Raw genomic sequence first — 1,153,433 nt, forward strand, 5'->3', positions numbered from 1 at the left:
ACCGATAGTTCCTGAAAGTTTAACTACATAACTACATCGCAATCGACTTGTTTTGTAGTGACAGTAATAATTCATCGGCATTAACGTGTCTCATTTAGTGAAAGGTGTACAAGTAGTTATTGCACTCTTAGGACACGTGCGGCGTGTACCTGTGCGACGATTGATGGGTGTCGCGCGACAACCAAACCCAAATAAGGAAGTGTTACTAAACACTGGATGGAAGACAGAGTTCTTGCAATAGTTAAGTCACACATAACATCATCTGAAATAACTTGAAAGTAAATAACTGTATTTCTCCTTGAACTTGTCCTTTTTTCTGCAGCCTGGTTACAGCGGTAGGCGTACACTGCTCATTTTATGTTCGTGCTTTGGAGGCATTTTGTGCATAAGTATTTGTTGACGCGCATATCGTTACTTTCTTCTGAGTAAAAACAAATAATTTAATTTTAACGACCCCACGCTCCATCAAACTCGCGGATACACGACGTGCGCGTAAAAAACTGATCCCACCAAAGCATAAACTTATTATATTCGAACTTACAATTCCTAAAATGTATACATTTATCTATATCGTCGATCGTTATCATCCTATAGTGTTAGTGGGCCTTAGCTATATCATAATTATATTACATCGACAAACGGACCACGTCACCAAAAATGATATAAATGATGTTAAGATGACAATTATTATCGCATAATGACGGGTTTTTTTACCAACGGCGTCTTACCATTAAGTTACGTTATCAACATTTAACCACGCTTATATCGTTCGATATTATATTGATGAATAATAGATATTGTATTGTAAATCATCTCGATTTGTGTAGAGAATAATTCAAATTATAGCAGCATGGATTTTATAACCGGGATGGTTAAGATATCCGATAGCTAGATATAGAAAGCTAGTTACTAGTACTGACTATTGGTCGAAACTTGCTCCGGATTATGCAGGAGGTGGCCCCTAGTAAGAAATCTGGATTTCGGCTTAATGCGTATTCCAATTAGTTTGCATAAGAAGCTGAAACAGGAGGATATTTTTTGGTTGTAAATTTACAATTACTGTAATTAATTTTTTAAATACATGAATAAAGTTGAAAAAGGCATGTCACAGTCAGTGCACGTTCCGAACTGCAAGAAGAACAAGATACCAACATAGCTACACCCCTCTGAAAACAAAACTTGATCAAAATACAAACATCTTCTCCTTCCAAAGCGGAACAGGTTGCTCTACCACCAGCGAATCATTCAATTATCGAATCATCTTTCTTGTTTTTATAATCACTTTACTCGTACATCCATCTCTCTTTGCAAACAAACTGATCACCCTCATCGCTGTTAGGTCTCAAACCGGGACAAAGACATTCCGATGCTGTCAATGCGAAACTTACTTAAGATGTGCATTTTGAACTAGAGGCTTGCGGCGGCGGGCGGCTCGTGTGGCACGCGCTCATCTTATCTATACCTCAGTAAACCCGCCGAGTCGCGTGGATAATAGACTAGATATCGAATTATCTACATGCTCCCTCCTGCACTCAAGTTTACAGAAAGTTCACCGTGACCCTGTTTTGAGAGGCTAACATAAATTAAAGTACGTCATTGCTATCACTTGTGTTACTTTGATAGTTAACATTAAACTACTGATGACACATTGATTACAACTACCATAAATATGACCCAAAGACAAAATATGAAATTGTAATATTTTATTTTTAATTACGGAACGATGATGGTCGTTAATTGCATAATGTGTTTATTAGCAACCAATACAGAATTAATTTAGACCTAACTATTGTTTTATGATTATTAATTTCTTAGATTAATAAGACTCACTGTCAGATAAAAATTATCTTTGTTAGCTCGACGCAACATTGCCAAAGTAATAAAGAGTAGGCCCTACAAACAAACATTGTATTGATTGGCCTACATACAAGATTTTAAATTAAAATCATACACATTTTGTATATAATTTAAACACACCCATAGAAACGAATACGTTATAGGCCTAGGCCTAGTCTAATTGATGTTACTTCAGTTAAAAAAGTAAACTTTTTGACTTCCACAGATTATTTTATTTTTACAGTGTGCTCTAGGCCTACACTTATTGAAAAAATCGAGATACATGAATATATTAGACTTAACTAAAATTACTTATCTGTAGGCCTACATTACGGTATTTGATATTGAATTTCTATAGGCCTACCAGTAACATTTAATATAATAAAGATTTAAAAAGTAAATATATTTCTTATATAAATCTTGTATCGCATCGTACAAGTGTGTTATTCCACCACTGCAAGATGCGCACACTTGCCTACCATCCCATCGCCTTTTTCGGTATGGTATGCGCCGCTCAGCTGTTAAGTACGACAAATACAGTCGTCTTAAGTACAACAAGTATCTAGCTAAGCAAGCATGATACAACTCATTAAACAGGTGATTCTATATCATTAATCATTAATTTACCCATTATAGATCCATAGCGTTAAGTTACATAAGAGGAAACGTAAAAGTAACGGGTAACTGTGGTATAAGTTTGTTACGGTATAGGCCTACTGAACAATTCCTGTCGTAGGCACTCGGTGCTGTTATGTAGACCCTACCGTTTTGTTTTCACTTTTTGCCAGGCATTAAATACTGCCGATACTCTCGTTTTCTGTAACTAAATGTGTCTGTGATAAAGCATCACATGTGACGCCTGTATCATAGGCCCATAGTCCTTAATATCCTTCTATACAGGTACCACATGTGATACACACAAGATGCTATGTTTGCCCTCATTATGGGCCTACTGTAGGCTACATTGTCGTAATGTGAAGATACAAGATACAGCAGTGAATCGTTGTTAATTTAGTAGGCCTTCAGAAAGTTTTCTTCTGAAAACGTAATTTTTACTAATTCAATTTGGTCAACAGACATAATCAAATTCTTAAATACTGAATTGAAATCATTTAGGCTATTCAAAAATAACATCCCAATTGGGTTGCCTTATGTTAATGTTGAATTCATAGCCATTGAAAGTGAGTGTTACGGACAGGTCTGTAGACATAATGTCCCCGGCCCCAAACAAATTATTTAAGGGGAGGCTCCAACCTTGATAGATGATGAAGGGGGAGGGGGGGGGGGCGGTGTTGTGGATGATCGTATTTCGTATAAAATGTATGCCTAGATACTCCTAATATTAATCGTATAATCGTTTATGGTAGAACAATAAAAGTTGTTACTTTAGTTCTTATTATTTAAGTCGGACATTTCCTAATATGGAAAATGTTTTGGTATGTAACACTATGTTTATTTGAGTCCAGCCTTGTAGGAAGAGGAGGGGGATCGTAATTCGTATAAAATAGAGATAGGCCTATAATATTAATCGATATTTATGGCGGAACAATTGTTCATGCATTTTTACTTTTGTTCTCATTATATAAATCGGGCATTTCCAAATATGGTAAATGTTTTGGTATGTAACACTATGTTTGTTTGTGTGTAGTTTGTTTCCGCAATCACCACCAGACCTTAAAACACTTTCTAACACTTTTACTTCCACCAACTTAGTGAAAGACATCTCACCAATAATAAGCCTACCACATCCTAATTTGTCGAAAAACAACCCGACGGCGACAGGCCTTCGATATCAACAGTTTTAGGCAATTGCAGTGCAGCTAATCAACATTACGCATGTTCAGTGACAACAAATACATCGCGATTTTCTGTATACATTATGTTTAATTTATTTTAAATGTATGTTTTAGTTTTATGTGATAAATGTTATTTTTATATAAAAGTATAGCCTATATCCTTATTTGTCGGGATGACCCAAGAAAAAACTGCTCGTTTATTGGACAAGAGGCATACCGCACATTCTTGCTAATATAACCATGCTTCAGGCAGTGGTACAGGAACATCACACGACGCATGCGCACAGCAAAGTTGTACCACTTGTTGCATTGCACATCAAAAGTGTGTGTGCGAGTTGCGTTGAAGTCATACGCTGTCTGTCACGATAGCTTGCTGGACAACAAACCACTTCTGATTTCAACTTTTGAGACAGTTTTACCTTGATTATAAATAAGCCTAAACTGTTCCCGGATTATTTCTGGATATATTTGGTCAATATGCCTCGCTCTTTCTTAGTTCGTCGATTTAAAAATGCTTCTCCGTCATCTCCGAATGAATCTTGGTCGAATTGCTGTACTGCTGAGGCGTTAAACACCGAACCTGCCGGTAAGTTTTAAATATTTTATTTTAGAAAAGAAAGTAAGTAGAATTAGATATAATAAGTTCCTATTATAAGTAATTTAATTCTAAAGAATCCATTAAAAAAGGCATCAAATGATTTTATTTTTTGATTTAAGTAAGGGTATGGATATTTCCATATATAGACAAAAACAGTGACTTCATATTCAAGACAGTCCTTTTTAATAAATTAGGATAATAATTTAGTAGTACGATATAAAAGTAGTATTTAAGATTATTTAGCGGGAATTAAACAAAAGATTTAAATATTATTTTAATTCCTTTTGTTCGATGAACTTTTAAACTGACCACCCATAGATGTTCCCAAACTGACGACGACTCCATCCCTGTCGTCAGACGCCGGTCACATCTTTACGTACTATACCGCGTTCTACTTATATTATTCTTATTTTGACCTTATAAGGATAATTAATTTGGCTGTAAAAATCAAAATAAACTGTGCGTTCGGTTTTCTGATAAAATATTTTACTTTTAAAATCAAATCTATTGTATCGAACTTTCGGACGTAATTCCTTTGAGATAAGAAATTAAGTATTGCTGATTAAGTTTTGACTTAAGCATCTGGAACCAAAGTCTCAATAAACGCAACAAACGAAGCGTTTCGATGAAATCAACGCACCTTTGAAAACGAATACCACCTGATACCCATGAGAAACTTAGTCCTCACTTAAGTTCCCATGTGAAAAATTAAGAACTTTCTTACATATAAGTACATCTTGTAAAAGTGGATAATATGTTTTTCTTGGTTATTTATAAGTTTACTGTTCTTAAACACATTGAACTCACCGATCAATTTCCAGAATCTAATTGTATTCCTTTCCCCCTTCCCTATCAATTGTTTTACCAATTTGGAAACATCTGTTTATCAAATATATGGAATGCAAAATTCATTCAATTATCTTCGCCATTTAAAATAAATTTACAAGAAGAAAGACATTCTATTTACTATTACTATTTTCTATTATATGTGTTTTTTTATATTTGTTTACCCTGAATGACTGGATGTGAATATCTAAATCTGAGAAATCTTACAATTTTATTTTTTTTTGTCCCAAAGTCATTATTACTGGTGCATCGGAACTTGACCTTACCATCATTAAGATGATAATGTTTCCTATAATATTGTTTTCAACACCGTAGTAACCGCAGGTGCTGTCTCAAATTCGCACCTCATTTTTAACAAGTCGTTGTTAGAACACAACTTTTAGCACGATACTCAGTCCCTGAGCACATTTACTCAACACCAGCGAGCAGGCGTTAATTTAACCCGTGGGATATTGTCTTGGTCTGATAGCTTGAACAAAAAAAAGAATTTTACTAACTTCCAATTCTATGAGATAGTCCAATGGGTGATCTTATTTACCAATTTGCTTGTACCAAACCTGAATAAACAATGTTTAAATCTCCCTTGCGAAGATACAAATCGATTTATTATTACAATATATTACTCATTTTAGTAGTATTTATTTTAAGAATCACATACTGCGAAAAAGGCTTCGAATAAAATGTTTCCACGAAACAGCCTTGAAATATAGCACTCGATCTGGTATTTTCACTAACAATAAGGTTTATAGCGTGCGCGACGCATGGTGGGAAGGAGTTGGGAGCAAACGTCACAACGCGTACGTACGTGATTTCTTGTTTGTAAGTGCGCGTTTTCTCCCTAACTTTTCCCATCATGTATTGTGCAATTGACGTTCGTCGCGAAATAAAGCTATTTGCGATAAACCTATGTATATCGGGTAAACATTTTATTTTTAAAATTCATGAAACAAAGAATTTATTTTAAATTTTTAATGGATGTAGCTTTACTCTGAGTTTGAAATAAATTAAATTTGCTAACACTGAATCCCTGCAGTTGTTACATATTCATTTAATCGTTGACCTGTTTATGTCGAAATCTGACAAAATGTTTTTGATAAGTAATAAATATCAACATTTGAAGAATTAACAGCCTAACTAATGAATGAATACATTTTGAGAATTCATAATAAGTTTATTATCACACTGATTTTTCTTTGTTTCATTTTGTTTAATTTTGTAGGCCTGTCTGGTTTTTTAAGCTATACCGGTTGCACCCACAACCTCTCCGTGCACCGTGTATAGACGGACAAGGCAATTAATATTGGTACGAATAAATTTATATCGGCTAAAACGTGTGTCAACAATTGTTGTTTTTGCGCTATTTTGATTTTAAATCGGACCAAAATACTTGCTTGTTCTCGCGTGAACCATAACATCGTCGCCATTCACTGTCACGCTCCATAAGAGGTTAATAGCTTAGGACCTGTTGCTTTCCATTTTGGCCTTCATATCAATTTCAATATACTCATTTTAAAAGCAAAAAATGGATCATATCAAATTGAATTGCGTCGGCCGCCCGCGGAGTACCTAATTTAGAACACGGCGAAATTCAAATCTCACCAACAACACCATGAGGTGATAATTGAAAACACTTCGTACAAAGTCAAATTTCAAAATCATTAATAAAAAAAACCTCATTTTTAATGGAAAAAAGTGTATTTATATATCTTGGTTTAGACCTCTAGGCAAATGACTACTCTTTCTTTACTTTAGAATGAAGTTTGTTAAATGCGATTTTTTTTTTACCACCGGAAATTTGTTTTTAATTGCCATATTGATAACAATACAAGATGAACGAATCGCAACATGGTTGCAAATTTTGTTACTGTATTGCATAATTTCCGGTAGAGATTTTTTTTTGTTTTAACGAGTTTAAAATTAAGTATACATCCGGTGGGGACTGTATCCGTTATATCGTCGTCATTAAGAAAAAGTGATACATTAATGTTTGATTCTTCTCCTCGTCTGACGAGAACCACTGCTTCTTACAACTTTGCTTTCTCCTAATGGTGGCTATGGGTGCAACACAAAACGTACGCGCAAAAAGCAAGGGACTTGACCAATCACAAGCCTTGGATTATTCGAACCGTCTTGTCATTGCATTGGTCAATTGGTCTCGTCTTTGCGTTGCGTCCTAGAGTGCGCATCTTCTTATGAACTTTGTCAAAATGATATTCATGTTTGTTTCACAACTTATGCGGTTCCAATACAATTCGAATACTCTACAGGTGTCAGCCGGTCCCCTAGGTAGATTTAGCATTAAGAAACTAAACTCGCAGGGTCAATGTAAAGCTACAGTAAGCGGTACTTTTAGGTTCGACAGGTGTGACGATGGAGTCAGAATTCCGTTGTCATTATATCAATGTTTTAGTTTTTACCTTAAAAATATACGGCGAAAATGGTTACAATTAAATGATGATGTTCCTCGATGATCACCTTGTGTGTGGTGTGTATATGTTTTGGGTGTGACTTTAATAGGCCTACAAAAAAAACAGGCCGTTCATTAGGTAGCATGAGTTTGAGTAAATCCCTCCCTTGGATCTTTGGATATTAAGATTCCGATTTCAACGTCCTTGATCAAGAGCACCCTTTGTGGGTTACAAATGAAAGTTTGAAGTCTTTCACCTGTTGAGCATTCCTTCCCATGTTATCACATTTTTTCCCCAATTTTTGTTGTAAAAATAAGTTTGTTAGGTGGCAACCTGAGAAAATGATCATTCTAATTCAATGGCTAGTTTCCAAGACTTTATGATTGCAAACTCAAAGTATAAGTCCTATAGCTTCGATATTAATTTAAGCGTTGTTGTCTGACAAGCCCAGATTTGTAAAATATGTAAAACCACTTGCCGATAGTTGAGTTTTAACTCATTAAATTGAAACACTTGCGTTGGGAGTGACAGATTCGGATTCAAGTTCATCCGTATGTTCAATCTGTAATGGGAATTGGGACAGATTACCAAATATGGTCATTATCAGTTTCAAGTAATTTTCTTTTGTTACATTACTCCATCTAATTTTCCAACAAAGTTCATTAATTGTACTTAATTGGAAAACCTACACCCACTAGGGCACGGTAAGTAGCTCCAGGATCGACCCGTCTCAAATGGCAATATCCTTATTAAAGGCCAATTATTACGTCGGCTGAGTTGTCCAATTTGTTCGTATACCGGTAACAACTAATTAAACTGTATATACGTTTTAATAACGAAGTAATTTGTTTATTTCATTAGTAAAATGCAAACATTGCTATCATTCATAAAGGTATTTTAATTTAAAATTTAATTTAAATTGCTAAAACGTAGTATAAATAGGCCTATATAAAGAAAAAGTTGCTAAACATAAATATGTTTCTCATGATACTATTAAATTCAGATTGATAAGTCAGTTATTGTTACCAACATTTGTTTAATGAAAATACTCCCTGAATAGTTTTAGTTATAACTTTCAAAATATATTCTATATAGTCAAAACTGGATAAAATAATTAATCTTTTTAACGTAAGGAAAATCATCAAATATTCAATTATTTTAAATGTTTGATTTTTGGAAATTCGTATAATTTTTGAGCACACTGGATATTTACCGTAATATGGTAAATGGCCAAAGTATCTTATTAAGAATCCAACCATTAAGTTGCTTAAATGCTTTCTGAACTAAACATTTTAATTAATGTGCAGGCCATATCGATAGTTTAAGTCGAGAACTAAACTTTAGTCGGTGGTCGACTGTGTGAGTACATCCACAGCTGATAAGAGGATGCTTTCATAGGTTGCTACATCTAATGTCCATATATGGTAGTCACATGAACACAGGGCATTGACTCTGATATGTTGACATTATGTTTACGAGTAACGGGAGATGTGGGCATCATCTTTACAATTCTGAATATGTATTTTTGTTTTAACCTTCGGGCTGTTGACGTTTAAAAAAGATTATTACGATTGCACTACATAGGCGTAATAATTTATTTGTAAGCTATATTTGTTAAACTGTGGCACGCTTCGTGTGAAATTTAAAATATTTAACTCAAAATTATAAAGAAAATGAAAGGTGTTGTCTAGTATATAATACTTTTGTGCAGTTGACCTCGTCAGCGAATATGATAATTCCTAATTAACATCGCATAATATTAGATATTCCATTCGTATGTGACCTTGCCTTTGGATCGGACAGGTGACACTACCTCTCCTTAAAATTCAACATTCCAGAGTGTACATCCCAGTTGATATGTTGCCTAGTTCGCATAGCAGCAGGAGCCCCACTATAAAGATGCACAGCCAACTGCTCTATCAACCACTAACATTGTGACCTTATTTGGAAGTGATTCGCACGCGAGTAGATTGCTTGGCACGAGAGTGAAGTGGTATGGATAGATAACTGCTAGGCTAACAGGGTCGTACGTCGACGAATAATTAACAAACAATAGTTGGCCCATACCTTTACATTATATCATTTACGTTTACCTTTTTTTTATTTACGACTGTTTTACTAATGATTTATTTTTAGGATTATAAACAACTCTCAAACAAGAATTGTATAAAACACCATTTTTGGAAATGGAAACAATTTTGTTGTGTTTTTGCAGCTTATGATAACAAGTTTAGTTGATTGAAATGATGTTGTTGAAAAACATCATTGGTAATGACTTATTTAAAATGTTTCATTGAATTAAAAGGCTCTTTACTGTTATTGTAATAAAATGTAGAGATTTATTTACCTATTTTTATTATTTATTATTCAGATGTAGCATGGAGTTAATAATAATTTACTCCATGGATGTAGACATAGTTATACTAATAACTAAGCATTAAACATTATTTCTGTCTGATAATCGTCTTGGGGGTATCCACAATGTGTCCTATTTACTATTCGTCCAACAAGAACAACGGATCCCTCAACAGGTGCAGCGCCGCTGGTTATTTTGGCTTCATCAGTTCTTTTCTATCTTCTTATTTAACTGTCATTATCATCGAATCCCTGCAAACTAATTACCGCATCTGTTGTTAGTTCGGATCTCCCGTGAGCTTTCACTGTTGCAGATCAACATCTTTGGAGCGATCAGCCCTTAGTTTCCTCCATGGTTTCAGATAGAATAATAATTTGCAACCAGTGTTTGAGTCTCAAATGAATCAATCGTTGTAATGTTTCATCATTATATATTTTCTTGTTATTTATTGCAAATTTTAGTAAAAGTTGTCTAAACTTCAGTAACATTAAACTTCTTGACTCTTCATTGTATTGTATGTAAATCAAAATGTACACCAGCCAACCAAATTTAATTTGTACCTAAAATGAATATAATTAATAATATCGTATCGTATCTTAAGTGTTGTTTTATCCTCTCCTTTTAAGGAGACATTTTTCCATGAAACGAATGAGAAGAATTATATGCTGTAACACAGCCAACCACTATTCAGGAGAATAGTCCCAACTAAGGGGACACATTGGGTCCCGAAGTTGTCTCCTCGACTTAAGTTATGGTGGTGACAAACAATGTAGGAAGTCGATGTTTTAAATTGATTTGACAACCCAGAAAAAGTTGGCAACAGTGAATATAAATGTTTACATTATCTTCACCCTCCTCCTCCTATCACTGTGCTCAAAATGTGTTGTCCCAGTATATAGGAATTTCAGGTATTTTGAGTGTCGAAAGTTATGGTATACACACCGAAATATTTACAGAGAGTCGTGTGCGTGTGATTTATGAGAACTTGACAGGGGACACGCGCGCGTTCCTCATTCCCTCGACCTGTTTTATCGCCTGCCGACAAAAAACAGTGGTTATCGTTCAACTGTACACGCGAACACAGTCGGTAACGGGTTGGTGACGCGTTTCTAAACAGGAAGTATTTAAATTAAGTACGAACAACTAAATAAAACACTTCCGTTCGTTACGTTCCCCGTGGGGATAGAACCAAATGTTTAAGCACTATAACAAATCGTGTCCTTTAATTTGTCTGACTAGGTGATAATGATTCCGGAACTCTAAATACAACATGGCGCAAAGTACATAATTTGTTAATTTAAGTAATTATAAGTTTATTTTGTGTTTTCTATTGTGTTATCTTGCGTAGTTAAAAATTAAAATTTTAGATATATTTGAACTGTATCCGTTCAAATGTAAGTTTAAAAACTCTAAAAAATAGGCTATCAAATTAAAAGCACTTTAATAAAATATTTTATTTTTAACCAGACTGTTGCGGTCACACTTTATAGTTGTGATTCAATGTGAAAATAAGCAACATACTGAGTTCCCATGACAACAGATGACGAACATTTGTGGTTAAACTCAGGTGTATATACTTAAGTTTCATCATTAAGTGCGCGTGTCATTTTAAAATGTCCTGTTTTGTAATCGCACTTATTATTTATATCTTACAGGCTATCCATCTGAAGCTACGCAAACTGAGCCACCAGTGATTAACAAGAACATCGTCCAATCAACCATCCGGGTTCCTCATACCAAACAACGTCAACTTCAATTTCATGTCGTTGATCCGAACGAACTTGTTGAATCGAAGAACCCTCGCGGTAGAGGGCGCCCTCGTAGAACACCAAAAAAGTTTTTACCAGACGAACCTGATTCAACTTCTTCTCGCGCCAGAAAGAAACAAGTTGAAACGCAGAAAAACACACAACACTACCAACCGACATCAACATTTGAGATTCTTAACGGACAAAGTCTTAATCATTTTACAAAACAAACTGGAAATCAATTTCGACAACCATCTTCACCCCCTGCTGGCAGCCAGGCAAATGATGTCCCACTTGTACAATTCGGGTTATACGGTGCACGATTTGAAACAGCCGTTGTTTGTGATTTATCTCCAAACAAACCCACAGAAAATGCTGAAATACCGTTTATATTTCCAGATAATAGGACAGAAACAGACGGTCAAACGTCCGAGAAAACATTGACACAGTTACAAAACGTGATCACAACTCACGTGAAAGAACATCCGATCACAGACATTGTATTCAATGATCATCTAGGTCTTGAAACACTAAGTTCAGTAGCTTTAGCTACCAGTTTAACGGACTCCGCTCGAGATTCTAACCATCAAACGTCAGATTTGTACAAAAAGTCAACTGGAAGTAGTTCACACGAATGTCCAGAATGTGGTAAAAGATACAGTACTTCTAGCAATCTTGCAAGGCATCGTCAGACTCACCGTAGCCTGTCAGACCAAAAAGCTAAGAAGTGTCCACATTGTGATAAGGTCTATGTTTCGATGCCTGCACTTAGTATGCACATAAGGTATGTCATTTTGAAATACCATTTCTTAATTGTTTGAAGAAAAAGACAGATTACTATGATTTTTTACTATATAAAACAGAAATTCACTGTGTCTGTCTTCACTATATTTGACAAAAACAGTGATATGCCCAAATTATGGTAGTGATATGATGTCATCGTGTCCATATATGGACACATCACATAGTGTAGACATAGCTTTAGTTTGTTGACGATTTACAATTTCAGCAATATTGTTTGATTTTTTTCTTTCAGAACTCATAAATTGGGTTGCAAGTGTCAAATATGTGGCAAGTGTTTCAGCAGGCCGTGGTTGCTACAGGGTCACATACGAACACATACCGGGGAAAAACCATTTCACTGTCCTGAATGCGGCAAAGCTTTTGCTGACAAATCCAACCTTAGAGCTCATAAACAGGTAAGACTATGAAGTGTAATTTATTCTTGTCAAAGGGGGATAAATTCAACAAGAAATGGAAACATAGTTTCTTTCGATTACAGTTTTATCTTCTGTCTTTCGTGGGGGCAAGCCACTTTTATTTCATTTTGTACGATCTGTCAATTTTACACATAAAAACACAATTTAAGCAGGGAGGTATAAAAATAAGACCGTACAAATAAAGCAGATTCATAAATATAATATACTATTTTCTAGTTTTAATAATGTTTTTTTTTAAATCTTGTAGACGCATTCAAACGTGAAGCCGTATATCTGCAAAAAGTGCAATAAAGCATTTGCCCTCAAGAGCTACCTTTACAAACATGTTGAAACGGCGTGTATTCGAGATGTCGACGCGCGCTTGTACGAGAATGTTGCGATGGCAACAACGCAAGTCAGCTGATTGGATAAAAGTTTCAAGAACAAATTTGTAAAATTTCTACTGAATAAAATGAAAGTATTTATAAAAATTGGAAAATTTAAATGTCTTTCAGTGTCACTTGAAAGCAGTTCTAGTTTTATTATTCTGTAATTATGTATGATAAAGTTTGATACAAAATAATATTTTAAAAAACTATTGTACTTGTATGTGCCTTTCATATTAGAATATACAACATGTTTTATGTTATTAATTTGTCTTAGGCCTTTTAGTATTTGGGTTTGCTGTGATTTTTGTTTCATTGAAGGCAATTGGAGTAAATTTTTTTTTTCAATGACAAATATTGTTATTATTCACATACATCTGTATGATTGTTGCATGGTTTTAACGTTTTTATTTTATTTTATGTCAACAATTTTTAATCGAATTCAGCTTCGTTTTAATTTAAATATTTTAATATTTTTAAGATATGTGTGTATTATTACCTGTTGATTCGTTCATATCCGGTCGTCAGACCATGGACCTATATATTAGTTATTATTAATACAATTTATAGGTCCAATGGTCAGACTATTTATTGAAAGAATTGTTTTGGTTGCCGACGAATTAGTAGATCGGGTCAAGTATCTACAGGTGTATTAAATATAAAATCTTTAATTCATATTTTTAATTGATCGTACAATAACCACCGCTACCGCTTCAAAATAAATCTTAATGACTAAGAATGTACTTCCATGTTACGAAAATGAAAAGTCATTTTTACAAGGAGCATAATTTATGATGCCAATTTTAATACATTTGTTTTATTTATGCAGTTTTTTTATTTAATAAATTGTAATAATGTAATTTTGTGTAAACTAAAATAGATTATACACAAAGTACATATGACCACTGAATTTTGTATTTTATAATGATGATAATTATATTAAAAAGATAAATACTCTTATGTTTGATCAAAGTGTTTATATTATCTTTGGTGTTTTGTTAAACGTAGTAAATTAACTTTTACTAAAAAATAATTGAATTTCGATATAATTATAATTTAAATATATTTACACATAATAAAATATAATTTATATAATTGCAGCCCTACCTGATATTAAATAGCAGTCTCATCTATAGCAAATAATAAATAACATGTATGGGGGCCTACTCGTCTAAATCCCCCCCCCCCCCTCCCCAATTTATATTTCAGCTGCAATGAAAGCAAAACATACCACAGTACCGAAAATCTACAGTAACGAAAGCAACAAAGAAGTTTAAAATCCTCTCAGTTTACACACGGAGAAATAACTCATAACTTATTTCTCTATTAGTTTACTTAGGCCTAATGGTATTTCCTCTAAAACAAAAATTAAAAATGTCATCAAAGAAGTGAGTTGTAAAAAGCACAATAAGTTAAAATGTTTTCTTTCAAGGTAACTCGTTCGTTGTTTCTTTATCCATTCTAAAACCACGGTTTATAATTCCGCCATTTTGTTTATTCCCAGTTCTACTGAGCTCAGATACATTTGTATTGGTTTGTAATGTATTTTCATTGTTTTCAGATATTTCACTACATTCGGTTTGCGTTTGTTCGTCTTCATCAAGGCTGACTTGCAATAAGTTAAAATAGTTTAAACTTTCAACATCTTGATCACTTCTGTCGCTTGCCTCTGACAATATAATACTCGGCTTTACTAGCCTGGGATCTGAAATAAATATAATAAAATGTGTTCTAATTATGGATGTTTGTTATTTACCTGAATAATACAGGTATTAAACGACGAATATTTAAGAGAAAAGATTGTTCTGATTACATCAGTAATAATAGAGATATAGTTGAAAATGAAGTGTTTGTAACAACTTGGCCGAAGACGGTTAAGACAGGATCTTTAGACTAAGTATTTAGCCAAAAAAAGAAATAAATTGATCTAGTATACGAAATAGGAATCGTAATATTATACCGACAGAAAATCAATATCAACCGAAAAACCATCTTGGAATACTATTTGGTAAAAGTTTGACATCTTCAGTTTGACATCTTCATCATGTCTGCGCAACATCGAGTCGTTATCCATCAAATTTAGTAATTTATTTTTGTAGTATAGGCATATATTTGTTTGTTTGTTGTGTAAATACCTTTAAGGAAAGGGCTTCCTCCAGTATTGTAGCGTATCAACCTTGGTGGCGGATGCTTAGGTTCTCTTATTGTACTCCTCTTTTTCCATCTCTTTACTTGTTTAACTTCAGGTGTTTTTCGAGTTTCATTCCGAAGAGAAGAAATGAAGTACAGGAATGATGCGAAGAGAAGTGATAAACCTCCCATTACAACTGGTAGGCAGCACCCACATGGTAAGCTCATCCTGAAAGGAGGAAACAAAACGAAAAATGGTAAACAAAATCTTCAGAATGATTAAACACTTTTAACACGTTTTATGTAGCAAACTTTCCAGTCAACCGTGACAGTCAGTTTGGTTTTTTTTATAAATATTATTATCCTTGAAAAGATTTATTCGGTTGGTAATACAAATAAAATATAACAGTGAACAAAAATATATTTCTTTTTTATATATATTTGTTTTTTAAATTTTTTTACAACCTACGGTTCAGATATAATTAATTTTTATGTTATTATTATTATATTATATTTTTTAATCAGATAAAATGGAACTGTATTTAAATTAAGGTATGTATCACTTTGAAACATACGATGGTGGAAAATATCAATAGGTCTAATAGACGAATTTATAGTGTAAAAATAAGCGTTATTAAGTTGAATATCAAGAAACAAACTTACATAAAATAAAAGGCAGCTCGTTTACCGTAACCATTGAAACAAAATGTTCTACACATGAATGATACAAATGGTTCAACAAAATCCTGACCTCTGAAAGATTCAAGAAATGTTATTGGTCCACTGTTTTTTTATTGTTTTAATTATGCCAAATAAAATGAATTTCCATTTTACTTGGCATAATTAAAACAATAAAAAAACAAAGAAAAATACATCAAATTGCAAAAGGCAATGTTAAAATATTTATTTAAAAAAACAACATAATGTCTATGTGATTACATGCGTCACATTTCTATCACACTTATACTGTGATCAATTTTGGTAATAAACGATCACAACACAGATCGATTTGTGAACATCTAGGCCTAGGCCTCAAGTAATTTACCTTCTTCGCATACAAACACCGTCTTCTCGTTGTCCACGTGGGTACTCATAAGTAATGATAAAAAAACCTATAAATCTACGAAAATCTTAGTTAAAGAAGAATCGAACAAACTGTTTGTATGATTGGTGAAATCATGGAGGTGAAAAATGTGTACAGTAAAGGATACATTGCATAGCCAGCAAATGGCCATCCAGAAAAATTGAAAAGTCCAACAATTCCCCCAATCAGAATAACTGAAAAATAAAAGTTTTTGAACATTGAGAAAATAAACGAAACGACCGGAACCGCACTACTGCCGAACAGACATGGACGTGTGCGTTCAAAATGTCGGACGGCTCGTTACAACGCGTCACATTATGTGTGTGTTGACGGTTGATCAAACACATTCCACATTTTGTTTTATTTTTATTAGTTAAAGTATAGTAAAAAGTATAAGTAAAAATACGTACCTACGCCACTGATCAGCGCATGCTCATTTGCCCACATTGCAATCTCGGTTCTTCTGTACTCAGGCTTGTTCCCATCCTTTTTAAATGTCATTTTTTTGTCACATTAATTCCTAAAAATATTATAAGCGTCAATATCAATATGACAGGACTGACAAGCTGTTGCCGTATTAGCACTGACTATAATCGTGTCCACTTGTTAACCAGAATAGTACATTGCATATCCTGCATAAATATTTTCCTCAATATATCTTTGTTTTTGTATTATTTAAATCCTGTATAATTATTAATAATACAATTGTTGAACGGATAGAGGTGCAGTGTCTACGTGACCAGTGCGTGTCCAAATATACTGGCGAAATACAACCCGTGTACAACTGTTCAGATAAAAAAAAATCCCTTTTTCCGGGTCATTGAGTCTATTGATGTTATTAAACTGTTTCTTTGAATATTGATAATAATTATTATCTACAAAACAATGCATCTTTACAATTTTTTTTTCATTTTAGGCCTAGTTAAGATCAAGGTTTTGGCAGACTGCTTGGACACAATTGAGTAATCTAGGTTTTGTGCAAGTATAGTATAGCTTACGTCATAGAGCAGAACTAAGAACTGAATTAGGAAGGGTATCGAAAATATTAAGCTGCTTTGAACTTTACAAAACACGTAACCTCATTTGTAAATGAAAGTTCGCGAAAAAAAAAGTTTAAATTTTTCGGTAAACATAATACCTGTATGACATATAAATATGGAAAAGTACCACCAACCACAACATTTTGCTTTTCAAATATTATTATAGTGCACAAAAAAAAAATGTTTGACCATCATCGTCCAGCGACGTTATTGTTTACATTTTATTTCATACGCATCCGACAACGAGCATCTCACCAATTACAGGATGGATAAACTATTTTATACTTTATCCTGCTTTTAAACCAGGGAGATGTTATAAACTAAGTCTTCTTTGTGGCTTAGGGAGTGGAGTTGAGAGAGTCGTGAGTTACAACCCTGGCACCAGGTCAGGATAGAACCCTGGACTTTGGGATTGGAAGGCAAGCACATTAACCACCACCGCTACTCAGCTCTCTTTACTAGCGTGTGGTGGAAAGTGTAATTGTGTGGAAGCAGGGAAGGCTCCTCAGTGAGTAACCCCACTTCCCTGGTACACAAGAATGCAAGACCTGGTCTCTTTAGTTTCAGTACAAAGGCATTTATATATCACCATCATCAAGAATGCGAACATTAAATTAAGATTATCAATTATTATCGTCTCTGTAGCGCCTTTACAAACATCAAAATGGAGAATTTTGCAAAGATAACATGAATTTTGAAAACTTCTAAGCAATGGAAAATGATGGGGTAATACAACAAACCATCAGAATTAAAAAGTGTTTTAATAACCGATTTAGACAATAAAAGAAGAAAAAAAATGCAATATACTCACAATACATCTGCTTTTAAGCTCAGTTTTAACTTGAATCCTGCAGAGTTTGTATATGTTAATAGTTGATTGTGACCGATTAGTGTTTGATATAGTTTAATCCACATACAACACTGCATACCTAGCTGACGACGTATGATAATTCCGATCGATAAATCAACCCCGCAAAATGGATGGACAATAAACTCAATTCTATTACTATTGATCGTATTTTGCAAAATTGTCAAGAAATATTATTATAATGATTCAGTAATATTAACATGACTAAGCTGTTTTATTCTAGGGTGAGACTTTTGTTGTTTTATGCAGAGATGTGTACATTGTACACCTCATTGGGTTTGTGAGGTAATCGGATAGGAAGTTAAGTGTCTATATCGGACCACTATGACGTCAAATGTTACATCATATATTAATTTTAGTTTTATCATCTATTCAATCATATAGTACCCCAGTTTCAAATATGCCTAGTAATTATTTTACGTATCACCACTAGCGGGCATTTTCAGCTATAGGTTTAATTGTGGTAATTTCAGCCAAAAACACTTTTTGTCATGTCATAGTTTAATTAATACAGTGACTCTTTTGAGACACATTTCAATGTATTTATATTATTTAATTTCAAAGCATGTTAAATATTTTCATCCATTTTATTGTTCATAAAAAATGAATGTAAAAGAATACAGTACTAAACTCGTGTCTTTTGGTTTGAGTGTGACAAGCGGAATACTTTGAGGGCGTCCTTTGAAGTTTTACAAAGTTGCTTGAGGTAACTAGACTACGATCGCTTCCGCAGACGGCTGTCAGCGAGCCAGGCAAAAAAGGACAATAACAACGTTATTTCATTGATCTTTATCTCGATTTACATCAATATACTGGATTTAATGTGTTTTATGATGTCTTCTTCGTATACTTATTATATTTTGCATGTCAATAAACATCGATGAATTGTCAAAATGTTACTTCAAATGAACAGGCTTCCTCCTTCTCAATTGTGGAACCATTTCTGCGGTGGTGGTACGTCTTTGTTTAGTTTGAGTGAACTTCGCCAGGGCAGAATATAGGAATTCTCGGCTTGAACTGAAGTATTCGACTTACTCATGTTTATGTAACAGGGCCTAGCATGAAGGCTAGCACAAACGAATAACTAAATCAAAATGGTTGAGAAAATTATTCCTTTAACTATGTCAACATATTCATTTCAAAGGCCATTCTTAACTGGTGGATGTTGTTGTCTCGAAATTCGGACAGAAATCTGGAAAAATCGAAGGTTACATTTTTCAAACTTTCAGAAACTAATTTCAATATGTTTTATATTTTTGATAATAAACAGTCATTTTTTTGTGGTTGAAGCCAAGTGCGGTGGGTTTGGTAGAAGTATTTTAACATCTTCTGAGGGAGATATTTCAGATGGATTTGGAAGTTATTCCAGTAACCATCAATGTGAATGGCTTATAAAAGGTAATTTATTTGGTAAAATTTATTTTTAACCAATAAAACATAATAAAAACAATTTGAATTTAAGACGGCGCACACCAAAAAACATTTAAAACAATTTATATCGCATAGACCTAACATCAAAATAGAACAAAATTGCATTTTACAATGTATACAACTAAACTGACTGACAAAAGTATTGTATTTAGAGTTCGTCCTAAGTTTTTGCAATCATTTTACTGTGACATTAAATTTATTTGAGTAATAATAGATTACAATACATGAAAAATGTTACAGTAGCGTCGTGTGATGTGTAAGTACTGTAGGCCTATAAAGTGTAGATAATAATGACTTGCTTTCTTTCTACAGCTCCCAATAACAACAGCAAGATTGTTCTTGAATTTAGTAGTTTTGAAACAGAGTGCAGTTATGATTTTCTGTTTGTTTTTGATGGCGATTCACATTCAAGTCCACTCATTGCAAGTTTGAGTGGCAACTATATTCCTGACGTTGTTGTGGCTCGCTCGGGCAAGGTACGCTACAATTTGACCAGTTGGCTATCAGTGGTCTTATATTATTTGCAATAAGTTAATTATCAATGTAGTATTACTAATACAATTTGTAGATAATTATTATTAAAATAATAATTGTTTTTTGTTTATGCCATTTCATATTCAAAACTCTAGTACATTATATACATTCAAGTCTAGCTTAAAGACTCATTTATTCACCATGTCTTATCCAGAAAACTTGTAGCGTATTTGTAATGTTTGTAGTCTTTAAGATTTGTAACTTTTTTTCATATTGTTTGTTGTCAGTAGCGCAGTGAGCGTCTTTTTAGACGGATGCTTGCGCTTTACAAATTTCCATTATTATTATTATTATTATGTTAAATAATAATGGAAATAAGTAAATTGAAACATACACATTTGCATACTAAGCCATTCAGTGATATACTATACTATACTATTATTTTACAATGGGCATAAAGGAAGGTACAGTATTCCAAATGACGGACAAGATTTCTCAACGATCCTGTTAATATCCAGTTTTTTTGTTTTTTTTCAATTAGCCTATATAGGTAGTACAATATTAATGATAACTGTACATTCAGTATGTAATCATTCCTTTCTTATTAAATATTTATTCTAATCATTATCTACATTGTAATTTAATTTTAGATGTTAGTGATACTGTACAGTGACACCAATTATATATTGCGAGGCTTCCAAGCTAATTATCGCATTCAAGATTGCGTAATGGATTGCTCGAATCACGGTACATGCGTGAATAACATGTGCGCATGTGACAATGGACACACGGGGGAGTGGTGCCAACAGGTAGAATGTCCTAATTCATGTAATGCTCCAAATGGACACTGTCATTTCACCAGTAATGTAAGTTTATATTTACGTAACATTTTGTGGTATTACTAACACTCTTTCAACATTAATCAACATTAGTTGATTTTTGTGTTTTTTTTTAAAATTTCATACTCATCCAACATCGAGCACAAACTCGCCAACCCAGGATAGAAAAACTATTTTATTATAATTTATCATGCTTTTTATAAACTATCTTATAATTATCTTATTATTAACGTTTTATAAGTCTAAGTAAGCTTAGGGAGTGGAGTTTGTTTGTCATGAGTTACAGCCCTGGCACTAGGTCAGGATTGAACCCTGGACCTTGGGATTGGAAGGCAAGCACGTTAACCACCAAGCTAAATGAGCTCCAATTTACTTTTGTGTTGAACCAAAATAACACACTTTTTAAATCTTTACTGTGAGACAACAAACTAAGCAAATTATTAGTTCAATGCTGAACTTGAAAAAATGTTGTGTAAAGTGAAAAATTAACATATATTTGGGACCAGAAACATTTTAATAGCATTATTTGATATTATTCAGAACTTTTATAGAGTTGGAGCGTTTCAGTAAGACATGTTCTTTTGTAGCATGTCTACTTATTATAATTTCTTTTCAAGCCTTTTTCTAATAGGATATCTGGTAACAATATGTTTTTTGTTGAATCTGTTAGAAAGAAAATTATGATTCACAAACAACCACTTCAACAAACAGGTAAAGTGGCTGTAAAGGCAACAATAGAAAATGAACAATAACAAAAAGATTTCTTTTAAAACCACAGATTAATTAAATAAATGGCTCATATTATTGTATAAATAATCAGTGAGTTCAAGGTGCAAATAATATTTTCTTCTTAATTATTTAGAAAATTGTGTAAAAACTTGTTCACAAGTTGGACACCATTCCATAATGCTATTAATAATGTATTTATTTTATCACATGAGGTAGCCCTGTCATCCTGAGTTGATTTTATGGGGGCCTTCAATAAGACAAAGTGGCTTACAGTACTAACTACAATACTAAGAAGCATCTAGGCCTACTGTACATACAATTTAAAACTCAATAACAACTGTAGAAATTGCAAGAACAACACATCTTGTAAACAAACAAAAAATTTTCAAATAAAATGTATATTCCATTCAATTCTATAAAATCAAATGGCTCTATTTTATTTATTACTGTAATAATCGCTACTACAGTAATTTAGGTAAAAAAACAAAGAAATATTATGAAAACAGCAGTTTTGAAAATTACACTAGGAGGTCTAAGTAACTGTAAATATTTTATTGTGTTTTATTCACTTCCGTTTTCATGCATTTTCCCTTCACTTAATCTATTGTTATTGTGCGTTTCTCTCTTCATACGAAAGTAATAAATTGTTACACTTGATTTGCTTCTAATTCTTTTGTTGTTCGTTGCTAAGTTATTGCTTAATTTATTTTAAGCTTTAAAATTGATTTGTTGGTTGTCATGACAAGCATTGATGTCCAAGGACAGTTGTGCAGTTTATTAAGAGAGCTGTTATTATTATGTTTTATTAATTAAAGATAGTCTACTGTACTTGATACAAAAACATGTATGTTTGTGCCTCATATGTAAACAAATATTGAAAGTGAAACCTCCTTAGACACCTATGTATGACGGGAATACTTTCCTGTGAAACGAACAACGGGAAATATGTTTAGCATTACGACCCCTATTCAATGGACACCCCTATTAAGGGGACACTTTCCTGTGAAATGAACGAGGGATATATGTTTTATCACTACTGCCAACAACCACTATTCAATGGACACCCCTATTCAATGGACACCCCTATTAAGGGGACACTTTCCTGTGAAATGAACGAGGGATATATGTTTTATCACTACTGCCCACAACCCCTATTCAATGGACACCCCTATTCAATGGACACCCCTATTCAATGGACACCCCTATTAAGGGGACACTTTCCCATAAAATGAACGAGGGATATATGTTTTATCACTACTGCCAACAACCACTATTCAATGGACACCCCTATTCAATGGACACCCCTATTAAGGGGACACTTTCCCATAAAATGAATGAGGGATATATGTTTTATCACTACTGCCCACAACCCCTATTCAATGGACACCCCTATTCAATGGACACCCCTATTAAGGGGACACTTTGTTGGGTCCTAAAGTACAGTATGTGAATGTCAGACTTTAGTTAGGTAATGTTGGACCTAGGCTAGGCAATCTGCCTTTACATATTAAAAACGTGACATCCTTGAACAGTTTAAGTCACTTTGAAAAACTCATTTGTTCTGATTTTTCTTTTTGACTGCACCATGAGCAATGATCGTTGGAATGGCGCTTTACAATGCAACGATTGATTGAATAATCCTGTCTATTTCAAACTGAAAAGTACTAGTAGCAATTGTTTACACAATTGATTTTAAATTCATATCTTGTGAGCACTAATAACATTGATCAATGTTTGAGTAGGGATGTTGGGTTTATTTTAATATTTTAGTTACACTAACATAACAGATCAATTATTGTGTGTGCTGACTCAATTTACATTGTCATTGATACTCATAGGTAAAACAAATAATATTTTATAAGTATTAAACAAACAATATTTACAATCTTTGCTCTATTGGAGTAAAATACAGTTCTTTGGTTGGTTTAACTTGATAGTGTTCAAATGTATGTGGTATCAATTACATTAGAGGTAACAAGATCAAAGTTATATCGGAACTAACGACACAGATGCATAATTTAGAGAGTTATGATTTGGATTAGGGGGATATTGTATACCTCCCTTTTCAGATCAGCTTAAAACCATTCTATGCTAGATTAACTCTAGTATTTGTGAGAACACAACCAAATTATTTGAATGTCATTGTAAGCCATGAGTTCATTGATAACATAAAGGACATTTGACATTAAAGTTACACATCATATTGAATTGAAGGCTCAGAGTATATATGCCACTAAAAACACCCTGTGGGGTAGATATAGAAGTATTTATTGTCTTTTTCATGTTAGTTCATCAGTCAACGTTTCGATTTGTGTCTGAAAATACGAGCGTATGTATTATACGTATGAAATGCCAAAATATTTATCTTTTTACTAAATTCGATCTAGTACCTAGACTAGGGTAGATACAATGCATGCAGTTTAAAGCTCTGTCTACACTATCAAACTTTAAATAGTGTGACAAAAAAAATGTGATGTGCCCATATGTGGATATAATGATGTCATATCATTATCATATTCAAGCATACTGTATCACTACCATACAGTATTTGGGCACATCACACTTTTTTTTGTCACACTTATAGTTTGATAGTGTAGACAGAGCTTTATACAGTGAATTGAAGTTGTATACATCCACAGAAAGAATAATTAACTATTTCTTTTTATTATTAAGGTATGTGAATGTAGTGAGGGCTTTGTGGGAGAGGACTGTAGTCTAAATGTATCAAGTAATAACAACTTGGCTGGTTACTACACACTCTATTCTTCTTTTCATAATGAGTTCAAAGGTCGAACTGGACATGCTGGACAGTTTCATGAAAACAGTAACTCTCTCTGGGTTTTTGGAGGTAAGAATTTATTTTTATTTATTTGTAAGCTGAAAGAAGTACTCTGAGTCTGAGTTGTGGCCCTACAGTTTCATTTATTTTCTTATTCTGATTATTCAATTTATGTTAGAATTGTCTTAAACTGTTAATGAATAAATGTATATACATGAATGAATACTAGCAGCACAATCATTATTTCCTGTTTCATTGTTAATTATTTTTTAAACACAATAGATCCCCAGACACAAATAAATGTCCTCCTTATGAATTTTGTTTACTTTTTCAGGTTTTAATTTGTATACAACTTTAGATAGTATGGATTATTATAACTTTACAAGCAATAAATGGCAAACGGTTACATTTCAAAGTGATTGCATTCAACCAGTAAGTAGCCATACATAATACAGTGGTATTACAGTCAACATAATACAGTGGTATTACAGTCAACTCTCCCAATACCAGACTTCTCTCAAGGTTCAAAAGGTCTCAAATTCATTTTTTAACATAGTCTGAGTACCACCAGACTTTCCGGAAAACCAGAAATATTTGGTCAGCGCAAAGGTGTATGATATTAGGAGAGTTGACTGTATAACCTTTTGTGCTATATACTATCATTTAATTTTTTTTTTTTTTTGCGAAATCTGAAATTGCCATACAGATCCCAAGTTCAAGTTAAACTGTATTTATTCCCTGAGGCACAAATCAGCACAGAGTTGTTCTTCCCTAAGACTGCAAAATTTAGTATATATTCATTTTGAAATATGTTTTTTCTTTCAGGCTGCAAGATACGGTCATACAATGACTCTATACCAAGACACGCTAATTGTTTTTGGAGGATCATTAGATAATGGTACCCTACTGAATGACCTGTGGCAATTTAGCATTACATCACAACAATGGACACTTCTAGATGATGCAACACAATCACCAGCTCCTTCACCAACCACAGACCACTCAGCAGTACTTGTCTATAACACTACTTTGTATATCTTTGGAGGTTAGTGTCAACAGATTTTGAAATTTAAAAATAAATTTAACATAAAAAAATCAACAAACTGAAACATAACAATAAATTTTAAAAAAAATATGCATGGACTAGTTTTCAATTGCTTGTATTGTTTTTTACAGGAGTCACTTCCACATTTTATTCAGTAAATAAAATGTTCACCTATGACCTTACGGGTCAATCTGGGTGGCAGGAGGTCATTCCAAGAGGAGGACATGAAGTAGGGGTCACAGGTCACACTTGCGTGTTTGATGCTGAATCTAATTCTCTTATTGTATTTGGAGGGCTTCACAAAACTACAGCGAGGTAAATAGATTTAAACTTTTTTAAATAAAATAAACTATAAATTAAAAATAAAATAATAATTTATATTGAATTTTATTGTGATTTTTGTTTTTTACTTTTCTAGGGCAAGCACAAAAAGCAATGATATTTATTTATTTCATGTGGACAAGTTGTACTGGTACAAGTTGGACATAGGTGATGGTGACAAACCAAGAGAAAGAGCCTTCCACACGGCTAATGTCATTGGAAATTATATGCTGGTTTATGGTGAGTTTTGATTATTCAACTGTTATCTTTAATTCAATTTACATTGTGGGTCCAATACAGTAGATTAAAAAAGTATTTATAAAACTACAATACAATGGGCAACAATACCAATATTTGTTAAAGAGACTAGATCTAGAGTTAAGGTACGGTAGTTCCATCTTTTTCCAGAATAGATATTTGCATATTTATTTACATATTTATTTGTATATATTTCAGGTGGCTATGTTCATGATCATGTTGCAGTAAATTCAAGCGTAACAGAGGCTGAGATTTGTTTTTCCAATGAGATATTATTGTTCCACCTTGGTTGCTATCAGTGGGTGGCATGGAATGACATTGTACAAGACTTTCCTCCAGGTAATTTTAAAATCAGAATTGTTGTCATGAACAGATATAACTGAAACTTGATTCTCAAAGTGCATTACTGTATCTACTTTAATAAACGCACCACTATATTGTATTACAACACATTCCAATTTGTAGTAGATTTCATTTATTTTTTTTGATACAATTACTGTATCCAAAAAATAAATGCCTTCCTCGAATAAATGCTCCCTCTAACCCTCCTGAACAATAAACGCCCGCGGTGTTTATTCGGATAAATACGTTATATGTTTTCTTTATAGAATTATTACCATTGCCATTTTTTTTTATTCATAGAGAATCCATTTCCGGTACAATCGGGTCGATTTGGCCACATCGCAGCGGTACGTGATAATGTGTTGCTAGTTACTGGTGGTTACAGAGGGACAGTTCTCAAAGACTTGATTGCAATCAAAATGCCAGGCTCTGTTACCAGTAACATGTCACAGTGCTATAGACATGAAACGTAAGCAAATACTTCCTTAATGATGTAGGATGTAAACTTTAAAGCTCTGTCTACACTATCAAACTTTATGTGACAACAAAAATGCCCATATATGGACATGATGATGTCATATCACTACCATATTTGGGCATATCACACCTTTTTTGTCTAACTAGTTTGATAGTGTAGACAGAGCTTTATACAAATTGAGGCAAAGTGTATTTTCAAAAGCATGTTGAAAGGAAAGATATTAATGATCATACTTCTCATTTCAGACAAGAAACATGTTTAGTTGACCTTGAATGTGGTTGGTGTGCAACTGATCAATTGTGCATTGACAAAAGGGATAAAATGGTAAGTTTATGGGGTTTTCACATCATAACTTTAGTGATAACCTAAATAGACACTGTGGTAAAGGTTAACACTTTGAGTAAGTATTATTATTTTTTCCTCTAGAATTGTATAAACTTTCAAGAAACATGTGCTGGCGTTTGCCCAAAGTTGACCTTATGCGAGAGTTGCATGATATGGGGTCAAAGTTCACACGGAAGGTCTTGTGGCTGGTGTGTCCTTGAAAGAGCTTGCCAATCTATCAATGGTTTGTCTTTTTTTTTTTTTAGAGTTCATTGTGGAAAACTTTTTTGCATTGCACTAAATTTAAATTAAAAAATTATTTACAGTTGCAAAAAGATTTGAATGTGTTATTTTTTTCTTTTTAAATGAAGCAATTTGAATATTTTTTTAGATCCCTCAGGGCAGTGTGATGAAAATTACAGTGAGACGCCACCACCATGGTGGGAGTCACCAGGGTCACTCCTGAATTCATTTGATCAGTGCAGACACCTGGATAAGCCACCCGGAATCACATGGAAAGAGTTCAGATATCCAGTTAATGAAAGTCATCCAGACAAGGTAATGTAAGATTCAATGTTTAAAGATGTATTGTCCCTTGAAACACAAAAAAATGAAGGTCAGAATATTCTAAATTTAAATTGGCCATATCAAAGTAATGTTAAAGTTATTCACTCTAAGTCGAAAATTCGAGCCAAAAACAACAATTTTACGTAATTAACAGCTAAATTAACCTGATTACATTTCTTCTGGAAAATCATCGCGAGCGAAAGTAAACAAAGATTTCAAACCATGATTATACATTATGCATGATGCTAATTAGGATTGTTTACAACTCGTCACGGTTGAGGAGGTGTTTTCACACAGATCGCGAGGAAGTTTTATGAATATGCATACAGAGTAGCCAAATAAGCCCGTTGCATTATGAGATATGTTTTGATCGAAAACTTTGACTGGAAGTCAAAGTTATTTTTTGAACCAAAAAACGTCTGTATTTCAGTTAAATGATTTTTTTTTCGACTAATTTTTGGTGAAAGTTAATAACTATTATGATACTTCAAAATGACCCACTTTTTTTCAAAATCTTTTATTTTTTATTTTTTTGGAATTTGACAAAGGGACAATACATCTTTAAATGATGCAGTTACTTTGTATCTATTCAATGTAAAATGTTCATACAGTAGTGTGACAGCTCTACTGGGTGACATTTTGATTATGATGATGCTTATGATGTGATGGATTGTGGTTTGGTATCAAAGAATGGCTTGTAGCTTATTTTGATCTCCCTCCACACTTCTTTGCATTCTATCCTTATTACTCTGTATTCAATATTTAAATTAAGTGTGGACAAAACCAAATAAACAAACAAACAAACAAATGGCAACTCCATCGTTATAGTGTTGAGAAAGATCAGTCAATTATCAGTTGTTAGGGTAAGATAATTAAGATTTATTAAGAGAATTAATTGAAAAAAGGGTGGGCAGTATTTGAATAACTATTAATTATTCTTGTTGGTAGGTTTCTATCTTATCCAGTACTAGTGTAGGCTTCCAGTTAAATCAAGATGTACCCAATGCCATAACAACAGGGAAGGCTGTGTTTAGTGGATTTATCCATCCTTCTGGTGTGTCTGGTCTTCAGGGCGGTGATGTCAAAGTTTCTTTGAAATCATCATCTGCAACCTCTTCTCTTTCTATCAGCACTGATGCTTCAGAAGAAAATAAGGTAAGAAACTTCAGATCAAATTATTTTCTTTCTTGTATCTATTAATATCGTTCAAACATGTTCACTTTAAAGCTTGTTTGCCACTTGTATGCATTAATAACGATGGATTGATTGGTCAACTCACTTGCAGTGCGCTTACATCCTTGTGTTGCATCCAAGTGGGGACCAGCTTAAACATAAACACAATTTGATAAAATAAATCTTGTATTGATTTTCAGGAACTTGTGGCAAGTGTTAATAATGGACAGAATTCAGATTCTATAGCAACTCGACACAATGGTGATGCTGTGTTACCAACTCTACCTGTAGACGGTGTATACTATGTCTCTCTGGAAGTAGACCAAACAGTAGCATCAACACCTATCGTATCATGGGTGGCTATAAATTGGGATTGCACCAGTTGTATAGGATCTTTACCATATATATCCATTGAGATTCATGATGAATTCTTACAACCGTTTTATAGTAGTTCTTGTGATGGTTACGTTACTTGCCTCGCTTGCCTTAGCGATTCCAGTTGCGCTTGGTGCTCAGATCGTAACCTATGTTTACTAAGAAACGTTACGAGTGATCAGTGTGGCTTAGACTCATCTTATCTAATCACAAACCCTGAATACTGCGAGGCGTGCAGCGTTTATGTAAATTGCTTTGACTGTCTATCAAGTATGTTCTGCGAATGGCTACCAACCGAAGTACAATGTGTACGGCGAGGGAGATTTCAATACAGCCTGCTTGACCGTGGTCAATGTCCAAGTCCATGTCACTCTAGGACCAATTGCTCTTCGTGTGTGACCTCATCCAGAGAATGTGCCTGGTGTGACGATACTCAGCATTGCTTTGCATACGGTGCTTACACGTCCATCTATAAGTATGGTCAATGTAAACATTGGCATGATGATGATAGAGGCCAGTGCCCTGATTGTAGCCTCTTAACAAGTTGTAGTGAGTGCTTAAAATCGTTTAGGTGTGGATGGTGTGGGAATGAGAATAACCCAACACTTGGAAAGTAAGTACATACTTAGTTAATATCGTATATGAATAAGTGTTATCCCGTGATCAAGTATAATCCGACCTAATTCTTAGACTAAATTTGAACTATACACTCCTACAGTACCTCCTAATTTTCGCCAAATTTCAAACCCATGCCCCTAGATTTATACTCAGTAATATATTGTCATTGTTATAAGTATGTAGAAGTGTAGGTTTGTTATTGGTTAGAAATAAAATTAGGCTCAACCCAATGATTACACACAAATTGCAGTCTTTAATTTAGTGTTTTTCTCCTCCAGTTGTCATTCAGGGGATTTCGTTGGTCCATCATCCAAACTCTCTTGTGAATCTCTTGTTGCGATTGATTACAACATCACCACTAACGAGACTGCTGATTGGTCGTACGCAGAATGTCCGCCAGTAGAAGAGTGTCGGTTAGGTTTGGATAATTGCCATGAGAATGCTTTGTGTATCGACACGGATGAATCGTTTTATTGCGAGTGTCTTCAGGGGTTTATAGGCGATGGATCTTTTGAGTGTAACAGAACGTATGTAGGCCTAAACTATAGCTTTTTTATTGTATTATTTACATGTTAGGGTACAGGAATGAGGCGTGTGTTGAAGACAGCAATACCAGGCTCTATTGTCCATGGGTTAATATGTTTCATGGTTTTCACAAGCGCCTTGAGCACTTTTGTAGATATATGTGCTGTATAAATATTATTATTATGGGAAGAGAAGGAATCTCTGCTTTTCACGTTCAGTAGATTTTTCTCTCTGAGATTGGGTATATGAAGTTTATTTATGAGGCAGAATATAAGGAACATTTCAAACTTACTTGTGTATTCACAATGTTTATCTCAACCTTATTTGCATACAGGTGCTACTATGATTGTGAACATGGACATTGTAGTGGGTCACCTGTTTATGATTGCATCTGTGATGTTGGTTGGACTGATGTTAATTGCTCAGTTAGTTGTGGATGTAATTATCACAGTACATGCATCAATGGGACTGGGTCATGTGATAGTTGCCAAGGTAATACATTAATGTTTATTCAAGTTATGATTATTAATATTAATATTATTAGTTTCTGTTTATTAACAGATTAACAAGATTAAAAATCTTTTTATATTCAAACAGATTTGACAATGGGAGAGTTTTGTGAACTCTGTGTACCTGGTAGCTATGGTGATGCTACCACACAATATGGCTGCCATGACTGTGCTTGCAATAACCATGGCGACCCAAACATGGATGATTGTAACAACATTACAGGTGTTTGTTTCTGTATAGATAACACAGGCGGTGATTACTGTCAACTGTGTGAGGATGGATATTATGGTGATCCAAGGTAAGACTAGAAATCCTACAACAGTGGATTCAACCATTATAATAATGAGTTTAAAACAATAAATAAAAAAATTAATTTAAAAAAAAATAAAAAAATAATAATTTACAAATAAAAAAAAAAAGTTTTAAAAAAAATGTATAAAAATAATTTTAAAATAAAAATAATATTAAAAATGTACATTTTTTTTTAAACAGTCATGGTGGTAAATGCTATCTCGAATGCAAAGAGAAACTTGTGATAACTGATGTAACATCATCAACATTGGGATCTCATGAGGGGGATGGTGCTACCAATCCAGAACAAACATTGTGTAATTGGATTCTTACTGTTTTTGATGACCTTAGTCACCCTTCACCTTTGACACCAGTTCCTACTATATCCCTCTCTATTGAGGAGATATCTTTGATGTGTGGAGTAAGTTGAATTATTACTTATCATTCTTGTCATCTGATCCAATAAGGTTTATTGCAAATAGCTTGATTTCACAAGGAACTTCATTGTAGGTACACGTCATGACATTTGCTTCCAAACTTTTCCAACCATGCGCCGCCCATGCTATTTGCGATAAATCTTATTGTCCTGTGATATTTCTTTATTTATTTTTCAGTTTTGTTTAACATGTTTAAGACATTCAAAAAGTTGCAATTTTAAAAGATATTCTTCTAACATAAATCTATTGATCAATATCATGTTTTTTCCTAACTAATAATTCTCACTGTTATTGATGACAGCGTGACTATGTATATGTGTATGACGGACTACCAAGCGCTATTTCAAGTAACTCTACTTTTGGTTCTATTCATCTTGCAAGTTTCTGTGAAGCAAACTCACTTGAAAAACAGACTGTTGTACAGGCAACATCAGGTCAGTATATTGCAGTTGGCACATCCACCATGCTCTGTCTAATACACTTCCAAACTTTATGGGACAAAAAATGTGATGTGGCCATATATGGCCATGATGATGATGTATCACTACCATATTTGAGCATATCACCACCATATTTGGGCACATCACACTAGTTTGATAGTGAAGACAGAACGTTATAGTAAACAGTACCTCTTGTTCATATAGTGAACATAAATGATAGTTTAATTGAATGCTTACTATTATTTATTGATTCATCTTTTCTAGGTGTCATGACCATCATATTTGAGGCTGACACAAGTAGCAGCTCACCTTCCAGTGGTTTTAAAGCAATGGTTACTGTGCATGAATGCCCATCAGGTTGTCATGGTAATAGAGAGTGTATTAATGGGAAATGTGTTTGTCAAACTGGATTTGGTGGTGTGACCTGTGAACTTGAGCTTTGCCCTTTGAACTGCAGCTATAGCAGAAGTCAAGGGATTTGTAATGAGGTAGGTGGAAAGATCTCTTGATTGTGTAAAATACATTCCAGTGATATTTTTTCAAAATGTCTGTCAAGATCGCAAGTTAATCATACGTCCACTGCATTATCAGTAAGAACATTATGACATTAAAACAAATCATAATGAGTGTGTTTAGTTGAGTAACTAATTTATTAAATTTTTTAAGTGTAATCAATGGGGTTAAGTATGAATGGTGTAAACATTTTTATTTTAGAACTTTGGTTTGTGTGTTTGTGTCAATGGATTTGGTGGGGAATCATGTTCAGAAGAACTGAGCACAAGCAATGCCGTCTGGACCATGCTGTTCAACCCAGATATACACAATCACTCTGTTGCTGATTCGTTTCCATTAGGGGTCATGGGTCACACTATGGTGCTGAGAGATGATTCAATGGTTGTTTTTGGAGGCTACTCATTTCAAACAAATTCTAATGTTAACTCACTGTGGCAGTAAGTTCTAATTTGTTTTTCCTTTTTAAATTTCATTATTTTGTTATTGGTATATAGATTTTGCTTGTTTCTGGTAAATATCTTCTCTAACCAGAGTTTCATTCATACAGTAGTAATACCTGCATGGTGAGTGTGGTCCTTTTTCCAAACATAACAGCTCATTTTGTGGCCTGATTACATTGTTTGTTTTCATTTTGTTAAGGTACAACCCAACAACCTCAAGTTGGAGTAAGGTGGTTAGTAATCAGGCCAGTAAGCCTCCTGCTAGGCATTTCCATGCTGCAGCCTACACGTCTGATATCCTCTACATCTCAGGAGGCATTTCTGACTCTGGTGTGTTAAACGATTTCTGGGCCTACGGTTTTAAACAAAACAGCTGGACAGAACTTGAGGTCAGTTCATTCACTTCTTTAAATGTTATATATTCATCTGATTAATTTCAAACTTTGAAAATACTACACATTATAATATACATTATTTATATACTAAGTCATTTTATTATCATTTTCCAATAGGCTGTCAAACCCCTGGCTGGCCATACTTTGACTGTTGTAGATGATGAGCTGTTTTTGATAGGAGGATATTCCCCTGAAAATGGCTTTCTTGAGAAGTTGTTTGTATTTGATATACCAACAGATGAATGGGAAGAAAGAACAATGCAAGGCTCACCACCCACAGGTAAGAAACCATAGCATTGGGTAGGGTTAAGAATTAAGATAATTTAGAAAAACAAAAACTATGATAGGATTACATTTTCCGAATTTGTTTTTCAATAATTATTTTTTAAACACATTATTGTTTATATATTGTATACATTTTTAGTAAAGTTTTCTTTTAATATATAAATTGAAAATGTTTACATTTCGATTTAGGTTTATATGGCCACTCAGCTGTGTATCATGAACAGACAGGCGCCCTCTATGTTTTTGGAGGATATGGATTTCACGTTGATCTAGTGTACGCTTCAAATCAGTTGTACACCCTCCGTCCTAGTGAAGGTGTCTGGAGCATTTTACCAATAGAGTCAAATAGAGCTGTAAGATTCTAAAGCTATTTTTATAAATAGTTTTTCTATTATTAACAGGTTGAATAGATCATGTACTATTCCATCATGAAATTTTCGCACCATTCAACTCCTTAACATTCATTATTTGTATACTATTGCATCATGAGGGTTCTTAAAGAAGATCTATCATTAAGTATATTCTTCTGGTGATAGCAGAGTTTAACCTCAAGTTCCATTTACTGACAATTTGCTTGACCTTACCTGTATAATACTAATCAAATTTACAATGTTTGTTTCAGCCATTCTCACATGTATTTCACTCAGCTGTTAGCACGAATGACTATATGCTGGTAATTGGAGGTGCCACTGAGGAACATAATGTTTCTAGTACATTAATGGCTTACTCCTATCAATGCAATGTTTGGTATGATCTGGGAATTAACAGTAAGTTAGTTTCTTAGTTTCAAACTTAATATTTGAGCACAAACTTAAGTACTTAAGTAAGAAATGTTTCTCAATAGTAGTATACTCCAAAAGACAAACAGCATCAAGTTTTCACCATCACACAACAAACATACAGGTTTTGTTGTTTTTTTCCCCTGATATTTTCATTATTCTCATACCTTAGATTTTACTACTGGTCGTTCACCTCTACCAGCATCATCAGTAGCCGCTGTGGCATTTAATGTAAATACAACGTATGTCTACGGTGGTTATAATGGCGTGACAAGTGGCGCCCTCTATAGATTGCATATACCGGATGACCTGTGTGCTATTTATGATGGCAATACAGATGAATGTGTTAAAGTCCCAGGATGTTCTGCCTGTGTTACTAATACAACATCTAAATGTGCTTCTACAGGCAGGATAAGGTATTTTATTTTGTATATTGATTGATCACTTTCAGAATAATAATTCCATATATGCAAAAAACAATAAAAAAAAACAGAAAATCACACTAAAATAGGATTTTCTCCCATTTAGTGAAGAGATCATAACAAATAGTTTGTAGTAGATCTAACTTTATATAATAGTATATGTCCAATTGTAATGCATTTTATGGAGTAATTCCAAGGCCTACTTTAAATTTAAGATCCACTATTATGAAATGCATAGCTTTGAGGACAACATATCTGTACTGTATAAGTTATTATAAACAATATTGTGTTTGTAGTTGTTCTGGGACCTTTGATGAACTTGTACCGGGTGAGGTGACGTGTTACGACCGTATTGTTAATCGTGTTTGTGAGCACGCTCAGACGTGTAGTGAATGTCTAGCCGTCTTTCCTTCATTTCCCAATGGACAACAGGTTTGCATTTTCAAATTGTTATAAGTCATGCAACCTTGCTACTGAATGACTTCAATACTGTGCTTGTATCTTTTTAGTTTGTTGATTTGTTGATGTAGTGTACAAAAACAAACTTTTCCAATGTAGTGTTTTATATTTGACAATAAATGCTGTAGAAGCAGTGCTTTCATTCAAGATAATAATAAACACATACATCCTTTTTAGCCTTGTAGATGGTGCAGGAACTGCACAGAAACAACGTGTGTGAAAAGGGATAAGAAATGTCCTCTTGTACGGCACTGTGGTCTGAGCAAGCCTAGTGAAGAGATTGTAATATCAACGGCTAGATGTACAATATGTGAAGCATCTAAGTGTGAAACATGTTTGTCAAAGGGATGTATGTGGACAAGACAGTATGAACAAACAGGTGAGAGTTACATACATACATTGCATTATGTAAAGCTATCAAACTAGTTTGACAAAAATAGTGTGATGTGCCCTAATATGGTAGTGATATGACATCGTCATGTCAATATATGGTCACATCACAATTTTTTTGTCACTTTTAAAGTTTGATAGTGTAGACAGAGCTTAAGATAAATATGTATATTTTCTTTGTATGAATATATATTCAATTTCATTCTGAATAATGAACAAATCCTTTTCTGCAGGAGTTTTAACATTCCAGTTGTATACAGAACCTACTGTAGAATGGAGCTGCTTTCTAGAATCTCTTAAGGACTATGTTCCTGCCAGCTATGTCTTCCAAAGTTCCCCACCTGATGCATGCCCCACTAGGTGTCATCAACACAGTGACTGTAACACATGCTTAGATAGTACTGGTGCAGACGGAGGCTGGAAGGAGTGTTACTGGAGTAGGTGGTTGAATGAGGTAAGTCAGACTTATTTTAGACGGACTTTATTATCAAATAATTTCAAACCATGTACTATATTTTACTATGTTTGACCATGAATAAATGAAATGAATTATTTCATCCTTCACAGGAAATTTACATGGTCGTACTTCAAGTTAATGATATTGAAAACTTAACTAACAATCTAAGTAAATGCATCAAAGAAATTATCTCTAGAAATTGTCATGATAACATCATCGTAAACATAAAAGTACTGTAATCTTTGTTTGAATGTTACTGTTCACTATAAAAGCCTTTAGGGCATAAAGCCTTTAGGAACAGACCATTACAGTATGACTACATCTTGTTTATTCAATTACAGTGTTTGTCTCCAAGTTATCTGCTGCTTCGTTGTGCAACAGGAGAGTGTGGTACCATCATATCTGACCAATCAGCTTATTGCCCAACCCCTTGCTACATGCTAACCATCTGTACTGACTGCATCAGTACTCCAGGCTGTGGTTGGTGTTCTGTTGATAATGCTAATGGTATTGGTGTTTGTATGGAAGGGGGACTGTCCAGCCCTACTGGTGGTGTATGCCAAGGGAACGTGGTCAGTTTGTCTTCTGGAGAAATGCCTGGTAACTAATTCTTTATTTATTGGGTTTCTTTCTGTGCTTGAATATAATGATGAGGGGCTGTATTCACCCATCATGAATATTTCACTCAAGCCAGTAAATAATTAAGGTGTTCTCTTCAGTGATATTTGACTTAAGTGTGAATGGTGAATACGTCCACAGCACCATACACAGAACCTTAAGTTGTTATTCCCAGATACTTAGTTTACACCACTTAATATTCATTTGTTTGTACTGTATATCTTTGACTGTAACAGCATATTCTCTCTTCTTAGCATACATGGCAAACTACACAGACATCAGCAGTGTAAGCTGGTCTTTCCTGGCATGCCCTCCTGAAAATGAGTGTCTGAATGGTCATAACATTTGTACAGACACACAGCTATGTAATGACACACAAGAGGGTTACTTATGTACCTGTAGATATGGATATGAGGCTGAAAGGTATTACTATTAAACACAATTCATTACCGATTTTATTCACAAACACAGAAAGTGTTATCACACATGCTCAACCCCGGGGACTCCCAACAGCAAACATAATCACTTTCCATGGGACTTTCCAGCTGGTAGTGACAGAATAATTACAAAAATAATTTGAAATATATAAGTAAAGTGAATTGCTGAAAACCAATGAAACACTTACTATTACAGACTGTAACCTTAATTAGAATTAGTACTTTATACACTGTGTACAGTACAAGAAATTAAATGTTGTCCTTCTTTCCTTGTATTTTAGCATTTTAAGACAACTATCTTCCTTTCTTGTGTACAGTGTAAGTAATGACATTTGCCTTTGAATCTAACTATGAATATCAATTTAAATATATGTGTTTTCTTTTAATCTTCTATTAGCCCTGATAGCTGTGTTCCAGTGTGTAGCCCAGAATGTGTCCATGGCACATGTATAAATCCTGACGTTTGTGACTGTTTATTTGGTTATGTTGGTGTGGACTGTAGCTTGGCTTGTAATTGCAATGGACACAGTCATTGCTCTGGTGATGACGAGGCTGGATTGAATGACTGTATACACTGTTCTGATAACACAATGGTATGTCACCATTTCTATAGTTTTTTTATCCATACCATTAATCTAAATAATGATCTTAAAGTGAAGAAATCACTAAAGCTCTGTCTACACTATCAAACGAGTTTGACAAAAAAGTATGATGTGCCCAAATATGGTGGTATGACATCATCATGTCCATATACTATATGTGCACATCACATATTTTTGTCACATAAAGTTTGATAGTGTAAACAAGGCGTAAGACTTGATTACTTTTTTTCATTTCAGGGAAACAATTGTGAATATTGCCAAGCATTGTTTGTAGGAGATCCGCGTGATGGCGGGACATGCACAAACTGCACCGTGTATTGCCATGGCAACAGTGATATATGTTTAACATCACAAGAATATAATTCAACAGTTACTGCTGGATTGAGTCTAACTCCAGAATTGGTAAGTCAAAGGTCATACATATAACTGTCTGTCATTCTGTAAAACAATTAGTTAAAGCACTGATTTGATATATTTACTGGATGGAAAGCTTTAAAATAAGATTTCTACCTATCTACCTTGATCTACCTTGATATTAAGACTTCTTAAGCTTTAAGCTTGTTTGTCTCTCTGAATACCTCCATCAGTGCGATTATACGGCGAGAACTGCTGTGGATGACAGTGCCAATGTTTCTCCAATTGGTTTTTGAATTTGTTTAATGTCTCTTCCACTAGGACATGACTGGGTAGGGTGGGTGTGGTGTTTCTAAAGTTCGACCAGACTACCTCCTTCTAGCATATTCATGAATGTTGGATATTATATTATTTTCACTGTTGGAATTGTTGCTTTTAACCTAGGTGCAGGAAACGTTCACAAATGGCCCTGTGGAGAATGCATTATGTGTCAATTGCTCAGGGTACAGCAGCGGACAAAGATGTGAAACATGTATTGATGAATACTTTAAACAAAATGGAATATGCAGGCAGTATGTTTTATTTATTTTAAAATCCATTTTGCCAGAGGGAAGTGATATGCATGAACATTAATCTTGTAATTGTTCAACCTATAATGTACATATAAAACACATTTCTAATGAATATTTATTGGACAATTAAATTCTTTGGAAACCACGCATTCATTCATGAACACTTTGCTTTTTCCTTCATCATCGACATTTTTTTTTAGATGTGAATGTAATGGTCATTGGTCAACTTGTAACAAGGAGACTGGTCTTGATTGTAACTGTGCTAACAATACCCGTACGCCTCAATGTCCTGACAGCCTATTACAGGAACCTTGTTATGAACATCAGGTATTTAAATTTAAATGTACTTGGCATCTTAAAGAATATTTTTATTCAAATCGAAAAGCAAAATACAAATATGTGCTTATAAACTAATAACTAATAAGTCTCATTTGAGACTCAGGGAGGGAATTGTTTGACAGGGATGTGAGTTACAACCGTGGCACTAGATAAGGATTGAACCCTGGACCTTGGGATTCTAAGGCAATCACATTAACCACCATTCTCTCCACTACAAGAATTTGCACCTAAAAAGAATATATAATTATAATGCAACACTAATATTTCTTTGTAGTGTTCCAAGTGTACTGAGCGGTATGTGGGTGAACCAACCAATGGGCACCAGTGTTACTTAGAAATGAGAGTGGAACAAGACTACTGCTTCTGGTCCCAGACACGTAAGTTAACCACAGTCTGTTGTCACTAATTGCTGCAGTACTTATTTCACATTACTGCAGTAAGTTATTACTTCACTTATAATTCATAATCTTTTGTTTCATTTTTTTCTCTTTTTTTGCACTTTTGTTTTTCACAATCATTTTATTTTTTTTTTAGTTAACTAACAAAAAACACATAAATAACACTTAAAATCGTTGTTTTTACTAACAGAATGTCCTATTAATTCTGAGCCTCTTCCATATGGCCGATCATCTTTTTTTGCCGTTCAACCAAAGTTTAAAAACTTGGATATCCGAATGACAATTGACGTCACATACGGTAAACTTGATGTTTACGTTGCCTTTAATCACAGTATATTCACCGTTGATGTCAATAAAACCACCGGAATACACACAGTAAATATTGATGGTAACGTCGAGTATGAAAAACAGAGTTACAGACGCAGACGCGACACTGACTCGGATTCTTACAAATATTACGAGATAACTGCAAGTGGGTTGAACACGTTTTTAACGGTGGAAACATCCAAGTTCATAGTTGTCGTATTTGATGTCCAAAATCGCTTAGTGGTGACTTTTCCGTATCTGAACCATCCGTTGGAAACCGGGAAATTTTTTGTTACGCTTCTCGGGAAAAGTCCGGAACGTGATAACACGACGCAAGGAATCATGTATTATTACCAGGATCAGTTGCACATCGATTTGTTTGTGTTTTTCTCGGTGTTTTTGGCGTGTTTTTTCTTGCTTCTTGCGTTGTGCGTCATTGTTTGGCAAGCTAAGACAAGATTTGAGACGCATCGTGATCACCAGGAGAGACTCATACAAATGGAGACGATGGCGAGCAGGCCGTTCGGGAATGTTATGATCTTAATCGATGAAGATGAAGAAATCGCAAAAATGGCTTTGCTTAAAAAACAAAATCAAAAGGACAGTTCTCCTCCGCCCCTAGTAAGACGAGAGGTAAACCAATATTTCTTTTCAATAGTAACTAATACAGTAGTTGATAATCTATTTTTAAGTTAATCCAATTTTATATATATTTTCATCCCGTTATTTTTGTATAGTATGTAACAAAATAAATTCCAAATTGGAAAAGTTTCTAGTACCATGGTTCTATAAAGTCCCATTCTAATCGAGTACAAGTTATTAATAAACATTGAATACAACGGATAATGTAATAATAATAATGTTCAATTTAATATAGAGCAAAATATAGAGCAAAATTGAATAATCAACATAAAAAAGTATATATTATCTATTTCATCCCTTTACAGGAGTATAATTTCCGTCCCGGAGTGATGACATCTGAGATGGTTGATGACGGTATGGCTAACATTGGTACGTTGATTATCACACTGCCTGGTGTTGACATCCCGTCTAGGGCATGTCTAGGATCAGCACTGTTAACTGTTAAGCAGTACACCTCATCATTCCATACAAAAGAGATGCCAGTACCTCAGATACAATCTGTTAATCAGAAAGTGATTGTGCCAGAAGATTCTAGGCGCTGCCACACAAGGCAGATGCCTAGACAGGTTTGGCAGACATAACTAGACACTGCCACACAAGGCAGATGCCTAGACAGGTTTGGCAGACATAGCTAGACACTGCCACACAAGGCAGATGCCTAGACAGGTTTGGCAGACATAGCTAGACACTGCCACACAAGGCAGATGCCTAGACAGGTTTGGCAGACATAGCTAGACACTGCCACACAAGGCAGATGCCTAGACAGGTTTGGCAGACATAGCTAGACACTGCCACACAAGGCAGATGCCTAGACAGGTTTGGCAGACATAGCTAGTCACTGCCACACAAGGCAGATGCCTAGACAGGTTTGGCAGACATAGCTAGACAGCTTTGGCAGGTTTGGCAGACATAGCTAGACACTGCCACACAAGGCAGATGCCTGGACAGGTTTGGCAGGCATAGCTAGACAGGTTTGGCAGACATAGCTAGTCACTGCCACACAAGGCAGATGCCTGGACAGGTTTGGCAGACATAGCTAGACAGCTTTGGCAGACATAACTACACAATTTATGCAAAACTTGCTATAAAGAGAATTAAGACGAGAAGTTCCGTTTCACACCACCTTGATGTAATATAATACATTGTCTCAATTATTGATAGGCCCATTTATATAGACATTTCAAATTTAATAAATAGACCTATTTATATCAACATTTCCAATGTTGATTAATAGGCCTATTTAAGAGGTGGCGCCAAGAATGGACGGGATGTCATTAATTTATGTAATGACAAAACATATTGACATTAATTTATTTAATTTTATTGCCATCACATATTTCATTCCATCCAATTTTACATTGTAATTTATCCAATTAGCTTTTTTGTAAAATTTAAAACAAAAATGTTTGTTTATTTATTTATTCAGGTATTATAGTCAAAAAACATGCAGCCTGAAATTGTTATATTATTTTTTCTTGTTAACAATTAAAATAATTTATTAAATTGGTGGGAAACATTTTGATCCAGCCAAAAGGAATGGTGTTAGTGTTGACTTCAATAAACCTTGTGTATTATATGTATATACGTTTGTGATAATAATAATTAATAACATTAATGTGATTTGTTATTGCGTTAACTAAATGCTTTTCTATTAGATTTCGGTAATTGATTCGTAAAATTGTTCAAATTTCGTTTTAAAGAAAAGACTAAAAACTGATATGTAAATATAAATATGCCATGCAATGAATGCTATTTTTCTATAATGTAATAATCCATATTGCACGTACATTCCACCCAGTGTTGCCGTTTGATACCGCCGATGTCGTACATGTTTTTCATGTGTTATTTTTCGTTTTTGAATGTTTAAAAAAATATAATTCCATGCATTTGAGTTGTTGTTTATGAGTTTACGTTGAAATGTTTTACTTTTTTTTTCTCAAACCATAAATGTTTTAACATTATTTTGATTGTGTGCTGTTTGCCCATTTGCCTTGATTCCTTAATTGCGCAATATATAGAAATCGGAGAACTAATTGATTTGTTTGGTTTTAAACTAAAGCATTATTTATTCCGAGAGCAGTATTCGTTTATTAATAGGCGTTTTTTGTGTACTGGTAGATTCAACCCGGCCTTTAGGTCGGACTAACTAAATTGAAAGCCAATCAACGATAATGTAGTAATTTATTCATTCGTGATGTACAAATAACGGTATCCAAAAAATATATATTTACTCTATCCATATAAAAAACACCATAAATAAGGAACGTAAATTATAGTGTATTAATAATGCTAAATAATGCTAATTGTACATATTTGTACATTATCGACGTATTTGTATTTTTTATCAAATAAATACTTTTCTATAAAACAAACATTTGCTGTTGGAGACTGCCTTCTTTACTTTGAGTGTTTCTAATTTTTAATACTAATAGTTTCAATTTGTAAACATCGTCATTATTGTTGACGAGTGGTGTTGTCTTTGCCGCCGCGCGGTGGTCGTAAATTATGCCGATTTTCCACTAGGCGAAGTTGTTCGCGTGAATCGAAAGCGTCAGCTTGTACAGCAGGTACGCATGCGTCTATCTTCCAAATCCCTCTCGGAGAGCCATCGTAACCGACACGGTATTTATGACGATTTCGGGATGAAGCGTGCTAACGGATACCCGCGCGGCTGTTCTATTCATAGTACGCACGTTTCTTTTGAGATACAATAAATGTATGAAATTGTTCTCACAGAAGGATTGGGTAATCGATCGTTCCTTGCTTCTGTATTAGTATAATATTACATCTAATATAAATAGATAAGCCTAACAATGTATGTATATTGGTTACATTTTAAACTTAATATCGATCATGCATATATCAGGTTTCGAGTTTACCTATAAGGCCTAGAGGTCTAATAATTACAAAACTGTTTTATTGACAAAATATGTGATATATCAAAAAGAAATGTGTGCCTGACAATTTAACCAACTCATATAATAATTAAGGATTAGTGATCACAAATTAGCCAAATTGTGCAATAATTGAAGATTAGTATATTTCCCCAGGCTAGACATATAAGACGTTATAACGTTTGTAGAGATTAATTTCTTGTTAGGGCTTTGGATAAAAGCTATTAATAATTAGTAATCGGCGCTTGATATAATGTGCAACATGTAACAAAAGCTGTTTAAATTAGCCGCATGTTTAGAGTATTATGAGGAAAATAACGCCTCATAGCACGTGAGCACATTACTATGATTAAAAAGTAAACTTGTATGTTAGTGGTTAGGAGGCAGATCTGGGTTAGGTCTATGAATATACCAGCCAGGATTCGTTGTAGGGCGATATAAAAAATAATATCCTGTTAAATCTGACCGTTAGCGCTGGCCACACCCCACCGGATAAGATGAGACGCGCGCGTGCATATTTGTCATGTGAACCGGCGTCACATTTTGGTGAGGCCTTCAGTTTGGCAATAAACCTTGTTCCCACGAGGACGCAACGCAAGGACGTAACGCAACGCAAATTGATATGACCAATCACAAACGATGGATTATTCGAACAGTCGCCTGTGATTGATCAACTCGCTTGCGTTGCGTCCTTGCATAGCGTCGATAGTGGGAACCACGCTTAAGCTATTTTTTAAATTTTTTTTTCATGTTCTCTATTGTCTATTGTTATTTTGATTCGACGTTATGTAATAGGTTTTCAATATTAAATGGTCTACAAGAATGGTTTAGCCTCATTAAGTTTGATCTTAAGAAAATGTATCGACGTTTAATGGAGACTTAAGTTAATTTGTATTCACAACCTCTGTATTGTTAGCATTACAAGTTGATTCGAAAAATAAGCAAGAGATTGAGATGACAATGAGGTAATATTAGCCATTAATGGCAGAGGTAATTGCCAAGAAAAATCGTTGTTATCATAACACACCTTGCCGATCCTTTTGTTTTGCTTTACAACGCGTCCGTGACGTGTTCTTGTTGCCAATTTGGAAAGCACTATGCCATTACGCTCAATTTATTATCTCAATATTGCTACTGTTCTTCACAACACTAATATTAAGTTCATATAGATTTTAAGAACAATACGACGTATTGATTATTATGATATTAAAATTACATTTAGTAGTTTTGAACAAAGCGTATATATACAATACCGTGTAAAACGTGCATATTATTATTATATGATCATTTTTAATATTAATATTTTTTTATCTTTTTGTGTAGATTATCACATTCAACAGAGCGCATCTTGGTTATGTGTGCTCGAATTTCGCACAACTTTCAGTATGTGCTTGCTTAATTAATTATCTTTATCATGAGTTGACACTATCTTCATTTTAATGACGTCATCACGCGTAAAAACTTGAATAACGTAGGCCGTGTAATTTCACCTTCGCAGTAAATTTGAATATCGTACAGCTCTTCAGAATTGAAGGTTACCTTGATGATTATAATTTATTATGAAAGCTGATGAAATGTAGATATTAATTCATATAAAAATTAAGCCTATCGGATGTTGTAACGTTAACATATGGCCAGTTGAAGTGAAAAAGTAGTTTTTTCATATTTTTCGTCAAAGTTATACACAATTCAAAGAGCGCGCACAGCGCTTCTACGTGCCAATTTTTTTTCCAAATCTTATATTTTTTTGCTCAATTAATTATCTTTCGAAATTGTCATCTTAAAGTTTAGTTTGATAACGTCATCATGCCAAAAAATTAGAACATGTGTGTCTCGTAATTTCACCTATGCTACACTGTATATAGATATACAGTATATACTGTACATATTGTATATGGCATATAGGCACAACTCAGCACTATAAGCATATAATAGGATGGCATACATCAACATTTTCCGATCGTATGTTAACGTACGTGCATGTTTAAAAAAAATTAATTTCAGTAAAATGATAAAAATGATCACCTATAATTCGTCAAAGTGACGAATTAAATTCTAGTTAATATTAATATTTTATATTAACAGAAATAATTTAGTTGTTGACATTCATAGTGGGAACCAATCTTAAGCATGTTTCCTATCACTATGGCAAAACGCAAGGATGTACGAGCAACGCTCATAATTTCACGACGCGCGATAAAATATCTGAACGTTTGCTCGTGATTGGACAAGTCACTAGCGTTGACGTACGTTGCGTCCTAGTGTGTTATTCCTTGCTGTTAATTGTGCAAAATGAGTTTATTGAATAATTTTGTAAACATGTTATGATGGTGAAAAGACCTTCAAATATAATAATTTATATGTAAATTTTAACATTTGTTAATAGTGATTGATTAGCACTTTAAAACATTATCAGCAATTATAATTTATTGACAACAATTATATGAGTCAATTTGAGATAATTGGGGAAGGAATGAGTGCCGTCTTAGTCACGGTACAGAATCGACAATTATATTGGACCATTCACAAGCTATGGAATAGAAACTTAAAACATGGTTGTATTGATTTGTCTTTTAGAAATATATGTCCATTTCCGTTTATTAACATTCATCAAAATATATACGTTAAATATGTTCTTTGAAAAAATATCGACGCTAATTTTTCAATTTGTTATTATTTTTTTCTTCGGGTATCAATTTAGAGACGAGTTATGGTACATCAAATGTCAAAAGTAACTGAGAAGCATTTCTTTTTAATCTATAAGCAACCCATATACTGTTACAGACATCTATAAATAGATTATTACATAAATTAAAAATCAAAAGAATTGACATCCATGCGCTTTATGGGGGAGAAATGGGGAAGGTTATTAAACAGTTGGCGGCGGTTCTTCTCACGTAGGTAACCAACTTTACACGCATTACGCGTAGCGCAAAGTGAGTTTACCAATCACAAGCGACAGAGTGATAATGATCCATCGCGTCGTATGTAACCAACTTTACACGCATTACGCGTAGCGCAAAGTGAGTTTACCAATCACAAGCGACAGAGTGATGATGATCCATCGCGTCGTAGGTAACCAACTTTACACGCATTACGCGTAGCGCAAAGTGAGTTTACCAATCACAAGCGACAGAGTGATGATGATCCATCGCGTCGTAGGTAACCAACTTTCGCGTTACGCGTAGCGCAAAGTGAGTTTACCAATCACAAGCGACAGTAGTGATGGTGATCTATCGGGTCGTCGAGGTAACCAACTTTACAACCATTATGTTTTTAAATATAAATGTTTTAATATGTGATCATAAAATGTTCTTCTTCTTCTTCTTGAACATTTACTTTGTTTGAGATCTTGTAAACATGTACACACATTTTATGTTGAACATTATGTTGTTTATTTCATTACACTGTCTACCCACGCATCAAATATTTTGTGGTTGTTTGTATTGAAAACAGGTTATCAAGTTACTGCACCAACATATTTTATATTTCTGATTTCCTCTCCAGATAAAACGATCATATTTTATATTTCTGATTTCCTCTCCAGATAATGATAATGTGCATTCATTGGTTGGTAAAAAACAAAAATGTCTACGTCAATAATATGTATTAAAACCTGAAATCTGCTGAAAGTTCGATTCATTTTTTCAGTACTTTTTTAAATCATCAAGATTTAGAACGGTCGGCAAAGCTCAAAGACATGAGTTCGTCGCCATTTTGTGCCGTATCGTTTATAGCGAAGTTTATGAAGTGTAGACTCTATTACGTCATCAGTCAAATTTATTATTCAATTTGGAAAAAGGTAAGTTATTGATATTATTAAACTGTCTATATCGAGAAATGAACGCGCATATTCAATAGCATCCACATGTATCTCAAAATCATCGCAGAAAAATGATGCAATGATTTGACGTATTTACGTCGTTTTAAAATTATTTTTCCTGGTTCATTCCGTGTCAACATTTATCAGCAATTTTAAAATGGCAGAATATTAATTAATTTTCTAGGAAACCGTGAGTGACTGTGTGTGAGCAATGACTGTGTACCAAAGTAAAGCTCACATATCCATTGTGACAATTTAACCATCATAAAAATGCAAATTTCAGCTGAAAAATAAAGATACGTTGTTGGTCAATGAAAGGATTTTGAGTTAGTCATCCACTTAGGTAAACATATAATATGCAATATAATAAAATACATAAATGACATTTGAAAGTAAATTTAATTAGAAATATTAATGTGTTTCGTGCTCTTAATACAAAACAAATCTAGGCACACTAACGCTTGGTTTCCACTTGAACACAATCATTATGGCGTATGCGCAGTGCAAATTAGTTGACCAATTACAAGCGATAGTTCAGACGTTCCATCAAGCCGGGATTGGTCAAATCAAGTTGCGCTTACGTTGCGTCCTAGGGGAAACCAAGTTTACTAGGCGCAGGCCTACATAAACATTTAAATAAGTTATCGAAGATGTATTGCTTAATTTCTCTCCAATAATTTGCACTTATCTTTATATTTTTACTTTCGCAAACCCATTGATGATTGACTTGTGACATTACCATGGTTACTAAAACCAAGTAAACACACCCATTATGCAAGAAAGGGCGACACTGGTTGGTTCGTTGCATTTGAGCTGGAATCACGAAAGCACGCCCCCTGGGCTAAACTAATATTTGATGTAGAATAAAACATTTATATTTAAAGCAGGGATGCGTCGCCGGAGTTAGAGGGTGGAACTGCATTTGATAGTTACTTGAGAAATAAAGCAGAGATAACATAGTTGTGATTAAGGTTCGCGGCGGCTCAGTGTAGTGTTGTTTAACAATACAACAATAATGCTTGTAATATCACCAACCAAATTAGGACTTGTTTTAGTTCTTAGTTTGCTGCTAACACATATAGGTAAGTTTGTTCTTTGTTATTCTTTATCTTTTTTATTCTGAAATTATTGTTGATGTTGTTTAAGTTTAACATCTCCTGGACGAAGTTCAATGACAATGTTTAATTTGATTAAGTACAATGTTGAAAATAGTTGTTTTTTTGCCGATGGAACCAGTGTAGCTTTCATTTAAAAATTACCAGAACTTAGCATTATTAATTAACTTAAATGCTTTAAGTACTTGAGTACATCAACAACTTGTCTTTTTAATTTACAAAGACAGCTCGGTTAAATGTTTATCTATTAAAATGTAGCGCTAAGAAAACATTGCAAGAAGGTGTTGTTAGCGGGTGTCATTCAAAAGTGTCTGTCCCATGGCTTTATTAATTCGTTGATAGAAATGTCAACAACGCGAAATTAATATAACGAGATATTACTGTAGTATCTGAAAGGCACGCATAGTACATAAATACAGCGTAAGAAGACAGTTACTAACAAACTGATCCGCCTAGTGTGGATCATCTAATGAGGAAATAATACAGCATTAGGACCTATCAATTAGAAATGGTTAAATCAGAGAATGTCACTTCAAAGAATGTCACTTCAGAAAATGTCACTTCCCTAAAGGTGACAATCTGCTCACATGACATTTAAATAAGACAAGATTCATGACTACTGTGAGAAAAAGTAAAAATAGAAAAAAATTCTAGCAGATAATAAAATCGCACCAACCGAGATTCGAACTGCTTAAAAATCGGTCGAACCTGCATTAACTCTGAACATTCTGCCAAGAGTGTGCAAACCGAGATTCGCTAAGATTAAACAATCGGTCGAACCTACATTAACTCGGAACATTCTGTCAAGAGTGTGCAAACTGAGATTCGCTAAGATTAAACAATCGGTCGAACCTACATTAACTCGGAACATTCTGTCAAGAGTGTGCAAACTGAGATTCGCTAAGATTAAACAATCGGTCGAACCTACATTAACTCGGAACATTCTGTCAAGAGTGTGCAAACTGAGATTCGCTAAGATTAAACAATCGGTCGAACCTACATTAACTCGGAACATTCTGCCAAGAGTGTGCAAACTGAGATTCGCTAAGATTAAACAATCGGTCGAACCTACATTAACTCGGAACATTCTGCCAAGAGTGTGCAAACTGAGATTCGCTAAGATTAAACAATCGGTCGAACCTACATTAACTCGGAACATTCTGCCAAGAGTGTGCAAATTGAGATTGTTGAACTCGTTCGAAAAAAAGTTCTAGCGAGTGAAACAAATCGGTCCAACCATAAAGTTATATACAGGTAGTTATCTAAATATAGTCCAACCGAGATTCATACTCTTCAATCTTCTCAGAATGAAGAAAATGTCGACCCAACCAAGATTGAATTTCTAACTCGGAAAGGTCTGCTAAGATTGAAAAAGTAAACACGACTTAATCGAGATTCGAACAAGAAACGTTCTGCTTGATAAAACATGTAAAACGTCATTAACACATAATAAATGTAAACAAGACCGTCTTAAAACAGGTGTGGCAGTGTATTGATTAAGGAATGGAGGCAAGTCTCCATTACAAACCCACTTGGAGCCTACGTATTGATTGCGATCATAGTGTAATTTAATTATTACTATTATTGATTTCGTTAATAATGTAATGAAATAATGACTAAATCATCTGTAAGTTGAACAGAACGATTTGACAGGGTTAACAAATGTAGGTTCATCAAACTAGCCGTTGATATTTCATTTCTTAAGCTCTGTCTATCAAACTCACAAAAAAGTGTGATGTGCCAAAATATGGTAGTGATATGCCCAAATATGGTATTGATATCACATCATCATGTCCATATATGGGCACATCATATTTGTTTGTCACATAAAGTTTGATAGTGTAGACAGAACTTCATACTTCATATTTTTCACGTCGCCTAGCAAAACTCTGGAACTCCAGAGTTTTGCTAGGCGACGTGAAAGTGTAATATTATATTCTGTATTTATCAATTATTTCATGTTGTTGTATTTTTGTTTTTATTTGAGTGTCTAATACAAATATTTTATATCCAAAAAAGAATGGTTTAAAACGATTTTTGCAGACTTCAAAATATGTCATGAATATTTTACCTTGTCGTCACATACGTTTAGGAGGAAATGTCTATGCATCTAATCGAAAATCAATTTACTTTAGTGGTTTTAAGCTATTGTTTCTCTTCGTAGTTTTGTTACAATCTATTATCATTCTCCGTCGTCTACTTCATTTTATGTGATTTATGCCGCTTCATCTGGGAATGACAGACTCTATCAATCTGCTCAAATCTTAAGAGAATCATTACGTCATATACATTATGTGCTTGGTTCTCAGATAGATATGAATTGCGCATATCATTTTAAACATGCAGCAAATGCAGATGTTTAAATGTGTTTAGTATAATAGGTCCCTAATTTATCCGGTTAAAACAAATAAAGTTTTCCTGTTAGTTGATATGAATAGATTATAATTTCGACTTGCATTATGTTTTTCATACCTATTTTGTCTTCGATCTCTTTTGTTTGTGATTTAATCATTAATGAATTAGTTTAGTAATTTCTCCGTCCTTTAAATTTACAACAGCTTTCGTTGAATCTAAGTAAGTAAAAAGTATATATTTCTGAGCATGCGCAGAATGATTATATACTCAGCAGCTGCGTAGACGAGTGGCGCGCCGTCTCCTTGACGCCTTTTAGACGCGTGTGTACCTTTAGCTTTGTTAAGGTTTTGAGTAGGAGAGGGGGACTAAGCAGCGTGGGGTTTAATCATCAACCATTACTTCACAACAGATAAAAAAAATCAACCATTACTTCATTATCCGTGCCACCACCGATAACATAGCGGATTCTAATTACTGCAGTAAGTATTATAAATTACTTTTAGTAGACCAATTCAGTCATATTGAACATTTTAGTTTTATCACGTTTTAATTCAAATTTCTATATTATTGAAATTATAACAGATTATTTGTTTTTATGTTTAATTAAATTTATAGAGTATATTAAATATTATTGTATAAAGCGGATTCATCAGGTAATCGTATTTCAATCTCTCGTGCATACCAACACTATCAATTTGTCCCATTTAAAGATTAAACTATCAATTTGAAACTTAGCATCACATTGAAGCACCATTAAGTGTCTACTTTGGCAGAGAATAAATTATCCATAGTCCCGAAAAATAAGTTGAATAACCACTAGACAACAAATCCATCTTAACGAACATTGTCCAAATTAAAGAACATACTTAAAAATACGAACAGTTGTCTTAACTCCCACACGAAGGATAAGCAGGAACGGACATTTTAAATCCTTAGAAAGAGGAATCAAAATGACGGGGGACAGGTTGGGAGCGTTCTAAAACGTTATTTCCACGTAAATATGAGCCTAGGTATAATTCGGAATACATTAAATCCTATTCATATTCGTCGTCTTAAAGCTTGGTTTCCCACTAGAACGTAACGCAGGGACGTAAACGCATAGCGAGTTGACCAATGACAAAGTGACATATAATCCATTGCTTGTGATTGCTCAATTTACTTGCGTTGCGCTTACAGCGAAAATAATCGTAAATTTTTAATTTAAAATGGTTGAAAACGGGAATTTTGTTTGTCGTTTGACTTTTTCTAGGCATAAGCTTTTTTTAAACTGAATCTGTAATCTGGTAGTAAGTAAAGAGAAATATTCGTCAATTTCCAATTTAAAATAGTTCAATAACCAAACAAACCAAATTTTACAAACAATGTCAAGAAGAGTAAATAAGCTAATTTTTAAATACATAAATACAATTATACGCGCGCGTAAACACCTCATTACAGCCAATTAAATGGTTTTTATTTTGAACGCCATTCTAAAAATAAACATGATTTCCGACAATTTATTTAAAATTTTAGAATAGTCCTATTAGGTAATAATAAGAACACGACCATGAGCAAAACAAGTCATTTCGACCAATGATGACGTCATCAATAAAATGCCTTAAAACACGTATTGAAAGTGGGCACGTTGAAGTGATTGATCGTTCCAGCAAAGTAAAGACTCAGAGTTGAATAGATTGTAGCTTTCTTTCTACCTTAGTAAGTGAAATGTCCACTATGGAAATGATTGATGCAAAAATATGACTTTCATGTCACGTGATGATGTTCAAGATTACGTTCAGAAGCGATCAATCGAATCTCCACTTTTGCGCTTGTTGTTGATTTAACCTTGTATTTTAATCCATGCGTGTAATGTTTTTACCAAAAGTTCATTGTGGTGTCGTCGTCGGCAAATCTTGCGATGTGTAGACGCACAGCGTACTTGAGCTGAAACTCGGCAAGATATAGATAATTGGAAAGGTGTATTTAGCACTTACATACAATCCATCGCATTCATCTTTCAGCTCATCAATATTTCTATTTATCTAAAGATTCGTACAGAAATCCTGTTGCTTTATGTTCAGACTATGTAATGTTATTCAATTGTTATTCGATATACGCTATACACTATTATATACTTTACATAGTTATGATTCCAATCACACTAAAGACGAAAACGATAAGTTATTAGATCAGTTTGTCTGTTATCCACGACCATGCTCTTTCTTTTTTTAGATACCACTAAGGGGTTCGACCAATCACAATCGATGGATTTATTCGACTGTCGCTTGTCATTTGTTAACTCGCTTGCGTTGCGCGTACGTCCTTGCGTTGCATCTCTACTACGCGTAACTGTAGCTAACGTTTTCCCTCGGTGGCTTATGACTTTCTTTTGCGTAGGCCTACTGTACTTATGATAGAAGGGAACATTTTTCTAGGGCCATGATTTTTTTTATCTTGCTGGTATAGTTTTGTTCTTTGCATTTTTCTTGTATATTGTTTAGTTTGACCAAATAAATAAGTAAATGGAGTAGTTAGTCTAGTTGTTACATCATTACTTATTACAATTATAAATTATACTTTTTTGTTTATCTGAATTTTCTGTATCTGATGAGCCTTTCTTGTGTTCTTGTACAAACATCTTGATTGAACGTCAATATTTTGGAATAAACAGATTATTTTTCGACAACTTATTTTTCTTAAGATATAATTAAGCCTATTTATCTCAATTACCCCATAAGCAATGTCTAACAAAGTTTTTGGAATTGGAAAATGTACATTTTTTTAAATGATACGTTTTAATGTCAACATAATTGATAATATCGTTGATGCAGACGGTTACCTTAAGCATAGCTGTTAATAGCTGTTTTTAATATTTAAAATTAAATACGGTAAATTAATGCCATAAGGTGTTTCTTTGGATAAGCATTTCTATTTTTAGTATTTACACCAAAAAAGACTTGTAATCGTGATTACACTTTGATTGTCAGATTTGGAACAATAAAACTAAAATAGTTTGTGGGAGGATAGCCTACTGCGCTCAAACATGAAAGCGAATATTCAACACATTTCCCATCAATGGTTAAGTAAATATAATTTGAACTTGAAAACAGAAATCTTACAAATGGATGACAAACAATTAGATATAGCTATTATACTTACTAGCCATTATCACGAGTACTGCCATACCTCATTCCATCAGCATTAGCTGTTTCTGGTGAAACTCATAGCTATAGTGTCAATGGAATCAAAGCAACCGGTGATTAAAAAGAGAATCCGTAGTAAACAGAAATGCAATTAATTTGAACCTGTATGACCTAGACAAGTAACAGGATTAACCGGAACCAATTCTCATAAGACCGCCATCATCATTTTAATAATACAAATAAAATGAGAAGTTAAAGAGACTATTTCGATATTTATTTGAAAACAGAGGTTACTGTCTTTCACGCATCACTTGATGATGAATAGTTGATAGAAAAAGTATAATGACACTTAAAAAATATTCCTTTTTAATTTCCACATTAATTATCAACGGTTATCTAAAAAAGATTTCGAACTCAGTTATTTTTTCATATAAAATTATATTAAAGCAGATGTAGACATAAACAGTTAGTAGAAATTATTTTCTTTTTAGAATGGAAAAGGGAAGACATTATAAAGTAGTTCTCTTGCAACTTAAGAGATGAAAGGTAATGTCTCGAATCTGTAATGTGGGATTGTGGTTACCTGAACAAGGCCATGAAAATATTAATAGGACTAGAAATTACCCATAATACCTTTCGTTAGGTATCTTGGCAAACCCCAATGCGGTAAACGTGACAACTATTTTAAGTTGCAATCTATTTGTTCATTCACGATTATAGATAGAACATCGAATACTAATTATACTTACGTGGATTTAATTGGCGGTACATCATTTTAATGTACATATTTGACCTAAATAAATCTTTGTCATCTTATGTTTTAAGTAACCTTAGTTACTTCTTTCTACGGATATTAACTCTCGACGACTCGAGTGGTCGACGCTAAAAAAAACCCACAGTATTTGAAAGAATAGTGGTTGCTAATATTAGGTATGACGTAGTAATTAACCAATGGCATTGGATGTCTTCGGCATTGCAGAATTAAGATTTACCAAAATTAGCATCAACTTTTAAATTGTCTAAAGCAATTGCAATATACGTCTTTTACCGTACATTCTGTCAGTAATATGCCATGGTGATATCACAGAAAGTCGACGCGACGCGCACCCTACAAAATGCATGTCATTTTCATCAGCTTTTGAACGCTTCATTTCTCAACATGGTTTCAGTTAGCCATTTGATAACTATATTCAAATTTGCATTAACGATATAACACATAAAGTGATAAATGTTTTTAAAATTAAATTTATGTATTATAAAACAGATAAAATATTGATTTTCTATACAGTATCTTCCACTTTTATTCATCTTTTCTTCTTTGGATTTTGTCTTGATGATACGTGATGTGTGTAAGCTACAATGTAGAAGGATGCTTAGATCTAGGTCTAGTTCATTAACTTACTTAGAGTGTGAGCTCTTGTAATTAATTCTGTTTGCACATTTTGAATAGGTTAATTGGTGGCTTAATGTGCAGTTAGGTGTTCACTTTGTATTACACACACTTGTCTATTCCGTTAACTTAGCACCAGACAAGCATAAAAATACAAATGTGTATCAATTTATACACACTCCCCCTCAAAACCTGCCACATTGCCACAAATTACTGCTCTAAACTACTACTCATTATAAGTCCAGTTTCGGAAATATTCACTGTTTTTAGGATCCTATAGAATTTTGTTTGTCATGAGATATATAGCAATGGTGTTGCATGATTACTTTTATTTTTATAACTCAAGTTTCCACGACGCTTTTCCTTTTCAATTTATCAATATCTTAGAAAATCCTGTATATAAATAACTACGGTTAAAGTAAATGATAAATTAAGTAACAAATGTAAGTGTATGTAAGCAACCAACAATCTTGTATTTAAGCATACATTACTTTACTACACAATTAAATGTAATTGATTCGACTGCTAACCGACATCAAACCTATTTGCTATTGCTGATGCCAAATATGTATGTGATACGACTTTAAATGATAAATGTATATTGAAATTGTTCTCCTTTCGCATTGAAAACTATTTATAACTTCTCATGTCTGTTTGACTGAGTTTCTTGAAAAAAATCGGTAGCATAATAAGAGGAACAAGCAATTCCATTTATCCTTATACGGTATAAATGTTAACATCTCGCACAACGTTGGCTCTCTGTACGCAAACTCAGCAGCGACGGCGCGCAACGCAAGCGAGTTGACCAATGACAAGCGACAATTCGACAAATCCATCGTGTGTGTCTGGAACAGCCCATGGGCTTAATCGAGACTATAAATAAAACAATTAGTAAAATAGTAATAATGAAGCATGATGAATAGTTCATAGATAGATTCATCACGTGATAGTGTCTGAATTAATCAAATCAGCAAACAGATATTTTAAAATATAATAATTTTGATTGTAGAAATCAAAACCTACAATCAGGATACTTCATATAAACAAATCTTATCACGTTAACCTACTAACAATATTTAATTAAGTTTTGAAATACATAATAATATGCATAGATCAATGCCTATCTCATTATCTTATAAGTATGGCGTCACAGATGTAGCTTTTGTAGTAGATGTTCACCCTTTACGAGGACCATCGCGTGACAGTAATATATTACGTTTCACGTCATGAAGCGTTCGTTTTCACGTACTTCTTGAAACACACTCGCCAAGACTAATCACAACTTACTGTCGATCCGTAAGGATCTACTCTTATTGTTTAAATTTGGAAAAAACAATATAATATTTGATTTGTGGCGAACGCCTAACTTTGACCATTTCACTTCGGCAGTCGCTGTAGTACAGTTAAGCTGTCTACACTATCAAACTTTATGTGACAAAAACAATATGATGTGACCATGGACACGATGATGTCATATCACTACCATATTTAAACATATTACTACCGTATTTGGACACATCACACTTTTGTCGCCAGACTAGTTTGATAGTGTAGACAGAACTTAGAAGTATACTTTTTCGAGATGTTTAAAAAAACTATTGAACGCATCACGGGTGACAGTAACAAAAAAAATGTTAGAATCTGCACCAATTGTACTACAAAGGTGTAAAAGTTCTGAAATGAAGAAGTTCAATGCATTGTGGTTATTGTATCCTTCAAAATGAACTTTGAACTTGTTAAATACACACAAATACATACTGATGAATACACAAACTGTTACTGAAGTGAAGTCCCAATACAGGCTGTATTTCAATTCTGTGATTTATGTATAATACATATTCGTAATGGATTTAAAAATCAAAATTTTGTTTTAAAATGCATTGATAACATTTGTAGCGTTTTTTCTATTCAATTCTTATAATATTATGCAATATTATTTACGGCTGATGCATTTAGAAAATTAATGTGAATAATGTGGTACTATATAATAAATTAAAACAGACATTCGATTATTTATAAGGCATTGTTTCAAATGAATATTGGTCGTGATTTCTAAAATAATAAAAAACGTGTTCTAAATTAAGTAATAGTTAATGATGTCGGTAGTAAACCTGCTAAGGAAACAATCACAACTGATACATTTGTTGTTAAGTTTCGTCAATAATATAATAGTATGTGATTTTGTAAAAAAAAAGAAGAAAGAAACGCCAGCAGCATTTGTTCTATTTACCATTACTTGGTTGCCACCGTATGGACGTAAGCGCAACGCAAGTAATTTGACCAATCACGTTGGATTATCCGAACTGTCGCTTGTAATTGCGCGTATGTCCCTGCGTTTACACACAGCGTCAATCGGTATTTATATTTTTTTTTAGCTGCTGCAAGGCACTAACAACGAGTTTAAAGTTTTCTTTTCTTGTCCAAGAATATGTTTGCTTTAATTTGCAATCAACCATTTTTCCCAAATGATGTGTGGGTATTTTATGGCAATTATTCATATTATATCATCTTTGTTATCTAATTTATAATATATTAATATTTTTGAATTAGAAATTAATAAATTTAATTGAATTGAAAAAGAAAAAGATAAAATGCCTTAAGATATTTGATATACGGTATTAAAAAGACAAACATCCGGGCTATCATCGCTGACAACACAGATCACTGTAATCTAATTCGTAAATTTGATTCTAAATGATCAGACTATTATTTCGTATTGAAAAAAACTACTACGCTTCAAGCAAAACTAATATTGTATCAAATATTTACGTAATATGTTTTTCTAATACAAAATAATGAATGATTCCTTTTTGTTAAATAAACAAGTGTTTGAAACTAGATACTTGAGATTGTATTGCAAGTGACAATGTGTTCTTTCCTTTGTGTTGCTGCAATTTTATATTACTTCAGAAATGTAATTCCTTTGATACATTATAACATTTCCTATAGTAATTAGTTTTACTATCATTGCTTCTCAATAAATCATATAAAAGGGTCAGACAATATTATGAGTTTTTAAAGGAATTCGATACAAATGTATCGTTATCATTAAAATAAAAATCATTCATACAATATTTTGAAAAGAATATTCATGTAATGCGCGTACATATCACACTAAATATGCGCGTACATATCACACTAAATATGCGCGTACATATCACACTAAATATGCGCGTACATATCACACTAAATATGCGCGTATGTATCACAACGATAAAATATGTGCGTGCATATCACAATGATAAAATATGCGCGTGCAACAAAATGTTAAAATATTCAACATTTAAAGTTGTTTTGTATCTTCATCCGGAAGTTATGACCATTTACCAGCGAACCCCAACGTCAAAAATTCATAATTAATCTTGTTTTTAATCCAAAAAGAACATTGCAACGAAAATTATTATGACTAAAATGTAGTGACTATCAGGCCCAATTACTTACTAGCTTTATGCTGACGTTTATGTGGCCCTAAATGCAATTTTGATGGCAAAACATCAACTTGATAAATACATTTTTAAACCATGTATTAAAAGATTTGTTTTCATAAGATGATAGTGTGTTATTTGATAGTTATTATATAAGTGTGTTTAAGGCTAAGACCTTGTGAATACAATGTGCGTCAACTAGTGCTTCATCTCTTCATTCTCTTTCAAAGAAAAACCTCTACACATATTTGTATAATAATTTGTTTATTGGGAAATAAATTTATAATTTCACAATCTCTTCTTTTTTTGTCATCAAATTATAATTATTTCATGGTAATTTTGTTTCAATTTTAACCGAATTTTCTAATCTGTGTTTAATATCATTTTATCTTGTTGTATGTATTCCACTTTTCATGATTTGTATTACTTTTGTATATTAGTATTTTTATAATCTTTAATCAACCTTTCTTCTTCAATTGTATTGACATTTTATACCATTTTATCTCTAAAATAACTCTATCTTGTTATTGAGGATCATTTTTGTATTTATATTTCTCTCCTCGTTTCCTTGACTTATCCGTCGCGTTTCCCTTTCTCATTATCTTCAGTATGATGTATGAGCCATTCAAAAGAATAGAATATGTGCAATTGTTTGCTAACGATCGAATGAATTGTAGGTTTCATTAAGAAAGTCAGAGACTATACTATGTCGGAAATATACAGGATTGAGGGATGGTCAAAACCGTTTCAGATTTTCAACACTGTACATTGCATGCAATTTATTTAATCTAAACTTTAAAAGATACTAATTTGTATTATCATTTATTTAAGATTTATCACTTTGTATTATTTAATGATTCTTCTAAGGTACAAAACAAAATTGTAAGATTTTGACAATAAAGTAGACTTGTATCTTGATACTCGAAATATAGTATACTATTTACAATTAAAGTATCAACATCATTAGAAAAATCATAAAAACACATCAGAAAAGAGAACGACTTATCCATTGTCCCGTACCCGTGTGAACACAGAATATTCCTTCATCGAAATGTTTTCAATTATTGTTCATATCTATCTTCTTACAAATACTGGGTCCAATTAGGAGCATTTCATTGAAACTTGTTAATTGATTCGATACACATCTTATTCCTTTTTATACCGTCCACATCGGTCGACAAAACTTCAGTTCAATTATCTCTGTAATGGACACTACGGGGGTTTAATGGTAATGATTAAGATTGCTACGTGAATTCATAATTATGAATTATTCTAACCATTACCGTACCGTCCACCTTAACTTTTAATTTTATCCTTTGGCAATGTATTTATATTAATTACAACTTTGTGTTAAGTAAAACGTATGTTGTAGTTAATTTACTGTTAAAATCTTTAATTTACTTTATGTTTTTGTAAACTTTTAAACCATCGTGAGAGACGGGATAATGCCACAAAATAGCCCGTGGCTGAAATAGGGAATTATTGACATTTAAATTTATTTAATACATTTATTTGATGTTTCTCTGAAATGTAGATTAAAATATAAATTTCATTATTTTGTTTATGACGATATGATGTCTGGTGTTATTATCTCGCGCACGTGGAATAAATTCGTAAAATGTTTCAGTATTGTTCGGAACGTGACTAGATAGCGGTTTTACTGACCAATCACCACACTCGTATGGCTACTCAAACTTATCCAAAGATATAGCATAAATTAACGACATTTATGGTTAGGCCTAAAGCTTGGTTTCCACTAGGACGTAACGCAAGGACGTAAGAAAGTTGACCAATGACAATCGATGGATTATTTTGAACTATCAGTGTGATTGGTCAACTCGCTTGCGTTGCTTCCGTCCTTGCGTTGTGTCCTAATGGGAACCAAGCTTTATAGAACAGAACAAGGAAAGAAAGATTAAAACAACAGTATTTACTTAACTAAACTTGATTAACTTGATCGTATATTATTCTTTGCTTTAAGTTATGATATTAGACCTATGCATTAGCAATGTTTTCTTCCTTTTTTTAGAATCTGCACAACTGGCCTGTTCTCGTTGTAATTCGAGAGCTTGTGTTTGTAGGTGTTTGAACAGAATTGCGTCATTAGACCCAACAATGTTACGTAAGTTTATCTTTCAGTGACGTATCAAGAGGGTTATGGCCTCTTCAGGGAGACCGCTCTTGTTGATTGTCGCAACTTTATCACCCATGTATGTTTTGATTTCTGTAAAAATAAACCATTATGAATTGTAACGATTGCACTGCGCAATAAAGCGGAAAGACAGTGCGCATGTGGACAAACCAATCGACGCTAAATCGTTGAAGTTGAGTTAATCATGACGTCACAGATTAATGTGTGCGCGTGTCTGTCACGCTCTATTGCTTCGTGTCAATCGAAATGAGATTTAGTTTAAGTTTGGTTCCCAGTTGGATGCAACAACAACAAAACAACGTAGGTGTGAGGCAGGTGAGTTGACCAATTGAAAGCGACAGTTCGGATGATCCATCTCTCCGTGTTGATCAAATGACTTGCTCTTATGTGTTGCGTCTGACCAAGTGGGAACCAAGCCTTAGAAAGGAATGCCGAAATTGCCAAATCTCAAAATCAAATTTACTATAAAGCTCTGTCTACACTATCAAACTTTATGTGACAACAAAATGTAATGTGTCCATATATGTCATATCACTACCATATTTGGACATATCAATACCATGTTTGGGCACATCACACTTTTTTGTCAAACTAGTTTGATGGTGTAAACAGAGCTTAAGAATAAAAGCTCTATGAATTTACTATTGGACAATGCGAGTGCAAACGTTAATGATCTTCGTAGTGTACCATCTTCTATGTATTGTTTATCATTTCCGCATTTCATTTACTTACTAATTTCGTTTTTCTTTCTTTTTTAGCAAATTTTTGTAGAAAACGATCGTTTCCTGAAAGTGTCCAGGTAAAGTTTCATCTTTAATTGTGGTTTTTAATTTCAAAGGAAAAACACAAACAATACAATGTTGTAATTATACCATTCCAACGATCACTACAATACAATGTTGTAATTATACCATTGCAACGATCACTACAACAAAACATGATGAAGCACCACTCACATAATTATGATAACATTGATATTAAATGATAATGATGATGATGACGATTGTAAATGATGATGACGATGATAAATGATGATAATGATGATGATGATAAATGATGACGATGATGATAAATGATGATGACGATGATGATAAATGATGATGACGATGATGTATGATGATAATGAAGATGATGATGATGATTATGATGGTGCTGATGATGACGATGAAGATAAATATTTTACTCATACGCTCCTAGACACGCAACACTTTTCTAATAATTCTTGATAAAAACAATAATGGCCAAAGTAATGGCTATAGAAACTCGACTTGTGGTTATTCACCGTCATCAAATGCTTTCTAATAATGTTCTTGAAACTATTTTGCTAATATAGGTATAATTAATTTCAACCTTATTTTTTAGGGTCACCTCGAGCAAGAACCCACGCAAACTGAAAGTTCATCAGATCTATCAAGGTGTAAAAAGGCAAGTTTTTATGTTCAAAATGAATGTTAGAGTCGAGTTAACAATGTTAGTATGACATGTTGTCAAATATCAATACTGCGTACCATATTTGATACTTCTTAACAATAATTGGATCCTATATAATTGTTTTGTTAGATGGGCTGTAAAGTCGATTTTCACGCGAGTTCATTGCTTTAGGGCCTGTTCACACTGGGGAAAATACGTCGTTCTGAGGTCACGAACAGTGCTTGAAATTTTCTAGCCAATCGGTGTTAATGTAACTTGTCTGACGCCTTATCATGTTTTTATTTTAAAACGTACGTAAGACATGTCAAAAAGTAGAATGATCCGTTTCATTTGGGACATTAGCAAATTAAAATTTACAGAGAATGACAAAAATAATATTTTGATGGTTCAGTTATATTTCTACGTTTGTAAAATTGTTTTAAGTGTACATATACCACAGAAAGGCACATAACTTTTACATAAGAATTAAAGTATTTGTACGCGCGCGTGAAAATAATGATACGAGTTTTGCACGCATGCGTATGAATTCAACCGCGTTAATAGTGTACGCGCGCGTTAACTTTGAGGCTCTTCTTTCTAGAAAGAAAAAGAAACTCACACAAATCGTAATAAAAATAATATACAGTGATAGATACCATTATTTCATCATAAAATAAAAATTCAAAGAAATTTGATAGAAATTGAAATAAAATCAAAGATGTCCATATAAACGTCCGTTTTAGCATTATGAAATATAGCATGTAATCCATCGTTGACATCTGGAAATACGTTGTAGGAATAATATTTAGTTCAAACCAGAGTGGTTTTTGACAAGAACATCATCTTTCTGCTCGGACATTCATTTCTAGAGCAGTATCAATGTTTAAAGATAACATTGATGGTTATACAATCTGCCTTGTCTGACGTTTTCTATGAAAATAAAAATGCTGTATAATTTTACCAACTCCGTCAAAGTTGAACCCACAAATATATACATTGACGGAATAACAGGTAAAAATGTAATATTAATAATTAATTATTCTAAATCCAATATGAAAGTTTATATTATTGTTTAATATTGAATTAAAATGGACATGCTCTCCGTAAAGACGCAACTCAGGGACTTAAGCGCAACGTAAGTGATTTGACCAATCACAAGCGATGGATTATTCTAACAGTCGTTTGTGATTGGTCAACTCGCTTCCGTTGTGTCTACGTCCTTGCATTGCGTCACTAGTGGGAACCAAGCTTAATAGACAAAAACATATATATTTCTTAATGGCTTTTTATAGCTTATTGATTTCTATTTTTCCTGATATATCATATTTCTGTTAAGCCGCTTTTAAAATCTACAGTGTTAGTGTACCGTGTCATTTATTTTCATAATATGTCATATTTGTATATCATTCCTGATACTTACTGTGATATATTGTTTTTATTGCTGGCTAATGTCAAATTGAAACTTAAGATAACCAATATAATTCCGTATAACTGAATTGAAAACATACATGTAGTTTTTAATTTTTTTCAAAGAACTCTTAAAATGATGGCGATAATATGTCTCGCAAATCACATGTTTTTTAAGATGTATTGTCGCTCTAAAAGTATTTACCTGAAAAATGTAATTTAAAGCAAAGATACTTCAATTATCTGTCAGACAATGGTTTTTGGTTCAAATTAAACGTTTCTTTTGTCTTTTTATAGGCCTAAGTGAAATAATTTTTTTAACTTTATTAAAACTGAAAAATTGCCTAATTAAAGTCTGATTTTATTAATCTTCATTTTTCATGTTTTTGTGAGACAATACATCTTTAAGCTTTGTTTTCCTTTTAATCCACCTTTGTCTCTGAAAACAAGAGATAACGATGTTCATCCTTTCCAACCATCATTCCATACAAACACACTTGTTTTTGGTTATGATGTTTGAATGTTGGTGTCACATACAGTATTATGTGACGCCTTTACCTAAACACTAACATAATACAGACGTTACATGTGATACGGTATTGAGACTTGTTGATTGTGTGTTTTGTTTATGAGGTGTTACGATTAATTACACGTGATGATCGTGTTTTGTGCGCGCGCGTCATCACGTGGTGTATAGTTGAACTTGTGGTATCGATTTGGTTGTATTCTTCAGCGATTAATAAAATTAATTTTGTTTTAATTATCTTTTCAGCTTATGAGCCTGATGCAAATTCTGTTAACGTCGAGCGCCAAGGAAAGGAGAATTCTTCTGAACACATGCACGGACTATTAAACTTTTTCTTTTGCGTATTTAATAACAAAATATTTAAAAAAAACATTTAAAATGTAATAAAAAAGATACCTTTAAAAGGAGAGAAAGCTGTGGATTGCATACTGATGTTAAATTGAGCAGAGTGTTTTCCTCCTCGTCTTAATTATCGCTTCAGTATCCGTTCCATTCTGACAATCGAGGTCATAATATTTTGAAACGTGGAGAAAACTATACTGTCAAACTTGTAATGATTGGAGATTGTTTCACCGTAGGAAACAGCACACTAATAAGAATGAAATAGCTAGTATACCTACTTATTTTCTAAGTGAAATTGATGTATAGTCTTGAAGAATAATTAAATGACTACAGGCTTTGCGTCGGTAATCTCATAACAATACGACGGAATACATACAGCATCTAAATTGAAAGAAATGTATCTGACGTTTTTAGAACGGTAGAAACGAACATTTAATGTAAACACATATTTTGACAAATAAATGTCAAAAAGATTAATAATACTTAATATAACATATCTTGAAATGTCTGGAAATCGCGAGGTTTATTGATTTATTTTTAAATGGTATGTAATCACTGATGTGACGTCATTTATTCGACAACTGATGTGACGTCATTTATTCGACCACTGATGTGACGTCATTTATTCGACCACTGATGTGACGTCATTTATACCGGAATATAATCAAATAGTCCATTATGTACAAATACATTCAATAAAAGGTTATTTTTCTATTAAAGTATGGATTTATTTGTTTTAAGTATTAAATTACTTTGTACTGATAATTCATCATTATGAATAATATTTATTTGAAAAGTGTGTGTGAGTTATTTTGTTTATTTATAGTTTCAATAAGTTTAGAATCGAAATGAACAATAAATGGTTTTCAAGCTCTTGTTGTAAGTGTACACGTTGTCTGAATGTAAAATAAACCTTTTTATTCGTTATGTCGACAGAAAGGAGGTCAAAATGAATTTGTATTTTACCTCCACAACACACTTGGTCAAGTGTATCTAAAGCTTGGTTCCCACTGGAGACAAAACGTAAGGATGTAACGCAAAGCAAGCGTGTTGACTAGTAACACGCGAAAGTTCGAATAATCCGAAGCTTGTGATTGGTCAACTCGCTTACGTTGCGTTCTAGAGGGAACCAAGCTTAAATGTCCGTATAATATCATAGTACAGCATCATATGTGTTTCATAATGTAAGCCTACACTTAGTGAGTGGCCGAGCGGTTAAGACAGTGGAACCGTAATTACGTAGTCATAACATCGGCACGGGTTCGAGGCTCACTCACTCCATGGTTCTGGTGGTAGAATGAGTCTTCTCGGATAAGGACTATAAACCGTAGGTCCAGTGTACACATCTAGCTCATGTGCACTTTAAAGAACCTAGTACATCTTTCGAGACGAGTCGGGGGTTACCCCGGTGTATTAGTACATCACAGCCACTGATCACCAACTGGGCCCTCTGGGAGACCAGTCTTTGACTGAAGAGGTTACCCAGTATAAATATTTATTTCAATCTATTTCAATTTCATATTTCACCACTTAGTATCATAGACCATAATCTAGCCCTTAACCTACATAATGCAGCGCCACATTGTGATACACATGTGATTCTGTATTACGGAATTAAACTATGATACTGGTGGAGATGTGGAGATACAGCACTGTATTCAAAACATCTTGTGCCAGTGCCCATGTGTTGCTACTATCTTGCTAACACAGAGAATTTTACATTTTACCCAAATGTCCTCATAGGCTATTCATTTGCCTCTTTCTCTCATTAATAAGAGATACATCAACAGTAGTAATTTAAGTACATGTTACTATTTAAGTTCCTTCACACAAACATCGCCACAATGTATTGCTTGCTTTTAAAAGTGTCGCCGAACGTTCGTTCATTTTGCTTACTATCATTAACAAAAGTTATTGTATTGCCAGATAGTTATTGTTTTTTTAATAATACAATTAACATAGTTTACTAATTGCTAAAGAATCCCTTGTGTGTGAATCTTCAATAGAGAAAGTATTGACTATGACGCAACAAGGACGTACGCGCAACGCAAGTAATTTAACCAATCACGACGAACATCCGAATTGTCGTTTGTGATTGGTCAACTCGTCTGCGTTCGTCCTATTGGGAACCAAAGATGACGGACGTAAAACTTCCGCATAATCCAGAAAATGTATAAATACATAATGTATAGCTATCTCTGAGTGGGTTAATATATACTTTATTCAGGTTGAATATTAAAGTGGAATGTTACAAAATGCACACGGCGGCCGTATGCATAGCCGACCACGCGCTTAATAAGATCACACCTAACGATTCAGTTGATAAAACGTTAAATTTAGCTTATTCATTTCAAAAGGACATTTTCGGGTTATTAGTTATAATTTAAATTATACAACGAATAATGGATATTAATTTGAAATCAATTCCCCACTCATTTTCACATAATTAAGCTTCATGATTCCTTAAATTTCGAGGGAAATGTATTCGAGTTCGTCGTTAAAAGCAGAAAAGAATACATTGTCTATGTCTATTCATATTATATATAAATCAAGGCGGTTAAAATGAATTATAATTATTTTGAAATGAGCTTGCAGACACGGTACTTGTTTAAAAGTGTTATTGTACATAAACTGTGTAATCGGTTGCATCCATCATTCCGTACCTGCAGGCAGCATTCACTGTGTTTACAAGTCTAGAAATAAATAGATTATAAACGTAATACTGTTCTATGTGTGCATGTTCAAAGCTTGGTTCCCACTAGCGACGCAACGCAAGGACGTAACGCAATAACGACTTACGCAACGCAACACAATAACGACGTACGCAAGGACATGCCGCAACGCAATAACGACGTACGCAACGCAATAACGACGTACGCAACGCAATAACGACGTACGCAATGACATGCCGCAACGCAATAACGACGTACGCATTGCAACGACGTACGCAACGCAACGACGTACGCAACGCAACGCAACGCAAAGGACGTACGCAACGCAAGGACGTATTTTGACCAAAACATGACAGGCGACTAGAATTCGAATAATCCATCGCTTGGGATTGAGTGAGAACCCCCAGCTTTAGTAAAAATAAAAGTATTAGGCCTATAGAAACTATGAAAAAAAAATGAACCCGAGAAATGTTGTAAACCTTAGAATGATGCTGCTGTCTGTCGTACGTCTCTCTCTTCTTCCCCTCCCAAATGTTTGGGAGGGGTTTTTTTAATCATAAACCAGATGAAATTAAATGTCATTTATAGTAATCAAACCATTTGAAAAATTCGGTCGAGGACAAATAGAAGAAGATGAACCGAACTATTTTCATGATTCTAGTAGGCCTAATGTCTTTCTTTATTTCCATTCATAAACATTACAAAGCATAATAGGTACAAAGAGAAAAAAAGGAAAAAAATGGAAATTAATTTATTAACAAAATCATATAAGATAAGATATAAGATAAATCATGCAAGCAAATTGAATGCTGAATATCTATCCTGAGGCCTATATGCGCGCCTATATTAATTGATGATGATGACTTGGTGATGAAAAATGAATTGTCATTAATATAAAATGACGAAGATGGAAATAACGACACGGATGGTGCTATGTTAATGAGGGGCATGGTAGCGGTGCGTGATAAATTAAAAACTCTGATTTATGATGTGGGCCTATAGTAATGCATTTCATTGACATTCATATACAATTAATTTGTATACAATCAAATCAGTAGGCGAAATTCTGGAGATTACAGTAATTATACAGTAGTTCTCATACATCGAAAAAAACTCTATGTAGAGGGCGCTAGTACAAAATAAATTGTCTAATTCTTATTTGACGCATGCGCTTTGTAGTATTTTGTCCGTAGCAACGATCAAGAGCGAAAAAAAACATGGTAAATTTTCTGCTTTTTCTTATTAAATTTTAAATTGAATATACACTATTTTACGTCAGATAGATATTATAAAATCTAGAGTTGCAAACATATAATTTTCATTGTACTGCTGTAATTATTTTAGATGCAAATATGTATTGGCGCTAGGCCTGTCTGTCTATATTTATTTTGACTTTTGCGGTCGCTAGCCAGACTGCTGCTGTCTTCCGGGTGAGCGAGAGACTGCCTACATATAGGCCTAGCCTTTTTTTAAAAAATATTTTATTTATTGTAAACTATTAAATGCCACCTAGGCCTACATATTATTTGAATATCCGTCATCATTGGCCAACACCCACATTGATTGAGTATTTGTGTGTTCTAAAAAGTAATTAGCCCCCTACCTACACAATTTGCATTAAAAATTAAAGATGACATGGTTTTATATGTTAAATATTTTTTATTGTATTTTATTTAGTCTGAGGTTGAAGAAACTTTGAAGAGAATCCATTCCCACAAGGGAGTGGTTGGTATAATTGTTGTCAATAACGAAGGTACAGTAAACAATATGTGACATTCAATCATAGATAATGATGGCTTCCTAAACTTAAAGAAAGCATTGAAATTACTAATACTATTCATTTTTATATATTTTATTTTTATATCATCTGTCCTTACAGTAAGTATGTCAATAATTAACTGCAAAGTAATGAGAACAGTAATTACAGTATATTGAAATCTGATTACTGTAGATCCTCTCAATTTAAATGTTTTATATTGGCACAGTTGACTGTTCAGATGGGCAATTCCATCAGTAAATCATATAGTAATTAATCAGTATAATAAATATAATATTTTGTTTTTATCCTTCTTTTCTCTACTACAAAAATTATATTGTATTATGGTTTTTCTACTTTTTACAAAGGTATTCCTATCAGATCAACAATGGATAATTCAACTACTGTCCAGTATACTGGGTTGATGCACCAACTTATAGCTAAAACACGTAGTACTGTCCGAGAGATTGACCCCCAGAATGATCTGACCTTTTTAAGGGTTCGCACCAAGAAACATGAAATTATGGCTACTCCTGGTAAATACTGATAATTTAAACTATTACATACATTGGTGAAAACTAGTCTTGTTAGGATCAGAACATTCAGTTCAGAAAGTTTAGTATAGTCCCATGGGCCTACATATGAAATTTGGTGGAAATTAATGAGTGATTATACTCAAATTGCATTAATAAAATACTTGGTTTCAAATTTAGCCTAAATTTTGGGGATGAGATTATATGGCAATATGAAGTAGGCTAACTCTCACAATTATCGTCAATTTTATTACCATTTTGTTTTAAAAGAGATCACCTTTTATTCAGTTAATTAGAAAATGTTAACATACATAAGAAATAGATTAAATTATTTTAATATTTATAAAATAATATGTTATCATATGGTAGTGATGATTTATTAAAAATATGTTTTTTGTTTCTGATGTTTTGTTACAGATAAAGAATACTTTTTGATAGTCATACAAAACCCAAGCGAGGGATAAAGGAATTGTTTCCATGGAAACATTGTAAGAATCGCATGAATCTGTATATAGTACTTGAAGAGTCTTTTATTGATGCTCACATTTCAGTCAACACTAAAATGACAACAATTTAAAATCAACTTTGGACTTATTTTGCATTATTTTGTGCATGTTATTGAGTCACTTGGCTTAGCTGGCCTAGTTTAACTGAGGTACTCGAGACACTTGCTATGAGAACTACCTTTGTGACAACCTTGCATCAAGTGTCTCATGTATTTATCCCAGTTTAAAAGCACATCAAATGAAATGTGTACACGTTGCTGTTACTTGTAGTTTTAATGTAAGTTATTATATATATATATTGAACAAAGTTAGCCATCATATAAAATGTCATTACATTTTGGATTTGTTTATTCTATTGAATCCTATATTTAAGTCATTTTGAATATTATACTGTAACACAACATGTTGTATTTAATATATATACTCTCTACAATAACTCTCTAAAAAATTCAATATTGTTTGTCTTGATTATTTTATTCCTTTCAGTAATTATTTATGAGAAAAATAAATACACTTTGATGGCTAAAGATAGTAATTTAGTTTTCATTATTTTCACGCTTAGATGTTGAGAAAAAACTGTAACTATCATGGTTTATTTCAGAATTCACTTATGTACTGATTATAGCATGTGTGTAATTGACATTTACAAAACTGGAAAACATTAATGTTACTCCTTGTAATTCCTGGACCCCGCCCTAAAATGACATATTGCCTAATATGGAAGGAAATTATTGACACCATATTGAAAAGTTTGCAACGAATATCCACTTTGTTTGTATTAATTATCTGTATCCCGAGTTTCCTCAACAACGTTACAGAATGTTAAATCAATGTATTCTTTATGGATTTTACATCGATGTACAACAGAGATGCTTTCACACGCACCTAGGAAGGTAACAAATTATTTGTAATACTTTGCTTATATTACGTAGTACAGTACAGTAGTGTGAATCCGGTGTTAGATATTCTACAACAGCGCCACCAAGCATTTTGTCTTGTTTTGGTTTTTAGCGCAGCAGCTCTCTCTCCCAGACTTCTATGCCTGGATTTGTCACAATCGATGATTAAAAAACTCCAGTATTTTAATGTAGTCTTTTCAGTATCATTAGTTTTTGGGTACACCAGCAATCTAATATGGCAGTCTTCTTGTTTAATGGTAAGTAATAAAACTATGAATTACAATTCTCCGTAAATGCTGTATCCAATATATTGCTAGGCCTAGGCTGCACGACGTTGAGGTGTAGGCAGGCCTAGAGAGTGAATCATTCATTTTCCAACGTGTACAGATAGTCCAGGGTAGCCTAGTATGTATATTCCTGTATTGTACTGTCTAGGTTAGCAGCCTAGCTAGTTCATGTCAGGTAGGCGGACATTAAGTACCGTTTTAAAGCTAGCTAGGCTTTTCTGCCTCGAAACCAAGTCGCCTATCTATTTTGTTTGTACACAAACATTGACATTTTGATTTGATTGTATTCCTTGCATTGGCATTATTATTGTTATTTACTTGTTTTTAGCTAGGTGGCCTTGACTACTAAGCCTAATTAATATTATAAAGTATTTAATTTTTACTGATAGTATTTTTTTCTTTTTGTTGCATAATTAATTAAAGTCAGAACTTAACTACTTACTGAAATACTACTGACACTGTGGCATCTATCCTCTAAAAAAGTAATGTACACATTTTATTTAACATGCAATTCTAGCCACAAAAAGTAGGACTTTCTCCTTATAAAGTGATGCACAGCATGCATTCAAATTATCTCATGCTAAAAATACCAAATCTAATTTATAAGCGACTTAACCTGGTTCAAATTAGATTTTATATTGTGACACCGAAGATGTTAAGATGCTGGCTAGTTCTCACAACAGGATATTTATCAGCTCCAACTATCAAGAATTTATCCTCCGGGTAGTAAACAGTTAGTCTGGTATATTTTTAGTGTAAAGTTTAGTGGCTAGGGTTAAGGGACCTTTTTTTAAAATATAAATAGTGTGTGTAGTAAAAATAATAATATAAATAAACACAGGCCTGTTCCTTTTTTTCAAATCTGACTAAAGCTCTATCTACACTGTCCAACTATTTTGACAAAAAAGGTGTGATGTGTCCAAATATGGTAGTGATATGCCCAAATATGTTAGTGATATGACATCATCATGTCCATATATGAGCACATCACATTTTTTGTCACATAAAGTTTAATAGTGTAGACAGAGCTTTTGTTTAAGCATCTTCAGTCGGATCACAGTAACTGATTGATAACCTTAAAGCTTTTAAAATAGTCTACAGTTAGTAAAAATAATAAGAAAACAAACTTGGCTATCATCAGCTTATTCCATTGAAGACTATTTTAAAGGTTAATCAGCTTTAGTATATTGTTTGTGTTTTGATTGTGCTATTTTAGTGTATAGTATAAGTTATTTTGGGTATATTCTATTTAAAGTCTTTATTTGTTTTGTGTGATGTATCGAGAAAGATCTTTTGATTTTGTTAAATTATAGTGTACTTTGTGTTTATACTTTCCAAATCTGATGATAATCTTTTGTTTACATTCAATGTGACTTTATTTTGTCAAAATAATTTATTTTTATCCACTCTGCAGACTTTATGTTATTCGTTAGTAAAATAAAATCAATAAATATTCAATTAAACATTTGTTTTGCCCAAAATCAAACATTAACAAATAAAACAACAAAAATGTATCATTTGGTTGAGGGACGACATAGAGACTCATTGACAAATTAATTCTACAAGAAGTTAAATTTCGGGTCAAAACTATGTCACCTTTCCTTTATAAATAAAAGGTACCTATTTTTTCCAAAATTACACCTCGGCAAACATTTGCTAGATTTGAAATTTTCAACTATTAATGTTAGTGCGATGGTACTTTCTATACCATCACCAATTGGTTTAAAATTCCTAACTTCATCTGACTAGCCCTAAAGCCTTTAAAACTCAAATTCTTGGAAAATGTACTGTATTTGCTTCCCAAATATGTATGGTGGGCAAAAGACGACAAAAATAGAGAGGACATGATGAGTATCTCTGTAAACTGTGGATATTACTAGAGAGTACAATGTTTGAGTCTCAATTCCTAGTCAGTTAACAAACTAAAACTGTAAGCTTAGTTCCCACTTAAACCCAACGAATCAATGTAAGTACGACACAAGTGAGTTGACCAATCACAAGTAACAGTTTAAATGATCTTTCGCATCATGATTGGTCAACTCACTTCCAAGCTTACTGTACATCAATTCATCTGAATATCGTATTCCAAGAATTTATAGTGTTCAAATATTAATTCTTACCAAGATGACATCTATAAAATTATCATTTTTGATCAAAGTACAACTGATTAGAGGAAATCATAAAAAAAAAAAACAATATTTTTTCAAGCCATACACATTAATTTGGTTCAAGTACGCAATTCATTATGTATTAAAGTTCTATTATAAGAACTTTTGTTAGAAAAATAGATGAGTTTTTATTCAGTGAGAAATGATTTGCGTCAGATACAGGTTAAATGTCTATGAGGAATTGTGAAGGACTCCTACCATGACAAAATGTAGTAAAAGTACTGCACAAGTCTCTTACTAATTGTTGTTTACAGACTTTACACATACTATATTGTAGTCACATACAATATTACATTAAAAAAAGCATTTTTTCACTTTAAAAAAAAGCATTTTTCACAAAAAAAAAAAGAAGAGCATTAACTCGGACTGTTGGTTAATCTGAATTTCAAGTTTAATAGCACACAAAGTTTTGTATTTGCGTTTTTGGCTATTAATATTATACCATTATATAATGGTGGCGGTAATGTATAGTGGACATTCCCATAACAGAAGGAGACAAGAATTGTATAATAAAAATATGCTTAATATACATATTATTAGTATTACAGTACTGTACATTATTATTAAATAAATTACCCGATTCTAAGTGCTTTATCTCAGTAACTTCATATAAGCTTGTGATTGGTCAAATAACTTGCATACAGTAGTGGAAACCAAGCATTATTCGTTTTACATAAGCCTTAGAAAAAATAACTTGTTTTAATACTTCACCTTTTAGAAATTGCGTCATTTGGATATTTTAAACTCTATGGGTACTGTATGACGTGAAAAATCAGCAAATAAAGATATTATATAACAAAACATGACATTAAATAAATACTGTAGTAAAATCTTGTGAATAAGAAAATAGATAAAAATTGTAGAGATGTTATCATTGATAAAAATCCATTTTGAAGAAGGAACCTCTGTGATAAGTAGATGAGCAGATAAACATTCATGAGAAGTGGGTGTCATTCACACCAACTCATTCCAAATTCTGTATAAAATGTATGTGTAATCAAAAAACATAACACATCCTTAGTTTTCTGAGATTGCCGGACGAAATCTGTGCTCAGCGGACCTTGAATTGAATTGTAGGATCGAAAATTTCCTCAAATTTGATTTCCTCAATGATGTGTACCTGTAACTATGGAAACTGGCGATAATGAATCCATAGATTAACTGTCTTTTTTCTTTAAAGCATGCAATGCTGATTTTCATACATTGTTCAAAATCAAAGCCAAATTGTTTCTTAAGCTCTGACTACCCTATCAAACTAGTTTGACAAAAAAAGTGTGATGTGCCTAAATATGGTAGTAATATGCCTAAATATGGTAGTGATATGATGTCATCATGTCCACATATTATTGGCACATCACATTTTTTTGTCACATAAAGTTTGATAGTGTATACAAGGCTTTAATAAAAAATGTTATTCATTGATACAGTATTTACAGTTTTCACTCGGCAATACAAAATAGTTTAGAGGTTCTTGCATGAAATTTTGCGTGGTCTTTTTAAGAGGGCTTACACACACCTACAGTTAAAAGCATTGAACAATAGTATTGTGAAGCCAACTTGCCCTTAGAAAATTCACCAATTATAAATGCAAAAACTATTTATAGATACTGACATCATCATACAATTGAGAATTTTGATTGTGGCTTGAATGATAAGCGGAAAATTGTCTTTGATGTATCACTGTCATATCTCAACAATACTTATTAGTTGAAATGAATTACGACAGTCATACACCATCAAAACCACTAACAGCAGGCAGCAGGTATAGATCTCCTAAGCGGTATGGTTCAGGTAAATTGTAGTAAAGTACGTACTTGACTGAAGGTGTTAAGTTAGTGTGCGTGTGTGTGTGTGCTAAACATCCTGGACAAAGTCTATATTTTTAAAGCTTAGTGCAAAGTTCATGTTTAACACATGCCGAGTCTATTATGTGTTTGTTCAAAAATTAAAGTGTGCAAACTTTTTATCAAAATCTTTCTTTTATTTGATTGTTGATTTTCAAATTTTCAAAAGAATGTTTTAATTTAGGATGTTCATTTAAGCAGATTATGCGGTCAAATATTTTGACAAAGGAAAATCTTGTCTTTCTTTCAAAATGGTAAGAAAACATGTTCTTGAGTTTTTGTTGGGATTTACACCCAAGTTTAAAGACTGGTAAATTTTAATGAAATTGATATTGTAAAATATGAGCTCTGTGTAGTATGTTGTTATTGAATCAACATTCTAAGTATAGAGTACTAGTATTATTAATAATGATATTAATTATGCATGCAATGTTGTGCCATCGATTAATTGTGATTTTTTAACATGCAATGTACTACCACAAAGTTCTATGACATAGTGCATCTTTAGATTATTTCCATAACATCAGAAATTACGAAAAATTTTACAAAACAGTTTCCTATGATTTCAATATTTGGTTGTTCATATTGATAAATCTCCTACCTATTATTTTATAATAGTAATAAAAAAATATAGAATCTATGTTATTCCTTATGACCATTTACGCACAATGCGCAGTGGACGGGCGGTTCCGCTCAGGATAGAAACAGATTCTACGTGGTACAACTACATGCTATGCGGTTGTCCGCTTACCGTCTGTGTAAATGGCCTTTACAAAGAATATGATTGTGGCAGCAACAACATCATTACTGTACAATAATAATATTTCTTGGAATAAGACTGGCAAATGTTAGCTTACTAATTAACATATTTATTTTCTTTTAGTCTTGAAATCCTTGTGTGACAGCTCATTAGTGAAATGTCAACTCGCGGCATTCTGGATAAAAATTAACCTTTCTTTAAACGAGCTAATTAATTGACTTTTAAGACTGAGATCCATAAATTATTTGTTTTGCAGATTCTTATACAATATGTGGCTGTATTACGGACTAGTAACAAGATTATCAATGACATTTATATTTTATACAACCCACATTTGATAAATACAGAATTGATCACAATCAAAGAATCTCTTTCTCATCTAAAGCTCTGTCTACACTATTTTTTTTTATATAGTTTGAAAAAAAAATGGTGATGTGCCCAAATATGGTAGTGATACTGTATGCCCAAATATGGTAGTGATATGACATTATCATGTCCATATATGGGCACAACACATTCTGTTGTCACAAAAAGTTTGATAGTGTAGACAGAGCTTTAGTATTAGTTTCAGAATCAAGTGGATCGAAGCTAGATGAAAATATTTCATTAGAAAGATATACTGTAGTTAGCATCATGTGAATGTTTTAGCTAAAATAACAGGGGCATATTGAGAAAGATGAAAGGCCTTTAAAATATGGCACCATGCAAAACAGCGTTCTCTTGTTGTTTTTATTTCGTTTATTTATTCGACCAGCATAAAATCAATACAATATATTAATATATAAAAAAGATGAAAAAAGGCTGGGCAGTGGCAGCTTAAGCAAAATACATCGAATGAGTCAGCTACCCCTCTATAGTAATAATAATGTATTCACGTTTTCTAGGAAAACCTGTAGTATATTTTTATGAACCTTCTGCTTCTCTGGAGGAATTATTTATTTTGTTAATACCCTGGGAATTTTTATTTGTACAGAGCAAAATAGAATCGTAACCTAATAATAATACTTAGTCTTCTACTCTTAAAAATTATGTAAGCATGAAAATTTAACTACTTTAGTTTTATATCCCCAGGTGGGCTACCCCCTGCTTGTTGTATTGGAATCAAGCATAACATGGAATTACTTTCTTTAGTGAAAATTTGTTTTGGCTATTGGGGGCTATTACCAAAAACCAACAATAGTGGAGTATAGCAATATGAAAGTATTAATCTTAATGACAAATTTAATTTGATATGATAATAATTTAATTATTTTGTCAGTTATGTCTTAAACAATATTTTTTTAGTGTCAAATACAAACTAAAACTTAAAGATATTTATTTATGAGGTAATGTTAATATTGTGAAGAACACATTTTAAACCCATTTATTCTTTTAAGACCCTGCCGTTTCCTTGTAAAAACCATTTATTTGTTCCTTTTTATTTCAGTCGCCTGGTTAAAGATAATTAATAATAAGTAATCCATTTTGATGGGCTTGTAAAACTTTAATGCATTTACAGAAAACATAATTTTATGAATTTTATGAATTATTCATTACTATTCATAATGTAAACATAGTATACTGTATATATTACATACAGTATTTACATGAATAATTTGTGTTACCATAACAACCTTCTCCCAGGTAATATAATTACTGTACACGCAATATTTATTTAAATTTCTTGATGTTTTTAATCTCTCCTTTTGGTTTTTTTTTTCGTAGAAATGTAGCATATAAAATGATCTGCCTCCTTGCCAGACAATGACCTCTTCACCTAAGAAAGATACTGCTTCATTTGCGGAGGTGACCGTAATCGACTCGCAATACAACCATTTCCGAGACTATGTTGACATCATACGAGTTTACAAATGCAAGCTGTGTCCGTTCTGCAGCCCTCTGGAACATGTCATCACCAGTCACATGTCAAAGGAGCACTTCCCTCGAAGATGCTTTCTGTGCAAGCAGTGTTTGTTCGTTTTCGAGAGTCGTGAGCAGTTGATAGAGCATATCGAAGCCGGGCACGGTACACAGACATTGAATTGTAGTTTTGGTGAACAGACTCCTCTCGGTAGCCCGACTCAAACGTTGCGTCTGAGTGGTGTATATCAAGGAGATGAGAGAACGGGGAAGAGATCGTTGGATGATGGCGGTGTTAACGGACAATCAGTTACCTCTAGTACAAGCAACCTTGCAAACATTCCTGATGAGTCTGCAGCAACATCTAATCAAACAAATCAAAATGTGAGTTTAAGATGAATTTGAATTTATTATTTATTTATACTGGGTGACCTCTTCAGTCAAAGACTGGTCTCCCAGAGGTCCCAGTTAAAAGATGAAATCAGTACTAGCCCTGATTTTGAATTACAATGCAAATGATACTAGCCCTGATTTGATTTAATTCATTTCAATACCAACCATACCATACATAAACAAAAACAGATAAAAACAAAATAAAAAACACATTTTGTATGGTACTGTATGATAGCCCTCTAAAGGGTACAACATGAGGCGTCCCTGATTTTAAATTACAATGCAAATGATACTCAGCATACTATAAGTCTAGGTCCTTATTTGGAAGCAGTGTGACAGTATTTAGATTCTTATTTGGAGGCAAACTAAGTAGCTCTTTATGAGAAGCGTGATTTCATGTTTTTTTTTGCATCCAAACTGTAAAATCCTTTAGATCCCATGAGAGAGCGGCTAAGCATACCGTTTCTATAGTAGTAAATTCAATGCAGGACCATTATAGTAACAGTTTTACTAGCTATTAGCGGTCTAGCGTTTGACTTTAAAAGCTTTACATGCAACATTCGTAATGCTCATGTTATGTTGTCCTTCAGATCTGACATTTTGTTTAAATTTAATTGTAAATTCATTTAATAAAAAATAGATTTAGATTTTTAAAAAGATTGGTTTTTTTTAAAAGTAAATCATACAAGTTAAAGTTCAAAAAATAGTTTCACCCTATTACTAGCTTCAGAAAAACCAGAACATACATTCCACCTATGGAGAAATTATTCAGTTTTTATTTATCACAAATTGTATTTTTCCAAATTTGTTTGTTATAATCCAGATAGCATGATGCAATTCCTAAGAAATACATTTCTTTTCAATTTTCCTTGATATGGTTAATACACCTGAACTATAGCTATAATAGTTTTCTTAGCTAGACAAATCAAATTGCTTTAATTCCAATTAAAGTACACCTACTACTTTCATTCAAAGGTTATGTCCTTAAAAGGGACTTCCCCGTTTATCCCCATACAAGCTATGACATCATTTTCTGATTTGTATTGTGTGAAAAAATCATGACAAACCCTTCTCTTTACATTTCACACTATAGCTTCTAAATCATAATGATTTGTGAAAAAGAGTTTTTACCACATTTTGAGGTTATCCAGAGGTGGGGTTCACTATTTTGGGTTAAATTTAATCTTATTGAAAATCAAATTGAAAAACTTTGAAATGGCTACAGTAGATGAAATCTAAATATTTCCTAAAGTAATTGCATTCATTCATTCATAAGTGGAAAATTACTTCCATTTCTTGTCATTTGCATAAAATATACATATCAATTTCAAGATTTCCTGATTATAAACAGAATAATGTTTATACCTACAATTGTATCATGAACTTTAAATGGCAGTAATGGAAATATATAAAATATTATTTCCACTTTTATTGTCCAAATTCTACAAGAATAGGCAATCACTCAACAATGATAAGTTTTTGCTGAAAAAAGTTTAAGCACATTTATGTATCATGTAACTACGATATAACAAAATATTTTTTAAAAAACTGAATTACTGTCTCTTTTAAAACTTGTTCACATGTTTATTTTTAGGATGGTCCACTTTCAAGTCCGGGTGAAAATGAGATAGTTCTCCGCAGACCACCGTCGCCGCCGCAACCCGTGTCACAAAACTCTCCACCAAACTACTGTACCAGTAGCAGTCAAGAAACTAAAGGTAGGAACACTGATAAATCTAACTCTGGACAACTTATGGGCTTGGGTGTACGAAAGATGTTACAGCGACGACACAGTCTTGGTGGTAGTCATCCTGCTTCTGAGCTGCGAATGGGCTTCTTCGGCAAAGCTGTTAAAACGGAACCAGTCAGCCCAAAAGAATCTTCAACTATTCCTACTCGGGAGGAAGTCAGACCTGGGAATAAGGACATTGCATCAGCAGATAGTTTAACTGACTCCAATGAGAGGGAGTCAACGTCTAGAAGCAGTATGGTATCTTGTCCAGATGATTTAAAAACAAACGAAAGCGAAATTCACATTGCACTACCCGTCCAACGGGATGTCGCTGTTGTTAGAGGAATCCCTTTCCGACCAGAAGCAACGGAAAATGTTAAAAATGATAAATTCCAAGATGGTATGGAAGTTGAAATACGGGAGAGAAGAGGTGCCGCATCACCTTGTGAGGAGCAGCAGCAGCAACCAAGAAATTCAACTGATTTTATATTTAATGATACAGTTTCAAAGTTGCAAACACTCCCTAAGGCCGTGTCAGCTCTGGAACTTGGAACAAGCACAGACCTGATAACAAATACAAAGCTTGATACAAGAAATGACTCAAAATTGTACCAAAGAGATAAACCGCCATCATCATTAAGAGATATAGTTAGTCATGTTATGGAAAAACATCGGCATAATAATGAAACTGCACGGCGACCAGCCCCAATTCCATCTCAACGATCGGTTGATTTCTCAGGACAGTTACCTGGAGTAGATTACCATGGGCCTATAAAGACTAGGCCTAGAAGTTACAGCATCACTGAAGGAGAAATACCCAGCTTCCATAACCAACACATTGAAACGTTAGATAATTCTAAAGAAGGATTAAGGGATGAATTTCACGGACATTCAACCGACTTAAAACAGTATGGTCAAGCTGGACGTCCTCCAACCGGTGCAATGCCACTCTGGTATCCCTACCATCAACAAACACCAGAGCGAGACCAAGAGAAGATACCAAGAATGGTGCCTTGGCCTTTTCCGGGGCACTTTCCCCACGTTAATCCATCTCTGACCTCTGCTAATGTTTCCACACCAAAGCCACCGGAGGAGTCTGTTTTATACCGCTACTTACGTAATAATCCTCACATGAAACGCCGAAGGAATTCTATCGGAGTCATGAATCCAGTAGAAGCAAACAGAATGAGTCTGCCGTGGCCAACTCAGATACCTTCGAATGAGATGGTCGCAAGATTCGGACCTGTAGCACAAACTCACATGCCATGGGGAACAATACCAGGATTTATGCATGGGTATGGACTTGGAGATAAGGTGCATTCACCTAATGCGATAGCTAAACACGGTAGTCAAGTTTCACCAAACAGGTTTGGGGAATATTTAGCAGATATGGAGCGGAAAGAAGGTAATCAGTCAAACAATTCAGACCAGACCAGCAGCGAAGGAACTCAAGATTTAGCTCAGGTTGATGACATCACTAGACAAGTGAATAGTGCCATTCGTAGCACCGGAGGATTTTATACTGAACAAAATGTAGATGATGGCGGCAACGACTACGATGTTGATGATGAGGAAAGCAGATCGGATGACGGTCGGAAACGCAGTAGGAAAAGCACGTTCAATATTTATCGGGAAATTCCGGAGAGGAAACGTAAGCTTGATAGAGTTGAGGAGGAGAAGATAAAAAAGAGTTATAATGCTGATGGTAGCTTTGATTACTTTACACTGACAGGGTGGAAAGCGTATAAATGTGAGCTGTGCAAGAAACGACGATTTAAAACAGCGTCGGAGTTAGAAGATCACAAACGATTAAAACATTCAGGGGACTTGAACCAAAAATCACGTAAACTAGTCTTTCATGCGGTTCACGTTGATGAAAATGAATTTGATGAATCAACCTGATGAAACATTAAAGTGTTTAGTTTTGTTCTTGAAGAAATTTCTGTGAAGAGAATACGTAAAGGAACTATAGGAAGCGGCAGATACAGTAGATGAAGAGTACAGTCAAAATTGTTTAGAATTGGCGAAACTTTTAGAGGAAATATGTCGAAAAGAAGAAAAGTATTTTTTGTAGAAACGTAACGAAATTTGAGATGATTTTATGTATAAAAGATTACATGTAAATTATGTAAAATGTAGATGATAATTTGTGTAGTATGTTTTGAGAGCAGTTTTCTTTTTTCAATGCAGCTGTTTGCCAATGTCTGCCATACCAAATATGTGGATTTTTTTAATCCAAAAAGTTTGTAAACATATTTTGAACTGAATGTAAAATAAGATGCTATGCTTTAATGTTCAAACATTTGGTTTGAGCAAATGTTTTTTTTATGTGAACGAGCGAGTGTGAACAGATAGTAGAAGTTTGGCTTACTGTGTTGTAGTAGGTTGTTGCGTACAAAGTTGTTTACTGTAAAACCAATATAGCACAAGTACTTTTTGTATTAGGTCTTAAATACCTTAAATGCATCCAATCCAATATTGATTTTAAATCATTTTTAAAACTGATTTAATGATATCATTTTTAATAGTGATCCTATACATTTGATATGATAGTATTATACTATAAAATAATAAAGAGGCTGTGTAAAGATTCACAAATGTGGGTTTAGACGATTCTTTTTCAGAATGAAGATATTGTTATTAGTATGTTGCTATTCTATCAGTGAGGTACTTATATTTGTTAAAGTCTTGATAATCTTATATAGGAGGACCCAGTCTCTTTATAAAAGTAAGCACTGTGACTACATATTTGTACAGTAAATTATACTTTAATCTGTTCCTCATATTCCAGTTCAAAATCAATATTAAATAGATTTCATGTCATTTCTTCCATTGTCATATTAATTAAAAATGTCATGATGTAACACCTGGCCTAGAAACTAATTTAACTTGTGATATTCTGATATGTGTATGCTATGAATTTTGATTGTTACCGGAATTCATTATTTTAAAAGTTTACTGAAATATTTGTGTACTGAAGTAAATTCATTTATTAGACTCAAACTCAAGGAATTGAAATATGTGTTTATACCTGCCCTTTTCAACAAATCTAAAAACAAATATTATATTGTAACTCACGAGGTACTGTACTATTTGGAAAACAGACTGATGCTTTCTGATTTTTGAACGAGAATTATTTTAACAAGAGTGACTAAAATCCAAGAAACAGACCGATGTCTTCTGTGCTGAGGATGTACACAAGGCTTAGGCCATGAGGTTGAGAGAAATCCTGGTACTGTGAGGCAGAAGGGGACTTTAAGCAAGTGTCTGTAGAAACTAAGCTTGGTTAAAACCAGCGTAAAGTTTGGGAATATTTGTTTTATTGTTTTAATTGTCGCTGTATTTCAAGTGTAATATTTTAGATTATTTTGTGTCCTGTAATTTGTATATATCAGCTGATTTGTGGGTTGATGGGTACAGGATAAGTACAGGATAAAATGAAGAAGGTGATGTGTCAAAGGTCACTGAATTTATTTTGGTCTTAAAATTTACTGAGTCATCAGCTACAGTATATTGACCAAGAAACGGCTATAGAATTGTAATAAAGTTGTATGTCAGATACCGGCTTAGTAGTTACAGAATTTTATATCTAGATATAAAAAAAAACTCAGTTGTTACATAGAGGTATAATAAAATTATTTTGTACCTCCATACTTGATCCAACATGGGTTTGGTGAAAGTGAAATTGTACCGGTTTATGGTGATACAGACTGACAATTTAGAATGAACTTGTGTTTGTCGAATATTTTGTAGGAATGTAATATTCCGTAAAGATGGCTTCCTAGAAAAGTTATAGCAGAGGTTAAGTGACTGTTGAGCCACAAACAGCAAATGGTGAACATTCCATATAAAACAAGAGAACTCGGAATCACTATCAATATTGGGTTCTTTATGTATTTTAATGTAACACTTAAGTGTCAAAAATATTATTACAAATTTATCATAATACATTTCTGGAAATCGTTTTACAATTTTTAAAGTAATTTGTCAGCTGCCGCTCTTTGATGGATTTCTTTTAAAGTTTTTCCAACTTTAGAAGTCCTTGATTGACTGTTTAAGGTGGTGTCGTAGATAATTATAGTTTATCAAAAAGCTCAAGTCCTAATTCTACTATGTTGTCAGAAGTTCGGTATTAGCAAAATCACCCCTTTAACACTTCGGTGTCAATCAATCTTACGGAAGTTAGAAAAAACTCTCAAAGAAGTCCGTCAAAACCGACAGCTGATGGTTATAAATACATTTTAAAAATGTACCATTATTTTTTTTAACACAGTGCATTTGATTTGTTGTGTATAATCGTCAGATATTTAAAAATATGTATTATATGCAAGTGAAACTTTTTGTGTCACTAAAACATATTCGGTCTTAAATTGGTGTAAAAATATTTAGTATTGAGTACAGTCACCTATACCCAATAAAAGTCAATTTTAATATAATATGTTGATTGTATTTTAAAAAATGAATTCAAATTATAAAAGAATACATATTTTAACCCAAAGAATTGTAAGAAAAGAATATAATTATTTTTATGAAAAGGGTTTTACAGAATGTTTTGGGGTTTACCATAATGTGTAAAATATTTTACAAAAGTTGTATACATTTGTTATGTACAGGTGGATATTATGCAAATAAAGCTTGCTACTTACACAGTATGCAGGTGTTTCATTACTTTGTAAATTTCAGTGTTTACCTAAACTCAAAACCTTGTTCACGTCAAAGCAAATTCTCAATTTTTGGCAAACATACAATTATTAAAAAAAAGATTGCACTTCAAAGAAAGTATTTGATTTCACAAAATTCTCTGTACTATGTCTCCACATATGACATATGTCCAGTATGATAGGCAAGTTCTATAATAGTGTGTCACATATTTGTGTGGGATGCACCTGTAATATGTTAAGGTTAAGTTTGCTTGTGGCCTATTACAGGCATCACATTTGATAACATATGTCACTGTATCATAGAATTTGCCTATGATATAAATTATAGATACAGTAACTAAAATCAGCTACTGTATGCATCTAAAACAATGTATTTGTAGAAACCTTTGATACATACATCCTGTTTTTAATATTTCAAAGTTCACAACAAACACATATGTTATTTTTGCCATATTTTCTATTGTTTATAGAACAATAGTCAAACTCATAACAAATGAATAATTGAATAACATCATTCATGAATTAATCCTTGGGTTTAAAGTTCTTATTGTCTATAAATACTGTAATGGTGCGCCATGGTTTTAAAGTGTAAGTGCTTGAGAAAACAGGTCCATACTTAAGTACAAACCTAGAGAGTGTGTACGTACTGCAGTAGAAGTCTACCTGTTTTAATTCTTTTCAGTTTTTATGATGGTAAGTATCACAATAATTAGTTTTAATACTAGTAATTAACTTTGGTAACATTGTATTATTTCACCCACAGTACCCATCCTTCCCCTTCCTTTTATTTTGTTTCTTTGCACTCCCCAATTGCCCTATTTCATCCCCATTTTTCTTTTGCCACTCCCAGTTTCCCTTCTCTATCCTCCTTTCTCCCTCTCTATCCTTACCCTCTCCTCTCTATCCTCGTTTCCCCTCTCCATCCCCCGTTTCTCCCCCTCTCTTCCCCAAATATTTTTCTTATTTACCCACTGATAACCATCACATATAGCTCATATCAACTTACTAGCATATTGACTTTAATGTCTGATTATAGACATTATACACATCCTCTGTCTGTATTAAATGTTTGAAAATAGGAACCTACTGTTGTATAGATACAAAGTAAACACTTCCTCAAAAGCGGAACAAAGTCCATAAAATGTCGAACAGAATTCAATGGTTTTGTTCACCTACTATATTGGTTTTGACTGTATTAATAATAGATTGCAATCTTTATGTGTTGTTATAGATAAAGATTCAACATATACATTTGATTGCTGTTTTCATACAAATTCTATAGATGAAGTGGGCCGTGTGTGTTGTATTGTACTTCGTTGAGGAATTTGCTATCTATTGAGTTGAGGTAATATTTGATGTTTTTTTTATAGGTAAGGCTTTAGTTATCAATGCAAAGTATTTAGGCAAACTAAGGCTTGGTTGTAGGTTTACAGGTAGGTTTTCATTGCTTGCTTTTTTATTGTTACAATAGGCTGAAATGGTATGCTATACAGATCCTACATACTGTATAGTAAACTATATCTATGGCTATAAAAAGTACTGTGATAGAATTGTACAGTGTTGGTCTATATTGAAGCCCATATGGTGAGACTCAAGAACATCTGTGTACTGTAGATAAGTGCATGTTTATACAGATTCAGTTCGTCATATTGTCATTCAATTCTTTACAATAGTTTATTGTTTAGTTTTCTATCCGGTGTTTGTAGGCTCTACATTGGCTAGATGGTGAGTCCTGTATCATACATAGTGTAGTAAAACAAACTGGAGGAGCCTATCGTACTAAAACCTCTGCATTAGTTCCTTTACAGTCTTATCCTCCACAGTATTTGTCAACCAGGTACTTATTTAAAGCTTAGTTTTAGTCATTTTGTTGTGAATTGAACCCAGGTCTTTCTTGTGTAATCAAGTGTCCTAACCACTCGGCTCTTACAGAGTCTCACAATGACATGAATGTACACATTCATGTGCAAGTACAGATGAATACTAATCCTTTTCAATCTCCATCTTTTACTAATCTGTTTTAAAGTTCATCTGAAATCAGGATATTTACAAAGGAGCATTTAACTGTATTTGCAACTCTATGTTATTTGAAAGGTAATTTGACCACATTTGATAAACATATGTACGGATCTATTTATGATAGGGACTTACTATCATCAACAACATGCGTTTCAATGTCATCTGTATTTTCATCAATTTCTCATTCAAATGAATACTTTTTCGTTAATATCGTCAATTGCTATTATTTTCATTAGTATCAATTTTATTATCATCATTGTTATTATAGTTTTAGCATTTTTAAAGTTTTTTTTATGATAATAAATGACGTATAAATCAACTTTATAATCATTATTAAAATAATAAACGTAATTTGTTCTATTAACATTTTGTAAACTGATGAAATCTTTTTCCTTCTTTTTTAATTGCCCCATGAATTAAGGATGAATTAAATATATTGATTGATAATTTACATGATCATCCAATACTGTATTTTTTCTAGATCATGGGTAACCAGCCTTCCAGTGACAAGAGCAATAATGGGTCTTTAAGTAAAGACTCGCCACTTAGGAGATCAAACTACTTTAGAAAGAGTAATTTCCGCAGTGGCGGTCGAAGAAAGAAGAAGCATGCGTCACCAGGGACCCCCACCAAGACAGGGTCTCTTCGTTCATCTCTCAAATCATCAGGCCCAGAAAAAAAAACTTCACCAGGTGAGTATACTCATCTCTAAGTAAGCCTACCTGTATTATTGTTGGTCAATAGTCGACACACCCATTCCATAAAGGCTTTTGTCAGTACCCCACTTTTTTTAAATAAATCAAATTTGAAAGTAATTTCTTCTTTCCAATGTTAAATCTGAAGATATACAGTATGTAATTTTGAAACCTCTTCCCTCACGTTCCACCCAAATCTAAAAACTTAAAGTTTCATGTAAATTCTGCTTGTTTTCATTATTTTAGAACTGATAAATGGACCTGTTGCTAACCGTTTCCATAGTGACAATGGAAGGATGTCTCCAAGAAAGCTTGAACCATGGAAGCTGGAAGCGCCCCCAGACACAGGTACAGGCTTTTAGGAATTTGTCATGTAGAACCTGAAATACTACATTATGCTCTGTTGCATGTTATGTGCCATAAAATGTTTATTTGATTATAAAATTGTAACTTTTATTTTCAGGTGGGCAGTTGTTTGTGAAAGCAGTTGAGCTCCATTGTCTGACCAACAAAGGGTTCCACAGCACAGAGGAATATCAAACAAAAGATTTGATCATCCGCCGTGGTCAGGATTTCCAGATTAGTGTGCTGTTAGACCGTCCATTTCAAGAGAACACTGACTTTATTACCATACAAATGAGAACAGGTATTGTGTCTCCTCTACTACTTGTTCGTATCATTTAGTTTAAGAGCAAATCCATACTCATACATTTGCCTGAAAATGGGTAACAATTTGGTAAATTTAAACAAATAACTTTGTGGTCATTTAAATGCTGTTAAGCTCTGTCTACACTATCAAACTTTATGTGACAAAAAATGTGATATGCCCATATATGGACACGATGATGTCATATCACTATCACTACCAATAAGGTCTTTTTTCAAAGAACTTTTATATTAAACAATATTCCAATTGAAGAAAGTGATTAAGGATTTTATTAGAAGAAATCACACTTTTTTTTGTCAAACTAATTTGATAGTGTAGACAAAGCTTTATAAAATACAATATTTCTATTTTACAGGAACAGTTCATAAAATTAGTGACGGCACTTTAGTTCAAATACCAATGGTAAAAGAATCAAATAAAAACAGTTGGAATGCTACAATAAAGAGCATTGAGAATTGCTGTTTAACCTTGATGATATGGTGTCCGGTAGCAGCACTAGTTGGACGGTATAGGTTGATGATGAAAACAAGAGTACAACGAGAAGGACTTCCAGAGAGGTCATTTATATATGAACAAGAAGAACCTATCTATATACTGTTTAATCCCTGGTGTGAAGGTAGTGTAATCTCTCTATATATATTTACTGAGATATCAGTATATCTATATATTTGTATTGAGATCTGGATATCAATTAAAAGAAGTATAAATTCGTTTTTCTTGTAATCGATGAAGAAAAATATTCTATAAAGCAACATTTGTTTTTAACCCAAAACTTTTTGATTATTTCAAATTTTTTAAAGTTGTTGGTCAATTTCTGTTCTGTTCTGTTCTGTTGGTCGATTTTTTTTTTTTACGGGGAGGGGTTGCGGTTGTTGGTAACCACCTGGTTGGTATTTCATCACCTTTTATATTTCTGTCTCTTGTATTTGGCAGAAATTAGAATTATGATGAATCCATTTGAACAATACCAATTAAACCGACTATTGTTTTTAAGTAGAATATTATTCATTGTATTGCACATACATACAGATTATTTTCATTATATTCAGAGTAGAGCATTCTGAAATCACTATATTTGATTAGAAAACCCATCATAGAATAATACATTCATTATATTTTAATGTAATAACTATTATTGCTTTGTTAATAAGTAGAGTTCACCAAATCTTAAATGAAACAATTTCGGTAAAACTTGATTACAATTGATCAGCAATATCCTAGTTCAAAGTGCAGCATTAAACCCTTTTATTGTTATTGAGTATATAAACGCTATTATGTAAATGGTATACAGAAAGTAATACATAAAATATTGTAAGTAGGTTAGGGTTACCATGTGGAAAAGTAATACAGATATAATAATATACAATTAAATACGATAAAATTCCTAATGCATAATTCAAAATTAATGAATAGTTCTTGTACCAAAATTTGTCTTACCACAAAACAAAGCCTTCTAACTAACTTTTTAAAATTCAAGGGTTAAAAGCAGAGCTTCTAGTTGATGAAATATTTATTATTTATCTTTCAAAATTGTCTGATTCATAGATGATGCTGTTTATCTCAGCACAGATGTTGAACGCAAAGAATATATTCAATGCGATACTGGTTATATCTGGTTTGGAACTGCCAAGCAACTCAGAAAAAGAGCTTGGGATTTTGCTCAGGTTTGTTTTAACTTGTCTTGTTTTCTTAACTATATTGGACAAAGTTGTCGAAGCTGCTTAAATAATCATGCTGGTAACAACATTATTAATTGCAAATAATCAACAACATTTTAATTAAAATGAAATTAAACTTCTTTTTTTTCAGTTTGATGAAGGAGTTCTGAGGTGTATGATGTTCATGATTGAATCTAGAGTCAAAGTTGCATCACGAAACGATCCAGTTAAAGTCTGTCAAATTCTATGTGATGTGGTAAATATCAATTTATGCACTAATTATTGGTCAGTGATTATCAGTAATTATTCATTTGTGATTTGTTTCACAGGACTTGTCTTTTAACAAATTGACACATTTAGATGTGTTATACAGTATGTATGTATCTTAGTGTGTAAAAGTGTGCTGTAAATAACACACACCTCAAGGGCATTTTATGTGAGTGTATAGTGTTTTGTCAAATAAACTCACAGATTGCCTCTTATTCTATTTTGCCCCTGCAGTTGAATGGTCATAATGAATACGGTGTTATGGAAAGTCGGTACAATAATAAATATTCTTTTGCAACTCCTCCGACAACATGGAACAGTAGCCGTAGGATATTGGAAGAGTATATGCGAACCCAGAGACCGGTCAGATATGGACAATGCTGGACACTGGCTGGATTACTGACCACAAGTAGGGTTCATCATTGTATATCTAATCTTGTACATGTATCAGTTTTGTTTGTGAACCAGATAAAAATGATTTCTGATTTCCAGTAAATTCCAGCATGTACTGACTAGAACAATTGGGATCGCTTCACTGAAGTTAAAAATGAACTATTTTGTTTTTCACTCATAGTTCAGACTATCAACCATTCCTAGTATTTATTTCACATGCTAATTCATCAGACAATATCCACCATTTTGATTTCAGTGTGTCGCTGTGTTGGGATTCCTTCACGATGCGTCACCAGCTTCAACTGTAACCATGACACCGAACAAGACACAACAGTTAACGTCCATTTTGATTCCAATTCAAATCAACCAATAGAAAACCTGAATGATCAATCCCTTTGGTAAGCTCTTCATGCTTTCTTTATCCTTGCAAACAAGTAAATATAAACAAAACAATGAGCTGACATCAGATTCGCCTAATAGACTGGATCAGTTGATTTTTTAGGAATGCTTAAATTAACATTTTATTACTTGGTAGGTTCTTCCATGTTTGGAACGAGGTGTGGATGACAAGAAAGGATCTACCGCACGGTTATGACGGATGGCAAGCACTTGACCCGACCCCTCAAGAAACTAACAAAGGTATTTTTGTTTATCACACCCCCTTCCCCAAATTTTTTGGCGCTGAGCTGTGTGCTATAGCTGCCTTTACATTGCTCCTGGAAATTTTAATTAATTTCCACTTTTTTGACCATATTTTTATTGATTCAATGTAATTGTTTCAACATTGAATCCAGAAGATGACTTATTTTCCTCAATATTTCACTTCTGCTTCTCATTTTAGTGTTTTTAGTAGTGATTTTTGTAGGCTTCAAACTGGTGGAGTACAGCCTACTTGTTCTGAATGGTTCACTGTTGGTAAGCCCTTTTGGCCCCCTCAACCTGATGTAAACATTAGGCCTAGCCCTGTGCTATGCTGGCCTAGGCCTAGCCCCATTAATTCCTTTGGTGTCTATCCATCTCTCTATACTGGGCCTAGCCCTGTATCTACCTTTGACTTGCGTGTGTATAGTAGGGGTACGCTACTACAACTTCGAAATTGTCGTAGACAATGGATTTCCCCCTCTACATATCAGGTGTTGAAAGAATGCGGTATTTTCAGATCATACCGTGGCTGTAGGGCTGGTAAAAGAGTTACTATTCGGAAACCTATACCTGTTCTTTCTACCCAGCATTCTTTACCTAAAGCAGGTCGTGGTGTCAACTTTACCAACTTATGCTACCCCACCACCATCAGCCATCGCCTGCCCAGTCACTCGGGTGCTAAGATTAACTTAGCCACATGGAATGCCAGATCTATTAGGGCCAAGAACAAATCAACTGCGCTCTGTGATTTTATCATTGATAATCATCTTGATACACTGGCTGTTGTGGAGACATGGCTGACGGGTGATAGTAGAGATGATCGCACCATTGCTGATATAAAAACAACACTGCCTAACTACAATGTTGTTCATACCCCTCGGACTCATGGCCGGGGTGGTGGCATTGCAGTCATTGTTCGTGATGGTATTCAGATACATTGTTGCGAGTCTCCTCCTTTCAAATCCATGGAATGCTCAAAGATTACTTTGGCTTCTTTTTCTTCCTCTTTTCAGCTTGTGGTTGTCTATAGGGTTCCTCCAAATGCCAAAAACAAATTAACCTCATCTATGTTCATTAATGAATTTTCTTCTTTACTAGAATCATTAAGTGTGAACTCCTCCAAGTTAGTCATTTTAGGCGATTTTAACTTTCATGTTGATAATTCTAACAACAGGGATGCTGTATTGTTCCTCAACACTCTTGAGACATTCGATTTATATCAGCACATCCATGACCCAACTCACATCGCCAACCATACTTTAGATTTACTTATCTCCCGCAAAGAATCTGACCTGCTTAGCAAAATATCCATCCAACATGGTATGCCTTCGGACCATCATGCCATTAAGTGTCAGGTTAACATTAATCGTCCTGGGCCCAGCATAACACAAGTAGTTTCACGAAATGTCAAAAACATAGACATCGTCAAATTCCAGTCTGATGTTCTTGATTCTCTCTCACAATGTTCCCTGGCCTCTGACATTGATTCTATGGTGAAGGGGTATAATGTGTCGTTACAGAAAATATTAGATTCTCATTCTCCACCTGTGCTTCGCACTCTTGTGCTTCGCCCTCATGCACCCTGGTATACAGGTGAACATCGTTCAATGAAGCAGGAGCGTCGACGTCTGGAGCGCAAGTGGCTGAAATCTGGTCTCATGGTAGACAAACAACTGTACCATAATCAGTGCACTAACTACAATGAACATCTTTATAAGGCCAAGACGGAGTATCACAAAGATGAGGTATTAGGATGTGATCAACGCAAGTTATTCCGTGTTGTTGACAAGTTAACATCTACTGCCATCTCTAGTCCTCTTCCAGCTCATGATGATGCTAAAACTCTTGCAAATCTATTCTCTGACTTTTTTAAGAATAAGATTGAGAGATATTGCAGAACTTTTTCATCAACCTCCCCTCATTATGTTGAATCTCAATCATGTAAAAGTAATTTCAATACCTTTGACCCTGTCTCTGCTGATGATTTACTTAATGTCATTAAGTCAGCCTCCATTACCTCTTGCTCCCTGGATCCGCTTCCTCTTAAATTATTTAAGACTTGTCTTCCTACCCTTCTTCCCTTCTTTACAAAAGTTGTCAACACCTCACTGAGCTCAGGTATCTTTCCATCTTCACTCAAACATGCCTGCATAACACCATTGTTAAAGAAGCCATCTTTGGATGTTGAGGAATTTGCAAGTTACAGACCCATTTCCAATCTTCCATTCCTTGGAAAAATTATTGAGAGGGTTGTGTCCAGTCAGCTGCAATCATATCTGAATAGAAATGGGTTATTTGCCACTAGACAATCCGCCTATCGTCCAAACCATAGTGTAGAATCTGCACTTCTTCTTGTGCATAATGATATTAGCATTGCACTTGACAACCATAATGAGGTTCTTATGGTCCTTTTAGACTTCAGTGCTGCTTTTGACACCATCAACCATAAGCAGTTATTACATCGTCTATCATCACGTTACGGTATCTCTGGAATTGGTCATAATTGGTTTGCATCATATCTAAATGATAGGTCCCAGTCCATTGTCATCAAGGATGTTTTGTCGAACCCGACTCTGCTTACAGTTGGTGTTCCACAAGGGTCTGTGGTTGGTCCTCTTCTGTTTATTTTATTTACCGCCCCACTACTTGACCTTATTGAATCTCACAATGTGAAGTGTATGGCGTACGCTGATGACACTCAGCTTTATGTCACTTTCAACCCTAATCAGCGTAATTCTGCTGTCAGTAAACTTGAATCCTGTATTGCCGAAGTCAGAGCATGGTGTCAATCTAACAACCTGGTTATGAATGATGCTAAAACAGAACTTATTCATTTTTCTTCTCGTTTTAAGCCTGCGTGTTGGACTGCCTCTGTTAAGATTGGTAATTCTTTCATTCAACCATCGTCATCCTGTAGAAACCTTGGAGTTGTCATGGATTCAACGCTTTGTATGTCCAATCAGGTACATAACATCTGCAAAGCTGGGCTTCACGCTATTCGTAAAATTGGAAGCATTCGGAAGTACCTGGATTCAAGATCAACTGAGATTCTTGTTCACGCCTTTGTTACATCAAGGCTAGACTGTTGTAACTCATTACTTTATGGCTTACCAGCAAAGGATATCTCTAAAATTCAGCGAGTCCAGAACACAGCTGCCCGATTGGTCGTTCAAAGCCCCATAAGGCAACATATCACACCTGTGCTGAGACAGCTTCACTGGCTTCCGGTAACACAAAGAATTACATTCAAGATCCTGCTCTTTGTTTTCAAAGCTCTTCATAATTCTTCATCTAAGTTCATTTCTGAACTTATTCAACCTTATGTTCCTAAGCGGTCTCTGAGATCTCGATCTGAGTCTCTTCTTGCCCATATATTTCATCCCTCCACTAAGTTTTATGGAAATCGTTCATTTTCTTCGGCATCCGTTTCTCTATGGAATGCGTTGCCTATTGAAATCCGTCAGGCTACTTCCACCAGTGTCTTCAAATCTCTCCTCAAAACCCACCTTTTTAATTTGTAATTTTTCAAAATTTTCTGTCTTTGTAAAGCGCATTGAGGCTTTCAGCATAATGCGCTATATCAAGTACCAGTTATTATTATTATACCCTCCAGTACTTTACGCAGGCTTCTAGAGTATAAGGGCCTGATAAGATTATATGAGTGCCTTTTGGTGACAGCTGTATGTCAATTAGGCTGTAAGATTTATAACATTTAATATTTAGTTATACTTGATTGAATTGAAACAGGTTCAGTACCATTGAGTGCTATAAAACAAGGTCATCTATATTACCCAAGAGACACCAATCAGGTTATTCTCCCACATTTAAGTTTGGCAAAGATGAAATTTTAACACCTTTTTATAAATTGAAACAGGTCTTCGTAGCATTGGTCCAGTACCATTGAATGCTGTAAAACAAGGTCATCTATATTACCCACATGACACCAATCAGCTGTTTACTTCAGTCAACTCATTCACAACATTTTGGACTTGCTTGGAGGAATTTGGTGTGTACAGAAATATGACTGTTGCACAGCAAGAAGATGTCAAAGGTCAATCCATCTTCACAAAGCAACCAGGAAAGAGTGAACCAGAGGATATCACAAACCTGTACAGGCATCCTAAAGGTACCATTATTCTATTTAACAATTATTAATTGACTATAACCATTAATTAACATTCTTCATCTTGCTTTAAAGTTAAAAATCAAAAAACCTCACAACTTCAAATCCTGCTGTACCTAATCTTAAAATAATTGATGATCATTAGGAAAAACATAAACCTTTAAGATTTCCTTATGACTATTTCCTTTCATTATTGATATATTATGGTGTCTTATTTCGCAGGAAGCAAAGATTACAAGATGACGATGCAGACAGCAAATGAACTAGGTATCCAAGCAGTGGAGGAAAGAAATGGTGAACAAATACATGATGTCATCATCACAATTGAGACCCCTAGTGATGTAGTTGTAGCAGGAGACTTTGATATTACTATTACAATGCATAATACAAGTTCAGAGGAGAGGAATGTAGATGCTAAGCTTTTGGTGTTTGTAAGTTATCCATTTGTAAAATACAGTTGAAAATATTCAAAAAGAAAATTCTATCCTTTTGGTGTTTCTATATGCCAATCGTTTCCAAATGGGATTTGAGTCTAAGGACGTTGATGTTTTGTGTGAAAAAGTTTATCGGAATGATCAAAATGGTCTAAACCGTTTCCAAATGTGATTTGAGGTTATTCTAAGCACTTTGACTTTGTTATACAATAGTTTACTAGTAAATATTATATCATTTTCACAAACACCAGCGTTTTGTGTGTGTATGCTGCAGAGTTTGCTAGGCAATGTAAAAGAGTTTGTTGTGTGACTTTACCGGTGATAGCTAGGCAATCAACAAAACTTGCACAATACTGGATTTTTTTACATTGATCTTCTTAGTCATGCTTCTACACTGGTGTTACCAAGGCACGGTGCAAAGAAGAATTGCTAGCTGTTAAGTTAAAACCAAGTGAAAGTAAGTTTTTAATAATCAAATCTTATTGTTGTAATCATTATCATAGTGATTTATAGTATCATCATAATATGGATAAGGATATTAAATGTCCACAATTATGATAAACATCATCAACTTAAACGCTCTGTACGTCTTTGAGTAAGCATGTATAGGTTCGCATGTGACAAGTTCTGTTTATGATGATAAACATTTCATCAATCTGAATTCAAGAAGTAAGGATCCAGATCTTTCCCAAACCTTCACCTTCTTGATTAAAGTCTTCTTGCAATTGTTTAGTTTTACCTGTGTACCGCTATTTACCTCAATTTTGACACATCTTTAGCATTAATTATGGATCCTGGTATGTACCTACCATACAGTATCAATGCATACTGCTTCTTCCAGGTTGAACCTTTAGTACAGAGTACAGAGGACACACATACATATCAATCTCTGTCCTGATGTATATTTATTTTGTTTTTGTGTAAAGCTAGTTCATCAGTTGTACACATGGCTGCATCAGACTACATGATGCAGCTAGCAGATCACAGTTGTTTAAAGATTTACCTGGTTGGTACAATTGAAGAAACTAAAACCAAGCTCATTGCTCAATCTGATATGTGTCTTGCTCGTCCGGAACTTGAAATAACTGTAAGATAGTTTTTTGATATTTAAAGATATTCTTCTTAAAAAGAAGCCCCTAGATTTGTTAGAAGTCATCTGAAAAATAACCCTTGTAAACTTCTAACACCTGGCCAAAACAAGTAGTGCATTAGTAGGAAAAATAAAATGTTGTTACAAAATAAATCTCCCAAATCGAATTCCCAATGTTTTCATAATTTTAGTTAGCCATCGGCGGTCCACTTAGCATGTTGCTCTCCATCTCTGATAAAAAAACTTTTAAATCTTCTTCTAGCTTAAGAACACAGAAGGATTGAAAGCTGATGAGATATTCTTTGCCGTCTTCCATTTTATGAACCCAGTGAGCATGACACTCACCAATTGTAAACTATCAGTTGATGGTTGTGGGGTAGAGGCTGTGAAATCAGTTGACCTACCGTAAGTACATTCACATGCTGTATATTTCACCTATATTTCAATTACTACATTTGTATTTATATTTCAATTACTACATTTCCTATTATGTTATTATTTTGTGTGTGTTATGTTAATTGTAGAGATATTGAACCGTTCCAAAATCTCAAGACTAAGATGAAGCTAAGATTAATTAAAGGAGGTCATCAAACATTAATTGCTGGTTTTACCTGTGATCAAATCAACAATGTAACTGGCTATATCGAGCTTGATATTGAACGCCTTGTCTAGAGCTCTACTCAACAACACAAGTGATTTCTAAAAAGGGTAAAGGGTAGACAGAGAGGAGTTTAGAGAAACCCTCAAGGTGTAAACCCAGTTTTGCTGATTGAGAGGGCTATCATCCCTGGTACCATACAGTGATGCCATTTGTATGTGTTTTTATCTGTGTTTGTTGTTTGTGTGTGATATCAAAATGAATCAACCAATATGAGAATTCTCTTTCGAGAAAAATCATTTATTCAAATCAAGAAAACATTGCACAACATATAATATCTTAGAATTATTTGTTATTGTACTTTATTTTCCTAATGTTGAGGTCAAGGGTCAAGGTGTTCTCCCCATCACCTCTGGACCCTTTGCAAGTGCTGTCACTCTATGAGAGATTGTGTGCTAATTGAAGAAACAAGAAAGTGCCACTCTGCAATTTCAAGTTTTCTATAAGGTAGTTTTTAGTTATCTTAAAGCTTTTCTTACATTTTCTTACATATCATTTTCTTACATATCATTTTCTTACATATCATTTTCTAACATATCATTTTCTTACATATCATTTTTTAACATATCATTTTCTTGCATATCATTTTCTTACATATCATTTTTTAACATATCATTTTCTTACATATCATTTTCTTACATATCATTTTCTTACATATCATTTTCTAACATATCATTTTCTTACATATCATTTTCTAACATATCATTTTCTTACATATCATTTTTTAACATATCATTTTCTTGCATATCATTTTCTTACATATCATTTTTTTACATATCATTTTCTTACATATCATTTTCTTACATTTTTATTTGGAGTACTTCCGTTAGATTCTGCTAACAATGATGTCATAGGATAGTCAGATAAAGTTCATTCTACTCCTTATATGGTAATTCAAAGCAGTTTAGGAACTTTTAGGTAATTATTTTTTTTATCATGTCTCATTTACTTTATCCTTCCAACCTTAATAGAAATCTTTGAATTTTACTGAATTGTACATTATGCAGAAAATATTTATAATTTTTTTGTTTTGCTTTAACTTTCAAACATATTTTTTTTTAAACACGATACAATACAAATATTTCATTTTAGTTTAATACAATAATAGAGTTTCACATATTTTAAATATTTATACACAATTATAAATAGAATGTTGTTTAATAATAAATAGAAAATCTTATAATTTATTTCAATATTACTAGGCTTTATTGGCCGTAAATAAAGATTAATGTAATTGTACATAATTATAATATAAATTTTAATAAATGTAATACAAATTGTATCTTCATTACAACATTTCCAATTGTTTTGTACTGATATTTTTAGCAAAACGCTGACAAACTTTTATTTACAATCCCAGATTTTGTCAAGAAACGTTTTGCAAAGTCTGTGTAGAAGGCGACAATTGTTTTGTTAACTTAAGAATTATTTGATACCTGTAAATTAGATACATCTGTTTGAAATCCTTTACAGCGGCAGACGATCTTCTTAAAGTTATTTTTAAATATTGGTTTTGTTATCGCATACAGCAACGGGTTGATGGTTGAGTTGCACCAGAGTACATAGTTGACCAACTCCCAAACCGTACTGCTGACACAATCGTCACAAGTTACGGACGTTATCGAAGTGATGTAAAGAGGTAGTCTGCAAATTAAAAACGCGCTCACTAAAATCGATAGATTTTTAGCTGCGCGTCTGTGCTTGTTCAACATTTGAGTGCTGTTTGATTTTTCACTTTTTTCAGAAACGAACGCGACTTGGTTTTTACTAACCAAACCTTGCGATCTTTTACGAATGTTAATATAAATTATTACATTAAAAACAACAATCGCTGTGAATGGAATTACAAATTCGATTACAAACAAAATTGAATTAAACGCTACGCTACCAAGCGCTTCTAATTCGCACTCTTGGGTATAATCCACCCAGTTTTCACCAATCCATATCGTCCACTTGAACACTGTTAACAAGTAAAATGTTATCACCATCGTCCAACTGGATATTATCATGATTAAGACGCGTGTCAGACTCTGGAATTTAAAATATTGTAACTCTTTAGTAACGAGCCAATACCGGTCTAAACTGATGAACACCATTGATATGACAGACATGAAACACGCGATGTAGTCTGCTACAAGAAAGAACTGACATACACTCTTGCCGAATGGCCAATGATCGCTGAGAACCCAGAGCGAGTTGAGCGGTAAGGATATTGCTCCTACGATAAGATCCGCTACAGACAGCATTAAAACAAACCAGTTGTCGTATCGCTTTCTGATATTGACATCTGTGATGAAACTAAGTATCACCAGCAGATTTCCAAATACAGTTACAGCGCACAAAGAAAACAAAATGAACGATAGTACAATTGCTGATGGTAGCGGGAATGCGTAGAATGAATCGTCGCCGCCGCCACTGTCGTCATTGAAGCCGCTTCCATTGCCGTAAGTGACTAACGGAGTATTTATTCCAAATACAACAGTAGAGAAACCAACAGTATCCACATCGCTGGGTAAAATAGTCGAGTTATTGGTGGACATTTTATCGTTTTTGGAGCTGCACGACGCTTACACAAAAACTGACGTATTTTACTGCTGCCGCGTACTTTTCAGCCAGTCAACAAACCGATGACGAATGAAGAAATTGTATTTTAAACCGTCATTTTGCTCGTCTTTTCTACGAAAAAAGTAATTTCATAAATTATATTTCTTCATTAGTGTGCATCCATTAGTGCGCGCTGTCGTCGTTCATAAATCAAACTCTCTAAGAAAGAATTTGATCTCATTACAGAGTTAATATATATATTATTAAACCGATATGAATCCAGCACGGCAAGGTTCGACCAAACTGATAGAAATTGGAATTAAAGGTTTTTAATACCTATCTGAGTTGATGTATAATTATTGCATCAATTTATAGCGTGGCTTCACTTGTAACAAACAAGTTTATGATCCATTTTGCTGTGCGATTATTGTCCTCTCTGTATCATTAGATTAATTTGAGATCGTTTCTGAAAAGAAAGTGCATTTTATTGTAATTAATGTGCACGTAATAAGTCCTTTCATTGGTGGAATCGTATAATAATTTTATTATTGATCTTTAATTATCATGTATCAAATTACATTGTTTAATTTATTTTTTTTTAGAATATTATATTTCTTACTTGTTGATTCGATAGATTTTGTGTAAAAAAGTAATCACTAAAAGTAGCACATCGATTTTCCGGATCTTATTCTAGCATTATTATCCAAATTAGTATTATTTGAATTGAACAAAAATTACTTACGGGAAATCTAAGAACATTCTTAGAAGCGTTTATAGAACGTGACTTTTCTACGGTTTCTTATTTAATATAATAATTATGATGATCTTTTGAAATAATAACTATTATAATAATCATGTCATATCAAATAATCTACCAAAGTATCACATTATTACTTGCTATATTGGTCACATGTAGAGCGTGAGAGATCCAATAAATTATCCATGTTTTCCGTGAACAACGCAGTTAAATACTGTATATCGTTTTTTTCACAGGAAAGTGTAACAATTTTAAATACGGATGTAACGTAATAGCTTGCGGAACGTTGCTAAAACATAGTGTTTCTTTAGTCGCCTGCAACGCGACTCTACAGCTCACTATGTCGGTAGGTCGGTTGGTCGGTAAACACTAACTTAAGGACGCGACTGCAGCCATGTATATGGCCTTGTTATCTCTGATGTCCACCAGACACAAACTCGTGCAATACTACAGATATTTCCAATGTTGTTATTGATATTACATTGTCTTGTATGAATGAATATCCAATAATAAATAATAAAGAGCTGGGAAGACGTCGATATATGTATTATATTGTAGGCCTAGATTAATGTAGAATAATGTTTTATTACGGAATTCTAAATTCAAAAGAGATTTTAAAATGTCGATATGAATTGGTTTTTTTTCTGTAAGCTACCGATCTCGAACCAGTCATAAACATTAAGATACAATAACAAAATTATTGCATGTAAAATATTTGATTTACTCGTAATAATACAATTTCTCATTTAACTAACAAGTTTATCTACTGAGATATTATAGCCCGAATCGTTGTTATGTACAATGATTAAACAATGCTTTAAAGAATATTATTTATACATTTTGTTATTAACACACTCGATCAGAAATATCCTATAACTATCGTAAGTTCAAAGGTTCTGTTTCGTAAAATGTATTATTTTATGATTTATTGTTATTGTTTCAAGATGATAGAATAACTAATCTGAGAAGAAAGCAAAGTAATTATTTAGTAAACAAAAACAAAATTTAAGACAACCGGATGAACATACTTATCTTCCTAATTGTCATTGCCGATGAAGTATTTAACATTAATAATCATCATGATCACACTTAAACTATAGAACATCGTTTTCATACTTACTCATTTATGATCATTGAATCCTTTGTAACTATTGTAGACCTACCTCCGGCCATCATAAACATGAAGCATTTTGACATGGCTTAAGTCGTCATCACTTACCATCACGCATGATACTTATTACAGGCAAACATCTGCAAGCTAAGTTCCTATATCTATAGATCGTGTAAATAGACTTTAACCGCTTATTAATAAGGCGACTGTAATTTAATTACTCTACTACCATCAAATTGATAGCATATTGATAAACATTAAGTTAATTCGTCATCGTTTGCTTGATTTGACCTGAAAATTATGTAAATTATATTTTATGCTTATAAATCGTGAATCCTATACGCCATCCGATAGATTATGACTTGTCGCTTATTTATTTTGTATAATTGAGATACGTTTGGCTGTAATTGTATCTTTTATTTATTTGTTGCTGGTTTAATAACTGTGTTTGTCTTGCGTTTCAGTTTGTTTATAAATGGACTAAAAAAATAGACTATTTCGTAATAGGCGGTGGTTATTAACGGTGGTGGTCTGCACTTGGACGACGCAGCGCAACGCAAGTAAGTTGACCAATCACACGCGACTCTTCTGAGGATCCATTCTAATTGGTCAACCTTTGTTGCGCTTAATCCTTGGTTTCCAATAGAGACGCAACGCAAGGACGCAGCGCAACGCAATTGAGTTGACCAATCACACGCGACAGTTCTGATGATCCATTTTGATTGGTCAACATTCGTTACGCTTAATGCTTGGTTCCCACTTGAGACGCAACGCAAGGACGTAACGCGACGCAAGTGAGTTGACCAATCACACGCGACTGTTCTGATGATCCATTTTGATTTGTCAACTTTCTACTGCACATGTACATTATAATTTAAGTCTAACTATAAGTAGGTCTCCAATCAGATTGTTGAATGCACTCGTATGCCTCAGATAGAACGCGATCACAGTTTGTGTCATTTTTTTTAGACTAGAGGCGCAACGCAAGAACGCAACACAAGTGATTTGACCAACAACCACACGCGACAGTTCAGATGATCCATTTTGATTGGTCGTTGCGCATAAACGTCGTCATTGCGTTGCAAACCACCGAGCTATAATAAATACGAATTTATTCTGATTAGTTTTCGATATTTTAATTATCTTAATCAAATTATCGAACATGTAAGGTCAATTCCAGGGTGAATATGCATACAGATATGTAGTTTCTGTAGGTTTATTGACGCCGCCGCTATGTTTGTATAAGATATGTTATGAATGGATGGTAACCCTGACTTACATCCAACCAGTCAGTGTTAATATGATTGAATGAACCGGAACAAAACTAAGTAATTCATAGTGTGATCGTACTGCGTTCATCAACACGTTTCTAGAAACTCAACCAACGGGGTTGTTTTCTGTCAAAACTTCTCTACTCCAAATTTAGTTAACAGTTCCTCAAGCGAAGAATATCTTTTCAGTTCCACAATCTAAACTGACTGAGTTCGTGACAAAGTGTAACTCAAAACCTCTCTAGAAATCCTAGCAGTTTGTTATTATGCTTATTTTATTATCATATGAGTTTCAATAATAAAATGTGATTCTTTAATATTAAACTAGTTATACAGGATGCAATACATTGGTTGAAAGAGTAACTTATTGCATTGTGTAAGACACACATTGTATGTTATCAAGTTACACAAATGCCCAGGCATTCAAATTTATTATTAGTAATTTCTGTCTATTTCCTTTTTCATAAATTGTTATGTTTCTATACTGCAGTTTAGGTCACTCTGTGTTTAGAATGTGTGTTTTTATTTATTCCTTTATGCGCATTGGTCTAATGTTGTCTTATATGGTATCAGTAACCTCAGTCATTGAAAAGTTTGATGACACGTACCTGCACGCGTCTTTTTACGCATTGTGCGCGGGGTGGAACATAAAGCTAACTAACGTACCAAATAAAAGAATCAGATCGGGTACGTTCTAAACTAAATCCTTACTTATTATTTAATATTATTATTATTATCTAACAATATGAGGTTCTTTAAAAGCATGACAATCTTTCTATTGAGTAGCCTCTATCATCGACCATTGTGAAAGTAAAATCGCCGCCTCTCTGCGTGTGTCATTCCTACATCGTGTTTCGTTATACATTTCGTATCGGCTAATTGGCGTGCAGTAAACACAATGAAATACATAAGATAAAATGAAGCATATAGCTTCTTTTGTTGTCGATCGTTGACAGAAATTCTACCAGGTACGAAGTAGGTGTCTGCATTTGTACAGTCGCTGCAGTCGACTGGTGACCCATCTTTAAAAAAAGAAAAAGAAAATCGATCCACAATGATGTCGTCAATTTCTGTAGTTGTCTTTTTGGCGATTGTTGATGTTGTTATTGGTCAAGGTAAGTAGGAATATAATCTTTGTTTAAAATCTACGCAATGTAACTTTTTACTTTGGATAATACATGTATTGAGTTGTATTGTATCAAAACATTCAGATGCGCGCGTAAAAAAACAGACGGATTATCACAACGTTTTACGCCCAGCTTGGTTGCCACTAGGACGCAACGCAAGAACGTAAACGCAACGCAAGCGTGTTGACAAATGACAAGCGACAGCACGAATAATCCATCGCTTGTGATTGGTCAACTCACTTACGTCGCGCTACACCTTTGCGTTGCGTCCTAGTGAGAACCAAACTTTAGAGTATCATTCGCCAACGACAAGCAACTAGACAACGACAAGCAACTAGACAACGACAAGCAACTAGACAACGACAAGCAACTAGACAACGACAAGCAACTAGACAACGACAAGCAACTAGACAACGACAAGCAACTAGACAACGACAAGCAACTAGACAACGACAAGCAACTAGACAACGACAAGCAACTAGACAACGACAAGCAACTAGACAACGACAAGCAACTAGACAACGACAAGCAACTAGACAACGACAAGCAACTAGACAACGACAAGCAACTAGACAACGACAAGCAACTAGACAACGACAAGCAACTAGACAACGACAAGCAACTAGACAACGACAAGCAACTAGACAACGACAAGCAACTAGACAACGACAAGCAACTAGACAACGACAAGCAACTAGACACATCTGTAAATGTTTTATTGTCTATTTTAATTATTTCATTTCTTTTACAGTATCCGTTTCACCGTGTGCAAGTTCTCCATGTAACACCAATCAAATATGTTCAATTTCCAGTGATTCGTCGTATATTTGCCTTTGTCAAGTCGGTGGTATACTGTTTCAATGTCCAACAGGTAAGCCAATATCAATAGTTATTTGTTATTTTATATAAACTTAAATTTATTATTAGCTTTTATCAAGCTTGGTTTCCACGAGAAACGCAACGCAAGGACGTAACTCAAGGTGATTTGACCAATCACAAGCAATGGATTATTCTTACATTCGCTTGTCAATTCACTTGCGTTGCGTCTCTAGTGAGAACCAATCTTTACTATAATGGTGAAAATATTTCTTTATAGAAAATGTATTTATTATATATCTATATATGATTTATATTTTCACAACAAACAGTTATTGATCGCTGACAAAATACCACCATGAATAGACACGAATGTATCAATTGATTTTTAAGGATGAGTTGAAATCTGGTATTTGAGTAAACCTAAATATAAGTTGTGAAAGTTTACAATTGAAAAGGAGGAACTCAAGTAATTGTCCAATCACAAGCAACGGATTATGACGTGTTAACAAATTACTTGCGTTTCGCGTAGGCCTACACCCGCGCGCGTGTTGTGCGTCCCACTAGGACGCAATGCAATAACGTAAGCGCAACGCAAGCGAAAGCGACAGTTTGTATCCATCGCTTGTGATTTGTCAAATTACTTGCGTTGTGCTTACGGACGACGTCGTTGCGTCCGCGGGTGCGTCCGGGCTTGATAAAAGCACGTTTTAAGTCGTAGTAGTAGTACTGCAGTGAGATAGATAATTACATGCAATTTAGAAAGCTGCTTAGAAAAATGAAGACAAATGAATATATGATGGATTTTTTTTTTAACAAAGAAAAATTAGAAAGAAAATAAAACACTTCTACCAGTGGCTGAATTGCAAACTATATTTACAATACATAATCGTTCAAAATACTTTCTTTCTGATAAATGAACCGAGCGATTTGTTTGTATTTCCACATTGGAAACAGATTGAAATGTTGTGCTTGTCTGGTAATTGTCCACATTCCTATCGTTGCATGCAACCATTCGTAAAGTTTCGCTTTGAATAACCTTATGACGTAATAACAGTATTTAGCAGTGGCAAATTAAGCATAGAGCGAGCTCAGGAGTTTAAGTATACACACACAACACAATGTGCGGAGACAGAGACCACATGTATGGGACTGTAGGCTACTAAATCTGAATTCTACATTTTAGTAGGTTCTAAGTTTTCATGTTCACTGGACAACCAAGAAAACAACAATTAATTTGCATTGAATTATCTTGCAGGTTGCACGGACAACCCGTGTTTGAATGGTGGCGTGTGTACACCTTCTGGTAACCATTATCGCTGTGCTTGTCCCTCTGGCTTTAACGGTCCAGAATGTCAACTCGGTGAGTTTTAATTTCTTGTATTCCATATCTATTATCACAAAATTAATCTACGTTGGTAAACATACATACCAGTAGTGGACATAAATATTCAATTGAATTCGTCAAAATATTAAGCATACCGTAAAATAGGACACGATTATCACAATCTACGCGCGAAATACCTAGATTGCACACACGTGTAAAGTAAATGCATATTTACAATAACGCCCGTTTGTTTACGTGCTATAATACCGTAACAACTTTAAAGACCATAACTTGGTTTGGCTTCTTTTCCCGATTTTGTAAACTAAAGAAAGGGGCTTCTTTTCAATAGGGGCTTCTTTTCGCGGTTTTACGGATATGATTTGATTATTTTGAACCGTTTGATTGAACGGACACTGAATTCCATATTTATGTTTTAACATTACAAATTTACTATTTTAGTTGTGAATCCATGTGAATCAAACCCTTGTTCCAGTGATGGTGTTTGTGTGGCTCAGTCTAATAGTTTCATTTGTTCATGTACCTCACCGTGTGTTTCTGGATCTCGATGTGAAATAGGTTAGTAATCTCACCCGGCCGCACACCTCATTTCAATTACTCCAGTAGTATCTTTCAGTTTCCAGTTTGTAACTACACAGTGGATGATATTGTGAAATTTTATTTGTTATATTCATATTCATTATATAGTAGGCCTATTGGTATATAAATATTAAGTTATATAGTCACAAGTGTATGTAATTCAGGCCAGGTCTCTGTATAAGTATTTGTCAGAAATGGAAAAAAAAGTAACACTATAAACGAATCAATTGATTTCAGAAATAATACCACCGTGTGAAAACCATCAGTGTCAAAATGGTGGCGCATGCGTACCTGATTCCGATTGTTCTGGATATACCTGTGTCTGTCCAAATTGTTTCACTGGTCAATACTGTGCCACTCGTAAGTTATTATTTAAAAAAATTACTTACCTTTAAAGCTCCAGCTTGTAGCTCATCTCCGTGTCAAAATGGTGGACAGTGTTACCATGATGACGTCACCTGCTCGCTGGCAACTTGTATTTGTTCAGGTTGTTACCAGGGCGATTTCTGTGAATTACGTACGCAATCTTTTTCACATTTTTTAGTTAAAACTACCGCTGTAAACTAAATTGATGTGTATATGTTTATTTTACGTGTTTTTTTTACACATAAGTTGGTTTTCATTTTGAATTACAGCTCCTGCTGTTTGCGCAAACAGTGGCTGTGTGAACGGAGGTATATGCCAAACTCTTGCTGGCACATGTTCGAGTTCAACTTGTGTTTGTCCAGCATGCTATACAGGGAGCAACTGTGAAATAGGTAAATCTCGATGTACTGCTACTAGCATTCTTCAACATTTACGTATACAATTATTCCAAAATACTTCAATTTTATTAAAAAGTAGAATGCACTTATGCTGGAGAAACTTAAATAAGCCCAGGGTGCTTTTAAGGCTAGTTCTGCCAGAAAAAAATAAATAAAAAAGTCAAAAATGTAGGGCCTAAATATAAATAAACATTTTAAAGAGAATACAAAATAATATATATTTAAATTATTTTCAGAGGTTAAACCATGTGACGGCAATCTCTGTCAGAATGGTGGCGCATGCGTACCTGCTTCAGATTGCTCTGGTTATACCTGTGTCTGTCCTGCATGTTCCACCGGTCAATACTGTGCCACAAGTACGTATATTCTAGTGTATTTCAAATTTTATTTGTAAAACAATATTTCCTCCTACAAAATAGTCGTGCTTGACACGTTGAATTGTTTACAATAGGATTTTATAAAATGAAGTAAAAAATTGTCCCTATTATTTCTTACAGTTATTACATCTATTTGTTCTACTTCTGGTATGTTGTGTCAAAATGGCGGACAGTGTTTTGATGATCCTATCCTCTGTAACCGTTACACCTGCAGTTGTACCTCATGTTATACAGGATCAAATTGTGAACAGTGTATGAATTCATTTCTTTAATTTTAGAATTATTTTAGTGGATGAATTAACGATTTGGTATACGAGCGCATCATTTAAAAATAATAATTACAATAATCTTATCTTCACCTAATCTCTCTGATTGAACAATTGACGAGAAACACCAGGAAGGGAACGAATAGCAAAAAAATAAAATGAGTAGAAAACTACGGTGAAATTTGTTTGTATTTATCTCATGAATTATTCATGAATCAAAACATTATTCGCGCATGCGCAATAATCATTTGTAAATAAGTCAAATACAAGAGGCAACCGAGAACTACCAATCTTGTTTTGAATATTACTGTTTTACTTAACTGGATGATAGAGTTAAACTATATATATATAAATCCAAAGGCAAATTACTGAAAAAATGACAATGCTGTGGGTATCAGTGGCTGGATCTCAACGGAGATACAAAAAAAAGCGAAAATCTAAATCAAAACGATAAAGTAAAACAGCCAGAAAAATAAATATATGTTATATATATTACTATTGCAGTTGTTAGTCCATGCATAGACCAAGCATGTATGAATGGCGGCGTATGTACACCAATGACTGGATCTTGTACAGAGTATTCATGTGCTTGTCCTCCCTGCTTCCTTGGAATTAAGTGCGAACTACGTAAGTATACATGGTTAAGCCCGTAGCATAGTATAGTATAGCGTAGTATTTTTACAGGGGATTTGGTTCACAAAGGGCCATTTTTACCACATATGGCACTTTTCCACAAAAGGACACTTTTTTCACAAAAGAACATTTTTTTTACAAAACACTTTCCGCAAACGCCATAAGTTAGATTATTTTCATCACTTTCATTTTCAAAATGGAACTAAAGAAAAATGAGTTTGTTGGGCGTACCAGCACTGGCTACGGGCTTGATAATGGTTGAAACTCCTCAATTTACTTCTTTTTATAGCAAATTCAAAACTGTGAATTTGTAATTATACAAACATCTGTCACTTTTAGAGAAGGAATCTTGCTTTAACATGAGTAAACCGAAAACTCCATTAAGCCAAAAACATTATTTTTTATTATTAAATGTCGTAAAGTTATGAGTGAATAATTCATTAAAGGAAATGAATTTATTTATTTGGAGTCGTGAATGAATTGAATGTATTTCTGATTAGCAATACCAACTCCATGTGAAATAAATGAATGTCTAAATGGTGGTACGTGTTTAATTGCGGAGAATAGTTGTACCGAGTTCCAATGCTTATGTCTTGAATGTTACGAAGGAACATTTTGTGAAGACGGTATGTAAATCTGAATGTTATATTTTTAGCTGCTTTCTCTGATAAAAAACTCTGATCCGAAAAAAACTAGACTTGTGTCAGTATTTGTTCCCCGGACCTGACAGTAGTACATGTTGCTGTTACTAGCATAAATATGTCAGTAATAAGTTGGTTATTTCTACTACTAGTGGTCGATCCATGTTTAAATCATGAATGTATGAATGACGGAATTTGTACCAATCTAGTTGGAACTTGTCAAGATTATGAATGCGTTTGTGAGGGCTGTTACACTGGTGATAAATGTGAAATTTGTAAGTAAATAAACAAATTATTACTAAATCAACTTCAGATATGAAAGCATTCTCTATTATATAATGCATGTTTAAAGTATTGCTGTTAAAGCGAGATGGCACAGTCAATTTAATTTTACTTTTATTTGCGTTCAGTCAAAATCGAACTTTTTATTCGTTGATAATTATATAACTTTTTGGGAAAATTTATATACTCATTTATCATGTTTTAACTTAGTGGTCGATCCATGTGTAAATCATGAATGTAAGAATGACGGAGTTTGTACGCCTACCAATCTTGGTGAAACTTGTCAAGATTATGAATGCGTTTGCCAGGGCTGTTACACTGGTGATAAATGTGAAATTTGTAAGTAAATAAAACAAATTATTACTAAATCAACTTCTTATACGAAAGTATTTTCCATTATTATGAGGAAAATGTATGTACTTATGTATCATGTTTTAACTTAGTGGTCGATCCATGTGCAAATCATAAATGTATGAATGAAGGAGTTTGTACGCCTACCAGTCTTGGTGAAACTTGTCAAGATTATGAATGCGTTTGTCCTGGCTGTTACACTGGTGATAAATGTGAAATTTGTAAGTAAATAAACAAACTATTACTAAATCAACTTCCTATACTAAATTATTTTCCATTATTATTGTACTTTTATTTTTAATTAATGACCAATCGTTTCGGGCAATTTGTTATATTTTGAATAAAGTGGTCGACCCATGTGCAAATAACGAATGTATGAATGGAGGAGTTTGTACCAATCTAGCTGGAACTTGTCAAGATTACCAATGCGTTTGTCCCGGCTGTTACACTGGTGAAAAATGTGAAATTTGTAAGTAAATAAACAAATTATTACTAAATCAACTTCAGATATGAAAGCATTCTCTATTATATAATGCATGTTTAAAGTATTGCTGTTAAAGCGAGATGGCACAGTCAATTTAATTTTACTTTTATTTGCGTTCAGTCAAAATCGAACTTTTTATTCGTTGATAATTATATAACTTTTTGGGAAAATTTATATACTCATTTATCATGTTTTAACTTAGTGGTCGATCCATGTGTAAATCATGAATGTAAGAATGACGGAGTTTGTACGCCTACCAATCTTGGTGAAACTTGTCAAGATTATGAATGCGTTTGCCAGGGCTGTTACACTGGTGATAAATGTGAAATTTGTAAGTAAATAAAACAAATTATTACTAAATCAACTTCTTATACGAAAGTATTTTCCATTATTATGAGGAAAATGTATGTACTTATGTATCATGTTTTAACTTAGTGGTCGATCCATGTGCAAATCATAAATGTATGAATGAAGGAGTTTGTACGCCTACCAGTCTTGGTGAAACTTGTCAAGATTATGAATGCGTTTGTCCTGGCTGTTACACTGGTGATAAATGTGAAATTTGTAAGTAAATAAACAAACTATTACTAAATCAACTTCCTATACTAAATTATTTTCCATTATTATTGTACTTTTATTTTTAATTAATGACCAATCGTTTCGGGCAATTTGTTATATTTTGAATAAAGTGGTCGACCCATGTGCAAATAACGAATGTATGAATGGAGGAGTTTGTACCAATCTAGCTGGAACTTGTCAAGATTACCAATGCGTTTGTCCCGGCTGTTACACTGGTGAAAAATGTGAAATTTGTAAGTAAATAAACAAATTATTACTAAATCAACTTCTTATACGAAAGTATTTTCCATTATTATTGTACTTTTTCCAAAGTATTGCTGTTGATCTTTTGGCACAATCTATTATAATTTTAAGCGTTGATAATGAGTTGAAACTTTTCTTTGCGTTCAGTAAAAACTGAACTTTGTAGTTCATGATAATTTCATAACTTTTATTTTTTATTAATGACCAATCGTTTCGGACAATTTGTTGTTATATTTTGAATGAAGTGGTCGATCCATGTGCAAATCATGAATGTAAGAATGACGGAGTTTGTACCAATCTAGCTGGAACTTGTCAAGATTATGCATGCGATTGTCCGGGCTGTTACACTGGTGAAAAATGTGAAATTTGTAAGTAAATAATACCATCGGTATACTATCGAATGATAGATCGACTTTTTGTTTGTGTGTGTACATGATATGCAATGCATAAACTCTTACTCTATGAAGTCTGACAGAGAGGCTGGCGGTGGGAAGTACTACTACTGTACATCAATTACGAAAGATCCTGAAATTCTTGGCAATGCCTTTACAGATGGAAATGGAAACAAAAATCGCACTGGAAACAAAGATTGTTAGATAGCTTTCAACTCACATTCAACATACAGAATGTTTCCTATAGTTTGATTGTAAAGACACACATTGTATTAATTTGTTTGTTTTCAGATACAGAGCCTTGCCAATCTTCACCTTGCCAGAATGGCGGCTTGTGTTTGACAGCTGATAACTGCCAATCGTACCTCTGCCAATGTAACGGATGCTATAACGGGTCAAGCTGTGAAATAGGTAGGCGGCAATACATGTCAATGATTGTGGGATTGTAACTCCCCTTAAACGTTACTCAACTGAAGGGTGTTGAAACAGTTTGGGCAGAAAACAGTTGAGGTTGACCACGAGGTTAAGAAGACACTTTGATCAGCATTATAATCATCAAAATGGTGGTGTTGCCAAACTTTTATTTTACCTTATGCAATACCGTACTTCGTGTAGAAACTCACACTTTTGTGTGTGAAAAGACTTCTCTTGACCAATGAAAATTAAACTATCAATTGAATTAATATCTAAAATAATATTGTTTGTGACAGCTATTGCTGACCCATGCCAAACGCATCAGTGCCAAAATGGTGGAGTTTGTATCCGTATGCAGACTTCAACTCCTGCCTCCTGTTCCACCTACACGTGTGCATGTCCAGCTTGCAATACTGGACGATATTGTGAAACATGTAAGTTGCAAGCGAGGATTAGGTATTCCTCGCCTAATGACATTTAAATTCTGAATTATGTTTAATCAAAATCAAGATCATTATCAGCATCAGTTTTAATATACCAACTTTATGATTATAAATATTAAATTATTATCTTTATGATGCAAGTAAAGTATAACGAAAGTTTAATGTAGAGAATGGTTATGAATACATTCTAGTTTATCTTTAAGCTTGGTTCCCACTAGGAAGCAAGGACGTAGACGCAAAGTATTGACGCAAAGTACCGTAAAAACGTAACGTTACGCGTCACAAATTGAACCGAACACCATTGTCTGCTGATGTGTGTACGTCGCAAAATTGAAAGAGTATTTTATTAGTTACGTGGCGTCGGTTACGTTGCGTCGGTTACGTGGCGTCGGTTACGTTACGTTGCGTTTTTTCTAGTGAGAACCCAAGCTTAATACTCCTTTACATTCTTTAAAGTGGTAACAGGATGTGACAACCACGAATGTCAAAATGGTGGGACATGTCAACCAGTAGCAGGAACATGTAATCAGTATGTTTGCTTATGTGCATCTTGCTACAGTGGATCACTATGCGAGATAGGTAAAGTAGTATCCTATTATGTTATGCTATGTTTTAACATTGTGTTCAGATTCTTTTATCACACTATACTGTAAATTAATGTTAGTCCACACGATGGAACTCCCTGCTTCCGTAATGTTACGTAAAACTCTCTACAGCCTGGTAGTGGGCAAGGTTACAGTATATCGAAAAAATAAAAAACGAACAGGAAAAATAAATACTGAATGAGGACGTCCATAATTATTGTCGTTTTCAGCCCAATCTGATTGTAAAGTGGATAGCTGTAGAAACGGAGGGACATGCGTACCTGGACTGACTCCGTGTGACTTCCCTTCATGCATCTGCCCACCTTGCTATGCTGAAACACAATGCCAGACGTGTAAGTAATGAGGTTAAATTGAATCCAGTAATACCTTCCTGTTATTGACGAATTTCTTTTTGCTGTTGGTTGGGTGTGGAAATAAAATTTTAAAAAAATAATAGATTGTATTGTATAGTTGACAACGCAAAAGACAACCTACTAGAGTAAGTGTCTCAATTGTCCAGGCTTCGTTTAATGTGACGTAAACTCATCTCGTATGGACAGGTGTAGTGTACTAACTGGCTAAAAAGGTAGTCTTTGGCTGCCATCGGGTTTCTAGGTTAATCATAATAATTATAAACGATGACTAAATAAATGTGAATGAATTGAATTGAATCATAATAAGTGTAATGTTATCAACAGATATAAGTCCGTGTGAAGGTATTGAGTGTTTGAATGGCGCTGCGTGTGAATACGAAGACGGATCGTGCAGTTTTAGTTGCTCATGTACTGGATGTTTCACTGGACAACTCTGTCAAACCGGTAAGAAGTCATCAAGTATCCTGCCTTGATGGCAGGACCCTGGTCTGCCTTGATGGCAGGACCTTAGTCTGCCTTGATGGCAGGACCTTAGTCTGCCTTGATGTCAGAACCATGGTGTGCCTTGATGGCATGATCCTGGTCTGCCTTGATGGCACGACCCTGGTCTGCCTTGATGGCAAGATCCTGATCTGCCTTGATGGCAAGATCCTGGTCTGCCTTGATGGCAAGATCCTGGTCTGTCTTGATGGCAGGATCCTGGTCTGCCTTGATGGCAAGATCCTGGTCTGCCTGTCTGATGAGTGTACACGCTACTTCACTACCAGTAGCCTAACTCGAAGGAAGAGACGATCGAACCGTTGAGCAGGACGGTTTTACTCATGAATGATGTCTACTTTTAAAAAATCAGATATTAAAACACCGAATATTTTAAGTAATTTATGTCAGCTGCTGATTTTACGGATTTTTTCGACAGTTTTTCTAATTTTTTTTTCAATCTTTTAGAAATTGGTAAATGTTCCGCTAATTTATGTCTCAATGGAGCCACGTGTGTCGCAGGAAATAACTCTTGTACAGACTACACGTGTACCTGTCCGCCCTGCTACTCAGGACAATTCTGTGAAACAGGTAGGCTACCGGGTATTTTGTGATTTTATATCTACTAATATGATATTTATAATCTACTACATGAAGAAAACATTTTTGTAATGTATTTGTAAATTAAGGGTGTCACAGATCAAAAACTTTGCTCGCTTGCGGATATCCTGTTTTTCACACTTTGTACTTTCTTTTTTTCTTATGAATTTTGTGTGAAAAAAAAGAATATCCAAACAATAAAAAAAAATCGATCAATATCGATAGACACAAACACACAAGATGATATAACATCTAATACTGAAGAAAAAACCAACAAAATGTGATGGCGTGATTTAATCTGACTTAATTGGGTTTTTGTTTTCTTACAGACTTCAACATCGGATGTCAAAATGATCCATGTAAAAATGGTGGAACGTGTGTGCGTGCTCAAAGTAATTGCGCCGCCTATGAATGCAAATGCCCTATGTGTGTCACAGGTCATCTATGTGAGACTAGTAAGTTATACTATTTTTAGAAAGTTTTTAAAGAAACTAAAATGTGTGATAAAACCACAAAAAGCAACAAGAAATTTTCTGATGAGCACCAATAATTAATTAGCATTTATTTTAAACAGTTTAAGAAAAAGAAAAAAGGAAGCATACATTTACAATAACTTAAACGGTTAAAACTTAAACTTTAAACTTAAAAATAAATAGGAACGGTTCAGGGATCGGAAATAGAAGTAAAAGAACTTTTCTCATACCAACCACTAAACAGAAAAAAGACATCGAATCAAATTCTCCAAAATAGTTTGGGCAAAAAAGTTCAAATTTTGAAATCTCCAAAGAACGTCCAGTAACTGTATATTCTCGATAAGTGCATCCGTCATTTTATCCTACACATTTTTTTACGAGCACCATTTTAGCTGTTCATCTTTTTCCTCAGAAATTCATCCATGCAGTACTGGTGACCATTTGTGTGTAAATGGTGCAACATGCCAGCCAGACATGTCAGACATCTCCACATGCTTTCGATATAACTGTACATGCCCTCCGTGCTTTCATGGACAATTTTGTGACGAAATGGGTAAGCTAGATTTGTTGTTGAAAAGATGATAATGCATTTTCCCACTCTAGGCTACGCGTAACGTACGAATTAATGTGACCAATCACACGCGAAAGCTAGGATGTTCATCACTTGTGATTGGTTACATTTCATGCGTTGCGCGCACGTTATGGTGAACCTCATGACAACGGGAATTTTGTTGGGCATCTATAAATTATCTGTATACAATTTTTTGAATTGATGGTCCTTTATAGTTTTTTTATTTACTTTTTCTTCATTTATTTTTATTTATTTTTAAGTATTATTTTTATTTATATATTATTTTGTTTATTTTTTAATTATATATTTTTTTATTTTTTTGTTTGATATTTTTTATTTATTTATTTTTTTTTTTTTCTTCAATATTTTGCTGCCTCTTGAATGAACTTTTATCGTCTAATTATCATACTTTTCATGCTTTAGCGTTTCCTGACCCGTGCTCTAGTAGTCCTTGTGGTAACGATGGCACATGCATAAAAACTGATTGCACGACATTTGAATGCGAGTGCCAGGATTGTTATGAAGGAACAAGATGTGAACTACGTAAGTGTTCAAATTATTAAACATAGTTTGTACTTACTTACTTGACAATAGTGTCACAATTTGAATCAAACCTTTCGTTTATGTTATGTTCGTTGTTTATTTGTTCTATTACCTGTCTCTACTCAAATCATGGCTATTTTTAAATTATTGAATCTTTAGGTAACTCAAAATCATGAATTTTAAATGTTCATGTTAGGGAGCGATGTTAACGATAATGTTAATAATAAACGTTTTACATAATTTTTTCAAAGAACACCCATAATTGATTAATTCACACGAATAGAACCACGGTCCCTGCAGGGATCTGGTTATACTATTACCGTCATACTTGATATGCCACTGAGAATATGTTTATGAAATATATTTGTTTAAAAGATGAAATATTGTTGTTGTTTAAAGGTAAACTGTCACCATGTGATACTAATCCGTGTAAAAATGAAGGAGAATGCCAAAACAATGGCCCGTGTGGAACCAATCTGTACTCATGTGGTTGTCAATTTGGATTCACAGGAACAAACTGTGAACAATGTAAGGCGTTTTTTTGCATTCTTACATATATAGTAGGTACGTCAATCTACATATGATAATGAGTCCGCCGCTAACGTCAAAGTATAGTGAGTCCTCTAATTTCGTACTGCGTAAGATAGGGAGTTCTATGTTGACGTCATAGTGCGTAACAGTACTACGTTAAGATAGGGAGTTATATGTTGACGTCATAGTGCATAACAGTACTACGTTAAGATAGGGAGTTCTATGTTGACGTCATAGTGCGTAAGATAGGGAGTTATGGGTTAAGGTGTAATCACCATAATACGTAACGTAACTTTAAACGTATCATGTCCTGAATGAGTCCGCCGCTGATGTAATTCTGACGTATCAGTGTACAGTACGTCAGAATAGTGAGTCATCTGATCACGTATACGTATACTTCGTCATGACTGGCGTACTAATGATAATTTTAGTAATTAATTTAGATATTTCATAAAATAATATTGATATTTCATAACAATTTATATCCAGCGACAATCGTAAACAGCGACAGTTGCCTGAGTAACCCGTGTATGAATGGAGGGTCCTGCATGACGCTAGAAGACGGTCATTATGTTTGTTTATGTGCTCCAGGGTACTCAGAAAAACACTGTGCAAGTGCTGGTAAGGTTCATACAAAGTTATGTCACCGAATAGTAGTTTACACGTTTTCTATTTTTTGAGCCAATAAGTGAGTCTGTATGGATTAAGCGTGAAAAAATGTGTCTAGAATTTTTGTAACTTTGTACCAAAACAACAAACTCTTGAGAAAGTACGACAGGTTATGGTTGCTATATAAAGTAGTTTTTTTGGGGTAGCGTTAGGTCTGGGGTTATTAGATCAATCGTGAAGTCGTCGTATATTTTATTTCTTTTCCAGAGTTATCCCCTGAGAACAATGCTTGTTCGAGTGATCCATGCGAGAATGAATCCACTTGTCGTAACAGCTACCTGAGTAGTATGGGTAACTCAGGGTTCTATCAGATGCAGTACGCTTGTATCTGCCCTCCAGGTTTCACTGGAGTCAACTGTGCGTCGACAATACGTACGTATACACTATACAACAGCTCCTTAAAGCTCTACATTATCAAACTAGTTTGACCAAAAAAAGTGTGATGTGCCCATATATGTTAGTGATATGGCCAAATATGGTAGTGATATGCCTAAAATGGTAGTGATATGCCTAACTATGGTAGTGATATGCCCAAATATGGTAGTGATAATGACATCATCCTGTCCATATTTGGGCACATCACATTTTTTTGTCACATAAAGTTTGATAGTGTAGACAGAGCTTTACAGTAAAAATAGGACATGAAGTTTGTTGGTCCATTTAGTCAATAGAATATATATAATAGATTATATACTTGTTTCCGTGTTCTTACATGATTTTACAGAAATATTAAACTATATTGGTAATGACTGTATGGCGTCTAAATTATAGTGTAGGCCTATAATATACTAATTAACTTTGACTTTTAGGGCCGGCTTTACCTCTCATCATTTTCAACTATATTTTACATCGTTCGATTCAAAAGATATGAAAAGAATAAATATTGAATGAATTGAATTGAAAAATATCAACGCTTATAAACGATGTATTCAACTCATTTTATTATTTCGGCACACATGGCGTGTCATAATCAATCAAAATCAAAGGCGTACACACAGTACAAAAGACAACTAACTAGGCTTGGGGCAATTAGGTCTAGACTTGTAACATTTGATCCATTTTAAATTGAACATTGCGTTGGCATCATCAGTGTGTTCTTGACTGAATACCTTGTATGCATCCAACAACAAGTCGCTGTAAAATTGACACAACACTATGGCGCGCCAAGCTGTCATTTATTCAAGCAATAGAGATAAAACTAAGATATCTTTATTTCCGAATAAATGACGGCTTGGCGCGCCATACAACACACTGTTGATTGATAACTGTCGTCTGTTCTACCAACGGATTATTTTGGCGCGCATTCTTAGAATCTTTTAATTGATCTTGATAATGACCTCATAAATATTCATTCAATAGTCAATCATAATATTATTATATCATGAAATAAATCAATATTTAACAAGCTGCTCTTAATTTTACTCCTAAATGGGAAAAATAATCAAAATAATTTTGAACCAATTATTATTTGATGGTGCTTTACTTTTCTAAATAATAGTTTTCATCTGCTTTTTAAAAATCTACTATCTGTTTATTTACCATTCCATAATATTTCGATTCATATAGTAATAACAAATTTGAATTTTGCTCATCGTGCGACAATAATTCGTTATAGGCAATTAGGCCTACCACAGTAGTGAAAATGGGCAATAGGCCTACCACAGTAGTGACAATGGACAATTAGGCCTACCACAGTAGTGACAATGGACAATTAGGCCTACCACAGTAGTGAAAATGGACAATTAGGCCTAACACAGTAGTGAAAATGGACAATTAGGCCTACCACAGTAGTGACAATGGACAATTAGGCCTACCACAGTAGTGAAAATGGACACCTTACTACCGTTAAAGTCTGATACAATTTGTATCCCAAACATGTTTTTGAAGAAGAATATGAATATTCTCATTCATCCAGGTAGTATTAGTTGTATAAAAATACTAATCGACTGAAGCTTCGATGTTTACTAAACAAGTAAGTCCAGTGGATTAGATTGATATTTTTATTATTGTTGAAGAAGAAAAAAAGAATTTATTTATATTAATCATTAATATTGATATCACTTAAACGTTCTTTATTTTTAGAAAATGATCCAATTGGGGACGTGTGTAGCGTTCGTGTGTGTGACAATGGAGGCGTTTGTTACAATGTCTATCAGACAGATCTGGATATAAACGTCTACTTCTTTTGTGATTGTCCTGCTGCTTTTATTGGCAAACATTGTGGTGACACTAGTAAGTCTGTATAAGAAGAAATGCCAAACAAAAAATAATAATAATAATAATAATAATAATAATAATCATCATCTATAATCATGTATAAACTATAACATAGTTATTGAAATATAACATAAGAAAATTATGTTTGTATAGATAAAAATATATTAATGAAAATGTTATATTATAAATATTCTATGTAGTATATGTATTAATCATATCATATCTATTATTAATATCGTTTGGTATGCAAAATACCGTTTTTGTCATCACATCGTCAAAATGGCGTCAACATACTTGACACGCGCGCGTTTAACCACTGATGAAAATAATATTAGCATGCGCGCGTCAACATATGCCACTGAAAATATATATGCATGTAATTTGATCGAATTCGGTTTCAAGAGTTTTTTAAAACATCCATTTTAGTTTCAGATCCATGTAGCAGTAATCCATGTGAAAATGGCGGCTTTTGCAGGTCATTTACAACTTCCTTTGAGTGTCAATGTACATCACCGTATGCAGGCACCACGTGTTCTAATGTAGTTGGTAAGTGGAACTTTAATTTACCACTTTTTCCCATGTAAGTTCTATTAATTGATGATATGTCAATATGCACAGTATATTATAATGAATCAATCATACATATTGATTGTTCTTCTCATCTAATTATTGTAGGTAGGAAAAAGAAAAGAGAAATTAACGGTAAGTAACAATATTTGCTATTTTAAATTATATAACAAGATAACTATTCTTAATGTGGATAGTTTGTGGTAAATTTGTAATATTACGGTGATGATAAAGAGCCTGACAACATAGGTGAAATTGTGCGTGTAATGCAATAATGACATAATATGGGAAGTGATGATATTGGCGACAATGGGCTAAGCAGCGATTGATATCCAAGTTCAAGTTTGTTTCACACAATATAATATAATAAAATATACAGAACATTTGATAAATTATTAAATAAAATTGTGTGAGGAGGACACATTAAGCCAAGGCTTTAAGTTTGGTCCTCCAGATAAAAGATGTATGTAATTAATTTACGAAGAAAAAGTGAAACTGATTTTAATTGTGGTCTAAACGTATAACTTTGATAAAATCCGTTTTTACTAGATGTATCGATGGTAGATTTAAACTCGAGAGACGGAATGCATCGTTCATCTGCGATCGGCACAGATCGAGTTATTCTAGCCGTATCGATAACCATGTTTCTTGGAATGTTGGTTGCCGTGGTGATTACATTTAAGAAAAGACATGAAAATGTAATGAACGACCAGGTTTCCTAAATTAAACGTGGTGAAGTTATTACTCTCACAAATATAACTTGCATAATATTATTGACTTTTTTAGTATTAAAAAATGTAAATTGTGTGAAAATAAGGACAAAATGCTCCCTTGAAAACAAAAACAAATGTTTCCAGTAAAATAATGATCCCTTGGCCACAATGATAAATGATCCTTTAGACCCATCCAGAAACTAAAAATAGATATTGTTGTTTACATTTTTACTGTTAAGATTTTAATTTTCTATAGCGCCGTCTCACCGTATTTAATACTTGTTTTCTTTCAAATATAATACATTTATCTCTAGATAAATAATTAGTTCAAATAAGTTTTTTCTAGGCCTAAGTAACTGTGTAATCTTTGTCTATAATAAATAATTATTTAAAATAAATTAATATATATATATATATATATACTGATAATAATGCCGATTTTTGCACTATATAGGTTATTATATTTTAATAGCAAAGTCATAACATATAGTTATAATAGTTCATGCTTTATATGTTTTATATATTTTCTATTATATTATATAGGCCGATATAACACTAACTATTGTGTTTAAATAAAAGATTTTAACGATATTTTACCATGAAGTGATAAGGTCTCCGACATGTATGCCTACTATACAACGAGTTCCAAATACTATTGAGTGTAGAAACAAAATCACTCAATAAACTTTTATGCTTATGCTTTTACTTACGGAATCAAAAGTTCCCAATCGGTATATAATTGTTGCAGAGTCATGCGTTTTTCAGGACTTTTTGACAAGCATGGCATTCAATGAACGGGTTGAACAGTGGTTATGTCATTGTTCGTAAGGCTAGACAGGATACATTCATCAACCTTACCATCGGAAGATTTTCCTACATTGTTCTATATTGTTTATTACCACATCTACGCTATAAAGATTAACTATTTGTATAAAAATCTGTATCTGTGTCAAATCCATAAAATTAAGTTGAAATATGTTAACAATAGGCCAACTTTGTTTTTTTCTTCGGCTCCTTAAAAACACGAGGTGACAAATCGGTCAACTTGAAATGATTCAAATGGCGGATCCGGGGGGTAGCGCTCTGTGTTATCCGGTGGTAGTCTGTCTTCGTCAAACGTGGTCATACCACCAGATAATTTTGCGGGTACAAGGATGGGAGTAGATTTCGAAAATTACAATTTAAAATATAGGACATGGTTATGTTCAGCGCTTAATTTGTAGGCCATCGCCCCCTTTTCAGAATTTTAGATCCGCAGCTGTAGATAGCGATTCAGTCTCGAGAAAGGACAAAAATTCGATCAATCCAGACGACGAATATCGCTAAATTATTTTCTGTACGAGATCGTCCCAAACTGTCTCTAGATTGGTTAAATTGGTACGTTGGTACGTCATAAGATATAAGATATATATTTATTCGTCCAATAAATTTTTTGGAAATTTGCTTTCCCTTGGCATTAACACATCAAAATACCTAAAATACAGAGCTCATAAAAACAGTTACATACACAATACAATAAATATATTTAAAATACAAATGAGTTAATTGAGAACCAGGATTGAGGTTGAAAATAGAGCCAAGATCAAGGTTGAAAACACTGTAGGTCTAGTCGGTAAGTAGTATACCTGTATGGTCTAGTGGTGGTTCACCTGTCAACGTAGACGGGGTAGACACATTAAATGTATTGTAGCCCTCTTATAAATGATGATTTACTACGTACGGGTTACACGGTAAGCACCGGAACTTCTCCAATTGGATGATTAATGGAAACAGTCCTTGACGTATTGCAACTTATCGCTTTATTAAATCGACATGTCAAAACATTTTCAACAAGGTTTCTGTTTAAAATGTAATATATCATTTTTATAAATCGTTTCCTTAATGAGTTTGACGACCTTTTTCGATGCAAAAAGTGCAGGCAGTGTTGATGACGGGTTCAGTGATCTTTTTTTATGACCTGGATGCATCTCATTAATTTCTTAATGAATGCACTGCTTTCTGCTTTCCGTGTGAACGGAACAATGTCATATTTTCAGAAACCCTATTACTTTCTTACATTTCTTTCGTTACCCCTGACTGAGTTCGTTTTGGAAACAATGCCCATGAACCATGGAGTAGACGTTACCCCATGCTATAAACCCAACTGCAAAACATCTGCGCTCATAGGGCAATATAAAAAGTGCTTTTCCACATTGTTGGTAAAAAGAAATATATTTTGGCACACAGAAAACAACATAAAAAAGAATAACTAGAGACTGGAACAAGTGCCCTTGAATCGTTTTTTTCCTAATGCTATGAGAAGAAGAAACTGTGTAGGCTACAACTCATCTTTTTTTTTTGACCGACTTTGTAAACAAAACATAGATGTTTCGGGAAGCACTTCCCATCATCGGGGTGAAGCTACGGTACACCGGTACTATTATTATTAATAATAATATTTATTCAGGCAAAAGATACATTTTACAAAATATAATACAAATCAACAAATTAAACAAACACAACGCAAGACGAAAATATAAAACCATAGTCACTAGCTGCCAGGAAAGCACAAAAGCAGCCTAAGCACAAAAGCAGCCATTAGGTGTGTATATTTGTTGTTGTGATATTACGTGGACGTGTATATTTATACTAATTTGTGCCGGGTAATGAAGTTGATCATTAAATAAATCAATGTTAACTTTTCGGTTAAACCAGTTGACAAGTACTTACTTGCTACGTTTCAGCTACTTTCAGTAGCCTTGATCACGAAAATGACGTTGACATGATGTTCTGTCATTCGTCATAGTTCGGTGAATTGCGCCATCTCTCGTCTGATGTTCAGCTTTCTGCTGGTGTCCCCCTTTGGATGCTCGGGTGTCCCTTTTTATTAAGTCATCGTAGATGTGGCTCAGTTCATGTCCTCCCTGGTCTCTGTTGATGTTCATATCTGTTTTTCTTATCCAAATGGCTTCTTTTATTTTTCTTGATAAGTAGTGTTGTTCTTTGTCTAATATTTTTGTATCTCCATGATGTCCTCCGTTTTCAAATTGGTGTTTAATTTTCTTTGGACTTGTTCCAGGATCTTAGTTTCTTTCAGTAAAGTGTTGTGTGTTATGTTGATTGTTGGTTTTCATTTCATTTCATTTCATTTCAAAAGACATTTATTTTCCTCCATAGCAAAACAATACAAAATAATAAACAAAAATGGTAGGTGTCTTTGTGAATAGACATATAACATCAAAGGATACAAGTGTGTGTTTTTCTATGTCTATATTGTTCAGTGCTTTTATGTCGACTGCTAATTGTTTAGAATTTTCCACATGGAATTCTGTGTTTCCAACCAACGGTGATAATAATTTTGAGAGCAATTTGGAGACTTTGTAGTATATTGTGTTATATTGTCTACGATTGGGCGTAATGGATTGTTCTGTTTGTGGATTTTAGGTGTGCAGTATAATCGTGGGATGATTTCTGCAGCGGGGAAGAGTTTGGTTTTCCATTGATATGTTATTTTCTTTTCTTCTAGTAATCTGTTTAGGAGTATGAATGGAGGGTCCTGTATGACGCTAGAAGACGGTCATTATGTTTGTTTATGTGCTCCAGGGTACTCAGAAAAACACTGTGCAAGTGCTGGTAAGGTTCATACAAAGTTATGTCACCGAATAGTAGTTTACACGTTTTCTATTTTTTGAGCCAATAAGTGAAAGTCTGTATGGATTAAGCGTGAAAAAATGTGTCTAGAATTTTTGTAACTTTGTACCAAAACAACAAACTCTTGAGAAAGTACGACAGGTTATGGTTGCTATATAAAGTAGTTTTTTTGGGGTAGCGTTAGGTCTGGGGTTATTAGATCAATCGTGAAGTCGTCGTATATTTTATTTCTTTTCCAGAGTTATCCCCCGAGAACAATGCTTGTTCGAGTGATCCATGCGAGAATGAATCCACTTGTCGTAACAGCTACCTGAGTAGTATGGGTAACTCAGGGTTCTATCAGATGCAGTACGCTTGTATCTGCCCTCCAGGTTTCACTGGAGTCAACTGTGCGTCGACAATACGTACGTATACACTATACAACAGCTCCTTAAAGCTCTACATTATCAAACTAGTTTGACCAAAAAAAGTGTGATGTGCCCATATATGTTAGTGATATGGCCAAATATGGTAGTGATATGCCTAAAATGGTAGTGATATGCCTAACTATGGTAGTGATATGCCCAAATATGGTAGTGATAATGACATCATCCTGTCCATATTTGGGCACATCACATTTTTTTGTCACATAAAGTTTGATAGTGTAGACAGAGCTTTACAGTAAAAATAGGACATGAAGTTTGTTGGTCCATTTAGTCAATAGAATATATATAATAGATTATATACTTGTTTCCGTGTTCTTACATGATTTTACAGAAATATTAAACTCGATTCCGCGTGTGCTACGAACATATTGGTAATGACTGTATGGCGTCTAAATTATAGTGTAGGCCTATAATATACTAATTAAGTTTGACTTTTAGGGCCGGCTTTACCTCTCATCATTTTCAACTATATTTTACATCGTTCGATTCAAAAGATATGAAAAGAATAAATATTGAATGAATTGAATTGAAAAATATCAACGCTTATAAACGATGTATTCAACTCATTTTATTATTTCGGCACACATGGCGTGTCATAATCAATCAAAATCAAAGGCGTACACACAGTACAAAAGACAACTAACTAGGCTTGGGGCAATTAGGTCTAGACTTGTAACATTTGATCCATTTTAAATTGAACATTGCGTTGGCATCATCAGTGTGTTCTTGACTGAATACCTTGTATGCATCCAACAACAAGTCGCTGTAAAATTGACACAACACTATGGCGCGCCAAGCTGTCATTTATTCAAGCAATAGAGATAAAACTAAGATATCTTTATTTCCGAATAAATGACGGCTTGGCGCGCCATACAACACACTGTTGATTGATAACTGTCGTCTGTTCTACCAACGGATTATTTTGGCGCGTATTCTTAGAATCTTTTAATTGATCTTGATAATGACCTCATAAATATTCATTCAATAGTCAATCATAATATTATTATATCATGAAATAAATCAATATTTAACAAGCTGCTCTTAATTTTACTCCTAAATGGGAAAAATAATCAAAATAATTTTGAACCAATTATTATTTGATGGTGCTTTACTTTTCTAAATAATAGTTTTCATCTGCTTTTTAAAAATCTACTATCTGTTTATTTACCATTCCATAATATTTCGATTCATATAGTAATAACAAATTTGAATTTTGCTCATCGTGCGACAATAATTCGTTATAGGCAATTAGGCCTACCACAGTAGTGAAAATGGGCAATAGGCCTACCACAGTAGTGACAATGGACAATTAGGCCTACCACAGTAGTGACAATGGACAATTAGGCCTACCACAGTAGTGAAAATGGACACCTTACTACCGTTAAAGTCTGATACAATTTGTATCCCAAACATGTTTTTGAAGAAGAATATGAATATTCTCATTCATCCAGGTAGTATTAGTTGTATAAAAATACTAATCGACTGAAGCTTCGATGTTTACTAAACAAGTAAGTCCAGTGGATTAGATTGATATTTTTATTATTGTTGAAGAAGAAAAAAAGAATTTATTTATATTAATCATTAATATTGATATCACTTAAACGTTCTTTAATTTTAGAAAATGATCCAATTGGGGACGTTTGTAGCGTTCGTGTGTGTGACAATGGAGGCGTTTGTTACAATGTCTACCAGACAGATCTGGATATAAACGTCTACTTCTTTTGTGATTGTCCTGCTGCTTTTATTGGCAAACATTGTGGTGACACTAGTAAGTCTGTATAAGAAGAAATGCCAAACACAAAATAATAATAATAAAAATCATCATCTATAATCATGTATAAACTATAACATAGTTATAGAAATATAACATAAGAAAATTATGTTTGTATAGATAAAAATATATTAATGAAAATGTTATATATTATAAATATTCTATGTGGTATATGTATTAATCATATCAATCTATTATTATCATATCTATTATTAATATCGTTTGGTATGCAAAATACCGTTTTTGTCATCACATCGTCAAAATGGCGTCAACATACTTGACACGCGCGCGTTTAACCACTGATGAAAATAATATTAGCATGCGCGCGTCAACATATGCCACTGAAAATATATATGCATGTAATTTGATCGAATTCGGTTTCAAGAGTTTTTTAAAACATCCATTTTAGTTTCAGATCCATGTAGCAGTAATCCATGTGAAAATGGCGGCTTTTGCAGGTCATTTACAACTTCCTTTGAGTGTCAATGTACATCACCGTATGCAGGCACCACGTGTGCTAATGTAGTTGGTAAGTGGAACTTTAATTTACCACTTTTTCCCATGTAAGTTCTATTAATTGATGATATGTCAATATGCACAGTATATTATAATGAATCAATCATACATATTGATTGTTCTTCTCATCTAATTATTGTAGGTAGGAAAAAGAAAAGAGAAATTAACGGTAAGTAACAATATTTGCTATTTTAAATTATATATTAGAAGATAACTATTCTTAATGTGGATAGTTTGTGGTAAATTTGTAATATTACGGTGATGATAAAGAGCCTGACAACATAGGTGAAATTGTGCGTGTAATGCAATAATGACATAATATGGGAAGTGATGATATTGGCGACAATGGGCTAAGCAGCGATTGATATCCAAGTTCAAGTTTGTTTCACACAATATAATATAATAAAATATACAGAACATTTGATAAATTATTAAATATAATTGTGTGAGGAGGACACATTAAGCCAAGGCTTTAAGTTTGGTCCTCCAGATAAAAGATGTATGTAATTAGTTTACGAGAAAAAGTGAAACTGATTTTAATTGTGGTCTAAACGTATAACTTTGATAAAATCCGTTTTTACTAGATGTATCGATGGTAGATTTAAACTCGAGAGACGGAATGCATCGTTCATCTGCGATCGGCACAGATCGAGTTATTCTAGCCGTATCGATAACCATGTTTCTTGGAATGTTGGTTGCCGTGGTGATTACATTTAAGAAAAGACATGAAAATGTAATGAACGACCAGGTTTCCTAAATTAAACGTGGTGAAGTTATTACTCTCACAAATATAACTTGCATAATATTATTGACTTTTTTAGTATTAAAAAATGTAAATTGTGGACAAAATAAGGACAAAATGCTCCCTTGAAAACAAAAACAAATGTTTCCAGTAAAATAATGATCCCTTGGCCACAATGATAAATGATCCTTTAGACCCATCCAGAAACTAAAAATAGATATTGTTGTTTACATTTTTACTGTTAAGATTTTAATTTTCTATAGCGCCGTCTCACCGTATTTAATACTTGTTTTCTTTCAAATATAATACATTTATCTCTAGATAAATAATTAGTTCAAATAAGTTTTTTCTAGGCCTAAGTAACTGTGTAATCTTTGTCTATAATAAATAATTATTTAAAATAAATTAATATATATATATATATATATACTGATAATAATGCCGATTTTTGCACTATATAGGTTATTATATTTTAATAGCAAAGTCATAACATATAGTTATAATAGTTCATGCTTTATATGTTTTATATATTTTCTATTATATTATATAGGCCGATATAACACTAACTATTGTGTTTAAATAAAAGATTTTAACGATATTTTACCATGAAGTGATAAGGTCTCCGACATGTATGCCTACTATACAACGAGTTCCAAATACTATTGAGTGTAGAAACAAAATCACTCAATAAACTTTTATGCTTATGCTTTTACTTACGGAATCAAAAGTTCCCAATCGGTATATAATTGTTGCAGAGTCATGCGTTTTTCAGGACTTTTTGACAAGCATGGCATTCAATGAACGGGTTGAACAGTGGTTATGTCATTGTTCGTAAGGCTAGACAGGATACATTCATCAACCTTACCATCGGAAGATTTTCCTACATTGTTCTATATTGTTTATTACCACATCTACGCTATAAAGATTAACTATTTGTATAAAAATCTGTATCTGTGTCAAATCCATAAAATTAAGTTGAAATATGTTAACAATAGGCCAACTTTGTTTTTTTCTTCGGCTCCTTAAAAACACGAGGTGACAAATCGGTCAACTTGAAATGATTCAAATGGCGGATCCGGGGGGTAGCGCTCTGTGTTATCCGGTGGTAGTCTGTCTTCGTCAAACGTGGTCATACCACCAGATAATTTTGCGGGTACAAGGATGGGAGTAGATTTCGAAAATTACAATTTAAAATATAGGACATGGTTATGTTCAGCGCTTAATTTGTAGGCCATCGCCCCCTTTTCAGAATTTTAGATCCGCAGCTGTAGATAGCGATTCAGTCTCGAGAAAGGACAAAAATTCGATCAATCCAGACGACGAATATCGCTAAATTATTTTCTGTACGAGATCGTCCCAAACTGTCTCTAGATTGGTTAAATTGGTACGTTGGTACGTCATAAGATATAAGATATATATTTATTCGTCCAATAAATTTTTTGGAAATTTGCTTTCCCTTGGCATTAACACATCAAAATACCTAAAATACAGAGCTCATAAAAACAGTTACATACACAATACAATAAATATATTTAAAATACAAATGAGTTAATTGAGAACCAGGATTGAGGTTGAAAATAGAGCCAAGATCAAGGTTGAAAACACTGTAGGTCTAGTCGGTAAGTAGTATACCTGTATGGTCTAGTGGTGGTTCACCTGTCAACGTAGACGGGGTAGACACATTAAATGTATTGTAGCCCTCTTATAAATGATGATTTACTACGTACGGGTTACACGGTAAGCACCGGAACTTCTCCAATTGGATGATTAATGGAAACAGTCCTTGACGTATTGCAACTTATCGCTTTATTAAATCGACATGTCAAAACATTTTCAACAAGGTTTCTGTTTAAAATGTAATATATCATTTTTATAAATCGTTTCCTTAATGAGTTTGACGACCTTTTTCGATGCAAAAAGTGCAGGCAGTGTTGATGACGGGTTCAGTGATCTTTTTTTATGACCTGGATGCATCTCATTAATTTCTTAATGAATGCACTGCTTTCTGCTTTCCGTGTGAACGGAACAATGTCATATTTTCAGAAACCCTATTACTTTCTTACATTTCTTTCGTTACCCCTGACTGAGTTCGTTTTGGAAACAATGCCCATGAACCATGGAGTAGACGTTACCCCATGCTATAAACCCAACTGCAAAACATCTGCGCTCATAGGGCAATATAAAAAGTGCTTTTCCACATTGTTGGTAAAAAGAAATATATTTTGGCACACAGAAAACAACATAAAAAAGAATAACTAGAGACTGGAACAAGTGCCCTTGAATCGTTTTTTTCCTAATGCTATGAGAAGAAGAAACTGTGTAGGCTACAACTCATCTTTTTTTTTTGACCGACTTTGTAAACAAAACATAGATGTTTCGGGAAGCACTTCCCATCATCGGGGTGAAGCTACGGTACACCGGTACTATTATTATTAATAATAATATTTATTCAGGCAAAAGATACATTTTACAAAATATAATACAAATCAACAAATTAAACAAACACAACGCAAGACGAAAATATAAAACCATAGTCACTAGCTGCCAGGAAAGCACAAAAGCAGCCTAAGCACAAAAGCAGCCATTAGGTGTGTATATTTGTTGTTGTGATATTACGTGGACGTGTATATTTATACTAATTTGTGCCGGGTAATGAAGTTGATCATTAAATAAATCAATGTTAACTTTTCGGTTAAACCAGTTGACAAGTACTTACTTGCTACGTTTCAGCTACTTTCAGTAGCCTTGATCACGAAAATGACGTTGACATGATGTTCTGTCATTCGTCATAGTTCGGTGAATTGCGCCATCTCTCGTCTGATGTTCAGCTTTCTGCTGGTGTCCCCCTTTGGATGCTCGGGTGTCCCTTTTTATTAAGTCATCGTAGATGTGGCTCAGTTCATGTCCTCCCTGGTCTCTGTTGATGTTCATATCTGTTTTTCTTATCCAAATGGCTTCTTTTATTTTTCTTGATAAGTAGTGTTGTTCTTTGTCTAATATTTTTGTATCTCCATGATGTCCTCCGTTTTCAAATTGGTGTTTAATTTTCTTTGGACTTGTTCCAGGATCTTAGTTTCTTTCAGTAAAGTGTTGTGTGTTATGTTGATTGTTGGTTTTCATTTCATTTCATTTCATTTCAAAAGACATTTATTTTCCTCCATAGCAAAACAATACAAAATAATAAACAAAAATGGTAGGTGTCTTTGTGAATAGACATATAACATCAAAGGATACAAGTGTGTGTTTTTCTATGTCTATATTGTTCAGTGCTTTTATGTCGACTGCTAATTGTTTAGAATTTTCCACATGGAATTCTGTGTTTCCAACCAACGGTGATAATAATTTTGAGAGCAATTTGGAGACTTTGTAGTATATTGTGTTATATTGTCTACGATTGGGCGTAATGGATTGTTCTGTTTGTGGATTTTAGGTGTGCAGTATAATCGTGGGATGATTTCTGCAGCGGGGAAGAGTTTGGTTTTCCATTGATATGTTATTTTCTTTTCTTCTAGTAATCTGTTTAGGATTTCCACAAGGTTTCTCTTGTATTTCTTTGTAGGGTCCTTTTTAAGTTTTTCGTACACATCCCCATCTTTCATCATGGTGTTTACCTTACGTTTGTAATCAGGGGTGTTCATGATCACCGTAGCTCTGCCTTTATCTGCCGGTAAGATCATGATGTTTTTGTCTTTTTTTAGGCTATGTATGGCTGAATGTTGCTCTTAGTTCAAAGCTTTGAATACCCTTAGCATATAATATTCAAATATATAAATACGTGCTGTATTACTATTAGGCTATATTATCTGCCACCTAGCATCAATATACCAGTTAGCATAAATATACCAATTTCCCCAAAATGGTATAGGCCTAGACCTAGTAGCACTATTCTGGACTGCCACTTCTGCCGCCACCACTCAGAGCCATTCGCTCTCCTGCTTATACGCTGCCTGGACCTGACGTCATCGCGTAATACAGATTTGATGCGCGCGCACAATTGTACGCTCATCATGTTCGAATGTGATAACTTGTTAAAACAAAAAGGTAAAGTATATAATAGTTCGTAGTAAAAGTTCTTAAACAATTGTTTTAATCATTAAAATGCTTTTTGAAATGGTCAAAATGATATGGTTTTTGAAAGATCACTAGCGGGTGATCTTTGTACCGCGCCGCCAGTAAAACTGATTGACATGCTTGAGTGATTTTATCCATAGCTGACAACTGTTGAGGTATTGGATTCTGAACAGAACAGAACTTTTATTTGGTAAACCGACTTTGAAAGATGAACACCTGGTATAGTCTTGTCCTCGCCGCCTCAGCTGTGGTATCAATCGCTACGGCCTCAGCAGGTAACTGATGTTTTTTTTAATTTCTGAATCGAATAATAAGCATATTGTAATAATATTTGTTTCATATGTCTAGTAAATTATTCATGCCGTGAAGTGTATTTATTTTAATACCAATTTGGTGATTTATTATTTGTTGAAATCGAATAACATAATATTGTTAATAAACTTTATTTGTTACTGGCAATTGAATAAACTTGTTAACAAACAATGATCAAATAAAATAGTGTAAGTACAATACTCGTACAAGTTTAAACATCGTTTGAATTTGAAGTGATTTTTACCTACATCGATGTCTAACTTTCAATATTTGGGACCAATTAGAATTATTTTTATTGTCAGAGACTTGAGTGAGTTGGTATTTTAGAAACAGATGTATGTAGGCATCTTTTAAAATAAAATTGTTAGTAACATTATTACGCAGCTCCCTGTGAACAATATTGTCGTCTTCCGATCCAGAATGAGCCGAAAAACGTTACTTAGAAGGAGGTCCAAATCTAAATATAGGCTACAATATTCATTATTATTAATGATAACAAGTTTAGGAACATAAAGACAATTAAAACTAGCCTATTTTAATTTATTTTCCGTTTTATGGCTTCGGCTGGATGAACCTCACTTATATGTTGAAATAAATAAAATAAATGGTTGGTTCGACCTGCTTAATACCAGAGAAGAGTGACATTATTTCACTCTTTTGTGTTGCTTAATTCATAGTTATTTTCATTTTTTTTACACTAATTTGTCCACCTTTCATTTTTCTTTCCTTAGAATAATATTTATTTTGATACCAATGTATTCCACATCATTGGTTTTACTGTGTGTTCCCTTTATCTTCTGATTTGTTCTTTCAATCTTTTATTTTTATATCGGCATGGTGCCAGGTATTTGGAATACCAAGGAAGATTAAAGGTTAAGCATTGCCTACACCACGCCCTATGGGCATTTTGAAACAACGTTAGTTAGGCTAAGTTGAACACCAAGTATGTGATAATCAATGCAATAATATTTATTCTTCTTAGTTACAAAGTGTACTGTATGTAAACACAATTTGTGTAGGCCTACTGTCGCTTACACAATTCATAATAAAAGACAAGAAAAAGATTACAAACAATAGCAATTAGTAGTAAAGAGCTTAAGAACAATGCCATATAGATGGCTGCAGTCGCGTGCTCAAGTTAGTGTTTACCGACCGACCGACATAGTGAGCTGTAAAGTCGCGTTGCACGCGACTAAAAACAAAAAGCAGAGCAGACAAGAAGAAAAAGATTATAATACATTTATTTATATGAAAATATATAGGAAAAGTGTAAAAATGCATTGATTCCTCTGGCTTCCATAACTAAGGTAATAGCATGAGTATACCAAAGATTACCAACGCTCTGATATTCACAATTTATAAATATTGTTGGCATATGAGTATAGTATTGATAGTGACAACTCCCTTGGTATAAAAATAACCACTGAACTTTACCATTGTAAACGTTCGGTAGTACTTCATAATCTATATTCAAACAAAACAATTTGAACAATATAAGATGAGTATATAAGATTGTGATTTATATGAACTTTGTACTGTAGGTCTATTCGCGAGCCAAGGTACAGTGGTGACATATTTCAGTACGACGACCGGACCTAACATTGGACACAGGCGGTCAAACTTACAACACCTGTTGTGTGGTGTTCACGATATTGAGTTTCACTGCAACTTGAGTACTTGACCATGCCAATAATTGAAAGAAATCAATTTGATGAAAAGCTATAAATACAAAATAAAATATTTTGTTTTTCATCAGTCTATCATAATTGTTCCTTATTTTGTAAGGTTTAACCTTCTGACTCTGTTAACCAGATTAAAGAGAATATAGGGATTATAAACGGACACTGCCTGAAAAAGGATTACAGTACTGCCTGAGAGAAAAGACTTATTGATTGATTATTGATTTATTATTTTATTTGCCGATTTTAATCTCGAAATGTTGTCATTTGTTTCACAATTCTGGTATGAGTTTTCAGTTTTTACTTGATCTCGGAAGCTTGTCTGACTGGCTGAAAAGGAAACAAAATAAATAAGATAAACAATAAAAATATATATTCTGTTGCTACATTCGGTTTCTGTTTCCAAAGTCGGTATTCTGTTTATCCAGTCGGTATTCTGTTTATCCAGTCGGTATTCTGTTTCTACAGTCGGTATTCTGTTTATCCAGTCGGTATTCTGTTTCTACAGTCGGTTTCTGTTTCCAAAGTCGGTATTCTGTTTCTACAATCGGTATTCTGTTTCTACAGTCGGTATTCTGTTTCTACAGTCGGTTTCTTTTTCTACAGTCGGTTTCTGTTTCCAAAGTCGGTATTATAAAGTTGGTAAATGTACAAACGTGCGACAATGATGAATTTGCAGTTGTATATTGTTTCACCGAGTACCCTTTGAACAGTCCATACAAGTGTTTATAATATATGTCACCACTTAAAATTAACCACCACTTAAAACATTCTCGGCTCTTCATCAAACTTGAATGACAATTACGAAGCATTTATTCTGTGTTCGTGTCGTCATCGCGTATATTTCTTAGGGGGCCGATCCACTGATAGGATTATCAAAGGCGTAAACTTCGTCGCGTGTATTTCTTAGGGGACTGATCCAAGATATAGGATTATCAAAGGCCTAAACTTCGTTGCGTATATTTCTTAGGGGACTGATCCAAGATATAGGATTATCAAAGGCGTAAACTTCGTCGCGTATATTTCTTAGGGGGCTGATCCAAGATAGGATTATCAAAGAAACTTTGTTTCGGTAAATACATATTCACATTTACTAATAAGTGTCTAATTAGGCCTAACAATGACTATTTTTAGTGATCGAAAAATCCATGAAGTGTACAGTGAATTTTAATTATACAGTATGATCACTGTTTAAAAAAATGGAAAAGCAAAGTGAAATGGAACAAGACGTGAGAATGTAGCTTTTGACGCACATGTGGCCTAACTGTGCTTTTCTACACAGTAGACTCCTCCACTTTATCTGTCTTTTTTTACTGATGACATGAACAGGTACTGATACGTTTTAACGTTCGGTTCCATCCAGTGGACATCAACTTCCTAACAAGTTTAATAGGCCAATAATAATGCAATCCAAAATCTAGACCCAAGGCTATAACAACTGCATAACAAATGTTTTCTTGTACTGGTCCAATTGATAGTACGATAATTATTGGTGTGTAGCGGAAATTATTTTTACTGAATATCGCTAATTAAATCACTTTTTTTTGTAAAGAAACTGATTGTTGTTACACGTGACTAAATATAAATTTATTATGATGATTTCTTTCAAATCTAGAATTCGTTTTTCATTAAATTCAAAATAACTGATGGATTGCTTTTAATTGTTCTGTCCAGTTTCGTTGTAAACTGCTAATAAAGATGCTTCAATCAGTTAACAGTTTAATTTGATGGTTTTTCATTAAATAACGAATAGTAATCCTACCCTCACCATTTGTTATTTTAATCTGTTTGTACTACTTCAGTTAGTTCAATTTAATTTCCTTAGAAAAGGATTTGTTTACAAAGCAATTCACTCGGCAATTCACTTGTCAAATATTAACCAAACATTCCAAGCGTACGCATAAGTAATCATTGGTCAAATGCATGGGAAAATATTTTTTTGCTTTCAAAATGATGGTAGTTGGTTATCCAATACCGACTGTAATACAAGTTCCCCTCCCTAACATTCGAATATAGCCCTAGTGGGGCTTTTCCCTTGCCGCTCAATCAACTGAAATGGAGAAAGTAACTTGGAAAGTTTCATTTCAACGCTACTAGCGTACTACCCAGATCTTGTGTATGTTGTAGTAATGTATAAGAATTCGAATAAAGTAAGTCAACAAAGAACATACCGACGCAACAACCATACCTCATGTTGTCTCTTGCAGTCATTCCCCCTTGTGCCCCTCTCCCTCTCTCCAACTTTTTTTTAACCATCAACTATTTTTTTAAAGTGGACTAATGTAAAACACACACATATACCGTATACAATATTATTAGCAGATTTGGTTATGAAATTAATTTTTTTTTCTTACCTTTTTGTAGGTTGGAGTTACTCAGGCGATGACGGTATGGTATACTTTAAATTATAACCATGTCATACTTATATAAAACCTATCGTGAATATTTGTAGTAAAACATCTGATCGCTTTAGAACACATGAGTTTACTACCTCTGATCACATTAACCACGTGTTCTCTTGGCTCTCAATCGTAACACTTTGTTGTTTTATGTTTCGGTAGGTCCTCCTTACTGGGCTGAATCATACCCACCCTGTGGCGGAGAAAGTCAATCGCCTATTAACATCGACACTTCCAGTACAGAAGAAGGCAATTTGGGAACGTTCACTTTTGTTGGTTTTGGAGATGTCACAAATAAATCCATGACAGTTTCTAACAATGGACATTCATGTAAGCATAACAAATTAAGCACTATATGACATGACTCGCCAAGTACAGGATGATTAAGAGTATTGTATTCATCGTCGTCGTCGTTTTCTCTGGAGCAGTCGACCAAATCTTGATTTCATCTCTACAGGACTTCTTGTCTTGTATTTAAAGTAAAATATGTGTAATGATACCGTGGTAAAAGTTTAAACGAAACGTCTTGACTCGTCGGTGCTGTCTGAGTTGAATCCTGATGAGACGAGTCGAGTCGTCTTAAGATTATAGCGTCTGGCGTAAGTTTTTAGGTCGTCGCGAGAACATTAAACACACAATGCTTTATTTTCTCCCGACGAGACGATTCGCCGGGCCTCGTCGTACGACGCTGTCTGAGTTGGCCTTTAGTAAAATCCACTTAGATTTATGAAATTTTGTTTTTGTTGTAGTGCAAGTAACCCTGACAGGAGATTATTCAGTTTCTGGTGGTGGACTTGGTGGTACCTATAATACTGATCAATTTCATTTCCATTGGGGTAGCAGTGATGCTCGTGGATCTGAACACGAGCTTAACAACGTTCAATATCCTGCAGAGGTGGGTAATAATTACCATAACATATTTATTTTATTTGTCCTAAAAAACACTAAAACCAAATCATTTGGCAAAATATGTGAAGCACGTTGGTTGAGTTATACCTATAATGACATGCGCAGAGAAGTTTGATAGAATCAATTTTGCCAAAGCATTGCGCCCTCAAGTTTACATATTTTTCCATGAGTCTCTCAGTTGTGTTGTTAAGTTATGCATACTTTTGTTTTCTATTTTAGATGCACATGGTGCATTACAATAGCATATATTCAAGTACAACTGACGCTGTTCAACAAGGCGGTAGCACTGGACTTGCTGTACTTGGCTTTTTCTTCCAGGTAGGCCTACGTTTTGAAGAAAGTTTTCATTTTAAATAGTGGGTATAGGCCTAATGGGATGGAGGGGGATCTCTGGATAATTTATGTTGACGTATTACGTGTAGATTTGTTAACATCATTTCAAGTAGGCCTATACAATGAACCGCCCTCACGAGAACGTAACCATATTATTCATTGTAGGTGTCTGACGAAGACAACGCAAATTTCGCAACTCTTTTGAACTCTCTAACGAATGTGCGAGATGAAGGTATGTTACCGGTAGCGATTTGTTTTCGTATGTAAGTTACGTCACACCATGAAGAAATAATTTAACTTATTTCTCCACTTAGTTCGTATTTTATCAATAAAATGTAAACAATTTGCGGTAAGTTTATTTCATCATGAAGCTGATTTGTAACCTGTAACTGTTATATATAAATTATATTATGTTAGATATTGTCCCCATAAAAAACATTTTTGGTTTTTTTTTTTAATGCCATTTTAATTGGTTTTTGTTAAATTAATTTGTCTTTTTATAAGTGAAAACATTCTTTTTCTTTTGTTTTTTTCCACAAAACTATTTTATTTTAAATAATTAAAACTGCAAAATTGCCTGTTTAAATATTGTTAATTATACTATTTATATTATTATATATATATTATATATATTATTACAACAGGCGATACATACAACATTCCTCAAAATGATGTTTTTACCCTGGAGAGTCTTTTACCAGACAATCTTGGTGAATTCTACCGATATAATGGTTCGCTGACAACTCCTGGTTGCGCTGAAGCCATCATCTGGACGATGTTCAAAGAGCCGATATCTCTCTCTAGCAGCCAGGTCAGAATAATATATTTTTGATTGTTGAATTGTTAGCTCCAAAGTCTTCACCTTCGCATCGATGTGAATGATCTGATGTCATATTGTTGTGATCTTGACGTGTGATCGCGATCGATGTGAATGATCTTGACGTCATAATAATAATAATAATTTATTAGGAAATGACACCTTTGCATCGGTGGCACACACAGAAGTGGTGCATCCAAATTAACATAATACATCAAAACAATACATAATATGACGGATACAGGTTCTTAAACTATTTGCAAAATATAAAAGACAAATCATTATCAACATGGTAATACAGGTACTGTATAAATTGTCCTACAGTATCATAGGTTTGAGTTGATAATTTAAAAAGGTATATAAAAATAAACATAAAATATATAGTAAAGAGTTTACATTACAAACCATTGTGTTTCAACATCAGGTACTGAAGACCTATAGTTGTTATCACAGGTGTATAATATTTACAAATCATATATAAAAGCAACAATACAAAAGAAAAACAATCTATATATTGGGAGATTTAAGTTCTGACCGTTTCTCCCATGCAGCTCTTGTGTATTGTTTACAAAACAAATCAAAAAAGGTCTCAGATTCTTTACAAATCGCGATAGAATCTCCACCTAAAATATACTGTAATTTATCATCAGCACTGGCTGTTGTGTAACGATTCCATGTGTCATAATCATTACAGAGCACAAGATTATTTTGTAGAATGGATAATTCTTTCATTCTAATATTATCAAATGCTTTACAGTTTAATAAAAAATGTTTAATGTCTTCAATTTCACCATTCCCACATAAAGTACAAAGACCGGACACATCATTGGACCATTTATAAGTTTTACAATCTAAAGGTAGAGTGTTAGATCTTAATTTAAATTTCAGACTTGTCTCATAAAAATGTGTTTTATCAAGTAAATATTTTTCTAAATTAGGGAAAGGTTTCAATTTTGAGTATAAATTTAATGAGTTTTTTTGCATTATATTATTTGACCACTCTGATTTATATGATTCTGACACACATCGCTCGACATTGCTGACTGAGAAAGGAACAAGAGTTAAACTATCATTATCAAAAACATTGTTGTAAAAGCCTATATCTGTACATTTTTCAAATATGTCAACACAACTACTAAGAAATTTATATTTTAAACGATCAAAGTCACATTTCAATTGTAGCATAGAATTAAGTACAATATTAGGCCACCTGTGGTCATCCATAGATATAAAACGATTAAATAATTTAACTCTGGACAGTTTGTGTAACTTGGATAATGGAACCCACCCAAGGTCACCATAAAGTGCCTCTTTTGGAGTATACCGTGGAGCTTTGAGAAGAAAGCGGGCCATTTTGGATAACATGTTCATAATGTGAATGTTCACTCATGTTTGAGGAAATATAGACCCCTAAATATTTATAACTATTTACTTCTTTTATCGATTTTTCTCCTAATTTCCACTCTTTATCTTTATTTATGCGTTTTCCTACAACCATGACATTTGATTTTTCATGATTAAAACCAAGTTTCCATTCTTTGGCGAATATATTGGCAATTTCTAACATTTCAGTCATTTCCCTTTCATTATTATCAATCAATATAACATCATCAGCCCAAAAGAGCCCTCCCATCCAGACACCATTCATTCTTACCCCGAAATTGCTTTCACGAAGAAGTTTAACAAATTCATTAATAAATATAGAAAATAAAATTGGTGAGAGTACACACCCTTGTTTTACTCCTTTGTGGATATTAAACTCATCAGTCATGCTTTCCCCCACTTTTACTTTTGCTTTAACATATCATATAGTGAGCTTATTATTTTCCAAATTTTCCCTCTAACTCCCGTATCCCAGGCACATTTTTGGAGACCATCACGCCATACACTATCAAATGCTTTTCGGAAGTCCAGGAAAGCTAGATGTGTAGTTTTACCTTCAATTGAACGACAAGATAAAATACTTTTCAATGTAAAGATGTGATCTTCACAACGGTGATAGGCTCTAAAGCCTCCCTGGACTTCCGAAAGTATATTTTCTTTTTCAACAAAACAAGATATATACATTGAGATTACTCTGTTAAATATTTTGGAAACACAAGATGTTAATGAGATGCCTCTATAATTATTTAGGTCTTTACGATCTCCCTTTTTAAATATTGGTACAACGATACTCATATTCCACTCACTTGGGATTGTTTCTAATTTGATAATTCTATTAAATAAACAAACTAGTGATGCCGCTAAAGCGTCTCCACCATTTTTTTAAAAGCTCATTGGTTATTCCATCAACTCCCGGAGCTTTATTATTTTTAGCGATTGCAAGTGCCTCAATGATTATATCAAGGTCTATATTAATGTCACATAGTAAATTTTCGTCATCGTTATCATTACCTAATGTTTTAGAACGCATCTCATCAACCGCCCGCTTTGTTAAATATGTAAAACAATCATAATCGTTATTAGCCTTACCTAAGTTCTCCCAATACTCTTTAACAAAATAAAGTATTTTTCCTTTATCACAAGTAGTTTCATCTGATTCTGGGATTTTTACACAATTAATGCCTGATTTACTACGTTTGTCATTAGACCCTTTTAATATGTTCCAAAAGTCCCTACAGGATGGTCCTCCTTTATTAGCAATCTCTACCGATTTATTTACCCTAGTTTCAGTAATTTTCTTAGATATAAGTTTTTTGGCATGTATCCTTTTTTCTTGATAAGATTGTCACAGATTATCTGTGTGAGCACAATTGGGATCTAATTTAACTGAGCGTCTATGAGCACGAGCAGCCTCTCTTCGTTCTGCTATTGCTTTTTTAACTTCATTAGAAGAAACAACAATAGATTTCCAGGATTCCCACAAGTTATCAACATTATTAAAGCCATCAGCATCCCAGTTGGAAAAGTTGTTTTTAATATTTTCTTGATACTTAACAAAATCCTGAATACCTGCAGTATTCCATACATGATTAGCATAAGAATGATGATTGACAGGAGTGATTAGGGTAGTATCTAGTTCTAACAAAAGGCTATTGTGATCACTTCCTGTGCCTAGCTTTCTGTCTTCATCAACAATGAACTTTACTACATTATTCAACATATTTTTAGAACAAAGTATGTAATCAATGGTGCTTTTCTGATTACCCTTGCACCATTTCTCAGCAAGAAGGTCTCATCATTATCAATTACTTGAACATTTGTTTTCGTTGCAATTTCCTTAATTCTATTGTTCATTCGAACGACTCTCTCCTGGTGTTCCAGTTTATCAGTACGAGGGCATGTGGTGGACAAAATCACATTTGTTGTTGGTGATTTTGATTTGACGTCATTGATCATCTGTTCATAATCGCTTATCCCTTGGTGTAGATCTTCTTCCGTCGTGCAATTGTTGGTACCAATGTGTACAATGATGTCATATTGTGGTGATCTTGACGTCATATTGTTGTGATCTTGACGTGTGATCGCGATCGATGTGAATGATCTTGACGTCATATTGTGGTGATCTTGACGTGTGATCGCGATCGATGTGAATGAGCTTGACGTCATATTGTGGTGATCTTGACGTCATATTGTGATGATCTTGCGTCGTGTGATCGCGATCGATTATTCATCGTTAATTTGCTTTTTGCCATAGCTTTCACGCTTGACGATGGCGAGCATGCGCAATCGATACATGGACAATTGACTGAGTACTGAAGATTTATTGTGGATAGGGCTATTAATTATAGGTTTATAATTTGATATGCATGGGGATGTGTAACGAACAATTTCTAATTAGTATTAATTAATAGTAAAACTAACTTTTATTTACTTTTTTATTTGCAGATTCAAATGTTCAGAACTCTTCAAAACAGCCACAACGAGACGATTGAAGATACCTTTCGACCAGTACAAGCCCTCAACGGCCGCACAGTGATATACTCTGATCCGGACTACGAGCCATCTCATAGCAATATCATTGCGCCCTCAATTATTGTTTCGTTCTTGACTTTCTTGATCTTTTCTGTTATGAAGTAGATCTATCTCATTCTCTTTTGTACATTCTCTTTTGTTTTTGGTTTTTTTTTCTGATCTTGTCGAAAAAATAGAAAAACACCACTATGTTTCACGCAGTTCTTTCTAGCGCCCTCTATTGCTCAAAAACTCGCTTTACACGATTTTTGTGTATGTCCTGTTAACTCTTAAGTGCGCATGTCAAAACATTTTTAATGCTTATGTCAATTAATGATTGAGATCAAACGGCTTTAAATATTAGCAGGGAAGAGTACCGGCTATCTACTTGATTGATGACGTCATTATTCGCTTGGTGGGTTGGGTTTGTGGGTTTTTATATATTTGTAATTGATGTTTTTTTATATTGCTTTTGATTGGTCAATTGTGTTGTGCGTTCGTTCAATCGCGTTGTACGATTTGCCACTTTTTGCGTTGTGTGTACGTTCACAGTACAACCAAAGACTTTACATTCCTACACCGCAAGTACGGTACTGTACCAAAGTTTTTTTATAGCTTATTAGTTAAGCTAGAGGTAAATGTTCTATGAGCTCATAAGATTCGAATGTTCGTAATTCGTTTAAAGCTTTAAAGCTCAGGTACAGGCATGAATTTTAAATATAATATCTGGTTAATTGTACATAAATCAAATATTTGTAACAGAAATCAAGACAAAAAAACATGAATTTCCTTTAATATGGTCAAATACAAATTTCTGCCATAAAAACCAAGAAGACTTTTTTTCAGTAGTTAGGTAGTTTAATCTAATGTAATAACATGTCTGGTGACTCCCTAGAAGGTGAAAAAAGATGGTGGATATACGGTGGATAATTTTTGCTATAGCATGAAAATAAAAATCTGAAGTTGAATAAAAATACCAGAAATGTAAAATTCAAGTTATATTACCTATATTTAGTCATCTAATAACATTTTTTACCACACCGTTTATCTTTCATAGCTTTTTAAAATGCCTCTCTATTTACAAAAATTGTGTACAAAAGAATAGAGATTTTACTGTGTTATTTGAACTATCCCCCCCCCCCCCCCCCCCCCCCACTGATAAGAAAGTGCTTATTTTCAACAAGCTCGTGCAACACAATTAAAATCCCAAAAATTATGAAACATAGGGGAAACTATAGATCGATAATTATTGGAATGTATGATAAATAGAAATTTTTTGCCCGTACCTGGCCTTTAATGTCTGTGTAACTATGGACGAATTAATTCCTTCATAGTTATAACATAATAATATTTTAGGTCGGGTATATTTATGATCAATAGACAATTATATATAAATAAATATATGCTAATTAGTCGAATTGTGCCATCATTTTATACGCGTTTTATTCTAAGTTTCTTGATTTATTTGTATGCAAGTATTATTTGAAGACTTCTAACAGTAATAGCGGCGGTTAATACTAGTTTCTATCTAAAATCACTGTTCCAATAGGCTAAACATGGGCCAAAGCATAAACAACCGCAATACATATTTGTACTGTAACATTGTATGGTGATTTATTATTATAACGTAGTATTGTCATGCTGTCGGTGACACTAAATATTACATTCCGTTCAGTCTGAAAGTAAAGTACGTGATGCGTAATCAACCAATCAAAATAAACAATCACTATTTAAATGCGTCACCAGATTAAAATCATGTCACGTGACATTGTAGAGTGTCTATTGAAATTGTCCTATATTTTTTTATTCACAAACTCCACACTATTATGTTTATCCCTTTATATATAAAGATGTGTTTTCTGTGTCAAATCCATAAAAATACGATCGAACAAAGATCCGGAAACGTAACAATGGTTACGGAAACGTAACAAAGGTTGTGTTTGTTCTCTAGAACTGCAAATACTACTACACGGTACATCATTGCGAAATTCTACACAATACAATGCATAGCCTACAATGTAAAACATTTCTATATTCCAAATATTAATTATATTAGAATGTTAACCTTTTGAATCGTGTTTTCATTCTCAGCAGAAGACTACCAACGCAAACTGTAAGCATCGTATAGGCTACTGACTATTGACTATGTAGATTATATTAAAGATGTATTGTCCCTTGAAACACAAAAAAATGAAGGTTAAAATATTCTAAATTTAAATTGGCCATATCAAAGTAATATTAAAGTTATTCACTTTAAGTCGAAATTCGAGCCAAAAGCAACAAGTTTACGTAATTAACAGGTAAATTAGTTTGATTACATTTCGTCTGGAAAATCGTCGGGAGCGAAAGTAAACAAAGATTTCAAACCACGAGTACGCATTATGCATATGCTAATTAGGATTATTTACAACTCGTCACGGTTGAGAAGGTATTTTCACACAGATCGTGAGGAAGTTTTATGATTATACATACAGTGTAGCCAAACAAGCGCGTTGTTTTGATCGAAAACTTTGACTGGAAGTCAAAGTTATTTTTTTAACAAAAAAACGTCTGTATTTCAGTTAAATATTTTTTTTTTTCGACAAATTTTTGGTGATAGTTAATAACTATTAAGATAATTCAAAATGACCCACCTTTTTTCGAAATCTGTTATTTTTTATTTTTTTTGGAATTAGTCAAAGGGACAATACATCTTTAACATGTAATATTAGTATTAAATACGAATTAGTTAACTACAATACACCTGCAACGTTAGGTTGTATCTGGTTGAAACGCAGGTGGTCAACATTTTGGTTGAGGTTGAAGATGATAATTAAAGACAAAGACCATTAGGATAAAAGGCCTACGATAGTCGTAAGCCATATTACTTTTGTAGGCGCGGCCTATGTAAAGCCGATTTTCCACTCGGCGAAAAAAACTAAGCTTATACGCATTCATGTTTTCATCTTTCAAATCCCTCTCTACGCATGCGTATAAGCTCACTCTTTCGATTCGCGTGAATAAATTCGCTTAGTGGAAAATCGGCTTAAGTGACTCTTTAAAACATTGATTGGTATTTTTTTATCTGTCTATAATAAAATACTAATATTGAGCGGCATTTTGAATGTGAATCAATGATGTTCCAGATATAAATGTACTAAACACTTGTGTATATGAATGTGAATCAACGATGTTCCAGGTATAAATGTACTAAACACTTGTGTATATGAATGTGAATCAACGATGTTCCAGGTATAAATGTACTAAACACTTGTGTATATGAATGTGAATCAATGATGTTCCAGGTATAAATGTACTAAACACTTGTGTATATGAATGTGAATCAACATGTTCCAGGTATAAATGTAAAACACTTGTGTATATGAATGTGAATTAATGATGTTCCAGGTATAAATGTATTGATCATTTGTGTATCAATGATGTTCCAGATATAAATGTAAATCAAATCCTGCAGGTTAAACTATTTCTTTTTAGCTCATAAAAAGATATAGTTTTAATTAGATTTACACAAATAATACATTTTTCATATGTATTTATTATCTAACATGACTATTAATAATTAATAAGGAAGAAGGTTTAATTATCTATAAAATAAATCTATTTTCATCATAATCGGTTAAGTATTTAATGAGTTACAACCGAAAATAGAGTACCTGTCACTTACTTAAATAGCGCCCTCAACAAATTTTACTAAACATTATTAAATCCCTGCTACAAGTACCCAAACTTAATCGTTAATAACTTATGTTTGCCTTTTCACAAACACATGTAGTTTACACATTATTTCTAGTATATAGTGGGTCAGTTTTTGTGCATATCTGAAAAAAAAAATGATTATGGCTTCTTGCCTTAATTAACATAATAAATATGGTATATCACACATTTTTCTGAATTTTTCGCTAAAAAAAGGTTATTTCATTACAGTAAATTTAAAACAAAATTATTTTATTGAATAGATAATGTAAATAGCTATTAATCAACATTATTTTCAACAAAATACATCAAATATTTATTAAGTTATGGACAATAAAGTGCATCACTATAAAATGGCGGCCATTTTTGACGCCATCTTGGATTTCAAGATGACCGCAGTAAATTTGCAACGGTACACCTCGTGATTATTTTGTCTCAGGGTATTAGCTAACAAAAAAAGTTGGTGTGCTGAGTGTGTAGAAACATGGCAATGGGACCTTTCTATACAAGCTATTGGTTAATCGCATTACTGCTTAGTACCCCACATGCGTGAGTGCTTGTATTCAATGCTATTGTTTGGTTGGAAACTAAGTTACCTATTTTTACCTCCATATTACAGGAATAAATAGACGGCTTCCAATTGGAAATATCATTTGTATGCTGATACGTAAGTCGTAACAAAATGACGATCTTGTATAGTGCTATCCTCGCCCTTACTGTAGTGTCAGTTGCTATCGCCGCAGGTAAGAAATTATTTTACAATTTTATATTTTTAAATTTTAGAAGCGAATAAAAGTAGGAGACCATCACTAATAATTTAAGAGGCCCATAGATAAATAAGTGATTCACTATTATACAGTGTATTTTATTTTATTTTATTATAGTTGAAATATAATAGTTTCACTCTTCCCTCTGATAATTATACAGTATTATTATAAAAATACAATCTTATTTCTTAAGAAAATCAATAGGCCTGATTGTCTATATATATTTTTTTCTAATTATGTTTTTTTTAAAATATAATTTAAACAAGTTTAAAGACACTGACTCTTGACTTTGTTGCAATTAAGTTTTTGAAAATTAAGTTTATATTTTTGATGTTTTTTTACTGAAAAGATACCTTGTCAATATTGTATTTTCACAAGTTAAGTGAAGTGTGCCGTAAAGGTGTAGTCAACTTCCACCTTTTATCAAACTTTTGATTCATTCAAAATTATTTTAAAAACTCTAAATCAGCCAATTTTAAGATAAAACACTACGCCTTTTTGGAAATATATCAAGATGTTGATTATCACTATGCTATGAAATGGTGACATTCTTTTTGACGATCAAATGATTCAATCCGACTGGGTTTACGAGGATTAGGTAAGAGCAATGATATAATAATAATATAATAACCTATAGTTATTCAAGATTTAAAGGCATTCATTTGGTATTTTCGTTTTTTTCTATGTAGAATGGAGTTACTCGGGCGATGATGGTATAGTACATTTTATTTTTATAACCATTCCATGTATATCATTATGTAGCTATATACGAGAATATTTTGAGTTTTGAACCTCCTCATCTTTTAATTAACTGTGTTCTGTTTCGATACACTGTCGTAGGTCCTGCTTACTGGGCTGAATCATATCCAAACTGTGGCGGAGAAAATCAATCGCCTATTAACATCGACACTTCCAGTACAGAAGAAGGCAATTTGGGAACATTCACTTTTGTTGGTTTTGGAGATGTTACAGACAAATCCATGACAGTAACTAACAATGGCCATTCATGTAAGCATGAACCTTACAAATTACCGCAGCATTAAGCTACATTCACAAACACTGATCAAACGGCACCGTTCAATTCTTTATTGGGTGAAATTTCACTCTCCCTGGTTTAACTAGCTTATTCCAGTGTCAAGTAGCTTAAGGCATTACCACTGTTTGATATTAAGCCTATATATATATATTTATCTCTTTGGTGGGTGTCTCTTACGTTTTTTCTTTCCATTTATACATAAACTACATAGAATAAGCTTCTTTTTTACACTTTCTTCATACACAAACATAATTCTTATGGTATTATATTTTATACACATTAAATTTAAGTATAAATTTATAATTCCTTTTCAATGTAATTATTTCAACTTTAATCATGTTTTGCTTCTTATATAACATTATCTTATACATAATATCGGTTTTGTAACTATATCATAATTTCATATAATAATTTATAATTTTATTTTTTCAGTCTACCGTATATTTTAAGTCTAGCTATTAAGCCAAACGAAACTGTTTTGACACACCTTTCTAATTGTTTATAACATATGATCTTATTCCTATCTTATTCCTTATAATGTTGTTTTTTATTTAAGTGCAAGTAACCCTGACAGGAGATTATTTAGTTTCTGGTGGTGGACTTGGTGGTACCTATAATACTGCTCAATTTCATTTCCATTGGGGTAGCAGTGATGCTGTTGGATCTGAACACGAGCTTAACAACGTTCAATATCCTGTAGAGGTAACACATGATTGATTTAAAAGAAAACTTGTCAGCAAAATGCCAACCGAATATGGTCGGTAAAGAGAAATGAGTTTTTATTCATTTACCCCACAAATTTTAAACCAAGGCTATATTCATTCATTTATTTGTTAAATCAGTACACGGTATACGGTATATAATAGGATCAAGATATTTACTGGTAACACAATGCAGTTATGCTTCAAGTAATATCATGAAAAGGAAAGTTGTAAAGTGGTGTAACAATATGATCACAAATGCCATAGAGTCATCCATTAATAATAACGCCGTACAATGATAGTTGGGTAGTACTAATTCATCTCCATTCAACTAGTAATGCATTCGTGACCAAAATGAACATAAAAAAATAACTGTTAAGTAATCTTAATGTAACGTACGTTCCAGTACGAAGAATGTGAGTCTTTCATAGAAATATGTCGCATTGTGTAGTGTGGGAAAAGAATGGCGCCTTACCATTGATCATTTTAAAAACAATATCAAATTCAGTATTCATTCCTCAGAAATATTTTCATTTCAAGTCTTTATTTCGGAATTTACAATCAATTAAGGAAAAACACACCAAGGCAATCATTAGTACTTAGAACATTATTTCTCCATCTATCCCTGATTTAAATTAGTTTCGTGACAGTATCGTCTACAATTCTTGCCTAAGTTCGACCTTGAGTCTGCCACTTTACTCTGAATTCGGTCCACTTTGAATGTAGGCTAGATTATTGATGAAGACACAGAAGAGGTTACAATCTATTTCCAGCATGACGCAGCCATTCTGAGCAGTTTCTTCAGTGTTAGTATCCCGCTTTAGTTTAAGCTGTCTTTTAAATTGTGTTTGTTTTCTATTTTAGATGCACATGGTGCATTACAATAGCATATATTCAAGTACAACTGACGCTGTTGACCAAGGCGGAAGCACTGGACTTGCTGTACTTGGCTTTTTCTTCCAGGTACGTGTTGAAGAAAGCTTTAATTTTAAATAATGTGGGGTGTATTAAATCGGCCTACAGTATATCATAATGTGCATATTTTGGGCGGGATTTTTATTTCGTACTGAACTCGTATCTCGCTGCGTACACTCCTCGTATAATTTTTATTGATGTACTTTGTGTAGATTTGTTAACATCATTTAAAGTAGTCCTATACAATGGACCGCCCTCACGAGAACGTAATCATTATTCTTTGTAGGTGTCTGAAGAAGACAACGCAAATTTCGAAACTCTTCTGAGCTCTCTAACGAATGTGCAAGAAGAAGGTATGGTTAGTTATTTCTGTTCATGGTAAAGTAGCCTACCACCAGCTAATAAGGTAATGACACGTTAGGTTAGATTCATGGACTGAAAAAAAATCGATAATTTTTATTTGGTTTCTTACAACAGGTGATACATACAACATTCCTCCAAATGATGTTTTTACTCTGGAGAGTCTTTTACCAGAGAATCTTGGTGAATTCTACCGATATAATGGTTCGCTGACAACTCCTGGTTGCAACGAAGCCGTCATCTGGACAATGTTCAAAGAGCCGATATACTTATCTAGCCCCCAGGTCTGCATACATTGATTGTTGTTGCTCTGACTTTTCTTCCCTCTGATTACACATTCTAATTTCAAAAATATAATTATTGCACATTTTACTGCACGCATGTGTGTTGCACTAGGCCTATAACATCGCAAACAGTAAACGAGGCGAGGATGTATTTGATCATTATAAAGTCTACTGACATTTTACATCAAATATCGCTTTTAAAGTTAGATACAAGATTGATTTTGTATCATTATACTTTGTTAAATTGTGTTTCTTTAATTTGTAACAGATTCAAATGCTAAGAACACTTCGAAGTGGCAACAAAACTATTCAAGACAATTTTCGACCACTGCAAGCATTAAACGGACGTATAGTTACTTACTCCAGTACGTTGTTCACACATATCGTAAGGCTAGCGTGGCTTACGCCGGATTGAAATTGGCGTGTTCGCTCGTTAATGACTAGCGTTAGAGACATTAGTGCAAGTTATTCATAATATTTGACGGTTTTAAATGTAGAAATTAAATGAAAAATCTTATTGCCCGCCAGCGAGTGCTTTCTTATTCTTAAATCATTTCTTTCCCGAAAGTCAGTTTGCCTAGTTCCGGAACAGCTTTCGGATAAAATTTACAAACATGATCTGACCGTGAAGTAATTGGTAAATTTGTAAATAAGGTAAACATTATGGTTAAAACTAAAAGTAGAGTAAATTTCGCACTGTGAGGGCGTATGCTGGTCATGCGCGCGAATGACATTGATTCTTAAATGTGGAAAGCGTTCTTAGGTAGTTATAGTTTCCTCCAAATTTTCTGAAAGTGTGGAAATAAAAGTAGGCCTAAATAAGGTATTACTTTTCAATGAGTGTCAGCTTGTATGTTATAATCTTTTATGATTTGATATTTTGAACCGTTTTATTTAACGGACACTGAATTGTTTCCATATTTATATTTTAACATTACAAATTTACTATTTTTAGGGGATCCATGTAACCCAGACCCTTGCCAATCTTCACCTTGTAAAGAAAGGGAAACGTGTTTGATAGAGGCCCAATGCCGATCGTATTTTTGTTGTGTAACATGTAAGTAAAAATAACACACTTTGATTCCCATTAATTGAATCCAACACAACGACCTAAGCGCGACGTAAAGCGTGGTTCCCACTAGAGACGCAACGCAAGGACGTACGCGAAAAGCAAACGAGTTGACCAATGACAAACCACTGTTCGAATAATCCAACGCGACGACAATGCGTGTAAGCCATAGGCCGCCGAAAAAATGAAATCAAAGCTTCTTAAAGATGTATTGTCCCCCAAAAACATGAAAAATGAAGATTAATTGAATCAGACTTTGAATATGTTATTTTGTAGTTACTTCCATAGAAAAAAAAACGAAAAAAAATTATGTTTTCACTCGTAAAATGACAAAATAAATGGTTAAATTCGACCAAAAATCCATTTTTTTTCGATCCAATTTTTGGTCAAAGTGGATAACTATTATGTTACATTAAAATGGAATATTCAACAAAACATTTTGTAAGAATTATTTTTTCAGGGGGACAATACATCTTTAACTGCAGCAACACCAGGAATACTTTAGCTCTCATTCTTCTTCTATACCATTGTTTTTAGATGACCCATGTGAAGATCAGAATGTGTGTATGAACGGCGGGACATGTTCTGTCGGCCCTAGGGAAACCTGCCTGCTATATGAGTGCACGTGTCCTCCTTGTTATTCGGGAACAAATTGCGAAAACTGTAAGTAATAGATTGATTTGAAGAGTTATAATGTAGGTGTAGGCATAATATTAAATTCGTGTGAGTTTGCATGGAACAAATTTCTCTTCAAAAAGCAGTCGGAGTCGCTTGATGGATATTGGACCGTAACATCATTTCAAATGCCAGGGTTTTCTTTTCATGACAAAAGAAATCATAAACATTTATCTACGTAGAACTACTATGTGTTTTGTGGATTGCGCCACAAATTGCAATAAAATCATGGTATTATTGGCATTCTTGTAGAGATTGAACATAAAAGAAGGTTATACAAAGAAAAATTAGAAACTTTAATTAAAACTGGCTGGAACATTGTTACTTAATTAGTTTTTAAAATACAATTTACAATTTTTAAGTTTGATTTTAAATAAGTTAAGACACAGCTGGTATTATGATCAAAGGATGAATCAATTTGATTGGTTTGATTTCAGATACAAATCCGTGCGAATCTTCACCTTGTCAGAATGGCGGCTTGTGTTTGATAGGTTCCGACTGCCAATACTTCTGCATATAGTAGCCCGTGAGTGAGAGGTTTTTTTCCAGTCACATTGATCTTTGTTAACATTTGTAATCGTGTTCTTTGTTATTTTTTAGGTGAATGTAATCTAATAATTGAAATTTGTAAAAACGTAGTCGTTTAGAATATTTCATGGAGAAATAATTATACCGTAAGACTATAACGTATTTCTGAATGTTTCAATGTATATAATTCGGTTAAACATTAAATAATAATTTTGTTTCAAACAATAATCTTTTTGTAAAGGTACAGTAGACTGACCTAATAGTAATAGAAAGTTAAGGTAAAATACAAATTTACAGAAGTGTATTTTTTAATACTAAATGTGTTACTGTATTTGGATATTGCATACAGAGGCCTATGAATGGAGACGAACAAAAAAACACCATCATGTATAATAAATTACTTCAAGATGATAACATAGAATAAATCAATTGTCATTACTGGAACAGTAGGCCTACATGTTTTTTCATCTCTAGGTTTATTTTATTGTTTGTCTTCCGGTATGATTGTTTTAATAATTAAGAAAGAGGACTCAACCGATTAGATTAGTAGGCTATAATACTAAAAAGTACACCGAAAAAAATGTTATTAAGCCTACATGAAATGTATTTTATAGGAGACAGTAAAAAGAAAAAAATCAATATTATGAATTTAAGTAATTGTTGACTTTCATTTAATAATAGAGAAGGAATTCCGTTAATACACACTCGATGTGATAAAAACCAAAAAGGCCTAATCGTACATAAATATAGGCCTGGGCCTTTAGTAATTCGCTGAATTCAAACCAAAGAAAGAATAATCATAATAAGTGTTTGTCAAACCAGGGAAGAGTTAAATTACTAATTTAACTCTTCCCTGGTCAAACAGCATACATGATTTATAAATGCAAACAATTGAACAATGAAGAAACTTTTCTAACGAGGTCAGTAACGGGGTCACAATTTTCACGTTTTATACGTCGTGTCTGCGCATGTGTACAGCACTGTATGTATAGTATGCATAGTAGCTAGCTAGCTGTCTAGTACGCTGTTCCAGCCAGTCTCATCCCCCGATCCTGCACGCACGCTACACCCGGCAGGCCTAGCCTATAAAGAGGTAGCAGATGGAATGTTTTCCCTTGATTTTTTCGGGACTTTGCAATGAATATCACTTCTTGACGAATTGACGTGTGTAGTATACTTTTAATTTCTAGATTAATTGCTAGAGCCTCCTTTTTTTAAGTTAGGCCTAACTAATAGTAATACGGCCTTCCGTCTAGCTAGCTAAATAACAAGATTTTGTTTATGCTAGCGAGCCCTCTACCTAGTTCAGCCTGCTGGTGGAAAGCAGTAGGGAGAAAGAGATCAGGTCGACTCGTCCCATTGAAATTGAAGTAGCATATTTGTTGTCATCATATTATGGATGCAGCTCAGTGCTGTACACTGAGCAGTTGGTAATACTACTATTTTATTTACTAATAATTTAATAGAATACTGTATTATAGGCCTATTATAGGCCTATTTCAATCTATATTATTAGCCTAGGCCTACATGCATTTTGATGAATGCTGCAGCAGAAGCCAGACTGTCTGTATACTAACTTAGTAACTACTACTAGCTAGGGCTAGTCCTATTGTGCAGTAGTACTAGGCCAGGAGGTGAAATTCAAGCTACTGTAAAACTAGAACTAGGCCTATGTAGTATCTGTTTCAATAATTAAAACTATATAATAAAGCAAAAGTCATTTTATTTTAAATACTGTACAATTTTATAATAGGAATAGCATTATTTATCCCTCAATTTTCTTTTCAGATAAAAATGAACAACTTTATTGGACAGTCTGTACCTCTGCTTGCTGAAGACACTACAACAAGTGATGAGGATGAGCAACTCTACCCTAAATCATCACCTGCTGCTGCAGACGACTCTCCTATTGTACTTAAAAGGCAACTAGGCCTTGGTTCATGTATTTCAATAATAGTTGGTTCTGTCATAGGGTCTGGAATCTTCATCTCACCGAAAGGCATTCTTCAAGAGGTGCCTGACGTCAGTTTATCATTAATGTTATGGGTTATTTGTGGCGTTGCGAACACACTTGGAGCCCTTTGTTACGGAGAACTCGGCACTACTTACTCAAAGTCTGGTGGTGATTATGTCTACCTGCTTGAAAGTTTTGGACCGATGCTCGGTTTCTTGCGGATTTGGACTTCGTTGGTCGCAGTACGCTCTGGAAGCATCATGGTTGTCCTTTTAACAGCTTCTGTTTACATTGTCAAACCGTTGGTTTCACATTGCCAGGAAGTTCCAGATATTGTTACAAGTTTGATTACATTAGTATCAATGTGTAAGTGTATATATTATCTCACACTTATATCTTCTGTGACCCGCAGTATACAGTTTCGTTCATTTTCCACTCTTCAAATGAATTTAAACAGTTTTAACATAAGTATATACAGTGTATATGAGTGGATGGAGGTCACAGTAAGTTCATTGAACTTTAAGTCAGGACCCCAGTGTCATTTATAAAGCTACCATATTTGGGCATATCACTACCATATTTAAGCACACAATTTTTTTTCAAATTAGTTTGATAGTGTAGGCAGAAATGATGCCTTTTCTTCCTTTTTTGGAAACATGTACAACAAAACTACCAAACATTTTAATCGCCATACAAACCTTTACCTGTACAATATTACAATCTTGATTCTGTATATTATGTATGATATATAATTTGTATAATTCTACTCTATTTTTTTTATAGATTGTCTGTTTTACCTGAATTGTGTAAGTGTTAAATGGACGTCAAGGTTACAACAGTTCCTAACATTAGCGAAAGTTCTTGGACTCATCATCATTTTAGTACCAGGAATATTTCTATTTATTAAAGGTGAAATAAGTCCCTATGCACGCATTTGGTTATCAATATAGTAGTACAGATCCTTGTATTGTACACAATATTCGAACACTACTGTAGATTTGTAAATGAAGGTGTATAAACTCTAGTTTTTAACACAGTAACTCTTTTTTTGACACACAAGGAATCTAATTTAATTTAAACTAAAAATAGTTGTAGTAACAAGATAAAAAATAACTAGAGAATATCTTTTTAAACGTGCCTTTATTTAAACATCAACTTAAAACTTTTCTTTTTAATAAATAATGCTAGTATTGTTAGGCGCTTTGTTGGGCGCCATATATGTCTTTGTGCCATCGTGCAGTCCCCTGAACACCCACTTCGTCCATTTCTTCCTCCTGTTCGTACTATGTCAATGGCCCTTCGCCATAATCGACACTCTTCTCATCTTCCCTTTAAAGGACATACTACTCGTTTTCTTCACTCTACTCTACCTCACTCACTCTCTCTCACTCACTCTCTCACTCACTCTCTCTCGCTCAATCTTTTCATCTTAACGTGTCTTCCTCTTCTGTACTTGACTTAAAAACTGCCCTTAAGATGTGACCTATAATAATATAGTAATGATAACAACAATTTTAAATGTAAATATGTATATTTTGTATGATGTAGTATGTTTAAGCGGATATTAGCCCTTGATGGCATTTGCAGCAATAAAGAAATTGAATTGAATATAAAAACTTAGATAGACAGACAGATAGATAACGAGAGAGAGGGCAAGTCTAAATTTAAAATGGCATCTCCACGCACAAATGAACATGCATAGCAGTTTTACATTCTGGAATAAACTGAACCAGGTTTTCATTTAAATTATTTCATTGTTATTATTATTTTTTCAGGTAATAGAGATAATTTCTCGAATGGTATTGAATCAGACATTGAAATCACAAAACTTCCTCTAGCGTTATATTCAGGGATGTATGCATATTCTGGATGGTACGATTTTATTTTTGTCATTTTTTAAAGAATAACTTTTAAGTACAATTTTTTTTTAAAGAAAGTTTTTATCAAATTATTTTCCTTTTGTTTGTAGGCAGTGTCTTCCTCAAATGACTGAAGAAATAAAGAGACCTCATAGGTAAATAAAAAGACATAAGCGCTTAGAAACATTGATATTAGGCGCTATATAAGACTACCATTTTATTATTATTATTATAAAGAAAGGGGGAAGAACAATTTTTATTTTATTTTATACACAACCAACAGCGAGTAACAAACCAATTAATACTAATATAAACTTAATTAAATTAGTAATAAAAATAGCATATTATAATACTAATTGTGGTTTACAGTATATATCATATTTTTTCATTTTTTTTTTCCATCTGCAGAACCATCCCAGTTGCTATTATCATCTCCATGGTGATTATTACATCATTATACCTTCTGGTCAACGTGTCCTACTTCACTGTTCTGTCTGTTGACGATATTCTCAACTCTGAGGCCGTTGCCCTGGTGAGTTGCTTTACACCATTGTACCCAATGTGTACACAAAATGAACCCCATTACATTGTCCATTCTACAACAAAAGAAGTTACAGAACAAAACTATAATATATCACATCACAAACATGTTAAAGTGCTTATTCAAACTAATATGAATTTGTACTGTATACACTCTGCTGTATACAGTATATACTATTTTTCGGAAAGGGTCATTTCAGGTTGGTGGTTTTTCCCCATACTAATCCTAGTATACCCTACATTTGATGATCTATATGATGTATTGATTGTTAAACATTTCACTCTTTTGATAGACCTACTGGCAATCTGCATTTAATAAGATGTCGTGGATCATCGCACTGACCGTGTCAGCATCTTGTATTGGGTCCGCCAATGCCTCAATTCTTAGTACATCAAGGTCAGTTGGATTGACTGTGTTCCTTATACCAGATTCAGCAATAACAAATACAAATTGAAAGTTAGTTTGTAAGGTACTTAAGCATTCGTATTGCGACGACCAACCTAGGTCAGGTCAATTGATGTGTCATCGGTCGTCGCCTGGACCTACTGTAGAAACCATCAAACACACGTCCCAATATAACATGACGTAGTTTGGTTGTCGGTCGGTCGTCACAATCGTCAATCAATGTGTCGTTGGTTGTCGTCTGGACCTAGAAATCATCAAACCTGTGTTGAGATGAGGAGCGAGGACACGCTACCTAATTATCCTGCATGCACACAAAAAACTTACATGACATACTTTTGTCGTCAGTCGTCAAAAAGGGAAAGTTACCTTGTATCTCAAATTGTTTTCTTGTAGAATGTATTTTGTTTCCTCACGTGAGGGACAGTTGCCCTCTTTCTTTTCAATGATTCAAGTTAACTGCAAGACGCCAATACCTGCTATACTTATTATGGTTTGTCATTACATTTTTTTTTTCTAATTTTGATGTATTTACCACAAAACTATAATTATGCTATAATATTTCCAAAAATTTTCAAACGATAAAAAACAACACAAAAGCATCACAAAACACTTAAATAAAAAACAATTGTTATAAGCAAGCGATGCAAATAATAAAAACCAAAAATCATGCTTTTTATGTTTTGTTATTGTTGATAGGTTCCATTTTGCTTGCTATGTTTAACAAGTAGCAGTGTCTACAGCCTAATAAACTACTTAAGTTTTACCAAATGGCTTTTTCTCGGATTATCTGCATCAACCATACTATACAACAGATGGAAGCATCCAGAATGGAACAGACCATTTAAGGTAGGGTGAAGTTTGGGTGAAGTCATTTTTCGTTAACAAAAGATTTGGTTCTAATCTGTTAGAAGAAAAATGGCAAAATCAGCACTGTGGTCATGTTACAAGAGTTGTCAAAACAATATAGATTATCTGATAAAACTCCTAGAAAGTATGAACCCTTTTGCCATTTTTCCCCTGACTGTTATCTGAAGATAGTATTTATATTAATGTATTTTCATTAATTTTGATTTTCAATGTTGAATATTATTATGTATAATATATATCAAATCATTCATTGCACAAGATCATTTGCAATATATTGTTATTATCATTTGTATATTGATTCAGGTTCCTCTGTTTGTACCCATCACGTTTGTGTTGTTTTGTTTATTCCTGGTCACCCTAAGTTTGTACTCTGCTCCTATTGAGTGTGGCATTGGTTTAGGTCTGATGCTTTCTGGGATACCTGTTTACCTGATCAGTAGAAGACAATGCATTGGCAAACAAAGTGAGTACACTCATTTTAATTTTTACTGTAAAGTCTGAAATTGCAATTCACAAAAATAGGAATATTTGAATACATTCCCAATACATATTTGGGCTGGTCTTATGTGTCTAGTATTTGGAATGTGTTTTTAATGGTAACAAAATATTTGAGAACTTTTGGACCAAAAAAAAGTCTGTTTTGGGAGAATTTCCTGTTTTCAGAGTGTCCATTATTGCTTTTGCAATTTGGGAGAGTTGTATATTTACAAATATTTATACAAAAAACTTTATAAACTATAATGACATGACATAACCAACACAAAATATAATCCTTACATGCACAGTTACATTTTATTTAAAACTGCATTGTGTAGATTCATGGTTTAAAAAATTGATAAGACGCTTATATAAATAGTCGCAGAAAACAGTATACAGAGATAAAATATCAACATGTTACAGCGAAGCAGTGAGTCATGAGGACTGTGTTATGCCCGTCACATACATAGTTGTTGCGAATAAGCGGTCACTGGAACCTTAACAATTTTATGCCAACCCACAGCAATAGGTTTTATGGTAAATAACCCAAACTACCTTGCTAAAGGACCCCCTTTAAAAATTAAAATTCTGCAATTTATTTTTTTAGGCTACATAACAACTTGGTTGCAGAAACTTGTACTTATTGTTCAACAAGAAAAGTGTACTTACATAGACTAAAATGTGGTAGTAGTAGAGGAACACATCAGGGAGGTAACAAAATGTTCTTTTCTACCTCCCTGGTTATATCATAGATGAAATTAAAACCGGTGTGCTTCCACCGAATTTATAAACCCACTAAATATATAAATAGTGTGTGCTTTTGAATTTATATTTAAATAGTATGTAGGGCTTTCTATGATATTTAATAGATTAGTAAAAGTTATAATATATATTTATTTTATTGAGCAAATCCACCTGAAGTATAACCACCGTTGAATAATGTAACTAACCCTTAATCTTATAAATCATAATGTGAAACGATTTTGAAGGGGTTGACATTTTTAAATATAACAAAAAAACTTGATGCAATATAATACATTTTATAATACATTTCTGTTTTATTTAATTTAAGAAAACTTATTGTATTATTACAGATTTCATTAATGTTTTAAAGAACTAAATATTTACATAATTTTAAGTCATTATTTTATTAATAGAATATTGCAATTTCATTTAGAAACTGCAATTTATATTTCTTATTTATGAAAGAAGAGAGAGTCATTTTATATATATACATATACGCACCTCTGTTGACATAAGATATGAGACCCCATGAGTCAGAGAGAAGGATGATCAGGGTTAATATTCAGGTCCATTAATGGAAAGTGATGCAGGACTGTAATAGGAAGTTACAAGGTACAAAGTAAAGAATGAATCAGGGTCCATATTTGGAAGGTGATACAGGGTCCATAGCGAACGACTGATACAGGGTCCATAGATGGCGAGTGATACAGAGTCCATAGAGAACGAGTGATACAGAGTCCATAGATGGCGAGTGATACAGGGACCATAGCGAACGAGTGATACAGAGTCCATAGATGGCGAGTGATACAGAGTCCATAGATGGCGAGTGATACAGGGACCATAGAGAACGAGTGATACAGAGTCCATAGATGGCGAGTGATACAGGGACCATAGCGAACGAGTGATACAGAGTCCATAGATGGCGAGTGATACAGAGTCTATAGAGAACGAGTGATACAGAGTCCATAGATGGCGAGTGATACAGAGTCTATAGAGAACGAGTGATACAGAGTCCATAGATGGCGAGTGATACAGAGTCTATAGAGAACGAGTGATACAGAGTCCATAGAGAGCCAGTAATACAGTGTCCATAGATGGCGAGTGATACAGAGTCCATAGATGGCGAGTGATACAGGGACCATAGCGAACGAGTGATACAGAGTCCATAGATGGCGAGTGATACAGAGTCCATAGATGGCGAGTGATACAGGGACCATAGATGGCGAGTGATACAGAGTCCATAGATGGCGAGTGATACAGTGTCCATAGATGGCGAGTGATACAGTGTCCATAGATGGCGAGTGATACAGAGTCCATAGATGGCGAGTGATACAGTGTCCATAGATGGCGAGTGATACAGGGACCATAGAGAGCCAGTAATACAGTGTCCATATGTGGAGGTTTATACCGGGTTCATAAACTTAATATATAAATGTATAGTTCTAGTTTAGGTTCAATCGTCTTTTTTATCGCCTTCAACCACCAACATGAACTTTTGACAAAATAAATTGAAATTATCTGAAGATAAAAGAAAAGTATGAATTAGTGAATGTGTTTAAAGTATTCGTAGCAATTTATTATTATACTTTATATTATACAGTAATTTGTAAAACTTACCCATTCCTTCGTCAAACCAAGATGGTTTGTTTGTCCATCGCACGCCTATGAGATAAAGAGGGATACCAGCAAGCATAATAGCTAGTCCAATCCCACAATCCTTTGGTGCAGAGTAAAGAGATACAACAACGACCAACAACGCAAAGCACGTGAATATGATTGGCACTGCTAAGTTCACCTGAGGAAAAAAACAAAACATAAATTAAACATGAGCGTAGAAAAGTGGGTTTGATGGGGTTACCCATCAAACTGAGCATAACTGGGCCCTATGGGAGACCAGTCTTTGACTGAAGAGGTCACCCAGTATAAATAAATAATACAAAACAACAATGCAAAATTGATAAACTACAGCACAGTCATTTTTGGTCGGTACGTTTTTAGATCGCCATATACTATTTTCAGCCTGTAGGCCTACCTGATTTTTACAATAACAAACCTTAAATGGACGTTCCCAGTCCGGGTATTTTATTCTATAGTAAGGAACAGTTCCAACAGTGAGAGCGATAAACAACCAACGGGTAAAGCTCAAGTAGTTTATAAGACTGTACACACTGTCCCCAACAAGTAATATCAAAGCAATTGGAATCTGAAAAAGAAAAATAAAACTGCTGCATTGTATGCTACTCTGTGATACTAAATTGGATATATTTTTTTAGCCTGCCGGGTGATCAACCAGAAATCCTAGGAATACCACAACGTTATCTAGGTCATTTTTCTATAGTGTGTATTTAACTCGAGTTATAACTATATTCAGTTGTAGAAATTCAGATGTAACTTTAAGTAGTCGTAGAAGCATTTGGACAAATTACGTTGCAAAATACAAGCAGCTAATTACCATAATGACTGCAGACGGCATTGGTGTTTTGAAGTTGATGTGAATCATTGATAAAAGTTTAGGTAATTGACCCTCACGTGACGCTGCAAAGTTCATTCTAAGAGGAGAAACAAATAAGAACATAGGTCTAAGTAAAAGAGAACCTGCAAAAATATTTCTTATAAATGAGAAATTATTTAGAAAAAAAAGATCGAAACGGGAATGTAATGAGGTTGCATCAACTTTCGTACTTCTATGCGACGCGAAAAAAAAAGTTCAGAAAAATGTTCGGTTTGAGCGAAAATGGTTGTCAACATTACCTTGAAGTGGACAAGATCCCGCCATTAATTGCACCTATACAAGAAAACGCTACCACAAGAGATAATATCCAGGCCCAGTCTCCAAACACCTTCTGACCAAAACTCTACAAAAGCAACATACTAAACGATAATGATGACTATAAAATGATGATTATTTGAAGTCTGATGAGAAGGATGGCAGAGGTTATTGCGTCAAGAACAAACATAAATGGTTAATGGTTTTAAATTTATATAGCGCAAAATACAAATAGTCTCTATGCGCTGTTTGGCACAAGTGTGAAAATGAATAAAGAAAAAAAAGAAAAAGAAAGTGATGCAAAGAACAAAGCAATACGGTACTTACCAATGCAACAGCGTCAGAAGCAAGAATCTCAGCTGGTGATAGAACAGTGAAATATGCAATATTTGCCATGATGTATACACTGGTAATCACTGTCATGGCGATGACTGTTGAAACAGGAAGAGTTCTGAAAATTGTAATTATATTTGTTAAATAATGCAAATTAGAAAGTACTTTCAATATACTAAAGAATGTTTAAAGATTGATATACCGTACCTTGATGGGTTGATCACTTCTTCTACCATAGCAGCTGTAATTTGCCTAATGATAAAGACAAAATATATTTGTCATTACCAATCAATAAACAATCAAGTTGTTCCCTATATTGTTGGATAGTAAATCTAATATGAAGTTATTTTGTTTACCAGTAACAACTTACCAACCAGAAAATGCAAAAAGGCCAGAATAAAATGCAAGAGGAAGATCTATCCATTTGAAATTCCCGTCTCCTTTGAATGGGTCTTCAAAGTTTTCCGTGTTTCCTGAAAGAAACAAATAACTTATCTTAACCATTAGGACATGTTACTTGGCGTAAACACGTGCATGCATTCATTCTCTTTCTACCATCCTACAGTTGTGAGTTTAAATTTGCTAGTATCTATTGGGATGAACCCCTTTGACCAGTTTTGTCAACAATCAAAGAAACAAATGAAGTTTGGACCATGTTTTATATGTGCTTTGAGCCGCATGTGAAGACGAAATAGCGTCGATAGTGATGAAGTGTTGGTCAATGTATCTGATGGATTAAATAATTCTTGTTCCTCGCAGATAACATTCTCACCTTGGATAAGTAGCACAATACCAGCTATGACAATCACGATCAAACCAGACACTTTAACAATTGTGAAAAATACATTCAAACGAGAAGTTAATGGAACGCTGACGCAATTCACTAAGAAAACCGCACCTGCAATGAAAACAAACATATCAGCTATATGCTGTTTACATGAAGAGATATGAGCATTAACTGGTTCACGTCATAGACAAGTTAAAGTTCAACAATTCAATAGCATACATAATTTATTTTACCAACTCTTAATATTCTTCAACAAACCTTTTATCTAAGAACCGTGTCATGAAAATCATTTCCACTTTTTTGTATAGAGATTACAGATGGTGAGGACTCATTGTAACTTAATTATTGTATTACATGTTGTTTTGTATAGAGATTACAGATGGTCAGGACTCATTGTAACTTAATTATTGTATTACATGTTGTTTAGTGTTACTTTATTGAAACACCGTCAATGATGTTGATTGGGGAACTTTCGACCTTTTTAATCAATCTATATAAATACTTACACAAAATCGTGGCAGCAAGAAGACGGACAGCCAATCCTGGAACAGGACAACCAGGATAAAAAGGAGTTAAAATATAAGTAGCCGATGTTATAGCAAGAACTGCCCACGTGCCAGTCCTAACAGCTGCAAGACATGTCCAAACTCTCAGAAACGCTGTCATAGGCCCAAACGATTCCAAAAGGTATATAAAATCTCCTCCAGCTTTTGTGAATGTTGTACCTAATTCTCCATAACTTAGAGCACCTAACGTTGAAATTAAACCGCACACCACCCATATTATCATCGATAATCCAACCGTATGTGTGTATTCTAAAATTCCTTTTGGAGAAATGAAAATACCAGAACCAATCACCGTTCCGATAATTAACGATGAAAATGAAAATACCCCAAGTTGGCGGACAAGCCCGACTGCTTCTCCATCTCCTGTGCTTGATGTTGTCGAACCATGGGCTGATATTTTAGATCCAATACTCTGCTTGCGTGTTTCCATATTGATGCACAACTAGGATGTTCCAGGTTTCACCAAACGTTTTGTATGATATATCATAGCAGAGTTCAAAGTATACACGCCTTAGCTATCAATATTCTACGTTTACTTTAGTTGTTTGCATTATGATATTAATTATAGCTTGGTAACTTATCAACTTCAGTTGACCAATAATCAACTTCAGTCGGCAATTATTGTGTAAGGCACGTTTCTAGGTGGGGGCAATAATGACTTGTAATGGTTTGAATGATAACCAAACCATCAAATTGAAATAAATTAAATGCTCGTACGACTTAGTTGACATTTTAGTATATAGATATAGGCCTAGGATACATATTTATCTCGATACGACTGCACTGCCTCCTCGAATAATTACGAAACTACTTTAATTAACTTTTTCATCATCATCTTCCTATACTGTGCAGTACCTCATTTGAGTATAGTCGCACATGGGTTGGTCACATCTATGCAGCTGGGCTTCATAATTTCCTTAAATTGTGTGTTCCACACGTTTTATATTATTATTATATTATTGTTTTGAATCCCTCTAGTGACTTGGTCAATATCAAAACAAAGGACACTCTAATTAAATTTTTTTCCGTAAGCATGTTTATTTAATCTCCTAATTGATACATTAAACAATGTTTGGTAGCTTAATTGAAAATGCTATAATAATATGTCCACTGTATGAGCAATACACTTGTCTACGCTACTGATTTCTGCACATGCGTCATGCGTTGTATTTTATTGAGGTAGAGGCGTTAAACTAGTTTTCATATTTAGAACTAAGCACTATGGTCCATTGCTTTACAGTAAATGTAAACTGTATATATATTTATATTTGTTAGCTTTTTATTAATTAGTCGCATTGGTTGCCTTTCTGTCTGTCCTTATTACCGCCAACCTGTTCCTTACTATAGAATACTATCCACAATGGGAACATCCATTACACCAGTTATAATGTACATTATACAAAACCTATCATTAAAACATGCAAGCAAATAATGACGTCATGCTGTAAACGTAATTGAATTATTTAAATCTCCTTAACCCTTCAGTACGTCTTCGTTTCTTGCTTCACCACAAGAAACAGTTTTTGAAAGAAGATCGTCATTTTCACTGCAAATAAACCAAAATTGCTTGGTTATTGTTTTCAGATGTTTTTAATTATAAATTAAATGATTAATTAATTATTGAAGTAATTTTAATTAATAGTATACAGTCATTTAGCTGTATGAGTGTTATTGATAGTAGAATTTAGACATTTTCCAAAATGTATGATGATTATTGCACTCACTTTATCTAACTTTAATTAATAAGGTTTCTAAATTGATGAGAATGGTATTATACATTTCCCAAATAGAAACTCAATATAATAATTTAATTTATCAATTTAAGAAGTACACGCATGTCAACTATATGACGTCACTGAAGAATTACATGATACGTAATTTGATTGGTGGTACTTTTGTAATTTTGTGGTGTAAAAGGGGTGCACAAGTTGTAAAGAAGTCAATAACTCACCCGTCGCGTTGTTAACCCAGTCGGGTTTATTTTTCCATCGAACTCCCACTAAATAAACTGGTATACCGGAAATGAGAATCAGAAAACCTATCCCACACTGCCTTGGTGAGGAATAGAGTGACATGACAACCAGTAACAATGTGACTGCTGTAAACGTGATTGGCACGAACAAAGGTACCTTAAAAAAACACGTAATTAATACAGTGGTAATGTTTCAAGTTGTTTCCACTCCGACCAGTTGTAATAAAATGTCAGTACACATTACATCATGTAGACCTACTCTAGTCCTCGAATATTACACGCGAATAACTTTGTATTACAAAACACAACATTTGGATACTATACCTTGAATGGTCTTTCCCATTCTGGATGTTTCCATCGGAAGTAAGGAATCGTTGCGACAGAAAGCGAGACAAACAACCAACGAGTAAAACTTAAGTAGGTGATCAAGTCGTACACACTCTCACCACACACCATTATTACGGTTATAGGTAACTGAAAACAAGATTGTTTAAAAAAAATCACTTTATCTTGATTCTAAAATACTATACTGAAATGGAGCGCTTTCGGCAAAAATGAATAATACGTGATTGATATTGTTTGTAACTACTGTGGAGTAGCTTTGCGTTAGGGTGTAGAGTAATTAACAAAACTCAAAATCCCACCCGAGAATTTTCAATGTACTTAGTAAGTACAAATTACGTCAGAGTAGAGTGCAAAACATCAGACCAATTACGTGACTGATAATTATTGACGATTATGAAGTTAATGAATTAGTTTGTTACTATGACTGCGGCTGCCGGTAGTGGTGTCTTCTTGTCTATTTGTATCATCGATAAAATGTGAGGAAGATGACCTTCCCGGGCGGCTACAAACATAATTCTGAAAATTAAAACGATAGCATAATTTATTGCTATTTTGAAATTGGATTATTATTACACAGAGATCTATTTTGATGAACCTTACCTAGAGGTACTGAATATTCCTCCGTTGATGGCTCCAATACATGACAATACTACGGCTAACGAGACGATCCAGCTGAAGCTTCCAAACGCCTGCTGAGCAAAACTCTAAGAAATATAAATAAAATATGAATTAGCTACAATAATTCAATTTTAACTAACATTCTGATAGTTGTTTTGGCTCAGAAGATAAGAAAGAAGATGATGACGTATTAATTCAATTTTACTACCATTCTGATAGTTGTTTTGGCTAAGAAGATAAGAAAGAAAATGATGACGTTTAATTTTAACTACCATTCTGATACAGTAGTTGTTTTGGCTCAGAAGATAAGAAAGAAGATGATGACGTAATAATGATTAAGACAATTATGAATAGTAACAGATTACTAACCAATGCAACAGCATCGGAATCCAGTAACTGCGTTGGTGTCAGAAGTACAAAGTAACCCACGTTTGCTGTTAGATACACAGTAGTGATAATTACCATAGATATGATGATGGAAAGAGGTAACGTTCTGTGGCAAGGATAAAAACAGATTAAATCTTAAGATGATAAAAAGATAAAAATTACGAAAAAATAGAATAATTGTGACTACTATTATTATAATTAGGATGAACATGATTACTAAAGGTGGTAATATCTCACCTTCCTGGTCGGACAATTTCTTCAGCAAAAGTGGGTGTGTATTGCCTGTCAATTGAAAATAGCTAATTAAAAAAATATAAGAAAAAAAATACAACGTACAATTTATTCCTTTATTTTTAAGCACCGTACGATCCAATGTGTTTTTTTAACAATATGTTTGCCGCGTTTGAATTTGCAATTAAATATTTTATTCAATCACCGTCAAAATTGCAGGCGCTAAAATATTGTATAACCTACCAACTGAAATTAAATATTCCCCTCTTTTTTTCCCTGATTGTTTTGTTGTTAAATTAATAGATTACAAAATAAATGTTAAAAGTACCATCCGGAGAAGGCGAACAAACCCGCATAAAATGCAAGTGGTATCTGCTGCCATTTGATTTCAATTGTGTTTTCAAACGAATCTTCAAAATTCTGTATTTGACCTGAAACAAGAAAAATCATAACATCCCTCTAATGAAATGAACTGTTCCAAGATCGGATCATTTGAATTGACAGTTTCAAACACAATCGGAAATAAACTATGTTTTCGTTAATGCACCAGAGGATTTCAATAAAACCTTTATTTTTTAGTTCTTGTAATTTTCCTGATTTCCACACAATCGACCTCCAAAGAGAAATGACTCGTGATTGCCAATTCTAGTGTAAATTATGTAAAACAGAAATTATACATACATAATAAACTGTGGATAAAAACGAATACAACAAAATATAACTTGACTGTACCTTTACAAATAAAAACGAATCCGGTTAATATGATCAGCGCTATCCCAAGAACCTTTGCGACTGTTAGTATCACTTGAAGGTGCGTTGTTAACGGAACGCTGACACAATTCACGTAGAAAATAAACACTAAAACCCCATTTTGGAAAAAAAAAAGATTTCAAACTACGTTATAATAATAAAGATAGAACGATCTATTCTATATTTCACATATAGCCAGCTGGTTTATACGTTAGTTAAAATAAGCTTGGAGTATAGATTACATTTTGAATTTTAGAGATTCCCATAAATGGTCGCAAATTTAGTTTTTATTGCACACGGAAAATAAAAAAAATATTATGCAACACATATTGATTAATTAGTTTTTACTTTTGTAAAATATAAGGGCCTGAGGCCTATTATGTTTGAATAAAATCCATGAAAAGAGAATTGAAAGTGAAATAAACTATTGTTTAGCAAGCCATCCATTGGAAGAAAGAGTTTAATGTGACTCTTTTCTTCCAATTGATGTTACCATGTTTGTTACTCATACCTAAGATAACAACAGCGACGAGTCGTACTGATATATATGGAAGTTCTTCACAATTTGGCAGAAAAACTCGATGAAGGTAAGTTGCAGCCGTTAAAGCTACAACCGCACTGGATCCCGTCCTAACAGACACGAGGTAAGTCCAGATACGAATAAAAGCAACCATAGGCCCAAACGACTCCATCAGGTAGATGTAATCGCCACCTGATTTCGTAAAAGTCGTTCCGAGCTCCCCGTAACTCAGAGCCCCTAATGTTGCCAATACGCCACATAACGCCCATACAATCATAGACGCTCCTAGGCTCCCTGTATTCATCAATATTCCCTTTGGAGATATGAATATTCCGGATCCAATAACAGTACCCACTGTCATGGTGATGCAGGCTACCATGCCTAGCTGACGAACAAGATGTACAGGGCTAACTTCATCTTTATTCGTCTTCTTGTCAGCATCGCTTTTGTTGTCTGCTTGTGAACTGGATGCTACGTTCGCTTCCATGTTTATTCGCTATATGAGACCTTTTCACAACTTTCACTTGTATCCAAAATTACTACATGCACAATTTTGGAATAGCCCATTTATTTTTATGAGTTCACTTTAGCTTGTTGTTATAGCAATGTAAGTAACTATTAATTTCTACCAAAGAAGAAGTATAACTTTAAGGAAAGCAAGGATTTTGGTTAAAAACATACTATATTTGACATGTTTTGAAATGATTCGATTTCAAAGTTTTTTTGTGTATATTTTATTTGAGAGTGCGCTGTTAACAAAACTATGTCAGTCATGTCAAGATGGTAAAACAATCATGAAAACGGAAGTATAGTCACTTTTACCATGTACAGCAGTAGTAGTATCTGTATTAAATAGTAACATTTTCTATGATTGATAAAACATGCTTGTGCTTATTGAAGACAACATTTCGTAATAATTTATTGAAGTTGTAGTGTGAAACGATTGAACAATGGAAGGATCCAACCCCATCCTTCCACCATTATACTTCTAAACCTCAATTTTTCGAAAATGCTGAATCGTAGATTCAATTTAGAACTTCATCTATTTCAATCCTCTTCTTGTATTTCAACTTGGATCCACCAAGCAGTGCTTTTCATGAACTCAAGTTAGAAAAAAAGAACTTGACACCGGGTCACCACAGGAATCGTACCATATGTTAACAGATTGATTATTCTAAGTTCAATTCAAACATCGTTGTTGTTATTATCTACCAAGAGGTCTATCTTCAATGAAACTATCGTAATTAAATCATGTATCTACCACTAATCTTGATGTTCGCAGTCAGTGTACTTGCAAACAACAGTCAGGTTAGTATTATAGAAACTTTTATAATCTTAATTTATTTTCATTCATTCTACAACTCATGACACGCCCATGTGAATCCAAAAGCCGCATCGCATTTCATTTCAAATTGCTATACAGAATTAATACAACCAAATAAGCTCAAGAGAGCTTTAAAGGCCAGGTGCGGGCAAAACATTTCTATTGATCATACATTCCAATATCTATCGATCTATAGTTTCCCCTATGTTTCATAATTTTTGGGATTTTATTTGTGTTACACGAGCTTGTTGAAAATAAGCACTTTCTTGTCAGTGGGGGGATAGTTCAAATTACACAGTAAAATCTCTATTCTTTTGTACACAATTTTTTTTAATAGAGAGGCATTTTAAAAAGCTATGAAAAATAAACGGTGTGGTAAAAAATGTTATCAGATGACTAAATATAGGTAATATAACTTGAATTTTACATTTCTGGTATTTTTATTCAACTTCAGATTTTTATTTTCATGCTATAGCAAAAATTATCCACCGTATCTCCACCATCTTTTTTCACCTTCTAGGGAGTCACCAGACATGTTATTATATTAGGTTAAACTACCTAACTACTGAAAAAAAACTCTTCCTGGTTTTTATGGAAGAATTTTGCCAAATTTTGTATTTGACCATATTAAGGGAAATTCATGTTTTTTCGTCTTGATTTCTGTTACAAATATTTGATTTATGTACAATTAACCAAATATTATATTTAAAATTCATGCCTGTACCTGAGCTTTAAGCTTGGTTTCACCAGAACAAAATAACTATTGTTATAGTAATGGGCGTATCAAATAATAATAAACAATACATACATTTAAGTAAGACAATCAGACAATGATAATGATATAAAAAATAAGAAAACAAAGTTACGTTTAGGACAATACAAACACCAGATGACGGGTATTACGTTGCTTCATAGTTGTCACACGTATCATCAGAAAATAAACCATCACATAATTAATTCATTTTATAGATAAATGATGACGTAGAAGAACCATCAACTGACTTGCCAGAAAGGGATCAGGAAAACCTAACCAAGAATAAAATAGGAACATTTATTTCAGGTAACAAACGTGTTTAAAAAATAAGATTGTGAAAAACTAAGATTACTCTGTGGATGCACCACACGCATTGCAAAAGCTAGTGGAGCAGTTGTAGCCTTCAACAATGAAGTTTGCTCCTAAATGGAGGAAGAAGATGGCAGTCGTCGTCAGTGACAAATTTAGAAAACAAAAATGAATATATATATATATATATATATTTTCTGACAGTGTACATATTTTCCTCCAACTACCTAATTAGAGCCTATCTCGTCTGAAGCTTGATTTATTAGAAATTCTTTATCTTTTTACTGGATTATTTGCCTTAGATTGTAGCTTTCCGGGAACATGGGTCAACAGTCATGGGTCAGAGATCATTTTAGATGTCACTGAAGAAGGTCACGTGACTGGCAAGTATTTGACTGCTGTCGAAGCAACAGAAGGGGCTGCAGGTAGGTAAACTATCTACGCATGCGTAGTAGCTCATATATGTATTAACATAAATAATTATAATTTAAACATTTTTTTTGACCAGGAGAAGGACACGTTCCTCTCTTTGGTCAGGCGTCACCAGGAGGTAAACATCGGACATTTGGCTTTACTGTTAGTTGGAATGAAGGAGCTTCGACCACTAGCTGGACTGGTCAATGTTTCTTCTGTGACGGCAAGGAAGTCTTAAAGACCACCTGGATTCTGACGAGTGAAGTGAACACCTGTAACAAGGATTGGTTGGCTAACAGGTAACGGGAGCAATTGCAAATTTTCCATACATAACAAACTGAGTTTGACTATTCATTATACAACCAGAGTAACTGTTCTATTGACACACCAGGCCCAGTGCAATTTATTTTTTTAGATTACACAGTGCACACCAACTGGTGGTGTACGCTTTAACTATTTATAATTATGTATTACATAAATAGATTTTATTTTTTATATTTCAGAGTTGGCCAAGATGAATTCATAAGGAAAACGATGTAACTAGAAATCTCAACACAAAATGATTTACATTTAATAATAATAGTTTTTATCAATATATAAATTTAGATAATTATTGTTACTGTTAACGATTGGAAATATTAAAATAAACGTTTATGTAGAATATTAGTAATAGCTAGCATTATTTCATTTCTTATTTGCCTAATTTTTAATATACCCGCGTATTAATTATTCGCATAAACGCCTCGCTTTGAAGAAAAAAAATCTCGCCCGTAATATTATTATTAGTATGCCGTCGACGCTTTCTGTATTTTGTGTTTGATTTAGTGTGGATTACATTCAATTTCCAACAAAAAAAATATTTTTAAAATATCGAACACCACTGGGACTTGAACCCACGAACCTCAGGTCGTCGAACTGTGGTACAAACCGTAGCGCCACACAAGTACAGATGTTTAATTTGAATTAGTTCAATTCAAAACTTTCTTTTATTGATCTAAGCTGGTTTCATCACATAAAAATTACCTTCAGTTTTCATCGAGTGCCTGTAGCTCTGTGGGTAAGACCCGTGTCTTTCGGTGTATGACTTTCTTCCACTGTCGTCAGCGGTTCGAGCACTTGTATAACACGGATCAGAAAAACGGGATGTGACAAATATCGGCGAGTGATAAAGGCCCAAGAGGCCCGCGTTGTCCTCTGACACGCACTGTTGGAATCGGCGAGTGATAATGACCCAAGAGGCCCGCGTTTTCACGTGTCACGCACTGATGGAATTGGCGAGTGATAAAGGCCCAAGAGGCCCGCGTTTTCACGTGTCACGCACTGATGGAATTGGCGAGTGATAAAGGCCCAAGAGGCCCGCGTTTTCACGTGTCACGCACTGATGGAATCGGCGAGTGATAAAGGCCCAAGAGGCCCGCGTTGTCATCTGACAATTAATTATAGTTTTTATATTATTTTAAATAATAATATATAATAAATCACTTAAATTGATTATTTTAGCCAAAGGACATAGACATCCTAAAAAACTATGAAATAATCATTTAAAGATGTATTGTCCCTTTGACTAATTCCAAAATTTTTTTTTTTAATATATTTCGAAAAAAAGTGGGTCATGTTGAAGTATCATAATAGTTATTAACTTTCACCAAAAATTAGTCAAAAAAAAAATAATTTAACCGAAATACAGACATTTTTTGGTTCAAAACATATCTCATAATGCAACGCGCTTGTTTGGATACTCTGTATGCATAATCATAAAACTTCCCCGCGATCTGTGTGAGAACACCTTCTCAACCGTGACGAATTGTAAACAATCCTAATTAGCATCATGCATAATGCATACTCGTGGTTTGAAATCTTTGTTTACTTTCGCTCGTGACGATTTTCCAGACGAAATGTAATCAAATTAATTTACCTGTTAATTACGTAAACTTGTTGTTTTTGGCTCGAATTTTCGACTTAAAGTGAATAACTTTAATATTGCTTTGATATATGGCCAATTTAAATTTAGAATATTTTTTTTTCATTTTTTGTGTTTCAAGGGACAATATATCTTTAAAATTGAGTTGACAAGGAGAAGGATACCGTTCTTATACATCAGATATCAGATCACATCAGATATTTGGCTTTTTATTTGTTTGGCGCATCTTCAGAGACTGATCAGATATAATAATGGTATAAGCGGGGGGGGGGGGGGGGGGGGGGTTGTATAAGCCACGGATATTTTTTGGTAAAGCTCTCTAGTCAATCTATAATAATACCTCTATAGGAAATGTCACCGATCGACAGCAGATAGCGCGAGCGACGGAATGGTATGAATTTCTGTTATTATTTTACTGTATTTGTATAACAAAGACTGATTTTAGAACTTTTATTAGGCTACAAATAGTAAATAGTACTTATATACTATTAGGTTAATGACTAATTTTACCATTTTCCTATCCTAGTAAGTATCAGCGTACTACTACTAGCTAGCCCTATCTATAGCCTAGAGTCTGCAAAGGGCAGATCATTGATGTGGACGCGTGCGGGTTAGCTTCTGTTGTAGAGGAGTTAGGCCTAGCTAGCCTAGGTCACCGTCACAGTACCAGTAAAAACAACGACATGCCCTAATTTTGCTCTCATAATATGTAATTTTAAATCTCATTTATTACACCTAGGCCTTTTATATGCCTATAATATTGCTTTGTTACACGATTTTTAGTTTGTAAACTTAGAACTATCAACCACACCGTACACATATCATGTTTTGACGATGTAAACAGTTGTATGGGGCGCCACAAAGGAAAAAATGTGTAAGGCCATCCAAAGATCTTATAGCAGAAGGCTAGAACGTCAACTCCAATGTAATCGCAGTTAGAAAAATGATTCTTCATGTAGGCGGAACCAACAAGATGTCGTTCGTCAGCCTCTAACAGCATATTACATACCAACTCTATTTCTCTATTTCAGGGTAAGCTTCGTTCAGCAGGTTTGATAATCACCGGCGGTTCAGCAATATTTGCCAGTTATGCCGCCCTCTCTGGCAATGAGAAGTTCTACAAGCAGTGTATAATGCCATGTTTTCAGTTGCTAGATGCAGAAACAGCCCATGTGTTGGGAGTGAAAATGCTGTCTTTTGGTATTGTTTCATTTAAAACATATAAAGATCCTCCATCACTGGTAAGTTGGTGTCTTGCATAAACGTCATAAAATACTTACTTTTATTTCATCCAATGTAAAATGAAAAATAACATTTTTAAATTTAAATGGAAGGAGGACCTTTATCTTTAATATTAATTTTACAATGTAAAATAAATATCAATATGAAGAATTTTAACAGCATGAAAATGATATATAGAATTTCCAGAAAGGTTCCATATTGAATATTGAGTAAGGGGCTACCCCGATGTTCTAGTACACACACAGCCACTGATCATAACTGGAGCCTAAGGTTCGATATTGAATATTGAGTAAGGGGATACCCCGATGTACTAGTACACACACAGCCACTGATCATGGACCCTCTGGGACCAGTCTTTGACTGAAGAGGTTACCCAGTATAAATAAATAACAATTAAATTCAAATACAAAAAAATTACATTTTACTGTTTCAATCTTGTGCAGACAACAAGTGTTTGGGGTAGAACCTTCAGTAACCCTATTGGTGTAGCCGCTGGGTTCGACAAGCATGCCGAAGCGATGGAAGGCCTTCGTAAGATTGGCTTTGGATTCATTGAAGTAGGGAGTGTCACACCGCAACCGCAACCTGGTAATCCTAAGCCTAGAGTGTTTAGGCTAACAGAAGATGAAGCTGTTATCAATAGGTATGGATTCAATAGTGTTGGACATCCAGTAGTAGCAGAACGAATGAAAAAGTTCAGGCAAAATAAAGGTAAAAATTCAAAGTTACACTGTCTACCGTATTTAATCAATTTTGGTATAGTGTTTTTTTTTTTGTTTTTTTTAAATAAATATATTTTTTTAGTAATTTATCTCATTTTCACTGTTTATCTCTACTACATACATATTTGATGTTTTATGAAAAATTAGTAGGCCTACTTTGTGAAATTAAATATATATTTTTAGTAATTTATCTTTACTGCGTACTATTTTAGTATAAATTCTTGATATATCTAATTTTCCAACAGAAAAGAGTATTGTTGGTATCAACCTGGGCAAGAATAAGACGTCAACAAGTGCGGTTGATGATTATGTTTTGGGTGTGGAATGTCTTGGTGATTTTGCTGATTATTTAGTTGTGAATGTTTCAAGTCCTAACACGCCTGGGCTGCGAGAACTTCAAGGCAAAAAACAGCTTCAGGAGCTGATTATAAATGTGGGTAGTTATTTCCATATTCCTAATTTCTTTTTTTTATTTATGTATTTTTTTAATCATTAATTTATACTCTATTATAAGTCCTCAGAGCATAAAATATTAATTTTTTTTTCACTAGAAAATACTTTATTCAATGTAATATTGTTGTTCCAGGTGTTGAAGGCAAGAGACTCGTTGCTAAGCAAACCACCAGTGCTCATTAAGATTGCTCCAGATTTAACAAGTAAAGATAAAAAAGATATCGCAGCTGTGGTCTTAGACCCTAAGGTCAGTCGTAAGGTCATTTTGTCCACCAGTTACTGCACCTATAGCCACTACTCGGGAGCCTACCATATAATACCATCCTTACCACTGCCTCTGGCCTATTGTACTCGTTGGCCTATTCTACTCATCCACATTTTTTTTCATTTTTTTATTAAAAAAAACATGAATTCCATCAACAAACTGTCAAGATATTTTGTGGTAATATCATATCTTATTTCATATAGATATTAATTATTTATTTTACATTATTTTCAGAGCAGAGTTGATGGTTTAATTATCAGCAACACAACTATTTCAAGACCATCGTCCTTGAAGAGTCAACTAAAAAGCGAAACTGGCGGTCTGAGTGGTAAACCGGTGACGGATTTATCTACAGATACAATAAGAGAAATGTACAAACTCACTAATGGTATTGAATATTCATTTTGTCTTCTGTTTATACATATAGTTTGAAATTATTAATTATTATTATTATTCACAATCTCAGATAAAATTAAAAGTATACATAAATAATTCTATTTTTAATATTAAATACAAAGTATATACAAATTAGTTGTGAATTAACAATAACAAGAAACTTGTCCAGTCCAATGTGACATTTATTTATTTTATTTTTAAAGGAAGTCTACCAATAATAGGCGTTGGAGGTGTAAGAAGTGGGCGTGATGCGTACGACAAGATAAAGGCTGGTGCCTCATTGGTCCAACTATACACAGCTATGGCATTCATGGGACCCCCTCTTATAACAACTATCAAGAAAGATTTACACAAACTAGTTAGGTAATATACTTTATTTTATTTTTCAATTTAAAGATGTATTGTCCCTTGAAACACAAAAAAATGAAGGTCAGAATATTCTAAATTTAAATTGGCCATATCAAAGTAATATTAAAGTTATTCACTTTAAGTCGAAAATTCGAGCCAAAAACAACAATTTTACGTAATTAACAGGTAAATTAACTTGATTACATTTCTTCTGGAAAATCATCGTGAGCGAAAGTAAACAAAGATTTCAAACCATGATTATACATTATGCATGATGCTAATTAGGATTGTTTACAACTCATCACGGTTGAGAAGGTGTTTTCACACAGATCGCGAGGAAGTTTTATGATTATGCATACAGAGTAGCCAAATAAGCGCGTTGCATTATGAGATATGTTTTGATTGAAAACTTATTTTTTGAACCAAAAAACGTCTGTATTTCAGTTAAATGATTTTTTTTTCAACTAATTTTTTGTGAAAGTTAATAACTATTATGATACTTCAAAATGACCCACTTTTTTTCGAAATCTTTTATTTTTTATTTTTTTGGAATTTGACAAAGGGACAATACATCTTTAAGTTATGGTACAGTACATTTATTTTACAATCAAATTGAAATACTGTACATTAATGAATAATTTAAAAAAAAATTTTTTTTTAATATTCCATATATTTTAATGTAACATAATAGTTACAAAATTGGATCGAAAAAAAATGTATCTACCTGAAAAAAGGGAATTTCAAAGCAAAAAATGGTCAAATTGGCTGCCAGCCAATGGATTTTTGGTTGAATTTAACCATTTATTTTGTCATTTTACAAGTGAAAACATTATTTGTTTTCATTTTTTTTTCTATGGAAGTGATTAAATTTATTAAAACTACAAAATAACATATTCAAAGTCTTATTTAATTATTCTTCATTTTTCATGTTTTTGGGGGACAATACATCTTTAACAGAAAGTGTAAATATTGTTATTAATAATTTTTTTTAATAAATTTAGTTGAACCAGTAAAAATTCACCTTTTATTGCCAGAAATGAAACAAAAAAACATTAGCAACTTTCAATAGGAAGAAGAAGAATTAAGAAGAAATAGATCTCTCTAGTCCAGTCTAACCTCCTTTACAAATTAAAACGAAAAAATATAATGTTATTGATTAATTATTAAGAAAAATTCAATACCACTGTGGCTAAGACTCCTATCTGTGAGTGAGATACAAAAATATAACCGCAAAAAGAAAAATAAATTTTGTCAGATAATCAGACAAGTAAATTAATTTTAATTATTCCATTTGTTTTAGGGAAGATGGATTTAAGAATATTACAGAAGCCATAGGAAATGATCACCGATAGTTATCATTAATCTTTCAATTCACAAGGAGTAAAACAATATAATACTATTTTGTGTCAAAAATATATCGTTTTGTCTATTAAAGATTACTGTATTAAATAAAATAATATTTTTGTGTTTATTTGTCAGCATACTAGCTTTAGGCTTTTCAAGATTTATATTTTTATATTTGTTGCAATAAAAACAATGAATGAAGTCACAACATGGTGTACATCATTTGTACTTTATTATAAATTCCTTCTCTGGATTTCGGATAACTTTCCCCAAAGGTATAATAACAATTGGACCAATTTCACAGCATGTATAAAAAGGGTCAAAATGGGTTTTTAGAAATCTCTTCATAACAATATTAGCACAAAATACGCGCATATAATAATTATCAAATTGTTTAAATATTTATATATTATTTCTCATCCTTAATTAATTTTCAAAACATTAGTGAGGGGGCGGAGAGGTAAGGGTGTGTAATTTCTACTAAATACCTGCGATACGACGATACTACTGTAATATAAATATCTGCCTCTCTATTATAGAAAGCAGGGATATTACATTGAATGGCTAACGTCCGCTAGAGTGCGCTTTTTAATTACAAAGAACCCTCAACTACGGTACATTTGAAGGGCAATTTAAATAACAAAATACGTCAGCATTACAAAGAGCTTTCAAGTCACCCGGGTTCAACGGCTCAACGAGTTAAACGTCAGGCAGCGGAGTGTCAACCTAAAGGTATGTGGTTCAAGTCTTTCACTAACCGTGTAATTAAGTTCTTCTTTCAGCAAAAGTAAAAACGCGAAACCGTCTTCCACGAAATAGCGAAAACAAATAACCTCCAAAAAAAACGCAAACAAAAATATAACGCGAAAACAAATAACACGCGAAAAAAAAAACAAAACAAAACAAAATTTTTTTTTTTTTACCTAGATCGACTTTTAGAAATTCAATTTTTTTTTAAAGAAAATCTAATTATAGGAGGTATGTCAAAAAAGAAGGATCGCAATTTCCCTGTCAACAAATATTGAGGTAACAAGCGCAGAACACATTATGTTGTGCGTCTTCGCATGCCAATATATAATATAACCATTTCGAAAAATGACGAAAATAAAATGGTCGAAATATAGACTTTTCAAAATACTATTATTATGCAATAATATTGCTATATATTATGCGCATATATTGCGTTATTATCATCTTATAGACGTATAGTAACTATTTATGTCCAAAAATAAAAAGGTCGAAATATAGTAATTTTTCCAAAAAAAACTTGTTATTAAAGCACAATTGACAGGCGCAGAACTCATTATTCGACTCTGTGCATGTTTGTTATGCTATAGTAACCATTTATGTCAAAAAATGATATGGTCGAAAATTGGCCATTTTTCGACATTTTTATTACTTATTACTATTAGTACAGGGATAGAAAGCAGGGATATTACATTGAATGGCTAACGTCCGCTAGAGTGCGCTTTTTAATTACAAAGAACCCTCAACTACGGTACATTTGAAGGGCAATATAAATAACAAAATACGTCAGCATTACAAAGAGCTTTCAAGTCACCCGGGTTCAACGGCTCAACGAGTTAAACGTCAGGCAGCGGAGTGTCAACCTAAAGGTATGTGGTTCAAGTCTTTCACAAACCGTACAGGGATTTTTTCCAAAAATGGCCAATTTTCGACCTTTTTATTTTTCGATAAAACTGGTTACTATAGCACAATTGACATGCGCAGAACCCATTATTCGACTCTGCGCATGTTTATTATGCTATCGTAACCATTTATGTCAAAAAATAAAATGGTCGAAAAATTGCCATTTTTCGAAAATTTCCCTAACTATAGTACAGGGATTTTTTCAAAAAATGACCAATTTTCGACCTTTTTATTTTTCGATAAAACTGGTTACTATAGCACAATTGACATGCGCAGAAACCATTATTCGACTCTGCGCATGTTTATTATGCTATAGTAACCATTTATGTCAAAAAATAAAAGGGTCGAAAAATGGCCATTTTTCGAAAATTTCCCTTACTATAGTACAGGGATTTTTTCAAAAAATGACCAATTTTCGACCTTTTTATTTTTCGATAAAACTGGTTACTATAGCACAATTGACATGCGCAGAACCCATTATTCGACTCTGCGCATGTTTATTATGCTATAGTAACCATTTATGTCAAAAAATAAAATGGTCGAAAAATGGCCATTTTTCGAAAATTTCCCTTACTATAGTACAGGGATTTTTTCAAAAAATGACCAATTTTCGACCTTTTTATTTTTCGATAAAACTGGTTACTATAGCACAATTGACATGCGCAGAACCCATTATTCGACTCTGCGCATGTTTATTATGCTATAGTAACCATTTATGTCAAAAAATAAAATGGTCGAAAAATGGCCATTTTTCGAAAATTTCCCTTACTATAGTACAGGGATTTTTTCAAAAAATGACCAATTTTTGACCTTTTTATTTTTCGATAAAACTGGTTACTATAGCACAATTGACATGCGCAGAACCCATTATTCGACTCTGCGCATGTTTATTATGCTATAGTAACCATTTATGTCAAAAAATAAAAGGGTCGAAAAATGGCCATTTTTCGAAAATTTCCCTTACTATAGTACAGGGATTTTTTCAAAAAATGACAAATTTTCGACCTTTTTATTTTTCGATAAAACTGGTTACTATAGCACAATTGACATGCGCAGAACCCATTATTCGACTCTGCGCATGTTTATTATGCTATAGTAACCATTTATGTCAAAAAATAAAAGGGTCGAAAAATGGCCATTTTTCGAAAATTTTCCTTACTATAGTACAGGGATTTTTTCAAAAAATGACCAATTTTTGACCTTTTTATTTTTCGATAAAACTGGTTACTATAGCACAATTGACATGCGCAGAACCCATTATTCGACTCTGCGCATGTTTATTATGCTATAGTAACTATTTATGTCAAAAAATAAAAGGTTTTACTATAGTACAGGGATTTTTTCAAAAAATGACAAATTTTCGACCTTTTTATTTTTCGATAAAACTGGTTACTATAGCACAATTGACATGCGCAGAACCCATTATTCGACTCTGCGCATGTTTATTATGCTATAGTAACCATTTATGTCAAAAAATAAAATGGTCGAAAAATGGCCATTTTTCGAAAATTTCCCTTACTATAGTACAGGGATTTTTTCAAAAAATGACCAATTTTCGACCTTTTTATTTTTCGATAAAACTGGTTACTATAGCACAATTGACATGCGCAGAACCCATTATTCGACTCTGCGCATGTTTATTATGCTATAGTAACCATTTATGTCAAAAAATAAAAGGGTCGAAAAATGGCCATTTTTCGAAAATTTTCCTTACTATAGTACAGGGATTTTTTCAAAAAATGACCAATTTTTGACCTTTTTATTTTTCGATAAAACTGGTTACTATAGCACAATTGACATGCGCAGAACCCATTATTCGACTCTGCGCATGTTTATTATGCTATAGTAACTATTTATGTCAAAAAATAAAAGGGTCGAAAAATGGCCATTTTTCGAAAATTTTCCTTACTATAGTACAGGGATTTTTTCAAAAAATGACCAATTTTCGACCTTTTTATTTTTCGATAAAACTGGTTACTATAGCACAATTGACATGCGCAGAACCCATTATTCGACTCTGCGCATGTTTATTATGCTATAGTAACCATTTATGTCAAAAAATAAAAGGGTCGAAAAATGGCAATTTTTCGAAAATTTCCCTTACTATAGTACAGGGATTTTTTCAAAAAATGACCAATTTTTGACCTTTTTATTTTTCGATAAAACTGGTTACTATAGCACAATTGACATGCGCAGAACCCATTATTCGACTCTGCGCATGTTTATTATGCTATAGTAACTATTTATGTCAAAAAATAAAATGGTCGAAAAATGGCCATTTTTCGAAAATTTCCCTTACTATAGTACAGGGATTTTTTCAAAAAATGACCAATTTTCGACCTTTTTATTTTTCGATAAAACTGGTTACTATAGCACAATTGACATGCGCAGAACCCATTATTCGACTCTGCGCATGTTTATTATGCTATAGTAACCATTTATGTCAAAAAATAAAAGGGTCGAAAAATGGCCATTTTTCGAAAATTTCCCTTACTATAGTACAGGGATTTTTTCAAAAAATGACCAATTTTTGACCTTTTTATTTTTCGATAAAACTGGTTACTATAGCACAATTGACATGCGCAGAACCCATTATTTGACTCTGCGCATGTTTATTATGCTATAGTAACTATTTATGTCAAAAAATAAAATGGTCGAAAAATGGCCATTTTTCGAAAATTTGAAAAAAATGACCAATTTTCGACCGTTTTATTTTTCGATAAAACTGGTTACTATAGCACAATTGACATGCGCAGAACCCATTATTCGACTCTGCGCATGTTTATTATGCTATAGTAACCATTTATGTCAAAAAATAAAAGGGTCGAAAAATGACCATTTTTCGAAAATTTCCCTTACTATAGTACAGGGATTTTTTCAAAAAATGACCAATTTTCGACCTTTTTATTTTTCGATAAAACTGGTTACTATAGCACAATTGACATGCGCAGAACCCATTATTCGACTCTGCGCGTGTTTATTATGCTATAGTAACCATTTATGTCAAAAAATAAAAGGGTCGAAAAATGGCCATTTTTCGAAAATTTCCCTTACTATAGTACAGGGATTTTTTCAAAAAATGACAAATTTTCGACCTTCTTATTTTTCGATAAAACTGGTTACTATAGCACAATTGACATGCGCAGAACCCATTATTCGACTCTGCGCATGTTTATTATGCTATAGTAACCATTTATGTCAAAAAATAAAAGGGTCGAAAAATGGCCATTTTTCGAAAATTTTCCTTACTATAGTACAGGGATTTTTTCAAAAAATGACCAATTTTTGACCTTTTTATTTTTCGATAAAACTGGTTACTATAGCACAATTGACATGCGCAGAACCCATTATTCGACTCTGCGCATGTTTATTATGCTATAGTAACTATTTATGTCAAAAAATAAAATGGTCGAAAAATGGCCATTTTTCGAAAATTTCCCTTACTATAGTACAGGGATTTTTTCAAAAAATGACCAATTTTTGACCTTTTTATTTTTCGATAAAACTGGTTACTATAGCACAATTGACATGCGCAGAACCCATTATTCGACTCTGCGCATGTTTATTATGCTATAGTAACTATTTATGTCAAAAAATAAAAGGGTCGAAAAATGGCCATTTTTCGAAAATTTTCCTTACTATAGTACAGGGATTTTTTCAAAAAATGACAAATTTTCGACCTTTTTATTTTTCGATAAAACTGGTTACTATAGCACAATTGACATGCGCAGAACCCATTATTCGACTCTGCGCATGTTTATTATGCTATAGTAACCATTTATGTCAAAAAATAAAAGGGTCGAAAAATGGCAATTTTTCGAAAATTTCCCTTACTATAGTACAGGGATTTTTTCAAAAAATGACCAATTTTTGACCTTTTTATTTTTCGATAAAACTGGTTACTATAGCACAATTGACATGCGCAGAACCCATTATTCGACTCTGCGCATGTTTATTATGCTATAGTAACTATTTATGTCAAAAAATAAAATGGTCGAAAAATGGCCATTTTTCGAAAATTTCCCTTACTATAGTACAGGGATTTTTTCAAAAAATGACCAATTTTCGACCTTTTTATTTTTCGATAAAACTGGTTACTATAGCACAATTGACATGCGCAGAACCCATTATTCGACTCTGCGCATGTTTATTATGCTATAGTAACCATTTATGTCAAAAAATAAAAGGGTCGAAAAATGGCCATTTTTCGAAAATTTCCCTTACTATAGTACAGGGATTTTTTCAAAAAATGACCAATTTTTGACCTTTTTATTTTTCGATAAAACTGGTTACTATAGCACAATTGACATGCGCAGAACCCATTATTTGACTCTGCGCATGTTTATTATGCTATAGTAACTATTTATGTCAAAAAATAAAATGGTCGAAAAATGGCCATTTTTCGAAAATTTGAAAAAAATGACCAATTTTCGACCGTTTTATTTTTCGATAAAACTGGTTACTATAGCACAATTGACATGCGCAGAACCCATTATTCGACTCTGCGCATGTTTATTATGCTATAGTAACCATTTATGTCAAAAAATAAAAGGGTCGAAAAATGACCATTTTTCGAAAATTTCCCTTACTATAGTACAGGGATTTTTTCAAAAAATGACCAATTTTCGACCTTTTTATTTTTCGATAAAACTGGTTACTATAGCACAATTGACATGCGCAGAACCCATTATTCGACTCTGCGCGTGTTTATTATGCTATAGTAACCATTTATGTCAAAAAATAAAAGGGTCGAAAAATGGCCATTTTTCGAAAATTTCCCTTACTATAGTACAGGGATTTTTTCAAAAAATGACAAATTTTCGACCTTCTTATTTTTCGATAAAACTGGTTACTATAGCACAATTGACATGCGCAGAACCCATTATTCGACTCTGCGCATGTTTATTATGCTATAGTAACCATTTATGTCAAAAAATAAAAGGGTCGAAAAATGGCCATTTTTCGAAAATTTTCCTTACTATAGTACAGGGATTTTTTCAAAAAATGACCAATTTTTGACCTTTTTATTTTTCGATAAAACTGGTTACTATAGCACAATTGACATGCGCAGAACCCATTATTCGACTCTGCGCATGTTTATTATGCTATAGTAACTATTTATGTCAAAAAATAAAATGGTCGAAAAATGGCCATTTTTCGAAAATTTCCCTTACTATAGTACAGGGATTTTTTCAAAAAATGACCAATTTTTGACCTTTTTATTTTTCGATAAAACTGGTTACTATAGCACAATTGACATGCGCAGAACCCATTATTCGACTCTGCGCATGTTTATTATGCTATAGTAACTATTTATGTCAAAAAATAAAAGGGTCGAAAAATGGCCATTTTTCGAAAATTTTCCTTACTATAGTACAGGGATTTTTTCAAAAAATGACAAATTTTCGACCTTTTTATTTTTCGATAAAACTGGTTACTATAGCACAATTGACATGCGCAGAACCCATTATTCGACTCTGCGCATGTTTATTATGCTATAGTAACCATTTATGTCAAAAAATAAAATGGTCGAAAAATGGCCATTTTTCGAAAATTTCCCTTACTATAGTACAGGGATTTTTTCAAAAAATGACCAATTTTCGACCTTTTTATTTTTCGATAAAACTGGTTACTATAGCACAATTGACATGCGCAGAACCCATTATTCGACTCTGCGCATGTTTATTATGCTATAGTAACCATTTATGTCAAAAAATAAAAGGGTCGAAAAATGGCCATTTTTCGAAAATTTTCCTTACTATAGTACAGGGATTTTTTCAAAAAATGACCAATTTTTGACCTTTTTATTTTTCGATAAAACTGGTTACTATAGCACAATTGACATGCGCAGAACCCATTATTCGACTCTGCGCATGTTTATTATGCTATAGTAACTATTTATGTCAAAAAATAAAAGGGTCGAAAAATGGCCATTTTTCGAAAATTTTCCTTACTATAGTACAGGGATTTTTTCAAAAAATGACCAATTTTCGACCTTTTTATTTTTCGATAAAACTGGTTACTATAGCACAATTGACATGCGCAGAACCCATTATTCGACTCTGCGCATGTTTATTATGCTATAGTAACCATTTATGTCAAAAAATAAAAGGGTCGAAAAATGGCCATTTTTCGAAAATTTCCCTTACTATAGTACAGGGATTTTTTCAAAAAATGACCAATTTTTGACCTTTTTATTTTTCGATAAAACTGGTTACTATAGCACAATTGACATGCGCAGAACCCATTATTCGACTCTGCGCATGTTTATTATGCTATAGTAACTATTTATGTCAAAAAATAAAAGGGTCGAAAAATGGCCATTTTTCGAAAATTTTCCTTACTATAGTACAGGGATTTTTTCAAAAAATGACCAATTTTCGACCTTTTTATTTTTCGATAAAACTGGTTACTATAGCACAATTGACATGTGCAGAACCCATTATTCGACTCTGCGCATGTTTATTATGCTATAGTAACCATTTATGTCAAAAAATAAAAGGGTCGAAAAATGGCCATTTTTCGAAAATTTTCCTTACTATAGTACAGGGATTTTTTCAAAAAATGACCAATTTTTGACCTTTTTATTTTTCGATAAAACTGGTTACTATAGCACAATTGACATGCGCAGAACCCATTATTCGACTCTGCGCATGTTTATTATGCTATAGTAACTATTTATGTCAAAAAATAAAAGGTTTTACTATAGTACAGGGATTTTTTCAAAAAATGACAAATTTTCGACCTTTTTATTTTTCGATAAAACTGGTTACTATAGCACAATTGACATGCGCAGAACCCATTATTCGACTCTGCGCATGTTTATTATGCTATAGTAACCATTTATGTCAAAAAATAAAATGGTCGAAAAATGGCCATTTTTCGAAAATTTCCCTTACTATAGTACAGGGATTTTTTCAAAAAATGACCAATTTTTGACCTTTTTATTTTTCGATAAAACTGGTTACTATAGCACAATTGACATGCGCAGAACCCATTATTTGACTCTGCGCATGTTTATTATGCTATAGTAACTATTTATGTCAAAAAATAAAATGGTCGAAAAATGGCCATTTTTCGAAAATTTCCCTTACTATAGTACAGGGATTTTTTCAAAAAATGACCAATTTTCGACCGTTTTATTTTTCGATAAAACTGGTTACTATAGCACAATTGACATGCGCAGAACCCATTATTCGACTCTGCGCATGTTTATTATGCTATAGTAACCATTTATGTCAAAAAATAAAAGGGTCGAAAAATGGCCATTTTTCGAAAATTTCCCTTACTATAGTACAGGGATTTTTTCCAAAAATGGCCAATTTTCGACCTTTTTATTTTTCGATAAAACTGGTTACTATAGCACAATTGACATGCGCAGAACCCATTATTCGACTCTGCGCATGTTTATTATGCTATCGTAACCATTTATGTCAAAAAATAAAATGGTCGAAAAATTGCCATTTTTCGAAAATTTCCCTAACTATAGTACAGGGATTTTTTCAAAAAATGACCAATTTTCGACCTTTTTATTTTTCGATAAAACTGGTTACTATAGCACAATTGACATGCGCAGAAACCATTATTCGACTCTGCGCATGTTTATTATGCTATAGTAACCATTTATGTCAAAAAATAAAAGGGTCGAAAAATGGCCATTTTTCGAAAATTTCCCTTACTATAGTACAGGGATTTTTTCAAAAAATGACCAATTTTCGACCTTTTTATTTTTCGATAAAACTGGTTACTATAGCACAATTGACATGCGCAGAACCCATTATTCGACTCTGCGCATGTTTATTATGCTATAGTAACCATTTATGTCAAAAAATAAAATGGTCGAAAAATGGCCATTTTTCGAAAATTTCCCTTACTATAGTACAGGGATTTTTTCAAAAAATGACCAATTTTCGACCTTTTTATTTTTCGATAAAACTGGTTACTATAGCACAATTGACATGCGCAGAACCCATTATTCGACTCTGCGCGTGTTTATTATGCTATAGTAACCATTTATGTCAAAAAATAAAAGGGTCGAAAAATGGCCATTTTTCGAAAATTTCCCTTACTATAGTACAGGGATTTTTTCAAAAAATGACAAATTTTCGACCTTCTTATTTTTCGATAAAACTGGTTACTATAGCACAATTGACATGCGCAGAACCCATTATTCGACTCTGCGCATGTTTATTATGCTATAGTAACCATTTATGTCAAAAAATAAAATGGTCGAAAAATGGCCATTTTTCGAAAATTTCCCTTACTATAGTACAGGGATTTTTTCAAAAAATGACCAATTTTCGACCGTTTTATTTTTCGATAAAACTGGTTACTATAGCACAATTGACATGCGCAGAACCCATTATTCGACTCTGCGCATGTTTATTATGCTATAGTAACCATTTATGTCAAAAAATAAAAGGGTCGAAAAATGGCCATTTTTCGAAAATTTCCCTTACTATAGTACAGGGATTTTTTCAAAAAATGACAAATTTTCGACCTTCTTATTTTTCGATAAAACTGGTTACTATAGCACAATTGACATGCGCAGAACCCATTATTCGACTCTGCGCGTGTTTATTATGCTATAGTAACCATTTATGTCAAAAAATAAAAGGGTCGAAAAATGGCCATTTTTCGAAAATTTTCCTTACTATAGTACAGGGATTTTTTCAAAAAATGACCAATTTTTGACCTTTTTATTTTTCGATAAAACTGGTTACTATAGCACAATTGACATGCGCAGAACCCATTATTCGACTCTGCGCATGTTTATTATGCTATAGTAACCATTTATGTCAAAAAATAAAAGGGTCGAAAAATGGCCATTTTTCGAAAATTTTCCTTACTATAGTACAGGGATTTTTTCAAAAAATGACCAATTTTTGACCTTTTTATTTTTCGATAAAACTGGTTACTATAGCACAATTGACATGCGCAGAACCCATTATTCGACTCTGCGCATGTTTATTATGCTATAGTAACTATTTATGTCAAAAAATAAAAGGGTCGAAAAATGGCCATTTTTCGAAAATTTTCCTTACTATAGTACAGGGATTTTTTCAAAAAATTACAAATTTTCGACCTTTTTATTTTTCGATAAAACTGGTTACTATAGCACAATTGACATGCGCAGAACCCATTATTCGACTCTGCGCATGTTTATTATGCTATAGTAACCATTTATGTCAAAAAATAAAATGGTCGAAAAATGGCCATTTTTCGAAAATTTCCCTTACTATAGTACAGGGATTTTTTCAAAAAATGACCAATTTTCGACCTTTTTATTTTTCGATAAAACTGGTTACTATAGCACAATTGACATGCGCAGAACCCATTATTCGACTCTGCGCATGTTTATTATGCTATAGTAACCATTTATGTATTTATGTCAAAAAATAAAAGGGTCGAAAAATGGCCATTTTTCGAAAATTTTCCTTACTATAGTACAGGGATTTTTTCAAAAAATGACCAATTTTTGACCTTTTTATTTTTCGATAAAACTGGTTACTATAGCACAATTGACATGCGCAGAACCCATTATTCGACTCTGCGCATGTTTATTATGCTATAGTAACTATTTATGTCAAAAAATAAAAGGGTCGAAAAATGGCCATTTTTCGAAAATTTTCCTTACTATAGTACAGGGATTTTTTCAAAAAATGACCAATTTTCGACCTTTTTATTTTTCGATAAAACTGGTTACTATAGCACAATTGACATGCGCAGAACCCATTATTCGACTCTGCGCATGTTTATTATGCTATAGTAACCATTTATGTCAAAAAATAAAAGGGTCGAAAAAAGGCCATTTTTCGAAAATTTCCCTTACTATAGTACAGGGATTTTTTCAAAAAATGACCAATTTTTGACCTTTTTATTTTTCGATAAAACTGGTTACTATAGCACAATTGACATGCGCAGAACCCATTATTCGACTCTGCGCATGTTTATTATGCTATAGTAACTATTTATGTCAAAAAATAAAATGGTCGAAAAATGGCCATTTTTCGAAAATTTCCCTTACTATAGTACAGGGATTTTTTCAAAAAATGACAAATTTTTGACCTTTTTATTTTTCGATAAAACTGGTTACTATAGCACAATTGACATGCGCAGAACCCATTATTCGACTCTGCGCATGTTTATTATGCTATAGTAACCATTTATGTCAAAAAATAAAAGGGTCGAAAAATGGCCATTTTTCGAAAATTTCCCTTACTATAGTACAGGGATTTTTTCAAAAAATGACCAATTTTCGACCGTTTTATTTTTCGATAAAACTGGTTACTATAGCACAATTGACATGCGCAGAACCCATTATTCGACTCTGCGCATGTTTATTATGCTATAGTAACCATTTATGTAAAAAAATAAAAGGGTCGAAAAATGGCCATTTTTCGAAAATTTCCCTTACTATAGTACAGGGATTTTTTCAAAAAATGACCAATTTTCGACCGTTTTATTTTTCGATAAAACTGGTTACTATAGCACAATTGACATGCGCAGAACCCATTATTCGACTCTGCGCATGTTTATTATGCTATAGTAACCATTTATGTAAAAAAATAAAAGGGTCGAAAAATGGCCATTTTTCGAAAATTTCCCTTACTATAGTACAGGGATTTTTTCAAAAAATGACCAATTTTTGACCTTTTTATTTTTCGATAAAACTGGTTACTATAGCACAATTGACATGCGCAGAACCCATTATTCGACTCTGCGCATGTTTATTATGCTATAGTAACTATTTATGTCAAAAAATAAAATGGTCGAAAAATGGCCATTTTTCGAAAATTTCCCTTACTATAGTACAGGGATTTTTTCAAAAAATGACAAATTTTCGACCTTTTTATTTTTCGATAAAACTGGTTACTATAGCACAATTGACATGCGCAGAACCCATTATTCGACTCTGCGCATGTTTATTATGCTATAGTAACCATTTATGTCAAAAAATAAAAGGGTCGAAAAATGGCCATTTTTCGAAAATTTTCCTTACTATAGTACAGGGATTTTTTCAAAAAATGACCAATTTTTGACCTTTTTATTTTTCGATAAAACTGGTTACTATAGCACAATTGACATGCGCAGAACCCATTATTCGACTCTGCGCATGTTTATTATGCTATAGTAACTATTTATGTTAAAAAATAAAATGGTCGAAAATTGGCCATTTTTCGAAAATTTCCCTTACTATAGTACAGGGATTTTTTCAAAAAATGACCAATTTTCGACCTTTTTATTTTTCGATAAAACTGGTTACTATAGCACAATTGACATGCGCAGAACCCATTATTCGACTCTGCGCATGTTTATTATGCTATAGTAACCATTTATGTCAAAAAATAAAAGGGTCGAAAAATGGCCATTTTTCGAAAATTTCCCTTACTATAGTACAGGGATTTTTTCAAAAAATGACCAATTTTCGACCTTTTTATTTTTCGATAAAACTGGTTACTATAGCACAATTGACATGCGCAGAACCCATTATTCGACTCTGCGCATGTTTATTATGCTATAGTAACCATTTATGTCAAAAAATAAAAGGGTCGAAAAATGGCCATTTTTCGAAAATTTCCCTTACTATAGTACAGGGATTTTTTCAAAAAATGACCAATTTTTGACCTTTTTATTTTTCGATAAAACTGGTTACTATAGCACAATTGACATGCGCAGAACCCATTATTCGACTCTGCGCATGTTTATTATGCTATAGTAACTATTTATGTCAAAAAATAAAATGGTCGAAAATTGGCCATTTTTCGAAAATTTCCCTTACTATAGTACAGGGATTTTTTCAAAAAATGACAAATTTTTGACCTTTTTATTTTTCGATAAAACTGGTTACTATAGCACAATTGACATGCGCAGAACCCATTATTTGACTCTGCGCATGTTTATTATGCTATAGTAACTATTTATGTCAAAAAATAAAATGGTCGAAAAATGGCCATTTTTCGAAAATTTCCCTTACTATAGTACAGGGATTTTTTCAAAAAATGACCAATTTTCGACCGTTTTATTTTTCGATAAAACTGGTTACTATAGCACAATTGACATGCGCAGAACCCATTATTCGACTCTGCGCATGTTTATTATGCTATAGTAACCATTTATGTAACAAAATAAAAGGGTCGAAAAATGGCCATTTTTCGAAAATTTCCCTTACTATAGTACAGGGATTTTTTCAAAAAATGACCAATTTTTGACCTTTTTATTTTTCGATAAAACTGGTTACTATAGCACAATTGACATGCGCAGAACCCATTATTCGACTCTGCGCATGTTTATTATGCTATAGTAACTATTTATGTCAAAAAATAAAATGGTCGAAAAATTGCCATTTTTCGAAAATTTCCCTTACTATAGTACAGGGATTTTTTCAAAAAATGACCAATTTTCGACCTTTTTATTTTTCGATAAAACTGGTTACTATAGCACAATTGACATGCGCAGAACCCATTATTCGACTCTGCGCATGTTTATTATGCTATAGTAACCATTTATGTCAAAAAATAAAAGGGTCGAAAAATGGCCATTTTTCGAAAATTTTCCTTACTATAGTACAGGGATTTTTTCAAAAAATGACCAATTTTTGACCTTTTTATTTTTCGATAAAACTGGTTACTATAGCACAATTGACATGCGCAGAACCCATTATTCGACTCTGCGCATGTTTATTATGCTATAGTAACTATTTATGTCAAAAAATAAAATGGTCGAAAATTGGCCATTTTTCGAAAATTTCCCTTACTATAGTACAGGGATTTTTTCAAAAAATGACCAATTTTCGACCTTTTTATTTTTCGATAAAACTGGTTACTATAGCACAATTGACATGCGCAGAACCCATTATTCGACTCTGCGCATGTTTATTATGCTATAGTAACCATTTATGTCAAAAAATAAAAGGGTCGAAAAATGGCCATTTTTCGAAAATTTCCCTTACTATAGTACAGAGATTTTTTCAAAAAATGACCAATTTTCGACCTTTTTATTTTTCGATAAAACTGGTTACTATAGCACAATTGACATGCGCAGAACCCATTATTCGACTCTGCGCATGTTTATTATGCTATAGTAACCATTTGTGTCAACAAATAAAAGGGTCGAAAATTGGCCATTTTTCGAAAATTTTCCTTACTATAGTACAGGGATTTTTTCAAAAAATGACCAATTTTCGAACTTTTTATTTTCGATAAAACTGGTTACTATAGCACAATTGACATGCGCAGAACCCATTATTCGACTCTGCGCATGTTTATTATGCTATAGTAACCATTTATGTCAAAAAATAAAATGGTCGAAAAATGGTCATTTTTCGAAAATTTCCCTTACTATAGTACAGGGATTTTTTCAAAAAATGACCAATTTTCGACCTTTTTATTTTTCGATAAAACTGGTTACTATAGCACAATTGACATGCGCAGAAACCATTATTCGACTCTCCGCATGTTTATTATGCTATAGTAACCATTTATGTCAAAAAATAAAAGGGTCGAAAAATGGCTATTTTTCGAAAATTTCCCTTACTATAGTACAGGGATTTTTTCAAAAAATGACCAATTTTTGACCTTTTTATTTTTCGATAAAACTGGTTACTATACCACAATTGACATGCGCAGAACCCATTATTCGACTCTGCGCATGTTTATTATGCTATAGTAACTATTTATGTCAAAAAATAAAATGGTCGAAAAATGGCCATTTTTCGAAAATTTCCCTTACTATAATAGTACAGGGATTTTTTCAAAAAATGACCAATTTTCGACCTTTTTATTTTTCGATAAAACTGGTTACTATAGCACAATTGACATGCGCAGAACCCATTATTCGACTCTGCGCATGTTTATTATGCTATAGTAACCATTTATGTCAAAAAATAAAAGGCTCGAAAAATGGCCATTTTTCGAAAATTTTCCTTACTATAGTACAGGGATTTTTTAAAAAAATGACCAATTTTTGACCTTTTTATTTTTCGATAAAACTGGTTACTATAGCACAATTGACATGCGCAGAACCCATTATTCGACTCTGCGCATGTTTATTATGCTATAGTAACTATTTTTGTCAAAAAATAAAAGGGTCGAAAAATGGCCATTTTTCGAAAATTTTCCTGTACTATAGTACAGGAATTTTTTTTAAAAATGACCAATTTTCGACCTTTTTATTTTTCGATAAAACTGGTTACTATAGCACAATTGACATGCGCAGAACCCATTATTCGACTCTGCGCATGTTTATTATGCTATAGTAACCATTTGTGTCAACAAATAAAAGGGTCGAAAATTGGCCATTTTTCGAAAATTTTCCTTACTATAGTACAGGGATTTTTTCAAAAAATGACCAATTTTCTAACTTTTTATTTTCGATTAAACTGGTTACTATAGCACAATTGACATGCGCAGAACCCATTATTCGACTCTGCGCATGTTTATTATGCTATAGTAACCATTTATGTCAAAAAATAAAATGGTCGAAAAATGGTCATTTTTCGAAAATTTCCCTTACTATAGTACAGTGATTTTTTCAAAAAATGACAAATTTTCGACCTTTTTATTTTTCGATAAAACTGGTTACTATAGAACAATTGACATGCGCAGAAACCATTATTCGACTCTGCGCATGTTTATTATGCTATAGTAACCATTTATGTCAAAAAATAAAAGGGTCGAAAAATGGCCATTTTTCGAAAATTTCCCTTACTATAGTACAGGGATTTTTTCAAAAAATGACCAATTTTCGACCTTTTTATTTTTCGATAAAACTGGGTACTATAGCACAATTGACATGCGCAGAACCCATTATTCGACTCTGCGCATGTTTATTATGCTATAGTAACCACTTATGTCAAAAAATAAAAGGGTCGAAAAATGGCCATTTTTCGAAAATTTCCCTTACTATAGTACAGGGATTTTTTCAAAAAATGACCAATTTTCGACCTTTTTATTTTTCGATAAAACTGGTTACTATAGCACAATTGACATGCGCAGAACCCATTATTCGACTCTGCGCATGTTTATTATGCTATAGTAACCATTTATGTCAAAAAATAAAAGGGTCGAAAAATGGCCATTTTTCGAAAATTTTCCTGGACTATAGAACAGGAATTTTTTTAAAAAATGACCAATTTTCGACCTTTTTATTTTTCGATAAAACTGGTTACTATAGCACAATTGACATGCGCAGAAACCATTATTCGACTCTGCGCATGTTTATTATGCTATAGTAACCATTTATGTCAAAAAATAAAAGGGTCGAAAAATGGCCATTTTTCGAAAATTTCCCTTACTATAGTACAGGGATTTTTTCAAAAAATGACCAATTTTCGACCTTTTTATTTTTCGATAAAACTGGTTACTATAGCACAATTGACATGCGCAGAACCCATTATTCGACTCTGCGCATGTTTATTATGCTATAGTAACCATTTATGTCAAAAAATAAAAGGGTCGAAAAATGGCCATTTTTCGAAAATTTCCCTTACTATAGTACAGGGATTTTTTCAAAAAATGACCAATTTTTGACCTTTTTATTTTTCGATAAAACTGGTTACTATAGCACAATTGACATGCGCAGAACCCATTATTCGACTCTGCGCATGTTTATTATGCTATAGTAACTATTTATGTCAAAAAATAAAATGGTCGAAAAATGGCCATTTTTCGAAAATTTCCCTTACTATAGTACAGGGATTTTTTCAAAAAATGACCAATTTTCGACCTTTTTATTTTTCGATAAAACTGGTTACTATAGCACAATTGACATGCGCAGAACCCATTATTCGACTCTGCGCATGTTTATTATGCTATAGTAACCATTTATGTCAAAAAATAAAAGGGTCGAAAAATGGCCATTTTTCGAAAATTTCCCTTACTATAGAAGGGGTTTTTTCAAAAAATGACAAATTTTCGACCTTTTTATTTTTCGATAAAACTGGTTACTATAGCACAATTGACATGCGCAGAACCCATTATTCGACTCTGCGCATGTTTATTATGCTATAGTAACCATTTGTGTCAACAAATAAAAGGGTCGAAAATTGGCCATTTTTCGAAAATTTCCCTTACTATAGTACAGGGATTTTTTCAAAAAATGACCAATTTTCGACCTTTTTATTTTTCGATAAAACTGGTTACTATAGCACAATTAACATGCGCAGATCCCATTATTCGACTCTGCGCATGTTTATTATGCTATAGTAACCATTTATGTCAAAAAATAAAAGGGTCGAAAATTGGCAACTTTTCGAAAATTTCCCTGTACAGGGATTTTTTCCAAAAATGGCCAATTTTCGACCTTTATATTTTCTGATAAAACTGGTTACTATAGCACAATTGACATGCGCAGAACCCATTATTCGACTCTGCGCATGTTTATTATGCTATAGTAACCATTTATGTCAAAAAATAAAAGGGTCAAAAATTTCCCTTAAAAAATCTGTAACTATAGTACAGGGATTTTTTCGAAAAATGGCCGAATTTCGACCTTTTTATTTTTTTACATAAATGGTTACTATAGGTCTATAAGATGATATTAAAGCAATATATAATAAAAAGTGCGTATTTTGGCCATTTTTCGAAAAAATCCCTGAACAGGGATTTTTGCACAGACCACATTACGTGATCACTCATTTCATTTATTATAATGATACTGGAGTGAAAGAGTACTAAAAGAGTCGTCATTGATAAAAATGGACTTCAAATTCAATTATGCAATAATATAGCTTCTATGTTCAAGTTATGTTTAAATAAGTGTCAAGTGTTACCATTTACAGAGAATAATATATAATACTAATCTTAGCATATGAAGCCTTGAGAGAGGGGCCATACTGCACTCAGCGTAGATATAGTAGTCTATTTTTCAAGAAGGTATTGTTGATATAGGTATTTTTGTTGGTTATCGCTGTAATTTGCAACAAAGTTCACATCCAATACTTCCTGAAACCCTTCGCAGACCGTTGGGTAAACAAACTTATTCTTGTAGGAGTGAAATATCATATCCGTCAATGGTGCATGCTGGGATGACGTCTGTGTTAGTTGCCGAAACTATAACAATAAAGTAACTTGTTAATAACAAATTCTTAATAAAAACAATAAGGAAAAGGCATAAGGGGGAGATGGAGACGTGTAATAGTAGAGCACAGCTACATTAACTTAGGGAGCGAAATCAACAAATCATACTACATTATTATTATTTAGCACATAACACATATAGAACAACAAAATAAAACAAATAATGTAAAATATATTGATTGGTTGGGCTTTTTTTTAAATTTATTTTTGTTTCATACACGTCTAACAGCGAGCAACTCGCAAATTACAGAATGGATACTATTTTGTAATTATCATGCTTATATAAAGCCTCATTTGAGACTTGGGGGAATGTACAACTTGACACTAGGTCAGGATTGAACCCTGGACCTTTGGATTGGAAGGCAAGCAGGTAAACACCAATCACACCAGTATATGTACCTTATTACTATAATATGTGCCTTATTCAATGGTAGAATCCTGGTACAGATTGATGATGAACCGGATTTGAACCAAAGCCCTTGAGATTATAAAGCCATCAACTTATAAATTGGTAAATTTACTTACTCTTTCATTATGAAAGCAATGTGTAATTGTTGTTGCAAACACAAAACATCTACAAGCAACAGAGGCTGAATTAGCACACGAAATATAACTAAAGAAACAAGAGTATAATAGAATTAACAATAAGATCACCATTATATTGTCATAAGCAATTTCTAGATTTTAATTCTTTTTAAATTTGAATGTACTATGTCTATTTTATACTGTTATTTCTATTAGCAATTTGAATTTATATTTTGTCATATTATACGAGTATGAGTAGGACACAAGTCATGCAACTATTTATTACACTAATTTATTATGCAAAGCTCTGTCTACACTATCAAACTTATTTAACAAAAAGTGTGTGATGTGCCCAAATATGGTAGTGATATGCCCAAATATAGTAGTGATATGCCCAAATATGGTAGTGATATGCCCAAATATGGTAGCGATATGCCCAAATATGGTAGTGATATGATGTCATCGTGTCATATATATGGGTACATCACATAAAGTTTGATAGTGTAGACAGAGCTTAAGAAGACACTTGTTACCGTTTGCGAGACTCAACATCTGGGTTTGTGTTGTCAATCACTACACTCTTGCCACTCTTCAAGGCTTTGCTACATTCAGCAACGCATTTCTGCCAGCTTCCTAACTTATCCTTTAAATGAAATAAATACAAATTACATTTAGTGAACCGAGTAAAATTAAATTTCTTTAAAATTGTATATACGTTTTTGTACCCAATCCCAGTTTAGCTTTCTTTTGAGCTGCACAATTATTTTTATTTTGTACTGTGATTTTATATTAATTTATTTATTTTTGTAATATGTTATGGTATTTTTAATGTGCAATAAAGATAATAATAATAACTTACTCGATTGACATGAACATAGTTATGTTTGCTAAGATGAGTAGTAACAAATGTACTTTTACCAGCTGTAAACAGAATAAGATACCATTTTTAATCATTATCAACATGAAACCTTTGACCTACGACCTATATGTCATGTTCAATTCATTGTACATGTTGGGACAGGCTTCCTTGCTCCCACCTCGACACAGATGGGTGATTTCAAGGTCCAGGAGACAACCAATGACTGTTGACCAGGAACTAACTTGATCCTAGGTCATAGGTCGTCGCAATCAAAAGCTTCCTCAACTATAATAATCAAATTGAATATGATATTCTAGTATTTTCGTAAAAGTAAAATAAATGTCATCACTTACATGCAGGAGATCCCACAAGAACAATCACCTTTTGTAAAGAAATTAAAGAAAAAACATAATTATGAAAAACACCAGTGTTTATTATTAATTATAAATTTGTTTTATGTGTGGACATACAGGGACAATGAAAGGAAATTGGTAACTAAGACTGTGTGAACAGAACTTAAGAATGTTTTTGTGGTGTTTTTAAAGAAGAGTTCAACCTTACCTCTTTATCCTTTGATACCAACTTTCCATCTGGCTGTTTAAACAGAGGCATTGTAGTGTCAAAAGATTTCTAGAAAATATATAAAAGTTACAATTCCTTAGTTCCACAACGCAAGGACATAAGTACAGCACAAGTTAGTTGACCAATCACAAGCAACAGTTCAGATGATCCATCTGATTGGTCAATTTACTAGGTGCTCATGTCCTTCCTTGCAATGACAATCAGGGATTTACTGAAAATGAGAGATTAGCAAAACATTGTATAACTAACACTGAACATTGATGTATAAAATAACTACATTCCACCAACAATACACACTTACAGGGTCAAAGTCTGGCATGTCAAATCTAGCTTTTGGGTAGCCCAAGAAGTACTCCTCAGGCGTGTGAAATGCAAGACCAATGTTCAAAGCAAACAAGCGATCACTCTTGGAAAAGTCCTTTTTCTTACCAGGACACCATGAAACTGGACGACCAGCTGCATCTAAATAGTAAAACAATTAAAAGATAATGTTAAAATTGTATTGAATAATTAGGTTAAGTTGTTTTCCCCTATTCTAACATGTACTATCTGTATATACCCAGTACATTGAGAAAAAAAAATACCGCAATATGGCAAAACATCTGACCAATTAATAACAATCAATAAAGTTTTGGATTACCTCCAACATAAAAGCTGTCCTGAATATTGATAGAAACACCATCATTGGCCTTCTGTACTAGGTGCTCCCACATACCAATAGCAGGCTTACGATACATACCATATCCTGTTGCTATAAAAATCTGCAAAAAAGAAAGTGTCCCCATTAAACAAGTGAGTACTATTCTTAAACAATTGAGTGCAACTCTTAAACAAGTAAGTGCAACTCTTAAACAAATGAGTGCAACTCCTAAACAAGTTAGTGACCTCTTAAACAAGTTAGTGACTTCTTAAACAAGTGAGTACCCCTCTCACACAAGTTAGTACCCCTCTTAAATGACTCACCTGAATGGGAATACCAATAGCTTCTAAAACCTTTTCAAATTTCTTCTTAGCATCCTCTACTTTAAGTTTTCCTCTGCCAATTCCAAGCTAATAAAGTTTAAAAGAATGTCTATATGAATGACCATTCTCCTACATAAGATTTCTCCGGAAAAATATATATATATATTTTGATGTGTGTGTCTTAATGCTGTGTGTGATTTAGGCTAATTTGACGCGATCGATTACATATATCTCCTTGGCGGAGGTAAATTAAAGTTATGACTTTGTAACCGAGTGATTATGTAACTTACCTGATTGGTGAAAAACACAACCTAAAAAGAAAGAAAAGGATGCATGTCAGTTTCCAACTAACTCATGGATAGCATACACTGCATATAATGTATGTATATTTGCATAAGAGATTCAAACTAGATATAACATATTGTAACATCATTCAGTAGATAGCATACAATGTATGTAAAGCTACTGGATTAAGGGGTTCATAACTAGATAACCAGGCATCTCACCTTAAAATCGTCTTTATGAAGTGATTGTATCTTTTTTGGTATATTTTTAAAGTTGATTCTAAGTTTAAAAAAAAACAATATTTAATTAGATTTACATGACAAGTTAAGTGATACAACGATTAAGTACTTGGTGTGATTGGTGAACACAGCCCCAGAAAACTTACCTCCAATCATCAATATTTTGTGGAAAGACTTTTCCCGACTTAGTGGTGATGATTGTACCATCAATATCAAAACCAGCAATCTAGATACATTTTTTTGGAGAGGAAAAAAAAAGAATTAATTAATTTTTATTTTCATGGGCAACATACATTTTAATTTTACTTATTCCTTTCAGTGAAACATAAAAATGGAGCTGTTAAAGACAACTATCGCCAAAGGGAGCACTGAGGAGAGACAAGAGCTGTCAAAGACAACTATCACCAAAGGGAGCACTGAGGAGAGACAAGAGCTGTCAAAGACAACTATCGCCAAAGGGAGCACCGAGGAGAGACAAGAACTGTCAAAGACAACTATGGTTGATAGTGGCATGGAATGGCATATTAGAAAAATATACCAAAATCTAAATTAGTTTATTTAAGATGAGAGACCAGGTGACATACCTTGCTACTAGCACATACGCCTTTACTTGTGTGGACAATCAATTTCTTCAACTCCTCCCACTTGGCTTCTTGGCATGGTTTAATGTTAGCATCAGTTGTAATGGATTCCTTTTCATCTTTGTTAGCATCATTTGAGCATGGCGAGTCTTTTTTTATATTAGTTTTACTTTTTGCTGCTTGGTCCTGCAACCATTTTAATTTTTCACTAACAGACTCTGGATTACTTTCAACTGAATCATCAATTGTTGATTTGTTTTTGCGAACTCGTTTTAAGTTTGGTTCTCCCTCTGTTTCTTTGATCTTTCTCTTGTTTGTCGAGTGTGCAGAAGAGTCTGTTTCAACATCTTTAGATGTCTTCTTATTTGTTGTTTCAAACACAATACGATATGAGTACAAGTCAGGTAGTAATTGAATCTCACTGCTATCATTTAAAATGGCAGTGTTACCTGCTTTAACTTCTTTATCTCCCACACACGAAGGATTTCCACCTATCTGCAATGGTACAGAGTTATGAATAATCACAATTGTTGGTACTGTATTTCATTTCACAAATTAAAAAGTACATTTATTAAAGGGCAATTTTTAATATATTTTTTTTTCATTGAATTTAAGTTCATTGAAAGAGTTACCTGTCTCAGTTCAACTGTTTGGTTGCTGCAATTGGCTGTAAGTTCAACTACAAAAAAAAAATGTATTCAGTTAGAATGATTAGTTCTTTGCTTTTTAAATCCTGTATTACTTTTGTTATTTTTATATCTTGCACATAATTTAATAATTTCCTTGTAAATAGGCCTATTGTTAAATCTTTTTTCTCTCACTTTCTCTGTTTCAAAAGTATTACTTTTGTTAATGTTTTGTTGAATTTTTTATATCTTGTACATAATTTCCATTCAGTGTGCCACTGTTTCAAAAGTGTAGCTTCCAAATAAATGATTATTATATAAGAATTACATATGCATTTTTTATGCAGAGAATGATGGTATTGTTTTTATCAAAACTTGGGTCAATACTTACTTACATTGTTGTCTTGATAAACGTTTGTCCTTAATTTTCGTAAGTGGACCTCGGCCAATCATAACAGCTTTGAGATGAGGTAGCCGAATTCGTTCATGACTTCCACTGACACATTCAAGGAAAGCTACGTGGCTCATTGTTCTGTATAAAAATAAAGTTATATTGAAATACATTATTTTACAATCCTTCTTGGCATTTTTTTTTTATTCTGTAATTTTTGTTGTGCTACTGAAGGTCGGACAACTTAGGCCCCAAATAAGGGCTAGTATAGGCCTAGAACTAGTTTTATTAGCCGGGTCCTAGCTGGCCTCTGGCTTAAAAAAAAGGACAGAGAGTCAGAGTGACAGGTAGGCCTGGGGGTCGGTCGGCCTGGGAGCCTGGGCTGGGAGTGGGAGTATGTTATGGTCGAAGGCCTAGATTTAGAAGGCTCTACTCATTTGTTTGGTTTGGCTACTCCTATGCTTCTCTAGGCGCAGGCTAGGCCTAGTAGTAGATCAACTTAAGTACTTTATCTGCTTATCACAATAATAATTATTACATAACATACCTTTATTTATAGCTAGCAGTTAGTAGAGGCACACACGTCGTACTCACACACTTGTTGTTGCAGCAGCAGCAAGTTACGCTTCATTGCACAGAAAACAATATATGATAGAGGGCGCTAATGACAGAGGGCGCTAATTATAGAAGGTGCTAATGATAGAGGGCGCTATTTTTATTTATTTTAAAGCGTAGCTCCAGATATAAAATTTGGTAATTTCCTATCTTATAACATTACGAGAAAAGTCCTTTAGTAGTATCACTTTTAAAAATTACTTATTTCACGCGGCGCTCGTTCTGCTTTTCCACTGACGGAAAGTTAGTTTTAGTAATTATTAACGTTGCAAAGATTTATATTTTATAATAAATGATAGAAATTTATTCTTAATGTAATGATCAATCTATAAACCAACAAGATGATAGGCCTACAGTACTAACAAATAATTCTAGATCATTAACACCTGAATTTACTTTAGTAGTATTACAATTATACCAAGACAGACAAAGATAAATGTTTGGTAAAAAAATAATTGTTTTTTAGTAGACGAATTTGGTTTACTACGATCCCCTTCGATTATAATTTCTATTTTATCATCATCAATTTTTATTTTCCTTGTTGGTGGTGCACATTTGTAAGGGATTCGTTGAATCACGTGACCTATTGTATTGCAGTAGCAGGTCCTGTCTATTGGGTTGAATGTCGAGTCTTCAGGACATCCAAGAAATGAGAATCTGATGTTCCGAAGCTGAAAAAGTAATTGAATCAGTAATTCGTAACTTTCAATTTTCTATATAGTAAAACCCCCTCCTTTGGTAGGCCTACACCTCTATTATTCAGGGAACAGCGTTTTATTGTGACACATTTTTGGGTCCCCTTAATAATGAGTTCTACTTCGGTGTACGAATAATTCTAATTATTTTTTTTTTAACAAAAGTACAAATGGGCTAAGCAGCCTGCGTTTTCAGTTAGAGTAAGAGTTTTGTTATCGGTCGGTTGAGTCAAACTTGCGTTACGGATACTCCGTTTGCGTTGCATAACAAAATAAAACAATTCAAAATATGAAATATCTGCAATTAACAGTTAAGGGGTAGAGATGTTGGTAATATACCTGAGGTTCTTTAACAGCCTCGTCCAAACTTCGTCGATGACGGCGATAATCGTCATCATCTTCTTGTGCCTGTCGTTTTCGCCGACGGTCTTGGGGTGTTAAACTATAAACTGCCGTCAACGTGTACTCTGCATTTACTCCTATTGAATCGAATAAAGTAAATTTCTTTGTTCTCACTAAGGACGCAATACAAGGAAGTAAGCCGCAAAGTAAGCCAATAAAAGGCGATGGCTATTCTAATGTGATTTGTCAATTTTGCGTTGCAGCATGTGTCCTTGTGTTGCGTACAGTAGTTTTATATTTGTTTAAGGCTGTGGTTTTTTAAGGGTAGGGGTGTATAGAATGTTTGTATAGAAGCATACAGTTGCAGCTCTAGTGATATAATATTGTAATGTTGAATACTTCCGAACACTGCAAAAAAAATGTACGATGTAGTCTGGGGCGGATCCGGTATTATTGATTAGGGGGGCTACATTTTTCATAAATGATAAAAGGGATATCTGTTAAATTTCAGGGTGGGGTCAAAAGCTTTTTTAGCTCCAGCTTAAATCCGCGCCTGGTAGTAGCTGCTCACCCGACATTGCTTTATTGGTGAACTGAGTTTCATGTAAAGCCCGTTCTCGATCATATTCGGCAAAGTTTAATTGTTGTCCCTCTGTCGGTGGTGTTAACGAATCAGCTCTGTACCTCTCCGCTACTGCACCAATATAGCCTCTCTGACGACCAGCTTCCAAAAAGAATACAAATATTGTTATGTATTTTTTTAAAACTGATGTGATGCATAGTATTGTGATGTGTGATGATGAACATTTCACGATGCCCCTTTATGGCGTCACCTAAACTCGCAATTAAAAAAAACAATACTGTAAATACCTTACCTTCATTTCTGAATTTAAGCGAGATAACAAACATTCGTGCAAAATTTTCATTTTCTATAATAAAAAAATTTAGAAATAGAACATGCCATTTAAAAAAATACAAGTTTATCTTTCATCTTTCTATTTTCCAAAATTCTGTTTTAAACCGCAAGTGTTAATGAATCATAGTCACTCAAGCATCAATAAAACGTTGACTGAATCTTATATTATATAAATAGAATATTATCTACCTGCCCAAACCTCCTGTGTTTTCCCGCCACTAAACATAAATTGTGGCGATGACGTCGCGAAATCTTCCTCCCATGCGCAGTGACCTGGATTATCGAGAACCATAAACCATCCAGAGTCCACGTGACATCCTTGGTAATTGTCATTTATATAGAAGCGTCTTTCAGCTCTTTTATTGCTGTGAAATAGTCACATTTACGAATAATTAGAATATGTTTTAGCGCATGCACATCACGCAGAATGCTTGAGCCACTATTCTCTATAAACAGGAATTTGGGGAAATGGGACAGACATTCTTGAAGATTGGAAAACACCGTCAATTAGACCTCTTCAGCCACAGAAAGACGTCCTGTTTTATGTATCATCAACTAACCCTTGGACACTGAAAAATGTTTTTCTAGAGTCTTCTAAATTGTTGTACTGCGATGTGAGAACATTTTCTTCTGAGAACCAGTCAATCTTATCGGTTAGACTTCCATTAAACGTCATCTTCCAAACAGATTTTAAGTCATCATCAAGTAGCATTATTCTAACCTACGAAAGTTAATATTTGCATGATTTTAATAACATAGAAGAAAAGATGAGTACGGGTGCCCTAAATGTTGCTTAACGAAAGTTGGTGATTACTTGATAAAAAGTTCACCCATAGTTCTAAACTTTCTTTTTTGTTAAGCTAAAACAAAAGATAGTTTGCATTTTCTTAAAAGAAAGGAAAGGAAGTATCTTGTAATTCCCAAACTTCAATTTGTACCATTGTCCGCCCTCGTCTACACAGTTGATTGTGTGTCTTACCTCTTCGATTGATATATCTGTGTTCCATTCTTCAACAAATTGACTTTTAAAAGTTTCTGTTGAGAATATGCTAGAAGCAGTCGTACCTATTTCGTCACTAATGGTATCAGATCCGGTCCAAAGGTCATACACGTTTACTCCAGAGTCAGCTTCAACTTTTAAAACATTTACATAATCTAAGAAGAGAATATATACTCATTGTGTAGTATCTTGCATGGTTCTTTGTTTTACAGATTGGAAAATTTCAAATTCAATAGTATGAATCATACTACAATTCTCAATTCTATTTTAGCATTTTCATCAGCGGTTTAGTTTCACCATTTCCATAAAAAAAATGTACTTTATCTTTAAAACAAAATGCCTTACCACTCTGGCAAAATAGATTGAAAGGTTCTGAACAATCTTCTCCCGTCGTTACATTTCCGTCAAAACTATTTAAAAAAAAAGATTATTTTATTATTTATTTTATTAAAGCTCTGTCTACAATATCAAACCTTATGTGACAAAAACAAATATATATGGACACAATGGTGTCATATCACTACCATATTTGGGCACATCACACTTCAAACTAGGAACATTAATCACTAACTTTATTAAACAAATAATAATTTTATTCAATGATAAAATATTCGTATAAAGAAATTACATTAACAACTTACAATAACAATTTACATTCACTCGATTCAATTAAATCGTCCTCTGAAGATGCAAGTACATACACAGCCTCTAAAGTATATGAAATGCACTATAATGTTTAGTTATACCGTACTTTGTGCTTTCTGTCTATGTTATTAATTATTAGGTAACGTTCATACATCATAAACCAGTGGACAACTTACGTGTCCAAATAGTACCATTTTTGTCTTCAGTAGTGTTAATGATACTGATTTATTTTAAATGGAATACAATATAGTAAACCGAAATCGGCTAATATTGAAACATTAAGCAATTGTTTAAATTGCCAGTTTTTAGTTAAGTCTACATATTTACCAATGTAAGTATCTTTCATATTAGTCATGTAATCTAAAAGAGCATCCATTAAATCAAGATCATCTATATCCGGAAGATGACTACCTACGTCATCACAATATTGCACAGCTTCTGTTGACGTCATAGTTGAATTGATGAAAACCAATTGGGTTCCAAAATCTTATATAAAAGAAACACATTTTCCATTTAGTTACAACATAGAAAATGTCAGAATACAGAATAAAGAAAACCCTAATCATCAAGTTTAATTATAGTAAGTAATAGTTTTATTTTTTTGTTTAAATCAATTATAAGCGAAATAATACAAACACTGTGAAAAATAATATTTAAACTTACTTTGCTTGTTGATGTAAATCTCACAGCGTAGTGGATTACATGCTCTTGTCTGAAGAGATTCACCAAAGCAACCATTAAGATCATCAAGGCATTCGCGTGTTCGTATTTGTACTCCTCCCCCACATTTTACTGAACAACTTTCCCAATCTGCCCAACTATCCCACCCTCCTTTGAAAGCCGGAATGTCCTTATAATACGGAGAATTAAAAGTCCAGAACTGAACGATTGTATCCCAATTGATATGACAAGTTTCAACATACCCCTGCCTAAATTTACTATCAATGTACTCGGGTTCGGTTGTCTCGAATGGAGACGGAACAAGTTTCTGTCCATTAAGAGTAGCATTTCGACCAATAACAATATTAACAAAGGAGCGGTAGAACTCTTCTTCGTAATCGTCTATGAATGGAATGGATAGAGTGCTTCCCGGTGCAAGGAAGTTGTAGAGGTCGGAAATAAAGTCTTTAACAGTGACCTCAGTGTCACTGTATGTCCCGTCCAGAACACCATTTGTTAAAGTTTGAAAGACGGCAGTCGGTAGCAGAACTTCTGTAGTTTCAATTAAATCATAGATAAAATTAATCGCAATGTTTAAATTTAGTAGAGGATCAATGAAATCGATTAACTCCATGTCCTGTGTAATAACAATAACATAAATAATGTTGTACACTATTACTCGTTTGCACCTCTCCTCACCGGCTTCGTCAATTTCTGTCGATAACGTCGCTACATTTAAAACCGCGAACAGGTCATCGTCCAGCAGGCCCATCTCCCGGAAGTAAATCTTACTAGCTAAAAGTTCATAAACAACTACACGATTTTGAAAAATATCTTCAAGTTGACTTATTGATGATCTTCGTAAACTTAGAGCATCAATATCATTGACTAATAAGTGGTTACAAACGCTTAGAAGATATCTATCCAACTCTCAGAAACGTAAGAAATAGTCCAAGAGACCTCGATCAATATCCACCCATACTGGTGTGTATTTAAAGAAAAACTGTGCTGGATCTTCCACATCATCAAACATAAGACACGTCAGTCTCTGAGGATTTCTATTACCGATATAAGAAATTAAATTAGAAGGAAGAAAGGAAACTGCTGAATAAAATCTTTCTAACGAGTTATTACTGATGATTTCTTGATTCACTTCATAAAATATCGAATTCACAGTAAAACTGTCTTCGGTCGCTTCATCGTCTGTTACGATGGCGGGAAACTGTGAAGTTTCGTTGGCAACCATTATGAAATGACGAGTTGATGAATATTCATTATCTGTTGTTAATAAATTAAAGTTTGTTGATTGCGGTGTATCACCCCTTGAACCATTCGAAAAGCCTCGTATAAATGTATATAAGTTGGTCGTCTCCTGCGTATAGATGAAACTTGTCGATACCAAAGAGGGAACTGAAAGTAAAAAGATATACATTTGTCAGTCAGTAAAAGCCAACAAACATCGTTTGACGATCAGGGGTATAAGAAAGTACCTTAACTGAAAGAAAAAAAACAGATACATTACCAGGAAACTTTTGATGTTCAACAAAAATCGCAAAGACATCGGCAAATTGCGAAGTATCTACAAATTTTAAAAAAAGACTATTTCAATTGGATAAATGTTAGTCATGATAAACAAATGTATAGGCCTATGTATTTAATTTTCATAAATATCAGTGAAACCACATTTTTGTTGACGTCACAAACATTATTTGCTTTGTCAATTAGATAATACTAAATTTGTAACAATTAAAATGGTAACCCTGGTTCTGGTGGTAAAACAAGTATTCTCGGATAAGGATTATAAACCGTAGGTCCAGTGTACACTTTAAGCTCATGTGCACTAGTTCATTTTTCGAGACGAGTAGAGTTACCCCCGGTGTACTAGTACATCACAGCAACTGATCATAACTGGGCCCTCTGAGAGACCACTTTACTGAAGAGGTCGCCCATTATAAATAAATAATCACAAACAAACCTTGTCTCCATCGGTTGTAAGTTGTTCCTGGAGCATATAAAAACTGCGGTGGTGAACCTCCTATATTGTTCTCCCAGGGACAAACACCAACGCCATCGATAACGGCGAACCAACCACGATCGTTACCACAGCCTGCATACGATTTATTAATGAACCAACGACGATGAATATTTGCTCTTGAATGACTGAAATGAAAAGTTACTTAATGAAGGAGCGGGTATATTATTGTGATTTTTCATTTAATAATATTTACTTATTATTATTAAATGATCGATTAAGCATTTATACACATTCTGTTCAATTACAACAAAGAGAAATCCAGATTAAACATAGTTTTGAAAGTAACGAAAACTATATTGTTTACCCTGTAATTGAGAAGTAGTTGACATAGATATCTCTGTTTAAATCTGTAAATGTGGTATCAATAAGACGATCTTGAGAAAACCAGGAATCAGCAGTAGATCCAATACCATCAAATATAAAATACACAACTTCTTCTTCGTCAGTATATAACGCAATTTTTACCTACGATAAAGCGCAGTCACAAAAGTATAATACAGGTTATTGCAAAAAATTCAGGATTTAAAGGTTTCCATATATTTTCATGATTCCATATAGCCATGTTTAGCAATTATTGTTGTAAAGAAAATCACTTATTCTAGAAAAATAAACAGTTCATGTAATTAATGCTTCACTAACTTTCCTAACTTGAAGTAAATCCCACTCATCTACAATAGAGTTTTTGTAATGTCCAACAAATTCGTTGTTAAGGATCTGCGAATCTGGTTCTCGTTCGTTCAAGCCACCCGGATTCGTCCAGATGTCATAGAGGCCCTCACCGATTCCTGCCGTGGCCTTCATTACCAAAGTCCATTCTACAAACATGAAGACAACACATTAGTCAGTATGCTCTGCATATATACAAGATAATACTATCATATGTGTCTTATTGGTGTCAACCAAGCAGGAAAATGTGTACACTGAAATTGACACTTCAATCTGTGAGTGTTGGAAACAACTAAAAGCTCTCGGGTACACGGCAGAGAGTGTAATAGACGTTCTTTATTGTGCATAATTGGCGTCTAATTATTGAGGTGTATACTTACGGTAGCCATCTGAATCTGGATTATCTAAGATTTGACCTTTGTCATTTACAACTTCGGTCGCCTCTTCTTCATCCTCCGATTGCTGACTTTCTGAAAATAGTATTTATTTTGCTATGCAATAAATTAGAATAATACAAGGACTACATTAACCAAAAGCAACATAAGTTGATTTGGATACTCAACAGTCGCTTACCTATAAAATCTGCCATAGCAGCCATCTCTACTGGGTCTGTTGCTGGATCGTAATCGAGAACAAAATCATCGGAAACAAATTCTGTGTAACGATCATCTTCATCGGCAGCCAAGCACCCCTTAAACAAGAAAGAGGCTTTGGTTAAAAGTTATCATTTAATCGATACGTTATTATACCATTTTAACTTTAACAAATCAATGAATTGATGGAATGGAAAAGTTGAAAAACATATTGACAAATTGAGCCCTTTAACACAGACAATGACTGAAAGAAACACTTACCCGAGTTGAGTCTACAACTCGGCTCCAAAACACACCATAAACAAAGGACAACTCAAGAACGAAGCTCTTGCGAAGGTACGCCGGTGAAAAGTTTACAGTCATTGTGACATTGTCGTTGTGCCTGACATCCGTTCCTCCTCTTAAATCTTCACCTTTGTCGTTAGATACTTCAATCACATTTACCTGGAAATTGTTCAAAAATATTTTAGATTTGTATTTCATTCTTTTGAGAATATCTTCCACAAATCTCAACATAATACAACAGATATGCCTATAATGGTGTAGAGGGGTAAACATATCTAACTTCAATCAAACCAGAAGTTTGATTTAGATTATGCTAGCTCTTCCTTGTTGATCTAGCTAAGAGACAATCTTTAACTCACTCTAATCGCTTCTTGTTCTTCATCAATGACTGTAACTACTGTCTGCAGTGTGACGTCAGCAGATAGATACCATGGGTCGATATCAAGCAGAGCACAGTCTATTACAACAAATTAAACAATAAACACCATTGTTAATATCAAAATGATGCTGATATTTATTTAATATTTTGGATCAAATTTCTAAGTACATTACTTACCAGATTTATTGTGCAAGTAATCACATTGGTAAGTATAGAATGCAAACACAAAATCTCCAGTAGCATCGACTGGAATATCTTGCGTCATGCCAGTTAAGTTTAGTGATATTTCAAACTCAAAATACCAGGACTGCTCACAAACTTCGTCGAGTTTCCACGGCTTACAACCTGGTGTTTCATCAAAATCAGACGATGGCTGAAAATAAAAGAACAAAGAAGCAACAAACGCCGAATAATAAAGAATGGAAAAGTTAGCTAGTTCGGTTAGTTTTTATGCGACTACGTAAATATTAAGTCTAACAGTCATTCTAATCTACATTATGCTCACATGTTTCTGAGCGTGCGCAGAATTAATTGAAAGGTCACCAATAATGCCTCGAAATGACTTACTTGTTGATGTATAAAATCAATCGCGTTTCCTTTATTTCTTGGTATGTATTGCAGAGAGTCATCTTTGAAAGAGAGCATTGTGGACTGACCGTCGGTGATTCTGGTCGAGATACCCATGGTAAGGTAGGTTTTTGATGGATTCGGAGAACCGTTTTCATACACAACATCAACAACAGCAAAATCAAAGAAAACAGTTATTAAACCAACTTCGTCAATGATCTCTGGTTGTCCAATTATTAAAAAACTGTAGAAAAAAAATCATAATTCTACACTATTTAATTTAATAATGAGAATCATTATTTGGGAAAAATGAAAATAATAAATAAAAGAATACATCGAGTGGGTATTATTTACTGTACAGACAAGTAGACTGTATAGACACCCGAGTATGTATAAACACACTCGGGTGGTCTTGTATAACATTAAAAATATATCCAAAGAATACTTTAATACACTATTTGAAAAAGTAAAAAGACATTTAGAACGATCTTAAAATAATACATGGACAAATTGCAGCTAATTTAGTAAAATTGATTGAGGTATTTATACCTACATAAGTACATTATTTGTGATTTTACCCAGTTTTAAAAGAAGTTAGTGACATTCTTCAAATAATCAGATTTTTTTTTTTTAATTTGATTTTTTTTTTTTTGGCTTGAAGAAGAAGTCCTCCTTGTTTACACTAACCTTGAAAGAAAGGCTGAAGAAAATTCACTTACTGCCTTTTATCACTGGGTTCCTTAGTTCTAATGCTTGTACTGTGAAATCATTTAACACAAATACCTTATTAAATTACAATATTACCTCTGCAGTATTAGTTTTAAAAAAGATAATTATATTATCTGGATTAATTTCAACTTTTACTCTAACCTGTCAATGTATCACATTGGGAGGAAGTGTAATCATACACACTATTTATTACAGTGTCTACATCATAAACGTTTACATTGAAAATCATACGTTTTGCAGTAAACAAAAGTAGTTCCTACAGAAAAATGATTTTTAAATGATTGCTTTTGGTACAAGTATGTTGAAATGAATTATACATACTTTAAAATAGCAAATCTAGACATTCGCCAAATAAGTCTAAAATGCGTTTGCACATAAGCCACTTGAAGGTTAGTTCCTAGCTCTGGTGTCCAGTTGTCTGTGATAGGTCGCACATTACTGGCATACAGCAAGGACTGGTACTGGATTTCTTCATCAAAAATGTCAAATTTTCAAGCTTTTGTTCCATCTTTTTGTTGACAATCAAAGAGAGTGATCAAATCACCATTAAATGCAATCTAAAATAATAACATTTTAATTCAAGATTATTAAAAATATAATTGTTTATGGTAGTGTTTAGATTCCCAACTTATTGTTGAATTTGTGGAAAGGTTTCATCAGATTTCAATTTAGAATATAAACGCACTTCATTTTGGTAAATTCTTACTTTTATGTCTCGAAATAGATAACTTTCTAAAACTAACTTACTTCATTTTGTCGCTGGTTTAATTCAGTAACGTTACCGCGTACAAATGTATTGTAGAAATCCTTTTCTCCTTGTCCATCTGACGTAATAAAATATTCGTCGTCAAAATAGTCGTCTTCCCAGTCGGCATCTCTGTAAATGCTTGAACATGTACCAGTACGTCTGGAGCTGAGACTACCATTTTTTAGGACAATGGGGAATTGGTCGTTATAGTCCAACGGTTGAAAATCGAGTACCCATAATTCATCAATACCTACATTAATGTTGATAGTTATCTTAATGTCATTTTAGTTCAAATACCTAAAATCCTAGTATACATGTTCAATATTCTTGCCCAATTTACCTTTAATACCTAAATACATACTAAAAATAACCATGCATACATTTTCAATAAAAAACTGGTCAACATTCATTTTGTTTGTGTAAAGTTATTGGTAGGCCTGTAAGCATGGACCTATATCTAATGTAAAGGTCGATGGTATAAACAATGCCAGGCTATAATGTAATATTGATATAGACTCATGGCGATTACGGTGACTAACATATACTCCTCATTGTCGACAACCTATAAAAGACACACATAAGATGTAAAATCTTATGTTCTATAATGTTTCTAATGTTGGAAATGGGACCATTAACATAATACGAAGAAGTAACACTTAGAAGAGATACTAGAATATAACAAATGCTAACATAGGCCCAATGATTAGTCCGTCTAAGGCCTTACCTATAGTATCCTCAACCACCACTTCCAGTGTTGTAACATCGTTAACCACCGAGAACTCTTCAATTCTCACTTCTCCCATAATCTCAAACTTTGAGTCTACTATCTTATCATCTAGTTGACTACCAAATCTTGCTAATCCACCATCAATTAAATATGAAATAATAAACAAAAACATCACCATACTGGACATGTTTATTACGGTAGTGGTGATGCAAACGTACACACGAAGAGATTTGTTCCGATTGGACGCGCAAGGCTGACATTCCAATTCCAAGTGTTTTAATTATGCAAATTAGGAACCGTACGCTGGTTAAATATCAACACACATAGACCGAACACCAACTTCAACTTATAGTATCTGTACTGTGGCTTAGTGATTTACACTTTACATATTACATGTTCAAATGCCGTCGGATGGATGGATGGATGGATGAGGTGGGTGTGAGAATAAAATGGCAAAAAAAAAGCAACAATACTTTTAGAATTTTTTTTTGTCGATCAATTTTATCAACTTGTTTCTAAGGGATAATAATAAAGTATCATCAAATGAAACATGAGGCGACAAGTTTTAAATGTGTTTTTAAACTTGCTAAGCTATAATAGATCACCAATTCAACCAATTTGGTGCACGTATTGTATTCTATTCTATACAAAGTAAATGCAATGATATCGTCAGCGCATGCGTACACCAATTAAGACTCGTCTTAAACATTAAATAAAATATATTTTCCTTTATTTTAATTGATAAAAATCACAAAGTAGTAATCAATTATTAATGGTAAGTAACAGTTTGCAAACCTAAATTATGACTTATGAATTCGTAATACTACAATATTAGGCAGGCGCGGATCCAGACGGTGGGTGCGTATCTTTCCCGCGCATCACGCGCACGCCCTCTCAACACCACACCCCCTATACTACACTATCAATCAGGATTTAATTTTTACTGTACAGTATAACATTTCGGTAGACTCTATACCCAAAATTTATGTTATAGTAGAGAGGCCAAATACACAAAAGTCCTCTATAAAAAGTTTGGGGGGCATTTTTTGTTAATAGCAGGCAACCATGTTGAATGTATCCTTTGTGGGGTGACAAAAACGATAGGGGTGGATGCCATCTTCAGTTTTGGGTTTTAAGGTCAGTTTATGTGGTCAAGAGGTCAAACAAGGTCAAAATATAGGATTTTTTTTTATTCATGGAAAATCATCTACATCATCAGATCTATCCAAAAAAGTATATTTGAAGATCAACTGATGCTTCATATTATAGTAATTATGTGATAAACATTTTATTTTACACATAAAAACATAGGAAATTAATTATAAAAGTGTCATTTTCTCAAAATGTTGTTTTTACATATTTCTGTAAAGTACACACAGTTTTTTAATAGGCTTTCCCAGTCTGTTGTAAATTTGTCTTTTTTATGTTGTCCACCAGTCATCGTTTTGATTTTTTTGTCGGAAAAAATAGGTCAAGTGTTATATGTATGAAACGCCATATGTGCCAAAAGATTGGTCTTTTACTATAATATTATTAATATTACCTATAATAATGTAATAATATTTAGAATTTTTTTTTGGAAAAATTAGTAATATTACCTATAATAATGTAATAATATTTAGAAATTTGTTTTTAGAAAAATTTCGAAAACAGAGACTCCCTATATGACCTAATGTCGAGATGTTTTTGTTTGGGTCAGAGACCCCCTATAATGTAATTATTTAAACATTTTTTTCATTCTTTTAATGATACAAGTTTTTGTTGAAGTTTGTTGTTTCCAGAAATCTTGAAAGAGAAACCTGGCTGGTATCAAGTCTTTGTTTTCAAAAACCCTAACTATTGGACTTTATCAAGGTTGGAAGGAGTGGTAAATGGGTTCTCCTTCTTGAGGCCTTCGCATCTATGCTATCTTGGCTGACGGTGATAACAGATATAAAACTCCTTCTGCATGACATGGTCAGACTGATCACGAATCACACATAATACACAATATTCTTTCGACCTGACAGATGATAAGGAAGATCTTATATTTAAAGTAACAACTTATTGATGATAAGGAAGATCTTATATTTAAAGTAACAACTTATTGAAAGAAAAAAAACAGTATAGAACTTAAAACTTCATGAGCCACTGAGAAAGCATCGCTCTAAACCTTTGCGGATTTCTATAAGGCAACTGTTTCAATACAGTATATAAAAACAAAAAAACTGACAGAAAATCTGCTGATCAACCATTGGAGTATGATCATAGCCCAATTTCAATATCTTTAACCAAATATGACTTCACATATCTTAATGGATGGCGTTGAAATACCCACAGATGTTCCAGAAGAAAACTTAAAAACATGATGGTCATGCACTATAGGATTCAGTAAACATGGCTGTAAAACATTTGGTGACTAAACAAGTATTTATGCAAGTTACCTAGACATTTCGTCATTTTTTTGTATTTGATCATTACATTGGAAAGGGGTGAATAAAAGCAGTGACACGATTGAAAGGATAGTCCCAATGTACTAATCTGTACTTCCGTATGTGTTTTGGGCCACATTCATCTGTTTGGAGGAGAACAAATATTACAAAGTTTTCAGACATTCTTCTATGTCAATAACAAAGAGCTTGCAATTATACATGAAAGTTGATGTATAATGATATGCACTTTGTAACTCCAATAGCAACCGTACAAAAGTATGGACGATGTCTGGTATAGTGAACAATAAAGTGGTTCTTTAAGAATAATCTAACCAGCTTCGTTTGCCGTTACCCAGATGGCCAGTAGGCATTATATATCAGTGCTTGAAGAAATAACCACCTCAGAGCGTTTACCTCTTTCCATCCCAGAAAAATTCCGAATATTGGCATGGGCCCATGCCGCCCATTACTCCCAACACACAAACCCTCTGTGACCGTTTTTAAATGAAATTTAAGACATTCCAGTAGGCCTTCAATTTCGGTTATTTTGATACTCTAGGACTCATCCTATACATCCCTTGAACACCTTCCAGGAGTGACTAAAAAGGTTTAAATTCTTCCCAGTACAATTCTGGTCTTTTTGACACCACACTATAACCATCAGCCCCAGGCTATCATGAAAATTATATTTATTTCAATTATTAATACCGATAATTAACAGGTCTGTGCTCTATTTGACCTTATGACCTTGAAAATGACCTTTAAACTTGTAAGTTGAAAAATTGATGAACTTGACCATCTACAGCAATATGTCAATAATGATCCAATAATGGTTACATTTCTTTTAATTAGCTTATACGTTGTTGAAAACAGCTTAAACCTCTATTTTACCATATTTGACCTTATAACCTTGAAAATGACCTTTGAACTGAAATTTGAGAGCGGCATCCACCCCTATCTTTTTTGTCATCCCATAAGGGATATATTCCACATGGTTGCCTGCTATTAACAGAAAATGCCCCCCATGATGAAAAAGCTCACATTGGCCGCCCTACTATTATGTGATGAGTAGTCTTGATTTTATATATTATGTATTACTTTTTCGTTTATGCATCGTCTCCGTCTAGATCCGCACCTTTTAGGTACCAATTTATAACCCACCATGAAACAAAGATTGGCCTAATATTAATAATATATACATTTCAATACAATATTCAATACAATATTCAATACAAAATAATTGTATTTCAATATGGCGCCTAAAATTTACAACACACCATTTTGCATTGACAAATTATATTTCTACAAACATTGACGAAGATTTAGGAACCAATAAGTACCCTTCAACTAAAGTAGTTATTTCAATGTGTATTAAACATTTCTGAGTAATGACTAAACAGAAATTACGGATAGTAAAACTGTGAGTGCAGTAATTGTACTATAAAATGGCAGCATATTTGAGATACCACTTGTTTTCAAATGTAACCATACCATTACAAGTTGCAATACAGAATTATTTTGTGAGCAGAAGTATGATTAAACAATCACTATTTTGAAATGTTGAATCTTAACCAACGAGATTATATAAGCTTATTTATTGACGCGAATTTAAGGGTCCGTGTCAAATGTATAATCAAATAAATGAAAAGATAAAAATACAATGATATTAATGTAAACAACTACCAAACTTTACTAAAGTTTTTGATTTGATTTTTGATAAAATAAAGCAAAAAAATTTTAAAACAGAAAGATTTTTCCATAACAAAAAAAACTTAACTCAACTTAACAAAACCATCGTCCAGCTACTAATGTCTTGGGACCTTTTTTAGTACTTAATATGGTCTATCTTTTAAGACTACTGTATTCCAACAGTCAGGACCATCAACCTTTTAAAGACCTCACTATTTTGCTTATTATTATTATATTTTTATGTATTTTACAATTGGTCACAAATGTTTGACCCTTTTGTTGTGTTTTTTATCCACAATTTTTAAGTGAGCAAATTTACTCAAAACACAAGATGTACCTGTACCAAGCCAGAATTACATCAGGCATTCACTTTTTAAATACAGTTAGGAGAAAAATGGCAAAATCAGAACTGTGGTCATGTTACAAGAGTTGTCTAAACAATATAGATTATCTGATAAAACTCCTAGAAAGTAGGAACCCTTTTGCCATTTTTTTCAAGACTGAATACCGTATTAAACATTTGTCATAAAAATTGGTAAAATATAATGAATTATCAATATTATTATTTTATATTTTGTTTTCCTTATTTGACTTAATTGAGATTATTGACCAATATAACATTGAATATCATGGTGTGTTGTATCTTATCTGCCTACAGTTTATCAAAGTAAATATACATTTTTTAAACATAAATTTTACAAACAAGAAATAAGTGACTGACACATTACATTTTATTCTCCAATAGGGAACTTTGTCTGCAAAATCTGAAAGAGAGAATTAATTAATTAGTTATTAATCATTAATTAAATAAATAATTTTACTAGATTATGCAAGGGGGGATCACCACCTATCTGATAGGACAGTGATTAATTCACTATTGGTAATCCTTGGCCACATTGCCTAAAGACATAAAATAAAAAATAAAATCAAAAATGAAACAAATTGAACTTTTAATAAAATGGGCTTTAATTATTATAAATAATTCTTTTTGTTATTTTACTCACTTGCACAAGACGTTTTTGGTAAACATGCTCGGGTTCGTTGCCTTCTCTTTTAGGTACTTTCATGTCATGGCGTCCGATACATATTTCCAATTCAATAATTGTAAATAATTCAACAGGGTCAATGTGTTTTTCATTAATCAAACTAACAAGATACTCCTTATAATGCACTCTAAAGAAAAGGGGAAAAACATCAACAAAACTTAATATCAAAGTGCACTGGGGCTTGTTGATTAACATTCTTGCTTATCTCAGATTTAAAAACTGGTATACCACAGTATGTATCAAAATTGTATTACACGGAGCCTCATCATGGATATATATATGCAAATATTTATATTTTATACCAAGAAAAAAATACAACTGAAAATTGATTTAAAAAATGACTTGTATTGAGATGGTGATGGAATGACATTTATTTAATTGTTCATGCAGGATGTCTTGAATTACATTTTTTTAAGTTTGCTTGCACTATCAATAAAATGCAATATAACATTTACACATACTCGCATAATCCTGCACTTTGGGCTTCGACCTTCTTTCCGCATGCTTCATCTACAAGACCTTCTGGTCCATCTTTCTGTTCCAGCACAGTGCATTTAGCATTTTGTTCACCACCCCTTTTCTCTGTGTCAAATTCTACATCATGATTCTGAAGGATAAGAATAATAATAATAATAATATGAAGGAAATCGTTCTTCTGCTAATGAGCTTTGATCGTGCACTAATGTCAAACATTCACAATATTTTATTAGCGTATTTATTTATTAAAATTTCTGCCATAAACAAAACCACAAATAAATCAGGCCACTAAAGCCAAACCCAATGCTACAGTAGTTTGTAACAATTATGATCATACCTTCAGTAATTGCTGTAGTTTAGGAATATCTTGATCTCTCAGATAAAACAAGCAATCTCTAGGATGATGGGCATGAAATCCTTTCTGCATGCAAGATCTATATATATTACAAGTCTGAAAAAAAAAGCATTACAATTTAATTTATATATATATAAAAGCAAACTACAACAGCAAGAGTTTCTACAACAAAAGCCATAAAAAAAAACCTCAAGATCAATATACTGAATAGTCATCTTTGAGAATAAGTTGATCTTTGCCTTTGGAAAGGTTAAGAATTACATCTCCCCATAGAGCTGTAATGCTCTGCCTACAGTATCTCAAAATAAGCATCAATTTAACTTACCGAAGACATTTCCTGGTTGCAACCACTGCAGAATTGATGTTTACATTGTGTACATGTGAAGTGCATACAGCCACCTCTAGCAAGATCATATCTCATCTTACACTTAGGACAATCTGAATGTTAAATTATTTAATATTTAATGATTATTTCAACAGTATATTGATGATTGCCCATCCAGTCTACTGATAATTGAAAATCTACCGTAATACAGAACAACATAATATCTAAGATTTTTTGCCTTTCATCATATCTATACCTATCAAGATCAGAAAGTGTGAACTGCAAATATGTATAGGCTTATGTAAATTGTATATCATAGGTTTAGCAGAATAATGAAAAGTAAGATACCTATGCCATGTTCCTCTAGATGTCTGGCAAGTCTTGTAGCCTGCATGTCAGGGTCATTGTCTATCTTCCACTGCTTAAATTGTTCACATGTCAGTCCATCATGTTGTTTTTCCCACTTTTAAATTAGAAAAGAGAAAACAAATATTAGCTTATATAGTAAAACTAACCTGGCTTCTGTTTATTTATGCATGCTTTTAGCACCACCAACACAAAGTCTGGCTGATATTAATGTACTTGAACTTCTTTTGAAAGTATAAAACAGGTCACTGGACAACCATAAACACAAGTGATGTAAGGTAATTGTTTTTGTCACTGGGTTTTCAAGATACCAATAAATTAGTGCTAACAGTGTTAGTTAAACTTACCGTTTTTTTACATTTAAAACATGAGAACTTTTTACATTCCGGACACTGCATTTTAAGTCCTTCTCTTTCATTAATAAAACCGTTACGACACTAGAAGAAAACAAATCATAACTTAATGAGGTTTGGACACACAAACAGTACTTTTTCTTCTGTAAATTAATATATTATACATACCATAAAGAAAGGCCTAAATATGTGTACTGTGTGGGCATCCTGGGGCTGGACCAGAGCCACAACACTATTAATTTAATTTACTTACATCTGAACACCATCTGAATCTTTCATCATCCATTAATATTCTGTCTCTTAATTTTCGATGAAGAAGATCATAAACATCCGGCTTGAGTAAACTTCGTAACTGAAAAAGGAATTTTAAACTTTTAAATTTGTCATAATTTACAAAATATTGCAACATTTAAAATATTGAATTTCAAATGTAAGCATGTCAGATTATTTTATTTAATATTATAGAATAAAACACAATTTATGGTAACTTACCATAGGGTCAATTGTTGCAAAATAATTTGCCAGATCAGCTTTCCCCATTTCTTTAAGTTTTGGGAGATCACATGAAGGACATGAAGCATCAATGATATTCTTGTCTTTGATGCAAATTGTAAAGTGTTTACAAAGACATTCTTTACAAACTAAACACTGCTGGTGTTGGGAACAAAATATAGGTTGCCACATCTGAAAAATGCAAATGTTAAGTGTAGGTGAAAGATTAGTTATACGGTAAGTGTGGATTGTAGTGTACTGCTGTAAAGGTGAGTTTGTAGTGAATTTTTAAGGTGGCATAGTACATTTGTAAGTATGGATGTACAGTAAATACAGTTGTACAGTAAATACAGTTGTACAGTAAATACAGTTGTACAGTATTTGTAGTTAGTTTGTAAGTATTAGTAAGTGTAAGTTTTTAGGTGTGGTTGTAAAGTATGATCATAAAAAAGGTTTATAAGTAGGTATTGATTTCTTATTAATAAGTAAACCAAAATCAACATAAATACAAAGATTGGTGAAGTCCAAGAATTCATGAAAGAACTGAAGTAAACTGCATACCCGTGTCATTGGCAAAAAATCGTAACAAATAGAGCATTCTTTTTCAAGAAAGCTCTTAGCTTCTTCTAGAAAAAGTTGATCTTTTACAGCTTGAATAACATCATCAAAATACTCTGGATCCTTTTTAATCTTTTCTTCATTTTCATTTAATAATATCAAAGCATGCTCAGCTCTGATCCAGCCCTTTAGATCATATTCTGCAAACAAACGTCTCAGTTTTCTCTGCAAAAAAAATCAATATATGTTTCAATTTCACTTTCAGTAAATATAATATCTTGATTACTGATCTAATATTTTTTAAATAAAAGTACTTAAACATACTGTAGCACTAGACTTAACAGCAAGCATGAAAATACATTTTCAATTTACCTCTTTATCTTCATTTGGATCACTAAAGAATGTTTCTTTCATGTCAGGATTCTTTTTCCCAAGTCTACTAACAAATGTTCGCATTTCTTCCCTTTGTACTTCCATAATCATTTTATCAACATCTCCTTTGCATCTAATCAGTTCTGCTTGAATTTCATCTCTTTTTAGAGTTTGCCCATTTCTCTCAAGTTCTAATCCTTCTATCTCTTTCATCTGTGTGAAGAAATTATGTAAAATCTATTTATATTTATCTATTTTCTACACATTTTATGTTTTAATGAATCATTCCAGTATAATTCACTTCAAAATCAGGGCGGAAGGGAGATGGTAAATGGAGTTCATTGGGGCAACGCTTTATCTATCCCCTTTCGACTTTCACTTAACTGTTAATAATTACTTTTGCAACCTTAAATTTAATGATGATTATTAACCCTTAATTTTAACCAAATGAAGAATGCAAACATAAAGAGATTTTGAAGTATTTTATATTGGGCACTTTAGGAGAACAAAAGTTTAATACTGAACATGCTTCCCAGTATAAAGAAGTAAATAAAGTAAACAGAAAGACTTAATCCTTACCTCACGATAGAAGTGTCCAACATATTCTTGTTTCACCTTTTCAATGTCTCCAACATGTTTGTGCAAAAGCTCCAAAAGTAGTTCCTCGGACACTTTAGATCCTGGTATAATTGCATTAATTTCATTCGTTATAATGACTGTAACTGTCTCCATAAAATCAGCATGGTTTTCTTCAAGCCAGACGTCAACTGACTTGTCTTCCTGCTCAGCTAATGCCACACTCATTTCAATTGTGTCAAAATCAAAGTTTTTATTCTGTGCTTTCTACATAGAATAAATTATACAAAGATAAATTAATCCTGAAGATAAATTTTAAAGCAAAATGCTATTAAATGAGACATATGAGTTTGCAGCACTTCTGTATTTCTAGATTAAAAACTATAAATTACAATGTGTACTTACTCTGATAGCTGTCACCAACTGTTGGCCCATTTTACGAAGCTCTTCTTGTTTAGTTTTTATTCTCATGTCAGTCAATGTCATAGTATTTAATCCTGGAAATAAATATAATACAAACAAATCAGGTTAAGTTCAGCACTTAATTAAACCATGTTGAGGCCCTCTCCCCAGCAATATATATAAAAATAGCATTTAAACAACAACATACCTGATATTAAAGATACAGGCACCTCAGATTTTGTTTTGGTTCGAGGCATAGTGTGAGATGCAAAGCTAGTCTTCTTATCAGTACCAGATTTTGCTTTAACAACACTTTCAACTTTTAATTCTTGTACCATCTGAAAGCAAATTTTCAATAAATATCAATTTAATGAAATCATTGAGAAAATCTATACTATAAACTGTAACTTACAAATTAATAGTACAGTATAAAGCTCTGTCTACACTATCAAACTTTATGTGAAAAATGTGATGTCCCCATATATGGACACAATGACATCATATCACTACCATATTTGGGCACACTTTTTTTGTCAATCTAGTTTGCTAGAGTAGACAGAGCTTTGCATTGACATCTAGAATATGATTGTTAAACTTACATCATCTCTTGTTATCAATTCTGATTCAGATGTTGACTGTTGAGCAACTCCTGACGGAACACTATCTCCACCTTGAGAAGGCACTCCAACATCTCTATATGTGGTTTTTGAACACATACCACATATGATAGAACTTGTGTCAGTATTCCAGAAGGTACAATACTGACATCCCCATCCAATTCTGTGAGTGTTGTCAGAAGGAATAACTGGTGTTGCCTGTTGAGGTTGATCTACAACTGATGTTTGTTTAGGAGGTTCCACAGTGATATTTCCCTCTCTTGCTGGATTTGGTAAATTCTGTCGTACAGCTGGAACTGGTACGGCAGATAATATTGGTTCTCGATTTGCAACCTGAGGCGGAGTGTAAATTTCTGGAGGATTTATCAAACGTTTGGCATCAGGGCTACCCTCGCTTTGTATTTCAAGTTTTGCCAACTCATCGACTAATTTTCTTGGTTCAGCATTTTCAGATTCTGGTGTCTTTTTTGGTGTCATACTTAGAATATCTTCAACAGGAGGTTTTTTTATGACTGGATGCAGCAAATCAGAAATACTACTTTCTTTGGTTGTGATCTTTAATTCTCTCTTTCCAGGAGTACATGTATCCAAAGCCTTGATACGCTTCTGTAAGCTTTCATTTCTTGACATATGAACATCTCTTTCTTTTTCAAGCACTATGAATTCATCACTCGTCTCATCTAATATCATATCTTGTTTTTCCTGAATTGATTTTATTTTTTCCAAAATTCCAATACTTTTTCTCAATAACTGATGCTTGAGTTCTTCAGTATCCTCTGGTGTCTTTGATGTAGGTGCTTGTCGCTGCAAAGTATATAAATCCTTGTCTGCCTTAGATCTCATCTGCAAGTTGCTTCCTGTAAAAGGATTTGAAGGAGTTACTGGTTCTTCACTTGAAGGTGTTCTGTCTTTTCTTGGTGTTGCAACTGGTCTCTTTCGTTCACTTTCATGTGGTTCACTATTGAAATACAACATATTTTATTTAAATGTTAATTAACTTGCATTTTAAATCAGTTCAACACATTATAATTATAATACATAAGTAATATATACGCCAAAACAAAGCGTAATACTAAAATTTCTACTTACACGAATGTTAAAGTTTCAGGTCGATCTTTGGGTGTATATTGTAGATTCTCAAATGTATGTTCAAAAACTTCAGATGGTGGTCTCTTGACTTTTGCTGCAATCTTTGTCTGGCTGTAGTCATCATAAGATACAAATGATTTTGATTGTGGCTCTACCTTCAAAGGTACTGCAGCTGTCGCCATCTTATCCTTCTCTTTATTTAAAGGCTCGGTTTTGTGAGACTTTCGTTTTGGATGCGAATGCCAGATGCCATCGCATTCTACACAATTTGCATTTTTACAATCTTTGCAGTATATGGCTGCTTTTTTCTCACCACATAAGTTACAATCAATCTCACTCAAGTTTTCTGAAATTAAGTACAATAAATCTTCTTTATTAAGCTCTTGAAAGTTCTAGCAATTTTAAGATAGAATATGTCATCAAATATCTTCCATCCTTTTTGGTAATGTTTTATAGTTATTTATACTATTCATTTACAATCAGAAATTACTATTAGAAGGGAACAAGCACAAATAGGAAATAACACTATTTTGTATTAAAAAAATATATACTGTACAGTCAACTCTTTTAGTTTCCCGTTTTTAGAGAGTTCGATATTGAGACTGTATAACATTCGAGCAAGTTACTTACCACTTCCATCACTGGGAATACTTTCAGCTTTACCTACTTGACCAACAAGTGTAGAGCTAGAGGCATTTGATGGTTCTGGTTTGTGTACAGATTCTGTAACCTGTGCAAGACCATCAATATGAGAGTGAGTAGGTCCTTTCATTTGGGCTGTCATGTGTTCCTTCTGTAGATTTGTTCCATGCTGACTTTGTGCTTGAATGTTACCAGGCAATGTGTTCGGAGCAGAACCATAGATTGAAGAGCCAAAGCTATAGCCACTATCTTGAAATTTTCTTTCATCAACGGACATTGTCGGTCCATATATGTCGGTGTTTACTGATGTCATCCGATTGTCACCATGAAGAACAAGGTAAATTTCATCAGGATAAGGATGAACTTTATTCAAGTATTTCTCAATCTCTACTTTAGCTATCATAAGGTCTGTAACTATCTTTAGAACACGATCTTCATCAGGATGGTTGACTTCATTGGGGAACGATAACCCATCAGCAATAGATAAAGTATATCCAAGCTGATTAAGTATTGTTTTTGATCCCTAAACAAACAAAAAATAATTATAAAAATTATTAATTGTTTGTGCAGTACAAAACTGAACTGTGCCCAAAAAACATCAATAGAAAATATATATAAATAGTAAAATAAAAAATACATAGAATCTGGCAAAAGCATACAAGCTGTGTATTAGTATTACAAAATGTTGTTTTTTACTTTTATATTATGGTAACAACTATACAGCTTGTAGAATGATGGTAATGAAATACAATAATGATTGACAATAGAGTTTTAAAGGTTCAGTTCACCTCAACTACTCCAACTTTTGTTTTGTAAACGCCATTTGAGAAGAAAATAATCTTCCATTTTGGTGGACGGCTTGCTGTAGGCTTCAGTAGATTGCGTCCATATTTTTCCAAAATTCCAACGGCAGTTTTAATCAACTGAAGAGCTTCACTTTCTCTCTAAATGTACAGAAAATGTACAAAGTATTTTCAGGTTTAGAAAATGTGAGACAGAGACTCAAAAGAAAATGTTGAGGCAACAATAATTATTATTAATCAATATCCCCACCAAGCCCTAGGATTTTTATACAGGTTTTTTTTTTCCACAAAAAATTATCATGGTAAAAGGTACTGTAGATATGCTTATTCTATCATTTCCTCTGCATATCTCTAATGGGAAAAGATAAGAGGAACCCCCCCACCTCTTTAAGACTTCCACACACCCTCAACTCCATGCATTTTAAACGTAAAGATCCTAATCACAAAATACGATATTCCATGTACAGATACGACCTGTTGCTTTATCAAAAATATTTATTTAATTTTATTACAAAGGGTTTATAGTACGTATTGTAACATATTTCCTATGCTGTGTCACAGTCTTATCATATAGAGTACAAGGTTCAAATGACAGCAATATACCGGTTTACAATGGCCACATAATTTGAGAACTAAACTTATTCAATGTATATTGTCCCCCTGAAAAATAATTTGTTGTTGAATATGCCATTTTAATGTAACATATTGTTCACTTTACAAAAATAATTTACCTGTAAAAAATAAAATTGTAATTGAAAGTTTAAAAATAACCATTGGTTGTCAGAAAACAGGGTTTTATTAAAAACCAAGTAAGTACAGTTAACCATTAGTATTTTGGGCCAGAAATTATTCAAGTTAACATAATTTTTTTTTTTAAATATATTGATATTACAAATATATCCATACCTTTCCACTAATGTTATTCCTCAGTAGCGACACAACATCAACCACATCATAATGTCCTCGAAACGAACTGTCGCTTACTAAAATTTCATCAACAATTTCCATCTGATCAACAGTCTGATGTCCTCGAAGACTGTTGATAATTTTCATACGTGCATTTTTCGTGTCATCTCCCATACTCGGAGGGCCATAAATGTCCGATGTTATTGATGTAATATAACCAGAAGGCAATCTGCGGAGGTCAGCCATATTTTTTTCTTTTATTCACCTATATAACAAGTAGAATCCAATTTGCGATTAATGTAAATCTCTTCTATTCTATTGACAATTTCTGTAATCCTAATCACCATAATGTACACACATACATGTAGAGTCGACCTTATTATGAAATAGCTGACGGGTTAAAATAATATTACATCCATATTATGTATCTACTTTCTACTTGGCCTACTTGTACTGATTGATACTAATATTAATAATAATAAGGCTATCGTTTTAATACATTTGTTTTGGCTTATATAAATATATATATTTTATAATTTATTCATTCCAGTAGCCTACCTTATTTGTGCTTATTGTAATTAGAACAAGGAGGCTAACAAGCCGACCAGAATATATATAGAATAAGAAAAATATTCCTACGTACCTTCCTGTTTTTCACCACCCACTACGACTCGACTACTCCCCCGCGACAATTCGTTCTTTTCCGGTTCTCTTCTACTCTGCTGTTAGCTGGGACCAATCTAGGTAGGCCTACCTTTAGTTTAGTTAAATTTAAAGGTTTTTAGAGAAGGAACTAATGTTTTCGTAACATCATCATTAGTAATAATCATACTGGATACTATAAGTATTATCTACGACTCCTAAAACACTAAAATTAGACCTGGCTTTTCTGACGGGAATTTCCCCCAGATATTGAGAATTGCGTCACACCACAGCGCCCTCAAATTAAACAAGGAATGTCAATTATTGATTGGAAGCCTGTGGTCAGGTGGTTTGACTATTTCATAACACTCAAAATAGAAAATGACTGTACTTTTTTTAATGAAGTCTTCTTTAACAATTTTATTATTATTTAAAAGACTTTGTGTAATAATTGTTCGTTTTGATTGATTTGTTTACCTATTTTTCAGTTTTTTTATTTTTTTTTTTATTTTTTTTGTGAAAAGGTTTCAGAAAAACAGAATTTTGAGGACAGAAGATCTTCTCGGTAAACAAAATGATAATATAGGAAGGACTTAAATTAATTAATTTTATTAAATCGAAATATGATATAGAAAAATGTATTCAGAAAAAAATGCTACTCTGGAAACATTTGAAAACAAAAGGAAAATTTAAATTGTTTATTTGCTTTACAGATACTACAATGTGAACATTTATTTTTTTTTTCAATGGTAGCTGGCTTTTTTTTCTTTGATGGTTTATGTCTGTTGTTACCTTTTTGTACTGTATTATGAAAGTTAAAAGTTATAAATAAACAAAAACATTTTTTAATGATTCAATACGGTAATCAATTTACATTCCTTTTATTTACATATATTTTAAAAAAAAACTTAATCTTTATTACATTTTTTAATCAATCACAAATTAGTCATGTATTTAAATCTTTAGAATAAGTTAATAAATTTACAAGATATTGATAAAAGGCTATTTTTTGTCAATGGCCTTGCCAATAGGCCTATTATATAATAATGTAAATCATAATATCCTTCCTTTAACTTATTACTTCCTTAGTCTTCTTTCTTCTCGCCCTCAACCACCAACATTAACTTTTGACAAAATAAAGTGAAATTATCTGATAAAGACAAAAACATCAGATTATTAAACAAACATATTATTCCTTCTGCTTTCAAAATATTGTATAATTTAAATGCATTTTTGTAACAATCGTAGGCCTACATCTATTTTTAAATCCTTACCCATCCCATCTTCAAACCAGACTGGTTTTTCCGTCCACCGCACACCTATGAAATAAAGTGGAATACCCGCAACAGTAATAGCTAGTCCAATCCCACAATCCTTTGGTGCAGAGTAAAGCGATACAGCAACGACAAACAACGCAAAGCAGGTGAATATGATTGGCACTGCTAAGTTCACCTGTTAACAGAAAGACATTGGTTGGGAAATATGTTAGAAAATTCTAAAAAGGTAAAAGATTGAAAATAAAAGTAGAAAAAAACATTTCCATTGTCCTTTCAAACTGCTCTTTCAAGTTCACTCATAGGCGGATTCAAGAGGGGAGGGGTAATATTTGAAAGAAGAACAGGAACATTGGGTTAAGTTAAGTACTTGATTTCACAATGTTTAGACCCTCAGATCAGTCACTGTCAATATTGGGTACGACTCATTATCTACCACTGACACTAACATAGATACACAATAAGTTGGTATGATTCTAAATTAATTTTTTAAATAATAGCCAACCTTAAATGGACGCTCCCAGTCTGGATATTTCATTCTGAAGTACGGAATACTTGCAGTAGTGAGGCCGATAAACAACCAAAATGTAAAGCTCATGTAATTTATAAGACTATACACATTGTCACTAACAAGTAGAAGTAACGTCAGAGGAAGCTGAAAGAAAAAAAACAAATCCGAAATAACTTGGCATGTGGAAGTGTAATCTCTAATTTACCCTTTTCATTTATTATGTCTTTTTATCATTCATTCATTGTTTCTATTTAATTAGCGAGAAAGGATGAAATGGTGTACATTTTTAGAATTTAAAACATTTAAACTTTTTCAAGTTCCATTCCAATGTGTCGATAATTACTGCGCATGATTTTAAACTAATTACCATAATGACTGCAGACGGCATTGGTGTTTTGAAGTTGATGTGAATCATCGATAAAAGTTTAGGTAATTGACCCTCACGTGACGCTGCAAAGTTCATTCTAAGAGAAGAAATAAAAATACGAGAGTAGTAGTACTAATGGATTGTGTATAAAGGTACAGAATCAATGTTTTAACTTTCGAATATCAACATAGAAAACTGAAGAAAACATCTGCGAATGGCCAGTACTACACATTACATACGTAGTATCTGTAATTCGCCAATTCAGAAGTCAGCTGACCTTTGACTAATGGGATTACTGGATTGGTAACCGATAATTATTTACAATTTATTAATCCATATCTGAATTTGCCAACAATGTTATCGAAATAAAAGTTGGATTGACTTACCTTGATGAACTCAAAACTCCGCCATTGATTGCACCTATACACGAACCTGCTACCACAATTGATAATATCCAGGCCCAGTCTCCAAACACCTTCTGACCAAAACTCTATAAAGAAACATACTAAACGATAATGATGATTATAAATCTGTAAAATTATGATTAATGGTGGTCTGATGAGAAGGATGGCAGAGGTTATTGCGTCAAGAAGGAACATAAAGAAAGAAAAGAAAAAGAAAGTGATGCAAAGAACAAAGCAATACGGTACTTACCAATGCAACAGCGTCAGAAGCAAGAATCTCAGCTGGTGATAGAACAGTGAAATATGCAATATTTGCCATGATGTATACACTGGTAATCACTGTCATGGCGATGACTGTTGAAACAGGTATAGTCCTGCAAATTAATATATATTATTGATAAGAATTAGTACATCCAAATACCATAACTTATATTTAAAATGTTCATTCTTTGCCTAATAATATTATAAGATTTGATTCAAATTTAAGATGAGCTGTTGTTTCCTGAAAATCATAATGGCTTGCCTCACTTTTCGGTTGTTTTATGTTCAGTCATAATGTAAAATAAAATAAAATAATACCGTGATGGGTTGATTACTTCTTCAGTTATAGAAGCTGCAATGTGCCTAAAACAAAACGTACAAATGATTATTGTGTAAATACAATAAATGACATATTATTTTTCCAACCTTGTTTCTAAGTTGGGGATGGCATCCCATCGTTATTCTGAATTTTGAAAATTACAATGGAACAATACTGTAGGTTAAGTCACCTCCTTCAACCCTATTTCAAATTCCTGAATTCCATATTATTATTCTACCACTTACCAACCAGAGAATGCAAAAAGTCCAGAATAAAATGCAAGCGACAGCTCAATCCATTTAAACTCTTCGTTTCCTTTGAAGGCGTCTTTAAAATTATCTGTATTACCTGCAAACAAAAAATATCAGCTACTTGATAATGGTTGGTTCTCACTAGATATTTGACCAATCACAAGCGATTGATTAATCGCAGTGTCGCTTGTCATTGGTCAACACGCTTGCGTTGTGTTTATGTCCTTGCGTTGCGTCCTAGTGGGAACCAAGCTTTATGGAAACAATTTCGCCTCCTTACAAGTTTTTCTTTTACAAGCTCCTCACCTTGTCTCATTTATGCAGCATAAGATAACTGATACTTCTTACCTTGGATAAGTAGCACGATACCGGCTACGACAATCACGATCAAACCAGCCAGTTTAACGATTGTGAAAAATACATTCAAACGAGAAGTTAATGGAACGCTGACACAGTTGATTAAGAAAACCACACCTGTAACAATAGTCATAGTATCTTTATTTGTCCATTAAAAAGAATTGCCATATCATAATATATATACATAAAACAGTAAAAATAAACAGAAATTGCACCAACACAGATAAGCACTACGATACACAACACAATTTTCTGATAAAAGTAGCTAAAAGATTAAAACAAGCAAGACTATTGATCAAACAGCTCCTCGATTTGGGACATCCTAGGATCTAGTTACGTCATGTAATTCATTGTGCGCATGCGGGAACATTGTGACGCGCTATTCCACTAGATTAGGCGAATTCTAGGAGACGACCAACGATAATACCTAGTAAGTCCTAGATTGTCAGAAATCGAAAGCTCTCTGTTATTAGGGTCTTGCTTGGTTGAATTTAAACATTACGAATTAATCAATTAATTAAATTTAATTAATTAAATAAAGAATTTATAAAATATTTTATCATACTTACAAAGAATCGTGGCAGCAAGAAGACGAACAGCGGATAATGAAACATTACAATCAGGATAGAAAGGCGTTATGATATACGTAGCCGATGTTATAGCAAGAACTGCCCATGAGGCAGGTCTGACAACAACAATAGTGGTCCACACTCTTAGAAAAGCTGCCATAGGCCCAAACGATTCCAAAAGAAAAATAAAATCACCACCAGTTTTGGAGAATGTTGTGCCTAATTCTCCATAACTGAGAGCACCTAACGTTGAAATTAAACCACACACCACCCATATTACCATGGATAATCCAACCGTATGTGTATATTCTAAAATTCCTTTTGGAGATATGAAAATACCAGATCCAATTACCGTTCCGATAATTAACGATGAAAATGGAATTATTCTGATTTGACGGACAAGAGCCACGCCTTCTCTATCACTTGTGCTTGACGTTGTCGAATTACCACCTGACATTTTGGATCCAGTCTTCTCTTTGTACAATGTCTTTCTGATTGAGCTTAAAGGTTTCTTGTTTGTTTTTGTGTTTTATATACTAGGCTTGTACTGTTTTTATGGTATGAGTTCAAAGGCTACATACCATTCTGCATTGTCCACCATTGTTTGAACGGACGTGTATTATCATCAATTACCTTTTTATCGTACCAGTATCGCATTGAATCACTCTGGACTAGGATATGTTTCCTTAATCAAAGAACGTACAAATATGCGTCTTTATGCTATAAAGAAGTATTGTTCATTATAGATTTACATGCTCCTCCATTCGAGAAGAACTCTAATTCGCAGGCTGCTGTCAGAATAAATGCTTTTTTTAGCATCCGATTCTAAAAATCTGGCATACTTTGATCAAATTTGGCATCCCGGCCCCTTACACTAAATCTGGCATCCAAACAGTGAATTTGGATGTGGTTTTTAAACAGGAAACGTTTGTGATAAAATACCAATGTTTCAAATATTTAGGCATCAAAAACAGCATCTTTTAGAAAAATCTTTTTCTTTAAAATATTTTGAATAAAGTTTTTTCTGCTTGTTAAGTTTATGGTGACTGTAAATGGCAAATATGGCGCCACCTAGCGATCTAGCTTCCGAAGCCTCCGTTTCCTGCGTTTGGCCATAATTTTTTTTTATTCCAGAGCGAAGTGCTTTAGTATTTATTATGGCATGCGTTTATTAACGTCGAAGAGCACGTGTACTTGCTGTTAATACTGACTATCAAGTCCGTCATACCAAGTCAATCTAACAACAGGACACTGAGCTCACCTTGCCACTATAAGTCCTTTGATCTTATGTCTGGCTGCGACAAATACCAACCGTACTAACTACATCTGTAAAGGTGCGTAGCCACAGATAAACCCTTTTATCTCCGGAGCTCAGCATCAGTTGTTTGACTGCCTTGTATGCTAGTACTAGACAAAATGTCGACATGAAAGAGCTAGTAGAATAATGATAGACCATAATGTGCACACATATTTATCTTTTTACTAGTATTAAGTCAAAACTCCACATGGAACCCAGAATAGTAAGCTAACTAGTGTTAAAAACTTGTATTACATTATTTGATCAATCAAATTCCTACACCTTGAATTTACTTGAATAATAGGTAAAGGGACTACGAACATTTTTTTTCTTAATCAATAGGCTGGAATAGTGTCAATAATAGCTAATGTGATTGTAAATCATCATTATAATAATATATTCGTATATAATATAAATATAACTTCCTTTAGTCTTCTTTCTTTTCGGCCTCAACCACCAACATTAACTTTTGACAAAATAAAGTGACATTATCTGATAAAAACAAAAAAACATACAAATTATTAAACAATTAATGATGATTTCAAATTATTTGATATAATTTAAAATGTTTTTTTTTATAACCATGATATTACCGTCATCTATTTTTAAATCCTTACCCATCCCATCTTCAAACCAGACTGGTTTTTCCGTCCACCGCACACCTATGAAATAAAGTGGAATACCGGCAACAGTAATAGCTAGTCCAATCCCACAATCCTTTGGTGCAGAGTAAAGAGATATAGCAACGACAAACAACGCAAAGCACGTGAATATGATTGGCACTGCTAAGTTCACCTGTAATAAGATAAGATAAGATAACATAATACAATTTATAAAGCGCACATATCCACAAAGTGCTCAAGGCGCTTGTGAAAACCATGAAAAATACTAACTAACAGCAAAAAAATGTGAAACTGGAATAAGAAGGCAAAATGATAGACAATTTCAATTTTTTTTTGCCACAATATTATAACATACTGGATATACACAATAAAAATACAATGAAGTAGTTATGTGGGTGGGGGGAGTCTTATAAGTCAGAAATACTTTAAGTTTGACCCACCCCAAGATATAACATTAAATACGAAAAATAAAAGTAGACAAAAACGCTTCAAAATACCCTTATATGCTCTTTCAAGTTCATTAATAGGTGAATTCAAAAGGTGGAGGTGCAAAATAAGAATAGATGGTGATGTTGTTGAGGTGAAGTTCAGTACTTCATTTCACAATGTTTGGATCCGCCACTGTCACTAACAAGATACCTATATATTTTTTTAATTAATTAAAAAAAATAATAGCCAACCTTAAATGGACGCTTCCAGTCTGGATATTTCATTCTGAAGTACGGAATACTTGCAGTAGTGAGGCCGATAAACAGCCAAAATGTAAAACTCATGTAATTTATAAGACTATACACATTGTTGCTAACAAGTAGAAGTAAAGTTAGCGGAAGCTGAAATTAGAAAGAAAATCAATCCAAAATAACTTAGCCTCTGTAAGTGCAAGTAGAAAAGTTAATCTATAATTCATTATTTTTGTGTAGAAAGAGGATGGAGTACTGTTACCATAATGACTGCAGACGGCATTGGTGTTTTGAAGTTGATGTGAATCATCGATAAAAGTTTAGGTAATTGACCCTCACGTGACGCTGCAAAGTTTATTCTAAAATGAGACACAATACGTGAATAAAAACAAAATAAAAAATATCCGAGTTTTCTAACAATTTAGTACCCAATAGTACATTACCTTGATGAACTCAAAACTCCGCCATTAATTGCACCTATACACGAACCTGCTACCACAATTGATAATATCCAGGCCCAGTCTCCAAACACCTTCTGACCAAAACTCTATGAAGAAACATACTAAACGATAATGATGATTATAAATCTGTAAAATTATGATTAATGGTGGTCTGATGAGAAGGATGGCAGAGGTTATTGCGTCAAGAAGGAACATAAAGAAAGAAAAGAAAAATAAAGTGATGCAAAGAACAAAACAATACGGTACTTACCAATGCAACAGCGTCAGAAGCAAGAATCTCAGCTGGTGATAGAACAGTGAAATATGCAATATTTGCCATGATGTATACACTAGTAATCACTGTCATAGCGATTATTATTGATACAGGAATTGTCCTACAATATAAAATATTTTATTGATCATCCAGATACAATTTTTAAAAAAAATTAATCTACAGTAGTATGTATACAAGTCCATTCTTTGCCTAATATATAATGCTGATATTATAGTAGTTGCAATTTGCAACCGAAATGGGGTTGCACACACGTATACATATTATGTCGTCTTCTTTATTCTATAGAAACTTTCTTATGTTATTGTTTTAATCTAGGAAAGCTTCATTCAATTCTGAAAATGAACTAATAGAGTTCAAAATATTGAATAATAATTGCCTGCCTCAATTTTTCGGTTGTTTTATGTTCAGTTATAATGTTTGGAATTTCTCAGTAAGGAATTTTGTAACAAAACATTTTAAAACACAACGTTATACCTTGAAGGGTTAATTACTTCTTCTGTCATAGAAGCTGCAATGTGCCTAAAACAAAAATGTACAAATAATTATTATGATTATAAAAACAATAATTACATACATTACATTTCACAGTAACAACTTAAATTAAAACGATTTGCTTTTTTCCAGCTTTACTTTTCTTTATGTCTAAGCTAGGGATGACACCCACTTACCAACCAGAAAATGCAAAAAATCCAGAATAAAATGCAAGCGACAGCTCAATCCATTTAAACTCTTCGTTTCCTTTAAATGGGTCTTTAAAATTTTCTGTATTACCTGCAAAAAGAAATATTACTTGATTAATGATAATGGAAGCAATTTCGCCTCCTCACATTTGTTGTTTTTTTCTCTATATTTTGCACCATAAAATTAACAATAATAATATTTACCTTGGATAAGTAGCACGATACCGGCTATGACAATCACAATCAAACCAGACAGTTTAACGATTGTAAAAAACACATTCAAACGAGACGATGTTGGAACACTGACGCAGTTCACTAAGAAAATTACACCTAAAAAAGCAAGACTATTGATAAATGTTTACTAAATAACTTATAATTAATTAACTAATAATTTATTGTGCACTCGATCCTAAAAAAAAAACCAGTTTTGGCGAATTCTAGGAGACGACCAATGACACAATAATATGCCCAGTTGTTAGGTCCCGGTCGTCGCAAATCAAAGCTCCCTTAAATACATTTTAACATTACGTTTTGTCAATATTAATGGTAATGGCAACAATCATATAGCAGGGATTTTTAATTAAAATATTTTATCATCATACTTACAAAGAATTGTGGCAGCCAGAAGACGAACAGCTAATAATGAAACATTACAATTAGGATAGAAAGGCGTTATTAAATAAGTAGCCGATGTTATAGCAAGAACCGCCCACGAGGCAGGCCTAACAACAATAATGGCGGTCCACATTCTTAAAAACGCAGCCATAGGCCCAAACGATTCCAAAAGGAAAATGAAATCCCCGCCAGTTTTGGAGAATGTTGTGCCCAGTTCTCCATAACTGAGAGCACCTAACGTTGAAATTAAACCACATACCACCCATATTATCATGGATAATCCAACCGTATGTGTATATTCTAAAATTCCTTTTGGAGAAATGAAAATACCAGATCCAATCACCGTTCCGATAATTAACGATGAAAATGGAATTATTGAGAGTTGACGAACAAGAGCAACGCCTTCTCTATCACTTGTGCTTGACGTTGTCGAATTACAACCTGACATTTTCTGCTTGTACAATGTCTCCATGATTGAGAAAAATAGTTTAAATGTGTCTTCTTTTGTTTTATATACTAGCCCGTATATGCCATCACCGATTAATGAATATTCATGAATTAATGATGGTACCATGGACCAAGTTCATGGTCATGAGTACAAAGGCTACAGATCATCATAGGTACGTTTTGTCCACACCAGTTGTTTAAACGGACATGTATTATCATCAATTACCTTTTTAATTTTAATTTGCAATTAAAAATCTCGCATTATATCTTTAACACACCGTTCTTCTGTTCCTCAGTTAAAACAGTCTGTTTTGCACACGGTTCGCTTGTTCATGAGTTCGTTCATCAACTTTTTCAACCAGCAACGTTCGCCTGTTATCAGTTAAAATAGTTGTATGATAGTCGAACAGTCTATTTTGCACACGGTTCGCTTGTTGACGCGGCTGTATTTCACTCACTTATACTTTTGATTGGTCTGTTTTACACACGGTTCGCTTGTTGGTGATTTCATTTCATAATATTTCATTCGACAACAATGTTTTTATATTTGTACGATGGTATAATGAATTTCATTCGAAAACTTAAAAAGGTCATATTTTTACTGGGACTGTGGCTTAAAAATATAGCATTTTATCTCTTGAAGGTTGTGTTCGGACTTTAAACTCGATTACACGTTTAACATAAATTACTCGGGGGCTGTGCTCGGACTTTAAACTCATTTGAGCTGTGTTCAGATTTTAAAATCAAATACACATTTAACCTAAATTACTCTGGGGAATAAAATTTACATTTACACCTTTTTACGCGTAAGGTCAAATTGTTCTTTATATCTCAAAATTTACACCTCATGCGACCATTACATGTGTAAACTGTAAAGTCCGAACGGGCTCATACACTTTTAAAACATTCAGTAAGAAATATAATCTATCAACCTAGTCAAGCTGAAAATAGTAGCTGAAACCTACCTCAGTCTTCTACAATACAAAAATGTTTTTTGCTGCTACTCTTTTTGTTTTTTTTTGTATGAGATAATTATTGACATCATCCAGGTACACATTATGTTTATTATTTTCTTATTTATTTTACGATTACGTAATGAAATTATGCTCATATTTTTTTATGGAATAGACCTATATTAATAGTTAAGAAACCATTATCGAAATCAATCAATCAATCAATCAATTCATATTTATAATGCGCCGAATTCTTCCCAGAGAGATAAGTTCTAAATAAATAACATTGTTTTCGAAATAGATCATTTTGCAGATAGGCAACTAATAAAATAACTATTTTTAACTACAGCATATCAACTATAAGATGGCTCAGACATAGGCCTAAATATAATTATTATCGATATATATAAGTTTTTTAAAGGTTTTTTTGGCATCGTCGTATCGTATCGTATTTTACCACATGCTGCGATTTTTTCCATTTGCGTTCAGTATTGCCACTTTTCTACTTTCTTAAGCCTAAAGTGTATCTCTCAATTAGTAGTAATTATTACAGTCTTGATTATTGTAAATTCATTTATATGTAATTTTACTTTCTATGGACCAGAGATTCCGAAACAAAGAATTGAATTAATGAATTTCCCTTGAATTTTAAAGTTACTTATCATAGAAGCATTTATGAGTTGTATTAGTAAAGTCACGTTTGCGGTACACCGGGTGAGTCCAAAGGAAATAAAAAGTAGGCCTAGGGACTGTCTTCACGTTTGACTTCGACTGTCTTCTGGAGAAAGATTGTTATTATCATTTTGTCGGATTTGTTCTGTGTTTCGATGCGTAGCGCAGTGTATTCAGTACCCATCTACTGAATTCACTGTCGTCTGTCTTTGTATTCCGCCGATGCGCCTGAATCTTATCAAACAATCTAGATGCTACATCCCAGGTCAGGTCAAACTCCGCCATTATCAAGCGTTTGTGTCTCTGTCAAAACAATATAAAGTAAATAAATGGAAATCTAGCACTTAAAACATACATTAGTATTTGTTGAGCAAACAATAACTTATTATGTTGGATCTCGATTTTTTAAGCTTGGTTTCAACTAGGTCGTACGTAAGGACGTAAGCGCAATGCAAGTAAACTAACCAATCACGACGCAATGGATCAATCTGTCCCTTGTGATTGGTCAATTCACTTGCGTTGCGCGTACGCCATTGCGTGCTTCCAATTGAACCAAGTTTTGATATTTTATCCGCACCTCTTCTTGTTGAAAATCTTCTGGTTTCTTTAATAGTACAGATACAGATTCAATCTCGTCTTCATACTTCCAAATTCTCTCCGCAATGTCAAGCTTGTAGCCGTCTGTTTTAATCATCGCCATCACCTTATCCACATCACCGTTGCATTTGTACAGATACTCTGAAACCTCGTGCATCGTAAGTTTATGACTGTCCTTTCTAAACTCGAATTGAAGGATCTCGCAAATCTACAATAATTAAATACAATTAGTTTACCTGCGACTGCGTAACATTTATAATAGTAACTTTATTGACAAACACTTTTGGATCATTTAATTATTATTATTAGTTACACCCTATTTTTAAAGTAGGCCTACCGTACTAACATCTTATGTACGCGCGTGACCATTTCTATAGCGCGTCTATCAAACCAAAGCTACTTTCTATGGTCAAACTGTCCTGTTTCTTAGTGCTATACTAAAAACATGCTGTGTTCACCAAGTACTGTGCTATTGCAAAAATAATTGAGTCTACATACCTGAGCCTCGAATTTACGAACACACATTGCTTTTGCTTTGTTCACGTCACCGGGGTACTTCACCAGTGACCGGATCACAGAGGCTTCTGCAATTCGGACTCCTGGTATTAACCGATGAAGATCCTTAGTTACGGATTTACATACTTCGGCAATAAACGCCTTATAATTGAATTTTAACCATTGAACAAAATTACAACCAGAGTGTTTACATTGCTCTTTGGCAATTCGTATATCATCTGAATCAAAACCCTGATTTCTCGCCTCCTTAAAATGAAAAATATTTAAATTATTTGGTTTAAAATTTAAGATGTGGTATATTAATATTCTATAATAATCTGTATATTCCATATGTTTGTGTCAAGTCCAACTAACCTGCATCATTACGTCCTCTTGCATCAAAGAGTCATATTGATTTGCTACTAAAATTAAATAATAAATGCTGTACTTGTTACTGATACTAGTGGTCCAGTGTTTTCAGCGTGAGTCGACTATAGTATGCAGAATCTCCCCGATGAACAACGCACAACATTGTGCTATTTTCGGTACTACTGAATAATTGTTAATGAGTTAAAAATGTATTATTTCTTTTGTTCTTACCATTTTCGTGTTCAACGGGACCATCTGTTTCAACGTCGTGAGGATCTATGACATATCGTAGTGATGGCCTTTCAGAAACGACTAGAGGTTTATCAGATTTAGCTCCTTCACTTTTGGTCGTCCAGGTGTTTAGAGAAGTGCTACCAGCATGGCTTGAATGTGATGTGTTCTCAATAGCATCAACAGCCTCTATCCGTACCATAAGTAATTGCCTTTTTCGTAACAATCCCTTATGTTCGCCTTCTATATCTTTGCGTTCTTCATCCCCTTTGTAGTCCATATGTTGTAATCTCAATTCCAATGCGTTGATTTTCTCCGTTACAACTTCATAATCGGATTTTAGTTTTTGGGAAACCTCGTTTATGCCAACTGGCATCGTTTCCGACTGGTTCAGATTATTGTCAACTCTAGGCAATATTTTCTGGTTATTTTCTGTAAGATGTGAATATGACATTAACTGAAAAACGGACTATTTTGCAGCCAACATAGGCCTAAAGTTTTAGCTGTTTGCTCCACACGAGGTGAATTCATTCGCGCGCGAACCCAAAGCCGCTTGAACTATACGCATGCGTATATTCATAAATATATATATATACATACTCATTTTGTCTTATAGATTACGGATACAATTACTGCATAATCAATTATTGTTTTCTTTTATTATAAGAAGTGAAATATAATTACATTTTGTTAACAAATTGTTGTTACCTTTGTGTCTTCTTTCGTGTGTCCTTCTATCTTTATGCTGATGATATTTTCCATCGCAAACTTTACAGAAAATATATACACATTCATTGCAAATAATAGCTCCATCTTCCTTGCCGCAAATTCCACATGGTTCAATCTCTGCAATGAACAAATAACATGCATTGAAGTCTGTTTTGGCCACTGAAGAATTTACTCTCGTGAAACGAAAGCGCGAATATTATATGCGCATGCGTATTCATATTTCAGTTTATAAGTAGGCCTAATACTTCTTGGTATAAGAAACAACTCACCGTCTCCGATTCCAGGATCACTGAACTCCTTTTCTGGCATTATGTTAGGTAGCGTAATAGGTACGCTGTTGTAACCTATTATACATTCGGTATTAGCAGGAGGCTGGTTACGTTTATGTGAATTCCTCTTCTTGTGTCGATGCCATTTTGTGTCACATTTTATACATCTTGCGTCACCACACTCGTCACAGGAGATAATTGCGTCATCGACACCACAAAGAACACATGGTTCTTTAACACATGGTTCTTTAACATAATAATATAATAATTTACTAATACTACTTCTATAGTAAATGGTACGGTAAAATGCATTTCAATCATAAGGAACAATGAAAAATAATATTGTCTTTAGTAAATATTAAAAAATATTTCTTTTTGTTTTGTTTATACAAAGTTATAAATTATTGTACTGTTTACCTTTTATCGGTTTGCCGAAATCATTTTCATTATGTTGGTATTCAGTTTCGTTTTCACCTTTTTGCTTGTTTCCTGGTTCACACACCTCCGCTGAGGCTATATCTTTCTTAGGATTTCCATCAGCAATCTCTGGCAAAACTTGCGTCTTGTTCCTGATATGTTTGTTCCTGTTTTTGTGCCGATGCCATTTTGCGTCACACTGAACGCATCTTGCGTCACCACACTGTTGACACGGAATACTAGCTTTTTTAACACCACAGAGAACACACGGCTCATCTTTTAAAATAATAAAAAAAAACATTTATCATTTGTGAGAAACATATCAATTGTATACTATTATAATAATGTATGTCATTTTTACCTTGACTATTGTCGCCTAACAGTTCTTCGTTATCTGACCTATAACCTGTACTCGTCTGATTTGGTTGCAAGATATCCGATGTATCTCCACCATTTCTGGGAAATAATTCAGGACCCTTTTGGTAGTTTTTAAATTCAGGATTACCGCCAATATTTTCTGAACTCATTTGGTCTAATTGCATTTCAATACTGTTTGACCTATAACCTCTGGGTATCTTGTCCAGTTTGACATCCACATTACCTCTACTGTCGGCAATGTCTTCACATACAATTGGATCACTTTTAAACGATTCACGTTTGATCACAATATTTTCTGAATACATCTGGTTTAAGCTCATTTCAATGTTGTGCAATGTCACACGTTGTTGAATTTCTTTATTGTCCTTCGATCTCAATGACTTTTCTAAACTTTCCGAATTTCCAAAGTTCGCAAAGGCTTCTTTGACGCTGTACTCTTTCATTCCATTCAACTCTGGTTCATTTGCATGTTCTCTCGTATCAGAATTCTCTTCCATTCCTCCAATAGTAGTTTTATTCAATGTTTCCTTTTGGGATCTTCGTTGATGAGTTCTTCTATTGGAATGGTTATGCCATTTTTTATCACAACTATCACATCTGGAATTTCCACATTCATAACAGAACATTGTGCTACTCTTAACTCCACATGTCTCACATAATGTGTCTGTTTTGAAAAAAAAACACGTTATTATAAACCTAATAATTATCTTCATAGATTATATTTGGAGGGACGTATACAGAGGCACATAGCTTTAATAGTCTAGTATAGGTATAAACTCCAAACCTACCATTATCAAATTTTGCTTCTTTACTGGTGACCTCATCTGTTAAATCTTGACGTGTCATGTCTTCTCCGTTTTCTTTCTTCTGCTTCTTCTGAGTTGGGTCAATTCTTATGTTTGTAAGAATTCCTATATTCATGTCAATAGTATGTATTTGTGTATCAACGTGTGAATCCATCCTCGCTTGACGGTCATTCAAAGCTTTTCCTGAAATGGCAAGGCCTCAATTAAGTTGTTGTTTCGACTTTTGTTAAATGTTAATGAATGAAATAATATAGTTATCATATTAAAAAAGTCGTTACTAAATACTCGACTATTAAACCTGCCAAATGTAAATGTCAATTATTGAAATACCTGTTTTGTTTGTTTTGTCGAAATTATTTTCTTGGTTTTCAGTTTCGATGGTTCTTTCATCATTTTTCTTGATTTCTGGTTCACGCTCCGCCGCTGAGGCTGTATCTTTCTTAGGATTTCCATCAGCAATCTCTTGCAAAACTTGCGACTTGTTCCTGATATGTTTGTTCCTGTTTTTGTGTCGATGCCATTTTGCGTCACACTGAACGCATCTTGCGTCACCACACTGTTGACACGGAATACTAGCTTTTTTAACACCACAGAGAACACACGGCTCATCTTTTAAAATAATTTAAAAAAACACTTATCATTTGTGGGAAACATATCAATTGTTGATGTTGTCTATCTTAACTTTAATTAATAAACTATAATCTGTCATATACAATCTAAATGTTATGTATTTCATTTTTACCTTGAATTTTGTCGCCTAAAAGTTCTTCGTTATCTGACCTGTAACCTGTACTCGTCTGATTTGGTTGCAAGACATCCGATTTATCTCTACCATTTTCGTGAGATACTTCAGAAACATTTGCGTAATTTTTAAATTCAAGATAATTACGTCCAATATTTTCTAAATTCTTTTGCTCTGAGGTCATTTCAATGTTGCTCAATGGTACACTTCGTTCTCTTTGTTGAACTTCTTTATTTTCCGGTTTCAATGAATTTTCTAAACTTTTGAAATGTCCAACGTTCGCAAAATTTTCTTTTAGGCTCTCCTTCTTCATTTCATTCAACTCTGGTTCTTCTGCAGTTTCTTCTGTTTTAGAATTTTCTTCCGTTTCCTTAGTAGTTTTATCCAATGTTTCCTTTCGGGGTCTTTGTTGATGAGTTCTTCTATTGGAATGGTTATGCCATTTTTTATCACAACTATCACATCTGGAACTTCCACATTCATCACAGGACATTGTGCCATTCTTGATTCCACATGTCTCACACACGTCTGTTTGGAATAAAACATGACACTTAGTTACTTTAATTAACATGAGATTGGTTATCTTGTAAAATAATGTGAGTGATGTTCACGGAAGAACAATTTTCTGACCTACCTTTATCAACTTCTGCTTTACTGGTGACATCATCTGTTAAAGCTTGACGTGTCATGTCTTCTCCAGTTTGTTTCTTCTGCTTCTGAGTTGGGTCAATTCTGATGATTGGAAGAGGTCCTATATTCATGTCAATAGTATGTTTTTGTGTATCTCTGTGTGAATCCGCTTTCGTTTGACAGTGATTTAAAGATAAAGCTTTTTCTGAAGTAGTAAGGCCTTCAGGTAAGTTGTCTGTTTTGATAAAAACAAATGAATGAAATCATTTTAATCCTATTAAAACAGCTTAAAATACAAAATTACTACTTCTATCAACAGTACCACCACGAAGTTAAATCCATAGATCTGCATCCAAGATACATAAAAATATAACGCATGCGTACAAAAGCTCACTAGTGTATAAAAGCGCGTTTTCTTTTCGTTACTAACGACTCGACACCTACCAAACATGTAAATGTCAAAAATTTAATTACCAAACTCAGTCGGTTTGACGAAATCATTTTCAGTTTCTTGGTATTCAGTTTCGTTGGTTCTTTCATCATTTTTCTTGATTTCTGGCTCACACTCCGCCGCTGAGGCTGTATCTTTCTTAGGATTTCCATCAGCAATCTCTTGCAAAACTTGCGTCTTGTTCCTGATATGTTTGTTCCTGTTTTTGTGCCGATGCCATTTTGCATCGCATTGAACGCATCTTGCGTCACCACACTGTTGACACGGAATACTAGCTTTTTCAACACCACAGAGAACACACAGCTCATCTTTTATATAAAATAAACATTTAGTATTTGTTAAACCTATCCTTGTTGTTTTTGTCTATTTGAATTGAATTAAACATATGTTATATAAACATCTAAATGTTAGGCTTATGTATGTCATTTTTACCTAGAATATTGTCGCCTAACAGTTCTTCGTTATCTGACTTGTAACCTGTACTCGTCTGATCTGGTTGCAAGACATCCGATTTATCTTTACCATTTTCGTGAGATACTTCAGGAACATTTGCGTAATTTTTTAATTCAGGATAATTACGTCCAATATTTTCTAAATTCATTTGCTCTAATCGCATTTCAATGCTGTTCAATTGTACACTTTGTCCTCTTTGTTGAACTTCCTTATCTTCCGATTTCAATGACTTTTCTAAACTTTCATTTTCTTGTATGCTCTCTTTCCTCATTCCATTCAACTCTGGTTCTTTTGCAGCTTCTTCTGTATCAGAATGCTCCTTCATTTCAATGGATTTATTTAAAGTTTCCTTTCGAGGTCTTTGTTGATGAGTTCTCCGTTTGGGATTGTTGTGCCACTTTTTATCACAACTATCACATCTGGAATTCTCACATACATCACAAGTCATTGTACCAACCTTAACCCCACATGTCTCACATAATGTGTCAGTGTTGTCCTTAATTCCATTCAACTCTGGTACATTTTCAGTTTCTCCAATATCAGAATTCTCTTTTAATTCAATAGATTTATTGAAGGATTCTTTTTTAGATCTTCGTTGATGACTTCTTCTTTTCGGATTGTTATGCCACTTTTTATCACAACTATCACATCTGGAATGTTCACATACATCACAGGACATTGTACCACTCTTGATTCCACATGTCTCACACATGTCTGTTTTGAAAAAAACATTATTAGAGAGAGATTGGTTGGTTTAAAATAATCTTTGTAGTTGTTTAGTTTAAAGTAGGCTTAACAGTAGTACACTAAATTCCAACCTACCTGTATCAACGTTTGAGTCATTAGTGACCTCATCTGTTAAAGCTTTACGTGTCATGTCTTCTCTATTCTTTTTCTCTTTCTTCTGCTTCTGAGTTGGGTCAATTCTAATAATTGGAAGAGGTCCTATATTCATGTCAATAGTATGCATTTGTGTATCAACGTGTGACTCCATCATCGCCTGACAGTCATTTGAAGACAAATCTTTTTCTGAAATAATAAGGCCTCAGTTAGGTAATATCTGAAATGTATCACAAACCCTAATTTTTACGAAAATAAGTCTTAATATATACTGCCCTTAATTGTAAGCAGTGAATATAATGTGTAGTTCGTATTCACCTTTGACATCTGGTTTATCTGTCGTCGCCGAATCTTTAGGTGATGACGTTACTCCGCTCTCTGATTCTCGGCATTTAGCAGACGACAAAGATTGTTCTGACGTAGAAGATGCAACATCCGACTCCTCTCGCGCTTTCCATCTGTCCAACGAAATATCTTCCGAACTTTTATTTTCAAATGTGTTTGTTGGTTTTGTTGCTTCTTGTAAAGATTCAGGTTGATCTTTGCTACGTTTCAAAGATTTTTTCATAGATTTTATTGACAATTTTTTCTTCTGTTTCTCACTTGTTTTCCCTTCGTTTTTGTTCTTTGTAGTTTTTCTTTTTTCCTCATCTGAGCTTGGTTGGATAAGGCCCATCTGGTTTCCCATTGTTTCCTTTCCGCCGCCTCGGTCTAAGTTCGTGTTGTCCGTAATGTCAAATTGTAACTCGAATATTGTCGACTTCTCGTCGTTCTTCTAGGCTCTAGGCTTAATTAGTTCCGTAGTTCAATCAAAATAGGAATAAATGACATGCTACCTACCGGAACGATATCCTGTATCATCCGCCAATTTCTCGGACTCTACATTTTAAAATGTGCATATTAAACATTTAAATACAGAATTTATTAATAATTGAAAATAATGACGTAAGCTTACATAAAATATCAATAAATGTCATGCCGGTTCAACAGTCCATTATATTTAATGGTGGATGCATTTTGGTGGGTGTTTGAATTCAGAGGAAATCGATTTTTCTCCTGGTACATTCGCCACTATATATTATATGTTATGTCTGCATACAATAAACGAAAAACATGGAATTTCCCACATGAGTGTTGGCAACAGCAAAAACTCAAGAATAGTGTATTGTCCATTTATTCCCGATTAGCTTAGCTATTTGTTGCTTAGAAGACCATATACTTACAATTTCTCTTTTAGGACATTCAGCATATTTCTGACTATCGGTTTCGCAACAACTATAATTTCGTCATTGACAAAGAACGAGCTACAGTCAAATTTAGCTGCTTATAAAGCCATGCTTAGGATATGATCTACCGGCTGCTATACAGTCTTCTTCAAATTACCTGCCTATATTAATACCAATAAACCTAGTTTGTTTAACAGGGACTACAGAACCTACCATGTATCTTACACACCCAGTACAGCAATTCTTTGCTCGGTTATACTTCCGAGACATGAACAATACGAATCAATGATATTTTTGTCTACGTTGTATTGTTAATTGGAAAACATTCAGCAAAAATAGCAAAGTGGAAATCCCCGGAATAGTCTTGGTATGACGTCATGACAAATCGATCGCGATACGTTTACAAAGTGTTGTAGGCCGCTACTGAAAACACACAGAGGAGGAATTATTAGTTATTCTAGTCTACATTGAATTTATAAAATGATTGTATTTCTTCTATTTAATTTCCTTGTTTATTTCTACAAAAACAAAACATTCAGTTGTTTTTGTGAGTTCATACTACTCGTGCTCAGGCCTAGACATTCGTCTTGATAAAGAACACCTACGTTTTGTGACTATATTTAGGCTTAACAATTATTACATAATAACTGCGGTTCTAGAATTTTCTTTCACATTACCGACACAAAGCACCACCTATACTGGTATTTACATTATATTGTTCAAACAATGGACGTTCAGCGTATAATATGAACGTGTTCTGTGTAACAGGCAGGTTTGTGTGTGTGAACTCGAACTTATTTTGTGAACAGGTTTCCTCCTCCGTGCACAATTAAGTTTTATACAGCCAACAAAAAATTAAGAATATTTACGAACGAATTCAACATAAATCAATTGAGGCTGTACTAACACTGGTTAGTTATTATAATGATATAAACTAAAATAACTAATATAAAACATCAGAGGCTTGATAGGTTTAGAGGGGCGACCTATTGAGCCAGAGTCAACGGTCCAAAGGTTGCCATTTCTCTTTTATAACTGTTCAAATTGTTCAATATATACTTATTCACACCACGGTATTCATTACCTAATCTTCCTAACGACAGAAAATCGCATTTTGAGAGACATTTCACTAAAATGAATTGACGTGTCACATGATTGTTTAAAATTATCTTTATTATAATTTTACAAAATCACTTATAAATATCTAATTTATAAATTTCGTTAAACACGTATATAAATTGTATATTTGATTATTGCACAAATCAAGGAAGAGTCTTGAGCTAATTAAACTTAATTCTCACTTTATCAGCCGCAGCAGCAGTATCACACAAATACTCAAGCACCATGTGGTGATTTGTAAATTTCTTTGCTAAAATAATTATTAATTTTCCACTTAAATTCGCGGCTGCAAACAACCAATCACAATCGAACGCTCCATTAAAAAAAGTAACTTGTGATTGGTCAAATCACTGGCGTTAGCGTAGACGCGTAGTTGAGTACAGTCGGCCGGTGAACCAGCCTGATTAAGATTAGACGGCACGTTTGCATTGAGGAGTGCAGTTGCAGTTACTCTTAACTAGCGCGCATTAAGCTACGGATACGCGCGCGTATATACAGTACGTGTATATTTGGTTGATTAAAGAGAGGTGTGTATTTATAAGTTCAATCACCAATCTTGGTTAATATCTTCTTCATCGTCTTGATTTCGCGACTGTTGTCTTTTGGCGCGCTCTCGCATATCTTGAACATAGTTAGGATGAGGTTCGTGCATAGGTGGCGTCTTTGGTAGTTCATCCCTGGACATTCCCGTCTGTTTACAAACAACTTGTCTGTAATATGGATCTAAGTAATTCCTGACATAGTCTGGGCAGCCGCGTGGGTCGTGTGAATCTGGATCATCTGGTGGTTTCCAGAATGACTTCTGTGAAGGCAGCATCGGTTTATGTTTGTTTAATCGTAGTTCTTGCAAAAACCACCGTGTCAGACTTGGGTCAAAGAATTCCTCGAAACATTTTTCGATTTTGTTGTCACCTCTGGCTAGCCTAGCTTTAGCCAGCGTATTTTTGTGTACGAATATCTTAATGGCCTTCCAAGCACCTTCAAACAACCACCCATGGTTGACAATAATGACGTTTCCAAGACGTTCGGTGTAATGGGTAGCTATCACAGAGTTGACGGCACTACCCAGACGTGGATTACAAGCAGATAGGGTCATTCCTACAAACAATTACATCAATAATGTTAATGTTTTTTCTTTTCTTTTCTTTTCTTTTATTCAATTTTTCACACTTCAAAAATAATACAAGTTATGTGAAACAATGATAACAGGTGTCATAGTAATAAACATTAAGGTAATCAAACTAATTTAAACAAAACATATAGAGATACTTGTACAACAAACAAGTGTGAAAGGAGGTCAATTAAGTATGATACTTTAAGCTTGACCCCCTAACAAGACTGCAGGTTAATACTAACTACCACAATACAAGTAGGTAATTTGACCAATCACGACGAGATGGATTGAAATGTCGCTTTTGATTGGTCAACTCACTTGAGTTGTGCCTGAACAAACTTAAAATCTTACCGTATTGCACGCAATTCACGGGATTGACATGTACGTACCATGAAAAATAAACACACGTTGACTTGCGCGTGCACCCGCTGATAAAAGGACAACTTTGTGAACGCGCGCGTACATTTATGGGTTTCTTTTTCCTACTGATAATTGTTTAACATTGGCCTACCTGTTACATCAAGGACCCACACCCATCTGCAAGCGTCTTGTAACATACTTCTCTTGGCGTTCTCAGCTAAATGTAATAAATGTTGTACATTATCCTCGGCTGTATAGTGCTGAGTTGAGGCTTGTGCAAAGCACGAGTAAATGACAGGTCTACCAGTCTTGTCGTGACCAACTTGACGCTATACAGAAGGTAAAAATATGTATACATAATTAAACATTCAATAATGTTATTGATTATGAAGTTTTATTTATACAATATTGAAATACATTATGTAATTTTATAGAACACATAAATTATAGAGAGATATCAAGCCTACCCAAGCATGAAATCCAGGCTGATCCTCACAATATTTACAGTCTGCCTCGAGAGGACGCCGTTCTTTTCTCCATTGAACAGTGTCTCGTAAGCGGATTTCGGCTTCTTCTAAGTCCCATTCATATCCTACTAAGTACCGCATCCGGCTGTAAGAGAAAAACATAACACCTTAAAAATATATTCCAGCTACTGGATAATACATAAAACGATCTCTAAAAAGTAAAATTTGCTTTGTTACAAACTTCAATGTCAACTCCTGCCCTATGAGACGCAACGCATGAAATGACGTAAGCGCAACGCAAGCAAGTTGGCTAATGACAAGCGATAATTCGGATAATGATCTACTACCGATTATTGTGAATGGTTAAATTACTTGCGTTGCGCTTACGCACTTCCTTGCGCGTTACCACGCGTCTAATAAGTTGTAACAACATATTTCTTACGTATTTTCCATTTTGGCAAATCCTTCTTCATCTTCAACATCTTGCATCCGGTACAGGAGTTCTTTCATCTTCTCTTCCTTCTCTTTATCGCTTGGCTCAGCCGGCATTTTGGATTTCGTGTCTTTTACTTTACTGAAAATACAATATATATTTATATTAAATAATAGAAAAAGATTATTATTATGTTCTGTGACGTTGAATTTGACATATCGGCTCATATCATACAATATGATATATGTATACAGCATACCGTATGAAATACGTTGTCGACGTGTTCCCATCGTTCATTGCTGAGCAGGTCTATCGATGGATCGGTGTATGCACTTAACAGGCCATCTTTGTTGTAATTACGAATGAATTTAACTTTACTGTCGTTATTTGTACTCGTAATAATTTTATGTAGTGTAGTAAAAATTTAAAGAATAACTTGACTGAAAATTGAAAGTTTAAAAGAAGGCCGAAAGGCACGTGACTAGATCCGGGAGATCTCTTTCTTGTTAGATTATTTAGACTTTGGTATTATGGTTCATTTGGACCCGGTCGACACAAAAGCATCATTGTGTACTAGAATTCTTGCCATTGTAGAAAAGATCACAAGGAGGTAAGTCTACGCTTAACCTACTTATCTTTGTGAAAAAGATGAACGTTTTAAAAAATTAAATACAACAATCAACAACAATCCGAGCATTGTGCAGCAACTTAGCCATGGATAATGTTGTTTAGGTGTCGTTTTAGTGTAGCCATGGATACTCATGCCAGGAGTCATTTTAAGTGGGGTGGGTAGGGCGAATGCTGTCCAGGTGTCGTTTTGGTGGAGAAGGGTTACTTGTTTGCTATACAAAGATTGCTTACAAAAACAGCTTGTTTCTCACGTCAGTGTATCTTGGACATTTTGTACGGTCCCGAACGGCTAGAATACTCGTACAGTATTACGTATTATTATTGCGATTTATAAGCACAGCACTATACTTGGCTAATAGCACATTATTACGCGCTCAAAGTCAAAGTTAATTTCATGAATATATATTACCATTATATGAAAATTGAAAACTAAAGAATTTATCTGTTTGTTGAAACCTTTGTTGTATTGACCGCGTGTTCCGCCCGATCGTGCTGATCTTAACACGTAATACCACGCTTAGTAATATCAATTAATTATACATATTATGTTAATGCTACGGTATCGAGATAATACTTACAACATAAATGGCTAAAAGCAGCAACATGTTAACATGGCGACGTTACCATATCTGTCATTGTGTTTTCTGAGCCTCATCATGCCGGTTACTACAAAAATCGCTGAATAATACAGCTTTATTGAAAATCTTTGTTTGACTTATTCTATAAGCAACTATGAATAGAAGATATGACATCGATTGATCCAATAACGTGATGTTATTAGACAAGCACACTCAACGACAGTGAATAAATATTTAATTAGCACAATTATTATGCTGAGTGTTAAAAGAGGAAATCGACGGTGTATTTTATTTTATAAGTTCGTGGTTCTGTTTCTTTTATTACAGACTGGAAGGGTGTCCTCATGGGCCTCTCCGTGAAATAATCAATTAAAATAATTTTTTTACAGTACTGTGCTTATAACGGGTTTACATCTAGTGCTTACCGTCAGCAAATAAAATGCGTCGAGTGCAATATACATGGTATCCTGTCCGTTTGTACTAAATTAAACGCGTTTCGAACGAGTGCTTATGCATACCGTCAGCAAATGCGTTTACGACGAGTGCATTATAACATGCACGGTATATTAAGTCCCATCAGTGATGCCCATCGTCGTAGGATAGTAGTAGTATAGTTTGTGATCAATCAGCTATCGTGTAGGCTAGGCTATAACAATTTTGCGTTCACATGTGCGAGTGCACGACAGCTGACGGAAAGCAATATCATAATCGCATTAAAAAAAAATAATGATATACTAATACAAATTGTTGTTTTTCTATTCTAAAAAAAAGTGGAAAAAATAAGTCTTACCTGGTTTTGGTTGAGAATAATCGGCGTGTAGTCTGTGTAGTCTATATGAAAATAGTGACCACTGGTGATAGTGATGGTAATGCAAATATAAAATATCAATTTGGTTAATCATTAATTATTATCATAACGTTGTTTAATTCAATGCACCTCTAATATAGATCAAAGTCTAACTCATCAATCCTCATCTTTCAGTTTTCCATATTTGTTTAACATTTCGAAATGATAATTCGGCCTCCAATGCTCCTAGGTGAAGATGGAACTTTAATGCTTAATCCCACAGGATAATCACAAGTCTCAATAGTTATTGAGTCCTATTCTACCAATAGGCGCGGTGTATTCAACTTGGTTCCTACTATGACGCGAAAAAACGTAGCGCAACGCAAGCGAGTTAGCAATGCGCGGTTGTGATTGGTTAAATTACTGATTTTGCTTCCGACGTCCTTGCATTGCGTCCAAGTTGGATTGTGTACTACACCAACGCCAAACCACTTTCCCTTCTCATAATCTTCGCTACATTCTGTTTTTGTTTTCGAAATTTGATTTATTTCTTTCTTTTTATCAATATTTAAGTGTATAATTATGTGTTTCATAATTCATGATCACTATTAGGTCTAGTCATCATTGATCTTTCGATTCACGCCCTAGCAGTTTATGTTCCTGGTTGTGTAATAGTTTCATTTTTTCTGTTCAAAAACACAATGTTAAATCATATGCAAACATTGACGGTTAAATACATAACGCTTTGATAAATAGCAGTGACCTTTGACAACATCTTATCAAAAGGGCGTACGCCGCAATTGATGATAAAGACTAAACACTTAAATAATCCACACATTGATGACATGGTGGCGCTATTTCAAATATAAACGAACGGGAATAGTTGTGCGCGTTACTCCTGTTACTAAGATACAGCGAAACGCGTTACTCTTGTTACTAAGATACAATAAAACGCGTTATTCGTGTTACTACGATACAACGCAGTGTTTATGTGTACTGTGCACGGCGGACGTACGTTCATAGTAATTAAAACAAAAGAATGGTTTTATTAGTATTCATTTGGCGTGACGTAAATATTCTGTAAAATGTCCACATTTAACAATAAAGGTGAAAAAAGTAGTGGCTTTGTTTCATCAGACAAATTCAACGAAACAAACGCATTACTACAAGAAGAAAATCGTTCTTTAAAATCTCAACTGGAATTGTTGAAAGAAAATTCTGATCTGAAATCAGCGACTTTGATTAGTGTTCTTGCAAGTTGGATGTCTGGAAAACGATTGAACATTTCTAGCGGTAAGTGATCTTATTATGAAATATTAAATAATATTGAAAATCCATGTACGGTATTATTACAGTAGGCCTATATAATATTAAAGAGCCGAATAAATACTAAGAAATAAAATGTTATAAATATTTTTTTAGAAAATAATGGAGAAACATGTTGCAGTATTCCACAAAAGGAACTTTCCACAATTGTGTATGAAAATAAATCTAAACAATGCGCGCATGCAGTTGATGGAATAACATGTGATTGTAGTATGCCTAGGTTTAAAAACACTCAACCAATCAGAGAAACAAATCACAAATCACGTGATCAAACTGACAGATCTTACACAGAGACATTTCAGCCAAAAATACATTCTACTCCTAAGAAAAATATTGTTGGAGCGAATGAGACGTCGAGAAGCAGACTATCAGATGCATCTGCATTAACTGAAATTGAGTATGTAGACAAGCGCCCTCTGACGAGAACTGATTTAAGTTTAGGTGCTTCGGCGGCGTCTTTGAGTCAAGGTGCAGAAGAAGAAAGAGAATTAACGTTGAGAATAATTGGTGAGATAGCTTTCCAACTCGATCGTCGAATAGTCTCCTACATTTTCAGGATGACCGACCATCAAAATAGTAAAAGACGTTTCTATGGTTACACATTACTTACTATGGCAACGATGATAGATGTTGAAAGTGCTGGTGATTTGTCAATACGTCAACATTTCATAGACAAACTTCGAAAAGTGGTTACATTTTTAAGCCCACTAGGTTTCGACATCGAATACCATCCTTCTCGCTTAGTTGCAATTGTTAACAAATTTGGACGACTGAATATTATGAATAGAACTGCGGAGACGACAGAACCTTACCTAGAGGAGGCGCGCTTCAATGCGTTATTAGATGATCTCCAACTCGAGCAAACCGAACGTTTTGATATGTTAATATTGTTGGCCAGCCTAAAAGCAATGTCGAGGATCGATGGTTTTCAGTTATTTCTATTTTAATGGGTTACATCATTTTAATGGGTTACATCAATTTAATTTACATACTAATGAACGTAACAATAAACGTCTCGCTTAATACACATTTGCGTAGAGATTGTTCTGTTTCTTTTCTCTGTGTCAGTACTGTTAATCACATCAACAATACCTTTAAAACCTTTTTTTTCCTTGTGATAATAATTTTTTCTAAAGGGTCTTACGACTACAGACAATTACTTGTCTCTGTAAAATCCCTGTAATGTAAATGTTTATATTGTTGAATAAATGTGAATTGAAAAAAAAATACAGTAGGTCTATACATCCTTATGTTAATTCCGGGAGTGCATTTGGTCGATTTACAGTTCTTTTACCGAGGCTGCGAATAGCTAGCTATTTAAATATGCAAAAACCATCTTGAAATAACCGTATGGAAGAGAGACTCGCGGTGCAAAAGTTCAATCTATCCAAAACAGCATGAACGCTGAATCTGAAATAAAACTCACACCGGATCTCATTACAATGTACATTTCAACAAAACAAGTACAACACACAAATGATAAATGTATATAAAGTTTATTGCTAATTTTAAATCGCACCGTTTATAATTACAATAAATACGGATAGTTTATTAATATAATTATTTGTTAATTTGAGCACGTTTTGGCCATTAGTGTTGAATGATGTTTGAAATTGATCTCTAAAAACAACAAAATTTTTTTGCAGCGATGTCGCGCACCTACAATTTGCTTTAAAATTATACAAAACAAAACTAAACATTGTTACAATTTGTCACCTAATACAAAATGATCACTTGTGTTCAATTAATAAAATAAGTATACCTTTTATTGATAACACATTGATTACATTAAGTATTGGTCATTTGTTGTTTGGTCTCAAACAATAAAATAAATGAACATTTAGGCCTCATTATCTCTACATGACATTAATCTGTTTAAAAATAAAATACAATGGTCGTCTTTAAAGCTACAAAAAGACTATTAATTTCCACTCATCATAAGGCTTTGCAAAGGTCCGAATTTTGTCCGTGTTTATTCGCGAATCATCTATCTAGCCTACTACGAGAAAAAGATGTAAAGAAAAACATTTCGAATGTAAATGTGAATGATGTGTTGTTGAATGTTTTCTACGTCCATGCATCATATCTGTGTTCTGGATTCAACGCGTACAAGATATATACGCGTTGAAACACCAAACGTATAACGCGCATAGTTAATACACGAGGCACATTCATGGAACTATGAATACGACTGAGCCATAATCAATATTCACATTCGGCTTAGTGTACTTTCCGATTGCCGAAAAAACTTATGACGTAGCGAACACTGGTGCATGCCCACAAAAATATCGATGTCATGATAGCTTCTGCATCTATAACAATTCTGAAATTCCAATCATGGGGCGCATGCGCAAAATGTCCGTGACGCCATTGTAATCACTAGTATTACCCCGCGTCAGGAAATCGAAAAATCAATAATAATGTTTGAGAAACTGAAGAAAAATGATTAAAATACGTAATGATGACGTAACGTTGTTTATTTTATCGGCTGCCAGTGCCATAATTAGCACCTCCTGCCTTTCTTACTTCTTCCTCAATTCTTCCTAAGCTCAAATCATGTTTAGTATCAACTAGGAACTCTTTAGCAAAAATCTGAAACAAATCATTTAAAACAAATTATTAACAAATACCCTTCTAAAAGATTATAACATGGAGCTATAATAGCTCCATGATTATAACGCACTAAACAATTTAAATATCATAGGTAGGCCTGAATCTGCCGGGGCAACTTACCGATACTACTTTCTTGACAGTGGCTTTATCTGTACTGGTCTTAGCCTTCTTCAATGCCCCAACATCGGGTCCTATCCACGTGATAAATGCAAACTTTGCTCGCTTGCTCATCTCGTCTCCAGTTTCTAGTCTAATATATATAAATGCCCTCTCGTCATCTGCAAAAACAAAATTATCAAATGTTTTAATACTAGAATAGACAGTTTCTCTTTATATTACGGTATAGTATTATATTAGAATTTAAAAAATTAAAATGCAAAAACAACAAGCGTCTCATAATAAACACGCGCGCGTACCGTTTTATCAGTTGATTCACGCGCATCAGCTTTTAACGCGCGAGTAAAATTACGCACAACTGCTTGGTAATATGGAACGCGTTGCAGTATATTATCTTTATTATTTGTATGGTCCTGATAAGCCATGACCTACGATTACTCTCCCAATAGGGGTTTTGGGTTCAATTTCAAATAAGAATTTAGGAATTAGGACTTGGGTGGATATATAATGGAAAGAACAGTTCCTTGTATTTTATTAGTGGCTAACATGATTACCATGTAAAAATACCCAGCGCACACAGCATGTATACGTGACATTTGGTTTAATCGAGTACACAGATATACTTTGAATTACATTTAAATCGCCACTGAAAATATTCCTGAAACTTATTGTCTGTAGGCCTATATCTGTAGTAGTACAGCAGATAATAATATCATAAAATACTAATCAAGTAGGCCTACGGTATGAATGTAAGAAATTACGACGAATACCAAAAATGGAATTTAAAACAGCATAATTGAATAATTATTGAAATGTACAGTTGTTTTCCAACAAGAACAAATCACCACATAATAAAAACCACATTAATTAATCAAGACAATGTTGGTTTCTGTCAGCCGTAACCACCTCTATTGCTACAAACCCCGGAAGTAAAGATACCGGAACTAAAGTAAACCGTAGCTCGTATAACGACTTGCATACCATACCCTAATATGGAATATGACAAGGAGTGTTACTAACCAATCAACATCTATTACCACTTAATATTTTATGATTTTATTCTTTCACAGCTCAAGGAAAAATGTCTGAAACATGAACAATCTGAACAAAAGCAAAAATATGTAGACCATTTATGTGCCATGACAGTATGGTCAATTAATTAAATAATTTCACAATTTATTATGCTAAAATGTATCATTAAAAGGCTCATTATATTAAAAAGTAAAAGCTATTATTTTGGTAATTTGGTGATCAATATCTTTCGCTTTTATTTACATGAGTCATTAAGAGTGATCAGGCGATGACAAAGGATATAACCTGCATAATCCTCATCTTATAGTGTTACACAGTTTATCTCTACTCACTCGTAAAACACATAAAAGATTTATAAACTCAGGTTGTTAAATTTTATGTAATATTTAAACCACAAACTAGTGTTGTCCATGTAGTTAAATTCGAATGATTTGCTTTTTGTTGTTTGAGAATTAAAATGAAGCCCATAATCAAGATTCATCAGATTTAATACGCGCGCGTGAACATGTTGTTTGTCCCGCGTCTGGTGACGTCATTCACAAAAAGGAAACTCACGTCATCGATGCAGAGGCTTATTCATACAATACAATTCACAATAAATACCATTTAAATGGGATCTGCATTACCTAACAAAAAACGACTGTTTCACAATTAGAAACTCTTGAATGAACCGTGCCTTTAAACAATGCTGCGCCTAACAAACGGGTGTGAACAATGACTCAAGGTTTGCTGCTCTATAGTCTCTTTCACAATCACACTATAGGCCTACTATTTAAATTGATGCCTTATAGGCCTATATATAGTACATTATATGATCGAATTTGATACTTAATATTGACTTAAATTACAATTTGTAATATATGATAATGATAATGTATTTAACAATATAAAATCTTCACTACAGGTGTATATATAACAAGACGAAAAGGGTAGAAAGACAGATTGATTGTCGACATGACAACGAGGAGATAATTGCTACCTATTGGGAGGGTAACCCTGGTTGCGAGGGGGTTAGCAATGGCAAGAGGCTGAATGAAGGACTTTGAATTATACTTAAAGAAATAAGTAAACAACATTCACACATTTCAATTGTAAAAGATTAATAAGAGCACAGAGCAATAGGCCGTATGATTACTTATGTCTGTAAATGTGTTCAATTCTTGGTACTTATGATATGTTATCAATTTAATTAATAAGGTCATATTTATACAGAGGGTGTTATTTCGAATAGTCAATTTGAAAAATATATTTCAATATTATTATAACATAATAATGGTAATGGTTAAAAACATGCACCATACCTGTTAATTGTTTGAAACATTCATCAATGTCAGTACCAGTTCCGGACACACCAATTTCCTTTTCATTATATCTACATATAAGCCTGAAATAAAACGAAACCCACATTATTGTATGTTCGTACGTTTAAATGTAAACAATGTATATATTATATAAATACTTTAATTATATAGCGATAAGATAGTATTTACAAGCCAGTTGTACCGGGTTCAATAGTACATCCGTCATAAGAGCTTAATTACAGGGCGTAACCACCGGTACATCATAAAACAACACAATCTTCAAAATTGATCATTTTTTAAATCGAATAATTTTGTCAGTTTAAGTCGAATACATTACATTAAATGACAGTACAGTTTGATTTAATGTATTTGAGGTGGGGTTGCTTACTACCGGTACAGGTACTAAAAGAATGATAGCAGGTGCAATATGTCAACTTAAGTACACACCAATCCAATGGTATCTAGTATGTGGTATCTACTTCTATCTACAGACAGTGAATTATAACCCGGAATTTAAAACGTTAAAAGAGCGTTACTTACCATGTTGTTTCTGTATCATCCGCTCTAACATCTTCGTATGCGGTACAAACCTCTTCTTTATTTAAAGTACTCATGTTTGAATGTAATTTCAGCGAACACCGGCGAATTTCTAATACGTCCACGGAACTGAACTGTTGCTTTTGTAAAACCAATAACGATTGTTCATTCGGTCGAATGGAAACGATTGAAGCGAACCATGACCTTTGCCCTGACAACGTTGTAACATCTACCGAAACCTTGTAAAACTGTTACGTCACTCATGTTCCGCGTTATCAAGGTATGAATATTCAACACGTCTATAAGCGATAACCATATTTAGAAGTAAATGACCCAAAGACAGTTTCCGGTTGCGGAAGAGGAGTGAGCCGTCCAAGGAAACCGGGAACAAACCTGTAAACAGCATGTCTTCTCTGACATTCAATATACAGGCCCGAAAATACATGTATTTATTAGCACGGTACGTTTTTAGAAACGTAAATTTATCTTCAAGATAATTATATAGCCTATATGTATAGACATAACAAATGTCAGACTGGCTTCATTTTTATAAGGAGGCGACGTATGTTTCCGAAAGGGGTGTGGGTACAGTACTAGAACCATTTCACAAAATTACCAGATTTTCCAAATAAACTATAAAAAAGCAATGTATCTATCTTTTTATAACAAAATATATATATATATAGGCTAAAATAGATAGATATTACAGTACAAAATCATACATTATTGATAAGACAAGATAAAACATTTTGAGGTAAGCCTAAAGACATTGAAATTTGAAATATGGGTTTCCTCACAAACGAGAAAACATAAATAAAAATGTTTAATTGTGACAAATATGCACACGCTATATATAACGTCTAGATATTAGGTAGGCCTATCATTTATAACACTCGATTAACAATATGACGGTAGTTTTGCAAGTAAAATAAAGAAAATAAGAGGAATATTTCTGTTGTTGGCAATAAACAATTTGAAAATCACGTGAAATAATTGGTTAGGTTAGAATACGAGGTACGCGTAATTTTCGCGTGCCCGCTCTGCACGCGAACGTCCTAGCAACAATCGCGCATGTATTCCAAAGTTTGTTGTGAAAATTTCTAAACTCAATTCTTGGGCACAACGTCTTTCACATTTAGGTAGGCTTAAAATAGGCTTAAAATATTCGATAAATTAGGATAAAATTCAAAATCAAAATGTGTGATAGTGATTCAGCAGCGATTGTTATTGATAATGGAAGTGGACTGATCAAGGCAGGGTTTGCTGGTGATGACAGTCCAAGAGCGATCTTCCCAGCAATCGTAGGTCGACCACGACATCGCAGTGTTATGGTCGGTGTTGGTACCAAGGATGCATACGTAGGTGATGAAGCGCAAAGCAAAAGAGGCATGCTTACAATGAAGGTACAACTTAAGTTATCATCTTATAGTAATCAATATTAATTAAGCTAGGTCTAGGTCTATGCTAGGCTAGGCCTAGATAGGAGCTTTAAAAGGTTGCAAGGCTTTTTCTTAATCCCATAACTGTTTCCACACGTTTGCCTATTTTGATGTCTATTTGCTCAACAGTATCCAATTGAACATGGAATTGTAACGAACTGGGATGATATGCAGCGTGTATGGAAGCACGTGTTCGACAACGAACTGAGAGTTGCGTCTGAAGAGCATAACGTGTTATTAACTGAGGCACCACTCAATCCGAAAGCAAACCGTGAAAAAATGACGCAGGTATCGAAAAGTTTGTAATAATATTTGTGACGGTAGGCCTACCGGTATTGAAATAAAATATAAACAATCCCAGAAATAGCTGACCTTTAAAAGCTAAACCAATTTTCTTTTCATCATATTACAAGAAATGGATTAAACATCATGTATACTTTTCTTGATTTCACGTAACATAGATAATGTTCGAGACATTTAACACACCAAACATGTACGTAGGTATCCAGGCCGTGTTAGCTTTATATGCGTCAGGACGAACGACGGGTATCGTTCTCGACTCCGGTGACGGTGTCTCCCACACCGTACCCATTTACGAGGGATACGCTCTCCCTCATGCTATCATGAGGCTAGATCTTGCAGGCAGAGATCTCACGGAATACATGATGAAAATCTTGACAGAAAGAGGGTATTCATTTACAACAACGGGTAAGAGGACTGTCACCAACTTTCACAAATAAACATAACAAGTTGTCTATTCCTCAGGGCGTAAGGGGCGCTATCACTTCTTTATCAGTGAATTTGTTATTTTCTTACTTTTAGCCGAAAGAGAAATCGTAAAGGATATAAAAGAAAAACTGTGTTACGTTGCAAAGAATTTCGACTCGGAAATGAACGGTAAAGTCAGCAAAATTGAGAAAACGTACGAACTACCCGACGGACAGGTGATAACAGTTGGTAACGAACGATTCAGATGTCCAGAAGTCTTCTTTGATCCGCCGATGCTCGGTAAGTACACCTCATGACTTGGTAGTAAGTAAGTAGGCCTTTTCGTGGTGTAGGCCACGATTTGACCGTTTAAATACATTTTTTTTTTTAGATTAAGCACATTATTTTTTTAAACAAAAATAAGTTACTTGTAATTTGTCATAACTCTTTAGGTCTGGAAGCGGTCGGCTTAGACCAGACAGCTTACAACTCCATAATGAAGTGTGACATCGATATCCGAAAAGATCTTTACGCGAACGTCTGCCAATCAGGAGGAAGTTCTATGTTTGAAGGAATGCCAGAACGTATGGAGAAAGAATTACAAAAGTTGGCGCCCAGTACAATGAAAGTTAAAGTCGTTGCGCCACCCGAGCGAAAGTTCTCGGTTTGGATCGGCGGATCGATCTTGTCGTCGCTGTCGTCATTCGATTCGATGTGGATCACAAAAGGGGAATACGACGAAACGGGTCCGGAAGTCGTTCATAGAAAATGCTTCTAAAATGTAAAAATGTACTAAACACTAACAATCTTGCTGCGAATTGTATCTTAACATTATTTATTAACATTATTTATTATGTCATCATAACAACATTTTGTAATTAATTGAATAAAAGTGTATATCTGTAACGTACGTAAATGATACTGAAATGCGTTTGCTTGAAGCAAAGAACTCTCTATGCTTGAACGTTCTCTTTATCATCATACACAAACAAGGAACGTGGATTGAAATGACCGGCTACATTTGATTTGATCCCCACGCAAGCCCGTTACGGGGGGTTCGTAGGGTTCGAACGAACCCCCTTTTCTGTAGTGCCCTTTTCAAACTACTGGAGACCAACAGCAAACGTGCTAGTAAATAGGCCTAACTTATAGCAAATTATTTTCATCTACTAAGTAGGCCTAAATATATCTTGCCTTCAGTTGCTTATAGGCCTGTACTCCCCTTACGGGCTTGCCACGGTTTACTTTCATCTGACGGTAACAGTCAGTTAACCACAACGAAACCCACGTTCACGTACCACCATAATAATTGGAAAATGTGACCACCATTAGTCTCCGATATTTCCTATTCGTAGAGGCACGTTTCCGCTTTGAAAAAAGGTAGAAAGTTACTTTCTGGAGCCACCGTGTAATAGGTCATCACGACTTACATACAACACAATAACATTAAACATAAATTACATTCTGTACCCTTTATTTCAATAAATTACAGAGGTGCTGTAGAAAATGTGGCATGCCTCTAATTTAATAAAAGATACAATAATGTCCTTCTGAACCATGGAGAAAATATTTACTCCATGGTACTCCGGTCGTTTATGCCGGAATCAGATTATTTTTTAACGGTCATCATATGAAGAACGTGTCAGGATTCCGTACGTGATGACGTCATGTTATGCGCCAGTGTCACGTGGCTGACGATAACAATAAACGTTAATAAACCTATAGACTCAGTACGTTCGTCACCATTTTAGGCTATTACATAATCTTCACACAATATATATATATATTTTTTTCAACTAAATCAATAAATGTTTAACTAGTGTTGCCTTGAATTGCACCGGCGGTACAGACAACTTTATTTCAACTATCTTGCGAACAATAACGGTTTACAAGAATTGGGCGTACCAGAAAGTCGGAACGCAACATAATTATGAAAACAAAATAACTGTATTATCTACATAATAAACATAATTTTTCATGACCCGAAGTTTATCTCTTTTAAAAGCTAGTTCCAACTAGGAGGAAACAAAGCTGTACACGCAAGACGTTGATTGGTCAATTTGCCTGCGCCGTTTGTATTACGCGTTCAACCACGCGCAATTATAATTATAACGATATTATTCTGTGGCAATGAACGAGGGCAATTTTTACACCATACAATTTTAAGGATGGTAGGGAAAGTACACAATGCCAATCAAGTTATATAATAGTCCATACGTTCGGTCATAGGTCAAATATGCACATTTTAAGAGTTAAATTTTCTGATAATAAGCACTATTTTTTGACATATTGCAAAGGGGCTGAGGTCAATTAAGCACGCCATTTTCTACAAAAAAAAAGTTTTAGAACAAATACAAAATACAAACCCCGATCCCGCTCCCACAAACTCCCTGAACTCAGCCCTAGTATACCGAGCTTAATTTGTTTTTGTGGATATCTATTCTAAATTCTTTTATCCAATTAATGAAATTGTACAGTATATAACATGCCGCAGCCAAGAGGAACATTTTGACATACAATATTTACAATCTCATTTACACTTGAGTAAAAAAGCTTTTTTCTTTTCTAATTTTTACGGGGTTTTTTTTAACTTCCAATATTGGGCACAAATGCATGTTTGATTCATAAAATTGTTTATTAAATAATAATAATAATGTACGCTTGGCATATTTGCAATGTTCTAAAGCAAATATTTATATTCAAACATGTTCAATGACATGAAGTAAAAACATCAAAACACATGAGGGTCATGTAATAAACCCACACTGGCATACTTTTATTTGCCGCAAATTTGAGCAAAAACTGATTTTGTCAAGTTTTTCTATAGTCTTTGCTAAAGTGTAGACCAGTTGACAAACATCAGAAAATGGCAGAAAATAAGTTTGTAGAAATCTACACTACCAAATTTTTGTTTGAAAACTTAAGCAAAACTAGGAGTTTGCAAACAAAAATTTGGTGAAGCTTGCTAGGGTAGACTAAGCTATTTTTTCAAATTATGACATTTGGTAACAACAGTGTATGGTCTACTACGCATGTTACCAATAGAGATTAAGGATAAGAGATTAAGGATAAGAGATTAAGGATAAGAGATTAAGGATAAGAGATTAAGGATAAGAGATTGTCAACATCACTGGCCATGCATGTCCTAACGGTTCTTAAATAGATCGTTTCAATTACTTAATCTAATTATTTATAAAACACTTAACATCATTGCAATGCGATAGTGGAACTTTTTTTCTTTTAAACAAAACAGGCTTTGTATATTAAGCCTATTATTGAACTTATGAATTCATTATAAATTCAATACATGAATTTATAATCTGTAAACTCCCTCCCTCCTGCGTATAAACTATGTGTTAAAACACAAGTAACATGTACAAATAGATATATAATTAATATACTGTACATATCTATAAAATGTTTGAGACATATAGACTCTCTAATAAGTTCACAGGAGTGTTGGTATTTAGTACCGACCTTCTGACCAATCATCAGTCTTCACCTTTGACCCTTACAACGTTTACGACTACTGAAATTAAATCAAAGCCACAGTGTTGTTGATTACTTCAGTTAGCAAGCAGAAGAAGACGAGCTATGGTTTCGGGGAAACCACCAGGGTTCAGGGAAATCCGAGACATGCCAGTGGCATCTCGTTTCAGATTCATTCCGATTGGACGTTATTGTAAATACACACATGTACAAAATAAGGAAAACTACTAGAAAGGAGCAGATGCAGATTTAGACCTCCATACAACTTGCATGTATGAAGGGCAACATACCAGATTTTGTCACTTTCTTTCATATTTTTTTACTAAAATGTCAAATATACAACTTTTATCAAAGTATGTCATAATCCGTAGCTTTGTCACACATTCATAGACAAACACAAAAAGAGACACACTCTGCGCAGCATAGAGATTGGAGACATTGTTTTAGAGATCATTGTATAATCAAGGGACATAAGATGATCACAATGCAATGCGCTGGATCCACCTTTGCAAGAGGATCATTATGCAGTGATACCATCCATTTTGCCTTCACAAACAAAAAACTCTGTCCAAACTTGGTTGACAAGAAAAGTGTGACATGCCCAAATATGCTAGTGATATGACATCATCATGTCTATATATGGGCACATCACATTTTTTTGTCACATAATGTTTGATAGTGTAGACAGAGCTTAACATAAACAACTGGACAAACATAAGATGGTGACTATACCTTACCAGTTCTTCATTAGCCTTCAATTCCAAAACTGGAGAGGAATTCCTGGGTAGTTTTAAGGTCTTCTTTCTTTACTGTAGGCCTGGTGTTAGCTAATGATTTCTTTACATCATTCTAAGATATAAAGATGCAAAATATTAACTAGAGGTAGATTGAATGTGATTCAATATTCTTCTTGGGTATTAGTGTATTCATTTTCAAATTATGACTAAAAACATGTTGGGTTGAAGGTGAAACTTCTTTTGTGGAAATACCTTGTTATTTGTATAGTGTTTACACAGTATATTTATTAATTCACATAAAAAACATACTGTAAATCAGTCATCATCAAATCAGTAACAAGTAAATTATAGATAAAGCTCTGTCTACACTATCAAACTAGTTTGACAAAAAAAGTGTGATGTGCCCAAATATGGTAGTGATATGCCCAAATATGGTAGTGATATGACACCATGTTCATATATGGGCACATCATATTTTGTTGTTGCATAAAGTTTGATAGTGTAGACATAGCATAAGACTGTATTTGATAAAACATACCATGGATACTGGAGGCTCAAAAAGCTTGTCTCCTGGAACATCTGTCCATTTCATTTCAAATGCTCCTGGGGATCCGGGAGAACAAGGCTCTAGTAGATCATCTACCATCACATTTGGATCATCATGACTTGGACCACGAACCTACCAAATAAAAACAAAAATATGCTGGCTTTTTGTGGTCATCTTCTCTTATTCTTAAATCTAAAAATACAAGACTGTGGCTATAGTAATATACAGTACTGTAAACTTGTATTTGCAACCATAAGTTGTGTAAACTTAAATATTAGTCGACTCTCCCACAACAAGATTCCCTGGAAACAACAAGCTCTGCCACAACCAGACTTCTCTTGAAAAAATCTTTTTTTACCATTAAAAATACATTCTGAATATCGGAATTTTCCAGAAAACCAAACAGTATATATTACAGCCCAAGTGAGAGTTGATTTTGTATTTGTTAAAGAAGTTGACTTAAGTACTGTTTAAACTAAATATTTGAAACTAACCCTCCTAAAGTGAGTTGCAGTTTGTATCTTTCTAACCGGCTGCATTAGCGCATCTCTTACAACAATACTAATATCAGCTCCAGAGTATCCGTCGCTTTCAATTCCTAATTGTTTGTAGTCATTTTCTATTAAAGTAGTTTTTGTTGCACCCATATGCAGTTTAAACATGTGAGTTCTTGCTGGTGCTTCTGGCAATGGGATGTAAATCCTCTTTTCAAATCTGAAAGTCAAAAAGTAAAGGAAGATTTAACAATTGCATATAAAATGTTTAAAAAAGTGAAAATATATCAGAAATTATATATTTTGAATACTAGGCCTAATACTAAACTAAATTGTATATTATAATTTTTACAGCCTATATTTGTAAATAATGTATTTTATCATAATTTAAGAGGGCCCCTGAATATTAACTGGCATTAATTTGTCCAGCTGGAAGGGTTACCCTCTATAAATAAACTTGAAATAAAAAATAAATAAAGAATAAAATGTTTTTAAAAATTTGGAAATATGGATTGTAGTTATTTTTTTTAATTTTATGATTTGAATCTGAATATTATTAACAGTGACTCAAAATTTAAAAATGTTTACCTTCTTCTGATAGCAGAATCTAAAACCCAGGGAATGTTGGTGGCGCCGAGTACTAATATTCCGTCATTATTATTTCCAACACCTTGCATTTGAACCAAGAACTCCGTCTTGATACGCCTGGCTGACTCGCTCTCGTTACTACCACGTTCACCACACATTGAGTCAACCTCATCAATAAAAATAATTGATGGTTTGTGCTCACGAGCCAGATCAAATAACTGCCTTACTAATCTAAAAAAATATATATTGTCTGAATGATTGTACATAAACAATAAAACTGGTAAACAACATAATAAATAGTACCATGGAGAAATTATTATTTCTCCATGATTGTACCTCGGCACTATCTTTATGTACTTTTCTCTAAAGCTCTGTCTACACTATCAAAGTTTATGAAAAAAAATGTGATATGCCCATATATGAACATAATGTTGTCATATCACTACCCTATCTGAGCTTATCACTACTAGAAAACTAGTTTGATAGTGTAGACAGAGCTTTACTCACAGTAGTTCAAATATTGTTAATTAATATCATATTTCACTAGATGCTAGTAACTGAAACAGTAATTTTTCACAGAGTACTCCTTTAGAATTTGTGCATGCTATAAGTAATTAAAACTGTTTTTTAAAGATGATTTTAAGAGGAAACAAACATTCTACTATAAAAACCATTGAATAAATTTACTTTTCACTTTCTCCTAACCACTTGGATACAAGGTCAGATGATGACACGGAAAAGAATGTGGAATTACCAGCCTCCGTCGCAACAGCTTTTGCCAGGTAGGATTTTCCTGTGCCTGGAGGCTAAACATGAAACAAAATGTTAATTAATACTGTGTATGTACAAAAGTAAAACAAAGAAAAGCTTAAGCTCTGTCTACACTGTCAAACATTATGTGACAAAAAATGTGATGTGCTCATGTATGGACATGATGATGTCATATCACTACCATATTTGGGTATATCACTATCATATTTGGGCACATCACACTTTTTTTTTTGTCAAACTAGTTTGATAGTGCAGACAGAGCTTAAGTTGCAAAAGGCGTTATGTCTATTTAAGAAATTCCTCGAGTGGTGACTTACCCCAAATAATAAAATACCTCTCCATGGTTGCCGCTTGCCAGTGAAAAGGTGGGGAAACTTGATAGGCAGTATGACGGCTTCTTTCAGGGCTTCCTTTGCAGCATCTAAGCCTGCTACATCTGACCATTTCACATCTGGTTTCTCTTGAACAATTGCACCTAGTTAATAAATAAAAGTAGTAGTTGTAGTAGTCTATCATTTTTCAATTTAAAGTCCCTCAAATCACCCATATCACACTAAGCAGCAACATAAGCTGTTAGTCTCTATTGCCACTCTTTGGCGCAATCAAGTTATTTGTTGTTGTTTGTTTATGTTTGTATATTTTTGTTTCTTTTTAAATTAATAAAATTAATATATATATATATATTTAGGTTCCCAAGTTCACATTTATCCCAACATCTCATTTAAAATTTAAATATCAGGTGTAGCTGCACAGCAGTATCCTCCTGTACTTTGGGACCAATTACATGGCTCAGGTAACATTCCAGACTTCTGCAACTTTAACTGCTATGGTTGAGCTGACAGAATCCTAATATTTGATATCCAATACTATAATGGTACCTTCAAGTTGAGTATTTAATTTCTTGGTCTCTTGGTCTTCATCGCTATCACTACCACTGTCATTTTTCTTGCTTTTGTTATTTTTACTACTACTGAAAAATAACAAAAATAATCAATTATTACAGTCTGAGTCTTATTATCTTATTTTAAAGAAGATAAATAAAAAATGTAATGATGACCAAATGATGGATATAGTCTGACGTACCTTCCTTTGCTCTCTGAGTCTTTCACCTTTTTCTTGCCTTGTTTCTTTGCAACATATTTCTTTAATTGCTCTGCTCGTTCTAAATATGAGTTACATTTTGCTCGGATGCTTTCTTTGGCTCGGTCTGAATGCGTTTCATCTGAAAATAATTGTAAAGAAAATAAGCTACATCATTAATGCTCATTTTGTTGTAATGGAATTAGTGTCAATACATTGAGAATTAAATTCCATGTTGTGTTTATGAATTACATTTTGTTGCAGCAACGCACATGACCTCGGGTCACACCTAGGGTTGAACCATTATTATATGAGGGGTGTTTCACTACAATATGTTTGAAGACGGTTTTAACTATTCATTTAGAAATAACATTTTCTTTTTATAATAATTTTTTATTTAATCACACTTACATTTGATGCAATGTATAAAATACTCAACACCATGTTCATAAAGTCTAAGTGCTTCTTCATAATTCTTGTCTTTGTCTTCCTGTGTTGCTTTTGTAATCAGGTCAATCGCTTTCTATATAAGAAAAAATAAAATATGAAAATTAGTCACTGAAATTCATTTTTAATTTATCGCCACACTGTGTATCTCATTTCTTATAATATTTAATTCATTTCATATCCATAGAAAACAAACTTTACTACTAGGCCTAGGCCTATTTTAACACAAAAAAAACAGCTAACTAAAGTCTACACTGGACTGGATCACAAATTTACAGTAGACATGTATAGCAATCAGGCCCTCTACTTGTATTACTAGGGGGTGAGGAGAAATTAAATTTTTCCTCCGCCATGTAAAAACCTGGACATAAGCCTAGGCCGACCTATTTATTTGGTTTTATGAAGCAACTACTAAACGCTCCACCACGAACGAAAGGTGATGTGATGCGGTGCGCGATTATATAAAATAAGTAGGGGCCTAGCCTAGGTAGGAGGGCCAGTAAATAGTTAAATCTAAAGTGATTTATTTACTGTTCTGAAAAAATAAAATATCTGTGAAACAAACAATATACCTGCATGCTATTACTACCGCTAGACATCTTGTTTATAGTTAGGCATAGATTTTACGCCTTACTAATGCAAAATATACTGGATTGTTCTAACTTCCGAAAATTACTTCGGATGATGACGTCATGAGATATGTAAACACATGACCTTTAGTTTCCCCCCACACCACCACCATGAATCGTGATAGATAATATTATTTCCTTAATTATTATATTAATTAAAAAGTTTTAGAAATTCGATAAATATGAATTATTTTAATATTAATTTTTAAGTTAAATATATTAACATTACAATTTTATTCATATTAAAAATATGATGCGTTTTACAAACAGTTTTCATTCGTCGTCTGCTCACAATTCGTCGTGACCGTGAATCATGATTTCGGATTTATAAAATGTACCAAATTGGTAGTTCGGGCGTGTTCAGCCTTTCACGACACAGAATATTACTTTTTCCTGATTGCCGCCCTCTATACTTTTCCGTAAAGTACCAGTAAGTATGTACTTTTTTTTACAAACAAGTGTTTTTTTCACATTTCTACTTTGATAATTTGTTTTTGTGGTGTAATTTAAATGTTCATTTCATTTTACCATAAAGAATTAATAATGATTAACAAAAACGTTTTCAAAATACCGTACTTAGGGGTCGTCCTACCGACTTAAATTGTTTTTAAAGATAAGGCTACCAGCTTACCAGCATAAAAAAATGTTTAAAAATGCATATGCATATTATTTTGATGCTTTGTATCATCTAAATCTGATTCAATATTTGCCATAATAAATGTCATAAACTTAATGCTAGATCATGATATTCCAATCTTAGGAAAATTAAACAATAGCTCTGTATAAATTAATTTTAAACATTATTGAATTGCTTATATAGACTTAATATTATCTTATTTGAGTTTAATTTGGTTCCATGTGATAAACATCATTATATTTCATTCAATTAAAAAAAATGCCTGTGTATTTTAGAAAGAAGTGGACATTAGCCGAGCATATTTCAACCTACCAACATGGTATAAATAATATCCCTCGCATGACCTTTCCATTGTAGTAGTAATCAACACAATAACACGTATGTTTGAATACAACGTGATATTTCTCTTCTAAATTCTTGTGTTTTCTACCATTTAATTGCAAATTATCTTCACTAAAATTGATAGGATATATTATAATGCCTTCTAGTAGGACAAGACATCGGAAACCCAAAATGAAGACACGACGAGCGAATGATGACGTTTCACCGCCAAACAACGACAGAACAACTTGCTCATTTGATGATATGACATTGGGAATACTTCGCCCAGAAAAGACTGTATTCTTTCTTGTCTTCATTGTGTTTATAGGTTCTATAGTTTACGAACTCAATGTAGCACCAGACTCTATCTTCTCAAACCCTCAAAACCTCTTCAATCAAGTATTTGTCAAGTGGGGGTGGGGTTGGACTTTGTGCCTTTTGACCCCCTACATGGTTTTATCTGGTCTTCTTACATGTAATAAACAATGGTATTTACTACTTAAAGATGGTTTGCGCTTAGTGATTGCAACATTCTTTTGGTATATTACTGTGAATATATTTTTAGCTATTGAGCAGGCGACCGGAGCTTGTGATGTAGAAGGTTTCGCCACAAAGAAATCCTGCGTACACGCTGACTCAAACTGGAAAGGTTTCGACATTTCTGGACATACTTTCATACTAATGCACAGTATGCTCACAATATTAGAAGAACTCCGATCAATGAATGCAGTTTGTAAATATAAATATTCTACAGATCACCACAATAAATGGTTGTCAAAAATACTACCACCATTCATTTATATATTTGCGATTCTGCTGTTACTATTGTGTTGCTTGTGGGTGTGGATGTTGTTGTGCACTGCTGTTTATTTCCATACATTTTTGGAAAAGATCATAGCTGCCGTGACTGCTATTGCCATATGGTTATTAACATACCAGTTCTGGTATCAAAAAACGTTCTCGCCTGGATCACCAGTTAGAACAGTTGAATGAGGAATGAACTATTCCCAGATCAAGGATGAACACACCTGTTCCGACACGGTTCCGGTCCGGTAAATCAAATCGAACGCGAATGTTTCGTTTTCTCGACGCTTCACGCGGCTATGCGTCAATCGATATGCACGTATAGTAGCCGCATGAAAACGAAACATTTTACTACGTTCGATTTGACTCTGTCGGCGCCGGACCAGAAGATACTGGCTCCTGCCAATGCACTTTCCATATATGGTTGACAAGTATTTTTAAGTACTTTTAAGTATTTTTAGTATGGAACACAATATAGAACCTAGTACAGTACTATTAGGACGATAAAAACACAATGTTGGTGCAAGATGTGTCGCCTGTCCCGTCCCTAGAGATTACTCAAACTATGAAAGATTATACAAATTGTGGAAATGTTATTTATTTAAAATACTTTTTTCTTTGTAATTTTACATTTCTAGCATAACTAATAAACAAATATTTACTTGATTGTATGGTTTTGGAAGGACATAACAAATATTGTTATAGCCATTTTACACATGTTTTTTAATACTTTAATGCAATAATAATGTAGATGTTGTAATTGTACATTTTAATGACAAAATGTAGTTGTAATAATAAATCAAATAGAATCTTGATTTGTGTATTTTTTTTCTTCAAAGTAACATTCTTTTCTAATCCAAAATGCAAACCAGTAAAATAAACAGCTTGACGCCTGACGGAACTGTCTTGACACGAAAGTTTTACATTTAATGAACAGTTTGATGATGATAACGTTGATGACGATGATGATGATGATGACATCGTTCATCATATCCACATGCTGTGGTGGATTTCAAAGAGTGAGTTCAATATTTGTTGTCCTATATTTATTTTAAAAATTCTCTTCCACCTGGCAAAGCTGATCAGGAGTATAATTTAGCCAATTTTTATTGAGCACACAGCGAACTTTTTATCTATTTCAATTTCCTGAAAACGTGCATGGTCAAACCAATTTAAAAGTGCACCCAGGGTCACCATCATTTAATATTCCATAACTTTTATTTATAGCTCCTGTCGCGTTCCAGATAAATGTTATGCAATGGTCACACAACATAGGTTAGCAAACTGACTATGTAATTTGTAAAAGGAAAATAGGATTAGTCTTGTGGGGCTGCTGTATGAGTAATACGTGGCTTAAAAGAAAGTAACTTATCAAGTTATATCATTCGTGCACTGGTCAATGCATACTGAACAAGGCGTCTATAAAACATGACATTCCATTCATTTTGTCGTGTTTTTGTAAATTTCTATCTCTCAACACGCTGTGCGAGCTAAATCCCCAGGGCCCGTGAACTTTGACCTACACCAGTTCTCAACAACAAACCGGTCATTACTGCTGCTGCTGCATACACAACACACAACAGTGTCCAGTCTGATACAAGTCCACAAATCAGAGTTTGTTTTGTTTACTGTCTTGAGTTCGACATTATAAAATTATGTTACTTTGATGTTTGAATAATTTTCAAGTACAATGTCGCTACCTTTGTTATACCATGCCGAAAGCTCATTTTATTCACAGAGGGTAAGTAGTACTGTGTAGTAGCCAGCCTATATGTCTTACAGTAGATACATCTATAAATCATTATAGGCTGCCAGCTACACGCAAGCTATAGACATTAGTTATTTATGAGAGTGATGTAAGATTTGTTTGTGGACAATAAATGTTTTTCCGGATTCAAAATTGATTACAGTAATCTAATAATATAATCAACTCTGTGACCTATAGAACCAATTGCTCCATTTTTCATTTATTCAGCCGAAGTTCAACCACAAGGTCACAAGGTGCATTTAATAACTATTACATTAATTACACTGTTGAATCTTCTCTTTTCAGGCAAGGCTTGGTTTTGCAGAAAAAGGTGTAAAACACCGTCGATATCATGTTACCCACAAAGCTGGTGAGAACCTGTTGCCATGGTTCATGCGCATCAACCCAAAAGGAGAGGTACCGGTTGTCGAGCACAACAAACGAATTATAATAGATTCGGAAGCTATCTTAGATTATCTGGACCAGATTGCACCTGAGGGTTAGTTGGCTCTAAGTATAAATCAACACCGTCACAAGATTTTTTTATTTCCTAATTGTCCGCGTTGCATTACAATCCCTTTTTAAAGTTAAAAAAAGTAAATTAATGTAATCCCTCTGTCCCCTTTGCAGTATAAAATTAAAGGGGAATCACCCTACTTTAGCAATGTATTACACATTTTAAAAACTTGTCATAAAATATTTTTATATTTGAAAAAATAAGCTCAACAAAATTAATTTTTAAAAGCAATTTAGAAGAAAAATTGTTTCAGATATTTATTTTAATTTGTAGAAATTCGTTTTTTGCTTATATTAGGAGCAAGACTAACTCCTGACATGTCAAGCAAAGAAGGTGCCAAAGTTCACCGATTTAAGAACCTACTTAAGTCTGTCAATGTTGGTATCTTGATGCTGGGAAGTAAACATCATGCGCAAGAAATAGGAGCAGTGAAAGTGAATGATTTTAATGCATGGTTAGGACATTTTGTTAAATGTAAGTGACGTTGTAGTTGGTTGATTGCTTACCAATCCCAAGGCTTTTGGTTCAAATCCTGTTAAATACAAAGAGGCCTATTCTACTGGGTGACTCAGGACATTGGGTCAATCCTAGATTGTTGCATATCTAAAGATCTCTTCTAATTTTTGTTTAATCCCAGGATATGAAGCCTAGTCACCCAACTGGACAGTCTATCAATGAAATTAAATTTTTATTAATTTTAATTTATTTTTTATTAATTTAAAAATGTACACAAAACTTGACCATTCACCATTTAAAAAAAAAAAAATTAATTAAGACTGATTTTTATTTTTTTATTTTACCATTTTTAATCAAGGCTGTATTTATGTACACACTAAATGTTAATCATATGTACCAACCTTTCCTTCTTGTTATATTTAACATATTTATTTTATATTTCAACCATTTTATTTATTATTTTTTTTATACTTATATTTCAGTCATTTGCTATTTCCGTCATTTTCTTTTGTTTATAAATTATAGTAAAACTGTCGAAAGGTATCCGTATTATGAAGTGGTACTCCAGAATATATCCAGACTTAAAGTTTGCATATGATGCTAAGATTCTAACGTATGACAAGAAAGGTGGTATTGAACTTGATGTTTTGCTAGCTGAAATTAAACATTGCCAAGAAGTTTTTGATGAAATTGAAGTGCAACTTGTTCAGGTTATTCAAGAGTTTAACGGTAAGTCATAATCAGATTATAATCCACCCCTCCCACTCCTCTAAACACAACCACCCTCCCACCACACCCTAAGTTCAAAACATTGTAAGGCAAAAGCTAGGACATTTAATTCAGCACTTTTTAATTTTTTCCGGTTTTCTATTACAAAAAAGTGTAATTAATTAGCGTCGTGTCGTTTCTATTAAGCTAGCCCAGATATTTAATGTCCTACATTTGGCTTACTTACCCAGGAGAGTAAGTAAGGTCTGTAGGAAGGATGTACAAATGTGTGGTTTAAGTTAGCCTCTATTACAAGAAATATTAGGCTGCCGCTCAGTATACTTGGGAAAGGAACTGTCTAACCCTTACCCATGTTCTCATAATCACTAACTGTAAACAGAAAATAATTGTTAACAATTAGAGTAATGCAATTACAGAATATTATGTGGTCTGTATGAAATGAACCTGGTAGGGTAAAGAATTTGTTTTTAAAGTTCCTTTTAGAAGTGTGGTTGATTGAAGTTCACTAAATTTCACATAAAGTTAAAGTTACCAACTCAAAATGTGTCACAATAATGATTGATATTTTCTCATTTCAACTTTTTATAGAATCAGCACCATCATCAGAGGAGTTACCATGGCTATGCTCACAAACATTCACAATTGCTGATATATTTCTATCAACAATTCTTCATCGTTTGGTTTCAATTGGGCTTGACGAAAAATTCTTCACAAAGGGAACACGGCCGCATATAGAAGCGTATTATCAGCGAGTTTTACAACGACCTTCTTTTCGTAAAACTTGTTTGTATTCCAACAGAGCACTATGGGCGTTGGCTATCCCGATTCTTAAGTATAAAATCAAGAGAACAGCGCCATATGTTTCAATTATAGGTGTTTTAGGGGCCGCCCTCTTTATGTATTTTAAACATCGTAGGTAATCATAAAATAATGCAATTTTTTTTTTATTTCCATGAATGAATTCTGGATCGGAAGACAAACGTTAACCAAAATAGATATGTGCAAAAATAAATAAAAATTTGATTATAACCATATAAATTGTTGATTTATAATATTTTAAATTATATATTTTAAGCATGGGTATTGTATAATAGCAATAGCGATAGGGCTTGTACAATAATTGTAGTTTATCATGAAATCCAGCTAAAGACTATTAGATACTGTAAACATATTATTTATTTGAGTTTGTTTAGTATTTTTTCTTTATGGAATTGTTACTTTGTAATGGTAATTTTTAGTAATTATTATATTAGGTATTATTATATTAAATAAAGATAACATTAATATATTTATTTTAATTAAAACTAAAATTAATCTGGATTCTGAGTATCCATTATTAATTAATAATTAATAAGCTTCCCATTGGACACAACGCAATGACGTAACGTAGGCGCGCCGCAAGTAATTTGACCAATCATGATGGGTCATCCAAACTATCGATTGTGATTGGTCAAATTACTTGCGTTGTGCATGCCTACTTCGTTACGTAACAAGCGACGGATCATCGTTTCGTCCAAGTGAGAATGATATTACGAAAGATTGTGTATGATGAATAACAAGGCTGTAGCTACAGTAGGCCGCCTAAATTCGGCTGGAATATTTGGGATTTTGTAATCGTAATAAAGTAATACCAATGACTGAATATATTAAAGAACTTTACAAAATATAAACAAGGTGCCATAATATAAAATGTAATGCTAGGTTCCCACTAGGAGAGACGCAACGTTAGTGATTTAACCAATCACACGCGATGGATTATTTGAACTGTTGCTTGTGATTGGTCAACTCGCTTGCGTTGCTTCTACGTCTCTAGTGAGGGAACCTCTCCAGGTAAGGACGCAACTACTAACTATACGGATCATCGTTCTGATTGGGCACGTTATACATTGCGTTGCGCGTACGTCATTCTAGATTGGAAAACAAGCTAACTGGTAAAAAAGATTAACTTTCAGATCTATGTTAATAATTAATTAAAAGACGAATATACAAATAGGACGTCCAGGATATTTTAAAATGTGCTCTCAAATGGTGTAAACATTAGTTGAATTTGACAGACGACATGTTTTTCCTTAGCGAAGGCAACCTATTTTCGTGTTCTTTATAATGAGTTATTTCCTTTTGGAATTATGTTATTTTATCTTGTCAAAATCGTTTCCATTTTACATACAATTTCGTGTATTTTATTTTAGCCAATTTCTTCATTTTCTTCAATTGTGGTTCAAAATAAATGCAAATTTAAAATGAATGACATTAAATAAACAATATACAATATTGTATTTTTTCAAGTAGTTTATATATCTATCAGCTGCTGCTGCTGCTTTTACGGATTTAATTCCGTAATTCCTTGATCGATACCGAATTGTTATCAATTAGTAATTCTAAAATATTTCCGACGCGTCCTCTAACGTCTAATGTCCAATGGTTCTACCATATTGTCGATGATTTCAATAACCCGTATTAGTTTGTGGGGACGTGTACACCTACACATTGATTGAAATCGTTTACTGCTCCCAGTGATGATTCCAATAACCCGTATTAGTTTGTGGGGACGTGTACACCTACACATTGATTGAAATCGTTTACTGCTCCCAGTGATGATTCCAATAACCCGTATTAGTTTGTGGGGACGTGTACACCTACACATTGATTGAAATCGTTTACTGCTCCCAGTGATGATTCCAATAACCCGTATTAGTTTGTGGGAACGTGTACACCTACACATTGATTGAAATCGTTTACTGCTCCCAGTGATGATTTCAATAACCCGTATTAGTTTGTGGGAACGTGTATACTTACACATTGATTGAAATCGTTTACTGCTCCCAGTGTAGTAACTAGGTATCTGTAAATATTCACGATCTTTCTGACTCATTCTGGTTTTTTAAAATCCCATAAAACACAATAAAAAAAACCTAAATTGGCAATAGTTTCCAAAATAATAGCCTTGAGCAAAACGTCAAAATATAAATGAAATCATTCAACGATATACCATTATTGTAGTGTTGATTGACAAGAGACAGTGTTGCATTTTAACCAATTTCACAGACCTATATTTATGTGATTTTTAAAAATATAATTATACTATTCTACTGGAGCTTAGTTCCCACTAGGACGTAACGCAAGGACGTAGACGCAACGCTAACGAGTTGACCAATGACAAGCGACAGTCGAATAAATCCATCGCTTGTGATTGGTCAAATCCCTTACGTTTGCCTTTTTACGTCGTTGTGTTACTGTACTTCTCTGTTGTGGGAACCAAGCATTTGAAGCATTATTTTCACAAAACGATAGTCACTAACGTAAGCTAAGCCATGCATAATTATCACACAAGCTTCGACTTTCTCTGATTTGAAAAGAAATGAATTTTGATTTGACTCGAATTCTGCCTCAGTGTGAATGTAGCTTTAAAATCGGACTAACGACAATTCTCATTGCTTCGTTTTTGCGCGCGTAACTCCAATCCAGACAACAAACGCATAATGCATGGTGTCATAGAGTACGGTGGTAATAATAAAACGAAGGCTGGGCACGAACACAGTGTTTTTTAATGTAAAACACTTATTAGGCCTTTCTGGCTAGTGACCTATCTAGCATTTGGCACGGTCATGTAGTTTTTATTAAAATCACCTTGGGCTATGACTGTCCAATTTTTTTAATAACATGATTTGGTCAAATTTTGCGGGATATATTATTTTATTAAGCCAAATCCTTGACGTTATGTTAGAATTGCATTAGGGATGCTGACGCACATCTGTCAATTTTGTAAAGGTTGGATTGCTGTTTACACACACGCACAATATTGACACGCACGCGTGCAATTATTGTTGATATCAAATCAACCTGCTGTAGCGCGGCCTAGTCATATATCTCATGCAGTCTTTTGCGAAAGCGCAACTCCTCCAGCAGTCAGAGCGATTGTATTATTTGGGCATAAGGTGTTTATATTATTTATAATAATGGTGGAGAGGTACATATCTTAAGTCAGAAAACTATCAAATAAAAACAAAAGCGCGCTAAAACAGTAAACTTTGGCTTAGTGAAAATATTTGTAGTTGTTGAATATTCATTAGCAAAAATTACATAGCGTGACGATGTTAGAAAAGTAGGCGTGTCTTTTCGATGTTGAATCTCTAGCAGGGTACGGTCGGGTGAGAGAGCGGCGAATTTTACCAAATCTTTCTGCTAATAAAAGTCCTTTCCCTTTTAATTAATATGTATTCTTCACCTTTATTATACCATGCAGAGTCCTCATTCTATTCACAACGAGTAAGTGCATAATTTATTATTTTAAACTACAAATTTCGAAGACTAACTAACTTCCATTTATCTAGGCCTAGGCTAGCCCTAGCCGGTTCAGGGACGATTCGGCCCTGAGACGATTCGGCCCGGGACTATTCGGCCCACTTTTGGTGGGACGATTCGGCCCACTTTTGGGCCGAAACATCCCACTTTGTGGGCCGAAACGTCTCACTTTAGACCAAATTCATATTCATTTTTTTTTTATTTATCAAGTTTTTAAAGGTGTTTAACAATCCGTATTTTATTGATATTGACAAAGTTGATATAATATATATAATAAATTACTAAAAAAACGTAATTTTATATTCAATTTATTACTTCGAAAACCTTGTTTATTTCGTGCATTCGCCAAGCGGCCAACAGAGGGCGTAACTTGTTTACATCGTTCGCGTGACTAAAAAATGATTATTTTCGACAATGTTTTCAAAATGTTTGCTTTATTGCATCTTTATCCCTAGTAGTGCTACCCCATAGTCTCTCTGAAAATAAAGTTTGGGGAAAAAAGCTTATTTTATGCTTATAAATGCTTATCAAAGCCGATAAATGTAAGTGTGCCGAATCGTCTCAGGGCCGAATCGTCCCGGGCCGAATAGTACCGGGCCGAATCGTCCCAGGGCCGAATCGTCCCGGGCCGAATCGTCTCAGGGCCGAATCGTCCCGTTACCGCCCTAGCCGCCTACTACTACTACTACTACAGTATAGTACTACTACTAGCCTAGGCCCCAACCAAGGCCAACACAACAAGTGGATTTCCGCTCCACCACGTCTGTGAGCCGTGGGTAGCTACTAGTATTATGGCATATGCAGTGGTTGGGCAGTGGTCCAGGGAGTTAAAATAACAACTCCCTGGCTTGACCATATTAATTACAGTTCTTCCTTCTATCTTGGTTGGTTTTTGTGTAGGCCTAGTCTTTATATGTAACATTTCACAAACAGAATTAATAATAATTAATAATAATATTTGTTTATGGATTTAAAAAATAAACCATTTTTTCTATACTTTTTGTATATAGGCCAGACTTGGATTTGAGGAGAAGAGAGTACCATATCGGAAGAAACTGGTGAATATTCAACTAGGAGAGCAACTTGAGCCATGGTTCATCCGGCTAAACCCACATGGAGAGATCCCAATCGTCCAGCACAATAAGCGCCTCATTATAGACTCTGAAGCCATATTAAATTATTTGGATCAAATAACACCACAAGGTATTAGTACTTGGCAATGTAAATTTAAACAATATATGATCTTATCTGACTCTATTGTCAAACTCACAATACATTAAGAAATGTGATTGCCATTTCATATTCTAAATACAAAAGCAGCACACTAAAAACTGTTTTAAACACTACACCTTTGTTTGGTGCGGGAAAAACATCCATAGTACATTTTTAAAATAAGATCTTATCTAACTTATCAAACTCACAATACATGAAGATTTTAAATACACAACAAGCACACTTAAACTGTTTAAAACACTACACCTTTTTTTTTTTTTTTTTTTTTGAAAAACAGTTGTAGTAGTTTCCTGTTATCATTCATTAGTAGTTCATACTTGGTATTTACTAGTTTTATTTGTGGTAGTTACAAAATACAGACATCAATACAATGAATATTTTTATTTGAAAAGTTTGATTAGCAAAAACTGATAATCAATCTGAGGTCATTTTGTTTTTTTGCAGTTTTGTTTTTTGTGAATTTGACACATTTTATAAATGCGTAGCAATAAGTTAGTTTTGTGTAGAATAATTGTTTTTGGCTGAAAATGTTCCCCTGCAGTAATGATGATTGATATATCATCAGCACAATGACATTTATAACATTTTCTTTCTTCATTCATTTAGCACCTAGTTTGACCCCTGACCCATCAACTGATGACGGTGCCAAAGTGAAACATTTTAAATCTTTATTGAAGTCTGTGGAAATTGAATGTATTACATTTGCAACTATGTTACATCCAGAAATCGAAACTACCAAGAAAAAGTTTTTTAATCCAGCTCAAGTTCGTGGTAAATTTAATCTTAAAATTATTTTATTTTATAATTTTAATTAAGTTTTAGATAGTTTTCAATTAATTATTGAGTATATGATATTCTAGATTAGTCTTGAGTGACTTCCATTTAATGTTATTAGTATCTCAACATCCAACAGTAATCATATGACTTAGGTTACAGGATGGATAGCAAAGCATCCTTCCTAAAGATTCACTCCAAGTATGTTTCCGTCAATAGGTTTAAATGTCAAAGGTCAAATTATGACAAAATTACTGATATTTTTTTTGTGTAGATTTTGTGCTTGTTTGTATTATGTATTTGTATGTTTTCAACCATATTTAATGTGAAAATAAAAGGTGAAATAAAATTGTAAAAATTAAATTAATTAAATCTTAGGTGGGGGCACTTTATTGGACAAGAAGAAATCCTGTACATGTGTATGACTAGGATTTGAACCCTTGTCTTTGACAAAATGATGTAATTTTAAAAATGTGTTTTTGCTATTTACAGCCAAGTTTGATAAACCACAAAAAGTAATGCAGAATTATGCTGCTAAATTACCTGATCTACGTGGGATGTACGAGGGAAAGATTGCCAGAACTCAAGCCTTGGTAAACAAAATACTTGACCTTAAATATTGTATGAATTGTCTACAACGCTGTGATGAGGTATTAACAGAAATTGAAGAGGAACTTAGTAAGGTCAAAGGCCAAGGTATGTATTGGAATAATACTGTATTCAAAGTATTATACCTAATGATATAAGAAAGGTAACCTAAGCCTCACAGAAATGAATTTATTAAATTATTTAAAACGGTTTTATATGTTAGATAAATAGAAAGAAATAGAATTTTCCTGGTACTTTATCTGAGATGACATCATCTATACCCTACCAGTACAAGAAGCTATTTATTTAAGGGTATAATTATTATGCAAAGTACCTATGTATGCAATGGCAATTAACATTTCAATACAAACAGTAGATTTATATACTTTGAATGGAAAAAAATGCTGATTGGAGTAAAGACACAGTATAGTCCAACTTGGCTGTCTTAAATCGGAGTGTGTCCACACTAGCAAATGTGTGATCTCAGATATATCTTGGGTCACACTCTTATTATATTTATAACTTATTTAATTTTCAGTATATCACGTATATCATGGTTTAGAGTCTCTTTATGCCAATAAATATATTAATAAAACTTTATTTTTAATTTCTTTCTATACAGGGTCACCAGAAGAAGGTCCTTGGTTGTGTTCTGAGAATTTTACTATCGCTGATATATACTTGGCTACTCTTCTTCACCGTATTGCTTTCCTCGGTTTGGGTCAAAGATTCTTCACCGGGGGAAAACGGCCAAATCTAGAGGCATACTATGAGAGGGTTCAGAAAAGGCGTTCATTCCACAGGGCGTGCGGTTACTCTGGTTCTCTATTCTGGATGTGGGTATATCCTAATATGGTATACAGATTGAAACGGTCTTTCCCAAGTATTGTGGGTATGGGTGTGGTTGGATTAGCCATATTCGCTGCATTTAAATACAGCGACAAATTAAAAATGATAAAATTTTAATCTTAAATTTACCAATTGTTGAAATTAAATTTTAATGATAGCTCTTTTATGCATTCAGTACTAATTTGGAATAAATGTTCAAACATGTCTCAAAGCAGATTCCAAAAACCCACCAAATGTGTAAATTTTATGAATGTTTTTCTAGTATCTCTTATTTTATATAATTAATTAAAGATTGCTACAATTCCCCCTTTGAAATCTTGTATTGCTATACTGTACATGTGGTGTGGTTCCTGTTGGAATGTCTAGAAAGTCCTCTGTCATCTGTGATGTTGTATTAAATTCTTCAGCCATTCCTTCACCATCATGGATCTTCAGTGACCTAAACAAGCCTTCAACAGATGTCTGCGTACTCCGGTGTTGTTCTTGCACAGTCTGAGGTGTTATGCACACCTGTTCTTTAAACGCTTTTGTCAGACAATCTATGTCAGTTATGTGTTTTTCTTTCTGTCCTTTAATGGTTGTCATCTGTGATTCTAATTGTCTGTCAAACTCTGCCTATTGCTGCTTGTAAACATTCACATTTTCTTTCTATAATAATTAAATAATCTCCTACAGAAAAGAAATGTCTTAAACGTTACATTTTTCTTTGAAGAATGTTTAATGCCAATTAAGGAATACAGTACTGTCTTACAGTGTGCAGCTTATAAAGGAGACACCTTGATTTCTGTGTTAAGTCCAGCTGCTTATCTATATAAGCTGCTTATTCATTATTCAGAAAAATGTGTAGTTTGTCTAGTTTTAAACCACCAATGTCTAATTCTTTTATCTATATAAGCTGCTTATAAATTATTCAGACAAATTTTTAGTTTGTCTAATTTTAAACCACCAATGTCTAATTCTTTTATCTATATAAGCTGCTTATAAATTATTCAGACAAATTTTTAGTTTGTCTAATTTTAAACCACCAATGTCTAATTGTTTTAATAACATTGTAATTGTGACTATAATTCAGTAATGTGCCAATATGCTAATTTCACAGCAATGGTTCAAGATCTTCAAGCTACCTCAATATTGCAAATATACTACTTTTTACAAATCTTTTTGAAAGACATTTTTTACAGATTTTAAGCAACAGTAAGACGTAAACTTATTATGTTACTTTGTTTTAAAGACTTTAATTTTGTAAACAAACTAGGTAGCTAAACTTGCATTACAAATATAGAGGGCGCCAGATAATACATTTCTTTATGAAAATGAAATGTACCAAATCACAGTGTAGTGTAGTACTGTGTAATTTCACATCGACCTTTCATTAACAGTCTTTCAAGAACATTTTATATAATTGTACATAAATATTATATGATTTTATATTAAAATATATTGTATACAATAGGGTAAAAATTGGTAAGATAATAAATATTGGAAGTAAAATATAATACATGCCTTTCAGTTTCCCATCATGCCTCAGTAATAGATATCAGGACTATGAGGAGTAAAGTTATTAATTTTCAGTTTTTCATTCAATTTTACCAAATTGTTTTTAACTGTTTTTAATCAGATTTATTTTGTAATTGTTAACTAATCAAAAAATTCACTGTTTCTATGAAATGTTGATTTATATTATATAGTTTTAAAACATGATTATATTTTGTTAAATATTGGGTTTGATAATTAAATAGAACATAATAATTATCGGTTTTGTGTAGTATGTGTTTTTTATTTTCATGTTTACATAAAATTTTATGTCAGTTGAAGATTCTACAAAGGCCTAGAATCCCAATAATAATATACAGTTTTTCAGAGACAGATTTTATAACGTGTTAAAAACTGGGCGCTTAAATTTTTCTGTTTGGCGCCCTCTATTTTTGTGCAAACTTTTAATTAAAAAAGTATGTACCACCTTCAATACTTGAAACAATTGTAGTGTCTCAATACATTCGGACAGAATAATAATGTGTAGTAAAAATTAATCAAATCATGAAACCCAAATATAAAATAAATAAAGTTTTCTTTTGATGTTCGCCTTTGAAAAATTGATGTAAAAAAAGTAAGGATAAAGATTTGAGTTTGTTTTTTTCTCCTGTATGTAAATAAATTGATTATGTACCTAACGTACGCACTATGTTCTAATCCCCTTGAACAACGCATATACAAAATGCCGCGCCAATTATCTGTAAGTGCGTGGGTGTTACGTAGGACGACGTTCCCTCTAAAAGGAAGGAAAACGTTATCTCTGGTAGAGATATCTCACCCTTCTTAGCTTGTGAACGGTTCAACAGCAGCGATAATGTCACCTACAAAAAAAAATGTAATACATTTTCGTCGTCACACCTGCTTGATTTGGCAGTGTGACAAACAACAATGAATGGTGTCCCCTGCGTACGCGCACGTTTAAAGTCGATTCTCTGGGCGCGCCCCTAACTGTTATGTTCCGTAGCCAAGTTTTTAATGTGACATTTAAAGGTCAATGACTCAGAAAACAAACCTACTGTACGCGAATAAAAAAGCAAAAGAAAATTGATGGATGTATTTATAAGTAAAATTGTGTAAGGCGCCATCGTGATTTGATGAAACTTGACCTACTTCTGTAATCGGAAGCGCGTATCGCGTATCCGTATCCCTCGCGCGCGTATCGGTAGGTGCTGTACCGGAAAGGCGTATATTAAATTATATAGCAACCAACGTATTGCTAATTTGCTTTTTATTTCAACTTATTTTTTCAGTTTTAAAGAATCCTACCAAACTTTGTTATAAAAATATTCAAATAGGACTTTTCAAAGGTCATTGACTGCTTAAAACCAGAGAGGGCTGTGACCTGGTTACGTAAGCCTTTGGACGCGTGTCAGCCGTTTTTAGGTGATTACTTTAATAAAACATCAGCGCTTTTATCAATTTGCAATAATGAATCCATATAATTTCAATGAAATGAACATTGCACATGTAAATTAAATGTAAATTGGCACATCGCTTTATTTTCGAGTGACTGAATGCTGTTTTTGATTAAGTTGTTTCTATGGGGCTAACTGGATGAGAGTCTACCAAAACGCAAACTACGACTGCGCCAATCTTCACTTTCATTTGTACGAATTTTTTACTGGCAGAAGTGCTTTCAATGCAAGAAAAGGGGTGAGTACGGTGGCCTGGTTTAAGACATGTTTTGCACCTCAACAGGCTCTGAAACAAGCAAGAAAGTCGAAAGTGAGTGGATACCAGCATTTATACAGAAAGATACTTTTGATGTAGGAAAGACACACTCATGTTTAAATCCCAATCGCCAAATAATGGCCGCTTTTGGTGGGTCGTCGAAGGATCGTATGCTGGGAGGAGAGCAGATGTGTTGTATTTGCCTAGAACAGTTCCACAACGTGTATGATGTGAGGGTGCTGCCGTGTATGCATACGTTTTGCAAACATTGTTTAACACAAAGGCTAGGGGAACCTGATAGAATACAATGTCCACTGTGTTCTCATGAAACACCTTTGGGTGAACTGGGACTTAATTCTTTAACATCAAACCTCATACTCAATAATATTCTAGGTGTAGTTGGACAAGAAGATGATAAGGATATAAATGATTTCCATCTTTGTAAATCTTGTGAGGATAAACAGCTCGCGACTTGCATTTGTCGCCAATGCCAAGAACAGCTTTGCGATAGATGCGTGCACGCTCACCGACGAGTACGAATGACAAAGGATCACAATATTTGTCGTTTAGATGATTATTTTAACGATCACGGCCAACAAAACCAAAGCCCCGTACACTCGCCAAATTATAATTCCATCATCCAGCAGCCGAATTTTGACAAAACTGTTAGTTATTGCGACGTCCACACAAATGAAGTTGTCCGTCTTTATTGCGATACGTGCTCGATGGCAATATGCCGGGAATGCACCATGCAAGAACACGGAGGTCACAATTGTGTGTATCTCCAAGACGCGGTGCAAAACAGCAAAGTGATAACGCAACGGTTACTAATGGAAGCAAACAACAGCATCAGAACACTGGAAGACAGTATTAACTCAGCACAAAGTATGGCAGACAGAGTTGAGATGCATTCACAAATGATCGTTAACGAAGTAAAAACTACTATTAAGAGACACATGACAGCATTGGAAGAACGACAACGAGATTTGTTACTAAAAGTTGATAAAATTCGAAAAGTTAAAGAAAAAGCATTGAATTTTCAAGGTGAAGAACTACGCCAAGGGTTGGATAAAATATTGGATTCTATCAAATCAGTTGAGGGCGCTATGCAAAGTGGAAATGACATTTCAATCCTGAAAGCTAAAGATCGAATGGTGAAGCAAATGCAAACGATGAGAGGTCTACGAAATCTACTTGAGCCTCACGAGGATGATACAATCTTGTTTACACCACCAGATGGAGCCTTGCAGACTGCTATATCCTCCCTTGGGTTTGTCAGCAGCAGTGCTTACGCTCCAAATTGCATTGCTACAGGTGATGGCCTAAAACGAGCGTTACTTGGTAAACTGAGCACATTTCTCGTTCACGCCAGAGATCATAACAGCGAAGCCTCGTTCACTGGCGGTGAACCAGTTGTTGTGGTTCTACAAGGCCCAGATGGAGGAATATATCCCACAGATGTTCTAGATCGTGAAAATGGAACTTATCTAATAAGTTACCGGCTGCAGACAGAAGGGCCACATAGTGTGTCTGTTACGATAAGAGGGAGACATATACGTGAGAGTCCGTTCACCGTTAATGTGAGAATGGGTCGCAGTTATCAAAATATTGGCGTGGTACAAAAAGAGTTTGGCTGTGAAGGTGAGGGAGATGGTGAACTCTGCCGGCCTTGGGGAATCACAACAAACAAAGATGGATATCTCATTATCGCCGACCGTAGCAACAACCGTATTCAGATTTTCAATCCAGATGGTACGTTTTTGCGAAAATTCGGTACAGCTGGATCGAGAAACGGTCAATTTGATAGACCAGCTGGAGTTGCCATTGATCCTGAAGAGAAGATTATCGTTGCCGATAAAGATAACCATCGAATTCAAGTGTTCACTTTCGAAGGACAGTTTTTGTTTAAATTTGGAGAGAAAGGAAGCAAAAATGGACAGTTTAACTACCCATGGGACACCGCTTGTAACCGTGACGGAAAAATCCTGGTGTCCGACACCCGCAACCACCGTATTCAAATTTTCAATAACGACGGGACATTTATTAATAAGTACGGATTCGATGGTGCTCTATGGAAACATTTTGATTCTCCTCGTGGTGTGGCGTTTAACCCTGAAGGCCAAATTATTGTAACCGACTTCAATAATCATCGTTTGCTCGTGATAAATCCTGATTTTCCAGATTTTCAGTCTGCTCGTTTTCTGGGCTCGGAAGGAAGCAACATCGGCCAGTTCCTCCGTCCTCAAGGTGTTTGCGTGGATCAAGAGGGCAACATCATCGTGGCAGATTCTCGTAATCATCGTATTCAAGTGTTTCAACCTAACGGTACGTTCTTGTGCAGATTTGGATCTCCAGGCTCCGGTCTCGGTGAACTCGATCGACCCTCAGGGATATGTGTCTCTCCAGATGGCTATATTATTGTGGTGGACTTTGGAAATAATCGTGTGCAAATTTTTTAATACGGGTAAAAAAGTCTTAGTAGATTTAGGCAGTATGTGTAAATAATAAAAACATGCGTCTAACTTGATATGCATTTCTCTACAACACGCTAAAATTTGTGTATGTTAATTATAATGTTGTTGTTGTTGTATATGTCGATGCTACAAGCATTTAAATTGGCGTTGTCAGCTTCTGTTGATGGTGTGTAGAATTCATGTTAATGCCAAATACTAATAAAATGTTGCCAAGTTAAAATGTGAAAAAAAAATGCAACAGAGTTACTTAAATTGATTATTGCGTATTTTATTCTAAAAAAAATCTACCTCAGGTATTTCGTGATTTGTAGTGAAATGCATAGGCTGACCGCATGTCGTATCTCAGGGTTCGTTGTTGTGTACAAACGTCACTCGAATGATTATTATATCAAACTATTTTTTTTTTCTAATTGCTGCAGATTTTATGTGATGTGAATTTTGGCTGTTTTCTTGTAAATTAGTGATTTAATCAAGAATATAATAAATCTTGTAAAATAAAATAATAGCTTAATATTAATATTTTTTATTTTAAAAGTAGTAAATTAGACTAAGCGCCTCTGTTTTACAGAGGTATTTAAGTGTCCCATGTTTTGTAAATGTTTTTGTTTTAGTGTTTTGATATATTACTACATTACCTCTAATAACCATTTCCTGTATTTAGGTGCTAAGTGACACACCTTCATTTTGTTAATATCTTTAATATCAGATGACCAGTAAAATTCTGTAATAAAGTGGAACACTTTACTCCGACAAACGATTTATCAAAATTCGTACAGTAATCAAATAAGATGATTGTATTGTGTTCTGTTTTATGCAAATAAATTTATTATTTAATTAAATACAGTAGTATAGAAAAATGTATATCCCACAATGCCTCATTCAAAATAGTGGAAATTATGCATAATAGGCCTTTTTTACAGATTATATTATTCTTCCATAAAATATATTAATACTAATTCAGATTTTAATCAATTATTGTACCTCATCTATAATGTTAGTGTTCATTTTACCTCAAACACTTAAACAAATGTGCTTAAATAAGTCTAGCAATTCTCAGGTCTTTTTATCAAATTCATATCATTTTTTTGTTTTTTCTGAAATCATTTTAAATATATCTATGAATAAACTTATGTCTAAATGTAATCCCAACAATAATATTGAGGTCAAAGGTCAATTTATGATTCACATACTATGTGTGATTCTGATTTTCAGGAAAATAATATTCATAAGTGACTTGTAATTGGCCAGAGTTCAAGTATAGTTCAAATCTCGCCAAGTCATTCCATGCTATTTTCCAGTTATCCTTGTCAAAAGTAATGACAATATTTTAAATATTATTTATTACTGTGCCAAGTATTCACAGATAAAATCAGCTTAAAGAAAAATTATCCAAAAATGTCCACCTCAATTTACTACACTTTAACTGTTTTGGTTTTTTCCTTTTATTTCTGCAAGATAAATGGAGGTGACACAATAATTCCAAGTTATTTTTAAGATTCCTTGTATAAACTGCTTTTTCCCAACCTTTCTGTTAACTTTTTCATAGTAGTTAATTTTTATTCTCATTCAATTGTTAAATCATTTTGCTTCATATTCGCTCCTTAAGTTGTACTAAAACCGTTTTTGTTATAACTCGAACCAAACACGTCTCTAACTTGTGTACTCAGGGAAAATTTGTCCATAAATATTTTGTATTTTAACTTACTAACACAGTTGACAAAAGTAAATTCAAACCTAGAGAATTTCAAAGAAAAATACAATTAATATATTATATAAATGTCTAGATTCATTTCTTGGTAACCATGGTACCTGTAAATGTCACAATTTCTTAATATATGGTTGAACAAACTATTTCTTTTTTTAATGAAATTGTTAATTTCTTAGTGTAGTTTGTATATAGTGTACTACTATATGGATCTTTATATTTAGTAGTAACTTGGTAAATACATGGATAGTTTCTTCTTTTTTTGTTTACAGTAAAGTGCCTTTCTATATTAGTAAGTTGCCTTTTTTTTAGCTGAACTTTTAATTTTAATAATCAATTTAAATGAATGTACTATATATGTAAATGGCCTATTTTTCTAGAAAAAGATTATGGTACAATAACATTAGCTATTCTAACCTTGATTTCTACCAAGAAATGAGAAATCTATAATTGAACCAAAGTAACCCTCCACTAAGATTTAAGAACGATGCTTTTCACCAGTTAATATATTCATTATATTGTGTTTTATCTCGTTTGAACCAATGCGGAATTAGTTTCTCCTTGGTTGAACTTAATTTTTATCCCCAAACAATTCATTTCTTATATAACCTTCATACGTGTGTAAATCATAAATATACTATACTCTCAATAATGTTTGTGTTTAAAACCAGACAATTCTAATTCGCACAATTTTTTTTTATGAATATACTTATACACAGCTTGTAAATGTTTATGTATATTTTATAAAATTTATGATAATGTGAGTAAGTAAAATGTACTTTGGAGGTTTCAAAGATAATTACAATAGCGAGGCTATGGATATCTTTGTAAACAAAACGACTGTACTGTAGTTCTGTTTCAACAACTCCTTTCATAATTATTTGCAAAAAGCTTACTATGACCAGCTTTACGATTGTAAACAGAATGGACATTGACCTAGGAGATCAGGAAAGGTCAATTGTTAACACTGACCAAGCCTATGTTGCAACAATTTCAATGCATCAAGGTCAGTGTAGGCTGAATAATATTGCAAACATTGTTAGGTCATTGCAGGCAAAAGGCTTGGCTTGTCAAGATGGTGTAATATCTTAATGTTAGTACAAATAATATCATATCTACTGCTTTTTGCTGTTTATTTTATGTACAATTTAGCTACAATTTTGGCAGCTTCTCTAGTAAGACATTGTAGGCAAACAGGTTACAAGCTACAATCATTCAAAACTATTAATATTATGAGTAAAATATTATTTTAATATACTTTATATTGCTATTTGGTGTTTATTTTATGTACAATTTAACTAAAATCTAGGCTAGATTTGAAAGTTTAAATCATTTCAAATATTAGGTTAAACATTGCATCCTTTTTTTTATATAGGTGTAGTGCATATGTAAATTGATTTAGGACATTCATTAAACTTGAACTATATTAAAATTACTCCCATTTTCTTCCCAATGATTTCCAATTTTTTAAATGATAATTTATTTCCAGAAGAATGAGATTTTTGTAATTAAGTGCTAATGTAGAATTCATGGTTTGTGTTGGCCAGTAATTGTTTTACTGAATAGGATGATATCTATATAATGTACAGGACAAATTAATATTAGAATTAGAGTGGGCACAAGGCCAGTAATGTACAAAAGATGGTAGATCTTTCAGTTTGGGAACGGTTATTCAATGACTATGGTTACTAACTGAAAGAATTTGCCTTTTTCATTTTAAAAAAAATGTTTATAATATGCTATATATAGGAATCAAAATCAGGCTTAAAAGCTGTTGTAAAATATGTTTTGTGTATCCTTTTACAGTAGGTAGTAGATTTGTTTCTTTGAATGCCATGAAATGGTTTGTTGTAGGCTTGTGAAATAGGCGTGTAGGCCTGTTTTCTGTTTTACAATTTCCTTTTATCAGGCTAGTGAATTTCCTTTCTTGGGCTAGAATTCAAAGCAGGCTTGCTTTATGACTCAGATCTTTGGCCTAGGATTAATATATTCTTTCTTGATATTTGTCTTAATAATACGTGCCCTTGGTCATAATTCTAGTAATTTGATCAACAGCACATTCTTCTAGATTTTTTTAGTTGAATAGTGATGAAAACAAAGAATCTGACCTACATTTGGCTGCCAGTAGGCTACCAACTGCTTTTGTGAAGCCACTCACAATCTTGACCTAACTCTAAAATTTACTGTAAATATCTTCAATTTTAGTTATATATTATTGACATTATGTAGAATATAATCTTAGCGGTAAAATCTGAGCTACATTTGTATTTTTCATAATAAACAAAATTGTTGAAAGGTAAAAATGGAAAACACTAACAATGTTTTCTAATCATTTATTTGTACAAAATCATGTGGTGCTTAAGTACAGGTACCTAGAACAGATAAGTTTGCACCAACATTGCACCAGCTGCATATAAAATGTTTTAATTTAAATAATATTTATTGTATGCTCAAAGCTTCTAGAATTGCTTGTCTTGAATTAAGGACACTGCTAATTATTTACACACTAAATTAATGTTAATCTATTTTTACTTAGTGTATTGGACTTAAATTTTAGGTCCGTACTTAGATGTCATTTTTGTGATTCATGCCATGTAATAGCTTTATGCAATGTTTTGTAGCAATACATGTGATCATCAGTATGTGATAAAATCAGTAAAAGAAACCATCTATACCTCATGCGCTCCCACAGATTAAAACTGTAAAACATTGGTGTTATCATTTTTATAAAATGGTTTTATGGATAAATTTTGTTTCTGTCTGCATGTCACTACCTTTAAGGTGTGTTTACCGCTTTGTTCAATCATCATTGTTGCTTTAAAATGGTCCTGGACCACTTATATATCATAATTAAAACCTTATTGTTTCTTATAAACTTATCAAAGATAAGGTATCAATGGATGTTGTCTGTTATATTATGCATTTGTCAAATTCAGGGAAAACTGCTATTTTACAATAGTATTATTGTTGTGTTGTAGAACAGCATATAATGTAACAGAGTATAATATCTTCCATTTTTGTCAGTAAATAAAGATCAATTTTTCACCGCAAACTGATGGCGATACAGTCATTGAATATTCTATTGCACACAATGACCAGCATCCATTTTGCATTCATACCAGCCTTGTCTACTAACAATGCAACAAGCCAAAACCCTTTACAACGTAAACAATTATTGTGATTGCAAATTATTCCATGCAAAAGTGCACCATTTATAGAATCTTTGCTGTAACGTAGTAAGTTTGTACGCTTACTAAAGATTGTATGCTTATTGCCTAAGTTTGGGGTACATATTAATAGTGTAAGGTCGATTTGGTCCAAATATTGTATGGCCTTAGCTCCTCTTTATTTTGTTGTTTATATATAATTTAAAATCTATTGTATCTTATTAAAACTATGATTAAATAAACTGAAGCAGGAAGATTATGATAATAATAATTGACAATTTACTTGTATAATAAAATTGAAAGCTAATAATTATAAATTTTAATATAAAAATATTGATATATGTTGGTAAAAGATAATGTTTTTGAAACATATATTTTATTTTCTCTGTTGAAAATGGAATGTAGTAGATTGTTGTAGTGATGGTTTAGTGGTTTATGTTTTATCAATAGTATAGTATCAATGGTATCAAGATAATTATGTTATATTCTGCTATAGATTATAAAAATGTTTTAGTGTAGTAGTGCAGTTTTCTGTTAGCAACTTGTATTTGTGAATGGAATTAAAAATTAATGTTTGTTGTATAATATTGACGATGAAAATCATGAGTATTGTAATAAAGCTTTTGTCTGTATGTTTATTTTACTTGATTTCTCTTTGGTCTTTGTTCTTAAAATCAATTTACAAGCCCACTACTGTAATCTTATGTTGTAGCGCTACAAACTTGTTGAATTAAAGCAAGTTCCCACCATCATCTCAAACCTCAACAATCAAGCCACACCTTCCTTAAACTAATCAGCAAACATATCGCTGTAAATTATCACAAACTGCCTGTAACGCACCCTAATATTGATATCTTTATGACCCAGTACATATTTGGCTTCGAGCTGGTTTATCTGGATGGAGTGAATATTACAAAGAGTTATTTTTCAATGGATAAAAAGTGACCTTGTTGAGAATTTTCACTTTCTGACCTCTTCACCTATTGTTTCCAGTTTGTACTCTCTTAATACCAGATACAAACAAAAGTGAAAAAAAACTTACAGAAATTGATGTCGAAAAACCTACATTCACTAGAAAGTAAATTTGACTTCTTCTGGCGTTTAAACAATAATTAGGTCCTTTGAAATAAGAAATGAAATATAATTGTTTAAAATTATGAAATGCCCACACTATCTTTAATTTATGTTTTATCATTCATTCAACAATTTGTAATGATGTTTAATGAGATATTTCTAAAAAAAATAGAATGAAAAATATATTGATCTGTGTTTTTCGTTTATCCCACAAAGAAAGCAGTTTTGTTGCCTTTGATGGTGAATAGCATTTACAGTATTCAATTGTTTGAGTATTTTGTATTTCAAACATTAAAGATATATGGACATTTTGTGTTGAATATGCCATTTTAATGTCACATAACAGTTATCCACTTTGACCATAAACTGAATTGAAAAAAAAAATGATTTACCTGAAAATGTAATTTAAGGCAAAAAATACTTTTTGGTTAAAATTAACCATTTCTTTTGAATTTTTATAAGTGAAATCATTATTTTTGTTGGTTCTTTTTTCTACAGAAGTTATTAACTTTATTAAAACTGCAAAATGGCCTATTCAAAGTGTTTTTCATGGTTTTGAGGAACAATACATTTTTAAGCTAATACTGTTAAAAACCGTTCAACAATTGAATACACCAATTGCCATATAAAGAATCGAACACTACCATATAAATTTATAGATCAGGCTAAACCTCCAATAAATATTGGTTAAAAGTATATCTTTAGGATGCTATTATAAAATAATTGAAACTACACATTTTCATCAGCGCAAAACGCTCGTAAACGTTGCATTCATTCAAGTATCTTCTTTTTTTAACGCAGGAACATAAATATAATAAAAATAAATAATGAAATGAATAAATAATATATAATAATAATATAATAATTAATGTGATAAATAATAATATTTATAATAATATTATAAATACATTCACATGATCATTAAAATAATGTATAAGGCTGAAATATAATGTAAATATACTGAGCTGCTTGGAATCATATAATAATAATAATAATCTATAAACGCACTGATATTATACTGGTATTCTGATTGTGTGTTCTTGGATTTGACAAAAATATGCATATAATTAGGTTTTATGCATAAAAATAGTGTTCCGACCTCTGACATCTGTCTTGCAGTGCAAATGTTATTAAAATTACTGAAAGAAAATGTACTTATCTCTGCCACATGGATCATGTGATTTCATATATTATATAAAGGCATTTTAATTTACATTGTACCATGCATAATCAATGACTCGAATTGTAAAGGGAAAAAACAAACAATTACAAATAATGCATACGTTGTATCTTATGAATATCAATAGAAAAATAAATAGAATCTTATATTAATCACACACACACAGGTCTTTGTTTTTGATTTATTGATATGAACATCTTGCAGCAGGTTTGTTTTGTTTTGCAAATTTTAGTTGAGTTAATAATATAGAGTAATTAGTATATGATTTCTGAAGAACCAAACCCAATACCTCAAGTCTAACAATCAATATTTTGTGTGTTGCTTGGTAGACAAAACTGCACTAGAAGTAATATTATTGTAATAGTTTGAAATAAGGTGGTGGATGAGGGACATCCAGGAATTGTTATCGCATTCGGCGGTTGGAACTAGCGGCAGTTGTTGAGCTTGGATATTAGGATGTATACCATCAGGATTGAATTGGGACCTAAAGCTGTGTCTACACTATAAAACTAGTTTGCAAAAAAACTAGGATGTGCTCAAATATGGTAGTGATATATGACATCACCATATGGGCACATCACATTTTTTGTTGTCGCATAAAGTTTGACAGTGTAGACAGAGCTTTGATATATTATAATATTTAAATCATTCTACACAAAGATATTGAAATAGAATTTACTATCTACTCACATCATTATTACCATCAGTAAATGAATAAATCTTCATTTTTCTAATCATATTCATGAAAAAAATCATTTTTTAAAACTACAACCTCGAAAATGTTTAAAACAAATCAAAAGCTGATGACATACTTGTCATCAATTTGCATTTTATTTTTTTGGTTGAAATCAGCAATTTATTTCATTGGTTTTCCACCCATCAACATCCCAACTAATCCCCGGGCCAGCCTTCAGTACCACCCTTTACCAGCCTCGCAACATAACCAGCTCTTTCCTGTCGCAAACTTAATATTCAAGTTTTACATTACATTTTTATTATTAAAATTATAAAAATCATAGAATCTTTTGAAATTAATTAATAACAATGTTACTGTGATAATGGTTTTATTATTTATTGGTGTGAAGTGAGTGATTTATCAGGTGATTTACCTGAGGTTCTTTGTCTTCTGTGCCTCCCTCAGGTGTAATCACATTCTTAAGATTAGGTGAATTTATTGGAATTATAATATATCAATTTGATAACACTAGATAACTGAGAAGCACAACAATCATTTCAAAACCAACATATGGTCATAACCTTTGACCTTGGTGATTTATTTTATGTGACTATGTCAGCAAATTTAATGATACTGTACATGATTCATGTGAGTGATAATCCAATGGGACTTTATGAATCAAAGAAAATAAAATTATCATTTCCTTTAAAAACACAAAAAATACATGTATATAATTTACTCAAAAAGAACTTAGATAAATTTTTTGTAGTTTTAAAAAATTGTGGTTTAGATTGTCTAGTATGAAGCAAAATGTAAAATCATGTATGTAAAAAATACTAATAATACCAAAAAACCATGCATAAACCTCAAATTTGGTACTTTTCTAAATCACAGACCGTACTTACTCCGTTTAAATTTGGCGCCTGGAAAAAAAAAACATTCTAGCGAATGTGGGTGGTAGATGGCGCTATGCCAATTCGTCCGCACGCATGGAGTGCTTATTGCATAAACGAGAGACAATAGAAAGCGATATTATTACATACATACATAGCTTGAACTCACATAACCTTTTGTCTAGACTTAGTTTTTTTGTAATAGGCCTCTTCCTGGAATGCTGAGGTAAATATTGGGTTAACATTATTACAACATGATAACATTCAAAATAAATCGAACATTAATACATATTACGATCAAATGTTTACGCCATACATATGCTCCGCTAAGCTGCTTAGGAAAATCTATTATAACAAACAACAGAAAACAAGTCCTTATTTCAACAATGATTTCATATTGAAATAATCTCTATAAAATGGCCATAAACACACTGGTATACTAAAGCTTATCATTGTTGTGAACGATGCCCTTGATATTGCTACTACTGTTCTTTGGTACTCCATGCTCACCCTAAGCTGGTCTTCCAGCAAGATTTTCATGATAGATTTCTTACTAACAATGGTGGAAGAAAATACAGTAACAGGAGTAGCTGGTTTATTTATTACACAAGAGAAATTAGAGGCTTATATATTTTGTCAATTGTATTATTAAAGTACAATTTTGATTTGATATTTATATTTTGTATTTTTAGATACATCTTTAACATAATTATTTAGTATTTGGTACCTCGCATAATTTTCTAAAATTGATTTTTAAATTGAGAGAACAGTGTGCAGCTGTTTCTAACAATTTGATAAATGTATGGTTTTAATTTTATTGAATGTATTGTACTGTATGGTTTAAAATGAAATTTTAGAATAGAGCCTTTGTGATGTAGATTTCTTGTGATGTAAAAATTGTAGATTGTGCTTTCACAACAAAAACCACAATGATAGATGCATTATTCTTAAATGGCAGCCTAGTAAAATAAATCTCACCCAACTTAATTTAAACTGGACAACCAGACCAATTTCCTCTTTATAACAATTCTGTCCACACCCATAGATTTGAAAAATAAACTAGCTTTAAGTTGTGTTCAACTTAATGCTATCTTTAACTTGATTAACCACAGAGGCCCAGATAAACTCATGGTTGTTGCACCCTGGGGCCATGCACATAGAAAAATACAAGGCAATTTTAACCAACTTTGAATATGATTATGTACAGTATAAAATGTCCAAAATATATGTATATATGCCAATTTTGTGGTCCATATGATAGTATTAGCTGGAATAGTTTATTTATAAACTTGTTTATCAGTAACTTTCACATTTGGTTTGACCAGTTTCCAAAAATATACAAAATAAATAAATTATAATTTCAAAATCAAATTACGAAATAGCAATAACATCATGTGTTATTAGTCGATTAGTAAGGTTTTATTTTTTCTCTCCTTTTTTTTCCTCTAAAACTAAAGGTTATTTTTAAAATAAGCATATGAGTTGATGTAGAGAGACGAAGAGTGTTGAATTGGTTTGGTAAGAGGGCAAGATATAAATTGTATCAGGGAAGAGTTATCCCTGATTGTATGTATGTATGGCTTTCGAACACTTGTTAAAAGCAGAAAGGGTGGGAAGTTTCAAGTAATACGGACAACATAGATTATCCATAGAACACAAAAACAAATTTTCCAGTGGTGGAAGGACAAGAAACAGGAAGTTCAAAGGTCACTAGCTACTTCCTTTTCCTCCTTTCCCAAAGTTCAAAGGTCACTAGCTACTTCCTTCCTCTTTTCCAAAAGTTGAATTCAAAATGTCATATTCAAATTATAGCTCTATATTATTATTAACAAATGTTGATATTTTTTGTATTGGTGTGAACCTTTGCTAGAGTTCACAATAAAAGCAGGATTAATAGAAAAAGAATACACGTAAAACTTCTATCATACAAAATTTAATGGTAAAAAATGATACTGGTATTGACACCAAATTGAAACTCCTTCTAAATTTAAACTTAAAAAAGTACACAAAGGACGACTTAAACGGTCAGAAACACAAAGACGGAAGAATAAACTTTAAACAACACAACAACTTAGTCAATTGTACAATGAAGCATTCACATGTGTTTTATACACCTACACTATTTTTATTTATACTTATAAAGCTTTTAACACAGATTCTTTGTACATGAAAATAACTCCTGGATATTAAATAACAATAGAGATTTGTTACTGTTTTGTTATATTTAGGAAGTGTATTTTTACAGCATTATATTTGAAATCTAACCGCAATTTTTTATTAAATACGGCAAAAAAAATGCTGTTTCAATTTTGAACTTTTCCCCACTTGTATTAGAAAGGCTTGAAAACCGCTCCAAAGTGAGAGGCTTGGGGTACCCTCTCTAAGGCGGGTATCTTTGCCAGTGTATTATGTATGAATGTATCAATAATGTAGACAAACCAAGAAAAAAAGTCAGCAGATTGATTATCAAAATACCAAAATGGTCATTTAATAGATGAACTGAACAGATTTTACTTAAAGAAAATGCAATTTTACTGCCTATGTATTTATCCCCTCTCATGCCTGACACATCCTAAACAATCACTCCTCTAGCGATAAGTCAGTAAATGAATCAATAAAATACCAAAATGGTCATTTAATGGATGAAATGAACAGATTTTACTTGAAGAAAATGCTATTTGACACAAAATTGTATGTTTATCCCCTCTCATGCCTGTCACACATCCCAAACCAAACACTCCCCTCTAACGTCTGACTAACCTATTCTAGAGCTTCATGACTGTGTTGTGTTTGTAAATCACTTAGTTTCTTCTTTAACACAGATAAGCCGGAAAGTACTATGTTCTCTGGTCTGAGTGAGCCGCATGATTCAACATTAAGGTAAAACTTGTTGGGCTTATCTGATGGGTCAAACGGTGCTTGTACTGAAATTGAAACAAATAGACACATTAATACATTGTTTCTTATTTACTTTCATTATTATGATGTAATTGTAATCTTTTTTATTTATCAACCATCTGTAAACTAAAGTTCATCACAAATACGATACAATATTATTTATTTTCATTTTAACAACGAGGTTTGTTTACATTTTGATTTACATACAATAAACCATGAATACAAATAAAGCGTTTAACCAATAAATCTTACGAACTTGCTATTAAATATGTGAATTGAATTATAAACAAAGATTGTTGGCAACATTTAGTGTTTTGATTTGATCAGTCTACCAGTTTGGCTAAGCTTAAATGATTTATTTAGAAACATTTATACACCTTATAAAGTGTACAGAATCTGAAATAACAATCTTATAGTTAAAAGACTGAATATTACAACAAAAAAATGGGGAAGTTGAGGAACACTGAAACTTACATTCATCATCTTCAAGCTCTGAGAATTCACTCTTTGGCCATTCCTCCGGCTTAGGGTATACAGTATGCCTGAAAGCGTTGTCAGGATCATACTCAAACGCCACCGCTGCAGTTGGGATCCACTTAGCATGTTCTTTTCCAAAACCTTTTCTGGCAATAGCTTTTAATTTTAAGTCTTGCCCTTTCCTTAATTTTACAATCATTATATCTGAAAACAAAAGTAGAAAGTTTGTTGAAAGTAAAACAACAAAATATTCAAACTACGGTTGTCTTTATCTTTCTAAATCTAGAATTTTTCTTGGTAAATTTCCATAAAATTAAATTCCAATAAAATCCTAATACATACGGTACCTAACTTAAATAGGCTTTATTATAAAAATTTGATTTTATTCATTCATTGTAAAATGATTAAATTGAATTCAATGATCTGATCTATTAAAGGCAGATGGTAGACAGAATTTACACAAAGCTGTCTGCTGCCCTCTATCACCTTACCATCTGTCTCTCCATATTCACTTGATTCATCTTCTCTTGTACTTGATGGAGTCTAAGAAAAAATAACAATATACATTTAAAATATAGTCCTCAGGTTGTCTATTCCTGTTTTCATGATGCTTTTTGACCGTGAAAAAGATTTTGCAAAATTACTTATTTTATTTCAACATTTAACGAGGGTGGTCCATCCATCCGAAGCTGACCATTAGGGACCCTCACAACAATACAATTTGACAATAACATGTAAGAGATAAAATATAAGAGAAGACAATTAAAAATTAAATTAAAATAAATACAATATATAAATATTAAAAAAATAAAATAATGAAAAAATTAAATGAAAAAAAAATACTTAGAATCAAAAGGGAAATCAATTAAAACAATTAAAATTAGTTATATAAGCTAGACTTTCGAATATAAACTAAACTTGGTTTCACACTTTTGTATTAACAACACACTCACCGGAACTACTCGTGGGTCAGATGACTTAAGATCTCTGGAGGTCACATGACGCGGTCCCTCCTCGTCATTTTTTACATGAAGATTAAACTCAACTGAACAATCCTGACAGAACTCTTCACACGTACAGTCCTACAATTTAAAATACAAAGTATGAAAATTACAGCAGCTAAAATGATCATAGAGTGATTTTTAAAATGGTTATATTGTTAGAATTGAGCAAGAAGAGTAAATATAACAGGTATATCCTGGTCAATCTCAGGTAGATTAAGCTGTTCTGTGAATACTTACCCTGTGATAGGCCATTCGATCAACTATGTCATCACTTGTCAGTGGAATAAGCCCTGCAAATTAGACATGAAAGACAAAGTTAAGATAGAAGATATTAACTTCTTGCTGTAATATGGTGTTTAATCAAACTTATTTTGGTTTTGTTTCAACTAATATAAAAGTTGGGTAGCAAACAATTTTAATGAGGTGGTACCAACAATCCAGGCCCATGATTTTACCAATGTCAAACTAGTTTATTTAAAAAATTATGAGATGATTCATTCTAGCCAAAGTTGTGTATGATTTATGATTATTTACCAACTCTATGTGCAATGAATTCATCATGGAGGACTGTAGAATTAGCCTCTATCTGAATCCAGTCAATGGCTAATGTAGGTGTTTCAGCTATGAAGACTCTTCTTATAGAATTTGCAACGCTAAAAATAGAAATTAAAAACCAATTAACAAACATTATATACAAATACCTCCAATCAAATTAAAACTGACCACACAAAACGTATTTTGTTTATTTAAAACAGCTGCCTTCGCCATAAACCTGTCCTCTAGGTAGGTAGGCCTATATATTATCGTGTAAACAAAAATACGTCTACGATCTATTTACTAGGCCTACTACACTAGAGCTACAAGAAACATAACTAAAGTATACTATATTATATCATTCATATTATAATAATATACACAAAAAGTAAAAACACAGGCTGACTGTTGTTAATGTTAAAATATGTTTTGTTGCTGTAGGCCTATGTCACAAATATATAATCATATCAATTATAAATTAAAAACGATCTATCTTCTTTTTAAAGTTGTGTAGGCTAGGCCTATGTCTAACAATAGCCTAAGCTACCCATCATTTTCTCCACCGATAAACAGTCTTGTTCACTCCTCCACACCACACATGTAAAACGAATAAGGTGTCGGGCACAGGCCTAGGTTACTTGCATTTATTTCATGCATTGGTTTTCCGAATTTTACAAAAAAACATTTGAAAGGTTTACCTAAGATCCGTATTTTCTATTTCAAATTTAACATTATCTTCTGTTAAATCTGTTATTCGAATTGTAGGTTGATTTGCGTATGGCATTTTGTTGAAATATTTTGTGTACTGTTTTTTTTCCTTTATTTTTTTCATTTACAAACAGCGCCCTCAATAATATGCCAATGTTACTCTAGTCTTTTTGCAACTGTTGGTAATTTTATTTCTGAATTTAAAGTTTAATTTTTAATGCTTAAATTGTTTAATCATATTAAATTATTAATAAAGTCTATATTTTAAACATAAATATGTTATTTAAAGTAATTAGTCATAGATAAATAGATTTATAATCTGATTACATTATTTACATGTTACCAAGACGTCTGGATTTATTCTTAGGCCAGGGTCCCTCGAACATTAAAACGAGTTTACATTTTTGCAAACATCTGGCTGCAGCTGAAGTGCATTCAAGATGTCTACGTTTTCAGAAAGTGTATTAAAAGAAAAATTAGGTAGCCTAAGCAATTCACAACAAAGCATCCAAACACTTTCTTTGTGGCTTATTCATCACAGAAAACATGCTAAATCTATTGTGAATGTTTGGCATGCAGAGCTTCAGAAAAGTGAGTATAGTTTTATTTACTTAGCAGCCAGCCTAAAAAATCAAACATGTTGTTGACCTTCTTCTTCTTCGTTAGGTTTCAGAGAGGATAAACATAAGAAGCCAACCCTCAATCTCAACAACTAGCTAGCCTAAGCCTTTTGTATGCGAAGATTGTAATAATGTATTATATATATATAGGCCTATATGTATGTTGTTATATGTCTAGAAAGCAGGAGTTGTTTAGATCCATCATCAAAAAAAAAAACTACACAAAAAATAAAGAAAATGGTGTCTCAAAAAGGGAGAAAAAATGTGCATACTGCATCCAGGGGGAGGTATACCTCCATGTTGTATCATACATACAGGGCTCTGTTTAACGTATCTAAAGAGCCAACAATATCGGCGTTCGGGTTCGTTCTTAGTTCTGGTGTGGTGGAACAAGTCTTCTCGGATAAGGACTATAAACTGTAGGTCCAGTTTGCCTGTGTGCACTTTAAAGAACCCAATTTATCATCAATAAAATGCATTGATAATATTTGTTTTTTTATAGCAAAAATAAGCAGAAAGCTTCTGTTTGTTTACTTGGCTAATGATATTGTTCAGAACAGTAAGAAGAAAGGCCAGGAATTCACCAAGGAGTTTCAAAATGTTATGGAAAGTGCATTTATGCATGTAGTGAGGTGAGTAAAAGAAGCCAATTCAGTACATGTTTTGAGGTTTTACAACATGAGTCAATAATAGTAATATAATATTCACTACTTTATATTATTGTTTCACTTTTCCTGTTCCTGTACTGTATGTTGCTTATTTAGTAAACGGTTTTGATACTTTTGTAGTGTTACAGACGAGAAAACCAAAAAGTCAATGGAACGAGTATGTACAATTTGGGCTGAGAGAGGTGTGTTTGAGGCTACTCTCATCAAGCAATTGCAGGCAACATTTGGTAAGAACTTAAGGAGTTTGATCAAGGCAATCTAATAACAGCACGCTGAGCTCCGGAGATGAAAGGGTTTATCTGTGGCTGCGACATGATCAGTTCCACGCCACTCAACAGACACTGCGCCACAGTACAGTACTGTTGGTATTTGTCACAGCCAGACATAAGATCAAAGGACTGTTACAAGTTCCTATCTTGACAAGGTTGATCACAAACTTAACTTTATCTAACCTCATCATCATAATTTGTACATTTTTTTTTTTTACAGCAGTAATTTGACATCATTATTTACACTCCTCTCATGCCTATCACACATCCCAAACAAACACTCCTCTCTAGCGCCTGACTAACCTATTCTAGAGCTTCATGACTGTGTTGTGTTTGTAAATCACTTAGTTTCTTCTTGCTTTGTTTTATTGATGTTTAGTTACACCAGGCAACACTCCGTTAGACTCTCCACCGAATGAATTTGAACCCTCATCACCAAAGAAATCCAAGACTGACCCGGCGGAACAAATGCAGAAAACAATGCAAGAACTGCTAAAAGAATTAAATGAAGAAGAGCCACATATACCAGGGGAGATGCCAGAGGTTTGTATCAATAATAATCAATTATCATATACAGTAGAGCCCGTCATTTGGGATACCCGAGGAGGCAACATTTGTTTTAACGGCCCTTAATAATATTCGCTGTTACTAAATATATAGTGTAGACAGAACTTTACTAAATATATTGTCATAGTTTGTATGTGTTACAACAATAAGGAATTGTATTTAAATTTGATCACTGAAATATAATGTCTTCTATGCCTGGAAATTAAAATCTACTACTACTGAACCACTTTGGAAATCAATGCTTTATTCAGTATAAAGACAGAATAAATAAATAAATTAATTAATAAATTAAATATCTAACACAATACAACCTATGCCATATGGTCTTTTTTCTTTGCATAATGATAAATTTATTCAGAGAAAATTTTGAATCAAAAGCAGACTAAACAGTAATAGTTTTACTTAAAATTAGATTAATTTTTTTGTTTACTTTTTGTAATCAATTTGTTATGTTTATACCTAGAAATATTGAGATACCAGCATTTTAATTTATTTCTAAATTACATTTATAATTGTTTTGATTAACTTCTTAGACTGAGGTTTTGGTGCAATGCTTAAGAGATTTGGAACACTCAGCTTCTAGTGATGCAGCTGTCCGAGAAAAAATAGCCAAGCTACCCCCAGAAGTGCAAGATGTCAGCTTGTTAGAAAGAATTAAAGGTAACCGTCGCATCCAAATGTTGATATTTAAATATTTTATATAGAGAATTTTTTTTTATAATGGTCAACAACTGTTTAAGGTAGCGTGTGCTTAGAGAAAGAAATTGCTATTCTCAAATACTCAAGTTAAATTTCCTGCCCTCCCCAAACAAGGTTCAAATTCACCCTAGCAATTTAAATTTTCATCAAATGTCATACAAATAATACAGTTTGCTGCTTGTAATTTGTGTGTAAAAAATGTTTTTCTGATGATCTAATGTCAAATACTCAAGTTAAGTTTGACAACAACCTTCTCCCCTTCTCAAACAAGACTCTAGCAAACTAGTAATATGGTAGTAGATTTGTCATAATTGCTTGTTGACAATTTTAAAACTAACCAACTGTTTGCTTGTAATTTAAAAAATTTAATTAATTTTCTGATCTGATATTTTGTGTTTTTAGACAAAGATGCAGCAGACAAGTTATCAGCACTTGTAAATGATGCTGTTTCAATGTTAACAGACTATAACGGAAGATTAGACTTAGAGATGGACGAAAGGAAAAGGGTTCTGAAAATGCTGAGAGATTACAGATTGGGACAAAAAGACCAACTTGCAGCGGCTGAGAAAAAATTAGAGGTAATAGAGAGGTTTCGCAATCTTACGAATACGATAACGAAAACGGATACGTCACGCGCACGTATTCGTTTTCGTAAGCCAGTAAAAATCTGTTTCGCATGGCAATTAAATATTGAGGGCGCCGTCCAAAATATGACTGCGGTAAATTTGAGCGAAGCGCAGGTACGTGTTGCTTGGTGCTTGGCTGCCTAGGCCTAGCGTAACATCAATGCGAGTGAGGACTGTAAAAACTGCTATTTATAAAAATTGACCTGCCATTTTAGTAAATTACTTTAGTAAATTACTTTTAATAAATCTATAATTATATTATAATCATGAATCATTCCTGATTCAAATGCAAAATGTGCAATATAGATCAAAAACTATACTCGTTTTGTAGTTACGAATATGACTGGTGATATTCGTCAACACAAATACGCTTTACGAATATGAAATGGGGATCAGCTCAAAAGTTTCACAAATGTGTGACGTATCCGTTTTCGTTATCGTATTCGTAAGGTTGCGAAACCTCCCTATTAAGAAACTGTGTAACCCCTCCTTTGTGTCGCCTCAATTAAGAGGACACTTGCCCGAGAAGCAAACGAAATACATTTTATGCCATCCATTGTTGCGTTTATTATTGTGTTTGTATTATTATTATTACCGGTATTATAATATCATTCAGTAAATTGAATAATAAAATATATATATATATTGTTTTTGTAGCTCATCATAAACTTATACTGCATACATTTTTATTGTTTTTCTCCTTTTGAATATTTAATTTTAAACGTTTTTTTTTTATTTTTATATTTTTCTTAGGAATACAAACAAAAATTAAACAAGGTAACGACAGTGCGTAAAGAATTAAAAAGTCATATTCAGAAGTTACCGGACCTAACCCTTCTACCAGATGTGACGGGTGGCCTGCCACCGCTACCATCTGCTGGTGATCTTTTTTCAATTGACACCTGAACAAGAATGCAAATGAGAACTTTTTTAGTAAAAACTATTTAAATTTGCCGTCCCAACAGCAACTGCAAGTTTTCATATGAACCTCATCATGCTGAGTTGAAAATGTCTCTTTCTACACTATCAAACTTTATGTGACAAAAGAAATGTGATATGCCCATATATGGACATTATGTCATATCACTACCATATTTGGGCATATCACTACCATATTTGGGCACATCTTCATGTTGAGTTGAAAAATAATCAATATCAGGAGTAACAGATTCGCTGTTTTATGTTTGAAGACTGCATTACAAAGGCATTATTAGTATTTATCAGGTTGTAACTTTGTTGAATTTTTTTTTTTTTTTTTGGAACTATAAATGTGTTCAACAAACATTTGTAAACATGTAAGGAATACGTATTAAAATCTGATCCACAACTTAAAATCATCGGTTTGTAAGTAAATTATGATAATTACGACGAATAATTCCAAAATGAATGATTTATTTTATGTAGCTATTAAGCCACCTACATCTACGTAATGTTTAAATGACATTAATAAATTAATGATTCACTAAACGTTTACATTAAAAACATTGAGCATCATGTGATGCTAAGAATAATTATACTTTACTTGTCAGGGTCAGAGGATAGGTCAAAGGAAAGGTCAAGAAGAAGGAGACTAATTCCTCATCTTGATTCATCAATACTTAGGATACATCCTAATAAAGGTCTACACTATCAAACTTTAAGGGACAAAAAAATGTGATGTGCCCATATATGGACATGATGATGTCATATCACTACCATATTTGGGTATATCACTACCATATTTGGGCACATCACACTTTGTTGTTAAACTAGTTTGATAGTGTAGACAGAGCTTTAGAAAGGTGTAGCTTACATTCTGATGTTAATTGGTAGAACGTTTTAACATAGTATGAAACATAGATAAGATGTAATAATTGTTACAATTGTTTTAAATTATTTTAGTATTTTAATGATGAGTCTGATCATGATAGATTTACTGTTGTTGACACAATAAAAATATTCATTTGAATTTAAATCATGAAATCAAAACCTCTCCAATTTATTCCAATACATTTTAGTTTATACTTATTTATTCCAATACATTTTAGTTAATGTACTGTTTAACCTGTATAAAAGTAAATTGATTTTATTAGTTATCTGGGTTATTTTGTACACACCTGTATTCCTTAATCTTCAGATTTAAATTACATTGTATGCCGAGTGCTAAGCATTGACTGAACCAAAAACTAAATCTAAGTCTCCTTACCCCAACAAACAATTATTGGTATAATTTTTTTTTCAAGCATTTGATGGTAAATATACGATTTATTGTGGGATGTTATTAAGTCAGATTATGAAATGCATGTACAGTATTAAGAAATATATCAAAATCATGATGATGTGTACTTATTTTCTAATACTTTAATTGGGTGGGTATTAGGTAATATTTAGAAAGACATTAGTCTGACCATACCATAGTTTATTTGTCCAAACAGGTTTTGTGTAATTTTAAAAGAGTTCCCTCTATAATAAACTAAAGTTTTCATTTACTGTACTGAACTTAGCCTGAATGAGTGTAAAATAATATAGTAAATCTGTATTTATTCAAAATCAAAGTCATAAATAATTATTGCTAAGGAATAATAAATTGAATGAAATAATATTTGTTGGCAATGACTATGTGTGTTGACATTTTGTCATATAGATAAGGATAAACAAACAACCTCCACTGTGAGTAGTTCCTAAAGTTTGAGTGAACAAAAAACGCAGTGTAAGTGACTCTCAATCCATTCACATTTTCAGCCATCAAGTACAACCAAATTCATGTAATAAACAACTGAACTAACTAAACAGACAGAAGAATGCTTGGTCTAGGCCATGATGAACTAGTCCTAGTCCACATCCAATGCAATCAGAGATCATAAGAATGGGCGTCAAAAAGGCCTACACTAGCGATTTTCCTAGGCCTATAATTAACTAACCTACCTTGCATTTATTTATGTATTTATTATATTCTATTTAACACATGGTCTAAGTATTATCAAAATTACAGTACTCACTTTCTGGTCTGGGTGGTGATACGAAAATTGGCGTCTGTAGTAGTCTACTTGTCTAAAAAAATCTGATTGGTCAAGTCTGTCATCTGCTAGACTACGATGCATAACGAATGATAATGACTTCTTCTTCAAGCACTTTCTAGGCCTAGGCTACCCAAATTCGAACATTTGAGTCGAGTCCATCGTGTTCTCTCGTCGAAAAAAAATCGCCTGCCGCTGTTTACCGGTACGAGCAAAATTCGCGATCGCGGACACGTGACGAATACCACACTTAACTTTTTTAAAGCTTATCGACCACTAAACCCCGTCTAATATAAATTATTTCATGGTATCTTTGTTCTTTGTTGTCTTTAGAATAGAGACTAATAAATTAACTAATTAAATAATTAAAATACCAAGCAAAAGGGTTAGTCTAGGCTAGGCTAACACCAGAAAGAATTTAAGTCCATCACGCCCAATCCGAGATGAGCCGAGACGTGAGCATTTTAGCGGAAAGAAAGTGGAGGCCTACTAGCGATTAGCCTAGCCATATCTTTATTTTTAATCAACTAAATCTACCAATACATCCATTATTCTGTAACTAGATATTTAAGTAATAGATAGTTATTATGTGTACACAGATAGATCTTCTCAAAACAGTCATTTAACTCACCTTTTGGCTTGCTTTCTGTAGGTAATTCAAAAATCGACAGCGGTATTTTCCTCAAACAATAAAGTGATCTGATTGGTCAAAAGTCATCGTCTGTCGTCTGCAAGCTGCAACCACCGACTCGATCCAGTTCAATCCAGTTCCCCATCTAAGTTTTTGGTAGAGAATCACGGGGATGTACAGTATGGTATCTTCTTTGGTTTTACATCTAAAATGTTTCACTTTTTCTTACACACATTAATTAAAATTGTTCTTAAAGTAATCTTTTTTATTAGAATTTATAAAATTGTAGAAATACTACCAGTGACCTTATTTATAATTTTACTTCATGCCATAACTATAATATATTGACATTTAAATGAAACAAATACCAATTGGTACTCTAGGGTCTGGGTAGGGTCTTAGGGGAGGAATTACACTTAATTTTAACAATGGAAATGTGTCCAAAATCCTGTGACAATGTTCAGCCTGAAGTAGAGGCTGGGATTATACTTGATGAGGATGGGATTATTCTTGGTCATATACAGTGTATATAAAATGATTGTGTCCCTCAGAAACTGACGATTAAAGTCCATCGAAAACTAATTGTCCAATCGAAAGGGAGAGGTAGTGAAAGATTTTGCTGACGAATGCACAAGGTCGCCACTCTGTTTAAACTTTTACATTCATGAATAAAACGCAATTAGACATATTGTAACGACATGAGTTTTTTTTTTATTTATCATATTTCCTATAACAGAAATGTTGATTATGAAGCAGATTCCATAAATATCAGACATGGAAATTATTGATTTGAACAAAAGCGGCTGTCAATCAATCAATCAATAATCAATAATCAAGTGATCGATTATTAATAATTTATGTACAATTAATAGAACGAACAACTAATGAATATATACAGTCATAAAACCTCGCAATTGTAAAGTGCTAAAACTTTTAGACAATACAAATAAAAAGTTAACAAAAGGTTGAATTGAAGGCTGGCCCTGTACACATCCACTCCCTAAAAACAAGATGGTCTGGGTTGCCACACTGTATGTTAACAGTATCCATTTCTGACTTTCTTTACCCTCAACTTATGTTTCTTAAGCTCAACTAATGACAAAGTTATTGACAATTACGAACGCTGTGTCGCACATGCATCAAAATTTGTTTATATGACCATATGATTCTAGTTCTTGCGCAATTAGGTTTAAAAAGTCTAAATTGTTATTTGGTCAAATAAAGTAATGTTTAAGGATAGGTTCCCATTAGGACGCAACACAAGGATGTAAGCTGCAAAGCAAGCAAATTGACCAATCAAAAGCGATGTTTTATTCCAACTGTCATTTGTCATTGGTCAATTTGAGTGCATTGCAGCTTACGTCCTTGCGTTACATCCTAGAGGTTTAAGGGTAGGTTCAAAATTAACCAACTCTTAACTACTGTTAACAAATACAATTTATAACAACAGACATATTATATAAAACAACCAAAATTATTGATGATGAAACAAAAATTAACAAAGGTTTAAACGAAATAAGGTTATAAAATCAGGGAAAAAAACCACATCAATATTAATTGTAAATAGGTAAGGACCGATGGCAGTATCAGTTGAGCAATAACATTTAACATATAACCAAGTGGGAAGAAAAAAGATGATACTAAAACATAACACACAATTAAACTAATATACAAATGATCAGACAGGTTTAAAATGGGTAGAATATACAGTTGACAATAACGGACTATGAAAATCTGAACACAATCTCAAAAGTTCCCAAATTCTTGAGAGAGCATATAATCACTGAGGGCAATAGAATATGGCCTTTTACAAATATTTATTTATTTATTCATGTTGATCATAAATCAATCATTCAAACTAATTAAAACCCCCTTGTGTAGTTTTTTCAAAATAATCGAAACAAATTCTGCAATTGAAGATTGTAAGAATTAATCTCAATCATGTAGTAGAATAATTGGTAACTTTCAAAAGATTTTACCAAAAAAGAAAATATTGAACAAGAATTTAAGGCAATTTGTCATGTTTGTAGCATTTTAACACAACACAGGACTTATCTGCAAAAATACATCTCTCTAATATGTACACAGAATATATACAACAATTGTACAGTGAATGGTTCAATTACAGCTATCCTCAGATACTCTCAACAAATTATTTTCATTAACAAAAAAATGTGCAATGTATCAACAACTTCATATAAGAATTGAAATCCTTAAAAATGATTAAAATTATCATTTATATGATCGTGTGCACATTAAGTAACTCTGATTACACAATAAATCAATTGAAAATTAACAACGAATAAATTAAATAGCAAAAATATGTCATGACTCTTTGTTTCAATCAATTTAAACTCAAAACTGTATGGTTGAATCATCTATTACAGAAATGCAATCATGAATTTGATGGGTTACCTAAACCCATATAAAGATAATATTATCCATATAAAGAAATATATTATCCTAATAAGGACACTGTAATCCTAATAAGGAAACTATTATCCTAATAAGGACATTGTTAACCTGACCAATAACAAAATACATTAATAATATCGATTTAGACACTAGAGGTACCAATACAATGTAGTCACTGAATAACAATATCACACACTTGATTTTAAAATCTGACTAAGGATTTGTGAAATACTTAGTACGTGCTAACAGCACGTATTTGTTATCTGACGTTAATTCTCTGTATATCTGAGGCTAGGTATAAAAGATACATGTTAGCATACCATATATGGAAAATATGCACATTTTCTGTATCCTAAAGTAGATTTAACATGTAACATTGGATTGATATACATGTAATAAAACGTGTTGTGAAAACACGCATATCTGACCTTCCTCCTCATACACAGTAACAATACACTTTGCAGATCATCTTTACCTCTTCATGGTAACTCATTCTTTCATTAACTACTATATTCAATTCAATCAAATGTATCTGATATACTAATCATGCACCTGCCTCTAAGAACGTGTTATAACACGTAGCGTATCTATTCCATACAACACTAGTGGATAGCCGTAAGTGAATCACAGTAGCTTATAAGCGTTACCTCTAACTTATTTATTCTTTGGATGTCATATTTATATATAATATTAGAGAAATATCAGATCTTTATTTTAAAACAACTAGTATTTGTAATTCAATTAACTGTATATGTTAAAATGTCAGATATTTAAAATGTTTAATAACATGTATGTTTTGCCAAAAGATAGAATATTGTAATATTGGACAAACCTTTACATTATGATTTGTGATATTTGCTTTTAAAACAATAAAATCAATTTTAGAGGTTTCAAATTGTTACTAAAACTTAGCTCTTTGCTACAATATAACTTCTTTTTTATAATACCACACACATACATCTGATATTACATTCTTTGATTATTAAGTTTCGATGTTTGCGAAGGAAGGTACACCTATTCTGCTGCTGTTAAGTTAATTTTTGCCAAGCTAAATTCCTTGATTGGACAACATACTACACCGAATCAACTCTAGGCTAGTAGTAAAGTCAACGAGGACCACCAAGGTGTTTTTGCCAGTTATTTCACACCGACTCCAGGCTGGTAGGAGACGAAGCCCCTCAGTATGATGAGAGGGAGACATGTTCAGTGTATGATTGTACAAACACATATTGAACTCTAGGCTGGTAGCAGATCAAACCTGTCAGTATGATGAGAGGGAGAAATGTTCAGTTTATGGCTCATTCATCTACAAACACATATTGAACTCTAGGCTGGTAGCAGATCAAACCTCTCAGTATGATGAGAGGGAGACATGTTCAGTTTATGGCTCATTCATCTACAAACACATATTGAACTCTAGGCTGGTAGCAGATCAAACCTCTCAGCATGATGAGAGGGAGACATGTTCAGTTTATGGCTCATTCATCTACATCATCATCTACAATCATATATTGAACTCTAGGCTGGTAGCAGATCAAAGTCTCTATCAACTAGGACCACAGGGACGTGTGTTCGGTTGATTGTTGGTGGGCTCTTCACATCCCATTGATGCAGCTCCTGTAGCCTCGTCTCCCACTCTAACTTTTGAATTGCGTACAAGGACGAAGCCTCATGTTCATGACGTCGTAAAAGGTCCTCCTAAGTAAACAAGAATAAAAAAATATATATATATATTTTATGAGAGTCCCTGAGGTTGGGACTGCACCATCAGAAGATTCCAAGCCTAAAATATTCTTACCGATATTTAAATTGTTATACAGGTATCTAGATTTTAAAATAATAATTAATATATCTGTACTACAATATAATGGATTTCTAACATCTAAATGGCACTTTGAATAGATCATTGATTGGTTTAAAATTTGAGTAAGTTGTGTAATTAATTAATACTTTCAGTTTCTAATTTGAGAATGGTTCCATGACGGTTTCAAACTGTCCATCTTTTTTGTCATTAAATTTTATGTTATAGTTATATAGTTACCGTCTCTTAATTCGTTTTTCATTGCAAAAAAAAGTCAAGTGGTGTTTCATCTTAACATACCTTGATTCTTTCGTACTTGGCATCTACATCCTGCAACCAGGATATGAATTGACGGCCATTGAAACGTGCTCTAATGCTGCTCTTGTTGTCTTCTTGCACCTATGTCATTTAAGAATATTCATAAATCAATGTTTGTAAAATCAACATTTGTAATATTTATTTTGATTAATTTGAAAGGGTAACCCTTCTAGCTGGACAAAATAATTCTAGTTGATATTAGGCAATTTGAAATCCCAATAAAATACAAAATACACAACATAAGTTTTTTTAAAGTACTGATTATATTTAAAGAAATGAAAGAATCATCAAATCGAATGATAATCAATTGTATAGTACTGTAATGGACAAAATGCTTAGAGAGAAATAATGCAATATCAAAGTGAGTTGATAGATGACACTGTCAGATTTTAGATTGTTTAATCTTTCTGGTTTTTTTTTGTTTCTCACTTTCTGTAAGATTTAGGTGTTCTTAATAGCTTAGATCATTATTTATTTTACTTGGTGAAAATGTCAATGTTTTTTTTCAATCAATTTTTCTTATATTAATTTGCAAATTGATTGATTGTCTGCGACGTAGTGTAAAAATGCACCTAATGTAAAACTTTCTGGTCATTATCTCACCATCTTATCACATATAAATTCATAATAAATCACGGGACATAAATAACTTGGAATTGAGACATATGTTGACGTTTTTGGCGGCGCCGGCGGCGAGACCATGTTGCTTGTAAATGTTAACTTACCACAGGGTCTGGCATGTTGTAAATCTCCAAATCCTTGAGGAATGAACATGCACTGTATGGAATCGTCTGATTGGCTCCTGCTCTCGCTGCCCGGCCATGCACTCGGACAATGTCCTGTTCAACGGCTAACATCAATTTTTCCTGTAAACAACAAGCAGAAAATAGAAATTTATATGGATTTTTATGAAACAATAGAAAAAAAAATTGTAATAACTGCAGTATGTACGAGCCATTAAACCATACATAAATATTTCCGATTGGAAAATTATATTTAATATAATTTAAGTTGCATAGCAAATATATATCTATATAATATTATAAGAGAGAGTGAATTTGCATGGTTGTTTAAAGATAAAAATATATATGCAAATATATATGCATATAGATGATAAATTGTTTTTTTTTTAATATATGGCCTAGATAATAATTAATGTGATTAATTTATTTATTAAAGATTATTTTTGATACAGTTTCTTGGCAGTTAATGAAATGTAAAGTCTGCGACATTATAAATGAATCCTTAGGTAACAGAGCATTACTTACAGCAAATATAACATTATATGCATCATGGGTAATGTTGTTATCATAATATGTTGATGATAATGAGTCATGTTGATGATTTTGATGAGGTTCATAATGAGGTGCTGTTGCCAAATGCTAAATACATTAACTTTTATATACATTATATTCTTTTTGTTTAGTTTTTGTTTAATGTTTATATTTGACCACACCATAGTTTTTTTGTGAGTGAAGCTTATCAAATAAATAAATTTTGGAAACTTGCAAACTAATTTTTAAATATTTCTTGGGTGCAACTTAAACTGACAACCTCCAGATATAAATTAGTCAGGCACTCATAGCCCCAGACCCACCAAATAATTACTTGAGAATTCAACACAAGCTTGATGACCTAGAGCACTGCTCTACACAATTAATATGAATCAAAGTAGGATAACAAAAAATTCATCAAACGTTGGCCCGCTTTAAGTAATATTTATTTTCTTGCTCGTCAATTGGAAGAGCTGATTGAATAGCAGAGGTTGAAGACTACATCTAATTATGGTCATTGTATTGACTAAATGGAATTACCATGACGACTGCATCACTTCACTCGTAGATTGGATGGAATTAGCGAAGAATTGATGATAGGTAGAATCAATGGTATAAAACCATCATGATTTATCACATACACAAAATATTTTATGCTTTCAAATTATAGTTAAAATATTTCTATTTATGTTATTTGTTAACATGATTAATGAGTGTTTTACTTGCAGGCCGGATCCTTTGTGGATGAGTTATACTAATGACATTGTAATCGCTTAAATTAATACTTTAAAATGATTGTTACCAAAGGAAATGCAATGGTTAATAGTTACACCTACCCTTTCTATACAATGCCTAGTTCTCAATCTGTGACGTTCTTTCTCTTGTTCCATGAAAGTGACTTTCAAGATGTCGTACAAATCTTCTGGCGCACTTAACTATTCACAAAAAAAAGTGAGATAAAGTGGTTACAAACGAAGCTAAGTTCTTACACTCAAGCACATGCTTTGAAATCTGTTAAAAATTAATATCTGTTTTATTATGTGCATTTCAGCATAGCTCAAATTATTTGGTTTGTTCTTAAGTCTTCCTTAGTCCGGTATTATCATGATACAGCAAAAATTCTTGGTTTGTTTGGTATCTTTAATTTAACACTGAATGTTGTAGTCCAGTAAACTACTGTAGAACACTAAAAACTACTAAGATTTACACATTTCTTTCACAATGCCCTCCAAAAAAAAGTGCTAAATTTAAAGGTAATAATGAAAAGCCAATTTCAAGTTCAATTCAAGTTTTCTTGAGTCCGGTACAATACTTAAGCAGCAACCACTTCTGATGTTTGGCACTTAATTTCACCCTGGAAACCCATGTTAACCAGTTCACCACACATTGACAATACTGTACCAATACATAAAAAGAAATGCGAATGACTAAAAAGCCAGCAATGTATTATACATACCTGTGGTACAACTGTATTGACCTTTGATTTTGGACTTGTTTGCAGCAAATATGACTTCCTATGCATCAAGTATTCATGGTAAGCATTTGGCGCCCTCAACTTAGGTTGTACTGAGAACAGCTGCGACTGACGTGCAGCTATTCTTTCCCTGATGTTTACAAACAATTTCATTGAATTTAAAAATCGTTCATGTTGGGTGGGGTGTAAAGGGGGAGATGGTATAATCGGTTCTTCCTGAACAATTCTCGGTCGTGCAATCTTTCGCTTACGTGGATGCGATTCAATTTGATTTGTTTCTACTGTATCCTGTTGTTGACTCTTACGACTTCTTGTCATTGGTTGATTTAAAACCGGTTCTTTGTCAACATTTTCTGTATCATTGTTTAACTGTGAGGTATTTGATCGTAACGATCTTGTAGGTTTGTGTGTTTTTTCTTCTACTGCGTCTGGCTTCGGTGAACTTTTACCGTGAGACGTGGACGTTTCACCGATATTTTCTATTTTCTGATCATTGTCATTAAAATTAGATTCAATGTTTTTAAATTCAGATTGGTCAAAAGGCGCATCTTCCGAATCGGTATTTCTACCCGATTCTCCGCTAGAGTTTGTTGCGTCTCTATGCTTAACCGAGCCAGGCCCTCGGATTTTAAGTAATAATGATTTTATTTCCCCAGCGTCGTTACTACTGGACGTTGGAGAGGTAACAATGTAGTATTCCCTTGGCGTGTCATTGGCCTGCTTTGGTTGTTTGCCAGCTGTCAATGGCCGTTCATCCACTTCCATTGTGGCCTGTGGAATGTTTCCTACCGACGACGACGTTTCTTCACGTATCCTAATCGTTTCCTCTTTTTCCGTTTTCACCGGACCACTGCTTTTGTGATTAGAATGCGAATGGTCTTTATGTCGTTTCTTTTTGTGTCTGTCTCTATGCTTTTTATGATGATGTTTTGCCGACAGGTCTTTACTTCCGCTACTCGCTACCGACGTTGGACTTGTAGAAGAGTCTCGTCGGTCTTGTTCCTCGACCGGAGAGCTTTGCGCCGCAAATTCTCCAGTTATACTATCGGTTGATGTGAAAGTCTCAGAAATTGCACATACATCAACTGGTTCCTGTAATGTCTTTTTATCATCTATGCTAGATACATGTTTTTCAGTAAGTGTACTGTTCAATGCAAATTCATATTCAATTGGATGACTATTCGTAATTTCAAGCATTCGCTCTGAATCAGCGTGGTCCGTGTACGTTCTGTGTTCGACTGACTGATCATGAGACATTCCTAGCGTGATATTTTCTTTGTTTTCTCCACGTAGGTCACTCTTTATTTCCATGTCTGGGGATGGTGACACAATAAGTGGGCTCGATACGCACAACTCAGAACTAGCCACTGCCGTTGAACTACTCGCAGACGCTGGTGCAATTAACTGTGGATGTTGATCATCGCAATTATTATTAGTCCTATTACAAGATCCTAAATCACTTTGAGAGTCTTTTCTATCGTTTGATGTTGTACTGTCTGCTGTTACATTCTCTTCCGATTTCTTTTCACTTTCTGATTTTGTATCGTCCGATATCAGTAAATTTGCTTCCGATATCAATAAATCCGATTTGAGACGCTGTGTTTCGTTCACACATTTGCGATCATCTAAATCTGTTTCTGACTTCCTATCTTTCAAATTGTTCAAGTTTTTTGTTTCTATATTTTGTTTTAGAGTGACACAAGAATTCAAACCTGGGTCAAAGAGATCGCTGTCAGAGGAAGAAGTCAGCGAATTGGGAGTATCACGGTCGTTTACCTTGGTCAGTTCGCGAGGTATATCCACTATGGTCGTGATATTTTTGTCCGATTTACGTGCTGCGCTCCACTGTAATGTCAACTTATTCTCTGTTGTTTTTGCATGCACAGGCAGCTTAACGGCTCTCTCTGAAAGAAAAAACAATTTATATTTATTTGTGGTTCGTTACATATTGGTTTACCTAAACAACATACAAACATAAACTTTTTTATTATATTATTTCTAAATGTCACGATACATGGTACGACAGGACACATGATGGTGTGATAACAACATCATCTCCATCTAACAAAACAACAATATTCCAAAATGAGAGAAGTCACTAAATTGCCGATTAACCTTTTGATTTTGAAAACAAAGAATATGTTGTTTAAAAAGGTAATTTTAGATTTTGTATGGAACAGAATTTGAATTAAAAGCAAACAAACTCAATGAAATATGCAAAATAAACTTGTTACAGAAACTATCATGTATTAACAACCTTATTTGTTCCCTTTGCATCTGATCTGAATAAATTGAGAACAAAAGACTGAAACAAAAGCTTCGTTTGAATTAAATAGGAAATGGTAAGATTTACTGGTATTCAATAGAGACTGGTATGCAGAGAGATGAACTGGCTGTCACAATGGCAGATAGAAAGCCAATCTAGTCAAATAACTTTGGGTATCCCGCACTAAGTAGTAAGTAATTAATAGAGATCAACAAAAGCACACAAATAAACTAAAAAGATGGTTATATTTACCAGTAATGATGTCATGTTTATCCTTCACCTGATTGATTTCGTCAGTTGATGCCAAACTTTCTGGTGAAGTCGGAGAGCGCACCTCTGGTGTAGATAAATCACTACCAGCAGACTCGATTATTTCGTTTTTCAAAAGTGCAATAATCTCGGGGATGTTGGCAATATCTAGCGGTGAAGATCCTCGTTGGTTACGCTGTAATGGGTCTGCCCCATGCCTTAGTAATAATTCTACAAGCTGGATAAAAATAAACAAATGTAATAAATAAACTAGAATTTAATTCGTCACTTTGACGAATTATAGGTGATCATTTTTATCATTTTACTGAAATTAATTTTTTTAAAACATGCACGTACGTTACATACGATCGGAAAATGTTGATGTATGCCATCCTATTATATGCTTATAGTGCTGAGTTGTGCCTATATGCCATATACAATATGTACAGTATATACTGTATATCTATATACAGTGTAGCATAGGTGAAATTACGGGACACACATGTTCTAATTTTTTGGCATGATGACGTTATCAAACTAAACTTTAAAAAGACAATTTCGAAAGATAATTAATTGAGCAAAAAAATATAAGATTTGGAAAAAAATTTGGCACGTAGAAGCGCTGTGCGCGCTCTTTGAATTGTGTATAACTTTGACGAAAAATATGAAAAAACTACTTTTTCACTTCAACTGGCCATATGTTAACGTCACAACATCCGATAGGCTTAATTTTTATATGAATTAATATCTACATTTCATCAGCTTTCATAATAAATTATAATCATCAAGGTCACATTTAATTCGGAAGAGCTGTAAGATATTCAAATGTATGGTGTAGGTGAAATTACACGACCTACGTTATTCAAGGTTTTACGCGTGATGACGTCATCAAAATGAAAATGTTGACAACTCATGAGAAAGATAATTAAATGAGCAATCATATACAAAAAATTGAGCGAAAATCGGGCGCAAAATAACCGAGATGCGCTCAGTTGAATGTGATAATCTATGACAAAAGAGAAAAAAACCTAATTTTTAAATTCAAGTGGCCATGTGATGACGTAATACCATTTTGTACGTCTAATGTGTATATACATTTATATCTACAACTCAATGGCTTCCCGAATAAGTTAAAAAATTTAGGGGTCATCGTCCATTCTGAAGAGTTATTTTCATTTTAAAAAAGACATATTTTTCACCATTTTCAGAACTTTTGTGAAATTAATGTGCGCATTTTGTCATTTTTAACATGCTCGTATAGCGTTATTTTAAGTCGGAACGAACTCAAATTCGGTGAATGTACTAAGGATGGTGAGTAGAATGCAATTTCTACAAAAAAAATCGTATTTTTACGCTTTTTAAGAATCGAGCGCTCAAAAACGCATTTTTGCGCAGTAATTTTTTGAAACACGCAAATGGCCTAATTCATGCTCTAAATTGATTAAAACTTAATTTTGAGCTTTTTAAATTTTGAACGCGCGATTTTACGCGCATGACCCTACGTGCGCGTGCGTTTTTACTTGCTAATATTTTTACCCTTGACCTGAAGTTTACGTGTAATAAATTTCATTAATATGTGATAATGAATTATGGAGATATGATTGATAATGTGATTTCACAAAATGGCGTATAAATGACGTCACGGATGAGTGATCACGCTGAAAAGCTTATTAGGACTAAGTTAAAGTATTTGAAAGACATTGTGAAATTTTGGTAATCATTGACATTAAACTTTTTTAGATATTTGTTACACAAAATAGTGCCCAGAAACAATAATAACAATAAAGATTTGATACAATAACAATAGGTGATCATTTTATTCTAAATGATCACCTAATTATTATAGTCCATGGGATTTAGCTAAAAAATGACCCTTTTCTCACACAAATTGCAAGAAAAGGTTTTTTTGATGAAATGTGTTCTTTAGACCCTACTAAACACATTTATCAACGTTAGGACATTTTTCGACAACGGGAAGTAGCCTAATTTGCATAATTAAAAATGGCGGCCATTTTTAATAACGTACTCTGTATCTTGGAAACCGCTAGTCACAGATACTTAATTATGGTGTTAAAATTGTTAGAATATATGTTTTTATATTCACTTTAATGAAAAAGTTTGTCCAAAAATGAATGGAAGTGCTATTTCTAACATTATTGACCTTTGACCTTGATTTATCATATCTCAGCAACCACTAATCGGAGATATACAAATTAGGGCTTAAATTGTTCAGAAACTACACATTTATATCCAGTCTAATGGCATGTTTTTACAAAAAATGGCGGATTCTAACATTATTGACCTTTGACCTTGATTTATCATATCTTAGCAACCACTAATCTGAGAGACACACAATATGGCTCAAACTGTTCAGAAACTACATATTTATATTTAGTCTAATGGCATGTTTTTACAAAAAATGGCCGATTCTAACATTATTGACCTTTGAACTTTGCACTACATAAAATCGCATAACTTTGAAAATATTGTACATATGAAATTATTTTTAGTGTCAAATTGTTCAGAACATACATGTTTCTATAGAGTCCAATGACACATTTTGTCCAATAATGGCCTATTGTATGGTTAATAACATTTGAACTATATTTGAAAAGGATTTAAACCCGGAATCTTCTTCATGTGGACATCCATTAGAACATGTGAGTTGGCACTCTAAAATGTAAGAGTTGCAACGTTGACTTATTATGTTTAGTTTAAAGTAGGCCATGGTACATTACATTTTTTATAAGCATAAACTATTGCATTCATCCATAAACTGCCTACAAGTTTACACGTTTGTTTGTTTATTTTATTTCTTATCGTCTTCGCAGCTGAAGCTGAATTACAAGATATTTATATTAAAAGCATTAAAATTGATGGTTAAAAAATGGTAAAAATTAAACCACATAGAAACATGGTACATACACAATACATTCACGTAAAAAAAATACAAAAACAAATTATAAAAGGTTAAAAACTATACACCACTAGTAGTCATACTGTATATGGTTATTGAAATAAATAAATAAACTGAGGTTTTTACTGTATACGGCGAAAATATTGCAAGTGGTGGTCAGCCTAACTATGAGTCTCGATAGCCAATTAATTAAACTAAACTAAATATGTTGCATTAATATCGATCTTTTAAAATTCCAGTTGTCAACAATGCGTCTAGTAGTAGAAAAGGCCTTCTTAATAAATAAGACTATGTTTCAACCTAAAAGAATGCCCTGAAGAGTGATGCTATCCTTAACAAAATATAAACTAAATAATCTTTAGAAATTTGTTTGTTGAATATGCTATGTAATGCCAATTTAATTTGATCAAAAAATTAATTACTAACTTGAAAAAAACTTTAATAAACCTGCAAAATGGCATGGCCTATTTAAAGTATGTACAATATATCATAAAAAAAGCCTACCTCTTTGTTGGCTCTGTTAATAGTGTCAACATCAACTTTTTCCTGAGTAAGATGTAAGACCTAATTTAAAATGTATTAATAATCTAAACCTATAATGTATGTAGTCTAATATTTTTTTTTAAAGTGAATATTTTCAGTAACTAAATTAAATCAACTGGTTACATGCACTTTAAATTACCACCATATTCTAAACAAGTAGTGCCAAATCACATGTTCTAATGAATGCCTACATGAAGAAGATTCCGGGTTTAAAAATCATTTTCAAATATAGTTCAAATGTTAATAACCATACAATAGGTCATTATTGGACATAATGTGTCATTGAACTCTATAGAAACATGTATGTTCTGTACAATTTGACACTAAAAATAATTTCATGTGTACAATATTTTCAAAGTTATGCGATTTTATGTAGTGCAAAGTTCAAAGGTCAATAATGTTAGAATCGGCCATTTTTTGTAAAAACATGCCATTAGACTAAATATAAATATGTAGTTTCTGAACAGTTTGAGCCATATTGTGTGTCTCTCAAATTAGTGGTTGCTAAGATATGATAAATCAAGGTCAAAGGTCAATAATGTTAGAATCCGCCATTTTTTGTAAAAACATGCCATTAGACTGGATATAAATGTGTAGTTTCTGAACAATTTAAGCCCTAATTTGTCTATCTCCGATTAGCGGTTGCTGAGATATGATAAATCAAGGTCAAAGGTCAATAATGTTAGAAATAGCACTTCCATTCATTTTTGGACAAACTTTTTCATTAAAGTGAATATAAAAACATATATTCTAACGATTTTAACACCATAATTAAGTATCTGTGACTAGCGGTTTCCAAGATACATAGTACGTTATTAAAAATGGCCGCCATTTTTAATTATGCAAATTAGGCTACTTCCCGTTGTCGAAAAATGTCCTAACGTTGATAAATGTGTTCAGTAGGGTCTACAGAACACATTTCATCAAAAAAACCTTTTCTTGCAATTTGTGTGAGTTAAAAGTCTAAATCCCATGGACTATTATCTCAGCTCAGGATGTGGTAAATAATGTAACATATTATGCAATACAATCGTTGGTATATCAAATGCCATTTAAAAGGTTGTCAGAATTGTTACATAGTATAAATTTCATGGAGCAAATGATATAAACACAATTTTATTATTATAAATTGTAACATTACAGTTCATAGGTTATTAGAAAGACAAAGATATTACAATAAAATATAATTGAAATAGTAAAAATGGTTTTGTTAGCTGTACTTCACAGTAACCACTAAATGGGAGAAAATCCTAAGTTTCATTGTTATTACGGATATGAAATGTTATTCTGAAATAACATGATTGATCGATAATCAATCAACTTTCCTGAACATCTAGATACTGGTATACAAGTCAATAACTATTCCTGACAACAAAAAAAGGTATTTGTTTTTCTTTCTGTTAGGCATTTTATTAGCATTGGGAAATCATCTTTGCATTGGGAAATCTTTATTATTTAATTTTTTGTGAAATCCAAATGCAGGCATAATCATGCATTGTTCTGCTATGTTTGATCTATTTACAGTCACTGTATTATTAGCAAAATTCACACATGTTTACAGAATGATTTGCATCAGAATTGATCCAAATTTATGCTAAATGCATCTGTTCCATTTTTCACTGTCGATGCTAACATTTTCATGAAAGCCTGTGTACCTAGCGTTCCCTGGGGGCATACTTGTTGTGGCGATAGACTAGTCTCCTTTTACCTGGTTTTTACTCATGAAAGCTTGTGTACCTAGTGTCCCCCTGAGGGCGTACTTGTAGTGATGACAGTCTCTTTTTACCTGGTTTTCTCAAATTAATGACAACTGTCAGCAGTACTGTACAACAATGCTTAATTCACTACTTGCATACAAAATTCAACGTTTTAATCAACAGGAATATCTTTAAATAAATCATGGAAGTTTACACATATTCCGCATGTGTATACATAATACAGGCTCATTATACTGATATCACTGAGGATTGTGAATCACTCATATCATCAACATTTCCATGGTAGGTTTAGCGTTTCCCTATGAATTTGAAATTATGGTATAAAACAGAAACACAATGCACACAAATGTTTTGACTTAATACTATTATATAGATATATATCTATCCTCATTTTTTAAAACTTCAATTTCAAGACAAGCAATGTCATTTTCTCTGGTGAAAGTTGATAATAAAGATGATTAAACTACATTTTTAGATCTAGCCATGTTGTTATATTTCAGTAATTTGTCAATGGATTGAATAGACACATCTTAAAAGGTCAAAGTTGATTCAGAAAGAGCTGAGCCCTCTATTGATGGTCCTGGTAAAAATATTGACCAAAAAAATGATTAATGTTGATTCTGTACATCAAACTAATCATCAAAACCAACAGTACTTAAAATGTAAAGGCATTATAATACAGACCAATTGTGTGTTCCTTTTCCTATCCTATTTACCTATGACACAGACAAAAAAACTGCTCAGAACTTTGAAAAAATGCTGTTGATATAAATTAAATCCCATTTTGTCTGGCTCTACCTATCAAAATATGACCATATCCGTACCAATACTTTAAAAAAATCACTAATAAAAACAGTAGATTAATTGGTAAGTAAAATTATAGTACAGTGAATTGTGGCTTTGTAAATAATACAGTAGTATACAGTGAATAGTGGCTTTGTTAAGACAAGTGAGAGTGTTACAAATATAGAGTAGAAGACAAAGAGCTCATACAGTAATTAACTATGTCTTCACAGAAACTAGACTATTTACTCTTTTACTAACTGTATTGTTTTGAACATACTAACTCAACCAAAACTATTAAATGAGTATTCTAAAAAAGGATTTTAAATAATTCAAAATAATATTCTGTTCATATGTGTTGACAATTTTATTTGAGTTGCAAGTTTGTGCCAAACCTAATTAATACTTATTCAGAGAGTTTCATTTTAATATTGAAATATAACTGCATACTATTTACACTATGAAATAATCAAATTCAATATTTCATTTCTAGACAGAGCTAAGAGAAAAAAAACTCTATGATTTCAACGCCAGATCATTAAAATGATTAATAAAGTCTAGTAACAAATGTAATATGCAAAATATATAATGTTATTATTAATTTATACTATAACATTAGTAGTACAGTACTAACTAACTAACTATTTCAAACCTGATTAATGAATAATATGGTTTTCAGAAAACTTGGCACTATTTCTATCTACATATTTACTGTTGTGTTTTTTCCCTCCCTGCCATTGTTTAACGCCCAGAGCATTATTTTTGTCAAGTACTTTTCCTCTAGTCCTTCATCTATTCCAATTCTCAAGCCAATTCCAAACTAAAAGCTAAGTTATTACTCAGTTGAAACAAGAAATTATTCATAGTAAATGAATGGTATTAGTCTTTTGTTTTGTGTTAAGTACTTGCATTGTTCTTGTATTGAATGCTAAGAATTCAATGCTTCGTCATGAATGTGGGGAGGGACAATTAAAAATCCTGTTATTTGATTTTTACTGGCTTAGTTTTTAATATTTTTGAGTTAAAAAACATGATATAAAACCTCAAATTTTTAAGTATGATGACTATGATATCTTTACATTAAATTTGATCAAGTTTGATATTTTTACTTTACTATTTATATTATTGTTACTCTATGAATGTAAATTTCGAATTAAGATGAAATGATTAAGTCAGTCAAATTAAACTTAAGTACAGCAAATAAAAAAATCATTCTATTTTCAAAGGTGAAATAAACGGTACCGCTTGTCACAAAGAAAAAACACCTAAATCTGAAAACCTGTAAACAAATTTAAATCCGTTATAAGCATTGGTATCATTTAAAAAACTTAATACTTTATACACAAACTATGTTAAAAAGTATGAACGTAATCTCGCTCTATGGTAATCATGTCATTTTAATGTCTTTGTCCATGTTACTATGTTTTAAGAAAAATGAAAGAATAAAAACATAGCCATGCCCGGTGAAACAAAAACATTCAAAGTGACAATCAAAAAATATATTTCCTTCAGACTACACTTAAAAAGTCAACACAAATTTTAGAAAATATTCAAATGTAAAAAAAAAACATTTTTACAATAACATATACACATTCATTGGGAAATTCAAAGCATATTCGAAATCTGAAATAGAATTTATTAAAATGTTTTAAGAAATACATTAACAATAGCATTTTTTACACATTTTAGAAAACATAACAAATTCAACATGGAAAAATTCAAATTTTACTATGAAAAGAGAAAAACCAAACCTTGTTTAGTAGCGAAGAAATGATATACTTGTGTAGAACGATGCAAGTTGAATTTGACACAAGAAAACAGTTTTGAAACTGTAAACTGCCTTATCATATGAGTGAAGATTGTTGAGCCACATCTCACTGATTCTGAGGCTTTCTAATAACCACCATTCTGCTGCTGTGTGTTGTCAACCTACTACAAGTACTAAGACGATCCCTAACATACAATTCAAGCTGATCCCTTAACAACCTTGCTATGATGAGAACATGGAAAAAAGGCAGCTAGCTAGGCTGCTTCTACTGCAGTCAGCCTTATGATGGTAAACCCAGGCAGATTATACTGTACCGTTATGTGGCTTTAATGTTGTATGAAGACAAGAATTTCGCTTTTAAAAAATCTGTTAAAAACCATCAATTATGACAATACAATACAATATTGAACTTTTATGTGACACAAATGTCCAATAGCCAAATATATTTAATAATTCAGTTTTGGTCATAAAATACTAGCAGAAATTATTACAATCAATTCCATCAATTCAGTCAACAAAGTCAAATCTGTAATCTGTTCTATTTTTAGAAAGCTATTCATTACAAATATTTTAAAATTTCCAAAGCAAGCACATAGAATGTATGTATGCTGCGATTACAACATTTGCTGCTGGAACCAGAGGAACAGAACATTCTCAAATCTATCAGCCTTTCACAAAAAATTGAACGCCGCCAGATAACAATTTAAATCATAAAGGAGTAATATCACAATTCTAATCAAATGTTTACAAAAAAAACGTATTATAGAAGATTAACAAAAACCCCAGTTACTATTTTAAAATATAATTTGTACAAAATTGCAAACATTATTTGTTAAATTACTATTTTATTATGAGGGAAAATGATCAATAGTTTGAAAATAATGAATTTTCTAACGTATCTTCTTCTCATTGTCTTTGTGTCTTTATTTCAAGATTCGGTATTATATTTTTAGCGAGCTTCTCGCTTTCAAAATTTCAACAGCTTCATTGTGGTTGCAATGACATGTGACTATAATGGCAGCTGTTAATTTGTAAATTTTGTCACACAAAGTAAATTGTAAATTCTCATTTAAAATTGTCAGTTACAAAAAAATGCAAACAAAAATGTTTTTAAATTATAATATTCCATGTTTGGTAAAGCAAAATATTTATCATTTTTGAATGAAAAATGAAAATAAATTTAGAATCAGTGGCGAATGCAGGATTTGAAATTATGGGATGGGCATGGTCTAAAAATGTGATATTAAATTGTACACTATATTATAATACTATAATTAGGGGAGGGGTAACTAATTGATATCCCCTAGGTATGACAATGGTAGCCTTAAAAAAAACCAACAAGAACTGACAAATAATTATATTCTTATAACACAAATACAAAATTGTCTCTTACAAATAATTTGTACATTTAGTGAACAATAACTTATTTCAACAACAATGATGTCTAGTTACATACAAAATGTCAACTAAACCACAGCAAGGCTTGGTGGTATTTTAGCTGTTTTACCACAAATACAATGTACGCTGGATAAAGGATTGAAGCTTGACCTCTATATGAACTCTCATGTTTTTATTATGCTGCATGAATTTTTGTTTTTTACTCCCAAAACAATATCATGGTAAACATAACATATTGTACAACTAATTTTATCATGCCATAAAATCGGGATGAAAGATAAAAGTTTATTATATGTGCAGGCCTGGCCTAATCACATATTGTTCTGAACGTTATAAATGAATACAATTACAAGGAATCTTGTAAGTATTCTATCCAAATAGGGAGGTCATAATGTTTCTATCTTGATTGGATCATGAGAAATAATTGCACATTTTAATATCAAGTAAAAGGTTATATAAACACAATAATATTTCTTAATTTTAAAAAGATTGCTTGACATTAGGTCATAAAAAGAGCCTTGGCATGCGGATATTCTTTGTTGACAAGGAAGTTAGGATTACCACAATAGAATCTTATGGGTATGATCTCACAAACTAAGCAAAGAAAATGATATAATTGTGCATATCACAAACCAATGGTCTTAAATATAGCAGATTTGGTCCAACAATGTTACCTAATCATTAATGCTACAGTATCTAAACACACACCTCAACCAGTTGCAGCCACGCCCATATTTTTGATTAGTAGAATGTTAACAATCCTAATTATGAAGTGAATGAACATGCCTAATTTGTTGTCTAACATTTCTCCGCCTTGATATTTGCCTTTGTATCTTTGTAACAGTATAATAGTAAGGCATACAAAAAGGGTAATAATATTGACCGACAGTATTTAAAACAAATTATAAGATTCTTTGTTTCCACTCATATACAACTAGTATTTGACTGCAGTAAGATGACATGAATTCTAGAAACTATAAAGTTTTTGCTAGATTCAGAAGAACTTTGTTAACATGCAAGATTTGTCAGGATATAACTAATAAGTATTTTCCTGGCCTAGCTAAATTGAAATTACCGACAGGGAGCTAAGTTCCTACCGAGGCAGATTGTAAACATGCATTTCAACTACTATTTTTCTTAGCATGAGATGACATTGATCATTCCATCAATGATGCAATTAAATGTTATCTAAAGAACAGAAGAATCAACCACAAACTAACAGGAAATTTACACCATTAATTAAATATTAATATACAATATTATTAGTGCAGTGCATATTAGTAACTATGTAAAAACTTTATTCATTAATTCTGCTTTAAAAAAAACAATGTAAAACATTCAACAATAAACAAACTTAATTACTTAGACAACATCGCTCTAGAAGTCCAAATAAATAAAACATTGTTATGAACACGCGTTCCAATACATCTGACCTTTTTCTTTCGCAGGCATATTAATCTGCCCGATTTTATTGACCCATTTACGATTACTCGTGTCTATTTTGACCAGAAGAAGTATCTGTTGTGATCATATTAACTAAGCCAAGACCTAGTTAGTTAGTATTAGAAATTTCTATATTTGCAAAATTCATTTTATGATCCATACTTATCTAACTAACGGTTCTCCTTTACTGCGTCATAAAAAGGGAAATTGAAAATAAGCAGCGAAGTTTAAGTCGCAAAAAGAAGTAGATACTGTTTTGCTTTTAGCAAGATTTCCAACGTTCAATAATTTACGATATAAACATATTATTAGCCACAGATCTTTAATTCCATATTTTGAACTGTAATACTTTCAGGTTATTATTCAATTGGAAATTGAAATACAAAACAGGAAAATTATATCTCTTTATTCATAATAATGATTGTCGATGTGAGAAACATCTGAGGAGAAAAAAATCGCGAAGATGATGGTTGACATAGCATGTGCCGTCAAGCAGTAAAATTAATTTTCTTAAACAATTCAGATAAATATATAAACTTTATTTATTCACGAGACTGATGTACAGCACAACTTGTTCAATCAACATTGATTGTTTTTACAGTTTGTGAGAGTAAAAGAATTCTTAAAACATTATTAGCTCTCTGTTTTTTTTAGAAACCAACTTTCATTATTTTATTGTGACCACTTATGACACACCCCTTCCAAACACAAAACATCAAAGAAATATGAAAGTGTGTTATTGTCATATTATTTATGTTATCATGATTTTAACTGTTGTTAACCAAAGGGAAATGTCAAGGGAAAATGACATATCTTGTCTGGCTTTAAAATGCAGAGAAACATTTTTGGACACTGTCTTATTTTGTCAGCTTCAAAGCAGAGAGGCTTTTGAGAGTTTTTGAAGAGGATGTAATTGACAACGTCAAAGAAAGAAATGATTGGCGCAGTGCCAAGTGTTCATGTATGACAGGTCAATGGTCACCTAGTCATAGTCACCTGTCAGGAGACCACTTCTCACTGAAATTTTAAAATAAAATATTAAAACAACTATCCTGCAGCACACCAGAAAATCAACTGAATGATTTCAAATATTATCTTCAAATAAACACTGATAATTAGTAACATGTCAACTGTTTGTTTGGAATTATTGTTCATTCCTGATGATGATCAAATAAAGATCAAAACGTTATTTGGAGTCAGTTTTATACTGTTATTTAAACATAATCAGTGCATCTATTTGCCTGTTTTATGTGTCTTCATATAGTATTTCTGTATCTTATTTTTAGATGTTGAATATTATTGTTGAATAAAAAATAAACCAAGGCATGCTTTATTACATTTTTATTAGAAAGTCTTTGGCCCTGTTCAGACCCATGGCGTTAGACCGTTTTAGCGTACGACGCTAAAAGAATGTGTGTCTGAACAGTTGGGGATTAGCGTACAACGCGTTGTACAACGGTTGTAACGTTGTAGTGGAAAACGGTTGATAGTACCGTTTTAGCGTACGACGCTACTGTAAGTCAACGTTGTATCCAATCAGAACGTTTCCTGTTATGACGCGAAACAAGGTTTGACCTAGGCTGACATCTTGTATCGTCAATGTGTGAGAGATGGATTTCAACAACAAAGAGGCCAGAATAAATAAGGCCTAACTAGGCTACAAATACAACTGTAGGCTACAAACTACATGTATCAACTGATTACCATTATATTTTCTAACAAATGACATAAATAAATGCACCTTGTATTTAAACAGTGACTACGATCCCTTCCCCTTAGGTAGGCCTAGCTAAAGAGCCATTCACGCATTTCATTCAAGCTAAAAACTAGCGTGGTGGTACATCAAGTCACTCATTAAATATATACAAGGCAGACTAGACTGGACAAGTTTAATGCTGAAAACCCCCTAACTCCTAAAAAAATAAGTAAACAAACAAGGGGAGCTGTGTCTTTTTTATTAGCAAGTTAAGGGTGTTTTTTTAACTGACTGGTCTGGACTAATCACAATCAATTTTTTCTACCCATGTGGTTAACACAATCTCCATCTTCATTATTAGGAGGCCTGCTTTATTTTCGTAACACAAGAGCCTGGGGAAAATGTTTTTTACTACAAAATAAAACAATAGAAACAGAAATTTGGCTTTACTATATTTTTCTTAAATAAATGCTGAGGTATGTTTTATTTACGGCAAGTTTTTTAAAAGTTGTAGGGCTGAGATCTAGGCCTATATACAGTGGAAATAATGATGAAAACACGTGGGTAAGAGCACATGAATATGCAACTAGAAACCACCTGAGTGACGCACTTCCGTTGTAACGATAATCGTACGCTATGGGTCTGAACACCTCATTTTTTTCTCTGCGGTTTGTAATGTGACCTTGCTAGTAACGTTGTACGCTAAAACGGTCTAACGCCATGGGTCTGAACATAGCCTTTGTCCAACCAAGCATTCCATGTAAAAATATTGAATATGCAATTGAAAAAAAGCAAGTATGAATATGTTAAGCACTCCTAAGTATTTCTAACCTTTTCAACTCTATCTGTGAAGTCTTTGAATTTCAAAACACACTGTCACTAGGGTTAAAAGCTAGACTCCTGACTAGGCTCGGCTCGGCAATAATATTCCTGACTAATCTCCCTAGGTTGTGTGATGAGTTTTAAACCTATTGATGGTTCAATGGTTACTTTAGGGACATTTTATTCATGGTAAAACAAAACCACAATATAATAATTCATAATTTACAGGTTGAATTATCATCTAGAACAGATATACTGTAATGTGATTAAATTCAGTGGAGAAAGTGTGTTTCTATGATTAACATTTTCAGGGTTGGGCTATCATCAAGTTATATCAATCAAATGGAACATTGCTTCCCTTTTTTCACTGTATTTTTTCTGTGGGCAATTCGATCATTCAGTAAGAACAAAGGGCAAGGTACTTAGCAGCCTGACCACAAATGGACCACATGTTTATCTGGTTTTGGGCAATTTATGATGCACATTTCAAGTGGAAACCATGGTTCATATGAAGAATGAGCAAACAAATTGCCACTATAATTGAATTAAATGATCAAGGCTATATCATTGGAAAACCATGTATTTTTAAAAATGCTTGTGAAGCGGAAAAAACAAAACAAGGCAATAATACAGTAGATATCCTAATCCAGGATTTAAAAATCCAAAGGCAAATTACTAAAAAAGTGACAATGTATCAGTTGGCTCATTCTCAATGGAGACATAAATAAAATAAGCAAAAAGCTGAATATTATAAACGACAAAGTAAAACAGAAAAGAAATTGCAGAGCTTTCAGGTAACACAAACACTAAAATGTATCTAAATTTATACAAAAGGCATACAAAATAAATGTTAGGCCTACTTATCAAGATGAGACAAAGTATACATAGCTAATTAAACAGAATGATTCAGACAGGAATAGTAATAATAAAAACTTATCATTATATAACATAAATATATGGCATTATCAAATAGTACAGAGATACACTTATACTGCATACAAAGTAAAGCAATACATCTCTATGCGCTTAAAGAACAGCGAGACAAAAAAACTACCACCATGTGAAAATGAAAGATGATAAAATAAAGAAATGAATGAACACATTAATGAATGCATTAGCAAGATCCTCACCTTTACATGTCCATTAATGGCCGCATCATGTAATGGAGTGTCGTCTTCCAGCCCTTGTGTGTTCACATAAGCTCCTGCTTTCAACAACACTTTAGCTACTTCATAAGATCCATGATTACAGGCTTCATGTAAAGGTGTCCATTCTAAAAATAAACACAAATAATTGTTTATAAAATCACTGGGGGAAATAGAAATGTTTACAACTTATAAACAAGATTAATCGACCAATGAAATTCGTTCAAAACATAAACAAGCTATCATGACATCAACAACAATGGATTAAACTACATTGTAGAATTTTAAATAAGTTTTTTTTTTTGTTTAACCATCGAGAAATAAGTAAGTAAGTTGCTTATTTCTCTATGGTATCAAAATAACTTGTAAGACCAGAACTATAAACTAAGTTACTTGCTTAGACTATTAACAGAAACATATAAAAGCTTTATTATCTAAAAACAAAAAGCATTGCTGATACATTATAATACTTTATCACAAGTTTTGTCTTTCACAAATTTTCTTTTTGAAACAGAAATCAATGTACAGTAATTCCACTGACTATGCCTAAGGGGTCAAAGCTGGTCACAGTTCATTGAATATCCAATAAGGTGCTATACCATATAAGGAAACAACTGACATGGGCTGTGATTGGTTTATTCCTTGAGAATAAAAACAATACATAACAGATTGCTAAAACAATTTTGTGGAAAATTGCAATGGAAAAAAAAAATTGAAAACTAAAATACACTTTCTATTTATCAAAAAAGTAAGCAAAAAATATTTTAAAACAAAGAGAGAGCTTTTAACAAAACTTGAGAAAAGAATAGTGAGAGAATCTAGTTTCATTTCTGAATAATAATCATAAAAAACAAAACAGGATAAAAAATCCGCCAACACAAATATGTTTATATCATCTTCCATTGCTTGACGTAAATGGATGTCATTTTATAAACAAGAAAATTCTATAGAAAATAACTCAAAATAGAGTTGATACAACAAGAGTATTTTTTACATAGGAAAAGTTCTCTGTGAAATTTAAAGACAATTTATCACATTTGTCATTTGTAAATCTTCCAGTTAATGTTTATAAATAATGTAGATGTAAATGTTATATAAATAATGTAGTGATAAATGTTATAAATATTGAAATGATAAATATATATAAATAAAGTAGTTTTTGTTAAAGCATGTATTTATCATTATTGTTTGTATGTATTGATGACTAAAGAAAACACCAGACAATTTATTCTGACAGGTTAATGTATTTCACATTATTTACTTAACCTACTTTACTATAAATTAATATACATTTAAGTGTACTAATAAATATTTCTTTCTCTAGATTAACATTAAAGAGAAATGTACATTTTACCTTTATCCATGTGTGTATACTAACTATCCATACAGTAATTGGCTAGGTGTTGCTGATTGCATTATAAATTACATTAAGCAGCCACTAAAGGTCAATGTGTATTTATAATGTAATGATTTAATAATGTTTTATTATATATAATTTAATGTTCTTGTAGTCTGATCATCCATAAATATTCAATGTTTTATTATATAATTAAATAAATGTATTCTACCATGTTCTTGTAGCCTGATCTTTCATAAATATTCAGACAAATTATGCACATTCATGTGTTGTTTTCCAGTATGATTTAGTGTACCCATTGCACAACAAGATGTATAATATGTTATTATTTATTACAGTATTGAATAAAGATCATAAAACAATCATGTTTTACTGTTGATATTCAATAGTATAAGTTGCATTAGTAATGCATCAATAAGGCTTTTGCTTAAATTGTAGTGTTGTGAAATACACAGTTAGGTTGTGCATTTTTAGTGTGAAATATTTACATGAAACAATACAATACAAGAAATCATTTGAAGTTTTTTAAACGTTTTCTCATATATGTATTTACATGGATGAAAATACAATCTATACAACAAACAGCCCTATGTATTTGGGTGTTGATTACAATTATATGAAAAAAAAGGAGCCAAATTGGTGTTTGAGGCTATCAAAGACTAGCTAATTATGAATTGTGTGGGTGTCGGCCATAACACAAGTACAAACATTTCAAACTAAGTAACTAACTTATTTCAAATGGATAAATGAATAAAGGAATGATTTATTGAATAAATGAGAGTTTTATACCATGAATAAATGAATAATTATATCGTTTGGATAATTCTTTATCATTAATAATTAAATATAAACTCATATATCATTAAAGAAAGGATTAAAGACATAGGATTTTTAAAACAAAATTAAGAGCATTTTGAGAAGAATAAATTATCATCTTTATTAATATATATATAAGATATTGTTTGATCTGATAGTCTCACAGATCTGACTTAACCTGTACACCATAATCTAGTGCGAATTGTTTCAATACTTTTTTGTGTGTATTTATACATATTTTCATAAACATAAACTGTTCAAAATTGTGCCGTACAAAACTGGTCACATATAAAATATTACAACTCACCATAAAAAGGCTATTATAAGGTTTGATAGATTCTTTGTTCTGAATTTGTTCTACACAATTTTCAGCTATTTCTAATGTAATAAAATAGCAACAATGCAATAAATGCTGATAATGGAAGCAACACAAGATTTTAAGTGCTATGCAAAATGATTCTCAAAACAGAATAAAATACATGTTTAATATATGCCAATTTTCTTATATCTAAACTTAACAGCTGTACAATAAACCATGGATAAACTAAGTTTATTGTGAGGGAGTTCGTTTATCATTGTATTGCATATTTAGTGCATCTATCCATCATTTTAAACTTTGACCAATTTGAAGGCAATGATGTAAAGCAATGTTATTAAACCTATAAAGCAATTCTAGAAATTTCGCATTTAAGTATATTTTCTTAATAAACTTAGTAAAATGTTTGATGTTTTCATAGGGTTCGTGCAATTCTAGGTCTTAGCAATGTCACGCTTTCAAGTCAGGATTATAATCTATCTGAGATACTTGTTGTAGAGGCTTTCTGATAGTCATGATAAGTACGGTTTAGGGTCAACAGCATTCACAATAAGCACAAAGCTTAGCTAGATATTTCCTCCGTGGTTAAACTATTAAGTCCTCGTTTCCACATGGACAATCTTCCTGTTTTCATTGCGCCTCAATTCCATTCCTGCCATTGCTTTGTTCTGTTCCCATTAGTGAAACTAAGCTAGTTGAATATGTGCTAATACTTTCTTGGTCTTGTTTAAGCATTCATTCATTTATTTGATCAAAATCACATAAAACAAGTAAAAAGGTTCAAGAAGAAGTCCATGTGAACACTAACTAACTGTAATGAATAATATACTTACCTACTACAAAGACAGACAATGGTTATTAAATACCCAATGTACCCTTAGGATACACACTAAATAAGTTCTTTTCAATCTTGCTAGTGGAACTTTTAAAATAAACAGATATTATGTTCTTTGGAAGAAGTGACATCATAATATACCGTCACACAGACACTTGTCCTGTTTTTAATTTATTAAATTACTATGAATTTATAAACGTAACATTATATCTACTTTATAATAAATGTGTGATGTAATTAATCGCTATCCTTGTCTGCATGCACGCAAGGATAGGCTAGCGTTCTAGACTAGAGCTTTGATGTTCGGAGCTCAAACTTTAGCCAAAGCCAGACAGGTCATTTGTTATAATAAGTCAGCGTTTTTTATTAAGAATGTCTGAATGTGATGAAGGTTTATGGCAAGATACAGTAATGTATCAGTGTTTAATATGCAACATTAAATATATTGCAATAAAAATGTACACCAAATGTTAATAATGTTTAATAACTGATGTCCAATTGCCTTATATAGACATTATTACATGAATTGACAATGTTGAAAGTATGAAATGGAAAATGACAATGTTGAAAGTATGGAACGGAAAAATGATAAGCTAGTATCTACACACTGGACATACAAACAATTCTCCTATGGTCCCTTCATGCTAAGTGCTGTCACCAGACAGCATTAATTTGTCGGACAACAACACGTTTTGAGTGAAAATGCTCATAAGTTGACATTCGCTGTGGTTTTTAATTTTTAAATGGCACTTCTGAAAAAAGGGGTTTTTTTTCCGAACTCTACGAACCCTCCTGGCTACAGGCTTGGAAAATACTACTACAAATTGATCAAACGTAAAGCCAAACTAAATGTTAATAAGCTCAATATGTTTCTCTTTGTAATATATTGCTTGTGCAGTTTACAGACTTTTTGTAAATGAACATTTCACATCTGCTTCTTATATCAACATGAGCACATGGTTGAATCTGGTATGTCATGATAATTAATCACTAAAGGAAACTGGCATCATGATCATTTACCATACTACAAATGTTGTATAGGGGTCAGCTAGACATTTTAACATTAGTGAGATCAGCCATTCATACGATATGACTCTGATAGATTTCAGTGTAGCCGCAGAACAAAGCTAAACTAAATGTAACTTTTGATAGACAGCAAGTTAACTCCGATAGAAAACAAGTTAACTCCGATAGAAAACAAGTTAACTCCGATAGACAGCAAGTTAACTCCAATAGACAGCAAGTTAACTCCGATAGAAAACAAGTTAACTCCGATAGATAGCAAGTTAACTCCAATAGACAGCAAGTTAACTCCAATAGACAGCAAGTTAACTCCGATAGAAAACAAGTTAACTCCGATAGACAGCAAGTTAACTCCGATAGACAGCAAGTTAACTCCGATAGACAGCAAGTTAACTCTGATAGAAAACAAGTTAACTAAGATAGAATACAAGTTAACTCCGAGTCCGATAGAAAACAAGTTAACTCCTATAGAAAACAAGTTAACTCCGATAGACAGCAAGTTTACTCCGATAGAAAATAAGTTAACTCCGGTAGACAGCAAGTTAACTCTGATAGACAGAAAGTTAACTCCGATAGACAACAAGTTAACTCCGATAGACAACAAGTTAACTCCGATAGACAACAAGTTAACTCCGACAGAAAACAAGTTAACTCCGATAGACAGCATGTTAACTCATATACAGAAAAACAAAGCTTTAATCTAATAATTCCATGACCTACCGTCACTCCTTACACTGTGCTTAATAAGTAGATCTATTAATTACCTCTGCATTTTTCACTTTCATAGCACCTGTATAAGCCCAAGTGACAATGGCGTCATTTCAATTGTCACTTTCATATGACAATACTTTTCCTGTTAACATTCAAAGCTAGTGAACTCTGAGGTTACGACAGTTTAATAATAGCATGGTAGCAATATTATTATGTAGCAATAGGTCATAAGAAATACAAAACTATTGATATTTTAACCACAACACCCCATGCCACCGGATTCTTGGTTAAGGACAGAAAGTGGTAAACTTTAGGTGTGTCTCTATAATACAATGCCGTGATTGCTTAATAAAGAAACTCTAACTCAAATACAAAGAACATAGTCATAATGTATTGTTAATAAATACCACTAAAATTGGAGGTGGTGGAAAATACTCAGATTGTTAATATGCCAAATGCACTCATTTTTGTGGTGTATCTATAATTTTGTAAAAATATTCAGATACAATACTGTTTATGATGATGCAATGGAGGCTCTCTAACATCAGTTATATAATATTTAATCTGCGCATTACCAAACATCGTAATTATCAGTAATATTTTGATGTCATACACAACATGTCAATCATTTTACTAACTCTAATCTTTTCAGCAATTATAAAATATTAATAGATGCACTGGACTGGTACAGTATGTATTGTTATGTTGGTAATTTCAAGCACATGATGTCATATCACTACCATATTTAAGCATATCACTACCATATTTGGGCATATCACACTTCTTTTTTTGTTTGATAGTGTAGACAGAGCTTTATCTATAATTTACATAACCATAAATATTTATTCTACCCTGAGATATTCAGTTTCATTCGGAATTAATTAACAGCTCAACAAAATTGAATTTCTGCATAACGAAGGAAACCATAATTGCGAAACTAATATTTACATTTCATAAATCAACACTGAGTATAAACTAAAAGCAACAAAGCTCATTTCATTTCAATAACATTTATGATAAATTACTATAGTAATAAATTATTGATGTGTTCTGCATATCCAATGTTGTTTATCTACAATATACTGTGTATGGTTGAATACATGAGAGATAAACTCTCCAAGGATAGCATGTTATTAGTCTGTTGCTACTAATGCTGGCATAATCTATTCAAATTACTACAAGTAAAGCCAATAGGAACAGAGAAAGTCTTTAATAAATGTTTCTATCCTATAACAAGTAATAGGAAAAGAAAATACACAGAAAATTACTTTACATTATTATTTCTGGGTGGTTTAGAGTGTTTTTCAGCTAAAAAACAAAAGTCATACTTGTTTTTCTATATACAGACAAGATTACATTTATAACACAATGTAAGCATAATTAATTCTGAATCGACATATTTTGTCAGATTTGGCTTTTCATACTTTATTAAACTGGATTTCATTCCATTTGTAGCATTTTAATTCAAGTACTGTAGTCCTTTGTGGAGAGATTTTCATTTGCATTTAATTACACTCTCAGCTTGAAACTGTGTATTAAATTTCTAGATTTTACTTTTATCACCAAATGATGTCTTTTGTGAGCTTGCGCATAATATTAAAACAAAATGCAAAGGAAAAACAGAGATTCTGTGGGTACCAGTGGTTGGATCTTAACGGAGATTGAAATAGAATAAACAGATATAAAACACATCTTTCTTTAAAAAGAGCAGGAAAAAAAATTATTTAACACATTTATAAAAAATGAAAAAAAAATGATTAATGACTTTTCTATTTCATATTAAACTTTTCTACAAAATTCATCAATCTATAATACAGTAGAGCAGTTTGTTTAACTTAAGTAAACAAGAATGTTTTTTATTTCAGACTAAGAAAAATTGCTGATTAAGTTCTTAAGATTCATGGTTGATGAGTTCCTTGTTGGTTTGCGCAATATCCAGCTATGCTAACAAATTGCAGTTTTTTTTCTTAAGTTTTTAACCACTTATTTAATGTCATTTTCCATATTGTACTATTCTATTTGTTTTTAGCAGACAAACTTAAGCTTGCACAAAAAAAAACAGACTGTAAATTCTTCCTGTTAAAATTCTAGAAAGAGCATTTAACATTTAAACATTTTTGCTAAATAAGGCCATGAACTAGAGTAAAAATCTAGTACACATGGCTAGGTAAAATACATTTGCCGTCTTAGTTGAGACATACATTAATATCACATCCAATGTAATAATCAATGTAGAATTAAATACTACAGTATAATAATGCGATAAGGAGATCAATATTTTAAAGGTAATAAGTTGGGCTATGAAATGAATCAAAAGTCTTAAAAAATAGAACTGCTGAGACTTTTCTAAACCTATGTCGATTCAATGACTTGAAATGAATGAACTTTGTCATACATGTTTTGGGACGGGTAAATGTAGTTGTTTGCATAGATTAGAACACAGTTGAAGCCATATTGAACTAAGCAACACAAGATCTGATTATATCATACACACTTCAATCAACACATTCAGACATTAAACTAAGCATAGTTGCCATGGTTATGACAATCATGCACATATTTGTGGATCAATCAAGATACATAGTTCAAGGTTGGTGGCAGCATTACCAGAGGTCACTAGCAGGGGTCACATCAAGCTGTGAAGTAAATCTGATTGTGGTATTGATAGCCAACCCATCATTGCAAAATATGATGACGAAAAGCAATTTTATGAAACATTGCTTTTTAAATAAAAGTGATTTCGTTTCCTGATTGTAATTGCAAAACAAATAGTGTATTATTTGCCGTATTCGATTGGGACTCTAGTCTAACATTGGGTATAGTTTTCCCGTTGAGTTAGTACAAAACGAACAAGTTTGCATTTAAGTTAAAGTAATTAGTTTACTATTCAAATGAAAAAGCAAGTTACGAATCGAATATGTCATTATATTTTACAAAATATGTGTACATTAATGTATTCCTATTGGTTTGTTATGAATCCTATATTTAGATTATTTAAAAGCACGAAGAAACACAAGTTATGAAGATCACCATATTGAATAAATTAAGAGTAGAAAACAAAGAGATGATGCCAAATACCTCATCATATAGACTCATGTGTTTCTAATGATAACATAGTAATATGCCATATTACATAAAGGGGGGTCAATGAACTCACTTAGACAATAACATGTCTGAGAGCTAAATCCTGCTCTGATGCAGATAATGCAATTATAATTGATTGCTTTTTCACTGAAAATGTCCTAAACTGGTTCAACATTATTTTGTTGTGATACTACTAATTTGATTAATGTAACTCGTTCTTCAAAATGGATGTTACAATGTTGGTATAGAGTTATTTAGGATTTGTTCCATCTGAAAAGATTTATTAGTTTTGCAGTGAACAAACTTGTAAAAAGTTTTATCCTGATTAATGTAACTCATCCTTCAGAAAAGACTATGTGATGTCGGTCTCTGTGTGTATTACTCAATTTGGGCGATCTAAGGCTTTGGAAATTGAAGGGTTTAAAAATTTAAATTCGAAACAAAATTTAAAGATGAGCATCTGCAAACATTTTCTGTACATGGAATAATATTATGATATACTTTAGGAATAAGTCCCTAGTCCATGAATAAGCCCCCTAGTCCATGAATAAGCCTCCTAGTCCATGAATAAGCCCATCTCCTTTCAAAACAGATTTAGGAATGGGTATTTTATATTAAAAAGAAAAAACAGATTTATGAAAACTATGCATGTAAATTGCATTGGGGCGAGCTATCAATTCGGTGGAGTAACTGCAGTAGGATGATTTGTTCTCACCTGCAAAATCTTGTACATTAACTTCAGCACCTTGTTTGATTAAGCTTTTGGTCATTTCAACATCGCCCTTGATGGCTGCTAAATGTAGCGGGGTTTCACCCCTCTCGTTTCTCTTGTTGGCTTTCTTTGAACTTACACTGGTGTTGGACGATACTTGGTTCTTAGATTGAGTTTGTACACTTACTGCTGCAATGTGTTTGGACGTTGAATCTGACGAAAACGAAAACAAATTATGTAATCATAATATCATAATATAAACACGTTGTCACCTGATTCTCAGTACTATATTCTACGTATAGTATTATTGTTCAGTATCATAGTCAAATCTTATACTGTAACAGTGTCACATGTATAACATGTGGTATCTGCATTTATCTTGTAGGGTTGGCTTATGGCCTAGATACAGGCTTCACATGTGATTTATATATGACAATATGCAGTACTGAGAATCACCATGCTATAATTATTCTGAACTTGCCTATCAAAATTCTGTTTTCAACTACTGTATAATTTTGAGACACGTGATACAGTTCATACAAGAAAAATGAAAACAATTATAGTACATTACTGTATACTTAATTTTTAAAAAGAAGAAAAAAAATCCCTACATCGCCCACACAGTCGATAACATAAGACGTACAAAATAAAAAAATGTCATTATTTTTTCTTTCGGTGAAACCCCTTTAAATTCTCAGAAAGTCAGGGAAAACCACAATTGGCAATGTTTCAAAGTATGACAGATAAAGCATAAATCACTAGTGCAACAGTAGTACAGTTGTTATATTCCTAGTCTTGTGGGATTTATTATCATTAACAACACCTTGACAAACTGAATTTACTCAAAATAAGCATCCATGTTTTTTACTGGATATACTATACAATGTCGATGATGGAGCAGAGACAGCTTAAAATACATGCTAGAAAGTATAGCGTTAATTTTTCTTATGAATTTAAAGGCAAAATACTGAAAAAATGACCATGCTGTGGGTATCAGTGGCTGGATCTCAATGGAGATACAAACAAAAAAGTGAAAAGCTAAATCAAAAAGATAAAGTAAAACAGCCAGAAAAGTTAGCAGAGCTTTCGGCAACACTAGCCCTTCATCAGTGCAAGTGTTATATTAATTTTTCTTATGATAACATTTTATAATTTGACAAAAAAATAAGATTATTATATGGACAAACATGAAGGGATATAGAAATCGAGCTACACTAACATTACAAAATATGGCGGATGATGATCGCAGTATCATATGATAACGTTAGGCGATTACACTCTACATAGTGTATGGTTTATGAATGGCACAAAGATACTTGTGAAATACTTTGTCTAAGTCTCTACTTAAACATTGCTAAAAAGATGTCCATATGTTGATAATAAAACATTCATTACTTATTCTCTCTATTTCTTAATGGCATAATCTGTTTCTGTGCGCATTTTCAACGTACGACGTGCATGTGGCATTTTTCATGCGTATGCCAAACTCGTCAAAGTCTAGCGTTAGTTCTATTGAAACATGAAGCAGAGATCTGAATAAACTTTACCAGAGGGAAATAAGCATTAATTAGTCACAGTGAAGGAATACGATAATCTCAATGGGGTCTATACATCTACGAATGCTAGTACGCCAAGCCTCTAGACATTTCTTCATGTTGTCTTCGAATAAAATAACGAAGACAACATCAAATGATTTCTTATATTGCAAAAATACTTGATGCATGTTAATTATTTGTAGAATTCACTAATAGGTTGTTACTGAAATGTGAAGATTATTTCTTTGTGTGAATCGAAGAAGAATGAACACTGAAAGAATTGAAGATGACGCGGTTTAATTTCTTTTTTTTAGCTCATTTGTCTGCGAATGATTTGTTATTTCATTTCGCAGTTTCATTTGTTTATGAAAGTTGACGCAGTTTCTTTTGCAATACCATGAATAAACATAATCTTGTTTTTATTATCCATTTATACTCCTCATTAATCTTCAAAAATACAGTCAATATTGACTTTTTCTAATTCTACATCTCTCAAAATATTATTCATGTTTAATTTGAACGCTTATTATTTAGATCTTGCAAGAATTTCTCAGATGGTCCCTTATATCCTGCCTTTACAAAACAACTAAATTAGGGATCATGTTGGAAAAAATTCTTCTTGATTACAAAAAATATATAAAACAGAAGCATATTTACTGTATTGAACAAAAATTGCATCAAAGCGATGTTTTTTTGTATGTCTGTAAAACATAGATCTTTACATATAATTTTAATTGTTGTGTTTATTCACTTGAACTGGAAATAAAGATTTGCTATTAAAAAATTTTTAAAAAATCAAAAATCCCATATATAAACAAAAAAATGAATATGCAACACAAAATATAATTCGTATCCATATAAGGGAAATATATCTAGAGATAGCGAGTTATTAGTAAATTATCCGGTAGCTCCCATATGTAAAATAGGCATTCATTTGGGAGAACGTACAGTATTTACTGTATTAATGGATAAAATTGGAGATAATGCTAATTTAGAGGACGTTTAATGATGAATGTAAGGTTCATTGTTTATTATGCAAACTAAATTAAAAGAATTAGAATCACAGCTTAAAATTCACCATAAGAAACTAACAATTTGCTGTTACTAGTCTACTAGAGTTTCCATAATTGCTACTACTAGTTGAACATTTCAAAGCTAGCAAATTTGCTTGCTATTTGTGTTGCTGATTTTGCTAATTAGATTTTATACATCTATCAAAGTTTTGCTAAATTATATAACAAATAATAAATTTCTAGTCGTAGATGTTTGTTATAAGTTGCACTTGAGGAAGAATCCTTAATCCAATGCATAATGGAAAAAGAATGGTGTGGATGTGAACAACTGAGGGCGCTATTTATATATTTGTCATTTCAAAATATGGAATCTGGATTTATTTATGAATTATACAGTAATTTAAATATTTACAAAAAGTTGTTCCGTTTTTAGAAATGATCACCATTTATCATGGTGAGTAATATGTTTATCAGTTTTGCAACATGTGCAAATTTATTAACCAATTATAAATACAGGCCAGTCCAAATTATTTGACCCATGCTTATAAATATTTACAGCACAGCTTTCAAGCATCTGCTTAATATTTATGTCCTATATATTTGGCAATCTTTACAAACTTTGACGAAGACTTTGCGAAGCACGGGTATACTTAAATTGTAAAAACATCATGGAGATTTAGTCTTCTAAGATAAGAACTATAAACTGTAAGTCCAGTGTATACAAAATGCTCATGTGCACTTTAAAAAACCTAGTACATCTTTCGAGATAAAATAGGCTTTCTAGTAGGCCTTCTAGTTCTATAATAATCAATTTGTTGATTGTGGAAGTAAGTACCAAGTAAATTTGGACGTAAATGGTCAATAAATTGATAATTTCAATTCGAGTACAACCCCACATCTAAATTTTCAACAAATTCATGCCAGGACTATACAGTACTATCGTGAATCGTGAGACCTATGCATATTATTGATAAAAACTACAAATATGGAACAATATGTTTTTTATAACAATATGCCAAGTTTATCGTAGATTACATTGAGATATTGATAATGCAGTCCATATAATCTGCGTTTTTTAGAAGAAATTTTGAAGAGGCCTTTGGCATTTTGAAGGCAGATGTCAATCATTTCTAAATATAGCATTAAATAATGACACATGACGTCAAGTAATCAAACTTCTCAAATTGCTTGATTTATTCTTTTGTTAAAAGGTATATGATGCTGGTCGTCATACAGACACTACCAATTCCAGGGATTAATTACTCTCCACAAAATAATAATTAAGAATTTTAATTAATTACTCTTCACAGTATGGAAACTCAACTCATTAGTCAGCAAAATTGATTGGTGTTATATTAATGTTCTTGAAAATTCTACATCAAAATCGTTGGTTTGGGTTTGAAAATCAGAATTAAAATTGTTGTTTTCGTCCTCCAACATTTTGATATTAATCATTTCTGCTGGTTTAAATTATATTTGATATCGTAGTCATCATATGAAATTAGAAATGAACAAGTTGACCTGATCTAGTAGGAAATAATATCCAATTATTATCTTGACGAATTTATGCTAGAACACACATGTTAAGATGGTCCCTGAATTATTCATTTTTTGGTGGATAATTTTTAAGCATCAAAATATCTGTTACTTAGTAAAGCAAGCAGGTTTTACATCTGGCGCTAGGAATTAAAATGCATGACTCATAAAGGGCATTAAAAACAAAATATGAAAGTCAAAAATACAATATTTCAAGTAATAAAACTGTGGTAAAAATGGACAATTTGTAGATTGTTTCATAAAACAATTTGTAGTAGTACACAATACTGTACAATTTTAAAGAAATGTATTTCAGAATTATTTGGATTATTCAATATTTAGTGTATTAGTTGTATTGCATCAGCCATACAGTACAAACAACCATAATCAATATTCATTCTAACTAAATTCTAACTAAATTGTGAATAATTTAATTTTTCATCGTCACTATTTCTGTGATTTTCTTTGCTTTGTAATAGCTTTTACACTTTTAATTTAGAGATTTGTAAGGCAATATATTTTCATAAACCTAGGGAATATTAAATAGACTTTAATCTAAACTCGGTTTGAATATTCTTCCCTTAATAATGAAAGACACAAAACCTCTTTAAAACATTTGGTAAAAATGCAAAATTACTATAAATAGATAATATGCAATAATGCAGTATGTACTTTAACATGGTAAAGCCTGGTGGTAATTCATCATCATTTATAAAATTCTAAATTTATCAAATTAAAAAAGAGTGGGCGACTTGATGTTAATACCAGGAGGTAGAAATGGGTTTGAGAATGTGAGTGAATGTTTTTATTATATCACATGATTCAAATTTAAATTGCTCACTTTTCTTGGTCTATAAAGGCTGCAAATGTGAGTACAATAACTAAGTTTTCATCAAGTCTACTCAATAAGTATAGGATGTCTAGAAAATTTAGATCTGAGTTTTACTTAGACACCATAAGTATTATACAGGGAATAAGTTCTGACCTTAACATGACATAATGTTTTTTACATTTCAGTGACATATTTAAAACTATTTATAAACCAATAAATGGAGGGTTCATCGAAAGTGCCAAGGTATTAAATAAGGTCATAAGGTCATCCAAATTAATTATGATTGGAATTAAAGACTTGTCCTCTTCAAACTGTACTTGTTGTAATCCTAGGTGTATTGAAACATGACATTCAGGCCATAATGTATAATCCTTTTTCACATGGGACATTGATATGGATCTCAATACATGTATGTAGAGCTAGGCTATAGTAGGCTACAGCATCTGCTATATTCAATCCCCAGTGAGACGCCTTTAAAGTACCCTTTACTATAACCTTTTAACCTTTTGTATACACCCTAGCTAACTAGCGTATCCATTGTGTTCAATCAATACAAGATTATAATCAACAATAAAATCCTATTTTATTCAATTTCAATAGGGTTTGAACATTTCATAAAAGGGTGCACAGCAACCTACGGCACTAAGCTTAAAACCTGCTTTTAAGCTCAGACTTAACAAGTCCAACCTAGCCTGGTGTGAACGCTTCATTAACATAGAATGTATAATCTGAAATTAAGTAAATTACTAAGTTCAACATACTTAAGCTTAAAGACCAAAAAGTATATTGACCTTTTAAGAAGGCAATATTTGAAATAATGACCAATAAAAAGAGTAAGACGGTAATTAAGAAAGTGACTTTAGTGTGAACTAACCAAAAAACTAATAACCAACGCGAAACTTGACTCGCGACCTTCAAATTTATTGAAGAATATTTCCCTTGAGTGATGCATCTTAGACAAACAGTGAAGAATAAAATTAGTATGTAAATGAGCAAGATTATTAAAGGGGTTTGAAAATATTCTTTGTTGTAAAGCTCTGTCTCACTATCAAACTATTTTCACAAACAAAATGTGATGTACCCAAATATGGTAGTGATATGCCCAAATATGGTAGTGGAATGACATCATCATGTCCATATATGGGCACAACACATAGAGTTTGATAGTGTAGACAGAGCTTGATTGATGAAAACATTTGAGAAATGTATTATTATTTATTTAAAAAAGCAAAGGCGTAAACTTACCGACTGCATTGCTATCCTCCTTTGTCATTGCCAGTACCAGGGCAAGTTGTTGTCTCTCAGACAGGGGCACAGGCCTACCCGGTGTTCCCAGGACAGTTGGACTGCCGGGCTGGGACACCGGTCTCTTTCGTTTTTGCGGTGTAGGCTTACTATTGGTCTTTTCTGTAATTCAAACAATTGAACAATTTGTTAAAATTATTACACATTAAACTACATTATGAATTTTTAAAAGAAATATTATAATACTACTGTACTAGTTAATTATCAGAGGATTTCAAAATCACTTAAAATTGAACAATAAAATGTTTAACTTTAACCATCTATATTTGCACATTATACTTTTCTAAATTCAGCGAGATCCCGGTCGTGTGGGCCCCTTTACACCAGCCTGAAACAAACTTCAGGATATAAACACAGCAGTGTCTTAATTAATAAAATACCTACAGTAGACAAACTTGGAACAGTTACACACTAATTATGATTCATTCAATAAATCATCAATTTCTATATCTAAATTTGAATGTAAAACCAACGCTGTCAATCAAACTGAGCATCAAACTGAGCATTTACAAGAGAAATTAAGTTTAAACTATTTAGAGAGTAAGTTGGAAGGAAGATTTAATAAAATCATAATTTAATCAAGTTTGCATGTTTTTAAAGATTATAAAGTAAATATAGAAGATTGATGATTTGCTTCTTTCTTGTAAACATCAAATATTATTTTTTTTAATTAATTTATTCAGGTGTAAAAACATTCAAATTCCACCCAGCAACAAAAGCTGAAACAGTTGGATTACAATTTAACAAAAAAAGCATAAACGTTAGAATATTGTATTGTAATAATGGCAAGAGAAAAATTCCCAAATGATCGAAATTAAAACGGTACTGGGTTTGGTCTACTAGTTATATAAGTCTGTATACAACAAGCAGTAAGAATAGATACTAATAGTTACCAAGTTTAATTAAATGTAATCAATTAAAGAATGTCATTTGTGAAATTGAATTAATTTGTTCATTTACTTCTAACATTATCATTAATGTTTAATGATCAATAAAAACAATTGAATTCTCACTGTAGAGGGCACTAGGTACTGTAAGAGGTAGTGAACAAAATGAACATAACATAGTTAATTAATGTTAACTTAAAGGAGAATATTAATTAATTAAATGTTCTAACTGAATTGATTGAATCAGTAATTAAATAACAAGATTTTCTGTGTGTTGATTGTAAACTAGATTTAAGCCTTAAGCTCTGTTTACACTATCAAACTGACAAAAAGTGTGATGTGCCCAAATATGGTAGTGATATACCCAAATATGGTAGTGATATGACATCATCATGTCCATATATGGGCACATCATATATTCACATAAAGTTTAATAGTGTAGACAGAGCTTTATAAAATTAATGAAGTGTACTGTATACCATGGAGCTACACAGTAGCTCAGTGGTATTATATCAACAGACTTGATAAACCACAATAAGTTTCCAAGAATTTCTAACAGTAGACAAAGAACATTAAATTACAGTTCCTTTATTATCATTGCAGGTTGATGAACCTTTTCTGGTTGTTATTATTATTAATAATACTGTAGATGTGTAATTATTATTGTTTGTACGTTCTTCGATCCCATAGCGGCCTGGGCTCTAAAGCTTGGTTTCCACTTGGATGCAATGGAATATTATAAAGGTGAATAACATTGATTTGACCAATAACAAGTGACAGATCGGATTATACATTGCATCGTGATTGGTCAAATTACTTACGGTGGGCGTGCGTTGCATCCAAGTGGGAACCAAGCTTTATGGAGAGTTTATCTACACTATCAAATTTGTGACAACAACAAAATGCGATGTGCCCATATATGGACATGATGCTGTAATATTACTACCATATTTGGCCACATCACACTTTTTTTCGTCAAATAAGTATGATAGTGTAGACAAACCACCAATCTTCACCCTGTTCTGTCGTAAAAAGTTGTTAGTTTACTTTAAGTTTATTTATTTGCTACGGATATATTTATCCGTAATAAAAAGATGAATGATGTATAATATTATATTACCAAAAGATCTAATGTACAGTACGAAACCTAACTATTATTTTTGTGTAAAATTACTTGTTTTTCCTTGGGATGTTAATTGCTTTGCATTATGGGATTGTTAAACTGTGACAGGTGTAAGGAATTTTGTGCTTGGTAAACTCAGAGGAGCTACATGTAATAGGTACAGTAGACTCTAATTAATTCACAGGTCATGTAAGGTCATATTTAACACCATTGTTACTTTGGACAAAAAAGTATTTAAAAATATGAAAAGGTTTTTTCGTCCTTGAATATCAATAGTATTACCAATTAAGGGTAAGTTTTACCAATCAATAACTTTCCATGCTCTGTTTATTGTTTTACAGTGTTTTATATTTTTTTTGTGACTAGTAGTACAATGTCTCATAGCTGTTAATGAGTTCCTCTGTATAGAATTGTTTTGTGGTCGCAATCAGATATAAAGTTACCAACCTACATTTGTAACATCTGTATATGTATTGATCTGTGTGTTTAGGATTCTTTTTCATTGTAGAGGTTGAACTTCAGAATTATATCAAATATCATAAAGCATATAGAACGAGCCCTCTAATTAATGATTCACCTAACAACTGATGACTATGGATTGCCCGAATGGTATCAATTGTAATATTGAAGACAGATTTTACAAAACTACTAAACTCCTCAAAATTTTAAATATAAGGTGACACCTTCTTGACCCAACTAAGTATCCCCTTACTAGTAATAATAATTGGCCTTAGTGTCACAAGTCCCTTGTTCGTTGTACAAGAAATTCTCTCCTTACTGTATCAGAGGTGTCCCCTGAATAGGGACAACCTCAAGGAGTGGACTGTAACAACAAAACATCTTTTGCCTTTGTTCGTTGTACAAGAGAGTCTCTCCTTACTGTATCTACTGTATTAGAGGTGTCTCCTGAATAGGGAGTTCTTCTACCGTAACATTTAACAACAAAATGAAAAATAAAAATGAACAAATTGCTCAAACAGTAGCAGTTAGATTATACAAAATAATTATGGATTTTGGTTAGTGTTGAAAGACGAACAATAAAGGTGACTCATATTATGTTTAAAATGACACTTAAGTGAAAGGAAGATTATTATTATTTCCTGAATCACAAGACAGGATAAGACGAACCATTAAAGATAATGCTAAAAAGAAAGTTTTAGCAACTTAGGCAAAGCATGTGAATAGAACAAATTATACACACATGGATGTAATTATGAAAGTAAGCACAAAAGGTAATGTCATCCATCCACCTCTCAGAGTACCCATCCTAAGGCCCTGTTCACACCATCATTCATCCACCTTCCAGAGTACCCACCAAAAGTCTCTATTCACACAGTTGTCCATCCTAAGGCCCTGTTTACACAGAAGGGCTTATATTTTGATCTTGCTTGTCATAGAGTTTGCTATTATGGAATATGCCATCACTGTGAATAAACCTATACTGTAACTTCATATTATTCAAAAATCTTTGCTCACTGTATAAATTGTGCACCCATCATGTGCTTTAAATCATACAATTTAGACCTAAACAATCTCATTCGTTCCTGAATATTATGCAAAAAAATCTAGCGATTTCATAACAATGCTATTAACTGGAAAAAAACTAATGTGCTCTTTATACTAACTAACATTACTAGCGAGGAGAATCATAAACTGATGGCGAGTCTAAAGTCTTTGTCTAAATCATTCATACCTACTGATGTAATGTAAAATACATTTCAACAGCCTCTGGGTATTTCTTCACATAAATTGCAAACCAGGGAACTTGAGCATTGTTTTGTGCTAACCACCTATGAATTGTCACCTAACAACAGTTTTCATAGAATGTAAACTTTTGACTTGCAATAATTTAGCTTTCTGACTTGTTATGAGTTTCCCCAGCTGTGCCGTATTATGTTTGCTAATAATTCTGATATAAAATTAGTCTGTTAGGACATAAGTTACAAGAATTTAGCAATAAATTTTATTCTTTTGTGTTCTGTTCAATCGCAGGTTTGTTAAAATATCAGCTCAAATCACAACAAAAATACAAAAGATAGATAGCTATTAAATGAATCATTTATTTTATATTCAAAACATGTTTTTTTTCTGGTAATCACATTCAATGTAGAATAACCGTATAGGTATGAATGTATAAAGCCAAGGGGATATTTTTTCACTCAACACTCACATACTGTAGTCATTCGAATATAAGAAGGTCCCTTAATTTAAATGTTTTTTTGGATTCTAAAATGTTCGCAGTATTTTAGATGAGGATGAATTTATTAAGCAGTAATATTCCACTCGACAGCATGAATAACTATCATTGCTAATTTTAGACTGCAGTGTGTTAATAATTCAAAATATTGCTGTTCTCATAATGCATTATTGTAATCAAACTTGCGCAAATATCTTGAATAAATAAAGTATGTGAACAAACTTTTTAAAATCCGGAATAAAAAATGGTAGAAAATATATTCTCAACTAATGCAGACTTTGAGAGATGGTTGCTTAGATAAACATATGACATTTATACAGAAAATTGAGATCAAAATTATATTAAATTCAAACGTAGAATAGAATAACAATCTTCAAGTTACCAATGTACCGACTGCAATTTATCGATTCCACATAACCAATTTCAAATTAAAATTGGGCGCAAGTTGATACAACATGATTGGTCATTCACTGGCGGAGGATATTAACACCGGGCTGAAGCAATACAGTGTTCTCGGCCTTCGTACAAGATTCAGTGCCTGGAGGCACTATGTTTTAAGAGGAATGTAATGTATTGTATTACACGCGTTGACCTTGTAGTAGGTGTCATTTTAATCATCATGATTCCTTACTTTGATTAATATCAGGACATCACATTTCAAAGCTTCTTACAAAATTAAAATGTGTGAGGAATATTGACATTGATTAATAATAGTTATAAGAAGTAACATCGTGTCTTCATGATTACTGTTAATCGTCTTGTTTTTAAAGACCAAAATACATAAATCATAAATCTTCACAGGGCTTGATTTTGTTTGTTTTTGTCATTAGTTATTATACTGTACGTTTTCATTTTACAAGTCTGAACTAAAGCTCTGTCTACACTATCACTATCAAACTAGTTTGACAAAAAAAGTGTGATGTGCCTAAATATGGTAGCGATATGCACAAATATGGTAGTGATATGACATCATCACATCCATATATGGACACATCACATTTTTTGTCACATGAAGTTTGATGTGTAGATAGAGCTTTACTTTAAAACCTGGTTGTTTAACTATCCCAATTCTGTGCAGGCTTCATTCTACACTAGGCATTTAAAACTCCTGTGGCCTCCCATACGTCGTTATTGGTTTACAGTAAGTGTGGTAATTATAAATAATTCATACTGTATAATAACGACTTTAATTTATGGACTAGATTTGTATAACTATATAAGAAATGACAAATATATTATGGGGATTATTACAAAATTTCAAGTGTTGCCGCCATTGTAAAATGTTATCCAACATTACTGCATGTGAAAATATTTGTCCAATACCAAAATTGTATAAAAAGTATAACAATAATAATAATAATGTAATGGACAAAAATCCACTGAATGAAGTGTACAGCAGTTGAGGAAAATGGCTATTATATAATATCAACGATGATTTCAAAAGCCTTGTATAAAACAATTCCTAAACCGTACCATAGTACAAAACTTTACAATTTAATTACGTCCGTCCATTCAATCTAGTTGGTCTCTCATGAAACATGTTACTTAATTATTACCGACGATAACTAATCAAGTGGATTGAATCTTTTGGTATTTCTACTACCAGACTGATATCCTCTTATTAGTATCTTGACCTGTGGTAATAAAGTCTATTACTAAGAATTGTGGAAGGCCAACTTTATGAATGATTTCATTAGATAAGAGTCTAGGTTAATAAACAAGTATTATGATTTGAATAACAGCAGGCAACAGAAGGCCTTTAATAACTTATTACAACAGTCTGCTGCCAGATATTAATATTACTTCAATGTTGGGACATACACTATTGGGTTATACTGTATATTATGATGGATAATAACTATTTTAAATATAGGAAGGTGCTTTAAATTTGTTAATAAAAAAATGGTAGACTGATACCATGAAATAGTGGATTAACCGTAGTAAATATAGTATGGATACTAAATAATTACTCCACTCTGTACAGTAGGTTGTATGGTTTATACAATTTGTGGTAACAATGACATTTAGCGGGTTACTTAAACCATAGTATTACTAATAGTATTAGTCATGGAATACAATATTATTCCACATCACATCATAATATCTATTCAATGATCATGTCAAAATGAATTTAACTATAGTTACTGCAATAACTACTGTACATTTTTGTTTACTTCATAAAATATTTTAGCAAGCTTTTTTTTTCTCGGATAATCATAACTTCAGTGTTTGCCTCATACATTGAACAAACTACTGTATAGTAATATGTCACAGGAGTAAAAACATGTAGTTACTGCAGTAACTGCAGTAGAATAATTTTTACTTAGTAATGAAACAAAATAGTTTACCTGTTTCGGAATTTGTTACTGGAAATAGCTTCCTCTTGAGAGCCCTGTCGTTAGTTTTGGTGGCAGGAGACGTTTTGATAGAAGAATTTCTTTCCTGCGTAAATTGATAAATTAAATTTCATAGTATTAAAAGAAAAAATTTAATTATTTTAAGTACTGGTACAATTCGCACAAAAAAAATAGCTTTTTATACATTATTTATTGGTCAAAATGTAATTGAAATCTAATCCTTTTAATAAATATCATTATAATATAATCTATATCAACCAATGTGGCTTACATTACTATAGGAAAATACAGTAAATTCAACAATTCTAAATTATTTAAACTAACCAAATTAGATGGGTTCTGGATTTAATTTAGAAAATTAATTTTCTTATTTTATTTATTTTTTAATACATTTTCATTCTAATTAAAGCTCTAATAATAACAAAGCTTTTATCGTCAGAATTCCAGGCATACTGAACAATCTGCCATAATCCATACAATGGACTCTGAATGGTCAGTATGGTCAGTTGGAACAATACCCGGCCACAAGAGGCATTACGTCAAGGACATAGTTCATGCAATTTCTCTACAAATTTATTTTTCTTTTTTTAAATTAGATTTTGCGGAAGCTATACAATTTAACAAGGATTTTAAAAGCTTCCTAGTACGATGGTTAATATAAACAGCAGATTGTTGTATGAATGAAGGTCAAAGTAGTAGTATTATAGTTCATGCTTTTATATAATGCTTGATTTTTATCAGACAATTGTTGTTCAAGCCCGGTAGCCAGAGATTCTTCTTCTTTTTTTCACAAAATGGGAAAAAATCGTTAAGATATCAGCTAGTTACAGTAGGCCTATTTACTATTAAATCCATTGCTTGTCTCTACAGTAGTTCAAACATTCAAACTATTAATTATATGCCCCCTCCCCTCTGGCTACAAGCTTCTACCGTACTGTCGACTAAGCCATGGAAAAGGAAAAACCAAGCAAAACATTACAACTGTTACTTAATACTAGATACTATTTTGGGGATTCAAAGTATTATTTTATACCATTGGCTTTGTCGAAACAAGTCTAATTGCAGGTGAACCATATGAAAAAAGAACTAAATAACTACTATTATGTTGCACAGTACATTGTGCAATACAATAAACATATTACCATAACTGGTACGACCATACTGTACGGTATCATTATTAAAAATCATAATTGTTTCAAAAGAATATTGTGTTTACGTTGGTCAAATAAGGAAATTTGAAACATAAAGTACTTGATGACTGGATACTGGCTTTATTAAATCTTGCTTTTTACAATGGACATGCTTGCTGGCTATATTAAACCAATTGCTTTTAATAAATGGACTGGTTTTTAACCAATTAGCCATCCCATCTGGTGGCATGACGATGTTATTAAATGTTTATGTCTATTATAAAATGCCATTTGATTGGTTGATTTCATAGCGCCAATGTGTCAATTGTCATGCATTATTTTCTCCCATTTTAATGATTGAAAAATACTATTGCATGCCCTGCTTTTTGTAAAAAAATTTGTTGTTCAAACCAGGCACAATCTTCTCTGTTCAAACGAAGTAGACTTGAATATTGTAATAATATCGATAGTCAACATAACAGTTACTCATTATTAACAAACTAACATTCTATCAAACAGACTTTGTATTGTACTTTTAGGCACATAATAAAAAAACTGCTAAAATACTTGACTTACTGTACACATTATCAAGTCCTTTAAAAATGAGTTGAATTCAAGATCCTGATCAACACACACAACTAAAATGTTACTCAGTAAAACTATTCAATAACCTAGATTATACTATCACTGTCCGTACCACCTACTGTATACACATTTCGCAATTCAGCCATTTGAACCAATAACAATTTACAAATTGATAGTTCATCAGTTTTAGATTTAGCGAATATCATTGGATTAAATATTTTGAAAACCATTAACTATTTATAATTATGTATTGTTTGTAGGATTTATCAAATAGTTTCTGGTTAATAATAAACAGTTTATTGCCTCATGGGTATATTATGTTATGTATTCATACTACTTTATTGTGTTCTAAAAGTCTTGTATATAGCTATACTCACTGTTTTATTCTACTCTCAGTGTTCACATCAAAAACAAGGAGCTAGGTCTGTTACTCAAAGCAGCCTAGTCGAATTCAAATTATGTATAACAAATATTCAATTTCCAAAGAAATTTATTCAAAGGATTCCGTTTTCCATTTTAAAATTATTAAATATTATACATGATAAGGTCAGTGGCAAAATACTCCCCACTGATCTTATATCAAAAATAAGGAGCTAGATCTGTTACTTAAAGCAACCTAGTCAAATTCATATTTATGCATATAAATATTAAATTTCCGAAGAAATTTATTCAAATTATTCCATTTTACAATTGTTAAATGTTGTAGATGAAAAGGTATTGTAAATTTGTATCAAATTATAAAAATGTTGATTTAATAGAATTTCTTCAAGTCTTTCATCAATAGCCAGGTCTACATTCTCAACATTTAATTTATAGTGACAAGTTGTGCTGAGCAAACTAAAGCAACTTCAGACACAGTAAACTTTCGAACTTATGTTTCCAGCTTTAATTAATAATAAAAATGGAAGTTTTTATAGAAACCTGCTTAAATTATAAGTTCATACAAAAATGACAGTACTTAAAGATACATATGCCACTGAACACATTTAATGAAAAAAGTGAGAAATATTTTTTTTATAAAAAAAGGTCCCAAAAAAACTAAATGGGAATGTTACAATTTCTATCAACTAAAGCTTGGTTCCCACTTAGTATAGACGCAACACGGGGATCACCGTAAATAATTTGACCAATAATGCGATGGATCGTCGAAAATGTCACTTGTGTTGCGTCTACGTGCTTGAGTTGCGTCCAAGTTTAGAAAGGTTGCCCTTATTTATTAACTATTTATTCTTCAATGTTTAGGGGGCTGACTATTTTTTAAATAATAAGCCTAACTTATTTTTGGATAAATAATGGAAAGGAAGAAAGCTTTAGAGACACCAATTATTATTAGTAAAGAAAGAAACTTACCTTCTTATGTGGAGAATGTTTATCCGTCATTGTGGAAAAACTTTGTAACGATTAAAATCTCCCGTAAGGACCATTTGTAAGTGTCCTGTTGGCAACATTTAAAATCCTTGGTAGTGCCGATGGTACATATAATAATAATAAGTAAATATAGATAAAGTCACTTCTTCTGCTTCCTACAGCATTAGTCCATTAAGTAATTCACCTGATAAAAAAAAGAAGAAATTAATAAATCTTATGAATTTAATGGAAAGGTATGATCTTACAGGAAATGTTGACAGACAAGATACTGTAGACTAAGTGGATTTATAAAAAGTTTCAGAAAACAGACGAAGTACACAGAAATAAAAAAAAACTTAAGAACACACACTATCACCTTAAATACTACTAAATGTTAAGTACTTAAAACTCCAGAGTAATCTTATAGTGGTGAATCCCTTAAAATCTACAATCACACACAGATATCACCGGAAAAAAATTAAATAACCTTAAAATACACCTTGTACTAGTAGTGGCAGAACTTAAAACTCCAGTGTACATAGTGTGGATAGAATCCCTTCACAACTAAGCAACCACTTATTACAGTACTTAATAGAAACAATAGACTTGATAAAAACAACCTGCATGAATTGCTAACAGAATCATTACAATCACAATACAGTTGGTCAGATCCATACTTCTGCATAATTTTAAATTCTGATAAATACTGGATAATAAAACTAATAGTATACTGGTAATGGTATACTGGTACTCTCCACCAGATACCGAAACACTGAGCAATCAAAATTAGCAATTTTACCAATGGTAGAATCTAAATTAATGAATAAAGAGTGAGCATTACTGTACCATTAAATCAAATTATCCCTGTTTACTTATAATCAAAACCTTAATTACACAAAGTAATTTGATTTGAAATTACTGAATAAGATTATTATAGCCCCGGTCTTGGACTCAAAGCCAAGTGATGCTTAGATACACATAAGTGGTAGTTTTCAGTGATATTGGTAGATACTAGATACAGTGTAATTGCACTCTGGAGGCAGTTCTTATTAGTATCATCATAGCACTTAGATTTGTCATTAATTAAACTTATCAGAACCACATCCTTGATATCGTTTTAAACCACAATTGTTTACTACACATGTATGACCAGTTTTCATTGACAAAAACCACAACAATATAAACATACATTGCATATTATCACAGTGAAATGGCTCATGAATAGCCAGGCTGTATGCTGCTGAGGCAATAGCAAAGAAATAACATTTTAATAGGCCTACTATACAGAAATGACACAGGAATAACATATATTGCCTAGGCCTACCATTACAAATAATAGGGACAGAAATTTACATTTATATTAGGCCTACTGAGGAATGGCACAAATATACAGACTACCCTGTTATTGCTGTATAGAGAATATAGCACAGCAATAGACTATGTAGGCCTACAATTACTGTATAGAGAAATAGCACAAATAACATACAAAAGGCCTAATATTACTAGTAAATGATACAAAGGAATCAGAAAGAAGATGCATGTTTATTAAGACAACAACAATTCCGTCTTTTTGTCACGTTTTATACTTAAAGCCACTTTGCTTTTACCCGCCTCATTGTCTCATCCTGAAGATGAGAAGTAAAGCCAAATTGTGACATGCATAGAAATGAACAACAACATGGTATTCTGAAGAGTAAAGATAGGTTAGGTTGGTGGTGGTAGTCACTTGAGATCATACTACGTGCTGCACTTTGGCTGATGAATTATACTGGTACCAAAATTATAAGTACAATAACAATATAATGTATACAAATAAAAATAGTGCTGGTATATTTCCTATTCTGCTTACCTTAAAATAAATAAAATGTGGTATTGTATCAATATGAATCCAGAAAAAATAGAAATTCCCATGAAACAAAATAATATTATACTAGGCCTAGACTGTATTAGCTACTGAACAGCAATGTTCCAAGTTGAAGATTAACCTTTTGTGAGGTTCTAACAAGAAAATTACGACAGCTTTCTAAACTGTAGTTATAAAAGGAACAATGACCTAAGCATGTGCTTAATGAAAGACAATGGCAATTAGCAGATGTGGACACAAATCAATCAATGTTGAATATAAGCCTTATTATAGATTTTTGTAATATTTTTGTCACTAATGTCAGAACCAAGATGCAGTATATCTTGATTGACCACAAAAGATATTACTTGTTGTTGTACATTCATAATTTGATGTCCTCCAATCAGATTAAATCATATCCACAATAGTTGCTTGACCTCTCCTTCAATCGTCTTGCATGTGATATTGAATCAACAGGCAGGGGATGCAAGAAACGAATTGAAGAAAACGCAATTAACTAACATGCTGGGAAGCTGCTTTCTTATTGGATGAAAAATTACCAGATTTGGAAATTTTCTATAGCTTATTGATGTATTATCTTGTTTACCTCAGGAGTGCATGTCATGATGAAGTATGTAGACACATGGGGCTTTTATAGCTCTACACTCTTGTCAATTATCGGTAGACCTTTCAGTAATAAATTTAAATATTGCACTCAAAACAACTTGTACAAAGACTTTGACAACCCTTTTATGTACCTTTAAGTAACATTTGTTGATAAGATTCCTTTGAATTTGTTGAGAAAGTGAAGTAGCTTCAAGGTTGAGGTGCCACTCACAATTCTATACCTACTAACTAGGTTTTATACAAGTAACTATCTAATATACTTGAAATGTTAGGAATCAACATAATGTTTTTGTATCTTTCAATTTCATTAATTCACAAGCAGGTTTCTTTTGAATGTTTTGAAAATACAATACTCTGAAATATTCTCAAAACAATACAGTAAGAACATAATATATAATTAACATAGAAAAGAGTTTTTTAGTGTCATTTTTCATGACATTTTAAAAAATAGATACAGAAAGAACAGTATTTTTGAAATAGATAGACAAAGAAAGTGTTTTGAGAACAGTACACTAGTATTGATTGAACCCTAAAAAATGAAAGCAAACACGAGTCTAGTAGTTTTATTTAAGTTACTGTTATTGTTAATTTGTAGAATAGGAATGTGTTTACTTTGTCTTTAAATGGCAAAAGCACATAGTCACAATGTTTTACATCTTTGAATGTTTGTCAAATAGAAACAACATACAACAGAAAATAAGAGCTTGTTTCCAACATGGTCTATAAAGATTGTGTTGTTCCGTGGGTGTGTCACAATATATCACTAACCAAATATTGATTACATAGGTTGATTTTCATTATAGAACTAATCCGGGTCAAGGCATAGCAGCAAAGGTAAATAATGACACAGCAACACGATGCTGCAACGATTGGTGAGCCTGCCAACAACTTAGAACCAGGCAGTTAGCAATCGACTTAGAAGGAAGCAGTTAGCAATCGACTTTAGAATGAAGCAGTTAGCAATCGACTTCAGAATGAAGCAGTTAGCAATCGACTTCAGAATGAAGCAGTTAGCAATCGACTTAGAACGAAGCAGTTAGCAATCGACTTACCTCATCTACCTCAATAAACCATTATCTTTTTTCTTGCAATCAGAAAATGTTACTAATATAATAATGTTTACTGGGTTTGGTCAGAGTATTAAATTTCCTTGCATGTATGGGTAAAGTACAGATCACTGAAATGTATAGTCTACAGTACAATTTCTCTGTTTGTACCACTATGATGTTATGTTAGCAATCTTGTAATTGCAAGCTCTATTGTCTTAAGATTTAACAAGACCAAGCAAAAACAAATAAAGCAATTCACTCATTGTAAAACAAATAAAAGAAATTGTCTAACTGAATGTGCCTTTCTATAGTTGATGAGATGCGAAAGACTTCTCTTTGTATTACTTATAATAGCGATCAATTAATCCATTGATTAGTAGTACAGTTACGCAACAACAACAACAAACAGATGCTTTCACGAGTAGTTGAGTCATCACAAATTCTAGGCCTCAATGTGACCTGTCCTACTACAGTAATATCCACGGTTTAACACAGATTCTGTTGGAATTGCTAACTACAGGTTCAGTAGAAACTGAGGCTTAGTAAAATACTCAATAACTTTATTATTTACCAACATTCTATTCAATACACTACAGGTACGGTAACAGAGTTTTGTCAACAAGACAGAAGCAGACTAGAAAGGAAAAACCAATTTTAAAATGTAGACATGTCTCTTCCCAATTTAAAATTGTAAATGAAATAAAAATGAGCTGTCTGATTGAAAATGATTGTTTTTATCATCGATAATAGTTTCACAGGTTTCACAGGGATAACAACTGATGCTGCTGTCATTTTTTTCTTCAAACTTTATGTGACAAAAAAATGTGATATGCCCATATATGGACATCATGATGTCATATCACTACCATATTTGGGAACACTTTTTTTGTCAAACTAGTTTGATAGTGTAGACAGAGCTTTAAAGTTAATGATCAAAATACAGAAAGAAAGTCTGTCAAGAGGTTGCCAGGCATCATTGTTTGTTCTATTTGTGCTTGTACTGAGTGAACACTAAACATGTGAGGCACGATGCATTCCCCATGGAATAGTTGATCTATTTTATTTACACTACTGGGATTACTGTTCCATTTTCATACGTAATCTAAAAACACGAAATCGACAGAGATGCAATGATTATTAAGTCTAAAAATCAATGTGCAAATTTCAAGGTTTATTTCATTAATCACAGAATCTATAGTATTATGCAATGCAGCAGGTTGGGTTTACTAATCAATACATAGGCACAAGACTGTAAGTAAGCAGAGATTGGGGTTGGGATGTATGGCGTTTGAGGGTTCCTTTTAAAAACTAGTCCACCAATGGAAGTGGTAATACTATAGACAGATAAATAACATAGCTTATGACGATTTTTACCTCTTTTGAGGAAAACTAAACTCTCTATATCGTGGCTAGGACTTGACTACAATTTGAAGTGCCTATAACTTGTGATATTTCACAAATATTATATAAGAAACATTTTTTTCCATTAAATCTATCAAACTGAAGATGATAAGTGTGTAATTATTTGACCTTTGTTTGATTGCAAGCCAATGTTTTCAGAAAAAACTGACGGAAATGAGTATTTTAAATTAATCACAAAATATATGAGTGCGAATTTCAATTTCCCTTTCGGCTTTGGCAGATATTATTTTTATAACAACAAACAATCACACAATTCAGCTCACAAACTTGGTTCATATACCATAGTTGCATTGTGGGAAATTTGTTCATTAAGTGATAATCAAATCATAATTTTTGCTTCTCAAATTAAATTCTAACCTAGTATAGTCTTGATGTGAAACTGCTGGTTACCTAATTCTTAGAATATTCAATAAAGTTCAGACTTAGGTTTGCATGGTAGAGCAATCAAACCATGATATTGCTGACTAGATATTATGCCTTTCACAGCTTCAACGTTGGATTTTACAATTGGTATCAAGATGTTGTTTACCCGAAGAAACAATATACATACTAATCATATGCTTACAAATGAACTAGAATTAAGAATTGAAAAATATTTTTAGAACATCCCTGTAATTTAAGTCCAACTAATTGAAGCAAATCCCTGAAGATGAGGATTTCCGACAACTAAGCTTTTCAGTACTGCTTCAGTTATAAAGAACAAAAGCTTCTTTCAAATTCAAAGCTTTTATGAAATTATATTATAAACAAGATTCCAATCATTTGTGCTAACCTAAATCAACATAATATTAATAGGAATAATATGAACAAAAATGACAAAACAAATTTAAATTCTGAAATGTAATTTACATTGTAATAAATCATCTTTTGACAATTAATAATTGGTCCAAAAGAAATTATTTTTGTATTGAATTCTCTTTTTGCTTACTTAGGGAACAAACATGGAACAATAATACATTTTAAAAGAAAACTGCTCAAGCAAAAATAATGCAAACACTGAATTTAATGTATGTTGAAATGCAACAGCTATTGAAAGAAACGTGTCGAAGGTCAAATTAAATAGTAGACATGTTTGCACAGTATTTTGTCAACCTTTCAAAAATTCAACAGAAGAAACAGAAACTCTCACAAAACCAGTTTCAAACCAAAGATTTTTGTTGCCACTGAAACTAAATTCTGGACAGAAAATGAATCTTGGACTAACCTTACATTACAACAGTAGGTTGCTCAGTTTTGGGAGACTTTACTACTAGTAATTTCAAGTGATTTAATACCTTCTCTGCTCTTAAATAATGATTTCCAACTTTAAAAAACTATACAGATTTCATAAATTTGAAAAGATGATGTCATCTTGTATTATCATAATCATTCAAATTATACTAACTCATTAAATCAACTATTTATGTCTCCTCAAACTATCAGAAAAGGTTTCATAACATTATTCAAAATATTCATGAGAAGCATCTTCAAACAGAATCCCTTAAAACGGCCAGTATTCCGGAATTTTAAAAGGCCGGTCATGTTTCATTTCATTTGCATGATATTAATTCCTATTTATTTCATTAGTGTTGTAGTATGGCAACTAAGCAAAATGTAAAAGGTCACGTTGGATATTTTATCTCTATAATATTAATATATACTAAAGATTCACTGAATTATTTGTTGTTTTATTTGACAGAAACATGCAAGAAAACCAACTCCAACCTTAAGCTCTGTCTAAACTATCAAACTAGTTTGACAAGGAAAGAGTGATGTGCTCAAATATGATAGTGATATGACATCATCATGTCCAATGGGCACATCACATTTTTTGTCACATAAAGTTTGATAGTGTAGACAGAGCTTTAGTAGAATCTCTGAACTTACTTACTTGAATAAGCATACATTCTGTGTAAATGGAGAGGGATGAAAAATAGATTGGAAAATAAAATAGATAGAAGTTATTTAACATTTTTTTCAAATAAATACAGTGGATAATATTATTTTGAATCATGACTTCCCCTTAGTATTTGGTGTTTATCTTTCATTACCTAATTGAATTTATTTACATAAGATAGAAGGTGTACAGCAATTTAGTTGCACATGATGCATATTGCGAGTTTGTCTTCCTTTTTTTTCTACCAAGTTAACGGAATAAAGGTAACACCCTACCAAGCCAACAACAAAAATTTAAATTAAACACTGCCACATCATCACTTCCTGATATTCAAGCACATTGAAGATGATCCCTAATGCAAGCGCTATGGCAACATAATTTTTAAATCAGGGATCATAAATATAATGTCAAGAGAACTTGTTTTTTTAATAAATGAACAAAACGGTGAATTAAAATTATAAATTTATGCATACTTCACAACACAAAAAACTTTAAATAATTAAATAATGTTCCCAGTTTGATTATTTTTGCATTTGTTCCATTAAATTCTTGTTTCTATGCATATTGATGCATAGTTAAGAAAGGTGGTTGTGGAATAGGAATTAATTAAATTTATTAATTTACAACATTATTTAAATAACAATATCAAAATTAATTATGAAAAACTATTTAATAAAGGCGAAGAAAAATAGATTTTTAAATGAATATATATCAATTCATTTTTAAAAGCATGAATAACAATCAATTAGTCCTATCATACTAATATTTGTATTGCAGGGTGTGGCATATACTACAGTATATAGTTAGCAGTATATAGTCAACTTGAATAGCCCATCACTCATAAGTCATACATAATTGATTTATAGATTTAATTTTACCAAGTTGAAATTATCAATACCAGTTACTAATAAAATATCAGTAACTGTACAATTCAATATACAATTACTGTAATATAATCATTTTTAATTTATCTTTAATTTATCAAATCTAACAACCTAATATTATAATAATCATATATTAATTGACATTTCTACAGAATATAAAACTATAAAAGACATTTTTATGGCCGAACAACTCTGAATTAGTAACTACACAATCTAAACATCTTATAAGTTATAATTATCACAAAATCATAAATAAACCGAACATTATAAAATAATTATGCTAAAACAAAAGAATCCCATAATTACTCACATTCAAAAACTTTGCAGATGATCCCTAACATTAGTTTTATCCCTACAGCAAGGGACCAGCAGAGTATACACAATATGGCAGCTATGCTGTTGCTGGAATGAACAAGTCTACGAACAAGAACTGTACAGTACTGTACAACCTCAGGACAAGATAGACTCTGCTCTGCAACAGATTTCATAAAGCCTTGCTAAACAATATTTACTCAGTCAGAGAAGGGTTACATAAGCCAGCAATAACCAAGGCTGCTGCGCTGACTACATTAATGTAACCCAACAAAGGTACTGACATGGTGTCACCATCATTAGTATTACTAACCTATAACATTAATGTGCCATACATTAATGTACATTTTTAAGGTCTATAAAAGACAAGCATAGAAAAATGAAATAAACTTTTGCGCCTGTTACACTTGACGATGATTAGTGACTAGTTTTGTAATGTATAGTTTTTAGGGTAAATTTGTTTCTTAAAAAACATTTAGTTTCCGCTAATTCACCCTAAATTTAAGATCATAGGAGTCATAATACTTTTTATTTTATGTGGGTTTTTTTTTCTCTGGATTGCTTTGTAGTTCTCCTTAATATATCTTACATACAGTTTATTGTATTAATACATGTTCTATTGACACATTTTCTGTTTACAATTAGCTAAAATAAAAAAGGAAAAATTACTTAAAGACAAAAAAGAGAGGAAATGTGAACTGAACCATAAAGTGGCTGCCGTACAAGAAAAATGACACAAAAATATTACAAATAAAGTTTAAAAACAATATTTTATAGCTGAATAAAATCAATGTTACCTTTAAATCTGGACAACATGTAGCGACTACCCCTTTAAACAACCTGAATCTAGTAACTAATAACTGTTCCTTCAATAATAATGTCACCTTTCTGGAAAAGAACAACTTATATTATAGCGACTGTCCCTTTAAACAACCTGAATCTAGTAACTAACAACAACTGTTCCTTTAAAACAGATTACAAAATATCTAGCAGCAGATTTATTGGCAGCGTTCCAAATATGACCTGTTGGAATATATTACCAAATACTTTTATGCATAAAAAGCACTATGATTAGAATTGTGAAAAGAAAATGCCCGTGGGAAACCAAGCCTTTCCAATCCTGTTTATAAGTGCAACGAAAACAATGCCTTAACAATAATGGCACCGTTCAACATTGTCACCTAACAAATCTATACAATAAATATCTAAACTATTATGGTCTACATAGCATGTTTTAAAAAACATGTCATTCACATTTATGTTTAAAATGCTGCTTTAGAGCATTAAACATTGGATCGGGTATTACTGTACTACTTCAAAGAAACCAGTGTTTTCAGCAACATTGATTGCTCTATAGTTTGGTCTTTGTCCGGCACAAATTTCATAATTCAGAATTGTACACATAATTCACTGTACATTGTTCAAATTTCATAATTCAGAATTGTACACATAATTCACTGTACATTGTTCAAATTTCATAATTCAGAATTGTACACATAATTCACTGTACATTGTTCAATCACTAAAGACCAGAAGATAATCTCTCATTCTGAATCTTCTTCAAATCAAATTATAATCACTAAAACTATTATTCCAGGTTCTTTGATTTGATTTTTCTTCAACAATTTCAGTTGGGAGAGACGAAGGGGTCGAGGGGAAGAGGGTTAAGTGGGAGGGAGAGGGTGGGGTGGAAGGGTGTCTGTGTGGTTTAGAAATAGTCCTTCATTTTCTTTTAAATAAACAGTGTACCTACTGTATACTTGTTTTTCAATCCAAAATTGAATCTACTTGGGAGAGGGCCCCTTAACCTGTCAACTGTATCCACACTGAATCTTATCATGGTAAATATAACATGGACTTTGACACAAGAACACTAATGATCTGATCATAAATCTTAATACATAGGGCAGAAATTTATAAGGGGAAAAAACAGCTGCAGCAGCAAAAGAAGCTTTTAGTTGGTTTCAAGCTTTTGTACTGTTGCAAAGAATACATGAGTCACCATTGGTTAGTCAATACAGCAGCAGCGTACTCAGCTTTCAGGGACCATCTCAACCATACCATACCATAGGCATATTGAATTCGTGCACAAATAATATTTGGAAATTAATAATAATCAGCAAACTACAACATTAAAATAACTTTATTGTCCCAATCTACAAATTTCATTTGGTCGTGGAAGACTTGCAAATGAAGACACAAAACAATTTAATAAAATATGATAAAAATACAACCTAAAGAATATGCAATTGCACAACATAGTCTTGTACGAGTACCATTTAATTTAAAAGTCTAAAATAATATCAAAAATATAATTTAAATTGGATGAAAACAAATCACTACTACCAAACACAGAAATTACAAAAATAAACATGAATGTGAATGTCATCATCTTTGATCAATAATCCACATAAAATCATGATGAAATTAAAAGCTGTCATCACAGGCATCTAACTACAGAAACTAATCATTAGGAAAATATTTTGTTTTTGTATCTTGGGAAAGAAATGTCAATGTAATCGCAATCAATCGTCAAGAAAATACTAAACATAGAAAATGTGTAGAATGAGATGAGACAAACTATAATAATTGTCATTTAATTATTCATATTTCATTCACATTTTAGGATTATGTCTCAAAGTTATTCTACTGAAGTTACTGCAGTTACGACATTTTGTTAAACTTGCAATTACAAGCTTTTTCTAATCATATACATTGTTCATTGCAGTGACTGCCTAATATTCATAAACTTCTACATTTGAAACAAACTAAAATATTACGTTACCAGAGAAAGAAAACGTAGTTACTGCAGTAACTGCAGTAGAATGATTTCGACATGATCCCTTATTATTCCTTTATCTGAATGTAAATAAAAGTATGGAAGCTTACTGATGGTAAATATGACAAATGATAAGGCTTTATAAAGATAAAGCTTTAGATACTAAAAGTAAAAAACAGAGCAAATGATCAAAGGTTTAGTTTACACTGTACATAACCACAAGACCATCAAAGCCAATAAACCAAATTTCCACTCCATTATGAGTCAATACAAAAGCATGGTTTCTAAGCAACTTATTGAAAAAATTATCAAAACATCCTTAAACGGTTGATTATTCAGTATAAACTAACAATATGGCAACATGGCTCGAAATCACCCTAGCAAATTACTACAATACAATAGTTCTGTAAACTTCACATTGCTTGTTACAAATATCAAAACTAGTTAATATCTTTTGTATAGTGCCGAACCAAAATAAATTTTCTCTAAAGTGCTACGACCACAAGGCTCGAACTACTGTATGTAGAAATTACGTCATTTTATATGCTATACGAAAGAGATGGGTGTTCAATAACTGTTTGAAGATGTCAAACAGTAATGTATGTTTGCTGGCTGTAAAAATAGATACTTTTTAGTGTAGTAAAAGTACAGGTAGGCCTGATCTGCAAAACTATAAATTCAACTTTTCCTAGAATTAATTAATCTACAAACAGTATTTTTAACAATAAGAAATTAAACTATTTTCTCCAAAATGAAAACTGTCAATGGGTTATAAAGAGCAATTCATCAAGTTCAAGTTTAAATAATTACTGTAGCTGCTATATAAACACACTTCAGGATACTCTACGTTCATAATCTAAGCAACTTTGATCATTCTTTTTTAAAACATCTTTTTTTTAATAATAAAAATGTAGCAATTGCAATAACCTATTATGGTGTATTACAGTCAATACTCTTCTTTTCCCGCATTGGCTAAAACTTTCAAGCAAACCAGTAGAATTTGGTACAAGCCCACAACCGTTTCTTCCCACCCAAATGCATAGTACAAAAGCTTAAACCAGAGACAGTGATTTGACGCTTAATCTACAACTGACATGAGAGTACCATGTGATTGTTATTTTATTCTAAAGTACACACAACCTTTTACTAATTGCAATGAAATAAATGATATTCAAAACTTGTTCTGAGTCTTTATCTACTGATGTTGGCTTTGTCTGTATCAAGGGAATATCTTTGTTCTCAAATGGCGATAACTATGAGCACCTAATGGACATTTATTTGCCTTTGTCTATGTTCATTTGTGTCGCATATTTCACTGTCTTCTTAAAAACTATTTTGAATATTCTATCCTCATTAATATATTCCTCCGAAAACGAACAAAAAAAATAAGGAATGTTAACACTAAAGTATACATATATTTTCTATGGATATTTGTTTTTCTCCACAGAAAAGGCCAAAAAAATCAGGTCAAAACTGTTCTACTCTGCAGTAACTTTATTGTTTTACTGCAGTAAGCAGTGTGTCGGACTACAAAACCCTTGCTAAATAATTGCATTTAACAGATAAATAGAAAACAAAACTGAATTTATGTTAAAATGTTTTCTCTCCTTCCAATGAGTCAGAATTTTATTTTCTGTTATTTTGAAAATAAAACCTTTTTTTTTCATCTTGAAAGACAACAAAGAGCGACAGTTTTTGAAGGACAAATGAAAAATGAAAATCGAACCTCATTAACTTCTAATGGTTCGACGACGATGATTGCAACAACAGAATGAAATCCTTGCACAAAATCTACTCAAAAATATTGTTTATAATTTTAACTGATTAAAGAAATGAGCAACCTTGACAATACTTGTAATTTATAACAACAAAAATAGTAAATAAAAATAGGGTCTTTATTCAATGTGTGTATGTCTGGTCTTGGAGGAATTACTGAAAATTATTAATTATTAATACAAATTCTATTTCAGACAACATTCAGTCAATGCATACAATTGTTTGTTCTTTCACAAACAACATTCCAAAACTGTAACAATTAATTATGACCAAAACCAGGAAGTTCCTTCAAAAATTATATCATAGATCGTAAAGTGTATTGCAAGTTCAGACACAGATATTTGTGGATTTCTTTATACCGCAAGTCAATCAATGATTATTATATTATACTATGTATTCATATCCGTATGGGTAATAAAGGTAGCCTGTTAAACAACTGTATGTTGCCAATTAAAACGAGAACCAGGTGCACACGGTATTATTACAATCCACGAATGAAAACCAGGTATTCTCTGATATTGCTTCACGCTGTATTATTATTATTATTATTCTACAGTTCCTGTTGACATCATGTGATATTTAAGTACTGTATTGACAACATTGATTATTCTCAGTGGTGGTAGAAATAGATAAATTATTCCAGTTCTATAACTAAAACAATGTAAAGAACAAACTCAATATGACAAACTTAGACGGCAGCTGGTACTCGTTTTGTAGGACGTTTTTTAAGCATATTCCCTTGGTTATTAATACAATATTATTCATACAATTACTTTGCACTATTGACAATACATACTGATTTCTTTTGCTTTTATCCTCTTAAAAACAGAATCACGTGTTAAGCTCTGTCTACACTATCAAATAATATGTGACAAAAAAATGTTAAATCACTACCATATTTGGGCATACATATCACTACCTTTTGAATCACACTTTCTTTGTCAAACTAGTTTTATAGTGTAGACAGACCTTTAGATATTTAGAACCAAATTTTAATGAGAACTATGTTGTTCTATAGATCAGTTTTATATCTTGAAAATCGATCAAATTTTCCCCCTGGATGCGACAAGATTATCAAATTGGCGTCATCTAATTTAAGCGTATGCTAAAATAAACAAGAAGTCATGACAATGACAATAATGGCATTGATAATCTACCATACATCATACAAATAGAATAATCAGCAGAGATTAAAATAATCATATATATGTTGTAATCACTGATAGAACTAGGAACTAGTGATAACAAAGTAGTCAATCAATTCTATATAAACATTACGACACAAAAGAATTTTCGAAATATCATTTTTTAAAAGAAAAAACATAAAAATATTAAGTAGTCTAGTAGCCTAGACTGGCAGTAATGGCAAAGCCAATGAAATTTAGCTCCAAGTTCAAGCAAACACGTTTACTTTTTAAAAAGACTATGTATTTTTAGGGATCACATCAACACTATTACTGCAATTACTGCAGTAACTATAAATCATTTGTAAACCTTAGCATTTTTTAGGCAACACACATCACCATTCATTGAAGTGACTGCCTGGCCCTCATAAACAAATACAAAAAAACATAAATGCTTACCTCCTAAAAGGTGTTTACCAACTCTTTATTAAAAGATCCACATAAATTTACAGTCCTGTAAAACAAAAATGGTATAAAAAATTAGTCAAAAACTAGTGATGGTAATTTAGTGCACCAATGTTGGATGCAGATCAAAATTTTAAAAAATGAAATTAAAACGGATAACAAACATTGATATAAAAGTACAGAAAGGACCAGCCATGGTTGCCAGGATATTTCAATTATTCAGTGAGTGAGAGAAAATGTATGGCATCGGAAACAGTACAATTAACTAGACTACAAGACAAATGAGATATGGTATACAATACACCCACTCACAATTAAATTCATAAACTATTTGGAATACTTACAATAATAATAATTAAAAGTTAAGAAAGTATTTTATGACTTTGGAAACAAAGGTATTTGCATAATGTATGCAACAGAACTTATAAACAGAATAATAATGTGTTTGCGATATAACAGAATATGACAAAAAAAAGATATTAATTACTAAATATTTTTATCATAAAAAGATATGAGAGATTGATGTTAACTTTGTGATCTTAGAAAGTTGAATAAAGTATGGCAGGTTAAAACCAAAATATTAAAGTAGAAATGGATGGAGATTATGATGACAATGATGAATACAATAATTACAGACAAACAGACCAACCAAGTGTAGTGAAAATTAAATTATGAAAATCACACAAAAACCAAGAGAGTTACCGGTTCCGCCATCCTATATCATTTCTCCCTAAGCGGAAAAGTGTAATGGAAAATACTGTGATAGTCGGCAGATACCAAACATATTATACAGTATAGCTACTAATCAACATGTACATGTTGTTTATATAACTTTACATTTCAACAGGTTAATCAAAATAGAAAATTAGCTTCTGGCAAAAATGCATTAACTTTCAATATTGCTTTCACTTATCAACAGCTAACAAAAAATGGAACGCATCACAAAAAGGAAAAAAATAATCACTTAAAAATGATCAGACTCGCAGAAACACTAAAAACAATTAATATTGGATTTTAGAAATTTATAAAATATGTAACATACATTTTCGCGTACACTGATCATGGTACAGTACACAGCAACGCTTCCACAAGTTTCAAGATAAAAAATATATTTTCTCTTATTTTAAGAAACTTCATATTATGATGACAAATTGCCTTTTGTAACTTATATGATTTTGTATACAGTACACACAAGAAGATATAGTATTTCTACAGAAAAAATTAATTTAAAATTTTTAAAACAATAAATTAGAAACTAATATAAAAACAAGCAAACTTATAACAGTACTTTTAGGTCACGTATTACAATATACTACAGTACAACAACTACTGTACTTATCAAACAAGAGTATGAAAAATATATTTATTGTTAATTTTAATAAAACAATGTAATGTAATCACTGTTGTTTGGACAAGGCAATCCAAATCCCATTTGGAAGGAAGGCTATATTGATGGAATATTTATTACGCTTTAATGTATATTTGCATCCGGCTCCTGACGCTCTCCTTTAAATGACAAAAATCATAATTTTGAATGTGAATATTGAAAATGATAGAAAAATTCTAAATTAATAACATCAGGCATTCTGTAGTTTTCCATATTTTAAATTCGAAAATAAACGTGAGTAATTCAAAATGTGGCTAAGGTACAGTATTCTTGCTAACGATGACAATCAAAAAGCCTTACCATACATTATTGAAATGCTGATTAATGTAACAATGTTATTGTTACAGTATATTAGTCCTATTTTTTTTGCTTGATGCATATCTTTTTGTTAATCAAACAAACTTTCTTCAAGAAATTAATACAATATTTTGTTAATACAACTGATACATATTAACTGCCCTACTTTGCTATGCATCAAACTGCAATACAGGGATCATCTCATATCAAATACTTATTTTTTTAAAGACATGGCAGAAACTAGCAATCATCATATACCCAACATACATATAAATTACAAACATTCAACTTCACCCTGATTTTGGCTACTATAGCATTATCAGTAATTAGGTAGAAGGAGAAATAGTTACTTCAAATAATCCCATACAACCTTTTGGACAGGCCGATCCCAATGCTCGTTTTATACTAGTTTTTTGGAGAGTGAGAGTTTGGAAAACATTACATTTTATTAGCTTTATATTATTCATTCTTTCTTTCAGTCAAGGAACATAAACACAGATTGGTGCCAATTTAGACTAGAAAATTTTGCTGGTATTACTATTATACAGTATTTTGTATATTCAAAACTAAAATGTACACGTTTGTACAATTTGTACAAGACACATAAATGTCTAAAATTTTAGAAAAAGTTCCTTTTTTTAATTTCATATTTGTTATTGAAGAATTGATAATCATGCTCCTATAAATATTAATAACCAAAATTCTCAAATGACATTTGCAATTACAGACATGATTAATGATATCATTACATTTGAAGATTAAATGATTTTTTTGCATGCATGAAACATGATATTTAAAATATCCCATATGATTTCAGATAAAATTGAAGATTAATGATTTGAAATAAAAAGTGGATTAAAGAAGAGTTCTAAGTAATCAAATGATGGGTCTTGGGATACTGATCAACATTACTATTTAACATCCAACATGTGCAAAAAGCTAAGACCTTTAAAACACATGTTTAATTATGTAAATTACAGTAGGAGAGGTACATTCTGCATGAATTAAGGCTAGGTTAAGCGTAAGATACTCTACGGCAGAGTGAAGGTCCCAAAATAATCAGCATATCTTCCCATGCATATCTCCACACTGTATTACTGTATCTGCGAAATCAAATCAATGCTCTAGCAAGTCAATGTAACAAGATTTTATTGTTGAAAATATTTCAAATGCAATGGATTTTTTATTTGAAACTTTAACAGTAGATTATATTCTAAACATAATCTCAAGATACAGTTAGTACCATACCAACAAGAGGTCATAGTTCAGGAAGAGGTCATAGTTCAGCAATCTACACTATTCTAGTTTAATAAATGCACTTAAATCATAACCAGAGTTGATTATATTAAAGCATTGAATCTATACAGCATATGGTTGTTAGTGTAAATTCAATATAACTAACAATGCAAGGCCTTGTGTACAATAAGCCCTGCGAGCTTTCAACTGAAGCATGGCCGTGATGACAATGCAAATATTGATATTAGACTCTGAAGAGAGAGAGATAGATCTTTCAAAAATGATGGTAGCTTAAAGCAACTATGACGACGACGTCAGAACACTCTCATTCATCAACTACAATTATTAGACCAAATAAATTGATGCATTGCTAATCATTCTTGATGCTTTTAGAACATAAAAAAATATGATCTAATTTGGTTTCTTGACGTAATTTACATTTTTGGATAGTACAATTATAATCAGTCGATCTAGTTTCAGCTAATCGTTTCATACTGTACTTGTCTCAGCGTTCAAGATATATTCATCGTTGTTCTAGTTCATATTTTTGTTTCAGATCTAAAAAAACATCACTTTTTAATCTGAATCAAATTTCCAAAACTTTCTATGATTAAAGAATTAAAATGAAGCTAACTGTATGCCATAAAATATAAAATAAAACACAGTTATTTATTTTGATTATAAATATAACTGTATGTTCATGACACTATTATAAGGCCTTACTTTTTCTATTGGTAAACAACATTTAAATGGACGGGGGTGCGGAAAAATTAATGTTATTAATGTTCTTCTTTTCGTAATGTTTACCTCTCGTCGGAGAGAGAGGCTTATGTTGGTTTATCCAGGTAAGCTAGACACGATATAGATTGAAAAATTTACCGACAGTTTTAAATTTCCCATTAAACATTCCATTGTACGGTATACATTATTGTTTTACACTGAATGAAGTATTATATATGGAGCTTAAATAAACCACATCCTACATTAATGTAGAGCAAAACCACCTGTTAGAAACATTATTAATGACAATGTTTTATCAACGCACTTCCTTAAATAATCATGTTCCATATTTGGTCATCATATCTATAGTACAGTACATGGTTACCAATGACTTTCAAAGCGTTCTTCATTTTAGCTTACTGTAGCTTTTAAGTATACCTACTACTACCTGTACTAAAGAATTGACATGCAATGTATTTTCCATTATTTCTTATACAGTAATACAGTACAGCAGGCAATCTTTTTAAACAAATTTGGGAATTCCAAGGAAATTAATTTTCTTAAAAACCAACTATCAGTAATAATTTCCCAAAGTTGTTTCTAATTAATTTGACACATTAAACCTTTCTGGTAATCACATTTATTATTGAAACAGCATCATCAGTGACATGATCTGTCAACATCACTTTTTTTTTTTTTCAAACTGCTCGGGTAAAACAGTATGATGTCCTTTTGAAATGGTGCCCATATTTCAGTAGGTGCTGTATATTTAAGAGAATGTTTTCGTATCTAAGCCCTCCCTCTGGCAAGCATGGGCTATTGTTGGTTTATCCAGGTAAGCTGGGCACGAAATAGATTTAAAGAGAATGTTGGTTTGATAGTTTCAAAAGCTATTCATTTTTATGGAATTAATGGAATAATCAAAAACCAATTTATCTAGAATATTATATACTAATAGTTTATACATGTATTCACAAAATCTAAACAAACATTCTTCATAAAAACCATCATGTTATTGTTTGATATATACAGAAGTAGAAATCATTAGTTAGTTATTAAGTTTACCAAGTAATTTTTTCACTAGAATAATCACAAACAAATATCCTTAGTAAAATAAATGAAACCCAGTGTCAATGAACGGTCATCAAGAGACTGCCATTGTAAATGTTATTGGAAAACAAAAACATGATCCAATCGTATCACACACTTGGATGCATATATGCTCACATTTATTATAGTCCAGTGCTTTGCTATAGCTGTTTAGTTAGCTACAACAGTAACACATTTTAATGTACAGGATTAATGATATGAAATTGAAATTTACTTAATTTGTTTTTCAAAGAATGTGCTTGTTTTTTTCATAGAACTTACAAGAAACTGATTTTATTTACTATGAATTTCTTGTAGAAATTGAGAAAAATAAATGATTTACCAAACACAGATTGATAATCTCAATAAAGTTCGCTAGGGTAGATTTTAGAAAATATCCATAGTAGGGGTGCAATATGAATTGACAAAGACAAGTAATGTTGTAAAATAATTGAAATTGTTCGTAAACAATTAATTAAATAATATTCTATGCTTCTGTACTTGAATCATAATATGCTCTTGAATTATAATTTTATAATTAGATTGTTAGAAACATTATGCCAAAATAATTTATTTATTTAAAAAAAAACCTGGTTTCTTTCACTATGTGAACAACCAGCTACCAACAGGATGGAAGTAATACACAAAATCCCATCTTGTGGCTTAGGAAGTGGTGGTACAGTATTGGTAGTTTTTATTTACATTGAAGATACAAATTCCAGGCCTTACATATAGACATTCTTCCTGTATATAAATAATTATAAAATGATTAAATGCAATACAAATGTACTGTAGCAAACACTATGTATTTTACAATTTGTATAATATTGATATTTAAAGGAACATCTTTTGGATATAACAAAGTTGGCTGTAAATTTATTTTTTGTTAAATACTGCAAACATAAAAATCACAATATTAAATATAAAATCAAGATTACAAAAGTTCTCTCAAAAGTTTAGTTTATATAAAATAATGGAACGGAAATAACTAATTTAATTTCATAGGTAGGTGTGTCTAATTTTGCTTGATGAGTTGTTGTTGAGGTTTCACTGAATGAATAATGGTCTTCCTCCTGACCTATATCATTAAACACTTGGATTGCAGATTTTTAGTTTAGCTAAATATATCCTAATGGATAATTTCCAAGTACCATACCTGAACACTTTAATACTGATATAGATAGGGCTGATATGAAAAAAGGTCTCCAGGATTATTTCAGTCACCAATAATGTTGGTTGCTGGTTTTGGCATTGCCAAATTTACCTAGTTCAATTCCACCGACACATTTGAAATTGTGTCCAATGACAGTGGTCAACGTGTATGAAAAAACGTTATGACCGAAAGTGTATCTAGCAGCTCTCAATATAAAAAATACCGGAAATTGATTTGATCATCAACTAATTTCAAACGTTACCAATTATCTTACTCGCCATTGCCTGGCCTAGAAAGAGGTAATTTATTTTTGTTGAGAAAGTACATTTTTTTTACTAGACTGGTGGCTCAACTCAACGCATTAGCGGGTACCTTAAAAAAAACTTATTTTTAATGTTAGCATTTCATGTCGAAATGAACATGAAACATTTTGGGAATTTCCAACATTTGTCAAACATTTAATTGTTTTGGCCTTCTAATTCGTGTGGCCGAAAAGAACGTCCATAGATGAAATGGTAGGGGATACCTAGTAGCAGGCGACACTTACAAACGCAACCCAGTCACACCACCACCCACACTTCTGCCTCTGCTGGCTGTGCCCCAACATTACACTCAAATCAAAAAGTCACACAACACAGTCGAGTCCACGCTGGCTGTGTCGTTAGAAATCATCGTCATAACTGTTTAAATAAATACAAATTATTACTATATTTGGCCTAGTTTATTTAAAGATAAAAGAACATTCATAAATAGTTGAAAATCGTTACTTACCATGAAAGAAAGAAAGCATAACCTAGGCCTAGTATGTAGCCTCGAAATAAAAACATACCAATCAATTTAGATTGGACATGGCGCCCCAGTCGTCAGAAAAAGAACATAGAATTCTATTGGTTGGTTACAAACGTATTGACCTTAATCCCAAATTGTTTTAAAACTGATAATCCCATTGGTTGGTTACCTACGCAGCAGAGAAATATACTTTTAATTTTCAAAATTAAATTGTATAATACACAATACAAATATTGTAAAATATTATCTACCTAATACTAATTTTATTTCGATAATAAAAGAATAAAGGTATTTTATATTTCTGATACAACACCGGCGCAATTAAATCACAGAGGAATCCCAAAATGCAAAGTTCAACATGGCAGCTTACATGGAAATGTTATGATTTTTACTTTCGCTGCTAATTTACTAATTTAATAAGTTAAGGCGATGTGTTTATTAATATAAAAGTGTGGTTGTGTTTGTCATAATGTCAAATTTCTTGCATATATGGAAAAGTATTACCAACAAGAGTGAATTAGAGATTTATCGCCGAATTAGTCTCCGTAAACTTTCTAGGCCGTACGCCTATCAACAGAAAAGTCATGTAGGGGGCCTATATTGGCCTAAATGTTTGTGTGACAGCAGGGACAGATTTTTCCACCGAGAGAACTCTGAAAATAAGCGTTATAAGTGTAAACAAACTGTTACTAACTCCTCGTTTTCTACAAACGTATGTTAATTATAATAACTGTGGTGAATTATGTTTAAAAATTAAATTATACAGTACTTTTTACATATATCATATAAATTAATATATAAGAGTTTAGGCCTAGCTAGCTAGTAGTATTATTACTACTATTACTAGCTAGCTTATAGTAAGTAGGCCAAGGCTAGTATTAATTATTAGGCCTCTTGTCTATTTAGGGCTATATTTGTATTTAATTGTATTGTTTTTAAAAAGGAAAAAACAATAGGCCTACATATATGCCGTTAATACTAATAGAAGTAATAACCATACTGTACATACAATTTTTATTTATAGATTTGTCTCAAATATTTTAAATAAATGTTACTTTTTTATAATAATTTTACAGAAACGTTCTAAACAATTGAGGAAAGAAGTTAAAGCATTGTCACATGTTTTACGAAATTCAAACCTGTTGCAATCAGCTAAATTACATGCACTCATAGGTCAAGGTTGGTTCAATGTTTTATAACATTTAACTAATAAGAACATTGCCAAGAGCAGTGTTATAATGGAACAAAACACTACTTCCAATATGTCAATCTTTGTGATTGTACAGTTTATAATGGAACAAAACACTACTTCCAATATGTCAATCTTTATGGTTGTACAGTATTTACACAATAAAAATACAAATTTTAAAAAAGAATTATTATTTGGGTGTTGTTAATTATCCATTACCCCATTTTTAGATTGTGACAATCAAAATTAAAATATCGCTATATAATATTAAAATAATACTTTTTTACAGTTTGATTAAATAATACAGTTGTCACAATATTTCTGTTGTCACTGAATTTCTCATGTTAAACAAGTATTGAAAAAATGGTTATAATAAAATTTTTAACTTTCAGCTCAAACGGCAAGTTATACAGTGATTAAACCTGGATATAAGCCCAGTATCATTTGGAGTAAAATCTATGCAAAAACATTTCAATCCTTATATACAGTATAAGCCCACTTCAAAATACTCTTTTCAAATTTAGATAATAAACAGTAGCCAGGTTCATACTTGAACCAGTATGTTAATTGCAAACGTTGTTGTTTGAGATGCTGCATATGACTTTGCAAGATTTGTGTTAGTAATTTAAGTTTCCAAGTATTACAAATTCAATTTATTATTATTATTAATTAAATAAAGTGTAACTGGTCAATTTATGAGCTTATTTTAAAGAACGTACAAATGAGTTTGCAATTAATGAATAAAACTTATAAATAGATTGAAAATATTAAAGACCCCTTCCCTGCAATTTTGGACGTTTTTTGGAGAATAATACATATATATCACTTTAAAAACATCAAACCATGTCATTCCTTGTCTTAAATGTACGTTTTATGGTAAATTATGATAAAAAGTGAGAAACAATGCACTACCTAAGTAGCTCGCGGCGATCGACCTCTCGTGGACGGTCTTAGGCCTAGCCTAGCTAGGCTTAGTTTTGTAGGCCTAGCTGGTAAACATCGGTAACGTACGAACATCGTACGCTAGCTATATACCTAGCCTGACGTTGTATAGTTGCTGCATTAATTGTCTTTCTATTTTTGCCAGACTCCGTTGATACAAATTGGGGAAAACCCGGTATTTTCGCTGAAAAGTTAGGAGTCTTCCATTTGTTTTGGCCTCACGATCGATCGAAAAGTGGGCGAATTACAGGTGAAAAACAAAAATATCAATCCGCGCGCAATGCATTTTGGGATTTATAGCGGGCCGCTATAATTATTAGAATCGACTTATTTTTCACATTTTTAACCGTTTAAAGACGAAAAATGTTATCGCAATAGGACCATATAGTATTATTTTTACATTAAATATAGTTTGTGATCTTAAATTAGATCTAAAAAACGTAGGGAAGGGGGCTTTAACTTCCACGGATTCTGTAATATAATTGATGTTTTTGTACTTTCTATTTTTAAATAGAAAATAATGATGAAATTAGATAATAGTATTTTTATTTTATAAACCTTGATATAGAAACTCTATCAACAACTTGTAATTGAAAATTCAATGATCAACATTTTATTCCTTGTTTTCGGTTTCTGTGGCATAATAAATGTAGTAAATCATACCACACATTTATTATTGATATCAGAAATTTTCCATGAATTATGAGATAAAATGTTCAACTATCTGTGGTCGTTAACCTTTACAATTTCTTTTGTAGGAAATGTGCATCTTTTGCATACTACGAGTAGTAGTAGGTTGAACGACCCTAACAACTCAAAAGACGACAGAAGACCAGATGAGGACAATGGTATGTGAACATATTAATTATACTAACATCGGTGTCAATCAAGGACTTACGAAAGTTGGAATAGGCTCTCGAAAAAATCCGCAACACCAGTATCTGATTATAAACTACTTTAAAAATATACTAATAACTATACAATTTTTTACTCTGTTAATTTTGGTAAACTAATTTTATCTCCATTTTTTCATTTCGCAAATAATGATTAAAGGGTAAATCACATAATGCTTGCAGTAACTTTGTCCTATTATTAATAATTTATACATTTAACCTTTTTTGCTTATTAATATTTCCATATTTCAAAACAAAATACAGTATAATTACAACTTTAATGTATTTAATGTATACTTTATTCCTCTAGCATGACTAACCCACTCCTTGGATTTTAAGCATATTTCTTTTGGATTTAAAATGTATATTTTCTCTTTACAATAACACACAATTACAAGAATTTGAATAAAGTTTGAAGCCTAACTTTGTAGTCTTAATTATTACATTTGTGTTATTGTGTAACATTTTCCTGAATTTGTAAATTAAATTGACCTAAATAACTGGTAAAGATGACTGTGGTAGACCTAGAAAATGAAGTGTGTTTAAATTGAACCAATAGAAGACCTAGTTTTATCAAGACTGCAAGTTCACTATTTAGAGCAATCACGTTGCAGTACATAAATGAAACTGATTCAGTTTTTATTAAGAAAGAGTGCAATGAATTTTTTAAAAACCTATCTGGGTCAACAAATCTCATTGCATTTACAATCTGCCTTGTTGTGTAAAACACTTTTTTTTAAAAGTATAATGTTGAATTCAAAGTTAGTCTTGATCTTGATTAAATAATTGATAAACTCCAACTGGAGTATCACTCAATGTGTGAGTAGGGGTTGAGGAGGGGAGAGCTAGTCATGAATTAGTTTGGAGAAGGTTTTAGTGATAGTGGTCGAAGTTGTAGAGAACGGGAGAGCATTCCAGTCTCTAACTGTGTGAGGGAAGAAAGAGCAACTGAAGAGAATATGTAGGAACACAATAGAATAGAACCTTTGAGACATCCATATTAAGTGAACACACTATGCATTAAAAGGGCACTTCATGCTGAAATGAACGATGACCAATATATATATATATGTTTTAATTGTCAACCCATGCTACAGGGACAACACTTGGGATACGAATTAAAAGCAATATACTGTATACGTTTTAACACTACGGCCAATCTCCATTCAAGTGACACTCCTGTTTTTAAGTGGGCACTTTATTGGTTCCTGAATCTGTCCCTTAAAAAGGAATTCTACTTTAGTTAATAGTAGTAATGCTTTGATTGTTCAACTGACATTTCTTGAACTAAGCTACTAATTCCATACTCGCCGTCATCTTTTTATTCTATTTTCTAATTTCTAGGTTTTCTCTTCAGGAATCATGGAGTGAAATTTGGTTTCACACACCCTTTATTGTAAATGTATCTAAAGGGATGTTATAATAATAAATTTGTATAACTCATGTCTAAGTAGTTGGCTCTTATAATCATAGTGCTCTTAATGGAGGAAGTATATTCACTTATATAAACTTAATTTCTTTCGATAACATTTAGACAGAAAACATTCAAGATAAATGTAAGTTACAAGTTTGTAGAACAGATGGTTGAAATGCTGTAAAAGAATCAGATATAATGACATTTAATGAAATTATAAAGAAAGATGGACTCATCTCAATTGTTTTATATTTTTTACAATGTCAATATATCATCATTATTTTTGTCCTTGTCAGCTTTTATTACTTTCTTTATTTCTTTAGAAAGTATTTGCTTAGTTCTAAGTGAATCAATCTTATTTTTCTTTTTGCAATAATACAAATATTTATGATACAGTACAAATCGTTATCTTTTAAAAAAAACAGACAATAATATTTCACACAGATTGTTTTATCACCAGGTTTCATGAATAATTTTTGATTTAAAATATGGTTTAAATCAATTAAATGTGTTTATAACTTATTTAAAATTAATTATTAATATCTAAAACATTCTTGCATTGAAATTTGCAGGTGTTGATGTTTTCAAAATTTGTACAAAAACAATTTCTTTTTCTTAATCTATAATTATGGATTAAATATGGATTTTTATGTATGACTCATATTATCAGTTTCTTTTTTCATGACTGACTTATCCAACAAATAAACCCCACCACCTGCCTCTAAGTACAAACTTAAAATATGATATTAAACCAATATCACTGGTGTAATCGACACTTAGTTTTTATTGAACAAAAATAAAATGTATAAAGAATCTAGAATCTTGCACATTTGTCAGATTAGTAGAGATTATTGTTCTGATTATTAATAAAGAAATTATTTTAATATTTTTTGTTTATAGAGTCGCCTCCACATGGTTCCGAGGGGGACAATGTGCGCACCGTCATTGCCTTACTCGTGATCCTTACTCTACTAAACTTATTGTCAAAAGGTGAAGAGGCTCAAAATATCTCTTGGCAAACATTTCTAAATGAAATGCTAGCAAAAGGAGAGGTTTGTATTTTGTTTGTCAAATGTATTCATACTTAAGTCAATCTTTGTCTAGTCTTGAACTAGAGCGCTAAGTCTGTAGCGTATAACATTGTTTTCATACTTAAGTATATCTTTGTCTAGTCATGAAATAGAGCACTACAGTAAGTCTGTAAGGTATAATATTGGCTGATAAAACGAACAAGAAATGCTTTATTTAATACTACAGCCAACCCATATTTAATCTATGTCGTCCATCAACCAAATGATTTTTTTTTTTATTTGTTCTGTAAATGTAAATATGTTAATGTTTGATTTTGGTCGAAATAAATGTTGAATTGAATTTAATTTGTCGAGTGTCCATTAATAAGGGTTACAGAACAAGTCTATTTTTTCTCCCCCAACCTTACTTAGGTTAAGTCTGTATCAGTCACTTATTATGACGTTAAGGATGGCACCTCTTCTAACCCAGCATCTGATGTTGTTCGAGTGTACCTACAAGATGGAGCAAGAATCTTTGGTCGTCAGGTAATAATCATACATTTTTTAATTCCACTCAAATCGTATCAAAACATTTCAAGATTCAAAATAACATTTCTTTTCAAAGTAAATGTAGAGTATATTATATACAAAACTGAAATGCCCTGGAAGTACTGGAAGGTCTCCAATTTTACTTCTGTCAAGAGAGCCTGTTAATAGAATTTGTAATGTCATTAATTTATATGTTTATTACAAAACAAAACATACATACATGCAAAACAAGATTAGTAGAAGAACAAAATCTAATATGAAGTGGGACATTTTTTATCTAGGATTGAATAAGATATTTTTTTCATCTGTAAGGGAAAAAAATGTGAATGGCCCATCTCATCATAATTATACTGTAAAAAACATATCAACAGCAGTACAATATGTAAATAATATACATTTTAAATATTTAAAAAATAATATTTTCTTATAACATTTAACAAGTAACACTGTTTCATATTTTCAACCGAGTATGACATTGCTATTCACTTTGTATTGTTTAGAATAACATACATAACTTTCCTACTTGTCTTTCTTATGCTTCTTAAGTTTCTAATGTTTTTTCTAAATGTGTGTTTTTTAATGTTTGATTACTATATAATAAATTTAAATTAAGTTTTTACATCTGTAAAATTGTACTCAATTCAGCCTTTGGCTGCCTGTATGATTTCTGTGGATGAATACACCTTGAATAATAAAAATAATAATTCTATTTTTATCAAAAGAAAACAAATCCATAGATTTGCATTGAAAGGAAAGCGAAAGTAGAATTATGTCGATTTTTTCCTGCATATTTGCAAATGAATTAGGTTTTAGCTATATTACTACAAACAGTCAAAAGTTCAATGAAAGTGTAATGTGTTATTTTTACCCTTTTAAATCACAAAGGTTGCGTATAGTAATGATGATGGAGACGAAACGCTCCTTCATCTATAATAAACTAAGTGCATTCGTTAATAGCTTATCCATAAGTGTAAATAGTCATAGCTACAGTAATCCATAAGTGTAAATAGTCATTTGTTATAGTACCAACTGTATCTATGAGTTTAGCAGATTTATTAAACCCTTTTATATGATTTGGATAAATTCAAATTTCACCGTTCATTGTCTAAAGCTCTGTCTACACTATCAACTAAAAAAATGTGTGATGTACCCAAATATGCTAGTGATATACCCAAATATGGCAGTGATAATGACATTATCATGTCCATATATGGGCACATCATATTTTTTTTCTCTTAAAATTTGATAGTGTAGACAGAACTTACGAAACCTAGTTTTATATTATTAATTATAGGAATACATAACAACCCATATTTTTGTTTTAATCTACACAAACATCTAAGTGCTACATATTACTAACCGTCTTGAAATTAGGTTTGGTTGTTACTACTTTTGTGTTTTGCTAACCTATGGCATTCTGTTTGAGAGACGTGGGCGTTTTTATTAATTTTAAGGTGAGTGAATTACAGCAAATGCGATTTCCTAACGAGATCTGATTAGAGTAATTTAGTATGAATTGTTCTTAGACTTGTTTTGCCAAGTTACTTAAAAGTGTTTTGATTTGCTGAGATGTTCACAATCAACATTGTATTCAAAGTATTTTCTTATTTTAAGTATCTTGTTTTGAATATGTGGTGTTGTTGAACATTAATTATCTTAAAATAAATTGTTAATATTGTTGTGATATGTTGATGTGATATGCGATGAGATCATATCTATCAAGAATATTTATAAAACATGTTTTCTTCTTGTCGAGTAATTTTCAATTCTTTCAATTTTATATATAGAAACCACCTGTATGCTAGAATATTAGTAGGAGGTATCAAAAGCTGGGTTGTATCTGTCATTAGAATATTAAACTGAAAGTTGCTTAGTAATAATTTATTTAAAAAGTGAGAGAACCTCATTACATGTCTGTAATTTTTATAATTGTTTTATTATAGCCAAGTATAGTAGTAATATGACATCATCATGTCCATATTTGGGTACATCACATTTTTTTGTCACATAAAGTTTGATAGTGTAGACAGAGCTTTAGTATTAATGATTATAGACAAATAAACCATTTCATTATTTAGTAAATAATAATAAAAATGGATTCAGCAGAATTCAGTGAAATACTTGCGAGAAGACTAATATGCCAAGTGATTACATGCATCGTTAAATCACAATCAACATCTCATCAAAGTATGTACACGTCTTGAAACCACCTGTACGCTAGCCAATTGAATGCGTCACCAACATCTGCCATCTAAGGTTGCCAGGAACTTTACGTCATTCAAAATAAAGACACTGGCTATATATTTCTATTAGTAGCTTTTAGGCAACTTATAGAATATCCTGGCAATCAATATAAAATGATGGATTTAGTATGTTCTTTCATACGTGCATAAGACCCATGATAAGCTAGTAATTGAACTGAACGTTAGCTAGGCCAAAGTTTACAACGGTTTTGTGATTGCAGTTGTTTTTGTCGAGTTAGAATTTTCACCTTTCAAATGTGTTTTTAAGCTTTTGTATTGATATATTTTGTGAGTTCAATGTTAGGAAACTATGCCAATGTTATGAGATTCACACACCGTGACCCTGTCTTGTTGCTCTTCCATTATCACTGAATCTGCCCTGTAACAAACACTGATTACTTAATTTGCAACAACTTTTTCTCACGAGTTACAAAACTCCTTTTCCATAGAATGATTGAACTATCCATCTACAGTATTAATACCATTTGCCTGTTGTTACTTACTAATAATATTGCCACTGCTGCTACTACACATATATCACTAAAAGCCTTTTTACATCTCATCCAATTTATGTACAGAGACAAAGGTTAATGCGTGTATCAAGTATCCCATATGGTCTTACTTCTCGTTTCATTTTTTGCCTCGGTCATTTGTTCATAAAAATTGACCTTTTAAGAATTGAATCTCTAAAAAGTTACCATGTTTTTGCATACAATTGTGATATAGTGCTATCGTAAGGAATCGCATAATAGTTAGTTGTTTTATATGAATAGGCAAAATACTCCTTCGAATGAGATGTCAGGCTGTTTATGTGCACAATAGACAGTAGATCATGTCAGTGATGCATGAGCACTGTGATCTATGAGCGCTCACGGGCTAAACCCAGTGGCCCCCAGAGCATGAGCAGCCCAGTGTTGGAGGATCCCTTAGGAGTTACGCCACTGGATCATCTTCCACCCAGTGTGTTATTTTGGTTGCAGGCACTGCACTGTGGCTGACATGCACCTATAGCTCCAATCCAACATATTACTATAGATTCAATGAAATGATTAATACTATAAAAGTATAGGATATACGTCATCAAAATTATTAATGACAAATGCTGGTAGAAATTGGTAAAAAGTAATAAAATAATTATTTTACAGTTTTCTACAGTATAGTTGTTTTATATCGTGTCCCCGATAGTTCTTATTTTTGTTGCTTTTTATATTTCCTTGCTGTTTGTATGTATATATATTTATATATTTTAAAAAATTTTTTTTTCCTAATTTTGTATATTTTTGTGTTTTCACTGATTGTGTGTGTTCGTTTCATAATGATAGCTTTTATATTTTTATGTATAATTGTTAAACTTCAATTTGTTAAATAAAGTTGCAATAAAGAATATTTTCTGATAGGGTTCAACAACAAATTCTTTTGTAGGATGAATATAATTAGTTGTAAAGTTAGTCAAACCCAAATTCAATTTACCATCTTCCAGGGTTGTTATTTCTTTCAGGGGATGTTTCCTTTTTTTGTAAATTTGCTGGACCATTATATTACAGGATGTTCCCAGACCTTAAACATGTACAAGTGGGTGGTCACGGTCAAAATATTTCAATTAAACTCCTGAACGTCAAAATAACCTACTTGTGTATTAAGTATGTTTTTAATGATTACCTAATCATTAATTACAATATTTATCTGTTTTTAAGACTACCCAAATTACCATTCAACTACTGTACTACTATTTTGCCTGTTTCTTTTGTTGAGTAAAAAAATGTTTCAAAACCATTTTTTGCTGGGCCAACATTATTATTACTTAGTGACAATTGACAGAAATTGCGACTATTCCCTTTTCCTTTTGAGGGGTGTTTATTTTGGGAATATGGCATGTCAGTTTATTCAAGTAGGGTCTTGCATAACAGATAATATCAAATCTTGTTTTTTTTACTCAATACGGTTGGAAAATATATATTTTTATTACAATTTAAATACAGAAATTGTTATGAAATGTTTTTAATAATTAATGAAATAATAACATGAACTTGAACATTTATCAGAGACATGCATCCTCTGACAACAACAACTTTAATGCGACACCAAGGTCATCTATTTATATACATTTTCTACCATTAACATCATGCAGACCTGGTTATAAATTATTAATACCATTAATGAACTTCTGTTTTAATCCGCATCACGTTTAATACTGTTCTTCATTTATGCGTTCATTTATTTTTTCTTTCATCCCATTGTTCATTTATTATAGTATTTATTAATTATAGTATAATAATAATAATAATCAATAATAATTTATTGGAAACTTCATGTTTACAACAGTGGCACACTTTGATGATAAAGGTGCGTCCAAATAATAACTTTAAATGAAACAAAATAAAATATTTTTATATGTTCGAGCAATCCGGCATCATTAAGTAAAAAATGAATTGTTATGTTTTATGTTGTAGAGACACCCTTTAGTTGTTACGGCATTATGATATCCCATGTACAGTATAGCTAAAGTGGCTAAAATTTGTATGAGAAAGAAATGTACAAATTCCAACCTCTTTATCCAGGTCATTTGACCCTACCCAGATGAGTACACCAGAAGACGATTCCCTACTCTTCTCAAATAATGTACCATATTCTTAACATGCACTCTATGTACACAGATAATATACTGCGTGCTGTATTTTACTAGAAATAGTAATAAGATATTATGATGTTCTGTTTTCCATATTGAAACAAGTTGTTTACTGAAAGCAAAGCATGGTAGTTCCCTTCCCACAACAACTTCTAATAATGTCACAATAATAATCATCTATAAATATCTTGTTCAAAATCTGATAAACTATAGAATCTGCTTCACGTTTCACTAAACATTGATTTTGTATAAAAGATACAAATCTCATTGCCGTTTATTCCTATAGCTTTTATCCATCTGCCTTTTAATAACTAATTTTAAACGATTGTAATGGCTTTTTGAAGTTATTCTAAGAGACTAGGCTTTTCAATGGATTAAGTTTTTAGCCGCAAGGATGATTTGATGAAGGGGATTTTCTCGGGACATGGGCAAGTGGGATTAGATAATATTTCTTTATAGTATAATTAGGTTTCATAAAAGTCAAGGGAGTTTACTTGAATACTTTAGTGATACAGAAGCACGTTCACAGAATGCTATTAATGTTTTATTTGATAATTTAATTTTATTAATGTATATAAAATTATTTTGGTAGTGGGGCTGTAGCTTGGTGGTTAACAACATGTGTGTCTTCCAATCAAAATCCAAGGTTTAATCATGACGCGGGATCATACATGGAACCCGGTGGACCCAATCGACTCTTATATAAAATGGAAAAAAAGGATAAACACATATATTCCAGCAGCTGAACATTATCAGTCTGTAACTATAGATTCTACAGTGTGTGTACCTCATAATGTTGCTTTCCTTCTTTTCATAAAGTGCCCGGTTCAATCGATCCTGTTTCAATTCATTTTTCAAGAAGAGGATTGTTATAAACAATTGTGATTATTTCAACATTTTGATATCTAGTACGTCGTCATTAATCCGGAAGCTAACAAAAAATAATTGAAGCTTAACAAAAAAAAAAGGTGTGACTATTTCGTACAGTTCTTGTTTGTGAACATCAGGAAGCTAAGCAGGTGCTTAAGATCTATGATTACGTTTTGATATCAGATTTTCTGTCAATGTGCAAGTTGTTTAAGTTGTTTTCTTCTTTTAGCTTGAATCAAAAATGTCATGTACAATATTCGGTATTTAAATATTAAGTAAAAAGAACAAGATTTGATATTATCTGTTATGCAAGACCCTACTTGAATAAACTGACATGCCATATTCCCAGAATAAACATCCCTCAAAAAGAAAAGAGAATAGTCAAAATTCACTGTCACCAAGTGATATAATGTTGGGCCCCCAAATATTGGTGTTGAAATAAAATAGCACGTTCTATTTGACAGTGTGATGTGCCCAAATATGGTAGTGATATGCTTAAAATGGTAGTAATATGACATCAATATATGGGCATATCACATTTCTTTGTCCCATAAAGTTTGATAGTGTAGACAGAGCTTTACATCTTCCTGGTTGGTGCAAGTTCTTATTTGTTATTGGTGGTGCATCTTCCAAGGCCAATCATAGGATGCTAGATACAGGATGTTTACATGACCAGTAGTTCAGTCGGATTAACGATAATGATTTCTACACTTGTCGCATTAATCCATGTCTCTATACACCTCTGTTAGACATATTTCAAATGACATTCTTCGGAAATTTGGTTCATGCGATCTGCTTAAAAAAATGAGGTAGAAATCCTTTGATCAGATTTTTCTAAGATAAAGTTTTTTTTCTGATGTTCGGAATTTCCAAATGTCTGGCAAGTATTTCTGCTAAAAGTTTTTACTTTTTTCAAGAAGTACAGTATATCATGTGTGTTAATTTAATTCATTCAATTGCAACATTTAATGTAGTAAATAATGTTACATGGCAGAAATATGCATACCAGCAACATTATATTACAACATTAATGTACCACATACCCTTGTCATGATAAAGTTAGTCACTATAGAGATGTCATCATGGGAGAAATACACATACCAGTATTATAGTTTGTTTTACATTACAACATCAATGTACCACATACCCTTGTTATGGTAAAGCTCTGTGACCATAGGGACATCACCATGGAGATGTTGTCACATGTTACCTTGTCAGGGTCAGCTCTGCATGACATTTTAGTAAATGTCATTTGGCTTTCATTAGACCTTTGAGGACAATAAGTATGCTAATTAAATCTATTATCTTCTATCATCGACATTCAAGTCAATTTAATTACGTTGAGGCTATTTCCGAGAAAACCTGACAGAATTTCACTGATAGAGAAATTGAATAATTTGAGTAATTAAAGTTAAAGAAGTGAACAGTTGACAACCCTCAGATTTGCCCTAGTTGGGACTGCACTAAGTGGTTGCTTAAATTATTATTGCATACATAAAATGAAGAAAAAGTATAACTTTCTTGTATGTAGATACCCTGCCATTCATTTTACATACATAATGAGTATGTATACAATTTAATATAGCGCCCTCATTTATTTTTCCAATCTCAACATGGAGGGCACTGTTAACAAAAATGTAACACTCAAAATTATGATTATTGTTTTCAGTCGCAACAAGGGTGGTACATTAATGTTGTAATGTATTGAATAAAATAGCATAGTCATTAACAAAATATCACAATCTGTAACAAATGGGTCTTGATGATGCTGTTGATGATGTTATAATAATATATTTGGTTAATTGAAAATTCTTTGATGATTTTTATAGATTGGACGAGGAAATCAACCAAACTATTATCGAATGAGAGTGGGCAACATTGCGACATTTGAGGAGAAACTTAGAAAGGCAGAAGAAGAACTTGGAATTCCATCAAATGACCGAGTAAGACAAATATATTTGATTCAGATGACTTAAAACCACAAACACTCTTTGGGTCCTTTGCTGCCATTTTCCTATTTTATATTGGGTCTGATGAGATTAGATGTTCCATCCTTTAGATGAGATGCTTAGCTTTGGGTTTAAAGAATAGCAAATTAACTCCCGTGCCAATTTCACAAATTAAAGATACCCACCAGAAATATAATGTGAAATGTACATTTCTTAAATCACACACTTGTGATCATACAGTAACTACGAAATAATATTTTGAAAACAATATAGAGGGTGCTGTTCAAATATTTAGCTACTTCATATTTAACTCAAATGTAGCTCTAGAGGGCACTCTTTACATTTGTGTGCTCATCACAATGTGATTTTAAATACTACCACTTTCAAAATTCATAAGATATTTAACAATTAAATGAATCATTTATTTATTTATCAATTTTTCTCAGTTTTTGTATCAAGCACTTATTGTTTATAGGGATTAATTACTTGATTGATATTGATTAATAGGGAGCCTTCGATTTCTGACCGACCTCGATCAGGTCAATCGATATGTGGTCGGTCATCACCTGTTTTTTAACAATACCAATTTTTCAGAAGAAATAGTACTTTGTTTTTGTTTATGATATTTGTTTCTCTTTTAAGATTCCTATAAACTACAGCCATTCAAGTCCTGATGGTATTAGCAACATATTTCTGACTGTTGCGTTTCTTGGTGCATTGTTCTATTTATTCCGTGCAGCTATGAAAAGTGGCGGAGGAATTAATTCATTTATGCAGATAAGTAAGTTTTTTATTGTGTATTCCATCTCATTAAAAAATTAAATAAATATTTGCAAAAATAGTTTTTAATAATATAAGATTTTCAATTTATTGTTCAGGTTCATGCTGGTCTTCCCAAATGAATTAATTGTCATCGGAGAGGAGCTCCTTTAAGCTCTGTCTACACTATCAAACTATATGACATCATCATGTACATTATGGGAATATCACATTTTTTTGTCATAATAAAGTCATAATGTCATTCCATAGTTTTGCTCCATGTTAAGACAATTTTTTTTTTATTTTTCATTCTTTTTTATGCTCTTGAGATGCTGAATAAATATTAATATCCTTCATACTTCAGCCAAACCAAAGTTCACAATAGTTGATTCCAAAGGCAAGGGTGTGACATTCTCTGATGTAGCTGGGTTAAAAGAGGCAAAGCAAGAGGTTATGGAGTTTGTAGACTATCTCAAAACACCTCAGAAATTTCAAGAACTTGGTGCTAAGGTAAATATTCAACAATGCAATACTTACTATTGGAGAGACTCTCGACGGTTACTGGAGAGCCTCTCGACGGTTACTGGAGAGCCTCTCGACGGTTACTGGAGAGCCTCTCGACGGTTACTGGAGAGCCTCTCGACGGTTACTGGAGAGCCTCTTAACAATTATTTTTATTTATAACTTTTAGGTGATCCTGCCTCATTGATTTACTTTTGTACTGTTTTTATGTCTTTGTACTGTATTTGAATTTTGGCAAAATATAAAATAATGTAAAATACTTACTTAGGTTTACTTAGGTGATATACCGGATGCATGACAAAGTCTTCTTTATATCCTCTGGTTCAATCCTGGTATTTTGATTTTTGACATGTGATCGAACGTAATGGTTTGAATCAGAATTTGTTCAAACTATATTACACATGTTTAGTGTAAGGTTGCTGTTTACTAAACCATCCAAAACAAAATGTTCAGCAGAGCACTCCAATATGATTTAGTATGACACACATAGAACCTCCTTCCTTCTCTATTGATGACCTTGAAATGACTGATTCTAAAACTATTGCGAATTCCTTTAACTCATTCTTTGTAAATATAACTACCCAGATCCCTTCCCAAGCTAACTGCAATGATCCCTTACCCTCCTTCCTAAACATTCTACGCTTACTGCACTTACTAATACCTATGATAACTGGCTTGATGCAACTAACCAAAGAAAACTCACTGGCTCCATCTTCATAGATCTTAGCAAAGCTTTCAACACAGTTAACCATAACGTTCTTCTCTCCAAACTTCTCCTATATGGCTTCTCTTCTCTTGCTTCTACCTGATTTAAATCTTACTTAACATCACATAGTCAGCAAGTGCCATATGGCAACACTCTATCTGACACTAGTTCTGTTTATGCGGGAGTCCTGCAAGGCTCCATTCTTGGACCTCTGTTATTCTCCTTATATATTAATGATCTTCCCTCTGCACTTACTAATCTAGATAGCAACATTCACACTGACATGCATGCGGATGACACTATTATATATTAAAGTAACACATCTTTGCCCATCATCAAGTAAAAACTAAATATAACTCTTATTCACCTTTCTTTGTGGCTCAATGCTAACAAACTTTCACTTAATGTTCAAAAAACTAAATCTATGTTAATTGGTTCTTCACACAAACTAAAAACAACTACTAATAGGAAGATTAAACGAGACTTACCTGTAAGTTGAAGTTTGATCACTATTTTATGAATATGTGAGTGAGGTGTAAACTGAGATCCCGACGCGCACGCGCACCCTCATACTTTAAATCAAACATGTCCAGAGTAATAATTTGCAGCGATAAGTATATATATGATAACCTGCATTGTTCTATAATAATAATTGTTTTACTTGGGGTGGGTTGAGGCGGGCAGTTTACACCTCACTCACATATTCATAAAATAGTGATCAAACTTCAACTTACAGGTAAGTCTCGTTTAATCTTCCTATTTTATTTCATATACGTTCGCTGTAAACTGAGATGTTTAAAGCCAACTCTGGAAACATGTTTGAACTGTAAACCAAATAATTGACGGAAATGTTAGTTTCAATAAAACAACTTTATTTCCAAAAGTCTACATTCATTCATAAGGATGTTTGCCTAACGGGCAACTTAAATATGACAACTATCGTGTTGTATTAATAATAAAGCATTTATTTTGCTTATAATCAATAGTCCAACGTTTTAGGATTCTCACCCTAAAAACATCAATTAGAAAACTAAACAACAATATTAAACTGGTTCAAAATGCAAACAGGGGCTATTTGTAGTAGCCAACAACAAACACAACCAATATTAATGAGTTGATGAATCAACTTTTCTCAACAGTGCCTGTTGAAATGACGGATTTTCTACAAATTTTATAGGCTTATTATAATATCTGTTTAGTGTATGTTCGTTTCTCCACCCAGCTGTTTTCATTATTAAGTCAACCGGGACATTCCTTAATTTTGCTGATGAAGATGCAGCCGCTCGGACCGAATGGGCTTTAAATTTTGTTGTATCTACTCCTGCTTCTGATAAACCTGTCCTTATCCATCGAGCAATTGTGTCTTTTGATGCCTCGGCATACGGTTTCTTATGACATATAAAAAATCTGTCCTTATTTTCCCTTAAATTACTAGTTTTTTCCCTGTACTTTAGAATTGTTCTGACCGGACATAGGGCAGGGTCTTCACTTTTGTGGAAAACCAGCAGTTGACCTGTATTGTTTGGTCTGCTAGTTTTTAGTAATGTACAAATGTAAAAGGTGATTGCTTCATTCTCGATATTCATATTTGAAAATTTGAAATTATATAAGGTTTGAAGCCTACTTGAGGACAATAATGCTAATAACAATGCTACTTTTATGGTAAATTCTTTAAGCGATAATGTATCGTCGTTAATTGTTCGCCTCAGATAGTCTGTAACTAAGCGAACATCCCAAATTTGTGCATATTTTGGAGTCGGTGGGTTAAAATTGAATAACCCTTTCATAAATCTTTTCAGTTCAATAGACTCCTTCATGTTTATATCTAAGATTTCGAGAAAGTTTACAATTGCGCTTTTCGCCATACTGATAGTACTATAGCCTAAGCCCTCGTCCTTCAGCTTTATCAAGAAATCGAGGACGTGACCGGTGTTTAGCTGTTGCCATGTGATTCCTCTGATTTCACAAAAGTCTATAAATTTTGTTAGCTGTGAGTTATATTGCTTCCACGTTGACCGTCTCCAGGATTGCAGAATGACGTCTGCTGCAGTATTGCTTATTCCTTTGTTGTAGAGTTTCGCCCTGATAGCCTGCAGGCAAAAAGGTTAAGTCTGTTATAAAGGGGATGACAATCATCTGAACCATGTAATGTTAAGGCATGTTTGGTATTCTTAAACCTCAGTGGTTCCCCAACCATCATTGATAGTAATTTAGGATACCAATACTGTGTTGGCCAGTTTGGGACCACCATGATAACTATGGCATTATCTGTCAATATTTTTTGCAAACATCTACCTATAAGGCAGAACGGCGGGAAAGCATAGAGCTTGGCAGAGGACCAATTTTGTAGAAATGCATCGATACCAATTGAATCTGGGTCCGGTTTCCATGATATATATTTCGGAAGCTGTGCATTGTGCCTAGAAGCGAATAGGTCTATATCCAGTTCGCCGAATGTTTTAGTGATTTTTATAAACAATTCTTTGTTAAGCATCCATTCTGTCTCATCTTTAAACTGACGAGACTTTGCATCAGCTATTATATTATCTCTACCTGGGATGTATTCTGCACTTATCCAAAAATTGTTCTCAATGCACCAAGACCAGATGGCTTTTGAAATTTTATTGCACGCAATTGATTTTGCGCCGCCCATGTTGTTTATGTAAGCTACTGCCGTGGTATTATCAACCTTCAACCTTATGTGCTTAGCTTTTCTCTCACGGGACAATGCTTTAAGGCCGAAAAAAGCAGCCAGCAATTCTAAGTAATTAATATTTAGTGCCCCTGTAGCATATGCAATGTCTAGGTCTTTGTTTATCCACCTTCCCCCAGTGTGGGTATGTCCATCAGTGGCACCCCAGCCTAGACCACTAGCGTCTGTCTCAATTGTTAGGTCGGGGTACCCATGATATATCAATTTATATGCGTCTTTGACATTATTTTGCCACCAAAGAATATCGTCCCGTCCATTGACGGAAATACTAATAGGCCTATCGTAATGGCCTTTATTTATTTTTAGAGCTAGTATTTTCTCCTTCTCTAGTGCCCTATAATGAAGCTTTCCATACTCTACAGCAGGTAGTGTTGCTATAATTTTGCCTAAAAATTGCGCAACTTCCCTAATGGTAGTATGACTTAATGTAAGTATGTGTTTACTTTGAACTCTAATTTCCTCCTTCTTGTGATATGGAAGGGAAACCGTCATACTTATAGAATTTATTTCAAATCCCAAGAAGGTTATGATCTGCGTAGGATTCATTACTGATTTTTCTCTATTAATGATAAAACCCAATGAGGCTAGAAGTTCACTAGTTTCCCTGGCGGTACCGCCGGCCAAGTCTTCTGACTGGTTTATACACAAAATGTCATCAATGTAAACCAACAGAATATGCCCTCTGCTGCGCAAAAACGCAATTGGGGGCTTCAATAATTTCGTGAAAAGTCTAGGCCCTGAGCTAAGCCCATTAGGCAATGCGACAAACTTATACAGGTTGTCTTTCCAAACAAATTTTAAATATTTAGTGTCCGACTCTGCTATGGGTACAGTAAAATATGCATCTTTGAGGTCGACTGACGTCATATATACACCTGGTGAAGTTAGTGTCAATGCATTTCCAAACATTTCCATTTTGAAATGTTTGTATGTCACATATTCATTTAATTTAGAGAGGTCTAATATCATTCTGAACCCTCCATCTTTCTTTGGCCTTGTAAAAATATTTGATACAAACTGGTCATGTTCATACATGGCTGGTTTGACCACCCCTTTTGATATCAATTTAACTATTTGATCATCAATAGCCTCCATATCCATGTTGCTGAGTTTGTATGGATGAGGTATTTTTCCTTTTAGGTGGTAGGGTATGGCTTTATAAAACTCTATTTTATATCCTGAAACCGCATTTAGGATGTATGGATCCGAAGTATATTTTTTCCACCTATGTATATATGACCTGAGTCGACCTCCTACTATGTCAAGGTTATTATGTTTGTTAACCTTATTGTTAGGAGAAATACTTATATTATCAATCGACTCATACCTCTTCGGCTGTTGTTTTAGGTCCTTTTTCCCCTGATAAAATTTGGTCTGGTTGTAGTTGTTTGTTGACCATTTGTGTCGCTGGGTTTGACCTAAAAAAGGTTTGCCATTTCTATTGTATGGCTGGTATCTGTAGTTGTTGGACCTGGTCTTTGGTTGGTACGACTTAAAATTAAATAAGCCTGCCGTAGCCTTCCTTTCCTCATCCAGTTTTTTAACTGTAGTACTCAGGTCACCAAATAAATACTCTGTAGGCTTAATGCTGGGTTTACATAAATGAGTATATTTGGCATTTATTTCCGGTTTCAACATCTCCTTACGAAGTGCAAGTAACTCGAAGTTCGCATTGGCAAGTAGGCCGATTGTGTCCTGTGCTATCTCCGATGACTCATTTCCATCAACTAATTTAGCAAGGGCGGTAATTCCCTTTATCAAAGGTTTTTGTACCTTTTGAAATTTTAGATCGTTAGACCGTGCCCTTGGTGTAATGGAATCCCAAATAGTTGGATTGACCTTTGGCACCATTAGGGCCTCTAGATTTTCCGGTATAGGATAGCTTTTGATCAGCTCGGTCATTACACTCTCACTCATATGCGAGTGCAATAAGTATGTTAGCGTGTCAGCCAACTCTTGGCTGACTGCTGGTGCCAATTCGTTAGAAACAGCAAATCTTGCTGCAAAACCCGGAGGAAGGGGGCCTTTGACCTTACTATTACTATTAATGGCTGGCCGCTCAGGATTTTCATCCTTCTTGGATAGTTGTGTACCTGTTACTTCCCCCTCCTCCAGGTCAGACACATCACGTTCGTACTGATGCTGCCTATCGTAAATGTTACTCGTGAGGCTAACCACCGAGCTACTGTCATCATATTCATTGTTGTGACATTGTGATGACATTTGTGTCATCAACTGAGATAAAAGGTCGTGCGTTGACTCATTTATTTGTTGAGCAGCCTTCGTCTCTTTAACCTGCTGCTCAACCAACCGCTCAAGGTTTTCAACCCTAGCCTCATAGTTCAGGCCTACTCCGACCTGTTGATTAGGCTGCAGCACGTTAGTGCATGATGGCCCGGCGATAGCAACGGCATCGCTGTTGCTATGCGTATTACCTTCTTTAGGAGGCCTAGTAATAGTACAGCTAGACCCCGCCTTCCTGGCCTTTTTGGTGGGCTTAGCCACCGTATGCTGTACAAGTGGAGTTGTAGCTGGAAATGTTACATTTCCAGCAGAAATCTCCAGCACATCTTCTTGTATTGCAAGTGATTTTTGTTCCATGATCGTTCGGGTGCACGCCGTCTCCAAACGATGGCGCCGATATGAGGGTGCGCGTGCGCGTCGGGATCTCAGTTTACAGCGAACGTATATGAAATAAAATAGCAGTAATCTCAGCATTGAAAATACTCCTATCAGCTCAGTCACATCTTACAAACACCTTGGAGTTATAATTGATAACACTCTTCGCACACTTCTGCTTTATGTAAAAAACTCAACAAACTTGCACACACCTCTAAATTTGTCTTCTCCTTTATAATGCTTTATTTCTTTCCTACTTTTGATTCAACCTGTTAGTGACAGTTGCATCGCTGTTGGTTGTGAACTGAATAAAAAAAAATAAATAAAAATAAAATAAAAAAATAAACTTCTAGTAAACTACAAAAACTTCAAAACCGAGCTTTACGCATTATTCTCAAACTTCATCCTATGTCATACCTCTCTGATGATCACTTTAGACAAGCCCATACCATTTCTCTTCAGAAAAGACTCCACTACCAACTAGGTTGTCTTACTTTCAAAACCCTAAATCTTCTTGCTCCTCAAAGCTTATGCCATTTCTTAACTAAAATTATTGCCAATGGGAGGATGACTGCTCGTCAAATCTCCAAAGGAAAACTTCACATTCCTAAACCCTCTCTTAAAATTTTCAAACTCTCCTTCAGCTACAAGGCTGGAGCTAAAAATAAAAAATAAAGAAATGTGTGTTAAAAAGCAATAACAAATGTAATAGCAGGTCCTTGTACATTGAGCACACTACATTTAATTGGACAAATTAGCATCTAAAAACAAATGTATTTTCTTAAAATTTAGTTTTTTGTTTAATAGAGTACTTACCTGTTATATTCCCTTAGGTTCCAAAGGGCGCATTATTGCTAGGCCCTCCAGGCTGTGGCAAAACCTTACTTGCTAAGGCTGTGGCCACTGAGGCTGATGTTCCATTTCTAGCCATGGCAGGCTCTGAGTTTGTGGAGATGATTGGTGGGCTGGGTGCAGCTAGAGTACGAAATCTGTTTAAGGAGGCAAGAAAAAGAGCTCCTTGTATTGTTTATATTGATGAAGTTGATGCTATAGGAAGGAAAAGGACTGAAAAGTAAGATTGTTATTATTCAATATATATATATTGAGACACTTCATATTAGTCTTTACTCAGAGCCTAGCACCTGATAGAATTGAAGAGTGATTTTTATTACCTTCATGAAACCGTCTGTAGTTTGCAAATAAAATGTTTTTATTATATTTTATTTTAACTCAATTCATTTATTTATCTATATTTATACAGTCGACTCCGCCTAAGTCGAATCTAATGGGACCGGTATAAAAATTCGACTTACGCGAACTTCGACTTACAGATTTGCAAAAAAATGCTAGGCCTAGGTTCACTCACTAGCCGCGCTATGGCTAGGCCTGTAGTAGACCCTGCCCTGTCGCGATCGCGGCCCACGCGATGAGCCTTCTTGAATTGAGTTTGCTTAGCTAGCTAGCTAGGCCTAATAAATGCTAAGCCTTTTTTATCGGCAATGATAAACTGTATTTTCTTTTATGGTTTAAGCCCGAAACAATACGAAAACGTATAATAAATACATTTCGGTTCTTATTCGAAATCGGTATCCATTGTTTATTGCCATCTGTCTAGCACAAAATGGGTACCCACAAAACGCCGCTCAAGTTCTCAACTCTGAAACAACTCATACACTATACACTAGCGCGAGTTGTAGGACGCCACCTATACTATACAACCTGCTTGAGAGAACCGATATGGTCCCACATTATCCCCTCTGTCGTTTGTTTATCGAATTACGTACGTTTCATCGGCTTTTTTAGCGCGTTGTTGCCGCGTGATTTGTGATTTCGACTTATACGATATAAATCACTAAATAATGTGTGTATTCGGACCGCAAAAAGATGTCGACTTAGACGAATTTCGACTTAGAAAAATTCGACTTACAAATAAAAATTACACAGTAATGTATAGGAAAGAATTGGGACTTTCATAAAAATTCGACTTTCGCGATTTTTCGACTTACGCGAATTCGACTTAGGCGGAGTCGACTGTATTATCCTTTTGATGGAAATTAATGATTTGGCTTAAAGAATACATACAATTTAGTAATCTTTGATTTAAAAGGAAAAAACCTCTTTAAAATTCACGAAAAAAAAATACATTGTTACTTTTCATTTTTTTCAAGCACTTCAAGTGGAGGTTCTGGGGAGGAGGAACAGACATTGAACCAGCTTTTAGTTGAAATGGATGGAATGGGAACACAAGAGGGCGTTATCATGTTAGCTTCTACTAATAGAGCTGATGTCCTTGATAAAGTACGGGTAGTTGTTTTTTTTTTGCGGCTTTTGCAGAATTTCTAGGGTATTGGCCTAGATTTTAAATCTAACTACATATCTTCAAAATTAACAACATTTCCCCCAAAAAAACAAATGTAATGGAACAACAAGATTCTGGCCTGTCAAAAATTACTAAAACATTAACATTTTTATTGCAATGTGATTTTATAGGCTTTGCCTAGATTCTAAATCTAACTACGTATCTTGAAAATTAAACAACATTTTTCCAAAACATACAAATGTAATGAAACAACACGATTCTGGTAAAAAATTGCTAAAACATTAACATTTTTATTGTAATGTGATTTCATAGGCTTTGCTTCGTCCAGGTCGATTTGATAGACACATTTTGATTGACATTCCAACATTGGCTGAGCGAAAGGAGATTTTTGAACAGCATCTGAAAGTCCTAACACTTGAAAAAAAACCACCTGCATATTCTAAACGACTTGCTCAACTCTCTCCAGGAATGAGTGGTAGGTAGATCTTTTACATTCCTGGTGTCAGGCTGATTCGAACCTAGTACTGAAATACTTATAGGCAAGGCAGGCATTGTAACCAAAAAGATGTTCAAGTACACACGCACAGTATCAAGCAAATTCTGTGTTACACATGTGAAAAATGAAGATTAATAAATCAAACTTTAAATAGGAAATTTTGCAGTTTTAAAAAGTTTTGGTTAATTTTAACCAAAAACCATTGTCTGACAGACAATTTAAGTATTTTTTGTATAAATTATGTTTGTATGACAGGGGCAGACATAGCAAACATTTGTAACGAAGCAGCCTTACATGCTGCACGTGAAAACAACAAGGTCATAAAAGGAGACGACTTTGAGTTCGCGGTTGAACGAATCGTAGCAGGAGCTGCTAAAAAAAGCACCTCATTGTCAAAAGACGAAAGGCTTATAGTAGCGTATCATGAATCAGGACATGCGTTAACTGGTTGGTTACTAGAACACACAGATGCGTTGATGAGGGTGTCTATAGTACCGCGTGCGAACGCAGCTCTTGGGTTTACCCAATATCTTCCATCTGATCAGAAGCTGTACTCAAAGGAGCAGTTGTTTGATAAAGTGTGTATGGCCCTTGGTGGTAGAGTAGCTGAGTCTATTATCTTTAATAAAGTAACAACAGGTAATTCAAATTCAAACTCAAAATCTTTATTGAATAAAACACGATTATTAAAATACAAAAGCTGAATTGATGTATTCAAAATATAGAACAATAAAAAGATTTGAATACAACTAATAGAGTAACTTGTTCAACTTTTTGTAGGAGCACAGGATGATCTTAAAAGAGTAACCAAGATGGTGTATGCTCAAGTACGTACTTATGGTTTGAGTGATGTCATAGGAAATATGTCATTCCCAGAGGTGGAATCAAATGAAGTTGGCAAGAAACCATACAGTCAATATCTACAGCAAATGATTGACCAGGTTAGTGTGTAATTGGCCTACTTACTGCTTACTGGATCCTAACTGTTTGTAGGCCATATTCACCAATTAATTTAATTAATTAATTTACCTTAAATACTAAGTATTACATTTTTAGTGGTAGGAGTATTTGTTTCCCTTAAGCTCTGTCTACACTATCAATATCAAACTTTATTTGATGAAAAAATGTGATGTGACCATATATGGACACAATGATGTCATATGACTACCATATTTGGACATATCACTATCATATTATTTAAGTAAAACTAATTTGATAGTGTAGACAGAGCTTTAGACTTAAGTTGAAATCCTTGATGCAATACTAACATTGTTCTCATGGCCAACATAGCACTTCACCAAAGACTTAAGAGATTTTACAAAGAATACATTTAGTCCTTTTTCTGGAATTAACACTCATGTAAATATAACCTTTTTAAAATTGGTTTGGCTAATCTATATAATCTATCTAAATAATGTAAAACTAATATAAATGTGAGTAAAATTTATTTAAATGTCCGCCCACTCAAAATTTGTTAATGTATATTGGCGTTTTTTTGCAAAACATCATATGACTGCTGTGCACTTCCCATCATAATCCTTTTATCTGGGTTCATGTTGAAATAAATTTTCTTTTTTTTTATAGGAAGCGAACAAACTAATTGCTCAAGCTTATAAACGAACAGAAAAGATTTTACTTGACAACACAGAAACACTCAAAAAGGTTTGTATAATACATTAACTAGTTTCAGTTTTCAAAGCCAACCTGAAAAAATAAATCTATTTTTTTATCAACATAGCTTAACATCCAATGTGATATATTTTGTCAAATAAATACACAGGTCTAAAGCTCTGTCTATACTATCAAACTAGTTTGACAAAAAAAGTGTGATGTGCCCAAATATGGTAGTGATATGACATCATCATGTCCATATATGGGCACATCTCATTTTTTCCACATTAAGTTTGATAGACAATGCTCTATGTGATTATAATGAGGCAGACAGTTTATTTTCATTTTCAATTATTCAATTATAATTGTGTTGTTTGGAGATGGGCAAGGAGTCTTCCTCCCAGTCTAAAAGCTTATTCAGACTAAAAAACATTTTTTTTCTCCTCTGTTGTTTTCACTGAACTATTTTTATATATTTTACTTTCATTATAATTAATTTAATTTTGTTTTTAGCTTGCGTCAACTCTGTTTGAAAAAGAGGTTTTGAATTATGATGACATTGTCGCACTGATTGGTCAGCCAGCTTACGGAGAGAAGAAGAAGATTGAATTTGACGAATTTTCTCTCATCGATACTGGCGATGATCATTCCAAAAATTCAGAAGATAAATAAATAAAAATGAGTTTATATTTTGTAAAAATATATGTAAAGAGAGAAAAAAAAGACACTAACTTCCGAAAAACAATTTAATTATTCAGTACATCTACATGAATAAAATGTGATAACTTAAAAGCCAATTGCAAATCAGGGATTTTGAAGGAAGGGTTGTCCAAAAAATTGTGAAATGAAGTGCTGTGTAACACGTAATTGCTGACATTTAGGTGAGAGGGGAGGAGCACCTACAATAGTGTCAAGCATTGGTATGGCCTAGATATTGGAGTTTGTTGTGAAAAAGAAGTATGATTTTAACTCCTACATACACAAATGCTCTTAAGGTCTGTCTACACTACTACTACTATGTGAGATGACGTCATATCACTACCATATTTGGACACATCACACTTTCTTTTGTCAAACTAGTTTGATAGTGTAAACAGAAAATTAGTTTTTCTACAAAAGCTTGTAAAAATATTCCAGTCATTATAACAATGTTGCAATAAAAAGTACAGTAACAGAAAATTGTTTTAATAGGTCAATAAAATATTAACTGTAACATAATAAGCGTGGAAGCCATAAAATAGTGCAAATGCAAGAGAACATCAAACAAATTTGAAGCGATTTTACAAGTCGGTCGAAAATTGAATTTGACAAAACAACAGCTTACACTTTTGATATAAAATGATGGTTTAAAAACGTGCAAAAAAGAACATTTCTAGAACAAGAACACAATGAGAAATTAAATTTGACAGAATAACCTCAAAAGTTTTGGGATTAAATTAAACAAGTTCAAAGCAAACAAATCCAATCAAATAATCTGCTGTTTACTGAATGTAATGATTTGATGTGAAGCACATTTTCAATTTAAAATAAACCAAGTCGTAATGTGATTTATTTGTTGTTTTTATGTAACGAGGGAGGATTAGGTGAACATCATATTCTGAGCAGCAGAAGCAGATGTATTGTCAAACATTTATTAAATTTAACCTTGTACTAAATGTCATCATAGAACCTTGATTCAGATTTTATTAATATATTTAAAACGGAAACAAAGACTTCATGTTAATACTTAGTGAACTATACCAAAGTACGTTACCCTAACAGAACGCTGTGCTTGTTAAGATTTCCTTGTTAGAGGTATTAAAAGTTCCCCTGAAACTTAGATTAGAATTCGCGAACAGGTTTACATCAAGTTTGATTTCTAAACGTTTTTAAAATGATAAAAAAAATGATTTAAAAGAAAATATTATGTACACTTAAAAGTAGCATTAATCCAAATGTCAACTTTATGTCAATGGCTACCAGATGTCTCTATGGAGACTGTTTCTTGAACCAGTACCAGTACATTTTTTGTTACTACTAGAATTGTGTTTACTATTTTTATAATTTGTGGTCAGTAATCATTTGTGTACACTGGACCTTAGTTTTTTTTTAGCTTAGTTTTTCTTATCCTAGAAGACTTATTCTACCACCAAAACTACAGTAAGACTGAGGAGAGGCTTGAACGTGTGTGGATATTACGACTATGGTTGGCATCACCCTACAGTAACCACTTAACCATGTACACTGAACCTCCAGTTTAAAGTTTTTCTTATCCTAGAAGACTTATTCTACCACCAAAACTACAGTAAGACTGAGGAGGGGCTTGAACCTGTGTGGATATTACGACTATGGTTGGCATCACCCAACCACTAAACCACGAAACTAAACTAAAAATGTGTATTATATGATAATTATATTTATTTTAAACACTTTAAAACTTTTAGTAAAAACAGCTTTGGTTCTTGTCATCATCATTTTTTAGATAAAAAGAGAAGAAAATTCTTATCTGTTGTTACCTGCCACAGTGACGACAGATAGAAAAAAGATACTATAGAGAGATAGAGTGTATGCTGTTCACAGGTCTGTCTGAATGAACCGGTGTACGAGTCATAAACAACAGAACACCGGTAGTTGTTGAAAGATAATGATTCGGAGCAATAAAGAAACAGCAATGTGCCGGTACTTGTCAAAAGAATTCTTGATTATGATCCAAAACCGTTGAAAAATTTGTAGAACAGAGCGAGTAGATGACTAGAGCCTCATTCACTGCCAACTATCATTTCCTACCTACTTCCTTATCGCTGACTAATTCTGATAAATCAACAACTGCACAATTTAGACGTTTGGTTTTTTTTTCTAACGTTATATTATTATAAAGCTCACGTATGACTATTCTGTGACAGAATCACTTTGTGGTTTTCTGTCATAAGTGTGTGAGATGGCCTAAGCCCAATTATGTCCAGTTTATGTGCTTAGCATCAGGCACACAAAAGACAGTGTAAACTCTGCTTGTCATGGGGGCCTAATCGTCCAGTATAAGCATCCCAATGTATCCTAAATACAGTAGAACCCCCTCCTTTGGGACACCCCTATTCAGAGGATACCACTATTTAAGGGTCTTTCACACCTGTTCCGGTCCGGCGCCGGAAAATCCAATCGAACGTCAATGTTTCGTTTTCACGCGGCTATGCGCAAACACTATGGCCAGTTCAGGGGACAACCCTATTAAAAGGACACTTTTTTTGAGTCTCGAAGATGTCCCCTAAATAAAGGTTCTACTTTATACATAGTATAAATATATATATATAGTTATTACATTTTTTGAATGAATACGTGAATTATGTGTAGCAAGGTGCTTGTGTTATTGCCAATATTTTCCAGGCCAGGTCACATTTGGTCAAGTTAACGTGTTCATCCCAAATGACTATTCCTGGCAAAAAATAGCACAAGTAAATATGAACAGAAAATAAAGTCCGTAAGCGGAAGCAAGTGGAATTTCAGAAAGAGAAAGATTATAGTGAAAGAAAAAGGATTTGGTGTAAATTTAAAAATTGTGATGATTTTCTTAAACTAGATGTCCACCAATCAATGAGCACTGTGACCACCTTCACCTTTTGATTTGAAAAATAAAAAACAGTCCAACGTTGAAGTCTTTCTACTATTTAATCTGGTTTACTCAATGAGCCAAAGCAGTATAAGAAGTTTCATATCTAATTTAAACCGGACATAATGTAAGTTATATATTGTGTAATGAAGCCTCTCCAGAAAATTGGAGTTGACGACTTATAGTACATATAAGGTGTAACCACATCAACTCCACATTGGATTTGACAATCTAGTACTTATAGTACATCTAAGTTGTAACCACATTGACTCCACCTGAACTAACTGGGCCAATTCTTTTAAGTCATCAACAAATGTTCACATTAAATTTGACAATATATAAGATTGATTTACACAGCTGAACGTTTTGTGAGGGTGCTATGCCACCATCATCAAGGCCACCAAGAGGAAAAGTAAGTATACAAGTTATTGTTTGGGAAACGAGGGATTTAAAGTTGAAAATCAGAAAGTGAAACTTTTCCATCACTATTTCAAATTTGATGAATGAATGATGCACTTTAAGTGACAGCAGTTTAACTTACTTATAACCAATTTCCTTAAAAGGTTTAAAGTATCGATATCAAACATTATCAAACATTACTGTATAATGACAGAGTATACGTTCCACAGGGATTGTGTACTAGGAAATTTCCTTAAAAGGTTTAAAGTATCGATATCAAACATCAAACATTACTGTGTAATGACAGAGTTCGTTCCACAGGGATTGGGTACTTTAGGAAATTTCCTTAAAAGGTTTAAAGTATCGATATCAAACATTATCAAACATTACTGTATAATGACAGAGTACGTTCCAGGGGGATTGGGTACTTTAGGAAATTTCGGGAAAATTACTGTAGGGGGATACTTGGATTGCATTAGCAATTTACCATAAGTCTTGTGTTTAAATTTATCCTAAATTAGGAGGTATGATTATCTTGAATACGGGATTATACTCAGTCATGGGATTTGTTTACCATTTCATGGCAGATTTGTTTTCCTTTTTATTACAATCACTAGTTACTATAGTGTACACATTTTGTTTGTTTGTGAAATCATGTTGAAATTTATCACTGCAGCTAGAGAAAACTAACAAAACTAGAAGGGCACTCAGAGAGTTATGAAATCATCCTTTAACTTTTTGAGTAATCCTGCTAACAAATATAGAAAGAAACAAGCACACACATAGACACATGCGAACGACCACATAACCTCTCGCCATTGTGGTAATGAATGTTTCAACAGCATGTAAGGTAGGGTTCGTTACAAGTAATAAATGCACTTTAAGCCATGTTTTCAATATACAAACATACTGAAATACAATTGTCTCTCAATTGCGGCTGTCAATCAATCAATCACTCCTCTATCAACCATCATTAATAAATCATAAAATAATCAATCAACTCTTCATATTTATATTTCTAAAACTCAACAAAGTTCTGTCATAAATATTAGTGTTAAAAGATATATAAACATGATGGTTTATTTATGACAGAAAGTTTAAGTTTATCATAACTTTCCTAAAATGAGTCAGAAACTTAAAGACTCAGTCATATGAGTATGATAGTAGTTAAACAGTCTAAACCTTCAAATCAATCTTGGATATATGGACTAATAGATTATTATACATTTTGTGTTTTAGCAAAGGTGAGGCTTGTGGATAAGACAGTTACCTACTTCAAACTGTCTTTCAACAACTTAAATAATCGGAAATCTGTTGAAAATGTATTTGCTTTCAGATTTTAAAAAGAGAAGTTTGAATTAGTTTTATTTTCCAACAATTTTTGTTGTCAAGTAATAATTCAAAATGAATTCTAAATATTTTATTTGTATATTATATTGTAACTTTCACAAATAATATCTTTATCTTATTCAGTATTTCATTTGCCAATTGTTTATTTTTTACATTATAATTATTACATATACATTACTTATTACAAATGGTACATTCCATTAAAGTTACAACATAATCTTGTATCTGCATCATAAATGTTTTAAACTTCCCCACCCATTTCCTACTCATAGATACACCCCTGAATTTCAGATGACTTTCACTCCCTTTACAACCATCCCACCTACACCTGCCATTGTCATTCCCTTATTAGAAAAGAAGCTTTATCAATAAAGTGTGAATATCCCTTTCAAAGGGATTACCCACCCAACACTTAAACTGTCTGTTTTGAGGCCTGTGATTGGTTGAAACTTGACAATTACTTCTTTCAAGGATATTCTCTATAGACAGTACAGTGGGCCTACAGTAGGACATTACATGTTGTGAATGAACAAGGGCTACATTGAACATTCAACTGTATTTCAAACAAGTGTATTTCATATGCAGAATATTACAGTCTTATTTGGAATAATACAGTAAGTAAGTGAATTTATCTTTTGCAAGCTTTATCTTATCGTTATATATTCTGGCATTGTTTCAGATATGTTTTGTTGCATTTAAGCGTCAGTGTATTTTTGTCTAAATAAACAGGTTTGCCATTAAATGCAGGATACTCAACTCAATATAGGAGGTATAAATTAGTTAATAGGTCCATGAACCATAGAGGTATACTTATTATACCTCCATGCACAAACTATTAGTTGTATCTTTTTATATACAACATATATGTACCACATTCAGTACATGCATGTACTTCATTTTTAATTGTAATCTACTGTATATAGGATAATTTATATCAGCTTTATTGTAATAATAATAATACATTTACACAGAACAGAAGTATGAAAAACACCCAGGATGGCTCATGGTTTAATGTACAATGTATATAATAATAACAGGTTTAAGACATCAACATTATCAAATAAAGATAAAATGCTGTTGTAACGAACACCAGGAGCCTATAGGAAATACAATCACTTATGATCTGTACCTTTAACATCCTAAAAAGACAGTAACATTCATGTTGGCATGTGTCCCAACCGACATCATGTTGTATGTATTCATGATGTCCTTAGGGGAACATTACTAAACGTAGCATCAGCGTATGAAGTAGAACAGTATGTACTCAGAGGCTGTCAACATAATATCAATATACATGTTGAGGCGCCATAAAACCATAAAATCTTGGATTTGATTCAAAGGTTATAAAGGTTTGATTTCATATTGCTTTTATACCATCAATACACTTGGTTGAAATTATAGCCTACACCATAAGAAGTTGCTGTAATGCTGCCTACAGCATAGAACTGTGAATGTTGTCTACAACATAATGTGTTAATAACAGATGTCTATTTGTTAGGTATCATTTAATTAAAGAGTCTTTTTTGTACCACTGTGTGGAATGTTTTGAGAAATATAAAGTAGAAACGTTACTGCCATTATACTGTAGTGTATAATCATTTAAAAAAAAGTTTGGCATATTGCAAAATATTAAAATAAAAAGATTACTACCATTATGTAATCATCATTTAATTTTGAAACAAGTTATAGCATATTTTAAAATATATCAACTTATTTCAGCGTTAATGTGTTCAGTTTTCATTTCAAGCTTATTTATTAAAAGATAAACATATTAATGTTGTTGTGATGAAAGTAGCTGACAGGGTTAATTTACTTGATAGCTTCCATCATGTTGTCTGTATGTCATTGATTACATATTTATGCTTCATGTTAGTGATATACTTTTTCTGAATGTCCAGACATATTTCAACTATGCTGCCCAAGAATATTGGAGACATATCCAATACATTTAATGCAACTCACTACTATGTACATTAAAACTTACTTAAAAATTGTTTTAGTTTTCTTATATCATAATTCATTGGCATTAATTCACAGTACAATTCACCCAGGTGACCAATCCCGATTCTTGTATTAAATTATTATGCAAAAATGCAGGTGTAATATGACCAATTTCGGTTGGACAAAGTTGGATACAATTACATACTATATTGGCTACCTACAGTATGATATTTTGAATAATGTTGCAACGTACATGACTGACCGCTGTGTTTTTTTCTTGACCGACTCAATGGAGGTGGGCTCATTTCTAATCAGTAGGCACTTTTATAACATGTGTAATCTATTAAAACACATTTTTGCAACATTATGATAAATACTAACAATCAGTATATTATCTGTTCCCAAACCACCTGCATTGGTAACCAGCTGCTAGAGAGCTACGGTTGGCGATCTAATAATACTACAAGTCTTGATGCCTTAATTTACTAGACAAGACTTGATTGTATACAACATAACAGTTGGCATTTAATGTCACGTAGATTGATAACAATATAGTCTGTTAACAAATATTACAAATGTAGTTCATTTTAGCTTCAAAGTGGGAGAGCGCAACCCTAGTATTGACCACCACTCTCCGCTAAAGTGTCTGTCATTATCATAATTTCGCTGAATCTTTGAATAAATAATAAAATATTATTGCTAACTACACAAAATGTATTACATGGACATTTAAATTAATCATGTATACAATGATATGTCAACCTATTTGTATCTGTTGTTTATTATTACACTACTAGTCTGATAATTGCACATAGCTCTTTAAATATTGCTTAAAAAGAAAGATAAACAAATAAGTTTCCTGCGATTGACATTTCTGAAGTGTGTTAAAAATACAACAATCTTGAAATATTATTGAGTAAGGTCAAATATTAACAATAACTTTTATTTCTATTAATTATAAAGTTTTTTCCCCTTGAGAATCAGTTTTTAACCACAGAAAGCGGGGGTAATTAATGGGGTCAGGAAAGGGGCTTGTTATATAGATTAATTTCTACAGCAATTAATTTCAATTGTGAAGGTCTTGTCAAAGGTTGTAATCAGAACGTTGAGAAATGGGATGAAGTTAATAACGTATAATTCACACTTTACTAATTTAATTATTTTGGATTGATCCTGTGGCTGTTACCGATCTCTTATTACTACGTTACTGCTTCTATAGAAACTCCCCCTAAACAACTAATGGAATAGTCTGAATAGCTTGAGATAAATTCAATTCCTAATCAGGTGCTTTTTTGCTATTAAATCGATCTAACAACTAATAAAACAGTTTTAATTAATATAATTTAAAATCAACTAATGGAAGAGTCTGAATGACTTGGTATTGTAGTGTACAATATTGTAACTCCCCTACATAACTAATGGAAGAGTCTAGTTGAGGTAAGACAGTGTCATTTCACTTTCGTTGTTAGTAAGCCAAAAAACTTAGTGATGATATCATCACAATGAAAAGTACCTGAAACACTTGACCACTGATTTCTATCGCTTCTTCTGTTGGGATTTTTATAAATTGGATTATTATACATTTAAAAAAAACAGTATTTGACAACTTTCTTGGAATATAGTATCTTGATCGGTAAGTATGTTTTAACATGACATATGTGTATACTGTACAAACATTGATAATGTGATTGTAAACATGTGTTGCTCATGTTATTGTTTTGGAATATTTTTTTTTAATTATTGAATTGCTAAATATTTGATTTGATAAATAAATGAAATAATACAGGAACTATTACTGTTGGGAATCTCAGATATTTTGGTATTTATTTGTCTGATAGAATAGCGCCTATTTTACATTTTTTTTCATGGTATTTTGTCTTTTATAGAAACTTAACCCCTCAACCTAACCCCTCCCGCAATATTAAATATTTATTTTTATATTTTTTATACACGATTTTTTAAACTAACGATTTAATTATGGTTATCAAGATCCTCTGGATGATTGATTAAGTTTAACTGTTTATTCATTCTTTAAATCATCCAGTTTAAAAAAAGTCTATAAAAAAAAAAACGTACCATATATAAATTCAGATAAATTGTAACATGGTCCTGAAATTAATCATAAAAACAAACTAAACGAGGTCAATAAGGCAATGTTGAACACATTATGATTTGCCTCTGATCATGTTTTGATCTGCAGGAAAAAATGAATTGAATAATTCAGGATATACCTCCTAGTCTGCTCCCACGAGACCCATGTGTGAAATCAATGAACAGATTAAATCATGAGAAACCAATGGAATTGTTTGACGTAATAGAATAAAACCTTTCAAACCTCGTGGCTTCAGTTAACATGCTGGTTGATAATATTCCCAGTTGAAGCAACAGAACCTTGGGCCTTTTTATCGGAAACAGATGTAAGATTGTTTGATGTGATGATTTCACAAACACAGGCAGGCTTATCTGTTAACATTAACTTTTATTAATGTATTAACAGAGGATTCAGAAATAGGGGAAAGGTTCGAGGGCCTAAACATTGTAAAATCAAGTGCTGACCTATAATGTTCTATCTTTTTGCATTGTAGTGTTCAAAACTTAGTGGGAGGAGGGGAAGTTAGCCTCTCTTTGGATCCACCTACGATTATATTTAATTTCGTTTTTTTACTATTAAATGATCATTTTCTGAATTTTGTGAAGAAAATAAATGTTATTTTGAATTTCTTTTTTACTGTACAAAGCACTGTTTTTCAAAGAATCAGATACCCCTGGTACCAGCTTTACAGTATTTGAATTGTTTGATGAAAACCAAATATTAACCTGAAACAAAAGTGTACCAGAACACATGCTCCTTGAAGTGGTTTTTCTGTTAAATATAAACGAGTCTAAATAGATAATTTAAGGAAACATTTTAATTTGGTCAGACACCCGCTTCTTGACCACCCTGTGGTTTTTGTAGCTCGTGGGACTCGGGTCATGCTTTTAATGTGACCGATTTTAGTGACCTGCCATACTTGGATGTTTCGTATAATTGTTTGCACCTGTGTTTCAAAGTACAAAAACAGCCTTATCAACATGGGCCATGTTGGTATGGTTTGACTTCATCTTTGCTTATTGTTTAACATTAATTATGCTTTTCATTGATCTGTGTGTGGGCTTGTTATTGGTCATGAATGCAAGTTCACTATGTGTCTTCCAACAACAAACATTAATATAAACAATTGTTATTTGATTGCTATTGTGCTTACAAATTACTTACTTTTACAAATTACTTTACTTGTACGAATTAAACAAGTTTATTAAAGACAGCAAAAGTAATATAAACAATCTTACAAAAAACTTTGATCGACTTTTTGACAGTTTTAATCATTGTTCTTTCTTCAATGATGTGTCATCAATTATTTTTTAACAATATAAATAAGATTAGGGTGGGTAAAAGCATTTGTTATCTATTGAAAAATGAACTTAACTTTTCATGTTGTAGTACTGTACATAGTAATCCAACATAACAATGTCATTAGAGAACTCATGTTCAACTTTCAACATTGGTTGTATCTACTATGTTTTGTTTCACATTGTCACTGGAGAAATCATGTTAACCTTTTTACAGTTTCGTTTTCGCATTAAACCTTTTTTTTTAAACGCTAAGAGCGGTGGTAAGAAAAGAATTAAAGGTGAACAACCTGAATAAAGTAGACATGTCCTAGTATCTGATTTCAACATCATTCTCTTGAGTATTCTCATTGCCAGCATTACTTACAGGTGTTATGTTTGATTCTAATGCGTGGTATGAAATGGAAGCTCAAGAACGCAAGTACGTACTTGATGGTTTCCTTATTACTCCAAGGCATAGGATTAAGTTTAGATGTATTTTGATGTACTGTACAGGTAGTAATACTGTACCAGTTGTTAATTAACAACAACAATCTGGTATTAATGCTGTATTCATATCTTTTTTATTACTTTTGTAATGTAATGATTTTATTAAGAATATTTATAGCAATAATTTATTCATTCATCAGTGGAAAATTACTTCCATTTATTGTCATTTACATATAAAATATACATAGAAATTACTTGCTCTGAGATATACAAAAACAGATATGAAAAACAAACAAAAAAAATTACAAAGAACAAACATTTTGTACAGTATATTAACAAGAACAAAACCTTCGTTTGCTGAATTTTACCAATCATCATCCAGTCAATTCAAGCACATACTTAAAGGTGCACTTGCAGTAAATCAGTTTTATTACCAACAGTTTGTTGGTTGGTGATGACATTTTGATTTCTCTATTGACATGAGTACATTGCTTTTTGTTAATGACCATGGAATTACAGGAACAATATATGATTGTAAGATCTTAATGGTGTCTGAGCATGTGCTAACTTGTGATCTTATGACCCTAAAACACCATTAATAACTAATTGCTACAAGATGGCTGGTACATTCCAACAATGTAAGCACTCCTTTCATCAAGTTTTAAGTTTACAAGGTTGGCTAATTGCTATAGATTCTGCTCAAATAACAAGCCCCTTGTGACTATATCCCAACAGGCCCAAACTCAAATTACTAGCAATTGCCATAAAGCAATGATCTCGCATATTTCTTGAATATTATCCATCAACCAATCAAAAAGTTTAACAATGTTTCCACTTAAGTGGTTCTGACAGTTTTTGTAACTAATTGGAGAATGCTCCACATGTTGTTAGCGAAAAGTGAAATGTGATACGAAGGCTGTGATGAAAGCAATCAGAAGGGGATGGAACGCTGACTATAAAATTGCAACATAATTTTAAAATGTTGAAATACACAAAGGTTGTGTGTAAAAAAATTTGTCACCCGGAACATGATACTGTTATCGAAAGTAGCTTGATGACTAAAGGGTAAATTAAATAGGTTTGTGTTACACCATTCCTTTTCAAAACAAAACATAGTTGGGAATACAGTTTTGCATGCTATACTGTGTTCTGCGAGACTAGTGTTAACTCACCATGTGAATATGATATTAGTAAAAAAGTGTATTCTATTTTTAATTCAATTTTTGGGTAGCACCTGATGGTGTTCTACCCTGCTGGTAAAATTCCTAAGAAATTTAATAAGCAACTTGCATTTGTACATAGATCCTTTATAAAGCAAGAACACAATTACACAAAATAAGTGTCATATTTGTTTTAAAAAATGTCTATTGTAATTAAAAATAAGTCCATTAAAATGATAAGATTTACATAAAAAATAATAAATATGGATTCTAGTTTAATGAAGGATTTATTTTGGAAAGCATGTTCTAGAAATGGGCGCTTGAATGTGTCATTGGACCATTTTATGAATAAGCAATTAAAGCAACATGAATATTTAGTTTGAGACAAAAAATATTTAAGAATAACAAATTAGAGCATTTAAATACCGGAAGAAAACAGTTTGAGTAAAAATTGAAGTCAATTCATTCTTGCCTCAACCGGCATAATGATATTAATATACGGAGATTTTTACTGTATGTTACTCTTTTTTTCCACCTATTTAATGCGCTTTCAGATGAACATTAAACAGAAACTAAAGTTTCTACTAGTTCTTAAGACAGCAACTTGGATGGAAAAAAAGTGATTGAAATCTGTTGAACTGAGATTTGCCAATTATCCACGCATGGTCTACTGTAATTTCCTTTTTACAACTATTTGGAAAATTACTAATCACACAAAAGTCATTAAATTAAAGTGGTATCCTTTTTCACAATGAATTGTCCTACGAAATACACACTGCAAATTGAATACAAGGAATTGCGAAATTGCTTTTTTAGTTTAAATATTTACGTCTCATATCAAATGTTGGAAATTTAATTAGTGTAGGGACCAATACACAATCCTAATATCACAAATTTTAAAAGGAAAATGTATTTGTACACCACAAAGTAATTCAGCAATACTCCTATAAATACTAATATTATGTTGAAAAAATATGTTAAAATTCTATTTTTATAGTAAAGTTGGGTAGCACCTGACGGTGTTCTACCCTTCTGGTAAAATTCCTAAGAAATTTAATAAGCAAATTTACAATACTACACAGATCCTTTATAAAGCAAGAACATAATTACACAAAATAGGTGTCATATTTGTCCTTAAAGGTATGATTAGCTTTCTATATAGTAAAAACAAATTTTTTAATATAAACATATTATAACTGTCTGTCATAGTCATAATATTAACAACTCTAACCATTAACATTATTAACTATAAAGTTAATGTCTTTCAAAACTAATCAGCTAATGAATATTCATAAGCTGTTTTTATAAAAAGGATTGAGGTTTCTACCTATTTATCAGTATTTTCTAACTATTACAAGATTTGTTTTTATATTTTTTGTATCCCATTTTATCACCTGATTACCCCACCTTCCATCAGGGTATACTTTCCTATATACATTTCCCCTGAGGAAAATTCTGGCATGTCAAAGGTGAGCACATTAATAATGTCTACCCAAATAATCTGATAAAAATACTGTATGTAATTTATTTGTTTGTTCTATCTTTATATTGTTTTATTGGGGAACACCTATTGGTGTTCTACCCTTCTGGTAAAATTCAAAAGAGATTAAATTAGCTACTTAACATTTGTACACAAATACTATATCAAGCAAGAACACAATTGCACAAAATAAATGTGATATTTGTATAAACACTTTTTTTAATTCAGAATCTTTTTATCATTTTTTTTTTTTTAAATGTTATTAGTTTTATAATTTTGTGTTACTTTTTAAAATGAAATAATCAAATTAATATGTTTTGCATGTTAAAAAACTACTAATGAATATTCAGTAGGAATTTGACTAGATCCACTAGATTAATTAAAAACAATGTACTGTAGCTCTTTGACAGGTCATGATAATTAATCAGGTTTTATAAAAGAGCTTACTGGTACTTCAAATATAATAATAAAGCTTACAAAAACAGTGATATAGATATAAAATTTATATTGTTTTTATAGTCCCACATATTTCTTTGATTGTAATCAATCTCTTAACCGAACAAAAATAGCAAACTTTTGCTATTATTTATATAAAAGATTAATTTATAAAACACAATAAGTTCATTATCATACATCCTAGAAACTCCAAAAAAACATTTCTATCTTTATATTTTGTTAATGGGGAACACCTTTCAGCGTTCAACCCTTCTAGTAAAATTCAAAAGAGATTTGTATTAGCATTTCTGCCATAAAGAGAAACTTGCAAAGATAATTGTTATAAACAAAGCAAAAACTTTCAGACATAAATGTCATTTTATAATTTGTACGATAATGTTAAATTATCACAATTTATAAATAATTATTTAAAATTATAAATATTAAATATTATTGATAAAAATATAAATTATTATGAATTTGTGTTTATTATTTTTTGTTTGTATTATTAATTTGTGTCCAAGTACAACTTTGTACTGTATATCTCATGCATATTAAACTGCTCCTCATAAATATTCAATAATGTTCAAGAAAGTAATGTGCACTCATGCATAGCATCTGTAAACCTTCGGTTTTTCTGTACTTTAACACTATAACATTTGTTTTCTTATGTAGGTAACGATGAAGCCGTATATGTTAGTAGGCATAATAGTAACAGCGTTGGTTTACGTTGTGTTGTCATGTAACGAGAATTGTGCACCAACAGTAACAAAATGCCAATTGATGGGTGCGTGCGGCAAATGCATGATGGGTAATTGTAGTTGCTGTGAGAATTGTACTAAATGTTTGGGGGAAGAATATTTTGACTGCTGCGACTGTGTGGGTAAGTATATTCATTTATTATATTTTTTCTACACACTAGAAACATAAATTTAGGGCAGTAGAAATAAGGGCTCTAGGTAATTGATTGATTGTCAATTTCTTATTGAACATCATAAAGTGTATCATCTGTAAGTTCAAGTCAATGCTTCATTAAACTGACTTAAATAACAGGAACTTAACAAATTAAGTATATCCTGAATCAATACCTCTTGGCAAAAAATATGACACTGGTGTTAACATGCTTGCTTATCAATCTCAGTCCTGGGTTCAAGTCCTAAATCTGTCATATAATTTTTCTCTAAGTACTAATAAATTCTAGTAAAATAGTACTATTGAATCAGAAATCTTGTTTAGAAATCTACCATCGAATGAAAGAACTCTTTGTATATCAAAGTCGATGATAATCATTTCAGAATTAGGTATTTCCCTCGATTAAATTAATTTGTAATGGTATTACTTTTGAACTGTTAATCAAATGATCACTTGTTCTCGTTTGGATTTTGGGAATTAAATGAATTTGAAGAACGGAAGTATCTTTCACCACACTAGCTGAATGCTTGTGGCATTGATTAACAGCGGATTCTTTAAGTCTTACTCAATTCACAATTAGTTGGTTCTTAGCTACAGAACTTTTAAAAGATTGAAATTATGCACGTAGAGTCTGAATAAAGTGGGTCTGAAGTGATAAAGCTTAAATCATGTTGGCAAAACTTAACCAACCAGAGCAAGTAGATTATTTAACACATGCCATTCAGAAAATGTAATTTTCATCTGAATTAGGCCTACAATTAAAATTGGGACAGGTGTCAGGGTGCATTTGGAGATGTATAGTACACCCCGCAGGGAAGAAGAAATAGATGTACTGTACATATTCTAAATCTTGTAAAACAAAAACAAGTGACAAAATGCTCAGAAATCTTAAATAAATAAATATATAGTCCTAGTCCTCAAATTGTTCTCAAATGTAATGGGTATAAAAAAACACATGTCGATAAATGTCCTAATGTCCAAAGATATTAATTTAATTTTCACACGTTTCAAGATTTAATTATAAAAAAAGGTGCAAACACCTCCTAGTACATATACCCTGAGGACGCATAGGCAAGCTATATGTTACTATCTAACAGTATTAATGCCTTTTAAGAGTACAGTATTCCTTTAAAAAACTCTAAAGTGAAAGTTATTAAAATTTATATTTTATAATTATATTATTTTAAATCCAACGGAAATCAAGTTTTGAGCACAGACTGAATTCAGTGTTAAGTATATAGTGTAAGAAGTTGAAATAAATGCATCAACTTAGGGGCCATGTCAAAACTAGTATTCTACTGCAGTTACTGCAGTAAACTACATTTGTTTACTGCAATACAGGAACGTATAATTTTAGAAATGATTCAATGTAGAAGTTCAATTTTTTTTAAAGTGTATGATTACCAAAGAAGGTAAATAACTGCACAGGTTTTAACCTTTGAAAAGAATAAACCAAAAATTTAGTCTAGATAAATTCTTTCTCTCTATATTATGCAAATGTTTTTGTGAAAGCATGGGAACTAGGTGTTTTAGTAGAAACTGTATAAACAGGTTAGAGTAAACAAAATTTAATAACTTATATAGATAAATTTCCTTCTATATTGTGCAAATGTTTTTGGTATTTGGGAGTTTGGTGTTTTAGTAACATTTTAAAGCACTATCCAATTAGTTTTTCACCTCCCATCTTATAATATTATGGACTTTAATACAGATGGTGTATCACCCACTAACGTAACCAATGTGCGTTAGTGGTTGATACAGATGGCAATGTACAGTAATTGTGGGAAGGCAGGTGGTGGCGTTTGTAGAAATAATTCCCACTCTCTGACCTAGATATTCAATTAGAATGGATGTTAACTTTTGGGGAAAGTTTGACAAATTTGTTTCCTGTTGATGTGGCATCATTTGAAATTGATTGATTAGGCATGAAATGAATTAAGTACATGTTGTGAGAAAAACTACCCTGGCTTATCATTCAATTTTGTTTTTGAATTTGAAAATCAATGAGTATAATACTAAAAGTGAGAAGTGTCCTATACTATAAGCTTTAACCATGGACATAGATTTATTTTTTAGTGAAATAAGTATACAAAAGTAGGACTATCATGGTAGAACAAGTCAAATGATAGCCCGAAGCTAAAAAAAACTAAAATAATTCACTTTATCCATTTCCACACCATGATCATGACAGACTTACTGACCACATCATAATGATATACAGTCACATAAAATTAAGAAGAGACTTATCAGCTTGTGTGACAAACTATGATTTGAAAATGGGTCACTAAATTGAAATGTCACTGGTCACTTGGAAACGATGAAAAATTAATAGTACAATGTTTGTTGTTTAATTCTTACACTATCAAACTTTATGTGATGAAAAAAATGTGATGTCATATCACTACCATATTTAAGCATATCACTACCATATTTGGGCACATCACACTTTTTGTGTCAAACTAGTTTGATAGTAGACAGAGCTTTAGTGTGTCCAGCCTGTCATAGACCAATAGTTCATTCCTGCATGATTTTTTGTATTGTTTTTAGGAACTCAATGCATAGCTTATAAACAAATCTATGCTAGTAGAATGTTTTAATTAGAACAATCAGTATTAGAGTCCAACTGCTAATGAGTAAAATAATTATTTATTGAAAACATTTGGAATAAAGGAGCGCAATATTCAAATTTACCACTTTTAACTTTAAAAGTTATAATACAGTAGTTTCATTTTCTTTTTAAAAAACACAATAGAAGCATCAGGTCATTCTGAGCAAATACAATGAGTTTTAAATTGACCATTATCAGGGGACAGTTGGTATCCTAGCAACTAGTTGTCATAGAGGTCCGTTGAAAGCAAGCTTCCGAAGAAGTTTCCTATTTTTGATTATCAATGGCCTGGCTGCAACAGGTGCATGTTAATCAGGTTTAGAAGATGAGCACACTGATCTGTTATCACAGACTTTCTGCTGAGGAACTAGCAATTTTCAAAAGTGCTTGATTTTACAAAAGTTCTTGATTTATAATTAACAGACCCATGAAAAAAGTTTGAAAAACTACCTTCATTTCAGCACGTAATACTAGCTGAGTTAAAAGTCAACAAAGTGATTTAATAAAATGGAATTCATGGAAGAAGGAAGAGGGGAAAGATGAGGCGTAGTAAAGAAATAATCAAACATAGTTTAGCTTGGTCACATGTAAACATGGTACTGCACACTCCAAACTTTAAATACCTTATTTACCATAATACCCAGTGCATTTTCAACAGAAATGATTTAACATATATTAAAACAGTATTCATAAAGAAGGGGGAGGGGAAGTATCGCCCACTAACATAATTAATTTGACATGAGTGGTTGTTGTACGTTAGTGGGTGATACAGGGGAAAGGTAGAACCTAATGAGGAAATAGTATCATCGTACCACTTTACCTGGGTCACGTTTAAGCATGGCAAGCCAGCAGTCGACAGTTTCAACAAGCTGGGTAAAAAATTCACAAGCAAGGTCGTTGAACAACTTCCCCTTATAAGATTGAGTCTTTCCTGTATTGTAATCCCTATGGTTCAAATTTTATATTGATATCGTGTCCTTAATCAAATAAAGATGTTGTAGTGAAAAACTCATTAAGCTATTTTACTACGTCCGTCTGATGCATATTGTTTATGGCATTTGTAGACTATTCAATACTTTCTTTATTAGAATAGTTTTGTTACGTACAGTATGAGAAATTGATTCATCTTTAATAAATTTTGCTACTGTGATATCTTGTGATTAAAAATAGCATTTATTTGGTAAAAAGTCACAACCTATTATACAGTAGATGGTGAAATATTTTGTAACTGTTTTGTTCTTATATGAATGTTTTTTCAACTTTAGCCATATTTTGTTAATACAGTGACTGTATTTAGTAACCTGTGGCCTATTTTAATGAATTAATAGTAATAGTAATTAATAACTTTTTTCCAATACTTTCTATACTCTATAATTTTTAATTCTTTTTTTTCAGGTTTATGTAAACACAATAACACGCACAGGCCGTACCATACAAAAAGCACTGTGATGGATATTGACTCCAGCATACCATCACTGTTTGATGCCTTGACAGGTTTTGTCAACAATCCAAAGCTGCGTATCTCTGTCCAAAGAATGCCAGTAGAAGAGGAGTTCTACAGACCAAAAGGTTAGTCTTTAAAAATATACTAGTAGGCCTACTATTGCACACCATGTGACCCACAATCGTCCAATCAAATGACAGGAATTTATTTAGGTGTTATATAAAAGAACATAATAAACCAAAAAAACTCACAAGCAACTGCGTTTTATAGATACTGTTTGATAGACTGAATGGCGGGTTACTGCACAGTGGGACTACATATACATGAGTAGACTGCCAACAGTACATTCATTCATAAAATGTCACATTATTTGATTGAAACATGAAGAAGAAAACATTTGGTCAAATCGAAAGGAAAATATAAGAACTGGAAATGATTTTTCATCTAATATGAGTAACTGAGAGGCCTTCAACAATCATACACCATGTACTGTAATACCTTTACAAAAATTAGTTAAGCTCTGTCTATACTATCAAACTAATTTGACAAAAAAAAGTGTGATGTGCCCAAATATGGTAGTGATATGCCATCACAGAATTAGTGATTAGTAATTACAATACATCTTACAGTATATAACATATTTGTTTTTTTTAGGTGTGGAGTTTGCAGAGTTGTCAAACAGAACGTGTGTAGTCACCTTCTTTGACGATTGTTTATCACAAGAAAAGTGTGAACGAGCTTGCTCAACGATGGGCGCTAGTCGGGCCAGGTGGTTCCATAATGCATGCTGCGAGTGTATGGGTCATACATGTGAAAGCTACGGGAAAAACTATCCTCATTGCAGGGAATGCGGAGTTTGAAGAAGATTTACGTTTACTTGGAAATTTTGCAAAAGTTAATGAGAAAAGAAATTGAATAATATGGTGGCAGCTGTTAAGTAAAGTACTTAATTAAGATTATTTACTTAAAGTTAAGATACTTAGAACGAATGTGGTGTTTATGATAACTTTTGTATAATTTATATTCCTACCATTGTATGAGTTGTTAGATTATATTTTAAATATTCTACCATGCTTCTTTAATGTTGTAAATTTTAATGAAACCAAAACTTTTGTAAAGTGATCTGGTCTTGTATATGATCTGAAACCGCATGTATTTATTATAATAGTTAGGAAAATGAATACCAAAAAGTGTCCTTAAACATCTCACAAAAACTCTGTCAGGGTTTTAGAAAGTGATACTTTCTACATTTATGAAATTGAAATAAAATTTATCAGCAAAAAACAAAATCTCGACTATCCAGATATACTTTTAGATTAGATTTAAAATGCCACTCTTCATATTTTTGACTAATAAGGCAAAAGATTTGCATCAGTGTTCATTATGATGTCATATCCTGGCTTTTTATCGGCTACACAATTTTTTCTCTTTCCAAAAATGGCCATAACGACATTATTAGGATAAATTAAACCACATCCTATGCAGTTTGGTGGACATGCAACTTTTCATGTATAGTTTTTAGCCTTTGCTATCCACACAACACACGATGAGGCAATTATCTAGCTGTTAGTATTCACGAACGGCAACAACTTTTGGTTGAATTGAATTGCTCAATATCTTTGCCCTATCTATCACTATCAAAGGATTGGTGTATTCTGGGCTTAGAATTAGATGCAGGCACTGATTACTATTTTGTATAAAATGTCTCATTGTCCCAAAACAAAGCTTGATATTATTGGAGTAAAACAGAAGATGGTTTTTAGCAGATCTTTGCATTCATCATCGAAAGCATAGCGGAAAATGCCTTTGTGTAAAATGGGATAAAGATGTGATGACATTTGACCTTTACATCTCAACATGACTTGTACCAAATTGAATAATCTTGAAAACTTTAAATTGCATTACAATTTAATCACTTTTTGTCAAATTATGTAGATTTCATCAAATAAAAACCTCTAGTTAATATGATTCAATTATTGAATCGTAACGATCACAGAGAGCGACACAACTTTGTGATACTCATTCACAATAAGTTATAAATAGTCCGTTGACGATTTTGTAGTAATTTTGTTTGGAGTTTTGTGTTATAAACTGTCTAGGAATACTGTCTCTAGTCTGTCTCAACTTTAAGACTTCTAAAAATAACAATATATATCATAATCTTACTTTAAAATTCAACGATTTGCAAGGTTCTTGGTAATTTAATATTTTTTTATATTCATTAAATTATTGTTAATGAAGATGGAATTTGATTTAATTTTTCCTTTCATCTGAGCTCAACTGTTCTTCTACTTACCATTGCCTCACTCATACATTTAGAGAGTTCGTTTATTTTACCAATTGGATTATTCGATTGGGAAACATCTAAAAAAGTAATTTTTTAGATGTTTTTAATAGATGTATTCAATGTTAAACATTGTAGTAACTTTTTAAATAACATATCAACTTAAGTATTCAAGAAAAAACAATACTCAACGTTAAAGTCCTGAATCAAATACGACAAGTGTCAAAATGCTATAGTCCGATTTCATAATGTCAAAATGGTATAGTCATAATGTTAACAATGATTGGAAATGTTGGATCAAAGAACGATGTTTTTTCCAAACAACTATTAAAATGGTAGCATTGGTCATATTGTGGACTTGGATAAGTAAACTTACTCTCACCCATGAGTATAAATGGGTAATTGGTAGGATATGAACAACTTTGGAATGACATTTGTCTGGTGTTATATTAGTTTCAATTAGGAAAACTTCCCTGGGGTAGGGGAGAAGGTTGCATGGTTATGCTTGTTCTACATATCAAATTACCGGGATACATTGGCCTAGGGATAGTTTGCTATTAAACAAACTATTGCAAATATTATATTAATATAAGAAACATAAATCATTTTGTTTTTGCAGTTTTGCAAAAAATCGTAAACAACATTAATTAGAGAAATAAGCTACAGGTATTGTAACCTACAGTACCTTTCATAAGTACATTACATATTGACAGCAATGGAGTACAGTATAACCCTTCATGAATTCAATATTTTTACATAAATTAGATCAAAATATCAAAACAGGTAAAATTTTTGCAAATGTAAGTACTTAAACAGGGCCGGTATGGTTAATAAGGTTTCAACCTGACCACTATTTCACAGAGGCCTTTGACAACCCAGTGGCTTGAACAGAGATTATTCCCTTTTTTGTGACAACTGCACAATGTGGTTACATCACTGTTTAATAGTCGGATTTAGTACGTTTTTTGTATTTAGCAAAAAGCCAAAAGCTGTTTGTTTGGCAAAATCAAACTAATGACAAAGTAATTATTTCATACTGAGAATTCTCGCCAATATCTAAATATATCCATCTAAGATATTTCAATAGCATTATGAACTTACCTGCAATTTAAGCCAATAGATTAAGTGTGTCTGAATACCAAGAAATATTGTGATCCTAACTATTTCCTACTAATACCATGGGACGTCACTATATTCTTTTGACATTTAAAAAGCCGGTTGATGAAATAAAAAGTGACCTTTCAATAACAAGCTTCTAAATAAAGCTCTGTCTACACTATCAAACTAGTTTGACAAAAAAGTGTGATGTGCCCAAATATGGTAGTGATATTCCCAAATATGATTTACAATTTCTTTTTGTTAAATTATAGAATGGACATAAACTTAATAAAAGATACAAAAGTATCAATAATTATTTTATATATTTTTAACAAAAACGGTAGTTTATTAAGCAAGTACTAATGAATATTTTGTGGTATGTCAAGTCTTCTTAATAAATTACAATTTGTCTTTGTTATGATTAGTCATACTCTTTTGGGAACTCTAAGTTCTTTCTTATCGGTCATAACTAGTTATATTTAGATTAACAAATACTTTTTGTTTTGGTACAATTTATTCCGGAAATCTCGGCTAATTCAATTTTCGAAAATCTTTTCTTTACTTTCTATTTATTCCAAAATGTATCAGGGTTAAAAATTCATCCAAAGAATGTTAAATATCTAGAATTATTGACCACTAAGATAATGTTTGTTCCTGTTTTTACTTCAAATATTTCAAAATTTAAAAAAGTGTTGATTTTCAATATTTAAAACGGAAAAAACATATTCATGTATTAACATTATTTAATAAAATAAAATTAAAATATAAAATTGAAGGATCTTTTGAGGGTTATTTTTTTAAAGATTTTTCAGGGACAAATAACATAATTGTGATACAGAGTAAAGATAAAGGAACAAAATTTTTTTAGAGTGGATTTTAACAATGTTGGCTGTTATTTTTCTGTAAGTTTCAGGAATAGATGATGTTTGTGTGCTAGGAGTTAAAACGGTGTGAAATGTTTTCCGTCCAGCTTATGCGTATACTTAGCATGAGCATGTCTGTATAATATAATAATACAAACCAAATAAAAATAACAAAAGATGAATGAATAATTTATTAATATTAAATTACATAGTATATTGCATTAATAGAAAGCTTTTAAACAAATATTTGATCATAACTGTAAATATACATTTTATTTTTATAAACTAAATTGCTTCTTAAAGTTCGAGTGAGTAATAAAGTGGAGAAAATTGAATTACAGAGTTTTTGATATTTCTACATTTTATTTGACATTGGGTAATTTACAAAATACTAAACAGAAATTTTGGTCAAACGTTTCTACATCAAATACTTATAGTGAATATAAGTACTGTAGTAACAAAACTTTTCTTTTATTAATGAAGTTTAAATGTTTAAATTGATAATTTTTTACAAATTACTAACGAAAGCTTAACAAATCTCTTTTTAAAAATGTAAAATATATAGCATGAAAGAATACTATGTAAATATAAGTTGAGTTTGATTTAAATTGACCAATGGGTGGCTGATATATGTTTAGCCAATCAACATGGCCACATGGATTCATCAAATCGCAAAATTAAGTTATGAACTGCTTATGAATTTAAACAACAAAAGAGTTTTTTTTTATAGTTTCAGGGTTTCAGGTAGTATGAAATGAAACTAGCTTTTGTAATAATGCGTAATTTCCTGGAATAGAAACTCCTGAATAACAATTCATTGTTGCCGGGCTGCTGCTGTAATCTCATTAACCCAGGTGTAAATGAATGACTAATAATTTCAATTATGATAAATTAAATACAATGAGTTTACAGATGTTTGTATGTGTAAAAAGTTAAGTATCGCCAGCAACTGTAAAGCCCAAAATGTGTGTGCGCCATTAATTTTCGCAACTGAACAACGATCATGAAAAATAAGGGCGCATGGAAATCGTGAAATTTGTGAAACACGAAAATAAAAGGTCGCAAAATAGTTAAGAATAGAAAATTTAAGGCCGCAACAATTTTGGCTTTACAGTATTTTGTGCTTTATATTAAAATAAAAGTTAAACTTATATTTCATCATTGTTTCTTACTAAGGCCTACAATTGTGGCCCTTTTATATTTTAGTCTTTACTCTGTTAAAAAATAAAACCAGCGTTTACTAATCTTATTTTTGTCTTATCATGTTGAAATCAAAGAAACTAGCATGGCAATTTATAATAGTAGTACAGTAGTAGATTTGTTACAAAGCATTCATTTAATTGATTATAATTCTTAATTAATTCTTCTATTTTTAGTTTTATTTGCTAAAGAAATAATAAAAATATAAAAACATGAGCTCAGTGTTGAAGTTTGTTTTGTTCAACAAATTCAATAAAATGACCTTTCCTGATTGGTCCAATATTACTTACCTACAGTACTAGAATGTTCCATTATTTCCCAGGGTATTTTAAAATTGTTCTTGAAAGAAATTCCTAACAAAATAAAATGATATAAATGTAAGTGACATTGCTGCTTTTTAGTACTTGTTAATTGACCTGATCTCTTCTTTAAATGTTTTCACGCCGTAGCTACATACATTAACATATTTGCTTACTAATCCCAAAGTCATGGGTTCAAATCCTGCCTGAGTATCATTCTTGTGTGTTGATGAGTTTGTGCTCAGCTGAGGATACTTAGAGTGGCTCTTCCTAAGCCAATGTTGGGAACTCTTCTTTATTATTTATGAAAAACTAAATCACATTTATTACAATATGGTAATGCTACTACATCAATCGTCAATTGAGTTGGGAACAAGCTGACATTGTATGACTTTGTCGCTTGAACTCTTTAAAATTGGGCCACAAATTGTGCAACTGCCTGGGGATGTAAAACAGAGTTAATTGAATTTTAACTCTTTCACTGCGTATACCCGGTACTACCGGGTATAAACAGACGTCGTTGAAATACGTATACACGGTAATACCGGGTATGGGCAAAACAATGATTTAATCGTATTTGCCTATAATATAAAGCACCCTCTATATTTGTTCGATGAACTTGAATATTTTTGCAAGTCATTAAAAAATGTTTCCAGCAAAAAAAACGGCCCTCTATAGTTGTATTATCGTCTTGAAAATCGTGCGCCCTCTATAGTTATATTATATATAGTATAGTATATATAATAGTATTCTATCTTGGAAAGTAGTTTTGAGTAGCGTAATGGCGGCCATTTTGAAAGTAACCAAAATTTACCAGCCCCAATAGGGCAACATTGTGTTTATCACAACACACAAAAAAAAAAATTCTGAAACAATAGCTGGTTTTTGTACTATAGTGAATTTTTGGAAAATGTCATTATTTTCACGATTTTGCCCCAAAACTTTGATTTGTGCATAATTTGAATAAAACAATCAAAATAATTCAATTTTTTTTTATATTTTTATTTGTTATACATATCTTCATCAATATCCAGTTGGAAAAACATATTCCATAAGAATTTCTTATAGAAAATATAGTTTTTATTATTGATTCGATAAAAAACACGAAATCCAAAATACATGTAATGACATCACATGACGTCATCAATATGCAAATGACTTTTTTTTTTATACCTAACTGTAGACTAACCCTTTGCCCATCACACACCACAAAAATAATTACACAATTATCTCAATTAGTATTTTTTTGCAATTTATTAAAATACCTTATGTTTTTCTTAAATATATATTACGCACAGAGGTGGGAATAATGCTCCGCAGTGAAAGGGTTAAACTATTTGAATTTTGCAGTTCTCAGAAATCTCAAACTGAGACGTACATACGTTGTATTACAGCACTTCTACCTCCCAAAGGTAAAAATAATTTGAGTTCTGTGTTTATAGGCTAATTTTAGGCCCTAGTTTAACTGCAGCGGAAATTATTAATTAGTTGATTTCAATCAACTCACCTATCAATAAAAATAAGACATTTTGAAGGCACTAAGTCTAAATTGATCATTATTTCTTTCTCTTTCAAAGTAAACAAAACAACAATTTAAATATAAATAATAAGGAAGCAAAACCGAGGAAGTAATATCATTTGATACCATCAACACAGCCCAAGTACTAACTTAGTAGAGTACGCGCACGTGTGGGGCTGGAGCCACAGACAGGCTAACTTCATAATCTAGGCCTGAATCTTGTTATGAATTCAACCACTAATATAATGAATAATTTTATCTAAATTCTTAAATAAAGCACTTTCAGTGATGCTTTAGGTAGTTATTAACACAAACATATTACATTAAATGTTTTAATAGTTACCATAAGCCTGTATTTATCGGAGAAAAGAATACAATTTAGCGGGTCTTTCAGAAATTCATTCAGGAGCATTTTTCTGATAGTTAGATCGTCTGCCAAAAGTTTAAATTATGTCTAAACTATAGAGGGCAGCAATACATAATTAGTTTGAGAGAAATTGTAATGACAATCATATTGATTATATTCCGAAATACTGAATCTTCAGATTATCAAATGTAAATTCTCATTACCTTATCTTGATTATATTCCGAAATACTGAATGTTCAGATTATCAAAAGTAAATTCTCATTACTTTACCAAAGTGCTATTTTTATATCTAATCTATTATTTAAATTTAATGACATTTAGATATGGCTTCTGTCCTGGACCGTTTTCATTCATTTATATTTTCATATTTTCATTCATTCCTTGCTTTGTATATTTTTATTTTATCACTGTATTATGATAAATAATAATAAATAAATGTAATATGACAACAACAAAACGAAAACAATCGAATACACAAATATAAAATCTTGTGATCATAACAGTATTTTTATTTCTTAAAAACAAAACCAAAACCATCATGTGCGTCTCTCACACTGATGCAATAAAGTGTACAAGTTTGTACCAACCAAATTAAATGAAAACAAATTTATTTTAGAAATCATTAATCAAAAATATTAAAAAATCAGTCAAATATTTCAAAATTCATTTGCAAGATCGTATACCAGTAACAATCATACATAATTTAGTGACTCAAAATAAACAAACTAGTCGTACATAAAATGATTAAACAAAAATAGGAATATGGGGAGCTAACAATATGGTAATGTCTGTATATCTTTACGTTATACCAGTAATAGATACATACGTGTGCGACGTTTCAACATGTTGTCAAACAAACGTCGCCCACGTATGTATCTATACTGGTTTAACATAAAGAATTGTATACAGATATTTAATATAAAACCAGATGAAAACATTTTTCGAAAATATGGTAATGCATACAGTTGGGGACTGGCTATACAAGGCTGCCCAAACTTGCCCAAATCCCAATGCACTTAAAGAAATAAATTAAATATCAACAACAGGAATGTTACTTTTACAGAATCTTTTTGGAATAAGACATGCATTTTCTGGAATTTTACTAATATTCTTAAACTACCAATATTTGGGGAGGGGGTGGAGTTATGAATGTCAAGAAAATAAACACAAGACAAATCAACTTGCAAAATAAAAGCATTTTGTACACAAAATAAATAAAAGAAAAATGGCACTGATATAAGAACATTTTGTCTAGAAAAAGCAGAGGGCAGACAAAAAGAACGCTGCTTACCATCTTAAAAAAAGCCTGCATTATTGCAAAGGAAACTAAAAAAAAAGAAACATTTGTAGCACCAGTATTCACAAGAATAGGACAACTTGAAGTTTACAACCAATATGTTGTAAAATATCAAAAGATAAATTTTCCACGCTACGCACTCATAAATTAATTTTTTAAATATGAAATCGTATTTATAATCAGTTATTATTAAGGTTCGTTTCCCATTTGGCCAACGCAAATTTGTAGACACTAAAATGCAAATGAGTTGATCAATTAAAAGCAACAGTTAGGATGACCCACTCGTCTCAATTGGTCAAATCACTTGCAGTGCATGTACGCTGCATCCAAGTGGGAACCAATCAAATTGTGATCAATTCAAACAGTAAGGTTTGAAATCAATGCAGCAGTACTGGTGATTAGTTTCCAGGGAAAAAACAATTTTAAATTAGGACAGGTCAAAGGTTAATTAAATCCATTTGAATAATTTCAAGTATAAATTTTAAATTAAACTGAATTGACCTTCTTAAAAGGTCAACATAAATTTGTAATACAATACACATAAATGTCAATTATTACATTACTCTGTTTAAAACTGTTTTGTAAATACAGTAACACAAAGTGACAAAGTACAGAAAAAAAAATTGCTATACATAAAAAGATTTTTGAAACATGATACCAGAAACATAAACAACAACCAAAAAGCTCTGTTCACACACGCAATAGAGTTACCCTTGTTCTATGTACGCTTAAGGTGATCCGAATCATATCTGAGTTACACCTGATAAAAGTGCTAGTGTGAACATCAACTCTCTTATACCTTTATGTTGTTAACTCTGATGTAACTCAGATAGACCGCAATTTAATGCTTGGTTCCCACTAGGATGTAACAGAACGATGTAAACGCAACATAAGTGATTTGACCAATCACAAGCGATTGATTACTCAAACTGTCGCTTGTCATTGGTCGCTTGCATTGTTTCTAGGTTTCTAGTGGGAACCAAGCCATGAACATGTAAACATAGCCCATACATGTTAAATTTCAAAACAAATATATACAGTGTTTTATACAGTGTAATAAACTAGAAAAACTTAAAAGATAAAAAAGAGGAAAAAAAAGAAAATTAATACAAACAACATTTCTATTATCTAAAAAAAGATTTGTTTTCTACAGAAATTAATTTTATTTGAAAAATACACAAAAATTGAGGAGAAACCATGTTTGCCAGCAAACATTGGTTTTTGAGGAAAAATGTACAAATATAAAAAATACAAGAACAAATCCTGTTTAATAATACTCTTAACTAAACCCTTGATATGCACACTAAATAAATTATTCTACTGCAGTTACTTCAGTAACTACACTTTTCTACTGTTTATCATCTTTATGCAATTGTTTAGCAAGTTTTTAAGTGGTTACTGCAGCAGAATAATTTGACCCTTGATATGCATTTACTAAAAATAAAATATTTCAAATGTCTATATACAATACATGTGTATAAATGACAAAAAAACAAAACCAAAGAAAATGGTTGACATCACCACACAATTGGATGGCATCACCACACAATTGGATGACATCACCACACAATTGGATGACATCACCACACAATTGGATGGCATCACTAGATAATTGGATGACATCACTACATAATTGGATGACATCATCCCACATTTAGATATTCTAAATTATCCAAAACATTATCAATTCTGCAAAATAAAAAATACATTAATCTGTATATCACAATTGCAAACAACTATATTATAAATTTGAATATTCAACTTTCTTTATGAATATTCATATTAACTTTAAACTTCCTAATGAATATTCACATCATTTTTAAACTTCCTAATGAATATTCCTATCAATTTTAAACTTCCTAATGAATATTCACATCATTTTTTAACTTTCAATGAATATTCATATCTAAACTAATGATATTCAAAACTACATTGTGTAAAATCCCAAAGTATGTACAGACAAAAATTAAAATAATTTTATTTTACCATTTATCTAACTTTTAGATATTAAAGATTTAAAGAAATACAGGTCTATATCTACCTTTTAGATATTAAAAATGCAAAGATTTTGTTACTTATTTCAAGAGTCATTATTCCAGGCATAAATATAAAATTAAATCTGCAGCAATTTGAATAGTGTTGCAAATAGAATTCAGTAAAGCCTTACACATGTATTACATTCAAAATTTATTGACTTGTAACAAAATCAAATTGAGGGTAATTGTTTAGCATCGACTACAAGGAGGGAAACACTACAGAATGAAAGAAAAAACACACTTTACCCAAAGTTACAAAACATTATTGTTGTTCTTTAGACTTTTTGCAACAATGTAGAAATTGAAAAGTTTGTTCCAATATGCAGAATTTAACTACATTTTATACTACTATTATTATTGCATTTATATTATCACAAGTTCCAATATCCTATATACTGTATAACATTTTGCATTTTTGGGATTAACAATAGAATTACATCAGTGTTGGGTGGTAAATAAAGACAAATTAAAACATAATATGCTAATTAACTAATTAATTAATAGCAAATGTAGTGTATGTCTGATGTTAAGTACACATACAAACGACACATGCTCATAGAACCTGAAACAAATGCGAGTGTTACAAGATAATGTCTTACTTTAATGACAAAACAGAAGGTAAAACAAATAGTAAAACCAAACAAAATGATTTGGGTATAAGTCTTCAAACAAAAGCCCACTTGCTATTCTGAAGAGGGTGGGATTACACTTGAGTAAATATAGTATACATATTTTTATATAATTTATGCATGCATTTAATAATTTACGTGGAATATATGAACTTTATATACATGTTTTGTGCTTGTGAATGTTTTATGTATTGCATGCTATCGCGACTGGAATTGATGGACGTTATATGCATATTTCCTATCTAATCGTGGATGAGGCCGAGGGCTAGTTGATTTTGGACGTTGACCGTGAGGTTGAGGTGTGGTCAAAGACGTAAATGACGATGCAGGAGAGACAGGGGTCGATCCTGTTGCAGGTCCCCAAACGTTTGAATGACGAACTGACAATGGATCGCTCCATTGTGCCTGCAGGGGTCGATGTACGTCTAGCTGTTCCTGGTGGTTGACTATATATTGATTGTTGTTTGGTGGCTGGGGTGAAGAAGGCCTCTGCCATGCATTCTTAGGAGGCCAGGTTCGAACAGACTTAGGATCCTAAAACAAAAATAACTTCATACATTAAACATTCATCTCACTATCTATTTGCAATGTTACAATTGACAGACGATAAGAAAATGATACTCACCAACTGAACGTCAAGCAGAGCAGATGGGTACTTCACAGGTGGTTCAGTCATAGCATTAAAGACACCTGGAATATGTAAACTCTCCTCTCCACCACTACTATGCCGTCTACAAAAAATAAATTGATTAACATCTAACTTACAGTGGTCAACCAGGTAGATGAGTCTAGTAGGATTTGAGAACGTCCACTTATATCATAAATAACTAACAATTGTATACCTGACTGGCATATAAAAAGTAATTCAGTTGGAGGCAGAATTGAGGGACCATAGTGGTACAATCAACATTGCTCTGCTCCTAAACACACTTATTCTAAAAATTTAGTTGTTTTACTCACCTTCTGTTGACAGAGGCCATGAGGCCAGGCCCTGATAAACCTAGCCCCATAGAGTAGGTATCTCCACTGGCCGATTCTTCCCCATCACTGGAGCTACCAGAGTCATGTCCCATAGGCCAGCTATGGTTGATGATGTCAGACCTTAAACAAACATATTCAACAATTTTAACTTTTTAATTGGATCTACTTTAAGTATGAAAGAATTAGTTGAGACTAATTAGAACAGCAACAGAGAAAAATATTTAGCCAAATTGAGATTTAAACAAGGCAGATTTTGAATTGCAACAACCTATGACCTAGAAACTATTAATTAGGCCTACATCATGTTCACATGACATTGGGATGTGCTCCCTCATTGGTTCCTCTGCAATTTTGGCTAATTCTAAGTCCAGCTCCACAAAATTTGTGGATCCTAAGTCTAAATGATTTAAATATTTTATTTATACTGGGCGACCTCTTTAGTCAAAGTCTGGTCTCCCAGAAGGCCCGTCTTAAATCAAAAGGTCCATAATAAAAGTAAGTAAACGTACCCATCAGCGGCATGTGGGTCAATTGAAGGCCATGTCCTATTCATCTTGCCTTCACTCATACTCCACTGAGAGGCTAGGCTTAACGCATGACCCTCATCAGTCAATCCCCCTTGCTTCTTAAAGAAGTTCTTAGCTAAATATTGTGCAAACTCAATATGCTCCCCGGTGTGCTCGATACCCTTAGTTTTGCCAGGTTGCTGGGTTGGGTAAACACCAGAATTAGCCCATCTTTTATCAGAGTATTCATCCTCTTGGTAGTGAGGGTTGAAATTACCATAGGTGGGTGTTGTTTTTGTTTGCGTACTCCATCCAGGGCTGTGACCTTCCTGTTGGTGGTTGGTATTTGCTATAACCATTAAAGTTTCAGGGTGTGTTTTTGGGAGTTGAGTAGAGTGAACTGGTGTTTTTAGTCCTCCCGATAACAAATCAACTATGCTCTGTACTTCCACATCAGTGGCAAATCCTTTGCTTTTCTCTACACCTGAAAAATGTTAATATTACTGAAATGTTAATAGATGACATATTACAACATTTATTTTATCTTAAAGGTCACTGAATGTCCAAAACTTAGTTTTGTCATATTTTGATGTCTTAAAACACACACAAAGAGTACAGATATGTGGCAGCCATTTTAGCCGCTGCTCTATTGGTATCACATCACTGCTGTCTAGTTAATTATTCAATCTCTTTGGTATAAACTTACTTTCATCTGACCAAGGTGTACTGTTAGTATCATTATTATCGGATGAGGTAATGGTCACTAGAGGGCTCACTAACACTTTAACCTGGCCATCTGGCTGCTGTTGTTCCTACAAGAAAAAATAAATTAATTAAAACAAACAATATTTTTATTTATTTTATTTTAAATCAACTGACAGAGATAAAAACCTTTACTAAATATAATGAAATAGGCATTAAAAACTCTGTACTAGCAAATGTGGTACACGCTTTATTTGTTATTTGAACAAGATGCTTCTCTGGTCTAATTGATAAAATTCTACATTGTGATGTGTCCAAATATGGTAGTGATATGCCCAAATATGGTAGTGATATGACATATATGGGCACATCACTTTTTTTGTCACATAAAGTTTGATAGTGTAGACAGAGCTTTATTAATAAGTCTCTCACCAAGTTAATTCAAATTTAATATTGATAAACACAAACACTTACATTTGTACTTGGCACAAGTTTAGTCTTCTCAATATTTTCTTGCCGTTTGTTATTTTCTTTCATGTTTTTATTTGAGCTGGATGATATTTTTTTGTTAAACTTTGTGTTCAGCTTAGCAAACTTCTTTTTAAGGTTACTGATGGGTGAGTCCAGAACTGACTGTGGGCTGCTGGCATGTTGATTCTGTCGTTTGACTACATGATGTACGTTATCTTCCAATTCTTTACAAAGCTTCACTTGTATGATTGGTAGATTCTGTTTTCTGTTGAAATTATTATTACTTTAAATAATTTTGCTACTCTAATAATATCATCATCGATATCAATATCATGAATGTTAAACGTCTTGTGACACAGATTATTGGTTGAAGTGTGCATAGGCATATTATTCTTTTCGTATCATTCTCTATCATTTTTATCCATGTTGTTTTGGCACACATAATAACATTTTAAAATATATTCAGCAAATTTAAAAAGTACATAATTTAGCGGCAGAAAGTAATATGCATGATTTGAAAAATATCTAGATTCTTAATAAACACACAACAAATGGGCAACTCCATTAAAAAAGAAAAAAACACTTACTTTCCATCACTCCATTTCAGAACATCAAACTTGACAGTATAAACAACTTCCACTTTGCCCAAAAGTGACTGACATGGGATACACTGCTGCATCTCAGGTGGTGAGTCTGGTATCACTATCTTCAGACACCAGACGGTAGGCACCTCAATTATCAGCAACGCACCGTTGGAAGACACTTGTAGGTAGTTGTGAAAATCGTTTTCAATTGGCACTTGCTCGATTGAAATCTAAAAAAATAAGTGCAAAGTATGAAAATGGTGGAATATTATTGTTATAATGTTCAAGACAAATAATTTAAAGATCTCTCAAAACTTAATATCTATTAACTATTTAATAAACAGAGATCAAGGGGGAACAGATTTATGATGACAAATCCAGACCCAGAAAAATAAAAAAGGAAGGGGCCATCTTCGAAGACGCAATGAAACACAATGCCCTCTTACTATGACAACTTAGTGGCCTGAAAATAACTTAACCAATGTATATAAACAAATTTATTATTATTAATATTATGTTACATTTAGAGAACAAAATTAACTCTACTTCACAAGGGTGAAAGGTCTAGGTAGTGGTGATTTTTAATTCCCCAATTTTGGTCAAAGTAACAGTGCTATTGTTGTATATGAACTACTCACCAAATTGGATAAGCCAAATAGAATGTTAGCAGCAATATGACTTTGAGTATGAGTTGAATGAGGACTCATCTCAGATAAAAGTCTTAACGCCATCAACCTCGCATCTTGTTTCAGTCGATTCTGTTTTATTGTTTTCTTCGCTAAATTTGTTAACAAATCCTGAAAATATGAAATATAACAAGTTCAGGAACTTTTCTTTTTTTTCTTTTTATATTTCCATTCATCATAAACATACATAAATAATCATAGTACAAAGACAAAAAAATTAAGCAAGTAAATTAAAATCAAATAAGAGAAAAGGGAGGCAGACCATCTTCTTTTGGGACGCCAGTATTCAGGGGACACCCTTCCTGTAAAATAAACAAAGGGCAATGTATGTTTTAACACTACAGCAAATCCCTATTCAGCATACACCCCTATTCAGCATACACCCCTATTCAGCATACACCCCTATTCAGCATACACCCCTATTCAGCATACACCCCTATTCAGGGTACACCCCTATTCAGCATACACACCTATTCAGGGTACACCCCTATAAGGTGTACACTTCTTTTGGTCCTGATGGTGTTCCTTTATTAAGGGTTCTCCTGTATTTAACTCACCAATATTTTGTAGAAGTTATTTTTATCCGATGACTTCTGTTTGCAGATTTCTCCGTCCACTTGGATCGTCACATCTTCAAGGCTCGCCTGCAACCTCTTTACCAACTCCTCTTGGTTCGGCATCTCTGATTGGCTCTTTGGCTTATACCTTAACATTTCTTCTAATACAGACTGTGATTGGCTCAAGAGACTCTGTATTTGGTCTGGACAGTAGCCATTTAGCACCAGTGCCGAGCATTGTGGGTGTTGCTGAAAGCCACCAATTATTGTGAATTCAGTCTTTGGTAATAAAACAAATTCATATTTGTAGGTCTGGAAAACAAAATATTTAGTACAGTGTGAAGATTTTATATATCTATTTTGAATATTTATTTCATACACATAACCTATGTGTACCTTTGGAGGTACACACCTAATTGGTGACTTAGGTTGCTTTTGTACTTTCCTGGCAGCTAGTGACTATGATTTTATATTTTCTTCTTCTTATTTTCTTTAATTTGTTGATTTGTATTATATTTTGTAAAATGTATCTTTTGCCTGAATAAATAATAATAATAATAACAGCATGTAAATTCAGCAATTACAAGATTATTATCATAATTGACTTATAAATTAAGTCTCATTTAAGTCTTAAGGAATAGAGTAGAAAGTATCATGAGTTAGAACTAGGTTAGGATTGACCAATGGGATTGGAAGGCAAGCATGTTACCACCAAGCAAAAGCGCCACAACTTGTTATCGTTATATTAAAGCTCTGTCTACACTATCAAATTTTATGTGGCAAAAAAATGTGATGTGCCCAAATATGAAGTGATATAAACAAATATGGTAGTGATATAACATTATCATGTCCATATATGGGCACATACAATTTTTTTTTTACATATAAAGTTTGATAGTGTAGACAGAGGTTAACATTTGATAACATTCAAATTTGTTAAGAAACAATAGAATGTACTAACCAATATTAGAGCATCCAGTCTTTGTTTATACTCAACCATTTTGGGATTTTCATTTTGACCTTCATTTTTGTAGACATTTACAAATTCTCCAATTGCAGCTGAATCGCCTCTTCTCAATGTTTTTGTCATCTGCATTTGAAAAACAAAAAAACATCATGCATTTGAAAAACAAAAAAACATCATGCATTTGAAAAACAAAAAAACATCATGCATTTGAAAAACAAAAAAACATCATGCATTTGAAAAACATAAACACGTAGTTTGAGTGTTTATATCATCTAAAATCTATTTTTAAAAATCTTTAATTAAAAATCATCTTAATTACTTAATTTAATTGCTAGATCAATACATGAAATTTAATTAGGGAAAATACATGAAGTGTCAAATTGGGGAGGTTCAGTTTAAATTATCACAAATAAAAAAAATATTTCAAATAGTGGATGGTATTTAATTAAAAACCAAACTTAAGTACTGAACTTAAACCTTTATCTTCTCATACAACTTTCATAATGTAAATAATGACTTTAGCCTCACGTCTTTCTTGTACTACATAATCCTATAACCTCATTAACATTTTTTGAGTTAATCGTGAATATGTACAACAATCCATACTGCTGCTGTACACATCATCAATAATGCTTCTGGTTATTGTAGTACGCTGTATTCACGTCTTGATTTATTTCATCACTTTGAGTGTTATAAGTTCATTGATTTAGAAACAAAATTGATGACGATAGCGAATAAATACAAATGCTTCAGAATAAATTTCATTTTAGTTTAAAAAACCCTTAATTTAAAACTTATCTCTGCTGGTTTCTACAGTATGTAGTGTGTTATTTTTTAATGACATTTAGACCAAAAAACAATACATCATAACAAAAATGATGTGCATAGTTTTAAATGCTTGTATTGCATTGTGATAGCTTCCTTAACTACTCCAAAATAAGCATACAATACCTGTGACATTCTAAGCCATGAGGCACATGCTTCTTTAAGAATTTCATCTCTGTTATCTCCAACAAAGAAATCCTCTAAACTCTGAAACCGAACCAGCGGCTCAAATACTTGAGAGGCAGAGTTGAAGAATTGGCATTGGGTTTGCAGCATAAGTAGAAAACAATGGGCCATCACCTGGAAACAAACAATAGTATTATAATTACGTTATTTTAGTCATGGTTTAAGAACTTAGAAGTATTTATACAACGGCATTGAGAAAAACATGAATGAAAAGGAAAGGGGAAAAGCGAAAATAATCCAACACCCAAACCGAAATGTGGCCCTACTATACTTCTTCGATGTCAATCCAGGTGTCCAAAGAAATGAACTGAGGTTAGCAACTTAGCAACTCAGACAGCATCGTACGAGGAGGTCCGACGAAACGTCTTGACTCAGGTCTAGGTTTCAAGTTTTTAGGTCATCGGGAGAACATTAAACATGTTTAATTTTCTCCCGACGAGACGACTTGTCTGGCCCCATTGTATGACGCTGTCCGAGCCTTTAGTCTGAGCCTTCTCAGCACTTGGAACCTCTTATTCACCTGCAGGAATGAACCAAACCAAACCTATGCTGCTAACCATTCATTTTTTCTGATGACGACGTACAGTGTTTTTATTTGGACAGAGTACAAAGACAACTATTTTATAGTTCTTTGATCAACATTAGTAGTACTGTACTAGATATAAACATTGCTACTAAGTTGGTTTATTTGTGGTAATTAGTATTAGAAATATTTCTGCAAAGGTCAATATGACAGAACTCATTAGCAGTTGGGTCGTTTGTTGGAATTCACAATAGAACTAGGAACAATCATTAATCGGTTTTTTTAAACATTTGTTAAGAAATCGTTAGAATCTGTTGAAAATAGGAATATGATTTAACTAAATGCAAATAAGATTTGTTCCTTGGATACAAAAATGTAATAAATATACAGATGAAAACTGAAAAAATAAACATTAATCAGATTTGTTAATGTTAATTTCTAATCCATCAAGCATATTTTAACCTCACCGTGAACCAATGTTTGATCATAAAGGAATCATTTAAAATTATTGCTCAATGGCTTGATAATATGTAACCAAACGACACACTAAGGTATAGTGGAACACACGCAGGCTACGTGCAGTGGAACATACGCAAGATACGTATGGTGAACGAACCTATATGCATGCTACGACGGTGGTCATGCCCGATGGCACACTCACATGTTGTACGGTGGTTGAACCAGTTTAGTAACACAAACAACCCATGTGGAAAACACATACTAATCAAATGCAACCGGTAAAGGTGTAGCAGATTCATATTTAATGATTTCAGATGCTAACCTCATTAATGGTTTGTTATTTCAATGAAACAAGAATAACAACAATGAGAATCAAATGATATTAATATTAATGAAAAAATAATAATGTATCAAACATCGTTTTAAAAAGTTGAATTAAGTCTTTACACAGTCCACTTTAGTAGCACTGTCAGTGAAAAATTTCATTTTAAAATTTTGTTTAGCAATAATGGTAAATCAAACTGATTTTTGAGTTGAGAAACATAGTTTTGTATTGTATTTTTTGCTACACAATTGTAGAAATGTGTAGCAATAAGGTTGTTTTGTATAGCTTTTTGCTATGCTACACTAGCAAAATTATTACCTGACTGTAACTTTGTGATTAACTTGTTTGCTTGTCATTTCTAGGAACATGGGTTTGACTCTTTCCCCAGTCAAATCATTGTTGAATATGTGACAGGAAAATGTTAAGAGTTAAAAATGGAATGTTCTTATAGCAATAATGGCAATTTAAGCAAGCAGAAGTGTCCTAACATTTCTACCAGAATCTCTCAAACCCCCTAGTGGTATCCTAGTCTATTTCCAAATAATCATACTCTAATCCTTGATATCCTGAAAGGTGCTGGTGTATTCCTAGGAGTGAAACAGAAACAATGCTCACAAAAGTACTTTTACCCAAGGCTATAAATGTTGGAAATCATGCGATATACTGCATGAATGGTAGCTTCATTCAATAGTCTATTCAAAGGTAACCTTTCATTTAATTTGATTCACCTAACCTTAATCTCTATACACCTTTCTATTTTGAAGTCAACTAACTTTAATTTACTTCAGATGTACAGTAGCTTTTTATAACCAGTTCTGATTGTTACAATTTAAAACTGTTCGCTCACTGCACAATTCAACATTGATTTAGAAATGAATGTGAGCTGTATTAAAAATGCATAAAAAGCAACAATTCAATAAAGAGTTGCTATAAATATCATGCGCTTCGGCTTTTTTAAATATGCATTTATAGGATTTTGTGTGGGACTACAGATTTTGCAATGCTTGTAAATAAGCTTTCTATCCCAAGAGGTTTGAGTTTAAACTGCCAACAGCCGCCCAGCACTTCTATTACTGTACATCAATAGATAAGGTACACAGAACATAGGCCTAGATACCCAGCTAATTTATAACCAACCTATTGATAATATAGTGATTCCCATTCACTTTCTTTAGCATTATTATCTACTGTACTGTAGCTGATTATTGGTAAGGTCTATGTGTCCAGTATCATACAATAGGCACATTCTGCAGTAACACATGGATCTCATGTGATGTCTGTATCAGGGAGTTTTAATTACAACTCTCTGCCTGTATCATAGGCTATAAGCCAATCTTACTAACCTTAACATAATACAGGCACCATATGTGATACATATGTGACACTGTTTTATAGAACTTGCCTATGATGGCACTGAATAAATAATGTCATATGTGGAAATACAGGTGCATCTTCAATGTTGATACTGTCCAACAACTCAAAACAAATCACATACACATGGCCATCTTCTATCATACTCAAATGACATAGTTAGTGTTAATACATTATAGGATTTTGCGTGGGAATTGATTGCATTGCTTGTGCAAACTAAATGTCAACATTGATCTTGTAATCTCACATTACAACACCTTTTTAATTAGTATTCAATTGTCATTTCTTACAATTGGGACCATTTTTGTGACCAAAAAATTAAAAACTATGTCACTAGCATTGATGCCACTACAGAATAGGGAGTGGGCATAAAACTTGTATTATTCATTTCCTATTAAACCTGCAATTATTCAATTCAACCATAATTAATAAGTTAGTAATTTAAATTTCCCACACAGATATGGTAATGACAGAGAGACCCAGTAGTTTTATTATTCTACCCTACACAACTCGGCCATAACCACATCCCCGCAAAAAACACTGGGGTGGTACTGCATTGATTTCAGCCTAATAGACAGGATCCTACAATTCCCTGTTTACAAGTTACACTGATTAAAATTTATTATAATTTTTCCAATTTTTTTTTCTCCACTTAATACAGGAGCATATCATATCATTTATTTTGCAAAATTTCTAATACAGTAAAAGTAAGACATAAAAACAGTACAAAAGTAAATCAATGAGGCAGGATCACCTAAAAGTTATAAATAGTTATAAATAAAAATAACCGTTGAGAGGCTCTCCACATAGAATAGCAATATATCATCATCAAACACCATTTGTATATATTATTGTAAATGACTGAGACTTAAGAGAGACATGGAATACAAAGTCTAAGTTAATACAAACACAGCGAATAAACATGATTCTAAGAAAAACTTAACACTGAGATCAACGACCTGGTTGATATAATGTATACAAACTGGTTTGATACAAGAAATAGGGCTAGATCAATGAAAACTTAGAAATAGGGCTAAATCAATGAAAACTTAGAAATAGGGCTAGATCAATGAAAACGTAGAAATAGGGCTAGATCAATGAAAACTTAGAAATAGGGCTAGATCAATGAAAACTTAGAAATAGGGCTAGATCAATGAAAACTTAGAAATAGGGCTAGATCCAATATAAACTGGTTTAATACTAATACAAAATCAGATTAAATGGGATTCTATCGCAAATAAAACATAGCAGCTATTATCAGCTCAGCAATTGTTGGCTTTTTTTTTCTTTTTTGTATGTGTGTAGCAATTACTTACTACTATGCTATTTTCATGCTACAGAACAGTAGTACCAATTAGTCCGAGACTACTTGTCTCAATAACATTTCAGTATCAAAAACATCTGACTTACTTTGCCCCTGATGCAAAGCTAATTTTCAGTCTACAGTTAAAAATTTATTTTAAAAAAAATTATACAGTTTTTTTCTTATAAATGGCCATATTTTCTAAGCATGTTCTAGTTCTTTTATTTATAATAATGGTATTCGGCCATATTTTTAAAGTGTAATTATAATGGTTTGATATTCAACCAGTATGTTTAAGTTAGAAGCAATTAATAAAATTTGAAGAAAAGTCTGCAAGGTTGGCATGATGATAACATTAGATCTTCCGTAGATTGATATAAACTGCGAGATGTATTCAGGCTTTGTAGCCCAGATAGTGCAAAACATGTTGGATGCAAAATTACATAATAGTGTTTGTTTATTTGAAATAAGTTAACCAACAGTAGTCTGTAAACATTCTGATTCTAGAGATTTTATTATACCTAAAGAAAGTCATGAGTAACAGTTGATATACAGACAGTGTGTCACTTAATAAACTGATTCTAGTTCTATTACCATTCAATCAAATTTAATGGTTTCTTTATTTTATTACTATAACCCTGTAAATTTTGGATGGGCTAATAAATGAGTTTCTTCTAATAAGGTACAAATCGACTAATATATTACGAAATTACAAATACATTTATTCATCATATCATTGATATTTAATAGTATAATTAATATGTAGAGTCAAAAGTTATTAAAAGAAAGACAGTTTAAAACTCCTAAATTTAGTCGAAGTTCCTTATTTGAATGAACATAAAACTCTAACAAAACAAACACAAAAAGGAAAGTAACTGACATTCCTTTTTAGGAAAGAAATGACAGAATGTTTTACTTCCTTGTTTTCTCAATTGTATCTACCTTTAAGGGACGATTCACACTACAGTTTCCTGGTGTAAAGTCATAGAAAATATATGCAAGTAGTTAGAGCTTGGTTCACAAGCTCTATAAAATTGCGCCATGATTTAGTTTGCTTTGCGTTAACGCAAAACATACACCAATAAAACATCCAATATACTCCTGATGGAAAGAGTCGGAGTTAAGGTTACATTAGACGAAAAGTGACAATTTGTTGGAACCTAATGGTGTCCCATTAATAGGGGTTCTACTGTCAAAGTGTCCTCTTAATAGGTGTTTCTACTACATGATAATTGTTAGGGCCAATTTACACAGACGAGCAGTAAGCGGAACCTGCGTAGCTTGTCCCATGTAGAATCTGTATCTATCCACAGCGGAGTTTGCCCGCCCGCTCCTCGTTGATGAGATGATGAGGAGGATGATGATGATGAATGGACGTGGAAGATAGGATGGGCAACGATGTTAAGTTAATGAAGACAATGATAAAGAGAGCAAAATGTTCGTCATATAACATTAGCAATGACAGCTTTATATTTTAAAGTCTGCTACACTAATCATGAATAATTTTCATTCCAAGTACACATAATCCTTAATGTTCTTCTAAGATTTTAATTAAGACTTTTTAAAAGGAAAATCTAAATTTGAACAATACTAAAATATTAATATTAATACAGGACACTTTTTATAAAATTAACCTTATTATTGTTATGGATAGCCTAAATGTGCTGGATAGCCTAAAGGTGCTATATACACACGAAGGAGGAGGAGTGGGTGATGATGAGTGGGTGAAACTTTTACAGTTTGTTTATGCTAAATGCTAAATATAGATTTTTGAAATAATATTCAATTTTATATGCATTTACAGTATCAGTTATCTAAGGAAATAAGTTTTATAACTTTTCCTTGTATTCCTTTTTAAAATACATTTTTTATTTTTAAATATTCCTATAGTAAAACCAAAAGATCTTCCATTATATAGGTTGATGATATGATACTAATGTACTGAGGATTCAACAATTCAATCAAATGCAATATTCCTGACGTTAAAATTAATGAAAGTGTGCATCAAAATGTTGCATTTTAAATTCAATCTTCTCAGCATTCATTATAATTTTACTTACTGTCAAATACAAAAAGCAAAACAGGGACAATCATTGATTGAAAAGCTTTTCAAAATCTGGCTTTTACGACAAAATAACTTTCTAATTTATTATTTTATCGGTGCGGTATTCATTTTATCCTGTACACTGACAGTTATTTATTAACGTGAGCATCCCACGAGTCTTTCATGGGTTTTTTTTTTTTACGTAAACAATATAGTAGCGAATAATTAACCATCATCTAGCTGAATTAGACATATTACCCAAAATCCTCTAGGGCAAAACACCAAATCCAACAATAACTAATAAATGCTTTTTCTGTCAAAGAAGGATTTACAATGATTAACATAAAATGTGAACAAAATAAATTTGAATTTCACATTTAACCAAACAAAGAATATGATACAAGTAATAAATAAAAGAAATAATTACATAAATATATTAAATTATCATAAAATAATGACAGAAAATATTGTCATAAATATCTTTTAAATTTTTAAAAAAACACAAACAATAAAACCAGATACATTTGGGGAAAAAAGAGAGACTCATATTGCTGTTAAGAACTAAATATAAATGAAGATAGGTAAAGGCAATTAAATATATAATAAATTATTAGGATAATAATTAATTAACAATTTCGACAACTTAAATTGTAAACTTACTTCAGTAACAATCTTTCTCAAAAACATTGGCTCATAACAACATTTAAATTTGTTCTTCGTTATCAAGATTTGTATAAATTAAATTTTATAGTTAGCACAAATGCTGCGTCATCATAAATCAGTCTTTTTATGGATTATAAAATATTATTTCTGAAACTTTGCATGGTAAATGTTTTACAGCATTTATTTAATGTAAATTGTTATTCATAAAGTCCCAAAGGTGTATCATTAAGCGTGGTTCCCACTAGAGACACAATGCAAGGACTTATGTGCAACGCACGCGAGTTGACCAATGACAAGCCATTGTTCGAATAATCCATCACTAGTGATTGGTCAAACTACTTACTTTGCGTTACGTCCTTGCGTTGCGTCTCTAGTGGGAACCAATCTTTAATAGAGGTTTTACTGTACATGTTATAAATGATGGAATTAATATTTAAAACGTACCTGAATACTTTCATCGGTTTTTTCCTTCAATCCACGATTGATCAGCCGTGACGTCTGCAAGGTCACATTATCATTGACATGTTGGCACACCTCTCCAGTTGTGGTGGCCAACTCTTGCGAGATGTGTTGCAAATTGGTAGCAACCTCGCAGAATGGCGTATCCTGAAAGAGAGTGGTGAATCCTTCGGCCATGTTGTTGGCAGACTGACACAGGTTTCTCATCGCTTGCAGGCATGCTGTGCTGTGATGTTGCACCTCCTCTAGGTTAGCTTTGTAACTGTTCGGCAGGCTGCAATGAAAATGTGATTTGCTTTCTGCATTAATTTCATTTCTACTGTTAGTCTGACCAAAGTGCTTCTTGAAGTTAGACATCGTTCAATCACGCACTCTGCAAAAATAAAATAACATTCATCGTTGTAACACAAAATTAAACAAGGTAAACACTGATGATTTTTATATGCGAAAACTTTTATACTGCGGCATAATCAATCAAGTAATCAATATCAATTAGACCCTATTAAAATAAAAATAGTTTATTTATTAAAAATGATCTATAATAATTTTAGATGTTTTCACGCAATGGAATGATATGTAATATATCTTCAAAATGTTAACTGTTTTTATTAAATGTCAACATTTCAATCATCATCGACATGTCCATCACTGTTACAGAAACCACGACGAGGGCCTCCTTTCGAGGCTAGGCCACTACTATTACTGCTACACTGTGGCCTATCTAGCTCTACTACCTACCACGATATTTTTCATCATCCTCTCGCTATGAAATTGCTAACCAAAGAGGCCTTGATTTACTTACCTTGCAGCAGAGCTGTTTAATAGACTATGCTTGCTACATGTCTGGAGAAATTGCAGGAAGATTTTCGATAATTATCATCAAATTACTTGCAAAAAGACCAGCTCAACGGCACTTTCTCCTAAAACTTTCAGTTCGCGGGAACACACACACACACACGACGGTGGTCTTCGCGATATGAAAAATAATACTGTGTGACCCGGAAGTGTTTACGTACGCACACGTCCAAATAAGGAAAGATCAACAGCTGAAAGTTCATCTAAGGTCACCTTTTTCACAGAGGGGGAAGTACAGTTTGTTTTGGTGCAGAACTTTCTAATTTGTTGCACAGTTTTCAAGAAATTTGCTTTCACCACCATGGCAGAATCAAGCTTAAAGTTAAATGCAGATTGGAAAGCATTACAGGAAAATTATTCAAATCATGGCTCTAAACTAAAACTGTCCGAATTATTCCAAAAGGACTCGAGCCGGTTTCAGAAATTCAGGTCAGTCCAGTGTACTGCTTTACATACTGTACTATAGTATGTGTATACAAAAGATAGGGTGTGAGGTGGATTATACTTTTAATAATGAATGGGACAGTTTTATAGATCTCATAGCCACGCTAAATTATATGCTTGCTAGGTATCGACCACCTCTAATAGTAGTCTGTGAATATTATTACAATTAACATAAATAAGCATCCAAATTTTAATAAATTTAACTTGTAGTGGGCCTATAGATCCACCATGGATGACCAAGCAATTTACTTTGTTATGCTTTGTCATTGTGTTTTTAAACTTCCTTATACTGTATTTTGCATAATTGCTACTGTTGAATACTCACATATTTTGTTTTTCTTTACAGTTATTGCTGCATTTAATATCACAAATTACAACCAGTCAACTCTCCCAAATACCAGAGTCTCTCAAAACCAGAAACTCACCCCAAACCGGACTTTTTGATTGAGGTCTAAGATCCCAAATTCATTTAACTTTTACTTCATAAACACTTTCAGAATACCAGACTTTAAAAAACAAACATATAAAACCAGCCCAATCAGTGGGTCCAGTATTGGGAGAGTTGATACAGCAGGGAAATTAATTTAATGTCTTTTTTTTTTTTTTAAGTAAAACTATCCCGACAAAAGATGGTGATTTTATGTTGGATTTCTCCAAGAACATTATTGACGATGACATCTTTCAAAAGCTTATTGCTTTAGTAAGCCTTTTCAAATTGCTTTATGATTGTTATTATTAAAGCTTTATATAATCTGCATACATAATATGATATTCAAAAATCATATGTTATCTTGATAAATAATCATTTTAAGTAGGCTATGATATCAGCATTTTCATCATCATTTTTCTTTAAAATCTACTAGTATGATAAACATTACCTTACCAGCTGTCAACATCATTTTGTTATAGGCCCGTTCAAGAGGCGTGGAAGAAGCGAGAGAGAAGATGTTCAGTGGCGAAAAGATCAACTTCACAGAGAACCGTGCTGTTCTTCACACAGCTCTGCGTAACCGATCAAACACACCAGTGATGGTAGAGAATAAAGATGTCATGCCAGATGTCAATGCGGTGCTTGCTAAGATGAGAGGTTTCACAGAGGTAACATTTATAGTTTATGTCAGGTTATGTAACTGTATGTATCTTGTTAAAGAGCTTTGATCATTGTAAAGGCGCTATATAAATGGTTATGTTATGTTAAATCAATTAATTGCTTGCTGTCAACCAACTTTCTTTGTATTTTACAAAGACAATAACATTTCTTATATCATCTATTCACAGCCACATACTAGATTGGGTTGTTCTCCATATCCCTTGTCTATTATGTGTCTTTTGTATTTTTACTTTTTTCTTTTTGTATTATTTTAGTCGGTACGCTCTGGAAATTGGAAAGGATTCACAGGAAAGTCTATTACAGATATTGTGAATATTGGTATCGGTGGCTCCGATTTGGTAAGTAGCTGGTACAATTTTGTAAGCGTTAATAATGAAACAAGAGATTGTAGTTTATGACAAATTTATGTATTTGTGTTTGCAGGGTCCACTGATGGTTACAGAGGCATTGAAGCCATATGGTGGAAACTTAAATGTACATTTTGTATCTAATATTGATGGAACTCACCTTGCTACTACACTGAAAAAACTGAATGCAGAAACCACTCTTTTCATTGTTGCTTCCAAGGTATAGTTTTTGAAGGCACAAATTTATAATAGTATCTTATTTGTGGGTATTTGTAACCACGAAAATGGAAGTATGTTTTTTAATTTTGTTGGTGTCATCTTTTTTAAAGATGAATTTAATCAGTCAGTCAATCCAAATTTTTTTTATTCAATTTCACTCTCCACAGACATTTACAACTTTGGAAACCATCACGAATGCAAGTTCAGCTCGTGATTGGTTGCTCACATTTGCAACGGACAGATCAGCTGTTGCAAAACATTTCATTGCACTCTCCACCAACGCAGTAAGTATGATGTAAACTTAATTTAGTTAATAAATGTTAAAATGTAAACTTCCAGTCAGACCTAACAAATTTGTCTTTTTTACTTAATTTTCTATCAGGTTAAAGTTACAGAATTTGGAATCGATGAAAACAACATGTTTGGCTTTTGGGATGTAAGTACGACAGCTAGTAATTACTGTATAAAAACTGCTAAGTTTTCATAAATATTCTAGAAGTTAAAATACAAAGGGATAAATTATGAGACAATGACAATGAGAATTATTCCTTGTGAGCTATTGATACCATGCATACTTTCTAAACTGAAATTTGATTCTACAGTGGGTTGGTGGTCGTTACTCTTTGTGGTCAGCCATCGGTATGTCTATCGCCCTCTATATTGGAATGGACAACTTTGAGCAGTTGTTAGAAGGAGCACATTTCATGGACAATCATTTCCGCAAGACACCCCTTGAGGAGAACATTCCAGTGATTTTGGCAATGCTTGGTGTTTGGTATCATAACTTCTTTGGAGCTGAGACTCATGCTCTCCTGCCATATGATCAGGTATGTAATGCTTCCTAACCCCACATTACTTGATCATAGGTCTGGTATATCAACAATAATCACTGTAAATCCTCAAGTACAATCCCACTTTGGGTCTAATCCCACCTCCTACTTTATGTTTGATTTCGCAAACAGGCATATTCCCAGGTATACACTGTAGTTCCAGTATTGACACTTTTATCTGGATGTAGGCCTTCCTCTAGCCAGTTCAGATGAGTTTTACAAGAAATGCTTACCAATCATTTTTTATCTGAACCAGGCTTTCTCTGGTATAGTCACACCTCCCGAAGTCGGCCCAATTTGGTGTTCTAGGAGGGTGGGATTATACCAGGAGGGTGGGATTGTACCAGAGGATATACGGTATTTTGATTCTACTTTACAGTACATGCATCGGTTTGCTGCTTACTTTCAACAAGGTGACATGGAATCCAATGGTAAATATGTCACCAGGAATGGGAACCGTGCCGACTACACCACCGGCCCCATTGTATGGGGTGAACCCGGCACCAATGGTCAACATGCTTTCTACCAACTCATTCACCAAGGTATGTTACCAGTCAGTGGGTCAATTAATATTTAGAGTAAATAAATCTGATTAAAACAAAACATTCAATTTCATACAGAGACATTTCACAAAATGTTTAGGGGGGAAAATGATTATAACAAAAAAATAAGATTATGTTTTTCTTTACAATTAGGAACAAGATTAATTCCAGCTGATTTCTTGGCACCTGTAGAGACTCAAAACCCAATCAGTGGAGGTCTACATCACCAGGTATAAAGTAACATGTAACTATTGCCTGGGTTGGATCTGAAACCGAGAGTACACTAGAATATATACAGCAGACCGCTTCCTTTGAGACACCCCTATTACGAGAACACCACTACAGGCAACCCCTCTTCATTGGACACTTTATTGGGTGTCACCTTAATAGGGGATATACTGCATTAGAGTTCAAACTTTATGCATAAAGATGATTTACACTGAATTTGAATTTCTTCTGCAGATTCTACTTGCCAATTTCTTAGCTCAGACGGAAGCTCTGATGAAAGGCAAGTCTAAAGAAGAAGCATTGGAAGAACTGAAAGCTGCTAAGATGCCAGAAGACAAAATACAGCAGATTCTACCACACAAGGTGCCTACTAAATCTCTGTCCACACTATCAAAATAGTTGCTTGCGCTGCATCCCTTGTGGGAACCAAGCTTAGTTTTCTGCACCTTTCTGCATTAATTTGTTGTTTATATTGTACAACATTTATTTTACCTCATGAATAAATTAGTTTTGCTTTTAATGCAGGTATTTGAGGGCAATCGCCCAACCAACTCAATCATGTTCCAGAAGCTAACTCCTTTCACACTTGGACTTCTCATTGTCATGTATGAGCATAAGATATTCACACAGGGTGTTGTATGGAACATCAATTCATATGACCAATGGGGGTAAGTATTGTACAATTATTCTTAAGCTTTGTCTACACTATTTATTTATTACGGTATATATAAAATTACAAAAACAATAGCACATAGCTAATAGCGTTTTTGTATTACAATAAAAAATATTGAAATGAAATCTATAAAAATACAATAATAAATTCGGAAAATACAATTACAAAATTTCACAATTATTCACTAAAATTTACAATATTAAGAATCTTAAAATATATACAAAATTTTGGAAAATACAATTGCACTTTTATTTAAAAAAAGAAAAATTTTACATTAGATACTAAAACCTATCTGCACTGTTCTTTATTTGATTATTATTATTATCTTAATACCTTATGTGTGATGTGCTCATATATGGACATAATGATGTCATATCACTACCATTTTTGGCATATCACTACCATATTTGGGCACATCACACTGTTTTTGTCAAACTAGTTTGATAGTGTAGACAGAGCTTTACGTCAACCAGCATTTAGCTGTGAATGTAACGTTAAGTTGTTTTATACTTTTGTTTCGCTTTTTTTCAGAGTTGAACTTGGGAAGCAACTCGCAAAGATCATCCAACCAGAATTGAAAGGCACTGACCCTGTGACCTCCCATGATGCGTCAACCAATGGTTTGATCAACTTTATCAAATCTCACTCAAAATGACTTAAATCATTGCTATAGCAACCAGCACAACAGCATTATTTGATACACAGTGATAACATGGTTGATGTGATATAATACATTTTTTAGAAATAGTTTAGACAATTGTTCGCTGAAAAAAAATGATTTCAGATGTTTTGTAACATTCCATATCCTAAAAAATAATACTTTAAGTAATGGTTGACACATTAGTGAGATATTTGGTACTATACCTCCATGCTGATACATTATAAATATGTTTCATGTGTAACATTAAATATTTGCAATAACTTATGAACAGAATATAACGGTATATATAAAAGAGAAAAAAAAACCTACAAATTATTTTGTATTGTGAGCAGTTTTGTATTCCTCAGTCTTTTCATTTAAATAGAGTTTAATAGTATATATTTTCGCTAGTTAGATAAATTAAAAGTTAAAATATGCATTTAACTTTTTCATTACCACCTTTTTGTTTAAATCACTTTCATATATAAATAGATTATTTTGGTGTTTGGTTTAAAATAAATATTTTTATTAAAATTATAAATTGGTTTTGGGTTAGAAGCATAGCGGACAGAATAATAAATGAATGACTATGAAGTAGCAATATTTTTATCTAAAAATGATTTTTATTTAGGTTATCTAAAAAACAATGTAATGGAAAGAGCAATGTATGTTACTTATCACATAATAAATATAGCAACTAAAGCTGAATGATTGATTTGTGTTTTTTTTATGCATTTCCTTTTCTTTTGTCCCCTTAATTTTAATTACAGTTCACCAGCCACTGAAGCCTAGTGGCGTAACGCAGGGGAAAAGGCCCCTGGTTTAGCACTCCTAAGAGGCCTTCCAACGCTGGGTAGTTGCATTGGGGCTGCTCTGGAGTTTAGTTAGTGAGCACTCATAGCTGTTACGCCACTGCTGTAGCCATACTATTGGTTCAAATCTCTCCTTAACCATAGTTCTGGTGGTAAAACAAATTTTCGCAGATAACGTCTTAAAATTGTGGATGTCCAGTGTAGCTCATGTGCGTCTTTCAGAAAAGAGTAGGGATTTTGGCCCATATTCAGCCCTTGTAATTTAGCACACTGCATTGGGCTAACAACAACAACGGGTGGATAATGGTTTGACCTTGAACAATACAAGTGATACAAACAGAAACAAACATTTTTTATCATAAATGTTCATTTTATTTATCATTATTTTACATCAAGGTTAAAAAAAAAGTAAATATATTTACCAATAAAAAGAAGAAGAACACAAAGTTCTGAATAATTGTTGAATAATAATACATGCCCATTGATTAAAACTAAAACACAATAGTAGATACATAAGAGGGAGAATAAGAGAATAAAATGAGCACACAACCTGCAAAATAAACATGGTTGAATGGCACATCAATATCTCTCAAGATTAAATGAATAAACAATAAGATTAAATTATAAATGAAATATGAACCCCAAAGTACATAATAGTTCAATACTCAAATGCATTAATATCAAATGTATGCAATGTACAAAGCTTTTTTTGTATTTCTGTGTGGCCAGTTAACAAAATCTAATTTCTGTATGGCCAGTTAACAAAATCTAATTTATGTGTGGCCAATTAACTGTACTGTACTGTAGATCTTTGAAAATCATCAGTGACAGAGATTTAATAATTCTGCTAACTGCTTGCCATCTTTAAGAATCTATATTTTCAGTTTATCGATTGTAATTTTTAAAAAAACCTATGCTGTACACAAATCATTAGTTACATCACACTTCCATGGTTCTATCAGCCTTTCTTTTCATTGTGTATTTAAAGTAGTTATCAGGTTACATTCGGAAAAAAGAGGTAGTAGAGGCTTTGTATGTTAGCAAAAGTAAACTACAGTTGGGAAACATTTGATACATTGATAAAATAAAGGATCTAAAAAGCTGTCTACACTATCAAACTTATGTGACAAAAAAAATGTGATGTGCCCATATATGGACACGATGATGTCATATCACTACCATATTTGAGCACATCAAACTTGTCCAACTAGTTTGATAGTGTAGACAGAGATTTAAGTTGAATTTAATGTTTTATCATCTGTATCCGTTTCTCAGAAATCAATACAATTGTGAAATAAATCTTATTTATTATTCAGCAACATATTACATTCACCACATGACAGACTATATTCATATTTACATAAGTTTTATTCGTTTGCAAATATCCGTAACTTGATTGTCAGCTTTATGTACATGTTGCTTAATACAATATTGTTATATGTTTTAATAGTTAAAGATGTATTGTCCCTTGAAACACAAAAAATGAAGGTCAAAATATTCTAAATTTAAATTGGCCATATCAAAGTAATATTAAAGTTATTCACTTTAAGTCAAAAATTCGAGCCAAAAGCAACAAGTTTACATAATTAACAGGTAAATTAGTTTGATTACATTTCGTCTGGAAAATCGTCGCGACCGAAAGTAAACAAAGATTTCAAACCACGAGTACGCATTATGAATATGCTAATTAGGATAGTTTACAACTCGTCACGGTTGAGAAGGTATTTTCACACAGATCATGAGGAAGTTTTATGATTATGCATACAGAGTAGCCAAACAAGCGCGTTTCATTATGGGGTATGTTTTGATCGAAAACTTTGACTGGAAGTCAGAGTTATTTTTTTAACAAAAAAACGTCTGCATTTCAGTTAAATGATTTTTTTTTCGACAAATTTTTGGTGATAGTTAATAACTATCATGATACTTCAAAATGACCCACCTTTTTTCGAAATCTGTTATTTTTTATTTTTTTGGAATTAGTCAAAGGGACAATACATCTTTAAAGGATAGTATATTCTTTCTCATAATGATTCTTTTCATTTTAAGTTGTCTTCCAAGTTATAGAAGGCAACAAATAATTATAGTACAGCCAACTCTCCCAATACCGAACTCTTTGAAAACCAGAAACTCTCCCAATACCGAACTCTCTGAAAACCAGAAACTCTCCCAATACCAGACTTTATTGATGACCAAAACGGTTCTTTTTACCATTAAAACACATTCCAAATACCAAATTTTCCGGAAAACCAAACATATTTAGTCAGCCAAAAGGTGTCTGGTATTGAGAGAGTTGACTGTACTCCCATAGATTAATGATAAACCATAAATTTTGCACTTCCCTCGTTAAAACATGCTATTATTTTATTAAGCTTTTTGAATATATTTGGCCAACCAATATAAATTATTAAAAATATTACATTTATTTTAGAAAATATATGTACAAAGTAATTCATACACGAATTGACAGAAGATAGATCGAATGATTACAAACCCACAGCGAAACCGGGTAAAAAGGGGAGGGATGGGAGGTGGTATCTTCAGTTGAATTAATTTTGTTTGTGATTTTTGCGATTGGGTTTTATACTCACTTTTAATCCAGTATAATAAATGTAAATATCAATATACTGAGAGCGCTATAGCAAAAAGAGAATGTTTAGTTTTATATTATTTTATCATGTTTTTGGTTATTTTCTTAAATTAAATAGATAAAATAGTTCCTGATGAATGGATAAGAACACACACTACACCATTGCTTACAGTAAGTATGAGTATGGTAATAAGCATTATTAAATATGAGTATGGTAATAAGCACTGCTTAAATATGAGTATGGTAAAAGCACTGCTGAAATATCAGTATTAAAGTATAGATCATAATTACAATAAGCTCAATAGATAGTTCATATTTTTGTTCATATATAGAAAGACAAGCAATAATTGACTTAAGTATACAAATACTATTTACATTTTGCTCAATGTTGATATCAGTGTACTGAATATATGGGGAAATAAACGACACGGATTGGTTAAAAAGAACATTAGACTTGTAATAAGGCTGAACATCTAAAGCTCTGTTTACACTATTAAACTAGTTTGACAAAGTGTGATGTGCCCAAATATGGTATTTTTTGTCACATAAAGTTTGTTAGTGTACACAGAGCTTAAGATTTTCTTTTAGGGTATATAAGTATCAGAAGTATTAATACAACATAATATTATTATATATTTGTGACAATTTAATCAAACAAACAAAAAATTATAACTATGTAATAATAAAATTATAGTACATACATTATCGTCTTTACAATCATAAAGATTGTTCTACATAATTTTTAGCCAAAAACAACGATAAAAATACATTAGTTTATATTATATAACAAAAATATGTATCCTTAGAATTACATGGGGTTTATATAAAGGTTGATAATATAGCATTCTGTATTTCATATAGGATGTTTAAAACATTTAATCTTGATTTCAGTACAATATTCACTGAGTTAAACTTAATTTATTTATACTCAACTCAGGCTCAATCATTTAACATTATTTTATTAAGCTTTTTGAATAAAGATAAAGATTAATACTTGTGGTACAAGAGACTCAATACCACCTGGAAAAACCACCTTGAATCATTGAGTCCCTTATACTTAATCTTAACTCTCTGATTGAGTTTAACTTCCAATGTAATATCCTATTAATCTATTATAAATAATAAGATAAAAATATTTTGATTTCAGTCAATTTATCACGTTTTTTTTGAAAACTTGCAAAATTGACTCCAAACCAATATATTCATTAAATTTGTTACACTCAACGATGTTGACTCAATTGTAGAGTTATACTCAGAAGTAGAGTTATACTCAATTAGTAGAGTTATACTCAAACCTGCACTTATTCTATATAGCTGACCTTCATTGTTCCATAATACAGCGCTCTGATCAAATTCAAAATTCCTATCACAAAGGCTCCTAAAAAGAGTTTAAATGATTTGGTTAATGTTGGCAAGAACACAAAGATAAACAAGTCCATGCGTACATTTAGAGGGAAAGTCCCTTGAGAATTGGTCGAAAAGAAAATAGTGATTAGAGAAAACTCACCAATCCACAAAAAGTATATACCACCCGACTCCTCAGCCATTGTGTAAGTTCCAACCTATAAACAAACATTATAACATTCAAATTAATATACTATTTAATTAGTTAAGTTAATGAATTGATGAAAGAATGCACTGAATAATTGAACACAGTATACATTAGAACACCTAGTAAGGGAGCACTTTCAGGACTCAACAAAAGGGATGTCCCTTGGATAGTGTTAAAACATATATTGCACCTCATTTACTTCTTTGGAAATTAATTGGTGAAGTGTAAACATTTTTTAAATAGCAAAATTACATGAATCTACTTACTGTGACTCCGATACCAACTCCAAGAAAAATGAGGCCAAGAACAGTGTAAATAATACATCGATTCTTAGCATACTGGAAACCAACAGAAGACCTACAAAATATACAGAATTCACAACTATGGCATTACTCTCACTTAAGAGTGGCTTATTTACTTGGACTTGTTAATTAAGACCTATAAATTTGCAAGATAAAGTGTTTTCACATGGGGAAGTGGGGTCTAAGAGGTATGGTTCCATGTGGAATATTAATAGCTTTTTTCAGATGGACTTGCATGAAGGATTTGTTGAGGTCTTTTTAGCTGAATGCAGGTTACTCTAAATGTACCAGTTGATACCAGTTGTTACGCTTGAGTGAATCAACTATTGTGTAACTATAATTTTATGCAAATACAACTTACACTCGTCTACAGTGTGGACATCTTGCCAGTGCTGAAGTATGTGGAAACTGAAATAAAATTTTAACAAATTATTTGTACGTTAGAAATAGTATAGAATTATTTTCTTTAAATGGGCAAAAATAAATTTGATGAAAATGAGATAGAGAAGAGAATTCATTTAATAGCAACTGAAAAAACACCTGATAGAAGATAACACACTTACCAGTTCTTACTGGAAATAATTAGCATCGCATTGGTTTTGTTTTAGAATAAATTATCTTTTCTCAAACAGTAATAATTTAGAGCTGGACCTTCTAAAACACAGACCAGTCAGATAGGCCTAATGAATAGCATGTAGTTAAATATAGCAGCACCTACCCTGAATGTTTCATTGCAATGTCCACAAACCACTCTGTTTGCAGTCGTATAGTGTGTGATAGATGTCGGCACACTCATGGGTGAAAGGTTTATTATTCTTTTACTGTGAAGTAAAAACAATACATTACAAAGAAAGCTGTTGTACATGGTTATGGTTATATTTTTTTCCCCCTTCCTTTGGCTGATTTGATTTCTCTTTCCTTCCTTGTTCTCGGGAAAACCAGAATGTTATGCAAGAAAAAGAAAGATTGAATATCACATTATACAACTATTAATTATTGCCACTTCTCATCTATGTTAATTTATGTACAGCGCATTGAGTGCTTGCTTATGCGCTGTTATTATTATACAACTAGGGTATTTGGTGGTTACATCCCTCCTTCCTTTATCAAGTACTACGAATTGTTACAGCAATTAAGTTATAATAATAATATCTTATCTCTAAAATATATCTTTATAGTAGCTAATTAGATATAACCTATATTATGTAAATTCATCTTTTAAGTTGCAAAGGGTATTATGTTAATTAACTAGTGTGGCAGAGATATGACATGTATTCCAGTTGTATATTACTAAAAAGTGACATGGAATAGATAGATTCTTTTCTTCCAAGTGCAATACAACTACCAAAGCAAAGGTTTAGAATGTAATCTGTATTTTAATTTATTAACACAAATTTTATTTGTGTAACATTTATCTCTGGGTAAACTAATTTCATATGTTTTATATAGCATTTTTACGTTGACAAATAAAAGATTCACTTTTATGCAGTAGTTGGATGACTACTGTACATTTATTTGATTTACTAGATAATTTTCAATTACTATGAAAACAAAACTATGACTCCATTTCATTGTAGAGAGCAAGGTCCAATTTTGATCTAGCATAAAAGGTATGTCTCCACCAAAGTACACTATAAAAAATGAGGGGTCTGAAGGGAATTTTCAATGGTCAATAAAAAAGTAATGTGTATTTTAGACATCCATTTTGGCATATATCACTACATTTTTGGCAGAAACAACATACCAAAATACTCATTCATGTATTTAACTTTATTTAATGAGGGTAGCTCTAACAGCTGTACTGAAGCAGTACAGCTGACTTTATTATATACCCTATGTAGAACTAACAGATACCTAAATTCATTCATATCTTTTTTCATCTGTGCTTTCAATGACAAATACTGTTGAATCACCTTGTAGTTTATATTGTATAGTGTATCTTTATTACAACTCTTTACTTGTTTATATTTATTTTACTTATATATATTTTGTATGTTATTGTAATGTTATGTGAGCGATTGTGCCCGTCACGAAAGGACCAAATAAATCTGAATCTGAATACATTAAAGACCCCTTCCCTGCAATTTTGAACGTTTTTTGGAAAATAATACATATATATCACTTTAAAAACATTAAACCATGTCATTCCTTGTCTTAAATGTACGTTTTATGGTAAATTATGATAAAAAGTGAGAAACAATGCACTACCTAAGTAGCTCGCGGCGATCGACCTCTCGTGGACGGTCTTAGGCCTAGCCTAGCTAGGCTTAGTTTTGTAGGCCTAGCTGGTAAACATCGGTAACGTACGAACATCGTACGCTAGCTATATACCTAGCCTGACGTTGTATAGTTGCTGCATTAATTGTCTTTTTATTTTTGCCAGACTCCGTTGATACAAATTGGGGAAAACCCGGTATTTTCGCTGAAAAGTTAGGAGTCTTCCATTTGTTTTGGCCTCACGATCGATCGAAAAGTGGGCGAATTACAGGTGAAAAACAAAAATATCAATCCACGCGCAATGCATTTTGGGATTTATAGCGGGCCGCTATAATTATTAGAATCGACTTATTTTTCACATTTTTAACCGTTTAAAGACGAAAAAAGTTATCGCAATAGGACCATATAGTAATATTTTTACATTAAATATAGTTTGTGATCTTAAATTAGATCTAAAAAACGTAGGGAAGGGGGCTTTAAAAAAAAAATGTTTATAGTTGGCACTTACCAGTTGGCCCTTGGACATGCAATGCGCTTAGATGAAGCCTTGCATATCAATAGGCAGTTACATGGGCATCTTACATATTTCTTACCAGCCGGCGCTTCTTTTATAGGCTAAAAAAAAATTATATAATTTTTTAATAGAGGATATTCCCAAACACTGCATGAAAAAGACTGTTTGGCATGTGCTGCTATGCAGTATGGGTGGATTGACATTTCTTTTTAAGCCTTTTGTGACGATTATGACAAGACGATTTATACAATTAGTTCTGAAGAATGACTTTCATTCAACTAGAAAGTTCTATTCAAATACAGAATGACATGAGAATAAAAATACAGTATTAGTGATTTTATAACTTAAGGGTTTACTACACAATGAATAGTACTTTATGACTACTATATAATACTGCATGTGTTGTACTTTCAATCTATAATGTTGTAGAAATATATATTTTGACTATTTTTCATCCACTTTTAATTTTACTTTTTCTTTTAAATTATATTGTGTATACAATATACCATTTGCAATGTGTACTTACAGTAGCCTCATTGCATGCACTGCATTTAACTACATGTTGATGTAGTTTACCCTCTAGGTTGATCATAGCCTGACATACCCGACAGTTTATCATGGGGGTGACGCCAACCATCGTGGGGGGTGAGTATGGGGGAGGGGATTCCCCAGGTAACACTGGTGGTGGTGGTCCATGGGGTGAAGCTATGTATTCTGAAAAAACAAAACAAAATTTGGTTATTAATTGTGTTTTACAGTTCTGTAGGCAAGATTTTTAATATACTGTATAAATAATACAAGAACAGTTTTGTTTTTAATATATTTATTTATGTTTAATTTTATATCGTATATTGTTTTTTGTTGTGTTTTCTAAAACAAAATATTAGAAAACTATGGAAAAATATCCATATGAAGGTTTTTTATTATTATTAACATAACATTATGTCATCTTCTGGTATATGAATACAATGTCTTTGTTTACTACTGCAACTATTCATAGAGTGTGCCTTACAAATTATGTATAATAATTAGAATAATGTAATGGTTTTAGTAGTATTCAGACAGGCTCCTCTATCTACTCGTCTAATGTACGTCAATCACTGAAACTTGTTTCCACCACCACCTTTCTTATACTACTTCTATCTAGACTAAGTATTTACTAGTCGTATTTATAAAGAGTATAAAGAGTTTTTAGCCACCAATTAATAATTAATTAACCATCCCTTTCATTATCAATCAAATCATGATTATTAATATTATGTTTAAAACAATGACATTAAAAACGTAGATATAGAAGGTACGACAGTCATCATATTTAGTTTGACCGTCGAATACCTAGGTAGACAGGTATTCGGTACACATGCCTAGGTAGGCTGCTACAAAAGAACAATAACAATCCTCAAATCAACTCATCCTAGCTAGCCTATCCGTACCGTCCGTGCCAACTGGCTGGACACACATCGGAGTTCAAACACATATTGTTGGCCTAAATCAACAAATTATGCCAAGTTTCATTATACCTGGTGGAGCCTCATTTGGTAAAATTGGTGCAGTTGGTTCAGAAATTGGTGGATGAGGGCCATCATCATATATTTCGTTATTTGTACTTCCCAATAGGGGTTCGTTCTCGGATACACGATCGTCCGCCATCATGGAATGAAAATAAATCAAACAAATTCGAGTGACGATGATGATAATCACGTGACAATACTATTGCTCACATGACCACAGAATCCTGTTTATACGGAAGCCGTAAAGGGACATAAAGTTGAAAGAAAAATAATTTTCGAGATAGTTATTATTATTATACTCCGAAATAATTATTTCCTAAAAATAATATTTCACTAGACGCCTGATCCATGTTCTAAGCTACTACCTCTACACTCCAACCTACTCATGTTATTCTTGTAGTGGCCTAATATGGACCACCATAGACTTATATAGTAATCTATGCCTACATCATACTCAGTGCAAACATAGTCAACTTATTGTCTATGGTGCAAACATAGTCTTTGCATATATCTATCTATGTACATAGAGTTATATAACTCCATGGTCTATATATAGGCAGGGGCTGGATTACGTGTGATTGCCTAATAGTAATATTAGGCCTACTTCAGAACAAGAATACGGATTTCTGGTGAGACTCAAACCATGGAGTAAAGAATTACTCCATGCTCAAACACCGGCAAATTCAATTATTAATATGTTACGTAGGCTATATTAAATATTTACCAAATCAACATGTAGGTAGGCCTATTATACACGGTAATATTCTCTGTTGTTGATCTCTTACTTATTATTAGACAGAGTCATTGTGTGATTTTTGGCAATAACAGTTGATTTATTAATAATTTATTCTGTCAAATTAAGAGGTTGATTCGGCCTCATGCCTTAGTCCAGGAGTATTAGACTTTGAGGTAGAAATAAATATGCTAAAGCTGAATTTTTCAGGATAGGTCCCTAATGTTGTCTGAAACAACATACTAAAAGTCCCCGGGTTTCCCCGTTGTGCTTCAACCCGATTGGGCCATTTTTCAAAATGGCGGCCATCTTAAAATTATTTACTATATGCTGACAACCAGTAGGTGTAAGTAAACAATCTTGGTGTCAAAATACTCAGAAGACCCATATTTATATTCACTGTAATGAAAAAGTTTAACAAAAAATGGTCAGAAATGCCTGTTTTGACCTTTGACCCTAAATTTGGATTATCTCAATATCTCATCAACGACTGGCCGTAGCGACTTCAAAGTTGTCCCAAATTATTCAGAATGCCCAACTTTCTATTCACTTTAATGAAAGAAAAATACCAAATTCCTTTAGAAACCTTCTATTTTGACCTTTGAACTATTGACCTAGACATATTTTAATTTTCTACACATCTTAGTGATCGATAGGAGTACACAAGCGAAATTGGTGTCAAAGTACTCAGAAGACCCATATTTATATTTATTATAATGGAAAAGTTTTTTAAAAAATGACCGGAAATGCATGTTTTGAACTTTGACCCTAAATTTGGATTATCTCAATATCTCATCAACGACTGGCCGTAGAGACTTCAAAGTTGTCCCAAATTATTCGGAATGCCCAACTTTCTATTCACTTTAATGAAAGAAAAATACCAAATTCCTTTAGAAACCTTCTATTTTGACCTTTGAGCCCTTGATCTGGTCATATTTTATACCAAAATTGTATAGAAATCTTGGTGATCGAAGAATACATAAGGGAATTTGGTGTCAAAATACTCCAAAACACCCATGTTTCTGTTTACTCTTATAGAAATAATGTACTAAATGCAATTGAAAGTGTTTTGACCTTTGACCTTAATCATTACATTTTAATGAGAATTAGTCTATTTCGTGCCTAGCTTACCTGTATAAACCGACAATAGGCCGTGCTCTCCAGAGGGAGGGCTTAGATGCAAAAAGTTTAAGTTGACATAAAGATAGAAAATGAACAGAATCTAACAATTCATCAGTATGGCAATTGCCATGAGAGGTAAAATTCATTCCAAATAGACAAACCAAGCCCCAATTTTAAACTATATACCGGTATATGATACATTTTACTGTCTGTTTGGGCTTTAGCCTGTTTTCACTTCTTTTATTCATTAGTAACCAAACAAATTTTATTATTTATTTATTCTTGAAATATTAAGGTTAGAAATTAGTCCTCCAAAAAATGCCACGCCTTCTCTATATGGCTAATGTCCATGTTTAAACTTTGGAGCTACACCAATTCGGAAATGTTTCCTCTTCGGCAGTGCCATTTAATATATAGCAGAGACCACTACTGGTTGATTTGACACACACTTATTGGTAAAATTGTTTTTTTTTTTCAATTGAGCTGCACTATTACATTTCTTTGTGTATATAGGTCTGGAGTACATAATTCATCTTATAACATTTTTTAAATTGTCTAAAACTGCTCACCCACCCAACCATTTATCAAGGTCTCAGTCTAAGTCTCATTTTAGGCTCTAGTCATACCTCCGATTCTTATCTGATATGATGCAATTTAATATTAAAAGAATTATTGCATTTATCTTTAAGATGTGAACTAAAATTTGAAAATACTTCAGGACTATATGATGGTTAATAAAATAAGGGCATGAAAATCTGTTGAAGACCATAACAACTTTACAGTGACAATTTCTTTATAATCCATCTTGATAGATTTGTAAGAGTTTCATATTGTATTTTATTAGGTGATTTGTCAAATGACACATTGTGACCCTTTGATACCTGAAATTATGGCCTCGTATCTATATTGATGAATATTATTATTCGTCCATCGGACATTTTTTCTGGGCTGTTTCAGATAAATTTGACATCTCATGGCATGATGAATGGTATGATATGTCCATCATGCTATTTGGGACTTAAATTATTAAATTATAATGTAGTGATTAAAGTCAAAGGTAAAAAAACATGGGTGTTTTGGAATATTTTGACAACAAATTCGCTTATGTATTCCTATCGATCACCAAGATTTCTATATAATTATGATATAAAATACTGTATTGGCCAGATCAATAGTTCAAATGGCAAAATAGGTGGTTTCTAAAGGCTTTTAGTATTTTCTTTAACTACAGTGAATAGAGAGTTGGGCACACTGCTTAATTTACGACAATTTTGAAGTCTCTACGGCCAGCAGTTGATGCGGTATTGAGATAACCCAAATTTAGGGTCAAAGTTATAAATTTTGAAACCAATTTCGTATCCTATCGATCACCAAGATGTCTATAAAAATAAATATGCCTACGTCAATAGTTCAAAGGTTTTTGGTATTTTTCTTTCATTAAAGTAAATAGAAAGTTTGGCATTCCGAATAATTTGGGACAACTTTGAAGTCTCTACGGCCAGTCGTTGATGAGATATTGAGATAATACAAATTTAGGGTCAAAGTTCAAAACATGCATTTCCGGTCATTTTTTTAAAAACTTTTCCATTATAATGAATATAAATATGGGTCTTCTGAGTATTTTGAAACCAATTTCGCTTATGTACTCCTATCGATCACCAAGATGTCTATAAAATTAAAATATGCTTAGGTCAATAGTTCAAAGGTCAGAATAGAAGGTTTCTAAAGGAATTTAGTATTTTTCTTTCATTAGAGTGAATAGAAAGTTGGGCATTCTGAATAATTTGGGACAATTTTGAACTCTCTACGGCCAGTCGTTGATGAGATATTGAGATAATCCAAATTTATGGTCAAAGGTCAAAACAGGCATTTCCGGTCATTTTCTTAAAAACTTCTCCATTACAGTGAATATAAATATTGGTCTTCTGAGTATTTTGACACCAAAATTGTTTACTTACACCTACTGGTTGTCAAAATATGGTAAATAATGTTAAGATGGCCGCCATTTTGAAAAATGGCCCAATCAGGTTGAAGCACAACGGGGAAACCCGGGGACTTTTAGTATGTTGTTCCAGACAACATTGGGGACCTATCCTGACAAATTCAGCTTTAGCATATTTATTTCTACCTTTGGCCCTTTTTTTGTCTAATACTCCTGGACTACCTGCACGTGTGAACGAAACCCGTAGACCAAAAACTAAAAGTTTTCAATCCATTTACAAAATAAAAACAAAAAATATTTCTTCAGTGAGAAGCGCTTTAATAATTAGGTCTATGTACGAATTGCCTCCGTGGCCTAATGGATAAGGCATCGGCCTCCTAAGCCGGGGATTGCGGGTTCGAGTCCCGTCGGAGGTGTATTTCTTTTTCTCCCTTTTAATTCACAGGTAGCGCACTTATTAATTACTTATTTATTGGCATGAATGCCGAGTTCCTAATAAGTAAAAGATTTATAAACATAATAATTTGATATACAGTAGTATCATCTTTACACATCAACTGCCTCCGTGGACTAATGGATAAGGCATCGGCCTCCTAAGCCAAGGATTGCGGGTTCGAGTCCCGTCGGAGGTGTTTTTTTCTCTCTTCACAATTAAAATAGAATTTTAATATATTTTAATTGTGTAACTCTTTTCAATTTCTATTTTGGTGAGCCACTTGACAGTGATTCATTTCGCTTTTTGGTTAACCCTTCTTTTGGATTTTGAATTCTTTTGTTTTGTATTAATTTGTTCCGTTTCTGACGAAATAAATGAAATTAAAATAATAGTATAAAGATTTATAAAAATAATAATTTGATATACAGTAGTATTATCTGTACACAGCATCGGCCTCCTAAGCCGGGGATTGCGGGTTCGAGTCCCGTCGGAGGTGTTTTTTCTCTTCACAATTATTAAAGAATATTATAGTTTTATAAGACAACACTAGTATAGGATATCAAGGGAATTTATACACTCGATTTTGAAGTAATATAAATTATCCGAAAACAGCATATAGCTATCGCAAATAAATACCTCCAAAGCGCGTTGTTTGGCCAAATTCTAAAATAGCCAAGTGACATCAAACGACATTAAATGGTGCCGCCTCAACTTGAATTACTCGGATCGGTACGAGGCGATAAAAGTAACACATTTTGGGTTAGCATGGGCATCATGCTACTCCAGATCCCTCGATAATATTTTTCTTTTGTAAGACATGATTTCGTGAACATCATTTCCACCACCACAATATTCAGCTAAAACATGTTCAGCTGCTTCGGCTTTTAAAAATGTCTTTAAAGTTTGCCACGACTGGCATCTTGTAATATACGGTCATACCGGTTCACCTGGGTAAAGTATGTAAATGAGTATGAGATTATTCTATTCTGTAACAGGTAATCAAAATTAAATACAACGTAATAAAAATGTATGACAATGCATAATCTAAAATTGAATATTGTTTGGTAATAGTGCATGCAAACATAAATTTCTAAAGTGAATTATTAGTAAATTACTTAATTATTGCGAGTTATAAGGGATAGAAATGGAACAGTCCATCTAGAGGGATATAAAAGGTGCTATTTAGCACATACCGCTTTTACTCGATCCGTAAAGATTAGTGCAGTGAGAATGTCGTTTTCCGCCGCAATATTAGTCACCGTCTGTCTCCTTCACCAATGTAATGCACAATTCGGAGTGCCTATTAGCCATGGGGTTGATAGGAATTTTGAAAAGATGGGTCAGGCATCTATCGGCACATGGTTGATTGAAGATGGCAAGTATCGTAGTTTTATTTTTTGTACTCCAAGCAATGGCATACAAACCACCTCATTGCAACGTTTTTGGGGCGTGTCACTCGTCACATAAAGCTTGGTTCCCACTAGATAGGCAACGCGTAGACGCAACACAGGCAAGTTGACCAATCACAAGCGATTGTCCGAATAATCTATCGATTTGTCAAATCACTTACGTTGCATTACGTTGCGTCTCTTGTGGAAACCAAGCTTTAGTTTTACATTGCGTTGCGCGTACGCGTTTACGCGCAAGAGATAACCAAAAAAAGCTACATACCTTGTTCATGCTTAAGTCGGTCAAATAAATACTACTATATTATTCTAGGTGTGGTGACATTAGATGTTGTTGTGGAAGATGTAGAAAACGAAGATGAAATTTGGATTTTAGACTGGCAGCCATACAATGCACTAGCGCACGACAAGGACAATTATCCGATCGTAAACCGCCAAGGTGGATACCTATTGGCCAATAACACCGGCCCGTGTTCCAGTGTTTTTGCTAATGAGCAATTTAGCGTAAGTTAGTCCATTCCGTCATTATCGGTTTGAACAAAGTAGGCCTAAACTTTAATTTAACGCACGCGCAGTTCATTTTTTTTTTTGGTTTCATATATCCCTCAGGATAAAATCTTTTTTTTAATAAACGTATTGGTACATTCTCCTGAGATTTGTTTACCTGGGGATGGGAAGAAAGGATATTTGAAATGTATTCAGCCAACATCCTTATCTTCACATGTATCTCGATAGGATGATTTTTATGACGATGCATACAGACCAGGATCCACAACTGGCAAGAACCTGTTTACAAGTTTCACAGCAGGAGCCGCTTACGCAGTAAAAACCCCTGGTTCTACCGAAAGGTTTAGAGAAGATACGTACACTTACCAAGGTACGGCAGATATTTAACAAATTAATCTGTAGTTCATAATGTAATCTTTTGGAAACATTTCATTGCCTTGTGTTTATATTTAACCATTTTGACATTATTTAGTTTATTTTGTGCACCGTTCTGGGTTGACCAACTAAGCATCTGCTTGGTCTTTCCTTGCCTTTTATAATTATACTGTATTTCTTGTATTGCATATGGCAAGAATTTTACGATCTGTAATGTTTGGTTTCAACTATAGGCCTAGATGCAACTCATGGACAAAACGCAACGTTCGTGATTTTACGATCTGTAATGTTTGGTTTCCACTATAGGCCTAGATGCAACTCATGGACAAAACGTAACGTTCGTGATTTGACCAATCACAAGCGATGGATTATTCGAACTGTCGCTTATCATTGGTCAACTCGCTTACGTTGCGCGTTGCGTCTCTAGTGGGAACCAAGCTTAAGCAGTCATTAAAAGCATTAAATAAAATGAGTTTCACTTGTCTTCTTCCAGGTACGGTAAACACATTGTTTGACTGTTTAGACAGCAACGGCGACTATGTGTGGAAACAGAACGTATACCCCGAATCCATTGTACTAAATGCCACTCTTTATATGACGAACGTGCGACCAAAGTACGCGGACGCTGACGGAAGTCTGCTGCCGTTATATACGGAAAATTACGCGGTTCTTTATTGGATGCTTATGCGCTTTGCCCTTTCAAGGTAAGATTGTCTTTCCATTAATAAAATAATTTGGCCAATCAAAATAGACGTAAGCATATAATTCCATTACAAATAGACACCCACATTAATAACCAACCGACAAATACTGTACAAAAACATATTACTATTTTATATCTGTTCAACAAAATTTCGGTCAGACAAACCGCCGACCATTCTTCATATTTGTATTTTCATTCTAGGTTTCTGATAAGCTCAACCGAGCGATTACGACCTGTCTTTGAATATGCCATCGTCAAACCGGTATACATTAACGCTGATGAAGCGGAGGGATTGGATAGGTACGTAATATTTACGTAAAGCTTGGTTTCCACTAGTGACGCCACGGATTAAACGCGGGCATTATGTTTGGTACCCAGCAGAGCCGCAACACAAGGACGTTGCGCAACGTTGACCAATCGTCCTTGCGTTGCGTCTCGTCCTTGCGTTGCAGCTTGTCAAGCTCACTGTTGAAGGCGACTATGGCTCTTTATGCATTCCCCCTGATATTGTTAGGCCTACAGTTTCCAGTATTTGCTTTTATGAAATTTGATATTTCTATAAATTGTCATATTTAGGTCACGTGCTGAAGTTGAACTTGTGTTTCGTACAGTAACGGATTCCGACGGCTACCTGATCTCGGTCTATCAACCGTCGTCTTTGCAATACAACCCGATTAATACCAACAACGGCCTTAGTTATATCGCTGCTATTCCAGACAACGGTATTTTTTCTTCTAAAAACTGTTTTTGGGTAAAACATAAAATAGTATAATTTGTATTTGTAGTGTAGGCCTACAAGAGGACCCCGGTTTCCAAATGCGCAATACTGGACCCATAGCTGCTAAAGAATGGGCCCCACTAGGACTAAAACATAATTTGACCACAAGCGATGAAAGATTATTCAAATTGTCTCGCTTGCGATTGGTGGATTTACTTGCGTTGCGCTTACGTCATTGCGTTGTCTCTTAGTAGGAAGCTTTATATATATTTACATAATTACAGGTTGTAATGATGCACTTGGTATGGAATCTGGCGACATCGTAAACGGTGATATTATTGCCACTTCATTCCAGTCAGGATTTCCAGCACATAATGCCCGTCTGAACGGTGTAGGGGCATGGAGTCCAGTCCAGGCCACAGGTCAACACATACAAGTGAGTGAAAGCGTATCCCAGTATATACGCGCGCACGTTCAATCTGATCCAGAGGAGTGCTAGTGGCGCGATGCTCCCCATCCTGTTAAAATAACACGAGACAAAGTATAGCCATTATCGGCGATGAATTTATCTTTTATTATGTATATTTTTATTTGTAGGTTACATTTGCTACCATGATGACCGTAACTGGGGTAATCACTCAAGGATATACCCTAGAGTCGCAGTATGCTTACATCACCACCTATAAGATCCAAATCAATCGGCTAACTTTCTTTGAAGACTTAGAAGATTCCGAAGGAAATACAATAGTAAGTATCTTTGCATGTGACCACCAGCCTCGGACATACCCAGACTTATGACTAGATTCCTCCATAAATTCCTATCTGCCATTGTGACAGCCAGTTCATCTCTCTGCATACAAGTATCCGTCTCTAGTACATCAATGTATGCGAGTATACAACAAACTTGGGGAACCCTATGAAACACGCACATGTGGTGCGTGCGTATGATCTTAACAGCAATGTCATTTATTATTGTAGATTTTCAACGGCAATTTTGATGCGGAAACTCCAGTTCCAAACTTCTTTGACCGACCCATAGCGATGATAGGCATTAGAATCGCACCGATCACCAACTTTAACCTGCCTTACCTGCGGTTAGAAATTCTTGGATGCGAAGGAATTTTAGAAGACAACAATGATGCTTTGACGGCGCCAGAATGCGACTATGAGGAATACCCGGGAATGTGTACACAGCGGTGGATGTTTGTTGTCGTTCTAGACGTCGACGAGCCAGCAACGGCTTGTGCCACCGACCCACTTCTTGATGCTACAGGTCAGTTAAAAAAAACTTTGGCAGCGCCTGGGGGAGAGCTTATTAACTATATACTGCTTGTAATAATTTAACATCATTATTCCTTTTAGGTGAATTCGAGTTAAGCTTTAAAACATACACCTGTCCCGACATTAAATCTGGCGATAAGTCCACCTGTGAACGACTAGATGTCCCGGATGCTGTGGTGTCGAACCTTATTTCTCTCCAGTCTGTTGTGGATATAACAGATGGTGAAATTGACGAACCTAGGTACGCTAACAATCTATAACGAAACCATTTATAACATTAAAAAAACATTTTTTTTTTTGGTTAAATCTGTTTTCTCAATTCACTCAATTGTTATTAAGCCCTTTGGAACAATATGCTAAATGAATTGGACAACATTAACATTAGAAACAATCAATAAAGTGTCTCTCGCACCTGTTCCGATTCCGGTCCGGCGAATCGAACGTCAATGTTTCGTTTTCACTACGTCCAGTCGATATGCGCATAGTCGCTAAACCTTGCCGTTCGATTTGATTTGAAAGAAAGGCGTGGAAGACCATTTAAAGCGAGGAAGCAAGCGCATCCCAACTTTTTGCATGTACACAAATTAATTACTTTTATTTAGAGATACTTTCCATACAGTAACACGAACTAGGTTGTCGCAAATAAATGCTTACAACAGTCAATTTTTGTTTTCAGAGTGTTGCTTAAAAGTGTATATGGATCATTAAATCCGAACTCTGATCTTCGTGACGGATTCGCTCCCGGTGTATCGCATCTGGAGATGGTGAGTGTGGAGACTCATTTCTTCCCAGAAGTACTTAGACAGCGATTGGAACTGGAACTTACCATGTTTATGGTCTGCATTGGAAATGAATATGAATTCAACGATATTGTAAGTACACCCCTGCAGATATCAATATTCAAATCACTATTTAATCGAATTACATTCTGTCTAAACTTATGATGTGCTCATTGACATCACTACCATTTCCATATGAGCATATCACTACCATATTTGGCCATATCACTACCATATTTGGCCACATACTTTTTTTTTTGGTGTAGACAGAGCTTAATGAATACCACAGGGTACTAATTCAAAGATTTGTGTTAGTACATCCTAGTATCAGATAACCAAATCGCTATTCTATTGAAGTGTTGTTTTCTCTTACTTAAATTAAATAATAATATATATATATATATATATATATTCCCTCACTTGCACTGATGAAGGGCTAGTGTTGCCCGAAAGCTCTGCTAACTTTTATGGCTGTTTACTTTATCGTTTTGATTTAGCTTTTCGCTTTTTTTATTTGTATCTCCATTGAGATCCAGCCACTGATACCCACAGCATTGTCATTTTTTTCAGTAATTTGCCTTTGGATTTATATATATATATATATATATATATATCTGGAGGATCTGTTATTGTATATTGTATTGTGTGAAACAATAAACTTTTCTTGAACATTTTGTTATTTTCAATTGCAGGGATGTTTAGCTGCAGACACCGATGACCGCTACTTTGCGTACATAGCGGAGGACTTCTACTTTGAGAATGACAACACAATTTACAACCCGTCTGTGATAGAAGATACTCTTCAGGTCAGTACAGTTCTATAGAAAAATGTCATTTTGATGCACCATGTGTTACTCTATGCTGTGTAAAATGTAAACATTTGTATAACATACAAACTCTATGTTTATAATAGACAACGCACATCTCAGCAGTAACAAGAATTAGCTTTTGCCAATTTTGTTGGGCTCCTTTTGTCGTATTTTGTTGTATAAATTTTTGTAAATTTTTATTTAATCATTTATGCAAATCGAAACTTCTATAAACAGGAACTGGAATCGCATAGCTACGATCATGCCAACGAAGAACACGTCAGTACATTTATCAACAGAGCCCTTTCTGGTCAAGCTAGGAACTACACTATTACAAACGTGTTCCAACTGGTTGAAAGGACTGGCAGAAGAAGGAGGGACACCGGTGATGATGCTGAGCTGGATGTGGTGCGCCGTGACGTCTTGGCTAGCGCGTCCGTCCAGGCTAATATGAATTACAGGCTGTTGTTTAGAGGTTGTCCTAAAGGTTCGACACACAGTGCAGAAACATTGGATTGTATATGTAACCATGCCGACGAAAGTTACTCGGATGTGACTTTTCGATGCGAGAGAATTGTGGAAGAGGTACGTTCCATGTCAAATGCGACAATGTACCCTACTTTAATATTTACACTTGCAAATCTGATGCTATACCAAATTTGTAAAATTTAAAACTATAGCAATTATGGAAGTAATGGGTAGTTCCGGGTAATTTATACAAAATGTATTATAAAACAAATGTCGAAACAAGGTACAAAATTGGTAATAACCAAATTCAATCGGTGGTAAAGCAGAACGAGGTATTTTTTAGTTAATGGTTGGTTGTTATCGCCTTCAATAATTTCACTGAATTAAACATTCTTTTCTTTTTTTATAGAAAACCAACGACATTCCAGAGCTGCCAGTGGATATTGAAATTGACGACCAAGATTCTGGTTGCCATGCAATTGGCATGATGACATTGCTAGTTACCATCGCTTACATCATATCCATTATTATCAATTAAATACCCATAATGCAATATATGATAAAGCAGTAAATAATATATATACACCTGGCGTTATTTATTATAAACACTTTGTATAGTTTTTTTGTAAAATGTAAATAAAGTTTATACTTGTACCGCCTATACTTGGTATACTTTAATTTCTTTATTCAAAGTATACTACACTAACCGTAGTTTTCTTTTTGGTGTAATATCAGGTTGGTCTTGTGTCTTGGAATAGTTTGTATTTCTGCCAATCAACGGTTGGTGGATGCAGCCTTTCTATAGCGGCATCCTATAAACAATATTTCAAAATTTTAATATTAGGGATGACGATAAGGTGGCCTGAAAAAAAAACCCTATGCTATATTAAATACTTCTATACTTTTACTAATTGGATCTTCTATATAATTGTCGTACTTTTGAAATTGGTTCAAACACCAGATCATCTTCTACAATGTCCTCCAACTTTATATCAATGGCGCCCTCATCTGATGGCGAACAGGCCGTGAATCTACGTTTTCCATTTATAAACGTCTCCTACAATACAAAATTGATGTTGAACATAGAATATAATATGATGGAACTTGATTTACGATCCCGACGATTGGTTAATCTGATCATGGAGAAAATAATATATTTCCTACATCGTTTGAACATACCTTAAAATGAGAGGTGGCCATAAGGATTCTGATCGGTATAAATCCGATTTCTTTGCATAAAACTGATAAATCTGCACCAGTATATCTGGAAAAATGAGGGTGAAAGTTAATGAAAATGTTGTCCCTATTTCTGGTATAGATGAACATAAGTGTCGTGAAAAAATATATCTTCTTGAGGCAGAATTGGATCCAAGCCTGTGCATTCGAAATAAACACTGTATATAATATTTACTGTTCAGTGCGTGTGGCCAATTCTTGTACCACACCAGCCTCCAAAGCTATGTCTTGTAGAGATTGTTGCAAGAACGCAAACCTTTCATCAAAGCTGAGATTCTGCAAGTAAATCTGAACATCAAATCTGTACAAAAATGAAATGTGCTTTTGCTATCCCAATCTATATATTGTTCCCATTCCATTGTGTATATTCTCCTCATTCTATTCCAATTTGTATATCGAGCTCTTAATAATAATAAAAACTCAAACATTGGTCTTACAATTGCCATAAATGTTGATTCATGTTCCATGGCGATTGCGTTGCTGCAATTAACACAACTCCACTACTATCTTCACCTGTGGATCAACAAAACCAGTTGAAGCAGGTGAATACACGATGGGCGCCATCATTTACTATTTGCTGCTGTGGACTTGATATGACATCATCATGTCCTTATATGAGTTTGATAGTGTAGACAGAGCTTTATATCAGATTTCTAGACAGTGTGCTGGGAACAGTTTTTCAGGGTGGGTTTTATATGAAAATTATTAAAAGTAAATAATTTGTTGTAGGCCCTACTTTGTTTTAATTTAGTAAGTTCTTGAGCAAGTTGATGGCCATATTGTGAAGTGAATGCACATGGGAACATTGCATCTTCCGATGCTAGGTCATCAAGAAAGAAAATTGACGGACGACTTGTCACAACACTGCTGATTTCATTCCGAAGATATCTAGTAAAAAAAAGATTCTGTCAGTATATGAATAACAATATATAAACAAATAATGCAATATCTCATTGGAAAATTAAATCAAGAGATACCATTACCAACAGAAAAGTTCATGAATAAATTGATTGAGATTGACATTATTTTGTTTCATCCAGTATTAGTAAATTGATGCATCTTGGTCGGATGTAATATACTTTTGAATATTTCATGCAGTAGTTAAGCATACAAATTTAAATTTTTTTAATGACATCCAAATGAATGATTCTGTTTGATACTTAGTTTGTCCATCCTGTTCATGTGAGTGACCAATGATGCTTGAAGAATGAAGATGGTGGTAACTAGCCACACCCTTAAGTTCGTCAGCCAAAGCTTTCACAATATACGATTTGCCACTTCCTGCAGGCTAGATGATCAAAGAAAAAGGAAAGGAAAATCGTTTTACTGTGCTTATATAATAAATATATTTATATATAATAATATATAATAATATATATAATATAAATAAATTACTAATTGCTTGTAATATAAACAAATTTTGAATAATTATACAGTAGCTTCATATAATATGTAAATTGTATTTATTATACTAATACAGAATGCATAGGTAGTTCTAAAGATACTTACACCAATTAATAGAATACTAACAAAATCTGAAACCACATCTAAAAAAAGAATCAATTCATAATTCATATAAATATTGAGAATATTAAATTTATGACTCAAATTTTTTTTTAAAGGTGAAAGCTATGATAGCGGTCTGGTGGCCGATTGTCAGAAGTGTTTATTGGTTCCCACTAGGTGAATTTACGCTAGCTTACGTCTGTGTCCTTATTAGTGTGGGAACCAAGTTTAAGAATAGCTGACTCAGGTATCGAAAAACCCAATGGGATGGACCAAATCCACCAGACTGTGATTCTTTCCCGGATTCTTCTGTGAATGTAGTCACATGGAATCGATACCTTTTTCTTGAAATGGTTTGATGACCAATTTGTACAAAATATTCTGTGCCTCATCCTTCATTCTTCCCCCGGCTTCTATAAGTCCAATAAAAAAAACAATTTCTGTTAATCAAAATGTTGCCTACCTCACAATTAATAATAACTAATTGTTTTTAAAAATACTCATTCATGTATTTAACTTTATTTAATGAGGGTAGCTCTAACTTTATATATACCCTATGTAGAACTAACAGATACCTAAATTCATTCATATCTTTTTTCATCTGTGCTTTCAATGACAAATACTGCTGAATCACCTTGTAGTTTATATTGTATAGTGTATCTTTATTACAACTCTTTACTTGTTTATATTTATTTTACTTATATATATTTTGTATGTTATTGTAATGTTATGTGAGCGATTGTGCCCGTCACGAAAGGACCAAATAAATCTGAATCTGAATACATTAAAAAAAAATGTTTATAGTTGGCACTTACCAGTTGGCCCTTGGACATGCAATGCGCTTAGATGAAGCCTTGCATATCAATAGGCAGTTACATGGGCATCTTACATATTTCTTACCAGCCGGCGCTTCTTTTATAGGCTAAAAGAAAAATTATATAATTTTTTAATAGAGGATATTCCCAAACACTGCATGAAAAAGACTGTTTGGCATGTGCTGCCATGCAGTATGGGTGGATTGACATTTCTTTTTAAGCCTTTTGTGACGATTATGACAAGACGATTTATACAATTAGTTCTGAAGAATGACTTTCATTCAACTAGAAAGTTCTATTCAAATACAGAATGACATGAGAATAAAAATACAGTATTAGTGATTTTATAACTTAAGGGTTTACTACACAATGAATAGTACTTTATGATTACTATATAATACTGCATGTGTTGTACTTTCAATCTATAATGTTGTAGAAATATATATTTTGACTATTTTTCATCCACTTTTAATTTTACTTTTTCTTTTAAATTATATTGTGTATACAATATACCATTTGCAATGTGTACTTACAGTAGCCTCATTGCATGCACTGCATTTAACTACATGTTGATGTAGTTTACCCTCTAGGTTGATCATAGCCTGACATACCCGACAGTTTATCATGGGGGTGACGCCAACCATCGTGGGGGGTGAGTATGGGGGAGGGGATTCCCCAGGTAACACTGGTGGTGGTGGTCCATGGGGTGAAGCTATGTATTCTGAAAAAACAAAACAAAATTTGGTTATTAATTGTGTTTTACAGTTCTGTAGGCAAGATTTTTAATATACTGTATAAATAATACAAGAACAGTTTTGTTTTTAATATATTTATTTATTTTTAATTTTATATCGTATATTGTTTTTTGTTGTGTTTTCTAAAACAAAATATTAGAAAACTATGGAAAAATATCCATATGAAGGTTTTTTATTATTATTAACATAACATTATGTCATCTTCTGGTATATGAATACAATGTCTTTGTTTACTACTGCAACTATTCATAGAGTGTGCCTTACAAATTATGTATAATAATTAGAATAATAATGTAATGGTTTTAGTAGTATTCAGACAGGCTCCTCTATCTACTCGTCTAATGTACGTCAATCACTGAAACTTGTTTCCACCACCACCTTTCTTATACTACTTCTATCTAGACTAAGTATTTACTAGTCGTATTTATAAAGAGTATAAAGAGTTTTTAGCCACCAATTAATAATTAATTAACCATCCCTTTCATTATCAATCAAATCATGATTATTATGTTTAAAACAATGACATTAAAAACGTAGATATAGAAGGTACGACAGTCATCATATTTAGTTTGACCTAGGTAGACAGGTATTCGGTACACATGCCTAGGTAGGCAACCTACTCATGTTATTCTTGTAGTGGCCTAATATGGACCACCATAGACTTATTATAATAGTAATCTATGCCTACATCATACTCAGTGCAAACATAGTCTATATATAGGTGTGTGATAATAATAATATTAGGCCTACTTCAGAACAAGAATACGGATTTCTGGTGAGACTCAAACACCGGCAAATTCAATTGTTAATATGTTACGTATATTAAATATTTACCAAATCAACATGTAGGTAGGCCTATTATACACGGTAATATTCTCTGTTGTTGATCTCTTATTATTAGACAGAGTCATTGTGTGATTTTTGGCAATAACAGTTGATTTATTAATAATTTATTCTGTCAAATTAAGAGGTTGATTAGGCCTCATGCCTGCACGTGTGAACGAAACCCGTAGACCAAAAACTAAAAGTTTCAATCCATTTACAAAATAAAAACAAGAAATATTTCTTCAGTGAGAAGCGCTTTAATAATTAGGTCTATGTACGAATTGCCTCCGTGGCCTAATGGATAAGGCATCGGCCTCCTAAGCCGGGGATTGCGGGTTCGAGTCCCGTCGGAGGTGTATTTCTTTTTCTCCCTTTTAATTCACAGGTAGCGCACTTATTAATTACTTATTTATTGGCATGAATGCCGAGTTCCTAATAAGTAAAAGATTTATAAACATAATAATTTGATATACAGTAGTATCATCTTTACACATCAACTGCCTCCGTGGCCTAATGGATAAGGCATCGGCCTCCTAAGCCAAGGATTGCGGGTTCGAGTCCCGTCGGAGGTGTTTTTTTCTAGGCTTCACAATTAAAATAGAATTTTAATATATTTTAATTGTGTAACTCTTTTCAATTTCTATTTTGGTGAGCCACTTGACAGTGATTCATTTCGCTTTTTGGTTAACCCTTCTTTTGGATTTTGAATTCTTTTGTTTTGTATTAATTTGTTCCGTTTCTGACGAAATAAATGAAATTAAAATAATAGTATAAAGATTTATAAAAATAATAATTTGATATACAGTAGTATTATCTGTACACAGCATCGGCCTCCTAAGCCGGGGATTGCGGGTTCGAGTCCCGTCGGAGATGTTTTTTTCTCTTCACAATTATTAAAGAATATTATAGTTTTATAAGACAACACTAGTATAGGATATCAAGGGAATTTGTACACTCGATTTTGAAGTAATATAAATTATCCGAAAGCAGCATATAGCTATCGCAAATAAATACCTCCAAAGCGCGTTGTTTGGTGACATCAAACGACATTAAATGGTGCCGCCTCAACTTGAATTACTCGGATCGGTACGAGGCGATAAAAGTAACACATTTTGGGTTAGCATGGGCATCATGCTACTCCAGATCCCTCGATAATATTTTTCTTTTGTAAGACATGATTTCGTGAACATCATTTCCACCACCACAATATTCAGCTAAACATGTTCAGCTGCTTCGGCTTTTAAAAATGTCTTTAAAGTTTGCCACGACTGGCATCTTGTAACATACGGTCATACCGGTTCACCTGGGTTAAGTATGTAAATGAGTATGAGATTATTCTATTCTGTAACAGGTAATCAAAATTAAATACAACGTAATAAAAATGTATGACAATGCATAATCTAAAATTGAATATTGTTTGGTAATAGTGCATGCAAACATAAATTTCTAAAGTGAATTATTAGTAAATTACTTAATTATTGCGAGTTATAAGGGATAGAAATGGAACAGTCCATCTAGAGGGATATAAAAGGTGCTATTTAGCACATACCGCTTTTACTCCGTAAAGATTAGTGCAGTGAGAATGTCGTTTTCCGCCGCAATATTAGTCACCGTCTGTCTCCTTCACCAATGTAATGCACAATTCGGAGTGCCTATTAGCCATGGGGTTGATAGGAATTTTGAAAAGCTGGGTCAGGCATCTATCGGCACATGGTTGATTGAAGATGGCAAGTATCGTAGTTTTATTTTTTGTACTCCAAGCAATGGCATACAAACCACCTCATTGCAACGTTTTTGGGGCGTGTCACTCGTCACATAAAGCTTGGTTCCCACTAGATAGGCAACGCGTAGACGCAACACAGGCAAGTTGACCAATCACAAGCGATTGTCCGAATAATCTATCGATTTGTCAAATCACTTACGTTGCATTACGTTGCGTCTCTTGTGGAAACCAAGCTTTAGTTTTACATTGCGTTGCGCGTACGCGTTTACGCGCAAGAGATAACCAAAAAAAGCTACATACCTTGTTCATGCTTAAGTCTGTCAAATAAATACTACTATATTATTCTAGGTGTGGTGACATTAGATGTTGTTGTGGAAGATGTAGAAAACGAAGATGAAATTTGGATTTTAGACTGGCAGCCATACAATGCACTAGCGCACGACAAGGACAATTATCCGATCGTAAACCGCCAAGGTGGATACCTATTGGCCAATAACACCGGCCCGTGTTCCAGTGTTTTTGCTAATGAGCAATTTAGCGTAAGTTAATCCATTCCGTCATTATCGGTTTGAACAAAGTAGGCCTAAACTTTAATTTAACGCACGCGCAGTTCATTTTTTTTTTTTGGTTTCATATATCCCTCAGGATAAAATCTTTTTTTTAATAAACGTATTGGTACATTCTCCTGAGATTTGTTTACCTGGGGATGGGAAGAAAGGATATTTGAAATGTATTCAGCCAACATCCTTATCTTCACATGTATCTCGATAGGATGATTTTTATGACGATTCATACAGACCAGGATCCACAACTGGCAAGAACCTGTTTACAAGTTTCACAGCAGGAGCCGTTTACGCAGTAAAAACCCCTGGTTCTACCGAAAGGTTTAGAGAAGATACGTACACTTACCAAGGTACGGCAGATATTTAACAAATTAATCTGTAGTTCATAATGTAATCTTTTGGAAACATTTCATTGCCTTGTGTTTATATTTAACCATTTTGACATTATTTAGTTTATTTTGTGCACCGTTCTGGGTTGACCAACTAAGCATCTGCTTGGTCTTTCCTTGCCTTTTATAATTATACTGTATTTCTTGTATTGCATATGGCAAGAATTATACGATCTGTAATGTTTGGTTTCAACTATAGGCCTAGATGCAACTCATGGACAAAACGCAACGTTCGTGATTTTACGATCTGTAATGTTTGGTTTCCACTATAGGCCTAGATGCAACTCATGGACAAAACGTAACGTTCGTGATTTGACCAATCACAAGCGATGGATTATTCGAACTGTCGCTTATCATTGGTCAACTCGCTTACGTTGCGCGTTGCGTCTCTAGTGGGAACCAAGCTTAAGCAGTCATTAAAAGCATTAAATAAAATGAGTTTCACTTGTCTTCTTCCAGGTACGGTAAACACATTGTTTGACTGTTTAGACAGCAACGGCGACTATGTGTGGAAACAGAACGTATACCCCGAATCCATTGTACTAAATGCCACTCTTTATATGACGAACGTGCGACCAAAGTACGCGGACGCTGACGGAAGTCTGCTGCCGTTATATACGGAAAATTACGCGGTTCTTTATTGGACGCTTATGCGCTTTGCCCTTTCAAGGTAAGATTGTCTTTCCATTAATAAAATAATTTGGCCAATCAAAATAGACGTAAGCATATAATTCCATTACAAATAGACACCCACATTAATAACCAACCGACAAATACTGTACAAAAAACATATTACTATTTTATATCTGTTCAACAAAATTTCGGTCAGACAAACCGCCGACCATTCTTCATATTTGTATTTTCAATCTAGGTTTCTGATAAGCTCAACCGAGCGATTACGACCTATCTTTGAATATGCCATCGTCAAACCGGTATACATTAACGCCGATGAAGCGGAGGGATTGGATAGGTACGTAATATTTACGTAAAGCTTGGTTTCCACTAGCGACGCCACGGATTAAACGCGGGCATTATGTTTGGTACCCAGCAGAGCCGCAACACAAGGACGTTGCGCAACGTTGACCAATCGTCCTTGCGTTGCGTCTCGTCCTTGCGTTGCAGCTTGTCAAGCTCACTGTTGAAGGCGACTTATACATTATGGTTCTTTATGCATTCCCCCTGATATTGTTAGGCCTACAGTTTCCAGTATTTGCTTTTATGAAATTTGATATTTCTATAAATTGTCATATTTAGGTCACGTGCTGAAGTTGAACTTGTGTTTCGTACAGTAACGGATTCCGACGGCTACCTGATCTCGGTCTATCAACCGTCGTCTTTGCAATACAACCCAATTAATACCAACAACGGCCTTAGTTATATCGCTGCTATTCCAGACAACGGTATTTTTTCTTCTAAAAACTGTTTTTGGGTAAAACATAAAATAGTATAATTTGTATAGGACCCCGGTTTCCAAATGCGCAATACTGGACCCATAGCTGCTAAAGAATGGGCCCCACTAGGACTAAAACATAATTTGACCACAAGCGATGAAAGATTATTCAAATTGTCTCGCTTGCGATTGGTGGATTTACTTGCGTTGCGCTTACGTCATTGCGTTGTCTCTTAGTAGGAAGCTTTATATTTACATAATTACAGGTTGTAATGATGCACTTGGTATGGAATCTGGCGACATCGTAAACGGTGATATTATTGCCACTTCATTCCAGTCAGGATTTCCAGCACATAATGCCCGTCTGAACGGTGTAGGGGCATGGAGTCCAGTCCAGGCCACAGGTCAACACATACAAGTGAGTGAAAGCGTATCCCAGTATATACGCGCGCACGTTCAATCTGACAAGGACGGATCCAGAGGAGTGCTAGTGGCGCGATGCTCCCCATCCTGTTAAAATAACACGAGACAAAGTATAGCCATTATCGGCGATGAATTATCTTTTATTATGTATATTTTTATTTGTAGGTTACATTTGCTACCATGATGACCGTAACTGGGGTAATCACTCAAGGATATACCATAGAGTCGCAGTATGCTTACATCACCACCTATAAGATCCAAATCAATCAGCTAACTTTCTTTGAAGACTTAGAAGATTCCGAAGGAAATACAATAGTAAGTATCTTTGCATGTGACCACCAGCCTCGGACATACCCAGACTAGATTCCTCCATAACTTCCTATCTGCCATTGTGACAGCCAGTTCATCTCTCTGCATACAAGTATCAGTCTCTAGTACATCAATGTATGCGAGTATACAACAAACTTGGGGAACCCTATGAAACACGCACATGTGGTGCGTATGATCTTAACAGCAATGTCATTTATTATTGTAGATTTTCAACGGCAATTTTGATGCGGAAACTCCAGTTCCAAACTTCTTTGACCGACCCATAGCGATGATAGGCATTAGAATCGCACCGATCACCAACTTTAACCTGCCTTACCTGCGGTTAGAAATTCTTGGATGCGAAGGAATTTTAGAAGACAACAATGATGCTTTGACGGCGCCAGAATGCGACTATGAGGAATACCCGGGAATGTGTACACAGCGGTGGATTTTTGTTGTCGTTCTAGACGTCGACGAGCCAGCAACGGCTTGTGTCACCGACCCACTTGATGCTACAGGTCAGTTAAAAAAAACTTTGGCAGCGCCTGGGAGGAGAGCTTATTAACTATATACTGCTTGTAATAATTTAACATCATTATTCCTTTTAGGTGAATTCGAGTTAAGCTTTAAAACATACACCTGTCCCGACATTAAATCTGGCGATAAGTCCACCTGTGAACGACTAGATGTCCCGGATGCTGTGGTGTCGAACCTTATTTCTCTCCAGTCTGTTGTGGATATAAGAGATGGTGAAATTGACGAACCTAGGTACGCTAACAATCTATAACGAAACCATTTATAACATTTAAAAAACAATTTTTTTTGGTTAAATCTGTTCTCAATTCACTCATTTGTTATTAAGCCCTTTGGAACAAGGAAGCAAGCGCATCCCAACTTTTTGCATGTACACAAATTAATTACTTTCAACTTTTATTTAGAGATACTTTTCATACAGTAACACGAACTAGGTTGTCGCAAATAAATGCTTGCAACAGTCAATTTTTGTTTTCAGAGTGTTGCTTAAAAGTGTATATGGATCATTAAATCCGAACTCTGATCTTCGTGACGGATTCGCTCCCGGTGTATCGCATCTGGAGATGGTGAGTGTGGAGACTCATTTCTTCCCAGAAGTACTTAGACAGCGATTGGAACTGGAACTTACCATGTTTATGGTCTGCATTGGAAATGAATATGAATTCAACGATATTGTAAGTACACCCTGCAGATATCAATATTCAAATCACTATTTAATCGAATTACATTTGAAAGCTCTGTCTAAACTTTATGATGTGCTCATTGACATCACTACCATTTCCATTTGAGCATATCACTACCATATTTGGCCATATCACTACCATATTTGGTGTAGACAGAGCTTAATGAATACCACAGGGTACTAATTCAAAGATTTGTGTTAGTACATCCTAGTATCAGATAACCAAATCGCTATTCTATTGAAGTGTTGTTTTCTCTTACTTAAATTAAATAATAATATATATATATATATATATATTCCCTCACTTGCACTGATGAAGGGCTAGTGTTGCCCGAAAGCTCTGCTAACTTTTATGGCTGTTTACTTTATCGTTTTGATTTAGCTTTTCGCTTTTTTTATTTGTATCTCCATTGAGATCCAGCCACTGATACCCACAGCATTGTCATTTTTTTCAGTAATTTGCCTTTGGATTTATATATATATATATATATATATATCTGGAGGATCTGTTATTGTATATTGTATTGTGTGAAACAATAAACTTTTCTTGAACATTTTGTTATTTTCAATTGCAGGGATGTTTAGCTGCAGACACCGATGACCGCTACTTTGCGTACATAGCGGAGGACTTCTACTTTGAGAATGACAACACAATTTACAACCCGTCTGTGATAGAAGATACTCTTCAGGTCAGTACAGTTCTATAGAAAAATGTCATTTTGATGCACCATGTGTTACTGTATGCTGTGTAAAATGTAAACATTTGTATAACATACAAACTCTATGTTTATACACATCTCAGCAGTAACAAGAATTAGCTTTTGCCAATTTTGTTGGGCTCCTTTTGTCGTATTTTGTTGTATAAATTTTTGTAAATTTTTATTTAATCATTTATGCAAATCGAAACTTCTATAAACAGGAACTGGAATCACATAGCTACGATCATGCCAACGAAGAACACGTCAGTACATTTATCAACAGAGCCCTTTCTGGTCAAGCTAGGAACTACACTATTACAAACGTGTTCCAACTGGTTGAAAGGACTGGCAGAAGAAGGAGGGACACCGGTGATGATGCTGAGCTGGATGTGGTGCGCCGTGACGTCTTGGTTAGCGCGTCCGTCCAGGCTAATATGAATTACAGGCTGTTGTTTAGAGGTTGTCCTAAAGGTTCGACACACAGTGCAGAAACATTGGATTGTATATGTAACCATGCCGACGAAAGTTACTCGGATGTGACTTTTCGATGCGAGAGAATTGTGGAAGAGGTACGTTCCATGTCAAATGCGACAATGTACCCTACTTTAATATTTACACTTGCAAATCTGATGCTATACCAAATTTGTAAAATTTAAAGGGGGTTCCGGGTTTAAAATGAATAGCAAAAAATGTAAAATATATTTGTTTGTCTCTTGAACGGTAAAAGTTTCAATTTATATAAGCGCCCAGTGAAGCAGAACGAAGGCTGTGAAATGAGGCCAGATTACAAGTGCAGCTACGGCGATATGACACTGTGTTACAGAATAGGAAATTCGTGAAATGGTCAATCTTCCGACGACTCGTTATCATTAACCATATCAATTACTTTTGTAAAATTATACTTATCTGATGTAGTTTTAGTCGGTCTTCCTATTTATGAAGTCAATTTTCTATGAAAATTTATCAAAACAGTGAAAACTTAGATATGTTTGCACTTTACGTTTGCCGATTTTCGCACTGACTTAGGGAAAGCCTTCAAAATCAATGAAGCGTAACGTATACATTCCTGCTGAGCGAGGAGAGCGAGACGACGATACACGTGCTCAGAAGATACAGTATACAATACCAAACTGGTCGGGTCGAGTTTACCCCGTCTATAATTAATCACAACATGAACGATGTACAGTATTTGATAGAAGGTCGACTCGACCTACCGGAATGGTATAGATAATATAGCTCGAATAATGGAGTTGGAATATTTGTAAACATAAGTATTGCTAATTTTAACAAGTGTAGCCTATAGTAAAAGGCCTGGTAGTATCAATTCGCATAGGGTCCACTACACTAGCTAGCTCAATTTTTAACTGGGCCGGATCGGCCAGGTCTCCTTCCTACTACCTGGTCTACTTGCTTGATGCAGTATCCGCTTTTTGGAGAGTAAACTAGGCCTATTTTAGGCCTACTTAGACGATCGGGACACCATACGTGCGGACGGCGATCGGACCTGGTTTTGCCTCAATATTTACAGCCGATTTTGTAGAACGTTTTAGGTTTAGATTGTTTAGGAGTTTGGTTGATAGGATGGGTTTGGATCCACTGAGTTTTGTTATTTATGGGCCAATCGTTTAGTAGTAGGCTAGCTAGGCCCATGATGGGCCCCAATGTTTTAAAACGTAGGGTAGCCATCGTGGCATGGAATCCCTAGTCAGAATGGCTCTCACCCATGACAAAAATTGATTTAGGCTAGGCCTAGCCTAGTACTTGAAGCCGATAATACGATCTGTACTATTCGAGGTATAAAAATAGTATAACTGTATACAATCCATATATAATCTGTACTAAATTTTGTATTTCATTAAATGTCAAATAAATATATGCTACTACTGTTATTATTACACTTTAGGCCTAGCTTAGAAAATCTACAAAAAATGTATTTCACAATGATCGGGTGGTCGTCGTTTGACAGGGGGAGGGAGATGTAAATTAGTTGACAAACACAACGTACATGACGTCGCGAGTTTGGAATCCACTGATGACGTGATTTTGTGAATATCTCATGAATATTAATGAGCTTCCCTAAGCTGCTGAAAAACAGACTTTCCATGAATTTACCCTAAAATGTATATGAAATTTAATTTTTTTAATTTCTCGTTATTACTTCTTCATTCTGACATGTCTATATTATTATAATATTTTTTGTTTAATAAATAAACGATATTTAAAAGCAATTTTAAACCCAGAATCCCCCTTTAAAACTATAGCAATTATGGAAGTAATGGGTAGTTCCGGGTAATTTATACAAAATGTATTATAAAACAAATGTCGAAACAAGGTACAAAATTGGTAATAACCAAATTCAATCGGTGGTAAAGCAGAACGAGGTATTTTTTAGTTAATGGTTGGTTGTTATCGCCTTCAATAATTTCACTGAATTAAACATTCTTTTCTTTTTTTATAGAAAACCAACGACATTCCAGAGCTGCCAGTGGATATTGAAATTGACGACCAAGATTCTGGTTGCCATGCAATTGGCATGATGACGTTGCTAGTTACCATCGCTTACATCATATCCATTATTGTCAATTAAATACCCATAATGCAATATATGATAAAGCAGTAAATAATATATATATACCTGGCGTTATTTATTATAAACACTTTGTATAGTTTTTTTGTAAAATGTAAATAAAGTTTATACTTGTACCGCCTATACTTGGTATACTTTAATTTCTTTATTCAAAGTATACTACACTAACCATAGTTTTCTTTCTGGTGTAATATCAGGTTGGTCTTGTGTCTTGGAATAGTTTGTATTTCTGCCAATCAACGGTTGGTGGATGCAGCCTTTCTATAGCGGCATCCTATAAACAATATTTCAAAATTTTAATATTAGGGATGACGATAAGGTGGCCTGAAAAAAAAACCTTATGCTATATTAAATACTTCTATACTTTTACTAATTGGATCTTCTATATAATTGTCGTACTTTTGAAATTGGTTCAAACACCAGATCATCTTCTACAATGTCCTCCAACTTTATATCAATGGCGCCCTCATCTGATGGCGAACAGGCCGTGAATCTACGTTTTCCATTTATAAACGTCTCCTACAATACAAAATTGATGTGAACATAGAATATAATATGATGGAACATGATTTACGATCCCGACGATTGGTTAATCTGATCATGGAGAAAATAATATATTTCCTACATCGTTTGAACATACCTTAAAATGAGAGGTGGCCATAAGGATTCTGATCGGTATAAATCCGATTTCTTTGCATAAAACTGATAAATCTGCACCAGTATATCTGGAAAAATGAGGGTGAAAGTTAATGAAAATGTTGTCCCTATTTCTGGCATAGATGAACATAAGTATCTTCTTGAGGCAGAATTGGATCCAAGCCTGTGCATTCGAAATAAACACTGTATATAATATTTACTGTTCAGTGCGTGTGGCCAATTCTTGTACCACACCAGCCTCCAAAGCTATGTCTTGTAGAGATTGTTGCAAGAACGCAAACCTTTCATCAAAGCTGAGATTCTGCAAGTAAATCTGAACATCAAATCTGTAAAAAATGAAATGTGCTTTTACTATCCCAATCTATATATTGTTCCCATTCCATTGTGTAAGGCCTATATTCTCCTCATTCTATTCCAATTTGTATATCGAGCTCTTAATAATAATAAAAACATTGGTCTTACAATTGCCATAAATGTTGATTCATGTTCCATGGCGATTGCGTTGCTGCAATTAACACAACTCCACTACTATCTTCACCTGTGGATCAACAAAACCAGTTGAAGCAGGTGAATACACGATGGGCGCCATCATTTACTATTTGCTGCTGTGGACTTATTTTCTTAGTCTGGGGTCTTTAGTTCGAATCCATAGAACAGCAGTACAAAACAGTTGCCAAAACTTAGTTTCAGCTGTTATTATCTACACGTTAAGCTCTGTCTACATTATCAAATTAGTTTTACAAAATTGTGATGTTCCCAAATATGGTAGTGATATGACATCATCATGTCCTTATATGAGTTTGATAGTGTAGACAGAGCTTTATATCAGATTTCTAGACAGTGTGCTGGGAACAGTTTTTCAGGGTGGGTTTTATATGAAAATTATTAAAAGTAAATAATTTGTTGTACTTTGTTTTAATTTAGTAAGTTCTTGAGCAAGTTGATGGCCATATTGTGAAGTGAATGCACATGGGAACATTGCATCTTCCGATGCTAGGTCATCAAGAAAGAAAATTGACGGACGACTTCTCAAAACACTGCTGATTTCATTCCGAAGATATCTAGTAAAAAAAAGATTCTGTCAGTATATGAATAACAATATATAAACAAATAATGCAATATCTCATTGGAAAATTAAATCAAGAGATACCATTACCAACAGAAAAGTTCATGAATAAATTGATTGAGATTGATATTAGTTTGTTTCATCAGTATTAGTAAATTGATGCATCTTTTGAAGTAATAATACTTTTGAATATTTCATGCAGTAGTTAAGCATACAAATTTAAATGAATGATTCTGTTTGATACTTAGTTTGTCCATCCTGTTCGTGTGAGTGACCAATGATGCTTGAAGAATGAAGATGGTGGTAACTAGTCACACCCTTAAGTTCGTCAGCCAAAGCTTTCACAATATACGATTTGCCACTTCCTGCAGGCTAGATGATCAAAGAAAAAGGAAAGGAAAATCGTTTTACTGTGCTTATATAATAAATATATTTATATATAATATATATAATAATATATATAATATAAATAAATTACTAATTGCTTGTAATATAAATGTACAAATTTTGAATAATTATACATAGCTTCATATAGTATGTAAATTGTATTTATTATACTAATACAGAATGCATAGGTAGTTCTAAAGATACTTACACCAATTAATAGAATACTAACAAAATCTGATATAAAAAAAGAATCAATTCATAATTCATATAAATATTGAGAATATTAAATTTATGACTCAAATTTTTATAAAAAGGTGAAAGCTATGATAACGACCTGGTGGCCGATTAAAACATTGTTTATTGGTTCCCACAGGTGAATTTACGCTATGCTAATGTCCTTGTGTCCTTATTATATTATGTAGGAAGCAAGTTTAAGAATAGCTGACTCAGGTATCGAAAAACCCAATGGGATGGACCAAATCCACCAGACTGTGATTTGTCCCGGATGCGTCTGCGGCCGAGCCTGTTGTTAAAGATGTCACATGGAATCGATACCTTTTTCTTTAAATGGTTTGATGACCAATTTGTACAAAATATTCTGTGCCTCATTATGTCCATAAACTGCTGAGAACATATTTGATGTTTAACATAAAAATTTATCTGAAATAAAATAGATAGTGTACTGGTAAACATTTTGTAGAAAACCCCCTGTTAGACAAAATGGACAGGTCCGATGGTCTTATCAGATAAATTGATATAAATGCAGATATATAAAAGAGTTATAATGTTACACGCCTCTCATCCTTCTCTCCCCCCCACCCCCGGCTTCTATAAGTCCAATAAAAAAACAATTTCTGTTGCACAACAAAATGTTGCCTACCTCACAATTAATAATAACTAATTGTTTTTAAAACAAATGTTAAGTACTTCTAAATAAAACGATGATCTGTCATTTCCATGATAAATGCATCATATGGTAACGGGACGATTCGGCCCTGAGACGATTCGGCCCGGGACGATTCGGCCCTGGGACGATTCGGCCCGGGACTATTCGGCCCGGGACGATTCGGCCCTGAGACGATTCGGCACACTTACATTTATCGGCTTTGATATGCATTTATAAGCATAAAATAAGCTTTTTTCCCCAAACTTTATTTTCAGAGTGACTATGGGGTAGCACTACTAGGGATAAAGATGCAATAAAGCAAACATTTTGAAAACATTGTCAAAAATAATCATTTTTTAGTCACGCGAACGATGTAAACAAGTTACGCCCTCTGTTGGCCGCTTGGCGAATGCACGAAATAAACAAGGTTTTCGAAGTAATAAATTGAATATAAAATTACGTTTTTTTAGTAATTTATTATATATATTATATCAACTTTGTCAATATCAATAAAATACGGATTGTTAAACACCTTTAAAAACTTGATAAATAAAACAAAAATGAATATGAATTTGGTCTAAAGTGAGACGTTTCGGCCCACAAAGTGGGATGTTTCGGCCCAAAAGTGGGCCGAATCGTCCCACCAAAAGTGGGCCGAATAGTCCCGGGCCGAATCGTCTCAGGGCCGAATCGTCCCTGAACCCATCATATCGCTACTACATATTTGACCTTTCGTCATGGTTCATTGATTCTGTTTACTTTTTACAGGGCAGGGAGGTATGGATTTCCTTCTGAAAAGTGAAAGGTAGGCCTTTTATTTAGGAAGATGTAAACAGACGAATAATATAGTTCAAAAAGATGGGTTCAGGAATGAGTCAGGTGAGTACAAATGTAATTTTCCTGCTTCTAGTAGTATAGGCCTAGGGCCAAGTAGTACAGTAGTAGTACGTATAGGCTAGTAAGTACTAGGTAAAAAGTGTAAACCTGTCTTCCTATCCTATTCTTCTAGCCGCGCGCCTACCTAGCTAGCTAGGCCCTACCTAGCTATCTACTCTAGTACTAGGCCCACCAGGTTGCCTGGCTACTTAGTGTTGACCTAGGCCTAGTAAAGTATACCTACCGGTGGTACGTCCATGCCTTATCTGTGTAGTCAAATAATTACTGCTCACCCTCCCCTGAACAACCAGAAATAATTAAAGCTAAATAAATAAAGAAAAGAGGTTTGAAATCATTTCTAATATGGCGCTACTGCAGTTTCGCACCACACTGTTATTTCTTCGATTTCTCACCTAATTTTTTCTCACACTCACATCATACAATTTTGGGACATTATGTAACATGTTCCCATGATTTAGCCACCGTTAAATTACATTTATCACAATAAAAAATGCCTTTCAAAACAGCTCCTTTTCTTCGAATACTTCGATCGAACTGTGGCCATTTTAGAATTAGAAAATTGCCAGAAATCAATGTATGTTTTATTTTCTGTTTTTATTTTTAAACTGCAGAGAGTGGTTTTTATAATGAACCAGCTGTACATCAAAACGGCGACGATATGAGTCCGTACATAAAACATTTTATTTTTTTAAAAACAATTCACAGTTTTAAAAATCATAAACCATATTTCAATTTCAATATGTAAAACACAGCATGGATTCACTCACTGTTTTTGTTTTAGTGAATGTATTGATTAGTGACCGAGATAATTTTCTTTGATAGAAGTCAGACCTTTTATTATTAATATGAATAATAATACTAATAATGAAATATTAATTTAACCTCTATTTCGCCAGCTGAAAACACTTCTTGCCTTTCAAAACTCTAAAAACATAAAGTGTTTTTTGTTTAAAACATATTGTAGTAACTTATACTGTGCTTCTTTGTGGGCAAATTTTAATGTAAAATCTATGGAAGCACTAAAGGTGTGCTTCAACAATGCCTTACGCCTGCTCCTTAATAAACCTAGGTCATGCAGTGCCAGCACCATGTTTGTAGAAAACCACATCTGCTCGTTCTACGAACTACAACGTAAGGTGGTGTTTGGCATGTTGTGCAGGTTAGGGAGGTCAGACAATATTGTCATAAAATGTATTCATGAATTTGCTTTTCCTTCATCCACTCTAGAGTAGAGTAGATGGATGAAGCTACTGTATAGTTCTAACCACGTGTCTATGTAACGTTGGTTTTTTTTTTCTTTTTTTATATATCTACATATTTATATATATATTGTGTATTCGTTATATTTGTTTCTGAACTATGGAGAATTTTTTTCCGAAATAAAAGATGAATGAATGAATGAAAACTAAATAGGCCTATATAATGTGTAATCGGATTTTATAACACTGCCCTCTATAGTTTCTACATTTTTTTGGGAAAATGAAGCATACATTCTGGCAATTAAGTGATAAATATAAGATGGCGAACATTTCGCAGTGTGTTGACAGCGAGTTCAATATCGTTTAAAATGTTTTGAAAAGTATTGTTATTTAAAAAAAATTACTTCGTAAGTGGTCGAATCGTATAAACATGTTACACAATATTTATGTTGTGAGTGTGAAAAGGAAAGTTTATGTGAGAAATCGAAGATATAACGGTGTGGTGCGAAACTGCAGTAGCGCCTTCTAATATTTGGTTTGGAATCATTTCTAAAGATTCAATTGAAAGAATGATGATAATAATAATATAATATTGATGGAGATGATTTTATTGAGGGAGCTCAATAATAATTATTAATATTTATTTCAATTTTTCTAGATACTTCCTGGGCTTTATGTTGGAAATATGCGAGGTAAGAAATAAATGAGGGTAGTAGTTATTAATTTGATTGCATAATAATTAACATAACCAGTGACTTTGATGACATATATAGATTACGCAATGCGCTGTAACAAAGCAGTAGGCCTACCAAATAGAAGCAATAGAACCAAACCAAATCTGTACCGAACCAAATCATTACCAAACCAAATCAGCACCAAACCAAATCATTACCAAGCCAAATCGTTACCAAACCAAATCGTTACCAAACCAAATCGTTACCAAGCCAAATCATTACCAAGCCAAATCATTACCAAGCCAAATAATTACCAAACCAAATAATTACCAAACCAAATCATTACCAAGCTAAATCGTTACCAAACCAAATCATTACCAAGCCAAATCATTACCAAGCCAAATAATTACCAAGCCAAATAATTACCAATCCAAGTCATTACCAAACCAAATCGTTACCAAACCAAATCAGTACCAAACCAAATCAGTACCAAACCAAATCAGTACCAATCCAATTCATTACCAATCCAAATCATTACCAAACCAAATCAGTACCAAACCAAATCATTACCAAACCAAATCAGTACCAAACCAAATCATTACCAAACCAAATCATTACCAAACCAAAGCAGTACCAAAGCAAATGTATGCAGTAGTGCCAATCAGTTATTTACAATTTTTTGGAGTACTGAGAAAATTATTATTTTGTATTCTTTTCTTTCAGATGCAAAAGATGTAGAACAACTAGAAGCCAACAAGATTAGCCACATACTGTCAATACACGACAACGCTAAGCCATTATTATCAGTGAGTCTGTGAATACACTCACACTTCTTGATACAACAATAATATTTGGAACAACAAGTCCAATTTTGTTCCAAATTCACTTTCATTCTTAACACTCATTGTCACTAAACGTTTAATACAGTGATAATATGCTTTTTTTATTGGACACCTTTATACAATTATATTACTAGTATTAATAATAATAATAATAAATAACATTTATAAAGCGCAAGAGACAAAGGTTTCAAAGCGCTGTGTTTTCCAAGATATGTGCAAGTAGTAGCGTGTGATTATGCTTCTCTGAAGAGATGAGTTTTGAGTTTAGTTTTAAATGTGATTACAGATTTTGATGAGCGTATTTCGAGGGGTAGAGTGTTCCAGAGTTTTGGGGCTGCGACAGCGAAAGCACGATCACCGTAAAACCGAGTTCTGGAACGGGGTCCAGGTTTGAGAAGAAGTCTGCAGGATGAACGAAGCGAAGAGTTGGTTGACGGAGTAATGATGTCACATATGTAGGCTGGAGCACATCCGTTGATGGCCTTATATGTCAGCAACAGGATTTTAAAACGAATGCGCTGAACTACAGGCAACCAGTGTAAGTCACGAAAAACGGGAGAAATATGTTCATGTCGTTTAGTGCCAGTGATAAGTCTTGCGGCGGAATTTTGGATTCGTTGAAGAGGAGACAGATAAGAAGTTGGTAGGCCGTACAGAAGCGAGTTATGACAGTCAAGACGAGATGAAACAAAAGCATGAACAAGACGTTCAGTTGATGTTTTGTCAAGGTACTTACGAATCTGTCCGATCTGGTAAATTCCAAAGGAAGCACCACGACAAACATTACGAATGTGTTCTTTTAAACCGAGGCTGCTGTCTAGTTGGACGCCAAGATTTTTGGCTGAGCTGGAGGTAGAGACACTAGTATCTCCGATATGGACCAAAGGAAATGATGATGCCTCACGGAACTTTGAATGAAAATGGATCATTTCAGTCTTGGAGTCGTTGAACATGAGTTTATTTTGAATGGCCCATGAGCGAACATCAGTGATGCATAATTCAAGGCTGTTAACAGATTCAGAATGATGTGTAGGTTTCATGATTAAATATAGTTGAGTGTCATCTGCATAGATCATATGACGAACTTCCGGGTGGGAATCAATGATGTTGCTGAGTGGTCCAGTGTATAAGATGAAATCGAGTGGACCTTTTACGGATCCCTGCGGTACACCCCAGGGTAGAGCGAACTCATCAGACATCGAATCACCCACAATGATTGCTTGTCTACGATTCTCAAAATATGAAATAAACCATTTCAATGCGGTTCCGCTTATGCCGTATCTTTTCTGAAGACGTTGAAATGATAAATCATGATTGATAGTGTCAAATGCGGCGGAGTAGTCGAGTAGAATAAGTACCGCTTCATTACCTTTGTCTAAAGCAAGTAGTAGATCGTTTGTAACACGTAATAAAGCGGTTTCAGTTGAGTGGAAGCGGCGGTAGGCTGATTGGACTTTTGAAAACAGGAAAAGTTCATCCATATATGCTTTTATCTGAGCAGTTGCAATTCTTTCCAAGACTTTGAAAGGAAGGGAAGATTTGCAATTGGTCTATAATTTTGTAGGACGTTGGAGTCGAGATTTTGCTTTTTCAACAGTGGAATAACGAGGGACAATTTAAATGCAGATGGTACAGTACCTGATGACAGCGACATGTTGACGATTTTAGTGATATGCGGTAGTAGAGCGTCAATGCAGTTTTTTAGTAACCATGTTGGAATTGGGTCAAGTCTACTGGACTTAGATGCGCTTTCAGCAATGACTTTGCGTACCGTATCTTCTGATGTTTGCTCGAATTCAGCGAAACTACTATTACATGAATCGTCGACGTTGACAGTTATTAGTGGAGTGTTTATGGAGTTAAGTTTCTTGCAAATCTTCAGAATCTTTTCATTAAAGAAACAGCCAAACTGGTTTGCGAGATCCATTGAAGATGTGTGTTTCGGCAGAACAGGAGAAGAATCGACCGAGTACAGTTTACTTATGATGCGGAAAAGGTTCTTGTCATCCGCATATTACAATATACATTTATAATTCTTCTTTTTCAGAACATGACGTATTTGTGTGTAGCAGCAGCGGACCATCCTGATCAAAATCTGTATGTGTTTTTTTAAGTAAAAAGTTTAAATTATAATTTAATAAGGAAATCTTTTGAAAAATAATAACAACAGATGACGTGTATGAAATACATGAGATTTTGAAATATTTAAGTTTTTATTAAACATGCAATATGTTACTTCAGATTTATTTATTTATGGTTTTGTTAATTTGTTTCCCAGATCGCAACATTTTGAGGAATGTATTAACTTTGTACATGAATGCAGACTGAATGGAGGAACTTGTTTAGTTCATTGGTATGTTGCATGGATGATTTTTTAATTACTGATCAATTTTATTTTCTTAAATAGATGTAAAGTTAATTGTTGTACATATTCTCTGCGGCGCGTGGTATCTGTTAAGGGGCGTAGAACAAACCATTTGATCTTCGGAGCTTAGCATCCTGTTGTTAGATTGCCTTGGGTGAATCACCTATGTGACTAGGTACTGTTTCATCATATTGCAATGCTATCTTTCAAATATCTCAATATCATTTATCTTTCGTAATCTCTGTTGTCATTTGTAGCATAGCAGGTGTTTCACGAAGTGTCACAGTAACCGTTGCGTACATGATGACCGTCACAAACTGTACTTGGCAGGAATGTCTTCGAGCTGCTCGTGTTGCTAGAGAAGTTGCAAACCCTAATTTTGGCTTTCAGAAGCAGTTGCAAGATTATCAACATTCAACATTAGCAAGTGTAAGTAAAGACACATTTACACTACTGTAAGATAATATTTTTAAAATCAAATGTCATGATAAATAAGACAAATAAAATCGTTTGTATTATCACAACATTATTGCTTTTACTAATCATTAACTCATTTGATTGGACGTGTGGAATATCATAAAAATACTATACTGCGTTATGAGAAAATCTTTTCATCTTCTAACACTAAATTCTACCACTTTTTTGTTGGGCCCAAGATCTAAATTTACGTTTGAACAACATAGGTGACATTTCATTTATTTCAACTATATTATCATCTTTTACTTTGTGGAGAGCGGGGTGGGGGGGGGGGGGGGGTGTAGAATAATTGGATCCAAATATATTATCATCTTTTACTTTGTGGAGGGGGTGGGGTAGAAGTAGAATGATTGGATCCAACTATATTATCATCTTTTATATTGTGGAAGAGGGGGAGGGAGGTAGAATGATTGGATCAAACTATATTATCATCTTTTACTTTGTGGAAGGGGGGGGGGGGAGGTGTGGGGTAGAATGATTGGATCCAACTATATTATCAACTTTTACTTTGTGGAGGGGGTGGGGGGTGCGTAGAATGATTGGATCCAACTATATTATCATCTTTTACTTTGGGGGGGGGGGGGGGGGGCGGGGTGGTAGAATGATTGGATCCAACTATATTATCATCTTTTACTTTGTGGAAGGGGTGGCGTAGATTGATTGGATCCAACTATATTATCATCTTTTACTTTGTTTTGTTTTATATAGCAACGCGAGAAAATTATTAAACAGTTTAAAGCATCACCATTTAAAGATGACGAGATCATTAAAGAACATCTAAGCAAAGAGAATGAAAAAGTTGTCAAAGATATGGAGTCAACAATGTATCAGCTGCCACCAAATGCCTATGCAACTAATAATTAGAAAGGAACATTCATACCTGCTGCTGAGTACAAAGCTTTCTGAAAACCGGACAATTTTCCAACAACTTCTTTCCTACTATGTAATAATATGACTAACTCCAGAGAGTTTTGAGAAATCTTTTGGAGTTACACATTATTATTTTTCTGGATCTTTTGTTACTATTGCATCTTTAATATCATCCTTTCCAGGAAATGAGTTTTTCGGGCAGTAGTTTGCAACAAGTTGTATAAACCTACATCGCTCTCAAGACATACATGATGCAGAAATGGCATTATATGAAGGTCATGTACGTTGTAACTGTTACCATTTATAATTAAACATCAGTAGAGTCTACAACCCTTGTTTGTATTGTAGCCTACTTTGTGTTAAGCTTTTTTCGAGGAAAAAAATTGTTTTTTTAAAATAAAAAAGTAGGAATTGGTAGGATTGTCATTTGCAACTACAGCAGTATATTCACTATGCAGTTCAATATTTCCGCAAAACTGGACTAAAAAGATGGAAAAATGTGTTTAGCTTAAATTAAATGTTGCCTCTATATTTTGTTATTCCTATTTTTATAAATGTTCCTGAGTGATGGCTGGCCATCACAAGTTTATGATCGCAATGATTGTTGCTAAATAAATATAATAATGACAGTTTTATTTACCATACAATATTTAAATATAATTTTGTTATATTTTAGTAATAAATACATAAATAAATAACACACTTCGTTATTGAACATGTTCATAGGGCCAAGGCGCTTTATATAATCATAAAATCATGGAGGAATAAAAGGACTACAAAATAAATCACTAATTAGAATATCGTAACAATATAGCAAATCAGTTACATATTTTATTATATATATATTTTATATATAAGCAGGCAATATATGTATTATATTCAATTTGTTTATTAAGTTAGTTTAAAGTTTGTTTGGAAATCATTGATTGTATTTTATAAATTTACAGTTTATAAATATTCTTTAACATTCATGTATTGGTAGTAGTATGTATTAAGGTATATATTTATTTGTAGTTGTTCATTTTATAATAATAGATAAAAAGGAATTTTAAATTATAACAAAAAGCATTAATTATGTAGTATGGATAACGGATAAAATTAAATGCCTGGCAACTGAAGGTGTCCCCAGAGGTGTTACTGGAGGTGTGACACAGGATATGTGACCAGAGGTGTGACAAAATCATCACAACCCCAATTGCTAAATTATGGAAGATAATAGTAAAAATAAAAATGTATCGTTGCCAGATGTGCGTTATTTCATATTGCCTTACTACAGATTAGTTGTTTGTGCCTTATTAGTGTTCTTACCATGAATGGTCACCAAAAAGGGGCCAGGAGGAAAAAGTAAATTTATTTGTTAATACTTCTATTGTGCTGCATTATCAAGCCTTTTGCAAGGAATACTTGTAGCAATCAGTAAATATTTCTTGTATTTTTGGGCAGTTTAATATTGGTAATAAAGTTAAAATCATTATGCATTTATTGATTGAATGTTATTTTTTTAGTCATTATAATATAATTGCCTATTATGCCTACAATTACAGCCCAGAGGACGCTAGAATAATTAGACTGCTAACTAATAGTGGATAAGGATTTTTGCACCGCATCTTTAGGCAGTTATATTCAAGTGGACGGAAGTATTAGGAAACTGTATCATGCGGAAGCTTATAGTTTACTAAGAGAAAATAAAAAATGTAAATTTGTAAACTGGGCATGCGCATACAGTAGTATGTATGTAAGACCTGTTCAATAAGCAATGTTTTTGTTTTGGCTCTTTATTATCATTGACAAAGTATGATCAGGTATGCGAGCATGCCGAATTTGTGTGAGGCATCATTTTTATCATTTTTTCTATACTTCCTTCTTTAATTCTGGGACAATGTTCTGCAACCTAAGTCTATGGCGGATCTTTTTTGATAATTTTTTTTTAAATGGTTCTCCAGGGGGTTGTGAGGGAGCCTAAAATACCTCCATGCCTGAATGGACTTTTTTAATAAACACGTACCGACTTTGTGGCTCATTAGGCGTGCCATACTTGTTAGGTGATAATCAGCCCGCGGTTGCAAAATCAATCAAAATTTGTAGAATATTATTGTAACAGATAGGCCTAGAATACGTTAATTTTAAATAATGAATAAAGTTAGCAAGGTTATTATTATCTCATTATTTATTCAATAAATCCGAAAGAGGGTAGGCCCAGCTTAGCTAGCCTACTTACTATCCTATCCTAGGCTAGGCCTAGAGGGCCGACATCAATACATATTGAATTATTGCCTGGCAACGTGACGCCTGTGTAGTGTTTTTGTGTGACACAGCCCACACAGTACTAATATGGGGCCTAGAGATTATCAGATCTGCTAAAACTAACGATTATCTTGTTTGTTTTCTTAACAGTACAATAATAAACAAAACTGGAAACGAGGAATTGGGTGAGTCTAACTTTATTTAAATTTAATTAATATAGTAATACTCTTCATTCATTATTGTTGTTCATCATCATATCATTCAATCAATAATTATAATTAATAATAATATTCAAAATTGTGTATTTGTTTGTATTTTGAATATTTTACCTACAACTGGAAATACAAAAGCCGCCATTCATTGCAGCTACCATACCCATACTAGAAAAAAATATCCCCCTCTAGGCCTAGTTCATGTCGGCCGTTCATGTCTATGTATAATGACAAGTGCGCACTAATTCAGATTTTTGTTTTTTTCAGAGATCGTACAATCAAATTCAAGTGTTCTATGCAGAATGTTATCCTGGATGTTTTACGTGCGAAAGGTTGGATCGAAGCAAAAGAGTAAATACATTATTTATGCACTACAACAGTAAAGCTGCTCTAAAGCTCTGTCTACACTATCAAACTTATCCATATATGGACATGATGATGTCACATCACTACCATATTTGGGCACATCACACTTTTTTTTGTCAAACTAGTTTGATATTGAGCTTCAACATATACTGTAGCAGATTTTTTCTATTACAGTAAATTTCGTATCGGAAATAATAATGCAATAATATGCCTCCCAAGAGCCCAACAAATATTGTAAGCACCCAGATATTTATTTCCTTCAAAATTTGTGAATACTGTGATTATTTTAAACATTATTTTAAACATTATTAATTGTTTTATTTATTTTACAGAGACGAAACCGACTTTGATTTTTTCTGGGCTGATCGCAACTGGATGAAAGAGTATTTTGATCAGTGTTACATGGATGAACATGTTCGTATCAATCACTTTAGGAACCATTATGAGGTCAGAGTTTATTGATTTATCAGTTTAAATTTTACTTTTGAGAAGAAGGGTTGCATTATTCTGAGAACGAATAGGTTCAGTCCTAAAATGTTACCTCTATGCTTGTTGACATTGAATTGTCACATCACTGTCCTATACTAGTTGATACAAACTTATATTACTGTAAAACCAGAAACTTTCGCTACATGAAACTTTCACGAATTGGTTACATCAACAATTTTATAAAAATAAAGTTCAATATATACTGTACTGTAAACAAGATCGCGTCAACCATCGTTTGCGCGACCTTCGTATAAAGACGCTACTATATACAGAGTTCGTACACCTGTGAGCTAGTAAAATTCCAGGACATTTCAAGGATATTCAATGTCAACCTTTTAAAATTTCAAGGACATATATACCTAAATATTAAGTTCAACAGATTAATAAAAAAAATGTTTAAGATTGAAGAATTTCGTAGTTACGATGTTTTTCAGAAATTCAAGTACTGTAGCCACTAAAAAAACATACAGTACTGAAAACATAGGCGTGGAATATCGAGTAAAATGACACGTAACAGTAGTAGTAGTTTCCATAGTCACCGCACTGTCGACGATATTTGGTAATTTGATACTATAGGATGACGTTGACAATTCAAAATCACGTTTAAATGCCGTCATGTATATCGTATGTTTTTTTTAGAAGGTATAAATAAAAGAAATCAAACCATATTCTAATTCACTCTGAACTTTATTCAAAACGATTATCCCTTTGCAAAATAGCCGTATACGAACATATACGATTTACATATGTTTTGTTTATGTTTCGTATAGGACGTCCACTTTGTATACGAAACGTATACGTCAATTCGGAAGTTCCTGTCCGCATAATCAGCATATATGAACTGTATACGACAGCGTATTTGATCATTTATAAATAAGTTCCTCCGTATACGATTTGTATACGACGCGTATACGACCCGAACTGCTGCATCCTGATATATACTAGAACGAACGCGAAAAGGGACTGTCCCACTTTTTGAAAACAGCACATGACGATAGCGTACGTTAGTAGCTAAACTTTGTTACTTGAATTTTACAGTTTTATATAATATTCAGTTTACTATACTTTATTGTTAATTTTGTATATATTTAATAATGTATGAAGGTAATTTGCTAAAAAAAAAAAAAAAATCACGAAATCGTACCTGCATGCAAATCTGTACCGAATAGTTTACGTAATAAATTAATAGCACAACAGGGATTGTGAAACTGTCGATACAGCAATGGAATTCGACTAGAGAGCGAAGCACACATGGTAAAGCCCGGGCGTAAGTCGAGCGTTGTTTAATTTTTGTCAACAAAATCACAGCTGAGCGAGCTAGCAACTGTTGTTGATGAAACATTTTTAATTAATCCGAGTTGCCAAACATAATATTTCCGATTTTTATTGAAATTCTATTTTGTGGATTTTTTTCCTTACACCAGAGAGGTGCGTGTACGTCAAATGACATTGTTTTTCGCATGAACACGCGTGGTAATTTTTTACCAGAGGGGTGCTTGTACGTAAATGGAATTGTTTTTTCAATTTGCGCCGCCGCGGCGACTCGCATCATAACACACGTGGTAATTTCTTACAAGAAGGGTGCGTGGACAACAATCGTTCGGCGGCTCGCAGAGGAACACACATGCTAATTTTCTTAAGTGGTGCAGTGTACGTCAAATGGAATTGTTTGTTTGTCTGATAAGAAAGCCTATTTCATGTATGAGTATTTATCGGCGGCGGAACGGTCGGCACGTACAAACGTTGTTATCTTCCATGTACTTTCATACTTAATACTTTTATTGCTCAGTGTTTTCAAAAAAAGAATTCAGAATTCTTTATTGTATTTTAACAATTTTCAGGACATTCAAGGACAAATTCCAATTTCAAGGACTTTCCAGTACTTGAAAAAGTGATTTATTTTTCCATGACTTTCAAGGAATTTAAGGACGCGTACGAACTCTGTGTATACACAGTAGTAATGTATACAGAGTACCGACAGTCATCATCGTACACTGAATGAACAGCCTTTGTGTTTACCGACATTACGCGATAAGGCAAACAAAACAGCTATCAAAACTGACAGAAAACCCAGAAAAACAAATCCTTTTTCATCACTCGCATCACTTCCCATCTGCTGCCACCTGAGCATCTGTCAATCTACCGAAACGGTATACTGAGAGAGATACATTTATCGTACCAAAATGGACTTCAGAATTTGCCTGAACCAAGCCAGACAAAATAATTTTCAGAAGCTTAAAGGGTTAAATGTATTCGACTAATCATACACATCGCTTGATTTCACTGATAGAAAGTTATTGCTAATTAATAGGGTGGATGTGATTTATTCAATTGCACGAATACAAAACATGACTGACTGACATTTTTGAGAGATTTTATCATTGCTAAAATAAAAAATGCATAATTATTAACTTTATTAGCAATATTGAGTTATTTGGCTTTTTTTGGCCCTAAGACCAATGATGCACATCTTCAACAGTATACAAAGTTCATTTCACATAACAAAAGAAAAAATAACCAACTTTCTTGTTTAAAAAAATATTTTATTAATGTAGCGGGTGTTCACTCTCCTTAGCAAGCGTTTTGCGCAATGCTAGCACCGCGAACTACAAATAATATATTTACTCGGACCTGGTCTCTCAAACTTCCGAATGAATAAAAAACGACACTAAGGAATCGTGGGGATTCGGTTCACGGTTAACCACTCAGCCGGTATGAGCTACGTCACCCAGCAGGAAAGCAATACACTAAACACAACAACTAAAATTGAAGAACTTTAATTTATTATGTTAAATAATAATTAAAAGAATACGGTACAATTATGCAAAAAAAAGATAATATTTAATTAAAACCTATACCTAGTCTAACCTAACACTACTCACGTGAGATAATTTGGGGGATGTGCACAAAGTGTTCAATCAGGGTAAATGTAGTCCAACAAACGGCGAAACAAAACAATCAAAAACGATAACAGGAACAGTCCAATCCAAAATGAGTTGATAGAAAGTTTGAAAGTAGTCTTCTTCTTATTTGTTCAGAGTCTTCTTCTTATTTGTTCAATGTCTTCTTCTTATTTGTTCAATGTCTTCTTCTTATTTGTTCAATAAGACAGGATCAAATTCTTAAATAATAGCTGGTTCTCGGTTTTATGGCCAAATACGGTAATTGAAAACGAACAAAGTCTACAACACACTGTTTCGTTTGGATAAATTCCTAAACGATACTTCTTTGTGTTCAGTTCTGAGTGTTCCTCAGATCTCTGTATAACTTGTTGATTCTTGAATCTTTTTCTCTGTAATCCTTTTTCTTTTTTCTGTCTTTCTATTTTATAAGGGGGCTAGACTCCACCCATATATTTCGATTGATTGGTCTTGATTGGTGTCACTTCACCTTCACCTCAGTTAAAGCTAGGGCAGACTGGACCACTGGACAGCAACACTTGTTTATAGTAACTCCATTAGAAATCCCATTAGAGCAATTATAAATTCCACAATATACCAACTCAGGCCCTGTTTCTGCTGCCAAGAAAATACCGTATTTTATACGGTATTTTTTGAATACCGTATTTATACCGTATTTTTTTGGCAGCAGAAACTGCGCTCATAAAAAAAATACCGTATTTTGTATACCGTATTTTCCCCACAAAATTTGTGGATAAAATACTGTATTTACAAATTTATACCGTATTTTTTGTACCCTTTTCTGCTGCCAATAAAAAATACCGTATATTTTTTGACCTGCGACATGAGGTCAACATCGTGTTTTTATTTTCTGTCGCTGTGAGCTGTTTTACACACGTGTATAGACATATTCGGCGAAAATGTGGAGCGAAGACGTCACAGTATTTACTATATAAATCGGTGTGGGGAAAAGGGGTGTGGGGAAGGAGGGGAAGTTAAATGTCCGGCCAACTAAAAGGTAATAAAAGGGACAACCACATTTATAAAGACATTTCTAAACAAATAAAGCAGGAGTACGGAATAGACTTGTCTCCAAAGCAAGTAAACTCAAAGCTGAAGAGCCTGCAAAAGCAGTACAACATTGCAAAAGACAATAACTCGGGGAGGGAACGAATTACTTGTCCCCATTACGATGTTTTCTGTGCTCTCACAACATCTGTATTACAGGGCTAGCCTGTTGAAAGTGAGGCGTAAAACTTCCTTTATTGCGACTTTTAATTATCGACCAAATAAATGAATGGCAATTTGGGTAAAAAGGATGAAATTTAACACGACCACCCAAGAAGTATTGTTAGCAGAAACGGGGTACTGACAAATACGGTATAAAAAATACCGTATTTTATACCGTATTTTTATACCGTATTTTGAGCAGTTGCAGCAGAAACAGGCCCTTAGTGAATAGTTAATAGATTTATGTTCTCTCCAGATGTTATAAACCAAGGAATTGGGAGTCCTAACTATAAACTAATAATTAATTAAAGAAAACTTAACATTGAAGTCATTAAAAATAAAATGTAAAATTAATTAAAAGAAATATAAAAGTAAATTTAAAAATAAAAAATGCACACTATTACATCCTCCCCTACTTTAAAGAATGTCGTCCCGACATTATACATCAATTGACTTTAAACCATAATCAACTAAAATAAACTTAAACTATTAATATTTAAAAGTGCAAAACTTTGCAAAATACATTGTCTAAGAGATGCGTTTCTTTCGGATTCGTTTGAAACATCATCTAAAAGTTTAACCATAAAATCTGCATTTAAATTCGGTTTAGGAATAGACATAGAGTACGAAAATCTAACAGGAGGTTTAGTAATGCGTCTAGGACGTGGAATTGGGGTAGGCAAATCATCATCAATGTCAGGTGTAACAGATCCAGGAGATGGAATAGGAATGTTAGGTTTAGGCTGTGGTGTTCGTGGGACTGGGATAGGTCGGGCAACACGTCGACGGGGTGAAGGGATAGGTGGTACTGAACTGGGAACAGGGGGACAAGTTGCTTGAGTATGGTGACGGCCTGTACCAGTAGTACCTGGTAGATTAGAAACATCTGTTTGGGTTGTGCTCTGTTGAGGCTGAGAGTTGTTGTTGTGTCCGTCATCAAAGGGAAGGGCAGGGATTGGCAACAAATGATTTCTGTGCAATGTACGTTCAGGACCTCTAATGTTTTCAGGCTTCACAACATATACCGGAACATCGGGACTAATACGTTTAATTACTTTATACGAAGTTTGACCCCACCTATCAGAAAGTTTGTGTGCACCTTTAAAACCTAATTTCCTAACTAACACTCTGTCATTTACTTGAAGTGCAGAGCCACGTACCTTTTTATCATACATTTCTTTATTTGCGCTAGATGATTTGTTCGCTTGTGCAGAAGCTCGCTGATACGCGCTTTCTAATCGCTTCTTCATGTCGTTTACATATTTTGTACCTATAGTAGCCGGAGTCTCTTGCCTATCTAAACCTAAAATTATATCAATAGGAAGTCGAGGATGACGTCCAAACATAAGAAAATGAGGGGAGTATCCAGTAGAATTGTTCGTCGTTGAATTGTAGGCGTGAACTAAGGGGGCTACATGAGATTTCCAGTCAGCTTTGCCATCATCAGTGAGAGTTCCTAACATATCCAATAAAGTATGATTGAACCGCTCACATTGAGGATTACCTTGAGGATGATATGGGGTGGTCTGGGACCTAGTTATGCCACACAATTTACATAATTCAGCTATCACCTCAGACTCAAAATTTCTACCTTGGTCTGAATGTAATCGGGCTGGAAAACCATAATGAACAAAGAAATTATCAAATAAAATGCGAGCAGTAGTTCGAGCTGTCTGATTTCTAGTTGGTATCGCCTGAGCATACCTAGTAAAATTATCGGTTATCACTAGAATACTATTATAACCACCTTTAGACTCTTCCAGTGACAAATAATCCATGGAAACTAACTCCATAGCTTCACTGGTCTTAATACTAACTAAAGGAGCCTTTGACACTAACGGTAGGGTTTTTCTCCGAATACACCGGCCACATGTCTTAATATGAAGATCAACATCTCTTTCTAATTTTGGCCAGTAGAACCTATCTCTAATTAAATCTAGGGTGCGATCTCTGCCAAAATGACCAAAGTCGTTATGTAGACTTTTGAGAACTGTGGACTTAAATTGTGCAGGTAAAACTAATTGAAAACAATCCTGGCCATTCTTATTTTTGCGAAGTCGATAAAGTACGCCGTTACGTACGCTAAGCCGGTCCCATTCTTTAATAATTATCAGTACTAACTTATCCTCAGCTAAGCGTTCACGGAAAGTGGGATGGCGTTGTCTATCTAGAAATTACAGGGTCACCTTTCTGTTTAGTCTCCCAATCAGAAGGTTTCATAGAAGACAATGTGTGAGGGTTATTCTGAACAACAACATAACCGGTATCTTCGGAATATCTAGGTAACGAGTCAACAAGGGGGAAAAATTCGACATTATTGAAATCAAGATGAGTTTGGTGATAAGAGCATAAGGCTTTTATGGCATCATGGTCAAGGTTCCCATCAGTCTGTGGTTCTAATCTAGACAACAGATCTTGCTTTCTTTGGTCATTACTATCTGAGATTTCTGAAGTAAATGGGCGCCTAGATAAACCATCAGCATCCACATTATGCTTTCCAGCACGGTAGCTGATAGAAAAAGGGTAACATGATAAAGCAGCTAACCACCTATGAGATGTAGCATCTAATTTAGCTGTAGTAGCTACGTAAGTTAAGGGATTATTTTTTTTAAACATAAAAGTGCCTACCATACAGATAATCATGAAACTTCTGTGTCACAGCCCACTTCAAAGCTAAAAATTCTAATTTATGGGCTGGGTAGTTACGTTCACTAGCAGAGAGACCTCTGCTAGCATATGCAATAACGCGCACACGACAATTTTGCTCTTGATATAGCGCAGCGCCAAGTCCGTCAAAACTAGCGTCCGTGTGCAGTACAAATGGTTTGGAAAAGTCAGCATAAGCCAAAATTGGCGGAGATGAAAGAGTTTGAATTAAAGTGTCAAATGACCTCTGGCATTCGTGATTCCAATTAAAAAGGGGGGTTGGTGTCTTACGTGTTGACTTACGTTTAGAACTTGTCGATCCTCCAGTTAAAGCGTGAAGGGGTCGAGCTATCTTTGAATAATCTTTGACAAAACGGCGATAGTACCCCGCAAAGCCAAGAAATGATCTCACTTCTTTTATATTGGTAGGAACAGGCCATGTAGTCAGGGAAGAAATTTTGTCTGGGTCGGTTTCAATACCATGTTCAGATATCACATGACCTAAGTACTTAACACGCTTCTGAAACAAGTTGCATTTGGACGGTTTTAATTTAAGGCCATATTCATGTAACTTTTCAAAAACAGCATTCAACCTAACTAAGTGTTCCTCAACGGTCTTAGAAAATACAATTACATCATCTAAATAAATTAAACAAGATTGAAAATTTAGTTCACCAAGGCAACGTTCCATCAAGCGCTGGAAAGTTGCAGGTGCGTTGGTTAATCCAAAAGGCATTCGATTACACTCATAGAAGCCAAGAGGGGTGGTAAAAGCGGTTTTTGCTTTGTCATTGTCATCCATTTCAATTTGCCAGTAGCCCGATTTCAAATCTAAGGAGGAGAACCAAACTGCTCCATGGAGTGCATCGAGTGTGTCATCTATCCTTGGTAGAGAGTAACTATCTTTAATTGTCATGTTATTTAGTTTACGGTAATCAATACAAAATCGTAGACTACCATCCTTTTTACGAACTAGAACTATCGGTGATGCATATGGACTATGTGATTCCCTTATTGCACCACAATCTAACATTTCCTTCAAATGTTCCCTAACCTTTTGTAGTTGAGACGGAGGAATACGCCTATAGGGTTGCCGGAATGGAGTAGGGTTAGTATATAAGGAGTAGGGTTACTATATAACCAGAAAAAGGTATGGCGGAACCTGCCGCACCTTCTATTCTAATCAAATTACTAATAGGAAAAATAGGTAAATCACTAAGGTTTTCTCTCCAAAATGTGTCGGAAATCGTGGTAACCTGAGAACCAGTATCAATAAGACATTGGCATTTAATACCATTTATCCAGGCTACACTTTCGTTAGATTTACCCACTAACTTATTAAGAATAGACTTAGGCCTTAGGTTTTTTTTTATGCCCGTGTATATAGGTCTGATGTATTATATTTGTGTATATTTTTTATCGTTCTTGGTTTTAATGTTAATTTTATGCATAGGCCTATGTGTATATATTGTATGGGTACGTGTATGTATATATATGTTTGATATATATAGTATATGTATTTCTATATATATACGTGTGAATGTGTTGATATTATATTATATACAAATATGAATGAAAAAAATCAAGACTCAGGTTAATAATTCAACATATTTATTAACACTACAAACTGTTTCATGAGAGAGATAAAATACCTCCTCAATCTTCAAGTGTTAGGCTCTGAGTAAAGTAATTAGAAGTACAATGATCAGTAAGAGACTGTTTATAGTTAATATATGCAAGCAACAAAACAATAGTTGTATATTCAACCGTTCTATTTATCAATAGGTGTCTTTAATTAGTAACCTTTATATCTCAATAAGAATTTTCTTCTGTGTCTGCATGTGCTAAATAATTCGTTTCTTTGATTAAGAGAGCAAATATCAGGCTTATATATAATGAAATATTTCTCTTGCAGACATAGTTTGCAGCGTTTACTTATATTGGAATAAGGCTTACATTTGGCTAATACTCGCCATTTAATATTATATTTAATGTTGTCATCTTTAGTTTCCAAACATGTTAGCTAAGCGCTGTACTATTTTTATACTTTTCATTACAGAATGAGCTTGTATGCCCATTGTATCTACACTTAAATGTATTTTCTGTCAGTCCAACATATGTTTCAATTTTGTTAGTGCCATTTCTTGTGACAGTGGCCTGGTATACTACACCACTTGTTAAGCATTTCCCTAAAGGGCAAATCAAATACAAATATATAAACTGAAAGATACACATTACAATTATGATAAATAAGTTAACAAACGTTTCCTAACTAAACAACAATATATATGGTACACAAAAATGTAAAGTAAAAGGGAAAATGCAGATTTTACAAAAACTATTACAACAAAATTCTTTTTATAAAATAATAATTATAAAGTTTACGAATAAAATTGTTTAAAACAATGAATAATCCCGTGAACAAATGAAAAACAGTGGTAATGCTTTGATAAAATGTACAGAAACTATTCATTCGTAAATGAATGATAATAAACTATAGCAATTAAATTAAAACAATAACAAAATTTTAAAAAAAATGTGTGATGCTTTGCTGCTGGTGGAATTGAATCCTGACTCCAAAGTGTCTAAAAAAAATTTGAAATTTTTTTGTATGCCAGGCCCCACATTGGGCGCCAAAAAGATGTAGCGGGTGTTCACTCTCCTTAGCAAGCGTTTTGCGCAATGCTAGCACCGCGAACGACAAATAATATATTTACTCGGACCTGGTCTCTCGAACTTCCGAATGAATAAAAAACGACACTAAGGAATCGTGGGGATTCGGTTCACGGTTAACCACTCAGCCGGTATGAGCTACGTCACCCAGCAGGAAAGCAATACACTAAACACAACAACTAAAATTGAAGAACTTTAATTTATTATGTTAAATAATAATTAAAAGAATACGGTACAATTATGCAAAAAAAAGATAATATTTAATTAAAACCTATATACCTAGTCTAACCTAACACTACTCACGTGAGATAATTTGGGGGATGTGCACAAAGTGTTCAATCAGGGTAAATGTAGTCCAACAAACGGCGAAACAAAACAATCAAAAACGATAACAGGAACAGTCCAATCCAAAATGAGTTGATAGAAAGTTTGAAAGTAGTCTTCTTCTTATTTGTTCAGAGTCTTCTTCTTATTTGTTCAATGTCTTCTTCTTAGTTGTTCAATGTCTTCTTCTTATTTGTTCAATAAGACAGGATCAAATTCTTAAATAATAGCTGGTTCTCGGTTTTATGGCCAAATACGGTAATTGAAAACGAACAAAGTCTACAACACACTGTTTCGTTTGGATAAATTCCTAAACGATACTTCTTTGTGTTCAGTTCTGAGTGTTCCTCAGATCTCTGTATAACTTGTTGATTCTTGAATCTTTTTCTCTGTAATCCTTTTTCTTTTTTCTGTCTTTCTATTTTATAAGGGGGCTAGACTCCACCCATATATTTCGATTGATTGGTCTTGATTGGTGTCACTTCACCTTCACCTCAGTTAAAGCTAGGGCAGACTGGACCACTGGACAGCAACACTTGTTTATAGTAACTCCATTAGAAATCCCATTAGAGCAATTATAAATTCCACAATATACCAACTTAGTGAATAGTTAATAGATTTATGTTCTCTCCAGATGTTATAAACCAAGGAATTGGGAGTCCTAACTATAAACTAATAATTAATTAAAGAAAACTTAACATTGAAGTCATTAAAAATAAAATGTAAAATTAATTAAAAGAAATATAAAAGTAAATTTAAAAATAAAAAATGCACACTATTACATTAAGTTTTCACGTATACACAACTTGTTGTCTTCCCTGAATTCAAACATATCTTTATAATCATAGTCTAGTAAATAGAACAATCTTGAATGACATCTGTAATGTATGCTTTCTGCTAGAGAACAATACATACATACATACTAATCCTAACCTCTAAGCGCTGTACATAAATTAATATGAAAAAAGGGAAATCCAACCATGCCAAAAAAAAACAAAAACCCAAACCGCAGTAAGGGGATACGCCTTCGTCACTAACCAGGGATCGGTCTAATTGAACCCCGGTCAGTACCAGTTGTGTCTCGGTCATCCCGGACTCCGGCGCCTCCTGCCCTACAAAAATAGATCTAAAACAATCTAGGTGGCATGGTAAAGGAGAAAAAAGGAGATTAAAATGCTTTAAGAAACAAAAAAGTCTGATGCAAAGAAGATCAGAATAGAAACAGTAAAAGACACTAATTATAACTTGAACATTTTAATGTACTACAGGTTGAGTCATGAGGTCTATCTTCAAGTTCTATTCATTATGAAGCTACACTTTTAAAATAGTGGCATACTTCTTGAAATTCCAGAGTAATTAAAATAAAAAGTGATGTTACTAAACACATATATTGCAAGAAGAAAACTTAGTCAGAGCCTTTAGAAGCTAACCTTATGTGACCAAAAAATGTGTTGGCATATCACTACCACATAAGGGGTAAAACCGACATGAAGACGAATTTAGAAACAAAAAACAATCCTTATGGTTTGGGTGTTTATTGTATAAAATTTATCATTTCAGCTGACTAGAAAAAACCTGATGGTGAAAAATCTGAAACGTTACAGAAAACAGCTTGACAGAGAAGTAGGGAAGTTAGAGGCGGCAAAATGTGACTTCTTTCCTACGACCTTTGAACTTCCAGTAAGTCTGCTTGATTTGTTTCATTAGCATTGTGATAGCTTCTAACTTAAGTAATTCCTGCCAGTCGCTTTGTCTGCCTCATGCTAGTGGCTACAGCTCTGACCATGATGTCGAATATTTCCCTCTTTTTGTAATATAAAAAAAATGTTTGATTTTGGAAATATAAAATAATAATAATAGTTCATTCTTATATAGCGCATAAGCAAGCTCTCAATGCGCTGAACATTATTACCCCAGTCATTTTTTTTGGATCAAACACGTATGGAAACATACTCCCATAAATGCAGCTAGTAATCAGCGCAAAGTTGTGTCATGATCTAACCGGGGGATCATTGTTTATAAATTGGGGTTTTGTTTTTTTTTAATCAATATTTTTCTTTTTTTCTTTTCTTTTATTCAATTTTATTAATATTATTAATAATATCAATATTTGTGAATTCTTTTTTGCGATAAAAACTTTTATAAATTTGAAGAAGAAGAAGTTTTCTTGGATCAATTTTAAATTCTGTTTCAATCATTTTACATAAATCAAAATCAAGCATAAATTTTATATTTTCTGCTATATTCTCTTTTTTAACCTTAACCACTACTGTTTCATTATTTTCATGAGATTTCTGATGACCGTTTCTTAAGGTATTAACCACATCTGTGTTGGACCCTAAGGTTTTTTCTCGAAAGTCAATGTCAAAGTACCCGTATGTCCACTTTCCTTGACCATCATGAAAAGTGTTACTGTTTGGTATCAGTAAGTACCTTTTAGTGTAAAAGAAATATGAAAATCAGTTAGATTAAATATTTGATTTCATCTAAATGGTCTTATACAATAAAATATAAAAATAATAAATTAAATTTGGATGCTGTACCTTTCCATCACCTGGCGGACAGTCACTGACTGTAATCCTTTTCCTAATTGTCTTAACATTTTTGAAAAAAATGTTATACCTGAGAAAAAAATGAGAATACAATGTAGTGTAGTTTTCAGGTGTGTTCTGGGTTTTAGGAGTCAATGGTTTTTTTTAAAATTTGTGGTTAGTTAGTGCAGAGCTAGGGCCACGCTCCCCAATTTTGACAGCTAAAATAACTTTTTAATATCTATTTATTATTAAAATTATATGTTAGCACTTTAATTTAATAAATATACGTTTAATTACCAATAACTACATAACTTTTTCATATTATATAGAGGATGGAGGACAAAGTTAGTCCCAGAAGCAAAAAGTGAGAAACTAATATCAGTATAATCCATTTCCATCCTCATCTAGATGGATAGCAAATTTGTTCAATGATCAATTTTCTAGTAATTTCAGTAATAATGATGATGATGGTAATGATGACTTGCTCTGCAACTATGATATTATCCCTCAGCATTATATGGAACTTGAGAAATTTAATGTGATGGAGGTTTATCAGGCATTAAACTATTTAATTGTTTCAAAATCTCCAGGACCTGATAATTTACTTCCCATATTTCTAAAGGTTTGTAGGGCAGAACTAGCACGATTGTTGTGCGACTTTTTTAATTTATCTTTAGAAAAAGGCATTTTACCAAAACAGTGGAAAACTGCTAATGTTGTACCTGTTTTCAAAAAGCATGGAAAACCTAAAGGTGATTTTAAGAGTTACAGACCTGTGTCTTTAACACCAATTGTTTGTAAAATTATGGAGAAACTTGTGTGTACCCGAATCAATAATTTCTTAGAGGCTAATAGTATATTATCAGATAATCAGTTTGGTTTTAGACATGCTTATAGTACTGAATTGTTGCTCACTAAGGCGTTTCATTCATGGGCTCAAAGTTTAGATGCAAAAAATTGTAAGCAAGTGGATGTAATTTTCTTAGATTTTTCATCTGCTTTTGATAAAGTACCCCATAAGCGTCTGATTAAGAAACTTAACAATATTGGCTTAAACAAAGGTTTAAATAAATGGATTCAGGATTTTCTTTTAAATAGAAAACAAAGAGTTATCTATAGAGGTGAAATATCGCATTGGAAAAATGTAATATCAGGGGTACCCCAGGGGTCGGTTCTTGGCCCTCTTTTGTTTCTATTGTATGTGAGTGATCTTGAATATGGTATAGAATCTTCAATTTTTCAATTTGCAGATGACAATACCATTTCAAGACCTATTCATGAATTAGAAGACTGTATAAAGTTACAGAGTGATTTAAATAAGATTTATGAATGGTCAGTTTTAAATAAACTACCATTAAATGCATCAAAATGTGCAGCAATGAGTTTATCCAGGTGTAAAGATCCCATCATATTTGCTTACGATATCAATTCCGTTTCAACGGAAAGAGTCCATGAATTTAAACTACTTGGTGTATATATCAACAGTAAATTAACATGCCACTCTCATGTAGATTATGTTTGTAGTAAGGCAAGCAAACTTCTTGGTTTTGTTTCAAGATGTAGTAAAGCAATGTCTTGGATGGCAATGCTAAATCTTTACAAAGCACTAATACTACCTGTTGTGACTTACTGTTGTTGTATGTGGGCACCTACTGAAATATCTCATATGTATAGACTTGAAAGGGTTCAGAGAAAGGCCACTAGAATAATTATGTACAGAAAAGAAGGAAATTGGGACACTTCATATTTATATAGGTTAAAGACCCTAAATATTTTAAGTATTGAAGATATATTTAAAGTGTATAGACTCACATTAGGTTTTAAAATAATGCATGGCCTCTGTCCCTCATCCTTTAATGAGTTTGTGAGATCAAGTGAGAGGTGTGAAGGGCGGTTAATACATTGGAAGGCAAAGACCAATACATTTTTAAATTCATCGTTTGTTATTTTCCCTAGATTATGGGAGCAACTTCCCAATGAAATTAAACAATGTGCTACAATTTCAGACTTTAAATCCCAACTCACCAAACATTTGATCTCAAAATATTAAGTTGAAATTGTTTATACTGTTTATTCAATGCAGCTTATTTTTAATTGGTGTATCTCATTATAACTTTGTTTTGTTTTGTTTTATTTTGACTTAATTTGTGCTACTTAGTTTTGTTATTTTTGTATTTTATAAGTAATGATGGAGTAAGAGCAGTTTTCTGTTTGGGCTCATGCCTATTACTTGCTCCTGGCAAGATGAATTGTACTTTATGAACTTTTGCCGAATAAATATTATTATTATTATTATCTAAGCATATCTTTGTATTACAATCTATTACGCAATGCTGCATTTGCTTCATGGTTAGGTTTAGGCCTGCCGATATACAATATACTAACAGTATAATACAACAACAACATAACTTGTTTACCTTGTATAGTATTGGTTCTAACTTACCATTAAAGTAACAATAAATTGTGTTCAATTGACAAGTTTCAAAGGCGACGGTTTTGGTTTGAACGATAAAGATCCAAAGGCAACTGTTCAATGTGTTTGACGATCGATAAAGACTGATTCAATGGCGACACACATGAGGAATGAAACATGTGAACGTGACGAAATGCTAATATTAATAGTCGTCATCTGATTGGCGCACTGTTGTTGGAAGACTATTCTATTTTAAATTAGAATAGTCTTCCGGTGACTTCTATTGTACATGCTACATAGATCGTAATATAATTGTTATTACTATTGAAACTCATTTAAATGATAATTTGTTTATGAATACTGGAGTTCACAAAAATGTGTGATAAGTTTTTTCTTCTTTTATCAAACTTTTTATTGTTATGCAACAATAGGTACATACTAAACAATGTAAACAAGTCACGTCATACCCTCTGGAGAAATTGGTCGTAAAAGACAAAATATATCCACACTTGTGTTGTGTGTATAACTTGTTTTGTTTAATCTCATTCGGCTAAATGTTTAATTCTAAGCATTTATGTTTATTTTCAGTCAGAATATCACATGTTTGTCGATGAGTTTAAGAAATTACCGGGTTCAATATGGATAATGAAACCAATCGCAAAATCACAAGGAAAGGGAATATTTTTATTCAGAAAACTCAAAGATATAACAGACTGGAAAAAGGTAAGACAACGTCATAATATGACCTGTTTTTTGCAACTTGAGGTCATCAACATTTATCTAAAACCAGCTACCAATGAATTTCCTATGATGCCATGTGAGGCATGATTTTGCATGGCATGTTGATATAAGCCTCAAATCTGTCATCCATGTATACTTTGGAGAAGATTAAACCATAAAATTGTGTACAGTAATTAATATTTCTTTTCTTTAATACTATTTTACTAATTTGTCGACACTACATAAATAGCTGTAAAATGAGAAAAATTAAGCCTAATATTGCACGATTCGTGAATGAGATTAAGTTACACGTTAAACAAGAAGAATTTATTTTGAAAACTAAAGGGGAGCATCATACTTATTTAAACAAATGGAGTCCTTTCTTGGAAAAACATGAACTTATTGACTGGTAACTTTGCATTAAAAAAAAAAAAAAAGACTTGGGATTGTTTTTTATATAATGTTTTTTAATCTTGAATTAGTTATAGACATTTATCGTCTGTTTATTTAGTAAGTAATAACTATTTATTTGAATAAGAAAGTTTTATGTTTAATTAAATTATTTTTTAATTGAACAAATTATTTATAGACTTTGTTTTTAAGAGAAAAGAAAAAGTAGATTTATATTTATTACATTATGAAATTATTTATATTTTGTTCTTAATAGAAATGTATATTGTATATTATTAATAAGAAAGTGTTGTTATTTTAAGCTATTTTTTAAATTGAAAAAAAAAAAAAAAAAAAAAAAAAAATTAATATTTCTTAAAGGTAAAATATTAAACATCATTAATGCTTCTTAGAGTGATGTTTATCGTACAAGAGATGATAAAGTCGACGACAAAGAACCGCCAGAGACGTACATCGTCTCTCGCTATATTGAACGGCCATATCTGATTGGAGGGAGGAAGTTTGACATACGGATCTATGTTTTAGTGACGTCGGTAAGCGTATTCTGTTTAAATGACCTGTGTAAACAGAGTCTTTAAAATCTGATATTCCGACATGCACCTCAGATGTTGTACAGCTTTTCATGCTAAAGCTCTGTCTACACTATCAAACTAGTGCGATTTTTTTTTGTCACCTAAAGTTTGATAGTGTAGACAGAACCTTTGTTTATTGATGTTAACCCAGTGTGTTATGTACTTTATTTACAGTATGTACCTTTGAAGGCATGGCTCTACAGAAGTGGGTTTGCCAGGTTTTCTAATACAAGATTCTCATTAGAATCCATTGATGACACCTGTATCCTTTAAAAGGTTCTTCCTAGAACGCAGAATTAATTTGTTACTAGGTAGGCACGTAGTCTGGTAGAGTGTCATGTTTGTAGACCACTGCAGGCTGGGACGTCCTATCGAAAGCGTTTGAGTTTGCTGTTGGAGTCCCCCAGGTCTAGCATGTGATGTATGTGTTGTTTATATTGTAAAATACATAATAAATTGAATTGTAGATAACACATATACAGTACAGTGATTTATCCTTATCTTGAATGTTTGTAGATGTTCATTTGACAAATGTTGCAGTTCAGAAGACAGCGCCCGATTATGACCCTGAGAAGGGTTGCAAGTGGTCAATGCAACAACTTAGACAGTATTTAACAGCTAGATATGGAATAGAGGCGGTGAGAACTGCAACCTTGTTCTGTAAACTTGTTCTGCAACTCATACGATTATTCAACTTATATGCAATTATTGTTTCAGGTTGAGAAAATGTTTCTGCTGATGAACGATATATTTATACTTTCGTTGCAAAGTGTGAAGAAGGTTATGATAAACGACAAACACTGCTTTGAGATGTACGGGTATGATGTACTATTAGATGTTGATCTTAAACCGTAAGTCAAATTAAAACAAGGGACCATACAATTAGCTCACGCAGGCTAGGTTGAAATATGGCTAAAATGAAATTATGAACTACGAACGCTCCCCTGTTTAAAAAATTCGCCCCTAACAGAATATTATAGTATACAGTAAAAAACAGTATATATATACACTATATGTCTTTTAGTAAATGCATTATAAAAGCAAATTCTGACTCTAGACTTTCCAGTTGGCTGTACTCCTTTCAAATATATGACATACTGTACAAAGTTAATTTTAATACATCTGAAGTGTCCATTCAAAGGATAAGGCATAAGAGTTTACTTCTTGAAAAATTAACGAGATGGCTCTAACATTTTTAGATGGCTGATTGAAATTAATGCATCACCATCATTAACGGCAAGTAACCAACAAGATTATGAACTTAAGTACGGCCTGTTAGAAGATGTAATATGCATTGTGGATCAGGAAAATAAGTAGGTATTCAATTTATTTTACTTTTATTTAATGTTGATTTTTCACAATACACACGTTTAAATACAAATGAATATAATTTGAACATTTAAAGCTGATTTTCCATGAAAGCGTCAGCTTATATGCATGCGTATTCATGTTTCCGTCTTCGGAAATCCCTCTCTACGCATGCATATAAGCTGATGCTTTCGATTTGCGCAAACAAATTCACCTAGTGGAAAATAGGCTTATTATCAATGTTGTTACCAACCCTATGGTTGCCAGATATTCGCTGTTACCGACCTTATGTCCAGAAGTCTCTCTCAATTATATATTAGATTAACAGGCAAGGAAAAGCGTATTGGTGGTTTTGATCTGATGTGGAATGATGGTCCGGTGTTTGCAGATGATGGAGGAGCAGATTGTATTGACCCACCCACGTACTCTACAAACACATTCTTAGGTAATGCTCTTATTTCAATTGTTTGTCGTTAAAATTATTTCGGACAAATTTCGCTTCTTGAGTATACATCACATCTGTAAATTGTGAGTACTTTTTATGCACTAAAGTTTTCAATGCAAAGGGATCCATGCAGGTAGAGATCAACCCACACATTATTTCTTGTGGAAATCCCAAGATAGTATTTTTTTTTTATCAAAATGTTATACGATTTCTTGTAGGTTGTCACAATGACAGAAAAACCCAACTAAAACAGTTGAAGAAACAGCTAGCAGTCACAAAGAAGAATTGAAGAGCTTCACCGAAATTATTATCCTCTCCATGTCACAGCAAATTGACAGCCGAGTCACATCAATAACAACGTTGCTCCTGTGACGTACTTCTACACATATGCCGACACAAATACTGGACTCGCCACAAACATTTCAATTTTGTTTAATCACACAAACACTACTTTGAATAGAATGTAAATATTTTTATGTTGCATTTAATATAAATACTTTTGTTGATAGATATTTTAATAAAAAGACATTGTTTGAATTTTGTTTGTTTATATCCCAAGTATCTGTCTTGACTCTCCAACATGCCGTCATTGTTTTTTTCGATCACATACCTATCAACTGTAAACTGTTTTCAAATCTTCTTTACTAAGTGACTGTAAATCAAATCCTTTTGCTTCGTTTTCCCCTAAAAATAAAGCAAAAGAGATAGTATAAAATCAGTCACACAGTGGCTCATTGGCTATGGGGTGCCTAGAGGAAAAAATAGGCATTAAAATATGTCGAAAAAGGCTGGAAAAGCCTGCTTCCTCCAGAGTTGGAGGGCCACTTACTTTAGGGTCCCTAAATGTAGTCACCTAGTTGTGTAACAGCTATGAGTGCTCACTCGCTAAACCTAGGGGCCTGGAGCTTATGAGGGCCCCTGAGCAGTGCCCAGAGGAAAAAACAGGCATTAAAAAATGTTGAAAAAGGCTAAAAAAAGCCCTTGCAGTACTAAAATCAAAAGGTTGTAACAAAGCTGTTTTAATACCTTCCATATCTCTCAGCCTGGAAACCTTTGGTTTCATCCCATTTCGAAGTTCATCGATCCCTGCATCAAGTTGTTTTTGATCTGAATAAAAGCAAATGGTGATAAAAAAATGTGTCATTTATCCAGGATATCAAAGAAATGTTGTAGAAATTTGGCTTCAAGATAGTCTGGCAAGCTTTTGATTGTGTATGGCAGATGAACATATCTTTTACATTGCGATGCCCAAAATTGAGGGGTGATGGTTTTCTTCTTCTACACTTGCTTATAATACGATAATCATACTGTGGAGATAATAAACTCAATGCTTTGAAATTGCAATGTCCAAAACTCAGGCTGGCTGGGGCAAAGTATCCCTTAGATCTGCCTATGGTCTCAAAGCGATATTGTGGAGATAATAAACGTAATGCTTACCCTCAATAAGTACTTGTTGTGTCGCTGCTACAGGCATTTTAAGAAACATATTACCAAAGCAAACCCATACATTCTTCTCTAAACAAAACAAGATAAAAAGAGTGTAAATATATTTCTTTAGCAATTACTGACAAATTGTAGATGGTGTTTTGCATTCCAGGACCTCTTCTAGATATGTTGTTGCGCTCCTTCTAGACCTACCAACACAAGTTGGAGAACATTTAGGAAAATTTAGAATAAATGTATTTATAAAATACATAACTTCAAATTTGACTTGTCTAAAGCTCTGTCTACACTATCAAACTAGTGGCAAAAAAAGTGTGGTGTGCCCAAATATGGTAGTGATATGACATCAGCATGTCCATATATGGGTACATCACTTTTTGTTGTCACATAAATTTTGATAGTGTAGACAGAGCTTGAAAGTGAAGTCATAATAATAATTTGCTACATTTCACTCATCTCTATTACCTTTCTTGGTTTTGCTGTTTTCAATTTTTATATTAGTTAATGCTCTAATGGCTTCCCTGTTCTTGTTACGTTTCTTGTCCAGCTCAACAACCTTCAAAGAAGTGAACACTAGATCATATTCAGTGGCGTAACAGCTATGAGCGCTCACTAGTTAAACCCAGGGGAATCAGATCCCCCTGCATTAAGACCCAGAAAAAAAACCAGCATTGAAGAAGAGCCCCTTAGGTGCACTAAACCAGGAGAATGTTTACCCTCAATCATTGCCCATTGGGAATAGAACCAGCAATGATCCAGTGGCAGTTTCGGGGGATCATTTCTTATGCAAGATGCTTAATTTTAATACCCTTATTGTTTCGTCCTTCAGTTGGGATGTTAAGGTGGTCGACCTGAATTAAATTCCCTCAATAATGTATTCCCCACTGGAGGATTTACGCCGTTGATTGCCTGATTACTTAATACCCCTGTCCATCATTAGCTTGGCTGTATGAACTGATGAATACCAGAGTATTATGATAATGCTGTACTACAATAATTTGTCCATTATTTGTTACATCATGCACCATCAATCTTTAGGAATAAGATCTAACTCTAGTCTAAGTAAGACTACTCAGTCAGTGTACACAAGTACCTGGTGCTTATCGCTCAGTATATCTTCAGCCAATTCCTCCAACTCACTAAAATGTCTAATTACTGTCTGTGTATCGAATGCCATTTTTTGTTATAAAAATACCCCTTAATTTAATATGTTACCCCTCAAAATAAAACACAGACCACCTCTCATCATGGCGTGTGATCTATTAAAACCACAAACTTTGCGTTTGCCAACAGAGGGCGGCATAGCTATTTAAACGTGAGAGTGTGGTGGAGTCTCGCGCCATTTTACTACAAGGATCAGATTCCTTTATCGTCAAAGAAATTCATTTTTCCTCACAATTTTGCGCTGTGATTTAGTCGCAAAATGGCAGGGATCTCTGTAGATAAGGATGCGTTTTGTCGACGCATGACTTCGTTGTATCAGGCCTGGAAAGTAAGTCGTAAATTTGGTTCGAAAGTTTAAGCCTAAACATGTAGCCTTATTATGATGTATTTTGATTTCTTTGACTTTTTGTGGGTGCTTGGACTCGAGCGAGCTACCTGGACTTGTGTGACATGCGTGCTAGGTCGTTCTGTGTGTGCTGGATTTAAACAAAGACTGTTCCATAACCCTTTTTCACTAAAGTCGAAATTTCAGATAATTTGTTTTTTTTAAATTGAAAACATTGTTTAAAATATATTAGGTAAGCTATATAAAATGATTTTTCTTGCAAAATTATCAAATTATACATCATCATCCATGTCAAAGGTTATATTAGTTTAAATATAAGTGAATGACCTGGCTCGAGGTCAGGAGGTAATTTATTCATGCTTAAATTTACATATTCAAATTAAGTTAAGTACAAAATAAACTATATTTAAATTTATATTTTTATAATGCATGATTTGTATTATATAAAATTATACAACATAAAAAATACACAATTATGAATATTGGTTGACCTATTTGACTGGAAAAACTGGTGCGGAGGAACCAAATTTGACTGCCAAAACTGAACCCATCTGATAAAATCAGCTCTGCCGAACATATTTTAGGTCAATTCTATTTGATGGTATAGAACTTTTAATATTATTTCTCTTTAGAATGGTGATGGTGGAAATGGTCTGGGGAAAGCTGATGCACTTGTCACGGCTGTTGGAGTCGACGAGGAAACTGTGTATGCCAAATCAACAGCTTTACAGGTAATTCACACCAGTACCATCATTTATTTGATTAAATATTTCAATTTGTTGATTGATTAACCAGGACCATTTTAATGCAGACTTATTCTTATTCTATTCTTTTTCTTTAGACATGGCTTTTTGGTTATGAGTTGACGGACACTGTAATGGTGTTATGCGAGAACAACATCTTCTTCTTAGCAAGTAAAAAGAAAGTTGAGTTTCTGAAGCAGGTTGCGTCGGAGAAGGAGAACCAGGAGGGCGTACCGGCTATCACACTCTTCACACGAGATAAGAGTGACGGTAACAAAGCTAATTTTGCTAAGCTGATTGAAGCCATTAAAGATAGCAAAGAGGTAAGTTATAGTTTGAGGAAATGCACCTTCAGTTTCAAATTTTACACCAGATATTTTCAAGACCTTTGACCCTCAAATGTCTGTAAAATATTTCCTGTCACACAATTTGCGATTTTGAATGAAGTATACTTGGATAGAAATAATAATTTTCTCCAAGTATACTTCATTTTAAATTGGGTTCTTGTTCAGTCCTGTTGGAATAATACTGTATTAATAACTTTAAAATAACAGCTGGTGTATTGCCAATATTGAACCCATTACTCTTCACAGAATAAGCATTACCAATTTTACTACTAATTAAGCAATATAATTCACCCATCTTAAGCATTATGTCATTGACATTGTTTCGTCTTTCTCCTAATAAGGGCAAAACAATTGGTGTGTTCAGGAAGGACAACTTTCCTGGGGATTTTATGGATGGTTGGCGTAAGGCGCTGGCAGATTCTGAATTTGAAAAGGTAAGAAAAATTATTTTTATTTTGTAATAAAGAAGACAAAGTGCTATACACACAGCTGTATTATGTTTACCCTATTACATTTTTTAGGTTGATATCAGTTCTGCCGTTGCTAAGGTAATGGCTGTAAAAGAAGAGAAAGAAATAGACTTGATAAAGAAAGCTTGTCAGACAACATGTGATGTGTTTAACAAACAATTTAAGGAAGAGTTAATGGAGGTTGTTGACGCTGATAAAGTGAGTACTCAAAATGGCCAGGATTGGTACCACACCTTTAGTATGTCAATCATTTTTAAGCTCTGTCTACACTCTCAAAATAGTTTGACAAAAAAAGTGTGATGTGCCCAAATATGGTGGTGATATGACATCATGTTCATATATGGGCACATCACATTTCTTTGTCACATAAAGTGTGATAGTGTAGACAGAGCTTAAATCACCCAACCATCGCATAAACTCAACAAGAAAGTTTACAATTGATACAGAATCTTTCTCTTTTAAAGAGAATGGGCACAGCTCTCCTCATATTTTCAAGGAGCTTAATTTTGTAAAATAATGTCCTTTTAATTTACATGTCAACTTCCAGTGAAATCAAAGTTAAAATTTCTTTTTAGAAAATAAGACATAACAAAATGGCAGAAAACATTGAGGCATCGTTGGAGAATAAGAAGATTGTGGGTAATGTCGACTCCAATTTCCTGGACATGTGCTACCCTCCCATAATCCAGAGTGGAGGAAATTATAACCTCAAGTTTAGTGTTGTCAGGTAGTACAAATTATTAACTGTAGTAAGCTCTGCCAACATATAATTGTGAGAACATTAAAATTCTCTGTTTCTAACGAGGTTTTAGGGAAATTGAATAGAGAGTAACAATAATATCGTGGATCAGTGGAAGCCAAAAAAAAAGATTAAAAAAAAATTATTTTGATTCTTTTTCTAGTGATCAAAACAAACTGCATTTTGGTACAATTATCTGTGCCCTGGGAGTGCGGTACAAGTCTTATTGTTCAAATGTTGTAAGGACGATGTTCGTTGACCCCTCGGATGAACAACAATCCAACTATAACTTCCTGTTGACCTTGGAAGAAGAGATTTTAAAAACTTTAGTTGATGGTGAGTAAAACTGATCAAGTCAACTCTGTTGAAAATTCACATTGTTTAAAAAAAATTATACTATATCATTTTTATTTGTAAGTGGAATTTGTCCTGTCAAAATCTAATGATTTATAATGTATTGAGGGAAAGTCCCAAATCAGTAACGACAAGTTAAACAGATCGAGAAAAAGTGCGGAACTATATAACCAATTGAGAGACCGGTAGTAGAGCAACATTCTTTTACTTTTCATACCATTGGACTCCACTGGCATATCCTAAAGCAAGGCTGAATTGTTCTATCTATTGTAGTATGTCACTCACTTGTGTAATATGTTTGTTGTTTTTTCAGGAACCAAGTTATCCGCTGTGTATGCCACTGCTGTAGATTATGTTAAAAAGAATAAACCAGAATTATTAAACAACTTAACAAAGAACATTGGGTAACAACGTCAAACATGTTTATACATTTTAGTAGTAGAACTAGAACTTTGTGATTAATATCCAATGCTGACCTAGTGCTAGGGTTGTTACAACTGTTAACTACTATCAAACTGTATGTGACCAAAAAATGACCCAAATATGGTCCTGCATGACCGCATGTCGCGTTATTAGCCAATCATATTAGCGGATTTGCTTAGCCAATAGAAGCGCCGAATGCAACCGCGAATCTTAAAATTTTTGTCGGCCGTATCTGACGTCACAAATAGGCTGCCATGAGCACAAGATGGCGATTTTCAAATGTCTTGAAAACAGCTTTAAAATCCTGTTTACTAGAAAACTACAAATCCGATTTAAACATAAATTGTTCTGAATATTAAGTTGGTATGGTTACTTTTATAATAGTTAGGTAAAATATTAGGTTGTTCCTTTCCTTTAAGCCTCAAATGAGAGGAAAAGCACATGATATATATCCTTCCTTTATTTGGCAATTTACTTGCTGTTCTTATAATTGACATTTTATTGTTCTTTTGTTTGATCCCCATCCAGCACCAACCGACCCCCACTGTTCATTACCAATTATTTTATCTAAAAGGTTGATAATTATTCATAAAAACATTTTTACTATTCTTGTTAGGTTTGTAATGGGTATTGAATTCCGAGAAGGTTCACTCGTACTGAACGCAAAGACCGATTTGAAAGCAAGCAAAGGAATGGTATTCAACATTAACATTGGTTTCTCAAACTTGACAAGAAAAGAAGGAAAGGGTGACCAGGAAAAGAAGTATGCTTTGTTCATTGGAGATACTGTGTTGGTTAATGAGGTACATATTTTCTTCTGAAATAATTGTCTAAAGAAATTCAGTAGTTGATACAGTTTTTGTATTTTAACCAAAAGAAATACCATTATTATTTTTATTTTATTTTTTTATAAAAAGAAGTTATAGAACTCTAATACAAATAAATTAAAAACTATTACAAATAAAACCATTTTCATAAGAATTGCAACATTTACATGTGTTTTTTCAGAATCAACCAGCAACAGTTTTAACACAAATGAAAAAGAAGATAAAGCACATTGGTATATTCCTAAAGGTGAGGTTTTTAAAAATATTTAACATCATATTTGCATATTTCCCCAAGGACATTTGTTGTAGTTTTATTGAGAGGTTACAGTGTCTGTCATTTGATACATATAATTAGTTAAAGTAAAACACATTATGTTAATTACCTTTTAATCTAAAGAAACCTAGATTGTTGGTGGTACCAGAAAGAGTTAGCCCTAATTAAAGATGTATTGTCCCTTTGACTAATTCCAAAAAAATAAAAAATAACAGATTTTGAAAAAAGTGGGTCATTTTGAAGTATCATAATAGTTATTAACTATCACCAAAAATTTGTCGAAAAAAAAAATCATTTAACTGAAATACAGACGTTTTTTTGTTAAAAAAATAACTTTGACTTCCAGTCAAAGTTTTGATCAAAACATATCCCATAATGAAACGCGCTTGTTTGGCTACTCTGTATGCATCATAATCATAAAACTTCCTCACGATCTGTGTGAAAATACCTTCTCAACCGTGACGAGTTGTAAACAATCCTAATTAGCATATGCATAATGCGTACTCATGGTTTGAAATCTTTCTAATTTACCTTTTAATTACGTAAACTTGTTGCTTTTGGCTTGAATGTTCGACTTAAAGTGAATAACTTTAATATTACTTTGATATGGCCAATTTAAATTTAGAATATTTTGACCTTCATTTTTTTGTGTTTCAAGGGACAATACATCTTTAAGTTCACTCCAATAATCACTGTATAGTGTATTGCCTAAATGTATATGTAGTTTACTTACTTTATACTGTTTTTAACAATAATTAAAATGTTGTTTATAGGAAGATGATGATGAAGAAGAAGAGATTGAACAGCCTGACCAGCTTCTTGGTAGGGGCATGAGAAAAGCAGTCTTAGAAAGTAAACTTAGAGTAAGTACAGAGATTGCTTCTTGGTAGGGTCATGAGAAAAGCAGTCTTAGAAAGTAAACTTAGAGTAAGTACAGAGATTGCTTCTTGGTAGGGTCATGAGAAAAGCAGTCTTAGAAAGTAAACTTAGAGTAAGTACAGAGATTGCTTCTTGGTAGGGGCATGAGAAAAGCAGTCTGACAAAGTAAACTTAGAGTAAGTACAGAGATTGCTTCTTGGTAGGGGCATGAGAAAAGCAGTCTTAGAAAGTAAACTTAGAGAAGTACAGAGATTGCTTCTTGGTAGGGGCATGAGAAAAGCAGTCTTAGAAAGTAAACTTAGAGTAAGTATAGAGATTGCTTCTTGGTAGGGGCATGAGAAAAGCAGTCTTAGAAAGTAAACTTCGAGTAAGTACAGAGATTGCCTCTTGGTAGGGGCATGAGAAAAGCAGTCTTAGAAAGTAAACTTAGAGTAAGTATAGAGATTGCTTCTTGGTAGGGTCATGAGAAAAGCAGTCTTAGAAAGTAAACTTTGAGTAAGTACAGACATTGCTTCTTGGTAGGAGCATGAGAAAAGCAGTCTTAGAAAGTAAACGTAGAGTAAGTATAGAGATTGCTTCTTGGTAGGGTCATGAGAAAAGCAGTCTTAGAAAGTAAACTTAGAGTAAGTACAGAGATTGCTTCTTAGTAGGGGCATAAGAAAAGCAGTCTTAGAAAGTAAACTTAGAGTAATTATAGAGATTGCTTCTTGGTAGGGTCATGAGAAAAGCAGTCTTAGAAAGTAAACTTAGAGTAAGTATAGAGATTGCTTCTTAGTAGGGGCATGAGAAAGGCAGTCTTAGAAAGTAAACTTAGAGTAAGTATAGAGATTGCTTCTTGGTAGGGGCATGAGAAAAGCAGTCTTAGAAAGTAAACTTAGAGTAAGTATAGAGATTGTTCATCAATCATTCCCATCTGGTTTATAATATTTAGAAATTATTCTAATCTATTATTATTAATGATTTTGTATTAAAATCTAATTTTTTTTTGTAGACGGACATATCCACTGAGGATAAACGCAAGTCACATCAGAAAGAATTAGCTACTCAGATGAACAACGAAGCCAAAGAAAGATTAGCCCAGGCCAAGTCTGACAAAACTAAAGTCAAGTAAGCACTTACTCATTTAAAATAAGAATATTGCTTTTGGTAAAAATACTGTACATCAATAACATACAACACTGAACATTGGCATTTAATTCAAGTTTTGTTCTTAGCTAAAACAATGCTTTGTTTTGTTTTTTAGAGCAAAAAAATCCAATATATCGTATAAAAATGTTGCTCAAATGCCGAAAGATCCAGACATCCACGCCTTGCGAATTGCAATTGATAAGAAGTATGAGACGGTTATATTACCAGTGTTTACCATCCCTACACCGTATCATATATCAACTATAAAGGTATGTACACTATTTTTGAGTATGAGGTATGTGTTACTGGTGACCGTTGCTGGTGACCGTTGTTGCGTTGCTGGTGACCGTTGTTGTGTTGCTTGTGACCGCTGTTGTGTTACTGGTGACCGTTGTTGCGTTGCTGGTGACCGTTGTTGCGTTACTGGTGACCTTTGTTGCGTTACTGGTGACCAATTTACTTGTCATTTTATAACAGAACATTAGTCAGAGTGTTGAGGGAGATTACACATATTTGAGAATCAATTTCCATCATCCTGGTAGCTCAGTTGGTCGCCTAGATACAGTCACGTTTCCAAATCCAGAAGCAATTTTTGTTAAAGAAGTGTAAGTATATTGAATTGTTTACTTGCTACCTATGTAGGTAAATATTATATATACTTGGTATGATATAGCAATTATATAGAATTTCTTGGTATGCTATAGCAATTATTTAATTATAGTAATTAGCCGTTATCATCTTTTTTGTTAATACATTTTTTGATTTCCAGAACTTACCGTAGTTCAAACACAAAGGCACCTGGTGAGTCGTCTGCACCTGCAGCAAACCTCAACACAGCATTTAGACTCATCAAAGATGTGCAGAAAAAATTCAAAACAAGGGAAGCAGAAATGAGGGAAAAAGAGGTAACAAAATACAAAACCTCAATGATTATAAAAATTCCATTCCACTTTTGTTTTATTCTGGTTTAATAAAAAAAAAACACATTTTGATTTTGCAGTTTAACATCTGAATTTATTCAATACTTTTAAACGGTAAAATATGTATAGAGAAAAGATATTTAGCTGTCCATTTAAGAACCTTTGCATACTTTTTTACAAATATGATAGCAATCTGTTAAGACGTTGTTTGTTGCTTGTTTGCTAATTTTACTTGTAATGTGCATTGCCTAATTTAGGGAATTGTAAAACAAGACACTTTAATGATAAATCCAAACCGCGGAAATCCCAAACTTAAGGACCTCTATATTAGACCAAACATCACCCACAAAAGAATCCAAGGAACCCTAGAGGCCCACACAAATGGTGAGTTATTTAGTTATTATTCTAAACTTTTATGCATTACAAACTTAACAAGAGTCATAATGCTTTTGACAGGTCCACAGTACTCTAAACTTGAAATGTTTTATTTAGAAAAAACGTAATTTGTTTTGTATCTTGGGTAAATGAATCTAAAACTCTATTTTTCAGGTTTCCGGTACACGTCTGTACGTGGCGATAAAGTAGACATTTTGTATAACAACATTCAGCACGCCATCTTTCAACCATGTGACAATGAAATGGTTATCTTATTGCATTTCCATCTGAAGGTGAATATTCTCTACAAGTTTCATTAAGCTCTGTCTACACTATCAAACTTTATGTGACAAAAAATGTGATGTGTCCATATATGGACATGATGATGTCATATCACTACCATATTTGGGTATATCACCACCATATTTGGGTACATCACACTAGTTTGATAGTGTATACAGAGCTTTATTCATAGTTTGTTTATCTGCTATCTTTTTTAGTCATAATTTATTCCCCTTTACTAGTCAATATAAATCTTTAATCTTTTGTATTTGCATCTTTGTAGTGTCATTTTCTAAACTAAATATTTACTTCTAACAGAATGCGATATTGTTTGCCAACAAACGACACGTTGACATTCAGTTTTACACAGAAGTGGGAGAAATTACGACTGATTTGTTAAAACATCACAATATTCATGACAGGGATGACATCAGGTCAGAACAGGTGAGTTGGTTCTTTGGTAAATTGCCCGGCCTACTTATCCGTGTATCTAGGTTCAATTCTTGAATGTGTATAATTAGATTTCTGTTTCCTAACTTAAGTTTTTAAAATCTTTTTCACTTTTTTTCAGCATGAACGGGAGTTGCGACATAAACTCAAGTCAGCTTTTAAGAACTTTATAGAGAAGGTAGAAAACCTTTCAAAGGGTGAAATGGAATTTGAATCCCCATTCCGGGATTTAGGGTTCTTTGGTGTGCCCCACCGGAGTACCGTCCTCTTGCAGCCTACTAGTAGCTGTTTACTTTGTGTTATTGAGTGGGTATGTATTTTATATACTGCTTTATAGTTTTCATATAAGATTCATACAAGTTTCATTTTGCTAAGATATTGTTTTGTTCTATCTAAATATTCATTCTTTCTTTCACCTTTTTTTTTTACAATAATAATGATTAATATACTTATAAATTACCAAAAATATATGAGAATATGACGAACTCTCATCTTAAGATGCTATTCCATCCGGAGAGCATCTTTGACATTGTCTACCAATACCGAAACTAATATATCTTCGCACTTGCATTAAGTCTACACATCGGACCATTTTGTTTATAAAATGTCATTAAAAGAAGGAGTTCTACATTTTAAACATGAAGCTGGCGCTACATTTTCAGGCCTTTTACTATTTTTTTCACAGCCGACATTTGTGATTACGTTGGAAGACGTAGAGTTGGTTCATTTTGAACGTGTCTCATTCCACATTAAGAACTTTGACATGGTGTTCATCTTCAAAGATTATTCAAGAAAAGTTGCCACAGTCAACTCTGTTCCTATGAATCTCCTTGACCAGGTTAAAGATTGGTTAAAGTAAGTTGAGCAGGTTAAAGATTGGTTAAAGTAAGTTGAGCAGGTTAAAGATTGGTTAAAGTAAGTTGACCAGGTTAAAGATTGGTTAAAGTAAGTTGACCAGGTTAAAGATTGGTTAAAGTAAGTTGACAGGTTAAAGATTGGTTAAAGTAAGTTGACCAGGGTAAAGATTGGTTAAAGTAAGTTGACCAGGTTAAAGATTGGTTAAAGTAAGTTGACCAGGTTAAAGATTGGTTAAAGTAAGTTGACCAGGGTAAAGATTGGTTAAAGTAAGTTGACCAGGTTAAAGATTGGTTAAAGTAAGTTGACCAGGTTAAAGATTGGTTAAAGTAAGTTGACCAGGTTAAAGATTGGTTAAAGTAAGTTGACCAGGTTAAAGATTGGTTAAAGTAAGTTGACCAGGTTAAAGATTGGTTAAAGTAAGTTTAACTAGTTTTATTTAAAAACTAGTTTTGCTTAAAAAGATTACTAGAGAAGATGGTTGTAGCATAACAACCGAAAAGTTGAGACATTCTTGACTTTAATTCGTTTTGGAAACATGTGGTGTACCGCAAACTACTGAACAGTTATTGTAAAGTGCTTTGATCATTGTAAAGGCGCTATATAAATGATATGTTACTTTCAACTAGTTTTGCTTGAGTAATACCCCTTTTCACATCTGCAAAATGTAACAAGTTGTAACCAGGTTTGAATAGTGAGAACACAATTTTGTGGAAAATCTTCCGGGAGAAAACACACTGATGAGAGACCTGTATTTGTTCCCGGATGTTCTGAATTCCTACTGCGCATGTGTGTATTGCACTGGTATTTTACTAATCAATCATAGAAATCAAATAGTGCGCAACCATGCTTTCTTTCCGATATTTCTCGGGTTCGCGTATGTGTGTATGAAAACGTGTAATAAATTGGGAGATCAAACCTTGTTACAAGGTAAACACACTGTTATACTGTAAAATGTTACTGTTTTTAATTTCGCATTTTGCTTTCTTTTTTCAGCTCATGTGATATCAAGTATACAGAGGGCGTGCAATCTCTCAATTGGACCAAGATTATGCGGACTATCATCGATGACCCTGAGGGATTTTTTGAGAATGGTGGCTGGACTTTCCTTGACCCTGAGAGTTCTGTAAGTGTCCAGATGTCCTCGCTTTTTCTGCTTTTATGTAACTGTCTTTATATAAGTGATATTGTTTTTTTTGGGGGAAAAGGAATTACTTATTTCTTTATTCCAAGTTATTCCAGGTTATTTATCCTTTACTTTAACAGTTTGGGAGACAGTACATCTTTGAGTTTTTGATATTGTAAAAATAAAAAAAAAAATTTTTTAATTAGGGAGATGAAGATGATTCAGATGAAGAAGGAGAAGATAGTTATATGCCGACAGATGTAGAAGACAACAGTGATGAAACAACTGATAGTGAGTTTGATGAAGAATCTGCTGAGAGTGAATTTGAAGAGAGCGATGAATCAGGTATAAAGCTCTGTCTACACTATCAAACTTTATGTGACAAAAAAATGTGATGTGCTCATATATGAACATGTCATATCACTACCATATTTGACCATATCACTACCATATTTGGGCAGAATCTAAAGATTGAGTGCTCATTCATGTAACCTATATCTTATTGCACACTAGTATATCAATTTGGTTGGAAACAGCTTTTTGATTTAACATACCATTTGAATAAACAAGTAACAGATTCAATGAGCACAAAAGGTTCCCAATCGAATATGCCAAGTGTAATGTTAAAGAGTTTCTTATAGCACTGCTAAAGTATTTAATTTGTCATTGATTTTGTTACAAGGCCTTGTTGTTTCATTTGACTGGTCTTTATTGTGATTAAAGATGAGTACATCAACATGGCCGACATCAACACTCCAGTCGTCTGGTTTCTCTTCAGCCTAACCTGATTAGGGACTTCATACTGCAGTAACAATTGCTTATTTTAAACAAATATATGCACAATATAGGGATGTAGCTAGAGAAGGATTATGTCTCCGTTTTGGTAGAGCTCATACGTCCCCAATATCATTTATAATATGCCACCTGTATACTAAGCACTATGCAAATTGTCATTGATAATTTATATTTGTTATTTTTAAGGTGAAGAAGAATTGTCAAGTGGTGAAGAGAGTGGGAAGGATTGGGATGAATTGGAGAAAATAGCTGCACATGGTGAGAAGAATACAAAATTATTATACTAATAAAAAATCACTACCTTTAGTGTGTGTACTATAGATTAAAAAAAAAAGAAATATGTTTTAATGAAAGAAGACTGTAATGTACACAAAGAATTAAACTGTGCATGCATATAGATACACTATTCGGCTACGTAACTCCGTTCTTGAATGCTGTGTGAAGTCTACTATTCGTTTGATTTAGTGAGCTTTCATTTCGGGGCAGTCGATGGATAGAGGTTGTAGTTTATACAAATGTGCATGTGTATAAGTCTAGTATACACCTTTTTTTTTATCTGGATTGTATTTTGTAAATTTAACGTCCTTTGCTATTATAGTAGTCCAATATCGATTAAATATAATTTGTGTATTATTACTGTAGATGATAAACAAAAACGAGAACAAGATGAGGAGGAAGAGACACTAAGTCGTAAAAGGAAACAGAAAAGTCAAGGAGGATCCTCAAAAAAAAGGAAACGGTAGTAAGAACGTGGTTGGAACCATCATAAATAAGACGAACAACTTTCAGGAACACACTCATTGTCAAAAAAAGAGGAAACGGTACAGACTTAGTTATGTTCCTGGGACAGTTGTGTTTATAGGTTAATAACTAAGCCGTACCAGGCACACTCTAAGCCGGACTGGCCCCACACTAAGCCGTACCAGGCATACTCTAAGCCGTACCAGGCACACTCTAATCAATAACCCAACTTTGCAAATTATGAATTCAGAGATTAACTTGATTTAATCGTCTTATTGGTCAGTGCTGGCATTTGGAGATGGTTTTAATTGGAAAGAGACTTGTAAATATTTAGTCAATGTCCAATATATTTGAATATTCAACTCTAGTTTTTCTATTATACAGTTAGATTGTGGATCTGTGTAACATTTTGTATGATAAATTCTAAAATCTCTGAAATTATTTAGCAGTTCATAGAAATTATAGTTGAAACACATTCACCTTATAATTTCCAAACATGTAAAATTTGTGTTATCTTTCATTTAATATTTGCTGTAACACTTAAAAATCTTCGGAAAGCAAAATTGTTTTTCTCTTTGAAATATTTGGAGGACAAAAAATAGTTAACCAATATTAAATGAATAAAAAGGGTCACAAATCTGGATAAATCTTTTGGTTTAACAAAATAAATTTAATATTGCAGTTTATGTGTTGTACATTGCCTTATAAGGGAAACTGTATTATAATGAGTGGACAAATTTGTGAACTATATTCAGATATTTTTTTTTTGCTTTGAAAAAAATACTTTTGAAATGTGAGTGGGCTTATCTCTCGCTTTGTAATAAAAACTTGAAATTTGTAAATAAGGTAAGCGTGTATGTCATTAGTCCTCTTATTGATGGTAATAATAAGGTAAGCGTGTATGTCATTAGTCCTCTTGTTGACGGTAATGGAGAGTTTTTGATTATCAATGTGTCGTCGTCTGGACCTAGGAACCATCAAACCTGTTTCGAGGTGAGGACACGCATTTTAATATCTGCACACGATGAACTAACATGACGTTTGGTCATCGCAGCGAGGAAGTTTATTCCAGTAGGGCTTTAACGGATGCAAGGATTGTGGAAGTCGTGGAAAATTGCTTTTAATATTAGTTCCACAAATTGCAAGTGACGATATGATAATTAGGAGATGTTACTGTATTTATATCTTTGTACTCACTAAACAACAAAGTATCACAAAATACACTTAATATCAAAATGTTTATTTTTCCACCAAATTCACTAACAATATTGTATTGGAATGTTGGACCACTAAGCAGCTTAAAAAGTTTAATATTTTTGGCACAAATACTGCCGCAAACTTGCTGATTATTGCATAGAAATCGGATGACCAAGTACTCAAAATTCAAACCTACCTGCTTGTGAGCAAGGGTCCTCCTGGTGGTCTTTTATTACAAATGTATAAACATATTCCACTACTTCATTTCACTTCTTTCATGGTCAGTAAATCAATTATTTCCCTGGACACACCTTTGTCTAGGCCCTCTCTTGTATACCTCTCAAATGTTGTCGTTTTTAAAACTTGTGTTCAAGTTGCTTGGGTCATTTCACTATCTTTTCATCGTCAACTGTATCACTATTTTCATTACTTATTTTAGCCTCTTTTGATTTCCTAAATTTAGATAAATATTTCTTGATTTTAGAGAAGGCGTTTTTTACTTTTTCTTTTAAACTAACATGGGTTGAATCATCGCGGACGATTTGCCGCGTTGTTAGATTGTGCATTGAACCAAAAGCTATTGCGACCACGGTACACGTCAGACAGATAACGTTGTAAGGCATACTGAAGTCTGGTAATGGCAATTGGACCAATAAGCCTTCGGTGTAGATGCGCAGAAAGAATTCCGATTCTCGTGGATTTCTTATACTGAAATGTAAACAAACAATACTTTTTATGACATCTTTTTTTTTTATTTGGTTGCATAAATTGGCAAAAACAAATACATCCATGAATAATCCACAGCAACCCAAAAATTATTTAGAAGGCTGATCATATTTTATCATATGTCAATGAAAGGCAAAACAGACTGCTTTTGAAATTCATGAATCATTTACCTTGGTGTTAGCAGTGCTGTATGATGTTCAGGAGAGGTAATGTTGTCCGCTGACATCAACATAGTACTTATGATAGCAGAACTAGAAATATAAACGAGATAGCATTAAATGGATAGTAATAGGAAAGGCTAGGAATATACTATTAACATTAAAATAGTTCTTCAAAGTATATTTAAAATACTGTATTAATGTTTAGGGAATAGCATGATAGCTTCACATTTGATTGCTTGCTCTATCATTAACTATCAATTAGCCTTAGCAATAGAACACATTTCATAGAAATCATTCAAATGATTGAAGTGCAACATAAAGCACTTGTATTTGAAGAGTATATTATTAAACAACACAGCATTGTACATTAAAATCATTTAGGATTTGTAATTTAATAATTTCATAAATCTATAATATATTTCAATGGCAGCCAGAGAGTACATACAGTACCTGGTGTAAAAACCTATGTTGGCATCGGGAGGATGTTCTGTCCACTTCAGAAATGCTTTATCAAATTGCATACTGATAGTAGTGGTAGAGCGGGGTGGTAACGTCAGCTGAATTTCAAGTTCATATGGTTTGGTTCGATCCTTTCCAGGATTATACAAAAGTTTTTCTGAAAATTAAATATACAATGTTTTATGATTTACTTCATTTATAATTAATAAAAATGATGTTCTTTCACATCTATAAACAAACTTCTTAGCAACTAATAGCATTCGTACCTGTTTTAATAGTCTTCACAGAGTTTGTGATCTTCAGAGTGTGTAGGTAGAGGCGCATATACCAGGGGATGATATCGAGGTAGATGACCCTCACTGACTTGGTAGGATGATTGTTGTGAAGTACACTGGAAAATCCCCCCTTCTCTTGACCATAACCGGTTAGGTATTTCTGACCATACACAGTGGGTGGAACAGGTTGTACTAAAAAAAATGTAGATGTGAAATAAGTGTATATTTCAAGATAATTCAATCAGAATAATTTATTAATTTAAAATGCACTCAATATATTGTTTTCATACCTTTTTTGTTATTGTTTAGAATTTTTAATTCTATATTGAATTTTGCGTTTTGTTTGTGGAGATCGTACATGGCGTATTTCCGTGAATCGCCGCCTCGAGTCGTAAATATGACTTCAGTTGGATCAGGAGAAATTTGTAGAAGATTTGAGCTCTGAAAAAGTATTTACAACATATTTTTCATTTACAATTTAAAAGCTGAAAATATAAAAATGTTCTTGTTTTATGGACTCATCAAAAAATACTGTGAACTACACAATATATTTTTGTACTTTTATAAATTAAGTAGATTTCTTACAGAATTCATGCTAACATCGACGAATGCTACACTTGTGGCTGCTAGAGGGCAGCCTCCTTGAATGGTTTTTCCAAACAACGTCTTGAATGACCAGCCTGGTGACTTCTGCTGTTTACTGAGAGTTGGATCTATCACAACAGCTAATGACTGGCCTAGCTCAATTGATGACTGTGAGCATGTTTTGTTACGACACACAGGACGAATGTGTATAGCCAGTGAATGGTAGTTGGCGTTGTACAGCTGGGTAGCGTGAAAAAGAGCCCCTAAACCAGCCTAAAAGATTAAATATATGTTGTTAGTAGCTAATCAGTAAAATTAAATGGAAGCATATTCTATAGATATAGAACTGCTAGGTTTAACTTCAGCCATTGAAGAAGATTCTTAATATTGCTTTAGTATTTTGTAAGATTAAACTTATGCACTCAATAATTGAAGCTTTTTTCCATTTTAACTTGTACAAGAAAAAACAGTAACTCTCTATAGTGTAATATATACAACATGTAAATATAATTTCCATCATCTAATCGGAACTCTCAAATGAACTAGACCATTCTCCTGGATCGTACCATTGAGTTGCAGGGGAGTAACTTCTTCCACGGTGTCAAGTTTTCAGTGCATACATTTTCTCGAGGCAATGAAGCATAACGTAGTAATCTTGAATCACTGGGATATCCCTCTATAAATATAAATCCGGTAAAAATAAACATTTAAGAAACTCATATTTTGAATCATAGTTTTCAATAGTAACACCAATTTAACGTTTTCTCCAGAGAGATATTATCCCCATCACCAATTGATTTTGAGGTCTCTCCAATGAAATACCAGGTATCAAGTAAGTAAGTACTTACCAGGAACAATTCCTTCTGGTTTAAATGACAACTGTGGCTGAACACTATTTGTTGCATCGATCACGTTGAGGGAGGCACAGAATTGTCCTGATAAGGCATTCACTAACCCAGACCAAACCTCATCAATGCTGGTAATAAAAAAAGGGTTTTGATTCATTTCATACGATACACTGTTGAATGGTATAGATGACTTACAGTACACTGTTTATAGTATATAGTGTGGGTGAATGTACTGTCTTCTCTGAAATGTTTGCTTTTTTATTTATTATTTGTTTGTTGTGCATGTAAAATACAATGTTTATATTGTGTACTTTCCTTGTGTACTCTTTATGTGCAAATTTTGAATAAATATACCATTACCAATAGGCATATACTGTAGTTTATTTATTTTGAACAGCTCACCAGAACGGGGGCACAAAACCATGTGGTGCGATCAAACAAAAACTTCTTAAATATTTACTTGAAATGTAAACTATAGAAATAATGCCCGAGAATGTTTCATATTAAAATAAATAATGTAATATTGAAATCATTCATACTTCCTTGTGGACTTTTTAAACCACACCCATATTTCAGCCCCAGGAGGTGCGGCTGTTGCTGGGTAACCCCATGCATTAGTCCGCCAGAGACTTTGTGTCAGCGACAGGTGTAGTTCCTGTACCGAGTATTTGTTTATTATTTGTCCAAGTGTTTTCGGGAAAAGGTTGTAGTGTTCCACTGCAAAAAAAAAATGTTGAAAATAATTAATTCATTAAAAAAATTGTTTATTTAATTAAAAAACAATAAAAGTATACAATTTAGGCTAAGTAGAATATTTTTATAATTTATCTATTTTTTTTATATTAAGCCTTTATTTTTAGTTTTATTTCTTCAATATTTTTAATTACTACTAAAAAAATTATATTGATCACTTCCTGTTGTACAATATTCTCTCAAGCTAGGGTGATATTTACTATTTCTCCCTACACATTCCGAATCATCATGCCCAATCAGCTGATGATAGGCTAGCCTAGCAAACTTACGCTTCTCTCCTCTCAGTATATCAACGTCCCATTTGGTTGTGAATTGAAAATGTGAATATACATGACCAGACGGTAATGGTTTTATAAGTAACTCTTCATTAAAGACATCCGAAATTGATGAACATAAACTAATCAACAAAAATAAATAGAAAACATTTATTTTGATCCACAAACTTTCCCCCGCCATACTGTTTATTATGGTGGCGCTATACATAAACTGCGCAGTAGCTTCGGAGCACATGGACTAAATGGCGAGAATATTTGATTTTCTTTGTTCAGAAGACTAATTTTCTCTCCAAGTTTTTCGTTTTATTTGAAGGAAGTTTTATTGACATGCAGTAACACTTGGTTTCTGGATGTAAGTCATATAACTTTCACACAGGTGTTTGTAAATTACCATCGATGCTAAGTAGTTTTGACACAATAAACTAACCGGTCTTCCCTGAGCTTGCCAATTTTTTTTAAAGGGACGAACCAATTACCAGGCTTGTGGAAGCAGCTGAGAGGGATTTGTTGTGTGTTTTGCGGTGAGTGTGTCGTGTGTGTTTGGCGGTGATGGCCAAGTTATTGGCTAACGTTCAAGTTAGTGGTAAATGGGGAATAAACCAACGGAATCCCTATGAATGAAAGATATTTTTACATGCATATGACACCAAACTATTTCCGTTTTTGATTGTGTGTACGTATTTTGTTATTTTGATCCGATTTTAATCATTTAATTTTGTTTACCAACAGATAAGTTCACGAGTTCAAAGATCGTCTGCTGGGATTCGCCCCCTCACACTGTTTTTGTACTGTTCTTTTATTTTTTATTAATTATTCTGTCTCATTGTGTCCATGGGAAATGGGACACAAAAATGGATATCGATCAACATATCTCTGTTTTTCTCCTTTTGCCCAGCAACATCTATTTTTAGGTAGAAATATTTGTTATTTTGTTATTTTGCCAGAATCAACAAATTGAACTGTAAAATCATAAACATTTCCTACATTTGTTATGAAAATACCATTTTTTCATAATTTTTTAGGACGTTTTACCTTGGAATTTTACCTTGTAATGATTGGAATATAAAGAAGAATGGCAAGCCAGAGACCAAAACGACGAATAATTCCTAAGAAATTGGTACGTGAAATTTTCTTTTTTCATCCATGACAAAATTACAATTGTTTTACCATGGAATTTCTGTATGTTATGCTATTGTATAAGATAAAATACATCTGGAGCTAATTTATCTGATTACTAATCTTAACAAAGATCAATATTTACTGATTTAGATCAATATGATTGCTTATCGACAAGTATTTAAATGTTAAACATACCGATCTCTCATAGCACTGTTAAATACAGTTATGTCATTATGTTTTTTTGTTTGTTTATGATAATCACATACTGTAGGTTCATGAGATTTTATGGATTTCATCATGTGGTAAAAAAATGACAAAATATTTTATATTTACTAATACTACTACTGTACAGGTACTCTATACAGTTTTAGGACTTACAATATTTCCACGGTTTGTTTCAGTGGCAGATACATGATTTTGAAATAGGGTGCCCAGGGCCTAAAAATGGTGAAATGAAGGGTTGAAGTTAATTTGATGTCCTATCTTTTACATTACAATTTGCGAACATTTATGGGGCTCGTGGGCCAGCTGGGTCTCCCCATTGGATCTTCCCCTGTGTTTTTAGCTGACAATGCGGACTAAACTAAATATTGCTAGTCTACCATGTTGAAATTTAGCTCTGATCTACAGTAGATGGCCTGAAAACCCCCTTTGCCAGCGAAGTTAGTTCTTAGCTACCCGTTATATAGTAACCTTACTGTAATATCAGCATTGGTTAACTGTACCAACAGAAAAAAACCAGTTTTGACCTAAATCCAAAATAACTTTTTTAGCCTTAAACTCGAGGCTTTGTTGTGGCTAGTGTGTCTATTGGCTTGTATCCAATATGGACAACAAAGCTAATCACAATCAACTTTAAGCACTAAAATAAGTTCATAAAAATATATGTTGATAAGCTCATTCACAAATCATTGACCTGTTAACAAGTTCAAGTACGTTATTGGTAACAAAACTATAACTGTACATTTATTGGTGTTTAAAATTATTTTACATGTTTACAGTACATTGATGGTTTTCCTCGTTTTTATACTAGTGTTAAGTACACAGTATTTGCATAGTCTCAGGCACTGGACAGCCTCCATAGCCTGTACAGTGTCACTGTCAGTTATGTTCCAGGCTCGGTGTGTGATAGTAAATTTAAGTTAAGTTGAGCTTCAGGTTTTGCCAGCAATATTTGGTGGATTAAATTGGCTCCTAATCGGTGTTGAAAATGCTGTTACATACAAGATAATAAATTATACACTAAATATAACATACAGTATACATACATCTTAAGTTTTATATAAATTCAGTACTTCACTTTAATTGTCCGGAATTGATTTCTATATTGGAGGACACTGGCTACTGAAACTGATTTAACTCTATCAAATCAAGATATACAGTACCCTGTACTTGTACAAGAAATGTATCCCAAATACAGTAATATTCAGTATAACTGGGTACTACTGTACAGGTTTCATAAATGGTTGTCATAGAATATCTGCATTATTTGCAAAGAATTCAGTTGTTAATAATGAACTAAATTTTGAGTATAATAGAACGATTCCCAGGCCAGGCATTCATTCATGTTATGAGCTGTTGACACTTGTATACCACAAGTAATTCACATTGTACTTAATATCTCTACCAAAACTGTATTGTATACAAAAATCAAACCATGAATGCTAGAAACGGCATTACATTATGATGATTTGGGGGCTGGCTACTGTAGGTAAGGTCAGTAAGCCTTCTGTATGTCTGTATCTCTATTAATACTGTAATCCAAATGAAACCCGCATAGGGTATTTCATAGCAATGCGATTCTACTGTATTGTTAGTTACAATACATACAGGTACAAAATAATGTCTGTATCTATACAAATAATATGCAGGCATCCAAAAGAAACCTACATACTGTATTTCAAAGCAATGGGATTCTTTCTACTGTATATCTGAAAAATAAGCGATGCGATATCCTTACAGATGTTGGTTTATAAAGTACTGTACAGAATAGTGTCTGTATTCTGTACAAATAATATGCATATAGTACTGTGCATCCATCCAAAAGAAACCAGCATACATACTGTGTTTCATAGCAATATGTATGAGGCTACTCTACTGTATATCTGATAAGCCATAACTGCCATATCCCTACAGATGTTAAGTTTAATCTATCTGGTTAATAGGTACCGAATGGTACTGGTAATTAACATGCATTTCCAGGCTGCTTTTGAAGCTACAACTGTCAGAATTAATCTCTAAAATTGGTTGTAATTTCTCTGGCATTTTGCCTGATAATTTGTGTCAGTTTGATCATATCCTTAACTCCTCCTAAGTTCCAACAGCATCTTTTGATGGATTCAATGTCTTCTGTGTTGGATTTTAATTAACACGTTTAACTGTCAATTTCTGCTGTTTTTTTATTTTAATGTCACATTCCTGATGATGACCAAATAAAGATCGTTTGCATCATGGCTTGCCTCTCATTAGAGTCAGTTTTATACTGTATGTTATTTTAATGTGTTATTTTAAATATTTATAAGATTTGTGTTGCACATTATTTATTTTTTCTGAATTTTCACTGTTATTATCAGAATTAGGAAAGAAACCATCCCCAGGTTTTCAATGAAATAGTTTCAAATCTTCCCTGTATCATTCCAGTAATTTAGATATCCCATGATGTGTATGGGTGTGTGCTGTAGCAAACATTTGTAATAATCAACAAACATGTTCTCTCTTATGATTTTTATACAGGGTTTCTTAAAGGTAGTAAAGTGTATTAATGTATACTTAATTCATAAGCACCTTATAAGCAGTAAGCAATAACCTGTAAAGTACAAGGCCAATCAGACACTCTCTCAACTGCTTTTGATACTGTTTCTGTCTGCTCAAATTAATAAACCATTCTTTGTCATATTATTCAAATTTTCTAACAATTATCTGCTTCATTGCAAGTGTTAAAGTTCGTTTCCTCAATGTACTCATCAATTATTTATGGTAGTAATATTAATGCATTAAATTATCATTCATTTTTGCTATGTTTATTTACTGTAGATTGAATGTGTTACAAAGAAACATTCAGTATTTTAATATTCTACTAGGGAACATTGTGTTGCCAGCCAGTAACACGTTATTGTACGCATTTATCAGCACATAGTCTAGTACTGTAGCCACAAACTAACTGTATATTTATGTAACTGTAGATTTAATGTGTTAGAAAGAAACCGTCAGTATTTTAATGTTCTACTAGGGAACATTGTGTTGCCAGTCAGTAACACGTTATTGTACGCATTTATCAGCACATAGTGTAGTAGCCAAAACCTAACTGTATATTTCCTACGCCAAATTAAAATTGATTAGCCGTTTATTTATAGCTAATCAAAAATTGTTAGTGAAAATTGTTCCTGTAATTAGTTACTGTAGTCCAGCAATGTACTGTATTGTACTGTATTGTACTGTATATACTGTACAGTACATTTCTGTGTGTGTTTCAGCCAAGTGTACAGTCTGTAACTAATTGTAACACCATTAATCCACACAACCTCCGAATATTATTATGAGGAAAGAAAACATAACTCTTTGTAGCTAGACTTATAAAGTACTATAAACAAAAATTAAATATGATAATAAAAAGTTAAAAAGAAACCAGGATTCTGGCAAACATTTCTTGAAACAGTAATAACTACGTACTGTAGTTTTCTTATCTTATCAAAACATAAAAGATTATTTGTTCCTAGATTTCCTACATGTTTTGCTTTAATTTTTCCTGTTTAAAAGGAACAGTATTGTGTTATTGCACCTTGGTCAGGTAGTGCACTGTATCTCTCATTAGGTGCTGGCAGCCATTTTAAGGCAATACTACTGATTGATCAGATTAGTACAAAAACAGTACAGATGTACACTTTTTTCTTTCTAAATGTTGTGTTTTTTAACAAAATAGTGTTTCTGTACAGTACTGTACATTCATATTAAAAAATACTATAGCAAAAAATATGGTTTCTTTGATCAAAATCTAGAATAATAATATCGGTCAGTTACTGCTTTTATAATAACAAAAATGGTGTTTCTATACTGTATATTCATAAAATACTATATACTGTAGAAAAAATGCAATTCAAACCTACCCTGTATGGTTTCTTTACTCAAAATCCAGAATGATAATTAGCAGTTGGTATACTCTACAGTAATTGTATTGTTTTACACTGATTTTATTCATACCGTCCCTTTAATTGTACAGTAGTAACCTTCGTATGAACCTTTATGTTAAGATGAAATATTATGTAGATATTTACAGTACAACATTTCAAAGTGTTGCTATTATGTTAAAACTTGAACTTTGGGATATACTGTATGGTAATGCAAAATGGCTATTGTTGTCTTCCATCAAATAGATTCCATACAGATTTTGACCATACTCCTATAAATTTACATTTAATACGATGATATGATTATGACTACAGACATTTTATTTGGGGCTAAATAAAGGCAATTTGTATAATATTGTGTTTGGATGGTAACTCTTATAATTTGTTGACACTGACAGTAAATTTACAGAGACGAAAATGTAGCTAAATTTTGAGGGGAAAATACAGTAGTTTAGAAAATGGCAATGTAAAGGCCTGCCAATGTACATATTGTACTTAACAGTGTGTGAAATTAGCTGACGGCAACAAAGAAAGGAAATTGGTATTGCTACTATTAAACATTAAATGTACCCTACAGTAGTACTTGTAGTAGTATTTATTCCCTCCATACTGTATCACTTGATAATACACAATATAATACTTAATAATAAACATTTCAATGGTTCAAATATCAAAAGATTAAAGTCTAGCTTTTGATGAGAAAATAATTTATATTTAAAGGATCATTTCACAAGCTTTAATTTGTCCATTATTTTCTGACCTTTTCAAATAAAATCACTACAGAATGTGACCTTCTGTGAGGGCCATTGAAAGTTCAAGTTCAACCAAGGTTTATTCTGTAGGACAGTGATTTATAATTTATTAACATTTGTTATTTATAGAAATGCCGCCATTATTATAATTCAGTATGGTAGGTACCAGTCATTAGTTATTGTTACTGTTATTGTTATTCTTATTGACACATTGAAATCAATAATCAAATTCTGCGGAAGTTATGTTCTTTGCACCAATTGTTATTGAAAACAACCAATGAAAAGGTGAACATTCAATTCTTGCTTGTGATTGGTCAATCTTAATCACTTGCTTCTCAATTCTTGACCTTTTAAACTAAGTACTCTAAAAATTTTTTTCTAGACTTTAACTTATTTTGTTGATTATTGGAGTAATTATTAAAGTACAATAATTGTGTACACTAGAAACATCTTCAAATATTCTTATTAATGTGCAAGAAAATAGATTATATAATTGTATTATAAGCTATTTAAACTTAATTTTAACATAAACTTATCTAAGAACATACTATAGATTAACAGTGTAATATAAATTGTAATTGTCTGAATGTGCCATAAATCCAAAATAGATTCAAAATCTATGCAAAACACTGATAATAATATTTAAATAGAAAGCATATTAAAATGATTAGTGCGTATACTTCATATAAATTATCATTTAACCTTTAACCCAATTTCAAATTAATGTACTTTGTTCAAAATGTTAAAAAACACCTCAAAATCACAACCTCAATTCTAATTTACATAGCAGGTTACATCTAATTAGTGAATTCATGATGACCTCTCTGTGACCTCATTGTGAAATTGCCGTAAAAAATACCTTTTTTGCCAAAAATTGCTGTCGTAACATAGCCAAATATCTAAATGGGAATTAAAGGTACACAATCGCGAATGACACAAGTTTTGGTCATACAGTTTAGGAGGAGTCTGGGTTAGTTATCAGAAGTCAAAAGTACATTGTATTCCTTGAATAGTACATTTGAACACAAAAACCACGAAACAAGGCTTTCATATTTTTTGCATCAAATTACATGGTTTTGACCAAATTCAGAGAAGACTATTGTACACACATTTTGACCAATCTATGAACTCAGCAAAACCACACATTGGTTCATTTGATGACAAGTCACATGCTGTCCAACCAATTTAAACTGATCTTGTAAAGACGACAAAGGACTGCCATTTTGAATTTTATTTATCCATGGTAAATGTGGTTGACAGGCTGCATACACAGTTACACCACAAGACTATAGATTTCAGTTTTTATTCATCAGATTGTACTGTATGTAGTGTTCATAACATTTAATTCAATTCAAAATAACATTTATTTATTTCATTTTAAGATTTAAACAATAATGGAATAAATAAGACATAACATAGACAAATAATAATTTGCGGGTGGAAGGAAGAAGGCAGGCTCCCAGAAAGATACAGGATCTTGAGTCAGGTCTTCCTTGGACACAAAACGAAGGAACATTTCAGTAAATGGTCCATTTTTCCCTAAAATCTTCTCTAGTACAGTAACTATAAAAATCTGTTACATTTGCAATTAATAAACAATTGATTATAATATTACATGAAGCTAGACTTAAAGGTCAAAGGGCATTTCAAAATTTAGTAGACCAATAATCTTGTAATAAGTAAATTAGTTAGGTCTCTTGTGAGAGTTTCCTTCACCTTGTGATTGATAGCCTTACTGGCTCACTGCCATCATATGATGTGTTAATGAAGCCCTTAAATTCACTTGTAAAGTTATCGTGTAGAGGGCTTGAAATCTGCTAATACATTTTTCATAATTGCTAGTTGAACATTTTATTAATGTTCGATGTTAGAATTATTATACAGTTGTTCCTTGATTTGACTGTCAGTATGTTCTGGATTATCATGACATGTTTTACCAATTATACAGGGCACATTCACTTCAACTTGACCTGTATGTAATCTTATGAACAAATCTTATGTTATAACCAATCAATGCCAATTTACACCGGGGAGCGGTAAGCAGAAAAATGCGTACCTTGTCCCCAATCTGTATCTATCCTGAGCGGAAAACCGCCCGTCCGCTCCGCGTTGTGTATAAATGGTCATAAGGAATAATAACATAGATCTGATTCTACAGGTATATTTTTACTACCGTTACTGCTCACTTGTGTAAATTAGCCTTTATGCCATTGTAACTACCTCTTTCACATCGACTAGCAAAACTCTGGAGTTTACACACACCGGGACATACAAACCTGTAAACACCTGTATGGTGTGTGCTTCTGTGTGTGTGGAAAGGGGTATTGGAAACCCTGAGGAGTTTCTGCTATCTTGGGTATTATGTACGGTATTTATTTGGCTCAGAAATAGGCCCTAGATCAGTCGCCATTGGCATTTTTGTAACATGCCTCCTTACATACAAACCACAGGAATTTTATTTGTGCAATGATAAACATGCATAATAGTTTCATTTTGTTATCTTTGAATTACATCATATAGGATATTATCCCATGTGTAATGGTATGCCAACTAAATATAATACTGGTCACACCTGTTGTGATTGGGGACATAACATTAATGTTGTTTTGGAAATGTTTCATCATTACATTTATCACAACACTTCTTTTTCTGTTTCTCTTTGCTTTGCTAACATAGAATTTTGAATGTTAAAGATGTATTGTCCCTTGAAACACAAAAAATGAAACACAAAAAATGAAAATATTCTAAATTTAAATTGGCCATATCAAAGTAATATTAAAGTTATTCACTTTAAGTCGAAAATTACGTAATTAACAGGTAAATTAATTTGATTACATTTCGTCTGGAAAATCATCGCGAGCAAAAGTAAACAAAGATTTCAAACCACGAGTATGCATTATGCATGATGCTAATTAGGATTGTTTACAACTCGTCACGGTTCAGAAGGTATTTTCAAACAGATCGTGAGGAAGTTTTATGATTATGCATACAGAGTAGCCAAACAAGCGCCTTGCATTATGAGATATATATTAACTGGAAGTCAAAGTTATTTTTTGAACCAAAAAACGTCTGTATTTCAGTTAAATGATTTTTTTTTCGACTAATTTTTGGTGAAAGTTAATAACTATTATGATGCTTCAAATGACCCACTTTTTTTCAAAATCTTTATTTTTTAATTTTTTTGGAATTAGTCAAAGGGACAATACATCTTTAACATACATGACTTTTTAACTAAAGCTCTGTATGTACACTATCAATTCAAACTAGTTTGACAAAAAAAGTGTGATATGCCCAAATATGGTAGTGATATGCCCAAATATGGTAGCGATATGACATCATGATGTCCATATATGGGCACATCACAATCAAGTTTGATAGTGTAGATAGAGCTTTACAAATCCAATATGGGAAAGGCAAGCATGAACACAGTGGCTGCAAAGGAGGGCTTGTTTTTATTGCTATGTGTTTGCCCTGTTTCTCTGTAGTTTTACTGTAATATGTAGTACAGCAGTATATAAACTTGAACTTAAATTGGCAACTTCACTTTATTATGGCACAAAGCCTAGTGATAATTGAGGAGATAGTATGATACCTACTTTAAAAGTGATAACAAAATAGGCCAGGTGACATCGATCATCATCAACAAGTATCATAACAAACATGCCCTAAGAATATCATAATAAATATTGTAAAAAATATTATACATGTAGTGAAAACAGTACTGTATTGTGTACTTGCCAGTTTCTAATAATATCATAGTTTTGTTTAGTTTACATTTATGTTAAAATCTTTTATTTGATTTATTTATATAGTAATGTATGTTTGTTTTTAGATGACATACTGTAGACAATAGGAAGAGATTTAAACTATGTTTGTTGCTGAATCCTTTAAAGTACTTCTTATCGGCAAAACAATGCCATTTTATTTGCAATTCTTTAAGTATTTCACAATATTCTTTGTGTACCACGTTGCCAGGTACCATTTAAGCTTTCTGAAAAGATAAAATTAAAATCTAGATCTAAATCAGATCACTTAATTCCAAACCATTTCATCCCAACTCTTATCATGAGTTTAAACATACAATAGTACTATAGATATAAGGTTGATTTGTACACTAAATGCATGGCCTATTTCTTGGTTACCGTGGAGACTTGAGGCTCATCCTACTGAGTATAAGTGAAATATGATATGATATCACTTTGTCGGTTTGTAATGTTTGGTACCTATTAAATGTATTCATGTTGTTAGCTACTAATATTCACATATTTTAACCATTAATGTTTTGATTAACAATATTTCATTTTTTTATTTGTTTCCAGGATGATGATGGAATGCATTGGCGGGAGGAACAAGACATCCTCAAAGCTATGTATGCATCGATACGAGGATATCAACCACCGACAAGCTCCAACGAGGAAGAAGAAACGGAGAAGGTTAAACCGAAGAGAAAGAAAATATATATCAACAGTAAAATAGAAAAACTAACAACAAGCTGCAATCATAGTCCAGTGTCTACAAACAGTACTACTACTACTACTAACTTAATCGCATCAACTAGGACTAGGCATACATCTAGCCTAATAAAGACCAAGAAATTCACAGCTGCTGCTGCATTGCATACGTATGCAAACAACTTGACTAAGGTACCAGAGCTCGTAAAAAGCCAGTCTAAGTTAACCAAGTCTGCAAAGAACCAAGATATTAAGGTACCTCAGCCGGTAAAAGCTAAGATACCAGAGTTTACAGATCAGACTAAGCAGCCTTTTAAGAGCCAGGCTAAAATACCGGCAAAGAGGGAACCAAAGGCACCCGAGCCTCGGTATCCACGTCGTACTGGTAAAACGAAACCCAAAATTAATATTCCAGGTGCGAGAATCGGTTGGCCTGGAAGAAAACCTGCTTTAGTAGAGCCATCGCCAATAAATGGAGATAAAGATAAAACTGAGTAAGTTAAAGAATAATATATAAAATTACTAACTGAATCATTGAATCATAAAATACAAGAAAAGATACCCAGCATGGTTTTCAAATATAGATAATTATTTACAGGTTAGATTTTATTATTAGAATAGAATTAGAATCGTTGTTATACCCTGTGAATGCACATTGGTATAACAACCGTACCAATGGTTACAGTAACAGGGATGGTTGCAGGGAGTATTTTCCCCTGACAGACTTTACCGAGTTGACAAACCTTTGTACCAAGCTGGGTATATAAAGAAGGAAAAAGAAAGGAAGAGGTAGAGAGAGGAAAAGACAAAAATGGGAAGGAAGATAAAAAAGTAAAAATTCTAACTTAAAACTACCACTTGCATACTATATTGTACGTGTTGTACACATTGACTAAATATGACATAATGTTATTAATGTGTTTCCTATGTTGCACATCAAAGGATCGCTAATGTTATTGTGATCAATAACATTCTGTCATCATACATTTGTATTAGTTCTTGGTGGCTTCAATTGCTTCTAGGTCAATTACATTTGACGACATTCTCAATTTACTATTAAAACACATAAGCATCTAGTCTAAGTTCAAATTACATTACCAGACTACTGACAGATTTTTTGTTAGCAGACGACATTGAGGTCAGGATGTACTGTTGCTTACTGACCCAATTCGTACATAAGGTCCTGTTCAAATTAATTAAATGAGTGATGATTAGATGGGTTAACTTTCTTGTTAAGTAATTGAATCCATATAATCATATACAGTGCCATATTGATAAATTTAACATTAATATATTAAGAGTACATATTAAAATGAGTATACATGGTCATATACAGCACACCTGCATGCTATTAACATACAGTACAAGATTTGATTTGAGTTACAACCCTGGCACTAGGTCAGAATTGAACCCTGGACCTTGGGATTGGAAAGCAAGCACGTTAACCACCAAGCTACAGCTCCACTACTATGCTCACTATATGGAGCCTAAGTCCTAGAATGGTTGAGTGAAGAGCTAGCATTCAGACTGCTATTATTAAATCTCAAGTGGTTTAGCTTTGAAAACAAGGAAATGTAACATGCCTTAAGCTAATTGACAACATTAATACATATTATACACTCATGAAGTCACATTAACAGACTTATCAAAAAAATACTTACTGTACTATTAAAAAAGATTGTTATAGTAGAAAGTAATTGTATACAAAAAGAAAAAAACAATCTCCCCTTTTACATTAGAGACACGCCCTTAGTTAGAATGACACACCCTTTGACTATACAGCAGTTTGTCAATGACAGCTATTGTCTGTCACCAGTGCTTCACTCTCCCACCCCCTTTTTTACATTAGAGACACCCCCTTAGTTAGAAACACACGCCCTTAGTTAGAAAGACACGCCCCTTTGTCTATACAGTAGTTTGACGATGACAGTTGTCTGTCTCTCCCCAGTGTTCCACTTTTATGTTCCCCTGAAAGGAATAAAATAAAAATACATTATTTGCTATAAAATAAGGCAGAAATTGAGTAAAAGGACGATTCCCTAAAGACAAGATAATGGTTTAATTCCAATGTCTTAACTGTGAATAACTAAAGTTGTGTAGTTGTACGGATTGTATCGTTCAGAATTCTACTGTACATTTGTAAAATGTCTCATTCTCGTTACATCTGTTGCCATGCTGTCTCCCAATTACAGTTTTGAATTTTCTTAACCGTAGGATTGTGTCTACTTTGGCCTTTATTAATTTGTGGACATTATACTCATGAAACCTCTCTGTAGAAAACTCTTGTTCGGTTTTTTTTTTCTTTTAGATGCATTTAAAAATAGTTAATTGCTTGTTCAAATTCTTTTTTTTTCATTAGAGCTATTAAACACTCAAATGAAAACAATTGGTGCTATTTTTACAGTAGGAGATTGTAATGGATTATTTAAAGTGAAAATACACTACTGTATTTCCTTAGCAAAATAAGTACATAGTTAAAATAGAATATTTACTATAGTGATATAAGTAGTTCTTTGATAGTAAACCAATAAAACTCACAGAAAAACTCACAGATGTACTGTACACAGATTAGTCACACAGTACTGTGTACATACAATGTCTGGACAACTATATAGCATAACACACCAAAGTACTGTATAATCTCTTGTTTATTAAGGGGATGCTTTCCTTTGAAACGAATGAGAAGTAATATACAGTATGTTTAATAACACAAAAAAGAAAAAGATAGAAAGAAGACACTTTTTTGGGTCCTAAAGGTGTCCATCAGGGGGTCCAATAGGGGTTCTACAGCATGAACCTATAATTAGGTCCATGGTTACAGTAGGCCTACTTTTTAAGAACTCATAAATTTGAAAACCTTTCAACAAGAGACATAAACAATAAGATAAGTCTGAGGATTGTGAAGTTAAAATGTATTTATAGCAATTGTCGCCTAACCCTAAGAAAATCCTTCGCAAATTACATTGTGTTGAACGTTCAATGGTTCAAATGAATATGAAGGCCATTGGTTTTCTACTATAATCAGATATCAAATAGTGTTATTATTTATTATTAGATTATAGACCACATAACAACCCATGAAACCACATGTAACTGGTATTGAGCCAAACAGCTTGTGATCACTCAACCAAATGTGTTAATACCTGCTATATTATATCTATATCATGTGGTTGATTTGATTAAAATAGTAATAAACGGATTTTGCTTTTAAATTTGTGAAAGAATCCTGCTAAAATTCTATCAATTTCCTATCGTTCTGATTAAATTTCCGTGCTTGTTAATTTGAGATTTCTTTCTGAAGAAAGTGGCAGTTTCTAAGATTGTGTACCCACTGAAATTAAGATTAAGGTTGAAATGTACCATCTGTTTGTGATCATGTACATATTGCTTTCGGCTTATAATATGATTCAGACCTTATGGTGTGGCATTGAGTCTGAACGGCTTTAAATTTTAGAATAGAATACTCTTGATTGTATACTCTACTAACTACTGTGTATTTATACACAGTGAAGAGGTCTAGAAAGCTGGAATACTAGTCGTATCTAGCGACGCCTTACAGAACTTGTGTATTTATCAGAATGTTTATTTGAAAAATTGCACATAAAGCATACGTGGCATATGAATTACATGTAGTTTCAATATTACATTAAAATGTTATTTTATTTACTCTTGTTATGAAATGTATGAAAATATAATTATATCAACACAACGTATTAATTAATAGAAAATTACAAATTGAAACATTATAAATTGCTAGAAATCGAGCCAGATCAGAATCTTAAGTTTATCAATTCAGTGTATTGTACTGTAGTGTGTTCACCCACTGGCTGAGTTGGTGCTGAGTTGGTGGAGGGGTAAGTGGGCGAACCCTAAATCTTCCACAGAAATGGACCGATTTCTACTCATTATCCCACCCACCTCCTCCTACCACACTCTGTATTCATTTCCTCATTGCATACTAAGCTACCCACTCACACTATATTCATGAATTAACAATGAACATAAAATGGAATTGATACAAAAGCCTTTACTACTTTCCATTAACAATTAACATAACATTGAATCATTAAACTGCATCCGTACATAAAAGCCAAACAACATTTTTTTTAATCAATGAAACAAAATACTAACAAAGACTGGGACAAAGAACCTGTTTGCTGCAGGATATGAGATCCAAATACAACGGTGGCGGATCATCAACTTCCTCTTGTAGTTAAACAGTATTGTAGTTTACTCAAATATGGATTATTGGGTTTAAACTAAATCATAGTAAAACAGGCTGGTATGAATGGCTTAAGGGTTTTTATAGTACACATCGCCGGTTGTACACTTATTTGCAAAAACTAAATATAACAATACCTAAACAAAAGGTTCATCTGTGAAGTTTACTTAAGTTGGTTTGGAGTTTACTGAAGTCAATTTGTTATCTACTGTTGTTATCAAATACCTTTATCAACATATACACAGTACAATACAAAGTAATACAAACATGAAATGTATTGATTGAAATTTTATGTCGTTGAGAGGGCAACAAATTGGTTAATATTTAACTTCAATTTCACATCACAATAATGATGCTAAATCTAGCTGAGAAATCTGTACTTCTGGTCCTATTTTACATTATATAAAATGGTTTTCCAAGTCCACTTGGTATATTTTTGAACATTCAGCACAATTACAGTATACAAAGGGCAAACCATCTGTAGGACACCACTAAATTTCAGCTACAGTAGTTATCATAAATTATGATATTTCTATGATTTTTCAGTAGGTTTAATTTTAAAGTTTTTAATATTTTTAGATTAAAAGTTCGTGCACAAAGGAAGTTTGCTCAGTCACTACCAACAACACCTAGTACGACACCTGTGAAGCTTTTTACCTCCGGACAACCAGAATTTGCCCGAGCTTGCCCAAAGACCGAGGACTTTCTTACATTCCTCTGCCTAAAAGGTAAATGTTGTCCATTTAGTTATTCATTATCATTTTAATCCAGACATTTGATTAATGATTTTTGTCAGGATTTTCCTAATGACATCAATCTCAATATCAACATTGTGTAAAGCTCAGTCTACACAATATCAAACTAGTTTGACAAAAAAAGTGTGATCTTCCCAAATATGGTAGTGATATGTCCATGAGCACATCACATTTTGTTGTCACATAAAGTTTGATAGTGTAGACAGAGTTTTAGATTCCGTTTTTTTGTTCAGTTTTGCCATTTTTAAATTTCCAAGACGAATGAATGAATGGATGGATGGATGGATATACAAAATGTATATAAATATGAAGATGTTAAATATAGCATTTTATGTTATGATTTGTAAGACCACCTTACAAATAATTTCTTTAGTTATTTTTTACCACAAATATTTCCTACATGGTTGTAGTAAAGTTCACTCACATAAGCATCTTATCAAATTCATCTGTTGCACTTTACACTTGTCAATCAGAAATTTTAAATAACGGATTTCTACTCTCTAGAGGGCAGTGTGCACAATCTGTACTTCCTACCTATATTTAATATTTTTGTTTGATGTTCTAAGGCTCGCCAGTACTGCCTCATGATCTGTCCTTCTTTGGGAGCAGTGAAAGCAAGACAGCGGAAGAAACAGATGATGGTCAGTTCAACATACCTGGTATACAAGCTATGCCCGCTGAGGACAACAGAGACAACTCAAAGGTATTTAGTACTTATTGTAGTTTTACCTAGTTGCTGTATCCACCAATCTCATGATTTTTACTTAAGTCAATTTCATTTATTTATTCATAGTCAAACAAAGTAAAATATGTACATGGTTTGAAATTATTTTTGTTTGTTCAAAGTTAAACATTCAAATAAAAATATAAAAATGAGTTAAAAGGGTTACATTTTTGTAAAATATAAATTAAACACTTCATTTAAAATACAGATAAAATACATAGTTTAAAATACAAAATACAAGCAAGATTGGGGTGTGTAAGGGTATAGCATAAAATGATTTAACGTTTACAGGTTTCAATAAATATTTAATAATTTCACTCAAGTGTTTTTCACTTAGATGGGTGAATTCTATAAACGTTGGTGTTTGTTTTCTTAGTATGAATGGTAACAACAACCACATGTTGCTGGGTTCAAATCCTCTGAAGTAGTTAAGATGTTTATCAGTCCCAGGGTCCTACTTAATTATAATCATAAATTTACATCCTTAATTATTTTTTACACTCAACTCTTTAGGACCTTTTGGACCTGAAGAGTCTGGCTTTGGGAGACATGTACATGTCATGTAAAGGGACTGTTCCCTAAAGACCATTAATTTTGTTTTCATTCCTAAGCCATTTAACACGATGACTAACATCCCAAGCTTCCTAAAATAAGTCTTGTTATACGGCTTAAAGTAGAGGTGCAGATATTGCACGAGGCAACTTCAATAATTGTTTATAAAAAAAATATATATTTCAAATATTATTGCAAATATTTATGTTTATATTTTTCCAGGAAATACTAAATAATTCCAGTAATCCACCATGTTTAGATCCTGTACCTCCTCCGATATCAGCCATACCGAGGAAGAGAGCGCCCCCACGGCTTTTACCAATGATACCGTTCGTTGAAAAAGGAAATTCCAACGGGTTGCGAAAGGTCAAGAAGGAACGGCAATTGAAAAAGATTACGAGGAATAATCATGTGCTAAAGACGAAGGCAATAAAAAACAATGTGATACCAAAACATAGCAAACATTTTAATAACAACAATCATAAGGTTTTAGATAAAAATAAATGCGCTTATTTAGACAGAAACAGGTTTCTTAACGGAGTGCTCAAACATAAAAAATCAAAATGCACGTTTGACGACGTCTTAGCAGTGTTTAAACAAACAAAAAATGGACGCATATCTAAACGGAGACATTTATTAAAATGCCAAAGCAAACAGAGGAATAACAATTCTGTATATAATGTAAATGATAAGTTAATTGAGGTGGCTAATCTTACCTTGCCTAAAAATGGTCTCACCCACTTAAAAGACCGCCTTAAATCAAAGACAAAAGTTAACTCAAAAACTGAAAAGATCTCCAAAAATACATCTGTAAACCATATGATACCAATGGACCAATCACAGGTGAAGATTAAGCGAAAACGTGGTCGACCAAAGCGGAATCTCGATTTACAACTGCTGCAAACAAAAGATGCCTCAGAAACCGATGAAGCAGAAAGTGAAATAACGGGAAACAAACTACCTCACGGAACAGAGATTTCCACTGAACACGTTGTACCACTTGCTAAAAAACGACGAACTACTTCAACTAGACTTAGAACAACAAATGTCATTAATAATAAAACAATTGTTACGTCACCCTGCAATAGATCACCAAAAAGAACTCGCAATTCTACACCCATCCATGCCAAAGTTGTAACAACAGATGCCCCTGTACTTTACCCGAATCAGGGGTCATGGAGTGACCCCATCGCTTACGTAACGGCTATGTCTGAAGACCTTGACAAATGTGGCATTTGTAAAGTTGTTCCTCCAAAAGGCTGGAAGGTAATCTAATGAATATTACAGTTTGTTTTTCAGAAAATTTAGTTTTTAGAATTTTGTAGTACAGTCAATTCTCCCAATACCGGATACCTTTCGGCTTTCCAAGTATGATTTTCTGTAAAATCTGGTATTCGGAATGTTTTTTTAATGGTAAAAATAAATTTGGGAACTTCTAGACCTTGGGGAAAAGTCTGGTTTTGGGAGAGTTGACTGTACAGTTGAAAAGAATTCAGGATCTTTAGATTTAAAGACAATTTTGGTTTGAAAGTTTTGAGAGAGTCACTGCATTTCAACTACACTAGAACTCTTGGACGGATCCAGGAATTAAAAGTTTGGTGGTCGGACCATAGAGAGGTTCATCAGAACTCTTTGACATCCTCCTCCCAAATTCTCCACTGTAAAGTACAATGCTACTACTTTCTTTTAGTCTATTTCAGTTCAATATTAATCTATTTTTCCATAACATGATTTCAGTTTCACATCCATGAGAAATTGTTGCTTTGTAACTCTAGCTGCTTTTCAGATACACTAATGCAATTATACACAATACAAGAAAGTTAAATTATTTTAAAGGTCAAAGGTTGCAAGTTAGTACACGATCACATTGATGATATCCTAAATGTATTGAGACATGCACTTAATCTTAGTTAATTACAACACATAGCTAGACAGTGTCTTGTTATAAACGTTGTATATTCAAATCAGCGGCCATTTTCATTGGTTTGCTTGTTTAATTATAAAGGTCAATATAAACTTTAACGTTGACCTACATCCTGTCTTAGTTGACATATTTCTTCTAATCCTGGTATTAATGAGTTTAATGGGTGTTGTATGTCCTACATTTTTACGACTATATATTTTTACTATCCTGTATTTTTTAAGCCATGTATTTTTGAGACCAAAAATGTTTGCAACCATATGTTTTATTTTAAAATCTTTTAAATCTAAATTTATTTTTTTATCCAAATTTATTGCATATTTACAAAGCAGCCTAATCTTTATTTGCATGAATTTATTCATTTTTTTCAGTTTTTTAATATGTTCTCTATAGGGATATTTGTCATCTTATAGAGCTTGTCTTATATTCATTTAAATTCTCATTATTAAATAAAATACTTTTTTTATAGTAGAAAATTGTTTAAATATATAATTTTTGTTTGTTTAATCCTAGTTAAAAAAAATTGGTTTTTTTATATTTTTTTCAGACGGATTGTAAATTAAAAGAAGACATGAGATTTAATACCGAAGTGCAGTATGTTAATAGATTGTATCATAGGTATGACAGTTGGATATAAATATTAATAATTGTGGATTAGTGTGTAGTCAACAACCTAAAGAAGGACATGTGACGTTTGTATCTAACAAGCAAGAAATACTTTATTTTTTTACAATATTAGACACAGTGTAGTCTCGGTGGATTGACAATATTTGGCCAAAATTAGGGGTTGGTTTACACTCAGCTTGCATTAACAATGAATTTCTTATGTCTAAATTTATCTAAAATGTTGTTATCCATAAATGATGTTCAATAAATGTTTGCACATATAAATGACTTGTTTATTTTAAAATTTTGTTTTTATTTCTAGGTGGAATTTAGAGAGTCGTCAATTAGCATGTATCAAGCGGCATTTGAAAGAACAGGGCAACGGCATGGGACAACCTCCGCAGGTATGGCATGCTACATTCCTGTAGTCAGCAGTAATTCTATCTGTGCATTATTTAAGTTAAGCACTTTAGCACAGGACAGTTTCTCCATTGATTAGTACACTAACCAACACAAGGGTTATAATCTCCCACTAGTACACCCTCTCCCATTCAGAAGACACCTCTTTTAAGGGACCATTAGTTGAGTCCTGCATTTAATACAAAGTAACATAATTACCTATGCTTTTAGGTTGGAGGATGTGAGGTGGATTTGGTTAGACTATCTCAGATCTTATCAGAACATGAGGGTATGAAATCTGAAAACATCAGTAAATGGAATAAAATAGCAGATACTTTAAGGATACCAAAAACAGTAAGTATACTTTGGAATTGAGTTGTGGGGGTGGGGGGAGGTGGGATCCTATGGGATGGATGGATGGATGGGATTTTATGATAAAAGTCACCCAGTACTGTATCAATACAATGATTTTAATTAATGATTTTACTCAACATCTTTTGCCACCCCATTTGGCACAATAAATGTATTTGTTGTCAGGTTTGCCAAAATTAATAGAATAATCAATTTTATTTATTAAACTTTTATATTTCTTTGTTTTGTAAAGTTTATCATGTCTATTGCCGAAATGATTAAAAATAAAAAAATCCTTTTTGTTATTCAAATCTTAAAATAATTTTTTTTTTTTTGAACAGGTTCAAGGAAGAGTGAATAAATTATATAAAATCTACTGCCAGTACTTGGTATCATATCACACGTTGACGTCGGTAAGTTCAACTTAATTGGTTTTTGACGCAATATTTGTTTGTTTTTTGCAGTCTATAATAAACATTCTTTAAAATCAAATTGGTGAATATTTTTGTTGTTATTGCAGGAAGAAAAACTAAAGCTTGATACTGCTTTAGAAAAAGAGCGAACCAAAGCCCATAAATTAGGTAAGCACAGTCACATTTTGTTGTGTTTTGTCATATTCCTTTATAGTGAAAAGAAGAGCATTATCTGCTAATGTGATTTATTATTAATTTGGTATTTTATTTCATTTTTGTAGGAATTTTTAACTCAGTTGATGAAGAGAATTGTATAAAAGGGCGATGTGTAAGCTTACAACAGTTCTGTAAGTCTGCCTATAACACTCAACAGATGCACTTTAAGCACGAACCAACACCCATTGAAGTTGAGGTTAGTTGCCCTACTTAGTAGTCATATCCATACATATTAATAGGATAAAGAGAGAGACTAATGTTGCATGTTGACAAGGAGAAATGCCATGTGGACAGCAGTGGTGTAACGCATAGGCCTGAGACACCTGGTTGAGGAACCCTAAGTGGCCCTCCAAAGGTGGAGGCCTCAGACGTTTTTAGCCCTTTTCGACATATTTTATTTAATGCCTGTTTTTTCCTCTCAGGGCCCCATAAGCTCGGGGCCCCTGGGTTTAGCCAGTGAGCGCTCATAGCTTTTACGCCACTGGTGGACAGTGTGATATAGCCTACTTAGGCAATTGGTAAAACATGATTTTACTTTTGTTTATTTAGAAAGAGTATTGGCAAGCAGTAACAGAAGGCAGCCAGCATATATCAGTCAAGAAGGCAATCTTATCAACCACTTTATCTGGAAGGTTTGTGACTTGCTATTTGTCATTTTATTTTAATTGGTTTTATTTTATTTTTTTTGCTTCAGTTTATCTCTGTAATATTATGAGTGTTTATAAGTTTCTGTGTCCGTGTTTTGTCTGTTGTCTGTTAGTCTGTCTGTCCCTGTATGATTGGTGTTTAGTCTATCCATGTAATTTTGTCATCTTTCTGTCTTTTGTGTATTTTATTGTATTCTCATTTTTAATTTGTTTAGTTTTGTACTGTAGCTATAATTCAAAATAAAATGATAATGTTTTGTTAAAATCCTAATTAAATATGTGTATGATATTCACTAATAAATAATTAACCATTAAACCATCAACCGTAAGTGTAGTAAACATGTTTAAATGTCTACATTTATAAGGGGGTCACTTGAAATGTAATTAAAAACCTTCCAATCTTTCCGATCAATTTGATACCTCATGCATAAGGATATGTGCATTTCGACAAATGTACAACCTCTCTGTCTACACTATCAAACGTTATGTGACAAAAAATGTGATGTGCCCATATATGGACATGATGATGTCATATCAATACCATATTTTGGCACATCACACTTTTTTTGTCAAACTAGTTTGATAGTGTAGACAGAGCTTTATACTGTATATTCTTTTTAATAGTCTCCAGTCTATAGGTAATATAATAATTTAATGAAATAATAATGATAAATATATTGTTTATTGCAAAAAATCTTGTGCACTCAATTCAATACTTAGTGTGTTTACATTATTTACACCTTTTAGTGGTTTTCCCAGAAGCCAAATTTCATTTTCAAAGTAAGTTGATAAGTTGATGGCGCCGCAACAAACAGCATGTAGTGCTTGTAAATAAACAATACCCCAATATTAAATATTTTATCGAATTCTAATGTTTTTAAGTTTGAGAATTATCTGTTTTTTTTATTAATGGCATGTCATCCTATGAATGTTTTGTTTTTTATTTAACATAATGATTGATTTCTTAAAATGCTCTGTTACTCCTTGGAGACTCATTTTGTGGAACCAATGTCTAAGGAGTAAAATAGCATTTTAGAGATTTCTGGTAACATTACCAATTTGTTTATCAGGATAACTTTTTAATATTATCTTCTATTACACGTCTTTATTATTTTTCATAATTTAGACTTTTAAGAAATATTTGCACAAAATTAGTATCAAATCAAATTTTAATCCATAAACAAGACTAATGAAATACAGCTGTTTGAGCCTAATTCTGCCTACCTTTGTTATATTTTGTTTATAAGTATTTACATTATTTAAATGCAATTTTTGATTTGTTAATTTAACTCCTAATGAATATTGTATTTTGCATTATAAGTTATATTTAGCCCACTATGCACGCCAAATCCCAGTGACCTGGCCACAATTATGCATATCGCGCAGATTTTAATTTCAAAAGTTAGAATGAATATGGGCCTTAAAAACTCTCCAGCATGACTTCATGTGTTGTGTTCAGTTTTTCACTGAAAATGGTGTTTGGATACTTAATTTTACCTGTTCTGATGTTGTTTATACAGTTTACTGTTAAAGCTAATTGTATATTATTGTTTTTTCAGACACAGCTGGCATGTCACAAACATTTGTACAAATGAATTAAATCTACTTCACTGCCTTGGTAACAAGCACTCCATCAACATTCCACTTACTAAGATTAATATGTTATTTAGTACAGACACTTGGCATTGCAACCAACATGCATTAGCTACGATAGACTACCTCCATACTGGAGCACCTAAAATTTGGTAAGCACCTTTGCTTAAGTACATTTGTGTCATAAATGTTCTCTGCATTGTAACCACAGTACAGCATCAAACTTTCTCTGATGTGCCCATATATGGACATATGATGTCATATCACTACCATTTTAGCATATCACTACCATATTTGGGCACCTCACACTATTTTTGTCAAACTAGTTTGATAGTGTAGACAGCTTAATTCTCTCATTGATTAGTTAGTTCTTATTCATTTGTGATAGGTACTGTGTACCAGCCAGCCATCATGAGCAAGCTAAGCAAGTCATTAAGAACCAATTTCCACAACAAATTACAAGTATCCTTCATCCGCTAAACAATGCAAACTTTAAATGTATGGTAAGTAATCACATTTTAACATCAAATCATTTTTTAATGCCACATAAACAATTGGAAGAAGTACCGATAGTTTGTGAAGGGCCTCATGGATGTCAACCTATTCTGGTTTGAGTTCAGCTTGTTTAGCAAAGTTTATTAAAATAAATGTTGAAGATAACTTTTTTATCTTTTCAGGTACCAATAAGTTCATTCCTGAAAGCTGGCATTCCAGTGTATCGGTTGGTCCAGGAGGCTGGTCAGTTTGTGGTCACTTGGCCTGGAATGGCCATTGCTACCGTCTCTTGTGGTTACAATGTAGCCGAAGTGGTTGGCTTTGCCACGGCTAGCTGGCTAGGCCGTGGCCAGTCTGCATTTTCTGTACGTTTTGGTGTTATGTATTAAAAGCATTGAATGTCAATTATTTGTAAATTATTTATAAAATCACAGTAATTAAATAATTTCTTCATCTTTTTTTTTTCCAGATTTTTCAGGACTTAAAAGAGTCTTGTCAGTTTTCATTTGAGCATTTACTCACGCTGGTCGCTGCACAATCTAATCTCCATGGTAACACATACTTAATGGGTCAGGTTTTAGCTTTTCTAATGGACATCAGGTAAACAAATAAAAAACAATGTCTGATTGCTATTAAATTAGTAGTGCGTTGCCAAGGCATTATTGAAATAATAGTTTACTTTTAAGCCAATCTTTATTTGTTTAAACTATATAGTGGGGCTCCTTAGACCCAAAATACTTCAAATTTGGGTAGAAGCATAACACTTAACCTTAAAATATCGCCTTTAACTTTAAACCCTGAATACGATCTAATACAGTAGAGTGTTAAACCAAGCTTTGTTGTGTTAGGGATCGAGAAGTTATTTTGCGACGGGACCTGGCAGATCGTGGAATGAAAACCGCTATACGATTTGTGGACCAAGAAAGTCCGGCGCGGATACGAGATAAGCGTAGCAAACAAGTTTCAGCGGTAGAGACGGGAGACGAGAACATCTGCTGTGTTTGCAAATGTCCCTGCTATTTATCAATGGTGAGTAAATTAATTATATGTGAGAACGTAGAGTGCAGACTGAGAGGTTTCACAACTTGGTGGAGAGAAAAATGGATAAGAGGTTTGTGAGAATTTGTACAATTGTGCTTATCTCTTTGTTGGGCTTTTTTTTTCAGGTTGTACAGGAGAAAGAGAGCCGTATATTTTGTCTCAGCCATGGCTTAGAAGCTGCCAAAAAACCTAAAATCTGCCGTACATTGAAACTAATGTATAGGTATGCTGAGGTATGTAAATAAGGTTTAAAATAGAAAAATCCCAGATTCTGGCAAGCTTACAACAGCTATCGAAACATAATTTGTAACATTTTCTGTCAATCCTTATATTAATGTTATCTTAAGCTCTGTTTACACTATCAAACTTTATGTGACCAAAAAATGTGATGTGCCCATATATGGACATGATGATGTCATATCACTACCATATTTGGGCACATCACTACCATATTTGGGTATATCACTACCATATTTGGCACATCACACTAGTTTGATAGTTTAGTCAGAGCTGCTTAATCGTTCTCTTTTTAGTTTAAATTATTATTTTTTACATTGGGCTAGAATGTAGGTTTTATTGTAAAATCCATTTTGTTACCTTTTATTTTTGTAAATATTTTGTAGGATGAACTGAACACCATGATCGTTGATCTACAAGCGTCAATGAAGCAAGCATACGGGAAAAATTCACTTAAAAGAAGGAAAAAGAAAGATGATAAACCCTAGTGAATTCTTTCATTGGAATTTATTTATATTTTAATTATTAGTGGTCTGTTTTGAGGAGATCCAATCCTGTTTCTATCCGAGCAGTGCGATGAGATGTTGTGTGAGGAGTTCATAAGTGACAAGTCGAATACACCCAGTATCTCTTTTAAAATTTGCGTATGAGTGTGTTGTGAGTTGTGACAAGATTCTGTGGTTCGCGACAGACTTTTCACAACCGTGTGCGTGTGCTTTTACGACAGTATGCACGTTTGTAAATGTGTATTTCAATCACCTCACTACATCACTCAGGATATCAACTTACAGTTAATTTTGAAGGCTTTCAAAGTTTAAACTACAGTTAATTTTGAAGGAGTTCAAAGTTTAAACTACGGTTAATTTTGAAGGCGTTCAAAGTTTAAACTACAGTTAATTTTGAAAGCGTTTAACGTTTAAACTACAGTTAATTTTGAAGGCTTTCAAAGTTTAAACTACAGTTAATTTTGAAGGCTTTCAAAGTTTAAACTACAGTTAATTTTGGAGGCGTTCAAAGTTTAAACTACAGTTAATTTTGAAAGCGTTTAACGTTTAAACTACAGTTAATTTTGAAGGCTTTCAGAGTTTAAACTACAGTTAATTTTTAAGGCTTTCAAAGTTTAAACTACAGTTAATTTTGAAGGAGTTCAAAGTTTAAACTACGGTTAATTTTGAAGGCTTTCAGAGTTTAAACTACAGTTAATTTTGAAGGCATTCAGAGTTTAAACTATGCAGTTAATTTTGAAGGCTTTTAAATTTTAAACTACAGTTAATTTTGAAGGCGTTTAAAGTTTAAACTACAGTTAATTTTGAAGGCGTTTAAAGTTTAAACTACAGTTAATTTTGAAGGCTAACATTCCAGTGTGGCTTTAGAAGTCAAAGCCTTAAAATAACCTCAAAATGAAATAGCTTAATTGACAATCCAAAAGTTCAACTCTTTTCTGTGTTTGTATGTTTAGTAGATATTTTGTGTACTTTTCAATTTATTATTGTTATTTCATTATATATATATTATTATTTCATTGTTCTACTTATTGTTAAAAGGTTTACATGGCGTATAAACACTATTTGTTTCCAAAAAGAATAGACTCGACCATACTTTATTTTGGAAACTGATGATGTACCGCAAACCTAACTTTACAAATTTGTCTACTTTATTTCCGTAAAAGTGTGTTCATATTTATCTTCTTTTTTTATACACAGTAGTTTTAAGTTGTAGAACACCAACTATGTGAAGTTTTTTATTTGTGATGATGTGTGGGAGAAGGAAGCCTGTTGTGCCTCATTGTACAAGTCACAATTTTGAGAAATGCATTTTGTAGTGAGAGGAACGCTGAATAAAAGGAGAAACACGGCTGGCTTGTTAGTGAGAGGAACGCTGAATAAAAGGAGAAACACGGCTGGCTTGTTAGTGAGAGGAACGCTGAATAAAAGGAGAAACACGGCCGGCTTGTTAGTGAGAGGAACGCTGAATAAAAGGAGAAACACGGCTGGCTTGTTAGTGAGAGGAACGCTGAATAAAAGGAGAAACACGGCTGGCTTGTTAGTGAGAGGAACGCTGAATAAAAGGAGAAACACGGCCGGTTTGAGTTTGTCAGGTTGATAAAAGGAAACTAAAACATGAAGAATAAACATGTGTCTTTGTGGTCAGTTGCGTATCCTTCTGAAAAGTTTTGTATTTGTTTGAATATAATGATGTCATAATGCACTTAATGTGGATATTACTATGTATAGATAGTGTTTCTGTGTCTAGTACTTGTACAGTGGATAACAATTGTTTTAATAGATTTAGAAAGAAAAATGTTTTCGACCAATAGAAAGATTGTTTTAAATTTTTATCAACTAAAATTAATTTTAAAAGAATTGTACAGATATTGCATTGTATCTTATTGTTTTTCAATATTTATTTTTGTGTTTTTGCTATGTAATTCATGTTATTTAGATATTCTAAACTTGAAAGAAAAAGGACAATTTATATCTGAATTTTGTGAAAAAATAAATGTAATATCAGGAACATAATCAGGGGTTTAAATTGGATTGCTGAAATGTTGACACCCAGAGCTGCATAAGTGTTACATTTTAGTAGAAAACTAATCATTTTATTTGTGTTCCTAGTCTTTTTCTTCCAGACTCTAGTGCGCTGCAGAAATTATATAAAATGACATTTTAGTTTGTGTTCCTAGACTCCTCCTTCCAGGCACTATTTACTTATTCTACTACATGTGCTGCAAATCACAAAACATAGGGCAAATTTGTTAGGAATCTTTGAGATTATGTGTGTACAGTATCTTTAGGATATGCTTAATTTTGCAATAACATTAATTCATTTCCAATTGTTATTTTTATATAACACCATCAATATATAAACTTGCAAATGATAATTTTTAGAAAAATTACATCATTGATTTGGACAATCTATATCAAATAAACAGCTTATTTTTCTAATAAACTAAACAGTTATCTGAAGAAACTTCTTTAAAAGTGCTGTAAGAAATTTGATTAATGAACAAAGCCTCTACAAAGAAAGTTTAGAATTGTAAGAGCATCGATTAGAGGTTACAAACTCAGTACTAAAATGATACTTAAAATGCTGCTAAATACAGAAAAAAAAGGAAATAAAAAAATCTATTAGCATTCTAGAACAAGTTATTACTTGTTTTAATTACTTTTTATATCACAAGAAGCAGAAGATGGTAGTTTTTTTGTTTTAGCTTCTTACAACCGATTTACAAACACAAAAATCTTACACAATGTAACAAATGTTTGTACGAGTGTGTGAAAATGTTTCTGTGTGTAAACCCACCCTATGAGAAAGCCATGACCAATTACAAGCAATGGCTTATCATTGGCCAACTCGCGTCCTAGTGAGAACCAATCACACTTTAGTAAATTAGCGTCGTGTGTTGTTAAATGAATTCCATTAATTTCAAGCTGCATCAGAATTGATTCCTGGTGACGATTAAACAATGACAATCACTTTAAAAAGTAGTTGTACTAGTGTTGATTTTGTCTGATGGATTGACCAATGGGAAGCTTTGATAATGTATATTACATAGGTGATGATGATTTATAAAAAACAGTGTTGTTATAGTGATTGCTTAATGAATTGGCCAATAAGATTCAAACAACTTTCTTGGACATTTTTCCAAAAAAGCTTCAACCTTTTTGATTCCAATAGTTGATAGCACCTCAGCATTCTGACTTACTTGATACAAATGCTGCATGGTTAAAAAAAAGCAATGTTTTTAATTGTTTTATACAGGTAACTAGAGGAAAACTAGGAATAGTTTTACATTTTTTTTGTAATGTATTTCAATATAATTTATGTTTCATTATCATTATTTGTAAAGCTCTGTCTACACTATCAAACTAATTACCCAAATATACGACGTCATCGTTTCCATGTGTATTGGCACATCACATTTTTTTGTCACATAAAGTTTGATAGTGTAGACAGAGCTTAAGAGTGAAGATTGTGGTTTAGATGAATCGTTTTTGTACAAAGTTATGCAAATCTGAGGAATTTGAATAAAATGTCAAATTGGCATTTAATATCTTGTCATTTTTATTATACAATCTTGTTCATAACTTGTATAGATGTGTTTACATTATAGATAATTTAAGTAGACATACAAAATTTGTAAATAATGTATTCAAAACCACTGGTACTATGAAAAATGATTACTGTCCGACCGGCCTCTAACTACAAGCCAATCAGAATGCAGTAATCCTGCTGTAAATCAAAATATGAGTAGCCTTTCTTACAGACGCACTGTGGGTGAAAAGCTGACTATACTCGACCTACCAATTCGGTACATTTTAATTTGATCGATCAGCATCACCTATCATCCAGGCCACTAGATAAAAAGGGAGGTGTTTTTGTAACAATAAGGTATTAAAAATACACTTTTAAGGATACGCAACTAGCCTAGTTTGCCGTCTAGTTTGATTTCTAATAAAAAGCCATGTAAGAGACGGACGAAATAGGCCTAGGTAGGCTAGGCCTAGACCAGGCAGGTCCAAAGAAGGAAAGGCTCGCTCGCCTCCTAACTAGGCTAGGCCTAGGCCTAAACCCCGGTCCCTTGATCAATAAGAAGAATAGGTAGCAGGGCGGCGCACTGGTGCTGGCACTAGCTTAGGTAGGCAGGCCTAGCTATAAAAGAGGGCTAGGCGGATAATCAGACTATTAATATTTGTATATGAATGCACTGTGTTATTGTTATTAAGGAAATACTTGCGCAATTTGAAATTGCGCATAACACATTCACTCGATCCATAGATAGTGGTGATGGTATGGTGAATGACTGCCCATTCTATTTCAGGTTTATGCGAATGAATAAACAGTAGTGCCACAGTCAGACCAGGGAGTTAACAACTCCCTAGTCAGACATCTAAGTCTTATCTATGACAGACTGCATGAAGGTATACCTTATGCAGTACTCACTGTATTTCTAGCCATATTCAATGTTATTTTTATGCATGTGGTCCACCTAAACAAAAAATGCAAAACATTGAGAAAACCCCAGAAAAATATGATTTTAAAATAGAAAGATTTTTATTTATTTATTTTCAGTGGTAACTGGATATGCAAAGATGTATCTCCTGAATGTGTCAAAGGTCATATTCATGTTGTGTTTCTGTTCATCGAGTGCATTTTCTGGTAAGTAATAATATGTTATTTCCTTTGATTTTGAAGCCTTTACAATATGTATTATGTAGTGATTAACAAATATAGGGAGGAAGCAGAGACTCAATATCTTGAAAGGGATCTCCATTTAAATGCAATGTACGAAAGAAATATATAAAGAAATAGGTAAAATAAAAGAATAATATTAAGAATTGAAACACAAGTATCACTAGTCACTTATAACTGGTGGTTTTTTTTTCAGTTTCAGAGAGTGTACGCTTGGTTGGTTTGCCTATTCGTGGACGTCTTGAGATCTCATACAACGGTCACCTTCATTGGGGAACAGTTTGTTCTAATAACTTTGATATGATTGATGCCACTGTGGTGTGCCGGGAGCTAAACATAGGATATGCTGTAAAGGTTTTAACTACAAGTGATGGACAGGAATCAGATTCTAAATATATAGTGCTTGATGGCGTTGAATGTGATGGTGATGAACGACGACTTTCTGATTGTCTGGCTAGCTCGCAGGTTTCACAAAATTGTACTCATAGTGATGATGTTGGGGTAGAATGCACAGGAGGTAAGCGTGTTATACAGTGAAGGGTTTCCTATAGGAGAAAGCTTATTAATTTCTTAAACTGTGGTGCATCTTTCATAACATAATTATTGTGTTATTTCAGAGACACATCCAGTCCGTTTTGCTAGTTATGGGAATGATTTTCATAATACTGGCTATATTGAAATACAAAATAATGGGGTGTGGGGTACAGTCTGTTACGATGATTGGAAATCGGAAAACACAGATGTTGTATGTAAACAAATGGGCTATGAAGATGGAATTTCATACGAAGCATCTTATTATTCTGGTTATCAACTGAGTGATATTATTCTCAGTAGTGTTGATTGCACAGGAGATGAGCTAACCCTCGATCAGTGTCTGCAACAAACTTGGGAAACAAATGGTTGTTCTACTAAAACTGAAGTTACTTGCAAATGGGATATCTATGGTAAGAATTTTAAATTTTCTTTTATTAAGGATCATGCAGTTGTTACTGCAGTAACTACATTCTTCTACTGCAGTAACATATGATTGTACTTGGTTTCAATGTAGACATGTATGAGGCAGTCATATCAATGATTACCTACAAAAGCATGGCATGGTTTAGTATAAATGGTAAAATACAGGTAGTAGTGTTGAACCCTGTTGGGGGACACATTTGGTATCCAGTAAACTAATTTATTTGTATTTGTTGACTTGCTCTAATGCAATAACAAAAACAACTTATCAAGGGTATTTATTTAAAATTTTACGATAGGTGAAACCGTTGAATATAGAGTTCGTCTTGTTGGAGGTAAAACTAGCAATGAAGGGATTCTGGAGGTGTTCATGGATTATCAATGGGGAACAGTTTGTGGAAAGTCGTGGAGCATCAACGAAGCGAAGGTTATTTGCCAACAGCTTGGGTTTTCCGATGTTGATAATTTCTCCCAAAATCGTTACTTGTACCAAATTAAAAACATTGAGTCACATCCAATAAATATTTATGAGACCGATTGTGATTAGTGGGATTATAATATTAAACGTTGTACTGTGACAAAGATGTCAGATTATTTATCAGGATGTAACCATGACGATGATGTAGCACTTAGTTGTACAGTAGAGGGTAAGTATCTTATGTAGCATTCAGTCCCCAACCCTCAATATTATAACATTAATAGATTGATTTAATATACACTTTACACGTTCTCAATAAAAAATTACGTCAGAGTACGGCAAACATCCGACCAATTACTCCCTGACGTAAAGTTACTCCGAAGTAGTTGAGTACAAGTATCATCCTATTAATAGATTATTTGTACACTTTTTATTTATTCTTGATGAGAATTATCGTGTTATTTATTTTTTTAGGAAGTCTCCAGTCTGGTGATGTGCGTCTTGTTGGTGGCAGTGATGATAGTGGAGGCTATCTAGAGTTATTTTACAACGGTGCATGGGGAACCATTTGTGACCATCAGTGGTACAGTGACAACTCATTAGCAGTTTGTAAACAACTTGGTTATAGCAATCAATACAGCACTGCTGATTCTGTTTTTGAATTTGAGAACAGTGTTTTAACGGAACAGCACCATCTTGTCTTTACATGTGACGGTACAGAAACCTCACTTCTCTCTTGTTATACTTCTGACTACGATCCGGGTTCTTGTTACGCTGGAAATGTTGCAGTTAACTGTTCAAATACTTGTGAGTGATTTGTCAATTTTTCATTTTTTAATAATACATATTTAATCTTTTATTTATTTATTTTTCCCTGTTTTTTTTCTATGAAAGTGATTTACTTTATTAAAACTACAAAATGACCTATTCAAAGTCTCAAATTAATTTTTCATGTTTTTGGGGGACAATACATCTTTAAGAACACTTAATAGTGGTTGTGGTAGTGCTCATTATTTGTATTATGTTTTTGAATGTGGTTGTTTAGTATTATCTATTTGATCAAAACATTTTACTAACTAACTCTTGTTTTATATCCATAGCATCAGTTGGTGTATTGATTGGAATATTGGTATTAATAGTAATTATTATTGCAATATCCTCTTTCTGCTGTGCCAAAAGAAAGAGAAGAAATGCTGCTGCTGCTACTACTACGTCAGTTCCATTAACAAACCAATCAGGTCAGGTACATCTGCCAGTTCAACAACCACTTCTACAACCTGGACAGCCTGGCTACCCACCTCAACCAGGGTACACACCTCAGCCTGGATACGCACCTCAGCCTGGCTATGCACCTCAGCCTGGCTATGCACCTCAGCCTGGTTATGCACCCCCACCGGCATATCCAACACAGCCAGCCCAAAGCTACCCACCACAACCTGCTCACGGCTACCCACCACAGCCAGCCCAAAGCTATCCACCACAGCCAGCCCAAAGCTACCCACCAAAACCTGCTCACGGCTACCCACCACAGCCTGACCAGGGCTACCCACCACAGCCAGGGTATGCACCTCAGCCTGACCAAGGTTACCCACCTTATGTAGCTGCTGAGAAACAAAGTTCTCCCTACCCTAATGACCCAGCCTACCCTGTGCAGCCATCAGCACCGCCTCAGGCTGACCCTCCACAATATGATGTGTCTGCTACTCCATATCCCCAAACTTAAAAGCTGAAGATTGGTTTTATCCATCAAAGTTCAATATACAATGTAGTACAGAGATGTGAGGCACGGTTATAGATATCATACCCATGTAGACTGGCTTTGTGTTTTGAAAGTATCATTCCATAAGTTTAATGGTCAAATGTTTGGGCCAACTCTGACATAATTGTACTAAACATACTGGGTAAATTGAGAACATGTAACTTTATTCGCAAGTGTTTTCAATGCACTAAGGAGTACAGTGACATCCTCACAGTTGGCCAATACATCTTGTTTGTATATTGTTTTCTTTTTTACACCCGTTTCCATCAAATTAATAGTATTAAATATTGTGCAATATACTGGTTTTTGACATTTTTTTATGATTGTGTAACCGATTTTCATATTTAATTTTTAACAAGTTGTGTACAGACATTGATAAATAAATACACTGTGTATTTTTGCCTTATGGACAAAGAATGTATTCAAACTTCAGTTCAGTGGTAATTTTAAAATATTGTATAAAGCTTCTTGCACACATTAATACCTCTCACATTGTGGCTTGTTTTTAATCATGTACAAATCATTAATTAAAATGCAATTTTAAATTACATAAATATACCTGTATGCAGACATTTGTATTAAATTCCTGTAGATTAGGGGTTTTTAACGTCCTCATTTGATTATGAATAAATAATAGAAAATATTTAATAAGTATATTTTAAAGCCCCCTTCCCTACGTTTTTTAGATCTAATTTAAGATCACAAACTATATTTAATGTAAAAAATAATACTATATGGTCCTATTGCAATAACTTTTTTCGTCTTTAAACGGTTAAAAATGTGAAAAATAAGTCGATTCTAATAATTATAGCGGCCCGCTATAAATCCCAAAATGCATTGCGCGCGGATTGATATTTTTGTTTTTCACCTGTAATTCGCCCACTTTTCGATCGATCGTGAGGCCAAAACAAATGGAAGACTCCTAACTTTTCAGCGAAAATACCGGGTTTTCCCCAATTTGTATCAACGGAGTCTGGCAAAAATAGAAAGACAATTAATGCAGCAACTATACAACGTCAGGCTAGGTATATAGCTAGCGTACGATGTTCGTACGTTACCGATGTTTACCAGCTAGGCCTACAAAACTAAGCCTAGCTAGGCTAGGCCTAAGACCGTCCACGAGAGGTCGATCGCCGCGAGCTACTTAGGTAGTGCATTGTTTCTCACTTTTTATCATAATTTACCATAAAACGTACATTTAAGACAAGGAATGACATGGTTTAATGTTTTTAAAGTGATATATATGTATTATTTTCCAAAAAACGTCCAAAATTGCAGGGAAGGGGTCTTTAATATACTAATACTGCACCTTGGATGGTATCATTCTTCAAGTGTGATAATTTTAAGTAAATAACATTTAGTTGGATGGATGAAAGTTTTTAAATATTTAAATATTTTATAATATTTAATTGTTAAAAGGCAGCGTGCATTCAATAATATGTATTTTATATGTTTATGTGCTTTTAAAAAATGTAGATGTACAGTAATTTTTATTTGCTTTAAATAATGTAGCATACTGTGTGATTTCATCCTAACTTGTTTTGATTTTAAGCAGTAGCACTAGTTGATTTCATAAGACAGTAAGATTAACTTTGTAACAAAGTATTGTTTTATTATTATACACAAGTGTATTCCTGCCATTTGATTGGTTGATTATGTGTCACATGACATGCATTATTTGGATCCATTCTCATGATTGAGAGTACATTCTATTTTTAAGTTTTACATTTGTTTGTGTTTCAATATAATTTATGTTTCATTGTCATTATTTGTAAAGCTCTGTCTACACTATCAAACTAATTGCCCAAATATATGACATCATCATTTCCATGTATTGGCACATCACATTTTTTTGTCACATAAAGTTTGATAGTGTAGACAGAGCTTAAGAGTGAAGATTGTGGTTTAGATGAATCGTTTTTGTACAAAGTTATGCAAATCTGAGGAATAGAATAAAATGTCAAATTGGCATTTAATATCTTGTCATTTTTAAAAAATGTCCCTTTTTCTTATGCAATCTTGTTCACCTTCTATATCTATAGTATTAACATTATAGCTAATTTAAGTAAAATAATTATTAATTAAATGTATTCAATTAATTGGCGCGCCTCCTATCCGCCAATCGCTTTCTAACTACAAACCAATCAGAATGCAGTAATCCTGTCAACCAAAAATACGAGTAGCCTTTCTTACAGACGCATTGTGGCTCAAAAGTTGACTATACACTACCTACCAATTTGGTACATTTTAATTGGATCAATCACCCACATACTAAAAAGGGTGTCTTTACAATAATAAACAATAAGGTATTAAAAATACGCTTTTAATTAATTTTAATGGTAACTAGCCTAGTTTGATGTTATAGGTATTAACATGATTTCTTTATAATAAAAAAACATGTAGGAGACGGACAAAAAAGGCCCAGTCAGTATTATTATTAGTTAGAAAGAAGACCCTCCTCTCTCGCATGCTACTAGTAGCCTAGTTAGGGCCTAGGCCTACTGACTAAACCCCGGCTCAAGCAGAATAGGTAGCATGCAGGGCGCGGTGCACTGGCAATAGCCTAGGTGGGTAGGCAAGGCCTAGCTAGAAGAGGGCAAGGCTAGTCGGATATGCAGACAACTAGGCCTATTATGTGTATATGATTTATAAATGCACTATGAGACAGTGGGGACTTTATACTTAACTGAAACTCAAAACTGAAAATGCAGAACATTCAGAAAACCTCAGAAAATAGAATAATTTGCTATTAGTATTAATATTATTGTTATTGTTTTATTTTTAAGTGGTACCTGGATATGCAAAGATGTATCTCCTGAATGTGTCAAAGGTCATATTCATGTTATGTTTCTGTTCATCAGGTGCATTTGCTAGTAAGTAGTATGTTCCTTTGCAGCCTTTCTCAGAATATAAAAATGTGTTGTGATCAACAAATATACTATAGGGAGGAGGTAGCAAAGACTCAATATCTTGAAAGGGAAGATAAATGCTATGCTAAACTATAGAAATATAAATGTATAAGTACAATAAAAGAATACTTAGAATTAAAACAGAAGTATTAATAATAGTCACTGGTGGGTTTTTTTTTCTCAGTTTCAGAGAGTGTACGTTTAGTTGATGGTCTCACTCTCGAGGGTCGTCTTGAGGTCTCGTACAACAGTCACCGTCAATGGGGAACAGTTTGTGCTAATAACTTTGATATGATTGATGCCACTGTGGTGTGCCGTGAGCTCAACTTAGGATATGCTGTAAAGGTGTTATCTAATACCGATATTCAACAAGCATCATATTCTACACGTATAGTGCTTGATGGCGTTGAATGTGATGGTGATGAACGACGACTATCTGATTGTCTGGCTAACTCGCAGGTTTCACAAAATTGTACTCATAGTGATGATGTTGGGGTAGAATGCACAGGAGGTAAGTGTATTATATCGTCAATAGGAGAAATCTCACTATTTGTAAAGAAACTGTGGTGCATCTTTGATAACATAATTGTTGTTTTATTTCAGAGACACATCCAGTCCGTTTTGCTAGTTATGGGAATGTTTTCGATTATACTGGCTATATTGAAATACAAAATAATGGAATATGGGGTACAGTCTGTTACGATGATTGGAAATCAGAAAACACAGATGTTGTATGTAAACAAATGGGCTATGAAGATGGAACTTCATACGAAGCATCTTATTATGATTATCAACTGAGTGATATTATTCTCAGTAGTGTTGATTGCATAGGAGATGAGCTAGCCCTCGATCAGTGTCTGCAACAAACTTGGGGAACAAATGGTTGTTCTACTAAAACTAAAGTTTCTTGCAAACGGGATATCTTTGGTAAGAATTTGTTACTGAAGTAACTACATTCTTTTACTGCAGTAACATATGATTGTACTTGGTTTCAATGTAGACATTTATTTCATTTTATTTATTTCATATCAATGATTACCCAAAAAAGCTTGGTAATGGTTTAGTATAAATGGTAAAATACAACCCTATTAAGGGGACACATTTGGTACCCAACTATCTCCTTGTGTCCTGTAAATCAGGGTTGGTTAGTGTATACTGTGTATTGCCTTGTTTGTTTTTCTGCAAAGTGTTCCCTTAGAGTCACTCAAAAAATCCTGAGACTTGAGAGGTTTGTATTTTTATTGCCTTGTTCTTGATATGAAGTTACCATGGCAATTGTTTTATTGTAGTTGTTGCTAAGTATCATTTTTTACCAAAATAACAATACATTGAACATGCATTTGACATTTATTTTATATTTATTTTTAATTATTTATAAATGTATTTAGGAATAGTTTCACATGATTCAACAACAGCAAACCAATTGTATTTGTAGACTCTAATAATAATCATAACAACTTATCAAGGGTATTTATTTTAAATACAAGCCACTGAATATAGAGTTCGTCTTGTTGGAGGTAAAACTAGCAATGAAGGGATTCTGGAGGTGTTCATGGATTATCAATGGGGAACAGTTTGTGGAAAGTCATGGAGCAGCAACGAAGCGAAGGTTATTTGCCAACAGCTTGGGTTTTCCGATGTTGACAATTTCTCCCAAAATCGTTACTTGTACCAAATTAGTAACATTGAGTCACATCCAGTAAATATTTATAGCGCCTATTGTGATTGGTTGGATGATGAATTTGGATCTTGTGATTTGACTAGGATGTCGGACACGGTATCAACATGTAACCATGACGATGATGTAGCACTTAGTTGTGCAGTAGACGGTAAGTATGATGTAGCATTCAGTCCCCAACCCACAATACAATTTTATAACATTAGTAGATTAATTATAAACTTTACACATTTTCAATGTACTTAGTATTTACAGTACAAAATTACGTCAGATGAACTTAGTATTGAAGTACAAAATTACATCAGAGTACAATTACTCAACATTTTGAATCAAATACCATGTTTTCCATTTTGATTATTTAAATTACACTTATAGAAATATTACTGTAAAAGAAATATATATTTAGTGTTGCCCGAAAGCTCTGCTAACTTTTCTGGCTGCTTTACTTTATTTTTTTTGATGCCCACAGCATTGTCATTTTTTCAGTAATTTGCCTTTGGATTTATATATATATATATATTGTTGATACAAAATAAATGGTACGTCTAGTATTAAAAAGTTACTCCCAAGTAGTTCAACTATCATCCTATTAATAGATTAATCATACATTATTTATTCTTGATGAGAATTATAATATAATTTATTTTTGTAGGTGCCCAGTCTGGTGATGTGCGTCTTGTTGGTGGCAGTGATGATAGTGGAGGCTATCTAGAATTGTTTTACAACGGTGCATGGGGAACCATTTGTGACAGTCAGTGGTACAGTGACAATTCATTAGCAGTTTGTAAACAACTTGGTTATAGTAATCAATACGAAGCTAACGATTTTGAATTTGAGAAAAGTTTTGTACAAAAACAGCACCATCTTAGCTTTATATGCTACGGTTCAGAAACCTCACTTCTCTCTTGTTATACTTCTGACTACGATCCGGGTTCTTGTATCACTGGAAATGTTGCTGTTAACTGTTCAAATACTTGTGAGTGATTTGTCAATATTTCATTTTTTAATAAAGAATTATTAGATTTGTACGTGTTCTTTTAAGAACACTCATTATTTTTTTTATGTTTTTGGTTGTTTAGTATTCAAAACATTTTATTAACTAACTCTTCTTATTTTATATCTATAGCATCAGTTGGTATATTGATTGGAATATTGGTATTAATAGTAATTATTATTGCAATATCCTCTTTCTGCTGTGCCAAAAGAAAGAGAAGAAATGCTGCTGCTGCTGCTACAACTACTACGTCAGTGCCATTAACAAACCAACCAGTTCAGGTGCATCCACCAGTTCAACAACCACTTCTACAACCTGGACAGCCTGGCTACCCACCTCAACCAGGGTACACACCTCAGCCTGGATACGCACCTCAGCCTGGCTATGCACCTCAGCCTGGTTATGCACCCCCACCGGCATATCCAACACAGCCAGCCCAAAGCTACCAACCACAGCCTGCTATGGCGTACCCACCACAACCTGCTATGGAGTACCCACCACAGCCTGCACAGGGCTACCCACCACAGCCTGCACCGGGCTACCCACCACAGCCTGCACAGGGCTACCCACCACAGCCTGCACAGGGCTACCCACCACAGCCTGCACAGGGCTACCCACCACAGCCTGACCAGGGCTACCCACCACAGCCTGACCAGGGCTACCCACCACAGCCAGGGTATGCACCTCAGCCTGACCAAGGTTACCCACCTCATGTAGCTGCTGAGAAACAAAGTTCTCCCTACCCTAATGACCCAGTCTACCCTGTGCAGCCATCGGCACCGCCTCAGGCTGACCCTCCACAATATGATGTGTCTGCTACTCCATATCCCCAAACTTAGAAGCTGAAGATTGGTTTTGTCCATCGAAGTTCAATATACAGTGAACATGTGAGACACGGTTATAGATATCATAATTATCCATGTAGGCTACATTTAAAAAAACAAGATATATAAGTTGCTTGGCTTTGTGTTTTGAAAGTATCATTCCATAAGTTTAATGGTAAAATGTTTGGGCCAACTCTGACATAATTGTACTAAACATTCTGGGTAAATTGAGAACATGACAGTGTTTTCAATGGACTAAGGAGTACAGTGACATCCTCAGAGTTGGCCAATACATCTGGTTTGTATATTGTTTTCTTTTTTACACCCGTTTCCATCAAATTAATAGTATTAGAATATTGTGCAATTTACTGGTTTTTTACATTTTTTTATGATATTTTCATATTTAATTTTTAACAAGTTGTGTATAGACATTGATAAATAGTGGACAGAACATTGAATTTTCTTGCCTTATGGACAAAAAATGTATTCAAACTTCAGATCAGTGGTAATTTTAAAATATTGTATAAAGCTTCTCGCACACATTAATACCTCTCACATTGTATCTATTGTGGCTTGTTTTTAATCATGGACAAATCATTAATTAAACTGCAATTTCAAATTACATAAATATACCTGTACGCAGACATTTGTATTCAATTCTTGTAGATTAGGGTTTTTTAAAGGCCTCATTTGATTATGAATAAATAATAGAAAAGTTTATATTCCTCTACTAATCATTCATGTGGTAATTTTAAGTAAATAACATTTAGTTGGATGGATGAAAGTTTTTAAATATTTAAATATTTTATAATATTAAATTGTTAAAGGCAGCGTACATTCAATAATATGTATTTTATATGTTTATGTGCTTTTAAAAAATGTAGATATATAGTAATATTGATTTGGTTTAAATAATGTAGCATACTGTGTGATTTCATCCTAACTTGTTTTGATTTTAAACAGTAGCACTAGTTGATTTCATACGACAGTAAGATTAACTTTGTAACAAAGTATTGTTTTATTATTATACATAAGTGTATTCTTGCCATTTGATTGGTTGATTATGTGTCACATGACATGCATTATTTGAATCTATTCTCATGATTGAGAGTAAATTCTATGTTCAAATTTTTGAAAAATTAATAAGTGAAATATTTCTTAATTAATTAAATTAATTGAATAAATATATAAAACAAATAATGTCTTTGTGTTCATATTCCACTCATAGACATTCAATATATAATTAATGTTTATAAGTGGAATGGTACAAATAAATTCATGAGGTGAAAAATGAAATTCTATATAAAAACAAGAATAATATTTTGTTCTATGATGACAAATGTTAACATGCTTTATTTTTATATTAATTTGTTATGTATTATTGCTTGTGTTTCGTATATATACAATGATGTTGTACACCATTTATAGTATTAAAGTTTGAATTTTAGTATGGATAGAAATATATTTCATTTTTAAGATGCAATGCGAAAAAATAAGCTCATTCTAAAGTCTTCGACGAATCATCATCATCATTATAGTATAAATCCAGGTACATTCACATCACATGAACCCCCTCTCCCTCCCCCCCCCCCCCCACTAATAAAATATACATTTATAAAAAGGTTAAACTTTGTAAATCAGACCTAAATTTTATTTATTTTTTTCTTACCATAGAAACCCATCCCTGAGTTTATTTTAAATGAATTGTTACTCCGCTATAAATCCAAATAAGCATCAAAATCTGTAAAATAATATAAAATGATTTTATTCCAAAAATAAAAGTATAAAATGTTAGTTGATGAAAGTGCATAGAAACGGAAATTCTCCTGTCTATTCTCATAGAAATTGTGCATATAACTATAAAATACATTATTTCCTGTTATTGACTTGATTCAGTACACAATTTTCTGTCTCAATACACACAGTCCTCTTATAAATTAAAAGCCTACAGTTGTTTTGTGAAAGTTAAGTCCGAGCTGACACCCCTAATAACTAAACACTAGTGATTGTTGTTCAGTTTTATAATAGGTATGTAACTTTCTGTTATTGTAAGATTGTATGATATATTTTATTTCTTACAGAGTTAAAACATGTTTCATTCGATCATTTAAGATTTGTTAACTATGTATTTAGCATGCTATATTTTCTATATAATGTATTACCTAGAAAATGTAGTGCAACTACTGTGGGCTACCTGAATGCTAGCGGGCTACCTGAATGCTAGCGGGCTACCTGAATGCTAGCGGGCTACCTGAATGCTAGCGGGCTACCTGAATGCTAGCGGGCTACCTGAATGCTAGCGGGCTACCTGAATGCTAGCGGGCTACTAGAATCCTGTATATGGAAATAGAATACTAATTGTTGTACTGTGAGTTTAGCTAAACAAACACTTTTTCTTCATTTTGTTTTTAGTTGTAACCACTATATGCAAAGATGTATCTCTTGAATGTGTCAAAGGTCATATTCAAGCTTTGTCTTTACTCATCAATTTCATTTGTTGGTAAGTAATAATATTTGACCATTTTTCCTAGAATTTGTTTCTTTTTCTGGCTAGATAAATGCTATTATCAAAAACTTTCAAAAACAATTTAAAAAGAATTCATATTTTACATGCATTGAATAGTTTACAAATTTAGTCAAATAATGTCTTAAAATGATTAAAAGATCCAAGCATTCATCATTGTGTCCTAATAATACTAGTGAATTGTGCAATGCAACAGTAGATGACATAGTACAAAATTCTCCTTCATTTTTCGTTTAAAAAAAATTAGGTATATTATATTTTCAGTTTCAATTTAATTTTCAAATACTGTACATAAATGATAACAAATTCTGGTGTGGAAGACCGTATTACGGTTAAAGAGCGAAGCTTGTGTACCGGTCCCATATTAATGGATGAAAAATGCATTTTATTTTCTTTAGCTTCCAATAGTGTACGGTTAGTTGGTTTGCCTTTTAGTGGACGTCTTGAGGTCTCTAACAATGGTCGATGGGGAACAGTTTGTTCTAATAACTTTGATATGATTGATGCCACTGTGGTGTGCCGTGAGCTCAACTTAGGATATGCTGTAAAGGTTTTACCTTCTACTGATATTCAACAGGCATCAAAATCTAGACGTATAGTGCTTGATAGCGTTGAATGTGATGGTGATGAACGACGACTTTCTGATTGTCTGGCTAGCTCGCAGGTTTCACAAAATTGTACTCATAGTGATGATGTTGGGGTAGAATGCACAGGAGGTATGGTGTTAAAATATTTTATAATGTCTTTTCTTCAAATGGAGAGTAGGAGCCCCTTTTTGGAAGAATTGTTTTACCACTAGAACCATGAAACATGTTGGTTGCTATCTATCGTTTACAGTTCATGTTAAAAAAAAATTAATGGAGATTCGCACGTTGTTGTGCAGAAACCTGTTAATTACACTGGTAAATTCCACACAAATATGAAACTCTGCGAGGGTCTGATTTCATATAGAATACATCTCACTAAATCTGTGTTTATTGCCTTTCAGAAATCTATCCAATTCGTTTTGCAAGTTATAATCATATGTGGAAAAATACTGGCTACATAGAAATACAGAATAGTGATGGACTGTGGGGTACGGTCTGCTACCATAATTGGACATCAAAAAACACAGATATTGCGTGCAAACAACTGGGTTTTATACGTGGACAAGCCTCAGGAACTTACCAGTTTAATACTATACTCAGTGGAGTTATTTTTAGTGATGTTAATTGCGTGGGAGATGAGCAAGCACTTTCTCAGTGTCCGAATCAAAATTGGAAACGAAATACTTGTTGGTATAAAACTAAAGTTAGTTGCTTCTCGGAGCCTGATGATTGTCCGTCTGATGATCAATGTTCAAAATCAAAATCTTGTAAGTAATAATACTTTTTTTGTAGTTCGACACAGTGCTGTAATAATTGTTGGTTTTTGTAGTGCTGTAGTTTAGTTAAGAGCTTTTGTACTGTTGTTGTATTGTTGGTTATATTTACCTCTGCCATATGGTAAGGTATATGTAGTTGATTGCGTGTATTTGTTTGTTAGCAGGATTACTCAAAAAGTTATTGCAAGATCTCTACCAAAATGAAAATACAGATGTGACTAGGCCTATAGTTTATTCTAAAATCAAGACATGCTTTACTGAGCGGTTTTTATTCCCACAGTATCGCCATATGTAGGTAAATCAATAGCGGTATTTGGACTTGGTGTTGTATGTAGCTGCTTCTACAGCTGTGTCAAAATAAAGAGAGGAGATGACAAAAATGCTACAACTGCAATCTCATTAGCAAATCAATCTCTCCAGGAACATCAATCATTTCAAGAACCACAACCTGGAGAGCAGAAGCCTGAGTACCTACCTCAGCCAGGAATAACCCCACCGGAATACCTACCTGAGACAGGAATAACCCCACCGGAATACCTACCTCAGCCAGGAATAACCTCACTGGAATACCCACCACAGCCAGGAATACCCACACCGGAATACCTGCCACAGCCAGAAATAACCCCACCGGAATACCCACCACAGCCAGCTCAACCTTGGGTTTTGCAAGGGTACCAAGCTGGTGGTCCTCCTCAATCAGAATATCCTCCTTCCCAATCAACATTTTGCCCTCAACATGACCAAGGTTACCCACCTAATCTAGCTGAACATGGTGCGTACCCAGTTCAATCATCAGATCTTCCTCAGGTTGACCCTCCACCATATGAATCTGTTGTATAAGGCTCTACTACATATTTTACTACACATTTTATCACATAACCAATCACATGTTAAATGTACAGTGAACATGTGATCAAAGGAGGCAGGGTTCAATTCAACATCAATTCAACATTTTATTTCGGCCAAAGTCAACAAGAAACAGCAAAGTATCATTTGGTCGAGGGATGACATAGAGACTCAAATAGGTCGCCCCTCCTCATGACACATAATTACATAACGTATGTAAACATAAAAAAAATTTTACAATCAATCATAATCATTAAGGTATGATATGCATATCTACACTGGATTAATTTTACTTTCAATATAATCTATTATCTCAGTATGTTATAATATTGTACATAAATTATACTTAGAAACATGCCGCTATTCTTTTCATTTTCAATGGAATTTTAAAGAAAACGTTTTCATATGCAGAATGGTTGTATAAAGTTTGAATTGTTAATGATATATATATGTTGAATTACTTTCATGTTCTCAAAATGGAATTTTTTTAAATGAGTTAATAATATGTGTATTGTTCTTTTCATTTATGATACATCCATATAATTCCATGGTTGAGAGAAAATAATATTGTACAATGTTGTGATTGGCTGAGAGAAATCTTGTAGAATATGGTGATTGGTTGGGAGGAATATTGTACATTGTAGTGATTGGTGGAGGGGAAAAAATCCCTGTACAGGGAAATTTTCGAAAAATGGCCATTTTTCAGAAAAAATCCCTGTATTAAGTACATGGAAATTTTCCAAAAATGGCCATTTTTCGACCCTTTTATTTTTTGACATAAATGGTTACTATAGCAAAATAAACATGCGCAGAGTCGAATAATGGGTTCTACGCATGTCAATTGTGCTATAGTAACCATTTTTATCGAAAAATAAAAAGGTCAAAAATTGGTCATTTTTAAAAAAAATCCCTGTACTATAGTAAGGGAAATTTTCAAAAAATTGCCAATTTTCGACCCATTTATTTTTTAACATAAATGGTTACTATAGCATAATAAACATGCGCAGAGTCGAATAATGGGTTCTGCGCATGTCAATTGTGCTATAGTAACCAGTTTTATTGAAAAATGAAAAGGTCGAAAATTGGTCATTTTTTGAAAAAAAATCCCTGTACTATAGTAAGGGAAATTTTCGAAAAATGGCCATTTTTCGACCCTTTTATTTTTTGACATAAATGGTTACTATAGCATAATATACATGCGCAGAGTCGAATAATGGGTTCTGCGCATGTCAATTGTGCTATAGTAACCAGTTTTATCGAAAAATAAAAAGGTCGAAAATTGGTCATTTTTTGAAAAAATTCCTGTACTATAGTAAGGGAAATTTTCGAAAAATGGCCATTTTTCGACCCTTTTATTTTTTGACATAAATGGTTACTATAGCATAATATACATGCGCAGAGTCGAATAATGGTTTTTGCGCATATCAATTGTGCTATAGTAACCAGTTTTATCGAAAAATAAAAAGGTCGAAAATTTGTCATTTTTTGAAAAAATCCCTGTACTATAGTAAGGGAAATTTTCGAAAAAATTACCATTTTTCGACCATTTTATTTTTTGACATAAATGGTTACTATAGCATAATAAACATGCGCAGAGTCGAATAATGGGTTCTGCGTAGGTCAATTGTGCTATAGTAACCAGTTTTATCGAAAAATAAAAAGGTCGAAAATTGGTCATTTTTTGAAAAAAATCCCTGTACTATAGTAAGGGAAATTTTCGAAAAATGGCCATTTTTCGACCCTTTTATTTTTTGACATAAATGGTTACTATAGCAAAATAAACATGTGCAGAGTCGAATAATGGGTTCTGCGCATGTCAATTGTGCTATAGTAACCAGTTTTATCGAAAAATAAAAAGGTCGAAAATTGGTCATTTTTTGAAAAAAATCCCTGTACTATAGTAAGGGAAATTTTCGAAAAAATTGCCATTTTTCAACCCTTTTATTTTTTGACATAAATGGTTACTATAGCATAATAAACATGCGCAGAGTCGAATAATGGGTTCTGCGCAGGTCAATTGTGCTATAGTAACCAGTTTTATCGAAAAATAAAAAGGTCGAAAATTGGTCATTTTTTGAAAAAATCCCTGTACTATAGTAAGGGAAATTTTCGAAAAATGGCCATTTTTCGACCCTTTTATTTTTTGACATAAATGGTTACTATAGCATAATATACATGCGCAGAGTCGAATAATGGGTTTTGCGCATGTCAATTGTGCTATAGTAACCAGTTTTATCGAAAAATAAAAAGGTCGAAAATTGGTCATTTTTTGAAAAAATCCCTGTACTATAGTAAGGGAAATTTTCGAAAAAATGGCCATTTTTCGACCCTTTTATTTTTTGACATAAATGGTTACTATAGCATAATAAACATGCGCAGAGTCGAAAAATGGGTTCTGCGCAGGTCAATTGTGCTATAGTAACCAGTTTTATCGAAAAATAAAAAGGTCGAAAATTTGTCAGTTTTTGAAAAAATCCCTGTACTATAGTAAGGGAAATTTTCGAAAAATGGCCATTTTTCGACCCTTTTATTTTTTGACAAAAATGGTTACTATAGCAAAATAAACATGTGCAGAGTCGAATAATGGGTTCTGCGCATGTCAATTGTGCTATAGTAACCATTTATGTCAAAAAATAAAAGGGTAAAAAAATGGCCATTTTTCGAAAAAATCCCTGTACTATAGTAAGGGAAATTTTCGAAAAATGGCCATTTTTCGACCCTTTTATTTTTTGACATAAATGGTTACTATAGCATAATACACATGCGCAGAGTCGAATAATGGGTTCTGCGCATATCAATTGTGCTATAGTAACCAGTTTTATCGAAAAATAAAAAGGTCGAAAATTGGTCATTTTTTGAAAAAATCCCTATACTATAGTAAGGAAAATTTTCGAAAAAATGGCCATTTTTCGACCCTTTTATTTTTTGACATAAATGGTTACTATAGCATAATAAACATGCGCAGAGTCGAATAATGGGTTCTGCGCATGTCAATTGTGCTATAGTAACCAGTTTTATCGAAAAATAAAAAGGTCGAAAATTGGTCATTTTTTGAAAAAATCCCTGTACTATAGTAAGGGAAATTTTCGAAAAAATTGCCATTTTTCGACCCTTTTATTTTTTGACATAAATGGTTACTATAGCATAATAAACATGCGCAGAGTCGAATAATGGGTTCTGCGCAGGTCAATTGTGCTATAGTAACCAGTTTTATCGCAAAATAAAACGGTCGAAAATTGGTCATTTTTTGAAAAAATCCCTGTACTATAGTAAGAGAAATTTTCGAAAAATGGCCATTTTTCGACCCTTTTATTTTTTGACATAAATGGTTACTATGGCAAAATAAACATGTGCAGAGTCGAATAATGGGTTCTGCGCATGTCAATTGTGCTATAGTAACCAGTTTTATCAAAAAATAAAAGGGTCGAAAATTGGTCATTTTTTAAAAAAATCCCTGTACTATAGTAAGGGAAATTTTCGAAAAAATGGCAATTTTTCGACCCTTTTATTTTTTGACATAAATGGTTACTATAGCATAATAAACATGCGCAGAGTCGAATAATGGGTTCTGCACATGTCAATTGTGCTATAGTAACAAGTTTTATTGAAAAATGAAAAGGTCGAAAATTGGTCATTTTTTGAAAAAATCCCTGTACTATAGTAAGGGAAATTTTCGAAAAATGGCCATTTTTCGACCCTTTTATTTTTTGACATAAATGGTTACTATAGCAAAATAAACATGTGCAGAGTCGAATAATGGGTTCTGCGCATGTCAATTGTGCTATAGTAACCAGTTTTATCGAAAAATAAAAAGGTCGAAAATTGGTCATTTTTTGAAAAAATCCCTGTACTATAGTAAAGGAAATTTTCGAAAAAATTGCCATTTTTCGACCCTTTTATTTTTTGACATAAATGGTTACTATAGCATAATAAACATGCGCAGAGTCGAATAATGGGTTCTGCGCAGGTCAATTGTGCTATAGTAACCAGTTTTATCGAAAAATAAAAAGGTCGAAAATTGGTCATTTTTTGAAAAAATCCCTGTACTATAGTAAGGGAAATTTTCGAAAAATGGCCATTTTTCGACCCTTTTATTTTTTGACATAAATGGTTACTATAGCAAAATAAACATGTGCAGAGTCGAATAATGGGTTCTGCGCAGGTCAATTGTGCTATAGTAACCAGTTTTATCGAAAAATAAAAGGGTCGAAAATTGGTCATTTTTTAAAAAAATCCCTGTACTATAGTAAGGGAAATTTTCGAAAAAATGGCAATTTTCGACCCTTTTATTTTTTGACATAAATGGTTACTATAGCATAATAAACATGCGCAGAGTCGAATAATAGGTTCTGCGCATGTCAATTGTGCTATAGTAACCATTTATGTCAAAAAATAAAAGGGTAAAAAAATGGCCATTTTTCGAAAAAATTCCTGTACTATAGTAAGGGAAATTTTCGAAAAATGGCCATTTTTAGACCCTTTTATTTTTTGACATAAATGGTTACTATAGCATAATAAACATGCGCAGAGTCGAATAATGGGTTCTGCGCAGGTCAATTGTGCTATAGTAACCAGTTTTATCGAAAAATAAAAAGGTCGAAAATTGGTCATTTTTTGAAAAAATCCCTGTACTATAGTAAGGGAAATTTTCGAAAAATGGCCATTTTTCGACCCTTTTATTTTTTGACATAAATGGTTACTATAGCAAAATAAACATGCGCAGAGTCGAATAATGGGTTCTGCGCATGTCAATTGTGCTATAGTAACCATTTATGTCAAAAAATAAAAGGGTCAAAAAATGGCCATTTTTCGAAAAAATCCCTGTACTATAGTAAGGGAAATTTTCGAAAAATGGCCATTTTTCGACCCTTTTATTTTTTGACATAAATGGTTACTATAGCATAATATACATGCGCAGAGTCGAATAATGGGTTCTGCGCATATCAATTGTGCTATAGTAACCAGTTTTATCGAAAAATAAAAAGGTCGAAAATTGGTCATTTTTTGAAAAAATCCCTGTACTATAGTAAGGGAAATTTTCGAAAAAATTGCCATTTTTCGACCCTTTTATTTTTTGACATAAATGGTTACTATAGCATAATAAACATGCGCAGAGTCGAATAATGGGTTCTGCGCAGGTCAATTGTGCTATAGTAACCAGTTTTATCGAAAAATAAAAAGGTCGAAAATTGGTCATTTTTTGAAAAAATCCCTGTACTATAGTAAGGGAAATTTTCGAAAAAATGGCCATTTTTCGACCCTTTTATTTTTTGACATAAATGGTTACTATAGCATAATAAACATGCGCAGAGTCGAATAATGGGTTCTGCGCAGGTCAATTGTGCTATAGTAACCAGTTTTATCGAAAAATAAAAAGGTCGAAAATTGGTCATTTTTTGAAAAAATCCCTGTACTATAGTAAGGGAAATTTTCGAAAAATGGCCATTTTTCGACCCTTTTATTTTTTGACATAAATGGTTACTATAGCAAAATAAACATGCGCAGAGTCGAATAATGGGTTCTGCGCATGTCAATTGTGCTATAGTAACCATTTATGTCAAAAAATAAAAGGGTCAAAAAATGGCCATTTTTCGAAAAAATCCCTGTACTATAGTAAGGGAAATTTTCGAAAAATGGCCATTTTTCGACCCTTTTATTTTTTGACATAAATGGTTACTATAGCATAATATACATGCGCAGAGTCGAATAATGGGTTCTGCGCATATCAATTGTGTTATAGTAACCAGTTTTATCGAAAAATAAAAAGGTCGAAAATTGGTCATTTTTTGAAAAAATCCCTGTACTATAGTAAGGGAAATTTTCGAAAAAATGGCCATTTTTCGACCCTTTTATTTTTTGACATAAATGGTTACTATAGCATAATAAACATGCGCAGAGTCGAATAATGGGTTCTGCGCAGGTCAATTGTGCTATAGTAACCAGTTTTATCGAAAAATAAAAAGGTCGAAAATTGGTCATTTTTTGAAAAAATCCCTGTACTATAGTAAGGGAAATTTTCGAAAAATGGCCATTTTTCGACCCTTTTATTTTTTGACATAAATGGTTACTATAGCAAAATAAACATGTGCAGAGTCGAATAATGGGTTCTGCGCATGTCAATTGTGCTATAGTAACCAGTTTTATCGAAAAATAAAAAGGTCGAAAATTGGTCATTTTTTGAAAAAATCCCTGTACTATAGTAAGGGAAATTTTCGAAAAAATTGCCATTTTTCGACCCTTTTATTTTTTGACATAAATGGTTACTATAGCATAATAAACATGCGCAGAGTCGAATAATGGGTTCTGCGCAGGTCAATTGTGCTATAGTAACCAGTTTTATCGAAAAATAAAAAGGTCGAAAATTGGTCATTTTTTGAAAAAATCCCTGTACTATTATAGTAAGGGAAATTTTCGAAAAATGGCCATTTTTCGACCCTTTTATTTTTGACATAAATGGTTACTATAGCATAATAAACATGCGCAGAGTCGAATAATGGGTTCTGCACATGTCAATTGTGCTATAGTAACCAGTTTTATTGAAAAATGAAAAGGTCGAAAATTGGCCATTTTTGGAAAAAATCCCTGTACTATAGTACAGGGAAATTTTCGAAAAATGGCCAATTTTCGACCCTTTTATTTTTTGACATAAATGGTTACTATAGCATAATAAACATGCGCAGAGTCGAATAATAGGTTCTGCGCATATCAATTGTGCTATAGTAACCATTTATGTCAAAAAATAAAAGGGTAAAAAAATGGCCATTTTTCGAAAAAATTCCTGTACTATAGTAAGGGAAATTTTCGAAAAATGGCCATTTTTAGACCCTTTTATTTTTTGACATAAATGGTTACTATAGCATAATATACATGCGCAGAGTCGAATAATGGGTTTTGCGCATGTCAATTGTGCTATAGTAACCAGTTTTATCGAAAAATAAAAAGGTCGAAAATTGGTCATTTTTTAAAAAAATCCCTGTACTATAGTAAGGGAAATTTTCGAAAAAATGGCCATTTTTCGACCCTTTTATTTTTTGACATAAATGGTTACTATAGCATAATAAACATGCGCAGAGTCGAATAATGGGTTCTGCGCAGGTCAATTGTGCTATAGTAACCAGTTTTATCGAAAAATAAAAAGGTCGAAAATTGGTCATTTTTTGAAAAAATCTCTGTACTATAGTAAGGGAAATTTTCGAAAAATGGCCATTTTTCGACCCTTTTATTTTTTGACATAAATGGTTACTATAGCAAAATAAACATGTGCAGAGTCGAATAATGGGTTCTGCGCATGTCAATTGTGCTATAGTAACCATTTATGTCAAAAAATAAAAGGGTAAAAAAATGGCCATTTTTCGAAAAAATTCCTGTACTATAGTAAGGGAAATTTTCGAAAAATGGCCATTTTTAGACCCTTTTATTTTTTGACATAAATGGTTACTATAGCATAATATACATGCGCAGAGTCGAATAATGGGTTTTGCGCATGTCAATTGTGCTATAGTAACCAGTTTTATCGAAAAATAAAAAGGTCGAAAATTGGTCATTTTTTGAAAAAATCCCTGTACTATAGTAAGGGAAATTTTCGAAAAAATTGCCATTTTTCGACCCTTTTATTTTTTGACATAAATGGTTACTATAGCATAATAAACATGCGCAGAGTCGAATAATGGGTTCTGCGCAGGTCAATTGTGCTATAGTAACCAGTTTTATCGAAAAATAAAAAGGTCGAAAATTGGTCATTTTTTGAAAAAATCTCTGTACTATAGTAAGGGAAATTTTCGAAAAATGGCCATTTTTCGACCCTTTTATTTTTTGACATAAATGGTTACTATAGCAAAATAAACATGTGGAGAGTCGAATAATGGGTTCTGCGCATGTCAATTGTGCTATAGTAACCATTTATGTCAAAAAATAAAAGGGTCAAAAAATGGCCATTTTTCGAAAAAAATCCCTGTACTATAGTAAGGGAAATTTTCGAAAAATGGCCATTTTTCGACCCTTTTATTTTTTGACATAAATGGTTACTATAGCATAATATACATGCGCAGAGTCGAATAATGGGTTCTGCGCATATCAATTGTGCTATAGTAACCAGTTTTATCGAAAAATAAAAAGGTCGAAAATTGGTCATTTTTTGAAAAAATCCCTGTACTATAGTAAGGGAAATTTTCGAAAAAATGGCCATTTTTCGACCCTTTTATTTTTTGACATAAATGGTTACTATAGCATAATAAACATGCGCAGAGTCGAATAATGGGTTCTGCGCAGGTCAATTGTGCTATAGTAACCAGTTTTATCGAAAAATAAAAAGGTCGAAAATTGGTCATTTTTTGAAAAAATCCCTGTACTATAGTAAGGGAAATTTTCGAAAAATGGCCATTTTTCGACCCTTTTATTTTTTGACATAAATGGTTACTATAGCATAATAAACATGCGCAGAGTCGAATAATGGGTTCTGCGCAGGTCAATTGTGCTATAGTAACCAGTTTTATCGAAAAATAAAAAGGTCGAAAATTGGTCATTTTTTGAAAAAATCCCTGTACTATAGTAAGGGAAATTTTCGAAAAATGGCCATTTTTCGACCCTTTTATTTTTGACATAAATGGTTACTATAGCATAATAAACATGCGCAGAGTCGAATAATGGGTTCTGCACATGTCAATTGTGCTATAGTAACCAGTTTTATTGAAAAATGAAAAGGTCGAAAATTGGCCATTTTTGGAAAAAATCCCTGTACTATAGTACAGGGAAATTTTCGAAAAATGGCCAATTTTCGACCCTTTTATTTTTTGACATAAATGGTTACTATAGCATAATAAACATGCGCAGAGTCGAATAATAGGTTCTGCGCATATCAATTGTGCTATAGTAACCATTTATGTCAAAAAATAAAAGGGTAAAAAATGGCCATTTTTCGAAAAAATTCCTGTACTATAGTAAGGGAAATTTTCGAAAAATGGCCATTTTTAGACCCTTTTATTTTTTGACATAAATGGTTACTATAGCATAATATACATGCGCAGAGTCGAATAATGGGTTTTGCGCATGTCAATTGTGCTATAGTAACCAGTTTTATCGAAAAATAAAAAGGTCGAAAATTGGTCATTTTTTAAAAAAATCCCTGTACTATAGTAAGGGAAATTTTCGAAAAAATTGCCATTTTTCGACCCTTTTATTTTTTGACATAAATGGTTACTATAGCATAATAAACATGCGCAGAGTCGAATAATGGGTTCTGCGCAGGTCAATTGTGCTATAGTAACCAGTTTTATCGAAAAATAAAAAGGTCGAAAATTGGTCATTTTTTGAAAAAATCTCTGTACTATAGTAAGGGAAATTTTCGAAAAATGGCCATTTTTCGACCCTTTTATTTTTTGACATAAATGGTTACTATAGCAAAATAAACATGTGCAGAGTCGAATAATGGGTTCTGCGCATGTCAATTATGCTATAGTAACCATTTATGTCAAAAAATAAAAGGGTCAAAAAATGGCCATTTTTCGACCCTTTTATTTTTTGACATAAATGGTTACTATAGCATAATAAACATGCGCAGAGTCGAATAATGGGTTCTGCGCAGGTCAATTGTGCTATAGTAACCAGTTTTATCGAAAAATAAAAAGGTCGAAAATTGGTCATTTTTTGAAAAAATCCCTGTACTATAGTAAGGGAAATTTTCGAAAAATGGCCATTTTTCGACCCTTTTATTTTTGACATAAATGGTTACTATAGCATAATAAACATGCGCAGAGTCGAATAATGGGTTCTGCACATGTCAATTGTGCTATAGTAACCAGTTTTATTGAAAAATGAAAAGGTCGAAAATTGGCCATTTTTGGAAAAAATCCCTGTACTATAGTACAGGGAAATTTTCGAAAAATGGCCAATTTTCGACCCTTTTATTTTTTGACATAAATGGTTACTATAGCATAATAAACATGCGCAGAGTCGAATAATAGGTTCTGCGCATATCAATTGTGCTATAGTAACCATTTATGTCAAAAAATAAAAGGGTAAAAAATGGCCATTTTTCGAAAAAATTCCTGTACTATAGTAAGGGAAATTTTCGAAAAATGGCCATTTTTAGACCCTTTTATTTTTTGACATAAATGGTTACTATAGCATAATATACATGCGCAGAGTCGAATAATGGGTTTTGCGCATGTCAATTGTGCTATAGTAACCAGTTTTATCGAAAAATAAAAAGGTCGAAAATTGGTCATTTTTTAAAAAAATCCCTGTACTATAGTAAGGGAAATTTTCGAAAAAATTGCCATTTTTCGACCCTTTTATTTTTTGACATAAATGGTTACTATAGCATAATAAACATGCGCAGAGTCGAATAATGGGTTCTGCGCAGGTCAATTGTGCTATAGTAACCAGTTTTATCGAAAAATAAAAAGGTCGAAAATTGGTCATTTTTTGAAAAAATCTCTGTACTATAGTAAGGGAAATTTTCGAAAAATGGCCATTTTTCGACCCTTTTATTTTTTGACATAAATGGTTACTATAGCAAAATAAACATGTGCAGAGTCGAATAATGGGTTCTGCGCATGTCAATTATGCTATAGTAACCATTTATGTCAAAAAATAAAAGGGTCAAAAAATGGCCATTTTTCGACCCTTTTATTTTTTGACATAAATGGTTACTATAGCATAATATACATGCGCAGAGTCGAATAATGGGTTCTGCGCATATCAATTGTGCTATAGTAACCAGTTTTATCGAAAAATAAAAAGGTCGAAAATTGGTCATTTTTTGAAAAAATCCCTGTACTATAGTAAGGGAAATTTTCGAAAAAATGGCCATTTTTCGACCCTTTTATTTTTTGACATAAATGGTTACTATAGCATAATAAATATGCACAGAGTCGAATAATGGGTTCTGCGCAGGTCAATTGTGCTATAGTAACCAGTTTTATCGAAAAATAAAAAGGTTGAAAATTGGTCATTTTTTTAAAAAATCCCTGTACTATAGTAAGGGAAATTTTCGAAAAATGGCCATTTTTCGACCCTTTTATTTTTTGACATAAATGGTTACTATAGCAAAATAAACATGTGCAGAGTCGAATAATGGGTTCTGCGCATGTCAATTGTGCTATAGTAACCAGTTTTATCGAAAAATAAAAAGGTCGAAAATTGGTCATTTTTTGAAAAAATCCCTGTACTATAGTAAGGGAAATTTTCGAAAAAATGGCCATTTTTCGACCCTTTTATTTTTTGACATAAATGGTTACTATAGCATAATAAACATGCGCAGAGTCGAATAATGGGTTCTGCGCAGGTCAATTGTGCTATAGTAACCAGTTTTATCGAAAAATAAAAAGGTCGAAAATTGGTCATTTTTTGAAAAAATCTCTGTACTATAGTAAGGGAAATTTTCGAAAAATGGCCATTTTTCGACCCTTTTATTTTTTGACATAAATGGTTACTATAGCAAAATAAACATGTGCAGAGTCGAATAATGGGTTCTGCGCATGTCAATTGTGCTATAGTAACCATTTATGTCAAAAAATAAAAGGGTCAAAAAATGGCAATTTTCGAAAAAAATCCCTGTACTATAGTAAGGGAAATTTTCGAAAAATGGCCATTTTTCGACCCTTTTATTTTTTGACATAAATGGTTACTATAGCATAATATACATGCGCAGAGTCGAATAATGGGTTCTGCGCATATCAATTGTGCTATAGTAACCAGTTTTATCGAAAAATAAAAAGGTCGAAAATTGGTCATTTTTTGAAAAAATCCCTGTACTATAGTAAGGGAAATTTTCGAAAAAATGGCCATTTTTCGACCCTTTTATTTTTTGACATAAATGGTTACTATAGCATAATAAACATGCGCAGAGTCGAATAATGGGTTCTGCGCAGGTCAATTGTGCTATAGTAACCAGTTTTATCGAAAAATAAAAAGGTCGAAAATTGGTCATTTTTTGAAAAAATCCCTGTACTATAGTAAGGGAAATTTTCGAAAAAATGGCCATTTTTCGACCCTTTTATTTTTTGACATAAATGGTTACTATAGCATAATAAACATGCGCAGAGTCGAATAATGGGTTCTGCGTAGGTCAATTGTGCTATAGTAACCAGTTTTATCGAAAAATAAAAAGGTCGAAAATTGGTCATTTTTTGAAAAAATCCCTGTACTATAGTAAGGGAAATTTTCGAAAAATGGCAATTTTTCGACCCTTTTATTTTTTGACATAAATGGTTACTATAGCAAAATAAACATGTGCAGAGTCGAATAATGGGTTCTGCGCATATCAATTGTGCTATAGTAACCAGTTTTATCGAAAAATAAAAAGGTCGAAAATTGGTCATTTTTTGAAAAAATCCCTGTACTATAGTAAGGGAAATTTTCGAAAAAATGGCCATTTTTCGACCCTTTTATTTTTTGACATAAATGGTTACTATAGCATAATAAACATGCGCAGAGTCGAATAATGGGTTCTGCGCATGTCAATTGTGCTATAGTAACCAGTTTTATCGAAAAATAAAAAGGTCGAAAATTGGTCATTTTTTGAAAAAATCCCTGTACTATAGTAAGGGAAATTTTCGAAAAAATGGCCATTTTTCGACCCTTTTATTTTTTGACATAAATGGTTACTATAGCATAATAAACATGCGCAGAGTCGAATAATGGGTTCTGCGCAGGTCAATTGTGCTATAGTAACCAGTTTTATCGAAAAATAAAAAGGTCGAAAATTGGTCATTTTTTGAAAAAATCCCTGTAAGGGAAATTTTCGAAAAATGGCCATTTTTCGACCCTTTTATTTTTTGACATAAATGGTTACTATAGCAAAATAAACATGTGCAGAGTCGAATAATGGGTTCTGCGCATGTCAATTGTGCTATAGTAACCATTTGTCAAAAAATAAAAAGGTCGAAAATTGGTCATTTTTTGAAAAAATCCCTGTACTATAGTAAGGGAAATTTTCGAAAAATGGCCATTTTTCGACCCTTTTATTTTTTGACATAAATGGTTACTATAGCATAATATACATGCGCAGAGTCGAATAATGGGTTCTGCGCATATCAATTGTGCTATAGTAACCAGTTTTATCGAAAAATAAAAAGGTCGAAAATTGGTCATTTTTTGAAAAAATCCCTGTACTATAGTAAGGGAAATTTTCGAAAAAATGGCCATTTTTCGACCCTTTTATTTTTTGACATAAATGGTTACTATAGCATAATAAACATGCGCAGAGTCGAATAATGGGTTCTGCGCAGGTCAATTGTGCTATAGTAACCAGTTTTATCGAAAAATAAAAAGGTCGAAAATTGGTCATTTTTTTAAAAAATCCCTGTACTATAGTAAGGGAAATTTTCGAAAAATGGCCATTTTTCGACCCTTTTATTTTTTGACATAAATGGTTACTATAGCAAAATAAACATGTGCAGAGTCGAATAATGGGTTCTGCGCATGTCAATTGTGCTATAGTAACCAGTTTTATCGAAAAATAAAAAGGTCGAAAATTGGTCATTTTTTGAAAAAATCCCTGTACTATAGTAAGGGAAATTTTCGAAAAAATGGCCATTTTTCGACCCTTTTATTTTTTGACATAAATGGTTACTATAGCATAATAAACATGCGCAGAGTTGAATAATGGGTTCTGCGCAGGTCAATTGTGCTATAGTAACCAGTTTTATCGAAAAATAAAAAGGTCGAAAATTGGTCATTTTTTGAAAAAATCCCTGTACTATAGTAAGGGAAATTTTCGAAAAAATGGCAATTTTTCGACCCTTTTATTTTTTGACATAAATGGTTACTATAGCATAATAAACATGCGCAGAGTCGAATAATGGGTTCTGCACATGTCAATTGTGCTATAGTAACAAGTTTTATTGAAAAATGAAAAGGTCGAAAATTGGCCATTTTTGGAAAAAATCCCTGTACTATAATAGTACAGGGAAATTTTCGAAAAATGGCCATTTTTCGACCCTTTTATTTTTTGACATAAATGGTTACTATAGCATAATATACATGCGCAGAGTCGAATAATGGGTTCTGCGCATATCAATGGTGCTATAGTAACCAGTTTTATCGAAAAATAAAAAGGTCGAAAATTGGTCATTTTTTGAAAAAATCCCTGTACTATTGTAAGGGAAATTTTCGAAAAAATTGCCATTTTTCGACCCTTTTATTTTTTGACATAAATGGTTACTATAGCATAATAAACATGCGCAGAGTCGAATAATGGGTTCTGCGCAGGTCAATTGTGCTATAGTAACCAGTTTTATCGAAAAATAAAAAGGTCAAAAATTGGTCATTTTTTGAAAAAAATCCCTGTACTATAGTAAGGGAAATTTTCGAAAAATGGCCAATTTTCGACCCATTTATTTTTTGACATAAATGGTTACTATAGCAAAATAAACATGTGCAGAGTCGAATAATGGGTTCTGTGCATGTCAATTGTGCTATAGTAACCAGTTTTATCGAAAAATAAAAAGGTCAAAAATTGGTCATTTAAAAAAAAAATCCCTGTACTAAAGTAAGGGAAATTTTCGAAAAATGGCCAATTTTCGACCCTTTTATTTTTTGACATAAATGGTTACTATAGCATAATAAACATTTGCAGAGTTGAATAATGGGTTCTGCGCATGTCAATTGAGCTATAGTAACCAGTTTTATCGAAAAATAAAAAGGTCGAAAATTTGTCATTTTTTGAAACAATTCCTGTACCATAAAAAAAAAAAAAAATGGCATGGCATTCGACACTAAGATGAGATGTAAGATGTTTGTCATGACAATGGTAGGTTTAAAAGTATGAATTATGTTGAAGCTATGTTATCTTTTATTATGTAGCCAAATTTAAACATATGTAAAAATAATTATATGCTACTAAACAGAAAGACAAGAAATCAACCAAGCACCTATGATAACATAACAAAAACATTGTAGTGCAGCAATAGAATTGCCTAATGACCTTTGACATAATGATGAAATCACTGTGAGAAGAACATCCAGATAAAATGATCCAATTCGTGGTAGTGTATCTATAATTTGTCCTGTATCATACACTAATACAGCGTCACATATGTATCACATGTGATAATTGTATCATATGCCATAAGTAAATAATAGTGATAGTAAATACAGGCACCATATACTTATACTATGTGACACTGTATTTAGAATGTTCGTATGATACTGGACATTATACATACATCAGGGGATATTGTCTGCATCAGTTACAATTAAACAACTCACCAATCACCATGTGATAGATCATCCAAACTGTGTCTTGTGATTGGTCAAATTACATCCTTGCATTGAATCCTAACATTTTTAAAACTTAGTTTAAATAAAAATTAAATATTAAAGTAAAGTAGAATTTGCTTAAGGTACATTAAATAAATATTGAATACACTGGAAAAAAGTAATATAAAATAATAGCAAAGATTAGCATAATTCATTCTATTGAGAAGTATATATAAAACTCTTAAATATATCTAAAATTTGTTTAACAAAGAATATAATTTTTAAAATTACAAGTTATTACATAACTTTCAAATATATTTATAATAAAGACTAAAATCTTAATTATTATGCAAATTAAAAATATTTGTTATGTGCAGATAAATTCTTTTGCAGCAGCAGATATCATCAGAAGACAACAAGTCATCAGTAGACAACAAGTCATCAGTAGACAACAAGTCATCAGAAGACAACAAGTCATCAGAAGACAACAAGTCATCAGAAGACAACATGTCTTTCTAAACTAAATCAAATTTAACAACATGAAATACTTGACAGAAAAATTGATAAGCAACCCTTCTGTTAGAATAATATAATCTTTGAAAACATGATAATCATTGACGAAATAGCAACATTATAAGCAAATCTAATTTAACTTCATGTCAAAAGATTCTTCTGCAGTGACTGCTGCAGTAGTTCATTAATGAAATAAACGATGTCCCAAAACTGACAATGGTGACGCGACAGTGTAAAAGAAACATCCACAGAACGGCTGAACAGGCAATTTGGCGTTGCCTGGAGGGAGGCAACGCAGGGCTGTTTAGCGCGTTGCACACTGCTGCATCGTCTGTTTCGAAAGCTCCCCAATTACTTCATGGTCAAATGTAGAAAATCGTTGCTGGGATGCAATAGGAAAGACTATAGGAACAACATCACATTTTACATGTATAAACTATACAACGTAGATTATCTAGAATAAAACAACCATTGTTCTACACAATAGGTACAATTAAATCATGTTTAGGTTGACTAATACATTTTAAAATATACTAATAAACACACAGTCCATTAGACTACAGCAACATTCCACCTCATATAATTCCTCAGTGCAAGTACAACATTCAGCCTCACACAGCATATGTGTATTAAACATTATTGCAAAAAAAAATCTTTGGATAAAAACATACTTTACACTTAATTAAATGCACATATTACATGAATTATGAATATTATCTGTATTTTGATGAGCAAATAAGTAGATATGTTTTACCTAGTGTTTAGCAGGATTTCACCCAACAGAAAATCTTGACTGTATTGACTGTCGGAAAAATCCAATGAATTGGATTTGGACCAAGAACCAGGAAATGGTAAGCCAATGAAATTAAAAACCCCATTAGTTAGATTATACCTGTGCTAAGCACAATCTTACAAACCAATATGTGTGTTTTATATTTCAATATTTACTTTGAAACATTAGTACTAACTTAATATACTTTGGAAAACACTATATTTTCTAACAATTAAATATTTTAATGAGATGCCATATTCTAATGGAAAGCTATAAATTTAGGAATGTCTACAATAAACAAGATGAAGTCTAACATTTTTCTTTTAAATACACCTTTTTATAATGAAATCATTTTTCAGATTTTATCCTTTATAAAAGATTGGAATCCTAAATAATCTGCAAACGAAATTACACATGTTTTTGGAATAACATTTCAACTAGTTTAAGATTAACATTTCAGTGAAACAGTTCAAAAGATATGTGTTGGATATCAAACAGCTTTGTTGTACAAAATCACCACAATAACAATGTGCCGCTATGAGATGCTTCTCATGATAATCCATTTAAAACGAGGATACGACGACGATGACAACGTCCCAGCTTCACAGACAGTTGACAAACAAACAAAATATACATATTGATAAATTTTTCAATAAATTTATCTAAAGCTTGGTAAGTCTTCATCTCCATCAAGATTTTTCTTTATGTATTCACCAATTTATCGTATAAAAAAGACTCGATAAAAAAAGTCTTTCGGCAAATATCCACTTCTTCCATATCTTGTGGCCTTCTTCGTTTGCATTTTGCTCTCTGAAAACATGCGACAATAAACTTTATTCTTTGGTTTTTCTTCTCTCCAGCGGCGGCGGTGCAAGTTTTATCTTGGAGATCCCCGATATGATGTCCTCAGCCACGTCTCCTGTTTCTATATCAAGGGCTAAAAAATTATTTAGTTTAGGTTAACAGCCTTGATTATTTATTTTCACCTCAAATGAGTACGATTTCATCTGCTTTGATGAGTCACTTTAATGGGGAATGGAAACGTTAGCACTGTAAACATCAATTTATATTGATTAATTTTTAATCACTTCCAACTAACTACATAACTAACTAACCACCCTGGACGTTGGTTTTTCTTGGAATTATATTACTGTCTCTCCATCTTTAACTTGAACAATGTAAAGTGTGTTTGACTTGAATAATAAATGAAAATGAAATACTTACATTTATATTTTCTTGCGGGTCCACGTATAGTTTTGTTGCTGTCTTCATTTGAGGTGGTCGTCTTTTTGTAATCCAACACCTGAGTTACCAAATCTGGACGACAAATCTTTTCTAATGCATGTTCCAGATATGATAAATTATCTATAAAAAAAATAGAATAATGCAGTAAGAACTGCTGTAGGCCTACTAAAACCTTCTAAAGACCAACATACAATGAATGTCTATTTCTACTATCCATTGATGTGTATTGTATATTTTGTTGTGTATATCTTATTTATATATTTTTTAGTTAAGTAAATTTTTGTTTTTTAAAAATTTGAATTTGCAATCAACAGAGGGGAGCCCGCAATTAACAGACTGGAATACATAAAAACACAAGACAAAAGAACATCGACAAGGTCCACAAGAACCAATAACAAATTGCCTTGATGATGAAAAACACGTTTCGATGTAGTTTTTCATGTTTAAATGTAGTAGATAAATTATTTTTTTCAGTTATAAGTGTCTGTTTTAATATCATAGGAAATATGGCATTCTATTCCTGCAGAACAGCCTGGAAGAAGCTTACATTTAGTTACTTTGGGCACAAAGTTTTAGAAGACTGGGCATTAAAGTACACTATAAAATAACGCTTTATACTACATTCAGAATGAGGACAAGCCATGCACACATGACCATACAGATTAGTGGTATGTAACAGAGACATTATTATGTCCATTAATGCTTCATTCTCCTCATAATGTGGCCACATCATACAACTAAACTTAGAATTAACTGACTAAAAAAAAACAAAAAGAGAATTCCTTTGAGCGGTTCGTTCTTTCATCATGTTTTCTCATAATTCAACCGCTGAATCTGTGGCGCTTATTTCATGCTAGCGATAGACTCGTTACAGATTTAAAAGTAGTTCCGAATGCAGTTAGGAGATTAGCTCATGCACGAAGCACATTATGATCAATAATATTAACTTAATTTTTTTTACGTTTTGGAATGTGGGGCAGTTAAAAATACTTATATTAATTGTAGCCTACATACATTTTTTCAGATTGTCTAGTTCGAGTGCTTGAAACACAAAGGTAGAGTTATAAAACAACATAAGATGAACTAAGATTCTTCTTGTTGTATTTCACTACATGCATGCTTCGTAATTAGAGTGATATGACCAGCGTTGCCTGCTATACGAGGCTTGTTGTTTTATTCCCTTTTTGATAGATAGATAGATAATAATTATCTATGGGTTTGTATATTGACATGCAAAGTGCTTTGAACTGTGTAAAGTATTGTATGGTTATTTTTTGAAATCCAAGCATTATGAACTACCTATCAACATTTGGTTGTCACCATCAATATTTCAACAATTATTTGTCATTACTGTTGTTGCCGCCGCCAACTTAATTTGTTACAAATAAGAAGTCACATGATACAATCCATAGCGAAACAATCACGCTATTGTTTAGTAATAATATTAACAATACAGTCAACTCCCCCAAAATCTTTTTTAAGGTCCATAATTTGTTTATTAAAACATGTTCAGAATACCAGACTTTCCAGAAAATCAGACATAATATGGCCAGGTGTTTGCTATTGAGATAGTTGATGCATGGTATTTTTTCCTTCAGGGTAGATTGTATATTTCAATATTATGTGTAGATGATTCAAAAATTCAAAATTCTCATTCATGTATTATGTATAAATAATTTCTTGTTATGCCAAAGCGACGGAATAAAATCAATATGGAATGAATAAAATAGAGGATTTGAATTAAGGTGTATTGCCAAGAGATAGCAGGTGTTTCATCACAGAATTTCACTGAAACATATAATTAGAAATTATTAAAAAAAAACCATAAAGCTCTGTCTACACTATCAAACAAGTTTGACAAAAATAAGTGTGATGTTCCTAAATATGGTAGTGATATTGCCAAATATGTTTAGTGATATGACCTTATCATGTCCATATATGGCCACATCACATTTTTTTGTCACATAAAGTTTGATAGTGTAGACAGAGCTTAAGGGTGATAAGATGTACACCGTATTCAATTTATTAATTTCCTCCTATCATAATGAATGCTTTGAATTATATTTGATAACAAGTTAAGCATGCTTTTGCCAACTCTATATTAAAAACACATTTAGGTATTATATTAAATGGTGATACAAATCAATACCGTAGTCCCTCAATCTCCCTGATGTCCTAAAGAGGTTCCACTTTTTTACCTTTCGAAACACAATCAGAATAAGACTTTCTAGAAAACCAGACATATTAGGCCAGACGCAAGGTGTCCAGTATTGAGGGAGTTGACTGTATTTTGCTTTGACGGATGAGTTCCTCCATGAAAAGATAAAGGTTATCAAATCCCAGATTAGTTTTTGAATCTTAATAAATATTCTAACTCCGAATGAGCAATTCGTGAAAGAAAATCTTTAATATATCTAAATTTGATGTATGATAATTGAATTAGTTGTTGAAACGGCTTAATGTCGTTTCTGATAAAAATTTAAATACCTTAAGTATAACAAGTGAGTAGAATACTGTATATACTGTATGAAACAAATGCCATGGTTTATTCCATCTAGCTTAAAATGATATAGGACAGATGCTACCAAAACAATATTATATATACTGCTTTCTAATTTGTAATTTTTTTATATATATATAAATTTGATTGACTGGATTTAGAACAAAATTGTTTTAATTAGATTGATACACTTGGATTCAATGCTCATTAAATATTCATAACCGCTTATGAATATGCAACAGCTTGACTAAATTAATCACTTGTAGCCGATTAGTAAATGAGGCATTAGAGAATTACAACACAGATATAAACAAAAGAAGATAAATAAATGGCAATGTGTGAAAGGGGTACAGAAAAAGGGTAAGAAAAAATAGCACTACATAGAAAAATGTTTGGGCTCAGAAGGTTTGTCGACAACCATTCATTAACGGTGACATTCCCCAAACTGTGGTCTGTTAGGAACCCCAGTCTGTGACAAATAAAAAAAAGATATTCGCAGCCATTATCATAGTTTAGCTAGCAATGATAGTAAGTATTAAATGATGTGGTGTAGTTAACTGTACATGATTACTACAGTAAAACTGTTTTTATTACGCAGTAAAATTTGCCCTAATTCCATTTACTGCTTTGCTCTTTAAAATTGACCTAATAATATTTTAGTATCTTGTGTTTTTATCATTGCTTTACTTTTTTATTAAAAATAACATTTGTAACATTTCAACACTTTATGTAACAGTAATCACATGACAGGATGCAAACATGGTTTCTTAAGATATGTTATGTTTTATAGAAACATTCCTAAACATGATCTGATATGTTTTAATTCAAATTTTTGTGAATATGTTTTAATAACATTCATATTTATGTAATAAAACCAATAACATTATTATTAATTTAAATATTCTGGAGATCACATTGCTGACACATTTACATTAGTTTTTAAACATTTGACTGGCATGGTAATTAAGATTCGTGGATTGGATTATACTCCATTATATGGGGATTATACTCCCTTATATGGGGATTATACTCCCTTATATAGGATTATACTCCCTTATATGGGGATTATACTCCCTTATATGAGGATCATACTTCCTTATATGGTAATAACATTTACCTGGACCAAGTTTTCCATCATTTTCCAAGTATTTAAAGAGATCTTGATGTTTGTCAAACTTCTTTCTTTCGTCGTTTGGGATGCTGTCTTGACAGGCGCCAGCTAAAGACTTCAATTCTTCTTCTGAAATGCTCTCTGCTAGATTCTTTAAAAACTTCTGAAATCCTTCCGCCATTTTCTTTTCTAACAGCACCAATCTGTTGCCTTCTTCTATGAAAAGAAAAGTAATTTATGTAAATATTTTGGAACATAATAAAAAATGAAGGGTGACACCAATTACGTCAATGATACTGATAGGGTCTCTACTCTTCTATTGCGTTGTTCATTTTATGTAATGCTTTGCTGAAAGGAATAAAGTAAAAACAATAATCAAAAATAAATATCTGTATATTTCAATGAAATCAAAGTGGTATAAAGTATACAGTATCAAGCAATTCAACTCATTTCTACAATTTATATTAATATCACATCACTGCTAAGCAAACTAGAGACTTTGCTATAGGACGTTAAAATAAATGTATGTTAGCTATCTTATGCAGCAAGTTGAACGGGAATATCAGTTTCATTAACATATGAAAGAGGAGACGTTTCCGGTCGTCCAAGAGACAGCAAGCTAATAGCAACAATAAATTACATTACACAGATAGTGCAGTAATGAGAATATTTAAGGGACAGTTTCCAGTTTTGCTCAGAAAATAAAGCTGAAAGAAGAAAAGAAAAAATAGAAATTAAAGAGAAAAAGAATTTAACAAAATAGGAGATGACAGAAAAAAAGAAAAATGATAAAGTGGAAGTAAAGATGGAGTATAAGTAGTAAAGCTGAAAGAAGAAAAGAAAAAATAGAAATTAAAGAGAAAAAGAATTTAACAAAATAGGAGATGACAGAAAAAAAGAAAAATGATAAAGTGGAAGTAAAGATGGAGTATAAGTAGTAAGGCTGAAAGAAAAAAAGAAAAAACAGAAATTAAAGAGAATATTTAGAATTTAACAAAATAGGAGATGACAGAAAAAAAGAAAAATGATGAAGTGGAAGTAAAGATGGAGTATAAGTAGTAAAGCTGAAAAAAGAAAAGAAAAAACAGAAATTAAAGAGAATAAGAATTTAACAATATAGGTAGGAGATGACAGAAAAAAAGAAAAATGATGAAGTGGAAGTAAAGATGGACTATGAGTCGGTCATAGGTTATGGTGTACTTTTATTTAAATGACTTTATAATTATGGGTATTTTGTGCACAATGCCATCATAGAACTGTGTATTAAATACAACCATATGAACTGGAAGCTAGAACAGAGCATTCTGTTATGATTATGTTGACAGAGAGGCTTATCCATGATTTTTTTTTAAATGTCTTACAATGTACACATTACTAACATTGTAATCACGTATTCTGTAGGCCTACAAGGGATGTCTTAAGTCATGATATGTTTGACTAAGTTTCCTTGAGCACTTTGCCTTGATGACAGTTCAAACATGTACATTTTGTGCAATAAAGACCTGCAGTGCTAGACTAGAATTATTCAATAGAAGCATTGTAATAGACAACATAATGGTAAATAACCCTGTTGAACACTTCAAACACACCTTTTTCTTATTATAATTTCAGAATTACATTTTAATATTGATGATGTTATTGGTTTAACGATAAAGAATGAGATTGGATCTGCAGTAATTTTTTTTTACTCTCTCATATTTTCTCGTCTTCTCTCTAATCTTCACTGTTTTTCAGGACTAATGTTAAGAGTTTTTACTTTAGTTTTTACGAGACTGGCATTTTATGGTTATTTCCCTTCCATTTTTTGTAATGACTCTATGTAACCTTTCATGATTAGATGTTTTCCTTAATTATAGTGATCACAACCTGCTTTTTGTCAATACATGTTCTTATACTGGTATTGATAAACTTTTAATAACGTACCATAAAAAAAAAAAAAAAATGTCAATTAAAACCTGTCCAGTAAAAATAAATTACTTTGTTTCTTTTGGAGGGTACAATGTTATTTCATGTTTAGGGTGGGGTTGTTATATATCGATCTACCCCGATCCATCTTCAACCACAATTGGAATATATTCGTTCAATTTTAATATGCGACCAAATGTAAATCATTTACATTAAGCTAGCATTAATCCAGCAATGTTTACTGACAACAGCTTTGAATCACGGGTGAACGATTTTCACACCAACTGGACACAAATACAAACAACGCAGATGGTACCAAACAGATAAAAGCACATGACAGAGGTGAAAGGTTAACAATTCATGGAACGCTATTTATGAATGGGATGTAAAGGTTCCGCATGAGTGAGCACTTATCCGTAGAATACATTATTCCACACTTTTGCTTCCATAATGTTGTGAGATTTCACGGTTTTGAACCCAGGTGGTACTAGTATCGACCTGTACACGTTATAATCAGACTAAAATCTTGTTGTTATTGGATGATCGGTCTAATTTAAATTCTCTTTTCAGCATAAATTGACTTTGAATTGGAAATACAGCCTTGGGGTTATGAGTTTAAATTGCTTTGAAAATATTCCAGTATTATATGCTGATTAATCTTGGAAAACAATTTACCTTAGAAACACTTTGATAATTTTAATTAATTTGCTTTACCATCATAAATTTACTACCACAACAAATATTTCAATCTTTTCCTACCAACACTTTCATGAATTCTAAAGAGCATAATACCGTGCTTAATTTACAGAATTATCTTTTATATAATGAGTCATACTTTTGATCAATATAAATTATATTTTTCACAGCTTTAGTAAATAATACAAATGAACAATAGCAGCTTTCAAAACAAATTTTATTCACGAAAACAAGTACCAGTATATAATACAAGATAACTTTGTGAGGTGTTTTCCCGAATGATCATATGATCAAAACGGTACTGGGTATGATCAACTAGCATTTTTATTCCCAACTAATCATCCAATCATAGAGGTACCTATAATACAAAATAACATTGTGAGGTGTTTTCCCGAATGATCATATGATCAAAACGGTACTGGGTATGATCAACTAGCATTTTTATTCCCAACTAATCATCCAATCATAGAGGTACCTGATGAAGAAGTCAATCTGTGGCGACAATAGAATGAACCCGAGACTTGACTTCTTCGACTTTTTAAAATAATAGGTAGTTTAGAAATGTATGATGTTGAATGTTTATTAACAATTGTTGACGCTTTTTTAAAACTTTGTATATAAATTACGATGAGAAAACAGTTATTTGATCATTAGATAAAAAAAAACATCAAATCTTAGGGACTCGTTGTTGGCACATGATGTCATACTGAACAACCTCACACTTCTCCATCTCATGCTTTGTGGAATTATTAAGAATTTAAAAAGCAAATGCACAATCATGATGAAAATAATTAAATTAAGAATGTTTTAACAATGACAAATATACACTAATTACGTTAACGATAACCAATATGCTATACCTATAGTATATACTATGTTAATGAAGACCGATTGTACCTATATTTCATGCCTGCAGCTATCACAAAATAAAAAATTATTTTAAAAATTGCTCAGCTGCGCAAACACATTTGTTACAGTAGGAATAATACAAGATCAATAGTTGAACGAAAAACTTCAAATTTGAAGAAGATGAAGTAGAAACTGCTGTCAATATTTGCATTTTGTGATTTTATCATCGGGTAAAATCATAGAGATACTATTGAACTAGAGAGCCAACTAGATGACAGCCATGCGATGTGAACATGGCTATTATGAGTACAGTATGTCAGAGTTCTTGGCTCTCTAGTTAAAATACAATCTCTTTGGGTTTAATAAGAGCTAGATGATTATCATCTCTATACAGCACTACAGTACATTTTCATTAATATTTTTGGGTTTATTTTCTTGTTACCGATGATCAAATAAAGATCAAACGTTGAATCATGGCTTGCCTCTCGTTATTTAGAGTCAGTTTAATTTTATAATATGTTTCTTATTACTGTTGTAGATAAAAAAAAAACGTTTTTTATTATTCTCCGTTTTCTAACAAAATAAACATGTTTACAGTAGAATTGTAAAGCCTTCTAATATATCAAGCTTTGAAGTAGTGAAGTCTAAATTATTTATGGTTGTCTGTAATTATTTTAGAAATGTATCAATATGAAAAAAAAAATCATTGATAGGTATTCTCTTTGATTTTTTGTTAGAATTTAAGTCTAGACTTAAAATCCTCAGCTTTACTGTCCACTAACCATCTGTTCCATTTGACCATTGTGAGTGACCATCAATTATTCATGTAGCTTTTATTAGTATAAGCACAACCTATTGTAAAGCTGTGGTTGAAATGACTACTGTAATGGGTAGAATACTTTGCTTAAGTCTTTTCTAATTGTACATTTATAAAGACTGTCACATCTTTTGTTTAAGTTGTCATTTTTAATTTAAGTCAACTTTAATTGATTCAGGCTATTTATCAAGATACGTTTGTATTTCCAATTATTGTAACCATGGAGCGAATTTTTGTTGCTCCATGATACATATACACGTATAGCTCAAATGGCCGGGGTATTTGGGGGTGGGATTATACTTGGATTGCATTCAATAACAATACAATAATAATTGTTTGAAGGTTTGCATGGCGAAATCAAATGTTGATATAAAATTTGCAGTAAACCACATATTAGTTCTGAAGAGAACTAATTGCTGCTGCTGGTGGATGTGTATGAAATATTATCATTATACTACCAGTATCTGATTATAAAGGAACGCTGCTGGACGCTAAAAATAGTTAATAATGATGAGCACTGCATAAAACAACATATTGATACAATCAATTAGTTTCCAATTGAGCACTTAAGACATTCTTATTGCATATTTTAACATAAGGTATGCTGGGAATTAGTTGATTGCTTGACCTTTGACATTTTAATTATCTGTTTCGATATTAACTAAGATCATATTTTTAGTTTAAATTGTTTTTTTATTGTATACCCACTTAAATTAGTAAGAAATATTATAAATTAGGATTTACACCCCCATTAGCAGAAATGGATTGTTCCATGTGGAAATCCTCAAGTGGATTTAGATGGGCTATTAACAAGATTAGTAATATCAGTTACTGCTAGATTTGTAATGTATAGTCCCTGGGCAAGGATCCAAAGGTGTACAACAGACATGATACATTGAGGGTATAAGCCTCCCCTCCAGCAAATAGGCATACAATAGGCCAAAAATATACCATAGGTACAATAAGCCGAAGATACTGTACATGAATTACGCAAGTACAAGCAAATGTTTGAGCCTAAAACGGAGAAACAGAGATGCGACACTATTTATAGAAAGAATTTTCTTATATATGTAGCTTTGGCAGCATAAAAACCTAAAATGCTACCACCACCACAACAATTTGCTCCAACTGAACTATAACTAACAATAACATATGTTGTATGTGTTTTAAAGAAAATGTTTCATGGGAAAGAAACTAATCCATTTCAACATCGTTGTTATTACTGCATGGCATATAAATTATTATGATTATTAAATATGGATTTCTCTTTGCACGTTTTAAATTACAAATGTTATACGGTGTAATAAAACAAACCGGATGCGTTCTTAGCAACGTTAAACATTCTTAAAAAATGCATCATCATCATGGTAACGAGAAAATGCATAGTAATACCATTCAAACAAGTCTTTTTTTGTTTAATGCTTTTGGCAGGATAGATTAAAAATATATAAAATAAATTAATATTTTTGTTCTATATTTCTTTCTAAAGCATTTTAGAGTTTCATAATGATAAAATACAGGGAAATAAGTCATTATTTTCAGATAGCATTTGACAATGTTGTTATTATCATAATGATGGATTTAATATTGATGATAATTTCAAAATAATGATGATAAAAAAAAGAATAATACTGTAATAATAATATAATTTATTTGGAGGCTGCAGTTTTGAAATAAATACACTTCCAGAGTAAGTAAAATAAAAGAAAAAGAAAATTGATATCAATTTTGATACTTTCTATTGATAAGAAATTAAAGATAAAAATGATAATGGCAAAGATAATAAGGACAGTGGTGATGAGGATATTGTGATGATAATGATGATATTGATAATGATGATATTGATAATGATGATAATGATGAAGATGATAATGATGATATTGATGATGTTAATAATGATGATGATATTGGTAATGATGATATTGATAATGATGATATTTATTAATGATGATAATGATGATGATGATAATGATGATACTGATGATGATATTGATAATGATATTGATAATGATGAAATTGATAATGATGATATTGATAATGATGATGATGATAACGATGATATTGATGATGATGATGATGATAATGATGATATTGATGATGATGATGATATTGATAATAATGATAATGATATTGATAATGATGAAATTGATAATGATGATATTGATAATGATGATATTGATGATGATGATAATGATGATATTGATAATGATGATATTGATAATGATGATATTGATAATGATGATATTGATAATGATGATATTGATGATAATGATGATATTGATAATGATGATAATGATGATAATATACAGTAGGTTGTGGTCATACTACAATGTATTACTTCTGTAAACTTCGATACAGAAATGAAGAAAATATATATAATTCTAACAAAACCTGTCAATAAATAACACCATTTTGAGAAATAATGTGACACAAGAAGCTATATCACCATGGCAATGTGTGACAATTCACCAATAAAGGTACAACATTGGTTATCTATCATGTGCTCCCTTCTCGCCTGGTTATTGGCATGTTTCACACTCTGTATATCATGCAACATTCAACATAATCTACATGAAATGAGTTGAGAGAATGAAGTGACTGCTGATTTATAAACACCAGCATTCACAAGTTTATCATATTATCATTAGTTTATCATATTACTACCAGATATTATAATATACTTTGTAGAAAAACGATTGTATGATTTATACCATACATGATATTTTAAAGATGCACCTGCTCAAACTGAAAACCAGAATGTTATTGTTACTTGTTATCATTTTAAAAAAAAAGATTAAATACAGATTCAAAATGTATCTTGTTGAATTTCCTCTTGATGTGATTGACATAATTTTGCCTACTAGGTTTACAAGAACGATGTCCACCTACAGTATAGCAGGGAACTCTTATACACCTGACGTCCCCCTTTCACATCGCTTAGAGTTACTCCAGAGTTATGTATGGTTTGCAACAATTATTTACCTGAAAAACCTGTTATTTAAAGCAAAAAATATTCATATTCTCTTTCACTTCATACAATGGGTTTTAAGTTAAATTTAACCGCTTATTTTCTACAGAAGGGAATTACTTTATAAAAACTGCAAAATGGCCTATTCAAAGTCTGATTTATTAATCTTCATTTTTCATATTAAAAAGATTCATTCGGTTGGTAGTACAAATAAAATATAATAGTTAACTATTATATTTTATTCATTTTTCATGTTTTTGGGAAACAATACATCTTTACAAATACTTGATACCAATGATGATTCTGTCATTTATGAGAAGAACAATGATTCTACTTGTAATTTGTGATGATGTAACGACGCGTCCACTTCAACTTGTCCATTGCACAATCTTTAATACTTAGATTGTCTATTAGATTATGTGTCTTGACGACGTCTCTAAAAGCTTTTACAGTGGCTCTAAAGCCCTGTGCATAAAACCAAGTACAATTCATAATAACGACATTTATAATAGCAACCTATCACGTCATGCCAAATATTCCATTAAAGTTGTGTATAAAATAATATGAATAAAAGAATTTAATTATTTAAACAAAATCTTGAATTTACACTATGTAACAATTGCCATAACATTAAGGTTCAGGACAGTATTTGTTAAAATCACAAAAAAAACTAAATTATGTATTCCACTATTTAAAAATTATCATTTTATATTAATTAAGATATTAGTAGAAAGCTGCAATTATTAATCTAGATACTAGGAAAATGGTAAAGTGTACTGAGGCCTACAGTACTGTACAGTATCCAAGGTATCTAACAAATGTCAAATCTCATTTTGTTAATGTTTGTTTACCACCAGAAGCAATGGATAAAACTATAAGCTTAGCTCCACTCAGTTTTTATATTATCAACGATTAACTATTGTTTTTTTCTTTTATAAACAACTCTTAATGGAAGATATAAGCAGAGAGCAGTTGAGCACTGAACTGAGTGAAATCACCCTAATGGCCTCGATATCGTTAGCGCTTAACGAGCAGTTGAAACGAAGCTAAAGGATGTAGAGAATAAATGAGTGAACAGATGAAGAATATAAACAATAAACATAAATTAACAAACTGAAGAAGCTCCAGGTATATGATAACGAGCAAAGGAAACGATCAATTTCGCATAAATTAAAATAATAGAATTAGTACTGTAAAGTGTAAAAGACAGTGCTTTATTACATAATTTAGAATAAAAAAATTATAGCAAAGAAGATTTTTATGGCTGTTATAACAACTCTTTGGTTTTATATAGTAGAAAAATAAATATTAAACTAATAATATTATTAGATGTTAATTATTTGATTTCCCAAGGAAAATAATTATGATAGCAATAACTGACGCAACAGATGATAATCAAGCAAAGCAAGATAATGAATAATAATTTATATAATTAAATAAAACAATATTCATAATGCTACATGCTATTTAAAATAAATTGTAGGTACAGTAGTAGTGTAGGTGGGGCATATCCACAGCACATGGCTAATTGCAAATTTACATATCAAATTAAAAATTCTACTCACATGTTTAACAGTAATAGTAGAAGAAGCGACGGCGGTGACGACGTGCAGATATAGTGTCCAAGGAATTACAATCTAAATGTACAAATATTAAAATATATTAACTTGTACATATGAACACACTGTGTCTAAACACTGTACACGTTTGCATTCAACACACATGCAAGGATGGTAAAATTATTGAGGCGGTCTATACCATTTCAGTACAGGTAAGTTAATAGGTTGCTTCCGTTTTAGTGATTGATGGTATGATAGTTGGATTATTCCATTCAGGTCAAGGGGTAGTTCAAGGTTATATTTTAAACCTTTAAATAGATTAACAGGATGTGGAAACAATAGGCATTGTCATTTAAATATGGAATTGGATCAGGTGACATATTTTTTGTTTACATTTTTTAGCATACTAATTTCGTAGTATAAACACAGGAGGTCTCAAAATGGAAATTTAAATTAAAATATAAATTAACATGTCATCAACGTGGTATACAAACATAGCATCTTGTTACCAAGGACATTTTATTTCCGATATATAATAATATAAATATATATAAACATAATAAACACATCAGGCACAGAACATTAATTCTAAACCGCCCAGTGATATACTGAAATTTAATTAATTAATTTGAAACGATAAAGATGAGGATATAATAAATACAGTGTTGATTTGTACATTTAGTTTAAACATCATCATTTACTATAGTTTAATTGAAAAATGTCTCTTAAAAAATTTTTAGTTTTTAACATCATTCTCACTATAATATCATAGTTTTAATCATATTAACTATTATAATGAGCAGTTCTACTATTGGATATGGCCCATTATAATTGTATCATAATGATGGGCATCAGAAGAGCCCAAGTTTGAGCTCTAGTTAGGGTTTTCTTTTTTAAACTTGCAGATTTTTGTTTTGTTACTGTAATACTTGAGTTTATTATGTCTTTATTTGGAATTAAAATAAATTTTCAAATAAAACAATAAATACTTACACTCTAAAGACTTTAAACAACATTATGATATCATGATAGTGATGATAAAGCTTCTTTATTACAATTATTGGCATATTTAGAATGATAAATTAAATCAAGAGATTTATAATCGGTATTGGCCTTATTACCAGACGTAATCTGGATAAAAGGATTAATTTGCATCCAATCCTGGCTTCTGGCAAATAATTCACGTTAAAATCTAATTAAGTCTTTGATTGTTTACAACATTATTCAGAATTTTTGACAAAAAACATCTTTTTTGGCCATTTTCAGTTTACCATACTTACATAATGTTATACGATATAATAGTATTATTTATTGTCATTTTTACTTAGGTATTGTACTTAAATATGCTAACTAACCACAGGTGTCTTAAGTGAAGAAGTTGCAATTATTATCTCATCCTTTCTCCACTAGGCACTATACCTGTACCTTTTTATATGACAAGTGTCTTTAATGAAGAAGTCATTCATTCGTTATTCATTATTTTATTTGTAAACAAATTTAAGAATATTGCATTTATGGATCACAGAGAAAGTAGGTCATGCAATAAACAAGATTATAAAATAATACAATTCCAGTTAACAAATTCTTCTTCATTTCATCTCAACCATGCTTATTAATCTTCCATATTTTCATCTCAATTAATTCAAAACTCAAAAAAACATAATTAAAATGTGCAACAACACCAACAGACGAAATGATAATATCATGTGCTAGAAATAAATAAATAATTCATATTTTGTGGTACAAGGGCCCAGCTAGTTTGCCTCAAGGCGTTATACCTGTATCAATATGATCAGAGTAAACACATAGTATCCCATCAGCTACTGGTAACCATCAGGCTAATACTGCTTGATATGTGTTTTGTTTGCATAAAATGTTTGCACTTTACTCTGTGTTAGTCTAACGATGTAAGAAAAGTAAACATAATATTTGAGATTATTGACAATGCTGTCACAATCGGAAAAGATGCATAATGCAATATGGAGATTTTCAGTGGCGAAGGAGTTGCCAAGCACTGGAACCGAAATACGTAGCCATAACATCGGCAAAGGTTCAAGGCTATCTTGCTCCATGGTAGTAGTGGTGGAGTCTTCTCGGATAAGGATTATAAACCGTAGGTCCAGTGTACACATCTAGCTCATGTGCACTTTAAAGAATCTAGTACATCTTTTGAAATGAGTAGAGGGATACCCTGGTGTACTAGTATGCAAACAGCCACTATTACACATAGCCAAATAAGATTTAGTTTAAGCATGTTAAATTATATTAATCCATTCTGTAGTTTCTCGCCAGAAAACAAAATATATAACTGGAGAATAACAAATGCGTATTATAGTTGAAATTGAGTTGCACTATATCATTATTAGAGAGGCTTTAATTTCAAAATTCAATTTACAATAATAGAGATGCTGAACATAAGAGATGCATCTACTCAAGGACTAAAAACAAAGCGTCTGATTGGTGGATTACCTAGACAATTGCTGGTTATGTAATATCATTTTTTTAATTAACCTGGAAAACGCAACACCAGCTTCAAAGCAATCAATATTATAAGGCCGTTATATTTGAACAACGGTATTTGAGAATTTATAATGGGATAGTTTTAATGGGTTTTCAGTGCAAATGTAAAAGTTCACTAGATATGCAATTTACTGTGAAATGGTCTGGAAATCGTCCTTACACAGATGATGGGGGATTAGGTGAGATTGTGAATTGAAGTGCTAAACATACATACACGTCCCTTCCCAACCTTTGGTTGGACCCACCCATCCACGTCTGGTTTTCAACCTTTCTTTGCCCTTTACAGTATGTCTAACTGCATGCCAACATCTTAGGTAAAAAAAAAGGAGGCATTATTATTTTTTACGTGAACACTGCCCTCTACTTATAATTGAGACCAGGAGAGATGCCGTGGTGGCTATGTGAGTTTTTTGGAAAAAAAAAAATCAATGAATTATGACCACAGAAGGTTGTACAGTGCGTTAAATTTCAAAATAAAGTTTGTGTTTGAGCAATTTTATATTGCAAAAAAACACCATACATCAAAACCGGGAGCACAATGTTAGGCAGGGAGATGAGTCCAAAATACGCCAGTCTCCCAGCCAATGGAATTAGGCTTTGCTCTGCCACTCATGTTTACTATGAAAACAAGCTGGTATATAACACATGGCTTGGCTTTATTTCGCTTTTTCCAGTATGATTGAACCATTGTCTTAATTAAGACTAATACGTTATGAATTCAAGAATATGTAAAGAAAAAAACCTATTAGTTTTCATGACGAGCGCCCTCTGTAGTTTTCCTGCTCCTTATATATTATTCAAGCATGGTATCTCATCCATCCTCTCTCCTCATGATGCACACCTGCCACTAGCCCTACACAGCCTGGATTGGGAACAGGCTAGGCCTACCCTACTCCAGATGCTAGGCCTAGCCAACCAGAAAAAGGCACCCTAAAGTATGAAGACTCAAATAAAATTACATTTAATATATTCATTTTTGTTGTTTTATAACCAATAAACATTTATATAGCAGTAATGATGAATAGAACGTTTTAAAATAAGTACAAAACTTACCTATTTTTCACATCAGGAAAAATCAGGGCCTGCCTAGGCTAGATTGATTATCCCATAAAAAACTTTGGACAGTGGTTGAGGGCGCTGTAACAAAAATTCCTAGGATCTTCCTTATGAATATTTATAAGGTTGATTTAATATTCATAAATTCATTATCCAGTAAATTTTTATTATTAAAAATTAAAATTTTGATTTAGTAATTTTCACACTTTAACTGTCATCAGTAGGGTCTATAATAAACCTATAATTAGAGAATATAAATATTAATTGAGGGGCATATAAAATAGTCTTTAAGTTATATTTTGCACTATTTATTGTACTTCCAATAACATTATGTTCTGAGGTCATAAAAACTATATCAACTATATTATTAACAATTATATTGAGATGATTATTCATTTAAAATACGAGTTTTACTGTATAATATCTGACAGTATTCAGTTGAAAGAAAACATGTAATATTATGAGAGGTAGACTATAAATTATATTTTTAACAGTGTATACATTTAATACAATTGACATATTTAATAATATTGTAAAAAATCAAGATTTTTAAAGTACTAATTTCTAATTTGTTGGCAGAATTGGATAAAGAATAATTAATCTTTTAAAGTACAGTATTATTGTGGGCACATAGGAAGTTATGGCAGAATCTAGTCGTTCGGGTATGTCCCAGAGACTAAGTAATTTAAGTAAGTATTATTATTATTGCAATTGCAACAGTGAGACATAGTGATTACAGTAAAACACCTCTTTTGAGACACTGCTATTCATGGGATAGTTTTAAAAAGGGTAAACTTACTACTACACTACTTCAATCGGATGCTGAAGCTGTCTTTTTCATATAGTTCTACTGTATTATGATTAATATACAAATTACAATAATTGTAAATAAAAAAAAAAAAATCTAAAATGTATTTTTTTTAATTGAAAACATTTTTAGAGCCATTAATAAATGAACAAGTAAACCGGGTGGGACAATAAAGCAAGATAAATACAATCAATCAAATATTAATATAAAAAATGATTAATTAATTATAGCAAACCAAAAAGATACGATACTGGCACAATTTTTGATAAAAATGCTCTTTAAAATATATGTTTTTGTTGTTTCTATAACAACATATAAACATATAATGCTAATAATAATTGATTCTAATCAATTCTATGTTTACCTAAGAAAAATTGCATTAAGGACACAGAAAGGTAAACCACCAAAAGAAACCACTAATTACGTCGTAAATGTTCATCCGGTTCGTAGTACTTAAAGTTTACAAGTTAGTAATCCAATTTAATTGTTTTAATAAATTGAACTAATTATATCCTTTTTGTCTAATTACTAAAGATTTAACATGTACTGTATACAGTCAACTCCCCCAATACCGGACACCTTTGGACTGGCCTAATATGTCTGGTTTTCTAGAAAGTCTAGTCTTCAGAATGTGTTTTTAATGGTAATAATTAATTTGGGACTATTTGGAAAGGAAAGCCTGGTATTGGGAGAGTTTCCGGTTTTCAGAGAGTTCGGTATTGGGAGAGTTGACTGTACTCTATACCATACTGATTGGGTACAAGTCAGTTTGTTATTTTGGTTATCTTATACCAGTGCCACGTGAGAACGGTACAGAATTAAAATCAATGAAACATATAAACTTATTATGTACAACAATTACCATTAATTATAGACTATTCTATATATTTTCACATAAATTGCACAATCTCCAATATTTGCATTGAAACTTTTATATTATCTACATTGGAACTCGTAATACTTTAATTCTGTGGATTGGCGAGTAATTCTGAAAGTCGTTGGGTGTCTTAAAACTATGAACACCAACACCATGTTACCATGATCTGGTGGAATGTTAAACTATGAACACCAACACCATGTTACCATGATCTGGTGGAATGTTAAACTATGAACACCAACACCATGTTACCATGATCTGGTGGAATGTTAAACTATGAACACCAACACCATGTTACCATGATCTGGTGGAATGTTAAACTATGAACACCAACACCATGTTACCATGATCTGGTGGAATGTTAAACTATGAACACCAACACCATGTTACCATGATCTGGTGGAATGTTAAACTATGAACACCAACACCATGTTACCATGATCTGGTGGAATGTTAAACTATGAACACCAACACCATGTTACCATGATCTGGTGGAATGTTAAACTATGAACACCAACACCATGTTACCATGATCTGGTGGAATGTTAAACTATGAACACCAACACCATGTTACCATGATCTGGTGGAATGTTAAACTATGAACACCAACACCATGTTACCATGATCTGGTGGAATGTTAAACTATGAACACCAACACCATGTTACCATGATCTGGTGGAATGTTAAACTATGAACACCAACACCATGTTACCATGATCTGGTGGAATGTTAAACTATGAACACCAACACCATGTTACCATGATCTGGTGGAATGTTAAACTATGAACACCAACACCATGTTACCATGATCTGGTGGAATGTTAAACTATGAACACCAACACCATGTTACCATGATCTGGTGGAATGTTAAACTATGAACACCAACACCATGTTACCATGATCTGGTGGAATGTTAAACTATGAACACCAACACCATGTTACCATGATCTGGTGGAATGTTAAACTATGAACACCAACACCATGTTACCATGATCTGGTGGAATGTTAAACTATGAACACCAACACCATGTTACCATGATCTGGTGGAATGTTAAACTATGAACACCAACACCATGTTACCATGATCTGGTGGAATGTTAAACTATGAACACCAACACCATGTTACCATGATCTGGTGGAATGTTAAACTATGAACACCAACACCATGTTACCATGATCTGGTGGAATGTTATTCATCTAATTATCTAATCATTAATCTACTTTGAACATTATACATGTTGTTCATGATCTGACATGTTACACCCCCCACCACCCCCCCCCCCCCCAAATGAATGCTTGAAAATGATTGGAAGATCCAGATTCCTAGCATGTGTGTACTCAAAGAGACTTTGCACATTCGTTTAAGTACGTTTATATTCAAGTTGATTTACTGTAGACAAAACTTTTTGTTAAAGGTTTATAACATTTTAAGGGTTCCACTGAAAGTGCATGTACATTCAATCTTAATCCTAACTCAAATTAGCGCCATCAACGCTTTTCAATGTAGTTTTATTGATTCTAGATTAAACTATTTCTAATAGTGCGATTGCATTTATAACTGCCAGGCTCAACAGCGCCATCAACGGTACTCATTAGAATGCGTGGTTTAGTTTAAACTATTTCTAATAGTGCGATTGCATTTATAACTGCCAGGCTCAACAGCGCCATCAACGGTACTCATTAGAATGCGTGGTCTAGTTTAAACTATTTCTAATAGTGCGATTGCATTTATAACTGCCACAGAGCCATATATTGAGAGAGTTACGACTTCGAATGGATTAGAAGCCATGTTTGTGTCCAACTATTCCTATGTAGCGTATGGAGTTGAGTCTTTTGTTTTGAAAATGTATAATGTTCAAAAGGCTTTAATTATCGAATTTAATATCAAAACAATCAATTTGATTAAAGGTTTTTGTTAAAATAATAAAAAAATTGTAAAGTTACTGCGAACATGATTTAAAACAACAAAAATAGCAATTTCGGAACGGTTCTGGTTGTGCGCTCCATGCACGCTCTACGCGTGCGCGTTTAGTTTGTACAGCGATTCTCTATAGTAATGCATTGTTTTTACATTTTGTTGTTTAAAATCATGTTCGCAGTAACTTTATGATTTCGTTATTATCTTACCAAAAACCTTTAAACAAATTGATTGTTTTGATATTAAATTCGATTTTTAAAGCCTTGTGAATGTTATACAATTTTTAAGCAAATGACTCGACTCCATACGCTACATAGGCATAGTTGGACACAAACATGGCCGGCGTGCACAGCACGTGACTTTCTAAAATCTGTGAACGCAATGCCGTAACTCTCTCTATATATGGCTCTGAACTGCCAGGCTCAACAGCGCCATCAACGGTACTCATTAGAATGCGTGGTCTAGTTTAAACTATTTCTAATAGTGCGATTGCATTTATAACTGCCAGGCTCAACAGCGCCATCAACGGTACTCATTAGAATGCGTGGTCTAGTTTAAACTATTTCTAATAGTGCGATTGCATTTATAACTGCCAGGCTCAACAGCGCCATCAACGGTACTCATTAGAATGCGTGGTCTAGTTTAAACTATTTCTAATAGTGCGATTGCATTTATAATCTGATTTGCATTTCATTTACCAAAAAAAAAAAAAAAAAACCATTTATAAAACATCAATATTCTATTTCTATGAGATAATACTATGTTTAAATCCTGGAGTCTGGCATGATTCGAACCAAGGATTTTGAGATGGAAGGCAAAAGGTGCATATCATTTATAACGGTGCATCAACAATAGGGGCATACATTTTTATACTAGTCTTTTGCTATACTGTTACTGTTGTCCTCTTACCCCTACACTGAAGGTTATTGCTCAAAAATACATTTTTTAAACCATTATCTTAATATCTACAAATTAAAATGGATACACGCATTTACCATGGTTACACAGTATAAAACTTGTCTACAACCAACAACAAGAGATAGCAACACTCATGTTGAGGGCAGCAGATACAATGTGATTTCATTTTACTTTTTAATACATAGCAATATTCAGCAGGTTGATTTGCATAAAATACATATTCAGCAGGTTGATTTGCATAAATACATATTCATTAAAAGACCTGAATCTCTGTTCTTGGTTTGTTATCAAGATCGTCATCTAACACAAGAACAAGCTGAAAATAAAAAGAATAAAGACAGAAGTTATTAACTTAAAATATGTACAAATAATTAAATAAACATTTACAGTATTCAGATAATAAATGTAAAAGTAAAAAAAAAACCACATCAATATAAAGATGATAAACAACACAAACAAAAGGAATAGGAAAAACCAGTATTGTTATTGAACTCTCACAAACACCTATTAATATTAGGTTAAACCATTAAACCATGTCATTCCTTGTCTTAAATGTACGTTTTATGGTAAATTATGATAAAAAGTGAGAAACAATGCACTACCTAAGTAGCTCGCGGCGATCGACCTCTCGTGGACGGTCTTAGGCCTAGCCTAGCTAGACTTAGTTTTGTAGGCCTAGCTGGTAAACATCGGTAACGTACGAACATCGTACGCTAGCTATATACCTAGCCTGACGTTGTATAGTTGCTGCATTAATTGTCTTTCTATTTTTGCCAGACTCCGTTGATACAAATTGGGGAAAACCCGGTATTTTCGCTGAAAAGTTAGGAGTCTTCCATTTGTTTTGGCCTCACGATCGATCGAAAAGTGGGCGAATTACAGGTGAAAAACAAAAATATCAATCCGCGCGCAATGCATTTTGGGATTTATAGCGGGCCGCTATAATTATTAGAATCGACTTATTTTTCACATTTTTAACCGTTTAAAGACGCAAAAAGTTATCGCAATAGGACCATATAGTATTATTTTTACATTAAATATAGTTTGTGATCTTAAATTAGATCTAAAAAACGTAGGGAAGGGGGCTTTAATAAGGGATTGAAATGGTAAAATATATATTCATTAAATATCCCAATAAAAATGTCATGGCACTTATTCTTTGCAGTTTTCTTCCAAAAATGCAAAAACATGGCATGAAAAATTAAATGTACCGGACATTGTACGGAGCGCTCAAATGTGGGCCATCCTTGGAACAGCACACATCTTGAGGAAGATGTTATGTCTCGGGAAGCAGTTGAGATATGCTCAAGGCATATTTTTCTTCATACTGGGGAGAAAAGTAAAATAAACTCACCATAAAAGAGAAGAACATGGCAGCCGCAGAGAGGAAGTGCCAGATGTCATGGCCGTCATAAAAACCCATCAGGATGCACTCCTCATTACCTTCTCGAGATTGTGCTGGAGTTTTCTGAAAAACAGAAAGAAAAAATATTCATCGTAAACAGGTGAACAAGAGAAAACAGACAAGGAAATAAAAAACCCCAGTGTTTCTAGCAGCTTGGACATCAGACTTGTCCCTTGACCCTTCATAGTACTTACCTGCCATTGAGTGAGACCAAGTGAGAAGAAATACAGAGCGAAAATCCAGATGATACCAGTACATACAAGGAATATGATAGCTACGGGGATGATGCGTTCTTTACAACGAATCTGAAAACAGAAAATAAAAAAGTTATTAAACCTGGTTTGAAAGCTGTTGTGCTTTATAATTTGATAATGTAAACAAAGTAGATTCACAATGAATAATGCTAAGAAAGAAAAATGGAGGTTACCTTCATTATAATGTAGAACATGAGATACAGGAGTAGATTCACAATGAATATTGCTAGCAGGAACGAAGCAAAGTCCTTCGGTTGTTTAACAAGACCAAGTATTATTCTGAAAAAAAAAAAATATATAAGTTTAAGTTAAAAAGCTGCAGTGAATATAAATAAAAAACATTTATATATTCGAACGAGTATTTTTGAATGAGGATATTCCTGAGTTATGATATGATTATGATGGAGGTACGATATTATATCGCATACAGGAACAACTTGGGCTAGGATTGTGCAGAGCGGGCTAGGATTGTGCAGAGCAGAATAGAATGGCAGAGGCTTGAGGAAGGCCAACAGGAGATAATGGAGCCGAGGTAAGGTATGATTTTAATTACTTACAGTGACCAATTGACAGCATTTCCTATTAGGAGTACTACCATCCTATCCTGTAAACGTAGAAGGAAAAACAATAGTGAATTAAAACAACAGAAACAATAGAGAAGTTGGCAGGACATATATCATATATACTATAATGTTGAATTTGTACCACCATCAAATAATTAACATATCACAAAACATTTAAAGCAGTTTCTCTGGAAGATTTTTGGAAATAAGAATAGGAAAAGTTCTTACGGTATAAACTGGTTTAGAGCATCGGAGAAAGTCAGTCCGGATTAAATACCAAATTCGTTTAAATATTCCAAAATCTGAACATAAAGATAATAAGTTTTTTATTTCATGGAAATCAGACATCAAAGTATAGCAAGTAAATTTGGATTTTCAATATCCTATGATGTTTATAATTGTTGATAATTTGGTAATCTTCATGTAAAACAAGATAATCATTCAGATTATTGTTCAATTAATGATTATTCATTCATCCTTTTGTTGTAATTAACTTATTATAAATTGAGTGCAACATCAAGGATAGATTAGTTTGGGGATATTATGAAGGAGGTCAAGCTTTGTCTACACTATCAAACTTGTGTGAGGTGCCCAAATATGGTAGTGATATGCCCAAATATGGTAGTGATATGATGTCATCGTGTCCATATATGGGCACATCAAATTTTGTTGTCACAAAAAAGTTTGATAGTGCTTTAGACAGAGCTTTAGATTGATAGGTGCTTCCATACACACATCTTCAATTAAACTTGTATTGTAGTGGCGCTGAAGTGCTTATCAGATTAGAACTTAGAACTTATTAAAAACTACCAATTATATCCTTTACATACTATACCAAAACAAAATATGTTAGTCAAATACTAAACATGACATATGTTTAAATAAAAACAAAAATAATTGAATTATTTAAAAATAACACATCTTAAAATATACACCATGTTAGTAATAACTGTAAAGTTAGATAAAAAACTAAAAATTAACAGCAGATATTATATAGGCTTTAATTGAAGTTGAACGAGTGGCCATGGCTAAGCAGCAAATGACTTGCTCCCCCAAGATTCCAATTTTTATATCAAACAGCCAAAATATGCATACAAATGTTGTAGTTTTTTTTATTACACGCCAAGAATAGCCCACTAAGTCTGTAAACTTGTTTCTGGTGGAGTCCTTCTAGTGGTGATTTGGGGAGTACATTGGTAGATAATATCTACTCTTTTTCAAAGAGTATACTGCATTCTTAAATGTTAAGTTACCTAAATATCCACATATATACTTCTACAGTGATATATAAATCCACAGGAAAATTACTGAAAAAATGACAATGCTGTGGGTATCAGTGGCTGGATCTCAATAGAGATACAAAAAAGGCGAAAAGCTAAATCAAAACGATGAAGTAAAACAGCCAGAAAAGTTAGCATAGCTTTACCTACAGTGATATATATATATATAAATAACTCTCACATCACAAGGTTAGATAGCATGGCAGGATAAAACCAAGAGTATCTGCTTCATGTCAAAGGTAATGACTACAGTTGTTGAAAGCACCCTCCGGATCCATAAAATATTCCAAAAATAATATTTGGAAGTTGAAAATGCAATTACAATAATTGCTTAATTATGCAAAATTGATTTTCTTCCGGATCTTGTGATTTATAGTGCCAGTAGGCAGACATTTTGAAATTTATTTAATTAACATGATTATTAATTTTTATCTCAATTCACAAAGAATTTCGTCAAAACCAGAGATATCATCAGACTGGCTAAAGCTCTGTCTACACTATCAAACTTTATGTGATGTGCCCATATATGGACATGATGATGTCATAGCACTACCATATTTAGGCATATCATACTTTGTCAAACTAGTTTGATAGTGTAGACAGAGTTTTACAATTGTAGTCTGGTTTTTAGTATGTATTTTAATATATTAGGACAGAATTTCGGACTTGGTTTTGGGACATTTACCAGTTATTTGCCAGTTCAGTTTTGGTCATGGGTTTATAATATGGTACTTTGCAACAAAACATGTATATACACCATCGCTATTCTTCCCAGCATGCATTTTGCATGATTGTCTGCCCCTTTGCTTATAATTTGATTTCTACATAAGTCCGGATTCCGGTCCAGTGGCCAAACAAACATTGTGAAAAAATGAGACAGAATGGTTCACACTTTAAATTCAGTACAGAACTATGGAGTAAAAAATAAGCTTTACTCCATATAGCTTTGATCCAGAAAGTGTATCATAGCCCAGACTTTTCTCTGGCCACTGGACCGAATCTAGGCATAAACATTTTACATATTTCTTTCCTTATCAACCCCCTACATGATTTGAACCCAACTCTTTGCGATTTGCAACGAGCATATACGTACCAAGATACTGTACCACGATACTGTACCACTACAGTTAAGGTTAATGTATGATGAATGCACATTATAAATGACGTTATAATTAATGATTAATGTTATAAATGACAACATTATAATGTTATAAATGACAACATTATGTAATTATTTCTACCTGAAGCAAGAAGATAATCTAAAAATCCAGGAACAAGATTAAAAAATATTCGTTAATTGAATTCACCTTGGAATAAAAACAAGCATGTTTTAGTTGAATTTGAAATAAAGTATGCATTAAATATATAAAAAAGGATTAATAATTATACATTTATTTAGAAAACTACCAAAACCTATTTAACACGTAAATCCTATTAATGAATGTACGTGTACAATTGCACACATTTATTATAATAGGATTTGACATAATTGTAATAAAACTTGATTAAAAGATAAATGGCTTTAATTGTGTTATCCTATCTTTGTTAACACCTCATGTGTGCTTAACTTCTAAGTTGTTCACGTAAAATGAGATAATCATAAAGATTATTGTCAAATTAATGATTAATAAGTTACATCATAATTTTATCGTTTAGATTACTTCATTATCATTTCTTTTTTTGTAATTAACTTAATAAAATTAAAAATTAATGTATCATCAAGGACGATATTAGCGATAACGTTTGACGATATTACCAAGGTGGTGAAAATGATAAAGAACAAAATCCTCAATTATTAAATTACTGTCCAGTGATTGGTTAATTACGAAGGATAACCCGAGATAAAGTTGATAACAGATCTCCACGGCGATACGTGTGAAGTCTTTGATAACTTAGGGCGCTACCGTGCGGTAAACGCATCAAGGTGTTGTCGTGCTATGAACACCTATCAACAACAAACAAGGATGGCCGATTAAAATAGGAAATCTTCCGCCTCAAGATGTTCAGATTTTAAATTACTTTAGATTAAAAATTTGCAACATCATGGATATCACTTGATACTGTAAATTGTTGTTAATTAATTAGAATTTAGTCTTAACAAGGATTAATTCACCTAAGATCGAACGACTGGAAAGAAATTAAAGTCAATTATCATGTATGTATGTATGTTGTTTATACAAAAGAAAATTTGTTTTTAACTGTTCTGTATACATCTTTCAAATTAAGCCTATGTATGCTTTTATTTTTCTGTATATATGCTATAATTTTTTTTTACTTTTAAAACTTGTAACTGGACCATTTTGAAAATGCAATCCAATCAAAAGAAAGAATAAATAAATATCATCCAAGATTTTCTAGAATGTTTGCAAATAAAACTTGACTGAAAATATCCCTTATGTTCGCTAACTTTTTCTTAAAATTTAAAGTTATATCCTATATTTTTTTCATTTTTATTCTGCAATCTGAAATCATTCAAACAACATTAACCGAAGGAGACACATGTAAATAGCGCTACTACTCAGAGTTTAAAAATAATGTTTTAAAAATCACGAACAATACAAATGTGAAAAACCAAAAAATAAAAAAAAATATTATTAATTATTTCCTTGTTTCGATATAAAACAGTCATTGACATCGGCGATTTAGGTGACGGCTTTAAAAAGGTTACTCACAGACAACGTACCAATAGATATGGATAAAGAAAAGGGTCATTGGGTATTGACAAGAGACAACGACCTATATATACTTCATGTCAGTAATTATGACAATGATAATTAAATAACGACAGTGATGACACAATGATAACAATATTAAAACAAGCTGGGAGATTTATTGCCAACAATGTGGTGGCATTTTATAAAATAATGTTGAAATTGAAAATAATGCAAGTGACTGTTTATAATCTTTGGTAATTAAAAATATTATAAACAAGAAATATTCTTTACAAAAAACGCTGCTCGCTTATTGACAAATATTTTTTATTTCAAATTTGTTTCTGAATGTGTCATTTTATTGTCACATAATAGTTATTTTACCTGAAAAAAGGTAATTTAAAGCAACAAATACTTAAATCAATGTGGTGGCATTTTATAAAATAATGTTGAAATTGAAAATAATGCGAGTGACTGTTTATAATCTTTGGTAATTAAAAATATTATAAAAAATGCATCCAACAACCACAACATATTGAAGTTTGGAGTGGATGGAAATTATAAGAACACTTTCCTTGTGTTTTTATTTTTTTTTCGGTACTCAAACAAAGATACCAAGATATCCCATAAAGCTGAAACACATTGTTTTAACATGCATTTAATAATTTTTCTCCAATGACTTCTCTCCAGTCATACTCTATGATATTCCAGTAATATTTTAAAGAATCTCTTTTTAAAGCAAAAACTATATTCAGGTTAAAAATATTTTGTTAAAACTGGTCATTTTCTAATACTAGAAATCGCAGTTTAGCTATTATAGTGTACACATACTACTACTCCTATAGTGTGTACCTTAGGATCACACACTAGTGTCCTTATTATATGGACATGCTCTTAATAGGGATATCCCCTATATAGGGTTATACTAGAGTAGTGCTAAAAGATATGATTCCTCATCCAGTACAAGTGTCTATCTGTCTAAGATGCGTGCTTAGTGGACAGCGGATGGATGGCATATTTCAGTTTATAAAGACATAACAAGGATAAAATACTTTATTAAAGTCGACAGACATAATCTTTTTTTTTTTACTTTGGAACTTTTTTGGTAGAGTGTTTAGTAGTAAACAATGTAATTTATATTTCTTTAAACAATACTATCTGAATACCAATATGTTATATTTTAAACCATTCAATTTGTGCAAAATTAAAGTTTACCAATTGTCAGTATTTGACAAATAACAATCAATACAGAACTAGAAAATTGCCGGATACTCAAGTTCCAGAATACAAGTACTGTCATGTGTTGAATGTAAAGAATGTGTTGAGAAATAATACAGTAACACATCAGCTTTAGCAGATTTCATTTAGATAGTACAAATCTTTTGATTTACGATGACCTATGACCTAGGAACTTGTTAAAAAAATGGTGACATTGGGATGACCTATGACCTAGGGACTTGTTAAAAAATGGGGACATTGGGACATGCTTATCACTTGATTCTTGATTCCACAATCTTTGCTAGAGTCTATGTCCAGATGAAGACCAACACATTACGCATAGGTCATAGGTCATCATCACAAATTGCTCCACATTATAAGCTGAGAAAGTACTAAACCAAGCTCAAAGATAGCAAAAGTTTATAGATAATATACCAGAAATAAATACATACCTAGTTTCCACTGGCCCATATAATAGATCTGAGCACTTAGCACTAAGCACAATGAGAAGTGTACAAATGCATACACAAGATAAAACCACAGCGAATTTAACACCTGAAAGAAAAAATTATAATGAGGAAAATTAATTTCATAAAAAATGATATCTAAATATATAACAGCAGAACTGCATTGCCAACAATGTTTAAAAACATGTCAACAACAAAAAAAAAAACTTGAACCCAAGAATAATAAATGTGACATTCATGTTAGATTATTCAGCTGTTGGGAACAAGCCACGAAAAACATCACACTCTCAAATCTACTTCCTGTGCGCGTACGACGTTCATGTCAAACATGTCTCGCAAAAAGGAAACATCTTATCTCCTATTTCTGATATCAGTACGCTGTCAAATACGTTATTCCGTTTGCGTAAGTGCAGAGTCATACACTCACCAAGTGTTTTATATATGCTTGGCGTCTATTATGCGGCAGTTTGGGAGTTCACTCCTCGGGGACTTGGTTGACAATGTGTGTTGTATGTTTCTATTCAGAGGGCTGACTATAAGGTTGTGGTTTTTATATAAGGGATTTTGAACAATTTAAATTTTTTATTGAGTTTCAACTTTGATCAGATATCTGCTGTAATTGTTTTGTCGGGTTTGGTTTAAAAAAAATGTCATATAAACATTTACTTGAATCACATTGCCACTCTTAAACTCTAATGCGTGTAAACAGCTTTTATAAAGTAAAAAAAATTAAATAACAACACAATTCTGTTTACTTTTTGTTTGTATGATATGTCCACGTATAAAAATAAATAATGAATGTATGAGGTGTTGCCATAAGGCGTGGTCTTAAACTTTTCAAAATCTGTCAACATTTATAAAAACGTAAACTTTTAATAACATTTTGACAACTCTGAAACAACTATCGTGTAATAATTTCTTGATAACTCAATGAAAATTAAATTTTTAAATGCAAACTCGATTAAAATGAGAGCAAAGTTCAAGAACATTTTTTTAATAACTCAAGGTTGTGTAAAATTTAATTAAAATGATTCAGACGAGATATGTGAAGAAGTATTGCTCTCACACCCATCCTTTTGGGAGAATCTGGATGGACCTGTTTCCTGTGATATATAATCATTATATAAATCCAAAGGAAAACTAAAGAAATCAATCAAACACTCAGAAACTGAGTGAAATCCTTGGTAATGTGCGACAGAGGACACATTTGTGGAAACTTTTGGAAAATGTTCTTCAGATTTTAGAAGATATATTGTCCTCCTAAACAATTTTTCCCCCAAATTTTTAGTTGAATATGCCATTTTAATGTCACGTAATAGTTATTCACTTTGACCAAAAACTGGATCGAATAAAAAAAAGATTTACCTGAAAAAATGTAATTTAAAGCAAAAAATACTTGCTTTTGGTTAAAAATAAGCGTTTTGTTTTTATAATTGCAATAATATTTTTTTTTTTTTTTGGAAGTGAATAAATTTATTAAAACTGAAAAATTTGTCCTAGCTTGTGTTAATGATTGCCCCTTTGAGGAACAACGAATGCTGTCTAAATATTCTGGCTACGAGCATGATTATTAAATAAAGGTATTAATTATGTTGTAGATTTCTAAAAGCAGATACTATTACAAATCAGTCAGCAAACGTCCAGCAGGAGAGGAAACATAATCAACTACAGGAAAAGAACATTTTATTTTGCTGAACATTACGGACTCAAGAGGTTAATCAATTGATGCATCTTAGGATTGCTACCGTACTCAACGAGTCTCACACCTGCTCCAAACCGAGAATCACCGAAGTATTTTAAATGATTGTGACAAGGGAACGCTCATAAATTTCAACGAGGAGACAACACAGTGACTCAAATGTTCCGATAGCAGAGAAAAAAAACCCCATTGAACTCAATAAGCAACTTAAGTATAACTTTATATAGCATGAGTCACTGTTATATATATCTGGATGTTCAAGATAGGGTCTAGGTGGGGTGTGGGCTTCAAATGACATCCACCATATGTAACATGTTGAAAAAACACGGAAAGTATAATTAGCCTAATTGCTTCCTCTTGGCCTGGCTTTCATTACCAATTATTTACAATTTGTTTTTTTTTGTGGTCAATAAATTATAATTTATAAAAATAAATAAATATTTAGGGGACACATTTGAGACAAATAAAAGTAAGGTGTGTCCACTGAATAGGGGTAAATGTGTAAATATATTGTGTCTCGCTCGTTTCAAAGGTAAAATTTTCAATAATAATTCAGTTGAAGACCAATTCCATTTTCATAAGTTATGTTTACTCATGTCAAATATTAATATATCAAATGTATTATATAAATTTGTATATTTTGCTTTTGAAAATAGACATCACTATTTATCGATGTACGAATAATGTATTAACTTAATACTGTATGTGCATATTCAGCGCCAGTGGCCTATATATATGAATAAATTTCCTGTGCAAAGGGACAGAAAGAGGTATTGGTGTCACTATTTAGCTTAGTTTAAAGAAACATTCAATAGATTGCAATTCAAATAGGCACATAAGTGTAAACACACTGAATACAACAACACAATGAAGTCCTCAACAGGTGCTATAGTAATAGCGCAATAATGCAGCAAAGTGCTTTAAATTATTAATAAAAATGACATATTATTATTATTTAAAAGCAATATAAATTGGCAGGAAAGCGATTATCTACCAATCGATGCAAACATCCTGCAATGTAATTACATACAATACGATGAATCACCTCTACTAACCACCCATAACACCATTTGTGTAGGTTAACAGTCTCCTATGTATGATTATGTATTATCAAATTATTAAAACACATAGATGTTACAAGAAGCTTAGAGGGGCTCTGCTAAACACCCATAACACCATTTGTGTAGGTTAGCAGTCTCCTATGTATGATTATGTATTATCAAATTATTAAAAGACATGATGAAGATGTTACCAGAAGCTTAGAAGAGCTCTGCTAAACACCATTTGTGTAGGTTTACCATCTCCCCTGTATGTATGTAATTATCAAGTTTTATCATTATCTCATTATTTATTCATCATCATTAAACGGCATGGATGTAGTTATAAAAAGCTTAGAGGGCTTTTTAAAAAGTTAAGGGTGGACAGCCAGAACAGATTTAATTTTTATCACCATAAAGTTAATATTAATCTGTATACATTTAAACTATGACTCAACCTTTAGATATGTTCCACCCCTCAAAAAATGTTGACCTACTTAACTTAATCTTACACTATCTCTCCTTGAACCCCCAGCCCCCCTCCCCAGACTTTACATCCCCTCCCATGAGACTTAGTGACCCCTGGTCATAAAATGACTCAAATACTGTAGGCATCAACAAACTGTACAAATAAAAGCTAAAATTAGGAATCACTTTTCTCTGCTGAAATCAACATGATTTGATAAAATATTGTTGCTATGTCCATGAGACCTTGTCCCTATCCCCATGAGACCATGTCTCTATCCCCATGAGACCATGTCTCTATCCTCATGAGACCTTGTCCCTATCTCCATGAGACCTGTCCCTATCCTCATGAGACCATGTCCCTATCTCCATGAGACCTGTCCCTATCCTCATGAGACCATGTCCCTATCCCCATGAGACCTTGTCCCTATCTCCATGAGACCTGTCCCTATCCTCAATATCTCCAGACCATATTGTCCCTATTTCCAGGTGACATTTCATTTCATTGCAAAGAATATATTTTAATGTCTCCTCCACCAAAGTATATATCTTCCATAGACACTGGAAGGTGTATATATAGTATTATAGTATTTTTATATTTGAATTTCTTAGTTTGGACTTTCAAGCCCACAGGCTAATAATAGTAATTGAGTTTTCTTTTGGCGTCCATAGCCGACGATGAAATTCATTTTCTTATCTTGTATTTTACTGTATATTTTTATGGCTTAATAAATTAATTGAATCTTTTTTATACATATTTATGAAATGTTCATGCACTTAAGAATGACTAATGCTAACATCCACACATACTGTACACCCAATTAATGTACCAAGAATCCCATTATTACACCCCTTCACACGTCCCCCTTTTCATCTGGTTCCTCTCAGGAGGGCAAACATGATTCACGATCCCTACTAGACTCAATGTCCTCACATTAATTCATGACCCCTACTAGACTCAATGTCCTCACACATGTTAGCCCCTCCTTGAAATAATAATAATCAAGGAAGTAGTGCTTTGAATAAGATTAATGGGCCTGTATCATAATGATTCTCACCCAACTGCACCAATTCACATACAACTAATGTAAAACCTATAGTTATTTTAATATAAATCGAAAAGCAAATTACTGAAAAAATTAAAATGCTGTGGGTATTAGTGGCTGGATCTCAATCGAGATACAAATAAAAAGCAAAAAACTAAATCAAAACGATAAAGTAAAACAGTGAGTCAGAAAGAAATTGCAGAGCATTCGGGTAACGCTAACTTTTCCTTAGTTAGTTACACTCAAACAAAAAAGAACAAGTAAATATGATAGCTTCTCTCAGCTCAATAAAGTTAGTAGAAAATATAGAGATTAAAGAAATATTGAACCCCAACAAGGAAATAATACATACAGATTTTAAAAACAGTAGGAAAATGATTAATACATTCTCACTTCCACCATACAACCACCTGGCGTTAATAATTAAAGTATCGTGTTCTAAAATGAAAATAGAAATAAAACCACCGACAATCACAACTTGACATCTTAGTGCGCCAATTCTTAAACCTGTTTCCTACAAGATGAATGTTCTAATAACGACAAGTTTTACCTTGGTTCTTATCTAAGATTAAGTCCCCAGAGAGAGCGAAAGATGCGTCTTAGAAAAATAATTATGACTTATAGGTACTCAAAACAACATGGTTATCAATAACTAATAAAAATGGATGGAAAAAACAAATTAGTTTGATTGTGAAGAATGTTGTACAAGGAACATGAACAGATGCAAAGATGTAAATGTTGATTTGAATTCATGTGAACAAATGTCATAATACAGCAGCTGCTTTAATGCACAGTAAAGTAGTGTGAACATAGCCTTACGTTATTTAAGGCCTGTTCATACTACAGAATGTTGTACAAGGAACATGAACAGCTGCAAAGATGTGAATGTTGATTTGAATTCATGTGAACAAATGTCATAATACAGCAGCTGCTTTAATGCACAGTAAAGTAGTGTGAATATAGCCTTACGTTATTTAAGACCTGTTCATACTAGGGAATGATGATAAATCAATATAAATTTTACTAGTAAAAACGGAATTTAAAGCAAAAAGCTACTAAAACAGCAACCTTGCTAATGCTAGTACATCTTTCTACACCCTGTACTCTCAACTCAATTATTTTCATTGTTAAAAATATAACTGTCTAGTCATTTTTATTGTTTGTTTGATTCGAGCATTTGATCACAAGGATAAGTGAGTGCATAGCGCTCCTGATGACAGACCTGGGGACGATGGGTGCCCATTTGACTCTGATGTACACCTTTAAAGCTTAGAAATGTCTAGTCATATTCTTAAGAGTGTAAATGAAATAATCTAATAAGACTAAACCCACTGATTTGTACCCTCATGGCCAAACAGCATAGCTATCATTATACCTATGCTCATCACTGCCAACAGCCAATAGTTAATTATCATTTTAACAACATACAGCTTATAATCTTCATGGCCAACAAAACATTAAAACATAATAATAATTTGAAAATGATTAAAAGTGTATTAAACCATTTAATACATATATCCTAGATCTATATTGACAATTATGAGACCTTGGTAAGGTTTTTTTTTAAAGCTTCAAGGATTTATAATTTATCCTCACAAATGTAGTAGTCACATACTGCATTATTATAATTATTATTTTAAACATTATTACATGCAAGGAAAAATAAAATTTGTATAAAAAAAAATCAAGCCCACACAACTGAATAACCCAGATTTGGTCAACTTTTCAAAGAGGGCAACATTTCCTGTCAAATATATTAATATGTAAATGGAAGATAACATCAAGTGCCAAATGATTTTATTTTTTTTCGCTCAAAATTACATCCTACGTGAAATGGAAACTAGAAATTGCTTTATTTAGTTTTGCCGCTGATCACTCGCACATGACAACCACATGTACAATTAAGCCGATAAATTAGAAAAAAAAGTGACTGACTTCCCAAAGAAGACACTGTGACAAGGTCTTGGAATGGGCAGTGACTCTACAAATTAATTAAATCTGACATCATTGGCAAAAGATTTAAGACTTCTTTCTTATTTTTATCATGGAGGTTTTATACGTGTCTAAATGGAATATTTAATTCTGCATTATGGTGAGATAATTCAAAACTATAATACCAGTATTAAAAACTTCACGAATCAAAATATTAATAATTTCTTTTGTTTAAAAATTAAAATGAAAGCCTATTTTAAAGATGGATCATTAATGATAATCTTGTTTCAATTTCTCTTCAATTAAAGAATATTTAAAGTGCTTCTGAAATTAGAAAGTGTTGTCAGCATTGTACAGTACACCTAGGTAAATTGTTTTCAGTTTCAATTTTGAATTTAAATATTCAAACAGATTTTAAACAATATGTTGTGGGGCTAACATGCTTGCCTTCCAATCCCAAGGTCAGAGTTCAATCCTGATGGCAAGATACAACTGTAAAACAACTACACTCCACTCAAATGAGACCGGGTTTCTCCATCCTATAATTGGCAAGTGTATCCAAATGAAAATATAATGTTCAGCAACATTATTCACAACATCACTTTAAACACTTCGGTGTCAATCAAGGACTTAACGAAAGTCGGAAAAGTTCTTGAAAAAATCCGTAAAAACAGCAGCTGATATAAACTACTTACAAAATAAAAAATGTTGAGATTATTTTTGGAAATGTCATAACCTTGTTATCTTCTACAGTTTTTGACAAATTGTTCATGTCGAATCTGTTAAGTAGTTTGAATGTTAATAAGAATTAATCCCTTACACATGATTTGACATCACAAGATTGGCAGGACTTCAACCACACTTTCCTAATCACTTGGGACATGTGCTTGCTCTTTTGAATTCTCTGAAGTAAAACACTTTTCTGAAGAAAAAACCTTTTTGAAGAAAAAAGTTTTCTGAAGAAAAAACTTTACTGAAGAAAAAAGTTAACTTTACTGAAGAAAAATTTTTCTGAAGAAAAGACTTTTCTGAAGAAAAGACTTTTCTGAAGAAAAGACTTTTCTGAAGAAAAGACTTTTCTGAAGAAAAGACTTTTCTGAAGAAAAGACTTTTCTGAAGAAAAGACTTTTCTGAAGAAAAGACTTTACTGAAGAAAAGACTTTACTGAAGAAAAGACTTTACTGAAGAAAAGACTTTCCTTCCTAAATTAATTCAGAGAAATCCAGTTCTGAAAAAGTTGATTACTGTCATTTACAAAATGAGAAAATAAATAAACTGTAGCAATAAATTAGCTTATGAGGGAGCCCCTCAGTAGGCTTTTGGAAATTCCTAAAATGGATTATACAATATCGGGTGGTCTTCGCAAGGTTTTGTGAGCTGTGATTAAGTTTTGTGTATACTAATTGAAATAACATGATTTACTTGAATTTTTTGGTATTCATGCTTTTCCTTCCCTTTAATAGTTTCGTATTTTCCAGAAATTTGAATAAAAAAAAATAACAATGACATACCTGACAAGCCAATATCTCCAAACCAGACGCAAGATCTACAACTCTAATCTAATCTGATTATTAAGTCTCTGGGGAATTCTTAACCAATTAAGTAATAGTTTATCTTGAGTAAGCAGAAACTAGAAGTAGGTTTCACACCTAGATCATGTCGGATATTTCTGGTTTCTGACAGGTGATTGGATGAAAACCATCAAAACGAGATGTCAATCAATCAAAAGCGTGCTGAGAATTGTGATGAAGAGAACATTGAGATGATTGCCAATTTAGGGAGAAGACAGCGTGGAGGTTGGAGAAGAACATTGGAAAGGGAGAGGACATCTTGAATGGTTGACATTAGGGAGGTTGACATTGTGATGAAGAGAACATTGAGATGATTGCCAATTTAGAGAAGACATTCTGGAAGTAGGAAAAACCATTGGGAAGGGACAGGAGAGACAGAAAGTGTTGTCATTAGGGAGGAGACATTTGGGTAAGTAGGAGGATATTGGGGGAAGGTTGGCAGATGTTGACAATCTTTCCTGTACAACTTTGGTAATAAAAATTAATCTAAGAAAGACCAAGTTGCAGACCTTTTTTGATTATCTATTTTAGAATTTTTACTACTAAGAAGATACAATGTCAATCACACTGATGACTTCATGAAGTAGGTGTGGTTTACTTTAAGCCACACCTACTTAATGTCTACACCACTTTTAGACAGACACCATACATAAGTAAGGATGTTTTAATTAAACAAAAACAGTGAAAAACAACAAGTGGACGCCTTGACTTTTTATATCATATCTATTTCAGGTAATATCAATTAAAAATCAAGATGCTTAATTGATATGCATCAGATAAAGACTTAATGAGAACGTATCCCACTCAGACAAATCCAAATCAAACTTGCTTTACTGTATAGGAAACAGGTGTACATTGACTCTGACCTAATATACATAAGTATAACTACTATGTATAATTATACAGATTTATTGGTTGGGGTATGATTTTCCTCTTGTAATTCTTTATAGAAATCAACAATTATGTTTACGTTGATGTTAATTAGTATTGAAAAAATTCACAACTGATTGAAATGGAACTCCTTATTAATTCTTACCATATAAGACCGTATAAAGTTGTAAGCTTAATGGATAACTTGATATGGTATATATTATAAGGTTAATAATACACTCAAGAATTACTTTATTACTTGTCATTGTTGACTGAGGTGGCTGCAATAGCATAGTACAAGTTTACAATACAATGCTAAACAGTTCACATTTCAACATGTACCTTTACTTGATCAATAAAAAATAAAGCGTATTCTTTAAAATATTTAAGAAAATTAATACACAAAATGAAAGATTTAAAATTGGGTTTTAACATGAATTTATTTATAGAAAAATAATTAGATTATTTGTAAAATTATGTTTTGAAATATTTCACATAATTTAATTTTCACTTGTAAAATCTAAAAAAATGTAAATAACTGTCACATTACAATGATCAACAATAAAAAGATTTTATTTTAAATCTAATATTACTCAACTTATAATATTTTCAACATATAATTCTCCATATATATGTACATAATATTCAATACCTATTTGTAACATTAAATATTAGCAATTGAGCTTGTAATAGTAGTAGATTTAGTGAAATCCCTACAATAAAATAGAACAGCCCACTTCCTCCCGATTGGTTTATATTCAATTTCCTCACACAGAGTTGCTAGAAAAGTTTCACGATTGTCAAAAGATGATTGAAAGTTGCTAAGGACGGTATTAATTGTAAACTTGTGCACCATATAAGGAAAAGAGATACAGAATATATGTATATTGTTATTGGTTTTATAAAAAGACTTTTTAGAGCAAAGAGGAATAAGTAAAGGAGATACTTAAGCAACAGACTAAGTTTTAATTTATTCATTTTTGGACTACATTGATGATAGAGAGATCAAGAATTCGATACATAAAGTGATAGTATATTAGAGAACATCCAGAAAAGAGAGTTTATTTATTTAACAAAGCAACGTTGTTAAAACAGTGAAGAACACAACTGGATTAAAACAACAAAGGAAGAAAAACTATAAGATACCTAGAAGCTGCCAACTAGATGCTGTTTAAATATATTTATTGGAAGAATTTGTGACTTTATTTATTGGAACAATTTGTGACTTTATTGGAACAATTTGTGACTTTATTTATTGGAACAATTTGTGACATTCTGAAGGAAAGATGTCACCGTTGTCTATTTTATTTGTCCTCCTTGTCTGGATAACTACTGTACTGGCAACATCAAAGGTAAGATATTCCAAAACTTTGAAATTAGTACAACAATAGACCCACTGCAAGCATGCAATACATTCTGATGCTTATATCAGTTAGATTATCAATAAGTTTATCGCTGTGATCTTTAGATTTGAATAATGAGGTAACCTAATTTGAATAATGATTTGAAAAATGTATATTAGTTTAAAAATAACACATGAAGAAAATCAAACGCTAACTAATCTATGGTTTCCTACAGCCTACTTAAGATAACAAAAACAAACACTTAGTCTGACACCAGAGGATTAAACTTGAAATACAGGTAGAAATCACATGGGCTTTGTCAACAGTCACATCAACAGTTAAGTATTGAGTAAAGGAAACTTAAGCAAGAGTAAGGAAACTTAGCTACTAAAGCTTACAAAATTAAAGCAAATCTATTGTTTCCTATCACAAAGTCCAACACTTGGCAAACAGACCTTTGACTTTAAGTCGGGTGCCTTCCAACATGTTTGAATGAAAAAGAAGAATGTGTTAAGAAATTAACATTTTAAGAAATTAACATTTTAAGAAATGAATATGTTTTTATGAATATTATGAAACGTCATTACAAAAGAAATATATTTTAGTAATAAAAGAAAAAAAGAAAGAAGATACTTTCTAACTTTACTCAAAATATGTACTTAAGTTGTCTTGAACTTTGTTTAAGCAAGCAAGTTTGAAAAAAGAAAGGTTTAGAGTTCACCACCATTCTTACCTTTAATTTAGTAGTTTTTTTAAAAGTTTGTCTCTAGATATTAAATTCCCAAATTATCTTGCAAAAATGTACTCAGTGTTTTTCAAAACTGTGACTATTTCATCTTCTTACAAAATTTTAAGATGGCATCGACAACACCTGTTGTTACCTCACAAGATAATATTTCTAGAAAGGTGGCGCAAATTAAACAATTACAAGCTAACTTCCCAAATGCATGTGATAACTTTTTAAAGAGAAAATAAGATACAAACCAGATAATACAATTTAGTTTCCAAATTATGACAATTTCACCAAATGTAATAAAATAGTCCAGCCGATGTGGATGTAGGGGATGAGGTTATTAACTGGTGTCTATCAAGGGGTTTGTAACAAGTAACTACAGGGAAACCTTGAGACAATTTACCAAGGAGGATATAAATAGATCCTGGGACAGACCCCGGAATGGGAATTGCCAAGAATTAATTGGGGAGGTACAACTATGAGATAAGTAACCGACATGAGGATGGGCAATCAGAATAGCAGATGGCGGAGGTTTTACAAGGAGGAAAGAGGTGATAAGGGATGCTGAAGGGAAGAGGTGATAAGGATGACGATGCCGAAAGGATTTAAATTAGATAAAGCGGATGAACGAATTCATTAAAGAAGGGAACAAATTAATGTTTCTTTTAGATTAAGTTCTGTCTGATGGAAAACGCCTGCTCTAAGAATTATTTAGATTTTATGAAAAATAAAGTGTCTAATACAAAAAATTCCACTTTTAATGCGATAAACATAAAAGTAAACATAAAACAGTTTTATATTTACAGAATAATCCTTAAAAATTCTTAGTTTATGCTTATTAATACAAAATACATTTGATATAGTACTGAATCTCAGTGATAGTTCAAACTTTGATTACTATATATATGTCATCGTTAATAATAATAATAATTAAAATAAATTAAAAAAATAATTAATTTTCTGTTAGCGGTTTATTAAACAGAACAATTTGGTATTGAAAGAAGGAGCATATATATATATACATTCTAAATTATAAAACTTATCAGTTAAAAATACTTTGAAGATAATCTTGTTAAGGGATAGGATATTATTGCTGTCAAGAAGAAGCATAATGTAAGGTAGTTTGATAGTGTTGTGTAAGTTTCACAGGCCTGTGATGAAAGGTTATCGGGTCATATAATAAATGAATATGCAAGACTCGTAACAACAAGTTAAACCTGTCACAGTGTATGTATAAAAGTGAGACATACACACAACAGGTATAGTGTGTAGGAATTATTTACAAGTAACATGTAGATTTAATGCAATAATAGAAATTAATCAAAGATACATACAACAGGTATAGGATCTGAATTGAAAGATTTAATGCAATCATAGAAATGAGATCAAACAAATTTTGTTGAATAAGACGCCAGGGACGCAAACTCACAGTCATTGGAATTACTTAAGCTCTGTCTACATTATAAAACGAGTTTGAAAAAAAAAAACTGTACCATATTTGTCGATATTTTTTTGTCATATAAAGTTTGATAGTGTAGACAGAGCTTTAGCAATTGAAAAAGAAATTATTAAATGCATAATTGTAATAAACACTTGATACTGGAAAATTAAAAGATGTTGCTACAGAAGAATTGGATTTCAAACTTTGACTGTGTGTGAGTAGTGTACTGTATGTTGTTCTTTGGAAGAATTACAACAATATTTTCATATTATTTATTTATTTCCTTTTCTTAATTTGAAGATTAAGATATAATGCATATTTAATTCTTTGGATGTGGTTAGTTGACAATTGTTCAATTAATAATAAATCTAATTAATATCACTAATTGGAAATTAATGAAACATAAGGAAAAACCAATAAATATGTAATTAATAATGTTGCAATTATCTCATTAATTAACAGGAAGACAATAAAGAAATTAGCAATTAGCAAATGTATTGTCTATTAAAGTACTTCCTTTGATATAATATCAACCAATTTTGTGTTTAATGGTTTGAGAAAAACATACGAGAAAAACATACGAATCTAAAAAAGGAGAGCCATCAGATTGGATAAAATTGTATTAATATTTTTCTTTATACTTTATGTTTCTTTCAGAGCACGTACCAATGGCCAAAGTTTCATCGACAAGTGACTCAAATACCAAAATTACATGAACGTGTATTGCAAAACTTTAAGACGATCGAACCAAAACTTCCAATGGAGATGATTTTGTTGAGGCCTTGCTTACAAAACCCGTGCCTCAACGGCGGAAGATGTACGTACAACACGCAACATGGCGTCCGTTGCCTGTGCACTCACTTCTATGTTGGTGACAATTGTGAACATCGACTTCCGCCACCATCGAATGTCACAATGACAAGGGCGTCTCCCGATTCTGTGACAATATCGTGGACAGGACCTAAGGTACCAATTGACATATCTGGATTTCGGATACAGTACAACATGTTTGGAGAGGGATACACCAAGCACAGTCAATTGATACACCCAAACGTGTTCAACTATTCTATCACGGTAAGTCACTACCAAGTTATGTTTAAAAATAATAATAATCTTTTTTTGGAACATCCCTATTCAGGTTATTAAAGGATTTCAGAAAACAAATGAGGGACAATTTTCAACACTACAGCCTATTCAAGGACACCAACCCCTATTAAGGGGTAACTTTATTAGGTTACGAAAGTGTCCTCTATAGGGATATAAGTATTTGTAAATCTTACCCATTTTGATGACATCTACATTGCAATATTGAACTACATTTTGACATTGTATTCTTGACAGAATATTAACATTTAAACACTCCCCCCCACTGGTTAAAGAAATCCTGGATCCGCCCCTGAGAGTAATCCTTGATAAAGTAATAGATAGTATGCGTGAAGATCAAGTCAATTTTGCTAAAGTAGTCAAATAATATTCAACAGCTGAACACAGTAAATGTATCAATACATTAAAAACCTGACCTATACTTGACCCAGAAAAAAAAATCATGAAAAAAGAAGCAAAAACGAAAGTTAAAATTATGGAGACGAAACATCACGAGACATTCATGTTATAAAAATACCAGGAAGATATGTAATTGATATAACATTGACCTCCCAAACTGAGGCTTAACAGGTGTCACATCACCACCTGTATACATAGCACAAACACTTCGATTGGCCCTGTTTGGTGCCTTGTTTCACATTTTGTTTTGTTTTATGACATTTTCGACATTTACCATATTGAACATTGACATAAACGTGAGTGCAAACTAATTATATAGTTTGTTTCTTAATAAAATAATTAACATATACAAACAAAGAAATACAACCTAAAAACAATTTTATTAGTGCAATGTTTAAAGAGTTTGCAATGTACTATTAAAGAAATACCTCGTGATAGTGTGATTTCAATTAGAGGCAGCTCACTAAATAAATGCATTAGTTAAAGAGTAAACAAAATGTAGTTACTGGAGTAACTGCAGTAGAATAATTTTGACATGATTAGTTGCATATGAAATTATATTAAAATTTGTATTTAAACTTTAATCAATTTCATTTCAACTTTCATTTTGTCCGTACAGAAGCCTACACAAATTATAAGTTTTTAGCGGAACTGGAAAATGTTTTAAAACCCAAGGCGGCTGTTAAAAACACATGCAAAAAAAATGGTGATATGTTAATATCAAAATGTCTTATAATGTCATGCTATTTATGTTACTTGACATGTATGTTTGTACCCGTTGGGAGCCCCGCAGGCTGCAATGTCACAAGGTAAAACTTGAAAGCGATGTACGGGAACGGAGCCAACTGTATGACAATGTGCTGTCATTTACAGTACAATGACTTATTTCAGATTTATTGAAATCAATTTTGATATAAAACAGTCAAACTTTATTGAATGGGCCGAAGGATACCGGAGCTAACGTGTACGACACATTTCAACAAACAAAGCAAACAAAACATTTAAAGTATGTACTCTAAAAATGCTTTTTAAAACTATAAAATTAATAGTTTTTACATATTTTTTTTACACAACTTTTATCACATTAATAAAAAATTAAATTAAAATGTCAGCGTACTTGCACAGTTTTGTACCTTTTAACGCCTGTCAATAAATCAATCAAAAATGCTGACTTAGCGCCACAAATCTAGAGTTGAATATCCCTGTCAGGGGTTTAAATTCAAACTGATGATTGCGGGAAGTCCACTTGATAAAAAACAATCAAAAAGAACGAAAAATGACGATTGAAAAATCAATATAATTGACAAGAGAAAAAAATTTATGACAAGTTTATGATGAATAAATAAAAAACATCACTTTAAAAATCAGCAGAGTACTCAGAATATTAAAATGAGCTCTCTAAAAAATTATGTAGGAAAATAACTAGGTGAAGATCACAGAAGAAGATGGTAAATTGAAAGTGAAGTAGATAAGACATAACGTAAAGATAAGACGTAAATTAACCATTAAATATGGAAATTGACAATTAAATATGTAAATTATCTGTTAAATATATTAATTAACTATTGAATATGTAAATTATCTGTTAAATATGTAAATTAACTATTAAAAATGTAAACTAACTATTAAATATGTAGTTTAACTATGGTATAAAATATGATATGATGATGAAAGGTAACAGAATTTGCAAAAATATGTTAATTTTTACCAATATAAAGATACTTAGAAAATAAACTTGAACACACAAAATTAACGCACCTTCCTAATGTAGAGCCTCATCCGCAAACTAAAGCCTACAATAATTTTACCAAACTTACAACTCACAATTTAATCAACAAGGGAATTATAGTAACTGGTAAAATTGGATACAAAAAGTTAGCTTTTATCAGATACATACGTATCGTCTGCTAACGAATAACGACAGAATTTACAACTTCAAATTAATAGGCTGGAAATAATTACAAAATCTCTGTCACACAAAATCCTAAAATAAAACAAAGTTGTAAACAAACATAGTTATCAATTAAGAGATCAGATTCCCAAAAGGCGCTGAGCATCTCTGCAAATCCCTGCTAATTTAGATACCCAAGTATCAGTAATGCATCCTTGGTGAATTAATTTGAAAATAAGGATTGAATAGTCAGGGGGAATGATATGAACGCGGGACAAGTATCTTGGACTATAAACGCGTCTGCGGGTACAGATGGTCATCGTAACATTGCAAACGCCAGTATTTCCAAAACCGATTCACTTCCCTTCTTCATCTTTCTTAGCCTAAGGATATGTCAGTGTGAATCTGACAATTGATAATTTGTAATAAGGCTTATCATCTTATCTTTGTAGATATTGGGTATAAATTAAATTAACTAAATATTCAAAGACCAACTAGATCTGTAAATAGACAACTTATGTCCAATATATCATCTAAACAACATTAACTTTGGGTAGAAGTTGAAAGATACACTTAACCAAAAAACATAAACATTCTTTCAAAAAATTCTTTTCTTTACTTTTTAAATATTATTTTTTGCAATGTATTACTGCAGAAGAGATATTATAATTGAGAAATGTGATGTCATCTAATCTCTTCTCTAATCAGATTCTTAGTTTTGGTAAACGTTATATTAACAGAGAAGTTATTTTCAAAACATTCTTATTGTCATTTTTCGATACTATCCTTTGCATTATATTACTTGACGGTTAAGTTATTCTCCAAATAATATTCTTTACTTATATCTATGTCTTCCTGATGGGGAAATTTGACGTCATTTCTTTTCTGATTATGATCATAGTGACATCAACAGTAAATTGGGTCAGAGCAAAATCCAATTGTATATGTTAATATTAAGATAAATTTTGAAAAAGAAGGTAAAACTAATATAGAAATGAAAGTATTCCACAAAAGATTTAAATCTAATTTGGATGATAGGGATAATACAATTAAATGATGAACATCTTGATATGAAACAGGTTGCTGTAAATAACACAGATAGATTGCTTAATCGTTTTAAGCATAAGCTTACATATTGAGCACTTGTCTTACTTTGAAATTACATGTTCACTACTTATAAAAGTATCTTTTTCCATCAACAGTAAACAGCTCCTAACAAAGACTTAACTAGTTATTAACCAGAAACTTTTCTCACTAAAAGATAATTTATTTACAAATTATTTAAGTGTTTTATGGACAAATTCACTTATGTTTTTTTTTTTAGCTTGACAAGTTATTTTTTCTATCAAAAATTTACTTTATCATAATTGGATTCTGTTTCAAAGTATAGACATGTATATACCATGCTTAGATTAGAAAGGCTCATGTCTACATACTAATTTTGTTGACATGTCTGCTACATATAGCTGATAAGTTAAAAAGATTATATTTTCAAGTATTTTTTCTTTAAAGTAAAAATCAAGTTTATTAAATACTGTTATAATGTTTTTTTAAAATAGTATTTGAATATATTTTACAGTGGGACATAGAAATGTACAAAACCTCCTATATTGTTGACAACATTTAATGAAAAAGAGAGGTTTACTAAATTGTTTATATTCTTTTTCATTTACAGGGTCTGTTACCTCGAACTCAGTACACTGTTTGTGTGAACATCGTCCTTAAAAACATCACAATGCGCGAGGCGATTTTACGGGACCAATGCGTTGAAGTGATGACAACAAACGAATACATTGCTAACCTTGATTGGAAGACTGTCACAGTTTTAGTCGCCATCTTAGTTTTTATTTTCGCTTCCATACTTATCATTGCTTTGATGATTCAACGCCGAAGATTACTGAAATACTATCTACGAACCGTGAAAATTACTCCCGCACCAGTAGAGCTTATGAAAAAAGTTGAAATAACTAAAGTAACACAGCCAAGCGTTGTTTCAAATACTCTACCAATGCACACAAAGACTCTTTGTAATAATGACTTGCCGGTGTTTCGCAGGGCACAAACGCAAACATGCAATTTGGATCGAGTTGATCTCGTTCATCAACATACACAGACGCCCCCAATTGTAGAACGACATAATAAACCAAGTCGTGGGAAAAATTTAAGTTCATGCAGCGGGTATTCGTCAAATTCATCTAGTTCATCTTCTTCAATGCGCTACGGAAATAATTATACACCATGTCCGAGTAGACCGCCGGTGATACCTGATCACATAAACATTAACATGGAGGAGAGAAAGATGGCGTTTACCGTTGCCACTAACGACGACACAACACAAAGGAAACTGTGCAGATCAATAAAAGCACAACATACAGCGACATTTGCAACAACTGCACGATTCCTATCAAATAGGGAAAATGAGGATAGTGATAATGAAGGAACTGTACCATACTTTTTACCACGATTCAATACATCATATCAAACAAACAGTTTTCATGGAATGCTGGAATAAATATGTACTAAGCATCAGTAAACAAACTAGTTTGACAAAAAAAGTGTGTTGATGTGCCCAAATATGGTAGTGATATGACATCATCATGTCCATATATGGGCACATCACACTTTTTTGTCACATAAAGTTTTATAGTGTAGACAGAGCTTTATATAGGGAGGGAAGTTATTTAAAAGTAAAGAATATAGGAACAAATTAAGTTCTAAAACTAAAGATAAATACAAACACTGTGTATTTAATCTTTGATTTGTAAAACTAGTAAATTACTTGTACAAAATTATAAATAACAAACATCAAACAGAATAATGTATATTTTTTTGTATAGATCTTATAAAAATAATAAATTAATGTATAAGATGTGTATTAAGTCTGGATGTGTACATGTTACGCAGCTGCAGTTTACTTTATTTGCTGTACGTTATGTGTGTGAAGTACTGTGTGTAGAATAACTGTGTGGTGTGTGGAATAAAGGGCAAGGGGAATAGGTTTTGCATGTATGTGGAGTATTGGGGCGTGTGGTGGGAGGGGCGTGTGGTGGGTGGGGTGTCTGGTAGGAGGGGCGTGTGGTGGGAGGAGCGTGTGGTGTTAGGGGTGTGTTGCAGAAAGGGGCTGTCTAATATACTACTAATGTTTTCACAATTAGGGAGCTTTAATATGTATTATATTAATTTAATAATTTAAAGTCAAATAAAGGATAGGTTGACATAAAAGAATGGTCTAATCTGGCACAGAGCCAAACCTTCTAGTACTTTCATTTGTATGGTCAATTACAAATCCTAAGAGAGTAATTATTTCAACTGATTCAATAATTATTAGTGAGTATCAGATAATTGTTGAACTTTACTTTTGTATAATGAGGCTAACACATCAACCCACCCTGAAGTTCAAATATTTCCTGTGGGGTCAGTTAAGTGGCGACTCTAACAACCAAGACGGTACTTAAGTTCTTGTGTAAATCGGGGTCGGATCCAGCAGACCACTAACATATACTAGTAAAATAGTCGTCAAAAATAGATATCAAAAAGTAGTTCATCATTTTTTTTGGTTGTCATGATGGATCCACCCTTGAAATTGGACACTTTGTATTTAGAGTAAGTAGTTTTAGATGATTTGGGATTTGACACCACTACTTGTGCATTTGTATAGTTTCTCCTGCTTATATTTGCTTTCAAATAATTTGTTTTAAAACTTTTTTTTATTAGAAAGATTTAAAAGAAAATATATGTTTTTTTTATTTGATTTGAAATAATTATCAATTTGTAAAAAATTGTATATTTGTTAATAAAAACCACAGTACAAATGAATGTCTATTTTTGTTTTATGCTATAATAAAATCATTTATAATGTGCATAAAATATATCCAAAAACATTGCTCACAGCCACTTCTACAATAACTTTTAACTATTTAATAAAATACTATTTTAACAAATTTTCAAATTTAATTATCCACAAGATAATGTTTAACCTTTAAATACGTTTGCCGGACATATTTCATTTGGATAAAACAAGACATGAATGAAGAATAAAAATTAAATTAAATAGGCAAATAAAAATAAATGAAAGCCACGAGGTAAGGATTTGGTAAAGCAGCGTCAAAGCGTGCCACTGTCTTCCTGCAGGATGTACTTGTGAGTAATCTAATCAGCGCTGATAGCAGATGGCCTAACTACCGACGAGAAATGGGTGGATCTTGTTTTGAAGGTAAGTACTACAAATACTGTTGTTTTTTTAAATTTTCCAAAATAGTTTTTCATGAAATCATATTTAAAAAAAAATCAGTTGTGTCTCTCTTTGTATATTTTTTTAATCAAAGTACTGTAAAATGATAACTATTTGTAAATACGAAAAACACCAATTTGGTGATTCAAATTTTATATCCATTTTGAAATAAAGTTATTATTATTACATTTGATTTTGTAAATTAGACCTTAATTGTAGTATTATACCATATATTTCTTATGAATATATTATGTATTAGAAAAAGATGATGGCTCTTATAAGACCCATGATCTACAGTAAAACAAAGTCTGCCTCTTACTACAGTATATCCATAACAGCAAAGTATAAAACATAATTCATTATTTAGGATCTTGTGTGCATCATAGAAAAGAGATGCTTATTTTCAGAAATAAAAAAAAAAGAAATAAAACAGAAAAAACCACTTGAGAAACCTAAGCGCAACAAAGCGATTTCAAAAGATAAACAGGATCTTCTGTGTGTATCCGAAAAGCGATTCCTTTTAAAGATTTTTTAAAAAGAAATAAAACAGAACAAAAACTTACAGAAAAGTAAGCGCAACAAAGTGATTTCAAAAGATAAAATAAACAGGATCTTGTGTGTGTATCAGAAAAGAGATTCCTTTTCAAGATGTTTAGTTTTAAAAAAAGAAATAAAACAGAACAAAAACTTACAGAAACTTAAGAGCAACAAAGCGATATCAAAAGATAACATACAAACAAAAAACAGAAGTATCCGTTGACATTAAAAGAACACAGATTAATTGAAGCAATTTTATTTCACAAAATGTCCATCACTAAAAGGGTCTTTGTGTGAATCTTACAGCATAAAAAAAAACAGTAGAAGTGTTTCACTCAACAGGAATAAGTTCTTACATTATCCATGTCGCTAAAGATTACACTGTAATTAAGAAGTTCCTCTGTGTTCAGCGGGATGATATAAAGAAGGCAAAGAAATCAGACTGTGTTGGGTGTCATGTGATATTGTACGAGTCTTTGGCATCTCTAGATGAAAGGTTTATGACCTTTAACATTAAGGTAAAGGTTTATAATTAGGAGATGGAAAACTAAAATGGCCTTTTACTTAACAATTCATAACTTCTTTAATAAATAAAGTAAATAGTTCGGTGTGATGGATGGGTGGTGTTTGATTCAAGGAGCTAATAAATTGGCCTGCAGGCTTTTCGGAATCAAGATTTTTGCCATTGTCTGAAATTGTTCATTTCTCCCGTGATGAGGACAACCGGATTCTGAGAAAATGTAAATACTGCAGTAAAAATGAGAAAACCTGAAGAAAAATTAAATCTTGTACAGTAGGTCTCATCAAGTCAGAGTGTTCTTAGAAATTAAGAAACTTTAAATTAATTCTTACTATGAGTAACATCATTCAAAATGACTCAGATTCTGTTTGACACTTGGGTGATAATTGAGTACATTATCACTTTAAAGAAATTATTAAAAATCTTTTAGCTCTTACCAGTACCCATTTGTAATCCTGGGTGATAAGAGACAAAACTACTGATAAAGTACACTGGCCAATAAAAGACTCTTTATTGAGGTTAGTTTTGATAATGACAATGCATATTTAATGGTTCAATGGTGTTCATTTATTTTTGTCGTTATTTCTGTCTTAACTAATATTATTTGATGAACACGTACCAAGCCCAAGCAAACGCAGTCAACTTGCATTTTAAGTGTTAGCTAAACATAGGAAATTAGATCAGTAAGCTGTCTTGCAACCAGCAGCATACCTGCTGCTTACAGAGGAAATCACAAACTAGACTGACTTTTAATACCATGCTTAAATGTGTACAGATGTTGAGTTTCTCCTGAAACTAAGACATGATTCAGAACATCAGAAAATGCTCTTCCCTACAGCTTGGTTCCCACTAGCATAGCAACACAAGGACGTAAATGCAATGTAAGTGATTTGACCAATCACAAGTGATGGATTATTCAAACAGTGGCTTGTCATTGGTTAACTCGCTTGCGTTGCACGTACATCCTGGAGTTTCGTCTCTAGTGGGAATCAAGCTTACTGATGAAGATAACCAAAACATCCAAAATACTAGAGATTAACTCTCCATGCCAAATATAATAATAATAAAATATCAAATTATATTAAATAAATTATATAATTATGATTGTCATTTCTGCTTCAATAATCTAAGGAAACCGCAATTAATATTTAATATAAAATTTGTTGGTAAAAGTTATACCGACCAATACTTAATTAAATAAATAGGTATCAGCCTTCTTATCAACATGCTCCATTAAATGTATTAATTACCATGGTAGGAAGTACAGAGCTGGCAGGCATATAAACCCTGGGCAACAATCAGCCCTGGGGTGGTAAAAGGTTATTCTGCAAGCTGTAAGCTACTGTCTATGAGGCGTGTCTGTCTCCACTATCAAACTTTGTGTGACAAAAAAGTGTGATGTGCCCATATATAGACATGATGATGTCATATCACTACCATATTTGGACACATCACACTTTTTTGTCAAACTAGTTTGATAGTGCAGATAGAGCATAAAGTTGATACTGAAATATTAAGCACTTTTTTTTCTCATCTCCATGAGATTCGTCTCTAAATGTCATAAAAAAAAAAATATTGTGATCATATGTCTACATCTACCAACATATTATGATCTTGAGAATCCAGATTTTAACATTTTATTTAGTCCTAGAGGAAAGAGTGTGTAGCGCTGATGGATTTATAGAATGTGCCTACATTAATGTTTTTACTGCAGTAATAACATTTGTTGCAGTAGGCTATTCCCTTTCTGTCGCCATGACGAGTGTGTTTATTTTGCAAAAGCGCTCACTACCGGCGGTCACCCCATCATGGTTTATGTTATTTTGTCAGATACTGAAACCCATTGGGACATACAATGTAGAAGTATATGGATACAAATGTTTTCACTTAGACAACTCATCTGATATATAAGGTATTACTTCCACAGCACAAGCACATGATATACGTGAAGAAATTACACAAATTACTGCTGACTAATTCATAATTATAATTTAACAATTTGCCGATTTTTTCCCCTGAACTGAAAAAAAAGGGGTATTTACATAGTTTAATATTTTTTACAAGATATTGTGTAGCAAGTGTTTAAAAAGTTTAATCACAATAAAAACATTTCAATATTAGAAAATAAACTACCGTAATTAAAACTATATTTTATAAAAAAAAAAGGAAGAGAATAAATAAATGTTTTTCTACCCAATTGAGCAAACACATATTTAAAGATAGTAATAGTAGTGGAGCTGTAGCTTGGTGATTAACGTGCTTGCCTTCCAATCCCAAGGTCCCGGGTTCAATCCTGACATAGTGCCAGGGTTGTAACTCACAACTCTTTCAACTCCTCTCACTAAGCCTCAAATGAGACTTGGTTTAAGCGTGATAAATTATAAAATAATTTGTCCATCATATAACTGGCGAGTTACTCGCTGTTGGATGCGTATGAATAAAATAAAAACAAATTCATCATAATGCAGTTTTTATGAATTCTAAGAATCCTTGACCCAATGAGGTATGAATTTTTACAAAGACAAAAATCAGTTACATAAAGCAACCTAGTCCGTTCAAAATCAATTTATAACAAAAACACCCAATCTTTAATATAAATAAAACTTTGATAATTGATGCACAAGTGTAATCAAGGACAGAAAGAATTTCAAACGCATTGTTCACATAAAGTTCAAACATTTATATTTCATGGCTTAAATTGTTAAAGGCATAATTTGGCGTACGTACGGAAAGACCCTAAAAACTAACATGATGATGGATTGTAACGGGTTGATGATGAATAACGCACAAGTGAAACTAGATGGTACTTGGAACACTGAGGTCACAAGTTCAATACGGCGTTCAATACGGCATTTAATGCACTGATAATCAGAATTGTTTACGGTCTGAATGGGTTGTTTCTTTTTCTTTAAAGGTTAAAGGTTTATTGGTTCGATTTGAAGCTACAATGTAGTGGTTTATAAAGAGTAGAATAGGTTCTTATATATATATATATTTTTAATTTGTCAAGATTTGAACTAAATATCATAAATTAAATGAAGAAAAATTATCCAAAAAGCTATTCAAGCTGTTTGATATTTGGGACCAAAGAGATTTTGGTACAGACATCATCAAAGTGCTATTTAAATACCTCAGCTTACACATAGACAAGTTAACAAAATTGCTAAATGAACAAAACGGAACTGTTACTAGTTTGAAACGAAACAATGCATATTATTATCATATAATTATTATGCTTATTCATTCCTCCATAAATGTACATTACTATTGACCCTAAACAAACTTACTGCTTCAATTATAATCACATGTTGAACTTTGTTTAACCAATTAAAACAACCTGCGTCATTCAGGCATAACGTCCAACACAATATTGGATGCCATTGTTTGAACATTCCCACAGGAAGACGGACAGAAAGAAGGGAATTGTCAAGAAGAACGATGAAAGAAAGAGTGTCCAGACAAGTCAATGCTTTCAAGTAACAGGGTTAGTCTTAGGTAAAGTGTTAATAAGGGTAGCCATAAAAACGAGCTTTGCTCTTTTGGTTTCTATTTCCATTTTTGCTTTATTTTAACCATTTATCTCATCAAATAATCTTTGCAATTTGGAAAATAAATTGAAGTCTGAAAATCTGAAATAATTGATATACTAATCGGCTGGCTTACAAACTTGTATAATATTTTTGGTCTTTACTAGCCCCTGTATTAAAAAAGTACATTTAAAACATCTTTTCCTAGTCTGTTTTTTAACCTCTCGCTACATTACATCCAATTTAAGCTTGGTTCCCACTAGGATGCAACGCAAGGACGTAAGCAGCAATGCAAGCGAATGACCAATCACAAGTGATGGTTTACTCCAACTGTCGCTTGTCAATTCTCTTGCTTTGCGGCTTACATCCTTGCATTGCATCCTAGTGGAAACCAAGCTTTACTATTACACAAGCCAGTTTTCACTTCACCTGGCTTCTTTTAAACGAAAAAGCAAACATCAAATTACATCAATTTTCATGACTGAAATTGTTTTAATTCACGCCAAGGTCATGGAACGGCGTGAGATGCTGCGATAGTGGGAATGTCCATTGCTCTCCTTCTATCTTTATAATCTGTGTATCAAATCAAACAGCTGTAGCTAACATACTGGATAGTATACACTGGAGAAACAACCACAAGGCTATAGAACCATGCAGGAATTACAAACTAATTTCTTTATGATCAAATGTAGTTTATATCTACGTTAATAGCTAATAATGGGTGTTAGGGTCAATGCTAATTATTATGTTGATTAGTTCATCAAAGTTTCCACAAATCGTTTTTTTTGCATAATTTCTAAAGAATGATGGTAATATCCATGGGAACTTGCGCCTTGAGTACATTTGGTGAAGAAGTCTGTCTTAAGCTCTGTACACTATCAAACTTTATGTGAAGTGATGTGCTGATATATATGGACACAATGACATCATATCACCACCATATTTGGGCAAATCACACTTTGTCAAACTAGTTTGATAGTGTAGACAGAGCTTTACAAATCATTAATATCACAGAAACATGAGCCATAATTTTACGGAGGACAAAACAAAATATCTATTAAAAAAAAAGTGACTATACTTACGACTCCTAGAACCGCAATGAAAATGACACCAGCGAAACAGGCATAGGAAGCATATGCATTAGCATTGATGTCAGGATGACGCTGCTGATACAGTTTGAGCATGCCCAGACCGGCTATGATGTACATAAAAGAAGTATCTATATACAAGACAAAAACAAATAAACAGTCAACCAATGTTTTAATTGAAATAACCTAGTGATTAGTTCGGCTATAAATAAGTTTAAATGATAAATTGACTGAATTATTTAAGAAATTTTAAAATATGAATTATACAATGCTGAAAAATTAATTTTACTATTTACATTATTCATGACATCACCTTAAACACTTCAGTGTCAATCAAGCAGCTGATATAAACTACTTCAAAAATTGCAAAACATTCGGCATGTTTCCAAAATGTATAATATATGTATAAATCTAGAATTTAAAGTCACTTGATTTCAATATAGGGCACTATCTTATCAGCCTCTATCACAATTTATATAATAATTTCAACAGGACTCACAGAGATGGACACTTGACCTAAATAAAGCCATTAATTAGGCAAAAGATCACCAGTTATTACTTATCAATTATCTCAACTGTCATTTATATTTTTGGTAATTTCCACCAGAGTCAGGTTGGCTGCATAAATTATCATTTTAAGACGTTCTCCTTGATTCTCAATAAATCTGGTTTTATACTGTTTTTATTGCAGTCCGAAGAAGCCTAAGGATGGATGTCAATAACTTGCATGTTTTTGGGTGTGTGCTCATGTTAACTTTAGGCTAGGTGGAAGGCTATATAAAACATAATTTAGGCTATACAATAAGATAGTAGGACTTGGGTCACCATGTCTACTACAATTACATCCTTGGTTTGAAAAGCATATTTTTTTTCTGATAGAAGTTCACTTTGTCATTATTTACCTGTGTTAATAATAATAATGGCAGTCTTATATAGCCTAATAAACACAAAAATGATCCATTAAATATCCTAAGATAACCAAAAAAGGAAGAAAAGCAGAGGAACCATTTACACCACTCCACCATCTACAGCTAGTTATTAAATTGAAATGGGTCATTCTGCTGAAGAGGTGTGCAGTAGGTAAAGGTATTTTTTTTCATATTGTGTTGAGTAATTGTCTGTACATGAAAAATAAATTGTTGTAATTTTATGCCTTACAATGTAAACAAAATCCAACTACTATCGCCCAATCAAAACTAATCAAGTTAATCTAATAATATACGACAGAGGTACACTTATTGAAGATATTTTCAAGTTTCCTTTTGATACAATTAAGTTCATGTTTTTGACATTTCTTCAATTAAGTCTAAATCAATAACCTGTGCTGTTGTAATTTATCAATTGTCGTTCAACTTATTATGGCTCCTCTTAGTTGAGTATTTCTGGCACGTTAATTACATTGGATAGTCACTGACCTGGGTCATTCTAATTAGTTAGCGAGTCAACCTTGCATAAATATCTCACATGAATTGGTTTGAAATCCGTAAAATCTGAACATTGGTTCATTTTGGATATCATCAAATAGAGACTGTCCTTTTTTTTACTTATTTGGTAGCAAAACCTACACATTTGTTTAAATGAACCTACCAGATTCGACTTCTTGAGACATAAAAAATAGCATAAACTAAGAAACACAGTTTCCCTCTAAATTGAAAACAAATTCAGAATAGAAGGGATACCTTCGGAGACCCAACAAAGTGTCCCCTTAACAGGAGTTAGCAGTAGTGCCAAAACATCTATTGTTCCTTTTTTTTTCACGAGAAGTATCCATTAATAGGTGTGTCACCTGAATAGGAGGGGTTCTACAGTATTTTGTGTGTATGTCTGACCTAGCCCTGTAGAACCAAACACTTATCTTCCAAACTAAAACCAAGCTTCTACTGATAGCACATGCTTTAAGAACATGCTTAGTCATAATACACAGTGGTATACACAATTCCCTCAGCCCTTATTAGTACTGTACCAATGCTCTTTTGATTTTAAGTATTAATTCATTACTATTAAAGTTTTCAATTTGATTAGGTATATTCATTAACATAAATACTATCTTTATTATACATGCATAGTTGGTTAACTTTTGAGACTGCAGACTGTACAACCTCACATACTTTATTCATTGCTAAGTTGTATAATAATAATTGTATGACTTTAGATCTAAATCATTAGACATAAAGACGATACAAGATGCATTCATAACATTAACAATTTCCAGTTTGTAATTAAAAACATCTGGCTAAACGTCTTGGTAAAATAAATAAATTCCTTAAAGATGTGGCACAAGTGGCGTTAACGTACGTATCTATCTGATACAGATGGCTGTCCATTTCCTACTCAAAGTGGTGTATGAATGTTCTTAATATGTCTGATATCAAGGCAAGGCATGCTCTCTGATGATGTCATCTGTCATAATTTGTACGTGTGTGTTTGGTGGCGTGGTTGCACGTACGCAGTTAACTATTTTTATGCAATTAGGAATATCTTTTCAATAACAAATATTAAAAGCAGATATCTATAAAGTTAACATTATCTGCCCTGTTAACAGCTTTCTTTGGAAATTACCATTTATCATAGATATCTTTTCAATAACAAGATATATATCTTTAAGACTTTTTTCAAGCAAGCTATTTTTAGATACTTGTACAGTACAACCAACCTTCAATGTAAATTTTCACTTTTCCAGGTTTGTTTTTAGTTCATCATTATGATCTAATTCTGGTATTTTATTTGATATTATTATGTTAAATTTATATTTAATTCTAATCCCATTCATTTTTTGTAAGTTTTGCCTTTTGTGTTGGAGTGACACACCTAGTCGGTGAAACTTTTGGCCGCTTAGCGCAATAAAGCTATTTGTTGTTTGCAGAAATTAATAAAATAAAAATGTGCTACAACGTCATATATTGATATTTCCAATCATTCTTTCTTTGCTAAAACTTGTACAATAAGTTTACGCCAAATTTTCACTATTCAATTTTGGATTTTTATCAGGGTGTTTGCTTTAAATCTCTCAAATATATTTTGATAAAAAGCATACCTTAAATTATCCTACATTGATAAAAGCTTTCTGAAAGCCAATTTTCTGTTAGATTTTCAGGGTTAAAGATTTCAAATCAAAAGGAACATCTACCAATTATCTGGTTTTCTTCATAAGAAAAAATTCTGTCATCTTAAAAAAGATTTCGAGATAGGGAATTATATCGAGAGGAAATGAAAGTAATGTGTTACAAAGATGAACCTTTTGGCTTTCTGGATAAATTTCCACCCAAGGTTATCACGTCAACTACGAAAATTATTAAGAAATCACTGAACAGTTGATTTAAAAAAAAAAGGAATATTACCTAACTACTCGAAACTCAAAACATTTCATACTACAAATATCAAATAAAATGTATAAATAAACTACTTATTTTATGGATTATCTGGACAGTCAGATAATAAAATATCACTATAAAGTGTTGCTATTAGTTTCTGTTACAAAGTTGGCTTCGAGTCAACTAAAGGTTAAATAGTGTACATATATTTGTAGCAAAGATTATGTACTGTACAGAGTTTTCAGTGACTAAAATGGGATCTTTAAAGTTTATCTACATAGGTCACTGTACAGTAGGCCTAGTTAGTTCATGTACTCAATAAAGCATTTAGCATTTATGGCTATTTCATACTTTTCATCAAGCTATCCATTATGTAATAATTTATTTTAATGTGTTACAGATTATTCCATTTGTTTTTATAGGGAAAAGATTGAATCACAAACAGTTTATTTTAATATATTTTCAGGCTATTCCATTTGGTTTTAAGAGGAAAACATTTATTTATCACACATGAGAAATAATAACTTACCAAATTGAAAATTGGAATAATTAGGACAAACATGGTAGCAAGCACTTAGAACTCCTTCCATGAATAACGAGATTCCAAGAGCATAAAAAAGACCAAAATGTTTAGGAATTCCACATTTCTGAAATAAACAACGAATTTTACAGGTTTACTTTGTGGTTGTACATTGATGGTGATCAAGATATGTTGGAGAATGAAATGTGAGTTGAACTCATACATACATATTGCATACATGGCTCAAGTCATGCAGATTAACCAAATCCCACTTAATCTCTTTAGATTTACAATTTTGTTATGTGTTTGTATTAAAAGTCGATCTCCCTTTTTGTCATTAAATGCTGTATTGAAATGTGTTAAGTCCCTATTAAAAAGACATTTATATCTTATTTCTTGATAAAAAAAAAGATAATATGATTCAAGTTTTGTTTCACTTCAAACCTCTGATCTCCTATTTCCCAATGCTAGTTCCTTTTTGTAAAGATATTCCTTTCTGTAGACAAGAAGTAGAAACAAGCCGCCCAACATCATGTATCCTATATTGCTAAACACGTTGTTGAAAGCACTGAAATAAACGAAAAAACATGTCAATTACTAAACAAATCATTTATATAGTTCATTTGACAACATTTATCGAGTTGGTATCTTGAATATTCAAATAAATTGACCGGGTTAAAGGTTCTTTCACACTTGTTCCGGCACGGTTCCTGTTCAGCACCGGCAAATCAATTTGAACATCAATGTTTCATTTTCAGGCAGCAGGAGTGAAAACCATAGCCATTAAATCGGCACAGGTTCAGGCACTGCTTTACTACTGTAAGGTTTTGATGGAAGACAAAGAACTGGAGATCTAGTGTACACATCTGGCTTTACATGTACTTTAGAGAACCTTTCTAAATATTTTGGCAAATTAGGGGGTTATATATTGGTTCATATTACTCCTTTTATATAGCCTCTAGGAATGTGACAATATGGTATCCACTTCTTACCTGATAACTCCAGCTGGATTAGCACATAGGAAGTTGTAATAGCAGATGTCCTCATTACCAGTAATGTTTAGCACCTGCAACAAATAATAGAAATGAATATAGACATTATTAAAAAGGCAGATGATCTACACATCCTTAAGCTCTCTCTACACTATATCAAACTAGTTTGATAAAAAAGTGTGATTATGCCCAAATGTGGTAGTGATATGCTCAAATATGGTAGTGATATGACATAATCATGTCCATATATGGGCACATCACATTTTTTTGTCACATAAAGTTTAATAGTGTAGACAGATCTTTACAGAAATCATTAAATCAAACAAAATAATGAGCAGTTTAAACAAATTGAAAACAAGACATTTATCACTTAATTAGGCATAAAACAATTCTGGTTTATATACTAACCTATAATATTTTAACATAAACAGAGACCGTTATTATTGATTCCATATCTTTTTTAATTCATAATATTATTAGCAAATTACTTAATGTAAACAGACAACAACAAATTATACTATAATTAACAAGTTCAAAAAACATAAATGGTATACAAAACTTGGAGAGAACTCCGAGACATGGTGACTGAAACAGACTCAAACCAACCAACCAAGAGGAATATACACACTCAAAAATAATCAAATTTGACAAGATACCATATTAAAATGATGGGTCAACGTTTGAAAGGATAAAGATGATGGTACGCACAACCCCACGAGACAGGAACATGATTATAGAAAGAAACAAATCAATTAAAAATCATGACACTCGGATGATAATGATTCAATCTTATTAGGATCATGTGCTTTAGGAATTATTTTGAGCATGAATCTGTCACAGAATTCTACCGAATGAAGCCACATTAAAAGTTATTTTGATTCATCTAACAGCATGATGCCATAGCTTTGTATGATTTTTATATTAGTGTTCCCTTTCCACAAAAAGAGCAAAACCCATCATAAGCTAGTTAAGCCTCATCAATTTTTTTTATCGCATATTTATCCAGGATTTACACAATCAGGTAAAAGAAAAACCTGTTTTACATTTTAGCTGCTGGTTTCCTGTTTAAAAAGGTCACTTTCAAACACAACCTATGAGCTTCAACAGTTTAATTAATCCACTCTAGATTTTATATATTCAATGTTTTATATGAACCACTATGAACTTACACTTGCTGTATACTAACTACCTGTATATAATACAGGTAACTCTAGAGGCTTTTATAATTAACTTTATAATTAAGTCAACTCTCCAATTTAAATAATAATATTTATCCACCTTTACATAGCTCTCTAATAATGTTTATACATCTATGATCTTATATAGATAACAAGCTAGTCTTTCATAATTAACTCTACTCACTTGCCATAATTTAAATAATATAGCTCTATTTATTTCCATATGGGATTCGTAATACCTTTAAGGACACCCTGTAATTTGATATGACACATAGCTTGCGTTCCTTTTTTTTCCGGTTCAGATCCACGGATATGATTTAACTAAATTAAAATGGATCTCCACCGTCCTCCTTCTGAACTTTCAACATAAATTATTCAATACTCCCAATTTAATGAATCACAAATTATGATCATATTTTGTTTTGTTGTTGTCAATTTTTTTTCCTTAAAGGAAAAAGTAAAAACAAGTTTTGCCAAAAAGATAAAAAAAGCGCATAATATAAACGGATGTCTATAAATTAATCACAAACTATTAACATGCCAGAAACCCGTTTTTGTTTTATGTTTAAAATTAATTTCTGCTAAAAATATATTAACAACTACAATGTAACAAATAATGAATAGTGAAAGGATTATAGTACATCTGATTTAAATTAATTACTAGTTCTGTACATGCCAGTAACCTGTTTGTAAACTGGTTTATATTAACTACTAGTTCTACATGCCAGTAACCTGTTTGTAAACTGGTTTAAATTAATTACTAGTTCTATACATGCCAGTAACCTGTTTGTAAACTGGTTTAAATTAATTACTAGTTCTGTACATGCCAGTAACCTGTTTGTAAACTGGTTTATATTAACTACTAGTTCTACATGCCAGTAACCTGTTTGTAAACTGGTTTAAATTAATTACTAGTTCTACATGCCAGTAACCTGTTTGTAAACTGGTTTAGTTCTATACATGCCAGTAACCTGTTTGTAAACTGATTTATATTAACTACTTGTTCTACATGCCAGTAACCTGTTTGTAAACTGATTTAGTTCTATACATGCCAGTAACCTGTTTGTAAACTGGTTTAAATTAATTACTAGTTCTATACATGCCATAACCTGTTTGTAAACTGGTTTAAATTAATTACTAGTTCTATACATGCCAGTAACCTGTTTGTAAACTGATTTGATTTATTTTTTATTCAACGACAGGATATAACATATCAATTAATTTTATCTAAATTATCTGAAGAATTAAGGAAAAAAGGATCATAAGATTATGTCCTGCAGGGAAGGAAGACGAGTATATAGAAATATTTCATTTTTGTATTTACGTGGTTGCAAAATTAAAACAAGGAAGAGAGGTCTTTTACAGTATGTGCACTCAAAGTAAAACCCTTCTATATTTGTCTGTGGGTGTAAGGTATACTCACATTTAAATATGATAACAATCTTATATAAAAAAAGTTGAAATACAGTAAAAACTGTCAAAAACAAACACTATTTTAGAAAACTGTTGAATCATAATAGGATAGCAATTATTGTTTTCAATAAACGGTATGATTCGGGAAAAACCTGTTAAATATGTCAACAATAAATAAGACAAGGAGATAAGCCGACATGTCCTATTTTAATAATGTCTGTCAGTAATAGCTACTGCTGTCTTAAAGGTGACTAAATACAAACCTTTTGGTAACTAATTCAATTTTGGAAGCACAATTGTTAATGGAAAATAATATTTTAGGATCAAATTTAATATTTTATGAAGTGGTGGTTATGTAGTATTTGGAGCTAAGCCATCCAAAGTTGGCAGATAAGGGTGCTATTATTCTTGGACATCACTTCAATGCGACAAATATTCCTTAAAAAAAACCTCAAATATAATAAAATCTAGTTAGACTGGTGTTTTATTGATAGACTATTGATAGACTGTGGTGTTTTATTGATTGACTGTGGTGTTTTATTGATAGACTGTGGTGTTTTATAGATTGACTGTGGTGTTTTATTGATAGACTGTGGTGTTTTATTGATAGACTGTGGTGTTTTATTGATAGACTGTGGTGTTTTATTGATAGACTGTGGTGTTTTATTGATAGACTGTGGTGTTTTATTGATAGACTGTGGTGTTTTATTGATAGACTGTGGTGTTTTATTGATAGACTGTGGTGTTTTATTGATAGACTGTGGTGTTTTATTGATAGACTGTGGTGTTTTATTGATAGACTGTGGCGTTTTATTGATAGACTGTGGCGTTTTATTGATAGACTGTGGCGTTTTATTGATAGACTGTGGTGTTTTATTGATAGACTGTGGTGTTTTATTGATAGACTGTGGTGTGATAGACTGTGGTGTTTTATTGATTTACTGTGGTGTTTTATTGATAGACTGTGGTGTTTTATTGATAGACTGTGGTGTTTTATTGATAGACTGTGGTGTTTTATTGATAGACTGTGGTGTTTTATTGATAGAGTGTGGTGTTTTATTGATAGACTGTGGTGTTTTATTGATAGACTGTGGTGTTTTATTGATAGACTGTGGTGTTTTATTGATATACTGTGGTGTTTTATTGATAGACTGTGGTGTTTTATTGATAGACTGTGGTGTTTTATTGATAGACTGTGGTGTGATAGACTGTGGTGTTTTATTGATAGACTGTGGTGTTTTATTGATAGACTGTGGTGTTTTATTGATAGACTGTGGTGTTTTATTGATAGACTGCAGTGTTGTATATATAGACTGTGGTGTTTTATCGATAGACCATGGTGTTTTATTGATAGACGTTGTTGTTTATTGATAGATTTTTCATTTTACTTTTTAAAGGAAGGTGTTCCATGATGGTTAATATCATGTAATTAAGAATTAAGGAGGTTATCTCCGCCAAGTATATTCCATTTCCTACTATCAGTTGTGTAGCACAGAAGCCTCCCTACTTATCATTAAATGTACTCAGGAGACATGCTATATCTAAAGATCATTACGTTAAGTGAAACTTTCACAATTCATTGATAATCACCAGAAATCAACAACCACGCTAACGAGATGCAAGATAATAAAATTAATGACCCTTGAAAATGAAAGTTTTTGTGTAGAATGACCCACAAACCATAGGATGACACGGGCCAGCTTCTGATAGTCATCAAGTCATACCATATATAGGTCACCTACTCATCCGCTTGAATAATATAGTAATCAATTTCAACTTTATGTTCCGTTTTCTCCTCTTCATTTTGTAATAGAATATTTTTAACGCGTCTTTAGTTCTTAACTGATGAAGATGTAAATTCACTATAGACTCAATATTGATATTAGAGAAGTGTTGGAGGGCTGACCACAAGCTCAAGTTTGAGCAGTATAATTATTTTTTTTCAGAGAGGCCTCATTTAATAAGTGACTACATACACCAGTTATATTTACATAAAATTACACATTCGTCAAGGTTGTAGGATTAAAATTCACCTCACAGTAACTTCCAGATAAAATATGTGTAACATAACAGCTTTTGGGCCTTGATCTTTTGACAATGTTATTCCCTGGTGGTTACATTTTAGGGTTCAAATTACATAGGTTTTCCTAGTCATGAGGTAAAAATAATTGCTCGTTGTTACTCATGGGAAAAGTATATCAAGTCCATTTTCCGTTAAACTTGCACATCTTATACAGTAATGCTTAAAACGGTAAATATTCTTACACCAAAATCAACAGTGATAAAAACAGAACATAATAAAAAGTTATTAAAAATTCTTATAATATCAAGGGTAGCATATTGTAAATTGATAAAATATTATACAAAAAATGAATGTTTATCAGTGCAATGGTACAAATAATTTTATGAGGTGAAAGATGAAATTCTATTTTCATGTGGCGAAGCTTGAGTGAAAATAGAATTTCATATTTCACCAAAATAGTATGTACTATTGCATGTCATTTGACCCACAATCGTCCAATCGAATGACAGGAATTATTTATTTAGGTGTTATATAAAGTGCATTATACAGGGGTGAGATTCAAGGAGTGCTAATGCATGGTATAGTACTAATAGACAGACACAATTAATATAGTGGACTTTTAGATCATTATGCATAAACATATATTCTAAATTAGGGGTGACCTTTAAAGCCAAGGATCACTAATGCATGGTAAAGTACTGATAGATAGGCAATAATTAAAATATCTTAAAGAATCAGAGTAAATAAATGATTGAATAAATTATAATTTCAGTTGAGTCAATAGACTACGTTTACTAAACCCATCTTAAATGTCTGTCTCATGTTTAATCTCATTGCTAAGATGTACGGTGTACCTCCAGCTGATATGGTTGGATTAAGCAGTTGACAAGATATCGGCCGTCACTCATCAACCAGATCAAAGTAACGGTAAGGAAACCGAACGAAAGCAAAATGATTAGTTTTTTAAATCACAAACAGAGCCAAAACATCAATCTACACTTAAAGCTCAATGATACAATACTAATCATACAGAATATTAATTGATACAATCACAAATAGACATGAAGGATCACTCTACACTTGGAATCTATATCAACTTAAAACCTTACCAAGGATTGAGAGCAAATTTGTTTATGCATCTCAGGCAGACACCAGATGTCATTTTGTCACTTGAAATTTAAATTAATAAATGCCAGAAGCAATCAAAAGGTAGTAGAACAACGGTTTACATTTTGAATATTCCAAGAATTAATTTAATCATAAACTGTTAATTTCAACCTAAAAGTTAAATGTTGAACAAAACATGGCTACTGTTGGTCTACTGTTCATTTCAACCTTATTTTGTTTGTTTTTATTGTTTCTCTGAGCATACCTAAACATTTACAATGAAAGAACAAATTTACACTAGTTAAAATAAAATGATTAACAAAATATGGCTAGTGTTGGCCTGAAAAAAAATTTAACCTGAAAGTTAAATTAAAACCGAGTCTTATACTGATCACTTTCCAGACAAATTGTTCAACCTCCAAGTCAAAGGTCTTCAAATGGTTAAGGGTTTTAAATTGGTATAGCGCAAAATACAAATAGTCTCTATGCGCTGTTTAGCACAAGTGTAAAAAGAAAGAAAGTGTTATTGTTAAATAAACCAGGAAAAAGTCTAATAAACCAAACAAATTGATCAAGACAGAAAAAAAGTCAGAAAACAGAGTCTCACATCACCACACTGTTTCTCTACTAAAACACAAAAAGATTTTATCTTATGAACCTATAACTAAACATTTTCATCAACATCTATAAAATAATTTCCTAATTAAGTGTAAAATGTTCGAGTATAGATGTTGGTAACTTTTCTAGGGTAATGATAGTTTCTTTCAACAGATTATAATTTGTGTGTGTGATTACAGAACGTGGTGATTGAATGTAATACCACCGATAAAAGACGAATCTAGTTTCCTACGATTTCTTCCAATCAGACTACTCGGCACCGACACGTTTCCCGTAAGTATGACCTTTGTTAACTGACACACAACCACGTTGTATTGTGAATGTAATACAGATACACATGGCCATCACATTTTTTCCTGGGTGGCCACGTTTTAATTGAAACTAGTCATGTTTGGTTAATTTCCAAAGTTGAGGGGTCAATTTTTAATTTTTTAAGATCAACTTTTCAATTTGCAGTATTTTGCTCAGGGGTATGGGTCAGAAAAAATTCATCTTTAATTTGCAAATAAATATTTTTTTAATACAAATTTTTAACTGCATTTTACAGTTAATATTTGAGTGGAGATGTATGATAATATTTGTTTACAATTTTAATTTGCCAAATTGTTCAGAATATCAAGTTTGGTAAAGTTTCTTACTTTCACACGTCCTTATAGGTTCAATCTACTCAGATTTTTTGTTATCAAAATAAAACTACTGTACTCTAACTAAAGTTATGCAGTGAATGTCGTTTCTGGATGGGTTGTCCCGAACCGCTCATGGTAATCATTATTATTGTACATGGTAGGCCTACGTTAGGCTATTTTGTCTCCAGGGTACTCTGACAAATTCACCACAAACCCCTCATGAATATCAGCTCCTATGACTTCACCACTTACATCCTAACATGTGTTTACACTAACAAAAGTGAACCCTGTTAAACCTGTCCCCACTGGGTTATTAAGATGTGGATAGGTTGTTTTCAAATTATACGGTAATAAAAACCACTGTAATTATGATTGTTGGACAGATAATATGGGTATGGAATATTTAATTGAGTGTGGAGCTCGGTATTTCTGATTCTTGTCTTCCAATAGTTGGATCAAAGCCTGCCTGGTACCACGATCTTAAACTCCCAATTTAAGTCTTGTTAATTAGTCTAGAGAATCTTGTACACATGCTTATCCAGTGATTGTGGACTATTAGGAAAGGGATTAAACTTGATTGGCAATTGTTTGGCACTAAGCCTAAATATATATGAAAACACTTCCTCTCTTGAAAAAGAAAATATGATAAAATTTACCGTGCAGGTCGATGTCTATTTTTACACCATTGAAACATTCACCGTTACCTTAGTATTTTTCACGACTGTTTGATTGTAAATACAGTACAGAAAATTCTCTTGGGTGTTATAAGCATAAACTTTCTGGAAATAAGTCACCGACCCAAATCGGTTAAACCCTAATTTGCGTTCACACTAACGACAACCAACCTGGTTATCTTAAATCGGCAGTATTGTTTGATCCATTTACCGACATCTCCAGAGACAACGAAGGAAAATAGAGTAATTATTTAAATATGTATTGAGATGAACCGACAAAGTACAAATTGATCAGTAAACGTTACAATAACATTTTAATTACAAAGAATAACAAGTAAAGTTTTGTGGACTACGTTTCATTATTGAGTGAGTGAAAAAGATTGACACAACATGTTCTATTCAATTCAGCAATACTCAACAAATACACAACAAATAAGCAATCTCAAATTTGTCATTTTTCAGATATTGGCGACTCCCTCAATTTTATTTTATTTATTCCTTTCAGTGAAACATAAACATAAAAATGGAGCACTGGGGAGAGACAAGAGCTGTCAATGACAACTATCGCCAAAGGGCGTGTCTCTCCAACCCAAAGGGCGTGTCTCTCCATTTGATAGTCAGTATGGTATAATCTTTGATGATATGGAACATTAAAAAAGAAGGAAAAAGTAACTACCGTTTGATAAGTGACAACAAGTTGTATGACTGGTAGGGCGTAGAAGACAGCAATGGTGATCAGATTCCAGTGGTACAGTCTGTACTTCATTCTCATCAGCTTGGGATCTTTTCTGGAGAGATCGGAAACAAACAGGACAGTCTTTGTCCGGTAAACCTCCTTCTCTTGTTCGATATCTTCAAGATAATCGATGTCATCTTCGTCTGATCCGGAACTGGCGGAACCACGTCTCTCGCTCGTACCACCATGCCCCACATGGTTTGGAGATGGACGCCCTATTAAAGACAATTGTGATATTACTTAGTTTCAGGCTAGTGATCTTGCATGCTCCCACAAATGTTGTTGTTATGTTTCTTTACACTGGGTAACCTCTTCAGTCAAGGACTTTTCTCCCAGAGGGCCCAGTTATGATAAATGTCTGTGTGTGACAGTGGCTGTGTGTGTATACTAGTACTGGTAACCCCCTATTCATCTCGAAAGTACTAGGTTCTTTAAAGTGCACATGAGCTAGATGTGTACACTGGACCTATGGTTTATAGTCCTTATCCGAGAAGACTTGTTTCACCACCATGGAGCGAGTGAGCCTCGAACCATTGCCGATGCTTATGGTTCCACTGTCTTAACCGCTTGGTCACTCACTCGCCTCTACTATATATTCCTTCTCCCACATATTTTCACTACATGTAATAGCCTATTATTGTATTGTTAGCCAACTACTTATTACTGTTATTGAGGGTTGTATGATTGAATTCTAACCTGTAGATCCATATGTATCTTGCTGAGCAGACACAAATGGCTGATTACTGCTGACGTCCGAAACTAAAACAAAATAAACCAATATATTGTTTAAAGGTTTGCATGGCGAAATCAAATGTTGATTTAAAGTTTGCGGTATACCACATATAATAGTTCTGAAAAGAACATAATATATGTGCAAACTTTATATCAACAAAATAAACCAATTTATTAATTCATAATCAGATTATAAGAATTATTATTTTGAAGTACAATAAATTTTTTTAAATGTTTATTTTATTTTAACTTTATATTTCAATAGTGATGGATTCCATTTTAATTTAGAAATATTATGATTTTAATTTTGATAAGAAAACAAACGTTCACATGTTTGTAATTTTTTTTTTCATTTTCATTATTTTTCTGAATTGAAATATGTAACAGATGCGATCAGGGTTATAGTACATAGTTGATAACCTAACAACAGTTGTAAAATAAAATCATCATTTTTAACAAAATATAAAAACATATGGTTGAGAAAAACAAATGAATCATATTAAACGAGACTGACATTTGACATTTTCACATTGGCTACTATATTGATGGGTGCATCACTACATTACTTGCATCACCATGAACGATATATAATACAACCAATGATAACATGAACATTCATGTGCTTCAACGTGATTAACATACGTACATTAAAAATCATTTGATAATGTTGAACATTTTGCTGATGATAGTGATGTTTTTGATCAATTTTATGTTGGTGATATTATTGATAATTACTTTTGTGTTTTAAAGGTAATTAACAAACATAAAGCACATTAAAAATAATTTTATGTTGACAATTTTAATGATAGTAATTGATACTTTTATGTTTGTGATGTTGTGATTACTGCAGTAATAACTACAGCAAACTAATTTCACAACATATTGACCATAATACTAAAGCTTGGTTCCCACTAGCGACGCAACACAACCTACGCAATGTAAGAAAATGCCTTTCCAATAATTGTGTTTGTCCCGTCCGCATGAAATCAAACCTGCGATGTTTTCAGCACTGTTGCGTCGTCGATTCCCACTTGTGATTACGCAATACAGCATTTTGTGTCAGTACATCGCTGCGTTGCGTTCTAGTGGGAACCACGCTTTACTACAAATACTCAAGTGCACTATACCTAATAGACTGGCTGAATATGGCATGTGAACACAAAGGAAACCATTATGCAATATAAAAGAAAAGAAAACACACAATGTCATTATTACATTATAGAGGCATATACAATACATCTCACTTGTGAAATAATGCTATATTCTATTCTATACAATCTAAAATATATAAATACACCAAATACACCAAATACCAAATCATAAAAATATAATTAATTTAAGGTCAGTATACATACATGCAAATAATAATAATATTGAAAAAAAAAAGATTAACTGTTTTAGTTTATATCTTGTAACATCATCTCTCATTTTTAATTAATCAGTATTTCATAAATTAAGTGTCCTCTTAATTTGGGAGGGGAGAAGGGGTCCCCCTTAATAGTGGAGACTCAATGTAGGGATTCTATTGTATGAAGCCAATTAACTACCGTTGCTAAAGTACGGCTACCACACACACAAGAGTTAAACCTCTATGCTTGGTGGGGCTTTGATATAAGAGTTAAAACATTCCTCATTACTCCTTTCTTATCATTAAATACATACATTCATACACTGAAATTAATTTTACTTTCAAATTCCCTTTTGAAAATAATTTTCATTCTAAAATTGCAATGCCAAACGTAATCATTCATAAAGTATATTTTGAATATTAATGGAAATTGATGGGTTTCACCTCCAGCTAGACATCCGTCGTTTAAAGACATCTTCATAGCTTAAAGAAAAACTATTCTTGCCAAAAGTAAATTAGGAAATTTGTTGGTTAGGGCTGGTTTTGTTTAGTCTGCTGCGAGCAGTAATATATGCATGTTGTGAGCAGTAAATGTATGTATGTTATAAGACATGTGCGATAATGTATGTATGTTTTAGGAATGTCAGTAATAATGTATTGACGGCGACTACTAACTTTGAAATGCGATACATTTTTAAGTATATGAGCATTAAACATTTTCATGTTTAGAAAGAACATTGATAAAAATACTAGCTTCATACTCAGTGATTTCAACATTTTTTTAGATTAATTAAAACATGCTAAATATGTTTATTATATTTAACTTTTTTTTCTCTTTTGTGAGATTCACTCACCTTTATTGCATATTTTTGTTACATACTTATTTTGAATAAATACATTTCTTTGTAATAAATCAGTTCTTGTTTCTCTTAGTTTGTTTTTACATTTACAGTTTATAATATAAATACCACAGGCGCCAAACATTAATTCTCGATTCATTCTAATCCCGTAAGTAGTGTTAGTTTAATCTATTTCTTTTGTTAACTTTAATATTATTATTATTGTCCTACTCAACGTAAATTTTAAACTTTTTATTTATGCCAAGAAAAACAAGGTTTAGATTCCATATTTCAATTATTCGTACAAATTGTGAATAAGATATTGAGTATGGCAACGCAGAGTACATAAAGATTACACATTTTATCTGCGTTAAACGGATCACATACAACGATGACGCAGATTTATCATTCATCCTCACGATGCGGTAGCTGATTATTAAGTACTGTCGTAATTAACACTGTTTGCGAATGATGCGCTAGAAATATGTTTATGATTGGATGTGATTTGAAAGGCTGAGGAATATATTGCAAAGATATAACACTTTTACGGCGCAATAAAGTGAAGAATAAATTATAATAAAAATAAAATAAATTTGAGTGATTCTACTGCAAAAGAAAGAAACTTAAGATAAGCATCTCCCTGAGATAAGTAAATTATGATTAAAAAAAAGATAAAACAAGTTGTTTTAAAACGAAAAAAACTAAATTAAGATAAAGTTGAACATCAAAAAAGGAAAGAGATATAATTCAATTGACTTACTTCCATTATTTATAAAATTAAAATAAATTAGAGAGGGCAGCAAAGGAAACTAAAATCAATCCAAACTTAAAAAAAAGGCTAAGTTTGCAATATGTTTACTTTTCTTCACCCTTATTTTAAACTTATGATAAATAATATGTAAACTGCAATACGTTTTTTAAATCAGTGCATAAAAAACTGAAAGTGCATGCATAATACAAAATAATTAACATATTAACAAACTCAAAGAAACATTACAACAAAAACTAAAAGAGGGGGCTATTCAATATATATTCATAACCAATCAAAACTAGAACCAAACAATTGCAAACCTCATTAAATAAATGCATGTATTATTCAACATTGCTTTTAACCAATTGGTATATGCTTACCTGTCTGGTCGGTAGACTCTGTCATGCAAATTGAATACACAGTACACTTATTATTACCAGCAGATAAATTTGAATTACAAATTTTACAATGATAAACAACATCATTGTATGTTTATTAAGATTAATAATGCCTTCCCTGAAGGCGTTTAAAAAACGTAATTGAATGCACTTTCACCAGACTATAAAAACATGTGTATAATTAACATAATATAATAATGCAAAGACAAGCTTTAAAATAATATAATAACGATAATTGTTTCTGTAATTATACAAAAGCAGTTCAATTTTATAAAACAAAATGAATGTTTGCAGTCTCAACATGTTATCAATGTGTTATCTGTTGTCCAGTTAGGTGTGACCTATGACCTATATCTACTTTTAGGAAGATTGGAAGGTAAATGAACTATGGATGTTTTTTTAAGTAAGTTATTCAAAGATGGAAGTGAAGGAGAGGAGGTCGAAGCTCACCCGTCATGGGGTAACTTACGTAAATTTTGAAAAATACAATGCAAAATATTTTTCCATAAATTCGAATAAGTTTAAAAACATTTTTAGGCTTCTACTAATATTGTACAGAGGTTAAAACAAGTGATGTCACTACACAGAATAATTAAAATCTCTAATTTGTTTATACAAGATAATATTTAAAGACCCATATGACCATTATATACCATCATATGTAATTAATACCACAATCACGAGATCTAATAAGCATATGTAAATTACAATTGTTTACAATATTCTGATTATTGATATCTATATCTATTTAAAATAAGTTTTTATGTCGGAATAAATGAATAAGCATTGCATTTCAATGATGGGTTTGAAGATGGTCAGGTGATTATTGCGAATGAATATATTTAGTGCATCGAAAGCCATTACAAATGATGATTATTTTCAAAAGATGGAAAAGCAACAGTTTTGAAAATAATTTAATCCAAAACTTAATACTTTACTTCCATCTAAAATCTTGCGCACATAAATCAATTTATTTTTTATAATTTCCATGAATTAAATTTAAATAAGTAAATTATGCAGAGACAACATATAAGAGTTATAATGCCTACGAGAGGTGATAAACATTAGCTGTAATGGTTCTATTAATCTGCTCGACAACTCGGATGTTTAAAACGTACATCAAGTTGAGACCAATTTAAAGCATCACGGACTAGGCCGTTAGGGACTCCCTCTTGGGGCAATTTGATTCGTAAAACTATCTGTCTCAGTGACAGAATGTGAAATATTAGCGCTGTAAAGTTAAATTGAAAACGAGAATGAAATGAAATGTATCTATGAAATTGGAAGCACTCACATGGGAAATTGTAAATTAAATATTACTCCTTACCTTCACCACTGCTGCTACTATCTTGTCTGTTAAAAAATAGAAATATTTTATTATAATATTAAAGCAATTTAAAGTATGTTTTAGTTAGATAATTAAATCAAATTTTGCTGTTTGAATTCTTGTGTTATTAATATTCATTCATAAATCAATAACAATTATTTTGAATGTCTTGACAATTGACCTTTGGATAGCATCCCAACTTTGTGGTTAAGGTGCTTGCCCTGTAAACCGACATGTGACTGGTTCAAATCTGACAGAAATCATTTAACTTTAATTTTTAAATAATATCTGGATGTTGAAATGAAACTGGCAACACATTCCTAATTTGTGTTTGTATACAATTGATTCATTTATAAAATTGATATTAATATATAAATTTATATTGATATCATTTATATTGATACAAAATATATTTATTTATAAACATTGATTATCCTTTATATTGCCATTTAAAAGCATAACAAAACATTGCTAAATATAATAATATTATACAGATATTGACTGCTTAGAGGTTAAATATAAGATTTGACATCCCCGAGGGAATGATATTATGTTCGAGGGAATATATATTTCCCGAAGCGCCAGCTGAGGGAAATATATATTCCCCGAGAACATAATATCATTCCCAAGGGGATGTCAAATCTTATATTTAACCGATATAAAAGGCAATATCTGTTATATTATATAGCCAAGAACAAGTCTGCTGGTGAAGCTAGGCTAGGCCTCCTATTCTATAGATAGTATTTGTATTGTATGTAAACAAGCCTCCTGCCTAGACACCTTACCTTGCGAAGAATAATATACAGATAATTACTAATTAATGATTCCTTGGCAATAAAATATTCACTTAGGCCTAGGTCGTTTAAATTAACAGAAGAATTTCCATCAATAAGCCTATTAATAATAATATTATAATCAGGTAGGCCGAATAAACAATTCATCGTCTTCTCTTCGAGGAGCTAGCCGAATCACCGGATGTTCAGCGCGTAGTTACTAGGTTACTACCGTGAGTATTGACCAATCACAAACGGTGTTTCATCACATTTAGGGAGGACTAATAACAAATGAGGGCGCTATGTATGCATAGTTTAAATAGTTTAGATGAATAATTTCTTCAAGCAAGCTGCGTGGCGCAACGGTGGAAGCGTTGTCTTGCGATGGAGTGACAATTCCACCCGAGTTCAAATCCAGTAGATGACTTTTGTTTATTTATCGGCGAACGCGAGTGTTGCCACACGAAAATTACACAGTCAATATCATCGAACTCGAGAATGTATATGATTAATGACAGGGGACACGATAATTACGCGAAAATTACTCAGTCAATATCATCGTTCTCGAGGATATATACGATTTACGATCCTCGCAGCGGTAGTCATGTGACGCAGTTTCAACCAATCACGTTCACGTATTTACATAGGCTATGTAATATACAAATATAATGTTTATGTTCGACTTCACCACATTTTTATTTATGTCATAAAATATGTAAATTTAAATATCTTTATGGCTCAATATTAGATATGATAATTTGAATAGAGCATAAAGATACATTACTTTCACACCTGTTATTGTAACAACATCAGAGACCACTACAGATAAAACACTGGGCCTCAAACAATATGCAGATCTAAACTGAACTGACAACAATTGTTATATCCAAGGTACATCACAATACCAATTATTTATTAAGGTTTGTGAGCATGTGCAGGAGTTTGCTAAGCTTCACTGCATTCATATTACAACTATTGTTAATATCCCTATTATTATTTAAAGTATATTTCTTTTGATTTCCTTTTTCATACAAACTATATACAGACCTAGTTTGTGGAATTTCAATTTCGCAATATGTGAATCTAACTATCATACTTTATAGCTATTCATTCTTGATTCCCACTCGTCTCATTCTCATGTTAATGTCGTTTTTTTATTGGCAAAGGAGACACATTCATATAAAATACATATAGTATTGAAACAAAGTTTTAAAAAGTGGCATAGTTACCAACATCTGAAATGTCAAATTTCAGATGACAGAAACTGTGTTTATTGTAACCGAGAGATACAACATCATTCACAAGAAGACAAAAAATAAAATCGTTCAACTAGGTAACGAATGAACATGACATGTACAGCCACAGAAGATGTTATAAACCATGCTACCTTTATTTGTCTCTATTATATATTTAATTTTACATTAATCTCATTGCAATGTTTTTCTATTTTGTTAATGGTGGTCTCTGCTTAAAGTCTATTTCTAGACTTATTTTGACCACCATCTACATTTATACAGTACTTAATGATTGATAAAGAAATATATGTATTATTTGTGGAAAATAAATAAACAACAATGTCACGCAAGTCATATAAGTTGCTGTTTTCGTTGTTATTTTTCATGGATTTTGTGGGTTTGTGAGAGGCCCACCATTCTGAAAGGATAACAATCTTACCTGGCAGATGCCACAAACACTAGGATACCGGTGACAAGATAGAATAGAAGCATAAGTCCTATTGTCGCCAAAACTGGGCGCCAATATTCTGTTGCTATAGTAAACAAAAAAAAAACATTAAGCTTCATATTTAATATACATATTCATTTTCTATAATGAAAGTTTATTTTACAAAAATTTGTACTACATTTTTTTGAAATAGAATTGTTGACAGATGAAATAATCTTACATAAAATGTGATAACTGCACCAAATGTTGATTGCTTAAAAGATAAATTGGGGACCTTTCCAGTAAGTAAGTAACCAAGTAAGTAACCAATTAAGTAAAGTAACCAAGTTAGTAAGTAACCAAGTAAGTAACTAAGTGAGTAAGTAACCAAGTTAGTAAGTAACCAAGTAAGTAACTAAGTAAGTAAAGTAACCAAGTTAGTAAGTAACCAAGTAAGTAAGTAACCAAGTTAGTAAGTAACCAAGTAAGTAACTAAGTAAGTAAGTAACCAAGTTAGTAAGTAACCAAGTAAGTAAGTAACCAAGTTAGTAAGTGACCAAGTAAGTAACCAAGTAATATTGTATTGATGAATTAAAAAAAAAGAAAAGCTGCGGAAGTTAGTAACAGTGTTACTGTTATTGATGAAAATAATGATGAAAAGATGAATAAAAAGATGTTGAAAATGTATTTGAATAATAAATCTAAGTAGTATTTTTCAAAACAGAAAAAAAAAACCGTTTGGCTTTTGAGATCATTTGATAATGTGAACTCAATAAGTATCAGGCTGCCTATCATTATTAAAATGCTTCGGCGATTCCCATGAGATGCTAAAAAAATGAACATACGGATGACAAGGACATTATAATGAAAAGGATTTAGAGTGAACGACGACGATGATGATGCGTGGATAGCTAATGTAAGGTCTGTACATGACCGTCATCACAAAGTAGTCATGGAAAATGAGTAATTTTATACAAAATTAAACATGATTCATCGGCAAAAAAACAAAAATAATGCTCCCTTTTTTATTTGTATATTTTGATATACTGTATCATTATCTGAATACATGTTTATGAAATGAAAATGATCCAACACAACTAATACAAATAAACTTGTTTCTATCAACAACAAAATAACATTTCAAACAAAAACATACACACAGAAACTATATGCATTTTTTATGTTATTGTTTTGTTCTAAACCTCATAGATATCTATAAAATTGAATATACTACTAAAGAAATATACAGCATTAACTAATAATAACAGAGCTGTCATCCAAAACATAATATTTTAATGATTGACTAGACTATTTTCTTGTTTGAAATTAATTGCAATTATTTTTTTTAAATGGAACATATTAAAATATTTAAAAACTTACATGAATATGTCTCTTCTACTACTATATCAATGGTTTTATTACGAATATGAATTGATGAACCTGAATAAATAAATAAACAAATAAATAAATATCATTTAAATTAAAATAACAATTAAAATCCTTCAGAACTACGTCAAAAGACGACATGAAAAAAAGGATCGAATTAATTCAGTTTCACCCGTCATCATCCTTTTATCTGTATATATATAATGTTTGTTCAATTTTGACGCTGTACAATTTTTCGATTTTGTATGTCATATTTTTACTGTTTTACTTGTATATGTTTGAAGTGCAGTATGGAGAGCCAATTCGATAGTGCTTAGCACTCATGGCAATCCCCAGGGTTCTGCACCGTTGTCATGTATCATTGAAAATAAAATAAAATAAAGAAGTATATATTATCAATGTGATAATATTTTATATTTAGAACAGCAATTTGAAACACAGACTTCACGTTTCAAAACCTGAAATCATCGAATCAATTATCTATCAAATATGTATTGGCTTATTTATAATATGTATTGGCTTATTTATAATATTTAATGATGAAATTGAATTTCAAAATGTCATGACTTGTAATTGAAATCCAGAACTAGTAATTGAATTATACGCGTTTCGTAATCAAATATTGGCAAATGCACCGCAAACTTTATTCAGCGATCATGCCTGGGCATAATATAACAAGGATATTAATTTTGTCCTTATGGATAAATAATGGTTTATTCACACAACCCTTTTATTACTTTACGCACTAAAAAGCAATCAGTTTGCATTGAGCAACCACTGCATTCAAATCACGTCCCTGCTCTAGCTCTGTTTCCACGCACAAAAAAGCGCATCATCTTTTGAATGAGACATTAAACTCGCATGTTCTCATATGGTAAAAAATAAATTGATAATTGTAGCACCTGGTGGCGAATTTACCACAAGAGAACCCCACCAGAAATAAGTACACTATTACGATGTGCCTAACAGAATATGTGCTGTATAAATCAATCAATTTCTACCTGTAGTTGACGTTTCATCATCTGTGTAACCACATTGTTTATTGTCTGGCTGAACAACTAACACAACAAAGAACTGCCCTCCGCCTCCTTTAAAATAGTCCCTCTATCAAATTAAACAGTGTTGAAATATATAATCATTTTACGATATTAAAAAATTACTAGACTATAGTGCATATCACAAGGATAATACAAAGACAAAAATTGCTGAACTTAAAATGTGTGTTTACCTCAACAGTTATAGCAGCTTGTGTGGTCATTGTTTGGTAGACACCGGTGAACTCAACATTCCGAAATTGGTCATAAACTGGACACTGTGAGCAAGAAATAAAAAACATTTATACAAATTTAGCCGACATGGGATTATTATGTTAATACTGTTCCATACTTGTGTGAGAAATTCAAGTCATAATCCGGGTTTTCCCGGACTATGGGAAAGAACTGTTACGGTAAAGATGGTAACAGAGAAACTGGACAAATGAATATTGGATCACTCCAATTAACAAGACACTTTGTTTGGTCTTTGAAGGTGTCCCTTTAATAGAGGATATACAGTATAGTTTTATCAAAAACTAAGCCTTTAAAGCACAAAGCATTATAGTAGAATTTAGTATGACGATATTGTTGTAGAAGTTCAAGTCATTTTTAATCTGTATTAATGTATTCACTAATGGCTAGTTACATCAAATATACCGCATTCATTCATTGCGACGACGTGCAGCAGACGTAAAATGACTTTCTTCATTATATATAAGAATTGATTATCCTTGACAATACAATGAAACAGAAACGAAAACAGAAAGGAATAGCTAATAATAATAACAGTATATGTTTACATATTGTTATTATTGATACTGTAGTGTAGTAGTACTCAAATTCTTAATAATAGCAGTAATAATAATAACAAATACTATAGCTTTTATAAAACACTGAATGAACTGTTTAAATGAAAGATAGAAACTTGCCAAAATGGGGAGTGTCAACAACTTACAATTAAATAAATTCATCTAGTTCTAATAATAAACAAAAAAAAAGTAATTATTTCCAAACCTCCAATTAGTCAATAGCTGAATGTTAAGGCCAATTCACACAGACGAGCGGTAACGGTAATAAAAATATAGAATCTATGTTATTCCTATGACCATTTACACACAACGCGGATCGAATTGGCGGCTTTAGATATAGATTCTATGTGGGACAAGCTATGCGGTTTTCCGCTTTACCGCTCGTTAGTGTAAATCGGACTTTATGCAATTACTTTCTTTTTAAAATCCTGTGTCTAACAGGTAACACTAAACAGTAGACTATATTCAAAATGTGTCGATTTCATAATATGATATTAAATTACTATTTAAATCTATCATTGACTAACTGTATAATACCCCATAGGATTACTTTTTTCCCCATACTGATTGATATACGTACTACAGTGTAAGCAATTATATGCAAGCAAAAAATACACATTTTCAGTAAATACACCCCACTGACAAATTCTATACGGAGGCCTAAGGGCTTGTGTGTATAAATACAATACAAAAACACTGTCATTTGTTATGTTAACTATAGAGTCATTGCTATTCATGTCATATTATGAATTAATCTAGAATATCATCAGGTATGCAAACATAATCAATATAAAGGTTACATGCATAAATTAATCTTTCATACAATATAGATGTTTTAACCATCAATTAATCAACTTTTAATTTCTACTTTACATAAAATAACACAGAATAAATTCTAAAATTGTTTGGTTTCTGTTAAAAGTTCTTATTTTGCATACTACATCATTAAGATCCCAAGAAACTGTTAACAACCACTGAGAAATTACAAACATTGTCTGCCTAAGTGGCTTATTAAATCTTACTTAATTAACCTTTTGCATAATAGCTCTGTATTTAATGAAATGTGTGTCTAAAATTGAAATGATAATTGCTTGCCAACACCACCTGTGTATATTCAATATATTCAACCTCTTTACTTGAATTAAGATAATTGGAAATATTTGTTCATACTTAGCGATTTTAATGATATATAACTGACCTTAAAAAAACTACATTTGGCAATGTAAATGTTGGGAAGGCCAGGAGGAATAACCTGGGACTTAAAACCAAAGATTATTTACGGCTGTGGTGCCCATCTCAATTTTCTTAACGTTTTGGACAGACCACACTGTATATGCATGTTTGTGGATAGTACGTCTCTCTCACAAACAAGTCTGCATTTACTTTCCCTGTACTTTGTACATAACGGTACCCACCTGGGTAGGGAGGGGAAAGGTGAATAAAGAATCTTACTAGTTCAGGTCCTTGGAAAGATTTTTTTTATAATATTGTTGTTAAAGCTCTATCTACACTATCAAACTTTATGTGACAAAAAAATGTGATTTCACCAAATATGGACATGATGATGTCACATCACCACCATATTTGGGCACATCACACGTTTTTTTGTCAAACTAGTTTGATAGTGTAGACAGCTTAAAAAGAGCATGAAAATGACAAGATAATTTGAATATAAATGAAACAAGTCGACTGAAGACATTTAGAGGTTCAAGTCAGACAAATGATAAATGAGTATTTTAATGGTAGATGCCAATTGTAGGTAGTAATATAGGTCTGCTACTTAAGGGATAGCATCATGTATATTAGATGTGAAAATTGGCATACATGCTGACAGAATTGTATGGTTATGATGATGGATATGACAATGATGAATATGGATGAGGGCATTCAGGGGACGTGTCTATATTTTAAGGGAACATTGTGTTGGTTCCCGATGGTGCCTCGTTAATGGCATTCTACCCTATGACGGTAATAATAATAAAGATTGACAAGATACTGTACATTCAAATCATGAATTATGTACTATTTCGCATAATTTTTCTTTCTAATTTTAAAATATGCATATCAAATTTGTTTTACAATTTTGTTTACATTTCATACCTCCAGTTTTATTTAGGGCTCCAACAGTAATTGAATTGAGAAAAAAGTAAACATATGTAACATACAGTAGTGTCTTTGATAATTTTTTTAATTGCCGTTATAAACATTTCTGTTATTATTTATCATTATATAACGTAATATAACATACTCACATTTATACTTTGTAATGATATAACGGCACACAACTTGGATTCTGATGTCGCCCTTACAATCACCGACTGAACTCCATCTGGAAACTGAAACTTGTAATACTGAAAACAAAGTAAATAAAATATTAAACTTTAGCATTTATACTTTCTCTTTTCCTTTTATGATTCCGCTGGTTTTAATGTGGACCGTAGACAAAATGTAGGCTATATTGCGAATACATTATGAAATTTGTAACCTCAATTTTATTTTTTATTTCAACCATCTTTTACTCTTCCAGTTTAGCCCAGTGGGTTAACTGATATTTAAGGGATAAAAAATCTTATCTTGTTCTTTTTGAACTGGCAGCAAAATATGATAAGAGTTTGGTATGTGTAAAAGGAACCTAGCACTTGATGATTAAAGATTGTTTTTTCTCCTTAATGAAAAAGTCTGTAGTGTAGAATAAAATGTTGACGACAGTTGAATTTTGTGTCCTTTACTTATTTAACTATAAATTATTACAGTACATTCTAAGTGGCAATACTGTAAAGCAAAAATCAATTTTCTCAACACACTGATATTCATAGCCTATTATAGACAAACATTCATCAATATGATTATAATATTGATCTACTATTACTACTACTACTACTAGTACTACTACTGTACTACTGTATGTAGCATCATTTAGTAATATCAAATAAGATTGTGACTGTGACAGACATTTAAGACCAGTTGTTTAAAAAGTACTTAGTTTTAGAAATTAACTTACACATTAATTTTAAAATTAATTAAAAGCTCTGTCTACAGTATCAAAACTTTATGTGACAACAAAATGTGATGTGCCCATATATGGGCATGATGATGCCATATCACTACCATATTTGTGCATATCACTACCATATTTGGGCACATCACATTAGTTTGATAGTGTAGACAGAGAGCTTTACTCTTCCCAGGGACAGATTCAGCGATACCAGTATGTTTTTACAAAAAAATAAACATAATTTTCACACAATTTTTTAATGCAATATATGAAGCACAATTTGCTTCAAGCAAAAATTAGTTTTTACAATGGACAATGGATATTTCTGAAAGCCATTAAAAAACACTTAACTACCATTATGTTTAGACTGCTGCTCAATATTTACAAAATTAACAACATTTATATGGTCATTTATTTTCCATCAGTGTTTCCTAATAATAGGAAAACAAATTACTTGGTTTATGACAAATTTGTGATATAAATTGTTAATTTTAATGTCGCAAAATATTATTAATAAATAAGATGACAATGACAAAATTTTAATTTATTTCCTTTGTGTGATACAGTACTATCAATGTGATACAATATATTGATAATTATGTCATACTGTAATCACATGTGATACAGTATGTTGATAATGATGTCATACTGTAATCACATGCGATACAGTATGTTGATAATGATGTCATAATCACATGTGATAAAGTATGTTGATAATGATGTCATAATCACATGTGATACAGTATGTTGATAATGATGTCATAACCACATGTGATAAAGTATGTTGATAATGATGTCATAATCACATGTGATAGAGTATATTGATAATGATGTCATAATCACATGTGATAGAGTATATTGATAATGATGTCATAATCACTGTGATAGCGTATGTTGATAATGTCATAATCACATGTGATACGGTACAGTATGTTGATAATGATGTCATAATCACATGTGATACAGTACAGTATGTTGATAATGATGTCATAATCACATGTGATAAAGTATGTTGATAATGATGTCATCACATGTGATATAGTATGTTGATAACAATGTCATAATCACATGTGATAAAGTATGTTGATAATGATGTCATAATCACATGATTTCTTACCTGAGATTGTGATGGTGTTGCTACAACAGAAATTTTCTGGTCCATTCTTAAATAAAAAAACAAATTTATATATTTATTTTTTAATCTTATATCGTTTAAAAAAAATATGTTTATTTAATGTTTATCATTGTGTTACTGTTAGTGTTAGTCTAAAAATTATATAATATCTAATTTTCACAGTTGTGATAAAAAATAAATTTAAAAAAAAATTATATATTATGAATATTCTAGTATGGTAAAAAGAAATGTTTCTTAGATGAAGTGATAATTTAGATAAGTACTCACGTAAGTTTAAAATTTGGAACCTGTGTGACATTCAACGTAAAAGGAACCGTTTTTGGTGACGATGTAGTTAAAGCTATGCTAATATTCCTGTGTGTGCCATTTGATTGCTCTGACTCTGACTCAGGACAGAGTGTATGGCCAACCACAGAGTATTCATATCTGAAACCAATTACCAGTCATGATGAGATTTGTATAGTGAGTTTAAATTGTCATTGATGAAATCACGTTTAAATTGGCCTGGGTCAAGCTTTGTAAATGAAACAGAGGGTTTTTTGTTTTATCTAAGTTACGTAAGGGCGTGTGGCGCAGTGTGTTGGACGTTCGACTACTGATTGTAAGATCGAGGTTCGAATCCAACTCTCGCCGCATTGCTTGTATTCTTAGGCAAGATACTTTACTTACGTTTGCCTCTCTCCACCCAGGTGTATAAATGGGTACCCGGGTTGATCAAGACACAACTTTGCGCTGATTACTAGCTGCATTATGGGAGTATGTTTCCATACGTGTTTGATCCCAAACCATAACCGGGGTAATAAAGTTCAGCGAGGTTACACAACAATTGGTGCTATATAAATCCAGGATATTATTATTATTATAAGTTACAAAACAAATTTGAGGATCGTTCGTAAAAAAAAGTGTGTAAATGAGAAGGTTGACTGTATACCAAACAAAGAAATATCTTATAACATTAAACATTGTGTTAGCATAGGCTATGGGACTACTAATGTTAGTACGGACTACTTTTACTTACTTATTTTGAATTATATGTGGTACTGCCCATGACAGCACACTTTTCTGCTGTTTGACAACAAATAGAATGGGAAAGTCATCTTGGGCAAACTTGCTCTTCACAGAAATTCTTACAGCCTGTGAAAAAAAAATGTATGTATGCTATCATATCAGCTGTTGTACATTGCTGAACGCAGTATGCAATCCCTTTATTTATGGACTTGACCTACATATATAGCCTGCTTAAGCGTGGTTCCACTAGCGACGCAACGTAACGTAATATTGACGCAAACACAAGTGGGAACCGATGACGCGACAGTGCTGCAAACATTGCAGGTTTGATTTCACGGAGGCGGGGGATAAACACAATTATTGGAAGGGCATTTTCTTACGTCGCGTCGCTAGTGAGAACCAAGCTTTAGATTTGCATTATAACATTTGTTACTGTATCCTTCTCTTGAGAAAAGTTTAATTCCAAGGAGAATATCAAATTCTAAAGCATCGATAGAAAAAGCATCTGTGATATTTACAATCGATTAGATCGTTTGCTTTCATACCATAGTCGTCGCAGGTGTATATGCAAAGTTTGAAAATTGTCATGACGCATTATACGACCCCCGGGAGAGGTGCGTCATGGGTGCATTATTTACAATAATTAAACACAACACAGAAACTGAGAAAAACTCGGGCAGCAAATAGCGTGGGGGACACATGACAGATGGGAAGGGTTTTTGGGAGAAAACGTATGTGATTTGTTGTTTGTACGTATGCGTTGTGATGTTTGCTTCTAAACCCTTTCCATGTGCAATGACGTTCCTCGCAAAATCTAACTATTTGCAATAAACCTTATAAACAATATTAAAATATATATATATATATAAAATAAACAGATATTAATATTTTAATATTTACTTAGTTTTTTAATACTCCTGAGTCTGAGATAAAAAAAAAGAACACAAAAACCAACCTGTGAATCATTATTCTGGATGGTGCAAGCATACACTTTAGGGTCATTTGAATTTACAGTCCCTATTTCAGTAAAATTACAGTTACTCGAGTCGTCAACAAGGTTCTCCTGCTGATTTAGGCCTAGGCCTACAAGCCCGGCGGCAGAGGATGTGCTTCCTACCGACAATCTGCTGCTGACGGCGTCCGTAGGCCTAACCATCGACATAAGATGGCCTAGGAAAAGCAACGTGGACAGGATGCAAACATTATATTTCCACATAGTTTATTCGAAGGAGGATATTCCAGTCAAGTATTATGGTTTAAAACGTATAATTACTAATATCAAAACTGACAGAAAACCCAGAAAAACAAATCCTTTTTCATCACTCGCATCACTTCCCATCTGCTGCCACCTGAGCATCTGTCAATCTACCGAAACGGTATACTGAGAGAGATACATTTATCGTACCAAAGTGGACTTCAGAATTTGCCTGAACCAAGCAAGACTAAATAATTTTCAGAAGCTTAAAGGGTTAAATGTATTCGACTAATCATATTAATCGCTTGATTTCATTGGCAGAAAGTTATGCTAATATAGGTCTAGGGTAGATCCATGGAATAACTTCGTGACGTGATGTATTCCATTGCACGAATATAAAACATGTATTATTTGTTTTATACAAACTACTTTAAACAAGAGGCTAGACCAAGGTCTAAAACATTGTAGAAGGCAGCACTTTTGAACGTGAAGTATTAACTATGATCTTTATATCTTAATTTTAATGACTGAATCAACACTTAACAGTAATTAATAGTTACTTACAATTCTAAATCATCATCATTCTTATTGATACTACTAATAAACCATAAACATCTTGGTCCAAATCATAAGATCTTCTGCAAATGCCAAGGAACAAGCACATGCAATTATTATGCAAATCATACATTTTGCTTCAAGAGGTCTATCTTCAGGTTCTATTCTTTTGGAATAGTGACATGCTTCTCGAAAGTCCAGAGTAATTAAAATAAAAAGAAATGTGATTTATTTTATTTCTATTTTATGTCTTTAGGCAATGTGGCCAAGGATTACCAATACTGAATTAATCACTGTCCTATTAGACAGGTGGTAATTTTGTTTTGTGAACCAGTTCACCGGGGTAACCCCCTACTCTTTTCGAATAATGAACTGGGTTCTTTAAAGTGCACACAGGTTATAACTGTGTACACTGGACCTACGGTTTATAGTCCTTATCCGAGAAGACTTGTTCCACCACTAGGAGCCTGTCGGCCTCGAACCCTTGCCGATGTTGTTAGCTCTTTAGGTACGGTAAACGGCGCCCCTGCCTTAACCGCTCGGCCATTTGACTCATGTGATACTTAACACATATATTGCAAGAAGAAAACTGTTAATTTAGTCATAGCCTTTAGAGGTTATTAAAACATTATGTTAACTTCATTGGTATACTAAGTTTAGATCCTAACAAAATTGTGGGATTAAAATCTGTCAATAGATTACGTAGATTGATCTCATTTGGAGAACTTTTTAGCCTTGCGTTCTGAAATGCTTGGAAGTTGATTGCAGGATCTCGCATACTTTGGTCAAAAACTGCGGTCCTTTCGTCTTGTTTGCATATGTCAAATTTCATCCATTTGTAGTTGGCGCATTTACGAGGGCCAGGTGAACTTTGAATCAGGTTTTGGATGGTGGGTTTGGAGAATCCAAAGAAAGCTGGTCCACTACCTTTAGAGTGTGACACAACCTCTCTACCACTAAAATAAAAGAAAGTTTAACAAATTAATTCAAAGTACATTATTAAAACTATATTCAAATAACAGGCATCACACAGGGGTCCATAACGGGTCCCTTGTCATGTTGGCTTGGCTTTTATTAATGGCAATTAAAGATAAGGAAATAAGATGTAAATATACTAACCATGCATTATTAACAGCTCGTAATAATGAAGCATGAGCTAGCGAAGCTGAAGCGCCCTCAAATGTGACACCAGGTTTATCTTCCGACACGATTGCAAACTACAATACAAATAAGCCAATTGAATGGAAGTTAAATTAAGTATATAATACATCACTTTTTTGTAATCATAAAGTGCAATTCAGCTGAAAAGGGTTTTTTTCGTGCTGCCAAATGTTATGAATGTGTGATTCTTAATATATTTTAAATTGTATTTTTATTTAACCTACAGGTTTGGTATATCTAGAGTACACAACAGTAGAGTTGTAAATGTGGCATTTAATAAGAATACCAGTTGCCTAACCACAAAAATAATTCATTTATTTTTCCACATAATACACAAAATAAGACTGACCTTTGGCCCTGTTGCACCATCCAATATCTTACATGTATATAAACACACTGAGTCTGGATCCTTTACGCTCACAAACGTCCGTGAGCTACAGAAGCCAACGGGGTAGATATATTTCTCGGAGTGAAATCCTGGCCGATCAACTATCACATCTCCAAGACTATGGACTGTCAGGTCGCCAAGAACTATGGGATACACTGGTCTCCCTAGATTGGTGAAAAAAGGTGATTCAAAGAAAGTTTATATAGACTACTGTAATAATAAAATGATTATGTTTAAATAATAAGAGATCTAAATGTATGATATAATGACACTGGGACTCGGGTATAATAATATAACAAGCACATGAAATATATTTTGGAATAATTTGATTTAAAGGAGAAAATAATCTAAGAATTCTTACCAGATGCATCCAGGGTGATAGGTTGTACAATTTTTCTAGAAAGATTAGTTTTTTTGGTTTTGGAACGAGACTCAGTTTTTTTATCTAGAAAAAAAAATATCTACAATAAAATGCGTTGAAGATTTTAAAATGCCACATGGGCGGGGGTTCGAGTTCCAACACCAGTTTTTGTATGGTGTGCGCCTCTATGTTTTCAAGTCCAGAGTTTCTAGCCGATGTGAAAACGGTATTTACTTGACGAAGAAGCACACTAAATCTCAGTAGTACAACATTTAATATTCAGAAAATAATTTGTTGGTAAATGAACAACCTACCTTTCAAATGTTTCCGATCCTTAGATTTTTCTTTCACTTTTTTATGCTTGTTTTTATTCTTGTTCTTTAACTTTCCATCTTTCTTGTTATCTTGCGAGCGATTTAAGCTGATGTCTGATGACGCCGCAGGAGATGCTGATTTGCTCGCCACGCTAGTATTCTGTACCGTTTGTATCGAAGTAGCTTGTCGCAGGGCTTGTTGTTGGAGAACTCGTTTCAATAGCAGTTTTCGTTCCTCAATCACTCGAATAATCTTCTCTTCAGTTCTTGAAATTTCATCACACAAAGCTGCGTTTTCCTACAATATTAACAGAATGCAAAACAAAACATATACAGTAGAAACCCTTCTTTGGGACAATGAATGAATGAATGTGTTTCAACACTAAAACATACCACTAATCAGGGAACACTTGTTGATGGTTTTATTTCTATCTACATATAAATACTGTTAGTAATAAATAAATATTCTATATATTATATTTTTGATAAAAACTCTAATATAACCTTTTGAAGAACTTACAAAGATCATGGCTTTTGCGACCTTTCTAAGTTTTTTAAATCGTTTACGATAACGTTCGTTATCACTCTCCTTAGGTTGTTTTTTCTGCGACTCTTTAGTTAGTTTGTAATTCTGTGTTTTCCAAGAGATCTCTTCTGGAGTCTAAAAAGATAAATTATTGAATTATTATAGGTATAGTCTGTCACACATGCATACTTCACATTAGGACCTAAATCTACTTTGTGGAGAGACTCTTGACTGTTATCATGATGCATGGTTTACATTTTTGTTCTATTTTCATGTTGTATGTTTCTGGCAAAAATAAAAAGTTTCAAAGATAAATGATTTCACTAACCAAGAGTCTGAATGTCCCTTGATGACCTTCGACCTTGGCAAAACGTCCGTTGTGTTTCTGAGCATCACGGTACAGTATTGACTCTAGGTTTGATCTCGCTTTTGATTGAATCAAACCTTGCGATAGTATCTGCAGTTTTATCTCTTTGATGTGCATCGGACGGTTTGTACTTTTAAGAATTTGCTGAAAACAAAAAGGATAGTCTGGTGTAACAGGTATCATTAATAATAAATATCTTTATGACTGTGAGGAATCAGTGAGGTTATGTGGTTGATCATGTGTGTTTCTATATTTGTTAGCAGGATTATTAAAAAAGTTAATGCCTGATTTTCATAAGATTTTAAAGGATGGTTTCATGGCTGTATGGGAACACGTCATTCAATTTTCATATGCCTAGGCGGAGGTTTGTGCTCTCTGAGTGCCCTTCTAGTTAACATATGCAAGAGTTACAGAACTTATAAATTACAGAATGAACAATTATAATTATGGTTACTCATGAAAAATGATGTTGATAATAGGATTAGAACCAAGGATTCCGAAATTAACAAACAAATTGACCAGAAAGGTAAAGAATCCCTGAAACAATCTCCATTAATCATTTACCTCAGCTGCTTTCAACCATGTCATGCCAGTTTTCTCTACTTGATCAGTAACACTGTAAAAAAATGACATAAATTTAGTGCAAACAAATTTAATTTGTCATTCAGCAAATTTTTACATTGTATACTTTTGGTTAAAATAAAATAATAAAATAAAAAACACAGGCTATTTCTTAACTGGTAATTCCATAGTAGACTGTTACAAAAGAGAGGTTAAGTTTACACTAATTTAAGTAAATGCACTTTGCTACATTTATCAGTAATTAAAGTGTAGTATGCTTTTTTCATTATTTCTCAAATCCAGGTCTGACAATTCATACTGTTTTAAAAGTCATTTAAAAAAAAGGCATTCAATTTTTTAAAGAAATACACATATTAAAATATTTAAGCTTTATTACCTAATTTGAGGCTTAGCCACTTCAGGCATAATACTCTGCTCCGTGGCTGCTTGCAGACCATGGAGAACATCTTGCGTGAGCTGAGGTGGGCCGTGCTGGTCAATTGAGGGCGGTACAAATGGTGCAACTGCTGTAGGGAATCCAGGAGCTATCTGAGTTAGCCTGGATAAACCTAGACCCTGTTGAACCTGTACAAATTAAACATGTTAATCATTTATTTTAATTATTTAAAGGATCAGAAATGATGTTTGTTTGTTTCCACTTGTCATCAAATTCTTGAATGAAAGTTTGATATTCAAATAAACAAATATCGTGAAAACATAAAACATAAAACATGTACAGATCTGGACTTTGATAAACCATTGGTTGTTGCTTTTGAAATTTCCTAACAAGAACTTTAAAATAACTTGGTTTGATAGGAAGTTTCCTCTCGGATGTTGGCCACTTGCTTGCTCTGAAATTTAAAGGTTTCAATGAATTTCTGACCTGTTGTTGTTGTTGTTGTTGTTGTTGCTGCTGCTGCTGATGGTACTGCAGCTGCTGAGCCTGAAGCTGTTGTAATGCCATCTGATGTTGTGCAGCTCGGAACTGGATTGCCAAATCAATATGTTGTTGTTGCTGCTGCTGTTGTTGCTGTTGGTACACCATTTGTTGCTGTATTTGATGGTGCATTTGCTGCTGGAGAGTCTACACAAGGCAGCAGTAAAATGTTTGTTAAAACCAATTAACTGTTAATTCATTTATAATACAAGTATTATAATGCAGTCATTCACTAATCATATCCTATTTTATTTTTTATTTAATCATTATTACCAACTAATTTTTAATTCAGAGAAACCAACTTCAAATATTCAAATCAGAGAAGTCATGATTTCGACATTTAAAAAATATTCTGTGGGCCTAGGCTAGAAAAATATTTATAAATCTATATCTACATGTAAGCCTACTGTATGCCTTAAATTTATACTAAAATTCAACTAAAAAAAGGATAAAAATAAAGTTATTTAATTTATTTAATACAGTATTTAATTTTTGACAAAAATAAAATGTCTAACCTGAATTTGTTGGGGAGATGCTGGTATTTGTTGCAAATTATGGTGATTTGATGTGCTTAATACGGTTCCATTTTGAATATGACTTGTTTGCTGAATCGGGGATGGGTGGCTAGGCCGGTTAATTACATGTGTTGTAGCTTCGACAGCTGCCCTTATCACCGCAGATGCAACATCGGTGGCTGACGATGCTCCAGCCGCGACGACATCGTGTCTGGGCCTAACTCCTTCGGGCGAAAATGTAGCATTTGCAGCTACATAATCATGACCAAGTAAATGAGCAGCCTGAGAAGGAATTGTGTGTATTGCTGGTAGTCTTGCTGTAACGTTTAAACCACTACCAGGGGACGAAATTGGCATTTGAACAATTGGCTGTTGGTTGCTTACGTTCGGAACGTTTTCCTCCATTTTTTTCTTCCCCGAGGAAAATGTTTGTCGCCCTCATACAAAACGACGTCGACAAACTTTTTGAGGATCGTCAAGATTACCGTAGTGGTTCCCTCGCCGCAACCAACCACTTGTGTGGAAGAAGACCACCTAGCTAGGCATATTTTACTCTAGGAGAATGCACTTCCTCAACAGGTAGGCCTAGAGGCTAGCCTACCCATTTTACTTGAAACTACTTTCTCTACACAATGTCTGTCATACTAATATAAATTTAATAATATCAATAAGCTTAGTTAAGTCTAAGTTAGGGCCTACTTTTAAATTTGATTTGAAGTTAGGCCTAGGCTAGGCTAATAATAGGCCAGGCCTAGCTAGGTAGGGCTGCTAGGACCAGGATCCCTTTAGGCTGAGTGAGGGAATATTATATATATGCTTAGTAGGCCTAGCTTGTGAGGCTGAGCTGGTGGTGACTCTCTGTGTGTCTAGGCCTATCCCCCAGCCTGCCACTCATATTACTAGCTAGTAGGTAGTATACTTACTATTATGACATGGCAGTTTGTACGTCGGTTTGTATTTATTGTTTTTGTGGAAAATCAAACTTTTTGTAATAATATTTTTAATATTACAGTTTTAGTTTATTCAAGATTTCCGTACACATGGTGTAGTCGGCAGCAGAGAGGGATAGAGAGGCATATATAAATAATGGTGGTTTGTAGAAAGATTGTGTTCTTATTGGCTGCTGTCTTCAACTGTGTTTATTCAGGTACACATGTTTTAATTTTTAAAACTCAATTCTTCTCAACATGATTATTTGTTACCATATGTACAAACAAATAAATAAAAAATAAATAATTAAAAACACAATACATCATTAGGCCCTATATATAAATTTTTTAAAGTATTGAACTACTGTACACTATTAAATTTTAATTTTCCAGAAAATTATATGAAAAGATAATTTTAGGATAGTTTCATCAAAGTGATCAATTTTGTTCTGTTCCTAATAAATGTGTCATATATGTGTTAACTTAAAAAATAAGAAGTAATTTTTCAATTCCAATAAAATCAAAGAATATTATTTAGACTTACCGGTACTTGATATTCGACTTGCCGCTGGAGATACAAATTTCTCAGGACGTGTTGAGGTATACTACCAAGGGAGATGGGGAACAGTTTGCGACGATATATGGAAACCGGAAAATTCTATGGTGGTATGTCGCCAACTTGGTTATGGTGATCCCATATCAACTTTCACGCTCGAAGGCAATTCTAGTCAACCTATATACTTAGATGAGGTGGATTGTAATGGCATAGAGGCTACACTTTCATCCTGCTCATATCAACCAATAGGAGAGCATGACTGTCGTCACTATGAGGACATGGCAATTACCTGCTCAGAAGGTATTCAATCAATCATTTAAAAATCGTGTCAAAATGCTTTAAAAATGCATTTTTTAAATAGTAGCAAATAAATCTAGTGATATTTTATTTTTATTTTAATCCTTTCAGCAAACACAATGAAAGTGTAGGGAGGGTCAAGAGGTGAAATACCCCTATCACCAAGAAACAAAAAAAAAATCCTGAATATATTTTCATGCTAAATTCCATCCCCTAATGTAGGTTATATATGAACAAAATGCTATAATCCCACCTCCTCATTATTTTTTGCCAAATTTCGAACACGTATGAGCATCTCTTGTTGTCTCCAAAAGGAAGTTAAATATGCACAAATAATTGTTTTGACATTTTAGGGAGAACAATGCCTCGTCTTCGAGATGGAGTCTATTCAAATTCCGGCCGACTTGAAATGACTTACCCAAATGGAGTAGTGGGACGAATATGCAACGATACATTTTGGACAGTTGAAAATTCACAGGTTACTTGCAGAGAGCTAGGTTACAATAAGGTTGATATGTTGAACAACACAATATCAGATGGTAATGCTGATTACATGTACAAGTTTGACTGTAGTGGGTTTGAGGATCATCTATGGGACTGTGTTCCTACACTTGTGAATGACAACACCACCTGCAATCCTGTAAAATTACAATGTTCAAATGAGGGTGAGTGTAAACCAAATACAAGTTTGATAAAAAATAAATGACGTATGAAATACTCAGGCCGACTCAGACAGCATCATCTTGTCGGGAGAAAATTAAAAACAACCTAAAAACTACACCCGACACTATCTCAACGACTCGTCTCATGATTTAATTTAGACAGCACCGACGAGTCAAGGTAAGACGTTTCATACAACGCTGTCTGAGTTGGCCTGAATAATGATAATAATCTTAATATATATCTGTGTAGATGACGATCAAGGATATGAATCAGTACGTATAGTTGGAAATGGTAATAGAGGTCGTATTGAGGTTGACCTTTTTGGTGTTTGGGGAACAGTGTGTTCTCGGCACTGGTCGCAAGAAGACTCGGAGGTTGTTTGCAAAGAACTTGGCTTTAAAGGAGCTGAAGAAGGACTGGTGGAACCAGGGGACTATTCACCATTGCACAAGTTTGTATTTAAATGTACTGGTTCTGAACAGCATTTGAATGACTGTTGCATTAACACAACTATCTTTCCACATGAATGTTCAAGGACTGATGTGGTTGCAATCGTATGTCGAACAGACGACCATGGAGGTAATTTATGATAAATATACTTTTATTTTAGAAAAACAAAAGTTGGTGCTGAGCACAGTTTGTGCCGCTTTTCGAAAACAAATGCCAATTTTGGTACAGATACTATTGCATTGCTGGTCGGATTTTATACATAGACAAACACGTTTTTTTTAAATAAACAAATTGAACATGGTTGTATACAAATAATGTTCATGTTAATCTATCTTTCATATTCCTCAAAGATTAGGGCTTCATACAATGCCATAACTGCTTCATTTGTTTGTCATCTTATAAGACTTACTTTTCCTTCATTTCTAGGTTCAGGATTCAGTGGGTTCATTATCATTCCAATAGTGATTGGTATCATATTTTTTAATGCGTGTTGTAGTAAGCGACGTGCTTCTCAACGCGGAGCTTCTGCGGCTACACCTTCACAACCACAAGCCACGGTAGTGACACCATCTGCACCTGATTTGAATGGTACAGCAGACCAACCAATGGTAGCGGATTTACCACCGTCATACACCAATGTTATAAATGACCCAAATTCTTATAAGCGGCCAGATGACAACCTAACACCGCCCCCAGCCTACACGAACCTGCAGTTTGACTTCAATGAACAACAGACAACAAGCAATTTGTAAAATCTGTCATGACTTGAGTAACAAGTAACTGGAACAGAATGGCCTCTTCAATGGGCTAGGTTATGAACCTCCTATGCAATTTACAAAATGCAAAATCTATGTCACTCTGAACATGAAGAAATAAGTTAGTTACCTAACTCATTTCTCCAGGCTCTGATCAACAACATCACCTCCACTCAACATATGCATCTAACATTTTAGAGGTTTACTAGTAATTCAATTGTTTCCCCTAGTTTTTAAAAATATCAAAATTAATATGATTCATTATATTAATATGTAATATAATAATATATTAATTTGTTATAAAAACTTTTAATTTTAGGATAATTTAAAATAATATTTGCATATTCAATAGTTAACACCTTGAAATTATAATTTATATTTTAAAAGATGGTAAAGATAGTACATGGTATATAAGATTTGGCAAAATAGAAAATAGTGTACTTTAAATACATTATAAAGAAACCAAATTTAAAAGGTACTAGTGGTCAGCATAGTGTAGGTTTACAGTGTATTGTGTTTCCTAAAAAGATTCATATGGAGTTGTAATATTTTAGAAATATTAAAACTCCATGGACTAATAAGGTTATGGTTTTACAATTTGTATAAAGTAGTACTAGATATTTTTGCGTTTATATTTAATTTAGTAGACATTTAAGAAATTGTTCATATATAGGTGAATACAAGTATTTTCTGTTTGATATATTAATATATTTTGATGCAATGTTTTTGATAAACTATATAGATATTTTATAAAAAATGTTTACCAAAAATACCTCTTTTTTTATTTACTTCTCATTTTATTTATTAGGACTATCTAAATAAAAATGTGTGTATTCGATACAATACTAAAAATAGTTATACATTAACTTGAATGTTGAATGTGAAAGAGGTTACAAATTAATGTGCAAATGCCTTTAAAATTCTGAAATCATTCCATAGACAGTAGGTTAAGTGTCAATATTATGGGTAATGTGCAACTACTTTTTTATGTACTGTACTTTTCTATTTATATAAACATTAAAGTAGACTTATGAGGCAATTTGGTTTCTTTGTGTTTTAGTTTTTAATCTTTAATTTATGTACACAACAAAGGAGGGGGGGGGGGAGGCGAGAAGAGAGAAAGAGAATTTGGTTTGTCTCCCTCTAGAGTTCTACAAGACGCCTTCGCGATGCATTATCATTGACCAGCCGGCCAGACGCGATATTTCCCCATAGAAGGATTTCTCATACACCACACAAATATCGACGTTAGGCCTGCGTTTGTAAAACTATATCAACATGGACAATAACTACTGTGACACGGGCCAAAATCAAATGTTCGCGATGGACAAGATGAAAGAAATGGAGGAGGAGATGAACAGGTATACACTTTTTTTTAAGTTGGGCGTCTTCTATGCCCTATAAATAAGGTGAATGCTAGGCCTCATGGACCCTTTTGTCCTCTCATAAGTAGGTACTCGCCCAGCGTTCATAGTCCATGCTATGCCAATGATGTCGGCGTCACCTACCATGCCTAGCCTTTACAGTAGGTAGGGCGGCCTAGGCCTAGAAATTGACTATAAATTTAGTATAATTGGGATATCTGATGATTGAATTTGTTGAATAAATTGTTTTAATTGTTTCTTACTTCGGTGTCGGTCCACTGGCCCATCATCATGTTTCATCTTTTTTGGACCATTTTCCAACAAATTTGTACTAAATAAAACGCCTGTATTTTTCTTTCTTTTAGGTTTGAAGAGGAGCTAGATCAAGAGTCTGTTGATGATGGCGTAGCTAACAACCAGCATCAGGATGGTGGCCTACAACCTCCTTTCCCTGGATTCCCGCCGACTCCAGCTAGTAATCATAACACAGGTCAACCGGACAGCTTTCCTGTTGCTGCTGGCTTCCAACCACGACAAATTCCCCGCATGTCTGGCCCACCTGGTGTAAGAATGGGTGGGCCACCTGGTATGAGGATGGGTGGACCTCCTGGTATGAGAATGGGAGGACCACCTGGAATGAGGATGGGAGGACCACCTGGTGTTGCCCCAGGTCCAAGACAAAGTAAGATTTACAAATTCATTTTTGTTAATATTGTGTACAGTAGTATGGCAGATATTCCTCATATGAAACAAAATAACACAATAAAGCTCTGTGTACACTATCAAACATTATGTGACAAAAAAATGTGATGTGCCATGTGGACATGATGATGTCATATCACTACCATATTTGGACACATCACACATTTTTTGTCAAACTAGTTTAATGTGTAGACAGAGCTTTAAACACATGGAGGATGGGAGAAATTCATTTTATGCATGACTGATTTTTATAATATTTCAATAAATATATTCATTTGAAAGAATAAATATATTTAAATTTCAGTGAGTTTCATTCCTCATCAACTGCATCGTGGCCCAGGGCCACATTTGATGCCTCCAGGAGTTGGACGGATGCCAATGCACATGAAGCCTAAGACGATATCTGCCGCACCAACGGTGTACACTGCAAAACCAGTCAAGTTTAACACAGCGGATAAAAAGGAGGAGAAAGATAAAGAAACGCCCTCTGTAGCCGAGAAGACAACAAGTAGGGTGAAAATATTGCTCTGACTAAATGTTTATCTCACATGTTCTGAAACAATTGATGTGCCACTATTCCATTAAACATTTTGTACTAATATTTTTGACATGAATGGGTTTTATGAAATCTAATGTAAAAACCCCAGATCACCTAGCTCTATGTGACACCCCTCCCCTCTTTCATCTGTTGGAAAGAGACTTGCAACCAACCTTCTTCATTAAATAATTTGACTGTCCCTGCATGAACACACCATGGTAACGTTTGAGTCCTGGTTCAATCAACTTTTTTTGTTATTCTCACAATCACAAATAAAATAATTCCCCCCCCCCCCCCCCACCACCTTTTTTTTGCAGGGCCACCACAACCTTCACAACCCCAACCACCAGTGAATACTTCCATCATGTTTCAGCAAGCCATGATGCAACAACAAATGCACCAACACCACATGCAACAACCACCAACACAAGAAGCAGCCGCACCATCAAGGAAAGCAAAGAAAAAGAAGTTTGTGCGTACAGCAGCAGGACAGAACTGGGAGGACGAAAGTCTACAAGAGTGGGATTCAAGTTAGTATTGTGTTTAAGAAACATCATCATAACTTTAATTATCAAAATAACAAGACACGATAACAAGACATTGGTCTTATGTACATAAATACATGTGTACATGAACCTTTGGGTGTGTGCTCCCCTTTTTAAAATGAAACTACTTTTTAAACAATCTTAGATCCGCTCCTCACAGCACAGAACCTAAAACACTATTCAGAATGGTGTGCAATGTATTTGCTGATCCCAGCCTTTCCCAACTTCCAGTAAACCAATAATCATTAAATGATTTAAATTTTTGAATAATTTTACTCCAATTATTTTTTCTTTTATTAGGTGATTTTAGAATTTTTTGTGGAGATCTTGGAAATGAGGTAAACGACGACACATTAGCGAAGGCGTTTAATCGATATCCATCCTTTTTAAAGGCAAAGGTTGGTTCATTTTGCTTTCACTCAAATTTCTAAAAATAGTAACAACACCTATTAATGATATACATACTTGGACCAGTACTCAAGTACTGAACGAGTTTAAGTACATGCTAACTATTTTGTTTACTTATTTTAGGTTGTACGAGATAAAAGGAACGGAAAGACTAAAGGCTATGGCTTTGTAAGTTTCAAGGATCCAAATGATTTTGTTCAAGCGATGAGAGAAATGAACGGTAAGTAACCAATAAAACATCTGTAAAGCTATGTCTACACTATCAAACATTATTTGACAAAAAAATGTGATGCGACCTGCCCATATATGGACATGATGATGTCATAGCACTGCCATATTTGAGCACATCACATTTTTTGTCAAACTAGTACAGACAGAGCTTAAGGGCAAAAAAAAACCTCTTCAAGGGCAAGGAAGCCCTCCAAGTCTGAATTAGTTGCCTCAATTTGATTTTAAATCTTTTGACACCCTTCTATTAGATCAACTTTAGCTTTCAAAGTAATGCTGTTAATACCAATGATTGTAAAATAATATTTTTTATTGTAGGAAAGTATGTTGGTAATCGACCAATCAAATTGAGAAAGAGTATGTGGAAGGAACGTAACTTAGAAAACTCTAAAAAGAAAATGAGAGAAAAGCAGAGATTGGGACTGAGGTGACAAGCCTATTGGAAGTTTTTATTCAATGAAGCCAGCCAGCATCTAATGTTACAACTACCAGAATAGCTGTTTTAATTTGCCATCATTTGAAAACAACATTTTTCTAGTAATACTTGTGTAGTGACAAAAATAATAATGACAAATATCTTTGTTGGACTCAATCTGCATCCCTGGCCATCTGTAAGTTTATATATCTTTGAAAAACAATGCTATAACTTATAAGTTTGTTATGCTTCTTGGTGGATAACTGTGGTTGTAAGTGAATAGTTTTCCTTTACTGTACATGCTAAGAGAAGTGTATATAATAAAAACAACTGTACAAATGTGTAGCGTTTCTACTTCATGTGCTTTCTGTTAAACCTTTAAAGGCCAGGTTTGGGCAAAAAATTTCTATTGATCATACAATCCAATAATTATCGATCTATATTTTGCGCTATGTTTCATCATTTTTGGGATTTTATTTGTGTTACACAAGCTTGTTGAAAATAAGCACTTTCTTATCAGTGGGGGGATAGTTCAAATTACACAGCAAAATCTCTATTCCTTTGTACACAAATGTTGTAAATAGAGAGGCATTTTTAAAAAGCTATGAAAAATAAATGGCGTGGTAAAAAATCTTATCAGATGACTAAATATAGGTAATATAACTTAAATTTTACGTTTTTGATATTTTTATTCAACTTCAGAGTTTTATTTTTATACTATAGCAAAAATTATCCACTGTATATGCACCATCTTTTTTTGACCTTCTAGGGAGTCAACAGACATGTTATTACATTAGGTCAACTACCTAACTACTGAAAAAAGGTCTTCCTGGGTTTCATAGCAGAATTTTGTCAAATTTTGTATTTGACCATTTTAAGGGAAATTAATGTTTTTTCGTCTACATTTCTGTTACAAATATTTGATTTATGTACAATTAACCAAATATTATATTTAAAATTCATGCCTGTACCTGAGCTTTAAGCTTTTAAAGTATGTGAAAGTTTGGTGTGGTGCAGTAAAACAGTGCTACAGTTCCTGAATATACAACCAAGAAAATGAATTCGCCCTTATCTTCTACAAAGCTAAACTTCAAAATGGAGAATACAAATACACAATAACACCAGTGCTTCAATTCAGTTTGTGCGATGTCAAGTGCATCAATCATCTATTTCAAACTCTGCTAACCTTTTATCAATTTCCCTCAATTCTTCTTCAAATGTTTCTCGTTTTTGACGTAGTACTTGTAGCAATTCATCACCTGAAAATTCACCACTGCTGTTGCCATCGGATACCGAACCATGGACTACCTGATTCCTAGAGTCTTGTGTTGAAGAATGCATGCTGGGTAGACTCTGCACACTTGAACAGGGTGATACACTTTGCTTGGGTGTTGAAAACAGTCGATCACCTACTACCTGTAATAATGAGTGTTCAATAGTGTGTACTATTGCATGCCATGTGACCAACAATTGTCCAATCAAATGACAGGAATTTATTTAGGGGTTATATAATATTGTATATTAAACACTGTTTAATCCACATTACATGTATTCTTTATTATTTTTAACTATAGATTTATTAGATGTTCTACTTCCATTTCACAGAAAACTGCTAGATAGCCAAGAAATTCATACTTACTTTTCCAATCATAGATGTAATTGGGGAAGATGGTACACCAATCTGGTGATGTGGTTTCTCAGGCTGATTTACAATGGTGTCATCCAAGAGGTCACGGAAATCATCCATTGCTGTTTCGTCCTGATGCAATGGTACAGATTTCTTCTGTTCTATTCCATGGCTCCTCTTATATTGTTCTTTTTCTATTGCATGGTGTGTTTCTTTCTGAATATCAATGCTCCTGTCTTTAATGTCATTTTCTGCATCATCCAATTTATGGTTTTGTGGTTGCGATGTTAAATGTGTTTCTTTGGTATGTTCATGATGTGTGACATCATGACATGGTATAATATCACATGACATATGCAAATGAGGTACAACACCTGGTTTACCATGTAAATAATCTCGATGTTTTGGGCTCGATATCTGGACAGGTAAAACATCACATTTGTCACCAATCTGAACATTATTTCCAGAAAACTGTGCTGGATCACTGTCAGATAAATGACCTAATTCTGACCTAGCTTGGGACATTCCATTTGTCTGGGTGGCAATAGTTTGTGGTATGGGATCATTACCAACATTTCTAGTTTGGTCTCTTGATGGATGAGATAATCTCAACGTGGATACTTGCTCCTGATGTCTTAATCTTTCTCTAAATTCAGATAACTTAGAGTCTACTCTGTCTTTGCTTGTTTCCTGATATGAAATAAAATCAGATAAACTAGATTAATATTAGTTGCGGCCACAATGAAATCTATTATGTCTTTAAAAAAAGTTTGATGTGCCCAAATATGGTAGTGATATGCACACATATGGGAGTGATATGACATCATCATGTCCATATATAGGCACATCATATTTTGTTGTCACATAAAGTTTGATAGTGTAAACAGAGCTTAAGAGAAAGCGAAGTGATGCCAACAGAGAAGGGAAACATTAGAAGTAATATTCTACACTATAAAACACACATTCAAACAAATAAAATATAAAACTTGTAAGTAAAGATAAAGTCAGTTCTTACATTAACAGTATGGTCTGGATCATTCACCCTTGAAGAAGGTACAGATATTGGTTCTTTCCACATTGCTGGCCTCTCTCTGGCCTGCTCCAGCTTACGTCTCAATCGCCATTGATACAGAATATCATCTTCTGGAGTGGACTTCCTAATCGACGCCTTGACATTTTTATGAAATTGTGGTTCCACTGGGAGATGATTCACTGTAAATCAACAAACACTTGTAGTGTTCAATATATCTTAAAGGATTTTTAACAATTAATATGTAATATTATTTATATAATTCTAGTGGTAAGTTATGGAAAACCTAAAAATGGTTCACTTTATGTTACCTGTCAATTTACTCACTAGCTTCTCTTGCATTGTTTTGTTGTTTATATCTTTTGGCAATAAATAAGAATAAGAACTTAATTCCGGAGTATAAACCTGACAGCAAAATGGTAGAATCTATGACTTACTGTTGCTGTACTCAGGTGGTACAGTGGCAAGGGATGAAAATGGATGCTGTGCCTGAGAAGAAGAAGCAAAAAGATTTCTGGGATCACATTTTACGATGCTTTCATCAGAAAAGGTTGTTTCACTAAAGAAGAAAAAAAAAAGAAGAGGAATTAGGTGTTACAAAAACACTGAATTTTAAAATGTGCAGTATTTCTTTGTCAACAAATTACATAATAGTAAAATAACAACAAAAAGTAAATGTTGTGAAGCCCAAAAGTGCTTGTTACATGACATACAGAGGGTCAAAAACATGAAATTAGAGATACCAACCTTCTTTCAATAAGCGCATTTGCTCTATGTTGTATATCTGCAGTGTGTCTATCGGTAGACTGTGGCGCAAGAAACGAACTTGAATCACTCTGGAAATAAAAGTGTCCTAAAAAATAAACTTGAATTACATTTTAAAGTATCTAAAGTACACTAGTACCGAACATCAGTGCAAAAAACACACTGAATTAATGTGGTTTCCTCATTCTATGCCTCATACAAATAAAACCTACCTCATACCGGCTGCCAGGTGTCATGTATGCATCCATAGAACCAGATGTCCTGCTCCCTGTTATTGAAGAATCTGAAGGCCTAGCTTTTGCAGGAATTCTCCTACCTCTTGAGTCTTGATCAGTTGGTGTGGATGTCTGGAATGATATGGAATCATCGTGGTGAAGCCACCAGAAGTCTTGACTTGTCTTTTCTCTTTGTCTCTCTTGACGGCTACGTGGTTCAGCATATCTAAACCGATCTATATACCTAATACATAAAAATGTTTGTAATATACTGATGTTATTGAAAACCAATAATTTTAAAATTACTAAATGATTCAATTATTAAAGGTTTATTGAATAAAGAACGAGAAAAAAAGAAAATAAATACTGTTACTTAATAAGTTTTACAGTAAGTACAAACATTGTATTTTAAATACAAATTAAGGTACTGTCAAAGACAAATAATTAAAAACATTTTCATAGTTATTAAGTTTGGTAGTAAGTTAAGTGCAAAGGAAGCATTTTAAGTACAAAGGATAAATGATACCTTGCGATAGTTGGTTTCTTCTTATCTGAACCGTCAAACAAGTTGCTGGACTTGGATTGCTTCCAAGATGGCTGCCCATTCATACTGCTCTGTTTCACAAAAATACCGAAAAAAACATCAGATATATCAGAGATGTCAAATATTACACTAGTTAAATTTAAGAATTTGAGTTTGAAACTAAAGTTAGTTCATTTTTTTTGTCTACAAGTAACATACAGTGCCTTACTTGTTCTGAGATAAATGGTCTGGCAGAAAATTCTTTACTCCATGCTTTTTCTGATGGTAATTCTTGGTTGGATAGTGGTTGATATTTTGCAGTTACTTCTGGGCTGTCTAAAGTTGATGGAAGTTCGCTGCTTGGCCACGATTCTTCAAACTTAGATGAATTATTACCAGGTGAGGGCGTGTCATGAGTTGGCAGTTCTCGACTGATATATGCATGACCTTTATCAAGGAATGTTCTTTCTTTTGGACTGAGTTTCTTGGATTCTTTTGTTGTTTTCTTCAGCTTGGGCTGTTCTGCTAGATGTGATTCAATTTTGGTTTCTTTCTCCTTTGTTGTTAGGACATTTTGAGTAGTTGGGTGATAGTGTGACGAAGGTACTACTGTTTCGGCAAATGGGTCGTTCCTGTGAATAAAATATATATTACAAAATTATTAGTACTATTTAATAATTATCTTCATTTTAACACCCGAGTTTGCACTCTTTTAACACAATACTTTATTGCGGTTATAGGCCTACTAACTGGCATAGCCAGCATCCTCTGACATGATCTAGAAAGGCCTAAAGCATACCCCTCTCTCCCAAGCTAGTTTTATCCTACTCATCATTTATTACTACACTAGGCCTAGAGCAGCCTAACTAGACTAGCCTAGCTAGGCCTAGCCTATATCATAATCATAATATATGGTGGTAGGCCTAGTAGGCCTAGCCTACTACCACACCTTTTTGTATTATTTTGTGTATAAAATAATGTATTCATCATATGGGATGTGGATAACTAGCTGACTCCCATGTAACATCTAAGGGCTAGACTTATTTATGTCTACAATGAATCTAGGCTAGGCCTAGTCTGTTATTTGTTATTCAATTCTCCCGCTGCTGCTGCTCTGTCAGAGTCTTGTTTTGCACAACTACTGTAGTGAAATAAAAACATATTCAACAAATATGGCAAACGTGTGTGATGTAATGTTACATCATAGGGTATTAATTGACAGAGACAGATCTAGAAACCTATTCTGCCTTTATCACAAAGCTATAAACGTATAATACAGTAAATACTATTAAAAACATTAAATATTATTTATAAAATGTTAAAATTGTTGTCAAAACCTAATTAATAAATCAGGCGTATTTTGCGTACCATAGCATGACGCTCATTTACTTTTTTCACAACATTGAATTTTCCTGGAAAAACATAAAATATTTACGAACCGCCACGAATTTTGTAAATATTAAATAACTAATTTCATATTTTCCAAGTCATCTCGATGTCTGGTGATCCATGAAAACGGAGGCCTAGCAATAACTGCAAATATAAATCGCAAATTCATGCTTTTTATGCAATTAAAGTAGGGCACAATATGAACAAGTTGTTAACTTTGATTTCAAATTAAAGGTAAAAATGGCATACCGAAGCAAAAATGTTCAGTTTCATTTTAAAAGATGTGTAGAAACTACTCGCCAGTTATCTGCAAGAAGAGCAATCCAGCACCAGACAAGGCCAAGGACATCGTATGTGCGTGCTGAATCTCTACCGATAGCTGCTAATGTGGTAAGTAAGGGGGCCTAGCCTCGACGACTTTACACTACCGAATTAACTATTATATTTATATTTAATAAATTGATTTATTGGTAAAATATTATAATTGGACTGGAAGAGGCCTAAACTAAACTGATTTAATTCAAGCTCAAGGGGTTCCAATATATAGATAGAGAGATGATGCAATGATGTTCTGTGCATAAACATATGAATTATGGATGATATAGTATACACTATCTATTTTATTTGACAGGATTTTTGGACAGTTTATAAAACATCTTAATCATTATTTTTTAATAAAGATTGGCAGTGAATCTTCTTTATTTGGATTTGTCTTCAATTCATCACAAGTATCAAGTTTACTAACAAAATGGAAAGCATTCTGCTCCAAACCACCCAAAGGTTTTGAGAAGTTTTTTCAAGGTGGAAATAAGAAGGCCCCATCAAAAAAAGGTAAGACATTATAATCTTTAAAATGAATCCCCATGTTTATGATAGCCAATATCATGTACATTATTACCATCATTATTATATGCACACTGATTACGAAATAAATATTATAATGTTAATTTCAACAATAAAGATAATAAAAAAAGACAATTTCTTTTTTTTAGATGTTCCAAAAACAACCCCGAGTAGAAGCAGTGATCCAGCAAAAAAGTCAAGCAAGAAAGAAACCGATTTCTGGAACACACTATGGAGTGGCGGCGGCTCCCGGGCAGGGAGTGGCGGTGGTGGGGGTAAAACACCCATTGATGATAAAAATAAACAGCAATTATTAATAAGTATGGCAGTGACAGTGGCAGGGGCTGTTGGAGTAGGCTGGATGATGATGGGAGGCTCAGCTCATGAGATTACATGGAAAGAATTTGTTAATGATTATTTAAATGCTGGCCAGGTAATGACAAGTTTATTTACCATTATAGTTTAGGCAGACTTCTTGTCTTATTATTATTATGCATATTTCAAATCAAGAAGTCAGTGGAATGTTATACATTGAACATTATTCTCTGTAAAGATAAAACAAAATATAAATTTAAAGAAGAATTGAAATAATCAAAGCTGGTGATTATGAACTAATCATTTTATTATGCATCTTTATAGAATGTTTAATGAATGACTCAGAATTTAGAATTTCTTTACTTTAAAAATTGATTGAAATATGTGTTTGTTTCTTTAGGTTGAAAAGGTTGAAGTTGTAAACAAGAGATATGTTAGAGCTTGGCTGAAACCAGGACATTCAAAAGGGGTAAGGTTACATTCAAGTACAGGAAGGGAAGGGGTTCAGATCATAGGAAAGAAGCCCTGCAGTATCAGTATTAAACATGCAGTATTTTGGCATCATTTAGCCTAGTTCCTGCTCCTGAGTGAGTCAGGGTAGCCACCTCTCAATCATGGCCTGAGTGAGTCAGAGTAGCCACCTCTCAATCATGGCCTGAGTGAGTCAGAGTAACCACCTCTCAATCATGGCCTGAGTGAGTCAGAGTAGCCACCTCTCAATCATGGCCTGATAGTAATTACAGTAAAATTGGTTTTCCCTTGTATAATTATCTTTTTAAATTTAAATATTTATATTCTGATTATCTTTATTTTGTTGCTTTTAGCGTTATGTTTATTTCAATATTGGTAGTGTTGATACATTTGAAAGGAATTTAGAAACTGCTCAGGAAACGTTAGGTATTGAACCAGCCAATCAGCTGTCAATACTCTACAGCACAGAGAGTGACGGGTAAGTTTGTGGTCTTAGACAATAATTTGTTATGACATAGATTTTGGAGATATCAAAGAGGCTTATAAACTGAGTGAAGACATAGCTGTGTTGTTTGTAATAAACCATGTATCATTTTTTTTCTTTATTTACTCTCTAGGTCATTCTTGTTGAGTTTAATACCCACGGCCCTCATCATCGGATTCTTCTTTTATATATTTCGCAATTCAGCGGGAGCAGTTGCTGGCAAAGGAGGCAAGAAAGGTGGAATATTTGGTTTTGGTGAATCAACTGCTAGGATAATTAAAGAGGATGTTGGCATCAGGTTTAGGTAAGAAAATGTATAAAGCGAGTGCAGATGATGGTATGAGAGAGCGCCCTCTTCATGGGAGGAGGATGAGGATGCTGGTACCAAATAGAGTACTAGAGAGAGACAGTGGATTATCTCCATAGTATCGCAAACTTTTCATTTATAATAGTTTTTGCACTATTTTTACAGGGATGTGGCTGGTTGCGAAGAAGCTAAGCTGGAAATTATGGAGTTTGTTAATTTTCTTAAAAATCCTCAACAGTATTTGGACTTAGGCGCTAAAATACCAAAGGTAAAAATGATTTTAAGTCTACTAGATTTTGTTTACTTTACAATGGCTTCTCAAGATTATCTGTATTTAAATAACTTAAGCTCTGTCTCACTATCAAACTCTATGTGACAAAAAAATGTGATGTGCCCATATATGGACATGATGATGTCATATCACTACCATATTTGGGAATATCACTACCATATTTAGGCATATCACATTGTTTTTGTCAATCTACTGTTTGTTTGCAGGGAGCAGTGCTATCAGGCCCTCCAGGAACAGGTAAAACATTACTAGCAAAAGCAACAGCAGGTGAAGCTAACGTTCCATTCATCACTGTCAACGGTTCAGAGTTTCAGGAGATGTTCGTTGGTGTTGGTCCATCACGTGTACGTGACATGTTCGCCATGGCACGTAAAAATGCCCCGTGTATCCTATTCATTGATGAAATCGATGCAGTTGGTAGGAAGCGTGGTAAGGGTAACTTTGGAGGTCAGAGTGAACAGGAGAACACCCTCAACCAACTTCTGGTGGAATTAGACGGTTAGTATTTCCTTTTGGACATTTTTGTTATTACAGGCTTCCATTTTTAATTACAAAATGTGGTATTAAATATGAAGGTTCAGTTTGGATTTCGGCTAATAAACACAAAATTAATGATTTAAAATCATCTTTTAGGCTTTAATACAACAACTAACGTAGTGGTGTTGGCCGGTACCAACAGACCTGATATATTGGATCCTGCTCTTCTCCGTCCAGGGAGATTTGATCGTCAAATATATATCGGTGCACCAGACATCAAAGGAAGGTATGGAATAGTGGATATCATTGCATTCTAAGGACATAATAGCGGCTAGGTAGTCTAGGGTCGGCTTAATATTCATAAAAAGAAAAACAATTTGGCACACATAGCGTGTCATACCTATACTTGGAATCTAAGATCAAAATGCCTGCTGGTGTTGTAAATGAATACTGGAACAGATTTAGGAGGCAAGATAAGAAATGTAATCATTGTCAGTTTTATCATCTTCATATTTTCAGAGCTTCCATTTTCAAGGTTCATCTGAAGCCATTGAAGACAAATGTAGATAAAGATGCGAGCAGCAGAAAGCTGGCTGCATTAACACCAGGATTCACAGGTAATGTCGCCCTCTATCAACAAAAATTATGCGAGAGACAAATGAGAATAAATGGATACTAACTATAGGTTGTAATTTTAGGAGCTGATATCGCTAATGTGTGCAATGAAGCGGCCTTGATAGCTGCCAGGTTTGGGAATGATAGCATTCTGGGAAAACACTTTGAACAGGCCATTGAAAGAGTTGTAGCTGGCTTGGAAAAGAAGACACAGGTGTTGCAGCCAGAGGAGAAGAAGACGGTGGCATACCATGAAGCAGGCCATGCGGTTGCAGGCTGGTACTTGGAGCATGCTGATCCACTATTAAAGGTAAACAATAGACGTACTGCATCCTTGCATTGTCACAATCATAAGTACAAACAAGGTGTAAATATAAATAAATAAATATGGCCCATTAAAATTTAATTTTAAGTAGCTCATAGGAAATAAAACCCTTGCTTAAAGCTGTTAAAGACATACTGTATGTTCTTACAGGTTTCCATCATACCTCGTGGTAAAGGTCTAGGTTACGCTCAATACCTTCCCAAAGAGCAGTTTCTATTCACCAAAGAGCAGATGCTTGACCGTATGTGCATGACGTTAGGAGGACGAGTCTCCGAGCAAATTTTCTTCAACAGGATTACGACGGGAGCGCAGGATGACCTGAAGAAGGTCACACAGAGTGCATATGCTCAGGTCAGTGAATACAGATTGTGTTATTTCATCTGCTATTACCATTATTACTGTATTACATTGAATATGCTTTTTATGTTCTGTGTTATAGACTGTCCAATTATTGAGTCAATCAATAAGATACATTGGATTACAATACTTAATGATCTCTCCTCTCCTGAAACGTTTTCCGTCATTCAGACATTACGCTTTCCATGATTTGTTTCCATATTTATTTGTTTTGGGCAGGATGGTTTGTCATTGTGCTAAAGTCTACATTTTTTCCTTTTAAATCTTTTTTTATTTGGTTTATCCAGTTTCCTTTTGGTCTTCCTGGTGGTCTATTGACTTTTTCTAATTAACAATTGATAATATGTGATAGTAATGGTCTTTTATAGGTAGTCCAATTTGGTATGAATGAAAAGGTAGGCAACGTATCGTTTGATCTTCCACAACAAGGTGAGCTAGTGATGGACAAACCATACAGCGAAGAAACTGCACGCCTCATTGACCAGGAAGTTCGTAACCTGATCAGTGATGCGTACAATAGGACAATGGATCTATTGACGCAACATAAAGAAGATATTGAAAAGGTAAATAAAAATTGTACTCACAGAGGAAGTCCTCTTTATCTTCTAAGCCCTGTTTACCATCAGAGGCATTGCTAGGCCCTCGAGTTACACTTGCGTGGATCAAATTCCAACATTGCCGTTGTATTTATAATAAAATACTGGTGATACTAAATCAATGTGTGGTGCTACAGTACTATTGTAATTCGTTATGTTGGTACTAATCTAACGTGTGGTAGTACTAATTCATTATGTTGGTACTATTCCTTCTCCTATGATGCTACTAAAACTTAAGCACTTCTTCTCAGTTCTAAATAAAACAGAATTAACATACACAAATAGGTGGAATAAATAAATTCTTAACCTATATTGTCTAAAACAATAATTGAATAATTTTAATTTAATTCTTGTGGACAGGTTGCCAAAAGATTATTAGATCAAGAAGTGCTAAACAAAGAAGACATGGTTGAACTACTCGGCAAAAGACCATTTACTGAAAAATCTACTTATGAGGAATTTGTTGAAGGTACGGGGGGATTTGAAGAAGACACGTCATTACCAAAGGGATTAGAAGGATGGAATAAAACACAGGATAAAGCAGCGGAAGAAGAAGGAGGTACACAGAGTGTGCCAACATAACTATAGTACTGATAATTTACATAAAATGACTGCTATACAAATATATAGTGTTTGAAGAAAGTAATTTATAATAGACGTCATACGCTGTACAAAGGGCATCACGGCAAGAAGGGATGAAAAATGTTACAACAAATGTGACGAATACAATTCAACTTTTAGTACAATAATCTAGTATTTGTAATTAAAATTATTAAATACTGTATTTATCTGCTGTAAGGTAAATAAAAAGTTTGGAAAAAATATATATAGTGCCCTCTTGTTTATTAAAATGTAATGTTACAAATAGAATGGGGTGAATATATTTTTTTAGTCACACAGCAATATTATAATAATTGTGTTTACAAAAAATATTTTTTGAAGGAAAATTGTGACAAATAGTTAATGGGAAATTATACTCACACATCGTTGGCTGAGTCGTTCATGCTTTCATCTTGTGTGTCTAAATTTTGTTCTATGGCACTTGGTGCAAGGAATTGTGGGAGGTAAAGCTGCCAGAACCATTTTCCTTTTTCTTCTCTCACTTGGTGTAATTTTTAAAGTTCATATTTTGAGTGATTTTTGAGCTTAGGAAAAGATTGTAAAACATGTACAAAACTTCAGTCAATTTTAATTTTCTAAAAAGGATTGAGCCTAAATGAACAACATGACTTAAAAAATATTACACAAAAAGGAAAATTCTGGATTATTTAAACAAATATACAATGGAAATTTTAAATAAAAACTCTCCCTTTAAAAAAAAAATCAATAAAAAATAACAGAATCAATTACTTGAAAGAGGTAACATTCTGAATACAAAATATAAATTAAGATACTTTTTTGATTAACAAGAAAATGATTGGAGAATAAATAAATCTATTGGTTAATAAATAAATATATTTAAATAAAACATTCTCAATTGATATCAGAACTTGTATTCACCTCTAGTTTGTTCAAGCAATTTAAATTAATTGTGAATAATTAAATTTATTTATAAAACATTAGCAATTGTTGCATAAACCAGTTGTTTATCTCTAAATCGTTTCAACAACAATCCTGTATTAATTATGAATAAATTAATTTATTTAAATTGATCTGTTTAAATAAAATTTGCAATGGTCACAAATATCTTTATTACACCACCTGGTTTCATTGTATAATGAATGCGACCATGCAACCAACCAACTTAGCAGTAACATGTTCCATAAACATTACTCAACAATTCGGTGCAGCCCTTTTTCCCAAGCTGGTTCTATACCACGATTAGTATGCTAATAACATTCATAATCTGACATTAAAATATTATTTCTACTGTCAATGTTCTTAAGCTCTGTCTACACTATCAAACTTTATGTGACAAAATATGTGATGTGCCCATATATGGACACGATGACGTCATATCACTACCATATTTAATCATATACCATATTTGGTCACATCACACTTTTTTTGTAAAACTAGTTTGATAGTGTAGACAGAGCTTTACAAAACATGATGAAGTATAAAGTGTTATTAATAAGGAGCTTTCGACCAATGACCAATGTATGTCCATATAAGGACAAGTTTTTCATTCCACAGGTCGACACAGTTTTGACGGTTTCTAGGTCCAGACAACGACCGACAACGCATCAATTGACCTGACCTAGTTAGGTCGTTGGTAATCAAAAACTCCCTTGGTAATTCACACAAGATTTTATCAGTAAACATTGTGAAAACTATCAATCATATTCTCAATTAGACTGATATCAAACTGTATCAAATACAGCAGTTCATTCTATTCATAATTATCAAATTGTGAGGCAAAACCAGGATGTGAAAAAAATAATCATATTTAAAATGAATATATTGATATACAATAAAAGAAACTGATGCACTAACTATGGTAATTCATCCCATTTTTAAGAATAAAAGTCAAACATTTTTTGAACTGTAAAGGGTCTTTCACATCTGTTGTTTCGGCATGGTTCTGGTCCTGCAAATTAAATCAAACGTCAATGTTTTGTTTTCATGACGCTTAAACCATTAGAGGCATGCCAATTGAAGAGAGTTAACAGTGTAATGAACATAATACTAATCTATATAAACTGTTCCTGGTAAGATAAACTTAAATTGAAATGGTTTCTCATTTTAAAAATATTACACTTAAAATAGATAAAACATGACAGAACTGTACATTGGCAACTTACACTCTTTACATCTTATAAAACATTTACATTACATTCTGGAATGTTTCATTTCAAGACAATAGTTTTATGAAGATTAAAAGAATATATTGTCTCTTGAAAACAACCAAACAAAAATACCAGTTATAACTGGATTAAATACCAGTATTAATCCTGTTTAAGCACCTTCTGAGGAGGCTCACTTAATTCATCATTCATTAATTTGACTACCATTCAGTCAAATGTTACTTATACAACTTCTCAAAATAAAATAAATGTGATGATATATGATTTAAGAATTCCAAAATATTACATATATCCATGATCATGAGTTTGCTATCAATTGGATTGAAATGAAACTTTCCTTCAGCAGGCTACAGTACATTTTCGTAATTATTGTTTCAATGGGACAACATTATGAGGTCAAAGTTCACGGATAATTTCTGCAGGCATTTTAAGTTGCTAAGCAACTAAAATCTAATATTTAAAATAAAGATTAAATAAATACTGATATTAGAGTAACTAATGACAAACTGATAAATAATTTTCTTTAACACAAAAACTAAAAACACTCTTGTTCTATATATACAATAGAAAATAAAGAATTTAAAATAGTATTTCATTCATTTTAAATCAACAAAAGATAAACTGTACAGCAAATAGGTGGATAAATCAACAAAATAATGGAAGTAAAGGAATTTTATTAGTAAATAGCTATGTATTCAAATTTGCAATAATCTCAAACTATATGTGACAACAAAATGTGATGTGCCCATATATGGACATGATGATGTCATATCTACCATATTTAGGCATATTTGGGCACATCACACTGTTTTTGTCAAACTAGTTTGATAGTATAGACAGAGCTTTAAGCTAATGAATGCAGATGAGATTAGTTCAAGAGTATTGATTGACAATTTCAAGTTATTTTCTTTCCTTTAAAATGGAAATTAAAGATAGTTGATAAGTAGTAATGTTGTGTAATATTGAAATAATCATTTTTTGTTGACTTTTGTTAAAACCGGGTCACATCAATAGCTTAAAAGTCACTGATAAGTTTTAAAAATTATCTAAAATCAGCATGATTTAAAAATGCACATTTTAAAATCATGATCATTTTACTAATTTTGATTTCCTATAATGAATAAAAATTTGTGATACATATCCCAGTAGAAAACAGCCAATAATCACATTATGGTTTGACAAGCTAAACATCAAGGTATATTCACTATCAATCTTTCCTAAGAGGCTCAAACACAAACAACACCTGATATGTTTGTAATCAACTCACAAACAGCAAGAGAATACGTGCGCACAACCTCTATTATAATACCGATGAGGACGACAGTAAGGTAGTTTGGCACTCGTCAAAAATAGTCATTTACTTGGCGACACTAGTTTGGCACCTGTCGATTTATTTACTTGCTGATGATACTTGCGTTACTACAGGTGCCGACGATATAGGTGCGGCTGTGATGATGTGACTTTGTACCTGAGATACTGGAATCGAGGCTGTTTGAATTGTGTTCGTATTACCCTGCGTATTTGCTATCACCATTTGAGGGTTACCATTGGCTAACGACGTAGCCAATGAGATTGGTAGATTGCTCGGTGCGAGCGTAAGTCCAGCAGCATTTGCAACTGCATTAGCAGCAGCCAAATTCATGGCTGTATTAGTGTTCGTTGAGGTAGCGGAAGTTGCAACGGGATTTACAGCAAAGTTAAGCGGTACATTGAGCATGAATCCAGAGGGTAGTACTTGCGAGGGCACAGACGATGTTGCAATCTGGGTCAGACCTGGAATGGTATTTGAATTTGGAACGGACGTAGCCAATTGGCTTCCTCCTGTAATGTTCGTTAACATGGTAGACTGCGGACTAATCAATGATTGAGTGGATAGCCCGGGGGAAAGCAGTCCACCATGACTAAATGGTGAATTTGGCGGGTTTATACGTTTTTCTTTTTGTCTTCTGTTGCAGAACCAAACACGTACGACTTCCTTCTCCATGCCGAGTGAGTTACCTAACAACTGTATCTCCTCTGATGTTGGCTTTGGGTTATTTAAGAAACTTTTCTCAAGAGCTACTCGTACGTTAGTTTCAATACTAGTGCGTTTTTTACGTCTCCTGCCAATGCCGTCGGGCGTACTATGCGGGGATCCGAGCAGAGCTGGGTTTGCAACGGTCGAGTCCGCATCCTCAAGCCATTTTTGTAGAAGCGGTTTTAACTTGCACATGTTCTTAAAACTTAAATTTAATGCTTCAAATCTTGATATAGTTGTTTGACTGAAGTCATTGCCGTATAGTTTGCCCATGGCCAATCCTACATCTCCCTATGGATGCAAACAAACAAATTATAAATGTTTCTGTTTTTTCTCAATATGTTATATTTTTTTTGTGTTTTTTGGGGGGACCGCACCACATATTGTTAAAGTGCCATCAATTCAAAGCTGCATGGTCAACAAATAAATAATACTCATTAACAGTTTAAATAAGACTCTTCTTACCTGAGTGAATCCCAATTTAATCCTTCTTTGTTTAAACTCTCTCGCAAACTGTTCTAGCTCTTCTAAATCCGTTGGTTCTTCACTTATTGTAGGTGCTTTAGCTTGTACTTGTATCTGCTGTTGTTGTTGTTGCTGCTGTATTACCGCTGCCGTTTGCACCGTTGGTGTCACGATGGTTGCTGCAGTTGGTGCCGATGATGTACCGGTAGCTATAGTTGCAGTCGGTATAATTGATTGACCTCCGATTAAGGTTTGACCTTGAAGCAGGTTTGCTTGACTTGTAGTAAACTGAAAAAAAGAATGTTACTTAAAACATTAACACCATGATGACATTAGAGAGTTTACTAAAATTTTGATAAATTATAATATAAAACAACACCAACCAATTTTGAAACTTAATTTGTTGAATGTATTTTGAATCATAATAATTTGCCTAACTTGTTCTGCAGTTTGTGTTATAGTATCATGTTTTATAACCTTTGCTACACTACCACCAACTTTATAATGGTGTAAATGAAAATGTGTATGCAAGGCGTGTACAAACCAATCAATGCATAAATTATGAGTTTAACATACATGGCAAGGAAAGGGTAGAAAATACCATAATGTAATGTTGATAATAAAATAATTATATATTTGTAGCAACATAATTATTGTAACATTAACAAGAATTAGAAAACAACTCAACAAGCAGAATTAGATTAACAGCATATTTAATTATGTCAATTATTAATCTATTGAATGCGGCCTACCCTGTAGAATGCAATATTTAATTTGGAATGTGGGCTTACATTCGAGGATCATCACATATTGATGCCTTTGCATTTAGAAAGTGGGTTTACATTTTAGGATCATCACATACTGATGCCTTTGGATTTAGAAAGTGGGCTTACATTCGAGGATCATCACATATTGATCCCTTTGAATTTGGAAAGTGGGTTTACATTCGAGGATCACCACATATTAATGCCTTTGCATTTATAAAGTGGGTTTACATTCGAGGATCATCACATATTGATGCCTTTGCATTTAGAAAGTGGGTTTACATTTGAGGATCATCACATATTGATGCCTTTGCATTTAGAAAGTGGGTTTACATTCAAGGATCATAACATAAACACCTTTGCATGAACCATTGTGGGTTACACTAGGATGAGCTTTATACAGCATAGGTTTTTATTTGTCATCTTCAGCTACAGATATTAATATAATATTAAATTCATTTCAGTACTAGCTTGATAGTGAATGATCACCTTATCAGGTAGTAGTATGCATGACAAAGTTATTGCATTTATTTATGTAGGTTAATTATTATCATAGTTTTCATTAGTTATTTAAAATGATTTGATATTCTGAGAATATAGTATACAAATACCATTATTACCTTAAGCTCTGTCTACACTATCAAACTATTTGACAAAAAAAGTGTGATGTGTCCATATATGGTAGTGTTATGACATCATCATGTCCATGGGCACATCACATTTTTTTGTCACATAAAGTTTGATAGTGTAGACAGAGCTTTAAATATGCATTCAAATTAAAAATAAAAGGCTACATAGCAATGATGGTGTGTTGTTAACATGACATAGCATGCATATAAAATAATGTATGGTTGCATTCATTTATCATAAAGTGTGGATAATGAGTGTGTTATCTATAGAAGCAATATATAATGATTGCAGCAGCAATATACTGGTTTTCCCAAATATGGTAGTGATATGCCCAAATGTGGTAGTGATATGCCCAAATATGGTAGTGATATGACATCATCATGTTATGGACATCACATTTTTTTATCACATGTTTGATAGTGTAGACAGAACTTTTGGTTTTACTGATAATAAATACATAAGCTGCTTATTTCGATAATTAAAAGGAGGTCTATACGCGATTCTATAAATGACTGGGTCGGAAAAGAAATACACTTTTTATGAAGGCTATAAAAATGAGTAAGGTACGTAAGATTTATTATAAAACATTAGCTGTACTACCTGTTGAAGCATACCAGCTTGTGTTTGTTGCAGCAAGCTTTGTTGCTGGGCTTGTTGCTGTAGTAACAGTTGTTGTTGCATGTTGGCAGGCATCTAAAGGCATCAAATAAAGCATGCATATGATTGGTCAATACATGGAATCACACAGATACACAGCCAATGGTAGCGAGTGTAACGGAGGGGCTTGGGTTGTACATGCAAGGATGCTACAGTTTACACAAATAGTTCAGTATAACTTTTTTTGGTGGTAAAATTTCCCTCCGAATTAAATGAGCGATCTTATAATTTCGTTGTTAGTGTAAACATGCATTTTAGTTAATAATAAAGCATAATCATTATTGTAAATCAATTTACATAACTATATTAGTGTTTAATTTAGTAGATGATGTTAATTGTTAAATGCTCATTTAAGCTTGGTTTCCACTAAAGCTCTGTCTACACTATCAAAAAAGTGTGATGTGCCCAAATAGGGCAGTGATATGATGTCATCGTGCCCATATATGGGCACATCACATAAAGTTTGATAGTGTAGACAGAGCTTAAGATGCAACGCATCAATGTAAAGTAATTCAAGTATTACTTGTTATTGGTCGTGCAAGTATGTTGTTGCGTCCAATGGGAACCAAGCTTTAAAATGTTTTGTTTTTTTTTGTTTTTTTAAATTTAATAAAATTAAATTGTAAGAAAACTTGAAACATGGTGAAAAAAAGAAATACCACATAGGAGGAAGTGGGGGAGGGAAAGGGTGTTATGAAAAGAAGCAAATAATCAAATTCATCAGAGGGGGTAACAAAAAAATGGAACTTTGCTAATCATAAACTTAACATGAAAATAGACATTTTAGATAAAACATTTTGAAAATAAGTGTAACCATTAAAATTAAATTCACTGTTGGTTGGGAAAATAAATAAATAAATGCATACCTGTCCAGGTGTTTGAAGAAACACATACTGTTGTAGGCCTGTGTTTTGTTGTTGAAGTTGTTGCTGTAGTTGCTGAAGGTCTGAGGCAGAGAACTGCTGGACTTGCGCCCCAGCTAGCGGAACTTGCTGGCCTAGCATCTGCAACAAGAATTTTGAAAGTTAATCAATCTACAATATAATGAATGATGAAGAAATTAATAAAAAAAATTGTTTTACCAATTGAGAATGTAATCTATAAATGTTTAAGGGATTGTTTTAGTACAGATTAAACATTAAAGATTGTTTCCCTGAAAAAATAATTTGATTTTGGATCGTCAAAAAAAACTATTTTACCTGAAAATCTATAGTATAATTTAAAGCAAAAAATAATTTTTGGTGAAATTGAACTGTTTATTTTTTTCTTTTTAAATATGAAATCATTGTTTTTGTTCATTTTTTTCTATGGAAGTGAATAACTTTCATTAAAACTACAAAATGGCAAACTCCAAGTCTGATTTTATTTGATTCTTTATTTTTCATGATTTTGGGGGAAAATATATCTTTAAGTGAATACACCTACTAATTTTCAATAGGAGTATTCCTTAATATAATAGATTTTATTAATATTTAAATTTTCAACTCAAGTACAAAATTACTATTTCAATAAAGTGCAAAATAATAATGTATAATAAAACCTTGATAGTGGAGATAATTATTATTCATTAAAAAAGAATAGGTTCATTAATATGTGGTCTGAAATTACAGATACTGTTTTGATAAAATTTAAAAAAAGTTATAATGAAATTTAACTTTGAAAGTGCAAAATTTTGTAATGTTGTAGTGCAACATGTGGTAAATATGGTTTCTTAATAGAGTTAATATTAGGATGGAGAAAACATGGAGGCAGTGTACTTAAAAATAACACTTTATTTAATAGTGCTGATTATTATTATTAATTATTATAACAATTAAATGAAAGAAATACATTTATACATTGCACATACATTTCATTTACTACTAAATTGTTCAAGTGAATTATGTGCAAAAAAGAATGCATGAAGTAAAGTTTAAAAACAAATGAATAAAATTATAAAATAATTAACTATTTAATTTACTAACTAACTCACCAAGTAAACACAAAATACATCCAACAACATCAACTCCAATACGCCGATAAACGCACTAACCGGTACAACCACACCCACAAATGATAAACCTCACATTTTATTATAACTTAAATTATTGCTCAATAAGAATTGTACATTTGCCAAATGACTATTGTTTTCAATTTAAAAGAAAACGTCTGGGGTTGGAGTCGTCTATAGTTTGTTGTTCTTATCAAAATACTGCGGTTTAGCAATGCCAAGACAAATACTTAAAAGCTTTGTGATTAGTTGAAGTGAATAAAAACAATGAAAACACAAAATCTACTTGTCTACTTTTAAACTTAGTTACTTTCAATATTAAAATGCTGTCACAATGACTCTTCTGACAACCATAACTTGACATTTAAAAAGAAATATGTTTTTTTAATTTTTTAAGCTCTGTCTAAACTATCAAACTAGTTTGACAACAAAAGTGTGATATGCCCAAATATGGTAGTGATGACATCATCATGTCCATATATGGGCACATCAGATTTTTTGTCACATAAAGTTTGATAGTGTAGACAGAGCTTAACAAAACGTTTACCCATTTGGCGTTTATGTAGAAAGGATGGTTTAAATTAATATTTCTTAATATACATGTATTCATGATTCCAATTTTACATAACCACAGATGTTATGCATGCATTGCTTTTCTTTTTAACAGTTGAATAAAATGACTATGTTTGCTTGTAAACATGTTTATGAGGTTTTATAGACAGTTTATTAGCGTGATAATAAATATGCAAATTTTGTACACACCTGCTCACAAATGCAGATCAAAATTGGATGAATGTTAATAGAAGGAAACACAAACCTACAGTATAATCCCCTTAAATAAAAATAACTACTCCTCGGCGCTCAATAGAAAAAATGTTTATGTTTGTACATGCAGCATTGAACAAAACAAACATGTCAATATTGTTAAGGTTTGTAATGTATGGTGAATAAATAATAGCAAAGTCAGGTTTGCGGTAAAGGGAAATAAACTTTAAAATGCTAGGCAAGTTGGGAGCACCGTTGTGGCACTTTATTTTCACCTTAACTTTACTGTACACCTGCCTTTAATGAAAATGCACATAGACATTTTAAACTTATTTTATTTGGAAAGACCATAGTAACTAGTGTACCACAAACATTTACTGGCAAGCTTAATTTAGTATACTTAAAAGTCAACTTTGAAAGCATTTGCTAACTACTTTAATGCACTTAAAACAAGACTATAGAAACAGCATAGTAACTAGTGTATGGCAAACCTTTACTGGCAAGCTTAATTTGGTATACTTAAAAGTCAACTTTGAAAGCATTTGCTAACTACCGTACTTAAAACAAGATGATAGATTTTGTTTGTATTTAAATACTTTCAAAGATTAAAATTCTTTTTTTGCTATTCATGCTAAAAATAGTTTATAAGTAAATTTGCATTAATTCTTGTTTATATCCATAATATTGTTATTAATGTATGGCATGGGAGATATAACATGTATATATTCAAGGTTTTCATTTCAAAGTCTTAATCTCATGAAATTGAATTGGCTAGGTTGCAGTAAAAACTAAATATTTTATTCAAAGATCGTTAATGACATTGGCGTTATCTAACGATAAAAAGCAATTATTTAGACTGCCACTACAGGGACAAATATTAATAATCTTTAAGGTAAACTTTAGAATTGATCTGAAGAAAAATGAAAGTTACCAACAAACAATGCTATGTGTGTAGATATAGTGTAGAGAATAGAGTGATCAATAAGTTGTATTGAGGCAAGGAACTGATGGGACAATTACCAGGTAGTAAATGGAAGGGGAACAGTAAAAGGGGGCAGGGGGGACATTAAAGGGGGCAGGGGACAATAAAAGGGGGAAGGGGAATTAAAGGAGAGCACATGAATGGTTGTTCAATACCTTATATAAACATGGACGAAAAACATATTTTTGAGAATACTATGGAAAACTACATTTAGAGGATGATCATTTGTCTAAAAAAAAAAAAAAAAAATGCTTTTATCTGCATTGATTGGGGGAAAAGTGTAAGAAAAAGTGACTACTGGCCTTGAGTAGTTACTAATACCTAATAGCTTTGTTAATTAATATTAGAATTTCATCTTAAGTAGATCAGATAAAATTAATAGCAATATCTTTAAGTGGATTTTATTCTCATTTATTTGGTAAATGTAATCCATATTTAATATTTCATTAATTGAAAATATTTTATTTCAACTAACAATTTATTTCAAAAAATAAAATTTAATTTATTTATAACTTTAGTATTAATGGATTTTTAAATTAGAACATCATCTATTTTAAAAGTAAATTAAATCGATTGTTGAATAAATAAAAAATTTCAATTAAATATATGTACAGATGTATTATACCTTTTACTATCATATTTAGAGGTTTAATCTAAATCACAAATGTAAGCTGAATGTTTAATTCTTAAGTAGATATCTCCTACTGTAAATAGGTGTTGGCCTAAGAGTAAGTAGTGTTTAGTGTATTAACTCACTCGATTCACAGCTAAATATGGGTTACCCAAAGGAGTATTCTAATGTACAGTAATAAAATGGGATTTTAAATATTATATTTATTACAGTCTCACAAAGATACACATAAACACAGTCAGTCCTGATGGGAGATGGGGACCTCTCAAACACTATCAACCAGGACTGTGATCTTAATTAGCAAACTTAGGGTTGTTAATTTAAATAAACGTTTAAAATATGAACAGACAACTTTAAACAAAGATTCTCAAAAACAATAAAATGGATATGAAATAAAACAGTGTGATGAAAATTGATTTTAAAAGTTTAAAATGAAAATTGTGTACATATACTAAACGATACTAAAAAAAAATATGAAGAATTAACTGTGTTGTTATGGTACGGTACTTTACAGCACAAACCATGGTATGGCTACCGAAACGGCACAAACCATGTCTACTTAGACTAAAATGTTAGTTTTTGAGTAAGTTTACAATATAATATTAGAAACATTACAGAACATGATGTGGCAACATTTAAATGTACACCTTAGTTGGAGATTCTTCTGCTTCATAACTTGGATGTTCTTTATCAATATAAGTATTACACCACATCCTGGAGATTTCTGAAAGAGGCTGCTGTTTGTATTCAATAAATATAAACAGTATTATGTATAAAAATAGTGATCATAACAATTTGTTTGTTTTGTGTTTTAGCCATTATGGCGTAGCTTGGTGGTTACCATGCTTGCCTTCCAATCCAAGTTCATGATTTCTGAAAGAGGCTGCTGTTTGTATTCAATTAATATAAACAGTATTATTATTCTGATTTTACCTTTTAAAAGTGATGATAATGCCATCAATATTTGTAATACTCGATCATGGAGAAATAATCTCCATGGTCATATGCACAAATGTATGGTATGAAAATAGTGATCATAACAATTGTTTGTTTGTGTTTTTCTAGCTATGCCAGCGTAGCTTGGTGGTTACCATGTTTGCCTTCCAAAGTTCCAGGAATCAATTCTGACCTAGTGCCAGGGTTGTAACTATCAACTGTTTCAACTGTACAGTACGCCACTACCAAGGGTTAAACAAGTTGTTTTATCAAATTGGATTTACCCAATGGTCTAAGCACATGCCCAAAGTTTCTCAGGTTTTTACTACTTCAATTACATTTCATCATTTTTTTTTCAAAATTGGCATATAAAAGGTACATTATACATCACCATTAGGGACCAATTAATTTGTTTAATATTCTCTGTAAGCAGACCAAAACCTTCTCCCCAATAAGAGTAAAGACTGAAACCTAAGCATGCCTTGCTCTAATAAGAACACAGACCAAATTTATTAAACATATTACTTAAAACATTTCATAAAATAATTATTCACTTTTATCCATTACCTTGCAACCGACTTCATTATTTTCCATAATTAATTTGTTTTATAATTAAGTGCTTTAGTAATATCATGAATATTTCATTTTTCATTTTTTTTTTTTTTTGCAAATTGAAATTCAAAGATTTGCAGACAGATTCATTAATTCCAAGTTCAGACTTAAAACATTAAGTGTGCCAGTAATCTTTTAAACATCTTTAAATTTAATCCACATCCAAATTTATAAACCAATAAGTAGATTAAATAATTAACATTCAATAACGTTTTATTAGGATTTTAAATCAATTTATTTGTCAAAATAAAAACTAAAATCTTTAGAAAAAAAAGTACCCCACTGTAAAGCAAAGCTTTATTTGTGAGGTCCAAGGAACAAATTATGAACAAGGTAAGATAAAAGCAGAGGGGGGAAAGGCAGGTGATTGTAACACTTGTAGAAACAAGGTATTATGTAACATTTTGTGTAATTCTTCTGCCACAGTTAGAAAGGGAATGTTGTAAAGCAATTAAATTTAGCCAAATCATAATTATTTTTAATTAATTATTATTTTCAAAACCATTGCTCATATTATTCCTTTCCTTCTCAATTATTATCTTTTCTTCTTCATTAATTCTTTAAACTACTCCTTGCTCACTTCTTCATACTAAATCATTCTTTTAAATAAGTGTAGCTTTCACTTTATTTCTCTCTCCCTCGCTCCCTCACAAGACAAACTCTATTAACCCAGCCAAAATGCATTTCTGGACTTCCATATCACATTGTACAAACCCCTCTCCCTCTATCTTCTAATAGCAACAGTACAACATAGCTAGTAGTACAGTTTGTATTAAATTGCACTAAATATTATTGATGTACAGAAGCTACTGTAAAAGAAATATGCTAATTTATTCACAATAATTATGCATCATATGCATGAACTTCATTGCAGTAAAAGGTTGTTGAAAAATCACCCTTTCATGCATAATTCATGAAGAAAATTTGCATAATACAACCTTGCCAAAAGCAAATGTATTAAAAAAAATACCATTAGAGATTAATTTCCATAAAAAACTGGAAACATTTACAATAATTAAATAACTTCATATGGACTTAATTTAAGAGGATGGAGGTCTTCTGAGCAGTTTAAACTCTAGTTTTTTAAGTATTTACATTTTTCAGTATTAAATTACATACTGTGGATGTGAAGTACAGAAGGTAACTCAACATGGTTAGCGATATATCATTTTGGGACGGTCATTTATTGAACTGCAGCGGTTGTGTAACATGCACTGAATAAACATTCCACTTGTCACAGTCAAGTTAAAGCCCCAACCCCCACCCTTTGTCTACCACCCCACCACAAAAGCTTTAATTCTGGACATAGATATGAAAATCATTAAAATTCCATGACCCAACTGTATGAGTGATAACATTTTTACCAAGTACTGTAATGCATTGTGTTTTAAATGCACCAGGTAACAACGTTAGTACAAAAGTGTACAACATGCAAGGCAAGCTGACAGGGTAAAATGTTGGAACTAAATCATTACTGTATACAAGTGGCCATGGTACCATCTAAGATATTTGGTATCTTCTCACATCTTAAGCTTATGCCCTTTCAAGTTAAAAGTTGAACTATTATTTTTACCAAGATTTGAAATACTATTTAAAGTAAAAACAGGAAAAAAGAAGCAGCAATCAAAAAACATGCACAAAGAATTGAAATATGTTGAAATCTATCATAGAAGAAAAAACATGCATTTAAATTGAATGCATAAAGGAAAAAGTTGATAAGCCAAGCAAACAACATACAGCAAGAAAAACAATGTTTAAAAACTACAAAAACTAAAAGCATGATTTGGAAACCATAGCAAGAAGAGGATGGATGAAATAAAGCTCACCCTGACAACCTGCACCTGAGGTTGAGTTGCAGCTTGCTGTTGCAGAATCTGCAACTGCTGGGCTGCTGGAGCCTAGGGAATAGAGTACATGGGATATAAATAAAATGATAAAAATGTCAGGAATATGTTGACTAGGAAACAAAGCACATGGAAAAAGATTGCTAGCAGGTACAGCATTAGTGGGCTGCTGCTGCTGATGGAGCAGCTTGTGGTTGCAAGATATGCAACTGTTGGCAGCTATAAATAAAATAATACATTCTGGAATGATACAGCATGGGAATTGGACTAAAGGGAATTACGAAAACAAGGAATGATGATATGAGCCTTATGAAATGAAGATAGATATTTGTAATGAACAATTCAAACAAAGGGATAATAGAAAACAAAACTATTTAAAATATAAAATAATGTAACAAATAATAATATAATATGCATTATTGTATTGTGTTTTATAAAATTTGTTTATAAATTTGAGATACATGCTTGGGGAAAAACCAAGTTGATTCTGTATTATACCCCTTTCACAAAACTCACACCGTGTGAGTGCACATCACACAAAAGTGCGATGTTAGCAACCTACTGTGTGTTTTGAAAGGGTAACCTTAAGCTCTGTCTACACTACACTATTACTACTAGTTTGACAAAAAAAGTGTGATGTACCCAAATATGGTATATATGCATAAATATGGTAGTGATATGTTTCCATCATGTCCATATATGGACACATCACATTTTCTTTGTCACATCAAGTTTGATAGTGTAGACAGAGCTTAACAGAAGCTATTGGGAGATTACTTACCCGGACAACTTGTACCTGAGCAGCGGCGTTAGCCTGCTGCTGGAGTAGCTGAAGCTGCTGCTGTGTTAGTGTTTGAGTAAGGGCTAGTGGCTGTTGAATGGCCTGTAGTATAGGCTGCGCATGTAGCTGTGACTGTAGCATTGGTTGTACCACTGTCTGTGTGGGTAGTGACAAGGCTTGGGGTTGAGTCTGTACTTGCACTACTTGTTGTCCCTGTGACACTGCTGTGATTGTTTCAACCTGTCAAAGACAATTCATTCATATACTTAACACCTTTATACAATAGTGGGCTAAGTCAGGGGTGTGGACTTAAAGAACCAAGAACAGTCATGTTCTATTTTGTAGGGGTATTGATAGGTTTATATTACAGAGAGTGCTTATTCTGCATCTAAACAGTGCAAAAACAAGTGGTGAACCTTGAGATTACAGTTGATTGGGGGGAAAAAAAATTAATGAATCGATGGAACAAAAACACATAAATAGATTAGTGTATTATAGAAGGAGAATAAAATAACATACAGCATTTTTGGGTGCCGCTTGTGTCTCATCATTGACTTCCATTTGGAGCGAACCAGTCACTTGATTTCCATTGGTAACAATAGTTGCAGCAGCGGCGGCTGCAGTAGGATGGGGTAGTACAGTAACACCTTGCATTAATACCTGTTGCTGGACGTGTGGTTGTGCCTGTCAAAATACACAAATAATATTTAAAAGTGCTAGCTGGAAAACATACAGTATAGATCACAAACTTTGTGTTGTTATTTTGTTTTTTTCATCACTCACAAAGAAAATAAAAGAAGTGGTCATTGTCACAAACAAATTGACAATGATTGCAGTAGCCACATTTTGTTTACCTTTCAACAATTATTTAGCTATTATTTTAGTATTTATTGTAGACCTTGACTAATGCAACTTATTAAACTATTTTGAAACAAATTAAAATCCTGTTATTGAAAAAATAATAGAATAATTTTGTAGTGATTGTTTACGTTTTCTCTACACTATCAAACTTTATGTGACAAAAAAATGTGATGTGCCCATATATGGACATGATGATGTCATATCACTACTGTACCATTTTAAGAATATCACTATCATATGGGGCATATCACCCTCTTTTTGTCAAACTGGTTTGATAGTGTAGACAGAGCTAAAAAAAATAAGGAATTGTAACTTACAGTAACTTGTCTATTCTGTACATCATTCACAGCTTGCTTTCCTGGAATATTAACAAAAATTAAATTAATTATTAAAGATAATTTTTTTATTTTATTTTCTACAGTACATTCTCCCTCACTTTACTTTTTTCTATTCTTATAATTCATTTTTAGTCCTTAAAAAATTCTCAAATGTTCTCTTAATTTATTATTTTTGTGTAAATTTGTCATTTTCAGTGCTAATCCTTAAAATTAAAAACCTCTAATTCAATTACAGTACATCATGAACAGAATGAATAATTAACACACTTTTCTACAAAAAAAATGGTCTTTGGATTAATTTATTCAAAATAGGGAAATATGGTACAGTATGCTGTTAAAAACTCTGCTCTGTCTATAGTACAAAGTAACTGTAAAAATACTGATTAGTATAGTAGTTTAATTTGAACAAGTGATGTTTCTTACCAGCTAAGTCTAGCTTCAGTGGGATTGGCCCGTCTGCTTGTGTAGCATCTGTACTCATATCTGAAGAACAAAAACAAAAGTACAGTAGAGTATTTGTATTAAAAACACACACAAGCAAATCTTAAGTTTAAGAAACTTTTTCAATTTATTTACTTGCTTTTTTTTTTAAATACCAAATTCATGAGGAAGTATGTACTTAACACAAACAGTAAATAAAATGTAATAGAAATAAAGCTACAGTAACTAACTATAAAGTACTGTAGTAAGTAACTTTAATTGTTTCATATTTGACCAAATACAGTAACAACTATTTTTATTAAATGAAATGCTATACAGGTATTGTCCCTGTAAAACATAAAAATGAATCTGAAAATATCGTCGTGAAAAAAAACCCAAAAACTTGAGTTATGATAATTATAATTTCATCCCATAATATCCTATCTTAAAATTAGAACTTAGATTAGAATGAAAGAAAATGTACTGTATTTAAAAAGCGAAAATAACAAAAAAAAGAATTTTTAAACATATAAAAGCATTAAATAAAACACATTAAAATACATTTTGTTGTAAATATCAACATACCTTGACGCATAATCTACAAGTGTTCCAAAGTTAAACAAAAATAAATTTGTGTTCCAAGATGTTGTAACAAAGTCACGAACACAATGACATCTAGTTTACTAAGGTTAGCAATAAATAAAGATACGGCGGCGTAGATATATACAGTATGGCAACCACGCAGTAGCAACAGAATCCTCACAAACTGATTTGCATAAAGCATTTACTGCATATTCAAAGCCACTAATAGCCAGCTATTTGATGATATCAGACACTGGCATTTCTACTGAATATCACACTCATTTACATATAAATTACTTGTGCATATGCATTTACTATTTGCTGTAGCCTGACCATGAATTTTAAAGCAATTACTTGTAACTGATAAATATTACTTTAAAGCAGTTTTGTGTTATTGCCAATCAATATGCTAGAATAGTATAGTCTGATGCAAATTAATTCACATTTTTTTTAAAAATACTTTTTTTATGTCTGGTGGGCGGAGGAAGATGGCGACACCCCACCTTTGAAGTCTTTTTCTACTCAGAATAATTTCAACACATCCACTCAAAACTGCGGCTACTGTACATAGAGTATATTTGTTCCCACCCGGCACCTACAGTATACCTTTTTGACACCTATCCCTGTGTACAGTAAAGTACACACAGTAAAAACAAATCCACTCAAAACTGTGGCTACTGTACATAGAGTATATTTGTTCCCACCCGGCACCTATACCTTTTTGACACCTATCCCTGTGTACAGTAAGGTACACACAGTAAAAACAATTTTGTTTGGTTTAATGTAGTATTTTCTTAACTTACAGTGAAATATAACTGTTTAAAATGGTATTTAAATTATTTTACTCCATTCATGTACACAAAAGCAAAACTTTGAAGACTTTAAACAATTATTATCTGTATGGGAGTCCTGTTTGTGTTTGTATACAGTTCTACAACTTATTGGGTATTTCACTTTCAGTTTAAAAATTGATATATATTTTTTAAATGCCATTGTTTACAAGAAAATGAAATAAAAAATGTTCACAAATCCTTATGTACTGCAACAACTAAAATGGGTTAAATGGCAACTTAGATTCAATTCAATTATACATTCATGAACAGTTTGTAAAATTGAATAATTATCTAAGAGTGGGTACTGTCCTTGGAATTAAATTTCAAATTATGAATAATTAATGAATATCAAGTAGTTTTGTTTCATATTACAGTAACTGTACTTTCTTTAACATAGGGACACAGAACATTATATACAGCCTTTTAGAAATGAACAGAAAATTGTTAATTAATTTAAAATTCTAATGTTTAATTTAGTTTTTACCTTGAATATAGTATAGTAGTTAATTTTGGAAATATGTACTGTTAGTCATTAAAGCAGAGTTTATTATAATAACTAATATATTGATGGCCATTTAATATAAGAAAATTGATTCATTAACAAATTTAAATGAAGAAATTAAATAAAAACAATAATTCTATAAACTTCATGCATGAGTTAATTAACGAATAAAAGCATAATAGTATTATAATGTTATTTTGGTTTAGGGCTACTAAATGTTATATACCTCTCTCCTACTAAATGTTGTTTTATAATATCCCCTTATTCATATCCAAGATGGATATACAGCAACTTACATGCATTGATATGAAGTTAGCTGTTGTGCTGCATATTGTACATGAGTCATGCATTATGCATAAGTAGACATGAATTATGCATGACTCTATTTTGTAACTTCAATGCATTGCCAAGCATATTCAAGATGGCAAATTTACACTTTAAAATATTCGTCAACACGTCTGTTCATTTTATTTTTCTTTGTACATGAATAATTTATTGAAACTCTTTGCGACAGTGTAGATTTTTAAAGAAATATATTACATTTGTCTTTTAAAAAACATTCTTTTAAAAGCCATCTAATGTTCACCGTTTAATTAAAAACTAATTTATAGATTAAATGAGATTAAAGTCCAAAAAAATAAATTTCCAAATTAAAATATATTTATTTAGAGATCAATGGAAATTCCTGATTCTAAATCTGTCTTTAAATTTAGAGTTCAGCAAATACATAACTAGTAAATTATGACAACATAATATATTCAAACACAGCAGCAGAGTGGCAACTAGCCTATTGTCATAACAATCACAAAGAAACAAGTTTTCACAACTGATTCTTCATAAACATACAATTGTGTATAGCTGCAGCACCTTTATATAGCCATTGTTTGCTAGTGAGCGTGACCTTAGTCAGTCACCTTTTGCGCGCTTCAATGAATTCCTTTCATCAAAAGTTTCATAAGCCTGAATAAACAACAGCTCTTATGCATATGGTAAATTCATGCATATTCAAAAATTTTTGGAGTATGGATATTTTTAAGGACTTTAATTTTGTTTTTTTTAATAACAAAACATTGTAAAATTAGAGGATTGTATATGATGGTTTAGTTACAAAATACAGTACATCATTATTATTAATTTGCATTATTTTTTTAATTAATAACAAATGTAAAATATTAATTCATTATTTTTGGTTTATTTTAAATATATTTTATGATACTTAAAATAGATGACACAAATAGTAGTACAAACAAATAATAATTTTTTTTCTAAATAACAATTTTAAAAAAGTATTTTGTTAACAAACATGGTTTATAAAATACACTGTATATATTACACATTGTAATATGTTAACGTTTGTATTTTTAATGTTAATTAGTGTTTGTGATTTGTCTATTATTTTTTCTGCAAATGATCTTTTAATCTTCTTCTTGATATATTTCTTTTGATAAGAATAAAGATAGCGAATATATAATTAACTTTCCTTGAACATTACACTCCAGCAAACAATAGCAGACCGAACGAGGCAGATTGGCTGACTACGTAATATAAATAAAGAAAGCTGTTTTGAATGCCTGACAGGCATAAATGATAATGAGATAGGAGAGGCCTCACAAGGGATGTACTGTGTACATTGACTACTGTGATAAGTTAATATGAATATGCAGGCACAACGCTCCATGCTCTATTCAAACAAAGCTTGTGTACAAAATAGTGTAACAGCCATATATCGCAAGCATATTCATTTTATGATGGTTATAAATTATTAATAAAACTAAAATCAGCTCAATAATATAGACAAAACTTCTTAAAACAAAAACAATTTTCTTACATCCTAGTATTAAAAGGATAGAAGGATACTGTAAACCTAATTACATCCAGAAAACAATCTTAACCAATTTATTACTTTCATTTACTCTCCATTTTAGGATTCATATATTTTTACTAATTTTCTTTGATTTATTTTACTACCATATTTATTAAATTAAATATTCTGGCATTTAAAGGACGTTGTAATCTATCACAAATACTGTAACAAACTTGGTTCATTTTAAAAAATATTCTGAAAGAATAAATATTTGGATTAAAAAGGAAACACACATTTTAGGTGGTCATGTAATTAAATAAGGGGAAAATTAATGACGGTATCTTTTAATAGGCGAAGTATTATATTATTAGGCTAGGGTGGAAAGACAGCTTTCAAATATTTTGGCCATACTCTGAAAGAAGAATATCATTTATAAATAATAAAATAAATTGAAAGATAAACCAAAATCCATCCATTGCATTACATACAAAACGTGAGTGTTTTGAAAATATTACAATTTTTCTTTTTGGTAAACAAGTCATTGTTTGTTGCATCATGTTTGTCTTTAATTCAGAATACAGTAGGCTAGGTAGTTTTATTAATATTATACAGGTTAGTTTTTAATGTTTATAGAAATTTAGAAATTATTTTGGACTAAAAATCTGATTTCAATTCAAGGATTAGAATTTTAATGCAGAACTTTAAACTTGCAAAAAAAAAAGAATTTTAATTAGTTAGGTCTAAATCTTTATTCAAATTTATGCAAATTAAAATATAGGGGACCCGGGTCATAAAAATATACATTTTGTTGTTTGTTTTTTTAAAATGATTTACACAAATTAAAAGACAGAAAAAATAATATTATAATCTCAGGCCTAGCTAATCTAGGCTAGTGTAGTAGTATAAACTAGGAACAGTAACACACCAGCATATTAATATTATTCAATAATTGCTAATGCTAGCCCCAATGTCTAGGAGGCTAGGCCTAATAAGCTCTGCTAATCGACGCCTATTTAAGTGTCACCCGCCCGGTCGGCTGCTATCAACCTTTTTGCTTTGTGTTAGATTTTTGCGAAATCGTTCAAGGTTTTGTTACTTAATTCTCGTTGAATGCTGCTGTTCTTAACAAAAACAAGAGCGAAAATGCTACGTTTTTAGGTTTTAAAAACCTTTCTATAATGTTTTTAAACCATCAAATTGGTCATCGATGAATCACTCACAAGTTTTTAAAACTCTAATGAATTATGCTAAAATCGAAAATATGAATATGTAAAAGCAAATCTACCTGTTCTTTCTTCCATGTTCTGAGCCAGTCCATCCGCCATTTTTGCATATTAAAATTTAGACCGTAAACGCATCCTAGTTGAGGCTTTATCTTCAGTCCGAACATTTACGAGAATTAATCAGGTATTGGGCCTACACTCTACTTGGGTTTTAGAGGCAAAATACTAATAAATATAACGTGCAATATGCTTACTTACCTCTTATATATAATGCTAACGTCGATTTGGTGTAAAATAAGTGCTAAAACAGCTTTTTAAGATGATTGGAAAAGGGTCTTTTTGAAATCCGAATCTGCCCGAAAGTTAATTTTGCATACCTAACATCAAGCTTAGCTCAGCGAACCAATCAAATTACATTAATAATAGGCTATGTTGTCCAGGCGTTATTTGCAATTGTTTTCTCACATTTTTTTAAAGAAAAGTTTATAAAAGGACTTTTACGCGCGAAAATTTTAACAATACCAATACAACATTTTGAGATGGCACCTTCTTTCTTTCAAAGACAATAGCATATTGTTTAGAAAATGTAATTGTTTCACAACAATTAATTTACCTTATAGCTAAATATGAACTCGCAGTCTAGGCCTATGCATGGAGTTTTTGGCCTATAGTACATTCATGGAGCTATAAAATTAATTATAGTTCCATGGTACAGTAGTAATATTATTTAATTGCATTAGTGCATTTTTTTTTAAACCGCTTTATTTTTCTTCTATTGCTTTGCTTATCAAATTTGTCGTAAAATTGTTATTGTTTTATATCCTATACATTTTTCTAGTAGAAAAAAAGCAAATACAGTAGGTGGCCACGTGTTGAGAAAATTGCAAGGCATGCGTCGCGCGTCTGGGTCCGCCGCGCCTAACTGCTGCTGCGTTCAACAAAGGGTCAAAGGTTAATAAAATACAAAATGGAAGAAATTGGTATTGTGGTTTCGCCGGATAAGGTAATTTGATTTTAATACTTAAATTCATGCATTTTAAAAATTATAGGTAGACAATTATGTATAATTTATATTATGCTTTATATTAAATGTAAGGTTTGAAAAATCTTAATCTATTGATTTACATTTCATCGCATTTATTTTTTTGCTGTGTCAGGCTAGAATAGAAGATCTGGTTTCCGTCACCGCACGACGGGCTCCGATTGTCGGGTGTAGTAGGCCATATCACGGCTTTACTACATATTCCTAGCCTAGCCTACTTGTTAATTAGGCTTACAATAATACTAATAGTAACAAATGAATTGGCCAATATCTAGCTCCTATGGCTGCCTAGGCCTAGTAAGGGGCCTAGGAGGTCTAGTAATAAAGTGTTATTTATTTATTTTTTAAATATTATTATTAATTTTAATTTAGAGTTTTAAAAAAGATAAAACAATTTTTCATTTAGGCCCCTATTAATTTTTTATAATTTATTTATAATAATTAATTGATTAATAATTAATAAATATTATTCATCATTATGTAGGACAGGTACTAGTAGACCTACTATAGTATAGTTATACTAAGCCTTTATTATATTAAATTTTATTTTAAAATATAAAAAAAACGAAAGGGTACTCCGAGAGTACAAACCTCCGCCTACCGTAAAATTCCCCTACATAAAATGCCACCTGAATATTTTTTTTTTACATTTTTTTTATTAGTTCTAAGTGTAAATATGCTAACTGCACACTACAAAGTCGTGGATGACAGTGTGGTGTAATGGTTATGTATGGCCAGCCTCTCACAGTTGAGATCGCTGGTTCAAGTCCCACTGAGGTTTTTTTTTTATTGTTTTTTTATTTCTTTTTTTTTTGTTTTTTGTGGACCTTGATCTTTGACCCTGACCCTGACAAAATTTAACGACAATTATATGATGTGTCATTGTCATTGTGGCTAAGTTTGGTGAGAATCGGATAAAAACTGTGGTCTCTAGGCAGTAAAATAGTTTTTTCTTAGTTGTGACCTTGACCTATGACCTTTTCCCCTCAAATTCGAACTCGTCCGAGCTTTTGGGGCATAGATCATTGTTGCCAAATTTGGTGAGAATCGGATAAAAACTGTGGCCTCCAGGCTGTTCACAGACAGACACACACACACACACACACACACAAACATACAGGGGTGAAAACATAACCTCCTTGGCGGAGGTAATAATTTAATATAATCAATGATCATGATTATTAAGTAGTACTGTAGTAGTAAACTAATTTTTAACTTTTAATTAAATTAGTAAATTTTTTTTGCAGGATGACACCTTGAGTGTCAGTACAGACACCAGACCAAACACCAGCACCAAAGGAACAGGTCTAGAGGATGTAGAAACGGATGATCTTTACACAAGATATAAGGTAAAAAACAGTATAACATGATTATACTACTGTATGATTTATGATTAGTAGATTATGAAGTATTTTAAAACCTAATTTTCTGTTGACTTAATGATTGTTTATTTTGTAGAAATTACAACGTCAACTGGAGTTTTTAGAAGTGCAAGAAGAGTACATCAAAGATGAACAGAAAAATCTCCGCAAAGAATTGCTACATGCACAAGAAGAAGTAAAGAGAATTCAAAGTGTTCCGTTGGTCATTGGTCAATTTCTGGAAGCTGTTGACCAACACACTGGCATTGTAGGGTCCACTACAGGTATGCCATTCATACAATACAAAAATACTGTACCAACAAAAAAAACTAAGTACTATACTGTAGTTGATTTATAATCAACTTTTTTTTTTTTTTATTTAAGGTTCAAACTACTATGTTAGAATTCTAAGCACACTTGATCGAGAGTTACTAAAACCAAGTGCATCTGTGGCTCTGCATAAACACAGTAATGCTTTGGTGGATGTCTTGCCTCCTGAGGCTGATAGCAGTATATCAATGCTTGGAGCAGGTTGGTCACAGCATCTTTATCTTTAATAACAGTACACAGATCCTCAACTCTCACTAAACTGTTGGTATGTCACAAACCATCATCAAGAACTGCAATTCCCAAATTGAACCCTGACCCCGATGATGCTCCTACTATCAGATGGGTTTAGGATTGTGACCTTATTTTAAGATTTCATGAACAAATGTTGTCTTTCCTTTACATTTTGAAGTTTTAATTATAGATATCAAATTATAAACCCATGCTTGAGTGTAACTCCACCCTCTAATGTAGGCTAGACATGGACACAAGACTTTCCTTAACTTCATTGTTTATATATAATATAAAACATTTATTTTGCAGACGAAAAGCCAGATGTAGCATATGCAGATATTGGTGGAATGGACATGCAGAAACAAGAAATACGAGAAGCAGTTGAACTTCCTCTGACACACTTTGACCTCTATCAGCAGATAGGTATTGACCCACCACGAGGCGTGCTCATGTATGGGCCACCAGGTTGTGGAAAGACCATGTTAGCGAAGGCAGTAGCACATCATACAACAGGTAAGAACCAGTGGCCATATTTAAGTGAGGTATTTCCCTTAAAATACCAAGTATTTCACTTAAGTCAATAAATATTGTATTGTAAGTTGTATTCACTTAGATTAGATAATGTATAAACAGTTTGAAGAGAGAAAATGTAAATTTTTTTTTTAATTTTCAGCTTCGTTTATAAGAGTTGTTGGTTCCGAGTTTGTTCAGAAGTATCTTGGAGAAGGTCCACGTATGGTGCGTGACGTCTTCAGACTTGCACGTGAAAACGCTCCCGCTATTATATTCATTGATGAAATTGATGCCATAGCAACAAAAAGATTTGATGCACAGACTGGCGGTAAGACCCAAATAAAATTCAAACTAATCTATTTTTAGAATCATTTGAGACAATCTTGGTGGAAATATGATTTCATGACACTGTTAATTAATTTAAATATATTGTTTGTTTTGCAGCTGATAGAGAAGTACAGAGGATTCTACTGGAGCTACTCAACCAAATGGACGGCTTTGACCAAACTGTCAATGTCAAGGTAATCCATTTTTCATTTTGTTTGATTTATTTCATAAATCAAATACGTAACAAAGAACATGAAATGAAGTCCCAAATCCACATGAAGATTCACTAAAAAGCGAAATAAATTTATGGCTCATCAAAAAGGAAAATAAAGAGATAAAAAATATAACATTTTCATCATACTAAATATAAATATGGTACAACAAATTTACCTAATTGATTCTTGTATCTTGTAGGTCATAATGGCAACTAACAGAGCAGACACACTCGACCCTGCTCTACTACGACCAGGTCGATTGGACAGAAAGATTGAATTTCCAATGCCGGATCGTCGTCAGAAGCGTCTTATCTTCAGCACAATCTGTGGTAAAATGAACCTCTCTGATGAAGTGGATCTGGAAGATTGTATCCTTTTATTAACAAATATAAATGTGGGCAGTTTTATGTATTCCTATGGAGAGGAAGTACTTTTTATCTTCTAAACCCTGTTAGAGGTATTGCTAGGCCCTCAGGTATGTAGCTATATAGGGGCTGGCTGCCAAAAAGTTATGGATAGATGAGATCAAAGTACCAGATATCCAGAGGTTGTTGGTGTGGGCACTTTGTTAAAATTAGGCTAAATAGAAGGCTTTAAAGTCAAGGTCACTGGGAAGGGGATAGACAACTTGATATTTAAAAGTGATTTATAATTTTTCCTTGATGAACAAAATTAGATGTTGCACGTCCAGACAAGATATCCGGAGCAGACATTAACGCCATCTGTCAAGAGGTACAGTATATGTAATTACCTTAAATGAAACAATAACTAAACTACAGTCTTCTAGCTAGTTCTTCCTACACTGTTGGTTAACACCATCTTTGTATTGCAGGCTGGTATGCGAGCTGTGAGAGAAAACCGTTACGTTATATTAGCAAAAGATTTTGAGAAAGGCTACAAAAACAACATCAAGAAGGACGAATCTGAACATGAATTCTACAAGTAAACATTCTGTTGCGGATAGTGATCTATCTATGTTTTGTTGCTAAATACAACTCCTATAGGATAACCACGATTTAAAGCCAATGTTAGTAGGTAGCTTGTTAAACAAAAGTTCTACAACAACTCACTATGGTTCAAGGCAAGTTATATAAAATAAATAGCTATACTTGCTTGGAAAACACTATCAAAGTATAACATCCAAAATTAGTTGCAAATTCCTTGTCAGTAGTTTTGTGAAATAAATATTGATCTATTAAACATATAAGATGCATTGTAAATGTTATTTGTCTTTGTACTTACATAGAAAAACCTGACAAGAAGTCCATCCATTGGTGGTTCCATCCACTTGGCTTCAGTTTAGCTACAATGTTTTGTCAAACATTAAAAACTCCACGTACCTTACTAAAAAAAACAACTTTTAAGATGATTAATTTTACAAATTTAAACAATATGAGGAGTTCTCATCAAAGCAAGAAAGTGATTGTAACATTCCAATCATGTTTGATTTGCTAAAAATAAAACAAAACATTTTTTGTTTACATTTATTATAATTTAATATGCACATCAGATTTACACACAGGTTTCAACAGTAAATAAACTAGTTGCTCAATTCTTTACATTCAATGTTTTAACATTCTTACAAGAATGTATGTCACGACATTAATGGATGGATATATGGCATCTATACAATACACAAGGTGATTCAACAAATAAACAAGGTTGTACATAACTTTGGTTATCAAAATCAATGCATACAAGTGCTGGACGGATTTTGTTATAGTTCCTATGTATAAATTACAAAAAATCATTTTAATGTCATTTCTAACTTTAATGGACGGATATGACATCTATACACAAGGTGATTCAATAATTAAAAGTAAACAAGGTTGTACATTAAACTTTGCTGGACGGATTTTGTTGCTATGTATATATTACAAATTGTTTATCATTTTAATGCCATTTATAAATAACTTTTATATTTACAATTCTAATCTGTTAAATGGTTGCTAATTGGTAGAGTCTTAACCCATAAATTTCCATACCGAAAAATAAATTATATAAACATTCTATAATATTCTATATTTAGAAAATGCAAGAAAATTACCTCACGAAAATTAAAAGCATATTATTTAAATACACCACAGTATTCATTTCACACACATTGAAACCAAAAGGTTGGAGTATAATCTTGGAAGCCGTTTTGGTCTATACAGTTCATATTGATTTGGAAGCAGACTTCAGTTATGTTATCATCTTATCATGTTTATCCAACTTGAAAGCCACAAGGTTGAATCAAAATTCAGATTAAATGATATTGATTTGTTTTAGCATATGGCCTGGAATGCATTTCAAACTATCTTCAATAATATTACCTTAAAATCATAAATATTTTCTTGTTGTTGTACAAGAACCTTAATATTTACAGTACACAGATTTAAAAAAAAAGGATATACAGTATATTTTACCATCAGAAAATAAAATCATCAATGTGGAAGAGTCCCATTTTATTTTTCATAAACCTTACTTTGGCATAAAATGGAAAATTAATATTGTGGTTCTTCTTTTGGAGTTATTTGGTAATCTTCTGTACCTGATAACTCATCATCTTCTAACTGTACATCATTTTTCTTTACATTTGACCTTACATTACCAGCTGACCCTTGAACTTTGACACTTTGCTGTGAACCTTTCTGTGCCACATTTTTCTGTGACCCTTCAATACTTGATTTAATGCTTTTTGATGCACTCTTTACATGAGGCTTGGTTGTTGGCTTGGAGGTTTCATGTGATCTTCCCGACTTTGCAGATGACACCTGAGATGAACCTGTCCTATTTTTAGAAGCAGATTTTACAGACTTCTGGGAGTAAACACTCTGTGCAGATTTGTGAGAAGTAACACTCTTCTGGGATTTATCAGACTTTCCCGATTGTAAGTTTTTACGCGAGTTCACTTCTTTTGTAGTCTTCTTCTCTATCGGAACAGGATCGCTGTAAGCCAGCTCCGCAGACTTGAGAGACGCTCTTGACTGCTGTGACGTAATGCGACGTGCATTTTCTTTTTTATCATCATTTACTCCTGCATTCACAGATATCTTTGATCCGTTCATCTGATTCTTTGGTTGTTCTTTGCTAGTTGACTTTGATGAAAGTGATCTTTGGCTTTTGTGAGCTGACGAAGACTTCATTTTCTTTGACTCATCCTCATCATCAGTTCTTACTGAGCTTTTAGACAGAGAATGTTTATTTTCCTTATCAGTGCTTCCATTTGTCAAAGACTCACCACCATTTGCTGTTTCCTTATTTTCATCAGCAACTACCGACGTGTTCTTTTTGACTTGAGATGGATCTTCAAGAAATTCTTGTTTAGCATCTGTTTCTTGTTTAGCATCTGATTTCACGTCTTCTGTACTTTCAACATGTTCTTCCTCGATAACAACTCCATTTTTGTCACTTTCATTAGCTTTTTCTACAGATACCGATTCACTACCATTGCCCAATTTATCTTCCGCTATTGGATGCGTTGTTGAGGTACTATACATTGAGCTTTCATCTGGATCTTTATTAGAAGACTTCACAGAGTCTAATTTACTGTCTACAGATTTTTCCGATATCTTTGATGATAAAACGTTGCCATCTTGTTCGTCTTTAGGATTTGGAGATCCGTTTTCATTACCTGATTTGTTTTTATCTTTCTTCTCCGACTGCCCAGTATAACTAATCCTACTGTCAACACTACTCCAAGAGTGTTGACTCGATGATGTCGATGACCTCTGTGACCCACCATCCTCAAATGCATCCTCATCATCATACTCTTGGTTACCTTTATCACTTTCTGTTATCTTATACATTTCTTTTTCAATTTCATTTCTATCAGCATTTGATGAAAGTAAACTAGCGGATGACCTGGCACTTGAATGCCTACTAGCATTTTGGTTATCGTTTGGTTGCTTCTGAGTTATCTTGTTCGGCATACGATAATCAAACTCTGTTGTTTGGTGGCGTTCTATATCCAACTGCTCCGAACGTGCAGTCAACTTCAAGTCATCATTCTCATCTTCCTTTTCTTCAGCTATCTCAAGGGTAAGCTTCTTCTGACCACTGTAGCTTCGTAGCGATTGTCGTGACATGACGGAGCGGCGTGACAGAGATTCTCTCTGACCACCTGTTTCAATATCATTCACTTGGTCAGTAGCCTCTTCTTCTTCTGCTTGTCTGGCGGCAGTAGACGATGCAGTTTCTGGTAGCTCTACATGTTCATCATTGGCAACAGCAATTGCTTCTCTTTTAGCAGCTTTAAACTGGGAAGACTTCTTTATGCCTCCCTCAGGGATTCCTATTAAAATAATAATACAAATTATAAGCTATTTTTATTTAGTCTTTTTTGAAAATTGCATTTCCAGTCCTTGTCTGGTTCAGTTACAAGGTATATTAAGTAATGAAAATGAAATACACATTGTAACTAACCTGGGTCCAACAGAAGACCAGTTCCTGCCAAGATCCATTGCTCCACCGGTTCTGGGCATCTCAGCTTGAGTGTAAATGCACACAACTGTCGAGATTTGTTCATAAACACCGGACAGTCATAGATGCAATAGCCTTCCACCTCCTCACCAGTCTGTTCACCTTTCAACATAGGATGGATGTATACACTAGGCATTGGTGACAATGCCGTCCTAAATAAAGGTAAATATCACTTGTTCAGAAACACACAAGTAAATCTATTTCTGATAAAAAATATTCTTAAAATCTCAACAAATTGTAACAAGTCTTTAAAAGTATTTTCTTACTTGGCGTTATCTAAACACTTTTTTTCAATATCCCATGATGCACCCTCGATGTAGAGGCCTTGTAGGTACATACCGCCCTCGTGTGAGATGTCAAAGGTGTCAGCATCGAAGGAAGTAGATACTTTGCAGTTAAGGCAAACCTGTTAAAGATAATTATTTAGGAATTTTAAGAAATCTAAATAAACTGATAGTAATGAAATTTGCGGAAGTTAATGCACTTTTTAAAATCAACTATGATACATGGATTTTTGGGAGATCGGATTGTAGGTACAGTTTACACACAAAAGCTACAAAAAAGAAGTTAAAAACAAACAAAACATCCAATAAGTTTTACATCAGTTAAGAGACCACCATGCAGAACTGCCTTCTCATGACACAGAGCAGTAATGACCGCCATTGGATTGACCAGGCCTCCCATCCACACTGACATCAAGTGACCATGTGGAAACTCTACGTTTCTGCTTCTTGTCGGTACCTTCCCTTCTTTTACCCAAGACTTTAATTGGCCATGTCGCTTCAATAAATCTACAGAAAAAGACAAATTGTTAGAGTCTCAGAAGAATACAAATGACAGGCATAAAGAAAACATCACATGAGTAGTTTAGATTAAAAACAAGCCTTCTTCACCACTTCAATCTCTCCATAGCTTGTTGTTATAGAATGAAAGCTGCTTTCATACTGTACATTAGCTTTACAGGTTGCCATAACACATAAACGTGCAGTACAACATCTATTAGGAAACAACAAACTGTTTGGGGTGTCCTCAATCTACGGTTTACAAATTCAAAAGAACCTGCCTTGAAGCCATGTGATAAGTGTGTGATCAGTAGGCTGTCTGTTTGGATGTAACCATGACAACGGCACATGCTCCTGCTGAAGAGCACCTGCTGTAGATTTCAACTCATCAGGAATGGCATGCTGACCACCCAGAACACGCTGGTCAAGCTCATGGAGGGTTTGTCTGATGTGGCACACCAAGGAGTTCATCCAATGACATTCCTGTAAAAGATATAGATATATATTTCTCTTTTACTTAATTCACAGCCAATAGAGAGACAGGCTGAGAGAAAAATCAATATAATATATAGTTTCAAACAGCTTTTACAATTTTGGACCTAAAAACGAATAAACTATTAACAAAAGAAATTATTCTTTACTTGTAATAGAACAAATCCAACTGATTGCGGCATCTCGACACTAGCCATACTCAGCAGACTCATGAGAGAGGGCGCATGATATGGGAACGAGTAGTGCTCTGCTTGGTTTACAATATGCAATGGCAGCTCGCCTAGCTCTAGCAACACTGGAAGCTGCTCCACAACCATGGTCATAGCATACTGCAGCCTTGTCATGTTCAAGGTGGTATGAAGCTGTGTTAGGTTACTGGTTACTGGGGTATGTTGAAGTTCATAGAGAGTGTCTAGGGATTTTAACAGTTCTGTGCCACTACAAAATAAAAGAAACAAATACATTTTTTACTGTTACATTTTACTACTAATGATTATAGGCCTTTTAGTCACAAACATCTTGTGTATGTTTGTCTTGTGAACAGGATTGAAATCTTTAAGAAGGATAGTAAATGAATTCGCTTATGGTTATCCTTGGCAATTTACCTAAATATATAATATAAAAAAAAACAAACATAAATGTAACTATAATTACCTTATTTGGTTAACTTGTTTCTTAACAGCATCATCCAAACAAAGTGTCATCACTGTACTTCCTCCATCTGGCAACTTCTCCGATGCCCATGTTCCAAAATCACTGACATCAACATTAGCAGGGGGAGTAGGTAGATTGAATGTACCAAGCTGGATGGAACCTGATTGGCTCATAGTGGCTTTCAAAATGTGCATAATTAGTGTTGCTAAGTAACGCTTGTCCCATTCATTTGTGATGATATTACCATAAACAATCTAAACGCAATTATTGAATAGATTTAAATCAACAGAATTCTGAAACATCACCTATCACTGATACTCATGAAAATAATTTTAAATTAATTCCGAAATACTGTATCAGCTATTGATAACTTATAGACACTTAACACATTAAACTAATAAAACACTGAAAATAATAATTACCTCAGTCAGTAAATGATGGAGAACAGATATGGAGGGCTCCCTCTCTGCCACTGCTTGTAGAATGACCTGAACAGCTTCATTAACGACCACCTCATCAAGAGGATACCACTGAGACATGCCTCGGCTACCAAACATCTGACGGGCAATGAGTATTCCGTGGATGACGCACACACCGTAAACTGTGTTGCGTAAAACAGGAGAGAGGTCTCGCACCTTGCTTATATTGCTAGGATGAATGCTGTTAACAGCTGAAATGACAGCTAAAGAAAAGAAAAAAGTAAATAAGTAAATAATAATTTTAATGTAGTGAGCTTTCTTTTTTCTAAGCTTCTCTAAATAAATGTTTCAAAGATAAAATAAAATTTGTTTTGAATTCAAACAATACCTAGCTTAAGAGAATCGTTGATACTACTACACTGAAATGGTTGTTCCACTTCTAGGCTACCATCTCCGGCGTGCGATACACTTTCCTCAATCATGTCCCAGGCTACAACACGTAATGACTGGATGAAGGTATCGGCTAGGCCACGGCAATTAGGCTCACTTGTCATCCAGATACAGAAGCCTGTATGTTCTTTGTCAATTCTGTTAAGGCCCAATGGTCCTGTAGAAAAAGTGATTAAAATCACAATAAAAAAAACAAGTATGAACATTTTCCAATCTTAATTTCAATTTGTAACCAACATAAAAATTATATTTAATACTTCTTAAACACACTTAAACACAACAATTATGGCATCCTCTCTAAGCTTTTAGTAAGGGTCTGTGACACAAATTTGGGTTATTTGGAGCATCACCCATCTACCACTGAGTGTAAATACACCTAGGCTTTTAGAATCTTACCTCCAGTATTTCCAATTCGAACAAACTGTTGATGAAGTTGCATCATAAGATAATCAGACGCCAAGTGCATATCTTGAACTATGACCCAACTTCCTTTATCGGCTGCATTGTCAACTGCCATTGAGATTTGTGTGTCTGCATTTTCCCCGACAATCACGCAGTTAAAATGGATGCCTTTTCGCTGAAAATGAACAATTTTTACGCAGTTTCTACTTTGCTTTATTTGCAAAATGATACACATAATAAAATGAATACAAAACATGTACAAGACAATTTAGAAAACACTCGTAGTACTAGGCCAAAGCAGTAACCCACCTGTGCATAAGAGCAGAGCAACTCAACTGGACTCTTATTCATCTTCAATGAACTCGGAAAATGTTCGTTGTTCGTGCTAGGTGAGGGCGGCATTAAAATGAGAACACCGAGTGACAATGTAGCGCTTGACAATATAGCAGGAATGGTACACTTGAACGGCTTGACACTGGTGAAGTGCTTGCTGATGTAACGAGCCATCACGATTGGTAGACGGTCTGGACGAAGCAGTCTAATCAACAGAAGCTGGTGGAAATCTGTCAGAGGGCCAAGATCTGGACTGCTGCTGTTCCCTGAATCTTGTTTGGCTACAATACAAGAAGAATTTCAATAATATTATTTTATATTTCTTACTCCTGTTATTGGCGTTTGGCGAGGAAATAAAATAAAATAAATGCATGCAGTCAGACAGAGATACTTCAAGCTAAAACTAAAGCTCTGTCTACACTATCAAACTAGTTTGACAAAAAAAAGTATGATGTGCCGAAATATGGTAGTGATATACCCAAATTTGGTAGTGATATGACATCATCATGTCCATATATGGGCATATCACATTTTTTTGTCACATAAAGTTTGATAATGTAGACAGAGCTTTAGAAACATAAATAGAAAGAAAACAATCCAATGGCTGTAATTTTCTTTCTTCCAACAAAATGTACTGCAATGTACATGGCATATTAAATGAATGAATGCTTACCTTGCGTGTCATCAGTTTCGGGTCTCATGGGCAGAGGTTCATCTTCTGGTGTAGCAAGCTTATACCAATCCTCCCAGGCCTCTGTGTGTTCAGCTACATGCACACACATACTGTCAAGGGGGCCAGGCAGCACAGATAACGCAAGCATGTCTTCCCACTTAGGCTCAGGTAGGAATGAAGGAGGCTTAGCCTTACAGTCAAAATCGTTTAAGGTTAACTCCATTCCTCCAAAACCTGGGTTACCTGCACAAAGTATAATTTGTTGATTAGTGTAAAATTACTAGGTCTTGAAATAAATATTTTATGATATATTATATACCCATTATATAAATTAGTCTGCAGACATTACAGTACCTTGCAATAGAAGAGCTAGTTCCTCTTCACTGAAATAATTAGCGCCCTCAAACTGAATATTAAGGCACAACATTGTTGAAAAGAGAAGTCGATGTTCCTCATATAAAGACCTGTAAAAACAAACAGAAAACTCATTTATCACTAGAAAGCAATAATTAGTTATTCCTTTCAATGATGAATGTCTAGAGGTAAGAAAGATTAAAGATATATTGTCCCCCTGAAAAATAATTTTTTTTTAAATTTGTTGTTGAATATGTCTCTTTTTTCTTTCTACAGAAGTGAATAACTTAATTAAAACTGCAAAATGGCCTATTAAAAGTCTAATCTTCATTTTTCATGTTTTAAGTAAAACAATACAATTTAAAAGCACTTACTGTCTAACATGTTGGAATAGTGTTTGTGTGAGGGCGTCCACTAACTGTTTGATTTGATTAGCAGAGAAGCTGGTGTATTCCACTCCTGCCGTCGGGAATGTTGGAACCTTGGGAAGGGTCAGGTCATTATCATCATCATCATCAATGATTTCTGTTAAGTAAAGGCAGAATGTATTTTAATCTATTTCACTTGGTGTACTTTTGAATCTTTGAAATAGATAAGTACAGGTATGTTGCATACACATCTCTACACACATAATATTAAGAGAATATATTGTATGAGGTGTTGCTATCCAGTGACTGTATTCACATAACATAAATATATTTTCCTCAAATAAAAGTATTTCACTTCAACTCAATAAATATTTAAGTATTTCCCTTAAATTGTATGCATTTAGATAGGAGATTTTTTTTATTTTAAGGGTGTTTCCCATAGCCAAAGTGTGATTGGTGAATACAGCCACAGGTCTATACCCTACTACAGTATTTATTTACAAATAGGATTAACCAATCAAGTTACCATTACCAGTTGGTTCTATATCGTCTGTGGTTCCAGTCTCCCCGGGTGTTGGTGTCTTCTCTGAGTATCTAGTACCGGCACTAAGTCCTCTTGTCATCATCCTACTACCAGCCCTTCCGCTGTACTCACTCATCAACTAAATAATAAAGCAATTTAATTTCAATAATTTGGTAGAAAGAACAAGTGCATAGGTTTCTCTCACATTACAATAACATGATGATAAACAAAAGCAATATAAACATGAAATTATCAAAAACTACTAAATAATAAAGCTATTTAATTTCAATAATTTTCAATAACATAAAATTAGATTATGTTTTACAGGTAGAAGGTGTTGCCTTTTTAGTCACACATGCTTCACGAGGACTCCATTTAACATAATGATAAACATAACAACAAATATAAACATGAAATTACCAACAATCATATCTTACCTCTGTATGTTTATCCTCATTGTCTGTGAGTGGCGGCTCATCTCCAACAGCTCTATCAAACATCAAGTAGAAGAATGGCAGAGAGAACTGGTACTCCCTCCTGAGACCCTCCAGACTGGACATGACAGAGAACAGCATGGCACCACGTTTGGCTATTGGTGACAGCTCATCACAGATTTTGTTTAACGATTGAAGAACATCTTCAGTTTCTAATAACTTTTGGTAAATCTAAACAAAGAACAGTTGATTAAGAGTTTTTTTTAATGATTTGTATCACTTTTTAACAGCAAATTTCTGAAAGGTAGTATATACAGGAAGCTGTAACTCAAGACTTGCGCAAAATGTTTATAATAATTATTATCTTTGTTTTAAAGAGTTTTTTTGGAAGAACATGTGCTTATGTTGCCTTAAATTATTTTTATCATTTTTGACAGCAAATTTTCAAACTAAAAGTAAAAATTTTCCACTATATCATATTCATGTTTCCATCTTACGAATCCCTCTCTATGCATGCTTATAAGCTGATACTTTCGTTTAGCGAACAAATTAGTGGAAAATCGGCTTAGTATGTACAGGAAGCTATCCCAAGACTACAAAATTTTATAGTATAACCTGCAAGAATAACTAGCATTTTCTACTGACCTCTTCTTTGGCGTCGACAATCAGAAACACTCTCTTGGCGTGCGCCTTATCATCGTGTCCACTACCCTCATTCTCTAGAACGTTCAACAGCTCCGATTCTAATACCTAATCATACAAAAACATAACAAAATCGTCACACATGTACATATTTAATTACTGGTTTAATGTAAAGAATTGTATACAGATGATTCCTCTCTACTTTTACAAGTCATTTTAAAATGTATTCTTAATTTGTTACTTATTTATTTACTATTTTATATTATGTTAAAGGAAGAAAATATGTTCTTTAGAATTGAATTGTCTTGCTTACCTGCAGTGTGTCTCTATGCTGTTGAATTGTCTTCAACACACGCTTTCTCTCTGTATACAGGTGAGGCATGACACGTTCAAATGTCCGTGATAGCAGCTCGTACTGCAGAGTCTCTGGTGTGCTGTTGTAGTTTATGATGGTAGTTGTGGAAGCAACTCTTGGACCAAACTTTGCTCGGCTATTAGCGGTTGCCAGGTGTAAGCTGAATTTGTTACTGCATAGCAACCGTCGTCCTGAATACTTGATTAGTCGTGCTTCTGTTTAAAAACAAAATAGATTTTTAATATCTTGCGGCATTTTTAAGTTAGTCAGTAGCAGTCTACACTATCAAACTAATTTGACAAAAAAAGTGTGATGTGGCCAAATATGGTAGTGATATGCTCAAATATGGTATTGATATGACATCATGTCCATATATGGGCACATCACATTTTTTTGTCACATAAAGTTTGATAGTGTAGACAGCTATAGATTAAAAAAATTACCTTCAAGCTGTCCTTTCTGACTTCCATGGTTAGCATGGTGAATCAGAGGGGTTACCATACTATCCAAGTTCTCTTCACAGTTCATCAATAGGAGTGGCATCCCTGTCAAGATAGTTTTCTCAATTTGAACGATGATAGATGGATCAAACCTTTAGAAAGAGTAAACAAACGAATAATTACAGAAAACATTTTTTAGTAAAATTAGCATTAACTATGAATGGTAAATACAAAATACTTTTTGTACACAAACAAACAAATCTAAAATGTTGGATGAAAAACCTATAAACACATGTCAAAATATTAAATATAGATATATGTTTTGTCTGGCTTATTTGAAGAAATCTGCAATATGGTAAAGCAATACACATTAAACATAAGCAAATACAACACATTTTAGCCAATTATATTTTACTTCATCTTAACAAAAATAAGCACACATTGTACACACATGTACAGAGATTCTATACATATGTAATGACATAGACTTACGCAAGTTTATTTTCCATTCGGCTGCATGATTGAAAAGCAAATCAAGTTGAGAAAAAAAATATTTGAGGTTGGTGAACTTCATGAAATTCTGTTACATTTTCAATGTTTTATTTAAATGCTATCAATTTACAATTATCGATATTAATGTAATATAATGTATTTTTAGTCACTATAGGCATATTTATTAGTAGTTAGGTTTATTTGTGTGTACAATTATTTGTACAATTGTACTTTATATTGTGTGTTACATACATCTTATTACAGTACAATATACATTGTGTAATACAGGTAGTGCGCTTAAGATCCACAATATACTTAATTAAAATTTGTTATGACATTTTAACAGAGTGCATGTACAACACAATGTTGACATATTTCACAGATGTTTTACCAATTGTTATGTTACCGTACTTGTTTGTGTTATATTTTGTGCAATATACAATATAAGGTGACGTGGACACATCTTACATATATCTTATATATGAAGATAATAAAAAACTATGTGATAGTTAGAGTTATGTGTATACTTATTACAGTAGTACTGTACTGATACAATAATTACTAATTAAATTAGGTATCAAGTTAGGTAATAATTATTAATACTGGACATTTTTGTAGATGAAAATAAAAACACAATGAAACATAAATGTAGTCCTCTGCAAACCAAACAGACATCAACAAACAAATAAATAAAATGTTTTATACAATGTGTATGAAACCACTGCAAGTCATGTAAATTGTTGAATAATTCTGGGTAACACACAAATTTGATCTTACAACTGAAATGTTTCTTTGGAATAAAGACGAACTTGTTGGTGGCGCCTGTGTAAGCAAATAAATGTGCTTAACAATGAAATACTAGCACTTTCAAATACATAAACAGTCTCATAGAGCTGGGTGGTCATTGGCATGTAGCCTAAACCCAGTTTAAGTTCTGTCATTTAAGTTTAATGTTTTATTTAGACATTTTCTCCTACACCATAATTATTATTATTTATTTATTCTGGGTCGGAGACCCCTTCAGTCAAAGACTGGTCTCCCAGAGGGCCCAGTTCTGGGAGACCCAGTTATGATCAGTGGCTGTGAGTGAACTAGTATACCGGGGTAACCCCCTACTTGTCTCGAAAGGTATACTAGTTTCTTTAAACTTAAAAAATCTTAACCACGCGGCCACTCACTCACTCGCTCTCTCTCTCTCTTTCTTAAAAACCACCAAACACTAGTATAAATGCTAAATCAGTATAAGCAACTTCACACAGGGTGTTATGATCCTTGTAGGATTAAAAGCTGATAAATAATATGACACTTAGTTTTGTTGCAGTGAAATGAAAATGAAATACATACCATCTGTACATCCAGTAACAATTAATGCAAGAAAAAGAAACAAAAAATATAATATGTAAAAATAAAACAAATGAAAAAAAAACACCTTTCAGTCTTTCATTTATATAGATAATTATGTATAGAAATTTGTATGCTTCTATATATATATCATTAAACATAATTAATAATAATTAACTATCTATTATAACATGAACATCTACCTTGTTTGCATATCAACTGTGCATAACCTTTGACCCCTCAGTTTGCTTCTCACCCATTGGATACCAGTCATGTTTGGGTCAACGAGGAAGGGAGGTCGTTGCCATGATGATTCCTCAATTGCTGCGTTTTCAATTTGTTGTAAACTGAGCCCTGAAAATAATAGAAAAATTAAAATAGAGAGACCTCAGCTAACACACACACACAATGAGTACTGTAAAATTTGGAAGTTTTCGTTTGCTGAACTATGTTATACCAAAAATGAGAAAGAAAAAAGGAGCATTTTTGTGTTAAATATTCAATAGCAAAACGCTATCATTTCATTGTTAATAGGAAATTGAATTCTATAACAACACTTGGTCACCCATAAAGCTCTGTCTACACTATCAAACTTTATGTAACAAAAACATTTGATGTGCCTATATATGGACAAGATGATGTCATATCACTATCATACTTGGGCACATCACACTTTTTTTGTCAAACTAGTTTGATAGTGTAGACAGAGCTTTAGGATTCCCTTGGTTTTTAATTTCTGTCTATCTTAACAAAGAATTTATCACAGGGAAGATTGCAAAAAAGACCACTAAAACCATACCTTTAGTTATCCAATCTTGTAAGGTGTTCTCACCAACCAGCAGCTTAACAAGTGAGTGTATATAATAAGAGTAATCAGTTGGTGATATCTGAGGCACTGTGTCAGTGGAATAAGCAAACTGGCTCTCAGCTTCCATCATCTTATCCTCATGAGCAATGAAGGTGGATTTTTCATCCTCTTCCTCTTCTTTGTTATTATCTTTGTCATCATCTGTCTTCTCCTTCTCTTCATCTTTCTTTTCAGTATCATCATCTGTCAATAAACATTTAATAAATAATTGTTTATTATTTGTTTGATCCAATATCTCTTCCATATAATAAAAAATAATTTTTTATAATCTGTTCAAACAGTACCTGTTTCTGTCTTTAACTCATTATCACCGCCATTATCAGGTTGCCGTGGAGTCACATCATCTTTGATGACCTCTGACCTGCCATCATCATCAGTTCCAGATTCAAATTCATGCTTTTCTGTGATTCTGTTGTCTGGTGTTGAACTCATTTCAGTGGTGGCTCGTGACCTCGTGTCAATGGCCCAATCAACGACCCATCCTATATACATAACAAAAAGTTTGTCAAATGTTTTCAATACAATAAAAACTTGTAAAATGTAACCCCTTTGCTTGACATGCATACATCCTTGGCATCAGACCATTTAGGTTTTCATGGAAATTCAAGCCTCTTAAGCTCTGTCTACACAAAAAAATGTGATGTGCCCATATATGAACATGCTGATGTCATATAACTACCATATTTGAGCATATAACTACCATAATTTGGGCATATCACTACCATATTTGGGCACATTGCACTTTTTTTTGTCAAACTAGTTCTGGACGTGAATAAATGTTCTTTGAATTGAATTGAATTGAATAGTGTAGACAGAGCTTTAGAGGAAAGACAGATACAAATACTTGAACATTTCTCAACAACAAATACACAGTAACCAGTTACCTTTCATAGGATCAATGGAGTCAATGACCAATGGCACACCTCGTTCTTTTAAGCACACTGGCCAGTGAAGCGTTAACATTGTGTGGCGGATGTTGAAGTCATACGGGCCTAAGTAGGTTACAAAGGCTGCAGCTAGAGAGACACTGCCAGGGCTTGCCATGATTCGTTGAGGTAGAGACTGGCAGATCTGAACACAGTGTTCATGCTCTGTTGCAAGGGCCTAGAAAAAGTTTTTAAAAATTCTTACAGATCTATATAAAAAAGCATCTTAGCAATTAAAGCTTGGTTCTCATTAGTACCTCCATATTATCACAAACAACCTGGACACCTTAAAGCAATACTTACTCTGTTTGAGTAGAATAGTAAACATATTATACAGTACTTACTTTTCTGAACTTGTCAGCAGTCTCTAGCTGCCTGGTCATTGTTCTGGACATGGTCTCTTGGTCATTTTTGTCAACAGTAGCTTCTTCAAAAGAACTTGCAAGGTCAGCAAGTCTCTCCTCTAATGCCTGTAAAAAACATCATTATACATTTTTAGTCTGTTTTAATTGCCTTAAATCATCAGTCAAGAGCCACCTACTGTATGTTTGGCTAAAATTTCTTTGGTAAGTTCGTTTCATGTTAAGTTTTCAATCTCTGTAATTGGAAAACCTTCCCCACAATAAAATGGAATAATTTATCAATAACTATGTACATACTCTGCGTTTGTTTTCCAATGTCATCAACTTGTGTTCGGCAATCTCAACTTCTTTCGTCGTTTCTTCCACTTTTTGATGAAGTGGCTTCACTCTGGATATCATTAAGCGGTGATATCTAAAACACAAAAGATTCACAGTGAAAGAGGAGGAAAGATGATATTTCAGTTGGTATCAACATTTTTCATGATCTAAAGGAGATTACTCAACAATAGTTGAAGTTCGGCAACGTTATTCACGACATCGCCTAAACTCTTCGGTGTCAATCAAGGACTTACGAAAGTTGGAAAAGCTGTTGAAAAATTCTGTAAAAGCAGCAGCTGATATAAATTACTTAAAAAGTTGTAAATGTAATGATAAGAATTTAGTAATCACCTTACAACTCCTCTGACCCATCGACAGAGTGAAGCTGCAGCGGAGCTGCTTGTCTTTCTCTGCATATTCTGAGGTTGGAAGGAAGCCTTCTTCAGGTATGGTTCCACAAGAGTTAGGGTTGTCTCTGGTAGCTCTGTGTCATCAAAGCTGGCTAGCTCCTCGAGGAATCTCTCTAAGTTGGCCATCTGACGTTTGGCTCCTTTGCTCCAAGTTAAATCAGATGATGGGTTTTTCACTTTGGGAAAATAAATTAGGTAAAATGTTGATATAATATTGACAATTGATCATTCATTTAAAACACTTTTGATGCACAGAAAGCAAGAACAGCTGCGTAAAAGTAAGTGGGCGTATGCCCAAATCAGAACAGCTGCTTAAGGGTGAGTGGGCTTATGACCAAGTCAGAACAGCTGCTTAAAGGTGAGTGGGCTTATGCCAAAGTCAGAACGGGCCTTAAAGTGAGTGGCTACCCTAAGTCAGTACTTACATATCATAATGATAGAACCCATGAGATCTTCTATATCAACATCTGGCTTCTGCATTGCTCTCAGCTCTTGTAAGCTGTTGATATCAATGTTCTCTACTATCTTCTTAGTGTCTGCTACCACAGCTACTGTCTTATACACTGCTCTCTCATGAGCTAGAGAGTATTGAGGCAAGGCCTACAAGAAAATGAATACATAGTATAAGATAGTATAATGTAGTACATATATGATGCACATAGGTTACTGGTCTCAATGCATATGTCAACTTCAGTTATCGACAACAGCTAACCAAACAAGAACAAGAGGTAGTAGGTAATTAGTGCTCATTTTACTTGTCAGTGGCAATATTTACAGCAATGTATAGTGCTATATAGTATGTGTCACAATATATAATACTATAAAAACAACTGACCTGTTTAAGTTTATCAATCTTATCCATCTGTTTCATGACAGTTTTTACTTGTTGTTCAGTGATTGCAGTGTCCTGACCAATTTGACTCAAAAGTTTAACAGTACCCTGTGAATAAAGATATAACAACTTGTAATATTACGTGAAGCTATTGAGGTCTTTTTTTTTGTAATTTCAACCACCTTTAAAAAGGGTAACCCTTCCAGTTTAGACAAGTGGGTTGACTTCTTCTTCTTTCTTTGGCTGCTCGTCACATCAAATCACCTTGTTGGAACCAGTGTTTTGGTGTTAGCCGGTAGATCTCTTGCAATACAGTATTAAAGTTGATGGCTTAAAACCACTTTTAGTCAAGTTTTTTACTTCCTACTTTTTTAATAATGTAATAAAAAATAAATACTAACATCTTTTCGTTCTTCCAGTACGACCAGTTCATGTTCTAGTTGTTTCTTGAGCCTGGTAGCCAGCTTGTTCTCTCTGTTGATGTACTGCAGTGCTGTCGTCACTGTCTCATGTTCTGTTTCAATATGTCTCTTACGTTCAAACATCATACTCACAAAGCTAATATAAAAACAAAAAAATACATATTATTATATAAGGTTTATCGCAAATAGCTTAAATTCGCGAGGAACGTCGTTGCACAATGTATGAGGGAAGGGTTTAGGAGCAAACGTCATGACGTATACATACAAACAACAAATCACATGCGTACGAGTCGTGACGTTTTCTCCCAAACCCTTCCCACCATGCATCACGAAAGCTATTTGCGAAAAACCTTATTAGAAATTTCTTACCATTCTATGAATTTCTCAAATGTTGTATTGGTCAAATGATTGTGTTGGCCAGCATTTGTTTCTTTACCATCAAGTTGTCTAATTGCCAAATGCATTGATGCCAACAAATGGGCGAGGTTCTCACGTTGAATGCTGGTAACAACCTCAAACTCTGTAGAATTACACACAACAAAATCAGTTTTGTAAAACAAATTGCCAAATAATGGATGGATAAACTACTTTATAATTTATCGTGCTTATAAACTTAGGCTTAGTAGGGTGTGAAGTTTAAAGATTTGTGAGTTACAACCCTGGCACTAGGTTAAAATTGAACCCTGGACCTTAGGATTGGAAGGCAAGTAGCATGTTAAACACCAAGCTTCAATACCAAGCTTATCAAACCTTTAGTTGCAAAACAAAAGTTTGCTAGTGTAGACTAGGCCTAACTTTAATTAATTTAATTTTATTTATATTATCATAAAAAGACTAGCAAATAAAAATAAAGTTTGATACCTTTAAGATGAAATGTAGCGTGGTCAACAAGGTCCTCTCTGCTCCAATGCTGGAACCAGTGGCAGTTGAGGTTTGCAGTAAGAGCTGGATATTCCCGACAACGCCTCTGAAAGTCTGATCCACTTGTTGATGACACCAGCACAACACGGACATTATTGCGAACAGTCCTATAAATGCATAAATATTTTGTTGAAATTGTGCTAGAGAATGGAGCGATGTAAATGGTTTCTCTGCTTTTCTTCCTTTTTTTGTTTTTTCTTTAGGATATTTTATGGATCATTTATGTGTGTAAAGCGTTTAGAAACATTGTATTAGGTGCTAAGACTACCATTATTATTAATATTATATTAATGATTAGCTGGTGACAAAAGGTTAAATAAACAGCTTTTGCTTTTCTATACAAGTGCAAAATTAATTATATAAATAATAAGGATAAATAATAAGGATAAACAAATATAAACAATGAATGAAATAAATGAATTGGTTATTTAAAAAAAGGTTCTCACTTCAGGAAAAAGTCCCATGCAGTATCTCTTGTGTACGTCAACCCTGCAGCTGTGACGTCCGTTCTGATTGAGTTGATGATTGATGTTTGCTCCTCAGAGGTGAATAGATGTGTGATGGCGCCTGTTACAACAAACTCACCAATGTACACAAGGAAATCCTCATCTAGGAGCTCTTCCTCTGTTAGCAGTAACAGAACTTTCTCACCCTATAAAGTATAAACCAAATTTTATTTTTAATGTACAGGAATAAGTAATGTAGGCTATACCAACCAGTCTATGATGGATTAAGGTAACCATATACTAAGGTGACTAAAATTGTTTCAGTATAGTGAATTTCAAATTAATGCATATAGCAAAGCAAAGCAAAGCAGACAATTGTAAATGTTACTACAAAATTAGTATTAAATTTTCTTTTATTTATTTCAGTGAAACATAAAAATGGAGCTATCATCATTATCATTAAAGGGCATGTCTCCCTAACTCTGAAAAAAAATTAAAAAGCAATTTCATTACCTTAACTCCAGCTCGAGTGTAAGCAGTCACTAGATCAGCTTTGAACTGACTTAGTTTGTAAGACTTGGTAGAAGCTACTGGTGACGGATTCACCTCAAAGATTATAAAGCCACATAGATGAGCTGCAAGGCGTGGGAATAGGTCACCAATTCCTGGATTGCCTTCCACCACCAAGAGGGCGTGGCCAACCTCATGAGGGGACTGAATGGTCCGGGCCAATCGGCATACACGTTCAATTGTCTCCTGCAAATAACAATTAGAAATTAACAAATATGTTATGGTGACAAGACTCTTATCTGGACTGTTCCATTTTCTTTTTAGGGCGTAAACTTCAGACTTCACTGCAAGAGTAAAATATGAGAAGAAATGTTTCTACTCACTCGATATAAAGCAAGTTTAATACGTGGATGTCCCTTGTTGTATTCCTCTACAGCGTCTTGAGTAAGCAAGCGAACTTGATCTACGTTGTAACACGGCTTGTACTGATCAGTCTTTTCGTCGTCTGCTACCATACTGCTCGTTGTTGACGATACCTTGTATCCACCTGCTGTTACTATACCACTGTCTTGTTCAACTAGGTTGCTGAATAATGGCTGTTTCAGGTCGATAACTAGCTTTAGCTAAGAAAAAAAAAGACAGAAGAAAAATTAATGTAAATAATACATTTGCGTATACATTACATACAATTGGCATTTACTGAAATGTGCATGGTGATTAATAAAAAAAAACCAAATATTGTACTTGTTGTCAGTATAAACATTTTGTAATATTTTATCATTAGAATGACAAACATTTCATACCATTTTGCCTCTGACATCCGTTGGTAACTGCTTTTCTTGCTCCTTTCATAGTAAAAGGTATTAAAAGCAATATGTTAGCATAACACATCAAATAGACAACTACAAAAGTATAGCTTAAAAGAGAATTTGCTAAAAGCATTGTCTTGCAATGCAATTATTATCAACTAGTAGACAAAAAACTATAAAACAAAATTGTCTATCACTACTACTACTACTACTTATCTCGACATTGGTATGATAAGGGAATTAAAAAAACCACTACCACATTTACTACCAAGATTTAGTTTAAGACTAAAGAGCACAACACACACAAAATGTAAGCATAAATTCTATTGGCAACTATTTAGCATAAACAACGGCATTTGTAGAATTTCACTTACGAATTCTTCACTTGTGAATTCCTTTTTAGCGGCTGTGACAAAGACTTGTTGGTAGCGTTCAACATCTACAGCACTAACAAGTCTTTTGCTGTAAACCCACTCACACTCATGGCGCCAGATTAGAAGAAGGGTTTGAAGGTCGGCGCCAGGTCTTAGGGAAAGACAGATGTTCCTAACAGAGAGAGATTTAAATCATTATCATAATCAAAATCATTATTATCAATATCATGGTTCTTGCCATCATGAGAAGAGGGTCAAGATTAGAGATACCACTAAACAGAGAATCATTAAACTTCAACTTCCAGAACATAAAAAAATAAAATAATATTATATACTAAAATTATATAAATTACTTACTTAAACACTCTTGTTAGTTCTCGGACATTAAACATATAATGGCATCGTTCGGCAGTGGTCAAGAACATTGACCTCATGCGACCCTGTACTTCTAGAGTTACATTGACCATCATTGACATCAGTTCCTTCATCTTCTCTTCTTCTTTGTCCACAAGATTTAACGGTCGCTAAAACAAATCATAATGGATAATTGCAGAATATTCTCTCATCAGAGTTTACTACCTAGTATCAAGTTAGTGATAGTAATCACTTTCCACCAATACTTTGTCAAACTAGTTTTATAGTGTAGACAGAGCTTTAGACTTACCTTATCTTTTGAGGTCAATGATGACGTTGAAGGAGTGCAGAAGTGAGTGTTAAGTAGAGTGGTGTAAATGGTGTGTAGTTCATCATCCCTTATAAAAAGAAAAGGTAGATAAATGAAAGAGCCTTGTTTTTATATATATTGCCAAGGATAACCATAAGTGAATTCATTCACATCCTTCTTAAAGGTGGCAATCCTGTTCATAAGACAAACATATACAAGATGCTCTACATAAACAAAGTCTTATTACAAGTCTTTGGGAGTGGAGTTGCAATTTGTCATTAGAAAAAATCCAGACATATAACAGGATTTGAACCCAGGACCCTTGGATTGGGAGTCAAGCATCATAGCCACTAAGCCACAACTCCACTCAAACTTGATTGAATCTTTTACAGATTTTGCCTAATGTAAGAATCTGAACAATTTTCTTCATTATAATAATAGTTCATTCTTATATATTATAGTTTTTGCTCACCTTGGGTATGGCATTGAAAACATTCCAAAGTGGCGTAGAAGTCGAGGGCTCAGCGGTGGCATGCTTGCAGGAGTGTTGGGGTTCAATGTAGTCAGGTAGGTCACATTCTTAACCTCTCGTAAAACTTGTAGATCAGGCTCATAAACTCCGCCAGAGTCCATGTGTTGACGTATCATCTCACATGCTGACTGGGAACCACTTGAATTCACCTGTTATTATTAAGATTTTATAAATTGAATAATATAGGAACACATTGAATTTTTAAAACAACCATATAACCTAATAGAGCACTACAAAAAGCTTTTAAATTTTCAATAAGAATGTAGTTGCCCCAAAACTCAATTGGCCTAAAGTTAAGTATCCACCATTACATTGGCAAGGTTCAAGTCATCAACAAGACACATGAGCTTTTTGTTTCCTTTCGGTACGTATGTTCGTCCGTGCTTCCATTCCAGTTTCTCTTCAAGACGCTGCCATAACACTCGGCTTGTTGTGAATCTATTATTAACAAAACCAATTTAAAATAACCTTTTTCAATCTATTTAAATGATAAATAGTATTTAAAATTTAATAAATATATTTATTTTAATATATATATTTAAATATTATAAACATTATTTATTTTTTATTTCATCACATACACAAATAAAATAGTAAGTTATGAAATATTTTGTAAATATTCTTTCCTACCTGTTACTGGTGACATTCAAAGCAAGGACTTCAGCTACTTCCCCAGAACACACGGTCTTCATGCGATCTTGGAAGATAAGTGTCTTACCACAACCAGGTTCTCCAGCCAACATCACTGGCTTGCCATTGTCAGACAACAAGCCCATGATGTAAGAAAGTTGCTATAAATAAAAATATTATTGTTAATAAATTATAGAAATATTAAGTAGGTAATAAATATTAAAAATAGTAAAACAAGACATCACTTAGAAAAAATGTGTCAACGTTTATTCATTATATGTAATATAAAAAATCAAAGTTTGTGTCCAACAAACTACATAAAGCTCTGTTTACACTGTCAAACTAGTTTGACAAAAAAAGTGTGATGTGCCCAAATATGGTAGTGATGTGCCTAAATATGGTAGTGATATGACATCATCATGTCCATATAGGGGCACATCATATTTTTTGTCACATAAAGTTTGATAGTGTAGATAATAACACTTTCAGAATCACTGTGCTGTATTTTACTGATAAACTCACCTCATATGTTTTTGTTCGTACAAATGCATCTGCTGGTATACCATCATGGGGAGGCATGCTATAAGGTGGAATAGCCTCGTTCCATTCTATAAAGCTCTGTGTATCTCCATCTACAAAGTAATCCCATACCTTGGTAGACAAGAGAACAACAAAATACAGATGTGATCAATTTGTTATTTACTTAAAGTAATTAATATGTTGTGCCTTACAGTCCTGTTTGATTTGACTACAGAATAAAACAGTAGTTTTTGACAAAAACAGTACATTTTGTGTCTTTTAGATTACTGTTCGATTTTAAAGATTGTCTGAGAAATTATCTTGAGCAACAACGAAAAACAAATTAATTTATTTATTCTACTTTTAAGTAATACAGTACAAAACTAAGTATTCAAAACTTTATTGTTACATACCTCACCCTCATCTGGATACTGAATGTATTGTTGGAATGTAGAGCGCCACCAAGTACTGAACATTGTACGAGACTTATCGTCGAGTGTTCCTCCAAACGCCCAGATTGCAGCAAAGTTGAAGTAGTTCTCATATTGTAACTCACTTAGCTGAGAATTTTGGGCCACTAATACCTATTTTTTTGGAAAATAAAAAAAAATTCCATTGAATTATATTTTAAAAATATAGAATTAAATCTTCATTGTAAACAATATAGTAGTAGTACACAAAACAGAGGATTTTTAAAAAAGAAATTTAATAAGAAAGAAAATTTCCAAATTTGCTAATTTTTACATAAGTATTCACAAAATTAAGTTAAATATGCATTGCTTATTCACCTCCAGTAAGTTACAGAATGTCATAACCATGTTCATGTCACCAACATCAATCATCCGTTTTAACTTTGGTTGCGCGTTCAACTTCCCACCTGGAATGAGCGCAGGCCTGGTAGCTTCTGACATGTATTCTATGACAGGACCAAGGTATCGATCAGCAAGGGTGTACAGGAGTTTCTGGTCACCCTCACACTGGTTCTGGATCCAACGATGCAGGTAAAGTCGCCAGCTCACGTCTGACTTGTCCATGGAGAGAAGACCAATTCGAGAAAGGACTGCTGGACTAACATGAGTCAAAGATTCCAACTGTAGACAGAAAATCATTTGGTTAAAATGTTATTATTACCCAAGTTGGGTTAAGATTGAGTCAAGTTTGAAGGTTTGGTTTATTCCCTAGAACAAATCTGTGGTGGAATTGAAGGAAATTAACATAAGAAGTAACATAACACAACCTGATTACTAACTTACCTCCCACAAGATACGGACGTGGTGAGGGATGTGTATTCTCTCATTGTTAGCCAACACCAATGAACCATCATTGTGAAAGATCGAACCAAACACCTCCATCTGACTGGCATCAACCTGTATAAAAACAATACAAAATGCTTATGTTTTAAGTTATTTTTCACAGCAAAAGTGTAGTATTAACTATTAAAGTGTATAACTACAGTAGAAACACTTCTTCATATTAAAGAACTTTCTTTTTAGAGAACTTTCCTGTGAGATAAAAATGGGCAAAGCTCTGTCTACACTATCAAACTTTATGTGACAAAAAAATGTGATGTGGCCATATATGGACATGATGATGTCATATCACTACCATATTTGGGCATATCACTACCATATTTGGGCACATCACACTTTTTTTTCTAGTTTGTTAAGGGACACATAGTTGGGTCTGTACTGTGTTGTAGGATGAGCGTACAACTTACCTGTCCATCAAGATGAATAAGCTTAATTTGTGGCTTGTTGTTGACAAAGTCCACATCACACACCAAACAGTGTTTTCTAAACAATGTGCTGAATAAACCATCACTCCATTCACTAAATATAATTTAAAAGAAACATTAAAAATTGTTTTTTTTTTAGCTGATTATTTTAAGTGAAAAGGTGTTAAAACTTTATGTTTTTGCCTTCACTATTGATACTTTCTTTAATTGTTTATCTTTATTTAAATCCAAAATTAAGAAACGTTTGTAATTTGTAGATGTTCTTTTGTCTTGTGTTTTATGAATTCCATTGTAAATGGCGGGCTCCCAATGTTGATTGTGAATTGAAATAAAATAAATAAATAAATTTTCTCACCCTTTGTTATCATAAAAGCCAAGAAATTCCTGAGGTTCAACAGCCTGTGAGTAGAGTCGTTGAACACTGACTACATGGCCTAGCCCACGTTGACTACCAATCAATGTCTTTATGCACTCACTCTTACCACAACCAGCAGGCCCAACCACAGCAACCTGTCAATCAAATAAGTGTCAATCATATCTTAGAAATCCAATTACCATGTTCAGTCATGCATTAAATAGACCTATCTATACTAATTAAACATTATTTCTGGTAAAATCTGGTAATCATACAATTTGCATAGAATATAGAAAGAATATTGGGGTGCATGACACATTTATCTTACTGGAGTAGCTACATTTTGTTTACTCTTTAAGGCCAATTTACACAGACGAGTGATAACGGTAATAAAAATATAAAATCTATGTTATTCCTTATGACCATTTACACAAAGCATGGCGCGGACAGGTGGTTTTTGCTGAGGATAGATACATATTCTATGTGGAACAAGCTATGCGGTTGTTTTCCGCTTACCATCACCGCTCATCTTTTTTTGGGGGTAATCACACATTGTATTGCAACAAACTAAAATCATACGTTATTGAAATAAAAACAACTGTAGTTACTGTATTATTACAGTAGTATAATTTAGACACGATAATACATGATGATAAATATTGATACAGAAACCGTAAAAAAGTAAACTATATCTTACTGTTTGATGCGTTTCCATAAGTTGAGCTAGCTGAGCTACTCTAGCTTGGAATGCAGTGCCTGGTAGTAGGCCTAGACTGTGTGTAGCTACAGCTATAGCAGCATCTAGATTATCAAGAGGCTGGGTCTCTTGTGAGCTTACATTGGGAACTTGTTTGCCATCTGACTGCAGACTTACAACAGCTGTATTAAACTCTAAAGTATCTAATGATATAGAAAAACAATGTAACTAACACTGTAATGAGTAGGCCTACTTTGTACAGAGTTTGAAGATTAAGGTAGCTCTGTCTACACTATCAAAAAAATGTGAGGTGCCCATATATGGTCATGATGATGCCATATCACTATCTTTTTGGGCATCAATACCATATTTGGGCACAACAGACTTTTTTTTGTCAAACTAGTTTGATAATGTAGACAGGGCTGTACACTATAATGAGTACTGAGTTTGAATATTAGGCTCAGTCTATATTCGTATCATACAAATATCGATAGTGTGAAAACAATTACAAAGATCAGAAAATTAGGTTTGGTATGCTGTAGCACATTTCTAATAATTATAGAGAACTATATGGTAGTACATACATACAAAAACCCATGACTAATGAGTGGTAGCAGAAGAGGGCATAAAATGAAATTGAAAATAACTAGAATGCACACACCATTATCTTGTGATGCTCCTTCAAATGTCATCGCAACCTTAACAGAAGGGAAGAGATCCTCAACCAGTGTGATAAACATCTCTGCATCACTGCCATGAAGGCGTGGCATAAACATATCCCGTAGAGCCAGCACCAATGCTTCTGGTTCATCTGTTATGTACTCATCTGGTATAGTAATTACTACATTGGAATCGGGGTTCGAATCAATGGCTGGTTCCTCGTTGGTTTCGTCATCTTCATTTACAGTGTCCAGTTCTTAATATAAAAAAGTAAAAAGTGTATTAAAAAAATACTACTGTTTTCTCACCTTTTTGGTTTGAGAAAGAATATGTAGGTTTTCTTTTGTACTTGAAATGAAAATAAGATATTACTTGTGTACAGTATTTTTAGTGATATTTAGCTGTTAGTAAGTCATTTTGAAATGGTCTATAACGTGTAGGCCACTTACCAGGAACTGTAACGTTCTGTATTTTCTGTGTTAGCATGTCATCTAAGATGGCACCAGCTTGATTGATGACGTTTCGTAGGTTTTGAATACTCCAGCCGTGAGACGTCTCGTGGGGGTCGCTTCCAATCTTTATCTTGTCTGCGTTACGCACCTCACCTGGGATCATCTTGTTGTACATTTCACGTAATGTTAGAAGCTTCTTGGCTAATTCAGTAGCCCTTACAAAACCTGTAATAACAGATAATTTTATAAAAAAATATAATCCATATTTCTATATAAAATGTTTTAGCATCATAGTTGAGATTCAAGATCTTATGTGATGTGCCCATATATGGACATGATGTCATATTACTACCATATTTGGGTATATCACTACCATATTTGGGCACATCACACTTTTTTTGTCAAACTAGTTTAATAGTGTAGACAGAGCTTTAGTTGAGTTAAACAAATAAATTAAAGAATGAATGAATGTATGTAGAGTATACAGTACCTTGGCTAAGAAGTAAAACTTCAACAGCAATTCCAAAGTCGGGGTTTTGAATAGACACTGTACGGAACGACGTCACAAGTGAGGGCGGTAGCTGAGCAACAGAGGAGTTCAATATAAGTCTTTTCTCTGCGGCACTTGTCGTCAAATCCAGAGCGCTGTCCATGGTAGCAAAGCATGCGCCAACTGAATTCAAACCAACTTCTTCACTGAATATAGCAAGGCTTGACTTGCCTGCTCTCTTTGCATCGAGGTACTGGGTGAGGAACTGAGTGAAAATGCTCAGCACATTTGGTAAAATATGATTCAGGTTGTTGAAACAAACCCAGCATCCTACAGAAACAAACAAAAATGTTGACTTTTCGATCAAATAAAATTATCTATAGAGTCTGAAAATGTTATAGTGTGAAAATAAGAGAAACCAGAGAACTATACTGTTACTCAACTCTGTTCTTGCAGGAATAAAAAACATGTCATAGTTTAAAGCACAATTCTTGTACTGTATCACAGCAATGACATGTCTGCCTGCGACTCAACTAAAAAAATAATTTTTTTACTACGAAATGTTCATGTAATAATAATATCTACCTGTACTGGCTAGGCCTTTGAACACATCAGCTAAAAGGATTGAGTCCATAGATTTGGAACAGTTAAACAGATAAAGTGGCTGGCCAAGAGTTTTAGCTAAATCATGTATAACCTCAATGCGACTATTCCACTAAGAAAAAAAAAATAAAAATCACTTCTACAATAATATATATCTTATCAAATTAAAATCACGTATACAATAATTTTGTCTTGTTGCAATAAATTTACCCAGATTTATTGTTATGTTTTCAATAAAAGCGAATTCGGAATAAATAAATAAATAGGTAAAAACAAGTGAGCTTACATTATTGCCAACGCCCATTATTCCCATTTGTGCCTTGATAGCTTGGATGAGGCCAACATAAGCTGTCTCTGTCACAGGTGTTTGTACAAGTCTACATGTTGAACCCATGTATTCAAACCCATACTCAAACTCATTTGCTAAACTCTACAATGAGAAACAGATTTAAAGTAATAAAAAGACATGTATACAATAGTACATACTGTACTAATGAGTATTCTAATATTCACATCAAATGCACACATTTTTTTTTCTTTTAAAATTATTATTTTGTATCGTAAATAATGAATTATATTTAATAATTTTTAAATATTGTACTGTACTTTTCTATCTACTTTTTTTACGTATTTTAACCTGTTTTATCTGCTGCAGTGTATTAACAAATATTCTATGATTTATTTTTATATGAATTAGACCAATAAAGATGAATTAAATTTAACTGACTAAATAAAGTCATCATTTGTCTAAGAGTGTGCTTACCTTGACAGTAAGTGTGGCGTTGTCTGGTGTCCAGCTGTATCTTAACTGAGCCTGCCATTCAAAGCTTTCTGTGAAGCCAGTCTCACCAGAGGCTTGCCGTTCCTCAAATCTTTATCAAGACAACACATTGATATTAAATACAGGTGTCCTCACAAATCATTTTGGAAGCAGGGGCTAAGTAGTAGCGTCTCTAGTTTAAAGCATTACAATATAAGGGCTAGATATATTGTGTGTTCATTTCTATGAAAAATGTTTTCATCTGGTTATATTAACTATCTGTATATTATAATTCTTTACGTACGTATTTATGAATGGTTTAACGTAAAGAATTATATACAGATATAGTGTGTTCAGCTAAGTGACATAGAAAGTTGTAGGATCATGTACAATATTAGAGGTAACTTTTGTTTACCTTTTTAATACCTCTCGCTGGTTAGCAAGAAGAGCAATAAGGTTACTAATCTTTTGAATTTGTCCAGGAAACAGCATCAGTTTAAGTTCCGCTTGATCAACTCGTTCTTCTACGACCACTTTGTGATGTCGTCTTTCAGGTGGTAGAGTTACCTTCATTGTATTCACTGACGCACCTGAGCAAAATAAAAGAAAAATTGTACCAAACTGGTTGCACCTCTGAAGCTCTGTCTACACTATCAAACTTTATGTGACAAAAAAATTATGTGCTCAAATATGGACATGATATCATATCACAACCATATTTGGGCACATCACACTTTTTTTGTCAAACTAGTTTGATAGTGTAGACAGAGCTTTAGTACTAATATCTTTTCTGCATGTGTATTATACCTTCTTCGTCGTCTTCTGCTACCCCATCTAGTTGTGCTGATCTCTCACTAGCTAAGTCCATCACAGGTCCTTGGTCATTCAGAGACCAGTTAGAAGCCTTCAGTGACTGCACACTGCTGTGATGAGCACTCATGCGGCTGCCAGCGTTATCTGATGCACTGCTCGCACGCTGCAGTTGCTTTTCAGCTGAAAAGAATATACAAATATTAACAACAAGCAGACCAAACGCTGAAAACGTTGAACTTACAAAAATACAATTGGGATAAAAAATAGAGACTATATATAGATAATTATAAATATATATTATTATTATAAAAAAAACTATAGGTATGTCTGATAAAGAAAAATTGACATAAAAAGTCATTCCAACTGGGATTTAAACATTGTAATAATAATAATCTGTGTGGTGGTGATTGATGAAATGCATGTACAAAAGTAATTAATGCAAAAGCAGAGCAATATATATACATAGATAAATATGGACACCTTGGTGTAGAAAAACAACAAAATTGACTAAATGTTACCTTCTTTATTCAGTAATTCCCTCCTTCTCCTAATCCTTGCTTTTCTTTCTTCTTCGTGTTCAATTCCTTTCATCATCACAACAGCTGCTAATATACTCTGATCCACTTTCGCAATTGCTTCCTATTTAAACAAAAACTTACTATATTATGTAAAATGTTATAAAATAATAAAGTAACACTCCTAATAAATGAAAGAGTTTGAAGACTTTTCTGATGTGAAACACATGAATAAGTTTTGAAAGAATGCGTTTTGAATCCTGTGTAAAGCTTTGTCTACACTATCAAACTTTATGTGACAAACAAATGTGATGTGCCCATATATGGACATGATGATGTCATATCACTACCATATTTAGGCACATCACACTTTTTTTGTCGAACTAGTTTGAAAGTGTAGACAGAGCTTTATTTGAGATTTAGGTAATGTGTTTAAAATTACATATAATATTTTTACCTTAATAGCTTCTTTGTCGCCGCCATCCACGGCCTTCAGACATTTCTCAACCTGGTCTGTAATCTGAATTTGAGTGGCAAGGTGAACGACCTCTGCAGCATTGTCCAACATCCAAGATCTACTGGACGTCTCTGTACTCTCAATGGCTTCAGGTTTTTCATTACGGCTATCGGCACGGCTACCAGAACGGCTGATTTGAGCACCTGCCAAAAGCAAGGTAAGTAAATTTCTTTAGATAGATAAGGATTACTTAAGTATTTTAACCTCATTCAAATCAATTTTTAATTCAATTTAATTCTTTATTTATTTCCAAATACACCACCCACGTACATGATTTAAGATTCAACTTATGAGGATAAAAAAGGGCGTGCATTTAAGTCTAAAATGCTAATCAGAATATATCCCGGACCAAAATTTGCAGCAAAATAATTAGCTCCTTAGCAAAATTAGTATATCTACCTTTATTATCATCTTTGAGTACTGTAACTCTTCTAGCTCCAGCACTATGAATATCTCGTTTGACCTTCTTGACCCCAGTGACCTCCGCTGCTTGGTGGTTGAGAGCCGATTCCAACTGCTGTTGTAAGCTAGCTTTGATGGTTGGTATAAGAACAGCTAACCAGTTCTCAATTGGTCCATCACATACAACCATCTATAAAAATAGCAAACAATTTAAAACATTTCAAGAAGTAAATGAAAAAATGAAATATCATTTCTGCAAGAGGCAGGAAAGTGCAAAACCTAAGCTATGTTAAACAATTATTTTAAAAGCTGTGAAAAAAGGTAGTAAACTGAAGCCATGTTTAAGAGCTCAACAGTAAGGGGGAAATGGCTGTGGTCATGTTCCAAAGTGAGTTAAGATTTGTCAAAACAATATAGACTATCTGATAACTCAACAACATTCCCCTGACTGTCTAAAGCCTTTTCTACACTATCAAACTTTATGTGGCAAAAAAAAATGTGATGTACCCATATCTGGACATGATGATGTCATATCAGTACCATATAAGTGCATATCACTACCATATTTGGGCCAACTAGTTTGATAGTGTAGACATAGCTTAAGAGGTCAAGGCATTTGGAGCTTCCAGATAATATGGTGCTTCTATCCAATGTCCAAACAGAATTATAGACCCCATTTAATACCTGTTTAAGAGGAAGTTTCTCTCCCATGTTGCTGAGCACACCTGTAACTTGAAACTGGGCCTCAAGATCTTCTGGCGCTTCTTCAAACTCTAGTCGACCCATGTTTTCAAACAACTTAGGCAAGTAAAGATTTGCCATATTCAAGTCATAACCTAGAAAATAAAAAATATTAATACATACTCTATTCAGCCATAGAAAATGCATAGTTTACAAAAGTATTCATTTGCATAAACTAGGTCTTCATATTTAGGAGTAGATTCATAAATAGTTCTGTAGAATAAAAACACCTTACCATTGCAAACAATGTGAAGAACATCTTCCATGGATAGGAAATAAAATCGAGGAAACTTCTGACGCCTCTTCTCAAGATGATTTAGCAGAGATTTACGGCAGAGTTCTAAATGGTGATCCATCTTCTCAAGTAATGATAATATTCCTGCCAAACAAATATAGAAAAATGAAAAATGCTTGGCACCTCAAATGCAAATGAGCCAACGACTCTTTTTTGCCAACTACCAATTGTTATGGTTGACAATTACTACAGATAAAAAGAACACTTCATGACTTTCATTCATAAAAGAGTTTAATTCAAAATGCAAGAATACCTTTTCTCTGACAGCACTGTAGTACATTTGGGTTACGTTCTGTGGCTCTCATTAGAAGCCTAAACTCTCTGTTAGCTGAACCAAATAATCCTGCTTCATGGCTCAAGGATGTCTTTATATCCAAACCACTAAACACCTATAAAATAATAAGTTAAATTTGAATAAAAAAATAACTGTATTGTATGAGACTTTGCAATGGTGCTGTTTGAGAGTCAAAATAAGTCGAACTGAACTCCAGGGATTGGTTAACAAGAACAACTAATAATAATATTATTAATTAATATTCATACACGACACCATGAATATTCATAGCCTACCTCTTCAAGCTCCACCCATTTTACTTGCACTTCTAGCCATATTGTCAGAACTGCCTCAATAGTTTGCAGTCTTTTCTGCCATTTAAGAACTTCGTCAAGAAATGAACCCGCTGCACTGCTGCTCTGCATCCCCTGCAGGGCTACTTGATGCGACTCTAGCTCCTCAAATATTGGGTCAACATCAGAAAGTAGATTTAACACTCCAGAATCCTGATTAAAATATAAGAATATGTATATATGAGAACATTTAATCAAAGGCTAATTTATTTATTATTTCAACAATATTTTACAAGGGTGGTCCATCCAGCCGAAACTAATCACATATAAGATATACAGTACTTCTTTTAAAAGACTGTATTTTATTGACACAAATGGCTGATTCAATAAAAATTCTTACCTCGCCTAGATTGAGAAGCGAGGCTGGTAGCGATGACACACTAGCTCGCCTCAACCTTGCTCCTCCTGTACCCATGGTCTGGCTTGACATTCGACTGGGAGCTCGCCGGCCTAGAATCAAGCTCCGGGCTCCATCTCGCATTGTACCGGCATCAGACTCTGAATACTGGCTCTTAGTGTCATCCTAAAAAAAGAGAATTTAATTATAATAAAGTATACATTATCCTGTATATTATTAAACAAATTTTTTGGAAAACATCTGACTGCAAGATTTATTGGTTTATATGAAACAAAACCTCAATTTGACTCACATCTTTTTCGACACGATCAGCGACAGCGGAAGTACGAACATGTGTCTTCAAATCAAAGATCTTACTCAACCAGATCTCTTCATATGTTTTGAGGGCACTTTCTATTGAGACGTCTTTCACAGCGCGATACACAATAGCTCTAACCTCATCCACATGATCTGAAATGAAACAACAATTTACAACATATAACTTCCTTCTGTTGTATATTCTGATTTTTTTGTTTAAGTGGAAATAAATTTAGTAGCAGTTGGAGAAGAAGTTGGAAGTTACTACTGTTTGTTTGCTAATACAATAAATAAGTTTTTACTTTGCAGTCCAAGTTGTAGAAGTTGACCAAGTGTCATTCTCTTGAGACTCTCATTGTCAATCTGCAAGATGCCACCTGTCACCCTCACCAGTTGTTTCCAGTGCCGAGTCCTCATGGCTTGATTACTAAGATCATCAATAAGAGGTAGACAAGCCTACAAGAAACAATCAACAATTTATTTTATTATTTTCTTTATTACTAAAGCTCTGTCTACACTATCAAACTAGTTTGACAAAAAAGTGTGATATGCCTAAATATGGTAGTGACATGCTCAAATTTGGTAGTGATATGACATCATCATGTCCATATACAGGCACATTTTTTTGCAAAATAATGTTTGATAGTGTAGACAGAGCTTAAGATTAAGATTTGTGATATCCCACAAAACATAAAAATGTTTTCTGTTCAAAACGTACCTGAATGACAAGAATAGACTCCTGCATATGTAGATAAACATCCCATGTCTGGACATCCTCTGGAAGTGACCGCACCATAGTCAATTGGTCATTTGTTGCATCTCTTAGATACTTTGTGTTCATTTTCTGCCAACTCTCTTGCTTCCATTGCTCTTGCTGGTCGTCGACCTCTTGAACCGTCTCCCATACTTGCTGGAGATTACGCAGCTCATGACGACATCTGAAATGAAAGAAATCCACAAGTTTTACAAATGGCACCAACAGAAATAAAAGTTTATTATCTTTTAATACAAGTTAAATTAATACAGGTACTGGTTCAGGTAACCGTCAACATAGAGACATCAAGTTTAGATTAATGCTACTTTTAAGTGCACACAATATATTTTTGTTTTTTGAGAGTGACATACTACATGATATTTAATTTGTTACCAACAATCAAATTGTAACAGCAGTAGTCCCTGCTTAGACTGACTTAAATAAATGTTTAGACTTAAGTAAGTGTTTAGACTTAAGTAAGTGCTTAAATCAATAGTTGATAATACTTACTCTGGAAGGATTGAAAAGTTCACCACAGCAGTCTCTAGCAGCTCTTGTAGTTCAATTAAATCCTGAAATTAGATTGAAAATAAATAAACCAGACTTGCACATTCAATGAAGTAAATGCGTGATCTAAAGCTCTGTCTACACTATCAAACTAGTTTGACAAAGTGTGATGTGATCAAATATGGTAGACATATGCCTAAATATGGTAGTGATATGACATCATTATGTCTATGGGCACATAAAGTTTGATAGTGTAGACAGAGCTTAATGTGCATTCAAATTTAAGCTTGAACATAGAACTAATAATATAGAGTATCTAATATTACACAGACTTTTTAAAACAATAATAATATAATATATATTTGAATAAATTACTAGTGTTATGGTATCACATACTAGTACTGATAACTGTAAGAAAAATGCAAGCTTTGCCTTTTATAGAACATACACAATAATGTGATATAATGTAGTGCATTGTCATATATATATTCTGTATATTGCTTAAAGCATACTTTGTACAAAAGAAAGCAGAGAAACCAACAAATAATAATGCTATTAAATGTTATATTTATTCTTACCACGAGGAGAAGGAAAAACTAGGAGCTATGAGGTGGCAAAAAAATGAATCAATTAAGAAAAAAACGTTAATAACGTTTGTAGTAATTCAATGACATAATCTTAAAATATAACCTTTTCTCAATTACTTTCTCAAGACTATACTCAAAACAAGGTATGCACAGTAATTATTCAAATATGCAAATTACCTGAGCTTCATTTTCCAACTTGTCCAGGTGTTCAAAGAACCTACTGATAATTCCAAAGGCGTTCTCCATTCCACATTCTCTGGAGTAAACATCAGATGTCCTTAAAGATCGGCTCAACTCTTCTACACGCTCTCCAAACGCAGCCAAATCCTAACAGGTAAAAATGATTTTAATTTAACTAGTATATCGAGAATAATTAATACAATCCTTTGAAGGATGAGGCAGTGACTAGTAAGCAGCAAGGCCAAGCAATTTGTCTGGTTTACTGGAAAGTCTGGTATTCGGAATGTGTTTTTAATGGTAAAAATGAATTTGGGATATTTTGGGCATTTTGGTAGAGTTTCTGGTTTTGGGAGAGTTTCTCGTTTTCAGCAAGTCCGGTATTGGTAGATTTGACTGTACAAACCTTCGTGATCCTAGCTGATTCCTCTTGGATCCTAGGACCCAATCGCTGCTTAGCTAATGACACCTTAGTTTTAAGATTATTCCAGCGACTGGGAGCACCTTCAAAGAGTTTCTGAGTGGTATGTGGCAGGGTGTGACCGTACTTCTTTATCAACAAGACAGTCCGATTCATCGCTGTGAATTTACCATCCATCTCTTGTTGTTTAGCAGAAACCTAAACAAAAAACAAAAACACTCATATTGAAGGGATAATGTCAAGACTTTAAAATTAGAAATAGAATTTAAAGCACATGTTTGGCGGTCGAGGGTCAAAAATCAATTATTTGTTCTACAATGGAACTTGAAGCTTATTCATAAATGAGGTATTACTAAAGCTCTGTCCACACTATCAAACTAGTTTGAAAAAAAAGTGTGATGTGCCCAAATATTGTAGTGATATGACATCATCATGTCTGTATATGGGCACATCACATTGTCACATTTTGATAGTGTAGACAGAGCTTAATGCGTGGTTGCCTTTATCTCAGTGAAGATAACAATGAATGTATACTCACTTTATTAAACAACCTCATCATTTTCATAAAAGAAGCCGTGTCTCTTTCTTCACCTGTGATGCTCTCAATCTCTGGCTCAGTTCTTTTAAGGAAATCATCTAAATCCTGAAGCATATCTGTTACCTGCCATTGTAAAATGGAGAGGGAATTGTGTTTAGTTAGACAAAGTTAGTTTACAGAATTTGGTAGTTTAAGTCAATACTCTAAGTACACAGTTTGGAATAGAATCTATTTGTAACAAAAGTATTGTGCAAATAGCTTGATTTCGCGAGAATTTGGGAGCAATATTGCCACACAGGCATAAGCCATATCTCCCAGTGGTGCCTATTTCCTCTAATAACTTTATTTCTATATAATGGTTTTTAATAAATGTATAAAAAGTCTTTACTTGATCCGATAGATATTTGATGAACGTCCACATCCACCTGTTTGTGTAAGTTGTTAACACTTGTTTGATTGGGGTCATGTCAACTCGTAGCCAGCCCACATCTGTGTAGTCCATTATGTTACCAATCTCATCTCGTGATCGCTGTAAAATTTAAATTTGTTATCTAAAGCATGGTTCTCACTAGAATGCAACGCTACGATGTATCGATGCATTGCATATTCACAAGTGGGAACTAACGACACAACAGTGCTGCAAACATCGCTATGGGAAATAAATCAATTTCATGCAACAACGCAAGGCAACGTTGGTTGTGTTGCGCTGCGTCGCTAGTGCGAACCACACTTTAAGGAAACCTGTCCATTCTTTGTTAATGTGAGACTATTCTACCAGTAACTAGTAAGCCATAAATGGAATAAGAGTACAAAACAAGAAAACAAAATAAATACCCTGTAAACATCAATTTCTGCATCAAACATGTCAAGAGATGGCACGTTGACATTATCATCTGATGAGTCTTTTGGTGTCAGAAATGACTTCTCCGCAGTCCCCATCAATCCTGCTCTACCAATGCTATTAGAGGCTGAACTGGCTCTATCAAAGGAAATGGGTCAAAGGTTAAATAATGAGAACTTGCCAATTATTCACAAGAATTCTGAAATGTATTCATGTATGCTATTATCTAGTCTAGTGCTATACTGCAGATGTCCCCTACAGGCTGAGACATCCCATCGAAAGCAATTGAGTTCGCTGTAGGAGTACCCAGGGTCTAGTATGTGTGATGTGTTATTGTTTGTTTTGTAAAATCCGGAATAAATTGAATTGAATATACTAGTAGTACTGTAGTAACTTACCTTCCACTACGAGCAGACTTTGCAGATCTAGCGGAAGCCACTGACCGCATGAGGGCACTCTTATCTGGTGATCCTGTTGGCGTGGGACTTAAACGTCCATACAGAAACTCGTCAAATGTTTCACTTATATCTTGCATCCAGAGGAATGTGTAGTTTTTAAACAGCTCCAACAGTTTCTATCACAAAAACATCATAAACATTTTAAATTTATAGAAAGAAAAATATATAATACTTTTAATTGGAAATGAAACTATAGTACAAATTTTATCAAATTTGAATACCTTGCAATCAAAGCTGTTTTCTCTCACTAATATGGTTATATCATCTGACAGTTTCAGTACTTCTTCATCTAATGAAATATAATCTTGGTAACCTCCCTGGAAAAAACCAATACACTTTCTTAAATTCACCAGTAGCAAAAAAACAATACTTCTGAAATTGACTGTTGCAGCTTAACACTAACATCAATGTTACCAGATACTACACTAGTATCATTAAATAATTTTTATTATACTTTGCACTATACAGTATTAATTAAATGTAGAAAGGAAATCAAGATGTGATTGCCATACCTCAGCTTCTGGACTAAGCATGGGTACTAACAAGCCACGAGATTTGTACATGTCAAGCCATCGTTCAACCTCTTCTTCCACGCATGTAACAGCTGTGTTGTAATCTAATGGTGGCGTGAATGACACAGCGTTTTCTATCAGTTCCAAGCGGATTGTGAGAATTGGAATTGAATCCTCCTGAAAGATAAAGCATTATAAAACTTAATACCAAAGTTGAAATGATGTCATGGAATTTATAACAATGTTTAAATTAAGCCATTTTTATTAAGTCATGGTTTAAACTGAGTAAAGGGTCTTTCACACCTGTTCCGGCACGTTCCGATCCGACGCCGGCAAATTAAATCGAGCGTTTCGTTTTCATGACTCTCCACGCAGCTATGAGCCAATCGGTATGCTCGTAGCCACATGAAAACAAAACTTTGAGATTCAATTTGATCTGCCAGCACTGGAGCGGAACCGCGCCAGAACAGGCATGAAAGCTCCTAAATATATGCATTTATACCATCCTTTAAAATTGATTAATACACATAACTGAAACAAAATAAACCAAGCAATTACCTCTGCCAAGTTACAGTGTACCAACGTATTAAGCATATTGCGCAATGATTTCAGTGTAGCTTCTTTGAGTCCATCCAAAACCAGCGCATCAATGTGTTCCACATAGTCTTCCCAAGCTGGAGATGCAGCACTTATCTGTACAGCCTACAAAACATACATTTTAAACATTAAACATCTATTTATTATTCATTCTACTGAAAAGAAAAATATAGATCTACAGACTATGTGACAAAAAAATGTGATGTACCCATATATGGACATGATGATGTCATATCACTACCATATTTAAGCATATCACTACCATATTTGGGCACATCAAACTAGAGCGTAGACAGAGCTTAAAGATGTGCTGTACCTGGAATGAGTTCATGAGAAGAGAATGGATTCGCTGTCCAGATGGTTTCACTTGACGTTCTAACTCTTCATTCAGTGTTCTACAAAGAAAATTATTTCAAATATTAAGTGAATACAACTTTTTGGATAATTTTAAATAATTTCATTCATAACAATGTCATTAATTGTATTCCATTAAACTAATGTGTGTCAACTAACATTTGCCATTTGATCAGTTTATCCATGGAGTAGCTTTTCTCTGTATCTCTTGATGTAAACACATCAAGACCAGCAGATGTCCAACACTGTGTAATGTCCATCATCTCTTGACAGTTGGTCTGTATGACTGCTAATGTCCGATGAAGGTCAAGACTGACCAATGATGAAGCTAGTTCAATAAAATCTGCGCTCTCAGTCATTTGCCATGTGTAGTGGTTCAAGCCTTGGTCAAATAACTAAAATTAGTGTGAAAGAGTGAATTATTCAAAGAGAGAGAAAAAGAAAATCACCTCATTTACTTTGACCATTATTGCTGGACATTTGACCGTTTCATTCAACAAATATAGTAGAACTCCTTTAAGGGAAAACTATTTAGATCTACTTTGTGTAATTTATTGCAATGTCTGTGGTATATGTCACTCTCAAAAAACAAAACAAAAAACAAATATATTGTGTACACTTAAAAGTAGCATTAATCTAAATGTCAACTGTATGTCAATGGCTACCAGATCTCCATGTAGGCGGTTACCTGAACAGTACATTGGGGTGTCCCTGAATGGGGGTTTGATGAATTATAACATATCTATTTATTTATTCACAATATTTAACCAGGGTGGCCCAATCAGTTAAAAAGACTGGTCTCCCTTGGAGCCCTGGGTACAATAGTACATTTTAAACTAAAATATAAAAATAAAAGTAAACACAATAGAACTTAAACTACAGTAATGCCTTAAAGTTACTTTTGAAAACATTTAAATTACTTGACAATTTAGTTTCTTCACTTATCAGGAGTATCCTTTGAATAAGAGTATCCCAATTTATATCATGAACCAATCTGAATCCAGCTGTACTTACATGATCAATCTTTGTTAACTTTCTTTCAAACAAAGGCCTCTCAAAATCTACTAGGCACTTCATAACAGAATTATACTTAGCGACAATCGTCTCAAGTCTAGCGCCCATAGTTCTCAGCATGTTACCATTGATATGCCGCAGCACTGTGCGAACATTGTCCGGTAATTTTATGTTGAATGGTTCTTGTGACAGGTAGTGAACTTCTCGTAAGAGGAGAAGAAGGTCAGGGTCTAAGTTAACGTGAACCAGTTGTGGCCGCATTTCAACATCGTCACTGAATTCATCAGCAACCTTTAACAGAAAAAAAAAATTCATGGTTTTAATTTTATTTTACCAAATTAAAATATAGAAAAGATATTAAAAATAATAGAATATAATTGATTGAAAGCGCCTTGAGCACTTTGTGGATATTGTGGATATATCTTGTTATCTTATCTTAAACATACCAGCAATGGCTGCTTGACTCGATCATGTAGCTCAGATTGTATGTTTGTTCGCCAGTCGGTAATTGTTTTCTCCTCATATTCTGTGAATTCTTTCATAGCTTCAGCAAACTGATCTCGAAGATGCCAGCCTGTGTCGCCCTCTAAAGAATGCGGACTAATCCGTTTTAGCTTCTCCATTGGCTCCTATAAATAAGCAATTTGTCACATTATTGTTTTCAATGGATCCAAGAGGCCTACTGTACTGTATACAGAAGATAATTTTTAATCTTATCTTCAATTGTATTTTTTAATATAATCAACATGTTTAGTAACCAAACTGCAGCAAATAAAGACCAAAATCCACTAACCTGAATTCTTCTTCGGAGTGCTCGGATCCATATAAGTCTGCTGACAACTGGAGGGAAATTAGAATGTTGAGGCGGTGTCTTCCTCCACCTGAAGTACATGTTCCTAACAGAAATCAACTCTGCAGTAAAAGACATCACCAGTTGACTGTCTTTGTCTTTCAAATGTTTCTGCACAAGTTCACGACTACTGATGCCTTCAAAGACCTCCAGCAAACGCAGCTGAGATCCAATCGTTGGACACTGCTGAAAACTTTGTCGTAAGACAAATGCCAACTGCCTTTCAAGATCCTGGGAATATTAACAATTGTTTAAAAGATAAAATCAAAGACTGTTTAATTAACCAGTTACATTTACCCACTACTAAGTACTATACTTAATTTATAAACTACTGTACTTAATTGATCAACTACTATACTTAATTTATCAACTACTGTACTTAATTTATCAACTACTGTACTTAAATTGATCAACTACTATACTTAATTTATCAACTACTATACTTAATTTATCAACTACTGTACTTAAATTGATCAACTACTATACTTAATTTATCAACTACTGTACTTAATTTATCAACTACTGTACTTAATTGATCAACTACTATACTTAATTTATAAACTACTGTACTTAAATTGATCAACTACTATACTTAATTGATCAACTGCTGTACTTAATCTACTTTACTCAAACTCACCTTAACTATGGTTCTGAATTGGAAGAAAGCTCTCTCAAATGCCTGTGTTGCAGTCAAATCTAAGATGTTTGCCACGTTACTATTAAAAGATTCCATGCTTTCAGCAAACTGTTTGTGGATCTCTCGTACTAACGCATCAAGGCTTTTTGTACCTGCGCCTCCTACTTCTGCCGCTTTTTGCAATAGGTTAAAATGTCCTGTGGTCTGGACCAACTCCAGAAGATCATTACATCTAAATAACATAAGGTCAGTACAAGTCAGATGTTTATATGATTAGTATACAAATAAAGAACATTCTAATTTGAAACTCTTATTGGTTAGTTCCTTCAATTATCAATGCTGAAATGAGACACAGAGCTGTTGTTGACAGACGAACGGGAACCGTTTGGTGGCAGCACTCGACGCAAACGGACATTAGGGGAGAAGAAAGTTCTTGTATATGTCGTCCACACCTGTGCGCAATTCAGCCCAGTAGGCTGCTACAAGCCACAGGTTAATCTCTCATATTTAATGAATACACAAAGATTAAAATTGTTTCCATTTACAAACTACAATAAGTAAGGTAATAGTAATATTTAATCCAGTTGATCTATACCAATTTTTTAAGTGTATAAATAATTTTTATTATGCAATTTACCTTTCCATGAAGCTGTTCATAAGGTTGAAGCAGGTGGCATTGCGCTGTGGCCAGGGTGAGTCAATCCACTCATCCTCCTGTATCACAAGTACACTCGACGCACTCGTAGTCCGGAACATATCGGTTGTCGGTGTACGTGCCTTACGGTGACTCGCTGTTGAATATAGCTTAGTGTTGTACAGCATACCTTTCGGTGGGTTCATTGTCCTATGAATTAAAACATTTGTTAAATTAATTCATAAACATTTGTAAAGCTCTGTCTACACTATCAAACATTATGTGACAAAAGAATGTGATGTGCCCAAATATGGACATGATGATGTCATATACCATACTTGGGCACATCACTACCATATTTGGGCACATCAACTAGTTTGATAGTGTAGCCAGAGCTTTAAACAACATTGAATATTAGCGCTATCCAGTAAACATTGGAATATAAAGACTTTTGCGTTGCTTACATTGCTTCTGTTGATTCTGATACACGTTCCATGTTGACTTCATCGGCTCTGTCTTTCATGTCAAGGTAGGTGCCTCGGAAGGCTGCACTCACACGCAAAGCATCCTTCAAACCAGCGTACGACTAAATAACACAAAACAAACAAACACTATTATAATTGCTCTTGTAAGTTAAAACCATTTTCCATAGCCTTATTAGGTCTATGTTACTATGTAAATTATTTATTTTAACCATGTTCCTCAACCCATTCAGTATTAGTGACTGACCAATCCAAACCAAATATATTGATTTCATAGAACAAACCTCAAGCGTGTTTTTTAAGATATGATCTCCAACCAAGTTCTCAGCTCTAGCAACCACCTCATTGGAGACGAGTCTTAGTAAATTGTGGAAGTTGCTTGGATTATGATAATATCTGAAAAAGAAGTATTGAATATTAGAACCAGGTATAAAGGCTATTAAATTAGTTTATCAAAAGCTCTTTCTACACTATCAAAAAAAAGTGTGATGTGCCCAAATATTGTAGTGATATGTCCAGATATGGTAGTGATATGACATCATCATGTTCATATATGGGCACATCGCATTTTTTGTTACATAAAGTTTGATAGTGTAGACAGAACTTTAATTAAAATATGCCTATATTTGAAAGGTACTATAACTGTATAAAGAACAAATAAATTAAGCAATTTGCTGTCATAGCATTTTATTTTAATTTAAATAAATTTAAAAAAAAAACTTTATTAATTGGTAGTTTTAGTTTATTCGTGATTTAGTAGCCTGCCATTTTCCAGTGCCTAAGACATAACTTACCTAGAGTGAGACCACACTAGCATTAATGTGTGCACCAGGGGTGGGAAGATACTGAGCATCGTTGCAGGGGTGTAGGCCATATGAAGCTGTTCAAACCATGGTTGCAATGTTGTCAGATATCTTAGGTTTTCTGATGTTTCACTAATAGCCTGCAATATAAAGTAAATGAAGAGAATCAAAGGAAGGATAAAAGAAGGAGGCAGGATGAGGAGATGAAGTACAAGGAAGACAAGGAAAAAAACGTGAGGTGATAGTACAAATATGGAAGGGGAAAAGTGAGTAAGAGAAACAAAAATACGAGGGAGAAGAAAAAGAGGAGAATAAAGAAAAAGACCAATCCAAACAGTAGTTTGAGGAAGTTGACAGCATGTCAACGAACGTCACTACTAAGGTATTTATACTACTTGTATTTTTGGTTCAACAAAAAAGTAATAATTTTAAGAAAAAAAAAGCTTTTGGAGGCAAGAAGGAGGATGGGATGGAGACGATGAATAAATGGTCAACATTATCAACCAGCCACCAACATCTAAATAACAGTGTGTATCTTACTTGTGAAATCTCTTTTCTCACATTATGGAACGAGTGTGAGTAAGTGCTATTAGCCTCATGCAAGTTAAGCAGTATGTCACTGGCTACAGCTGAGTCTAGCTGAGCATTGATCGATCTAAGCTTAGCCTGACGTTGCTTCCATAGCACTAACTCGTCCATTGGTCCTGGATGAGTCCCAAACTGATCTGCTAACTCCTGTAGGGGCTCATGTTTCAACACCAACTGCAAGACAATGCATAACATGTTAAGCACTATGTCATGTTTTAATGAAAATTGTAAACTCGCTCAAATTGTTATCACAAGCTCTGTCTACTCTATCAAACTAGCTTGACAACAAAAGTGTGATGTGCCCAAATATGGTAGTACAGTAATGTGACATCATCGTATCCATATGGGCATATTTCATTGTCACATAAAGTTTGATAGTGTAGACCGAAATTTATACAAGTGATTTAGAAGATAGGCACAACCACAATATAAGAATGTAACAAACATTTATTGGCAGGGGCACCCGCAACCTAAAGCTATATATTAAAACATATTTTATTCTTCTGTCTCTTACTCGTATTTGTTTAATCCATCCAATAACGGAAGACTCCAAAACATGGATAACTGCTGCACGTCTAGTTGGAAGATTGGCAGCCTCAGCTAGCACCTCAATGGATGGTAAAGGAAGAGTTATTGTGCCCTGAAAATAACAAAGACATACTGGTAAGATCAAGACCCAACTTTGTGCTGATTACTACCTGCATTATGAGAGTATGTTAGGTGCTTGATCCAAAAATGACCGGGGTAATAATGACCGGGGTAATAATGACCGGGGTAATAATGACCGGGGTAATAATATGTAGAGTGCTTAGCAGTTTTACAACATTAGACTCTTTATAAATCCAGGATATTATTATTATATATATATATACATTTATAGTCATTTTACAGATAAAAATGTTGAATTCTGTATTTGTTCAACTCTCCTTAGAGGGAGTCTTTATTCTGTATATAAGCCAGTGGTAGTCAATTTTGATATAATATTGTAATTACCTCCAAATGACCTTCAGTGACCTCAGCCATACCCATCATTCTATGCAAAATATCAAGCAACTTATCTGCACTGACGCTACCATAGGTCTGAACCCCATCGGTACAAAGCAATGGAAGATAAACCTATGAATAGATAATCAAGAATTATCATTATCATCAGAGCTTGATTTTTTTTTTCTCACTATAGCCAATACATTTCGTTTTGAGTTTCATTACAAAACTACACATTTATAATAATGTCAATGTACAAAATTACAACATAAAAATATGTTGAAAAGTGCTAAAAATGCCCATGGCCTCCAGCGCCACTTAGGATTCCTAAACCAGAGGCCTCAGGCCTCTGAGTTACACCACTGATCCACAGTTAAATTACCTCTCTAGCAAGCAGATCAATTTGGTTAAGGGCTACAGCATTACAGTCTGTATACACCACATCCTCTCTGATATTGTCCTTTGTCAACTTGGAAGCCTGGTTTGTTTTGAGGAAGAACATGGCCTTGCCGAGCAATTTAATTGGTGGGTGAAGTGAAACGATAAGTGTCGACTTTGGCTCTTTACAGTACACAAACAAGCGGCGAATGTCCTCATTATTGCAAAATTCCATAAAAACTTGTCTGAAATTAAAATAAATAAAGATTTTTTTACACATCATAAACAAATACCAGTAAAAAGAAGTCTTAAAATATTCATTATTTTTATGGTGTTTATATTTATAAATAACCTAAAAGGAAATAGATGTCATTCAAAAATCACATTAAGACAACTATGATGGTTTTGATTTATGTTGTTAGTGATCATTTTTTAAGGAAAATCATAAATGTTCTTTATTATTTTTTAATCAAGAAACTCAACTGATTTCTTTTTTTGTTGTTTTGTTTTTCATTTTTTTTTGTAAAAAAATATATAATTATAATATTATAAATGATATAATAATAGCATTTATACCTATATTCATCACTATTAAATAATGTTTTTAGGTCATCGTTCCTTGGTCGTAAACTTGATGTTATATGGACTTCAAACCAGCGAAGTCTTTCATCTATTTCCATCTTCAGTTTTGTTTACTGGCTTCCACACTTTTAGAAATGTTTTGATCTAAAAAATAAGATTCTTTAAATATTTAAAAATGACAAAGTTATGCTTTTTAAAATTATACAGTATACCATAAAATTATTCGAATAAACACTCGCTTAGAATAATTAGAGCTGTCATAGGAACATCGGAATTAAACCACATGAGTAATAGAGGCCCCATGGCACCCCAGCAGACAGCCCATGCAGCGCATATAAATTATACAATAATAACATGCAATATAATTTATTTGTATTGTATGGACATTTCTGGTAGATATTCACCTTTTCTAATTTTGTAGATGTTCATATCGATATGATGCGTTTTTTATTTGAGTTTTTTTTAAATAAGTTAACAGTAAGTTAACACCCAAACAAAAATAACCTACCCCCACTACACACAACCACCCGCCCCCCCCCCCCCCCCCCCACACCCCCAACCCTTCTCTCGAATTAACTCCCCCTCAACTACTAACTGCATTCATATCGCTATCAATCAATTATCCGTGACGTGTGGTAGACACACTACAGTAGTAGTACAGTGGATGAGGTATGTAGAACTTCAAAAAGTTCCAAGCAATATCTAGCCTAAACCCACCAAGTAAAATACTAATTTATTAGTTGATAATTGCATAACGTTCTAATGATAATGAGGAACTATAAACCACATCTATATATTTATATCTAGCTTTTAAAGATTAAAAATCCGTCAATGTTTACCTCCGTAAAATAACTTTTCCGATGCATTCCGCCATATTGTTTTTTTGTTGCTATCGAACTTTCGGCCAATGTTTTGAAACAAGATTGCTTTGAAACATTCAATCATAGAATAGTAAATAGCGCCACCGCACAAAATTAGCTCTAGAAAAGGCATGGTTTAGCTATATACACGTCGGAAGTCTACAGCATTCAAAGTGAGAAATAATTACTAATTAGACCTACATTATGTTCTTAAAATAAACCTAACCTTAATAATGAATCGTACTTTTACCTAGGTCTGTTTTTAGATAATGTTTTTATTATGTAGGCCTAGAAGGTACAGTATATTAAGTGTGTTGTTGCATGCATCATGTACGTACGTTTCTATATAACAATACAAGACTATTTACACGGTTAACCGTGTGGGGGTGTAATTTTCTATACACACGGTCATAAATGTGCACAAGTCTACTGTATGCCTGCTCATTTTCTTTGCTGATAGAATACACAATACCGATAGAAGATACCAAACAATGATTTACACGCTGATGGTTTTAGGCCCGCCCCTACGACCTAGAAAACTTTGAATAATAAAAATTAATATATGCACGCATGGTTGACCAAGTTAATTTTGTTCTTTTTTCACTTCAGATAATGTTTTTTACAGTGAAATCTGTAATAAAAACTCTTCAGCCGAGTTGTTCAAGGTGCTATGCAAGTAGAATAATTACAAACGAAGCATTAACTACAAGACTGTGGCGAGCTGCAAGAAACATTTACAAAACACCCGTCTCCAAAAACCCACCATATGACCATGCATGCCAAGTGGGGGACCCAGTGCTACGAATGCAAAGTAACCCTGTGCCCAAAAGCAGTATAAAATCAAAAGAAGTTAAGAAAGTTATCAAAAATATGATTTATGTTATGCGAAAAGAAAAAGCAGTCGGAATTGCTGCTCCGCAGGTTGGGTCGGCATTGCAGATTGTAGCAATGGAGTTTACATCTAAGCACATGGCGAAATGGCCACCGGAAGTTTGCAAGATGAGGGAGGTCAAAGAATTCCCATTAACTGTGATTATCAACCCAAAATTGAGATTTGTTGACCAACGCAAAATAGCGTGGCCAGAGGGGTGTTTAAGTCTAAAGGGCTTCCGTGCTAATGTACCACGCTTCTATGAGGTTAAAGTAAAAGGTCAGAATCGATTTAATATTTGTCAACAACCACTTTTAAGCTCTGTCTACACTATCAAACTAGTTTGACAACAAAAGTGTGATGTGCCCAAATATGGTAGTGATATGCTTAAATATGGTGTGGCCATATAATGGGCACATCAATTTTTTTTTTCACATAGTTTGATAGTGTAGACAGAGCCTAAGTATGGTTCAGCCAAGTTTGGAATGGGGTGGTTATAATAGTGTGATTTTGTTGAATGAAAAATGTATCCAAAACACAATATACAGCAGTTAAATATGTTTAAAATCTTTTTTGTAGGTTTAGACCAAGAGGGTAATGACTTTGAATGGCAAGTATCTGGATACCCAGCAAGGATCCTTCAGCACGAGATTGACCACGTCAATGGTCATTTATTTATTGACCACATGGACTCAACAACATTTATGGACGATGATTGGATAAAATGGAATCTAAAATAAAACTGTTAATGTGAGAGTTTTCTCACGATGACGTCAAAACAAACAACTTTACTACAGACTCTCAAAATATATTTATTACATTAATATTGAATATTAAAAATGGATTTTTTTAAACAGGTGTGGCTAATAAATCCTTAAAAGTTAATCCTTTGATATTAATATTGATACAGCAAATATTATGATTAATCCCAATGCCTTAGCGAGAGGTTAAAAACAGACGAGGCAAATATGGTTTAAACATAATTATTAATATAACATATGACGATCTGTGCTGAGGAATTGGGGTGGGTAGTGAACATTTAAAATTTCAGATTCCTCGTCTGCCTCATGCTGGCTACGGCCCTGAATCCTACCACAGCAATATACAGTATCAGATATTTCATGTTGAAAAAATATTTTAATAAGTGATATTAAATTGACTGTAATGAGTAATGGCTTTACAATTCTTTGTGCAGCGACATGTATGTGTGTTATTTTTATGATGATTTTCTATTGATTATAGTCTTTTATGCATCAGCATTCAACTGTCTTGAACTTAAACTGACTTTTTCTCCAGGTTTAAATGCTGGCATTCCCAAATATGGGCAGCTTGCACATCTAAAGGCATCGCCAAGGTAACACTGTAAAAACAAACATTTAATATAAATAACATGAATTTATGAACTCTTGTATGCATTGTTGGTTATCGAATGTCATTTTTGTGATAAATTTGCTACTTACACTACCACATGCAGATGTTGCAGCTCTGGGTTTAGACGTGCCATCACTATTTCCATCGAGTTCTTCTGCTAAACCGCATGAACTGAAAGAATACAAAAACATAGAAAATGTTTTAGTTGTATGGACCTACCATCATTCAAAAAAACTGTCACCAATAACATCATTGTCACCAATAACATACATCATTGTCACCAATAACATCACTGTCACCAATAACATCATTGTCACCAATAACATCACTGTCACCAATAACATCACTGTCACCAATAACATCATTGTCACCAAAAACATCACTGTCACCAAAAACATCACTGTCACCAATAACATCATTGTCACCAATAACATCATTGTCACCAATAACATCACTGTCACCAATAACATCACTGTCACCAATAACATCATTGTCACCAAAAACATCACTGTCACCAAAAACATCACTGTCACCAATAACATCATTGTCACCAATAACATCATTGTCACCAATAACATCACTGTCACCAATAACATCACTGTCACCAATAACATCATTGTCACCAATAACATCACTGTCACCAATAACATCATTGTCACCAATAACATCACTGTCACCAATAACATCATTGTCACCAATAACATCATTGTCACCAATAACATCATTGTCACCAATAACATCACTGTCACCAATAACATCACTGTCACCAATAACATCACTGTCACCAATAACATCACTGTCACCAATAACATCACTGTCACCAATAACATCATTGTCACCAATAACATCACTGTCACCAATAACATCACTGTCACCAATAACATCATTGTCACCAATAACATCATTGTCACCAATAACATCATTGTCACCAATAGCATCATTGTCAATCTTTGCTGTTTCACAATAATAAATTATATAATTTTTATTGTACTCACCAGTTTTTACACGCCTTTTTTCTTCCTGATGAAGGTCCACATTCTGGTGCTGTAAGAATAATAATCCAATTTTAAATTATAATTTTTGTTGGAGCTAGAATCAAAGATTATTTCATTACCCTTATTTTAATATTTTTACTTATTCTTGTCTATAATTGATTATGATTTCAAGCTTATGGAAATTGAAAAACAAGAGTTCACTGACCTTTGAGTGATTCAGCAGTAGGTCTTATAAGGTCATCTTTTTGTAATAGGTCATCAGAATCTATCAAGTCCAAGTCATCATCCATCATATCATTGGCAGAAAAAGACCACACCTTAGCTACATTTGAATCCATCTTCTTTACACCTACAATTAACATAGAAAGTAATGTACAGTGTTCATTTTAAAACCATACACAACGAACATTTGTAGAACATTACATAATATAGATATACTGGGGATATTTGTATATTTGTGGTACACTTTAATGTACATAAAAGTTGAAAAGCAAACACAACTATTATAAGAGAAGTTAAATAGTGGCAAACTCACCTTGTGATTTCTTTGCAAAAGATAATGGTAAGCTTACAGATGATCCCATTTCAAAGGAAGGTTTTTTACATATAATTTCCACAACATTCTTTGAACCATTTTCAAACATTGAAGCCTGAAATAAAAAATTAGCACTTGTGAAAATGAGCACCATTATTGTCCTTTAACATCAATAAACATTTATTTTGACTGATAAAAGTATTACAATTTGTTTATATAATATATATTTATATAGTCATGGCTAGATTTGTCTAAACATTTTTTTTTAGTAATATGCTTTTTAGAGGTTTCAAAATATCAGAAAAAACACTCGCCTCAGAAAGACCGACAAAACCAGACAATTTAAGAGTACCAATCAATGTACTTCCTATTTGTGCATCATCTAAATAAAAAAGACAACAAAATAATGATTAAGACATTTCTTTTTATTGCCATGATTTTTTCAGCATAGACTTTAAAATAGTGACACTTCTTATCGTTTATTCTTCAATTTATAGAAAAGTCTCTACCTGATGACTGTGTTGGTTCTCTTATTAACATTGTACCATTTGGTTTTAAAATTCTCATAACCTCTCCAAGTACATCAAGACCATGTGACACATGTGGAGCGGATGTGCCCAAGAGAGCCACATCAAACGTTGAACTTGGGTATGCAGCTGTAACAAATAATAAAAATTGCCAAAATTTGTTATTAAATAATAAACCAATTTTAATAGGGTGAACTAAGTAATGGTAAACTATAAAGCTCTCTCTACACTATCAAATTAGTTTGATGAAAAAAATGTGATGTGCTCAAATATGGTAGTGCTATGACATCATCGTGTCCATATGGGCAAATCACATTTTTTTGACACATAAAGTTTGATAATAGTGTAGACAGAGCTTTAGTCCACTAATCAAATCAACGCTTTGGCATCAAAATACTTACATATCAGAAGGCGCTGCATGTTTTCCACTTTTACTGATCCACCTTTACTCACTGATAGATTCAACTTATCAACAAATGATTTTACATCCTCTGGATTTTGTCCTGTAGCCCAGAGGACAAGAACATGTTTTCCAGTTAATTCAATCTTCTCCATTATTGATAATATTGTACAGGTCTAAAACAAAGTATATATATAATGTTACATTATAAATAAGGCTGTTTCCCAGTTTAATTCAACTAACTAGGCCTAGGCTTGTATTGGGCCTAATTAATAAAGAGTTTTAATTGAAAATTTTTAAAAATTTAAATTTAAAAAAAAGTAAAATAATCAATGTATTGTTTAGTTTAAAATGCAGAATGTAATGTTACACTATTAGTACTGACTTCTTAAATAAGCACTGTATAATGTTTATATGCAAAAACACAGGCTGGGATCACTTCCTTTGCATTATAACATATTGTCAAATCTTCAAAATGTACCGTATGACACAGCAGTTTTCTGCTTCTACAACAAATAGATGGGGCCTAGCTAGCAAAAAATCTAGGCCTAGAATTGTTAACCAGATTCATAATGACAGTACTTATAGACGGATTTAAACTTTATCTAATGAACTATTATACACTTTATATTATTTATAAAATAGTTGAATATTAATAAAGAAAATTACCAGTTTAACTACGTCACCCTTCTCGCCTCTTCTCTCGTCGCGTCGCGAAAACTTGTGTTATGACGTAACGTTACGACGATCTTTATTTTAAGTATGGAATGTCTTTAGCGCCTTTTGTACATTTATGTATTATTAGGTGAACGTAAACGGATAAATTAATTTCACTTTATGTAAAAGAATATCTAAAATATAGTTTTAATTTTTATAGCAGCAAATGTATTTGCAAATAACTGTCAATATAATATACCACTTCCACACGTCACTGAGAAAAACATTTTCTCGGCGCGTCATATGTATGGCAATCATTTTTTTAAACAACGTCCTCTATTGATTCAGTGAGTTCGAAGACTGTGATTGGTCAATTCGAACATCACCGGGAATTATAAAGTCCTTCCAGTTCAAGTGTTACAGTTTGGGTGTTTTAGCTTAAAATTCGTAATTTTAAAGAATTCAAAATTGAATAAAAATAGAGGTAGGGTGTAAAATAGTGATTAGTGCATCAAGTCGTTGCGAAAATGGATGACAGTCTAAATCAAAATTGGGATTTTTTAGCCCCACAATTCGTCGATTTTTCTAAGCCAGTCGATGATAGTTTTGAAGATGGTGGCAACCCAGAAGAGTATTTCAGTGAGTATATTCGTTTGATAGCAAGCGAGGATAAAAGACAAGGGCCTAGCCTTGTATACATTATGCGCCCGTTATTTTTGTTTATGCATTATTATTTTAGCATATTCCTGCTGCTAGGGCTAGGCAGGTATTTTATTTATATAATAAATAATGAATATTAAATATTAATTTAATAAATTAATGAAATATACTGAAAGAAGTATTTATAATTTTAAATAATCATTAGGCCTAAACAATATCAATAACAATTAAGCCTCCGTCAGTCTTAATGTAAGAATAACATTAACAATAAATAACATATTTCAGATTTTGATCATGAAAATAACATCCCAGTAGACATAGCAGATGAAACGCCATCCTCAACCGTTGAAACACAGTCAATATTGTCTGTGAAAGAGACCCAGGATATAGCAGCAGAGGAAGAGGAGGCTAAACCAAGTAGTTCTGAGGAGGCCACAAGTAACCAAGAATGTCTGAAAGAATCAGATGGAATAGGCCTAGAAGTGATGAAAATAACAGCACCTACATTTCACTTTACTTCAGGTTCTGCTAATATCATGTATTTTTCCTACAGAACAAATATGATCTAGGCCTATACGACTATTTAAATTTATATAATGAATCAATATTAAGCAAATAAAGTTGCAAGTGTAGCCCTCATTTTTAAAATATTACCTGGACCATTGTTCTTCTAATAAGATTCCACACTGTGAATCATTGTTGTAAAAGCCATGTTCATAATGCCCACCATTATTCTAGTGTGCAGTGGGTAATTGGAATGCAGTCTGGCATTGTTCTTGTGGGTGGGGTCACCTCAATCAAAATGACCTTGTCTAAAGTTTTTACACTGGAAATTACCCAGCACCCACTGTTAAGCAAGTACTGTATTAATTTCAGTACATTTAAATATCGCCATGCAAATCTACAGCTAGTAATCCATGTGATGATTTAATAATTAAAGTTTATTTTTAGATTCAAAAGGAGAAACAGAGACTGAGGACGACCAACCATCCGTACCAGCGCGCTCTACAGCTCCTACGCCCCCAGTATTCAATGATGATGATGTACCATCAGTACCAGTACACTCTACAGCTCCTACGGCACCAGTATTGAGTGACGACGACATACCATCAGTACCAGAGCACTCTACAGCTCCTACACCACCAGTATTCAGTGAAGATGACGTACCACCACCGCCAAAGACAACTGAAGTGGTCGATGAACAAACGGAGATAGCAATGCCAGAAAATGGTTCACCAACGATGACAGTTACGAGAGATGAACATACATCACCTTTGAGGACAGTTATAGAAGACGGACTTCAACCATCAAATTCATCCGACAAGAATAATGGACCAATATCAAATGATTCCGTTACCGTAGTGGTGACAACAGAGAACAGTGATCGAATAGTCACCTCAAGTATATCAGAGGATAGCCTGGAAGGTTCCTATCACGAGGAGGCTGAACAGACAAACATGAATTCCACTGCTCTTACCGAAACACCTGTCATCTCGTTGCCGGTGTTTAGCCAAACAATTGTGATGGAAGACGACGATAAGAAGATGAATGAAGATAGTCCTCCTGCAACAATTGTGCCATCAGGTTTGTATCCAATTGCTTAGTAAAATAACCAAGGCAGATAACTAACATCCGAATATATCTTGAGTCCGAGAGTTGAAGGAATTCTTTGACAAGGCAAATCAGTACAATAAGTATAAAAGTCATTAAAATAGTAACCTACATACAATTATGAAAAAACATATTTCAATACATTTATTACAATACACATAGTGTAAGCTCTGTCTACACTATCAAACTAGTTTGAAAAATAAGGTGTGATGTGCCCAAATATGGTAGTGGTATGACATCATCATGTCCATATATGGGCACATCACATTTTTATGATTGCCTTATCATTCAGTTTAAAAGTACAAATTACTTACATTTCAGTTGCTGTTAAGCCATACATACCAGTGAACTTGGTTACAAGTTGGACTTCAAGCTCTTCTGATGCTGAATCGTCAAAAATCAAACCTGTTAATCAAATTAAAAAACCATTACATAAGAGAAGGTATAGTACTAGTGTTACATTATGTACAAAATGTATAATTGTGGAAAAACTAATCCAAGTGACTCTAGGTTTAACTATTTGACATGGTTCTAAAGCTCTGTCTACACTATCCAATTAGATTGACAAAAAAAGTGTAATGTGCCCAAATATGGTAGTGATATGCTCAAATATGGTGGTGATATGACATCATCATGTCCATATATGGGCACATCACATTTTTTGTGTTTGATAGTGTAGAGCTTTAGTTTGTTCTTAATTGCTGCTTTTTTTTTATTCTACTTTATTTTCCATTAATACAAATTATGATTTGTTTTGTTACAGAGGTAGTGAAAGCCAGGCAGAAAGTCGCATCACACGTAGTATGACGAGGCCAAGACGTTCGCTCAGAGTAAAACCACGCCAATCCAATCAAAACGATTCAAACTTCCAAGCATCAAAAAGACGACGAACCGATTTGACAATCACTACAAACCACAAAAACACTTCCATTCCAAAACTAACAATGCCGCAGACACCAACTTTCCTCAGGCGCAAGAAGCACTTCTTTACAGACAAACAGAAGAAGACGGAAGAATTGGAGATGCAGAGGATAGAAGAGCTGCAGAAACAAGCGGCAAATACAAGAAAGATGGCCGAGGAGTCGTACAAGAGATTACAATGTTCCACCAAGTATGTGCCGGTCAGATCACAGAAACCTGCAACGCAACCGAAGGAATTTGAATTTCAGACCAATACTAGAGTCACAAGATCAGTTGTACCGAATTCTGAATGTGACGATAAGGATTTCTTTTCTTCACTACGAAAGCATGCAGAACCTGTAAGTTTCTTTGTTTTTCATTCATTTATTTGGTCAAAATCAATTTACAGGAAAAAGTACACGAACAAGATTACTAGTGATAACTATATGGGAGTTAGAATTTGTTTTAAGCAACAATAATGACTTCCAATCTATCCATTTATTTTATAGCAAAAAAAAGCAAAAGGACCAACTAGACCGCAACCATTCAACTTCTCTGGAAGCCAACACAAGCCAGGTTATGCAGAGGATGCTGGCAGTTCTCATCAAGCGTACAAATCAATGGCGGAGCAGGTTATAGCCTTCCAAGTGAAGACACCAGAGAGATTTCAGACATGGAAGCGTGCGCAGCAAAATAAAGGTAAATAAAGCTCTGTATACACTATCAAACTTTAGCTTTTATTTATGTTTTTGTACTTGTACTGTACTGTACTTTTGTACTGTACCAGTGGAAAGAGCAGCTAGAGAAGTCTAATCTATCTTTGATCAAAAACTACTAAAACAAAATTGAATTTACTAAGTACGGTGATTTATAATTGTTTGAATTACAGGACCTGTTCAGTCTATTCTACCAACTAAGTTAACATGTCCTAAGACACCAGCTCTTGAGACAAGAAAACGAAAACGACCCAACACAGCAGTTAGTGCAAAGGATAAGGAGGATAAAGAAGTTGAAGATATGAAAAGGTAAATACTATGTCAATTTATCATTTGATAAATAGCAGGAATAAATACATCTAATTTGTGGCTGTTCTAATGTTTGAGGTTTAGCAAAATTACTTTTCACTTTATAAATTTATTTTCATAAAGCTCTGTCTACACTATCAAACTTTATGTGACAAAAAAGGTGTGATGTACCAAAATATGGTAGTAATATGCTTACGGTAAATATGGTAATGATATGACATCATCATGTCCATATATGGGCACATAACATTTTGTTGTCACATAAAGTTTGATAGTGTAGACAGAGCTTAAGAAAACTCATACAGTTGATACTAAATAACAAATGACCCTTTGCTAACTTCAATTTCCTGGCTATATTTGTTTCTATTCCTTGACCTGCAGTACACAACAGGTGCTCTATATAATGATAAGATCTGTATACATTAATTCAGATTAAATTATAAACTATTATTCCCTGTTAAATTGAATTAAAATTGTTTAATACTTAAAATTAAAAGACCTTGAAACAAATTTTGTTTACATTTTGCCAATTATAGACAGGGTTTATTTTTTGGTTAATTTTAATAAGTATAATATTATTATAATTGTTATATACAGATCTTTCTGTTATAAAAGAAATTCAAATTGTTAAGTAGGTCTACTGTATGATGTTACTTTTGCTTATGATTTTTATGTTTATTTTAGGGATCTTGTGAGACAAGTATTTTTACTTCTAATTTCATTCCTAAAAAAAGTCTGTTTTATTTACGTTATTAAAAGTTTTACATTTTCTGTTTTTGTGACTTTCTTTTTTGAATAAATGTTTATGAATATATAAAGAAAAATTGTATAAATTCACTTTTCCTTTGCCAGTTATAAGTTCAAAGCAAATCCTGTGAATCCAAGAGTAATGAGTAACTTCAATATCGGCATCAAAGTGCCCGTTCACAAGGAGCCAACCAAGGCTATCGGTTTTGCATTTCACTCAAGTAGACGAGAACGGGAAGTTGACCACACAAGGGAGGAGGAAGAAGAAAGGGTTGAGTTCCACGCCAAACCAGTTCCTGCCAAAATACTGCAGGGTGTAACGGTAAGAATATGTCATTTTATTGACTACCTAATTTTGTTGGATACAGGTGGGAAACGTGACTCTTAAGCTCTGTCTACACTATCAAACTTTATGTGACAAAAAAGTGTGCCCAAATATGGTAGTGATATGACATCATCATGTCCATATATGGACACATTTTGTTGTCACTTAAAGTTTGATAGTGTAGACAGAGCTTAAGAAAATGTCAGGGTCCTGCACCCAGTCTTGTAATAAAGCTAATGTTTACTGAATAGAAGAATACATGGTGACATTTTAATGACCTGAAACCTGCTGCAGATCACACGTTAATTATTGAATGTTTATTATTGAATAATTTAATTTTTGAACAATAAAATATGTGTCATAGATTTATTCTAAATTATTTCAATTTCGTTTATAGGGATTACCTGATGCTAAAAAGTTACCATTAACATGTGCTAAGTCACCAGCATTTGCACTCAAGAACAGAAAAAGAATGTTTGACTTTGACATCAAACCAGTATGTACTTTTCAAGTTAAACTTTTCACACTCAGCCCTAATTTAGTTCCTTTCCTAAACAATACACATACACATGTTGTACGAAATTCAAAATGAGTTAGTATTACTCTACACCAATTTTTCACGATTTTTATCTGCCCAGTGGATACAGGTTTCGTGTGAACATATCAAGTTTTAATTACCCTTTCTACAATCGAGTAAGTCAGGGGCAATTTACTATTATATTATTGTGTAAGTATCTTTGTTTAAATCAGGAGGAAGAAGAGATACCGCAACCAATAAAGGCACGTCCAGTTCCACATTCCGGCGTTCCTTTTATACCGAACTTGGCACACAAAACAACTGAGATTGCGCCATTCTCATTTGCTGAGCGAGATGAAGCCAATGCTTTGAAAAAAGAAGAGAAGAAACAACAATTGTTTAAAGAGGAACAAAAGGTATGTTATGTTTTTGTTGCAACTGGATTTTAGTGGTTACTGCAATTATAATATCAACAAGTCAGGGATCATGTCAAGATTGTTTTACTGCAGTACACAATACAATACTGCAGCAATGTATGATTTTAGATTACATCAATGTAGAGGTTTATGAGGCAGTCACTGTAATAAACAGTGTTTATGATCACCCAAAAGAAGCTTGATAAATAATTAGATAAACAGGTTAAGGGTCAAACTAAATGTATTGCAGGGCTAGAAGATTGGTTGATTTTATTAATCTTGTGTCTTTTTTCTCAATTTAGTTGCGGGAGTTCAAAGCACAGTTAATGCCAATATTTGACAATGTGTCTGGTTTGCCAGAAAAGAAAGCCAAGAAGACAACAACTCTAAAACCGTTTGGTCTTTCCCACGGAGATGTTGGTGCAAAGAGGGCTGAAGAATGGAGCAAAAAGGTTGGTACTGAACGAGAGAATGGGGCTGGACCTATAATTTTTAATACCTGAAAAGACTTGTTCTACAACCAGAATGATGGTTGAGGAGTTTCTTGAATCCATCGCAATTGTATATGGCTATGGTTTGCGACGGCCATACCTTAAACACTCAGCGATTTGAATATGTGTAACCTGTCATTTTAAAACTTGATTTGATTAAAGAAGTTTAAATTATACTTATCTGTTATTTATTATACTTTGTTTATAATTGACAGATGGCAGAAGAATTGGAAGCAGAAAGATACCAGACCTTCCACGCAAGAGAAGCAAACGTTCTTTACAAAAAACCATTTGTACCTCAGAAATCAGACAAGCCATTGACGGGTATGTACCAAAACGGTGACAACAAAATGTTATGTGCCCATATATTGACATGATGATGTCACATTACTACCATATTTTTGCATATCACTACCATATTTGGGCACATCACACTTTTTTGTCAAACTAGTTGTGATAGTGTAGACAGAGATTTATATTCAAAATTATTTAAATCTCACCAACAGAGATAAACGATTTCGCATTAAACTCTGACAAGCGAGCAGAACAACGACAGCAATACGAAGATCAGAAGAGAATGCGAGAACACGAACTGAACCTCCATAAGGCAGAGATTGAACGACAGGATGCAATAAAGGAACAAAAGGAGATTGAACAGATGCGAGCCGCTATGGTACACAAATCAAATCCTATTCGCCATTACAAAGCTGTTGAAGTTGAACCCAGCGACAAGAAATTAACAAAACCGAAAACGCCAAACTTTAGCGATAGGTTTAAAAACAGAACGGTGTTGTAAATATCTACTATAAATGTAAATAAAGATGTTTCGATTTTTATTCTTGTACACCGATTTAACCACAATAATTTGTAGTTTTTTAATGTAAACAAAACGTTGATAGCAATAACAAATACCTATCCTTATAATGTGATTAAATATTTTAAGGTTTTTTAATGGACAATGTTGGCTATAATGTGCTTAAGACCACAGTTACACCCAACATAATCGTAATTACAATTTCATTAACAAAATCATGCTTAGATATTTTCTGTTTGTAGTGTCAATTTTATTTTTTGTGTATAGTATTTGGTTTGATATGGATAACATTAATGTTTTAATGTGATTACAGCATTAATGTTTTAACATTATTATGCTAAAGATATCTTATTTTACAGCAAGATGTTTTGTTGTTGGTAACTTTAAATTTTTGTTTGTATTCATCTTTACTTTTCTGAGATTTGTTTATACAGTACCTGTATGTACTGTACTGTCAACACGTCCTGTGTTCACAACACATACACCGAAGCGCTTTGCTCTATTTCATATTTGGGTGTCAACACATCCTGTGTTCACAACACATACACCGAAGCGCTTTGCTCTATTTCATAATTTTGGGTGTGGACAATTTTGAGTAATTCAACATTTATTGTATATACGTAAAACATTTTGTACAAAGTTAATTTACTAATGTGTAACAATTTTTAGGTTATTTGTATTTCAAATAAATTTACATTAGAATTGATCTGTCCATCAAAGATGACTGTGTTTTGTTCTTACTTCTACAAGGAATTAACTTTAATTAACCATAAGGAAATAAGCATGAACCGTAGGTGGATTTTATCAAGTGAAAGAATGAGATCCTAACCCAAATTGATTGTTCGTTTATCTTTGTTATCTTGTACTTTTTTGTGTGTAAAGTATTGGAAAGATCCATGTAATTTGCTAAACAATTGTGAAGTGAATTGTACCAGTACAACTTTATATCAACATACTGTACTGTATATAATATTAATAATCAATTGATTGGTGCTTTGGAAATAAAATGGCTACTACACTTGTACCATTTATTATAGGACTACAAATTACAACACATTTCCATGTTTCATTTCGATTTCCCCAAATTGACCATCATACTGTAATATGCTACAGTAGTTTATTTGAAAAACTTCATGAAACTGCAACTGACGCACTTTTTATTGGTTTGTTTTTTGTTTTGTAAATTTGCTGGATGTTATGATGGGAACAATTAATTATACAGTTGATTTGGCTTGTGGCTCCCTCTCTTCCTTCCTTTTTAAAAATGCATGTTTTCAATAATTTATGTTGAAATGTCCGTTTTTACATACTGTAGACCTATGTACTATTGCGTTTGTAGTGTAAAGCTCTGTCTACACTATCAAATTAGTTATGACAAAAACAGTGTGATATGCCTATGGTAGTGATACGCCCAAATATGGTAGTGATATGACGTCATCGTGTCAACATTTGGGCATATCACTTTTTTTTTGTCACATAAAGTTTGATAGTGTAGACATGAAGAAAATTAATAATAAAATGAACCAGTCGACGACGATAAGTAAAATTTTAGCATACAGAGTGCGTAGCGAGCGCAACATGAAATATTGGTTACGGTAATATCGCGCGCGCACATAAAAACCACGCACGTCCTTTCGGAAGCGCGTAACACCCGATGCGCTTCCTATGTGTTGCTATGACATGTATTTCGTATGTGTACGTACGTACGTTGCTATAGCCTGTTTCGCGGAACATATTTTTAACTAGAGTGGATAAAACCAACAATGTTTCTTTGATATGGATGTTAATTTTGATAACGAAAATGCTACAACGTACAATTGCAGTTACGGTTTTAAAAATATCCTTCCATCATTAAAGAAATTTCGTCAAATTGCGTCGATTGAGCTAAACAATGTTCCGAAATTACAGCCACGAAAGTTTCCGATCGAACCGATTGGTCCTAAACGCCACCTAGAGGCAATATCACCACATCTTCCGAATATACAGTAAGTTCATTTTATATGGAGGGATGATGTTATACCTCCATGATTTTATACCTCCATGGTCTGAACATCGAAAAAGTGGGACCAATAAATATTTAATAATTATTATCTTTTTATATATTTCAGTTAAGCTAGGGCTATACGCGCGACTCTGCTGGTACGTTTAGCGTTAAGTGTATAGACCTAGATATTTCCTAATTCTATAAACTAATTGGATCATATATGAGTTATTAAGCCTATGATTGCATCTTTGTGTTTAATCTGATTATTAAATGCGCATCATTAACGAATATTGAATTATTACTATTAAATCAAACTGCAGGAATCATACTACTTTAGTCAATGACATAGAATGGGCAAAATCCATTTTTAAACATCTTGCTACAGATCATTATAGTCTGCTGTTTAATTGAATAAAAAGTGTTAAAGATTACGGTCGTAATATAGTTTTTATTACAATTTAATTGTTCATTGACGGAATTATGAACAGTAATTAGACGATGTTGTGACTTACACAAATAGACCGATTTTATTTTTATTATAAGAACATAATAATGATATAGGCCATGGATTAAAACTCTATGGATAGTCATAAACAGTCATACAAATATTTCTGTCTACAAACAATACTACAATCTGTTAATTTATCAAGAACAACTTATCCTGGTCTCAGCATGGACCTATAAAATATTATAAATCTAATTTATAGGTCCATGGTCTCAGGACAAACGAAAATAATTTCCCCCACTTTTATTTTTTAACTTTTTTTTTATTATGGCCATGTCGGAAATGGATTATCACCTTCCTTTCTTTATTTCTCGTTGTGTCGGGCCATTGTTTTTGGATTGACACAAAGAATGAACTTATACGCACCCAGCAGCAATGAGCTATTACGTAATACCTTGCTTTGTTTAAAACGAATACAAACAGGATGCCATAAGGTTACGTTTAGTTTGTATTAAAGCCTGAGGATTTAGAAAGACAATGAATGAAGAAGATTTAAACAACAGAAAGGCTTTCTTGATCCAGTAGCAGCTGGGGAGGTTATTATAGATATAAATAATTGGTTTGGATTAAAAAGAAGATCACAGACCCTTAAGCGTGGTTCCCACTAGCGACGCAACGCAAGGACGTAACGCAACGCAAGTGAATTGACCAATCACAAGCGATGGCTTATTCGCTTGTGATTGCTAACTGTCTATAACTTCGTTTGTCATTGGTTAAAACGCTTGCGTTGCGTTTACGTCCTTGCGTTACGTTCTAGTGGGAACGAAGCTTCACATTTTTAGTACAAGTTATTGTTCAGTAAATTAATTAATTGTGAGGGCTACCGTCACCCAGCAGAAGATGACATCCTCATTCCAATAACAACTTTGGAAGATAGATTTCCCCCAAGTCATAGTCATGGGGGTATTCTTCTCTTTTATGATTTTCGAGTGCTTACTCAAGTATTATGATAAGTAATGCCAATATATTTATCTTTTCAATGATCACTTTTTATTATCAGTACGAAATCTACTCCCAAGACAAAATAATTATGGTTATACCATGAAGGAAAAAACAAATTCCCTTCATAATTGTACAATAACAATTTTCTGACTTCCTTTCATGTCAATCGCAGTCAAAAATATATTTATCAATGTTTATAAAAAATAAAATTTATAAAAATAAAGTTTTATAAAAACTGCGTCACATGGAATCAATTAATATAGTCTACAGAGTAAGCTAATATTCACATCGACTAACATAACTCGAATAAATGCCGACATTTGTGAAAGATAACTTGATAGGAAACTTAATCTGATTATTGGTTTTGGATCATGAACCACATAATGATTTATTTCTTTTATTTTCTTAGACTGTTTCATGACAAACCTATAGTAAGAGCACCAGCGCCTTTAGACTTTGAAGTTGAACCAAACTTGGCTGATGCGGGCAAGCCACAGAAATATCACAATCCAGCAGCGAATATCTCGGAGGCTTTGCCAGCTTTACCAGAAGCGAACGTTGATGAGTATTCGGAAGAGGTTGATAAAGAAACCATTGACGAGTTGTGTAGCGTCTTCGGGTGGACGTCCACTACTAGAGCAGCTACCGAACAGGCTTGTTTGCCTGTCATTGAGGTATCATGATTGGCTCAATTCAGACCACTTACGATTGTTCAAACGGCTTTATATAAATAAGGTTAATCGCAAATAGCATGCGCGACGCATGGTGGGAAGGATTTGGGAGCAAACGTCACAACGCGTAGGTACGTGATTTGTTTTGTACGTACGCGTCGTGACGTTTGCTCACAACCCCTTTCCCATATATGCATTGACGTTCCTCGCGAAATCAAGCTATTTGCGATAAACCTTATTAAGCCTGCAGTATGTGGTTATCTTATCCTGTTTAATAGGGTTATTACTAGTGACCGATAGTAATTAGTTCGTTGAACCCTATAATTTGCTTCATAACAGGATTTTCAATGAATTAATATTTCATTTTAATTATTGCAAGCTGATTACTAATGCGAAAGACGAAATAAGAGAATTTCGACAACACGTAACCCGACATTGAAACAAACAGTTGAACGTAAGGAAGCAAGCCCACCGTAAGTATTGACCAATCAAAAGCGACAGATTAGACGTTCGTTTGGATTGGTCAGTTTACGCACTTTCGTCCTTGCGTTGCGTCCAAGTATAGGCACCAAACTTGAGTTTGAATACGCATCATTTTTGAAAATATTAACACAAATAACCTCATATTTTCTACCTTGTTAAAATCATCATTTGTTTTTTACCTGCTGTTCTATTCTATTATTTGTAAAATGTGTCATTGTGAACGTTTTATCGTGTACCACTGTTACAAAATTAAAGATTCAACAAAGATTATCATTTTACTATTTTTCTCAGAAACCACCTTTACGCACCACACTAGAAGCAAATGCTGACCTGGTCATGAGTAAACCAAGGCGTTACGAATCAGCACCACGTCTTTGGCAACGCATTGCAACGCGTTGGGACCTATCGCAGGAGAGATCTCCTGTGCCGAGTATCTCAACACGTAAGATGCTGACTGCTGCAACACAAACAAATAATACACTGTACGTTTCTTATTGTTATCTAACTATTACGCTTGGTTCCCACTAGGACGCAACGTAATGACGTACGCGCAACGCAAGCGAATTGACCAATAACAAAAGCGACGGTTCGAATAATCCATCACTTGTGATTGGTCTACTCACTTACGTTGCGTTACGTCCTTATTTGGCGTCTCTAGTGGGAACCAAGCATTACTCATCAATTTTTTATTAATTAGCATATTTTTTATTTCCGCAATAAAATTGTAACTTTTATTTCATAAACACTAACACATTTTCTTAATTTTTTAGACCAAGATGTAACAACAAAGTGCCGATCAAAGAAAATACGTATCGATTGTCAATAGATAACAAACTAACATCAACATAGTGAGTTTAAACTCCGTTCCCAATTGTACGCAGCGCAAGAACGTAGCGCGCCGCAAGTAATTTGACCAATCACGAAACGTCAATCATCCCAACTGTCGCTTGTGATTGGTCAACTCACATATATTGCGCTTACGTCAGCGTTTTGGAACCAAGCTTTTCAATTTCAATTCAATTTTTAATTAACTGATAAAATTATTTTCTTTCTAGTGTACGGCAAACACCAGGCTACGCTGGTTTTGTACCTCGTACACCACTTGAAGTTCCAATGGCAAGGGGCAGGCTAACTGATTATACGCCGAGCAGTACAATGAGGAGCTCATTCAGGTAGGCCTACTTCATGATGTTACAGGCCTACATTCAGACTGAGACTCAGATTCAGACTGGCCGCCGGGGGAGCTAGGGTGCCCATTTACTTCATAGAGAGTAGGCCAAGCTCAGACTAACCAAAACATATTCTATATTCTACTGGCGGGGAGCTAGGGTGCGCATTTACTTCATATAGAGTAGGCCTAGCTTAGACTAACAACTACATATTCTACATTTTACAGACCATTTCCATCTGAAATGCTTCACCGTTTGTCGTACTGTAGAAGGGGGCCGTTATCGAAGACTGTGACGCTAACCTATCCGTTCAACCCGTTCAGCAAAGTCGACCAGAGAGCTTTCTCCAAGACCTTAGTCGACGGTCGCAGTAGTTAAACAAGAAAATATAATTAAATAATAATTAATTAATTCTTGCTAATTATATTATTGATGACGTAAAATGAGTGAAAAACAGTGATTTATTGTTTCAAACGAGTTACTTTCTTTGAGCTTTGATATAATTTCGGGATGATCGAAGCATGGAGGTATAAAAATAGATCTATTTTTATACCTCCATGATCGAAGCAAACACACCGGTCACGTGACAAGCGAACACAGCAGACGACAGCTAGGGGACACAGGCTCGCTCGGCGCCGCGCGTGACAGAGTCACAGTACTTAGTCTTAGCTAGCCTAGGTGGTCCAAGCAAAAATTGACCTAAATCAAAACCTGAAATGGAGGGCTTACAATGATGTTTTTCTTCAATAATATAAGATTCATATTTAGTTCACAGTACACATTATATGTTTGGGTAAACAACTAAATAACCTGTAACTTACCACTGCAAAATCCGTGTATGCTTCCAGGCCATTTTGATTGGGACAAAGTTTCAAAATGACGTCACATACTGGGCTTCTACGCATGAGCAAATTGATATTCAAATGACGTTACATCCCTGTATGCGCAAATTAGTTTTGCTTTAACTATTACCAATTTCTTTGTTTACAGTAAAATTAATTGGGAAAACATTTTAGATGACGTCACATACTGAGGTTACACGCATGCGTACATTTTTAATTACCGTTTCTTTCGTCTGCGGTCGAGTTTATTTATGAGTCTAAAAATTACGTCACATACTGCAGCTATACAAAACAAAGTCCTTTTATGTAGTTTAATACTGTTAATACCATATTGAGTATGGCCTATTCGATTTGAAACTGACAATGTAGGCCTAAGGGCACTCGAGGTAACAATAGAACATTAGACATGACAAAGGTAACAAACCGTACCATTCAGTAATATTTATTCATTTAATATAAGAAAGTTAGTGTTTAAATATCCTTGTATACAGACAGTACCGTACTAACTCGTATCTAGACTTCAATGTTATTTTATGCATACAAATGGGCGGTCTCTTCCGTCTTATCTATTCTTAAACAGTCTTATCTCGGCTGATCTCGTACTCAACGTAGAATAGTGTGACGTCCTTGACATTAATAATGAGCTTTTTGCCGAAAGCTGATTATTTTCCCGGCATTGCAACACTATATTCTACGTACGAAACTAATTGAGTATTAAACAAAACTAGCCTAATTACTACTAACAACAAATGGCGCGACAATTAAGACCTACACACATACCACCACCGACATACAATAATGAACTGCATGATATCAATACATATTTGGCTAGACTCCAAGTTGAATACGGTTTGTAAGGTTTATTTATATAATAATGATGCCACACCCGCTACCACCATATCATTCCATATTGTACATTTTGTTTATAGCCTTGAAAATATGACATCGTATGGTATAAACTACAAGTAGCTGGTAGAAGTCATGCATTACTACAGTTGAATATTTCATATATTATAGGCCTAGCCTAAATGCATAAATTGTCTAAAATAGATGATGGTAATTTGATAATAATTAATAATGATAATATAATGTTTGAATGGCGAAATAAATATGCTGATATATAAAGTTTGCGATACACATGATGGTGTTGAGTATCTCATAGAAGGCCAAGCATATAGTTATTTTATGTGTGAGATCTAGCTCATGTGCACTTTAAAGAACCTAGTACATTTTCAAGTCGAGTAGGGGGTTACCCCGATGTACACACACATCCACTGTCGTCACAAAACTCGGCCCTCTAGGAGAACAGTCTTCGACTGAAGAGGCTTCCCAGTATAAAGAAATTAGTGGTCAGTATTCCTTCGTCCTCTTCTCACATCGTACCTGAGCTTAATTTATAGGCCCCTTTAATCATCAATACACACTTTCGACGCGCGCCTTAATTATGATAGTTAGGCCTAATAGTTGTGCGTCAACTTCTTGTTTCTTCATCAGACGATAAATGTTGTGACCGAAGCCTTACATCTGGACCACCTGACAAAACTTGATCTTGTGAAATGTAACATATATTTTTATCGATCACAATCAAATCTCATATGCCATGTTATTGCAGTACGTGTGGTTACCGTATTCGCTCGCTCGTCATTCAAACGAGGAGCAAACGTCGTGTTATGTATTGATTGTCAATGCAACTTTCAGTTATTAAATTGGTTTTTTAGTAATTATTAATATTGAAACAAATTAAGGGTGATACAGTCAAAGATAATATATATATTACATTAATGAAAATATATTATATTACGATACAAAGAATACTGATCCATTACAGGAGCGTGCCATTCATTAAGTGGTCCAAGGCCTCATACATACACCCATTAATGCATACCAGTACTGATCCATCAGGAGCGTGCCATACCTCATTTAGTGGCCCAAGACCTCGCACATACACCCATTCATAAACTGTCACATATTAATTTTAATGGTAAAAACAATGTTACTAGCAGAAACCAATCTAGGAATTGTACCCTGCCCCTTCCACCAATTCTCCTGGTCTGACCCTTAAAATGATCTTTTCTCTATTCCAGGAAAGGATATAATTACTCATCCATTGCCTCATCCATTGTTAAGTTTGTCTGGCGGATGTGCTTGCGAATAACATTGAACTAACACTGGTTTTTAGTTTCCTATTGTTGATCAGTTTCCTCTCATACTTGGCCGATAGCCTAGGGCATATAAACAAGTGTATGATGCCAAGAGTTTACAAGATTTCGCGCGCTTTTTGTTGATAATTGTATTGACGTAGAGTTTGGTTTCAACCTATAAGCTCAATAGCCTATTCATTCAAGTCTTTAGTCCGTGTAATCCGAAATATGTATCAAACAATAACTGGGCTGGGGAGTGCTTCTATAGAGGCTACACAGTAAGGCCTTTAACTATTTTATACTGTAGGATCTACCTGTAGTCCTACTTTTCTCACCAGGGAGGTTATAAACCGTGGTGAGAGATTGTACTATAACTCATGGGTAGACCGACCCACAAAAACTAGCCATCAATATAACAAAAACAGCGGAATTTTCAAAGATTTAAAAAAATCAGTTGTGGCCTATAGTCTTATTACTTGTTTTGTTAAAACTTTTTATTTTCTTTAATTTAGTTTTTCTTATTCTCATTTTAGGCAAATTGCCAAGGATAACTACAATTGAATTCATTCACTATCCTTCTCAAAGGTGGCAATCCCATTCGTAAGACAAACATTATATTTCCTCAAACTTTTTTTACTAAAAAATGTGCTTTTGTGTAAAAAACGTTTCAATATAAAATAGTTACAAAACAGACGTAGTAGCAGTTTCAAACCAGCATGAATTTCCTTGTTCAAACCAGGAGTTGTAAAATAATTGATTAATAGTTAAAACATAGACCACCAATAGTCATTGTAAGTACAGCAGAATGTAGATTTATCAGACACAATGTTTTTAATTATTTATAGATACACGTTCAGCTTATTTTTCTGAAAATTAAGTAGGCCTACAGTATTGTTTATATCAAGCGTAGTATTTTCAATAACAGTGAGTGTATCTATTATCTGCAATGTGATTGGTAGACACTGCATGTCAATCATGACGCCACACATTTATGATTGGCCCATTGGGTAGACTTAATTACTTACTGGTTAAGGGGTATTGTGAGCATGAGGATTACGATCAAGTACTCTTCTGTAGCGGCCTAGGTTGTATTAAAAACCTTTCATTTTGTCTGTTTCATTTGGAATACGTTACGCACACCGTTTTTTTACAATTTACGTGAGTATTTTACGCTTATTTTAAACATTTAACTCGAAAATATTTTTGTGTTTTGTCAACAATTTGAGTCGTGAAGCATTTATGTTGTGGGTACTTGTTGTACACGTGGCGTATACGTTGTTTTTTATCGTTCATGTTTTGTTCAGCAGTCTGTTGATTCTCATTGTGTAGTTTGTAGTACAACAGTAGTATAGTAGTTACTGTATACATAATACATAGTAGTATGTCGTACATGATGTATCAGTCTGTGTTTGAAATATCTATCTAAATGTTAGGCCTATTTTATACCTCTAAAAACCATCTAATAGACGCTCCTCCTGCTGAAAGGTGTTACTGTCATACCTCCAATATAAGACCACTTTCGTCTTTTTTTGTAATAGTTGGGATGAATCTCTGGATTGATATGAATTATTATATGGTATTTAATGAGTCACAGACCTATGTTTACAAGGTTTATGACTATAACAATGGATATAAAAGAGGGTAAAAGACTATCTCATATAATGTATCCGATCTGCTGTCTGCTAAGGTCCTTGGAGTGTACAAGGTCGTCCTTGGTCAGGTTTACTTTTTAAATGTACGGTGGCCCGTAAGTGCCACGGTAACCGATTGTTTGTTTGCCGTGTCACTTAAGTATCACTGTAAATAATACATAGAAAATGATAATGTAATTAGTCACTGATTTAATAGCTTTGATCATAATAGGGCAATGAATGAATTATCTCAATGGTAGGTAGTACGTACTAGCAGTACTAACACACACTCCATCAACAATTTACATGTTACAACAGACGTTAACTTTTCATGTTTGTGAAATAATGTTCCGTATCTAATTAATGTTTAACATAAACAGGATGCATAGTACACCAACACGATATAACAGTTTTTTTCCTGAGGTTAAAACATGCCTGATGCAATCATCGAGTTGTAAACATGGTTGTTATGATATTCACGTCACGTGTGTATGTGGGCGTGTTAATGATAAAACATTAACATACGCAACTATTTTAAGTGTGGTGACGTCATGCTTTATCCATGCTTTATTTTCTACATATTACTTTACATGTGCGTAGCAATTAAGCCTCGACATTTAAATTATAATCATAAAGATCTGCATGCTAACAATCAATCGATGGTTCATCGCTGTGTTCCGGCCGGCAAATGATATACAGTATATTCCAACTGAAATCTGCTGGTAAAAATACGTTTACGGTTATACTGATCGATAAATGAGTTATCAATATATTTTTTCATGATTTAGTATATAAAATGTAAAAAATGAACCATGGTAAAAAAAATCTTGTAAAACAACAACAACAGGTAGTAGGTATTGATCGCACATGAATAAGTATGCTTCAAATAGCCATTGTTCTTTTGATGCAAGACCTTGAAGTAATTTCAAAAGACATTGCATAACAGGTCAATGGTCAGATAAATAGGCAATAGGAAAATCGTTAAAGCTTGTTAAGGCTTCGGTAAATCCTGTGATTTTAGAATGGAGAATTAATTAGGTTTTCTTCTCTATTATGCATCTACACGGACGAAGACGTACAGCCTTAAAACTGCATACATTTCAAAAGCGAATCGAAATTCGACTCCTGTTGATAGGTATTGCCCGGAGTAACAAACTGTGGACATTCCTTACCATAAAAAGCCGGTTACTTATCATGCTCGCTCGAATTTTTCGAGTGGAAATCGAGGACTTACATTCTGTAGGGTTAAACCATGTTAAAATTGTAATATATTGCGCATAATATTCGGAGGGAAAAAATAACAACTGTGACAGAGAAGATGATGTATGCAATTATGTTGTTTACTGAAGCTTGATTCCCACTAGGACGTAACGCAACGCAAAGTGATTTGACCAATCACAAGCGATAGATTATTCGAACAGTCTCGTGTGATTGGTCAACTAACTTGCGTTGCATCCTAGTGGGAACCAAGCTTTAATAATGAAATCCATTAGTGACCTTAATTTAACAGTGCATTGTATACCTATTGTTTCAAAATCGATTTCCAATACACATACCATTTGCTCCACCCCAAACAAAACAAAAGCAACAAATTATATGCTGTCTACAAACATCGCCATGTGTATTCAAAAACAAGTGTAGAGAATAAATTCCAATCATAAACATAATTAATAATTTAATAAAAATTATAGGTACCATCTGTTGTACACGGAATGTTCATGTTTTTTTTAATACAAATTTAAGCATTAATATTCAAATTTCTTTTCAGTTTGTTGAGGAATAAAGAAGAAAAATGAGTGAAAAGGAAAAAGGCGATGGGGGTACCGGTGGAGGGGGTGACGAAGTGGTCCTTAAGCGTCAAGTTAGCCTCTTAGCTGGAGTATCACTGTTAGTGGGGACAATCATAGGATCTGGTATATTTATATCCCCTAAGGGGGTATTACGACAAACAGACAGCGTTGGAATGAGTCTTGTCATTTGGATAGCCTGTGGAGTTTTATCTACGTGTGGTATGTATATACAAATTAGTTTTTTGCCATCATATCATTTTTATGATGGCACGCCAGGGCCTTGGTAGCAATGTGCACCTCGATGGATAGCGTTGTGTGTAATCCCAATGAGTAGGCCTATATGACCTCGATATATTTATGTCCGCCATGGCGTGCCATACATTATCACTAAATACCAGGGTATGACCATGAATAGATCACCATCACCATTATCATACCAACTTCACCATCAACGCGACAATATAATGGTTCCACCAATAGGCCTGCTACGACGCAACGCAAAGGCGTACACGCAACGCAGATAATTCTGACCACACGTAACAAATCATTCGAACTGTCGTTAATTGCGTAAAGTACGTATTAATACGCGTAATTATTCCTAGACAACACACCTCTCTGATTCTAAACGAAATTTAATGCCAACTCTCATATATGACTAATGGCACACACATTCAAAATATTACTGTACAACGACAAGGAACGCCGCCCACACGTCCATTTTGTGCCTTCAGCTACCATTTTGTTTAATTCAGAATTTTCTTGACCAGCTTACGGCGATTATTGCTGATCCTTGCCTAAGTCAAGGCTCTGGAATATGAATTAAGCAGCTAGAACAGGGATTAATTTGGTCGAGGCCTACTACAATTGAAATGGTCCAAGTGTGTTTGTATGCATGTTGGAAATAGTTTGGCTACTTAAATAGGCCTACGTACCAGTATAGTCTAATTTTAACACGATATCATCAAACAGAACGACTAATATGTTTTAGCATGTAGGAAATATATAATTTCCACCATAGCATTTGTGATAATCATTTCGGAGAAATATTTTCGTTGAGATGGGATTTTTTTGTGAATGTCTGTTAGCTTGTTATATGTTAATACTTCTTTGGTCACGTCTTCATCCAAATCCATAAAAAAATACATTAACAACTTATATGTGAGTTTAAAACGAATGCTGTTCTGGTGCTGGTACTAAATACAAGCAACGAATGCTGTTCTGGTGCTGGTACTAAATACAAGCAACGAATGCTGTTCTGGTGCTGGTATTAAATACAAATTTCTATTGATCATACATTTCAATAATTATCGATCTATAGTTTCCCTTATGTTTCATAATTTTTGGGATTTTATTTGTGTTACACGAGCTTGTTGAAAATAAGCACTTTCTTATCAGTGGGGGGATAGTTCAAATTACACAGTAAAATCTCTATTCTTTTGTACACAAATTTTGTAAATAGAGAGGCATTTTAAAAAGCTATGAAAAATAAACGGTGTGGTAAAAAATGTTATTAGATGACTAAATATAGGTAATATAACTTCACTTTTACATTTCTGGTATTTTTATTCAACTTCAGATTTTTATTTTCATGCTATAGCAAAAAATATCCACCGTATATCCACCATATTTTTTCACCTTCTAGGGAGTCACCAGACACCTAACTACTGAAAAAAAGTCTTGTTGGTTTTTATTGCAGAAATTTGCCAAATTTTGTATTTGGCCATATTAAGGGAAATTTATGTTTTTTCGTCTTGATTTCTGTTACAAATATTTGATTTATGTACAATTAACCAGATATTATATTTAAATTCATGCCTGTACCTGAGCTTTAAAACGAATGCTGTTCTGGTGCTGGTATTAAATACAAGCAACGAATGATCCGCCGACCCACATCTTTTATAATCATACAACAATTGATCAACAAAGGCTATAAGATTGCCTTGGGTTGGATGCAAATTCCATATGTTTGTTAAAAATCGTGATGTCCGGCAAGGTCTGGTCAAGGATTGTAGTTCGATATTAATATAAAATGCTGGTATACAATATACAGTAGTAAACCCAGTAAATGAGTAACCTTTCTCATTTGGCATCATCATGTATCATCATCATCTTTCATATCATCATCATCATCATGTTTCATCGTCTGCATTATCATCATCATCTTTCATATCATCCGTCATCGTCGTCTGGTCATCATCAGCATCATCATCATTTGTGTAGCCACCTCATCAACCACTGTTCTTTATCCTTACATACGTCCTTCATTCATCGACCTCTTCAGCCCAACACCACCAACTAGTGCTGCTACTGTACAATCACAGTATTTCATAGGCAGCACAGTGCGACTCGCGAAATTAGTTAACTCAACTAAAATCAATGATCGATTAGCAGCAACGTAAATAAGAGTAAATCAGTTGCAGGCCGAAAATCCAATCACGGGAATCAAACAGCGGTGATGATGCGTTCACATGATTGCTTCTCACCTTCATTTCTTGTCGATATTCGCCCTAAAAAAATTCAATCTATATGAGATATTAATAATTAATTTTGGAAATGGTGCAGGCAGTAATAGTAATCAAAATGTAGGTTTAATAGACCGTGTACGGGTACTTTATCAACGAACAATTAATATGAACAACCACTTCCTAGTTTTATGAAGGTAGTCTGAACTGTACTTTACTTGAAAATAATTTATAAACTTAACAAAAACAGACTGCACTGCTTGCCTTTGTTTGTAATCGAATTCATTTGTATTTTTATAAAATAACTAGTGCATATATTACAAAAGGTCAAATTCAACTATTATACCCTTTCATTCATGGAAAATATTAAATAAATAGGAGGCTTTGTTTAGAAACACACCTAAATTATACTACATTTCATTGATGAATCATTTTAGCCCAACCGGGCGTGGAAAAGCACAGAAGGGTACATCTGTATACCGATCTGTTAAGCCTTGTCTACACATTTATGTGACAAAATAATGCGAAGTGCCCATATATGGACATGATGATGTCATATCACTACCATATTTGGGAATATCACTACAATATTTGGGCACATCACACTTTTTTTGTCAAACTAGTGTGATAGTGAAGACAGAGCTGTATACATATAGTCAACAAACATTATAGGACATTCTGTTTTGTCGTTAGGCTTTATGCGGTGCGTCTATTGCATACACTCAGCGCAACCTAACAACAATGTCGTGATCATATGTCACGCGCCTGCTGCTGACTCTCTTTACATTTAATGTAAATATTATGTCTGTGGTGGTGCAACAAAAACACAGGGAAGAAAAAGCATTGAGTTTCGCCAATAATAATATACCGTATGATGCAATATAATGTTAAGCCGACTGTATCTGCGTGATATGATAAACAAATAAGAGAAAAAGGTGCATAAAGACCAATACATTTGTACTGTATATTGCGAGTAGGTTTATCGCCAATCGATATCCACTAGGGAGTATGTAGCTTGGTGAAGATATTCATTATTATTATTGACAAAATAATAGTATAGAGTTAGTACCAGTACTAAAAGGAAGAAATTGAAATATATAAGAAAAATGAGAATCTATACATTACACATTCCTTTTCCGCGTGCTCATACGTCAAACGTAAATTGGTACGCCCCCGATTGCGCGTGTTCATACGTCAAACGTAATCTGGTACGCTTGCCTTTATGCGTGCTCATCACGTCAAACGTATAGTACGCCCGCATTCGTGCGTACTTATGCGTCAAACGCAGTCTGGTACGCCTCGCGTTTTTGGCAAAAGTTATTTTCTTAATAATATATATTAGTTTCTTTTATTTACCGCAAAATAAATAAATAATACATTTTTTGTTTCTTTCTCGGCAGCTGCTCTGTGTTACGCTGAGCTTGGAACACTAGTACGCAAGTCAGGGGGCGAGTACGCTTATCTGTTCGAAGCATTCGGTCCTGTACCAGCTTATCTATTTTCATGGACTTATGCGATTGTTCTAAAGCCGAGTTCACTCGCAGCTATCACATTGACATTTGGAACATATTTTGTACAGCTTTTTGTATCCGGATCTTGCGAGGTTCCGGTTTATCTTATTAAATTGTTTGCTATTACAGCGATACGTAAGTATTGACAGCTTATTTTGAAGCATAGAGTACTGTTTATTCTCTCCATGGTTGATATATTATTATAGAGAATTCATATTTAAGCTTGGTTCCCACTAGAACTTAACGTAAGGACGTACACGCAACGTGTTGACCAATGGCAAGCGACAGTTCGAATAATTCATCGCTTGTGATTGGTCAACTAACCTACGTTGCGTTACGTCCTTATGTTGCGTCTCTAGTGAGAACCAAACATTAGGACGTAACGCCGCAGACATAAACGCAACGCAAGCGTGTTGACCAATGACAAGCGACAGTCGAATAATTCATCGCTTGTGATTGGTCAAGTCACTTACGTTGCGTTACGTCCTTGTGTTGCGTCTCTAGTGAGAACCAAGCATTATTCATTGCTGGTCTAACATTACGAATACCGCAGGGAATAGTGAAGAGTGAACTTTTCACTGTGAATACAATACTAATAGTTGTATGAAAACCTTGGACATTATTAATGCAAATGACAGACTAACATTGCTAGAAGTTCCCGTATGTTCTACACTACTGTATAACCTTTATGACATATGCATTGTCATGTAATTTTATAGTTACGGGGCGCAATTCGGGACGAGTACCATGTCGCAAACTGCGCCCCGTATATTATACAATATTATGATATTCCTTCTTGTTTTTATGATGTTAATAAACTATCCATTCGTTTTTATTTCTAGTTTTAATTGCGTTCATCAATAGTTACAGTGTCAAATGGGCAACACGAGTTCAAATTATTTTCACTGCAGCAAAAATATTTGCACTTATTATAATTGTATTTGTTGGAATTGTAAGGCTATGTCAAGGTAAGATACACTATATGCACTTTGTCTAAGACCTGCCCTTTCCTCTTTGTGTAGTCTACTTTCCAGACATACCAGTAGCATAATTTTGAATAGTTTACCCGACCTATTTGTAACATTAGCTTACCTTGCAGCATTATACTCCAAAATAAACATTGTCATTGTGCATTTGCTTAGAAATTCTGTATGAGTGTTTCTGTAATGATTTTTGTGTAAATAAATGTTTTTACAGCTGTATATATGTTGTTATTTTCACAGGTCATACTGAGCATCTAAACACTTCCGTGTCATTCGAGGGATCTTCTACGAGGGTATTCGCTTATGGAATTGCATTTTATCAAGGATTATGGGCATACGATTCATGGTAAATATAATGTTTGGTTCCCGCTAGAGACGTGACGTAAGTGATTTGACCAATCACAAGTATCATTCGAACTGTCGCTTGTCATTGGTCAACTCGCTTACGCGTTGCGTCTACGTCATTACATTGCGTGTGTGTGAAACACGCTTTACACTTGATTTCTCGACACAGTTTTTCCAGACGCAATATGTGGCAAATTGAAATCTCCATTTATAGCAAATCTGTCAACGACATACATCACTCTGAAATGGAAGAGTTAAATATGTTAATAATCTATTCTCTCTTTTCTTTTGCAGGAATCAGTTAAACTTTGTTACCGAGGAATTGGTCAACCCAAAGAGGTAAGGAATCCAAATGGTAAATGGGCAGAAGTATGTGCATAAAGTACTATTGAAAAGGAGTGAATATTAACATAACATACCAATCTACAATTTATATTAATCTAGAATTTTTAAAATTATGATTTGAAAAGTGAAACAGTAGAAGGAACTATACTGTAGCAGACGATAAGATGATAGCAACTATACCGACTATTACATAAATGAAATCATTTAATTTATTCATTTCAGGAACCTGCCATTGGCCATTCTCATTGGCATGCCTTTGGTCATCGTTCTCTACCTCCTGGTCAACATCGCTTACTTCACTGTCATGTCACCTTTGGAACTTCTAGCTTCTGATGCTGTAGCTGTGGTATGACATTTATATTCTTTTACATAATTTCAGTTTATTTAGTGTACAAAGTAAACAGTAAACAGTTCTCTAGTAAACATGTATGTTATGGACCTCTCATTATACAGTCACGCCTCTAGAAATCTCCTTGTTTGTACACATAATATTATTGATAAAAAATTAAGCTTTATGACGCCGTATCATCTTTATATATTTTGCTTTTGTTTAAACCTTGGCTTACGACGCCATAAGGAATAATCATCTGAATGTATTTGCTTTTGTTTAGACCTTGGCTGATCGTACTCTTGGTGTCATGGCTTGGATCATACCACTGTTTGTATGTTTCTCAACGTTTGGGGCTGCCAATGGCGCCTTGTTTGCCTCAGGACGGTAAGTTGCAACTAGAGGTTTAATAAGCATCTTGCATCTCAAATTGGTTGCCCCATTAGTTTTCCATTAGTTCAGATATTCTTTCGAATCGAACCTTACCGAGCTCTGATTGGTTGAGCATTTTCCACGTCACAAAAAGTAGATGAAAACTTTAATACGTATGGAAAGTGGAAAGAGATTTCTGTCATTTTTTTTTTTTCACATCATATTTTCCCACCATTTTATAGGTTAGCGTTTGTGTCTGCTCGTGAAGGTCACATGATGGAGATTCTTTCAATGATTCATATTAAGCGATTCACTCCATTTCCATCCATCGTTTTCACAGTGAGTACCATCTCCATGTTCATCCACGATCACTGACGTCATTCACATCATGATCAACAGAACCACAGTTCAAACTATCACGACAGTACATTATAGTGAAATATAATTTCATTCAGTAGACATCGTCATCTTAATCATAAACAACATAGTTGTTCATTATTCATTACGTCACTTACCAACCAACCATGACTCCTCCATTTATGTATTCATTATAAAATGTATTCATGTGAAACTCTTTTATTTTACAGTCATTTATTGCTATAATATTCATTATACCAAACGACTTCGATACTTTAGTCAACTACTTTAGTTTCGCCGCTTGGATGTTTTATGGAGCCACGTTTATTGCTCTTCTTGTTCTACGTTACAAATATCCCGACAAGGAGAGAGCTATTAGGGTAAGAGGTGTACATTACTATAACATGACTCGAGAACAATCCCAATGGGCTTATCTCAAGGTATCCCATTTCGAAATGAAGGCGACCCTATTGTAAAACTATCTTTGATCTTTGGATTGAAGCTTTATTTTTTACTTTACCTCTAAGTTTTTCCCTGCCTTATTTAATGTCTTTTGCTGTTAACTTGTTTTTGTCTGCACCAGAAGGAGAGTACTCGTCACTTTTCTACAATCCGCCAGACTGGTGTTAGTTTTCTTGTGTTTGTATTTTTGATTGTATTATATGTATTATATGTCTTCTGGAAAATAAATGAATTGAATTGAATTGAAAGCTTTGTTCCCACTAGGACGTCAAGGACGTAACGCAAGTAATTTGACTAATCACGACGCGATGAATCAGTCGGAGAGCCGCGTTGGGAAATATGACCGTTATCGCTGAATTTTCGACTTCGCATGACGTCATAAATTTTAGAAGCCCTCTCTCGGCACAGAAGCATCAACGTTTCGCGCGAAAACATTAGCATAAAGTATACGTCATTTAATAGCTGTTTAATAAACATTAGTAGGCGAAAAATTAACCATATATGGTAAGATCAGTTCCTTATATGTTTAAGATGTCGCAGGTCACCTAATTTTCTGAATAATTTGTTGGATTTGTTGTCAGCGACAATTTCTTTCCAAAGTTCGTGTGCGTCCGTCAAAACTGAAGTTTTCTAACAGGTGTTTGTTTACAAATTTTCCATTAGTGGGATTTGCATCCCATACAGTGAATTACCAAAAAACCGACGTATATGGATAGAGTAAGTATCAATAGTCTGTTTTACGTTAAAATTGGCTTGAAACCCTATTTAAGCTTCCTATAGCGAACATTTTAAAAAAGGTCCTCATGTCATATATTTTTACGTCTCGCGGCACTAGTTCCGTCGTGTGTGGTCCATGGTGTGTTGATTGTGGTTGTTGTAGGTGAGTATATGCACGACCTGGTGGATCGTTGTCGTATTATATCGGCCTAGGCCTAGTAACATGTTCTGTTAATAATTTAAATACTTTAGTTACAATTTAGTATTATTAAAGTATCGTTACAATCCTACTCTATATTGAAGATGCATTGGGAAGTTTTAAAAAGATAATTAAGCAAATCGCAGCCTGATACAGGTATAGGCCTACCTATTCTATAGTTAAATATTTATTTATAGTAAAATTATTGACAACTGAGGGGTACAATTTATTTATAATATTAATAATTATTACAATAAACAGACATAATGAAATTTTGTATTTGCTGCTTTTTCATGGTAGGCCTATATCTGAAAATGTTTTCAGGTTGTTGAATAATTATACTGTATAACGATGCAATGTTTTGTTCATATCATAGTGACAATTATTTAAATAGTTTCATTCATTACATTTCAGCTATTCATTTTCATTTTAGGTTTTTTGTTGGTATCAAGACTCGACGATTTTCTGTCTCGTTCTTCAATATGAGGTTGGACGGTGGAAGCTGTAATGGTTTTGTCGATTTCAATATCATTGCTGCAGCTGATAGTTTTTCATTTTATTCGCTAATAATAATATAACATATACATTCATACGCATTCAAGTTTTAGAAGCGTTTCAGATCAGTCAATGATAAGATATAAATTAAGTTGCAATTGATTGATTGATTTACTTTATCAACCAGAGTCACACAGATACATACAATATAAACATATAAAACAATCATAAAATCATTACAACCGTAAGACTCACGTAAGTTAATATGATATAGGCCTAGCTAGTTTGTTATGTTTGATGAACAAGGTGCTATTTAAATAAAAGCAAGTTTTTATATACAGTAGTAGTATTTACTATTTATATCAGTATTGTTTGAAAGATATTTGTATTAAAAACTGCTTTTTCACATTCTGTATACGTAAAAAAAAAATTGGTTGCTTGTGTGAAATGCAAGTTGTATCTAATAAAGTAATATTTATATACAAGTGTGACATTTACTGCCAGATACTGAAATACTGAGTACCAACCAATCACTGTAACAATACTCAAGTAAATGGTGGACTTATATTTTTATATCTTGGTTTCAGCTGGGCCCATAATTATCTTTTTTAAAAACATGACCATATAAAAATACACGTTTGAGTCTCTGAAACAAACATGCCCGATTTTATAAAACATTCCCCATATATAAATTGAAAATGGGTTTTTTTTTTTTTTTTTTTTCCATTTATTGTTTTTTTAACAGTTTTTTATTTGTTCTGGGCCTAGTTTCTCCTTCAGGCTTCTTCTTGCTTGGTATATGAGCAGAGCTGGGATAGACCTACCACCAGCCTAGACTATAGAATACCCAGCTAATATTATTAACACTCACTAGGGTAGGCCTACCTATCTAATATTAGTATTATATCAGAATTACTCAGCCTAGCTAGGCCTAGAAAATACTATTTTTAGGCCTAGCTAGGCTAGAAATCAAGTAAGTAATTATAGTAGGTAGCCTTTCCTAGCTCAGAAACCAAATAGAACAATAATCGGGGAGCAAATTGAAATCTTAGGCCTATGACGTAATACGCCTGCATGAAAACCGTATTGAACACAGACACGATTCGGTCCGGGACGATTCGTACCAGCTTCGTAAAACGTAAACAAAGTTTCAAAATGGCGATTTTTCGATCGAAACAGAACAGAAATGTAGTAGGTTTGGTTTGATTAGTGGGAGTTGCATCCCAAGAAAGCTTAAAATTAGATTTTTATTTTAATAGATAGCTTAATAGTTTATCTTGAAAGGATTTTAAATTCGCTTTGAAACCTTATCTAGAAAATATGAAATTTAATGATTTTTTACCATCATTTAAAAAAAAATTAAAGTAAAAAAGTTTATACATAAAATAATGATATTTCTTGAAACAAAAAATCTGTGGAATTTAGATCACAGTTTTTATCATTATTTACGCTTGTAGTTCAACTATTGAAATACGTTTATTGATTTCATTTAATATCAAAATTATACCATTTTCTAAGTGTACTAAAATAGCAAAAATGCCAACATTTTCCACGAAGCGCGCCCTCACAATGAATGAAATCAGTGATGCGTTACCAACGCGGCTTTCCGACTGAATGCGAAGTTTCGTTTGCGTCAACAGTTGCGTTACGTTGCGCGTACGTACGCAATTGTGTTGCGTCCAAGGAATGAAGCTAAATCTACATTTACACTTGTTCCGTTTCACGGAACGGAAGACGGTATCTTGTATACAAAATTGAACGGAGCCTTTTGTGTGAATGTAGCCTTAAAGCCATAATAGCTTCTAATTCTTCCAATCAATATCCCACCATGAGTAGCCTGCTAACCATCCATCTTTCAATGACCACATGGTTTTCTTATAGGTACCGATTTTCCTGCCAATTGCTGTTCTACTAGCGGCAGTATACCTTGTCCTTGCCCCTATCATCGACCAACCAGAACTGGAGTTCTTATACGCTCTCATCTTCATCTTCGCCGGACTTCTTCTATATTTCCCATTTGTGTACAAGAAATATTCTTTCTCGTTCAACAGTAAGTATTTGTATTTTATATTATTCACCGCACATGAAACCTCTTACATTTATATAATATGAATTTCGCCAATGCATTTGAATACTCTCCTATTGTTTAAATTCTTGTCATGCGTAATGTATATGGCCAAATAAATGTGTTCTCTTGCCATGGCAACCACTCTCGTGCCTATCTACCTCTATAGATGAACATTGAATGCAAACCAAAGAACATACAGATATTTACATTCGGAAGTTGATGATCGATTAAAAGTTTTTATACAATTTCTTTTTTTGCAGAAACGTTCACATATTTCCTGCAGAAATTAATGCGAGTCGTGCCACCAACAGAGAAGTACAAGGAGTAAACTCTGAAATCGAATTCCCACTTGGTGGGACGAAAAAAAAATCAGCCTTCGAAGTTTTTCTCAACATAACAGTTTAAGACATCACGTGGTACAGACCAATGACGACATGAATCTCTTGACGACGTCATCATTTCGGCTGAGCAGATTGGCATCTTAGGAGCAATGTCTTTAAGTTATAGCTCAATATTTTTCCCTAACAGATCCACATAGATAAAGATGAACAAATTTATGCTCGTTCCAAAATTATTTAATGCTCGTTTTAACGGTTTTATTTGTTTAATGACGAAACTATGTTCGTACGGTGACGTAATGCATTAGGACCAATAGCGAGATTGAATGTTAGGGGTAAGGCTACACCTATTGCAATATGCCGAGTGTGAACGGATGTCTATGACGATGATATTAATAACTGTAAATATTTCGTTCCGATTTTATTTGTAGCATGTAGCATGTTTTGAATTATTAGATTGGAGTTTATCGCACGGCATACTTGCAAGATATTTTAAAATAATTACTAAATAAATACTGTTTTTTACGTACTTCCCGGTTATTTTGGGTGACGAATTCACCCTTTTTTACTGCCGCTATTTTAAGGGTTATAACTATATGTTGTGGATTTATATTTATTACTGAAAAAAGGGCAAATTATTTGTTATTGTGTGCACATCTAAAATGCACAGATTAATACTAAACTTTATTGTAGTACGTGAGGTGTAGTGTGTTGTTAATGCGCTGAAATTAGGGGCGAGAGGGCCATTAAGGGGCGACGGGACCATAGGGGCGAGGGGCCATTAAGGGGCGAGTGTGACACAAGAGGTGTATCTTAAATTGTCTTTCATACGCAACTACCAAATTATTTAAAACCATATTGGTATTTCAAAAAAACTTTTAAAATGTAAATTATAATTATAATTGAGTAAGTAACAGCTATGTTGCAAGATCATTTTTTCCATTCTTGGTAACGTCATCAGCACGCAGTGCGCGCGACGCACTATGTTATGACGTCATCAAGATATCGTTTGTTAAAATTGCGCTTTAAAGGCCAAAGTAGAGTGTATATAATACACCGTCACAATAGGGTATTTAAATTCAATGCAATTCTATTCTTCCAAAAGTATCTTAAGTGTAAAGAACATATGGTAACTGCTATTTTAAACATTTTTAAAACATTTATTTTAAACCATGAACTTTTTTAAAACATGTCAGTGATTATTAGTCTGGTAGTTGTTATAATTATTTAATGTTCGATAAATTATACTCGTTGATCTTACTTACAACACTGCCAGTTAATATTGTTTATCTTAGCTTGGACTTACCTGGTATTACTGTATGGTTTAAACAATGTCAATAAATCAATTAATTTTCTGATTATTTTACTCATATTAAATCTTATAAAATGTATTGATAACAGTTTTATTGATCGAAATAAATTGTGAGAAAAAACCGTGTTTTATAGTATTGTATTCAGTAATGCTTGGTTCCTACCTGGACGCAACGCAAGGACATAAGCAATACAGACCCGTCACATGTGATACACATGTGACACTGTGTTATATAAATTGCCTATGATACAGTACATATAGAGATACATACCGGGTGAATATTCTTTATACCATGTTTAATGACTGAAACAAACAAATCTGTACAAACATACATAACATGTGATACATATGTAACACTGTATTATAGAATTAGCCTATGATACTGGACATATAGAGATACATGCCGGGTGAATATTCTTTATACCATGTTTAATGACTGAAACAAACAAATCTGTACAAACATACATACGCGTCACATGTGATACATATGTAACACTGTATTATAGAATTTGCCTATGATACTGGACATATAGAGATACATATCAGTATTCTTTAAACCAATCAATGACTAAAATGAACAAATGTGTACGAACATGAGGGTTTGTTTAAACTTTTATTATTACTACTACTATATACTGTACAACCGAGAATATGTTTTTAAAGTGATGATTAATGATATAAGGTTGGCAGTACACAACATAAGTAGTTTTTGAAAACTGATATTCCTAATTTTCTGGACTATCTTCACTCTCAATCCTGAGGATGATTGAAACATATTGAACGAAACGTAGACAAGCTCAACAGTTCTTTTCAGAACTACATACCCATGGTGTACCGCAAACTTTATATCATTACATTGATTTCCACCATGCAAACTTTGATTGCTTATTCATTCAATTTGACTTTGAAACAAGCTGTATAAATAAAGATGAATTAATAATATCTGCCGCTAATGAAGCACCACTGGGTATCTCCAGCCAGAGCCTATCCCCAGCCTCAGCATCAATGACTGCACTCATCTCACCTCTAAGCAGTCCATTAGCAGATGGCTTGGGAACAAGTTGCTGGCTTAGTCCATTGTTGTTATGCATGATGGTTAGACTGGGTGGGGTGTACAAGTTGGTACTTGTGGCCGAGATGAAAATGAGGTACGTTCCTGGAACCTTAATGGTGGTAATTCCAGTTGATGGGTTGTAACTATCACCATAATCAAAATACTCGTAATCAAATTGTATGACCTGAAAAATTAAAAGGATGCTTTTAGGAAAGTGTCAATCAAAAGAGTCACAGAGGCTAAATTTTGTTTTAAACTGTCAGAACACTTCCAAAATCGAAAATGCTTAATTTCATATAGGCAACAGTAACACTACAGCGTGGCACCTATTCAGAGGACAGCCTTATTAATGGGACACTTGGTTGGATCTAGACGGGGATGACTGACTGAATAGGACAAGCAAAGCAGGCAAAATTGATTAAGAGAATGCTTTAAAAAAGTATGCTTCCCTCAAACTTGTTTTAAAATTCAAAACTTACATACGATATGAGGAAAGTTTATTGCAATTTCAAAATACATTAAAATTAAAGTTTTACAAAAATAAATATGTAAAGTAAGATATATAAATCTTATGCATAAAAATATAAGTAATTTTTAGAAAAATACATATACATCTATATACTATATAAAGACCGGACATTACAATTTGAAAAGGACAACATTAAAAACGACAAAATAAAAAATTCAACAAAAACTCATGTCAGAAAGGGGCACCCATGTACAGGGATACACTACCAGGAATTAAAGAGGCCAAAGTTAGTTATAAATTTTTTTGAACGTTCGGTTTTAACTCTAGGGAGAGGAAATGGATATTTATTTCACTCGGAGGCCTCCCACAAGGCACTGTAACTTAAACTACAATGAAAAAAAATGAACAATAACAAAATAAACGTAGGCAAGTACCAGTAGCAGTAGTTTTTAGTAGGCAATTAATAGTGACTATTTGTAGTCTGAGAAACCTATATAAGCAGGAATCTCCATGATATAAGTATGGCTGTAGTACCTGTGATGTGTCCTTATGATTATAGATTGGTTCCTTCAAGCCATAAAACAATGTTACTGCATCACTTGGTACAGTAGCTACACCTGTCGCAGGTGTAACCAATGGAAAGTCATTCACGATAGAGGGAGCACCGATATCACAGCCAAGCAACTCAAATCGCATTCCTGGATAAGTGCCTATCCACCTTGTAGGGTGCACACGTAGGTAACGCGTTGTTATCGGCTCATACAGGTGAATCTGTACAGCGGAGGTACCATAGGTCAGACCGAGTAGTTCCTAATTTATTTTAAAAAAACATTTCATTATTAACGTTGATTGAAAAAAGTTGTTGAATTTGGAACTTTGTTTAAATGAACAGAATTGATTGAACTGAGTATCTGAGCCACATAGATTTAACCTTAGGCAAGATAGTTTATTCTAATTGATTCGTCCTTCAGATGGGACGTAAAGCTGTTGATCCATTGTACATTAATCACCTGTGTGTACGAAAAAGAGTAGTGGATCATCTCTCAGCATGTTGATGATCTGTACACCATGCCTTCTCTGGGAGAACGGAGCATTGAAGAGGTCACCCAGAAATCAAATCATCTGCCCTGACCGGTATACTTACCATTGGTTGACCATATTCGTCCAGTACAAATTCCCAATTGACACCATCTGAACTGTATGATAGTTGGAACTGTGTGACAACTACAGACCAGGCTGGGTAATCCATTAAAATGATGGCCGACATGTTCTTCATTTTCCCTAAATCAACCTAGAATTGTTCAAAAAACAATTATCGAAATATGTTCAATTTATCATGCCATCATTATATCTTATAATTACTTAAAGCTCTGTCTACAACTAGTTTGACAAAAAAGGTTTGATGTGCCCAGACATGGTAGTGATATTCCCAAATATGGTAGTGATATGACATTATCATGTTCACATATGGGCACCTCACATTTTTTGTCACATAAAGTTTGATAGAGCTTAAGATGAAGTTGAATAAAATACCTGGATGTAGGGTTGATAGTCATTTGAGGCTGGCATCCAGCCTACCCCTTTGGGTCTGGCATCAGAAGGTCGTGAAGAAGTTAAAAAACTGGTAGCTGTTATATCACTATCTGAAATTGTTCCTTTATCCATTCCAAGTTCATCAACACATGTTTCTGTCAATTGTAAAAATAATCATAGATATATTTTCAGTTCCTGTCAAAATCTTTATCGGAATCCTGATACAAAAAAATGCCCCCATCCACTTTCCTCACCCCATAGGCCGATTCAAGGAGAAACCAAGCTGGCCACAAACGTCTACATTTAAATTTCAATTTTAACTCAACCTTACCAATCCTGCAACCAGTACCAGTATGCAACCATTTACCTTTTTGGCATCTTTTACCAGTGAAGCCAGCTAGGCAGGTACATCTGAAGCCAGAGCCTTGTTTGTTACACCATCCTCCATTAATACATGGGTTAGATTCACAAGCACTAGGAGCTAAAATAGTCAAATCAAATGTGTTAGCTAGATAGTATGTACATACTATTGGTATATAATATCAATATGAGGAAATGGAGCTTAATCTCTGTCTACACTATCAAACTTAATGTGACAAAAATGTGATGTGCCCATATATGGACATGATGATGTCATATCACTACCATATTTGGGTATATCACTGCCGTATTTGGGCACATCATAAAATTCATCATTGTAAATCTTACCATCCTGACAAACAAAGCCTGTGAATCCTTCGGGACAACTACACGTGAAACTTGTGGATCCGATTGGTCGACATGTTCCTCCGTTTTCGCATGGATACTTTGTGCAAGGCTGCGACACATCATCTGTTTCTGTTGTTAGGAATGGGGTCGTTGCTACTGGCGTTGTTAGGGGCAATGTAGCTATAAAAACGAAAAGTTATGGCAACTTTTAGTAGAACTACAACCTGTAAAATATTTCTGAACAAATTTGAAACAAGCAAGATTATTGTAAGTAAGTAAATGTATTGTCATTTGTAAATATATAAATTTACATTAAAATGGATTGAACGGTTTCAGCTAACAACAAATAAATAGAACTTAAACTGTAGATAACTGCAAGCTAAAAATATTAGTAATAATAATAATAATAATCTTCCAATTACACAATTGTTTTCCTATTATAGACCTATACATTCGTAGTCTTGAAACAAGAAGGCTGATAAGAAAACTTGAATAAACAACTTACTATCAAGTTCCTCGCAACCAAGAATTTCTACGCGAAGACTTGGATGGCCGTGGTATTCTTCAATGCGTATACGTATATACCGTGCTGTGACAATGTGCGGTAAATAGTTTTTAACCGGAGAAGTCTTGTCAACATTTGCTTTAAATATCTAGAAATCAATTGTGAAACTTTTGTGATTTTAATTAATTTTCATTTAGGATTTATTTTATTACTGAACACATCCAACAACAATGGATTAGTTGTAATAGGAATACTCGATAAATAAAACAGAAATTACAAATCCAAGTTGTCAAGTCTAATTGACTAGAAAAAAATGAGAAAAACAGAAAACTAACGTGTCATACATTTTGTCATAAAACTGCTATGGCATGCCGATTGTGACAAAACCAAAAAATATACAGCCTTGTACTTGTTATTGAATCAGGCTGAACTTTAACCTATGACCTACACAGAGGTGTATGTTTGAATGAAAATTTAAAACAAAATGTTCTACCTGTGGTCGCCTACTTGTAACATTCAAAACAGCTGTCCACGTATCACTATCGTTACTAATTAAAACATTGTAACTGTTAATCCACTCGGGCCAGTACGCATGGCCCTGCGTAACCACGCCACTGATGTTTGTCGGTCGGCCTAAGTCCACACTGAACCACTCGTGATCACGTTTGGTTGAAGCGGCCCAACCGTAGCTATTCAATCTACCACGTCTCGCGGTACCTTCACCAGACCAGTATGACGATGCTGATAGATGGCTGTCGGGGATTACATTACTTTCAAGACCAAGAGGTGTGGAACAAGGCTCTACATTCAATGAAACATCATGTTGTTTATGTAAGCCAGTGTTCTAAACTGTTTAATTAAATCTAGTGCTCCTCAAACCATCAACTTATCTTCATAATAATTACCTTGCATAACCTTTACAGAGGCCTACTGTATCTTGAACTCTGTGCACTATGTATAACCATGGATTAATTAATAGATCTATTCATTAATCCATCACCATGGCATAACTTAACAATGCCTTGTGGTCTCTGTACCAAGCATAACTTACCAATGCCTTGTGCTCCCTGTACCAAGCATAACTTACCAATACCTTGTGCTCCCTGTACTAAGCATACTTACCATGTATAACTATAAATATGTCAGGTTTCAACCCAACATAAAGTGTTCTTCATTAACTTATTTCTATTCCAATCATGTGTAAAAACAATTATTCAACACAGAAATATTTATTTCAAATACAAATGTCTCAAATAAAGCCCTGGGGTAATATACTTGATCATTTATGTGCCACAAAAAAAACAAAAAAATATATATTTACCAGCGTTGCACGATTTGCCAGAAAATCCAGGTAAACAGTTACAATCAAAATCATCTCCAAGTTCAACACAAGAGCCGCCATTTTGACACGGAAACGACCAACAAGACTCGCTTTCTGCAACAACAAAAAATATTTAAAAAATACTTCCTTTTTATTCTGCTAGTAGAAATAAGAAAATTCAATTTTAAAGGTTGGTACACTTACTGTTTAAACATCCTATAAGTTCAAATTGCATGCTGGGATGTCCGTGGAATACATATGGTTGAATTCTGATATATCGCGCACGAATACTCTTGACAAAAATTGTCTGGACCGGAGTTATGTTATCAAAGTTGCCGTCAAATAACTGAAAAGGGAGTGCAAAATTAGTCAGATATATTCAATAATTTTCAAAATATTAAATATAACGTTTATTAATCGCATTATCGGATGATTGTAAAATTGTTAAATTTCAATTTTAAGGACCTATCTATGAAACAACTTACCTTGGTATTCTGATTTGCATCACGTACTGTCTTCCACTGTAAACCATCAAAACTGTAATGTACGTAGTAACGCATAACAAATTCATTATAATCAGGGTTTCCTCGGATGACAACACCGGTGATTAGACGCGGGGTATCCATATCAACTTGTACCCACTGATCAGAAACCTTGTGGAGAGTGGCCCAGCTACCTGGCCCATTGAGGCGTACAGCTGTCGGGCCAGACTCTGGGTTGAACTGACTCGAAGCAGTGAGTTGGCTGTCTGGTATCGTACCGTCTTGCATTCCGAGGGGCGTGAAACAATCTATAGAAGGCGAGTGGGATAATTCGGAAGTTAAACATCTGTAAAGAGATAATCCCCTGCTGCTCGAGAAGAGGTGAGATTATGATAGAAGATGAAAGTGACAGTGATTATGATGGAATGATAACAATGATAATTATTAAAACATAGAATAAAATGGTGAAAATTATGAGATTGATTTTTGAAAAAAGGTGTTTGGCGCAGATGAAAATAAAGAAATAAAGATAATATGATGAGACACCTAAAATGGAAAGTATATTAGTCAAACTTATGAACATGAACAACATAACTACATGAGAAATAACATTTACACAATGATCAAGTATATCCCAGTGAACATTTGAGACAAAACTTACATTTTAAAACAAGATTAAGATACACATGATTGAAGGAAAAATAAGTAAACAAAGATTAACTTACTCCGGTCAGCATAACTGAATGATGCGATTAAAAGAAGCAATATGGCAAGGTGTTGTAATGAAACCATTGTGTGCCGCACTTAAAATCAAATGTTCAGTCAGCGGCTGTTCCTAGAATGACTCGAAATAAAGCGTGTAAGTCTTAAAGTACACCACATAGAAACCCCAAGGACAACGTACTTAGGAATTTCCGTAAGATCAGACGCCCTACAATTAAGAGTACTTCAGACATCCCTGTTGGGGAAGTGGAAGACAGAAGGAAAGCGTGTCACTTGAGGATGGTTTTTTTTAGCTTAATAAAGTGATGCATTTAAAATTTGGTTTAAAGCTCAGTCTACACTATCGAACTATTTTAACAAAAAAAGTGTAATGTGCCCAAATATGGTAGTGATATACCCAAACATGGTAGTGATATACCCAAATATGGTAGTGATATACCCAAATATGGTAGTGATATACCCAAATATGGTAGTGAAAATGTTGGTCTTTCGTAAACCATTTCACACTTTGATATGATAAAAGCAATGATCACTAAATAATACTTGAATTGGTAGTTAACAACAAAACAACCTGCTGCGAAGTTGAAATCTGTTAAAAACCAATAAATGTAAAGGTAGTCTTGTATTCATTGTGAATGGAGTTCATGGTACTAAGCGACGGCATTGTATACTAGGAAGACCAGTTCCTTTCCACGCTACCTTATCCTCCCTCTCTTATACTCATCTACAGCTTAGCAGACTGGGAGTCTTATCAGGAATTGAACACGGGTTTTTCTGTTCAGGCTAAGTAAATTTACCCACCAAGTTGGCTTGTTGACAAATTATCGCCAACTTCGATGGGTTAGGTAATTACTAAGACTGAATGCACCCTATGATAGTCAAGTATCCTAACCACTCTTCTACCTCAACAACATAACAAAAATAACACAACATTAAAAGTCAGGTGTAAAGTTTATTCAGTAACTGTTCGTAATCATTTAACAGAAAGGAGTTTACTCTTACTTGGAGGTCAAGAAAAAGAAAGTAAATATGTCGCCACATGGGACCAGCAACAAACAAATGTTCTCAGTAAATCAAACCATCCAAGTTGGCACCTACACAAATTAAGATTACATACTTAATTGTCTTAACAGATGATACTTAAATGGTATGAGAACCGGATATGATGTTATACACACATTTTAAAAACATATTTTCAATAGTAAACGGTATAGATGATATATTACTATATGTAAATTCAGTAGATTTTACACTGATTTAAATTGATTTACTAGCACTTGCTATTATCAGGTCTAATTAAAAATACCGTCACTAAAAACATGTATAACAATCTTTTACTTAAATAGAGAAATGATGTTATATATTTTTCTATTTAATTACAGAAACTGAAAAATGATTTAATGATGTTTTTACGAAACAGTTGAAATCAAAGGTCAAAAAATAAGAATTAAACTACGCCCAAGACTTTTGGCGTTACTGTATTATGAAAGTTTTTTTTCCAGGAAATTGACCTCATTTTGCTATCATGTGACATTAGGAAAGCTTGTTTGAATGTGGTATATTGGCACTTCAGAGCATTCTCAACAAGTATATTGGACTGAATCATATCCAAGCTGTATTAGAGTACTATCATTGCCAAAATATTCAATAGAGATCTACTATGCAGTAGAAATAACACTTTAAAATTTGACTGTTATTTAGATATACAGTGTTATTGCAGTGATGCACTAATATAGTTACAGAATATGTTTAGAATTTCAGAATGTAAACCAATTTTATTTAATGTTTGTGGAGTCGGCTAACCAGAGTACATTTGACTAATCTGTTAAAATATTTTTTAAATCAGGTTATGTTTGACTTGAAGCAAAATGAGAATGTAGAATCTAGTTGTATTGAACCAGAGTGTGACATGCAGTAGAATAGAATGGTATTAAAACAAGCTTAAAGTAGTTAAGCAGCATACTAAACTACAATAGTAACATGAATTCACTGATGCATAGCATTAAAACATTTCATTATGACGTTTGTGTTTATTTCGTCTACAAAATAAACATAAAAATGATGATGACATCTATCTTTAATGCTTTATAGCCATCAGTGAATTCAGGTAACATTACGATGTTAAATGTGTAAGTTTTGGCAGATGTTAATGCCATACACATCTAACAACGGACTAGATATATCACAGATAACATGGTTTTAAATTAATGATGCCAATACCCAAAAAGCAAAGAAAATAAGGATTTTGTTTGAAAAGATGCGTACTAACTGACTGAAGGATTACTAATTTAGCGAATTTTAAAACCATGTTATCTAGAAATCTTTTAAATGGACGTTTCAGTTTTATACAAAGTATCATAGTATTGAATATTACAAAGTATTCTCACTATGGTGTTGAATAGTACCAATGTATTCTCACTATGGTGTTGAATAGTATGAATGTATTCTCACTATGGTGTTGAATAGTACCAACATATCCTCACTATGGTGTTGAATAGTACAAATTATTCACATGACAGTGTTGAATACTATGCATTTTAAAAAGATAACAATGTATAAAACTAAAGCTTCCTTTAACACATCACCAAAGAGATACTTTACACAATTAAGTATCTCCTTGATGACCTAAAAACTGGACAATTCACCAGTTAGTACTTGTACAGCTAGTCCCAGACACCAAGTGACATCATCATTGGCTCAATGCCCAAACATGGAAAGAGTAATATCACATGACAAAAATCTTTTCAGTCATTGGTTCTTAAACAACATAAAGCATAACATTTAGTAGTGCATGATCCAATGGATGTTCTTAATATTATGTCACCTTGCGTGCCTGATATTGGCTGCCCAAATATGGTATTACAATCACATGACAGATATTATTGGCAGACAACGTATCTAGTGTCTAGGCTAAGCTGTACAGTAAACTTCTAACACAAATAGAATTACTATAATTCATAATTGCATTAGAACATGCTATTTTCATAGCAGGTTTGCAGCTCATAAATGAAAAACGCAAAACAACATCGGTGGTATCAAGTATTGAACAATACATTTCTTAGTGTTTCGTTTTCATTGAGTGTGATGTTTTTTTTAAATAACCCATGAGCTGCATTGGGATATTTTATTATTATTAACTAGCATTTACAACTCAATATAATGGATTTCAAAATAATGTATGTGGGTTTTCTGTATGTCAGTTTTTATCATCATACAGTTAGTATTTAAGATTTTTTCGTAACACAGATTTACCCCTATTCAACAGAAATCCATTCTATTGCGTTATAAACACAGAAACATAAAATTGTTGTAAAGACGCAAAAATAAAATTCAGCTGTTAAAACATCTCTAACAAATAAATAAATTAAAAATAAAATCCAAAGGATTTTAAACACGTTGTATCATGTATCACATATTATGAAAGCATTTTAGATATGATAGGTGGCAGCAGTCACCAGTTAATGATCCACATTCCGAAAACATTTCAAATGTATTGTGGAAGATCTATTAACTGTGACATCATCAACACAGATAAAACAAATTTTGAAAGTATACATGGGACAATCATGAATAAAATAAATTATAGTCCAGTTAAAACAAAATATTCCAATAAAAAAATAAAGTAAAACATCAGTAAAACAATTGCCAAAAATTATGCAAATCAGAAAAAAGTAAAATAGTTTACATATTTTGATTTTTTCCCATATTAATATTTGAACTAGAATCATACAAGCACCATGAAAGAGGGTCAAAGGTTAAGCTATGCTGACATCATCACTACAGTTATTGCATTCAGGGCATGACTCTCATTCACACATCACATAAAACATCACTCACTCACTCTCTCGCTTTCACACATACTGTACTCACGTCATACACTATACAATATCTACATACACACACACACACACACACACACCAGCAGACCCTCCAGTGATAATGAATAACGTTTGGAGTATAAAAATAACAGAAAATCTTAATGGAACTGGAAATGACTGTACTTCTTGTTTTTAACACTTTTACAGCAAAAACACCTTTATCATTGTTTCTTTCTTTAAAGGCGTCCCATTAGGCTGTTTACATGTCGCCAACTGTCCATGAACTTTAACATAACAATACCATACTTTTGCACTTCGATTGCGATTATTACTTCTTCTTTTCGCGTATCAACAATCCGTATTCATCGCTAGCAATCAGCTTTATCGGTAATAACGTTGATAAAACACTATCCATAGTTTTCAACTTCAACTCATGTTATCACATTTGTGTTTTCAAATTAAAATTCTTCGATAATCCGCTATAAAATTTCTGTATAGAAAGCATAAAACATTGTCCATTTTCTAGCACACAAATTACTGTATTGATACTTTGTTCCATCAAAACTTGTGTTCACCACAATCCTCATTTCTGCAAACAAATGTCTTAGAAGTCCATTTCTTCTAGGTATTGTATGATAAGATTACACAGCAGTATTCTAGTGACAGTTTGTGTCAGAGGTTCTGCTATCAACTACTATCACTAAGGCACTCCTTATACCTTTAAGCGGAGTAATTCAGAAGTTGATACTATAAAGTTTCTTCAAATTTTAAGCACGATCAACGGTTATGTGAATTCTCAAGGTATTCACCTTGTTGAGGTACTGGCACAGTGTATACTTTAAAATCTGAGGTGCTCTCATACGCAAACTATTTCTTGGTTTGTTTTCTAAACATTACTGTCTGTTTTCAGTATAATTGCATGTTTCTTTCGCGTGAATAATTTACCAAGCAAGTTATTTTTAAAACTTCACACGGCGATAATTGCGTAATTTCTTCACACGAGCAGTTCCATTTTTTTCAGTGAATAATGTACACCTCCAACCACAGACACCAAATTGTTCTTTTTTTATTTAACTTTTTTCTTCCTTCAATTGTTCATTTTCTTATAAAAAATAGTATTTATACGTATCTGGTATCCTGTGGTTGGACGAGTTGCAGCATCAACTAGACTCACTCGCTTGTAAAAAGTAAAATCAAATATCTCGTACATAACTCGCTTTCTGAATTGCATAATTAGACGATATCACGGAACGGAGACATATTCAAACAACGCACCGTGGTAATCAAACAGGGCAAGTTAAATAAACATTTTTTTTTATCATAAACTGTGGCTGTACTATTCTTTCAATAAACCACATTTCCATTTTCTGATTAGATCAGCATAAATAAGACAAAATGAATTCCAGTTCCAATACATTTTACGTAAATAAAAATTAAATAAAATATTTCAAATAACACTAAGTACAATTGCTCTCTGGGAAAAAAAATTGCTTTAAAAACATTCACTATCAAAGAAATGAACAACTTAAAAGTGAAATTTACAGTGAGCGTTTAGTAATCTCGAAAAACATAGTACTTATATCATTTTGTAGTGTTCTCCAAAAAATAAGAAAACATACAAAAAATAAAATATTTCTTTTTGTACCATTTTAGTAATGCAACAAACAATGATACTCAATGTTGACCCCGCCCATACAACACCCCGCCCCTTTCAACAATCACCCACCCACTTACCCAATTTGGAATGTAGCTAGATGTAGCAACTTTGCCCAAACTATGGTACCTTTACGAAAGGCATCATTGCACGGTGAACAAGTAAAACGAAGACTTAAATAGTGTTGTCTTCTTAGCAGGAGAGATTACCTTGCTTACTTAGCCTGCTGCTGTGTATTGTTTATAGTATTGACGTCTTCTTCACATTCCTTTTCCATTTGATACTCGGCCACGTACAAACTCTTATCAACCTCATGCGGAATCGGCTTAATTTCGGTTCCTAGTTCCTTTTCTATCTGGTACAAATTGTATCGGTCATCGTAAGTGATGAGATTGATGGCCAAACCGAGGTGGCCAAATCGTCCGGAACGGCCAATACGATGCAGATATGTTTCGGACATCTTAGGGAAGTCAAAGTTGATAACTACGTTTACTGATTGTATGTCAATACCACGTGTAAACAAATCTAAAGAAAAAAAAAACATTTTTTAGAAAAATTATTTTTTTTACTAACTGAAGTGAAAAGCGGTTTATTAGTATTATAAAATAATATTAACACACCAAGTTGGCAAACCAATATGCACCTTATACATTTTGAGATCTACCAGCAGAACATTAAATGTTAATGTCAAATTTAATTATATACTAGGACCCTTGATGTACAAAATTAAATTAGGACCCTGTTTTTCCAGAAAGCTTTAATAAGATAAAACACAAAGGTTAAAAAGAAACGCTGAAAACTTTCGCATAGCATATGACGTAATTTCCACCTTGTTTCGAGCCTTGTGGTCGTAGCGCATTAGAGAAAATTTATTTTGGTTAAGCGCTATACAAAAGACATTACTATTATTACTTCTCAATCAGTCATACATAAAAATTGTCAAATACAGAGTAAAGTTAAATGAAAAACAAATTTTACAGTAAAAGAACTTGTTGATTTGTCATTAAAATTATCTGATACTTATATGTACTGAAACTTTTGTGTTATACTTACCAGTACAAACCAGGTTTCGACATGCTCCTTTGCGGAAATCGTGAAAGACTCGGTTTCGGTCTTCTTGCCGCATCTTGGCGTGGATGTAGAAGCATGAATATCCCAACTCTGTTATCTTTTTGGCAAGAAGCTCCACACGTTTTGTCGAGTTGCAGAATATTATGGACTGGTTAATTAGCAACTGTAAGATAATTAATTATAAAGTTGGTCACTCCGATTAAAGTACAAACATATTTCAATTCAAGTATTTTATTCCGTCAAGCACTCTGCCTCGAAAATTATCTTACTTGTCACGTATATAAACATTAATAAAATATGACAAAATGAGCAAAATAAAAACACTACATGATCCAAGCACAGTTATAAAGAAACTAATGCAAGGATTAACCCAGTGGAAATTAAACGAGATTAAAAAAAATTTTGGGATATTTCGACATGCAATAACAGCAGACATGATAAAGCACTAGCTTTTGGCACTCTACCAGAATTCTACCAATATGTTCACAGCTACTTCCTGAGTAATATAATCGTACTTAATTTTAAGTATGGGTTTAATTTCTTATGTAAATGGCGGTTCAACTTGGTGGTTTAAATGTAGGTCATTTACCCTGTAGTAAAACAGGAGACATATAAGATAGGAGCATCATGTATTAACTATTCATGTGGCAGTAACCTATTCTCAACAAAGAGATACAACTTGAACAATATAAACAACCCCATACATAAATGGTACGGTCCAAATATGTTATTGCTCAACCATGTATAATCCCAATTTAGTTTTTAAAATGTAAGCATGTTAAAGTATGGAGAGCAATGTATTGACATTGTTCTCCAGCTACTTCAACATGTTAATCAATGTATGCCATCTTTGACACTGGACTGCAGATGGGTAACTGCTAGTTCAGAAACACTAATGGCAAAGTGGGAGCAAGTGACCACAGTAGGTATCCTAAGTTCTGTCTACATTATCAAACAAGTAATGTGCCCAAATATGGTAGTGATATGACATCATCATGTCCATCTGTGTAGACAGAGCTTTAACATTACTCGGTCTTTTATTTGGGATAGTGGTTTAAGATTGGGTAAATACTGTCCTTAACTATACCCTCCTTTTTGTAGTGGTTCAAAGTTACATTCACACTGAAAGAAATACCGCTGCTTCATTAAATGGAGAATCATATAAAGCTCTGTCTACACTACACATCAAACTTTATGTGACAACAAATGTTATGTGCCCATATGGACATGATGATGTCATAACACTACCATATTTGGCCACATCACACTTTTTATAGTGTAGACAGAGCTTTAGTAATTGAACAGCGCTGATTTTTGTTGTGAATGCCTCAAATAAGTCACTGCATGATTGCCAAATTGTTTTGGTTATACTCACTCTTGAAAACAGTGTATTTAAGCAGTGCACTTTCTGTCTTTCTTCTACAAATGCATAATACTGTGTGATGCCTTTCAATGTCAACTCTTCCATAAGGTTTATCTCGTAAGGTTTCGTCAAATAATTTTCCTGTTGATGTTAAAAAATATTATTAAATTCAATGAATGCAAGATTATAAGAACCACAATCATACAAGAATTATGTTTTTAGAAAACATGAACAAACACACACCCAACTATGTATTGTTTTCTTAATACCTCGTCTACTAAGCATAACCGGTCTTTAGAAATGTTACTTTTCAGTGTGGCCGTATTAAGCATTCAGGATAAGAAAAAAACATGTACAAGTGAATGATGTCCCTTACACTTAAGTGAATAACGTCCATTACACTTAAGTGAATAACGTCCCTTAAACTTAAGTGATTAACGTCCCTTGAACTTAAGTGATTAATGTCCCTTAAACTTAAGTGATTAACGTCCCTTGAACTTAAGTGATTAACGTCCCTTGAACTCAAGTGAATAACGTCCCTTGAACTCAAGTGAATAACGTTCCTTAAACTTAAGTGAATAACGTCCCTTGAACTTAAGTGATTAATGTCCCTTAAACTTAAGTGATTAACGTCCCTTGAACTAAAGTGATTAACGTCCCTTGAACTCAAGTGAGTAACGTCCCTTACACTTAAGTGAATAACGTCCCTTACACTTAATACGACCAGTGATTTCTGTATATTTATGTTCAACTTACCATAAAGTGCTTGACTGTGAGTGGGAAGGTGGCAGAGTACAACATAACCTGCCTGTCCTTTGGAAGGAAGCTGATGATGTCATCCAGCATATTGTGGAAGTCTTGTGAAAGCAATTTGTCAGCCTAGAAATCATTCAAAATTTATAATTTTATTGTAAATCATACATTTATCAGCCCAGACGGGTTACATAATAAACCATTACTAATCATCTAAGTATCCAGCAATTCTCTAAATGCTGACTCTGTATATTAAAACTTAAAACAAGCTTGGGATTTCCACTCTCAAAGGCGATAGATTGATCATTGAGCTCTGTCTACACTATCGTACTTTATGTGACAAAAAGTGTGAAGTGCCCATTATATGGACATGATGTCATATCACTAGCATATTTAAGCATATCACTAGCATATTTAAGCATATCACTACCATATTTGGGCACATCACACTTTTTTGTCGAACTAGTTTAGATAGTGTAGACAGAGCTAAAGTTGGCAGGCTTGTAATTACTGTAGCAGTTGCTATTTCCCTAGGACTTGTCACATTTTGGTGTCATACAACAAAATCTAAAGTAGGCAATAAGATTAGTGATTGTATTTTACCTCATCCAGTACGAGAACACCACACTTGCCCATTTTAGCAATGTCCTTGCGCATCAAGTCTAAAATACGGCCTGGAGTTGCTATCACCAATTGGACTGCAAAAACAAACCAATAACAATTAACATAACATAGATTTCAACATGAGCACATTCAGGCTTAGTGATTCACCCGGGTAAGTTGATTACCTACCCACCTAAGTTAGTAATAATCGGTCCATTAAGCCAACCTTAGGGGGTAAATTAACTAAGACTGGCCGGTTCTTATTTTACAGGCTTCATCGAAGATGTGTTTATGTAGAAAATATATATAATGTGGTTTAATGAAACTTACCTGGTTCTTCTAACCTCATTATATCATGTCTTAGGTTCGTTCCTCCAGTAGTGACCATAACGTTGTGTCCAATGTGCTTTGAAAGCATTTTACAAATTTGACTGGTTTGCAGAGCAAGTTCTCGTGTGGGGACCAAAACCATAGCTTGAATTTCATTCTTTGTGTGGTCGGTCATCTCAATTATTGGGATGCAATACGCTCCCGTTTTTCCGGTACCATTCTTTGCTCTGGCTATTATGTCTCGTCCAGATAAACCAACAGGAATACTTGCTTCTTGGATTGGCGATGGCTTTTCCCAGCCCATCTCAAAAATGCCCATCAGTAAATCACGTTTTAAACAGTAATCTTCAAATTCATTACCTTTTGTTTTTGTCACATCCTGTATTCAAAAGAATTATTTATTGTATAATATTGGCAATATTTCTCTAGTTTCTGAAAAAATCAGACAAAAAATTATGTATAAGTGAATAATGTCCGTTCACTTACGTGAATAACGTCCCTTACAAGACTTTGGTAAATCCATTGTCAATGAAATCTGTGAATATAAACCCACACCCTAAATTTTGCCCCTGGACTATCTCAGTCATATAAAGTAATCATGAATATGAAAAGAGGTTTGGAATGATGAACAAATTCCAAAAACATCAGTTAAAATCTTTTGTAAAAACGAACTTACGGAAGTCTTAAATCTTGTGTCTTTAGGTGGGATAACCAACTTCTTTTTCCAATCTCCTTCACTGTAAGAAAAAACAAATTTATATTCAATAAAAGTTCTCTCTTAAAAGTGCAAAAATACTGTTAATATTATCATCTGTGCACTCACAGAAAGCAAGGTAATTATCAAACACTTACGGATTTGGCTTCTTATGGTCGTTATTCGGCATACTGTTATTGGCCTTTATCTGGGCAGGTTTTCCTTGGGCAACCTTAGTGTGGTTGGTCTGTGGTTTTCTCTGTGCTAGATCTTCCATTTGGGTGCTAGCCATTTTTTTTCAATATATTAAATTAACACGGCTCTACACAAACACTCCCTGAGATGTGTGTTTGGAGCTCAGTTGCTACAAAATGTTCTCTTTGGCAAATATACAATACACATATATATATATATTTTATATCTTATAAAACAAGTTATGTACAGTTTTATATATAAACAAGATGCTTCGTAATGAAGTCCAAAAATATACAAAGTTTTCAGCGTTCAAGAGCTGAAAGTTTTAAATGTTCAACATTCACTAAATGTTACACTATCATTTGTTAGATAATCTTTAGTAAAGAGCACCAGTTGTCTTGATACACGTTCGATATGGTATTGGAAATACACAATACTTTGATACAGGTATTTGAAAATGTTTGTCCTGCAAAAATAAAAATTATTTTATTAATTATTTCAGTGTTGAGACTGTCAACTAACCAATTTTATTTAATAATTTTAAAATTCAGTAAAAAAAAAAGACATTTTGAGTTTCCAAAAATGATGAAAAAGGTCACATGTTACATGTATGGGAACGATATTGCTTCAATAAATTAACAATAATTGCTAAGTTTGTGTTGAATGAGAGGCATGTTCAATAAATTAAAAACGAATTAAAAAATGCAATTTCATTATAAAAAAAAACAGTATCTTTATTTTTGAAATTTTAATACGCATCATAGACCTAGGCCTATTTTATGAATAAAACTGAATAAATACTACTACTTACCTAGGCCTACTGTATTATAAAAAACTGAAATTGTATAGGCCTATCACAACAGCTTTCAAGGCAAGGCTACATGACGCATTTGCGTAGACAAAAGAAAGGCCATACATGGGCCTAGACAAATGACGAACACTTAAGCCATTATTTCAGCACAATTTACAACAAAAAATAACATAAATATAAGTACTGTTTATTAACATAAATTTCCAACATATATTTCTAAATTTATTTTCATTTAAACTTACACAGATTGAAAACGATACAGTTTTCTTTATCTCTCGTTTCAGAATATTACTTCTCTGTTCAATATCAGATTCAAAATGGCTGGCGTATCAGGCACTCCAATTACTATTCTACTATTTTATTTTATCTTACAGTTAAAATAAAGAAATATATTTTATTAGGGTGCAAAAAAATAAATTTAGATATATAAAATACAAAAATTTGACTAAATAACTTTTTCTAAGAATATGAATAATTGTAGAAGACTAAATTGAAATGTATGTGGATTTACAACTTCTTGCAGAAATCTTTTGAACTTCGACCTCTGTTGTGACAATGGTGGATGCAGCAACAAGAAAAACTCTCAGCAATATTCCCCTTTTAAAAACACGAGCTGGCCCTCGTGACACAGAACTATGGCCAACACGACTAAAAGAAGAATATCAATCTCTTATTAAGGTTGTTCGATCACTTTTTCTATTTGTCTCTGTAGGCATAATAATAATGGTTTTTAAATCAACAGCTGTCGAAGTAAAACCAGCAGACGCGACCGAACTGATGAGAAATGCCTCTATCACCCACAAGCACCTTCCTCAAGAGTGCCAGCCGTCGTCGTTGTACAAAAGTATAGGCCTAGCTACGTGTGTGCTAGTTGTAGGCCTAAAAATAGTTATCCTATCATCATCCGTTATCCATTGTGGATGAAGCTATTTATTATTTGTCAATTTAAAATTTTGAGAAAAATAAATTTAAAAATAATATAATTAAATTAATGATAATGTCTTTTTCTATCTATCTATAGGCCTAGCCTAGTATCAGCAATTATTTTCGACCTTAATTTTTGTTGTTATTAGGTGCATGGTTATCTGTGCCTTTTCATGACATATTGTTGACCATGCCTATAGTCACTTTTCCAGCCATTATTAAAACTGTACCATCGTACAATATTTATTAAATAATATAACCATGTGTTTTTTTTAGTATGTGCAAAACAACAAAGAGGCAGATAATGATTGGTTTAGGCTGGAATCTAACAAGGACGGAACAAGGTGGTTTGGGAAGTGCTGGCACATCCAAGATCTCTTGAAATATGAGTTTGATATTGAATTTGATGTAAGATCAAGCAAAAAATCAATTAATTATAATGTTTAAATTATTTTAAAACAAAATCTCATTTTATGTTTCTATTTTTGATGCAGCATTTTGTAAACTGCAGCATTTGTACTGTTTCAGATTCCTGTAACCTATCCAAGCACGTCACCCGAGATAGCACTTCCAGAACTTGATGGGAAGACCGCCAAGATGTATCGTGGTGGTAAGATTTGCTTGACGGATCACTTCCAACCGCTTTGGGCCAAAAATGTACCCAAGTTTGGAATTGGCCATGCAATGGCACTAGGGGTATGTTACCAGAATTTTTGGATCTGCACTGTTCCACATAAATTGTACACGCAGCATTTTAGAATTTTCTAATTAATAAATGTTATGAATACTTTGCTGGAAAGCCCTTTATTTGTAATGCATTCTTATAATCATATTACAGCTTGGTCCGTGGCTTGCGGTTGAAATTCCTGACCTTATAGAGAAAGGCATTATATCCTACAAAGAAAAGACGGCCGAATGAAAACTAGACCTTATATGAATTACATGGAACCGATGTTGGAAGATTTTATTACATCATATCTTCTCCATCAGCATTGGAGTAGATTGGAACTTAACAGAGTATAATATATAAATCTTTAGGTCAAAGTGCACGCTTTGAACTTAGCCATTAAAGCAGCCATTCTTACTCTGTCCAACCACATCTCAATTAAAATGCTTATATCCCCTTTTCAAGTAAATATTTTAACATTAATATGGAATATACAAGAAACTTGTCTTCGTAAATAAACAAAGATATATATATATATTTAAGGGAAGAACTGATATATTAATAAAATGCACTGCTTTAAACATTGATAAAATTTATACAGTCGACTCTCCCAATACCAGACTCTGAAAACCATACACTGGCCCAGACTTTTTTTAGGTGTTCCAAAAGGTCCCAAATTTCTTTTTATCATTAAAAACACATTCAGAATACCAGACTTTTCGAAAAACCAGACATATAATTTGGCCAGCCCAAAGATGTCTGGTGTTGGGAGAGTTGACTGTATTTAGTGCTCAGCCAGAATTCAACATCGTTGGTAGGAACAAGGTTTTTTTCCCTGGTGGTCACTATTAATGTTCAGCTACATGTAGAGGGCAAGTTGGTATTCTCTTCAGACCAAGGTTGGGAGTTTCAAATAGGCCTATACCTCAATCGGAATTTTACAATATGTTAAATATTAAATTTATTAAATGAAATGAAATGTTTTTTATACATTATTAAGGAACCACATGTAAAGTGAATAGCGATGATAAAGTATGAAACAAGAAGTAAAATATAAATTATAAAGCTTGGTTGCAACCCAGGGACGTAGTTTGACCAAAAAAAGTGTGATATGCCCAAATATGGTAGTGATATGACGTCAACATGTCCATATATGGGCCCATCACATTTTTTTGTCACATAAAGTTTGATAGTGTAGACATAGCTTAAACGCGATAGATCATTCAGCTGTCGCGTTAAGTGAAAATCAAACTTAATTTGAAACGTGATTTGCTTTTAGAGAGTTTGACCAAAGTGCAATTCGAGGGCAGTAATGATAGAAAGATAAATAAATCTGTTTGCATAAAAAACATAAATAGATCAAAGATGTTATGCCAAGTCATGTTCATGTACTGCATGTAGTCTCAGAGCTCATGGATGTTTAAAGCTAAACAACTTCCGTGTTCCCTTCTTCGCTCTGTCTACACTATCAAACTTGTTTTACAAAAATGTGTGATGTGCCCAAATATGCCACAGTAGTGATATGATGTCATCGTTTCCATATATATTTTTTACCATACTAGATAAAAATAATAATTATAAAATTAATAGCAATATTGCCACTGCTGAAACGCATATCACTGAACACTGAGGTTCTATGAGTGATACTGATTTTTATCAACTATTTCATAGCACAGGTTATTGACTGAATATAACATAATTTAGAATATACTGTACCAACATTCAACAACCACACGCACCGTTACCACATTCATTGATGAGATTACGGTATATCATAATTAATATTTATTTACCGATTATGTCTGTTTTGTGTATTCATGTTATAAAACCATCCACACGCACCATTCTACCACATTCATTGATGGACAGCTATCGTTGATGTCCATACAAACCGAAGACACATATCGATAACACAGGTTATTGGCAGATTACGGTATATCATAATTAATATTTACCCTTTATGTCTGTTTTGTGTATACAACCATTCACACGCACCATTCTACCACATTCATTGATGGACAGCTATCGTTCATGTCCATACAAACCGAAGACACATATCGATAACACAGGTTATTGGCAGATTACTGCATATCATAATTAATATTTACCATTTATGTCTGTTTTGTGTATACAACCATTCACACGCACCATTCTACCACATTCATTGATGGTGAGCTAATGAAATGGCTATACGGACGGTAGGTATCGTTGGTGCTGGAGTCAGTGGGATAACGGCCGTTAAAAGTTGTCTGGAGGAAGGTCTGCAGCCGATATGCTTCGAAAGACAATCTGGATTTGGTAAGTTAAGCATGATAAAAGAACTTAACGTAATTTAGATGTAACGAGGAGAAATATTAAGAGTTCAAACGTTGTTAACAATCTGCGGACTTTAGAACCTATGTAACGTAGATAATATAGATGTATTGCCCCGCAAACATGAAAAATCAAGATTAATATAAAAAAAAAAGACTTTGAATAGGCCATTTCGCAGTTTTAATAATCACTTCCATAGAAAAAAACAAATAATTTAAATTCAACCAAAAACCCATTTTTTTGCTTTAAGTTATTATTTTTAATTTAAATAATGTTGTTTTCGATCCAATTTTTGGTCTAAGTGATATAACTATTATGTGATATTCAAATGGCATATTCAACAAAAACATTTAGGAAGAAAATTTATCTTATAAATGTTAGTATATGTAAGTAACACGCATTTAACAATCAGATGGTCCCAAACGCTTAGAAATACATTTTCAATAACTAACTTTTTAAAGTGGCCTGCGATAGTTCAACAACATTTTTTCTGGCTGTTAATTTTTAATTTGTCTAACTTTACTAACAATACATTTAGGCTTATCATCATCATCATCATCATCATCATTATATTTTGACAATGGTTTTCTTGTTAATAGGTGGAGTCTGGTACACAGAAGATGAGCGTACAAAGAAGGACTTAAACCTCACGTTTGATAGTCTGACAACCAACACCAGTAGGGAGATGATGTGCATGAGTGACTTCCCATTCCCCGAGGATTACCCACCATTTCCTTCTACTTCCCAGTTGCAAAAATACTGGCAAAATTACGTCGAGCATTTCAATCTGAGAGAATACATTCGTCTGGGCCAAAAAGTCACCAAGATAACAGACATCGGATCTGGTAGATGGAAGATTGTTGCAGAAGATGTGGACAATGGTCACGTTACAGAAACTGAAGTTGATGCCTTGATAGTATCCTCAGGACTTCAAGGAACACCCAACGCACCAGATATTCCAGGACAGCAAGAGTTCTCTGGAAAAGTGCTCCATTCTCAGGAATTTAGAAGAGGGACGGATTATATTGGGAAAAATGTTGTCGTTGTCGGTAAGATAATCAACATCAAGCAGTATTTTATAGAAATTATTATTCAAAAAACTACGTGTCATTTATGACAAAAAAATGTCATCTTTAAATGTAATTTTATTATATTTAAATCTAAATGTTTCGACGTTTCTATTTCAGGAGCTTCGTTTTCTGCCGGAGATGTTTCTGTTGACTGCAGCCGTCACTGTAAAATGGTAACAAATATTGTTATCAATAAAACCTGTATGGCGCTAATAGTAGCAGTAGAATACTATTCGCGCGAATCATGAATTGTCTGTGTATTTGTTAATAAAGTGGGTGAAAAGAAGAATAATAAAGTCGGTTTTTACAGTTTTAAAATACACAAGGCTTGTTTGAGAACTTATTGTCACACTTGACATTAGCACTATACCAAACAAACAACTCTGTTTGATTAATATTATTTATTTTAGACGTACTTAAGTACTCGTAGAGGATGTTGGGTTATGCGAAGAACATTTAGAGGTGCTGCATTTTGGGATACACACGTCCTAAGCCGATGGTTCAACTATATGCCGATCAACCTACAACAGTGGTATCTAGAGACGGTTTACAGAGCCATGGTCAATCACACAGACCTGGGCTTACAGAGTGACGTGCACGTGTACGCAGGCGCTAGTGTCATGATAAATGACTCAATAAACGACCAGATACTTTGCGGAAAACTAAAGGTCATAGTTCGAATAATCCATTGCTTGTAATTGGTCAATACTTAAAGATGTATTGTCCCCCAAAAACATGAAAAATTAAGATTAATAAAATCAGACTTTAAATAGGACATTTTGTAGATTTATTAAAGTTAATCACTTCTTTAAAAAAAACCACACAAAATAATAATTATTTCACTTATAAAAAGACAAAAGAAACGGTTAATTTTTTAACTATTAAAATAGCATGTTTAAAAAAAGATTGACAAAATATTTTTTTGGGGAGACAATAATTATATCTTTAATTAGGCCTAGTGTTTTCCAACGTGTGAGTCTGTGGCCTAAATGCGTTCCATAACTGATTCCATGCATGGGGTAAAAACACCTGCCAAAATAGACCTAAAAAGGTCATCCTAAAACTACATTAAGAATGTGATACTTGATCTATTATTCTATATACAATATAACATATATCTACCGATCTTAATGTTAAAATGTACCGTAGTTTCCCATTGACAATCTAGTCCCCTAAACCACTACCCGACCACATCTCCCTTTCCTCAGAATGTGCGGTGATGTAGGAAGGGAATGTGTAGGCATATCTTTTTATGGCCTACAAAATGCTTACTTTTATATCAATAAGAAGCATTGGATTATAATAATGATATTTATTGATTATAGGTAAAACCAGAAATTAAAAAGCTGACAAAGAACGGTGTAGAATTTGTTGATGGTTCCCGTTTGGACGACGTTGATGTGGTGATCCTGGCTACGGGATATAAGAAATGCTATCCATATATCGCAGATACAAGTATCAGAGGTAGGCCTACAGCCTAACACTTAGGCGTGGTTCCCACCAGAGATGCAGCAACGCAAGGACGTAGACGCAACGCAGGCGAGTTTACCAATCAGAAACGAAGTTGAATAAGCCATCGCTTGTGATTGGTCAAATCACTTGAGTTGCGCTTACGTTCTTGCGTTGCATGTCGTAAGCGTGGTTCCCACTAGCGACGCAACGCAAGGACGTAACGCAACGCAAGTGAATTGACCAATCACAAGCGATGGCTTTCGCTTGTGATTGCTAACTGTCTATAACTTCGCTTGTCATTGGCTAAAACGCTTACGTTGCGTTTACGTCCTTGCGTTACGAACCTAGTTAGTATAACATTTATTTTGCTTCTGAAAGTTTTGCTGAAAGTTTCTAAATTACTTTTTCATTTGTCACAATAGAATCTCTGGAAGAAAAGTTCAACGTGTACAAGTTTATATTCATACCAGGGCAGCCGACGTTCGCTGCGCTTGGTCTTGCAAAGTGTCTCGGGCCCCAGGGTGTAGCGTTCGAGCTTCAGTCACGTTGGGTTGCGCGTGTCTTTAGCGGGAAATCCAAACTTCCCTCAGACAACGTGATGCAGGCAGAAGTCAAGGAAGTGTCTCAAGGGAACACAGCTCGCGGAAGCGTTCATGCATATGTAAGTATACATTCATATTTAAGAGTTATTTAGGCCTATCAGTCTTTTACGAATTTGGCCGGCGACAACGACAATAGGCCTATTGGTCTAAGAGCAGAGCCTCTGAACTCAATAGGCCTACTGATACCAACAAATAGGCTAGTCTATGCAAATATATAGAGTACCGTACTGTATATAAAAATACTTTTGTGGGTTTCAGGTTCAATGGACACCTTATGTTCTGGATATCGCCAAACAAATCGGTTGCCTACCAAATCCATGGAGTTATTTGTTGAAGAGTCCGAGATTCGCACTAAAGTTAGCATTTGGATCTGTACACCCGTACACGTTTCGCCTTAATGGTCCGCACTCTTGGGACGGCGCAGAAAACGCAATTAAGGAAGTCCCGCGTAAAACGGTGAAGTCTACGAAAACGCGCGTGCCTAAAGTGCCTTATAAGAACGCCGTGCGCACATTGGCAGAACAGGCGTTGTTAGCAGTACTTGTTTTGGTATCTGCTTTGCTACTCACATGGTATTTTATGTAATTTCCTGTCTTATATTTCCAGTAGTCTTTAAACATAGGCCTACAGGGCACAATGGTTTAGTCCGCATGTACTGTTTCGTGCGGCACCTCGTACGGCACGGCACGCACGCGCACAAGCAAGCAATGCGTGTGTGAATTATCTGTCTTATGGTGATGATTTAATTGGTTAATTCAAGTAGACCGAAATGTGCCATAATTAGCATAAACTAGGAATAAATGTGAATGTATTATTACTCAATAAAATAATCAGTAAAATATACCATGGTAGGTATAATACTCATATTGAACCACATACTGCTGTTTTATTTTATTTAATGCTTCTAGCAGCGTCGAAGTTCATGACATTTTCAATTAAATTGTACCGTAACACTTTTGAAACCTTTGAAAATCTTTTTGAGATTTGAATGTCAAAAGAATAGAAATGTATGATCGTGTTGTCATATCAATAGCCTTATATAAATTATATGACCTTACAACCCTTAGTTACCTCAACAATCAAACCTCATACATTATTCTACAAGTTATTGTCAAATAGTACTTGTATTAGGGCCTACATCTTGTATCTTCTTCTTGTTAATAATAGCAAATTGGCACAAAAATCATATGTAGTAGCAATTCACAACATTTACAGCATTTATTTCGAAAAGAAGACTTCTCTTCAGTTTGCAAAAGTAATCAAGAAAAGAAGCCCACAATCGGAGTCCTAAAAAAAGAAGCGGTTTTACGGTATAACGGTATTTTACCATGGAGATATAAAAATAAAATATACGATTTTACTAACAATACTGAAATAGCATAATTAATTAAATTAATTAATTAATGATTATTAATTAATTTTATCTGATATGAAGTCAAGATCTTCTGTTATTAAAATATATTTTACGGTTGGTTAAAAAACCCAATAATCGCTTGCACGGTGACAATAATAGTTTGATTTATACATTTCCCGATGCCGATTTGAGCATGCGCAAACTTTTTTTTTTCCAATTTTGTGGCCAGGCAAGAACTGACGCATTTGCATTTTAGTCTGTTTGCTGAAAGCAGCGCTTCGATCAACTCTTTGAAACTTTCAAGATGGCTATTCGGACGGTAGGTATCATTGGTGCTGGCTCAAGTGGAATTACGTCTGTTAAAAGTTGTTTGGAGGAAGGTCTGCAGCCGATATGTTTCGAAAGACAATCTGGATTCGGTAAGTTAAGTATTATGACTATTGACTTCAGTTAAGTCTCGGTTATCTTTAGCGATTCAGTTTTTGGGGTTTAAGCTGAAGATTAAGTAACACGTGTTCGTCCTACTCCATCTAGATGGGACGCTCGACTGTTGAATCCCCAAGGAATATACCGGGCACGGAGGTCACATTTTAGGACGGTGGAACTATTTAATTAGTCAGGTATGGTGGCAGAATAGTAGTCTCAAAATACATAGAAAATGATATAGGCATACTCATGTTTTCATCCATACAAAATTAAACTTTATCCCCCATGCATTTGAGGGTCCCAAATGATCAGCAATTGCTGGATGGATCACCCTCATTAAATATGGTTCAAATAAAAAAAATAGGGGTTAAATTTTAGAATATGAACCTGTATGTTGGGGTATATATTGTTGTAAATGTAATTTTTCCTCATCCCACCCTCCCTTCCCCTCTAGTTACCAAATCTCCTCAAATATGAATTGATTTGATTTTGATTTATTTGGAAAATTAAAAAAATACATACACAGTTATAACATTTATAGAAGATTTCCCAGGGTAGCCCAAAATGTTAGTAGCTAATTATTTCCATTGAGTCCTAAAACTTGTGAGTCAACCATACCAGGGAGGTATTATACCTCCTCCCTGACCATCACCTTATTTTAAAATAAATAATGGATTTTTGTCATTCTTAATCAAATATATAAAATCACCATTAAGTTAAATTAATTTAAATAAAATTGTATTAATTTAACTTTTTGATCATTTCTGGTAATTTTTTAAGAAAAAGTACAGATTAATGTTTTAATAATTTGTTTCCTTAAAAAAGATTTTTATAACATTTATGTTAAACAATTTAAGAGGGTCCCTGAATATACTGGTATCATGTGACGTGGAATGGTTAAGAAAGTTAAAGATTAAATAAATTGATTTGATGTTTGAATTTGAAAAATCAAACCAATTGAAGTACTACAAACCAAACTAGAAAAACATTTGCATTAAAAAATAATCTTTATTTTGAGTTTACCAAATGTATATAATTACTTCTAAGTTATATAATTAAATCTGATCAATATGCTTTATCTGTAGAAGCAGATCCTGTAGTGGCAAAACCAGAACACATCCCAAGGCGCTTTATTGGACTGACAAAACCCAGTGGAGCATGAACAATTTTTTGAATATAATATGAATTGTCTGAGAAGTCGTACGATGTGACCCAAACAATTAAATTGGGCCCAAACATATTAAGTGCAATTGGGTTCATAGTTCATCCAAGCGTGGATGGAAATTTCCTCCACGTGTTAGATGTCCTTGAGATAAACTAGCAAGTTTAATAACTTTACCATTTCTTGTACTCTTGCTTAATTTATGGGCACTCTGTATATAGTTCACTCACTATTTATAGATGGTTTTAATTTTTATATAAGTTGATTTAACTAATTCAAAATGACACCCAGCATTACTGTATGTGCAGCGTGCCACACAGCCCCCATCCCCCCCCCCCCCAACACCAATAGTAGAAGAAGGGGTTAAAAAATGCAAGGTGCAAAAATTTATCTAATTGTAGGCCTGTTGGATAAATTTATGTCTGATTATTTAATTTTATCTGATTTCATTTCAACTTTATAGGTCAACCCTTCCAGTGTACCCTCAGGCCAGCTGATATCCAGGGGCCCTCTTTAAAATATATATAAACTTAACGTCTATACCCCTGATTTGATTTGATAGAATAAAAACTTTAATTGGACAACCTACACATATAATATATCAACTCATTGAAGACCGTCGACCTTCTTGGCTATCCATCATTACAGTCATGAGCCATCAGACATGACTGGAATCAAATGAATATAACCCTGTACTATACTGATAACAATATAAAGTATTACATTTAACAAGATAATATAATATGTTGGACCAAAATAAAAATTTAAATTACATGATGTTTTAATGTTTTCATATTTAGGTGGAGTCTGGTACACTGATGATGAAAAAACAAAAAAAGGTTTCAACTTCATGTTTGATAGTCTGACAACCAACACCAGTAAGGAGATGATGTGCATGAGTGACTTCCCATTCCCCGAAGATTACCCACCATTCCCTACTCCAAGACAAATGCAAGACTACTGGCGTAGTTACGTCGAGCATTTCAAACTTAAAGAACACATTCGTCTGGGCCAAAAAGTCACCAAGATAACTGACATCGGATCTGGTAGATGGAAGATTGTTGCAGAAGATGTGGACAATGGTAACATTACAGAAACTGAAGTTGATGCATTGATAGTATCCTCAGGACTTCAAGGAACACCCAATGCACCAGAGATTCCAGGACAGCAAGAGTTTGCTGGAAAGGTTTATCATTCTCAAGAATTTAGAAGAGGGACGGATTATATTGGGAAAAAAGTTGTGGTCCTCGGTAAGAAGTTAGTTATTATATCTAACAATAATTTCCATAGCTTTTTTAGATTAGATGAACTCAATAAAGCAAAAGGAATGACAATTTAGACCTATACTTCAAAGTGTAGACACCCATCATCAACCAGCAACAGACTTCACATGCTAATTGTCCCTATAAACTCAAGTTTCTGTGCCAATTCTAAACCAATAATAGGTTGATAGCGCTGCTCATTATATTTTACTATGAAATCTGAAAGATAAATGTAGGTTTGAAATGTTCTCTCTCGACCAGCAATTTGTAATAATTTGGAAAGGTTTCAGTTCTTTGAAGATTTGGTTCACTTTTATTTTTTTAATAAGGTCATTTATCATCATTTATTTTAATTAAGTTTGCAGTTTATGGTTGTTGTGTTACCAATCCCATTAAAGTACCAGTACCTTATTTGTTTGGTTAAGAAAAAAACACTCTGTAAAAAATACAAAACCTGAAAAATATTACAAAAAAGGAAAGACAAATTGTTCTTATTCAGAACACTTTTAGTTTTGTTATCTTATCAAATATTTTATCAGCTATGAGTAGACTACGTGTCATAGATATGACCAGAAAAATGTCATCTTTAAATGTAATTTTATTATATTTAAATCTAAATGTTTCAACGTTTCTGTTTCAGGAGCTTCATTTTCTGCCGGAGACGTTGCCGTTGATTGCAGTCGTCATAGTAACATGGTGAATAAATATTAATTGTTAAAATAATAACTTTTACATATCTGGAGGTTTTTGTTGAACTCGACAAACCTCATAAATTATTAAATCTTTTCCTAGCATTGTACTAACATTGAAAATATCTATATGGAGATGGGTCTGGGCTAAACTATTATAAGATAAACTTAATCTACTAATGTAACCATATTTAATCTCATATGATATTAATTCAATGTGTGCATATGGAGATAGGGGTGTGTTTCCTCAACTGATTACTGGATTTCTTCTTAATTTCAGACGTACATGAGTACACGTAGAGGATGTTGGGTCATGCGAAGAACCTTCCGAGGCGCTGGACCTTGGGATCTGCACATCCTAAGCCGATGGTTCAACTACATGCCAGAATGCTTCCAGGAGCTGTACCTGGAGGTTGTCTTCAGAGCTCTAGTGAATCACGAGGACCTTGGCTTAGAGAGTGACATTCGGTTGTATAGCGGCGCGAGTATTATGTTGAACGACTCCATTAATGACCAGATATTATGCGGAAAACTAAAGGTATTACTATAATACACTATCCCATATTTGAAAAAGGATGATTTGACATTAAAATCATAACACATCTGAAGCTCTGTCTACACTATCAAACTAGTTTGACAAAAGTGTGTCTGTGATGTGCCCAAATATTGTAGTGATATGACATCATCATGTCTATAAATGGGCACAACATTTTGTCGGTTCCTTCAACTACAGTAGCACTGATGTGTCTACTAAGGGTTGTAATTTTTATTATAGTTTTTCACCTACCAAATAAACTATTGTGGTAAACTTTAAAATACTTATATCAAGTTTTATAAGTATATATTTGATACTAGCAATTATACCCACCCCAGGGCGGGTTTCAAAATCAGTTTAAAGACTTCTCAGTACATAACACCCGACGCCAGTATCTCCGTATACGCACCAACCTCCACCCCTTAATAACACCCTACACTCTTTCCAGTGAAAGACAAATTCAATTAAACTTTAGCTTCAAATTGAGAGGGCATACATAGCTATGATAGGCCTATGGCTTAAGTACGTTGTAAACTGTGTAAATGAGTAGGTGTCATATTGGCTGATAATAAAATATGTAATGTTGATACTGTGGTCCCCCGGCCTTCTTTCTCCTCGCACCATCGCAGCCACAATCAACAAACCTTACCTCCTCCCCTGGACAGTCCAAATGTAGGCCTAGTAAGTTTTTGTTGTACAATTCAATCATATAGGCCTAGGCTACTTCATTACGCCAGTATTTTCGCTCCTCCTCCCAACACACCCCAGAAACCGGGTGATGTTTTGAAGACGGTACCAGTACAAATTATGTTAGCCATCACTCCCAACCCATAATCCCTCAGTGGCAGTTTTCAAATGTAGTTTAAAACATTCCCAGTTTCGGTCATGGTGATAGACCTACATCCCCACCCAAAAATCCCAGCCGTTTAACAGAAATAATTAAATACTGTAACATTTTCCATCCACAATTATGGTCAATTTGATAGCCTACTAATCCTAGGCTAAGCAAAATCCCCACTATCCCCTGAACCCCAACTTTTAAACCATATCTCCCAACTCCCAAACCATATCTCCCAACTCCCAAACCATATCTCCCAACTCCCAAACCATATCTCCCAACACCCCCCTCCCAAAATTGGCGTTTTTTCCTTGAAGGCATGGTGATGTAGTTGAACACAGTAACAGTAAAGAACGTGTATATGTTCACACAGGAATGGATGTCTGTAATGAGACAATCCAAGAGACCGATACATAGCTGGATATGGGTAAAGTACTTTGCTAAATGTGTAAATGAATAGGTGTCATATTGGTTAATGATTAAAATATGTATATCTATATCGATATTTCCCAAAACACCTTGGTGAGGATAATTCAAATACTGTAAAACTTTTGTAGTATAATTTTACAATTCGATAGCCTACAACCCCGAGCCCTAGCGAAAATGACATCACAAACCACCTCCCCCCCCCCCCCACCACTCCCACAAAAACCCCAGGAGTCGGGGGATTTTTTTAAAATGTAGTTTAAAACCTTCCGGGTACAATTGCCATCATTTTGATACCCCATACGTATGGTTACGTGCAGAAACAGAAATTTGTATAACGAACAAACATCGAAAGTGGGGGTTTTGACCACATTTTGGTCCCTAACTTGGATCCTAGGTGGCGGATGATGTTGAAATATAGCTTAGAACATTCCCGGTACAATTGCGGTCATTTTGATACCCCATATGTAAGATTGCGTGCAGTAACAAAAATTTGTATAACGAACAAACAAACACACAGACGTACAAACTCTCTCACTTATAATATAGATTCCTTCAATGATATTCATTCCTCATTAAATATGGTAATAAATAAATAAGTATTTTTATTTATAATCACTAGATAAAACCAGAAATCAAGATGTTGACGAAAGACAGTGTAGTGTTTGCCGACGACTCTCGTGTAGAAGACGTTGAAGCGGTGATTCTCGCTACGGGATATAAAAAGTATTACCCGTACCTCGAAGATAAAAGCATGAGAGGTAGGTTGGTGCCCAACAAAATTCATCTATTTGTCCCTTTGTTAAGTTTGCTTCCCACTAGAGACACAACGTAAATGATTTGACCAATTACAAGTGATGGATTATTCGAACAGCGGCTTGTCATTGGTCAACTCGCTTGCGTTCTGTCTCTAGTGGGAACCACGCTGTACCGCGAACATTACTTTGTTGCTTCACAAAGTCATTTTCATACTATTTTTATTCCTTTCCGTTTTGAAATAGAGTCTCTGGAAGATAAGTTTGACCTGTACAAGTACATTTTTCTGCCCGGCCACCCAACATTCGCAGCAGTTGGTTTGGCTAAAGGTCTCGGACCCCAAGCGTCATCGTACGAGCTTCAGTCACGATGGGTCGCTAGAGTTTTCAGCGGGAAATGCAAACTGCCCTCGGAAAGCGTAATGCGATCAGCGGCAAACACTCTAAGGGAAGAAAATTTAAGAGACCATGGAAGTGTTCATTCATATGTAAGTATGCATGTATCACTAACGCAATAACATACAACTTTAAAATATTTAAACGCAAATGGCCGCAAAAAGGAGCCAAGGAAAATTGCATGTTTGTCTGACGTTACATACGATAAGATTACAAGACAAAAAGAGGTCACTTGTCATAACCAGATTGGTACCAAAGACTACCTCATTCAATTTGTTATTACACATGCTATTGTCCAATAAAATCTCTTGTCATTAATTTGTTCTTTTGTGTTTTGTTGTCAGGTTCTCTGGATACCGTATGTTCTGGATCTTGCGGAGGAAATCGGTTGCCTACCAAGCCCATGGACTTACTTATTCACAAAACCAAGACTTGCTCTTAAGTTGGCGCTTGGAACTATCAATCCGTACATATTTCGGCTTACCGGTCCACACTCGTGGGACGGTGCACTTGGCGCAATTGAGGACAGCACACGCAAAACGATCAAGCCAACGAAAACGCGTTTATCTAAAGTTCCCTATACGAACTTTGTGTACACGTTGGCGCGGTACCTATTAATATTACTCGTGTTGCTCTTTGCTGTTCTCTTGAAATCATACTTTTTTTGAATACTCATTATTAATTGTAATGATTTTGGAGCAAAAACAATATATAGAATACATTGCATTTTAATCAGTTTAGTAAACTTTGCATGTTGCCTATTTCCCTTTGTAAGGGACACAGTTTTCATCCCTTTTTAGGACTTTCTGTGCCATTTTCAATCTTAAAATTAATATTGAGTATAAGAAATGTTTACAATGATATAAAAATCAGGGGTGTAGTGCAAGTGTTGCTGCTGTCATTGTAAAGCTAATCTATGCCATGATATATACAGTATTATTTTAACAGGTAGAATATATTTTTGACCCGAATTTGTTTTGTGATATAGCAAAGTCGTCTCTGTTATCAAATTAATTTCCCAGGGCCAGATACGGCTCCCGAAAAGACCTGAAATAATTTAAAGAAATCATGAACCAGTGATGTCATAGTATGTAGGTTTAATTATACCAAGGAATCAACAAACAGTTGTTTAAGCCATGATTATACTAGGTCGTTGTAATATTGACGTAGATTTTCATTTACAATATTGGAATAATGTATCGGAAATGATATAATAAAGAATAAAGACAATTCATTTTGTAACTTTGATTTTATTACATGTATTTATTTAAGATAAAACTCAGACAAGTACAAAAAGATAAAAAACCTTATTAAAGAAATTAATTTTAATTATAAACAATTTCAATAACATAATTATTATACCCTATTTAAAATTTAGTGAGAAATTTTGAATCTTTTTTTTCTTTGATAAAAATTAAATTAAAATCGTGTGAACGATCTTTGTTAAAAGTTTTAACTGCCCCCTCTATAATTTTAATAAGTGAGGAGACAGCAGACGATCCGACACGCGAGACGATCAGACTTTTTGCAAATCAAAATACAAAAATAACTCCTCATTTATTAGGCTAGTTTGAGATAGTAAGTGTTATTTAATATTAGATATGACAATGTTCATTGTTAGACTATACAATTATCAGGCTAGGCGTAGGTACTAAGCCTACTACTAGTAACTAGGGCCTAAGGGCTAGGCCTATAATAATCTAGGCTAGGCTAGCTAGCTTACAGAATCTGTAACACCACCTGTCCTGCCGGGCTGCTCGGTCGGGTTGGGAGGGCGTCTTACTATACATAGGCTATAGCCACAGTAGGCCTAGTAAAAGTAGTCTGTGTGTGGTGTAGAATAGAAACATGCTTACTACTACTAGGCCTAGGCTAGGCTTCACTACTAATTTTTGCGATTAAATTTATTGTGACATTGCTTGTTTGGAATAGGCCTAGCTAGGCTAGCCTAGCTAGGCCTAATAAATAATTTTATTTTTATAGATGGCATCTCGTGGTGTAGGTGCTGGGAACGCTGCTGGAGGAGGTGGTCGAAGAAAAAGGAGACGTGGTAGGGGCAAGGTTAGTAGTGCCTTATTTAGTTTTTATATGGTGCATAGGCCTATTTATATGTTTTTGACATTGTGGGTTCATTAACATCATTTTAAAAATGTTTTCTTGTACTTTTTAGGGACAAGAAGGTACACGGGAAGTTGAGGTAGGCCTAGCTGAGGGCGGGTCGTCACAGCCTGGTGTTGGTACAAAGCCTATACAATTCCTGACCAAACCTGGTACCCCAAAGGTAACAATAAAATATGTATTTTAATTATTTGGTTTAACATATTTGTTTTGGTGCTGTACAATTTTTAAAGCAATTATTGAAATATTACACATACACAGACATACATACACCATACTTAACTGTCCGTAAGTAGCCAAGTCTCCAGTATCTCACCCAGCGGAACTCCTAAAACTTGGTTTTACGTTGTGCCCTGAATCGGTAGTTGTTCTTTCAATAACTTGTCTTTTATTGTCTGTAGGTAAAAGAACCTCTTGAACCAACCACAATGGTCCCCGAACAAAAGGCCACTCCTACAATCATTATAAAACCACGGGAAAGAGAGGCGAGCCAACAAAATGAACCGCTTAGACGTACATCGACCACCACCACGACCACAAACAATGGAGGCATGAAAGCAACGATATATGGAACACCACCCTCTATGGATATGGTACGAGTATTAGGTGGATCACCGCATACTCCTACGATTGTTGGTCATAGACCGTCAAATGCACCTGTGAACATTGCCATAGAAGGTATGACTTAAATGAAAGAGATGATTGTCTGTAATAATACCAAAATGTAGCCATCGTACATGATTGACCAAGACCGTACACCATACTACTTGCTTACTTACGTTTTAATAAAATATTTTCTATATTCTCTTACAGTGCCTGTCCACCATAGATTGACTCCATTGATACCAATGAAACAAAGTGTTCAACTTATTGACTCAGCATTTCACTGGAGTGATCAGGCAATGGAGGTAAACAAACCCTGTGTCTATTGACAGATTATGTGACTGAAGAAAGCCAACCTTGAAAAATGTACTTTAAAATGTATATAATGTTGATTATTGATAGAGGCTCAGAATTCATGCTAGAAAACTAGAAATATAGTCTAACAAAAAAGGTCCAGTAGGCATGATCATTTTTTTAGTTTAACCTGTGAATTCTACTTTTGCTTGTTGGATTGGTCATTCTGCCTGTTATGTTTATAGGAATGTTTGGTAGTGGATACAAAGTAAATTATAGCCCTGTATGTCATCATTTGTGTATATACTGTATTTCATTAATTGATTGGAAATTTGCCCATTATACTTATTTTAATGTTTGGTAGTGGATAACAAATGTATAGATAAAAAAGTAACTGATCGAGGTTCGAATAATAATCAAGATACTTTACTTACGTTTGCCTCTCTCCACCCAGTGTATAAATGGGAACCCGGTTAGATCAAGACACAACTTTGCGCTGATTACTAGCTGCATTATGGGAGCATGTTTCCATACGTGTTTGATCAGGAAAAAATGACTGGGGTAATAATTTTCAGCGCTTAGAGGTTTCACAACATTAGGCGCTATATAAATCCTGGATATTATTATTATAGCCTTATAGCCCTGTAATTCATTCCTGCTTTACTGTATTCAACATTTCATTAATTGGTTGCTTTTGCCTAATTAGCATCTTTTAGACCAAGGATCATATTTTGTTGTTGGAGTGATTGGCTTACAAGGTTCTGGCAAGTCTACTGTTGCTTCTCTACTGGCAGGATGTAAGCCAAATGATGAAAGGTATACACTTTATTTGTGGAACAATAACATTCTAGCAACTGATCATGTAAGCTTGGTTCCCACTAGGACGTAAGCTCAAGTAATTTGACCAATCATAAGCGGTGGATTATTCAAACAAAAAAATGTGCCTATATATGGACATGATGACATATTTGGGAATATCACTACCATATTTGGGCACATAACTTTGCTAGTGTTTATTCACCATACAAACCTTTAAACAATAAAATAAAACGTACAACTGTATTAAAGTATTTCCTTTGTCAGTAAATATTTCATTACTTTATATACTTTTTAGCTCGTATATCTTCAAAACTCAAACACCTGATGTACGTGAGCTAGCGGGCCACCAGACATCTGGCGTTGACGTTTACGTGACATCACAACGAACCATCATCTTAGACACCCAACCAGTTCTTAGCGCATCAGTGTTGGACTATCTCATTAACCATGAAAAGTTCATCCCATCAGAAATGACATCATCTGAAAACTGTATTGAGATACAGGTGAGATCTTAAGCTACACTATCAAACTTTATGTGACAAAAAAATGTGATTTGCCCATGTATGGACATGATGATGTCACATCACTACCATATTTGGGCACATCACTACCATATTTGGGCACATCACTACCATATTTGGTCACTTGCTCCCACTTTGCCATTAGTGTTTCTGAACTAGCAGTTACCCATCTGCAGTCTAGTGTCAAAGATGGCATACATTAATTAACATGTTGAAGTAGCTGAAGAACAATGTCAATACATTGCTCTCCATACTTTAACATGCTTACATTTTAAAAACTAAAAGAATATTTACATATGTTGGGATTATACATGGTTGACCAATAACATTTTTAGACTGTACCATTTATGTATGGGGTTGTTAATTGAATGTTTATTTTGTTCAAGTTATATTTCTCTTGGTTGAGAACAGTTGACTAGTTAACACATGATGCTCCTATGTTTTGTCAAACTAGTTTGAATAGATAGTGTAGACAGAGCATGAGGTTTAGTGTACCATTCCTTAATTCCCTATATCACAAAAAGTGACTCAGATGACCCAGCATGACCTCAATAACCAATGCACAGTATCCAAATATCCTCTTATTTTTCTGTTTCAATAGTCTCTTCAATTGGCAACATTCCTCATGACAGTTTGCAATGTGGTACTTGTCGTCCAGAATTGGTTTGCAGACATTCCTCTTCTACAGTGCCTCAAGAAAGCAGAGATGCTAAAACCTTCAACTGCTAATCCTAACTCTGATGGTGAGGATGGCATTGAGTATTTCCCCAGCGTAGGTAAGTAACAAAGACACGCCCTCTTTTTCAATGTACGTGCCCACCCCTCCTCCTTCCATTTTGATGATATGCCCTTTTCAAACCAGAGACCAGCAGCAGAGAAGTGATAGTAAATAGAAAAAAGTCTTGATATAATGCATTTTCTTTTCAAATAAACCCTCTTAAACATTTATGGACTAAGTATGCAAATATCACTCTCGAGTGATGGTAAGCATTAGTATTTTACTAGTGTTTAGTATAATATAAGAAATAATAAGAATTATTTTATTTATTCGCAGTGTTTGTCCAGAATAAAGCATCACGAGAAGATTTTGAACTAAATAATCTGAAAAATATGCAGGAGGATATCGACAAGATATTTACAGGCACAAAATTAAAAATTCAAGGTAAAGACCATTTGATTGATTTCTTTAGTATTTTCTAAAGCTCCGATACACTATCAAACTTTATGTGACAACAAAAAATGTGATGTGCCCATATAATGGACATGATGATGTCATATCACTACCATATTTGTGCATATCACTACCATATTTGAGCACATCAAACTTTTTTGTCAAACTAGTTTGATAGTGTAGACAGAGCTTAAAGATGTTACAAACAAAGCATTAGAAATTTGAAGTAAAAACAGTAAAATGGTCATTTTGCCTTTACAGGTGCAATCTCTTTGACCCAATCTGGGTTGATGTCAGGAGCCAACACCAGTAATCTACCACTTGATATCAACATGTTTCTTTGTCTTTACAGGTGCAATCTCTTTGACCCAATCTGGGTTGATGTCAGGAGCCAACACCAGTAATCTACCACTTGATATCAACATGTTTCTTTGCCTTTACAGGTGCAATCTCTTTGACCCAATCTGGGTTGATGTCAGGAGCCAACACCAGTAATCTACCACTTGATATCAACATGTTTCTTTGCCTTTACAGGTGCAATCTCTTTGACCCAATCTGGGTTGATGTCAGGAGCCAACACCAGTAATCTACCACTTGATATCAACATGTTTCTTTGCCTTTACAGGTGCAATCTCTTTGACCCAATCTGGGTTGATGTCAGGAGCCAACACCAGTAATCTACCACTTGATATCAACATGTTTCTTTGCCTTTACAGGTGCAATCTCTTTGACCCAATCTGGGTTGATGTCAGGAGCCAACACCAGTAATCTACCACTTGATATCAACATGTTTCTTTGCCTTTACAGGTGCAATCTCTTTGACCCAATCTGGGTTGATGTCAGGAGCCAACACCAGTAATCTACCACTTGATATCAACATGTTTCTTTGCCTTTACAGGTGCAATCTCTTTGACCCAATCTGGGTTGATGTCAGGAGCCAACACCAGTAATCTACCACTTGATATCAACATGTTTCTTTGCCTTTACAGGTGCAATCTCTTTGACCCAATCTGGGTTGATGTCAGGAGCCAACACCAGTAATCTACCACTTGATATCAACATGTTTCTTTGCCTTTACAGGTGCAATCTCTTTGACCCAATCTGGGTTGATGTCAGGAGCCAACACCAGTAATCTACCACTTGATATCAACATGTTTCTTTGCCTTTACAGGTGCAATCTCTTTGACCCAATCTGGGTTGATGTCAGGAGCCAACACCAGTAATCTACCACTTGATATCAACATGTTTCTTTGCCTTTACAGGTGCAATCTCTTTGACCCAATCTGGGTTGATGTCAGGAGCCAACACCAGTAATCTACCACTTGATATCAACATGTTTCTTTGCCTTTACAGGTGCAATCTCTTTGACCCAATCTGGGTTGATGTCAGGAGCCAACACCAGTAATCTACCACTTGATATCAACATGTTTCTCTTGCCACACCTCAATGATAATCACAATAGTAAAGGTATGTAAACATACACAATTTCTTCTAGTAGTTCAAACAGTGTGAATGTCCCTTTTTTATGTTAACTTTATAAATGCCAGATTTACTATTGTTGGTATTTATCTTACAGCCGAGTCTCCACTGTTTTCTATTATTCCCAACTGTTACCAAGGATACCCAAGTCAAGACTCTCTGATAAGGGCTTTTAGAAAGCTTGTCATAGGCGCTCATCGAACGCCAATATCAAACTCTTGCAACACTGAGAAAAATTGGTAAGTAGGACAAGCTATTATATCATACAAAAAATTAACGTTTATGAAAATAATAATAATAATAGTTAATTCTTATATAGGGCATATAAGCAATCTCTCAATGCGCTGCAAATTATTACTCCCATAATAATGATTTAGAATAGAGAGCGGTATAAGTGTAATTGTAAGGGATATAGGACTACCATATTTTAGACATGTTTGTGTCATATTGCTTGTATCCTTAGGCAGATACTTCTCATTGCCTCATCTTTTGGATGGGGATGTAAAGTCGTTGGTCCTGTGCGCATACATTATACTTGTCCATGATAAAGAACTTTTGAAAAGAGTAGGAGATTGTATCCTGGTGTGCTGATCGTGGTCCTGTTCTGGATCCTCTTGTATTAAAGAGGTCACCCAGTATAAACACGAAATAAACCAAACTGGATGTCATTTATTACCGCCAATTACCCAGAATATTTAAATGTTGTTTCAATCCTTTGCACGTTTTCAAGTGTCCGTATACCAGCATTATAATGTATCATACTTGTATGCGTTCTAGGTTTCACTATGCAGCTCGTATGTGGGAGGTCATAAAAAAATCAACTCTGATGTCAGAGTACAACAGACTGCTTGTCTGAAAGTTCTGACCTCTGGCCTGACTTGGTTAATGATGAAAAACAGCGGATTGTTGCATGTCGCTTTTTAACGGGGTGTCGTTATCCGTAAGAGTGAGGAATCGGTGGTGGTCGTGTTTCCTAACAAAGATTACCAGCAATTTCTATGCGCTGTTGAGTATGAATCCAGTTATGGTGGTTAAACTTACTGCATTAACTCTATCGGAGTTAAATACTGTAACTCGGTATTGCGGTTTGGATTGTTCCGAGTTTGGTCGAACGTTGCATTGATGTAACCCAGAACCTTACCGGAGGAACTGTACAATGCATAAGTATAAGAGAGTTAAGATTGGATCAGTTGAACACTAGTTGGTGTGGACACAGATTTAGTGATGTTTCTGTCCAGAAAAGTCTGTGGAATGGAGTGGAGGCGGCTAAATGACTTGTGGACTTGTTTTAATAGCAGTTGTACTACTGCTCTATGCTTATTTATATTGGTGGCAAAGTTCTTAAACTTATTTCCAAGGATTGTACTAAGCACATGTGGACTATTAGACAGGTTTGATTGTCTGATTTAAATGATCTTTCTCATGATGTATTCTCATGATCTTTCTCATGATGTATTCTCATTATATTTTCATAAGATGAATGACTGCCAAATAATTATTTTTAACCCAAGTTTTTTTCTTTACTAACATACCAAACACAACATTGTACTACTTTGGATGGAGAAACCATCATTATATTTTCATAAGATGGATGAATTTTTATCCAGTTTCTTTTGCCCAATTATTTTAAACCCAACTGTTTCTTCTGTGAACGTAATTACTAACATACCAAACACAACATTGTACTTAAACAGATTTATTCAAAATAATAATAATCCCTGTATTTATATCAGCAAAAAGTAAACATTCTATACTATATAATATAAGTAGTTAAATAGTTACAATAAGTACAAACAAAATAGAAATTAATTTGTAACATGTTGTTCATGCGAGAATAAAGAAACTTAGTGGACAGTCCCTCTCAACATTCAGTCAGTAGTCCGTCAGCAATAAGTATATATATACTGTACATAGTTGATCCATTTTATTATACAAAATCACCATTAAAAAGTAATTTAATTCTCAAATCTTTTATCTCTGCATCACCTGAACTCCAGACTGAAAAAGAAATTTAGACAAATATTAAACTAATCAGTACTGTATACGGTATGATAGACGGTATAATGAAAATCCTTATATGATATATTGTTTTGTTTAAAATTGCTGACCCCTTGAGTGAGTTCAAGTGACCTGTTCTTGTTATGATTGGTCAAATAAATAAATGAGATCTATTTCCCTAGGTTTTTGATCCTCGGTTTTAAGCCCACTGTTCAAACTGTCAATTTTTTCAAAGCCTTACCAATAAGTTGACCCAGAATTCAGTATCTGCTGCCTTGTTGTCCCCGACTGTTGCCGCTGGTTGCCCCATCGGGTGAATACGGATGTAATTACCAGTTTTTGGTACCCACTCAAAAGTCACATGGTGATCTAGTGTCTCATGAATCCGGAATTTTGAATTGTTGTTACCGGTTCCCTAAAGATTAAAAAAATGTTATTGGTCCACTTTAAAATGGAAATTCGTTTTGCTTGGCATAATTAAGACAATAAAACAACAAAGTAAAATACTATTTATATGTTAAAAAACTATTAAAAATGCAGATTGCAAAAATGCCATAGGAAGCACATTTTAAGGAAACACATAAATGCAATAACAGATCTGAACAAACTGCAGAGGAATTTTTTAAAGCGTTAAAATATACTCACTAAGCCGACCGTTAAACCCTGTATAACAGACAAATGAAAACTTGGGTTGGATATACTGCGCAAGATGACTACATTCATACCTTGATTCAGGCTAGTAAAATGACCTGTGGTGATAAAATAACATCATTAGTTGATACGAATTAAATGACCAGAAGAACTGTTACTTTCACCACTAAGTATGTACTTACATGCAGGATCATTGGCCTGGCCTAATGCATCAATGCTTCCATTGGGTAGGACTCTCAGGCACTGGCGTGTGTTTTTACTGATTAAAGAAATTACATTTCCAGATGAAAACTTTGCCTATTGAGAATAAAAAATATAAATATTTTATTTGTCATATTCTTTCAGTTGTTTATCTAAGTATTAATCTAGCTGAGGTAAAAAAGATAAAAACATACACAAACCACAGATAACTACTACTACAGTACTACTGATTGTAAATTTGTTCTTATGTTTACATATATTATATGTAATTATTATGTGTCATGAGGAGGGGCGACAGTGACAGACTTATTTGAGTCTCTATGTCGTCCCTCGACCAAATGATACTTTGTTGTTTCTTGTTGTATACATATGTTGATTTTGGTCGAAATAAATATTGAATTGAATTACTAACATATTGGTAGTGTCTTTTACACTAGCGATGTGGATAGCATAAGATATTTTGCACAAGCGATCCAAATACCACTGCCTGACTGGGACTCACAAAACACAATTAGATAGCTATGATATAAACTACAAAACTATGGTTCTAAAATTAAAGCTCTTATACCAGTGTTGGACTTGTGGAGTAGTGATCAACGGAACGATCGATAGCTCTCTCTGTTGCTCCCAACACTTGAGTTGCTCCACGTTCCAGTGATTTCATAAAACCACCAAATGCCGACTGTTGACAAAATACATCCAAAAGTTAATGTTCAGTCTGTCAATTCAGTGTGAAAGGAGAAAAGATAACAGAAACTACAAAGATAGATAGGTGCTCATCCCCAATTAAATTTCAAAAGATAGATAGGTGCTCAGCCCCCATTAAATTTCAAAATTGCAATGCAAAAAGATATCAGCAATAACAACAAATCATTGGGAAAATGTCATTATTCATTTGATAATGTACAAACTCTGACAAAAAAGGATAAGAAAATACAAAGCAAGAAGATAATGAACAAAGGTCAGAGAATGAAGGCAGATGCCTGGGAAGATGAAGAAAAACATCTGTGTTGGGCGACCCTTAAAATAGAAATGATACATACTATTTAAAAAAAAACTAGTAATTACCATGAACCAAAAAATTGGGAAAATGGGCAAAATGGAAGATAATAAGGGATCGGTTTTTATCTAGAAATGAATCAACAAATTCTAAAATAAACCAGAGGGTTGAAGAATAAGGCTCTGTCTACACTATCAAACTTTATGTGACAAAAACATGTGATGTGCCCATACATGGACATGATGATATCACTACCATATTTGGGCACATCACACCTTTTTTGATAGTGTATACTTAAGAGTGGGTGTTAATGACTTGTCTCACCTCCAACTCAGTTTTAGGCCTATCTCTCGGAGGAGGTGCCCTCCTTCTCTGTCATACAAACAATGACAAATGAAAACAACAAAAACCAGATTTTATTCATGAATATTAAAACATTAAATTCCTGTAAATTATTTCATGAAATTGTTACTGGAGTAACAAGATGTAGAGTTTCTGTAATCAACAATACATATTCACATGGTTAGATATATGAACTTGTTATGCGCAATTGTGCAAATCGTTCAAACATACTCACCCGACTTTGTGCAGGTGCCGGGCCTTTTTTGACATATGTTACATTCTGAACGGGTGCCTGGTTGACATACTGTGGTGGTGGGTTTTGGGGGTACTGAGATGGAGGAGCTTGATATCCAGCCCCCTTACTTGGATCTTGAGGATAGGGGGAATAGGCTGGTGGTGGTTGGGGGTAATTAGGATTCCCAGCAGGTGGCTGTTGACTCTGTTGGTAATATGGATTTGTAGGGGGTTGTGCCATTTTCTGTAAAATTAAACAAAATATTTCATTCACAAAATATGCAGATCTCCTGATAATCATCAGTAATAAAAATAGACTAGTAAGGATACCCATGCCCAGATAGAGTGGTTCTCCCGGGGTGTGTCTGAATGTAAATTAAGTACTACTAGCTAGGCCAATCTCTCTTTCTCAGCTAGCATGTTCTTCTCCGCTCTTCATCCAGTCTCACTCCATGCATGTCAGTCTCTCGTCCTGATCGACTAGCCTAGCCTGAGTAAATGAATGGTATTGTATGTACTTAGTACGGTATTTAAATCATGAATATGCCTTTATAAGTTAATAAACTTTCATGGAATACTTACTTCAGACCTTTGTTTCCTTTATGTACGTCCTCTTTTTTATGGAATAATAATCAAATCAATATTTCCGTTCTATTTATATCCGTGAAGAAATATGATTGTGGCATGTTCCATTCTAGTTGGAGGGGTGTCAGTTTGATTGATTACATTGACGACGTGCAGTTATAAATATTTATACATTTCGAAAATTATTTACTAACGATTCAATAATACGTATGTTTATATACACAAACTGATTTTATCTGAAAGTTCAGATATATCCGTTTTTAATTACCCTACCTTTTGAATGATAACAATAATGGAATAGTCTTTTGCGATCAATTAATTTTACAAAAAGAATCCGATTGACAGAATATATGTATTAATTACCCCGTGTATTACATACAAATATGAAACTGAATTGGGAACTGAATATAGTTATAACAGGGATAATTTTATAGATAATGAGATATCATTTAACAATACATATACGTAACTTGGAAACAGACATAAAGCAGGAAATGTCATCTTTTTTTACTACGTTTTGTATGCTTAATTATTAACAATCACTGACGTTCAGATGGTCTTATAAAAACCTGGTGACAATTAATTAATTTTGAGATGTTCCATTTCCAAGAGAACAGAATATTAATTATCACAAAATCGGCACAAAATGCTTCGTTTCTTGTAGTGTGGCTGGTTTAATTAAATTATTTAAGATCAACACAAAATTGACCAATTTGTGTGGTTTTCTGTGGTACATAAAAATTTAAAAAAAGAAGTAATACGTATGTACTGTTTAAAGAATAGGTATAAGGACTTGGTACAAATCTGAGCATCAGCTTATTTTTAAAATCGTCATGGCAATATTGTACAACGTGACAAAAGAGGGCCGCCTGAAATTCGAGCGGAATTCTTCGCCCTACATATTTTGTTGTCTTCGCGGTGATGTTTTACTTACAATTTACAAGATAAATACTTAGGCCTAGGTAGGTAAAGTGTTTGTTATTTAACCATATTATGCATTTTTAAAGATTGTTGTGATAAACTACGTCAGACAAGGCTAACTAGGCCTAATAATTATTAATACCCAAATAAATGAATGCCAGGACCCCATATTTGTCAACTAGGCTAGAGACGGAGAGACGGCCCGAATGACGGGCCCGGCCGGGGGGAGAGAGCAGAGTATTCAGCCTTGCCTTGCAGGAGATAGCGGGGCCATGGCTGGTGATCTGCCAAATGCCTAGGTTAGGGCCCAGTAGTGTAGTATAGTACTAGTAGTAGGTTTAGGCCAGGGGCCTAGTTTTAGTATTTATTTATTTGCTTACCTGCTGCTGGCGGGTTTAATTGTGGTGATCTGTCACATTTTATTTTGATCGCGATAAAATCAACTAATTTTTTTTTTTTATCCATATATTTAATACCACAATATTATTTGTAACCTACTAGCATATAATTATTAAATCCTGTCACCCTGCAAGCTAATGAAAATACTCAATACTTATGGAACGGTTAATGATATTTAACATTAAACATGACTTATTAATGATTGAATTAACTAATTAAACTAGCCTTTACACGCTTTTTTTTTTCAGAGCAAAAGAAGAAAACAAAAACCATTTGAAACATGTTCTCTAAAATGATGAAATTTGGAAGCTTTGTTTATTATTTACAATATTAAATATTACTAGTTTGTTGTGGGTGGTAATTCACCCAAAACGACATACTGGAGATGAGGTCAAGCCATGTCACGACATCAACCAACAAGTATGTTACCACGCCGCAAGGACCAGGGTCAACGCACTTTACCTGCAGGGCCTGGTCCATTAAACTCTGATGGCACCAAACTAAACTATAAGTATAAAAGGTCAAAGGTTAATAAATCTGGGCCAGTAAAAGCTATACATACTGGTTTTGAAAACAATAATTACACTTCACATGTGTTAAAGAGCCCTGTGGGGTCACTGTCAAACATTAAGTTGTCAAGTAAGTCATCAAGCACTGAAGATCTCTGCAAAAAGTTTTCCAGTACAACCATCAGGCCTTTGAATAATAACACGGCCTACAGAAAGAGTTTGTCACTGCCATCTTATTCGGATAGAAAGTTAAGTCCTTCTCCACCAACACTAAGCACCTACAAAACACGTACTTATTCACCGGTGTCAAAAGATTCCAATTATAGAAATACATTGTCACCACCACATTCAACTTTAAGTAGTAGGGATTATGATTACAACTCAGCGAACTACCAATCACAGAGAAGACGCACACAAAGCTTTAGCAGTACCTATGACCCATCGAATGTTCCACGTCCTGAGTCTCGTACAAGGAGATTAAGCCAATCAGAAAATCTATATTCCTACGGAGCTAATCTTCCAACTGATACATACGTAAGTTAAAAACAAAGAAACTTGTCTAATAATACAAAGTGCAACACCAAATAGAGAGATGGCAATACATGTTGAGAATAATATGGGGCCATGCTTTCATAACAAAAAAAACGTCATAAACTGTATGTCAAGTTTTCTATTTTTGGTAAAAAGCAAGAAGTCTCATATCCAAAGTACTTGACGTATTGAACTTGGTTTTCTACAAATTTTGTATAGGTATCAACCAGTGAGTGTCTTTTTAACGGGAGTAGTATATAACCATATAATTCTAAATATATTTGTAGGGACATAGGCAGGTAAAGAAAGATTTACGAGGAAGAATAGGACTTACCAACATTGGCAACACTGTAAGTTGAGTTTACTTCTATACCATCATTGTGGTATTTGATGTAGGAACTGTATCTTAAAAAAATTAAACTAAGTACTTCACTTAAATCAATACAATCTTGTGGTTCCTTTTTTATGTGACGTTCACTAAAGCTCTGTCTACAGTTTGACAACAAAAGTGTGATGTGCCCAAATATGGTAGTGGTATGCCCAAATATGCTAGTGATATGCCCAAATATGCTAGTGATATATGATGGTGACATCATCATGTTTATAAATGGGCATATCACATTTGTTTTGTCACCAAGTTTGATAGTGTAGACAGACCTTTACCCAATAAGAGATGTTTTATATTTTAAAGACTTGTGTTTCCCTGGATGGATCGAACTTGTATCTTAAGCTCTGTCTACACTATCAAACTTTATGTGACAAAAATATGTGATGGGCACATTTTTTTGTCACATAAAGTTTGATAGTGTAGACAGAGCATTACACAAGAAATGATTGTGTGATAATTTATATTTATTTTCAGTGCTTTATGAATTCTGTGCTACAGTGTCTTGGTAATTGTGATCTTCTTCAGAATTACATTGTCAAAGACAATTATATACTTGACATTAATGCTACCAACAGCAGGACTCAAGGCAAACTCATCAAAGGTAAGTTTTTTCATTTTTGTTTTGACCTAAAACACCTGCAGGAAACAAACATAGTATACATATAATATAGACCTTGATTCAAGAAAATGACACTCAACTTATTTTAAGTACAGTACAAACTTAATTAATAGTAACACACCCAGGGTGTGACCCAATTCTGACACCCCTTATTGACCCACGGTGTCCAGTTTTGAGGAATTAATTGTAAAAATTATGAAATATATTTGGCCTTTATTAAAATAGACCAATTTGGAATAAATTAATAAATTCTGTTGTTCAGATGGCTTTGTTTATTATGTTGTTATTTATTAAGTTGTCATAAAAACACCCTCATAATATCATCCTAAAAAAAAGAGCTCAACAAATTACATTTTGACATTGGCTTAATTCAAACTTTATTTATTACAGCATTTGCAAATGTCATGAAAAATCTATGGGTTCCTCCAGAAACCAGTACTAGAACAGCATTTTCACCAAAGAATTTCAAAGACTGCTTGGATTACTACTTTGAACAGTTTAGAGGAGCACGGTAAAACATTTATTTCATTTCTTTATAATAGATTATTTTATTTATTTTAATTCTTTATACTAGGAAGCCTGTTCTCCACAGTGCCCAGTATTTGTGAGTGACAGTGTCTGTGTGTGTACTAGTACACCGGGGTAACCCCCTACTTTTTTCGAAAGATGTACTAGGTTCAATAATGTGCACATGACTTAGATGTGTACACTGGACCTACGGTTTATAGTCCTTATCCGAGAAGACTCGTTCTACCACCAGAACCATGGAGTGAGTGAGGCTTGAACCCTTGCCAATGTTATGGCTACATAATTACGTTTCCACTGTCTTAACCGCTTGACCACTCATTAGATTTGATATATATTATTTTGCTACACTAAAAGTAACTATAACATGTTTGATAGTGTGACTTTTCTTCTTTTTTTAGTCAGCATGATTCACAGGAGTTTTTACGTTATTTATTAGAAGCTTTACATGAGGATACAAACTCTGTTAAGAAACCTCCAAAATACATCGAAAATAAAACAGAAGATGTGCTGAGGTATGTAAGATAAGAGAAACAGAAACATAGACAGATTCACACCCCCTCCCCCCACCCCTATTTCACTTCACAATTCTACGTCCTCCATCTATTGATCTTAAAACTCTGTCTATACTATCAACTAGTTTGACAAAAGGGTGTGATGTGACCAAATGTGGTAGTGATATGCCCAAATATGGTAGTGATATGACATCATCATGTCCATATTTTTTTGTCACATAAAGTTTGATAGTGTAGACAGAGCTTTAGAAATAAGCTACTTGACCTTATATTGGAAGGTTTTTTTAAAATGTTTACGAATATGACATAGGTTACTTTAATGACTATCTTTTAAATACTTTATTTATTTTTATTTCACCATATTTATAGAGGGTGACCCTAAATTACAAAACAAGTCTAGATTCTTTTTAAAAAAATGTCTGTGCATTTCATTTTAAAATTCGCACAACTTTTTCTGTTTGTTTTTAGTGAAGAGGATAAGGCGAGCAAAGCTTGGAAAGTCTACCTCGCCAGAGAGTCTTCATTCTTTTCTAACTTATTTGTCGGGCAACTCAAGAGTGTACTGGAGTGTAGTGAGTGTAACAATCGCTCTGTGACCTTTGACCCTTTTTGGGACTTATCGCTTCCTATCCCACGGGTAAGTGAGTTTCAAAATGTTTGTATTACTTGCTGTTTACCTAGTCCTCCACCATGAACATGAAATTGGGTAAAGTTTGTTGGTTGCACTCAATGACCATGTAGCAGGTCAGTGTTTAAAGCTCTGTCTACACTATCAAACTAGTTTGAAAAAAAAGTGTGATGTGCCCAAATATGGTAGTGATATGCTCAAATATGGTAGTGATATGACATCATCGTGTCCATATATGGGCACATCACATTTTTTTGTCACATAAAGTTTAATAGTGTAGACATAGCTTTATACTTATTTCACTGAAGGATAATATAAAATAAAAAAGGTTATAATAATGTTTTTTTTTATTTGATAGAATATAAGTAGTGTTACCTTGATTGATTGTTTGAAAGAATTCACAAAGCAAGAGGTGCTAGATGGTGATGAAAGGCCGGTATGAAATATTTTCTTTTTAATTTTTTTTTACTACTAACTAAACTACTAAATTAAAGTGGTGTTGATGAGATAAGTCCCAGGCATTTGCACCAAAAACAAAAGAAAAGTACGAGTTTACCATGTGATCTGTTCCAGTCCCTTCCAGTAGACTTGTATGGATAGAACAGTCTATGAGTTCATTAACGATACCAAATAAAGTGATAAGCTATAAATATAAAAGTCTTTATTTGGCTTTGTTAAACTATGCATGTTTTGCGAAGTATTGTAATGTATTATGAGCAGATATTTGACAAAATATAATTAACTGGTTACTTGGTAAATTGTTTTTTTTTTCAGGTGTGTAGCAAATGTAAAGCCAAAAGAAGATGCCTCAAGTCTTTCTCCATTCAAAGAATTCCACGTATACTTGTCATTCGTATCCTTAATTATTAACAAATATACATTTAACTCATTGGACACTCTTGGTCTGGCCGACATTGTCCAGTCAACTTTCCAGACACTCTTGGCCTGGCCGATAATGTCCAGTTAACTTTCCAGACACTCTTGGCTTGACTGACAAGGTCCAGTTAACTTTTCAGATACTCTTGGCCTGGTTGACCATGTTCAGTTAACTTTCCAGACACCATTGGCCTGACTGACAAGGTCCAGTTAACTTTCTAGACACCCTTGGGCTGGCCGACAATGTCCAGTTGTTTGTCCATACACCATTGGACTGACCAGTGATGTACAGGTGTACAGTTAACTCCAGATATCTTTATTTTGATTTTGAGAGAGATGACTTTTATCAATATTATTGTTTTTTTAAATCATGTTTACTTACTAAAACAGTGTTACTTATTATATAAATGATGTTTAGTTTTTCTTGACGTGTTCCGTTAGATTTAAAGCGTTTTTCTGGCCGCTCTAAACTTTCAAACTTTGTTGATTTTCCCATCAGTAATCTTAGTTTGGTTCCTTTTTGTTGCAGTGACACTTGTAAGTATTTAATTATTTATTAAAAATTTGGCAAATAACTGAATGAAATGTGTATGAATTACCAAATTACCTCAAGCCTAACCTCTCTTATTTTCTAGACATCTTATTGCTACCTCTTTGTATTGTTGGGCCCTCGTGAGACAAGCTTTTGCTTCTAGTGCGGGCCCCAATTTATTATTGTTATAACTGAATAAATGTGTATGAATTACCAAATTACCTCTAGCCTAACCACTCTTCTTATTTTGTAGACAAAGAAGACAGGTACCATCTTATTGCCACCTCTAACCACTCTGGATTTACATACGGCGGTCACTACATTGCTCATGCTAAGCATGCCATACACAATAAATGGTTTTGCTATGATGACACTAGGTTTGATTACATTTTATTATATTTGAATGTTTCTAACAAACTTACCCAATAAACCACAACAAAATTCAGGTAGTTAATAATTATTTAAGCTGTGATTATGGAGGATTGTTTTACATTTAATAATAATAATAATAGTTCATTCTTATATAGCGCATATAAGCAAGCTCTCAATGCGCTGAACATTATTACCCCAGTCATTTCCTGATCAAACACCTATGGAAACATACTCCCATATATGCAGCTAGTAATCAGCGCAAAGTTGTGTCTGATCTAACCGGGTACCCATTTATACACCTGGGTGGAGAGAGGCAAACGTAAGTAAAGTATCTTGCCTAAGGATACAAGCAATGCGGCGAGAGTTGGATTCGAACCTCGGTCTAACGATCAGTAGTCGAACGTCCAACACACAGCGCCACACGCCCTTATAATTTGATCTACCTTCTAATAGTATACTTGCTTATTACAGTCAAGTCTGCCAATACTGGACACATTTGGGCTGGCAAAATAATCTGGAAAGTCGGGTATTTAAAATGTGCTTTTAATGGTAAAAAGGAATTTGGGACCTTTTGGACCTCAAGAAAAGTCTGGTATTGTGAGAGAGTCCGGTATTGTAAGAGTTGACTGTTAGGCTGTCATTGACTGATTCAGTTAACATATGCATTGCCATTGCATAACAGCAGGTATACAATACACTGCAATGAATTTAACTTGCATTATCATTTTTACAGAGTTGATGAAGTGTCCGATACCACTATTAAGTCTTCCCAGGCTTACGTTCTATTCTACCAGAAATCCACAAATTCTGCCAGATTATGACCGTGAGTGACACAGCGCCCTCTGTCGGCTAAATGGATACTGCTGAAAGTTAGGATGCGAGTGGTGATGTCATCTTCAATTATAAGCATGAAATTATGGTTATTTCTATTCTGATTGGATGTGTTTGAAATCAATTAGCATATCTGTTATAACTAACATGATAAAACATAATATGTATACAGGTGCAACCTAATAAGTATACATGTGTAACCTAATAAGTATGATGTGCCTTTCAACTACTGCTCATACAAATGAGCAGATATATTTTTTATTTGTAATATTGATTTTAAATTTTATTTTTTAACCCATATTTAGTATTTAATAATAATTGTACATACCTACAAATGTTTGAATTGAAATATGCTACCAACTTATGGATTTATTTCCATAAAGTATGATACCTTGAAAATTAACTTATTAAATTAATTCTTTCATTTTTTATACACAAATTGAGTAACTGGTTATTTTGATACTTTAAAACTCATTTTTTAATTTGTTTAGGCCTATTTGGCAATTGGTGACTATAATCACTATACCGTCCATAGGTAGATAAGGGACAAGTTTTGAAAAATATCTTAACATTGGACAGGATTTGAAATCCAGGATATGATTATTAAGAACAATACCACAACTACATGACATCATCATCACATTTAAATCAATTATCAAAATCATCCCACCAGACTTGTTAATAGTGCAATAGTTTATGTTGTTGTTATAAATTTGAAAACTGACAAAAATGAGCTTTCATTTTCTGGGTGTAATTGACGACCCTAACAATTGGATAAGTGTTCTCCACTTACAGTAGTATGAATATTACTGCCGATATACCACATAATAATAAAAAAAAACATCCAAATGTTCTGCCATTTGTCAATTAAAAAGTACTTTAAATAGGATTGTTATGGTGAGTTGTACTTACAGTAATATACTAACTACTGGTAGTTTGTTTATAAGTGAACTTCTTGTGTGTTATCTATGCAAATAATAAATGTATCTAGATTTTGGTTTTCATTGTGTGTATACTGTCATACTCATTGAACTTTAGTAAAATGTTTAAAGTGAAAAATCTTCGACAATAATTGGAAAGTTTCTCTAATAGTTTGCAAATTTGTTTTAAAAGAGGCACACATACATGATTCATAACAACAATATATTTATTCAAAAAACAAACGTAAAAACTAGCAAAACTTGCTCTTTCTCATGATAAATTACCCCTGTCTTTTAAATAATTTCAGTACATATTTAAGTTTATTTCGGAAACATTTACATAGAAAGTATTTATATATGTATGGCTTCCTGTTACATATGTTATAGTTGGCCTATACCCTAAAAATAATATCAAAATGTGGGGGTGTGGTTAGTGGGTGTGGCCCCAAGTTATTGTTTTCTTTTACATTGTAATTTACAATAATAATTAATGATAAATAATAATTAATGATAAATACAAATTAAAAAAATAATGAGTAATAATTAATTTAAAAGCATTTTAATTTTTGTTTGTAACTAGATGATTCCAGCTTGATATCCCACACAATTAATACCAAATTTATAAAGCTGCTTGTTGTATAGAACATAGACTAATAGGCTTGCCTGTACAGCCAGTCACAATAAAGTAATGTTCATGATTACTTAGATTTAGAAAGAAGTTCATTATATTTTATAGCAGTGCTCTCTCTAGTAAAAACTATGCAAGCTTAAAACAATTTACTACGCAAGACCTTTTCACATTAACATACTGTACACAACAATTGTTCACTCAGTGCTGTACAAATAGAACAAATTACACAGAAGTAGTAGAAAAAATGATTGGCTTGTTATTTCTCTGGTTCATCTACTCCAGCTTGTGTCATTAGGTCTGCGATGTTCTTTTCCAAGGAATCGATGCGGGATCCCATATCATCAAGTATTTTTATTCATTAAGGAATTAAAAGAAAGATGCAGCAAGAAATATGAGAAATATTCACCCAACTGCTTTTGATTCATTTAAAATTATTTGAAAACTCACTTATTTTACTATCAGTATCAAATCATACTTATTCTTTTTATCAAATTTCAGGATACAATGTATCTTGTTGGTTTATTTTTTAATTGGCACAATATAAATGTTTAATATTAAATAATATTTATCAGAATTAATTAAAATATTTTAAAATATATAAATGTATTTCAAAGGATATTTCTTGTAATAATTTGGTCGGACATATTTTGGAATCTATCTTGCATTTGTTGTAAAAGTTGCTGTACCTGAAAAAGAAGAAAAAAAAAGTTCAGTTTTGTTAATTATTAATTTAACATAATTTAATAGGATTTTATTTGTTTAATAACCTGCAATAAAAGCTGGATCCTAAACTATAGCAAATGAGATCGAAGTCCTAGGCCCATGTAGCTGACACTTGGCAGTTCATAATAACGGGACTATATCGCACCAAAGTACTGTAACTTCATTTTCGTTTTAACTCTGCTAGGCCTAGGATTTAGCGAAAGGTCTAGCAGCTAGATTTGGCTTTATACTTACAAATTGGGTTAAATCTTGTACATTCTTTGGGTCTGCTGTGGCAGGTACTACTTCGGAATCCACTAGTTCTTGCTTTACATGCGACATTTTACCGTATTTAATTAGGCCAAAATAGAAAAATTCTAAAAAGCGTTTTTGTTTTTAAGTAACCACTTCCGTTTTCCAAATAGACGCCTTTTCTCATCTCATATACAGTACATTCTGCGCACGCGCACACCACAAAACGGTGCGTCGTCGGCAAAGAAGAACGTACTGAAGCGGCTGAGTTCAGAGAGTGCCGTCGTATAGGAGGACGGCAAAACTTGTAGTTTTACCATTTCTTCAAAAATGAAATTAAATCATCTAATATAAGTAAATACATTTAATTAAAGCATAGAAAAGTAATTTTTTTTATTGTGAAAATGTTATGTTTTATTTTAAAAATTGATTATTAGCACGAAGAATTTTCCTCTTTATTAATTATCATATTAGAAGTGGTATATTGAAAATAATGTTATCTTGATAAATTAATTTGTTTCTGTTGTAATTTAAAAAAGAAAAGAAAAATTTGTTCTGTAAAGAAAAAATCTAAATATTAAGACGTTAATATAATAATTAAATTAATTCTATCGCAATGTCATGTTTTTGTGATCATTGTTGTTTCTGATATTGCTGATATAGAAATAGGCCTATATTTCGAATTACCTATTTGGTAAATGCAAGTTACCGTAGTACTTATTTAAGTACTATATATCAAGATTTACAGGATCTTACTCATCTGTATGAATGATTACGTAACAGCAGGCAAACAATGGCGACCACGTCTCCTCAATCCCCCTCCCCCTCAACATGAGAGTGATCTGGATAGGTGGGGGGGGGGGGGGGGAAGGAGGATAGAATAGCTAAAAATGAAATTAACAATTAGATTAATAAATCCCTCAGCTCCACCCCTCCACCGTTTAAAAAATCCTAGACACGCCCACAGTGGAGAAGATGGCGGAGGAATGTCACCAGGGAGGTATTTTATACCTGCCTTAATTACTGTAAGCAAAATATTTTTTTAGCCCAATATGAAATATTGTAACTTTAGGATTTATGACATTTTATACTGTAGGCCTAGTATACTCTGACGATGGATTTTTCATGTGATTTATTTCACCCTGTCTCCCAGGGAACACGACGACCCTGGATAGTTACCCGGTACGCATAGACTAACTTGGCCTATCCCAGTCAGCGCCTACTTAGTTGTTTCGTTTAATGGAGGCTAAGTACAGAATTTGACATCGTCATCATTTATATTGTGCTTAAACACCGCTTGTTTGATTCCGGGATTGTTCTCATCGACGGAGGTTTCTTTGAAAATACAATTGTACTTAGTCTCTGTCTAAATGCGTCACCTGAGATTTTCCGGATTGTGTCCGTGTCATGAATATTTATGAGCGGAGTATAGGCTGTCGGTGGTTGGATGTTACGTTCAATCTCCTTTTTAGCTAGCCGCATCCACGAGAGCAACATCATGTCATCGTGCAGTAGTTCCCAGAATAAAGCAGCAGGTAAGGTCAATTTAATACACGTGTACGGTAATGTAATACCTTTATTACTGTTTGTCATCATTCATTTGGAAATTAAAGATAATGATGACCCAGGCAGCATCTAAAAATTACTGTTCATCTTTGAGTTATCTATTGACTAAAAATGTCCCTGTTTGAAGCGGATCTCATGATTTTCTTCCGAGTCCAGACCAAAAGTGTTCGATGAAACTCGTGGCCTACATTTACTCAGATCGTCTAGGCTTACGAATGTATTTTATCAGTTATTATTGTTGTAAATGTACTATTTTGTGTGTCAACGTGATAAGTGAAGTGTGGATGGTTTAAAAGCCCCATTACGTAGGCTAAATAACCTTGCCAATAATGAGAGAACTAAAAACGTAAGTTGTAGATGGCGGTCACGATCGAAGTAAAATCTCTGCTGGTACTTTGACTTTAGTTTGACGATAGTAATTAAAGCGTTTAAAATAATACAGTTTCACTTTCATCCACAGTGTATATTATATTATCTAAATCTATTATTAATTTCACATTTTGTCTTCAATAATTTATCAATTTTGTTGTCCAACTAGAGTTAAATCTCATCCGGAAATGGTAGCCTCGAAAAACTAAAATTATCGCGTATACTAAAGCATTGTAGCTGGGGAAGTAGATAAGCTAAGATAGAGAGGGCTTTTACTTATGTCGATAATGGAGTTCTCTGCTGGTGATGTATATAACATTAAATCATTCTGCATTCATGTGATAAAATAAGCTGTTACTTATTGAAACTATCTGTGTTGTCAGTACCCTTATGAGTCACCATCTTTGTGTGTCATTTTTAGTTTTTTAAGTTCATACTTAAATTAATGCTAACAATATTATTTTTGCTCATCTCAATATTTATTTATTCATTATTTTCAAGTTTTTTTCATATTAAATTTAGTAAATAATTTGTATAGCTTAATTAATGTTGTTGCTTAATAATCCACGCAATAGTTTAATACTAAAAAAGAGAAATAGGATGACCTTGATTGGTCCTCAAATTGGTCCCCAATTTACTCTTTAATAATAATAATATACAGATGTATTTTATACATATGTTTTTTTACTACTTCACATTTACTGACAGTAATGTAAAGGTATTTATGATTAAACATCAGCTATGTGAGGTTTGTACAGTGAAATGGGTTATGTTACCATGGCTGGGTGTTTTGATGAGGCGTAAGCTTGCTTTGCACCTCCTATTGTTCCAATTTCTATAGAAATACTTGTATACTATGTACGAACATAATGCCTTGACCCTAGCTGTGCTCTGTAGCTTTACAGGCCTCACTGATCCTATGCAAATTAGCTCGCAATCAAACCATTGATTTCTATTATACAAGTCTATTGAAGAATGTCTAAAGATGGATATGCTAGGCTGGTTTGACTTCATCTAAGTCGTGGTATCAAAAGCATTTACTTATCAAAAGAGAGAGAAAATGGTGGTTTGAGGACAATCCATTGCTTCCATAGGTAAATATAGGCGGTGGAGGAGAAACCAAAACTCAAATCACTCTTCTTAGTACAACAAAAAACTTGCACAGTATCGGACAAATTAATTTGAAATAGACGATTTTAAAAAGTGCATGATGTGTGATTTAACAGTAATTGGATGTTGCCATCAAATAATAGTCCATGTTGTGATAACTGTAAATGATTTACTTATGAGTTAGGGCCATACAAGTTCAAAGTTCTGGCTTATTAGCAATGCTCCTATCAGATGCTGGTGCTGATGAGAAGTAGTTTAGCACAGTCATCTCAAATAAATCAACCCTGGTGGTGGCCTGTTGCTAACATTGCATGAAATAATTGCAGTGGGTTCTGGAAAAAAAAGTATTGTTCATCGCCCCAATATGTCACAGTAAATTAATTTCATTATACAGACACACAACATTAAAATTAATAATTTATTTGAAATGATAAAGATGAGGAAATCTGTGAGATACATATTTAAATTTGGAAGTCAAAATTATATAGGCACATTAAACAGTTAGTGTAAAAATTTCTTTTTGACTGTTTTACTTGACTTTTAGGATTTTTCTGCTTATTGTATTTGCATCTCATTGACATCCAGTCACAATATTGTATTTTTTTCATTAGTTTGCCTTTTGGTTCAAATAAAAATTTAGTTTTATTAAAAGAAGCTCCTTGTTTTCCAACCATCTTAATATCCAACAAGAATCAATTATTATAAAAAATTAATAATAACTTAATAATAATATCTAACACATCATTTTGATATCAAATTACATTAAAGTTTTGTTGTGGGTCCCTACGAGACAAGATTTTAACTTCTAGAAGGGATCCATGATAATAATGACTACCTATTACTGCTTTATCTATGTTCACTTTAATATCTTTTTTCTACTTTGTATATATTCATTCATTATTATCTAAATAAATATTATCTGAATCTGAAGTTATTAAAATAAAGCATCTTCCAAGCTACGAGTGCTGTAGCAAGTTGGAGTGCAGTTGTAGGCCGCCATGAGTCAGCCCACTTCCTCACTTGCCTTATTTGGAGGGATGCAAAGCTCACATCCCCACTGGTAAACTCATCTAAACAGCTTACCCAAAGGAAAAGGTCATGTTTGATCATAGGAAATGCATTGGCTGCTGCTGACGGCGGCGGCGAGATGGACCAATTATGAACAGTGGAGGTTGAAGTTGGCAAACTACGTTCAACATCCACCATCATCTTTCTCATTGGTCGGTTTGTAAAGATATAGCAACTTGTTTTTCATGCGTGTCTAGACAGCTTGTCTGATTGTACGAGAGAAGAACACGCTGCTCAACAATGGTCAACTTTATTTTTGTATTATACATCTAAAACATTACATATTATATTTATATAATTTTTAACAAAGAATTACAAAAATGAAAAAAAATAATGTAAAAAGTTTTAAGATCGGAACAGTATCAACGTTAAAGATATGAGTTGTTACAAACAAATTGAATTCATTTTTAAAAATTCTGTTTTTTCCTTTATTTTCTAATTATTTCTGGTCATTCCATCCATCATTATCATAAATGAATTAATATTGCTTTCATTATATATCCATGTTTCATATATTTAAATTATTTTATTTATCTATTCATTTGATTAATTTATTTTTTAAAATAATTTGATCACTTTTCAAAATATAATCAAATTTATGAAATTTATTTTTTTGGAACATTTACCCAAAAACCTCAAAGCAATTTACTACAATTTTATATCCACAGATACATTTTTGTAAAATTTTTACAAAATGTTAATTAAAAATGATTAGACTGCGAAGGGTAATAATATAAAATGCTTAGTATGAAATTGAATTAATAATGTGAAATTAGAATCCAAATAAAAGTAGATTTTTAAACTACATAAAAATGAATGTAGCTATTGATAGGCGTTTGGTCATACCTGTACAAACTACATTTTATAAGGAAACAATAAGTAAGTGACAAAGAAAAATACTGTAAGTACATATTAGTTACAGGAACCATTTAAAACACGTCCTCCAATGGGCTAAAACACGATTTCCTGTCGATCTCATCGTTAAAAACACAAAAGGTAGACGCAAGGTTATCAGTACAAGAAAGATGGTGAAATATCCCCTCTTGGGGAAACAAAAAAAATACCAATAGATTCACTCAACCAGAAAAAATTAAGAATATTTATTCAAAATGCTCTTCATGAATTTAACTAAAAGCTCACACAGAGAAAAAGAACGCGTTTTGTAAACTCTCAAGGCCAGATGAAAAATGCTTATTAATAGTTATCTGCAATGGTTAATACAATCTGTAGTTTGCTGTATCTGTTCATGATACTGGTAACAATGTCTTTAGGTTTTTAGACCAGCATTTTATTCTCGATACCATTTTGTTGGTAATGTGTGTAATTAATAATAATTTATTTAACTTGACTATTATTATATGGAGATAACTTTCTTAATAATTATTAACTTTCAATTAATGTTGGATCATAATAATAATTATCAAGACACATATTATTTTGCAAAAATCTCACAAAACTTTACTGTTATTTGCTATTATTTGTAATAAAAGAACAAATATTTTGAGGAGATAAATAGTTCTTAGAACAGCTTGTTACTTACTGTACAATACCAGTCCTACATATTGCACAGTTTACTTTAAAAAAATTTGGTTTAGTGACTAGTAAGTAAGTAAGTAAGTTTAGTGACTAGTAAGTAAGTAAGTTTAGTGACTAGTAAGTAATTAAGTTTAGTGACTAGTAAGTAAGTAAGTAAGTTTAGTGACTAGTAAGTAAGTAAGTTTAGTGACTAGTAAGTAAGTAAGTTTAGTGACTAATAAGTAAGTATAGTAAGAACAAGTTTACTTTGTGTTTTTGTGTCTTCAATTCTGCCACATTTTTGTAACGTCTGTGTTTTTTTCCCTCTCCTCCTACAAAGTAAGTTTCCGTGGTTCATCTTCCTTCGACAAGTCATTTAATTATCGATGTTTGTCTTTTTCCTCTCAGGAGAAAGATTCATTTTCATTTGGGAAAAAAAATTAGATCGTAGACACTCCGGCCATTCAGTGTCTGACTTTAATTAAACAGTGAAATATATATTTCTGGTAAAAAATATCAAACACAAAAAATTTGATACTCATGATTTTTTTGTTGTGAATTCCCAAAACTTTTTTTTTGTATGTAGGTTTTTGAGAAGATAAACTTTTAATAGTTTTTTAAACAGTGTCGGCCATATTCATGTTAATTATTTAACCATTTTTACTTTGCCATTTTTTCTCTTAAAATAATAATAATAGTGATATAAATATAACTATTTTTTTTTTATTCTGAAAACTTTTTTTTGTATGTAGTTTTTTTAAGAAGATAACCTTTTAATAGTTTTTTAAACAATGTCGGCCATTTTCATGTCAATTACTTAACATGGACTTTTAACCCCTTGACGATATTTGAACTTCTTTAGTTTAATGAGAATAACTGAAATGTAGTAAGTTGTTGCTTAAGTATTCAACACAATGATGTTGGTGTTTGATTGGTATATTGGAGAAAGATCAGAGGAAGTTACCAAGAGAGGAAGTACTGGCTAAGGTTGGTTTATTGTAGGAAATTTAATTTGACAAAGTGCTCTTGTCTGTCTTCCTCTTGTTGTGCTTTCTGTTGTTTGTTGCCAGATGATAGAACACTTATTAAAGTATTAGTCTAATTAAAAAACATACTGCACTGGTGGTTGTACAAAGAAAATTGTTTTTACCAAAATTAAAAATATTTTATTTTACATGAACAGAGGCGGATCCAGCATTATAGATTGGGGGGGGGGAGGGGGGGGGGAGAAGAGGGGGGGCTAATTATTTCATAAATGATAAAAACGATATAAAAAAGACATGGCTGTTAAATTTTAGTGGGGGTGGAGGGCTAAAGCCTGTTTATCCACCGCCTAAATCCACATTTGATGAATAATAATTTGGAAACTTCACTTTTGGAATATCATGTTTGTTTTAAAATATTTTTTAAAAAGTTAGTTTTGTCTTGAGAAAGATGAAAATAATAAACTGTGATAAAATAAAAGGAATTATAGATGAATTGTTCAAAATGGTTCAGTGGTCTAAAAAGGCAAAAAGTACTGGCTAATTGACATAAAGCATTTGGGTCGTGTTTTTTTTCCATTTTCCATTCTCTTGTTGGATGTACACAATCATACCACCAATAGAATTCTTGAATTGTTTGATGTTGACTTGAGGTATTTTAGTATGTTTGCTTGCTCACAGTCATGTAAAGTGCATGGTATAAAGTACATCTTTTATCAGATCTGCATCGCGTTTTAGTATTGCGACACATGAGTACTTTATCGTAAAAGTTCCTGATAAAAATACCCTTTGATGGTTCACCGAGCAATTTTCCTTTCTTCACAGTGCCACAATTCAGAGAAATCAATAAGCGTGATGTTTGTTTTTTTGTGTTGTTTTTATGTTGAAACTTTGTTTTTAAATTGGTAATTTACTTTCCTGTTAGAGCTTATATTTTAAGAACCGCTTATATTTCTGTCTAGTCGATACTTTATAATAATTTTTTCTGACCCCTTGCACGATAAATTTACTTGTAGGCCTCCAAAATAATACAATTGATAAAAACAGTACACTACATGTTTATATTGGGGATGTTTGCGTAATACTTCTACCTAATTGAAATGTTCTAAAAATAAACATCAATACAACTTAAATTTCTCATCACCAAAGATGGTAAAAATTTATCTTCAAAACATTCCATAATTCTTTAGTCAATGTAAAGTAAAATATTTAGGGGTATAGTGTCTAAAGCATGGACGACGCTAATCAAAATGTGACTCATTTCTAAGTCTAGTCAATGACACTGTTCTTATTCTGTCTTTAGTCACTTTGTACTAGTTAGACAGATCTTATAATGGCAGTCAATATTAAATTTTACATTATAAATATTTCATGATTTTAAATGATTGTTTTTTAAATTGATAACAATTTTAGTATTTTTAAACTATGATTATTGCGGATTGAAAACTAAACCCTTTTTTAATAATTCTTTTTAAAAAGTTGACATATATTGGTAGTTGTTTATAACTTTGGTACCTTTATATAATAATGTAATGGAATTTGATGATAAGTGTTTGGACACGGATGAGCGCCCTTGATTCCAATGAGGACAACAACTACATCCTGAACTGGATTATCCTCGCAAATTTGGAGATCAGAAGAATGCTTTGTTTGTTTGAGAGGAGTGTGTGGTTATCAGATGTACTTATGCATTGTATCATCTTCTTTGTTAAGTCATTGTAGCAAAGGAAACTAGTCATAACTGGTGAATTGTAAACGCCACAGAATGGCTGCTCGCTCATTGCTATCGCGGTTTAAAATCACTGCTGTGGTTCCATCCCAAATGATGTTGTAAGTTCAAAGGTCATATGACATCAGAACAATTTCATATTACAAGGAAGTTGATGTATAGTTTAGTGTACATAATATAATTAATTTGTTTTATGGTGTTGTACATTATTAGTACATTAGGGAAATACTTTTAAAAATATGAGTCAATACAGTAATATATATTAAGATGTTACTTAATTGTAGGAAACTGTATATTGACTTACCAATCATGATAATAATAGTTTTGAGTATAGTGCTTCCTTCCAACTTATACCCTTTCTCTAATCATGCTCTTATGTGACCTATTTATAATATCAAATTTTATGTGACAAAAAAATATGCCCATATATGGACATGATGATGTCATATCACTACCATATTTGGGCATATCACACTTTATTAGTCAAATTAGTTTGATAGTGTAGACCATGGAGGTATACCTCCATGTGTAGACAGACCTTTAGGTGGCTAAACATATTCTTAATAGCGTACCAAAAATAGATATCGAAAAGTAGTAATCTAATTTTAGCTGTCCAAAGGGATCGGCCCTACATTTATTTTATCAATGATGATGAAAATAATTAGTTTTGAATAGAGTGTCTATCTCCCAAACCACCCCCTCCCTTCTCTCCCATCCTTTCCCTACTCTCCCGTCCCCTCCCTACTTTCCCGTCCCCAATCAAAGTTTTGTAGTAAATACAAAAACACTTTTCATTGAACTAGGAGCATATTAGCCGCCATGTCTGTTCATGCATACAATAATTCACTGATTTAATTTGAGTGACAGGAAGTAGAGTGTACTTTTGTCTCATCTCTTTGTGTTGCTAACAAATATTTTGTTTCCAGGATGTCAGATTAGATGAAGCAGATCTCTTGAAAATATAAAGAGGTCAGAGGTTAATTTGTGATTTAGCCATTGTACAATAATACTATAAGTATAAAGGTTACCTTTTCTATAGATGTTGCCATTGATAAAATCTGAGCTCTGGAAATTCAAACAAGATTTCAGGGGCGTGTTTAGGAGCACTAACATTACAGAAATAAGAGTAGTTAATGTTTTAAATCTAGCTATCCAAAGGGGAAACTCGCGCTCCAAATTCTATGCTCTAGATCCTCTATGCCCCAGATCCGTCTCTGGTTTTAATTTACAATTAAACAAATCGAAACAAAATTAAATGAATACAGTACTATACTGTACATGTCGGACGGAGTTTGTTTGCTAGTGAACCTTCTCAACAAAGTAGATTTCTCCAAATTAAAAACTTTTCTTAATTTCCTCAATCAAATATATAAAGTTGACACTAAATGCTCTTTTTACAATCCTCCATTTTATAATTTTGAGATATCAGATATATATCAATATCAGATGAAATATAAAAGAAGAAAGAAAAATGCCAAACAAAATATATTTTGACTCTGGCAATAATCTACCTGTTGCATATTTAGTTTTGGATTAATTATATCGGAGAAAGAAATGTATGTTAGTTTAAAGGACGTAGGCCTTGAGTGTGTTTAAATCATATACAGTATGCTGCTGCGGTAATCATGCATTATACTGTAATAACCATCATTTTTTATCTTCACAAAAGATGTATAGTTCAAGGGTCAAACTTATGAAGGATAGAGCTAAAGCAAATATAGGCTGCCTGCACACCACAATCTGTCCAACCTCTCTAGGTTGCGTTTTCACTGTGAGAGGAATGATAGAGCTAAAGCAAATATAGTTGCGTTGCGTTTTCACAGGGAGAGGAAGTCTTGTTGTAATAATGTTTAGAATCGGCCATTTCAGGCCCATCATGATTTGAACATTTTGAAATGCCAGGAAATGACAATCTCCTACTGTAAACTGCATTCTTCTAATTTACAACTGTATGCATATAGTACAATAGACATAGGTTATTGACATCATAATTGTAAAAACATAACGGTAAATTATCTTGGCAAGATTAAATTAAAATACATTAAAAATACATGCCAGGTAATGTATTTGTATATATTCCTATAATACATATTTTTAATTAAATGTGTTTTTTTAGTTTATAACCAGTTACAAGGGCGGATCCAACTCCCAATATTTTTTTTTAACGGTGGAGCGCTAAAATATAAATTTTAAAACTCTTTCTATCAAAATAATAATTTTATTTTAGCTGTCAAAGGGTGGGGACGTACCTTATAAAACATGCAATTGCCTAATGTTAATGTTGGACAACATTTAAACTTAATCTAATTCATGATACAGTAAGTACCTACTGATACGAGGAAGTGATAGAAATATTCTCTATGGATACCTGCATCATTGATATCTAACATTTTATTAATACATTAAGTTGTCTTGGTTTCATTGATCTTGTTATTTATATAAATAGATAGATAATTACATTTTGCATCAAAAATTACAAAAGCGTTCTCGTTGTTAGGTTACTAAGTCTCTCCCAGAGTCTGTGAGAGGAGAAAAAAAATGGATGGTTTGAATTGAATAATTAAATTAAAATATCAAATGGGTGTATATATTAATCCAAAGGCAAATTACTGAAAAAATTTCAATGTTGTGGATATCGGTGGCTGGATCTCAATGGATATAAAAAAAAAAAAAAAAACCTAAATCAAAACGATAAAGTAAAACAGCCAGAAAAATTAGCAGCGCTTTCCGGCAACACTAGCCCTTCATCAGTACATGTGGGAAACCTCCATGATCAGTGCAAAGTGTGTAATATATTGTATATAAATAATTTGTTTTAATTTTAGTTTTTTATTCTCACCGATACTGGTTTTTGTGTGTGTTTCATATCTGATACTAGTTCTATATTATTATTCCATAAGGAATTTGAATTTATCTACAATTAGTGTTGTTACAAATGGAAGAAGACACTAGCTATTGAATATGCATAATCAGCATCCTGTCTTAGCATAGGATGTTGATAATAATCCTATCTGTAGCCAAGAACCAACATCCTTTTAGTTTCTTGCTGGTACTAGTGCTACTGTTATAGTAGTAAGCTATTCTCTTCTCATTCTTAGTACCTTTGCCAGTACACACTACAAACAGATGGTTATCCAGATTACCAGGTTGTTGTATTAATAATAGCAACCAGTTATCTTAATATTATCACCGTAATATTATCGGATAACTGTTAGTAAGTATATTCTATTGGTTTACGGTATAGTTCATGATTTTGGTTGCAAAATTTATTACATTTTGTGTGTCATAGTTTGAACCTTGTAGTAGCATGTTTATTAATGTGTTCACCCTTGCTTTTTGTAAATAATTAATTTTGACAATAGTTAGTAGTTTCTACTTAATGTTTAGACTTATTTTCAATTTAGCAGCACTTGGCATGCTTACTGCCTAGTCCCAGTTCTGTGTTCAATGATTGTGTATGCATGAGTTCATTTGTAGTTTATTTAATTTGTGTAGAATACATAAAATTGTAAGATGTCTTCATATGTTATCAATTAATATCAACGTATTCTTTGTTGTAGCATAAAGCATGTTTTTAGGTGTGCCGATAAAAGGTACCATAATTGAGTATTAATTATTACTCGCTTTCTGTCTCTTGGTTCATACACTCCTGAAGTGCATCAACCTTTAACCTTTGACCCAAGTGGCATGATCCATCCAAATATGACAAATGTAGACATTAAAAGAAACACCATTATTCTTTTTAGCATGAACTGTATAGTGTTTGTATAGTTTGTCATAAATGTTGTAATTCTCATAATGTTTGTAATTCTGGAGTAGTCATTAAAGACACTTTATTACCATATATGACCAATTATAATTCCAGTTCCCCCTAATTTAGACTGAATTCGGATGCAAGATTTTGTAAATTCATTATTAATGCAATCCAAATCCCACCCTTTAATTTTGTACCCTCTGAGACTATACACCCAGGAATTACAGTACTGTATTGCTATTGGTCAAAAGCCAAGTTTCAATATTATAAATTTTTTATTCAATGAAGCCCCCAACTTGCTTGATTGATTCATTTGTGGTTCATAATGTTGACCCTTGACATATAAGACCTTAATTCAATAAATGATAAAACATTCATTATTTTAATTAAACATTTTTTTTTTAGATGAAATAGAAGAAACTGATGATGACAAAAGTGAATCTAAACCAGTAAAAATGAAGAGAAACTTGAACGTTCGCAGAAGAAATTCAGCGTTGAAAAGAAAAAGAAACAAAAAAGATGATAGTGTAAATACGGAGAAGACAACTGATGCGCAGATAGAAAACGGAGATACTATATCAGAACAAAACACATCCATAGATTTGTCTTACAAATCAAAAGAAGGAAAAGAATCGCAAGACATTTTAGAAAAAAATAATGTTACAGACGTTGTATTAAATGGTTCTGATGATGGGAAAATCAGTGAGGACATGGTTAATGGTACGAGTGACGTAGATGATTATGAAATAGAGGGCAGTGTGCATTCGTCTAAAGACGGTGACCGGGATTTGACCCAAGCGGTAAATCAGGTAATCTTAAAGAATTAATATTAAAATGTATTTAAAAATAAATTGATGTGGTGATCCGTATAACATGAGTAATCAGGCCTACGACCTATGACCTACAAGGTGATCCCTCTCCTTTGCCAGATTGTCTTTTGACCTCTGATCTATGGACATCTATTAAACCATGAGAGTAAACCATTGTTAGTCCTGATATGTGATTTTAATCGTATGCAATTTTTTAGAAAAACTAAATAAAAAATAAATTTGATTTTCTTTTTAAGCCGCCTATGAAACGCAGAAAACCAATGAGAGTGCCATACAGTGAACCTGTTGACCTCAAGTGTCAAGTCTGCGGAGAACTTTTACCAAATGCAACTGAACTCACCGTTCACATTCGCCAACATAACTCACTGAACACTTCCAACATGCACACTTGTAACATGTGCGGGCGCATTCTTAGTTCTCAAAGCTCTTTAGACCGTCACATGCTAGTCCATTCGGGTGAACGTCCGTTTAAATGTCCGATATGTAAGATGGCATTCACGACTAATGGGAATATGAACCGACATTTGCGTACGCATGAGAAAGAGAACGAAGCAGCGGCAGCTACTATCAACATTTTGCAAGCTGGAGGTCAAGGTCGTCAACGAAAACGAGTCCCGTCAAAACGATTTTTAGAACAAGATGACGATTACATGCCGCTAAAGAAGAAGGGATTGTCACCTATCAAGAAACAAAAACCAATAATGAGTGTTCCTAGAGAAACAGTTGAGATTTCTCTACAAGCTGGGGATTTAAATTGTCCAGTTTGTCATAAAACATTTCTATGCAAGTATGGTGTTCTAACTCATATGGAGATGCACCCCCACATGTCTTTACGATGTTCTATTTGCTCTGCAGTTTTTAAGAATCACAAAGGTTTACGAGTGCACCTTCAAATGGTTCACGAGAAAGTAATGAAACAAGCTTCTACGTCTTTACCAGCAGGTTTTCAAGATCTAGCTTGTTTACATGTTGATTTTTCTTCCAAAAGCTTTCCTAGAGTTGCCCAGAAATGGTGTGAAGAAAACGCTCGAAGATGCGGATCTTCACGCATTAAATTTGTATGTAAAGAATGCGACAAAGCTTTCCCATGTAGAGCTGCTTTAGAACTACATGGCAACACTCACAACCTCACCGATGCTGCTGACCGAGATGTTTTTGTGAAGACGCACGATGTAGATAAGGAACAAAATCAATTTTTAGCTTTGTTTTCTCTGCAGCCAACTTTATCCAAAGTTAAACAATTTATTGGAAATCCTGCGCCATCGCCAAAAAAAAGTACAACTACTTCTAACAAGTTTATGCAAGCTTCACCCCGAAAGAAGCCGCTCCAATGGCACAACTTTTCTAAAGATACCATGGAAATGACTTCAAAAGCAAAAACGGGATCTGTGCAAATGTACCCGGTTCGATCTTTCAAATACGCCCAGCCAGGAGTTTCAAAGATTTCGCCAGTGAAAGGATCTACAATCAGTACCAACATTGTGAAAGCCTTCCCGGTACTAAAGATGGCACCTTCACCACCTCCACTTCAGAAAATCAAAGTTAAGGTTGAGCAATCCAAGGAGGAAGTACAGGTGATGGATTTGTCCCCAAATATGACCGCTAGTACTGGAGATGAAGGGAATGCTATAGAACCGCAAGGTATTCCAGAAGAGGCAGGAAGTGAACGATTGGAATTGTCTGAATCAATCGACGGCGAGAAAAAATCTACACACACCTGCAAATATTGTAATAAAGTTTTTCCGTTTGCCAGCACGCTGAAGATTCACATGCGAAACCATATGGGATTGACTCCGTACCAATGTATGCTTTGTACTTATGCTAGTGCTGATAAAAGTACGTTGGTACGTCACATGCGCACCCACAGTGGAGAGAGACCATTTTCCTGCGGAATATGCGAATTTCCATTCACTACAAAAGCAAATTGTGAAAGACACATTCGAAAGAAACATCATAAAGATGACAAAGCCGACATCGAATCCTGTATTGTCGCCAACGAGAACCCAAAATTACCAGAAGAAAGGAACACTTTCACAGCTCCAGAATCCATGTGTAATATATGTGGCAGAAGTTTTAAGTTTTTTAGAGACCTTCAAAATCACATGCGAGTTCATGAAAAGTGCGATGATAAACCGTACATATGTAGTCGCTGCCCAAGTGGGTTCGCATCAAAAAACAACTGCATGAGACACATAACTAAGAGACATCCAGAAGTCCGGGCAGAAGATGTTGAATCACTTATGATCATTCAGGAACCAAGCAAGCCAGAAAGTGATCCACTAAGTGAAGACGTTTCAGAACAACCGCTTGACTTTAGTATGAAAGCGGATAAACAACAAGCAATGATTTCTTTAGCATCAACCAGTCAAATCCTAGGGAATTCTGAAAGTAAAATTCCACAAAATGGTTTAATAATCCCGCAAGCAACAATTGGAAAGCTTCGTTTTAAACGTGTTTATCACAAGTTTTACAGCAGAGCAGTTGATGCACTTGTTTGTCCCCATTGTTCGTTAGCTTTTAGTAGAAGTACTATGTTTAAAAGACACATTCGATCACACACGGCAGAAAGACCTTTCCGATGTTATTACTGTTCTGCAGCTTTTACTGTTAAAGAAAATCTTGATAAACACATGTTGAAGCGACACAATGCGATACCAGAGGCACCCTTTCAGTCTTTCATTCCAAAGGTCACCACACCAATGCAACATAAACTTCTTTCGAAAACGCCATCTAAGAGAACTTTTAAACCACGAGAGAAACCATCGGTCAGAGAATGGGTAGATCTAAACAGTACTATAAATGAAGAGCGTAACGTTGCTTTTGTTCAGAGTTCTAATCCACCTTCAATTACCAGTTTCGAATCTGATCCAGGTGGCGATTTAACTAGCATTTCAAAAATGCTTGCAGCAACCAATACCCATAACTTTCAGTCTCTCCTGGAAGCAAGACTAATGAACCCACCTACGATAGATATCCCACAGACAGATATTCCACTAGGTCACATTGCCAACGAAAATAAAATAGAAAAGCCCATAATCAAACCGCAACCTCCAGCAGAATCTGTGCCATCCAGCGATAAACTGGAAAGTAACATGAAAACGGAAGTGAAGAAAGACGGTAGTGAGGAGGATAAAAAAGGGCGCGTACGATATAAATTTGTAAAGAAATTGTCATGCCCTTATTGTCCTCGAATGTTTCCATGGATAAGTTCTTTACGTAGACATCTTTTGGTTCATTCAGGATTGAAACCATATCAGTGTTGCACCTGCACAGCAACCTTCTCAACGAAATCTAACTGCGAACGGCACATGGTGAGGAAGCATAACATAACTCAAGATGAAGCTACTAAACTTACCACTGTGAATCCATTCAACTGTGAAATCTGTACAAAAATATCTTTCAACAGAATTGACTTGCTTGAATCTCATTATCAAGAGAATCACCCAAATGACGATCTGCCGTCGTACTTTGCAAGAGCAAAACAAGTCATGCAGATCCCGCTCGAAGAACTCATGAATAAACTCAAACCCAAGTCTGAGGACGATAACCAACAGAAGGATAAATCTCTAGAAACAGAAAAAGAAAACGCAGAAGTGAATATTGCAGACGACGTTATGCAACATCCGGATACAGACTTAGATAAGTCTGATGATATTATATACAATAACGAGGAAATCAATTCTACTAATGACAATGAAGAGTGTGTTCTTAATATGGCCGAAAGTGGTGCTGCTACGTTTGATGATGAAAGTAAAGCTATAGAGTTCGATCAAGAAATTGGTATTGATATGCACGTCGAGGAAGGAGAGATGAACAAAGATGATGAAGAGTCTGACGTGATGAAGCTAAACGATACGGAAGATGACCAACTTGATAGTAAACCATTGGATGCCCCGATGTCGGTTAATGGACGGAAGCGCAGGAAGCTAACTTGTACTCACATTTGTAAACAGTGTAAGAAAAAGTTTAAAAACTCTGCAACGCTTCGTCGTCATTACCGCGTGCATACTTTGGAACATCCATTCAAGTGCTCCATTTGTTCGTCGTCCTTCACTACAAAGTTTAATTGTCAAAGGCATATGATTAAGATTCATGGAAAACAAAGAGAGGATGTGTTTAAGGTGATGGAGCTGTCAGAAACCGAACAGAACGAACTGATCAGAGAAGCTACGAGTCAGATCAGCGCTGCTAACCACGAAGACGATATTAAAGATTCGGAAGATGTAGAGTCAGTGCATTCATCCAATGACACAGACCATGCATCATCAGAAAAGTCATTCAACAGTTTACCTGCTAAAATAAATCTTTCTCCTCCTGGGAAACAAGTAACAGAAGACTTGCGTAGAAAATTTTCATGCGATGTTTGCCAGAAGAAATTTTTGTCTTCCCGCGACTTAAAGCGCCATGATCGAACACATACAGGCGAAAGGCCGTTTGTATGCACCGACTGTAATCGTAACTTCGGATTTAAGCATAGCTTAGTTCGCCATCAACGAACACATAACCATTCCAATTGGATACTGCAGAACTCCAGTACTACCTTTTCCGCGGATTACAACGAAGTAGACACTCAAATGGAAACCGGCAACAAATCAGCTGGCAATAACTTTGATATCGACGGCACTTTGTCCAACCCTCAAGATATCTATCTTCCCTCCACTTTGCAGCGTAGCACCATGTTGATGTCTCCAGGAAATAATGGTGATTTGCTGGAAGATGGTGAGAGTCTCATGAGTAGGATTGATGACACCGACATCATTAAGAATCTACTCGGAATCCAAGATTCTTCTATGATTGATGAAATGCTGGACTCTGCAGACTCTGCTGCCAAGTTACTCGGCGTCTAAGTAGCCAACTCAAGTTCTACCAATAATATAATAGTACTGCATTATGAATTAACTTTGTACAAGGGTTTTAAATTGTCTTGTAATTTAGTGTAATGACAGATAAATTCTGTTAGAGAAGAACATAGTGTTAAGAGGTGTTTTTGTATAATGTATGCGAGTAATGTATAAACTTATAAAGTACTCAGATTTTAAATTATTTTTGCAAGTTACATAAATCGTTTATGCACTAGATAATTTGTCATAAAATGTATTATGTACATTTTGAATCATGGATTATGAGAAAGATTTGAAAATGTGACAAACTGTATGAAATTGTGATATTAATATTTTTTATTATAAAATTAATTTCATGTATTTACTCTTTTGTTTCTGTAATAATTTTACCAATAAAATGTTGGTGACATAAACAAAAGTTGCCTAAAGCTCTGTCTACACTATCAACTAGGTGTGATGTGCCCAAATATGGTAGTGATATGACCAAGTATGGTATGGGCACATCACATTTTTTTGTCACATAAAGTTTGATAGTGCAGACAGAGCTTTTAAATATTAATTGATTATTAAATACACAGTTTAATTGTGCTGGTGACGGGTATAAAAGATGATTCTAATATGTTACGAGTGTTAATTTGGTAATAGTATGGCGAGTGTTTCAGAATTTATATAAACACTCACTATATATATATATATTATGATATCCATAAACTTTAATATCTGAAAATATTTTGTATACAATGATATATATTATGCAAATCAAGGTTCTTCCGTAGTTCTATCTTATTATAAGTATAATATGCAATATAATACAACCATAATAAAGAAGTGTTTGTATTGTGGGTTGGTGAAATATGTACTTCCATCGAATTAATATTTAGTATTTTTAATATTTTTACACACCTGCACACTTTAAAATAAACGGATTATATTAATAAATGTGTAACTATTTTTCAATTAATAATTATTACACTATCACGTTTAAACTTATTTTTTTATAATTCTTATGAATTTATAATAATGAATTTATAATCTGTTCTAAATCCCTAATTTTTAATCTATTTTGTTGAAACATTTATTGCATTTTTTGATGTAGTAGAAATACCGTTACAACTTCCAATTAGTTCTATGCAACACAGAAGGTATATGTAAATATATGTATTAAAATTCTATGCGATATTTTTGCAAACATTTATAGATTAGTAAACACATTTTATATGCACTTACATATTAAGAAATGCACTGTATTAGACCATTTTGTGCGGTAAAAATGTCTTTAAAACTTGTAAGATTACCAATTTTTAAGGAAAGTGTTGAATTTTACAAAAATGGTCTGTACGTACGGAATTGACTTATGTTTAACTCACTGATTTATAACGGTAGATAGAAGAGGTATTTAATATGTATGGTGTTAATTTATGTTTAATTTTATTTAATCCAGTACTACAATTTCTTTCCAATTATGCAATATAGTGATCGTACTGATTCTGCACATTAAATCACGCTTAAATTCTTTATGTAAATACAGCAATTATTTTTGTACTAAATTCATTTTATTGTACTGTACTAGTTTGGGTTTTACTAAGTATATTTTATTGTGTTCCTTAGGTTATATTTTCTTTGGCTGTTGTATCGTATGTAAATATTATTAAAGACTTTTAAGATTCTTATGTTTAAAAAGACCAAAGCACCAGAAATTTACAATGTAATGAGAAACAATAAAATTTGCACATAGGGGATATATAAAAGTTGTGTACATGTGTCTTGTTGTTCTGCAAGGCCTTTTTCATGATACCAGGGCCGTAGCCAGCATGAGGCAGGCTGAAATTTTCAATTTTCACCACCCAATTCTCCAGCACAGGTCGTCGTATTTTATATTATTAATTATACTTAAGCATCGTTGCCTCATCGGTTTTTAACCTCTTGCTACGGCCTTGGATACAATAGACATCACTGATCGATGCTGTGCAATGAAGCATAACCAACAGAAATAATTAACATTGTGCAGATACCATATTTACAAGTTACCTAAAAATTCATAATTCCTTATGGACATAATGTTTGCAAATAGTATGTCTACATATGGCATTAAAACAAAACATTTTTTCCTCCTTTTGAATCATGAATTTCAAACGCTATTATACATATAAAATTAATGACATTTATATGAATTTATCTTTTAATGTATGATATTTGAGAGAAAAAAGTTTTGTTTTAATACAGTAAAGTGTGTACTAACATTTATTTATGTCATGTGATCGCGTCCGGAAGTGACTACCGTAACTACGTCACTACATTGCCTAGACAATTTACACTTTTGACCAATCAGTGTACAGATTTGTGGCAGACGACATGTAAAGTACCCAATGTACTTTAAGTAGTCGCGATGGCGGAGAGCTCAATAAATTTGAAATTTGTAACATTAAAATGATCTTTAATTTATCTATTTGAGGAGAAAAAACTATGCTTATGAGACGACATTTCAAAGGAATATATATTAAAACATTAAAGGGCAAAAATATGATTAATATTGCTGAGGAACTAGAAGAAGGTAGGTGTTTAATAGCTCCGTTGAACTTTAGCCTGGCAAGGCCAGTAGGCCTATGCTTTACCTACTAGAGTGGTAGAGCCTAGGCTACACGTAGGCATAGCACAAGCTAGGATACGAAAGACATTCTTGGCCTAACATATTCTAGGGTCTAGCCAGTACTAAAATAATTAGACCGTGGTCACGATTCATGAGGTTGGTAAAATCTGACTAACAATTTGTTTTCAATATTTATGCATTCTAAAAATATTAGCTAGGGCTGCCTATCCACATGCGGATCATTATAACTACGGTGCAGCCAGGCCAGCCAGCAATTTTACTTTTTCACCTGCTTCCGAGTGTTTAAAAACCATTAACATAAAACACAACTCACATTTTTACAGATAATGTATGCAGATTTTATTCACATAAATAAAATAAAATATCTGTTGCAATATTGTGAAGACAAAATAGAAATAAACAGTAATAAATAAATAAACGGGAAGTAAATAAAAATTATTTTGAATGTTATAGCATCGTACAATATTACAGGATAAACGTATTAATATTTTAACTGTACTAACCACAAACAGCAGGTAAAAGACAAATATAATTCTGAGCAATTCAACTTATTAAAATATAAAAATTACAGAAGTCCTATAATTCAAGATAGTATAGTATGTACCTAATGCAATAGTGTGTTGAAGAACAAGCATTATGTACATGTAGTATTGCATTATTAATTAAAAAGAAATCGTTACAAACTTATCAATATTTAGAAGAAAATAATAGACATTAATAAGTAATCACTCAAAAATATTTTACAAAAGGAAAACGAAATTAAATTTACATACAACAAACGAAACATTAAAAATTAATTTTACGAAACAATAAATAAAATCAAAACCTTTTAAAATAAAAACACATTAAAATATAATGTTAGATAAAATGTATGTATAGGTAGATCCATGAGTTGTCAAAATCTATCAATAAAAATATGCATTAAAAACATTAAAAATGTAAACAAAAATTAAACTGAATATTGTCACAGCGAGGCGTAGCATTTAAATAAAAACACTAGCCTGCAAAGGTTTACAAAACAATTTACAAATCAAGTTATTTTAACATAGTGGTAAACATCAAACTTTTAAATTTTCATTTAGAAAAAAATATATATTGTAATAATCAACACTCATTATTTTTGACAAGCAATATAGTTTTAGTTTTTACAAATTGTTTAACCACCACCGGCTAATTCATGCAATATACATATTTAGTTATGTCGAGTATTTCTTTGGCAAAACTATACAATTCCATTACATACATTCCTAATTACAGTATTACTAATATTAGCAGATACAACCCGCTCATTACTATTGAAATTTTATTGAAAATACTCTACCTAACGACCTACCAAAGATTTAATTATAGCCAATCGGAAATTCTCTATCACTTGATTCGTCAATATTTAATTTAAAAGTTTTAAATTCGCAATCAATTATTACTAGATGCACATTTCAGCTAGTTATGGATCAAGCTGTAAAACACCTAAATCCAAATCTTTCAACTTGAATGCACATTATATTCATTTACTGGTTCCTTTGATGTACAATCATCCCATCATTCATTGGTCAACAATCATCCAATCAGAAAGCCTGTTCATTCCATATCAACGTCATCATCTAACAAGTTGTCTTGCTTTAAATAGTACGCTAAGGTGTTTGGTGATGTCGTGTCGTTGCTCGTTAAACTAGAAACCATTTCTTTCCACACCGAAAAACTGATGTTTGAGCTCTAAAAACAAAAATTTAAAATGTTGATACAATGTTTGTGGCATTTCTATTTGCAATAAAAGATACCGAGGGAGTATAGTATAATATTTTACTGCTTACCTTCTCCAAAGCCGTGCAATCTTTGTCTTTGTGAAGATAGTGGTCTTGCCAGAAAAACAATAGTTGCCTATAAATTAAATATGAATCAGAACACATGTATAATACATATACCATTTTATCATGGTTAGGTTAATGTATGGGGCGTCGCAAAATAAATATGCACAGAATAGTAGGTGGGCTCTGTTCAATTCATGACATTTTATCATGATTATGATTGGGTTTAGTTGTATCATGTTATCTAAAACAAGTCCGAACGCAGTGCAGTTAATGCAGGGGCGCCGCCATTTACACAACTAGTGCATATTTCAGAAGATTAGGCGGGTTCTGTTCAATCTCATAGTAAGCGCTGCAATGTGGCTGCCGAGGCCTCAATGGAGGATGAATTTACATTAGTAAACCTACCTAAAGTTGTGTAGAATGAAGCCAGGACGGCAGTTATTCTGTTCCTCTTCTCTAAGCAATTTTAGATACACAGATAGCTCTCCAGATCGTTGAGCAAACATCAGCAAGATGATTGTGGTGTTCAGGCAGCTTACATTCTCCTGTATAAAACACATAACCATTAAACACACCATTCTTTAATAAATATGTTCAGCTTAATTATTTCTTCAAGAAGCAAAAACAAAGCATTATGTTCGATGTTTTTCGAAGTGGTAATTATCCCAACTTCTCTCATTTGGAATAAGTTTTAGTATGTAATGTTGATATTAAAACATCAAATTTAGTTATGAATAAATTTACCTGCGTGAGAATTTCTACATGGATTATGTTAATCAACTTCTTCAGGAAACCAACTCGCGTCTTCCTGTCATGAATATGCATTAGGAGGCGGGACTTGGTAAGGGCAAACTCTGAAATGACAAGTGAAACTAATTACAACTAGTTTCCTATTATGCTAAATCAACATTTAACGTGCTACAATTTATAGCTTTTAAATAGCTACATTGTCATACTAGTTATGAAATTCCATTTTGTCTTAATCCATGGAGATTAATAAATGTTCACAATACTTAAGCCTTAAATTTGCATACACTCAAGTTTGTTATTTACATACCTAAGTTATGGACATCCTCTCGCTCGATTCTCTCTAGCGTCAGAAGTAGGCACCTGATAAACATGTTGGAATCCACTAGGTTTTTGTTCACCATTGACATAAATTTATCCAGCTGTATAAAATAAAACAATGTGTTCATATTGCAAATTACATCCAGTTTCCATAAATCATACCGACCCATTTATTTATATATTTAGATTTGAAAGAGTTCCTCTTACATTAGTTTTTAGCATGCACTGCTTCCAGAAGATTTTTAATATCAGATCATTCTATAGAGCCTGTTATTAAACTCACAAAGATTTTTTCTTTCTTACCCCTTCTTGTGATGTGCATTTCTCAAATCGTTCAAATGCTTTGATGTTGAACTTCATTAATTCTGCTAGCAGATCAAAACTGCTCTGTAAAATCTCCTTGGATTTGACATCATTGTCAATCATGTGACTTACTAGATGCTGAAAAAGACATAAAACATCACATTAATGACATTGCCATAGATACAAGAGGACGCAATGGTAAGGAACTGGAGAAGTGTGATTAAAGACTTTCTTGCATCTTAATTTCCTCGTCCTTCAAATGGGACGTCAAGTCCTGTGTACAAATGCAATGTGGATCCTAATATTAATAATCTAAAGCTCTGTCTACACTATCAAACTTTATGCGACCAAAAAAATTTGATATGCTTATATATGGACACGATGATGTCATACCACTACCATATTTGGGCACATCACTTTCCTGTCAAACTGCTTTGATAGTGTAGAAAGAGCTTAACAAACATACCTCAAGTAGCCTCTTCTTTAATATAAATGTCTGGTCTATCACCGATGTCTTGCCTCTCAAGAAGCTTTCAACTGCTCTACCTAACCAAAACCTGAAAAGAACCACACCCAACAATAAAACACAATAAATTAAACGCTACACTATCCCATCCTTGAGTATAACTATTCCCACCATCTAATTTACGCTAAATTCCGACATCAGATGCTGGTAAATCAATTGATAATTCAATCAGTGTATAATCAGACCTCCAAACATAATTGGCAAATTTGTACCCAGGCACCTACCCTATATTTTGTGTGCAACAGGAAGTGAAAACAAAAATAGAATAGTCTAATCTAATATCTAAGTTACCTGAAATGTGATTCTACAGTTGACCTTTTCATGGCTTCAATGACCTTTGTCAGCAGTCCTTTCTTGCCAGTGCATAGTAGTGATTTGTTTATGTTTTTAACTTCATCTGCCACAGGTAGCCCTAGACTTACAGATATCCTCGTCACTTCCTGGATCTCTGATCTTGTCATAATCAAGTATTTGTTGCTGCAAAAACATATTCACATTAAAGTATGCTTTAGATTTTCTGAATATATGAGTGAAATTTCATGTACAAATAAATTCCTTATTATGCTAATTGCCACATTTACATACAGTTGTTAAGATGGTATATAAGAACTGCCGGATACTTATTATTGTACTGATGAGAAATGGTTCTCGAAATGTCAAAATAGAGGAAGTGAACTTACTGATGATGATCACAGTAACTGTGAATAAGACGCAAGAATTGAATCTTGAGCGCTACTTCAGGACTACACTCGCAATTCTCCAAGTGTCCTGATTGGTGGTGAAATGGACGCAGGTTACAACGCCAGATGACGCGGTCAAACAAACGATTTAAACCAGGCATAAGCTTGTGTGACGACACCTCAGTATGAACCTATGAAAAGACAAGAGTTGGTCAAATGGTAGGGTTTTAAGGTGTGAATAACTACCAACTACAGGCACGACCTGTAGTTGGTATGTAATAATAATAGTGATAGTCTTATATAGCGCCAATGTTTCTAAGCGCTTTACACACAAAAATGATCTATAAAATATCCTAAAATAACCAAGAAAGGAAGAAAAGCATAGGAATCATTTACTCCGCTCTGTTCTCCAGCACTTTGAAGCTTCCATATAAGAGCTCGCCGGAACAGTATTCACAGGAGCTTTGAGTCTATCCTATCCTACCTATGTAGATGCACCAACAGTACTGTAGTGAGAAATGGTCATTATTTCATGGTGAAAACCATGACAAAGAAGAAGAACTTGTAATATATTACCTTGTTTCTCTGCTTGCCACTCAATAGAAGACACAGCACATACAACACCTCAACTTTGTAGACCAATTCATGCATTCTTTTAATAGATTGTGGTAGTGCAAGCGATTGAAAGTCCAGTGGTGGGTCAACCATAGAATCGTCCAATTCACTGTCAATGTCCATTAATGGGTCAAAGGCTAGTGAGCTGTCCAACCATGTCACCCAGCCTTCTATCTCGCTGAATACTTCTGGCAATGAGGGCGGCATTGACCCATCTGAATAAATAACATTTTGTATTCATTCATTCAATTAGTATAAAAAAAAATAACTATTATAAACAAATTATGTAAATATTAAATTAATATCAAATATTACAAGATGATTGCATTTTACGGCAACATGGAAAATCAAGTTTTTCAAACTGTGTGTGTAGATTCCTTACCTATTTCTTTAACTGCTATGCGCACTATTTTCTTCAAGAAGTGAGGAAGCTCTATAAGAATACCTGTACAAAAAAAGAAGCAATCATTAAAACCAACATACAAGATAAAAATAATAATCTGTAAATTATTTCAAACATCAAATTAGTAATCACCTTGATTGGTCTCTGAGATCGGTACACCAACTTTCTTACGACTAGCTTGATCTTGTGCTTGGAGCGTGTTGCCGTCATCACCTGGGTCGAGGTCGGACATTGCAATTGACAGAACACGACAGAAGTTGGCCATTTGTTCTTCGTCAAAACTCTCGACTAACTTGTGTAAATTTGCTGAAAATTTTGATCAAAATATAAATGGGTTAACCTATTGATCAATTACCTCAAACATTTATGAAGGTTGTAAACAATTATACTAAAAGCATTATAAAGGCATCATTGCTGATACCATGGACAGATTTGACCTATCTTTACAGTTCCAAAACATTGTACAGGTTAGAAAATGTGCCGAAAGGGTGGGATTATACCTGGATTACATTAAACAATGTATTTACCAAAGTATTGTCTAAATTTAACCTAAATTAGGAGGTGGGATTATACTCAAGCCTGGGTTTATACTCTTACACAGTAATTTTATTTTTTTTTTTAAATAGTTAGAATGGTTTAGTTGACTTACGTATACTTTCTAGTTTTAACATAGTCTTTCGCACTCCAAGCACATCTTCTAATAGCGTTGCTGCTCGTAGAAAGCAGGACTTTTCTGCCATTAGCGAAAATAGGTAAAATATCAAGTCATCTTGCTTAGACAATGGTACCGCAACATCAACATGTAGCTAGAAATACAAGTATAAACTATTAATTATGCATTTCCATACACATTGCATACAATGGTATAATATATATTTCTTTTTTATTTCATTATTTAATTAATTAATGTATTTATTTTTTAAATAATATTTAAAAATTGAGTTTAAATTGTTTTAAAATAAGTTTGTTTTAAAGAAAGGATGCATCTAAGCAAAGTAGTGCATCCACTGTAAGTTTAGTACAGAAAAAAGTAGCAATGATTTGGCAGAGAAGTGAAGGCAACAATCTGGAATCTTTTGATGGAATCAAGACAGGAAGTAATCATTTATTGGTTTAGTGTTGTGAAAAATAATGTATTCCATGCATGCATTATAAATAAGAGCACAAAATCCAATAGGCAAATAAAAGTAACTTCATTTCACAAGTACATAACAAAAGAAAAGCCTTCTCTATTGTGAAGTACACACAATACCAAAAGGTTCATGGCTTTTGATGCATTCTGTATTTGAAAATTATAAATAGATTTGTTGTTTTTAAACTTTTTTTTCTTTTACTTAAAACCTCGTCTACACTATAAAACTTTTCACGATTTAGTAACCATTATTTAGACATACCGTTAAACACATATGATGCAACGTATCCAGACATGCGTGCGTTAATTTTCGTCTCCAATCAGCTTCTGTGGGATAAAATAACAACTGTGAACTCTTGAAAATTTCCAAACTATACTATTGTCAGGATAGGCATATGGAACGAAGGTTTCCTCCAAAAGATACAATGTTTATTGTCGCTAGACATGAGATCGCTTGCTTGCGAGTCAAGCCAAGATCTCCTGTGTCATTTGCTTTACAGTCAAAATAAATTAACAGATTAATTCTTACCCTTTGACTTCTTATTAACAGGATTACTCTCCATTCTCAGCAAAATTTCAACGACAATCTGTAACAAAATAATATATAAATATAATAATGCATCTGCATTAAACTTTGCTTTTATTTTTGTCATTTATATTTTTTGTATAATTCTAATGTGCCAATGGAATTTTGTTTTTATTTTTTGTTTTACTAGATGACAAATTGCCTAATCTTATGCAAGGATCATTGAAGAACCACCGACACTTCCAAAAGTTTACTAAGATGGAAAAATATTACAATACACAGCATTGTTCATTCCACACTAAAGCTCTGTCTACACTATCAAACTTTATGTGACAACAAAATGTGATGTGCCCATATATGGACATGATCACTACCATAATTAAGCATATCACTACCATATTGTCACATAAAGTTTGATAGTGTAGACAGAGCTTTAGTAACATACTTAGAACCTACCTGTACACCTCCAAACATGTCAAACATTTCTGCATTTACAACTTTATTTTCTTTAAAACATCCCAATGCAACCTGACCACCTTCAACATTCAGCAAAGTAACAATATCCTAGAAAATTAACAACACCTTTGGTTAGAAAAAGTAGTGATTCTTTCAGATGTGGACACTTCTATGTGAACAAAATACACACTATTACATGCACAAAAATGGTTGCTTGTTAGTTTTGATTTTAACTTTTTTTTAAATGTATCTATCTCAAGAGACAGCCGCTGTATTTCAGATCCATAGTATAACTAAATTACAATTATCTATAATATATATATTGATTAAATGAATAAACAACATACATTTAACTTCAATTATTAAAGACAATACTACATCTACAATAACAAGGTTAAGTTTTGAGGTTTAAGTCTTTGCTTATGTCATGTTATTGAAAACAACCCTGATACTTGTAACTTGTTTACAAGCAACACATCTAGGGAACGGCCCATATAACACTTACATAGTGTGACAATCATTTTAGTAATTGTTGTTAACTAAAATTGCATATACTTGTGTTTATATAACATAAGTGGTTAGAAGGAGGAGCCTGAAATTTAAAGGGTATTATAATAAGCTGAGGAAACAGATTGTAAAAAACGTCCAATTGCAGCACCTTTAAAAGCTGGATTCCTTTCCATAAATCTGTGTTGCGTTGTGACTGTGATTCACACTTTTTATAAAATACATTTTCTAAAACTGTAGCCAGATCATGCACTGTGGCAGCAATGTCTTCCGATATCGCTATACCAATTCGTCTGTCGCAATCATTTAAAATTTCTTTTGGCATCTGAAAAACAAGTCATATAATTTGTTATTAACTGGTATATTTAATAGAATTTATTTTCTATCTATATACTAGGCCTATACAGAATAATTGTATTCGTATGATCTTTTTTAATAAAGGTCTATATAAAGTCTAATGTAGCCGAAAAGACACATCACATGGATGATGTAACAAAAAATACAATTTTTTTTTTTTTCACTTCATTTGAAAATTAGGCTTATTTATACAAAATGACGTACCATAGTAATGCTTTTGACACCTTTACCAGTGTATTGGGCACCATACACCTTACTGAGAATGTTATTACTAGGTGTTTTTGAACGTTTCCTTTTGCTAGGCCCACTTGAGCTGGGTTTATTTGATCTTAGATCACGAACGACCGATTTGATGGCCTCAGCAGGCCCGAATACTTTCGTCATTATTGCTTTACGGTTGGCCTAGCCCGATGTAGATGGGGCGTTTTTATACGATGTTTTCTCTTATACCATCAATCTACAAAGGATTTTAATTGTATGATGGTTTTAAGTACGGCCTGCAAATCCAAACTTCAGTGATGTTAATTATATTTCGGGTCTTCCTGCTAGTAAATTTTACAATTTACTTCTGGTCGTTTTTGATGTTGTTCGCTCCCTGCTTTTTCCAAAGATGTCGTGAAATAGAATACACCGCGCCATACGTATTTCTCTACAGCCAATCGGACAGGTGATATAACGTCATGTGATAAACATTCTCAATATAACACACACACAGTATGCAGATTCTACAAAAAACGGTATTTAGTCCGATTTAGTATAAAATACGATTGGAGACAGATTTTGCATTACTGTTGTTGGTGTTGACTTATAAAAGAAACAACTTCATAAAATTATATCTTTTTGGTATTCATAGAATTGACAAATCAGTATAGTGGAGAGACTAAAGAAGGTATAAAAAATATTATATAAAGAGTCATATTCGATGGGTCCTAATTAACGAATAATTTAAAGATAATATTGTCCCCCTGAAAAAGTATTTTGTTTTAATTGTTTTTGTTGAATATGCCATTTTAATGTCACATAATAGTTATTCACTTTGTTCAAAAATTGGATCGAAAAAAGAAATTTACCTGACGTTTTATAAGAATTGTTTTTCTACGGAAGTAATTAGCATAATTAAAACTGCGAAATATCCTACCAAGTCTAGTAAAATTAATCTTCATTTTTCATGTTTTTGGAGACAATAATACATCTTAAATCTATCGGATTATCTGTTAACCCTAACCCTAACACAAACATTTTTTATGCAATTAAAATATTTAAAGCCAAAACTAAAGATGATTGTTAATTCTGTCTATAATTGTAGGCATGCATGAGTCCTACTACGATGGTGCCATCCATCTATCTCAGTTGTATTCTTATCACTTAATATTCTGCAATATTCTAAAACGTAGGCCTACTAGACGTACATTTATCTTTTTATACTTGCTGATATTTTATTGTACGTAGGCCTACGGTTGAAGTATATTCTGACGTAACCCTTGATAAGAGGAATTTCCGAAATGATCAATACTACACTCCGGATTTAATGAAAACTCATTGCTGTTTGATCAACGCATTGTTGCGGGTGTGGGAATTTCCCATTCCCGGATCTTTTTGTTCATTGCGTGAACTTAAATTCGTGATGACGGAAGAGGGTTGCGTATTTTTCTAAATATTTGAACCATTAAGAATGACGTATTAATTGAAATTCGTGTTGCGTCTCATGTTTCTGTGTCTATAATTTTAATAAACTAACAAGATACAAGAAACTTTGTCTTCGTAAAAAACAAAGAAATGTCAGTTGTCAGCAATATGATTAAAAGATACATTAATATACATAAACATTACAAAAAGTGTAAAAGTATAAAACAGTAACATTAACAATCATTAAACTTGCCGTTAAAGGAATTAAACCATGACCGACGAAACATTTGACATTCGTTAGGAATTAATAAATTAAGTGTTGATTCGATTATACTGTATAATATCAAATGGTGGGAAGATCATGCCTAGGGGTGGTGTTTAGAGGACGTCTGGGTGCATGAACTAACGTTTTTTGTAACCATAGAAGTTTGTAAAAGATAGTACTATCCATCTCACTCGCCTTCAATATCCTCGGACCTGCATTTTACTCAATCCACTCGATATATTTGAGTTTTCTAGATCTAGAAAACTCAGATATATCCGAGATATTAGTTTTCTAGATACCCAGTATTTTCCAAATAGATATTCAAATCAAAATCAAATATTTCTGTGTGAAAGTCTGAGTAAATAAGATATTTTCACAATAGAATCTAGACATCATAGAGAATTACATATATGTTTTTTATTAAGGAACATACAATACAATATACTAAAGATAATTACAAAGAGACTGTTTAATTTAGAAAGTAATTTTATTAAGAAATTACATACAAGAAGTTATTGACATATTCAGGTAGTAAACATTTGAAACCAATAATTATTGTTAAATCATCCAGACAATATTCAACCTTACATCGGTGGTAGATCTTGAATTATGTATAAATAATAATACTATTACTGTACCAATAACAATAACAATATATCCTACAGTATAGAACCTCCATTAAGAGGACACTTTTATGACCAAAAAAGTGGTGTCTTCTGAATAGGGGTGTCTGTAGTGCTGAATCAAAGGCAGGGAAGAACAATTAACATTAGAATTGAGTGCGCAAAGTTGATCAAAATACAATGGATTTATGGTGAAATGAAAAAAAAAGAGGTCAGATTATAGGTGCAGTCGCATGAATTGGATGTACTCCCTCTAGAGGTCTGATACTGTGTTATTCCACTTCTCTAACCCATACTAAAATTCTTTTATGTTAATTCAATCTTTGAACAATAGTTGATGAAAAGAAATATATCAGAGAAAAAATATTTCTGCTCTTACAAAACCTTTTCTTTTATAAAAAAATATTAAATTTAATACAAGACACTAGACATCCGAAAACTCTGGCTCCAGATTATTTTCAAAGAGTGTTATAAGCGTTATGTATGTTTTCAAGGGTCTATAATTAACGTGTCATCATCTCCATTTCTTGTTTGTGATGTTACTTTTGATTTCTTGGCAGATTTTGTGTCGTCGTCCTCGGAGAGTTTGCGTTTCTTGGATACACTTGTTTCTTGACCTTCATCGACAACCACCATGATGTCATCTTCATCATCTATAAGATCAGAAACTGAGTGAAGTACTTGGCAAAATATATCAGGGAAAACTATATTTGATATCTTGGTCCATGTTAAGAAAATGCAGAGGGCATGCTATTTAATATCTCATATGGAAGATACAGGTAAGTCAGATTTTAATATAATAAGTTGTGATGTCACCAATCAATTTTCCTGAAAATCAATAGGCATCTTCACCCATCATTCATTTTTGGCACCCTGCTACGGTATATTAAAATTCAAATGTTTCAATTTTATTTTGCATTCCTCATAAAGCTTTGTTCCCACTAAGACACCATGCCGAGTGGAAACAAAGCTTAAAGAAGATTTACCATGCTCTTAAAGTGTACACAAATGCATGTCTTACCAACTACAGTGCTAGACTGTGAGGTAGATTGAGAGCTGCTTTCCCCTTTCTCGGTCACCTTACTGCTTGTTGCTTCAGTCTCACTAATCGGCCTAGGTTTCTCACCTACAACTTTAAAATCCACATCGTCATCAAATATGTTACTGTAATAAAAGTAATGTTGTTGCATGTTTATTCCATTCTATAAATACATAATGATTAAATCAAAATTATTTCTTATTACTGGTATAAATACATTTTTTCTGCAATAATGAGGCAGTCACTACAATCAACAATGTCTGTGATATACCTAAAATAGCTTGCAAAAAAAATTGCATAAATGGGATAAAGTTAAGTTACTGCAGTAGAATAATGTTGGCACTATGTAACCACCATCACCAAATACTATAGATTACATTCATTCTTTCTGCTATGCCATTTCTACATTTCTCCTCTAATCCAAAGCTTAGGCTTCCTTTCTACCCTTTTCGGTTTTTACTTCCCTCATTCCCTTATTCAACAAAATAATAATATATACTAACCACTGGTCTATGTTCAAAATAAGCGAGTAATTTTGCAGGAAATCATCAGCTTTCAGTCGACTTGAATGCCTTATGGCAAAATCTGCCAAACACTTGTCGTTGTTTTCTGTAAGATAAGAATATTTCTTCTAATTTTTCTTTGGTTTATAGAAATATAATATAATAACTATACCAGAATATTTATTACTGTAGTCTTTTAGTAGATTGCGCTGGTAGTTCCAGGTTTATAAATTCTATTGTAAATTTGGTATTACAAATGATTTTTTTTTGGTTTATACTTTTTTCTTTATAAATAAAATGCCTCAAATTTACATAAATTTAAAAAATTGATTTATAATATTAAAATAAATTGTAACCTTCAGTTTCTCCTTCATCGCTTGAAATCAAAATGGTTCCTTTTCCATCGTCTACTTCAACATCAGGTGCCACCATTCCCAGGTACGCCTTTAGGACCTGGTTCAGTAACAAGATGAAATTAATAACGGAAAACTACATTTATTTACTAGTTATCCATTTTAACAGCCCAACCAACCTGTTTTAATGTAATACATCCTTAATGTGTGTTTTGGTAGTGTTATTAGTGCAATTTAGGTATTTATAAACAACAATAAAAAATAATACTAACTGACCATGTGAGAAGTGCAATATTCCTATTAAAAACAGTAGTATTACCAAATAAAATACCTATTAAATAAAATTAAGTGTGTAAATGCCTATTGAGGTGTTACCATAGTGATATTACTAAAATAGATTTTCCCACCACCAGTGGAACTATGTAAAAAAAACCATCACCTTTTCTTCTAACATTTTCACAGTAAACGTTGCACAGTTTACTTGTACAGTCACCTACAAATCCAATACAAATAATAAATTACCATTATTCATTTTCTAAAAGACAACTTTTCAATTACAGGATGAGATATTAAAACATGCTTTTAAATCTAAAACTATAAAACTAGTTTAACAAAAAAGTGTGATGTACCCAAATATGGTAGTGATATGTCATCGTGTCCATATATAGGCACATAACATTTTTTTTGTCACATAAAGTTTGATAGTGTAGACAGAGCTTAAGTCACATTATGAGGTGTTTACATGATGTGACAATATTTTGGACTTGACCAAGAGCAGATTGTATGCCTACATCTTTAGTGCTTTAGGGTGATAATGTGAAAACATCTATACAAAGATTATAGCCACAACAAATACATTCATATAATGTAAACCATATCACATTTACTGCACTTACCTCAGGTTTTGAAGAGCACACATAACATTTAGGATTTGGCTTATCAAGAAAACATGGTACCAACAGCTTTTTCCTGGCAGTTGGATGTTTGTTTAAATATACCTAAAAGACAATACATTGATAATCTACTCTTTTGCAAGTATCCAGGTGGCATGAAAAAAATCTACATTTTTGTCAGGTGCTGCATTATAACTACGGTTTTATATGCGACTAAATTTAGCCTGATGGGCAATTTCATTGGGTATGATAACCTACAGTTTTGCATGTGTCCAAGTGTCCTGAAAGAATCTTGAGTGCTTCCATTATGATAAGACCAGCTATCACTGCATTTGTTGTGGCTATCGCTGGAATAATATTACCAGCCATTGCTGAAACAAGATTAAGCAAATATTACAGAATTACTTAAAGTAAGTTATTTAATCAATGGAAAGAAAAATATTAACATTAACATTTTTAATCATCAATTTGCAACACCTATTACAATTGTAAAGCTCTGTCTACACTATCAAACTAGACTGACAAAAAAACTGTGATGTGCACAAATATGGTAGTGATATGCTTAAATATGGTAGTGATATGACATCACTGTATCCATATGGGTATATATTTTGCCACAAAGTTTGATAGTGTAGACAGAGCTTAAGAATACACTTACATTTAATCTTGAATCTACTTTTCCTGGCAATTCCAAAAATCTGAGCTCGAATGTTAGCTACTGCTGTTACAAAATCCATCGACGCAGAATCATCCTAGGTAAAACAATTAAAAAGACAAACTCCCAATACTAAATTCACCAAACACTTCTAATGTTTTTTTCATATGCCTTCTGTGATGTGAAAGTAGGGGTGTAGGAAACCATAGCATACGGTTTAGCGTGTATTCAATGCCCTTTATTAAAAAAAAAATAGATGATATTACCTTATCCCATACAAGGTCACCTTGATCTCTGTATTGCTTCTTAAGTTTGGCAAGACTATCAGTAAATTTCTCCACGCACTCCCTTACATCCCATATCCTTTGATCTTTTATATCTCCATTACTGTTTGTTGTACTACTTGGCTCTGCAAGGAAAAAAACATGCAAGCATTATATAAGTTCACCAAGACATTTTATTTAGTTAATTGCTTTTTTTTTGCACGACTTTTATTGACCCATTGATTGACTGATATCAATCTCTCTCATGGTATCATCTTAATACATTAATGATTAAAAATTGTGTGTTTATGCTCTTGTCCATATTTGGCAGAAAGAATGTACTGCAGTACACATATTATTAGTTTTTTTTTGTTTCTCTGGTGGTAGTCGAAGTATAATCAATCAATCAATCAATCAAAAAAGTAATAAAGCCTATAGTAATATTTTTCCCCAACAAGTTATTGATTAGTGATATCGATCTTGTTGTAACTTATCTTCCTAATGAAGTTAGCTAAGAATTGCAACAGGAACTAGCAACTTCCTAACATATTAACAAGACTGTTAAAAATAGAAGTTCAAATATGAAACCACTTTACAAAAATAAATTGATGTCTGCTCCACTAAATATGAAATTATGAATTATTTCCACAAATTTTAATTATTTTATTAAAAATTATATTTTTGGTATTATATTGAATTACCGCAGTTGGCTTTTTTTAATTGTATGGCAGGCAAATGGAATTACTGAACAATAATAAATTACATATGAAACAGAAGACATAAAGAAAATATCTTAATTCGCCTAGAATGGATTGTAATAATATAATATATCAAGTTAGTATCATACCTTCTGGTGGTAACAGGTCCCAATTCAACGGTATAGGTGCTGCCCTCTTTTTCCATAACTTGTCCATTGATAATAAATATTTTATGTCATCATAAAACAACTGAAAGATACACATTTTATAATTTGGTAATGAATATATTTGGTAACGACTATATTTGGTAACGGCTATATTTGGTAATGACTATATTTGGTAATGGCTATATTTGGTAATGGCTATATTTGGAAATGGCTATATTTGGTAATGATTATTTTTGGTAATGATTATTTTTGGAAATGGCTATAATTGGTAATGATTACAGTATATTTGGTAATGACTGTATTTGGTAATGAAACATATTTTACCTTTCTAAATAATTTCTCTGAATTATAATCTGTGGATGCTGCCCACTCTCGTGTAGATGTCCTTGCAATTCCTCCAGCATCCACGTTATTAGATTTTCCTTCAAGGGCAGCTATCCCAGCATCCCCTGCTGCTTCCGGGTCAGCGGTATCAGGAGAGACGTCTTGGTCAGGATCTTCCTCTCCAAATAATTGACTGAAAAGTAACCGTATAATGTTGTATAACAATCTGTTTTACTAAGGCTGGAATATATCTTAGTGGACCCATATAAACTGTACAATTCACAAGTTTATACTTTTCTAAATGTCCTGCATTTTTAAAATTTTGTACATGGTTTTAAAAAAAAAACACTGACTGGTGGGCAACTTAGGCCACTGATCCATCTAACTATAATTTGCATAAATTAAAATAGATATATATTAAACTGAACATACTTATATAGATGCTTAGCCCAGACAATGCAATGGACAGGTTCTGAGGGCGTGTTTCTGATAGTGCATCCTGGGAAGGTTTTCTGCGTTGGTTTTGGCTGGCATTCATAACATTCTGTGACAGACTAAAAAAACAGAAATATCAACTATCACTTTCTATTTACTGTTATATAAAAACTAATTGGTCATTAAGATCTTTAATTAATTTTTAATCTTTGATTAAGTTTCAGTTTTTAATTCCAGACAAAATACAAGTTAAATAATAAATGTCCTATTTTCCAGATGATTGGATAAAGTTTTTTTCCAGCAATTTTTTTTATACAGAATGATCAAACCACATCATGACCTTTTGACTAAAATAACTTACTTTTTTTATAACGGTCACCTGACCTAAATATCCTGCGGTTCCACTTTCAACCAATGGGATGTCAGCTGCTAGACACATCCTGTTCACATGGTTACGAGCAGCTGTTTAATTAACAAGGGGTGAATTGTTTATTTTTGGAAAATATTATAAATAATTAAAGATTTAGAGTAAAATTCTCAAAATAATGGTATGTGTCCTTACCTCTATTATCAAGGGCGTTCATCACTAGAGTAAACTGTCTGAAAAAGTCTACAGAATAATCTGGGCTAAACAAAAATAATGTAATTATTACGAATTACGTTTATTGTAAATAATTAATTGAAAAATAACAATTAAAAAAGCGTCATGGGGTCGTTAACTAATGTAATTATATTACACTATAATTCAGTAATTTGACAGTACAGTATTAGCAAATTCAACTTTAAAATATGTTGAAATAATAATAATATTAATAAAAACATTTATGTGCCAAAGTATCGATTAAAATTACTCATATGCATACTACAATGTTAAATTTCAGTTGACAATAAAGAAAAGAGTTAAAAACATTTACAATGTTTAACAATCTATTTGTAAAAGGGTGTGTTAAACTTAAGTGGCAATTTGGTATCATGTTAATGCTTACTTCATAATACTGTCATGTTTGGCTTCAATTTTTACGTTGGGATTGAATCTGAGAGCACTTTCTTTAGCCACCTAAATAAAACACAATTTTTATAAAACATTTAAGTTATTCAAGACATTTAAAATAAAAACGTGGGTGCATCCCACTTTTATTACATAAATACATAATATAATAATTTTACAGTACAGTTCTTTTTGAGTTCATCTTTTTCATTATTATCTTTTAACACTTAACTAAAACAAGATTGTTATTTAAATGATAATAATCATGCAGATTGTTGATGAAAAGAATTAAGTAAAAGAAGGTTTAGTTAAATAAAATCAATTTGGCATTGGATAATAACCTTTGAAGCATACAGTACAGGTAGGTTGTTTTTAAAAAATCAAGCAACCATTTCAAAATGATTTGTACTGGAGCATGTTTTGCCTTAATGTTTAGAAATTGAATTTAATGCCCTTTCTTCGGCAACTCAAATTAAAACAGTGAATATCCATTAATTTTAAATGTAAAGTTTCAAATTCAATCAACATTCATTTAAATGTCCTATTGATTACTACAGTATAACTGCTGTTTTTACCAATGTTATTCAACTGAAAAGAATGAAGTGAGAGAAGGTTTAAATTAAAAGTAATTTGACATTGAATGAATAACCTTTAGAAGTATTTAATAGGCCTGGATTTAGTGCTTGTTTTTTACTGAAATAATTAGGTAGCAAGAAATGCTGGTCTTAAAAATCATTGGGAAATTGGCATTTTAAATTGGTATTTAAATAAAACAACAATGACATTGGTAATAATAATCATAGTTAATAATATATAGATAATTGACCATGAATAATTACACCAATACCAATGTCATTATTAAAATAAAAATTCATTATATATGTATAAATAACTGTACATGATATGGTGAAATAAAGAGGTATAAGTTTACAATTTTTACAGTAAAAATAAATTGCACACAATCAACTGGTTCTACCTGAGATTTTGATTGGCCCACATGTTTCTTTTGAAAAAGAAATTGTCTGTTTAAATTACTGACATCTATCGTATCCAAATCAATCTGTATAAAAACAAATATGTATTTATTATTAATAAATAATAATACTTTAATATTAATATTATTTATTAATAAATTTAAAACATTGTTTGAAATGCAACAACATACTACATCATATATCTCTTTATTAATTCAAATATAGATAACCTACCTAAGTTCCAACAATATTTTATCAAACGCACTTCACTACAACAACCTATTACAATTCAGACCTACCTAAGCCAGGCCTAGCCTAGCCAAGGTCATATTCAGTGAAAGAAAGGCGCAGCAGTTCGATGTTTGCCGCGGCACGGGTTCAAACTTTATCAATCTAAACAATAACGGGAGCCTAAGATTTACGTGCGCTTTTAAAAGTTAACTTGTTGACTTACGACTACAATATCATTGAAACCAGTAAGCACTAAGTTTTTTAATAATTCACATCCTATTCCACCAGCTCCAACTACAAGAACTTTGCAAGCTGAAACCATTTCAGCTGTATCGTCCGGCAGGATTCCTCTCACGCTTGCAGCCATTTTGAAACAACAAAAAACTTTCGGCTTTCCAGTCACCAGAGGAAATAAAAGGTTATATAAATGCGCTTTTCGTAATTTCGATTGTGTAAGTTATTTTTTGTATTTAAATTTAATAAGAGTTAAAATCAATATTTTTTATTATTATTAATTATGTTAATGTGTGTTTTATTAGACTATAATCGTGTATCTATTTTAGATATTATGAACGAGGTTTATTATTTTTGACACTGTTGAAGCCACCTGTGGGCGGGAGATTTGACCGTTTCTTATGCAAATTAATCGTTCAAGTTAATTTATTCATAATATTATGGCCGTACAAGGGTCATTGAATGATGAAGCGTTTGCATTAAAAAGTAAAGTAGGCTCTGTTACGTACGGATAGACAAAAGCGGATCTCTAGGCTAGACTAGCTAGGCTAGTTAGGAGTACTAATAACTATATAGGGCTAGCCTAGGCCTAGTCAGTAGTAGGGCTAGGCCCTAGGCTAGGCCTAGTACAGTAGTAGTTAGGTAAAAGTTCTCTAAATATAATAAACAAGGCTTAGGCCCTAGTAGTAGAGGTAGCTCTACTTAATAGAATTCTAGCCTACCTACCTCCAAGTATTAGTAAGCCAACTTTGTGTCAGGGCCTAGCTAGGGCCTAGGCTATTTTGATGAGAGAAAAAGTCAATGCAGGTGGTTTTCTTCTGAATGTAGTATTTAGTTGGAGAAGATTTTTATTTGTGAGGCAAAAATGTTGATTTAATTTATCAAACTTGATAAATGTGATGATACTTTTTTTGTCAAACAAGTTTGATAGTGTAGACAGTTTAACAAACAATATTTTGATGATGTAAAAATTATATTTAAAATCGTTGTGCTTTGTACACAGTTAATATGAGTTTGCCAGTACATATGACCGGCAGTGATGTGAAAAAGAACCCAGAGTTTGTAAAGCTATTACAAGCAGTGTCATCACACTTGGGTCCTAATGGAATGAGCAAGCAAGCCTCTCAGGACATTCAAATGGTTTGTGTTTCATTTTAATGAACAATACATTACAAAGTGATAATAAATAAAAATAATATGACATGACATGAGTGAATCATTTTATTTGAATCATTATTGTTACATTTTTATGTTTCGCCATATTTGCCTTTGTGAGGGTCCCTAACGATCAGCTTGGCTGGATGAACCACACTCGTAAAATATTGTTGAAATAAATATAAAAAAAATGATATTTTAATGATGATGTATTGTATTTTTAGGCGAAAGAAAGATTGCAAAGGGAGAAAAGACAATACCTTCAACAGCTGCTCTTATACGATGAACTTCAGGAGTTCCTATTGGAGAAGGATATACAAAATCTAGAGATCAACCCAACGTCTGCTAATGCACAAGTAAGATATTCCATAAGGCTATGGGAATTAGTTTATCAGCCAGTCTGCAGCATGCACAATTTGGCCCTTCATTAAAAAAATTCATCTTTGTTATTTTAAATATCAAAATTGAATAGTGAAAAGAAATCAAGAGTAGCTTTGTTGCTACGACCTGTGTCGATCTTGTGATTTCAATTATACTAAATGATTTTGTTTCCTTTTCAGTTTCAAGAAGCTGTCAAAACATGCTTATACACAGCAGAGTTAGAGAACTATTTGCTGACAGATGAACAAGACGCTCCAGGCCTACTAGGTCTTAACAGAGAAACCTTGAAGAAGGCTAACCCACACCGTCATGTATGTACACTTCATAAACTTGGAGAGGGGAGGTTGGGATGGGCTTTAGATACCATCTAAATCTTTGCATATGAATAGGAAAGACTAATAAAGAGAAATTAACAGACACTGTGAATAAAAATTTACTTAATAGTGAATTCTGATCAAAATTTCCATGAAATCATAAACACTAATTAATAATTTTAATGAAATTTGACATTAACTTTAATTCTTGTTTGCTAACTTATCGCTAACTTTAGTGGGTAGGTCTTACTGAGGTAAATAACAAATTCTGAACTGTAATATTATCGATTATAGCGTGTGGCGTCTATACAGCAGCGGTTGATACCACAGATTGAGGAGAATTTACAACACAAATGCCAATCACTAGTTGAGTTCCATCAGCCTCCAACAGATCAAGGTAATAGAATACAACTTCTCTTTTGCTTTGGTTCACTTTACATGTTACACTCTATACTCTCAGTCTCACTCCTTGTCTTTTGAATGGGTAACAATGACAATTACTATTCTTGTAGCCATCTTCTTCTTAAGGCACATAGCCGTCATTGACACAAATACTTAGTATCAGTTGACTTCACTGCTGGTGTACTCTAGATCTATGTTTATAACATGCTATACATGTTTATTTTAATTTTTGATTTTTATAACATTGAATTTAAAAGCTACAATATTTATTAGTTAGCTACAAATTGTCATTTTAAAATTTACTATTGATAGAGAGTTGCGACAAACTAGTTTTTGCCAAAGCAACTAAGTTACCTGATATTCTACAATCTGAAAGCAGACAATTAGAAGAAGAAAAAACTAATTTAAAGTTTGCCCAAGCAAAAAGAGATAAGCAATTTTGGCAGTATTTTCAGGTCAGTTATTTGAAATCTTCCAAAGATGAATGGTTTATTTATAATAAAACTGTTTTATTTTGTCTTAAATGGGTTTGTCCCACTTTTATTTCCATATGTGTTCTGCCAACAGAGCAAACAGAATTTCTATGTTTTTTTCTAAAACAAATGACAATAAATAAATGATACTTGATATACATTTCCTGTTTGTATTTTTGATGTAAAGCGCATTGAGAGCCTGCTTATATGCGCTATATAAGAACAGACTATTATTATTATTTCTTTAACATTGTAATTTGTATACATCTTTATATATACATATTTTCTTTTAACTTTTGTTTGCAAACTGCAAGTTTTGCTTGTGTTTGCAAACTAAAGTTTGTTACAATAGATTAGGCTTTTACAAACACATTTTAATATTGAAATAAAACTGAACATAGATATCAAATTGATTAATTTTTAGGCCCTGATGGACTGTGTAACCACATTAGAGAAGTTGATAAAGAAACACCGTTTGCAATTCCAAGCAGACAGCGATAGTGTTACTAGTGATTGGATGAGTGTAAGATGTCAGGCCATGTGCCTAAAGATAAGGTAAAACAATGGAAGAAATGCTTGTGTGAAATGGGAAGATCACCAGTTAGATAATAATGCCTCAATACCCGTGGTGCTGTATATTGTATTTGGAGAAGGGTCAAGTTTCACATACAGTGTGAATTTGACATCACCCCCTAGACTTTGTGTATGACAGTGATAATAATTTTGGTGAATTTTAATCTGTAGGTTTTTCAAGGCACAGCTTTTATGTGATACATACACAAAAGAAGTGGTTGAAACCCACAAACATATCAAGTAAGTAGGCTGGCATGGCTCAATTAAATGGATAATAATAATGCTGATGTATAGCATACATTCCAACCCCTGTCATTTACGGTTTAAAGGCTGGTTTCTAGGCTGAGCCTTTTAAACCCCTCACTCACGTTTTGAAGGCTACTAATAGAGTTGACCACTGTAGTTGGAAGAGCATTCCAATAATTGACCAATCATTCTATTTTCTAGAAAACACCTGAGTCACGAATATCATGAAAATGAAAAAGAGTTAAACCGAGTCAGTCAAGCGTTGCAATCTTACCAATCACTTGGTATGGGTTTTGATAAGATGGTCCAGGAGTATGACCAACTTCAGGCTGAGATTGACAATAAACGATGGGCTTTGTCAGAGTTTAAAACTAGTATGGCTTCAGCTGATGACTGGAGATGATAAACTTAGACAAAAAGTTATTGTTTTATTACTAACAGTTGACTTTTTCAAACAACATACGTTATGTGATAATATTATTACTGTACAATATATCTTTTTTTGTATGAACCAATTACTGACTAAATATATATGTTCCTTTTAGTTTTTATTTATTATGCAAAATTCTACACCAAATATAATTCATTCATCATACTCAATAGGGTTTTGTGTATATTAATAGATATTTCTGTAGTTAGCACTGCCTAATTACAGTCTTCAATCATCTGGAATAAGAAAGTCTTCAATTTCTTCTTTCATTTTAGACCTATAACAAAATAAATAAAAATAAAAAATGTAAAAACTGAGGTATTAAATTTCATTTTTTTTATTCGTCTCAAAACAAGTAAATAATAACATACATGGGCATAAAAAATAACAGAAACTTGAGACAGGGCATCCCGAAAGTGAACTACTAAATCACTGTCGAGTGGGAATCCTTAATCAGCTATATCTTAGTATCTGTTCATGAGCCCCTGTAATGAAAATAAAAGAGTAATATTTGAACCCACAAATCCTTACCTTCTTATCGTCTTCTCAACCTCTGCAGTAATCTGTGATGGCAGTAGATTAAGATCTGGAACTTCTCGTATTGTGACACGGCAACCATAACAAAGGAGGCCCTCTATATCTTTCATGTCAATTCTTGACAAAAAATAAAATAGAAAAACATAATATAAGCAATCCTACTGTTGTATCAGGTCATATAAATAATAATAATGATATAATAATGACTATATTAGATACGTTACATGGTGTCCCAGTTAAACACTAGCCCGTATTCATGAAAGGGGACATCTTCAGTCCTGGACTATTATAGTCCAGGACTGAAGATGGTACCCTTGATGACAAGACTTACTTGTTAACTTTATTACTATGACAACTACCATCTCCTTCACCACAACACTGATCATCTGAGCTGGGCTGCTTACTTGACATCTTGTTCTTACAAGTACTTGACAATGACAGGGAGAAGTTGGTTGCGTTTAAGGCTGATGCTTGTGGAACCGATGTATCGAGTGGGGCCTAGAAGATGAGCATTTCTTGTATTACAAGCAGCATGTACAGTATTAGCTTGTAGAAGAATTTTTTTCCTGGTTTATTGTCTGAAGCTTCTTACCTTACATAATAAACATTTATTCTGTGATGAATTGCCCTCTGTTCCCAATTTTTCACCAGTTCTATAAAAAAAAAAACCCCATTTATTTCATTAAAACAATTTCTACTACCACTGACACCAGGACCTGCCACTCCAGTAGCGCAGCTTTGCACACAGTAACCCAAGTAGTAGATATATTGTAATGATAAATTGTTAATGCAATAATTTGATTAAATTCTTAAGCTCTGTCTACACTATCAAACTAGTTTGAAAAAAAATGTATGATGTGCACATTTTTTTGTCATCACATAAGGTTTGATAGCTTTACCTGCATATGGTACTGATGGTTGATGGGAAGCCTTCCTGTAGCGCGTTGACAAATTCTTCGGTGAGAAGATTAATACTTGCGCCAGACCCCACCTTTGTTGTAAGTGACGGAATGAACGTCGATTTCACATCATGAAACTTATTGTACAGTACTATTTCTTTCTTTGTGAATTCTCTAAAAAAATCAGGGTATATTTGTCAGGACAGGGAGTGAGATAATATATGTACCTAGGCATAGACTGGCTGCAAACTTTTTACACCGATAGAAATTAACAACATGTTGCACGATGTCTAGTATGACTGGTTACTGTGCATGCGCTGGTTCGGGATCTCAGTTTGCACGAACGTAATATGAAATAAAATCAGAGGTTTGTCATGATCAAAGCAAACTTAAAGTACTCTTTTATTTGATTACATTTTAATTTATAAAGTCTTATTTTAGTAAGTGAATATTTTATTAAATAGAGTAACTCACTTCAAAGGCCTAACAAAATTTATATCACCATGACGCCCATCAACAAAGCCTGTATCTAACGGTAACGCAGCTCCTCTACCTTGAGCGATATTTGCTAGGATTCGTATAGACACTAGCGTACCAGAGTCTGCCAACATGATCTTGGTGCATCCTCGCTGTCTGGCTACCTCAATTAGTAACTGATGCCTACAAAATAAGACAATGATGAGTCAGCAGAATCAGCAACTTCCTTCCAGGGGTACCCCTGGGGAACTAAACAGGGAAAGTCAACAACTGTCTATCTTCTTTACCTCAAAACTATTTGTGAACAAAAATAGCTTAAGATGATTTGCATGTACCTTAACTGCCACAGTAGATCTTCTTTAGTAGTAAGTGTTTTGGCAGATTCTAAAAGCTTCTTAAGATTCCCTGCCAACCCATTGATATCTAATGATTCCATTCCATTTGACAAATCTCTGTCACAGGGACATCCTTCTATTGTACTGGAGTCAGATACCGGACCACTGGTTTTTATAACTCCCTCTAGTTTGTTTTCAGAACCATCTTTATAGGAGTCAGAAGCATCACCTTCTTTCTTGGTTTCAGAGCAATTTTTAATGGTTGAATCTGCAGGTTCTTTTGTTAGTTGTTCACTATCAAGGGACATCACCTTTTAAAATTACAATGTATATTCATAAAGTCGTAACAGAATAGGTACCTACAAACGGCAGTGAATAGATGAGACATTGTAAACATTTACATTGATTTCTAGGCTACGATACATTTCTTTTTTGCTTTTACTTTTTATCACAGAATGGTAACACTTACCCTTTCCAAAGAGACTATATCATAAGGCATACCAGTGCTTTGTAGTTTAGATGTTATTTCTTTCTGTGCGCATAATCTTTCTTGCAAATCTTGATTGGTAACAGCCCCCTCTATTGTCAAAAATGTAAAAAAACTTCAATATGAATTGAAATTCAATATACTTGAATAATTTTTTACTTATAAAGCTCTGTCTACACTATAAAGAAAAAAGTGTGATGTGCTCAAAAATGGCAGTGTTCTGATGTCATAATGTCCATATTTGAGCACATAACATTTTTTTGTCACATAAAGTTTGATAGTGTAGACAGAGCTTAATTAAGAATTATATGGTTATATTAAATTTTTTTTTTAAATTTTGAATAAATTGTATTTGGAATTACCATCAATGTGAACCAGGTGAGGAAAGAAACGCAATTTCTTGTGAACATGTTCTAGAAAACCCTAAAATTAAGAGTAGAAAAAAAATTGTTACAATACATTTATCGTACATATATCAGTTGATGCATGAGTAAGTAAAATATAACTACGCTTTCCACATAACCTCATTTTTGTATTTTGTTTTGTTAATTTATTTGTTCTTGAGAATGGTTCCATAATGGTTCTGAAACATCGATCTTTTTGTCATTTATTTTAAAGTTATAGAGTAAACGTCTCTTAATTCACAATAAAATTTACTAAAAAAAAAACTTCAAATATTATTTGAAACCTGCTGTACGAGATGAAGCATAGCACAAGAGCTGTGTCCACCAGAATATGCCAAGAGCACCTTCTCATCATACAGGATTAGCCTTCCTTTACCAATAGCTGAACGGAACTTGTGGGTCATGTAGTGTACAAAACAATTTCTAACAAAAACAAAGTAAATCAATTAATACTCAACTATCATTATTTTGTGAGTTGGTAATTGTGATTTATGTAATAATGATTACCAACATTGGTCCTGTACAGGGGGCAGTTGTGTTTTTCTTTCTTTTCTGTGTTGGGTGAATTATAATTGGGTGATTGTTTAGGGTGTACAGTAGTTGTAAAAACATAATCTATTAATATGGTTAAAGGTGGTCATTGTAAATTGATTATTACTAAAATTGCATGAGAAAGATAAATAAATTGTGAGAATAAAAACTGGGAACAATTATGAAAAAAAGATGAGGTCCTCAATTGTTCCTCACCTACAAAAGGCATCATCAATCCTGATTACCAAAACTGCATTTTCTTCACATTTCATACATTTTCTTTCAGTTGTTCTAAAAGATTAAAACAAAAAACAAAATTTGTACTGAATAAATATTAAACTTATTAGGCCTATACAGGCCTATCGGTTTCCACGTCATTTGACATTAGTAGGCTTAGGTAGGCCTACGCCAATCTCGCCTACATACAGCACGAGCCGACCAACCAAGGTCTACCAACTTACTTACTGCCTTCGCCTACCTAGAGCGCGCTTAACTAAGTAGGCCTAGCTAAAGTTTGCGCCTAGAGAGAGTACATGTAACTCACATTATTGATGGCTTTTTGGTCATAAACTGTGTTTCATCTGGAGCCTCACACATGTTGATACAGAAGAAATGATACAATACACTAATAAATATTTTATTTCATAAAATTGCATAATATGGATTCTACTCGCTCGGAGAGGTTACACAACAAAAACGTGTGAATGTTTACAACAACGACCTCTATGGTTTGATATGTATTTCTAAATGTTATAGCGCCATCTATTATTTGGACATACTTTCTCTAAAGATCTTTAAATTATAATCATCAGTAGAGTAGGATGCGATGGAAAACCGCTTAATTTAAGTTCTACAAAAAACGTATTAAGCGTGCAGGAGTTACAGATTTTAAGATGTAGGTCGGCATTTTTATTGTATGTTAATTTAATAATTATTACAATAATTACAAATGAATATCATGGCTAGGTATTCCCCCTCCCTGGCTAGCTTGGCTAGGCCTGCTGGTGTGCTCAGTCAGTGTGAGGGGTATGTTAGTTGATGATGGGGGACATTTTCAATTTCAGATGTAATAATAAAATACTAGGCCTAGGCCTATATTGAGAAAATATTCGCACGGTGACACAGCAAAACACTCGCACAACACTCGCACCCAACTTTCCTTTGTGTATGTGAATGTTTTTTTTCTTCCATAGAACTGATAATAATTTTAACAAAGTTATTTTTGATCTTTAAAATAAAGATTATAGAATTTTGTAATGATAGATGAATAGAAAAACGATGTGCCACCAGTGGTGAACTGCCGTAGCTTAAGCACAATCCCGAATATCTGTAAGCAATGACAATTAATAAACTGTATATGAGTACAGCACTAATGTATTATTTTCACTTTCTATTCATGTTCTATCTTTCCTAAAATAGATATTACAAATTTATGTGTACGTGTGAATCTCCATTGATCTAAAGAATATTTTCTTTCTGACATCTACTAAACATATAGACTGCGCTTTATTTTGCAATAATTACACAGAGCCTAGAGGGTGTGCTATGTTTAAAAGTTATTAAAACAGTGTGCTATAAATTTCCAATTTATTTTGTCTCCATATTGGCCACTGAAAAAGTTGGCAGGTATACTTGACTTGACTAATGTTTGTTGAATATTGTAACTATGTATTGCTGATGCATAACAATGGTTACTATGCTAATGTTTACATTCATGTGACTTACATTGAGGTTGTAATAATAGGCTCTCCCTTTATGTTTTATGTATGCAAGGTTGGTTTTGTGTTTTGTCTACTTTTTGTGCTGTAGCGCAGCGTTTTGTCTAGTTTGTGTGAGGGCGCTTTGTAGCTGTCAACATTTTTATATTTACCTGCTCAGTTTTGTCTTTAGAATTCTTGTTTTTGATTGGAATTTCGTTGTTTTGTGAACATTTGTTTCTGTAATTTGTACAACAGAGTACTGTGGATTGAATGCTAGTTACTGTACATATTTTGGTTATAAATTAAACTGTAACTGTAGGCCCAGCACTTCCTCAGTCCTCCCTTTTTGCAAAATCCTAGATCTCCAACTGATAGTTAATAAAGATTTCCAGTGGTCATGATTACAATATTGATTATTTAAGTAAGTTCTTATTTATTAATAGATGCTAAATTCAGACCATCTAATATCAATTAGCTTTTAGTAAGACTTTGAAACCTGAGAGTTTAATGCTGAATGTTTTATCCTTGACCATTAAGTGTTTAATTTGATGTAAATACGCTTCTAAATTCGTCTTGAGCCATGATCAGACCGATGTAGATTGTGAAAAACTTTCTAAATAGAAATATTGACATAATTTGTCAAGCTATTATCAATAACCTTCGACATATTAATAATTCTTTTTAGTATGTAATATGTCCGACAAGCAAAGTGAGCAACTTTAAGTAGCTTCTTAAATCTCAAGTTCGTTAAAAACTACAAAGTGAAGGTTACCGCTTTGTCTCTCATATTTTTATTATAAAATTCAGGAAATTAAATGTTTACATTTTCAAAAAAAGCAAATTACCATAGCAACATACAATCACATTTAAATCTACTGCGATAACATTTTAGTTTGTAGAAGTTTATGAGGAAGTCGCTGCAACCTTGTGTATAGTTATTTAAAGAAAGCTAAATAATGCATAAAAAGGGTAAAATAACAGGTAAACCAAATTGACTTGCAGTAACTGACAGTAGAATATGACATGACTTCTTCCCTTATAAACTCACATGTTCCCCTATAAACTCACATGTTTCCTTATAAACTCACATGTTTCCTTATAAACTCACCTGTTCCCTTATAAACTCACATGTTTCCTTATAAACTCACATGTTCCCTTATAAACTCACATGTTCCCTTATAAACTCACATGTTCCCTTATAAACTCACATGTTCCCTTATAAACTCACATGTTCCCTTATAAACTCACATGTTCCCTTATAAACTCACATGTTCCCTTATAAACTCACATGTTCCCTTATAAACTCACATGTTTCCTTATAAACTCACCTGTTCCCTTATAAACTCACATGTTCCCTTATAAACTCACATGTTCCCTTATAAACTCACATGTTCCCTTATAAACTCACATGTTCCCTTATAAACTCACATGTCCCCTTATAAACTCACATGTTCCCTTATAAACTCACATGTTCCCTTATAAACTCACATGTTCCCTTATAAACTCACATGTTCCCCTATAAACTCACATGTCCCCTTATAAACTCACATGTTCCCTTATAAACTCACATGTTCCCTTATAAACTCACATGTTCCCTTATAAACTCACATGCTCCCTTATAAACTCATCCACCGTTTTTTTACATAGATCTGTATGTGATATGTTACAATTGAAACATCCCATTTTGTTAAATAATTTCCAAGTATCACCTTGGATTGCAAACTGTTGTTTTCGCCAACTTTAACAACAAATAATTGCTCTGCATTTGTACTAATTAAAAGCTTTCTTGCACAGATTCAAAAGATTATCAAACTGTAGTTGTCAAGTGATGGTTCGCATGAGTATTAGTAATCTTGTTAGCTTCTCGTTTGACTGATTTTTCTTTTTCAGGCGACAAGGACAAGCAGAGGTGTATTCAAACTAGGCGTGTCGCAATACGTGGATGACGGCAGACGACTCAGTCGCCGTTTAATGGTGAGTATTTTTAAAGAACCAGTTGAACTGATACAATAACTTTGACCATGTTAAATGTATATAGCAGTGACTGTCTCATCATAAACTTTACATTAAAACTAGCTATAGTCATACAATCCATTTATTGGAGTAAAAATATATAGCAAACTAAAGCCGTCTACACTATCAAACTTTATTTGATGTGCCCATATATGGACATGATGATGTCATATCACTATCATATTTGGGCATGTCACTTCCATATTTGGGCATGTCACTACCATATGTGGGCACATCATGACTAGTTTGATAGTGTAGACAGAGCTTAACTGCAGTAGAGTAATTTGTGATGATCCCTATTTTAAAACTTGCAATTTAAATCAAATTTTAATGATATCTATAACCTACTGGTCTGTGTGGTATTGCTTTTTCAAAGCCTAGTCTAGAGATTTCAATAGAATCTTTAATCAAGGTGTATAGTTACTGCAAGAAAGTGCTATTGATTTTAATAACATCTCCTTTCAAATTAAACGTACATTATTAATATTATGAATTATTCTCTACAAAAATAAATAATGTGCTAGTTTTATATTTAAATATTTAAATACTTATTGGCAATATAATGTTTTTTTATGTTTACTATTTATTTATGTTGCTTTGAAGCCTAATTACACATTTATTTTGGCCCAGGACCAAATAAATTATTTAATCACCTGTAATGTTTACTGTTTATTATGTTGCTTTGGAAGTGTGACATCAACAAGGCACATGATTTGGCATTTAGATAGTTGGGTCAGCTGGCTAGTGACCTTGAGTCACATGCTGTACTTGGATACCAAATAAATCATTTGTTAATTATAAAAAAAATATTTATTAATATTTATTATCTCGCAAACAATTTCAATTAAAACTCAATTGTCACCTTTTACGATGTTATTGATCAAATGGCGACTCGTCAATTGTGTGATGACAGTGTAGTATATATAGGCTAATAAGCCATTCATCCTTAAACAATTAAACCTGCCTGATCAATACAACTTATGATGGTATAGTGAAATCTTACTAAACTGTCGATATTCCCACATATGAAGACAATGAGGATAGCTAGGGAATTGTAATTGGGATATTTACTCATGGTTCACAAGATTGCTCTTTTGATGATGTTAGTTTGGAATTGGTCGTTAATTTATACCACGCTCTGATTCTAATATCCTGCTGATGTTGTCGATCAATGAGTTACGGATTGCTGTCATGGACGACTATAAAATGAAGGTTATGAAACAAATAAATGCAATACCATGCTGGGTATACTGTTAAGAGTCCCCATTCTACCCCTGCAAAGTACTTTAAACAGGGAGGCAGTGTACCCCTAATAGTCCCTATTTTACCCCTTGCAAAGTACTACAGGGAGGCAGTGTACCCCTAATAGTCCCCATTCTACCCCCTGCAAAGTAAACAGGGTAGGCAGTGTACCCCTATTATGGTCCCTATTCTATTGCCTGTAAAGTGGATAGGGTCCTTAAATATGTATCTGTGAAGGTCCATATTCTACCCCCTGTAAAGTGTACCCTAATTGAGTCCCCATTTTATGCCCTGTGAAGTGGATAGGGTCCATAAATGTAACCATCATACCAATAAACAATGTACCTGTACTGTACCAGCCAGATGAGCTGGAACTTTTGTTTTAGTGGATATAATCCCTGTATAACACATATCAGTGAGAAATTGTGTTTAATTTTTTTTCCCAGATTGGCCCTTTTTTAGACTTATAATAGGGATGTTATAATAGTAATATTTTATAGTTATAAATACTTTGTACTAATCTGAACATACTGTGCGTCCAAGTATCTATTAATAAACAGAAAGAAAAATGTTCCATTGATAATGAACACAGTTGATAATGTGGTAGGCATTTCAACACCATTTGAATGTTTGATGATGCTGTACTCATAAATGAATACGTCAATGGTAGATACCAACACAGTTGGATTCTAACCAGGTGACACTTGATTTGATATATCCTGGCCTATTCATAGACATTGATACTGTGTAATTAACTGTTGTACACTCCGTAGATGTCATGGTCTAAATTTTGCTTTTAAAAGTTGTTTTTCAACGTACAGTACACCCAAAACCTCTTTTTGCCAGAAATTTATACTTCATCCAAGCTCTGTCTACATTATCAAACTAGTTTGACAAAAAAAGGTATGATGTGCCCAAATATGGTAGTAATAATATGCCCAAATATGATAGTGATATGCCCAAAGATGGTAGTGATAGACACCATCGTGTCTATTTATATGGGCACATTACATTTTTTGTCACATAAAGTTTGATAGTGTAGACAGAGCCTAAGGTTACCCAAGAAACATTTGTTTGAGTGCTTTATTTTTCAAAGTCAATAAAATACAGTATGCCACTTTAAGGACTTTCAGCAACTATTGTACATTATGAAGAATCGCAAATCGATAACATTTTAAACAGAAATCAATGTTGTTTTAAATGTTAAATAGCTTACATTCAGCAATAACTTTTAACAATGTGTTTAATGACTCTTAATTTACTCACTACTCATTAAGTCATTTATTTGTAATTAACACGCTGCCATTTTAGTACTGGTCAATAATCACCCTTTTCCTCGCTTCTGTTGATTATATCAACCAGACCTGAATTCAACAGTTATATCTTGATAGAAGATAGAATCATTGAGTATAGTTCGATTAGTTGAGTTTTAAGGCTTTAGATTAAGTCCCTGTAGCCTGGGGTGTATTTGGCACGGACAAGAAATCAAAGAAGGATGGAGGCTAATGAAGACGTCATTGCTATTCTGCCTAGGGAGTCGTCCGTTCACAGACTATTATTAGAGGAGCTAGCAAATCTAATATTAATCAGGCTGCTGTCCCTAATAATCGCATAATCAATACGGTAGTTTACCATTATATTATTCTTGTACAAATGTAGGTGAGGAGATGGTGTCAATTTACATTTGGCAATTTTTTTTTTCAATTTCTGTAATGTAAAATAAATGTTTTAATGTTTATGTTTGTTGTATATAATTGATAGTGATGTTAATATTAATGTTATGCTTATCTAATTTTTGCTATTTTCATAAATTGTAATGATTGTTGTAATTCAGTTTTTAACTGCAAGAACGATTGAAATAAATAAACCCATGATTGATTGATAAAATAATTTACTTTTCAAACTGAGCACTACTATTCACCTTTGCACTTTAGAGTCAAGTTTTGTTTGCTGCCCTCATTTGTAGTTAGCGTCCATTCAGTATTACTGTACATAGTTAACATTTTTTGCATGTGTGTAGCACTGCTGCTGTGTTGACAGGTCTGGTTGTAGCTATCTATCTGCCAAATTATTACTATCCAGGGAATATAATATAGGAAGCATTAATAGAAAAGTAAGTGTGACAGATTGTGTTCAACTTCATATTTTCATACAGATTTTTTTTAATTTTTAGAATACATAATTAATGTGTAATTAAAATGACACTGTGGCCCGGTTTTTTAATAGTTTGCTTGCAATTGTACGGTCTTTGGTTCAATTCATACAAAAGGTTTTATCTTTGTGACAAATGTTGATTTAAATAACTGTTTTTCTAATTGGCCTCAAGTTAGTATTGTTACCTACAACATGGAATAAAGAAATATTATAAGTATTATTCTTTCCCTCCATTCTTACTGTATATTTTTTATTTTTGTGGATGTTACAGTTGTCAAGATTTAGTTACTCCAGTACTATCTATCAACCTTTGCACCTTCAAGTAGGATACTCCCCCTTCTGATGTTGTTTCAATTTAAATAATCTATTTATTGACCTTAAATTGAACAATAAAATGATAAAATGGAAACTAACTACAGATGACCTAAAAATAATATTGTTTTATAGGCCCTAACGTTTGCTACCGGTTCAGACATGGTGATTACTGCAGTAATTACATTTTTTACTGCAAAAATATACGACTAAGCAATAATTAATATAAACAGGTTTAAAGAACATACAGAATGTAATACTGCAGTAACTGCAGTAGAATAATTTGACGTTTTCTATTTCAAAATTGTGTAGTGTACTTTTTACAAAATATTTACCACAAAATCAATTTAAAATTCAGAGTTGTAATATTTAAATAATATGTATTTATTCAGTGTTTACAGTTGCCTTTAAAGTGTTTAGTAAAAGTATGAAATTTCACAAAATTCAGGATGAATCGAAGCCCTGTATTGAAAACTAAAACTGTCACGCGATTTCATTAAAACCTTCTCTAACCCAGTAGTTGTTTGTTTCACATTCAATTCTCTCTTATATAAACTTAAGAACCTTATGCAAACATAGCTACTAGGCTTAAACATAAGAGACCTGGACATATATAATATAAGTCTTTTTACAATGGTAGCAGGGAAACAGTGGAACAATCATTGTTGTGTTCAATGGCTCTTACGGGCGCTCAAGTGTCTCAGGATTAGAGGCAGACGTTTTGATTGGTCAGTTACTTTTCAAGTCTTTGTAATGGTAAACTTTCTTTGGTATCTTTTTCATAAAACTGTTTGTATTGTTTGACGTCGATGACCTGTACAAATATTGACTTATACAGACCTATGGTCTGATAATTTAAATCTTTTTACTTGTAAAGTTAGTAGTCGGTTTATTTTTCTTCCACCGGCGCACAGAGATTGTGAGGAATTGCTACTTTTGTGCTAATTTATTTTAAGGTCAGTTCACCAACTTGTTATTTGTAACTATTCAGGTTAGTTGCCACAAAACATTTTGTTCTTTTTTGTGGTTTTATTTTTTGTGATTCACATGTGACTATTTGCTTCAGGCTACTGCGTTTACAACAATATGTTTAGGTATAATATCCATTAATATATACTGGTTCAGCTTACTTACAATCAAGGGAGTATATTATTTTTCAGCTTTTGTTATACTAATTTAATGTTGAATAACGGGTAGTAGTACAGTATACCACAATGTTTGATTCTTGTCTGGGTTACATGTTGTCCTATTGGTATTACAACAATAGTATTATTGTTCAGTATTCATTGATCAGCTTAGTTTCAAAATAATGTTTTGATCATGAAGGCAGTTTTGTATCTCCATTATTCAGAAAACGGAACAAAATGTAAAATATTTCTCAATTTAATTACTCGTCTGTGTTTAAAGCTCTGTCTACACTATCAAATTAGTTTGACAAAAAAAAGTGTGATGTGCCCAAATGCGGTGGGGATATGACATCATCGTGAACATATATCATCACATTTTTTTTTCACATAATGTTTGATAGTGTAGACAGAGCTTTAAGTATTGCACAGTTTCAAAGCCAGGTACATTGTTTCAGACCTACGCGACATACTAACTATGTCCGTAACATGTTAAATCATAAACTCTTTTCTTGTTTCTTAGTTTATTTATTAATGTATTCCTGTACCAAGTATAAAATTCATTCAGGGATGCTATTATGAATTCAAAGCCTCATAGATTTTTTTCAGACCCATGCATACTGTACATGTCCGTAACATATGTTAAATCTTCGTTTTTCTTAATTATCTATTAATATATTCCAATACCAAGTATAAAAGTCATTCAGGGATGCTGCTATGAATATATCTCACACTAAGCACTTTTAATTGTTTAGCTCCTGATTGGTATACTTGACAAATGTAATCCACACTTTACTAACTATTCTCGTAAAACCCAGCAATGATTAATATTCATTTAATAGTTGATTAACTTTAGATAAGGTTACACTTGGTTTACTGTCTACCATCAAATCACTAATATTATCGTGATCATTTACTACTGCTATCAATGTTATTGATGGGTAGTGCCGGGTACGAAGTTTCTATTATTTGTTTAGAATATAATACTTTGCAACAACATTGATAATAACCTAGATACCATATATAACATTATCAGCATAGATTACTGGTATAGTATGGGTTGAAGAATTGGACAGTAGCTGCTAACTGCTGGACAACCAATATATAATGTTATTAAATATTAATTAATGATTAATAGGTCTTTATTATTGTACCCTTACAATGAGTTTGCCACAGAATAAAGGTTTAAAGGTTTGCATGGCGAATTAAACACTAAGGTTAGGTTTGTGGTCGTTACACATGTAAATTATACATTTGTTTTCCTCAGAATTGTTAGGACGGTTTTGTTTATGAATGGCGGAATTACGGGAACGAGAAATTCCGCACAAAGAAGAAAATGGAATAGACAAGAGTAAATTGGCGTTAGAAGATGACCCCGGTGAAGAGGTCGGACTTAAACGTCAAGTAAGCCTTGTGAGCGGTATCGCTCTCATCGTCGGTACCATGATCGGCTCTGGGATCTTTGTTTCACCGAAGGGCGTACTACAACAGACGGAGAGTGTTGGAATGAGTTTGATCATCTGGTTGTTGTGTGGTATAATATCAATGTTTGGTAAGCTATGCATTATACAAACATCATTTCCATGTATGACATTTAATTCAGCTTTACCTTCAGGTTTTTTTTGTAGTTTATTTAAAAAGAAGTACAAAGTGTATAAATTAATTAAATGAAGTTGAACGAGTTACAAAATAGCATAGCAAAACATAGCTAGATTACCTTATTGGAATGTCATAGACAGCTCTCATAAATGGCAGCATGGTGTAGGCCTAATTCACTACCACCAGGTGTGTATAGTATAGTGTTTCGGTAGATATTCATAATTAGATCAGTTGTTTTGTTTGTATACAAAACTGTATTATAACATCTTCACACAGAATTTAATTTTTTCCTTAATATTTCGGCTCATTACAATGTCTAGTATAATCATTTTATACTAAGAATTTTCTTTTTTTTATGCAATAATCATTTTTAATCGATTTGTAATATACCTGTATAGACTGATATTTATAATATAAGACTGATATTTATAATATAAGACTGATATTTATAATATAAGACTGATATTTATAATATAAGACTGATATTTATAATATAAGACTGATATTTATAATATAAGACTGATATTTATAATATAAGACTGATATTTATAATATAAGACTGATATTTATAATATAAGACTGATATTTATAATATAAGACTGATATTTATAATATAAGACTGATTTCAAAACAGGGTTAGAATTTAATACTTTATGTATTTTATATTTGGAAGAAAAAAAACACATAATCAATCATTTGATGACAACATTAATTTATTATGGGAAATGTGGGGGGAAATGACTTTAGTCAAAACTGGTATATACCAGTTCCGATGCGGCATGATCTTCCGAGACGCCTAAAGTAGAAAAGTGTGTCCATTCAGTTACAGTATATGCTGCAAACAAATTAGATTTATGTAAAGATAGGAACAGGAATAGGTTTTGTCCCATATAGATTCACTTTGACAGCAAAAAAATGAATCTGCAAAAAATGATTTACCTGATAAAATTGTAATCTACAAGAAAAATCACTCAACCAGAAGCTGGTTGGCTGGGAGATGCCGGATTACTTATTAAATGTAAACATGTTTATAAATGTAATCATTTTTATTAAAACTACAAAATGGCCTATTCAAAGTTTGATTGTATACTAATATTATTCATTAGTTTTCATGTTTTGGAGAACAACACATGTGTAATGTTTAATTATTAATTTTCATTTTTTATTAATTTTTTTTTACATTTTATATTTTTACCTACAATACACACTTCCAATATATAATATTACTGTATAATAATTTCTTTTCTTTGCTATGAAAAAGAAGCTTTAGATATTAATTAAAAATAATATTTTTTTCCTTGCTATGTAGAGAAGAAGATTTAAATATTAATTAAAATAATTTCTTTGCTATGTAGAAGAAGCTTTAGATACTTATTCCTTTTTCTCTGCCATTAGGAGCACTATGTTACGCAGAACTTGGAACAATGATCCCCAAGTCAGGCGGCGAATACACATACCTTAGATACACATTCCACGATGTGTGGGCTTTTTTATTCGGATGGGTATCAATGCTCATCCTTAAACCCTCGTCTGTCGCCATCATCAGTCTGTCCTTCGCCAGTTACGTGGCGCAGCCTTTCTTCACTGATGAATGTCCACCACCCGCACTGTGTATTAAACTCTTGGGATCTGTTTGTATCAGTGAGTTAAATGGTTTATGCAGTAGTATCATCTAAAGCTTGGTTCCCACTAGCTACGCAACGCAGCGACGTAAGCAAAACATAAGTGATTTGACCAATCACAAGCGGTGGGTTATTCAAACAGTATTGGTCAATAAGCTTGCATTGCGTTTACGTCCTAGTGTGAACCAAGCTTTATACTGTACCTTATCCATGGAATACCATTGTCTACATACTCACTATCAAACATGGTAAAACAGTGTGTTGTCAGCCATCACATTCTTTCATTGTCTTCAGCTCATTTAAAACAGTGAATTCTTCTAAAAACTCTCCTAAAACCTAGCATAAAGCCAGCGTCTACTTTTAGAAATTGTTGGTAAAAAAACCTGACTTGTCAAATTACAGACAATAATCGTGGACCAGAACAAAGGGGGTGTGAATCATTTTTTGTGCTTACATTAAGCATTTTTATTCACTGTAGGGATTGAAGTAAAATCAACAATTTCAGCTACATTTTGTACTCATATATTTCATTTTCATACCATTCATCCATTTATAATTAGGTGCGTTATGTTACGCTGAACTGGGAACTATCATAACAAAGTCCGGTGGCGAGTACGTATACCTATACGAGACACTCGGGCCGATCCCTGCTTACTTGTTTTCATGGACATCAATCATGGTATTGAAACCTTCATCCGTCGCCGCCATTGCTCTCAGCTTCGGCGCGTACATTGCTGATCCATTTTTTCCTGATGATTGTGAACCCCCAACTTTGGCAGTTAAGTTGTTTGCCGCCCTCTGTATACGTAAGTATGCACCATTTGTTCACCACATTGCATTTATCAAAAATAAAAACATTATTGTATTATTGAATTTAAATGGAATTTTATATTTTGTTATACTTTTTATATATTTTGGCGCAATTCATATTTTTCTGCAATGCCGCTTATATTTTTAATATTGAATTGAATTATGACAATGACGACAACAAAGAGGATGATTTTTTTATTACATTGAAGATTGTGATGAGGCCATATAACAAATTGTTATGTTGCTCACGTACATCATCAATTCAAAAAGCAGGTTCTACCTGGATGACATTTTATTTTAGTTAATTTAAATGACTAATTTAAAAAAAAAAACAGAACTAAGATATTGATAAAATTGTGGGTCACATAAATTACCTAATGATAAAGATAACTGCATGAAGGTTTAGGAGAAACGGAAGGAAAAAAGATGATGATAATAATTATTAGAGAGAATGAACCTAAGAACATGTAACTTAGCTAAATGTTAATACAGTACATTGACATTATTAACATTTAGCTATGATGTTTAATCGACAATTTAAACTTGTAATATTTTAACCGTAAACTTTACTTCTTTATTTTCAGTAATGATTGTTTTTGTGAACTGCGCCAGTGTGAAATGGGCCACATCTGTTCAGAACTTCTTTACAGCTGCCAAACTCTTGGCATTAGTTATCATCATCTTGGTAGGATTTGTTAAAATATGTCAAGGTAAATTTGTTTTATAATTTAATTTTACTTTATATCTTATAAGAAAGTAACTTCTGTCAGTCCACACATGGAAAGCTATTACATAGTGGTTTCATTCCTTTCCTTGCAACAGCTTTACATATAATGTTCGATATAAGCCCAAAATATAGATTATTATTGTTGTGCTCCACTGTATAAGCACACTCCCAAAAAGTTAGCTTATTTATAGCCAGATTTGATTACAATATTTGTCCCCAAGGAGTTGAACAACGGAAGTGCTGTCATTTGCTGGTTCTTGGTGACAAGATATAATATGTTACCTTCCATGACAGAAATTTGACAATTTAATAGGTCCCTGGAATTGAACCATTTATTGATATTGTGGTTTTTGCTTGCTATTTATAAAGATTGTTTCATTTGTGAATACAAAACCCTTATAGAATTTAATTTGAAATGTATGACATATGTCCAGGGTAAAGAAAAGGGTAGGACAATTTTGTTTTTTAAAACGAAATACGGATATATTGAAAATAATTAAAAAATAGGTGAACCTAGGAATACTGATTGTAGCCTTCGGTAACTTATTCTGTAACTACAGTAACCTAATGCTATTAACTAGCAGATCACTAAGTTAACTAGCAGATCACTAAGTTAACTAGCAGATCACTAAGTTAACTAACAGATAATTAAGTTAACTAGTAGATCACTAAAGTTAACTAGTAGATCACTAAGTTAACTAGCAGACCACTAAGTTAACTAGCAGATCACTAAGTTAACTACCAGACCACTAAGTTAACTAGCAGACCACTAAGTTAACTAGCAGATCACTAAGTTAACTAGCAGACCACTAAGTTAACTAGCAGATCACTAGGTTAACTAGCAGATCACTAGGTTAACTAGCAGATCACTAAGTTAACTAGAAGATCACTAAGTTAACTAACAGATCACTAAGTTAAGTATCAGATCACTAAGTTAACTAGCAGATCACTAAGTTAACTAGCAGATCACTAAGTTAAGTATCAGATCACTAAGTTAACTAGCAGATCACTAAGTTAAATACACTTCAATTTATTGTTAATAAATTATATATTTTTGTTTTTGTATTGTTATTTTACTGTTTTAGCAAGTTTTAAAGAGTTTTTATGCATGTGTTTAGCCTTTTATTTTCTAAAAAAAGGACCATATGTAAAACAGGTGCTACATCTATACCTGATATGTTTTTATTCTCTATCAATATGTTTTTAAATAAATTACAGTATTACAATTCTTTTTTTTTTTTAGGAAATACACAGTACTTAAAATTGTCAGTGTCATTCGATGGCTCTGCAACTGATCTGTTTGCCTACGGTGTGGCTTTTTATCAAGGACTTTGGGCATATGATGGCTGGTAAATTGATAAGACTGATAATAGTAAACTAAATAAATAGTATTTCCTAATCTAACAAATTCAACAGTTTACATGGATATGAACAAGCTAGATGTTGACCCCTGACCCCCATCTTTTCCATATTCAAAAATTTCTTTAATTTAAGTTCTTACTACTGTAGGTCAAACCACTAAATGTTGACATTCGGTATAATATTGGATACGAAGCTAGATGTTGACCCTTGCTAAAGCCATATCTACTCCATATTCAAAATGCTATAATTGTATTATCGTGAGGTGGTCCTTAACAAATTCAGCCGTTTACTTATTAGATCAAACCAGTAAATGTTGACATCCGGTATAATGTATTGTATGTCCATCTTACCTGCCCCACCTCCCCCTAAACTTCTCTCAATATGATGGATAAGTGAGCTTATGCTCTATTCAAAATCCTGTGGCTTTGTAAAGTTATTAAGTAATAATAAATAATTTTGTTGTAATTTTACATAGGAATCAACTGAACTACATTACTGAAGAGCTTATTAAGCCTCATACGTAAGTTTACTAATGTCATGCACTATTACACTATAGCATTGCACTGCTATAGTGCATAGCAATGCCCTAATAATAATACCCTGGATTTATAAAGTGCCTAATGTTGTGAAACCTCCAAGCGCTGTACATTTAATACCACGTTCATTCTTTGATCAAACCGGTATGAAAACATACTTCCATAATGCAGCTACTGTAGTAATCTGCGCAAAATTACAAGGTACCCATTTGTACACTGGCCTACGGATGCAAGCAATGCGATGAGCATTGGCTTCGAACCCACGACCTCACGATCAATAGTCCAATTCTAAAGAATATGTATGTGCGAGACATTGTTTAACATTGATTCATGTTTTGGTTTTCCTATGAAACTCCTCTTTTTCTAGAAATCTTCCTCGTGCCATCATGATTGGTATACCGTTAGTGACCATTCTATACCTATTGGTCAACATATCATACTTTACAGTGATGTCACCTGATGAGCTCTTGGCCTCTGGAGCAGTCGCTGTGGTATGTAACATTTGTATATTTCTATTAATACTATATTATTTATTGTATTTTGTTTAATATATTTAATATTCTATTTTTTTGTGAAATTTTGTGAAAGTCTTTATTTGTTAGTTATATGACTAATAATTAATTTAAATAATATTTTTATTACGCTTATTGTTATGGTCATTAATTTCATATTTTATTATTAATTTTATACTTATAGTATTAATATTTATCACATATCAAATGAATTTGATATTTTAAAGATCAAATAACACTTATCTTTTGACCCTATAGTAGCAAAATAGTCTCATCATCATAATATAATTCAAATCTTTTTTTTAAATAAATTAAATTTAAACACATCACTAAATTCAATCATATGTGATTTGTCAAAGTAGAAGTCCAAATATGGTTTGAATTATTTATTAATGTTTTTGCAATTTATTGACCGTTATTTTTACTTTATTCATTTTCTTTAATTTCCTATTAGTCTTGGTTCCGATTGGAATAATTACATATAGGACATGTTTTTGTAAATGCATGACTGCATTTATATACACTGTTTTTAGGTTACCCAATGACAGCTTGTTAATAAAAAAAATTACCCAATAGAAAAACATGTTGAAAGTCACTATACCAAATCAGTTATGTAGACTTTCTCTATGAATGGATGACTACTGGGCGTCTGCCACGTCACTGTTAAGCTACACTATCAAACTTTATGCGACAAGAAAATGTGATGTGCCCATATACATGATGATGTCATATCACTACCATATTTAAGCATATCACTACCATATTTGGGCGCATCACACTTTTTTTGTCAAATTAGTTTGATAGTGTAGACAGAGCTTTATACAGTGAATAATCCATGAACAAAATCTATTACACCTCAAGCCACACAAACCCTCCCTTTAATAGATAGCCAAGATTGTTTAAACCAATGATGACTCAAATTGGCCATCTCATGAGGTACTGGTCCAATGGGCCAGCACTAGCCAAGTATAAACTAGAAGGCTGCTTATAACACTTTAATGATGTGTTCCCATACAGCTATGAAACCATCCTTTAAAATCTATGAAACTCGGGCAATAACTTTTTGAGTAAGCCTGCTAACAAATATAGAAAGAAAAAAAACATACACGATAATAAAGTTTTAGTAAAGCACCAGCTTATCCTACCATTTAAATTAATAATTTGACTTATTTTGTGGTATTAATTTAAATTGATTTCCTTTTCATCCTTCTTCAATTGTATCAATTACCTTCAATTGTTTTTTTTTATATGCATGACTGATTTTCTACACATAAACACTTGTAAAAGATACTGTACTTTACATTTTAAATATACATAATCGTGGTGTCCATATTTTTTTCTTTTTTTTTGCAAAGTATGCGATAGAAATTATTAATATCTATTCACGATTAAAGTATTAGTGACTTGCGTATAAGTTTCCATCATTTCAATTGTTGCTTTCCCTTCTCTTTTTCCATGCCTGTTTGTCGAAGCCTTACAAATTTAAATACAGTTGTTAGCGTACATAAAAGGTAAATTACTTAAGCGCACCACAACTCAGACAGGCTAACAGCATTTTAGTTTGAAACATATCCAAATTTTGACTAAAAAACGCATTGAGAACATTCAGTATATATAGGGCAAATCTGATATAGTTAATGTCCTATTTACAGACATGTATGCTTAATTTATACTGCATGTTTTCCTTGTTACATACATACATATAAAGTTATAATGCATGTATTTAAAGTAATTATCATGGTATTGAATTGAATTTTAAATAGCACGTACATAGATTTCTGCTTTATCATTAAAAACTTTTAATGTCAAAACTTGTGAAGGTCATTGTGGAATTACCGCCTTACTTGATTTCCTGTAAAAGTGTGAAGTCGGCCTTGTTTCTACAAAAATAGATGTTGAAATTCTGTAAATAAAAAATGATTTTCCAACATATGAAGAATGCGTGAGTTTGTTGGAGATAATAATGATAAAATAAAATGAATAGAAATTTGGAATAATTATTTAGTGTCCGGTTTATCCAGCAGCTGTGAAATCAATGTAACTCAGTCTTCTGTAAATAGATTTTTTTAAATGATAGATTGTGTAAATGTTAGGTTTTTAACAATTTTATTAGAATGCTGCTTGTAGTAAACACTTCATTCTTTTTTTTAGAATTTAAAAAATGTATTGTCTTTATTTAAAATTATTCATTAATCATTAAAAAATATTATGAATATAAAATAAGAATAAGATTTAATTGTTTCATTTGATTTCTTTGCTCCTAATAAGAGCCTAAAATTAATTGATATACATTTGTTATTTTTAAATTCACAAAGGATGGAACTTGACCACTTTCTACAGAATGGCCAACTGTCTGAAGGATGGGAGTTGACCATTCTACACAATGGCCAACTGTCTTAAGGATGGGACTTGACCAACTGTCTTGGGAGTTGCCACTCTTTTCTATCTCTAATACAGAATAGCCATAAAAAAGTTGGCCACACTTTATTACAGCAATGTAAAGACAATACATCTTCACTGCTTTATATATATATATATATTATCTATGCGCTATTTGTAGACGTTCAGTCAACGTACGCTAGGGCCAATGGCTTGGATAATGCCAATATTTGTATGCTGTTCTACCTTTGGTGCCTGCAATGGTTCTCTATTTACATCTGGAAGGTATAATAAGTCACTGCATATTAACAATATTAACAAAAGACAATGCCTACACAATCTTTGGTGGTTTTAATATTTGAATTGTTTGTATTTGTATGTTTTAACAAGGGCCCTTAATTATCAATTCCTTCACTGGCTCTTATTAACTATGGTAATAAATAAATAAAAGATTATCTGGCCCATGATAGATAAAGTAAGTGATAAATAATAATCAAGTTTACAAAGGTTGAGACATTGGTTTTTCCCATAGACCCTGACTGTATGTCCCACTGTCGTTGGTTGACGTCTTTGAATGGTTTAAAATCCTAATAGTTTTAGTGTCAACCATAAAGCTTGGTTCCCACTAGAGACGCAACGCAAGGATGTAGCCGCAGCACAAGCATGTTGACCAATGAAAAAATATGTGTTTTTCCCAATTCAAATTTAAATTTGAATAACTTACCACCATTCAGTAGAAAGTGTAGGCTTTGTCATTTGCTTAAAAGCATTTCTTTTGTTCTTTCTTTCATTATTTTCTTCACTTTGCCTTTCATACTAACATACATACATACTATTTTATCTTCATAGCATACATAGTACCTTGCTTAATGCATGGTTTGTGTTTGCACATTCAATTGGAGTGTGGCACATCAGTAAGTCTCCCATCCTACATTACATACCGATTGGGTTCAATTCATTTCTGAAAAAGCTCTATATTACCAATACATCAATGAGAATATATCACATCACGTTTATAGTTTACTTGTTTCTCTTAGCAACCATGCTGTTTGCCATAGCAACAGAAATGCATTAATATAATAAAAACATTTAGTGCTTTGAACATATATCCTTATTTGTAAAATCATTGATATTAAGTTTTACGTTTACATATGCATTGCAGGATTGTGAAAACCATACTTTCAGTACCTCAGTAGCTGCAGTAATGACATTTAAATTTTGTATATTTTTTCAGTGATTTTTTATTATTTTTTTTTCAGCTTTTTTTTTCCATTTAAACTTATTGCGATTTATGTTTGTACTGTACCATAACATTTAGCGATTTTAAGTTAGCATTTTTAGTTACAAGGAAAATGCAACAGTGCTTTCATTTTTGTGTTAGCTGAGAGCTGAACTAATTTAGGCAACTTTACTTGCTAATGTCTCATCAAAATTGGTCTATATAATACCTGACCTGCCAACAATACCTGACCTGCCAACAATACCTGACCTGCCAACAATACCTGACCTGCCAACAATACCTGACCATTCGATTTGAAATTCTTTAAAATTTCATAAATCTGACCTTTTGTGGAAAAATTGTAAAATTAGTAATATCAGTGAAATGTGTACAATTACTAAGTATGTTAGCTGGTGAGTATTAGAACCAAAATTGGTGTGACATTAGCCATCAAATGAACATCATTTGCATGTTTCATGATTTGTTATACTGCTATATGTGAATGAAAATAACGCTACCATTTATACGTTTACATACATCATATCACCCACAGACGTTTGCGGACCGCACGCTTGGCCCTATGGCTTGGATCATCCCATTTTTTGTTTGTTGTTCCACTTTTGGTGCAACAAATGGTTCGTTGTTCACGTCAGGAAGGTAAACAAAAACAGCATTCAGTCATTTGTGGTTGACCCTTGACCTGTGATAGAAATAGTTGTAAATTTTAACATACTTTTGTGTATTCTATAGCTTTTGTCATGGTCTATTTTTAGATTTCTGAATATTCTAGTTTCAACATTTATTAATTATCTTTACTCTTTCTTTCTTTTCTATTTTGACAGAAGCAAGCTAACAATATTCTTTAAAATTTTATATTAATAGTAGTTTAAAATTTACTGTAGAAACCAAGTCATTTTAAACATAGAGATAACTATGTTTTAAATATGTATAAAAAAGTTTGTTGCACTAACTTGTCACAAGAGGGAGACATTCACAATTCTTTTGTGTAGAATTTGTAAATTTTACATTTCTGGTTTTTTTTTCTTGATTCTAACAAAACTAACATTATCACATCATTACTGTGCTGTTTGTTAATACAATTAACACATTTTAACTTTTTTTGTTCTATGTTGTGTTTTTTTAACTTGATGTAATAATCATATATATATATATCGTTTTATTTTACACACAGTATATTTCACATATTTATTCTTACAAATTGATTTCTTATTTTTAATTTGTTCACAATCTTTTCACCTTTTACATTCATATTTATTCATCTTTTATCTCTTTACTGACATTGTAAAAAGATTTTCTCCTGAAAACCAAAAACTCTCCTAAAATGTCTTTAAAAACCTTAATGTGATGAGATCCTGGGTAGAAACGCTTTACTTTCAATATTAACAATGTTTCTAATTGGTTGCTATAGATTGGCATACGTAGCAGCACGTGAAGGTCACATGGTTGAGGTCATCTCCATGGTACATGTCAAACGATATACACCTTTTCCTGCTCTCGTATTTACGGTAAGATTAGAGCACAATATAGACAAAGTGTATAATAATACTGAAAAGATGAGGGCGTATCAATTTGATCTCTCGTGTGCGTACAATTAAAGGACTAATGCTGTTCCACCGTACCACGCCGAGAGTGTTAAAGAGTCGCTATCCAATACCATGAAAGCCCCCAGTGGTCTAATGGTTAGGACATCTGCATATCAAGCAGAAGGTTCCGGGTTCAAATCTTGGTTGGAGCAACTTTTTCTCATTCTCGCAGATTTCCTCATCTTATCATTTCAAATTAATTAATTAAATTTCAGTATATCACTGGGCGGTTTAGAATTACTGTTCTGTGCCTGATGTGTTGATATATTAATAATAATAATACAAATCATTTATAATGTGATTTTAAACTGCTTTCTCAATTGTTCTGCCAACAGTCTTTGGTAGCGATCATCATGTTGATACCAGGGGACTTTGAGTCGCTTGTCAACTACTTCAGTTTTTCTGCTTGGTTGTTCTACGGAGGAACAGTGTCTGCTCTGCTAGTTCTACGATATAGAGAACCTGATATTTATCGTCCTATCAAAGTAAGTGCCTCATAATGCTTGCATTATTTTCTGTATTTACCACAGACAAATAGTGCAATAAGTATTGTAGAAAGTATATTTTAAAGCCTCTTTTCCTGTCGACGTTTTTCGATGCTATCGTCGTTGATCGTTAACAGTTCAACGACAATCGTTTGAAAACGAAAAAGTTGAAATGATAACGATAGCGAGTACCTTTTCCTGTAAATCGTTAACATTTCAATGTTTACGTAGAAGATCGCCGATTATTTTTAACGATAATAATAATGTCGACAGGAAAACAGGCTTTAAGATACTGTAATCATTGGGATTTAAGCCTTGTCTACACTATCAAACCTTATGTGACAAAAAAAATGTTTTGTGCCCTTATATGGACATGATGATGTCATACCACTACCATATCTAGGCTTATCACTACCATATTTTTTTGTCAAATTAGTTTGATAGTGTAGACAGAGCTTTATACTTGGGACAAGTGCCATTTATTGAAAGGATTGTAAAAACATTATTGTAGAGCAGTATACTGTATACTTCTGATTTGCTTGCAGGTTCCACTCTTTATCCCTATCGTCATCTTGATATGTTCCGTATACTTGATCATTGCTCCAATCATCGATGAGCCAGCGATGGCGTACCTTTACGCTTTTCTGTTCATCATCGCAGGACTTATATTTTATTTTCCCTTTGTGCATTTTCGTTACCATCCAAAGTTTATGGGTGAGTATAGAAAAAGAAAATTTGAACTTTTGGGTTTTGTTTTCAGTGAGTTTAGTACCATCAACTGGTTGCTTTATTACTTATTACAGTTAAAAGAGTAAAGCTCTGTCTACAGTAGGGAGGTTTCGCAATCTTACGAATACGATAACGAAAACGGATACGTCACACATTTGTGAAACTTTTGAGCTAATCCCCAATTCATATTCGTAAAGCGTATTCGTGTTGACGAATATCACCAGTCATATTCGTAACTACAAAACGAGTATAGTTTTTGATCTATTTTGCACATTCTGAATTTGAATCCGGAACGATTCATGATTATAATATAATTATAGATTTATTGAAAGTAATTTACTAAAGTAATTTACTAAAATGCTAGGTCAATTTTGATAAATAGCAGTTTTTAAAGTCCTCACTGGCTTTGATGTTATGCTAGGCCTAGGCAGCCAAGCACCAAGCAACACGTACACGCGCTTCGCTCAAATTTACCGCAGTCATATTTTGGACGGCGCCCTCAATATTTCGTTGCCATGCGAAACAGATTTTTACTGGCTTACGAAAACGAATACGTGTGCGTGACATATCCGTTTTCGTTATCGTATTCGTAAGATTGCGAAACCTCTCTAATATCAAACTATGTGTGACAAAAACATGTGATGTGTCCATATATGGACATGATGATGTCATATCACTACCATATTTGGAGTACACATCAAACTTTTTTTGTCCAACTAGTTGATAGTGTAGACAGAGCTTAAATTCTTTGGAGGAAGATTGTGTTAGTAGCTAGATCAAATAAATACATTTAATGCATTGTTACAATACACTTCTCTTTAAATGCTTACTTGCTTTTCTAATTCCAGGCAAAGTTACTCACTTTTTTCAACTCTTATTTGAAGTCGCACCGTCTGCATATGAAGTCCCAGAAATTGGCGAAGATGGCAAAATGTAACATGACGTATCTCACATCCGTTTTTATTCTGCCGCTAGCATTTGGTAATTTGCATGATACGTTGAGCTTTTGCGCTCTGGACTGGCTAAATGCCACTCATTTCCGCGTTGCTTACAGGTGTATAAGGCGCATCATGTCAACAGATTTTATGAATCAATTTTCTATGTTAACGGAGAGTACCATGTCGGAGGTCATGACGAGGACGTGTTGTTTTGATTGGCTGGAAGCGACGCATTTTAGAGTAGCTTTTAGGTTATGTTAACAGTATTTGGTGTTTAATTGATTGTTATATAATGAGTAAATATTTTAATGTCACTGTTTTAAAAATAGTATTTTAAAGAACCGTCAAGTCAATAAGCTTAAAGTCAATAAAGTCACTTATAGATTCAAAATACATAAACACAAATAAGCACAGCCTTTTTAAGTTTGAAATTGTACAAAATATTTTAATGTACATTTTTTTTAATTATGCAATTTTTTTTGTGGTTTTGTTGTGGCTTGTTTGTTCTCATGAAAAGAATTTTTTGCGAAAGTTATTTTAGCAAACAATGATAATTAAATATATTACAAATTTCAATACAGAAATCTCAAATTAAAAATAATTATATTAAATAATATAAAACGTACGGTGGCCCATAAGTGTCACGGCAACTTTCAAAAAATATCACGGCAATTTTTTCAAAAAAAGCCACGGCAATTTGAAAAAAGCCACGGCAATTTGAAAAAAGCCACGGCAATTTGAAAAAAGCCACGGCAATTTGAAAAAAGCCACGGCAAATTAAAAATAAAACATCACGGCAAATTAAAAATAAAACATCGCGGCAATTTAACAAAAATACCAGGGCAACTTAAAAATAAAACACCACGGCAAATTAATAATGAAACACCACGGCAAATTACAGAATGCCACGGCGGAAGTGAGTTACCACGGCGGAAGTGAAACCTTTGGAATCTTCGATTTTTTCTGAGGTGAGTAATTATTTGTGCATTGAAGTAAATATTATATTAATTTATTTAACTGCAGCAGTTTACGTGTTTATTGCACTCTTCTTGAACTTTCTAGGCCGGGCTAGACCATAGGCCTTATTACAAGGTAGGCCTAGGCCCTATAACATTCTACAATGTTTTAATATATTTACAGTAATCTGTTTTTTATATAACAAGTTTTTTTTACAGTAGACCTAGCTACTACTGTAGGCCTAAGGCCTAGGGCTAGTAGTAGGCATAGCTAGGCCTAGTGCAATAAACACGTAAATGCTGCAGTTAAATATAATAAATTAATATAATAATATTTACTTCAATGCACAAATAATTACTTACCTCAGAAAAAATCGAAGATTCCAAAGGTTTCACTTCCGCCGTGGCATTCTGTAATTTGCCGTGGTGTTTCAATACTAATTTGCCGTGGTGTTTCATTTTTAAGTTGCCGTGGTATTTTTGTTAAATTGCCGCGATGTTTTATTTTTAATTTGCCGTGATGTTTTATTTTTAATTTGCCGTGGCTTTTTTCAAATTGCCGTGGCTTTTTTCAAATTGCCGTGGCTTTTTTCAAATTGCCGTGGCTTTTTTCAAATTGCCGTGGCTTTTTTTGAAAGTTGCCGTGATATTTTTTGAAAGTTGCCGTGACACTTATAGGCCACCGTAAAAACGGTGTTTTAAAAAGTGTTTTAATATTTATATTTTTTTAACCCAAACTTTTATATGAAATTTTAATTATGACTGAAATAACTAAATTAAGTTTTAATTTTTTGTTTTTTCAGACATCACCTTAAATTAACTTAGACAATCTGCTAAAACTAAAGTACCTACAATATTTAAGTACTGTAATTTTTAAATCTATTATACAATTTAAGTAAAAGTAAATGGTATAAGGTATTTTAAATTTTGAAATTGAAATGAGCTGAAATTTAAAAATATTTAGAGTTTGTAACTCAATAAGTAAGAACACATTCATTGAGTATCCTTCAGTTAAAATCCAGTGATTGATTGAATGATTGAAATATATATTTATACTGGTGGATTGACATTATACTCCATGGGGACTGAGGCAGTACATTAAGTCATGTTTTTGTAATACAGATATTGTGAATGGAATCATGAAGAAAACAAACTTTTTTAATAATCACTATTAAATTTAACAACTTTTGGACGTGTGTTTTCATGCAGCTAATATTGAACGTTATCATCCCAGGTCATATTATCCCAGGCCATACTATCCCATATCATATTATCCAAAGTTATATTATCCCAAGTCATATTATCCCAGGTCATACTATCCCAGATCATATTATCCAAAGTCATATTATCCCAAGTCATATTATCCCAGGCCATACTATCCCAGATCATATTATCCAAAGTCATATTATCCCAAGTCATATTATCCCAGGCCATACTATCCCAGATCATATTATCCTAAGTCATATTATCCCAAGTCATATTATCCTATGTCACACTATCCCAGGTCATACTATCCCAGGTCATACTATCCCAGGTCATATTATCCTATGTCACACTATCCCAGGTCATACTATCCCAGGTCATACTATCCCAGGTCATACTATCCCGTATCATATATTATTGTCACAAGTTGTGTATATTTGCAGTGAATTACATAATATAATGAATTGACTGAATGTTGTAAACCATAGATACAATAATGATGAGAACAAATTGAATATAAATGAACAATATGCAACTGAAGAATGAAACTGACTTATGTCTTTATTAATGTTGTTTTCCTTCTATGTAATGCCTACCAGGATAGAAGAGGTTGGTACAGTACACCTCATTTGGGACTAGAATATTTAGGAGACATAACTATTATATGGAATGTAAAATCATTTTTGTCTACAGCCAACCCCTATTCAGGGGACACCTCTATTTAGGGACACATTATTAATTATGGTCACTAATTATAAAAAAAATATAATATAAAAATATATATATATATATATTATAAATAATAATTATTATTTCAAATGTAATATTTATTAAATTGAAATATCCTTATTGTGGCCTATTTTTATTACAAAATATTCTAAATTGTTTTGGCATACTGGACCCTGGTATACCACCAATTACTTTGAGACTGCCTTGAAGGAGACAGCGACCCCAATGCAATATCTATCACTCAAACGATAAGTATCTCTACTGTCATTATTATGTACTCAGTCTACCAGGTGTTACTTAGTATAAGCTGCGTCTAAATTAGAAGGTAAGCTAATTGTTTTTACATTTATAGTGATTTGTTTTATATATTTTTATTTTATTCAAATTGTTCTTATGTTCCGTTTTATATAAATAATACAATGTTATATTGTAATTTCTTTTAATACCAAATATTGTCCGATAGCGTTTTTAAAAACAATCGCCATAACAAAAAAATGTGTTTCTGAATATCGCCTGAATAATTTGAGAGTGTTGTACAACTGATATATGTATTCATTTATAATCGTTTAGCAATACGAAATCATTTTGTTTATTTTAAAAATTTATAACCATAACGAAATAAATTAATTCCTTTTGTTTGATTGATTATATATAATATACATTTTATCATAATGCTATTGGACTTTGGACGCACACCGCCCATAATACTATCAGAATTACAGATAGTAACTTTAATAACAAACTTAAATACTGACAAGATTTTAATCTCTAGAAGACGTGAGTAATAATCATAGGCTATACTTCATGAAATAATCGTTAAATTCAATTTGTGTTCTTCATAGATATAGAAATGGAGACAGAAGTACGGAATCGTCGAAACGAAAATGAGAAAGTTGAGGATGAAAAACAAAAAGAAACTGTGTCGCTTGAAAGAAGCATTCCTTTGATCGGCGGTATCTCTTTGATCGTCGGCAGTATGATAGGTTCGGGAATCTTCGTATCTCCGAAAGGTGTATTGATGGCTTCGGGAAGTGTCGGAGCTAGTATAATTGTTTGGACCGTGTGTGGTATAATATCTACATGTGGTATGTTAATTGGATAAATATATTGTAGAACTGTTTATTTTAAAATCATTTTTATATAAAGCTCTGACTACATTATCAAACTAGTTTGACAAAAAAGTGCCCAAATATGACATCATCATAAAGTTTGATAGTGTAGACAGAACTTAAGGTAATAATAATAATTTAATTTAATTTTTTTTTTAAATTGTTTTTACCATAGGTGCTCTGTGTTATGCCGAACTGGGTACAATGATACCTAAATCTGGAGGAGAATACGCATACTTAAAGTACACCTATGGTAACGTGTGGGCTTATCTGTTTTCGTGGACCGCAATATTTGTGCTTCGAACGTCTAGTATCGCCTTGATAAGCCTGGCTTTTGCCGACTACGTAGCCGTACCGTTCTTCGAAAATTGCCCAGCACCCGCCCTGGCAACTAAACTGCTGGCAGCAGCTTGTGTTTGTAAGACACTTATATTACTACTGTTTCTAAATCATTTTTATAATAAACATCTTGCAGTATCGTGTCTGCTGACGAAAAACATTCTGTCGTATTATGTCTGGTGACAGTAAAATGTCCATCACCCGAATGTCGTCATCATCATCTTCTTCATCATCATTATCATCATCCCCATCGTCATCATCGTCATTATCATCATTATCAATATCATCATTATCAATATCATCATTATCAATATCATCATTATCAATATCATCATTATCAATATCATCATTATCAATATCATCATTATCAATATCATCAATATCAATATCATCATCATCAATATCATCATTATCAATATCATCATTATCAATATCATCATTATCAATATCATCATTATCAATATCATCAATATCAATATCATCAATATCATCATTATCAATATCATCATTATCAATATCATCATTATCAATATCATCATTATCAATATCATCATTATCAATATCATCATTATCAATATCATCATTATCAATATCATCATTATCAATATCATCAATATCAATATCATCATCATCAATATCATCATTATCAATATCATCATTATCAATATCATCATTATCAATATCATCATTATCAATATCATCATTATCAGCAGCAGCAGCAGCAACTACTGTATATCACCACCATACCAACAGCATCACATATTGTTTGTTTTTTGTAATCCTCGTCTAGAACCTCACTTACACAGTTGACGAACATAAACTCCTTCGCATTGCTATAGCAACACTCCAGGATTGACGCCCTGCTGCCCGTCGGTGTGTGTCAACTCCGGGCTTTTTCTAAGCGATATAATAACTAATTTTATAACTACTTTTCTTGTGTTACAGTAACTCTGATGATAATAAACGGATACAGCGCTAGACTTGCGACATCAATCCAGATTATTTTCACGGCTGCCAAGTTATTTGCTCTTTTTCTCATCATACTAATCGGTCTGATAAACATGATAAAAGGTAAGTTCGCCAATTTGGCCTTTCAATATTGAACAAATGTCTCCATTCTGTAAACATTATGGAAAGAATCGCATTGTATCGGGCACTAGGCCTTCTTCTTTCATTTGCATAAATGCTTAGAAACTTTCGAATACCGCGACGTTTAAGATATGGTGACGTCATCTGCGACAAAGTATAAATGCTGATGAATATTAATTTGTAAAAATAATGATTATGTATTTTTCAGGAAACACGGAATATCTCGATCCGTCGGTGTCTTTTAAAGGATCCGAGACGAGTCCATTCGCGTACGGAATAGCATTTTATCAGGGCCTCTGGGCATACGAGGGATGGTAAGAATACATTTTACAGAGAAAAAGTCATGTTGGAGAGAAGGGTAGTAGGCCTAACTGATGAAATTATTATGGGAAATATCTCCAGTCCTTATAGGAAACCAGTCCGCTGGGAATAGCCAAGAGGAATTAGTGCAGCCCATGTCCAGCAGCATGACCACCTCCACGTACATGCCAAGGGTTAGAATGTGTTTATAACATGATATATGTTTCCTCTTTTTAGGAACCAGCTTAATTTTGTAACAGAGGAACTTCAAAGACCCGAAAGGTAAATCAATCATTTGTTCATTGTTTGTTTTGGATGTTTGTAGGGCAAGCATTGATGATTATCATGTTGTTGCTGTCGACATGAATGTAGACTTTGAACTAACTTTAAAGTTCGGATCATTAGGCCTAAGTTTGTCTTCCACGCCCATTCATACACACCATGACTAACAGTGCTATCGGACATGACTTCTGTATTTACCTTTTTTTTACATCAAGATTTATTGACACAAATTCACAATTTTACAACCGGGCACCAAAATAATGGGGCTTGTATCTTTCGGGCAACACAGTCCTTCCTCATCCGGGACCAATGTCCTGGCTGTTCCGTCCCCATTCTCTCACATTTTTCATTTATATTAATGTAAATTATATTATTTATTAGGAATTTACCATTATCTATAATAATCGGTATTCCAATGGTCACGTTGCTGTATGTGATGACAAACCTGTCCTATCTAACTGTAATATCTCCTGATGAACTCATAGCCTCAAGTGCAGTCGCCTTTGTAAGTACTTCGCTTTAAATACTTCACATCATAAAAACAGACCCATAGTATCGTCTGGTATGCGTTAGGCTATCATTTGTTGAAACAATACCATTATATTTACACCTATATATTATATTTGTATTAATATTGTACAGACTTTCGGTGAACGAACTCTTGGCTGGTGGGCATGGATTATGCCATTGTCCGTTATAATGTCTACATTTGGTGCTGCGAATGGAAACTGCTTCTCAACATCAAGGTACAAGCTTTTAAAACCTCGAATGTAGCCCCACTATGCTTAAATTCTAAATATCGTATTTTGAATTTTGAAAGAACGGTATTTTCTTGCACATAAGAAGAAAACGATTTTTTAACCTCCAATACATTCATGGAAAACGTTGTCCATAGAGCAATGTTCTTCTTGTTGATCTTTTTTATAACCAGTAGTTTCGCAGAGATCCGAATTTTGACATTGCAGTGTTAAGATCTGTTACACTATCAAACTGATAGTGACCAAAATGTGATGTGCCCATAATATGGACATGATGATGTCATACCACTACCATATTTGGGTATATTACTACCATATTTGAGTGTAGACAGATCGTTAACGTCCCGTTTATTTTTACGAGTTGATATTTCTTAGGATTGTGTTTGCTACCGCAAGAGGAGGTCACATGGTGAAAGCAATGTCAATGGTACACGTTAAGAAATTAACACCGATTCCAGCATTGGTGTTTATAGTAAGTAAACGTAAATTCACGTTTCTGTAGCATGATGCCTAGCTTGATCTCCTCCAATCAAATTGTTGGCACAAGTTTTGTAACAATTGTTATAAAGCTAATATTTATTAATAAAGCTTGGTTCCCACTAGGACGTAACGCAATGGACAAATCACGACGCGATAAAACATCCATCGGTGCATCGCGTCGTGATTGGTCAACTCACCTGCGTTGCGCTTACATGCATCCTTGCGCTCTATCGTAGTGAGAACCATGCGCTAAATGTCTGAAAAATGTTTCCTTGCAAATGTGATTATTATTTGTTTTTCTAGACAGCAATAATTATGATAATGTTGATACCGAGTGAGTTTGATACATTAGTCAACTACTTCAGCTTCTCGGCCTGGATCTGGTACGGGGCCACAGCCACTGCTCTTATTGTGCTCAGAGTCACGGAAAAGGACATAGAAAGGCCTGTTAAGGTAAATAATAATGCTTGGCCTAGGACGCAACGTAATGACGTAAGCGCAGTTCAATGACATAAGCGCACCGCAAATGATTTTACCGATCACGAAGCGATAGATTACCGAAATTGTCGCTTGTGATTGGTCAACTCAATTGCGCGCGTTTACGTTGTTATGTATCCAAGTGAGAACTAACGCCATTTTAACTTCTGATTGGCAAGAAGGTGCAGCATGGTCTACCTTGTGATGAAACTGTTCTTTTTGTGAATTCCAGGTACCAATTGGAGTTCCTATTTTCGTCATCTGCTGTTCAGTATATTTTGTGTTTGCACCGATAATCGACAACCCCGCTTTGGAGTACCTGTATGCAGCATTATTCATACTCTCAGGACTTTTGTTCTACTACCCGTTCGTTTACCGAGGCTATCACCCGAAAATTATGAGTAAGTGATTTCAATTCATGGCCTCTATTGCCTTAATGTTACGATGAGGTAGGCGTAACACAAGTGAGTTGACCAATCACAATCGTCTCAGTGTTCAGGCGATATATCGCGTAGTGATTGGTCAAATTGCTTCTGTTGCGCGTACGTCATGCGTTGCGTTCAATTGAGAAGCTAGCTTTAATGGCGTTGCTGTATACATACCCCTTGGTTCCTTCAAACTTACTAGCATTTTTTGTTTATATTATTCTAGAAACTGTCACAAAATATGTACAGCTACTACTAGAAGTCATACCAACAACTGAAGAAGAAAAGAATGATTAATATAATACAAAATCACAGATAATGTAGATAAAAATAAATAATAAAATATAAATTTTTTAAAGAATTTTTAAAACATTCGACATAACAGGTTTCATCATGTTTTAGAGCCATAGTAACTATGGGACGAAATTTGTACATTTTTCGAAAAATAGCTAAAACATCCACTTCTTAAAATTCAATAATTATGCGATAATATTGCAATATATGCGCATATACTGTGTTATCATTTTATAGAGCCATAGTAAGTAGTTATGTAAAAAAAAAATAAAAGGGTCGAAATTTGGCAATTTTTTGAAAAATTTCCAAAATGTCCACTTTTAAAAAATCAATAATTATGTGAAAATATTGCCATATATGTACATATATTGTGTTATCATCATCTAATAGAGCCATAGTAATTAGTTATGTAAAAAAATAAAAGGATCGAAATTTGGCCAAAAATGTCCACTTTCTTAAAACCAATATTTATGCCATAATATTGCCATATATGCGCATATATTGTGTTATCATCTAATAGAGCTATAGTAACTAGTTATTAAAAACATGGATTTTTTTTCAAAATATGGCAAAATTTCGACCTTTTTATTTTTCGATAAAACTGGTTATTATAGCATAATTGACATGCGCAGAACCTATTATTCGACTCTGCGCATGTTTATTATGCTATAGTAACCATTTATGTCAAAAAATAAAATGATTGAAAATTGGCCATTTTTCGAAAATTTCCTTTACTATAGTACAGGGATTTCTTGAGAAAATGGCCAAATTTCGACCTTTTTATTTTGCGACAAAAATAGTTATTATAGCATAATTGACATGCGCAGAACCCATTATTCGACTCTGCGCATGTTTATTATGCTATAGTAACCATTTATGTCAAAAAATAAAAGCGTCAGAAATTTGCCATTTTTCGAAAATTTCACTGTACTATACTACAGGGATTTTTTCAGAAAATGGCCAAATTTCGACCTTTTTATTTTTTGATAAAAATTGTTATTATAGCATAATTGACATGCGCAGAACTCATTATTCGACTCTGCGCATGTTTATTATGTTATAGTAACCATTTATGTCAAAAAATAATAGGGTCGAAAATTGGCAAATTTTCGGAACTTTCCCTGTACTATACTACAGGGATTTTTTCAGAAAATGACCAAATTTCGACCTTTTTATTTTTCGATAAAAATGGTTATTATAGCATAATTGACATGCGCAGAACCCATTATTCGACTCTGCGCATGTTTATTATGCTATAGTAACCATTTATGTCAAAAAATAAAAGGGTCGAAAATTGGCCATTTTTTGAAAATTTCCCTTACTATAGTACAGGGATTTTTTCAGAAAATGGCCAAATTTCGACCCCTTTATTTTTCGATAAAAATGGTTACTGTAGCATAATTGACATGCGCAGAACCCATTATTCGACTCTGCGCATGTTTATTATGCTATAGTAACCATTTTTGTCAACAAATAAAAGGGTCGAAAATTGGCTATTTTTCGAAAATTTCCCTTACTATAGTACAGGGATTTTTTCAGAAAATGGCCAAATTTCGACCCCTTTATTTTTCGATAAAAATGGTTACTGTAGCATAATTGACATGCGCAGAACCCATTATTCGACTCTGCGCATGTTTATTATGCTATAGTAACCATTTTTGTCAACAAATAAAAGGGTCGAAAATTGGCTATTTTTCGAAAATTTCCCTTACTATAGTACAGGGATTTTTTCAGAAAATGGCCAAATTTCGACCTTTTCAATTTTCGATAAAAATGGTTACTATAGCATAATTGACATGCGCAGAACCCATTATTCGACTCTGCGCATGTTTATTATGCTATAGTAACCATTTATGTCAAAAAATAAAAGGGTCGAAAATTGGCCATTTTTCGAAAATTTCCCTTACTATAGTACAGGGATTTTTTCAGAAAATGGCCAAATTTCGACCTTTTTATTTTTCGATAAAAATGGTTACTATAGCATAATTGACATGCGCAAAACCCATTATTCGACTCTGCGCATGTTTATTATGCTATAGTAACCATTTATGTTAAAAAATAAAAGGGTCGAAAACTGGCCATTTTTCGAAAATTTCCCTTACTAATAGTATAGGGATTTTTCAGAAAATGGCCAAATTTCGACCTTTTTATTTCTCGATAAAAATGGTTACTATGGCATAATTGACATGCGCAGAACCCATTATTCGACTCTGCGCATGTTTATTATGCTATAGTAAACATTTATGTCAAAAAATAAAAGGGTCAAAAATTGGCCATTTTTCACAAAAATTCCCTTACTATAGTACAGGGATTTTTTCAGAAAATGGCCAAATTTCGACCTTTTTATTTTTCGATAAAAATGGTTATTATAGCATAATTGACATGCGCAGAACCCATTATTCGACTCTGCGCATGTTTATTATGCTATAGTAACCATTTATGTCAAAAAATAAAAGGATCGAAAATTGGCCATTTTTTGAAAATTTCCCTTACTATAGTACAGGGATTTTTTCAGAAAATGGCCAAATTTCGACCCCTTTATTTTTCGATAAAAATGGTTACTGTAGCATAATTGACATGCGCAGAACCCATTATTCGACTCTGCGCATGTTTATTATGCTATAGTAACCATTTTTGTCAACAAATAAAAGGGTCGAAAATTGGCTATTTTTCGAAAATTTCCCTTACTATAGTACAGGGATTTTTTCAGAAAATGGCCAAATTTCGACCTTTTTAATTTTCGATAAAAATGGTTACTATAGCATAATTGACATGCGCAGAACCCATTATTCGACTCTGCGCATGTTTATTATGCTATAGTAACCATTTATGTCAAAAAATAAAAGGGTCGAAAAATTTCCCTTACTATAGTACAGGGATTTTTTCAGAAAATGGCCAAATTTCGACCTTTTTATTTTTCGATAAAAATGGTTACTATAGCATAATTGACATGCGCAGAACCCATTATTCGACTCTGCGCATGTTTATTATGCTATAGTAACCATTTATGTCAAAAAATAAAAGGGTCGAAAATTGGCCATTTTTCGAAAATTTCCCTGTACTATAGTACAGGGATTTTGTCAGAAAATGGCCAAATTTCGACCTTTTTATTTTTCGATAAAAATGGTTATTATAGCATAATTGGCATGCGCAGAACCCATTATTCGACTCTGCGCATGTTTATTATGCTATAGTAAACATTTATGTCAAAAAATAAAAGGGTCGAAAATTGGCCATTTTTCGGAAGATTCCCTTACTATAGTACAGGAATTTTTTCAGAAAATGGCAAAATTTCGACCCTTTTATTTTTCGATAAAAATGGTTACTATGGCATAATTGACATGCGCAGAACCCATTATTCGACTCTGCGCATGTTTATTATGCTATAGTAACCATTTTTATCGAAAAATAAAAGGGTCGAAAATTGGCCATTTTTTGAAAATTTCCCTTACTATAGTACAGGGATTTTTTCAGAAAATGGCCAAATTTCGACCCCTTTATTTTTCGATAAAAATGGTTACTGTAGCATAATTGACATGCGCAGAACCCATTATTCGACTCTGCGCATGTTTATTATGCTATAGTAACCATTTTTGTCAACAAATAAAAGGGTCGAAAATTGGCTATTTTTCGAAAATTTCCCTTACTATAGTACAGGGATTTTTTCAGAAAATGGCCAAATTTCGACCTTTTTAATTTTCGATAAAAATGGTTACTATAGCATAATTGACATGCGCAGAACCCATTATTCGACTCTGCGCATGTTTATTATGCTATAGTAACCATTTATGTCAAAAAATAAAAGGGTCGAAAAATTTCCCTTACTATAGTACAGGGATTTTTTCAGAAAATGGCCAAATTTCGACCTTTTTATTTTTCGATAAAAATGGTTACTATAGCATAATTGACATGCGCAGAACCCATTATTCGACTCTGCGCATGTTTATTATGCTATAGTAACCATTTATGTCAAAAAATAAAAGGGTCGAAAATTGGCCATTTTTCGAAAATTTCCCTGTACTATAGTACAGGGATTTTGTCAGAAAATGGCCAAATTTCGACCTTTTTATTTTTCGATAAAAATGGTTATTATAGCATAATTGGCATGCGCAGAACCCATTATTCGACTCTGCGCATGTTTATTATGCTATAGTAAACATTTATGTCAAAAAATAAAAGGGTCGAAAATTGGCCATTTTTCGGAAGATTCCCTTACTATAGTACAGGAATTTTTTCAGAAAATGGCAAAATTTCGACCCTTTTATTTTTCGATAAAAATGGTTACTATGGCATAATTGACATGCGCAGAACCCATTATTCGACTCTGCGCATGTTTATTATGCTATAGTAACCATTTTTATCGAAAAATAAAAGGGTCGAAAATTGGCCATTTTTTGAAAATTTCCCTTACTATAGTACAGGGATTTTTTCAGAAAATGGCCAAATTTCGACCTTTTTATTTTCGATAAAAATGGTTATTATAGCATAATTGACATGCGCAGAACCCATTATTCGACTCTGCGCATGTTTATTATGCTATAGTAACCATTTATGTCAAAAAATAAAAGAGTCGAAAATTGGCCATTTTTCGAAAATTTCCCTTACTATAGTACAGGGATTTTTTCAGAAAATGGCCAAATTTCGACCTTTTCAATTTTCACTAAAAATGGTTACTCTAGCATAATTGACATGCGCAGAACCCATTATTCGACTCTGCGCATGTTTATTATGCTATAGTAAACATTTATGTCAAAAAATAAAAGGGTCGAAAATTGGCCATTTTTCGAAAATTTCCCTTACTATAATAGTACAGGGATTTTTTCAGAAAATGGCCAAATTTCGACCTTTTTATTTTTCGATAAAAATGGTTACTATAGCATAATTGACATGCGCAGAACCCATTATTCGACTCTGCGCATGTTTATTATGGTATAGTAACCATTTATGTCAAAAAATAAAATGGTCGAAAAATGGCCATTTTTCGAAAATTTCCCTTACTATAGTACAGGGATTTTTTCAGAAAATGGCCAAATTTCGACCTTTTTATTTTTCGATAAAAATGGTTACTATAGCATAATTGACATGCGCAGAACCCATTATTCGACTCTGCGCATGTTTATTATGCTATAGTAACCATTTATGTCAAAAAATAAAAGGGTCGAAAAATGGCCATTTTTCGAAAATTTCCCTTACTATAGTACAGGGATTTTTTCAGAAAATGGCCAAATTTCGACCTTTTCAATTTTCGATAAAAATGGTTACTATAGCATAATTGACATGCGCAGAACCCATTATTCGACTCTGCGCATGTTTATTATGCTATAGTAACCATTTTTATCGAAAAATAAAAGGGTCGAAAATTGGCCATTTTTTGAAAATTTCCCTTACTATAGTACAGGGATTTTTTCAGAAAATGGCCAAATTTCGACCTTTTTATTTTCGATAAAAATGGTTATTATAGCATAATTGACATGCGCAGAACCCATTATTCGACTCTGCGCATGTTTATTATGCTATAGTAACCATTTATGTCAAAAAATAAAAGAGTCGAAAATTGGCCATTTTTCGAAAATTTCCCTTACTATAGTACAGGGATTTTTTCAGAAAATGGCCAAATTTCGACCTTTTCAATTTTCGATAAAAATGGTTACTCTAGCATAATTGACATGCGCAGAACCCATTATTCGACTCTGCGCATGTTTATTATGCTATAGTAAACATTTATGTCAAAAAATAAAAGGGTCGAAATTTGGCCATTTTCTGAAAAAATCCCTGTACTATAGTAAGGGAAATTTTCGAAATATGGCCAATTTTCGACCCTTTTATTTTTTGACATAAATGGTTACTATAGCATAATAAACATGCGCAGAGTCGAATAATGGGTTCTGCGCATGTCAATTATGCTATAGTAACCATTTTTATCGAAAATTGAAAAGGTTGAAATTTGGCCATTTTCTGAAAAAATCCCTGTACTATAGTAAGGGAAATTTTCAAAAAATGGCCAATTTTCGATCCTTTTATTTTTTGACATAAATGGTTACTATAGCATAATAAACATGCGCAGAGTCGAATAATGGGTTCTGCGCATGTCAATTATGCTATAATAACCATTTTTATCGAAAAATAAAAAGGTCGAAATTTGGCCATTTTCTGAAAAAATCCCTGTACTATAGTAAGGGAATTTTTTGAAAAATGGCCAATTTTTGACCCTTTTATTTTTTGAAATAAATGTTTACTATAGCATAATAAACATGCGCAGAGTCGAATAATGGGTTCTGTGCATGCCAATTATGCTATAATAACCATTTTTATCGAAAAATAAAAAGGTCCAAATTTGGCCATTTTCTGAAAAAATCCCTGTACTATAGTAAGGGAATTTTTCGAAAAATGGCCAATTTTCGACCCTTTTATTTTTTGACATAAATGTTTACTATAGCATAATAAACATGCGCAGAGTCGAATAATGGGTTCTGCGCATGTCAATTATGCCATAGTAACCATTTTAATCGAGAAATAAAAAGGTCGAAATTTGGCCATTTTCTGAAAAATCCCTATACTATTAGTAAGGGAAATTTTCGAAAAATGGCCAGTTTTCGACCCTTTTATTTTTTAACATAAATGGTTACTATAGCATAATAAACATGCGCAGAGTCGAATAATGGGTTTTGCGCATGTCAATTATGCTATAGTAACCATTTTTATCGAAAAATAAAAAGGTCGAAATTTGGCCATTTTCTGAAAAAATCCCTGTACTATAGTAAGGGAAATTTTCGAAAAATGGCAAATTTTCGACCCTTTTATTTTTTGACATAAATGGTTACTATAGCATAATAAACATGCGCAGAGTCGAATAATGGGTTCTGCGCATGTCAATTATGCTATAGTAACCATTTTTATCGAAAATTGAAAAGGTCGAAATTTGGCCATTTTCTGAAAAAATCCCTGTACTATAGTAAGGGAAATTTTCGAAAAATAGCCAATTTTCGACCCTTTTATTTGTTGACAAAAATGGTTACTATAGCATAATAAACATGCGCAGAGTCGAATAATGGGTTCTGCGCATGTCAATTATGCTACAGTAACCATTTTTATCGAAAAATAAAGGGGTCGAAATTTGGCCATTTTCTGAAAAAATCCCTGTACTATAGTAAGGGAAATTTTCAAAAAATGGCCAATTTTCGACCCTTTTATTTTTTGACATAAATGGTTACTATAGCATAATAAACATGCGCAGAGTCGAATAATGGGTTCTGCGCATGTCAATTATGCTATAATAACCATTTTTATCGAAAAATAAAAAGGTCGAAATTTGGCCATTTTCTGAAAAAATCCCTGTACTATAGTAAGGGAAACTTCCGAAAAATGGCCAATTTTCGACCCTTTTATTTTTTGACATAAATGTTTACTATAGCATAATAAACATGCGCAAAGTCGAATAATGGGTTCTGCGCATGCCAATTATGCTATAATAACCATTTTTATCGAAAAATAAAAAGGTCGAAATTTGGCCATTTTCTGAAAAAATCCCTGTACTATAGTAAGGGAAATTTTCAAAAAATGGCCAATTTTCGACCCTTTTATTTTTTGACATAAATGGTTACTATAGCATAAAAAAAATGCGCAGAGTCGAATAATGGGTTCTGCGCATGTCAATTATGCCATAGTAACCATTTTTATCGAAAAATAAAAAGGTCCAAATTTGGCCATTTTCTGAAAAAATCCCTGTACTATAGTAAGGGAAATTTTCGAAAAATGGCCATTTTTCGACCCTTTTATTTTTTGACATAAATGGTTACTATAGCATAATAAACATGCGCAGAGTCGAATAATGGGTTCTGCGCATGTCAATTATTCTATAGTAACCATTTTTATCGAAAATTGAAAAGGTTGAAATTTGGCCATTTTCTGAAAAAATCCCTGTACTATAGTAAGGGAAATTTTCGAAAAATGGCCATTTTTCGACCCTTTTATTTTTTGACATAAATGGTTACTATAGCATAATAAACATGCGCAGAGTCGAATAATGGGTTCTGCGCATGTCAATTATGCTATAGTAACCATTTTTATCGAAAAATAAAAAGGTCGAAATTTGGCCATTTTCTGAAAAAATCCCTGTACTCTAGTAAGGGAAATTTTCGAAAAATGGCCATTTTTCGACCATTTTATTTTTTGACATAAATGGTTACTATACCATAATAAACATGCGCAGAGTCGAATAATGGGTTCTGCGCATGTCAATTATGCTATAGTAACCATTTTTATCGAAAAATAAAAGGGTCGAAAATTGGCCATTTTTCGGAAGTTTCCCTTACTATAGTACAGGGATTTTTTCAGAAAATGGCCAAATTTCGACCTTTTTATTTTTCGATAAAAATGGTTATTATAGCATAATTGATAGCGCAGAACCCATTATTCGACTCTGCGCATGTTTATTATGCTATAGTAACCATTTATGTCAAAAAATAAAAGGATCGAAAATTGGCCATTTTTTGAAAATTTCCCTTACTATAGTACAGGGATTTTTTCAGAAAATGGCCAAATTTCGACCCCTTTATTTTTCGATAAAAATGGTTACTGTAGCATAATTGACATGCGCAGAACCCATTATTCGACTCTGCGCATGTTTATTATGCTATAGTAACCATTTTTGTCAACAAATAAAAGGGTCGAAAATTGGCTATTTTTCGAAAATTTCCCTTACTATAGTACAGGGATTTTTTCAGAAAATGGCCAAATTTCGACCTTTTCAATTTTCGATAAAAATGGTTACTATAGCATAATTGACATGCGCAGAACCCATTATTCGACTCTGCGCATGTTTATTATGCTATAGTAACCATTTATGTCAAAAAATAAAAGGGTCGAAAAATGGCCATTTTTCGAAAATTTCCCTTACTATAGTACAGGGATTTTTTCAGAAAATGGCCAAATTTCGACCTTTTTATTTTTCGATAAAAATGGTTACTATAGCATAATTGACATGCGCAGAACCCATTATTCGACTCTGCGCATGTTTATTATGCTATAGTAACCATTTATGTCAAAAAATAAAAGGGTCGAAAATTGGCCATTTTTCGAAAATTTCCCTTACTATAGTACAGGGATTTTTTCAGAAAATGGCCAAATTTCGACCCTTTTATTTTTCGATAAAAATGGTTATTATAGCATAATTGACATGCGCAGAACCCATTATTCGACTCTGCGCATGTTTATTATGCTATAGTAACCATTTATGTCAAAAAATAAAAGGGTCGAAAATTGGCCATTTTTCTGAAATTTCCCTGTACTATAGTACAGGGATTTTGTCAGAAAATGGCCAAATTTCGACCTTTTTATTTTTCGATAAAAATTGTTATTATAGCATAATTGGCATGCGCAGAACCCATTATTCGACTCTGCGCATGTTTATTATGCTATAGTAAACATTTATGTCAAAAAATAAAAGGGTCGAAAATTGGCCATTTTTCGGAAGTTTCCCTTACTATAGTACAGGAATTTTTTCAGAAAATGGCAAAATTTCGACCCTTTTATTTTTCGATAAAAATGGTTACTATGGCATAATTGACATGCGCAGAACCCACTATTCGACTCTGCGCATGTTTATTATGCTATAGTAACCATTTTTATCGAAAAATAAAAGGGTCGAAAATTGGCCATTTTTTGAAAATTTCCCTTACTATAGTACAGGGATTTTTTCAGAAAATGGCCAAATTTCGACCTTTTTATTTTCGATAAAAATGGTTATTATAGCATAATTGACATGCGCAGAACCCATTATTCGACTCTGCGCATGTTTATTATGCTATAGTAACCATTTATGTCAAAAAATAAAAGAGTCGAAAATTGGCCATTTTTCGAAAATTTCCCTTACTATAGTACAGGGATTTTTTTCAGAAAATGGCCAAATTTCGACCTTTTCAATTTTCGATAAAAATGGTTACTCTAGCATAATTGACATGCGCAGAACCCATTATTCGACTCTGCGCATGTTTATTATGCTATAGTAACCATTTATGTCAAAAAATAAAAGGGTCGAAAATTGGCCATTTTTCGAAAATTTCCCTTACTATAGTACAGGGATTTTTTTCAGAAAATGGCCAAATTTCGACCTTTTTATTTTTCGATAAAAATGGTTACTATAGCATAATTGACATGCGCAGAACCCATTATTCGACTCTGCGCATGTTTATTATGGTATAGTAACCATTTATGTCAAAAAATAAAATGGTCGAAAAATGGCCATTTTTCGAAAATTTCCCTTACTATAGTACAGGGATTTTTTCAGAAAATGGCCAAATTTCGACCTTTTTATTTTTCGATAAAAATGGTTACTATAGCATAATTGACATGCGCAGAACCCATTATTCGACTCTGCGCATGTTTATTATGCTATAGTAACCATTTATGTCAAAAAATAAAAGGGTCGAAAAATGGCCATTTTTCGAAAATTTCCCTTACTATAGTACAGGGATTTTTTCAGAAAATGGCAAAATTTCGACCTTTTCAATTTTCGATAAAAATGGTTACTATAGCATAATTGACATGCGCAGAACCCATTATTCGACTCTGCGCATGTTTATTATGCTATAGTAACCATTTATGTCAAAAAATAAAAGGGTCGAAAATTGGCCATATTTCGAAAATTTCCCTTACTATAGTACAGGGATTTTTTCAGAAAATGGCCAAATTTCGACCTTTTTATTTTTCGACAAAAATGGTTACTATAGCATAATTGACATGCGCAGAACCCATTATTCGACTCTGCGCATGTTTATTATGCTATAGTAACCATTTATGTCAAAAAATAAAAGGGTCGAAAAATGGCAATTTTTCGAAAATTTCCCTTACTATAGTACAGGGATTTTTTCAGAAAATGGCCAAATTTCGACCTTTTTATTTTTCGATAAAAATGGTTACTATAGCATAATTGACATGCGCAGAACCCATTATTCGACTCTGCGCATGTTTATTATGCTATAGTAACCATTTATGTCAAAAAATAAAAGGGTCGAAAAATGGCCATTTTTCGAAAATTTCCCTTACTATAGTACAGGGATTTTTTCAGAAAATGGCCAAATTTGGACCTTTTTATTTTTCGATAAAAATGGTTATTATAGCATAATTGGCATGCACAGAACCCATTATTCGACTCTGCGCATGTTTATTATGCTATAGTAAACATTTATTTCAAAAAATAAAAGGGTCAAAAATTGGCCATTTTTCGAAAAATTCCCTTACTATAGTACAGGGATTTTTTCAGAAAATGGGCAAATTTCGACCTTTTTATTTTTCGATAAAAATGGTTACTATGGCATAATTGACATGCGCAGAACCCATTATTCGACTCTGCGCATGTTTATTATGCTATAGTAACCATTTTTGTCAACAAATAAAAGGGTCGAAAATTGGCTATTTTTCGAAAATTTCCCTTACTATAGTACAGGGATTTTTTCAGAAAATGGCCAAATTTCGACCTTTTTAATTTTCGATAAAAATGGTTACTATAGCATAATTGACATGCGCAGAACCCATTATTCGACTCTCCGCATGTTTATTATGCTATAGTAACCATTTATGTCAAAAAATAAAAGGGTCGAAAATTGGCCATTTTTCGAAAATTTCCCTTACTATAGTACAGGAATTTTTTCAGAAAATGGCCAAATTTCGACCTTTTTATTTTTCGATAAAAATGGTTACTATAGCATAATTGACATGCGCAGAACCCATTATTCGACTCTGCGCATGTTTATTATGCTATAGTAAACATTTATGTCAAAAAATAAAAGGGTCGAAAATTGGCCATTTTTCGGAAGTTTCCCTTACTATAGTACAGGAATTTTTTCAAAAAATGACCAATTTTCGACCTTTTTATTTTTCGATAAAAATGGTTACTATAGCATAATTGACATGCGCAGAACCCATTATTCGACTCTGCGCATGTTTATTATGCTATAGTAACCATTTATGTCAAAAAATAAAAGGGTCGAAAATTGGCCATTTTTCGAAAATTTCCCTTACTATAGTACAGGGATTTTTTCAGAAAATGGCCAAATTTCGACCCTTTTATTTTTCGATAAAAATGGTTACTATGGCATAATTGAAATGCGCAGAACCCATTATTCGACTCTGCGCATGTTTATTATGCTATAGTAACCATTTATGTCAAAAAATAAAAGGGTCGAAAAATGGCCATTTTTCGAAAATTTCCCTTACTATAGTACAGGGATTTTTTCAGAAAATGGCCAAATTTCGATCTTTTTATTTTTCGATAAAAATGGTTACTATGGCATAATTGACATGCGCAGAACCCATTATTCGACTCTGCGCATGTTTATTATGCTATAGTAACCATTTATGTTAAAAAATAAAAGGGTCGAAAATTGGCCATTTTTTGAAAATTTTCCTTACTATAGTACAGGGATTTTTTCAGAAAATGGCCAAATTTCGACCTTTTTATTTTTCGATAAAAATGGTTATTATAGCATAATTGACATGCGCAGAACCCATTATTCGACTCTGCGCATGTTTATTATGCTATAGTAACCATTTATGTCAAAAAATAAAAGGGTCGAAAATTGGCCATTTTTCGGAAGTTTCCCTTACTATAGTACAGGAATTTTTTCAAAAAATGACCAATTTTCGACCTTTTTATTTTTCGATAAAAATGGTTACTATAGCATAATTGACATGCGCAGAACCCATTATTCGACTCTGCGCATGTTTATTATGCTATAGTAACCATTTATGTCAAAAAATAAAAGGGTCGAAAATTGGCCATTTTTCGAAAATTTCCCTTACTATAGTACAGGGATTTTTTCAGAAAATGGCCAAATTTCGACCCTTTTATTTTTCGATAAAAATGGTTACTATGGCATAATTGAAATGCGCAGAACCCATTATTCGACTCTGCGCATGTTTATTATGCTATAGTAACCATTTATGTCAAAAAATAAAAGGGTCGAAAAATGGCCATATTTCGAAAATTTCCCTTACTATAGTACAGGGATTTTTTCAGAAAATGGCCAAATTTCGATCTTTTTATTTTTCGATAAAAATGGTTACTATGGCATAATTGACATGCGCAGAACCCATTATTCGACTCTGCGCATGTTTATTATGCTATAGTAACCATTAATGTTAAAAAATAAAAGGATCGAAAATTGGCCATTTTTTGAAAATTTCCCTTACTATAGTACAGGGATTTTTTCAGAAAATGGCCAAATTTTGACCCCTTTATTTTTCGATAAAAATGGTTACTGTAGCATAATTGACATGCGCAGAACCCATTATTCGACTCTGCGCATGTTTATTATGCTATAGTAACCATTTTTGTCAACAAATAAAAGGGTCGAAAATTGGCTATTTTTCGAAAATTTCCCTTACTATAGTACAGGGATTTTTTCAGAAAATGGCCAAATTTCGACCTTTTCAATTTTCGATAAAAATGGTTACTGTAGCATAATTGACATGCGCAGAACCCATTATTCGACTCTGCGCATGTTTATTATGCTATAGTAACCATTTTTGTCAACAAATAAAAGGGTCGAAAATTGGCTATTTTTCGAAAATTTCACTTACTATAGTACAGGGATTTTTTCAGAAAATGGCCAAATTTCGACCTTTTCAATTTTCGATAAAAATGGTTACTATAGCATAATTGACATGCGCAGAACCCATTATTCGACTCTGCGCATGTTTATTATGCTATAGTAAACATTTATGTCAAAAAATAAAAGGGTCGAAAATTGGCAATTTTTCGGAAGTTTCCCTTACTATAGTACAGGGATTTTTTTCAGAAAATGGCCAAATTTCGACCCTTTTATTTTTCGATAAAAATGGTTACTATGGCATAATTGGCATGCGCAGAACCTATTATTCGACTCTGCGCATGTTTATTATGCTATAGTAACCATTTATGTCAAAAAATAAAAGGGTCGAAAATTGGCCATTTTTCTGAAATTTCCCTTTTATTTTTCGATAAAACTGGTTACTATGGCATAATTGACATGCGCAGAACCCATTATTCGACTCTGCGCATGTTTATTATGCTATAGTAACCATTAATGTTAAAAAATAAAAGGATCGAAAATTGGCCATTTTTTGAAAATTTCCCTTACTATAGTACAGGGATTTTTTCAGAAAATGGCCAAATTTCGACCCCTTTATTTTTCGATAAAAATGGTTACTGTAGCATAATTGACATGCGCAGAACCCATTATTCGACTCTGCGCATGTTTATTATGCTATAGTAACCATTTTTGTCAACAAATAAAAGGGTCGAAAATTGGCCATTTTTCGAAAATTTCCCTTACTATAGTACAGGGATTTTTTCAGAAAATGGCCAAATTTCGACCTTTTCAATTTTCGATAAAAATGGTTACTGTAGCATAATTGACATGCGCAGAACCCATTATTCGACTCTGCGCATGTTTATTATGCTATAGTAACCATTTTTGTCAACAAATAAAAGGGTCGAAAATTGGCTATTTTTCGAAAATTTCACTTACTATAGTACAGGGATTTTTTCAGAAAATGGCCAAATTTCGACCTTTTCAATTTTCGATAAAAATGGTTACTATAGCATAATTGACATGCGCAGAACCCATTATTCGACTCTGCGCATGTTTATTATGCTATAGTAAACATTTATGTCAAAAAATAAAAGGGTCGAAAATTGGCAATTTTTCGGAAGTTTCCCTTACTATAGTACAGGGATTTTTTTCAGAAAATGGCCAAATTTCGACCCTTTTATTTTTCGATAAAAATGGTTACTATGGCATAATTGGCATGCGCAGAACCTATTATTCGACTCTGCGCATGTTTATTATGCTATAGTAACCATTTATGTCAAAAAATAAAAGGGTCGAAAATTGGCCATTTTTCTGAAATTTCCCTTTTATTTTTCGATAAAACTGGTTACTATAGCATAATTGACATGCGCAGAACCCATTATTCGACTCTGCGCATGTTTATTATGCTATAGTAACCATTTATGTAAAAAAATAAAAGGGTCGAAAATTTGTCATTTTTCGAAAATTTCCCTGTACTGCGCATATGTACAGGGATTTTTTCGAAAAATTGCCTAAATGTCCACTTTTTCAAAATCAATAATTAACTATGCGATAATATTGCCATATATGCGCATATATTGTTTTATCATCATTTTATAGTGCCATAGTAACTATTTATAGTAGAATTTTTCGAAATTTGGCCATTTTTCGAAAAATTTCCAAAAAATGCCAAATTGCTAAAAAAAAAATTGTTCTGCACATGTTACCACAATGCTGTAAATATTTTTTTTATATATAATCTTATGGTGCCATAGGATCAATCTATATGAAAAAGAGGGCCGAAATTCATCCAAACTTTGTTATATGACACCCAACAATACCAAATACTAATGTTCTATAGAACACAAGTCTAACTAGTGAGTACATTTTTATTCATCTGAGTGCAAAAACCTATCATCACTATATTGTGAGAAGACAGACATGAAAACCCATTTACCGGAATGACATAAATTTATCAGAGTAATAATGTAAGCTGTCGCATACCGATATTAAATATTTTTACTAATATCATTCGTATACAGTCTCCTGTGTAATGTATTAACACGGTTGTCTAAAATATTCACAAACCCCAACATTTAACTCTTACTTCACTAGAATCAGTATTATTTAGTATCAAAATAATTTTATATTACAAAGTACAATTTAGAAACGTACATGTGATTATCATGATGTAACATATTGATGATAAACATTGCTAATTACATGTGGTCATCAGATGTTAATGAGGTTTGTGATCACATGATATTCACATGAAAGTGCAAGAATTTCACATGATAGAGCAAGAATTTCACATGATATTCACATGATAGAGCAAGAATTTCACATGATATTCACATGATAGAGCAAGAATCTCACATGATATTCACATGATAGAGCAAGACTTTCACATGATATTCACATGATAGAGCAAGAATTTCACATGATATAGCAAGACTTTCACATGATATTCACATGACAGTGCAAGAATTTCAAATGATATTCACATGATAGAGCAAGAATTTCACATGAAATTCACTCAATAATCACATGGAATTCAGATCACATGATAATCACATTACTGAATTAAAAAAAAGGCCACAGTGTACGAGTTGGACCATTGTATGGTGAACAACTCTGGAACAACAACATTTAAACAAAGATTGACAAAAACAATAACGAAAATGAAATAGTAAAAGTTAAGTAACATTGGTACAACATTAAATGTCAAGGTTTTAACATAAATTTAATGTCCTTACATAAAAATTATTTTGTAATGTCCTCAAATATTATTAATCCAATTAATTTGACTTCTCAAAGAAATGTGCTAACTAGCCAGGGGCTTGGGGGTACACTAAAATAAAATTATTATTAAACTATTCTTTGATATGTTTTGTGCACAAAATCCTGGATCCACCCCTGGTTAAGTATACTTGAAAGGGGAGAACTGTTGTACTTAGTCCATGTGTACAGGAGTGTTTAGGCATCATATCAAACTCAAACTGATCCAAAATCATTAAGTATTTCATACTATAAAGGCTAAATATTTCATATAGTTTGCAAACAAAATAATAAAGCAAAATTAAATCGTACATAATATTGAAAATTCTGTATATTAACAAAACCAAAATTCCATACGACGACACACAAAAGCTTATATTATAAAAAACGTACTCAAAATATGCCATATTCCACTCTGTTAAGTAGTCTGTCTTGCAATCACTGCATCGCCAACTGTTACTCTCGTTAAGATGTTTAAATTATCCATGTAATCAAGCCAAGCTGATGCATAGTTACAAAATACAGTCAGAGGAAAAATGGCAAAAGGCTTCCTACTTTCTAGGAGTTTTATGTGGTTAAGTTATTGAATTGATCACTTTATTTCAGAATAAATATTCCATATATTATCAGATAGTTTAATATTGTTTTGACAACTTTTATCTCACTTTGTAACGTGACCACAGCCATTTTCCTCTGACTGAACATGACTTTAGCGGGGTACGCAAGTTGGCCGAGTACAGATTGAAAAACAGATTTCTTAATTCATAAAAAAAAGTCTTAAAAAAACTACAAACTCTTTCTGTATATAATATATGTACAGCGGAATGATACAAGTATGGATATAAATTCATAATCTGAGTAAAATAAAACATTAATATTATTTTTCTTATAATAGTTTGACTAAATATTAAATTCATTTCTTTGTTATGCTCACTCATTCATAATAATGTATATTAAAACATTTTGGAATCATAATATCTTTGGAATCTACACCAAGTGTTTGATTAGAGTTACAACATGTAAGCTTCAAACACCAAATCCAGCAGATGAAGGCGTTTTACTTCTAAAAAGTACCGTATTTATTTGAATAAACGCCCCGGGATGTTTATTGTTTTGGAGGGTTTTTAGGAGGGGGTTTACATTTAGAGGTGTCAAATGGCAACAAATTATATTATAAATTCTACTACAAATAGAAATGTGTTATATTACTGTATTATGTGTATATGAATTCTAGATGGGCTATTGTTTCAAACCTGAGGGTGTTGACGACGAAGGAGATTATTTGAGGGGTGCATGTATTCAAAGCAGGGCGTTTATTTGAATAATTACGGTAATAACCAAACGCCAATTCCACCAAAGACAAGAATATTGCAACTACTAATTTGTATATAACATAAAATGATCTGTGTGTATAATATAAATCTAGTATTGTATACTTCAACAACAAAACTTACTTAAACACAGTTTGTCAATGAAGGTGGACGAGACAGAGGGCGCTACGCAACAATTAACGGCTCGTCGTCGGAAAATCCACGAATCATTGGCGAGTCTTCATCTTCTCCTAAAAAATTTGAAAAAGAAAAAACGGTAAAAATAATTGAAATATTTTATGCAAATTATTGTGAAAATATTGCATTTGTATCTTTTTGATAATAATCAGGAAAAGCACAAAAAATTATTATTAATTAATTCAACTTGTTTACCAAGGTCATCACCGTCGGGACCTGTGAAAGTGGCAGTTCCAGCAGCGGGGTCGTAGTGACTGTTGGCAAACGACATGAAGCTCCTCTGCAGACGCTGATGTCGAACAACAAAGTAGCCAAGCGTGACCACCAGAATGAGAATAAGGATGACGACGACAGGAACGGCTGTTTCAAGTAACAAGTTGTTTTTCTTGCCATTGTGTGTAGCTGGAGGATCTGTGTGAAACAAGGTATGTACAATAAAAATAAAGAGCTTTTGAAGCTGGAGGAACTGTGTGAAACAAGGTATGTACAATAAAAATAAAAAGCTTTTGAATTCAATTTTGTTCAAATGTTTTCCACCTTCAAAATTAAAAATTTAAAACAAATGTATGATACTAACCAACAGCAGTATCGAGTGAACTGTCCACTTCCTCAATGTTTGATTTTTTTCCATAAAACCCTTGATAGTAACCAGTTGTAATATAATAATAGTAGGTGGTATTTGGATCAATGTTTTTATCCAGGTAGTATGCGTCTGTGGTATTCCAAATAATAGTTGCGTGGTATTTTGATAGTCCTCTATATAGGGTGTATGTCTACAAAAAATCAAAACATAATATATAAATGCAGGTTATTCTATATCATCATCAGACGTAACTAAATGTTGGTATTGGTCTCTGAGGCCAAGGACATCTTGGCCCCTGAAATGTTTAAGCCTGGGATGTTTAGACCCCTGGGACGTTTTTACCCCTGGGACGTTTTGACCCCTGGGACGTTTTGATCCCTGGAACATTGTGACACCTGAGAAAATTACCAAGTTTTGGTCCTTACAGAGGTTGACTACCATTTGTTTTCTAAATGTTATTTAAATGCTATTCACATTGAAAATAAATATCAACAGTAGGAGTGTGCTATGTATTATATACAACAACTGATTATTAAAATCAACTATATCTTGAAATAAATTGGTTCTTTTTTATTTTTTGTTTACCCTAACTGTGGTCCGAAATATCACAAGCTGAAAACGTATCTTAGTCTACGGCTTATAATATAGATTACAAAGCACAGGTGCATGTGTCAGGCTATACAAACTATACAAATACATTCATAATGTACTAACCTCTGGTATAGGCGTTTCCAATTCTTTGTAGAATGATTTCTCTGGTGCATGCCAGCTAAGAAGGATGCCCTCAATTAAAACTTGAACAAACAGGTCTGGTGGTTCTTGCGTTTCTGTCATTGGGACACAAGAATAATGTCATCAAATGGGAAATAAATTGTTTGGAAAATTTAAAAATTTTAGGTTGTGAAATTCAAAAACATGGATTCATGGACAATTAAACATATGCTGAATTTAGTACAAGCCAGAGATACTCTGGGCAAGCAAATCGTTTGCTCGCCTCTCTGGGCAAGCAAATCGTTTGCTCGCCACTCTGGGCAAGCAAATCTGTTTGCTCGCCTCTCTGGGCAAGCAAATCTGTCTGCTCATCCATTTGGGCAAGCACATCCGTTTGCTCGCTCCTCTGGGCAAGCACATCCGTTTGTTTGCCCCGACTATTGTTATGTGATTTGAGCTAGTACAATGTATAGCTGAGCTATTTGGACAATACAAAGAGACGTTTACCTGTGCTACAATGCACCCTCTCAGTTCGTGTTGCATTTTGAGCATTAAGAGAGACATCAATGACGTAGTTGGCTGATGGCACTAGGCCTGTCAAGTTGTAGTCTACATTAGAATTGCCTATCTTATTGGTTGTTGCACTCTGCGGTGGTCCATCAGTTTTATTTGGATAGCTAGTATTGTAATGTATTTGGTAATCCTGCAAATAAAACAACATTTCTCATGCTATTAAATAAATTCATCTGGTTCTGAAATACAATGCAAACTGTGGCGGTACACAGCGTTTCCAAGATTGTACAGACCAATCCAAAGTTGACAGTATGCCAAACGAAACGTCACTAAAAGTATACTATTTGTGTCTGTTTTTAGGTTCAACAAAAATGTAATAATTGTCCAGTTTGTAACATTTCTCATTATTATAAATGATTGCGCCCCCTATTGTTTGGGTCCCATTTTGATAGTCTCCTGCAGTTTTTTTATTCAACTTCTGACCTCTGAGGTTTATACATTTGTTTTATCTCAATGAAATAATTAAAATAACATTGATTATACACAGAATATTACTGATTGAGAAGAACAATAAAAAAAATCCTCACCAGTGGCTCAGGTACTCCATCTCTGGGAGATTTCCATTTTAGAGAGATGGAAAAGAAGCTGTTACCAGAACATTTTAATTCGCGTGGTGCAAGAGTATGATCTGAACATACAAAAAAGAAAAACAATAATTATATATTGTGGTCACTCAGTGTGGGGTACTGTAACCATGAAAAATGTGCCAACTTCCCTGCATGTGTACGACAAATTAACATAACTTACGGTTGTCACAAATTAAAAGCTTCCTTACCATAAAGCTCTCAAACAACAAAATTAGTGAGTGGCCGAGCGGTTAAGACAGTGGAACCGTAATTACGTAGCCATAACATCGGCAGGGGTTCGAGGCTCACTCACTCCATGGTTCTGGTGGTAGAACGAGTCTTCTCGGATAAGGACTATAAACCGTAGGTCCAGTGTACACAACTAGCTCGTGTGCACTTTAAAGAACCTAGAACATCTTTCGAGACGAGTAGGGGGTTACCCCGGTGTATTAGTACATCACAGCCACTGATCACCAACTGGGCCCTCTGGGAGACCAGTCTTTGACTGAAGAGGTCGCCCAGTACAAAAATAAACAAACAATGTGATGTGCCCATATATGGACATGATGTCATATCACTACCATATTTGGGCATATTACTACCATTTTTGGGTACATCTCACTTATTTTGTCAAACTAGACACTGATAGTGTAGACAGAGCTTTAGGATGTTAATGTTTACTTACCAAAGCTTGTTGTCAGTGGAATGATGTTTGACTTTGGAGTGTATTCACAGTTCTGGTCTTGCACACTCACTGCAAAGTAATATTCGACCCCTGACCTCAGGTTAGTTATTGGATAGGTCGTCCTTTTGGTGACTTCATTTGCCGATGTTGTCTTTCTCATAAATTCGCCACTCTCGGTCCAAAATATTTTATAGGTCGTCTAGATATGATGAAAAAATAAGTTTGTATTGGGACTTTAAAACTAGCCTAATATTTAGCAAAAACAACTACTATAGTATGACCTAACAAATCTACTCTACTTTAAGCGGTGCTAAATTGATTTTGAAAGAATATTTTTTCCTACCCAACAGACTTGTGACAATTTGCTACAGTTCAATTGCAAGGTAGTTGATTAAAAAATAAATGACTACAGCATGACCTACATTTTACAAATGGTACGGGCAAAATCCATATAATCTAGGTTGAGCTTAAATTGACTCAACATGTAAATCCTATAGCTAAGGCTAGACCTAGAATGAACACACTTTTGAATGAATGGATAATACACTTACATCTTTAGTGGCACTTGTTGGGGCTTGCCATCGCAGAGTCACCTCAGTTTCACTTAATACTTCACCCGTTAAATTGAGAGGCGCCTGTGGAAACTTTCCAGTTGTACTACCATCAGCAAATGAAGTAGGTCCAACAGAGTAAGCATTTGCGCCAGCGACCTCAAACGAGTAATTTGTACCTGAACAAAGCTTATTCACTACAAGATAAATAAGTAATATTAAAATGTGCAAACGGTGAAACAGTTTTGCGATTGGAAAAAGTTTACCCTTCTGCAACATACACAGATACTTGTGATTTCACTTTAGTTAGTTTGATAAAAAAGTTGATTTTCATGCATTTTTACACATTCTTAACACAGAACAACAGGTTAGAGAGACAACTTAAAACTGCAAATGGTAAAGCTTGAAAAAACTTGCCAAAACCAAAACTATCTTGATAAATAATTAACCTTCTATAAGTAAAAAGTAAAACACTGATGATCAATAATATTGACCTTTGACATGTTCAAGCAGTGTACTGACCTGTGACCTCAGTTTTCTTAATAGCCTCATTATAGCGATCTTGATATCGAACATTACCTTCCCACAATTCTGATGAGATACTCAAGACATAGTTCTGCACAAAAAAATACATAGACCAACTGAATATTAAATATATTTCAAATGTTATTTGTTCATTCCTTAGGATTAAACAAATAAAGTTTGAAACGTTCAAAACATAATGGCATGCCTCAGTTTTTTCGGAGTTTGTTATATCAAACTTATTTGTAGACCATCTGGTACAGATAGCTATATTATTAAATATTTGAATCTAATTCAAAGACAAATGTCCCAGACAGGGCTAGTAAAATCTACGATACTCTATGTGTGGTGAATGAATGAGAAATGGGAATAAACATAAAATACAAAATAAGCAGAGAATGTGAGTACCTCAACATCAGCACTGGTATCTGGTGCTTCCCACGACAGATGAAGACTATTATCAACCGCGTTTTCGACCTTGAATGATTTTGGGCTAGTCAAGATCACTAGAAAACAAGACAATTATTATCAACAAAAATCACAATCCCGACTTTATTTACTTTAATTTTGAGAATCATTTTATTATCGTTCTTCTAACTTTTATATTTTTATTTATCTTCTGTATGTACAGTTCATACGGCCAACAGAGTTTCACCATGGAATAATAAAGTTTTAAATGAATGATTGAATAAATTGATTTGTAATTTAAATGAATTGTTCCATTGTTTTTTGTCAAACACTAGTTTGACCAAAAAAGTGTGATGTTCCCAAATATGGTAGTGATATGCCCAAATATGGTAGTAATATGACATCATCGTTTCCATATATGGGCACATCAGATTTTGTTGTTTGATAGTGTATACAGAGATTTCGACTTCAACTAGATGCTTCTACCAGGTCACAGCATATCACAGTGCCATTTTAGGTCGTTTGTCCATGAAAGTTTGTGGACTAGTACACCAGAGCAAAACACCTACCCATCTTGAAAGGTGTACTACGAAAAATGTTACTTACCACGGTCACCATCATTTGTTGTTGTTATACTTGCATTGACAAATGGACCAAACCCACCATGTGTTTGTGCCCGAACCTGCAAACAAATTGAAATAACAAAATAAAAACAAGAAAAAAGCTCTGTCTTCACTATCAAACTAGTTTGACAAAAAAAGTGTGATGTGCTCAAATATGGTAGTGATATGACGTCATCATGTCCATATATGGGCACATTTTGCTGTCACATAAAGTTTGATAGTGTAGACAGAGCTTTAGACACAGAGATCAGAAGACAAAGTTAGGTACTATGAAATAGAGACAGTAAATTGAAACTCAGGTTCACTCTAAAACTTTGCAACTTTATTTAGTTTGATAGTGTAGACAGAGCTTAAGACGAGGCTTGCCTTCTAGTTGTAGTCCAATTATTATTTCCAAACAAAATAATATACTCTTTCTATATTTCACTTTTTCTGTATTTCTTGTTCTTGTACAGTTAATATCAAATGTCACTTTAACTTAAGTAAAATTTTAAATTGAGGTCACCCTAAAGGATCAGTTCCTTCACTGAAACTACATACAAGATACAAGAAAACTTTATTGTCAAAGGCCAAACATGTGACAGTTGAAATTCTTCTTGCTTGCTGCAAGAACTCACCACACTACAACAATAAATACTAAACTGAAACATTATCTTAAAAATCTACAATTAAACTCATGGATTGCATTTACAAGGAAGGAGTTTCTGTGCCGATTATGACCCTTAAGAGGCCTAATCCTACCTGACCTTTGATACACAATATACTGATTTAGAGGGTGTTTTATATTATTCATGATCTTGACAAAATGCTTATATAAATAGTCAGTATGTATATCATCGACGTGTTTTACATTGCAGCCAATTACTCTGCAAGCTCGTTTCATAACTTTCTTAAATTTATCCTTGTTTATTCCTGATAGACTGGCAAACCAGACAATGCAGTTGTATAAAAGAACACTTACAATCACACTAGAGAAAAATAAATAAAGAATATCCTCACTAACCCTGAAGTTTTTCAAATTTCTGAGAAAATACAGGTGCTGATTAGCTTTCTTAGTAAGGTATATTGTATTAGGCTTCCAACAAATGTCCTTATCTATAATGGTACCAATATAGTACTACATAGGCAACCCTCAATAACAATACATACCAATAAACACAATAATAACATTGGTTGTACAAAATATATTATTTTCAATATGTAATAACTCACTTTGAATATGTATTGCTTATTGAATTCCAAATCAGATATTAAAGTCGATAAAGAATCAGCAGGAACAGTTTTGTGAGAGACACCAATAAAAGGATTATAATTATTGTACTCAACCTGAATGAAAAATGAATATTCATAATTTAAATTATAATAATGAATACATAAATAATTAGTATCAGATTACTTATTAATCATGTTGAAAAACATATTACTATTGATTCTGATATTGTTTGATAGTTATAAATGTTTTGCATTAAGATGAGAAAGATTTCAAGTAATCTACATATATTTACTCTATTTCTATGTAAGTGGCGAGTTTCCCCGCTGTTAGAATTAAAAAATTGTGGTGACAAATGGAGAAAACAAAATCATTTAAAAAATGTAGTTACAACAGTAGATGCAGTAAAATAATGTCATGATTCTTTAGCTGTATTTACCTGATAACTCAAAAGGTATCCATTAATATTTAATGGCGCTATCCAAGTTAACTGTACAGTAGCTTTACTAGCTTTGTCTGCAATGTTTACCACCTTCAGGTTCCTTGGTGCACCAGGAACTTTAGAAATAAAAGATTATGACTAATTTAGTTAGGTCATGGTGACATTGACAATTTAATTAATTTTCTTTAAACATAAAACATTTTAAAATGACAATAATAAAAAAAATGATTTAAACAAAGAAAGAACCTCATTTTAATATCAATAAACGAAAATTATAATATAATTACATAATAATTGCAGAAGGCTTTGCACCAAAACAAAACACTAATAAATTGATTGTTAATACAGAATAATGGGTTTACATAGGATATGAAGCCTGAACAGAGAAATGACATCTATGAATTGCTTAAAGAAGAAATTGAAACAGAAGCTTACCCCCTTCGAACGTGGAAACAGACGAACTTGTTACTCGTTCATATGTCACATTTGTTTTTACCTTGACACTGAATTGGTACATGGTAAAAGGTTTCAAGTCGCCCCATATGTAAGCAGAAATCAAACTTTCAAATGATTTTGATTCAGTAGGCCATTGAAACGATGATGATTCTCTACAAAAAAATTAAATAAATGTTCAGGTTGTAGTCTATATAAACTTTGTTGTCTTCATTCATTTGTCTATATGAACTTTGTTGTCTTCACTAATCTGTCTATATAAACTTTGTTGTCTTCACTAATTTTTAATGTAGTTGAAGTTCTATTTATTTGCCGTTAGCCGAAACCGTTTAAATTTCATTTCAATGTAAATGTTTTTTATATGTTTACAAATTATTATAATTTGTTTATACAAACTTAGTTGTCTACAATAATTTGTTTTATACTCTTTACACATACCTCTTCTGTAGTTCATAAGTATATGGTTGATTTGGCGGTGGTTGTGGAGCATTCCAAAGTATTTTAATAGATGTACTAGATTGAGGTAATACTTTCAGGTCCCTCACAACATAATCAAATGCTATTGAGAAGAACAAAAACAAACATTTGCCATAGCACCATGGATATTAAGCCATATGGCAACATTAAGCTCTGTCTACACTATCAAACTAGTTTGATGTGCTCAAATACGGTAGTGATATGCTCAAATATGGTATTGATATGACATCATCATGTCCATATATGGGCACATCACAAGTTTGATAGTGTAGACAGAGCTTTACAATGTCGTTGAACATCTGTATCATGACATTCTACTTATAAATACTTACAACAACCGTGTTCATCCGAATTATCAGCGCAATTCGTTACACCATTGCAGACTTGGTCAACTGGAATACACAGCTCTCCATCTCTACATTGAAATTGATTTTCAGAGCATGGTGCCTGGGTTGTTCCATGTATATCTGAAAATTCACATGATGAGTTATGTCCATTAATACCATACAAAGAGAGTCTACGGCGGCTCGAATATTCCATTTTCCTTTCGAGGGGTGTCCATATTTGGAATAATGGCATATGTAGAGTCTATACAGGTAGGGATTTCACGAAATAACAACAACATTTACTTAATAAACAGGTAATTAATGCCATTAATTACCTGTTTATTAAGTAAATGTTGGTAATTAATGCCATTAATTAATTAATAGATAACCAGTTCCTTTCCACACCACCTTAGTATGTTTCAACAACCAGGTACTCATTTATAGCTGAGTGGACTGGGAGTTGTTCTTTTTAGGAATTGAACCCTGGTCTTTCTGTACGATAGTCGAGTGCTCTACCACTCTACCACCTCAATTTCTACTACTTACGGCAATCTTTTTCATCACTATTATCTATACAATCACTGAAACCATCACATTTAAAACCGGAAAGAATGCATTGTCCATTGTCACATTTGAATTGGTTACGATTGCAGGGTCCAGACGGAGTAGTCCACCAATACCACGTAGGCATTGGCGTTGTAGCTTGGCAGTTTTGCTCATCATAGCCATTTCCACAATCATCGGATCCATCACATAAATACCAATTCCAGACGCAGCGAGTAAGCGCTCCTGGCCCGCACCATGACCGGTAAAAACCGCAGTTGTAAGGTTCAGTAGTAGTAGGATAAGAAGTGGGTCCTAAACAGAACAAAGGAAGGAATAGCAAAAACATCAGTAATCATTGTAATATATTCATAATAGCAATGCAACGACTTGACTGGAGACTAATAAAATAGATGTACAAGATGGCTGAACATTAGCACATGGTCTAATTTCTTAGTGAAATACTTTTGCAGCTCCATTTTTTTGGAACAAACTTCCCGAACATTTTATATCTGCAAACTCCTTTAAATCAAAGCTTAAGACCTTTATCATCAGCTCGTACTTTACTACATGAGTTCATTCATTGCATTGTGTCAATGCGCCATGAGCATCTAAATTGTGATGGAAACCGGAGCAATATAAGATTCCCTTATTATTATTACTAATACTACATAAAACAGTATCTATTGGTGGGCCTGACACAGCCTATACAGGGTACAATAGTCTCAATACTTGATTCGTTTTAAAGGTTATGGAATAGTTTGTGACCGTGTTTATTCATAAACCATAATAGTCGATCAAAAACTGTGAATAAATATATAATGTGTCCATTTACACTTGTCAACAGCAGACTGATAAGCATGGCATAGTTTGTATGTACCCTGTACTAACCGTAACAATGTCTTTCATCGGACATGTCTCCACAGTCATTGTCACCGTCGCATTGCCATGACAACGGTATACAACGTCCCTCATTGCATGTAAACTCTTGTGAATCGCAGCTGTAACTAGGAGAGGTCCATGGGAAGGACGTACCTGTGGTATCAATGTATCATATTAGTATATTTCTATGAGGCCTGGCACTATGAGTGGCCTGGTACCAAGAGAGGCCTGGCACCAGGAGAGGCCTGGCACCAGGAGTGGCCTGGTACCAGGAGAGGCCTGGCACCAGGAGAGGCCTGGCACCAGGAGAGGCCTGGCACTAGGAAAGACATATCTGCAGTATCAATGTATCATATTAAGCTCTGTCTACACTATCAAACTTTATGAGACAAACAAATGTGATGTGCCCATATACAGTATAGACATGATGATGTCATATCATTATCATATTTGGGCATATCACTACCATATTTAGGCACATCACGCTAGTTTGATAGTGTAGAAAGAGCTTTAATTCAGCAGGTAAACTTACTACAATCATATTCATCTGAATAATCGTCGCAATCATAAATTCCATCACATTTCCAATCATACTGAATACAGCCACCACTCAAACAGGTAAACTGATTACTAGCACAGCTGCTGGTGGTGTCATTCCAGTGTGGTTCGAATGTCGTCCACATGTAAGTTGCTATACATAAAGGTAAAGAAAACAAATAATACATGGTATAGGTTTACATCTAAAGAACATTTGAATAGTGTGTATATATTAGCCCTGAACCCAAAGAGTTGGTTATTTACTAAATTAAAATATAAGTTACAATTAGTTGCAGTTTATTTATTTATTTATTCAACTTTATTTTACACGGGTAGCTCTAACAGCTGTACTACAACAGTATAGCTGACTTGAAGAGGCCCTCTTAAAAACAATACAAAAATATACAGATGACATTCAAACATAGAGATACAAGAGGATTCATAAAAGTTAAAATTTTCAAACAGATAAAAATGTTACGTGTACAAATATTATAAAAAAATGTTTTTAATTTAATTAAAATTAATTTCTTGATAGAGTATTAAATTAAAAAGAAGAAAGTATAGTTTTCTACATAAGCAAACATTTGTGTAGTTTTCTACTTAAGCAAACATTTGTGTAGTTTTCTACTTAAGCAAACATTTGTGTAGTTTTCTACTTAAGCAAACATTTGTGTAGTTTTCTACTTAAGCAAACATTTGTGTAGTTTTCTACTTAAGCAAACACTTGTGTAGTTTTCTACTTAAGCAAACACTTACGGCAATCGTCTTCATCGCTACCATCGAAGCAATCATACTCTCCGTCACACTTGTAGATTCCGTAAATACACTGTCCGCTGTCGCACGTGAACTGGTAGCCTAAACACGACGGCTCAACTGTATCGGAAAAAGACATTGCATTCAATTAGTCTGTATTTTACATTCAATTCAAAATTAATTATTCCTAAAAAATAAATACAGTGACATCATCTTCTATAACAATAATAATAATAACTTTAGAAAGCTCAAATAGTGGGGGTCCAAGCAACGAAGGGAAAGAGGTGAGTTTCAATCCTGACATTCATCATAAGCATGGCATTGAGATTGCTAGTAGCTGTTTTAATATCACACCAATAATAGCATCAGCTTCTTTTTTGTTTACGTTATGAAATGACCTTTCTACAGAAACGACATATTGTTTCCAAATACAATCATAATGTGTCGTAGTAAAATTTGATTTGTTTATGAATATTTTATGATTATTATTTATATATTTAACATTAGCAAATGATATGACATGCAGAGCTCTATTTCTTTGGGTTTTTTTCTGTTTAGGGGTTGGTATAAGACAAGTTATTTTACTTCTATTCCCGATCCCTGAAACAACTTCTATTTATTGTTACCATTTAACTTATTGTTTAAATTGTATGTTTTTTTTTTCTTGGATTGTTTCAAATAAATGTGAATGAAATAAATTAAAATAAAATGTGACTAACCTGTACAGAATCGCTCATCAGAGTAATCTAGGCAATCATTATCCCCGTCACATTCCCAGCTCAACCGAATACAGCGACCGTTATCACACTGAAATTGAGTGGGTGAGCAACTACCGGGATAAACTGTCGTGGCTAAAAATAAAACCATTTCTCATTTTATTGTTTTGTATTTGTACATAAGATTTAACTGGACTTCAAATTGAATGAATATACAGAATAAAGAAAGATTTCTAAAACATATATGAAACAAATAAATCTGAATAAATTATTATGCAATACTGAAGGAAAGTGACTGACAGTGAAATAGATTGTAAAGTGACTGACAGTGAAATAGAGTGTAAAGTGACTGACAGTGAAATAGAGTGTAAAGTGACTGACAGTGAAATAGAGTGTAAAGTCACTGACAGTGAAATAGAGTGTAAAGTCACTGACAGTGAAATAGAGTGTAAAGTCACCGACAGTGAAATAGAGTGTAAAGTCACTGACAGTGAAATAGATTGTAAAGTGACTGACAGTGAAATAGAGTGTAAAGTGACTGACAGTGAAATAGATTGTAAAGTGACTGACAGTGAAATAGAGTGTAAAGTGACTGACAGTGAAATAGATTGTAAAGTGACTGACAGTGAAATAGAGTGTAAAGTCACTGACAGTGAAATAGATTGTAAAGTGACTGACAGTGAAATAGATTGTAAAGTGACTGACAGTGAAATAGAGTGTAAAGTGACTGACAGTGAAATAGAGTGTAAAGTGACTGACAGTGAAATAGAGTGTAAAGTGACTGACAGTGAAATAGATTGTAAAGTCACTGACAGTGAAATAGAGTGTAAAGTGACTGACAGTGAAATAGAGTGTAAAGTCACTGACAGTGAAATAGTGTGTAAAGTCACTGACAGTGAAATAGAGTTTAAAGTGACTGACAGTGAAATAGAGTGTAAAGTGACTAACAGTGAAATAGAGTGTAAAGTCACTGACAGTGAAATAGAGTGTAAAGTCACTGACAGTGAAATAGAGTGTAAAGTCACTGACAGTGAAATAGATTGTATAAGTCACTGACAATGAAATAGAGTGTAAAAATATAGGATATAATACTGCATTAAATATGCAAATAATATACAAAAATAAAAGATGGTATTACTATGTCTGCACTGCTCGTCGTCCTCATCTGAATAGTCGCCACAATCGTTATCAAAATCGCAAACCCAATTCTCTGGAATGCACTTCCCGTTGTTGCATGGAAACTTGTTATCTTCACACGTTACCGATTCTAACAAAATATATGTATAACGTTTTACATTTGGTTTACATAAATGGGCCTAATTTGCACTGAATAAATGGGCTAATTCACACTGAATAAATGGGCCTAATTCACACTGAATAAATGGGCCTAATTCGCATTTAGTTACTGATTCAACTGAGTGACCTGTCGACCAGAGCAAGTTCAGAAAATAAAAATACCCAAGCCTCAGTTGCAGGATTTCTTCTATTTTGTAAAATACATTTGCTTTGAAACGACAAAATGTGCATCTTTGATAAAATATTAATCTACTGTACTGGAGTTCTAAAGCTCTGTCTAAACTATCAAACTTTATGTGACAAAAAAATGTGAGTGATATGACGTCATCATGTCCATATATGGTAGTGATATGCACAAATATAGTAGTGATATGACATCGTCATGTCCATATATAGGCACATCACTATTTTTTGTCACATAAAGTTTGATAGTGCGGACAGAGCTTTAGGTTTCAAACTCACCACATTCTCTTTCGTCGCTTCCATCAGCACAATCCTCTTCGTAGTCACAGATCCAGCGAGCGGGAATACAAGAACCATCTCCACACGTGAACTCATCCGAATGGCATGCATTCCATGCTGTAACATTAAGACAAATTAATATGATTCCGCCGTACCACTATTATAGCAAAGTAACAGACTATATTAAAATATGATGATATACTTACGACAATCTCGTTCATCCGACATATCTCCACAATCGTCGTCGCGATCACATTTCCATAAACTTGGAATACATTGGCCATTGGCACATGAGAACTGTGATGGGTTACATGTTCCACGTTCTGAAAACACAAAACAGAAAAATAACAAAATCGCATCCACAGGACGAGGCAATGAAAAATTAAGAATTTTTTACACACATTATTCAAGAAATAGTGAAAGTTTTCAAGAATTTAAAATCATGGTAACCAGAATAGGAGTACTAGGGCTCATGGGACTATACTCGGATTGTTCCTGAATCTATTTATCCTGAATTGAGCATAAATAAGGGTGTGAGATTGTAGTGTTATGTACCATATCTTTTTACAGGGGTTAAGTTTTTGACTTATTTGACCTCCTTTCACACTTAGTTAGCAAGTACAATATCTTTATTTATAATTAATTTGATTACTACATTTATTATTTCTTTGATACCTGCTTACTGAATTTTTACTATTTATATGAGAACTGTGAAAAATTAAATAAAAGAAAGAAAAGAAAAGAAAGAGATTATTCTTGTTATTATTATTATTACTCACTGTTTACTGTACAAGTGCCATTGGCAGTCATTTGCTCGTTAGGCCCACAGGTGCATTGCTCATTTAAGCCATTTAATGTTCTGTTGAAGCCATCGGCACACAGACAGGTCCTATGGATACCAGGCAGTTCTGAGGCACCAGCAGGCCTAGGAAGGCATAGTTGACTGCAACCACCATTGTTTTCTGAGCACGGATTGGTACCTGCAAAAATGGATGGTAGGTTGAAGATGATGGTAAGGTGGATTATAGGTGAATCAACTAAAAATGATCATGCTTATAAATTTGAGGCTGAGTGTGTGGAATAGGAGTTGAGAGTTACAATCCTGACAATACTGTAGGTCAGGTCTGAACTCTGGACCTTGGGATTTGAAGGCAAATGGGTTAAACATCAAGCTATAGCTCATATCTCAATCAAATATTTGTATTGCGCTAATTCCAAAGTATGGTGTATTTCCCTTAAATTTTGTTGTACAAGTAAGTTCAATTTATCAATCGAGAATGAGAGTTTGTTCCAATAAAAGATAATATATGATGTAGGAACATGTACCTTGTTGTGACGTGTGAGAAAGAATTTTTAAGTCCATAATTCCACTTTTGTCATTTAAGAATGTGTCCTTGTTTGCTCCGTCAGTCTTGTCAGCATACAGAATGGCACGATCTGACCAGTCATCCCAATAAATCTTATCCTGTAATGTTTCCAAAAAGATTATGCTACACATTTGTACGGAGCAGTGTGGGTGTATGATGTGCCAAAGGGGGGCTGCTTGCCCTGAGGAGGGGCTGGTGCACCAAAGGAGGGGCTGGTTGCCCTGAGGAGGGGCTGGTGCACCAAAGGAGGGGCTAGTGCACCAAAGGAGGGGCTGGTTGCCCTGAGGAGGGGCTGGTGCGCCAAAGGGGGGGCTGCTTGCCCTGAGGAGGGGCTGGTGCACCAAAGGAGGGGCTAGTGCACCAAAGGAGGGGCTGGTTGCCCTGAGGAGGGGCTGGTGCGCCAAAGGGGGCTGCTTGCCCAGAGGAGGGGCTGGTGCACCAAAGGAGGGGCTGGTTGCCCTGAGGAGGGGCTGGTGCGCCAAAGGAGGGGCTAGTGCACCAAAGGAGGGGTTGTTTCCCCTGAGGAGTCCACATGCACAACATAAAAAGCACCCCGCCCCCAATTATGCTACTTTAATAGCCTGGTAAGACAACAGTACAGTGTGTGTGTACACTATAAATCTACCTATGTTAGTGGGACTCAAACTCAATGTATTATCTATGTGTTTTTCACCTGAAAATAAGGTAAATATCTTCCTTAATGGGAAGTATTGGAAATCAATGCTTAGCACTGAAAGTGTCAGTCAGTATAAAGACAGAATAAATAAATGTTATGGACAGCGCCTTGAACACTCTTGAATGGTATGTGTGCTATATAAATCCATATTATTATTCTTACAGTGAGTGGTAACAAGAATGATACTCAAGAGCATTACCTTAAAAACAGCTATTGAATATGGATGAGGGACATTCTGAGAAATGAGAACAGCGCGGTGTTCACCATTCAGATCGGATGTTTCGATGCGATCGTAATAAGCGTCTGTCCAGTACAGTCTGTTAGTCGTATCGTCTATGGTAATACCGTTGGGCCAATGTATATTTGTACTGACAATAACTTTGCGATTTCGACCATCCATGTCACCTATACTAATACTAGGGACATGTCCCCAATCTGTCCAGTACATCACTCTGCCAAAAACAAGAGAAATAGATGAGAAATGCTAAGAGATCATGTCAACAAATATTCTACTGCAGTTACTGCAGTAACTACAGTTTACTCTCTAAATCTGTTTATTAAATTATTTAGCAAACTTTTGTTTTTGATAATCATACACATTGTTTATTGCCTCATACTGTTTTGGCTAAAAATAGACTGTGATATCATAGTTATATTTTTTTCCCAAATATGGTGAAAAAAGAAAACAAAATATAATTTTAAGATTTCGCGCAGTTTTATAATCTTTTTAAAGCAATAGAACATAAAACTCTCAAAAAGTGAGGCAAGCGATTATGATTCTATATTTGGAACAAAAAGTGAGGCAAGCGATTATGATTCTATATTTGGAACAAAAAGTGAGGCAAGCGATTATGATTCTATATTTGGAACATATTGATCTTGCATGTGTAATTGAAAAACTGGAGTATCACTCAATGTATAGATAGAGGTTGAGGAAGGAAGAGCTAGTCAAACTTAGGGATCAGCTTGGAGAAGGCTTTATTACTCGTCAATTACACAATGTGAACTTACCCACGCTTGGGGTCTAGCACAATCGCCCGAGCTTGATCTGTATTATTGAACAGTTGACGTCTAAATGAACCGTCTTTACGGCAAACTTCAACAGCGTTCGTTCCTGAATCCATAAAGTAAAGGTTTTCTCCAATCCAATCGTAAGCAAGACCTTCAACTGTGTCCAAGTTGGATTCAACTATAACTTGTTTTTCGCCGTCACTATCAAAACAAAGTCTCTGTTCAGGAAGAATAAACAATTAATTAGTGTCAGTGATCACACTATTTATTATATACAACAAAAATCGCACTTATCAATTCTAAAGCTCTGTCTACACTATCAAACTAGTTTGAAAAAATAAGTGTGATGTGCCCAAATTTGGTAGTGATATTCTTAAATATGGTAGTGATATGACATCATTGTGTCCATATATGAGCACATCACATTTGTTGTCACATAAACTTTGATAGTGTAGACAGAGTTTTAAAATCCACTGTATGTTATAAAATGTTTACCATGATTTGATCTGTTGCTATGTCAGCCCAGAACACGCAGTTATCATCATAATCAAAGTCAATGGCAATAGCGTTCTCCAGATCGCCAATCAACACTTCGTCCTCGTGAGTGTTGAATAGATACCGGTTGATTGACGTACGCATCGCATATAAAATAAACTCTTGCTTTTCTACAATGAAAATTATAACATATATGAAAAAAATTACCATCATAAGTGGTTAACATTTATATTCATTAAACAAATCTATCTGAGAAGACATGCGAGAATTGATTCACAAAATATCTTATGATTGAACAAATACTGTGGTGATTAATTGCTACTGCGCACGTGTCAAAAAAACATCATTTGATCCCTGTCAACTGAAACACTGATCACTGATTGGTATTAAGTTTTGTCTACACTATCAAACTACTTTGACAAAAAAAATGTGATGTGCTCAAATATTGTAGCGGTATGCCCAAATATGGTAGTTATATGACATCGTGTCCATATATGGGCACATCACATTTTTTTGTCACATAAAGTTTTATAGTGTAGACAGGGCTTTAGACACTTACCTGCCACAGGACACAAGCTTAGGATCGGGTCATACTGGTAGTCTTCACCGCCAGTACATGTATCTCCTTCTACACGACGATAGCTAAACACAAACAAATAGCAAATGTTAAGTCTGTCCGTACAATAAACATATATTTCTTCAACTTCAGCCAGGCACGCCTTCTGACACAGTACATTAATGTTAGAATTCATGATTGCAACCTCACATCCTGTTTTTGTCTTTTTTTGTTTTTATATATTATGGCAAATTGCCAAGGATAACCATAAGCGAATTTATTATTATAACATCCTTCTTAAAGGTGGCAATCCTGTTCACAAGACAAACAAACAAACAAACATATACACAAGATGCTCTACATAAACAAAGTCTTATTACAAGTCTTTGGAAGTGGAGCTTTACTTTGTCACTGATAGGACTTGAACCCAGGACCCTTGGACTGGTAGCTAAGCATCATAACCACCAAGTCACAACTCCATCCTGAACATGTTTTTTTATCCAAAAAATAACCACCGGGGGAATGATATGTATTCTAGAGGGCCCCAGCCGGGAAAACAGTCACAACACTGTACTTTGCTCTCTAAAGAAGACTGAACTGATCATTCGTTGTAGCCTACTTAGGTGAACGTTGGTGAAAGACAAACTGTTTAAAACTGTTTTTTTTATACTAATCCAACAGTGAGTAACTCACAAACTACAGGATGGATAAACTATTTTATAATTTACATTGAGATTGGAAGGCAAGCATGTTAACCACCACGCTACAACTTTTGACCAATGAAGTCAACTAAATAAAATATAAATGCTAAACTAGATCTTACCCTCTTGTTCGATAATATGTTGTGCCTTCTGGACAAGGTACGGGTAGTTGGGCAGGGTCAATTCCACTAGAGGGGTCATAGTCACAGTGACTCATTCCATCCCAATACTCATGCTCTCTATAGCCTGCATCACTGAAGACAAAAATGTAATAGTTTATATGTTAGAGATAAGGATACGTTATGAATTATATAATAATGTAGAAATTAGTCTTAAAGCCTTGTCTACACTATCAAACTTTTTGTGGAAAAAAATTTGCCCATATATGGAAATGATGATGCTATAGCACTACCATATTTATTAGGCACATCACTACTATATTTGGGCACATCATACTTTTTTTGTCAAACTAGTTTGATAGTGTGTAGACAGAGGTTTAAACAATTTAGACCATAGCGCCCTCTATTACTAGCATACCATTCATAATCATCACGAGTACAAGAGCAATTCTGTGACGTGATTGGTCGATCATAATTTCTGCCATTGTAACAAGTGGAGTGAGCTAGACGTCTCTTGTATGTTGTTTTTCGGCCTAGTAAGCAGTGAAGGTCTTCAAACTCGTCCCCTGGGCTCCATTCCTTATAGTCCTCATCCTGGCAAGCTGGGCCTAGCAAATCAAATATGAATTGATATAAATGATGATAGAAATTATGTACAAAACCATTACTAATAATACAAGTATACCATGATATTACACAGATGGTTAAACATAGTCCAGGTGGTCTAATGTTACGACACCTGTATTTAAAACAGAAGTCATCATTTCTGTATGTATGGGTTGAGAAAATAATAATATCAAGAATGACAACAGATTTCAACAGGTTCTTACCTAACTTCATAGTCACATTGACTTGCACAATCAGCCAACTATGCCCAACTTGTTCGGAACCAAACACTGTGAAGACCGCCCTCTTCTCGCCGGGTTCTGTCACCATTCCATAAACTGTGATCTTATTATCGGAGAATCGATCTACTTTCCATGTCTCTCCTTCGTTCAATGAGTACCTGTACAAAGTATTATTATTACAACATGACCAGTTGAAGGGTTCCTTAAACTTAAGCTCTGTCTACACAATCATACTTTAGTAACAACAAAATGTGATGTGCCATATATGGACAGGATAACATCATATCACTTCTATATTTAGGCATATTACTACCATATTTGGCACATCACACTTTTTTATCAAACAAGTTTGATAATGTAGACAGAGCTTTCAAATGTTATTGATAAGCAAACATATTGACTGCAGAGAGAATACAAATATTTGATATATAAAATGTTAACAGTGGGAAAGGTTTATTGGGATATTCTTTAGATATTCAAACTAACTTGTCATGTATCCATTGTAAAGTGGTCACAAGTTTGTGTGAACCAAGATAGGCGCCAGACTAAGATTTACAGTAAGCACTTACTTAAACTGGTTAGTCTTAGGATCTTGAGGAACAGCTCCAAGAACGCCACCATGATCACCAAACGAGAAAAAATGAAAACCTTTCAATACCTGTTGGAATGAAATGAGACAATCAATGATTTCATCAATCGTTGTATAAAGCTCTGTCTACACTATCAAACTAATTTGACAAAAAAAAGTGTGATGTGCCCAAATATGGTAGTGTTATGCTTAAATATGGTAGTGATATGACATCATCATGTCCATATATGGGCACATCATATTTTATTATTATTATTTATTATTGTCACGTAAAGTAAAGTAGACAGAGCTTGCTACTTTTGCTTTGTTTGAAATCTAATAAGAATATAATCTTTGTTTTTTTTTTGCGTACACAAAATGTTTTAAATTACCTCATGCCAATCAGCGCCTGCTGATGACGATATAAAGATGTTGGATGAATTCAAGGTGTCACCAACACCACCTGTGGCCATTATCATACCAGGTGCCGAAGTCTTGGATAGGATTGGTTGAATACGATTACCAGGGTACGTCTGTGTGTATCTCATAGCTAAATGCAGGTAACACCCACGTCCCTGCAAGACCAAACAAATATAAGTTATATTGTTTAGAAAATAAGTTAATATAAGTGTATTATTATTAATGAAGAAAAGTTTATTGTCCATGTCACTGTGATATATAGAAAATGTGCTTAAAGCTCTGTCTACACTATCAAACTTTATGTGACAACAAAATGTGATGTGCCCATATCATGACATGATGATGTCATATCACTACTATATTTAGGCACATCACACTTTTTTTGTCAAACTAGTTTGATAGTGTAGACAGAGCTTAATATAGGCATGATAACTTAATGTTATAATGGGATTGGTATAATAAGTGCATACTCAAAATTCAACCATATGAAACTGATATCTTGATAAAACAACAATTGGTGATTTTGTTTCACAAGAACTTTTAATAGCCACATATTACAAGTTATCAAATCATGTTTCGCTTTTGTAGCTAATTAAGAATATCAAAACCAAGGAAATAATTTAGTATTGCAGTATTTCAACTTTATAAAAAGAAAGCAAATTAGCTATGTAGACATGTTCTGTTGTTTCGATCCATCAAGATAGTTTCTGAAAATGTAAAAGAGTAGCCATACCCCCACCCCTATGAAGGGGACACCTTCAGGACCAAAGTTTCCCCTCAATAGGGGTGTCCCACGAAGAGGGGTTGTCTTTTTCGTGAAGTGTCCCCTTAATAGGTAAAGTGATGCCCATCTCCATTTCTTTAGCGTTTGGGCCAGACTCCACTAAGTGTGTATGTTTGTGGGGAGTACGGCACTCCTCCCGCACAAACGAGTCTGAATTACCTTCCCAGTACTTTTTACATACCGGTACCATTTCTATCACCTGGGTGGGGAGGAACAAAAAAAAAAAAAAAAAATCTTGCTGTGACCGGCAACCTCTTGATTTCAAGTCCAATGCTCTAACCACTGCACCACAGTACTCCCCTTAATAGAGGTGTCACAAAGGAGGGGCTTCTACTGTATAACAATATACAAAATACCTGTGGACAGTTGTACTTGTTGCCAAAACTATCTTCTGTAGGGGTGCTTAAGTTGCCCCACTGACCGCCCTTATCAAACGAAATAACAGACGCCATATTAGATTCATGGAACCCCTTAGAAGGGTCGATAAATACATTCGCTACATAGATTCCTCGAAGATCTGCGACTGGGTGAATCTCAGCAAATTCTTCATCAGCGTATCGTCTAAACACAAACCAAAAGATAATTTTTAAACATTTGGTATGTTAAAAAAAAGGATACAAGATTCAAGAAATTTGATTGGTCCAATTTAAAATGGAAATTCGTTTTTCTTGGCATAATTAAGACAATAAAACAACAAACAACAATACATGAAAAGTATACAAAAAACTTATACTACTGGGTTTGTCTGAGTGTCCATAGCTCACAGGAGACAATATGTACTATTGTGTTTATCTCTAATAATAAATGCAATCATAATATTTTTACTAAGACCAACACAACTGTAGACAAGAATAACTGTTATTGTCTTTCCTCTGAAAACACTGCATTTTCATTCATTTACTTGACAATAAGTAGTCCAGGAGTTGCCACATATTAGTTTTATTTATTTTATTTTATTTATAATTATTATTTATCTTCATTATTATATGAAGTCTGTTGTTTTTTTTTTTGAGTTCCTAATTTTGTAATATTATTTATATTTCATATTTTTGTTTTGAGGAGCTTATTCATTACAAGCTATGCTTTCATTTAGGCTCCTCCACTTTATTTAAGTTACTGAAGTGAAATAAAATGAAAAGAGAACCATAACACATTTGTTTCCACAACCTCTGTAACATACAATATTAATTAATAATACAATAATTATTACATTTTAATTAAAATCAAGAATCAGTCAAGAATACTTACTGTAACCAGGAATCCTTGCCAGGGCCTTCAGGACTGTAGAAGACAATATTGACAAGAGATAAAGAGAACTGTGTTCCCTTGTACTCTGATATGTATAAGTTTGTCTCGTAGTTGTCATGGTTTACACACACAAACACCTGGTCTTCTGATGCATCAGCTATGTAGAAGTTCTGCAATAATCAAATGTTACAATATTTATTCATGTATTTTAAAAATATATTTAGGCAAATTGCCAAGGATAACCATAAGCAGATTCATTCACTATCCTTCTTAAAGGTGGCAATTCCGTTCACAAGACAAACATATACACAAGATGCTCTACATAAACAAAGTCTTATTACAAGTCTTTGGGAGTGGAGTTGTAATTTGTCATTAGAAAAAACCTGACATATGACAGGACTTGAACCCAGGACACTTGGACTGGTAGCCAAGCATCATAACCACCAAGCCACAACTCCACTCCACTATGTTTAACTAGCATTAATTAGCGGTTAAGACAAGGCAGGAAGTGCAAACCACAGCCATAACATTTGCACAGTTTCAAAGAATCTTCTGGGTCATGGTAACGATGGAAAAATATTCACAGATAAGGGATTACTAAACTACTAAAGCTACACTTATTTTCCACGATTCATTATCTGGCCACAGGACCGGAATCCAGGCTCATTGTGAATGTAGTGTTAAGCTCTGTCTACACAATCAAACTAGTTTGTCACAAAAAGTGTGATGTGCCCAAATATGGTAGTGATATGCTCAAATATGGTAGTGATATGCTCAAATATGGTAGTGATATGACATCACATTTTTTTGTCACATAAAGTTTGATAGTGTGGACAGAGCTTTAGCAATGATTCTCACCTTCAGTGGCTTTGTTGTTGGGAATGTTGCTTTTGTGAATGGTTGTCGTTGATGAGATACCCACAGCTCCAAGTCAGAATCTGAAGCGGACGAAGATTTCTGAAAAAAAAGTAAATAACGTTGATTATGTAACTAGGTAATTGCTAAACTTCACAAAAGCGTGGTTTCCACTAGAAAACAACGCAAGCCGCAATGCAAGCGAATTGACCAATCACAAGGAATGGTTCGAATAATCCATCACTTGGATTGGTCAATTCGCTTGCATTGTGGCTTGCGGCCTTGCATTGTGTTTTAGTGGGAACAAATCTTAACCTAGCGTAAAAAACACTTAATATTGGTTATATTGGAATTTAACAGAAGGCAATTTAATTTAATGGAAAAAAATTATTACAGTATATTACAAAAATTGAAGGTCTGAGAACATAACAATAATCAATTTCATTACTTTATTCACATGACAACTGAACTATTGAATGTTATTTTATGATTCAAAAGGCTTATCTCAAATCACGGTCTGGTGATCACACAAAGGTAAGTACACAACACACTGTTTAACAATACAGCTATTTTATTTAACAATACTGCTGTCTTATATGTTCTTTGTCAATTCTGAACTATGAATTCTATGTAACAGGATGCTAAGCTAATATTTTTAGTCCAACAATCTACATTTCAATCACGCAGTATATCTAATAGAGCAATGAAACCGAAAAGCCTTTTTATTATACAAAATCCAGGTATAAAATCACCACCCATAAATACACGCTACATCATCCTCCTTTGTTGTGCAGAATTTTTTTACGAATATAGCTACGTTTTTATAGCTAAAGCATTGATCAGAAGCTATAGCTCCATGCTCTGATAGATGGTAGGCGTTTCGGTAAGATTTAAGATAAATGACACCTTTAGAAAAATAAGGGGGACCATTTAGTACCCATTGATTTAAGAAAGCTTAAGCCTAAACTGAGAAAATATTTTAGCAGACCAGAATCAAAATAGTTTCTCAATAAAGACTCTGCAATAACAATAGCCCTAGATGGAAAGGTAAAGGGGATATATTCCATATTCTTTTATTGATTTGATCACTTTATTTCAGAATATCAAAATTCAATATAAACAAAAAAATACAAAGATTAAAAAATTAAAATAGGACTTTCTCCCATTTAGTGAAGAGATTTGAAAACCTTAACAGATAGTGCGTAGTGCTGACTTTCACTATTCAAAACTCTTATTCTAAAATATACTCGTAAAAAGAGGGTATTCTCCTCAGAAAATTACAATGTAGAATAATTTACTTGCATGATATAAAATATTAAAAGTAATTATTTAAGGATTTTACAGTGTCATTGAATTGATATTTCAAATAGGTTTACGTACAGTAATGAATATACAGAAATTTATGTTTTTATGAGTATTGACAATAAAAAAGGTCACATGGTGTTGATGTCAATGGTTAAAGTTCATTGAACCAGGAAATGATTTTATTTACATAACTTCCTTATGTTATATAGATTAAGCAAATACTACTTCTTGTGCTACATTATGATATTCATTTAAAAATATGATTAGTCACAACATATAATTAACATCTGGATTTTTTAATGCATTTTTCTCAATTGTCTTATTCGATTGGGAAATTCCGTTATAACATAAAGATTCGTTTGAGTACTTTTTTGTATTTGAATGGTAAATTGTAAACTAATTGTGCTCAACAGAAAATCATTCGAATAGAAAACGTTAACAATTCAAGCATTTTTGTTAGAAACAATCTCAATGCTCAAAATACTCCGTTAAATAAGTACTTAATGGAAAAATTATACTCAACGGTAAAAGTCCCAAATCAAATATGAGAAATGTCCTGTATTAATTTTGTTAGGTGAATTTGGTTGTATCGTTAATCAATAATGTAAATACCCATAATGCATTAGTACACACAGCACAGTAAACAACAAATACGAATATTGGAAAACTCAGTGATGCGTGACTTTCACAAGCATCACAAATCATGCATAATGTAATAGTAATTATTGTTATTAATATTATAAGAGCAGATTATTACCAAGAATATAAACACATGATATAAATTATGTAAACAATATTGGCGACAAAGCTTGTACAAATTTGTATTACAAAACAAATTAATTATCAAATTTATGAATATTCTATGAGTGGGAATAATAGCATAGATAATGGAATACTAGAATATTGATTAAATAACAAAAATTAATAAAAATTTTAACAGATATTTTTGAATTACAAGATTCTACCCAAATATAAATGAATGTAAACAAACAAATAACACTAACTGGGAACAGTCTGTATTGAAGAGGCTGCTCGTTTTAGGAGGATAACGGATGACGGTAAATAAATAATTGGTCAGATGTTTGCCATACTCGGATGTAGTTGTACAAATACTTGCACAAAATTATCTAGTGGGGCTTGAACCCACAACCTCTAGATTACTCGTCTGGCGTACTAAGGTAATTATTATAAGTAAATTATTCTCTTGGTGAATAAATATACATTTGTTCTACTTCATCTGCTTTGTTCTGCTTTATCATCCTAGTATGAACAGACCTTAAAGAGCTTTATCATCCTAGTATGAACAGACCTTAAAGAGCTTTATCATCCTAGTATGAACAGACCTTAAAGAGCTTTATCATCCTAGTATGAACAGACCTTAAAGAGCTTTATCATCCTAGTAACAGACCTTAAAGAGCTTTATCATCCTAGTGTGAACAGACCTTAAAAGCTTTATCATCCTAGTATAAACAGACCTTAAAGAGCTTTATCATCCTAGTATGAACAGACCTTAAAGAGCTTTATCATCCTAGTATGGACAGACCTTAATCATCCTAGTGTAAACAGACCTTAAAGAATAAATAAAATCAGTTACCTTTGTTGCAAACATGTAGTTATCTCTGATCTCAAAATCTTCAACGTCTTGCAGAACTACCTCGATCAAATAATCATTATCAAAATAATCTTCTGTTTTTAATACATTAACAGCACCCTCTATCTCAATACGTTCAACGTATAGAGTGTCCACTTTGTCATATGGTGTCACACCCCTTAAAATAAAAACAAAATAATGTATTACGCACAGGATTTCTTTAAAAAACAAAACAGTGCATGGAAATGTCTACATTAATATTATATTAATAGTGACCGCCATTAAAATACACTAACTCATAGTACTAATTCACAGTTACACTATTATTTTAACTAATGCCTGGAGATGTGTACACTAATAGTGACTGCTACTAACCACCAATAGCTTTTCACATTGGATTGCATCACTGTCCAAGAATGTCCAAAATTCTCTGATTTCCAAAGCTGGAAAAAAAATCAAAATTAACTTAATGCTAATTACTGTACATCAAAGAGTAAGTTATTTCAAGGAGAAACTTTTCACATGCGGGCCTATACACACAATTGTTAAAAACGCAAAAATTGGCGAACACAGTGAGACACACGATGTCTTAAGCTCTGTCTACACTATCAAACTAGTTTGACAAAAAAAGTGTGATGCACCCAAATATGGTAGTGATATGCCCAAATATGGTAGTGATATGACATAATCATGTCAATATATGGGCACATCAGTTTTTGGTCACATAAAGTTTGATAGTGTAGACAGAGATTTATGACGACTAGCTCCTTCCTGTAATCTTACCCTTTTCTGTGGGTCCTTGTCATCCATGGCAAGAACTAAATTTTGATCCTCTTGATGCATGGCTAACTCAGTTGGACTAAACTGTAAGTGGTGCCTAGCAAATGTCTTGCCGCCGTCAACAGTGATAAAAATATACTTGTGCAAAATATCTGTAAAAAGATACTGGAGAAACAAGAGAAAAGAAAAACATTAATTAGACTTAATGAATTATAAAAAATTATAATAATAAAGTAAAATAAACAAAGTAAACCTAATTCTCCACCATCAAATACAATTACTGTCACTAAAAATGTGACCACTAGCATACCATTACAGTAATTCCTGAGGATGCTCAAAGTATATTGATTGAAACGTCAAGGAACTCAACAGTTCTTTTCAGAACTCTATATATATGTGGTGTACCGCAAACTTTATATCAACCATTATGGTCATCACCAAAAATAACCATTTAACCATAAAAAAAATACCAACAACCATCAACATAATTTCCATTACTATTCACCATCATCACCATCAACAAAAGATTACCACTATACTAACGGCACAACTAGCCATTCCACCACCACCAACTACCACCACCACAAACAACCAACACAAACAACCACCACCAGCACAAACAACAACCACAAACAACCACCACCAACTACCACCACCACCACAAACAACCACCACCACAAACCACCATCACTAACCACCACCACCACCACAAACAACCAGCAGTTTATACTGTACCCTTTGGTTATCTGCTGGGCTATGATAAAACCTATCTAGGATTGCAGCACTACCGTTTAACAGTTTCATTTTGTTCTGAACACTTTCAAATTTTGCGCCATAATCCCAGCTGAAATACGCATTGCTCGTAGAGCCGTAGCTTGCTTGCTGTTGCCGCGTAACAATCACGATCATGTCGCTGTTCTCGCCCGCCCAATGAATCATCAATTCGTTGTGTGAATCATTCAAATCAACCTGAAATTAAATTGTCAACAAGATTTAATCAACATTGGGAGCAGGAAGAACTTGACAAATAGAATGCTATATTTTACTATGTCAGTAGATACCTAATAATAATGATTTCACTAAGTCATTTGGGCATATCAATATCATATTTAGGTACATCACACTTTTTTTGCCAGAGCTTAAGGCCTCCCCTATTCAGGGGACACCATTCATTTAGAGACACTTTTATGGTGGGTATGTAGGTGTCTCATAGGTTCAACTTTATTTGAATTTAGGATTAACTTTATATTGTATTTTAAAAAAAAAACCAGTTTACCTAAAATAGCTTTTTGTTATGATGAAAATTATGCATTGTAATGTATTTAAATCCAAAATGACCTATCCTTTTCTATTGGGTTACCTTTTATATAGCACGTTCACAACATAAACAATGGAATACACAATACAATGTTATAGATACAAATCCTTTTATCCATGGCAATGAAAGCTATGCACAGGAAATTCTCAGTATAACTTTTAATAACATTGTAAGGACGGCTTGACAAGAATATTATAAGCAAACCTCTCAAGCTCTGTCTACACTATTAAACTTTATATGACGTGATGTGCCCATATATGGACACGATGATGTCATATCACTACCATATCTGGGAAAATCACATTTTCTTGTCAAACTAGTTTGATAGTGTAGATAGAGCTTTAAACTGATCAAAACAGCTTTTAAGAGCACTACCATCATACCAAGAAGGGTTGTCTCTTTTGTTAAAAACACACTTGATTGGGATTTCCCAAAAAGAAGTCCTTAACTTAATTTACTATGCTAATTATGCAATGTTATTACTGTATTAAAACTTTGTTTTAAGTCAATGGTTTTTCAGTTTTCAAAATAACGTAAGAATGTTTTTTTTAAATTCCATTGAAATAGAACTGCTTCAATAATAAAGCATCAGTCTTTCACTTAAACATTATCTAGACTTCAGAAGTACTACTAAACACTTGAAACAAATTGTCCAACAAAACTAATAAATTGGAAAAGATTGATCAAACCAAGTTACACTAGGTCCAGTCCTAAAATATAATATACAGTATAATCTATAAGTGAAAAATATATTGATTGTGATTTTTGCATCCGATAACAATGTATGCCGACATGGTGCTTACATAAGGACTGTTATTGTGCTTATGTAAATAGGTAAAGTACTCATAAATCTGACATTATACTGCATTCTAAAGAAGTTTGAACTTATCATTGTGATGTCAGAAAGTACTTGTTTTTATCGGACTTGCTGTATCATCAACTCATGTCTCCAAATGTTGAATGCACTGCCTCTCATTTTACAATTTAATCATTGTATGTCAACTTAAGTCTGCTTTCCCAATAAGCAAATACTTAATTAAATCTTATCAAGTGCGGTTTCAAAAAGAAATAAAATATCAACTGCTTCTGGGACAAAGGTACTTTTTCACATCCTGTTTCTAAAGAAAATAAAACACCGCCGCAGAAGCTCTGTATGAATTAAATCATGGAGAAATAAGTTAGTTAGTTAACTTATTCCTCCATGATTAAATATAACAGTGAATAAACTATACAATAATAAAAAAGTTGATTTTATTGCGACCAAAATAAAACAAGACCGATTTAAAAAACAACCGATGTCATGCCTACTAGGCCTAGCTAGGCTTGGGCCTATATACATAGCTGTTTTTGTGATTGTTAAATTTAGAGTTTGTTTTGGAAGTTAGGCTATCTTATTGGGCATATATAGCCTATACAGGTAGGGCCTGATTGATTTGGCCTTATATATATCTTTCTATTTTTTTATTATTTTAAATATAATTTTTTTTTCAATTTCGTAAATTAATAATCACAATCTGCGATTGTTACCACTTAAAATTAATGTTTAGTTTCCTGGCAAAACACCAGGGGGAAGGAATCAGGTTATTGAAGGCATAATTTATCCCTAGGGACGGGTGCGTGCAACATACCTTTGTAACTTCTGGGAGAACAGGGGAATCATCTACTTCCGCCGTGCCTCGTCGTCGACGAGATAGAGTTTCGTCAGTCGCCTGGGCCTGGAATTTCCCGTCATCTCTTTTAAATCTAAAGATGCCAGTTCCTAAGGAATTTCTGAAAGATACTGGAGCTTGGTGAATTGTTCTTCCTTTTGAACCATAACGAATACCATCACATGTGATAAATGTTATTAAAAATATTGAACAAATGCCTACATATCGTAGGCCTGGCGCCATGATCGTTTTTTTCGTGTTGTTTTGATTGGTGGTATAAAAAATATCGTCGTCGCGTGATGATAGTCTGCTAGGCCCGCTGCAGCACACTCTCTACACTGTGTACACCACATACACAGTTCGACTGTCAAGTGCGCACTCTATAGTTAGTCACAAACGCGGAAGTTACTTAAAACTTAATAATTACAAAACTTTTATGTGACATTGAAGTTTAGTTTAGAAACGTATTTTTAGTTCTAAACTAAAGTTTTATTACGAAGCCCGGGATTAAGGTCCTATTAGGCTAATCACAATTTAAATGAAGACAAAAATACAAGAAAATAAATCAGTTCAATTCAATTCAAATATACATTGTTTTACATTATAAAAACAAAAATTGAAAGTTACTGAAGCGGCTAAGACTGTGTTTGTTTTACATCTAGAAGCATATTTCCGAAGTTTCCGGTTTCAGGATCGTTTATGGCAGCAAATAAAGATTATTTTTGTTTCAATATAAAAACTATAAAACTAAGTAGAGAAGGTCTAAACGGTGTGATTGTCAACTGCTCCTGCTGCTGCTGTCGATATTATATCAATTACAATTATGAAGGCATTAAGTTTGGTATTGTTTGCTGTCTTTGTTTTACAGGATACAGGTAAGCTGCTGTTATAAAATCAATCATTTAATCAATTTGATTTTGGATTGAAAAGACTTTTAAGTATTTTCTGCCGGTGACGCCTTTTTGTAGTGTCGCAATAATAGTGAGAGTTTCAATTTTGACGATCAGGAAAACAACGTAAAATATATCGTTTTTTGCTAACCAGACGAAAGACTTTAGTGGACGTTTAACCACCTATGTAAGCCTAAATAATTGTAACAATATTCTAAAACTCTGTCTACACTATCAAACTTTATGTGACAACAAAATTTGATGTGCTCATATATGGACATGATGATGTCATATCACAACCATATTTGAGCATATCTCTGCCATATTTGGGTAGGCCTACATCACACTTTGTTTGTCGAACTAGTTTGATAGTGTAAACAGAGCTTAACATGTCAGTTTGACTGAGTATTTTCTTTCCAAAAGTCTATATAATATTATAAATAGCATAAACTTGATTTTGTGTGGTAGATGGTTCAGTCCACGTGACACCCGTCGGTAACTTTACTACAAGGAAAGTCGGAGAAGATTTCACAGCATTTTGCAAATTTACCGAAGGAACGAAGCAGCCCAAGTGGCAGTATGACGGGGGAGACATACCAGAAGGAGGTAGTTAGGCCTACTTTTTGTTATTTCGAGTTAAGCACTTTTTATCTTTTATATTCATACTTCCTTTTCAAACAGCAAATAAATACTCAAAATATAACTCATTTTAAATAACTAATCTCGAATAATCATACAAATGTTTTGTCCCATAAAGTTTGATGTGTAGACAGAGCTTATAATTCATCGCCGTGGACCATGAAATAACAATTCCTTATAAATGTGTTATACAGGTAGTTTAAAGATGTATTGTCCCCCAGAAAAAATAATTCGTAACAACATTTTTGTTAAATATGCCATTTTAATGTCACCTAATAGTTATCCACTTTTACCAAAAAATGGATTGAAAAAAAAAATGTATTTACCTGGAAAAACTGTAATTTTAAGCAAAAAATGGTCAAATTGGCTGCCAGTCAATGGGGTTTTGGTTGAATTTAAGCATTTATTTTGTCATTTTATAAGTGAAAATATTATTTTGTTTTGTTTTTTATTTTCTACGGAAGTGATTAACTTTATTAAAACTACAAAATAACATATTAAAAGTCTGATTTAATTAATCTTTAATTAATTAATTTTTCATGATTTTGGGGGACAATACAAATTAATGATTTTTTATTTTCGTTACAAGTTGCCATCTCCAATTCCGAACTGAATGTGAAATTAGAGATAACAAGTGTCCAATTTGGAAACCAGGGAAATTACGCGTGTTCAAATGATGATGGTAAAGACTTTATTCATTTGTACGTGTTCCGTAAGTATCTGACTTTATTATAATGATTAATGCTTGGTTCTCGCACTAAAGACGCAATACAAGTGATTTGACCAATCACAGACGATGGATTGTTCAAACTGTCTTGCCATTGGTCAACTTGCTTGCGTGCGTCTACGTCCTTGCGTTGCGTCCTAGTGTGTTTCCAATACAGTAGGAGATGTAGTAAGGACCTAATGTTTCATTGGTCTGCTTGGTGTGTCATAAGAGTAGAACAATATGGGACTTTCGAGTATAGTGTTGTTAATCTACACTTTTCCATATTACCCGCAAATACGAACATATTTACTAAAATAATATCATTGTTTAGTTTATTAGTACGCCTACTGTATCATTAAGTTTGTTCTCGATTTCTGATTTCAGAAGAGCCAGAATTTAATGGATTACGTACCAATCAAACTCTCACTTTCGGCCGCGAAAACGAACAAATAGCATGCCAAGTTACTTCAGTAAATCAAACTTACTACGAGTGGAAGAAAGATGGAAATGCCATTACCAGGTCAAATGTTAAATTCCGAATAGAAAATGGAGAATACTTAGAAATCAAAGAAGTGGATGAAAGCAACCGTGGCGAGTATGAATGTAATGCTGAGGTTTATATAATAGACAGCAAGCAAGCCATCGTTGATATTAAACCTCACCGTCGAAAAATTCAAGTTGATGTTGTTGGTGGTACGTAACACAACGTCTTTATATCTGCTCAACATAAGGACACAGACACAGTTGACGCGCGCGTGCGTGCGTACAAATGTTGAGCATTTGAACGCGCGCGTCAACATTGTGTCTCACACTGGTTCATGCTGAAGAGACACAACATTGACGCCGTACGCGCGCGTGATAAAGTCGTAATAAAATACGATAAAATGGTAACCGATTGAATTGTTTTTTTATTTTAGAAATTAATGGTGGAACTTCTAGCAATGAACCTGTTTCTAGTGAAGGACCACAACACAATACTGATAAACCGGTGGTCCAGAAAACGACACACTATCAGGGTACGGTACCAAAACATAAAGAGTTTGGTTATATTGTTAAAAAGGCTTGCGTGAAGTTTGAAAGAAGAAAAAAATGCCCTATTCTTCACATGATACATAACATTTACGCGCGCGTACAAAAGCCTTTCCATTAATATCAGTATTCGGACGCGCGCGTCAAAAAATGTGTCTCTTCGTGTGTATACCACTTTAGGGATGAAATATCATTGGAATATTGGGTTTGAATAAATCGATTGGTACATTTTCATAGCAGGGTCTATCAATCTTTTAAATCAACCAAATATCCACGAAGGTCTATCAAATATGATCTATGTACACATACGTCATGTCCTAGACGTGTACGCCCTGTCCTAGACGTGTACGCCCTGTCCTAGACGTGTACGCCCTGTCCAAGACGTGTAGGTCCTGTCCTAGACGTGTATGCCCTGTCCTAGACGTGTACGCCCTGTCCTAGACGTGTACGCCCTGTCCAAGACGTGTAGGTCCTGTCCTAGAGGTGTATGCCCTGTCCTAGACGTGTATGTCCTGTCCTAGACGTGTACGCCCTGTCCTAGACGTGTACGCCCTGTCCTAGACGTGTACGCCCTGTCCTAGACGTGTACGCCCTGTCCAAGACGTGTAGGTCCTGTCCTAGACGTGTAGGTCCTGTCCTAGACGTGTACGCCCTGTCCTAGACGTGTACGCCCTGTCCTCGATGTGTACGCCCTGTCCCAGACGTGTACGCCCTGTCCCAGACGTGTACGCCCTGTCCTAGACGTGTACGCCCTGTCCTAGACGTGTACGTCCTGCCTTAGACGTGTACGTCATGTCCTAGACGTGTCCCAGACTGGGTACGTCCTGTACACCCCAGACAGTGTACGTCCTATACGTGTACGCTCTAGACGGGTACATCAATGTTTAATAGTAACAACCGTATACATCTTGTTCACACAGGTGTTCCTACTATCACCAGTAGCACTATGAAATATACTGACGACGCCAGTGGTGCCCAAGGTAAATTGATACACAATTCAAGACAAAAATACTAGGGCCTAGTTTAAGATATTATGGTCAATCATACTGGTCAATCATACTGGACATCCATTGACCCTTAAGAATTTTTATACAGTTTACATGTGTTTCAGTGTTGTAGACCATAATGTATTTGAAAAAAAAAACAACCTTTTGCGCATTATGAAAGATTACATCATTTTGCTCATTAAACAATGGCCCTCAATTAAGGATGCATATATGCTTACATTTCTTATACCAATGACAAAAAATATATGGATTTTCTTTTATTTAGATTGTCGACCTTTTAAGGTCATTCTACTTTCCACCATCGTAGGTTTGATAGTGGCGTTGTAGGTTGTGTACCGTATACAGATGTCTTTTGCAGTAGACAGATAAACATGCTGAATAATATAATTTAACATAGCAAATGATAAGGTAGTAATAGTGCTATAGGATTCTGTGAGTTTTTGACCATCACGCATTCCTATAATTGCGTTTAATAACTAGAAAGTTCTTTTAATTGCAATAGTGAGAGGACTAATTAGTATTTATTACTTAGTTTCATTTTCTAGGGAAAAAATATCTACTTAGTTGTAACAAATTATGTACGCCTGCGTAAATACATGTTTATACGCGTCCTGTGTATTTGAAATGTTTCCTATAGTCCGAGTAAAAGTTCTTGTAAATTTCTTTGAGGCTGTCTGGTAGAGTGGCACCAAGTAGCGACAGCGATTTATCATCGCACACAGACACTATGTTGTTGACGCCATTTTCTAAAGATTTCTGAAATGTAAACATAATCTTTATCAGTCAGTAAATGATGTTATTAAATATTGTGCACACTTATACCTTGAGTTAAGTTACCTTCTCATTGTGAGCACACCGATTTGGTGTAGACATGAGAAGCTATCATAACACTTGGTTATAAGAATGTATTTGTTAAAGCTCTGTCTACACTATCAAACTTTATGTGACAAAAAATGGGATGTGCCCATATATGGACATGATAATGTCATATCACTACCATATTTGGGCATATCACTACCATATTTGGGCACATCACACTTTTTATGCTAAACTACTACTACGTAAATTCTACTATGTAGATTCATACTGTATTTAAAAATCAATATTTTATATTTGATCTCTAAATACCATACTAATTACAGTACCAGCATATTGCATTGGATATTGCATTGGATGTTAAGATGTAGGGTGCAAAATTTAGCAGTTTTTCCTTTGCATTACTAGAAAATTACCATATATGACCCAAATATAATCCCATACTTGAGTATGAACACAAGACGATTGTTAAAGAAATCCAAGTATAATCCCACCCCCTAATTTGGGCTAAATTTCATACCCTGGTAATTAAATGGCAACTACAATTTAGGAATGGATTGGCGTATAAGTAGAATATGGGCTTAAAACTGAGAATAACTGTAGTTTGCTTTGGAATACTAGTATTATCAGAAGTAGAATAATTATATTTTACCTTAACTGCGGGATGCATTGTCCCTTTTTGTAATTGATTGATATACTCAGCAATTATAACTACTATCACTTTCTGTACATCTTCTTTATGAGAAGTTAAAAGTGTTAATAATCTGTTAAAAAAGAAAAGTGAGGTCAAATGTAAAGATTTAGATCAAGCTTTATGAGAAGGCAAAGTTGAAACTAAATTAAAATTATTATATTTTATTATAAGTGTCTAACACTTATCTGAAATATTTGATTTGGTTAATGATACAAAAAGATGACAATGTTTTCTTGGTTAGATCAAGATTATGAGAAAGGCAAAACTAAATTAACAATTAAATTAATGAGTTAATTTGTTAAAACAAAAAGTTTAATGAGTTACACAAGTTAAATTTTCTGCAATTTAACAATTTTATACAGTTTTGATAGTAGTGTCAAAGTGTCATTATTCTAATAAATGTTATTTTATAAATACTGTATTTATTTTATATTGATTACATTAGAACCTCTAATAAGGGGACACATTGAGGACCAAAGAGTACCCTCAATAGGGTTGTTCCATGAAGAGGGGTTGTTTTTAGTGTTGAAATATATGTTGTCCTCATTTGTTTCACATGAAAGTGTATATCCAAATGAGGGTGGGGGGGGGGGGGGGGGGGAATGGGTAGTGGGGGGTACTGTATTACTCTTAAAAAGACAAACCTATCCAAATCTTCAGCACACTGAAGCAGTAGTTTTTCCGGCACTTTATTGTCACTCTTTCCAAGTGCTTCTCTTCCATGGAACATAACAGAGGTCAACAGATGTGATGTAAGGTCAAGGTCAATCAACATCAAGAAATATAAAAATATATTTATTAATAATTAAACACTAATAAAGGATATATTTGACACACTGGAGAAAACTTGGAAGAGACGGCACAAGTTGTTTTGAAAACTGCAGCAGGAGTTTGTTCAAAAGACGGAACAGCATTGTAAAACATTCTGAAAAACATTGATTAGGGAGATCCACCAATGGAATAAGATGAACAACGTGTAAGGTGGTCATGGCAACTTTGGCTGCAACTAAATCCTAAAAAGAAAAAAAATAAGTTGAAAAATATCAAAAGAAAACATTAGAATTAAAGGCCTATTTACACTAGGACGATAACGATCGATGATAAATAGATAAATATGCATTTTTCATACATAAAACAAAAGAAATCTAAACAACTAATAACTATAGGATAACCATCTATGCTTTTTTTGATGGAAATGATATTTTCACACATCCGATCAAATGAATACATGATTTAATTGATAAGAGCAATAATATCGTGACAATACGATCTTATTGTTTTTATTTATCATGATTTGAAAAAATTAATTTTATCAAAGATGATGATAAATGATTATATAGTTCCAGAACGAAAATCTTTCTAATTTCTTTTGTTTTATGAAGGAAAAATGCATGCTTATCTCTTTATCGTGTATTGTTATCGTCCTAGTGTAAATGGGCCTTTATAGTAGAATTAGGCCCTCTACTGGGGACTAAGTAAACCATTCTTTCTTTTCCAGGGTTTGACAGATATGAAATAAAAGACTTACTTTTCCTTGTTTCAGTATACAAATTAAAACATTGCCAGCTTCAATGACATGGTTCACATTAGATAAAGAAACTGGACGTAGAGAATACAGGTAACGCAGCAGAGTGGCAATAACCTGAGAAGAACAGAAACACATTGATTTAACAGCATAATATTGGTGTCTGTATGTTTTCTTTTACGACTTTTTTACAACTGTTTTACATAGTACATAGTTTTCCTGCTGAATAATGTTGATTAAAGCTCTGTCTACACAATCAAACTTTATGTGACAAAAAATGTGATGTGCCTATATATGGACATGGTGATGTCATATCACTACCATATTTAAGCATATCTCTACCATATTTGGGCACATCACACCTTTTTTTTTTGTCAAACTAGTGTAGACAGAGCTTTAGACAGTTTCTGATCCGTACCTGAGGAGTATGTTCCTTCAGTGCCTGCCAACTGTCATGCTGTAGAAGATTAGCTGATGGAATGATTTTCAAAGTTGTCAATATACTTGTCATTTCCTCTTCATTCTGAGATTCCTAAACAAATATTCAATTAAACAATGATTGATGACACAAACATGATAAAAAGTGACTCGTCAAAGTAACTGATATCGTACTATATACGGTAGATGGAGTTGCAATAGATGAGTGGTTAAGGGTTCAACTCCAAGGTCCCTCAACTGGTTGAGATATTAGGGAGGAAAAAAGCAGTGTGGAAAGGAACTCTACTACTTAGTGCAATAAGCTTATTCAGCTTATTCCCCTACGTTAAGAATGAAGACGGGACTCAATTTTACCTATATATTTAAATATACAGATTATTAAGCTCTGTCTACACTATCAAACTAGTTTGACAAAGAAAGTGTGATGTGCCCAAATATGGTAGTGAAATGCTTAAATCATCAGACATCATGTCCATATATAGGCACATCACAATTTTTTCATGGAGCTTTAGATAAGAACTTACTAATATTGTGTTAAGGCGAACAAAACAGTCAGTAAACCTAGAGGAATCCATATGACTTAGTATCATCTGACCACATAGCTTGGCATCTTCATCATAACCTAATAAAAAAAACAAAAATTAACAAATGGAATATCAAATGATTCATATCACTACCATATTTAGGCATATCACTACCATATTTGGGCACATCACATTTTTTTATCAAACTAGTTTGATAGTGTAGACAGAGCTTTAGAACCTACAAAACTGGTGTCAACTATTAAAATTGGAAAAAGGTAACAATAAAATTATTCTTTCTCTACTGCAATATTCTTACCATATTTGAAGTACAGCACAATTCTAGACCACATCTCATCAAGATCCTCTCCAGAAACCACATCACTGACATCTGCAACAAGGCAGATACTCCGAAAGAACTCGAAGATTCTCTTGACAACGTCAGAGCTGTTCTGCATTTTGATGTGCAATACCTTCTGTAGTAATGGTAGGAAATCACATGTCCATTTTGTCTTATACTCTGCAAAATCGTTATCTTCAGATATATTAAACACCTCTGAGTGATACCGGAGGAGAACGGAAGATAATTGAAGTAGGTTGCAAAGAAGTAAAGTTTCTGAAGAGTTTTCAGATGGCACAACTCCATCTGACATCATTTCTGGATGCCAAACCAGATGGAAATCCTCTTTTTGAAGACATTTAACCAACTCTAAGGAAGCTTCTGCCAAATCATCAAGCTTGTTCAACAACAACTGCTGATCGTCTTTCTTTCGTCTTGCAAACGATGTCGCTTGTTTGATGAATACCGAGACAAGCGCAAGAAGTGACGTTATTGAATGTCGGCTGCTCGTTAACACGTTCACGCTTTCCGTTGTGTTAACTCTCTTCAGTTCTGTCAACAACTACAGGTGAAATAAATTACAAAAATGATTTATAAAATGTTAGTGGAGATAATACAGTAGTTCAGTTGCTACATTGTCTATCTCCTATAGGACCTGCATTTGTTTCTTGGTAAAAGGAGCCTCAAAATTCATTATGAAAAGCATGTGTGTCTAAAAATACTCCCCGTGATTTACTATCTTGTTGCGGTTGAAATAAAGAAAATAAAAGATGTACATACTAGTTGTGACATTTCTGTTAAGACAGATTGACTGTTAGACTTGAAAGCTGCAATAAGTAGGGCTGAGATGACATCATGAGTGACAGATCTTATTTGGTGTTCTTCTTCATAAGGCATTGGTGTCTATATTAATAGAATCATAATATCAACATCACAATATCTGGTTTATATGTAAATACAAGTGTGAATGTTCTTGTGGTGATGCTATGATTGGTATATTTAAAAAATGATATGTGCCACAACTGTCTATTTACAGATTTCATGGGTTTCTCTTTCTTTGATCCACTGATTTAATTCTTAAGCTCTGTTTACACTATCAAACCAGTTTGACAAAAAAAAGTGTGATGTGCCCAAATATGGTAGTGATATGTTTAAAAATGGTAGTGATATGACATCATCATATCCATATATGGGCACATCACATTTTTTTGCCAAACTAGTTTGATAGTGTAGACAGAGCATCAGATATAGCTACTGTTATATACTCACTGTCTGCTTCATTAAGGATGAAGTAAGTGATGTTAATAATCTGCACCCAATTGAAATTTCAAGGAACGACCCACGGACGTCAGTCTGACAAAGTGTCTTTAAAAAGGATCGTGTCAACAGCAGACAGTCTGGGACTCCTTGAGCCACAGCGTTTGATGTTTGTGATGACATGGTGTAGTTCAGCAGGCAGAGAACCAACAGACATCTTACGTGGTTCATTGGTATGAGATGTTCAAAAGGTAGAAATTGCAAGGCCTAAAATACAAGCACACAACACATTAAGTATATTATGCTTAGTACATCATATATACTGTATATATTTTAATTTTAATGAGATGGCAAAATTAAATAATTCCCTTTTATACTAACATTTAACATGTTTTTAACTTCATTGATGGTTTTTCTTTTCCAGGTGACAGATTTGCCAAAACCATGCTCGTATGACCCAATCTCCATGGTTACTTTTTTTAATTGTTGCCATATTTTGTCATCAACATCTTGTTCTCTACAAAATAATATTTGTGAAATATACATTACAGAAATTAAGAATCATAATCAAAATTTTAATTAAAGCTCTGTCTTCACTATCAGACTTTATGTGACAAAAAAAAATGTGATGTACCCATATATGGACATGATGATGTCATATCACTACCATATTTGGCACATCACACTTTTTTTGTTAAACTGGGTTGTGCAAGCTATTTGTAATCGATGAATGTTGATATGTAATAATATTTATTAAATGTTGTAATGTAATAGTATTTTGGCTTACATACAATAAACTTTCACTTATATACACAAGGCCGTAGCGAGAGGTTAAAAACAGACGAGGCAGAGATAATATAATATAAAATATGACAATCTGTCCTGGAGAATTGTGGTGGGTGGTGAAAATTGAAAATTCTGCCTCATGCTAGCTACGACCCCGATAGACAGAAGCCAGATTAAATTATTTGAATGCATTAGTATAATTATTAAAAATACCTTAGCCCTTGAACTTTATCACAAAAGTCATCTTCAAGAATGTGAAGAACTTGCGTCATTTTAGCTACATCCTTTGGAGATAACGTCAGGCACCTTAGATAAGATAAAACATCCATCATTCCCATGCACAGTATGATGATATGTGAGATAGACAGATATTTGTCTGTAGTCCAGTATGTAAGAGAGTGTATATCATTTTGAAAACATTATAAGATAAGAAACACATAAGGGGTGTACATGCTATAGTACCACTAAAACATCAGCCAAGCAGTGGCGGATCCAGGATTTTGAAATAGGGAGCCGAAGGCCTAAAAATGGCAAATTTTAGGTGCCGAACTGAAATCAATGTCCTATCTTTTGCAATACAAATTGCAAAATTTAGGGTAGGACTTGAATCCTCTTATGTCAAGCTAAGACAGGAATATAATTTAATCCTATAATGTGTTTTTAGAGAATTTGAAAATAAACAACCTTTTAACATCTGTTAAAAAATTAGTTTTATTTATTATTATCATCACATTTTTTTTATGCGTGGCATTTAAATGATGTAACCATAAAATAAAAATAAAACAAATGAGGAAAATATTCATAGAAGTAAAACATAGCAAAACACAAATTATTAAGAAGAAGGGAACCCTGTACGTGGGTGAACAAAATAACTGGAATGCACACTCACTTTTTGATAGCATTCAAAATGTCTTCTAATAATACTAAAACAAATGCAGCCTGAAATTCTCTAGACTCCAGGCAAACTGTACTTTTCAAAAACAGCTTAACAATGTCAGCAGACTTCGTTGTGGTATCTTCAGTATTCAGAGTCTGGACAAGAAGCCTAGCTATCAGAGTAAGCTGGCTCTTGCTAAGGAATCGCAGCATGATTGGAAACTGACAAGTCAACATTTTCAAATAATTTTCAGAAAATGATTCAGAGTTCCTTTTAGCTACCTGTTGGATTAAACCATAAAAAGTCTCTTTGCCAATAAAAATCATACACATTTTTGGTAAATAATTTACATATTTTATTAATTTTTTTATTTGTAATCTGGATTTGTTGAGACCAAAAAGATTCTGAAATAACATTTGTAATTGCTTATGATTTATTCATATTTAAGAATGAAAACAAAATCTTACATTGGTGGTATGTGCTGCAATCAATGTGGAACTGTAAGACAAAATTGATGTTACTTTTTGCTCGACAGCAGATTTAATGTTATGGTTTTCTATATCTTCATGCAACAACAAACCACACATTAGTTGAAAGTCCAAAAGAATCTGAAATCGCAGATTAAAAAATGCTGTTAGTGTTACCACGATGTTAAACACATCTTGGGTTTGAACACAGCTATGTTTAATCAAGGAAAACTAACAGGATGCTGAGCTACGAAGATCAAAGGGTTTATCTGTGGCTTCGATACAACCAATTCCACACCCCTTAACATACACTTTGTGTCACAGGGAATATGTACATACAGTACTGTTGGTATTTGTAGCAGCCAGACATCAGATCAAAGGACTGTTACGCAAGGCGAGATCAGTGTCCTGTTGTTAGATTGCATTGGTTTAATTGGAGTGGCAGTGTTTAATTGGAGTGTTCTTGGTACATTTGTCTCACCATTACAGACTCTATCTCTTGATCTTTCTCTTCAATCCACTTTGAGGTGCTGGTTGTCCATTCTTTTGATGTTATGTAGCTATGAATGTAACTAAAATCTCCTAGCTTTAAGGTGGCTGGTAAGCTTAGAGTTTGATCACAAACAAAAGATGTGTACTGCTTGAGCAATAGCACAGCCTCACCCCACGCATAACACAACATGTATGTGCCATGTGTCATTTCTTTCATCTATAAAAAGCAGACAAAATATGATTTACTCTACATTTATTCATTAAAAACATAAACATCTACAATACTGCATGACCTGAGTATATAGTCCACAATGGACTGGTTATATACTGTCTCAATACAACTTATTCACAGACTTACTTGTCCTACAATTTCACTTCTTAGCAGTGGAACCAGTACATCATCCTTCATGCTATTCATCACCTCTTTTAGTCTCTTAAGGTTGGGAGCTGTACCACACAGACTAACAAGAGGTAACTCTAGCAGCAACGCTTTCAAGAGTGATGCAACTGCCTGGAAATTCTTCACAGGGATTGAGTGCGTCCAAGACTTCCTTTTCTTTACTTGTGGTTTCTCTTTCTCTACCAATTTTGAAACATACTGGTTCGAGATCTCACTGAGTAATAGTTTCCAGACGTCAAGACTTAACCCTGGAGTGAGTTTATGTACATATGTTGGAAAACTGAAAACAAATACAGAAATATTTAATTGATACCAAAAGATTTACTATTTAGATTTTGTTGTTATATATTTCACCTTTCTTTTGCTAAGCTCATATTTGTTATATGTTTCAGAGGCTCAAGGAGACTGAGTGAAATATTGAATAACAAAAAAAAATAAATAAATAAAATCTGTAAACAAATATTTTTTTAAAAAGATGTGGAAGAACCAGAGGAACATACTTTTGAAGAAAGCTCTGCCAATCACAGTTGGAATCCTCAGATTCACGGATGCTCTCCAGAAGAACGGCGATGAATCTATCAAACTGGCGGAGCTTGAAGTACACTTGCAGAACATGGTCAAAGAAGTTAGCCTTTGCTGGGTCATCTGATGATGTGTTTAGTAAGCTTAACGTTAAAATGTCTTTGAGATGTGGTTCCACAAGGAGGTGGTTCAGCTCTACCATATGGTGGAGACATCTATACCAGAATGGTGATAATCTATGTAAAAAAAGTGTCGATGAACTTGTAACATTTATTTTGAAAGTCTGTTTCAGGGATGTCTCATGGTGATGATCTCACAAAATGAATAAGAAAAATTTAACATACAAAAAAAAATTATTTTGTGATAGGAAATTAGATTTTTAGTTTACAATAAACTTAATTATAATTTCATTTAATTTTATTTCACTTTATTAATAACTTAAATAGAGTGGAAGAGCCTAAATGAAACACTTACTCTAATTTTTGATTCAAAAGTTTTTGAAGAAGCTGATTAAGCCAATCATATACAGGTTTACCATTAGCCTCATCGCCGGCCACCTACACAAGTAATAAACAAACATCATTAAAATAAATTTCTATGCCTCTAAATTCCTTGGAATTTCTGTACATTGAGCAAGACTAATTTCGAAATACAGCCCCACTTACATGATATATATTACGTTTATAGACCGTTCCTAACATCTGCTCAATGCATGGCAATATCAAATTCCAATTTGTCATTTTATCTTTCTCAGACAGCTTATCTTCCTTATTGGTGCTATTTGTATCCTCTGTTGCCATGGCATTCTCATTTGTAGGCAATGATTTGATCGGATCTTCACACAAGTTCAAAATATTGCACAACTTGCAGAAAAAAGTAAACGCTACATCATTGGATGGCCTGCATATGAAACATACTAAAGATAAATATACAGAAGTAGAACTGTTTTGTTGTATAATTAAACGTTTGAAGGTTTGCATGGCAAAATCAAATGTTGATCAGAAGTTTGCAGTACACCATGTATTAGTTCTGGAAAGAACTGTTGAGTTTCTCGACATTTCAATCAATATACTTTGATCGTCCTCACACATTCTCACTCCTGAGGACGATTAAAGTATATTGATTTCAAGAGACTCAACAGTTCTTTTCAGAACTAAATATATGTGGTGTACCACAAACTTTATATCAATATATTTAATCATTAGGAAAGTTAAGCACAACATTAATATTTCATAGCTGGTATAAGTAATTCATTCAATTACTAATAAAATGTATTGCCAATAATACTATGTGTAAAAATGATAAATACTTACTTGAATGAAACAATAAACCATTGTAATAGCTTGGGAAAAGCACTGCATACACACTCTGATATAGCACCCTGAGAAAAATGGATTTACAATTATACAGTATACTGCCCTCTATAATCATTAAATAATCATGTCAAAATACGTAGAATAATCTTGACCTAGATAGGTAAGGAGCAGATGGAACAAAATCATGAAAAACAACTTGTCAGTACAGTGAACGCCCTAATAAGGGTCTTAAGGACCCAAGTATCCTCTTTCTATATATATAATAACAGTGTATGCTGAATAGGGGTAATAGCCGTAGTGTTCATATATTTCTTCTTGTTCGTTTCACAGGAATAGATGTGTCCCAAATGAATTCCACTCTATAATATCAATTTACATAAGACAAGAATGTTAACTTCATGGTTACTTTTTAAGATGAAGAAACTCTTAGAAAAATAACAATACCGGTTTGTTAAGAGCATCTTTCAAAAACTCAAAGAATTGATGAATTTGAAATATGATGAGTTTTAACTCTGTCGGTTTTGTGTGCTTTTCAGCTAAAGATTTCAGATACTCCACATAGCCTGCTTGCAATTCCCTGTCAAACAAGAATATGAAATGAAAAAATATAAAAATAACATCATGATTTTGAACATTATATTACCATTCCCAGGAGGTATGGAGTATTTAATGTTAGATGTTTTCTAAGTGCTTTCTTTATAGCAATGTTTTACTTATTAATTTGTCTGAGACTTGAGCCTTATAAGATATTCAGCATGAATGTATTAATGAGCTAGAATTGTTTACCAGATGTCATAACATTATATATTAAAATGAGTACCATTATGAATATATCCATGTCTGTGTTGTGCCACTGGCCAATGTTTTTTTAATAAATAAATATACTATTGTGACTGTTATCTATTGTGATTTACTTTCTCCCTCTCTAACATAAATTATAATTCACAAAATACTTAAATGTTTAAAAAAAAATCAGTTTAGTAAATATTATAATTTACCATAATTCATTTTATTTGAATACAATGGTATCCCCACTGCTTCTTTGACCCCCACTCCCAATTCAGGATCATTCGGTCATTTTGAGGAGACATATTGCACCTGTATACCTGTCATATTTTCTGTGTTGCCTACAGCATGTAGCACTCTTCAAAATATCATAAACAAGGGATAACTGATGTTGAATCCAAGTAAAAGGTGAACACGTCGTCGTTGGAACAAATACTCTACTTAAATTTCATATACAGTAATAGCTCAAACAGATTTTTTTGCAACATTGTAATTTTTCTCAACAAACATGTTCTTATTGAAACTGTTAAAGATGTATTTTGACACAAAAAAATAAGATATTTCTCATAATAATTTTAGAAAATAATCTAATGTTTTAATACAATGTTTACTTTGATTTTAATACTGCAGATACCAAACAAGTACACAATGCTGATAGCCAATGGATATTTTTTTAAAGTATTATCTGATTATGCTTTCTGTGTACTTTTTACTGATTAAGAGAGATTTTAATAAACAACTCTGGTAAGGAGATTACTAAACATTTTCCCTCTAAAAGGCAGTATTTTAACCCGATAAAATAAATTAATTGTAACTTTTCAGATGTAGGCAGTGCAGATGAGATTCAAAGGTTTATGACATAATAAACAGAACAATAAATTAAAGTGAATTAAGGGTTTGGCCGTCCATCTATAAACACAGATTGAAAACTCACAATAATAGTTTATTTTAACAATGTTTATGGCAGTCACAAATTATTATTTACTATCGAATCTAAACATTTAGTGCACGTATATGTGTAAATATCTTAAAACGTAATTTGTAAAAACACAAAACTGGTACCTGTTAAATACTGATAAAGATAGGATGACCTCAATATGTTGTTGTATATTAATGAGGTCAGGTGATGTTGCTGCTAGCAACTGTAAACTTGGTATCAGAAATTGTTCTTGAGTTAAAATAAGCAACTGAAAAGAAGAACCATTTGTTGTTTCGTGTGTTTGAATGGTAGAAAGGATTTTGGTAAAACTAAAGCTCTGTCTACACTATCAAACTTTATGTGACAAAAAATGTGATGTGCCCATATGGACATGATGATGTCATATCAGTACCGTATTTGGGCACATCACACTTTTTTGTCAAACTAGTTTGACATTGTAGACAGAGCTTAAGTAAATACTATAGATTATAAAAGATTTCAAAAGTCGTTTATGTGAGCTTTTTAAATGATGCTGTTTGTGTGAACAACAATATTCTATTGTTAACCAAAGTTCACGTCGGTCCATCTGCTGGTAAAATGTTTAAATAAATTTTAATCACCTTTCTAGCAGAAGTTTGTTTTGGCAATATCGATTGGTAATGTTTCAGGATTGACTGTAAGACTTTCTCCAAATCTTCTCCTAATCTGCCGTTTTTTTCAACACAAGCAGCGCTTATTTTCATCACTTTGACGGTTAATTGCAACTGAAATAAACCGCAACGAATGTTTTTAATTACAAAACACGTGAATCAGGAATGAACGCAAGATCAGGTAACGTGGTTCAATGTGACTAGATTGGTAACGAAAGCTGTAAATTGTAGTTCAGTTGAAGATTGTGTATAGAGGTGACATTCAATAAAAGATTGAATTTCATTATGTTCAGTATTTTTATCTTAATGACCACAAGATGTTAACCCAACATAATTACATTTGTAACAAAATCAAAATGTTTGAATATCTAAAAATTCAATTACTTACATGTGTATAAGGCCATCAAGACTACAAACTGTATATGGCCCTAGTATAGTCCCAGGGGCCATCTGTACGAAATTTGGGAGGAATTAGGAGTTGGGATTATATTATTCAAAATTAATTAATAGAGGTGGGATTATTTTTGAGCATGGGATTATATTTGGTCATATACTGTAATGTATTATATGTAAAATGTGATTGCAGATAAGAAATATGAATAGATAGGTCCTCTGCTGTACCTCATATTCTCAATTATGAATACCTAGCTTCATGTAGATTAGGTACATACCAGTTTCTCAAAATTTGAAATCAAATTAACAGCGAGTGTCGGATAATTTAGAATGCACCAACAACATTTAAGAACCATGGCTAACTGCGCATCATCATCAATACTGCCCTCTAGCATCTCGATAACGGTTACATTAAAATTGCCTCGCAAACTGAAGAGGGCGCCATTCTGTATTTGCTGCAGAAGCTGAACACTTCCTAGAATATTTGACAAGTACAGCCATAGTTTATTAACGTTGTGTTGACTAATATCGAATCTGAGGAAAAATTGAATTTGTAATGTAATTGGGTTAACCAATAAAAGCTATAAAGTATAATTGTATAAATTATTATAATCAATTTTAAATAATGAAACTACTACCTATCATTTCCAGAATGAGGGTCAAAAGCTATATACTGTATATAACCGAGTATAATCCCACCCGGGCTAAATTAGGTTAAACTCAACTTAACTTAAAAGTAAATCCAATACCACTAATTTTCAGAAACTGTTATCATATACAATATTTATATGCAAAATCAAACATAAAACAAATCACCAGTTACACAATATTGTACATATTCATTATCGATGAAATTATTTGTATCAAAACAGGATAAAAAGTTTATTTTTGTTTTCAATAATTATTATAACAAATCATTGATAATTCCTTCTATTTTTAATTTACTAGTAAGACTTCTTAATCTTCAACTATTTGAGTTTATTTAATTTATTACTTCTACAAATAGCTTCTATTCCTACATAACAATTGAATCTACTGTAAATAATCTCGATACTAAGATATGTATCGTCAAACTTGATCTCGGCTTATCTGAATTACGCACAATTTATTTGCGAATTGATTGAGTCCATAAACGAAATGCACTTTAATATTCATCATGTGCAGCTCATCCAATTTTAGATCAAATAATACGGCTAGAGCATAATTTTATGCGTAATTCATTCCCACATTCTGTAGTGTAGAATTCAATTATTTTTTTTTGTACATAAATTATTTTGAATTAAATATTTTGTCAAGTGACTTACTTTGATGCTTGCATTATTGATGTACAAGCCCAGTTTAATAAAACTTGAGGTTTGTTTGGTATAAAACATTCTTCAGATTGCCAAGCAAACTGGGCCATTTTCAGTTTTTGGTCCCACGGTGTTGAAGGGTCCTTGATGAACCTATGGACACCTGAAATGAATGATTAAATAATAAGTAAAAAACATTTTACTGGTTTTTTTTACTGATCTTGTAGCCGTCTTCTTCTGAAGACACATGGCCGTCATTGACGGATAACTTGGTAGATCAGTTGACTTCACTGCTGGTGTACTCGAGATCTACGTTTATACCAAACTATAGACTATTTTAATTATTGATCTATATAACATTGATAATAAGAGTTACATTACTTATTAAAAAAAATATATATATTAGAGGATTAGAGGAATGTACCATAGTGAGCTATCATATAGACTACTGCTGTGGAATTCGAGAGTTGGTGTAAACTGGGGGATCCTCTACACAGGGACCTGGTAGCCTGGGGACCTGTAAACTGTGTAGAGGAGAGGGGGAGAGGAGAGAAGATGTAGACTGGAGGATCCTGTAGACTGGGGACCTGTAAACTGGAGGACCCTGTAGAATATGTAGAGGAGAGGGAGAGAGGAAAGAAGATCCTACTGTAGACTGATAGATCCTATAGACTTGGAAATCCTGAACACAGGGACTTGGTTGACTGGGGGTCTTGTAAACTGGGGAAGGAGGCTGTAACTTGTAGATATTGTAGTTGGGGAACCGGAAAACTGGGGATCTTGTAAACTGGGGTAAACTGTAAGTAAAAGTAGAATTAAATTAGAAATGATAATTCTAATTTCTGATAATACCAGTTTTCTTAAAATACTCTGCAAGTAAATAAAGAGATGAAACCTCAACAGACAAAACTTTTAATTACTGTATGTTATTTACCCACACAATTCTCACTAATTAGCGTTAATTACATTGTGTCTGGCGACCCTTTATAATGAACCCTTTTTCCACTTAGCAAGGCGTTAACTGATGACGCAAGTCTGCAAAACGATTTTAATTGCAGAACACTCCATCTATCAATTTACTACAAGAAATTCAGTCATCTAGATTTGGGGTGAAGAATCCGAAACATGTAGACAGGCCAGAAATCGTGACAAATTATGCTATGGTTCACAAACAGCATCTGCAAATGTGCTTATATATTTATGTCTTGATAATATTTGGCATGTTTATGGTACAGTTTCACATGTTATGATATAGCTATGGTCCATACAAGAATTTTATATGAGATGCCATGGGTAAGACACATCACGCACAAGAATTTAATATTTTTAAATCTAAAGCTCTGTCTACACTATCAAACTTTATGTGTCAAAAAAATGTGATGTGCCCATATATGGACATGATGATATCATATCACTACCATATTTAAGCATAGCACTACCATATATGGGCACATCAAACTTTTTGACAAATAAAGTTTGATAGTGTAGACAAGGCTTAAGAAAAATTCTTTCACAAAAAAAAAACAAGATATTTATTTACAAGAATACATATAAATTTTAATAATGACCATAAGATCCTGGTACCTTGCACTATATAAATTGACATAATCGATTCAGCGATAGTTTCGTGCCAAAATGTCATAATTATTTATATTAGCAAAATAAATATATACAGGTACAGATTACTTTACTTGCTTACTTGTAATATTTACTCCTTAAAATGTTAATGCTAAAGCTCTGTTTACACTATCAAACTATTTGACAAAAAAAGTGTGATGTGTCCAAATATGGTGGTGATATGTCCAAATATGACATCATCATGTCCATATGGATATCACATTTGTTGTTACATAAAGTTTGATAGTGTAGACAGAGCTCAAGAAACTGGCAGGAGATTGTTTTATGACAAAGCAAAAGGGCTTGTTTTGAGAATTTGGTAAAGACCTTTCTCAGATGCCTTTATTTTTATAGAGCAAAAAACCATTCTTTTGCGCATGGTTTTGAGACTTCTCAAGAATAAGCCCATGGGATTTCAAAGGTTTACATCAACATTATATTAAACAGAGCTTCGTATTATTAGTAAAGTTAATGAATAGTTGACAGACTAATGCTCTTTGTGGTTATTACTAGGTATTCTTGATTCTTTATGTCAAGTTTGTTTACAAGAAAACAGACAGCTGACCTGCTTTGCTTATAGCAGTCCATACTTAGTAATTAGCTTATCTGGAAATTAGCAACGATGTAAAACATGAGGCTTGTAATTTCATTACTGATAATAAAAATATTTTATTCGTTACTTTGTAACATAGTAACATAAATGAGTGAGAATTAACGAACAACATAATGAGGCAATTCAATGTACTTAATTAATTAATGTTAAATTCAAATTAGATTTGTTGTAAATTAAAGATGTATTTTCCCCAAAACATGAAGATTAATAAATCAGACTCTAAATAGGCCATTTTGCAGTTTTAATAAAGTTAATCACTTCTGTAAAAAACAATTATTTCCCTTACAAAAAGACAAAATAAACGTTTAATTTTAACCAAAATCATTGTCTGACAGACAATTTAAGATTTTTTTTGAGATAAATTACATTTATTAAGGTAAATAATTTTTTTTTCATCCAGTTTTTGTCAAAGTGAATAACTATTATCGGACATTAAAATGGCATATTAAAAAAAATGTTTAAAAAAAATTTGTTTAGGGGACAATATATCTTTAAGTAAATAAAAAAAATCAACTTTAAAAAAAAGATAATTAACTACAAAATGTGATTAATCATGTAACACAATTAAATTTTTTTTTTTGTGATAGCAAGTTGATAATAAACAAATTAGACTTGCTGAAAGACGAGCAGTCATCACCATCACTTTTTAACATCAATCAATTTACAATAAGAAAAACTTGCTGTAAACTCATCATTCCAAACCATACACTGATATTGATTACAACACATTAAAAACAATTTCTGTTTATTGAATAGTATAAATGCACATGGGAATAGTGGCGCTGTAGCTTGGTGGTTAATGTGCTTGCCTTAACATTCCAAGGTCCAGGGTTCTACTCCACGCCCTAGTTACTATAGCACAATGATAGTTTACCGATTCTAGGTGAGTTTAGCGCTGTTGTATGCATGTGAAATAAAATAAAAAAATAATATAATTGTCATAGTAATCATGATTTACCCCTAATTATCCTACTACCCTTAGTCCTATCTAGAAACCCTCTTCAAAAGCAAACAAAAAGCAAATGACACTATAAACAAACACACTCCACCCAGGTGTATAAATGGGTACCGGTTATATCAAGACACAACTTTGATTACTAGCTGCATTATTATGGGAGTATGTTTCCATACATGTTTGATCCAAAAAAGGACTGGAGTAATAATGTGCAGCGCATTGAGAACTTGCTTATGTACACTATATAAGAATGAACTATTATTATTATAAAACAACACTAAATAAAATGGCATCATTTATATATAGGTAATCCTATATTTCTTATTCATAAATATTCATCATTATCGACGACTACGACGTAAACGTAAGAAACCTGTATGGAAATAAAACGACATTTCAGTTGAAACATTAAGGTAGTGTTCAAGAAACGCTAAGTGGATAACTAATGACCTTTGCGATTTTCCGTGCTGCGGCACGTATGCAATCAATTTGTGACGCAATACACCATTTATTTTTGTTATATAATTTTACATTTTTTATAATAATAATAATAAATCATAGTTTACTTTACAGCGACAATTAAAAAAAAAAAGGTTTTGGTGTTTTGGTTTTTGTTCCAATTCTAACTAAATGGCTTTCAAAGTTTCAATCCAATAAAGCTCTGTCTACACTATCAAACTTTATGTGACAAAAAAATGTGATGTGCCTATATATAGACATGATGATGTCATATCACTAACATATTTAAGCATATCACTACCATATTTGGGCATATCACAATGTTTTTGTCAAACTAGTTTGATAGTATAGATAGAGCTTAAGGTCAGTAAGTCATTCTTTTGGATGTAATTACAGTAATTAAATAATGATATTTATTCAGCAAAAATTACATAATTTGCCAGAAGAAAGGCATGAGTCTGAACAGAATAACCACTGTACTTTTACTCCATCAAATAACACCAAGAAATAAAACTATGTTTGCTAAGTTAAATCTTGTTCATGTCCGATTGTAAGAAATAACAATTTATCTTACATTTAAATCACATGTACAAAATGGATGTGTAATAATTTAACTATCTTCTGCCTAAAGCCAACTCTATTCTACAAAAGCATTTTCATCATAGCCATCTCATAAAAAAAACTCATTTTATTCTCTCTTTATAGATTGTATCTACTATGAGCATATGTGACGTTTATGTGTTTGAATATATTATAGTCAATATCCGGCACAAACTAATTATTGATAACTAGAAAATGGATCATTATAACACATAATTATGAAGTTCAGGACATTTAAAACATAAATTTAAAAAGACATTGTAAACATTGTATCACCCGAGTGTACTGTATCTCCACACAGTATCATAGGCAAATTCTGAAATACAGTGTCACACATGTGGCGCCTTCATTATATTAAGCTTAAAAGGTTTAGGTAGGCTTCTGACCTATGATACACAATCACATGCGATACATATGTGATACTGTATTATAGAATTCGCCTATGATACTGGACAAATTATAATACCGATTCAATCAGTTGAACACATTATAAAAATTGCTTGCTTATAGTTTATACAACCTGCTATTAAAGAAATAATATTAATGACCTTTAGGCCAAATGCACTTCAGATAAAACTGTACTGTAGGTAAAGAAAATTCTACATTATTATTTAGATGTTATCTATTATTTGCCAGCTATTGCAAGTCATAGAATTATTAAACCTCTGAGTAAATATACTTAAACCACATTCAGCTGAGAGCAGCATTGTTGACTGTTTAGGGCCTGGAGATGTTTACTTAAATCTAAATGTATATATCACGGTTTGCTGTTATAATACCAGATACAAAAGCTGCTAGAAAAACTTGGTTATAATCAAATATTATTCTGTAATGGTCAGAATAAAGTTTATATACTGAATTCATGTGAATGCATAATTACAATGAAAACAAACAATTTAACCATTATTGATTTTGTCTGGGTAGATTAAAAATACAAACACTCAAATAAAAAAAACATGGCTTTTAAAGGAGGTGTGTTGAGAAGTCTGACCGACAATGTTTAGTAGGCACGTTCTGGTTATCATTTAAGCACACGCAGCTAATTTAGTAAAAGCTACGTAATTAATCTAATATCGTCATTGATGTCATGTGATGATACACTACGACGTCCATGGCTCTTCTAAAACAGTGTTACTATGGTCTATTAATGCACAGTATTTTACTTGTTGACAGCCTGGGCATGATTGTACCATCTTTGCTGTAATTGTATACATATGGGAACAATGCTCTTTCTGACTTGGGTTTGAAGCTAGGAATAGAAACACGCAATAATAAGACCGTTAAATAATAATATTTATGTAACATTTATTGCAGAATCTGACATACAATCTGAGCATAGAATGAGGAACAAAGAATAATTAAATGGCTTTTGTCCTCACACAAACGTTTGCATCGTCACTAGGTTAAATAAACAAATCATTTCCATCTGCATATATATATGCATATATATGCATATGTGCAAAAAGAAGGTGGTGTGGAAGATATCCCCTATGTGCTAAAATAAGGTGTGGAGGGAGGGATCTAGTTCTTGTTGTCACATGACCTAGAGGATCGTAGGGGCGTGGCAGATGAGATACAGTAAATAGTACTCATCATGATATGATACACAGGCATAAGCCATATCTCAGTGGTGCCTGTCTTCTCTCCGGGGTGGCGGGGGTTTTGCTGGATGGATAGAGGGGTAAAGGCTCTAAAATGAGTATGTACAGAGGTAGGATGGGGAGAGGTCATAACGGCTCCCCTACCTTTGCACTGCTCGGGGGTTGAACAGCAAGGGGAGAAATAACGTTCCTCTCATCCTAGAATTGTAAATATTAATGTTTACTTTTTTTTTTTTTACTCATTATTGTTTTTAAATTGCATTTTTTGAGTATTATACTTTCTGTTGGCATTTTCAGCACAAGCTTTGTTGTTTTTTTCAATCTGTGCCTCCTGTATATATTGAAAGGAATTATATTTATGTTTGTTTATGAATGAAGAAAATAATTATTATTTTGATTGATTGATTGATTGATTGATAATGATAACAATAATAATGTTAAAAATACAATTTAGTGTAGTCAATTATATAATTATTATAAAATATAGTAATTTTGTTAGAAAACATTAATAATAATTCCATTTTTAAAACCCATTGACAGATGTGAAAATAAACATATAGTGCTGTGAAAACAAGCCTTTGTTCAAACAGACATTCAGGATTAAGTTAAAGATCATTTTCCGTATTTTTTTATACAAAAATATGTGTACCATGATCTTTTTATAAGTTATTGAATAAAGTTCACATAGCATGCTTCAGGACATTCCTGTACACGGATACATCATGTATGCTTCTATGAAATCATTTTAATTATTCTCAATGATCCTTTCCTGATATGAATGTTTACTTATTACATAATGATCTATAACATTATGGTAATCTCAAGAAGGATGCATAATGTCTTTTGTTATAATATACAATAACTTTGTCTATCAAGCCTTCAGAATAACAAAACATGCTATTTTTATCACATAACTGTTAAATTTTAAACAACAACAGACAATGAAATATTAATATTGAACTTTGGTCTGTTTTTGTTAATTTAAAATAGAACATTGGGAGACCAGTGCCATGTAGTAAAATATTATCTCTCTGTTTATAGTAATAAAGTATAATTATCCTGTTTGGAAAGAACAACAAATATATTTTATTATGTTTATTGCAGAAATTTCATCATCAAAAAATTATTTCATAGTTAATTGAACTCTAGCTTGTTTTCGTTATATTCCCAATTATGGTTATGTTTTATTTTTATCATATTTTTTTTTAATAAGGTGCAAGTTTTTAATGTTTGTTTATTGTCATATAAAAATCAATAAAATGAATAATCATCATGACAGGTTTTAGTATTTACACACCTAATTGATTGGTTTTTGCATACTTTTTTTAAATGGCGTTTAAATAGAAATACGAAAGTAAAAATAAATACATAGCCAACGTAAATATGTATGTCAGGTTTTATTATTGATTCAAAGCCCGTAATCGTCTTTATGGACAGGACTATGCATGAAAAATAAATTGGCTTGTAGTATGTAGCGCAGAAAAAAAAATCTATATAAGAAAACCTGTCATAAAATATCAAGTAGCACCGAGCACATTCTAGCTCTAAATTCCAAATGGATGGGTTCGAATCCTGTACCTCACAATGATCCTTTACACTATAACCATTTTTATTTCTTATTCTGTGTAGACATTTGAAAATTGTAGGTGTGCTACAAATTGAACATTCAGGAGTGCTGTAGGGCGTGGTTGTGGACTAGTCCATTATGGCCCAGGAGTATACTAGGGACTTTCAATTTTTGTATCTAAGCCCTCCTTCTAGAGAGCATGGGCTATTGTCGGTTTATCCAGGTAAGCTAGGCACGAAATAGACTGCACATTCAAGGCCTGCTTTGGATGAGTACAGAACAAGTAAAAAACAGAAAAAGTAGACACTAAATTCAGAAAATATCTTTAATGATTTAACACCGAGTGTTTAAAACAAAAACAGAAGGAAAATAACAATTACAAAATATCTGCTGGTTTCCAAAACACTTTTTTTAAATTTTTGTCTTATTTTTATTAGAAACCTTTTGAAAGTTCATGATTTATAGAGTATATTCCATATTAAAATAACATTGGTATTGTATTACACAACATACTATACCTTCATTATTTTACTGTTTACATTATCAACATTAGTTAATTTAGTGTTTGTTGACATTGTTATAAATACTTCTTCTGGTTAAAATGATTTATTTTTGCAATAATACTTTATTTTCTTTTTCACAGAATAGACTGATTTTTCATCCGATCATTATGGCGTTCTTGCGTAACAAAATAAGCGCAAACTTAAATGTATGTTGAGTGTGTAGCACATTCCCTGATAATGATGTCATTAATAGCACATGTGTGCTCATGATTTACGGTCTGACAGGCTGCACACGCCTAGAGTGCAGCGCTTATGGCAGTCAGCGGCGGCAAAAATATATTGCCATAATGCTGTTTGCTTTAATAGAGGATGTGGAACATTAATGTTTAATGTAAAACATTTTAACGTATTTTGAGAGATTGTGTTTCAAATGTTTTTTTTTTGCAGTATAAAGATGTATTGTCCTCCAGAAAATATTATTTAAAAAAAAATTGTTGTTGAATGTCATTTTGATGTTCCATAATAGTTATAAATTTTGAAAAAAAATTAGATCGAAAAAAAAAATTATTTACCAGAAAAACTGTAATTTAAACCCAAAAAATAGTCAAATTGGCTGCTAGCCAATGGGTTTTTGGTTGAATTTAACCTTTGTTTTTAGAATAATGTTGACATGGTCCCTAAACAATAAAATAATAATGACACAAACTCTCAAATAACATTCATTGTGATGTGACATTAATGTTTAATTGGTTATTCATCCATTGTTGATGACATATTCCCCATGAATTCTAAAAATAGAATGTGCTCTACTTTTTAATATTTATAAGCTGAATATACAGCGTGTACGCCCACCTCTTATTATGTTGTTTATTCTGCGGAGTACGTCTTGCGTAAAACAGAAAATGAATGAATTATAATGAAAAGTAACTTGGTTTTATTTAATAAAATTCAACAGAATTAGACAAGAAAAACAAATAACTGTCCAATACCTTCACATTCCTTTTATTGTCAAGTATAATAAATATTTAATAAAAATATATATTTATATGAAATGTATTAAATAGTATGGTAAAGGTTGTACTTAGTGTTGGAGGGTATAAAACCAGTGAGGCATATCAATAATAAAATTTGTACATAATAATATTACACAGCAATTGATGTCATAAATATGACTGCTGGCCAAGATTATAGTCCTATAATATTATTACTGTATATAATAACTCAAATATGATATCAAAATTATGTATGTAATATTATAGTTACAATGAATATAAACGTTATAACATGTTCTTTCGAAGTATTAGCATTGAAAATGAAACATTCCATGGGAACTATGAGCCATACATTGATGTTTATATGTTTAATGACCAGAATTTTAAGATTATTCGAGAAAAGGTTACAAAAATTGTTTGTCCGCGACCCTTTATATATGAAAATATTTCCTATAAAACGACCTAAAATGCGGGACCCTGCCAAAATTATACTACTGCAACCTATATCTTGTTTATTCTTTAAAAAATTATGCAATTTAGGTTTAAAATCATACCAGGCAATAGTGAGTGCCTACAGTAATAAACTTGAAACAAGCTAAAATTATATGTTATTGAAGTAAAAAAATGTAGTTAAATTGCAGTAACCACATATAATAATTTTAATATGATTTCTTACTATTTTTCATTCATTGTTATTATCTGTATTGTTATTAATATTGCATTTTAAATTAGTATATTTTAAAAAGTTGAATAACATTATAATATTAGAGTCGGTCGTGCTAGGATTAGAATCATATTGCGCATTCTGCCTACATCATTTTACAGCCGTTATCATCAGTAACACTTCACGTCCAAATCCATGCGGCTTAAGCAGATACCTACATGTCTAAAGCTGATTTATAAGCAGCACATTTCTTTCATTCATGTTTTCAACAGAAACTAATTCCTTTATCGATTGCAAACTGAATTAATTAATTAGGAAATCGCATCTGTCTCTCAAGTTGATATAAACGAATGTATCAATGTTTGAAACATATTTTAAAAAGTCATATTAATAATTCTGAGATATTCTATTGATAATTATGTGTTTAGATTTATACCTCATCTAACACATAATAGTTTTAAATGTCTTTCAAAATCAATGGACGGAGAAAATTAAGCATGGTGAAGTAGATTACAATATTTGAATAACAGTGACTTAGTAATAATAAACTACATCAGATATTGAAGCGTGTATACAGTATAAGCCGCAATGCATACTTACTATATTTATTCTAAATTTATTTGTTTTATCAGCAAACATTACATATGCATGGTACTAATTTAGGTTAATGCAATTATGTGAGACGATGATGGACTGGGTACGCAGCCTTAACATCTTCAACAGTGCAGTTTCTTTAAAGCCTTAAGCTCTGTCTACACTATCAAACTTTATGTGACAAAAAAATGTGATGTGTCCATATATTCACATAGTGATGTCATATCACTACCATATTTGGGCATATCACTACCATATTTGGCCATATCACTACCATATTTGGCCATATCACTACCATATTTGGCCACACACCCTAATGGGAATGTATACAATCTACAGCACTGGTTAAGACCTTATAAATGTTGTCATCTAAATTTCTGCTGCCTGACTATTTAGAGTAATGGGATTGAAGATACTACTATAGTACATTAATGGTGTTGTGTTGATAAGTATTATTGATGTTACAACCTTGGCTTTGTGATTTAAAGAGTAAATTAGCATTAATGTTACACATGACTGGGTGCCTTATTAGGTCACAACATTGCTTGTCATGAAATCATCTAACGTTCATTAAATATCACATTAACATACTGTACATCACAGTTGTGCTTTTTTGTTGTTGTGGCCAACAATGTTATTAAATAACAGAACACAACAATCAGTAAGACAATATATTCAGTACAGTAATATATTAATTGCCTGGGCCTTCATAATTTGATTCATTTAGTCCGCAATAACAATCGATATTTTTCCAACCTAATAACAATACAATAAGTGTTAATAAACATAATTAAATTATTCCGATAAATTGTGTTCATAATAAGCAATTTAATAATTAATTTGTTTACATTAATATTGATATTGAATATTAATTTTAAATTCACAATGGAATACAAATTATTATTAATATGCACATAAATTACTTTATTAATAATTGTATGTTTAGAAATTAACAACAGAAAATATTTGATTTGAAATTATGAATATGATAATCCCAAAGGCCAAGATATGAAATTTGGTGAAAATTAGTGGTGTGGATATTTTTTAAATTCAACAAACATTTATTTCATCAAATACCATACATACTTAGATTGTATTAGTAACGTTTTTATCAAAGTCTTTTGTCGTACTTAAATTTAGCCTAAATTAGGAGGTAGTATTTGAGCAAGGGATTATACTCGGGTCATACATACAGTAATACTGTGAATTATTTTAAATTTAAAATTCAAAATGGATTTCACATAACAATTTACTTTCAATTCCAGATCTGTTTCAAATGCAATCATTGGGAGAATACAGCTTTGTACAGATAACATATGGCTGTAATAATCTATTGACTACTTCATCCAGGGGCTAAAAAAGACATCAATATTGAGCACCAAGGAAATTGCTGCATCAGTTAATAGTTAGCAGAGGAGTGTATATATTCATGTGTCTTCATTCAAATACAAAATTCAACAAAGACAACGTTTACCTACAGTGAATGTTAAAAATAGCATTATCTGTGTAATGATTGAGATAATGACATCCAGATTTAATCAGCATACGAATCATGTATTGCACACTAAAACTTTTAAAATACCATTTTTACACTAAAGCCTTGTCTACACTATTAAACTTTATGCGACAAAAAAATGTGATGTGTCCATATATGGTAGTGATATGGTCAAATATGGTACTGATATGACATCATCATGTCCATTGTTTTTCTTGAATTTTATAACAAGTTCATTAACAGTTTCCTGGTCTAAAATGACCTGATTATAATTTATAGTATTTATTTACAAAACAGTTCCTATTTCTCAATTTCTTTCAATATAAATTCCATCATGTAACTAAATTAGAATGTTAAGTATTTATTTACAATATTCACTTTTATGTTTGTGATACTGTTAAAGTTCATATACATTATACTATACTTAAACCTGTGTGTACCAAGTGATAGGTGGGCCTATGAAAAAAAATGCACACACAAGTTGCATGAAAAGGTCTGACTAAATTATCGAGTAAATCCTTGCAATGGCTTAAAATGGTGGGTTTTTTAAATATAAAACTACAGATAGAATGTTAAAACATTGTCCTTTTTGCATACACAATTTGCATGAAAAGTGCTCTAAATTATCAAGAAGTTAAAAATTCAGTAAATCCTTGGAATGGCTTAAAATGTTGGGTTTTAAAAAAAAATGTTTGGTGAAAAATAAACTACAGTATAGAATGTTAAAGATGTATTGTCCCTTTGTCAAATTCCAAAAAAAAAAAAAAAAAGATTTCGAAAAAAGTGGGTCATTTTGAAGTATCATAATAGTTATTAACTTTCACCAAAAATTAGTCGAAAAAAAAAATCATTTAACTGAAATACAGACGTTTTTTGGTTAAAAAAATAACTTTGACTTCCAGTCAAAGTTTTCGATCAAAACATATCTCATAATGCAACGCGCTTATTTGGCTACTCTGTATGCATAATCATAAAACTTCTTTGCGATCTGTTTGAAAACACCTTCTCAACCGTGACGAGTTGTAAACAATCCTAATTAGCATCATGCATAATGTATACTCATGGTTTGAAATCTTTGTTTACTTTCGCTCGCGACGATTTTACAGACGAAATGTAATCAAATTAATTTAGCTGTTAATTACGTAAAATTGAATCGAATTTTCGACTTAAAGTGAATAACTTTAATATTACTTTGATATGGCCAATTTAAATTTAGAATATTTTGACCTTTATTTTTTGTGTTTCAAGGGACAATACATCTTTAAAGTTCTTTTGCATAGAAATTAGAAGCTTTTTATACCATCTTATCTTTATTTAATGTTTAGACATTCATATCTTTTCAATTATTAAGGTTTTAATTTGTGAATGAGATATTAAATTCATGCTGTTAAGTCAAAATAAAACAATCTAATCTGCTGTCTTGCATTTACCGCATTCTGACTTTCTTTATTGATAATTTTTTACTTTTCGGTTATGTTCTCCCCTTGAATGGGAAAGGCCTATGTCAGTTTATCCACTGAATTCACGTTCCTTCTTCAGGAATATTTTGCTGAACTTTGACATTGATTATTCCTTGATTTTGAAAGTATAGCTTAAATTATGGAGTAGGATTAATATTGAATGAATTGAAGGTTGGCATTATACATGGCCAAATACTATGAAGAATCAAACAAAAACTATTCTCTTCACAAAGTTTACACAGACTGGATTAAGCATTACAACTTGTTGAGTAATTATTCATTTCTTTTACTGTCATTACTTCCACATAAGAAATAAGTCTATGGTCTCCTACTAAGTAAAGTCTCCTACTACTAAGTCTTACACAATATCTACCAGTATTAATAAGTCAACAATTTCATGCTTTATACTCTCATTCTTCCTTATTTAGCCCGAGGGTTTAGAGATTGTTGACTTGCTAAATAAAATCAAACAAATAGACTTATGGACCAGAAAAAATGGCGACTCCATTCACTCCAGTACACCAACAATTCTTAGCATATTTGGAAATTACGAGTTAATCAATTTGAAAATAATTGGTAGTGAAATTACAACAAACAAATATTTTTAAAATAGACTTCTTTGAGTCTAAAGTTGTGATGTCATCTGGTCGTTCGTTCTGATTGGTCTTCATCATGCCAAATTTGTAGGGACCACACTTAAAAATTTCAAAATATTGTATGCGTTCTGTTTCATAGCTTATATATACAGTCAACTCCGCCTAAGTCGATTAAAAAAATCACGAAATTCTTTCATACAGTATACATTACTGTGTAATTTTTATTTGTAAGTCAAATTTATCTAAGGTGAAATTCGTTTAAGTCGACGTCTTTTTGGGGTTCGAATATACACATTCTGTAATGATTTATATCGCATAAGTAGAAGTCACTAATTACGCGGCAACAACATCAAGCAGACGAAACATAGGCAATTCGATAAACAAACGACAGAGGTGATAATGTGGGACCGATACTATACTATAGACTATAGTGAACAATAGCCTATCTTGGCAAGTCGAGCTCAGCGTCCTGTTGTCAGATTGAATTGATTTAATTAAGTCTTATTCAAACCACTCCCCAACATACTTTTTGCATATATATGGATGTGGTTATAACAAACTATATTTCTGATTGATTGAAATTTTTGGATAAATTAAAAACAAAACAAGCATGTTATTAATTATCAATTATTCTTAGAATTAATAAATGACCCCTATTTGGCCCCTAATATAACCTTAACTTGCCACCACATACACTGTGCCTCGGTAGGCCTATATTTCCCGTGCCTACTAGCTACAGTAGTTAGCTTGAGGCCCTACTCTACTCCGCGTGGAGTAGATAGTAATAATACTAGCTAGGCCTAGCCTAGGCCTAGTAGATATTTAGGCCTAGAAAACTTGGATTTTGAAAATTATTATAGGCTATTATATTTGATTTACTAACCATAATCAATTTGCATATACTTAATAAAGATTTGCATTAGTAAATATTAATTGAAACACAATAACACGTGGAGGCTCTCTTACCTGTTATGTGGGCTGCCATTTTGGATGTCAAAACAGCACGTGTTATGAAATATTCTACCAATCAGGATCAACGTACCATATTATTTAGGTTACGTAACAGTGGTGAAAACAACAATAGTACCAGGAAGACTGAGGTATAAAAATATAATTATTTTTATCTCCCTGATCTGAAGGTCTACATTTATTTTATTTTAATAATTATATAGAAATAATAAGAAAAAAATTAAACATAAAAATACTCCTACTGATAATAATATTGATAAAGATATTACATTTGCGCTTTCGATCTACAGTACGTAGGCCCCACTCCGAAACCAAAATATTTTTGTCTTGAACCACAAATATTAGACTAGTAGATAGTAGTAAGTAGTACATTTAATAGTATATTGTTTCATCAAAGAATCGAACTTATCTTTTACTTATCTTTTTAAAAACAAAACAACTCATCATGATTCGTAATTTTTTGTCATTATGGATTGAAAGAAATATTTATGTTTGAAATTTAAACAAAAACTAGGCCGAAAGTTAAATTCAAGTACATTAAATATTGAGTGTAGCACTGCACTTTAGGTAATTAGTATTAATAATTGAAAGTTAAGTTAATACTATTAATAATAAACATCTTCCTGGTAGGCTATATGGGCTATAGGTCATGTGGAATTCTTAATTAAAATCGTAATTAAAATGGAATGACTCCTCCATCTTCAATTAATTTTTTTCAATAATAACTTCATTCAACATAAACCATTAATTCATGAAACAAAAATAAAATATCCAGATTTGGTTTTACGGGATTTGTCACTAGTTTTGTATATGGTTATTTGATGGTTTTTCAAAATTTTAATTAAAAATAAATCTTTTCCGAACATTTAGTTTTATTCATAATTTTACAACTTAGCCTATACAAATAAAAACATTTTGTGAAACTTTTATAAAAGTACTTTGTCAGTAACTTAAGTAATATTACGACTTTATTATACTTTAAAACAAATTCAAATCATATTATTATCAATCATTAGTTTAAAATTAAATTATGGTTTACGCCCTCTATTGGAATTTACTTAGTAGGCCTACTGTACTGATCAATTTGTTGCTGTTAATTTATCATAATATACATAAATATTAATGTTGTTTTTACAAAAATGAACATCGACGTATGATTAAAATTCAAAATATTGCACGCAAAAATATTGGTAATGTGGACATTCGACAGTATGGATCGCATTTAAAAGCGCGTTGGACGCGCCTACATCATGCAGCTAATTACATATTCAACGGCTGGCGTATGCAATGCAAACAAAATTCCATTAATGAAGTAATAAAAAGTAGTTACGCATTATTGTTATTGTGTTAAACTAATGTTTTAAATACAGCATTTATATTTAGTTAATAAATGGATATGTATAAAATAGTAAAATATTTGGTATTTAAATTGTTTAAGATTGTGTATTTTTCGAGTTAACACAATTTATTGTAACCGGCGCATTGATATCCTGGGGAACGCCTATCAGCAGTGTGCCTGCTGGACCAACTCAAGCGCGAGGGAATTTTGTACAATTCATGCAACAACTTCAGATATTGCTCTCTGACACTGGTGTTTCGTATCGAGGTTGCTTCTCGGGACATTTTGGAGTAAATATTCTGGTAGAAAACTTTTTAGCAATAGACGTATATTGCAGGGAATAAGTATCGCTTGGCAAGAGAATGGATTCGTTGAGGATATTATTGTTTGTTTTAGCTTATGTTGAGCTAAGTTATGGAGGTAAGTTTATGAATAACCATGGATGCCCGGTGTTTTTTATTCGTTGTTTTGTCGACGACGACGAGAGGAGCATGCATGCAGCAGCAGCAGAGAGAGCGTGTCAGGGGTGTGGGGGAGGAGTAGCTGGTGATGTGTGGTAGAGGGTGGCATAAATGTCATTCAATAATGGATGTTAGGCATGGCAATACGAAGGAACTTTACAACACCTGAAAGATGTTTAGTGCTGGAATTATATTTTTCATAAAGTGAAATATATGATCCTAATTAATTGATTAATTTGATTCATAAATATGCAGTGAATAGCAAAAAGTTATATTTCTTTCATTTATTGATAAACAACAAATTTTGTGAAGGGCCACAATTTCCAGATTATTTTTGTTGATTGGGGAGGATGCCTACCTCGATGAGGCTGTATTATTTTATGTATATAATAAAACAATATGTTTTATAATATAGGCCTAGTTTTTCAGAAGAAAAAGTGTTGCAGTACTGGTGTTTGAAATGATATAAAAATTAAAATATGGTCCCCACTTCAGCAAAACATCAATCATCGTTGGGAAAACAAACTTTATTGTGCATTCTGTTGGATTGTGGAGGCCTACAAGTAATTTATGAATGGGGAAGCAAATAGTTCAAATGCCATTGGCAAGAATAATATTGTATTTTAACTCCAAATTAACTGCTCTATTGCACAAATTAATTAGTGCAATGGCATCAATAATTTCACCTCAATTTGGATGCAATCACCTTGCACTAAGTTTGCGTCCTTTTGATTTTGATGTGGAGAGTCTACTTTTGTTATATTTCAAAATGTTATTGTGTAATAGGCCTGTATGGAATTGTAGGCGTGACCAATCAGCACAAAGTCATTCCCTCGAGACACTCAACATTATTGTACATGTTTTATAGGAGAATGCAGTACTACACACATTTTTTTGGACAGGGAGAATTTATAAATCATAAAATTAAGTTGATGCAATTAAGGAAGATTAAATATGACTAATATACAAGCTGCTATTGGTTGGACATGTGCAAACATAAAATAACGCTTGATCAAAGTACAAAATGTTGCATCAATTGAATGTCTACATTTTTGTGTTTTCTAAACCAAATTGTGGACTTTACTCAAAGTGTGTTTGTTTCAAATTTAAATACATGATAACATACAATCCAATAAAATATTTATCATGTTAAAACAGAAATATAATTTATAGGATGATCATGGGAAGAACATGATTTTTAAGTAATAAACTTATGATTTTTGGTCGGTGACACTGCCATGATCTAGCTATTGAGACAATGTAAGATTTGAACTGATGACCTTAGAATTTGTAAGCAAGCATGTTTACCACCAACCCACATTTACCACTACCAAATGATTAAGTTCTATAGTTTTCTAATTGTAATCTTCTGTTTCATATTAATACCACCATGCTGAGTCATCATTGCTAACTTTATACTGGGGTATTTTTCTTGGCTTATGTCTGTCCATGATGTATTATATCTTTACTGTAGTAACACAGCTGGAGCCATTATGATCAATAAGCTTGGAATTCCGTAGGCCCCAGCAGGAGAAAGCCTTTTTTCTGGTTCAACTTACAATTTAAATTCTATTTATAGTGGCTTAGAATTTAAACTAAAGAAGAAAAATAATTTTTTATTTGTTGATTGGTATTGAAATTAAAGCAAATCATTAGCGATTAGTATTGAAATTAAAACTTCTCTTGATAATTGGATTGAAATATTTATAATTAATAGTTATTAGTTCTTTGGGAGAATAAAGTGATTTATTCAAAATAACTTTGGTAGTACTATCTAGTAGAACATGTAAAATTTAGAAAATCATTGATTTCAAAATAATTATTTTGTGTTCTGTTGTGGTTGAATTTCACTTTGGCCTTTGTTTGATCTATGTGCTTGGTCAATATTGTTGCATTGTTCAATGAATTCAGGGCTTTTTCCTTCATGATAGGGTAATCAATTGACACACAGGCTATGCATTCATTGACCATAGTAGCAGACAAGTCCATAGACAAAGGCTTGCAGATTCATTCCCTAGTTCTTTGTTGGATACATGTCTGTTACAATGACTGTTTTTAGCAGTTTTGCTTTCTGTAAACATAATTTATTTTAAAGGGTGTATAGTATGTACACATACTTTACTTTTAAGCTTTACATAAATAGACTACTACATTTTAGCAATACAAGTTTTTGAAGTTTTAATTTATTGCTCAAGGTGAGCTACAGTACTAAGTACTATGATCAAATTGAATACTGTATTACTAGGCTACTAATCTATGTAATATGTTTCCTACAACATTTCTAATATTAAAAATACACTATGGTATTTGGTAGATGAACCAACCAGTCTGAAAATGTAATACCAGCTCATTATTGTCAAAATTTAAAGTCACTGTTCCTGAAAACCAATATGAGCCAGAAACATCTCTAAAGCTATTAAATGGAGTCTTCCAATAGAAAAGTTTGAGTGGTATGAGCCAGAAACATCTCTAAAGCTATTAAATGGAGTCTTCCAATAGAAAAGTTTGCGTGGTAGAGCAAAGTAGTCTATTCAGTATTTCTATGAGTAATTTGGTTTTAATCTACTCTATTGTTTCCTGTATTGCTTGGAATAAAAAAATTGTAGTACCAATTATAATACCTTGTTAGGACATCAAACTGGTTTATGACATACAGTGGCCCTGAAGAAAAAAAAAATAAATGTTGGAAAATAAATGTTTAAATAGTAATTAATTTTGTTACTGTGTACTGTAAATCAAATGGTGGCATATTGTGTCTATTTCGTGCCTAGCTTACCTGGATAAACTAATAATTTGCGTTTCTTCTCCTCAAAGAGAAAGTATATAACTCGAAAAGTAGAAGTTATTTACAATAGAGTATTGTGAAATACAGAACTGTACCATGATAATTTCAATTCAGTTTAAATAAACTTTCATTTGTGTAATAACTACAGAATTACCTAATGAATCCTATAAAAGAGCATTGTCTTATTATCAACCAAAACTGAAAGATTTCGAGAATAGAAGGTTATCAGTACTTCTAATAGAAATCAAAACAAATCATTGAAAGTACCATTTCAGGTGATTATTTATTATGGCACTCAGGTATTAATTGTACAAAAAGAATACCAGGATAACCCATTAAGTCGACAAATAAAAAGTAAACTTATTTCCAATGGGGTCCAATAAGGACTGTTTGTGTGCAGTCTAACCAAGTGCAGTATTTATTAGTAGTTGAAGTTACCACTGGGATACCAACTAGTCCATCTGGGTCAGTGTCATTTTGGGCAGAAGAATAAGGCTCACCATTTTGGTGGCAGCTCCTCAAGATGTCATTAAGGGAGATTAGTGTAATATCTAGTCCACTGTGCTTTGAGAATGCTATCGTATAAAAGCGCAGTACAAATCCATTGTCCTACTGCATAATGAAAGTTACAGTTATGAATTTCAAGTGTCTTCTTGTACATGTATTACAGTCTAGGTGTGGGTTTAATTTATGATACGTTATAATTTAATGACCCTGTAATAGTAACTGATTACTGAATCATTTTTAGCTGTTGTCTAGATTATTTGATGTAATGCTGGATGAAACATACGATTTAAAGAATGTGGTAGTTTTCTACTGTAGAAGATTATAAAGTACATTAGTCTGGAAAAAATGTTTGCACTGTAGTGTATTCCCCCTGTAAAAATCCTGGCAGCAATGGGCTTGAATTGTGTCAGTATGCAGTTTAAAACTAATGTTCCTACTCAGAAAATTGTCCTTGTTAAATGTTATGTGATTGTGAAAAATGAAAATACATCTAACTCTGTATATCCCGGACCCTTGTCTATTGGCATTTTAAACTTGCATTTAAAATATGAATCCATTAACAAAGAAGTCTTTTTTATTCTATATAAATTAAGTTTTGTAGGCAAAATAGTAATATGTATAAATAGTTGCATTGTGTGATGTTTAAAATGGGACATTCTATACAATTTTCTAGGCTGACTCACTATTTAGCAACAGTTATAATTGGAACAACAAGGAAGAATGGGTCTAATTATATGTTGTACTTGTTATTTTTTTTTTTCTTATATATTTTTTGTTGGACGCACCTTCAAAATGTGAAGTGTGCCACTGTTACAAAAGTGAAGTTCCGAAATAAATTATTATTATTATTATGTACCCTGGGTCTTGGCTACGGTCCCTAATGTGTCATAAACATATCACATATTTACAGGTTAAAAGACCTTGTTGAGGGATAAAATGTTGACTTTTATTGAAGTTTATTTCAGGTCACATGGTTAAGTATATAATGGGAAATCCTGTGATTATTTTTCTTCCATTGTAGTTTGTATATTCAATCAACAACAATCTGCCTGTCCACATATAGTAATTGTATTAACTGTATTAAATTGATTTCATACCAAATGTTTTCTTATGCAACTACAGTATTACTAAAAGAAGGTGGAGTGGAGGGTACTGATGAATTTTTATTCGATCAGGGTCCCTAGAATAAATCCCTAGATTCGCCCTACAGTACCTACACCTCCCTGCCTAGGTCATGAACTACTTTAATAAATTACACTTTAGTGCTATACCATGGTTTGAGAAACTTTATATTCACAAGAAACACAGTGTTCATTAACATACTTTATGGATCATGTTAGGGATAAAAATATACAAAATGTCACTTAAATGACAATTTACGAGTTTGTGACAAATTTGTGTCCAAGGCTATGTTCAGACCCATGGCGTTAGACCGTTTTAGCGTACAACATTACTAGCAAGGTCACATTACAAACCGCAAAGAAAAAAATGAGGTGTTCAGACCCATAGCGTACGATTATCGTTACAACGGAAGTGCGTCATTCAGGTTGGTTCTAGTTGCATATTCATGTGCTCTTACCCACGTGTTTTCATCATTATTTCCACTGTATATAGGCCTAGATCTCAGCCCTACAATTATGACAAAATTTGCCGTAAATAAAACATACCTCAGCATTTATTTAAGAAAAATATAGTAAAGCCAAATTTCTGTTTCTATTGTTTTATTTTGTAGTAAAAAAAACATTTTCCCCAGGCTCCTGTGTTACGAAAATAAAGCAGGCCTCCTAAATGATGAAGATGGAGATTGTGTTAACCAGTCAGTTAAAAAACCCTTAACTTGCTAATAAAAATGACACAGCTCCCCTTGTTTGTTTACTGAATTTTTTAGGAGTTAGGGGGTTTTCAGCATTAAACTTGTCCAGTCTAGTCTGCCTTGTATATATGAATGAGTGACTTGATGTCCCACCACGCTAGTTTTTAGCTTGAATGAAATGCGTGAATGGCTCTTAGCTAGGCCTAAAAGGGGACGGGATCGTAGTCACTATGTTTAAATACAAGGTGCATTTATTTATTTCATTTGTTAGAAAATATAATGGTAATCAATTGATACATGTAGTTTGTAGCCTAGTTTTTTTTAACAGTTGTATTTGTAGCCTAGTTAGGCCTTAAAATATTCTGGCCTTTTTGTTGTTGAAATCCATCTCTCACACATTGACGATACAAGATGTCAGCCTAGGTCAAACCTTGTTTCGCGTCATAACAGGAAACGTTCTGATTGGATACAACGTTGACTTACAGTAGCGTCGTACGCTAAAACGGTACTATCAACCGTTTTCCACTACAACGCTACAACCGTTCTACAACGCGTTGTACGCTAATCCCCAACTGTTCAGACACACATTCTTTTAGCGTCGTACGCTAAAACGGTCTAACGCCATGGGTCTGAACAGGGCCCAATTGTCATGAAATTTGCTTTTTAAACAATTAGTTATTCAACATGGACCAATTCCATTTCCTCTTGCTCAGTGTTCTTTCTTATTATTGTTCCATAAATAATTTATACATTACATATGATTATAAAATACTGTATAAGTGGTTTAAGCTCTGTTTAATACACATCAAACTTTATGTGCCAAAAAAATGTGAATGTGCCCATATATGTACATGATGACGTCATATCACTACCATATTTGGGTATATGACTACCATATTTGGGCACATCACACTTTTTGTCATCCTAGTTTGATAGTGTAGACAGAGCTTTAGATTAATTTGAATGTTTAATTAGCTGTAAATTTAATTTTTTTGCACAATAAATTGTGTTGCTTGCAGCTGATAGTAATTATTACTGTATTGATTACAATCCATCCATATTGTTCGTGATTTAATTTTATTATTTCATGTTTTAATTATTGAATTGTATCCATGTGTTCAACTATAATACATTTTTAAAAACTAAAGCGTTGTTGCAATATGCATTCATACTGTCCATAGTTGACTACAGTAGTGTAGAGCTAGAATTTGCAGGTTATACCACTATTTTACAGTTCAAAATAAAAACAAATCATTTTATGAATTTGTTTTTCATTTTTTAGCTGTCTGAATTATTATAGAGCAACTTTCATAACAACATTGTTATGTAAACTGATTATTTTGCATTCTTTATTACATAACCACTGATGCATGTCACAAATTCCATGCATTGCATTTGATGTGAATTATATTTGGCCATTTTGTTTTTTAACTGTATAGAATTACAGTATTCAATTAATGATTGAAAAATATAATGGCTATATTTTATAATATCAATATACCTAAATTATTAATATGATACTGTAATTAATATCATTTTTTAAAGTTCAACAATTGAAGTGAAAATAGTCCTGCTTTTTTCAATTTGTACATGAAACTGAGTGGGGTAGGTTAGAATGATTATTATCTGAAATTGAATTTGATCGTTAAATTGAAATATTTCCCCAGCATTTGTAAGGGACAATCTCTGATTTAATAATTTATAAAATAATTTGTTTGTTAATCGAAAGACAATTTCTGTTGTCAGAGCTAATTTTAGCTGGGTACAGTAGATTACGGAAGTGTTCCTTTTTTTCTCTTATAAATGTGTTTATGTATTTTTAGTATGTATATTACAAGTTATACTTAGACTTTTGTAGTTTCCCAAGCCTGCCTTGTCACCTTTAACATTGTAAGAAAACAATACATTGAATAATATAAAAAAATTACCAACTGTTATTAATAAGCTATGGGTTTATTTGAGCGTGCGTAATAGACAAACAATCTGCACTTGTTGTTTGCTGTATCTGGTTCCATAGTTCATATTCTTTACATTTTCAGTTATTCTCGTTCCTTTTATCAACAATAATTTATGTTTGGGCGGTAGATTGTTCTTTGATTTCATCATGATCAGAAAAATATTTAGAAAATTTGTTGAGAAATCGTCAATTTCACAAAAACATGTTGAAAATATTATGAGAGGATACCATGTGCAACAAGCGTATCTACTCTGTAGTGTTGAAATATTGTAGAATAGAAAGGCCATAATTAAGTGAAGGAATTAACATGAAATACAGTACAACCCTACTTTTGGATGCCCTATTCAGGGGACACCCAAGGGAAACTTTCTTCCTCCCCTCCCCCAATAAGAGGGGTAATAAGTTGTTTATACATACAAACAGTTTATATACCACTGTGTACCTAGTCACTACCATAATAATGTTTCGTCAATAAACTTTAATTACTTTATTTTTTTACTATAAATAGAATTTACAACAAGTTACGAATACAAATAACTGACATTTTAAGTCATTATTTATTGGCTAAAATTATTTGAAAATAATATCAAAAATTAATTTTTATTTCACAAGAATTTCCATGTTGTAACATGTCAGTTTGTATTGTAAAAGATTAGATTTAACTATTTTGATTTAATTTGTATCATAAATTAATGTTTCTATATAGATGACCCGACATGATCAGGTCATGGGTCAAGCATAGGTCATCTGAGACCTGGTAGGTGGTAGTAGTGTTAATAATTGTACAAATAATCAATTGTGTTACGCCTGATTTAGTACAACCTGTGTCAATCATGACACAAACTACCAAGGTGTGAATTATTTTAATTTAAACACAAGATATTATCGGTTTCAAACGTTACAATTATTGGAAATAAAAATGCGGGTGTTAACTATTATTTATGTTCATTACTGAGCGCTTTTCTACGCTCACACTATGGTCAATTTTGCTTTCGCAAAATTGGCGAAAACACTAGAGTGAGCATAGCTTTTCTTGTTTTTTATACAAATGTAAAACGAAATACTGAAGTTACTGTATGTATTTTTTGTATCCAATTTATTTTAGATGAGAGTACAAATTAAAATATAAATTTAGGACAACAAAGTTGTTAACAAAGTAGTTAACAAAGTATTCTATGTGTACAGATATTGCAAATGGTTGAACATACTGTATGTCCAATTCTGAACTGTGACATACTGATACTACATTATTACTTCATTGTCTTTATGTGCTAAGCAGTCATACTCACTTGACCACTCCCGTTGTTATTATTATGTAATAGCTATTGTTTAAACACTTTATAGTAAATGGCTAAGTAGTATTATTTATATTGGTTAAAGTCATCGTGTATCATCATTATAGTCCCCTTCTTTTGGCGCCAATGTCAGATGTGATAAAAAATGTTATCTAACTTGCGTACAAAGTACAGTGGCAGTTTGTTTTATGGCGCATATTAGGCTGTTAATATTAATAACCTTGATATTGGAAAACATTGGCTACTGTATGCGTTGCTTCTGTCTGCAAGTCTCTACAAAGCCAACAAAAAGTATATTTATATTCCATGTATATTGCATTCCAAATGATATGATATGAAATACTGTAGGAAGGAAACTAAACCTACTTGTGTATTGCTTGCAACCATGTTTAAGTCTTGATTATGTAATGCCAATACATAATGTTCTTCCCTGTTTATGATGAGCAGCTAAGCTACTGTTGTAGTATACACTTGGCATTTCACTCAGGCTTCGCATGATAATATTATGATTACAAAATGAATTGTCGTTACATGAGAATTATATGGCCATGCAAATTACTACATTATTATCCTTGATTGCAATATGATAAAAGCTTCCAAGTATTAAATTATTATATTTGCTATTATGATTGTGCAGTGCAAGAAAAAAATTTGTTTATGTTTGAAAAGAAAAAATTTAATTTAAAGATTATTAATATTACTACTACATATTTTTGATTGCAATATAATTCAAACCTTTCAAGTATTAAATTATTATATTTGCATTAATTATGACTGTGCAGTGCAAGAAAAATAATTTTGAATGTAAGAAAATGAAAAATTAATTTAAAATATTAAAGAACATATTTATTTATAATAGTTAGTATGAGGAAGGTTAAATTCAGAAAATAGTTTTTTCAGTAGGTTTTTTTCAAGTTATTTTGAAACATTACTTAATACTTGCGAGTGCTAATGGTGAGCAAACTTAATGGTCTGAGTATAGCAAGTGTTTGCAATCCATAATGTTGCGGATGAATGAGTATGCGTGTTGGAATCACTCCAATATTATTATTATTATAGTGTCTATTATGTTGTGTCCACATCTAAAGAAATTTTAAGAATATATTTTTTTTTTAAATTTTTTATAGTCAATACTAGTCTATTCCATGTCTTGGTAGTGGTAGGTTTTAAAAGAGGCAGTACCCTGAGACAGGGAAACATGGAGGACAAAACTCCTAGGCCATAGTCTCCGTGAAGAAGAGAACAAATTAATTAGATACGGATTAGAATACTTAATACAAAGCGGAATGGATTCTGATAATTTATTATTATTAATCCAGTCCAAGATACTAACTAATTTACAGGGATTTCCCAACAAGATTAGTGGAATGTCATGGCTGTTATATGCAAACCGTGCCATATACCAATTGGTGCTCAAATACATTGAACACAGTATTTTTCTTGGAGTGCATTTATTTGCAATGAACTGTTTGAGTTTCTGGAAATAAACACAAAATGCACAGTGGTTTCACCATGGTTTCACCATGGTTTCACCAGCCCATTGGTGATCCAATATTGACCAGGCCATTGGTGTCCAGTATTGACAAGCCCATTGGTGTCTAGTATTGACCAGGCCATTTGTGTCCAGTATTGACCAGACCATTGGTGTCCAATGAGCCCAGGGATGTACAGTCTTTACCAGCCAAAGGTTGTCCAGTTGAATTCTTCACTTCTACTGCCGTACCGTTGCATTATTGATAATTTAATAGACAAGTAAATATGTTGATATCATTTGTGGTACACATTTTCGGTACATTTATTTGCAATGAACTTTTGAGTTTCTGGAAATTAAGTTTGCGGTACACCACGTATGTAGTTCTGAAAAAGAACTGTTGTGTTTCTGGAGATAAAGTTTGCGGTACACCGCGTAGTATGTAGTCCTGAAAAAGAACTGTTGAGTTTCTGGAGATAAAGTTTGCGGTACACCGCGTAGTATGTAGTTCTGAAAAAGAACTGTTGTGTTTCTGGAGATAAAGTTTGCGGTACACCGCGTAGTATGTAGTCCTGAAAAAGAACTGTTGAGTTTCTGGAGATAAAGTTTGCAGTACACCACGTATGTGTACCAGTAGTTTCAATGTACGCACAACAAGTATATTTTCTTCAACATTTTGATCCTTCGGGTACAAAGCTCGTATTTTTAAATAGTTTTTTTAATTGTTTTCTACACATAATGTATTACTTCATTCTAAAGGATTGGCTTATAATATTATGATGTTCACTTTGTTAAAATTCTATTAAAAGGAAACTGAATTCTTCTTCTGGTATTCAACAAGAAATCCATTTCCTAATCTATTCTTAGAAATCGTAGAATGTGACACTAGACTCCATTGGCAAGCTATCTTGTACAGTTGTAATACCCAAGGGAATAAGTAGACTGTGATTTATGTTCAAATCTAGAATGTGTTGTGACATGTTGCCACACCATACTACACATTTGAAGTGTATACAATAACAATACTACATCAATCGTACTGTACAATGTACTAATAAAAGAGCTATGTTGCTTGTCTTGGAAGCCTAGCTGAGGGATACCAGTTATGGGGGTTTTCTCTAGAACACTAGATCTAGATGTGGTTAGATTTGAATCATTTTTGTTTCGGATGGATTTTGTCGGTTTAAAAATACATGTCAATGCCAGCCAAAACACCAATCCTTTGTCTGTTTTTTGTTGGTCAGCATGCCTCGCTGAAAGGCACGTTAGTTTCCATAGTGACTCGTTGTCTATGACCGTAAGGCAATACCTAACTGTCTGTAGGCTACCCCATAATGCTAGAATCAACATGTTCATGTAGGACTCATGGAGTTTCTAACCTTGATGATATTGCTTTGATCTTGATGTTGTATTCAGGCATAGGTCAATTGTGCCCGCCTAAACTGGTATGTTAACTGAACGTATTCTAGTAATTTCTTTATACAGTCAATTCTCTAAATATTGAACTTCCTGAAATCCGGAAACAGTCACAAAACCAGAAACTATCCTAAAAACAATCACAAAACCAGACTTTTTTTTGATGTCCAAAAGATCCCACCTTCTTTTTTAAATTTCAGAAATCAGACATAACCCAATGGTATTGGGAGAGACATTTTTACTTTAAGAAAAGAAATAGCATAGCACATACAAACATGGATTTATGAATGTTATCAATATTTAATAATAACTGTAGAGATAGAAGAATACCCCTTATCTTACAATGGAATAGGCCAAGATATTAATTTTTAAAGTAATGAATACATTATATCACAGATCCACTTGAATTATTGTGTAAAAATGCTAAAAGCAGTAAAAATAAGATGAATTAAAATTTTAGAAGAAAGTACATTATAATGTACACATAATTATTTATTATATTGAATAAATTATATTGTGTCGGTAATATTGATAAATATAACATGTTTTTAATACCAAAAAATTTTCTAGGATTTAAACAAATAAACGTTTTACTTTTTAACATAAATTATGTTGGATGACAAATAAATACTATCGGTTTGTTTCTGATCAACAAGAATTAAAATAGGTTTTTTAGTTCTTGGCAGCGTCACTTCATAAATAACTGCCTGCCCTCTAGCTAATAATAAAATGTCGTTTTGTTCTAAAGACTTTCCAAAAGATATACATTTTTTTTGTTTTTTTTAAATTTGTCTTTTCATCATTCAACACATATTGTTTTTGTATGTTTTGTATGTACAAGTTCAAGGCTGGACCAATTCTCTGGTGCATGTTTTAAAACATCCTTAGCATTATAATCCTTTTGTAACACAAAATGCTCAGAGGCAGTAGATCCAGGATTTTGAAGAAATGGGTGAATTTAAAACATTGAAATTAGGTACTGAAGTAATGTCTTATCTTTTGCACTATTTAAAAAATCCGCATGAGTATGACTTTGAGAAGTACTATACCTTTTCATAACATTTTAGATGGTTGTTGTCTGGTTAAGCCCCCACGCTTTATGACACGGCTGATAATTTCCAAGCACCATTCATTCCTAGATCAACAAGCTTTATTGAGGAAGCAATAAATACACATCATGTCATTTTACAGTCCGTACACACCCATTGTATTATTAAACCATGCTCCTTTTTATAATCAATAATAAATGATTAAACAATAAAAAAAAGGTAGTGAAATTTAAGAGACAATAAAATTAATGAAAATTGATAATGAAAAGTAATTTGTGCTGAAAACACAATAGATTTAGTGGTGTATTGTAGATGACTCATATTGGGTATTGTTTACTTAATTTATAACAATACTTGTGAATTTCCACATGATTTCATAATACTAAAATGCCTTGTTTGTTGTGAATAAAAGGTTGGTCAAATTTTGTATCTGGAAAATCATGTATGAAGTAATAATGGTATTGAGTAAATTTAGCATTTTTATAGCCCATCAATGCATGCATCACAATTATATAGTCTATTTCGTGCCAAGCTCACCTGGATAAACCTACAATAGCCTCTAGTATTAAGAGAGGAATACACTTATGAAAATTTAAAAACAGAACATCACTATAGGATAATGGTAACATGTTATACTTCTACAAACAATACAACACATTTACTGTGGTTACGGGGAATGATATAATGGCAGATTTCCATGATTTCTATCATGGAAATTATCATGGTTTTATTTAGAATTGATGGTAAGGATCCATGTTTATCCAGAAAATATAGATGGAATGTCTTAATTCGTGGAAACCTTAGTTTCAATTATTAAATACAGTTACTTTGTTCTTGCTGATTGAATAAGCATTGTTTGAATCCTGTATTAATTTTCAAAATGAACAGTAATGAGCATTATTTTATTACTCAAATTGTTTTAATATTAATTGGATTTTCCTAGAGCTGTTACAAATACATTATTTATAAGAATTATTAATTTGTTCTTTTAACCATATGGGTATATTTTTAATCCATCTTCCATTTAAATTTGCATGATAATTTCTGCAATCTGTGTACTAATAAGCTTCTTAGACATCGGCAAAAGAGACCTGATTTAATTTTTTAGATGACCTATAAATTAATGAGTATATTTGTGTCATATTCACATCATAACAATGATTAATGTTAACTGCTGGATGGATCACCCTCATAAAATATTGTTGAAATAAAATAAATAAAAAATAAACAAACTATATCTTTACTAATAAGCTAGGCTTTGTTTTTAATAATATTATTTTTCATAATATTAGCATTCTTGTGTTGATTACTTATACAGAATGATACAAATGTATCTATCCTGAATGTAATTGCATAATTTAAATGGTGGATCATTATTAAACTTTGAACATCGTGCACATTTGAACTTTTATTTATTTTATAAACTTTAATTTTGTTTCTTGTTTACTTTAATCTTGTTTTGTGTTTTTAGGAAACTTTGCTACTTTCGCTTTCGTGCTTCAAGCTATTGTCTTAATTCCACAGCAGAAAATAATAAGGCTGAACATGTTGGAAATTATAATGACCTAAATGTGAAAGTTTAGCAAGTTCATTTCCCCATAAATAGTCTTGTAAGTTGACATGATGTGAAACTTATTAGGTCTTCAAATCACAATCAAATCTTTATTTGTTCCATATATAAAAATGTGTATATGGAAAAATTGTTTTCCTCAACACAAATATGGTAACTCCAACAAAACATTCACAATTACATCATATATTAGATAAAATTACAATTTATAAAAAGATTCATCAAAACATACATCAATCCCATAAAAAACTACGATGTTATATTTAGGTTAAACTTTTATTCCCATAAAAAAAATGTAAATTCGAGACAAATAGAGAGTTATGACTACTAGTAAAAGCCTGGTAGAAGCAAGAAATATACAATAAAAATATATCATGAAGAATTTGTTATTTTGCTCCAGTTGTTTTTGGAGGGAAGGGTTATTCCATTTCCTAACCTACAGAAAATGAATACAGCAAATAGTAATATTAGGCCAGTCTTCTCAGTTCAACAACCAAGTCATCAATCTATTATTTGTACGGTGAGTCAGATATGACCCCATGCTCCCTTCCCAGGGGTTATTTACCATATAGCAGCCTGTTCTACACTAGGCATGCATTATTGTAGTTTTACTGTTTGATTTTCTTTGGTTGTTGAACTCATTGTTTGTTTTTCTTAAAGAATTTTTACAATTGGAAAACCATCTATGGGTTGTTTTTATTTACATTTTATTATGCTTTATTTGAACACATGTCTTAAAGATTTGTCTGATAAAAGTTTTATGATTTCTCGCTATTGTTGTGTTTAGCTTTGTTTATTGGCATTATGATGGAGTTGAGGGCTCTTTTGTCTTTCCAAATACTTTATAATTTACTAAACCATACAACCTAGTCTTCTATTGAGCACCCAATGTAACCCATGTTACTGTACTCTGTCTTAAAGATTCCCATTTCTTTTGGAACCAATCAAAGCTTTATAGTTAAGTATGAACTTAACACTTAAAGTCTTCTTGAATAAGGACAATACACATTGTAAACCCAGTGAATCTTTAAGCCGAGTAGGAAGTTACCCCAGTGTACTGGTCCGTCTCAGCCCTTGTCGTTCATGGTAGATGCTGCACTGTGGCTCCTGTGGGCCTGTACAGATTTGATTAAACAAAAACAAAATCATTTGAGAGCAAACTGCTGCAACAGGGTTATGATTTGTTTATTTGTCCTTGTTCTATATGAGGTTAACCATTGTTAAGAATATTGTTATTTATTTTCTTTCCACTGTGTTGAGTTTAATATCCTCCTTTTTCCATTCAATTTTTGTTTTCAAATCACCATGAAAATAGAATTGAACTGTTTGTTTTGTATTGTTGTGGTACTTAACCACAATCAATTGGTAAATTGTACAATTGCTGAGGTAAGCATCAGTTTACCTTCTGTACTTATTGTTTTACCTGTGTGATATCACTTCCTGTTAATATTTTAATAAGTTTGTTAAAATAATGATTTTCTTCAAGTACATGTGACTAATCTAATACCAAGTATTGTTATAAGAGGTGGTAGAGTCCAAAGTACTTTGTATTGATGGCACAATAATAGATGACCCCTTTGACCTCTAATTTTGGTATTATACCATTCAATTACAACCTTTTTCATCATTCATTCATATTTAGCACATTGACAACTTTTTTAAGCTTACTCGGGAAGCTAACAATCAATTAATATCTCATTTACATGTACCCCCTTTTGAAATTGTATTTGTATTTTTCTTGTTTGTGCACGGCCCCAGAGGGAAGAACAACCATGTGTCGATCTGGGCCTCCGTGGTTAAATAAAGTTGAATTGCATTAAACAGGAAAAAAGTTAAATTCATATCATGATTTTCTCTACATAGTACCACAGAGGGATTTCCACAATTGAATCTAACATCCTAAGTACTTGTATTTGTTAATTCTGGTATACATTCAAGTATAACAGATGCTGGTTTTAACAGGACACATTTCTAGCAATATTTGTACCACAAATAAAGAATATCCATGTAAAATAGAGCATTTAATTGACCTTTGTGTTTAGGATTACAGTACCATTGTCTTACATTAGTAACTGTATTTGGTACAATAATATTATAAATATTTTATACACTGTTCACTAATTGATGGTCAAAATATGTGATAGCATTCTTTATTTTGCTGGTACTAAATACTGAACTGTAGCTGGCACTACAGCATTAGCAAATCAAAACAATACTTTAAGAGGGTTTAAATTTGATTGTAGGAAAAAGTGCTGTCTAATAGTATGACTACCATACACAAAGGAATTGTTTATGTATACATACGTTTTGGCCCATTTACACACCCAGGACATACATCAAATACTAGTGTTGATGCCCTTTCAGTTCACTTTCAATTGTAGTGTAATAATATGTAAGATAATTGGAATTTAATGCTGCGTGTATAGTAAATATTAAGGAACTCTTTAAATTGTGTTAATATATTTTGATTAACTCCAATCAAAATTCTATTGTCAAAACCAGAATAGAGAATACAGAGTACTCACCCAAACCACAATATCTGAAAGCTGGAAACACTCTCATACAAACCCACCCCTTGATTGTCACCCTCTATAAAGGTTAAAAAAAATTTAAAAAAAAACACAATATAATAATTTTGTGAAATGAAAATGTGACTTTCCACATTGGTGCATTCTTAGCGGGATTTCTGTAAAGGGTATTTGATAACATTCTTACAGCAGGTAACTTTAAATTAGATTATGTTAATATCTTATTTACATGAGATAACATCTTCTAGCAGAGAGACATTTGTACCTGCTCTACTGACAAAACCCCGCTTTAGGCCGACCCAAAGAATTCCACACACCGTAACATTCTTTGCGTGTGTGAGCATTTCCGATTTTTAGAGTTTCTATGCAGTTAGTTTCTTTAAATGCAAACCACACAATTGTACTGTACACAGTTGTACTGTACACAGTTGTACTGTACACAGTTGTACTGTACACAGTTGTACTGTACACAGTTGTACTGTACACAGTTGTACTGTACACAGTTGTACTGTACACAGTTGTACTGTACACAGTTGTACTGTACACAGTTGTACTGTACACAGTTGTACTGTACACAGTTGTACTGTACACAGTTGTACTGTACACAGTTGTACTGTACACAGTTGTACTGTACACAGTTGTACTGTACACAGTTGTACTGTACACAGTTGTACTGTACACAGTTGTACTGTACACAGTTGTACTGTACACAGTTGTACTGTACACAGTTGTACTGTACACAGTTGTACTGTACACAGTTGTACTGTACACAGTTGTACTGTACACAGTTGTACTGTACACAGTTGTACTGTACACAGTTGTACTGTACTGTAGTTTCATATTGATGAAAAATACTGAAATACAAAGAACATCTTTGGCTGTATGCCAAGCTCATTTCATATGTAATGTATTTCCTATGCCATTGCATACTTTGACGCTCGTTGTCTTCTCAAAGCATCATGCTGAAATCATTATAAATATCAATACAATTTTGATTAAAATCGTTAGAAAATGAGAAAAAGTACAATAAGGCTGAAATAAAAAGAAATATATAAATAGTTAGAAATACATGTAATGTAAAATTTACAGTATTCTATTTTAAAATTAAATATTGTTATTTATTTTTTATCAGAAAATACAGTGTAGTCAATTATATTTAAATTAAATTAGATTTATTTTCTATAATTTGGATTGAAAACAAAGTATAATGTAAATGAACATTTTTTATTCTACTAATTCATAATTCATTAGCACATTCTGTATACTGCATTTTTATTTAAATTTAAAAAAATTTCAACTATCTAGAGGGATATTCAGGGGTCCTCTTTACAATGCGGACTAGATGGTGGTTTTATCTACATACAGTACAGTAAAATGTCCTATGACCTAGGGTATATTTATCTTACAGCCCTGGAGTAAATTCACAAAAACACTTCGCAGTACAGTATGCAATACTTCCAAATTGAATTTCAACACAAATGACCTGACCTCAGCACCTGTCTCTCATACTGATATCAACAAGTCAATGTTTACTCTTCTGTAAAAAGTAGACCTAGTCAGTAAACATACTGAATAATATAAAAGGTCTAGTTCTAGTTTAATGATAAGTAAAACTGTTTCTATTGCACTGGAAAACTACATACAATGAAAAATGATATTTAATATTAAATGACAATCGTCTCCTAAATAAAACTGATTCTGTTTACTGTATAATTAGCAATATATTGATTTTTTGTCCTGTATCAAAAGGCAAATTCTTTAATATGTTTGTTAAATTAGGCTTAAGGACTATGACAAAGGCATCACATGTGACATACTGATACAGTACCAAGCATTCATGGTGACTTTTTTCTAAAGCTCTGTCTACACTATCAAACTTTATGTGACAAAAAAAATGTCACTACCATATTTGGGTACATCACACTTTTTTGGAAAAAAACTAGTTTGATAAAGTGTAGACCGAGCTTAATGGTAACAACATTCTGAGTATAAGCTTTCATTTTGAAGAATAGATAAGAGTAATGGAGGATGGATGTAATTGAAAAGTAGACGAAGGAAACCAGCCCAACCTAAATGCATACAGTACTTGAATAGAGATAACGAGATAAGCCATACATATTTCGCAATCCATTTTATATGTTGCAATCATAAATAAACATATTGGTATAAAGTTAGTTTCAATTAGTAATTAGAATTGTGACAAAAAAATGTGATTTGCCCATACTGTATATGGACTATGGATTAGTTTGATAGTGTAAACAGAGCTTTAAGACCTGTTTTATTGTTTCAATCAAATGTTTACCACTTTGTGGACAATTTTTATGCTAATGAAATAATTTCTAGTTGAGAAGTTTCTTTGTAAGTTAACAATTTTACAAACTGATACAAAAATACATTTGTTGACCTTGATCGTAAAAGCTTAATTACAAATGAGTTGTGGAATAATCTTAAGTCTTAAAATAAATTGGTTTTATTTGTTACAAAGTATTCCTTTGTTTTAGACCTTTTAGTTTTACTACAAACATCTGCAAATCCCATTTAGCAATTACATACATTTAACATAACAGCAACTAAATAAAAAGCTTTATTTAAAATATGCTGTAGTATCACTCACTATAGCATTTGATCCAATGCTTTTAGAGAAAAGATAATATGTTTGTATGAAACTATTTCGTGCCTGCTTACCTGGATAAACAGACATTAGCCCTTTCCCCTTTTCCCAGGAAGTGGAGGACAATTAGGAAAAGAAGAATCACCCTCACTATAAATGGGACAGTCCACAATGTTTTTTTTAAAGGGCTCCAATGTTATTGTATGTGCCAATATAAGAATAATCCAGTCGCCATTAAAACATTTGCTTTACAATCGAGACAATGCAATTTTACAACAGAAAATGATTCTTGCAATATTTTTAACTTCAATAAATAAAAATGTTTATTATATTATTAAAAAAATGGTGTATATCTCCAAAATATAATAGAGGATGAGACATGAAACTGACTATTATTAATTGTTCAACTCAGTTCTGCGATTTCTTGTAGCAGCATATGTGATGAGATCCTATAAAGGGGAAGCATCTGTTTACATTTACAGTTTCAGCTGAATTCATAAATAATAGGCAAGCTATTCCCTGTAGTAAATAATCATAATACTATGTATAGATTCAGTAATTCTATTCTCTGTGAAATACCATACATTTTAATGTGAATGTTTGATTTGTAAATTAAAATATTCTAGGCATACCAAGAGAAAGAGTTTAAGAGCATAGCATTGTAATAACATTCCTAGCTTAGAATAGAAGCAAGTTTAGGTATTCAGTCCTTCCTATCCAATTAGTTGAGATTTAGAAATGAGCATACATACGGCTTCTTTCCTCATTATAATTTACGTAATGTGCAATTTATGGGACAAATCCCTTGTTGTTAGTATAATGATACAAAATAGTCTCAGTATTGTTTTTGTAAATCTTGGATGTAGTGTTACAATATTGCATGGTCAAGTAGTGGAGCTGTAGCTTGGTGGTTAAACATGTTTGCCTTCCAATCCCAAGGTCCAGGGTTCAATCCTGACCTACAGTAGTGCCAGGGTTGTAACTCAAGACTCTTTCAACTGCACTCCTCAAATAATACTTAGTTTATAAGCAGGATAAATTATAAAATAGTTTATCCATCCTGTAATTGGCGAGTTGCTCGCTGTTGAATGCTACACCTAGTATAAGAATTAGAAGAATAAGAAATGATATTTAGTAACCCTAACACCATAGATCATTGTCGTACTACTGCAGCATTCATCCCCCAGGGTTTTCCCCAGGTTTTTCCCACTAGGTTGATTGACAGACATTGACAAGTTTGTTTCCTAATCCTTGGATTTTCATGGGCAATGTGGCTAATTTTACATAACGATCTTGTTCATTATAAGATCTGTTTATGCTAGTTGATAATGCATGACTGGAGCAGGTATTTTATTTAAGTCTTTCGTATGTTATACACCATTGGTGATCCATGCATATATTCTTCAATAGCTTTATATATATTGATTTTTTTTAGCTGTTTAATTAATTAGAAAGGCTAGGACAATTTTTTTTATGAGTAAAATTTGTTGAATCTAGATAATTCAACTTGCTACTTTTTCTATGGAAACTAGTCACATTTTAGAAATTGAAAAGAGTAAAATTGTTTACTTTAGAAATTGAGCATGGCCTGGGACACAGAAGATTATTGAAAATCTTCATTATAATATTTTATATGAGTACTAATTTATTACTATATAAACTTTTCATGAATAAATTGAACATTTGAATTAAGCTATGTCGGATCCAATTTCTGTGTCGTAATTTATGAAAATCAATATGGAGAAATATAGGCATTCTTATTGTAGCTGTGGAATTAGGGATGTACTATAAAAAGTATTATACAGTATCTAAAACCACATTAAGGTTGAGTGGATCCTGTTATTAATACCTTTTCACATGAGCCGGAAGCATAAGATGTTGATGGAGTTTTTTTTAACATTTTTGTTTGCATGTGTTGTCTATGCATTGCATGTCATTCAACGAGGCTCAAACGTTGTTGATACTGTACTGCTCTAGTAAGATAGGAATAACATGGTTGCTTTTAATGTGGTGGGTATACCTGATCCAAGGTGAATTTTGACCCCATAAAGGCAGACCTGTAACCATTTCATGTGTGTAGTTGATTTATAACACCAAATATCATCAGTAGTAGTAATGACAGTACTACATGTATGCTGAGAGAGTACCCAAATGATGGGAATATTTCTGACTACAGTAAAGCTCTGTCTACACATCAAACTTTATGTGACAAAAAAATGTGATGTGCCCAAATATGGTAGTGATATGACATCATCATGTCCATATATGAGCACATCACATTGTTTTGTCACATAATATTTGATAGTGTAGACAGTGCTACTTTACAGACCATTAGTATAATAAATAAAGATTGTTGTATTTTCTGAATGTGAATATACAGTTTGTTGCGAATTAGCAGTAACACCTCATTTAATATTACATTTCAAGAATCTTTGGCTGATTAGAGAAATATAGAGAGTGCCTATAACAACAACACCATGTGTGTATGTATTGTAACTTGTCTTACTATAATTATTGGTAGATCAATAAAGCTATACGTACATATCATTACCTAGCTCGTTATCCTGATCCATATCAAACTGTAAGGTATTTGTAAAATTTTCAGTTTCTCTCTGGTCTAGTACGACACTCGCATGATCAAATTCCACTGTCCTCTGTGTGATTTCACTTGCCACATTTTGTTTTTTATTTGTTTTTTTCCATTAAATTACTGAGGACAAACGTAATGCACTACAATTTCGTATGAACATTTATTGAAAATTTATTTTTAGACTATCAACATATTTTTGTAGAGATTGTTTTAGTAGTGGACTAGGTGGGAGCCATATTGTCTAAATGAATTTGCTGTTTCTCGCAAATACTGTATCACTTTTTTTTTGTTTAGCCAAATTATTGCTACTAATTTGTTCATTATTGAATATCGAAACGTGGCAGGCTGAAGGCGCTTGACCTTTGACAAGACCGCCTAAATATTTAGTATTTCAACTTTACAATACTTGGTGTTGTATATTCTGGAACAGTAACTCCATGATCTCTTTGCTTATCTTTACTCTTATTAAAAATGGAAGCTATATTATTGTCTACAAGAATGTGTTGTTTTTCCGCTATTTTTTGTGTGTAGCCAAAGTATTGCTACTATAAATTCGTTATTAGCATGTTATAGCCTGCAATATTTCATGTTTATTAAATGTAATTATTTGTTTAATTTGCAGCTATTTCATTAGCACCATCAGGTCCAGTCCTTGAGAAAGGCATGACTGAAGATGTGGTCATACTTTGTACTTACACAGGAGATCAGAACCTGCGGCCTCGATGGAGAGATCCACAAGATAACGTGGTTCCATTAGCTGGCACAGGTACAGTATATTGACATTATAAACTAAACTTGATAACTATACTCTAATCCTTAGGATCCGAATAGACACATTTGTAGTACTGTACTGTATACAGTTGAAATATAAACAAACATGTTTTAAGCTCAGTCTCCACTGTCAAATTTGACAAAAAATGTGATGTGTCCTTGGACATGATGTCATATCACTACCATATTTGGGCACATAAGTTATCACTACCATATTTGAGCTTGTTACTGCCATATTTAGCACATCACACTGTTTTTGTCGAACTAGTTTGATAGTTTAGAAACAATTCTCTCTAAACCCTCTAAAACCCTTGAACAGGGGCTGATCTGGTAGGCGCTGATCTGGTAGGCGCTGCACTGCTGGCTGCCGTGGGTCCGTGGAGGGCCTAATCCGAATTTCCTCAGTTTCCAGTTAAGCTTGAGGACAAATATAAACACCTTTACCTTTACCTTTATTCTGAAGACTAGAAATAGGAAACCCACAAAGGATGTGTAGTAATAATCTAGTAATTAAAAGTTTATTTAAGCGTTACATCTCATTTTAAGTTGTTGGAAAACAATTATATTTCTAAACTCAATTGTGAATGCACTTATTACAGGAGTATCTGGTGGTGTTGCCGTAACGGAACCGACACCAGAAATAACCAAATTGGAAATTACAAACGCTCAGGAGAGCCACGAAGGGCAGTATACTTGTTCAACGGATGATGGAGAACAGAAATCTATAAACTTGGTTTTATACCGTAAGACATCACCCATTTGTGTACAAATTGCAATCAAGTTGCACTGTTTTGAATGAGGACCCCAATGGAAATAAGTTTTCTTTCTTGGGTTATTCCTCAGTTCATTCTATTAATATTGTTATCTTGTGCTTTTTCTATGTTATGTTTGTCTTTGTATTTTTGTGTAAACCGAATAAAACTGAACTAAACTGAAATCAGTGGCGGATCCACTGGGAAGGGTGCAGGGCCTAAAAATGGTGAAATTAAGGGCTGAGCTTAATTGGATGTCCTATCTTTTAAAAGTACAATTTGCAAAATTTAAGGGGGGTGGGGGCATTCCTTGAATCCTCCCCTGTGAACATTACTTTTTAAAATTTGGTGGGAAGATACAATACAGACGTGTGCGACGTTTGACAACAAATCTTCCGATGTTGGTGGTTGCTAGTTTTTCTTGTTGTAGTGCAGAAAGCACCGTTTAATATAAAAAATTGTATACAGATATATTTAAAGACTATTGTCACCCAAAAACATGAAAGATTTATTAAAAATCAGACTTTTGAATAGGTTATTTTGTAGTTTTAGTAAAATCACATTATTTTTCCATAACATTTTTTGTCAAAGTAGATAACTATTATGCAGCGTTAAAACTGCATATCTAGCAACAAATTTGTGTTTAACATTTTTTAAATATTTACAATATTTTATTATTATTTAACTTTCTAAAATGAATAGCACCACTGGCGTTAGAAGCTGAAACTGAACAATCATTTGAGATCTACAGAAATGCAAGGGTACTGTGCAAAGTGAATTCCAAAGCTAATGTTCTGTATGAATGGAAATTTGGTGAACTAGCAATTGTTGGAACTAGTAAGTGTTTCAGTTTAGTAACTTTTTAAAGCTCTGTCTACACTATCAAACTTTACTGTATGTGACAAATAAATGTGATGTGCCCATATATGGACATGATGATGTCATATCACTTCCATATTTTGGCATATCAACTACCATATTTTGTGCACATCACACTTTTTTTGTCAAACTAGTTTGATAGTGTAGACAGAGCTTAAGGCCTTGCAACAATCCTAAAACAAGTCCATTTTAAATGTTTTGACAATTCTATCCTGATTAAAATATTTTTTAAGGCTTGTTATCCAGCAAAAAACATTTGAATCCCAATCCAAAATGTTTTTTTTTTTACATATTCTACCCGGATTAAAAACTTTTGAGGCCTTCAACCTAGCCCAAAACCCAACATATTCTGTGAATGCTTATCCAGCCTAAAACCTCTTTTAACATACTTTGAAAGACCTAGATGATATAGAACCATCTAATGTGCCACATATTTATACTTTTAGATGCAAAATATAACATCGAGCAAAAGGAGTACCTGGAGATAGTGAATATAAGCCGTCAAGATGATGGAATGTATGAATGTTCAGCTACAGAGACAACAGGCCTTGTTGCTAGCGATAGTATAGACATAACAGTAGTAGTTCTTGGTTAGTATAACTGTATAAGCCCACAAACCTATATTAAATTGTTTCAGTGTTCTCCCAGGCCTTTTTGCATCATGGTACCATTCAGTGGTACTAATTCCAAATGGCATGTGATACATAAATAATCAATTGAATAGCAAGGATTTGACAACTTTTAAAGCGCTTACAGCTAGCCTTCACAATTGGCCTTTCTGCTCAATTTAGGCCTACCCCTTGATGGTGCAATGTGCTTGTAATCATATACAGAAAAGTAGCGTTTTGGATTCTTGAATGGCTAGTCACATGATGCCATTTCAACCAATCGCATTATAGGCTATGTAATATTATTATACAGATATTGCCCGCTTAGAGGTGAATTATAACCAATCACGTTCACGTATTTACATAGGCTATGGAATATAATGAATTATTATATTTTCTTCAACAGAACCTCCGAAAATTACGCTAGGTCCAGAAGATTTCAACGGTACAGAAGGCAAAAACGCAGAATTCAAATGCATTGCAACTGGCAATCCTTTACCAGTCTTAAGCTGGACCACTACTGGCGACCAAGTAATCGAAAGTGCAGGTCGTTTTACTATCGAAGACAGTGGAGAGAAGCTGATCATTAATGATTTAAGAAAGGCTGACGAAGGACCGTACATTTGCACTGCAACAGTTGACAAATTACCTGCGAGAGATGCACAACGCGTTGCCACCCTACGTGTGTTCATTCCACCTGTCGTTCAGGAGGGCATAGAAAAGATTGCTCTGGAGAATAGTGAACAAACTTTGTCTTGTAATACAGTTAGTGGAGATAAATCAGAGCTGACATGGAGAAGGTTTGGAGAGGATATGCCATTAGGGATTCAGGTACACTTGCTCGTTTCAATTGTTTTTTTTTCTTAATTTTCTGTCATTTTTTAAAAATAAGATTAAATTATTGTTATTAGAAAATGTCTTGTATTTAGTAGAGAGGATTGCTTTCTTAATACTGTACATTGACAAACATATACTTAATGATTTGGTGAGGGAAAAAAATCCAAGCATTTGAAAAGATTTAGACCTTAGGCATGGTTAGCCAAAGATTCATAACCTTCACTTATAACCTTATCGGTATTTAAAACCTCTGGGACATGTTAATTGAACATAATCATTTATTATTATTATTTATTCTTTATACTGGGTAGCCTCTTCAGTCAAAGACTGTTCTCCCAGAGGGCCCAGTGTTTAGTACTATGATGAGTTTGTGACAGTGGCTGTGTGTGAATTAGTACCCCGGGGTAACACTTGCTCGTCTCGGCAGATGTACTAGGTTCTTTAAAGTGCACATGAACTAGATGTGTTCTACCACCAGAACCATTGAGCGAGTGAGCCTCGAACCTTTGCCGATGTGATGGCTACGTATTACAGTTCCACTGTCTAACCCGCGCAGCCACTCAACTCGCTCAGAGTATATATAAAAAAAGTGTACCATAATAATGTTATTGTTAGATTTTTTTATTTTTTTTTAAACCATATTTAATGAGGGTGATCCATCCAGCAATTGCTGCCCCTCAAAGGTTCACAAGACAAACATATACACAAGACCCTCTACATAAACGAAGTCTTATTACAAGTCGTTGGGAGTGGAGTTGTAATTTTGTCCTTAGAAAAAGTGGCGGGACTTGGACCCAGGACCCTTGGAGTGGTAGCCAAGCATCCACTTATTGTTAATGTTTTCTAAACAAATTTGTTTGTATTTAGCCAACTGCTGCAGATATAGAAGTGCGTTCACTGCAAGATGGATCACGATTGGATCTTATTTTCTCTAGTGTAAAGCGCAGTTACAACGGATCGTACGAATGCTTTGCCAAAAACGCTGGAGGCGAAGCAAGTGCCATTTCCAACCTCACGGTTCACTGTAAGTATCAGGAACTTTAGATTTATTAAGAAAATTATATGTATTATTTGTGGAAAGTTATAAACAACAAACAAACAACAACAAACTTTTTGATTTGAGTAAACATGCGTCATTTGAAAGCAGCTGATTCTTGGTACTGTATCTATTTCTGAAGTATCATAGGAATATTTGGTAATACATCACATGTGTTTCACACTAGCAGTAACCCTTAACTTAAGCTCTGTCTACAGTATCAAACTCGTTGAAAAAAGTGTGATGTGCCCAAATATGGTAGTGGTATACCAAATATGGTAGTTATATGACATCATTATGTGAGCACATCACATTTTAAATATTTCTATAATACTTAGGAAATAGTAGATAGATAGTATATGGAGATACAACACTGGGGATCTGGTGTTTGTTCCATAATTTGGTATACTTATTCATTTAACAATAATTTAACATTATTTTTATTTCTGCCAAACATTGATTTTTGTAGTAAATATAATGATTTGTGCATTTTAGTTTCTCCAGTGATTGACAAGAAGAGACAAGATGAGCAGGGACCGTGGACAGGGTGGATTGGAAACGAGATCACGTTGACGTGCTGTTGGTTAGCGAACCCACCAGCCCAATATTATTGGGGAATTGAACGTAATAACCAGATAACCAATTTAACAGAAATCTCTGATCCCGTTTTTCTCGTTTTCAGTACAGCGGATGGTACCAGTAGCGTCTCTGTAAGTTACTTTTAACTTTCATCCGGCAATTTAAAGTTGATGCATCTCATACGTATTGCTAAATCTTGTATACTACTTGTAGATTAATTTCAGGGATGAGAAATCTCCGCTTTTTAAGCATTATTTTGAACCTCTCGATATTATTTAAAAATGTTGAGTCTCCCAAAGTTTGAATTAATAGACTTAAACATCTCCATTCTCACTCCTGACCAAGAACTAATATACGTGGTGTGTTTATATCAACATATTAATTTTGCCACGCAAACCTTCAAGCAATATTCATCTTATTCTTCTTATGTCTTTCAGTTCACTCCAAAGAAACCGGAAGACTTTGCAGTTTACACATGTTATGCATATAACGTAATACAAGGAGTTGAAAGGGTGCAGCCGCACAATATCGACTTCAAATCTGCTGGTAAGAATATTTTTTTTATATGTTAAGCTCTTTCTAAACTATCAAACTAGTTTGACAAAAAAAGTGTGATGTGCCCCAATATGGTAGTAATATGCTAAAATATGGTAGTGATATGACATCATGACCATATATGGGCACATCACATGAAGTTTGATAGTGTAGACAAGGTTTAAATTATCTGAATTAATGAATGATTGGATATTAATTCAACAAAATCAAAAGTGATTTAAAATGATACCGATTTCGCCCAACCAGGTGTCAGCATCAGATTCTTTGTACTGTATATCCACATGAGCTAATACTTATACAGTGTAAATCTATGTTTTGTCTTATGGCCTATGATACAGGCATCGCATGTGATACAGATTATACATATTATACAGTACTGAAATTTAGGGGGAAAGGTACGAGGGAAGATAATATAATAGGTTTTTGGTTAAATTTAACTGTTTATTTTGTTGTTTTTATAAGCAAAATCATTTTTTTATTCCTTTGGCAGAAGTTAATGACTTGATGCAAACTACAAAAATTGTATTGATCTTTTAAATGTTGTTTGAATTGTAGGTGCTCCAGATATGCCTAATGTTGTTCTGGTCTATGAAAGGCCTACTTCGATCACACTACGAATACAAGCGCCTGAATATACTGGTGGACTTGACATAATCTCATACAATATCACCTGGAAGTTTGAAGAAAGGGGTGACGACGTGATTAAATATGAAGTGTTTGATTACAGTAAGTCTATTGCTTAAGTAAATGCTTGCCTAACGTTTGGTTCCCACTTGGTTGCACAATGACGTTGGCACAACACAAGTGAGCTGACCAATCACAAGCGACAGTTCGGTTGATTCATAGGGTCGTGATTGGTCAAATTACTTGCAGTTATGTCCTTGTATAAGTGCGTACCGAGCTTAAAGGGTGATTTCAGTGCCCATAAAGTTTATCGCAAATAGCGTGCGCCACACATGGTGGGAAGTACATACGTTATTTGTTGTTTTTACGTACGCGTCGTGACGTTTGCTCCCAAACCCTTGCCGTCATGCATTGTGCAATGACGTTACTTACGAAATTAAGCTATTTGCGATAAACCTTATTATTCGATAACATTGATATAGTATGGCCTCCAACATTTGTGTATTTTATTTTTCTTATCGTTACTTTATCAGAAAATGAAAATGATGATGATTTTGAAAGGTATGTAATCGAAGGCCTCGACTCTGCAAAACCATACAGGATCCAAGTAGCTGCTATGAATGAATACATCTTAGGAGAGCAAAGTGAAGAGTTACCTGTTAGAACACTATCTAGTAGTAAGTACCATAAATATTTCAATCCATTACATGTCTACACTATCAATGTGCCCAAATATGGTAGTGATATGCCCAAACATGGTAGTGATATGACATCATCATGTCCGTATATGGGCACATCAAATTTTTGTCACAAAGTTTGATAGTGCGGACAGAGCCTAAAACAGCACCATATATATATCAACAATAACCTGCGACTTGCAGCCTACTGGGCTGAGTTGCGCACCGGGTGTGGACGACACATACCACAACTTTCTACTCTCCTTTGTGTCGAGTGCTGCCACCCATTGTCTACAGGGACAGGGGCTGAATTGACCAGTACACCGGGGTAACCCCCGAAAGATTTACTGGGTTCTTTAATGTGCACACAAGCCAGATGTGTGCACTGGACCTCCAGTTTTAAATCTTTATCCGAGAAGATTTGTACTACTACCAGAAAAATCCTCGAGGAGTGTCTTGAACTTGTGCCGATTGTAAAGTTATGGTTTGCGGCGCCCCGCCTTAACCGCTCGGCCACTCGACTCAACATGGCATGAATACTAGTTTATGGCAACTCATTTTTTCCTCTTTTTTTGTGTAAAAATAGGTCCACCATACGCCCCTAAAATTACCAGTCCACAAACATCTGAATCGGAAACTGAGTATACACTTGAATGGGAAGAACCAGCTGACAATGGTGGTGCTGAGATTGAAGCTTACTATATCCAATATTGGAAATATGATGTAAGTATAACTTTGATGATTTTAGTATTTTTAAAAATCCAATTTAAAGTGACTTTAAAATTGCATATTCAAGAAATTATTTGTTCAGTATGCCAACTTAAAGTGACGATTTATCATTCTATCTAAGTTCAATTATGATATTTAACGATTGTTTTGGATTCCTTTACAGGCTGATCGACCAAATGAGGTTATCGATAACAGTGACAAAAATTTTGTTGAGAAGATAGATAAAGAATACAGGAAACACACAATTGCAAACCTTGAGAAAGCTACGGATTATAAAGTGGAAATATGGGCCAGTAGCACTCTTGGAGACGGGCAAAAGGACATTATTGCGTTTAAAACAGCAGGAAAGAAGAATTTACCAACGGGTAAGTTCTTATTTTAGTGTCTGACATCTGTTTTAGTATGAGTACTGATTGCTTGAAAAATTTCAGAATTATTAAAAACATGATGATGATGAAAAATAAGGAAAATGTATGCCATTTGATTCCAATTAAATATTAAATAACATTACTAAATTTTTAAATATTAGAATTTTTTCACCATTTTAGTGCTTGAATTTAATAAAATAACAATGTTAATTTGAAAATTATTAATATAAAATATGAAATTTAATTGATATATTAAATTGCCATCAAATTTTTTATTTATTTATTTTTTTAAACCAAAAAACACAGTGAAAATCTATGTATTTAAATTCAACTAAAAATTGATAATCAAAATTTTTCAATGACAATACTGCCTGGTGTACGATGTAATGTAGATAATATATACTATACGTTAGTATCAGAATAACCGCAATTCATGCTGCCTGGTGTACGATGTAATGTACTATAATATATACTATACGTTAATATCAGAATAAACCGCAATTCATCGTAAATAAACAACAAAAACAACATGGTTGATTACTTCAATGCTGAATGTATGGTACAAGTAAGAAAATAGATATAGTATATTTAGAATATAAAGCAAAAACATTAATGTTAAAAACTTACGTTTTCCTTAATTTTAAAAGCCCATCCATACTATTTCAGAGACCCGCCATGTTTCATTTAGAAAGCCACATTAACATTCATTCATTTTTACTCGCCTGCTGGGTATACTGTATATTTTCTTGCATGCTTGACTGGTTCGAGTGCATCAGGTAATATTTCCATGTATTCACGTTCTTGCAATATAGGTTCTAAGATGAGTGACCTATAAAACCGTGTACAAAACATCCTAAGGGATATACCATTGTAATGTTTTTAACACAATTATTACAATAACTAAATTTTTCTCCTACCATTTTGAAACCAGCTGGGGAATTCAGCACCTCAACATCAGCAACAAAACAAAATTCTACCCCATCACCGGTGCAGAGACAGACCACGCCAGCATCTGATGATGGTGATACCACAGGTTTTTCTTTCTCAGATTATTTGGGCCTAACTTGCAGAATGAAATTATTTTCCATTCTAATGTTATGATAACCATACTAAACTTTTTTTTTTTTTTTAAGATTCTGCATAAATTAAATCATATATCATTCATTCATTTTCAGTTGATTTTTAAAATATGTTTTGTACAATTTGCACCCATACTTTTTTTTGTTTTTCCATTCAATTTCATTTTTTTTTTTCATTTTTCCGTGGCCTATGCTGCTGGTTTATACCAATTTCATGTAAGTAACATGTTACACATAATCGGCCTATGTATTAATGATATAGATATTATTCTGGTTTGTGGATGGTTTCTTCTTTCTAATGTAACTCCTCTCTTACTTGCCATTAATAATTTATGTATTATATAATAATAACATTTTTGAAGCGCTAAAAGTCCAAATTATTAAAATAGGTTAGATTTTAGAAGTGGCTTAGTCTGAGAGGCTCGTAAATGAAAAAAAAGTTAAATGAGAATGTTCTGAAAATCCATTCTGGTGGTACACAACAACCAAATCTAGATCTAAACATTGTAGCTTGCATAGAATAGAATTGTCAGAGCGGGTTGGGGAGTCTGATTTTGTTATTCTATACAATCGTCGAAGAACTATAAACAAAATCTGGCAATTGTACCAATGATCATTTGGTTATTTCTTTTTTTTTTATTATTTCCTGCTGATAATATATACCAATAACCACATTTTATGTAAGTAATGTGTTACACAACACCTTATGTACTAATAATTAGATGTTTTTCTTTGTGATTGGTTTCTTTCTAATTCTGGTCTTAATACGTAGCATAATATTATTATGTTGTTATCTATATATATATATATAAATCCAAAGGCAAATTACTGAAAAAATGACAATGCTGTGGGTATCAGTGGCTGGATCTCAATGGAGATACAAAAAAAGCGAAAAGCTAAATCAAAACGATAAAGAAAAACCAGCCAGAAAAGTTAGCAGAGCTTTCGGGCAACACTAGCCCTTCATCAGTGCATATATATATATATATATATATATATATATATATAAACACAGCAGGCAAAGAACATTAATTTTAAACCGCCCGGTGATCTTCGGAGATCCCGCCTTGTGAATAAAAATACTGAAAGATGTATCAATTTGATCTCTGTTGCGCGTGCGTACAACTGAGGACTAGTGCTGTTCCGCCGTACCACGCCGAGAATATTAAAGAGTCGCGATCCAATCGAGTTTGAACAATACCATGAAAGCCCCAGTGGTCTAATGGTTAGGATATCTGCATATCAAGTAGGCGGTCTGAGTTCGAGTCTCGGTTGGGGCGACTTTTTCTCATTCTCACAGATTTCTTCATCTTTATCGTTTCAAATTATATATATATATGTGAATCAAAGAGCTGCATAGGCAGGATATATGTATTATGTATTTGTATACATTATTACGTAGTTTATTGTTGTACAGTATTAGATTATCGTACTTGTATTTAGCACAGAGGTAACTTTAATTGGAAGTTCTTATGGTCCCACAATGGCGAATAATACTAATAATTCCAGACTTCATAAAAACCTGACCTAACCAAAGCGTGTCAAAATACCCTTTTCATATCACCTAGCTGTACTCCGGAGTTTACACACACCCGGAGCGTCGACACTGGCGTTTTTGTTTGCTGTGTGTAAACTCGGGAGTTTTGCTCTAGAATGCTTTTTGAGTTTTTTCCTCCACTAATAAATTCACAAAGTAAACTGTTGGCTTTTCATATAATCTTTTGATTTATGTGCACAATATATACAAGCATGTGTAGAAACTGTGCTTTTAGAAAATGTTGATTTACATCTTCCTTTCCTAATCTCCTTTTTAGCTCTCTATTAATTAAATTGTTATAAATAATAATATAACACTCTGGCCAAAATTACGAACAGCTGTATAATTTTGTTTGTATATAAGAACAAGTAAACAGAATTATATTTTTTTTCCAATACATACAAAATAATGTATAAAAATATGTTGTTGTTATGGGAGACGGCATACAAAGTTTACTGGTTCTTAAATAGTGTTTTAATTTTTAACTTTGAGCATTAGTAATTTATTTATAAATCGTTTGTTTTCCAATTTACAGTTAAACCGGCAGAATCTGTAGGTTTAGAAAAGGGAACCATCATTGGCATCGTAATTGCGGCGTTCTTAATCGTATTAATTGTTGTCGACATCTCGTGTTGTATCGTGAACGACTGCGGAATGACCATGTGTCTATGCGTGCATTGCTGTGGACGACAGGCACCAGGAACGAAAGCAACTGAAGTGGAACTTGGCGAGTAAGTAGACAGAACTTGTATTGGTTGCACATTACATAGGAACATTAGTCACTATGTCTGGTCCTACATTACATAGGATCCTTGGCCACTATGTCTGGTCCCACATTACATAGGATCCTTGGCCACTATGTCTGGTCCCACATTACATAGGATCCTTGGCCACTATGTCTGGTCCCACATTACATAGGATCCTTGGCCACTATGTCTGGTCTCACATTACATAAGATCCTCAGCCACTATGTCTGGTCCCACATTACATAGGATCCTTGGCCACTATGTCTGGTCCCACATTACATAAGATCCTCGGCCACTATGTCTGGTCCCACATTACATAAGATCCTCGGCCACTATGTCTGGTCCCACATTACATAGGATCCTCAGCCACTATGTCTGGTCCCACATTACATAAGATCCTCGGCCACTATGTCTGGTCCCACATTACATAGGATCCTTGGCCACTATGCCTGGTCCCACATTACATAGGATCCTTGGCCACTATGTCTGGTCCCACATTACATAGGACCATTACATAGGATCCTCGGCCACTATGATTGTAGTAGTATTTAAGTGTAGTGTAGTATTTAACTTGCTTTAGCAGTGATCAACAGAATGGTTCCTTTTGCATAGTATGTCATATCTTGGTAGTTGGTAACCAACCGTCTGCCACGCCCACAAAGCGTTTCACATCGAAATGAACTAATTAAAAGACTTGCATTACAGTCTACAGTTGCGTTGCAAGGTTTTTAAAATAAATTTTACATTTTTTTTCTGCCCTCAGGGTGCCCCTATGTATGGTATTCATGGGTCTATCAGAGTGCCCCTATGTAGGGAATTCATAAGTCTTTCAGGGTGCCCCTATGTATGGTATTCATGGGTCTTTCTGAGTGCCCCTATGTAGGGTATTCATGGGTCTTTCAGGGTGCCCCTATGTAGGGTATTCATGGGTCTTTCAGGGTGCCCCTATGTAGGGAATTCATTTCATTGAAATTGTTGCCCATAGTATGCTTCCAAATTATGCAACACATTTGCAATTCATTTGCTTTCTCGTAATCCCATTCATTAGATTGTAAGATTATCCAATGTTATGTTTCACCTATGTTATTGCTTAGTACTTAATTAGAGAGATTTTGAGATTTAATGAATGTCTTAAACCATTTTTAAACCATATATATTTCTTATATTTAATGTTCATATAATTTTATTTCACATATTTGTATTCTTATTAATTAGTGTATTCAGTTTATTAATGTATTATAATGTAATGATAGGTGACGAGATGACTGACTATTGTATTAACCTCTATGTGGTTGCCTGATTTTAATTATTATTATTATACATAACCCTTTTAATAAATTAAATCCAAGTAGATTTCCAGTTTCATACAGTACAGTTAGTAGTAGAGTATCGTGTCATTCATGTTGTTTTTTGAGAGATATTATGTCATATTTAACTAGTGCTTTTTACATTTTTTGTTCAGTGCTTAGAGGCGCCCTGCATTTTACGCTATATAAATTGAACATTATTATTATTTTATACTACCTGCTTTTTAATGTACACTTGTTATTGTCAATTATTTATTTACTCTTTATGGTAGTTATTTTGAATGTTCTTGTGCAAGACATTAGATTGTGGCTTACATAGGTTTTTTTTTTCTTTTTTAAGTTTACTGTAGTTCCACTCATCATGCTCATGCTTTTTGGTTAATTTAGTGTTTATTTTAAAAGTTTGCATTTATATAATGATACCTTCTGCAGGGAAAAAGAAAATGGTACTGGTAAAAAGACTCTCGTAGATGAGACTAATAGTCCTGGAAAATCCACCAATCAACAGCCTAATAGTTGTGATGTCACAGTCAATGGGTGTGTCTTTTGAGCAACCTAACCCTGCTAGTTATACAATTAGTTTTATGCTTGTAGTTAAGAGAAAGCTATATTAATTAGTAATACATATTAGAAATTTGGTTAACTGCATGTTTATGCAAAAGAATGGATTTTGGCAAAATATAGCATGTAAAATCCAATTAAAAGAATATTATAGCATGGATGATTTATACTAACTGTATGGTAGTTTGCTGGCTTTTTCATGTTATGGTTAGCATGGCATTTTGGATAGAAATGCTATGATCTTACCCTCCCAAAGTCTCCCGATAACCGGCATTGCTTTCCTGCTATTTTCCGTGATCTTTAGTGTCCAGTTAAAGGTGCAATTTGCTAAATATCATAATAGAGCATAGAGTTACAATTTAGATACTAACTAGTCCCTTTTGGTTGTATGAAGAGGGATGAAAATGTGTTGGTGACATATTTCCCACAATGCACACCTAGAGGATACCGTGCTTTAGAAAGCCCCATGATTGACATTTTTAAATAGCTCTTCTATGTTATTATACTATGCATGGTATAGCCATACTTTATATAAGTCTGCTGATATATATTATAGATGGGACCTCTGTCTAGTATTTTGATTAGATTGTTAGTTTTAGTATAACATATATTGATCTAGTTTATTAATTATATGTTGAATGTATGTAGCTAGATTATTCAGGAATTGTTAGTGTTGTATTTAAAAAACGTTTGCATACGGACAATGTTCTTTTTTGAGTAGATTTATTTTCATTTTACTATTTTTCTCTTCTGTTTTCATTTCATTCTTTATTCACTCTCTGTTGATGTTGAGTCATGTACCTATCTGTTGTTAACTATCATGTTCGTACAGTAATGCAATGTATTACATAATTACTGCAGTAATGTAAAGTATTGCATAGTTACTGCAGTAATACTAAATGAAATGCATAGATAGGAAATTCTCATCTAGCTTTTTGTTCAGATGCCTAAATGTACTGGTACATTTAATATCGTTTTTGTTTTTGTATAAAAATACAATATTACAAGGTTAATATAATGCTTTTTCTGTATGACCATATGATGTATATAAAAGCATTAAAGATATATTGTCGTCCTGGAAAAATGTATGTAAAAAAATAATTAAAATATTTTTTTTTTTGGCAAAAGTAAATAAAATGATTAATTAAAACTTCAAAATGTCCTATTCAAAGTTTGTTTTTATTGATATTTATTTTTCATGTTTTGAGGGACAATACATCTTTAATACGTTACTAATGCAATGTTGGATTACTTACAACATTTTAGGGTACATACATTTACTAATTGGAATCCATACATGGAATGCTAACTAACAGTTTACTTCTTGTTACAGCAGTTACTACAGTCAGTGGATCACTTAAGCTCTGTCCACACTATCAACTTAGTTTGACAAAAAAGTGTGATGTACCCAAATATTGTACTGATATGACATCATTATGTCCATGTATTTGGGCGCATCACATTTTTTGTCACCTAAATTTTGATAGTATAGACAGAGCTTTAGGATTTAGGAATCATTTATTTCGGTTACAGTACCTATAGTACTGAGGATTTCTTGATTGTTTTCCTACATATCTCTTGGAGGTTATTTAAGATGTTAATCATTCTTAATTTCTAAAGGTCAAATTATTATACTGCAGTTACTGCAGTAATTTTATTTTCTCTTTTAAACCCAAATGCAATTATTTAGCAAGTTTTTTTTTTTGTGGGTAATAGTGAATACACATTTTGTATTGCAGTGCCTGACAGATTCATAAACTTCTACTTCGAAACATTACATTACTGCAGTAAATACATGAAGTAACTGCAGTAGAATAATGTTGACATGATCCCTATATTACAATTGCTAGTTTATATGTTTTAGCCATCATCAGCTAACTTAAAGCAACAAAACTTATCCAGGGTATTGCAAATGTTTTATACTGCAAGTTTATACTAAATAGAATATTTCAACATAGGTACTGTTACTAGAACTACTACTAACTCTTTAACATTAACTAAATGCCTGTTTATAATCTGTGTGTCCCAGTACTGTTTTATGTTGTATATTTTGTATTCATCCTTCACAGTAATATAAACGCAGTTAAATATACATTTGTTGAAGACAGATAAAGGTGAATCATTGCAATATTTTTATCACCAAGGTCAAAGGTTGATTATGCAAATTATTTCACTGATAACAAGCATGTCTGAAGTGACTATTGGTGCATGACGATATATTCCCACAATGCACTAACATTGTAAAGGTTTTATTTTGTTCCAGATGTAATCATCATAAAGGATGGATGGAGGCTGTGGGGTTTACCCAGCCCTGTGGGGTTTTCCCAGCCCTGTGGGGTTTTCCAGCCTTTCATCCAGCACTAAAATAGTAGTGTTAAGCTCTGGCTACACTAACAAACTAGTTTGACAAAAAAGTGTGATGTGCTCAATTATGGTAATGATATGCATCATGACATCATCATGTCCATATATGGGCACATCACATTTTTTTGTCGCATAAAGTTTGATGTGTAGACGGAGCTTAAAACAGCAACTTTGATGATTTTTGCCTGGTACAAAATAACAACTACTAATACAATTTGATACATGGTATAAGGTTGCACAAGAATGTTGACTCACTTTTCCTCACAAACAGGGGTGAAGCCGGTAAAGGCAAGGTCGCCTACTCATCGATTCGAGAAGACGGCGATGGTAGCGCCCCCAGTGATCCACCGGTAGAAAAGGACAAACTAATTGGGTGTGTAAGACTACTCATTAACATAAATTGGTTGACTAATGCATAATTGGTTGAAAATTAATGGCTACCGTTTTTTTTCTTGAACTGCATCTTTTATTTTTGCCCGTAAATTACTTTTTGATTGTCCTAAATTCTTCAATTTGAGACACACTCATTTAAAACTTATTTTACAATATCCCTGGTATCGGTATTTTTATAATTTCCATAACACCAATTTATATCTGGTTTAACCAATTTATAATCTGGTTGAACCCATTTATAACTCCACAACCGGTTGCTGTAATAACATTGTATTTTAGTTAACTACACATACCGTTGATAACCAGTTATATACCTAGTCAATAAACCTAGTTAACTGGTCAATGCATTAAACCTGGTTATAGACAGACCTCCTAACCTTAAGACAAAATAACTTTTTATTTATTTTTTTAATTTCAAAACTTTGAAAACAAATTTGATATTTTTCTAATTATTGATGGACAATTTAAAATAAAATAAAAATGTTCAAAAAAATCTAGATAAATTTTTGTTTTGCGCAAGCTTTAGTTGGAAGGTCTGTACAGGTATAATAACCATAGATGCGTTAGTGATATCAATATGATATCACTGTAAAATTGCGATATCACAATATAATCTCTATGCATACATCATTTCAGTCTCTTAACATGTTTATTCATGCATTGTGTAGTCCGTTTAATTTTCATGACATATTCACCCCAATCTGAGTTGTTGTTTTTGGCACACTTTTCAATGCAGTCCACTCACTTTGCCTCTCTACACCAAACCCTCACAGATCAGATATGGCGCCCCCTTGTGATGAAAAAACACCCATGCTAAGTGATCAGGATACCCTTGAAATCAACGGCACCGAACCCTCACCACCAGGAGCTGGTGGAGACCTGAAGGCAGACCAACCTGCAGAGGAAGCACCAGTTGAAACTCCTGCACCAGTTGAGCCTTCTGCACCAGTTGAACCTCCCGCACCAGTTGAACCTCCTGCATCGGTTGAGCCACCGGCTGCAACCGACCCTGAACCCGCTGAGACCCCTGCTGAACCCCAACCCGATTCTACCCCAGAGCAGAACACAACGGATGAAGCTAAAGGGTGTGTGATGAACTAACGGCATATGATCAATCAATACTGTCCAACCAATTTCACAAAACCAATCCTTTTTCACAACATTCCTTCTGTATAGAGTACTACACTCTGACCTCATGGTAGCGTATCGCATTCCTTTCCTTGCTACGGCTTGCGAAGACATCGTCCCAAATCTGAGTTACATAGCAAGAAAAGCGTGTCACGCTGCACCATGACGTTAGCTGTGATGTACTATATGTACTAACTGAATTCTATTTAAATGCAATGTTTTTATCTTATCTAATCTTATAGTGAATCATGCTCCCAAAACTTTCTCAAAATCCTAAAAATTCTAATTCTAAAATTCTCTCTTTTCAATGCATCATACAGCTTTTTGGCATATTTCTATTCTATCAGAGGGGAGTGGCAGTATTCAGATTACAGAATATCAATAATAATTATTTTTTAAAAATAAACAAAATTTAAATGATTCATAATTTAAATGACAGATTTTGCTGATATGAAACACTGCAAATATCTAGAATTTGGAAAGCACTCGGAGGAAAAATTAGGGCTACAAAAGAAGGTTTGTTTGCTGGAAATGAATTTTGACCTTTGAATAGCGGACGACTCGGGCACATTTTAATTTTGAATGACGGGCATGTTTGTGTTTTTTTTCGCTGATCAATTTGAAAGCAAACAAACTTGGTTTTTAAGCCTTATTATTTACCATCAAGAAACCACATTACACAACATTTTGCCATCTGAATTTTCATCGAAATGAGAAGTTATCTCAACCATTTCATTATCATCTCCAATCATTGGCATTCACATTTTATTTCATCTTGGACAGAATTTATTGTTTATATGTCTTCATTGTTTTATTTTTAAACTACCCAGAATGCAATTTGATATCGTTATACAAATTCCAAATTAGTAACTGGTATACCTATTCTGGTACACAAGCTGATTTGTCAAATTTAGGAGGTAGATTGAGAATGGGAGGGGCTTAAACTGATCATGTTGCATTCTGGGTATAAATTGCAACTAACATTTTAATTCATTCAAACTCTAGCAAATCTAAAACAAGAGAAATTTTTGAATAAATTAAAAACAATGTTTTTTTGCATGCAAAATTTTATTTGAATACGAATATGTTGTCAAATTTTACAAACTACACTTTCCTATCTGTATATACCTTTATATTAGTACAGTAGCATAGCTCAAAATATCTATACATTATTATTTGATATATTTATAAAAACATTCTGTAGTTTTGTGACCATTTGCACACTAACCTGCATACACTTACTAACAAATAATAGGATTTGAACCTAACCTTTTAATATTAAAATGCACCGTGCATGTACTACCATAATAAAAACTAATATACTTTCTGTACACTTACTAATATGATGTGAACCTAACCTTTTAATTGTAAAAAGCACCGTGCATGTACTACCATAATAAAACTAAAGTTATAAATTGTACACATATTTATATTCTATATTTATGATAATACATTTATGTATTATATTATTGCAATATAAAGTATTACATTCTAAATTAATGTATTATTTGATATATTCTCAATGTTATTCAGGGCTAGAAATTTACTTTTTTTTTTATCAACTAGCAAACATTATCTAGTTGTTAAAAATTTGATTAGTAAAGCAGGTGAGTTTTTGGTAAATAAATTAACCAGAATTGGCAGATCAAGTATATTGTACTGTACCTTTACTACAGTAAAAGTAACTAAAACAAATTACAACTAACAAACATTAACTAGTTTTAAAATGGTAAACTAGCAACTATGAAGCACCTACTAGCAAATTTCTCTAAGTTTGCTAGGGTGAATTTCTAGCCTTGTATGATCATGTTGAGATTGCATGTTGCTTGGCTGCTTCTCAGAGCTTTACCGAATACAGTAGTAGTAGCTGTACGATCAGAAGACGACGATACTAACTTATCTTTTTTTATACTTATCTTTTTTTTTAAAACAGAAGTAATCAGGGAACAGCGGAGTAAATAATTTCTCACTGTGAGTTGATTTTTTAAAATTTCGTTCTTAACATGACCTGCTGCGAGTGAATTGTATTGTTACAACCCTGTACAACTGTGTAATTGTACGCTGTTTATTTTGGTAAAAAATTATTTCGACGAAATAATTTTTTTCTGAAATAAATAGTTGAGTAATATTTCCATTCACCTGTTGTTACTATAATTATATTTGAAACATGTTGGGAGGTGGGGTTAGGAATATATCCGTTCAATTATTGTACAGTAAATCTGAAAACATGCATTGCTTCCACTTGTTGTATGTGTTCTGCTGTCAACTTCATCCTACCTGTTTATCCTATTCCCTATTCACTCTATTTTCACTTTTCTATTTTATTTAGGAATATTTAGTAAAGACTACATTTTATATTGGGATAGCATGTGCTATGCTTGGTGGTGTTAACATACTTTAGGTTTTTCAGTTTTTTAGGAGCATGGGTGAAGTAATGATAGGAAAATAGTACAAGCAGTTTTTGTATTGTTTTTGCACATGTATTTGTTGTACCTATTAAATTCTGAGATTATTATAATCGTGTATAGATACTGTTAGTAGAAAGTCGATTTAATGTTTTGTTACGATGGATATTTGTTTTGATGTTTGTCTCCTGTACATAAATTATGTGATCATGATTTTATATATAGTTTTGGTTTTGTCTCCCACACGTTTAAAGATTTTGTTTTATCACGATCATTACGTTTAATTTGTTTTTGTCTCCCGCACGTTGGTTTTATTCGAAACGTTCAAAGTTTATTTTTTGTTTTACGGTTTTCACATTTTGAAGCAGTTGTTTAAGCAAACCCAGCTCATTGATACTCAATGTAGATTTTAAACAAAATAAAAGTAAAGAGTTTAGGGTACTTTTTTAGATTTTGTAGTTTATTATTCATTTGTTTACATGTGATATTCATATTTCTTTTTGTTACATAGCATTTTCCATTCTCCACCTCCGCCCTCACCTCCAGATTGTTTGGCAAAATGCACACCAGTTACATTTCTGTATACAGAACTTTGTAATTATGTTTCTTAAGCTCTGTCTACACTATCAAACTAGTTTAACAAAAAAAGTTTGCTGTGCCCAAATATGGTAGTGATATTGCCAAATATGGTAGTGATATGACATCATTATGTCCATATATGGGCACATCAAATTTTTTGGTCACTGCTTGATAGTGTAGACAGAGCTTTAAGCTTTCTGAAATGAAGACCTGAACATCAAGCATTTTCATTTTGTTCTAAATACAATTGCTTAAGCTCTGTCTACACTATCAAACTTTATGTCGAAAAACAAATGTGCCCATATATGGACATGATGATGGCATATCACTACCATATTTGGGCACATCACACTTTTTTGTCAAACTATTTTGATAGTGTAGACAGAGCTTTATGTTTCATGTTTCCAGTTTCAAACTTTTTAAATCTACACCTGTCTACAATTTAGGCATAATAGACGTAGCATGTCACTCATCTTCCTTTTGTTACAATACTTATTCCATGCTGAACACATTCACAAATGTTGAGAGCTTACAACTTCCAAAGGTCCACGTTTTAATTCTAACTCCTTTTTTAGTTTCCCTCTATTCTTTTTTTATTATTTTTTTTTAATTTTAAAATTATTGATTTTGTTACAACAAGAAGGGGACAATGTCAAATTTATATCACTGCAGTAAACTACATTTAGTTTGACCTTTAACCTGTTCATGCATTTATCAAGCCCTTTTTTTTTTGTTAATCATACACACTGTTTTTTGAAGCAACCGACCCATGAATTCTACATTATACATGAGAATACTGGAGTAGAGTAACTTTGACATGTTCCATGAGCTTATTAAAGTTAGCACGAGATTATTAAAGTTAGCATGAGATTATTAAAGTTAACACGAGATTATTAAAGTTAGCACGAGATTATTAAAGTTAGCACGAGATTATTAAAGTTAGCACGAGATTATTAAAGTTAGCACAAGATTATTAAAGTTAGCACGAGATTATTAAAGTTAGCACAAGATTATTAATGTTAGCACGAGATTATTAATGTTAGCACGAGATTATTAAAGTTAGCACGAGATTATTAAAGTTAGCACGCGATTATTAAAGTTAGCACGCGATTATTAAAGTTAGCACGCGATTATTAAAGTTAGCACGAGATTATTAAAGTTAGCACAAGATTATTAAAGTTAGCACGAGATTATTAAAGTTAGCACGAGATTATTAAAATTAGACTTTGATTGCTTTGACTAATATAAATGTTTATATTTTGTATTTTCACAGTGAGCTTGCTCATGAAAAGGACTTTCAAGACTTTCAATGATAGCATAACGAAGAGGGCGACGTATCGTCTACAACCAGTATTTCTGATTAGAGAATCATTTTCAAGATTGTTAATCTGTCAATCAATTTTCAAATTAAACTGAAAGATAATTGCATATTTTCGTCACATTCAATGAAGATATAAATTAGTAGTCTTTTTCTATACAGTATCATCTTGGTTGGACAATTTCCATAGTAACACTTATAATTCAACCAATCACGCGTCATCCTGTGATTTTTTCCCCGTATATTATTCTCCGTATCATGTTTATGAAATGATCTATATGTCATAAACTGTATAGTCTGTTTTTTAGGGAGTGTAAATTAATTATTACGCGACAGAAAAATATTGTAAAATTAGAGGAAAAGTATCTCGATAAAAAGTGATTAGTGAAATTGTATATTAAGATAAGAGTGCCAAGTTTTTAAGAGTTCAAAGTTGACAAGTTTGTTGTTAATTATTTCGATGGCTTTTTTTATTTAACGTTGAATATTAGTGTACAATGTTTTGCTGCGGATAATGTATAACATCTAGATTAATTTGAGGTGTATAATGTTTTTTTTGTTCTTTTTGTATAAACATAATTAATGTGATGTGCAAGAAATAAAAAGATGTGTTGATTCATAGATGTTATATAAATAAAGAGATAGATCGACGTATCCCTCTATGCTGACATACATAGAGGTATACCTCTATGTTGACGTAAATTGATGTATACCTCTATGCTGACATAAATTGATGTATACCTCTATGCTGACATAAATTGAGGTATGCCTCTATGTTGAGATTCATTGAGGTATGCCTCTATGTTGAGATTCATCGAGGTATGCCTCTATGTTGAGATTCATTGAGGTATACCTCTATGTTGAGACTCATTGAGGTATACCTATATGTTAGACATATTGAGGTATACCTTGAGACTCATTTAGGTATAACTCTATGTTGAGATTCATCGAGGTATACCTCTATGTTGAGATTCATCGAGGTGTACCTCTATGTTGAGATTCATTGAGTTATACCTCTATGTTGAGATAATTCGGCAGGATAATAGAAAAATGTTACAGAAGCGTGCTGCAAAGTTGGAGTTGGAGATTTACCTCTAATCCAAGATAGTACCCAGGTGTCCGTATCCAGGTGTCGGTACCCAAGTATTTGAGATATTGAAATTAGTTTATTACATCAAATGTATTAGCATGTACATATTCTCAGCCAGCAGGCTTTTTAGATATTTTCACAATAAAGTAATTTGTGTCCAATATATCAATTCAAAATTGGTTGAAATTTGTGTGATTAGTTTGACCAACATTCTGTATTATACAAATAAACTAGTAGATATCGGGAGCCTTTGAGGAACTCGGCAGCCTTTGAGCAACTCAGGAGCCTTCGAGGAACTTGGCAGCCAAGATATCTTGATCACTATACATTATATAACTCCTATTATCCATGTAAAAGTATGTAGGATAGTTTGGTTTTAAGGTAAATATATTCTTATTTCAAACCAGAAAAAAAATATAGTAATAATGACAAAAAAAAATTAAAGCTTAGTTATTAATTAGATATTTAAATTACTAAATACCAAAGCTGTCGATGCATTATGTGATTTTTTTTTCCTCTTAAATGCTTCATACCGAATTTAAGACAAGTTTAGATAAATTTAGAAGCAAATTTTTTGAGTATTTTTACCCTTTTACAATGTTTATAATTGTCAAAGACGACCAGTGTTGGATCTTAATAGCTTGTTCATTGCAACTTTTATATAATGGTGTATTAATTGTATAATTATCCTTATATGGTCATTACTCTTATAGGGTCATTGCCTTATATGGTCATTGACCGTATAGGGTAGTTACCTTATTTGGTCAATAACCTTATTTGGTCATTGTAGTCATTCTTATATGGTCATTAATTGTATTATGGCCATACTGTTACATGGTCATTTTGCATGTGAGTAGATTTTCTATAATGATGTCATTGATCATACTCAGTGATGGGGAATCCCCTTGATAGGTATGATGTAATGGTTGTGTAAATCCATAATATAGTCATTAAATTGTTCTAATTGTTTGATAATTCTTTATTTTTTTTTTTTTGGCTTTACTTTGTTCACAGCCAAGCATTGATATAACAATTTATGATTGTTTCTTTTGTATGTTTTCATTTGTTATATTAGTAGTCGTTTCATCTCAAAATGCTGACCAAAATATCTATTTAGTCATCGAGGCAATTTTTCTTATCTTGTTGCGCGTTCATTTTTGCAGTTTGTTCTCTGTGTAATTTGGGAAAATTTAGTTTGATCAACTTAGAAATAAATTGGACAATTATCTATAGTGTGTACAGACCTCAGCACCATTCATGTGCCACCGTTTTTACTGGAGATTTTTGAAGTGGATTTTATATATTTGACATTGATGAGAAAAAAAAAACATGCAATTAATATAAAAAAATACAGCTTGGCCAGGGTATGGGAAATGTTATCCTTAGATAGGGACTTTGCACTACGCTGTGCATTGACGTGACTACGAAATGAACATTATGAAAAACTTTACTGCACATGTGAAGGGATAAAGGGACATCTTTGGGACCCAACAAAGTTGTCTGTAGGGGTGTCCAGTTATTAATTGGTCAGGCCTTAGTGTTAAAACATATTGGGCATTCTTCATTTCATGGTGTGCCCTTAATAGGACTACTGTATACATATTAGGTACATGGTCTAGTTTCAATCGGAAGGCTGTACAGTTGACTGGAACACCGTGCACATGTGCAGTAAAGCGATTTAGGGAATGCGCATATATTGATCTCTGTTGCATTCTTCACGTACGTATGTTGATCTCTGTTGCGTAGTGCAATCGTCCCTAACTTGTACATAAAGCTTCATAGCGGAATGATGGTGGTTAAACGAGATGAAGAGTGTTATGTATTTTCATATAGGCCGTCAAGGTCGGCCGTACCTAAAATGCAAGCCCTGTACTCCTGTATTACAGGGCTACTCATTTCATCATTTGTGTTGTTCCCTTATGTGAAATACCTTTTAGCCCCCAGTTACACCTCCGGTAGTAGGTCAATGTCTTTTAAAAACATCAACCTCATTAGCCCGATGTTTATATATCACAAATATATATCACATATATTTGAATAGCATTTAGATAAGGGGTTTAAGTTTTGCTTGTACTAATGCAATCTTCGTAAAGAGGCAGTTTTTACTCCTTGAGAAATTGTCTATACTAGTGTGTAATAAAGTAGTTTGTGATTTTAGTGAAAATATTGCCTTTTGTCTTTTTTGTTCATTGTAAAATTAAGTGAATAAAACCATTGCAAATGTAGAGTATTGAAACATGTACACATGCAGAATCTCTATTGGTCCAGTGTAAAATACAGACTCTTTATTGGTCCAATAAGAAAAGTCGCTCATCGTGTGCAAAGAACTCGATACATCTTCCAGAAAGAATTTGAGGCGCTAGGTGACTGGATGTTGTTGGAAGCAGGACAATTTACAAGTATACAATGTTTTAAATCTTTTATTAAAATTCACATAATAAAATTCTAAGAAAACAAATTAGATATTTTATTTAATGAAATCATGATTACATGGTATATATTTACGTTACTTGTGTCTACACTATCAAACTTTATGCGACAAAAGAAATATGATGTGCCCATATATGAACATGATGATGTCTATCACTACCATATTTGGGCATATCACACTTTTTTTTGTCAAACTAGTTTAATAGTGTAGACAGAGCCTTAGATGTCACCAATTTGTTTGAAATAAGCCTTTATAAAATGTGCAATTAAAACATCAATGTCGTCGTGTCTTTCAGAAGAAGTCTGCAGCACTGCTTCGACGACGACTCTTTTTCTTGATTGACAGTTTGGTTGCCGGTATAGCGGTCTTGGTCCTTTTGACTGGTGGTGTTGGCGTGCTCTTTAGAGCAGAATGTGATGGTTTTTTAGTACTATCAAATGGTATACCTGGGCTGCATTTTACTTGTTTCTTATAGTCGGATTGTTCTGCAAAAGAAGCATTTAACAAATTAGATCATACATAGTTTGTGCTGTCCACCTAATATTTGTCCTTGCTGGTGTACCATACATTTGGGCATTTCATACCCAGTGTTCATAATCAACCTATCCATCTTCTTTGACCTTATATAATTGTACTGTATATCAATGTTTTATATCCTGTAGTGCTTTAACTACTTACTATGATTTGTGTTCTTTGAGAGTGTGATTTTGACGTGCTTCTTGAATGTGGGAGGCGCCGACCCTGGATCTGTCAACCTACAAACCTAACAAAAACAAAAATTATTTTTTTATTGGTACACAAAATTAATGTTTTACCATTGCTCATCACCATGATCTTAAAAACTTGATGGTTCCTTAACGGGTTCCTTCTAATCACACACCGAATTCAAATTGACAAAAACGGCATCAATACCCAAGGTTGATGATGAAATCTGAAGCTAAACAGCAATGTAGCCAAAATGTTATGTTTATGGATGTACTGAAATAAAAACAACTAGATTTGAACTCGTCACTACGGACGAGTTAGGTTATCCGCAGCGCAAAGGCCACGTCATACGTTAGAATATTGCAAACAGAAAAACGATTATGCCATTAAAACAATTTCAGTGTGCTCTCTATTTTGTGTCACGTCTAAGTATATACAGTATACACTATATACTGTATACATACTACATACAGTGCCGTATAGGTAAAAATAAGTGATCAAAGTTATTTACGCTTTTGAACATGATGACGTCATCACAATTTTAAAAATGGTGAATCATGCGAATGGTAATTGATTGACCTAGACAATATAAAAAAAAATGGGGAAATGGAATACGGATAAGTGGAGATGCGCTCTATTAAATGTGATAAGCTATGACGAAAGATACAAAAATCATATATTTTATATTCAAGTGGCCATACGATGACGTCACAATGTCCGGTTAGCCATATTGATTCATGATTTGATATCTACAACTCATCAACTTCCAGAATCTGTAATTTTAAAAAATGTCACCACGTAGTTTGAAATCTATGACATTTTTAAAAAAGGCATTATTTGACAAATTTTTGAACTTTTTCATCAAAAACGCGCGCAAATTGTTCAATTTAACGTGCTCGTATGACGTGATTTTAAGTCAAAATTGTTTGAAAGTTGGTAAAATTACTAGAAAAAGTTGAAAAAACAAAAATCAAGCAAAAAAAAAAATGATTTTGCGCTACGTGCGCAAAAAATTGCGCACGCGTCGGAATTTTTGAAATGCTCAAAATGACATGAAACGCGTAGAAAGTTGATTAGAAATTGATTTTTCGCATTTTGAAATTTTAAACGCGCGTGCGCGCGTAACTTTCTGTGAAACATGCCATTTTTAATCCATAAAAAGTTTGCGCATGGTATGACTTAAATTTTCACAAAGTTTCAATACAAAATAACTTTTGGTTTTTAATCTATGATCAATCATTGAAATTCATAAAATCGCGCGTAACTTGCGCTGCGCGACTCGAAATTCATAAAACAAAGTTTCTTGCACATTTACAGCTACAGGTCAATCTTATGACAAAGTTATACAATCTAATGTTGGCCAGAATTAGAAATATGCGTGCAACAAAATTCGTGGAAAGAAAGAAGAATATAGAAAAAAAAAAAAAAAAAGAAAAAAAAAAAAAAAAAAAAAAGATCCTGACAATAACAAGGGGTTATCCGCCAAGTGCGGATAACCAATAATGGGCATTATAAACAAATAACTGTTAATTTAAACCTTTTGTTTTTTTATTTCTGTTCCTGGTGCAACCAACTTCTTAAAAACAATTGCAGGGGGTGTAGACACAGCCTGGAATGCTGCAAATGGCTCATCCACTTGTTGACATTTCCGTTTGGCTCCTTTAGACCTTTTTATGACCTTTGTTACTTCCACGTTATCCAAACTTTCTTGAGATTCTGGAACTATCTGATCTTCTTCCTTCATTTTCTTCTTCTTTTTCTTTGTACTTTCTTCCTGCATATCAACAATTTCAACTTTACTGTCATCTGCAACTTTCTTCACTTTTTCTTTCTTTTTTAACTTGATTTTTTGGGAAATTTTGCTCATTATTGCTGCATCTGTTTCTGTTGAGTTGTTTTCTTCAATCTCCAACACCTTTTTTTGTTTTTTCTTTCTCTTCTTCACATTTAAATCATCATTTACATTTTCTTCTTTATTTTCTTTAATACCATTCATCCCTCCATTCTCTGCTTTTTTTCCTTTTACCATCTTTGCTTCTAGCATCCGTTTCTTTTGTTTTCTCTTGTGCTTTAATTTGACATCGTCTTCAATTTCATCCTCTGATGATATCTGCGCCAATTCCTCTAGATCTGGTATAGGGTAAATACCTTTGGCAAGATCTTGAAACCTATTGTTTAAAATCAGAATATAAAATGATACCAATTATAAATACTGTAAGCTTATTAAATACTGTATATCCAAGTCACTGTATCTATTTCAAAATAACCTCTGTAACCATTTCAGACCATGTCACATTTTAATTCTTATGTCTTAAGCTCTGTCTACACTATCAAACTGTTTTAACAAAAAAAGTGTGATGTGCCCAAGTATGGTAGTGATATGACATCATCATGTCCATATTTGGGCACATCACATTCTTTTGTCAAACTAGTTTGATAGTGTAGACGTGCTTAAGTGATTTTTAAAACCGTTGAAATTAAAATCTTACTGTTGTGCCATATGATACATTTTCTTTCTGTTCAAACCTGGCGTTTCTTTCTGGCTTCCCAACATAAATAAACGGTCCCCAATAGCACTGTAATCAAACTAAAGAAAACAACAATTAAGGACAATAGTGGAGCTGTAGCGTGCTTGCCTTCCAATCCCAAGGTCTGGGGTTCAATGCTGACCTAGGGCCAGGGTTGTAACTCACGACTCTTTCAACTCCACTCCCTAAGCCTCAAATGAGACTTGACAATATATATTCAATTGATATAAATTGTTGCTTACAGGCAGCCTTGGATCTTCTTCTTCACTATCTTCACCCTCCTCTTCCTCCCCATCTTCTTCTTTTTGTTCCTTTGCCAACCTCTTTTCCTCTTCCAGCACCTCTTCCATTCCAACTGTTGAGTGAACTACGATATCCTCAAAGATTTCACGAAGAAGTGTTTTCATCAAGGATTTACTAAATTCAGATAAAAACCATTGATACTAAACAAAGAATCTTTAATTTCTGTTCTACTACACTAGAACCCAAAAAAGGGGGTCACCTTAGGAACCCACTAAAATGTCTCCTTAACTAGGGGTAAAGGGGTGTCCACTGTATAGGGTTTGACCTTTGTGTTTGTTTACAAGAAAGTGTCACCTTAATAGGGGTGTCTGGTCTTAAAGAAGGTGTTTCATTGTACTTGTAAATCTATACCAAAAGTTAATGCTACAGTATTCGACCAACTGAATAAGACATCGATGCGAAGTACTAACTAGGCATCGCTTTGCAGTGAACTTGTCAAATAAGTTTAATACTTAAATTACTTTCTTGTCTTGGCAACCAGAATGCAGAATGGATCAATGAACATCAGAGTTTCTTGTGGAGACAACTATTAGAGTTGGATAAAAAATAATATACTCTAAAGCTCTGTCTACACTATCAAACTAGATTGACAAAAAAAGTGTGATGTGCCCAAATATGCTAGTGATATGACATCATCATCTCCATATTATGGGCACATCATTTTTTTGTCACATACAGTTTGATAGTGTAGACAGAGCTTAATGTTTAATTGATAAATATACAAATTAATAGTCATAAACACCGACAGTACATTATTTTTTTTAACAATACATTCCATACTTTTTAAGAAGGTGATTCCTTATTTCTATTTTTGGTGTATTTTTATTTCATATTTTTGTATTTGTCCATTACAAGATATTTTGTACCTGTGTATTTTACATACCTGAGAGGCACCGACACGTGTAAGTTCCTCCAAATAGATGTCTGATATGTGATGGAGTAGGCCCAGTGCCTTTGTAGGGCTAGTTGGATTCAAAAGACCCTGTTTCAAGACGTCCAGAAAGGCTTCTATGTGTTCTTTGTCCCAGTGGTTCTGTTTCACAAACTCTAGTTGCTCACGGAACAAACGTCTGATAAACTGAACAAGAAAAGCAAGAAATGGGAGGTATCGATTTGCGATGATGATCTAACCAGGTATGTCAATTGTGCTTCCTTGCTCTCTACCTCACTACAGAACCAGACTTATTAAAAGAATGACTCATTACCGATGATTTTAACCAGCTATGTTGAGCTAGACAGTAAGACAAAATCAGATAATCTTTTACCAAAGTAAATATGTAACCTACCATGTAATATTTATCCATCCGAAGTCGATCAATTCCATGCCACTCTCTCTCCATTGTTTTTAGAAATGTCTTAAAAAACATCATTGCTGTAATAATAATATTTTCATTTATTTATAGTGTTTAACAGGTGTATACAATGCGTTAAATGTTATTAGCCATGTCCAATGTAAGCTAATTTTAGACCAAAATTGCTACAAATCAATCTTAAATTTTTTCACTAATTAAACCATAGATACTAAAAATTGAAAATGTGATTCTTCGTTGCTAGGTCTCTCATCATAAAGAGCTTAGTTTTTGTGGAGGGTCTGCATTTATTCAAAATACCTGAATCTGTAGTATGCAGTTTATGCACAAGCTTCGCAATGTTATCGGCTAACTCTTCTTGTACTACAGCCTTATCACACATCCACATGCAGTAAAATAGTCCCTTCCATAATTTTAGAAAGTCTTCTTCACTGAATGCATCTGTAGAAAAAACCATTATCATTTAAAATACAAAATAGCCTTGGCTATTAAATCAATTTGTAGTTGGTCATCGATAGGGTCAGCCGTTCAATAGAAACAATTCATTTGTTAATAAACAATTAATTAGTTAATAAACAGTAGTGCCATTATTAATATTAGCCTTTATTTTACACCAAATTGTAATTTTTGGTATGGATGGGCACTAGATGCACGATCTGTGTAAAATAGAAAACTAGGGCTTAAAATTATCTAGTAGGCCTATACTATAGGCTACATTAAAAATAAAAAATCAATTTGTAAAAAATTTACAAAGATTGGTTTAGTTTTAGCCTATATATTTGATAATATATATATATTTGATATTGACATAAATAATAATGCCATTATTATGGGCGTCTAATAATGAATTGCAGTGTACCAGCTTATCCACTAGGCCTAGCCTACTACACTGTACTACATTTCCCAATCCTCCGCGTAGCAGGGCTTTCCCAGACCCAGCCATACGACCCAGCTAGGCCTAGCCTACTACTCTCCAGATAAATACGGTTACATACGCTTCCCACTCTTAGATCGAACTGTCATCCATAACCGAAGTTTCTTGATAGTTTTGTCTCTTGTTGGTTTTTCATTACTAGCCAATCTCTGGGCAAAATGCACTTCTACAGTGACTTTGGGTAAAGACATACTTTCACAACTTAGGCTATGACCAACCCTGTCTCCCCACGTGTTGTTTTTAAAAAAAACTCTGAAGTGACACCGCCCTCAAGTTCAGAGCACTGACATGATGCAGACGATATTTATATTTTGCAATACTCAATAAAATAAATTTATTTTCTACCAAATAAAGAAGATAAATCAAGGCTTTAATAAAGTTAATGTGTTATGGATAGGAGTAGTTTATCAGGTATATTAATGGAGCTTAGTTAAGCATAGATTAGCCTAGTTCTGGTGGACTTTTTTAGCCATATTATATGAGGTCCTAAAACTAGGCCTCTACTCTAGTCTAGGCCTAACTAACAGTTACCAGCCAGCAGAAGAGGGCTAGGGCCTAGGCCTAGCTAGAATAGATAGAGAGGGTCTGCCTAGCATGCTTAGTAGCCAGGATGGGCCAGGCCTAGGCTAGCTATGGTCGTAATATAATTAGGCTCCTGTATTTATTATGTTCATTATCGGTTGTATATTTATTATTATTTTATTTACTCTGTATTTTGCTCTATTATTATTTGTGGAAATAAATGTTAGGCCTATTATTTATTAATTAACTGTATATTAATTTAATTTTCAGAGCTAGAAAATGAGGGAATGTCGAACATGATGAACCCATTTGCAGCACTGAAAACGAATTTAGAATCGCAAGATGTCAGTGAGGAGGTCATTCCTGGTGATGATTCGGATGATGATGAGGAGATTCTTAATATTATAAAGGAATCCAAGTTTATTCACAAAGTCTTTTTAATCACAATCAACGATGGTAAGTAGTAGTAGTTTGGTTTGCATACATAATCACAAACAATATTATTAGTACCCAAGAAAAATATTTTTCCCTGGGGTTGTAATGTTCTGGAAAGGTAATGGAAATTGATTTTAGTATTTTAGATAGACCTAAAAAATCCATACCACAATATCTTTTTGTGATATCGTGTTAACCATCATAACAGAGGGAAGAAGAACAATATGAGAAAAGAAAACATCTACAAAGATGTAATTATCAGCATTATAAATACCTTTTTATGATTTTTTTTTAAAGATTATTTATTGATTTTTTAATCCTTTTAACAGCACCTGTTTCAGCTAGTGATGGTGTTCCAACTCATTGTGTATTTCTCTTTGATATTGCTGAGCAAATTAAAAAAGTTTACGGTGACGATTGGACATTAATTGAATTTGCATCAGCTCAACAGGTAATCATTTGTAAAGCTCTGTCTACATTATCAAACTAGTTTGACAAAGAAAGTGTGATGTGCCCAAATATGGTAGTGATATACCCAAATATGGTAGTGATATGACATCATATAATATGGGCACATCACATTTTTTGTCACATAAAGTTTTATAGTCTAGACATCATCATCTGTTACGCTATTCGCCTTGGATAGACATTGCATACGCTAATCGTTTCCATGACTCTCTTTCGGTGGTCTGATGGTCTGTCATTAACTTTGCGATTGATGTATTTGCTTTTTTGAGTTCTTTGCTTACGTTTCCTATCCAGGTAGTTTTTGGTCTGCCAACTGGTATTTTAACTTTTCTAATGGATTCTGTCAATGCTAATTTGGCTGGAGTGTCCTTCGGAAGCCTTAGCATATGTCCGGTCCATTTGTATTTTCTTTTCCTTATTATGTTTGACCATTTTAGTTCTTTCGTTCTGCTGTATAGTTTTATATTTCTGATTGTGTACGGCCACTTAATTTTTATAATTTTTCTTAATAATTTCCTATTGAAACAGTCAATTTCGTCCTCTTGTTTTTTGGTTATTGTCCATAATTCTGAGTTGTACATGAATATGCTTCTGACGTATACATTCAAAAGCCTCATTTTTACTTCTAGTGATAAGTTTTTGCTTGTTAGAATTTCTTTGTAGTTGTTGAGGGCTGATATTTCGAGTTGTTTTCGGCGTTTCATATCGTTATCTGTGTCAATTAGCGATCCTAGATATTTACATTTTTCCCACAATTCGTCTCCTTTTCTTTTGATTATATATTCTTCTGTTTTAGTGTTGTTTATAATTAGGTTTCTGCTTTCTAGTTTCTTAGTTTCTAACTTCTTCGACTTGCGTTTTTGAATTTGCCACCCATCTGATGTTGTCTGCATATTGTTGATCCATTATGAAAAATGATGATTGTGGTAGTTGTTGGTTTTCATCATCATTCATTCATAGTCTAGACAGAGCTTTATAAAAATCAATCACATACATCATAAAAAGTTATTGAAAAGAGAACTCAACCCAGCCTGGCTGAGAACAAATAACTGGTTAGAAAAGAATTTTCAAATAACTTCTGGTTGGTAATTTATCAATGGTTAATACACACATTACACATTAATTTTGTTTCAGCCGTGGTCTCAATTTTTGTTGAAATATGTTTGGTTTTTTAAAGAATTTATTTTATGCTCTGTATTTGAAAGGCTAATGTTTTTTTTATATTATGCTGTATTTAAAAGGCTAATGTTTTTGTTTATTCAGGCTGTATTTGAAAGACTAATGTGTCCCATTCCATCTGATATGGTGATAAACACTTCTACTGATCAGGATAATGAGTCCGTAAAGGCTGAGGCAGGAGAGAAGCTGGCTTTGAAGTATCTATTTGAATGTTACAAACGTCTACTAAAGCAACCCAACACTACAGAGGTAGGTAGAAACAGTTTTATCAGCAATTGCTGAAGGCTTATTTAAATAAATTGCACTGAATGAAAAAAAAAGAAGTAAATTAAACTATATTAGACAGTATGCTAAGCAAATTTATACACACAAAGCTTGGTTCCCACTATGACACAACGCAAGGACGGAACCGCAACACAAGCGATTAGACTAATAATCCATCGCATTGTGATTGGCCAAATTACTTTTGTTGCGCTTACATCTGTGTGTTGCGCTTACATCCTTGCATTGAGTCCCTAGTGGCATGTTTCCCAAATGTATAATATTAAAGTTATGAGTATTTTCATTTTAGGATCTATTCAAACGATGCCAGGATGTGATTGTGTCTATCGCTGCTACTTGTCTTCTCACCCCTGACGTCGTCAACAATCAGAATGTTCATCAACAAGTATTTGACATTGTCCTTAGAGAATTTCAAAATAATAGTAAGTTGGTCAATATTTTCATAATCAGTTAAAGAAAAAAAACGACTTATTATAACAATGTTTAGATGATAAGGTGCGATGTATTCAGTTTTGAGACTATTTACTTATCTTTGGAATTTGACGTTATTCTTGATACTCCCTAAGCAAATAGATGTACATTCTACTAACCCTGATGTTGAATAAATAAGTTTTGCTACAAAACTAAAGATTATAATAATGAACAGCCCACAAAAGAAGTTGACAATAACAAATATTTTTTAGATTTTGATACAAGTGCTCAGTTTTTCAAACTCATAGCTGAACAAGTGAATGCAGATGAGATGTCGTGCACAGACGCATTTGGCCCTGTTCTCACAATCCTTCATCAGGAGATGAGCAAGCAACCTGGCCTAGAAAAGTCTGTCAATTATGGATATTGTGCTATTATTTGGTTATTTAGCCATTCGTCTTGCCTGGCAGAGGTTTGTATCATAGTTTTCTTTTTAACTTGCATTTTAAATAAGTCCTACCTTTATATTTGGAATAATAAAATCAACTCTTTCACTCTGGATAAGAATGTCTGGTTTTCCTATATTTAATTCAATTCATTAAAATCCACATAGGGAAAAACCTCATATTATGCCATATTAATTAGACATTCATAAGATGTAAACAAAATCCACAAGAAACAATATAAAAATATATATGTAATAAACAGATAAATACAGTATTTCACAATTTATTAAATGGCAAAATAGAATTTTGCTAAATGTAGTACTTGCTTTGTTTGCTTGTTCACACGTTAGTGTCCACAATTGTCAAGTTATCATCCTGAATATTTTGGTGTGAATAGGTATATACTTACAGAACATGCATATTGAAATTCAAGAAAATCAGTTCATTAATAACTTCACAAATAAAAAAAAGAAAATTCTAGGTATTCTTTTAAAATAAGACGAAATACCAAGTAGTGAGCCCTCGCTCGCTCTCTGAATGTGTATTTTCTGAGCGCTTTCATTTAACTGTTACATACAGGTTCTGTTGCATCACATGACTCCTGCGGATCAAAAAATCGGGAAAGCGTACGAAGACTCTGTTGTCGGTAAAATTCTGTGTTTAACATGTCTGTACAATAAAAATAACGACGGCGGTACTTTTCAGTTCTTTGATCAGCCATCAAGGAACACTCAGATTGAGCATTCTGCTACCCAGAGCCAAATATGGCAGGTAATGATCTCATTGGTTTCATTTTGTTAAAAACCTAAATTCTTTTCTATCATAACAAATACATTCCAAACACCAGACTTAAGCCAGACTTGAGAATCTGGTATCATTAGTGTCTGTTTATATGATGTAATCTTAAAATGCATAATCTTTTTTTTAAAATACCATCCAACAGCGAGTAACTCGCCAAATATACGATAAACTATTTTATAATTTAAACTAAGTCTCATTTGAGGCTTAGGGAGTGAAGTTGAAAGAGTCGTGAGTTACAACCCTGGCACTAAGTCAGGATTGAACCCCAGGACCTTGGGATTGGAATGCAAGCATGTTATCCACCAAGCTACAGCTCCACTCCAATCAAATGTTGGTTTGTTATTTTAAACAAACAGGACCATAATAAAAACATTCTTGTGTGTTTAATAGGAATGTGAGAAATATATAATACAAAAAAAAATATATAATACAATAATTGTATAATAAAATATCTTTTTTTTTCTTTTCAAAATTCTTTTTTATAATACAATATCTTGATTTTTTACCTCTTGATAGCTTACGTCCTTACTGAACACCAAGGTACATGAGATATTTATAAACATTTGTAAATCTTCACCAGAAAACAAACATAGATTACTGGAATGGCTTGGCAACTGTATGAAAGCTAATGCAGGTATGATAATTGAAATGTCATTGTTATTGTAGGTTTTTACCTATGGGTACGAAGAGCTCTCATTTAGAAGTTCAAAGAGCGGAGAACTAGACGTTGATTTCAGTTCTGATAATGATGATGTTTCGAGAATAGTATTCTCGAAATGTCATAGTATTTTAAGGCAGTTTGCCTGTTCATTAAATGTCTTAAGGCCAATTTACACCGACGAACGGTAACAGTAATAAAAATATAGAATCTATGTTATTTCTTATGACCATTTACACACAACGCGGAATAGAGAAGCGGTTTTCCGCTCAGGATAGATACAGATTCTGCATTGGACAAGCTACACAGTTTTCCACTCGTCTGTGTAAATTGCCCTTTACAAAGCAAAATTAATTATTCATATGTAATTATTATTTGTGAATGGTAGGTCGGGGCAAAATGTTTTCATTGGGTAACCAGAATGCGTCTGATGGATTCTTTGTCAATCTTTGTGCTGTGCTGCTTCACATGTGTAACAAGTTTGCCAAACCAAACTCTACCAGGATGTTGGCTGTTGATTTTAGGTATTGTTTAGAAGATATACAAACTAGTGACGACATGAGGAATAAAGGCATTCATTCAAGAGGTAAATTTTATAATAGTGTTGTAAAAATAATCTGATTTGAGGCCAAACATCATAATGGCTGCCACCTTGTGATGTGATTTGTTGTTCAGCAGTGGCTGCACACCCAGGATTTTGAGATAGATTCCTAAAACTTCCTAAAATAAAGTGCAGAACTTTAAAGTAAGGTTTTGTCTTTTGCATTATTGTATTGAATACGTATAGGGATATAGATTTGATATGTTGACCTTGATACATTTAATAAGGTTTATCGCAAATAGCTTCCTTTCGCAAGAAACGTCATTGCACAATACATGATGGTAAGGGCTTGGGAGCAAACGTCACGACGCGTATAAACATCAAATCACGCACGTTTGCTCCCAAACCCTTCCCATCATGCTTCACGCACAATATTTGCGATATAGTAAAAAAAAAAAAATAAACAGAAACATACATTTTCATCCATTTACACGATATGAGCTTATTGAAATACAGAATGTTGAAAAAATAAGATTCTCAGCATGTTTTCTATATATTTTTCAATTATTGCAAAATAATTTGATGATTTTTACTGTATAAAATTTTTAATTATTGGAAAAAAAAATTGCTTTTGTAGTTGAAAAGAAAGAGAAATAAAGTTTTTTGATTTATTGATTGTATTTCAATTTTTTTCTTAGATTTGCCAAAGTCAGATTTCCTTAGAAAACTTGATGATGACGAGGGACCAATAGAAACGCGACAAGAACCCTTTAACTTTTCAACGGATTGCTTCTTCTTAACCCATCGCTGCTTACAGCTAGGGTTTAATGTCTTACACAATCGCTTCATGAAGGTGTACAGAGAGTTGCATCAATACCAACAAGCCTACCAAGAGCACCAACGACTACGACCTGCGACAAGACAGGGTCTGTTAGATGATCTACAGGACAATATGGAGAAAGGTAGTTATGATGTAGTAAACATGACTTCAAACTGATTGTCAGATTATGTGTGAAAGAAATACAAAGCGAGTGAGTGGCCGAGCGGTTAAGACAGTGGAACCGTAATACGTACAGTAGCCATAACATCGGCAAGGGTTCGAGGCTCGCTCCATGGTTCTGGTGGTAAAAGTCTTCTCGGATAAGGACTATAAACCGTAGGTCCAGTGTAAACATCTGGCTCATGTGCACTTTAAATAACCTAGTACATCTGTCTCATACATACATACAACTCATCATACATATATATATACAGTGGGCCCTTTGAATGAAGATAAAATAAATTAATTTCTTCTCTTTTTTAGCAACAAGTTTATTCTTATCAATGAAAGCAGCTCTCTCTGAAACCAGACTGACCAACCTATGTATGAACTTTTATACAGCCACCGCACAGTTACTTGTTCAGTGCGCCCTCACTGATGATCTTACGAATGTATTTAAACCGTCTTTGCCTATCTCAGAAGAAATACCGTCAACGTTGGCATGTATCCCAGCATTTGTGGTTGAAAATATCGTTGATTTTCTGCTGTTTGTACGACGATTTAAAGATGAAGAATTTGAAGAGTTTGGAGAACACCTTGATCACCTGCTAAGTTTTATTATCGTGTTTATGGGAAATAAAAAGAGGATAAACAATTATCATTTACGAGCAAAGCTTGCGGACATATTAGATGGATTTATGCCGAACTTTACCAGTAGAGGGCGATCAAATATGATATCTACGTGAGTATTCAATTTGCTATCATGGTTTCACTTAATTCACAAATGAACATTTTTTTGTTTGTGTTTATTAAGAAGAACTAAATACAACTTTAAAACTCAATTAAACATATAATTTATATTCTGATATTTCCTATAGATATCACAGGCAGCGTATTTTCATAGAACATCCTTTACGAATGTTGTTATCACGATCTCTCCTGACGATCTTTAATGACATTGAGTTCTCGGGCGATGAACACGCATTTGAACAGAAGTTTAACTACAGAATGCCAATGTATGGCATCTTACATTATCTCTGGTCTCTAGAAGAACATCGCAAATGGATTAAGGTGAGAGCTGTTTAATTATACTACACTATCAAACTTTATGTAACAAGAAAATGTGATGTGCTCATATATGAACATGATGATTCCATATCACTACTATATTTGGACATATCACAACCATATTTGGGCATATCACTACCATATTTGGGCATATCACTACCATATTATACTTAGGCTATGTTCATACCCATGTAATTATGACATATTATCTCTGACTCTGTGATGGCCAGGTCAAATTTTAAACTGCAGAGGTAAAACAAGGGTGTTCAGAAACAGGTCAACTCTTATCAATTATCAGTGGAAATCTTGTTATCATGGGAATGTTCTGATTGGATAGAATGCTTTATTACATCATCGTCTTAAACATGCTACAATTGACCGTTTTTTTACTAATACATTTCAGCGTTGTATAGAGACTAAAACACGGACTACAGACATGGACATCATACGCTAAAAATCCGTATCTCCATTAGTGTGAACCGGAACTAACAATATTTACTTTTGATACTCCTTTATTAATGTTCATTCAACATTGTTAACTTACAGGACCTGTCTGCTGAGTCAATGCTGAGTATAGAAGACCCAGTGCCACCATTGTTTGTACAATTCATTAACCTGCTAATTAATGATGCAATCTTTACTCTTGATGAAGCTATGGATGTAAGTACCTACTTATCTTCTATAATCCCATCAGAAGGGTGGGCTTATTAAAGGAAGATGATGATGACGATTTCAGCCAAAAACCATGGACATTGACAAGTTGGAGAGACACGCACTTAGGCGATAGTTGTCTATGACAGCCGTTGTCTCTCATCAGTGCTCCCTTTTTATGTTTCACTGAAAAGAATAAATAAAATAAATAAGATTTTTGAAAAATGTTAAATTGTAATCTCAGCAAAGATTAACTAACTTATTTTTTACTCTGTTATCATGCAGTACTTGAAGAAGATCAGAGAGTTAGAGTTGACTAAAGAAAGTCCAGAATGGGAAACAATGTCCAGAGTGGACCGGCTACAACATGATGCTAACCTTAGAACTCAAGGAAAGATTGCTAAGTTCTTCAACATAATGGCTAACGAATCCATTAAAGTTCTCAGCTATGTATCATCAGGTTTGTTTGTCATTATCTTTTGTCATTTCTTTTATTTTCTCATTTTAACATAGATTATGGTTTGCCATTTTTATCAAAACTATCATTGACAATATAGTAAAATATTATTTCCGTGCCTTACACTACAGACTGTATCGATTTTTGTACCCATATAATTTACAAGTACAGCTCTGCCTGAACAGATCATTTTGCATTGAAAATACTCCTCCTAAATTTGGGATTCATCTATCATCAGTACATACATTGATTATGTATTTCTATGTAAAATAGGAGTTGCAAATTTCATGCTCCTGCCACCATGTCCATACAGTTTTCATCAATCAGTTATTGGAGCTGTGTGGATCACTATGCATCAGCCTAACAAACAACTACATGTTTATTTATAGAAGTTAAAGGTGTGTTTACACATTCTTCATTGATTGAAATTAGTAAACAACTGAATTGTTTATTTACAGAAATTAAAGATGTGTTCACACACTCTTCCATGGTTGACCGAGTTGCTGCAATGTTCAACGATTTTCTAGTCAAACTGATTGGAAACAAAATGGGTCTTTTGAAAGTGAGGGATTTCGATGCGTACGACTTCAAACCTAAGCAACTTGTGAAAGACATTTCTAAAATCTATGTGAACCTTGGAGATCAGGATGCATTTTGTGAGGCAGTGGCTGGCGATGAAAGGTCATACACACCGGGTCTGTTTATCAAGTTAGAAAAAGTCTTGATCAAAGTTTGTGCTGAGTCTTCAACCATCCAGGGAATTAAAGTTGTGGCAACTAAATTTAAGGTGTGTTCACATGATGTCTTAAGCTCTGTCTACACTATCAAGCTTTATGTGACAAAAAAATGTAATGTCATAGATGTCATAGAACTACCATATTATTTGGGTATATCACTACCATATTTGGGTATATCACTACCATATTTGAGTATATCACTACCATATTTGGGTATATCACTACCATATTTGGGTATATCACTACCATATTTTTGTCAAACTACTTTGATAGTGCTTGCTCTGTGGTTTGCAGCATTTAGCAAATAATTATTTTTAAACAGAAAATGGTGTTTTTATTAGGTTTAATTAAGTAGTTGATATTAACAGAAACACATTTTTTTTTTTAGACACATTACCAAGTGAGTTCATGAATTTCCTTTATTTGGTTTTCTTGGGTTCACTAAATGTTTCTGAAGGTTTGTGGGGTTTATCAATTATTTGAAAAATGGTTTCTTTCCCCAAAAATAGTTAATAACAAAGATTTTTTAACATATATTTTGTTCAATTGACATACAAATTCGTAAACAATATGATCCAATCATTATATTTTGTACAACTTTTCTCCAAATACTCTCTCTTACACTGAGGAAGGATTAGTGTTATCCGAAAGCTTTGCTCTTATCGATTTATTTTGATTTAGTTTTTATTTTGTATCTCCATTGTGATCCACCCACTAGTAATACCCATACCATTGTCATTTTCCCAGTTCTTATTTTATTTGTATCTCCATTGTGATCCAACCACTGATACCCACAGCATTGTCGTTTTTTCGGTTCTTATTTTATGTATTTCCATTGTTATCCAACCACTGATACCCAAAGCATTGTCATTTTTTCAGTAATGTATTTGTATATACTGTAATGTTTATTAATTACAGTATCCATAATTGAAAAGTATGAAACGCCAAAAATGCCTTTGATGAATTATGCAGTGCTATATAATGCATTCAAATAACAGTAGCGGAAACCGTATCTTGTCCCCGTTAGAATCTGTATCTATCCTGAGCGGAAACCGCCGGTCCGCTCCACGTTGTGTGTGAATGACATCAAGAATAATTCTATATTTTCATTTCTGTTTAATACCACTTGTCTGTCTAAATTGGCCTTAACATTTGATCTTAATACTAATTATTAAATTGTTTAAATACAGAAAATGTCGTTGTTGAAAGAGACAGAGGAAGAACTGTTTGCAGATGCACCAGATGAGTTCCTTGACCCCTTGTTGACCATTCTGATGACTGACCCAGTCCTGCTTCCAACTTCAAACCAAATAGTTGAAAGGAGTACAATTCAGAGACATGTTATGAGGTTGGTTCATCAAAATCATTTTTGTTCATTTAAATTTGATTTATTTATTTTTTTTGTTTTTGTTCATTTAACTTACCATCTTTTAGGAATTGTTTCTTTTTAGACTATTTTATCAACCACTATATTTGTAAAACAATTACATTTTATGTATCCCTTTAATTTTTGACTCCTTTTGAAAACATTGTATATATTGTCTGTCTTTGTATTGTGATTTTAAAGTTGTATTGTAAGTTTTTTAATGTTTTTTTATGAATGTTTTTTAATATATTACTGTACAAACCAGGACCATATGTAAAACAGGTACATATCTATACCTGATGTTTTTTATCCTGTATAAATATTTTTTAAAATAAATTTTAAAATCATTAACCTACAATTGATATCGCATATCATTGTATTTGTTACCATTTTTTCATGAATAAATGTTTTCAAAACTAAACTTAACACTTTTTTCAAACATTCATACACTTTTGATTCATTTAAACTCATTTCAGAATTTACTGCAATATAAATGTTTGATTAATTACTAAATAAAACTGAAAATGTTTAGATTAAAAGTATTGTAAAAATAATTAATAATAATATTGTAATAATTTTTTTTTAATTTTTTAAAAAAAGGTTAAAAGTTCAAATAAACAAAAATGTGCATTTTGCAATCAAACAATAACGATTTTTAGAATAATTAATTGTTATTCATCAAATATTTTACTATTTGTCTTTAATTACTTCCACACAGTGACCCTCATGACCCATTTAATCGCAAACCTCTAACAATGGATATGGTTATACCCAAGGACGATCTAAGAAAACAAATTGAAGAATGGAAACAACAAAAACGCAACCATGCTATGGACAGCTAATGTAAGAAAACATTTTTAATTATTTGTTGATACTGCCTTGGTCAACTTTGCTGACCATTGTCTTTTCATGATTTTCATTTTTTTAGTTTTAACAATGTTTTTCTTTCATAAATTAAATGTCTTCATACGGGAGATTTTACGCTGGAATAACACAGCTCCGAAGAGCGTTACAAATTTGTGTGGTTGTAATCAGTGTCTGTTGTAACTTTCACGACAACAGAAATCTTATTGGGTTTAGGTAAATTATCAAAACACTGGAAACTTGGAAGAATTAATTACTTCCAACACGATTGATTACAACACGATTAATTGTGAACTTGAAAGTGAAAGATATAAATCCACTTAAATATTATATCGGGGTCTACACTACGCAAGAAGAAAATGATTCCCCTGAAAAAGAAAACGCATACAAAACATAATGAAACAAAATAAAAGAAAATGAATCAATACAGTGCGGCTTGCAAATGCAATTAATAAAAAGCATCAAAACGTTTTTTTTTCTCCATATTTTTATTTATTATTATTATTATCAAGTACGCCGTTTTAAATCGGTCTGAAAGCATGCACAGACTGTCCAACTTGCAGTAGTCTTTTTTAACCAATTTTAATTCTAATTGTTTATATAGGATGGTGTTTATTTTGTGATTACTTACTTGGATAAAACAATAAATGCCATTGTTTCGAGCCCAGACAACACCTCTGTGTGTTGAATGACTTGTTGCCAGACCTAACAACACCTCTGTGTGTTGAATGACTTGTTACCAGACCTAACAACACCTCTGCTTGATGGTAATTGTTGATTGGTCTAGGTATATGTGTTTTAAGTCGGAAATCATACATCAGGGAGTATCTTCATTCCATGTGTAGATACTACACGTCCCATCCGAAGTATGAGGCAGTAACATTAATCATCTTGCCTATGGACGCAGGCAAAATGAGAATCTCAAATTCACTCTCTCCTATTAGCAACCTAAAGAAAACATTTTATGAAAAATAAGCAACATTTTATCGACAAATTACTGATAAGACCTAGTCATCAGGTGCTACTGCACTTTCCGAGGAGCAAACATAGTTGGGAAGATCGGACTTTCAGTATTGCTGGACCTAGGCTCTGGAACCACCTACCTTTGAACATTAAACAAACATCATTATTGAGCACCTTTAAGTCACTACTCAAAACTCACATTTTCTGATATTCTTGGCAGCGCCGTGAGCAATGACTGTTGGAATGGCGCTATATAAATCAAACGATTTATTGATTGATTAATCTTTAGTATAAAACTTAATCATGGTTACTTACACCAAAATAGACATTTTTTTAAATTTTCCGATATTATGTAGAAGTAATTGTGGCAACAATGTTATTAGTTTCCTCAACTTAATGAGTTTCTGATCACGGAACAAAACATGCCTGTATACTACAGGTATATATGGTACAAAACAAATATTTAAATCTTAAATGAGACAAATTTGTTTTTACATTTCTCATTGATAGAAGTCTAATAAGTATTTAGTAGAAGATAAGTGGAGGAATATATTTAGATAGAAAATAATATAATATTCAGTAATGTTTTCCAAAATTTGAAAATAATATATTTGTATATTAAGAAGCATTATACCTCAATATAGAACTAACTCTCTAGAACTGGTGATTTGAAAAATTAAGTAAAGAATATCATGATAATATTAGGGTGTGTGGCGCAGTGTGTTGGACGTTAGATTACTGGTTCAAATAAAACTCTTGCCGCATTGCTTGTATCCTTAGGCAAGACACTTTACTTACATTTGCCTCTCTCCACCCAGGTGTATAAAATGGGTACCCAGTTAGATCAAGACACAACTTTGCGCTGATTACTACCTGCATTATGGGAGTATGTTTCCATATGTGTTTGATCCAAAAAAAATGACCAAGGTAATAATGTGCAGCGCATTGAGTACTTACGTATATGCGCCGTATAAGAATGAACTATTATTATAATATAGAGGTGTAGAAATAATAATAGGAAAAATAATACTTAAAAATTAACAAGCAGAGTTGGTAAAGTTGCCCTATGCTAAATAGTAATAGTAATATAACAGACATGAGGGTTGTGGAACTGGGCATCTTTTAGATTTTAATAACTCTGGTTACACTACCAAACTTTAAACAAAAGAAGGTAATGTGCCCATATATCGACATGATGATGTCACATCACTACCATATTTGGGAAAATCACTACCATATTTGGGCACATCACATAAAGTTTAATAGTGTAGACAGAGCTTATAAACTAGGACAAATTGTGATGAATTTTGAAAATATAGTAGTTAGTATATTAACAACAATTTGCCTTTTTTGTAAGATATATTTATTTATTTAAACATAAGCAACTGTACCTGAATCATGCAATATGAAAAATGCAAGCATAGCCATATGAAATGATTACTTTATTAACTGACTCTGTTATTTTAACAAAAAATAAATATAGTACAGTAATAGTTTCAAAATAGCATCGTAGAGAATAACGCTAACAGTAAAGTTTCGATTTCATCATAAAATCGAAATCAAGTGAGACAGCTATTACGTAATTTAAAATTGTATATAAAAAACGTACAATACAATAATTATGATGATAAAGCTACCGGTATTTTAGATAAAGATTGTTCTAATGTTGAAAATAAGTTGGATTTGATGTCTAACATTATCATGAACATAAACAATGTTATATAAAAAGTTGATAATTATCGAACAGGAAATTACTGAAAAATTACAACGCTGTGGGTATCAGATGGAAATATAAATAAAATAAGAAAAAAGTTGAAAGAAAACACTAAAGAGTACTTGAAGAGAAATTAGAAATAAAAAAGCTACTATAATTGTTGATAATTGTTATATATATACGCAGACTTTCAATAAAATATATAGTATAATAAAATGTTTTATGTATTTTAAATATATAAATGTGGACAATTATTATTGTGTATGTTTCAGATAAACATCAAAACTTTTACAAAACTTCTAAAAGGTGTGCCAAAAAAAAAAACAACAAAAGAACATTTTTTATCTCGGTTGGGGCGAATTTTTGTTATTCTCACAGATTTCCTCTTATTTATCGTTTCATTTAATTCCATTATATCACCGGGTGGTTTAGAATTTATTCTGTGCCTGTGATATTATCATATAATATAGAAATACATCTGATATATCATCTAAGTCATCTAAGTAGTTGAAAAGTTACCGAAGTTAAGTACAATACGTACAGTATTCCGTATGTTTGTCGGATTTAGGCCTATTGCATTCGTCGGATAAATAAACAAACAAATATTTAGTACAATTTACAAATTCGTTTCTAAAATCATGATTTCTTTGCAGAAATGTTTTATTTTGTTTATTTTAAATTAAATTAAAGTTATTATTTTTGTTCGTGCGTATTGCTGTCCAATTGACATCCATATGGGACGGGTTGAAAACGTGTACCATGTCCGCTAATTACTCGCTTAAATTGGTCTTGTCGATTGAAATATTAAAATATTAAAGATTGTAACTTATAAAAATAGTTATGGATAAGTTGCCTCCTAGTTCACGGCGATGCCTTTGCACTTTTCACCAATCAAAACACGTGTACAGCCTCAGGTGTTTTCTTACGACCCAAGATACGAGAAAATAGTGCGTATACCTCCGCGTGGTTCTATTCTTAAATTTGCACTATTTTGTAGAGTTTTCTCACCAAACAATAGCTAGGTGGTAGGCCCAGGCGTTACCTGAAATATCAGCCGGTACGACGGCGGTAGATCTTTGAGGGACCTCCGTGTGATCGTAGCGGGTGGGCCTACGGCAATTATAATCATTCAAGATAAATATTATTCCAAATACATATTTCGAGATAATTACAGTACAGCCGATAATTCGATAAGCACATAATTTGGTTGTAGTGTCGAGTCTCATACGGACAGGAGCGAAGATGCTGAGTTTGTGTTTTGTTTTCTCTTGTATGGTTTATGCGATGCCAGGTGTCCGCTGGATTCTCTCGGTCAAAATCCTTCTTAGATGCTAACTTAAGAAAAGATTCTTAAGTAACCAAACGTAGTTGTTAGTACAAATGCTACAGCAATTCATTCGTCTAATTAACCACCACCCAGCGATAAAGGCTAAAGTTTCCAATTGCTTGTAACTCAATGATAGCAGACGACGAACTTGACAGCCCAACAGCCAATCAAATTAGTTATAAACCACGTGATCAATAAGGATCAATCGGAAGTGAGCATTAAGTAGTTGTGAGTTGTGTAGATACTTGTTATTCTTGTTGATAGTGTCTTATTATCTGCTAAATGAATCGATTGATTTAATTACAACGATTGCTTCAATTATCGCCGCCATGGAATTGTTGCTGCATCTTTCCGTTTCTGGCAACAGATCTTTCTTCAGATACAAACGATGTAAATAACTCATCGCTTTTATAATGATTTTGTACTTCGTAATATTGTTCAATGCATGACACAAACCAGTATACCTTCCGTGGCTTATCAAACGCAAAATGCGTGTTGTCCATTAATTAAATTATATTATTATGTTGTAGTATAGAAAACTAAACAACCCTTCAATGATCACCCTCATTAAATATGGTCAAAAAAAAAAAGAAAAAAAAAAGCTGTATTAATGAAGATTAATACAAACAAAACAACTTTGAATAGGCCTAGGCCATTTCTCAGTTTTAATAAAGTTAATCACTTCCGTAAGAAAAAACTAAAAAAAAAATAATTATAAATAGACAAAATAAAGTCAGACTATTTTTAGCTTTAAATTACTGTCAATATTAGGGTAAATATTTTTCTTTTCGATCCAATTATTGGTCAAAGTGAATACCTATTATGTGACATTAAAATGGCATATTCAACAAAAACATGGGGGAAAAAAATAATTTTTTTCAGGAGGAAAATATATCTTTAGCATTGTTTAACGATTACAATTTAATTGAAATAAAATAAAAATAAAATAAATAAAAAACTACAAAATAAAGTACGTGATAATGAAAAATTTCATCGAAACATCGAAAACAATTTTACAGGCGGACAATATATCTTTAACATTGTTTAACAATGAAATTACATTTACATTACAATTGAATTGGAATAACAATTTAAAAATGCAATGACTACAAAATAAAGCACATGTTAATGAACAATTTCAAATGCGTAAAATAAAAAAGAGAGTTCAAGCGAACTTTACCGATTAGTAAGAAATCGCATTGCCATAAGCAATGGCAAGGGATTTGCAGGCCTACTCGTATTCTAGTATCATTTTCACGAATAAATAAAACACATAAAGTGGACGAATTGCGGTGTAAGAACTAGGTGTTCCCCAAGTGCAATTATGTTGACTCAGAGCCTAGAGTTTACGTGTACTTTGGTAGCAGGAATATATCAATATTTCTGTTGAGGAGAGTAAGATGGATGACAACATAAATGTTCGATACCTTTGTAAAGACATCCTGTTCAATTTTTGATATTGGATCCTCTCCACTGTTTGAAATTTCAAAGAGGGTAAGCAACCCATTTTGGAAGGATGTATTGAATTTCTGGGCTGAATTGACCAAAATTAGAAATGCAAATTAATGTAAATAGATTTAAATGGAGTTTTAGGTTCATCTCTATGGAGAAATAGTGACATAAAGATAGACCAAAAAAAGTTGAGGATCACACTTTTTTTGTCAAACTAGTTTGATAGTGTAAACAGGGCTTAAGGTCTATGCACTTTTTAATCTACTTTCGCACTGAAATTTTGACAATTGTATAACAAAAGAAGTAAACACATTAGACGTTTGAACTATTTGTTATAGGTCTTTTGACCAGATTACATATTTGTTTGTTTAATCTGAAAATTTAAACCACTGAAGAAACATAATAATCTCGTTGAAAGAAAGTCGTAACAAGTTCCTACTACTAATTCTTACTGTATGTATCATTTAGCTTCCGTTGTGATAATGTTTTTGTTGACATTTAATTTTTATCTTTGAGCCGTTTTATTGAACGAAGAATTTCTCATTTTGTTTATTATAGTGATTCGTCAATGGTAAATCCGTGAAAATAAGTTGATATATTATAAGTTAATGTACATATTTGAGAAGCTTGTAGAATACGTCTTAATAATTGGCCTAAACGGTCTTGTTCAACAGGAATGCGCCGAAGATTGAGTTTGTACTATGTGCGCAAAGAATTCGTTGTTGGTATGACCCATCGCGTCGAGATTGGTCAAAATTGCTTGCGTTGCGTTGCCGTCATTGCGTCATGCTTCCATCATTGCGTTATGCTTCTGTCATTGCGTGACGCTTCCGTCATTGCGTTACGTTTCCGTCATTGTGTTACGCTTCCGTCATTGCGTTACGCCTTCGTCATTGCGTTACGCTTCCGTCATTGCGTTACGCCTCCGTCATTGCGTTACGCCTCCGTCATTGCGTTACGCCTCCGACATTGCCTTGCGTCTGAATGTGAACTAAGCTTTCAATAGAAACATTATCCCCTGCAAAGTTACACATTTTGTAGGAAATAATATCTGTAGGTAGCCAATTATAGATTTATGTGCGAACATTCCATCATGTTGTCTTAGAACGAAACACAAACATGAATAAATCCGAATAAATAATTATTTATGAAATCTATTTTAATAAATCTGAAAGCAATTAGTGGCGATTAATTTGTCTCACTGTGAAGAACACTGTCAACGCGTATCCTTCAAATAAGGGATGTCGACTTGGATTTACTTTGTCACTGCTAATAATACAAAAACGTCTCAAATTTAACTCATAATGATGGTGTAAATCATTTCATATGGAGACTACGTGACGATAGTAGGGTTAGCCGTCGTGGTGGGCTTCTGTCCGGCTTGCTGATTACAGATCTAAAGCACCATAGGGGCCTAACCTAAGGCCTAGGCACCTCAAATGACAACCTATATGTGTTAGTGTCAAGTAGTAAAGTTAGTAATTTGTGACTAAATTGGCTCTAACTACGACATTTGACTCTAAAATTACTACAGTAGTACTCCTATAGTATGTAACAATTTTACTAGATTTACTAAAATACTTACTTTGTACAATAGTCATAGAGATATTATAATATCTCTATGGTACAGTATATCAAATACCAAATAAATATAGGTTACTTAATCCAATTTAGTAGTTTACTTACTTATCTTAAATCGAAATTTAATGTGTATCATTAAGTCGCATTATAAATACTCTTTGGTATTTTTAATAATAGAAAAATCACTAAGAACTTAAATCATTTATTCTTTGATTACATTTTTAAATATTGGTATCTACCGCTATACGTTGTAAGAGTATTACAGCGTAAAGTTGAAGATGCCAGTATTTACGTGTTTTGACGGAAATACGTTAACGATAGTACTTTATTCAGAAATACATTGTTTAAAAACAAAATTTGTTTGCGGCCGTTTCAGTCAGTGGCCGTGTCGGTCATAAATACTATACATAGCGTATTGTCGAATAATGTGATAAAACTCATGTATGTATTCCAGGCTAAGAAGCAGAGTTTCAACATGCCTATTGGTAATTTGTTCTCAAAATAAGAAATTATAATTACGACTAGTTATCGTATAAAGATTATTTTTAAATGTATTCAGTATTCATCAGAATAGACTATCGGTCGTATTTGTAAAGTAAGGAATTATGTAGGACTAGTTTTCGTATAAAAATGTTTTTAAATGTTACAGTATTCTGTTAAATTATCGTTCGATTGTGTACTTCGCCAGACATACAGTATTCAATTGAATATTAAAACCTATTTCCTTTTATTGTTATTTAATTACCGCCAATAACTTGAACTCATACCCATTTAATTTAGTTTTAATTTGAGAAATTTATTTTTTAATAATGTAATGTCAATCAAACATGATATTGGTTCCAGATTAGACACAATTGAACTTTACCAAAAGTGCAACGTGTTGGTTGTGTTTTTACATTAAATGAATCAAATGTTAGACATTCCAATTTAAATTACTTTTTAATTGATTCAAAGTCAACGGTTATTATTATTTAAACATTATTTTAGTTGGATTGTTTTTATTTTACTGCTTTATCGGTTTCATTTGTATTCGAATTCCGTCATCAGTGAATTAGATTAACAATATTGTATATTTTATACATATCACAAATTATCATCGTTTTAGTGTTTTTTTAAAACATTTATTCAGTTAGTTACGTCACTCGTACAATTTTCATATCATCTTCAACAGAACGTTTGATTATCAACGTCATTATTGCAATCATATTCAACCTCAACATCGTTATGTTGCTGCTTTATCGGGTTTCTTTGTTAATCAGTGAATTAGATTCGTTTTTAACATCGTTATCATGTTCGTGTTTTTGTAAACACATTTATTCAGTATAGTTACGTCACTCGTACCATTTTCATATCATCTTCAGCAGAACGTTTGATTATCAAAGCCATTGATTTTTTTTAAAAATCATATTCATCCACATCATCGTTATTTTGTTGCTTTCTCCGTTGTCGTCACTACCGCCGTCGTCTGCGAAAAACATAGTCGTTCATCGATTGTACTGTCGTCATCATCATCGGTAGTATAATTTTGTCCATCGCTACAGTTGCTCTCATCATGTACTTATTTGTTGTTTGTTTTACCAGACTTCCTCAAAATACTTTAAACTAACCAATTAAACACTATGAATAGAATTGATGTGATTTCACACACATATTTAGGTTTTATAAGATAACGATTTATAAACCAACTGAGAGAATTCTGCGGTAATAACATCTGCTACTTTCTTGTACATTTTATAATTCTTGAAGGACGACTACTGAGCATTTTGCAAGTTTTTGGCCAATTATTACGATATCTAGTGGAGTCTTAACCACAACTCACATATTTATAGAAACCATATCCGACTTATACGTACATGTTGAAATATATTCGATTGGATCACAAATGAACGTGGACTTGATCGGAAGATTGTATCTTAAAGTTCTGTATCATATATTAGTATTAATGAGGTAGTATTTCATATCTCTATTTAACATCTTACTAATGAGAGGCTACTCTGTTAGGCTAGGCTTGGTAGGAGGTAGGATCTGGCCTCGACCATCTCCAGGGAGAAACGCGTTTTTCTCCCGGGTAAGTTAGTCTAATTACTCGGTGTTGTTGTTATAGACTGGTGTAAATTATTTCATTAGTTAAAAAACATGTAGTTTTTACTGGTTATTGTATCACCTCTGTTAGACAAGAACAAAACAGTAATTCCATATGGAATTCGATGATAACAACATATAATAATGATAAAATCAAGATACTTCTGTTTTAGCAAACTATCGCCATTCTTTGCTTCTTAACATCTTGGTGTTTCTTTTCTATTTTGTTGAGAATGATGGTCGGACAGTATAGTCTGCGTATGTCTTGTTTGTACTTTCCTGTTTTTTAGTCGCGTGCGTGCAACGCGACTCTATTATTCGGTCGGTTGGTCGGTAAACACTAATTTGAGCAGGCGACTGCAGCCATGTATATGGCCTTGTTTGTATGACTTTTCCAATAGAATAACTATAAACTAATTCTTCTATACATAGTTCTCTTGCTTCCATTCTTCCTTAGGCCTATTATTACGTTATAATTTTTAGAATAGTTTCTATCTTCAACAAAATAATGATACACTTTTTAAACTTAAACTTTTCTTATTGGTTTTGTAATTTATTCAGCAAAATTTACATATATTTAACATTGTTTAATATCTTACAGCTAAAAGCACAAACACATTCATGTTCTTTTAAGAACTTCAAAACACGCATAATATTAATATCATCATAACTTATCTAAATATGTACATTTATTATTTAAGTAACGAAATACTCATATACAATTATTAAAAAATAAAAAAAATAATACAATTTGGTGACTCTAAGAATTAGCGAAATTGTATCAGAAGAAATACGTTTCAGAAAGCTTAGGACCCTCTAGGCATATCAGTCACTGATATCCACAGTATTTTCATTTGTTTGCATTTTGATTTATGTAAAATGTTTTATCATTATTTTGGCGGATTTCTTATGATGAGTAAAAACAAATGAATAATTGCCACAAACATATTTCTTTTTACTTCATTTTAGTTATGCATCTTTGGTTCAAAACATTATATAACAAGATTTTAAAGCTTTTATGGACACTCAACTGTACCTGGATGGATTTTATAATTCTTAAAAAGCATTGACACAGTTCTTGAATTAATATTTTTCTCCGTATTAACTATATATTAACATTAGGAATACACTCCTATAATTCTCTCTCAATCATAGATCATCTTCCACGGAAAGTTTTATATCAAAATGATAAAATGTCCTCTTGTTGGATTTGAACCAACGACCCGCTTAGTACTGGTAATATTTTCGCCCATGTTAACATCTTCCTCATGTATCAGTTGTCGTTACTGAAAGCAAATTATCGGACATCTCTGAAGAGGGTGAATCTGGAGGAAGTTGGGATGACACCGATTCGTTTGATGGAGACCCTATTGATGACATCGTATCGTCCATTTCGGATTTTCGTGGCCGACCTTTTGGTTTTGTTGGTGCTTCGTGGTTTCCGCATTGCATCACCTGAAAAACATATTATATTGAGTTTAACAGGATTTGTTCTGTAAAAGTGTGCGTTTTATAGTTATTGACAGAATGTTTGTTATTGACAAAAGATGTGCATATTTTAACGCGCTCTTGTCTTGTCTAGTCTAGTCTTTAGTCTAGTCGTATAATGTTCTCGATGTCAATTTAGAGTTGGAGCCAATATATAAGTTACATAGTTTTGTATGTGTTATATTTACTGTTTTTCAAACGGACGTAGGCCCACAGTACATTTTGTATGTCATGTATATCGAGTGGACGTCGTCAATATAATATTTCGAGTTTAGATATTTCTTGTGTTATTTGTTCATAGTCTCACCTGTTTCTTCCATTTCATCCTTCTGTTTTGATACCACGTTTTCACCTGTAGTTGACTCAAGCCCAACGTTTCAGCCAGTTCTAACCTATCCGGTGTAGACAGGTATTTCTGTTTCTCAAATCGTTTCTCGAGTCCTAGTAGTTGGAGTTCAGTGAAGACCGTCCTACTTCGGCGACATTTCTTCGTTTTCGATGGGTCTGGGGTACTAGGTGATTTACCTCTGAGGTACACTGGTACTGGAATGGGTACTGATAAGTGTGACGCTGATGGATTTGGATGATGGTGTGCAAGTGCTTCTAGAATGAAAATAAGATATTGATAATTAGAACTTATAGGTGGTCAGTACTTAGTTAGTACTTATTAAACAAACACATAGTTGTTAAATTAATGATTGTAAATGTTCATCTGGTTTGTATTGACAATGTGTATAAACTTCTTTATATCTATTTTCATAATTTGTACCACTGGTTTGATAAAAACAATTTTATACACGTCTTTATTTTACTTGGTATCACGTTATTTGTTATTCGTCGATTTCATCCTGGGGTTTTTTATTCGAATTTGTGTGTAATTTTACAATTCATAACTAACTTTGTTTCATCAGCTATGTCTTTATATTCACATTGTTCCACCACACTTGACATCCTTTGTGTCTAAACTTTCGATTTGTCAGTCTGCACTATTTCTTACTTCTGTAATAGTACTAGTTTTTATAATTCGATAATTGTACTTAAACTTTAACATTTCTGGAAGACTTTTTACTATTAAAATCAAGTTATTATAATAAGTAGACACGCTTCCGTTTTCAATTACGAAACCCAATCCATATTAAAATTGTTTAATAATTTCAAACTTTGAACTTCTAATTACGTTGATGTCAATGTTTGAATAGCTATTTGATGGGAGAAGACAGAACCAATTTGAAGTTGGTTTGTCGCGGTAGTTATTTATCAGAACCGGTGTTTAAAATAAGTTTTGAATTATCATTGCAGTAATTAATTGGATATCGTTTGAGGTTTCTACGGGCATTTGTGGTGATTGCCGTCAAGTAAGCATCTAAAAAGCGTCACCTCAAGCTGCTCGCTGTATCCCCAATCGACGTGCCCCTGCGATCTAACGGCATTATTATAAATAAATGATTAGCTAACTCAATGGAATCGCGTGGCATATTAGCCCTACTATGGGTCAAAGATAATTGTCACATACAAATTCTGATGGTATGTATTTAAAAGGTATTTGGAGGCTAAATCTACCAACCGATTTGGTGTCAAAACCAATTGTCGGTATACGCGGGGGTCACTCAATGTGCCAAACTATTTGGCTTTAGTTGAAAGTGCCACCCAAATTCGATGACATCTCCTTCAACAATTTTTATTTTCTTCACGGGAGTTTTTATGAAGTCTGCGTACCATCTGAGTATGCGTAGAATGTTGTTTTTCAACTTTTCATCCACAAACATGGATGTAATTATTAAGAATTACATATTTTGTAAGACGTTGTTATATATAATGTGTATCTTATGTGGTGTTTGTAATGGAAATACAGTTTGTGTAAAATACAATTTTCTAATAAGTTTGTTCACAGGCTCTTAAACTTTCGTCAGTTTCATGCTAAAAATTCTTATTTGTTTATGTTCTCTTTTATATACTTTGGTCATATTGTTTTAATTTTTAATAATCTTTTAATTTTACGGTGTTTTATTGTGTTATAATCCTAATTAAGTTATTTTAGCCGAAGTTTTGGTTGTGTTGTTGTTAGCACCAATGTTTAGTATGTATTGGTACACTAATTACGTACTGACAGTTTGTGTAAAATACAATTTTCTAATAAGTTTGTTCACAGGCTCTTAAACTTTCGTCAGTTTCATGCTAAAAATTCTTATTTGTTTATGTTCTCTTTTATATACTTTGGTCATATTGTTTTAATTTTTAATAATCTTTTAATTTTACGGTGTTTTATTGTGTTATAATCCTAATTAAGTTATTTTAGCCGAAGTTTTGGTTGTGTTGTTGTTAGCACCAATGTTTAGTATGTATTGGTACACTAATTACGGTTGGTGCAAAATAGAATATTCTTGTTCTAGTTGATATTTTGTATGAATGTTCTTCCAGTCAGATTTACTGTATCATTAAATAAATACTATAGCAACGATTAAAATTAAAGTAAATTATACAGTCAAAACTTCTGACTAACGAAAGCATTGCAGAGTCTGGTTTTGGCGTGTACAAATGGTGATAGGAGGGATGATGGAATGAAATATATAAAGTACCTATATAAGTCTAGTCTAGAAATATAAACTGTTGTACACTATCAGACTATTGAATGTTATAGATATATCAGAGGCTGATAAAAAGTGATGTCTTGATGTCATCACTGCTGTCATTGAATCTTTGACTCAGCACTTTTGCCTTTGTCAAAGTCCTAATAACATAGTTAGTATTTATATATTCGTTTGGCAGAAATGTATTTATTCTAAATTTTACATAAGCATGCTATTTTTACTTTCAGCATAATTGAATACAACTTTTTCCATTTATGTTAGCTTTCAGATCATAGCTTAAATGCTAAATATGATTATAACCGGTTTATAATATACTTACCATTAAATCTGTAGAAATGTCCTAAACTTGATCCAAAGAAATTGTTCATTCCCATTTTAAATGGATCGATGCAAACTTTACTCAAGTTCTGTGCTGCTTGTATCTGAGATAACTGTGTTTTTGAACTTGCTGGGTGCAGGATATCATCAATAAGAAAACTAGTTTTTCTAGGCTGCGCATTAGCTGCAGCTGCAGCCGCTGCTGCTGCCATGAACGAGTTAGAGTTTGTCGAGCATCCTCCAAAGAATAGTGGATGGTGTCCTGATGGTCCCAGTCTTAAGGGATTACCTGAAAGCTGAAATGCACCTAGAGACATCCTGTCTATCATAAATATCGGCGACTTGCAAATATTTACTGTATATTTCTGGTATATTCGAATCCAAGATAAAGATGAGATCAGCCGAAGAACTTTTTTGAAAGCTCAAAGTAGACTTGAATCCTTCTTATTTAACTTGAGAACAGTACCTTCTTTGATGAAATGATACTTAAAAATGACAATTAACATCCCATGCCCTAACTTGGTGGGCTAGCAATACTTATCAAATATATATATTTATAGACACGTGTTTGACTCTGTCGTAGTGCAGTAATGTTTTGACTGATTAAGAGTGTAGCAGTCTTTTCAATACACCACAGTAACCACGTGATAGCGCGTTCGGTTGCCATGACTTGTTTATGCAGGTGTTCACAGCAGGACCAAAAAGTTAGTTAACATCCACAGCGCCACCAACCAGGTACGTTTAGTAAGCGGACAGACACTATTTTTAAGTAGTTCTAAAAATAAAAGTACTTGGTGGTGAAGAAATAATCTTATAATGATGTTAAAATGGCTTTTTAGAGCATAAATCCCGGTACCTTGCTGAATTTTGAAGTTTTCTAACGTGTACAAGAGAGTTTCATTACGTCTGGTCCAAGAACATTATGGTTTGACCCGAACATTTCTGGTAACAAGCTATTTTTTTCAGGAAAGGTCCAGAACTATGATTGGAACATCATAATAAAAGTCCTGAAAAATCCTCCTTGTTCTCTCCGAGAAATCCAAGATGGCGTCCAATATGGCTGCCATTTATTCTGGTCTTTTCCTAATACGACGTTGATGATGTTCCATAACCCTCTATCTTATTCAGCACACATGCTCTCCCTCTCTTTCTGTTATTCACTCATTTCAAACAAGCGTTTCTTTCTCTGTCACGTTTCTTTTCTCTTCTACTTTTCTCTGTTTTTCTTAAATTCTTAAATTACCATTTCAAAATATTTCTATTTTAGTCTTTATGATATATTTTAACTTGTAAAGTGCTATTCACATTTTACCTTGTTACAAATTGTCTGAAATACCATAATTATTAAAATAGAAAAATCTAATAATTGTTACGAAATATAAAAACCCCCTCAGGCTGAACAAATTCCAATACGACCAGCAATTATATCATAGATTAAGAATTTGAATGTGTTGTGGGGTGTCACTTAGCTGGAAGCCTGAACGTGTTCACAGACTAGGAAGTGTACTGTGAACATATGGTCTTGAGAATTCCTGAAAAATACAGGTGTATTTTAGGAATCACGTTCGTTAGGTACCACTAAAAGAACACCAAAGTAGATATTTGTTTACTCATAACTATTATTTATGTCAAATTGAGATATGTTAATCTTCGGCACGCAATATAGTTATATTGACATTCATGGTAATGTTATATTTATATATAGCGATTTTAACAGTCAGCAGATTGTCCCAAACGCTAAGAAATAAAAAAGACTGAATTAAATACATAGATACATAGTTTTTTCATAATGTTATCTATAGACCTATTAACTTAGCAGACAACTGAAATAAAACCAAATATCTATCGATCAATCAATATTAATAAGAATGTTTTTGTTTATTGTTTTTTTTTCGCGTTTAGAAACTGATTCATGAAACCTAAAAGCTACCAGAACAAAACCCACATAACTGCATTCCGTTATAAGAGATTTCATAAACTAAAAATGTGTAAACTTCATGGAAGGTGACTCTCGATAAGAATTAGGAAGAATGTTCCAAAGTGTAGGAACTGCAAAGGCTCGATCACCATACGTCAAAAAGTACTGTTCTAGTAGTATTAATGAACAGAAATCGAAGAAAACAATTGTTCATGAATTTACTTTTGTATAGAAATCGTGGGGCTTTGTGGTTGGAATGTGAAAGTCCCCCGTTGTTTTTAATCGTTAAGACTTTACAAGTATGATGGTTATGATCATGAAAATTCTGTTATTTCTAACACTATCGTAAACATTTTTCCTTAAAATGTTTCCTCTCATTGTCAATCTTCGTCAGAAAATGACAAATATATTCTGTAATTGGAATTCTGGCCTTCATAATAACGTTAGTTGCACATTTCAAAACATATATTATTTTTGTTTCTTCCAAACACTTTCAGTTATGAGGTGGTGTTTTTCAACATGTCGCCTGTCTTCGCTCATTAGTGTGGATGTTACTTAGGAGTTATCTTTCTACGCCGGTGGCATGGGTACACCACTAGTCATTAATATCTTTGCTAAATAGCTAAAATATGATAGATTATCGCCAACGCCTTTGGAAATATCATCTTATCAGTGGATCCTATGTATCAACCATTTATTTCTCATTAAAAATCTGTTTGTTTCTACCTCGCCCAAGGCACGCCCCATCACATACATTTTTGTCGTGAGAAGAACACCAGTTTGCATCAATTAAACATTGTTGTTGTAAATATAGACGGAAGTTTTTTTGTCCGTTTTTCCTTTCCGGACATCCTTTTTTAGCTATGTTAGGCCTATTAAGTTTCATCATCCAAACATAATTATTTTGTATTGAAGAAGAAATATTTAAATTAAACTTGAACGTTTAAAGTTTGCAGCAATTAAACATTGTTTTTGCTTATTTCCTTCATTGTTTTTGTAAACACAGACGGAAATTTTTGTATCCTATTTTAAGGCTATTTTATTATGCTTCATATACTGATTTTGTATTGAAGAAGAAAGATTGAAATATTAGCTAGTAAGATTATTGGAAAAGTCAGTTATGTTTTTGTTACGATTGCTTTGTTTCTTTCAAAAGCACTTTTCGTTTATATTTAGAACAAATAATATCTCTACTTCCGTAAATACTACACGAATAAATATAGAGTGGGCCCTTTTCAAGTTCAAGAACATACGATTAACCTTGTTGAACGAAAGTTTTTTTTCCAAAGTCGAACTTAACACCAAACAGCAAAACATCTCAATTAACCCGCATTTCAACTTGGAAATTTGAATCTGTAAAATTAGGCCACTCGGATGAATTCTTCTTCTAATTTAGTAACTATTTTGTTTCTACTCAATTTTCTCATCATGTGACAATGCATAAAGACAGGTATAGGTAGGCCTTGACATCAGTGGCTGTACTTCCTAACGATCAGTTGTCCCCCGGAGTGGGTCTGTGTTGACTTAAAGACAGTGTGTAACAATGTCCTCTTACTCTCTGATAGAATGCAAACAACACACACCGTAGGAGACGTTGTAATTGGTGAGCTACCCAGGTGGACTTTGGGACCTTATCGCTACGATAATCCGAGGGGGTTGTTGTAATCGCTTCGGTTCCGAACCCCGAAGGCCTAACCTTATAAGCGAACGGAAACGATGTGCTAATATGATTTTAACCTTTTGTCCAGACGTCACAAAGGAATTGAGTGATGTCATCCATGTCTTCATCATTTTATACGCGACGTATCGAATATTCTGTAGACTATTTGAAACAACAATTTTAGAATATCGGTTTTCATTAGTATAATGATAACGGTGGCCCAAGCATTATAGGCCTGGTAACCTAGTAATTGCATGACATGTGTTCAGTTACATGAATGACAACTTTATGATACTTACAACTAAAGTACATTCAAATACCTGTGGCATAGTACACACAGTTATTTGTGTACCATTTGTAAGGAAAACATGTTTTGATCTGGCCTTGCACATTTTAAGAAACATGATATTATTATAAAATTTAGATAGGTTTCTTGACAAAAAAAATGTGTATATTAATGTGCATAATAATAATAAAGAAAGAGCACAGGATCAAAACAAAAAAGTCTAACAACAACCTTCTCATATTTAGCGAACTTCCTTTACGACGCTCAGAAACTGATGAGCATGAGTTTTTTTCTTGATGGGCGCGTAGCCGTGTGTCGCGCGTCGTCAAAACGGTGAAATATCTGCTCACGTAAAAATATTATAAATTAAAACAATATTAACGATTCATTTATAATTTTATATCTTCAAAATATTATTTATTTATCTCGAATGTATCGATTAAAACTTTACTTCATGCGTGAGAAAATAAAACTATCGATCGCTTCTCCAAATTTACAATCTTAAACACGATTAACTTATGTGGCCGCGCAAATAGTATCCAATAAAGGCATAATCATATTCCTAATTTTCTTTCAAATTATTTTAACCTCGTTCACAAAATCACATGTGTTATCTACAGATAAATCTAGTGATTAAACATTACTTTCGAACTGAAGTAACGGAGGTGAAAATAATAGCTTTTGATGTTATGAGAGCAGTACTTGTTATTAACTTAGTTGATCTAAAATAATTCACTGAAATCGACCTCTTGATAACCAATCTAGTCAGATTATTTAAGATATAATAAGAGAGATAACGCCTGCTGGAATTTGGTACTTGATTGGTAACCAGATACGTCCAATAATTGCTCATAACATGTCATAACATTATAGTTCAGGGGTCACGTCTGGTGAATTTTGAAACTTTCCAGAATGGTTCAGCAGCAACAAAAATCTTTGTTTCAATCAGGTTTCGCGAGGAACGTCATTGTACAATGCATGATGGGAAGGATTATGAAAGAAATCACGTACGTACGCCTCGTGACGTTTGCTCCCAAAGCCTTCCCACCATGCATCGCGCACGCTATTTGCGATAAACCTTATTGTGATCCGTTTAGTTTTACTTTGAAAAAACTCATGTTATTATTTATCATGATAGGCTTATACAGTTTCAAACTAGATTACGTCACGTCTAGTATTTGCGTATAGTAGGCCCTATATTAGTATATTAATTTATTTCCGTTATTAAATCTTTTGTTATGTTTTTAATACGTTATTTTCTTTCTGAATTTACGTCATGTTAGTTCCATTAACTTACTGTTATGTTGGAGAAAACTTTTTTTACATAATATTATTAGACATTTGACGTGTTTCAGATTTTATAATGATTCATTACACAATTCAAATTTTAATACAAGTACCTTACACATCTATCATTGAACGTGTAACAGGTTCTGCATCCACTACCTACCATTTCTAAAGCCAATCATTAATAAAATTCATATTAACTTAAATTATTTAAGATGCCATGCGGGTCAAGTCTTTGTCTTAAACTATGAAACAATTCTGTGTGATATGAAACAAGCTATCAATACAATTTCTAATGAAGTTCAGTCCAATTTCAAGATAATTTTAAAATAACAATTAGTTAGATTCTGGTAGAGTTTGGTTTGTTGGTGCAGTTGAGATCTTGATCAGAAGGTAATTGGAACTGACTTGCTGCTGACCTCCTTGTTCATCTCTCAATTATACTCTCAACACTCGCTCATCCTACATCATAGTTTCTAATTCTACATTTTTATTGTTTTTCTTTTCTTAACATAGTAGGCATAGATTTTCTATGTTAATCTTTTAAACTTTTACCCAATTTCTTCAGAAAACAACAAACGCTTCTCATTTTCTAATCTAAAAAGCAACCGGTATATACTGTTTTTAGACACATTTCTTTGAAATATCATTACATATTTTTTTTGTTTACTTCTTATTCCTTATTAGTCGCGTGGACGCGACTCTATAGTTCACTATGTCGGTCGGTTGGTCTGTCTGTCTGTCTGTCTGTCTGATAGATTACTTGGGAAACCACCTCCCCTCGGCATGGGTGAAGTCTAACAAAGTCACCGACCTAACAATAAAATAATTCATCTAGATTATTCTAATACACTTTGCAGTGCAAATCAATTGTATCATCGTCAAAACTCAAAATCTTCGTCTTTAACGCGTCAGCTTGACTTTCACTTGGACGCAACGCAAGAACTGTCTGTCTGTCTGTCTGTCTGTCTGTCTGTCTGTCTGTCTGTCGGTCGGTCGGTCTGTCTGTCTGTCTGTCTGTCTGTCTGTATCACTATGCATTGTAGCACGCGACTTAATGGCTGTTGGCCTTGTTTTACCGTATTCCATAAACTATTCCTTTACTCTTTCAAATACTTTTAGTTGACACTTTTTCACGCACACCCGCAAAATCCGTACAATTTATATCTGTGGTTTGTCAAACTGTTTCTGCTGTTGCATAAGTTTGGTTCTGACTAGAACGTAACTCAAGAACGTACACGTAACGCAAGCAAATTGACCAATCACAAATGACTTGATAATCCATCGTTTGTGATTGGTCACATTCGCTGCCAGTACGTTCTTGCGTTGCGTCCAAGTGAAAGTCAAGCTGACGCGTTAAAGACGAAGATTTTGAGTTTTGACGATGATACAATTGATTTGCACTGCAAAGTGTATTAGAATAATCTAGATGAATTATTTTATTGTTAGGTCGGTGACTTTTCATAGACTTCACCCATGCCGAGGGGAGGTGGTTTCCCAAGTAATCTATCACGGTGATCTTAAAGAGATACTTAATAGGGTTAAATATTGCATAGTACGGTCATAACAATGGGTAAGGTAATACTGTATTGTGATTAAAATGAGTAGTTAGCTATGTTCACGTCGAATAATTCAGTATACGGTCTTGTTCTTTTATGTCCGCACTTGTTTTTTTTTTATGGCAGAATTAGGCGGCTTAAAACAATTACATCCATTGTTTGCAATTTCTTTCTCCAGGCCTTCATTGTATTGTAGGGCTACGTGTTTACTTTCAATGGCGGAGAACTGGAATGTTAACTCTGATATGAAATAAACATTTTGAAAAAAAAAGCTTTTAAACTGTTTTACTTTGCACTTTACAAATTCAACAGTAACTGTTCCATATTTTATATTAATTATAATAATAATTATTATTATTTTAATCAAATGTACACGACTACTTTATGCCGAGATCAGAATAGTAACAGAATATAAAACTATAATTATGGTTAGAAATTTTGTTAAAATAAAGATTGAACGTCATTGAACAAAGTAATAAAACATTTATTGAGCTAAAAATTTAAAATAATGATTATAATCAAATATCTGATCCTCTGTAAAATGTTTCCGATTTCTAACACTGTTAACTGCTAACACGAATTTAACCCGAGCATTGAGACGATTATAGTACGGTAATGTATTATTACAGTGCATTTAACACTACTTTTGTAAACACTCTTTAAGCAGAAATCAGAACTGCCATAAGGAAAATAAGATAAAAATATCTTATACTTTAAACCATAATAGATCCTGTATTGTTTTCCTTGATCGGAAACGTTGCTCTGCACCTGTATTTCGTAGGCTGGCCTGAAGGAAATAGTAGCGAAAATAACAAAGCGGCCTACTTTGAATCGGTTGTCATTGTCAAGTTTAACGTGAACAAATCACGTACTGCATCCACGGGAGCATTCACTAATATGTTTATTTCGGCACGAGTATAAATGTACCAGATTCATTGAGTTTTGTTGGCCAGCCCGAGGGAAATATTCTGTATCTTTTAGTCAAATTGCGCACTCGGAAGCAATTAGAGCCCATGTTTAATCCATTTCATTTATTTTTATTCATATTCTCCTTATAGTCAGTAGAATTCCACTGATTGGCTGTGAAGTTGTATTGGAACGAAACATTTTGATTGGTTTATCACTTTTGATCAGTAATCATAATTCGTTTAATTAAAGCCAGTACTTACAACTGGCATTCATTTGAAACTCAGTAAAAATGTAGATTTTAATTGGAAATAGTCACTAATTGGACATTTTTTAATAGAAAAGAGATCTACTTAATTATGTGTTAGAAGTCCGTGTATACGTCATGCGGACGGAAAGAATATGTTTTCGACATTTTAAAATATTTTGAAACTTAATTAGATCTTTTCACATTATTTCAAACATCGATATTTCAATATTACAATAATAAATAAGTAGTTACAGAAACATTCTATCATTATTTGAAGTTTTCAATGCATGTTGTAAACTTTCAAACATAGTCACATTATAATGGACAAAGCATAAAATGGAAAAACATACGGAAAATCAACGTCACGAAATAAACGGACGCGCGCGTATCGAAGTGCCTGTTCGTCGTCGTCACACGAAATAAACAGACGCGCGCGTATCGAAGTGTCTGTACGACACACGAAATAAACGGACGCGCGCGTATCGTGGTGTCTGAACGTCACACGAAATAAACGGACGCGCGCGTATCTAAGTGTCTGTACGTCACTAAATAAACGGACGCGCGCGTATCGAAGTGTCTTTACGTCACGAAGTAAACGGACGCGCGTATCGAAATGTCTGTACGTCACGAAATAAATGTTGCCGCCAGTCACGTGCTATTTTCATAGACATAGAATTACTATATACATTTTTACATTATACATACAATTCTTGATATAACATACGAGAAGAATTCATGTCAACAGAACTCTATGAATATTGATACCGAGCCCACTGCTACATAACAGCTGATAAACCATTCACTACCTTGTCATAACAATCGTCAATTGCTACATGAAATTGAACACAAATACTGTAAAGATCGCCGAGGTATCTGAAGTGCTTCATGGCGGTATGCAAAGATACAGTCTTTAAGATCACGGTGGTATAAGACGGGTAGAAAAACATGTTAAGTGCAGTTACACGTACTTTAAATGTGTTTAATTACCGAGCCGATATCAGTTATTATAGCTTTCCTCAGCAAAATAATGTAAAATAATAATGTGTTAACGAGAAATCGGGAGGGGTTTTTTTACATTTCATCTCAGTCGAGGAGTTAGTATAAACGTAGCATGTGATTTAGAATCTACTCTTATACATATTATAGTTTAGTTTTATTGTGTAAAACGAACAATCAAAACATAATTCTCTATCAATTTTATCACTAACCAAATTTATCGTATTTTAAAAACATTTTATGAAAATTGTAATTCAATTTTAGGTAGTTCTAGGACGCAACGCAAGCTCAACGCAGATAATTCGGACCAATCACGACACAATGGATCATTCGAACCGTCGATTGTGATTAGTCAACTCATTTGCGTTACACGTACGCCCTTGCGTTACACGTACGCCCTTGCGTTGCGTTTCAAAGTAAGAACCAAACGCATTAAGGCTCTTCACTTCCCGCCATGATAATTTGTTTAGAAGCAACATCTCTATTCTTTCGTAACTGTGGTAATAACTATTCACAGACAAACGATAATTTTTCTCCTTATTCTTTTTACAATTATAACATCTACCTATCAACAGGAGCCTAAATCACAACTATTCTAGCTGAGATATTTAATTAATTGCGCCGCACGACAAGCCTAGTGAGCAAGGCCGAGCATGCAGCTAAGTCTGGACGACCTGATTAGATTTACTTAGAACATTAAGACAATCGTCTTGTAAGCCTACAAAAACCACTGCGACCACACAGACTTTAGCATGCCCTCTGTATGTATGCTGTGGTGACAGGTTCATCTTACTGGGCCTAATCGCTTTTCAAATGCCAATACTAATTTTCATTCGTACACTTACTAGCTGTGTCGCAAAATAGAGGGCGCTAATTTTGCCACATTATACTTGTCGTTTAGAAACTTTCGTTGCCAACATAAAGATTCGTTGAGTACTTTTGTATTCGAATGGTAAACGGATTAAAGCTCAAAAGAAAATCATTCGAATAGAAAACTTACTACTTACTTACGCTCAAAATACTCCCTTAAAGATATATTGTCCCCCTAAAAAATAATTTTTAAAATTTTTTTTGTTGAATATGCCATTTTAATATCACATAATAGTTATTCACTTTGACCAAAAACTTGATCCAAAAAAAAAACATTTTACACCAAAAAAATGTAATTTAAAGCAAAATATACCTAAATTGTCTGGAAGACAATGGTTTTTGGTTGAAATTAACCATTTCTTTTGTCTTTTATAAGTGAAATAATTATTTTTGATGATTTTTTTTCTAATGAAGTGAATAACTTTATTAAAACTGTGAAATTGCCAATTCAAAATCTGATTTTATTAATCTTTATTTTGTCATGTTTTTGGGGGACAATACATCTTTAAATTAGTACTTAACGGGAAAAACTATAGGCCTACTCAACGGTAAAAGTCGAAAATCGAATACGACAATTGGCATGATTCTGTATTGTTCTTATAAAACTGCTGCCGTCAGTAGTAATATTATTTCCATTAGTTTTACTTTTGTATAATATAATTTAAGATTTTAAAAACAAAATGTTTACATTGGCTGTAAGATCTTTGACTCCAACACAACTCTAACGTCAGAGCCAATGACTGCGCCACCAATAGTTGAAAATAACTTGTTTGATATCGATAGGTGGCTCCATTTTATATTTTTCAGTGAATTTAAAAAATACATTATCTTATCTGTATTCAATGTGACTTTTAATAAAGATTTTTATTTCAAGTCTTTTTTTAGTCTTTTTAATGATGGATGATGGCGACTATCTGTTAAAAGCGTTAGGAATTCTCAATATAAAAAATCACGGATTGCTGATTTCTTTTAAGTCATTTAACCTTCACATTTCAATACTATGATTATAGTCAAAAGAAGCTATTATAGGAGAGCCTATTCTTTTTGTTTCGCATATTCTTCAGTATTGGCCACCGTGTACCACAACAATAACGATAGCTAACCATCATTATAAAAAAAACTGAATGTAACCAAAACAAACAATGGCAAAATAGAAGAAGGAATCTCTTATTTGTCTCTTTTTGGACTGCTTTTATACAAACACCTTACCGAATCGAGTTATAAGGATATCTCAATGGAGAAAATGTCCGGTGTCCTGTTTGACAGACTTAGAACCCAATTATTTTAAAGCCCTTTTCCCTATCTAATTTATTTTATATCTTTATTTTAATTTTTCAAGATATGGAAGCCATAAAACAGTTAACATAATAAACATTGAAATAACAGATGAGAAAACATGATGTGGAAAATGCAGTATATTCTATTGGTCCTGTGAAATGTATGACCATCTATAATAATTCCTATGTAGTACTAGTATAATTATATCTATACTATATCGATGATTAGGACAGTATGGTCCACAACTTTCTTATCATAGTCTACGATTCTCTCGTTTAATGCGCCGTGATTTACAGTTTAATTCCTAATTTCTCATTCTCACAGATTTCCTCATCTTTATCGTTTCAAATTAATTAATTAAATTTTAGTATATCACCGGGCGGTTTAGAAATAATGTTCTTTGCCTACTGTGTTTATATATATATACCCACAGCATTGTCATTTTTTTCAGTAATTTGCCTTTGGATTTATATATATATATATTATTATCTCTGATTGTACTTAAAGGCCAGTGACCTCATACTATTGAATAAATGAATGAATAAAATGGAAGGCAATAAAAAAAGATAAAAAAATATAATGCATTGTTTTATTATACAAACGATAGGTGGTCTGCCGATTTTTCTTGAAAAATTACGACGTTTCGTTGATTTTACCTTCTGTATTAACCTCGTTATCTCCGCTTTAAATTCCAGTAATAATAGACTTTATTTTATATCCACTTCACATGTCGAGTATAAATAGTTTTTGAATTGAATTGTTGGGATAATGCTAGTTGGATTTATCACATACATTTTAAAAACAATAATGAATGACTTTTGAGACAGGATTATCATCCAAAGTGAGTTTGCATTCTAGCATTTAAGTTAAGTAACCCCGCAGAGTTTCTCTGCTAAATTCACTTTGTGATATTTGACTTTCTTTCTTTCTCTCTAAGCTAATACCGTTTTTGTTGTCATCCTTTTGTTTGGAAAAGCAATACAAAAAAATACCTGCATTTTAGCACGAGTAGATTTATACTATACTCTGCGCAATCATCCGTAGCGCCATAATTGGATATTTAACTTCGGTTAGAAGTGAAAAGTTAGGATTTGTGACTAATGGAAGGTTAGTAACTCGTTGATGAAATGACAGGAGGTACAAGTCGTCATCGTCGACGCCCTACATATACTGCCCCACCGGACGGTGACTGGGGATGGGTCGTTGTTATAGGATCATTTGTATGCATGTTTGTAGCATTTGGGTTCCCGAGGAATTTAGGATTATTTATCGAGCCGATCGTCGACGACTTTGAAAGCACTACTGGACCAATTGGACTTATTGTATCGCTACCTATTACGCTACTTCTGACAACAGGTAAGTTCTGTTCTTATTTGCTAATTTAACTTAACTTAATTAGGCTAAACAGGAAAGGGATAGTACTAGATAGTCATATTGTGTTCTAACAGTGATTCTAATGTTTTAGAGTAACATGCATGTTGTAGGCCTACATTAGTAACATTAATGATTATTAATGATTGTGATTATTATCACGTTTTCTTTATAATTATTATCTTTTCTTCCATTTTAGGTCCAATTTCTGGTATATTATGTAAAAAGGTCGGTAGTCGGTTGACCTGTATACTTGGAGGAATACTCGCTTGCCTGGGACTTGGTATTGCCTTTTCCACGACGAATGAACTATGGCTTGGTATAGGTCTAGGCCTTCTACCAGGTATGTATTCATGACACACCCATACACCAGATGACCACCTTTATATCATGAGCATAATTTGATGTGTTTTCTTTATAAGATCGCCCAAAACACAGACCCGTTGAGCAAAAACTGTTATTTTATTTATTTTAACTCGCACACACATTCGTTTTTAGAATAATAATAACAATATTTTATTCTAGAGCACTCTTGAGTGGTATGTGCGCTATAAAAATCCTGTTATTAGTTAGTTATTAGCAGGTAGAACAACTGAGCTCATACTATCATCTGTTTGTACCGGTTGTGCTTACGTTGTTCAGCCTTTTTAGATGTAAACTATTTAACTCCACCGTTTTACTAGCATGGTTTTAAAGTGACCTCTCTACTAAAGCTCTGACTATACATATATATCAAACTTTATGATGTGCCCCTAATGGACATGATGATGTCATATCACTACCATATTTGGGAATATCCCTACCATATTTGGGCACATCACACTTTTTTTGTCAAATCAGTTTAGATAGAGCTTAATACGTTTAGTAGTTTAATTTAGAAGAAATAATTTCTCCTTGGCTTATGTAAGCAATGCTTTGTGTGTAGGAAATCCTGTAAATCCACTATTATTGTTAATGTTTTCAGGCATAGGACTGGGACTTGCCTACACCGCAAGTGTCGTTATTGTCAGTCGGTATTTTGAAAAAAAGTTCATCATTGCAAACGGATTGATTTTTCTTGGTGGACCCATCAGTTTTTTAATCTGTCCAATCATGGGTGAGGTAAGAACATAATACAGTTTAATTTGAAAATTAATTAATTTACTTAATAATTTTAAAACTAACTTCCCCTCTCAATACCTTACTTTGATTGAGAATTGTGTAAATTATTTTGTGTTGACAAAACACCAAAATATAAGAGCTTTCGATTTTCATTGGCGTCTGGATCTAGAATCCTCCAGAACTTTGTGAAAGATTTACTGGAAAAGAGCGTCCTGATGTCTGCGCATGCACATTGGCGTTACTAGGTTCAAAGGTCGTTGGAAATCGAAAGCTCACTAATTGTATACACTAATGTAGAACTTGCAGGAAGTTGTACAAAAAGTTACCTCTTTTACAAGAATGTTGATTGTTAAACATACAAATATCATCAAAAGAATAAATAGAATAGAATAACCCCATTTTCCGTTGTCTTCTCAGAGTTTGATGGAGGCGTATGGATGGAGACGAACCATACTGCTGTGGTGTGGATTGGTTCTCAATCTAGTAGTCGGGGGAACCTTGATGAAACCCGTTTTCCTTCTACGAGATCTTGAAGTAAACCAAAATAACAGTAATGAGTATGAATTACTAGAAACAGACCATTATACAAATATTGAACAAAATGGAAACCACCAAGAAAACCGCATTTGGAAAAAGATAAAAGATATTGCCTCGTATTGCGGCCTGGAGTTATTTCGAGACAACTTAATGTTTGATCTTATAATGGTAATTATATTTCTGAATGGATTTTCGTATGACTCGTGGCTGATTTTTGTAATTCCACAAGCTGAAGAATTAGACATTCCAGACGAGATATCAGCCTTGATTCTTACCTTTGCTGGTATTGGCTCGGTTATAGGCAGACTGTCACAAATTGGTATCCTCCATTGGAAATTACTGTCAACATATAATACTTGGCTGTTTGCCAACGTACTGGCCGCCTTGGCTCTAATAATGGACCCATTGTTTCATAATATGTATAGCATTGTTACATTTTCTGTAATATACGGTGTTGCCACTGGTATCAAGATGCCACTGGCGCCCGTTTTAGTTCGGGATTTTGTTGGCATTGAGAAAATTCACGTTGCGTTTGGATGGTTGAACTTAGCAAGAGGTGTGGGCGCTCTTTTAGGAGGAACATCAATGGGTAAGATTATTTTTGATTTATATAAAAACGTATATAAATACAGTAATACAAAAACAAACAAATTGTTATTGGTAGGCCTACTCAACGTTTGAAGCGATGTAACATCGATGTAAGCACAGTGATTTCTTTTAATGGAGTTTACCATATATAGGCCTGCGTCGTGTGTGAAAGCATTGTAACTTTAAGTAGAAATATTTTTATCTTTATTTTAAAATCATTTTTTCTTGAGAGCGTCTTTATTATTAAAATGTTTTGTTGTTTTGTAGGCATGCTACATTCGTACTATGACAGTTATCGCCAGCCGTTTATTGTTGTAGCTGTTGTACAGTCAATGGCGGCAGTCTTGTTGATCTTTAAACCTCGTGATTTTGGAAGACAATGACGTAATAGCGCATACGCAACGAAAAGAGACGTAAGCGCAACGCAATGACGTAAGTGCACCGAACAAAATGGATGCACGATTTTCAATACCTATACTCTGTACACAAATATTGTGTTTTGTATCATACAATATTTCAATATTTTGTAATTCTTTATTTTTCGTGAGAAATATCATTTCAACTTTATTTAAATTCAAAATAAATAAAATAGAATGAAGCTTACAATGTTGTCTATGAGTGAAATTCGTGCATAGTATGGGATTATTGTTTAATCTAATGCTACTAACTCAACTTTTTAATGAGGTCTATCATGATGAATAAATATTCGTTATTGTTAGTTATGGGAAGACACGCCCTTTGGCGATAGTTGTCTTTGACAGCTCTTGTCTCTCCTCAGTGCTCCCCTCAGTGCTCCCTTTGGCGATAGTTGTCTTTGACAGCTCTTGTCTCTCCTCAGTGCTCCCTTTGGCGATAGTTGTCTTTGACAGCTCTTGTCTCTCCTCAGTGCTCCCTTTGGTGATAGTTGTCTTTGACAGCTCTTGTCTCTCCTCAGTGCCTTTGGTGATAGTTGTCTTTGACAGCTCTTGTCTCTCCTCAGTGCTCCCTTTGGTGATAGTTGTCTTCGACAGCTCTTGTCTCTCCTAAGTGCTCCCTTTTATGATTTATTGAAAGGAATAAATAAATATGAATGTTGAAGAATCCCCAGTTAAAGGTGACTTGTGTATAGAGTAGGCCTACCTACTATACAGATACCTACTATAAAGATTTTTTTTTTTGTCTTGTGTGGGTTCGTCCCACTTTTATTATAGTTCTCTGACAGTTATAAATATAATAATATATATATATGCACATTTATATATTTCTCTTATTTATAAGGTACATTGCTAAAAAAATACATATCTTTTAAACAGTATATACATAGGCTAAGATTATTTTGATGTTAAAAAGAAACCACATTTACATTCATATACATTTTTAAAAATATAATTAGTTAAAATATGTCGATGGCAATAAAATGACGATAAAAATTGATTTAAAAAAAACGTACTTATGAAAAAGTGATTATTATTGTTTTATTCTGTTCGTGTCCGTGTCTGGGTAGAGAGGCTATAAACTCAGGGGAAGAATATAAAGTATCTCCCTTTTCACCAAGACAAAAATGGATGAGATGAAAACGAAGAATGCAAAAGCTTGAAAAAAGGGTGTTTAGAATGGATAGGATGGAATGATATATATAATGAGAACCGTAAGGTTAGAGTCCATACAAAGTGCAAGTCCAAGGTAATATTTTGGCTCTGTGTGTATGTGAGACGCTTCATACCCGGATGACATATCTTAAACGTATTATATTTACTAGGCCTATATACAATGTATTTAAGAGATACAAATAGCATTTTTTTTTTTTCATTAATTTAAGGAGATTTTCCTTTATATCTCCCCATTTACATTGAGCTTTAAAGTAGTAGCACTTATACTCATTTTCAATTAAATGCTTTACTTCAGTAATAAAAAGATTCCAGATCTTTTTTTCATAGTTGTTTCCTTTTTTTTCAGGTTTTGTTAATATATGCAACTTATGTATAGAGAATACAAATAATGAAATCAATTCATTTACAATTATATTATTTGATCCAGTAATAATTGTAGACCAAGTTATTGGGTCTTCGTTTGAAAAGCTCTTAGCTATGACATTTTTAAATTTAAGCCATATCCATTGAATTACACTGCATTTATATAACATGTGTTTTTCAGTTTCAACCTTGTTTATACATTTATCACATAAATCATTACCTGCTAAGTTCCAGATTTTCAATCGTTTTTTACATGGTAGTATTCTATGCAGAAGTTTAAAATTAAATTGAGCAACTTTGGGTATATGTTTTAGTCTATAAACTTTATAGTACCAAACATTACTCCAATCAATGTCTACTTTACCTAGTTCTATTTCCCATTTCATTTGTGAATTTGGTATATTTGAACATCTATTAATAAAATGATTATAGAAGACGGTTCCTTTATTTTTCATATAAAGTCGTAGACTAGGAATACTATTGTCTTCCTTTTTTGTATTATCTTTTTCAATAATTTCTTTCCACTCTTTTGGTATGGCTTTTAACAATTGCATATATTCAATTAAGGCATTATGCCTTTTATACAGTTTAGGAAATATTTCACAAGGTGAAAGTACTCTATCATTCATTTAAATATCTCCGATTGTTTTAAACCCAGAAGATAACCATACCTTAAAATACATAGATTTGTTGTTCAATATGATATGTCTGTTTTCCCATAATTGTTGGTTTTTTATTTCCATAGTAGTTTTTGGTTTTACATGTATGATATTATTTAATTTTACAACAGACTTCATCATATTTCTATAAAATAAAGGCATACTGCCTAAGTTAGCATGCTCTTCTAAATTCAACTGCGTTATGTTAACTGTATATTCAATAGGGTGAAGGTAAAACTTTGGAATGCATTTCCATTTACCTGGATCTGGGCTTAAGAGTCTCTTAACCCAGGTTAGTTTGAGAGATTCTATCACCGAAGTGAGATCTGGCATATTCAAACCACCTTCTTTCACATTTCTAATTAATGTTGTTCGTTTTATTTTTTCTTTTTTATTTCCCCAAAGGAAGTCATATAACAGTTTTTCTATTTTTGTAATTATTTCCTTAGGTACCTCAATAATACTAGCAGTATAGATAAACCTTGATATTGCTAGTGTTTTTATAATAGTAATTTTACCAAAAAAACTTAGGTTACGTCTTTTCCATAATTTTAATACATTTTCTAAGTTGGTAACTTTTTTCTCCCAATTTCTGTATTCACATAATTGTTTATCATAACCTACATGTATTCCTAGAAATTGTACAGGTTTACTGGACCATACAATATTGAATGGTTTTGACATATTATTTTTGTTTGAACCAATCCACATACCATTTGTCTTATTTTTATTTAGTTTTAATCCTGACACTTTACAGAATAGATCAATTTCATCGAAAAAATATTTTAGACTACTTTCATCTTGCGTAAAAATAACTGTATCGTCTGCAAGCTGAGCAATCTTTACAATGTTGTCATTTTCGTTATTGCTGTTTAGTAATGTAATTCCTTTACATTTATGATTTTTTCTTATATTTGTGGCCATTAATTCTGTCACCAAAATAAATAGTAGCGCTGATAATGGGCAGCCTTGCCTCACCCCGCACTCCATATTAAAGCTTTCTGAGAGCCATCCGTTATTTACTATAACACAATTTGTTTCTTTATAAATTACATTTATCCATTTGATAAAAGAATTACCAAAACCGAAATGACTTAAAGTCTTAACTAATAGTACTCTATCTAATGAGTCAAGGCTTTTGCAAAGTCTAGAAATACAATTGCACCTGGCATATTGTTTAAGCTTGTAAAGTCTAGTATGTCATTTACTAGTCTTACATTTTCTCCTCCAAACCTTTTTTTTACATATCCTTTTTGATCTTCATTTACTATAGATCCTATCACATTTTGTAATCTGTTAGCTAATACATGGGCTAATATTTTATAATCGACATTAAGAAGAGTAATCGGTCTCCAGTTTTCTAAGTTTTCTCTCTGTCCCTTTTTATATAGAAGGTTTATTATACCTCTTTTTTGTGTTGTAGATAACTTTCCATTATTATAGTTATAGTTTAAAGAATCGCATAGGATATGTTTTAAATGGTTCCAAAAAGTGCGATAAAATTCTACACTTAGGCCATCAATACCTGGACTTTTATTTAATTTCATTTTAAAAATCGTTTTTGTACATTCATCTACAGATAGAAGACCTTCACATTTTACTTTTTCTTCATCAGATAAAATTTTAAGATATGTATTGTTTAGGTATTTATTCATTTTATCTGCAGGTAACTCTTTATTAGAATATAGGTTTTTATAGAATATAACTTCTTCTTTCAAAATTTCTTCGTTATTCGAAGTATATTTACCATTTCCTTTTAATACAGCGTTAATGTGTATTCTTTTTGCTTTAGTTTTTTCTAATCCTAAAAAGAATTTATTATTCTTTTCACCTTTTTCGAACCATTCGATTCTAGACCTTATTTTCGCACCATGTGCTTCTAGAAGGTAGATGTCATCTAACTGTTTTATTTTATCTCCTAATATTTTGTCTGTATTATTGTACTATAAAGATTATAATGAAAAAAGGTAGAAAATGTTTTAGAAATTATGTATAGAAACATTGAATGAATAAAGGTGGTGGTGAACCACAAAATATAAAATACAAAAAGTATAAGCGAATAGCTTTAGGCGTACAGCCCATGGTAATAGTAAGAAATAATTATACTGATTCTCAATAGATATATAAACGATAACAAGTTATTGAAAAAGGAATAATAATTATCACGATCGTAGCATACAGCAAATAAAACCACTATATGATCTTATTGTATTGACTGATAGCATTAATACCAAAAACAATGAAACAAATAGATGAAAAAAGAAAAAAAGAGTTAATTATTCTAATACTAACTGAAGTTTATAGCTAATGCTCTGTTGGCCAATTAATGTTCTTTTTAATGATATACATATATCGTTTTTAATTCTTGTATTATTATGCTTTGAGCTATCAATATTGAAGAATGTATCAAAAGTTTTGGAATTGGCACATTAGAATTGCAACATTCTTTTTGTAGAGATCTGAAATGTGAAAGTGTAAGCAAATAGAGGTGGATGCCGAAAGTGAACTTCACAAATAATTGTAAGTCTGTTCAGTCGTGTTAAATTTGTTGAACCCCATATAGTCGTCGTGTAGTCAAGTCTCATAAAGTAAACTTTAGAGTATTTTATTGCAAACCATTTATTTCTTATGGTTGATATGCACCACATGAAGGCATGTTGCTAGGCGGTTTAGGAATTTCGTAAGTTTCACCGACTTGTAGAATCGTAGCTTGGCCTGTCTGAAACCAAATGATAATATTATGTAAAAACCTGAAATTCATTCATTCATTTCCTTTATTTCGGTTAGTACATCCATATAAAAAACATACAAAACAAAAAGAGAAACAATATCACCAGGAAATTTACAATAGCATCTTCCACAAAAACAACCTAAAATATCATAAAATATCAATTTTGCACCATCGTTGATGCAGATTGGATTGTGGAATGAGATACAGAAATAAATGTTAGCTTATTATGAAACCCTCTTTCAGGATCTCGTCTTTTTTAAAACCCCTGCAGTTGTAAATGTTCATCCTTTCTACGCACGTTTGTATTTTAGTTCAAAGTCAACCGCATTAGTTTTCGTTTAGTTTTTAGTCGCGTGCAACGTGACTCTACAGCTCAGTATGTCGGTCGGTTGGTCGGTCGGTAAACACTAACTTGAGCACGCGACTGCAGCCATCTATATGGCCTTGGTTTTTCTTGGTTTAAAAAAAGGCCATAGAATACTTACTTCTAAATGACTATTTGGCAAAGAGTGGAAAAACCAGTAGCCTGGATTGTCCGCCTTCCATCTTATAATGACATAACCCAGTTCAGGAACATTAATTGTGTCTTTAATTAGAGCCCTATCTGGCGATAGTCTTGGCAATAATCCTGAAACGAAACAAAATATGTTTCTCATTAATTTTGTAAGAAGATTGTTGTAATCAATTTAATTTGCATTATTTCACTCTTTGTTATATTAGATTCCCATTAGAACACAAGACAATGACGTATGCGCAACGCAAGTAACTTGACCAGTCACATCATTCAAACTCTCGATTGTGACTTGCGTCGCGCGTACGTATGTCTTTGTGTTGCGTTCTAGTGTGAACCCAGCTCTAGCTTCATTGTCAAACGAGTGTTCCATTACCTTCTGAGTCTTGTTTTTCGATGCTAGTTGCAACGTGTTGCATATCTCCTAGTGTTTCAGAACCTAGAACTCTGAATGAGGTACCGTGCATATGGAATGAGTAAGCGGCGTCATTTTGATTGATAAGAACAAATTCAATGACCTAAAAATTAAAAATACAATAGTCTACAACACTTATTAGCTTGGTTCCAACTTTGACGCAACACAATTGACCAATCACAACGCGATGGAGCATCCGATCTGTAGGTTATGATTGGTCACTTGAGTTGCGCTTACATCCTTGTGTCCTAGTGGAAATCAAGCTTAAACCAGATATGTATATATAATGTAAGATTCATGCAGGCGAGATACTCGATGTATAATAGAAATACAATCTGACTATGTCTATACATACTTCGACAGTGATCGTATTAGGCACACTAACTACTTTTTACTTCTGATGAATGTTGATGAAATGTTCCTACCTTTCCAAGTGGTATTTTTATAATACTTGTACATCTGCACAACGTTTCGTTACATGCTTTAAACATAGCGGCGTGAAATGGTTCTCAAGTTTCAGCGGATTCTCGACTGAACACAATTGGAGAACTTGGATACGAAAAGGCAATATTGTCAATTCTAAAATTACTGACCACCAGATAAGTTTACTACTTGACGTCATCGACGTGCACCCTGGTCACCAGACACGTTTGCTACTTGACGTCATCGACGTGCACCCTAGTCACCAGATAAGTTTACTACTTGACGCCATCGACGTGCACCCTAGTCACCAGATAAGTTTACTACTTGACGCCATCGACGTGCACCATGGTCACCAGATACGTGTACTGATTGACGTCATCGACGTGCACCCTAGTCACCAGATAAGTTTACTACTTGACGCCATCGACGTGCACCCTAGTCACCAGATAAGTTTACTACTTGACGTCATCGACGTGCACCCTAGTCACCAGATAAGTTTACTACTTGACGCCATCGGCGTGCACCCTAGTCACCAGATAAGTTTACTACTTGACGTCATCGACGTGCACCCTGGTCACCAGATACCTGTACTGCTTGACGTCATCGACATGTAAAACCTGGTCACCAGATACGTGTACTACTTGACGTCATCGACGTGCACCCTGGTCACCAGATAAGTTTGCTACTTGACGTCATCGACATGCACTCTGGTCACCTGATATGGTTACTACTAGACCTAATTTTATTCCATTTGTCCAACACCATTGTTTTAATGATTGTGCAGCTCAGAAACTTATAAGCATGTATGACTGTTAGACTCAATAGCTGTGTATTTTGGGTCGTTAACATAATAAAGGTTCTCTTATCAGTCAGTTATATTTGTCCCACTTGAATGCATTAAAGATGTACAATATTATATACAATATGTTTTAAAAAAGATAGAGCATGTTGTTTCGGACAGTTGACTAATTATTAGCAATAAGTACACAACAAAATAAAGACATTAAATGTATCACTGTGCTTGTTTATTTACAACAATTCCAAACATATTTCACATGACATTATGTTTTGATCGCATTGCATGCCAGTTATAATCGTTGAGCATTGTGTTAAATCTGGAGAGGGCGCCATAGCAGGATAATGTCATTATGCTTCATCGGCAGCTTTTGTGTTTCTTGTGTAAATAACTTGCGAGTGATGTCGGACTACCTCCTTGATCAGCCCTAAATGAAAACAAAACAAACCAAAATTTAGTAAACTTATATTTTACGAGAATTAAATACGATATATTTAAAATGTAATAGGTTATGAAACATGGGTGAATTATTGCATACCTTTTCTGAGCATTTCCTCAAGAGCTTTCCTTGCTAGGGATCCCCTGATCTTCAATCTTTCTGACACGACAGATGGGGTGATGAGTTTGTAGCTTGGTACCTCTTTGTAGAATTTATCATAGGTTGCTTTGTCAAACAGCACAAGATTGTTGAGCTTATCCCTGACCTTTCCTTTTGACCACTTCTGTTGAATGAAACCATCAAAAATATAATTAATATATTTACTAAATATATGATGAATATGACGAAAAGGAAAAATTAAATATCATATTGCAATGGGAAATCACTCGCCTTCTTTTTGGCCTTTCCGCCGGAGCTCTTCGGCTTGTCAGACTTCTTGGAAGTTCCTCCCTTCTGTTGCTGCTTTGGTGGCTAAAAAAAAAATGGAAGGTAATTATTTATAATTTCAATTACTTTTTTAATAAATTTGTTACTTTTTTAAATTGTATTATATGTTACGGTATCACTATCATTACGGAATATTAAGAATGATCGCACTTTACGTGTATCCTCTCTAGGCCTAAAGCATGGCCATGCCACCACACAACCGGCACTCTCTCCGCGACACACTGTGTAGTGTAGGCCGCCTAGCTAGGCTAGTGAGGAATACACCAAGGCACAAACGCCCGACACAGCCACACAGAGAAACACTACATATTTCCCGATAAAACTCCTTCTTTACTAATTTAACTTAGAATTACAATAAGATTAATATTTATATAATTCATATATTGATCTTTTTTTCTTAAATAGCTTGTAAAATGTCGATAATTGTGTAAATTAGTGGAGCAAAATTAAAACTAACCATCGTGCTTTTGATCGCGACGATTAAGAGGGTTATGCACATGCGTAGTAGGTCACACGTGAATAAAAAATTGCCACGGTTTCTCTGTAGTCTAATTCAGGAAGAAAACAATCGGTAAGTTATTTTGTATCTTTTTACACATTAAATACTAACAAATATAGATATTGTTTTTTAAATTAATATATGATTAATAATATATTCCAAAAACAAAAAGTGTAATTGTTTTGGTTATTGTATCTTACATTTTGCACTCTGGCAAAATTAGGAGGCGCTCGTCTTTTTAAAAACAAAAATATAATCACGGAAAGAAGATTTCCCGCGGCACAACAACTGCAGTGCGACAGAGTTTAGGCCTTCGTAAATAAAAAAGGTGAAAAAAGTGTTTGTGATTTTTAAAAAGCATTCCTTAAATTGTACTTAGTGGGACACTTAATTTGTTAATAAAATTACGTTATAATTTAACGGGTAATTAGTTGAATTAGCTATTTTATGTAGCCTTATACTAGAGGCCTAGTTTATAGGCCTAGCCTAGGCCCTAGTAGTAGGCGGCCTACTTAGAGTCTTAGTTTAGCCTACTAGCTAGAGGCTAGGCTAGGCCCTATAAATAATAGTAGAGGGCTTAATTAATCTATGCAGAGTGTGTGACAACAACTACTTGACTGGTTACTCGACCTGCCTAGCCTCTCTAACTCTTCTACTCTCTAGAGTAGTAGGTAGTATTATGCACTAACTTATTTAATAATAATATACTAACTAGGCCTAGGCCTCCTACTAGAACTTAGTGGAAAGCAAATATTTGTTACATTTTTTCATAATTTTTAATTATACAGATCATGCCACGGACGCTAAAGAAAGGGCCAATGCAATTGCACTGCGAATGGTGCAACATTGAACAAGTATTTGATAATGTTTCATCCTACATCAAACACATTCAGATACATATGTTGGAATTCCTTCCAAAAGGAATAACACCCGACAACTATATGAACTTTGACATTGTTATTGAAGGTCAGTAGATTTAAACAGGCAGAAAAAATTTAACTTCTTCAGTGCAAGTATCCTTGTAGAATGTTATTGTATTGTTAATATGATGATCGAATAAATAAATTTTAAATTTACAAACAAATTTAAAAACTTTTGGAAATTATAAATAACTGTGATTTATTCTTGTTATTTAGGAACTGTTGAGTACCACTGTTTGTGGAGAAGCTGCGGTTTTGTCACAAATGGACCAATACCTCTTCTACGACATCTTTATTTTCATGCGTACCATACAAAATTAAAATGGTGGGGCCATCAAGAGCGAGAGAAGATGGGCAAGGCGTTGTGCAAGTTGGATTCACACGGTGCTAATTTAATTCCAGATCTACCGCAAAGTTTTAAATGTGGTTGGCAAAATTGCGACGTTAGTATTTTTATTATTGCATTGAGAATTTATATTTTTATATTGATAGTTCTATGCAGTATTCGGAGGGCGTGTGGCGCAGTGTGTTGGATTACTGATCGTGGTTCGAATCCAACTCTCGCCGCATTGCTTGTATCCTTAGGCAAGACACTTTACTTACATTTGCCTCAATCCACCCAGGTGTATAAATGGGTACTCGATTAGATCAAACCACAACTTTTCGCTGATTACTAGCTGCATTATTGGAGTATGTTACCATACATGTTTGATCCAAAAAATGACCATGGTAATAATGTGCAGTGCATTGAGAGCTTGCTTAAGCGCTATATAAGAATGAACTATTATTAATTATTATTCCAATCTGATATATTAAATAAGATTAATTGTCGCTCTTGTCATTATCTTATTGCACTGTAGCTGATTAGTTATCCGCTTGGTATACCAAGCGGATAACTCCTTGTAATTGTATGAGATCAATATTTTTTTTCTGTATTATTCTTCTTTCCTTCCTTCCTTTTTGTGAGTCGTGTTCCTCTAAAATGTGTAAACATAACATTTCATAACTTTGACAACATATGGGCATTTACGTGAAGTTGTGCACCTCCTATTTTTGAATGACGTCATAGTTGCGCAACGTGACTTATGCGCAATTTTATGAATTTCAATGATTGATCATAGATTAAAAACCAAAAGTCATTTAGTATTGACACTTTGACAAAATTTAAGTCATATCAGGGGCAAACTTTCTACGGATTAAAAATGGCATGTTTGACAAGAAGTTACACGCGCACGCGCATTTAAAATTTCAAAATGCGCAAAATTAATTTCTAATCAACTTTTTACGCGTTTCTTGTCATTTTGAGCATGTCAAAAATTCCCACGGGCGCGCAATTTTTTATGCGCGCGATGCGCACATAGCGTTAAAAACATATTTTTTTCTCTTGAATTATATTTTTCAAGCCTTTCCCAGTGATTTTGAAAACAATTTAGACCTTTTCCAGTTTAAATAACGCCATACGAACACGTTGAATTAGACAATTCGTGCGCGTTTTTTATGAAAAAGCTTTAAAAATCGTCAAAATTATGTCTTTTTTTAAACAGTCATAGTTTCTAAAGTAAACCGTTAACCGTTTATTTTTATTACAAAATCTAGAAGTTGATGAGTTGTAGATATCGGATCATGCATCAATAAGGCTAAAAAAACATTGTGACGTCATCGTATAGGATTTTTGTCTCTTTCGTTATTGCTCATCACATTCAATGGAGCGCATCGCGCTTATCTGTATTCCTTTTTCTCCTACATTTATATATTGCGTAGGTCAATCAACTTTCTTTAGCATGAGATAAAAATATTTTAATTTTTATGACGTCATCATGCCTAAAAATTTTAATTACGTGGGTCATTAATTTCATCTTTACAGTAAATTTTAATCTGTAATAGCTCGTAAGAATAAAATGTGATAATCACGATTAAAACGTTTTCTGGAAGCTATTGGATTGTAGATACGAATTCATGTAAACATTTTGCCAATCGGATGTTGTGACGTCATCATATGGCCAGTTGAATAAAAAAAGTCGTATTTTCATATTTTGCGTAATAGTTCATCACATTTAAAAGGGTGCGCATCTATATTTTACGTATTCAAATTTCTTCTACACGTTAATATGTTGTTCCTGAGATAATTTCCTTCTGAAATTGCTATCTAAGTGTTTCATTTTGATACCGTCGCCATGTTAAAAATTGGAATAAATGGCGGGTCCCGTAATTTCACCTATTCTACACTGTATGTAATATGTATACAGCTTATACTGTTTGCATGTATATACTATATGACACAAAATTCAGCACTAACAGCATGTCATATTCTTCAGTTCTTGTCATAATGCCATAATCTTTATCTGTGTGCAATATTCCAACGTATGACGTGCACGTGGCGTTTGTCGTGGTGCGGATAACTAACTCGTCAAAGTGACGAGTTTCATGTCTAGTTAATTAATTGATTGTGTATTTTTTAGTTTGTAACCGACAACCCAGAGTCCTTCCATGTGCATGCTGAATACCATGGTCTTGATAGTTCACCAGTGATTGACGACAAAAAGAAAGAAACACATTATTGCAAATGGCAAGGTATGTATTTGTTTAACTGTAAACAAAATACCTATCCTCTATGTTCACAGTTACAGTTTATGACAATATCAGTTAGTTTTACATTCATCTGAATGATGGATGAAACTAAGACAAGACTGGTTAAAGCACCTTTGGCTGGTGCTAACATTAGTCAAGGGCTTCTCTCGTCCAGTGCCCACCTTGACCAGAGGAAAGGCATGGGCCAATACTGTATGTCTGAGGCAGATACTAATGCAGGGCTGTCATAAGAGTCAGCAGTTCTAATTTCAAATGCCTAAAGGGACTTGAATACTGTATGGTATAATCTAACTTACATTCATTGTTACACCTAGCAGTGCATAGGTCATCAACTACTCGTATGACATGGTTCAGGCAGATTCCTTCCACATATTTCCAGCATTCTTCACCTCCTTATCAAGTTCTTCCATTTATGAGCAAACTTCATAGTTGAAGGCTCCAATTTTTTTGTTTCACACTGTTCCAAATTCTCTCATCAATGTGTCTCGTGGGCGTGCCTTCTGGTAATGGTAGTGTTTTGGTTTTTTTCAGTGTGTCCATTTTCTTCTACCAATCCCTATATCCACTGGCTCCTGCCCAATCATTTTCCTTAGATCGTCATGTCACCATATTATGAGATTCTTTCTATTTATGCTACAACTTGTTGATCATAAATCTTGAAAAAGATTTACCTTACCCAATTTGGATTTTCAAAGAATTAATCTATAACTTTTTAAACTATCTTTAGATTGTCTATCTGTTACTAAGACCAAGTTTAAGTTACAAGATCACATACGAAGCCATACACAAGCCAAGCAGTATGCGTGTGTTGTGTGCGGGTCGCTGTTCTCAAATCGTAGCAAGTTCTTTGATCATTTACATCGTCAAGTAGCCATCGAACGTAGGTCAATTAAACGTAAATGGGGAATAACCTGTGACTTGCAGCCTACTGGGCTGAATTGCACACAGGTGTGGACGACACATACCACAGCTTTCTACTCCCCTAAGGGTCCCTTCATGTCAAACGGTGCCCATTCGTGTGTCCAAAACAGGGGCTGAATGAACCAGTACTCTTCAAAAAGATGCACTGGTTCTTAAAAGCCTCACAAACACAAGCCAGATGTGTGCACTGCACCTCCAGTTTTAAGTCCTTATCCGAGAAGACTTGTAATTTAAACTATAATGTAACTTATTGTAACATAGATCCTTACTATAACAAAGCATATTTATGTAATTTAACTGTATCTTTTTAATATAACGTAGGAACTTAATTTAATGTAGGTACTTATTGTAACATAGATTCTTGTTGTAATAGTTTCTGTATATTTTTCATTTACAGTTCAAAAGTACCAATGCTCACACTGCTCCAAGGTGTATGCCACCGAGAGACTTCTTAGAGACCATATCAGATCACATAGTAAGTCAAATGCACTTTTTATCTCGCATAGGTTCAAGGTAGTATTATTGGAATATCATGTGACCCACAATCCTCCAATCAAATGACAAGGATCAAGGTTTTATAAAAACTGAAATAATAAAATTTGCTCCAATTCCTTTTTTTCTCTTACAGTTAACAATTACAAATGTCCTCATTGTGAAATGACGTGTCCTGCCCCATCTGGAGTTCTCAAACATATACGATGGAGACACTCAAATGAAAAACCTTTTCCTTGCCAATACTGCGATCTATCGTAAGTTTGAAAATGGTGGTTGTACTTGAACATAACATGAAAACCTGATTGGTCAAATTGTATTGAGTTTTAGTCCTCAATGAAGATACAAATGGAATAAGCACTGAAAAAATGACAATGCTTTGGGTGTCAGTGGTTGGATCTCAATGGAGATACAAAATAAAATAGGCACTGAAAAAATGACAATGCTGTGGGTATCAGTAGCTGGATCTCAATGGAGATACAAAATAAAATAAGCACTGAAAAAATGACAACGCTGTGGGTGTCAGTGGCTGGATCTCAATGGAGATACAAATTTAAAAACAAATTGTTTTTTTTAAATGTTTTTAGGTTCAAGACTATGTCAGCCCTACGGTATCATCTGGACTGTCACAACCAACAACCAATCTATGAGTGTTGCTTTGAAGTGTGCAAATTTCGAAGCACCACGCTATCAACGCTACAAAGCCATATTACAAGCGTGCATAAGGTACGAATCAGCGCACTACACCATGCGTTTCCAAAATAAAGTCAAGCTTAGATTGTCTCGATGGTTCGGTTGTGACAACCGTCTTCTTTATGTGCCTAGAAGAAGACGGCGCTGTAGCATAACAACCGAAACGGTTAAACATTCCTAACTTGTACTGCAAACCTTTGTTGACTTGTGTATATTCACCGGACAATCTAAAGTCAATTGCTTTCCAGCTTTCTATGAAATTTCCTCCAATCCGATTTTCTTTCTTTAAATTTTTCATTATGTCATCTGAAATCTTTGTTATTTTCAGTTAAACGGCAAAGCATGTTATAGTTGCCATCTATGTGATAAGATTTACACAAGAGGCTTTGGACTAACAAAGCATCTAAAAGGAGTGCACAAGTTGAAATGGCCAGCAGGACATAGTAGATTTAGGTAAGTCAGTCATGATTTCAACATATAATTAATTAAAATAATAATAGTTCATTCTTATATAGCGCTTAAGCAAGCTCTCAATGCGCTGCACATTATTACCCCGGTCATTTTTTTGATCAAACATGTATGGAAACATACTCACATAATAATGCAGCTAGTAATCAGCGCAAAGTTGTGTCTATAAACCTCAAAGAGTGTAGATATGTCACTCCCTCAGCCCAAAAATAACTTGAACGCCATTTTGGAAGACGACAAAAAAAACAAATGTCGTGGTACGTGAGACCATGCCCGGATTAATTTGGAAGTTCTCTCCCCGGGTATCAAGCGTGTGAGGCTTGGCTCAAATGAATGCAATATCAAGACCAACAGAAAGACAACAAGTTGTTGATTGCCGTTACCATACCATTTATTGTGTACGAATCAACGTTACTCAGAAAATAAAGAGAACGAAGGAAAAAAACCCTGCAAATATACAAACAAGCGTTACATAATTTCAATAACAATCAGTTTATAACTTCACTTTACCACTGTATTACCAATAATCAATAATAATCAGTTTATAACTTCACTTTACCACTGTATTACCACTATACTTAAACACACTGTGTACAAACTGGTTATCATTAAGAACAATACAATCAATTAAACGTCATTACAAATGATCAATACCTGAATCAACTTGAATGATGTATTTACTAAATAAGAACGAAAGATCGTACAGCAATCAACCATTTCTCTATAAATTGAAGTAAAGATTTGAGAACATTATTTGCTTTATTTAAGTTGTATGCATGCAATTTCGTATAATAAATTAACAGGCAATGATCCGTCTATCGTGTAATATAATTCGTTTTACTACTTACAATGGTAACTTCAACAACGGCTTAATAATACAACACGGTAACGAAAATCACATCTTCCTGTGTTTGCAACAAAAGCTTTTCTGACGCGCAGACAGAAAAACCAGGTAGTTAAACAAAACATCACCTATATGCAAATGCGCCAAACACAATGCTCGCAAAACAACTAGCAGCAAGACACTTATATGCAAATACGCAGAACGCACACGAACAACAACTGATCCATGACACAAAAAATAATTATTTTACTAATATGATTGTATTATAATAATATATTTTTTTACCATAATTTTAATCATTTGTGAAATATTAAATATTTGTTTTTACAAAGTTATGAAGCTTGTCTACTCAAATAGTGATTTGTAAAATGTGAAGTTGTCGAATAAAACGGTCTTCTAATATCTGATTATGTTTCTATAGATACAAATTATATGATGATGGATTATATCGCTTACAAACAGTTCGCTACGAGAGCGTAGAGCTAACAGAACAGCTTATAATGGAAAGGAACATTCGACAGTCTGTCCACCAATCAGCAAGCCAAACAGTAGTGACGGTCCAATCAAACACTTCATCATCTCAGAACACTGAGCAAACTGTAATTGAAGTACCATCATGGACGCCGCAGGATAGTGTTAGAATGCTGGTGGATGAAACGCAATAGTATTTTACACATAATACCATCATGGCCGCCACAAGATAGTGTTAGGATGCTGGTGGATGAATCACATTAGTATTTTACACATTATACCATCATGGCCGCTGCAGGATAGTGTTAGGATGCTGGTGGATGAATCACAATAGTATTTTACACATAATACCATCATGGCCGCCGCAGAATAGTGTTAGAATGCTGGTCACACATCATTACACAAAATCAGGTGAATAAGATCGTGTTTATTTACACTTCCATTGATCGATTCCCATAATGCTAGCTAGCCCCTGCAAAAAGTAGATTCTGTTTAGTTTAAGTTTGTGCAGGACCAATATTTTTAAAGATAATTTTGAATATTAAATTGTATTGTATTACAGTCAAATATAGACAATAATATATCAACATCTATTGCCTATCTAGCATCCTATAGAATGTATTGAGGATTTTGACAAAAATATGCACTCAAAATACTATTGTTATGCAATAACATTGCTATGCGCATATATTGATTTATTATCACCTTATAGACCTATATTAACCATTTAAGTCCAAAAATAAAAAGGTCGAAATTTTGCCAATTTTCGAAAAAATGGCCAAAATCGGCATTTTTTAAAATACTATTATTATGCAATAATATGGCTATGTGCATATATTGATTTATTATCACCTTATAGACCTATTAAACATTTAAGTCCAAAAATAAAAAGGTCGAAATTTGGCAATTTTTCGAAAAAATCCCTGTACTATAGTACAGGGATTTTTTCAAAAAATGGCCAAAATCGGCACTTTTTAAAAGACTATTATTATGCAATAATATATGCGCATATATTATTATTATTCGACTCTGCGCATGTTTATTATGCTATAGTAACCATTTATGTCAAAAAATAAAACGGTCGAAAATTGGCCATTTTTTGAAAATTTCCCTTACTATAGTACAGGGATTTTTTCAAAAAATGACAAAATTTCGACCTTTTTATTTTTCAATAAAACTGGTTACTATAGCACAATTGACATGCGCAGAACCCATTATTCGACTCTGCGCATGTTTATAATGCTATAGTACCATTTATGTCAAAAAATAAAAGGGTCGAAAAATGGCCATTTTTTCGAAAATTTCCCTTACTATAGTACAGGGATTTTTTCAAAAATGACGAAATTTCGACCTTTTTATTTTTCGATAAAACTGGTTACTATAGCACAATTGACATGCGCAGAACCCATTATTCGACTCTGCGCATGTTTATTATGCTATAGTAACCATTTATGTCAAAAAATAAAAAGGTCGAAAAATGGCCATTTTTCGAAAATTTCCCTTACTATAGTACAGGAATTTTTTTCAAAAAATGACAAATTTTCGACCTTTTTATTTTCGATAAAACTGGTTACTATAGCACAATTGACATGCGCAGAACCCATTATTCGACTCTGCGCATGTTTATAATGCTATAGTAACCATTTATGTCAAAAATAAAAAGGTCGAAAATTGGCCATTTTTCGAAAATTTCCCTTACTATAGTACATGGATTTTTTTCAAAAAATGACCAGTTTTCGACCTTTTTATTTTTCGATAAAACTGGTTACTATAGCACAATTGACATGCGCAGAACCCATTATTCGACTCTGCGCATGTTTATTATGCTATAGTAACCATTTATGTCAACAAATAAAAAGGTCAAAAATTGGCCTTTTTTCGAAATTTTCCCTGTACTATAGTACAGGGATTTTTTCAAAAAATGACCAATTTTCGACCTTTTTATTTTCGATAAAACTGGTTACTATAGCACAATTGACATGCGCAGAACCCATTATTCGACTCTGCGCATGTTTATAATGCTATAGTAACCATTTATGTCAAAAAATAAAAAATGTCGAAAATTGGCCATTTTTCGAAATTTTCCCTTACTATAGTACAGGGATTTTTTCAAAAAATGACAAATTTTCGACCTTTTTATTTTTCGATAAAACTGGTTACTATAGCACAATTGACATGCGCAGAACCCACTATTCGACTCTGCGCATGTTTATTATGCTATAGTAACCATTTATGTCAAAAAATAAAATGGTCGAAAAATGGCAATTTTTCGAAATTTTCCCTTACTATAGTACAGGGATTTTTTCAAAAAAATGACAACATTTCGACCTTTTTATTTTTCGATAAAACTGGTTACTATAGCACAATTGACATGCGCAGAACCCATTATTCGACTCTGCGCATGTTTATTCTGCTATAGTAACCATTTATGTCAAAAAATAAAAAGGTCGAAAATTGGCCATTTTTCGAAAATTTCCCTTACTATAGTACAGGGATTTTTTCAAAAAATGACCAATTTTCGACCTTTTTATTTTTCGATAAAACTGGTTACTATAGCACAATTGACATGCGCAGAACCCATTATTCGACTCTGCGCATGTTTATAATGCTATAGTAACCATTTATGTCAAAAAAAAAAAATGTCGAAAATTGGCCATTTTTCGAAAATTTCCCTTACTATAGTACAGGGATTTTTTCAAAAAATGACCAATTTTCGACCTTTTTATTTTTCGATAAAACTGGTTACTATAGCACAATTGACATGCGCAGAACCCATTATTCGACTCTGCGCATGTTTATAATGCTATAGTAACCATTTATGTCAACAAAAAAAATGTCGAAAATTGGCCATTTTTCGAAATTTTCCCTTACTATAGTACAGGGATTTTTTTCAAAAAATGACCAGTTTTCGACCTTTTTATTTTTCGATAAAACTGGTTACTATAGCACAATTGACATGCGCAGAACCCATTATTCGACTCTGCGCATGTTTATTATGCTATAGTAACCATTTATGTCAAAAAATAAAAAGGTCAAAAATTGGCCTTTTTTCGAAAATTTCCCTGTACTATAGTACAGGGATTTTTTCAAAAAATGACCAATTTTCGACCTTTTTATTTTCGATAAAACTGGTTACTATAGCACAATTGACATGCGCAGAACCCATTATTCGACTCTGCGCATATTTATAATGCTATAGTAACCATTTATGTCAAAAAATAAAAAGGGTCGAAAAATGGCAATTTTTCGAAATTTTCCCTTACAATAGTACAGGGATTTTTTCAAAAAATGACGAATTTTCGACCTTTTTATTTTTCTATAAAACTGGTTACTATAGCACAATTGACATGCGCAGAACCCATTATTCGACTCTGCGCATGTTTATTCTGCTATAGTAACCATTTATGTCAAAAAATAAAAAGGTCGAAAATTGGCCATCTTTCGAAAATTTCCCTTACTATAGTACAGGAATTTTTTCAAAAAATGACCAATTTTCGACCTTTTTATTTTTCGATAAAACTGGTTACTATAGCACAATTGACATGCGCAGAACCCATTATTCGATTCTGCGCATGTTTATAATGCTATAGTAACCATTTATGTCAAAAAAAAAAAATGTCGAAAATTGGCCATTTTTCGAAATTTTCCCTTACTATAGTACAGGGATTTTTTTCAAAAAATGACCAGTTTTCGACCTTTTTATTTTTCGATAAAACTGGTTACTATAGCACAATTGACATGCGCAGAACCCATTATTCGACTCTGCGCATGTTTATTATGCTATAGTAACCATTTATGTCAAAAAATAAAAAGGTCAAAAATTGGCCTTTTTTCGAAAATTTCCCTGTACTATAATACAGGGATTTTTTCAAAAAATGACCAATTTTCGACCTTTTTATTTTCGATAAAACTGGTTACTATAGCACAATTGACATGCGCAGAACCCATTATTCGACTCTGCGCATGTTTATAATGCTATAGTAACCATTTATGTCAAAAAATAAAAAGGGTCGAAAAATGGCAATTTTTCGAAATTTTCCCTTACAATAGTACAGGGATTTTTTCAAAAAATGACCAATTTTCGACCTTTTTATTTTTCTATAAAACTGGTTACTATAGCACAAATGACATGCGCAGAACCCATTATTCGACTCTGCGCATGTTTATAATGCTATAGTAACCATTTATGTCAAAAAATAAAAAGGTCGAAAATTTGCCATTTTTCGCAAATTTCCCTTACTATAGTACAGGGATTTTTTCAAAAATGACAAAATTTCGACCTTTTTATTTTCGATAAAACTGGTTACTATAGCACAATTGACATGCGCAGAACCCATTATTCGACTCTGCGCATGTTTATAATGCTATAGTAACCATTTATGTCAAAAAATAAAAAGGTCGAAAATTGGCCATTTTTCGAAAATTTCCCTTACTATAGTACAGGGATTTTTTCAAA

General features: G+C 33.2%; 96 protein-coding genes and 3 non-coding genes across 145 annotated transcripts; 59 read left to right on the plus strand and 40 right to left on the minus strand.

Annotated features, from left to right (window-relative positions):
• The first annotated feature begins 4,072 nt into the window (after nucleotides 1-4,072).
• LOC144849982 (uncharacterized) lies at nucleotides 4,073-14,133 on the plus strand. Its single transcript, XM_078707127.1, has 4 exons — nucleotides 4,073-4,218; nucleotides 11,496-12,372; nucleotides 12,625-12,787; nucleotides 13,056-14,133. The coding sequence occupies exons 1-4, from the start codon at nucleotides 4,110-4,112 to the stop codon at nucleotides 13,209-13,211; spliced, it is 1,305 nt and encodes a 434-aa protein (XP_078563253.1). The 5' UTR covers nucleotides 4,073-4,109; the 3' UTR covers nucleotides 13,212-14,133.
• Nucleotides 14,134-19,019: 4,886 nt separating this feature from the next.
• LOC144849470 (multiple epidermal growth factor-like domains protein 8) lies at nucleotides 19,020-43,022 on the plus strand. Its single transcript, XM_078706387.1, has 40 exons — nucleotides 19,020-19,693; nucleotides 20,039-20,202; nucleotides 20,851-21,066; nucleotides 24,442-24,616; nucleotides 24,882-24,979; nucleotides 25,373-25,592; nucleotides 25,724-25,907; nucleotides 26,011-26,153; nucleotides 26,370-26,510; nucleotides 26,814-26,982; nucleotides 27,237-27,315; nucleotides 27,418-27,559; nucleotides 27,707-27,873; nucleotides 28,831-29,037; nucleotides 29,256-30,043; nucleotides 30,327-30,575; nucleotides 30,908-31,065; nucleotides 31,171-31,381; nucleotides 31,576-31,795; nucleotides 32,113-32,245; nucleotides 32,516-32,739; nucleotides 32,966-33,201; nucleotides 33,404-33,593; nucleotides 33,717-33,879; nucleotides 34,074-34,237; nucleotides 34,507-34,651; nucleotides 34,836-35,079; nucleotides 35,382-35,517; nucleotides 35,722-35,923; nucleotides 36,168-36,388; nucleotides 36,733-36,991; nucleotides 37,264-37,432; nucleotides 37,844-38,039; nucleotides 38,286-38,450; nucleotides 38,847-38,974; nucleotides 39,175-39,301; nucleotides 39,588-39,690; nucleotides 39,902-40,650; nucleotides 40,965-41,225; nucleotides 41,704-43,022. The coding sequence occupies exons 1-40, from the start codon at nucleotides 19,390-19,392 to the stop codon at nucleotides 41,716-41,718; spliced, it is 8,265 nt and encodes a 2,754-aa protein (XP_078562513.1). The 5' UTR covers nucleotides 19,020-19,389; the 3' UTR covers nucleotides 41,719-43,022.
• Nucleotides 43,023-48,273: 5,251 nt separating this feature from the next.
• On the plus strand, nucleotides 48,274-65,498 carry LOC144849500 (uncharacterized). Its single transcript, XM_078706428.1, has 5 exons — nucleotides 48,274-48,458; nucleotides 60,813-60,905; nucleotides 61,694-61,734; nucleotides 62,298-62,360; nucleotides 64,525-65,498. The coding sequence occupies exons 1-5, from the start codon at nucleotides 48,392-48,394 to the stop codon at nucleotides 64,603-64,605; spliced, it is 345 nt and encodes a 114-aa protein (XP_078562554.1). The 5' UTR covers nucleotides 48,274-48,391; the 3' UTR covers nucleotides 64,606-65,498.
• A 2,957-nt stretch (nucleotides 65,499-68,455) lies between these two features.
• Nucleotides 68,456-70,614, plus strand: LOC144849522 (dynein light chain roadblock-type 2-like). Its single transcript, XM_078706455.1, has 4 exons — nucleotides 68,456-68,512; nucleotides 68,970-69,045; nucleotides 69,417-69,584; nucleotides 69,999-70,614. Exons 1-4 carry the CDS (start codon nucleotides 68,510-68,512, stop codon nucleotides 70,043-70,045), a joined length of 294 nt encoding a protein of 97 aa, XP_078562581.1. The 5' UTR covers nucleotides 68,456-68,509; the 3' UTR covers nucleotides 70,046-70,614.
• Nucleotides 70,615-71,127: 513 nt separating this feature from the next.
• On the plus strand, nucleotides 71,128-84,661 carry LOC144850074 (uncharacterized). The gene is made up of 3 exons (XM_078707263.1): nucleotides 71,128-71,243; nucleotides 77,750-78,268; nucleotides 79,872-84,661. The coding sequence occupies exons 2-3, from the start codon at nucleotides 77,789-77,791 to the stop codon at nucleotides 81,909-81,911; spliced, it is 2,520 nt and encodes an 839-aa protein (XP_078563389.1). The 5' UTR covers nucleotides 71,128-71,243; nucleotides 77,750-77,788; the 3' UTR covers nucleotides 81,912-84,661.
• Nucleotides 84,662-85,293: 632 nt separating this feature from the next.
• Nucleotides 85,294-98,046, plus strand: LOC144849940 (protein-glutamine gamma-glutamyltransferase 4-like). 3 transcript variants are annotated; one of them, XM_078707075.1, is made up of 17 exons: nucleotides 85,294-85,363; nucleotides 85,953-86,015; nucleotides 87,171-87,381; nucleotides 87,631-87,732; nucleotides 87,848-88,030; nucleotides 88,407-88,667; nucleotides 89,597-89,715; nucleotides 89,861-89,965; nucleotides 90,211-90,385; nucleotides 90,626-90,767; nucleotides 90,905-91,008; nucleotides 94,886-95,137; nucleotides 95,357-95,565; nucleotides 95,950-96,025; nucleotides 96,495-96,655; nucleotides 96,921-97,063; nucleotides 97,183-98,046. In XM_078707075.1, exons 3-17 carry the CDS (start codon nucleotides 87,174-87,176, stop codon nucleotides 97,328-97,330), a joined length of 2,388 nt encoding a protein of 795 aa, XP_078563201.1. In that variant the 5' UTR covers nucleotides 85,294-85,363; nucleotides 85,953-86,015; nucleotides 87,171-87,173; the 3' UTR covers nucleotides 97,331-98,046. The 3 variants fall into 3 exon arrangements, with proteins under 3 accessions (XP_078563201.1, XP_078563198.1, XP_078563199.1); XM_078707072.1 differs by having other exon boundaries at nucleotides 85,302-85,363; nucleotides 85,902-86,015; XM_078707073.1 differs by lacking the exon at nucleotides 85,294-85,363 and having other exon boundaries at nucleotides 85,807-86,015.
• A 688-nt stretch (nucleotides 98,047-98,734) lies between these two features.
• Nucleotides 98,735-99,856, minus strand: LOC144850477 (histamine H4 receptor-like). Its single transcript, XM_078707758.1, has one exon. It carries the CDS (start codon nucleotides 99,854-99,856, stop codon nucleotides 98,735-98,737), a length of 1,122 nt encoding a protein of 373 aa, XP_078563884.1.
• Nucleotides 99,857-104,052: 4,196 nt separating this feature from the next.
• On the plus strand, nucleotides 104,053-121,555 carry LOC144849471 (uncharacterized). The gene is made up of 35 exons (XM_078706388.1): nucleotides 104,053-104,114; nucleotides 104,878-104,997; nucleotides 106,201-106,305; nucleotides 106,729-106,845; nucleotides 107,104-107,226; nucleotides 107,264-107,383; nucleotides 107,502-107,624; nucleotides 107,867-107,986; nucleotides 108,128-108,259; nucleotides 108,778-108,900; nucleotides 109,407-109,532; nucleotides 109,700-109,822; nucleotides 110,040-110,168; nucleotides 110,273-110,401; nucleotides 110,527-110,649; nucleotides 110,867-110,995; nucleotides 111,100-111,228; nucleotides 111,354-111,476; nucleotides 111,732-111,854; nucleotides 112,170-112,289; nucleotides 112,589-112,726; nucleotides 113,192-113,314; nucleotides 113,550-113,672; nucleotides 114,018-114,137; nucleotides 114,639-114,761; nucleotides 115,100-115,225; nucleotides 115,656-115,796; nucleotides 116,238-116,357; nucleotides 116,757-116,885; nucleotides 117,378-117,509; nucleotides 117,765-117,929; nucleotides 119,640-119,789; nucleotides 120,201-120,320; nucleotides 120,450-120,476; nucleotides 120,891-121,555. Exons 1-35 carry the CDS (start codon nucleotides 104,054-104,056, stop codon nucleotides 121,061-121,063), a joined length of 4,308 nt encoding a protein of 1,435 aa, XP_078562514.1. The 5' UTR covers nucleotide 104,053; the 3' UTR covers nucleotides 121,064-121,555.
• A 3,010-nt stretch (nucleotides 121,556-124,565) lies between these two features.
• LOC144850605 (protein glp-1-like) lies at nucleotides 124,566-128,645 on the plus strand. Its single transcript, XM_078707928.1, has 6 exons — nucleotides 124,566-124,666; nucleotides 124,924-125,088; nucleotides 126,728-126,877; nucleotides 127,290-127,409; nucleotides 127,539-127,565; nucleotides 127,981-128,645. The coding sequence occupies exons 1-6, from the start codon at nucleotides 124,576-124,578 to the stop codon at nucleotides 128,151-128,153; spliced, it is 726 nt and encodes a 241-aa protein (XP_078564054.1). The 5' UTR covers nucleotides 124,566-124,575; the 3' UTR covers nucleotides 128,154-128,645.
• A 4,710-nt stretch (nucleotides 128,646-133,355) lies between these two features.
• LOC144850478 (carbonic anhydrase 2-like) lies at nucleotides 133,356-142,678 on the plus strand. Its single transcript, XM_078707759.1, has 8 exons — nucleotides 133,356-133,365; nucleotides 136,565-136,588; nucleotides 136,762-136,929; nucleotides 137,349-137,494; nucleotides 137,728-137,826; nucleotides 138,007-138,073; nucleotides 138,486-138,652; nucleotides 142,487-142,678. The coding sequence occupies exons 1-8, from the start codon at nucleotides 133,356-133,358 to the stop codon at nucleotides 142,676-142,678; spliced, it is 873 nt and encodes a 290-aa protein (XP_078563885.1).
• A 4,171-nt stretch (nucleotides 142,679-146,849) lies between these two features.
• LOC144849490 (carbonic anhydrase 3-like) lies at nucleotides 146,850-153,233 on the plus strand. The gene is made up of 11 exons (XM_078706416.1): nucleotides 146,850-146,988; nucleotides 147,702-147,725; nucleotides 147,853-148,020; nucleotides 148,605-148,750; nucleotides 149,614-149,712; nucleotides 149,951-150,017; nucleotides 150,142-150,308; nucleotides 150,577-150,673; nucleotides 151,264-151,365; nucleotides 151,915-152,040; nucleotides 152,490-153,233. The coding sequence occupies exons 1-11, from the start codon at nucleotides 146,928-146,930 to the stop codon at nucleotides 152,570-152,572; spliced, it is 1,140 nt and encodes a 379-aa protein (XP_078562542.1). The 5' UTR covers nucleotides 146,850-146,927; the 3' UTR covers nucleotides 152,573-153,233.
• Nucleotides 153,234-153,627: 394 nt separating this feature from the next.
• LOC144849485 (cystine/glutamate transporter-like) lies at nucleotides 153,628-160,962 on the plus strand. Of its 3 annotated transcripts, XM_078706402.1 has the most exons (12): nucleotides 153,639-153,744; nucleotides 153,869-154,010; nucleotides 154,369-154,900; nucleotides 155,318-155,443; nucleotides 156,310-156,406; nucleotides 156,504-156,548; nucleotides 156,802-156,925; nucleotides 157,227-157,330; nucleotides 157,733-157,829; nucleotides 158,036-158,185; nucleotides 158,510-158,669; nucleotides 159,291-160,962. In XM_078706402.1, the coding sequence occupies exons 3-12, from the start codon at nucleotides 154,375-154,377 to the stop codon at nucleotides 159,359-159,361; spliced, it is 1,500 nt and encodes a 499-aa protein (XP_078562528.1). In that variant the 5' UTR covers nucleotides 153,639-153,744; nucleotides 153,869-154,010; nucleotides 154,369-154,374; the 3' UTR covers nucleotides 159,362-160,962. The 3 variants fall into 3 exon arrangements, 2 of the variants coding, with proteins under 2 accessions (XP_078562527.1, XP_078562528.1); XR_013613977.1 differs by lacking the exon at nucleotides 153,869-154,010 and having other exon boundaries at nucleotides 153,628-153,744; nucleotides 158,569-158,669; XM_078706401.1 differs by lacking the exon at nucleotides 153,869-154,010 and having other exon boundaries at nucleotides 153,628-153,744.
• LOC144850479 (cystine/glutamate transporter-like) lies at nucleotides 160,881-164,395 on the minus strand. Its single transcript, XM_078707760.1, has 10 exons — nucleotides 163,821-164,395; nucleotides 163,300-163,425; nucleotides 162,898-163,000; nucleotides 162,735-162,779; nucleotides 162,522-162,645; nucleotides 162,179-162,282; nucleotides 161,880-161,976; nucleotides 161,481-161,630; nucleotides 161,045-161,222; nucleotides 160,881-160,945 (listed from the first exon to the last, which is right to left on the minus strand). The coding sequence occupies exons 1-10, from the start codon at nucleotides 164,308-164,310 to the stop codon at nucleotides 160,881-160,883; spliced, it is 1,482 nt and encodes a 493-aa protein (XP_078563886.1). The 5' UTR covers nucleotides 164,311-164,395.
• Nucleotides 164,396-164,907: 512 nt separating this feature from the next.
• LOC144849486 (cystine/glutamate transporter-like) lies at nucleotides 164,908-169,209 on the minus strand. The gene is made up of 10 exons (XM_078706404.1): nucleotides 168,695-169,209; nucleotides 168,166-168,291; nucleotides 167,762-167,864; nucleotides 167,440-167,484; nucleotides 167,185-167,308; nucleotides 166,798-166,901; nucleotides 166,617-166,713; nucleotides 166,177-166,326; nucleotides 165,832-166,009; nucleotides 164,908-165,426 (listed from the first exon to the last, which is right to left on the minus strand). Exons 1-10 carry the CDS (start codon nucleotides 169,188-169,190, stop codon nucleotides 165,362-165,364), a joined length of 1,488 nt encoding a protein of 495 aa, XP_078562530.1. The 5' UTR covers nucleotides 169,191-169,209; the 3' UTR covers nucleotides 164,908-165,361.
• On the plus strand, nucleotides 168,772-172,244 carry LOC144849498 (avidin-related protein 4/5-like). Of its 2 annotated transcripts, XM_078706426.1 has the most exons (6): nucleotides 168,772-168,827; nucleotides 169,792-170,011; nucleotides 170,997-171,087; nucleotides 171,393-171,515; nucleotides 171,599-171,803; nucleotides 172,008-172,244. In XM_078706426.1, the coding sequence occupies exons 2-6, from the start codon at nucleotides 169,955-169,957 to the stop codon at nucleotides 172,042-172,044; spliced, it is 513 nt and encodes a 170-aa protein (XP_078562552.1). In that variant the 5' UTR covers nucleotides 168,772-168,827; nucleotides 169,792-169,954; the 3' UTR covers nucleotides 172,045-172,244. The 2 variants fall into 2 exon arrangements, with proteins under 2 accessions (XP_078562552.1, XP_078562551.1); XM_078706425.1 differs by lacking the exon at nucleotides 168,772-168,827 and having other exon boundaries at nucleotides 169,637-170,011.
• Nucleotides 172,245-173,766: 1,522 nt separating this feature from the next.
• On the plus strand, nucleotides 173,767-178,403 carry LOC144849489 (dihydroorotate dehydrogenase (quinone), mitochondrial-like). Of its 3 annotated transcripts, none has more exons than XM_078706412.1 (8): nucleotides 173,767-173,816; nucleotides 174,457-174,666; nucleotides 175,111-175,378; nucleotides 175,635-175,822; nucleotides 175,976-176,089; nucleotides 176,342-176,495; nucleotides 176,707-176,866; nucleotides 178,152-178,403. In XM_078706412.1, the coding sequence occupies exons 1-8, from the start codon at nucleotides 173,814-173,816 to the stop codon at nucleotides 178,201-178,203; spliced, it is 1,149 nt and encodes a 382-aa protein (XP_078562538.1). In that variant the 5' UTR covers nucleotides 173,767-173,813; the 3' UTR covers nucleotides 178,204-178,403. The 3 variants fall into 3 exon arrangements, with proteins under 3 accessions (XP_078562538.1, XP_078562541.1, XP_078562540.1); XM_078706414.1 differs by lacking the exon at nucleotides 173,767-173,816 and adding an exon at nucleotides 173,874-173,950; XM_078706415.1 differs by lacking the exon at nucleotides 178,152-178,403 and having other exon boundaries at nucleotides 176,711-176,854.
• An 18,025-nt stretch (nucleotides 178,404-196,428) lies between these two features.
• Nucleotides 196,429-202,605, minus strand: LOC144849480 (bifunctional polynucleotide phosphatase/kinase-like). Its single transcript, XM_078706397.1, has 16 exons — nucleotides 202,522-202,605; nucleotides 201,979-202,115; nucleotides 201,590-201,636; nucleotides 200,961-201,452; nucleotides 200,523-200,602; nucleotides 200,359-200,416; nucleotides 200,143-200,163; nucleotides 199,853-199,939; nucleotides 199,530-199,650; nucleotides 199,191-199,351; nucleotides 198,869-198,937; nucleotides 198,661-198,688; nucleotides 198,308-198,369; nucleotides 197,982-198,091; nucleotides 197,449-197,536; nucleotides 196,429-196,896 (listed from the first exon to the last, which is right to left on the minus strand). The coding sequence occupies exons 2-16, from the start codon at nucleotides 202,109-202,111 to the stop codon at nucleotides 196,705-196,707; spliced, it is 1,749 nt and encodes a 582-aa protein (XP_078562523.1). The 5' UTR covers nucleotides 202,112-202,115; nucleotides 202,522-202,605; the 3' UTR covers nucleotides 196,429-196,704.
• Nucleotides 202,606-202,941: 336 nt separating this feature from the next.
• LOC144850480 (uncharacterized) lies at nucleotides 202,942-213,763 on the minus strand. Its single transcript, XM_078707761.1, is given in 24 exon segments — nucleotides 202,942-203,260; nucleotides 203,624-203,763; nucleotides 204,198-204,350; nucleotides 204,502-204,555; nucleotides 204,732-204,907; nucleotides 205,103-205,263; nucleotides 205,522-205,697; nucleotides 205,888-205,952; nucleotides 206,184-206,250; nucleotides 206,515-206,673; nucleotides 206,851-208,257; nucleotides 208,823-209,007; nucleotides 209,187-209,347; nucleotides 209,522-209,697; nucleotides 209,929-210,018; nucleotides 210,122-210,239; nucleotides 210,403-210,585; nucleotides 210,786-210,883; nucleotides 210,983-211,178; nucleotides 211,373-211,616; nucleotides 212,092-212,130; nucleotides 212,423-212,580; nucleotides 212,849-213,099; nucleotides 213,574-213,763. Coding segments are annotated over 24 exon segments (4,926 nt in total). The 3' UTR covers nucleotides 202,942-202,981.
• Nucleotides 213,764-214,289: 526 nt separating this feature from the next.
• LOC144849518 (uncharacterized) lies at nucleotides 214,290-227,940 on the minus strand. 2 transcript variants are annotated; one of them, XM_078706448.1, is made up of 20 exons: nucleotides 227,699-227,940; nucleotides 227,056-227,320; nucleotides 226,135-226,290; nucleotides 225,338-225,869; nucleotides 224,705-225,050; nucleotides 223,598-224,573; nucleotides 223,207-223,336; nucleotides 223,002-223,093; nucleotides 222,600-222,863; nucleotides 222,021-222,233; nucleotides 221,652-221,873; nucleotides 221,091-221,282; nucleotides 220,852-220,950; nucleotides 220,593-220,682; nucleotides 220,228-220,342; nucleotides 219,880-219,992; nucleotides 219,537-219,650; nucleotides 219,184-219,329; nucleotides 218,681-218,849; nucleotides 214,290-218,440 (listed from the first exon to the last, which is right to left on the minus strand). In XM_078706448.1, exons 2-20 carry the CDS (start codon nucleotides 227,299-227,301, stop codon nucleotides 218,408-218,410), a joined length of 4,248 nt encoding a protein of 1,415 aa, XP_078562574.1. In that variant the 5' UTR covers nucleotides 227,302-227,320; nucleotides 227,699-227,940; the 3' UTR covers nucleotides 214,290-218,407. The 2 variants fall into 2 exon arrangements, with proteins under 2 accessions (XP_078562574.1, XP_078562572.1); XM_078706446.1 differs by having other exon boundaries at nucleotides 225,335-225,869.
• A 762-nt stretch (nucleotides 227,941-228,702) lies between these two features.
• On the minus strand, nucleotides 228,703-232,467 carry LOC144850481 (cystine/glutamate transporter-like). The gene is made up of 10 exons (XM_078707762.1): nucleotides 232,011-232,467; nucleotides 231,433-231,558; nucleotides 231,079-231,181; nucleotides 230,833-230,877; nucleotides 230,504-230,627; nucleotides 230,236-230,339; nucleotides 229,850-229,946; nucleotides 229,477-229,626; nucleotides 228,972-229,149; nucleotides 228,703-228,847 (listed from the first exon to the last, which is right to left on the minus strand). Exons 1-10 carry the CDS (start codon nucleotides 232,465-232,467, stop codon nucleotides 228,783-228,785), a joined length of 1,449 nt encoding a protein of 482 aa, XP_078563888.1. The 3' UTR covers nucleotides 228,703-228,782.
• A 1,048-nt stretch (nucleotides 232,468-233,515) lies between these two features.
• Nucleotides 233,516-235,859, minus strand: LOC144850890 (cystine/glutamate transporter-like). The gene is made up of 7 exons (XM_078708392.1): nucleotides 235,820-235,859; nucleotides 235,322-235,445; nucleotides 235,054-235,157; nucleotides 234,873-234,969; nucleotides 234,611-234,760; nucleotides 233,925-234,102; nucleotides 233,516-233,799 (listed from the first exon to the last, which is right to left on the minus strand). Exons 1-7 carry the CDS (start codon nucleotides 235,846-235,848, stop codon nucleotides 233,735-233,737), a joined length of 747 nt encoding a protein of 248 aa, XP_078564518.1. The 5' UTR covers nucleotides 235,849-235,859; the 3' UTR covers nucleotides 233,516-233,734.
• Nucleotides 235,860-236,009: 150 nt separating this feature from the next.
• Nucleotides 236,010-237,112, minus strand: LOC144850482 (cystine/glutamate transporter-like). Its single transcript, XM_078707763.1, has 3 exons — nucleotides 236,632-237,112; nucleotides 236,230-236,355; nucleotides 236,010-236,116 (listed from the first exon to the last, which is right to left on the minus strand). Exons 1-3 carry the CDS (start codon nucleotides 237,110-237,112, stop codon nucleotides 236,010-236,012), a joined length of 714 nt encoding a protein of 237 aa, XP_078563889.1.
• A 250-nt stretch (nucleotides 237,113-237,362) lies between these two features.
• Nucleotides 237,363-247,641, minus strand: LOC144850889 (uncharacterized). 2 transcript variants are annotated; one of them, XM_078708390.1, is made up of 18 exons: nucleotides 247,559-247,641; nucleotides 246,438-246,998; nucleotides 246,102-246,308; nucleotides 245,259-245,993; nucleotides 244,850-245,134; nucleotides 244,380-244,610; nucleotides 243,746-244,273; nucleotides 243,334-243,612; nucleotides 242,986-243,186; nucleotides 242,181-242,861; nucleotides 241,820-242,095; nucleotides 241,403-241,648; nucleotides 241,113-241,250; nucleotides 240,405-240,836; nucleotides 240,180-240,226; nucleotides 239,808-240,071; nucleotides 239,290-239,517; nucleotides 237,363-239,015 (listed from the first exon to the last, which is right to left on the minus strand). In XM_078708390.1, the coding sequence occupies exons 2-18, from the start codon at nucleotides 246,805-246,807 to the stop codon at nucleotides 238,839-238,841; spliced, it is 5,325 nt and encodes a 1,774-aa protein (XP_078564516.1). In that variant the 5' UTR covers nucleotides 246,808-246,998; nucleotides 247,559-247,641; the 3' UTR covers nucleotides 237,363-238,838. The 2 variants fall into 2 exon arrangements, with proteins under 2 accessions (XP_078564516.1, XP_078564515.1); XM_078708389.1 differs by having other exon boundaries at nucleotides 247,343-247,606.
• A 1,174-nt stretch (nucleotides 247,642-248,815) lies between these two features.
• On the minus strand, nucleotides 248,816-250,973 carry LOC144849491 (protein real-time-like). The gene is made up of 4 exons (XM_078706417.1): nucleotides 250,848-250,973; nucleotides 250,406-250,550; nucleotides 250,090-250,267; nucleotides 248,816-249,562 (listed from the first exon to the last, which is right to left on the minus strand). Exons 1-4 carry the CDS (start codon nucleotides 250,952-250,954, stop codon nucleotides 249,012-249,014), a joined length of 981 nt encoding a protein of 326 aa, XP_078562543.1. The 5' UTR covers nucleotides 250,955-250,973; the 3' UTR covers nucleotides 248,816-249,011.
• On the minus strand, nucleotides 250,771-450,988 carry LOC144849475 (granule associated Rac and RHOG effector protein 1-like). 3 transcript variants are annotated; one of them, XR_013613976.1, is made up of 14 exons: nucleotides 450,843-450,988; nucleotides 450,026-450,413; nucleotides 442,834-443,007; nucleotides 441,877-442,005; nucleotides 440,916-441,227; nucleotides 440,311-440,469; nucleotides 439,676-439,902; nucleotides 439,092-439,353; nucleotides 438,622-438,727; nucleotides 437,919-438,399; nucleotides 437,389-437,529; nucleotides 437,054-437,159; nucleotides 434,102-436,962; nucleotides 250,771-250,795 (listed from the first exon to the last, which is right to left on the minus strand). XR_013613976.1 is itself a non-coding variant. In XM_078706391.1 (13 exons), the coding sequence occupies exons 2-13, from the start codon at nucleotides 450,395-450,397 to the stop codon at nucleotides 436,627-436,629; spliced, it is 2,805 nt and encodes a 934-aa protein (XP_078562517.1). In that variant the 5' UTR covers nucleotides 450,398-450,413; nucleotides 450,843-450,988; the 3' UTR covers nucleotides 432,948-436,626. The 3 variants fall into 3 exon arrangements, 1 of the variants encoding a protein (XP_078562517.1); XR_013613975.1 differs by lacking the exon at nucleotides 250,771-250,795 and adding an exon at nucleotides 393,585-393,599 and having other exon boundaries at nucleotides 433,392-436,962; XM_078706391.1 differs by lacking the exon at nucleotides 250,771-250,795 and having other exon boundaries at nucleotides 432,948-436,962.
• On the plus strand, nucleotides 253,775-255,180 carry LOC144850541 (speriolin-like). Its single transcript, XM_078707827.1, has 2 exons — nucleotides 253,775-254,126; nucleotides 254,256-255,180. The coding sequence occupies exons 1-2, from the start codon at nucleotides 253,919-253,921 to the stop codon at nucleotides 255,104-255,106; spliced, it is 1,059 nt and encodes a 352-aa protein (XP_078563953.1). The 5' UTR covers nucleotides 253,775-253,918; the 3' UTR covers nucleotides 255,107-255,180.
• On the minus strand, nucleotides 255,640-259,940 carry LOC144849577 (coactosin-like protein). The gene is made up of 4 exons (XM_078706531.1): nucleotides 259,763-259,940; nucleotides 259,223-259,305; nucleotides 256,893-257,050; nucleotides 255,640-256,751 (listed from the first exon to the last, which is right to left on the minus strand). The coding sequence occupies exons 1-4, from the start codon at nucleotides 259,834-259,836 to the stop codon at nucleotides 256,641-256,643; spliced, it is 426 nt and encodes a 141-aa protein (XP_078562657.1). The 5' UTR covers nucleotides 259,837-259,940; the 3' UTR covers nucleotides 255,640-256,640.
• LOC144850315 (actin, cytoplasmic-like) lies at nucleotides 260,861-262,748 on the plus strand. Its single transcript, XM_078707568.1, has 5 exons — nucleotides 260,861-261,162; nucleotides 261,328-261,486; nucleotides 261,660-261,906; nucleotides 262,021-262,206; nucleotides 262,359-262,748. Exons 1-5 carry the CDS (start codon nucleotides 260,956-260,958, stop codon nucleotides 262,682-262,684), a joined length of 1,125 nt encoding a protein of 374 aa, XP_078563694.1. The 5' UTR covers nucleotides 260,861-260,955; the 3' UTR covers nucleotides 262,685-262,748.
• Nucleotides 263,010-270,734, minus strand: LOC144849487 (vacuolar protein sorting-associated protein 4-like). Of its 5 annotated transcripts, none has more exons than XM_078706409.1 (11): nucleotides 270,632-270,734; nucleotides 270,024-270,135; nucleotides 269,616-269,754; nucleotides 269,411-269,499; nucleotides 268,850-269,007; nucleotides 268,449-268,567; nucleotides 267,762-267,992; nucleotides 267,174-267,393; nucleotides 266,671-266,811; nucleotides 266,133-266,244; nucleotides 263,010-265,435 (listed from the first exon to the last, which is right to left on the minus strand). In XM_078706409.1, the coding sequence occupies exons 1-10, from the start codon at nucleotides 270,656-270,658 to the stop codon at nucleotides 266,143-266,145; spliced, it is 1,338 nt and encodes a 445-aa protein (XP_078562535.1). In that variant the 5' UTR covers nucleotides 270,659-270,734; the 3' UTR covers nucleotides 263,010-265,435; nucleotides 266,133-266,142. The 5 variants fall into 5 exon arrangements, with proteins under 5 accessions (XP_078562535.1, XP_078562534.1, XP_078562531.1 ...); XM_078706408.1 differs by having other exon boundaries at nucleotides 263,010-265,432; nucleotides 269,411-269,502; XM_078706405.1 differs by having other exon boundaries at nucleotides 269,411-269,502.
• Nucleotides 271,694-273,184, plus strand: LOC144849494 (acyl-coenzyme A diphosphatase FITM2-like). Its single transcript, XM_078706421.1, has one exon. It carries the CDS (start codon nucleotides 271,803-271,805, stop codon nucleotides 272,637-272,639), a length of 837 nt encoding a protein of 278 aa, XP_078562547.1. The 5' UTR covers nucleotides 271,694-271,802; the 3' UTR covers nucleotides 272,640-273,184.
• On the plus strand, nucleotides 273,800-277,219 carry LOC144849492 (ganglioside-induced differentiation-associated protein 1-like). The gene is made up of 5 exons (XM_078706418.1): nucleotides 273,800-274,191; nucleotides 274,504-274,696; nucleotides 275,012-275,188; nucleotides 275,696-275,899; nucleotides 276,488-277,219. Exons 1-5 carry the CDS (start codon nucleotides 274,141-274,143, stop codon nucleotides 276,817-276,819), a joined length of 957 nt encoding a protein of 318 aa, XP_078562544.1. The 5' UTR covers nucleotides 273,800-274,140; the 3' UTR covers nucleotides 276,820-277,219.
• Nucleotides 280,029-285,397, plus strand: LOC144849792 (ganglioside-induced differentiation-associated protein 1-like). The gene is made up of 5 exons (XM_078706849.1): nucleotides 280,029-280,165; nucleotides 281,212-281,404; nucleotides 282,041-282,205; nucleotides 282,701-282,904; nucleotides 283,419-285,397. The coding sequence occupies exons 1-5, from the start codon at nucleotides 280,112-280,114 to the stop codon at nucleotides 283,760-283,762; spliced, it is 960 nt and encodes a 319-aa protein (XP_078562975.1). The 5' UTR covers nucleotides 280,029-280,111; the 3' UTR covers nucleotides 283,763-285,397.
• On the plus strand, nucleotides 286,674-294,838 carry LOC144849556 (E3 ubiquitin-protein ligase TRIM71-like). Its single transcript, XM_078706498.1, has one exon. The coding sequence runs from the start codon at nucleotides 286,858-286,860 to the stop codon at nucleotides 289,306-289,308; it is 2,451 nt and encodes an 816-aa protein (XP_078562624.1). The 5' UTR covers nucleotides 286,674-286,857; the 3' UTR covers nucleotides 289,309-294,838.
• LOC144849506 (DNA-directed RNA polymerase II subunit RPB3-like) lies at nucleotides 300,478-303,762 on the minus strand. The gene is made up of 7 exons (XM_078706432.1): nucleotides 303,630-303,762; nucleotides 302,932-303,050; nucleotides 302,635-302,687; nucleotides 302,347-302,475; nucleotides 301,885-301,936; nucleotides 301,391-301,597; nucleotides 300,478-300,942 (listed from the first exon to the last, which is right to left on the minus strand). The coding sequence occupies exons 1-7, from the start codon at nucleotides 303,713-303,715 to the stop codon at nucleotides 300,779-300,781; spliced, it is 810 nt and encodes a 269-aa protein (XP_078562558.1). The 5' UTR covers nucleotides 303,716-303,762; the 3' UTR covers nucleotides 300,478-300,778.
• On the plus strand, nucleotides 304,048-309,658 carry LOC144851172 (regulation of nuclear pre-mRNA domain-containing protein 1B-like). The gene is made up of 7 exons (XM_078708740.1): nucleotides 304,048-304,230; nucleotides 304,762-304,891; nucleotides 305,048-305,154; nucleotides 305,576-305,739; nucleotides 306,297-306,423; nucleotides 306,865-307,040; nucleotides 307,842-309,658. Exons 1-7 carry the CDS (start codon nucleotides 304,080-304,082, stop codon nucleotides 307,992-307,994), a joined length of 1,008 nt encoding a protein of 335 aa, XP_078564866.1. The 5' UTR covers nucleotides 304,048-304,079; the 3' UTR covers nucleotides 307,995-309,658.
• On the minus strand, nucleotides 311,411-380,333 carry LOC144849472 (uncharacterized). Its single transcript, XM_078706389.1, has 13 exons — nucleotides 380,257-380,333; nucleotides 373,598-373,652; nucleotides 359,450-359,651; nucleotides 356,376-356,469; nucleotides 349,761-349,922; nucleotides 343,603-343,812; nucleotides 334,731-334,873; nucleotides 320,516-320,750; nucleotides 317,980-319,901; nucleotides 317,360-317,458; nucleotides 315,975-316,115; nucleotides 315,232-315,330; nucleotides 311,411-314,828 (listed from the first exon to the last, which is right to left on the minus strand). The coding sequence occupies exons 3-13, from the start codon at nucleotides 359,477-359,479 to the stop codon at nucleotides 314,649-314,651; spliced, it is 3,315 nt and encodes a 1,104-aa protein (XP_078562515.1). The 5' UTR covers nucleotides 359,480-359,651; nucleotides 373,598-373,652; nucleotides 380,257-380,333; the 3' UTR covers nucleotides 311,411-314,648.
• LOC144849478 (mitochondrial inner membrane m-AAA protease component paraplegin-like) lies at nucleotides 380,639-407,252 on the plus strand. The gene is made up of 15 exons (XM_078706395.1): nucleotides 380,639-380,986; nucleotides 381,351-381,453; nucleotides 383,164-383,253; nucleotides 385,613-385,764; nucleotides 386,155-386,268; nucleotides 393,840-393,953; nucleotides 394,602-394,740; nucleotides 395,083-395,228; nucleotides 402,112-402,350; nucleotides 403,447-403,576; nucleotides 403,911-404,073; nucleotides 404,350-404,733; nucleotides 404,875-405,035; nucleotides 405,679-405,756; nucleotides 406,219-407,252. Exons 1-15 carry the CDS (start codon nucleotides 380,744-380,746, stop codon nucleotides 406,375-406,377), a joined length of 2,415 nt encoding a protein of 804 aa, XP_078562521.1. The 5' UTR covers nucleotides 380,639-380,743; the 3' UTR covers nucleotides 406,378-407,252.
• On the plus strand, nucleotides 411,586-430,096 carry LOC144849497 (twisted gastrulation protein homolog 1-A-like). The gene is made up of 4 exons (XM_078706423.1): nucleotides 411,586-411,651; nucleotides 420,548-420,755; nucleotides 424,788-424,961; nucleotides 425,491-430,096. The coding sequence occupies exons 2-4, from the start codon at nucleotides 420,554-420,556 to the stop codon at nucleotides 425,694-425,696; spliced, it is 582 nt and encodes a 193-aa protein (XP_078562549.1). The 5' UTR covers nucleotides 411,586-411,651; nucleotides 420,548-420,553; the 3' UTR covers nucleotides 425,697-430,096.
• Nucleotides 429,456-465,565, minus strand: LOC144849496 (type II phosphatidylinositol 4,5-bisphosphate 4-phosphatase-like). 2 transcript variants are annotated; one of them, XR_013613978.1, is made up of 9 exons: nucleotides 465,434-465,565; nucleotides 464,440-464,627; nucleotides 463,908-464,014; nucleotides 461,901-462,003; nucleotides 461,544-461,590; nucleotides 461,147-461,237; nucleotides 460,836-460,890; nucleotides 457,653-460,706; nucleotides 429,456-429,472 (listed from the first exon to the last, which is right to left on the minus strand). XR_013613978.1 is itself a non-coding variant. In XM_078706422.1 (8 exons), the coding sequence occupies exons 1-8, from the start codon at nucleotides 465,561-465,563 to the stop codon at nucleotides 460,630-460,632; spliced, it is 798 nt and encodes a 265-aa protein (XP_078562548.1). In that variant the 5' UTR covers nucleotides 465,564-465,565; the 3' UTR covers nucleotides 457,097-460,629. The 2 variants fall into 2 exon arrangements, 1 of the variants encoding a protein (XP_078562548.1); XM_078706422.1 differs by lacking the exon at nucleotides 429,456-429,472 and having other exon boundaries at nucleotides 457,097-460,706.
• LOC144849554 (glucose-6-phosphate isomerase-like) lies at nucleotides 451,099-456,637 on the plus strand. The gene is made up of 13 exons (XM_078706495.1): nucleotides 451,099-451,324; nucleotides 451,949-452,039; nucleotides 452,249-452,437; nucleotides 452,705-452,788; nucleotides 452,874-453,017; nucleotides 453,184-453,300; nucleotides 453,399-453,452; nucleotides 453,619-453,843; nucleotides 454,226-454,388; nucleotides 454,542-454,618; nucleotides 454,851-454,979; nucleotides 455,142-455,284; nucleotides 455,821-456,637. Exons 1-13 carry the CDS (start codon nucleotides 451,197-451,199, stop codon nucleotides 455,942-455,944), a joined length of 1,668 nt encoding a protein of 555 aa, XP_078562621.1. The 5' UTR covers nucleotides 451,099-451,196; the 3' UTR covers nucleotides 455,945-456,637.
• Nucleotides 465,566-469,564: 3,999 nt separating the features above from the next.
• On the plus strand, nucleotides 469,565-469,637 carry Trnar-ccu (transfer RNA arginine (anticodon CCU)). The gene has a single exon. It is a non-coding gene; the product is annotated as a tRNA-Arg (tRNA).
• Nucleotides 469,638-470,872: 1,235 nt separating this feature from the next.
• On the plus strand, nucleotides 470,873-477,364 carry LOC144849476 (uncharacterized). The gene is made up of 14 exons (XM_078706393.1): nucleotides 470,873-471,032; nucleotides 471,377-471,567; nucleotides 471,799-471,940; nucleotides 472,439-472,649; nucleotides 472,850-472,948; nucleotides 473,225-473,370; nucleotides 473,651-473,802; nucleotides 473,964-474,113; nucleotides 474,345-474,639; nucleotides 474,729-474,888; nucleotides 475,324-475,519; nucleotides 476,119-476,232; nucleotides 476,473-476,820; nucleotides 477,113-477,364. The coding sequence occupies exons 1-14, from the start codon at nucleotides 470,888-470,890 to the stop codon at nucleotides 477,239-477,241; spliced, it is 2,478 nt and encodes an 825-aa protein (XP_078562519.1). The 5' UTR covers nucleotides 470,873-470,887; the 3' UTR covers nucleotides 477,242-477,364.
• A 1-nt stretch (nucleotide 477,365) lies between these two features.
• LOC144849493 (vacuolar protein sorting-associated protein 4B-like) lies at nucleotides 477,366-493,926 on the minus strand. 2 transcript variants are annotated; one of them, XM_078706419.1, is made up of 9 exons: nucleotides 493,804-493,897; nucleotides 479,449-479,486; nucleotides 479,100-479,227; nucleotides 478,676-478,827; nucleotides 478,377-478,452; nucleotides 478,115-478,240; nucleotides 477,883-477,967; nucleotides 477,641-477,760; nucleotides 477,366-477,515 (listed from the first exon to the last, which is right to left on the minus strand). In XM_078706419.1, exons 1-9 carry the CDS (start codon nucleotides 493,880-493,882, stop codon nucleotides 477,435-477,437), a joined length of 885 nt encoding a protein of 294 aa, XP_078562545.1. In that variant the 5' UTR covers nucleotides 493,883-493,897; the 3' UTR covers nucleotides 477,366-477,434. The 2 variants fall into 2 exon arrangements, with proteins under 2 accessions (XP_078562545.1, XP_078562546.1); XM_078706420.1 differs by lacking the exons at nucleotides 477,366-477,515; nucleotides 477,641-477,760; nucleotides 477,883-477,967; ... (3 more) ...; nucleotides 479,100-479,227; nucleotides 479,449-479,486 and adding exons at nucleotides 491,179-491,412; nucleotides 491,538-491,657; nucleotides 491,779-491,863; ... (2 more) ...; nucleotides 492,705-492,856; nucleotides 493,106-493,233 and having other exon boundaries at nucleotides 493,804-493,926.
• On the plus strand, nucleotides 482,124-482,196 carry Trnar-ccu (transfer RNA arginine (anticodon CCU)). Its single transcript has one exon. It is a non-coding gene; the product is annotated as a tRNA-Arg (tRNA).
• Nucleotides 482,340-482,412, plus strand: Trnar-ccu (transfer RNA arginine (anticodon CCU)). Its single transcript has one exon. It is a non-coding gene; the product is annotated as a tRNA-Arg (tRNA).
• Nucleotides 483,388-491,261, plus strand: LOC144849477 (uncharacterized). Its single transcript, XM_078706394.1, has 14 exons — nucleotides 483,388-483,567; nucleotides 483,912-484,102; nucleotides 484,335-484,476; nucleotides 484,975-485,185; nucleotides 485,387-485,485; nucleotides 485,770-485,915; nucleotides 486,172-486,323; nucleotides 486,494-486,643; nucleotides 486,864-487,155; nucleotides 487,246-487,405; nucleotides 487,650-487,845; nucleotides 488,429-488,542; nucleotides 488,773-489,120; nucleotides 491,010-491,261. Exons 1-14 carry the CDS (start codon nucleotides 483,423-483,425, stop codon nucleotides 491,136-491,138), a joined length of 2,475 nt encoding a protein of 824 aa, XP_078562520.1. The 5' UTR covers nucleotides 483,388-483,422; the 3' UTR covers nucleotides 491,139-491,261.
• Nucleotides 493,927-494,877: 951 nt separating the features above from the next.
• Nucleotides 494,878-502,934, plus strand: LOC144849736 (dual specificity protein phosphatase 22-B-like). The gene is made up of 7 exons (XM_078706764.1): nucleotides 494,878-495,013; nucleotides 496,889-496,922; nucleotides 497,628-497,710; nucleotides 499,794-499,843; nucleotides 500,025-500,099; nucleotides 500,369-500,540; nucleotides 501,297-502,934. The coding sequence occupies exons 1-7, from the start codon at nucleotides 494,993-494,995 to the stop codon at nucleotides 501,450-501,452; spliced, it is 591 nt and encodes a 196-aa protein (XP_078562890.1). The 5' UTR covers nucleotides 494,878-494,992; the 3' UTR covers nucleotides 501,453-502,934.
• Nucleotides 502,935-503,489: 555 nt separating this feature from the next.
• On the plus strand, nucleotides 503,490-523,486 carry LOC144849488 (putative tubulin polyglutamylase TTLL9). Of its 2 annotated transcripts, XM_078706410.1 has the most exons (13): nucleotides 503,490-503,606; nucleotides 503,853-503,887; nucleotides 504,182-504,265; nucleotides 504,613-504,727; nucleotides 516,103-516,222; nucleotides 520,078-520,212; nucleotides 521,013-521,153; nucleotides 521,367-521,454; nucleotides 521,709-521,830; nucleotides 521,910-522,043; nucleotides 522,392-522,505; nucleotides 522,821-522,945; nucleotides 523,164-523,486. In XM_078706410.1, the coding sequence occupies exons 1-13, from the start codon at nucleotides 503,589-503,591 to the stop codon at nucleotides 523,232-523,234; spliced, it is 1,302 nt and encodes a 433-aa protein (XP_078562536.1). In that variant the 5' UTR covers nucleotides 503,490-503,588; the 3' UTR covers nucleotides 523,235-523,486. The 2 variants fall into 2 exon arrangements, with proteins under 2 accessions (XP_078562536.1, XP_078562537.1); XM_078706411.1 differs by lacking the exon at nucleotides 523,164-523,486 and having other exon boundaries at nucleotides 522,392-522,509; nucleotides 522,821-522,899.
• Nucleotides 523,362-525,650, minus strand: LOC144849499 (p53 and DNA damage-regulated protein 1-like). The gene is made up of 5 exons (XM_078706427.1): nucleotides 525,482-525,650; nucleotides 524,854-524,944; nucleotides 524,383-524,460; nucleotides 523,972-524,052; nucleotides 523,362-523,629 (listed from the first exon to the last, which is right to left on the minus strand). The coding sequence occupies exons 1-5, from the start codon at nucleotides 525,563-525,565 to the stop codon at nucleotides 523,559-523,561; spliced, it is 405 nt and encodes a 134-aa protein (XP_078562553.1). The 5' UTR covers nucleotides 525,566-525,650; the 3' UTR covers nucleotides 523,362-523,558.
• Nucleotides 525,651-525,709: 59 nt separating this feature from the next.
• Nucleotides 525,710-538,471, plus strand: LOC144849474 (FACT complex subunit SPT16-like). The gene is made up of 24 exons (XM_078706390.1): nucleotides 525,710-525,880; nucleotides 526,531-526,629; nucleotides 526,740-526,964; nucleotides 527,330-527,422; nucleotides 527,510-527,656; nucleotides 528,034-528,185; nucleotides 528,361-528,533; nucleotides 528,865-528,955; nucleotides 529,591-529,777; nucleotides 529,983-530,048; nucleotides 530,849-530,938; nucleotides 531,946-532,061; nucleotides 532,198-532,351; nucleotides 532,560-532,687; nucleotides 532,852-532,987; nucleotides 533,260-533,386; nucleotides 533,552-533,670; nucleotides 533,978-534,103; nucleotides 534,231-534,419; nucleotides 534,795-534,964; nucleotides 535,961-536,090; nucleotides 536,297-536,435; nucleotides 537,072-537,143; nucleotides 537,528-538,471. Exons 1-24 carry the CDS (start codon nucleotides 525,812-525,814, stop codon nucleotides 537,626-537,628), a joined length of 3,099 nt encoding a protein of 1,032 aa, XP_078562516.1. The 5' UTR covers nucleotides 525,710-525,811; the 3' UTR covers nucleotides 537,629-538,471.
• A 374-nt stretch (nucleotides 538,472-538,845) lies between these two features.
• On the minus strand, nucleotides 538,846-543,088 carry LOC144849964 (GPI-anchor transamidase component PIGT-like). The gene is made up of 10 exons (XM_078707101.1): nucleotides 542,900-543,088; nucleotides 542,417-542,594; nucleotides 541,878-542,005; nucleotides 541,596-541,705; nucleotides 541,030-541,302; nucleotides 540,735-540,885; nucleotides 540,436-540,636; nucleotides 540,161-540,326; nucleotides 539,720-539,800; nucleotides 538,846-539,531 (listed from the first exon to the last, which is right to left on the minus strand). Exons 1-10 carry the CDS (start codon nucleotides 543,084-543,086, stop codon nucleotides 539,207-539,209), a joined length of 1,800 nt encoding a protein of 599 aa, XP_078563227.1. The 5' UTR covers nucleotides 543,087-543,088; the 3' UTR covers nucleotides 538,846-539,206.
• Nucleotides 543,089-543,104: 16 nt separating this feature from the next.
• LOC144849958 (protein Jumonji-like) lies at nucleotides 543,105-571,575 on the plus strand. Its single transcript, XM_078707094.1, has 20 exons — nucleotides 543,105-543,257; nucleotides 543,928-544,022; nucleotides 553,220-553,845; nucleotides 558,153-558,301; nucleotides 558,895-559,031; nucleotides 559,827-560,870; nucleotides 562,073-562,143; nucleotides 562,454-562,535; nucleotides 562,762-562,884; nucleotides 563,223-563,294; nucleotides 563,402-563,462; nucleotides 563,576-563,706; nucleotides 564,060-564,142; nucleotides 565,717-565,902; nucleotides 566,139-566,253; nucleotides 566,428-566,610; nucleotides 566,715-566,845; nucleotides 567,094-567,274; nucleotides 567,412-567,519; nucleotides 567,910-571,575. The coding sequence occupies exons 2-20, from the start codon at nucleotides 543,978-543,980 to the stop codon at nucleotides 568,009-568,011; spliced, it is 3,630 nt and encodes a 1,209-aa protein (XP_078563220.1). The 5' UTR covers nucleotides 543,105-543,257; nucleotides 543,928-543,977; the 3' UTR covers nucleotides 568,012-571,575.
• A 1,055-nt stretch (nucleotides 571,576-572,630) lies between these two features.
• LOC144849970 (neurotrypsin-like) lies at nucleotides 572,631-574,217 on the plus strand. The gene is made up of 4 exons (XM_078707111.1): nucleotides 572,631-572,683; nucleotides 572,913-573,233; nucleotides 573,334-573,660; nucleotides 573,970-574,217. Exons 1-4 carry the CDS (start codon nucleotides 572,650-572,652, stop codon nucleotides 574,215-574,217), a joined length of 930 nt encoding a protein of 309 aa, XP_078563237.1. The 5' UTR covers nucleotides 572,631-572,649.
• A 21-nt stretch (nucleotides 574,218-574,238) lies between these two features.
• On the plus strand, nucleotides 574,239-577,812 carry LOC144849969 (uncharacterized). The gene is made up of 3 exons (XM_078707110.1): nucleotides 574,239-574,317; nucleotides 574,563-574,895; nucleotides 575,189-577,812. Exons 1-3 carry the CDS (start codon nucleotides 574,254-574,256, stop codon nucleotides 575,809-575,811), a joined length of 1,020 nt encoding a protein of 339 aa, XP_078563236.1. The 5' UTR covers nucleotides 574,239-574,253; the 3' UTR covers nucleotides 575,812-577,812.
• Nucleotides 577,813-578,092: 280 nt separating this feature from the next.
• On the plus strand, nucleotides 578,093-583,691 carry LOC144849963 (neurotrypsin-like). Its single transcript, XM_078707100.1, has 7 exons — nucleotides 578,093-578,153; nucleotides 578,634-578,720; nucleotides 578,941-579,267; nucleotides 579,360-579,683; nucleotides 580,244-580,585; nucleotides 581,087-581,410; nucleotides 581,561-583,691. The coding sequence occupies exons 2-7, from the start codon at nucleotides 578,654-578,656 to the stop codon at nucleotides 582,265-582,267; spliced, it is 2,091 nt and encodes a 696-aa protein (XP_078563226.1). The 5' UTR covers nucleotides 578,093-578,153; nucleotides 578,634-578,653; the 3' UTR covers nucleotides 582,268-583,691.
• Nucleotides 582,240-587,390, plus strand: LOC144849967 (uncharacterized). 2 transcript variants are annotated; one of them, XM_078707106.1, is made up of 5 exons: nucleotides 582,240-582,315; nucleotides 584,665-584,752; nucleotides 585,175-585,492; nucleotides 585,765-586,130; nucleotides 586,420-587,390. In XM_078707106.1, exons 2-5 carry the CDS (start codon nucleotides 584,686-584,688, stop codon nucleotides 586,977-586,979), a joined length of 1,311 nt encoding a protein of 436 aa, XP_078563232.1. In that variant the 5' UTR covers nucleotides 582,240-582,315; nucleotides 584,665-584,685; the 3' UTR covers nucleotides 586,980-587,390. The 2 variants fall into 2 exon arrangements, with proteins under 2 accessions (XP_078563232.1, XP_078563231.1); XM_078707105.1 differs by lacking the exon at nucleotides 582,240-582,315 and adding an exon at nucleotides 584,254-584,280.
• Nucleotides 587,391-601,728: 14,338 nt separating this feature from the next.
• Nucleotides 601,729-617,326, minus strand: LOC144849974 (astrocytic phosphoprotein PEA-15-like). Of its 2 annotated transcripts, none has more exons than XM_078707115.1 (4): nucleotides 617,145-617,326; nucleotides 608,334-608,557; nucleotides 604,696-604,836; nucleotides 601,729-604,408 (listed from the first exon to the last, which is right to left on the minus strand). In XM_078707115.1, exons 2-4 carry the CDS (start codon nucleotides 608,506-608,508, stop codon nucleotides 604,305-604,307), a joined length of 420 nt encoding a protein of 139 aa, XP_078563241.1. In that variant the 5' UTR covers nucleotides 608,509-608,557; nucleotides 617,145-617,326; the 3' UTR covers nucleotides 601,729-604,304. The 2 variants fall into 2 exon arrangements, with proteins under 2 accessions (XP_078563241.1, XP_078563242.1); XM_078707116.1 differs by having other exon boundaries at nucleotides 608,334-608,543; nucleotides 617,128-617,326.
• A 7,852-nt stretch (nucleotides 617,327-625,178) lies between these two features.
• On the minus strand, nucleotides 625,179-689,399 carry LOC144849959 (SID1 transmembrane family member 1-like). The gene is made up of 24 exons (XM_078707095.1): nucleotides 688,841-689,399; nucleotides 687,896-688,011; nucleotides 687,145-687,303; nucleotides 686,860-686,905; nucleotides 685,000-685,098; nucleotides 682,133-682,216; nucleotides 681,906-682,008; nucleotides 680,899-680,958; nucleotides 679,531-679,624; nucleotides 677,084-677,109; nucleotides 675,739-675,756; nucleotides 672,385-672,447; nucleotides 671,629-671,903; nucleotides 663,314-663,387; nucleotides 662,766-662,889; nucleotides 662,331-662,448; nucleotides 658,485-658,621; nucleotides 633,042-633,144; nucleotides 627,669-627,742; nucleotides 627,435-627,481; nucleotides 627,051-627,156; nucleotides 626,818-626,928; nucleotides 626,573-626,686; nucleotides 625,179-625,534 (listed from the first exon to the last, which is right to left on the minus strand). Exons 1-24 carry the CDS (start codon nucleotides 689,099-689,101, stop codon nucleotides 625,472-625,474), a joined length of 2,475 nt encoding a protein of 824 aa, XP_078563221.1. The 5' UTR covers nucleotides 689,102-689,399; the 3' UTR covers nucleotides 625,179-625,471.
• On the plus strand, nucleotides 642,476-651,353 carry LOC144849966 (uncharacterized). The gene is made up of 4 exons (XM_078707104.1): nucleotides 642,476-642,867; nucleotides 642,914-643,028; nucleotides 645,851-646,267; nucleotides 650,263-651,353. The coding sequence occupies exons 2-4, from the start codon at nucleotides 642,963-642,965 to the stop codon at nucleotides 651,097-651,099; spliced, it is 1,320 nt and encodes a 439-aa protein (XP_078563230.1). The 5' UTR covers nucleotides 642,476-642,867; nucleotides 642,914-642,962; the 3' UTR covers nucleotides 651,100-651,353.
• On the plus strand, nucleotides 673,985-702,958 carry LOC144849968 (RNA-binding protein 42-like). 2 transcript variants are annotated; one of them, XM_078707108.1, is made up of 8 exons: nucleotides 673,985-673,994; nucleotides 699,657-699,776; nucleotides 700,145-700,461; nucleotides 700,786-700,989; nucleotides 701,337-701,549; nucleotides 701,865-701,962; nucleotides 702,096-702,192; nucleotides 702,519-702,958. In XM_078707108.1, exons 2-8 carry the CDS (start codon nucleotides 699,694-699,696, stop codon nucleotides 702,629-702,631), a joined length of 1,125 nt encoding a protein of 374 aa, XP_078563234.1. In that variant the 5' UTR covers nucleotides 673,985-673,994; nucleotides 699,657-699,693; the 3' UTR covers nucleotides 702,632-702,958. The 2 variants fall into 2 exon arrangements, with proteins under 2 accessions (XP_078563234.1, XP_078563233.1); XM_078707107.1 differs by lacking the exon at nucleotides 673,985-673,994 and having other exon boundaries at nucleotides 699,618-699,776.
• LOC144849961 (uncharacterized) lies at nucleotides 689,583-695,292 on the minus strand. The gene is made up of 11 exons (XM_078707098.1): nucleotides 694,766-695,292; nucleotides 694,197-694,397; nucleotides 693,711-693,898; nucleotides 693,317-693,368; nucleotides 692,714-692,896; nucleotides 692,380-692,520; nucleotides 691,860-692,157; nucleotides 691,546-691,629; nucleotides 691,146-691,348; nucleotides 690,755-690,852; nucleotides 689,583-690,591 (listed from the first exon to the last, which is right to left on the minus strand). The coding sequence occupies exons 1-11, from the start codon at nucleotides 695,168-695,170 to the stop codon at nucleotides 690,264-690,266; spliced, it is 2,181 nt and encodes a 726-aa protein (XP_078563224.1). The 5' UTR covers nucleotides 695,171-695,292; the 3' UTR covers nucleotides 689,583-690,263.
• Nucleotides 695,778-699,454, plus strand: LOC144849965 (CD5 antigen-like). Of its 2 annotated transcripts, none has more exons than XM_078707103.1 (5): nucleotides 695,778-695,912; nucleotides 696,233-696,550; nucleotides 696,901-697,212; nucleotides 697,460-697,789; nucleotides 698,087-699,454. In XM_078707103.1, the coding sequence occupies exons 1-5, from the start codon at nucleotides 695,852-695,854 to the stop codon at nucleotides 698,410-698,412; spliced, it is 1,347 nt and encodes a 448-aa protein (XP_078563229.1). In that variant the 5' UTR covers nucleotides 695,778-695,851; the 3' UTR covers nucleotides 698,413-699,454. The 2 variants fall into 2 exon arrangements, with proteins under 2 accessions (XP_078563229.1, XP_078563228.1); XM_078707102.1 differs by having other exon boundaries at nucleotides 695,786-695,912; nucleotides 696,221-696,550.
• LOC144849962 (uncharacterized) lies at nucleotides 702,735-707,866 on the minus strand. Its single transcript, XM_078707099.1, has 9 exons — nucleotides 707,725-707,866; nucleotides 707,005-707,407; nucleotides 706,779-706,867; nucleotides 706,250-706,496; nucleotides 706,020-706,108; nucleotides 705,710-705,831; nucleotides 705,258-705,454; nucleotides 704,255-704,932; nucleotides 702,735-704,031 (listed from the first exon to the last, which is right to left on the minus strand). The coding sequence occupies exons 1-9, from the start codon at nucleotides 707,763-707,765 to the stop codon at nucleotides 703,774-703,776; spliced, it is 2,124 nt and encodes a 707-aa protein (XP_078563225.1). The 5' UTR covers nucleotides 707,766-707,866; the 3' UTR covers nucleotides 702,735-703,773.
• Nucleotides 707,867-708,278: 412 nt separating this feature from the next.
• Nucleotides 708,279-714,179, plus strand: LOC144849960 (mitochondrial inner membrane m-AAA protease component AFG3L2-like). Its single transcript, XM_078707096.1, has 14 exons — nucleotides 708,279-708,554; nucleotides 708,845-708,995; nucleotides 709,157-709,440; nucleotides 709,723-709,791; nucleotides 710,147-710,271; nucleotides 710,411-710,581; nucleotides 710,750-710,852; nucleotides 711,083-711,374; nucleotides 711,510-711,639; nucleotides 711,873-711,970; nucleotides 712,052-712,278; nucleotides 712,444-712,644; nucleotides 713,019-713,213; nucleotides 713,607-714,179. The coding sequence occupies exons 1-14, from the start codon at nucleotides 708,405-708,407 to the stop codon at nucleotides 713,826-713,828; spliced, it is 2,418 nt and encodes an 805-aa protein (XP_078563222.1). The 5' UTR covers nucleotides 708,279-708,404; the 3' UTR covers nucleotides 713,829-714,179.
• A 504-nt stretch (nucleotides 714,180-714,683) lies between these two features.
• On the minus strand, nucleotides 714,684-735,997 carry LOC144850647 (POU domain, class 2, transcription factor 1-like). Of its 4 annotated transcripts, none has more exons than XM_078707993.1 (9): nucleotides 735,889-735,997; nucleotides 730,690-730,749; nucleotides 730,246-730,286; nucleotides 729,587-729,751; nucleotides 729,068-729,307; nucleotides 721,393-721,530; nucleotides 720,470-720,562; nucleotides 718,476-718,763; nucleotides 714,684-718,301 (listed from the first exon to the last, which is right to left on the minus strand). In XM_078707993.1, the coding sequence occupies exons 2-9, from the start codon at nucleotides 730,745-730,747 to the stop codon at nucleotides 717,384-717,386; spliced, it is 1,941 nt and encodes a 646-aa protein (XP_078564119.1). In that variant the 5' UTR covers nucleotides 730,748-730,749; nucleotides 735,889-735,997; the 3' UTR covers nucleotides 714,684-717,383. The 4 variants fall into 4 exon arrangements, with proteins under 4 accessions (XP_078564119.1, XP_078564117.1, XP_078564118.1 ...); XM_078707991.1 differs by lacking the exon at nucleotides 735,889-735,997 and adding an exon at nucleotides 735,693-735,869; XM_078707992.1 differs by lacking the exon at nucleotides 735,889-735,997 and adding an exon at nucleotides 731,272-731,594.
• A 497-nt stretch (nucleotides 735,998-736,494) lies between these two features.
• On the plus strand, nucleotides 736,495-740,856 carry LOC144850649 (26S proteasome regulatory subunit 6B). Its single transcript, XM_078707995.1, has 10 exons — nucleotides 736,495-736,633; nucleotides 737,920-738,021; nucleotides 738,131-738,317; nucleotides 738,418-738,564; nucleotides 738,904-739,107; nucleotides 739,268-739,435; nucleotides 739,552-739,628; nucleotides 739,849-740,017; nucleotides 740,326-740,381; nucleotides 740,482-740,856. Exons 1-10 carry the CDS (start codon nucleotides 736,598-736,600, stop codon nucleotides 740,593-740,595), a joined length of 1,260 nt encoding a protein of 419 aa, XP_078564121.1. The 5' UTR covers nucleotides 736,495-736,597; the 3' UTR covers nucleotides 740,596-740,856.
• Nucleotides 740,857-741,129: 273 nt separating this feature from the next.
• On the minus strand, nucleotides 741,130-785,928 carry LOC144850484 (uncharacterized). The gene is made up of 92 exons (XM_078707764.1): nucleotides 785,820-785,928; nucleotides 785,248-785,488; nucleotides 784,875-784,997; nucleotides 784,396-784,521; nucleotides 783,834-784,055; nucleotides 783,285-783,433; nucleotides 782,775-782,886; nucleotides 782,473-782,594; nucleotides 782,012-782,218; nucleotides 781,375-781,606; nucleotides 780,681-780,968; nucleotides 780,334-780,516; nucleotides 779,888-780,178; nucleotides 779,033-779,268; nucleotides 778,836-778,914; nucleotides 778,481-778,624; nucleotides 777,923-778,099; nucleotides 777,632-777,727; nucleotides 777,351-777,526; nucleotides 776,946-777,090; nucleotides 776,500-776,640; nucleotides 776,112-776,234; nucleotides 775,559-775,771; nucleotides 775,153-775,302; nucleotides 774,392-774,453; nucleotides 773,846-774,065; nucleotides 773,430-773,583; nucleotides 773,123-773,280; nucleotides 772,813-772,995; nucleotides 772,416-772,625; nucleotides 772,099-772,234; nucleotides 771,786-771,929; nucleotides 771,494-771,645; nucleotides 770,807-770,999; nucleotides 770,348-770,550; nucleotides 769,894-770,014; nucleotides 769,370-769,555; nucleotides 768,978-769,152; nucleotides 768,566-768,674; nucleotides 768,089-768,232; nucleotides 767,785-767,914; nucleotides 767,200-767,529; nucleotides 766,707-766,934; nucleotides 766,259-766,513; nucleotides 765,598-765,800; nucleotides 764,901-765,055; nucleotides 764,528-764,639; nucleotides 764,064-764,177; nucleotides 763,599-763,901; nucleotides 763,224-763,394; nucleotides 762,814-762,942; nucleotides 762,292-762,452; nucleotides 761,973-762,099; nucleotides 761,602-761,810; nucleotides 761,130-761,217; nucleotides 760,823-760,989; nucleotides 760,466-760,637; nucleotides 760,086-760,127; nucleotides 759,666-759,905; nucleotides 759,286-759,528; nucleotides 758,773-758,978; nucleotides 758,267-758,433; nucleotides 757,775-757,925; nucleotides 757,385-757,541; nucleotides 756,987-757,091; nucleotides 756,577-756,751; nucleotides 756,093-756,327; nucleotides 755,721-755,835; nucleotides 755,406-755,531; nucleotides 755,020-755,239; nucleotides 754,420-754,617; nucleotides 754,067-754,318; nucleotides 753,471-753,621; nucleotides 751,438-751,586; nucleotides 750,953-751,209; nucleotides 750,643-750,747; nucleotides 750,001-750,228; nucleotides 749,567-749,702; nucleotides 749,047-749,197; nucleotides 748,673-748,782; nucleotides 748,319-748,561; nucleotides 747,622-747,926; nucleotides 747,307-747,487; nucleotides 746,849-747,067; nucleotides 746,464-746,723; nucleotides 746,042-746,295; nucleotides 745,537-745,825; nucleotides 745,177-745,378; nucleotides 744,714-744,904; nucleotides 744,380-744,519; nucleotides 744,057-744,265; nucleotides 741,130-743,925 (listed from the first exon to the last, which is right to left on the minus strand). Exons 1-92 carry the CDS (start codon nucleotides 785,921-785,923, stop codon nucleotides 742,136-742,138), a joined length of 17,886 nt encoding a protein of 5,961 aa, XP_078563890.1. The 5' UTR covers nucleotides 785,924-785,928; the 3' UTR covers nucleotides 741,130-742,135.
• Nucleotides 785,929-786,756: 828 nt separating this feature from the next.
• LOC144849973 (peptide deformylase, mitochondrial-like) lies at nucleotides 786,757-788,724 on the plus strand. Of its 2 annotated transcripts, none has more exons than XM_078707113.1 (3): nucleotides 786,757-786,858; nucleotides 787,295-787,835; nucleotides 788,136-788,724. In XM_078707113.1, exons 2-3 carry the CDS (start codon nucleotides 787,298-787,300, stop codon nucleotides 788,294-788,296), a joined length of 699 nt encoding a protein of 232 aa, XP_078563239.1. In that variant the 5' UTR covers nucleotides 786,757-786,858; nucleotides 787,295-787,297; the 3' UTR covers nucleotides 788,297-788,724. The 2 variants fall into 2 exon arrangements, with proteins under 2 accessions (XP_078563239.1, XP_078563240.1); XM_078707114.1 differs by lacking the exon at nucleotides 786,757-786,858 and adding an exon at nucleotides 786,877-786,980.
• On the minus strand, nucleotides 788,356-792,201 carry LOC144849971 (anamorsin homolog). Its single transcript, XM_078707112.1, has 9 exons — nucleotides 792,054-792,201; nucleotides 791,386-791,560; nucleotides 790,967-791,113; nucleotides 790,772-790,839; nucleotides 790,458-790,572; nucleotides 790,128-790,271; nucleotides 789,923-789,971; nucleotides 789,017-789,098; nucleotides 788,356-788,916 (listed from the first exon to the last, which is right to left on the minus strand). Exons 2-9 carry the CDS (start codon nucleotides 791,537-791,539, stop codon nucleotides 788,803-788,805), a joined length of 873 nt encoding a protein of 290 aa, XP_078563238.1. The 5' UTR covers nucleotides 791,540-791,560; nucleotides 792,054-792,201; the 3' UTR covers nucleotides 788,356-788,802.
• A 231-nt stretch (nucleotides 792,202-792,432) lies between these two features.
• Nucleotides 792,433-800,253, plus strand: LOC144850109 (targeting protein for Xklp2-A-like). The gene is made up of 13 exons (XM_078707306.1): nucleotides 792,433-792,680; nucleotides 792,987-793,223; nucleotides 793,653-794,285; nucleotides 794,634-794,754; nucleotides 795,076-795,571; nucleotides 795,722-795,911; nucleotides 796,102-796,237; nucleotides 797,090-797,306; nucleotides 797,707-797,805; nucleotides 798,060-798,242; nucleotides 798,545-798,694; nucleotides 798,949-799,057; nucleotides 799,240-800,253. The coding sequence occupies exons 1-13, from the start codon at nucleotides 792,569-792,571 to the stop codon at nucleotides 799,527-799,529; spliced, it is 2,973 nt and encodes a 990-aa protein (XP_078563432.1). The 5' UTR covers nucleotides 792,433-792,568; the 3' UTR covers nucleotides 799,530-800,253.
• A 1,037-nt stretch (nucleotides 800,254-801,290) lies between these two features.
• Nucleotides 801,291-805,745, plus strand: LOC144850485 (uncharacterized). The gene is made up of 6 exons (XM_078707765.1): nucleotides 801,291-801,532; nucleotides 803,388-803,652; nucleotides 804,424-804,614; nucleotides 804,903-804,980; nucleotides 805,188-805,304; nucleotides 805,529-805,745. Exons 1-6 carry the CDS (start codon nucleotides 801,324-801,326, stop codon nucleotides 805,677-805,679), a joined length of 1,011 nt encoding a protein of 336 aa, XP_078563891.1. The 5' UTR covers nucleotides 801,291-801,323; the 3' UTR covers nucleotides 805,680-805,745.
• Nucleotides 805,746-809,300: 3,555 nt separating this feature from the next.
• LOC144850641 (b(0,+)-type amino acid transporter 1-like) lies at nucleotides 809,301-823,456 on the plus strand. The gene is made up of 12 exons (XM_078707983.1): nucleotides 809,301-809,442; nucleotides 811,684-811,924; nucleotides 815,568-815,813; nucleotides 816,521-816,646; nucleotides 816,902-817,007; nucleotides 817,301-817,345; nucleotides 817,574-817,697; nucleotides 817,963-818,066; nucleotides 818,294-818,390; nucleotides 818,639-818,788; nucleotides 822,163-822,331; nucleotides 822,610-823,456. Exons 2-12 carry the CDS (start codon nucleotides 811,708-811,710, stop codon nucleotides 822,675-822,677), a joined length of 1,452 nt encoding a protein of 483 aa, XP_078564109.1. The 5' UTR covers nucleotides 809,301-809,442; nucleotides 811,684-811,707; the 3' UTR covers nucleotides 822,678-823,456.
• An 872-nt stretch (nucleotides 823,457-824,328) lies between these two features.
• LOC144850640 (uncharacterized) lies at nucleotides 824,329-830,992 on the minus strand. Its single transcript, XM_078707982.1, has 12 exons — nucleotides 830,797-830,992; nucleotides 830,075-830,379; nucleotides 829,794-829,935; nucleotides 829,590-829,703; nucleotides 828,762-829,069; nucleotides 828,269-828,416; nucleotides 827,764-827,943; nucleotides 827,423-827,536; nucleotides 827,056-827,210; nucleotides 826,667-826,813; nucleotides 826,057-826,332; nucleotides 824,329-825,237 (listed from the first exon to the last, which is right to left on the minus strand). The coding sequence occupies exons 1-12, from the start codon at nucleotides 830,861-830,863 to the stop codon at nucleotides 824,893-824,895; spliced, it is 2,301 nt and encodes a 766-aa protein (XP_078564108.1). The 5' UTR covers nucleotides 830,864-830,992; the 3' UTR covers nucleotides 824,329-824,892.
• Nucleotides 830,993-833,238: 2,246 nt separating this feature from the next.
• LOC144850795 (ATP-dependent RNA helicase cgh-1-like) lies at nucleotides 833,239-842,394 on the minus strand. The gene is made up of 9 exons (XM_078708236.1): nucleotides 842,329-842,394; nucleotides 841,239-841,741; nucleotides 841,063-841,123; nucleotides 840,387-840,765; nucleotides 840,057-840,151; nucleotides 839,457-839,579; nucleotides 838,713-838,841; nucleotides 837,320-837,500; nucleotides 833,239-836,791 (listed from the first exon to the last, which is right to left on the minus strand). The coding sequence occupies exons 2-9, from the start codon at nucleotides 841,370-841,372 to the stop codon at nucleotides 836,481-836,483; spliced, it is 1,413 nt and encodes a 470-aa protein (XP_078564362.1). The 5' UTR covers nucleotides 841,373-841,741; nucleotides 842,329-842,394; the 3' UTR covers nucleotides 833,239-836,480.
• Nucleotides 842,395-842,627: 233 nt separating this feature from the next.
• Nucleotides 842,628-844,672, plus strand: LOC144849549 (ubiquitin-fold modifier-conjugating enzyme 1). The gene is made up of 4 exons (XM_078706489.1): nucleotides 842,628-842,764; nucleotides 843,287-843,418; nucleotides 843,539-843,706; nucleotides 843,849-844,672. Exons 1-4 carry the CDS (start codon nucleotides 842,642-842,644, stop codon nucleotides 843,927-843,929), a joined length of 504 nt encoding a protein of 167 aa, XP_078562615.1. The 5' UTR covers nucleotides 842,628-842,641; the 3' UTR covers nucleotides 843,930-844,672.
• Nucleotides 844,673-845,839: 1,167 nt separating this feature from the next.
• Nucleotides 845,840-849,967, plus strand: LOC144850776 (dimethylaniline monooxygenase [N-oxide-forming] 2-like). The gene is made up of 7 exons (XM_078708206.1): nucleotides 845,840-845,975; nucleotides 846,590-847,039; nucleotides 847,178-847,233; nucleotides 847,471-847,728; nucleotides 848,386-848,524; nucleotides 848,935-849,173; nucleotides 849,373-849,967. Exons 1-7 carry the CDS (start codon nucleotides 845,861-845,863, stop codon nucleotides 849,697-849,699), a joined length of 1,584 nt encoding a protein of 527 aa, XP_078564332.1. The 5' UTR covers nucleotides 845,840-845,860; the 3' UTR covers nucleotides 849,700-849,967.
• A 728-nt stretch (nucleotides 849,968-850,695) lies between these two features.
• Nucleotides 850,696-858,189, plus strand: LOC144850775 (dimethylaniline monooxygenase [N-oxide-forming] 2-like). The gene is made up of 7 exons (XM_078708205.1): nucleotides 850,696-850,887; nucleotides 852,857-853,306; nucleotides 853,959-854,014; nucleotides 854,288-854,545; nucleotides 856,429-856,567; nucleotides 856,808-857,049; nucleotides 857,302-858,189. Exons 1-7 carry the CDS (start codon nucleotides 850,773-850,775, stop codon nucleotides 857,623-857,625), a joined length of 1,584 nt encoding a protein of 527 aa, XP_078564331.1. The 5' UTR covers nucleotides 850,696-850,772; the 3' UTR covers nucleotides 857,626-858,189.
• A 253-nt stretch (nucleotides 858,190-858,442) lies between these two features.
• On the plus strand, nucleotides 858,443-867,223 carry LOC144849739 (nonsense-mediated mRNA decay factor SMG9-like). The gene is made up of 12 exons (XM_078706766.1): nucleotides 858,443-858,535; nucleotides 858,941-859,018; nucleotides 859,128-859,238; nucleotides 859,477-859,753; nucleotides 859,889-859,983; nucleotides 860,679-860,788; nucleotides 861,087-861,294; nucleotides 861,914-862,088; nucleotides 862,367-862,474; nucleotides 863,837-863,950; nucleotides 864,060-864,201; nucleotides 864,740-867,223. The coding sequence occupies exons 2-12, from the start codon at nucleotides 858,941-858,943 to the stop codon at nucleotides 864,816-864,818; spliced, it is 1,497 nt and encodes a 498-aa protein (XP_078562892.1). The 5' UTR covers nucleotides 858,443-858,535; the 3' UTR covers nucleotides 864,819-867,223.
• Nucleotides 865,820-869,086, minus strand: LOC144849740 (uncharacterized). The gene is made up of 7 exons (XM_078706767.1): nucleotides 868,971-869,086; nucleotides 868,390-868,632; nucleotides 867,381-867,494; nucleotides 866,794-866,908; nucleotides 866,606-866,709; nucleotides 866,202-866,375; nucleotides 865,820-865,960 (listed from the first exon to the last, which is right to left on the minus strand). The coding sequence occupies exons 2-7, from the start codon at nucleotides 868,627-868,629 to the stop codon at nucleotides 865,934-865,936; spliced, it is 774 nt and encodes a 257-aa protein (XP_078562893.1). The 5' UTR covers nucleotides 868,630-868,632; nucleotides 868,971-869,086; the 3' UTR covers nucleotides 865,820-865,933.
• A 775-nt stretch (nucleotides 869,087-869,861) lies between these two features.
• LOC144850774 (ubiquitin carboxyl-terminal hydrolase 2-like) lies at nucleotides 869,862-877,623 on the plus strand. 2 transcript variants are annotated; one of them, XM_078708203.1, is made up of 12 exons: nucleotides 869,862-869,935; nucleotides 870,542-871,336; nucleotides 871,621-871,683; nucleotides 872,196-872,322; nucleotides 872,731-872,851; nucleotides 873,267-873,380; nucleotides 873,849-874,017; nucleotides 874,367-874,444; nucleotides 874,783-874,861; nucleotides 875,326-875,421; nucleotides 875,670-875,793; nucleotides 876,522-877,623. In XM_078708203.1, exons 2-12 carry the CDS (start codon nucleotides 870,692-870,694, stop codon nucleotides 876,607-876,609), a joined length of 1,704 nt encoding a protein of 567 aa, XP_078564329.1. In that variant the 5' UTR covers nucleotides 869,862-869,935; nucleotides 870,542-870,691; the 3' UTR covers nucleotides 876,610-877,623. The 2 variants fall into 2 exon arrangements, with proteins under 2 accessions (XP_078564329.1, XP_078564330.1); XM_078708204.1 differs by having other exon boundaries at nucleotides 875,393-875,421.
• A 125-nt stretch (nucleotides 877,624-877,748) lies between these two features.
• Nucleotides 877,749-879,310, minus strand: LOC144850793 (uncharacterized). The gene is made up of 3 exons (XM_078708233.1): nucleotides 879,128-879,310; nucleotides 878,790-878,856; nucleotides 877,749-878,515 (listed from the first exon to the last, which is right to left on the minus strand). The coding sequence occupies exons 1-3, from the start codon at nucleotides 879,212-879,214 to the stop codon at nucleotides 878,427-878,429; spliced, it is 243 nt and encodes an 80-aa protein (XP_078564359.1). The 5' UTR covers nucleotides 879,215-879,310; the 3' UTR covers nucleotides 877,749-878,426.
• Nucleotides 879,311-880,392: 1,082 nt separating this feature from the next.
• LOC144850760 (uncharacterized) lies at nucleotides 880,393-898,637 on the plus strand. Its single transcript, XM_078708171.1, has 3 exons — nucleotides 880,393-880,659; nucleotides 891,624-892,027; nucleotides 892,285-898,637. Exons 1-3 carry the CDS (start codon nucleotides 880,572-880,574, stop codon nucleotides 896,893-896,895), a joined length of 5,103 nt encoding a protein of 1,700 aa, XP_078564297.1. The 5' UTR covers nucleotides 880,393-880,571; the 3' UTR covers nucleotides 896,896-898,637.
• Nucleotides 898,638-899,817: 1,180 nt separating this feature from the next.
• LOC144850769 (short transient receptor potential channel 4-associated protein-like) lies at nucleotides 899,818-908,488 on the minus strand. Its single transcript, XM_078708197.1, has 18 exons — nucleotides 908,083-908,488; nucleotides 907,673-907,846; nucleotides 907,015-907,122; nucleotides 906,562-906,619; nucleotides 906,295-906,359; nucleotides 905,550-905,706; nucleotides 905,033-905,206; nucleotides 904,880-904,942; nucleotides 904,459-904,712; nucleotides 903,883-904,073; nucleotides 903,494-903,679; nucleotides 903,143-903,233; nucleotides 902,677-902,814; nucleotides 902,363-902,474; nucleotides 902,050-902,159; nucleotides 901,711-901,850; nucleotides 901,309-901,375; nucleotides 899,818-901,210 (listed from the first exon to the last, which is right to left on the minus strand). Exons 1-18 carry the CDS (start codon nucleotides 908,260-908,262, stop codon nucleotides 901,076-901,078), a joined length of 2,403 nt encoding a protein of 800 aa, XP_078564323.1. The 5' UTR covers nucleotides 908,263-908,488; the 3' UTR covers nucleotides 899,818-901,075.
• A 1,730-nt stretch (nucleotides 908,489-910,218) lies between these two features.
• On the minus strand, nucleotides 910,219-918,282 carry LOC144850772 (SUMO-activating enzyme subunit 2-like). Its single transcript, XM_078708200.1, has 17 exons — nucleotides 918,139-918,282; nucleotides 917,687-917,770; nucleotides 916,709-916,779; nucleotides 916,285-916,349; nucleotides 916,084-916,184; nucleotides 915,720-915,841; nucleotides 915,288-915,480; nucleotides 914,946-915,045; nucleotides 914,102-914,244; nucleotides 913,839-913,932; nucleotides 913,439-913,551; nucleotides 913,184-913,285; nucleotides 912,727-912,780; nucleotides 912,291-912,387; nucleotides 911,935-912,040; nucleotides 911,414-911,556; nucleotides 910,219-911,045 (listed from the first exon to the last, which is right to left on the minus strand). The coding sequence occupies exons 1-17, from the start codon at nucleotides 918,280-918,282 to the stop codon at nucleotides 910,882-910,884; spliced, it is 1,896 nt and encodes a 631-aa protein (XP_078564326.1). The 3' UTR covers nucleotides 910,219-910,881.
• Nucleotides 918,283-918,527: 245 nt separating this feature from the next.
• On the plus strand, nucleotides 918,528-922,156 carry LOC144850784 (HAUS augmin-like complex subunit 4). 2 transcript variants are annotated; one of them, XM_078708220.1, is made up of 9 exons: nucleotides 918,528-918,635; nucleotides 919,153-919,289; nucleotides 919,529-919,660; nucleotides 919,865-919,996; nucleotides 920,294-920,396; nucleotides 920,714-920,856; nucleotides 921,299-921,429; nucleotides 921,619-921,687; nucleotides 921,895-922,156. In XM_078708220.1, the coding sequence occupies exons 1-9, from the start codon at nucleotides 918,590-918,592 to the stop codon at nucleotides 922,094-922,096; spliced, it is 1,095 nt and encodes a 364-aa protein (XP_078564346.1). In that variant the 5' UTR covers nucleotides 918,528-918,589; the 3' UTR covers nucleotides 922,097-922,156. The 2 variants fall into 2 exon arrangements, with proteins under 2 accessions (XP_078564346.1, XP_078564347.1); XM_078708221.1 differs by lacking the exon at nucleotides 918,528-918,635 and adding an exon at nucleotides 918,646-918,654.
• A 68-nt stretch (nucleotides 922,157-922,224) lies between these two features.
• LOC144850779 (cytoplasmic tRNA 2-thiolation protein 2-A-like) lies at nucleotides 922,225-926,498 on the minus strand. Its single transcript, XM_078708213.1, has 12 exons — nucleotides 926,338-926,498; nucleotides 926,010-926,084; nucleotides 925,547-925,685; nucleotides 925,221-925,281; nucleotides 924,841-924,950; nucleotides 924,372-924,682; nucleotides 924,034-924,219; nucleotides 923,560-923,733; nucleotides 923,253-923,313; nucleotides 922,992-923,158; nucleotides 922,655-922,777; nucleotides 922,225-922,400 (listed from the first exon to the last, which is right to left on the minus strand). Exons 1-12 carry the CDS (start codon nucleotides 926,388-926,390, stop codon nucleotides 922,352-922,354), a joined length of 1,509 nt encoding a protein of 502 aa, XP_078564339.1. The 5' UTR covers nucleotides 926,391-926,498; the 3' UTR covers nucleotides 922,225-922,351.
• A 104-nt stretch (nucleotides 926,499-926,602) lies between these two features.
• On the plus strand, nucleotides 926,603-949,616 carry LOC144850777 (b(0,+)-type amino acid transporter 1-like). Of its 6 annotated transcripts, none has more exons than XM_078708212.1 (13): nucleotides 926,603-926,688; nucleotides 929,384-929,467; nucleotides 935,606-935,890; nucleotides 938,120-938,365; nucleotides 938,954-939,079; nucleotides 940,340-940,445; nucleotides 940,934-940,978; nucleotides 941,362-941,485; nucleotides 944,067-944,170; nucleotides 946,534-946,630; nucleotides 947,044-947,193; nucleotides 947,739-947,907; nucleotides 948,771-949,616. In XM_078708212.1, exons 3-13 carry the CDS (start codon nucleotides 935,632-935,634, stop codon nucleotides 948,857-948,859), a joined length of 1,515 nt encoding a protein of 504 aa, XP_078564338.1. In that variant the 5' UTR covers nucleotides 926,603-926,688; nucleotides 929,384-929,467; nucleotides 935,606-935,631; the 3' UTR covers nucleotides 948,860-949,616. The 6 variants fall into 6 exon arrangements, with proteins under 6 accessions (XP_078564338.1, XP_078564333.1, XP_078564335.1 ...); XM_078708207.1 differs by lacking the exon at nucleotides 944,067-944,170 and adding an exon at nucleotides 945,658-945,761 and having other exon boundaries at nucleotides 948,771-949,615; XM_078708209.1 differs by lacking the exons at nucleotides 926,603-926,688; nucleotides 944,067-944,170 and adding exons at nucleotides 927,899-927,914; nucleotides 945,658-945,761 and having other exon boundaries at nucleotides 948,771-949,615.
• A 2,982-nt stretch (nucleotides 949,617-952,598) lies between these two features.
• Nucleotides 952,599-957,304, plus strand: LOC144850368 (b(0,+)-type amino acid transporter 1-like). Its single transcript, XM_078707644.1, has 11 exons — nucleotides 952,599-952,833; nucleotides 953,033-953,275; nucleotides 954,142-954,267; nucleotides 954,494-954,599; nucleotides 954,823-954,867; nucleotides 955,249-955,372; nucleotides 955,510-955,613; nucleotides 956,001-956,097; nucleotides 956,409-956,558; nucleotides 956,815-956,983; nucleotides 957,234-957,304. Exons 1-11 carry the CDS (start codon nucleotides 952,599-952,601, stop codon nucleotides 957,302-957,304), a joined length of 1,470 nt encoding a protein of 489 aa, XP_078563770.1.
• Nucleotides 957,305-972,722: 15,418 nt separating this feature from the next.
• Nucleotides 972,723-1,004,998, minus strand: LOC144850759 (sortilin-related receptor-like). Its single transcript, XM_078708170.1, has 43 exons — nucleotides 1,004,727-1,004,998; nucleotides 1,002,516-1,002,749; nucleotides 1,001,784-1,001,945; nucleotides 1,001,376-1,001,443; nucleotides 1,001,004-1,001,178; nucleotides 998,108-998,206; nucleotides 997,250-997,419; nucleotides 996,358-996,562; nucleotides 995,190-995,372; nucleotides 994,799-994,887; nucleotides 994,212-994,387; nucleotides 993,800-993,989; nucleotides 993,385-993,516; nucleotides 992,565-992,647; nucleotides 992,006-992,175; nucleotides 991,511-991,728; nucleotides 990,699-990,951; nucleotides 989,783-989,921; nucleotides 989,236-989,436; nucleotides 988,663-988,779; nucleotides 988,457-988,573; nucleotides 987,837-987,965; nucleotides 986,702-986,833; nucleotides 985,986-986,102; nucleotides 985,225-985,383; nucleotides 984,702-984,845; nucleotides 983,814-984,125; nucleotides 983,274-983,408; nucleotides 982,903-983,023; nucleotides 982,447-982,619; nucleotides 982,009-982,127; nucleotides 981,572-981,685; nucleotides 980,343-980,418; nucleotides 979,737-979,834; nucleotides 979,329-979,422; nucleotides 978,807-979,003; nucleotides 978,256-978,454; nucleotides 977,532-977,632; nucleotides 976,939-977,134; nucleotides 976,435-976,547; nucleotides 975,715-975,910; nucleotides 975,333-975,548; nucleotides 972,723-975,190 (listed from the first exon to the last, which is right to left on the minus strand). The coding sequence occupies exons 1-43, from the start codon at nucleotides 1,004,988-1,004,990 to the stop codon at nucleotides 975,126-975,128; spliced, it is 6,651 nt and encodes a 2,216-aa protein (XP_078564296.1). The 5' UTR covers nucleotides 1,004,991-1,004,998; the 3' UTR covers nucleotides 972,723-975,125.
• Nucleotides 1,004,999-1,005,494: 496 nt separating this feature from the next.
• On the plus strand, nucleotides 1,005,495-1,009,420 carry LOC144850787 (neuronal growth regulator 1-like). Of its 2 annotated transcripts, XM_078708226.1 has the most exons (7): nucleotides 1,005,495-1,005,622; nucleotides 1,006,106-1,006,243; nucleotides 1,006,866-1,006,988; nucleotides 1,007,370-1,007,678; nucleotides 1,007,903-1,008,001; nucleotides 1,008,935-1,008,994; nucleotides 1,009,287-1,009,420. In XM_078708226.1, the coding sequence occupies exons 1-7, from the start codon at nucleotides 1,005,571-1,005,573 to the stop codon at nucleotides 1,009,346-1,009,348; spliced, it is 843 nt and encodes a 280-aa protein (XP_078564352.1). In that variant the 5' UTR covers nucleotides 1,005,495-1,005,570; the 3' UTR covers nucleotides 1,009,349-1,009,420. The 2 variants fall into 2 exon arrangements, with proteins under 2 accessions (XP_078564352.1, XP_078564353.1); XM_078708227.1 differs by lacking the exon at nucleotides 1,007,903-1,008,001.
• On the minus strand, nucleotides 1,009,264-1,038,219 carry LOC144850761 (unhealthy ribosome biogenesis protein 2 homolog). Of its 2 annotated transcripts, none has more exons than XM_078708173.1 (26): nucleotides 1,038,195-1,038,219; nucleotides 1,023,525-1,023,675; nucleotides 1,022,499-1,022,754; nucleotides 1,021,798-1,021,941; nucleotides 1,021,321-1,021,445; nucleotides 1,019,917-1,020,049; nucleotides 1,019,470-1,019,537; nucleotides 1,018,822-1,019,056; nucleotides 1,018,631-1,018,713; nucleotides 1,018,135-1,018,392; nucleotides 1,017,593-1,017,914; nucleotides 1,017,224-1,017,451; nucleotides 1,016,743-1,016,883; nucleotides 1,016,288-1,016,556; nucleotides 1,015,612-1,015,704; nucleotides 1,014,994-1,015,129; nucleotides 1,014,625-1,014,879; nucleotides 1,014,136-1,014,258; nucleotides 1,013,335-1,013,917; nucleotides 1,013,019-1,013,116; nucleotides 1,012,475-1,012,579; nucleotides 1,012,060-1,012,173; nucleotides 1,011,356-1,011,544; nucleotides 1,011,176-1,011,276; nucleotides 1,010,490-1,010,601; nucleotides 1,009,264-1,009,777 (listed from the first exon to the last, which is right to left on the minus strand). In XM_078708173.1, exons 1-26 carry the CDS (start codon nucleotides 1,038,211-1,038,213, stop codon nucleotides 1,009,622-1,009,624), a joined length of 4,497 nt encoding a protein of 1,498 aa, XP_078564299.1. In that variant the 5' UTR covers nucleotides 1,038,214-1,038,219; the 3' UTR covers nucleotides 1,009,264-1,009,621. The 2 variants fall into 2 exon arrangements, with proteins under 2 accessions (XP_078564299.1, XP_078564298.1); XM_078708172.1 differs by having other exon boundaries at nucleotides 1,012,475-1,012,588.
• Nucleotides 1,038,220-1,039,764: 1,545 nt separating this feature from the next.
• Nucleotides 1,039,765-1,086,675, plus strand: LOC144850767 (neural cell adhesion molecule 2-like). 9 transcript variants are annotated; one of them, XM_078708186.1, is made up of 20 exons: nucleotides 1,039,765-1,039,956; nucleotides 1,062,212-1,062,355; nucleotides 1,062,960-1,063,103; nucleotides 1,063,815-1,063,949; nucleotides 1,064,438-1,064,581; nucleotides 1,065,006-1,065,430; nucleotides 1,066,304-1,066,460; nucleotides 1,066,968-1,067,182; nucleotides 1,067,489-1,067,597; nucleotides 1,068,162-1,068,332; nucleotides 1,068,764-1,068,907; nucleotides 1,069,494-1,069,630; nucleotides 1,069,800-1,070,001; nucleotides 1,070,936-1,071,037; nucleotides 1,073,156-1,073,351; nucleotides 1,075,106-1,075,210; nucleotides 1,077,870-1,077,971; nucleotides 1,078,765-1,079,076; nucleotides 1,081,053-1,081,090; nucleotides 1,083,377-1,086,675. In XM_078708186.1, the coding sequence occupies exons 1-19, from the start codon at nucleotides 1,039,899-1,039,901 to the stop codon at nucleotides 1,081,075-1,081,077; spliced, it is 3,027 nt and encodes a 1,008-aa protein (XP_078564312.1). In that variant the 5' UTR covers nucleotides 1,039,765-1,039,898; the 3' UTR covers nucleotides 1,081,078-1,081,090; nucleotides 1,083,377-1,086,675. The 9 variants fall into 9 exon arrangements, with proteins under 9 accessions (XP_078564312.1, XP_078564318.1, XP_078564315.1 ...); XM_078708192.1 differs by lacking the exon at nucleotides 1,078,765-1,079,076; XM_078708189.1 differs by lacking the exon at nucleotides 1,075,106-1,075,210.
• Nucleotides 1,086,676-1,086,915: 240 nt separating this feature from the next.
• LOC144850773 (ribosomal RNA processing protein 1 homolog A-like) lies at nucleotides 1,086,916-1,092,948 on the minus strand. Its single transcript, XM_078708202.1, has 10 exons — nucleotides 1,092,784-1,092,948; nucleotides 1,092,089-1,092,229; nucleotides 1,091,765-1,091,850; nucleotides 1,091,362-1,091,556; nucleotides 1,090,940-1,091,004; nucleotides 1,090,418-1,090,592; nucleotides 1,090,137-1,090,234; nucleotides 1,089,185-1,089,815; nucleotides 1,087,621-1,087,705; nucleotides 1,086,916-1,087,427 (listed from the first exon to the last, which is right to left on the minus strand). The coding sequence occupies exons 1-10, from the start codon at nucleotides 1,092,911-1,092,913 to the stop codon at nucleotides 1,087,234-1,087,236; spliced, it is 1,800 nt and encodes a 599-aa protein (XP_078564328.1). The 5' UTR covers nucleotides 1,092,914-1,092,948; the 3' UTR covers nucleotides 1,086,916-1,087,233.
• A 77-nt stretch (nucleotides 1,092,949-1,093,025) lies between these two features.
• LOC144850766 (ubiquitin conjugation factor E4 A-like) lies at nucleotides 1,093,026-1,127,296 on the plus strand. Of its 2 annotated transcripts, none has more exons than XM_078708185.1 (18): nucleotides 1,093,026-1,093,133; nucleotides 1,093,515-1,093,700; nucleotides 1,094,009-1,094,130; nucleotides 1,095,411-1,095,575; nucleotides 1,095,898-1,096,030; nucleotides 1,096,292-1,096,491; nucleotides 1,097,045-1,097,236; nucleotides 1,097,783-1,097,900; nucleotides 1,098,313-1,098,510; nucleotides 1,099,164-1,099,427; nucleotides 1,099,769-1,100,186; nucleotides 1,100,323-1,100,515; nucleotides 1,101,059-1,101,172; nucleotides 1,101,449-1,101,623; nucleotides 1,102,079-1,102,407; nucleotides 1,103,548-1,103,705; nucleotides 1,104,442-1,104,566; nucleotides 1,127,227-1,127,296. In XM_078708185.1, exons 1-17 carry the CDS (start codon nucleotides 1,093,112-1,093,114, stop codon nucleotides 1,104,563-1,104,565), a joined length of 3,111 nt encoding a protein of 1,036 aa, XP_078564311.1. In that variant the 5' UTR covers nucleotides 1,093,026-1,093,111; the 3' UTR covers nucleotide 1,104,566; nucleotides 1,127,227-1,127,296. The 2 variants fall into 2 exon arrangements, with proteins under 2 accessions (XP_078564311.1, XP_078564310.1); XM_078708184.1 differs by lacking the exon at nucleotides 1,127,227-1,127,296 and adding an exon at nucleotides 1,105,192-1,106,244.
• Nucleotides 1,114,938-1,118,811, minus strand: LOC144850788 (uncharacterized). 2 transcript variants are annotated; one of them, XM_078708229.1, is made up of 3 exons: nucleotides 1,118,102-1,118,811; nucleotides 1,115,502-1,115,794; nucleotides 1,114,938-1,115,161 (listed from the first exon to the last, which is right to left on the minus strand). In XM_078708229.1, exons 1-3 carry the CDS (start codon nucleotides 1,118,427-1,118,429, stop codon nucleotides 1,114,973-1,114,975), a joined length of 810 nt encoding a protein of 269 aa, XP_078564355.1. In that variant the 5' UTR covers nucleotides 1,118,430-1,118,811; the 3' UTR covers nucleotides 1,114,938-1,114,972. The 2 variants fall into 2 exon arrangements, with proteins under 2 accessions (XP_078564355.1, XP_078564354.1); XM_078708228.1 differs by having other exon boundaries at nucleotides 1,115,502-1,115,797; nucleotides 1,118,102-1,118,803.
• Nucleotides 1,127,297-1,130,184: 2,888 nt separating the features above from the next.
• On the plus strand, nucleotides 1,130,185-1,133,106 carry LOC144850781 (monocarboxylate transporter 3-like). The gene is made up of 5 exons (XM_078708217.1): nucleotides 1,130,185-1,130,466; nucleotides 1,130,681-1,130,824; nucleotides 1,131,446-1,131,582; nucleotides 1,132,000-1,132,708; nucleotides 1,132,975-1,133,106. Exons 1-5 carry the CDS (start codon nucleotides 1,130,238-1,130,240, stop codon nucleotides 1,133,088-1,133,090), a joined length of 1,335 nt encoding a protein of 444 aa, XP_078564343.1. The 5' UTR covers nucleotides 1,130,185-1,130,237; the 3' UTR covers nucleotides 1,133,091-1,133,106.
• Nucleotides 1,133,107-1,137,888: 4,782 nt separating this feature from the next.
• On the minus strand, nucleotides 1,137,889-1,139,523 carry LOC144850791 (uncharacterized). The gene is made up of 4 exons (XM_078708231.1): nucleotides 1,139,401-1,139,523; nucleotides 1,138,937-1,139,078; nucleotides 1,138,535-1,138,677; nucleotides 1,137,889-1,138,037 (listed from the first exon to the last, which is right to left on the minus strand). Exons 1-4 carry the CDS (start codon nucleotides 1,139,464-1,139,466, stop codon nucleotides 1,137,945-1,137,947), a joined length of 444 nt encoding a protein of 147 aa, XP_078564357.1. The 5' UTR covers nucleotides 1,139,467-1,139,523; the 3' UTR covers nucleotides 1,137,889-1,137,944.
• An 884-nt stretch (nucleotides 1,139,524-1,140,407) lies between these two features.
• LOC144850792 (small ribosomal subunit protein eS25-like) lies at nucleotides 1,140,408-1,141,583 on the minus strand. The gene is made up of 4 exons (XM_078708232.1): nucleotides 1,141,538-1,141,583; nucleotides 1,141,024-1,141,104; nucleotides 1,140,733-1,140,916; nucleotides 1,140,408-1,140,621 (listed from the first exon to the last, which is right to left on the minus strand). The coding sequence occupies exons 1-4, from the start codon at nucleotides 1,141,577-1,141,579 to the stop codon at nucleotides 1,140,545-1,140,547; spliced, it is 384 nt and encodes a 127-aa protein (XP_078564358.1). The 5' UTR covers nucleotides 1,141,580-1,141,583; the 3' UTR covers nucleotides 1,140,408-1,140,544.
• Nucleotides 1,141,584-1,141,827: 244 nt separating this feature from the next.
• LOC144850780 (histone H4 transcription factor-like) lies at nucleotides 1,141,828-1,149,556 on the plus strand. Of its 2 annotated transcripts, none has more exons than XM_078708215.1 (10): nucleotides 1,141,828-1,141,907; nucleotides 1,142,368-1,142,545; nucleotides 1,142,716-1,142,942; nucleotides 1,144,959-1,145,070; nucleotides 1,145,816-1,145,968; nucleotides 1,146,407-1,146,484; nucleotides 1,146,638-1,146,758; nucleotides 1,147,089-1,147,227; nucleotides 1,147,523-1,147,647; nucleotides 1,148,928-1,149,556. In XM_078708215.1, the coding sequence occupies exons 2-10, from the start codon at nucleotides 1,142,371-1,142,373 to the stop codon at nucleotides 1,149,169-1,149,171; spliced, it is 1,374 nt and encodes a 457-aa protein (XP_078564341.1). In that variant the 5' UTR covers nucleotides 1,141,828-1,141,907; nucleotides 1,142,368-1,142,370; the 3' UTR covers nucleotides 1,149,172-1,149,556. The 2 variants fall into 2 exon arrangements, with proteins under 2 accessions (XP_078564341.1, XP_078564342.1); XM_078708216.1 differs by lacking the exon at nucleotides 1,141,828-1,141,907 and adding an exon at nucleotides 1,142,230-1,142,250.
• Nucleotides 1,149,557-1,153,433: the final 3,877 nt, after the last annotated feature.

Source organism: Antedon bifida, chromosome 8 (assembly GCF_963402885.1).
Source record: "Antedon bifida chromosome 8, ecAntBifi1.1, whole genome shotgun sequence".
In the NCBI taxonomy this organism is placed as follows: domain Eukaryota; kingdom Metazoa; phylum Echinodermata; class Crinoidea; order Comatulida; family Antedonidae; genus Antedon; species Antedon bifida.

Bases quoted from the DNA above. Each gene is read 5' to 3' on its own strand.
- LOC144850649 (XM_078707995.1), top strand. From the start codon at position 736,598: ATGGAAGAAATTGGTATTGTGGTTTCGCCGGATAAG. The intron at 738,318-738,417 runs GTATGCCATTCA...TTTTTATTTAAG, and splicing joins CATTGTAGGGTCCACTACAG to GTTCAAACTACTATGTTAGA. The intron at 739,629-739,848 runs GTAATCCATTTT...TGTATCTTGTAG, and splicing joins ACCAAACTGTCAATGTCAAG to GTCATAATGGCAACTAACAG.
- LOC144849792 (XM_078706849.1), top strand. From the start codon at position 280,112: ATGTATTCTTCACCTTTATTATACCATGCAGAGTCCTCATTCTATTCA. The intron at 281,405-282,040 runs GTATTAGTACTT...TCATTCATTTAG, and splicing joins GGATCAAATAACACCACAAG to CACCTAGTTTGACCCCTGAC. The intron at 282,905-283,418 runs GTATGTATTGGA...CTTTCTATACAG, and splicing joins TAGTAAGGTCAAAGGCCAAG to GGTCACCAGAAGAAGGTCCT.
- LOC144849472 (XM_078706389.1), bottom strand. From the start codon at position 359,479: ATGACGGATAAACATTCTCCACATAAGAAG. The intron at 356,470-359,449 runs GTAAGTTTCTTT...CAATTTACGCAG, and splicing joins AACATTCTCCACATAAGAAG to GAAAGAAATTCTTCTATCAA. The intron at 320,751-334,730 runs GTGAGGATCTTG...ATTTTTATCCAG, and splicing joins CCATTAATGGACATGTAAAG to CTTGTAGAATTATTACTAAG.
- LOC144849491 (XM_078706417.1), bottom strand. From the start codon at position 250,954: ATGCCGGCTGAGCCAAGCGATAAAGAGAAGGAAGAGAAGATGAAAGAA. The intron at 250,551-250,847 runs GTAAGAAATATG...TTTCTCTTACAG, and splicing joins TTTGCCAAAATGGAAAATAC to CCGGATGCGGTACTTAGTAG. The intron at 249,563-250,089 runs GTAGGCCAATGT...AATTGTTTGTAG, and splicing joins GTGGGTCCTTGATGTAACAG to GAATGACCCTATCTGCTTGT.
- LOC144849554 (XM_078706495.1), top strand. From the start codon at position 451,197: ATGGCAGAATCAAGCTTAAAGTTAAATGCAGATTGGAAAGCATTACAG. The intron at 452,438-452,704 runs GTAACATTTATA...GTATTATTTTAG, and splicing joins AGATGAGAGGTTTCACAGAG to TCGGTACGCTCTGGAAATTG. The intron at 453,018-453,183 runs GTATAGTTTTTG...CACTCTCCACAG, and splicing joins TTTTCATTGTTGCTTCCAAG to ACATTTACAACTTTGGAAAC.
- LOC144849577 (XM_078706531.1), bottom strand. From the start codon at position 259,836: ATGAGTACTTTAAATAAAGAAGAGGTTTGTACCGCATACGAAGATGTT. The intron at 257,051-259,222 runs GTATGGTGCATG...TTGTTTTTGCAG, and splicing joins ATGTTTCAAACAATTAACAG to ATGACGAGAGGGCATTTATA. The intron at 256,752-256,892 runs GTAAGTTGCCCC...GATTTGTTTCAG, and splicing joins CTGTCAAGAAAGTAGTATCG to ATTTTTGCTAAAGAGTTCCT.
- LOC144849965 (XM_078707102.1), top strand. From the start codon at position 695,852: ATGGTGGTTTGTAGAAAGATTGTGTTCTTATTGGCTGCTGTCTTCAAC. The intron at 697,213-697,459 runs GTGAGTGTAAAC...ATATCTGTGTAG, and splicing joins ATTACAATGTTCAAATGAGG to ATGACGATCAAGGATATGAA. The intron at 697,790-698,086 runs GTAATTTATGAT...CTTCATTTCTAG, and splicing joins TCGAACAGACGACCATGGAG to GTTCAGGATTCAGTGGGTTC.
- LOC144850889 (XM_078708390.1), bottom strand. From the start codon at position 246,807: ATGGGAAACCAGATGGGCCTTATCCAACCAAGCTCAGATGAGGAAAAA. The intron at 241,649-241,819 runs GTAAACAGTACA...ATTATGTTAAAG, and splicing joins TTTCGGCAAACCGATAAAAG to AACCATGTGTTAAAGAACCA. The intron at 239,518-239,807 runs GTATGTAGACTC...TAATTATTGTAG, and splicing joins TTCGTAAATTCGAGGCTCAG to ATTTGCGAGATCCTTCAATT.
- LOC144850605 (XM_078707928.1), top strand. From the start codon at position 124,576: ATGAATGGAGGGTCCTGTATGACGCTAGAAGACGGTCATTATGTTTGT. The intron at 126,878-127,289 runs GTAAGTCTGTAT...CATCCATTTTAG, and splicing joins CAAACATTGTGGTGACACTA to TTTCAGATCCATGTAGCAGT. The intron at 127,566-127,980 runs GTAAGTAACAAT...CGTTTTTACTAG, and splicing joins AAAGAAAAGAGAAATTAACG to ATGTATCGATGGTAGATTTA.
- LOC144850777 (XM_078708212.1), top strand. From the start codon at position 935,632: ATGGCGGAATTACGGGAACGAGAAATTCCGCACAAAGAAGAAAATGGA. The intron at 939,080-940,339 runs GTAAATTTGTTT...TTTTTTTTTTAG, and splicing joins ATTTGTTAAAATATGTCAAG to GAAATACACAGTACTTAAAA. The intron at 941,486-944,066 runs GTATGTAACATT...CGCTATTTGTAG, and splicing joins CCTCTGGAGCAGTCGCTGTG to ACGTTCAGTCAACGTACGCT.
- LOC144849477 (XM_078706394.1), top strand. From the start codon at position 483,423: ATGTCGTTTTCCGCCGCAATATTAGTCACCGTCTGTCTCCTTCACCAA. The intron at 485,916-486,171 runs GTATTTTTTCTT...ACATAATTACAG, and splicing joins CGCTGCTATTCCAGACAACG to GTTGTAATGATGCACTTGGT. The intron at 488,543-488,772 runs GTCAGTACAGTT...TTCTATAAACAG, and splicing joins TGATAGAAGATACTCTTCAG to GAACTGGAATCACATAGCTA.
- LOC144850640 (XM_078707982.1), bottom strand. From the start codon at position 830,863: ATGGTTTCATTACAACACCTTGCCATATTGCTTCTTTTAATCGCATCA. The intron at 826,814-827,055 runs GTATTTTATTCA...GAACAATTCTAG, and splicing joins ACTATCAACCCTACATCCAG to GTTGATTTAGGGAAAATGAA. The intron at 826,333-826,666 runs GTAAGTATACCG...AAAATAAATTAG, and splicing joins ACGAATATGGTCAACCAATG to GAACTACTCGGTCTGACCTA.
- LOC144850481 (XM_078707762.1), bottom strand. From the start codon at position 232,467: ATGTCAGGTGGTAATTCGACAACGTCAAGCACAAGTGATAGAGAAGGC. The intron at 231,559-232,010 runs GTAAGTATGATA...CTATTGTTACAG, and splicing joins TCTTGCTGCCACGATTCTTT to GTGTGGTTTTCTTAATCAAC. The intron at 229,947-230,235 runs GTAAGTCAATCC...TTCTTCTCTTAG, and splicing joins GGAGTTTTGAGTTCATCAAG to AATGAACTTTGCAGCGTCAC.
- LOC144849940 (XM_078707075.1), top strand. From the start codon at position 87,174: ATGGGTAACCAGCCTTCCAGTGACAAGAGCAATAATGGGTCTTTAAGT. The intron at 95,566-95,949 runs GTAAGTTATCCA...TGATCTTCTTAG, and splicing joins ATGCTAAGCTTTTGGTGTTT to TCATGCTTCTACACTGGTGT. The intron at 96,656-96,920 runs GTAAGATAGTTT...ATCTTCTTCTAG, and splicing joins GTCCGGAACTTGAAATAACT to CTTAAGAACACAGAAGGATT.
- LOC144850775 (XM_078708205.1), top strand. From the start codon at position 850,773: ATGGCTATTCGGACGGTAGGTATCATTGGTGCTGGCTCAAGTGGAATT. The intron at 850,888-852,856 runs GTAAGTTAAGTA...TTTCATATTTAG, and splicing joins CGAAAGACAATCTGGATTCG to GTGGAGTCTGGTACACTGAT. The intron at 854,546-856,428 runs GTATTACTATAA...TATAATCACTAG, and splicing joins TATTATGCGGAAAACTAAAG to ATAAAACCAGAAATCAAGAT.
- LOC144849494 (XM_078706421.1), top strand. From the start codon at position 271,803: ATGCCTTCTAGTAGGACAAGACATCGGAAACCCAAAATGAAGACACGA.
- LOC144850074 (XM_078707263.1), top strand. From the start codon at position 77,789: ATGACCTCTTCACCTAAGAAAGATACTGCTTCATTTGCGGAGGTGACC. The intron at 78,269-79,871 runs GTGAGTTTAAGA...GTTTATTTTTAG, and splicing joins CTAATCAAACAAATCAAAAT to GATGGTCCACTTTCAAGTCC.
- LOC144849499 (XM_078706427.1), bottom strand. From the start codon at position 525,565: ATGGCATTCGATACACAGACAGTAATTAGACATTTTAGTGAGTTGGAG. The intron at 524,945-525,481 runs GTACTTGTGTAC...ACTTCTTTGAAG, and splicing joins TACTGAGCGATAAGCACCAG to GTTGTTGAGCTGGACAAGAA. The intron at 523,630-523,971 runs GTATTAAAACAG...CTTTATTTTTAG, and splicing joins CAGGCTGAGAGATATGGAAG to GGGAAAACGAAGCAAAAGGA.
- LOC144850479 (XM_078707760.1), bottom strand. From the start codon at position 164,310: ATGGAAACACGCAAGCAGAGTATTGGATCTAAAATATCAGCCCATGGT. The intron at 161,631-161,879 runs GTAATTAGCTGC...TTTCTTTTTCAG, and splicing joins TGCCGTCTGCAGTCATTATG to ATTCCAATTGCTTTGATATT. The intron at 160,946-161,044 runs GTAAGTTTTACA...TTTTATCTTCAG, and splicing joins TTGGTTTGACGAAGGAATGG to ATAATTTCAATTTATTTTGT.
- LOC144849497 (XM_078706423.1), top strand. From the start codon at position 420,554: ATGAAGCCGTATATGTTAGTAGGCATAATAGTAACAGCGTTGGTTTAC. The intron at 420,756-424,787 runs GTAAGTATATTC...CTTTTTTTTCAG, and splicing joins TGACTGCTGCGACTGTGTGG to GTTTATGTAAACACAATAAC. The intron at 424,962-425,490 runs GTTAGTCTTTAA...TGTTTTTTTTAG, and splicing joins GGAGTTCTACAGACCAAAAG to GTGTGGAGTTTGCAGAGTTG.
- LOC144849967 (XM_078707106.1), top strand. From the start codon at position 584,686: ATGTATCTCTTGAATGTGTCAAAGGTCATATTCAAGCTTTGTCTTTAC. The intron at 584,753-585,174 runs GTAAGTAATAAT...TATTTTCTTTAG, and splicing joins CTCATCAATTTCATTTGTTG to CTTCCAATAGTGTACGGTTA. The intron at 585,493-585,764 runs GTATGGTGTTAA...ATTGCCTTTCAG, and splicing joins TGGGGTAGAATGCACAGGAG to AAATCTATCCAATTCGTTTT.
- LOC144849487 (XM_078706408.1), bottom strand. From the start codon at position 270,658: ATGTCTAGCGGTAGTAATAGCATGCAG. The intron at 267,394-267,761 runs GTAAACATTTTT...TTTGACTTTCAG, and splicing joins GATTCTGCTATCAGAAGAAG to ATTTGAAAAGAGGATTTACA. The intron at 266,812-267,173 runs GTTAGTTTCAAA...TTTATTTGGTAG, and splicing joins CTGCAACTCACTTTAGGAGG to GTTCGTGGTCCAAGTCATGA.
- LOC144849958 (XM_078707094.1), top strand. From the start codon at position 543,978: ATGGCAAGCCAGAGACCAAAACGACGAATAATTCCTAAGAAATTG. The intron at 562,144-562,453 runs GTATGACAGTTG...TTTTATTTCTAG, and splicing joins GTTAATAGATTGTATCATAG to GTGGAATTTAGAGAGTCGTC. The intron at 566,611-566,714 runs GTACGTTTTGGT...TTTTTTTTCCAG, and splicing joins GTGGCCAGTCTGCATTTTCT to ATTTTTCAGGACTTAAAAGA.
- LOC144849740 (XM_078706767.1), bottom strand. From the start codon at position 868,629: ATGGCACAACCCCCTACAAATCCATATTACCAACAGAGTCAACAGCCA. The intron at 866,710-866,793 runs GTAAGTACATAC...TTATCACCACAG, and splicing joins CCAGGCCAATGATCCTGCAT to GTCATTTTACTAGCCTGAAT. The intron at 866,376-866,605 runs GTGAGTATATTT...TTTAATCTTTAG, and splicing joins AGGGTTTAACGGTCGGCTTA to GGAACCGGTAACAACAATTC.
- LOC144850780 (XM_078708215.1), top strand. From the start codon at position 1,142,371: ATGCCACGGACGCTAAAGAAAGGGCCAATGCAATTGCACTGCGAATGG. The intron at 1,145,071-1,145,815 runs GTATGTATTTGT...AACTATCTTTAG, and splicing joins ACATTATTGCAAATGGCAAG to ATTGTCTATCTGTTACTAAG. The intron at 1,146,485-1,146,637 runs GTAAGTCAAATG...TTTCTCTTACAG, and splicing joins AGACCATATCAGATCACATA to TTAACAATTACAAATGTCCT.
- LOC144849966 (XM_078707104.1), top strand. From the start codon at position 642,963: ATGTCACCGTTGTCTATTTTATTTGTCCTCCTTGTCTGGATAACTACT. The intron at 643,029-645,850 runs GTAAGATATTCC...TGTTTCTTTCAG, and splicing joins CTGTACTGGCAACATCAAAG to AGCACGTACCAATGGCCAAA. The intron at 646,268-650,262 runs GTAAGTCACTAC...TTTCATTTACAG, and splicing joins TGTTCAACTATTCTATCACG to GGTCTGTTACCTCGAACTCA.
- LOC144849480 (XM_078706397.1), bottom strand. From the start codon at position 202,111: ATGAGCCACGTAGCTTTCCTTGAATGTGTCAGTGGAAGTCATGAACGA. The intron at 200,417-200,522 runs GTAAGTTTTCTG...TTTTAAACTTAG, and splicing joins CAAAATATTGATGATTGGAG to AATCAACTTTAAAAATATAC. The intron at 198,938-199,190 runs GTAAGTGTGTAT...TATATTTTCTAG, and splicing joins ACATGCCAGACTTTGACCCT to AAATCTTTTGACACTACAAT.
- LOC144850774 (XM_078708203.1), top strand. From the start codon at position 870,692: ATGTCACGACATCAACCAACAAGTATGTTACCACGCCGCAAGGACCAG. The intron at 874,018-874,366 runs GTAAGTGAGTTT...TTTATTTGATAG, and splicing joins TATCGCTTCCTATCCCACGG to AATATAAGTAGTGTTACCTT. The intron at 874,445-874,782 runs GTATGAAATATT...TTTTTTTTTCAG, and splicing joins TAGATGGTGATGAAAGGCCG to GTGTGTAGCAAATGTAAAGC.
- LOC144849971 (XM_078707112.1), bottom strand. From the start codon at position 791,539: ATGGAGAAGATTGAATTAACTGGAAAACATGTTCTTGTCCTCTGGGCT. The intron at 790,272-790,457 runs GTGAGTTTGCCA...TGTTAATTGTAG, and splicing joins TTTTGCAAAGAAATCACAAG to GTGTAAAGAAGATGGATTCA. The intron at 789,099-789,922 runs GTGAGTACAATA...GTATTCTTTCAG, and splicing joins AAAAAGGCGTGTAAAAACTG to TTCATGCGGTTTAGCAGAAG.
- LOC144850484 (XM_078707764.1), bottom strand. From the start codon at position 785,923: ATGGAAATAGATGAAAGACTTCGCTGGTTTGAAGTCCATATAACATCA. The intron at 772,235-772,415 runs GTAGGCTATGAA...ATTATTTTATAG, and splicing joins AATGGGTGGAGCTTGAAGAG to GTGTTTAGTGGTTTGGATAT. The intron at 760,128-760,465 runs GTAAGTGAAATT...TTACTATGAAAG, and splicing joins AATTCACAAGTGAAGAATTC to GAGCAAGAAAAGCAGTTACC.
- LOC144850315 (XM_078707568.1), top strand. From the start codon at position 260,956: ATGTGTGATAGTGATTCAGCAGCGATTGTTATTGATAATGGAAGTGGA. The intron at 261,163-261,327 runs GTACAACTTAAG...TTTGCTCAACAG, and splicing joins GAGGCATGCTTACAATGAAG to TATCCAATTGAACATGGAAT. The intron at 261,487-261,659 runs GTATCGAAAAGT...CACGTAACATAG, and splicing joins ACCGTGAAAAAATGACGCAG to ATAATGTTCGAGACATTTAA.
- LOC144851172 (XM_078708740.1), top strand. From the start codon at position 304,080: ATGTCTACGTTTTCAGAAAGTGTATTAAAAGAAAAATTAGGTAGCCTA. The intron at 304,231-304,761 runs GTGAGTATAGTT...GTTTTTTTATAG, and splicing joins GCATGCAGAGCTTCAGAAAA to CAAAAATAAGCAGAAAGCTT. The intron at 304,892-305,047 runs GTGAGTAAAAGA...ATACTTTTGTAG, and splicing joins GCATTTATGCATGTAGTGAG to TGTTACAGACGAGAAAACCA.
- LOC144849964 (XM_078707101.1), bottom strand. From the start codon at position 543,086: ATGGCGGGGGAAAGTTTGTGGATCAAAATAAATGTTTTCTATTTATTT. The intron at 542,006-542,416 runs GTATGAATGATT...TTTTATTACCAG, and splicing joins TTTAAAAAGTCCACAAGGAA to CATTGATGAGGTTTGGTCTG. The intron at 540,886-541,029 runs GTAAGAAATCTA...ATACTTTTTCAG, and splicing joins TCGATGTTAGCATGAATTCT to AGCTCAAATCTTCTACAAAT.
- LOC144849960 (XM_078707096.1), top strand. From the start codon at position 708,405: ATGGCATACCGAAGCAAAAATGTTCAGTTTCATTTTAAAAGATGTGTA. The intron at 708,555-708,844 runs GTAAGTAAGGGG...TTTTTAATAAAG, and splicing joins TACCGATAGCTGCTAATGTG to ATTGGCAGTGAATCTTCTTT. The intron at 713,214-713,606 runs GTAAATAAAAAT...TCTTGTGGACAG, and splicing joins ATAAAGAAGATATTGAAAAG to GTTGCCAAAAGATTATTAGA.
- LOC144849500 (XM_078706428.1), top strand. From the start codon at position 48,392: ATGCTTGTAATATCACCAACCAAATTAGGACTTGTTTTAGTTCTTAGT. The intron at 48,459-60,812 runs GTAAGTTTGTTC...TCCTTTTTTTAG, and splicing joins TTTGCTGCTAACACATATAG to AATCTGCACAACTGGCCTGT. The intron at 62,361-64,524 runs GCAAGTTTTTAT...TTATCTTTTCAG, and splicing joins ATCTATCAAGGTGTAAAAAG to CTTATGAGCCTGATGCAAAT.
- LOC144849506 (XM_078706432.1), bottom strand. From the start codon at position 303,715: ATGCCATACGCAAATCAACCTACAATTCGAATAACAGATTTAACAGAA. The intron at 302,688-302,931 runs GTAAATAATCAT...TCTAATTTGCAG, and splicing joins ATTCATTGCACATAGAGTTG to GGCTTATTCCACTGACAAGT. The intron at 300,943-301,390 runs GTAAGTTTCAGT...TTTCAATTTCAG, and splicing joins AGAGCTTGAAGATGATGAAT to TACAAGCACCGTTTGACCCA.
- LOC144849474 (XM_078706390.1), top strand. From the start codon at position 525,812: ATGGCAGGGATCTCTGTAGATAAGGATGCGTTTTGTCGACGCATGACT. The intron at 527,423-527,509 runs GTAAGAAAAATT...TACATTTTTTAG, and splicing joins CAGATTCTGAATTTGAAAAG to GTTGATATCAGTTCTGCCGT. The intron at 529,778-529,982 runs GTACATATTTTC...GTGTTTTTTCAG, and splicing joins ATACTGTGTTGGTTAATGAG to AATCAACCAGCAACAGTTTT.
- LOC144849470 (XM_078706387.1), top strand. From the start codon at position 19,390: ATGGTTGAGAAAATTATTCCTTTAACTATGTCAACATATTCATTTCAA. The intron at 21,067-24,441 runs GTAAGTTTATAT...TTTATTATTAAG, and splicing joins ACTGTCATTTCACCAGTAAT to GTATGTGAATGTAGTGAGGG. The intron at 26,511-26,813 runs GTAATTTTAAAA...TTTTATTCATAG, and splicing joins TGTACAAGACTTTCCTCCAG to AGAATCCATTTCCGGTACAA.
- LOC144850485 (XM_078707765.1), top strand. From the start codon at position 801,324: ATGGATGTTAATTTTGATAACGAAAATGCTACAACGTACAATTGCAGT. The intron at 801,533-803,387 runs GTAAGTTCATTT...TTATTTTCTTAG, and splicing joins CCACATCTTCCGAATATACA to ACTGTTTCATGACAAACCTA. The intron at 803,653-804,423 runs GTATCATGATTG...TATTTTTCTCAG, and splicing joins CTTGTTTGCCTGTCATTGAG to AAACCACCTTTACGCACCAC.
- LOC144850769 (XM_078708197.1), bottom strand. From the start codon at position 908,262: ATGACGAAAGTATTCGGGCCTGCTGAGGCCATCAAATCGGTCGTTCGT. The intron at 907,847-908,082 runs GTACGTCATTTT...CTTGTTTTTCAG, and splicing joins GTGTCAAAAGCATTACTATG to ATGCCAAAAGAAATTTTAAA. The intron at 905,707-906,294 runs GTATGTCTAAAT...TTGTATTTCTAG, and splicing joins TGCATCATATGTGTTTAACG to CTACATGTTGATGTTGCGGT.
- LOC144850890 (XM_078708392.1), bottom strand. From the start codon at position 235,848: ATGACAGAAGAAGTAATTAACCCTTCAAG. The intron at 234,970-235,053 runs GTAATGTACTAT...GTCTCATTTTAG, and splicing joins GGAGTTTTGAGTTCATCAAG to AATAAACTTTGCAGCGTCAC. The intron at 233,800-233,924 runs GTAAGGATTTAA...TGTTTTTATCAG, and splicing joins CTGGTTTGAAGATGGGATGG to ATAATGTCACTTTATTTTGT.
- LOC144850368 (XM_078707644.1), top strand. From the start codon at position 952,599: ATGGAGACAGAAGTACGGAATCGTCGAAACGAAAATGAGAAAGTTGAG. The intron at 953,276-954,141 runs GTAAGACACTTA...CTTGTGTTACAG, and splicing joins GCTGGCAGCAGCTTGTGTTT to TAACTCTGATGATAATAAAC. The intron at 954,268-954,493 runs GTAAGTTCGCCA...TGTATTTTTCAG, and splicing joins TCTGATAAACATGATAAAAG to GAAACACGGAATATCTCGAT.
- LOC144849475 (XM_078706391.1), bottom strand. From the start codon at position 450,397: ATGTCTAACTTCAAGAAGCACTTTGGTCAGACTAACAGTAGAAATGAA. The intron at 439,903-440,310 runs GTGAGTAGTTCA...TTATTTTTTTAG, and splicing joins TATTTGGCTTATCCAATTTG to ATTTCAATCGAGCAAGTGCC. The intron at 439,354-439,675 runs GTAAGTGTTTTT...TAATTTCAACAG, and splicing joins CTGAAATGGAGTGATGGAAA to AAAACAGAATCTACCAATCA.
- LOC144849489 (XM_078706412.1), top strand. The intron at 175,379-175,634 runs GTAAAAATTCAA...ATTTTCCAACAG, and splicing joins AAAGTTCAGGCAAAATAAAG to AAAAGAGTATTGTTGGTATC. The intron at 175,823-175,975 runs GTGGGTAGTTAT...TTGTTGTTCCAG, and splicing joins TTCAGGAGCTGATTATAAAT to GTGTTGAAGGCAAGAGACTC.
- LOC144850767 (XM_078708186.1), top strand. From the start codon at position 1,039,899: ATGGATTCGTTGAGGATATTATTGTTTGTTTTAGCTTATGTTGAGCTA. The intron at 1,039,957-1,062,211 runs GTAAGTTTATGA...TTTAATTTGCAG, and splicing joins TGTTGAGCTAAGTTATGGAG to CTATTTCATTAGCACCATCA. The intron at 1,077,972-1,078,764 runs GTGTGTAAGACT...AAACCCTCACAG, and splicing joins GAAAAGGACAAACTAATTGG to ATCAGATATGGCGCCCCCTT.
- LOC144849492 (XM_078706418.1), top strand. From the start codon at position 274,141: ATGTCGCTACCTTTGTTATACCATGCCGAAAGCTCATTTTATTCACAG. The intron at 274,697-275,011 runs GTTAGTTGGCTC...TGCTTATATTAG, and splicing joins GGACCAGATTGCACCTGAGG to GAGCAAGACTAACTCCTGAC. The intron at 275,900-276,487 runs GTAAGTCATAAT...AACTTTTTATAG, and splicing joins GGTTATTCAAGAGTTTAACG to AATCAGCACCATCATCAGAG.
- LOC144849959 (XM_078707095.1), bottom strand. From the start codon at position 689,101: ATGTGGAAATATAATGTTTGCATCCTGTCCACGTTGCTTTTCCTAGGC. The intron at 688,012-688,840 runs GTTGGTTTTTGT...TTTTTTTCACAG, and splicing joins TCCAGAATAATGATTCACAG to GCTGTAAGAATTTCTGTGAA. The intron at 687,304-687,895 runs GTAAGTAAAAGT...AATTGGTTTCAG, and splicing joins CCACATATAATTCAAAATAA to ATATGAATACTCTGTGGTTG.
- LOC144849961 (XM_078707098.1), bottom strand. From the start codon at position 695,170: ATGGAGGAAAACGTTCCGAACGTAAGCAACCAACAGCCAATTGTTCAA. The intron at 694,398-694,765 runs GTTAGACATTTT...TGCCTTGTGTAG, and splicing joins CATCTCCCCAACAAATTCAG to ACTCTCCAGCAGCAAATGCA. The intron at 691,630-691,859 runs GTAGGTTGTTCA...TTTTTTTTCTAG, and splicing joins GGATCGGAAACATTTGAAAG to ATAAAAAAACTGAGTCTCGT.
- LOC144849485 (XM_078706401.1), top strand. From the start codon at position 154,375: ATGAACAACTTTATTGGACAGTCTGTACCTCTGCTTGCTGAAGACACT. The intron at 155,444-156,309 runs GTGAAATAAGTC...TTATTTTTTCAG, and splicing joins AATATTTCTATTTATTAAAG to GTAATAGAGATAATTTCTCG. The intron at 156,549-156,801 runs GTAAATAAAAAG...TTCCATCTGCAG, and splicing joins GAAATAAAGAGACCTCATAG to AACCATCCCAGTTGCTATTA.
- LOC144849490 (XM_078706416.1), top strand. From the start codon at position 146,928: ATGACGATCTTGTATAGTGCTATCCTCGCCCTTACTGTAGTGTCAGTT. The intron at 147,726-147,852 runs GTATAGTACATT...ACACTGTCGTAG, and splicing joins GAGTTACTCGGGCGATGATG to GTCCTGCTTACTGGGCTGAA. The intron at 150,309-150,576 runs GTCTGCATACAT...AATTTGTAACAG, and splicing joins TATACTTATCTAGCCCCCAG to ATTCAAATGCTAAGAACACT.
- LOC144850773 (XM_078708202.1), bottom strand. From the start codon at position 1,092,913: ATGTCTTTACCCAAAGTCACTGTAGAAGTGCATTTTGCCCAGAGATTG. The intron at 1,091,557-1,091,764 runs GTAGGTTACATA...TTTCTTGTTCAG, and splicing joins GGATGGATAAATATTACATG to TTTATCAGACGTTTGTTCCG. The intron at 1,089,816-1,090,136 runs GTAAGATTTTAA...TTTAAACAATAG, and splicing joins ATGTATCATATGGCACAACA to GTTTCAAGATCTTGCCAAAG.
- LOC144850761 (XM_078708172.1), bottom strand. The intron at 1,014,259-1,014,624 runs GTGAGTATATAA...CTATTAATATAG, and splicing joins CATCCTTAATGAAGCAGACA to ACACCAATGCCTTATGAAGA. The intron at 1,010,602-1,011,175 runs GTTTGTCTTTTT...CTTTTTTAACAG, and splicing joins TGTGCTGAAGATTTGGATAG to ATTATTAACACTTTTAACTT.
- LOC144850795 (XM_078708236.1), bottom strand. From the start codon at position 841,372: ATGGCTAGCACCCAAATGGAAGATCTAGCACAGAGAAAACCACAGACC. The intron at 839,580-840,056 runs GTAAAATACAAT...AATGATTTCTAG, and splicing joins GTGTTCTCGTACTGGATGAG to GCTGACAAATTGCTTTCACA. The intron at 836,792-837,319 runs GTAAGTATAACA...TTTTTTCTTTAG, and splicing joins TCGAAACCTGGTTTGTACTG to ATTTGTTTACACGTGGTATT.
- LOC144849969 (XM_078707110.1), top strand. From the start codon at position 574,254: ATGTCAGATTATTTATCAGGATGTAACCATGACGATGATGTAGCACTT. The intron at 574,318-574,562 runs GTAAGTATCTTA...TTATTTTTTTAG, and splicing joins ACTTAGTTGTACAGTAGAGG to GAAGTCTCCAGTCTGGTGAT. The intron at 574,896-575,188 runs GTGAGTGATTTG...TTATATCCATAG, and splicing joins AGTTAACTGTTCAAATACTT to CATCAGTTGGTGTATTGATT.
- LOC144849973 (XM_078707113.1), top strand. From the start codon at position 787,298: ATGTTTTTTACAGTGAAATCTGTAATAAAAACTCTTCAGCCGAGTTGT. The intron at 787,836-788,135 runs GTCAGAATCGAT...TCTTTTTTGTAG, and splicing joins CTATGAGGTTAAAGTAAAAG to GTTTAGACCAAGAGGGTAAT.
- LOC144849478 (XM_078706395.1), top strand. From the start codon at position 380,744: ATGTCAAATTTCTTGCATATATGGAAAAGTATTACCAACAAGAGTGAA. The intron at 393,954-394,601 runs GTAAGACAAATA...TTCTCTTTTAAG, and splicing joins GAATTCCATCAAATGACCGA to ATTCCTATAAACTACAGCCA. The intron at 394,741-395,082 runs GTAAGTTTTTTA...TTCATACTTCAG, and splicing joins TAATTCATTTATGCAGATAA to CCAAACCAAAGTTCACAATA.
- LOC144850793 (XM_078708233.1), bottom strand. From the start codon at position 879,214: ATGTCGCATGTAAAGCAAGAACTAGTGGATTCCGAAGTAGTACCTGCC. The intron at 878,857-879,127 runs GTAAGTATAAAG...CTTCTTTTTCAG, and splicing joins TACAAGATTTAACCCAATTT to GTACAGCAACTTTTACAACA. The intron at 878,516-878,789 runs ATATCCTTTGAA...GAATAAAAATAC, and splicing joins CGACCAAATTATTACAAGAA to TTGATGATATGGGATCCCGC.
- LOC144849968 (XM_078707108.1), top strand. From the start codon at position 699,694: ATGGACAATAACTACTGTGACACGGGCCAAAATCAAATGTTCGCGATG. The intron at 700,462-700,785 runs GTAAGATTTACA...TTTAAATTTCAG, and splicing joins TGCCCCAGGTCCAAGACAAA to TGAGTTTCATTCCTCATCAA. The intron at 702,193-702,518 runs GTAAGTAACCAA...TTTTTATTGTAG, and splicing joins AGCGATGAGAGAAATGAACG to GAAAGTATGTTGGTAATCGA.
- LOC144850772 (XM_078708200.1), bottom strand. From the start codon at position 918,282: ATGGCTGCAAGCGTGAGAGGAATCCTGCCGGACGATACAGCTGAAATG. The intron at 913,552-913,838 runs GTAAGTGTATTC...ATCTTGTTTCAG, and splicing joins AAGTAGATTCAAGATTAAAT to CAATGGCTGGTAATATTATT. The intron at 911,557-911,934 runs GTTAGTATATAT...CTTTTATTACAG, and splicing joins ATTTTGAACATAGACCAGTG to TAACATATTTGATGACGATG.
- LOC144849963 (XM_078707100.1), top strand. From the start codon at position 578,654: ATGTATCTCCTGAATGTGTCAAAGGTCATATTCATGTTATGTTTCTGT. The intron at 578,721-578,940 runs GTAAGTAGTATG...TTTTTTTCTCAG, and splicing joins TTCATCAGGTGCATTTGCTA to TTTCAGAGAGTGTACGTTTA. The intron at 580,586-581,086 runs GTAAGTATGATG...TTATTTTTGTAG, and splicing joins ACTTAGTTGTGCAGTAGACG to GTGCCCAGTCTGGTGATGTG.
- LOC144849739 (XM_078706766.1), top strand. From the start codon at position 858,941: ATGGCATCTCGTGGTGTAGGTGCTGGGAACGCTGCTGGAGGAGGTGGT. The intron at 859,019-859,127 runs GTTAGTAGTGCC...TGTACTTTTTAG, and splicing joins GGAGACGTGGTAGGGGCAAG to GGACAAGAAGGTACACGGGA. The intron at 864,202-864,739 runs GTAAGTAGGACA...TATGCGTTCTAG, and splicing joins TGCAACACTGAGAAAAATTG to GTTTCACTATGCAGCTCGTA.
- LOC144850641 (XM_078707983.1), top strand. From the start codon at position 811,708: ATGAGTGAAAAGGAAAAAGGCGATGGGGGTACCGGTGGAGGGGGTGAC. The intron at 811,925-815,567 runs GTATGTATATAC...CTTTCTCGGCAG, and splicing joins TGGAGTTTTATCTACGTGTG to CTGCTCTGTGTTACGCTGAG. The intron at 818,391-818,638 runs GTGAGTACCATC...TTTATTTTACAG, and splicing joins TTCCATCCATCGTTTTCACA to TCATTTATTGCTATAATATT.
- LOC144850788 (XM_078708228.1), bottom strand. From the start codon at position 1,118,429: ATGATAGACAGGATGTCTCTAGGTGCATTTCAGCTTTCAGGTAATCCC. The intron at 1,115,798-1,118,101 runs GTAAGTATATTA...TTTTCATTCTAG, and splicing joins ACATTTCTACAGATTTAATG to AAGCACTTGCACACCATCAT. The intron at 1,115,162-1,115,501 runs GTGAGACTATGA...TATGTTTTTCAG, and splicing joins GGATGAAATGGAAGAAACAG to GTGATGCAATGCGGAAACCA.
- LOC144849549 (XM_078706489.1), top strand. From the start codon at position 842,642: ATGGTGGATGCAGCAACAAGAAAAACTCTCAGCAATATTCCCCTTTTA. The intron at 843,419-843,538 runs GTAAGATCAAGC...GTACTGTTTCAG, and splicing joins AGTTTGATATTGAATTTGAT to ATTCCTGTAACCTATCCAAG. The intron at 843,707-843,848 runs GTATGTTACCAG...ATCATATTACAG, and splicing joins GCCATGCAATGGCACTAGGG to CTTGGTCCGTGGCTTGCGGT.
- LOC144849962 (XM_078707099.1), bottom strand. From the start codon at position 707,765: ATGATGAATACATTATTTTATACACAAAATAATACAAAAAG. The intron at 705,832-706,019 runs GTTGGTATCTCT...TTTCTTCTTTAG, and splicing joins AATGCGCTTATTGAAAGAAG to TGAAACAACCTTTTCTGATG. The intron at 704,032-704,254 runs GTAAGTATGAAT...TCATTATTACAG, and splicing joins TTACATCTATGATTGGAAAA to GTAGTAGGTGATCGACTGTT.
- LOC144849556 (XM_078706498.1), top strand. From the start codon at position 286,858: ATGTTTTGCACCTCAACAGGCTCTGAAACAAGCAAGAAAGTCGAAAGT.
- LOC144849476 (XM_078706393.1), top strand. From the start codon at position 470,888: ATGTCGTTTTCCGCCGCAATATTAGTCACCGTCTGTCTCCTTCACCAA. The intron at 471,941-472,438 runs GTACGGCAGATA...GTCTTCTTCCAG, and splicing joins AGATACGTACACTTACCAAG to GTACGGTAAACACATTGTTT. The intron at 474,640-474,728 runs GTCAGTTAAAAA...TATTCCTTTTAG, and splicing joins CCCACTTCTTGATGCTACAG to GTGAATTCGAGTTAAGCTTT.
- LOC144850760 (XM_078708171.1), top strand. From the start codon at position 880,572: ATGTTACGTTCAATCTCCTTTTTAGCTAGCCGCATCCACGAGAGCAAC. The intron at 880,660-891,623 runs GTAAGGTCAATT...TTTTTTTTTTAG, and splicing joins TTCCCAGAATAAAGCAGCAG to ATGAAATAGAAGAAACTGAT. The intron at 892,028-892,284 runs GTAATCTTAAAG...TTTCTTTTTAAG, and splicing joins TGACCCAAGCGGTAAATCAG to CCGCCTATGAAACGCAGAAA.
- LOC144850779 (XM_078708213.1), bottom strand. From the start codon at position 926,390: ATGTGTGAGGCTCCAGATGAAACACAGTTTATGACCAAAAAGCCATCA. The intron at 925,686-926,009 runs GTGAGGAACAAT...TGTTTTTGTTAG, and splicing joins ATTGATGATGCCTTTTGTAG to AAATTGTTTTGTACACTACA. The intron at 922,401-922,654 runs GTAAGGATTTGT...ATTTTGTTATAG, and splicing joins GTTGAGAAGACGATAAGAAG to GTCTAAAATGAAAGAAGAAA.
- LOC144850109 (XM_078707306.1), top strand. From the start codon at position 792,569: ATGGATGACAGTCTAAATCAAAATTGGGATTTTTTAGCCCCACAATTC. The intron at 795,572-795,721 runs GTAAGTTTCTTT...TTTATTTTATAG, and splicing joins TACGAAAGCATGCAGAACCT to CAAAAAAAAGCAAAAGGACC. The intron at 796,238-797,089 runs GTAAATACTATG...TTCCTTTGCCAG, and splicing joins GAAGTTGAAGATATGAAAAG to TTATAAGTTCAAAGCAAATC.
- LOC144849488 (XM_078706410.1), top strand. The intron at 520,213-521,012 runs GTAAGACAACGT...AATGCTTCTTAG, and splicing joins ATATAACAGACTGGAAAAAG to AGTGATGTTTATCGTACAAG. The intron at 522,506-522,820 runs GTAGGTATTCAA...ATTATATATTAG, and splicing joins ATTGTGGATCAGGAAAATAA to ATTAACAGGCAAGGAAAAGC.
- LOC144849974 (XM_078707115.1), bottom strand. From the start codon at position 608,508: ATGGCGGAAGGATTTCAGAAGTTTTTAAAGAATCTAGCAGAGAGCATT. The intron at 604,837-608,333 runs GTAAATGTTATT...TTTTTTTTATAG, and splicing joins TGATGGAAAACTTGGTCCAG to ATAATTTATCATATCTGGAA. The intron at 604,409-604,695 runs GTAAGTATTTCA...ATAATTTTTTAG, and splicing joins ACCCGCAAGAAAATATAAAT to CCCTTGATATAGAAACAGGA.
- LOC144850766 (XM_078708185.1), top strand. From the start codon at position 1,093,112: ATGGATAGGAGTAGTTTATCAG. The intron at 1,096,492-1,097,044 runs GTTTGTATCATA...TGTTACATACAG, and splicing joins ATTCGTCTTGCCTGGCAGAG to GTTCTGTTGCATCACATGAC. The intron at 1,101,624-1,102,078 runs GTTTGTTTGTCA...GTTTATTTACAG, and splicing joins TCTCAGCTATGTATCATCAG to AAATTAAAGATGTGTTCACA.
- LOC144850781 (XM_078708217.1), top strand. From the start codon at position 1,130,238: ATGACAGGAGGTACAAGTCGTCATCGTCGACGCCCTACATATACTGCC. The intron at 1,131,583-1,131,999 runs GTAAGAACATAA...TTGTCTTCTCAG, and splicing joins TCTGTCCAATCATGGGTGAG to AGTTTGATGGAGGCGTATGG. The intron at 1,132,709-1,132,974 runs GTAAGATTATTT...GTTGTTTTGTAG, and splicing joins TTTAGGAGGAACATCAATGG to GCATGCTACATTCGTACTAT.
- LOC144850478 (XM_078707759.1), top strand. The intron at 136,930-137,348 runs GTAAGCATAACA...TTTTTGTTGTAG, and splicing joins TTCTAACAATGGACATTCAT to TGCAAGTAACCCTGACAGGA. The intron at 138,074-138,485 runs GTATGTTACCGG...TTATTACAACAG, and splicing joins AACGAATGTGCGAGATGAAG to GCGATACATACAACATTCCT.
- LOC144850647 (XM_078707991.1), bottom strand. From the start codon at position 735,732: ATGGCGGATGGACTGGCTCAGAACATGGAAGAAAGAACAG. The intron at 729,752-730,245 runs GTAAGTTACAAT...GTATTTTGACAG, and splicing joins TACAGAATAGACAAGTTACT to GCACAACCACACGTCCAGCA. The intron at 718,302-718,475 runs GTAAGAAGAGTC...TTGCATCCATAG, and splicing joins TTAAATTGGGATTCACTCAG to GGAGATGTAGGATTGGCCAT.
- LOC144849471 (XM_078706388.1), top strand. From the start codon at position 104,054: ATGATGTCGTCAATTTCTGTAGTTGTCTTTTTGGCGATTGTTGATGTT. The intron at 115,797-116,237 runs GTAAGCTAGATT...TTCATGCTTTAG, and splicing joins ACAATTTTGTGACGAAATGG to CGTTTCCTGACCCGTGCTCT. The intron at 116,886-117,377 runs GTAAGGCGTTTT...ATTTATATCCAG, and splicing joins AGGAACAAACTGTGAACAAT to CGACAATCGTAAACAGCGAC.
- LOC144850482 (XM_078707763.1), bottom strand. From the start codon at position 237,112: ATGGAGACATTGTACAAGCAGAAAATGTCAGGTTGTAATTCGACAACG. The intron at 236,356-236,631 runs GTAAGTATGATG...TTGCTTTTTTAG, and splicing joins TCTGGCTGCCACAATTCTTT to GTGTAATTTTCTTAGTGAAC. The intron at 236,117-236,229 runs GTAAATATTATT...TTCTTTTTGCAG, and splicing joins TATCGTGCTACTTATCCAAG to GTAATACAGAAAATTTTAAA.
- LOC144850776 (XM_078708206.1), top strand. From the start codon at position 845,861: ATGGCTATACGGACGGTAGGTATCGTTGGTGCTGGAGTCAGTGGGATA. The intron at 847,040-847,177 runs GTAAGATAATCA...TTTCTATTTCAG, and splicing joins GAAAAATGTTGTCGTTGTCG to GAGCTTCGTTTTCTGCCGGA. The intron at 848,525-848,934 runs GTAGGCCTACAG...TTGTCACAATAG, and splicing joins CGCAGATACAAGTATCAGAG to AATCTCTGGAAGAAAAGTTC.
- LOC144849522 (XM_078706455.1), top strand. The intron at 69,046-69,416 runs GTACAGTAAACA...CTTTTTACAAAG, and splicing joins AATTGTTGTCAATAACGAAG to GTATTCCTATCAGATCAACA. The intron at 69,585-69,998 runs GTAAATACTGAT...GTTTTGTTACAG, and splicing joins TGAAATTATGGCTACTCCTG to ATAAAGAATACTTTTTGATA.
- LOC144849496 (XM_078706422.1), bottom strand. From the start codon at position 465,563: ATGGCGGACGATCGTGTATCCGAGAACGAACCCCTATTGGGAAGTACA. The intron at 464,015-464,439 runs GTAAGTACACAT...ATTTTTTTTTAG, and splicing joins GTGCATGCAATGAGGCTACT to CCTATAAAAGAAGCGCCGGC. The intron at 461,238-461,543 runs GTAAGTTGTATT...TATATTTTGTAG, and splicing joins TGTCCACACTGTAGACGAGT to GTCTTCTGTTGGTTTCCAGT.
- LOC144850541 (XM_078707827.1), top strand. From the start codon at position 253,919: ATGTCCACATTTAACAATAAAGGTGAAAAAAGTAGTGGCTTTGTTTCA. The intron at 254,127-254,255 runs GTAAGTGATCTT...ATATTTTTTTAG, and splicing joins ACGATTGAACATTTCTAGCG to AAAATAATGGAGAAACATGT.
- LOC144850784 (XM_078708220.1), top strand. From the start codon at position 918,590: ATGGCCGTACAAGGGTCATTGAATGATGAAGCGTTTGCATTAAAAA. The intron at 918,636-919,152 runs GTAAAGTAGGCT...CTTTGTACACAG, and splicing joins TGAAGCGTTTGCATTAAAAA to TTAATATGAGTTTGCCAGTA. The intron at 921,688-921,894 runs GTAAGTAGGCTG...TCTATTTTCTAG, and splicing joins GAAACCCACAAACATATCAA to AAAACACCTGAGTCACGAAT.
- LOC144849736 (XM_078706764.1), top strand. From the start codon at position 494,993: ATGGGTTCAGGAATGAGTCAG. The intron at 496,923-497,627 runs GTAAGAAATAAA...CTTTTCTTTCAG, and splicing joins TTATGTTGGAAATATGCGAG to ATGCAAAAGATGTAGAACAA. The intron at 500,541-501,296 runs GTAAGTAAAGAC...TGTTTTATATAG, and splicing joins AACATTCAACATTAGCAAGT to CAACGCGAGAAAATTATTAA.
- LOC144849518 (XM_078706446.1), bottom strand. From the start codon at position 227,301: ATGGCTGACCTCCGCAGATTGCCTTCTGGTTATATTACATCAATAACA. The intron at 225,051-225,334 runs GTAAGTAACTTG...ACTTAATTTCAG, and splicing joins TATTCCCAGTGATGGAAGTG to AAAACTTGAGTGAGATTGAT. The intron at 221,874-222,020 runs GTAAATTGAAAA...TTTTTTTTGCAG, and splicing joins ATCCAAATGAAGATAAAGAG to AGAAAACTGAGACGTTTGTT.
- LOC144849486 (XM_078706404.1), bottom strand. From the start codon at position 169,190: ATGGAAGCGAACGTAGCATCCAGTTCACAAGCAGACAACAAAAGCGAT. The intron at 167,309-167,439 runs GTGAGATATTAC...TCCTTGCCACAG, and splicing joins GAAATTGTCCGACCAGGAAG to AACGTTACCTCTTTCCATCA. The intron at 166,010-166,176 runs GTATAGTATCCA...TGTTTTTTTAAG, and splicing joins AATGGGAAAGACCATTCAAG to GTACCTTTGTTCGTGCCAAT.
- LOC144849498 (XM_078706426.1), top strand. From the start codon at position 169,955: ATGTATCTACCACTAATCTTGATGTTCGCAGTCAGTGTACTTGCAAAC. The intron at 171,088-171,392 runs GTAACAAACGTG...TATTTGCCTTAG, and splicing joins AATAGGAACATTTATTTCAG to ATTGTAGCTTTCCGGGAACA. The intron at 171,516-171,598 runs GTAGGTAAACTA...TTTTTTGACCAG, and splicing joins AGCAACAGAAGGGGCTGCAG to GAGAAGGACACGTTCCTCTC.
- LOC144849970 (XM_078707111.1), top strand. From the start codon at position 572,650: ATGTTGTGTTTCTGTTCATCGAGTGCATTTTCTG. The intron at 573,234-573,333 runs GTAAGCGTGTTA...GTGTTATTTCAG, and splicing joins TGGGGTAGAATGCACAGGAG to AGACACATCCAGTCCGTTTT. The intron at 573,661-573,969 runs GTAAGAATTTTA...ATTTTACGATAG, and splicing joins TTGCAAATGGGATATCTATG to GTGAAACCGTTGAATATAGA.
- LOC144850787 (XM_078708226.1), top strand. From the start codon at position 1,005,571: ATGAAGGCATTAAGTTTGGTATTGTTTGCTGTCTTTGTTTTACAGGAT. The intron at 1,006,244-1,006,865 runs GTAGTTAGGCCT...TTTCGTTACAAG, and splicing joins GGGAGACATACCAGAAGGAG to TTGCCATCTCCAATTCCGAA. The intron at 1,006,989-1,007,369 runs GTAAGTATCTGA...TTCTGATTTCAG, and splicing joins TATTCATTTGTACGTGTTCC to AAGAGCCAGAATTTAATGGA.
- LOC144850791 (XM_078708231.1), bottom strand. From the start codon at position 1,139,466: ATGTTTAAAGCATGTAACGAAACGTTGTGCAGATGTACAAGTATTATA. The intron at 1,139,079-1,139,400 runs GTAGGAACATTT...TTTAATTTTTAG, and splicing joins TAAAAATACCACTTGGAAAG to GTCATTGAATTTGTTCTTAT. The intron at 1,138,678-1,138,936 runs GTAATGGAACAC...GTTTCGTTTCAG, and splicing joins CGAAAAACAAGACTCAGAAG to GATTATTGCCAAGACTATCG.
- LOC144849493 (XM_078706419.1), bottom strand. From the start codon at position 493,882: ATGTTCTCAGCAGTTTATGGACATAATGAGGCACAGAATATTTTGTAC. The intron at 478,453-478,675 runs GTAGGGCCTACA...GTTGATCCACAG, and splicing joins ACTTACTAAATTAAAACAAA to GTGAAGATAGTAGTGGAGTT. The intron at 478,241-478,376 runs GTAAGACCAATG...ATTTTTGTACAG, and splicing joins AATCAACATTTATGGCAATT to ATTTGATGTTCAGATTTACT.
- LOC144850477 (XM_078707758.1), bottom strand. From the start codon at position 99,856: ATGTCCACCAATAACTCGACTATTTTACCCAGCGATGTGGATACTGTT.
- LOC144850792 (XM_078708232.1), bottom strand. From the start codon at position 1,141,579: ATGTGCATAACCCTCTTAATCGTCGCGATCAAAAGCACGATG. The intron at 1,141,105-1,141,537 runs GTTAGTTTTAAT...TTTTTTTTTTAG, and splicing joins TCGCGATCAAAAGCACGATG to CCACCAAAGCAGCAACAGAA. The intron at 1,140,622-1,140,732 runs GTATGCAATAAT...GTTTTCATTTAG, and splicing joins TGAGGAAATGCTCAGAAAAG to GGCTGATCAAGGAGGTAGTC.
- LOC144849982 (XM_078707127.1), top strand. From the start codon at position 4,110: ATGCCTCGCTCTTTCTTAGTTCGTCGATTTAAAAATGCTTCTCCGTCA. The intron at 4,219-11,495 runs GTAAGTTTTAAA...TATATCTTACAG, and splicing joins GTTAAACACCGAACCTGCCG to GCTATCCATCTGAAGCTACG. The intron at 12,788-13,055 runs GTAAGACTATGA...TAAATCTTGTAG, and splicing joins ACCTTAGAGCTCATAAACAG to ACGCATTCAAACGTGAAGCC.
- LOC144850759 (XM_078708170.1), bottom strand. From the start codon at position 1,004,990: ATGGCGCCAGGCCTACGATATGTAGGCATTTGTTCAATATTTTTAATA. The intron at 995,373-996,357 runs GTATTTTGTATA...TTGGTCTTGCAG, and splicing joins ACAAGTACAACTGTCCACAG to GGACGTGGGTGTTACCTGCA. The intron at 981,686-982,008 runs GTAAATACAGCT...TTTTTCATTCAG, and splicing joins GATACCTTTTGAGTTATCAG to GTTGAGTACAATAATTATAA.